The sequence below is a fragment of the Phyllobates terribilis genome, unplaced genomic scaffold (assembly GCF_046119375.1).
Source record: "Phyllobates terribilis strain yellow unplaced genomic scaffold, ASM4611937v1 Scaffold_5__5_contigs__length_657084704, whole genome shotgun sequence".
In the NCBI taxonomy this organism is placed as follows: Eukaryota; Metazoa; Chordata; class Amphibia; order Anura; family Dendrobatidae; genus Phyllobates; species Phyllobates terribilis.
The window spans coordinates 386,232,641-387,386,073 of record NW_027362765.1 but is presented as its reverse complement, the minus strand read 5'-3'; the positions used below and the strand labels follow the sequence as shown (position 1 = coordinate 387,386,073).

General features: G+C 45.2%; 8 protein-coding genes across 15 annotated transcripts; all 8 read left to right on the top strand.

Annotated features, from left to right (window-relative positions):
• The first annotated feature begins 326,620 nt into the window (after positions 1–326,620).
• KCNIP2 (potassium voltage-gated channel interacting protein 2) lies at positions 326,621–981,494 on the top strand. 8 transcript variants are annotated; one of them, XM_073684924.1, is made up of 9 exons: positions 326,621–327,439; positions 912,454–912,549; positions 918,854–918,978; positions 933,759–933,828; positions 934,164–934,234; positions 935,867–935,974; positions 941,693–941,797; positions 943,439–943,501; positions 974,796–981,494. In XM_073684924.1, the coding sequence occupies exons 1-9, from the start codon at positions 327,367–327,369 to the stop codon at positions 974,841–974,843; spliced, it is 759 nt and encodes a 252-aa protein (XP_073541025.1). In that variant the 5' UTR covers positions 326,621–327,366; the 3' UTR covers positions 974,844–981,494. The 8 variants fall into 8 exon arrangements, with proteins under 8 accessions (XP_073541025.1, XP_073541027.1, XP_073541032.1 ...); XM_073684926.1 differs by having other exon boundaries at positions 912,454–912,553; positions 918,858–918,978; XM_073684931.1 differs by lacking the exon at positions 912,454–912,549 and having other exon boundaries at positions 326,624–327,439.
• Positions 981,495–987,548: 6,054 nt separating this feature from the next.
• On the top strand, positions 987,549–1,026,845 carry OGA (O-GlcNAcase). The gene is made up of 16 exons (XM_073684923.1): positions 987,549–988,014; positions 1,006,418–1,006,469; positions 1,007,411–1,007,508; positions 1,009,020–1,009,150; positions 1,009,411–1,009,582; positions 1,009,664–1,009,762; positions 1,011,031–1,011,315; positions 1,011,506–1,011,664; positions 1,012,100–1,012,710; positions 1,015,333–1,015,507; positions 1,022,314–1,022,399; positions 1,023,218–1,023,322; positions 1,023,923–1,024,011; positions 1,025,145–1,025,337; positions 1,025,614–1,025,773; positions 1,025,995–1,026,845. Exons 1-16 carry the CDS (start codon positions 987,843–987,845, stop codon positions 1,026,129–1,026,131), a joined length of 2,724 nt encoding a protein of 907 aa, XP_073541024.1. The 5' UTR covers positions 987,549–987,842; the 3' UTR covers positions 1,026,132–1,026,845.
• Positions 1,026,846–1,043,175: 16,330 nt separating this feature from the next.
• On the top strand, positions 1,043,176–1,050,463 carry NPM3 (nucleophosmin/nucleoplasmin 3). Its single transcript, XM_073684922.1, has 5 exons — positions 1,043,176–1,043,332; positions 1,044,368–1,044,456; positions 1,047,394–1,047,513; positions 1,047,953–1,048,046; positions 1,048,976–1,050,463. Exons 1-5 carry the CDS (start codon positions 1,043,266–1,043,268, stop codon positions 1,049,092–1,049,094), a joined length of 489 nt encoding a protein of 162 aa, XP_073541023.1. The 5' UTR covers positions 1,043,176–1,043,265; the 3' UTR covers positions 1,049,095–1,050,463.
• A 15,311-nt stretch (positions 1,050,464–1,065,774) lies between these two features.
• LOC141271591 (olfactory receptor 5AR1-like) lies at positions 1,065,775–1,066,704 on the top strand. Its single transcript, XM_073681636.1, has one exon. The coding sequence runs from the start codon at positions 1,065,775–1,065,777 to the stop codon at positions 1,066,702–1,066,704; it is 930 nt and encodes a 309-aa protein (XP_073537737.1).
• A 1,488-nt stretch (positions 1,066,705–1,068,192) lies between these two features.
• LOC141271590 (olfactory receptor 9G19-like) lies at positions 1,068,193–1,081,057 on the top strand. The gene is made up of 4 exons (XM_073681635.1): positions 1,068,193–1,068,239; positions 1,076,728–1,076,906; positions 1,078,517–1,079,271; positions 1,081,031–1,081,057. Exons 1-4 carry the CDS (start codon positions 1,068,193–1,068,195, stop codon positions 1,081,055–1,081,057), a joined length of 1,008 nt encoding a protein of 335 aa, XP_073537736.1.
• A 22,433-nt stretch (positions 1,081,058–1,103,490) lies between these two features.
• LOC141271589 (olfactory receptor 9G19-like) lies at positions 1,103,491–1,104,468 on the top strand. The gene has a single exon (XM_073681634.1). The coding sequence runs from the start codon at positions 1,103,491–1,103,493 to the stop codon at positions 1,104,466–1,104,468; it is 978 nt and encodes a 325-aa protein (XP_073537735.1).
• Positions 1,104,469–1,111,268: 6,800 nt separating this feature from the next.
• On the top strand, positions 1,111,269–1,112,198 carry LOC141271588 (olfactory receptor 9G19-like). The gene has a single exon (XM_073681633.1). It carries the CDS (start codon positions 1,111,269–1,111,271, stop codon positions 1,112,196–1,112,198), a length of 930 nt encoding a protein of 309 aa, XP_073537734.1.
• Positions 1,112,199–1,129,464: 17,266 nt separating this feature from the next.
• Positions 1,129,465–1,130,418, top strand: LOC141271587 (olfactory receptor 9G19-like). Its single transcript, XM_073681632.1, has one exon. It carries the CDS (start codon positions 1,129,465–1,129,467, stop codon positions 1,130,416–1,130,418), a length of 954 nt encoding a protein of 317 aa, XP_073537733.1.
• Positions 1,130,419–1,153,433: the final 23,015 nt, after the last annotated feature.

The window sequence follows — 1,153,433 nt, the reverse complement described above, 5'->3', positions numbered from 1 at the left end:
TTCAAAGTAGAGATGTTGTTATCTAAGGATGATTTATGGGAAGTAATTGTTACAGAAAGACCAGATCAAGATAATCAGACATGGGATAAGAAGAATAGACAAGCGAGAGCCACCATTAGCTTATTAGTGGATGATGCTCAATTAATACATATAAGAAATGAAGAAACAGCTAAAGGAATGTGGGAACAATTAAGAAAACTGTATGAAAGACCTAGCTTGAATCACAAGTTATTTTTATTAAGAATGCTTTACAGTATGAGATTGAGTGCAAATGACGACATGCAGAAGCACATATTCTCAATGATGGAAGTGATATCACAGCTAAGATCTATTGGTGAAGACATTAAAGATATTGATGTAGCAGCTATATTATTGTGCAGTTTACCAGATTTGTATACAGCCTTGATAAATGCCCTTGAGATGAGACCAGAAACTGACGTTACATTAGATTTTGTGAAAACAAGACTAATAGATGAATATCAAAGAAGAAAAGAACAAAGAAATGATTATTCTACTGAAAAGGACAGTGAAAACGCTCTTAAAGCTACAGAATTTACAAAACCCTATAATAAAGAGACAAGAGAATGCTTCAGATGTAAGAAAAAAGGTCATTTAAAGAAAGACTGTACTATATGGAAAGCAGAACAACAAAAATTACAACATAAAAAGCATACACAGAAAGTAAAAAACACAATTTCCGATTCATGTGAGAATAATTGGAATGGCACATTTAAAGTAACAGACAAGATATCATCACTTGGCTAGTTTATTGAATCAGGAGCAACGAGTCATATGACAAGTGACAAGAATTTCTTTACTGATCTTGATTTAGATAAGAAAGAAGCCATTTATCTTGCAGATGGAAGCAAAATAACCGCAGAAGGTATCGGACAAGGTATGCTAAATTGTTCAAACAAGTTCGGACAAGATTCAAAGATACTTGTACAGGATGTATTGTATGTTCCAAAATTGGAAGGCAGATTATTATCTGTGAAACGTTTAACAGCAAAAGGACTTACAGTAAAATTCAAAGACAATGAGTGTGCAATTATTGCAGGAAACAAAGTGATAACCAAAGTCAAGGCAGATGAGCAATTATATCATTTTGACACACCAAAGGAACAGATGAAGGTATGTACACATGATCACAAAAACTGTATTCACATGTGGCATAGACGTCTAGGACATAGACACCCTGACAGTATAAGGGAACTACAGAGAAAAGAATTCACAAAAGATTTAAAGATATCAGATTGCTCAATTACCGTAAGATGTGAATGTTGTATAAAATCCAAAGTCACAAGGATATCTATTCCAAAAGAAAGTGAGATGAAAAGCGAAAGACCACTTGATTTGGTGCATACTGACGTATGTGGACCCATGAAAGTGACTACATCAGGAGGCAATAGATACATGTTGACTTTTATAGACGACTACTCAAGATACACAGTCACATACTTAATTAAGAACAAAAGTGAAGTTTTTGATAAACTTGTAGACTATGTAACAAGATCAAGTAACAAATTTCAAAGGAAGCCAATTGTCATCAGAAGTGATAATGGAGGTGAATTTACAGGTCACAGAATAGAAGACTACTTAAGACAAAATGGAATAGAACACCAGAAAACTGTTCCATACACACCTGAACAAAATGGAGTAGCAGAAAGGAAAAACAGAACTCTAACAGAAATGATAAGATGTATACTGACGGATTCCAAACTACCAGAGAAATATTGGGGTGAGGCAGCAATGACAGCTACATATCTACAGAACCGACTTTTTTCCAGAAAACTGATGAAAACTCCATATGAACTGTGGCAAGGTATGAAACCAAGTGTCAATCATTTAAAAGTTTTTGGATGTAAAGTTTTTATATTCATTCCAACAGAAAAATGTTCCAAACTTCAAAACAGATCCATGGAAGGAATATTCGTTGGATATAGTGAAAATTGCAAAGGATATAGAATCCTAGATCCCAAAACAGACAGAGTTACGGTGAATAACAGTGTGACATTCATTGAAGATTTAAATGAAGACATAATGATTTCGGTTGAAACAAAAAATGAGAAAAACAATAGTGACATAACTGAAGAAATATCTGATGAGAAAGAAGTAGAAATCAATGAAGAACAAAATACTGAAAGTGAAGAATCACAACTACAAACAGACACAGAACCAAGACGTTCAATGAGAGAGAACAAAGGAAAACCACCAAAACGTCTCTCATACAAGACAAGCATAAGAAAAATCTATGAGCCTACCTCTTGGGAAGACATATCTAAACTTCCTGAAGAAGAAGCTAATAAATGGATAGAAGCAACAGAAACAGAAATTAAATCCATGCATGATTCAAATACATGGACACTAACAGATTTGCCAGAAGGAATAAAAGCCATAGGATGTAAATGGATTTTTAAAGTAAAATACCAAACAGATGGCACAGCTGAAAGATACCGAGCAAGACTCGTAGCTAAAGGGTATTCTCAAAGATATGGAGAAGACTATGATGAGACATTTGCTCCAGTTGTCAAACATACTACAATAAGAACTTTACTTACAGTTGCAGCAATGAAACAGATGGAACTGAGACATCTGGATGTAAAGACAGCTTTTCTGAATGGAGATTTAACAGAAGACATGTACATGGAACAACCTCCAGGATTCAAAGATGAAAGAAATCCAAACAAAGTTTGCAAACTACAGAAAAGCATATATGGTTTAAAGCAAGCAGCTAAAGCGTGGAATGACAAAATCACGGAAGTACTTACAAATGAAAAATTTCAAAGAAGCAAAGCTGATCCATGCTTAGACACAAAAAGGCTGATTAATAGATGTATTTATGTACTCATATATGTAGACGACATTTTGATTTGTTTTAAACAAGAAAGGGATAAAGAAAACATTCTAAAAATCTTGAAGCAACATTTTGAAATCAAAGACTTGGGAAATGTAAAACAGTACCTAGGAATACAGGTAGAAAGAGAAGAAGACGGAAGTTTCCTACTGAATCAAAATCACATGATTCAAGACATAACAGAAAAATTTGGATTAAAGGATGCAAAAACAGTAAAGTCTCCAATGGAAACTAATTATCTCAAAGAGATGAACAGTGAAAAAAATATGCTACCAAATAATGAAGAATACAGAACAGCTGTAGGAAAACTACTGTATCTAGCGACCGTTACAAGACCAGACATCGCAGCAGCAGTAGGAATCCTGAGTAGAAAGGTATCAAAACCAAATAAAGCTGATTGGAATGCCGTGAAGAGAGTAATGCGTTTATTTGAAAGGAACTAGCAATGTTAAGCTGAAATTACCCACAAGTGATAATTGCATTTTAACAGGATATGTTGATGCAGATTGGGCTGGAGATCCAACTGACAGAAGATCTACCAGTGGACATATTTTTTTTCTCTCAGGTGGACCAATAAGTTGGACAAGTAAGAAACAGTCAATTGTGACACTGTCTTCAACAGAAGCAGAATATGTTGCCGCAGCACATGCGAGTCAAGAAGTACTGTGGTTAAGACAATTGTTGACAGAATTAGGACAACCACAGTTGGAACCAGCAAAACTGAAAGAGGACAATCAAGGATGTCTTGTTGTTGCTCAGATGGAAAGAGTCAATCCAAGAACCAAGCATATTGATGTGAAATATCATTTCTTGAGAGATCATCAGGAACAAGGAGTCTTGAAGTTGGAGTATTGTCCTACTGAAGAAATGACAGCAGACATCTTCACGAAGGCGTTGAATGCTGATAAACACCAGAGACTAATAAAAAAGTTGGGTTTGATTGAATAAGTCCTTACTGTTGAGAAAGGTTGTTGGCATATACAACAGATTAGGACTTATTAAAAGTGAAAGGAGGACTTTATACTAACCAGACAGCAGATGGCGACAGTGTGTATATGTTAGAACCTTGTTCTTAGGTTTTTTCCTTTGCTGGTCACATGACCTTGTTGGCCTATTTAATCCTGCTCCGCCCTTCTGGCTTTGCTGGACTTCATTGTTTAACTACTTTCTAGCTAGCCTGTGCTCTGTATCTAACTCTGTTAGTTTGCTTGGTCTACGGACCTCTATGTTCTATATATTTTGTTTGTTCGTCTGTCTGCTACTATTTCTGTTAGGAGGTGTCCCATTTTCCTCCCAGTCCTTAGTACTTGTAGGGATTCCTTCCCCACATCTATAGGTCTCCGTACAGACTAGCTTAGGACTTTAGCAGGTCTGATCGCAGGATCAGGTCCCCTGTTACATCGTAGGGATTAAGCTGAGTTCTATCGTAGGGACAGATCTCCTCTCTTTCCTTAGCTCTGGTAGCAGAACATAACAGTATAGTTATATGCTTGCTATAAATGTGGGAGAAAAGCTCTCAATTGTTGGTTGTTTTTACTTCCTGTGTTTCCTGAATGTGTTATGTAAGCAGCACACGGACTGTGTGACACTGAATTGTATCTCATGTTTAACCAGTATGAAGTAAATACTGTTTACTCAAGATATCTTGCTGATTGAAGCTCTCGTAAGAACAGTGGTGACTGTAAGAAGATGCACTCTGCGACAAGTATCTTGTGGGCAGTATGCAGAAGAGAAAAAATGTGTGGTTCTAGTGCTGTATTCATCTACTGACAGTGGTTCTGGCACTGCATTCATTTACCAATAGTGGTTCTGGTGGTGCATTCATGTATTGATAGTGGTTCTGTGTTTCTGGCAGCTATGGGCCCATCATACTGTATATAGGGGAGCTGTATATTGCGGACCCAGTAGACATTATTAAATTTCTTGGGCACTTAAGAAGCATTGTTGTTACAACTCAGAGTATTGTAGCCATCAGAAGGGGAAAATGTGGACATTTTTGTAGGGCATTTGCACAGTGCATTAATCTTTTCAAGGGAGAAATTTTACAATCTAGAGGGCACAAATGAAGCATTATTACTTTTAAGGGACACAGTGGTGGTATTATTATGTAGGGAACTAAGAGGAGCTCTGTTTTTGTACCACACAGCAGGTGCAGTAATAGGGACACATACGGCAGCAGCAGCTCAGTATTTGGGTATCAGCAGGATGAGGAGTTTGTGCAGTTTGGGGATAGATGGGGATGGGGCTGGAAATGTGAGACGTTTCATGTGTTTTCGTTGTAATCTGTGCAGATGAGTCTTGGCTGAAGAAGTCATCATGTCGGTCTAGGCCAGATGAAAAGATGGGAAAATGGACTACTCCGCCAGAAAGAACATCAGCTGTAAATTACTATATATACCTTTACTGTAATTACTTGTATGGTCTGCAGGTCTGGTATCTACCACTGTTGGTCTTTGTGTAGAGATGTATTTTCAGTAACAGCGCCGTCATGTTCTGAGGTTCGTTAGGGGCCCATTCAGATGTTTTGCCCCCTCCGAGCTGAACCCCTAGCTACGCCTCTGCATAGAGAGAAGCCCGTACATACGTACCACAACTCCGGTCATTGTCTATAGGATTCCTGGAGATTAGCCAGTGCAGTCCCATAGGCTATAAATGAATCTTTGGTCCAATATTCCATAAGCCTAGTTATAGTACCCCCAGCGATCGCCAAATTATCACCTATTCTGTATTCGTAGATAGTATAGATAATTGGGAGAACCCCTTTATAGTGAAGATATCATAAGAAAATTGTTGTCTACGTCAGCTTTTTGTTTTACATATATATTTTTTAAACTCTTGGTTATGTTTTTTTTCACATCACGATCTTTAGGAAAAAAAAAATCAAAATTAGTAAACTTGCAGTTTTTTCATTCACTACAGTTTATTTTCTAGACTCATAAGTCTTGTCCTTTCAGGAAGAGTTTTCAGCAGGCTCCTTATCATTAGAGGCAGGATTACAAAGATAGGTAACACAGGATCCACCAATCACAATAGATGTCACAGCTCACCTCCTCCTCCTGTACAACGACTGATAACACCTCTATATACAGTATATAACACAGGATCCACCAATCACAATAGGTGATGTCACAGCTCACCTCCTCCTCCTGTACCATGACTGATAACACTTCTATATACAGTAGATAATACAGGATCCACCATTCACAATAGGTGATGTCACAGCTCACCTCCTCCTCCTGTACAATAACTGATAACACCTCTATATACAGTAGATAACACAGGATCCACCATTCACAGTCCGACAGTGCATATTCGGCGAATTGGCCCCAAAGTCAAAGTGGTTCGTTCGTGTGGTATTCAGAAGAGTTCGGCAGAGGGAAGAATGGTCGAAGCGGTGTATGTCCCACACGGGTCTGCTTTTGTGATCGCCCTGGGTCAAGAGAAGCTTGTGTTGATGCCGGTAAGGACACAAAGAAAACTAAACGGTGTGGAGGTGGTTCTGGAACCGGTGAGTCGATCAGAAGATATGGATAGTCCAATGATTGCCCGAACGTTGGCCATGGTAGTAGATCGAAGATCTACCCCTAAGGTGTCTGAATCTGCAGAATCATGAGGTGACTCTGGCAGTGGGCACTAAGCTGGCTGATGTATATGTGTGGGGCGGAGGAGTCGTTCCCAAAAGTCAGTTCACAGTGAGGGCGGACCTCCTGGACCCTGTCAATGCAGACGGCAGCAAAAGAGTCCCGCACACCTGCGTGGAATGGCAGGAAGCTTATGGAAATTATGGGAGTGGATGAATCTCAGTTGACAGCCGAGCAGGCGCACGGGCTGGAGGCAACACTGTGGGAATATCGGGCTTCTTTCTCCAGGAGTGATGAAGACTTTGGTTTCACGAAGGCAGTAGAACACGAGATACCCACGGGAAACACCCCCTCAATTCGGGAGAGATATCGCTAGATCCCACTGAATCTCTACCAAGAGGTCAAGGGGATGATAGCACAAATGCTGAATAATGGGGTGATCCGCCCGAGTCAGAGTCCTTGGGCCGCACCAGTCGTGTTGGTATGGAAGAAGGACGGGTCCATACGGTTTTGTGTTGATTACCGCAAGCTGAATGAACGTGACTCCTACCCGTTACCGAGAAATCCCTGTCTGCTGTGGGAAAGGCAAAGTACTTCTCCACACTTGACCTTGCCAGCGGTTTCTGGCAGGTGCGCATGGCGGCTCGAGATTAGCAGAAGACAGCATTCATCTTACCGATGGGTCTGTATGAGTTTAACAGAATGCCATTCGGACTGGCTAATGCCCCAGGAACGTTTCAGCGGTTGATGGAGTATTGCTTGGGTGATTACAATTTTGAATCTGTGTTGATCTATCTGGATGATGTGATTATATTCGGAGATTCGTTCGATGATCACTTAAAAAAACTCCGACAAGTGTTGCACCGACTGAGAGACAATGGACTTAAGATCAAGCCCAAAAAGTGTCACCTGTTCAGGACACAGATCGAATATCTGGTGCATGAAGTATTGGCTGAGGGTGTGCGGCCGGTAACGAGTAAAATTGAGGCCATTCAAGAGTGGCCAGGTCCCTGAGGGAAGTACAGGCGTTTCTCGGTTTAGCCGGATACTACCGTTGTTTTGTGAAAGACTTTGCTAAAGTGGCTGAGCCACTGCATGAGCTGTTGAGAGAGACGGCGCAGGGGCCCAGGAACCAGCCGATCCGATGGACGGACTGACAACAACAGGCATTCGATCGGATTCGGGCCGCCCTGGTACAGGCACCCTTGTTAGCGTGTAATAGAAGGAGAAAAGTCTTTCAGAGAATCAATGCGAGATGTATGTAATAAGGAGAAAGAGCGCCATCTGGTGAGCATGTCAAGTTTGGACGCTGGACCTGGTCAGGTGACCTCCAGCAGAGGATTTCAAAATTTAATGGTGGAGCGCGCAGACACAGGAAGAGACGTGACGCAGGCCGGACGCGCTGAAGTAACCAGCGAGAGAGACCGGGGTGAGAGACCTGCCGGTGAACGAGCGCAGGATTCAGCGCAGCGGTCCCTCGGGTGTCACGGCTACGGAAAAGGACCGGGACTTGGATACGACATTAAAGAAATGTACAAGACCCTCCTACCCACGACGTGGTAAACCGCCTCGATTGACAGGTCAAAGAGAGGATAGAAATGAGATCTCATCAGCAGACCGCGCCTGAACAGGGCGGTCACTTCAACAGCTCCCTCACCGTACCGGGAACAACCGGGTTTAGGGTATCAGGTTGGGAGGGGGACGGGTGAGGTGGAACAAGCCAAACGGGATCTAATTGACTTTGTCAGTAAAAGACTTGATATATTTATCAAGGGGAAAACAGGGTCCCCGGAATCTATAGTAATTAAAGCGAGAGGCGGGTGTAAGATTGTATGCCTCAGAGGACCACGTGTCACGGTCACGGTAGAGCTACGGGTAGGCCCTGTACCGGATAAGGGTGGGAGTGGTGTAGCCTGGGGGTAGTCCTTCTCCGTACTGTGAAGCTGACACTTGGGATCTCTCAGGCTGTATAAGTTGTACTTGTGATTGTTGGCTGTTGTGGCCCATATCTTGTTTAGAAGAGAAATACTGTCATTTATTGCAAGTTATAAAAAAAGAAGCTCGTTTGGTAACATATCAGAGTCATTCATAGCAGTGCCGTATCTCACACACACTCATATACGACTGCGTAACAGTCGTTACAATGTCACAGCTCACCTCCTCCTCCTGTACAATGACTGATAACTCCTCTATATACATCTGATAATACAGGATCCATCATTCACAATAGGTGATGTCACAGCTCACCTCCTCCTCCTGTACAATGACTGATAATGCCAGTATATACAGTAGATAATACAGGATCCACCATTCACAATAGGTGATGTCACAGCTCACCTCCTCCTCCTCCTGTACAATGACTGATAACGCCAGTATATACAGTAGATAATACAGGATCCACCATTCACAATAGATGTCACAGATCACCTCCCCCTCCTACTGTACAATGACTGATAACACCTCTATATACAGTAGATAACACAGGATTCACCATTCACAATAGGTGATGTCACAGCTCACCTCCTCCTCCTGTACAATGACTGATAACACCTCTATGTACATCTGATAACACAGGATCCACCATTCACCATAGGTGATGTCACAGCTCACCTCCTCCTCCTGTACAATGACTGATAACACCTCTATATACAGTACATCTGATAATACAGGATCCACCATTCACAATAGGTGATGTCACAGCTCACCTCCTCCTCCTGTACAATGACTGATAACACCTCTATATACAGTACATCTGATAATACAGGATCCACCATTCACAATAGGTGATGTCACAGCTCACCTTCTCCTCCTCCTGTAAAATGACTGATAACGCCAGTATATACAGTAGATAATACAGGATCCACCATTCACAATAGATGTCACAGATCACTTCCTCCTACTGTACAATGACTGATAACATCTCTATATACAGTAGATCACACAGGATCCACAATTCACCTTAGAAGATGTCACAGCTCACCTCCTCCACCTGTACAATGACTGATAACATCTCTATATACAGTAGATCACACAGGATCCACAATTCACCATAGATTATGTCATAGCTCACCTCCTCCACCTGTACAATGACTGATAACACCTCTATATACAGCTGATAACACAGGATCCACCAATCACAACAGGTTATATCACAGCTCACCTCCTCCTCCTCCTGCATAATGACTGATAACACCTCTATATACAGCTGATAACACAGGATCTGGCAATCACAATAGGTGATGTCACAGCTCACCTCCTCCTCCTCCCTTCACAATAACCTTTTCACACGCTCATTAGACACTTCAATATAAAACATGGGGTCGAGTTCTGACCATTGTAGCTAATGTGTTATTTCCTGAAACAACAGGAAGTTCGAGTCTACAAATGTCCAATATGAACATTGGAAGATTTCTATTTTTTAATAGAGATTGTGATATGTTAAAAAAAATACAAAAATGTTTAAATATACATTTAATCCAAAACCTGATTTAAAAAATAGATTATTTTCTGATGACACATTCCCTTTAAAGCTGGAGCCAGATAACGCAGGATCAAAGATTGATGAGAGAAATGCTTAGTGTGCACTCCCCCTCCCTGCACAATGACCCCTGCACATACTTCAGAGCATGCCCACTACACACTCAATGGTTGCTTTTTTTTTTTAACTCTTGGGTTTTCTTGCTCTAAAATTCTTTGAAAACTGTAATTGTCTCTTTTCTTTTCAAACTGTTCTATCTTTGTAGATATATTAATTTATCCATGTAAAAAAATGTTAGAGCCAGGGGTGAACTAACCAATCAGACATGTAGGTTCATACTTAGAAAATTCCCCATGGGCCTTGGTGTTGTGTCTCACCTGATGAGATGGATCTTTGAAGTCCACGGTTTGGAAGAGCAGTTGGGACGCAGCACGGACTGATGACGTTGGTGCAGCAGTGCAGTCCGGTTAGAACTGCAAAGGCTGTAGAGACAAGATGATAATCGTAAAAGTAGATCAGTAGTGTTTGAGCAGAGTAATCAGCTGGCTCATTGACGCAAAGTAGCAGAGTCCAAAGATGCAGTGGACTTCATTATGTCAGGATATACACAGTATCAATTTAGCAAAGCTCAGAGATGTAGCAGAGCTGGATATGTCAGGAGGAACTCAGTGGCTATGCATAACAGCCCAACAATGTAGCAGAGCTGGTTTTGTTCAGAGGCACACAGTTATAATGTAACAGAGCCCAGTGATGTAGCAGAACTGGTTATGTTAAGAGGAACACAGTGGCAGTGTAGAAGAGCTAAGTATGTCAGAATTCACTGAATGACAAAGAGCTTAATAATGTAGCAGGGCTTGGTATGTCAGGAGGTAGAGGATGGGAGGAACCCAGTGGCGATGTAGCATTGCTGGATAAGTCAGGAGGTACACAGTGACAAGATAGCAAAGTCCAGCAATGTAGTAGAGAAGAGTATGTCAGAAAGCATATAGTGTCTATAAGTAAGAGTGCAAATGTGGCGCCCCTGAGGGTTCGACCGCCACAGGAATGCTGCACTTCTTCTATGGAGTGTGGAGTTCCTCCTCTGAGGTAAGGCCGGTGTGATGGTAGTGACCTAGCCTTTTGCATCCAACACCACATTTCCACCAGAGGGAGCTATTATGCCCTAGGTGCTGCTCCCCTGGTTACAGGGAGACTGGAGAACAAAAAGTGGTAGGAACCAGTTAGTGGGTGTGGGTGGAGGAACAACTAGTTAGTTACACTTCAAATTTCATATTTAATAGAATGCCATCTTTGATCTTGGTCCTTCGGTCTTCTACTGGTCCTTTTGGCTAGTGCTGGTCTAGCCTTTGCTAGTCTGTCGGCTGTCACTGTGCTGTCAAAATACTGTGTGTAATGTGACTTCCCTCCGGGAGCGCAGATCCTGTGTGGGCCTGCACCGGCATGGGACACAGCCCTCGTACCCCGATCTTTGGGACGAGAGGTAGGTTGCAGACAAGGAATGTCTCAACCCGGCTGAGGACCAGGATCAAGAAGGCCCGGGAGCTTTAGAGTGTGGCTCCCTAGCAAATGGGTCCCGGGGAGGATGCAGACGGAGCGGAGCACGCCACCTGTCCTCGCCTACCTGATCTATTCAGAGGGATTCCGGCTGCAAGAGGGGTACCGGCCCCCGACACCCGACCTCGTACTCTACGTCCAGGACGGGGAAGCCCGGTTAGGCCCTGAGGATCCCGCCGGGCGTCAGATGGAGAGGAATTGCCACCCGAGCCCTACACCTGAGAGGAGCTCAGAGGGAGACCCGGCCTATCCACACACGCACAGACGGGAAAGGGTGAAGTCTGTAGTGCAGAACACTCTGGTGCAGGGTCGCTACCAAACACTGGACTTCCTCGGAAGTAGTTGGACCCCCCGTCTCTGGTGGCCGCAGGACTCCGCGAGGAGCAGGGAGTCGCCTTCCCGCTAATATCTCTGCGTGAGTAAAGCCTTGGAAGTTCACCCCTATGGCCTCCGGACTGTTCATTACGCGCCATACCACGCGACGCGGTGCCCGCACTCCCCGCGCTACTGCTACCCCCCTTCATCCTGCCTTGCCTGCCCTGAGGCCATGCTCCGCCTGTGGGGAGCAGTGAGAACTCTAGCCGCCATGACACCGGGCCTCAGCAGACTGCTAGCGGCGCTGGTGGTCCTTCACCAGACACCACAGGTGGCGTAGTCGATAAATACCACTCAACCCTGAAAGCCCTTACATCCTTTTTAATGTGACGGCCCTGGGCACGGAACGGGTCCAGGCCACGGCTGCATCCCCCTCAACATCTGACCCGGCTCCGAGTATCCCCTCTCTTCCCAGGGCAGGGCTGCGAGCGTCACATACTTGGCGTAGTCGGCAGGATATCGTGCCCGCAGCAACGGAGAAGAGTGCCCATTGCTATCGGGTACTGTGTGCCTTACACCTTGAACTGTTGTTTTACACTTAAAATGGCGCCCGCCCAAGAAGAACAGGCGCCATAATGCTGAGAAAAGACTGTCTTTGAACGCCTCCCATCGTGGGCTGGGCTCCCGCTTGGCGCCAAAAATGTGGACTGCCCCTTCCATCAGAGACTGTCCGCGGGGTAATGCCCGTCAAACTGGATGGGCTGAACGAAGGCGGGCCTGTCAGCATTCCGCCCAGGAACCGCCCCGAAAGAGGAAGAAGAAGAAAGGCAACAAGGTGCGGCCATGTCAGTCGGAGCTTGGCAGTCAAAGGAGGCGGACATGGATGCCTCTGGGGAGCAAGTCCATGCAACTACTGAACCCGGTTCAGGCCCTTCACTCGACAGAGACCAAGGCGGCAGCGTGTTAACCTCGGGAGATATTGAATTTCTCCATAAAGAAGCTCCGGGACTCGCCAGGAGGCAGAAAGAGGCCCAGGAGGCGGCAACGGCAACGTGGAAAGAGGAGATGCTGCTGCGTATCCGAGACCGCCACCGAGGAGTGGAGGTTCCAGGACTAGTCGACTCGGAGACAGAGGTCGAGGGTGACCTCGCGGCGGGTGAGTGTGCAACCCCTGCCCCGGCTGCAGAGCTAGCAGAGACTATCCTGGACCTCATGGCGGAGTACATAGTTCCCCACGCGGTCACCTGGAAGCAAGCGCTAGCTCCTGAGCTGCAATCGGCAGCCATCGGTGGGGACCTGCGATGTCGCCCAAGCTCAGATACGGAGGAGCCTGAAGCTGCGGAGGAGGCTACCGGCTCCAACCCGGACTGGTCTGTAACAATCGAGGACTCGCAGCAACCCGTCCTCACCCCGCTACCTGCACCGGCAGTAACCTGGCCCGAGGCCGAGGAGTGGGCCTGGGAAAACCAGGGGGGCGACCTAATGGGCTTCCCGCGGGAGACCCGATCTGAAGCGCGAAGGAGGAGCCAGTGGTGCAGCGACCAGATCTTCCAGCTAGCACGGGAGCAACGTCGGCGGGAGCAGCGCTGCGAGCTCCTTGAGGTCAGGACCAAGGCTGCAAAGACTCGGGCGTGTCAGGAGGAGGCCACCCGTCCCAGTCCCCGGTACGAAGGCCAAGTCATCCGCTTTCACCATGAGGCGGGGTGGGGGTTCATCCGGTGTCCCCTGTTCCAGGACGATGTGTTCGTCAGCCGGCGGGACGTCGAGCCGCGCCTTAAGAAGGGACACCCCGGTCGGAACCTCCTCCCGGGCGACACAGTGACTTTCACTTGCCACCAGGGGGAGCGTGGGTGGTATGCCCTGGACATCCACAAAGTGTCTGGGAGCGACGCCACCCCGCCCTCAGCCTCAGGTGACCGGCTAGCCTCCGTCGGGAGGAATGAGCCTTTCCCAAGACGAGAGCCTGAAGTCTAAAGCAGCCCCCGGCTGCTGTTGTAGTTGTTTAAAGTTTAGTTGAATGCTGCTATTTTTGTGTTTTTCCCTGTTTACAGAGACTTTGGTCCCTGCGGACTATGGCAGGCGGTGGACTGTGCATTGTATATAGTTATGCATCTATTTAGGTGCTTCCTATTGGTTTTATACAAAACCGTGTCTCTTCTTCTACCTCAGACCTCAGAAGCAAAACCTGTCTGGAGTGGCTTGTGAGGGGGTCCAACTCCGGATCTTCATGCCCTGCAGCCACCCCAGGGCCCACGTAGAGGGTTTAGGGCAGGTCCCTCTTGCTACTGAACTGACTGTTGCTACTTTTAACCAGTCTGCTGCCATTCTCAAAAGTCTCTTGTCCTAATTTATGCTTTGTACTTTTATAATTTTGTACTTTTGCACTCTTACACTTTTATACCTCGTTATGCAACGTTTAAGAGATGTGCCTCCCATAAAGGGATGATAGTTTTGTTATTATAAAAGAAAATATCCTGGGTGTTACTTCCTTTGCAGCCCGCGGACGTGCTGTGTTTTACCATAAGGGAATGTGGCGCCCCTGAGGGTTCGACCGCCACAGGAATGCTGCACTTCTTCTATGGAGTGTGGTGTTCCTCCTCTGAGGTAAGGCTGGTGTGATGGTAGTGACCTAGCCTTTTGCATCCAACACTACATTTCCACCAGAGGGAGCTATTATGCACTAGGTGCTGCTCCCCTGGTTACAAAGTGGTAGGAACCAGTTAGTGGGTGTGGGTGGAGGAACAACTAGTTAGTTACACTTCAAATTTCATATTTAATAGAATGCCATCTTTGATCTTGGTCCTTCGGTCTTCTGCTGGTCCTTTTGGCTAGTGCTGGTCTAGCCTTTGCTAGTCTGTCGGCTGTCACTGTGCTGTCAAAATACTATGTGTAATGTGACTTCCCTCCGGGAGCGCAGATCCTGTGTGGGCCTGCACCGGCATGGGACACAGCCCTCGTACCCTGATCTTTGGGACGAGAGGTAGGTTGCAGACAAGGAATATCTCAACCCGGCCGAGGACCAGGATCAAGAAGGCCCGGGAGCTTTAGAGTGTGGCTCCCTAGCAAATGGGTCCTGGGTAGGATGCAGACGGAGTGGAGCACGCCACCTGTCCTCGCCTACCTGATCTATTCAGAGCGATTCCGGCTGCAAGAGGGGTACCGGCCCCCGACACCCGACCTCGTACTCTATGTCCAGGATGGGGAAGCCCGGTTAGGCCCTGAGGATCCCGCCGGGCGTCGGATGGAGAGGAATTGCCACCCGAGCCCTACACCTGAGAGGAGCTCAGAGGGAGACCCGGCCTATCCACACACGCCCAGACGGGAAAGGGTGAAGTCTGTAGTGCAGGAACACTCTGGTGCAGGGTCGCTACCAAACACTGGACTTCCTCGGAGGTAGTCGGACCCCCGTCTCTGGTGGCCGCAGGACTCCGCGAGGAGCAGGGAGTCGCCTTCCCGCTAATATCTCTGAGTGAGTAAAGCCTTGGAAGTTCACCCCTATGGCCTCCGGACTGTTCATTATGCGCCATACCACGCGACGGGGTGCCCGCACTCCCCGCGCTACTGCTACTCCCCTTCATCCTGCCCTGAGGCCACGCTCTGCCTGTGGGAAGCAGTGAGAACTCTAGCCACCATGACACCAGGCCTCAGCGGACTGTAGCGGCGCTGGTGGCGCATCACCAGACACCACAGGTGGCGTAGTCGACAAATACCACTCAACCCTGAAAGCCCTTACATCCTTTTTAATGTGACGGCCCTGGGCACGGAACGGGTCCAGGCCACGGCTGCATCCCCCTCAACATCTGACCCGGCTCCGAGTATCCCCCATCTTCCCAGGGCAGGGCTGCGAGCGTCACACAACAACATAGCAGAGCTGGGTAGGTCAGGAGGCACTGAGTGAGAAACTAGCAGAGCCTGCGATGTAGCAGAGCTAGGTATGTCAGGAGAAACAGTGGCAATGTAGAAGATCTGGGTATGTCAGGAGTCACTGAATGACAAAGAGCTTAATAATGTAGCAGGGCTCGGTATGTCAGGAGGTAGAGGATGGGAGGAACACATTGGCGATGTAGCAATGCTGGATATGTCAGGGGGCACACAGTGACAAGGTAGCAAAGTCCAGCAATGTAGTAGAGAAGGGTATGTCAGAAAGCATATAGTGTGTATAGATAAGAGTCCAACAACATAGCACAGCTGTGTATGTCTGAAGGCAGTGAGTGAGAAAGCAGAGCCCAGCGACGTAGCAGAGCTAGGTATGTCAGGAGGCAATGTAGCAGAGCTGAGAAGCAGAGAGAGGCAGTAGCTGTGGAGGGAGGACCGAGCGCTCAGCCCTTTATCCAGTAGATGTGACACTTTAGTCATGTGAATTATCGGCGTTCTCCAGGTCTAGCACAAAGGGTCTTGTTTTTGGAGAAACAGCTTGACTCTTATTCACATCTGGTATCACAGCTCAGCTCTCGTCTAAACCCTGACAAATATTTGAAGTGCAGGGGGAGACTCGCAGAAAGCATCATATGTTATGGCGGGAAGAACTTTACTCCGTTTAAACTGTTTCGGTGGGAAGGGGGACTAGTTCAACATGGAAAGTCATCCCCCATCTCTCAGCCAGAACAGCATTTTACAACCTTACATTAACTGCCTCATTGCCATAGATCAATTTTCTCATCAGAAAATGTATAACCCAGTATCATGGATCCCGCTGGATTAGCATTTCAATGACATGATCTGTGCAGTGCATCTAACGCCATCATCGTGGCCTGTGATTGGCTTGTTAGCGCTCAGATGCGGCTCCGGTATGGAAGTACGGATGTAAAACAATTCCACAGATTACAGTAAATGCTGCATCCGGCACTTTCCTACATTTACTGAACAGTGCATTAGGCAGTAATCACCTTTTGGAATAGATGCCTGTCGGGGATACATTCACCTGCTGTGATGTTGGGAGTCGGTCTTTGTATCTTTGCAGTGTTTAGAGGTGTGGATGGATTTAAGGGGAACCTAGAGCAGATTGAGAGTGGTGAAAATTGTCCAGAGAACGAGACTCTGCAGCCATGACCTCTTCTCCATTCATTGTCTATAGGGCTGCAAGCGCAACGCTCAGCTATTTATGTCAGCACCATAGACAATGACTGCAGCAGAGTTCGCTCATGCACACCTGCAGGGCACTTTTCCAGGGTTGGACCCCCAACATTCAACAAGTTACTTGATTTTTTTGGGAATAACTGTTTAACTTGCGATGCAAAATGGAAATCTTTGCCCTGCCAATGCAAAGGATGAAATCCTCAGCATTTCTGCAACAAATTTTGCTGCAGACTTTCTGTTATGGAAAATCCTGAAAATCAGTATCAAAATAACCATTTTGCTGCTAGAAAAGTGGCAGACAACAATACTAGAAACATCCTGGAGAGGGGCAGTAGTTTTCCATATACCTCTACATGGCACATGTTGGGTAACATGGCACATTGGGGATATGACCACAATGCCGAATTACCAATTAGGCATAATAGACTCCGGCCTATGGGTGCCCCGCGCCACGGATGAAAAATAATATTCATCTGATATTGAAAGACGTTTACAATCAGCGTTGCGGCCCGGCCGGCTGACATTGGAGGCCACTTGGAGCAACGGACCTCCGATGAGAACATTACAGCAAGCGGCAGTAAAATTATGTTTTGGCTGTTGACGGGAATATTCAAGAATTTACGAGTAGTGGAGGAGGGGCATCTATGTGATCGGGCGCGGCACTTATGTGATTGTGATTGGCTAGAACGGAGAGTGGGAGTGGAGGGGAGGTAATTACCCGCGAGATCTCGTTGACTCTAGATCACAATAGAACATTTATGAGTTAAAGCTTTGGGAACGCAGAAGAGTAGAGACGACTTTAGTTAATCACCTTTTCTGGGTTGTAATGAATTCTGAGAATCTTCATTTTTGTTGTTTTATAACACTTAATTGGCGTTGTGAGGCAGTGAGGAGAATCATATATGAGAATCATTATGTGTCCCCCAGGATGTGCATAGAAACATATTAAACCCGCTGGAGCACATTGTAATTACAGCCACAGCTGTGGTTACAATACAAAATAAAAGAAAGTGGGGATTTGGTCAAACTATTTGAGCAAGTCAGATTTAGGAAAACCTGACATGGGCTTTTATTTTTGGAGAGATCTGTAGGATGGTAGTGGGATGGATCTCTTCCTCCACTCCGGGTCTTGGGAGTGGCCCATGTCCACGATTCCCATTTAAACTTTCAGTTAAGCTTTCGGTGGGTCAGTATTAGGTTTTGCAAGCAACAGAACAGAAGCTCTGTGCAGGCCTGTCTGTATGAAACTAAACACAGACCAGAGGCTTGAGCAAGCCAATACCACACGCACGGATTATACGGTAGTTTAGTCGGCATTGATACGGACTGACACGGACATTCTGGCTGTGAACTGGAGGATAAAGTTTTGGATTTGTTTGTAAGTTGGAAAATAAAGTCGGTTAAGTTGAACTTTCTTGGGTCACTGTCTCATTGCCGCACGGACATTAAAGCCGCTGCCTTATAGTGTATTAAAAATTGTTGTTAGTAAATTTAAAAATGTATTAGGAAATAATTTGCTGGAGGGGCACCAAGATTTCGGCTGCCTCCACGGGGTTAATCTGGCACTGCATGCCAATGTTAGCAAATGCACCCCAGGGTGAAGGTCTTCATGCACAGGGCTGGTTGACTGTCAACCCATTAATGTTAAAGCCAAATTCCAAACTTTTTCAGTGGTTCTGTTTACTAAGCCAAATCTGGAGTATTCTTTGGGAAAGCTCCTTGTCCCATACTCACCTTGGTACGCTCCCATGATGGTTTTCTCTGCCAGTTACTGCTGCTCGGTCTTCTCAACAGCGGTGGTAGAAATGCTGTGCACTCGGCCACCAAGACACTGAAATATCACTGGATTCTGGACAAGGAAAAGGTCTGACTGACCGGCCAATTAGACTTTTGACCTTTGCCACATTGATCGGCCTTTCTCAATTGGATTCTGATCTGACTTTCCCCACCATAGACATAGTTTTCCCTTTTACTGACCATGTCTTGTTTGGTTTTTCCATCCATCTCACTCCACCAGTCAGTGACTCCTCTGTAGATGCCATCTGCGAGCCTCAGCTGCAAAGTCCAGATCTCCGTATAGGGTTTAAAAGGTAAAAGCAAGGGAGTTCCTTCGATTTTTCCAGAATGGCCAGTGTCAAGTCTGATTGTGGAGCTCATTCTGTGTTGGTGGTATTACTTTACCCACAGAAGATGGGATTAGACTGGCATTATCCTTGTGCCGATGCTCTAGGGACATTTATGTTTGGTAGAACTGGTGGCACTTTTGGAGCCGATGGCCAACTGCACATTCCCACCTGCACCCAGGCAAGTATGAGGAGGCACTATGACACTTCCCAGAATGTCTAGAATCACCTCTGATTCCGGGGAACTTTCCAGCGAGTTGCTGGGCTCTGCTATATTCTGGAGAAAGTTTCTGTAATTAGAATTGGTCAGCAGTGATCTATGGATGTATACGCTGTATATTCAATAAATGCATTTGAGTCTCTTTTCCATCTCCAGATGCTAACTCGCCCTCATAGTCGTAATTGGTTCCCTTGATCTCATGAGATGTATCTGTTAGTTTGGAGATGTTCGGATGTAATCTGTCTTGTCCGCTTTCCGTGGACATATGTAATTATAACCATCTATTTCATGCCACCGGCACAGACGAAATATGTGATAATGAAAATACACAAAACCTTATTTTCACTACTGCAGTGATTACGGCTCTGGCTGAGAACTGACATTAACCCGTCCAGCAATAAGCTTCATTGTAAGAAGTTCGTCTATCCCATCAGCGTTGGCCCTAACTCTTACCCAATATTGGGCCAGAAGAAGACAACCCTTTCTTGGATCTCTTCAACCAGAATTTATTGAAGGGTGCAGCAGGTCATAAGTGTCTATGACACTGAAGTTATCTGAAGATAGCCAAACATTGTGCTTGGCAGCTCTTCATCAGCATCAGAGACTTGAACGGAGCGTTTTTGGTTCCTATCGCATCTCTTTGTTCTGGTGATTGATGAGTGTTCCAATGGTGGAACTCACACCGATCCAACAGTTATCACCATTCCAATGGATTGGCGATAAGTTGTTTAAGGCTGAAATTCCCCTTTAAATCCAACCTGCCAGCATTGTACATTTATGTTGCAGACATGGAGGGGTTAAAAGAGAATTGTACTTACAATAAACTTTGCATAAATCAACAGTATAAGACTATTTCTAATATATCTTATCAGAGAAATTAGCTTCCTTTCCCACTTATGAGCCACTTCTCCCACTGCCTCCTGAACTTAACATCCACTCTGAAAAACAGCCCAAACTCAGACAGCCTGCACAGTGAGGCGTCAGGTTGCACCTCATATTATTCTCTATGGAGAGGGGAGGGAGAGTGAGAAGCAGAGTGAGAAAATAAGCAGATGGATACACATAAAGATTGTGGCGAGCTTTCTAACAAGTCTTTTATCTCATCTGAGAATCCAGAGATGGAGTCACATCTACACTGCTTCGTACGGCTTTATAATTTCCTCCATGCTGCTTCTGTCTGCGTGCTAACTATGCAATGAAGAGCAGGAATCCCTCATTTCTGTGTGAGCTGTGTACAGGAGAGATCCCACTAGCGTAAAGTCAATTGTATATTAACAGATAGAGCCTGTGACTCACCCCCTGGGCCGTGGGGTACCCGGAACCAGGCTTCTGTACGATGATGGGGGTAGTAGTGGCAACCCGATCCCGTGGCTCAGGGCAGTCAGACCAAATGCTGTGGCAGTCTATTTATAGATTTGTGAATGTCCGACTACGCCACCCGTGGATTGCGGTCAGAGATAACCGCTGCTGCGAGGCAGACCGCTGAGGCTGGTGTTGGTGTGCAGCACAGGTGTAGGACAACTCCCCACGGGAAAAGTGTAGCCTCAGGGCAGTGTAGGTGCATGCTGGGGGTGATAGTGCCGGCCGCGATAGTAAAAGTTCAGAGCCCGTTTCAAACAGTCCAGGGTCTTTATTGTAGATGTTATTAATGACCCAACAGGAGTACCGGTTAGGAGTGGGCCTGGGTGTCTGAGAGCATTCGGGCGAGCCCCACTGGTCAGGGTGAATGTGTAGGCCTACCGTTCTCTCTATGCTCTTTCTGACTATCCCCTTCTTCGTGGTGTAATAGCCCACGTCCCTGAGCTGGCCGTGTACTTCTCGCCTGTATGGCTTGCGACTCGGGCCTTGGGTACCTTTTTGCTTTCTCCTTGCTGTACTGGTCCCTCTGTGTGGCGGAGCCTCCAGGCTTCTTAGACCAAGGGACCTGAAATCCCTCGCGGGTTGGTTCTCTGCCGCTGGGAATGATAACCCGGACAGCCTCGGACCCCAATGTCCGGTTATATTGGTTCTCTGCCAGGACCGGCTCTCGTCGCCTCTGTCCCTGGCTCGCAGTTTCTCCTCTGCCTCAACGACTCCTCGGCTACAGATGAACTGTCCCTCCTTCTCTGGGACTAGTCTGAGTCCTGAGCTAGGTCGTCCAGTTCTCTCTAACCCTGCCCCCAGTTCCAGCTTTTATAGGGGCAGCCAGCTCCCCCTACTGGCCTGGGACAGGAGGTGCTGTATGCTAATTGTCCCTAACCAGGGAACCTCCCTCCTGCTCTCAGACACAGCCTTTAATATTTGTGGCATCCAGGCCTGGGGTGACACACCTGCAGATAGGAAGATTCACAATGTAAGGCATATAAAATGGCAGAAAATTGTATTATTCTTCATGTACACAATATCAGGATTTTAAAATGCTAGCTGGAAGAATAATTACCCTTTAAAATATGAATTTGCGCCAGGAAAAGTTTTCTTGTTCTACTGCAGAAAAACATTCACTGCAAAACGTCCCCCAAACATCATCCATCCATCCATCTACCCACTCTCTCTTGGTAGCATACATAAGTCTGCATAGGAACACATATTCAGCTACATTACTCAACAATCAATATATAAGAATCACACTTGCAGTGTAAAGCATGAGGGATAGGATGGTTGATTACTTCAAGGCTAAAATGTGTGTTTTATAATTACAATTTTAAAGGTAAGCTGATCCCATGCTATCCCATAGCTAAGACCGCTTTTAATTAGCCCCCTCTACATGGTCTCTTTAATTTTTAATTGTTAATTGGATGACACATGTATCTTAAATCCACTCTTGAGCTTTTCTGACTAACGTAGGAGTAGTCATGATGTCACAGCACATTACCTTTAAAATTAGTGATGTCACGGAATGCTAACTGATTGAAACCCCCCCGTGATGTCACAGCAGCCTTTAGGAGGAATTGCTGAGATAAGTGGACATTTTCTACATCTTTTCCGTGGTTATTGTTCCTTTAATGAACACAATTCTAGGCCCCTATGATAGAAAGGTCCTTAGGCAGCTGCCCAGTTTTTACATATTACCCCTGGATCAGATGTAATCTATGGGGAAATTCAGCAGCAAGTGTTCAATATGTCTGCAGCGCCACCACAGGGGAAATGAAGTATTGCACAGTTTCCATTAAAAATAATAGGTTGTCCATGTAATGCAGAGACTTGCTGGGTCCTTCGCTGCTTTGTATCTGCTCTCTTTCGTTAGTTCTGTGGACGCCTTTAGGCAACAGAGGACCCAGGGCACGGAAGAACCTGACCTCTATTTTGTCCAAACAACAGGTCCACATTAGAATCCGCATAGGTCCTGGCTCTGATTAGTGTCACCTTCCCTGGCAATGCCCGGCTGCACCGCATTACCCTGCAGGCTGCGGTGTCCGCCCCGGTCAGCTCTGGGTTATCTACGCACGGCGGCTCGGATGCAGATGTGTCATCTATTTGGCTACGGCTGCAGCATTAGAGGTCAATTAAAAGTAATTGGAATTGAGGTGAGTGCAAGGCATTTCCCAGGTCACCGCGCTGCCAGCTGATGAGAAGGATTTCCTGTCACTATCTTCTCTCTTTTTTTTTGCCCAACACCTTCTTCTTTCTGTGCCCCCTCTACCAAGGGACCAGTCAGTAATCACCATGCTTGCAGGCAATCTCCACTTGTTTTATTACCTTGTTATACTGTATTAACAAATAAAAAGAGGCTTTACAAATATTCTGCTTTCGTTATTCTCATGAAAGTCTTGATTTTCTGTTACACAGAGCAAGAGCAATTTACAGGAAGTAAAGGAAAACTTTAAGAATGAATGCACAATCCCTTAGATTTTTCCTTTACTCCGTCTCTTCCTTCTTTCCCTCTCTTTCCTTCTGTCTACCTTCTTTTCTTTCTCTCTTTCCAACTATTCTTTATTTTTTCCTATCATGCCTTCCTTCCATTTTTTCTTTACCTACTTCCTTTCTTTTTCCCTTCCTCTTTTTCTTTCCCTACTTTCTCCCTTCTTTCCCTTCTCTCTCCCTTCCCAGTGGCGTAAATTAAAGCTCATAGTCTGACGCGCCCCTGGGCCTGTGTCGCGCTGCGTTGCGCACGCGGGAGCTTACCCGGAGCCGGATCTCTTGAGGGTTGTAGTCTCGTGGCGGTGATCCGGTCCGTGCCCAGGGAGTCAGACTAAGTGGCGCTGTATCAGCGGTAGATGATGGACGACTACGCCACCCGTTGAATGCAGCTATGGAGCTGCCGCTGCAGGGCAGACCGCTGAGGCCGGTGGAAGGATGGTGCAGCGTGGATGGTATAACCCCCAACGGGAGGGGTATGGCCTCAGGGCAGCCGACGTGGATGATGGGGGTAGCAGGAACCACTCAGAGACGATGCGGTGTAGTTCAGGGTCTTTACTGGTGACAAGGATAGACCCTCCCGGAGTACTGGCTAGCGGTTGGGGCCTGGTCAGTCCTTGAGCAGATGGGATCTCCCCTGGCCAGGCGGAGTTGTAGGCCTCCCAAACTAACGATACTCTTTTGGCTACCTTGCTAGAAGCGAGTATAAGTAGCCCACGTCCCTGAGTGTACCGTGTGGTGCTCACCCGTATGGCCGGTGACTCGGGGCCTTCTAGTAGCTTCCGCTCCACGACGGCGGTGCTGGTCCCATGCGTGTGACCGTGCCTTCGGGTTTCTTGGCCAGAGGACCTGAAATCCCCTGCCTGACGGATTCTGCTGCTGGGTAGGAGTTAGTCCCCACAGCCTCGGACTCCGGGTCCGGTAAGAAATCTTCTCAGTCAGGGCGAGCTCTGCAGCTGCCAGCCCCTGACTCTTTGTAACACTGCTCCCACAGAGCTCCTGTTGTTTCTTCCTATGCTGCTTCTCTTCTCTACTTCTGGCATGGCCCAGGAGCTGGGCCCAGCCGGAGCCACAGCTCCCTGTCATCCCTCCTGGCTGAACTCTCCCTCTCAACTCTCTAACCCTGCCTCAGCCCCAGGTTTATATAGGGGAAGTCCTTCCCCTCCCAGGACTGGGCAGGAGGTGTGGCATGCATAGGATTCCTGACCAAGAGACCTCCCACCTGCTCTCAGACATAACACTGCCGTTACTGTGGAAACCAGACCCCTGGGGTGCCACATTCCCCCCTAGTGAAATTTAGTACTCCGGGACTAAACATATTTTTAGAAAAACATAACAAGGTATAAACAATAATAATACAATAAGAAAAACACATAAAGATGGTTACGGCGTGTCCGCAACCGGGTGCAGTCTTTGAAGAAAAGCAAGGTGTCCATTTCACCAAAACAGGGAGACGTAACCAGGTAGGGGTCTGTCCTGCCCCGAGTCCTTAACAGTCTTTTAGTCCATCCTGGGTTACGCTCCACTAACTGTACAAAGGATTCCCGGTAAATCCACCAAGGACTCCTGTAAATTACTAGAAACACATAATTATTTACAGGATATGGCCGCTCTCAGTCCTCGGCCAGTGGGGATAAGGATTGGCTGCTCACAGTCCTCAGCCTGGTAAGGGATAGGGGATGGCTGCTCACAGTCCTCAGCCTGGTAAGGGATAGGGACACACGGGGAACAATTCACTAATCCCAACGGGGACCATATTTTAATTAGCAGCAGTCCTTGTACCCTTACGGGTAACTATTTACAGCTCTTTATTCACGCTATTTCCCTTCAGTAGCTATGTCCTCTTTGTGCTCCCTCCTGAGGGTAGTCCTCAGACCCGTCCGGGTCCTCTTGGCTTTCCTCGTATTGGTAGTACTGCAGCTCCTCCTCGGTTAGCTGGGTTAGTATCTCTGCGACAGTCCTCCTCCCAGGTGGCCAGGACTTTACCTCCCTTTGGGCTGCCCCGGTTAATTGGGCCACCAGGATGCTCACTTTTTGCTCCTCTGTGAGGGGATACACCTGGAAGAGGCTATCCAGCTTTTCTCTAAAGTCATGCAGGGTATGTGACTCCCCTGAGTACTGGGGTAGCCAGGCTGCCCCCGGGATATAGGGCATGGTGAAAGGCATAACCGCAACAGCGGTGGCGCTGGCGGGGGTTGAAGCGGTGAAGCTCTCCTCCGTATCCGACATCCTTCTCCCCCCTAGTGGACCGTGGCCTACCTTGCGATGATCCTCTTCCGTAGGCCGCGGCTCCGCAGTGGATCGTCAGGGTTGAGGACCTTCCGTCGCGCTCCTGTGACGTCGGCGTCTGCTGGGCTCCTTCCAGGACCTTACGCAACGTCCGGACGTGAGGCGGGGCTTCAGTTTCTCGCGCGCTTTCGGAGTCCACGCCCCTCTTCTTCCCGCGCGGCGTCTTCAAGATGGCGTCCCACGGCGGGAAAACTCCACGGAAGGCGGGAAGAAGGCTGAAAATGGCGCCGGATGGCGGGAATCTTCACCGATGGCGGGAAGAAGGCTGAAGATGGCGCCGGATGGCGGGAATCTTCACCGATGGTAAGTTTAAAAGTCTCTTTTTTCAGGCACGCAGTACCCGGTGGTTGCGGGCACGGAATCCTGCCGACTACGCCAAAAGCTGACGCGCCCCTGGGCCTGTGTCGCGCTGCGTTGCGCACGCGGGAGCTTACCCGGAGCCGGATCTCTTGAGGGTTGTAGTCTCGTGGCGGTGATCCGGTCCGTGCCCAGGGAGTCAGACTAAGTGGCGCTGTATCAGCGGTAGATGATGGACGACTACGCCACCCGTTGAATGCAGCTATGGAGCTGCCGCTGCAGGGCAGACCGCTGAGGCCGGTGGAAGGATGGTGCAGCGTGGATGGTATAACCCCCAACAGGAGGGGTATGGCCTCAGGGCAGCCGACGTGGATGATGGGGGTAGCAGGAACCACTCAGAGATGATGCGGTGTAGTTCAGGGTCTTTACTGGTGACAAGGATAGACCCTCCCGGAGTACTGGCTAGCGGTTGGGGCCTGGTCAGTCCTTGAGCAGATGGGATCTCCCCTGGCCAGGCGGAGTTGTAGGCCTCCCAAACTAACGATACTCTTTTGGCTACCTTGCTAGAAGCGAGTATAAGTAGCCCACGTCCCTGAGTGTACCGTGTGGTGCTCACCCGTATGGCCGGTGACTCGGGGCCTTCTAGTAGCTTCCGCTCCACGACGGCGGTGCTGGTCCCATGCGTGTGACCGTGCCTTCGGGTTTCTTGGCCAGAGGACCTGAAATCCCCTGCCTGACGGATTCTGCTGCTGGGTAGGAGTTAGTCCCCACAGCCTCGGACTCCGGGTCCGGTAAGAAATCTTCTCAGTCAGGGCGAGCTCTGCAGCTGCCAGCCCCTGACTCTTTGTAACACTGCTCCCACAGAGCTCCTGTTGTTTCTTCCTATGCTGCTTCTCTTCTCTACTTCTGGCATGGCCCAGGAGCTGGGCCCAGCCGGAGCCACAGCTCCCTGTCATCCCTCCTGGCTGAACTCTCCCTCTCAACTCTCTAACCCTGCCTCAGCCCCAGGTTTATATAGGGGAAGTCCTTCCCCTCCCAGGACTGGGCAGGAGGTGTGGCATGCATAGGATTCCTGACCAAGAGACCTCCCACCTGCTCTCAGACATAACACTGCCGTTACTGTGGAAACCAGACCCCTGGGGTGCCACAAGTCCATATTACAACATTTTCAACAGGTCCCTTACTGTAACTGATCATTAATAGTATTAATATTCTCATATGGTCTAAAGGGTTCTTTTGGGCCCTCTAGGCTCATGGGCCCGGATGCGACTGCAACTCCTGCACCTATTATAGCTACGCTCCTGTATCTTTCCTTCCTTCTTTCCAATCCTCTCTTCCTTCCTTTTTTCTTCATTCCTCCCTTCTTCTCTCCCTCCTTCCCTCCCTACCTCTCATCCCTTTCTTTCCCTCCTTCCTCTCTCCAACCACCCTCCCTGCCTTTCTCTCTTCCTCCCTTCGTTTCTCACCTCCCCTTGTCCCTTCCTTTCTCCCGCCCCTCTTCCATCCTTTCCTCCCCTCCTCCCTTTTTCTCACCCTCCATCAATCCCTCTCTCCCTTCCTTTCTCCCACCCTTCTTATCTCCCTACTTCCCTCCCTTCTTTCTTTCCTTCCTTCCTGCCTCCCTTACTTCCACCTCCTTTTCTTTCTCTCTTCTTCCCTCCATTCCTTTCTCTTCCTCTCCCCTTTGCTTTCTCTCTTGCTCCTTCATTTCGCTCTTCTTTCCTCTTTTCCTTCCTTTCTTCCTCTGAGTAATGACCCAGCACTGTTTGTGTACACTGGCAGCTATTTCATCAGCAGACGTGGTCTTTTCATTGATATTTGGGATTCTGGTGCCAATGTTCCGTTGTGTCTGGACCCACAATGTCCCGTCTGTGTTACTCGCTCCGCCAGACTCTTATGTGTTGTGCACAATGCGACTGCTTTTTATCTAGGTTTTAAATATCCTCATCCATGGATCAGTCTCCACTTCACATGTCACTCTGTCCTCCCCCCTTTCCACCCCCCTGTCGCCGCCCCCTGTCGCCCCCCCGTCCCCCCCCTGTCGTCCCCCCTGTTGCCCCGTTCCCATCACCCCACTTGTCGCTTCCCTGTCGCCCCCCCCTGTCGCCCCCCTCTCACCCCGTCATTGTCCCCTCCACCCTCCCCTCCTTCTTCCCCTCCGCCGTCCCCTCTGTCGTCCCATCCGTCCTCCCCTCCATCCTCCCCTCTGTCCTCCTGTAGACACACACTGGTGGAACCATAGAACAAGTCCACATCCATGAGTTCAATAATCATAGCAAAGAAGGATGTTGGGAATGAGCCCAACAATTTGGGAAAGAAAATGAGAGGAACACAATCATTAACTCTTCTTGTCTCAGTGGTTAGAGACCTTCCATCCTTGGTCCCGATCCAGGTTTTCGTGGGCCTCGGGCGAAAGAGTCTTAGTGGGCCCTTTTAACACATACCACGATTCATGATGCACAGATACGGCAGAGAAATATAGGTATAGTACAATGCCAAAGATTTCACTTACTTCTTACATTACATAGAATCATAGAATCATAGAATGGTAGAGTTGGAGGGGACCTCCTGGGTCATCTGGTCCAACCCCCTGCTCAAAGCAGGATTCACTAAATCATCTAAGACAGATGTCTGTCCAGCCTCTGTTTGAAGACGTCCATTGAAGGGGAACTCACCACCTCTCGTGGCAGCCTGTTCCACTCATTAATCACCCTAACTGTCAAAAAGTTTTTTCTAATATCTAATCTGTGTCTCCTCCCATTCAGTTTCATCCCATTGCTTCTAGTCTTTCCTTGTGCAAATGAGAATAAAGATGATCCTTCTTCAATGTGACAGCCCTTGAGATATTTGTAGACAGCTATTAAGTCTCCTCTCAGTCTTCTTTTTTGCAAGCTAAACATTCCCAAATCCTGTAACCGTTCCTCATAGGACATGGTTTGCAGACCGGTCACCATTCTGGTCGCTCTTCTCTGAACTTGCTCCAGTTTGTCGATGTCTTTTTTAAAATGTGGTGCCCAAAACTGTACACAGTATTCCAGATGAGGTCTGACCAAAGAGGAGTAAAGTCCGATAATGACTTCACGTGATCTAGACTGTATGCTTCTGTTAATACATCCCAGAATTGTATTTGCCTTTTTTGCTGCTGCATCACACTGTTGACTCATGTTCAGTCTATGATCTATTAGTATACCTAAGTCTTTTTCACATGTACTGTTGCTTAGCTCTATTCCTCCCATTTTGTATATGCTTTTTTCATTTTTATTGCCCAGATGTAGTACTTTGCATTTTTCCCTGTTAAAAACCATTCTGTTAGTTACTGCCCACTGCTCCAGTTTATTTAGGTCTTTTTGAATCCTCTCTCTCTCTTCTCTAGTGTTAGCTAGAGTGAGTGATTCAAGTCAGGAGTGAAGCTAAGCACAAGTCAGGTAGAGTTCCTGTACTAGCAGTGCAGACTATGGTCAAGCAGAAAGATCAGGACTGTAAGAAATGGTGCAACAGGGATCATCTCCCTCAGCAAACCCTTCCCCCCTCCTCCATCTCACTGTGCTGTAAATAATGCTGTGTTCATTAATGTGCCTTTGCATTAGAACTGTGCTGTCCTATACTACTGGGAAGACTGTGAACTGCTGTGCTGCTAAGGAAACTGTACTGTTTGTCACTGGAGCCTGTTGCTCATAAGACTTAACTTGCACTGGCTGTGCGGCTTCTTATTAAATGCTACTGTTCTACCGTTTATGAGGACGCTTGTCAATTGTGTCTGGTCAGCAAGTGAAACAACCTACGTGTCTGTGCCTGAGGGTCAATACCCCTGTGTGCCTGAGAAAAGCTGCAGCACAAGGTCCATAGTCGCCCTGAGTAACGGTTCCCCCAGGATTCCAAAGAATTCATGTAACCTGTCTCACCCCTATCTGAACCTAGCGATGTGTGTGTAACATTGGTGGCCCATACGGGGAATCCTGAGTGGGAATTAGCATGTAGAGGGAGAACAGGAAAAGTGTCTGGAAAAACACAGCAGCACAGCACCTCAATTCAACTCTGCTACACCAGTTAAAGTGGACTAGCTCTAAAGAAAACTCACTAGCAGCAATGGATGTGTTAATACAAATGGACAGAATTAGTGAGCTGCTTCTTCAGTTAACCTGTGAAGAATTGAGAACAGTAGCAGAACATATAAACAGGGCTGGCTCCAGGTTTTTGTGGGCCCTGGGCGAAAGAGTCTCAGTGGGCCCCTTTAACACATAGCACAATTCATGATGCACAGATACCGCAGAGAAATATATATATAGTACAATGCAAAGGTTTCACTTCTTACATTACATGATCGATATCTATTGTAAATTCCACAATAGGTCAGAAACCGGCGAATCGCTCCACACAGTATACTGGCCCCCATAAAATGCTCCATACAGAATACTGGCCCCCATATAGCGTTCCATACGGAATACTGGCCCACATAAAATGCTCCATAAAGAATACTGGCCCCCATAAAATGCTCCGTACAGGATACTGGCCCCCATATAATGCTTTGTACAGGATACTGGTCCCCATATAATGCTCCATGCAGGCTGTTCCCCCCTTATAATACCCCATGCAGGATGTCACCTCCCATATAATGCCCCATGCAGGATGTAACTCCCCCATATAATGCCCCATGCAGGATGTCACTCCCCCCCATATAATGCCCCATGCAGAATATCACTTCTCCGCCCCATATAATGCCCCATGCAGGATATCACTTCTCCCCCCCATATAATGCCCCATGCAGGATGTCCCCCCCATATAATGCCCCTTGCAGGATGTCCCTTCCCCCCCATATAATGCCCCATGCAGGATGTCCCTTTCTCCCCCATATAATGCCCCATGCAGGATGTCACTACCCCCCATATAATGCCCCATGCAGAATATCACTTCTCCGCTCCATATAATGCCCCATGCAGGATATCACTTCTCCCCCCCATATAATGCCCCATGCAGGATGTCCCCCCATATAATGACCCTTGCAGGATGTCCCTTCCCCCCCATATAATGCCCCATGCAGGATGTCCCTTTCTCCCCCATATAATGCCCCATGCAGGATGTTCCTTTCCCCTCCATATAATGTCCCATGCAGGATGTTCCTTTCCCCCACAATATAATGCCCCATGCAAGATGTCACCTCCCCTCTTTATAATAGTTAGTAAAGCCGAATAAAGACTTGCGTCCATCAAGTTCGACCTGTTAGTTCTGTAATTGCTAAAGTTGATCCAGAGGAGGGCAAAAACCCCAAATGATTTAGCCAATCTTCACCTGAGGAAAAATTCCCTCCCGACTCTGAAACCAGCAGTCAGAATAAATCCCTGTATCAACATACTATTTTATTTTATTTTTAAGTATATGCAGAAATCTGCCTGGTATCTAGAAATGCATCCAGTCCCTGCTTGAACTGGTTTAGTGAATCCGACATTACCGTCTCCTCACTCAGTGAATTCCATATTCTCACTGCTCTTACCGTAAAGAACCCCTTCCTATGCTGGTGCTGAAACCTTTTCTCTTCCAGTCTTAGTGAATGCCCTCTTGTTACCGTAATATCCCTCCTTTTGAACAAATCCCGGGCAAGGTCTCTATACTGTCCCCTAACATATTTGTACACATTTATTATGTCCCCCCTCAACCTTCTCTTTTCCAGGCTGAATAGTCCTAGTTTTGCCAACCTCTCTGGGTATTGCAGTCCCTCCATTCCCTTTATTAATTTTGTTGCCCTCCTTTGTACCTTTTCAAGCTCATTTATATCCTTTCTATATATTGGGGCCCATAACTGAGCACAGTATTCCAAGTGTGGTCTGACCAGTGCTTTGTACAGTGGAAGAACAATGTTCTCATCCTTTGCAGTTATACCTCTTCTGATACATCCCATTACCCTGTTTGCCCTTACAGCAGCGGCCTGACTTTGGGCACTCCAATTTAGTTTGCTATCAATCAAGATGCCCAAGTCCTTCTCCATCTCTGAATGCCCCAATGATTTCCCATTCAGTGAGTACTGGTGACTTCCATTTTTCCTTCCCATATGTATGACCTTACATTTCTCCTCGTTAAACCTCATTTGCCATTTAATGCTCCACCTACCCAGCTTATCCAAATCCCTCTGTAGGTCTGCACTGTCCTCTTTTGTATTAATTGTTTTACATAACTTTGTGTCATCTGCAAATATTGATATTTTACTATTTATCCCGTTGACTATGTCGTTAATAAAGATATTAAATAACATTGGGCCTAGTACAGACCCCTGTGGTACCCCACTAGTGACGCTTACCCAATCTGAGTATATTCCATTTATAACCACCCTCTGCCTTCTATCCTTTAGCCAGTTAGCTACCCACTTGCAGACATTTTCCCCCAGCCCCATCATTCTCATTTTGTATACCAACCTATTATGTGGCACGCTATCGAACGCTTTTGAGAAGTCGAGATACACGACATCCACTGGTTCCCCCTGATCTACTCGAGAGCTAACCTCCTCGTAGAAGTCAATCAGGTTTGTTTGGCAGGAGCGATTCCTCATGAATCCATGTTGGTTCGGGGTTAATAGATTATTAGCATCAAGATGCTCCGTAATTGCCTCATTAATAAAGCCTTCAAAAATTTTGCCCACAACGGACGTCAGACTCACCGGCCGATAGTTTCCGGCGTCACTTTTCGCTCCCTTTTTGAATATTGGCACTACATTCGCCTGTCGCCAATCAAGTGGTACAGACCCAGTCTCAACAGAGTCCTTAAATATAAGATATAACGGTCTGTCTATCACATTACTTAGTTCCCTTAGTACCCGTGGGTGTATGCCATCAGGTCCTGGTGATTTGTTTATTTTAATGTTACTGAGGCGTTTCTGTACCCCAGCTTGCGTTAGATTTGTCATACTTAGTGGAGGATTAAGTTTGTCACTTCTCATTTCGCCTGTTAGTTCTTTTTCCTTTGTGAAAGTTGACGAAAAAAATGTATTTAATAGATTAGCTTTATCCTCATCTTTCTCTATGATTTTGCCTTCATCACTTTTTATCGGTCCAATATTATTCGATTTAATCCTTTTACTATTTATATACGTAAAGAACAGTTTGGGATTTGATCTACTTTCCCTAGCAATACGTCTCTCTGTTTCCTCCTTTGCTATTTTTATTTGTTTTTTGCAAGTTCTCGTTTTTTCCGTGTAACACATTAGTGCCTCCTTGCTGTTTTCCTGTTTTAATCTCTTGAATGCCTCTTTTTTGCTATTTAACGCCCCTTTTACGTTCTTGTTCAACCATATTGGTTTCCTCTTATTTCTGGCCCTTTTATTCCCATACGGTATATACCTCTCGCACTGAGTATTCAGAATTCTTTTGAAGGTTTCCCATTTACTATTCGCATTTCCTTGATTGAGAACTTTGTCCCAGTCTATAAGTTGAAGGTTTTCTTTCAGCTGATCAAACTTCGCCCTCCTAAAGTTTAATGTTTTAGTTGTTCCCTTATTGATAACCCTACTGAAGGGCATTTTGAAATTGATAATATTATGATCACTATTACCTAGGTGCCCCCCTATCTGTACCTCAGTTATTCTATCAGGCCTATTAGTCAATATTAAGTCCAACACGGCCTTCCCTCTCGTTGGTTCCTGCACTAGTTGGGAGAGATAATTATCCTTGATATTTGTCAAGAACCTTTTTCCTTTCTGCGATCTACAGGTTTCTGTTTCCCAGTCAATATCCGGGTAGTTGAAGTCCCCCATTACAATCACCTCATTATGTTTTGCTACTTTGTCTATTTGTCCTAATAGCAGTTTCTCATTCTCCTCTGTTATATTGGGTGGCTTATAGCAGACCCCCAGTAATATTTTATTATTATTTTTTGCCCCCTCTATCTCTACCCACATGGACTCGACCCCCTCTTCTCCCTCTCCTATATCTTCCCTTAGTCTGGGCTTTAGACGTGACTTTACATATAAGCAGACTCCTCCGCCCTTCCCCTGTTTCCGGTCCCTTCTAAATAAACTATAATCTGTTAAATTTACCGCCCAGTCGTAGCTATCGTCTAGCCAAGTCTCTGTTATACCTACGATGTCATACCTCTCCTCCGATATAAGCGCCTGCAGCTCATCCGCCTTATTGGTCAGGCTTCTTGCGTTGGTCAGCATGCAAGATAAAACTTTGGGGTTATTTAGCATCCTATTCTTCTCTAACGATCTAACTGTACTATCCCCACCCCCCTCTCCACCCTCATTATATTCACTTCTCCCCTTCCCCCTTGCTTGCCTCACATCCCACCTATTTCCTTGGTTTCCCCCCCCGTCTCTAGTTTAAAAACTCCTCCAACCTATTAGCCATCTTCTTCCCCAGCACCGCTGCACCCTCCCCATTGAGGTGCAGCCCGTCCCTACGGTAGAGCCTGTAGCCGACAGCAAAGTCGGCCCAGTTCTCCATGAACCCAAACCCTTCTGCATTGCACCAACTCTTTAGCCACTTATTCACCTCCCTAACCTCCCGTTGGCGCTCCTGTGTGGCTCGCGGGATTGGTAGTATTTCTGAGAAAACTACCTTGGAGGTCCTTGCCCTAAGCTTCCTATCTAGATCCCTGAAATCATTTTTAAGGACCCTCCATCTACCACTCATTTTGTCATTGGTGCCAATGTGGACCATGACCGCTGGGTCTTCGCCAGCCCCACCCAGTAACCTGTCAACCCGATCCGCGATGTGCCGGACTCGAGCGCCAGGGAGGCAGCACACCGTTCGGCGATCCCGGTCTTTGTGACAGATTGCCCTGTCTGTCCCCCTAATAATAGAGTCACCCACTACCAGGACCTGTCTAGCCTGCCCTACACTTCCCCCCTCCCCCTCATTACTGGAGCATACACTCCCCCGGCGGTCAGAGGATCTGTCGTGCTCCAATAATGCCGGTTCTGAACCAGCCTTCCTATACTTCTTACCTCTATCCCTTCTAACTGTTACCCAGCTCCCTGCCTGTTCAGCCTGCGCTTCCCCACTAAGCTCCACCCCCAGTGTTGACCCATTGAGTGTCTGCTCGGTGAGCAGCAAACTCCGTTCCATGTTGTCGATGCTCCTCAGTACCGCTATCTGAGCACTTAGATCCAGGATTTGGGCTTCCAAGTGCACGATATGCTCACATCTCTCGCAGCAGTATGGATCCCTGAGCAGTAGCTCAGGGAATGCATACATTGCGCAAGATGTACACTGCACGGCTCCGGCCAACATGGACGTCATTCTAAATATGGGGATACAGTCAGTATATATGTACAAGTACAAAACACAATTATTTATATATAGGTGTATGGACGGGGATCAATTAGGGATGTGCAAGTGTATCGATTAGATATCGGCGCGGGATCAGTTAAGTATGGACGGGGGATCAATTAAGTATCAATTAAGTATGGACGGGGGATCAGCTGAGTGGGTCAGGTGGATTAATTAAGTATGGACGGTGTGTCAATTAACTATGGACTGGGATCAATAAGTATGAACTGGGGAAATAATTAATTGTGGACTAGGGAATCAATCAATTAATTATGGACAGGGGGTTTAATTAAATAGGATGGGGGGTAAAGCAAATAAATAGGTATGGACGGTGGGTCAATTAACTAAGGACTGGGGATCAATAAGTATCAATAATATAACCTTGTAAGCCCTCAGAATCCTCCTGGATGGAGAAAGAAGAATGTTGTGAAGAAAAAACGGAGAGTGGTGGTCATGGGGGATTCCCTGTTAAGAGGAACAGAGGCCGCTATCTGCAGGCCAGACATAACCTCAAGAGAAATGTGCTGTCTTCCAGGAGCAAAAATTAAAGATGTGTCTGACAGGATATCAAGACTCTTCAGACCTACAGATCACTACCCATTCCTGCTAATACATGTGGGGACAAATGACACCGCAAGAAAGGACCTGGAAACCATCTGCAGTGACTTTGAAGACTTAGGCAAGAAAGTGAAAGAATTGGGAGCGCAGGTGGTCTTCTCATCCATCCTCCCAGTGGATGGCCATGGAACAATGAGGTGGAATAAGATTCTACAGGTGAACAACTGGCTACGTCGATGGTGCCGTCAACAAGGATTTGGATTTCTGGATCACGGAATGAATTACCTATACGATGGACTACTTGCTAGAGATGGGGTGCACCTTACGAAGACTGGAAAACATGTATTTGGAAGTCGCCTTGCTACACTCATCAGAAGAGCTTTAAACTAGAACAATGTGGGAAGGGAAGCAAAAGGCCAGAAAAAGCCATACAGCTGACAAATACTATTGAGATCTCTGCTACTGGAAGTGGAAAGGAAGAACAAAGACAAAACAATTTAAATAATAAAAATATGGGAGGAAGAGAAACCAATCACAAACTAAAATGTTTTTATACAAATGCACAAAGCATGGGCAACAAACAAGGAGAATTGGAACTACTAATGCAGGAAAAGGAATATGATGTCATTGGAATCACTGAAACTTGGTGGGACGATACACATGATTGGAATAAAAGGCTAAAAGGATACAACTTATTTGCAAGAAACAGACTTGATAAACGAGGAGGAGGTGTTGCATTGTATGTTAGAAAAGCGTATATCTGCACAGAGATTGAAGCTTCAGAGACTGGGAGTTCTGTGGAAACTGTTTGGGTAAGAATACAAGGAGAGAACAACGGAAAGGACACCATTGTAGGCATTTACTACAGGCCACCTGGGCAAGCTGAAGATATGGATGAACTCTTTATGTATCAAATGACCAAGTTCTCCAAAAAATATGACGTAGTGGTCATGGGAGATTTCAACTATCCAGACATTTGTTGGGAATCTCTCTCAAGTAAAACTAACAGGTCAAGCAAATTCTTATCCTCTCTTGCTGACAACTTTATCTTCCAAAAGGTAGGGGAGAAAACAAGGGGATCTGCTACTTTGGATCTAATCCTTATAAACAGGGAGGAAATGGTTGAGGAGGTAAAGGTGGCTGGGACCCTAGGAGGCAGCGATCATGCTATTATAGAATTTTGGATAACTAGAGGAGGAAGACATGTGAAGACTCAGACTTCAAGGTTAGATTTTAGAAAGGCAGATTTTAAGAGACTCAGAAAGAGAATAGGAGGGATCCAATGGCTGGATGTCCTTAAGGACAAAAATGTCCAGGAAGAATGGGAAATTTTTAAAAATGAGATTCTCAAAGCACAATCGTTAACAATCCCGAAAAGTAGGAAGAATGGGAAGCATTTAAGGAAACCAGGATGGATGAACACAGAACTTAAACACATGCTAAAAAGAAAGAAAGAAATGTTTATTAAATGGAAAGAGGGAGGCATATCTAAAGAAGATTATAATGCAGTCTGCAGATCCTGCAGGGCACGTATCAGGTTAGCTAAAGCTGACAATGAATTAAGGCTTGCAAGAGATGTCAAAAGCAATAAAAAAGGATTTTGGGGGTATGTCAAAAGTAAAAGAAAAGTCAAAGATGCTATAGGATTTTTACAGGATGAAAATGGAGAAATGGTAAGAGAGGATGTTGAGAAGGCCGAACTTTTTAATTGCTATTTTGCATCTGTTTTCTCTCAGAAAGAAAATGTAACATCAACTGATCTTCACTGTCCTTTTAAAGGAATAGAGGAATCCAAGTTATCTGTAAACAGAAAGATTGTGAGGGAATATTTAGCTAACATAAATGAGTTCAAGTCTCCAGGTCCAGATGAATTACACCCCAGAGTACTGAAGGAGATCGTAGAAGAAATTTTAGAACCACTCTCCATAATCTTTGAAAATTCTTGGAGAACAGGAGAAGTCCCAGAAGACTGGAGAAGAGCAAATGTTGTTCCTATCTTCAAAAAGGGGAAGAAGGTGGACCCAGGGAACTATAGGCCGGTGAGTCTGACTTCTATACCAGGAAAGATCTTTGAACAAATTATTAAACAACATGTATGTAAGTACATGGATAAGAATGAAGTGATTAACCAGAGTCAGCATGGGTTTGTAACTAACAAGTCATGTCAGACTAACTTAATTTCCTTCTATGACAGAATCACTGACTGGGTGGATCAGGGAAATGCTGTAGATATAGTATATCTTGACTTCAGCAAAGCATTTGACAAAGTATCTCACACCATCCTTATTGAAAAAATGACCAAGTATGCAATGGACCAGGCAACTGTTAGGTGGATTCATAACTGGCTTAGTGATCGGACTCAAAGGGTGGTTGTAAATGGCTTCACATCCAGCTGGATGAATGTCTCAAGTGGGGTACCACAGGGCTCCGTCCTGGGACCTGTATTGTTCAACATCTTTATCAATGATTTAGATGAAGGAATTGAGGGTAAACTGATTAAATTTGCTGATGACACAAAGCTAGGAGGGATAGCTAATACTAGAGAAGAGAGAGAGAGGATTCAAAAAGACCTAAATAAACTGGAGCAGTGGGCAGCAACCAACAGAATGGTTTTTAACAGGGAAAAATGCAAAGTACTACATCTGGGCAATAAAAATGAAAAAAGCATATACAGAATGGGAGGAATAGACCTAAGCAACAGTACATGTGAAAAAGACTTAGGTATACTAATAGATCATAGACTGAACATGAGTCAACAGTGTGATGCAGCAGCAAAAAAGGCAAATACAATTCTGGGATGTATTAACAGAAGCATACAGTCTAGATCACGTGAAGTCATTATCGGTCTTTACTCCTCTTTGGTCAGACCTCATCTGGAATACTGTGTACAGTTTTGGGCACCACATTTTAAAAAAGACATAGACAAACTGGAGCAAGTTCAGAGAAGAGCGACCAGAATGGTGACTGGTCTGCAAACCATGTCCTATGAGGAACGGTTGCAGGATTTGGGAATGTTTAGCTTGCAAAAAAGAAGACTGAGAGGAGACTTAATAGCTGTCTACAAATATGTCAAGGGCTGTCACATTGTAGAAGGATCATCTTTATTCTCATTTGCACAAGGAAAGACTAGAAGCAATGGGATGAAACTAAATGGGAGGAGACACAGATTAGATATTAGAAAAAACTTTTTGACAGTTAGGGTGATTAATGAGTGGAACAGGCTGCCACGAGAGGTGGTGAGTTCCCCTTCAATGGACGTCTTCAAACAGAGGCTGGACAGACATCTGTCTGAGATGATCTAGTGAATCCTGCTTTGAGCAGGGGGTTGGACCAGATGACCCAGGAGGTCCCTTCCAACTCTACCATTCTATGATTCTATGATTCTATGAATAATATCAATAAATATGGACTGGGGAAATAATTAATTGTGGTCTGGGGAATCAATCAATTAATTATGGACAGGGGTTAATTAAATATGGTGGGGGATAAGGCAAATAGATAGGGACTGGGGATGAGTAAAAGTGGACAAGGGGAATCTATTAAATAGGACAAGGGGGATCACTCAATTATGGGCTGGGGGGGTCAATCATTTAAATGTGGTCAGGGGGATCACTTTAATATGGACGGGGGGTGGTCGGGGATCAATTAAATGAGGACGGGGGGGTCAATTTAATGTGGTCAGAGGGATCAGTTAAATATGGACGGGGGTGTTCAGGGGAATCAATTTAAATATGGACGGGGGTGATCAATTAAATATGGACGGGGGGGTAATCAATTAAATATGGACTAGGGAATACAATACAATTACAATACAGATACAAATACAATACAGTACAGTACACACTTGGGTTCAGTAGGGCCGCTTATCGCGGCCTCCTGCCCCTCACTCACCTCCTCTAGGGACGCTGCACGCTATCACAGCGCGCTTGTCCCTCCGGTCGCGTCTTACCGGTCCTCCTGATCACCTCCTGGTCACCACCACCTGGCACCCTCCGCTGGCCGGCACTGCACGCTGCCACAGCGCTCTCTTGCGCTCGTCCCTCCGGTCGCCTCCTACTGGTCCTCCCGGTCTGCTCGGTCACCTCCGCCTGGCTCTCCTCCCTTCCCCATGCAGGATATCACCCCCCCATATATAATGCCCCATGCAGGATGTCACCCCCCCCATATAATGCCCCATGCAGGATGTCACCTCCCCCCATATAATGCCCCATGCAGGATGTCACTCCCCCATATAATGCCCCATGCAGAATGTCACCCCCCCATATAATGCCCCATGCAGGATATCACCCCCCCATATAATGCCCCATGCCTCCATACGTTAAAAAAAAATCAAATACTCACCTCACTCCTCCTCACCTGCTGCCACTGCTCAGGTCCGGACTCCAGCGTCACCGGCGTCTTCCCGCTCTGCGCTGCCTGTGATGGCTCAGGGGAGGGCGCGGTGGAAAGACGACACCGCACCCTCTGACCTGAGACGTCACAGGGAGCGCACAGCAGGAAGACAGCGGATCTGCGGAGGCACGGGGAGAGGTAAGTATCCGGCTGCCGGGGCCCTGAGCAAACGGGGGGGAGGCGGGCACTGGCGTCGCTCTCCTCCGTCCATAGCCCGGCGGGGTGCCCGACCGCAAGTGGGCCCCCCGCCTGCTCAGGGCCCCGACACTTGCCCGGGTGCTGACGCCGGCCCTGCATATAAAGATGTCAGTGGAACAGATTTCCAAAGCACACAACCGCAGGCAACTGTTAGCTGCCATTAATGAAAAAATGGATGAGCTGGGGGACAAAGAAGCTGAAGAAGTCATGGGGACGTTCCTCCAGGAACTAACACAGTTTCTAACCAGGTTGAAGTTGGAGGATGGAGGGGTGGCACCAATTACCAAAAGCGGGAATCTCTGTCCACAGACTGAACTACAGGAATTGAAAGAACAATTCAAAGCCCTAACAACAGCCCTGCAGGAATCAACCAGAACCTCTGAATGGGTGATAGACTAAGACAGGACCTTTAACCTGCTCGGGTTAGATAAATCCGGGAGACAGTTCTATCTAAGGGTCTGTGCCCACGATGCGTTTTTCAAGCGTTTATGCTGTGGAATTTTGGGAAACGCTTGGTAATCCTTCCCCCATGTTCCCCAATGAAATTCCGCACTTTCAATGCCCATGCTGTGGATTTTTCCGCAGCGTTTTTGATGCAGTCAAAAATGCGCAGGATGTCCATTATTTGTGCGTTTACGCATGCGGAATTGCCATCTACAATGTTTTAGAAAAATCATGACAATTCCGCATGTGCAAAACGAGCGAAACACGCGTAAAAAACATGTGTCAAATTCCGCACACGTTTTTCCAGGCAAGGAGATGCAGAAATGAAGCAGAAAGTTTCTGCTTCATTTCTGCATCGTGGGCACATAGCCTAACACCACAAATCACCATAAGGAAAGAATTCAAGATCCTGGGACAAATTGGAGAGTGTGAACAGAAAGAGAGACTGTCTTATATGAACTTGTTGCACCAGATCGATGCAGGCTTACAGAAAGGCTACCAGCCAGATGAGATCATTGAGTGGGTGGTGAAAGCAATCAGCCCAGGACTGAACCTCTGTAGTATGCTAGAGATGAAGAGTCAACTGACCTTGCAACAGCTGAAGATGATTTTAAAAGGGCACTATAAAGAAGAGAGTACTTCAGAATTGTTCCACTGACTCATTAACCTCTCACAGAAAAATAATGAATCATCCCAAAGTTTCTTGCTCAGAGCAATTGAACTGAAGGATAGACTGTTGTTTGCATCCAGAGATGTATAAGTGGAAGAGAAGTTTGATGCTGGACTAGTCCAGAAGAAGTTCTTGAGATCATTGGGAACGAGGTTAATAAGCAAAAACATCAAGTTGCAACTGAAACAGTACCTAGAATATCTTGGCATTCTGGAAGAAGTCCTAATTGAAAAATGAATGAGGCTGCTAGTTTGGAGTCAGAGAGCGAACAGAAGTTAAAGAAAGGCTCTGCTCCTAAAATCACCAAAATGAGTCAGTTGAAGTTGAAGACGGCCAGTGGCCAGTCCAAAGATCATCATGAAGACCCTCCAGTGCTGCCTCCGAGAAGGTACCTTAAATCACCAACAAAAGAGAGAACCGCCAGCGCTGACTGTGAGGAAGTAATAGGAGAACTGCGAGCCAAGTTGATTGAGGTGAAAAAGTTGATTCGTTCCAGGCCAGAACTTGTATCCCTCAGACCCAGGAGTGAGTTCCAAAACAGAAGATACCCGGCCTGTGAAGCGTGACGTTCATCAAATCAGAGTACGGTGTGTGTCCACTGTCTAAGATGTGGTGAGGAAGGACATTATGCCAAGGAATGCCAATGGTCACGGTCGTTTGGATTAAAAGACAGAAGGTTGCCAGTGCAGGGCGACTGGTAACCGAGACACAGAGGAGGTGTTAGAACCCTTCTGTTAGTTTTTGCTATCTTGTGTTTTGCGGTCACGTGACCAGCTGCCTATATATTCCAGCTCCGCCCTTCTGGCTTTGCTTGACTTCAGTGGTATTTGCCTGTCTCTCTAGCCAGGTGCTTTGGTGCCTATCTCTGTCTAGTTTGCTTGGTCCTCTGGGACCTCTAGTACTTTTTGTCAGTTTGTCTTTTTGCTCTGCAACAAATTCTGTTATGAGGTGTCCCATTTTTGTACCAGTCCTTAGTTCTTTTAGGGACCCCTCCCTTTATTTTATAGGTCTCCGTTCAGACTAGCCGAGGACAAAGGTGGGTCTGTTCACAAGGAACAGGCTGCCCGCTATATCGTAGGGATTCAGCTTAGTCTTACTGTAGGGACAGCTTTTCCCATTCTTTCCTTAGTTTATGTTGCAGATCATAACAGGAGGCCCCAGAAGCAAATCCAAATCTCGGCTGCGTCAGTATTATCCTCAATTGTGTCCCCGTCTACAACAGCTTCAAGAGAGATAGGGGCATCAGTTACTTAATGCCCAGTGCGGAGATCAAATGATGTCCTCCTGTCAGGAGGATTCCTTGGTCAGTAAAGATAGCCTCATCAGCCTAATCGGTGAAAGGTGCTTTATACAGTGCCAGCTAGATGGACTCCTAGTAAAAGCACTGTGGGACACAGGAGCCCAAGCGAGCCTTTTAAATGAAGAATGGAGAAGGCGCTACCTGCCACATACCTGCCTTCGGTTGCTTAAAGAACTCTTAGGACCAGTGGAACTCCACAGCAAAGCTGTCAACCAGACCGAAATCCCTTTCATGGGCTGGGTGGAAGTGACTTTCCAACTGAGGGCCACGAAGAGCAGCAACACCATTGAGCTTTTGGTACCTTTTCTCGTGACCAGTGATCAGAACGTGGCAGAGGATCCTATCCCGGGTTATAATGTAATCAGTGAGGTCATCACGAAACACAAGGCAGGGATGCTGGTGGTGGATGCAATTGCCACATCACTTGCCATACCAAACGCTGTGGTAGAAAATGTGATTCATAGCGTAAAGAAAGCACAGAATACAATGGACCTAAAAGAAGTCAAGGTAGGCTGGTGCCCAGCCATCATCCCTGAAAACCAAATGGGGTGAGGTGTGGAGTCTGGGTAGAACCGGGAACAAAGGTCCAGAAATGACTGTGCCAAAAGACTTCTCAGAACTTCTGGAAGTCCTAGTTCAAGGTGAGACTGTGCTTACGATTCCTACTGGTGGGTTTGTTCAAGTGAGAGTACCGGTGATGAATACTACGAAAAACAAAATTAGACTGGATCCAAAGACTGTGTCAGGTCACATTGAAACCGTTAAAACGGTATATCCAGCCAGTGTGAGACCTGCCCAGGGGTTTACCGTGAATTCAGTCTCCCCACCAAGGAACAAGAGTTGCCCAGGGGAAGAAAATGACCCACCTCGGAGTCCTGGGATCCCCCAGTACCCCTGGAACACTTGTTTGCTGAAAATCAAGCGGTATAAAAACAGATGCTGAGAATAGAGTGTCATGCATTCTCCAAAGATGACTCTGATATAGGCTGTATCCCATCGTTGCAGTTGAAAGTCAATTTGAAAGACATGACCCCAGTAACCAGAAGCTACATGTCTGTGCCGAAACCATTACACCATGAAGTGAAAGAGTATTTACAAGACCTAATCAACAGAGGTTGGGTCTAAAAGTTGAAGTTGTCTTATTCCTCTCCTATTGTTTGTGTTAGGAAGAAGGATGGTACGTTGAGACTCTGCTGTGATTACCAGGAACTAAACCGAAAGTTAGTACCTGATTGGCACCCAATACCAAAGATCAAAGATATGCTGGATAGCGGATCTGGACATACCTGGTTCTCTGTCCTCGATCAGGGTAAGGCATACCACCAAGGGTTTGTCGAAGAGTCCTGTAGACCCTTGACAGCATTCATCACTACGTGGGGATTATATGAGTGAATCCGCATACCGTTTGGGCTCAGTTCAGCTCCAGCAGAATTCCAGAGGAGCATGGACATGTTTAGAAGGATTAAGGGATGATATCCGCCAGCCGTACTTGGATGACAATGTGGTACACAGCAAAATCTTCCGGGAGCATGTTGAACACGTGAGGACTGTATTACAACGGTATCAACAACACAGAGTTAAGTTGACCCCAAAGAAGTGTGAACTGTTCAAAAGGCAAGTCTGATTTCTAGGGAAATTTGTGTCCGGAGAAGGATATACTATGAACCCAGCAGAAATCACTCAGGTACTCGCCTGGCCTTAAAAGACAAGCGTCCCTCTACCGTCGGGGAGTTGCGGCAGATATTAGGATTCCTCTCCTACTATCATACTTACATTCGGAACTTCTCCAGGATTGCCGCCCCACTATACCTCCTCTTGAGGGGGGGACAGAGACGACAACACCCACGGAGAAAAAGAAGAACGCGGGTAGGGCCGGGCTTAAAAGAAACAACGCCGTTTCGTTAAATCACTTTATTCAAACATTGGTCATGATTTAGGTATAAATGCAGTGAAATTCTTTTTACAGCAGGATAAGGATATGCCACAAGGTCAGGTAGATTTCCTTTTGAGAGGCTTAAATTTTATCCTCAAATATAATCTTTTTGAATTTATGGGACACCTCTATTTACAGAGGCTTGGTACAGCGATGGGGACTCGGGTAGCCCCAAGTTTTACTAATTTATTCATGGGGCTATTCGAGTCACAGTCGCCCCTATGTTCCCCTAAATACAGCAACAATATAGTACTGTACAAGCGCTATATAAATGACCTATTCGTGATATGGAGGGGCAGCAAAGAGGATGATCAGTCTCTAGTCCATGAATTGAATGAGAACACCTGGGGTATTACTTTTTTTTCTAGTATCGAATCAAAAAAAGCAGTTTTTCTTGATTTAGAAATTACACATGAAGAAAAGAAAATAATAACGAAAACTCATTTCAAATCTGTTGATGTGAATGGCTACTTGGACTATCAAAGTGCCCATTACATCAAATGGAAAAATAACATCCCTTTCAGCCAATTCCATCGAATTAGAAAAAATAATACTAAGGATTCGGATTACATCCGACAATCGGATATACTCAAAAAGAGATTTAAAGAGGAAAAGTACCCCAAGCAAATTATCGATGAGGCATATCGTATAAATTTGATCAAAACCCAAACTGACTGTTTGGGGAATAAGGATCAATTGCCCCATAAGGAATCCAGGGATAGTGACACTAAGAATATGAATAAATGGAACCATAATTTTATTACCTCTTAAAATGAGGGGAACCAATTGATTAGGAACATTTTGCAAAATCATTGGCATATCTTGAAACAAGATCCTCTCCTACGAGATATATTGCCAAAAAAACCAGGCATTACATTTAGGAGAGGAAAAACTCTAAGAAACCTCCTTGCACCCAGTCGTTTAAAAAAACTAAAACCAGGAGGCCAACCAGTGTTTTTTCAATCTAAAAACATCTGTCCCTTGATTAGTACAAATAGATCCACACAGAATGGCACTTATAGGTGCTCTCAGAAAAAATGTCAGTGCTGTCATATAATAACTCAAAGGTCCCATTCCATTACATCAAATAGCACAGGCGAGACTTTTAATATCAAGGATCACCTGACCTGTACTAGTGACCATGTAATCTACGTTATTACATGTGATTGCGGTCTCCAGTACGTGGGTAGGACCACACAAATGGTGAGATCCCGACTCAATGCCCACAGATACAATGCCAACAATGGCTTATTAACACACAGCCTCTCCAGACATCTTCTTACTACCCATAACAAAAAATTTAAAGTGAGATTTACACCAGTGGAGCAGATCCCGGCTGATATTCCTGACAGGATCCAACAACTTAACAAGAAGGAGGCCTTCTGGATATATAGACTACGTTGTTTGTATCCTGATGGCCTCAATGATAAATTGGAGAATGTATAGAGTTCACGGAGATACCTCCACAATTAATGTTTCATTCACTATGAATAATAATAACCACTCCTATTAGCCTTTTTTTTAATGCGTTTTTTATGCGTTTTTTGATGCGTTTTTCGATGCGTTTTTTTGGTGCGTTTTTTGATGCGTTTTTATCGATGCGTCTTTTGATGCGGTTTTTTTTTTCCCTCTCTGCATTCCGTTTTACTACCTCTAGCATACATATTAATGTGAATGAAACTCCCCTTATATCTGGATTTATGAATAGATCATTTTATTAATATACCTATTGAATGAAACTCTTCTTATATCTGGGTTTATGAATCGATTTTTCTACCAATGCACTTATTATCTCCTTTTAAAGGGAAAGAAAGGGAAAGGGAAAGGAAAGAAAGGGAAGGAGAAAGTATAATACCTTCTCTATCCAAATTTTATTATGACAAGTTTAGTTGTTTTACAATCAATATATTTTACATAATTTGTTTATTTTACAATCAGAGGGAAATGTTTGAAAATCCTAACTCTGAGAAAGCTGAGTCTCTATAGAATGGGATTTGGGTGTTCCAACTAAAACCAATTTACATGTGATTAGGATAATTGTTTCATTAGGTAGGTTTTTGTAGTGACTATATAACCACCACTATTGACTCTCTTACATTAGACCTGAGGAAGGCTATACATCTTTCATTTTAATAGCCGAAACGCGTTGTTTTATATATCAGTTTTATCTATTTATGAACTTGAATAAATCTTTTGAAGAAGAAAATCCTTTTTTTTGGATAATCATTCCCTGTGACCCTGGGAGCGCTCAATCAGCCGGATACACACTCCGAACTAGAACCTGAGGAGTTCTTACAAAAATGTTAGGAGGAAGTCAGTCTGGAAGCAATTGAGAGCACTACCCAAGCAGTTACATATATAGTTACATAGTTTATAAGGCCGAAAAAAGACAAGCGTCCATCCAGTTCAGCCTATTTCTTGTGCGCTGCAGCTATTCCGCAGCGTTGATCCAGGGGAAGGCAAGAAAAAAACCATGCGGTATAGGCCAATTTACATCATTGAGGAAAAATTCACTTCCCGACTCCAATCTGGCAGTCAGATTAAATCCCCGGATTAATTAACTATCACTAAGCATAAGATGTAATTTTATTGTTCTCAAGAAAGGCGTCCAGGCCTCTCTTGAACTCACTAAGTGAGTTGGACATCACCACTTCCTCTCCCAGAGAGTTGCAGAGTCTCACGGCTCTGACCGTAAAGAATCCCCTTCTATGCTGGTGCAGGAACCTCCTTTCCTCCAGACGCATAGTGTGCCCCCTCGTCTTTGTCACCATCCTTGGTATAAACAGGTCATGGGAGAGATCTCTGTACTGCCCCCTGATGTATTTATACATGTTTATGAGGTCTCCCCTAAGCCTTCTCTTTTCCAATGTAAATAGGCCTAATTTTGACAACCTCTCTGGGTATTCTAGTCCCTCCATTCCCTTTATTACCTTAGTCGCCCTCCTTTGTACCCTCTCTAGCTCCAATATGTCTTTCCTGAGCACCAGAGCCCAGAACTGTGCACAATATTCTAAGTGCGGCCTTACCAGCGCTTTATACAGAGGAAGAACAATGTTCTCATCATATGCCCCTATTCCTCTTCTGATGCATGCCATGACTCTATTTGCCTTCGCAGCTGCTGCCTGACACTGGGCACTCCAATTTAATTTGCTGTTAACCAAGACACCCAGGTCCTTCTCCATGTCAGATTTCCCCAACGGTTTCCCATTTAATATGTATGGGTGACTGCTGTTTTTCTTTCCCATGTGCATGACCTTACATTTATCGGCATTGAACCCCATTTGCCATTTTTTGGCCCAACTCCCCAATTTATCTAAATCCTCTTGTAGCTGTGCCCTATCCTCATCTGTATTAACTACTTTACAAAGTTTAGTATCATCTGCAAATATTGCTATTTTACTATGCAACCCTTCCACTAGATCATTAATAAATATTTTAAATAATATAGGGCCCAAGACAGACCCTTGAGGCACCCCGCTAGTAACCCTGACACCCCCTGAGCTTACTCCATTGATAACCACCGTCTGCTTTCTATCACTCGGCCAGCTTATCAGGAGGAAAACACACCATTGTGGTATCCGTTGATGGTGGAAACCACCATAAAAGCAAGAGAACAAGGTCTATTCAACAACTACCAAAAGGGAAAATCCGTAGAACACAACGGGAAGATCAGATAATCGGTAGAATACTACTTTATGTGGACCAAAATCGGTTTCCAAGTAAATGAGAGAGAGACAATGAGTCACCAGCAGTATCTGTTTTAATTAAAGAATGGACGAAGGTCTACCTCAGTGAAGACGGTATCCTGTATCATAAAAGAGGACAAAACCGGCAGTTGGTACTACCCAGAGTATTCCGTAGGTTGGTCTTCAAAGAACTCCATGAAAATATGGGACACCTGGGAGTGGAAAGGACAACCAACTTGATCCGTGAACATTTCTTCTGGCCATACATGCAGAGAGATATTGAGAGGTACTGTACGTGACCAGGGAGTGTGGGTGTCTGAAAGATAAACGACCCAACACATCAACCCGGGTACCTTTGGGCAACATCCAAACTAAATATCCATTTGAGATGGTCTCAATAGACTTTCTACATCTCGAGACGCGCAAGGGTGGTTACGAATACATCTTGGTGGTGATGGACCATTTCACTCGATTTGCTCAAGCATATGCCACCACCAATAATTCAGGTCGAACAGCGGCAGAGAAGATCTTCAATGATTTTGCTTTGAGGTTTGGGTTCCCTACGAGGTTACACCATGACCAAGAGAATTTGAGAACCAGCTCTTTGCCAAGCTAGGAAATTACTGTAGAATTCAGAGATACCACACAATGCCCTATCACCCAGAGGGTAATGGACAAGTGAAACGTTTTAACCGGACATTATTGTCTATGTCGCGCACTTTAACAGCTGATGAGAAGAAAAACTGGAAGAGTTCTCTGTCAAAAGTGGCACATGCCTATAACTGTACAAAGAGCGATGTAACAAGTTACTCACCCTTTTTCCTATTGTATGGACGATCGCCAAGGCTGCCAATCAACATCATGTTCGATACTCCGGTGTCAGAGGCTTATAGAATGTATCCAGAGTACGTTTGGAAATGGAAGGAATGGATGGCAGAGGCATACAACATAGCATCCAAAGTGGTTACGAAGGACAGAGCAAGAGTAAGGAGCATCGAAAATGTTATGGAGCAGAATTGGCATCGGGAAGCCGGGTGCTAGTCAAGAACGTATGTGAGAAAGGCAGTCCAGGAAAACATTGTTCGTACTAGGAAGACAAGGTGTATGTGGTCGTAAGGAGGAAAGCTGATGACAGACCAGTGTATGAAATCTGATTGGAAACGGGAGACAAGAAAACCAGAATAGTCCATAGGAATTTACTATTACCTTTTGATTATCTCCCACCACAACAAGACTTCCCAGAAGTAGACTGACATCGTCCGAGATCGACTAAGGGACCACCACAGACTTAAGCTCCGGAGGTGGATAGTGACCTTGAAAGTTCCGATGGAGAAGAACACACTGTTGTATTTCTCGGACTGGCAAGGACAGGGATGTACCATCCTCAGGAGAGTGAACTAAGTCCTGAGGCTCCAGAGTTCGTACCAAGGAGTACAGATGAAGTCCAATTCATATCTGATGATCGAACACCGGTCCTTGAAGAGACCGATCGACACTCAGGAGGAGCGGAATTACCAGACCATGCGAAAACAGGTGACTCAGGAGAAGTACATTAACTTACAGAGACAGCTCCAAGAGCATCTGAGCAAGTACGGGAAATAAGGGCGGCGGAAGAAACTTCTGTGACCGAAGAACCCGTGGTGTCTGAGGAACAACCCATCAGGAGGATGTCTGCTCGAGAAGTGAGGAGGCCCGTGATGCTGACGTATGAGACACTTGGTGAACCGAGTCAAGTGCCAAGGACTGTCGACTGGAAACAGGTATCTCTGCCTGCGGACCATGTAAGCCCACTTAAATGCTATTCACCACCGAGAGGCAGTATGGAAGATGTTGCCTACTGGAAAGACTTGTTTTCATGCTTTGATTTTTCTTAAATGACTTTGTAGAAACAAAGATCTGTTAAAGCATAGATAGAGAGAGCTGGTTGAAGACGTACGAAAAGCTCCAGCTGAAGAGATGCTGATTGTTTTAATTGTGTTAATTGTTTATTTCTTACAGGCATCCTACAAGAAAAAAGTCGTAAGAATAGGTTGTTATGAATGTTTATGAACTTTACACCAATTTGTCAATGCCAATTTGTATATAAAGCTATCCAACTTTCACCACGGTCTCAGAATTGGTCAGATTGATCAATTAAGACAAATGTCGAGGACGACATTCAAAAAGGAGGGAAGAGTGTGACATGCAGAAGTAGTGCTGTTGCTTTAAAAGCATTCAGCAACTATTAGAAGTAACACAAGCACATGAGACAGGAAGTGTTGTGCTCCAGAAGCATCCAGCAACTAGAGGGGTTAACACAGTCACAGGAGAAGAGGAGTGTTTTAGTGTTTTAACAGAGCCCCAGGGGGATTGTGGGGAAGTTGTTTACTGTCTGGCTAGAGCCCAAGAGAAAGGTGGTGTGTGTGTTCTGCATCTGACAGAAGTACCCCTGGAAGTGAAAAGGATTCAAGTCCGGAATGAAGCTAAGCACAGGTCAGGTAGAGTTCCTGAACTAGCAGTGCAGAGTATTGTCACGCAGAAAGATAAGGACTGGAAGAAATGGTGCCACGGGGATCATCTCCCTCAGCAAACCCTTCCCCCCTCCTCCATCTCACTGTGCTGTAAAGAATGCTGTGTTCATTAATGTCCCTTTGCATTAGAACTGTGCTGTCCTGTACTACTGGGAAGACTGTGAACTGCTATGCTGCTAAGGAAGCTGTACTGTTTGTCACTGGAGCCTGTTGCTCATAAGACTTAACTTGCACTTGCTGTGCAGCTTCTTATTAAATGCTGCTGTTCTACTGTTTATGAGGACTCTTGTCAAGTGTGTCTGGTCAGCAAGTGAAACAACCTACGTGTCTGTGCCTGAGGGTCAATACCCCTGTGTGCCTGAGAGAAGGTGCAGCACATGGTCTATGGTCACCCTGAGTAATGGTTCCTCCAGGATTCCTAAGAATTCATGTAACCTGTCTCGCCCCTATCTGAACCTAGCGGAGTGCGTGTAACAATATTAATGGGCCTCATATAATGCTCCATACATCATAATGGGCCCCATATATTGCTCCTTACAGAATAATGAGCCCCATATATTGCTCCATACAGTCTAATGGGCCTCATATAATGCTCCATACTGAATAATGGGCCTCATATATTGCTCCATACAGTATGATGAGCCCCCTATATTGCTCTATACAGAATAATGGGCCTCATATAATGCTCCATACAGAATAATATGCCTCATATAATGATGCATACAGCATAATTGTCCCCATATAATGCTCCATACAGAATAATGGGCCCCATATAATGCTCCATACAGAATGATGGACCCCATATAAGAGCAGGCTTAGGGGAGACCTCATAAACATGTATAAATACATCAGGGGGCAGTACAGAGATCTCTCCCATGACCTGTTTATACCAAGGATGGTGACAAAGACGAGGGGGCACACTATGCGTCTGAAGGAAAGGAGGTTCCTGCACCAGCATAGAAGAGGATTCTTTACGGTCAGAGCCGTGAGACTCTGGAACTCTCTGGGGGAGGAAGTGGTGATGTCCAACTCACTTAATGAGTTCAAGAGAGGCCTGGACGCCTTTCTTGAGAACAATAAAATTACATCTTATACTTAGTGATAGTTAATTAATCCAGGGATTTAATCTGACTGCCAGATTGGAGTCGGGAAGTGAATTTTTCCTCAATGATGTAAATTGGCCTATACCGCATGGTTTTTTTTTGCCTTCCCCTGGATCAACACTGCGGAATAGCTGCAGTGCACAAGAAATAGGCTGAACTCGATGGACGCTTGTCTTTTTTCGGCCTTATAAACTATGTAACTATATAATGCTCCATACAGAATAATGGCCTCCATATAATGCTCCATACAGAATAATGGCCCCCATATAATGCTCCATACAGTATAATGAGCCCCATATAATGCCCCCTACATAATAATGAGCCCCATATAATGCTCCCTACATAATGGGCCTTATATAATGCTCCATACATGATGAGCCCCATATATTGCTCCATACACAATGGGCCCCATATAATGCTCCATACATGATGGGCCCCATATAATGCTCCATATATTTTGGGCCCCATATAATGCTCCATATATAATGGGCCCCATTTAATGCTCCATATACGATGGGCCCCATGTAATGCTCCATATATAATGGGCCCTATAAAGTGCTCCATATATAATGGGCCCCCTATATTTCTCCATACACTATGGGCCCCATATAATGCTCCATATATAATGGGCCCCATATAATGCTCCATACATGATGGACCCCATATAATACTGTGTGCAGTAAAAAAAAACAACAAATACCTCTCCTCTTTCCTCTCTACTGGCTGCAGCTCCGGACTCCTCAGCATCGCCGTCTTCCCGCTCTCTACCCTGTGATGCTCATAGCAGAGGGCGCGGGAGAGGTAAGTGCTCCAAGTGCAGGGGCTGTGGGCAAGCGGGGAAAGGCCCACTCGCGGGCGCTGGCACTGGGTTCCCCAAACTCACTGGCCCCATAGCGCTCCAGTGTCTCTGATGGTGAGTAGGCCGTCCCCTGCTGGCTCAAGGTACCGGCACTTGCCTGGGTATGCCAGGTGCTGACGCCGGCCCTGCCTCTGCTCCTGCTCTCCTGTCTGTCAAACTGCATCCAGATATAGAAGAGGCGGCTTTCAGTTAAAGCCCCACTCTTCTGCTCTTGTGACCGCAGCTCTTAACTGACTGTAAGTCAGAGGTAACGGTCATAATCTCTCAATGTGGGCCTCGTTCTGGACTCCTTCTGTCTCTCATAGACTTACATTGAGTTGTGACTTCCGGATCTCCCAGCAAACACTGGAGCCATCCGGCAGGTCACACACTGCTGGAGAGTGACCGGAGTGGCACCCGTAGCAGATAAAGATGGCAGCTGGTAAGCTATGAGCAGGGAGTATGCATTAGTGATACTACTCCAGCGGTGAAATAAAAAAAAACATAGAATGGTGCTTTAATGAAAGGCATGCCGCTAAACCAAGGCAGGTTCAATGCATGCTAGAAAGTGAGGGAAAGGAAATCCCTGCACCTATAGTGATGGCAGAATTCTGATGAACAGGAATTAGCCGAGTTCCTTAATGTATTAGATTGGTATTTGCACCAAAGCAGTTTGAACATGTGGGGAGGGAGGGCAGCAAGACCCTGCTTATCTACAGGTCCACTCATACATGAGAGATCTGCATTCGCGATATGGAGTCAATGCACTTGGTTTAGCACTCTCTAACACCTATTTTCTGCATGAAGGCAGCAAAATAATGTAGTTAACCCTATGACAAAATGTATTTAAATTACATTTCATAGTTTAAAAATGAAAAATAAAATAAAAGTGCAGTTATCCTTTAAATTCTTTACCATTCTCAGGATCCCTTTATGCTATCCGGGAATGCAAACATTTTTTTGCTTATATCAATGGCTAAAAATTAGTAGAAAACAAAGGCTCAATTCACATCTAAATGAGGGAATTCTGTTAGTTGTTGGCGGCCTCATTCGGCAGACATCTCCCCCATACATATACGTGCTCGACAGAACATGTATTTGTTTTTGTAAGAAGAAAACAATAAGGCACGGCCAGACACCTCTACCTTATATCCTGCAGGAGGAAAAGATTGAACATGTCGAAATTCAATAAGCCCCATCCTTCCTTCTCCTGCGATTGGTACAGAGGCTGGTGTTCTGAATACACATGAGATAACCGGCTGATCCTGCCGTAATCGGCATTAACCCAAAGTATATACTACATTTCGAGACCCTCCTGTGAGACCACCAGCAGCTGACAGTATGGTAACATTTTGGAGAGTTGCTTACCGATGACCCCAATTGGGACCACTAGGAACCTGAGAAAAGAGCCAGTGGGAAGAGCATCTCCCACAAGGGCATGGCTTGATTTGATTGGATGACCACAGTGGGATCGATACCGATCAGAACAAGTTCAATTACACGCCCCCAATGCACTTCCAGCCTTATTTGCATACAGCTTCTTCTCATGACTGGCACATCAGATTTATGCAAAAAAGGTATAATCTTTTTTGGGGAGGGTGGAGGTGGGACGATAAGCCCCTATACAGCCATACTTCTACTACCATATATAAAAACGTGGGATTGTTTCCCTTTAACAGCTCCCTATGGGCCAATCCCAATGTGTAGATCCCGTAGATCCACCGGTTGTAAGGGATGATATTTCCACTGCAGTGAGCCATAAGTCGCCCCACGTCACCTCATTTTTCCTGCTCGCGCTCTGCCTGTCTGCGTTCGGAGCTTACACTATGCGCAGTATCTGACCCAGATATGTTACATATTGAATTATTGCAATCCAGACGCCATGGTCATAAATTTAAAGGGGAACATTTCCAATTTATGTCTGTCGTTTTCTTGTCCCTGGAGTGAAGAGTAGCTCATAGGGGTGTGATATATTGTATAGGACCCTGCTTTCTCAGCATTTTTGCATTCAGGTTTCTATGCTTTCAGTCGTCCTTTGGGAGCTGCCATCTTGAACTGAGAATATGCTCGTACACTAAACTAAACATTAAGGTGTTTTTATATGATTCATTGTTTATGCAGTGATGAGATCTAGGCTGTTCAGATGGTCAGAGCTTGTTAACGACTCCCGGGTCCCGGGACCCCTGGCCTGGTCCGCTCTGTGTTGTCCTTTACGCTATTAATCATCCTAATGCAAAAATAAACTTCTCATTGTGATTTATTTTATCAGTGTATTTGGGATTGCAGAGAATAATGAGAAATGGACAGTGGTTAGCACTGCAGCCTTGCAGCGCTGGGGTCCTGGGTTCTAGTCCCACCAAGGACAACATCTGCGAGGAGTTTGCATGTTCTCCCCGTGTCTGCGTGGGTTTCCTCCTGATTTTCCGGTTTCCTCCCACAATCCAAAGACATCCTGATAGGGAATGTAGATTGTGAGCCCCAATGGGGACAGTGCCGATAATGTATGCAAACCACTGCGGAATATGATAGCGCAATATAAGCAAAGCATAATAAGAATAAGAGAATCACAGTTGTGGTAGCCATACACCCAGGGCCGGCTCAAGGTTTATGTCCTCTGGGGACAAAGTTCCTGTTACACACCTGTCCCGGATCCGCACTTTGCTTTCTTCACCCCAGTTCGCTATACTGTTTTGTGCTCCACGTCGGGCTTTGCCGATGGCCTGGCATGATGCCATGTGAGCATCAACCCCAGCTTTATATAAGGCTCACTAAGACACAAACGTGTGTCTTGGTATTAAGACTTCAGTGCTTCTAAGAATCTGAGCTGCTCTATGCACCATGACCTGCTCTGCCTTTTGCCCATGGTCTCCTGGACGTCACTCGCCTGCCTGCGGTTTCCAGCATCCCCGATTCCTGTCTGTGGTCTCCTGGATGTCTCTTGCCCGCCTGTGGTTTCCAACATCCTCACTGCCTGTCCATGGTCTCCTAGATGTCTCCCTCCTGCCTGTGGTTTCCAGCATCCCCAATTCTTGTCCGTGGTCTCCTGGATATCTCCCGCTTGCCTGCGGTTTCCAGCATCCCATCTGCCTGTCCGTGGTCTCCTGGATGTCTCTCGCCTGCCTGCAGTTTCCAGCATCTCATCTGCCTGTCCGTGGTCTCCTGGATGTCTCCCGCCTGCCTGCGGTTTCCAGCATCTCCGATTCTTGTCCGTGGTCTCCTGGATGTCTCCCGCCTGCCTGCGGTTTCCAGCATCCCATCTGCCCGTCTGTGGTACCTTGGACGTCTCCTGTTGACCTGGGGTCTCCAGTCCCTCAGCTGTCCCTGTCCCGTGTGCCTCACACATCTGCTGCACCGATGCACATAAGGGTGACATAACTGTGTGTGGAAGCTGTTATTAATGTGAGAGACATTTGCGGGCTATAGGGGCACTAAGGGCATAATTATTGATTGAAGGCATAAAAGGGGCACTATTACTATGTGGAAACACAGAATAAGCACTATTGCTGTAGATGGACACTTTTACTCATAGGGGGCACTACTTCTATTTAGGGTCACAGGGGGCACTTTTACTTTGTTATGGCACAAAGGGCATAATATTACCATCTGGAGGCACAGAAGGAGCACTATTACTGTGTCGGGGCACTATTACTCTGTAGAGGCTCATAGGGGGCACTATTACCATATGGATGCACAGAGGGCATACTATTACTGTGCATGGGCACTTTTACCCATAGGGGGCTCTACTACTACATAGGAGCACAGGGGGCACTATTACCACGTGGAAGCAAAGAAGGGGCTCTATTACTGCATCATGGCACAAAGGGGGCAATGGTACCATGTGAAGGTACAAAGAGAGCACTATTACCTTACGGAGGGACAAATGAAACATTTTTACTGTGTGGAGGTGTAGCGTGGGGCGGTAGCCATGGATGAGGCACTGGTCTTCTCCTGTGACGCCCCGAAACGCTACATGAAAGAGTGGGTCCTGGCTGGGTGTTGGTGCAGTGAGGACCTTGGGCCTGTGCAGGCCACCTGTTAACCATGGTGTTGGCCGGCCAGGACCATAGGTATTAAAGTTCAATGAAAGAGGCTTCCATTCAAACATAAGGTCTTTACTTAATGGTAACTTGGTAAGGGTTATGTACAAGGGGTAGCGTCTACAAAGTCTTATGGATGTTTCCTTCACAGTGTAAACCCTTTTCACACATTGTATCCTTCCACTGTAGTCTACTCCAGGGTCGGTGAAGCACACTGTTTCGCCCTAATGCGTCACAGCCCAGCTTCTCGCCATAGTCCTGATCACCAGGTCTCTTTACCTGCTCAGCGCTTCCGTGTCCTATTTCTTCCACAACTGGCGCCCTGGATCTACTGCTCAGGACCACCACTAGTCCCACAAACACAGTCCTGTTTAGGTCCATTACCTTCAGCGATTAGCAAGCTCAAGGTTTCTCATGACACGTTGTCCTATTCAAGGACCCGTTTAAGGAGGAAAGCCAGTCTGTCTCTTCAGTCAGTTCAAGGTTGCGCTACTCTCTTGTCCCTTAGTCTCCTTTGTTGTAGTTCAACCAATGGTAGCACTGCTCACTGACACTTCCTACGTCTACTTGAACTTGATCCTATCTGACTATCTACATGAAGCAGTCATGCCAGTATGGGCTAGTCCCAAACATTAACACTTACCCTAGCGTCATTACCTAACTACAATCACTACCTTATCCTACCTATCTTATGTCCTACGTCCTAAACTATGACTTATCCTATACTGTACACTACCAACATTATACATTATTACACGTTACATAGGCACACGTTACACGACACAATATATACAAAGACGCAGGACATTATTCACACTATGCGATTGGTGTCTTCAGGGGTAGGAACGTGGCAGTCCAGTCCGCACCTCTTACAGAGGCACAAAGGGGACACTATTGTGTGGAGGCACAGGGATGATACTATTATGGTGCAGGGAAGTCATCATTACCTTGTAAGGTACTAAGGGGAATCATTACAGCCCGGAGCACTTTGGATGGATATAAAACCATACGGTGTGTAGAGGTGAGAAAAGTAAAGACTGTTCTGAAAACACAATGAGCCAAAGATACCTGTGCATTCTGCAGAGACGAGTCATGGATGGGAGAAGTCATCATGGCGGTCAGGGCAGGATGGGCAAGAAAAAAGAAAGTGAATGACTATGATCAGAGAGAATCTCACTTGTGAGTCACTGAACTGATCTGTACTGTATACAATTATACTGGAAACTACCACTATGGTATTGTGCTAACATCAGTTTTAGTTTCTTGTTCTCTGTTGTTATCTGTGGTGTTACATAGGACTGCAGGTGACATCTACTGCATTTGCAGAAGGAGTAATGCGCCTGTAATTTTGCTTACTGTTACTTTTATTTAATTGATGAAGATAGGGCGGTTGGCCTGAAAAAAGGGATGTGGTTTGAAAAAAAAGGGCATGGGTTGTCCCCAATATTTTGCCTCATCTGTCTCATTACTAATTCTCCTTGAAGCAGTTTTTAAAAGTTGTCACATACAGTATGCCATACAATCTGACTATAGAAAACCTCCTAATGTGGAAGTGAGTGATGTCAGACAAGCCCATTAATATATGTAACACTACATTATCCCCTACTTGGCCGATGTGCATGGCTGACCGCATCTTCCCCGGTAAAATATATATTTTTTTTATGGAGCCAATAGCGAGACCCCCATCACCATCCTTAAAGGGATTGTCTCTGATGAGACAATCCTTTTAATATTAACATGAGGGGGGCACGAGACTCCGATGCCAGCCCCCTCTAGCCAGAATTGCTGAGGTGCTCTGTATGACTCCGAATCAAACCGCTCTGTCCTATAATTGCTATCTGGACAGCAGCCGCCGTAGTGTTAGTGTCCTGCGGTGTGTGACAAAATATAAATCTGGACCTTGGACGTTCATCATAGAAAAGCAATAAAATGACAATGAGGCGAACGATCTGCCATCTCCAAGGCTATAAAAGTAATGGTGAAAAGCGGTAACATTTCAGCCCGACGTCTCCAGACCTCAGCATTTATTTTAAGATATACCGTGGATCCAATATCTTGTTACATCGCAGCCACTGGGAACTTTCATCCTGGCGCTCGGCTGAGGTTTTGCTATTTTAGAAACCCCCCCCCCCTCAAAATAATAATACTATCAAGAATTTTATATACACTGTAAAATATGGATCAAAGCAATAAGCCGCTGCGGAAGCCTCCAAATATAGATATATAGAAGATTACCGATGGATGATTGCTGAAAAAGAGAATGGAAACTGGTTGTAGCATAAAGCAACCAAAAAGTTACATGTAGCACTGATGAGGCTTTGAGGGGTACTAATTTATAGATACTTTACTGAATTTTGGGTGGCAATCTTATGATTGGGGTATCAAATAAAGAAGTAAGTAACTGAGACCAAAGAGGGTTCCTAACAATCTACAAAAGAAGTGCATAGAGATGTAGCAGGGCTGACATATATGCCAAAGCTTAAAAAGATAGTACAAACAAATAAACCCAAAGACTAAAAAAGCCAAAAGTGGTCACAGCCCATGGGAAAGCATAAAAGGTCTAATACATATTTGTCAGCTGAATCCGCGATGTGACAGAAACTTTTGCTGGTGGTGACCATTCTCCCTTTTAATACCACATCGCCCTCCATGAAAAAGCCAGAAATGCCCAAAGTCAACGGCACAGCTATAGTTGGTGCAAAGAGATTTAACCTTCTTATTTTTCAGTAGATAGCGGTGAATCGGGTATTGGGCTTCTTTGGGATACGAGCTGTAGTTTTTATCAGTACCAATGCTTGGGAGGCAAAAATTATAAAAAAATAGGTTCTTCCATTATGAATTTTTTTTCATTTTTGTGTTCCTTTTATTGCAATGCCAAATATGTTTTTTTTCTGTTTACATTTTATTTATATTTTGGGGAAAGGGAATATGAAGTTTTATAATGTAAATACAGTGGGGAAAAAAAGTATTTAGTCAGCCACCAATTCTACAAGTTCTCCCACTTAAAAAGATGAGAGAGGCCTGTAATTGACATCATAGGTCGACCTCAACTATGAGAGACAAAATGAGAAAACAAATCCTGAAAATCACATTCTCTGATTTGGAAAGAAATTTTTTTCAAATTTTGGTGGAAACTAAGTATTTGGTCAATTACAAACAAGCAAGATTTCTGGTTCTCACAGATCTGTAACTTTTTCTTTAAGAGGCTGCTCTGTCCTCCACTCATTACCTGTAGTACTGGCTCCTCTTTCCTCCACTCATTACCTGTAGTACTGGCACCTGTTTGAACTTGTCATCAGTATAAAATACACCTGTCCGCAACCTCAAACAGTCACACTCCAAACTCCACTATGGTGAAGACCAAAGAGCTGTCGAAGGACACCAGAAACAAAACTGTAGCCCTGCACCAGGCTGGGAAGTCTGAATCTGCAATAGGCAAGCCGCTTGGTGTGAAGAAATCAACTGTGGGAGCAATAATTAGAAAATGGAAGACCTACAAGAACACTGATAATCTCCCTTGATCTGGGGCTTCACACAAGATCTCACCCCGTGGGGTCAAAATGATCTCAAGAACGGTGAGCAAAAATCCCAGAACAACATGGGGGGACCTAGTGAATGACCGGCAGAGAGCTGGAACCAATGTTACACAGGCTACCATCAGTAACACACTACACCGCCAGGGACTCAGATCCTGCAGTGCCAGACATGTCCTCCTGCTTAAGCCATTACATGTCCAGGCCCGTCTGAAGTTTGCTAGAGAGCATTTGGATGATCCAGAAGAGTATTGGGAGAATGTCATATGGTCAGATGAAACCAAAGTAGAAATGTTTGGTAGAAACACAACTCGGCATGTGTGGAGGAGAAAGAATGCTGAGTTGCACCCAAAGAACACCATACCTACTGTGAAGCATGAGGGTGGCAATATCATGCTTTGGGGCTGTTTCTCTGCCAAGGGACCAGGACAACTGATCCGTGTACATGAAAGAATGAATGGGGCCATGTATCGTGAGATTTTGAGTGCAAACCTCCTTTCATCAGCAAGGGCATTGAAGATGAAACGTGGCTGGGTCTTTCAGCATGACAATGATCCCAAGCACACCGCCAGGGCAATGAAGGAGTGGCTTCATAAGAAGCATTTCAAGGTCCTGGAGGGGCCTAGCCAGTCTCCAGATCTAAACCCTATAGAAAACCTTTGGAGGGAGTTGAAAGTCCGTGTTGCCCAGCGTCAGCCCCAAAACATCACTGCTCTAGAGGAGATCTGCATGGAGGAATGGGCCAACATACCAGCAACAGTGTGCGCCAACCTTGTGAAGACTTACAGAAAACGTTTGACCTCTGTCATTACCAACAAAGGATATAGAACAAAGTATTGAGATGAACTTTTGTAATTGACCAAATACTTATTTTCCACCAAAATTTAAAAAAAAATTCTTTACAAATCAGACAATGTGATTTTCAGGATTTGTTTTCTCATTTTGTCTCTCATAGTTGAGGTCGACCTATGAGGTCAATTACAGGCCTCACTCATCTTTTTAAGTGGGAGAACTTGCACAATTGGTGGCTGACTAAATACTTTTTTCCCCACTGTATATATATATACAGTACAGACCAAAAGTTTGGACACACCTTCTCATTTAAAGATTTTTCTGTATTTTCATGACTTTGAAATTTGTACATTCACACTGAAGGCATCAAAACTATGAATTAACACATGTGGAATTATATACTTAACAAAAAAGTGTGAAACAACTGAAAATATGTCTTATATTCTAGGTTCTTCAAAGTAGCCACCTTTTGCTTTGATGACTGCTTTGCACACTCTTGCCATTCTCTTGATGAGCTTCAAGAGGTAGTCACCGGAAATGGTTTTCACTTTCACTTCACAGGTGTGCCCTGTCAGGTTTAATAAGTGGGATTTCTTGACTTATAAATGGGGTTGGGACCATCAGTTGTGTTGTGCAGAAGTCATGTGGATACACAGCTGATAGTCCTACTGAATAGACTGTTAGAATTTGTATTATGGCAAGAAAAAAGCAGCTAAGTAAAGAAAAATGAGTGGCCATCATTACTTTAAGAAATGAAGGTCAGTCAGTGCGAAAAATTGGGCAAACTTTGAAAGTGTCCCCAAGTGCAGTTGCAAAAACCATTAAGCGCTACAAAGAAACTGGCTCACATGAGGACCGCCCCAGGAAAGGAAGACCAAGAGTCACCTCTGCTTCTGAGGATAAGTTTATCCGAGTCACCAGCCTCAGAAATCGCAGGTTAACAGCAGCTCAGATTAGAGACCAGGTCAATGCCACACAGAGTTCTAGCAGCAGACACATCTCTTCAACAACTGTTAAGAGGAGACTTTGTGCAGCAAGCCTTCATGGTAAAATAGCTGCTAGGAAACCACTGTTAAGGACAGGCAACAAGCAGAGGAGACTTGTTTGGGCTAAAGAACACAAGGAATGGACATTAGACCAGTGGAAATCTGTGCTTTGTTCTGATGAGTCCAAATTTGAGATCTTTGGTTCCAACCACCGTGTCTTTGTGCGACGCAGAAAAGGGGAACGGATGGACTCTACATGCCTGGTTCCCACCGTGAAGCATGGAGGAGGAGGTGTGATGGTCTGGGGGTGCTTTGCTGGTGACACTGTTGGGGATTTATTCAGCATTCTGAACCAGCATGGCTACCACAGCATCTTGCAGCGGCATGTTGTTCCATCCGGTTTGCGTTTAGTTGGACCATCATTTATTTTTCAACAGGACACCTCCAGGCTGTGTAAGCGCTATTTGACCAAGAAGGAGAGTGATGGGGTGCTACGCCAGATGACCTGGCCTCCACAGTCACCAGACCTGAACCCAATCGAGACGGTTTGGGGTGAGCTGGACCGCAGAGTGAAGGCAAAAGGGCCAACAAGTGCTAAGCATTTCTGGGAACTCCTTCAAGATTGTTGGAAGACCATTTCCGGTGACTACCTCTTGAAGCTCATCAAGAGAATGCCAAGAGTGTGCAAAGCAGTCATCAAAGCAAAAGGTGGCTACTTTGCAAGATTTCTCCTTTTCTTCCCCCTTACTCTGGAACTCTCTACCCCAACACATCGGACTCTCATCGACCGTGGAAACCTTCAAAAGGAGCCTGAAGACCCACCTCTTCCGACAAGCCTACAACCTGCAGTAACCACCGCTGCATGACCAGCTCTACCCTCATCTAATGTATCCTCACCCATCCCTAATAGACTGTGAGCCCTCGCGGGCAGGGTCCTCGCTCCTCCTGTACCAGTCGCTGTCACATTGTGTTCAAGATTATTGTACTTGTTTTTGCTATGTATACCCCTTTTCACGTGTAAAGCGCCATGGAATAAATGGCGCTATAACAATAAATAATAATAATACTTTAAAGAACCTAGAATATAAGACATATTTTCAGTTGTTTCACACTTTTTTGTTAAGTATATAATTCCACATGTGTTAATTCATAGTTTTGATGCCTTCAGTGTGAATGTACAATTTTCAAAGTCATGAAAATACAGAAAAATCTTTAAATGAGAAGGTGTGTCCAAACTTTTGGTCTGTACTATATATATATATACACATATATATATATATATATATATATATATATATATATATATATATATATATATATACACTTTTTTTTTTTTTTTTATTCGTTCCCCAAGGGTGTACAATATACTACAATTCTGTAATATAGCAATGTAATGCAATATTAACTATCTCTAATGAAGCCAAGTCTTCCCCCATTTCTAACCTATTAAATGCTGTTGTCATGATTGACAGCATCATCTAAACGGTTAAACTGCTGTGAGCGGAGCTAGCTTCAATTGCAGCAGTTACACCCGGGTGCCGGTTGTATAGCAGCTTCTGAGACTGCTTCATATATACAGTCATCACATTGGTCGTATATGTTCTGCAGACATTGCAAATTGAAATCTGGGCAGAGTTGGCACCACAGGTGCTCTGGGCCCCCTGGGCACTTGCTCTGGTTTGCTGAGTGATGACACCGTCCTGTGGGGGCCCAAGGTTCCTGCTGCCACATTAGAAGACATCAGTGAAATACGCATGCCAGCCAACGCTCCCAGAACACTCAGAAGTCCCCCCGAAAAAGGGAAGCTCTCCCAGATACCCATGAGAGTTGGCAAATCTCCTGGGCACTGCAGCGTATCCCAAATGCGTTCTATTTGTGGCACCAGATGCTGTACCATCAGATCCAGAAACATATTCAGAGGGTTGGGAATGAGTGAGGAAAGGGCAATGTCTGGCAAAATAAATTCAGAAATGGGAACGGGCAATGTCTGGCAAAATAAATTCAGGAGCGAGAACGGGCAATGTCTGTCAAAATAAATTCAGGAGCGGAAACGGGCAATGTCTGGCGAAATAAATTCAGGAAGAGGAAAGGGCAATGTCTGGCAAAATAAATTTAGGAGCGGGAACGGGCAATGTCTGGCAAAATAAATTCAGAAACGGAAACGGGCAATGTCTGGCAAAATAAATTCAGGAACCGGTAATGTCTGGCAAAATAAATTCAGGAGCGGGAAGGGGCAATGTCTGGCAAAATAAATTCAGGAGCGGGAACAGGCAATGTCTGGCAAAATAAATTCAGGAGCGGGAACGTGCAATGTCTGGCAAAATAAATTCAGGAGCGGGAACGGGCAATGTCTGGCAAAATAAATTCAGAAACGGGAACGGGCATTGTCTGGCAAAATAAATTCAGGAACGGGCAATGTCTGGCAAAATAAATTCAGAAACGGGAACGGGCAATGTCTGGCAAAATAAATTCAGGAATGGGCAATGTCTGGCAAAATAAATTCAGGAATGGGAAATGTCTGGCAAAATAAATTCAGGAAGAGGAACGGGCAATGTCTGGCAAAATAAATTCAGGAAGAGGAACGGGCAATGTCTGGCAAAATAAATTCAGGAACGGGCAATGTCTGGCAAAATAAATTCAGGAATGGGCAATGTCTGGCAAAATATATTCAGGAATGGGAAATGTCTGTCAAAATAAATTCAGGAAGAGGAACGGGCAATGTCTGTCAAAATAAATTCAGGAAGAGGAACGGGCAATGTCTGGCAAAATAAATTCAGGAATGGGCAATGTCTGGCGAAATAAATTCAGGAGCGGGAACGGGCAATGTCTGGCAAAATAAATTCAGGAAGAGGAATGGGCAATTTCTGGCGAAATAAATTCAGGAACGGGCAATGTCTGGCGAAATAAATTTAGGAAGAGGAACGGGCAATGTCTGACGAAATAAATTCAGGAACAGGCAATGTCTGGCGAAATAAATTTAGGAAGAGGAACGGGCAATGTCTGGCAAAATAAATTCAGGAATGGGCAATGTCTGGCAAAATAAATTCAGGAGCGGGAACGGGCAATGTCCGGCAAAATAAATTCAGGAAGAGGAACGGGCAATGTCTGGCGAAATAAATTCAGGAGCAGGAGTGAGGCATGGAAAGGGTGCCTTTAAAAAGGTGTCATGCATGCTTTCGCATACTGCATCCCTAATTCTTCCTGAGGACGTTAGATAAAAATTGGCAAGTAAGATTATATATGATGCATGATTGGTGGGGGCAAACCTTGTGCCATGGAAGCTCAGGGCATTGCGAGTTCACTATGGATACTAAAATGTGCCAATATAATGGTCACCTAACAGCAGCAGAAAAACATAACCAGGGTCTTCTACTCCGTACATTCCACATTTCATTAATAATCTATATAATGGGAAGAAATCCGCTCGGACACATTTTTTTCATAATATTTTTTTACCGAGAAAAGTTGAGAGACCTAAAAAATAGTTCTTCACTTCACCGCAAAAATACATAATGATATAAATAGAAGGTTATTTTTACCTCCGAGCGGCGGGGGAACGCATTCAGCTGACACAGAGCATTTATGACTTCTCTCCTACAAAGGATTTCCCACCTCTCCGGCACAATGCCGGGCTCAGAGCGCTGAACAAGAGCTGTTTATCACAGTGGTCGTCTCCACATCAAAATGGCCATTCAGGATTACGTGGGAATAGAGCAGATCAATAGAAAGTTTACTAACAAAAAAAATCCCTAATGAAACAAAAATAACAATAGAACATTTCATGATACAAAAAGTACTAAAAATCTACAGCATCCCTCCAGTTTGCTTGGAAAATATGAAACAGTATCTAAAACAACATAAATGGGAGTGCAATTGTATATTTCAGAAAGGGAAATCTGAGTTAGAGTAGAGATTAGTAGTAAAGAGCATCTCTCATCCACTTAGGCTATGTTCACACTAGGTGTTTTTTAGCTTTTTTGATGCAAATTTTCAGCTGCGTTTTACAGCACCAGCAAAATCTATGAGATTTCAGAAATCTCATGCAGACACCTTGGTTTTTGTGTCATCATCAGTATTTTGTGCTTTGCATGTTGTTTTGAACAATAGAGCATGTCAGTGTTCTTTCAGTGTTTTTTTCTGCATTTTTTCAGTGTTTTCCACCCATTGAAAGTAATGGGTGGTGAAAAATGCTGAAAAAACACCTAGTGTGACCATAGCTGTCAGATTTTGCTGCATTTTTTGTGAAACAAAGCAAGTACAGCAGTATGTGAAACTCATTTATTATTTGTGATTTTAACCATCTTATCTTAGTCACCTGAGATGGCAGTTTGGATTAGGACAGTTTAATTAAATTAGTGATGTACAGTGTAAACATTGGCTGAGCTAGGTGTGAGATTGCACAATACCTGTGGCCCAGTGAGGTTTGAAATTGAACAATCTCTAAGCAACTCAATGGCAGACCATAGTGTGAAAATAAATAGTGTTCTACAAACTCAATGCAGTGCCAGTGTCTTAGGTAAACTATTCCTGAACAATTCACCTCCCCCACTGTTACATTTGTAATTCTGGTTAATACGATTTCACATATGTCTTGCATTGGTGACCTGAGTTCATGCTTCTGTGCTGGAAGCAAAGCTGAATTTTGGGATCTTGAAAAATGCACCAAAAATGCAGCAAAACTGCACCAAAAAGATCACCAAAACCTGTGTTTTTTATGTAGCTTTCCTGCCAAGAGATAAGGTTTTGCTGCAGAAAAAAAAATGCTGAAAAAACGCCTAGTGTGAACATAGCCTTATTCTTTTGAATGTGAACTGTGTAATACTCCATTTCTCCTGTGGAGGTGCTGCACTATTGACTGACCACCCAACATTTTAGAACACTGATCCATTCAGCATCTGACTCTGCAAGGATGTTTTAAAACGTCATAGCAGAATCAAAGAGATTGTGCAATTAAAGGAGAGGGAAGTCGCTGTCAGAAACTGATAGACTCATTGTAGAGAATGCAGAGATGGTTTATTACCATCTCTGCCTACCTGGTTACTGTATACACGGTGCGGAACCAGTACTGATAGCATTTCCTCCTCCGTACCCAGAGATTATTTGGTTCTGGAAGAAAGCAGTAGCCACTAGGTCCTATCACATCTAGATCAACTCTGCAGTGCAGGCAGGAAGCTGAATTTGCCCTTTAACTAAGGCTAATACAGGCTGAAAAAAACTATATCCTCAATATTGACAAAAAAATAAAACATTTTAATATAAAAATAACGTAAGAATTTCATAAAAAATGAAAAGGAAAAAAAAGTACCTGGTCAAAAAAGGGAATTCAGCTAATCACTGGGGATCTCAGGACAGTCAAGGAACCTTCCAACAAAAAGGAATTCTTCAAAGTGGACAACCCCTTTAAAAGTCTTTCCAAGAAATAACGCTGATCCATTCGTGTAACCGTTGGAGTTTCAACATTTGATATGAGATCAAATCGACTCTGAGTCTGTGGCTCCCACAATTACAAAAATAAAGGGATACTTTGCATACTTCACAGCGCCCCGTTCACCCGCAGCTGTGCAGGGAAAATACAGCACCACTCCATCCAAGTGGCTGCAGAGCACAGAGAGATCATTACAGGGGATGTGGCACCACTATGCCACCAGGAAGGCGACACGGCGCCATGGCTCCTTCCGGCGGGTTATTGTTGGAGTGTGAGGAGAGTTGAACTCCGACTAATACAATATTAGTGTTTTTTCCCTAAGGCGAAGTCATCAATTTTAAAATCATGTATGATTCCTTACATTTTTGGTTCAGCGTAATCTTCTTAAAGGAAATGTATTTCTTTCTTTATTTTTCTGCCAATGTTTTTTTGGTTCTAAATCACAATCTGTATTAAAAATAAAAAATAGAAATCTTGTAATTTTCTCACTGGCCACTGGGGCTTTTAGACTCTAACTTCCTGCAGTCTAAGGAAATAACACATGTACGTTAGCCACAACGAACAGACTCTGGCTCTATCTTTTGCATTGAAGCATCTAATGAGCGTGTGCAATGGTCATTGTGAAAGGAAGAGAGACAGAGGAGCTGTGACATCACCTATTGTGAATGGTGGATCTTGTGTTATCCACTATATATAGAAGAGTTATTAGTCATTGTACAGGAGGGGGAGGAGGTGAGCTGTGACATCACCTATTGTGAATGGTGGACCCTGTGTTATCTACTGTATATAGAGGTGTTATCAGTCATTGTACAGGAGGAGGAGGTGAGCTGTGCCATCACCTATTGTGAATGGTGGATCTTGTGTTATCCATTGTATATAGAGGAGTTACTAGTCATTGTACAGGAGGGGGGGAAGTAAGCTGTGACATCACCTATTGTGAATGGTGGATCCTGTGTTATCTTCTGTCTATAGAGGTGTTATCTGTCATTGTACAGAAGGAGGAGGTGAGCTGTGACATCACCTATTGTGAATGGTGGATCCTGTGTTATCTACTGTATATAGAGGTGTTATCAGTTATTGTACAGGAGGAGGAGGAGGTGAGCTGTGACATCACCTATTGTGAATGGTGGATCCTGTGTTATCTACTGTATATAGAGATGTTATCAGTCATTGTACAGGAGGGGGAGGTGAGCTGTGACATCACCTATTGTGAATGGTGGATCCTGTGTTATCTGCTATATATAGAGGTGTTATCAGTCATTGTACAGGAGGAGGAGGTGAGCTGTGACATCACCTATTGTGAATGCTGGATCCTGTTATCTACTGTATATAAAGGTGTTATCCGTTATTGTACAGGAGGAGGAGGTGAGCTGTGACATCACCTATTGTGAATGGTGGATCCTGTGTTATCTACTGTATATAGAGGTGTTATCAGTCATTGTATATTTTAATTTTGTTTGTTTTTTAATAATGATTGTGATATGAAAAACATTTTGGCAAACAGTAAACATAATACATGTAACACAAAAACATGATCATTTTCTGATGTTACCTTCCCCTCTGAAATTCCCTTGGGTCTACATCTATAGTTCACCAGGACATGGGGCACACCGGACACTGTATAACATACGGATGACTCGACATGAGCAAACTGATCCAACAACCTGGATCCTCTCCATGGGGCAGCACAATGGGTTGATTTTTTGCTTCAGTTCGCCAGATCGGGGGCTTTAGCCATCAGCAGGTGGATCGTGATTCGATTTCATTTACTGGAGCCTGAAATACTTAATTGTAGGTGCATGAAGCTCGGCGTATGACACATCTACATCCATGGAGGAACAGATTAAGTGACATTACAAGGCCGAGCATAGCTACTGTACAGTGATTGCCTGCAGCCTGCCAGCCAGCCGGCCACTGGTAGCAGAAAAACACATTTACCCGGCCATGCATGAAAGCATTTGTCTTTTCTCTCATTCAGTCTCGCATGAATGCAACAAACATGTCTATTTGTAAAGCTCCACAAACAAATGTGTTTTCAGCTGCTGGGAGAAGGTCCGTGCCGGCGCCCCGGAGCCGGATCCAGAGTCTGCCATGGCGCATCATACACTGCACGGCGGAGCAGAGTGATGGGTTACACAACGTGATCTGACGCCGTCCTCCACCTGCCGATAACACTAACGCTGCATTAATATCCTGGATACTTTTATGTATCAACATTTTAAAAATAATGAACTTCCTGAATTTTCATTTTTGCTGTTTCGTTTTTTTTTTCCTCCCCTTCTTCCAAGAGCCATAACATACAGACGCTTGTTTTTTGCCGGACACATTGTAGTTGTGTATGACACCATTCTATTGGAAAACAAGAAAAGGAATTCCAAATGGTGAAAAAAATAATAATTCTGCCATTGTTTTTGAATCTTCAGGTTGGTACGATCACGGTGAGGCCAAAGTTTCAGAGTTTTTTTTTTTTTTATAATTTAGGGGATAAATAAAATTAATTTACCATATGGGTTAAAGGATTTTATACTTTACCAACTTTTACTTTTACTAATTATTTTTAGAAATGTCTTTAATTTTTGAATTGGGAAATAAAGTTGTATACTTTCTTTTACAAAAACGTTTTATAACTTTTTTTAGTCCTTTTTTTTGTAGTGAAATGAACAATCTCCTAGGAAGTCTAGTCACAAACTAGCTCCAACGGCTCCAGTTAGAGGCAGGTGCCTGTTGTATAGCACAGCTGGCACCCGTTGTGTATGGTGCAGGCTCAGCTCTGCAGCCTGTTCCATACACACACGCATCTGATATTTGCTTCCCATGTATGACGAATGTCAAAAAGGGGTTAAAAAGCCATTTTTCTTACATTGGACAATCCCATTTATAAGAAGTAGAGATTAGCCGATCGCTTGGCACAACCACAGTCCATGGACAAGAGGTGCTCGAATTTCCATGACCTCTGGGATCCTAGGCTTGGCTTATCATTAGCCGGACTGGTGAGACGTCACCTGTGTGCCACACACTGCTCAGATGAAGTCACACCAGTCCAACAAATCAAATGTCATGCCGGGGAACCCCGAAGCTCAGGAAATTCCTGTCCACATCCAGAGAGCACTCACTGAGGGAATCTGGATGCAGGTGTTCAGTTCTCCTGCAGCGCCTCCAGAGGGACAATGAAGCATTGCACAGTCAATAGGTTGGGGATATAATGAATAAACATGTGAGGTCGCCAGAGGAACAGACATTTTTTGCAGTGGTTCTTTACCCAGGCTAATAGATGGGGGCCCTGAATGGGTGATCCAAGTCTACTTTCCTTATGGGGTAGATAAAACCCCTATTTCCAAACCAAAGTTTGCATTGTAGCTCCCAGGATGCATGCCATTTTTCATGTGGGTATCCCCTCCTTACTATTCCTGTAATGAGCGCTACCCCACAGCGACCTAGGATGCATTTCCACAGTGCTGCCTTATCTGCATACGACCCTCTACACTACGGCAATCAGTTCTGAAGAAGGTCCCGAATTGGGACCAAAACGTTATTATTTTTGGATTGCCATTAAAACATTTTGTTCACTTTACTGCAAAAATTGAGTGCAGACTTTTCTCTTACTTGCCTGCAAGATAAGATGGATGCAAACAATGAGAAATGTCTGTGTACGGTATATTGTGATACATGTTGGAGTCTGGGCTGACAACATAATGGGGTCAACCATGGAGCTCCCATTAAAAACAAGTGTGACATGCAGAAGTAGTGCTGTTGCTTGAAAAGCATCCGGCAACTGTCACAAGTAACACAAACACAGGAGACAGGAAGTGTTGTCCTTCAAAAGCATCCAGCAACTAGAGGGGTTAACACAGTCACAGGAGACAGGGAGTGGTTAGCAGAGCCCCAGGGGGATTGTGGGGAACTTGTTATTGTATTCTGGCTGCAGCCAATGGGAGAAGTGGTATGTGTGATCTGTATCTCACAGAAGTGCAGGAAAGAGAACAGGATTCAAATCCAGGGTGAAGCTCAACATAGGTCCGATACCCAGCACTGTTAGTTGAGGAAGTCTATCATTGGGCAGGAAGATAAGGACTGGAATGAATTGTGTCACAGAGATCTTCTCCCTCATCAAACCCTCCCCCTCTCCATCTCCATGCAGGATAAAGAATGCTGTGTACTAGTGAGTCCTTGTGAATAAAAAGCCTGTGGTTGTGTATGCATAGAAGTGTGCTGCTAAGACATCTAATCTGTGCTGAATTATGCTACTGAAGAGACTGATGTTACTGTGCCTGCTTTAATAGACTGTACTGTAATGAAGATTGTTGCTGTAATATCCCTGAATTGCACTGGCCGTGCTTCAGATTAAATTCCACTGTTAAACTGTTGAAAAAGACTCTTGTCAGATGTGTCTGGTCAGCAACTGAATCTATCGTGTGCCTGAGAGAAGCCGCAGCCTATGGTCGCCTTGAGTAATGGTTTCCCCAGGATCCAAAGAATTCATTAAACCCGTCTCGCCCTATCTGAACCTAGCGGCGTGCGTGTAACACAAGGTCACAGTTCTCCTATAGCAGTTCCAGTAAGAGCCCCCATTACGCCACCATAGTACATTCGCTTCCTCGTTACCTCCTTCCAGGAGATGTGGCACCTCTTTCGTCAGTGCATTGAGAGGACTCGTCAGATTGCGACCATCATGTCTTCCAGATTACTGGACATTTTAATACAAGAATTATAGGAGTGTGAATAGAAATGGAGGGTGAAGCTAAGAGTTAAATGTGCCCACCAATACGGACAGAAGGGCATGATACCTGTCATACCTTTCAAACCTCGTCTTAATAATGCAGCCACCAAATGGTCAGAGAGCAGCCCCACACAGAGACATGGACTACTGTACCGTTACATCCAGGCGGCGGCTTCTCGAGAGGAGTCACTGACTTCCCCATTTCTTCTTCCACCATGGAGATTTCTTCCTGCTACGACCCGTCTGTACTAAACTACCCATAATGCTGCCTCCTCCTATAATAATTCTCTAATTGTACCCACCATAAAAAAATGCCCCAGAGTAATACAGATCTCCAAAAAGTGCCCTTTTTCCTTTTCTACACCCCACAAAGTGATAGTTCCCCCCTTTGTGCCCCTACACAACAGCGGAATAGCATGGGGCAGTTGCTCTGGATGCTTTTGCAACCCTAATAACTGATGTCGCTGGCACTGAAAACCAGGGGCACATGCCTCGGACTCCTGGCTGGGTGCCCCAGATCTCTGGGCAAATGCCATAGGCAGAAGATGTTAGTATTTCGTCACTGCCTGTAGCCACTCACTTTGTGTGCAGGGGAGAAGAAGACTCGGTTGCTTAAGTCTAAACTTTATTTTTTGTGGTACAAAGGTGGCATTATTACTTTTTAAGGGGGCATTATTTGTATGAAGGGGCACTCGGGTCATCATTTCTTTTATGGGGCATTCAGGGGTCATCATTTCTTTTATAGGGCATTCAGGGGTTATCATTTCTTTTATGGGGCACTCAGGGGTCATTATTTATTTTATGGGGCATTCAGGGTCATCATTTCTTTTATGGGGGACTCAGGGGTCATTATTTCTTTTATGGGGCACTCAGGGGTCATCATTTCTTTTATGGGGCACTCAGGGGGTCATCATTTCTTTTATGAGGCACTCAGGGATCATCATTTCTTTTATGGGGCACTCATGGGTCATTATTTCTTTTATAGGGCATTCAGGGTCATCATTTCTGTTATGGGGCATTCAGGGTTTATCATTTATTTTATGGGACACTCAGGGGTCATCATTTCTATTATGGGGCATTCAGGGTCATCATTTCTTCTATGGGGCACTCAGGGGTCATCATTTCTTTTATGGGGCACTCAGGGGTCATTATTTCTTTTATGGGGCACTCAGGGGTCATCATTTCTTTTATGGGGCACTTAGGGGGTCATCATTTCTTTTATGAGGCACTCAGGGATCATCATTTTTTATGGGGCACTCATGGGTCATTATTTCTTTTATAGGGCACTCAGGGTCATAATTTCTGTTATGGGGCATTCAGAGGTTATCATTTATTTTATGGGACACTCAGTGGTCATCATTTCTTTTATGGGGCATTCAGGGTCTTCATTTCTTCTATGGGGTACTCAGGGGTCATCATTTATTTTATGGGGCACTCAGGGGTCATTATTTCTTTTATGGGGCACACATGGGGTCATTATTTATTTTATGGGGCACTCAGTGGTCATCATTTCTTTTATGGGGCATTCAGGGTCATCATTTCTTCTATGGGGCACTCAGGGGTCATTTCTTTTATGGGGCATTCAGGGTCATCATTTCTTTTATGGGGCACTCAGGGGTCCTCATTTCTTTTATGGGGCACTCAGGGGTCATCGTTTTTTTTATGGTGCATTCAGGGTCATCATTTCTTCTATGGGGCACTCAGGGGTCATCATTTCTTCTATGGGGCACTCAGGGGTCATCATTTCTTTTATGGGGCATTCAGGGTCATCATTTCTTCTATGGGGCACTCAGGGGTCATCTTTTTTTTATGGTGCATTCAGGGTCATCATTTCTTTTATGGGGCACTCAGGGGTCCTCATTTCTTTTATGGGGCACTCAGGGGTCATCGTTTTTTTTATGGTGCATTCAGGGTCATCATTTCTTCTATGGGGCACTCAGGGGTCATCATTTTTTCTATGGGGCACTCAGGGGTCATCATTTCTTCTATGGGGCACTCAGGGGTCATCATTTCTTCTATGGGGCACTCAGGGGTCATCATTTCTTCTATGGGGCACTCAGGGGTCATCATTTCTTCTATGGGGCACTCAGGGGTCATCATTTCTTTTATGCGGCACTCAGGGGGTATTATTACTCGATTAGGGGTTGCAATACTTTCCTTGGTCCGGTCGCTGGCAACCGACACTAAGTCATTGCTGCACAGTAAAAGTCCACCTTTGTGACTCCCATAAAGTAGTTGTGCCCTTCATAATATTAGATTTGTCTTCCCCTTTGTGCTTCCTCTCACCACTAATGCCTTTTTGCCTTTTTGGGTTACGGGTTAGGCTTGGCACACTGAGGAAATGACACTATGACGCCATTGGCCCCTCAATCTTGTATGCCGCAAGGCTAAAGTGGGCGATGGTGCCAGTAACTTCACTGCCGTGGAAAGGAATTTTTTACACCCCTTGCCCCAAAAATCAAAGCTGATGGGGCCATCTAGGGCTCAGTCCCATGTTTGCCAGCGCCCGATCATAGCCGTGTGCAACATACGCCATGGAAATAGTGGAGTCTGGAAATAATGATCCATTATCTTATGTTCCTATCCTGCAGGGAGGTGACTTTTACGCCCGATTCTGGGCTCGTGCCAGCCATTGGGGACGACTTTATTCTTTTTTTTGCTGCTTAATATCCTTAGCCGCCCTTTACCACGGTGCTAATAACGAAGGACTAATGAGGCAATGACACCGAGTCAGGCCCTTGTATTAGTGAGATGGGAGAAGCACATTTCTAAGTCTCCTCATCGCCAAAGGGCGAGACAAAGAACGAATAGCAATTCATTACAGGCCCCTCCAGCCACTAAGAGGTTAATAAAATCCATATTTCTCTCCTTGAGTCTCCTCTCTTAAAGTGCCCCCCCCAATAACCACTTAAACTCCTCAGTTCCTCTCCGCAGTTCCTCTGAGGCTAATTGAATAAACTTCATGGAAATTTAATCCAGTCCAATAAATTAAATTAGGAAGGCTTGTTCCTGTAAAATTCAGAACCTCAGCACTTTATTATGTGGGAAATGTTGATTTATGGCCGGAGACATCGTGCTGAAGAACTCCGTCCTCATATATGTGGCATTATACTCTGCCCCGCCGCTGCTGCCCTCCGTGTGATCCCCCCGATACATTGCTATACTCTGTATGGAACGTTTCATGCATTTGTTACGTGGGGATTTTTAGCATTTCAATTAATTCTTCTTTATTTTTGAAATGCTATTCTTCGCCATAGGGGGCAGTGTTATATGCAATGTATCTCTGCCTCTAGGTGGCAGTATTATTTTCTTTTTTTTATTTCCAAGAATATTAGACATTGCCTTGGAGCTCCTTGGATTCATAAGAGCTGTAGTGAACTACTTGTACAACTTATGAGAGTTTGAGAATACCTCAGCTGCTGCAGAACCTCTTTTTTAAGAGTAAAAATTAGTTTCCTGTCATCGTGAATTGATCAAGAAGCATCTTGACGTTGCATATTAGGAAGTTCAGCAGCAACTGAGGTGTATTATGATGTTCTGCAGCAGCTGCGGTGTATTATAATGTTCTGCAGCAGCTGAGGTGTATTATGATGTTCTGCAGCAGATGAGGTGTATTATGATGTTCTGCAGCAGCTGAGGTGTATTATGAGGTTCTGCAGCAGCTGAGGTGTATTATGATGTTCTGCAGCAGCTGAGGTGTATTATGAGGTTCTGCAGCAGCTGAAGTGTATTAGGAGGTTCTGCAGCAGCTGAAGTCTATTAGGAGGTTCTGCAGCAGCTGAGGTGTATTATGAAATTCTGCAGTAGCTAAGGTGTATTATCATAGAATCATAGAATGGTAGAGTTGGAAGGGACCTCCTGGGTCATCTGGTCCAACCCCCTGCTCAATGCAGGATTCACTAAACCATCTCAGACAGATGTCTGTCCAGCCTCTGTATGAAGACTTCCATTGAAGGGGAACTCACCACCTCTCGTGGCAGCCTGTTCCACTCATTGATCATCCTCACTGTCAAAAAGTTTTTTCTAATATCTAATCTGTGTCTCCTCCCCTTCAGTTTCATCCCATTGCTTCTAGTCTTTCCATGTGCAAATGAGAATAAAGATGATCCTTCTACAATGTGACAGCCCTTGAGATATTTGTAGACAGCTATTAAGTCTCCTCTCAGTCTTCCTTTTTGCAAGCTAAACATTCCAAAATCCTGTAACCGTTCCTCATAGGACATGGTTTGCAGACTGGTCACCATTCTGGTCGCTCTTCTCTGAACTTGCTCCAGTTTGTCTATGTCTTTTTTAAAATGTGGTGCCCAAAACTGGACGCAGTATTCCAGATGAGGTCTGACCAAAGAGGAGTAAAGTCCGATAATGACTTCACGTGATCTAGACTGTATGCTTCTGTTAATACATCCCAGAATTGTATTTGCCTTTTTTGCTGCTGCATCACACTGTTGACTCATGTTCAGTCTATGATCTATTAGTATATCCAAGTCTTTTTCACATGTACTGTTGCTTAGCTCTATTCCTCCCATTCTGTATATGCTTTTTTCATTTTTATTGCCCAGAAGTAGTACTTTGCATTTTTCCCTGCTAAAACCATTCTATTAACTACTGCCCACTGCTCCAGTTTATTTAGGTCTTTTTGAATCCTCTCTCTCTCTTCTCTAGTATTAGCTATCCCTCCTAGCTGTGTCATCAGCAAATTTAATCAGTTTACCCTCAATTCCTTCATCTAAATCATTGATAAAGATGTTGAACAATACAGGTCCCAGGACAGAGCCCTGTGGTACCCCACTTGAGACATTCATCCAAATAGATGTGAAGCCATTTACAGCCACTCTTTAAGTCCGATCACTAAGCCAGTTATGAATCCACCTAACAGTAGCCTTGTCCATTCCATACTTGGTCATTTTTTCAATAAGGATGGTGTGAGATACTTTGTCAAATGCTTTCATCTTCTGCAGCGGCTGAGGTGTATTATGATGTTCTGCAGCGGCTGAGGTGTATTATGATGTTCTGCAGCAGCTGAGGTGTATTATGAGATTCTGCAGCAGCTGAAGTGTATTATGAGGTTCTGCAGCGGCTGAGGTGTATTATGATGTTCTGCAGCGGCTCAGGTGTATTATGATGTTCTGCAGCAGCTGAGGTGTATTATGAGGTTCTGCAGCAGCTGAGGTGTATTATGAGGTTCTGCAGCAGCTGAGGTGCATTATGAGATTCTGCAGTAGCTGAGGTGTATTATGATGTTCTGCAGCAGATGGAGGTGTATTATGATGTTCTGCAGCAGCTGAGGTGTATTATCATGTTCTGCAGCAGCTGAGGTGTATTATGAGGTTCTGCAGCAGCTGAGGTGTATTATCATGTTCTGCAGCAGCTGAGGTGTATTTGTGGCGCCCCTGGGGGTTCAGTCGCCACAGAGGTACTGCACCTCACCCAGAGGTGTGGTATCTCCTTCTCTCAGGTGAGGAGGGAGTGCTGCCCGGAACCCCAACACCTGCATCCAACACTACACTGCTCCAGGCCGGCTGGAAGGGCAAGATGCAATGTGTTTTCCTGCTGAGCCCTGTCCCTGGCTGGAGTGGGGGGGAACCAAAGGTAGGGGGAACCAGCAGTGGGTGTGGGTGGAGGAAGCAGTTTAGTGGAGCACCATGGTCGGAGATATATAATAGGAAGCCATCTTAGGGTGGTAGTTCAGACAGTAGTGAAAGGACAGTTCAGAAGAACAGTCCGGGAGCAGATTCTCAGTAGGAGCTCTGCTCCACAACTAGGGCCCAGTGTTAGAGGCCCAGGAGGGGAGCAGGGAGTAGGCTCCGTTCTAAGAAGGGATCCTAGGGGGTACGGGGCATGCAGGACGGCACCCGTATGCCCCGAATCTGTCAGAAGACAGAGGGATCGTAGGCCGCAAGAAGGGGACCGGCCCCTGGCCCAGTCGTGTACTTCGTGTCCCGGCTGGAAAAACCAGAGGCTTCTGGCTTATATAGCCAGTTGCCGAAGCTGCATTCTAATCCCCGTGAGGGTCAAGCAGGTCTGTGAACTCCGACGGACAGGAGGGACTTCAGAGCACCCGAGCGAGATTGAGAGTGGGCAGCGCAGGGCAGGAGGGAGAAAGACCCAGCGTGAAGTCGGTCTAGCTAGGAACACGAGAAAGTGGGGTTCTGTCAGGCACTCCTAATCTGCCTGAGGAAGAACTGAACCCCTGTCTGGTGAACGCAGCGCGACGCGGGAGGCTGTAAGCTGACAGTGCACCCTGAGGAACTAAAGAACTGTGAGTAAAGACTCGGATGACTGCACCGCACCGCCTCTGTCCATTATATCGTCTGCACCATCTTTCCCCCTGCACTACAACGCCCAGCGCAACCTTCACCGCCTTCCACTGCCCTGGAGCAAGCTCTACCTGTGGAGAGCCACACCATCCTTGCTGCCGTAACACCAGCTCCAGAGGACTGCTCCGCAGCGGCGGCTCCCTTTAGCCGCATTCCACAGGTGGCGTCACGAACACTTACTATAAATCCCCTAATAATATCCCCTTTTTGCACTGACCGCCCTGGGTCACGGACCGGGCCAGCCATCGTGATATTCCCCAGACCGGCATCCATAGGCCCGGCTGCCGAGTACCCCACGGCCCTGGGGGCGCGTCATATTATGTTGAACTTCCTCTTTTTATTGACGGTGCATCACTGTAGAGACCCCCTAAAACTTATGTACGGTAGTTGTTTTTTTTTTTTTTTTTTGAGTTGTACAAATGTAGAGCAGATGGCGAGAGTAGAAAACTTCTTGTAGACGAGGGCCCCCGGAGTTGGCGCTCATTTCCCTCCCGTGGCTCGGCTGACTGGCCCGGCACAGAACGTGCTGCACCTGATTATGTCTCCTAATCACTTTTGTTCCCAGAAATATATCCAGAGATGAAAACTTTTCTTACTTTATGGTATTATACGGGGTGTCAAGTGGATCAATGATCAATTGGTGGATTCACAAATATCTTCTTAGATCTTACTTCTGATCTGTATGTAAAATGACAACCGCAAAAGATTATGATGGATTTACAACTGCACGTGACAAATGGATGATGGACCTCGGAATCCTCTCCTCTAGAGAACCCAAGGAGCTCAGACTAACGCTATCAGTAGATAGGAGCTCTGGATGGCATAGCATGTTAGGTCTCACCTGGGGATGTGGATCCTTGAAGCCCCATATAAAGAGGAGCACTTCATGAGCAACAAGGACAAGTGATGAACTGGAACAGTGATGACAGATGTAGCAGATCTGGAACAATGATGACTGTAGTAGTACAGCTGGAATAGTAATGACTGTTGTAGTAGAGCTGAAACAGCGATGCCAGATATAGAAGAAGTGGAACAAGGCTGACTGATGTAGCAGAGCTGGAACATCGATACCTGATAAAAAAGAAGTGGAACAATGCTAACTGATGTAGCAGAGCTGGAACAGCAATGCCTGATATAGAAGAAATGGAACAATGCTGACTGATGTAGCAGAGCTGGAACAGCAATGCCTGATATAGAAGAAATGGAACAATGCTGACTGATGTAGTAGAGCTGGAATAGCGATGACTTTTGTTTCAGAGCTAGAACAGCCATGACTGATGTAGCAGTGCTGTAACAACTTTTACAGATGTAGCGGAGCTGGAAATGCAGATACTGATATAGAAGTGGAGGCTCATGTAGCAGTGCTGGAATAGCAATGACAAGAATAGCAGAGTTGTAGCAGTAGTGGCTGATCTATCAGTGCGAAAACGATGATGACTGGAGTAGCAGAGTTGTGTTTGCAATGCTGGTTCAGTATGGCAGTATAACTGGGACAGTAGAGCTGTGCTGGAAGAGTTACATAGTTGCAGGAACAACAACTACCTAAAAACGTACGTAGGTGGCAGCCTGCTTGATAGATAATGCAACCTGACACGCAGAAGACCAAAGAAGAAGACCACCTGCTGCCGAGGAGAGAGGTTAATAACACTGTACAGGCAACTTTCAGGAAAGTGACAGTGACGTGCTGTTGAAAATGTATTTTCCCGATAATTTTGCTGCTTTTTTGAAGCATCTTCCACTCCCCTGGAATGTGCATTTGGACCCCGGGATTTTCTATCTGACTGTGTAAAGTGCAGCAGAGCGGTAGTCATGACTGAGCTGATGTCCGGTTTTGCTCTGGAACTTTATAGAAAAACTGTGTCCTGGTCCCAGTGTGCTGTACGGTGTGGGTGAATCACACTCACTTGTAGGCCACATGTGTCTGCTGTCTCCAGGCCTCCATCCTCAGAGGCCGCCGCACATAACTCAGGGAACACCAAGTTCATTGCAACAAGCAAACGTTTACTGGTCGGTTCAAGTATATCATGGTGTAACAAGCAGGGTAGGACACAGTATTTCACGTTACTTCCTTCCTTAGAACAATGTATTTTCAGCTCTACCATACTCTCCTGTCCACTTCAGCAGTGCACCCGGGACCGGCCACCTGCTCTTCACGTGATTCCACGTCCACCGACCTTGAGATGTTAGAAGACCAGGCCTGGCCCGAGCCCTAAGCTCCAGACATTGCAGGAATGTTCACAAGGAAAATCAATACGGCCTCCCACTGCCTCAAACGATTGGCCCATGCTGGCCCTAGCAGCCCACTGCACCTGAACTTGAACTTGTCACTGTACTTCCCTATCTGACCAACTATCAGGAAGTGCCCACTCTTCACTAACACTAGTCCCCACCCACTGGGCTAGTTCTATCCATATCCTATCCTATAGACTAAACCTATTGTCCTTATCTTATATCCTACACCGTTACTAAACCACTTACAACATAACCAGTACTTATCTTATCCGTAGTCTAACTCTAGGCTTACCCTGCTCTGTACACTACTCACACTGTACATTACATCACGATATTTAGCAAAGACGCAGGAGATTGTTCACATAATGTGATTGGTGTCTTCAGGGGTAGGAACTCCCACACCTCTTACAACTTGGTGTTCTGCACAAGAAACCTTCTAGAGGCAATGCTCCAGAGGTTTTGGGGTGCTCTTCAGGGAAGCCGGGAGGTTACCACTTTTTCTTGGCATCTCACCGACATTACCCTCTCTTTTTTCTATTAATCATTTTTGGGATCCCGCTCCTGGAACATTGCAGCAGGTACGTGTTCACACTATTAGAAGTTTGCCAGCCTTTTTTCTGACCATGTGTCCCTCCCATTCAGTCACAGGTGGTTTTAACTAGCTCTACCAGCCCATACATTGTAGGTTAAAAGCCCAAGCAAAGACATATTGTCCATACTGGCTTACAGCCCAAGAGTGGCATATCCAGTGGTAGCGTAGCGTAGTTTCCCATCATACGAAGGTGACCTTGTCGTAGTTGATGGGCACACATAAATTGGCCAAATTATGCGCAAAAAACCTTCATTTTTCAAAGTGACATTAGTCTAGATACAATATTTATTATATTTTCATGTATGGAGTGCCGAAGTTCTTTTTGCAATCCTAGGAGGAACGTTAGCAAGAATGATGTACACTACTCGAGTAGAAGAAAGATTTTTGCCAGGCGAGGGTTCATTATGATTTCGCTAAGGGAGTGTGTCTCCTCGCTGTACGTCCCCTAAATATGGGGAATGAATATGAGCCCTTTACCTCTACCATGACTCCTCTCTCATCTACAACTGGAGTTATTTAACATCATCATTCTCCATAATTAGAGGCTGTTATCACATAATGCTCCAACCAAGAATCTGACCAGGAATACCACCATCTACTTTCCAATCTCTAGAGGAGATTTCCAACCTTTGTCTCATCCACTAGTGTTACGTTGTTGTGACGCGCCCCCTGGGCCATATTCTTTAGGGGAATATCCGGAGCCGGATCAGATGGGAGTTGTAGTCTTCCGAGTGGCTGTGACCCGGTCCGTGCCCAGGGTGTCAAACTCAGTTGTATGTGGCAGTCCTACAGATGTTATTAAGTTCTTAATGTCGACTACGCCACCCATTGTATTGCGGTCACTATGGCCGCCGCTGCAGCAGGGTCCGCTGAGGCTGATGGTGTTGGTGCAGCTTTTGGTGGTATAACCCCCAACGGGTGGGGTATAGCCTCAGGGGGTCAGGTGCAGAGGATGGGGGTTGTGGTGGTGCAGCATAGATGTTAAATGAAGACAGAGTCGGGTTGTGCAGTTTAGGGTATTTACTCACTGCTGATGTTCCGGTCACTCCAGCTTCAAGTGACCACCCGAGCCGTGCTGCGTCCACCAGGTCCTGGATTCAGCCAACCCCCAAGCAAGTCCGGAGCGTGACCCTGAGCTCTCCTTCTGTCCTTTCCTCTGGCCGTCCCCACTAGTGATCCACCTAGGTCCAGCTCCCTCGGGCCTTCTGTTGGGACACCCTTGGCCTTGGGTTCCCTGACCCTCCACGTGGTATGCCTTCGGGGTGGATGTGGTGGGTGGCCGTGGCAGACGCTGCCCACGGCCTCCGGTCTCTGGCTAGGGTGTGCTTTTGCCCCCACCAGCTTGGGATCCGGTACCCTATTGCTGACTCTTCACCCGGGGATTGAATTTGGGTTCTCAGAGTCCTCTCTTTGTCTCTTCTGGGTCTTTCCTTCTCTGCTCCACTCTCTCTCTCTCTGGGGCTTCTCTGCTCCTCTTCCTCTGACTTCTCTGCAAAGGCTGACAGACTGACTGACCCTGATCTCTGATGGTGCCCACCTTATATACACCCTCTATGTGTGAGCTCAGGTGACCAGCACCCAATGAGCTCCTATCTTTACCCAGGCTGCTCCCCCTATCTGCCCCTACACTACTTGGGATGTACCACCCCCCTCCCACTCCAGCCAGGAACAGACTCGGTCGTACCTGCACATTTCTAAGTGGGAGTACCGTCGGTCTGCTCCTCGGAAATGGGATGTGTGTAGTGCATGCAGCCTACCGAGCTCAGATCCACACTCCATCCTTACCCGGGAGTGGAATATCACACCTCTGGGTTGAGGTGCAATACCCCTGTAGCAGCCGAATCCTCAGGGTGCTACATTCCCCCCTGGTAAATCACAGCACGTCCTCGGGCTGTAAGACAAAACATCCACAAACATACATTTTTTTTCATAAACTTAAACATAATAAAACATCATATAAAACTTTTCATATAAACATTCTCGTCGCCTCTGGCTCCTCCTCCGGACACTGTGTAACGTGTGTCCGGGAAAAGTGCGACAGTCTCTTAGAAAAATGGTTTTCCTGTAAAACCGGTAGGGGGCGCTTTAGGACGCGCAACTATTTACAGGGATATGGCCGCTCTCAGTCCTCGGCCAGGTAATGGGAATAGGGATGACCGCTCTCAGTCCTCGGTCAGTGGGATTTAGGGGTTAAACGGGTAACAGTTCACACTTGCTGGTCCCTACGGGGACTATATTATCAACAGCAACAGTTTCAGTTTACTGTGCCCCGACGGGCAACTATATACAGCTCCTGCTTCGCTGTACTTAACGACGGCGTCCTCCTGCTCTTTCTTTATTGTTACCTTTGGCTCTAGTTTCAGACCCGTCCGGGTCCTCCTATTCTTCCTCCTCACACCGCAGCTCTTCTTCCGTCAGACGATGCACATGGAGGGCGTAGGGTCCTTTGGCTCTCTTGTGCCGGGTGAAGGTGACCTCGTCCCCGATGTAAAGGTCACGACCTCTGTGTCCCTCCGGTAGGTGGGACTCAACGTCTCTCCTCGTCACGAAGACGTCGCCTAGGGTGCGGTGGTCTCGGATGAAGCCCCACCCATGCTGCATATTAAACTTTATCACAGTCCCGGTGGTGCGGGGACTATGCGCTGCACGGGGGTCTCTCCTGGCCCGGCTCTTCTGCTCCGCGCTCCTTATTTGAGCTTGCTGTTCCCGGACCCGCCTCTCTCTCCGTTCCCTCTCAAAGTCCTCGAGCTGTTGGCGGCAGCACTCAGCACGCTCCGCTGCAGCTGCCCGAGTCTCTTGAGTGAACCCCATGAGATCTTCTCCGGTGGGGTCCCACTCAAACTGCGCTTCTGCTAGCGGGGGCGAGATCCTCTTTACGGGCTTTGGAGCCGGGATCAGGGGTTCATCCAGGGGTCTCTCTCTCCGGAGTCGGGGATGGTGAAACTCCGGTGGCCATATAAATGGCTGCCCATCCGGGCACGTATGCTGGGCGTACAGGTCCTCTCCCAGATGCGGCACTTTAGGTCTTATGGGCGCGGTGGTGTTAGCGCCCGGGTTGCCCGGGCCTTGCGGCCAGGCCTGGGGTATCTGGAAGGTGAAGGGCACCGTAAGGACGGCGGCGCCCTGGGCTACTTGGCCCTGCGACCAGGCCGGGGGCTCCGCGGAGGTAGGGGGCGCTGTTGGTATTGCGGCGCCCGGGGGTACTAGGCCTTGCGACCAGGCTGGTGGTACTTCCTGCTTGGTCACGCTCGGGATCGAGGCGTGTGACGTCACAGGGGTCGCGGCTCCCGTTTGAGGCCTAGTCTGCGGCGGTGACGTTGCAGCGACGGGCACGGCAGGATAGACTTCGGGCTCTGCGACGGGGAGCTGGGGCAGGTACGCGGTTTCCCGGTTTGGGGTATAGACGTCCCCTTTACCTGCCTCCACTCGTTCGGCTCCCTTCTCGGCGCCGTCTCCGGCCTTCAGTCCTCCCGCGCCATCCTCAGAGGCGGTCTGTTTCCTCGTCTTGGGTGGCGTGCTCCGCTGACAGGTCTCGGTCTGCTGGGCCATCTCACGGCTCCACTCCGCCAACGTCTCTCGCTGCACCCGGGCCATCCTCCTTGCGAGGCCCTCCAGAGCGGTCTGCGCACACTCCCGATCTCGGGGGAGCTGTGCTAGGACCTCCACTAGGCCTAGTGGGGTCGTTGTTTCCAGCAGGCTCCTGACCAACGGGTCGGTGCTGCTCTGCTCTCCTTCAGTTGTCTCCAGCAGGCTCCTGGCCAGCGGGCCGGTGCTGCTCTGCTCTCCCTCTTCTGTTTCTAGCAGGCTCCTGGCCAACGGGCCGGTGCTGCTCTGCTTTCTCGCCATCTCCGGGTAAGCTCCTCCGATATTCTTCTCCAGGCTTCTTGCCTCCGGGTGCGCTCGCTCTAGACTGCTCCAGGCGGCACCCATCTTTGTTCTCTCCTTTCGTCTCCTCCCACTTCGAGGGCGGTCCCGGGGCCACTTGGTGACTGTCAGCTCCAGGGGCTGTTCTTTCACGCTGACAGACACCTCTAGCATCACAGTCTCTGTTGGTGGGGGCGGTTTCCACTTTTGGCGCCATTTTCGGTCCTGGCCCACGATGGGAGGTGGCCTCTCGCCACCCTCTGGCACGCCCATAATGGCGTCCGCTCTTCCAAGGCGGGAAACCTTCGGAAATGGCGGGAATCGCTTCCCAGTGGCGGGAAACTCTGCAGATGGCGGGAAAAAGCTGTTAATGGCGGACAACCGGCGGGAATCGACTGGTGATGGGGTCCGATGGCGGGGACCCTCCGGAACCGGCAGGAGACTTCTTTTTGAGGTAAACTTGCACTTTTCTTCAGGCACGCAGTACCCGGGTGTTGTGGGCACGTAATCCTGCCGACTACGCCAAAGTCGACGCGCCCCCTGGGCCATATTCTTTAGGGGAATATCCGGAGCCGGATCAGATGGGAGTTGTAGTCTTCCGAGTGGCTGTGACCCGGTCCGTGCCCAGGGTGTCAAACTCAGTTGTATGTGGCAGTCCTACAGATGTTATTAAGTTCTTAATGTCGACTACGCCACCCGTTGTATTGCGGTCACTATGGCCGCCGCTGCAGCAGGGTCCGCTGAGGCTGATGGTGTTGGTGCAGCTTTTGGTGGTATAACCCCCAACGGGTGGGGTATAGCCTCAGGGGGTCAGGTGCAGAGGATGGGGGTTGTGGTGGTGCAGCATAGATGTTAAATGAAGACAGAGTCGGGTTGTGCAGTTTAGGGTATTTACTCACTGCTGATGTTCCGGTCACTCCAGCTTCAAGTGACCACCCGAGCCGTGCTGCGTCCACCAGGTCCTGGATTCAGCCAACCCCCAAGCAAGTCCGGAGCGTGACCCTGAGCTCTCCTTCTGTCCTTTCCTCTGGCCGTCCCCACTAGTGATCCACCTAGGTCCAGCTCCCTCGGGCCTTCTGTTGGGACACCCTTGGCCTTGGGTTCCCTGACCCTCCACGTGGTATGCCTTCGGGGTGGATGTGGTGGGTGGCCGTGGCAGACGCTGCCCACGGCCTCCGGTCTCTGGCTAGGGTGTGCTTTTGCCCCCACCAGCTTGGGATCCGGTACCCTATTGCTGACTCTTCACCCGGGGATTGAATTTGGGTTCTCAGAGTCCTCTCTTTGTCTCTTCTGGGTCTTTCCTTCTCTGCTCCACTCTCTCTCTCTCTGGGGCTTCTCTGCTCCTCTTCCTCTGACTTCTCTGCAAAGGCTGACAGACTGACTGACCCTGATCTCTGATGGTGCCCACCTTATATACACCCTCTATGTGTGAGCTCAGGTGACCAGCACCCAATGAGCTCCTATCTTTACCCAGGCTGCTCCCCCTATCTGCCCCTACACTACTTGGGATGTACCACCCCCCTCCCACTCCAGCCAGGAACAGACTCGGTCGTACCTGCACATTTCTAAGTGGGAGTACCGTCGGTCTGCTCCTCGGAAATGGGATGTGTGTAGTGCATGCAGCCTACCGAGCTCAGATCCACACTCCATCCTTACCCGGGAGTGGAATATCACACCTCTGGGTTGAGGTGCAATACCCCTGTAGCAGCCGAATCCTCAGGGTGCTACAGTTGCAATAATCAGATTCTTAGAATCAGATAGAATTGGTGAAACCTTATCTGATTAGCCTATGGTTTCCCATGGTGCAGACCTAGGCTTTGCTCAATGTTCTCTCTTACCTTTCTGTTAACTTCCTTCTTACAATCCAGATTGTAACTGGATGCAACTCACATCACAGCCACAGGGTGGCCATTAGTGTTGAGCGAGCACTAAAATGCTTGGGTGCTCGAAGCTCGGGCCAAGCTCACCGTGATACTCGGGTGCTCGACCCGAGCAACGAGCCCAATGTTAGTCTATGGGAGACCCGAGCATTTTTGCGACGGCACCACCGGCAGTCTGTAGAAAGCCTAAAAAGTGCCCAAAACGATAGTGACAGTGCTCAAATGACATGGGGACAGCATGGGGATCGCCCCAGGAAGCCTTTCTGACCCCCAGGTCACTGCTGTCAACAACGTGGTCAGAGGTAATAAGCCACTTTTACGGGCTCATAATAAAACATTCAAAAACGAAACTGAAACTGTTTTCCTGTGAAATATGTTAAGGAACATCCTTTCCAGGGTAAAGACTTGTGTATAAGGTAAAATAAATAACCCCCCCAAAAATACTCCTCCACACCTTGGGCTATGTTCACAAGTAGCATTTTTTATGCGTTTTTGCACTTTTGTATTGCTTTCAACCGTGACAAATGCATTCACCGGGAAATGTCATTTTAACATTTTACAACCTTATCTGGCCATGTGCTGTGTGATACATGCATACAGTGCTGAAAAGACATGGGAACAGCATGGGGAAGACCCCTGGAAGCATCTCTGATACCCAGGTCACTGCCTAAAAGTGTGCCCATCAGAATTGATCCTTTCCACATCAGAAGATGCAGACTTGCAACTATCCCCGTGCAAGTCCTTGTCCCAGGGCAGTGTTCAATTGTACCTCCCCCATTCCTTGCACTTTTTGTTTGATTTTGCAGGCTTTAGAGACCCTACACTACCTATTTCGCAGTATAAATCTCTCCCTAACTCAGCAGCACTCTCCCTACACTGTCTGATCCGGAGCGACTGTGTCCAAGATGGCGGCGCCCGGTTTTAAATACTCGAGGTGACGCTGTGCGGCCAGCCAATCACTGTAATGCCCACAAACAACATGGCTGCGGCATTACAGTGACTGGCTGGCAATCCCTGCATGTTCATTGGCTCTGTAAAGAGCGCCAAACATGCAGGGTGGAGACCCGAGCTCCCGCCCGAGTAACCCGGAAATGCTCGGTGCTCGCCGAACATCCCGAGTAGTGAGATGCTACACTAGTGGCCATTTATAGCATAAACATCTCCAGGCAGAGTATTGTGAAATTATTATTTTAGTTTTTTTAGAATGATGGTAAAGAAGGACACAGCTGTATGTCAAGGATCTTATTGCCAAAATAATGTAGTCTCCTGTAGCAATCAATCCAATAAACAATAGTGGAATATCGGATGAATCTATTAATCCAGTGTTGATCAAAATAGATCCTGTAATAATAAACAGAATTATCCAACACTACAATCCTCATCATTTCCTGGTCACTGAATGTTATTGAAACACTTCATTGCTTTTTAGATGGTGATACCCAGAAGGAGTAGTGAGTGATATGGCATTGTCATGCATGCAGACACGCAACAGGTATATGAGCAATTAAGGACGCTGCCATGAGAAAGTTATAAACCAGCATGGGAGTCCATACGCCGTGCTCCGATAACTCTGAGGTCTACAGGCACTGATCACAGATCCTCCATATTACTAGAGAGCACATCTGTACGTGATGCTTCAGTGTAAAGAGTCTCAAGCTTGTTACATAACATTGATGAGAAGTAATGACCAGAAGTAGGTCACAGAACAGCAGCAACATTAAGATTTTAAAGTAAATCTTCAGCTTTTATCAGCGATGGAAACTTTTTATTCATACAGACCTCCCTACCCTAAGGCTGTGTGCCCACTATGCATTTTTTAAGCGCTTCTGCAGCGGCAATTCCACCGCGGAAACGCTTAAAAAACGCTTGGTAGAAGGTCTGCCATGTTCCCCAATGATAATCCACATGTGCTTTGCACATGCTGCGGAAATTTACGCTGCGGATTATTATTGCGGAAAAATCTGCAGCATGTCCATTAATTTTGCGGAAACGCGGCGTAATTGCCGCCATTGACTTGCATTGAAACGCATAATATCTGCCTGACTACATGTGCACATGTGGATATTAAGCGTTTCAATGTGCGGATGGTACCTGGTTCTGGAGAAGAGGAGACTCTCCTCCAGACCCGGGTACCATAGTACCTGTAGTTAAAAAAGAATTAAAATAAAAAAAACATTATACTCACCTTCCGATGGCCCCCGGTCAGCTGTACTGTGCGTCCGGTGTCTTGGGCGGCTCGCAGTGGTGTAAAAGGACCTTCCATGACGTCATTTAGTCATGTGACAGTTCACGTGACCGTTGATGTCGGCGGTCGCCAGGGACTTGTAGTCCTCCTGGAATGCCGGTGATCCCTACTGGGTATAAAGGGACCCTGTAGGCCTAGACCCATTACAGGACCAGGAACCACGAAGGCCCCAGCGTCCAGGGAGAGTGGTTACCAGCAGAAGGTCCTACTACCGAGCGACAGGTGAAGGAACAGCTCGACACATAAGCTAGGCCCAGTTGCAGGCTGGCCAGGAGCATCAGAGAGGCAGACACGGACCAGGAGGCCTTATACCCACTCACTGGGGAGAAGTCCTGAAGTGCACCCATCCTACTGAGTACCCTGGACCATACACGACATCCGCACCAGTAAAGGTATTGAAGCGAATCCCCTGTCTCTGTCAGTTACTCCTGCTGCGCCATTCCACCTGCACTACAGGTCCCAGCATCACCACCCACCATCAAACTCCACACTGCCCCGGGGGCCCGCTCCACCTGTGGGGAGCAGAAACACCTCAGCTGCCATCCCATCACCTTCCCCCCCCGGAAGTCTGAAGCAGCGCTGGTAATCATTACCAGGTACCACAGATGGCGTCACGAACTGTTTATTTATTTTTATCCAAGTTCCTATCCCCTTTTCCAAGAGTGACCCCAGGGTACGGGCCTGGGAGCCGACCACCGCGACACCCCCAAACCAGGCAAAGGCCCGGGTATCGAGTCGTCCCCATCCCCTGGGCACGACATCACTGTCATTATCCTGTACCCCGAGTGTCAGAGTCATTATCGTGTACCCCGAGTGTCAGAGGCATTATCCTGTACCTCGAGTGTCAGTGCCATTTTCCTGTACCCCGAGTGTCAATGTCATTATCCCTTACCCTGAGTGTCAGTGCCATTATCCTGTAGACCGAGTATCAGTGTCATTATCCTATACCCCAAGTGTCAGTGTCATTATCCTGTACCCTGAGTGTCAGTGTCATTATCCTATACCCCGAGTGTCAATGTCATTATCCTGTACCCTGAGTGTCAGTGCCATTATCCTGTACACCGAGTATCAGTGTCATTATCCTATACCCCAAGTGTAGGTGTCATTATCCTGTACCCAAAGTGTCAGTGTCATTATCCTGTACCCTGAGTGTCAGTGTCATTATCCTGTACCCCGAGTATCAGTGTCATTATCCTGTACCCCAGTGTCAGTGTCATTATCCTGTACCCCGAGTATCAGTGTCATTGTCCTGTACCCCGAGTGTAGGTGTCATTATCCTGTACCCCGAGTGTCAGCGTCATTATCCTGTACCCCGAGTGTAGGTGTCATTATCCTGTACCCCGAGTGTCAGCGTCCTTATCCTGTACCCCGAGCGTCAGTGTCATTATCCTGTACCCCGAGTGTCAGTGTCATTATCCTGTACCCCGAGTGTCAGTGCCATTATCCTATACCCCAAGTGTAGGTGTCATTATCCTGTACCACAAGGGTCAGTGTTATTATCCTGCACCCCGAGTGTCAGTGTCATTATCCTGTACCCCGAGTGTCAGTGTCATTATCCTGTACCCCGAGTGTCAGTGTCCTTATCCTGTACCCACAGTGTCAGTGTCATTATCCTATACCCCGAGTGTCAGTGTCATTATCCTGTACCCCGAGTGTAGGTGTCATTATCCTGTACCCCGAGTGTCAGTGTCATTATCCTGTACCCCGAGTGTCAGTGTCATTATCCTGTACCCCAGTGTCAGTGTCATTATCCTATACCCCGACTGTCAGTGTCATTACCCTGTACCCCGAGTGTCAGTGTCATTATCCTATACCCCGATTGTCAGTGTCATTATCCTATACCCCGAGTGTCAGTGTCATTATCCTGTACCCCGAGTGTCAGTGTCATTATCCTGTACCCCGAGTGTCAGTGTCATTATCCTGTACCCCGAGTGTCAGAGTCATTATCCTGTACCCAGAGTGTCAGTGCCATTATCCTGTACCCCAAGTGTCAGTGTCATTATCCTATACCCCGAGTGTCAGAGTCATTATCCTGTACCCAGAGTGTCAGTGCCATTATCCTGTACCCCGAGTGTCAGTGTCATTATCCTGTACCCCGAGTGTCAGTGTCATTATCCTGTACCCCGAGTGTCAGTGTCATTATCCTGTACCCCGAGTGTCAGAGTCATTATCCTGTACCCAGAGTGTCAGTGCCATTATCCTGTACCCCGAGTGTCAGTGTCATTATCCTGTACCCCGAGTGTCAGTGCCATTATCCTATACCCCGAGTGTTAGAGTCATTATCCTGTACCCCGAGTGTCAGTGTCATTATCCTGTACCCCGAGTGTCAGTGTCATTATCCTGTACCCCGAGTGTCAGTGTCATTATCCTGCACCCCGAGTGTCAGTGTCATTATCCTGTACCCCGAGTGTCAGTGTCATTATCCTGTACCCAGAGTGTCAGTGCCATTATCCTATACCCCGAGTGTCAGTGTCATTATCCTGTACCCCGAGTGTCAGTGTCATTATCCTATACCCCGAGTGTCAGAGTCATTATCCTGTACCCTGAGTGTCATTATCCTATACCCCGAGTGTCAGAGTCATTATCCTGTACCCTGAGTGTCATTATCCTGTACCCCGAGTGTCAGTGTCATTATCCTATACCCCGAGTGTCAGAGTCATTATCCTGTACCCCGAGTGTCAGTGCCATTATCCTGTAGACCGAGTATCAGTGTCATTATCCTATACCCCAAGTGTCAGTGTCATTATCCTGTACCCTGAGTGTCAGTGTCATTATCCTGTACCCTGAGTGTCAGTGTCATTATCCTATACCCCGAGTGTCAATGTCATTATCCTGTACCCTGAGTGTCAGTGCCATTATCCTGTACACCGAGTATCAGTGTCATTATCCTATACCCCAAGTGTAGGTGTCATTATCCTGTACCCAAAGTGTCAGTGTCATTATCCTGTACCCTGAGTGTCAGTGTCATTATCCTGTACCCCGAGTATCAGTGTCATTATCCTGTACCCCAGTGTCAGTGTCATTATCCTGTACCCCGAGTATCAGTGTCATTGTCCTGTACCCCGAGTGTAGGTGTCATTATCCTGTACCCCGAGTGTCAGCGTCATTATCCTGTACCCCGAGTGTAGGTGTCATTATCCTGTACCCCGAGTGTCAGCGTCCTTATCCTGTACCCCGAGCGTCAGTGTCATTATCCTGTACCCCGAGTGTCAGTGTCATTATCCTGTACCCCGAGTGTCAGTGCCATTATCCTATACCCCAAGTGTAGGTGTCATTATCCTGTACCACAAGGGTCAGTGTTATTATCCTGCACCCCGAGTGTCAGTGTCATTATCCTGTACCCCGAGTGTCAGTGTCATTATCCTGTACCCCGAGTGTCAGTGTCCTTATCCTGTACCCACAGTGTCAGTGTCATTATCCTATACCCCGAGTGTCAGTGTCATTATCCTGTACCCCGAGTGTAGGTGTCATTATCCTGTACCCCGAGTGTCAGTGTCATTATCCTGTACCCCGAGTGTCAGTGTCATTATCCTGTACCCCAGTGTCAGTGTCATTATCCTATACCCCGACTGTCAGTGTCATTACCCTGTACCCCGAGTGTCAGTGTCATTATCCTATACCCCGAGTGTCAGTGTCATTATCCTGTACCCTGAGTGTCAGTGTCATTATCCTGTACCCCGAGTGTCAGTGTCATTATCCTGTACCCCGAGTGTCAGAGTCATTATCCTGTACCCAGAGTGTCAGTGCCATTATCCTGTACCCCAAGTGTCAGTGTCATTATCCTATACCCCGAGTGTCAGAGTCATTATCCTGTACCCAGAGTGTCAGTGCCATTATCCTGTACCCCGAGTGTCAGTGTCATTATCCTGTACCCCGAGTGTCAGTGTCATTATCCTGTACCCCGAGTGTCAGTGTCATTATCCTGTACCCCGAGTGTCAGAGTCATTATCCTGTACCCAGAGTGTCAGTGCCATTATCCTGTACCCCGAGTGTCAGTGTCATTATCCTGTACCCCGAGTGTCAGTGCCATTATCCTATACCCCGAGTGTTAGAGTCATTATCCTGTACCCCGAGTGTCAGTGTCATTATCCTGTACCCCGAGTGTCAGTGTCATTATCCTGTACCCCGAGTGTCAGTGTCATTATCCTGCACCCCGAGTGTCAGTGTCATTATCCTGTACCCCGAGTGTCAGTGTCATTATCCTGTACCCAGAGTGTCAGTGCCATTATCCTATACCCCGAGTGTCAGTGTCATTATCCTGTACCCCGAGTGTCAGTGTCATTATCCTATACCCCGAGTGTCAGAGTCATTATCCTGTACCCTGAGTGTCATTATCCTATACCCCGAGTGTCAGAGTCATTATCCTGTACCCTGAGTGTCATTATCCTATACCCCGAGTGTCAGAGTCATTATCCTATACCCCGAGTGTCAGTGTCATTATCCTATACCCCGAGTGTCAGAGTCATTATCCTGTACCCTGAGTGTCATTATCCTGTACCCCGAGTGTCAGTGTCATTATCCTATACCCCGAGTGTCAGAGTCATTATCCTGTACCCCGAGTGTCAGAGTCATTATCCTGTACCCTGAGTGTCATTATCCTATACCCCGAGTGTCAGTGTCATTATCCTATACCCCGAGTGTCAGTGTCATTATCCTATACCCCGAGTGTCAGAGTCATTATCCTGTACCCTGAGTGTCATTATCCTGTACCCCGAGTGTCAGTGTCATTATCCTATACCCCGAGTGTCAGAGTCATTATCCTGTACCCCGAGTGTCAGTGTCATTATCCTGTACCCCGAGTGTCAGTGTCATTATCCTGTACCCCGAGTGTCAGTGTCATTATCCTGTACCTCGAGTGTCAGAGTCATTATCCTGTACCCCGAGTGTCAGTGCCATTATCCTATACCCCGAGTGTCAGTGTCATTATCCTGTATCCCGAGTGTCAGTGTCATTATCCTATACCCCGAGTGTCAGTGTCATTATCCTATACCCCGAGTGTCAGTGTCATTATAATAATAATAATATTTTTTATATATATAGCGCCAACATATTCCGCAGCACTTTACTTAAGCGGGGACATGTACAGACAATAAATTCAATACAATTTAAGGACAGTTTAAACAGTTACATCAGGAGTGAGGTCCCTGCTCGCTGCTTACATTCTACAAGGCAATGGGGGGACACAATAGGTGAAAAGTGCTTGTTATTTCAGGTTTGGCAATTATAATAAATAGGGATTGTCATATAAAGCTGTATGATCCGGTCATCAGCCTGTATGTTTAAGTGCAATAATCAAGTACCGAGTGCAGTTATCTTGTGCATGGAGAGTGTGGAGACAGAAGAAGAGTAGGGACAGAATCTGAATAATATTTAGAAGGAGGGGACAGGGGAAAGTTAGTTTACTGAGTAGTTGAGGTGGTAGGCTTGTTTAAAGAGATGGGTTTTTAAAGCGCGCTTGAAGACATCGGGGCTAGGCATCAGTCGGATCGTCTAGGATAGAGCATTCCAGAGAACTGGCGCAGCACGAGAGAAGTCTTGGAGACGGAGGTGCGAAGTTTGGATTATGGGGGATGTTAGTCTTCGGTCATTTGTAGAACGGAGGGCACGTGTAGGGCGATAGACAGAGATGAGAGAGGAGATATAAGTCGGTGCAGAACTGTGGAGAGCTTTGTGGGTGAGAGCGATGAGTTTATATTGGACCCTGTAGCGAATGGGTAACCAGTGTGATGACTGACACAAGCTAGAGGCATCGGTGAAGCGGCTGGACAGAAATACAACCCTGGCTGCCGCATTCAGAACGGATTGGAGAGGAGAAAGTTTGGTAAGAGGGAGACCGATCAGAAGAGAGTTGCAGTAGTCCAGACGAGAGTGAATAAGAGCGACAGTAAGAGTTTTAGCAGTTTCAAAGGTGAGAAAAGGTCGGATTCTGGAGATTTTTTTAATATGCAGATGACAAGAGCGAGTGAGTGATTGGATATAGGGAGTAAAGGAAAGGTTAGTGTCGAATATGACCCCAAGGCAGCGGGCGTGCTGCTTGGGAGTTATGGTTGAACCCTCCAAGGTAATTTTGATGTTAGATAAAGTTGGGTTAGTGGAGGGGAGAAACACAAGGAGTTCAGTTTTGGAGAGATTCAGTTTAAGATAGAGAGAGGACATGACGTTAGAGACAGCAGACAGACAATCACTGGTATTTTGTATTAGGGTAGGGGTGATGTCAGGTGAAGAGGAGTATAATAGGGTGTCGTCAGCATAGAGATGATAATGGAACCCAAATCTGTTCAATAGGATCAGTGTATAGAGAGAAGAGGAGGGGGCCTAGGACTGAGCCCTGCGGGACCCCGATAGTAAGGAGAAGAGGAGAGGAAGAGGAGCCGGCAAAAGATACAGCGGTCAGAGAGGTAGGAGGAGAACCAGGAGAGAACAGTGTCCTTGAGGCCTATAGAGTGGAGCATAGTGAGGAGGAGCTGGTGATCCACAGGGTCAAAAGAGGCAGAGAGATCCAGGAGAATCAGCAGGGAGCAGTGACCTTTGGATTTAGCTGTTAGTAGATCATCAGAGACTTTAGCGAGGGCAGTTTCAGTAGAATGTAAAGAGCGGAAACCAGATTGTAAAAGCTCAAAAAGAGAGTTATCTGAGAGATAGCGGATTAGACAGGAGTGGACCAGGCATTCCAGGAGTTTAGAGATGAATGGAAGATTAGAGAATGGTCTGCAGTTGCAGTTCTGATCGAAGGATGTTTTTTAAGTAAAGGGGTATGATGGCTTGTTTGAATGAGGAGGGAAAGATACCTGAAGAAAGAGAGAGGTTAAATATTTTAGTCAGGTGAGTGGTGACCACCGGTGAGAGGGACTGCAGGAGATGTGAAGGAATGGGGTCACTGTTGCAGGTTGTAGGCCGAGAAGAAGCGAGGAGCTGGATAACTTCTTCTGTGACAGACTCAAAGAAGGCAAGTGAGCTTGAAGTGTGGCAGGGAAAGGGATCCAGGCACTGGGGAGATTGGACTGAAATGTCCTGATGGATGTGGTTGATTTTTTCTAGAAAATAAGTGGCCAGATCCTCACCGCTGAGGTTGGTGATGGGGGCCTGTACTTTAGGGCTCAGGAGGGAGTGTAAGGTTTCAAAAAGTCGTTTTGGATTGTTGGATGGTGAAGCGATGAGGGTGGTGAAGTAGGATAGTTTGGCCAGATGAAGGGCAGAGTTATAGGTTTTGAGCATGAACTTATAGTGGATGAAATCCTCTGCTAAAAGAGATTTTCTCCACTGACTCAGCACACCTTGAGCAACGCTGAAAAACGTGTTTGCATCATGTGCCAGGGCTGCCGTTGTCTGTGTCGGGTTTTTCTACGTGTAGAAGGTGCTGCTTCATCTAGGGCACTTTGCAATGTATTATTGTAGTGTGACAATGCTAAGTCTGGACAGGAGAGGGAGGAGATGGGGGCTAAAGATGTGTGGAGATTGCCCATAAGCTGCTGGGTATTAATGGTACGTGGTGAGGAGACAGTTCTTGACAGAGAAGGAAAGAAGGTTGTGGTCCGAGAGAGGGAGAGAGCAGTTAGTAAAGTCATGAAGCGAGCAGAGACGGGAGAAAACCAGGTCCAGAGTATTCCTGTCTTCATGCGTAGGAGAATTAGTAAACTGTGAGAGGCCGAATGAGGAGGTTAGAGAAAGTAGATGAAAGGCAGATTGGGAGAGGAGATCATCGATACCGTACCCCAAGTGCGAGTGCCTTTATCCTGTACCCCCAAGTGCCAGTGACGCGCCCCCTGGGCCTGTGTTGTGCAGGGGAACCCGGAACCGGGCCTGTTGTAGAATGCTGGGGGTTGTAGTCTCCGTGTGGCGGTGACCCGGTCCGTGCCCAGGGTGGTCAAACCAGTGGCAGTCTTAATGTATAGCAAATGTCCGACTACGCCACCCGTGGATTGCGGTCAGTGGGGACCGCCGCTGCGCTGCCGACCGCTGAGGCTGATGTTGTTTGCGCAGCCGAGTATGGGATAACTCCCCATGGGAGAAGTATTGCCTCAGGGTAGCTAATGTGAGAGATGATGGGAGTGATGGTGTGAGGGTCCCAGTGCTAATGGTGCTGGTGCGGCAAGGAATCACAGAGACGTGAGGTGCAGTTCAGGGTCTTTACTGATGGTACAAGGCAGACCCTCCCGGGAGTACTGGCTAGTATAAGGGGCCTAGTCAGTCTGCGAGCAAGCAGGAGTTCCCCTGGCCAGGTGGAGTTGTAGGCCTCCTCGTTTATCTGCACTCTTCCTGGCTACCTTGCTGTCAGCGGTTACAAGTAGCCCACGTCCCTGAGTATACCGTGTGGTGCTCACCCGTATGGCTGGTGACTTGGGGCCTTCTGTTAGCCTCCGCTCCTGGATGGCGGCGCTGGTCCCTTCTTTGTGACTGAGCCTCCGGGCTTCTATGGCCAGAGGACCTGGAATCCCCTGCCGGCTGGTTTCTGCTGCTAGGTATATATCAGTCCCCACAGCCTCAGACTCCTGTGTCCGGTTTTAGTAACTTCAGCCAGGGTGAGCTATATCTCTGCTCACAGCCCCTGGCCTTCTGCCTCTGCTCCTACAGAGCTCCTGATGTATCTTTTCCTGTGTCTGCAGCTTCACTCTAGGCTCTGACTGCTCTGCTTGTTCTGCAGGCTCTGTCTAACCTAATCCCGCCCCAGACCCAGTTTATAAGGGCAGATTCCTCCCCTCCCAGGTCTGGGTGGGCCGTGTTGCATGCTTAGGGCTCCTGACCAGAGAAACCTCCCACTTGCTCTCAGACATAATATCTCCATTACTGTGGCAACCAGACCCCTGGGGTGTCACACCAGCGCCATTATCCTGTACCCCCAGTGTCATTATCCTGTACTTCAAGTGCCAGTGCCATTTTGTACCTTGTACCCCAAGTGTCAGCGTCATTATCCTGTACCCCGAGTGTCAGTGTCATTATCCTGTACCCCAAGTGCCAGTGCCATTATCCTGTACCCTAAGTGTCAGAGTCATTATCCTGTGCCCCAAGTGCCAATGCCGTTATCCTGTAACCCAAATGCCAGTGTCATTATCCTGTGCCCCAAGTGCCAGTGCCATTATCCTGTACCCCGAGTGTCAGTGTCATTATCCTGTACCCCAAGTGCCAGTGCCATTATCCTGTACCCTAAGTGTCAGTGTCATTATCCTGTGCCCCAAGTGCCAGTGCCATTATCCTGTACCCCAAGTGTCAGTGTCATTATCCTGTACCCCAAGTGTTAGTGCCATTATTCTGCACCCCAAGTGTTAGTGTCATTATCCTGTACCTCCAGTGTCAGCGACATTATCCTGTACCCCAAGTGTCAGTGCCATTATCCTGCACCCCAAGTGTCAGTGTCATCCTGTACCCCAAGTGTCAGTGCCAATATCCTGTACCTGAGTGTCATTATCCTGTACCCCAAGTGTCAGTGCCATTATCCTGCACCCTGAGTGTCATTATCCTGTACCCTAAGTGTCCGTGTCATTATCCTGTAACGTGAGTGTCAATGTTATTATCCTGCACCTCGAGAGTCATTATCCTGTACCCAAAGTGTCAGTGTCATTATCCTGCACCCCGAGTGTCATTATCCTGCACCCCGAGTGTCAGTGCCATTATTCTGCACCCCAAGTGTCAGTGTCATTATCCTGTACCTCCAGTGTCAGCGACATTATCCTGTACCCCAAGTGTCAGTGCCATTATCCTGCACCCCAATTGTCATTATCCTGTACCCCGAGTGTCAGTGCCATTGTCCTGTACCCCAAGTGTCAGTGTCATCATATACCTCGAGTGTCAGTGTCTTGTACCCCGAGTGTCAGTGTCATTATCCTACACCCCAAGTGTAGGTGTCATTATCCTGTATACCAAATGTCGGTGCCTTTATCCTGTACCCCGAGTGTCAGTGTCATTATCCCTTACCCTGAGTGTCAGTGCCATTATCCTGTACCCCAAGTGTCAGTGTCATTATCCTGTACCCCAAGTGTAAGTGCCAATATCCTGTACCTGAGTGTCATTATCCTGTACCCCAAGTGTCAGTGCCATTATCCTGCACCCCGAGTGTCATTATCCTGTACCTTAAGTGTCCGTGTCATTATCCTGTACCCTGAGTGTCAATGTCATTATCCTGCACCCCGAGTGTCATTATCCTGCACGCCGAGTGTCAGTGTCATTATCCTGTACCCTGAGTGTCAATGTCATTATCCTGCACCCCGAGTGTCATTATCCTGCACCCCGAGTTTCATTGTCAATATTCTGCACCCCGAGTGTCATTATCCTGTACTCCGAGTGTCAGTATCATTATCCTGCACCCCGAGTGTCAGTGCCATTATCCTGCACCCTGAGTGTCATTATCCTGTACCCTAAGTGTCCGTGTCATTATCCTGTACCCTGAGTGTCAATGTCATTATCCTGCACCTCGAGTGTCATTATCCTGTACCCCAAGTGTGAGTGTCATTAACTTGCACCCCGAGTGTCATTATCCTGCACCCCGAGTGTCAGTGTCATTATCCTGCACCCCGAGTGTCATTATCCTGCACCCCGAGTGTCAGTGTCATTATACTGTACCCCGAGAGTCAGCGTCATTACCCTGCACCCCGAGTGTCAGCGTCATTATCCTGCACCCCGAGTGTCAGCGTCATTATCCTGTACTCCGAGTGTCAGCGTCATTATCCTGCACCCCGAGTGTCAGGATCATTATCCTGTACCCCGAGTGTCAGCATCATTATCCTGTACCCCGAGTGTCAGCTCCATAATCCTGTACCCCAAGTGTCAGCATCATTATCCTGTACCCCGAGTGTCAGCATCATTATCCTGTACCCTGAGTGTCAGCGTCATTATCCTACACCCCGAGTGTCATTATCCTGCACCCCGAGTGTCATTATCCTGTACCCCGAGTGTCAGCATCATTATCCTGTACCCCGAGTGTCAGTGTCATTATCCTGTATCCCTAATGTCAGTGTCATTATCCTGTACCCCGAGTGTCAGTGTCATTAACTTGTACTCCAAGTGTAGGTGTCATTATCCTGTACCCCGAGTATCAGTGTCATTATTCTGCAGGCCAAGTGTCATTATCCTGCACCCCGGGTGTCAGTGTCATTATCCTGTACCCCGAGTGTCAGTGTCATTATCCTGTACCCCTAATGTCAGTGTCATTATCCTGTACCCTGAGTGTCAGTGTCATTAACTTGTACTCCAAGTGTAGGTGTCATTATCCTGTACCCTGAGTGTTAGTGTCATTATCCTGTACCCCAAGTGTCAGTGCCATTATCCTGCACCCCAAGTGTCATTATCCTGTACCCTAAGTGTCCGTGTCATTATCCTGCACCCCGAGTGTCAGCATCATTATCCTGTACCCCGAGTGTCAGTGTCATTATCCTGTACCCCGAGTGTCAGCATCATTATCCTGTACCCCGAGTGTCAGCATCATTATCCTGTACCCCAAGTGTCGGTGTCATTATCCTGTACCCCCAGTGTCACTGTCATTATCCTGTACCCCGAGTGTCAGCATCATTATCCTGTACCCCGAGTGTCAGTGTCATTATCCTGTACCCCGATTGTCAGCGTCATTATCCTGTACCCCGAGTGTCAGCATCATTATTCTGTACCCCGAGTGTCAGTGTCATTATCCTGTACCCCGAGTGTCAGCATCATTATCCTGTACCCTGAGTGTCAGCGTCATTATCCTGCACCTCGAGTGTCATTATCCTGCACCCCGAGTGTCATTATCCTGCACCCCGAGTGTCAGTGTCATTATCCTGTACTCCGAGTGTCAGTGTCATTATCCTGTACCCCGAGTGTCAGCATCATTATCCTGTACCCCGAGTGTCAGTGTCATTATCCTGTACCCCTAATGTCAGTGTCATTATCCTGTACCCCGAGTGTCAGTGTCATTAACTTGTACTCCAAGTGTAGGTGTCATTATCCTGTACCCCGAGTATCAGTGTCATTATTCTGCAGGCCAAGTGTCATTATCCTGCACCCCGGGTGTCAGTGTCATTATCCTGTACCCCGAGTGTCAGTGTCATTATCCTGTACCCCTAATGTCAGTGTCATTATCCTGTACCCCGAGTGTCAGTGTCATTAACTTGTACTCCAAGTGTAGGTGTCATTATCCTGTACCCTGAGTGTTAGTGTCATTATCCTGTACCCCAAGTGTCAGTGCCATTATCCTGCACCCCAAGTGTCATTATCCTGTACCCTAAGTGTCCGTGTCATTATCCTGCACCCCGAGTGTCAGCATCATTATCCTGTACCCCGAGTGTCAGTGTCATTATCCTGTACCCCGAGTGTCAGCATCATTATCCTGTACCCCGAGTGTCAGTGTCATTATCCTGTACCCCGAGTGTCAGAATCATTATCCTGTACCCTGAGTGTCAGTGTCATTATCCTGTACCCCGAGTGTCAGTGTCATTATCCTGCACCCCGAGTGTCAGTGCCATTATCCTGTACCCCAAGTATCAGTGTCATTATCCTGTACCCCGAGTGTCAGCATCATTATCCTGCACCCCGAGTGTCAGCGTCATTATCCTGTACCCCGAGTGTCAGCGTCATTATCCTGTACCCCGAGTGTCAGTATCATTTTCCTGTGCCACGAGTGTCAGTGTCACTATCCTGTACCCCGAGTGTCAGCGTCATTATCCTGTACCCCGAGTGTCAGTATCATTATCCTGTGCCCCGAGTGTCAGTGTCATTATCCTGTACTCCAAGTGTCAGTATCATTATCCTGTACTCCGAGTGTCAGTATCATTATCCTGTGCCCCGAGTGTCAGCATCATTATCCTGTACCCCGAGTGTCAGCGTCATTATCCTGTACCCCGAGTGTCAGCGTCATTATCCTGTACCCCGAGTGTCAGCATCATTATCCTGAACCCCGAGTGTCAGCGTCATTATCCTGTACCTGAAGTGTCAGTGTCATTATCCTGTACCCCGAGTGTCAGCGTCATTATCCTGAACCCCGAGTGTCAGCGTCATTATCCTGTACCTGGAGTGTCAGTGTCATTATCCTGTACCCCGAGTGTCAGCGTCATTATCCTGTACCCCGAGTGTCAGCGTCATTATCCTGTACCGTGAGTGTCAGCGTCATTATCCTGTACCCCGAGTGTCAGTGTCATTATCCTGTACCCCGAGTGTCAGCATCATTATCCTGTACCCGGAGTGTCAGTGTCATTATCCTGTACCCCGAGTGTCAGCATCATTATCCTGTACCCTGAGTGTCAGCATCATTATCCCTTACCCCAGTGTCAGTGCCATTATCCTGCACCCCAAGTGTCATTATCCTGTACCCTAAGTGTCCGTGTCATTATCCTGCACCCCGAGTGTCAGCATCATTATCCTGTACCCCGAGTGTCAGTGTCATTATCCTGTACCCCGAGTGTCAGCATCATTATCCTGTACCCCAAGTGTCAGCATCATTATCCTGTACCCCAAGTGTCGGTGTCATTATCCTGTACCCCCAGTGTCACTGTCATTATCCTGTACCCCGAGTGTCAGCATCATTATCCTGTACCCCGAGTGTCAGTGTCATTATCCTGTACCCCGATTGTCAGCGTCATTATCCTGTACCCCGAGTGCCAGCATCATTATTCTGTACCCCGAGTGTCAGTGTCATTATCCTGTACCCCGAGTGTCAGCATCATTATCCTGTAACCTGAGTGTCAGCATCATTATCCTGTACGCCGAGTGTCAGTGTCATTATCCTGTACCCCGAGTGTCAATGTCATTATCCCTTACCCCAGTGTCAGTGCCATTATCCTGTACCCCGAGTGTCAGTGCCATTATCCTGTACCCCGAGTGTCAGTGTCATTATCCTGTACCCCGAGTGTCAAAATCATTATCCTGTACCCTGAGTATCAGTGTCATTATCCTGTACCCCGAGTGTCAGTGTCATTATCCTGCACCCCGAGTGTCAGTGCCATTATCCTGTACCCCAAGTATCAGTGTCATTATCCTGTACCCCGAGTGTCAGCATCATTATCCTGCACCCCGAGTGTCAGCGTCATTATCCTGTACCCCGAGTGTCAGCGTCATTATCCTGTACCCCGAGTGTCAGTATCATTTTCCTGTACCCCGAGTGTCAGTGTCACTATCCTGTACCCCGAGTGTCAGCGTCATTATCCTGTACCCCGAGTGTCAGCGTCATTATCCTGTACCCCGAGTGTCAGTGTCATTATCCTGTACTCCGAGTGTCAGTGTCATTATCTTGTACCCCGAGTGTCAGCGTCATTATCCTGTACCCCGAGTGTCAGCGTCATTATCCTGTACCCCGAGTGTCAGTGTCATTATCCTGTACTCCGAGTGTCAGTATCATTATCCTGTGCCCCGAGTGTCAGCATCATTATCCTGTACCCCGAGTGTCAGCGTCATTATCCTGTACCCTGAGTGTCAGAGTCATTATCTTGTACCCCGAGTGTCAGTGTCATTATCCTGCACCCCGAGTGTCAGCGCCATTATCCTGTACCGAGTGTCAGCGTCATTATCCTGTACTCCGAGTGTGAGTGTCATTATCCTGCACCCCGAGTGTCAGTGTCATTATCCTGTACCCCGAGTGTCAGAGTCATTATCCCATACCCCGAGTGTCAGCGTCATTATCCCGTACCCCGAGTGTCAGCGTCATTATCCTGTACCCCCAGTGTCAGCGTCATTATCCTGTACCCCGAATGTCAGCGTCATTATCCTGTACCTGGAGTGTCAGAGTCATTATCCTGTACCCCGAGTGTCAGCATCATTATCCCGTACCCCGAGTGTCAGTGTCATTATCCCGTACCCCGAGTGTCAGTGTCATTATCCCGTACCCCGAGTGTCAGCGTCATTATCCTGTACCCTGAGTGTCAGCGTCATTATCCTGTACCCCGAGTGTCAGTGTCATTATCCTGCACCCCGAGTGTCAGTGCCATTATCCTGTACCCCGAGTATCAGTGTCATTATCCTGTACCCCGAGTGTCAGCATCATTATCCTGCACCCCGAGTGTCAGCGTCATTATCCTGTACCCCGAGTGTCAGCGTCATTATCCTGTACCCCGAGTGTCAGTATCATTTTCCTGTGCCCCGAGTGTCAGTGTCACTATCCTGTACCCCGAGTGTCAGCGTCATTATCCTGTACCCCGAGTGTCAGTATCATTATCCTGTGCCCCGAGTGTCAGTGTCATTATCCTGTACTCCGAGTGTCAGTATCATTATCCTGCACCCCGAGTGTCAGTGCCATTATCCTGTACCCCGAGTATCAATGTCATTATCCTGTACCCCGAGTGTCAGCATCATTATCCTGCACCCCGAGTGTCAGCGTCATTATCCTGTACCCCGAGTGTCAGCGTCATTATCCTGTACCCCGAGTGTCAGTATCATTTTCCTGTGCCCCGAGTGTCAGTGTCACTATCCTGTACCCCGAGTGTCAGCGTCATTATCCTGTACCCCGAGTGTCAGTATCATTATCCTGTGCCCCGAGTGTCAGTGTCATTATCCTGTACTCCGAGTGTCGGTATCATTATCCTGTACTCCGATTGTCAGTATCATTATCCTGTGCCCCGAGTGTCAGTGTCATTATCCTGTACCCCGAGTGTCAGCGTCATTATCCTGTACCCCGAGTGTCAGCGTCATTATCCTGTACCATGAGTGTCAGCATCATTATCCCGTACCCCGAGTGTCAGCGTCATTATCCTGTACCCTGAGTGTCAGCGTCATTATCCTGTACCCCGAGTGTCAGCGTCATTATCCTGTACCCCGAGTGTCAGTGTCATTATCCTTTACCCCGAGTGTCAGTGTCATTATCCTGCACCCCGAGTGTCAGCGCCATTATCCTGTACCCTGAGTGTCAGCGTCATTATCCTGTACCCCGAGTGTCAGCATCATTATCCTGTACCCCGAGTGTCAGCGCCATTATCCTGTACCCTGAGTGTCAGCATCATTATCCTGTACCCCGAGTGTCAGTGTCATTATCCTATACCCCGAGTGTCAGAGTCATTATCCTATACCCCGAGTATCAGTGTCATTATCCCGTACCCCGAGTGTCAGCGTCATTATCCTGCACCCCGAGTGTCAGCGTCATTATCCTGCACCCCGAGTGTCAGAGTCATTATCCTATACCCCGAGTGTCAGTGTCATTATCCCGTACCCCGAGTGTCAGCGTCATTATCCTGTACCCCGAGTGTCAGAGTCATTATCCTGTACCCTGAGTGTCAGTGTCATTATCCTGTACCCCCAGTGTCAGCGTCATTATCCTATACCCCGAGTGTCAGAGTCATTATCCTATACTCCGAGTGTCAGAGTCATTATCCTATACCCCGAGTGTCAGTGTCATTATCCCGTACCCCGAGTGTCAGCGTCATTATCCTGCACCCCGAGTGTCAGCGTCATTATCCTGTACCCCGAGTGTCAGAGTCATTATCCTGTACCCCGAGTGTCAGAGTCATTATTCTGTACCCTGAGTGTCAGTGCCATTATCCTGTACCCTGAGTGTCAGCGTCATTATCCTGTACCCCGAGTGTCAGTGTCATTATCCTATACCCCGAGTGTCAGAGTCATTATCCTTTACCCCGAGTGTCAGTGTCATTATCCCGTACCCCGAGTGTCAGCGTCATTATCCTGTACCCCGAGTGTCAGCGTCATTATCCTGTACCCCGAGTGTCAGCATCATTATCCTGTACCCCGAGTGTCAGTGTTATTATCCCGTACCCCGAGTGTCAGCGTCATTATCCTGTACCCTGAGTGTCAGCGTCATTATCCTGCACCCCGAGTGTCAGCGTCATTATCCTGCACCCCGAGTGTCAGCGTCATTATCCTGCACCCCGAGTGTCAGAGTCATTATCCTGTACCCTGAGTGTCAGTGTCATTATCCTGTACCCCCAGTGTCAGCGTCATTATCCTATACCCCGAGTGTCAGTATCATTATCCTGCACCCCGAGTGTCAGTGCCATTATCCTGTACCCCGAGTATCAGTGTCATTATCCTGTACCCCGAGTGTCAGCATCATTATCCTGCACCCCGAGTGTCAGCGTCATTATCCTGTACCCCGAGTGTCAGCGTCATTATCCTGTACCCCGAGTGTCAGTATCATTTTCCTGTGCCCCGAGTGTCAGTGTCACTATCCTGTACCCCGAGTGTCAGCGTCATTATCCTGTACCCCGAGTGTCAGTATCATTATCCTGTGCCCCGAGTGTCAGTGTCATTATCCTGTACTCCGAGTGTCGGTATCATTATCCTGTACTCCGAGTGTCAGTATCATTATCCTGTGCCCCGAGTGTCAGTGTCATTATCCTGTACCCCGAGTGTCAGCGTCATTATCCTGTACCCCGAGTGTCAGCGTCATTATCCTGTACCATGAGTGTCAGCATCATTATCCCGTACCCCGAGTGTCAGCGTCATTATCCTGTACCCTGAGTGTCAGCGTCATTATCCTGTACCCCGAGTGTCAGCGTCATTATCCTGTACCCCGAGTGTCAGTGTCATTATCCTTTACCCCGAGTGTCAGTGTCATTAGCCTGCACCCCGAGTGTCAGCGCCATTATCCTGTACCCTGAGTGTCAGCGTCATTATCCTGTACACCGAGTGTCAGCATCATTATCCTGTACCCCGAGTGTCAGCGCCATTATCCTGTACCCTGAGTGTCAGCGTCATTATCCTGTACCCCGAGTGTCAGTGTCATTATCCTATACCCCGAGTGTCAGAGTCATTATCCTATACCCCGAGTGTCAGTGTCATTATCCCGTACCCCGAGTGTCAGCGTCATTATCCTGCACCCCGAGTGTCAGCGTCATTATCCTGCACCCCGAGTGTCAGAGTCATTATCCTATACCCCGAGTGTCAGTGTCATTATCCCGTACCCCGAGTGTCAGCGTCATTATCCTGTACCCCGAGTGTCAGAGTCATTATCCTATACCCCGAGTGTCAGTGTCATTATCCTGTACCCTGAGTGTCAGTGTCATTATCCTGTACCCCCAGTGTCAGCGTCATTATCCTATACCCCGAGTGTCAGAGTCATTATCCTATACTCCGAGTGTCAGAGTCATTATCCTATACCCCGAGTGTCAGTGTCATTATCCCGTACCCCGAGTGTCAGCGTCATTATCCTGCACCCCGAGTGTCAGCGTCATTATCCTGTACCCCGAGTGTCAGAGTCATTATCCTGTACCCCGAGTGTCAGAGTCATTATTCTGTACCCTGAGTGTCAGTGCCATTATCCTGTACACCGAGTGTCAGCGTCATTATCCTGTACCCTGAGTGTCAGCGTCATTATCCTGTACCCCGAGTGTCAGTGTCATTATCCTGTACCCCGAGTGTCAGAGTCATTATCCTTTACCCCGAGTGTCAGTGTCATTATCCCGTACCCCGAGTGTCAGCGTCATTATCCTGTACCCCGAGTGTCAAAGTCATTATCCTGTACCCCGAGTGTCAGTGTCATTATCCTGTACCCCCAGTGTCAGCGTCATTATCCTGTACCCCGAGTGTCAGCATCATTATCCTGTACCCCGAGTGTCAGTGTTATTATCCCGTATCCCGAGTGTCAGCGTCATTATCCTGTACCCTGAGTGTCAGTGTTATTATCCCGTACCCCGAGTGTCAGCGTCATTATCCTGTACCCTGAGTGTCAGCGTCATTATCCTGTACCCTGAGTGTCAGCGTCATTATCCCGTACCCCGAGTATCAGTGCCATTATCCTGTACCCTGAGTGTCAGCGTCATTATCCTGTACCCTGAGTGTCAGCATCATTATTCTGTAACTTTGGAGTTTGCGGTGTGATACCTCAGTACCTCTTGTGGGTTTACAATTCCACCAAAACTACAACTCCCAATATGTTCTGACAATTTGTTGCTGAAGTTGTAGCTTTGTAGCGATCGTTATGATTTAACCCTCCAGTGCAGGGACGGATAATGCTCAGGTATGGCTTATTAATTGCTGCAGCGGTGATGATGCACACACGGACCCCTCTGCGTATTTCTTATGCGGTAAGCCAACGAACATCGCTCGCTGCTGGTTTGGAATCTTACAGATCAGCTGGAAATCACATGAAAAATGAAAGGGTGAATTGAAACGGCTTTAAGTCTTTTCATCATATAGTTCACCTGCTGCCGACTGAAGCAATAGGCTCACAGTGGAAACCACTCATATCTGCAAAAAATGTTCCACCTGCCCTAAATTATTCACGCTCCCTAGCAGCCGCAGATGTCAATTATCAGGAAGGAGGGGAGCGAGCGAGTCCATACAATAAAGCCAAGTGTGGGCTTCATGATGTATCGAGAGCACACAGAAAACAACCCACGGTCCCCTGGCCGGGCTCGGGAATATGCTCAATACAAAGCGGGCTGAGACGCAGATATTGATTGATAGCCTATAGTTTCCAGCAGACACCCACTAATGGGGTGTTTGGACCCCTATGACTTCTATACTATTGTTAAAGCATACCTGTTATTTCAGGTGATTTTTCAAAATAACCTGCCATTTGTGAGTACATGAGGAATAAAACTATCTCTAGCCATTATATGATTTGTATCATGCACCTTTCACAAGTTCTCCCCACTACAGGCTTTAGCTTTAATTTTCAGTTTTCTCTAAGCTAGTGGGTGGAGGCTAGCTGCCATGACATGAGACACAGATATGAGAGATTCCTGCTCTCTTGTCTCCATGTAGCACATATTCAGAAATAGCAGCAGCATAGGGGACACTATACAGCACTGAGCATTGCAGCTGTTAATCCAGCTCGGAGATAAAATAAAAACTTACTAGGAAGCAACAGCATGAAAATTTTTATGGAGCATTACTGAGCAGTGTAGCTGTAAATCCAGCACTGGGATGAGATAAAACATTTACTAGAAAGCAGCAATATGGAGGGCAATATACAGCAGTACTGAGCAGTGTACCCGTGAATCAAGCACTGGCATACGATAAAACACGTACTAGGAAGCGGCAGCATGGAGAATTTTAGGGAACATTACTGAGGAGTGTGGCTATAAATCCTGCACTGGGGTGAGATAAAACATTTACTAGAAAGCAGCAACATGGAGGCAATATACAACATTACTGAGCAGTGAAGCTGTGAATACAGCACTGGAGAGAGATAAAACATTTACTAGAAATCAACAACATGGAATGCAATATACAGCAGTACTGAGCAGTGTAGCTGTGAATCCAGCACTGGGATAAAATAAAACACGTACTAGAAAACAGCAGCATTGAGAATATTAGGGAGCAATACTGAGCAGTATAGCTATAAATTGAGCACTGGGGTGAGATAAAACATTTACTAGAAAGCAGCAACATGGAGGCAATATACAGCATTACTGAGCAGTGTAGCTGTAAATCCAGCACTGAGTGAAATAATATATTTACTAGAAAGCAACTGCATGGAGGACAATATACAGCTGTGCTGAGCATTGTTGCTGTGAATCCAGGACTGGGTAGAGATAAAAGATTTTGTATACAGCAGCTGTACTGTTTCAATGTCTCTCTCCCTCATTCTACTCCACATGTGAGATTACAGGTAACAGAAAGCTTTGATCGGAGCCCAAAGGTGCCAGTACACCAAAGGTAGACATTGGTCAAATGCTATTGCTCCTGCTATACGTATGCATGCTGTGTTTCACTGAGCATGCATGTGTTTCTAATGGAGAAAGGGAAATAAGGCACAGCCAATCTCTTATGTCCTGGGAGAACCAAGGGATCAGACCTGATTTTTAAAATGTCTGATTCTTTCAGAGACGTAAGAGGCCCCCATATAAGACAGCAGTGGCCAGCCCCATCAAAATTGGTGGGTTCAACTAGCTCTTCTTTGAGGTTTTGAAGTTGGCAACAGCCATATGATAGCAATCAGCGCAATGGCAGCTACAGTATCTCATCCATTCTTAACGATAGCCCCCTTAGAAAAATCTAGATAATTATGTGCCGCCCCATAACCACCCAGGAGCAACCAAATCTAAATACAAATGCCCACTTTTTGGTGGAGTTTATTCAAAACTCTGCCCCTGTTTAGCCCAAGACTTGCTCTAAATTCCAGGATTCTTTAAAAAACTGCGGAACAGACTCCGAAAATTTGTCAACTATTTGGCAACTATGCTCTCATGATGTCACCATTAACATACACTAGAGGTTCAGCTCCACGGGGAGTGGGAAAAGGCTGATGCTCCAGTCCCTGATCCCTTTTCCCCTGCCCTGACATCTTCTGTACTTTTAGGGGACAGCCAAGAAAAAGTTGGTGGATTCGATCCTTTTATCTGAAACATTTATAGTGCGGAGGCTGCGGGAACTTCTTCGTTGAATAAGAAAAAAAGAATTCTGGATCTTCTGGGACGTAGAAATTTCTTCTTCGTAGACACAGAAGATGCCGCAATATCTGCAACACGGCTTGATTTACAATTTGTTGCCAGTTTACATTAAGGAAAACTAGGCTACGTGCCAATGAAGTCACAATCGCCTTTATATACAGTAAATGGAGCCAAGACTCATAATGTGGCTGCAGGGAATTAGATGTTTGTAGCTTTAGCTATCATCTCACCATCGAGTGCATTCCCAAGCAGTGACTCGGGGGCAGGTGCAGAACTTGCATCTCCTGTAAGTGGCTCCTCTGCTGTTCCAGTGGTGTTCTAGTGGCACCGGGGAGGCCATTGCATTATTGGGTCACGGTCCCAGTGTAAAATAAAATCACTGGTCTTTCTGACTACAGTTTGGGTGAATTCACACATGTACCTTTAAAAATAATTCATGACATTTGTACTTGTATTTGTTGCTGCGCTCTACATCACATCACCACAAGTGAGTCTACTTACATACCTAGGTCTGCTATTCCACTGAGCTCTGTTACATCAATAATTGTGATTCTCCTGACAACACCCAGCTGTGCTATTCCACTGGGCTCTGTTATATCACCACAGATGAGTCCTGACATACCCAACTCTGCTATGCCACTGAACTCTGCTACATCACCAAAGGTGAGTCCTGACAAACCTCGCTCTGCTATGCCTCTGGACTCTGCTATATCTTTACAGGTGAATCCTGACATACCCAACTCTGCTGTGCTGCCGGGCTCTGCTACTGCATTCAACTCCGCTCCATCTATATCGTGAGTCTACTGAAATACTCTGTTCTGCTACAGTTATTACACTACTCAGCTGTGCTGATTTTTTCCAACTCTGCTTCATTGGTCTTCCTATGCCTAGTCTCCAGCTTCTACAGTCTATGTTCCTCCAGCTATCATCCAGTATCTACAGTCTCCATTCCTTCATCTTCTGTCCAGTCTCTAGTCTCCATTGCTTCAGCTTCCATGCAGTCTCCATCCAGTCTCTACAGTCTCCATTCCTTCATCTTCTGTCCAGTCTCTACAGTCTACATTCCTTCATCTTCAATCCAGTCTCTACGGTCTCCATTCCTTCAGCTTCCATCCAGTCTCTACAGCTTCTATTCCTTCATCTTCCATCCAGTCTCTAGTCTCCATTGCTTCAGCTTCCATGCAGTCTCCACAGTCTCTATTTCATTAGTTTCCATCCAGTCTCTACAATCTCCATTCCTTCATCTTCTGTCCAGTCTCTACTGTCTACATTCCTTCATCTTCCATCCAGTTTCTACAGTCTCCATTCCTTCAGCTTCCATCCAGTCTTTATAGCTTCCGTTCCTTCATCTTCCATCCAGTCTCTACAGTCTCCATTCCTTCAGCTTCCATCCAGTCTCTATAGCTTCCATTTCTTCATCTTCCATCCAGTCTCTAGTCTCCATTGCTTCAGCTTCCATGCCGTCTCCACAGTCTCCATTTCATCAGTTTCCATCCATTCTCTACAGTCTCCATTCCTTCATCCTCCATCCAGTCTCTACAGTCTCCATTCCTTCATCTTCCATCCAGTCTCTACAGTCTCCATTCCTTCATCTTCCATCCAGTCTCTAGTCTCCATTGCTTCAGCTTCCATGCAGTCTCCATCCAGTCTCTACAGTCTCCATTCCTTCATCTTCTGTTCAGTCTCTACAGTCTACATTCCTTCATCTTCCATCCAGCCTCTAGTCTCCATTGCTTCAGCTTCCATGCAGTCTCCACAGTCTCCATTTCATTAGTTTCCATCCAGTCTCTACAATCTCCATTCCTTCATCTTCAGTCCAGTCTCTACAGTCTACATTCCTTCATCTTCCATCCAGTTTCTACAGTCTCCGTTCCTTCAGCTTCCATCCAGTCTTTATAGCTTCCGTTCCTTCATCTTCCATCCAGTCTCTACAGTCTCCATTCCTTCAGCTTCCATCCAGTCTCTATAGCTTCCATTTCCTCATCTTCCATCCAGTCTCTAGTCTCCATTGTTTCAGCTTCCATGCCGTCTCCACAGTCTCCATTTCTTCAGTTTCCATCCATTCTCTACAGTCTCCATTCCTTCATCCTCCATCCAGTCTCTACAGTCTCCATTTCTTCATCTTCCATCCAGTTTCTACAGTCTCCATTCCTTCATCTTCCATCCAGTCTCTACAGTCTCCATTCCTTCATCTTCCATCCAGTCTCTAGTCTCCATTGCTTCAGCTTCCATGCAGTCTCCATCCAGTCTCTACAGTCTCCATTCCTTCATCTTCTGCCCAGTCTCTACAGTCTACATTCCTTCATCTTCGATCCAGTCTCTACGGTCTCCATTCTTTCAGCTTCCATCCAGTCTCTACAGCTTCTATTCCTTCATCTTCCATCCAGTCTCTAGTCTTCATTGCTTCAGCTTCCATGCAGTCTCCACAGTCTCCATTTCATTAGTTTCCATCCAGTCTCTACAATCTCCATTCCTTCATCTTCTGTCCAGTCTCTACAGTCTACATTCCTTCATCTTCCATCCAGTTTCTACAGTCTCCGTTCCTTCAGCTTCCATCCAGTCTTTATAGCTTCCGTTCCTTCATCTTCCATCCAGTCTCTACAGTCTCCATTCCTTCAGCTTCCATCCAGTCTCTATAGCTTCCATTTCTTCATCTTCCATCCAGTCTCTAGTCTCCATTGCTTCAGCTTCCATGCCGTCTCCACAGTCTCCATTTCATCAGTTTCCATCCATTCTCTACAGTCTCCATTCCTTCATCCTCCATCCAGTCTCTACAGTCTCCATTTCTTCATCTTCCATCCAGTTTCTACAGTCTCCATTCCTTCATCTTCCATCCAGTTTCTCCAGTCTCCATTCCTTCATCTTCCATCCAGTCTCTGCAGTCTCCATTCCTTCATCTTCCATCCAGTCTCTACAGTCTCCATTCCTTCATCTTCCATCCAGTTTCTACAGTCTCTATTCCTTCATCTTCCATCCAGTTTCTACAGTCTCCATTCCTTCATCTTCCATCCAGTCTCTACGGTCTCCATTCTTTCAGCTTCCATCCAGTCTCTACAGCTTCCATTCCTTCATCTTCCATCCAGTCTCTACAGTCTCTATTCCTTCATCTTCCATCCAGTCTGTACAGTCTCCATTCCTTCATCCTCCATCCAGTCTCTACAGTCTCCATTCCTTCATCTTCCATCCAGTTTCTACAGTCTCCATTCCTTCATCTTTAATCCAGTTTCTACAGTCTCCATTCCAGTCTCCACAGTCTCCATTCAGTCTCTACAATCTCCATTCCTTCATCTTCCATCCAGTTTCTACAGTCTCCATTCCTTCATCTTCCATCCAGTCTCTACGGTCTCCATTCCTTCAGCTTCCATCCAGTTTCTACAGTCTCCATTCCTTCATCTTCCATCCCGTCTCTACGGTCTCCATTCCTTCATCTTCCATCCAGTTTCTACAGTCTCCATTCCTTCATCTTCCATCCAGTTTCTACTGTCTCCATTCCTTCATCTTCCATCCAGTCTCTACAGCTTCCATTCCTTCATCTTCCATCCAGTTTTTACAGCTTCCAATCCTCCAGCTATTAACCAGTTTCTATAGCCTCCATTCCTTCATCTTCCATCCAGTTTCTACAGTCTCCATTCCTTCATCTTCCATCCAGTCTCTACAGCTTCCATTCCTTCATCTTCCATCCAGTTTCTACAGCTTCCAATCCTCCAGCTATTAACCAGTTTCTTTAGCCTCCATTCCTTCATTTTCCATCTAGTCTTTACAGTGTCCATTCCTTTGGCTTACATCCAGTTTCTACAGTCTCCATTCCTTCAGCTTCCATCCGGTCTCTACAGCTTCCATTCTTCCAGCTTCCATCCAGTTTCTATAGCCTCCATTCCTTAAGTTGCTGTCCAGTTTCTGCAGCGTCCATTGCTCCAGCTGGTTTACCTTGTTGCATGAACAGCTTCTCTTCATGCTGCTCATCTGGACCAAGATCTTAGAGGATCTCCCTCAAAAAGGTGAGAAATGACATTTTGGGCCAGTGCAAAACCAAAGATATTTTGACTAGACATTCTACTATGTAACAGTACGGCGTGACGGATAATTAATTACTATTGATATTAATTACTGAAATCAACTTTAGGTATAATTAGGATGTTAATTACTACACTTTGGCTGCAGAATAGTCACCAGGCAGATTCCTTCACATTTAATAGAGATATGAGCAGATAAATGCAACGTAGAGCAGATTTTTCGGCAGATATTATTTGTTTCATTTGGAAACCGCCAGTGGCGTTCAGAGGGACTTATCAATCGCCTTGGGCATATGTCACACATTCTCCTAGGATTGCTGGCACTGCATGGCTGTAGATAAGTATGTCACATAGTTTTCTGTGAAGTCAGCGTATGTGACTTCAGAATCTGAAATGACTCAGTCTATGGGTCATGCAAAAGAAGAAAACCAAGCAGCTCCTCTATATTCTTTATTGCTTCTTTACTCTTCTTCCTCCTTATATTTGAGCTCGTAAACTTTGTCATTTTGTCTTTGATTCTGATATTCAAAATTAATGAGATCTTGAGGCTGGAGGCTCGTCATGCCTCAGTTGTGTCGATCGCTCTTAGTTAATTATTAGGCTTAGTTTTATCATTATTGAGTTTGGGTTTTATGGGAAATGCTGACGTTTTAGATGTGTTTTACAGCTCAAAATAAAACTGTACGAACATAGTCTTAGGGAGAGATATGCATGGCAAGGGACTGCAAGCGTACAGCGCACGGACCAATTGTAGCCTGCAGTCATGGCCAAAAGATATGAGACTGACACAAATTTTGCTTTTTACTAGTGATGAGCGAGCATGCACGCTACTGCTCGGTGCTCGCCCGAGCATCTCACTGCTCAAGATGCTCGGCGCTCGCCGAGTATTTCCGGGGTTGCTCGGCGGGAGCTCGGGTCCCCTCCCTGCATGTTTTGCGCTCTTTAGAGCGCAAATCAACATGCAGGGATTGCCTGCCACTAGTGATGAGCGAGTATGTTTTGTTAACCCTTTCGCCAAGTATGCTCGGCCGATCACCGAGTAGTTACAGCTGCTCGGTGATATGTTTGAATCGCTCCCGTGTGCATGATTTGCGACTGTTTGACAACTTTAATACATGTGAGGAATGTGTAAGAAATAGACATTCCTCACATGTATTAAAGTTGTCAAACAGTCGCAAATCATGCACACGGGAGTGAATCAAAAATAACACAGAGCAGCTGTAACTACTCGGTGCTCGGCCGAGCATACTCAGAGAAAGGGTTAACAAAACATACTCGCTCATCACTACCTGCCACTCACTGTAATGCCGCAGCCATGATGGTTATGGCATTACAGTGATTGGCTGGCCGCACAGCGTCATCAGGTGTATATCAGACCTGGCGCCGCCATGCTCGTCACAGTCACTCCGGAATCAGACAGTGTAGGGAGAGGTGCTGCTGCGTCAGGGGGAGATTTGGTTGTGTATTAGGTAGTGTAGGGAGAAAAACCATACATTACACATATCCATCTTAACAAACAGTCCTTTTGAGGACTAACTAATCCAGGCAGGCAGTGTATATAGGCAGGCAGTGTATATAGGCAGGCAGGGTATATAGCAGACTGCAGTGCATATAACACAAGAGGCTCCATTCCAATTCTGCCTTCTGCTGCTGTTAGATATTTCTATACAAAGGCCCAGGTCTTAGGGGCCAGGAATACTTTTTTTGGATCTTAATCCTCATTATTTGCTTAAAAAGCTACCAGAGAACACCGTTTTTCTGCACCATTTGCTTGTTGGCACTGCAGAATACAGCCAGGTCCTTTCCATATAACAGCGCTAGAAATCCAGCTATTTAAAACTGTGTTTTCTCCGTCACACAGATCACATATACTTTTTCAGAAAATGCTGCCATTTTTGGCCTACATTCCAATTTTTTTTCACTGTGTCAACGACATTTTTGACACCGGTTTGCTGTTCAAACTACTTACCTACAGGCCAGGTATTTAAAACTCTGTTTTCTCCGTCACACGGATCACATATAAGTTCGCTCCAAACTCAGTCATTTGTAGTGAGCTTGGAAGATACTGTCCTCCATTTAAAATGGGCAAGGCATGTGACAAGGGACGGGGAACTGGACGTGATGGTGATGGTGCATGCAGAGGCCAAGGACAAGGCCGTGGGCAAGCTGAAATTGTGCCACAACAAACACCCACATCTTCTCGTCTGACCTTCCTGTCCCAATTCCTAGGAGACTGCAGCACACCACTATTGAACCCAGAGCAGTGTCAAAAGGTTGTTGGTCGGATAGCGGATAATGCTTCCAGTCACTTAGCCACCACCACCACCACCCTGTCTTCCACACGGTCAAGTCTCAGTAGCCGTGAGTCTGGACCGCATATTCCTCACCCTGATCCTCTTTCCTCCCACCATGTTGAGTGCCCGGAGACAACTGATCCCACACTTGGACACTCTGAAGAGCTGTTCACTTTTCCATTTATAGATTCGGGCCTCTCGCCCTGTTCACTTAAAGCGGGGCAAGAGGAGATCGTGTGTAGCGATGCCCAAATATTTGAGCAGCCACGGTCACACGAAGGAGACGGTGGGCAAGTGTCACAAGAGGTGGACGATGATGAGACACAATTGCCAGAAAGTCAGGAGGAGGACCAGGGTGCGGAAGTGGAAGACGAGGTGGTGGATGATATAGTAACTGACCTAACCTGCCAGGAGGACATGCAGAGCGAGGACAGCAGCACACAGGGGGAGGGAGGCAGAGCACCCCAACAGGCAGGAAGAAGCAGTGTGGTGGCCGCAGACAGAATGCAGGCAACTGTTCCCCGTAACACCAACATGAAGGAAGTTGCCAGTACAACTGTTAGGTCTTCCCGAGTCAGGTTGTTTTTTAAAGACTCTGCCAATAACCCCAAAAAGGCCATTTGCACCACCTGCCAGGCCAGCATCAGCAGGGGTGGCAAAACGACCAGCCTGACCAGCACCAGCGTGATCAGCCACATGGCAGCAAAGCACCCGACTTTGTAGGCCGAACCCCAGGGTCCAGGAACAGCGTCTGCAGGTGGCACCATTGCTTCTTCCGCTGTTGTGCATGCAAGCCAATCCCCTGTCCATGGTGCATGCGAAGATGCCTCCTGCCCTGCACCTGTCGTTGTGCACTCTCAAGTAGCAGCATCAGGAAGCACGTCCATGTCCTTGTCCCAGCGCAGCGTTCAGTTGTCCATACCCCAGTCCTTGCAACGCAAGCGCAAATATGCAGCCAACGCCCCACAGGCCACACTACTAAATTCTCACATTTCACGACTGCTTGCGCTCAAAATGTTGCCTTTTAGGCTCGTGGCGGCCATCCCTCTGTACTCGGTCCCCAGCCGCCACTATTTCTCCCGGTGTGCCGTCCCCGCATTACACAAGCACGTGTCCCAAAACATTAGCCGTGCCCTCAACAATGCAGTTACCGGGAAAGTCCACCTAACCACGGGCACGTGGACAAGTGCTTGTGGGCAGGGACGGTACATCTCGCTGACGGCACACTGGGTTAACATAGTGGAAGCCGGGACCCAGTCGGACCTTGGGACGGAACACGTCCTCCTGACGCCAAGGATTGCGGGCCCTAGGTCAATCAGGATGATCCCCACGGTCTACAGCTCCTGCACCTCATCCTCCTCAGCCTCCTCCTCCTCTTCAGCCTCCATCTCCGAAATGACCACATCAGTCACAAGCTGGAAGCACTGCAGCACTGCCTCGGCCAAGCGGCAACAGGCTGTGCTGAAGCTAATATGCTTAGGTGAAAAACCGCACAATGCTGAAGATTTGTGGACAGCTCTGAAAGAGCAGGCAGATCTGTGGCTCACACCGCTGAACATACAGCCAGGCATGGTCGTGTGTGACAATGGCTGGAACCTGGTGGCAGCTCTGAGGCGAGGCGAGCTCACACACGTACCATGCCTGGCCAATGTGCTTAACCTCGTGGTTCAGTGGTTTCTCAAATCCTACCCGGAGCTGCCGGATCTGCTTGTTAAAGTATGCTGCCTGTGTGCCCATTTTAGAAAGTCAGCTACAGCTTCCGCCGCCCTTGCTGTGTTTCAGCAGCGTTTGCCGCTTCCGGCTCACAAACTGATGTGTGATGTCCCCACATGTTGGAACTCTACACTGCAGATGTTGGGAAGGATTTGTGAGCAGGAGAGGGCAGTTGTTGAGTACCAGCATCAACAAGGCCGTCGGTATTCAGTTCAGACTCCACACATAAGACCTCATGAGTGGACATGGATGTCAGACATATGTACCATACTCCAAAACTTTGAGGACTCCACCAAGATGGTGAGCGGCGATGACGCCATAATTAGCATCACAATCCCGCTTCTCTGTCTTCTGAAACGCTCTCTGCTCACAATCAAAGAGGATGCATTGCAGGCGGAGCATGATGAGATGGAGCAAGGAACCATAGAGGGTGATTACACACAGCCAAGTCTCATCTCATCCCAACGTGGATTGGGTGACAATGAGGAAGAGGAGGAGAAGGAAGGACATGAGCTAGTTTCATGTGCTATAGACGGTACTACCTGCACAGCTGTTATACCGTCTGTCCAGCGTGGATGGCCAGAGGACATAGAAGAGGAGGAGGAGAGCATGGTCAGTCATGCTCTTGGTGAGGACACGGAAGTCTTGCCTGTTAGTAGTCTGGCACGCATGGCTGAGTTTATGTTACGCTGCCTTTCCCATGACCCTCGCGTTTCAAAGTTTTGGGTGACAGTCATTACTGGTTGGTGACACTTCTAGACCCACGCTACAAGGAGAAATTTATATCTATTATTCCAGAGGTGGACAGGTCTACAAAAATGGGTCTGTACCAGAAGGCCCTTGTTGCAGAACTATTAAAAAAATTCCCATCTGAAAACGCTGGTGGCAGAGGGCACACTTCGCTGGACAACCAAGGAGTACAGGCGAGAGAGAGACAACTTCAATCCAGCAGAGGCAGGGGAACACTGTCAAAGTTCTGGGAGAGTTTTCTCAGACCCTCCCATCGCACAGGCCCTGAGGCGTGGGGTACTCTCACAAGGAGTTCAAAGTTTGGGAAGATGCTGAGGGAGTACCTTGCCGACTGTACCGACGTCCTCCGTGATTCCTCTGAGCCTTATAATTATTGGGTATCCAAGCTGGATACGTGGAATGAACTGGCTCTCTATGCCTTGGAGGTCCTGCCCTGCCGCCAGCGTTTTATCAGAGCGGGTTTTTAGTCCCGCTGGTGGAATTATAACTGATAAGCGCATCCGCCTGTCAACTGAAAATGCTGACAGGCTGACTCTTATAAAAATGAACAAGGGCTGGATTGGGCCAGACTTCTCAACACCACCGAATGATAGCAGCGTAACATAAACTCAAATCCAGTGTCTTTTCTTGGGAGGTGTATTCCCATGCACCTTTTCACACCCACACATGGGTATACGCTTTCTGATTTTGGCTATTTGCTCTTGTCCTCCTCCTTCTCCTCATCCTCCACCACCATATCACCAGGGTGACCGTGGTCCGTGATACAACACCCGCATAATTTTTTTAAAGGGTGTTTATGATGCCCGTAAAAAAAAATTTTCATATAGCATGTTCATGTATACCCCCCATGGGTAAATGTTTGTCAGCCCATACACTTAGTGCATGGGCACTACAAGTATAGGAGGCCCGCTCCTTTCTAATGGGAACATTTTTTTTATGAGGCCCTCCTCCACGTCTCTTCCAAGGGGCATTGAAGTGCTTCCAAATTTTTGGCAGCCCTTGCATTCACTGCATAGGCCAACACTATGGGAGACTCTCCTTTCTAATGGGAATTTGTCGGTACTGTGGCCCTGCTCTATGCGTCTTTAATTTCTTAGTGGGGTTTTTCCTAAATTTGGTAAGCCGTTGTACTCACTGCATACCCTATAACTGTATAGCAGACCCTCTCTTTTCTAATGGGAACATGTCGTACTTGTTACTGTGGCCCTGCTCTATGTGTCTTTAAATTCTTAGTGGGGTTTTTCCTAAATTTGGTCAGCCGTTGGACTCACTGCATACCCTATAACTGTATAGCAGACTCTCTCCTTTCTAATGGGAATTTGTCGTTACTGTGGCCCTGCTCTATGTGTCTTTAAATTCTTAGTGGGGTTTTTCCTAAATTTGGTCAGCCGTTGGACTCACTGCATACCCTATAACTGTATAGCAGACTCTCTCCTTTCTAATGGGAACATGTCGTACTCGTTACTGTGGCCCTGCTCTATGTGTCTTTCAGTGTCCCTCCATCATCAATGAAACAGGATGTGTCTGATGATGTGTCACACACCACATGGCCAGATAAGGTTGTAAAATGTTAAAATGACATTTCCCGGTGAATGCATTTGCCTTAAAAAATAAAGTAAAAAAAAATCAGTAGGAACTTTCTTTTGTATAAAAACAGAGTCGCCAATGTAACCTCAATGTAATCACATTGTTCAGCTCCTGCACCTCCTCCTCCATCTCCGAAATGACCACATCAGTCACAAGCTGAAAGCACTGCAGCACTGCCTTGGCCAAGCGGCAACAGACTGTGCTGAAGATAACATGCTTAATGCTTAGGTGACAAACCGCTCAGCGCTGCAAAGTTGTTGAAAGCTGTAACACAGCAGCCTGATCTGTGGCTCTCACCGCTGAACATACAGCCAGGCATGGTCGTGTGTGACAATGGCGTAACCTGGTGACGAAGAAATGACAGCTGGGGTAGATACGGTTTCCCTCTATGCCAGTCCTTTCACCGAGCTATGTGTCTTTAATATGGTATGGCTGTGGTGAAATGTGGTGAAATGGCTGTGGTGAAATACAATGGCTGTGGTGAAATACAACTCCCACTGAGAAGCTGTTTCAGATTGAAAAACATTGGGCCCACCAGAGGATTTGATTCTGAGGGCTTACCTTTCTCACCCGCTCAAGAGCCACATAGCAGCTGCAAAGTTAGCGCTATCATGAACTCTCCTGATGTAGAAGCCAGGGCACATCAGAGGATTCTCTGGAGGGACCGTCCAACCCTGCCGAGAAGCAGTCCTGGCTAAGAAAAGTGTGTGGGAAGGTTCCCGGACACTCTATGGCTGCTTTTTTACTGAGGTGGAAACCCACACAAATATGGGGAGAACATATAAAATCCTTGCAGATGTTGCAGATGTTGTCCTTGCTGGGATTTGAACCCAGGATCCCAGCGCTGCAAGGCTTCAGTGCTAACCACTGATCCAATTTGCTGCCGTTCACCCTCTGATATCTAACAGGCTGGAGAAACTTGCACCTACTGCCACTCTATCTTCAGCTCCTTTCTGAGATACTAATGTATTTGGGCAGCCACTCAGTCTACCAAATAAAATTCCTGAGAAGGAAATTGGGGATGACTTCGCTACTGGTACTTGCGACAGTGCTAATACCATGGCGTCATACCATATTTTACTGGAAATATTCCAGGCTTGTAGGAGGAAAGCAAATTCCCACAGATAAGTACCAGCAGTAATGTTCAGGGACCCGCGCTTGTAGAAGGCGGAGACAACACCGGGAGAAATAGTGGCGGCTGGGGACCGAGTACAGACACGAGGCATGAGGTTGTGAAAAGCTTCCGCCTCCACGAGCCTAAAAGGCCACATTTCAAGTGAAAGCAGCTTTAGAGGACTTCCTGGGAGAAATCATAGCTGGAGTAGATATGGTTTCCCAAGTCCTTTCACCAAGCTAAAGAATATGGCTGTGGTGAAATACAACTCAGCAAAAAAAGCTGTGGACTGGCTCCGTACCGTCTCTGGCCACATTCACTTGACCACGTGTTTGTGGGTAGGCGGTCCTTACCAGTAAGTTCACTGGGGAGTGCACGGGTAATGTTGTGGGACCCGTGCTTGTGGAAGGCAAAGATGATACCGGGAGAAATAGTGGCGGCTGGGGACCGAGTATTGACACCCGGCCGCCGCCAGCATGAGGCTGCGAAAAGCTTCCGCCTCCACGAGCCTAAAAGGCCCTCAAGTGCAAGCAGCTGCCCAGAAATCTGGCAGTTTAGTATTGCAGCCTGTGGGTGGGTGGATGGCTGGCTGCATACTTGCGCTTGGATTTCAAGTAACAGAAAACTAAGCAGATGGTGGCCTCTATCATCATCATGGCCTCACCTCGGCACAATGAAATCTCCTGAAGGAGAAGCCAGGGCCCACCGGAGGAGTCTCCGGTTTTCTGATGGGTCCATCCAACCCTGCCGAGAAGCAGCCCTGGCTAAGAAAAGTGTGGGGGAAGGTTCCCGGATACTCTATGGTTGTTTTTTTTAATGTGGATCGGACGTGCTCATGCATGTTATTTCTCAAACTGGATTGCAGATCAGGCCATTGCCCAACTCTGTAGTCATGTAATTAAATGCGCAAAGAAAGATGTTTGTGTGTCAAAGCACCACCGAGAAGTGCAAGTTGATGTTGGACAGGCTGCCATTGCTTCTGCAAAAGCTGCTTTAGAGGACTTCCTGGGAGAAATGACACCCAGAGTAGATACGGTTTCCCTCTATGCCAGTCCTTTCACCGAGCGAAAGAATATGGCTGTGGTGAAATACAACTCAGCAAAAAAAGCTGTGGACTGGCACCGTACCATCCCTGGCCACATTCACCGGTCCACGTGTTTGTGGTTAGGCGGTCCTTCCCAGTAAGTGCACTGGGGAGGGCACGGGTAATGTTGTGGGACCCGTGCTTGTGGAAGGCAGAGACGACACCGGGAGAAACAGTGGCTGCTGGGGACCGAGTATTGACACCTGGCCGCCGCCGGCATGAGGTTATGAAAAGCTTCTGCCTCCACGAGCCTAAAAGACCACATTTCAAGTGAAAGCAGCTTTAGAGTACTTCCTGGGAGAAATGACAGCTGGGTAGATATGGTTTCCCAAGTCCTTTCACCAAGCTAAAGAATATGGCTGTGGTGAAATACAACTCAGCATAAAAAGCTGTGGACTGGCTCCGTACCATCCCTGGCCACATACACCTGTCCACGTGTTTGTGGTTAGGCGGTCCTTCCCAGTAAGTGCACTGGGGAGGGCAGGGGTAATGTTGTGGGACCCGTGCTTGTGGAAGGCGGAGACGACACCGGGAGAAACAGTGGCTGCTGGGGACCCAGTATGGACACCTGGCCGCCGCCGGCATGAGGTTATGAAAATCTTCTGCTTCCACGATCCTAAAAGGCCACATTTCTAGTGCAAGCAGCTGTCACAAATTTGGCAGTATAGTATTGCAGCCTGTGGGTTGGTGGGTGGCTGGCTGCATACTTGCGCTTGCATTCCAAGGAATGGGGTAGGGACAACTGAACGCTGCAGTGGGACAAGGACGTGGACGGTGATTGTTGCAAGTCTGCAACGACAGGTGCATGGCGGGAGGCATCTTCACGGATCACTCATGATGGGCACACTTTTAGGCAGTGACCTGGGAATCAGAGATTCTTCCAGAGGTCTTCCCCATGCTGTTCCCATGTCTTGTCAGCACTCTATGCATGTGTCTGATGATGTGTCACGTACCACATGGCCAGATAAGGTTGTAAAATGTTAAAATGACATTTCCTGGTGAATGCATTTGTCTTGGTTGAAAGCAATGCAAAAGTGCAAAAACGCATCAAAAACGCTACGTTTGAACATAGCCCAAGGTGTGGAGGAGCATTTTTGTTTTTGGTTATTTATTTTGCCTTATGTAGAAGTCATTACCCTGGAAAGGATGTTCCTGAACATATTTCCCAGGAAAATCCATTTTGGTTTTGTTTTTGTATGTTTTATTGTGAGTCCGTAAAAGTGGCGTAATACCTCTGACAACATTGTTCACAGCAGTGACTTGGGAGTCAGAAATGCTTCCAGGGGTCTTCCCCATGCTGTACCCATGTCATTTGAGCACTGTTCCCATCGATTTGGGCAATTTTTAGGCCCTCTGCAGACCACCGGGGTGGGGGTGGGGCGCCTGAAAAATGCTCAAGTTTCCCATAGACTTACATTGGGCTCGTTGCTCGGGTCGAGCACCCGAGTATTCCAATGTGCTCGACCCGAGCAACGAGTACCCGAGCATTTTAGTGCTCGCTCATCACTACTTTTCACACATTTCGCTTCCTTGGTGATTTTCGATCTTTTAGTCGAATGTTTCTATGGTTACTGAAATACAATTATCAGCATTTCATAAGATTTTACACTTTTATTGACAAATACATGAAGTTTATGTAAGGCTCAGTATTTCCAGCGCTGACCATTAATTCTCCAAACTTCACACCGGCAGCTGTATATCAGCTTCTGGGCCAAATCCTGACAGATGACCGCCCATGCTTGTCAGAATTTCAGCATTTTTCCTCCGCTTTTTGAGGATTGATCACAGGTGGATTTAATAGAAGGCACCTGCAGCAGTCCTCTATGTGGGTGAGACTGCACATGGACAAATTGTGGACATTACTGGTCTGATAATTTGAGCGCTCATCTAAATTTAGCCAGAAATAAAAGGAAAACTGTTCATCTCAAGCTCTATCTCTGCTCAGAAATACATTTCTTTGTTTGATCCTCCTCCAAACCCCTAACATGATTATGTGTAAATGTAAAATCCACCAGCGACCGATATATCATTGGTGCAACCTGTGTAGCCTCACAGGGGCCCAAGAGGTAAGGGGGCCACTGTCATCTCCAAAGCAGGTGGAATTGTGCTCCATGATGAACTATTGTTTTTGCACAGTGGCCCTTTTCGGTCTATGTTCTCCAGTGAAATTCATGCCATCCACTGGTAGGGTGCAACCCACTATACAACTACAAGTCGGTCTTGGTTGGGTTTCTCATTTTGGAGTGGAGTTGAAAAAGACACGACACAGTCTCAACTAAACAAAGAACTTTACTCTTCAGAAGCTCAGACTTAAACTGCGCTGGTCTTACATACTTCTACACCGTCAGGACTCATCCTGTCCTTTCCTTTGGACACTCTTCTTTATCCAGTTTACCTCTTCTGCCGGAATCTCTTACACTCTCTCATTCAGCAGGTCTTCCCCTCACACTGGTCTTCCCCCACTATGGTGGCACCTCCATTATCTGTAGCCTCCTACTCTTGGACATCTGTAGCCTCCGAGTCTTGGACTAGGCCCTCTTCGTTGCCACCTGGATGCAATGGTGCAAAGTCTCCTACTGTCATCCTACTGATGCTACTTTCTAGCAGTTCTACTTCCCCCTTTTCGCTATGGGTGATGTCTCTCTCGATATCCCATCCTCTTCCTTGCAGATCCATCTGCATGACTGTGGCCTCTTACTCTCCCTAACTCCTTCTCACCATAAGGGTGGCATCCTATGCCCACGGCATCACTTCTTTCACTACCTATGAGTAGGCACGGGTTCTCGGGAGGACTATTGTCAGAGACAACTCCTTGTAAACCTCGAGCGATGCACAGACAAGTGCGACCTCTCTCCACTGTGTCATAGCTCAGAGATCTGATCCATTCACTTGACCTCTGAAACTGACCACAAGTGGGGTAACCCAGTGCCATGGATAAACCTGAGCACCCTTAAAAGGGTTGTCCACTGAAAAACGGTATCGCCTATCCACCGTATAGGTGATAACTTACTGATCGGTGGACTGCACTGATCGGACGATTGAGGAATTCTTTTCCCTGCTGCGTTACTTTTATCTCCATCACAAAATGGAGTGGCAGCTGCTCCATTCGTTCTCTAGATGACTGACCGTAAAAAGCCAAATGCAACGCTTGGCAGACCTATAAAGAATAAATGGCTTGGCAGTCGAGCACGTTCACTGCTGCTCCATTCTAGTGAGGATAAAAGTGCCATGTTCTGCAGACCCTCACAGATCAATAGGTTATTATTACCCATCTTTTGGATAGGTGATAATTTGTTTTCACAGGAGAACCCCTTTAAGCATTCCTGCTCATACATACAATGTCCAGGCTTCTGCATTGCTCCAGTCATACTGACCCATAGAATAAAGTTAAGGTGTTAGCCTTACAGCAAAGTAGACAACAGAAAAAAAAAAAAAAACCTCCAACGATGCTGAATAGCCATTTTTTTTGGCATTCTTTTATCCTGCAAAATAATAAAAGCTAAACAACAAATTATATGGTCTCCCCAAAATGGAACCATTAAAAATAACTGCTCCACATTACTCCATTCACATGATTAGTAAATAAACATGCAAATCTATGTCAGATCTCCGCAAATACTGGTGGTTGGACCATAAGTTCCATAAATCACTATCTGGGGGTGGACATCTGCTGGATGATGACAGATCCAAACCATTAACTGGCTGTTCAATGACATACAATTCACAGAAGAGATAATCTGTACAAGACAGGACCAAGCCCTGGGTCAGTCACACAGATTAAATAGAAATTATAAGGCCTGGTCCCATTGTTATTGGAATGGTAGTAGAGTAAATTGTGACTGTAATCCCAAGGGAAACATCAAAGTTGTGGAAAGATCCCTATAACTGAAGAACAGACAAAAAGGACAAAGGATTAACATATTTAGATGAGCTTCAAGAGGTAGTCACCGGAAATGGTCTTCCAACAATCTTGAAGGAGTTCCCAGAGATGCTTAGCACTTGTTGGCCCTTTTGCCTTCACTCTGCGGTCCAGCTCACCCCAAACCATCTCGATTGGGTTCAGGTCTGGTGACTGTGGAGGCCAGGTCATCTGGCGTAGCACCCCATCACTCTCTTTCTTGGTCAAATAGCCCTTACACAGCCTGGAGGTGTGTTTGGGGTCATTGTCCTGTTGAAAAATAAATGATGGTCCAACTAAACGCAAACCGGATGGATTAGCATGCCGCTGCAAGATGCTGTGGTAGCCATGCTGGTTCAGTATGCCTTCAATTTTGAATAAATCCCCAACAGTGTCACCAGCAAAGCACCCCGACACCATCATACCTCCTTCTCCATGCTTCACGGTGGGAACCAGGCATGTAGAGTCCATCCGTTCACCTTTTTTGCGTCGCACAAAGACACGGTGGTTGGAACCAAAGATCTCAAATTTGGACTCATCAGACCAAAGCACAGATTCCCACTGGTCTAATGTCCATTCCTTGTGTTCTTTAGCCCAAACAAGTCTCTTCTGCTTTTTGCCTGTCCTCAGCAGTGGTTTCCTAGCAGCAGGGGCGGACACAGACTGTAGTGGACCCCTGTGCAAGAAATTTTTTGGGCCCCCCCCTGCCCTTCATAGGGCAACAAAGTTATGTAAACATAACCCCCCATTGTGCAGCTCTCACCCCCCCATGTGCATCTCATCCCCCCCGTGCATCTCTCATCCCCCCCATGTGCAGCTCTCATCCCCCCCCATGTGCAGCTCTCATCTCACCATGTGCAGTTCTCATCCCCCCCGTGCATCTCATCCCCCCGTGCATCTCATCCCCCCTCGTGCATCTCACCCCCCCATGCATCTCTCATCCCCCCGTGCATCTCTCACCCCCCCATGTGCATATCACCCCCCTCGTGCATCTCTCATCCCCCCGTGCATCTCTGATTCCCCCCACTCCTAGTTAATTAATTGTATTTAAAAAAAATAAAACTTGTTATACTTACCCCCATGCGATCCCTGCAGAATCCTGGCACTCGTCCACGTCGCTGCCACCAGGTTCTCCTGACTTCCGGCCATGAGACGGCGCCGTCACATGACCGGAAGTCAGGGGAATCATGAAGGCGCTGCCGCAGGAGCACTACACTGCTGCACAGAGGAAAGCAGCGCTGAAATGTCCCGGCGCTTAGCGCTCAGCATGGGGCCGGAGGCCCAGGGCCGGCTCCAGGTTTTTGTGGGCCCCGGGCGAAAGAGTCTCAGTGGGCCCTTTTAACACATACAACGATTCATGATGCACAGATACCGCAGAGAAATATATATATATAGTATAATTCAAAGATTTCACTTCTTACATTACATGGCCGATATCTATTGTAAATTGCACAATAGCTCAGAAATCGGCGAATCGCTCCACACAGTATACTGGCTGCCATAAAATGCTCCATACATTAGACTGGCCCCCATAAAATGCTCCATACAGAATACTGGCCCCCATAAAATGCTCCATACATGATACTGGTCCCCTTATAACGCTCCATACAGGATACTGGCTCCCATATAACGCTCCATACAGGAAACTGGCCCCCATATAACGCTCCATACAGAATACTGGCCCCCATATAATGCTCCATACAGAATACTGGCTCCCATATAACGCTCCATACAGGATACTGGTCCCCATATAACGCTCCATACAGAATACTGGCTCCCATATAACGCTCCATACAGGAAACTGGCCCCCATATAATGCTCCATACAGAATACTGGCCCCCATATAACGCTCCATACAGAATACTGGCCCCCATATAACGCTCCATACAGGATACTGGCCCCCATATAATGCTCCATACAGATTACTGGCCCCCATAAAATGTTCCATACAGAATACTGGCCCCCATATAACGCTCCATACGGAATACTGGCCCCCATATAACACTCCATACAGGATACTGGCCCCCATATAACGCTCCATACGGAATACAGGCCCCCATATAACGCTCCATGCAGGATACTGGCCCCCATATAACGCTCCATGCAGGATTCTGGCCCCCATATAACGCTCCATACAGAATACTGGCCCCCATATAACGCTCCATGCAGGCTGTTCCCCACACATAATGCCCCACACAGGCTGTTCCCCTCACATAATGCCCCACGCAGGCTGCTCCCCCCACATAATGCCCCATGCAGGCTGTTCCCCCCCATATAGGATGTCAATCTCGCTTATAATGCCCCATGCAGGATGACACCCCCCCTTCCTTATAATGCCCCATGCAGGATGTCACACCCCCCCTCCCTTATAATGCCCCATGCAGGATGTCACACACACCCCCCTCCCTTATAATGCCCCATGCAGGATGGCACACACCCCCCCTCCCTTATAATGCCCATTGCAGGATGTCACCCCCCTCCCTTATAATGCCCCATGCAGGATGGCACCCTCCTCCCTTATAATGCCCCATGCAAGATGTCACACCCCCCCTCCCTTATAATGCCCCATGCAAGATGTCACCTCCCCTCCCTTATAATGCCCCATGCAGGATGTCACCCCCCCTCCCTTATAATGCCCCATGCAGGATGTCACCTCCCCTCCCTTATAATGCCCCATGCAGGATGTCACACACACAACCCTCCCTTATAATGCCACATGCAGGATGTCACACACCACCCTTATAATGCCCCATGCAGGATGTCACACACTCCCTTATAATGCCCCATGCAGGATGTCACCTCCTCTCCCTTATAATGCCCCATGCAGTATGTCACCCCCCCCTTATAATGCCCCATGCAGGATGTCACCTCCTCCCCCATATAATGCCCCATGCAGGATGTCACCCCCCCGCCTTATAATGTCCCATGCATGATGTTACCCCCCCTCGCTTATAATGCCCCATGCAGGATGTCACACACGCCCTCCCTTATAATGCCCCATGCAGGATGTCACCCCCCTCCCTTATAATGCCCCATGCAGGATGTCACCCCCTCCCTTATAATGCCCCATGCAGGATGTCACCCCCCCCTTATAATGCCCCATGCAGGATGTCACCCCCCCTCCCTTATAATGCACCATGCAGGATATCACACACACCCCCTCCCTTATAATGCCCCATGCAGGGTGTCACACACCCCCACCTCACCCCCCTCCCTTATGCTGCCACAGGCCTCCATACAATAAAAAAAAAAAAATCAAATACTCACCTCACATCTCACCTGCTGCCGCTCCTCCAGACTCCAGCGTCGACTCGCCGGCCTCATCCCGCTCTGCGCTGTGACTGCTCAGCAGAGAGCGCGGTGTAAAGACGTCACCGCGCCCTCTGACCTGAGACGTCACAGTGCAGCAGCCGCGGAGGATGCAGGAGCTGCTGCGGAGGCACGGGGAGAGGTTAGTATTGCGCCGGGTGCCGGGGCCCAAGCGGGGGTGAGTGGGCGCTGACACCGCTCTCCTCCGCTCACGGGTCCCATAGCGTGCGGGGTGCCCGACGGTGAGGGCCCCCGCCCGCTCAGGGCCCCGGCATTTGTCCGGGTGCGCCGGGTGCTGACGCCGGCCCTGCGGGGGCCCCATGAGGAGACGCACTAGAGGGGGGCCCCGACCAGCCGGGCCCCATACTGGAGTAAGGACAGTCATGCCCTGTTGGCGGCCCTGCCGGAGGCTGGAGGGGCCCCCTCTCCCTCGGGGCCCCTGTTCAATGAAAGGGCTGCACGAACTCTGTCTGGCATTGACCTGGTCTCTAATCTGAGCTGCTGTTAACCTGCGATTTCTGAGGCTGGTGACTCGGATAAACTTATCCTCAGAAGCAGAGGTGACTCTTGGTCTTCCTTTCCTGGAGCGGTCCTCATGTGAGCCAGTTTCTTTGTAGTGCTTGATGGTTTTTGCAACTGCACTTGGGGACACTTTCAAAGTTTGCCCAATTTTTCGGACTCACTGACCTTCATTTCTTAAAGTAATGATGGCCACTCTTTTTTCCTTACTTAGCTGCGTTTTTCTTGCCATAATACATCTAACAGTCTATTCAGTAGGACTATCAGCTGTGTATCCACCTGACTTCTGCACAACACAAGTGATGGTCCCAACCCCATTTATAAGGCAAGAAATCCCACTTATTAAGCCTGACAGGGCACACCTGTGAAGTGAAAACCATTTCCGGTGACTACCTCTTGAAGCTCATCAAGAGAATTCCAAGAGTGTGCAAAGCAGTCATCAAAGCAAAATGTGGCTACTTTGAAGAACCTAGAATATAAGACATATTTTAAGTTGTTTCACACTTTTTTGTTAAGTATATAACTCCACATGTGTTAATTCATAGTTTTGATGCCTCCAATGTGAATGTACAATTTTCAAAGTCATAAAAATACAGAAAAATCTTTAAATGAGAAGGTGTGTCCAAACTTTTGGTCTGTACTATATACTAGATGGTGGCCCGATTCTAACGCATCGGGTATTCTAGAATAGGCATGCGGCCGACCGGGCGCAATCAGCAGAACGTTGTTTAAATTTGGCGCCAAAATCGCTGATTGGTCGCGGCCGGCAACCGCGACTAATCAGCAAAACGGTGTTTAAATTTGGCGGCAATATCGGTGATTGGTCACGGGTGGCGGCCGCGACCAATCAGCGAACTGTGTTAGTGAGAACCGGAGAGCTTGTTTAAATTTGGCGATAAAATCGACCAATCAGCAGAGCGTTGTTTAAATTTGCCGGCAATCTCGCTGATTGGTCTCGGCCGGCCGGCGGCCGGGACCAATGAGCAGAGCGGTGTTTAAATTTGGCGCCAAAATCTCTGATTGGCAGCGGTCGCCGGCGGCCGCGACCAATCAGCAGAGCGTTGTTTAAGTTTGACGGCAATCTCGCTGATTGGTCGCGGCTGGCGGCCGTGACCAATCAGCACAGCGGTGTTTACATTTGGCGCCAGTCTCGCTGATTGGTCGCGGTCGGCCGGCGGCCGCGACCAATCAGCAGAGCGGCGTTTAAATTTGCAGCCTATATCGCTGATTGGTTGCGGCCGGCGACCGCAACCAATCAGCAGAGCGGCGTTTAAATTTGCCGCCCATCTCGCTGATTGGTCGCGGCCGGCCACCACGACCAATCAGCAGAGCGGCGTTTAAATTTGCCGCCCATCTCGCTGATTGGTCGCGGCCGGCCACCGCGACCAATCAGCACAGCGGCGTTTAAATGTGCCGCCCATCTCGGTGATTGGTTGCGGTGGCCGGCCGCGATTAATCAGCACAGCGGCGTTTAAATTTGCCGCCAATCTCGATCATTGGTCGCGGCCGGCCACCGCGACCAATCAGCAGAGCGGCGTTTAAATTTGCCGGCCATCTCGCTGATTGGTCGCGGTGGCCGGCTGCGACCAATCAGCAGAGCGGCGTTTAAATTTGCCGCCCATCTCGCTGATTGGTCGCGGCCGGCCACCGCGACCAATCAGCACAGCGGCATTTAAATTTGCCACCCATCTCGCTGATTGGTTGCGGTGGCCGGCTACCACGACCAATCAGCAGAGCGGCGTTTAAATTTACCCCCCATCTCGCTGATAGGTCACGGCCGGCCACCGCGACCAATCAGCACAGCGGCGTTCAAATTTGCCGCCCATCTCGCTGATTGGTCGCGGTCGGCCACCCCGACCAATCAGCACAGCGGCGTTCAAATTTGCCGCCCATCTCGCTGATTGGTCGCGGTCGGCCACCCCGACCAATCAGCACAGCGGCGTTCAAATTTGCCGCCCATCTCGCTGATTGGTCGCGGTCGGCCACCCCGACCAATCAGCACAGCGGCGTTTAAATTTGCCGCCCATCTTGCTGATTGGTCGCGGCCGGCCACCGCGACCAATCAGCAGAGCGGCATTTAAATTTGCCGCCCATCTCGCTGATTGGTCGCGGCCAGCCACCGCGACCAATCAGCAGAGCTGTTATGATCTGCTACAAGCACTAAGGAAAGAAAGGAGATCTGTCCCTACAATAGAACTAAGCTAGATCCCTACGATGTAACGGGGAACCTGATCCTGCGATCAGACCCGCTAAAGTCCTCGGCTAGTCTGTACGAAGACCTATAGATGCAAGAGAGGGATCCCTACAAGAACTAGGGACTGGGATAAAGTTGGACACCTCCTAGCAGAAATTGTAGCAGAAAAAGACAAACACACAACATAGAACATAAAGGTCCGAAGACCTAGCTAAACTGACTGAGGAAGGTAACTAAGCACCAGGCTAGCTTAAGAGTAGAAATTACAATGAAGTCCAGCAAGGCCAGGAGGGCAGAGCAGGATTAAATAGGCAAAAAAGATCATGTGACCAGCAAGATAGAAAAAACCTAACAGGAGAGTTATAACAGTACCCCCTCTTCTATGAGGATCCTCCGGATCCCCTAGGCCCAGGCTTATCAGGAAACCTCTTGTGAAACGCTCTGACAAGTCTGGAAGCAGAAACATCATCCGCCCTCACCCATGAGTTATCCTCGGGTCCGAAACCCTTCCAAGTGATGAGATACTGCAAACTCCCTCTATACCGTCTAGAATTTAGGATGCGGGAAATTTCGTATTCCCCGTCCTCCACCACCGGTGGAACAGTGGCAGAGGCGTCTCCATCCGACACATAAGCTCTTTTCAACAGAGAAACATGAAACACCGGATTAATCTTCCAGGAGGTAGGAACCTCCAACCTAACAGCAGATTGGTTAACTACCTGAAGAACCTTAAAGGGCCCTACAAACTTGGGACCCAATTTTTTAGAAGGAATCCTCAACCGCAGATTCTTAGAGGACAACCAAACCATGTCACCAATAGCAAACAAAACCTCTTGCCGTTTCCTATCAAAGTACCTCTTAGATTTTTTGTTAGCCTCCTGAAGATTACCATGCACATCCGTCCAAACTCTCTCCAAATCACCGGAAAAACTCTCCTCCTCAGGCACAGCCGATACCAATTTGGAGAATGACCCAAAAGACGGATGTCTCCCAGAACAACAAAAAAAAGGCGAACAACCAGCAGAAGAGGATGTATGGTTGTTAAGAGCAAACTCAGCAAGTGGCAGAAACTCAGGCCACCCCTCTTGATTGTCTGCCACAAAACAACGCAAGAACTGCTCAACATCCTGGTTCTTCCTTTCTGTCTGGCCATTAGACTCAGGATGATATCCGGATGAAAACGACAAATGAACTCCCAACCTGTCACAAAAAGCACGCCAAAAACGAGCCACGAACTGAGGTCCCCTATCCGAAACAATGTCAGTAGGAACGCCATGTAGTCTGACAATTTCCTTGACAAAGGCCTTAGCGAGTGTCTTAGCGCAGGGCAGTTTGATGAAAGGAACCAAGTGACACATCTTGCTAAAACGGTCAACGACCACCCAGATGACCGTGAAACCTTCAGAGGGAGGAAGGTCAGTAATAAAGTCCATAGCCAGATGTGTCCAAAGTGCACTAGGAACCTCCAGAGGGCAAAGTAACCCCGCAGCAGGAGTATGTGAAGACTTAGATCTAGCACACACCGTACATTGACGCACCCACTTAATGACTTCCTTCTGCCATCCAGGCCACCAAAAACTGCGACCCACAAGTCTCTTGGTCTCAGAAATTCCTGGATGACCTGCCAACCGAGACTCATGACACTCAACAAACAAATCTCTCCTAAAGGTCCTAGGCACAAACAACCTCCCATGGGGAGTGTTAGATGGGGCATTCTCCTGTGCTTTAAGAATATCATCTTCCAAAACGGAGTCCAATGCAGCAATCACAACACCTTCTTGCAAAATGGTCTCCTCTTCCTCCTCAACACCGACCATGGGAGAAAAGCTGCGAGACAAAGCATCCGCTTTAACATTCTTGGTACCCGGGATGTAAGTAACGGAAAAATTAAACCGCGAGAAAAAAAGTGCCCACCTAGCCTGACGGGCATTCAAGCGCTTGGCAGCATCAAGATAGATCAGATTTTTATGATCAGTGAAAACCTGAATGGGAAGTTCAGCACCTTCCAAGAGATGACGCCAGTGTTCAAATGCGAGTTTAATAGCCAGCAATTCCCGATTACCAATATCGTAATTAAGTTCAGTCTCAGAAAAATTTTTTGAAAAAAAGCACAGGGATGTACTCCATCCTTGCTTTTCTGAGACAACACCTCACCGACCCCCACAGAAGAAGCATCAACCTCAACCAAAAACGGCTTAGTCACATCAGGCTGCATAAGGATGGGAGCAGAGGTGAACCTCTCCTTTAGAAACACAAAAGCTTCAATGGCCTCAGAAGTCCACTGAACCGCATTAGCACCTTTTCTGGTGAGATCGGTCAGTGGTTTGACAATAATAGAACATTTTTTAATGAATTTTCTGTAATAATTGTCGAAACCCAAAAACCTCTGTATCGATTTCAAACCAATAGGCCTAGGCCATTCCTGCACAGCTTGAACTTTCACCGGGTCCATCTCAAAGCCCTCGCTGGAGATAATGTAGCCCAAAAAACTAATTCTCTGTACAGCGAACTCACATTTCTCCAGCTTAGCAAAAAGCGAATTGTCAATTAATAACTGTAATACCTCACGTACGCTCCGCCAATGAGACTCCAGATCAGGCGAATAAATCAAAATGTCATCCAAATACACAACCACATTTTTGCCGATCAAAGGTCTAAGGATGTCATTAATAAGATTCTGAAAAAATGCTGGAGCATTGGTGAGACCAAAAGGCATAACCAGATTCTCAAAATGACCCACAGGAGTGTTAACACTAGAACTACTGATGGAGTCATTTTGACTCCTTTCGTTTTTTATTTCTCTTCTGTAACTACATTTTTCAGAATTCCGGCTTGAAACTCGGTGACTTTTCCTCAAATATGATGTGAAAAAAGATTTTGTGAGAATAAATAATTTTGGTGAAAAATTTGCGCGTTTTTTTCAAAATTTACCAAGAACTACTGAAGGGAGTCATTTTGACTCCCTACTATATTTTGAGGTCCTTTTGTCACTAAATGTTGCTATAAAGTTTTGTGCATAATTTTTTCACTCTGTCTTATTTACCCTGATGTTCATATAGATGTAGTTCAATTTACATGTCAACTTTTCACATTTTCCTTGTGTTTTACCTGCTTGTATTACTGTGTAATGCTGAACAAAATAGCTTGTTTACTCTAGGCTCTTATCTTATGCTAATGAAGGGTGGTGTTTTTCTAAGGTCCTAGCAGGAGACAGTATTCTGGATAGTAACTTTACTTTCAGTTCAGCTGAAGAGACAAAGAGAACAGACGCAGACATACGAGCTCTGAAGACTCATGCAGGTATGAATTGTTATGAAATAGTTTAGCTGTCTGTCAACTGATTCAGCCCACCTACTTTTGAAGGTGGCAGAACAGTTATTATTTCTTTTAGTTTTCATTTCATTTCTATTTTTCAGCAGGGAACTATATAGAATTATGGAATTTGTGAGGAATATGGAGAGAAGACGTTTGATAAAGCCTCAGGATATTCTGGCTACTTTGCAATCCATACCGGAGGATGAATCGGAATCCGAATTGCAGGAACATGTATTTGATTCTGACAGTGATGAAGATTTCATTCCTCAGAACATATCAAGTGAATCTGAAGACTCAGAAGGAACAAATCCAGAAGGTAAGTAGTTATGTGTATTTATTTGTTCTTCCACACACTGAGTTAGGGCCTGTGCACACTAGCAGAATTCTGGCTGAATAGCCATCTGGATATTCTTGCCGCAATACAGGCCGTACCTGCCCGCTCATGCCTGAAGCTCCGCTCCGAACCCCGGGCTGGAGCCGCTGTCAGGGACAGAGCAGCGCTTGCTTACGCGCGAGCACGGCTCCGTCCCAGACAGCGGCTCCAGCCCGGGGTTCGGAGCGGAGCTTCAGGTATGAAACTCCGCTCTGTACCTGAGCGGGCAGGTACGGGCCGGATTGTGGTGAGAATATCCGGTCGGATATTCCGCCGCTAATCCAGCCAGTGTGCACGGACCCTTACAAAACAAAAATTCTAAATATTCATCAACTTTTTTACAGATATTCCAAGCACATCAACTGGGGATCGGGCTCATGCAGTTATGTTGCCTCGTGACCATCCTCCTGGTCGTGGACAGAAAAAATCAGCAAAACGTCCCAGAAATGAAAGAACAACAGATAACGATGGCGGCGAAGGTAATGCAACAACAAACACCAGAGAAGGCGAATCTGAAGGAATACTAGTTTCAGCGGATGGTATTCAATGGAAACCTGTTGAAATTGGAGAACACTTGCCTGGTAGGCGTGACAGCCAAAATATTCTTCGAGAAGCACCTGGCCCTACAGGATACGCCAGAAGAAATATCATTATCGATAGTCCTTTGAGCGCATGGCGTTTATTTTTTGATTCATATATATTGACACATATAAAGAACTGTACGCTTGCAGAAGCATGCAGGAACAATAATTTACAGTTTACTCTATCTGATGAGGAGCGAGATGCATTCATTGCGATATTCTATGCTCGTGGAATATCTGGCAGTATTTGGTGTAATGACTGGGGAATACCGTTTTGCAAAGCGACAATGTCTAGGGACCGCTTTGTTGAAATTATGAGGTTTCTCAGATTTGATGAGAAATCTACTCGATCGGAGAGACTGCAAACGGACAAGTTTGCTCTATTTTCTACTGTGTGGGACAGGTTTATTGAAAATTGTATTGCGTGTTACAAACCTGGCCCATACATAACGGTGGATGAGCAACTTTTCCCAAGCAAAACTAGGTGTCCATTCACGCAGTACATGCCTTCCAAACCAGATAAATATGGCCACAAATATTGGCTAGCTGTTGATAAGAGGAGCAAATATCTGGCAAATGGCTTCCCTTATCTAGGCAAAGATGACACACGCCGTGCTGAGGACCGTTTAGCTGACCATGTGGTAATGAAGTTAATGGACCCGTTTTTGAAAAAAGGTCGCAATGTTACAACCGATAATTATTTTACTTCAGTAAAATTAGCTAAACAGCTAAAAAGCAAAGGAACAACCATCGTGGGAACCAGGGGCGGACACAGACTGTAGTGGGCCCCTGTGCAAGAAATTTTGGGGGGCCCCCCCTGCCCTTCATAAGGCAACAAAGTTATGTAAACATAACCCCCCATGTGCATCTCTCACCCCCCCATGTGCAGCTCTCATCCCACCCATGTGCAGCTCTCACCCCCCGTGCATCTCTCATCCCCCCCATGTGCATCTCTCATCCCCCCCATGTGCATCTCTCATCCCCCTCCGTGCATCTCTCATCCCCCCCATGTGCATCTCTCATCCCCCCCCATGTGCATCTCTCATCCCCCCCCATGTGCATCTCTCATCCCCCCCCATGTGCATCTCTCATCCCCCCCCCATGTGCATCTCTCATCCCCCCCATGTGCATCTCTGATTCCCCCCACTCCTAGTTAATTAATTGTATTTAAAAAAAATAAAACTTGTTATACTTACCCCCATGCAATCCCTGCAGAATCCTGGCGCTCGTCCACGTCGCTGCCACCAGGTTCTCCTGACGTTCGGCCATGTGACGGCGCCACATACATAGCCATCAGCTTTTGTTTTGGCCAAAAGATTTTTAAAGCCGCCACCACGATAAGGTAGACTCTTCTGGGCGGGCCCTACTCTAACCTATTAAAATTTTCTTAAAATATCCAATACTCTTTTTAGATATATTTTTATTTAGTTTTCTTTAAGGGAATGTGTCATATACATTTTTTTTTTAAATGACCAATAATACCACATACAGGGAATACCGCCACACCATGACCAGACCACATATTACCACAACATAGTGACCGAATAATACCACACAGAAGGGAGAAAAACTGCCACACCATGACCAGACCACATATTACCACTACATTACTAATATTACCACCACATTACTAATATTACCATAAGTGTCATTATACACGGGAGCTCTATACATGGTATGTATAACGTAAGTGTCCAGGTAATCTAGTGATCACCAGTGAAATTATACACAGGAGCTCTGTATATAGTGTCAGTGTACAGGTAATACAGTGACATTATACACAGGAGCTCTGTATATAGTGTACAGGTAATACAGTGATCATCAGTGACATTATACACAGGAGCTCTGTATATAGTGTCAGTGTAGAGGTAATACAGGGATCACCAGTGACATTATACACAGGAGCTCTGTATATAGTGTCAGTGTACAGGTAATACAGTGATCACCAGTGAAATTATACACAGGAGCTCTGTATATAGTGTCAGTGTACAGGTAATACAGTGATCACCAGTGACATTATACACAGGAGCTCTGTATATAGTGTCAGTGTACAGGTAATACAGTGATCACCAGTGACATTATACACAGTGTACATGTAATAGACTGACTCACCGGTGACGTCTCTAGGTGAAGTCCTTCATCTTCGCTTTTCTCCTTCATCCAGCACAGACCGCCATCACTCGTCTCTGCATAAAATAACACAGTTATCTAGAGCACATTCCCCAACTTCTACATTACGCAGCTGAATACAGACGTGCATCCACCATCAATATATGGTTAGTTATTAGGCAACCTACCATTCCAAATATAAATTGTAATCCACCACTGTGCCCCCATTAACTGTAAATAGGCACTTAATATATAATTTAATTAGAACCTCTACTCTTTCCGCCAATTTGTTACCAGTCACACTCCTGCATCCGCAACGCCCCCTACTCTATACTTCCTGCTCCCCGCATTCAATATTTACATGCACCCCCTGCCCCAATTCATTATATCATGTCCGTGCTCTCCCCACCCCATCATCATTTATCATTTACTCTCCCCCACCCCACATTCGTTATGTGCAGCTCATTATCCCCCTACTCCCAATTCCCCCATGTGCAGCTCTCATCCCCCTCCATGTGCCCCTCTCTCATCCCCCTCCCCCCTCCATGTGCCCCTCTCTCATCCCCCTCCCCCCCACATGTGCCCCTCTCTCATCCCCCTCCCCCCCACATGTGCCCCTCTCTCATCCCCCTCCCCCCCACATGTGCCCCTCTCTCATCCCCCTCCCCCCCACATGTGCCCCTCTCTCATCCCCCTCCCCCCCACATGTGCCCCTCTCTCATCCCCCTCCCCCCCACATGTGCCCCTCTCTCATCCCCCTCCCCCCCACATGTGCCCCTCTCTCATCCCCCTCCCCCCCCACATGTGCCCCTCTCTCATCCCCCTCCCCCACATGTGCCCCTCTCTCATCCCCCTCCCCCACATGTGCCCCTCTCTCATCCCCCTCCACCACATGTGCATCTCCCATCTCCCCCCACACATGTGCATCTCCCATCTCCCCCCACACATGTGCATCTCCCATCTCCCCCCCACACATGTGCATCTCCCATCTCCCCCCCCCACACACATGTGCATCTCCCATCTCCCCCCCCCACACACATGTGCATCTCCCATCTCCCCCCCACACACACACATGTGCATCTCCCATCTCCCCCCCCACACACACACACACATGTGCATCTCCCATCTCCCCCCCCCCACACACACACACATGTGCATCTCCCATCTCCCCCCCCCACACACACACACACACATGTGCATCTCCCATCTCCCCCCCCACACACACATACACACACACATGTGCTTCTCCCATCTCTCCACTCCTAGTTAATTGTATTTTAAAAAAAAATAAAACTTGTTATACTTACCCCCATGCGATCCCTGCAGAATCCTGGCGCTCGTCCAAATCGCTGACAGCAGGTTCTCCTGACTTCCGGCCATGTGACGGCACCGTCACATGACCGGAAGTCAGGGGAATCATCAAGGCGCTGCTGCAACAGCGCAGCTCAGCGCTGAAATGTCCCGGACCCGGCGCATAGCATGGGGCCCCGGAGAGAGACGCACAAGAGGGGGGCCCCCGAGGGGGCCCCTACCGGCCGGGCCCCATACTGGAGTCAGGGCAGTCATGCCCTGATGGCGGCCCTGCTGGAGGCTGGAGGGGCCCCCTCTCCCTCGGGGCCCCCGTTCAATGAACCGGCTGCACGGGCGGTAGTTCCGCCCCTGGTGGGAACACTGAACAAGATAAGGCGAGAAGTGCCTAAAGAAATAAAATCCATGAAAGAGGAATTGTACAACACTAAAGTGTTTAGAAATGAAGACAATTTTACACTTACAGTATATCAAGGAAAGCCCAACAAAAATGTTGTCATTTTGAGTTCCGTCCATCCAGATGTTGTTGTTGCGTCTGATTCCGCTAAAAAACTCCAGAAACGGTAAAGTTTTACAATGAAACAAAATATGGAGTAGATGTAGTGGATCAGATGGCACGAAAATATACCACACGAACATGCACAAGGAGATGGCCTGTTCATGCATTTGAAAATGCCTTAGACTTTGAGGTATAAATGCATGGATAATATTCAAGGAGATTACCCACCAAAAAATGGAACGCAAGGCATTTTTGCAAACGCTTGTGAGAGAGTTGAGTGGTCCTTATGTCACAGATAGGGAAAAGGGTTCCACGTCCCAAGTTTCTACATGCTCAGAAGTGATGGTTCAAACAAAATTTTGCCAGATTTAACTGGTTAAATAAATCAGGAATCAATGGCAGTGGGTAAGGATTGCGTACAGTAATTTTATTAATCTCACGAAAATCCAGACAAGGACGTAAACCGCCGTCCTTTTTTTTAACAAAAAAAAAATCCAACAGCCACAGGTGACTTAGAGGGTCTGATATGACCGGCGGCCAAGCTTGTCTGTATGAATTCCTCCAAAGCCTTTCTCTCAGGAATAGTAAGATTAAATAAACGACTTTTAGGAAGAGTCGCTCCAGGGACAAATTCAATGGTACAATCATAGTCTCTATGGGGAGGCAAAACCTGCGACTCCTCCTCAGAAAAAACTCTCCAAAAATCCTGAATAGGTACAGGTAGTTCCCCTTTTTCCACCGCAGCAATATGTCCGTTACAACACTTGTCATAACACTTAGGGCTCCAGGACTTAATTTCATTGGTAGACCAATCCAGTACAGGATTGTGCAATTTTAACCAGGGTAACCCCAAAACTACTGGAGAAGGCAAATTATTTAAAACTACCAAATCCAAATTTTCTTGGTGAATACCATTAATAGTGAGAGGAAATTCACAGACCTTGTGAGTAACATTCTTCAAGGGGGAGCCATCGACAGAAACCACAGCAATAGGGGATGACAAAGGTTTGGGTTTTAATTTAAGTTTTTCCAAGAATCCCCCATCAATCACATTCAGAGTAGAACCACAATCCACAAATACCCGAAATTCAATTAATTCTTCCTGAGCAGCAGTAGTAGCAGAAAGAAATACCCCCTTAGTATTTAAACCGGCTATACGGGCGTAACTGACCTTTTTTTTTTTTCTTTGCTCATACGAAGCACACAGTTCTTAATAAAATGGTCAGATTTCCCGCAATAAAAGCACAAACCTTCAGAAGACCTGCGGTCTTTTTCCTGAGAGCGGGGTGCCATCGCCCCAATCTCCATCGGCTCTCCAATGTCAGTACAGACCCTCTTAAGACTCGGAGCTGACATGGCAGAGGACTTACTCTCATTAACCCTTGCACGCAGTCTCCTGTCCACCCGTATAGCTAATTGCATTGCCTCCTGCAAGTTTCCAGGTGTGGGATAAGCAATCAGCAAATCCTTAACCCTTTCACCTAGCCCCGCAAGAAACAAACTTTTCAAAGCTGAATCGTTCCACCCCACCTGGGCAGACCACCGACGGAAGTGAGAACAATATTTTTCTACATTACCTGATCCCTGCCTCAAACGTCTCAATTCAGTCTCAGCTGATGAGACACGATCAGGATCATCATACAACAAACCCAAAGCAGAAAAAAAACTATCCACTGATCTAAAGCATGGATCACTAGGTTGGAGAGAAAAGGCCCATCCCTGAGGTTCTTTGCGCAAAAGTGACATTATGAACCCTATGCGCCATGATTCATCACCAGAGGATCTGGGTCTCAAATGAAAATACAACAAACAAGCATTTTTAAAGGAAAAAAATTCTTGTTGATCACCAAAAAATAAATCAGGCAAACGTACCTTTGGCTCCACAAAATGTGCTCCAGAACAGCTACTCACGTGTTGTTGGAGCTCTGCCACCTCCAGAGAGAGTCTCTGCAGGCGTTGAGCCAAATCCTGAACCGACACCATGATGGAAACTGGAGGTCTTTCCTTAGAGATATTTTTGGGCTGGACTTACTGTTATGATCTGCTACAAGCACTAAGGAAAGAAAGGAGATCTGTCCCTACAATAGAACTAAGCTAGATCCCTACAATGTAACGGGGAACCTGATCCTGCGATCAGACCCGCTAAAGTCCTCGGCTAGTCTGTACGAAGACCTATAGATGCAAGGGAGGGATCCCTACAAGAACTAGGGACTGGGATAAAGTTGGACACCTCCTAGCAGAAATTGTAGCAGAAAAAGACAAACACACAACATAGAACATAAAGGTCCGAAGACCTAGCTAAACTGACTGAGAAAGGTAACTAAGCACCAGGCTAGCTTAAGAGTAGAAATTACAATGAAGTCCAGCAATGCCAGGAGGGCGGAGCATGATTAAATAGGCAAAAAAGGTCATGTGACCAGCAAGATAGAAAATACCTAACAGGAGAGTTCTAACAAGAGCGGCGTTTAAATTTGCTGCCCATCTCGCTGATTGGTCGCGGTCGGCCAGCCACCGCGACCAATCAGCAGAGCGGCGTTTAAATTTGCCGCCCATCTCGCTCATTGGTCGCAGTGGCCGGCCGCGACCAATCAGCACAGCGGCGTTTAAATTTGCCACTCATCTCACTGATTGGTCGCGGCCGGCCACGGCGACCAATCAGCAGAGTGGCGTTTAAATTTGCCGCCCATCTCGCTCATTTCTCGCGGTGGCCGGCCGCGATCAATCAGCAGAGCGGCGTTTAAGTTTGTCGCCCATCTTGCTGATTGGTCGCGGTCGGCCACCGCGACCAATCAGCACAGCAGCGGTTAAATTTGCCGCCCATCTCGCTGATTGGTCGCGGCCAGCCACCGCGGCCAATCAGCAGAGCGGCGTTTAAATTTGCCGCCCGTCTCGCTCATTGGTCGCGGTGGCCGGCCGCGATTAATCAGCAGAGCGGCGTTTAAATTTGCCGGCCATCTCGCTGATTGGTCGCGGCCGGCCACCGCGACCAATCAGCAGAGCGGCGTTTAAATTTGCCGCCCATCTCGCTGATTGGTTGCGGTCGGCCACCGCGACCAATCAGCGTCGTATTAGTGTGGGCCCGGGAGCGGCGCTGCTTGTGCTGCTCCGTATTAGCGAGGACTGGGGAGCGGCGCTGCCTGTGCGGCTCCTTCTGCTGCGAGAAGCCGGGAAATGAGCGGCTGCTCGCAGCAGAAGCATCCCGACCGGCGGCGCCGCTCCCCGGTCCTCCGTTCACACTTGTTGTCGGGAGATCAGCGGGCCAAGCCGCTAATCTTCCGACGTTAGCCGCATGGAGGTCAGCGGCGCCGGTCGGGGTAGTTGTGCTGCTAGCGCCGCTCATCTCCCCGCTGCATCGCCGCTGACCTCCGTCTGCCAGATGAGCCGCTAACGGCCGCCATCTTTTTTCAGAAATCCCGCGGCGCTGATTGGCCGCTGCCGGACCAATGAGCGACGCGGGATTTACAGGACAGACAGACAGACAGACAGAAAGACAGACAGACAGATAAACAGACAGACAGACAGACAGACGGGATAAGACAATTATATAGTAGATACTGTATGTGTTTTTTGAGCAGTGTATATATATATATATATATATATATATATATATATATATATATAGTACAGACCAAAAGTTTGGACACACCTTCTCATTTAAAGATTTTTCTGTATTTTCATGACTATGATAATTGTACATTCACACTGAAGGCTTCAAAACTATGAATTACCACATGTGGAATTATATACTTAACAAAAAAGTGTGAAACAACTGAAAATATGTCTTATATTCTAGGTTCTTCAAAGTAGCCACCTTTTGCTTTGATGACTGCTTTGCACACTCTTGGCATTCTCTTGATGAGCTTCAAGAGGTAGTCACCGGAAATGGTTTTCATTTCACAGGTGTGCCCTGTCAGGTTTAATAAGTGGGATTTCTTGCCTTATAAATGGGGTTGGGACCATCAGTTGTGTTGTGCAGAAGTCAGGTGGATACACAGCTGATAGTCCTACTGAATAGACTGTTAGAATTTGTATTATGGCAAGAAAAAAGCAGCTAAGTAAAGAAAAACGAGTGGTCATCATTACTTTAAGAAATGAAGGTCAGTCAGTCCGAAAAATTGGGCAAACTTTGAATGAGTCCCCAAGTGCAACTGCAAAAAACATCAAGCGCTACGAAGAAACTGGCTCACATGAGGACCGCCCTGGGAAAGGAAGACCAAGAGTCACCTCTGGTTCTGAGGATAAGTTTATCCGAGTCATCAGCCTCAGAAATCGCTGGTTAACAGCAGCTCAGATTAGAGACCAGGTCAATGCCACACAGAGTTCTAGCAGCAGACAAATCTCTAAAACAACTGTTAAGAGGAGACTTTGTGCAGCAGGCCTTCATGGTAAAATAACTGCTAGGAAACCACTGCTAAGGACAGGCAACTAGCAGAAGAGACTTGTTTGGGCTAAAGAACACAAGGAATGGACATTAGACCAGTGGAAATCTGTGCTTTGGTCTGATGAGTCCAAATTTGAGATCTTTGGTTCCAACCACCGTGTCTTTGTGCGACGCAGAAAAGGTGAACGGATGGACTCTACATGCCTGGTTCCCACCGTGAAGCATGGAGGAGGAGGTGTGATGGTGTGGGGGTGCTTTGCTGGTGACACTGTTGGGGATTTATTCAGAATTGAAGGCATTCTGAACCAACATGGCTACCACAGCATCTTGCAGCGGCATGCTATTCCATCCGGTTTGCGTTTAGTAGGACCATCATTTATTTTTCAACAGGACAATGACCCCAAACACACATCCAGGCTATGTAAGGGCTATTTGACCAAGATGGAGAGTGATAGGGTGCTACGCCAGATGACCTGGCCTCCACAGTCACCAGACCTGAACCCAATCGAGATGGTTTGGGGTGAGCTGGACCGCAGAGTGAAGGCAAAAGGGCCAACAAGTGCTAAGCATCTCTGGGAACTCCTTCAAGATCGTTGGAAGACCATTTCTGGTGACTACCTCTTGAAGCTCATCAAGAGAATGCCAAGAGTGTGCAAAGCAGTCATCAAAGCAAAAGGTGGCTACTTTGAAGAACCTAGAATATAAGACATATTTTCAGTTGTTTCACACTATTTTGTTAAGTATATAATTCCACATGTGTTAATTCATAGTTTTGATGCCTTCAGTGTGAATGTACAATTTTCAAAGTCATGAAAATACAGAAAAATCTTTAAATGAGAAGGTGTGTCCAAACTTTTGGTCTGTACTATATATATATATATATATATATATATATATATATATATATATATATATACTGTATATACACTGCTCAAAAAAAATAAAGGGAACACTCAAATAACACATCCTAGATCTGAATGAATGAAATATTCTCATTGAATACTTTGTTCTGTAGAAAGCTGAATGTGCTGACAACAAAATCACACAAAAATCATCAATGGAAATCACATTTATTAACCAATGGAGGCCTGGATTTGGAGTCACCCCCAAAATGAAAGTGGTAAAACACACTACAGGCTGATCCAACTTTGATGTAATGTCCTGAAAACAAGTCAAAATGAGTCTCAGTATTGTGTGTGGCCTCCACGTGCCTGTATGACCTTCCTATAACGCCTGGGCATGCTCCTGATGAGGTTGCGGATGGTCTCCTGTGGGATCTCCTCCCAGACCTGGACTAAAGCATCCACCAACTCCTGGACTGTCTGTGGTGCAACGTGACATTGGTGGATAGAGCGAGACATGATGTCCCAGATGTGCTCAATCGGATTCAGGTCTGGGGAACGGACGGGCCAGTCCATAGCTTCAATGCCTTCATCTTGCAGGAACTGCTGACACACTCCAGCCACATGAGGTCTGGCATTGTCCTGCATTAGGAGGAACCCAGGGCCAACCGCACCAGCATATGGTCTCACAAGGGGTCTGAGGATCTCATCTCAGTACCTAATGGCAGTCAGGCTACCTCTGGCGAGCACATGGAGGGCTGTGCGGCCCTCCAAATTAATGCCACCCCACACCATTACTGACCCACTGCCAAACCAGTCATGCTGAAGGATGTTGCAGGCAGCAGATTGCTCTCCACGGCGTCTCCAGACTCTGTCACGTCTGTCACATGTGCTCAGTGTGAACCTGCTTTCATCTGTGAAGAGCACAGGGCGCCAGTGGCGACTTTGCCAATCCTGGTGTTCTGTGGCAAATGCCAAGCGTGCTGTACGGTGTTGGGCTGTGAGCACAACCCTCATCTGTGGATGTCGGGCTGTTATACCACCCTCATGGAGTCGGTTTCTAACCGTTTGTGCAGACAAAGGGACATTTGTGGCCTGCTGGAGGTCATTTTGCAGGGCTCTGACAGTGCTCCTCCTGTTCCTCCTTGCACAAAGGCGGAGGTAGCGGTCCTGCTGCTGGGTTGTTGCCCTCCTACGGCCCCCTCCATATCTCCTGGTGTACTGGCCTGTCTCCTGGTAGCGCCTCCAGCCTCTGGACACTATGCTGACAGACACAGCAAACCTCCTTACCACAGCTCGCATTGATGTGCCATCCTGGATGAGCTGCACTACCTGAGCAACTTCTGTGGGTTGTAGAATCCGTCTCATGCTACCACGAGTGTGAAAGCACAACCAACATTCAAAAGTGACCAAAACATCAGCCAGAAAGCATTGGTACTGAGATGTGGTCTGTGGTCCCCACCTGCAGAACCACTCCTTTATTGAGGGTGTCTTGATAATTGCCAATAATTTCCATCTATTGTCTATTCCATTTGCACAACAGCATGTGAAATTGATTGTCAATCAGTGTTGCTTCCTAAGTGGACAGTTTGATTTCACAGAAGTTTGATTTACTTGGAGTTATATTTTGTTGTTTAAGTGTTCCCTTTATTTTTTGAGCAGTGTTTATATATATTACAGACAATAAAAAAGGAGAAATGCAATCACTTAAAGGGATTCTGTTATCAGGTTTTTACTATGTAATCTGAGAGCAGCATAATACAGCGCACAAGCGCCTGATTCCAGCGATGTGTCACTTGCTTGTCTGTCCAAAAACTCGTCTCTACTCTTCCAAAGTGCCTGTCCACATACTTAGGTCTGCCATTTCATGATAAAGGTGTTGTCCAGTGCCTGCCTGCATACTCAACTCAGGCATTCCATGACCAAGGTGCCATCCAGCATACTCTTTAGGTAACAACAGAAAAGGATGGATCCACTAGCCCCTGTCCCAATCCAATAAATCACATCCAAAGGAATAACTAGGTTTAATCTCGGGCTGCCACATTATAACCCATCTGTTACTCACCTCCAAGGTGCCTGTTCGCATACTTAACTCTGCTGCCCTGAAGGTGCTGTATCAAGATGCCGGTCTGCATACTCAACTCTGCTGTTCCAAAGTGCCTGTATGCATACTTACCATGCCATTCCTTGACCAAAGTGCCATCCAGAATCTGTCTGCATTCTCAGCTCTACTGTTCCATGACCAAGATGCCATCCAGTATACTCAGTACTGCCTTTCCATGATCGCAGAGTCTTCCAGCCAACTCTGCTCGGCCAATCCACCCCTCAAATCCCATCCACCATATGCAGCTCCACTGTTCCACATGCTGTCCATCATATCAATATCTGCTCTTCCACGTCATTCCAGGTGCCAATCTACATATTGGTGTCTGCAGTTTCACGTGGTCTCTGGCTCATCCATTTTGCTGTATCTCGCTGCACCAATGACTTCGGTCCTTGTTGCTCATTTAGACCTTTGGCTTAGCGAATCCACCATGTTAGCCATAGTCTCCCCTCTGTCAGTATCAATGAATTGAGCTTCAACTGCTATAGGAAGATCATTAAAAGTCAACCAGAACAAAATGTTGGATCGAACATCAATATAGTGTTAAAAATACATTTTAAGAAGCGTTTTCCTTGCATGTAGTGGCCAGAAATCACGCTGATTGGTCTCCGGGGCTTTCTTTTCTCTGCTGTCTGGTGCCAGCCCATTACCTCTAATGCTACATGTCCCGTATATGTAAAAAGCCATTGAGTGTGTACAGATCCACATCTTACAGAAGACATACGTGACTGTAATGCTTCACCTCTGTCCGTGGTGCTGAAATGTCTCTACCGATGGACACAAGGTCTTCTGGGGATGGTGAGGTTTGCAGATTATAATTTATGTATGAATCCGGAGACCGCTCATTAAACACCACCTACAATATAGAAGGTACGAGTCGGCTTTATCCTTTTCTTGGACATTATTGCTCAGTCTATTTGTATCAACTCCGTGAAAGTTTTACTTTTAATGGGATTTCTGCCTGATCCAATTTCACATTCTATATAATTGTACACTATAATGATCTCCCGGTTGGATCTTAGCCTTTTTTTTTTTTTTGTATCCACTTTTTTTTTTAGTCTTCAAATCTCCAACCCACGGCAGTGCTAATTACCTCCGGCTGCTTTTGGCTGTAGGATAAAATCTTGGCACAATAGAAAAAGATTTCTTTAAGGGTATGTTGACTTATGCAAGTATTTTTGTTATTATTTCAGTGCAGTTAATATGAAAGAGCAACATAATCTTAATGGACAATATCCTATCGTTTTATGTATACAGCTCCCATGCAGATGTATATGTTTCAAGACTACAAACATATCTCATTAATTAAAAGGTAGAGAGGATTTGGGTCTTACTGAGTGAGAGGGCCGAAGGCTCATTTAAAAGGTTAAAGGGTGGGCTACAATATAGGATAAAATGGATTTTGCATTGGGGCCTATAAGTCAAGTAATAAAGTTATGTTTTCTGCAGCCTCCACTAGGGGGAGCTCAGAAATGCCGCATAGTAGGTTATTATTGAGTTGATTGCAGGAAGCTCCCCCTAGTGGTGACTGCAGGCAGCTGACATTTTGTTATTTCACTTATATTTGTGCAGGGGATTTAGATCTCTGAAAAGTAAAGGTTTTACCTGTTCAGCTTGATGTTTAAATGTTATTTTCATTTTAAAAGGGTTTTCACTTATTTGATCACTTGGGTAAATGACCCTTGGGACCCTGACCAATCCCAAGAACAGGGCTCCCAAAGTCCCCTGTGGGAATAGACCGGAAGTGTATATGTGTGATCATTGCTCTATCCATTTCTATGGGACTGACGGAAATAGTGATTCTAGTAGTCCCATAGAAGTGGAGTGGGGGTTGAACTTGCCCACTACGACTCCATTCACACAAGGGTCATTGGGACCAACATTTTCAGGATCAGTAAGGTCATTCAGCTATCACCGATCCTGTGGATATGTGCAATATTATCTGGTGTGGACATTTAGAAATAGGATCTATGATTGGATTCTGCTCCTGTAAGCCAGTACTATGCAAAATAGCTTTGTGCTGCCAAAGTTTTTCTTTTGGCTTGGCCTCTGTCCCGTGTCCATCATAATGTCAGCAGTTTCCAAAATTGAGAGCAAAAGCTTCAGCCCTTCGATTACTAAAAAGATGAGCGACAGCTCTGTGGGAATAGCGTGGCCGCGGCTGCATCTGTCGAGGAACCATCTACGACTTTTTTATTATTTTGGCTCTTCCATTCTCTTCTGGATGATTTAGTAAGAATTCTTACAATTAGCAGCGGAGATGTAAAAATCTTCAACTTATATATACAGACATGTACAGTATACCCATCTTATTTATACCCAATGCAGCTGCTGCAGAACCTCTTTAAAGGAAATATTTCACACATTTAATGAGAGTCCATGGAAACAAAAGTGACCATAGACTATTACAGGCTCCAGTGAGAGATGTATTACACCCCCTCTCTCATAAACCAGAGAGTAGCCGGAGAGCTGTATACAGAGTCTCATATCTGTGTATTTGGCAAAACTTGAAGCTTGGGGGCCACATTGCGTAATCTCCAAAAGGGCCCCCAACTATCATAGGTCCTTAATAGTATTAGTCTTTTCATATGGGGTAAAGTGACCTTTTGGGCCTCCCTAGTCTTTAGGGTCTGGGTGCGATTGCAGACCCTGCACCTTCTAAAGGTACAGCCCTATCTGTGAATCGTTTATAGAGTTGCTATCCTGTCTTATTTAGGTCTAGAGCAGTACGCAACTGACATTGAGACGACTCTGCTTATTCTATCCCATTCTGTACAGCAAAGCTGAAATTTGAGCTTCAGATAATGGGATCTGTTAACCTGTTGTGTGTGATCCACTACTCAGAATAGAATCTGCAATATTTCACCCAAAAAATCCTTATGTGAACAGTAGTACCCAACTGACATTGACTCGACTCTGCTCATTCTGTTCCATTCTGTACAGCAAAGCTGACATTTGAACTGCAGATAATGGGAGCTGTTAGTCTGTTGTGTGTGATCCACTGTTCAGAGTGGAATCTGCAATATTTCCCCCCAAAAAAATCTTTGGTCTTTGGTCTGATGAGTCCAAATTTGAGATCTTTGGTTCCAACCACCGTGTCTTTGTGCGACGCAGAAAAGGTGAACGGATGGACTCTACATGCCTGGTTCCCACCGTGAAGCATGGAGGAGGAGGTGTGATGGTGTGGGGGTGCTTTGCTGGTGACACTGTTGGGGATTTATTCAAAATTGAAGGCATACTGAACCAGCATGGCTACCACAGCATCTTGCAGCGGCATGCTATTCCATCCGGTTTGCGTTTAGTTGGACCATCATTTATTTTTCAACAGGACAATGACCCCAAACACACCTCCAGGCTGTGTAAGGGCTATTTGACCAAGAGGGAGAGTGATGGGGTGCTACGCCAGATGACCTGGCCTCCACAGTCACCAGACCTGAACCCAATCGAGATGGTTTGGGATGAGCTGGACCGCAGAGTGAAGGCAAAAGGGCCAACAAGTGCTAAGCATCTCTGGGAACTCCTTCAAGATTGTTGGAAGACCATTTCCGGTGACTACCTCTTGAAGCTCATCAAGAGAATGCCAAGAGTGTGCAAAGCAGTCATCAAAGCAAAAGGTGGCTACTTTGAAGAATCTAGAATATAAGACATATTTTCAGTTGTTTCACACTTTTTTGTTAAGTATATAATTCCACATGTGGTAATTCATAGTTTTGATGCCTTCAGTGTGAATGTATAATTTTCATAGTCATGAAAATACAGAAAAATCTTTAAATGAGAAGGTGTGTCCAAACTTTTGGTCTGTACTGTACGTAATATACATACATAAATCCAATTTATATAATTTTATGCTATATCACTTAATGGTAGGAGAGAAATTTCTGTGTGACACCAAAATGGTAATATAAAAACACTTGAGAGTTATCTGTGTTGTACTCATTTACCTGAATTTGACATTTTTTCGAGATTCAATCCAACAAAATATTCTTTTAAAGTTAACAAAGGGTTAAAAAAAATATTCACTCACCTGTCCTAGACTCACCTCTGACCTATCCAGATTTTTTTGAGGAAAGGAACATTACTTACCCTGCTCAACCTGATAACTAGAGATTCCACTGCATATGTTTATACAGTTCGTAGCCTATATTGGGAGCTCCCCCTAGTGGTGGCTGAAGGTATCCAGAATGGTATCATTTATCAAGTCAGAAAAACAGATCTCCCTATACAAAACTAAAAATTCTAAAGTCACAGAATTTTAGACCAAAAAACAAAACACTGTGTAATAACATTAATAAAGGAGAATGACTTTGTGCAGTAGAGTCTGTTCGGAGCTTTCCTATGAGACCCTGTGGTGAGACTTATAGGTTAATTGCTTTGATAGACAATTAACCCTATTTTGTATAGGAGACGGGGGCATTATAATATGAGCCCTATTGGGAGCTGGAAGATATGAGTGATTTTTCTGGCACCATATAAATTAGTAATAATGATATAAACCATGACAATATCAGATTTTATGATGATGGAGCCCCCTCCTCCTCCCTTGGGTCATTTTTTTCATGGTTTCTGTCCTTGAGATTGGCGTATCTTGTACATTGGCCTTATCGTAATTAGTGATGACAGTCGTAATGACCCAGAATTTACTTAAGTATTGATCAATTATTTGTTTTTTTAGTTTATATTAATACATGTCCTGGAATGATGTCAGACTACAAAGCCGGCTAATACCCTGCGGCTTCTAATTGAGAGAATGGACTCTGTGCTATCAATAAAGCAGAAAGATCAAAGGAAATAGCCGGCTACTGCCATAATCCCGTCCAGATCCGGACGTTTCATCTGTTTTCTTTTTTTTCCTAAACATGTGCCATATTGCTCGACCTCCCGGCTGGATCTGTTCTATAGTGGATGGACCCATAGACCCGGCGCCAGCCTGGGTGCATTGGCCATCGCTGCTGGACAGATGGTAGCCAAGGCTTATGACCATTCTAGATCTTAATATTACTGGTATAGTATTATTTAGATATTTTATACCACTGTTATTAAATTAGGGTACTTTATGCATGGGACGTTTATTTGGTTGCTGAATTTTGGCATTAGAGATGAGCAAACCCGAACTTAAAAGTTTCGGCGTTTGTACCGAACAGTTAAACGCCGAACATGGACTTCTCCTGTAAGCCCGTTGCAATGTTCAGAGTTTTGACGGAAGTCCGTGAGAGAGATTTTCAGCTCCAAAGTTCGGGTTCCAATTGTTTTTAATGAAGTTCGGGTTCTGGTACCCAAACTGAACTTTGGAATAAAGATTGGGTTGGGTACCAGAATCCGCTCATCCCTAGTTACCATTATTTATGGACTTGTTGGAGAAACTTTTTACATGAACAGAAATGAGTGAATCGAATTCGACATGAATTGAACTAAAAAATGTAATTCTCCAAAATCTGATTTTTTTGCTATCTGATTTGCTTAAATCAAGAAAGATGGTAACCTGCTGAATGCCAACATAGCTTGATTTTTTAAAAGGCAGAAATGAAGCAAAAAAAAAAATTATATTCTCCTTGTCTCCCACCTGTTTTAGTTCACCAGCTCCCCAGGTGCGTCGGTTCCTCCTTCCGGCTCCAGTCTTCTCTTCCATCTTCGGCACCTGTGGCACTGACCAAGCCTTAAGTGATGGCTTTATGTCTCAGGGTGATGCGTGTCATGACATTGCACTGATGCCAAATAGCGATGAGGATTGGAAATCGAAGAGAAGACCAGAACCTGAGAGTAGACGCCAGCCATCAGAGAACCGGATGAGATCAGCTTTGGCGCCAGGACAGGTGCAGGGCAAGGGGAGCATAATATTTTTAATCTTTTAACCCCCATCATGTCTTATTCTCTGGGATCTGAAGAGACATCAGACCATAATAAATGGATTTGGTTTGCATCAAATAAATTTGACGCAAATGGAATTTCCCTGCTAAATTCGAGCAAATCTGGACAATCAAATTTCGGCAGATTTTCTCATCTCTATTCATGACTTCTCACAGATCTGTGAAAACCAGATGTGCCCCCAACATTATGCATTGATGGAGCATCATATTTATAGTGAAGGGAAACTGTTGCCAAATACTTCTAATGTACCCATTGGCAGGAGATACATTGTGTAGTATTACATTCAGATCACCGACCAACCATGTAATGCATGAAAGGCAGAGGACAGGAGAAGCTTCGCAGAGGCTTTTGTGACCACAATGTTCTTCAAGGCAGCTGCCGATACTTGCGGTGACCCTAATACATGTTGATATCTGTTTCAATTGTAGAATTTTCTATGCTGTGTCCTAATAGAGAACAGTAAGGGGGTCTCTAGGATAATTACTTTGGAGGTCAATGTTTCAATACATGAGCTGTGGTAAAGCGAATTGCTGGGCTCTCACAGAGGCAGACACAGGAAACACGTCTCGGGTTAACTTCCTGTAGGTTTATTGATGTATGGCATAAACCTCAACAGGGTTCCACAAAATAAACACGTCCTCTCCGGGATAACAAAAAACAAAAAGATAAAGTATAGTACAGTCCATAGGTGAGCTGGGTTTTGCCCTCTCTATATAGCACATAAAGGTTTCACCACAAAGTCCTTCTGTGGAGCTCTCTGTTTTCCACACACACAATCTGGAGACTTCCTTGTCCAGATCACACCAGAGAAAAAAAAACTGTGACTGAGCATTTAATTTGCTCAGCCACACCCTGAGGTGGAGATATGGTGAATGACTTCCCACCCTTCTCAATGTCATTCACAAAAAAACCACTCCCTTTTAAAATGGTGGTTTAAGCCCCCAACACATAACTTGCTGGAGGAAATGTGTAGGTTTAGTTCACTGAAGCTAGTAGCTGCAGTGAAACATATCTCCCCTCACATATACAGTGGGGGAAATAAGTATTTGATCCCTTGCTGTTTTTGTAAGTTTGCCCACTGACAAAGACATGAACAGTCTATAATTTTAAGGGTAGGTAATTTTAACATTGAGAGATAGAATATCCCAAAGAAAATCAAGAAAATCACATTGTACAAATTAGATAATTTTTTTTGCATTTTGCAGTGAGAAATAAGTATTTGATCCCCTGCAAACCATTATGAGTTCTGGCTCCTACAGACCAGTTAGACACTCCTAATCAACCCTTTACCTGCATTAACGACAGCTGTCTTACATAGTCACCTGTATAATTGACTCCTGTCCACAGACTCAATTAATCAGACAGACTCTAACCTATACAACATGGGCAAGACCAAAGAGCTTTCTAAGGATGTCAGGGACAAGATCACAGACCTGCACAAAGCTGGAATGGGCTACAAAACCATAAGTAAGATGCTGGGTGAGAAGGAGACAACTGTTGGTGCAATAGTAAGAAAATGGAAGAAATACAATATGACTGTCAATTGACATCAGTCTGAGGCACCATGCAAAATCTCACCTCGTGGGGTATCCTTGATCATGAGGAAGGTGAGAGATCAGCCTAAAACTACACGGGGAGAACTTGTTAATGATCTCAAGGCAGCTGGGACCACAGTCACCAAGAAAACCATTGGTAACACATTATGCCTTAAAGGTTTAAAATCCTGCAGTGCTCGCAAGGTCCCCCTGCTCAAGAAGGCACATGTGCAGGTCCGTCTGAAGTTTGCCAATGAACACCTGGATGATTCTATGAGTTATTGGGAGAAGGTGCTGTGGTCAGATGAGACAAAAATTGAGCTCTTTGGCATTAACTCAACTCGCCGTGTTTGGAAGAAGAAGAAGGATGAGTACAACCCTAAGAGCATCATCCCAACCATGAAGCATGGTGGGGGAAACATTATACTTTGGGGGTGCTTTTCTGCAAAGGGGACATGACGACTGCACCGTACTGAAGGGAAGATGGATGGGGTCATGTATCGCAAGATTTTGGCTAACAACCTCCTTCCCTCAGTAAGAGATTTGAAGATGGGTCGTGCCTGGGTCTTCCAGCAACACAATGACCCAAAACATACAGCCAAGGCAACAAAGGAGTGGCTCAAAAAGAAGCACAGTAAGGTAATGGAGTGGCCTAGCCAGTCTCCAGACCTTAATCTCATAGAAAACTTATGGAGGGAGTTGAAGCTCCGAGTTGCCAAGCGACAGCCTCAAAATCTGAATGATTTAGAGATGATCTGCAAAGAGGAGTGGACCAAAATTCCTCCTGACATGTGCACAACCCTCATCATCAACTACAAAAAACGTCTGACTGCTGTGCTTGCCAACAAAGGTTTTGCCACCAAGTATTAAGTGTTGTTTGCCAGAGGGATCAAATACTTATTTCTCACTAAAAAATGCAAAAAAATTATCTATTTTATACAATGTGATTTTCTTGATTTTTTGGGGGATATTCCATCTCTCAATGTTAAAATTAACCTACCCTTAAAATTATAGACTGTTCATGTCTTTGTCGGTGGGCTAACTTACAAAAACAGCAAGGGATCAAATAATTATTTCCCCCACTGTATCACCAGCGACTCTCTCACAGAGCCTAAAAGCTGAATTTTAGTCCTTTTTCCCACATTAGATATATTTGGCAGCTCTTCAAAAGAAGCATGTGCCACACACAATTTTTTTTGCACTGATTTATATTTATATAAAACACGTCCCCAACATGCAGGGCCGACGATATCATACAAACTGCCATTAAAGGGTAAAAAAAAGTTTACCATTGGAATTATTTAGCAGATTTCTATAAGAATAAGTTTTGCCCGTAGTGTACAAACTAGTGATGAGCGAGCACTAAAATGCTCGGGTGCTCGATGCTCGGGTCGAGCACACTGGAATACTCGGGTGCTCGACCCGAGCAACAAGCCCAATGTAAGTCTATGGGAAACTCAAGCATTTTTCAGGCGGCCCCCCGGCGGTCTGCAGAGGGCCTAAAAATTGCCCAAATCGATGGGAACAGTGCTCAAATGACATGGGAACAGCATGGGGAAGACCCCTGGAAGCATCTCTGACTCCCAGGTCACTGCTGTCAACAATGTGGTCAGAGTATTACGCCACTTTTACGGACTCACAATAAAACATACAGTACGAAAACTAAATCAAAATGGATTTTCCTGGGAAATATGTTAGGTAACATCCTTTCCAGGGTAATGACTTGTATATAAGGTGAAATAAATAACCAAAAACAAAAATGCTCCTCCACACCTTGGGCTATGTTCACACGTAGCGTTTTTGATGCGTTTTTGCACTTTTGCATTGCTTTCAACCAAGACAAATGCATTCACTGGAAAATGACATTTTAACATTTTACAACCTTATCTGCCCATGTGGTGTGTGAGATATCATCAGACACATCGTGTTTCATTTATGAAGGAGGGACTCTGAAAGTCACAAAGCCTATTTTTATTGGGTCATCAGGCAACCTTTACTATTCTTAAAGGGTCAGCAGCAGTCGGCCCTCACTATTCCTAGAGAGCCATCAGCCGGCTATGCTTTGTTGTTCCCATTACTAAAGAGTGGGTCTCCTATACTGTTATTGCGTATGCAGTGAGTGGCAGGTCTGCCCAAAATTTGGACGCACCCCAATACCCCTTTGAAGAGACTTAGAGGAGGGCCTCCTGAAAACAATGTTCCCATTATTAGGAAGTGGGCCTCCCATACTGTTTGCCTATGCAGTGAATGCAAGGGTTGCCAAAAATTTGGAGGCACTCCAATGCCCCTTGGAAGAGACGTGGAGGTCAGCGGGCCTCCTAAAAACAATGTTCTCATTATTAGGAAGTGGGTCTCCCATTGTGTTTGCCTATGCAGTGAACGCAATGGCTGCCAAAAAATTTGGAGGCACTCCAATGCCCCTTGGAAGAGACGTAGAGGGCCTTATGAAAAAATGTTCCCATTATTAGGAAGTGGGTCTCCCATAGTGTTGGCCTATGCAGTGAATGCAAGGGCTGCCCAAAATTGGGAGGCACTTCAATGACCCTTGGAAGAGACGTAGAGGGCCTCATGAAAAAATGTTTCCATTATTAGGAAGTGGGTCTCCCATAGTGTTGGCCTATGCAGTGAACACAAGGGCTGCCAAAAAATTGGGAGGCACTCCAATGCCCCTTGGAAGAGACGTGGAGGAGGGCCTCATAAAAAATGTTCCAATTAGAAATGAGTGGGTCTCCTATACTTGTAATGCCCATGCACTAAGTGTATGGAATGACAAACATTTACCCCTGGAGGGTATACATGAACATACTGTATAAAAATGTTTTTTTACGGGCATCATAAACACCCTTTGCATCACGGACCACGGTCACCCTGGTGATATGGTGGTGGAGGATGAGGATGAGGAGAATAACCAAAATCAGGAAGCGTATACCCATGTGTGGGTGTAAAAAGGTGCATGGGAATACACCTCCCAAAAAAAGACAATGGATTTGAGTTTATGTTACGCTGCTATCATTCGGTGGTGTTGAGAAGTCTGGCCCAATCCAGCCAGTGGCGTCCTGCCAATGGCGGCAGGCCACGCGACTGCTATGGGGCCCGTGAGCTGGGGGGGCCCCATAGCAGTCGCCTGCACTGTGTACCCCCGCATCGGGGATTACTCGCCGTCGAGCATCCCAGCGCGCTATGGGCCCCCCACCGCTTGCTCAGGGCCCCGGCCGGCACAATACTTACCTCTTCCCGTGCCCTAGACGCTAGAATGTATGGGCTTCCTCCAGGTATGATGTCATTTCCGGGGGCGTGTTCTAGTTCAGCTCCAGACGCCAGAGTCTCAAGCAGAGACAGAGCTGCCGGTGAAGCTGCAGGAGGAGGTCAGTATCCTAAGCTGAGAAACCGGAGATTGTTCTATTAATTGCTGGTCTGATGTCTTTTCTTCTTGTTTTTGGGGTGAGGGGGCTTGATACTTGGGAGTGAGGGATTTGGGGGGGTTAATGCTGGAGGGCAGTCTGGTAGGGTTAATTAATGATTGTGGAGATCTTAGGGGGCTCTGGGGAATAATGCAGGAATAATGTGTGCTTGTGGGGGCCCTAAGGGGATGCTGCGGCCTTGTGAGGGCTCTGGGGGGGATGCTGCGGGCTTGTGGGGGCCCTAAGGGGGATTCTGCGGGCTTGTGGGGGCTCTGGGGGGGGAAATGCTGCAATCATGTGGGGCCCTGGTGGGGATGCTGCGGGCTTGTGGGTGCTCTGGGGGGGGGATGCTGCGGGCTTGTGGGGCCCTGGGGGGGATGCGGTGGGCTTGTGGGGGTTCTTGGGGGGATGCTGCGGGCTTGTGGGTGCTCTGGGGGGGATGCTGAGGGCTTGTGGGGGGTTGGGGGGTGCTGCAGGCTTGTGGGGGCCCCTGGGGGGATGCAGCAGGCTTGTGGGGGCCCCAGGGGATGCAGCGGGCTTGTGGGGGCCCCGGGGGGGATGCAGCGGGCTTGTGGGGGCTCTGTTGGGGCCCAGGAGGCATGGGGCATTACATGGGGTCCAGCCTGCATATGGCATTACATGGGGCCCAGCCTGCATGGGGCATTACATGGGGACCAGGCAGTATTCTCTATGGTGCATTATATGGGATCCAGTATTTTGTATGGAGCATTATATGGGGCTCATAATACTGTATGGAGGACTATGTGGTGCCCATAATGCTGTATGGAGGACTTAGTGGTATCATAAGACTGTATGGAGGACTATACTGTCTGGTCTGCACTGTGCGCTGTGAGGATTTGACTCGCCCCCTGGGCCGTGGGGCACTCGGGACCGGGCTTCAGGCCAATGCTGGGAGTAGTAGTGGCGACCCGGTCCCGTGGCTCAGGGTGGTCAGACCAGTGGTAGTCCCTTTATAAGTTTTAAGTGATGTCCGACTACGCCACCCGTGGATTTGCGGTCATTAGGAACCGCCGCTGCAGAGCAGACCGCTGGGGCTGAGGGTGGGTGCAGCTGGGGTGGTGTGACTCCCCACGGGAAGAGTGCAGCCCCAGGGCAGTGTAGTGAATGGTGGGAGTGATGGTGGGGAGAGTCTCAGTACCGGTAGTGCTGGAGGCGCGAAGGAGCACGCAGACAACAAGTTACAGTCCGGGGTCTTTACTCACAGTTCATTTGTTCCGGGTCACTTCTGTCAGCAGTGACCGCCCGAGCAGTGCTGCGTCCACCAGGTGTGGGGCTCGGTCAACTCCCAGGCAGCTCAGAAGTATGGCTCAGGACCCCCTTCAATCCTTCCTCTGGCCTGCCTCACCAGTGACCCACTTTTGTCCAGCTGCCGCGGATCTGCGCGGGTAAACGTGGGCCCCGTTCTCCGCTGTCCTTTATGGTGCCTTCCTAGCAGGTTTGATGAGGTGCTGCACCAATAAATGGTCACAGCTAGTGTTGAGCCACCCCCGTAGTGTTCGAGTTCGGTTCGGTTCGTCGAACACCCGTGTGTTCGCCGAACTGTTCGTCGAACTGTTCGTCGAACACCTTCGAACACCGTTAAAACCAATGGCAGGCAAACAAAAACACATAGAAACACATAGAAAACACCTTCAAAGGTGTCCAAAAGCTGACAAACTGCTCAGAAGACACAACTAACACATGGAAAAGTGACAAGTACATATAGTCATGCGAAAAGAAAAGAGGTGGAGGAGTAAAAGGAGGGGGAGACACAGATATAGGCATGTCATGCCCTTCTAAAATCCAAAAAGTGAGAAGCCGAGACGGCCAGTCCGCTCCTGCCCGTGCCACCTCCATGTCGCCGGGTTTGTGCCAGAGCCGCGGTGAACCCTGACGGCCAGCCCCCCTCTCCCAATACTGGTGCCTGTCCGCTGGTGGGTCGAGAGAGCCCCCCTGTGGTGGAGGCAGCTCTAAGCTTTTTAATTTAAATTGTCCCTCTAATTTGAATGAATACACTTTAAATCCATTTACAAGGATCTATTGGAGGGCAAGTCTCATGCCAGCAGCCGCGTAATTCCAGCTCCAGTAGCGTCCACTAAAGCTGCTGCAGTTAAAAAGCTTTTATAAGGATCGAGCTCGGCTGTCCACCGCAAGGCATCCTAGTGCCAGTCCCAGCCCCTATGCCTTGGGGTGCCTCCTGATGCTCTTCACTGAGTATCCCGTGGTCCCGAAGCATTTCCTTTGAAAAAATGAAGTGTCCAAACTACAGGTGGTGTAGCTTGCTTAACAGCCGGGATAATCCGCTGACTAGCAGACACTGCTACTAGGCACAAAGTATTTCCTGGGCTAGATGCAGTTAAAAATTTGTAAGTAGATACTCTCATTGGATGCTGAGAAAGCATTCCATAGAGTCTCCTGGCACGCCATATATGATTCTCTTAAAAAGCTTGGGGTAGGGGTCTAGGGGACCCTTTTATAGCCAAAATCACGGCCCTGTATCGCAATACGTCACCTAGGCTGAAGATGAATGGAACTGTAGCACCCTGAGGGCTCGGTTGCTACAGAGGTATTGCACCTCACCCAGAGGTGTGATATCTCACTCTCAGGTAAGGATGTAGTGTGGATCAGGACCCGACACCTGCATGCATTACACCACATTGCCGTGGGGCAGGGCGACCAATATGCCCCTGAGATGGGCATGACAGTCCCTGTCTCTGGCTGGAGTGGGGGGAGGGAACACTGAGGAAGGGGAACCCTGTAGTGCAGGAGCAGGGAGGAAGCAGTTCCTGGGTGCATTGAGAAGGGAGTATAAAAGGTGGGCACCATCTTAGTTCAGTGCAGAGAAGTCTGAGCAGAAGTGGCAGGGAGCAGGGGCTCTGCATGAGCTCTGCTCCGGAGGTGGGCCTAGTAACAGAGGCCCAGGCCTGGAAGAGGGAGAAGGAAGGAAGAGGAGCGGAGAAGGCTCCAGGAACGAGGAACGAAGGGATCTCAGGGGTGCGGACGGGCGAGTCGCCACCGCACGCCCGAATCCACCTGCGTGGAGGGGTCAGGCCAAAGGGGAAGACCGGTCCCCGAAACTAGTGGAGGCAGGAAACGACCCTCAGCTAGAAACAGGAGGCTGTGACATTTTATGTGGCGCAGCCCCTCGCTACACCCGCTAGGAAGGCACCACATAGGGTCAGGGAAACTGGCGCCAAGTTTACCAAGAGGAGGCCCGAGGCAGCCGGACAGAAGGGTTGGTAAGAAAGGCCAGACAAAGGACACACAAAGGGGGTCCTGTGAAGCACTCCAAAGTTATCTGGGAGTTGTCTGAGCCCCTCACCTGGTGAGCACAGTACGACGTGGGCAGCCGTTACCTGCAGACGTGGTCTGGATAATAAGAACTGTGAGTAAAGGCCCTGGACTGCATCACTGACTCCGTGTCATTACTGCTGCTGCCCTGCACCATCACCCCCATCCTCCGCATACACTGCCCTGAGGCTATACTCCTCCCGTGGGGAGTTATGCTACGCTCTGCTGCACCCACAACACCAGCCTCAGCGGTCTGCCCTGGAGCGGCGGTTCACTCTGACCGCAATCCACGGGTGGCGTAGTCGGACATTTAAACATCAAAACCACATAAATAGTTCCGCCACTGGTTTGACCGCCCTGAGCCACGGAACCGGGTTGCCGCCACGGAGACTACAACCACCAGCATCCACCAAAAAGGGTCCGGCTCCGGGTGTCCCAAGGCCCAGGGGGCGCGTCAGAACATTTTCATCACCTTTCACAATCACCAATGGGATAAGGCAGGGATGTTCTCTGTCCCCTCTCTTATACATCCTAGTGACGGAGCACCTGCTCTCATCAATTCGCCATAACCCCAATATTAGGTGGATTGAGGTGGGAGGCACCGAGTACAAGTGCTCTCTATTTGCTGATGATGTCCTAGTATATATCACTCAATCACATATATCCATCCATGCTGTTATGGTTGAAATAGATCACTTTGTTACATGGTCAAATTTTAAAATCAATGCAGCGAAGTCTGAGGCCCTCGATGTCTCCCTCCCCAAATCCACATAGGATTCCATCCAGTCCAACTTTCCCTTTGCCTGGCCCTCACAGGGTATCAAATACTTAGGAATTCCTATTCATAGAGACCTCTCCCATCTATGTTATCTTAATTTTGGGCCCTTTATTGAACAACTCCATACAGACCACGGTTGGAAAGTTAGAACTGTAAGATTCACTACGTGAACCACTGGTGTTTTGTGGAAAAGCACATGTACACTGTGTTCCAAATTATTATGCAAAAAGTGTTTAGGAGTGATAAGGGAAGAATTTGTTTGTTTGTCAGTTAAACTCATTGATGGTGATGTGTGTCAGGGCTCTTTATATCACTGTAAGCAATTGCAGACACCTGTGCTAATTAGTTTGGCAGGTGTGTCCAATGAAAGGCAAGACTACTTAAGAAGGCTGTCTCACATTATTAAGCAGCCTACATTTTCTGCCAAAATGGGAAAGAAAAAGGATGTGTCGGCTGCTGAGAAGCAAAAAATTGTGCAGTGTTTAGGTCAAGGCATGACTACAATCAACATTGTGCAATGATCAGGATGAAGTGTCTTGGCAATCAAGAAGTATGTAGCTGATTCACAGTACACACGTGTGCGTGCTGATAAGGGCAAATTGAGGACTCTTTCCTACAGGCAATTACGTCAGGTTGAAAGAGCAGCGGCAAAAAAGCCTTGTCATAGCAGCAGACAAGTTTTTGAAGCTGCTTGTGCCTCCAACGTCCCCCGAACAACAAGATGCAGGGTCCTTCAGAGGTTTGCAGCTGTGCATACGCCATCCTGTCGACCTCCTCTATCCACTTCACACAAGCAGAAATGGCTCCAGTGGGCCAAACATTACATGAAGACTGATTTCAAAACTGTTTTGTTCACGGATGAGTGCCGTGCAGCGCTCGATGGTCCAGATGGATGGAGTGGAGGATGGCTGGTTGATGGACACCCCACGCAAACACGGCTACAGCGCCAACAAGGAGGAGGTGGAGTAATGTTTTGGGCTGGAATCATGGGGAGAGAGATTGTCGGCCCCTTTAGGATCCCTGAAGGCGCTAAAGATGAACTCCATAATGTATGTGGATTTTCTCAAACAGCACTTCCTGCCATGGTTCAAGAAGAAGAACCGTGTATTTCACAGCAAGATCATTTTTCTGCATGATAATGCACCATCTCATGCTGCACATAAAACATCTGCATCTCTAGCTGATATGGGCATAAAAGGGGACAAACTTATGGTGTGACCCCCATGCTCCCCTGACCTCTACCCCATTCAGAACCTTTGGAGCATCATTAAAAGGAGTGTCTATGATGGCGGGAGGCAGTTCACATCTAAGCAACAGCTCTGGGAGGGTATTCTGTCCTCATGCAAAACAATTGAAGCAGAAACCATCCAAAACCTGACAAATTCAATGGACGAGAGAGTTCAGAAGCTCCTTTCGAACAAGGGGTCCTATGTGCAAATGTAACATCACCTAGAATAAAGTTTTGAGTTGAAAACTGTTTGATTTCAGTTTCTAACAACCTGCTAATGCTTATAATTTCAAAAATGACCATTTTTTTGGTCTTTATTAAAATGAAAAGGTTGATCGAAAAGTTTGGGGGATCTAAGAGTGTGGCAACCCAGTAGTCATGATTACTTCGAATTCTGACAATATGAGGGTCATGCTGCAGGTAGTGCAGCAAGAAGGCACTTATGTGTCTTGCGCATCTCGGAGCCCCAAAATTATTTTCCGGGCTAGATGCAGCTAAAAATTATTATTAATTTTAAATCTGGTGAAGCTTTAGTATAGATGGCCTAATAGGATCAGTGCTGCACACTGCTACAAAGCCCAAATTATTTTCCAGTCAAGACACAGATAAACATGATTAGTAATTTTAAATCTGTTGGAGCTTATTATAGATGGCCTAATAGAATCAGTGCTGCACACTGCTACAAAGCCCAAATTATTTTCCAGCCAAGATACAGATAAACATGATTAGTAATTTGAAAGCTTAAAACGGTTGGTAGGGTGATTTTAACCAATCATCAAGCTTTTACTCTCCCCAGGATGACACAGGGGTAGAAAAGTCGTTTCGGATCCATGATTTGTTCATCATTATGAACGTGAGTCTGTCTACATTATCAGTGGAGAGCCGCGTGCGCTTATCTGTCAGCACACCACCAGCAGCGCTGAACACACGTTCAGACAGAACGCTGGCTGCGGGGCATGACAAGATCTCCAAGGCGTAAGTGGCTAGCTCCGGCCATTTATCCAGATTGGAAGCCCAAAAAGAGCAAGGGTCCAGTGACACAGTCGTGGCTTCAATGTTTACTTGGAGATACTCCTGTACCATCGTCTCTAGGCGTTGACTATGTGTCAGACTTCCTGTCTCCTGTGGCCTTGCAAAGGATGGGCTAAAAAAGTGGTGAAATGATTCCGCAAAATTGATGTTACCAGCAGATACTGTGGTTCTGTTATGGTTTGAGTGCTGAACACTTGACGGTCCCACGGTTGGCAAGTTGGAACTGTGAGATTCACTACGTGCACCACTGGTATTTTGTGGAAAAGCACATGTAAGATTCTGCAACAGTCTCTGCTGATAATCCTGCATGCGTGCATCCCTTTTTATGGCAGGAATAATTTCTGCAAATTTACTTTTGTACCGGGGATCTAACAGTGTGGCAACCCAGTAGTCAGGATTATTTCTAATTCTCACAATTCGAGGGTCATGTTGCAGGTAATGCAGCAAGAAGGCACTCATGTGTGTTGCGCATCCAGGAGCACCAAGTCCCTGTTGTGTTGGTGGCGAGGTAACAATCATGCTTCCTTCCTCTGTCCTCTCCCCCCAACCTCGCACAACAGAAATGTGATCAAGGTCTCCCTCATCTGATGAGTCTTCCATCAGTTCGTCCTCCACTTTTTCCTGGGCTCCTGCACCTTCCTCACTAGTTTGGCTGCTACCATGCGCCCTGGTAAAACCATCTCCCCCACCCTCACATGCCTGCCGCCTTGGTGCTGCCGACCGTCTGGACCTTGCAGATGTTAGCCCTTCTGCATACAACTCCTCCTCCTCTACTTCCTCCACCTCCTCTTGTGCCACCACCTGACTCCGAATTCTGTTTAACATGTGCTCCAGCATGTAAATCACCGGAATAGTCATGCTGATAATGGCATCGTCAGCACTAAACATCTTCGTCGCCATTTCAAAACTGTGCAGAAGGGTGCATAGGTCCCTGATCTGAGACCACTCCTCCAGCGTGATTTGCCCCACCTCTGGATCTCGTTGGCCCAGGCTATACGTCAGAACGTATTGCACCAGGGCTTGTCGGTGCTGCCACAGTCGCTGCAACATGTGCAGAGTTGAATTCCACCGGGTAGGCACATCGCATTTTAGCCGGTGAAGTGGCAGGCCCAACGACTTCTGTAGAGATGTAAGTCGCTGAGCTGCGGGATGCAAACGGCGAAAGTGAGCACACAGCAACCGTGCCCTCTGCAGAAGGCCATCTAGTCTGGGATAGTGGGCTAAAAATTGCTGGACAACCAGGTTCAACACGTGAGCCATACAAGGCACGTGTGTGACATTGCCCCGGCGAAGGGCCGCACCCAGGTTTGCAGCATTGTCGCACACGGCCTTCCCTGGTTTCAGGTCCAGTGGAGACAACCATTCATGAAATTGGTTCTCCAGAGCTGACCACAACTCCTCAGCTGTGTGACTCACATTTCCCAGACATTTCAATGTAAAAACCGCCTGATGACGTTGAGCCCTACTGCCAGCATAGTAAGGAGGTGTGCAGGATCCCTTCTGCGCAGTTAGAAAGCTTGTGGCATGACCAGACAGGCTTTGGGTGCAGGTGGAAGACCGAGAGGAGGTTGAGGAGGCAGAAGCAGTGGAGGAACTTTGACATAAAGAGGATTGACGCGCAACTCGTGGGGACGGCAAGACTTGGACAGCAGCCCCTTGTCCTGCTGTCACCATAGTTACCCAGTGCCCAGTCAGCGACATGTAACGCCCCTGTCCATGCCTACTCGTCCAAGTGTCTGTGATGAAATGCACCCTGTCACACACAGAGTTTCTCAAAGAAGCGGTGATGTTGTGTGCGACATGCTGGTGGAGCGCAGGCACACCTTTCTTTGAGAAGTAGTGCCGACTGGGCATCTGGTACTGGGGCACTGCGACGGACATAAGGTCTCGAAAATCCTCTGTGTCCACCAGGCGGAAAGGCAGCATTTCTGTAGCCAAGAACTTGCAGATGGTGAAATTCAACCTCTTAGCTTTCTCATGGCTAGGAGGAAATGGTCTTTTACTTGTCCACATCTGAGGGACCGAGGGCTGGCTATTGTGCTTAGACGGGGTTGATAAGGGTGTCCCCGGCAAACTGCCGGTCTGTGAGGAAGATGCAGGCGGACATGTTAGGTTGCCTTGATCCAAAGGTGGTGCTATCGATGTCGGACAGCGCTCAACACCAGCTGGTGTTACCACCTCCAAAGAAAATGATGACCTGCCAATCACGCTGGCTGTTGCGGGTAAAGAGGTGGCAGGTCTGCGCCCCAAAACAGGTGTGACTGCTGTCCCCCCAGTCACAGAGGATGAAGAGGCCGCGGATGCACAAGATATGGCAGACGGTGGTTGGCCCGGCCGGCTAGGCCGCATTGTAGCACACTGAGCTTCCCACTGCAACTTATGCTTCATGTCCATGTGCCGGTTCATGTATGAAGTACTCAAACTATGTATTTTTTGGCCTCTACTTAGCTTTTGCTGACAAATGTTACAGATAACACGAGTTGGGTCATCTTTATCGATCTGAAAAAATGCCCAGGCTATGCAAGGCTTAGCACCCATGCGACCTGAAGAGCCACCACGACTTGTGGTGAGAGGCAGAGTTGTGTTTGAGGATGCAGTTGTTGACGTGCTTCCAGTACTACGTCTCTGTCCAGGAAGGCGCAACCTGACCTCGTCGTCACTAGCATCTTCCTCCACCTCCTCTGCTGACCTCATCTCTTGGCTGACTGTGGGTTGACAGTAAGTGGGATCTCCAACCTCATCATCATCACCCTGTGCGTTATCACACCCGTCGTCCTCAGAGGCAACCTGTTCCTGCCCTGACAAAAAACTAAAGTTGTCGCTCCAATCAGGTATTTGAGTCTTATCATCGTCTTCCTCATTGTCTCCACCAACAGGAGTTACAGTTTGGGAATGAGGGTCTACATTATGGTCAGAACCTTCTGCGTCTGGTCCTGGATCCGACTCATAAAGATTCTGGGCATCAGTGCAGATCATTTCCTCGTCTGGATTCACAGAAGCGCTGGAGTCGACCTCTGATTCCCAGGCTATAGTATGAGTAAACAGCTCTGCAGACTCAACCATCTGTTCTACCTCATACTCAGACGGGCAGCTGGAGATTTGGGAGCTGTGAGGAAGCAAGTGCGATTGGGGTGACACCTTTGAGGACTGGAGTATTTGTGATGTTGAAGTTGATGTGGAGGAGAGCCCACTTAAAGGAGCACTTGATATCCGTTGAAGCACCTGCTGTTTTTGTGCCTCATCTGGAATTTGTAGCGATTGGCGTGGCCGTAAGAAAGGGATCTTATCACATTGTCCGCTAAAAGAAGTAGACATTTTAGTTTGGCTGGAAGATGGTCTTTCTTCTGCAGATGTTACTGTTGCTTTAACACCTACCCCACGGACACAACCTTTTTTCCCCTTCCCAACACGCCTATTCCCCTTTCCACCAGCAGCAGGCCTTTTTCCACTCATTTTGGTGGTTAACTAATTAACAACTCTGGAGTTGTTTGCACAAAAAAACAATGGATGGGAACCGAGCAGAGCTGAGTGGCCAAACTGTGGTATTAGGCCAAAACTATTGGCTGGGTTAGATGCAGAAAAAAATTATATTCAATTTGCAACCTGATGGAGGTCAGTATAGATGGACTAATAGAGAAAGTCCCACACACTGCTAGAAGGCCAAATATTTTTTCAGAGCTAGATGCAGAAAAAAATATATTCAGTTTGCAACCTGATGGAGGTCTGTATCGATGGATTAATAGAACAAGTCCCACACACAGCTAGAAGCCCAATATTTTTTCAGAGGTAGATGCAGAAAAAAATATATTCAGTTTGCAACCTGATGGAGGTCAGTATAGATGGACTAATACAACAAGTCCCACACACAGCTAGAAGCCCAATATTTTTTCAGAGGTAGATGAAGAAAAAAATATATGCAGTTTGCAACCTGATGGAGGTCTGTATAGATGGACTAATACAACAAGTCCCACACACAGCTAGAAGCCCAATATTTTTTCAGAGCTAGATGCAGAAAAAAATTATATTCAATTTGCAACCTGATGGAGGTCAGTATAGATGGACTAATAGAATGATGCTATGCCCAAAAGATTTTACTTCACTAGGTGCAGTAAAAAAATTGGTATTCTATACACAGGTGGTATATCTTGCAACACAGATAGGCTACTCCACTGACTAACACACTCTGCAATAGGCCAAAAAGGATTAGCTTTGCTAGATTCAGCCAAATGCTGTGAAAAAAACTTGCACAGCACTGGCACAGACCTGCCTGGCAAAAACTGATAGGAACTGATGTAACCTAGTCCTGAAAAGGACTCCAATTACAATTAGTCTTTACTCCCACAATCTATCTATTTAAGAGCACAGACCTGCCTGATAAAAGTCGTAGGAAATGCTGTAACCTAGTCCTTAAAAGGACTGCAATCACAACTATTCCCTACTCCCAAGCTATCTGTAGATTTGTGCGAAAATTGGCTTGAAATTAACAAGGTATAGCGCACACAGCAACAGCGGTGCCGTCTAACACGCAGCTGCAGCAGTGAGAAAATGGTGGCGACGGGGAAAATGGCTTGGTCTTATAGGGCAAGGACATGTGACATACACTGCCAATCACACATGCCCTTGCTTGTGTGAAAAAAAGCACTTCGCTCCGTGTGTGCGCTGCTGATAGGCTGACAGATTGCACCTCCCCACTGTAAATGCGGGAAAGAGAAAAAAAAATGGAGTTCTTCATTGTTCCTGCAGAGATCCATCCCCTGCCCCTCCCCCCGCCCCGCTGTACACTCAAACTGCGTATTAACATTAATTTTCATCATTACTGAGAAAAAATCCAGTTATGATTTTGGTGCACGAACAGTTATCGAACATAACCTCGAACAGCCGATTTTTTCTCAAATCGTTCGTGTTCGTCGAACGGCTCGAACACCGCCCAAAACAGCTCGAATTTGAGATTGGCGAACAGTTCGAGTAGAACAACGCTCATCTCTAGTCACAGCCTCCGGTCTTTGTCTGAGGGTTGTTTCTCCTCCACCAACTTGGGATCCGGTACCCTTAATCTGCCTGACCCTTCACCCGGTATTCTCGTGGGTTCTTAGGGTCCCTTCCACCTTCTTGTTCCTGAGCCCCTCTGTTCCTCTGTCTCTTCTTCTCTTTTCTGTTCCTCCTTCTTCTCCTTTCTCGTGGAGCTGGGCTGAGAAGGAACCACAGCTCCCCTTCACCTCCTGTCTCTCTCCACTCTCCTCCTCGGCCTTTCTCTAGGCCCACTCTGGAGTAGAGCTCCTACACAGCCTCTACTCCCTGTCTTCTCCTCAGTCTGCACAGACTGACTGAACTCCACCCAGAGCTAAGATGGTGCCCACCTTTTATACATCCCTCTAGCCATGAGTCCAGGTGACCAGCAACCAATGGGCTCCTATCTACGCTCAGGAACCGCCCCCTATCTGCTCCTACATCACTGGGTATTCCTCCCCCTTCCCCACTCCAGCCAGGGACATGGTCTGTCGTACCTGCATTTCTGTCTAATGGGAGTACCGTTGAGCTGTCCCTCGGAAATGGGGTGAGTGTGCTGTATGCAGCTAACTGAGCCCTGATCCATACTCCATCCTTACCTGGGAGTGGAATACCACACCTCTGGCAGAGGTGCAATACCCCTGTAGCGGCCGAGATTCACAGATGACAGATTCACCGGTTTCTGAGCTATTGTAGAATTTACAAAAGATATCACTCATGAAATGTAAGAAGTCAGTGAAATTTTTGGCATTGTACTATATCTATATCTATAATTTCTCTTCTGTATCTGTGCATCATGAATGGTTGGATGTGTTAAAGGGGCCACTGAGACTCTTTCGCCTAGGGCCCATGAAAACCTGGAGGAGGGAGCATCATGTGACACTCCCTCTCCCATCATTCCTCCTCTGCGTCTGACGCAGCAGCATGATGACGTGCCACGCTGTGTCAGACAGTGGAGCTGGCAGCTGCTGAGGTGATCAGCTGCAGAGACTGAAGCAGCGGGGAACGAGGAGCGATAAGTATGTATTTATTTTTAAATCAGTGTGTACTGATAATACTGGAGGACTGCGGCTGCATTTTACCCTACGGGTGGGGGGGGCTGCATTTTACTCTATGGGGGGCTGTATTATACTGCGTACAGGGCCATGGGGGTATGCATTATACTGAGTGGAGGACCATGGCGAGTGTCTTATACTGTGTGGAGGACCATGGGGGAGTAAATTGTACTGTGTGGAAGACCATGGGGGAGTGCATTGTACTGTGTGGAGGACCATGGGGGAGTGCATTGTACTGTGTGGAGGACCATGTGGGAGTGCATTATACTGTGTGGAGGACCATGTGGGAGTGCATTATATTGTGTCGAGGACCACAGGGAGTGCATTGTACTGCGTGGAGGACCACGAGGGAGTGCATTATACTGCGTGGAGGACCACGAGGGAGTGCATTATACTGCGTGGAGGACCACGAGGGAGTGCATTATACTGCGTGGAGGACCACGAGGGAGTGCATTATACTGCGTGGAGGACCATGGGGAGTGTATTATACTGCGTGGAGGACCATGGCGAGTGCCTTATACTGTGTGGAGGACCATGGCGAGAGTCTTATACTGTGTGGAGGACCATGGCGAGTGCATTATACTCTATGGAGTGTGGAGAGGTGTGGGGCAGTTGGGGGATCATACTGTGTTGGTGTCATCATACTTTACCCTGGGAGTTGAGGTGGGATACAGTAGGGTCATTATACTGCGCATGTGAAGGAATTCACCATGGGGGTATCATACCGTGTTTGGGGGGCACTTTTGTTGGCACCACACTTCATGGGCAATGAAAAAGGGATCTAGGACTTCAGCAGGAGGAAAATTACTATGTAAAGGATGGAAGGTTGTTAGATCTGCTCTTTTGTGACCCCGACAATTATTTACATTTTTAAATGTGGTGTACTTTGACAAGCAGATCCGGCAGCTCCGGGTAGGTTTTGAGAAACCACTGAACCATGAGGTTATGCACATGGGCCAGGCATGGTACATGTGTAAGCTCACCTCGCCTCAGAGCCACCACTAGGTTCCGGCCATTGTCACACACTACCATGTCTGGCTGTAGGTTCAGCGGTGTGAGCCACAGATCTGCCTGCTCTTTCAGAAGTGTACACAACTCTTCAGCATTGTGCGTTGTGTCACCTAAGCATATTAGCTTCAGCACAGCCTGTTGCCGCTTGGCTGAGGCAGTGCTGCAGTGCTTAAAGCTTGTGAATGATGTGGTCATTTTGGAGATGGAGGCTGAAGAGGAAGAGGAGGCTGAGGAGGATGAGGTGCAGGAGCTGTAGACTGTGGGGGCAATCCTGATTGACCTAGGGCCCGCAATCCATTGGCTTCCACTATGTTAACTCAGTGTGCCGTCAGCGAGATGTACCTTCCCTGCCCACAAGCACTTGACCACGTGTCCGTGGTTAGGTGGACTTTCCCAGTAACTGCATTGTTGAGGGCACAGCTAATGTTGTGGGACACGTGCTTTGTGTAATGCAGGGACGGCACACCTGGAGAAGTAGTGGTGGCTGGGGACCGAGTACCGAGGGATGGCCGCCTCCATCAGGTTGCGGAAAGCTTCTGTCTCCACGAGCCTAAAAGGCAACATTTCAAGCACAAGCAGTCGCGAAGTGTGGGAATTTAGTAGTGTGGCCTGTGGGGCGTTGGCTGCGTATTTGCGCTTGCATTCCAAGGACTGGGGTATGGACAACTGAATGCTGCGCTGTGACAAGGACGTGCTTACTGATGGTGCTAGTTAAGAGTGTGCAATGACAGGTGCAGGGCAGGAGGCATCTTCGCATGCACTATGAACAGGGGATTGGCTTGCACGCACAACAGCGGAAGAAGCAGTGGTGTCATCCGCAGACACTGTTCCTGGACCCTAGGGTTCGGCCCACAAAGTCGGGTGCTTTCCTGCCATGTGCCTGATCATGCTGGTGGTGGTCAGGCTGGTAGTTTTTGTACCCCTGCTGATGCTGACCTGGCAGGTGGTGCAAATGGCCTTTTTGGGGTTATCGGCAGAGTCTTTAAAAAAAAAAAACAGACTCAGGATGACCTAACAGTTGTACTGGCAACGTCCGTCGTGTTGGTGTTACGGGGAATTGTTGCCCACCTTCTGTCTGTGGCCACCACACTGCTTCTTCCTGCCTGTTGGGGTGCTCTGCCTCCCTCCCCATGTGTGCTGTTCTCCTCGCTCTGTATGTCCTTCTGCCAGGTTGGGTCAGTTACTAAATCATCCACCACCTTGTCTTCCACTTCCGCACCCTGGTCCTCTTCCTGACTTTCTGGCAATTGTGTCTCATCATCGTTCACCTCTTGTGACACTTTCCCACCGTCACCTTTGTATGACCGTGGCAGCTCAAATATTTGGGCATCGCTACATGCGATCTCCTCTTGCCCCACTTCAAGTGGACCAGGCGAAAAGCCCAAATCTATGAATGGAAAAGTGAACAGCTCTTCGGAGTGTCCAAGTGTGGGATAAGTTGTCTCTGGGCACTCGGCATGGTGGGAGGAAGGAGGATCAGGGTAAGGAATATGCGGTCCAGACTCACGGCTACTGAGACTTGACCGTGTGGAAGACAAGGTGGTGGTGGTGGCTAAGTGACTGGAAGCATTATCTGCTATCCAACCAATAACCTTTTCACACTGCTCTGTGTTCAATAGTGGTGTTCTGTGGTTCCCTATTAATTGGGACAGGAAGGTCGAGCGAGAAGATGTGGGTGTTTGTTGTGGCACAATTTCAGCTTGCCCACGGCCTCGGCCTCTGCATGCATCATCACCATCATGTCCAGTTCCCCATCCCTTGCCACGTGCCTTGCCCATTTTAAATGGAGGACAATATCTTCCACCCTCACTACAAATGGCTGAATTTGGAGCGAACTTATATGTGATCCATGTGACGGACAAACCACAGTTTTAAATACCTGGCCTGTAGGTAACTATTTTGAACAGCAAACTGGTGTCAATAACTTCACTGACACACTGCAACAAAATTTCAATGGAGGCCAGAAATGGCAATATTTTCAGCGCAATTATAACTGATCCATGTGACGGACAAACCACAGTTTTAAATAGTAACATAGTAACATAGTTTTTAAGGTTGAAGGAAGTCCATCTAGTTCAACCCATAGCCTAACATGTTGATCCAGAGGAAGGCAAAAAAAAACACGTGGAAAACACTAAGCTCCACATTGGGGAAAAAAATTCCTTCCTGACTCCACATACAACAATCAGACTAGTTCCCTGGATCAACGCCCTATCAAGGAATCTAGTATATATAACCTGTAATATTATACTTTTCAGGAAAGGCATCCAGGCCCTTCTTAAATGTTAGTAGTGAATCACTCATTACAACATCACGCGGCAGAGAGTTCCATAGTCTCACTGCTCTTACAGTAAAGAATCAGCGTCTGTGATTATGATTAAACCTTCTTTCCTCCAGACGAAGAAGATGCCCCCTTGTCCCCGTCTCAGGCCTCAGAGTAAAAAGATCAGTAGAAAGGTCTTTGTACTGTCCCCTCATATATTTGAACATAGTAATAAGATCACCCCTAAGCCTTCATTTTTCCACAGTAAATAACCCCAAGTGTAATAACCTGTCTTGGTATTGCAGACCCCCCAGTCCTCTAATAACCTTGGTCGCTCTTCTCTGCACCCGCTCTAGTTCAGCTATGTCTTTCTTATACACCAGAGACCAGAATTGTACACAGTATTCTAAGTGTGGTCGCACTAATGACTTGCATAGAGGTAAAATTATGTTCTCCTCATGAGCATCTATGCCTCTTTTAATGCATACCATTATTTTATTTGCCTTTGCAGCAGCTGCCTGACACTGGCCACCAAACGTGAGCTTGTCGTCCACCAATACACCCAGGTCTTTTTCAGTGACAGTTTTGCCCAGTGTTTTACAATTAAGCATATAATTATACATTTTATTTCCTCTGCCCAAGTGCATTACCTTACATTTATCCCCATTAAAGCTCATTTGCCATTTATCAGCCCAAGCTTCTAGCTTACATAGATCCTCCTGTAATATAAAATTGTCCTCCTCTGTATTGATTGCCCTGCAGAGTTTAGTGTCATCTGCAAATATTGAAATATTACTCTGTATGCCCCCTACAAGGTCATTAATAAATATGTTAAAAAGAAGGGGGCCCAATACTGACCCCTGTGGTACCGCACTGTTAACTGAGACCCAGTCTGAGTGTTTTCCATTAATAACCACCCTTTGTTTCCTATCACTGAGCCAATTCTTAACCCACATACATATATTTTCCCCTATCCCCATTGTTCTCATTTTATGTATCAACCTTTTGTGTGGAACCGTATCAAAAGCTTTTGAAAAGTCCATATACACAACATCCACTGCATTTCCTTGGTCCAGTCCAGAACTTGCCTCCTCATAAAAACTGATCAGATTAGTTTGACAGGAACGGTCCCTCGTAAACCCATGTTGATATTGGGTCATGAGGTTATTCTTCTTCAGATACTCTAGTATAGCATCTCTTAGGAAACCCTCCAGGATTTTATCCACAGTAGAGGTTAAGCTTACTGGCCTATAATTTCCAAGTTCAGTTTTTGTCCCCTTTTTGAATATTGGCACCAGACCCTGTTATTATGGAATCTTTAAAGATTAAAAATAATGGTCTATCTATGACGTTACTTAATTCCTGCAGTACTCGCGGGTGTATCCCATCCGGGCCCGGGGATTTGTCAACTTTAGTGATTTTTAGACACCGCCGTACTTCCTGCTGGGTTAAGCAAGTGACATTTACTGGAGAATTTTTGTTATCACTGATCATGTTTTCTGTCATGCGATTTTCTTGTGTAAATACGGTTGAAAAAAAATCATTTAGCATATTGGCTTTTTCCTCATCCTCATCCACCATTTCACCCAGACTATTTTTAAGGGGGCCAACACTATCATTTTTTAGTTTCTTACTATTTATGTAGTTAAAGAATATTTTGGGATTATTTTTACTTTCTCTGGCAACGAGTCTCTCTGTCTCAATCTTTGCTGCCTTGATTTGGTTTTTACAGAATTTATTTAATTTTCTGTATTTATTTAATGCCTCATCACTACCTACTTGCTTTAGTTCTCTAAATGCTTTCTTTTTGTCACTTATTGCGCCCCTTACAGCTCTATTTAGCCATAGTGGTTTCCTCCTATTTCTAGCATGTTTATTCCCATAGGGTATATATTGTGCACAGGTCCTATTCAGGATGCTAATAAATGTCTCCCATTTGCTTTGTGTAGTTTTATGTCTCAGGATATCGTCCCAGTTTATTGCACTAAGATCATCTCTCAACCGTTGGAAATTTGTCTTCCTGAAGTTTAGTGTCCTTGTAACCTCTCTACTACACATCTTATTAAAGGATCCATGAAAACTTATCATTTTGTGATCACTATTACCCAAGTGACCCCCAACTCGTATATTTGATATGCGGTCTGGCCTGTTGGTTAATATTAGGTCTAGCAGTGCCCCCCTTCTTGTTGGGTCCTGAACCAGTTGTGAAAGGTAATTGTCTCTCATAGTTGTCAAAAACCTATTACCTTTGCTGGAACTACAGGTTTCTGTTCCCCAATGTATTTCAGGGTAGTTAAAGTCCCCCATAATAATGACTTCTTGAGTCACTGCTTCATCTATTTGCTTTATGAGGATATTCGCTTCCATTATTTTTGGAGACTTATAACAATCCCCTATCAGTAATTTATTATTTTTTCCCCCTCCCCTTATCTCCACCCACAGGGACTCTACATTTTCATTAGATTCACATATATTCTCTCGCAAGATGGGTTTTAAGGATGATTTACATATAAACACACCCCCCCCCAATCGCTTGTTTGTATGGTCATTTCTGAACAGACTATAGCCCTGTAAAGTAACTGCCCAGTCATGGCTCTCGCCCAGCCATGTCTCAGATATCTCCACCATGTCATAATTATTTTCCAACAAAATTAATTCTAATTCCTCCATTTTGTTGGTGAGGCTTCTGGCATTAGTGTACATATATTTTATGTATCTCTCTGTACCTTTATTCCTTCTTACTATATTGACCATTCTAACCCCACCCACATTCTCTTTATTTGTGCCCAGGTCACTATCTGCACTGTCTTCCCCACCTATAAAAAGAATACCCTCCCCCCAATCCCTAGTTTAAACACTCCTCCAACCTTCTAGCCATTTTCTCCCCCAGCACAGCTGCACCCTCCCCATTGAGGTGCAGCCCGTCCCTAGCGTAGAACCTGTAGCCAACTGAGAAGTCGGCCCAGTTCTCCAGGAACCCAAACCCCTCCTTCCTACACCAATTCCTGAGCCACGTATTTATCTCCATAATCTCCCGTTGCCTCTCTGGCATGACACGTGGTATAGGCAGTATTTCAGAGAATACCACCTTGGAGGTCCTTGCTTTAAGCTTGCAGCCTAATTCCCTGAAATCATCTATAAGTACCTTACACCTACCTCTAACTTTGTCATTTGTGCCAATGTGCACCATGACCGCTGGATCCTCACCAGCCCCTCCCAGTAATCTGTCAACCCGATCAGCGATGTGCCGGACTCGAGCGCCAGGTAGGCAGCACACTGTTCGACGATCCCTATCTTTGTGACAGATTGCCCCATCTGTTCCCCTAATAATTGAGTCTCCCACTACCAGCATCTGCCTGGCCTGCCCTGCTCTCCTATTTTCCCCCCTTACTGGAGCTGACACTCCTCCGGCTTTCAGAGGACATGCCTTGCAGCAGCAGTGCTACCTCTGTACTGACACCCCCTCATCTGCCAACTTTGTAAACTTATTGGGGTGTGCCAGATTAGGACTAGCCTCCCTGGCACTCTTCCCTCTACCCCACCTTCTAACTGTCACCCAGCTAGCTGCCTCACTGTCCTGCAGCTCCATACTACCACCCTCCCCCACATCTACCCCAGTGAGCTGCTGCTCAGTGAGCAGCAGACTCCTTTCCATATTGTCTATGGATCTCAGTGTTGCCAGCTGCTCATTTAGATCCAGTACCTGGGCTTCCAAACGCACAACGTGCACACATCTCACACAGCGGTTTGCACCCACGACCGGCTGTTCAAGGATTGCATACATGTGGCAAGATGTACTGGATAGCACTGTCAATAATGGAGCTCATTTCCTAATGGGGATTGCACTAGACAGAAATGTTAAGTAAAAAGAAATGTAAAGAATTAGTAAAATACAGACAGCAATTCAGTCCAAATTCCTCCCTTCCAAACTCCCTGAATCCAAAGTCACTGAAACAAGTCACTCACTTCCGTTCGCACACTCAGCTCATTCACACTCGTTAAGGAAGAAGATTTAGAGTTTTTTTTTTTTCCCCTTTAGCAGCAAAGCACCCTACAGCTCAATGCACTTCCAAAGGACCCAGCGCTAAAACAGCTGGATTTTTAGCGCTGAATGTCGCAGAAAAACGGTGTTCTCTGGATTGCTTTTTAAGCAAATAATGAGGATTACGATAAAAAAAGTTATTCCTGGCTCCTTAGACCTGGAATGGACCCTCATGCTATATGCACTGCAGTCTGCTATATACCCTGCCTGCCTGCTTATATACACTGCCTGCCTGATATCTCTGCAGATGGATTAGTCCTCAGAAGGACTGTTAGTTGAGATGGATATGTGTCTTTATAGTCTGGTATACCTACACTAACTAGAAACAAGCAAACCTCTCCCTAGCTCAGCAGCCGCTCTCCGTACACTGTCTGATTGCGGAGTAGATTGTGACGAGCATGGCGGCGCCAGGTCTGATATAGACCTGATGACGCTGTGCGGCCAGCCAGTCACTGTAATGCCACAACCAACATGGCTACGGCATTACAGTGTATGGAAGACAATCCCTGCATGCTCTCTAAAGAGCGCCAAACATGCAGGGAGGGGACCGGAGCTCCCGCCGAGCAACCCCAGAAATACTCGGCGAGCGCCGAGCATCTCGAGCAGTGAGATGCTCGGGCGAGCACCGAGCAGAAGCGAGTATGCTCGCTCATCACTAATTCAAACGCGTTCAACAATAGATTCAGTCAATTGGCCATATGTCATTGGTTCTCAGAGTGACTGACAGCACATGATCCATGAGCCCCTAAATGATGCAATTCAGCATAAGGTGAGATGGACCCGCTAAGACTCCGGTCCAATGGGCACACGGACCCCAGGCATTGGTGCAGCTTCCAGAGGACACGTGGAATCATGGGGACTAGCACTAACTAACAACTCAGGAGATGGACAGATGGAGGGGAGCACAGCAGACATGGATGCGAGTTGAAACACAGTAGTTCAGCTAATGGAGCAAACCAAACAAAGAACACTAGAGTGTCAATCCCAAAACATAGGTGTGTGTGTCAATGGGCCTTAAATAGGTCTAGGGAGATGATGTTATTGATGAGTTTGACGCGCCCCCTGGGCCTGTGCTGTGCAGGGGATACCCGGAGCCGGGCCTTCTGTAAGATGCTGGGGGTGGTAGTCTCAGTGGCGCTGACCCGGTGCGTGCCCAGGGTGGTCAATTCAGTGGAAGTCTTAATAGTGTTATAATAGTCCGACTACGCCACCCGTGGATTGCGGTCAGTGGGGACCGCCGCTGCGCTGCAGACCGCTGAGGCTGATGTTGTTTGCGCAGCCGAGTATGGGATAACTCCCCACGGGAGAAGTATTGCCTCAGGGCAGCTAGTGTGGAGATGGGAGTGATGGTGTGAGCGTCCCAGTACTGATGGTGCTGGTGCGGCGATGAAACACAGAGACGTGGGGTTGCAGTTTCCAATGCTTTACTCACAGTTGTTATTCGTGTCAATCCTGCAGGCGATGACTGCCCAAGCCATGCTGCGTTCACCAGGCAGGGGACTCGACCAACTCCCAGGCAATTCCAGAGCGTGGCACAGGGCTCCCTTCTCTTCCCTTCTCTGGCCGTCCTCACCAGTGACCCACCTTTGTCCAGCTTCATCGGGCCTTCTATTGGCGAAACCTATCTCCAGTTTCCCTGACCCTATGTGGTATGCTTTCCTGGTGGATGTAGTGAGGGGTCGCACCAAGATGTGGTCACAACCTCCGGTCTTTGGCTGAGGAATCTGTTGCCTCCACCAATTTGGGTCCCGGTACCCTGCTCTGCCAACCCGTCACCCGCAATCTCCTGGGTCCTTAGGGTTCCCTCTGTCCTCGTGTCTCTGGGCCTTTCTTGATGTTCTTGTTCCTTTCTTACTTTCCTTTCTGTTCCTTCTTCTCTCTCTCTCTCTCTCTCTCTCTCTCAGGCCCCGGCCTCCTGACAAGGCCTGCCTGGGGAGCAGAGCCCATGCAGCAGCTCTGCTCCTTGTCACTCCTCCTCAGACTGCACTCCTCTCTGAACTCACTCTCCGGACTGAACACTGTTCTAAGATGGTGCCCACCTTATATACCTCCCTCTAGCACCCGAGCCCAGGTGACTAGCAACCAATGGGCTCCTGCCTATGCCCAGAGACCCACCCCTATCTGCTCCTACACCACTGGGTTTTCCTCCCCCTCCCCACTCCAGCCAGGGACAGAAGCTGTCGTGCCTGCACTTCTGTGGGAGCACCGTTGAGCTGTCCCTCGGAAATGGGGTGTGTGTGGTGCATGCAGCCTAACGAGTCCTGGTCCACACTCCATCCTTACCCGGGAGTGGAATATCACACCTCTGGGTCGAGGTGCAATACCCCTGTAGCAGCCGAACCCTCGGGGTGCTACAGATGCATACTGGGCAAACTGCAAAACCCAATGTGGAGCACAACAGAGGGCAACAGACCAAGGGGAAGGAAGCGGAGCTTGGTATACCCAGGACCGGTGTGTAATACTATAGCAAAGACAATGAGAAAAGAATGGGTTTCTACATTACTGTCTCAATATTTAGGGGAGTAAGAGATGTTTCAACTAAAGATGAGCAGACAAATTTACAGGACCCAGGTCCAGCAGCCAGGTTAGTATTCCATGACCACTGGATGAGATCCTTCCAAACTGTCATGTAGTTGCCGGCATGCTCGAATTCCTCTTTTGATTAGCTGGCTCTGGGCAACATCACAAGTGCAAGACGCCACAACAACATTCCTGGTCGGCTAATCAAAGGAAGGATTGAAAACGCTGGCAGGTTCCCGTACAGTGGCCATGGAATACGAAGCTCCCCGCTGGACCAGGGTCCTTTAGGTTCCACCTTGAAGATTCAATGGGAAACCCTCATTTGACGAGGTGCTTGAGCTCCACATGGTGGAACATATTAATCGATATGTACCACCATTCCTCTGTATATATAACAAGAGAGTTGGTAGTATATATTGATTAATGCAAACAACCACAGGTGTCACTTGGTATGCCAACATTGGAAGTGGAGGGAGAAACAGGAATGGGGAAAAGTTGAGTCTCCAGTAGAGTTGGCAAGTATGACTTTGGGTTCCTTTATTGCAAAATTGTAGATGAAAAACTAAAAATTACATTTTACTTTTTATTTATCTGCTTTTTTTCTCCTCTTATGTTAATAAACCTGGCTCCCTATTGAATAAAAGGTAATCTGCCAGGCGTTGAAAGCTGAGGAGCAGAGATTCGACACTCTCATAGTGTGAAGCACGTTTTTCAGAAATGTAGATACGACTGCATTTATCTCAGTTAAGTTTTAATGGCTTTAATGTGTCCCTTAAACAAAGGAAGGCTTTTCCTCATCGAGATGAAATATTACACAGAGAGATTTTTTTTTCTCCGCCTAAATTACTTGCACTTGGATTATCTATATTATGTTTAGGCAGTCGGAAATAGCAAATTAAGATCTGCTCGTGCTGCGGTTCACTCTCCAGATGACTTTGCATTATAAGTATAAAAGACAAAACAAGGGCTAAAGTATTAAAAAAAATATTAAAAATAACTTCAGTGTCAGCCCCAAGGACAACATGCACAGCTGTATCCAGGCCTAAATCTAATATGCTGGGGCCGTCTCTGACATTGATGGATGGATCGAGACATATCTGGTGCCAAGATTGTGGAGGAATTATTTTAGTGATATCTTATTAGGATTCTTTGCTGAATGCTTGCAGGAGTTATTTGCCAGGAGGAGGTAATATGTTGTGCCATGTTCAAGGTTTTCTTTAAGGTGAATGTCAGAAGATGTTCATTGTATCTGTTGTGTATATCTGCATTGTAGCCAGTGTAAGTTATTGACCTATGTAGGTAGTTTTAGGGGAACGTCAAGCTGTGGTGAAGGACACCTAGGTCAAGAAGAACAGGCAAGAGGTGAGAATGTTGAACAAGCCAGAGTCAAGAACTACAAGGAGATTGAAGTCAGGAAGAATCCAAGGTCAAGGATCACAGGCAGGAAGGTGGAAATGAGGGACCATGCAAGATCAGAAAGTCATTGGTAATGGGTGGTGGTAAGGAACAATCCATGGTCAAGAATCACAAGATCGTATATCTGTTTTGTATCTCTGCATTGTAGCCAGTTAAAGTTATTTACCTATGGTAGTAGGTAGTTTTAGGGGAATGTCAAGTTGTGGTGAAGGACACCTAGGTCAAGAAGAACAGGCAAGAGGTGAGAATGTGGAACAAGCCAGAGTCAAGAACTACAAGGAGACTGAAGTCAGGAACAATCCAAGGTCAAGGATCACAGGCAGAAGGTGGGAATGAGGGACCATGCAAGATCAGAAAGTGCAAGATCAGAAAGTCTTTGGTAATGGGTGGTAAGGAACAATCCATGGTCAAGAATCACGAGTCATTGGTGTTGAGTGGGAGTAAGGAACAATCCATGGTCAAGAGGCACAGTTGAGACTCAAGAGGGTCTGATCAGAAATAAGATCGAGGATTCCAGACAAGATGTCAAGGTCAAGAATCATTGGTAATAGGTGGTGGTATCCAAGGTCAAGAGGAACAGTCAAGAGGGCCTAACAGGTATGAGGAATAATCCAAGATCATGAAGGAAAGGCAAGAGGGTCTAATAAGAAACAAGCCATAGTCATTTATCTCAAGAAGAAGGATGAGGCTAGGAAGACTTTAAGATCTTGGATCACAGGCAGAATGTGGTATGAAGGTACCATTAGGGAAATAGTCAGGAGATCCAGCTCAACGGAGTAAAAATCATCAACTTTATTAGTGCATTGTTAAAAATAACTTCACATGCATCTGTAGTCCATAACTCAGAACATCAACACGTTTCTAGAGCACTTTGCACCCTTTCTCATAATGAATGATGATGGTACCATGGAAAATTAAGAATTACTGGTAGAAAATGGTGATAAGGAACAATCCAAAAAAAAATAAGTTATGGTTGAGAGTCATAAGGCTATGGCTAGGAAAATCTAAGGTCTAGAATAACAGGAAGAAGGGGATAATGAGTGACAATGCAAGATTAAAGCAGTAGTCCACTACTGGACAACCCCAGCTTAATTATTTACGAGCTAGAATTTAGAATCTCCTGCAGCCGAGCCTCTGATCTCGGTGGTGATATGACTTGTGTCGCATGTTGGCTGCAGCCAGTTAGTGACGTCAGCTCCGATGATGTAGTAAAGGCAGCAGCTGACAAGCAGATGATCATTAGCTGCAGCCTGAACATGACACAACAAGTCACGGCACTGCCGGGAACAGAGGCACTAACATTGTTGGAAAGTCTCTGCTGCAGGAGATGAGTATGAACTGTTTTTTATATATGAGATCCTGAATTGATTAAGCTGGGGTTTTTTAGGAGTGGACAATCCTTTTAAGCATCATTGTCAGAAGTTGAGAGTGAGGAAAATTCTAAGATCAAGAAGAACAGAGAAGAAAATGTAACTCTAAGCAAGACATGGTCAGGAATCACAAGGAGAAGGCTGAGGCCTGGAAAGATCTTGAGACACGAGTCTCAGGCAAAAAGTGGTGGTAAGGAAGAATCTAAGGTCAAGAAGAACTGGCAAGAGATAGTAATGTGGCGCCCTGCTGCGCATTGGTGCCACAGAACCCAGAAGGGTGCATGGATGGACTTCTCCACAAGAGGCCCTCACACATTCACACACCTCCACCCTACCACCTCAGACCAGCAGAGGGAGCATATATAGGGAGGGTGGAGCTAGGCAGCTCAGTTAGAGATGAGTCCCTGCTGAGACACACAAAGGGACAGAGCTCAGAGTGAGCTGAGAGTGTGCTGACACTCAGAAAGCAGTTAAGAAAGCAGCAAGCTGGCTGTTGTGCTTAGGCGAGCCAAGGCCTACAGCACGTGTGGAAGCCTAGTGAGGGCCTTGAGTGGGCCGAATGCGAGAGGAGAAAGAAGAAGTAGTGAGGGGGCAGAGGAGCATATCAAGTTCACCCCGATATATATACGGGACACCGGGTCCGCGCCTGCAGGGACCCTTTACACCCAGTAGGAATCACCGGAATCCCTGGAGGACTACAGGTCCCAGGTTCACCAAACACTGACTGAAGTACCAGGGCTAGGAGTCACGGAGGTCCCAGCATCCAGGGAGAGTGATTTCCAAAGAGAAGGCCCTACCACCGGGTCAGCAGGTGCAGAGAGAGACAATAACCAAGCTAGGCCCAGCTCCAGGCAGGCCAGAAGCTTAGAGAATAAAGCAATGGATCAGGAGGCCCTATACCCGCTCACTGGGGAGAGTCCAGAAGTGCGCCCTTCATCTGAAGTACCCTGGACCGTGCCTGCAGCATCACCAGTAAAGGTACTGAAGCTTACCCCTGTGTGAGTGTCCATCCTTCCTCCAGGACCGTCCTGCCGTCTCTCCCCTGCACCACCATCCAGTACATCCCCCACGCTGCCCTGAGGCCCGCTCCACCTGTGTGGAACCATTCCATCACAAGCTGCCCTACCATCTGCCTCAGAGGACTGCTCCACAGCGGCGGCACCCCTTAGCCGCATTCCACAGGTGGCGTCACGAATAATTCCGAAAACCCCAAATAATAGAAGTTTCCCCTTTTCACTGACCGCCCTGGGTCACGGACCAGGCCAGCCACCGTGATATCCCCCAGCTACTAGAGGCCCGGCTGCCGAGCACCCCACGGCCCTGGGGGCGCGTCAGTAATCCTTATCACGGTATGGTAGAGAACCAGAAAGCAAAGGCAGAAGGAAGGAATAATCTAAGGTCAGGAATCATAAAAGAAGGTGAGAATCAGGGACAAACCAAGCGTCATTGTCATAAGATTGGATTGAAGGAGAATCCAGTGTGAAGAAGAAAAAGAGAGGAGAGGCTGTAATCAGAAACAGTCCATGGTCAAGAATCACAAGAAGGCTAGTGCAGGGAATCACAGGGCGAAGGTGGCGGTAAAAGGAATAATGAAGAACTGATAAGAAGTTCTAATCAGAGACAAACCAAAGTCTAGAATCAAAAGAGAAGACCGAGGCCAGCATAACTCTTGGGTCAAGAATCCAAGCCAAGAGAGGATCAAAGGTCAGTGGGAGAGTTGTGGAAAGGAACAATCTAAGGCCATGGCCCCACTATCAGTATTTGGTCAGTATTCGGTCAGTATTTTTTCTCAGGAGAGGGAGCCAAAACCAGGAGTGGGTGATAAATGCAGAATTGGTGACTTGTTTCTGGCGCGCCCCCTGGGCCGTGGGGTACTCGGCAGCCGGGCCTCTTACGGATGCCAGTATGGGGAATATCACGGTGGCTGGCCCGGTCCGTGACCCAGGGCGGTCAGTAAAAAGGGGGGTTATTTATAGGGGATTTGGAAAGTTTGTGACGCCACCTGTGGAATGCGGCCAAAGGGAGCCGCCACTGCGGAGCAGTCCTCTGTAGCTGGTGATACGGCAGCAGGGATGGTGTGGCTCTCCACAGGTAGAGCTAGCTCCAGGGCAGTGTAGGATGTGAAAGGTTGCGCTGGGCGTTGTATTGCCGGGAGGGAGAGATGGCGCAGATGAAAGAAGGGACGGAGGCAGTGCGGTGCAGTCATCCGAGTTTTTACTCACAGTTCTTTATGACAGTTCCACTGGTGCACTGTGCAGGTGTTAGCCTCCCACGTCGCGCTGCGTTCACCAGACAGGGGTTCAGCACTTCCTCAGGCAGATTAGGAGTACCTAACAGAACCCCACTTTCTTGTGCTCCTAGCTAGATCGTCTTCACGCTGGGTCTTTCTCCCTCCTGCCCTGCGCTTCCCACTCTCAATCCCGCTCGGGTGCTCTGAAGTCCCTCCTGTCTCGTCGGAGTTCCCAGAACTGCTTGACCCTCACGGAGATTAGAATGTGACTATATAAGCCAGAAGCCTCCGGTTTTCCCAGCCGGGACGTAGAGTAACACGTGTGGACTAGGGGCCGGTCCCCTTCTTGCGGCCTACGATCCCTCTGTCTTCTGACAGATGCGGGGCATACGGGTGCCGTCCTGCACTCGCCGTACCCCCTAGGATCTGTGGCGCCCCTGAGGGTTCGACCGCCACAGAGATGCTGCACCTCTTTAATGGGGTGTGGTCTCTCTCCTTCGAGGAAAGGATGGTGCAATGTCAGGACCCCACCTCTACATCCAACACCACACTTCTCCCACCAGGGGGGGCCAATAGGCACCAGTGTGCTGACCCTGCCGGGATAATGGGAGATTGGGGAACCAAGTAGTGGGTGAGGGTGGAGGACGCACATATAGGTTACACTTAATAATTCATATTTAATAAACAGCCATCTTGGGCGAACGGTCTTTTGATTATGATCTTCATCACTGAACGTGGCTTTCTGTGTGAACCTGCAGTTGATGGGGACACGGTCCTCGTGCTCTGGCCTTGAGTCGAGGAGCGGGTCTGAGTTAACGTCTGTCTCAACCTGGTCAAAGTCCCTGCCCAAGAAGGCCTGGAGCTTAGGAGTCTAGCTCCACCGCAAAAGGTTCCCAGGGGGATGCAGAAGGAGCGGTGTACGCCACCTGTCCTCGCTATTCTGGCCTAGTCAGAGGGATTCCGGCTGCAAGAGGGGTACCGGCCCCCGACACCTGACTTTGCCACTCTACGTCCTAGTCAGGGAAGCCCGGAAGGCACAGAGGATCCCACCGGGTAATGGACGGAGCGGAGTCACCACCCGTACCCTTGTTCTGCACGTAGTCCAGAGGGAGACCCGGCCTTTCTACACACACACAGACAGGAGAGGACTCAGTCTGAAGTCTAGGAACACTCTGGTGCAGGGTCCTGATTAAGTACTTGGATTACTCGGAGGTTGTCGGATCCCCGTTCCTGGTGACCGCAGAACCCCGTGAGGAGCAGGGAGAAGCCTTGCAGCTGCACGCACTACCGTGAGTAAAAACTCTGGAAGTCAACTCCTATGGCCTCCGGACTCTTTATTTCTGCACCGCACCGCACAGCATCAGACCTCCTTCACTACGACTCCCTCCATCCTCGTCTCTGCCCTGAGGCCCTGCTCCGCCTGTGGGGAGTAGTATCAACGTCGGCTGCCACAACATCCCGCCTCAGAGGACTGCAGCAGTGCTGGTGGCCTTCACCAGGTACCACAGGTGGCGTAGTCGATAGCAACCACTCAACCCTGATAGCCCATTACATCTTTTTTTAATGTGACGGCCCTGGGCACGGAACGGGTCCAGGCCACGGCTGCAACCCACCAAACATCTGACCCGGCTCCGAGTAACTCCCCCATCTTCCCAGGGCAGGGCTGCGAGCATCACATACTCCTTCTTTAGAATGGAGCCTACGCCTCTGCTCCCCACCTGGGCCTCTAGGACTGGGCCCTACTTGCGGAGCAGAGCTCCTGGACTCTGCTCCCTGACTGTCCTCACTCACTCGCTCCTCTTACTCAACTCAACTCCCTAAAATGGCTTCCCATTTTATCCCTCACACTATAGTTCTCCCCTAAACTGCTTCCTCCACCCACACCCACTACTGGTTCCCCCTACCTTGGGTTCCCCCCACTCCAGCCAGGGACAGGGCTCAGCAGGAAAACACATTGCATCTTGCCCTTCCAGCCGGCCTGGAGCAGTGTAGTGTTGGATGCAGGTGTTGGGGTTCCGGGCAGCACTCCCTCCTTACCTGAGAGAAGGAGACACCACACCTCTGGGTCAGGTGCAGTACCTCTGTGGCGACTGAACCCTCAGGGGTGCCACATTTCTATTATACCTTTTCTCTGATTGTTCCTCACCTGGTTTTGATTACCACTCTGGAGAAAAAATACTGACCGAATACTGACCAAATACTGATAGTGAGGCCGTGGCCTAAGGCAAAGAATACAAATATATGGTGGTGGTAGGAATTAATCAAAAGTCAAAAAAGGGGATGGCCAGGAATCACAAGAAGGTTTAGGTCAGAAAACCTCTAAGATCGTGGATCACAGAAGGTAGTAAAGCAAAGGTTAAGTCCTGAGAAAGAAGTTTTGGCAAAATAATAGTGATCTGTTCAGAAGTTTCAAAATTTAGGTGGTAAAAATAAACATTTTCATTCCTGTCATGCCAATTTACATTCATTCCTGAAAAGCGCCTGAAGGGTCAACTACCTGAAAGCAATTTTGAATACGTTGAGGGGTGTGGTTTTTAGAATGGTGTCACTTTTAAGGGTTTCCAATATATGGGATCCCCAAAGTCCCTTCAAAACTGAATAGGTCCCTATAAAAATAAGTTTTGTAAATTTCCTTGAAAAAATGAAAAATTACTGCTACATTTTTAAACCTTGTAAAATGCTATCAAAATAAAACAACATTTTACAAATGGTGCTGATGTGAAGCAGACATGAGGGCAATGTTATTTATTAATGTTTTTGTGTGGTATTACTATGTGGATTAAAGGGATAATAATTATTCAAAGTTTGAAAATTTTAATTTTTTTTTTTTAAAAAATTTGTCACATTTCTGATATTTTTTTTAAATAAACACAAAACATATCAACCTAAATTTACCATTATTATAAAGTATAATGTGTCATGAAAAAAACTCAAAATCAATGGGATGTGTTGAAGCATTCCAGAGTTATTATTACATAAAGTAACACTAGTCAGATTTTTCAAAACTGGTCACTAAGGGGTTAAGGTCAAAGATTAAATGCAGAAAATGATAGCGAGGGACAATGCAAGATCAAGAAGAAGAAGTGACAAATAATCCAGGGTGAAAAATCACAGGCAGAAGGTGAAGGTGAGGAACAATGGAAAAGGGAAAAGATACAGCTCTCATTACTGTGCCTAACTTTAATCTATTGCTTTGGACTATAAAACATTTTACTTCAATTTTCTGGTGTTAAGAAAGTTGAATATTTTGGTAATTGTCACATTTAAGCTAAAAAACCCAAGTAAATTCATGTGTCAATCAGGATCTATAGACAACCCCACTGGGCTCTGTAACGACTGCATTAGCAGTCGCCACCACCAGGGTCTTGCACAATGTCCCGGTGACTAGGACAAGTCTCCCCAGGGACATCCGCATTAATCACACTAGATGTGATCGTTGGTTTTCTTTTCCTATAATAATAATCTCATTTTTCAATTGGTCTATCAGTGGTGGAGAAGGCGCCGCAGAGGAAAGGTCACGTTATTTAGAATTAAACTGATTTAATGAATGGAATTAAAGTGACCTTTTTAATATTTATTACTTATTTTTTCTGCACCTGAGAAACTGCCCCAATTATGAGCGAAGCGGGAGCAGAAAAAACAGAGTAAAAATAATGACTGCATATTGTTTCCACTTTCTGCATAAATGGAACGTTCTGCAACTTCCTAACAGGTTTCAATTGCTAAGATTTTCAAGATATTAGTAGTTTGCTGTCAGAGAATGAAAACATTCTAGTTTACATTTAGAGCTGTAATTCTGTACATCGCTAGACCTACACTGACACAGTCTACAAAAGTGTCCAGTGAAAGGGAACCTGACAGCAGGTTTTTCCCACCTAATGCGAGAGCAGCATGGTGTAGGGGCAGGGACCCTGATTCCAGCAATGTGTCACTTACTGGGCTGCTTGCTGTAGTTTTGATAAAACTATGTTGCAGATCTAACAGTTCTCTGAATGATGCGCTCTGCATAACCCCACCCCCGCCACTGATTGGCAGCTTTCTGTGTACACTGTGCATAGGCAGAAAGCTGCCAATCAGTGGCGGGGGTGGGGTTATACAGAGCTCAGCATTCAGAGAACTATTAGATCTGCAACAGAGAAAACTGTGATTTTATCAAAACTACAGCAAGCAGCCCAGTAAGTGACACATTGCTGGAATCAAGGTCTCTGCCCCTACATCATACTGCTCTTAGATGGGGTAGCAAAAACCTGATGACAGATTCCTATTAGTGCTCTGAGCTAAACACATAATCTACAGATACATAAATCTATCTGATAGTTTGTTACAATGTATCAGTCTGGAGTCCAGAATGTTTAGGCTTGATACATTGTATCCACTTCTCCACTGATAACTGGACTGGATATGTACAGGTTTGCTGTCCCTGAATGTAAATAAGGGGGAATTCATCAATTTTGCTCTAGTCTTCTTTGTCTACTGAAACACAGTTATTTTAGGTGTGATATTCTGCCATGATTATGTTTATAAATGTAACTTTATAGCGGTCAATGCTCCAAATCCATTGCACAGCCTTCTGGTAAATGATAGAATACTAGATTCCTGCAGCCACCACTAGAGGGAGCTCAGGAGCTTATTACATGTTAAAGGGAATCTGTCACCATATTTGACCTATGTAAACTATTAATATGAGTATAAAATGCTGACAAAAGTCCTCCCTGTATGCCTAATATCAGATGCCTTGTTGCTGACAAAATCATCTTTTATTCATTTATGTAAATGACCTCTTCCAGGCTCTGGGGAGGATGTTGCTCAGAAGATACCTCCGCCTCCGCACTTCATCTCGCCTCCCATCAGTGTCACTCTGTCCCTGTGACGTCAGCCGCTCGAGAGCAAATCTCTCGCCTGCGCATTACTGTTCTCTTCTTTCCTCCGCAGTCTTCTGCCCTTCTATGGGCTCAGGCATCAAGTGCCATCTGCGCAGGGGCCGTTCCCAGTGTCTGCGGAGAACATGGGGCCCAATGAGCCTGTGGGACCCCGTGCCAGCGACAGCTCTGGTCCCTCCTTACCCATCGTGGATGCAGATACAGTTGAAAGCAATGATGGAAGAGGGAGCCATCAGCTGATGATCCCCCCTCCATCATTCTTCCTGTGCATCTGACATCATTAAATCACGCTCACTGTGCTGAGCAGTGCAGACCCCACGCTGCAGAGACCGGAGCAGAGAGGGAACAGGGAGAGGTTTTTGGTTTTTAATCAATGAGTACTCTGTGGGGGCAATCATACTATTTGGAGGGCTATGTGGGGGCCATTATACTGTTTGGAGGGCTATGTGGGGGCTATTATACTGTTTGGAGGGCTGTGTGGGGGCTATTATACTGTTTGGAGGGCTATGTGGGGGCTATGATACTGTTTGGAGGGCTATGTGGAGGCCATTATACTATTTGGAGGGCTATGTGGGGGCCATTATACTGTTTGGAGGGCTATGTGGGGGCCATTATACTATTTGGAGGGCTATGTGCGGGCCATTATACTGTATGGAGGACTATGTGGGAGCCATTATACTGTATGGAGGACTATGTGAGGGCCATTATACTGTTTGGAGGGCTATGTGGGGGTCATTATACTGTTTGGAGGGCTATGTGGGGGCCATTATACTGTTTGGAGGGCGATGTGGGGGCCATTATACTGCATGAAGGGCTATGTGGGCGCCATTATACTGTTTGGAGGGCTATGTGAGGGCCATTATACTGTTTGGAGGGCTATGTGCGGGCCATTATACTATTTGGAGGGCTATGTGCGGGCCATTATACTATTTGGAGGGCTATGTGCGGGCCATTATACTGTATGGAGGACTATGTGGGAGCCATTATACTGTTTGGAGGGCTACGTGAGGGCCATTATACTGTTTGGAGGGCTATGTGGGGGTCATTATACTGTTTGGAGGGCTATGTGGCGGCCATTATACTATTTGGAGGGCGATGTGGGGGCCATTATACTGTTTGGAGGGCTATGTGAGGGCCATTATACTGTTTGGAGGGCTATGTGGGTGCCATTATATTGTTTGGAGGGCTATGTGGGCGCCATTATATTGTTTGGAGGGCTGTGCGGGGGCCATTTTATTGTTTGGAGGGCTATGTGGGGGCCATTATACTATTTGGAGGGCTATGTGCGGGCCATTATACTGTATGGAGGACTATGTGGGAGCCATTATACTGTTTGGAGGGCTATGTGAGGGCCATTATACTGTTTGGAGGGCTATGTGGGGGTCATTATACTGTTTGGAGGGCTATGTGGCGGCCATTATACTATTTGGAGGGCGATGTGGGGGCCATTATACTGTTTGGAGGGCTATGTGAGGGCCATTATACTGTTTGGAGGGCTATGTGGGTGCCATTATATTGTTTGGAGGGCTATGTGGGCGCCATTATATTGTTTGGAGGGCTGTGCGGGGGCCATTTTATTGTTTGGAGGGCTATGTGGGGGCCATTATACTGTTTGGAAGGCTATATGAGGGCATCATACTATTTGGAGGTTTATGTTTGGGCCATTATACTATTTGGAGGTTTATGTTTTGGCCATTATACTGTTTGGAGGGCTATGTGGGCGCCATTATATTGTTTGGAGGGCTGTGTGGGGGCCATTTTATTGTTTGGAGGGCTATGTGGGGGCCATTATACTGTTTGGATGGCTATATGAGGGCATCATACTATTTGGAGGTTAATGTTTGGGCCATTATACTATTTGGAGGTTTATGTTTGGGCCATTATACTATTTGGAGGTTAATGTTTGGGCCATTATACTATTTGGAGGCCCAAAGGGGGCCATTATACCGTGTACAGGCCATTATACAGTGTGGAGGACTATGTGGAGGCTCATTATACTGTTTGGATCGTTATGTTGGGGCCAATAATACTGTTTGGAGGGCTAGTGGATGCCATTATACAGTATGGGGGCCAGTATATTGTGTGTCGGGGCCATCATACTGCGTGTGGGTGACTATGAGGGTCATCATACTGTGTTGTGGTCACTGTGAGGGTATCATACTTTGCAGGGCGTACTGTAGGGTCATGGTACTATGCGTGTGGAGGGTACTGTGAAGGAATTCACTGTGGAGGTATCTTACTGTATTAGGAGGGCACTTTTGTTGGCATCGTACTTTATGGGAGCCATTAGAGGGATATCTTAGTGTGTGGGAACACTAAGGGGCTTCAATAGGAGCAAAATTAATTTATAAGGGCTGCAAAGTTGTGGATTATGATCTTTTGTGACCCCACCAAATATTTTTTTTAGGGGGAGTGGAGGGGCAATTAGGACTTCTACTTTAGGGCCCTATGATTTCCATGTACACACTGATTATGCTTCTGGCATTTAGTTCATGAACCAGGAAGCTCAGGCTGAGTAAAGCTATAGATTTCTCTTTCTTATATCTGCAATACATAGTCATTTTCTGCTGCTCACGGCTTTCTTATCACCGGCCTCCAGAACACACAGATGCAGACTAAGTGCCCGTCATTTGGCAGCAGAGCGTCCCTGCTGTTTTCTGCAGCCCCCGATGCAGCCACCGACATCTGTCTTCATTTCATCTCCCCTGCCCGTATATATAGTTCCTCTGTGCGCTGCGCCATTAAATTTGATGTTGTAAATGACTCATGTGCTTCATTAACGACGAATTTAGAAAACTTTCCAAGTAAATGCAAGTAGAATCTGGTATTAATGAAGATTTGCGCTATGGTGATAGATATCCTGTCCGGCCTCGGATTCGCCTCCAGCAATGAATTTTGATACCAGGGAAAAAGAATTAAATTTTAAAATAAAGTGATTTCTGACCTTGGATGTAATATGGCTCAAAAAAGAAAACGCGGTCAAGTAATTGTGCTGTCAAACGCTGCAGCCGTTGAGCCGTCGTCCTTCACTCGGGCCCTGTGTGGCGGCGAGTGATATTATGGGATGGCAGAAATAATCAGAATGCAATGGGTAATAAAGAAGGGTGTAAAACGGTCTGCAATTTTCTAATATACTTTCTTTATCCACTCTGCTTACAGTCATTAAATAGAAACATTATTTATTTTGCCGACAGAGGATGAAAACCTGTCCTGTCCTGACTCATGTCTTGCTATACAGTACTGTCATCAAAAATGTGTCTTGTACCAAACCTTGCAGCTGTGAGACCATCACACAAGGGCAGATTTCCATCTTCTGGATGTAGTTGTCGTTCTATAAAGTTTGGAGATATCTATGCAGCAAACTCACAACTTCTACCAACACACGCAGTGGTTGGTAGAAGTTGTCATGATGGTCTGGGCAGGATGGAAATAAAAAGATAAAACTCTACAGTCAGAGAAAGCTTCAGCTGTGAGCTGTTGGATGTAATTGCTATGTATTTGGTCTCTGATCAGTGTTTTATGGTCTGCGGTATGTGTAAGTCTACTATCGGACTACTTTATGGTCACTGTATGGTGGTATTAAAGGTTATATTAGACATTGTATAGTGGCAGTGCCTGTCCTTGACCACATGATTAGGTATTTCTATGTTCTACTTATATTTCTGTCTTCTGTTGACGGTATGGATTACTTTACATATCTAAGGGCCAGTTGCATCTGGATATGGACCACCGTAATAGGTCGCAGAGAAAGATACTGGGAAAGAGGAGAGAAGGCAGTGGTGATGGATGCAAGGTTTGCCGCTTTATCCAGTATTATTCCCCTGACCATCACCATTCTAGTCCTGTGTGAGATGAGCATGGATCATTAGATTGCATTATTTCCCTATAGTGCTGATGTCGGGGAGACTGAGAGATTTATATAACAGATATAAAGATGTGAACAACAGCAAGACAAGTATTTGCCTGCAGACCTAGCGCCTAACAAATACTGCTCTTCTATTATGAGGATGTCATCCTTAACATCTAGCTTATATCACAATCATGAGCGTTAATACATAAATTGTCATAGGTCTGAGTATTGCACTGTGCTTAAACGGGTTGTTCACATGAATATCAGATCGGTGGGGGTCTGACACAACAGACCATTTGCATGGGCAGCAAGCAGATGTAAACAGTTTGAAAGGAGCTGCAAAGAGCACCTCCGTCCAATGTGTAGCGACTGCTGCCAAATACTGCAGAACATCCGATATCTGCTTGTTCTACAGTACTCACCTGCTACACAACAAATCTTGTGGGATATTCCCAGTATATATGGAAAGTCTTGTGGAATGTTCCCAGTATATGGGAGGTCTTGTGGGATGTTTCCAGTATATATGGAAAGTCTTGTGGAATGTTCCCAGTATATGGGAGCTCTTGTGGGATGTTCCCAGTATATTGGAGGTCTTGTGGGATGTTCCCAGTATATATGGAAAGTCTTGTGGAATGTTCCCAGTATATAGGAGGTCTTGTGGGATGTTCCCAGTATATGGGAGGTCTTGTGGGATGTTCCCAGTATATGGGATGTCTTGTGGGATGTTCCCAGTATATGGGAGGTCTTGTGGAATATTCCCAGTATATGGGAGGTCTTGTGAGATGTTTCCAGTATATGGGAGGTCTTGTGGGGTGTTCCAAGCATATGGAAAGTATTTTGGGTTGTTCTCAGTGTATGGCAGGTCTTGTGGGATGTTCCCAGTATATGGAAAGTCTTGTGCGATGTTCCCAGCATACGGAAAGTCTTGTGGGATGTTTCCAGTTTATGGGAGGTCTTGTGGAATGTTCAAAGTATATGGGAGGTCTTGTGGGTTATTCCCAATATATGGGAGGTCTTGTGGGATGTTCCCAGTATATGGAAAGTCTTGTGGGATCTTTCCAGTATATGCGAGGTCTTGTGGAATGTTCCAAGTATATGGGAGGTCTTGTGGGTTATTCCCAGTATATGGGAGTGTGACACCCCAGGGGTCTGGTTGCCACAGTGATAGAGATATTATGTCTGAGAGCAGGTGGGAGGTCCTTTGGTCAGGGATCCTGTGCATGCCACACCTCCTGCCCAGTCTTGGGAGGGGAAGAACTTCCCCTATATAAACCCGGGGCTGAAGCAGGGTTAGCAGTCAAGGAGAGTAGAGACAAGAAACAGTCACAGGAAGAAACAGCAGAAGCTCAGTGGGAGCAATACTACTACAAGTCAGGGGCTGGCAGCTGCAGAGCTCGCCCTGACTGAGAAGCTTTCTTACCGGACCCGGCGTCCGAGGCTGTGGGGACTAACTCTTACCCAGCAGCAGAAGCCGACCGGCAGGGGATTTCAGGTCCTCAGGCCCAGAAACCCGAAGGCACGGTCACACGCGTGGGACCAGCACTGCCATCGTGGAGCGGAAGCCATTAGAAGGCCCCGAGTCACCGGCCATACGGGTGAGCACCACACGGTACACTCAGGGACGTGGGCTACTTATATCCGCTTCTAGCAAGGTAGCCAGAAGAGTGCAGTCAGTTTGGGAGGCCTACAACTCCACTTGGCCAGGGGAGATCCCATCTGCTCAAGGACTGACCAGGCCCCGTTCACTAGCAAGTACTCCGGGAGGGTCTATCGTTGTTACCAGTAAAGACCCTGAATTACACCGCACCGTCTCTGAGTGGTTCCTGCTACCCCCATCATCCACATCTGCTGCCCTGAGGCCATACCCCTCCCGTTGGGGGTTATACCATCTACGCTGCACCATCCATCCACCGGCCTCAGCGGACTGTCCTGCAGCGGCAGCTCCATAGCTGCATTCAACGGGTGGCGTAGTCGTCCTGCAGCTACCGCTGTTACATCGCCGCTCAGTTTGACTCCCTGGGCACGGACCGGGTCACCGCCACGAGACTACAACCCTCAAGAGATCCGGCTCCGGGTAAGCTCCCGCGTGCGCAACGCAGCGCGACACAGGCCCAGGGGCGCGTCAACTTTGGCGTAGTCGGCAGGATTTCGTGCCCGCAACCACCGGGTACTGCGTGCCTGAAAAAGAGACTTTTCAAACTTACCTGTGGTGAAGATTCCCGCCATCCGGCGCCATCTTCAGCCTTCTTCCCGCCATGGGTGAAGTTTCCCGCCATCCGGCGCCATCTTCTGCCTTCTTCCCGCCATCCGTGGAGTTTTCCCGCCATTGGACGCCATCTTGAGGACGCCGCGCGGGAAGAAGAGGGGCGTGGACTCCGAAAGCGCGCGAGAACTGAAGCCCCGCCTCACGTCCGGACGTTGCGTAAGGTCCTGGAAGGAGCCCAGCAGACGCCGACGTCACAGGAGCGCGACGGAAGGTCCTCAACCCTGACGATCCACTGCGGAGCCGCGGCCTACGGAAGAGGATCATCGCAAGGTAGGCCACGGTCCACTAGGGGGGAGGAAGATGTCGGATACGGAGGAGAGCTTCACTGCCTCAACCCCCGCCAGCGCTACCGCTGCTGCAGTTATGCCCTTCACCATGCCCTATATCCCGGGAGCAGCTTGGCTACCCCAGTACTCAGGGGAGTCACATACCCTGCATGACTTTAGAGAAAAGCTGGATAGCCTCTTCCAGGTGTACCCCCTCACAGAAGAGCAAAAAGTGAGCATCCTGGTGGCCCAACTAACCGGGGCAGCCAAAAGGGAAGTAAAATCCTGGCCACCTGGGAGGAAGACTGTCGCAGGGATACTAACCCGGCTGAAGGACACCTTTGATACCCGCACCTCAGCCGAGATTAAGCTTAGATTCTACGGGTGCAAGCAGCGAGCGCATGAGAGTATAAGGGACTATGCACTAAACCTACAAGAGGCCCTGAGGGCCATTAAGCAGACCGACCCTGATGGAGTGGGAAACGAGGACAGGCTGTTGACCGAACAGTTTATAGAGGGACTGTATTGTAATACCCACCGAACCCAGTTGCGGGCAATGGCCTTACAGGATCCCCATCTGGGCTTTGCACAGTTCAAGGACAGAGCCATCCGGGTGCTCCGAGAACCGGCACCGGGTGGCGTTGTGACCCACAAGCGCCCTGCTATCACTTACCACCAGGAGGCGGCGCCCTTGTCGGCAGGGCCTGTGGGAGCTGATGCGCAGGCTTTGGACAATGACCCGGCTCCAGACCTACACCATCAGGTCCAAGAGCTAGCTAAGAGCGTTGCTGCGCTAACCCGAACTGTGCAGTCTTTACAGGCTTCCACCCCAGGGAAGATCCAGCTGGCATCCGGACCGGAGGACATCCCGTGGCGTCGACCAAGGAGGACCCCACCAGCCAGAGGAAGACCCAGTGACCGATACAGCGAGGACGGACGACCCATCTGCCGCCGCTGCAATCAACCTGGACATATGGCAAGGTACTGTTCTTTAAACGGGCACAACCTGGGGTAGAGGGCCAACCCCCAGGAAAAAGATCACCTGGCCCATCGAACTGGCGCGACAGATATGTGGGAGGACGTCCAGTCTTGCCTGTGGTACTGGATGGCATTCCCATGAGTGCCCTACTGGACACCGGGTCACAGGTCACCACCATCCCGTACGTGCTCTTTAAGCAGTACTGGAATGACTCGGATATTACCCGCTACCCTGACGACGACTTGAGTATCATCGCCAGCAATGGCCAGCCCGTGCCACAGATCGGATTTAAAGAGGTGACCATCAAAATCGGTAGAGTCGAACTGGCAGCACAGGGACTGATCATTGTAGATATTGACAAACATGAGAGTCACCCAAAAATAACTCTAGGAACTAATGTAATTGAAAATTGTCTTGCAGAGGTGATTTTCCTTTTACAGCAGGTTGCCAAGAATGCCAGCTCCGGCGAGCAGCGGGTGCTCCAGAAAGAGATCCGGGCACTGATGCGACGGCAACAGGTGGAACTCTCCGGCGGTGAGATTGGTAGCGTAAGAATGTGTGACCCTTTTCCTATTGCCATGCCCCCAAAAAGTGAAATGATGATTTGGTGCCGGGCAGCTATTGGTCTGAGAGGTAGAGATTACCAGGCAATGGTAGAACCAGTTTACTCAGACAGTAGGCCCACCATTTTGACAGCACGGGGGGTGGTCAATGTACGCCATGGGAGGGTGCCCGTTCGCATAATCAATATCGGGGAGAGGGAAGTGTACCTGCCCCGGTATGCCACGCTAGCCAAATTATATACCATTAACCAAAATGCTATACAATCTGTGGAACCCTTGCCTCCATCTCACCCGGAGGAAGGTAACGGCTCTAAGAAAACAAAGGAGGACTGGTGTCAGCAACTACATTTGGGTACTGACTCCACTCCCTCACATCAGAAACAGGGAGTCTATCGGGTGGTTCAAGAGTACGAGAGAGTGTTTAGTAAACACCCGTTAGACTTCGGGCGAGTCAAGGGGGTAGAACACCACATCCCCACGGGAGACCATCCTCCCATAAAAGAGAGGTATCGACCCGTACCCCCTGCACACTACCAACACGCCAAGGGGATGCTTAGAGACATGAAGGAGGCTGGGGTGATCAGGGATAGCTGTAGCCCCTGGGCAGCTCCACTAGTCTTAGTCCGAAAGAAAGACAACACCATGAGGATGTGTGTAGATTACCGGAAAATCAATCGTATCACACACAAGGATGCGTACCCCTTACCAAGGATAGAGGAGTCATTGGCTGCTTTAAGATCTGCTAACTTCTTCTCTACCTTGGATCTCACTAGCGGGTACTGGCAGGTTCCTGTAGCAGAGGCGGACCGGGAGAAGACCGCATTCACCACCCCGATGGGACTTAGCGAGTTCACCTGCATGCCGTTCGGACTCTGCAACGCACCGGGAACCTTCCAACGACTAATGGAGTGTTGTCTGGGCCACAGAAACTTCGAGACGGTCCTGTTGTACCTGGACGATGTCATCGTATATTCCAAGACGTATGAGGACCACCTGAAACACCTGGCGGAAGTGTTCGAAGCTCTGGCAAGTTACGGCCTAAAGGTGAAACCCTCCAAGTGTCACCTCCTGAAACCAAAGGTGCAGTACCTGGGACACGTGGTGAGCGCTGACGGAGTGGCTCCCGACCCTGATAAGATCACCGCAATTAAGGAATGGCCAAGCCCCTCCAGCGTAAAAGAAGTGCGGCAGTTCCTCGGGTTGGTAGGCTACTACCGAAGGTTTATTCCCGGTTTCACCAAAAAGGCAGCACCTATGCAGGACCTCCTGATAGGCCAGTCCCGGAAGGCCAAGAACCAGAAGCCGCCCTTCAAATGGGAGGAGCTGGAAGAAGAGTCCTTCCGCCAGCTGAAGATGGCCCTCACGGGGGACGAAATCCTGGCGTACCCGGATTATAGCCAGCCCTTTATCCTCTACACCGACGCCAGTAACATCGGGCTAGGAGCCGTACTGTCCCAGATCCAGCAGGGGAAGGAACGAGTAATCGCCTACGCCAGCCGAAAACTGCGACCCACCGAAAGGAACCCCGAGAATTACAGCTCATTTAAGCTAGAGTTCCTGGCCGTAGTATGGGCAGTCACCGAGCGCTTTAAGCATTACCTCGCTTCTTCCCGGTTCACCGTGTACACGGATAACAACCCGTTGACACACCTGGACACGGCAAGACTCGGTGCCCTGGAGCAGAGGTGGATGGCCCGTCTGTCCAACTACGAGTTCACAATCAAATACCGGGCAGGACGCTCCAATACCAACGCGGACGCCCTGTCCAGGATGCCCAACCTGCCGGACGGAGGAGAAGATCCGGAGGGACTGGAAGAAGTTGAACTCCCTGCGTTCCACCGTCATGGGACTATTCAGTATTCCCACCAGGTAAGGAGTAAGCAGACTGCTACGTTGAACCCCTTACCCCACTACAACTGGGCGGAAATGCAAGACAGCGACCCTGCCGTCCGACTGGTGAAGGAGATGCTGACTCGGCCGGAGGCTCGCATTGAACCAGACGCTCCGGAGGAAGCCAAACAACTATGGGCAGAGAAGAGTCGACTGTTCCTTTACAAAGGGAAGTTGTGCCGCAGAATGGTTAACTCCCGGACGCATGAATTACTCTGGCAAGTAGTGGTGCCACGAAGGGACGCAGCCATGGTGATGGAGGCATACCACGACGGAGCTGGGCACTTCGGGTGGAAGAAGCTGGAGTTCCTGCTGCGCGAGCGTTTCCACTGGGTAGGCATGAGGGGAACCATTGAGAAGTGGTGCAGAGACTGTGGCCCGTGCAACCTGAGAAGGAAGGACCGTGCCAGCCAGAAGACTCCCCTGCAGTCCATCGTCACCCGGCAACCGTTGGAACTGGTAGCCTTGGATCATGTAAAACTGACCCCAAGCAGAAGTGGCTACGTCTACGCGTTAACCATCGTGGATCATTACTCCCGGTTTCTGGTTGTCGTCCCCGTCAAGGACTTAACGGCTCAAACAGCAGCTAGAGCCTTCCAGCAGCACTTTTGCCGTCCACACGGGTACCCGGACCAAGTGCTGACGGACCAGGGACCTGCCTTTGAAGCGGAGGTCTTCCAGGAATTCTGCAATCTGTATGGCTGCCGGAAGATAAGGACGACACCCTACCATCCGCAAACTAATGGACTTTGTGAGAAAATGAACCAGGTGGTAATGGATCTTCTAAAAACGTTGCCCCTGGAAGAACGCAGTCTGTGGCCTGAGAAGTTGCCCGATCTGGTGGACCTATACAACCACATCCCGGTAGGTTCCACCAACTGTACCCCGGCTTACCTAATGAGGGCAAGACCTGGTAAGTTACCTGTTGACCTGGAAATGGGAGTCCTGGCACACGAGGACACTTCACCAGAAACAGACTGGGACACAGAGAGGCAGCAGCAGTACCGGAGAGTACAGGAGAGCGTGGAGCGAAGTCTCTGTCAGGCTAGGGAAAGACAAGAGAAAACTTACAACCAGTATGCTCCCGCTGTTCCCCTGGTACCCGGAGAGCAGGTCTTGAAGAGGAAGAGACGGCTCCACAAGTTGGATGACCAGTGGGAGAAGGACCCGTACACCGTACTGCCCTCAAGCCACGAGAACCCGAAGGTTTGTACCATCAGTAAAGACGGAGGGGAAACCACCGCCATTGTATCCCGGGACCACCTGAAGAAGTGTCCCGAACAACTGAGGAACCCTGAAGAGGAACAAGAAGACCATCGACCCGTAGAGGAAAGGGAAGATATGGTTAGTACTGTGCTCGGGGACTTCCCTCGGTCTTGGACTCAAGTCAATGGTGCAGTTGTGGTACCCGTACTCACCTTCCTCCAACCAGCATCCCAAGCACCTACGGAGCAACAGGTAGAGCTGGAAGAACAGCCGGTCCAGGAGGCAGAAGACTCCACACAAGCAGAACAGGAGGATCAACCCTCTGCTTATAGTGAGCCTGCCGTACCCCTAGTGAGACAAAGAGCCGGTAGACAGCTGCCCAGTTTACCCTTGACAGCTCCTACACCCTGTAGTTCAGGGCCAGACAGTCAGCTCCGTAGGTCCACTAGGGCCACTAGAGGCCAGTTACCCGCACGCTGGAGGATTTGAAGTGTATAAATTGTTTTATTTATGTTTATCTGTGTATTGTTGCTTGTGTTTCCAGTTATTTTTAGGAATCCTTGGTGGATTTACCGGGAATCCTTGTACATAGTTGGAGCGTAACCCAGGATGGACTAGAGACTGTTAAGGACTCGGGGTAGGACAGACCCCTACCTGGTTACGTCTCCCTGTTTTGGTGAAATGGACACCTTGCTTTCTTCAAAGACTGCACCCGGTTACGGACATGCCGTGACCACCTTTATGTGTTTCTTATTGTATTGTTATTGTTATATCTTGTTATGTTTTTCTAAAATATGTTTAGTCCCGGAGTACTAAATTTCACTAGGGGGGAATGTGACACCCCAGGGGTCTGGTTGCCACAGTGATAGAGATATTATGTCTGAGAGCAGGTGGGAGGTCCTTTGGTCAGGGATCCTGTGCATGCCACACCTCCTGCCCAGTCTTGGGAGGGGAAGAACTTCCCCTATATAAACCCGGGGCTGAAGCAGGGTTAGCAGTCAAGGAGAGTAGAGACAAGAAACAGTCACAGGAAGAAACAGCAGAAGCTCAGTGGGAGCAATACTACTACAAGTCAGGGGCTGGCAGCTGCAGAGCTCGCCCTGACTGAGAAGCTTTCTTACCGGACCCGGCGTCCGAGGCTGTGGGGACTAACTCTTACCCAGCAGCAGAAGCCGACCGGCAGGGGATTTCAGGTCCTCAGGCCCAGAAACCCGAAGGCACGGTCACACGCGTGGGACCAGCACTGCCATCGTGGAGCGGAAGCCATTAGAAGGCCCCGAGTCACCGGCCATACGGGTGAGCACCACACGGTACACTCAGGGACGTGGGCTACTTATATCCGCTTCTAGCAAGGTAGCCAGAAGAGTACAGTCAGTTTGGGAGGCCTACAACTCCGCTTGGCCAGGGGAGATCCCATCTGCTCAAGGACTCACCAGGCCCCGTTCACCAGCAAGTACTCCGGGAGGGTCTATTGTTGTTACCAGTAAAGACCCTGAATTACACCGCACCGTCTCTGAGTGGTTCCTGCTACCCCCATCATCCACATCTGCTGCCCTGAGGCCATACCCCTCCCGTTGGGGGTTATACCATCTACGCTGCACCATCCATCCACCGGCCTCAGCGGACTGTCCTGCAGCGGCAGCTCCATAGCTGCATTCAACGGGTGGCGTAGTCGTCCTGCAGCTACCGCTGTTACATCGCCGCTCAGTTTGACTCCCTGGGCACGGACCGGGTCACCGCCACGAGACTACAACCCTCAAGAGATCCGGCTCCGGGTAAGCTCCCGCGTGCGCAACGCAGCGCGACACAGGCCCAGGGGCGCGTCAGGAGGTCTTGTGGGATGTTTCCAGTATATATGGAAAGTCTTGTGGAATGTTCCCAGTATATGGGAGCTCTTGTGGGATGTTCCCAGTATATTGGAGGTCTTGTGGGATGTTCCCAGTATATATGGAAAGTCTTGTGGAATGTTCCCAGTATATAGGAGGTCTTGTGGGATGTTCCCAGTATATGGGAGGTCTTGTGGGATGTTCCCAGTATATGGGATGTCTTGTGGGATGTTCCCAGTATATGGGAGGTCTTGTGGGATATTCCCAGTATATGGGAGGTCTTGTGAGATGTTTCCAGTATATGGGAGGTCTTGTGGGGTGTTCCAAGCATATGGAAAGTATTTTGGGTTCTCAGTGTATGGCAGGTCTTGTGGGATGTTCCCAGTATATGGAAAGTCTTGTGCGATGTTCCCAGCATACGGAAAGTCTTGTGGGATGTTTCCAGTTTATGAGAGGTCTTGTGGAATGTTCAAAGTATATGGGAGGTCTTGTGGGTTATTCCCAATATATGGGAGGTCTTGTGGGATGTTCCCAGTATATGGAAAATCTTGTGGGATCTTTCCAGTATATGCGAGGTCTTGTGGAATGTTCCAAGTATATGGGAGGTCTTGTGGGTTATTCCCAGTATATGGGAGGTCTTGTGGGATGTTCCCAGTATATAGAAAGTCTTGTGGGATGTTCCTAGCGTATGGAAAGTCTTGTGGGATGTTCCCAGTATATGGGAGGTCTTGTGGGATGTTCCCAGTATATGGAAAGTCTTGTGGTATTTTCCCAGTATATGGGAGGTCTTGTGGGATGTTTCCAGTGTATGGCAAGTATTGTGGGATGTTCCCAGTATATGGAAAGTCTTCTAGAATGTTCCCAGCATATGAAAGGTTCTCAGTATGTGGAAAGCCTTGTGGGATGTTCCCAGCATATGGAAATTCTTGTGGGATGTTTCCAGTGTATAACAGGTCTTATGCGATGTTCCCAGTATAGGGAAAGTCTTTTGGGATTTTTCCATTATTTGGGAGGTCTTGTGGGATGTTCCCAGTATATGGGAGGTCTTGTGGGATGTTCCCAGTATATGGGAGGTCTTGTGGGATGTGCCCAGTATATGGGAGGTCTTGTGGGATGTTCCCAGTATATGGGAGGTCTTGTGGGATGTTCCCAGTATATGGAAAGTCTTGTGGGATGTGCCCAGTATATGGGAGGTCTTGTGGGATATTCCCAGTGTATGGAAAGTCTTTTGGGATGTTCCCAGTATATGGCAGGTCTTGTGGGATGTTCCCAGTACATGCAAAGTCTTGTGGGATGTTCCCAGTATATGGAAAGTCTTGTGGGATATTCCCAGTATATGGGAGGTCTTGTGGGATGTTCCCTGTATATGGAAAGACTTGTGGGATGTTCTCAGTATATGGGAGATCTTGTGGAATGTTCTCAGTATATGGAAAGTCTTGTGGAGTGTTCCCAGTATAGTGTATGTCTTGTGGGGTGTTCCCAGTATATGGGAGGTCTTGTGGGATGTTCCCAGTATATGGAAAGTCTTGTGGGATGTTCCTAGCATATGGAAAGTCTTGTGGGATGTTCCCAGTATATGGGAGGTCTTGTGGGATGATCCCAGTATATGGAAAGTCTTGTGGTATTTTCCCAGTATATGGGAGGTCTTGTGGGATGTTTCCAGTGTATGGCAAGTATTGTGGGATGTTCCCAGTATATGGAAAGTCTTCTAGAATGTTCCCAGCATATGAAAGGTTCTCAGTATGTGGAAAGTCTTGTGGGATGTTCCCAGCATATGGAAAGTCTTGTGGGATGTTGCCAGTATATAAGAGGTCTTGTGGAATGTTCCCAGTATATGGGAGGTCTTGTGGGATGTTCCCTCTATATGGAAAGTCCTGTGGGATGTTCTCAGTATATGGGAGATCTTGTGGAATGTTCTCAGTATATGGAAAGTCTTGTGGAGTGTTCCCAGTATAGTGTATGCCTTGTGGGGTGGTCCCAGTATATAGGAGGTCTTGTGGGATGTTCCCAGTATATGGGAGGTCTTGTGGGATGTTCCCAGTATATGGAAAGTCTTGTGGGATGTTCCCAGTATATGGAAAGTCTTGTGGAGTGTCCCCAGTATAGTGTATGTCTTGTGGGATGTTCCCAGTATATGGGAGGTCTTGTGGGATGTTCCCAGTATATGGAACGTCTTGTGGGATGTTCCCAGTATATGAGAGGTCTTGTGGGATGTTCCCAGTATACTATTGGTCTTGTGAGGTTTTCCCAGTATACTGCGGGTCTTGTGGGATGTTCCAAGTATACTGTGTGTCTTGTGAGGTGTTCCCAATATATGGAAGTATTGTTTTAATTTAAATGTCCTATTCTGCCCATTAGTGATGGCACCGCGTGATGCCATCATGTGTTAATCAGAAGCAATAGCTTACCTAATATGTGTAATACTAGTAGACTAGGGACATTATCTTTTCAATTTTTCATCACCAGTAATACTCTAATTTCTTTTATCCTGAATAAAAGTTAAGTTTTATGACAAGTTAATGAGAATTCTCCCTTTCTGTTTTCAATTGTAGTATATCCCTTCAAGAACAATTGTTCCCCACTGTTTTTTAAGTATATGGGAGGTCTTATAGGATGTTCCCAGTATACTGTGGGTGTTCCTAATATACTGCGGGTCTTGAGGGATGTTTTCAGCATATGGGAGGTCTTGTATGGTGTTCCCAGTATACTGCCTGTCTTGAGGGATTTTCCCAGTATACTGAAGGTCTTGTGGGATGCTCCCAGTATACTGCGGGTCTTGTGGGATGTTCCCAGTATACATTGGGTCTTGTGGGATGTTCCCAGTATACTGAGATCTTGTGGGGTGTTTCCAGTATACAGTAGGTCTTGTGGGATGTTCCCAGTATACAGTGGGCCTTTTGGGATGTTCCCAGTATACTGAGGTCTTGTGGGGTGTTTCCAGTATATGGGTGGTCCTGTGGGGTGTTCTCAGTATATTAAGGGTTTTGTGGGATGTTCTCAGTATATGGGAGGTCTTGTGGGATGTTCCCAATATACTATGGGTCTTGTGGGGTGGTGCTGGAATATGATGGGTCTTGTGGGATGTTCCCAGTATACTGCATGTCTTGTGGGATGTTCCCAGTATACAGTGGGTCTTGTGGGATGTTCCCAGTATACAGTGGGTCTTGTGGGATTTTCACAATATACTGTGGGTCTTGTGGGGTGTTTCTGGAATATGATAGGTCTTGTGGGATGTCCCCAGTATACTGCATGTCTTGTGGGATGTTCTCAGTATATGACAGGTCTTGGGTGTTCCTTGTATGGGGTAGTTCTTGAAGGGTATTATATAGGAAGTCTTGTGGTTTATAGCATGTCTTCTTAGGTATTCCTGGTAAACAATGGGTAGAGTTGGGTATTCTTGGTACATGGCAGGTCTTGTGGGGTGGTTCCTGTACTCAGCGAGTGTTTTGGAGTGTTCCAAGTATAAGGCGAGCTTTGTGAGATATTTCATGTACTGTATATAGTGGGTTTGGTGGGTTGATCCTGGTATAATGCAAGTCTCTTGAGGTGTTCCTGGTATACGTTGTGTCTTTTGGGGTGTTCCCAGTAAACAGCAGGCCTTTTAGGGTGTTACTGGTATGTAATAGGTTTGTTGGGGTGTTATCGTTATACGGCATGTCCTGTGGGGGTGCTCTTGGTTTATGGCAGGTCTTTCCAGGTGTCCCTGGTATACGGCAGGTGCTGTGGGGTGACCTCGGTATGCAGTGGTTAGCAATAACCAATACTGGTCCATGGAAGGACGACATCTCATGAGCACCACATTGCAGGTGATGTCATGAGTCTGTTCTTTGCAGTACAGATGGCTGCCTTGCTCCGTATGATGAAGTTACTATGGTAGAGAACCAATTTATCAATTCGGGATCTGCCAGCAGCCTGTAACCCCTGTGTATGACATGTATCACCGCGTTATGTAAGTGCTGCATTGCTTTACGTAACAGAACTGGCAGAGTCTATTAGGGAACACAGCTATTACTGTCAGGCATTGGCCACTGGAGTCTGCAGCTGATGAATTGGCTATCTGCAGACTCGCATGACATATCCATCAGCAGCAGGGTCTGAGAACTCGTCGTCAGCAGGTGTGATAGAAGTGACATTGCTTCAAAGGTTGGTGAGCCGTCACAACCATGTCACAACATGTCACATCATCAGTAACATCAGTCTTAAAGATGACAGCTGCATTTTTGATATTTTAAACTGATCTGTCTCCAAATTTCACAATACAAACTGCGTACATTATTAAATAGAAGACCTGATGAGGCTGGTGTACTTATACTATCATTATCCATGTCAGAATAGCTGTACAATTCTGATATGAGTATGAGTCCAGCTAAAGACCGAGTTCAAGTGTATTCCGTCTTCATTCACACAGACTGACTGACAGCTGCAGCTTATGCTGAGCAGTGTGAGACCTCAGCAGGGAGGAGGGACACTGAGGAGCTGTCAATATGACTCAATGGGTAGAGATTCAGCAGCAGGGAGGAGGGGCATTGAGGAGCTATCAATCAGACTGGGTGTAGATTCAGCAGCAGCAGTTAGGAGGGACACTGAGCAGCTATCACTCAGGCTAGGTGGATGGAAATTCAGCAACACAGAGGAGGGACATTAAGGAGCTGTCAATCCGACTTGATGGGTGGAAATTCAGCAGCAGTAGAGTGGCGGACACTAAGGGGCTGTCAGCTAGAATGTATGGAGATTCATCAGCAGGGAGGAGGGACACTGAGGAGGTGTCAGTAAGGTTAGGTGGCTGGGGATTGAGTGCTAACTATCAATAAGGAATTATACAGCCATACTGGCACAGATATTTAAAGTAAGTACACCAGCCTCATCAGGTCTAATAGATCAATGTATACAATTTATATTATGAAGTCTGGTGACAGATCAGCTTTATAATTCTTAGCATTTCTATGGGAGAGAATGCCATCATGGGGTAAATTCAGATGAGCTGGATTTGTTTCAGTATTTTGTTGTAGCAATTTAGCAAAATGTTTCCATTTGCATCAGGGCCTGATGAGAGTTATAGTCTTATTATATCTGGATAGGCTCAGGTCAGGGAATGGCCTCTGACTTTGATCCCTTTATGATACAGACAAACACGAAGCAACCTGTGCCGTTAGAGAGTCCACTGACTAAGCTGATTCTCACCTCTTTAATAAGTCTGTGAACAAGGTCATCGAGCAGTGTTCTCCTATACAGCACATGGGACATTGCATCTCACTAACCAACCATAGTCTCAGGGTGTATGTGACGCGCCCCCTGGGCCTGTGTTGTGCAGGGGATACCCGGAGCCGGGCCTTCTGTAAGATGCTGGGGGTTGTAGTCTCCGTGTGGCGGTGACCCGGTCCGTGCCCAGGGTGGTCAAATCAGTGGCAGTCTTAATGTATAGCAAGTGTCCGACTACGCCACCCGTGGATTGCGGTCAGTGGGGACCGCCGCCGCGCTGCAGACCGCTGAGGCTGATGTTGTTTGCGCAGCTGAGTATGGGATGACTCCCCACGGGAGAAGTATTGCCTCAGGGCAGCTAATGTGGATGATGATGGGAGTGATGGTGTGAGCGTCCCAGTGCTAATGGTGCTGGTGCGGTGAGGAACCACAGAGACGTGCGGTTGCAGTTTTCAATGCTTTACTCACAGTTGTTGTTCATGTCAATGCTGCAGGCGATGACTGCCCGAGCCTTGCTGCGTCCACCAGGCAAGGGACTCGGTCAACTCCCAGGTAATTCCAGAGTGTGGTTCAGAGCTCCCTTCTATACCTTTCTCTGGCCGTCCCCACCAGTGACCCACCTTTGTCCAGCTTCCTCGGGCCTTCTGTTGGCGAAACCTCTCCCGGTTTCCCTGACCCTATACGGTATGCCTTTCTGGTGGATGTAGTGAGGGGTCGCACCAAGATGTGGTAACAACCTCCGGTCTTTGGCTGAGGAATCTGCTGCCTCCACCAATTTGGGTTCCGGTACCCTGTTCTGCCAACCCTTCACCCTGTATCTCCTCTGGGCATATGGGGTTCCTTCGGTCCTCGTGTCTCTGGGCCTTTCTCTGTGTTCCTTGCTTCCTTTCTTCTCTGTTCCAGTTCCTTTCTTACTTTCCTTTCCGTTCCTTCTCCTCTCTCTTTCTGCTGTTTCTGGCCTCCACTCCAGGCCTGCCTCTGGAGCTGGGCCCAGACTGAGCCACAGCTCCCTGTCAGCCCTCTCTGGCTGAACTCCTGTCTTCTTCTCCTCCTCTCTGAACTGAACCGGACTGAACTGAACGCTGTTCTAAGATGGTGCCCACCTTATATACCTCCTTCTAACACCCGAGCCCAGGTGACTAGCAACCAATGGGCTCCTATCTATGCCCAGAGACCCACCCCTATCTGCTCCTACACCACTGGGTATTCCACCCCCTCCCCACTCCAGCCAGGGACAGATGCTGTCGTGCCTGCACTTCTATCTTGTGGGAGCACCGTTGAGCTGTCCCTCGGAAATGGGGTGTGTGTGGTGCATGCAGCCTACCGAGTCCTGGTCCACACTCCATCCTTACCTGGGAGTGGAATATCACACCTCTGGTTTGAGGTGCAATACCCCTGTAGCAGCCGAGCCCTCGGGGTGCTACAAATGCAACTGATGCGCCCCCTGGGCCGTGGGGTACTCGGTGTCGGGCCGGTCGTTGCTTGGGGAGATGTCACAGTGGCGGTGACCCGGTCCGTGACCCAGGGCGGTCAATAAAAGGGGAATATTTACAGGGGATTTATAGTTCTTATATACAGTTCGTGACACCACCTGTGGTATGCGGCTAAAGGTAGCCGCCACTGCGGAGCAGGTCCTCTGGAGCTGGTGTTAATACAGCAGAGTTGGTTCAGCTCTCCACAGGTAGAGCTTAGCTCCAGGGCAGTGTAGATGTTGCTGTTATGGAAGTAGCACTCGTGGTGCAGTGTAGTGCAGGGGGTGATGGCGCAGCAGTAATAAGTGACAGAGACAGTGAGGTGCAGTCTTCCGGATTTACTCACAGTTCTCACTTTGCTCCTGGTTACAACTGCAGATCATAACTTCCCACGTCGTGCTGCGTTCACCAGGCAGGGGTGCAGCCAACCCTCAGGTACCGCCGGAGTACATAACGGGACCCCCTTATGTGTGTTCCTTCTGGCCGTCTCCCTGCACCTCACACCTAGTGTCCCAATCCAGTGACCACGGACCTTGTCGGGTGACGTCTTCTCTGTCCCCTGGGTCCTCTATGGCCACCTTTTCGGCGAGTTAGATGTATTTTTTGGCCTGCAGTACCTGAAATGCTGTACCCTCCGGTTACCTAGTTGAATATTGCAATTCTCACTAGTTAGGGGCCGGTTCCCTCTGCGACCCAATCCCTCCACCGCCTGGTAGATTCGGGCGTACGGGTGGCCTCCAGCACTGCCCGTACCCCTGGGATGTTTTCTTCACTCCTGGAGCCTTCTCTCTGCTCCCGTTCCATCCTCCTCTCCTTCTCCTGCGCCTCCTCACTCAGGCCCGCTTCCCCTGAGCAGAGCTCCTGCTCCCAACTCCTCCTCTGACTCTCTCTCACTTCTTCTTCTGACTGGAACCCTTCTAGATGGTTCCATCCCTTTTTATATCACTTCTTACTGAGCTCCCCTGAACTCCTTCCTCCACCCACACCCACTACATGGTTCCCCCTCTCTTGGTTCCCCCCACTCCAGCCAGGGACAGGGCTCAGCAGGAGAGCGACGCATCTTGCCCCTCCTGCCGGTCTGGAGTAGTGTAGTGTTGGATGCAGGTGTTAGGGTCCCGGGCAGTACTCCCTCCTTACCTGAGAGTGAGATACCACACCTCTGGGTGAGATGCACTACCTCTGCGGCGACTGAACCCGCAGGGGCGCCACACAATCTCTGCGCCCCATATAGTCAAATCTGCAGCCATGATTTTGTAGTCCCTTCCACAGGGTGGACTTACTGTTTGTGACCACAGACGCTCCTGGTCACTAATTTAAATCTGGAATAAGCGCCACCATCTACCAAGTGGCAGAGGGGACACAAGGGTACCCGATGCCTCTGCGTTTCGTGTAGCTGCACCCAGTTTCGGCTTGTAGAATAGGAATGGAGATAGGGGGATGATTTCTGCATTTAATATGAATTATCCAATACATGTAAATTCTCTATAATACAAATCTGCTATATAAATAGCCACAAGCCAAACAATGAATCATGGCTGTCACTCCAGCACCTCCAGCGTTCCCCAGGCATTGTACAGCAATCATCCTCCCGCTCCTGACAGCCTATTACATATGTGTAACGCGCTGTATGGACGCGTCCGCGCACCGCATCCCCCGAAGAATCTGCTGGACCCGAGCAACAACTGTGGCTGATCTATAAACTGGAGGAGAAATATTGAAAATGCATCGTACAAGATCACAAGTGTGCAGTATCTTACCAGACAGAGATGTAGCAGAGCTGGGACTTACAGCCCATTTCCATATACCCTATTACAGCTAATGGACATCATATTATAGGGGATAGAGAGCCCCTATATAACCCGGAGCAGAGTGCTGCCAACTAGCAAGACACGTAAAGTGTCATCTTTACTTTATGAATTTGCATAAAAGCATGGCTCCTTCTGTTAGACTCCATACGTCCGTCAGGTATTCTCAGCATGGCTATTAAGAGCGCGACATGGCGGCTACCACATATAAGCTATACGGCCCTGTGCTGTGAAGAAGTACAGGCTCCATTCACTTCCATTCAAGCTCCATGCACAGGGTTCCACCATATACATGCATCATTAGGGTCACTTTGTTCTAGTATTCAGAAGAATGGGGCTATTTACTCGAAATGTGGCCCCTTTATTCCAGGAATTAATACATAGTAACATAGTAGCGTAGGTTGAATAAAGACCTAGGTCCATCAAGTTCAACCTGTCTCCCCCAATTGTACTCCCCATACCAACACTACACTAACTTACTGGAACTAGGCCTCACAAAAGAATTACCATTTTTATTTTTATCATTACTGCACTATTACAATTACAAATAAACCTGTTTATAATTTTTTAATCTGTTGATCCAGAAGAAGGCAAAAACCCCAGGACACATTCAGCCAATTTGCATTGTGGCGTCCCTGAGGGTTTGGTCGCCACAGAGGTACTGCACCTCACCCAGAGGTGTGGTATCTCACTCTCAGGTAAGGAAGGAGTACAACTCAGGACCCTAACACCTGCATCCAACACATACCCGCAGTGGGGGTAGGGCGAGATTGTTCCTAAGGGAGAGCACAGTCCCGGGTCCCTAGCTGGGGGGCAGGAACTATATAGTGGGTGTGGGTGGAGGAAGTAGCTTAGGGGAGCACATGAGAGGAAGGTATAAAAGGGGGGAGCCATCTTAGAAAGACAAGCCAGTCAGTCTAAGGAGAGAGAGAGAACAGTCTACAGTGAGAGGAGTGGAGCAGGGCTCTGCAGGAGCTCTGCTCAGGCAGAGGGCCTGAGGAGAGGCCCAAGACTGAAGAAAGAGGAGAGGGAGCAGGAAGGGCTCCAGGAACTGAAGAAGGGACCCCAGGGGTACGGGCAGTGCTGGAAGCCACCCGTACGCCCGTATCTAGAGGCAGGTGGAGGGGTCAGGCCACACAAAGGGGACCGGTCAATCAACTAGCAGAGAACTTTATGACTCAACTAGAAACCGGAGGCTGCAGTATTTCAAGTCCTGTAGCCAACAGTCCATATCAGTGTCACCAAGAAGGTAGCTATAGAGGACCCAGGGGACGGAACAGACGTCGCCCGACAAGGCCCGCAGGTACCGGATTGGGACACTTGGTATGAGGTGCAGGGAGATGGCCAGAGAGAGGACACAGAAGGGGGTCCTGCTAAGTACTCCGGAGATATCTGAGGGTGGACTGAACCCCTCCCTGAGTAAGCGCAGCACGACGAGGGAAGTTACTGTGGTACCTGTAACTTGGACTGCAACAACCGTGAGTAAAGACCCAGAGGACTGCACTTCATTGTCTCTGTGATTATTGCTGCGCCATCAACCCCTGCACTACAACGCTCAGCATAACCCATAACATCTTACACTGCCCTGGAGCTAAGCTCTACCTGTGGAGAGCCACACCATCCCTGCTGCAGTAACATCAGCTCCAGAGGATCTGCTCCGCAGCGGCGGCTCCCTTAGCTGCATACCACAGGTGGCGTCACGAACTTTATACAATAAACTATAATCCCCTGTAAATATTCCCCTATTGAATGACCGCGCCGGGTCACGGACCGGGTCACCGCCACTGTGATCTTTCCCTAAGCGACGACTGGCCCGGCTCCGAGTACCCCACGGCCCAGGGGGCGCGTCAGCATCATGGGGAAAAATTCCTTCTTGACCCCGAGAAAGGCGATCAGTACAAGAAACCTGGATCAAATGTACTACTATAGGTGTAACATTTTGTCTAATTTAACTGTAGCCCACAATGTTATGTGTATCAAGGAAATCATCCAGCCCTTGTATAAAGCTGTTATAGTGTTGGCCATCACTACCTCTTGTGGTTGGCGTTCCACAGTCCAACTGCTCTGACTGTAAAGAACCCTTTCCTGTTTAGGTGCCGGAATCGCCTTTCTTCCACCCATAATGAGTGCTCCCTGGTCCTTAGTTTGGTCTTTGGAAGGAATAAGTCATGTTCTAGTCCTTTGTACTAACCACACATATATTTATACATGTAAATGAGATCTCCTCTGAGGCGTAGTTTTTCTAAGCTAAACAAGCTCAACTTTTTCAACCTCTGATCACATGAGAGACCTCCATCCCGTGTAATATATGAGAGGCCTCCATCCCGTGTAATATATGAGAGACCTCCATCCCGTGTAATATATGAGAGACCTCCATCCCATGTAATATATGAGAGACCTCCATCCCGTGTAATATATGAGAGGCCTCCATCCCGTGTAATATATGAGAGGCCTCCATCCCGTGTAATATATGAGAGGCCTCCATCCCGTGTAATATATGAGAGACCTCCATCCCGTGTAATATATGAGAGACCTCCATCCCGTGTAATATATGAGAGACCTCCATCCCGTGTAATATATGAGAGGCCTCCATCCCGTGTAATATATGAGAGGCCTCCATCCCGTGTAATATATGAGAGGCCTCCATCCCGTGTAATATATGAGAGACCTCCATCCCGTGTAATATATGAGAGGCCTGCATCCCGTGTAATATATGAGAGGCCTCCATCCCGTGTAATATATGGCAGACCTCCATCCCGTGTAATATATGAGAGACCTCCATCCCGTGTAATATATGAGAGGCCTCCATCCCGTGTAATATATGAGAGACCTCCATCCCGTGTAATATATGAGAGGCCTCCATCCCGTGTAATATATGAGAGACCTCCATCCCGTGTAATATATGAGAGGCCTCCATCCCGTGTAATATATGAGAGACCTCCATCCCGTGTAATATATAAGAGGCCTCCATCCCGTGTAATATATAAGAGGCCTCCATCCCGTGTAATATATAAGAGGCCTCCATCCCGTGTAACATATAAGAGACCTTCCATTACTTGTAATAATCTAGCTGCCGCCTTTGAACTGACTCTAACTTCTGAATATCCTTTTTTAAATGTGGAGCCCAAAACTAGATACCATATTCCAGATGTGGCCTCACCAGTGATTTATAAATACATTGGGATGGTGGGATTTTATTTCTCTTTGTATACACCCTAGAATCTTGTTTGCTTTTGCAGGGTGCTAATAATTAAATCCTACCACTCAGACGGCGATAAGAATCCTTAGTGATATACCACAACATACTGTAGAGGAAAAACATTTTTAAGGATACCAGTTACTCCTCAGTGCTGGCTACATTGTCTGCATCTGCTTTCTTTATCCCTGGTGGTAGGCTCCATGTGTTTTGGGTTAACATTTTATTCAGTTAGTTGGCATCCACATCTGTACAATGGACTGGTTTCCTATGCCAGGTCTCCTAGTGCCTTCTGAAAAACCTCTACACTCGTGGCTCTTCTGTATCAAGTTGCCTTTCTGCATACCCAGCTCTGTTGTTCCAAAGTTCTGTCCTCACACTCTGCTCTGTTGTTTAAAGACTCCTACCTGCATACCCAGCTCTGTTGTTCCTAGGTGCTGTCCGTACCCTCTGCTTTGCTGTATCAAGGCACCTATCGGCATACCCGGCTCTATTGTTCCAAAGTTCTGCCCGCACACTGCTCTGCTGTTTCAAAGCACCTATCTGCATACCCAGTTGTGTTGTTCCAAGGTACTGTCCGCATACTCTGCTCTACTGTTTAGAGACACCTATCTGCATATCCAGCTATGTTGTCCCAAGGTGCTGTTCGCACACTCTGCTGTGCTGTATCCAGGCACCTATCTGCATACCTGGCTCTGTTGTTCCAAGGTGCTGTCCACATACTCTGCTCTGCTGTTTAAAGGCGCCTATCTGCATACCCAGCTCTGTTTTTCCAGGGTGCTGTCCACACACTCTGTTCTGCTCTATCAAGGCACCTATCTGCACACCTGGCTCTGGTGTTCAAAAGTGCCAGTCTGAGCATCTGGCTCAGCTGTATCAAGGTACTTGACTGCATATCCAGCACTACTATTGCACATGCTGCTCAGCACTTCCAACTTCATTCTTCCATGCTGCTCCAGGGGATATCCTGCTAATCCAGCTTTGCAGTTCTATGTCCCATCTGGCTTGGGCTATGTTCACACTTATACAGAGCTCTACATTGAGCAGTATACTGGAGCTTCTGTCAGAATACATAAAAAAAATTATAATGACTAGAACACTGACAGTGCCCCGAAAGAGCCATTCACTTGAATGGAACCAACGAAGTCACTGTGGACACTGTAAGGCCTCCATCCTGGCAGTACTTCTATAGACATGCACAAAATGTAGAGGTCATACAGTGTCCACAATGACTCCGTTGGCACCATTCAAATGAATAGCTCAGTTTGGACTCTGTCAGGGTTCCTGCAGAAATAACGTTTTTCGGGGATGCGGCAAAAAACCCAACATTGTGCTCGGCATAGTGTATAAGTGTGAACTTTGCCTAATCCATCTTCGCTGTATTTCACTGCACCAATGCTGTCATCCAGATCAACGGCTCAATTAATCCATCTCACCAGGTGAACCATTGAAATATCTAAAGGAAATTATCAGGGTCTGTCTCTGGTCCAAGAATTATAGAATCTCATCTCTTAGGAAAGGAACGTTGAAGGAAAGTCTCTTAAGTTTCCATTGGTCCACTCTGCATTGCTTGGGAAGTGTTACTAGGTCATGCACTGGTCCTTCAAAAGTCTGGGAGAGGGGAAATATGTGCCCTGGTTCTTCTTCTCAACCTATGGCTAGCAGACCCAGAATACTTAAGGGATCTCAACCTAATGATATTTTCTTGAGCGTTAGAGTCTGTAGGTTGTGTCACATCCACTATAGTTTTCCAGACTTGTAACCTGAGCTGAATTCTTGTCTCCTACCAGCCCTGACCTTCATCTTGACAACTGTATTGATAAAAATGGCCCTGACCTCGACTAGTCTGACTACACTCCTCAGATCTCGCTTTGGTCTCATGTCTAAGGTCAACTACCCCCCCCCCCCTGTGAGGTTGAAGCCTGGGAAACCCTGCTGCAAGATCCAGATTCTCCTAAAGAGGTCAAAGGATGAAAATTTGGGTTCCTTAATTTAAGTCAAGTACATTATAGCCTAAAAAACTAAAATGAACTTTAATCTTCTGATTCATTAAACCACCTGACTTGAGAAATGACTTTGAAATCTCTCTCATTAAGGTTAAGCATGCGTTAATTAGTAATATAATGATGTAATTTCTTGCACATATATTGTAAGGTACGACAACTTTATTACAAAGGATCCTATTATGATGGGTAGTATTTATGACACTGCCTAATCACCATCTTAGATTGCGTCTACGCCTAAAGTGACCATGCCTTCCTATGCAATGGGATTATATTCAGTTATATTCAGAACAAGGACAAATCCAGGATGTACCTTAAGGGAGATGGGCAGAAAAATCACAACATGTGTTTTGCAGAAGCATCCTTTACTGACGACCCTTAATTTTTTCAGACATAACAATTTTTCTACCACACAATGGCACTAATGTATACCACAGTTCTGTTACTATGCTACAAAAAGCGTCATATTGTGCCTCAGAATATAATAATGCCACTGATTCTGTTCACTGAAAAGTTCCAAACACTGAAAATAATAGTAAAATATACTGTATCCAAAAATTCAATTAATATTATATCACCATACACTGTGTCCCCTGTGTATAAATAGTGACTCACACTGTTCCCCTGAAATCAATAGTGCCTCACATTGTGTCCCCTGAAAATAATTCTCCAGTCATGTGTCACCTGAATATAATAGGACATGCACTATGTTTTCTGAATATAATTGTCACAATACTGTTGCAGGATATCTCGGGGCAAGGTGTTCTTTCCCTATCCCTCAAGCTAGGGGGCTCCCAAGTCTAGTCCTGTCCCCCGGATTACCCCAGAAGGAGGAGATGCCAATGTAACACAGGTACTTTAGATGCAGCGACACAGAAGCAGAGCAGCCAATACAGGGTTAATAAACAGGGGAAGTTTATAATAACAAGGTAAATCTCCACGCAGGGAGTATCAGGGGAAAATATGGGAGAAAACAAGGAAAGTAGCAGGTAAAAGTCTTTAACTGACAGTTCACAATTTAACTACAGTGCCTACAAGTAGTATTCAACCCCCTGCAGATTTAGCTGGTTGACACATGCGGAATTAACTTGGCATTGTGACATTTGTACTGTAGATCAGCCTGGAAGTGGGAAATGCACTGCAGCAAATTTTTTTTTTTTTTTTTTTTTTAAACGTTAAAAGTTAATTCAGAGTGTCATTTATTATTCAACCCCTCAAACCACAAGAATTCTGTTTGGTCCCCCTAAAGTATTAAGAAGTAGTTCAGGCACCAAGAATAATGAGCTTCACATGTGTGGATTAAAGATCTCTTTTGCCAGCCTTTTCTGACTATTTAACACCCTCCCCAAACTTGTGAACAGCACTCAGACATGGTCAACATGGGAAAGACAAAGGAGCATTCCAAGGCCATCAGAGACAAGATTGTGGAGGGTCACAAGGCTGGCAAGGGGTACAAAACCCTTTCCAAGGAGTTGGGCCTACCTGTCTCCACTGTTGGGAGCATCATCCATAAGTGGAAGGCTTATGGAACTACTGTTAGCCTTCCACGGCCAGGAGAGCCTTTGAAAGTGTCCTCCCGTGCCGAGGCCAGGCTTGTCCGAAGAGTCAAGGCTAACCCAAGGACAACAAGGAAGGAGCTCCGGGAAGATCTCATGGCAGTGGGGACATTGGTTTCAGTCAATACCATAAGTAACGTACTCCACCGCAATGGTCTCCGTTCCAGACGAGCCCGTAAGGTACCTTTACTTTCAAAGCGTCATGTCAAGGCTCGTCTACAGTTTGCTCATGATCACTTGGAGGACTCTGAGACAGACTGGTTCAAGGTTCTATGGTCTGATGAGACCAAGATCGAGATCTTTGGTGCCAACCACACACGTGACGTTTGGAGACTGGATGGCACTGCATACGACCCCAAGAATACCATCCCTACAGTCAAGCATGGTGGTGGCAGCATCATGCTGTGGGGCTGTTTCTCTGCCAAGGGGCCTGGCCATCTGGTCCGCATCCATGGGAAGATGGATAGCACGGCCTACCTGGAGATTTTGGCCAAGAACCTCCGCTCCTCCATCAAGGATCTTAAGATGGGTCGTAATTTCATCTTCCAACAAGACAATGACCCAAAGCACACAGCCAAGAAAACCAAGGCCTGGTTCAAGAGGGAAAAAGTCAAGGTGTTGGAGTGGCCTAGTCAGTCTCCTGACCTTAACCCAATTGAAAACTTGTGGAAGGAGCTCAAGAATAAAGTCCACATGAGACACCCAAAGAACCTAGATAACTTGGAGAAGATCTGCATGGAGGAGTGGGCCAAGATAACTCCACAGACCTGTGCCGGCCTGATCAGGTCTTATAAAAGACGATTATTAGCTGTAATTGCAAACAAGGGTTATTCCACAAAATATTAAACATAGGGATTGTATAATAATTGACCCACACTTTTATGTTTAAAATTTAATAAAATTCAACTGAGCAACATAACTTTTTGGTTTGTAAGATTTATGCTTCTGTTCATAAAACCTACTCTCGTTTGCAGTTTGAAGGCTCTAACTTATTTGCATCTTATCAAACCAGCTAAATCTGCAGGGGGTTGAATACTACTTGTAGGCACTGTAGATATAGCAGAGTCGAACCGGTTGTAAATGACAGTTTTTACACTTAGCTGACTCTTTTCCTCCACAAGGCAGTTGCCAGCTGATGCCGGTGTTGATTTCTTCATCAGGCTTCCCCGCCCAAACAATGCTCCGTCTTCTGGCGGCAGCGGGCGGTCTCCGGTTTTACCCGCTGAGCCCCTTGTCCATAACACGGCACCTCATGTGCCCGGCTCCACCGACCCTGCGTCTCTTCTCTAGTCGACTTGACTCCTCCGGTCCACTGCACTCGGCTCTAGCTCCCAGTCCTGGAGCCAGGAGCCTGGACCCTCTTACACTGCTCTGCTGATCAGGACCCAGCTCCGCTTTCCCGCGCAAACGTCCTCGTCTCCTCCTCTCTCTACCCACGCCACCAGTTTCCCGGTCACCTGACCTCCCAGCTCTCCCTCTGGACACGCCCCCAGCTTCCCAGTCACCTGACTCCTGTGCTCGCAGTCTGTCTTCCCCCTGCAACCAGAGGCACAGCCCCGGCAGTTCCGGATCCCTTGCTCTGAAAGTACTTACACCACGGTCTTCCCCCTTACACTCCCGCTCTCCTTTAACTCGCCATTCCACGGGCGAGAGTTCCTTCATCAAACGTTCACATTCTTGGACTTCCTAGATGATACGGTACCATATGAATTGATCTTGTTCGTAACGGTGAGGAGGCACTTCTGCTGTTATCTGTTCTGACCGGCGTAGCTCAGTCTGACCGATGGGGGGTGCAGGGTCACTCAGATTTCCAATCTCTGCCTGCCCGGTGGCTTCAACCGATGTTGTTCCCTCGCCGCCTGCACTGGGGACTGCAGGTAATCGAGTGCTGGGGCTCGGAGGTAGAAGCAACAACTCTTCTTCGTCCACATCGTGGCTTGGGGCAACTGTGACAGGACCCTCTCTAGAAGCAGGTGATTCTTCTCCATCCTCGTCATCGTTAGACAGACAGGGTCGCAGCATACTACGATGAACCACTCTGGTAGGGGCTCCTTCAGCCCCCTCGGATTGAACTTCATACACAGGTCCTTCAGCACCAATCCTGCACTTCACGGTGCAGAGTCCGTTCCTACCGCCTACTCAATTTGCCCTGAGGCCGCCTGTCCCGAACCAACACCCGCTCCCCGGGCCTCAGAGCTCTCCCTCGAAGAGGCAATGTCTCATGATGTTTGAGCTCCTGAAACTTTTGTTGTACGAAACGTCGGAGGGTCTGCAGTCGATGCCGATGTTCACGGACCCAGGAAGACACCCCCGTCTGTGGGTAGTCCTCCTCGGGGTCCAGCTCTAACTCGGTAATCTCTCGCCCCTTGCGCCCGAACAGTAAGGTATAAGGAGTGAACCCCGTCGTACTATTCACTCGGTTGTTGTAGACCTACACCAGCTCAGCCACAAACTCAGGCCACCGTACCTTCTGATCTTCCTCCAACGTGCGGAGCATTTGAATCAGTGTCCGATTAAAGCGTTCACAGGCCCCATTTCCTTGAGGGTGGTAAGGAGTAGTCAGTGACTTCTCAATCTTGTACAATCGGTGCAGCTCTTCCATCACCCGGCCTTGGAAGCAGGCGCCTTGATCGGAATGAATCCTCTTTGGGCAGCCGTACACCTGAATGAAGTCTCGGCAGATGGCCTGCGCAGCGGACTCGGCGGTCTGGTCTCTGGTCGGGGTCACTACCGCAAACTTTGTGAAGTGGTCTGTCATTACCAGGCAATGTTCATACCCGAGATGCGCCGGTCCAACAGTCAAATAGTCGATCATCAGCACCTCCAAGGGGGCAGAAGTCACAATAGTTTGTATGGGGACCCGCTGCTCCAGGGGCTTAACCAGCTCACAGCTCGGACATCTTCGACAAGTGTCTTCTATTGTTGCTCGCAGTCAGGGATGATACACCAGCCTCTGCAACCACTGAAACGTCTTCTCTGGTCCAAAGTGAGCCCCTCGTTCATGAGCCTCCTTAGCCACTACTCCGACCAACTTCTCTGGGATCACCACTTGCCAGGTGATCCCGAACTAATTATCCGGGTTCCTCTCAGAGTTTTGAAGGGAGCGGCTGGCGTATGCAATCACACGCTCTTTCCCCTCCTGTACTTGGGATAACACGGCTCCCAGACCATGTAGGCTCCCATCAGTGTGGCGTATGAAGGGTTGGGAGAAATCCGCATAGGCAAGTATTGGGGCCTCGGTCAGGGACATTTTTAGGGCACGGAAGGCCTCTTCCTGACTGCTTCCCCACCGAATCGCCTGACTCTTGGAGCCCGCCGGCACTCTCTTAAGTAGCTCCAGCAATGGGTTGGCTATGCGGGTGAAGTTCTTCATGAATCTTCGGTAGTACCCGGCAAGTCCCAGGAAGGCCCGAATGTCCTTCACTGTCTTCGGGGTAGGCCACTCCTGTACGGCGGCCACCTTTTCCTGGGTGGGCCTGACTCCTTCACCGGACACAGTATGACCAAGATATTCGATCTGTTTGCAAAACAGGTGGCACTTCTAGGGCTTCACCTTTAGGCCATGACTCTGTAGGCGACTCAGTACTTGCTCCAGTCGCTGGAGGTGCTCCTCGAAGGTGGCGGCATAGACAATTATGTCGTCAAGGTAAATCAGTGTCGTCTCGAAGTTTAAATCGCCCAGGCACCTCTCCATCAGATGCTGGAACGTCCCGGGGGCGTTAGTCAGGCCGAAGGGCATCCGATTGAACTCGAACAGTCCCATGGGTAATATGAATGCCATCTTCGCACGGTCATGTTCGGCCACGGGCACCTGCCAGTACCCACTGGCCAGATCCAAGGAGGAGAAGTATCTAGCCTTCCCTAAGGCCGACAGGGACTCTTCGATTCGGGGTAGTGGGTAAGAGTCCCGTACTGTACAGGCATTCAGTCGTCTATAGTCAACACAGAACCGCAGGGTCCCATCTTTCTTCCGGACTAGGACAATCGGGACTACCCACGGACTCTGACTCTCCTGTATCACACCATTCTGTAACATATGGGCTAGCATCTCCTTAACCTCTTTATACATCTGGGGAGGTGTCTGCCGGTATCTTTCCCGCACTGGGGCAGCGCTCCCTGTGGGAATCTCGTGGGTAATTGCTTCGGTGCAACCAAAATCATCCTCATGGCAAGCAAAGACTTCCTGGTACCGCTCCAGCACCTCTTCAACCTGCTGCACCTGTCGAGGTGTAAGTCCTGTCAATTCAGCCCGCATTCGTTCTAGGATTCTTCGGCCCCCCTTCACACTAGCCCGGTGGGATTCCGGCGGCACGGTGACTGCCAGAGTCCAGGGGTCTCCTCGTACAGCGGACAGCTGTACCACATCAGGTCGCACCGACTTCTCTGGCATTCCCAGAATCTGGCTATTTCCGCCCTGGGAGGGAGTGTGAGATCATCTTCACCCAGATTAACACACCGCACTATAACATTGCCACCCCGAACGGTGGCCAGTGTCCGAGCCACCAAGAGTCCGGGGGGTACTTTGTCCATCGATGTTGGTTCTATCTGAACTTCGACCACCTCAAGAGGTGTGCATTCCCGTGCGGATAACGTGAGTACAGTTTGTCCTGGCGGTAAGGTGATCACTGTAGCTGCTGGCACTATTATTTTCCCCCTTCACTCAACGTCTCCTGAGCCTGGGCAGCTCGGATTAGTTGTTAAAAGACCCTCCTTTGGGGGGTTCGCGGGTCCCACTGGTCTAGAGGAATCTCCTTCGGCTCACTAATCAGGATTTGCCCGATATCTTTCAGCACATTCATTCCGAGGGTCACCGGGGGTCCACTTCCGGTTCCCCCTGCGACCAGGACGACTCCCCTTTTTTTCCCACATCTTTTCCACACACTCGGATCTTCATCCACACCACCCCTGCGACCGGGATGGGTAATTGATTAGCTGCCGTGAGTCTAATTACTGGTCCCCATTCAGGCCGCGCTATCTCTGGAAATCGCTGTTGGAAGTAGGCTTCTGTCATCATAGTCACCTGGGATCCCGTATCAACCAGGCAGTGAACAGCCCGACCGCTTATTTCGGCCCAAACAGTCGGGCTGGTGGAAACTAGGTCCTTGGGACTTCCTCTTTTTCTTTTCCCTTCCTCAGGCTCCGGGCTGTGTCCCCCAAACACGGAGCCCACTAGTTTAACGACTGCCGCGACAGAGGCCGCCCTCGGCTAGCACAGCCCCTGGCGTAATGTCCTGCGCCTCCACACTTCCAGCAGATCGTGTCTCTGTCTGTGTAGGGCTGCCTCACTCCCCTACGGAACTGTCCTGCAGGGGGGGTCCTGAATTCAATTCTTTCCATAACTGGAGCAATCGATCTGGGTATCTCTGGTGTCGGGGCAGGGGTCTTCTTGTGACTGGACCATTCATCCCGCATCTCCTGTATCTCCTTTCGCATCCCTCGAGCCCATTCCGGTTCAACTGCAGGCGGGCTGGGTACCTCGTTACTCCGGACCACCCCTGCCAGGGCCGTAACTCCCATCTCCTGCTCTCTCACACGTGCCTCTGCCCCCACTTCTAAAAAAGTCATACGTGGGTTAGCGCGCAGGGGCTCGCGCAAGGCCTGCTTCAGCTGCACATCCCTGAGGCCTGCCACAAACTGGTCCCTTAAGATCACGTCAGGGGGGCTTTTCGTCTTTTCTTTTTTGTCGTCTTTTCTAGTGATATAGGCATGCACCCTCTGTAATGCATTAACATACTGTGTCACAGTCTCCCCCTCCTGCTGCACTTGGTGAAACAGCCGTATCCTCAGCTCTCCTACATTGGTGGGATCCCCATGCATCTCCTCCAGTATCCGCACCACTTTTTCTACAGTATCTCGGTCATGGGGAGGGTGGTACATCACAGATTGTCGGGCATCGCCGTACAGGGCCAGTAGGGCTATTTTGGCATGCATAGCTGGGTTCATCGGATGCATACATAACATACTCCTAACTCTCTCAATCCAGTCCCACAGCATCATATTGTCCCCGGTGAACTTTGGGAGATTGCTGCACATGGCCCCCAGCGGCAAGCTAGATTTAGGAGCACCCAGGATGGGCTGCTCTGCAGTGTCTGTGTCTAACGACTGCATCCTGCCGACTACACTAAATGTAACACGGGTACTTTAGATGAAGTGACACAGAAACACAGAGCAGCCAATACGGGGTTAATAAACAGGGGAGGTTTATAATAACAGGGTAAATCTCCACGCAGGGAGTATCAGGGGAAAATATGAGGGAAAACAAGGAAAGTAGCAGGTAGAAGTTTTTAACTGACAGTTCACAGTTTAACTAGATATAGCAGAGTCGAACCGGTTGTAAACGACAGTTTTTACACTTAGCTGACTCTTTTCCTCCACAAGGCAGTTGCCAGCTGATGCCGGTGTTGATTTCTTCATCAGGCTTCCCCGCCCAAACAATGCTCCGTCTTCTGTCGGCAGCAGGCGGTCTCCGGTTTTACCCGCTGAGCCCCTTGTCCATAACACGGCACCTCATGTGCCCGGCTCCACCGACCCTGCGTCTCTTCTCTAGTCGACTTGACTCCTCCGGTCCACTGCACTCGGCTCTTGCTCCCAGTCCTGGAGGCAGGAGCCTGGACCCTCTCACACTGCTCTGCTGAGCAGGACCCAGCTCCGCTTTCCCATGCAAACGTCCTGGTCTCTTCCTCTCTCTACCCATGCCACCAGTCTCTCGGTCACCTGACCTCCCAGCTCTCACTCTGAACACGCCCCCAGCTTCCCAGTCACCTGACTCCTGTGCTCGCAGTCTGTCTTCCCCCTGCAACCAGAGGCACGGCCCCGGCAGTTCCAGATCCCTTGCTCTGAAAGTACTTACACCCCGGACATCCCCCTTACACTGGGGTCACGTGCCTTGCTATGCTCCAGTCTTACCCTTATCTGTTCCCTCCCCCACCCAGGAAGTGTATAGACCGAAGTGTATAGGATTACACTAACCAGATTGAGAAGACAAGGATAAATGGAAACTGCAATCATGCAAAATACGCTAACCAAACAACAGAGTGGAACACGGGTGGCTAAGGTAGGTGAAACCAAATAGGATGGGATGAGGATGAACACCCAAACAAACTCCATGCAGAAATCTCCAGAATAAATCCTCCGACTCCAAACCTGGCAGAATGAACTATCACTGCCAGTGGCGAGCATATATACCAGAGGGGAGTGTCCAACACAGAACAGCTGAGGCAATCCAGGATGGAGAGCTCCAGGAGATCAACTGAACTGATTAACCCTAACAATGCAAAAGCAAACAAAACCTGCACTGTTTAGTATGATGGTGAAGCAGTTCTAACCAGTGCAGGAGTTTGGGTAACCAGAGGCTACGATCCTCTTTCCCCCCTCTGTCGCTGTATCCCCTTGACAATAACATTGTCAAAATTTATGTCCCCTGAATATAATACTACCATACACTGTGTCCCCTGATTATAATACCATGATATACTGTGTCCCCTGAGAATAATACCATCATACACTGTGTCTGAGAATAATACCACATTGTGTCCCGAGTGTAATACTGCCATACACTGTGTCCCCTGAGTGTAATACTACCATACACTGTGTCCCCTGATTATAATACCACCATACACTGTGTCTCTGGAGTATATAACTGCCATACACTGTGTCCTGAGTGTAATACTGCCATACACTGTGTTCCCTGATTATAATACCACCATACACTGTGTCCCTGGAGTATATAACTGCCATACACTGTGTCCCGAGTGTTATACTGCCATACACTCTGTCCCTTGATTATAATACTGCCATACACTGTGTCCCTGGAGTATATAACTGTCATACACTGTGTCCTGAGTGTAATACTGCCATACACTGTGTCCCTTGATTACAATACTGCCATACACAATGTCTCCTGATTATAATACTGTCATACACTGTGTCCCCTGAATATAATATCACTATACAATGCGTCCACTGAGTATAATGCCATCATACATTGTATCCTCTGAGTATAATACTGCCATACACGTTGTCCCCTGGTAATAATACCACCATACACTGTTACATAATAATAATATTTTTTATTTATATAGGGCCAACATATTCTGCAGCACTTTACAATTAAGCAGGGACATGTACAGACAATAAATTCAATATAAGTTAAGACAGTTTAAACAGTTACATTAGTCGTGAGGTCCCTGCTCGCTGCTTATGACGCGCCCCCTGGGCCATGTTCAAGGGATACCCGGAGCCGGATCTGTATGGGGGTAGTAGTCCTTGTGGCGGTGACCCGGTCCGTGCCCAGGGTGTCAAACTAAGTGTGTGGCAGTCTTTGTAGATGTTGTTAAGTGTCGACTACGCCACCCGTTGAGTGCGGCTTTGAAGCCGCCGCTGCAGAGCAGTCCGCTGAGGCCGGTGGTATATGTGCAGCAGTGATGGTATAACCCCCAACGGGAGGGGTATGGCCTCAGGGCAGCAGGTGTGGATGATGGGGGTTGTGATGATGCAGGAAGGAGAGGCAGAGTCAGGAGATGCAGTTTCAGGGTTTTTACTCACTGATGTTGCTTTAGTCACTCTGGCCTTGAGTGACCACCCGAGCCGTGCTGCGTCCACCAGGTCCTTGACTCGGCCAACCCCCAGGCAGTCCGGAGCGTGGTCCTGAGCTTCCCTGTCTCTCTCTTCCTCCTGGCCGTTCCCACCAGGGATCCACCTTTGGCCGGCTCCCTCGGGTCTCTTGGTGGTCAAACCTCCTCTGGGTTCCCTGACCCTATGCTTGGTGTGCCTTTCTGGTGGATTTGGTGAGGGTCGTGGCAAATCTTGACCACGACCTCCGGTTCCTGGCTAAGGGTTACTTCTGCCTCTGCCAGCTTGGGTTCCGGTACCCGTGTCCGCCAACCCTTCACCCTTCTGTCCTTATTCTGGGATCTTGGGGTTCTCTTCTTGTTTCCTCTCTGGGTCCTTCTTACTCCTCTCTCTCTCTCTCTCAGCAGGCTCTGTTCTGGAGCTGGGCCCAGCCGGAGCCACAGCTCCCTGTCAGCCCTCCTGGCTGAGCTCCTCTGCTCTTCTCCTCCTGCCTGAACTGAACCCTGATCTAAGATGGTGCCCACCTTATATACTCCCTCTATGTGTGAGCCCAGGTGACCAGCACCCAATGAGCTCCTAGCTTTACCCAGACTACTCCCCCTATCTGCCCCTACACTACTGGGATGTTCCACCCCCCCTCCCACTCCAGCCAGGGACAGACGCTGTCGTACCTGCACATTTACTTGGTGGGAGTACCGTAGTTCTGTCCCCCGGAAATGGGATATATGTAGTGCATGCAGCCTACTAAGCTCAGTTCCACACTCCATCCTTACCCGGGAGTGGAATACCACACCTCTGGCTTCAGGTGTAATACCCCTGTAGCAGCCGAATCCTCAGGGTGCTACATTCCCCCCTGGTAAATCACAGCACGTCCTCGGGCTGTAAAAGAATAAAAACATCCACAAACATACAAATTTTTTTCAAAAACATCATAAACATATAAAACATTATATATATCATCAGCATAAAACTTTTCATATAAAACTTTTCATAGTAAACATTCTTGTTCCTCCGGCCACGGTGCAAATTGTGACCGGGTAAAGTGCAACAGTCTCTTCTGGAAAAACACAGTTTCCTCTAAAACCAGTAGGGGGCGCCTTAGAAAGCGCAACTATATACAAAGGGAGGTGGCCGCTCTCAGTCCTCGACCAGTGGGATTAAGGAAAGAATGACCGCTCTCAGTCCTCGGTCAGTGGGAAGAAGGAACATATTTAAATTAGCAGCATGGCATATACCCTTACGGGTAACTATTTTACAGTTTCAGTTCACCTCTTAATGGTGACGATGCCCTCCTGCTCCTTCCTGAGGGTAGGCTTCAGACCCGTCCGGGTCCTCTTGACCTTCCTCACACCGCAACTCCTCTTCCGTCAGGCGATGTACATGAAGTGCATAGGGTCCTTTGGCACACTGGTGCCGGGTAAAGGTGACCTCATCACCCAGGTAAAGGTCACGACCTCTGTGTCCCTCCAGTAGGTGGGACTCGACATCTCTTCTGGTCACGAAGACGTCGCCGGGGGTGCGGTGATCTCTGATGAAGCCCCAACCGTGCTGCAACTGGAATTTAATTACAGTCCCGGTGGCACGGGGACCGTGGGCTGCACGGGGGTTCCTTCGGGTCCGGCTTTTCTGCTCTGCACTTTTTATTTGCAGCCGCTGCTCACGGACCCGCCTCTCTCTTCGTTCTCGGTCAAAGACGTCCAACTGCTGGCGACAGCACTCCGCACGCTCAGCTGCGGCCGCCCGGGTCTCCTGAGTGAACCCGATGAGGTCTCCTCCTGCGGGGTCCCACTCGAACTGCGCCTCCTCTAACGAGAGCGGGGTAATCTTGACGGGCGCCGGAGCCGGGATCAGGGGCTCATCCAGGGGTCTTTCTTTCCGGAGTCGGGGATGGTGGTACTCCGGTGGCCACACAGGGGGCTGCCCATCCGGGCAAGTGTGCTGGGCAAATAGGTCTTCACCCAGGTGTGGCGCTGTGGACGTTGAGGGCGCGGTGGTGGTAGCGGCGCCCGGGTTTACCAGGCCTTGCGACCAGGCTTGGGGCACCCTGAATGTGAAGGGCACCGTGAAAACGGCGGCGCCCGGGGTTACTTGGCCCAGCGACCAGGCCGGTGGCTCGGCAGAGGTAGAGGGCGCTGTTGGTACTGCGGCGCCCGGGGGTACTCGGCCTTGCGACCAGGCCGGTGGCGTCTCCCGCGTGGCCGTGCTCAGGGTTGAGGCGCGTGACGTCACAGGGGGCGTGGCCGCGGCTTCTGTTTGAGGCCTAGTCGGGAGCGGTGACGGTGCAACGACGGGCACGGCAGGGGAAATTTCGGGCTCTGCGACGGGGAGCTGGGGCAGGCTCACGGCTTCTCGGCTCGGGGTAGTGACGTCCCCTTTACGTGCCTCCGTTTCTTTAGCTCCTTCCTCGGCGTCGTCTCCGGCCTTGATTCCTCCTGCGCCATCCTCAGAGGCGGTCTGACTCCTCGTCTCGGGTGGCGTGCTCCGTTGGCGGGTTCCTGCCTGCAGGGCCATCTCTCTGCTCCACTCCGTCAGCGTTTCTCGCTGCACCTGGGCCATCCTCCGTGCGAGGCGCTCCAGCTCGGTCTGCGCACACTCCCGGTCTCGGGGGAGCTGTGCCAGGATCTCCACCAGGCCTAGTGGGGTTGTCGCTTGCAGCAGGCTCCTGACCACAGGGTCGGTGCTGCCTGACTCTCCCTCCATCTCCGGGTGCGACTTCTCCGGACTCCTCTCCAGACTCCTCCAGGCTGCTCCCATCTTCTCTCTTTTGTTCTCTCTCCGCCCCCATTGAGGGCGGTCCTGGGGCAACTTGGTGATTGTCAGTTCCAGGGGCAGACCCCCCACGCTGATGGACATCTCAAGCATCACAGTCTCTACTGGTGGGGGCGGTCTCCGTTTTTGGCGCCATTCTTGGTCCTGGCCCACGATGGGAGGTGGCCTCTTGCCACCCTCTGGCACGCCCATAATGGCGTCCGCTCTGCCAAGGCGGGAAATCTTCTCAGATGGCGGGAACCGCTTCCCAATGGCGGGAAACTCTGTGGATGGCGGGAAAAGCTGCAGATGGCGGGCAAACGGCGGGAACCGATCCGAGATGGCGTCCGATGGCGGGGACCCTCCGGAATTGGCGGGAGACTTCTTTTTACGGTAAATATGAACTTTTCTTCAGGCACGCAGTACCCGGTGGTTGCGGGCACGTTATCCTGCCGACTACGCCAAAAGTTGACGCACCCCCTGGGCCATGTTCAAGGGATACCCGGAGCCGGATCTGTATGGGGGTAGTAGTCCTTGTGGCGGTGACCCGGTCCGTGCCCAGGGTGTCAAACTAAGTGTGTGGCAGTCTTTGTAGATGTTGTTAAGTGTCGACTACGCCACCCGTTGAGTGCGGCTTTGAAGCCGCCGCTGCAGAGCAGTCCGCTGAGGCCGGTGGTATATGTGCAGCAGTGATGGTATAACCCCCAACGGGAGGGGTATGGCCTCAGGGCAGCAGGTGTGGATGATGGGGGTTGTGATGATGCAGGAAGGAGAGGCAGAGTCAGGAGATGCAGTTTCAGGGTTTTTACTCACTGATGTTGCTTTAGTCACTCTGGCCTTGAGTGACCACCCGAGCCGTGCTGCGTCCACCAGGTCCTGGACTCGGCCAACCCCCAGGCAGTCCGGAGCGTGGTCCTGAGCTTCCCTGTCTCTCTCTTCCTCCTGGCCGTTCCCACCAGGGATCCACCTTTGGCCGGCTCCCTCGGGTCTCTTGGTGGTCAAACCTCCTCTGGGTTCCCTGACCCTATGCTTGGTGTGCCTTTCTGGTGGATTTGGTGAGGGTCGTGGCAAATCTTGACCACGACCTCCGGTTCCTGGCTAAGGGTTACTTCTGCCTCTGCCAGCTTGGGTTCCGGTACCCGTGTCCGCCAACCCTTCACCCTTCTGTCCTTATTCTGGGATCTTGGGGTTCTCTTCTTGTTTCCTCTCTGGGTCCTTCTTACTCCTCTCTCTCTCTCTCTCAGCAGGCTCTGTTCTGGAGCTGGGCCCAGCCGGAGCCACAGCTCCCTGTCAGCCCTCCTGGCTGAGCTCCTCTGCTCTTCTCCTCCTGCCTGAACTGAACCCTGATCTAAGATGGTGCCCACCTTATATACTCCCTCTATGTGTGAGCCCAGGTGACCAGCACCCAATGAGCTCCTAGCTTTACCCAGACTACTCCCCCTATCTGCCCCTACACTACTGGGATGTTCCACCCCCCTCCCACTCCAGCCAGGGACAGACGCTGTCGTACCTGCACATTTACTTGGTGGGAGTACCGTAGTTCTGTCCCCCGGAAATGGGATGTATGTAGTGCATGCAGCCTACTAAGCTCAGTTCCACACTCCATCCTTACCCGGGAGTGGAATACCACACCTCTGGCTTGAGGTGTAATACCCCTGTAGCAGCCGAATCCTCAGGGTGCTACACTTACAATCTAGAAGGAAATGGGGGGACACAATAGGTGAAAAGTGTTTGTTATTTCAGGTCTGGCAATTATAATAAATAGGGATTTTCAAATAAGGCTGCATGATCCAGTCATCAGACTGTATGTTTAACCCCGCTGTTCTGTTCGGGTCTACTATACACTTATAATGTTTTGGTCATTTTGACCGGACCTATTAAAGTCTTGATTTTTAGCAAATTTAAGTGTTTTATTTGAATTCCTGTTGCATTATTATACTGTATGTGAACATGGTTGTTCATAAACAAATGAAAAATGAAATAAAAAACTTAATTTTTATTTTTTTTGCATCAAAAAATGTTACATGGCCTTATCGCAATATTCATGCATATTGCACATTTGCACATAAAAAAAATATTCTTTATGTAACTGTAAACTATAACTAATAACATCAAACAGTATGTAAATATATTTTTTTCAAAAAACAAAAAAAGTACTAAACCTATGAAAGCATGTAGAGCTGTCAAATCAAAATTCTTCCATTTCTCGCCATAAACTTGTTGTCCCTCAATGTTTGTTTTTTGTATTATGATGTTTTGTATGGTTATATTTATGAACAATTTGAATGCAGATTGTATGTCATCAATTCTTGATATAGGGTAGACCTAGTAGGACCTGGAGTGTTCTACCAGCCTGAGCAGAAGGCTGCAAGTTCCAAACTACATCTTTGTTTTTCGAATGGAATTCTTGCATCCGACTAGTTGTCTGGGTTTCCTCATCAGATTCCACTTCAGAATCAGATTTCTCTCCATTGGTTTCCCCATCACTTATGTGGTCCTCCTCTTCGGACACACTTTCAAGCGGGACATCATCGTCTGAATCGGAGGCGTTTACAAGCTCCTCCAACTCAGCTTCAGTTAATATCCGTTTTCTCATCATGCAAAAAGGCAACACTGTGGAATGAAAAAATAAAATATACAGTGGTGGCCAAAAGTATTGGCACTCCTCCAATTCTGTCAGATAATACTCAGTTTCTTCCTGAAAATGATTGCAATCACAAATTCTTTGGTCTTATTATCTTCATTTAATTTGCTTGCAAGGAAAAAACACAAAAGAGAATGAAGCAAAAATCAAATCATTGATCATTTCACACAAAACTCCAAAAATGGGCCAGACAAAAGTATTGGCACCCTCAGCCTAATACTTGGTTGCACAACCTTTAGCCAAAATAACTGCGAACAACCGCTTCCGGTAACCATCAATGAGTTTGTTACAATGCTCTGCTGGAATTGTAGACCATTCTTCTTTGGCAAACTGCTCCAGGTCCCTGATATTTGAAGGATGCCATTTTGAGATCTCTCCACAGGTGTTCTATGGGATTCAGGTCTGGACTCATTGCTGGCCACCTTAGAAGTCTCCATTGCTTTCTCTTAAACCATTTTATAGTGCTTTTGGAAGTGTGTTTTGGGTCATTGTCCTGCTGGAAGACCCATGACCTCTGAGGGAGACCCAGCTTTCTCACACTGGGCCCTACATTATGCTGCAAAATTTGTTGGTAGTCTTCAGACTTCATAATGCCATGCACGCGGTCAAGCAGTCCAGTGCCAGAGGCAGCAAAGCAACCATAAAAAAAAGGGAACCTCCGCCATGTTGACTGTAGGGAGAGTGTTCTTTTCTTTGAATGCCTCTTTTTTTTTCCTGTACACTCTATGTTGATGCTTTTTCCCAAAAAGCTCTACTTTTGTCTCATCTGACCAGAGAACATTCTTCCACATCGTTTTAGGCTTTCTCAGGTAAGTTTTGGCAAACTCCAGCCTGGCTTTTTTATGTCTCGGGGTAAGAAGTGGGGTCTTCCTGGGTATCCTACCATACAGTCCCTTTTCATTCAGATGTCGACGGATAGTACGGGTTGACACTGTTGTACCCTCGGACGGCAGGGCAGCTTGAACTTGTTTGGATGTTAGTCGAGGTTCTTTATCCACCATCCGCACAATCTTGCGTTGAAATCTCTCGTCAATTTTTCTTTTCCATCCACATCTAGGGAGGTTAGCCACAGTGCCATGGGCTTTAAACTTCTTGATGACACTGCGCACGGAAGACACAGGAACATTCAGGTCTTTCGAGATGGACTTGTAGCCTTGAGATTGCTCATGCTTCCTCACAATTTGGTTTCTCAAGTCCTCAGACAGTTCTTTGGTCTTCTTTCTTTTCTCCATGCTCAATGTGGTACACACAAGGACACAGGACAGAGGTTGAGTCAACTTTAATCCATGTTAACTGGCTGCAAGTGTGATTTAGTTATTGCCAACACCTGTTAGGTGCCACAGGTAAGTTACAGGTGCTGTTAATTACACGAATTAGAGAAACATCACATGATTTTTCAAACAGTGCCAATACTTTTGTCCACCCCCTTTTTTAGGTTTGGTGTGGAATTGTATCCAATTTGGCTTTAGGACAATTCTTTTTGTGTTTTTTCATTGAAGACACATTAAATGAAGATAATAATACCAAAGAATTTGTGATTGCAATCATTTTCAGGAAGAAACTGAGTATTATCTGACAGAATTGCAGGGGTGCCAATACTTTTGGCCACCACTGTATACATAAATAATAAGAAGAAAATGAGAGAACAAACTATTTCCAGTTTCACAACAATACACACAATAAGGGCCCAGTCACACATTGAGACATCCCCTGCGATTGCGATGCTGGAGCGTCGCAAACGAGACCATCCATCTATATAAGCATGCACTCATTCTATCACAGCACTGAGAATATATCCTCCTCATAAGCAGACATTGAGTCTACACAGCCCTAATGCTCCCCCCACTTGCATACCAAAGAATGGGTCATCAAAAGTACAAGTCTCATGCAAGATGAAATAAGTGCCGGGCATTATTTCAACAAGCAGGCAGTGACCATTGTCTTACATCATGATACAGTAATCAACCAATGACTGAGCAAAATTAAAAAAAAATTGCTGCTTTACACTATACATTCTAATCAAAATAATTGAATAATTTGAGAATAAAAGAATAGTTTATCTGCTACATACCTGTAAAGATGAGTTTTCAGAGCTCTAATGTCTATACATGTGCTCTCTCTGTGTTCTCTCCAGCTGTACTGAAAGTGAAATAACTGTATAGACTAGTATGGTAATTGTCTACTGATAAGATCAGAGAAAACACCATCCTTTAGCATAAGATAGCCCAACAGTAAAACAAACACATTTGTCAAACAGAATTTATTAGTAGTGATGAGCAATTATGTTTTGTTAACCCTTTCGCCGAGTATGCTCGGGCGAGCACCGAGTAGTTACAGCTGCTCGGTGTTATGTTTGAATCGCTCCCGTGTGCATGATTTGCGACTGTTTGACAGCTTTAATACATGTGGGGAATGTCTATTTCTTACACATTCCTCACATGTATTAAAGCTGTCAGACAGTTGCAAATCATGCACACGGGAGCGATTCAAACATATCACCGAGCAGCTGTAAATACTTGGTGCTCGCCCGAGCATACTCGGCGAAAGGGTTAACAGAACATACTCGCTCATCACTATTTATTAGTGCTCTTTTCAGGTCAGCATTACACAGTAATAAAACCGGCTAACACAAGGAAAATAAGAAAATCTTTTCATTTACAATGTGAAACGTTGACAACTGAATTGAACTATTTCTATATGAACAGCAGGGTAAATAAGATACAGCGAAAAAAATTTGCACATAACTATACTGGAAGCGAATCCATCTGCTGTATCGTAATTTGAAAATATATGTACTGTATGTGTAAATCTGCTCGGACCAAAGGGATCTAGATAAATTGATAAATAGTAGTAGATGCAATATATAGTCCAAAATGAGATTATAACTCCTTTATTTTACTCAAAAAAATGGCTGGAGATTAGTATAAAAGGCTATCGGTCATTTTTGACCTAACAGTACAAGTGTAATAAAAAACGTGGAGCAAAAAGTAAACAAAAAAAAAATACCCATAGTAAGAACCCCTGAAATGAGGAAAAGTAAATCAACCACAAGTTTCAGAACCCCATAATGAATATTTAAAAAAATATCAAATTTCAAATTCGGTCATTTTTGACCGAACAGAACAGCAGGATTAAGTGCAATAATCAAGTATCGAGAGCAGTTATCTTGTGCATGGAGGGTGTGGAGACAGATGAATAGTAGGGGGCAAATTCTGAATAATATTTAGAAGGAGGGAATAGGGGAAAGTTAGTTTACTGACTAGTTGAGGTGGTAGGCTTGTTTAAAGAGATGGGTTTTTAAAGCGCGCTTGAAGACTTGGGGGCTAGGCATCAGTCGGATGGTCTGGGGTAGAGCATTCCAGAGAACTGGCGCAGCACGAGAGAAGGCATGGAGACGGAGGTGCGAGGTTCGGATTATGGGGGATGTTAGTCTTGGGTCATTTATAGAGCAGAGGGCAATAGACAGAGATGAGAGAGGAGATATAAGGTGGTGCAGAACTGTGGAGAGCTTTGTGGGTGAGAGAGATGAGTTTATATTGGACCCTCATTGTTTCCATGAGTATAATACTGCCATATTCTTTGTCCTGTGAGTATAGTACTACTATACATTGTATCCCTGATTATATCACCATACATTTTGCCCCCTTAAAATAATATCACCGAACTCTGTTACTCTTGAATATAATACTGTCATACTTTGTGTCCCCAGACTATAATACTGCCTGCCATAATCTGTGTCCCCTGATTATAATACCACCATATACTGTGCACGTTGATTATAATACCACCATACACTGTGCACTCTTATTATAATACCACCATATACTGTGCACTATGAGTATAAAACTGCCATACACTGTGCACTCTGAGTATAATACCGCCATACACGGTGCACTCTGAGTATAATACTGCCATACACTGTGCACTCTGAGTATAATACCACCGTACACTGTTCACTCTGAGTATACTGCCATACATTGTGCACTCTGAGTATAATACTGCCATACACTGTGCACTCTGAGTATAATACTGCCATACACAGTGCACTCTGAGTATAATATCATCATACACTGTGCACTCTGAGTATAGTACTGCCATACACTGTGTCCCCTGACTATAATACTGCCTGCCATAATCTGTGTCCCCTGATTATAATACCACCACCTGACTATAATACCACCATATACTGTGCACGCTGATTATAATACCACCATACACTGTGCACTCTTATTATAACACCACCATATACTGTGCACTCTGAGTATAATACCGCCATACACTGTGCACTCTGAGTATAATATAGCCATACCCTGTGCACTCTAATTATAATACCACCATACACTGTTCACTCTGAGTATACTGCCATACACTGTGCACTCTGAGTATAATATCGCCATACACTGTGCACTCTGAGTATAATATCACCATACACTGTGCACTCTTATTATAACACCACCATATACTGTGCACTCTGAGTATAATACCGCCATACACTGTGCACTCTGAGTATAATATAGCCATACCCTGTGCACTCTAATTATAATACCACCATACACTGTTCACTCTGAGTATACTGCCATACACTGTGCACTCTGAGTATAATATCACCATACACTGTGCACTCTGAGTATAATATCACCATACACTGTGCACTCTGAGTATAATATCGCCATACACTGTGCACTCTGAGTATAATATCACCATACACTGTGCACTCTGAGTATAATATCACCATACACTGTGCACTCTGAGTATAATATCGCCATACACTGTGCACGCTGAGTATAATACTACCATACACTGTGCACTCTCAGTATAATACTGCCATACACTGTGCACTCTGAGTATAATACTGCCATACACTGTGCACTCTGAGTATAATATCGCCATACACTGTGCACTCTGAGTATAATATCGCCATACACTGTGCACTCTGAGTATAATATCGCCATACACTGTGCATCTGAGTATAATACTGCCATATACTGTGCATGCTGAGTATAATATCACCATACACTGTGCACTCTGAGTATAATATCGCCATACACTGTGCACTCTGAGTATAATACTGCCATACACTGTGCACTCTGAGTATAATACTGCCATACACTGTGCACTCTGAGTATACTGCCATACACTGTGCACTCTGAGTATAATACTGCCATACACTGTGCACTCTGAGTATAATACTGCCATACATTGTGCACTCTGAGTATAATACTGCCATACACTGTGCACTCTGAGTATAATACTGCCATACACTGTGCACTCTGAGTATAATATCACCATACACTGTGCACTATGAGTATAATACTGCCATACACTGTGCACTCTGAGTATAATATCACCATACACTGTGCACTATGAGTATAATACCACTATACAATGTTCACTCTGAGTATACCGCCATACACTGTGCACTGACTATAATACTGCCATACACTGTGCACTCTGAGTATAATATCACCATACACTGTGCACTATGAGTATAATAGTAACACACACTGTGCACTCTGAGTATAATACTGCCATACACTGTGCACTCTGAGTATAATACTGCCATACACTGTGCACTCTGAGTATAATATCGCCATACACTGTGCACTCTGAGTATAATATCGCCATACACTGTGCATCTGAGTATAATACTGCCATATACTGTGCATGCTGAGTATAATATCACCATACACTGTGCACTCTGAGTATAATATCGCCATACACTGTGCACTCTGAGTATAATACTGCCATACACTGTGCACTCTGAGTATAATACTGCCATACACTGTGCACTCTGAGTATACTGCCATACACTGTGCACTCTGAGTATAATACTGCCATACACTGTGCACTCTGAGTATAATACTGCCATACATTGTGCACTCTGAGTATAATACTGCCATACACTGTGCACTCTGAGTATAATACTGCCATACACTGTGCACTCTGAGTATAATATCACCATACACTGTGCACTATGAGTATAATACTGCCATACACTGTGCACTCTGAGTATAATATCACCATACACTGTGCACTATGAGTATAATACCACTATACAATGTTCACTCTGAGTATACCGCCATACACTGTGCACTGACTATAATACTGCCATACACTGTGCACTCTGAGTATAATATCACCATACACTGTGCACTATGAGTATAATAGTAACACACACTGTGCACTCTGAGTATAATACTGCCATACACTGTGCACTCTGAGTATAATACTGCCATACACTGTGCACTCTGAGTATAATATCGCCATACACTGTGCACTCTGAGTATAATATCGCCATACACTGTGCATCTGAATATAATACTGCCATACACTGTGCATGCTGAGTATAATATCACCATACACTGTGCACTCTTGAGTATAATATCGCCATACACTGTGCACTCTGAGTATAATACTGCCATACACTGTGCACTCTGAGTATAATACTGCCATACACTGTGCACTCTGAGTATAATATCACCATACACTGTGCACTATGAGTATAATACTGCCATACACTGTGCACTCTGAGTATACTGCCATACATTGTGCACTCTGAGTATAATACTGCCATACACTGTGCACTCTGAGTATAATACTGCCATACACTGTGCACTCTGAGTATAATATCACCATACACTGTGCACTATGAGTATAATACTGCCATACACTGTGCACTCTGAGTATAATATCACCATACACTGTGCACTATGAGTATAATACCACTATACAATGTTCACTCTGAGTATACCGCCATACACTGTGCACTGACTATAATACTGCCATACACTGTGCACTCTGAGTATAATATCACCATACACTGTGCACTATGAGTATAATATCGCCATACACTGTGCACTCTGAGTATAATACTGCCATACACTGTGCACTCTGAGTATAATACTGCCATACACTGTGCACTCTGAGTATAATATCACCATACACTGTGCACTATGAGTATAATAGTAACACACACTGTGCACTCTGAGTATAATACTGCCATACACTGTGCACTCTGAGTATAATACTGCCATACACTGTGCACTCTGAGTATAATATCGCCATACACTGTGCACTCTGAGTATAATATCGCCATACACTGTGCATCTGAGTATAATACTGCCATACACTGTGCATGCTGAGTATAATATCACCATACACTGTGCACTCTGAGTATAATATCGCCATACACTGTGCACTCTGAGTATAATACTGCCATACACTGTGCACTCTGAGTATAATACTGCCATACACTGTGCACTCTGAGTATAATATCACCATACACTGTGCACTATGAGTATAATAGTAACACACACTGTGCACTCTGAGTATAATACTGCCATACACTGTGCACTCTGAGTATAATACTGCCATACACTGTGCACTCTGAGTATAATATCACCATACACTGTGCACTCTGAGTATAATATTACCATACACTGTGCACTCTGAGTATAATACTGCCATACACTGTGCACTCTGAGTATAATATCGCCATACACTGTGCACTCTGAGTATAATACTGCCATACACTGTGCACTCTGAGTATAATACTGCCATACACTGTGCACTCTGAGTATAATACTGCCATACACTGTGCACTCTGAGTATAATATCACCATACACTGTGCACTATGAGTATAATACCACTATACAATGTTCACTCTGAGTATACCGCCATACACTGTGCACTGACTATAATACTGCCATACACTGTGCACTCTGAGTATAATACCGCCATACACTGTGCACTGACTATAATACTGCCATACACTGTGCACTCTGAGTATAATACCGCCATACACTGTGCACTATGAGTATAATAGTAACACACACTTTCTCCCCTGCCTGTTATATTCCTATTGCACTTCCTATCAACCTAATCATAGAGTTGACTAAATGAATCCTGTCACCCGGTTTGAATAATTCTCCTTTAATTAATTATAAAAGTAAAATAAATCCAGCGCTGAGCTCGCCGGCTCCTTCCGCAGTGTCCAAGGTAACGTCACTGTCTGCACTTCAAGACATTATTTTATAAACTATTAATTTAAGGAGTTTTTTTCTGCCTTTTTCGCTATCTCCCTGCAACATAAAGTAGACAAAATTAATTTTGTCAGCCAGTCTGAATGATTGCCTGTGTGAAATTACCTCTAAGTAACTTTATTGCACCAAAAAAAAAAGAAAAAAACATAAAAAAAATATTCATGGCATGTAATATGCAAGCAACAAAATTGTCAGAAGTGTCATCTGAGCTGAAAGCATTTTATATTCCAAGGTGACACCGCGGCTCGTACGGCAAGACATCAGTGTATGAGATCTCAGCTCCTTATACGACTGCAGCAAATTATACTAATGATTGGTAAAAAAAATAAATACTGTTTATAAATAATGATATATACCGTATATATACTAAATGGCCACGTTATTAGAAACACACTTCTAGAAGAACGCTGGACCTCCTTTGGCCTCCAGAACAGCAGCAACTCCTAGTACATAGATTCCACTATGTGATGAAATCATTCTGCATGAATATCGGCCCATGCGGACTAGATAGCTGCTATCATAGATGGACGTCCTTACAGCCCGTTCTACCTCATTCCGGAGATGCCCTATAGGTTTATTATTTGGGGAGTATGAAGACCAGGGAAGCAAGGAAAACTTGCAATCATGTTCCTGGAACCAATCGATGACTACATTACTCTTGTGGAATGGTGCATAACATAGGAGAAACCAATGCCAAGGAGCGATGACCTTGGTGGGTCATAATACTTATGTAAACCATACTACCCAAACACCCTCTTGAGAAAGCCACATTCACTCAGGCGAAACGCGCGTTGAGGCGGTTTTTTCCATGGGTCCATTGCACGCAGCATTCTAATTTCGTGTCCATCCTCTGGTAAGGTTCTTTTCATATACAGTTGGACTGTGGGTACAAGATGAGATTATGGACATTTCTCAGTCCTGGATATAATGAGTGATTGACTGTTCCCTGGCCATTTTTTCCAATTTTGATAGTTACCTTACCTTAGGAGTCCTCACCCAGCAATTTACTAAATATGGTGCGGGTGTGTGGGGGTTCATGAGTTATTTAGTGCTGCTATCCCTTGATCCCTTGCATCCCTATTTGTTTAAATGCTGTGACTTGACTATGTATTTGTGATATTTATGTACTTAATAAAGACTCTCTCGTTGGTTTAATGACCTCTTACATTGTAGAGTTGTCTAGGGCCATCTGGTCTAGCTCCGATGACTCTCTTGGAATCACTCAGATCACTCAATTCTCTTATTCTAATGTGGATTTACATTAAAATCGATCCACTGAAAAATGATCACTTGATTTTATGCTGCACTCTGGGACCACGTGTCTTATATCGATGCAGGGAAGCCCTAATTGTGAAAGACCCCTCAATCACTGATGAGCCTACTCCATCAACAGTTCACTCAAATTTGGCCAGGAAATTCGATTCTCATTGATTTTAATTTGACTGTATGAGTTACAAAAAAAAAAAAAATTGTATACCAACCTAGCCACTCACCTGTCCCACCAGCTCTCCATCTGGTCCTTCTCTGGCTTCCTTTGACTCTACAGCTTTTTTAGTCTTTCTCCATTTTGCCCCGGAGCTTTCTGCATTAACGAGGTTTGGGCAACACACATCACGACGCCCTGACTTTGTGATGCCATGACTCAGTGGCCAAGGCTGATTAGCACAGTAAGTGCCGACACAGCATGGAGGAATTCCAGAAGAACGGAGAAAGCCACTGGGGATTCTGCAATAGCGGGTGATGGTGAGCGATGAGGTGAGATTACCATTTTTTTTTACTTTTTTGACCCTTTTCCCAGTCCTTCACAATCTAGAAAAATGCCAGCCGGGGCCTTGAACCGATTCACTTATCTTTACCCTCAATGTCTGGTTTTCTTTATTTAGAGTTGAAATCAATTAAAATAAAAAAGTTCCTCAGAGCAGAATAAGAAACGTCGGGGCAGATTTGTAACGCCTTTTCCTCCTCGTACGCTGCGTCTTTATAAATAAACAATGAGTTAATAATTCTCCGCAATTTGCATAACACAGTCACGGAGACGAAGCTTCTACTGAATTAATTTGTTGTTCGCAGAGCGGCGAACGTCTCCAGCCGTACGCGGATCATAGTACATTGTAACTAATGGCATTGTCTTCTTGGTTCTCTATGACAGAGATCGGTAAATCCCGTGTAAGAATTCTCCAAAACAAATAAACCAACTCTAATAAAGAGACGCGATATCCGCAGCTTATTGCATCGGTGAATTGATTTGCTAAAAATAAGACAATCGGCCTAATGTTATGAGTCACGCTGAGAGGCAAACCACGGGGGATGTGAGCGCATGATTGCCGAACGTACAGAGAGCGCCATCCTTCCGCATATTTATCACAACTTGTCAACTGGACCACTTCCTCGGTTACTCCTCCTGGAAGCGTTTAAAAAAATTGCAGACGGGAGATCAGTAATCACCTTGTCCATAGGGAGTGTCCCTATAACTTTGGAGCCGTCCTATGAGTGCTATGATTTGTTATGAATTTCCCCCAAATTTTGGATTCAACCGTCATTTTGCTCAGCTCTTGTGTCTGATTGCTTTGAATTTGACCGTGACCTTCTGTTAGTGGATTTTGCCGCTGTCTCCCCCATTGTATTTGTCTTACGGGACCTTTTGTTCTACTTCTGTCTTTGATCTTTGACTCATCTTCATCTTATCCTCTGACTTACTGACTCCAGACTTATTTTTGGTGAGGAACCTTGGCTATGTTCCTGACTATATTGCAAAGAGAACTTCGGCACTCCATACATGAATATATAAGAAATATTATATCTAGACTGATGTCACTTTATATGTTCCTGACTATGCTACAGCTCCATCAGAGATCCTACAACTAGTTGGTGGCTATTCTGGGGGGTCGTGACTTCTGAAACAAACCAGGAAAAGTCTTATATACTTTGGTCAATACTCCTGGAACGCTAAAAAAAAGGTGAGACCCCCCCAGGTTGATCCATCATGAGACTAAGCTCCAGGGTCTAGTACACCTTCTAGAGGTGGACTGGCTTGTGAAAAAGCGAGGTCACGGGAAACATTTCAATGAGGAGTTTTGCCCTATGCAGTCCCGCTCTTACCATTAAGCCATCACTTGACCTCCTTGCTGGGTTTAATGGGGTCAGATGATAAAAGCAAGTCAGCACCTATCTACCAGATGGATAATAACTTGCCGATCGCTGGGGCCACCACTACTGGAAGTTCACTGATCTCAGGATTGGGGCTCTGGAGTTGCTCATTTGAATGGAGGAATGGTCCATAATGTGCAAAACTGCCTCATTCATTCTCCATGGGACGGCTAGAGGTAGGCGTGCTCTGTACCATGAATGAAGTGATGATGTGCATGCTCCATCTTCCTCCATGATCACTTTATTTTAATGTCCAAAACCATTTAGAGTGAATAATGGGGAGATCCCTTAAGTCATGTTCACATTTAATGTAAATGCTGCTTTTTATCCACATGTTTTCGGCAGGAATCGGCGCCAAAATATGTTTTTATGCATATTCCTCTATATTTGGTGCAGATTTGGATCAGTGGTTTTTAATGTTTTTTTTTTAATGTTCTGTACTTAAAAAAGCAATTGTGTATCTTACATACAGTGCCTACAAGTAGTATTCAACCCCCTGCATATTTAGCTGGTTTGATAAGATGCAAATAAGTTAGAGCCTTCAAACTGCAAACGAGAGTAGGTTTTATGAACAGAAGCATAAATCTTACAAACCAAAAAGTTATGTTGCTCAGTTGAATTTTATTAAATTTTAAACATAAAAGTGTGGGTCAATTATTATTCAACCCCTATGTTTAATATTTTGTGGAATAACCCTTGTTTGTAATTACAGCTAATAATCGTCTTTTATAAGACCTGATCAGGCCGGCACAGGTCTGTGGAGCTATCTTGGACCACTCCTCCATGCAGATCTTCTCCAAGTTATCTAGGTTCTTTGGGTGTCTCATGTGGACTTTATTCTTGAGCTCCTTCCACAAGTTTTCAAGTGGGTTAAGGTCAGGAGACTGACTAGGCCACTCCAACACCCTGACTTTTTCCCTATTGAACCAGGCCTTGGTTTTCTTGGCTGTGTGCTTTGGGTCGTTGTCTTGTTGGAAGATGAAATTACGACCCATCTTAAGATCCTTGATGGAGGAGCGGAGGTTCTTGGCCAAAATCTCCAGGTAGGCCGTGCTATCCATCTTCCCATGGATGAGGACCAGATGGCCAGGCCCCTTGGCAGAGAAACAGCCCCAAAGCATGATGCTGCCACCACCATGCTTGACTGTAGGGATGGTATTCTTGGGGTCGTATGCAGTGCCATCCAGTCTCCAAACGTCACGTGTGTGGTTGGCACCAAAGATCTCGATCTTGGTCTCATCAGACCATAGAACCTTGAACCAGTCTGTCTCAGAGTCCTCCAAGTGATCATGAGCAAACTGTAGACGAGCCTTGACATGACGCTTTGAAAGTAAAGATACCTTACGGGCTTGTCTGGAACGGAGACCATTGCGGTGGAGTACGTTACTTATGGTATTGACTGAAACCAATGTCCCCACTGCCATGAGATCTTCCTGGAGCTCCTTCCTTGTTGTCCTTGGGTTAGCCTTGACTCTTCGGACAAGCCTGGCCTCGGCACGGGAGGACACTTTCAAAGGCTGTCCTGGCCGTGGAAGGCTAACAGTAGTTCCATAAGCCTTCCACTTACGGATGATGCTCCCAACAGTGGAGACAGGTAGGCCCAACTCCTTGGAAAGGGTTTGGTACCCCTTGCCAGCCTTGTGACCCTCCGCGATCTAGTCTCTGATGGCCTTGGAATGCTCCTTTGTCTTTCCCATGTTGACCATGTCTGAGTGCTGTTCACAAGTTTGGGGAGGGTCTTAAATAGTCAGAAAAGGCTGGCAAAAGAGATCTTTAATCCACACATGTGAAGCTCATTATTCTTGGTGCCTAAACTACTTCTTAATACTTTAGGGGGACCAAACAGAATTCTTGTGGTTTGAGGGGTTGAATAATAAATGACACTCTGAATTAACTTTTTACGTTTAAAAAAAAAAAAAATTGCTGCAGTGCATTTCCCACTTCCAGGCTGATCTACAGTACAAATGTCACAATGCCAAGTTAATTTCGCATGTGTCAACCAGCTAAATCTGCAGGGGGTTGAATACTACTTGTAGGCACTGTAAGTCTTTTTGGACTCGCCATAAAATCCTATAGAGAAAAAAAATGCACCGAAAAAGACACACAGTTCAACAGCGTCTTAAATTGTTGTCCAACCTTAGGGTACAAGTCTGCACATAGCTTGCTGTGAAGATTTTCTGGTGCCGGTGGTGGGAGCAGCGGGCACGTGAGCTCAAGTATGTGATTTGCATACATCTGGTCACGTGCCGACTAGACATGTGTAGCCTCGCTCAATGCAAGTGTACTGGGCGAGGCCCGGCACGTCTAGTTGGAATGTGGCCAGAAGTATCCATATCATATTCTTGCAGTAGAGTGACTGCAGACTTGCACTCCAAGACTTGACAACCCCTTTAAAAACAAACAGCGATCAGCAATCACATCCACTTTTACTTGAAGAGTTAAACACAGTAGATTTTCTGCACAAAGAAAAGAAACCTTATGGAAAAAAAAATTGCAGCTTTTATCCTATGTGAGAAAAGGGCTTTAGAATTCTCTGGAGGAAAAAAATATCACCAGAATTTGTAGACAGAAAATAAACATTTTCCGATGACGGCTTTACTTTCAGTCCTTTTTGGATGGAAATAATTCAATAAAATAAAAAAAAATATTTGATGCGGCGACTGCCGATGTGCGGAGCTGAAGATCGCAGCGACTGTCTCTATACAAGAGCAATAGATTGGAAACAACAGTATGTACATTAGCGGCTTAATGATCTCCGAGGCTCCTACATGATAACACTTCTATCTTATTACTCTCAGTATAAGAAGGAAGGCAATGAATGTAATTATATTGAAGCAATTATTATTAATAATTATTAAATATTTTACATTATTCTCTTTCTCTTATTTCTCCCACATTCTATTACAACCCTGGAAACATACAGCCAGATATGAGAAACCCCTTTAAATCACAGCTGCATGCGGAGAAGCCGGAGTAAATATGTCTGCTCAATACATAATTTCCAAGTGTGTAATCTTTCATAATAAAAGAATATGCAAGCCAAAATTTCTGAGAAGCATAAAACATTTTGTACCGATGCTCATAACTCAATCCCTGACAAGACAAATAATGAAGGAATTAGATTTTGTATCAGCCCAGAAATTATTCTTAAAAACCTTTTGCAAACCCTCCAGTCTTTTACAACCAGCTACTGATACTATATACACCGCTCAAAAAAATAAAGGGAACACTCAAATAACACATCCTAGATCTGAATGAATGAAATATTCTCATTGAATACTTTGTTCTGTATAAAGTTGAATGTGCCGACAACAAAATCACACGAATATCATCAATGGAAATCAAATTTATTAACCAATGGAGGCCTGGATTTGGAGTCACCCCCAAAATTAAAGAGGAAAAACACACTACAGGCTGATCCAACTTTGATGTAATGTCCTTAAAACAAGTCAAAATGAGGCTGAGTATTGTGTGTGGCCTCCACGTGCCTGTATGGCCTCCCTACAACGCCTGGGCATGCTCCTGATGAGGTTGTGGATGGTCTCATGTGGGATCTCCTCCCAGACCTGGACTAAAGCATCCGCCAACTCCTGGACAGTCTGTGGTGCAACGTGACGTTGGTGGATGGAGCGAGACATGATGTCCCAGATGTGCTCAATCGGATTCAGGTCTGGGGAACGGGCGGGCCAGTCCATAGCTTCAATGCCTTCATCTTGCAGGAACTGCTGACACACTCCAGCCGCATGAGGTCTGGCATTGTCCTGCATTAGGAGGAACCCAGGGCCAACCGCACCAGCATATGGTCTCACAAGGGGTCTGAGGATCTCATCTCGGTACCTAATGGCAGTCAGACTACCTCTGGCGAGCACATGGAGGGCTGTGCGGCCCTCCAAAGAAATGCCACCCCCACACCATTACTGACCCACTGCCAAACCGGTCATGCTGAAGGATGTTGCAGGCAGCAGATCGCTCTCCACGGCATCTCCAGACTCTGTCACGTCTGTCACATGTGCTCAGTGTGAACCTTTCATCTGTGAAGAGCACAGGGCACCAGTGGCAACTTTGCCAATCCTGGTGTTCTGTAGCAAATGCCAAGCGTCCTGCACGGTGTTGGGCTGTGAGCACAACCCCTATCTGTAGACCACGGGCCCTTATACCACCCTCATGGAGTCGGTTTCTAACCGTTTGTGCAAACACATGCACATTTGTGGCCTGCTGGAGGTCATTTTGCAGGGCTCTGGCAGTGCTCCTCCTGTTCCTCCTTGCACAAAGGCGGAGGTAGCGGTCCTGCTTCTGGGTTGTTGATCTCCTACGGCCCCCTCCACGTCTCCTGTTGTACTGGCCTGCCTCATGGTAGCACCTCCAGCCTCTGGACACTACGCTGACCGACACAGCAAACCTTCTTGCCACAGCTCGCATTGATGTGTCATCCTGGATGAGCTGCACTACCTGAGCAACTTCAGTGAGTTGTAGAGTCCGTCTCATGCTACCACGAGTGTGAAAGCACAACCAACATTCAAAAGTGACCAAAGCATCAGCCAGAAAGCATTGGTACTGAGATGTGGTCTGTGGTCCCCACCTGTGGAGCCACTCTTTTATTGAGGGTGTCTTAATAACTGCCAATAATTTCCATCTATTGTCTATTCCATTTGCACATCAGCATGTGAAATTGATTGTCAATCAGTGTTGCTTCCTAAGTGGACAGTTTGATTTCACAGAAGTTTGATTTACTTGGAGTTATATTCTGTTGTTTAAGTGTTCCCTTTATTTTTTTGAGCAGTGTATATCCTGATGGAGGATATAGATCGCAATGCTTCCTGGGGAAAAAGGAGCACGGAAAGTAGACAAAGTTCTCCCTAATAGATGATTACAGGGGAAACTGTTGTGTTGTTGCTCTTTTGGAGCGGCTGTCCCCTGTCTTTAGCTCAATTCCTCATTGTCCATTGGGAATACTGCTTCTTAGACTCGAGACGATCAGGAGTAATTTGTTTGCAGCTTTTAATTTCCCCTGCAGTGCCTCCGCAGGCAATATGAAGCACTACAATGTGCCGCCCACCAAAAAAATAAATAGCCTATGTATATAACACATGGTCCTCCACAATAAGGCTGGTGTCACGGGTGTGTCAAATGTAACAGAAAGTTGCTCTGCAGCTGGCTGCAGAAGATCTCTTCATTTGGCATTGCAGACGCCTTCTTAAATCTGTCTTACTTTAGGACCCAGCGGCTACCTCCCTCCTGCTCTGATTGACACCCTGGTCTGGGTGTTTAAATACTTTCAGTTTGCTGCAGGGAGGCACCGGTAATATTCACATGGTCCCTTGCGAAGGCTTGGAGCTATTGCAGTCTGCTTACTTCCTCCCTGGTGCTTCGGAGGACGTTTGGTGTAATCTCTCTAAAGTCTGCTCAAGCTAAGTTTCTCCCCCCTGTGTTTCTCTCCCTTGTTGTCTTTAGTTTATAGTGGGGACTGACCAGTGCTCACCCCCCCTTCGCTATCCAGGCCCTAGCTCTAGGGATTTACAGGGCTTAGGTTTCCTGTTCGGCGATTGGTGAGGAACCAATATAGGGACGGTAGGGGAGACAGGGTGATATTAGATCAGCCTAGGGGTCTCCACTCCCCCTTTCCCTAGTGTCTGGGCTCCCTTCCCTCAGCCCTTCATGTTGCACTTAGTCTTTCCTACACTGTGCGTGACAGCTGGCCATACACATTAGATGGCTGTTGGAAAATCGATGCTTCAGCCAATCTTTCGGCAGACAGCCGTTTCAGCTGACTCTCCCATACACAGGAGTGGTTGAAAGCCGCGTTGGCTGGTGGCTTATCTCAGGGCAAACAATGCGATCAAGAGTCCGAAATCGGACATGTCTGATCGATTCGACATCTCTCCCAACCATCACTCGGTCGAAACTCTCGATATCGGCGGATTCGGCCGACATCGGTCTAATATGTATGGAGGCCTTTAGAGATTTTTTTTTTCCCCTTTTCTGAAAAATGACAATCTCCGCTTAAGGGGTTATCCCTCTATTAAAGGAGTTATCGCACCATTAAATATAATTTTCATAATAGAGGTTATACAAATAAATAAGATTTGTCATTTACATTCATCCAGTGAAGAGTTATAATATTTCCTTACATACTATGGCACCACATGGTATTCACAGTATACAGCAATGTGCACGTCCAAATGAGTCCTGGTGGTCACACATGCTCAGTCACGTTCTCGTTCTCCATGGCCAGGACTTTGCAAAGTGATCCCCTATTCACTGCAGATTAACCAACAGAAATAGCCTGAAAGGAACAGAGCTGAGCTGCAACATGGCGGTATAGCTGAGAATACTCCTTCTGCAGGGAAAGTAGGAGGGGATTATATTGTCAGCTGCCAGAGGGAGAAGGAGACCAATTCTGTCCAAAGCAACCTCCAGCAGCACCGAGGGGAAGCAAAGAATAAGGAAACATATTTATACACTTTAAATTACTTTAGAAAAACTATTAGCAGACTTTTGGTATGGAAATGATTCACACAATAAACGAATTAACTGAGAAATCCGGTAACTGTTAATTACTGAAGCTTGTGGGCAGTGGTGACCAATCTCACAGAATTCAAATGAATGGGATTTAACTGCAATACTAGACACAGCCTATGGACACGAGTGGCGCTGTTGTGAAGGTAAAATTAATATCTTTAAATCCTTAAGACTTTTCAAGAATGTTCTAATTTTTTTTTTCAGATTCAGAATCTATCAAAGTCTGTTCACACTGTTTGCCCAAATACCAATATCAACAGGGTCCTATTTACTCATCTAATGCTAGAATATCATAGACAAAATGAAACAAATACACTTTATTATACAAAGCCATACAGTAAAAAATGTATATCATGTTGTATACGGTACAGTGTATTTTGCCATGAGAGCCTAGGGGTGATGTGTGCCACTTGTATGCTTATTTAGTGACATAAGTCATCCCAACAGATCCCGTTCTAAGTCTATAAGATCCATCAGGAATTGGCGGGATCCATTTGACTGCAGACCCCATAAAGCTGTCCTTGCTTCATTAAGAAATGGGCTATCCTTCCATTGGGTATTGTCCTTTGTGGTATCTTCAGTTGGTTCTGTGCAAGTGCCATGTGCCCGGCCATCGCTGGCATGCCCTAAGCCCCATTAAGCTCAATACTGTCTGCTAGTCCTTCTGCCAAAAGTTAGCTTGAAAATAAACCACCAGACCAGCAAGCGGCAACTATATCCTGGGGCCAGCAGAGTTCCCCAGCCCTAATTGGCATCATTGGTAAGGGGCGTTATAGGTGCAGTTGTGCCATCCAGTTGGTTCTTGCTCTGAGCTTCGCAGATATTAGACTATTACAATAACAAGTCCATTTTTTCAGACTTAACCAAGGTCAAGGTTCCAGAGTATGGCAAGGAGATATCATGACGTTGCCTACTGGCTCCATGACTGCTCACATCGCTATTATAAAGTTATGTGTTTTTGCAATGTCTGTGAAGTGGAGCTGTCAGGAAATATTGGGCCGTATTTTCTCGGAAAAATACACCGATCAGTCGAAGAAATGTAACAGGCGTGAAATGTGTCAGCAGCTTCAGGATTAATTATTATGATAGAGGAGAAATCTATTGGAAAAATTCATCCACTTAATGGTTCTGGATAAAAGGCTCAGAATTAATATCACAAATGATGCAGGGTTTATATAAAGTGCCAATCCTTCTCCAGCACCACATTTCGACACTTTATCGACCAGGTTTCGAATCCATAGCTCGGACCTATTGTCTTTCCTCCAGTTCATCTGTGTTTTACAGTAGAGGTCTGGTTTTTAGTATAATTAGCTCCCTTCTGAGAACCATGGGCATGGCTCCTCTCTATTTAATCCCCCAGCAGTCAGTCTCTGGCTGCCAGTTATAGGTTATACTTACTCTGGTTCATACCAACTTCTTTTCTCTGATTCAGCCTGTTTATTCCCATCATTGACTATACAACTGTCGCTCAACGCTGTTCCTGACCTTGACTCCTTGGTTTGGACTTGGTTCGGCTATCCTCTGCAAGCCGCCTTCACTGGCCAGTAGACACGCCATGGATACAACCCAGGGGGCCCTGAGTAACTATAGATTCCTGTAGAGCAGTTAAAGGAAGAAGGCCAGGATACCCCTGCGACCTGCTAGAATGAGCAGTTTGTGCAAAACCTGCCCGAGGAAACCCTATTAAGAGCTGCCAGCCTTTCACAATGCAAACAATACCTGTATTGTAAAAATAAATGCAGTTTCAAGTTTTCTCCATGACAACTGATTATATAGGAAACACAAGAGCGGATGGTTTTGAATCCATTTGTAGATCTGAGTAGGTTGATAAACAGTGATCAAAGCTTCCATTACAGAAGATTTATCATCAGAGTTCATAATAAAATCTGCATACATTAATAACTAAATAAATCTTTTAGCCCTAATAAGACTGGTGTATTTACTTTGAAAATTTGAAAATGTCCCTCCACCCTGCTGCTGAATCTCTATCCATCTATCCTGATTGACAGCTCCTCAGTGTCCCTCCTCCCTGCTGCTGAATCTCTATCCATCTATCCTGATTGACAGCTCCTCAGTGTCCCTACTCCCTGCTGCTGAATCTCTATCCATCTATCCTGATTGACAGCTCCTCAGTGTCTCTCCTCCCTGCTGCTGAATCTCTATCCATCTATCCTGATTGACAGCTCCTCAGTGTCCCTCCTCCATGCTGCTAAATCTCTATCCATCTATCCTGATTGACAGCTCCTCAGTGTCCCTCCTCCCTGCTGCTAAATCTCTATCCATCTATTCTGATTGACAGCTCCTCAGTGTCCCTACTCCCTGCTGCTGAATCTCTATCCATCTATCCTGATTGACAGCTCCTCAGTGTCCCTCCTCCCTGCTGCTGAATCTCTATCCATCTATCCTGATTGACAGCTCCTCAGTGTCCCTCCTCCCTGCTGCTAAATCTCTATCCATCTATCCTGATTGACAGCTCCTCAGTGCCCCTCCTCCCTGCTGCTGAATCTCTATCCATCTATTCTGATTGGCAGCTCTTCAGTGTCACTCATTCCCACTGCTGCTGAGTTTCACACTACTCAGTACATGTTGCACCTGTCAGTCAGACGGGGTGGGCGGAAACAGAATACACTTGAAGACATAAGCTCTCTCACTCTTCAAATGAACTCATTGCTCATCATTAAAATACCAGGATTTGACATGGATTTTCAAAGCAAATACATCAGCCTCATCAGGTATAAGATCTATTTAATAAAAAGCTTGTATTGTGATTTTTTTTTTGTGGACATCTGCCAGTGTTATCCAACCTGTGGCTTTCCAGTTATTGCGGTATTGCAAAACTACACCTCCCAATGTACTCTGACAGCCGCAAGGAAACTTGGAGATGTAGTCCTGCAACATCTGGGTTTCAGCTTATGATCCGAAAGTAGATCTTTATATTTTATCTCCATGAAAACTCCCTGAAAATAAAAGTCTAGGAAAAAAAAATACTTTCATATAAACCCATTATAAGGATTCCTTGATGATCCCATGCTGCAGATAAGCAGATTCCCTGCCGTTCCTGTAGATACAATCATGGGAACCCACTATCACCACTGGATAACAGCAGCAGCATTGGTTCTGGGAATGAACTGGTTGAGCAGCAGAGGTCACAGATTCTATGATCCCTGTGGTCATATTTAACACATATAAATATGTAACTTTAAAATACTTTACTACAGGGACACAACATTTCATACTGAATGCTCTCTATAGAATTGAATTAACTGTGAGGTTTAAACATTTCATGTACATTATTCAAATGAAGAAAATCTACAACTTTCTAATAAACTTTGTGTTACAATTCTTCAACATTCTAGATCTCTGCTTGCTGTCAGTGACACTCTTACTTATCGGCAGTAATTCTGTACATATCTAGTCTGTGCTCAGAGGTAGATACAATTGTATCCAGTGTAGACAATGCTTTGTGAGTGATATAGATCACCAGTACCTGAACACAGTTTTCTGGTTGTTTGCTACAATGTATCAGTCTGGAGTAAAGAATGTTTAGCTCACAGAGCATTGTTTAGACTGATACAATTGTGTCCACTTCTCAACTGAGAGCAGGAACTAAATATGTACAGGATCACTGACTATTAATGGAAACAAATGGAGGAATTGGAGCACAAAGTACATTAGAAAGTTGTAAAATATTTATGAAAAGATCATTCTTGTGCTGTCTGACAACGTGATCTCTTGATAAATTATGTGATAAACAGGCAATGTGAAAATCACTTTATTTAAAAATGATGTCTTACCTCCGGAAGATCTCTGCACAACGCCGGACACTTTTTTGTGTAACTCGCTGTCCACTGCCTGATGTCATGTGTAATCCAGCTGTAGAGACCACAAGATGGATTACAGGAAGTAGAAGCGGGTCTTTATCTCTCTACAGGAAGCGGGGCTGCGTTGTGGTCACTCTATATCAAAAAGAGGCAGAGAGCTGTCTCTCTACAGGAAGTGATGCCAGATTTTATCTCTTACAGGAAGTGGGGGCGGGTCTTTATCTCTCTATAGGAAGTGGGGGGGTGTCTTTAGCTCTCTACAGGAAGTGGGGGTGTGTCTTTATCTCTCTACAGGAAGTGGGGGGGTGTCTTTATCTCTCTACAGGAAGTTGGGGCGTGTCTTTATCTCTCTACAGGAAGTGGGGGTGGGTCATTGTCTCTTTACAGGAAGTGGGTTAGTTGACTTTTTTTTTAGTTTCTCTACAAGAAGTTGTGGCAGGACTTTGTCTTTCTACAGGAAGTGGAGGTGTGTCTTTATCACTCTACAAGAAGTGGTGGAGAGTATTTGGCTCACTAAAGGAAGTTGGGGCGAGTCTTTGTCTTTCTACTGGAAGTATAGGCATTACTTTGTTTCTCTACAGAAAGTGGGGTGGGTCTTTGTCTCTTTACATTAAGCAGGGGTGGTTCTTTGTCTCTAAAGGAAGCAGGGTGGGTCTTTGTCTCTTTAGAGGAAGCTGGGGTGGGTCTTTGTCTCTTTACATTAAGCAGGGGTGATTCTTTGTCTCTTTACAGTAAGCAGGGGTGGTTATTTGTCTCTACAGGAAGCAGGGTGGGTCTTTGTCTCTTTAGAGGAAGCCGGGGTGGGTCTTTGTCTCTTTACATTAAGCAGGGGTGGTTCTTTGTCTCTTTACAGTAAGCAGGGGTGGTTATTTGTCTCTACAGGAAGCAGGGTGGGTCTTTGTCTCTTTACATTAAGCAGAGGAGGATCTTTGTCTCTTTACATGAAGCAGGGGTGGTTCTTTGTCTCTACAGGAAGCAGAGGCGGGTATTTGTCTCTACAGGAAGCAGGGGTGGGTCTTTGTCTCTACAGGAAGCAGGGGTGGGTCTTTGTCTCTACAGGAAGCAGGGGTGGATCTTTGTCTCTACAGGAAGCAGAGGAGGGTCTTTGTATCTACAGGCAGCAGGGGTGGCTCTTTGTCTCTTTACAGTAAGCAGGGGTGGGTCTTTGTCTCTTTATAGGAAGAAGGGGTGGTTCTTTGTCTCTACAGTAAGCAGGGGTGATTCTTTGTCTCTACAGGAAGCAGAGGTGGGTCTTTGTCTCTTTACAGGAAGCAGAGGTGGGTCTTTGTCTCTTTACAGGCAGCAGGGGTGGGTCTTTGTCTCTACAGGAAGCAGGGGTGGGTCTTTGTCTCTTTATAGGAAGCAGATGAGGGTCTTTGTCTCTTTACAGGAAGCAGGGATTGTTCTTTGTCTCTACAGGAAGCAGAGATGGGTCTTTGTCTATTTACAGGAAGCAGAGGTAGGTCTTTGTCTCTACAGGAAGCAGAAGAGTCTTTGTCTCTACAGGAAGCAGGGGTGGATCTTCGTCTATTTACAGTAAGCAGGGGTGGGTCTTTGTCTCTACAGTGGGGGCAGGTTTTTGTCTTTGCTCCTTCTCCTCGGTCTGACGACATCCGGGTCACCAGGCACTAGCAAGGTAGTTAGATCATGTGCAGAGCATGATCTAACTAACTTGGGTCTGCAGGGCTGACAGTTATAAGGCATAGCAATGAAAGTGAAAGTCCCATAGTGGGACAAAGTAAAAAAGTAAAAAAAAAAGTTGTAAAAAAAATAAATCACAAAATAATAATAATAAAAAAATAATATATTGTACCCATAAATAAACATTATTATAAAAAACAAACAATAAAAGTACACATATTTGGTATTGCCGTGTCCGGAACGACCTGACCTATAAAACTGTCCCACTATTTAACCCCTTTAGTGAACACCATAAAAAAAATAAATAAAAAATTAGGCAAAAATGACGATAATGCTTTATCATCATACCTGCAAACAAAAAGTGGAATAAAATGTAATCAAAAATACGAATGTAAATAAAAATGGTACCGCTGAAAACGTCATTTTGTCCCACAAAACACAAGCTACCATACAGCTCCATCAGCCGAAAAATAAAATAGTTATAGCTCTCAGAATAAAGCGATGCAAAAATAATTTTTCTATGAAATAGTTTTTATTGTGTAAAAGCGGCAAAACATAAAAAACTATATGAATGTAGTATCACTGTAATCATACTGACCCGAAGAATAAAGCTGCCTTATCAATTTTACCATACGCAGAACAGCATAAAAAGAAAACCTAAAAAACGATTCCTGAATTGTTGGTTTTTGTTTATTCTGCCTTCCAAAAATCGGAATAGAAAGTGATCACAAAATGTCACGTGCCTGAAAATGGTACCAATAAATAACGTCAACTCGTCCCGTAAAAAACAAGCTGTCACATGACTCTGTTGGCCGAAATATGGAAAAATTATAACTCTCAAAATATGGCGATGGAAAAACTAGTCTTTGTAAAAAAAAAAAAATTTTTAGTGTGTGACAGCTGTCAATCATAAAAACCCGATATAAATCTGGTATCTCTGTAGTCGCATCGACACGAAGAATAAAGTCATCTAATCACTTATACCACACAAGGAACTGTGTAAAAAATAAATAAAACCAATTCTTCACCTGCTGCTCATTTGTTCATTCTGCCTCCCAAAGACCGCAGTATGGCTCGGCTCACATTTATCCTGCGCTCTGCACTGAGCGCTTACACCAGGGTTTCTGTGTAAATCTCTGAAATACGTGATTCAGACGAAACACCCGGCAGAAGATTCCGGATGCCGTCTGACTTGTGATCCGGCGGTGTCCGTATTTTTATTAGGCGTGCATAAAAGTGCCGTTGGCCACAGTTTTGTGAACCTCTGAAAAAAAATGGCACCGCTGAACAGAAGCCAGATGGAGTCCAGAGTAACTCTGCTGCCTCATTACAGTGAATGGATCCCGCAAGGGTTTCATCTAAATCACGTCATTCAGAGATTTAAATGGAAACCCCAAATATCAGTGCTCAGCATATAGCACAGGATAAATGGGAACATTTTACATAACATTTTGGATCACAATAAAAGCTTCGACTCAATCCACAAAAAAAGCCCCCACTCAGGTCCGTCATCTGTTAACAGAAATATAGGGGGCTTCCATGTTACTAGTAGCACAAATGCTCTGGAAAAGCAAAATGGCCCCCAGCACTCCAAAGAAATTCAGCAAATTCTGCGTCCCCAAATACAAATGCCCCCTCCCTTCTGAGCCCCACAGTGTGCCTAAACCGCAATTAGCATCCACATGTTTGACATTTCTGTAGCGATGAGAGTGCATTTACGGGTGCATGTCTGCAGAAGTATGAACTGGACATAACGTACTGGTCACTACAACGTACTGGTCATTACAATGGCAGTTTGCAGTTTTCACTCAGCAGCATCCACTGATGCTTGTTTCTGGCTGGAAAACACCCATGTAGTTAAAATCCTCACCACACCTGTAGATAAATTCCCAAAGGAGTATAATTTCCAAAATGGGGTCACTTGAGGGGGTATTCTGACCTTCTAGCACTTAGGGGCTCTGTATATGGAGTCTGTAAACTATTCTAGGAATACCAGGAGGCAAATAGCGCTCCGTCCCTCCAGAGTGTCGCCTAAGTAGTACTGTGCAGCCACATATGGGGTATTTCTACATTCAGCAGAAATTGTGGGACAAATTTTGGTGCCATTTTCACACATTTCACAGTGTGAAAATGTAAAATCTGGTGCTAAAACAAAACTTTAGTGGCAAAAATGTAATTATTCTTTCTTCAACGCCCAATGGTATAAAACTGTGTGATGCACATGTGATGTCAACATGCTCACGGCACCCCTAGATGAATTCATTGAGAGGTGTAGTTTGTAAAATGGGGTATCTTATGGGGGGTTCTTCTGTTCTGGCACCTGGGGGGTTCTTCCAATGTGACATGACATCGTCAAACCAGTCCAGCAAAATATGAACTCAAATATGGTGCTTCTTCCTTTCTGAGTTTTGAACTGTGCCTCAAAAGTTGTTTTTGACCACATATGGGGCATCGGCGTACTCAGGAGAAATTGCACAACAAATTTGGGGTCCATTTTCTTCTGCTATCCTTGTGAAAATGAAAAAAGTGGGGGCTAAAACAACATTTTTGTGGGAAAAAATTTTTTCTTTTCATTTTTACAGATCAACGTGGTAAAATTCTGTGGTTTCAATGTGCTCACCACAAACCTAGATAAATTCCTTGAGGGATCTAGTTTCCAAAATGGTGTCACTTGTGGGGATTTTCCACTGTTTGGGCACATCAGGGGAACCCCAAATGCGACATGGCGTCCTCTAATTTTTCCAGCAAATTTTGCATTAAAAAAGTCAAATGACGCTCCTTCCTTTCCGAGCCCTGCCATGCACCCAAGCAGAAGTTTTACCCCTCAAATGGGGTAAAACTTTTAACATTTTTGGCAAACTTCCATTTTTTTTTCACAAATAAACGCAAGTCATATCGAAGATATTTTACCACTATCATGAAGTACAACATGTCACGAAAAAACAGCCTCAGAATCAGGGGGATCCGTTGAAGCGTTCCAGAGTAATTACCTCTTAAAGTGACAGTGGTCAGAATTGTAAAAATTGGCCCGGTCATTAACGTGCAAACAGCCTTGGGGGGAAAAGGGTTCATCATATAAAACCCCTTTAAAATGTTGCAATATTCTAATGAAGGAAAATGAAGCTACATTTTGGAATCACTTCTCTCACGTGTCTTTCGAGGGGCCGGAGCTCAGGAATTCATGTGGATGAACTAAGCAGATGGAATAATCTCAGAAGGAGAATGAGTGACAACAATGCAGAGAGCACAGAGACAGAAGACATTTCCCCATATAGATTCCATTACGTGTCGGTCTTCTCCGGATAATACAGAGACGAGGAGGGATAGAAGATGCAGCGAGTGTCGGGACTGAGCCCCCCGGCCGCCCGCTGTGGCTGCACTGAATGTTTAGTTCCATGTCAGGAATGAGAATTGAAGGCGGCATGGTTATTTATATCCCACGTCGTCCTGGTCTACAGGACTCTCACTAACAAGACGCAGAATGGATAGTGGCATGGCGGTATAGTGGTATGACGGAGAGAATTATTGCTTAATGGGTACAGGTGGCACCAAGACTTTTCAATGAGAAATGTTACCTGTTGGCTATAGGAAAACTTCAGCTACAGGGTAACGAGACTTTGAAATGACATGTCCATGTATGAAGGTGAAAAAGCACAGACGTCACACAAGTGGGAAAGGAGCCGAGAGCAATTTACAGCTCAGCGCTCGAGGATGGGGGCGCAACACCTTCTGCCGGAAAGAAATCTGCTCAGCAATCACCGGGAAAATCCTGGGCAGAACATTTCCAGAATGTCTGGGCGAGTCTGCCCATCGTGCTGTGCCCACCTTACTGACTGGTTTAATAGAAAATGAGGCACTGGGTAACAATCAAAATATAGACCTGTCCATCTCCTATATTGGATAGTATTTATCAGAATTAAATTCCCCATAATACTGCAATTATAAGCTACCATGTACAGTCCACATATTACCGAAATATTGTACCAAAATAATACTATAATTTACAATCCAGATAATACCGCCACATAGTGCCAAGATAATACTACTGTATACTCTCCATATGATGCAATCATACAGTGCCCAATTAGTCCTGCAATTAATAGCCCACATATTACTGCCATGTAGCAGCAAGATAATATCATAAACAGCCCACATTGTACCGCCATATAGTATGAAGAAAATGCAACTGTATACTCTGTACACAGAAACACCTTACAGGGCCAAATTAATCATGCAATTAACAGCCCACATATTAGCGCCATATATAACCAAGGTAATAGTGCCATGTACAACCCACATAATATTGTCATACAGTGTCAAAATAATCCTGCCTACATATTACCCCCAAATATAACCAAGATAGTATTACTATATACTGAACACTTAATATTGCCATGTAGTTCCAAAATAATTCTGCCATTCACAACCCATATAGTGCCATGATAATACTAACATGTACATTCCACATAATTACACCATATAATGCCAAAATAATACTTTCATAAATTGCCAGGATAACACTATTACTATACTAGTACTATATACTGCCCACATAATTCTGCCTTATAGTACTGAGATAATTTTGCTTTATACTATCCATATATACCGCCATTTAGTGGCAAGATATTACTTCTGTATACTGCCTACATACTACTGCCACATAGTGACGTGATAATACGGCCATTCACAACCTGCATAGTACCATGATAATACCATGATATTCTGCACTCTCTACATAATTCCACCACATAGTGCAAAATAATACTGCCATATACTGCCCACATAATTCCTCCATTTAGCGCTAAGGTAATAATACTGTATACTGCCCATATATTACTGCCACATGATGCTGTGATAATACTACTGTAAACTGCTCACATAATACTGACACATAGTGCTGTGATAATTCAGCCACTCACAACCTGCATAATACCATGATAGACTGTACTTTCTACATAATAACACCACATAGTGTCAAGATAATACTACCGTATACAGTTAACATAATGCCGCCATTAGGAACAAGATATACGTCACTCCGTGTGAGTGGACGCTTGGATAGGATACCACTTCACAAGTCCAAGGTAAAGAGAAAGAATCCGGCACTCCAATATAATGCTGCCATTAAGTGCCAAGACAATGCTACTGTATACTGCCCACATAATATCGCCATAGTTTGCGATTCACAGAAAACTTAATATCACTATATAGTGCCAACATAATACTACTGTACACAACCCACATAATACTGCCATACAGTAGTCCCAAGCTAGTGCTAACATGTACAGATACAACCATAACACAACCAAATAGCGTCAAGATATTACTGCCATATACAGCGCAAATAATACCGCCATATAATGCCAAGAAAATTGAAAAACTAAAATAATAGCTCCGAAAAAGTTGGATTTCCAAATAATACCGCCATATACCACTGAATAATACTGGTTAGTGTGAGTTTGCTCCTGGGGTTACTGTCCGGTTTGTAACCCTTTAACATCAGTTCTGCTTGTGAATTGAGTCCACACGGGCCGCTGTGTGATCAGCCTCTGGGGAGCGGTGGCCTCCTGCGGCTTGTGGCCTCCCCAGTCATTTCATGTGCAGGGTGTGTATCCATATAATCAGAGCTTTACATGCAGTAAATGAATCCGTGGAATCTGCGGTGATTGATCATCTTTACTGCTGTAGACAAGAACTCGTAAATGATCTCAATTTAGAAATGTTTTCACTCCGGGGATGAATATAAGATTCATTATTGAAATAGCAATCAGTACAAATCAACATGATTGATCACCCAGTATTCCCACTGCAACAGTCAATTCCCATTCCCTTCAATGGGAACTTATGCAGGTATATACTGTGTATAGCAGATAAACTACACCTAGGGGCCGAACAGATGGATCCAGAGAGGGGGGGGGTCTGACAATAATATCCCTTTCATTTACATATTTATTACGAATGTGAATTAAAACAAACACAGATGAGATTATGGGAGGACAATTAACAGAGATCCACAATTCTGTGCTAAATAATTCCATCATTTCTCTTTATACAGTGGTCAGAGCTTATTTTATATGTCAAAGCACCAAATCCTCTGCATAGTTAGAGAAAAAAAAATCTGGCTACCAGCTGCCACCACTAGAGGGAGCTAATTGCATAAATAATAACACAGTCTTCAGTAAGCTCACAAGCTCCCCCTAGTGGAGGTTAAAAACAGCCAGAACTTTATCATTCAACACTATATTAAGGATTTGAAGCTCTCTATTAGAAAAAAATAGGCGTTCTGACTGCTATAAAAAATATTAAGAAATTGATCAGCACAGAAACTTGGACCTAAAATTGACCTAAAGGGAGGTGATTTATTTTAGGGTTTCCCACATAGTCTGCAGTGAGGAGGAATTGACTTCGGGGCTGACGGAAACAGTTCCCATAGAGTTTAAATGGTGCTCCACTGCAGTCATATGGGGATGTACGGGGGTCTCTTTTTTAGAGATCGTGGAGCTCCCAGCAACCAGAAATTTAGGATTTGTTCTTTGGATAAGTGATCTAGAAGATGTCTATTGTGGAGAGGAAAAACTTTTAATTTGTTCCGTACCATACAACGTAAACGTATGGGAGGAGGGAGAGTATGTAGCGGCCTCAGGAGCTGAGCCCGCTCAACACCTGATAGGGGCCTCCTATGGTACTCAATCTTTCACGGCAGCATTTAACGGGCGTGACGGCGTGACACTAATGTTCTGGTGCCCATCTTCCCCTGTGGTTTGCCACGGCATCAGTGGGTTGGCTGAAGTCCTTGTTGCAGTAATCATTGTAATCCCAAGAAGCCCAATCCCTGGCTGAGCTTCTTTCTAGATAATTAATTCTACTACATACAGTACTGATTGCTAAAAAATAAGACATTAACTGAAAAAAAAAAATTTGTTAAAATATTTAAAAAAGGGTAAAAACAAAAAAAAAACATATTTGGAATTGTCGAGTGAGTCAGGTCCATGAATTTCAAATTTAGGAAAATGTAACAACTAATTAACCCATAGTGTAGACACTGAAAAGAAGGGGAAAAAATCAACGTATCAATGTGCCTGAACTGTTATTTTTTGAATATTGCATCTTTGCCAGAAAAAAAATAAAAAGTGATCAAAACATCGTATGTATCCCAAAATGGTGGCAATAAAAATGACATCTCGCAAAACAAAAACAAGGCCAAGTCCTCATTCAGCTCCATCGGCTGAAAAATAAAAAAGTTAATGGAATCAGAAAATTTCGACACAAACTAAATTTTTATTTTTTGCAAATTTCTGTTTTTTTTTTTAAATCACTAAAATAGAAAAAAAGAAACTATACAACTTTGGTATCGCGCTAATCTTAGTGACCTTGAAAATCATTTTTCTAAGGCTACTTTAATGAACTTTGTAATAACAACAAACCCTAAAAATAATGCTGATTTTATTTTCACCCTTTCACCTCCTTAGGAATTTTTTCCTTTATTTTTCAGTACATTGTATGGTAAAATTGATGTTGTTAACACTTTCAACCCAACCTGTAAAAAAAACAAACTCTAATACGGCTATTTTGACACACACAAAAAAAAGTTATAGTTTTTGGAAGTAGGGGAGGAAAAAAAGAAAGTACAAAAGTGGAAAATGGCATGGACATAAAAGGGTTAAGATAAAGTTACACCTCTACACTATGGTAAAGTTTACGGTTCATAGCAATGAAGGGAAATAAAGATATCTAAAGCTTGGTATGACGACACAGCATTTAATCTTAGTTATGCCAGACATATATTTTCAGTAGGTCAGGAGACATAGACTATTGTTCATATGAGTCTGAAAGTTGACTCTTGAATTGATGTTTGTGAATTGTTGAATGGCTGCTGTTTACCTATTATATCAGCTCCTACAGGTGATTCTGTTGCTATCTTTAGAGGACAAGGATGCAGGGTCATAGAACAATCGATGTTTGCTAATATGTTGATTACCCATTGTATAAGACCATGTAGCTTGTTGACTTGCAAAACAGTGAAGGCCAGACTATGCAGATTGATTAAATAATCAAACAATGAGAGTTAATCTCATTCCTGACCTGTGGATGATGGCCTGAACCACAGATGTGGGACTGAAAAGGGAGCTATATCCTTCTGCAAAGAGACTCTACAGAACTGCAGCCAGGACACCATGGCTCCATAGAGAGGGACACAGATTTGACATTCTACAAGATGTCAGTCTAAGGGACCATAGCCCTAGCTGGAAGAATACAGATCTGCTCCATTGACCACTGAACCCGTATAGACGTTTGGAGAAGCCAGGTTGGGACCCTCAGGTCACCTGGCCTCATGGAGACGTTTGGGGAAAACAGGTTGGGACCAGCTTCCTAAGCTTGTCGTTACTTCTTCTCTGTGGGTGCCCGCCAGAAGTGGGGTGCCCCAGTTGGCGGTAATCGGCCATGCAAGCCCCGAAGTCGCAGCTGTTCTAATCCCGACTAGTCAGTGGAAGGGTGAGACTCTGTAATTTTGCACCCTCTTGGATATTTGCTGGGACTGTACTATATGTTATTGTCTGTTGGTGGTTCAATAAAGTATTGCCACACTGTTTTACCCTCCCCCTGTGTTGTCTGAGTAGTATTATGCTCATGGGAAAGGAGTGCGGGCGTTCAGTGGGATGAGCCCTGGCCCATGTGGCCTTTCTAAAGACAGCCAGGCCAGCGGACGAGAGCACCCACTGACCCTTGTGTCTACGCACCTGGCTACTGATTTCAGGTTAAGAGAGATTTTAGAGGATGCGTGATGTCCTTTACCACCAAAGATATGTGGGTACCTCTTCTACATAACCATATCTATTGCACACAGCCATAATAACATAGAGAAATATAAAAAAAACTCTCCGTTTTGAGCCCGTTAAATGTTGAGCCATCAAAGGATGTCTCCTTTCCAACAAGTCAACCATCAACTTATGGTGAACGCCATATAGAGCTTCTTGGAGCTTCAAACGGAAACATAAGGATTCAAATCACTGTTGTACTAGCCTTCTAAAAAATCTATGGCCTCATATTACACCTCTGAGTGACTCCAATTTCATGGAGGCACACAGAGATTAATGTTTCTGAATTACGTAAATTGTGGCATGTGCCACCATATGTCACATTATAGAATCATTGTCCTCATTTTCCCACCATTGCTTCCAAGGGAGAATAAGGTGCAATATGGACATACCTTATGGTAGGAAATGGAATGTCCATGACTTTATATGGAACCATAGAGATTCCAAATTCTACCAAAAAAAAGCCCAGTGCCAGTCTACTTAAAATGCCGATCTATCAATGGGAATTCTAATATAATTTAAAGGATCTTAAACAATTTTGACTAATTAGAGGACGCTTGTAGTTTGCATTGATCAAGCAGCCGTCATTAATCTGCTGTAGAAATCAGATCAAAGGAAAATGTCATCACAACAGAGTTCAACTAACATCCGCAATAACCATAGTCTGAGCTCCTGGTAGGAATGTCGCAGGTGTCCTCCGACACATCTCAGTCACCATGCTGTGATACTTTAATGTCACGCTCCTTTCCCCTCTGATCTGCCTCTTTCTTACTCATGTACCAATCTGTTTCTTGATGTTCTGTGCTATCACTTTACAATGATGTCACGACGTCTCACACAAAATCTTATTTTTCTACAGTCTCCAGATGTGGAGATCGGAGGGGTTCTTGTGGTCATATAGGCAAAACATGCTTATTATTACTACAATATCATGTAGGCTACGGATGCTGCCTAATGTTGCAGTATTATAATAGTTATATTCTTGTACATAGGGGCAGTATTATAATAGTTATATTCCTGTACATAGGGGCAGTATTATAGTAGTTATATTCTTATACATAGGAGCAGTATTATAGTAGATATATTCTTGTACATAGGGGGCAGTATTATAGTAGGTATATTCTTGTATATAGGAGCAGTATTATAGTAGTTATATTCTTGTACATAGGGGCAGTATTATAGTAGTTATATTCTTGTACATAGGGGGCAGTATTATAGTAGATTCTTGTACATAGGGGGCAGTATTATAGTAGTTATATTCTTGTACATAGGGGGCAGTATTATAGTAGTTATATTCTTGTACATAGGGGCAGTATTATAGTAGTGATATTCTTGTACATAGGAGCAGTATTATAGTAGTTATATTCTTGTACATAGGAGCAGTATTATAGTAGTTATATTCTTGTACTTAGAGGGCAGTATTATAGTAGTTATATTATTGTACATAGGAGCAATATTATAGTAGTTCTATTCTTGTACATAGGAGCAGTATTATAGTAGTTATATTCTTGTACATAGGGGCAGTATTATAGTAGTTCTATTCTTGTATATAGAGGCAGTATTAAAGTAGTTATATTCTTGTACATAGGGGGCAGTATTATAGTAGTTATATTCTTGTACATAGGAGCAGTATTATAGTAGTTCTATTCTTGTACATAGGAGGCAGTATTATAGTAGTTATATTCTTGTACATAGGAGCAGTATTATGGCAGTTATATTCTTGAACATAGGGGGCAGTATTATAGTAGTTATATTCTTGTACATAGGGGGCAGTATTATAGTAGTTATATTCTTGTACATAGAGGGCAGTATTATAGTAGTTATATTCTGGTACATAGAGGGCAGTATTATAGTAGTTATATTCTTGTACATAGAGGGCAGTATTATAGTAGTTATATTCTTGTACATAGAGGGCAGTATTATAGTAGTTATATTCTGGTACATAGGGGGCAATATTATAGTAGTTATATTCTTGTATATAGGGGCAGTATTAGGCTGTGCTTGTTAGAAGGTCTGCCATGTTCCCCAATGATAATTCGCATGTGCTGTGCACATGCTGTGGAAATTTCCGCTGCGGATTATTATTGCGGAAAAATCTGCAGCACAACCAATTATTTTGCATAATCGCGGCGTTTTCGCCGCTATTGACTTGCATTGAATCACTTAATATCCGCATGACTACATGTGCACATGCAGATATTAAGCGATTCTATGTGCGGATGGTACCTGGGTTTGGAGAAGAGGAGACTCTCATCCAGACCCGGGTACCATAGTACCTGTGAAAAAAAGAATTAAAATAAAAAATATACATTATACTTACCTTCTGATGGCCCCCGGTCTCCTGTACGGTGCGTCCTGGCTCGTCGGCAGCTCGCGATGGTCTAAAAGGACCTGCGTGACCCGTCACATGACTAAATGACGTCATGGAAGGTCCTTTTACACAACCGCGAGACACCGGGGAGACCGGACGCATCGGATAAGGAGACTGGGGGCCATCGGAAGGTAAGTATAATGTTTTTTTTTATTTTTTACTATTTTTATTCTTTTTGTTAACTAACTTGGTCACACTATATAAAATCCATGCTGTTTGCATGGATTTATATAGTGTGACCAAGTTTTCAAGCACTTTGCAAGTGATGCTAAAATCGCTTGGAAAGCGCTTGACAACCCGCATGCGAAAACGCATGATCAAAACGCTTCAATTACGCTTGTCCCTGGCAGGAAAAACGCATGTAAAATCCGCATGCATTTTTTCTGCCAGGGAGATGCTGAAACGCTCAGGAAAAATCTGGAGCATTTCTGCATCGTGGGCACATAGCCTGATAATAATTATATTCTTGTACATAGGGGGCAGTATTATAGTAGTTATATTCTTGTACATAGGAGCAGTATTATAGTAGTTATATTCTTGTACATAGGGGACAGTATTATAGTAGTTATATTCTTGTACATAGGGGACAGTATTGACGCGCCCCCTGGGCCATGTTTGGGGAACGTTGTGCACGCGGGGGATACCCGGAGCCGGATCCGATAGGGGTAGTAGTCCTCGTGGCGGTGACCCGGTCCGTGCCCAGGGTGGTCAAACTAAGTGGCGTTATTGATATGATGGTATTAGTGTCCGACTACGCCACCCGTTGAATGCGGCTATGAAGCCGCCGCTGCAGGGCAGTCTGCTGAGGCCGGTGGTACGGATGTGCAGCGTGGATGGTATAACCCCCAACGGGAGGGGTATAGCCTCAGGGCAGCTGATGAAGCAGGAAAAGATGATAGTGGTAGTGGTGGTGTGACAAGGAAGCTCAGAGACGTGCAATTGCAGTTTTCACAGCTTTACTCACAGTTCTTTATCAGGTCCCTTGTGTACAGCTAGGACCACCCGAGCCGTGCTGCGTCCACCAGGTCCGGGACTCGGCCAACTCCCAGGCAGTTCCAGAGCGTGGTCCTGAGCTCCCCTCTCTTCCTTTCTACTGGCCGTCCCCACCAGGGATCCACCTTTGTCCAGCTCCCTCGGGCCTTCTGGTGGTGAAACCTTTCCCGGTTTCCCTGACCCTATATGGTATGCCTTCCTGGTAGATATGGCGAGGGGTCGCGCCAAAACTTGTCCACGACCTCCGGTTCCTGGCTAAGGATAATTGGCCTCCACCAGTTTGGGATCCGGCACCCTGTTCTGCCAACCCTTCACCCGTTATTTCGTGGGATCTCAGGGTTCCCTCTCTCTTGCGTCTCTGGGCCTTTCCTGGTGTTTCTGTTCCTTCTTCCTCTGACTTCTCTCTCTCTCCCTCTCTCAGCTTCAGGCCTCCACTCCAGGCCTGACTCTGGAGCTGGGCCCAGACTGAGCCACAGCTCCCTATCAGCCCTCTCTGGCTGAGCTCCTCTCTGCACAGAACAGACCCTGTCCTAAGATGGTGCCCACCTTATATACTCCCTCTGACACCCGAGCCCAGGTGACGAGCAACCAATGGGCTCCTACCTCTGCCCAGAGTCCCTCCCCTCTCTGCTCCTACACCACTAGGATGTTCCTCCCCCCTCCCCACTCCAGCCAGGGACAGAAGCTGTCGTACCTGCACATCTATCTGGTGGGAGTACCGTTGATCTGTCCCCCGGAAATGGGGTGAGTGTGGTGCATGCAGCTATCTGAGCCCAGTTCCACACTCCATCCTTACCCGGGAGTGGAATACCACACCTCTGGTCTGAGGTGCAATACCCCTGTAGCAGCCGAGTCCTCGGGGTGCTACAGTATTATAGTAGTTAGATTCTTGTACATAGGGGCAGTATTATAGTAGTTATATTCTTGTACATAGGGGGCAGTATTATAGTAGTTATATTCTTATACATAGGAGCAGTATTATAGTAGTTATATTCTTATACATAGGAGCAGTATTATAGTAGTTATATTCTTATACATAGGAGCCATAATAATAGTTATTATTTTTTGCCTTTTTGAATACTATTTGGGTAGCATGACAGTTTTATTTGTATATTTATCTTATCTGTACATTTTGGGTGATCATATAGCAGGAGGTATCAAAGATAGTGGGAACAATTTTCTCCCAATATTACATGAATTTGATATATTTTCACAGTCTTGATTTATATTTGGAATTATATTGAGAATAGAAAATATATATAAAAATCATGTACAAAGAAGTCTTTACAATTTATCCGTATTCCCCTTCGGTTTCGTCATCACTGGACTCCTGATCACCTTTTCCAGTCTCTCTCTGCGCTCTCAATAGCCTTCTGTTCTCTGACAGCACATTATAAGTCATTGGACAGAGCACGCAACCAACCAAGAAGCAAATGGATACTAGACAATGCCGTCGCTTGGCTTGTCTCTTGCGCTGCTCACTTGGCTCAGTTTATTTCGGGAGGCCAGATGGCGGAGGTGGTATTAAAATTTAACACAGGTGTCATAACAACTCAAGCAAAATAGAGATCATTACAATACCAGCGAAATCTGCCCGGGTAATTCAAGCTCCGCATCATGTATGGCAAAATAGACTTTCCATCACTTGCTACAAGTGAACCTGAACTATGTGTTCTGCCCGGGCGCCAGGCTTCCTATCGAATGATCGCTGCATGCCAGGTTGATGGTTGGCTTAGAAAATGGCACAACTTAGTAATGACGGGTCACTCCGGAGATAAGCCAGAAGAGCAAGGGTAGAAATGGGAATTTTTACAGTGACGGTACGACAGATTAAATTTAAAGGGAATGTCCAGACATGCAAAAATAAAACTTAAAGGGGATATCTGATTAAAGAAAATTCAACCCAACTTCAGGAGAACTGTAGTTTGTGGGGATGTTACACGGCATGGGGTGGAGAGTTACAGTCTACAGATTTGCAAAATGTCATCTCCTGCACCTTCCTCCCACTGCATGCACTGAAAAGTCATCGGCACCTGCAAGCACCACAGTTAGTGGCCGCCTGGCGCTGCTAATGAAGACGGCAGCAATTAAATGAGTTTGACGTCAGCTGCTGCACTCAGCAGAGGCAACGTCTATGGAGGTGCAAAATGTCTCCCAACCTCCCCTGCCCCACGTTGCCTGCACTGTAAAGTCATTGGCACCTGCAAGCACCCCAGTTAATGTCCATCTGCAACGAGATGAGTTTGGTATCAGCTGCTGCGCTCTGCATAGGTGACAGTCTATGGAGGTGCAAAATGTCTCCCAACCTCCCCTGCCCCATGTTGCCTGCATTGTAAAGTGATCTGTACCTGCAAGCACCCCAGCTAATGTCCGCCTGAAATAAGATGAGTTTGACATCAGCTGCTGCTCTCTGAATAGGCAAAGGTCTATGGAGGTGCAAGATACCGCCTCCTGCATCTTCCTCACATCACCTGCACTGTAAAGCAATCGGCACCTGCAAACACCACAGTTAATGTCCGCCCGCAATGAGGCAAGTTTGACATCAGCTGCTGTGCTCTGCACCTCTATGGAGGTGCAAAATGTCACCCGCCCTCCCCTTCTCCATATTGCCTATACTGTAAAGTGATCGGCACCTGAAAGCACTGCAGTTAGCTTCTGCCTGGCGCTGCTTATGCAGACCACAGCAACAAGACGTGTTTGACATCAGCTGCTGCGCTCTGCATAGGTAGCAACCGAAATGACAAAGCACCGCATAATAAAGTGAGTTTTGTCATGTCGGCCGCTGTCTATGCAGAGCGCAGCAGCCGGTGACTAGTACAACTCCATAAGAAGCGAAGTTGATGACAGAAGATTACCGTATAATGAATGAAAACAATATTGAATCGAGAGCAGTGCGCAGGGCTCCAATGTTGAATTAATTCATTATAAGAGCTGCTGTAATGTTTTTAAGCTTTTTCTAATTCACTAAAAACTTCTTCAAACCCATAAAACATAACAGAAAAAAGGCCATAGTTACCAATACCAGGTCATAATATTAATGCACTGCAGGATGTGGCAGCCCCATGAAAAAAGGCGGAGGCCAAAAAAGGTGCAAAATGCTTTTTAACAACCACTCAAACACCGATCATGTCAGGGGGCCGCCACCTTGTATTATAGATGCACACGGAAAAGGCTTTTATAAAGGTTCAAGACACGAATAAATGTAGTTCACCATAAATATATTTGTAGATTGATCAGGTCAGGTTTGGCCTTTTTTTCTGTGATACACTTTTTCTAACCCTAACTAAGGTTCGATTTGGGGATTGGTTTAGCTAGGGTTAAGGTAAGAACTAGGGCTCTGGTTAGGCGCAGGACTAGAATTAGTCTTAGGGCTAGAGATTGGGTTAGCCTTAGGTCTAGGTTTAGATTTAGGATTAGTTTTAGGGCTAGAGATTAGGTTAGGGTTAGAATTATGGATGAGGATAGGGCTAGGAGAATAGAATTGTTACATTAAAAAAATAAACAATGTCTATGGGATTAATGGAGACAGTCGAGCGTTGTACCCCTATCTAGCTATGCAGGGGTCCTGCGGACATGAGGGTCATAGTTACCTCTGCTCCCCCTCTAGGTATGCCTGATCCTGCAGACATGAGTATGATGGTTACTTCTGTACCCACTCTAACTATGCCAGGTCCTATATACATACAGGTGATTGCTACCTCTTTACCCTCTCCAGCTATGCTGGGTCCCTGCAGACACAAGGATGATTGCTATCACTGCACCTTCTCTAGCTGTGCTGGGTTTCAGCAGACACGAGTATAATTTTTACCTCTGCACCCCCTCTATCTATGCTGGGACCCTGCAGACACGAGGGTGATTGCTACCGTTGTACCCTCTCCACCTATGCTGGGATCCTGCAGACATGAGGGTGATTGCTTGTAAACAAAAAAGGATATAGACGTTCATTTCAATATAATGTATTAATATCCTTCAGACAAAATGAGGAAACCCAAATACACTAAACTATTTCTCATTCCTCATTCTACATTAATAATTTAAATAAGGAGATCAAAGTACTCAGTAAATCTGCTATTTCAAATTTTTATTTATGTTATCACAAGACATACAAACACCCCATAAAATCATGTCAAAAAACCCCTAAGACATAGAAAGCCCCAATAAAATTGAGGCAGTGTGGTCAAAAGATATCACTGTAAGCACAAAAAATAAATACAGTTCAGAAAATAGGGATGTAAGACTATATCAGTAAAGTTCCAGACCTCTTAGTTTCGTGGGATATGCCCCATGTCCCTGCCATTAGATTATCACAAAACATGTGTAAATAGAATACATACCCGTATATATAAGCCATAAAAATATCATATGACATGTACAGAAAAATACAAATTCTCATATTTTGAGGGATATATTCTCATATGGGATTATCATATAACATATATAGACAAAGTACAGGTCCCCATAATTTGAGGGAAATATCCTCCTGTACAAGTCATTAGATTATCATGTAACACATGTAAGTAAAGTATAAATCCTCATAGTTTGAGGGATATCTCCCATATACAAGCCAGTAGAATAATCACAGTAGTTACATCAATTACAGCTTACATATGGAACACATAAACTAGTACATAAAACCAGGTGCATATCACCAATCATAAGGATCATATCAGAATCCTTATCAGCAATCAAGTGATATCAGCATTATAGTACCCCCAAGGCAGGCATAATACAAACCAATGCCAGAGTGTTGTAAGACCACACTGCCTCGTACCCCAACGCGCGTTTCGCGTGCTGCTTCGTCGGGGGGTACAGAGGCAGTGCCACACCTGATATATTTATATAAAGAAAGGAGTGAAGCACACCTGTTATTCCCTCTGTGTATTAGGGCGCACGCATGCCGTCCAGGGCGCGTCGCCATCACTCGGCCGGCGTCCAGGAAGACGAAATGCGCATGCGCGCATATCGGTTCCTGATAGGACGCCAGTCGAGGGCGGCGAGGCCGCCATGACGCGTCACGCGTGCGCACCACACCGGGTCCGTGCACACTCCATATTAAGTCTGGGCAAAGTTGCCCTCAAACCCTATCCATACATAAACAATACAATTTGGTAATACATAGTAGATGCATCTTTAAGTCCATCACGATGACGTTATCTTTCCACTTGATGATTCACATTTTAACCCATCCTGCATTTTTAAAGAAAATAGAAAAGTAATAATATACATTCCAGATGAGCAGAAAGAGAATAATAAATGCAGAGTTCTACATCAGAATGGTATCTACAATGAAATAATTATAGAATTCTCCTGATATTATTATATAGAATGTACATATCATCACAAATAATTATAAAAATATTGTTGACATGATTTTATGGGGTGTTTGTATGTCTTGTGATAACATAAATAAAAATTTGAAATAGCAGATTTACTGAGTACTTTGATCTCCTTATTTAAATTATTAATGTAGAATGAAGAATGAGAAATAGATGAGGGTGATTGCTACCTCTGTACTCTTTCCAGCTATGCTAGTGACGCGCCCCCTGGGACATATTCCTTTTTGAGGGGAATACCCGGCACCGGATCAGATGGGGGGTTGTAGTCTCCGAGCGGCTGTGACCCGGTCCCGTGCCCAGGGCGTCAAGCTCAGGGTTATGTGGCAGTCTTTACTGATGTTATTAAAGTTCGTTGTGTCGACTACGCCACCCGTTGTGATGCGGTCACTGTGGCCGCCGCTGCAGCAGGGTCCGCTGAGGCTGATGGTGGATGCGCAGCTTGGTGGGATAACCCCCAACGGGAGGGGTATAGCCTCAGAGGGGACAGGCGCAGAGGATGGGGGTTGTGGTGGTGCGGTGCAGCCGGTAATGATGACAGACTCGGGTAGTGCAGTTAAGGGTCTTTACTTACTGCAGATGTTCCTGGTCACTCTAGCTCCAAGTGACCTCCCGAGCCGTGCTGCGTCCACCAGGTCCTGGATCCGGCCAACCCCCAAACAAGTCCGGAGCGTGGCCCTGAGCTCTCCCTCTGTCCTTACTTCAGCCGTCCCCACCAGTGATTCACCTAAGTCCAGCTCCCTCGGGCCTTCTGTTGGGCAACCTTTGGCCTTAGGTTCCCTGACCCTTCCTGTGGTGTGCCTTCAGGGTGAATGTAGTGGGTGACCGTGACAGACACTGCCCACGGTCTCCGGTCTCTGGCTGGGGAATGTCTTTGCCCCCACCAGCTTGGGTTCCGGTACCCTCTTGCTGACTCCTCACCCGGTGTTCTTATTTGGGTTCTTGGGTCCCTTCTTTGTCCCCCTCTGGGTCTTTCTTCACTCCACTCTCTCTCTCTCCAGGGCTGCTGTTTCCTGCTCTCTGCATCTGACTTGTCCTCTGCAGCTTACTGACTGACCCTGATTCTAAGTTGGTGCCCTCCTTATATATCCCTCTATGTGTGAGCTCAGGTGACCAGCACCCAATGAGCTCCTACCACTACCCAGACTGCTCCCCCTATCTGCCCCTACACTACATGGGATGTTCCTCCCCCCTCCCACTCCAGCCAGGAACAGGCTCGGTCGCACCTGCACATTTCTAAGTGGGAGTGCCGTCGGCCTGCTCCTCTGGAATGGGATGTATGTAGTGCATGCAGTCTATCTGAGCTCAGTTCCACACTCCATCCTTACCCGGGAGTGGAATATCACACCTCTGGGTTGAGGTGCAATACCCCTGTAGCAGCCGAATCCTCAGGGTGCTACATTCCCCCCCGGTAAACCACAGCACGTCCTCGGGCTGCAAAGACAAAAACACCAAAACATACAAATTTTTATAAACATATAAAACATATAAAATATTATATATATATAACTTTTTCATATAGACATCATTATAACATTCTCGTCGTCTCTTTCTTTCTTCCTCCTCTGGTCACCGTGCAACTCGTGACCAGGTAAAGTGCGACAGTCTTTTGATAAGCAGTTTCTCATAAAACCAGTAGGGGGCGCCTTAGGAAGCGCAACTATGTACAGGGAAGTTTTGGCCGTTCTCAGTCCCCGGCCAAGTAAAGGGAATGGGATGGCTGCTCACAGTCCTCAGCCTGGTTTGGGTAGGGGACACACGGGTTAAACTGTTCACTGGTCCCAACGGGGACTAAACTTTAAAGCAGCCACGGTTACTTGTGTACCCCGACGGGTAACTATTTACATCTTCTTTGTACTATTTCAGTCATAGTACCTTTTAGCCTTGAACCCGTCCGGGTCTTCTGGCTCCTCCTCCCTACACCGCAACTCCTCCTCTGTCAGGCGATGCACGTGGAGGGCGTAAGGTCCCTTGGCACACTTGTGCCGGGTGAACGTTACCTCGTCACCGACGTAGAGGTCACGGCCTTTGTGACCTTCCGGCAGGTGGGACTCGACGTCTCTGCGGGTCACAAAAACGTCACCGCGGTTGTTACGGTCCCGAATAAAGCCCCACCCATGCTGCGGGTTGAACTTTATCACTGTCCCGATGGTGCGGGGACAATGCGCTGCACGGGGGTTCCTCCTAGTCCGGCTCCTCCGCTCCGCGCTCTGGACTTGGGCCTGTTGTTCTCTGACCCGCCTCTCCTCCCGTTCTCTCTTAAACTCTGCCAGCTGTTGACGGCAACACTCTGTACGTTCAGCTGCGGCTGCCCGAGTTTCTCCGGTGAACCCCATCAAATCTTCTCCCGTGGGGTCCCACACGAATTGGGCCTCTGCCAGAGGAGGCGAGACCCGAGCCACGGGCCTCGGAGCCGGGATCAGGGGCTCACACAAGGGCCCTAGTCTTTGCTGCCGCTCCAGCTCAGGGTACCCTTCGGGCCAGATGAAGGGCCGCCCGTCCGGCCATGTGAGCTGGCCGAAGAGGTCCTCCCCCAGGTGTGGCACCCTAGGTATTGCGGGCGCTGGCGCGGTGGTGGTGGCGCCCGGGTTGCCCAGGCCTTGCGGCCAGGCCTGGGGCACCTGGAAGGTGAAGGGCACCGTTAGGACGGCGGCGCCCTGGGCTACCTGGCCTTGCGGCCAGGCCGGAGGCTCCGCGGAGGTAGGGGGCGCTGTTGGTGGTGCGGCGCCCGGAGGTACTAGGCCTTGCGACCAGGCTGGTGGTACTTCCTGCTTTGTCACGCTCCGGGTCGGGGCGCGTGACGTCACAGGGGTCGCTGCGGCGGCTTCCGGTCGGGGCCTAGTCCATGGCGGTGACCTGGCGGCTACGGGCACAGCAGGGGGACTTTCGGGCTCTGCGACGGGGAGCTGGGGCAGGTGAGCGGTGTCACGGCTTGGGGTATAGGCGTCCCCTTTACCTGCCTCCATGCGTTCGGCTCCCTCCTCGGCGCCGTCTCCGGCCTTGGGTCCTCCTGCGCCATCCTCAGAGGCGGTCTGCTTCCTCTTCCAGGGTAGCGTGCTCCGTTGACTGGTCTCTGCTTGCTGGGTCATCTCCCGGCCCCACTCCGCCAGTATCTCGCGCTGTACCCGGGCCATTCTCCTTGCGAGGCCCTCCAGGGCAGTTTGTGCACACTCCCGGTCTCGGGGGAGCTGCGCTAGGATCTCCGCTAGACCTAGCGGGGTTGTGGACTCTAGCAGGCTCCTGACCATCGGGTCGGTGCTGCTCTGCTCGGCTTCCGGCAGGCTCCTGGCCAGCGGGCCGGTGCTGCTCTGCCCTCCTTCCTCGGTCTCTAGCAGACTCCTGGCCAGCGGGCCGGTGCTGTTCTGCTCTCTTTCCATCTCCGGGTGAGCTTCTCCGCTACTCCTTGTTAGACCTCTTGCCTCCGGGTGCGCTCGCTCCAGACTGCTCCAAGCGACACCCATCTTTTCTCTTCTCTTTCGTCTCCTCCCACTTCGAGGGCGGTCCCGGGGCAACTCGGTGACTGTCAGCTCCAGGGGTGGTTCTTTCACGCTGACAGACACCTCCAGCATCACAGTCTCTGTTGGTGGGGGCGGTTTCCACTTTTGGCGCCATTTTCTGTCCTGGCCCACGATGGGAGGTGGCCTCTTGCCCTCCTTTGGCACGCCCATAATGGCGTCCGCTGCTCTTCCAAGGCGGGAAATCTGCGGTTTTGGCGGGAAGCGTCGCCCAGTGGCGGGAAACTCTGCAGATGGCGGGAACAAGCCGGAAATGGCGGACAATCGGCGGGAAACGACTGGTGATGGAGTCCGATGGCGTGGACCCTCCGGAACCGGCGGGAGACTTCTTTCTGAGGTAAACTTGCACTTTTCTTCAGGCACGCAGTACCCGGGTGTTGCGGGCACGTAATCCTGCCGACTACGCCAAAGTTGACGCGCCCCCTGGGACATATTCCTTTTTGAGGGGAATACCCGGCACCGGATCAGATGGGGGGTTGTAGTCTCCGAGCGGCTGTGACCCGGTCCCGTGCCCAGGGCGTCAAGCTCAGGGTTATGTGGCAGTCTTTACTGATGTTATTAAAGTTCGTTGTGTCGACTACGCCACCCGTTGTGATGCGGTCACTGTGGCCGCCGCTGCAGCAGGGTCCGCTGAGGCTGATGGTGGATGCGCAGCTTGGTGGGATAACCCCCAACGGGAGGGGTATAGCCTCAGAGGGGACAGGCGCAGAGGATGGGGGTTGTGGTGGTGCGGTGCAGCCGGTAATGATGACAGACTCGGGTAGTGCAGTTAAGGGTCTTTACTTACTGCAGATGTTCCTGGTCACTCTAGCTCCAAGTGACCTCCCGAGCCGTGCTGCGTCCACCAGGTCCTGGATCCGGCCAACCCCCAAACAAGTCCGGAGCGTGGCCCTGAGCTCTCCCTCTGTCCTTACTTCAGCCGTCCCCACCAGTGATTCACCTAAGTCCAGCTCCCTCGGGCCTTCTGTTGGGCAACCTTTGGCCTTAGGTTCCCTGACCCTTCCTGTGGTGTGCCTTCAGGGTGAATGTAGTGGGTGACCGTGACAGACACTGCCCACGGTCTCCGGTCTCTGGCTGGGGAATGTCTTTGCCCCCACCAGCTTGGGTTCCGGTACCCTCTTGCTGACTCCTCACCCGGTGTTCTTATTTGGGTTCTTGGGTCCCTTCTTTGTCCCCCTCTGGGTCTTTCTTCACTCCACTCTCTCTCTCTCCAGGGCTGCTGTTTCCTGCTCTCTGCATCTGACTTGTCCTCTGCAGCTTACTGACTGACCCTGATTCTAAGTTGGTGCCCTCCTTATATATCCCTCTATGTGTGAGCTCAGGTGACCAGCACCCAATGAGCTCCTACCACTACCCAGACTGCTCCCCCTATCTGCCCCTACACTACATGGGATGTTCCTCCCCCCTCCCACTCCAGCCAGGAACAGGCTCGGTCGCACCTGCACATTTCTAAGTGGGAGTGCCGTCGGCCTGCTCCTCTGGAATGGGATGTATGTAGTGCATGCAGTCTATCTGAGCTCAGTTCCACACTCCATCCTTACCCGGGAGTGGAATATCACACCTCTGGGTTGAGGTGCAATACCCCTGTAGCAGCCGAATCCTCAGGGTGCTACACTAGGACCCAGCAAACATGAGGGTGATTGCTACCTTTGTACCCTCCCCAGCTATGCTGTGACCCTGCAGACATGAGGGTGATTGCTACCTTTGTACCCTCTCCAGCTATGCTGTGACCCTGCAGACACGAGGGCGATTCCTACCTTTGTACCCTCTCCAGCTATGCTGTCACCCTGCAGACACAAAGGTGATTGCTACCTTTGTACCCTCTCCAGCTATGCTGTGACCGTGCAGACAGGAGGGTGATTGCTTCCTTTGTACCCTCTCCAGCTATGCTGTGACCCTGCAGACACGAGGGTGATTGCTACCTTTGTACCCTCTCCAGCTATGCTGTGACCCAGCAGACACGAGGGCGATTGCTACCTTTGTACCCTCTCCAGCTATGCTGTGACCCTGCAGACACGAGGGTGATTGCTACCTTTGTACCCTCTCCAGCTATGCTGTGACCCTGCAGACACGAGGGTGATTGCTACCTTTGTACCCTCTCCAGCTATGCTGTGACCCTGCAGACACGAGGGTGATTGCTACCTTTGTACCCTCTCCAGCTATGCTGTGACCCTGCAGACACAAAGGTGATTGCTACCTTTGTACCCTCTCCAGCTATGCTGTGACCCTGCAGACACGAGGGTGATTGCTACCTTTGTACCCTCTCCAGCTATGCTGTGACCCTGCAGACACGAGGGCGATAGCTACCTTTGCACCCTCTTCAGCTATGCTGTCACCCTGCAGACATGAGGGTGATTGCTACCTTTGTACCCTCTCCAGCTATGCTGTGACACTGCAGACACGAGGGTGATTGCTACCTTTGTACCCTCTCCAGCTATGCTGTGACCCTGCAGACATGAGGGCAATTGCTACCTTTGTATCCTCTCCAGCTATGCTGGGACCCTGCAGACACAAGGGTGATCGCTACCTTTTTACCCTCTCCAGCTATGCTGGGACCCTGCAGACACGAGGGTGATTGCTACCTTTGTACCTTCTCCAGCTATGCTGGGACCCTGCAGAGACGAGGTTGACTGCTACCTTTGTACCCTTTCCAGCTATGCTGGGACCCTGCAGAAACAAGGGTGATTGCTACCTTTGTACCCTCTCCAGCTATGCTGTGACCCTGCAGACAGGAGGGTGATTTCTACCTTTGTACCCTCTCCAGCTATGCTGGGACCCTGCAGACATGAGGGCGATTGCTACCTTTGTACCCTCTCCAGCTATACTGTGACCCTGCAGACACGAGGGCGATTGCTACCTTTGTACCCTCTCCAGCTATGCTGTGACCCTGCAGACACGAGGGTGATTGCTACCTTTGTACCCTCTCCAGCTATGCTGTGACCCTGCAGACACGAGGGTGATTGCTACCTTTGTACCCTCTCCAGCTATGCTGTGACCCTGCAGACCTGAGGGCGATTGCTACCTTTGTACCCTCTCCAGCTATGCTGTGACCCTGCCGACATGAGGGCGATTGCTACCTTTGTACCCTCTCCAGCTATGCTGGGACCCTGCAGACACAAAGGTGATTGCTACCTTTGTACCCTCTCCAGCTATGCTGTGACCCTGCAGACAGGAGGGTGATTGCTACCTTTGTACCCTCTCCAGCTATGCTGTGACCCTGCAGACATGAGGGCGATTGCTACCTTTGTACCCTCTCCAGCTATGCTGTGACCCTGCAGACACGAAGGTGATTGCTACCTTTGTACCCTCTCCAGCTATGCTGTGACCCTGCAGACATGAGGGCGATTGCTACCTTTGTACCCTCTCCAGCTATGCTGTGACCCTGCCGACATGAGGGCGATTGCTACCTTTGTACCCTCTCCAGCTATGCTGGGACCCTGCAGACACAAAGGTGATTGCTACCTTTGTACCCTCTCCAGCTATGCTGTGACCCTGGAGACAGGAGGGTGATTGCTTCCTTTGTACCCTCTCCAGCTATTCTGTGACCCTGCAGACACGAGGGCGATTGCTACCTTTGTACCCTCTCCAGCTATGCTGTGACCCTGCAGACACGAGGGTGATTGCTACCTTTGTACCCTCTCCAGCTATGCTGTGACCCTGCAGACACGAGGGTGATTGCTACCTTTGTACCCTCTCCAGCTATGCTGTGACCCTGCAGACATGAGGGCGATTGCTACCTTTGTACCCTCTCCAGCTATGCTGGGACCCTGCAGACACATGGGTGATCGTTACCTTTGTACCCTCTCCAGCTATGCTGGGACCCTGCAGAAACAAGGGTGATTGCTACCTTTGTACCCTCTCCAGCTATGCTGTGACCCTGCAGACATGAGGGTGATTGCTACCTTTGTACCCTCTCCAGCTATGCTGTGACCCTGCAGACACGAGGGTGATTGCTACCTTTGTACCCTCTCCAGCTATGCTGTGACCCTGCAGACACGAGGGTGATTGCTACCTTTGTACCCTCTCCAGCTATGCTGTGACCCTGCAGACACGAGGGTGATTGCTACCTTTGTACCCTCTCCAGCTATGCTGTGACCCTGCAGACAGGAGAGTGATTGCTACCTTTGTACCCTCTCCAGCTATGCTGTGACCCTGCAGACACGAGGGTGATTGCTACCTTTGTACCCTCTCCAGCTGTGCTGTGACCCTGCAGACACGAGGGCGATTGCTACCTTTGTACCCTCTCCAGCTATGCTGGGACCCTGCAGACACAAGGGTGATCGCTACCTTTGTACCCTCTCCAGCTACGCTGGGACCCTGCAGACACGAGGGTGATTGCTACCTTTGTACCCTCTCCAGCTATGCTGTGACCCTGCAGACATGAGGGTGATTGCTACCTTTGTACCCTCTCCAGCTACGCTGGGACCCTGCAGACACGAGGGTGATTGCTACCTTTGTACCCTCTCCAGCTATGCTGTGACCCTGCAGACACGAGGGTGATTGCTACCTTTGTACCCTCTCCAGCTATGCTGTGACCCTGCAGACATGAGGGTGATTGCTACCTTTGTACCCTCTCCAGCTATGCTGGGACCCTGCAGACACAAGGGTGATCGCTACCTTTGTACCCTCTCCAGCTACGCTGGGACCCTGCAGACACGAGGGTGATTGCTACCTTTGTACCCTCTCCAGCTATGCTGTGACCCTGCAGACATGAGGGCGATTGCTACCTTTGTACCCTCTCCAGCTATGCTGGGACCCTGCAGACACGAGGGTTATTGCTACCTCTGCACCCTCTCTAGCTATGCTCAGTAGTGGCATCTCATCAGGGTTGGATGGTTATATGTAACATGCACAGTCCTACAGGTCCTTATTACTTCATGTGCCGCCATATGTTATGTTTTTCTTTCCCTTTGCACCACAATGGTTTAGAAATTGACCTTTCTGTATATAAATGACCACAATGGGATATTTGTAATTCTCTGAGATTCATTTGTTTCCTACAGATATAAGACTTAGTGGTGCAAGATCTTCACGCTTGAATGGCTAAATGCACATATTTCTCTGACGTATGAAGAACTTGTCAGAAGAGCGTTGAGTCTACACCAGATGTTACGTGTGACGCCTCACAGCTGCAAGGTACCTTGATTAAACATTAATTAGGATTGTGCATGTTCGCACTTCCATCACCGATCACCTCCGGGACCCGGGAGAAAAATATTCGAAACAAATTTATCAGATTTGTGAGGAAATAAAGTTAACTCTTAAGAGAAAACTTAAAGCCAAAAATACTGTCTTTGAAGTTTGAGGGCGCAGCAGGAGTGTAGATGAAGCCCCCAAACACATTGGATGAAAATGGGTCAAATGGACGATTGTTCATCTTTGGTCCCAAAATCTTCACATATTACATCAACCAATTTGGGAATTTTTCCTGCATTGATGCGGCCAGTGCTGATCATCAGCCAAAAATATTCCAAAGCTCCCGACCAATGTTATAACTGATTACAAATGTTTGTGAGTCAAAACTAATCAGTGTGTGGATCCCCCTAGACCTTGTGCCCCTGGGGACGATCCCTATTTTAAGTTGCACAATTGAAAAATTGCATCAGAAGACTCTATTAGGTCACAGTAGAGTCTCTGCAAGTCACTGACATAAGAGCCAGCAATGGTTGACATGAGCATTACACATAGAGAGTCCGTCCTGCAGTACATGAGGGTGGGCTGAACAAGGGGCCGTCATTGGGCTTAGTGGATGACATTATGGAAATTGTGGCTGACATAAGGAGAATTGTGGCTGGTATGGGGGGCATTGTGGCTGACAATAAGAATTGTGGCTAGTATGGGGGGGCATTGTGGCTGGTATGGGGGGCATTGTGGTTGGTATGGGGGGCACTGTGACTGACAATAAGGAGAATTGTGGCTGGTATGGGGGCATTGTGGTTGGTATGGGGGGCACTGTGACTGACAATAAGGAGAATTGTGGCTGGTATGGGGGGGCATTGTGGCTGACAATAAGAATTGTGGCTAGTATGGTGGGGCATTGTGGCTGGTATGGGGGCATTGTGGTTGGTATGGGGGGCACTGTGACTGACAATAAGGAGAATTGTGGCTGGTATCGGGGGGCATTGTGGCTGACAATAAGAATTGTGGCTAGTATGGGGGGGCATTGTGGCTGGTATGGGGGCACTGTGACTGACAATAAGGAGAATTGTGGCTGGTATGGGGGGCATTGTGGTTGGTATGGGGGGGCACTGTGACTGACAATAAGGAGAATTGTGGCTGATATGGAGGGCATTGTGGTTGGTATGGGGGGGCACTGTGGCTGACAATAAGGAGAATTATGGCTGGTATGGGGATCATAGTGGCTGCTATGGGGGACATTGTGGTTGGTATGGGGGCACTGTGACTGACAATAAGGAGAATTGTGGCTGGTATGGGGGGCATTGTGGTTGGTATGGGGGGGCACTGTGACTGACAATAAGGAGAATTGTGGCTGATATGGAGGGCATTGTGGTTGGTATGGGGGGGCACTGTGGCTGACAATAAGGAGAATTATGGCTGGTATGGGGGTCATAGTGGCTGCTATGGGGGACATTGTGGTTGGTATGGGGGGCACTGTGGCTGACAATAAGAAGAATTGTGGCTGGTATGGGGGGCATTGTGACTGGTATACATCTATCATACACTGATATCTTGTGAGCACGCTCTGGTCTCTGGCTCCCCTCTTCCATCAGCTTTGGAAATATCTCTCTGCCAAGCCAGCCATCTGCTGACAGCTGTCTATAGTGCTGTCTATTCCCAATCTTATTTTGAATTTTCTAAAAATGGACAACCTCTTTAAATTAAATCTGTCAGCTTTTTGTTATGTAATCTGAGAGCATCACGATGTAGGGGCTGAGATCCTGATTCCAGCAATGTGTCACTTACTAGGCTGCTTGGTGCAGTTTTGATAGAATCCTTGTTTTCTCTGCTGTAGATTTAGCAATGGTGAGAATTCAGAGCTGTGTGTAACCCCGCCCACACCCCTGATTGGCAGGTTCCTGTGTACACAGTGCAATCTGCCAATCAGTGGAGGGGGTGGGGTTACACAGATTAGCCTGACTGGTCTGCATGTGAGAGCTGGTCCTGCAGTGATAATCTCCTGCCGATAAAACACTGATTGTATTAAATTTACAACAGACAGCCCAGTAAGTGACACATCCCTGAAATCAGGATCTTTTGCTCTATATTATGCTGCTCTCAAATTTAAAAAATAAAAACCTGCTGACAAATTCCCTTTAAATAAACACAAACCACAAAAAAGGAGGTTATTTTTTTTCTATGATTTCTTCAATAGTTAAGACAGGAGGTCAAACAGTGTTGAGTTTTGATTTTATGGTCTCCTATCACACACAATGAAGTGGGAGAGCTGCTGCAGCCGGTTGTCTTACAGACAGACACGGGATTACAATAAAGCAGATGGGAGCTTTCCTCCACTTCTGGGGCACATATAGGGCCCTATTCATCATTTATATAATTTTAAGTCTCTTTTCTTTTTTGAATTGTGCTTTTGTTGATTTTTTGGTGCAGTCATGAATTTTTCGCAAAGCCCAAAATAGTTTTTTTTATTTCTGTCTGTAAACAGTTTGCGACCCTTTATTGGGAAAAGTTGCACGTTTCGCAAAATACCGCAAACAATTTGCCAAAATGACTGACGTACATAAAACAACTACATAGGGGCCTGGAGTAGTGTTGCACCAAATTTTTTGACTTTTAAAAAAAAAGTTGCATTTCATGAATCTGTCTAAAACTTCTGGAAAAGCCACAATAACAAAAAAAAAAAAAAAAGTCAGAAAATGAACTAAGCCAGAAAAGATAACGTGTAAAAAAAAGGAACAAGTTGTTTGATTAATTTATCACTAATTGAGAGGTTTTTATGCCAAAAAAACTGGCCGACGTGCAATGATGAATCAGGACTGGTGACTTCTTCATAGTTCTAATGAGTCAAAATAGATTCAAAGAAGAAGAAGAGGCGATAAAAGAAGAATTATTGCAATTTTTCACTTTTTTTTATGTACTTTCTAATACCTTGGCCATGGAATGGTTAATTTACCAGCACAAGTACTAAGCGGATGTGGACAGATCTTTAATGACGGACTTTACTTGATGATCGCAGTAACACAGGGATCTATTCTGGCTCTCTGCAGTTGGTCTCTATGAGTGATGCACCTTTGATTTACGGACCGGTCCAATTACACACTCCGCAGTCACTCACTGCCGCTGGCCGGTGATGTTCAGAGACCGGGAGTTTATAAATTCCTATTAAATTGACTTTGCTGGGAAGAAGTAAAGTCCCATCATTAATATTATCTGCGATCCATGATTCATCATTGCCCTTTATCTCAACCTTGCAGCCGATCACCACGGTCCTCATCATGTGCAGTGCCCCCTGTGAGCTCCACCTGGAAAAGGTATTTTTGCACCAATGTCAAATGGTTTATTTAACAGCAAACTTCCCTCCTAAACTAGATGCATAGAATCTGTATTATTTCCATGTTTTTGCATTTAACTACAGATTTAAGGGGGTTCTGAAGCCCCCTTCTTTTAATGGAGCGATGGCAGGGCATGTGTGCCTCCACTTTATTGTTTATGCGACTGTCAAGCCAAGCGCAGCACTCGGGTATCTCCGGTAGTCATGTAGACATTGTATTGAAAGGTGGTGCACATCAACGGCCGATGCTCCATCCAAATGAGATAATTCAAAGCTAGGGATGAGCAGACCAATGAAAATTCGGGTTCTAGTACCCTATCCGAACTTTATTCCAAAGTTCGGTTCTGGTACCAAAACTTTACCCAAACTTCAACCGCATTGAAAACAATGAGGACCGGAACTTTTGAGTTGGAAAATATTCTCTCTCTTTTGGACTTCCCCCAGAACTTTGAACATTTTATTTATTTTACTCACTTATATAGCACCATTAAGACCACAGTGCTTTACAGACATTATTGGCACTGTCCCCATTGGGGCTCACAATCTACATTCCCTATCAGTATGTCTTTGGAGGCTGGGAGGAAATGGGAGAACTCAGTGGAAACCCACACAAACATGGGGAGAACATACAAACTCCTTGCAGATGTTGTCCTTGGTGGGATTTGAATACAGGACCCCAGCGCCACAAAGCAACAGTGCTAACCACTGAGCCACCGTGCTGCCCTACATTGTGACGAACTTCAGAGTTTAGCACTGAACACTAACTGCCCGGTACGAACCCCGAACTTTTAAGTTCGGGTTCGCTCATCTCTATTTAAAGTCCCATTATCCTGATTGTTGGGGGTACCAGAAGTGGGACCACCTGAGATCAGGAAGTTATTACCTTATCCTGCAGATATATAACTTGCTGAGTTGGGACATCCCCTTTAAGTTGGCTACCATCTCAGCGACCATGACTGATTATCAGAATGTGAGTGGGGCTGAGTGGCCGGAGATGCAGTACCAAGCACATGTAGAGTATGCACATAGCAATGACTTGGCAAACAATGAAGGATTCATGGCCTTCTAGTGTTCTCCGAGCACTTTTTTGTTTTGTTTTTTTTTTAATCTGTGACATGGGCAGACCTTAATGCCAAATAAATAGTTGAATGTAGTGATAGTGAGTGTACGGCGGGATCACAAGTGTTTTCCATCTGTGACACGTAGGGCACTATTAAGAAAATGTACCATCATTGCAATGTACAGTGCACCCACAATTTTTTTTCCCATCTGTGACAACTTCAGAAAAAAATGTAATAATTACTATAATTTGCCCAATATCATTGCTCCCTTAATGGATCCTGAGATGTTGCACTGCAGAGAGCTAGTAAAGAAATTGGGAACTTTAAAAAAGTGGAGAAGGGAAAAAATAAAATGGGTCTCTGGAATATTTTCAACACTGAATACTTAGACGTGAACTCAAGACAAAGCTAACAGTCTCATCTGATCTTTAAGTTTCTGCAATCCCAAAAAGATCAGGAATGTAGAAATCCGGTGGTCTTCCCCAACGACTGCTGAATCAGGACACCCCCCCTCATATAAATTCAATCAGTGGGTTCGGATGTGCAAGAGCTCCTTAACCCCTTCACCACCTTGGGTTATTCCATTATTGTGTTTTTCGTTTTTTGCAGCCCCTTCTTCCCAGAGCCATAACTTTTTTTATTTTTCCATCAATATGGCCGTGTGAGGGCTTACTTTTTTGCAGGACAAGTTGTACTTTTGAATGACACCATTGACTTTTACCATATCGTGTACTGGAAAAAAATTCCAAGTGCGGTGAAATTGCAAAAAAAAGTGAAATTCCACAATTGTTTTTTTTTTTTTTTTACCACGTTCACTAAAGGCTAAAACTGACCCGCCATTATTATTCTCCAGGTCATTAAGAGTTTGTAGATACCAAACATGAATAGGTTCTTTTTTGTTTAATTCAAAGTTTGTCTGAAAGAAAAAAAAAAAATGGCGCCATTTTCCGAGAACCATAGCGTCTCCATTTTTTGGGATCTGGGGCCGGGTGAGGGCTTATTTTTTGCGCGCTGAGCTGGCGTTTTTATTTATACCATTTTGGGGTACATACGATGTTTTGATCGCCCGTTATTGCATTTTGTTGCAATGATATGGTGACCAAAAAAACTTAATTCTGGCGTTTTGATTGTTTTTCTCGTTACACTTCAGCCCTGCTGTGTGGAATCAGGCTCTTTGGCCATACATTGTGATGCTGTCGGATTACATGGCAAAAAAAAAACTGATGACAGATTCCATTTAATACCTTTGGAAAACAAATAGGATGGAGCCTGAGATATTTAGTGTTGTGGAAAAACATCCAGAATGTCATGACTAGTTGGCTACATAGTGCTACAATGTAGATACAATACTGTAACAACTAATAGAGGGGACACAAAACTTTACAGTAATCAGGTCGGGAGCCCAAACTGCGCCTGCCAGAAGAACTCCATATGACCGACCAGAACCTCGTACTAATCTGCACTTATCTTTTCTCTATTCTTCAATTACTTTGGACAATAGCGAATGAAGGGATGAAATATACAGTCTTCTTCCTCCCGTTACCACTGCATTGAAAATGGACACAATCTATCATGTGGAATTTCCCTCGGTGACAGTGACTTTGCTCTTTTGGCGAATACAGAAGTTACTAGTCGCATTTTTCAGCGTTGTGTCGGCAGTGAGTGCAGATAATGATGGTGGAGACACGTCTCATCCTGTCCGTTCTGCAATAATATTGGATTTTTATTATAAAGGAGAATTACATTAACACTTCTGGGTTTTTATTCTGCAAGTGAAGTAACTGGAGGAGGACGGAGGTTTTCGGATGGAGACAAGACTTTATGCTTTTGGTCCCTGATGGGGCTTTCAAGCCATCCTGTGTCGTAATAGTTCTTATATAACAGATGTACCAGGGGCGGACACAGACTGTAGTGGGCCCCTGTGCAAGAAATTTTGGGGGGCCCCCCCTGCCCTTCATAAGGCAACAAAGTTATGTAAACATAACCCCCCATGTGCATCTCTCACCCCCCCATGTGCAGCTCTCACCCCCCGTGCATCTCTCATCCCCCCCATGTGCATCTCTCATCCCCCATGTGCATCTCTCATCCCCCCCATGTGCATCTCTCACCCCCCCATGTGCATCTCTCACCCCCCCATGTGCATCTCTCACCCCCCCATGTGCATCTCTCACCCCCCCATGTGCATCTCTCACCCCCCCATGTGCATCTCTCACCCCCCCATGTGCATCTCTCACCCCCCCATGTGCATCTCTCACCCCCCCATGTGCATCTCTCACCCCCCCATGTGCATCTCTCACCCCCCCATGTGCATCTCTCACCCCCCCATGTGCATCTCTCACCCCCCTCATGTGCATCTCTCATCCCCCCGTGCATCTCTGATTCCCCCCACTCATAGTTAATTAATTGTATTTAAAAAAAAATAAAACTTGTTATACTTACCCCCATGCAATCCCTGCAGAATCCTGGCGCTCGTCCACGTCGCTGCCACCAGGTTCTCCTGACGTTCGGCCATGTGACGGCGCCACATACATAGCCATCAGCTTTTGTTTTGGCCAAAAGATTTTTAAAGCCGCCACCACGATAAGGTAGACTCTTCTGGGCGGGCCCTACTCTAACCTATTAAAATTTTCTTAAAATATCCAATACTCTTTTTAGATATATTTTTATTTAGTTTTCTTTAAGGGAATGTGTCATATACATTTTTTTTTTAAATGACCAATAATACCACATACAGGGAATACCGCCACACCATGACCAGACCACATATTACCACAACATAGTGACCGAATAATACCACACAGAAGGGAGAAAAACTGCCACACCATGACCAGACCACATATTACCTCCACATTACTAATATTACCACCACATTACTAATATTACCATAAGTGTCATTATACACGGGAGCTCTATACATGGTATGTATAACGTAAGTGTCCAGGTAATCTAGTGATCACCAGTGAAATTATACACAGGAGCTCTGTATATAGTGTCAGTGTACAGGTAATACAGTGATCACCAGTGACATTATACACAGGAGCTCTGTATATAGTGTACAGGTAATACAGTGATCACCAGTGACATTATACACAGGAGCTCTGTATATAGTGTCAGTGTACAGGTAATACAGTGATCACCAGTGAAATTATACACAGGAGCTCTGTATATAGTGTCAGTGTACAGGTAATACAGTGATCATCAGTGACATTATACACAGGAGCTCTGTATATAGTGTCAGTGTACAGGTAATACAGTGATCACCAGTGACATTATACACAGTGTACATGTAATAGACTGACTCACCGGTGACGTCTCTAGGTGAAGTCCTTCATCTTCGCTTTTCTCCTTCATCCAGCACAGACCGCCATCACGTCTACCAGCCAGGACTCGTCTCTGCATAAAATAACACAGTTATCTAGAGCACATTCCCCAACGTCTACATTACGCAGCTGAATACAGACGTGCATCCACCATCAATATATGGTTAGTTATTATGCAACCTACCATTCCAAATATAAATTGTAATCCACCACTGTGCCCCCATTAACTGTAAATAGGCACTTAATATATAATTTAATTAGAACCTCTACTCTTTCCGCCAATTTGTTACCAGTCACACTCCTGCATTCAATATTTACATGCACCCCCTGCCCCAATTCATTATATCATGTCCGTGCTCTCCCCACCCCATCATCATTTATCATTTACTCTCCCCCACCCCACATTCGTTATGTGCAGCTCATTATCCCCCTACTCCCAATTCCCCCATGTGCAGCTCTCAAACCCCCCCATGTGCAGCTCTCATCCCCCCCCATGTGCACATCTCTCACCCCCTCCCCCACATGTGCCCCTCTCTCATCCCCCTCCCCCACATGTGCCCCTCTCTCATCCCCCTCCACCACATGTGCACCTCTCTCACCCCCCCCCACATGTGCATCTCCCATCTCCCCCCCCACACATGTGCATCTCCCATCTCCCCCCCACACATGTGCATCTCCCATCTCCCCCCCCACACATGTGCATCTCCCATCTCCCCCCCACACACATGTGCATCTCCCATCTCCCCCCCACACACATGTGCATCTCCCATCTCCCCCCCACACACATGTGCATCTCCCATCTCCCCCCCCACACACATGTGCATCTCCCATCCCCCCCACACACATGTGCATCTCCCATCTCCCCCCCCACACACATGTGCATCTCCCATCTCCCCCCCCACACACATGTGCATCTCCCATCTCCCCCCCCCACACACACACATGTGCATCTCCCATCTCCCCCCCACACACACACACATGTGCATCTCCCATCTCTCCACTCCTAGTTAATTGTATTTTAAAAAAAACTTGTTATACTTACCCCCATGCGATCCCTGCAGAATCCTGGCGCTCGTCCAAATCGCTGACAGCAGGTTCTCCTGACTTCCGGCCATGTGACGGCACCGTCACATGACCGGAAGTCAGGGGAATCATGAAGGCGCTGCTGCAACAGCGCAGCTCAGCGCTGAAAAGTCCCGGACCCGGCGCATAGCATGGGGCCGGGGGCCCCATGAGGAGAGAGACGCACAAGAGGGGGGCCCCCGAGGGGGCCCCTACCGGCCGGGCCCCATACTGGAGTCAGGGCAGTCATGCCCTGATGGCGGCCCTGCTGGAGGCTGGAGGGGCCCCCTCTCCCTCGGGGCCCCCGTTCAATGAACCGGCTGCACGGGCGGTAGTTCCGCCCCTGAGATGTACCATCAAAGTTATTCATCCCCTATTGTAAATTGGATTTCTTAGCAAAATTTACAAACTTCCCTCTGGTTGCAATAATTCAATGAAATAGAAACAATGTAAATAGCTCAACAGAACTAACACAAACTGACACTTTTACTAACAACTGCAATCTTGGAAATATTCACCCTATCATGACAGGTGTTTTTAGTACTTAGTAGAGCCCCTCAGGCTGTTATAACCTGCTGCAAACATGATGCACAGCCAAACACCAGCTTCTGGTAGCATTCCTGAGGAATCTTGGTTCATTCTTCATGGATGATGGCCTTCAGGTCACTAATATTCTTGGGTGTCCATGATACAACAGCCTTCTACACATCAATTCAGTTTGCGTGCTGTACCTGCCTTCTTCAGATTCCACCAAATATTTTCTATGGGGTTCAAGTCAGCCGACTGTGATGGCCACTCCAGAATCTTTCAGGACTTCAGAAACCCAGCCTTGGTGGACTGTGAGGTATGCTGGGATTATTTTCTTGTTGGAAGGTCCAATGACACCAGAGCTTCAGCTTCTCCACAGAAGCCATGACGTTTTCTCCTAGGATTTCCTAATACTTGATTGAACCCATTTTGCCCTCTACTCACTACAGGTTTCAATGCCAGAGCATCACCAAGCTACCACCATGCCTCACCGTAGACATTACTGAGCCACTGCCATGTATCAGTGTAAGCAACACTGAGCCACTGTCATGCTTTACTGTAGGCAACACCGAGCCACTGCCATGCTTCACTGTAGGCATCACTCCACCACCATCTTCCTTCACTGTAGGCATCACTGAGCCACCGCCATGCTTCATTGTAGACATCACTAAACCACTGCCATGCTTCACTGTAGGCATCAACGAGCCACTGCCATGCTTCACTGTGGCCATCATTTAGCCACCGCCATGCTTCACTGTAGCTATCACTGAGCCACTGCCATGCTTCACTGTGGGCATCATCAAGTCACTTCAGTGTTTCACTGTAGGCATCACAAAGCCACCACCTTGCTTTACTTTAGAAGCATGCTTCATGCTTCATTTTTCCTCCTCCAGACATACTGCTATAGTCTATAGGTTTGAAATGTTCTAGATTTATTTTAACGCTCCGCAAAAAAGAAACCCGGAACTTCTGTGGCTCATTTATGTGTGTTAGAGCGTACTTGAGCAGATTTGTTTTTGTACTTTTGGGTCATTAGAGGTGTATGTCTTGGATTTCGGTCATGGATAACTTCAGCATTTAGTATGTACCTAACAGTGCAAACTGAAACCTAAATACCTGCTGCCACCAAATATCACTGCAGTTCTTTTGCCGTCACTCCAGGGTTTTTGATCACTTGCCTTCTCAGGAGTCTGTAAGCTGCCGGTGACAGCTTCCTCTTTCAGCCATGTCCTTGTAAACTCTGCTTCCAGCTGTATCTCTTAAGGAAATTCAATGCCTTTGTATCTTTTTGTGTCTTTTTCCTTGTTTGTGTAAGACAATGATCTGTTCTACTATATCTTTTTAGACCAGTATCTTGACTTAGCCAAATATCTAACATGCAATCCCTATCCTCAGCCAGTCCAGGTATTTGATGTTTTCTCTCAAGGTCACCTAATCCAATAATTGAAGCCCTTGATTAATATATCTGGTAATGATTAATATATCTGGTAATGAATGATTAATATATCTGGTGCTTTTATGAGAGATTATATTCAGGGAGATGAATAATTCTGAGACTGCATTAAAGAGTAAAAGTTGTATTTTGTGGTGAATTTGGAGAAGTCACTTGTTTTATGCCTTGTGTTCTGCTTCTTATATTATTCACGTGTAAGGATATGGACATGCTACCCACGTATCCCTCTGAAGACACAAGTTTACTGGTATGTGATATAATGTGAAATGTAATATATAATGTTATGTGATGGGATAAAATGTGTATTGTAATGTGCATTAGTAATGTGTAATATGTGTATTTTGACCATAGGGATAATTAGAGTTAATGTTTGGAACTAGCCCAGAGTGGGAGAGACTAAGTTACAGGGAAAGTGACAATTTCCTGTCACAGAGTCAGATAGGGCCTAGAGTGCACAGAGAGTGGACAAAAAGGTCAAAGGTGAGCAATGCCGCATTCTGGGGTGACCCTAAGTGAGAGGAGACCAAAGAAAAGGGATAGCGAGATCCGGAGCATAAGTAACTAAGAGACACAGTGACCTTACAGAAATGGGTTCTAGGAGAGGACACCTAGCTATGAGACCCCAAGCTTATAATGCTGGAAGGTAACGGGCCTAAACAGGACTGAGCACGTGGGACGAGCAAAGTGTTCCATGTGGGAGTTCCAGAGCATCAGCATTGCCGGCCATAGTGGTATCTTAAAGGGAAAAGAGGAATCGCGGGAAAAGTAAATGACACTTGTTCATCAGGACTGTAGTGTTAAAGCTGGGTTGTGGTGAAGTAGTGAGAAACATTGGCCATAGAGAGCATTATTGACTACGACCGAAGGAAAATGCTTTGAGTTGTAAAGGAAACGTTCATAAGACCTTGTACCTGCTATCCCTTGTATATAACCCTTATCAAGTTCCCATTCAGTAAAAATTTTATTTTCGAATATTGGTCTCCCTCATTGAACTGTAAAACATCTGGTACTGGCAAACCAGCAACATTGGTTACATGCAACCTGCAGGGGCGTAGCGCCCCCACCCAGCACAAGTCCACACACCCAGCCAGGAACCACACCTTCATGTAACGTGTCGGGGCTCAACAGATGAGTGCCTCGCCCAGAGCTACCTCCCCGCACCTCGTTACACATGTGTCAATGGTTTATACCAAAGAGCATCTAATCCGAATCTATCATCTATCCATTTACCAAATATCTGTCTGTCTAATTAGTCATCTGTCTGTGTAATCTGCTGTCAGTCTGTCTATGCCATATACCAGTCCAGTAGACACTGTCACATGTGCCATTGTTAATCAGCTTTACCAGCCACAAGCCTCTAGGAATAAAACATGCTTGACAGAAAATTTTCTTGAGGGTCTCTGAGGTTCGGACTTTATTTTTATGTGCGTTATTTAAAGAGTCATCAAGCTTCAGCCTGTTGGGAAATTCATTGGTGGAGCACAGGGGCACCTGTATGACGAGCGGGCCGTGTGATTTATGCCAAAATAATTACACAGCCCTGGTCGTGAGGTCCGGACATATATCTTCTGATAAATTATTAACAAAAAAGGGAAGGCTAACCTGAAGCTCCGGAGTAATGGCCGCCGGGACACAGCATTTTAATACTCCCGTCATGACCAGTGACATTATGAACTGTGTTTTATAGAAATGAATGGATACTTCATTCTGATATATGACTGCAATACTATTATGCTACGTCCTTTGCAATATGTATTGCTATCCTGTTTGTTACACTACTATACTCATAGACAGCATAGCCGAGCTTGTTATTTGTCATGACTTGTCGTTTTGGGGGGATTTATTGTGGTTTGAGACTTAAAGAATCACTCCTCCTCCCATCAAAGTTTTTATTTTCTTACTATATTGTAATCATCATATTATACAGCACTGTGCACTTACAATTGCTCATTTTGCCTTTCTACCCAGCTAATTCTTCTCTTTTCCATTAGGTCTACGACATCACGTGACTAGCTGAATCCTTCTAAGCTCTATGTAGAAACAGGAGGTCAATTTTCCCTGTATGAGTCATGAGTCACTGCAAAAGTCCCTGGCAGGGGGATGGGCGGAGCAGCTGGGTCAGGAGTTGAAGAGGGGGATGATTTATGCAGGGATGGAGACTTTCTGTTTCTACATAGAGCAGAGAAAAGAGAAGAATTTACTGGGTAGAAAGGCGAAATGTGCAATTGTAAGTACACAGAGCCATATAATATGATGACTGCAATATATTAGGAATAAACATTTTGATGGTAGAGATTCTTTAAGGCAAACCTCTTAAGTTATCCTTAAGGGTCTGTCCATTATCTCCTGCCATTTTCTGTGGCCTCTAATATAAATCAATTAGACCTATAGAAATATTATAACTTTTGTGATAGCCCACACGGAGCCCTGCAAGCTGCCCCTTCCTATAACTAGACTACCCCAGTCCAGCTACTCCAAATGGACAAAAATTCTTCTGACTAGGTCATTGTCTGCTCCTTTATGATGTCTTCCAAGCATCTGGAAGAAACATGCAGCTCTCACCAATAGGCCTCCTAAGAGCACTCCAGTTGGCCCCTACAAAACATCTCTACATATGCCATCACTCCTTCTCTACCTCTCCAACCCACAGACCATCCAGTGAACAAGTTGCTCAAGCCTCCAGGCCACTGATGCTCCTCCGATGGAAGGGGGGTTCCGGGCATCACGTACAGTCTGACCACATTTCCTGCCCATGATACCAAAGCAGCACCGATTTACCCTATGCAGTACTTCAGCGCCAATGTACCCCCACCTACATCAGCACTGAGCTCCTACAGATCTCTTGCCTGCAGGCCACCAAATATCAGGGCTCACCAGTCCTTGATTAACTAGGTGTACAAGGGTCTCTGATGGAGAAGACCACCCTTCCTAAACATGCATAACCTGTATACCTTAAAATATGTATCACAGACAAGAGCACCATATTAGCCAACAGTCCAGATTTTAGAGGGACTGACCAGTGAACGAGAAATGCCCAAATGTGGGCACACCTGGGAATTTCAGGGCGTTACCGATTAGTTTTGGGATGGTTATTAAATTTCATTCATTTTAGATTGACGATATTAGTAAACATAATACATTACAACATCAAGGGATTGGACCATAGTAAGAAACACACAGTCCTTACAAATGTCTTTCTCCACCACAATCTCTCATCTCCTTGTGTATTTCTGTGTAGCTGACTTGGAGCATTCTGTACTCACTCCACCACCATATGACATTCAGCATTTACTCTGAAGTTCCTCTTTGTCGTTCCACTTCTTATAGAACGCCTCTATACCCCTGATCTAGGTCTTGTCTTCTTAGTACAAGGGACTTGGCCACACACGGACTCACTTCCTGGTAACAGCCCTTTCTATAGGTTCAGTAGTTTCTACAATTACAGTGACATCTGGTGGTAACAATTAATGAGAGTCCGATTGTTTATGTCTAGATCTACCACATTGATGGGTAGGAGACTTTAAAACATGTTATACCATACGTGTGTGGCCACAGATCAATGTAGGAAGGTGGAGAAAATCAACTTTGTTCTATTATGGAAGTAATCTGACAAGTGCTCCAAGGACAATGCCTGGCTCTCCTCTCTAAATTATGCCTATCCCCTCCATGCAGCAGTGATGGACGGCTGTCACTGTGGCCGATGCTGGAATCTCGGTATTTTCTTGACCTGGCGCATGTGTGGTACTCCCCCTGCTATGATCAAAGACCTCACTTATGCTCTGTGCAGGTAGGGAACTCAGTTGCTTCACCACTGATAATTCTCAGCTATGTTCTTCACTACTGCTGCCAAGTAAAATCCTGAACGATCAGCAAAATCCTGCTTAAAATATTGATTTTCTCTACAGCACCCCCACAGGAGAACTAAAGTATTACACAGTTCCCAGTGAAATCAATATGTGGCTCATGTAAAGCAGGACATATCAGGTCCTCCAGAGCATGCTGAATAGAAGAGGTTGCTAAATTATGGGATATCTCTTCTTTTTCCCTTTTCTCAGAATTTTCTAATTGGCTAAACCAAACAACCTTTTTCAAGTTATGTGAACTTGCATTCAATATATTATAGGACAATGTGACTCTTTCTTAACAAGCTGCTGCTAGGGAATAATCAGCGGAGGATGATTGACAGATGACCTGAGGCGGAAGAATGACACTGAGGGAAGGGTAGAGATGCATTAAATAGATTCATTAGAGACATATGCCTATAATTCATGTAGATAGTGGTGTCCGGACTAGTTGTACCATGTCAATCTGTCTTTGCCATCTTGACTTATTGGGAGGTATATAACTTTTTAATAAAAAAAAGGGGGCAAGTGATTAGATCACCGGTAGCCAAAAATACTCAGACTGTTGAAAGCAACAACAATAGGGGGAACACGTGAGCTAAAGAAACCCTTACAACCTGGTGGACAACCCAATGTGCCCTCCATGGCGTCGGCATTTTTGGACTCGGTACCCAAAAACGTACTATAACCCGGAGTTATAAAACATTTGCAAACAGATACACAAAAGAAAAATGTGTAACTCCCTATGGGGAAAAAATCTCTGCAATACGGCGTTGCATGGAGTATGCTAACCAAAGCTTGGGATCGTACAAGGGTCCCATAGGCTGAGTGTTGTAATTTGGGGCTCTGCACATGGGATATGCAACGAATATCTGAGAGGTGTAGCCCTCCATTTATCTAAGAACAGGAGGCACCTTATCCCCATCCCACTAGCCAAGATGGCTACATCCAACCACAAACTGAGTGGAAATGTGACCACCACTGTGCACAATTATTTCCATTTTCCAAGTCTTGGAGTCAGCTTGGGGTCTATCAGAAACGTATGGAATATCCTGTGGCCAATAAGAGACTCAAATGGAAAAATCCATTGAAAAAATCATCAATATTTTATTTTGATGCCATATGAGTCAATAACTTTTATGCCTACTTTTTGCGATACAGAAAAGTCATAGGATGGAGCAGCACAGTGGCTAATGTCTTCACAAAGATGAGGTGCAAGCTTCCAGAGGTCAGACTACAAAAATCAGTCCAAGAATTACCAACTTACAGTTTACGGAGCTGTGGTGGCCCAGCTGTGTACACTGTGTGCATCAATTGGCAATGACATCATATGTCAGTTGATGGGTGGGTGTTGTTTCCCCACCAATTTGACATGGATAACCTATCTTAAGACTCCCCATCCTGATGTGGTATACTTCGATATGCATGGTCCCATTGGAACACATCACTACTGTGTTTTTACACATTGCATCTCTTCTCCATAGTATGGGATAACATTAATTTAGAGGACAAGGGTCTAAATGAGTTTAGGGGTCTAATGTCTGATGAATTTATGGGTCTAGATTCTGAATGTCTGGGGTCTGATAACTTTGGGGTCTGATAAATTTAGCGGTCAGACCTTGGTTGAAGGCAGCTTCTAGTGTTGGGGTTAAAGAAGTTGTCCACTACTTGTCATACCCCAGCCTTGGCCCCGATAAAATAAAAAAGCTTATACTCACATCCTGTGCCGACGCCGTTCCAGCCCTGTTGGGACTCGTGGTCATGGGGCTCTCATGCTGTTGTTGTGACACCGGCGCCCAATCAGAGCTGGCGTCATTGTCTCCGCCTCCTGTTGAATTGAACATGAAGAGGAAGACAGAGATCAGCTGCAGCCGGGGCTTCCTCTTCATGTTCGATTTGTCCAAAGGCCCCCGAGGACAGGTGCTGATTGCGCACCGGCATCACAAGAACCGAACAGGAGCTCCGAGACCACAAGTGCCGACGCGGCTGGAATGGTGCTGACACGGGAGGTGAGTATAGGCTTTTTTATTTTATGGGGGCCAAACATTTAGATTAAAAAGGGGTTGTCCTAGTAGTGGACAACCCCGTTAAGTATGACTTTTTTATGTATTGATATCCCATACTACTTCTAACGTTTTAAGAACCCCGAAAATCCCTTTAAGGTCATTATCATTACGTAGTTGCAATTCAACGCAATTGTGTGAAATGACAAACTGTTATGTTTTTGATTCTATACGTAATATAATAAGGGAAGGTTATCAAACACTTCACTTCTCTGACAGCCAGCAAATAGATGGACAGTGCCCTTCTTAACATACGGATGGAAGCCAAGATTGCTTGCGGCAGCTCAGCATAAATCAGCACTGATAAGTGGGGAAGAAGAATGCAAGGTCATGTGTGACAATTGACTTCTTTGGCGTTTTGGACGCCCAATTGAAGGTGACACGTCTCAAGCAGACACGGCGCCTGGAAGCGACAAGGTAAGGGACAAGGTTTGGGCCGAGCATTAGGTGACAAATTCATAAAGTTGAAAGCGAGTTTGAAGACGTAATTGACAAATTGCTATGGGAAAGTAGGACGAGGACTAACGACCCCAATGTTACTCCTGACTTGTCTGTGACGTCACTTCCCTACTTCAGACAAATAACTTGTCCTAATTGTTGAGTCCCGGAATAATATGCTGATCACAGGTTGTCCCGCTGCTACAGTAATCTACTTGGACTCGGTTCAATCGTTCTACCATTGTTTGATTGGTTTATATATGGCAGAACCCCTTTTAAAAAGAAATGCAGAATAATATGCCCCTTTAAAGGGGTTTTTGACTTTTAGAAAAGTGGTCCCCAAACATTTCCTATCAAAACACCAAAATCAGATAGTACTCAGGCTCCCTGGTCTAGCACAGGCTCTTTGTTGCTGTTCTGATCTCAGTGCAAGTCAACAGCTCATATCACCGCTGCAGCCAATCAGAGCTCAGCGTCTCAAGCCATCTACCTAAACCGAGCTGCTGTGATTGGCTGCACCGGTAATGTGCACTGTGCACAGTTGCAGCCAAAAAATTTCCTGGGACTGTCCAACATTTTTGTAAATAATCCTTGCAAATTCAAGCAAGTCCTGAGCCAAAATGGAGTTGGGTTTAAGTAAACCCTGCTCAAAATGGTAATTTTCCGCCCAGTTTGATGGCGTTTTTCTTGCGGTCCTTGTGATGGAACTATAACTCCCCCCTTTTTTACAGACTGATTTGTTGGTAAAAACATATCCATACCCTGCTGAATATGATCGCTCAGGGTAGTATTTTAATGCCCCCACCTTATTATAAAATGTACTTAATTATTCATTCCAATTTTATCCTCGATAATTGGGCTGTGGCCCTCACTTGCCCTGAATCTCCATTTCAGAGTCATTCCCATAGAAATGATTCACAGCCGTGCAAGTAGAAGAGCGAGAGGAACGGAGAGAAGTACAGGAAGATAAAAATAGCTCTCGACATGTAAAAAGATAGTTAGATTTGCTGTGGCAGGAGCTCCTCCAGAAGAAGCTTTGTCTACAATTATGTTATATAAGAGCTGGAGAGAATTAGTAATACCACTGATGCAAGAATAGAGGATGCCCGAGACTGTGAACCGTAACCTGGCTGCAATAATGACCCGCAATGTGTCAGGATGGTATTTAATTAAGTAAAACAATTGGGAGTTGTTCACCAATGCTGCTACAAGTCACTAAAAAAGTCACGGTCATACAGTCCTGCTACAATGTAGCAGCAGCCAGGACACTTTAAAGAGAACCTTGTACCATGAAAATGCAGCCCAATCTGTGATAGAGTAGAAGGAGCTGAGCAGATTGATATATAGGTTTGTGAGAAAAGATTCAGTATAATCTGTGTTTTCATCATTTAATCCTCTGCTCCTTCTGGGATTTTGAGTCCAGTGGGCGGGGCTATCAGTGATTGACAGCTCTTTGTATAAGTGTGCACACAGAAGTAGCTGTGTATAGCACCGCCCACTGGACCAAAACTCACCAGAAAGAGCAAAGGTTTAGATGATGAAAGCACAGGTTATACTGAACTATTCATCACAAAACATTATAACAATCTGCTCAGCTCCCCCTGTTCTTTAATATGGTGCCTGTAGTGACAGGTTCCCTTTAAAGACATGACCAGAAATGGCGTCACTCTAGACTGTGGGTTGTTTCAGGTATTGCAGCCCAGCCCTGTTTAGAGTTTGGGGAGTACAAAGGGGAGGACCCATCAATATTTGTAAAGGAAAACTTCATAATCTGAATATGTAAAAATATATGCCACTAGGTCACCAGGGATTATATACTCCATATACTACTCAGGCACTAGGCAATTATCTTTATTAATAAGTCTCTAAGGGTCTATCAAGATTAGTAATGACAAAAGGAAATGGCACAGTATATCCCAAAGCATGGCTCAGGAATGGCTAAAGTATCTACCTTTGGGACACCAGGGACACCAGGGACAGGATACTGTGTATATTGCTGGTTTACTATACAATGGACAGTAGATCACTATGGGTCCATTAAGATTGGCTAAGACAAAGTGGACTGTCACTAAATAACCAACTCGTTCATAAGTGAATAGGTAAAGTGTATACCACTTGGTCACCAGGGACTATATACTGTATAAACTATTGGGTGATTAGCACTTACCAATGGGCATTATATATAATAAGGTTGCAGCGGGACAAGCATCGGTGATGTAGTACCCTGAGAAGCATTTTTTTTAATGGGCTTGGATTTAAGACCAGGTTTTAGGAACGGCCACAAGAGCTTGGTGGGACTGGCTGTTCCCATACCTCCAGTTCCAGGCCTTAGAATGACCTATTTAATGCAGTTCACCTGCCTCATTCAGTGTCTGTAAGCGAAGGTGGAAAGACCTGTGATCCTGTGCAGATTTGTGTGGAGAACTTTGTAAACGGGTAAGCCCGTACATCTGTGGGACTGTGTATTTTTGTTATACCTTTGTGCTGGAGAAAGGCAAATTGTTTTTCCTTTATGCTCAAGGCTTATTGACTTTAATATACCTTCATGCTTGCCTGCATACCAACTACCAGAGCGAATGAATCCTTACAAAATATAAATGACGACAACTGATCTATCAGGTCTTGTGTGCAGGATTTACAAGAAGATGCTGGGCAATGAGAGGGGGATGTCCAGGGAGTGAACACTATAATAAGTCAGCAGGACTGGATACTGTATATTCCCGGATGGCTCACTTGCTGTTTAGTAGGTACCACTGGTTACTCCATAACGCCATGCCACCAGGGATTACTTAGAGCTCACACTATGTTTGTATCACGGAATGGAGACAATGTATTGTAGCTTAGTACAGTACACCCCACTGGTGTATACCGATCACTGGTTACTGTACACACTGCAGGCAAGATTAAATATGTTCCAAGAAGTGGCAAGGAACGGCAACACATAAATCCCTATATATATAGAACATGTTTCCTACAATTCATACTCAGTGCGATGACGTCTGCATGCCATGACAAGAGATCTGCAGGTCACCCTCTTAGACATTTTAGTAGAGGGCATTATTTAATTGGCTCAGCGTGACCCAGCGGGCAACTGTACAGAGTCCAATAAGAGTTTGTGCAAAGGAACGCTTGCAGGATCCGTCCAGCTATTTTGGGTTCAGCAAACAATACAATCAATTGACACGGATCTAATTGGAAGCCGGCGATGTTCTGCAGATCTGTGCGGCTCAGCCCCATGCATCAGTCAGTGCAATTATCAGATTCACTGATCTGCGAACACCACAAGGTTCTGAGTCTACTAATATATAACATCAATATAATAAACTTCACAGCAAAAATGAGGATTTTCTATAATAATTCATTGTCTACAATTTTTGCATTATTTGTGCCAGTTTAATGCTTTCTTTGCAAATTACTGATAGGATGTGAGAGACAGAATTTGGAGGTGGCTAGAGTATTTGTACACAGTAGCTGCAGAGAAATAGACAATGCTTACAGGTACTACAAACTAGGGGGACTCAATTGTAGTGATGTAGCAGAACCCAACGATGTAGCAGAACTAGTTTTCAAGTAAACTCACAGTATAGCAGAGTGAAGCGGTACACAGAACCCAGCAATGTAGCCAAGCTGGGTATGTAAGGTGTCCAATGCAGAACTGATGCAAGTCTGCAGTCCACAGTAGTGGCATGGATGCCAACTACATGACTACTCAGGCAGTGTCCCGCTGCTTGAGTTGACCTATAAAGCCTGAGAGCGTGACTGCAGAGTTTCAAGCACTATGTTACCTGAAACGCACAGCAGTTCAGAGAGCCAGATATGGACAGAAGACGGACACTTGGATAGGTTAACAACACAAAATGCATGTGACGTGTCCTGAATAGGTCAGCTCTTCTGGGTGTCTTGCAAGTTTAAGGTTCAGCATTGAATAGATCAGATTTTTCGATGTTTAAGCTTCTCCTGCCCTATCACAGCAAGCAATCACAGCAAGGCAGAGGAGGATGGAAAGCCCGGCGCTGCAGCTGGGACAGCTAACAATATAATATATCCTGTATGTGATGACATTTTTCTCATGCACCTTACTAGGGACAGGTGATATCTTCCTTACTTTCCAGCAGCCTGTAGTTCCACTTTTACTTTCCCGAAGGATGTCTCTAATTTTTTAGAAACCTCCTTAGTCACCAAATAATCCACCTAGATTAAATGGCAGAGAGGAGGGGAGGAGGGGGATGCAGATGCAGATTTTCAAAGATGAGTTTCCAGTTAAATCACGTGAATGGTGAGATGGTGAAGAAGAAGAATGGGGGAATATCCGTTCAGAGCACAAAGTGAAGCTCTGACATTACACCAAGTAAACCCTCCACTAGGTAATAGATGATATCCATTTGCACAGAATACAAATGAATGAAAAAAAGGGTCCAGCACACCGATGAAAAATGGTCAATATTTTTTGCTGACACAAAATGGAAACATAATGTCAATAAAGCCTAGAAAAAAATATTTTGTTTGGTCGATACCACAAGCTGGAACTCTCAAGAATCAGCTGTGATCGGTAGATGGAACCTGGGAGTAAGGAGTTAATTGCTCTATAGCGCCTCCAAAGAGGGAAATGAGACACTACATGCCTATTACAATAAATGCGCTGCCAATGTACGGCACACATAGGAGAGGTCTAAAGTCTTCAGATCACAGAAAATCTCCCAGAATATCTTCCAAGAGGTTACAATGGATTTGCCAACTCTTATGGGAGTCCAGGAGGTGTCACGTTTTTCCAAGAGCCGCCGGGACATTGGGGGAGAATTGCCAAGTATGCTTATCGGTCTGCTTTCATCATAGGAGAATAGCTGAGGGGAAATCAACAATAAAGTCACTGGACAAGGTCTTCAAATCGAGGAACATTTCACTGGTGATGAAGACATGGCTTTTAAGAAGTTTGGTCTTTTCTGTGGTAACACACCAATGCAAAACCAGGACAATAAAGAAACCAGACAGAAGAAGAATCTATGTCTTCGAAATGTGGTGCTGGAGAAGGATGTTTTCAACACCATGGATGGCAAGAAGAACAATCAAATCAAATTTGGAACAAATCAAACCAGATATGTCACTGGCAGCAAGGATCACCAAGCTACGACTTGCCTACTTTGGACACATCATACGAAGAGAGCAATCACTGGAGAAGGACATCATGGTTGGAAGAATAGAAGGAAGAAGGTGAAGAGGAAGACCGGCAACCCAATGGATTGATAGCAGCAAGATTATGGTGGAGAAGACCCTGGTGGACCTAAATAGGCTTGCACAAGATGAATCTTCCTACAGAGCATTCATCCATCAAGTCGCCATGGCTCGAGACTGAGCTGAAGGCCGTTAATTAATAATAATTTCATCATAGTGTCCTTTGTGCTGTGTGATGTTGATTGTTTTTATTTTATGCAGGGCCGCCATCAGGGCATTACTGCCCTTACTACTGTATGGGGCTCGGTGAACAGAAGGAAAAAGGGGAGGGGCGACCAGCCCGGGTCCCCCCTCTCTTTGCCTCTACTCACCGGGTCTCAGGGAATCAGGGCAACAGTTCAGAGCATAATGCACCAAGCGGCTGGAAATGAGCGCTATACCTTTATACTGCCGCCGGATGGATCATGATCTGACGCTGGTCACGTGACACGTTGCGCGCTCACTTTCATTTTGGAGCAGAGCAGCGTGCCACACAAGGATTGGGATTGTCTGGGACAGGCAGGCAGACTTCGGCGGCGGCAACAGCAGCAGGAGGTAGGCAGACTGTATGTCAGTGTGTGTGTCAGTATGTGTGTCAAGGAGAAGGCCGCGGTGGAAGCAGCGGGAAGTGTATGAGGACTAGGGGAGGCTGCTGGAGGGTTTCTGGCCCTGTGAGGGGGGTTTCTGGCCCTGTGAGGGGGTAATCTGTACACTTAAAGGGGTATTTTGAAGTTTAAAAGTTATGCGAACTATATAAGCTAACCTCTGGGGGAACAGACCCCTGGAGTCCCCACCAATCCTGAGAGCTAGGACTCTGAAGAGCCCCGGCTGAATGTAGTGGATGTCAATTATGCGCACTGCTGCGCCACTCTTTTTTAATCCAACCCCCGGTGATAGTTGAGCGCTGCAATTAGGTGATCTTTGGCACTCCTAATAGAATGATTGGAGCAACGGTGCCCATGATCAACAACCACCTCCATTCAGAGGAGCCCCGGCTCTTGGTATGGGTCGGAGCCCCAGCGTTCGAGAAGTTATCCCCAATTTTCAAACTTGAGACTACTGCTTTAATGTTACATTGTTATTTTGAATGGCAACTTCAGTTTTCACATTAGTATAGTATATATCATGAGTAAATTATGGACATATGGTGCATTAAACTTAGAATTCAATTGGAAGAATATCACAGTATTCCTGAACGGTATTCCTTGTTTGAGCTGTGAGAAGTCATAATGTTCTCTCAGTTTCCAGAATGGAGCTCTGCAGTTTGTTTTGAAGTCAAGCAGTTGGTGAACTCGGTCTGTAGTGTTGTGTTTTTTTTTATTCAATGAGCAAATCTCTTACAACAGAATGTGTTACACTGTAAAATAGCATACATTGATGTTTTCCACTTATTTATTAACACTACTTATAAAGGTGGAGCTTTTCTTTATGTTCTACAATTCTTTCCTGGTGTTTTATATCTCATTTTGGTGCGAGGGGGGTTTCTGGCCCTGTGAGGGGGGTTTCTGGCCCTGTGGGGTGGAGCCTGGGCGGAGACTCAAGGGGGCCCCAGAATTTCACCAGTATGGGGCCCCAAACTTCCTAGTGGCAGCCCTTGTTTTATGCATCCAGGTTTTATGTAAAAACAGGCTTTTTCATCAGTCCAGGAAGGCTCATGAAGAAACATGTTTATATTGAGAAAAGAGACACTAGATAATCCTGGATAATCTGGATTATAAAGCCTGGCTGTATAGTTTATGTGCGGGTGATAAGATTTTTCCATATGGACAGATAATTCCCTGTATAACCTGGTAATATCCCCGTTGCATCCGTCACTCACTTCTTTGATGACCATGCGGTGATCCGATCCATTTGAGAAGAGGTGGGAAATTGGTTGTGCCTACATGGGGCTTCCTCTTTGGAAGTCTAAGGAAGTAGATGGTCCTATTATTAGGGGGCCACATATTTGCATTATATGTTGCTACAATAAAGAGTCAAATGGTGACCTGGTCACAGAGGTGGAATAAGGGCACCAGAGACATCCACACCCCTTATTTTGACTTTGGCTAGTGATGTCACAACATTTGACCAGAGACATCACTGGGAAATCCTGCTGACAGGGCCGGCTCCAGGTTTTTGTGGGCCCTGGGCGAAAGAGTCTCAGTGGGCCCCTATAACACAAACCACGATTCATGATGCACAGATACAGCAGAGAAATTATATATATCTATAGTATAATGCCGAAGACATCACTTCTTACATTTCATGAGCGATATCTATTGTAAATTCTACAATAGCTAAGAAACCAGAGAATCCTCGCAACGCTCAGTGCAGACCGGACAGTATAGTCCTCCATACAGTATTATGGGTCCCATATATTGCTCCATGCAGAATACTGGTCCCCATATAACGCTCCACACAGGATACTGGTCCTCATATAATGCTCCATACAGGATACTGGCCCCCATATAATGCTCCATAGAGGATACTAGTTCCCATATAATGCTCCATACAGGATACTGGTCCCCATATAACGCTCCATACAGGATACTGGCCCCCATATAACGCTCCATACAAGATACTGGCCCCCATATAACGCTCCATAGAGGATACTAGCCCCCTTATAACACTCCATACAGAATACTGGCCCCCACATAATGCCCTATGCAGGATGTCACCTCTCACCCCCCATATAATGCCCCAAGCAGGATGTCACCCCCCCATATAATGCCCCATGAAGGATTTTACCCCCCCCATATAATGCCCCATGCAGGATGTCATTTGTTCTCCCCCCAATATAATGCCCATTGCAGGATGTCACCTCTCCCCCCATATAATGCCCCATGCAGGATGTCACCTCGCCCCCATATAATGCCCCATGCAGAATGTCACTTGTTTTCCCCTCCCATATAATGCCCCAAGCAGGATGTCACCTCTCCCCACATATAATGCCCCATGCAGGATGTCACCTCTTCCCCCCATATAATGCCCCATGCAGGATGTCACCTCTTCCCCCCATATAATGCCCCATGCAGGATGTCACCTCTCCCCCATATAATGCCCCATGCAGGATGTTACCTCCCCCCCATATAATGCCCCATGCAGGATGTCAACTCCCCCCATATAATGCCCCATGCAGGATGTCACTTGCCCCCCCATATAATGCCCCATGCAGGATGTCACTTTTTCCCCCCATATAATGCCCCCTGCAGGATGTCACCTCCCCCCATATGATGCCCCATGCAGGATGTCACTTGCCCCCCCATATAATGCCCCATGCAGGATGTCACATTTTCCCCCATATAATGCCCCCTGCAGGATGTCACCTCTCCCCCCATATAATGCCCCCTGCAGGATGTCCCCTCTCCCCCCATATAATGCCCCATGCAGGATGTCACCTCTCCCCCCCATATAATGCCCCATGCAGGATGTCACTTATTCCCCCCCATATAATGCCCCATGCAGGATGCCATCCCTCCCCCCCATATAATGCCCCATGCAGGATGTCATTTGTTCCCACCCCCATATAATGCCCCCATGCCTCCATACATATATATAAAAAAATCAAATACTCACCTCACTTCTCACCTGCTGCCGCTGCTCCGGACTCCTCACCCACACCGGCGTCTTCCTGCTCTGCGCTGCCTGTGATGGCTCAGGAGAGAGTGCAGTGAAAAGACTTCACCGCGCCCTTTGACCTGAGATGTCACAGTGCAGCAGCCGTGGAAGACATCGGAGCTGCTGCGGAGGTACGGGGAGAGGTAAGTATTGTGCCGGGGCAAGCGGGGGGGAGCAGGTGCTGACAACGGCACCGCACCTCTCACGGGTCCCATAGCGCGCCGGGGTGCCCGACGGTGAGTGGGCCCCTCCGCCTGCTCAGGGCCCTGGCACTTGCCCGGGTGCGCCGGGTGCTAACGCTACCCCTGCCCGCTGATACCTTCGCGAATTAGCAACTCCATTATTTTATTATAATGATTATTTCACAGTGTAAAAATCAATTGCACTTCCCAAAAAAAAGCGAGACTTCCCAGGTTTGGTGGATGGATATTTTCTCTAACAGTGCCTTGGAAGTGGAGAGAAATACAGGAACAGGGAGAGTTAGGTGGGAGTCCATCACCTCACACCCCAACTGATTGTCTGTTTTCATCTCTAGTGGTGGAATGTAAACAATTTATATAGTTGGAACAGTACAGTAAAGATCTAAACAAACTGGAACTGTGGGCAGCAACTAACAGAATGGTATTTAACAGGGAGAAATGCAAAGTCCTACATCTGGGCAAGTAAAATGAAAAAAGCATCTACAGAATGGGAGGAATAGGGCTAAGCAACAGCAGCTGTGAAAAAGACTTGGTTATACTAATAGATCACAGACTGCACATGAGTCAACAATGTGATGCAGCAGCAAAAAAGGCAAACATAGTTCTGGGTTGCATTAACAGAAGCATAGAGTCTAGATCATGTGAAGTAATTATCCCCTTCTACTCCTCTTTGGTCAGACCTCATCTGGAATACTATGTCCAGTTCTGGGCACCACATTTTAAAAAAGACATCGAAAAACTAGAGCAAGTTCAGAGAAGAGCAACCAGGATGGTGAGCGGAATGCAAACTATGTCCTATGAGGAACGGTTAGAGGATTTGGGAATGTTTAGCTTGCAAAAAAGAAGACTGAGAGGAGACTTAATAGCTATCTACAAATATCTGAAGAGCTGTCACATTGTAGATTATTCTCATTTGCATAAAGAAAGACTAGGAGCAATGGTATTAAACTGAAAGGGAGAAGATACAGATTTGATATTAGAAAAAACTTTTTAACAGTGAGGGTGATCAACGAGTGGAACAGGCGGCCACGTGAGGTGGTGAGTAGTGATGAGCGAGCACTAAATTGCTCTGGTACTCGTTGCTCGGGTCGAGCAAATTGGAATACTCGGGTTCTCGACCCGAGCAACGAGTCCAATGTAAGTCTATGAGAAACTCGAGCATTTTTCAGGCGGCTCCCCCCGGCAGTCTGCCGAGGGCCAAAAAATTTCCCAAATCGATGACATGGGAACAGCATGGGGAAGACCCCTGGAAGCATTTCTTACTCCCAGGTCACTGCTGTCAACAACGTTGTCAGAGTATTACGCCACTTTTACGGACTCACAATAAAACATACAAAAACAAAAACAAAATGGATTTTCCTGGGAAATATGTTTAGGAACATCCTTTCCAGGGTAATGACTTGTATATAAGGCAAAATAAATAACCAAAACAAAAAATACTCCTCCACACCTTGGACTATGTTCACACTTAGCGTTTTTGATGTGTTTTTGCACTTTTGCATTGCTTTCAACCGTGACAAATGCATTCACTGGGAAATGTCATTTTAACATTTTACAACCTTATCTGGCCATGTGGTGTGTGACACATCATCAGACACATGCATACAGTGCTGAAAAGACATGGGAACAGCATGGGAAAGACCTCTGGAAGCATTTCTGACTCCAACGTCACTGCCTAAAAGTGTGCCCATCATAAGTGATCCTTGGCGCATGAGAAGATGCCTCCCACCATGCACCTGTCATTGCAGACTTGCAACAATCACCGTCCACGTCCTTGTCCCACTGCAGCGTTTAGTTGTCCCTACCCCATTTCTTGGAATGCAAGCGCAAGTATGCAGCCAGCCACCTACCCACCCACAGGCTGCAATACTATACTGCCAATTTTTTGACAGCTGCTTGCACTTGAAATATGGCCTTTTAGGCACGTGGAGGCAGAAGATTTTCATAACCTCATGCCGGCGGCAGCCGGGTGTCCATACTCGGTCCCCAGCCGCCACTGTTTCTCCCGGTGTCGTCTCCGCCTTCAACAAGCACAGATCCCACAACATTACCTGTGCCCTCCCCAGTGCACTTTCTGGGAAGGACCGCCTAACCACAAACACGTGGACAGGTGAATGTGGCCAGGGACGGTACGGAGCCAGTGTCCACAGTTTTTTTTGCTGAGTTGTATTTCACCACAGCCATATTCTTTAGCTTGGTGAAAGGACTTGGGAAACCATATCTACCCAGCTGTCATTTCTCACAGGAAGTCCTCTAAAGCTGCTTTCACTTGTAATGTGGCCTTTTAGGCTCGTAGAGGCGGAAGCTTTTCACAACCTCATGCCGGCGGCGGCCGGGTATCCATACTCGGTCCTCAGCCGCCATTATTTTTCCCGGTATTGTCTCCGCCTTCCACAAGCACGGGTCCCACAACATTACCCGTGCCCTCCCCAGTGCACTTACTGGGAAGGACCGCCTACCCACAAACACGTGGACAGGTGAATGTGGCCAGGGACGGTACGGAGCCAGTCCACAGCTTTTTTTGATGAGAGTTGTATTTAGCTCGGTGAAAGGACTGGCATAGAGGGAAAATGTATCTACTCTGGGTGTCATTTCTCTGTCACCAGGTTCCGTCCATTGTCACACACAACCATGCCTGGCCGTATGTTTAGCGGTGAGAGGCACAGATCAGGCCGCTTGGCCACGGTAGTGCTGCAGTGCTGTCAGCTTGTGACTGATGTGATCATTTCGGAGATGGAGGAGGAGGTGCAGGAGCTGAACAATGTGATTACATTGAGGTTAAATTGGTGACGCTGTTTTTTATACTAAAGAAAGATCCTATTGTTGTGGGGTTTTTACGTTATTTTTTAAGACAAATGCATTCACCGAGAAATGTCATTTTAACATTTTACAACCTTATCTGGCAATATGGTGTGTGACACATCATCAGACACATCCTGTTTTATTTATGATGGAGGGACTCTGAAAGTCATAAAGCCTATTTTATAGGGACATCAGACGGCCCTTACTATTCTTAAAAGGCCAGCAGTCGGCCCTCGCTATTGTTAGAGAGCCATAAGCCGGCTATGCTTTGTTGTTCCCATTGTTAACAAGTGGGTCTCCTATACTGTTATTGCGTATCCAGTGACTGCAAGGGCTGCCAAAAATTTGGACTCAACCCAATACCCCTTTGAAGAGACATAGAGGAGGGTTTCAGTAAAAAATTGTTCCCATTATAAAGGAGCGGGTCTCCTATAGTGGTAATACCCATGCTGTGACTGAAAGGGCTGACTAATTTTAGGAAAAATCCCACTCAATTTAAAGACACATAGAGCAGGGCCACAGTAACGACAAATTCCCATTAGAAAGGAGAGAGTCTGCTATACAGTTGTAGGGTATGCAGTGAGTCCAACGGCTGACCAATTTTAGGAAAAACCCCACTAAGAATTTAAAGACACATAGAGCAGGGCCACAGTAAAGACAAATTCCCAATAGAAAGGAGAGAGTCTGCTATACAGTTATAGGGTATGTAGTGAGTCCAAAGGCTGACCAATTTTAGGAAAAACCTGATTAAGAATTTAAAGACACATAGAGCAGGGCCACAGTAACGACAAATTCCCATAAGAAAGGAGACAGTCTGCTATACAGTTATAGTGTATGTAGTGAGTCCAAAGGCTGACCAATTTTAGGAAAAACCCCACTAAGAATTTAAAGACACACAGAGCAGGGCAACAGTAACAAGGTACGACATGTTCTCATTAGAAAGGAGAGGGTCTGCTATACAGTTATAGGGTATGCAGTGAGTCCAACGGCTGACCAATTTTAGGAAAAGCTCCGCTAAGAATTTAAAGACACATAGAGCAGGGCCACAGTAACGACAAATTCCCATTAGAAAGGAGAGAGTCTCCCATAGTGGTGGCCTATGCAGTGAATGCAAGGGCTGCCAAAAATTTGGAGGCACTTCAATGCCCCTTGGAAGAGACGTGGAGGAGGGCCTCATAAAAAAAATGTTCCCATTAGAAAGGAGCGGGCCTCCTATACTTGTAATGCCCATGCACTAAGTGTATGGGCTGACAAACATGTACCCCTGGGGGGTATACATGAACATACTTTATAAAAAAAAAAATTTACGGGCATCATAAACACCCTTTAAAAAAATTATGTGGGTGTTGCATCACGGACCAAGGTCACCCTGGTGATATGGTGGTCGCGGATGAGGAGATGGAGGAGGACAAGAGCAAATAGCCAAAATCAGGAAGCGTATACCCATGTCTGGGTGTGAAAAGGTGCATGGGAATACACCTCCCAAGAAAAGACACTGGATTTGAGTTTATCTTACGCTGCTATCATTCGGTGGTGTTGAGAAGTCTGGCCCAATCCAGCCCTTGTTCATTTTTATAAGAGTCAGCCTGTCAGCATTTTGAGTTGACAGGCGGATGCGTTTATTAGTTATAATTCCACCAGCGGCACTAAAAACCCGCTCTGATAAAACGCTGGCGGCAGGGCAGGCCAGGACCTCCAAGGCATAGAGAGCCAGTTCATTCCACGTATCCAGCTTGGATACCCAATAATTATAAGGCACAGAGGAATCACGGAGGACGTTGGTACGTTCGGCAAGGTACTCCCTCAGCATCTTCTAAAACTTTGCACTCCTTGTGAGAGTACCCCGTGCCTCAGGGCCTGTGCGATGAGAGGGTCTGAAAAAACTCTCCCAGAACTTTGACAGTATTCCCCTGTCTCTGCTGGTTTGGAGTTGTGTATCTCTCGCCTGCACTCCTTGGTTGTCCAACGAAGTGTGCCCTCTGCCGCCAGCGTTTTCAGATGGGAATTTTTTTAATAGTTCTGCAATAAGGGCCTTCTGGTACTGCCCCATTTTTGTAGACCTGTCCGCCTCAGGAATAAGAGATATAAAGTTCTACTTGTAGCGTGGGTCTTGAGAACGCGAGGGTCATGGGAAAGGCAGCATAACATAAACTCAGCCTTGCGTGCCAGACTACTAACAGGCAAGAATTCCGTGTCCTCACCAACAGGATGACTGACCATGCTCTCCTCCTCCTCTGGCCATCCACGCTGAACAGACGGTATGACAGCTGTGCAGGTAGTACCGTCTATAGTGCATGAAACTAGCTCCTGTCCTTCCTCCTCCTCCTCATCTTCCTCATTGTCACCCAATTCATGTTGGGATGAGATGAGGCTTGGCTGTGTGTAATCACCCTGTATGGTTCTGACGCGCCCCCTGGGCCATATTCTTTAGGGGAATACCCGGAGCCGGATCAGATGGGGGTTGTAGTCTCCGAGTGGCTGTGACCCGGTCCGTGCCCAGGGTGTCAAGCTCAGAGTATGTGGCAGTCCTACAGATGTTACAAAGTTCGTTATGTCGACTACGCCACCCGTTGGATTGCGGTCACTACGGCCGCCGCTGCAGCAGGGTCCGCTGAGGCTGATGGTGTTGGTGCAGCTTTAGATAGTATAACCCCCAACGGGAGGGGTATGGCCTCAGGGGGTCAGGTGCAGAGGATGGGGGTTGTGGTGGTGCAGCGTAGATGATAATTAAAGACAGAGTCGGGTTGTGCAGTTCAGGGTGTTTACTTACTGCAGATATTCCGGTCACTCCGGCCTTGAGTGACCACCCGAGCCGTGCTGCGTCCACCAGGTCCTGGATTCAGCCAACCCCCAAGCAAGTCCGGAGCGTGTCCCTGAGCCCTCCTTCTTGTCCTTTCTTCTGGCCGTCCCCACCAGGGATCCACCTAGGTCCAGCTCCCTCGGGCCTTCTGTTGGGAGACCCTTGGCCTTGGGTTCCCTGACCCTACACGTGGTTTGCCTTCAGGGTGGATGTGGTGGGTGGCCGTGGCAGATCCTGCCCACGGCCTCCGGTCTCTGGCTGAGGTATGCTTTAGCCCCCACCAGTTTGGGATCCGGTACCCTGTTGCCAACTCTTCACCCTATGGTTGTATTTGGGGTCTCAGAGTTCCTTCTTTCTCCCCCTCTGGGTCTTTCTTGCTCTCCTCTCTCACTCTTGGGCTGGGGCTGCTCTGCTCTTCTGCTCTCTTCCTCTCCTCTAGCTTCTCTGCAAAGACTGGCTGACTGACCCTGATCTTAGATGGTGCCCACCTTAAATACTCCCTCTATGTGTGAGCTCAGGTGACCAGCACCCAATGAGCTCCTAACTTTACCCAGGCTGCTCCCCCTATCTGCCCCTACACTACTGGGATGTACCACCCCCCTCCCACTCCAGCCAGGAACAGACTCGGTCGTACCTGCACATTTCTAAGTGGGAGTACCGTTGGTCTGCTCCTCGGAAATGGGATGTGTGTAGTGCATGCAGCTTTCTGAGCTCAGTTCCACACTCCATCCTTACCCGGGAGTGGAATATCACACCTCTGGGTTGAGGTGCAATACCCCTGTAGCAGCCGAATCCTCAGGGTGCTACATTCCCCCCTGGTAAATCACAGCACGTCCTCGGGCTGTAAGATATAAAAACACCAAAACATACAATTTTTGCATAAACAACATAATAAACACATATAAAACATATATATCAGCAATAAAACTTTTTTCATAAATAACATTCTCGTAGACTTCTCTTGCTTCTAGCTCCTCCTCCGGACACTGTGCAACGTGTGCCCGGGAAAAGTGCAACAGTTTCTCTAGAAAAATGGTTTTACTCAACGACGACGTCCTCCTGCTCTTTCTTTGTGGACAGTTTCAGTTTCAGACCCGTTCGGGCACGTATGCTGGGCAAACAGATCTTCTCCCAGATGCGGCACTCTTGGTTTTATGGGCGCGGTGGTGGCGGCGCCCGGGTTGCCCAGGCCTTGCGGCCAGGCCTGGGGCACCTGGAAAGTGAAGGGCACCGTAAGGACGGCGGCGCCCTGGGCTACTTGGCCCTGCGACCAGGCCGGTGGCTCCGCGGAGGTAGGGGGCGCTGTTGGTATTGCGGCGCCCGGGGGTACTAGGCCTTGCGACCAGGCCGATGGTACTTCCTGCTTGGTCACGCTCGGGGTCGAGGCGTATGACGTCACAGGGGTCGCGGCTCCCGTTTGAGGCCTAGTCTGCGGCGGTGACGTTGCAGCGACGGGCACGGCAGGGGATACTTCGGGCTCTGCGACGGGGAGCTGGGGCAGGTGCGCGGTTTCCCGGTTTGGGGTAGAGATGTCCCCTTTACCTGCCTCCTTTCGTTCGGCTCCCTTCTCGGCGCCGTCTCCGGCCTTCAGTCCTCCTGCGCCATCCTCAGAGGCGGTCTGTCTCCTCGTCTCGGGTGGCGTGCTCCGCTGACGAGTTCTTGTCTGCTGGACCATCTCACGGCTCCATTCTGCTAACGTCTCTCGCTGCACCCGGGCCATCCTCCGTGCGAGGCCCTCCAGCGCGGTCTGTGCACACTCCCGATCTCGGGGGAGCTGTGCCAAGACCTCCACTAAGCCTAGTGGGGTCGTTGCTTCTAGCAGGCTCCTGACCAACGGGTCGGTGCTGCTCTGCTCTCCTTCCGTTGTCTCCAGCAGGCTCCTGGCCAGCGGGCCGGTGCTGCTCTGCTCTTCTTCCATCTCCGGGTAAGCTTCTTCTGGACTCAGCTCTAGGCTTCTTGTCTCTGGGTGCGCTCTCTCCAGACTGCTCCAGGCGACACCCATCTTTGCTCTCTCCTTCTCAGTCCTCCCACTTCGAGGGCGGTCCCGGGGCCACTTGGTGATTGTCAGCTCCAGGGGCAGTTCTTTCACGCTGACAGACACCTCTAGCATCACAGTCTCTGTTGGTGGGGGCGGTTTCCACTTTTGGCGCCATTTTCGGTCCTGGCCCACGATGGGAGGTGGCCTCTTGCCACCCTCTGGCACGCCCATAATGGCGTCCGCTCTTCCAAGGCGGGAAACCTTTGGAAATGGCGGGAATCGTCTCCCAGTGGCGGGAAACTCTGCAGATGGCGGGAAAAAGCTGTTAATGGCGGACAACCGGCGGGAATCGATCTGTGACGGAGTCCGATGGCGGGGACCCTCCGGAACCGGCAGGAGACTTCTTTTTGAGGTAAACTTGTTCTTTTCTTCAGGCACGCAGTACCCGGGTGTTGCGGGCACGTGATCCTGCCGACTACGCCAAAGTTGACGCGCCCCCTGGGCCATATTCTTTAGGGGAATACCCGGAGCCGGATCAGATGGGGGTTGTAGTCTCCGAGTGGCTGTGACCCGGTCCGTGCCCAGGGTGTCAAGCTCAGAGTATGTGGCAGTCCTACAGATGTTACAAAGTTCGTTATGTCGACTACGCCACCCGTTGGATTGCGGTCACTACGGCCGCCGCTGCAGCAGGGTCCGCTGAGGCTGATGGTGTTGGTGCAGCTTTAGATAGTATAACCCCCAACGGGAGGGGTATGGCCTCAGGGGGTCAGGTGCAGAGGATGGGGGTTGTGGTGGTGCAGCGTAGATGATAATTAAAGACAGAGTCGGGTTGTGCAGTTCAGGGTGTTTACTTACTGCAGATATTCCGGTCACTCCGGCCTTGAGTGACCACCCGAGCCGTGCTGCGTCCACCAGGTCCTGGATTCAGCCAACCCCCAAGCAAGTCCGGAGCGTGTCCCTGAGCCCTCCTTCTTGTCCTTTCTTCTGGCCGTCCCCACCAGGGATCCACCTAGGTCCAGCTCCCTCGGGCCTTCTGTTGGGAGACCCTTGGCCTTGGGTTCCCTGACCCTACACGTGGTTTGCCTTCAGGGTGGATGTGGTGGGTGGCCGTGGCAGATCCTGCCCACGGCCTCCGGTCTCTGGCTGAGGTATGCTTTAGCCCCCACCAGTTTGGGATCCGGTACCCTGTTGCCAACTCTTCACCCTATGGTTGTATTTGGGGTCTCAGAGTTCCTTCTTTCTCCCCCTCTGGGTCTTTCTTGCTCTCCTCTCTCACTCTTGGGCTGGGGCTGCTCTGCTCTTCTGCTCTCTTCCTCTCCTCTAGCTTCTCTGCAAAGACTGGCTGACTGACCCTGATCTTAGATGGTGCCCACCTTAAATACTCCCTCTATGTGTGAGCTCAGGTGACCAGCACCCAATGAGCTCCTAACTTTACCCAGGCTGCTCCCCCTATCTGCCCCTACACTACTGGGATGTACCACCCCCCTCCCACTCCAGCCAGGAACAGACTCGGTCGTACCTGCACATTTCTAAGTGGGAGTACCGTTGGTCTGCTCCTCGGAAATGGGATGTGTGTAGTGCATGCAGCTTTCTGAGCTCAGTTCCACACTCCATCCTTACCCGGGAGTGGAATATCACACCTCTGGGTTGAGGTGCAATACCCCTGTAGCAGCCGAATCCTCAGGGTGCTACAGTTCCTTGCTCCATCTCATCGTGCTCCGCCTGCAATGCATCCTCTTTGATTGTGAGCAGAGAGCGTTTCAGAAGACAGAGAAGCAGGATGGTGAAGCTAATTATGGCGCTCACCATCTTGGTGAAGTCCTCAAAGTTTTGGAGGATGGTACATATGTCTGACATCCATGTCCACTCCTGAGGTCTTATGTGTTGAGTCTGAACTGAATACCGACGGCCTTGTTGATGCTGGTACTCAACAACTGCCCTCTTCTGCTCACAGATCACAAACATCTGTAGTGTAGAGTTCCAACGCGTGGGGACATCACACACCAGTCTGTGAGCCGGAAGCTGCAAACGCTGCTGAAACACGGCAAGGGCGGCGGAAGCTGTAGCTGACTTTCTAAAATGGGCACACAGGCGGCATACTTTAACAAACAGATCCGGCAGCTCTGGGTAGGATTTGAGAAACCGCTGAACCACGAGGTTAAGCACATGGGCCAGGCATGGTACGTGTGTGAGCTCGCCTCGCCTCAGAGCCGCCACCAGGTTCCGGCCATTGTCACACACGACCATGCCTTGCTGTAGGTTCAGCAGTGTGAGCCACAGATCTGCCTGCTCTTTCAGAGCTGTCCACAACTTTTCAGCATTGTGCGGTTTGTCACCTAAGCATATTAGCTTCAGCACAGCCTGTTGCCGCTTAGCCGAGGCAGTGCTGCAGTGATTCCAGCTTGTGGTCATTTCAGAGATAGAGGCTGAAGAGGAGGAGGAGGCTGAGGAGGATGAGGTTCAGGAGCTGTAGACCGTGGGGGCAACCCTGATTGACCTAGGGCCCGCAATCCTTGGCGTCGAGAGGACATGTTCCATCCCAAGGTCTGACTGGGTCCCGGCTTCCACTATGTTAACCCAGTGTGCCGTCAGCGAGATGTACCGTCCCTGCCCACAAGCACTTGTCCACGTGCCCGTGGTTAGGTGGACTTTCCCGGTAACTGCGTTGTTGAGGGCACGACTAATGTTTTGGGACACGTGCTTGTGTAATGCGGGGACGGCACACTGGGAGAAATAGTGGCGGCTGGGGACCGAGTACAGAGGGACAGCCGCCGCCATCAGGTTGTGGAATGCTTCCATCTCCACGTGCCTAAAAGGCAACATTTCGAGTGCAAGCAGTCATGAAATGTGAGAATTTAGTAGTGTGGCCTGTGGGGCGTTGGCTGCATATTTGCGCTTGTGTTCCAAGGACTGGGGTATGGACAACTGAATGCTGCGCTGGACAAGGACATGGACGTTCTTCCTAATGCTGCTACTTGAGAGTGCGCAACGACAGGTGCAGGGCAGGAGGCATCTTCGCATGCACCATGGACAGGGGATTGGCTTGCATGCACAACAGCGGAAGAAGCAATGGTGCCAACTGCAGATACTGTTCCTGGACCCTGGGGTTCGGCCCACAAAGTCGGGTGCTTTGCTGCCATGTGCCTGATCATGCTGGTGGTGGTCAGGCTGGTCGTTTTGCCACCCCTGCTGATGCTGGCCAGGCAGGTGGTGAAAATGGCCTTTTTGGGGTTATTGGTAGAGTCTTTAAAAAACAACCAGACTCGGAAGACCTAACAGTTGTACTGGCAACTTCCTTTGTGTTGGTGTTACAGGGAATGGTTGCCTGCCTTCTGTCTGCGGCCACCACACTGCCTCTTCCTGCCTGTTGGGGTGCTCTGCCTCCCTCCCCCTGTGTACTGCTGTCCTCGCTCTGCATGTCCTCCTCCCAGATTGGGTCAGTTACTATATCATCCACCACCTCGTCTTCCACTTCCGCACCCTGGTCCTCCTCCTGACTTTCTTGCAATTGTGTCTCAACATTGTCCACCTCTTGTGACACTTTCCCACCATCGCCCTCGTGTGACCGTGGCTGCTCAAATATTTGGGCATCGCTACACATGATCTCCTCTTGCCCCGCCTCAAGTGGACCGGGCAAGAGGCCCGAATCTATAAATGGAAAAGTGAACAGCTCTTCAGAGAGTCCAAGCGTGGGATCAGTTTTCTCTGGGCATTCGGCATGGTGGGAGGAGGGAGGATCAGGGTGAGGAATATGCGGTCCAGACTCACGGCTACTGAGACTTGACCGTGTGGAAGACAGGGTGGTGGCTAAGTGACTGGAAGTATTATCCGCTATCCAACCAACAACCTTTTGACACTGCTCTGGGTTCAATAGTCGTGTGCTGCGGTCCCCTAGAAATTGGAACAGGAAGGTTAGGCGAGAAGATGTGGGTGTTTGTTGTGGCACAATTTCAGCTTGCCCACGGCCTTGTCCTTGGCCTGTGCATGCACCATTACCATCACGTCCAGTACCCCGTCCCTTGCCACTTGCCTTGCCCATTTTAAATGGATGACAGTATCTACCACGCTCACTACAAATGACTGATTTTGGAGCGAATTTATATGTGATCCGTGTGACGGAGAAAACACAGTTTTAAATACCTGGCCTGTAGGTAAGTAGTTTGAACAGCAAACTGCGGTGAATTGCTTCACTGACACACTAAAGGAAATTTTTAATGGAGGCCAGAAATGGCAGTATTTTCTGACAACGTATATGTGATCCGTGTGACGGAGAAAACAGAGTTTTAAATAGCTGGATTTCTAGCGCTGTAATATGGAAAGGACCTGGCTGTATTCTGCAGTGCATAGAGTAAAATCTGCTCCGTATCCTGCCCTTCACAGGTGTACTCACACAAAGGTGAAATAAATGTCTTGGCCTTCTCTTGAGCATATGACTCAGAATTTGCAATTTAAAGGGGTTATCTGGGACTATTTTTTTTTTTCGTAAGGGCTTACAGGCAGGTAGTTTTGCCTGTAGCTGCAGAGAGAGGTCACGGACGTTCCTGATGGCAAGTCTCCGGCTTCTGGTGACATCACGTTGTCAGAGCAGTGGCTCCTCTTTCTCTTCCAGGCTGCTCTGTTGACGAGGCGTGACTGTCGATGACATGCTAATTTAACTGCAGGAAGTCAGCTGTCCATCAACATGACATTAGCTGTCACGCCCCATCAACAGAGCAGCCCGGAAGAGGAAGAGCTGCTCTGTTGACATGAAGCAGCAGAATCGCCAGCAGGAGCGGTCAGCGATCGCTCTGAACCAGCACCGGGCAGAACAGGTAAGTAGATAGCAACTACCAGCCTGTCAGTGCTTAGTCCAATAGGAAAAAATAAAATAGTCCCAGAAATCCCCTTCAATTATTTTCATTTTACTGAAATATTGGAGATGTACTTGTTCACCAGGACAGAAGATTTATTTTTAATTCTAACTTCACATCCATAGCTATAACCTATAAAACTTTGACATTTTTACATAACATTCCCCATATAAGGTCTCACTGTTTTGTAAAATGAGCTGCAGTTTTTCCAGCACCATTTCGCCATTACATATGTCAGTTAGAGATGACCAAATCGATTCGTGGGACCTGGTCCAGTGGCCACGTCAGTGTTCCTGTCACGCAAGGTGTGATTCGTGGGACCTGGTCCAGTGGCCACGTCAGTGTTCCTGTCACGCAAGGTGTAGGAAAGACTAAGTGCTTCACAAAGGGAAGAGGGAAAGGAAGCTCTGACTCTAGGGAACGAGGGGAGTGGAGACCTCCTAGGCTGATCTACTGTCACCCTGTCTCCACTATCGTCCCTGTATTGGTTCTTCACCAATCGCTGCACGTTTACCTCGCCCTGTCTTTCCCTGGCATTAGGTTCAGGCTAGGTAAGGGAGGGGATGAGCACTAGTCGATCCTCACTGAACACTAAAGGCAACAAGGGGGAACAAACAATGGAAAATTGCTTAGCTTTAGTCGACTCCAGACAACTGCGCACACGTTCTCTAGCACCAGAGAGGAAGAAGTACTGCTCTTGCTCAAGCCTTCACAAGGGATAATGTAAATATCGCCGGCAACTCCCTCTGGTACACAGCAGGTATTTATACACCTCAGGCCAGGGTGTTAATTAGTCAGAGGAAGGTAGCCACTGGGTCCTAGAGATACAGCTTCTTAGAAGTTGTCTGTAATGCCAAATGTAGAGATCTCCTGCAACCAACTGCAGGGCAACTGTCTGTCATTTCTGACACACCAGTGAAAGGTCCATGGTTACTGAACTGGAGCCAGGAAACCTCCCCCTGCGCCCTTCTGCTTAAATAGGACCTTTCACCAAATTTTTCAAGCTGAACTGGACACAGGATGTAATAGTGGCTGCCTCTCCGTTGCGGAGATATTAGCAATAAGAAAAAAATGATTAGGGGGCGAAATACTTTATGTCCAAGTGGGTGTTAGACAGTGTGTACTTTTTCTCTCTGTATGATGTTAACCAATCATAAGCAGGAGGTAACACACAAAGAAAAGAAGAACACGCCCCCATCGGTGTATAAAATCTGGCCCAATTGCCCACAGGCAGAGGCATAGCCAGGAGTTCAGCTCAGGGGGGCAAAACTTCTGAGTGGGCTCTTAACCAGGTAACTGTGTGTAAGAACGATATTACTGCCATATGGTGACCATATAGTAGTAGATACCAGTCCTGCAGAACATATAAAAGATTACACTACAGTTACACATAGTGGCTTACAGCTAACGTTCTTTCCCGTCTTTGCCATCTGGCCCAGACCACTATGATGACTTCTCCAGCCACGACTCATCTGCAGAGATTACAACAAAGACACATCTGACTTCTCACATTTCCAGCATCGTCCCCATCTATTCCCTCCCAACCTGCACAAACCCCTCATCCTGCTGATACCCCAATGCTGAGCCACTGCTGCCGTATTTGTCCCTATTATTGCACCTACTGTGTGGTACAAAAACAGTGATCCTCATAATGCCCCAGATTACAATACCCACCACTGTGTCCCTTACAGAGTAAAATGCACCATTTATGCCCTCTAGATGGTAAAATTGCCCCCTGAAAAATGTTAATGCCCTGTGCAAATGCCCTAGGAAACAGTGCCCACATTTATCCCCCTAAAAACTAATAATGCCCCATGTGCACCTTTAACAGTCACAGTACACTGAGTGCCCCTATAACAATTATGCTTAAGTGCCCACATAACATTTAATATGGCCTGTGAGTGCCCCAATGTACAGCTCCTCTATACACTGTATCGTGGGCCCATGGCTCGCTTATACAGAGTATAATAAACTCCACACTAGCCTCCACACTGTATAATTTCCCCCACAGTAGTCCTCACAGTGTATGAGGATATTCTACAGTAACACCCACACTGTATGATGGTCCACCATACTTTATGATGCCCCCACAGTCACACTACAATAATTAATTAAAATAAAAAACATAATTTGCTCACCTAAGCCAGGTTTCTGATGAATCCACTGGCAAAGCAAAGTGACGTCAGAGTCGGAGAGTGGTGATGAAATTGCACCACTCCACCCCTGCCTCAATCAGTGCATCACTCTGTGGTTTCATAGAACGCAGGGTTAAAGCGACCTGTAGTCTACAGAACGGAGAGTGGTAGTGAAGGGAGAACATGCCTCCCTGATCTACCGCAGATCCGTAAGAGCAGCAATCGCTTCTGGTGGGCCCCCGGGACCGATTCTGCCTCTCTGTAAGCTACACTCCTGCTCCCTGGTGATAACAGCCGGCTCTGTTGCACCCAGTGTATAACATCCAGCCCCATTGCCCCCCAGTGTATAACATTCGTCCCCCTTGCCCTTCGATGTATAACCTACAGCCCCCCACCATGCCGTCTGCCCTTACTAACATGTGACAGATCGGCCGGTGGTGCAGAGCTCACTGATACCAGTGCGATCCTGTAATAGAAACCACCGGGGTAACAAGTCCGTTCATGACATTTCTTTCCTCCTAAATCTTCCCCCATCACCTGTGAGTGATATTATTGAGAAGTGGAAGGAACCGCAACAACTCAGCCAAGAAGTGGAGACCCCACAACGTTACAGAGCGGGGGGCCGAGTGCTGAGGAGCAGAGGGCAAAAAAGTCACCACCGCTCTGCTGACTCCATATCTGCAGAGTCCAGACCTCCTCTGGTATCAGCACAAACACTGCACCCCCACCAGGAGCTTCATGGCCGAGCAGCTGCATGCAGCCGTACATCACCAAGCACAATGCCGAGCATCAGATGGAGTGGTGTAAAGACGCCACCACCGGACTCTGGAGGAGACGTGTTCTGTGCAGTGACGGATCACACTTCTCTATCTGTGTCTGATGGAGGAGTCTGGATTTGGTGATTCCAGGAGGACGTTACCCCCTGACTGCATTGAGCCGCGGTACAGATGGTGGAGGAGGATAATGCTATGGGCTGTTATCAGGGGTCAGCATTGGGCTCTTAGTTCCAGTGAAAGGAAATTTAAATTCTTCAGCACAAGACATTGTGGACAATTGTAGCTTCGGCTTTGTGGGAACAGTTTGTAGAAGATCCTTTTCTGTTCCCCATGACTGTGCCCAGTGCACAAGCTCCATACAGACATGGAGGGGGGAGAACATGAGCGGCCGCACAGAGCCCAGACCTCAGCCCCATCCAATAACTAGACCGAAGGTCTGACCTCACAAATACTCTTCTGAATGAAGGGGGAAAAATTCCCACAGATGCCTCCGAAATCTTGTAGAAATCCTTCCCTGATGTCTATGGATCTACAAGAGGAGGTCAAAAAAGCTTCTTTAGACGGGATGTGTAGGGGGCACATATAGTGTAGATAGATAGATAGATAGATAGATAGATAGATAGATAGATAATAAATAAATAAATAGATAATCCATTTTCTTTAATGTTATTCTTAGCAGGATATTAGTTGTTCATGCCAATATACGGACCAGTCAGGAAGCTTAGTAACACTGACAGTTTCCTCCTGGATAGAAAGTTTTGCATAACTTGTTTAGAACTTCCTAAATCAATTCCTTGCTCCACATTTAGAGCAATAGTAGTCTCAGATTGGAGGGATTTCATAGCTCCGTACGTCATACCTTTCAGTCCATCCATCAGCAGACAGTTTGCAGAGTTTGGCTAATGCCTCCATAAATGGCAGTCACCAGCTTGCTGACGGATTCCTTTGATATCAGCAGGAATATTGTATTTCCAAGAAGACCTTATTGCTGTTGTCAGGATGCAAGTAACATATATTAGGGAACTGTGATTTGCACTCTCCTCTAATACTCAGATGTAGCAGTGCTGAGTTTGCTGTCTCTGTAGGATACAGTGTGGGACTCTGTTGGATATAATTACTTGGTAGGTTTATTACAGACATAGGTAATTAATATTACATTATTTTATTGCTTCTTCATGTGGCAGACAATATACTCATCTCTGCAACATCTAAAAGTAAAGGCAAATACTTTATACTCACACGTATTTAACCCTTTAACATATTTGAATCCTCAGCCTCCATCAATGAGCTATGACATACCCCCAATACAAGCTGGCGCTCCTCTACCTCCCCCCACTGACCTGCCCACACTATTCAGGAGCCCCGTCTGCCTCCTGTCACATTACCTATAACATATGTCTCAGCTCCCAATTGGCTTCCTTATAAAATGGAAATATCCATCCTGCACAATAAATGAAATCTGCTGTTTTATGTGCCTGGTGTGTACTGATAGCCCGAAATATCCATTATATCTGTGTGAGAGAAGGGAAATCGAGTCCATGATCAGAAGTGAGGAAAGGGATTTATCATGGAGCACAAGAAGAAGTATACAGCTCCAGAGAGATAAGGAGCAAATACAGCTCTGCTACATCTGCAAAAAGGAAACCGATGCATATATACAGTATATATATATATATATAGATAGATATAAAATAGATGATAGATACAGAAGATAGAGATAGAGAGTGAGAGGGGTGGATAATAGATAAATAGATAGATAGTAGATATACAGTAGATAGATAGATAAATGATAGATAGATGATAGATAATAGATAGATTATAGATAGATAGATAGATAGATAATAGATAGATTATAGATAGATAGATAGATAGATAATAGATAGATTATAGATAGATAGATAGATAGATTATAGATAGATTATAGATAGATAGATAGATAGATAATGGATAGATAGATGATAGATAGATAGATAGATAGATGATAGATATCGAATAGAAAGAAGATAGATAATAAATAGAAAATAGATGATAGATATGGAATAGAGAACAGAAAGATATATAGATAGATAGATAATAGATAGATATAGGGATAGATAGATGAGAGATAGATATGAAATAAATAGAGAGAGAGATAGATAGATAGATAGATAGATAGATAGAGGATAGATAATAGATAGATAGATAGATAGATAGGGAATAAATAGACATATAGATAGATAATGGATAGATAAATATATAGATGTATAACTGTAAAATGATGTATGACTGTAAAAGATAGATACATAAAGAGACAGTAGATTGATATATAGATAGATAGATAATAGATAGAGAGATAGATAAAGAGACATATATATATATATATATATATGATAGATACATAGATAATAGATGGATAAATAGACAGATAGATAGATAATGGATAAATAGATATATAGATACAGTAGAAGATAGATAAAGAGACAGTAGATTGATAGATGATAGTCACTACCTACACATAATCCTTTGCATTTCGCACACAAGCAGTTAATTCTTCTCGCAGCCTTACTGCACAGTTGCTGTTGCTGTTGCTGTTGCTGTTGCTGCTGCTGTTGCTGTTGCTGCTGCTGTTGCTGCTGCTGGTGGCCGGGTCGCAGGTCTGGGTCTGGCATGTGCCAGCGGTGCAGGAGTAGTCGGGCGAGGTTCCTTTGCCATCAGTCCTTGGTTCTGAGCTGAGACAGAAAGAAGTAAAGTTATTCCAAGACAAAGCAAAGAAAAGCAGCAGAAGAAAACAGAAGTGGAGAAGGAATGAGCAAACTCTCCCTGGAAACTGCAAGCGCAGAGAAGAGAGGATCTGCCTTCTTCTCCTCATCATCATCATCATCACATGGAGAGGAATACGAGGCAGGAGAGAGAAGGGGCTGACACTGGGGATTATCAGCAGGAGGGCAATTCAGAAGAAGGAATGGACTGAATGCCCCCCACCCTCCTCCAGCATCTCTCTCTCCTCCTCCAGCCACCCTGGACCACAGCAGATCCTGGAGTACAACAATCCTACACCAACAAACAACCCAGCACCAGGCGTCCGTGTGAGCTAGGAGCCGATTAACCCCTCGTCTCCTGGAGTCAATTGTTTGCTTGTTTCCTTTTTTGGGGGGACCAAAGGATCTTTTATATATTTTTTTTCTCTAGAATCCAGTTATAAATTTTGAGAACCTGAGGATTCCTAAGGGTTTGGGAGGTGAGAGACTGTCTCTGATCCCAGGTCTGCACATTTACCTCTGGTTGAAGATGAGAAGTAAAGGTAGGAAAGATAACCTTTCAGATTCAAGAGATCTGGATGGATCGTATGATCAACTCACTGGTAAGTCAGATCTCCCCCTTTGCTTGGTGTGGGGGGGGGGGGTGAGCAGCATCCCTTTAAGAGTGCACAGATCACTCACAAACATTCCACAATAAATGACATGGATACATTGTTGCATTGATGGACTGTGTTTCATTTCTTGGGCATTGGTAAGATTTTTTTTAGATGGCTCTGGGCAGTGGTGGCATGAAAGATACTGAGCAGTGATGGCAGAAAGTTGGGGAGAGGAGTCAGTGAGATGAGAGGGTGAAGTTCTCCAGCCTGAGATTATGTAACAACAGCAGCAGGTGATCCCTACAGATTGGGATTGGAACCTACAAGGAATGTTTTTGCAAGGTAAGGATCAGATAACTTCATGTAATCCAATGGGATTAGGGGAGTTATGTTGCACTACAAGTGACAGTTTGCCAGTCCCTAATAATAGGTAAGTTTGCAGCAAGCTGGGAAGCCACAAGTTGCCTGTCACTGCCACCCATCATTAGCATACTGACATTAGGGCTGCTGGGTGCTGTGTGTTCTGTGCAGGTGTAGATTTGCATACACCTACAGTTTGGATGGCAGTGCTGGATTATACTCATCATGTGCACCAGATTATTTCTTTGACCTTTTCAGACCTGCTGGAAATCATGGAGAGGGTTAATTGTGGCTGAGTCCAGCTAGAAGTAATCCTCATTCTTTTAGCTTCATACTATCGAATATCTTATTAGGTCCCCAAAAACCTGCTACCATCTATAAAAGCCCATTTACAAAGATGGTGGTGGTGGGCTTCACATAAACAGGTTTTAGGAATTAATGTACATTAATATCAAGACTGGCACAAGGATTCAGAGTCACCGGATGGGAATTTTCCATTTTATTAGCATATTGTGTAATCCAGTGAATGATGATACATAATGAAACAAACACATAAATAAATACTAAACACTTAAAGGGGCAGTGCTCATTTTAATTCCTAATGTAAAAAAAAAAACTATTTTGCTAAGGAAATAAATCAAATTAAGCTAATTAGTGATTAGGTGATAGACAACAACTGAATTTTGCTTTAACTTGTTGCAACGATGTGGTTACATTCTTCATTAGCTCAATGAGTATTTTGCGCTGCGTATTTTAGATAAAATGCAAGTAACCTATTTTACTTAAAGGGGTTGTCCACTACTTTCACACTGATGCTCTATCCGTAGGATAAGGCGTCAATGTATGATCGGCCGGGGTCCCGCACCCGGCACCCCCTGCCGATCAGCTGTTATCGGTGGCGGCGGCTGGAAGTCCTTACCTGCGGTGCTTGGCCGTCAAGTTGTAGTGGCCGCCGCTTGTTAATGCACATCCTCCTCCTATTCAATTCAATGGGAGGCGGATGTGCAGCACCCCACGGCGGCCACTACAGATGGACGGCCAAGCACCACAGGTAAGCACTTCCGGTCAGCGGCAGCTGCCGGCACCAATAACAGCTGATCGGTGGGGGTACCGGGTGCGGGACCCCGGCCGATCATACATTGATGCCCTAGCCTATGGATAGGACATCAGTGTGAAAGTATTGGACAACTTCTTTAATGGATGCAGAAAATCTGCAACATCAAAAACTCATCAAAGCTCATGATGGGAACGTAGCCTTACGTGGAGGTAGCAGATGAAAAAAACAGCGTGTCTGTACCCAAATTGTTCATATTCTCCATTAGCCTGTGTTCACATGTCATTGCGTTTGTCTCTTCGGAACAGACAAACATACTGAGTGATCCGTTGTGTTAGTCATGCGAATGGAAGCAAAGGGGTCCCATTGATTACTATAAGGTGCGTTTTTGGTTCTGTTTTTTAGATCAGAAGTAAAAGTTAAAGAAAAAAATGGAAACAAGACGCACCTCCTAATCAATGGGACTCGTCTGCATAACTGATATAACAGATCATTCATTCCATATGTCTATGCCTAAAACAAGAGAAAAAAAACTGATTGTCTGAACTGACACATGAACGGAGCCTTAGACTGAAGTTGCTACAATATTTGAATGGACATTGCTATAGGGATTAATAATTCCTATGTAAATTAGAGATGCAAATTGCACATTGGTTTTGTAGAACCTGAGTGCGGGGGGTGGGAGATTTCCCATTCATTTACAACTACATCTGCATGGAGTTTGCATGTTCTCCTGTGTTTATTTGGGTTTCCTCCAGATTCTCTGGTTTCCTCCCACACTCCGAGAAGTTACTGATAGTTTCATTGACTTCCTATTAAATTGACCATAAAATACAGATATGAGATTGAGAATCCCATAGGGACAGAGACAGGTAAACTCCGAACAGTGCCAGGAATAGGCAAATATTACCTGTCATTAACTGGAGAGATGCTGATTGGAATTCCCTTGTAACGATCTATTAATTCTCGTAATACTTTGAGGCTACATGCACACATCCATGTGAATTTTTACATCCATGAGAAACGAACTGCTTTTTGTCCATGTGCCGTCCGTTACATCCATTTTTTTAAACTGTAAGAGGTAGACTGTGAATATTTTTATGTATTGACTCTTAACAATTGATCAGTGAAAAATGGATGAAACACGGAAGTAACACTGAATTACAAATTCTGTCTTCCGTGTTTCATCCGTTTTATACGGATCCCCATAGACTTTAATGGCCGAGTCTGATCTGTAATACGGATGAGAATAAGACGTACTTTAAGCGTCAAGGACAAAAAACACGGACCCATTTTAAAAACTGAGGTGTCTGGACCAAGGAAAAAGACATACGGCACACGGACGTGTACAAAGAATGTGTGAATGCAGCCTTAGACTGTAATCACATGTTGTGCCCATTGTGCATTTTTTACTGCTGCCATAATATGTTTGCACAACATAAAGGGAACCTGTTACGTCGGAGAATGCTACTAAACTGTAGATAGAGGGCTAATCTGCAGGTTAATAGCATTAGAAAGATGCCCGGCCGCTGTACTGAAAACGCAGCACCTGGGAGAAAATGAACTTTATTCTTCCCTGGAGCCGCCGGCTTTCAGTCGTTCTGACTCGACTTCAGTCGCTATTCACAGCATTGTAAGCACACCCCAGAACTTTGACTGACCTCCTGGATCCTCCTGGGAGGAATAAAGTTAATTTACTCCTGGGTGCTGCTCTTTCACTAAAGCGGGCAGGCACCTTCCTAATCATAGTAACCTGGTAATTAAAGGGTTGATCCACTACTTGGACAACCTCTTCTGTCTTATGTTTCTTCCCAGAAAAATAATTGCACATATACTAACCTCCAGTGCCAGCGCCATTCCAGCGGCGCTCTGGGAGAGCCAGTGCCGACACCACTGGAATGGCGTTGCAACTGGAAGAGCGGCCAAACAACGCTGGCTTCACACTCCCCTCCTTCAGACAAATCAAGATATCCAGACAAAGTGAGAGAGCAGCAGGAGCTCTCACTTCTTCCGGATGTCAATAACATCCATAGAAGAGGAGAGTGAAGCTATTGCTCATTGCCCGCAGGGATCGCGTGACATAACAATGTCACGCAATCATCGGGAGAGCCAGTGCCAACACAATTGGAAAGGCACTGGAGGTGAGTATAGGTGTTGTTATTCTACTGGGAGGGAAACATAGGGATACAGAAGGGGTTGTAGTGGATAACCCCTTTAACTCTATATATGCAGGTTAATAGTGTTATCTGACATGACAAGTTCCCTTCAAAGTTAAAACAGATGCATACAATTCTAGATGGTTTATCGTTTTCTTAGTGATCTTACTGACACTGACAATCAGTTTGCCTAAGTATCTTTCCAACATGCGACCCCCCCTGCTGCTAAATGTGGGTCTGAGCAGTATCCATTAATGGATTCCCATTGGCATCTATGCAGTTCCGTACAGATAATATTTGCATATTCCTAGCACTGTACAGACTTTACCAGTCTCTGTCTCTGTGAAACTCACAATCTCATATCTATAAGTCTAAATCCACTTTCACAGGAAGAGAATTAACAGTATCAGTATCAGTAAATTGTGAACGTTTGGAAGGAAACAGAAGAATCTGCAGGAAACCCAAATGAACACAGGAGAACATGCAAACTGCTTGCAGATGTGTAGCATTTACCTCTCATTCTGTTTTTCCCATAGGAAGTATTCCTGGCTTATATCAGGTCAACAGCAAATTAGATAAAATACATACATTAGAGTGAGATGATATTTGCTTTAGCATACCAAATCTGTAAAATGCAATTACAGCTAAATGGTTTCTGCAAGTGTTCATAAAAAGTTCAATGAATAAAGTCCAAGAACTCCAGTATATTCATAATAGGAAATTAGTTACCGTTTTCTCCAAATGTAGAGTAGAGATAGAATCATAGAATCATAGAATGGTAGAGTTGGAAGGGACCTCCTGGGTCATCTGGTCCAACCCCCTGCTCAAAGCAGGATTCACTAGATCACTAGATATAGCTGTGTAAGAAGAAGCTGCCCTACTGTTACGTTTGCCTCCTCTGTAGAAGAATATACTTAACTACTGTAATACTGCTCATTTGTATAGAAAAATATCAATTAAAATACTGCCCACTATATACAGGAATACAACCACTATAGTAATGTCCTCTATGTATAAGAATATATCTACTATAATACTGTCCCCTATGTAGAAGAATATAACTACTATAATACTGCCCCCTATGTGCAGGAATATAACTACTATAATACTGCCCCCTATGTACAAGAATATAACTACTATAATACTGCCCCCTATGTGCAAGAATATAACTACTATAATACTGCCCCCTATGTACAAGAATATAACTACTATAATACTGCCCCGATGTACAAGAATATAACTACTATAATACTGCTCCTATATACAAGAATATAACTACTATAATACTGCCCCCTATGTACAAGAATATAACTACTATAATACTGCCCCCTATGTACAAGAATATAACTACTATAATACTGCCCTTATGTACAAGAATATAACTACTATAATACTGCCCCTATGTACAAGAATATAACTACTATAATACTGCCCCTATATACAAGAATATAACTACTATAATACTGCCCCCTATGTACAAGAATATAACTACTATAATACTGCCCTTATGTACAAGAATATAACTACTATAATACTGCCCCCTATGTGCAAGAATATAACTGCTATAATACTGCCCACTATGTACAAGAATATAACTACTATAATACTGCCCTTATGTACAAGAATATAACTACTATAATACTGCCCCCTATGTACAAGAATATAACTACTATAATACTGCTCCTATGTACAAGAATATAACTACTATAATACTGCCCCCTATGTACAAGAATATAACTACTATAATACTGCTCCTATGTATAATAATATAACTACTATAATACTGCTCCTATATGCAAGACTATAACTACTATAATACTGCTCCTGTGTACAAGAATATAACTACTATAATACTGCCCTCTATGTATAAGAGTATAACTACTATAATACTGCTCCTATGTATAAGAATATAACTACTATAATACTGCTCCTATGTACAAGAATATAACTACTATAATACTGCCCCTATGTACAAGAGTATAACTACTATAATACTGCCCCTATATACAAGAATATAACTACTATAATACTGCCTCTATGTACAAGAATATAACTACTATAATACTGCTCCTATGTACAAGAATATAACTACTATAATACTGCCCCCTGTGTACAAGAATATAACTACTATAATACTGCTCCTATGTACAAGAATATAACTACTATAATACTGCCCCTATGTACAATAGTATAACTACTATAATACTGCCTCTATGTACAAGAATATAACTACTATAATACTGCCCCCTATGTATAAGAATATAACTACTATAGTACTGCCCTCTATGTATAAGAATATAACTACTATAATACTGCTCCTATGTACAAGAATATAACTACTATAATACTGCCCCTATGTACAGGAATATAACTACTATAATACTGCCCCTATGTACAAGAATATAACTACTATAATACTGTCCCTATGTACAAGAATATAACTACTATAATACTGCCCCTATGTACAAGAATATAACTACTATAATACTGCCCCCTATGTACAAGAATATAACTACTATAATACTACCTCTATGTACAAGAATATAACTACTATAATACTGCACTCTATGTACAAGAATATAACTACTATAATACTGCTCCTATGTACAAGAATATAACTACTATAATACTGCCCCCTATGTACAAGAATATAACTACTATAATACTGCCCCCTATGTACAAGAATATAACTGCTATAATACTGCCCCTATGTACAAGAATATAACTACTATAATACTGCTCCTATGTACAAGAATATAACTACTATAATACTGTTCCTATGTACAAGAATATAACTACTATAATACTGCCCCCTATGTACAAGAATATAACTACTATAATACTGCCCCCTGTGTACAAGAATATAACTACAATAATACTGCTCCTATGTATAATAATATAACGACTATAATACTGCTCCTATATGCAAGACTATAACTACTATAATACTGCTCCTGTGTACAAGAATATAACTACTATAATATTGCCCTCTATGTATAAGAGTATAACTACTATACTACTGCTCCTATGTATAAGAATATAACTACTGTAATACTGCTCCTATGTACAAGAATATAACTACTATAATACTGCCCCCTATGTACAAGAGTATAACTACTATAATACTGCCCCTATATACAAGAATAAAACTACTATAATACTGCCTCTATGTACAAGAATATAACTACTATAATACTGCCTCTATGTACTAGAATATAACTACTATAATACTGCACCTATGTACAAGAATATAACTACTGTAATACTGCCCCCTATGTATAAGAATATAACTACTATAATACTGCCCTCTATGTATAAGAATATAACTACTATAATACTGCTCCTATGTACAAGAATATAACTACTATAATACTGCCCCTATGTACAGGAATATAACTACTATAATACTGCTCCTATGTACAAGAATATAACTACTATAATACTGCCCCCTATGTATAAGAATATAACTACTATAATACTGCCCTCTATGTATAAGAATATAACTACTATAATACTGCTCCCTATGTACAAGAATATAACTACTATAATACTGCCCCTATGTACAAGAATATAACTACTATAGTACTGCTCCCTATGTATAAGAATATAACTACTATAATACTGCTCCTATGTACAAGAATATAACTACTATAATACTGCCTCTATGTACAAGAATATAACTACTATAATACTGCCCCTATGTACAAGAATATAACTACTATAATACTGCTCCTATGTACAAGAATATAACTACTATAATACTGCCCCTATGTACAAGAATATAACTACTATAATACTGCTCCTATGTACAAGAATATAACTACTATAATACTGCACTCTATGTACAAGAATATAACTACTATAATACTGCCCCCTATGTACAAGAATATACAGTGCCTACAAGTAGTATTTAACCCCCTGCAGATTTAGCTGGTTGACACATGCGGAATTAACTTGGCATTGTGACATTTGTACTGTAGATCAGCCTGGAAGTGGGAAATGCACTGCAGCAAACTTTTTTTTTTTTTTTTTTTTTAAACGTAAAAAGTTAATTCAGAGTGTCATTTATTATTCAACCCCTCAAACCACAAGAATTCTGTTTGGTCCCCCTAAAGTATTAAGAAGTAGTTCAGGCACCAAGAATAATGAGCTTCACATGTGTGGATTAAAGATCTCTTTTGCCAGCCTTTTCAGACTATTTAAGACCCTCCCCAAACTTGTGAACAGCACTCAGACATGGTCAACATGGGAAAGACAAAGGAGCATTCCAAGGCCATCAGAGACAAGATCGTGGAGGGTCACAAGGCTGGCAAGGGGTACAAAACCCTTTCCAAGGAGTTGGGCCTACCTGTCTCCACTGTTGGGAGCATCATCCGTAAGTGGAAGGCTTATGGAACTACTGTTAGCCTTCCACGGCCAGGACAGCCTTTGAAAGTGTCCTCCCGTGCCGAGGCCAGGCTTGTCCGAAGAGTCAAGGCTAACCCAAGGACAACAAGGAAGGAGCTCCGGGAAGATCTCATGGCAGTGGGGACATTGGTTTCAGTCAATACCATAAGTAACGTACTCCACCGCAATGGTCTCCGTTCCAGACGAGCCCGTAAGGTACCTTTACTTTCAAAGCGTCATGTCAAGGCTCGTCTACAGTTTGCTCATGATCACTTGGAGGACTCTGAGACAGACTGGTTCAAGGTTCTATGGTCTGATGAGACCAAGATCGAGATCTTTGGTGCCAACCACACACGTGACGTTTGGAGACTGGATGGCACTGCATACGACCCCAAGAATACCATCCCTACAGTCAAGCATGGTGGTGGCAGCATCATGCTGTGGGGCTGTTTCTCTGCCAAGGGGCCTGGCCATCTGGTCCGCATCCATGGGAAGATGGATAGCACGGCCTACCTGGAGATTTTGGCCAAGAACCTCCGCTCCTCCATCAAGGATCTTAAGATGGGTCGTAATTTCATCTTCCAACAAGACAACGACCCAAAGCACACAGCCAAGAAAACCAAGGCCTGGTTCAATAGGGAAAAAGTCAAGGTGTTGGAGTGGCCTAGTCAGTCTCCTGACCTTAACCCAATTGAAAACTTGTGGAAGGAGCTCAAGAATAAAGTCCACATGAGACACCCAAAGAACCTAGATAACTTGGAGAAGATCTGCATGGAGGAGTGGGTCAAGATAACTCCACAGACCTGTGCCGGCCTGATCAGGTCTTATAAAAGACGATTATTAGCTGTAATTGCAAACAAGGGTTATTCCACAAAATATTAAACATAGGCGTTGTATAATAATTGACACACACTTTTATATTTAAAATTTAATAAAATTCAACTGAGCAACATAACTTTTTGGTTTGTAAGATTTATGCTTCTGTTCATAAAACCTACTCTCGTTTGCTGTTTGAAGGCTCTAACTTATTTGCATCTTATCAAACCAGCTAAATCTGTAGGGGGTTGAATACTACTTGTAGGCACTGTAACTACTATAACACTGCTCCTATGTACAAGAATATAACTACTATAATACTGCTCCTATGTACAAGAATATAACTACTATAATATTGCTACTATGTACAAGAATATAACTACTATAATACTGCTCCTATGTACAAGAATATGACTACTATAATACTGCCCCCTATGTACAAGAATATAACTGCTATAATACTGCTACTATGTACAAGAATATAACTACTATAATACTGCTCCTATGTACAAGAATATAACTACTATAATACTGCTCCTATGTACAAGAATATAACTACTATAATACTGCTCCTATATACAAGAATATAACTACTATAATACTGCCCCGATGTACAAGAATATAACTACTATAATACTGCTCCTATATACAAGGATATAACTACTGTAGCGCCGGCGTCCCTGCCCTCTGTTAGGCAGGGACGCTGTTCCCCTCACCTCTCTGCTCCGTGCCCGGCGTCCTCCTCCCGCTCTGCTGGCAGCGCGCGCTCCTTCCCGGCCACTGTGCTTAGGGCGCGCGCGCTCTCTCTCCCTCTTAAAGGGGCCGCGCGCGCCGTCCTAAGGAGTCCCCGGCCAATGGCCGGAGGACTTCACCATATATAAGGCACCTCCTCCAAAATGGAGGTGCCCGAGCAATGTTGTTGCACTGTTCACTACTCTGCTTCAGCCCTCAGGTCCCGTTGCCAGTTACCTGCCAGATACCTGCCAGATTCCTGCCAGCTTGCTGTCTTATTCCTGCCTGATATTCTGCTACCTGCCTGCTAGCCTGAGGTCCGACGGTCTGCCTTACAACTCCTGTCAGTCTGTCTAAGGACCAGCTTGCCCGCTCACCTGGGAGCGCACATCAGCTACCTGCCTGCTTGCCTGAGGTCCGACGGTCTGCCTTCCAACTCCTGTCAGTCTGTCTATGGACCAGCTTGCCCGCTCACCTGGGAGCGCACATCCGCTACCTGCCTGCTAGCCTACCTGGAGGCTCCGCCGTCACGTGCTGTGACCACCTGCCTGTCCAGTGACTCCTGCCCGCTCACCTGGGAGCGCTCATCTGCTGCCTGTCTGCTAGCCTACCTGGAGGCTCTGTCGTCACGTGCTGTGACCTCCCGCCTGTCCAGAGACTTCTGCCCCCTCACCTGGGAGCGCTCATCTGCCGCCTGTCTGTTGGTCTTCCTGGAGGCTCCGCCGTCACATGCTGTGACCACCCGTTTATCCAGAGACTCTCGCCTGCTCACCTGGGAGCTTACGTCTACCATCAGCCGCCACAGGTCGTACCAACCCTTTACCCAGAGACTGCACCGGTCACTTGCCGTGACCATCTGCCCGTTCATCCAGAGACTGCCCCGGTCACTTTTCGTGACCATCTGCCCGTTCATCCAGAGACTGCCCCGGTCACCGGCTGTGACTGCCTGCCTGGTCGCCACCCGCTCCCTTACAAGGACCGCCCCCTTGTATAGTAGCTCTTAGGTTCCGCCTCCCAGACCCGTTACAGTTTGCTCGGGCCATGGAACCCGGTGGCACCCAAGCTCCCTCGCTCTCGGACCTGTGTCATGAACTGTCCCGTCAGAGGTCCCAACAGGAGTCCATCCTGGGTCACCTGCGGAATGTCAATTCTCGCCTGGACACTCTGACTGCTCCGCCAGCAACCTCCGCCAGTGCCATGACTCGCAATCCGGCGGCTCCGCTGCCCACTAATACCATGGTATCCTACCCCGGACCCCGGCTTTCTGCACCTCCTCGCTTCGGAGGCGACTCCGCCCAGGCTCGGGGCTTCATAAATCAGTGCACCCTGCACTTTGAACTATTGTCCCACCAGTTTAACTCCGACCGGGCCAAAATTGCCTTCATCATGTCCCATCTCACCGGGGAGGCCCTGGCCTGGCTAAATCCTCTATGGGAGAGAGGAGATCCCCTGGTGTCCGACTTGCCTGCCTTTCTCACGGCTTTCCGGAAAGTCTTCGACGAACCCGGACGGAAGACCTCATCCGCATCATCACTGCTACGCCTCCGTCAGGGAAGTCTCACCGTGGGCCAATATGCCATACGGTTCCGTACCCTTGCCTCGGAGCTGGCCTGGGATAACGACGCTCTGGTATCCGTCTTCTGGGAGGGTCTGTCCGGCCGTATTAAAGATGAACTTGCCGGTCGGGACATTCCTACCACTCTCGATGACCTAATAACTCTTGCCACCCGGATTGACCTACGGTTCCAGGAGCGTGCCAAAGAGGTCACCCGTGAGAGGAGGTTTCCACGTCTAGCTCCTACTTTTCAGAAACCCGTCACTCCCTCCGTCTCTCCCCAGGTACACTCTCTTGAGCCTATGCAGGTCGACCAGACCAAGATGGTCAAAACCCGTCAGGACTTACGCCGTGCCGAGGGGAGCTGCTTCTACTGTGGCAGTAAGGAGCACCGGATCCGTGCCTGCCCGGAGAGGTCGGGAAACGCCTGTGTCTAGGTTCGCTCAGAGAGGTCGACCTAGACAAGAATAAATCCTCTCCATCTCTGCTGCTGTCAGTCTCAATCGTCTGCGGGGAGAACCGTTATTTCGAACTAGCCCAACTTGACTCTGGAGCAGCCGGGAATCTTATTTCACAGTCCCTGGTAGAGAAATACCGCATCCCCACCAAACCTCTGGCTGTACCCTTGTCTGTTGCTGCCGTGGATGGGGGTCTCTTACCACGCCCCATCCAACTCATCACCGAATCCATTACTCTGCAGGTGGGAATGCTGCATTCTGAGAGTATCTCCTTTCATGTTCTGCCTGGACTCTCTCACGTCCTCTTGCTAGGTCTACCTTGGCTCCAGAGACATGCACCCGTGCTTGACTGGCAGACCGGAGAGGTCCTTCGCTGGGGACAGCACTGCCATAAGACCTGTCTGGTTCCTGGTTCCTGTCCATCCCGTCCGTCCTTCTCCTACCCCAGCTAATCTACCTGGACTTCCGATTCCTTATTGGTCTTATGCTGATGTCTTTAATAAAAAGGAGGCAGAGACACTACCCCCTCATAGACCATACGACTGCCCTATCGACCTGTTACCCGGTACTACTCCTCCCCGTGGGCGTATTTATCCATTATCCGCTGCTGAGACCCGGTCGATGTCCGAATATATTGAGGAGAATCTGGCCAGGGGATTCATCCGGAAATCTACCTCCCCGGCGGGAGCAGGCTTCTTTTTCGTCAAAAAGAAGGACGGCTCTCTCCGTCCCTGTATAGACTATAGAGGCCTTAACCAGATCACGGTGAAGAATAAGTACCCCCTTCCACTCATTCCGGAGTTATTTGATCGTCTGAGGGGGGCTAGAATCTTCACCAAACTGGACCTCCGTGGGGCGTACAACCTGGTTCGTATCCGTCAGGGGGATGAATGGAAGACGGCATTCAACACCCGGGACGGCCACTATGAATATCTGGTAATGCCCTTTGGTCTCTGTAACGCTCCTGCCGTCTTTCAAGAGTTGGTCAATGACATCTTCCGAGACCTTCTCTACTCCTGCGTAGTGGTGTACCTGGACGACATCTTGGTCTTCTCTCCGGATCTCCAGACTCACCGGAGGGACGTTCGTCAGGTCCTGCTCAGGCTCAGGCAGAATCACCTCTTCGCTAAATACGAGAAGTGCCTCTTTGAGCAGACCTCGCTTCCGTTTTTGGGCTACATTATTTCTCAGACCGGCCTACGAATGGATCCAGAGAAACTGTCTGCCATCGAGAAATGGCCTCGACCGGAGGGGTTGAAGGCCATTCAGCGGTTCCTGGGCTTCGCCAACTACTACCGCCTCTTCATACCACACTTCTCTTCCCGGACTGCCCCAATTTCCGCGCTCACCCATAAGGGTACTAATCCCAAAGAGTGGCCGCCCGAAGCAGAGGAGGCCTTTCTTTCCTTAAAACAGGCCTTCTCTTCCGCCCCGGTGCTGCATCGCCCGGACGGCAACAAGCAGTTCTTCCTGGAAGTTGACGCCTCCTCCTCTGGAGCCGGAGCCGTACTTACTCAAAAATCATCTTCCGGGAGGATGGTAACTTGCGGCTTCTTCTCTAAACTCTTCTCCTCCTCAGAGCGCAATTATTCCATAGGAGACCGAGAGTTATTGGCCATCAAACTGGCATTGGAGGAGTGGCGTTACCTGCTCGAGGGGGCTCTTCACCCGGTAATAATTTACACTGACCACAAGAACTTGGCTTACCTCCAGCATGCCCAGAGACTTAACCCGCGCCAAGCCCGGTGGTCCTTGTTTTTTGCTCGCTTTGATTTTGTTCTTCATTTTCGCCCGGCTGACAAAAACGTCAAGGCGGACGCCTTGTCTCGATCCTTTCTGGTGTCTGATCTCGAGGAAGATCCGAAACACATCATCGATCCCGCCAGAGTAATGCAGGTGGCTCCCGTGAGTCTAAATCGTCTCCCTCCCGGAAAGACGTTCGTATCAGTACCTGATCGGGAGAAGATCCTTCACTGGGGTCACTCGTCTAAACTGGCTGGCCATGCCGGTCAGAAAAAGACCCTCCAGCTTATTACCCGGCACTACTGGTGGCCTACCCTGCACAAGGACGTAATAGACTTTGTTTCTGCCTGTGTGTCCTGCGCCCGCAACAAGGTTCCGAGACATCTGCCAGCCGGTTGCCTCCTTCCGCTTTCTGTACCTGCTGCCCCCTGGCAGCATATAGCAATGGACTTTATAACTGACCTCCCAGTCTCTGCCGGTTGTACGGTCATTTGGGTGGTCGCTGACCGCTTCTCCAAGATGGCTCATTTCGTTCCCCTGCCAGGCCTCCCGTCTGCACCCGAGCTAGCTAAAGACTTTATTCGTCACATCTTTCGTCTTCATGGCCTGCCCCTCCACATCGTGTCGGATCGTGGGGTACAGTTCACCTCACGCTTCTGGAGAGCCACTTGTAAACTGCTAGACGTCACCCTGGACTTCTCTTCCGCTTACCACCCACAGTCCAATGGTCAAGTGGAGCGGATCAATCAGAACCTGACCAGTTACCTCCGGCACTTCGTTAATACCCATCATTCAGACTGGGTGGATCTCCTACCATGGGCCGAGTTCTCTTATAACAATCACGAGAGCGAATCCTCCTCCAAATCCCCGTTTTTTGTAGTCTTCGGTCAGCATCCTCGGATTCCTTTTCCTGTCTCCACCTCTGTGGACAACCCGGCTGCGGAATCTCTCGTTAGCAAATTTTCCTCCATTTGGGAGAGTACCCGATCCGCACTCCTTCAGTCGTCCGAACGGATGAAAAGACACGCTGACAAAAAACGCCTGGATCCTCCACAATTTCGTCCTGGAGATAAAGTCTGGCTCTCATCTAAATATGTCCGACTCAAGATACCTTCTTACAAGTTAGGGCCTCGGTTCATCGGTCCTCTGGAGGTCATCAGTCAGATCAACCCGGTGGCCTATAAATTGAAACTCCCGGCCAACTTACGGATCCCTAACTCCTTCCATGTATCTCTCCTCAAACCTGTGGTACTTAACTCTTTTTCCAAGTCTACAGGTACGCCTCCTGCTCCGGTTTCTGCTGAGGACGAGTTTGAGGTAGAGAACATTCTTGCCACCAAAAGGGTAAAAGGAAAGACCTTTTTTCTAGTAGATTGGAAGGGGTTTGGTCCTGAGGAGAGAACGTGGGAGCCCCGGGAGAACATCCATGCCCCTCTTATCCTTGCTAAATTTCTGTCTGGCCTAAAAAAGGGGGGGCCTAAAGGGGGGGGTACTGTAGCGCCGGCGTCCCTGCCCTCTGCTAGGCAGGGACGCTGTTCCCCTCACCTCTCTGCTCCGTGCCCGGCGTCCTCCTCCCACTCTGCTGGCAGCGCGCGCTCCTTCCCGGCCACTGTGCTTAGGGCGCGCGCGCTCTCCCTCCCTCTTAAAGGGGCCGCGCGCGCCGTCCTAAGGAGTCCCCGGCCAATGGCCGGAGGACTTCACCATATATAAGGCACCTCCTCCAAAATGGAGGTGCCCGAGCAATGTTGTTGCACTGTTCACTACTCTGCTTCAGCCCTCAGGTCCCGTTGCCAGTTACCTGCCAGATACCTGCCAGATTCCTGCCAGCTTGCTGTCTTATTCCTGCCTGATATTCTGCTACCTGCCTGCTAGCCTGAGGTCCGACGGTCTGCCTTACAACTCCTGTCAGTCTGTCTAAGGACCAGCTTGCCCGCTCACCTGGGAGCGCACATCAGCTACCTGCCTGCTTGCCTGAGGTCCGACGGTCTGCCTTCCAACTCCTGTCAGTCTGTCTATGGACCAGCTTGCCCGCTCACCTGGGAGCGCACATCCGCTACCTGCCTGCTAGCCTACCTGGAGGCTCCGCCGTCACGTGCTGTGACCACCTGCCTGTCCAGTGACTCCTGCCCGCTCACCTGGGAGCGCTCATCTGCTGCCTGTCTGCTAGCCTACCTGGAGGCTCTGCCGTCACGTGCTGTGACCTCCCGCCTGTCCAGAGACTTCTGCCCGCTCACCTGGGAGCGCTCATCTGCCGCCTGTCTGTTGGTCTTCCTGGAGGCTCCGCCGTCACATGCTGTGACCACCCGTTTATCCAGAGACTCTCGCCTGCTCACCTGGGAGCTTACGTCTACCATCAGCCGCCACAGGTCGTACCAACCCTTTACCCAGAGACTGCCCCGGTCACTTGCCGTGACCATCTGCCCGTTCATCCAGAGACTGCCCCGGTCACTTGCCGTGACCATCTGCCCGTTCATCCAGAGACTGCCCCGGTCACTTGCCGTGACCTCCTGCCCGTTCTTCCAGAGACTGTCCCGGTCACCTGCTGTGACTGCCTGCCTGGTCGCCACCCGCTCCCTTACAAGGACCGCCCCCTTGTATAGTAGCTCAGAGGTTCCGCCTCCCAGACCCGTTACAACTACTATAATACTGCCCCCTATGTACAAGAATATAACTACTATAATACTGCTCCTATGTACAAGAATATAACTACTATAATACTGCTCCTATGTACAAGAATATAACTACTATAATACTGCTCCTATATACAAGAATATAACTACTATAATACTACCTCTATGTACAAGAATATAACTACTATAATACTGCTCATATGTACAAGAATATAACTACTATAATACTGCTCCTATGTACAAGAATATAACTACTATAATATTGCTTCTATATACAAGAATATAACTACTATAATACTGCTCATATGTACAAGAATATAATTACTATAATACTGCTCCTATGTACAAGAATATAACTACTATAATACTGCTCCTATATACAAGAATATAACTACTATAATACTGCTCCTATGTACAAGAATATAACTACTATAATACTACCCCCTATGTACAAGAATATAACTACTATAATATTGCTCCTATATATAAGAATATAACTACTATAATACTACCTCTATGTACAAGAATATAATTACTATAATACTGCTCCTATGTACAAGAGTATAACTACTATAATAGTGCTCCTATATACAAGAATATAACTACTATAATACTGCTCCTATATACAAGAATATAACTACTATAATACTGCTCCTGTGTACAAGAATATAACTGCTATAATACTGCTCCTATATACAAGAATATAACTACTATAATACTGCTCCTATGTACAAGAATATAACTGCTATAATACTGCTCCTATATACAAGAATATAACTACTATAATACTGCCCCCTATGTACAAGAATATAACTACTATAATACTGCCCCTATGTACAAGAATATAACTGCTATAATACTGCCCCTATGTACAAGAATATAACTACTATAATACTGCCCCTATGTACAAGAATATAACTGCTATAATACTGCTCCTGTGTACAAGAATATAACTACTATAATACTGCTCCTATGTACAAGAATATAACTGCTATAATACTGCTCCTATGTACAAGAATATAACTACTATAATACTGCCCCCTATGTACAAGAATATAACTACTATAATACTGCCCCTATGTACAAGAATATAACTGCTATAATACTGCTCCTGTGTACAAGAATATAACTACTATAATGCTGCTCCTATGTACAAGAATATAACTGCTATAATACTGCCCCTATGTACAAGAATATAACTACTATAATACTGCCCCTATGTACAAGAATATAACTGCTATAATACTGCTCCTGTGTACAAGAATATAACTACTATAATACTGCTCCTATGTACAAGAATATAACTGCTATAATACTGCTCCTATGTACAAGAATATAACTACTATAATACTGCCCCCTATGTACAAGAATATAACTACTATAATACTGCTCCTATGTACAAGAATATAACTGCTATAATACTGCTCCTGTGTAGAAGAATATAACTACTATAATGCTGCTCCTATGTACAAGAATATAACTGCTATAATACTGCCCCTATGTACAAGAATATAATTACTATAATACTGCCCCTATGTACAAGAATATAACTACTATAATACTGCTCCTATATACAAGAATATAACTACTATAATACTGCCCCCTATGTACAAGAATATAACTACTATAATACTGCCCCCTATGTACAAGAATATAACTACTATAATACTGCCCTTATGTACAAGAATATAACTACTATAATACTGCCCCTATGTACAAGAATATAACTACTATAATACTGCCCCTATATACAAGAATATAACTACTATAATACTGCCCCCTATGTACAAGAATATAACTACTATAATACTGCCCTTATGTACAAGAATATAACTACTATAATACTGCCCCCTATGTGCAAGAATATAACTGCTATAATACTGCCCACTATGTACAAGAATATAACTACTATAATACTGCCCTTATGTACAAGAATATAACTACTATAATACTGCCCCCTATGTACAAGAATATAACTACTATAATACTGCTCCTATGTACAAGAATATAACTACTATAATACTGCCCCCTATGTACAAGAATATAACTACTATAATACTGCTCCTATGTATAATAATATAACTACTATAATACTGCTCCTATATGCAAGACTATAACTACTATAATACTGCTCCTGTGTACAAGAATATAACTACTATAATACTGCCCTCTATGTATAAGAGTATAACTACTATAATACTGCTCCTATGTATAAGAATATAACTACTATAATACTGCTCCTATGTACAAGAATATAACTACTAAAATACTGCCCCTATGTACAAGAGTATAACTACTATAATACTGCCCCTATATACAAGAATATAACTACTATAATACTGCCTCTATGTACAAGAATATAACTACTATAATACTGCTCCTATGTACAAGAATATAACTACTATAATACTGCCCCCTGTGTACAAGAATATAACTACTATAATACTGCTCCTATGTACAAGAATATAACTACTATAATACTGCCCCTATGTACAATAGTATAACTACTATAATACTGCCTCTATGTACAAGAATATAACTACTATAATACTGCCCCCTATGTATAAGAATATAACTACTATAGTACTGCCCTCTATGTATAAGAATATAACTACTATAATACTGCTCCTATGTACAAGAATATAACTACTATAATACTGCCCCTATGTACAGGAATATAACTACTATAATACTGCCCCTATGTACAAGAATATAACTACTATAATACTGTCCCTATGTACAAGAATATAACTACTATAATACTGCCCCTATGTACAAGAATATAACTACTATAATACTGCCCCCTATGTACAAGAATATAACTACTATAATACTACCTCTATGTACAAGAATATAACTACTATAATACTGCACTCTATGTACAAGAATATAACTACTATAATACTGCTCCTATGTACAATAATATAACTACTATAATACTGCCCCCTATGTACAAGAATATAACTACTATAATACTGCCCCCTATGTACAAGAATATAACTGCTATAATACTGCCCCTATGTACAAGAATATAACTACTATAATACTGCTCCTATGTACAAGAATATAACTACTATAATACTGTTCCTATGTACAAGAATATAACTACTATAATACTGCCCCCTATGTACAAGAATATAACTACTATAATACTGCCCCCTGTGTACAAGAATATAACTACTATAATACTGCTCCTATGTATAATAATATAACGACTATAATACTGCTCCTATATGCAAGACTATAACTACTATAATACTGCTCCTGTGTACAAGAATATAACTACTATAATATTGCCCTCTATGTATAAGAGTATAACTACTATACTACTGCTCCTATGTATAAGAATATAACTACTGTAATACTGCTCCTATGTACAAGAATATAACTACTATAATACTGCCCCCTATGTACAAGAGTATAACTACTATAATACTGCCCCTATATACAAGAATAAAACTACTATAATACTGCCTCTATGTACAAGAATATAACTACTATAATACTGCCTCTATGTACTAGAATATAACTACTATAATACTGCACCTATGTACAAGAATATAACTACTGTAATACTGCCCCCTATGTATAAGAATATAACTACTATAATACTGCCCTCTATGTATAAGAATATAACTACTATAATACTGCTCCTATGTACAAGAATATAACTACTATAATACTGCCCCTATGTACAGGAATATAACTACTATAATACTGCTCCTATGTACAAGAATATAACTACTATAATACTGCCCCCTATGTATAAGAATATAACTACTATAATACTGCCCTCTATGTATAAGAATATAACTACTATAATACTGCTCCCTATGTACAAGAATATAACTACTATAATACTGCCCCTATGTACAAGAATATAACTACTATAGTACTGCTCCCTATGTATAAGAATATAACTACTATAATACTGCTCCTATGTACAAGAATATAACTACTATAATACTGCCTCTATGTACAAGAATATAACTACTATAGTACTGCTCCCTATGTATAAGAATATAACTACTATAATACTGCTCCTATGTACAAGAATATAACTACTATAATACTGCCTCTATGTACAAGAATATAACTACTATAATACTGCCCCTATGTACAAGAATATAACTACTATAATACTGCTCCTATGTACAAGAATATAACTACTATAATACTGCCCCTATGTACAAGAATATAACTACTATAATACTGCTCCTATGTACAAGAATATAACTACTATAATACTGCACTCTATGTACAAGAATATAACTACTATAATACTGCCCCCTATGTACAAGAATATACAGTGCCTACAAGTAGTATTTAACCCCCTGCAGATTTAGCTGGTTGACACATGCGGAATTAACTTGGCATTGTGACATTTGTACTGTAGATCAGCCTGGAAGTGGGAAATGCACTGCAGCAAATTTTTTTTTTTTTTTTTTTAAACGTAAAAAGTTAATTCAGAGTGTCATTTATTATTCAACCCCTCAAACCACAAGAATTCTGTTTGGTCCCCCTAAAGTATTAAGAAGTAGTTCAGGCACCAAGAATAATGAGCTTCACATGTGTGGATTAAAGATCTCTTTTGCCAGCCTTTTCAGACTATTTAAGACCCTCCCCAAACTTGTGAACAGCACTCAGACATGGTCAACATGGGAAAGACAAAGGAGCATTCCAAGGCCATCAGAGACAAGATCGTGGAGGGTCACAAGGCTGGCAAGGGGTACAAAACCCTTTCCAAGGAGTTGGGCCTACCTGTCTCCACTGTTGGGAGCATCATCCGTAAGTGGAAGGCTTATGGAACTACTGTTAGCCTTCCACGGCCAGGACAGCCTTTGAAAGTGTCCTCCCGTGCCGAGGCCAGTCTTGTCCGAAGAGTCAAGGCTAACCCAAGGACAACAAGGAAGGAGCTCCGGGAAGATCTCATGGCAGTGGGGACATTGGTTTCAGTCAATACCATAAGTAACGTACTCCACCGCAATGGTCTCCGTTCCAGACGAGCCCGTAAGGTACCTTTACTTTCAAAGCGTCATGTCAAGGCTCGTCTACAGTTTGCTCATGATCACTTGGAGGACTCTGAGACAGACTGGTTCAAGGTTCTATGGTCTGATGAGACCAAGATCGAGATCTTTGGTGCCAACCACACACGTGACGTTTGGAGACTGGATGGCACTGCATACGACCCCAAGAATACCATCCCTACAGTCAAGCATGGTGGTGGCAGCATCATGCTGTGGGGCTGTTTCTCTGCCAAGGGGCCTGGCCATCTGGTCCGCATCCATGGGAAGATGGATAGCACGGCCTACCTGGAGATTTTGGCCAAGAACCTCCGCTCCTCCATCAAGGATCTTAAGATGGGTCGTAATTTCATCTTCCAACAAGACAACGACACAAAGCACACAGCCAAGAAAACCAAGGCCTGGTTCAATAGGGAAAAAGTCAAGGTGTTGGAGTGGCCTAGTCAGTCTCCTGACCTTAACCCAATTGAAAACTTGTGGAAGGAGCTCAAGAATAAAGTCCACATGAGACACCCAAAGAACCTAGATAACTTGGAGAAGATCTGCATGGAGGAGTGGGCCAAGATAACTCCACAGACCTGTGCCGGCCTGATCAGGTCTTATAAAAGACGATTATTAGCTGTAATTGCAAACAAGGGTTATTCCACAAAATATTAAACATAGGCGTTGTATAATAATTGACACACACTTTTATATTTAAAATTTAATAAAATTCAACTGAGCAACATAACTTTTTGGTTTGTAAGATTTATGCTTCTGTTCATAAAACCTACTCTCGTTTGCTGTTTGAAGGCTCTAACTTATTTGCATCTTATCAAACCAGCTAAATCTGTAGGGGGTTGAATACTACTTGTAGGCACTGTAACTACTATAACACTGCTCCTATGTACAAGAATATAACTACTATAATACTGCTCCTATGTACAAGAATATAACTACTATAATATTGCTACTATGTACAAGAATATAACTACTATAATACTGCCCCTATGTACAAGAATATAACTACTATAATATTGCTACTATGTACAAGAATATAACTACTATAATACTGCTCCTATGTACAAGAATATAACTACTATAATACTGCTCCTATGTACAAGAATATAACTACTATAATATTGCTACTATGTACAAGAATATAACTACTATAATACTGCTCCTATGTACAAGAATATGACTACTATAATACTGCCCCCTATGTACAAGAATATAACTGCTATAATACTGCTACTATGTACAAGAATATAACTACTATAATACTGCTCCTATGTACAAGAATATAACTACTATAATACTGCTCCTATGTACAAGAATATAACTACTATAATACTGCTCCTATATACAAGAATATAACTACTATAATACTGCCCCGATGTACAAGAATATAACTACTATAATACTGCTCCTATATACAAGGATATAACTACTGTAGCGCCGGCGTCCCTGCCCTCTGTTAGGCAGGGACGCTTTACCCTCACCTCTCTGCTCCGTGCCCGGCGTCCTCCTCCCGCTCTGCTGGCAGCGCGCGCTCCTTCCCGGCCACTGTGCTTAGGGCGCGCGCGCTCTCTCTCCCTCTTAAAGGGGCCGCGCGCGCCGTCCTAAGGAGTCCCCGGCCAATGGCCGGAGGACTTCACCATATATAAGGCACCTCCTCCAAAATGGAGGTGCCCGAGCAATGTTGTTGCACTGTTCACTACTCTGCTTCAGCCCTCAGGTCCCGTTGCCAGTTACCTGCCAGATACCTGCCAGATTCCTGCCAGCTTGCTGTCTTATTCCTGCCTGATATTCTGCTACCTGCCTGCTAGCCTGAGGTCCGACGGTCTGCCTTACAACTCCTGTCAGTCTGTCTAAGGACCAGCTTGCCCGCTCACCTGGGAGCGCACATCAGCTACCTGCCTGCTTGCCTGAGGTCCGACGGTCTGCCTTCCAACTCCTGTCAGTCTGTCTATGGACCAGCTTGCCCGCTCACCTGGGAGCGCACATCCGCTACCTGCCTGCTAGCCTACCTGGAGGCTCCGCCGTCACGTGCTGTGACCACCTGCCTGTCCAGTGACTCCTGCCCGCTCACCTGGGAGCGCTCATCTGCTGCCTGTCTGCTAGCCTACCTGGAGGCTCTGTCGTCACGTGCTGTGACCTCCCGCCTGTCCAGAGACTTCTGCCCGCTCACCTGGGAGCGCTCATCTGCCGCCTGTCTGTTGGTCTTCCTGGAGGCTCCGCCGTCACATGCTGTGACCACCCGTTTATCCAGAGACTCTCGCCTGCTCACCTGGGAGCTTACGTCTACCATCAGCCGCCACAGGTCGTACCAACCCTTTACCCAGAGACTGCACCGGTCACTTGCCGTGACCATCTGCCCGTTCATCCAGAGACTGCCCAGGTCACTTTCCGTGACCATCTGCCCGTTCATCCAGAGACTGCCCCGGTCACCGGCTGTGACTGCCTGCCTGGTCGCCACCCGCTCCCTTACAAGGACCGCCCCCTTGTATAGTAGCTCTTAGGTTCCGCCTCCCAGACCCGTTACAGTTTGCTCGGGCCATGGAACCCGGTGGCACCCAAGCTCCCTCGCTCTCGGACCTGTGTCATGAACTGTCCCGTCAGAGGTCCCAACAGGAGTCCATCCTGGGTCACCTGCGGAATGTCAATTCTCGCCTGGACACTCTGACTGCTCCGCCAGCAACCTCCGCCAGTGCCATGACTCGCAATCCGGCGGCTCCGCTGCCCACTAATACCATGGTATCCTACCCCGGACCCCGGCTTTCTGCACCTCCTCGCTTCGGAGGCGACTCCGCCCAGGCTCGGGGCTTCATAAATCAGTGCACCCTGCACTTTGAACTATTGTCCCACCAGTTTAACTCCGACCGGGCCAAAATTGCCTTCATCATGTCCCATCTCACCGGGGAGGCCCTGGCCTGGCTAAATCCTCTATGGGAGAGAGGAGATCCCCTGGTGTCCGACTTGCCTGCCTTTCTCACGGCTTTCCGGAAAGTCTTCGACGAACCCGGACGGAAGACCTCATCCGCATCATCACTGCTACGCCTCCGTCAGGGAAGTCTCACCGTGGGCCAATATGCCATACGGTTCCGTACCCTTGCCTCGGAGCTGGCCTGGGATAACGACGCTCTGGTATCCGTCTTCTGGGAGGGTCTGTCCGGCCGTATTAAAGATGAACTTGCCGGTCGGGACATTCCTACCACTCTCGATGACCTAATAACTCTTGCCACCCGGATTGACCTACGGTTCCAGGAGCGTGCCAAAGAGGTCACCCGTGAGAGGAGGTTTCCACGTCTAGCTCCTACTTTTCAGAAACCCGTCACTCCCTCCGTCTCTCCCCAGGTACACTCTCCTGAGCCTATGCAGGTCGACCAGACCAAGATGGTCAAAACCCGTCAGGACTTACGCCGTGCCGAGGGGAGCTGCTTCTACTGTGGCAGTAAGGAGCACCGGATCCGTGCCTGCCCGGAGAGGTCGGGAAACGCCTGTGTCTAGGTTCGCTCAGAGAGGTCGACCTAGACAAGAATAAATCCTCTCCATCTCTGCTGCTGTCAGTCTCAATCGTCTGCGGGGAGAACCGTTATTTCGAACTAGCCCAACTTGACTCTGGAGCAGCCGGGAATCTTATTTCACAGTCCCTGGTAGAGAAATACCGCATCCCCACCAAACCTCTGGCTGTACCCTTGTCTGTTGCTGCCGTGGATGGGGGTCTCTTACCACGCCCCATCCAACTCATCACCGAATCCATTACTCTGCAGGTGGGAATGCTGCATTCTGAGAGTATCTCCTTTCATGTTCTGCCTGGACTCTCTCACGTCCTCTTGCTAGGTCTACCTTGGCTCCAGAGACATGCACCCGTGCTTGACTGGCAGACCAGAGAGGTCCTTCGCTGGGGACAGGACTGCCATAAGACCTGTCTGGTTCCTGGTTCCTGTCCATCCCGTCCGTCCTTCTCCTACCCCAGCTAATCTACCTGGACTTCCGATTCCTTATTGGTCTTATGCTGATGTCTTTAATAAAAAGGAGGCAGAGACACTACCCCCTCATAGACCATACGACTGCCCTATCGACCTGTTACCCAGTACTACTCCTCCCCGTGGGCGTATTTATCCATTATCCGCTGCTGAGACCCGGTCGATGTCCGAATATATTGAGGAGAATCTGGCCAGGGGATTCATCCGGAAATCTACCTCCCCGGCGGGAGCAGGCTTCTTTTTCGTCAAAAAGAAGGACGGCTCTCTCCGTCCCTGTATAGACTATAGAGGCCTTAACCAGATCACGGTGAAGAATAAGTACCCCCTTCCACTCATTCCGGAGTTATTTGATCGTCTGAGGGGGGCTAGAATCTTCACCAAACTGGACCTCCGTGGGGCGTACAACCTGGTTCGTATCCGTCAGGGGGATGAATGGAAGACGGCATTCAACACCCGGGACGGCCACTATGAATATCTGGTAATGCCCTTTGGTCTCTGTAACGCTCCTGCCGTCTTTCAAGAGTTGGTCAATGACATCTTCCGAGACCTTCTCTACTCCTGCGTAGTGGTGTACCTGGACGACATCTTGGTCTTCTCTCCGGATCTCCAGACTCACCGGAGGGACGTTCGTCAGGTCCTGCTCAGGCTCAGGCAGAATCACCTCTTCGCTAAATACGAGAAGTGCCTCTTTGAGCAGACCTCGCTTCCGTTTTTGGGCTACATTATTTCTCAGACCGGCCTACGAATGGATCCAGAGAAACTGTCTGCCATCGAGAAATGGCCTCGACCGGAGGGGTTGAAGGCCATTCAGCGGTTCCTGGGCTTCGCCAACTACTACCGCCTCTTCATACCACACTTCTCTTCCCGGACTGCCCCAATTTCCGCGCTCACCCATAAGGGTACTAATCCCAAAGAGTGGCCGCCCGAAGCAGAGGAGGCCTTTCTTTCCTTAAAACAGGCCTTCTCTTCCGCCCCGGTGCTGCATCGCCCGGACGGCAACAAGCAGTTCTTCCTGGAAGTTGACGCCTCCTCCTCTGGAGCCGGAGCCGTACTTACTCAAAAATCATCTTCCGGGAGGATGGTAACTTGCGGCTTCTTCTCTAAACTCTTCTCCTCCTCAGAGCGCAATTATTCCATAGGAGACCGAGAGTTATTGGCCATCAAACTGGCATTGGAGGAGTGGCGTTACCTGCTCGAGGGGGCTCTTCACCCGGTAATAATTTACACTGACCACAAGAACTTGGCTTACCTCCAGCATGCCCAGAGACTTAACCCGCGCCAAGCCCGGTGGTCCTTGTTTTTTGCTCGCTTTGATTTTGTTCTTCATTTTCGCCCGGCTGACAAAAACGTCAAGGCGGACGCCTTGTCTCGATCCTTTCTGGTGTCTGATCTCGAGGAAGATCCGAAACACATCATCGATCCCGCCAGAGTAATGCAGGTGGCTCCCGTGAGTCTAAATCGTCTCCCTCCCGGAAAGACGTTCGTATCAGTACCTGATCGGGAGAAGATCCTTCACTGGGGTCACTCGTCTAAACTGGCTGGCCATGCCGGTCAGAAAAAGACCCTCCAGCTTATTACCCGGCACTACTGGTGGCCTACCCTGCACAAGGACGTAATAGACTTTGTTTCTGCCTGTGTGTCCTGCGCCCGCAACAAGGTTCCGAGACATCTGCCAGCCGGTCGCCTCCTTCCGCTTTCTGTACCTGCTGCCCCCTGGCAGCATATAGCAATGGACTTTATAACTGACCTCCCAGTCTCTGCCGGTTGTACGGTCATTTGGGTGGTCGCTGACCGCTTCTCCAAGATGGCTCATTTCGTTCCCCTGCCAGGCCTCCCGTCTGCACCCGAGCTAGCTAAAGACTTTATTCGTCACATCTTTCGTCTTCATGGCCTGCCCCTCCACATCGTGTCGGATCGTGGGGTACAGTTCACCTCACGCTTCTGGAGAGCCACTTGTAAACTGCTAGACGTCACCCTGGACTTCTCTTCCGCTTACCACCCACAGTCCAATGGTCAAGTGGAGCGGATCAATCAGAACCTGACCAGTTACCTCCGGCACTTCGTTAATACCCATCATTCAGACTGGGTGGATCTCCTACCATGGGCCGAGTTCTCTTATAACAATCACGAGAGCGAATCCTCCTCCAAATCCCCGTTTTTTGTAGTCTTCGGTCAGCATCCTCGGATTCCTTTTCCTGTCTCCACCTCTGTGGACAACCCGGCTGCGGAATCTCTCGTTAGCAAATTTTCCTCCATTTGGGAGAGTACCCGATCCGCACTCCTTCAGTCGTCCGAACGGATGAAAAGACACGCTGACAAAAAACGCCTGGATCCTCCACAATTTCGTCCTGGAGATAAAGTCTGGCTCTCATCTAAATATGTCCGACTCAAGATACCTTCTTACAAGTTAGGGCCTCGGTTCATCGGTCCTCTGGAGGTCATCAGTCAGATCAACCCGGTGGCCTATAAATTGAAACTCCCGGCCAACTTACGGATCCCTAACTCCTTCCATGTATCTCTCCTCAAACCTGTGGTACTTAACTCTTTTTCCAAGTCTACAGGTACGCCTCCTGCTCCGGTTTCTGCTGAGGACGAGTTTGAGGTAGAGAACATTCTTGCCACCAAAAGGGTAAAAGGAAAGACCTTTTTTCTAGTAGATTGGAAGGGGTTTGGTCCTGAGGAGAGAACGTGGGAGCCCCGGGAGAACATCCATGCCCCTCTTATCCTTGCTAAATTTCTGTCTGGCCTAAAAAAGGGGGGGCCTAAAGGGGGGGGTACTGTAGCGCCGGCGTCCCTGCCCTCTGCTAGGCAGGGACGCTGTTCCCCTCACCTCTCTGCTCTGTGCCCGGCGTCCTCCTCCCACTCTGCTGGCAGCGCGCGCTCCTTCCCGGCCACTGTGCTTAGGGCGCGCGCGCTCTCCCTCCCTCTTAAAGGGGCCGCGCGCGCCGTCCTAAGGAGTCCCCGGCCAATGGCCGGAGGACTTCACCATATATAAGGCACCTCCTCCAAAATGGAGGTGCCCGAGCAATGTTGTTGCACTGTTCACTACTCTGCTTCAGCCCTCAGGTCCCGTTGCCAGTTACCTGCCAGATACCTGCCAGATTCCTGCCAGCTTGCTGTCTTATTCCTGCCTGATATTCTGCTACCTGCCTGCTAGCCTGAGGTCCGACGGTCTGCCTTACAACTCCTGTCAGTCTGTCTAAGGACCAGCTTGCCCGCTCACCTGGGAGCGCACATCAGCTACCTGCCTGCTTGCCTGAGGTCCGACGGTCTGCCTTCCAACTCCTGTCAGTTTGTCTATGGACCAGCTTGCCCGCTCACCTGGGAGCGCACATCTGCTACCTGCCTGCTAGCCTACCTGGAGGCTCCGCCGTCACGTGCTGTGACCACCTGCCTGTCCAGTGACTCCTGCCCGCTCACCTGGGAGCGCTCATCTGCTGCCTGTCTGCTAGCCTACCTGGAGGCTCTGCCGTCACGTGCTGTGACCTCCCGCCTGTCCAGAGACTTCTGCCCGCTCACCTGGGAGCGCTCATCTGCCGCCTGTCTGTTGGTCTTCCTGGAGGCTCCGCCGTCACATGCTGTGACCACCCGTTTATCCAGAGACTCTCGCCTGCTCACCTGGGAGCTTACGTCTACCATCAGCCGCCACAGGTCGTACCAACCCTTTACCCAGAGGCTGCCCCGGTCACTTGCCGTGACCATCTGCCCGTTCATCCAGAGACTGCCCCGGTCACTTGCCGTGACCATCTGCCCGTTCATCCAGAGACTGCCCCGGTCACTTGCCGTGACCTCCTGCCCGTTCTTCCAGAGACTGTCCCGGTCACCTGCTGTGACTGCCTGCCTGGTCGCCACCCGCTCCCTTACAAGGACCGCCCCCTTGTATAGTAGCTCAGAGGTTCCGCCTCCCAGACCCGTTACAACTACTATAATACTGCCCCCTATGTACAAGAATATAACTACTATAATACTGCTCCTATGTACAAGAATATAACTACTATAATACTGCTCCTATGTACAAGAATATAACTACTATAATACTGCTCCTATATACAAGAATATAACTACTATAATACTACCTCTATGTACAAGAATATAACTGCTATAATACTGCTCATATGTACAAGAATATAACTACTATAATACTGCTCCTATGTACAAGAATATAACTACTATAATATTGCTTCTATATACAAGAATATAACTACTATAATACTACCTCTATGTACAAGAATATAATTACTATAATACTGCTCCTATGTACAAGAATATAACTACTATAATACTGCTCCTATATACAAGAATATAACTACTATAATACTGCTCCTATGTACAAGAATATAACTACTATAATACTACCCCCTATGTACAAGAATATAACTACTATAATATTGCTCCTATATATAAGAATATAACTACTATAATACTACCTCTATGTACAAGAATATAATTACTATAATACTGCTCCTATGTACAAGAGTATAACTACTATAATAGTGCTCCTATATACAAGAATATAACTACTATAATACTGCTCCTATATACAAGAATATAACTACTATAATACTGCTCCTGTGTACAAGAATATAACTGCTATAATACTGCTCCTATATACAAGAATATAACTACTATAATACTGCTCCTATGTACAAGAATATAACTGCTATAATACTGCTCCTATATACAAGAATATAACTACTATAATACTGCCCCCTATGTACAAGAATATAACTACTATAATACTGCCCCTATGTACAAGAATATAACTGCTATAATACTGCCCCTATGTACAAGAATATAACTACTATAATACTGCCCCTATGTACAAGAATATAACTGCTATAATACTGCTCCTGTGTACAAGAATATAACTACTATAATACTGCTCCTATGTACAAGAATATAACTGCTATAATACTGCTCCTATGTACAAGAATATAACTACTATAATACTGCCCCCTATGTACAAGAATATAACTACTATAATACTGCCCCTATGTACAAGAATATAACTGCTATAATACTGCTCCTGTGTACAAGAATATAACTACTATAATGCTGCTCCTATGTACAAGAATATAACTGCTATAATACTGCCCCTATGTACAAGAATATAACTACTATAATACTGCCCCTATGTACAAGAATATAACTGCTATAATACTGCTCCTGTGTACAAGAATATAACTACTATAATACTGCTCCTATGTACAAGAATATAACTGCTATAATACTGCTCCTATGTACAAGAATATAACTACTATAATACTGCCCCCTATGTACAAGAATATAACTACTATAATACTGCCCCTATGTACAAGAATATAACTGCTATAATACTGCTCCTGTGTAGAAGAATATAACTACCATAATGCTGCTCCTATGTACAAGAATATAACTGCTATAATACTGCCCCTATGTACAAGAATATAACTACTATAATACTGCCCCTATGTACAAGAATATAACTGCTATAATACTGCTCCTATATACAAGAATATAACTACTATAATACTGCCCCTATGTACAAGAATATAACTACTATAATACTTCTCTCTGTATATAAGGATACATTTCCATGTAATGCTGCAGTTCACCAGTGACACGGTAGAGAAATTAAACACTTTCTGCTGGTTTCCATGAACAGTCACAGGAGCAGGACGCCTTCTAATCATCTAATATTTGACAGACCCTTGTTACATAAAAGCTGACTAATTATTAATTCCCCTAGAACCTCTACAACAATACTATAAAAGTATACAGCTGTAACTGTAGGGTCATGGCTATGAACAGTTAAACGCACAGGCTTGTAGAAATTCTAGATTAATAGCATATATATGCAGCAAATATAAAATCTGTAAGTGCCCGCCGCCTCCCCTCCCCCACCATGCTCTCACCCAGTATGTATACAATGGAGGCAAGGCAATTTTCTAAAAGTATAAAACTGAATGCGATAAAACAATACAGTCAATCAAAATCTTTTTCCACCTGCGGAAGACGGTGAATGGTGGCTTTGTGGATCTACAGTCTATTTTCGGAATCAAACATGAATCTTTTATCTTTGTATCGAGCATAGGAAAGGATAAGGAAACTTCTATCCTGAAGCCAATGCTTATTAAAGGGGTTGTACTATATACACCATTTATGACCTATCTATGGGATAGAGGATAAATGTATGGGGGTCTGGCCACGAAGAACGAGGCACAATATCCTCTGTGTGCATGGAGCTGTAATGAGCATGTGTGACCACCACTGCTATAGACATTTATGGAGTAGCGTTCGCACATGCTCAATACCAGCCAGATTGTCTATTCTCCGCATCTAGACCCTCATTGGGCATGCATTTTTTACCTATCCTATAGAAATTTTAATTTTTATGGAGCAACCTCTTTAACCTCTTTAATCACTTGGCACAAATGGACATACAGCGGGTGAAATAAGTATGGCACACGTCACCAATTTTCTAAGTAAATCTATTTCTAAAGGTGCTATTGACATGAAATTCTCACCAGATTTCGTGAACAACCCATGCAATCCACACAGGCAAAGAAATCCAAACCATAGGTGTCCATAAATTAAGTTATGTGTAATAGTGAGAAATGACACAGGGAAAAAGTATTAAACACATGAAGAAAGACATATGCTAAAAGCCCTGGAAAGTTATGATACTGGCTGAAATCTATCAGTAATTAGAAAGCAATCCTGCCACTTAGTGAAAAATAATATCAACAGGTTCAACTGATGGCCTATAAAAACGGTGTCTCATTACGAAGGTGCCACACAAGAAACATCTCATGATGGGTAAAACCAGTGAGCTGTCTCAAGACCTTCACAACCTTATCGTTGCAAAACATACTGATAGCATTGGTTACAGAAGAATTTCTAAACTACTGAAGGCTCCAGTGATAACTGATGGGGCCATAATCCAGAAGTGGAAAGAACATAATTTCACCATAAACCGGCCACGACCAGGTGCTCCCCACAAGATTTCAAACAGAGGAGTGAAAGCAATTATCAAAAGAGTTGTCCAAGAGCCAAGGACCACCTTGGAGAGCTACAGAAAGACCTGGAGTCAATACACCTGAGCAATGCCTGCGACTAGTTTCTCCATACAGGAGGCATCTTGAAGCTTTATCACCAACAAAGACTTTTGTACGAAGTGTTAAATAAATTTCAGTAAGCGTGTTCAATACTTTTTCCCTTTGTCATTTCTCATTATTACACATAATTTATGGACATCTATGGTTTGATTTCTTTGACTCTGTGAATTGGATGGGTTGTTACTGACATGTGGTGAGAATTTCATGGCAATAGCACCTTTAGAAATGGATTTACTTGAAAAATTGGTGACGTGTTCGATACTTATTTCACCCGCTGTAACTGTACATCTGCGCTAGGATCCACATGTACAGTGGGCTCAGGAAATGCCAGAATTACCATTTTTCAGCCTCCATATCTCCGCCCAAAAAATGGCATACAACATTCAAAATATCACATGGACCTAAACAAGGTAACAATAAAAAGACCAGTTTGCCGTGCAAAAACAAGTCCTCACACAGCTGCATCGACAAAAAAAAATGAAAAAATTACAGGTCTGAGAAAATGGCGACACTAAGAACATTTTTTAGTCTCTATGTCTCTGAACTTGGAATTTTTTTTTCAGTAGATTATATGGTAAAATGAATGGTGTCATTCAAAAATGCAACTCATGGAACAAAGCAAAAATACTTTATACGGCTATGTAGAGGAAAATATAAAAAAGTTATAGATCTTGGAAGAAGGTGAGAAAAAAGCGAAAGCTTGAAAATGGAATATGGCCTGATGGGTTAACGGTAGGAGGTGATGAGTAGCACTGAGAAAGCTTCCTGATCTTCAGGCTTCAAGGATTTCCTTACGTAATAGGTACCAACAGTCCTGACTTTGCAACGAATCTCCCAATTTTTTTGGAAACAGTCTTGGCAAATTTGTGGTGTCCTGATCTGAAAATTGGTGAGGTTTACACAAAAAAAAAACAACTCACCCTCAAAGGGTATTTCTAGATGTGGATTCTGGATTTCCTCGCAGAATCGGGGTAGGACTATATTGTCGCTGAGTTGCCGCCACCAATGCTGGTCGCTATGTTTCATACCAAATGGTTGACCCAATGTAATTCAAAAAATTAGAAAAAGTGTCAATTTTTGCTCACCACTTATGTGTTATAGATAAGTATCCCAGGAGACTTCCGGGGTAGACAGTCTGTGGTCTGGGTGTGGTGCACGGAGTACAGACTGCTCCGGCTTCCAGGTCAAATACTTCTCAATGGTTTAAAAGGGGATATTGTCTAGCACCAAAGGAAGGTGGTTAAAACTTAGCCTTTAATCATTTAGGTTTCAAAAATTGGCAGAATGTGAACATATTTAAAAAAAGACCCTAATTCCGACGCATTTCGGGTGGAAAAACTCTTAGGTTTTTCTCCCCGAAACACGTAAGCATTATGGATTTTTTTTTAATCTAGGCACATTCTGACAATTTTTTATCCTATACTATTAAAGGCTAAGTTTTAACCACCTTCCTTTGGTGCTAGAGAACATTTCCTTTTAGACCGTTGAGAACTTAATGTAATTCACTCTGTGATTGGAGCTGAGACTTCTTGCTGTGATAGAGGGAGCTAGAGCCGCTTCATACACAGTCTAGACATAGAACTTCTTAGGAAGCTACTGCCAGAAATATTAGTAAAAAATGAAGCATAGAAGTCCCAAGAAGGAATCATAGTGTAGGGGAGAACTCGGCAGACGGCCGTTTTTTCTGAGTGCTTGTTATTAATGGCCCTGGACTGGACTGGATTCCACAATGCTGCCATAAAACACACAGATACTTAGAGGGATCATAAATCAAGGTGCGCACTGGCTCCAAGGAAGCGATCATTTGGCCTATTATTTAAAAATAGAAGACAAAGGAGAATTATAATTGTAACGTCTTGAGAGCCGGAATTCCCAAGCTGATAAACGAATGCCGCTGTCACAGTTAATTATGACTTTATAACTGGGAGCATAATTCCATTTTCCATGGGGACACTAATTACATCATAATCAATTTACTATCGGCACCTAATCTAGGGATCGTAACAGTTTGTGCGTCTCTTCCCCCTCGCTCGTAGTAAGCTAATCACTAATGACCGTTCACCCAGCATTGTTCAATAGATTGTATTGCTGGAGCAGACCTAAGTGCGCCAATATCCTCTTACAATGTCAATGCTTTTCCCATGAACTAAATGACAAGGTCGGCTCTGCTGCATGTAGAATAGGAGGACAGGTCGTATCAGGTCACATTTAAAGTCCATGTAAATCTTAACCTTTTATCATCGTGTCCCGTATTCTGCACTGGAAAATTTCTGCATAAATCTTTAACCCCTTAGGGATGCAAAGGGGATGGCCTTTTTTGTGATTACATAACTTTCCAGGACTAAGATATCCCTAGAATAGTTCATTAATATCAGATCAGTTGGGGTCCGACCCCAATAACTTCCCCGATAAGCTATTTTCAGCTTTCGCGACACACACTATACCGAGCAGGAGTGGCTCAGCTCCATACACTATGTATTGGCCATTCTCAGTACTGCAGCTCAGATCACATTCACTTCAATAGGAGCTGAGCTGCAGTTCCTAAAACGACCACTAAACAATTTACGGTGCTGTGCTATTCTGGTTCTCTAGATTCTGTATAGCCAATCACTGCGGAAGCTGCAAACAGTTCATTGGTGGGGCGATGCAAGTTGTGCCCCCCACTCATCCATGACCTAAGAATACACTATCAATTTATAAGTCCTATCAACCCAGTTAATCATTCTGTCGATGTAGCTGTATGAGGGCTTGATTTTTGTAGGATGAGTTGCAATTTTTTGCACTTATACTTTTTAGAGTACATAAAAAATATTATTATATTATTTAAATATTTTTTAAGATGGGGCTAAAAATCAGTTGTGCAGTTTTTAGTTTTCTTTCTTGGGTTTCAATTTTAAGGCATTTTATGTGCACAAAAGCGACATGTTAACATTTTATCTGCAGGTTATTATTATGTCCGTATACCAAGTACAGGTGCATCTCACTAAATTAGAATAGCATCAGAAAGTTCATTTATTTCAGTTCTTCAATACAAAAAGTGAAACTCATATATTATATAGAGTCATTACACACAGAGGGATCTATTATATAGAGTCATTACACACAGAGGGATCTATTTCAAGTGTTTATTTCTGTTAATGTTGATGATTATGGCTTACAGCCAATGAAAGCACAAAGGTCATTATCTCAGTAAATTAGAATACTTTATAACAACAGCTTGAAAAATGTTTTTAAAATCCGAAATGTCCTACTGAAATGTCTGTTCAGTAAATGCCCTCAATACTTGGTCGGGCTCCTTTTGCATCAATTACTGCATCAATGCGGCAATGTGGCATGGAGGCGATCAGCCTGTGGCACTGCTGAGGTGTTATGGAAGCCCAGGTGGCTTTGATAGCAGCCTTCAGCTCGTCTGCATTGTTGGGTCTGGGGTCTCATCTTCCTCTTGACAATACCCCATAGATTCTCTATAATAGATTCTCTATGGGGTTAAGGTCAGGCGAGTTTGCTGCCAATCAAGCACAGTGATACTGTTGTGTGTAAACCAGGTATTGGTACTTTGGCAGTGTGGACAGGGGCCAAGTCCTCCTGGGGAATGAAATTTCCATCTCCAAAAAGCTTGTCGGTAGAGGGAAGCATGAAGTGCTCTAAAATGTCCTGGTAGACGGCTGCGCTGACTTTGGTCTTGATAAAACACAGTGGACCTCCACCAGCAGATGACATGGCTCCCCAAACCATCACTGATTGTGGAAACTTCACACTAGACCTCCAGCAGCTGGGATTGTGGCCTCTCCACTCTTCCTCCAGACTCTGGGACCTTGTGGAGTGTGTCAATCACTGCCTTCTGGACATCTGTCAAGTCAGCAGTCTTCCCCATGATTGTGGAGCCTACTGAAACAGACTAAGGGACCTTTTTAAAAGGTTAGGAAGCCTTTGCAGGTGAATTATTTTGATTTACTGAGATAATGACTTTTGTGTGTTCATTGGCTGTAAGCCATAATCATCAATATTAACAGAAATAAACACGTGAAATAGATCACTCTGTGTGTAATGACTCTATATAATAGATCCCTCTGTGTGTAATGACTCTATATAATAGATCCCTCTGTGTGTAATGACTCTATATAATAGATCCCTCTGTGTGTAATGAGTCTATATAATAGATCCCTCTGTGTGTAATGACTCTATATAATATATCAGTTTCACTTTTTGTATTGAAGAACTGAAATAAATTAACTTTTTAATTATATTCTAATTTAGCGAGATGCACCTGTATATGCTTTATTACTTTTGTACAATAAAAGCCTATTTCTGGTGTTGCCACATTCTGAGATACTTTTATTTATTCATTTCTACTACATTTATACTTTTTATGTGTTTCTGTCGGCTGAGCTGTTTTATTTATTTTTTTGCCTTATTCTTTGTACTATTTTATTTTTTTGGGAGGCGGGGTATCAGAAAAAAATGAAATATTAGCATAGTTTCTTTTATGGCACTAACAATGCTGAATAAATAATGCATTTGTTAAATAGTATGGGACATTATCTATTCAGCATTTCCAATTATTTGTACTTTTTTTTATGTGTTTTCACACTTTTAAATATTTTTTAAAATCGTATTCAATAATTTTTACACTTTTTTTTTGTTCCACAATAGAGCACTGCAATACTTCTAAATTCGATCCTTACACTATGCATTTACATCACATGTCATTGAATACCTAGAATTAAGGATGTAAAAGTGCCAAGGGGTTAAACGGCCCAAGCTCCTTTACAGGGCACCAAATCAACTTCATAGATATAATTGTAGCCCCTACTATGGGGAGCTCACTTACTGTATTGAGTTCAATGGAATAAGTATGCATTTAACTCTAAAGCTCCCCCTAGTGCCGGTAAACGGAAGCAGGTTGCCAAAATGTTATCTTTTCAGAAGATAAGAAGCTGTCTATTTAAAAAAAAAAAAAAAAACCCACAAGGCTCCATCCACAATAAATGTATATTAGAAATTAAAAAAAATAATCAGAGCAGAATTTTTATTTTTTATATCAATAAAATAAGTTTACATTATTTCCTTGATCTTTCACGGAGACAAGGAGAGCCCTGTTCCTACTCAGTGGCACATAGGTAAGGGAAGGCGACTGCAGTTTTAGAGTAATTTTCTGGAATCGTGACATTGCTTTTTGAAATTACTGCCGGTTGAAATGATTTAGGAAATGGTTAAATTCCGTTACATTTTTCAGGTCACGATCGGTATTTAGTCCATTCCCAGGACACCGAGATTTTTAATTAAATCGTGGTTCTTCTAAAGCTCCCTGATTAAATAAAAGGGGAAGCCTCCTGCTGGGGCAATATATATAGACTTTTCTATCTATCCTCACCGGTACGCAAGTGGCTGGGGATCTCAGGGTCAGAGATTGGGGCGAGAGATAGGAAATCTGCTCTGTAGGAAAATCAGAAGCCGGTACATTTATATTCTATATAACTGGAAATATTAGATCACATAAGTGACGTGCCCCCTGGGCCGTGGGGTACTCAGTGCCGGGCCGGTCGTTGCTAGGGGAGATGTCACAGTGGCGGTGATCCGGTCTGTGACCCAGGGTGGTCAATAAAGGGAGAGTTATAGAAAAGGATTATAGTTTTTATGTTTAATGTTCGTGACGCCACCTGTGGTATGCGGCTATATGGAGCCGCCGCTGCGGAGCAGGTCCTCTGGAGCTGGTGTTAATGCAGCAGAGTTGAATCAGCTCTCCACAGGTAGAGCTAAGCCCCAGGGCTGTGCTGAGATGTTATAGATGTTGAGGTAGCGGTCGTGGTGCAGTGTAGTGCAGGGGATGATGGCGCAGCAGTAATAATTCACAGAGACAGTGGGGTGCAGTCTTCCGGATTTATTCGCAGTTCTCACTTTGCTCCTGGTTACAACTGCAGATCATAACTTCCCACGTCGTGCTGCGTTCACCGGGCAGGGGCTCAGCAATCCCTCAGGTATTTCAAGAGTGCCTGACAGGACCCCATTCTATATGCCCTTCTCAGCAGTCTTCCTGCGCTGGCTCTCACCCTTCTTGCCCTGCGCCTCGCAAACAGTGTCCCAAGCCGGTATCCTCGGATCTTTCTGGGCAACCTGGATTTCCCTGGATTCTATGTGGTTACCGTTTTGGCGACTTGAGTGCGGATGTGGCAACTGCACCCTGAAAGTACAGAAGCCTCCGGTTTCTAGTTGAACTTTGTAATTCTCACTAGTTAGGGGCCGGTCCCCTCTGCGGCTCGATCCCTCCACCGCCTGGTAGATTCGGGTGTACTGGTGGCCTCCAGCTCTGCCCGTACCCCTGGGATCCCTTCTTCACTCCTGGAGCCTTCCCTCTGCTCCCGTTCCTTCCTCCTCTCCTTCTCCTGGGCCTCCTCACTCAGGCCCGCGCTTCCTTGAGCAGAGCTCCCGCAGAGCTCCTGCTCCCAACTCTTCCTCTGACTCAATCTCCTCAGCCTCCCTCTAGAATGTTCCACCCTCTCTTTTATATCGCTTCTTACTGAGCTCCCCTGAACTACTTCCTCCACCCACACCCACTACATGGTTCCCCCTACCTTGGTTCTCCCCACTCCAGCCAGGGACAGGGCTCAGCGAAGGAGCAGCGCATCTTGCCCCTCCTACCGGTCTGGAGTAGTGTAGTGTTGGATGCAGGTGTTAGGGTCCCGGGCGGCACTCTATCCTTACCTGCGAGTGAGGTACCACACCTCTGGGTGAGATGCCTTGCCTCTGTGGTGACTGAACCCGCAGGGGTGCCACATAAGTAAATGTAGTAAATAGAATATATTATATTAGTATAGTTAATGGGTATGTATACTTTTGCAACCATTTCATTACTCTAAGGGCTCGTGCACATGATCGCATTATCATCACTGTAACATCGGCTCACACTTGGACCAATGTTATTCTAAGGGGCCGTGTACATGTCTGACTTTTTCTACATGATCCGAGGAAAAAAATCGCAGCATGCCCCAGTTGGATCCGATTATCGGATCGCACTCGGCCATGCAAGTCAATAAGTCCGTAGAAACCATCGGAGCACACTCGGATGACATCTGACTGTAGTCCGATTTTCACGGACTGACACAATGGAGAAGATGGAGACTATTTTTCCATCTTATCCTTATTGGGTCACACTATGATCAATCTCTGATCAGTGCATGATTTACATAATCAACCCGATTATCTCGGATGAGAGAATATATGCTGGTGTGACTCTAGCCTAATACCTAGTTTCTAAACCCATTGTACCAGCAGCCCAGGGAAAACATGCCACGTCTCCACGGGACTCTGGATTAATTTATTTGAATATTTATAAAAACCAAAATCCAACTATTTTTTAAATTATGGAATAGTTTGGGTCACATGACTGACTATATCTGGCAAAAGGTTGATTGGATGTGTGGACAGTGATTGAGATGTGCTGTGTGAATGGTGACCCCCTGACATAACATTCTTCACTTTGGTTAACTTTTTGGAGTAAAAATGATCCCGGTCACAGCAACTGATAATGGTATATACAGTTGTTAAGGCATCATCAGGGGTGTATAGCATGAGGGGGCTAAAAAGTCTCTATGCTTTATATAAGGACACCATCACCATGACCACTGTGTAACAGTTGGGGGTCTATGTTGCAGGTTTAATATAAGGGTCCATGAGCTTCAGTGATGTCTTTGGGCACCATTGTCCTCCTCATCAACCCTGATGTAGCTCTCCTCTAGAATGAAGAAACTCCAGCCTATAAAATGCTAAAAGTCAATGTCCTATCTCTAAAAAAGGATTGATGACCAGAGATATCACCAAACCAGAGTAGGAGACCGGTTCAGAGTAGGAGACCGGTTCAGAGTAGGAGACTGGTTCAGAGTAGGAGACCGGTTGACTGGTTCGGTTGATATCACTATTCGTGTTTCAATGCCTTTTTATAGGTCGGACATTGACTGACACGTGGCACTAGAGAGAGTTTCTTCCTTTCTGGAGGAGAGCTACTTTGCATACTTTTTTCCGATGGAGCAATGCGTGTTATGCTCTATAAATCAGTTGGATCTCTTCAACAGGAACAAGAACCTCCCAAAGCTGCAATATCTGTGATAGGGGACAGTCAGACAGCCATCTAATTTGAACGAGGATCACAACGCAATGCTCGGACTGGCCGGTGGCTCTAGTGACCCAAGTGTGACAGCTACATAGAAATACATGCTCCTGTCGGGAAAGTCGCTGGCCAGTCCAAGCATAGTGTTGCAATCCCCGTCCGAGTTATACAGTAATCTGATTCTTCCCATATAATGAGATTCTGATGGGGTTCATTTTTAATTGTACACTTTAGCAATTGATTCTCAGATCCGCTATGTTTGATCAGGTTGAGGCGAAGTCATATATATGATATATATAATTATCAGCATCTGGTCTGTCTTACGTGAACGATAAACCAGGAATATTGGTTGTAGTAGTATTAGTTCTACTTGGTGCAGGAAGTTTTACGCGCAATGCTTCTTGGGAAAAAAAAAGTATGCAAATGATCTCTCCTCAATGAGAAAGAAACTTGTCTCTCTACTGCCTCCTATAGGTAGTTTACCTATCTGTCGTATACACCTCTGTGTGTTTATCTATCATTACACTGGTTAGAGCTTTAAAATTATATTCTGGGTCTTTGATTTAGCTCTTCGTTTTCAAGGATTTCTTTTGCCGCTGCACAGTGAAAAAATGTCTTATCAACGTCCAATAACCCAAGGACTAGGTCCATCTTCTATTCTCAAAGAGCCCTGACCACTTACTTTCCTTCTTAAAGGGATGCTGCAATTATCCATCTAACCAGCATGTCAAATTACTTCCATGCTTTATTAAATGGAAATGCAAATGAGGTTTATAATTTGCTGTCCTGGCTTAATTCTATAATATTGATTGAAACGGGGTCAAGATGAGTAATCCGTGCTCGTCTATTGTTCTGGAAAGTCAAATCTTAACATTCCATGCCCTAATGTGATAGAATACCATGCGTATACTGATAGGGAATTGATACCCATCTATATTTACATGCACAGTTGTAGGATTCATTTACGATGCAGCAGAGCTGAGTTTGTCATTTGTCATTTTTCTGATATCCCAAAGCACCAACACTGCAGCTGCAAAGAGATTAACGTCAAATCAGCTCTGCTGCATACAGAGTCGTGGTCCTGATCTCCTCTTTTCCTGATATTTAAGTCGCCATGGTAATATCCAGTTAAGTCTTTTGCAATACGGCTTTTTAATATGGTAGCATTGACTTGTCTGAGCTCGTTGGCAGATATTGTCCGGCTTTTGTGACGGTGAAAACAGGTCTTGGAATGATTCGGAGGTCTGGCTAATCCTCTTACTATTGAATGGCAACGTTTAATACGCACATGGATTCAGCGCAGAATATTGACAGCAATTTAGTTGATGGCTTCTGACATCACGGTACTGTGTTGCTTCTAGATGGAGACAAGTGCTGGAGTTTGCCAGATGATAAAAAGAGTTGACCCTCATTAATTTGCTGGCGGAGAATAAGGTTTGGGATTTCTTTGGATGGGAACACTGATTTCCAACATATGTCATGGACGAAGAACATAAAGATACATTGTTGTATTTGTAAACATAAGGATACATTGGAATTGTGACAGAAGGAATCCGATACATTGTGTCTGGTCTGTAAACATAAGGAGTCAGATACATTGTGTCTGTGACATAAGGAGTGGGATATTTTATATTTGTGACTTAATAAATAGGACACATAGTATTTGTGTCATAAGGGGTCTGTCGTGGAAACCCCTCTTTAGGGAGAGCTTTTAGGGAGACACAAGGAACCTCATACACGTTGCTGATGTTGATCAAATCAAGGGTCGGTCAATTGATCGGAGACAAGAACATACAAAACAGCATTAATTGATGCACAAGGCTTGTCAGGTCTGAGGTACCAGAGGTTTTCTTTGTTCCCACAGGAAAAAGGGGAATGGTTTAGTACATTACCAAAAAAAGAATATGTAAGTTTTAAGAACAAAGGACGTAAATTATGGATTCTTCTAACTTTCCTCAATCTAGCTTAAATCAGCACTCAATGCCTTTAGTTTTAAACCAAGCCAACACCCTCTCTCACTGCTTTTGTGAAGAAGACTTATATCATTAATAGGAACACTCAAGTGATTAAAGCTAGATATAGAGATAAAAATTGTTTAAAAGATAATCAAAGCAAGATATAAAATATTAACCATAACAGTATAAAACATTAACGAGAACAATTGTATTTGTGACTTAAAGGGGCTTCTCATGTAAAACTAGGGCAGGGGTTGGCCATACTGGCCAATGAGTTTACAGCTCAGTAACTGTTATGCCTAATGTAGAAGGTTTTGGTGGTGTGATATATGTGCTGTACAGTGCTAGGAACATTTGGTGACTATGGACATCCTTGTCCATTGGTGATTTTTGCAGCACCTTTTAAACCAATGTCCAGATATTCTGATATCTTCTTTCAATTCCTGTGTCTTCTTCTCCTTCCTATATCTTCTTTAGTTTCTACCTCTACTATTCTCATAGTCCATCTGTCATCTGATTTAAGGTATAAGTTACCAAGCTTACTATTTTTTCTCATGGAACCTATTGTATATGTTCTTAGTTCCTAGGTGTTCTCATGGGTTATAGATGACTTTATAGTTGCTTCCTTGTTCCTAAGTCCAAAGATGCGATCAAGGTGTCCTAGATGTCCTCTCATCTGACATTTCATGGGTCTAATGTCTGGCATGGTTCTTTGTAGACCTTACAGTTTCCATATGTCATCGTAGATCCTATATAATATGATATAGAGATAAGCCGCAGAATCCACAGAAACATCAAAAACACAAGTGCAAAGCGATCCTGTCCAGTGCAAAAGAACAGTAAAGTGTCGCACCCCCACCGATCTGATAATGGTGACATCCTTTCTAGGTCCTAGTTAGCTATGTCTTCTCATAGTTCCTAGATGTTCTCAAGATTTATACGTTTCCTCTTTAGTCTGACTTGCTATGTTTTCTAATGCATCATATGTTATGTCATGAATCCTTAGTCTCCTCATAGACGTCTCATGCATACTACATCTCTTTATGGTTGCAATGTGTTAAGATCCTAGAAATCTCATGGTTCCTAGGTTGCCTTCACAAGTGCCACAAGGTTTATAACTTTTCATTGTTCCTATGTCTTCTCATGGTTCCTAGATGTCCTCATGCTGTCTAGATGTCTTCATAGATCCAACATCATTTCATGGTTCCTATGACTTATTTTCTCATATTTGTTTAAATAAGGTAAATTACACTTCTGCTACCTTCCTCCTTGGTCTAAACCCTTAAGGGGGCACAATCCAAATTTCTGATGGACCATAAGTCCTTATACAATGCCCAAGATAAAGATTTTGACATGCACTCAAGGGAATAAATGAGTTAAAGTGAAATTGTCATTGGGATACTTTCTCTGAGTCTTAGAGGAGTTCAGACCCATTCCCCTACTGCTCCAAACCTTTTAGATCTTTTTACCTTGTGGGAGCACCTAGATAGATATTTTTTACTCCTGTACAACTATTTCATGCTTTCTGTAAAATGGACCATTTTTATTATTTTTTGGGGGGAACCTTACCTTTTCTGAACCCTAATAATTGCTCCAGGTTCTGCTGAATGGACTGGATCAGTACTTGTATCATTTTGCTCTACAGTATTATGTCATATCATAACCAGATGTATCATACATTTCACAATGCAGCGTCAATCCAACATAAAGTGATTGTTTGATGCAGAAACTTCTATATGAGGAGGACCTCCCATGTTAGACAAGTCTTCTTGATCTCCCTCTAGTCCCCCTGTATACATTATACCAATGTTTTGCTCCTGAAGGCTGTTGGAGTATTTACATAGTTTAAGTATTTAGAGCAGAGTTATGTCTGATCCGACTCCTGAATATTTATAGCTGCTGTATATGAGAGACTTATTATATCGTCAGGAGAGCTTTCTAACATTCACTCGATGTTGTCATTTTGGTTCTCTGCTTTGAAAAATTATTTTGTGATAGAAGGGTTCATCAAAAAATATATTGCTTACATGATATCCGAATGCTGGGACCATCAATGATCAGCTATAGGGAAATCTAGCAGTTAGGTCACTTCGCCTGCAGCGCCCCCAGAGGGAAAGTGAAGCATTACACAATTCACAAAAGGAAACAATTGTGAAATTCACTTGTGTTGGGCCTTTGTAATAATCTGAGAAGACCTACAAAAAGATCCAACCAGGTGGAACAATTTCACCTTTAGTGCCCAATTTTTCACAAGTCAGTAAGGCAGAGACAGATGCGTTACAGGGGTGAGATGCGGTCAGTGAGCAAGGAGTCTGTGAAGCAGTAGAGCCAGGTAGCTACAGTATTGGTAATCAGCAAGGTAAGCAGATGAGACAGGGTTTAACATATTCATTTATATTATTTGTGCTATGTTAAATTATACTCCTTTTATTACCTAATATTACAGTATATTATCGCTATGTTATATTGCACTGTCACATTATATTACATTGCTTTATATAATATTTTATATTACGTTATATTGTTACATTATTTAAAATTATTTTGTCATATTATGTTACAATGATAATATTATGTTATATTATATTACACACTATATTGATAAAAGTATGCGCCCCCTCCACATTACACCTACAGGAGCTTTTCTGACCCCCCATTCTACACCCATAGACATTAATATGGAGTCGCTCCTCTGCAGATATAACGGCTCCCGCTCTTCTGGGAAGCATTTCTACAAGCTATTGGAGGCGACTGTGGGAATTTTTGCCCCTTCATCCAGAAGAGCATTTGTGGGGTCAGACCCTGATTTTGGGGGTTCGCCGGGCTCACAATCTCTGGTTTAGGTGTTGGATGGGGCTGAGGTCCTGGCTCTGTGCTGCCCCATATGTTCCCCCCTCCATGTCTGTACGGAGCTTGTGCAGTGAGCACAGTCATGGGGAACAGAAAAGGGTGAACCCCAAACTGTTCCCATAAAGCTGAAGCTACAATTGTCCACAATGTCTTGTGCTGAAGAAATAAGATTTCCCTTCACTGGAATTAAGGAGTCAATGCCGCCCCCTGATAACAACCCATAGAATTATCCTCCTCCACCATCTTTACAGCGGAACAATGCAGTCAGAGAATAACGTCCTCCTCGAATCACCAAACCCAGACCCCTCCATCAGGCGCAGATAGAGACGTGTGATCCGTCACTGCACAGAACACGTCTCCTCCAGAGTCTAGTGGTGCCGGCTTTACACCACTCCATCCGATGCTCGGCATTGTGCTTGGTGATGCTCGGCCATGAAGCTCCTGGTGGGGATGCAGTATTTGTGCTGATACCAGAGGAGGTCTGGACTCTGCAGTTATGGGGTCAGCAGAGCAGTGGTGACTTTTCTGCCCTCTGCTCCTCAGCACTCGGCCCCCCGCTCTGTAACGTTGTGGGGTCTCCACTTCTTGGCTGAGTTGCTGCAGTTGCTTCCACTTCTTAATAATATCACTCAGGAGAAAGAAATGTCATGAATGGACTTGTTACCCGGTGGTTCCTATTACAGCATTGCGCTGGTATCAGTAAGCTCTGCACCACCGGCCGTTCTGTCACATGTTAGTAAAGGAAGATGGCATGGTGGGGGGCCGGATGTTATACACCAGGGGGGACAACGGGGCCAGATGTTATACACTGGGGGCTGGAGGTTATACACCAAGGGGCAAGGGGCCGGATGTTATTCACCAAGGGGCCAGATGGTGTGCACTGAGGGGCATTTAAACTGAATAAATAATCAGAATTTAATGATTAAGATGTGGGGACAATACTTTTCTCCACATAGTGTATATGATAATACAAATTCTATTATATGTAAGATTTTATTGTAATATGTTTCTGTATTGAGAATGGGTGAAAACTCTGAGACTCTTTCTGTCCTTGAAATTTCGGTGCTTTTACAATATTACGATGATGGTTCCACTGATCGCTGTGTATTGATTAGAACGTGATAAATGATTGATCGTCACCTCCACATTGTTAGTGATTAATGCTCTTTGTTCTAATGGAATTAATGACTGAAACATGGAGGTGATAGAATAAGGGAAAGTGCCTCGCTAGCACAATGAGCACCCTGGTATAGATTGCTGTTAATTATTTTAAGTCCTTACTTGCCGAGATCCAACACCAAGTTTATTTCATCGATGACTTCTTTATTTTCTAGTAAAATGCATATTGTAATGTTTAGTAGGAGGAGGAGACTCCTGTATGTTACTAAAATCCACACCTTCCAAATGAAAGGCATCTAAAATGTAACTGTCTCTTCAGGAGAACTTGCAGCGGAATGTCCGAGTGTTCCGCTAGCTCCTCCCTCCTTCCTTTCCTCCTCCCCTTCCAATAGAATTTAAACAGCTCCAACTGTCATCTCCGATCTCAGTAATGTGAAATTCTGCTTTCACTGTACACAGATTTTACCCATGAATTAAGAATGAAAGATCAGTCCAGGAATAGAAGGAAGCAGATTTCTCATAAGATACATTGCGAAGTTTCTGCATATATACCATTTATTTATGAAATAAAAATTAAAATGACTGTTACTCTTTAAGCCATGTTTTCTGTGTTGTTTTTTTCTCTGTGTATGTGTGTATATATATATATATATATATATATATATATATATATATAAATAATAAACGTTTCCTCTTTTGTAGTCTACACTGTTCGTAAGCATACATGCAGAAAAGGGGAAAGAACCTACTTGCCAATTTCTAAGACAAGTAGCCGAGAAAAGTATTGTTTGCCGTAAATTTGGTATGTAGCTGCAGCCATTTACACAAGGCGCACCCATGTTTGATTCCCCACCTTTGGTTTCTGGGAGGTTTTGTTTGAGTTCATTATGGCCCATAAAATTGGGAGTATGAAAGGTCTTCCCTTATTCGTTGAGCCTCTGGAAATGGTTCTGTTACTGGTTCCATCACAGAATATTTAGTTTTTCTTGTCTTCTCCATTGCACAACCCCTCCTGGTCCATTCCCATTGTCTCATTTACCTACCTCCCAACTATCGCGCTATTTGTAGGATTGTTTTTTAAAATTGATATTAAAGAGGGTAGGGCTTGTGCACATGTTCCTTTAAATGGGCGGTCCTCCAAAGTTTTGTGGGCATTTCTGTGGGCAGAGCCATATATGTCCTATAAATGGGGTCTCTAATGTTTGGAGATATGTATTAGGGTCACACCTTCTGAAAAATTTCTGTATCTCTATGACGCGCCCCCTGGGCCAGTGTTGTTAGGGATACCCGGAGCCGGATCAGATGGGGGTTGTAGTCTCCGAGTGGCTGTGACCCGGTCCGTGCCCAGGGTGTCAAACTCAGTGTGTGGCAGTCCTACAGATGTTATTAGTTCTTTGTGTCGACTACGCCACCCGTTGATTTGCGGTCAAAAGGCCGCCGCTGCAGCAGGGTCCACTGAGGCTGGTGATGTGTGTGCAGCTTAGGTAGTATAACCCCCAACGGGAGGGGTATAGCCTCAGGGGGTCAGCCGTGGAGGATGGTGGTTGTGAAGGTGCAGCAAGGAGACTCAGAGGCATAAAATGCAGTTCCAGGGTTTTACTTACTGGTGTTGCTCGGGTCACTGTGTACAGCAGTGACCACCCAAGCCGTGCTGCGTCCACCAGGTCCTGGACTCGGTCAACTCCCAGGCAACTCCGGAGTGTGTTCCTGAGCTCCTTTCTGTCTCTCCCTTCTTCTGGCCGTTCCCACCAGGGATCCACCTAAGTCCGGCTCCCTCGGGCCTCTTGTTGGTCAAGCCTCCTCTGGGCTCCCTGACCCTATTCTTGGTCTGCCTTCCGGGTGGATTTAGTGGGTGATCGTGGCAGATCCTGCCCACGACCTCCGGTTCCTGGCTAAGGTGTGCTGTAGCCTCTGCCAGCTTGGGATCCGGTACCCTGTTGCCGACCCTTCACCCTATTAGCTCTCTTATGGGCTCTTGGGGTCCCCTCTGCGCCTCTGGGTCTCTCTCTCTTCTCCTCTGCTCTGCTTCTCAGGTTACACTCTGACAGACTGACGTCTCACAGACTGACAACTGACTGACTGACTGACCCTGATCTAAGATGGTGCCCACCTTATATACTCCCTCTATGTGTGAGCTCAGGTGACCAGCACCCAATGAGCTCCTAGCTTTACCCAGGCTGCTCCCCCTATCTGCCCCTACACTACTGGGATGTTCCACCCCCCTCCCACTCCAGCCAGGAACAGACACTGTCGTACCTGCACATTTCTCTAGTGGGAGTACCATCGGTCTGTTCCTCGGAAATGGGATGTGTGTAGTGCATGCAGCCTACTAGCTCAGTTCCACACTCCATCCTTACCCGGGAGTGGAATATCACACCTCTGGGTTGAGGTGCAATACCCCTGTAGCAGCCGAATTCTCAGGGTGCTACATCTACATTCCCCATGGTCCTTTAAATAAAAATGGAGAAAAAGCCATACCTGGTCCTGTAGAAACCCTTTAATTTTCTGCACGTGTGAACCGTGTGTGCGTCTTACTTTGAAGTGTTAACTCCGGCAGGTTCTCCTCTGGTCTCGCACATTGTCCTTGTACGGCCTGTAACTGCATGTGCCTGTCAGGTTTACTGGGACGTTAGATGGATGGGTTCTTGTTTCCACTGGATCAAAGCCAGGAAAAGGTCTCACAAGTTAGCAGCGTGCATCCCTGGAGAAGTACTACTTAGCCTGTGCGTCCTTACCTAGATAAATAGCGGTACTGGATACAGCGGATGACAGTATTTGTGACTGTGTAAGTTCCCGCTGTGAGGGAGCGGCGGCTTACCGGCTCATGCTGAGCAAATGTATGTAAATAAGGAGGGAGGCTAAAGAAACAAAGCTGGTAATAAAGGGACTAACAGAGTTTATAGCAAGGAACCACTTTCCTTTGGACTCATAATGTGGCAAAAATGGGAAGCTCCTGGGCCCCGATGCAAAATCTGTATCAGAGACGCCACCTATGGCTAGGGTAACATGACCGTCCGGGAAAATCAGATCGATTATGCTGATCGGCGTTTGATCACAGTGGACCCGATTTTCTCAGCCTTCTCCATTATGTCAGTCCGTGAAAATCGGATGTCACCCAAAAGTGGTCCAATTTTTTTCACGTACCCATAGCATTGAATGGGCAGTTGCCATCCGATTCTCGTGCATGCTACGATTGAAAAGTCAGACATGTGCACGGCCCCATAGAATAACATGGGTATGAGTGATATCCGTGAAAATCATGGAAAGCACTCATCCAATTTATACGGTCATGTGCACGAGCCCTATCATTGATCATTTATGATACTGGGTTACTATCTGATCTACAAATCCCCAAATCAGACCCCATAAGCTAATACAGATCCCAGAAAACAGTCTGAGTTTGTAGTTACGCTCAGTTCCTTCCATTTCCTAATCCTTACTAACATGCATTATGTGACTGAGTAGGAAATAGGGGGCAGATTGTCTCCAATGTGACTGCAGCATCAGACAACACATTGTTTGTTTGTAGTCAGTAACCATGGAAACACCTTAGTCTGCATATGGGCTGTGCATAATGTGGCAAGGTATTTCTAGTGCTTGTTTTTTCACAATAAAATTATTACATTTTGAAGACAAAACGTTGACATTTTACCACTTCTAATTATAACAAGAGCTTTACAGACATCATAATCACTGTCCCCATTGGGGCTCACAATCTAAATTCCCTATCAGTATGTATTTGAAATGTGGGGGAAAACCGGAGAACCCGGAGGAAACCCGGGCAAACACGAGGAGAACATACAAACTCCTTGCAGATGTTGGTGGAATTTCAACCCAGGACCCCAGTGTTGCAAAGTAACAGTGCTAACCACTGAACCACCATATAGTGCTAACCACTGAGCCGCAATACAGTGCTAACCATTAAGTCACCATCCAGTTCTAACCACTGAGTCACAAAACAGTTCTAACCACTGAGCCACCATGCAGTGCTAACCACTGAGCCACAATACAGTGCTAACCACTGAGCCACAATACAGTGCTAACCACTGAGCCACAATACAGTGCTAACCACTGAGCCACAATACAGTGCTAACCACTGAGCCACAGTGAGAAAAGCTTTTAATGTGATTTTCATATAGATTTTCTTAAAGTTGGAGATAACATGCTACTTTCATGTAGACATAATTTCGAGAAAATGGAAAAAAAGGCCAAAGCGTAAGATGTAATATCTGATATAAAATGTCACAAAGGACTGATTCACAGATTGTTTCTTTATTGAACTGTTTGTCAATGACAAGAAACCATTGAATATTGTGGAATAAGTGATCCGGGACATCAGCACTTCTGTACAAACACTAGCTGCGCGGAGCGAGAGGCGCGAGAGGCACGACTTCTGGTAAAATATTGATGAGAGGATAATATTCCAATAACAGCCGTCAGGTTTATTTCAATCGCTGTCACTTCTCATTTCATCCTCTAAATTATTTCCTTTTACCAAGCATATTAAATAAAAATACTGTAATGCACTCGCTTCATAGAAGCTGAGACGGCGCCGGGGCCGTGATAAAAAAAAATAATGTGTCTATATCTGTTTCTAGGAAAGTTCAGTGACAGCGTGTATGGGCTTAATACGGTTTAATTATTTATGGCATAGTTGAAGCTGCTGACTCTGGAAAAGCTGAGTTAATTGCGGTCTCATTGGTGTTCACCCAGCTTTCCCAGTATCAGCTATACAATAACTAGTAAGCAGATGAATAAAATGTAATAAAACCACTTTATATTTAAAAATTTGGATTTCGCATCCACTTATGTCTGTATCCATCACCCATGGGTCAAACCCATCCTACAGGTGTAATCAATGGTCAGAGAACTTCATCAAGCTAACAGTGCATAAGAGCAATTCTTCACACCCCAAAATAAATACAGACCTCCTAAACATGTACCAGCCATACACCAACCCCCTGAATAAAATATGGCCCCCTTAAACTACATACTTTATATATTCAGATACTCAGACCCCCTAAATAATTTCAGAGGTCTAACCCCCTTAAAAACAGATAGCCAGTCCCATTCTACACCACGTTTCCTAATTAGACACCGTAAATTCAGACCTCCTCTGGCTCCCAAATAAATACAAACCCTAGACCGCCAAATAAATACCTAGTACCTAAAATACAGACACCCAGACCCCCTAAATAATTGTAGACCACAACACACCAGGGCTTTTAAACAAATGAACCAGACCCCTTAAATAAAGACACCTAGCTTCCTTAATGGATAGACGCTACCTACACTTTTAAATCAATACAGACCACCTAAATAAAATACAGCCCCCCCAGACCTCCTTAAAAAAATAGACACCCATATCCTGTAAATAAAGAAATCCGACACCCTAAATACATATAAACACACAGACCCCCTGAATAAACAAAGACCACACACTAGACCCCCTGAATAAACACTGAACTTCTCTCCCAAAATATACACAGATTCTAAACTAAACAAATTAATGAAGACCCCAGACCTAACACAAACTGCCTAAATAAAAAAAATAAATTCAGACCTCCCCCAAAAATATATGCTGATCCCAGATTCCTCAAATACCTACAATTCTTAATATATACGGACCCCCTAAATAAATACTGACACTGCACTATGAGCCTGAAATGACAATCGACCACAGATTAGAACCCCCCAAAAAATAAATAAGCCACCTTTGTCCATTGCAAATAATCCGACCATGTTGGAAAGTTTGCGTTAGTTTCAAGTTTTCCGTTGCGATTTTCATCTAATCACCTGTGACCCGACAAGTAGTTATAAACAGTATCACACCTGTCTGGCTTAGATACACTGTATAATGGAATTGCGTAACATTATACCATTACATAATGGGGAAATGAGTTCAGTGTGACATGACCACACATGAGAAGCTTAGATACACCACTCAAGTGGACATCAGGTACCTCTGTGGGGTTCTGCATTTCTATCACACAGGAGTGGGCTTGGATACACCAGATCAGCAGTAAATTGTCCCTTTACATAATAATATACCAGAAAATTAGTAACTAAAATGATGAAGATGGTAGTTAGAAGGGAATTCATTATTGCATTTGCTCCTTTTTCTTTCTCCTAGTTTTTGGAATTATTCACTTATTTTTCATTTGAGTATTATTCTTTTTTTATTTAATTTGTGCCTTTTTTAAAATCCATTTTATATGTGATCATTTGTTTTTTTCTTTTATGTTTGTGGTTGGGGTTTCCAGATATTTTTGGGGGGTTGATTCTTCAATGACGACTTTTTAAAGAGTTGGACATTTTTATGTACCTTTGAAATGTATGTGCAAATTTTGAAACATTTTAGCAGGATGTGTGACTTTTTGCAACAAAAGGTTGCAAAACAACTAAAGATTAGTGATGAGCGAGTATGCCTCACTAACTGTATGTGTCACAGCTGTCAAACAGCCATGACACTTGAAGGCGCAGCCACAATGAATGAAACGCCGAGCAGGCCAAAATACTCGGCGAGCACCCGAGCATGCTCGCCAAAACAGTTAAGAGGCTTACGCGCTCATCGCTACTAGAGATAAAATAAAGAGCGCTTACAATTTTGCATAAAATTCTTGAACACGTGTCATTTTGAAAAAACATTTTTGATGTTTTTTCACGCCAAATTATTCAAAATGGGGCACGCGGTAGATGAATTTTTTGTAAAAATGCATTTTTGTCTTTTACCTTTTCTTGGTCATTTTTGAGCAAAAATTTGCATGTTTTGCTTTTGGTTCCAAGGGGTAACGTTTCTCCTTACGGAGAGTGATATGTTAAGCATGTCAAGATGAGAATTAAAGCCGTAATGCTCCTCTGGGAAGTATGCAAATTGTGTCTTCAGAGAGGAAGAGGACTAGAACTCTAGTGCCCCCTATAGGAAGTAGCAATCCTAAGTCAATATCGACTCTCTAACGAGCCTTGTCACATGACTTAGGATAAAAGTCAGAACCAGAATGTCAATTTGCAGACACTGTTTTGGGGTACTGCCCCTCGTCTGTGCAACCAGGCCTCATACTTTGCACTGACGAGGGGCCATACCCCGAAACACAGTGTCTTCAAATTGAGATTCTGGCTCTGACTTTTATCCTAAGTCATGTGACAAGGCTCGTTAGAGAGTAGATATTGACTTCTAGGATTGCTACTTCCTATAGGTGGCACTAGAGTTCTAGTCCTCTTCCCTCAAAAGAGACAATTTACATATTGTGCTTTAAAAGTCGCAAGATTTGAGCGCAAAAATAAAAGCAGAAATACATAAAAAAAATGACATTTTTAAATAGTCACAAAAATATCTGGAAACCCAATACCTTGCCCATAATGACAAACATAAAAACCAGGGGAACACATACAAAATAAACTTTAAAAAGGCGGTAATTTAAAGTAGAATAATGTGCAAATGAAAAACTAACGAAAAGCTCCAAAAACTAGACAAAAAAAAGCGCAAATGCTAAAATGAATGAAGCCCCCAGACTTAAAAAAAGACCTTCAAATGATGAATTGAACCCTAAAAGTCTCACACATGAGGGATGGATATACACTAAGCTGATACTCTGGAGCAGGGGATTGATGACAGGCTTAGATATACCAGCTTAGATACAGGAGCTGAAAACTCTGCATATCAGTTCCTGAAATATCTTGACTTCTCATCATTGAGGATCCAGTTCCGGATGTTCACGGTGTACAGTATACGCCATTTCCACACCCTCCAGTGCTGCTCAATTTAACCCAGAATATGGGTCACAGGAAAAGATCTCGTTACCACAGGACACAATTACAAAAAATCCGATCCTAAAACGGATCCCCCTTATCAATACTGTAATATGAGCTACTCGTCATCCATGGAAATAATTGCTGCAACTCCATGAAATCTATTGATTCTGCAGCACTTGTGGCAATTATTCCGGACGTGCACCATCTTGGCGTCACATCTTGAGGCCTCGAGAAGACTTTACACTGAGATACAAATATGTCTCGGGAAAGTGGAGCTGTCTTGACCACAAATGACCGAGGATGGTAATTATTCGATTGTGGGCCTCATGCCAGCTCTCTCTTCTTTAGCCAAAGTCTAGGCACGAGCTCACGCTGTAATCTCCAGGTTTTATCTTCTTGCAATTAGTCAACAAAAAGTAAATAAATAATCAGGAGGCGGCTGACGGGAAGCACATATGCCACTTTTCTTCCCAGGGCCGGTCTAACATTAATTAACAAAAACAAATTCTTTTACAATGTATCAAATACAATTTAAAGGGCATTTCCACCCATATTGGAAAATTGGTTACATATTAGTAAATGAGAAGTCAGAGTAGGAGCCGAGGTTCGGTGATTTTATAATAGTTCCTTACAGAGATATGACCCTTATTTTCAGTCTTGATGCGGAGGACATTTTGCAAAAGTGACATCAGGAAGTGCAGACATATCATGTGTTACAAACGATCATTTTGTTACCATGTTTAATCTACATCAAAGTGAAGAAGGAGGATAACTATTATGGATGCACATTTTTTTTTACTTCTCAAAATTGGCCGTCCCATCAGGAGCTTCCGGACCCCTGGAACAGCAGGTAAATCTCCCAGAGGTCCTGTGTCCTCTCTATACTCACCTCTCCTATACTAATCAGCTCTTCTAACTCCCAGGTCGGGAAGTAGAGGAGCACAAGCTGCGGGAACCAGGAAAGGGAAGTATCTACACAGTCTGTTCTATGGCTGATTTTATTGTGAGGGGTTAAATTCTGCATTTGCTTAGAGGGTCTGTATTTACTAGGGGGCTTATAGTTTATGGAGGCTGATCTAGGTTCTATATTACTTATGGTGGCTGGTCTGGGGTTTGTATTAGTTTCATGAGCTGGACAGAGATCTGTACAGGTGCATCTCACTAAAGTAGAATATCATCAAAAAGTTAATTTATTTCAGTTCTTCAATACAAAAAGTGAAACTCATATATTATATAGAGTCATTACACACAGAGTGATCTATTTCAAGTGTTTATTTCTGTTAATGTTGATGATTATGGCTTACAGCCAATGAAAACACAAACGTCATTATCTCAGTAGATTAAAATAATTACCAAAAAGCACTTGCAAAGGCTTCCTAAGCGTTTAAAAAGGTCCCTTAATCTGTTTCAGTAGGCTCCACAATCATGAGGAAGACTGCTGACTTGACAGATGTCCAGAAGGCAGTCATTGACACACTCCACAAGGTCCCAGAGTCTGGAGGAAGAGTGGAGAGGCCACAATCCAAGCTGCTGGAGGTCTAGTGTGAAGTCTCCACAATCAGTGATGGTTTGGGGAGCCATGTCATCTGCTGGTGGAGGTCCACTGTGTTTTATCAAGACCAAAGTCAGCGCAGCCGTCTACCAGGACATTTTAGAGCTCTTCATGCTTCCCTCTGCCGACAAGCTTTTTGGAGATGGAAATGTCATTCTCCAGCAGGACTTGGCCCCTGTCCACACTGCCAAAAGTACCAATACCTGGTTTACACACAACAGTATCACTGTGCTTGATTGGCAGCAAACTCGCCTGACCTTAACCCCATAGAGAATCTATTATAGAGAATCTATGGGGTATTGTCAGGAGGAAGATGAGAGACCCCAGACCCAACAATGCAGACGAGCTGAAGGCTGCTATCAAAGCCACCTGGGCTTCCATAACACCTCAGCAGTGCCACAGGCTGATCGCCTCCATGCCACATTGCCGCATTGATGCAGTAATTGATGCAAAAGGAGCCCGAACAAGTATTGAGGGCATTTACTGAACAGACATTTCAGTAGGACATTTCGAATTTTAAAAACATTTTTCAATCTGTTGTTATAAAGTATTCTAATTTACTGAGATAATGACTTTTGTGTTTTCATTGTCTGTAAGCCATAATCATCAACATTAACAAAAATAAACACGTGAAATAGATCCCTCTGTGTGTAATGACTCTATATAATATAGGAGTTTCACTTTTTGTATTGAAGAACTGAAATAAATTAACTTTTTGATGATATTCTAATTTAGTGAGAAGCACCTGTATAAGGTTATAGGGTCTGGTGTAGAATCTATACTAATTAAATGGGTCTTGCCTGAATTCTGAATTACTTTATAGGGTCTGTAATAGTTTAAATGGTGGTCTGGAGTCTCTATTAGTTTAGGGGGATGGTCTGGGGTCTGTATTAGTTTATGAGGCCTATATTACATTAGGGTCCCGGTTTAGGGTCTGTATTAGTTTAGGGGGTCTAGCCTGGAGTCTGTGTTATTATAAGAGGTTTAGTCTAAAGTCTGTATAAGTTTAGGGAACTGATCAAGGGCATGTATTAGTTTATGGGGTATGCTCTGGGGTCTGTCTTACATAAGTGGACTGTTGTTGCGTCTATGTTAGTTTAGATGTTATAGACTGGTGACAGTATGAATTTGGGGGGCTGACCTAGGGTCTATATTTGCTTAGATGATCTAAGCTGGGGTCTGTATAAGTTTTGGGGGCTGGTCTGGGGTCTGTATTTGCTTATATGGTTTAGGCTGGGGTCTGTATAAGTTTTGGGGGCTGGTCTGGGGTCTATATGTGCTTAGATGGTCTAGGCTGGAGTCTGCATAAGTTTTGGGAACTGGTTTGGGGTCTGTATAAGTATTGGGGGCTGATCTGGGGTCTGTATAAATTTAGATGGTTTAAGATGGGGTCTGTACATGTTTTGGGGGCTGGTCTGGGCTCTGTGTTAATCTAGTGGTTCTAAGCTGGGTTCCATATGAGTTTTGGGGCTGGTCTGGGGTCTGTATTAGTTTGGTCTAAACTGAGGTCTGTATGGATTTTATGGGCTGATCTGGGGTCTGTGTTAGTTTAAATGGTCTAAGCTGGTGTATGTATGAGTTTTGGGGCCTGGTCGGGGGTCTGTATTTGCTTAGATGGTCTAGGCTGGGGTCTGTATAAATTTTGGGGGCCTGTTCTAGGGTCTGTATAAGTTTTGGGGGCTGGTCTGGGGTCTGTGTTAATTTAGTGGTTCTAAGCTGGGGTCTGTAAGAGTTTTGGGTCCAGGTCTGGGGTCTATATTTGCTTAGCTGGTCTAGGCTGGGGTCTGTAAGAGTTTTGGGGTCTGGTCTGGGGTCTGTACTTGCTTAGATGGTTTAGGATGGGGTCTGTATAAGTTTTAGGGGCTGGTCTGGGGTCTGTATGTGCTTAGATGGTCTAGGCTGGGGTCTGCATACGTTTTGGGAACTGGTTTGGGGTCTGTATAAGTTTTGAGGGCTGGTCTGGGGTCTGTATTATTTTGGGCTGTGATGATGTATGCCATGTTCCCTATTTGTTCCTTAGATGCTGTTTAGCGCATCACTTTTCCGTATCTCCCTCTTGTCTCTTCCCACAAGTATGGTTGATGCATGCGCAGATTTTGATGCATTGTTTCCCTCCCTTTGTACACACACCGGCTGCCCATTTTAGCAGCACATTATGCTGAATGCAGGGGGATTACAGATTAATGGTCTATTCTTCTTGTGTCGCCTTTCGGGAGTCTGTGATTAGTTTCCCTTTTGTATTATGGTGATTGTCAGACTGCGCGAGGTCGAGGGCAGATCCATCAGCGCCGCTTTGTATAGGCCGCCACTGATTGCAGGTATGGTCGCTGCCCTGGGATTGTAATTTTCCTGAGATGAAGGAAAATTCTAATTCTCCAAACCCTCGGCCTGATTCTTATTCGGGGAGATATTGAGCACAGACCATATCTCTGCATGTAATATTCAGCGATAGCAGACGAGCGCTACGAAGCCGCGTAATACAATGGCTTCCGCTCATCATACAAGACAACTTGGCTCATGCCTAAAAGTGTCAGAATTCAGGGGGCTGCTTAGAGGCGTCCAGTTATCTTTAAATGAAGTTTATTCTGGTCATAAAGATGTCGTTAATAAAAAAAAAAAAGTTCATTAAATTGCACAAATCAAATGCTCATATGCGGTATATCATCGTCAAAGTGAACACACAATGGCGTCCTCCCTGCATGATGTACACATGTTAATAAACTAATAAACTTTATTTAGGCCGTGCTAACTAGCACCTATCTATTCAATTAGTATTACATGATTTATTCACTTTGGTTTTGTTTTATGGGCTATAGAGAAAGATTTACTAACTTCTAGCTGGAAACTGTCAGCAAGCTGCATTTCACAGATCCGTGATTTGTATTAGATACGTGAACATAGAAATTACTAATTTTTTTCTGCAATTGTATCTTCTCATTTCAGAATGATTGTGTAAGAAATGAAACGTTATGGATGCCCTTCACGGAGGATACTTATTGTGGCTGAAAATCTTTTCTCCACAGCTGCAGGCTCTTTTTAAGCCGCGCGCGCTTACATGTCACCTTACGGTACAATTGGGCACCGAGACTTTGTCATCTGCTGGAGCATCCTGACATTCAGTTTAGTAATCTTCCCCGAAATGCTGCCTTTCTAAAGGTTTCCAGAGACTACGGCAACGCCCAAGAGATTTGCCATTTCTTCTATGGATGCAGTGAACATAATACTGCCAAATATTACTAATATTACATTACTGATATATACCTCAAATATAATACCACTAAATAGTGCCAATATATTACTAATATATAAAGAAAACAAAATACCACCAAATAGTGCTGAGATACTACTGATATAAACACAACATATTACTGCCAAATAGTGCCAATATATTACTGATATATACTGCAAACGTTATACCACCAAATAGTGCCAATATATTACTAATATATACCTCAAACATAGTACTGCCAAATAGTGCTAATATATTACTGATATATACCTCAAACATAGTACTGCCAAATAGTGCTAATATATTACTGATATATACCTCAAACATAGTACTGCCAAATAGTGCTAATATATTACTGATATATACCTCAAACATAGTACTGCCAAATAGTGCTAATATATTACTGATATATACCTCAAACATAGTACTGCCAAATAGTGCTAATATATTATTTATATATACACACGTGGTCAAAATTGTTGGTACCCCTCGTTTAATGAAAGAAAAACCCACAATGGTCACAGAAATAACTTGAATCTTACAAAAGTAATAATAAATTAAAAATCTATGAAAATTAACAAATGAAAGTCAGACATTGCTTTTCTGCTTCCACAGAATTTAAAAAAAAATTAAACTGATGAAATAGAACTGGACAGAAATGATGATACCCCTGAGAATAATGTGACAACTCTCTGGTGCTCCAATAACAGTGTTATTGAATAGACTAGCAATCCATTTAGACAACAAGGTGGAGCTTAATATGTCCATCATCTCTTCCTGATACTGAGTGTCATTTGACATAATACCTGATATCAGACTTTCCAAGGTGACGTTTACACAGTGATGCTCAGGATTGAGCGTGGCATCGACCGCTATACACTGTGTGATGTCGGTACAGACCCGTTACACTCAGAATACTGTAGAGAAAGCGACGTCTCTGGATCTTATCTGGATGCAGCTGCAAGAGGTGAAGCTCGGATAACAGGAGAGGTCAACAGGACTAGAAGCCCAAGGCATTCCTGTCTGTCTTAGAGGCGGACCACTCCTGTTGAACAACAACCATGGCTCTGTCACCCATGAAGCTACAGGCAAACCTATGGCTCTCTCTTTCCTGTTGTTATCTAGCTTAGTGGGAAAAGTGCGGTTACTCAAATAGAACATTTCTTTCAAAGTCACTGGAATGGCTAAATAAGGCATAGTATTAGAGCGCACAGGACTGAGTGCAAATCCAACAGTCTTTTGGTAATGTACTCGTGTCTTTTAAAAGTACTTGGTGATGTCTAATGAATTTATTATCCCAGTCACCATTCAGAACTTCATTTATTGTCTTTGCTAGAGGCAATGCCACCACTATCCCCGTTAGAACTGGTAAAATGGTCATCATTCTGCTGGTGGAGTGACTCGTTTTACAGTGGCTGGCGTGTATCCAAGTGGATTTTCCCTCAAGCTTCACCGAATTTGCTGTGGTCAAAAAAACTTGGAATGGCCCATTAAATCTTGGATCAAGGCTGTTTTTGACGTGTCTTTTTAGGACCACCCAGTCTCCAGGCTTGAGATCATGTGTTCCAGACACTGATTCAGGGTCTGGAATGGAAGAATACACCTGTTTATCACACTGTTTAGGCGATTATGCAAGGCTGGCACATAGCTAGTCAGGCTGTCATTCTGCATCTGAAGTAACTGTGGGAAATATAACCCTGTTCTTGGTACTGAACCAAAAAGTATCTCATATGGAGAGAGACCTGTTCTTCTACCTGGAGGCAAGCATTCGGTCCATGGTTTGCCGGTTTCCTCTTTTGCCTTCTGAATCTTTAACTTTAATGTCCCATTCAGTCTTTCTACCTTCCCACTACTCTGTGGATGGTGAGGTGTGTGTAAACCCTGCTCAATTCCCAAAGACTTTAAGATCTCTCTCATGATCTCTCTAGTGAAATGTGTACCTCTATCACTTTAAATCACGTCAGGAACCCCATATCTACATACCACCTCCTCCATGAGTTTTTGAGCCGTAACCTTTGCTGTCACTTTCTGCACCGGATATGCCTCAGGCCAAACTGAAAAGAGATCAACACACACAAGCACGAACTCATATACCCCTACTCGTGGTAGTTGTATATAGTCAATCTGCAATCTCTGGAACGGGTAGAGCGGACGAGTGGTGTGTTTCGGCCTCTTTGCTGCTTCCTTGGCGGCGGCATCCGCACAAGCATTTCCTCTGGCTTCATTGGCGTCAGCTCCAGCGTGAGCTTTTATCTTCACCACGCCAAGCTTAGTTGGTAACAGGAGAGCCGTCATCAGAGCCCTTACGCTCTCTGTAGTTTATAGGTTTTTTATGTGACTTTAGGCAAGATCTACTATCTACACACACATTTGGCCGTCTTACCCTTTGCCGCTCTACACGCCTCAGTGAGTGCCCTCAGCTCTGCCTCCTGTGCCGATAGGTGAGGAGGGAGTGGTTCAGCTTTTATTACCTCATGTTGTGTGATCACAAGCGTATCCAGCATAGAACCGACCAACATCTTGCCATTTGGATCCATCAACAAAATACTCAAAATCTGCATTAGCAATGGGTTCACCTGAGACATGTTCAAACCCTGCCGTCTCTTTAGCAATTTGTTCACCTGAGACATGTTCAAACCCTGCCGTCTCTTTAGCAATGGGTTCACCTGAGACATGTTCAAACCCCGCCGTCTCTTTAGCAATGGATTCCGCTGAGACATATTCAAACCCTGCCGTCTTTTGCTATATCAGAGCTACACAATCATGGGGTGTATGTATTTCGCCTATTTCCTCCTCTGTCAGAGTATGTAAAAATAGTTCCTTTTCCCCATCTTTCCCCCCTTTTTGAATCCAATGGCAGAAGCTTAACTGGATTCAAAACTGCCCGTCGTTTGAGTTCTACATTTGGGGGAATGAGGAGGGCACATTAAAGTCGAAGTTGCTGGGTCATTGAAATGTACCTAGGATGTACCTGACTGAGGACACCATGAATGTCATGTTGAGTGTAAAGTGTGATCTTGTAATCAAGAACTATTTCTGTGGCCTTTTCAATCATGGCTTGAACCGCAGAAATGGCTTTAACACAAGAGGGTGCACCTCTGGCAACAAGATCCAGCCTAGCTGAGTAGTAGGCCACTGGTCTTTGTAGTTGCCTGTTTTTGGGTAATGCAACCTACAGTATTGTGACCTTTCTTTCCTCTGTTAAATGTCTGGTGTATTGTGACATGCCATGTCCTAAAAAGACTATCTTCTGGTGATAAACCTGTGGTTTCTTTTTATAGGCCTTACATGCACTTTCTGCTAGGGAACACAAAAGTGAGATAGACGACTCCTGACATGAGACTTGATCAGGACAAAGTAATAAATCGTCCACATACTCTAAACTAAAGCATCACAACCTCCAAATATGGAGGAGTCAACAAATTTTTAAAATGAGAAAACAGTGCAAAAGTAGACATTATCGGTGAATTCTGAGCACCTTGTGATAGCACCATCCATGTAAATTGTTTATGACCAAGGAAAAATAAATAAAAACAAATAAATACCGGCAGTCTGGGTGCAGAGGTGCGGAAATAATGCATCGTCTAAGTAAATCACCATAGAATGCTTTGATGATTTCTCAAAGAAAAACATTAATTGCATACAGACCCAGCTGCCCAGTATCTATTAAGGAAAAAATAAAAATTTAAAAATGTGCCTGGAGTTCATTTTAATCATTGAAATCATTATATTTTTTATCTAGTGACTTTCAATAATTAGCATGAAGGGAAAAAGTCATTCCCAGCTATCTGCTATGTGAGTGGGGGCTGCTGCACTCCTGTCTCCCCCCACCTTTTTATATGGTAAGGAAAAAAACTTACTCTCTTTGTTCGGCAAGTTTGGATCAACTCTTACTCCACCCCTTTGGCTACTTGTAACAAATCCCTTGGGTCCTTCCCCCTCCACTCTGGGTGCATTATTTTACAAGTCCCTCTCTAATTGATTTCTTTAACCCATCCACAAAAGCATCTCCCAATATATGTATATTAAGAGTGTCCCCTGGTAAACATCCCATATCTGTCCAAGTCATCTGTAAACGGGCAAAATATTTTTCTACAGTCTCATCTTTTTCCTGAGTGATGTCATTTAAAGATATAGATTGTCCTCTCTGTTTTGTCAATGCAACTTCTTACAATAGTCTTCCCCTGACTCTAAGGTCTGTAAATATTCTGTTCCAGATCTGTCAATCAGATAATCTTTTGATGGTCCTTTCTCTTGCTTTATAATATGTGCAGTCACATCTCCTCCTTTTGCGTCTACTAACGATTCTAAATCCTGCCATGTTCAGCTCTATATAACCTGTATCTGCTGAACTTGTCTAGCAAAAGGAGCTTCTCATCAGGGAAGTTGTTTCATCACCTTGTGAGGGGGGCCATGCCTGTGTGAGGAGTACTGGTCGTTGGTATGTGAGAGTATCCTCTATCAGTCCCCCCCTCTCACTGCTCTCTCCCCCTCCCCATCCCATGTAATTAGCTCTGGGGGAGGAGGTGTACTATCAGCTACCACATGCGTCTTTGTTATAACTCGTAGAATAGGAGCATTTGGGGAATTTAATTTGGATTTAGTTATCTTGCAATTTGAACAGTTACTTTTCCATCCCAAATACTGTACATGTCCACCATCCTGGTCCATTATAAGGAGGAGGTACTGTTAATTCTGTCTCATTAAGTCCGTTCAGTCCATTGTCAAAAGCACTCACACAATACTTTTACTTATAGTAGTTTTCTCACACTTTCTGCACTAATTACTTCCAGAGCCAACATTCTCTAACTGCTCAGCTGTCCTAATCATGTTTGTTCTAATGAACAGCCTTCTCCCTGAACACATACAGACCAGAGCCCCTTGTGGGGAATTTCAGTCATTTCAACATTCTTTTACTATCCGTTATGGCATCCTTGCCTTCATGTTATCTGAACATTCTACTTTTTGCTGTCTTTCCATTGGGTTTCTGTCTCCATTTACATGACAAGTTTTCCATACTTGCCTCAAAATCAGTGCTAACACAATATCAACAATAGGCACAAAGCCACAGGTCCAATAGGCAGGCACACAGCCACAGATCCTATTATTCTGTAGAGTAGTCAGTCACAAAGCCACAAATACTACAATACACCCCGTAAATGGTCCATAAGATACCCCTCTGGTGAGATGATCAGTCTCATCAGCCAAATAAGATACAGCAACAACAATCCTCTAAGTACAAGTACCACTATATCACACTCATACACTGATCCCATCACATGCACACAGGCATAGGTAACTCTTCCCAGTTCTTGGACTAGACTATTAATTGCAAAAATAACTCACCCGGATTGGAGGTGACCAGCTCGCAGTAAAAGTGAAATAAAATTGTAAAAATAAGCTTCTTACCTTATGCTGCAGCGTTTGAATTCACTTTTACTGGAGGGTCCTCCTCACTCTTGATCCGGATGGTATAATGTGCATCTAGTCCCGGGTTTCGGCACCAAATTCTGTGAGCGAAATACGCTCTCCTCTATGCCTTCCGAACTCCAAATTAATAAGATTTGTTTTACGAGCGCTCGGGAAATCAATACAGCACAGTCAGGAATGGTGTACTAGAAAACACTTCTCTTTATTAACACATGTGGCACTTTAAATAGGGTCAGAGACAAAGGAATAGTTCTCTCTGACCTATGAACCAATAGTAACCTTAGGGGAGTGAATAGAAATGTGAAACCTCACTGCCCATCAGTGTTACTTGATCACCATTACACAGAAGTTACAAGATAAGATGGATACCACATACTCAAAATGGATTCTTTTCTCTCACATTTGCCACCCTTGAAATTGTTCTAGAGAATGAAGTATTTCTCCCAGAAAATTATTGCAGTTACACATGTTTTGTTACACACATGTTTATTTCCTTTGTGTGTATCGGAACAACAGAAAAATAATAGAGAAAAAAAGGCAAATTGGACAGAATTTCACACAAAACCCCAAAAATGGTTCGGACAAAATTGTTGGCACCTTCTGCTTAATATTTTTTTGCACACCCTTTGGAATAAATAGCCGCAATCAATTGCTTCCTATAACCATTGACAAGCTTCTTACATCTCTCAACAATATTAATGGGTGGCCTACAGTTTGCGTCCCATGTTCCCATCTTGTATAAATGGGGGTCCTGGCAATTATCCAGTCTGCAACCACCTGAAACCTTTCTGTCCTCTCACAAAATATACTGGGAAGACCACTCTCCATTTGTATCTCTCAGCCTGTGATCTTCTGCAAGATCGCCATGCTCATTAAATACTCTGTGCTGCTGAGAGGACCCTGCCCCTATCTGTCTCAGTTCCCCATTCTTTTCCTCACATATCATAGCACTGCCCCATAAAGTCCTTACTAATATCACATGAGTGAACTGGTCACTTCCCCTTACTATTCTACTGAAATACTCTGTCCTGCTGAGGACCAGTGATCTGATTGTCCCATTGAAATATTGCTACGTGATTTAGATAGGACTTCATCTCTTCCTATTTTGGTACCTTCAACAGATACATGACAAGTTCAGCTCTGCTACATCTGTAAACTCTACTATTGTAAAGTTTTCCAGAGGACTCGATAAGTCAGGCGGGCGACTCTGGGGCATGAAAGTGCCCTCATTTCCATTCAGTTATTCTGATTTATTCTCCATCTGTGTTCTTTCGGTTGATTCTTTGTCAGCCTTCATGAAAGGCTAATGGGGAAGATTATCAAGGCGTACCTAATTCCTGCGCACATCATTTCTGGTATTGTCACTTAGTTTCTTCTTTTGTGGAACAGTCCATTTACTTACATCTAAATCCGTCTGGAGACAGGAGAAGTAAAGCTTTTAGCATTCATTACTTCCCACTTGTGTCTGGGATGTCTCGGGAGAAAATAGATAAAAAAAATGCTTTTTATTCAAAGTTTTGGAGTCCATAAATAACTCTTATTAACCCCTTATGGGCTGAGACATAACTTTTTTGTATTGTTCTGTTGACTAGCATATATGAGGGATTATGATTGACAGATGGGGCTTTGCACGATTGTGGAGTACAGAGAATTTATTGTTTGACTTTTACTAATTTTCTTGTTTATTGTAAGAATGGGACATAGCAACAATGACGATTTTATTTTCTTTATTTATTTCTTACTTTTTTAATTATCTTTTTTATTTTACTACTAATCTGCCTTCTTCTAGCTCTTCATGAGCAGATTCAACACTTGATTCACTTTATACAGGTCAGGAGTCTGCAGTAAAACTGTAAGGAGCTGCACTTTTGGCCACTGTGTGGCCATTACTTGTGCACTTATCCTTCTTTTAGAGGATGTTCCATAAATGCCACAGCTGGGATCCTTACCTATCAGGTGAATGGGGGTCCTCCAATTCCCAGCCACTGAATGTCATGTATCGTCCATAGCAGACACGCCGAACTCAGCTGCGGGCTTGTGTGCCGGCTATAGAGGAAGATGCTCCACATTGTGGGAGCGGGGGAAGGTGAGAAGAAGCATTATTACCAGAGGGGCCCAGGAGGAGGGACATTATTACTGGAAGGGAACTAGATGGGGACATTATACCAGGATGGGAGACATTATTACCTGTGTGGGGGACATTATTACTGGAAGGGGACTAGATGGGGACATTATACCAAGAGGGGGCCCAGGATGCAGGACATTATACCAGGATGGAAGACATTATTACCAGGATGGGGTCATTATTACTGGAAGGGGCCCAGGATGGGAGACGTTAGTACCAGGGTGGGTGACAATATTACTAGAAGGGGCCAAGGATTGAGGACATTGTACCAGGATGGGAGACATTATTACCAGGATGGGGGACATAATTATTGGAAGGGGCACAGGGTGGGATGACATTATTACAAGAAGAGGCCCAGGATGGAGGACATTGTACCAGGAAGGGGCAAAGTACAGGATGGAGGACATTATTACCAGGATGGGAGACATTATTACCAGGATGAGGGGCATAATTACTGGAAGGGGCACAAGATGGGTGATATTATTACTAGAAGGGACCCAGGATGGAGGGCATTATACCAGGAAGGGTCACAGTTCAGGATGGGGGACATTATTACGGGAAGGGGCACAAGATGGGTGACATTATTACTAGAAGGGACCCAGGAAGGAGGGCATTATACCAGGAAGGGTTACAGTTCAGGATGGAGGACATTATTACTGGAAAGGGCACAGGGTGGGTGACATAATTACTAGAAGGGACCCAGGATGGAGGACATTATACCAGGATGGGAGACATTATTACCAGGATGGGTGACATAATTACTGGAACGGGCACAGGGTGGGTGACATTATTACTAGAAGGGACCCAGGATGGAGGACATTATACCAGGATGAGAGACATTATTACCAGGATGGGTGACATAATTACTGGAACGGGCACAGGGTGGGTGACATTATTACAAGAAGATACCCAAGATGGAGGACATTGTACCAGGATGGGAGACATTATTACCAGGATGGGTGACATAATTACTGGAACGGACACAGGGTGGGTGACATTATTACTAGAAGGGACCCAGGATGGAGGACATTATACCAGCATGAGAGACATTATTACCAGGATGGGTGACATAATTACTGGAACGGGCACAGGGTGGGTGACATTATTACTAGAAGGGACCCAGGATGGAGGACATTATACCAGGATGAGAGACATTATTACCAGGATGGGTGACATAATTACTGGAACGGGCACAGGGTGGGTGACATTATTACTAGAAGGGACCCAGGATGGAGGACATTATACCAGGATGAGAGACATTATTACCAGGATGGGTGACATAATTACTGGAAGGGGCACAGGGTGGGTGACATTATTACTTGAAGGGACCCAGGATGGAGGACATTATACCAGGATGGGAGACATTATTACCAGGAAGGGTGACATAATTACTGGAACGGGCACAGGGTGGGTGACATTATTACAAGAAGATACCCAAGATGGAGGACATTGTACCAGGATGGGAGACATTATTACCAGGATGGGTGACATAATTACTGGAAGGGGCACAGGGTGGGTGACATTATTACAAGAAGATGCCCAAGATGGAGGACATTGTACCAGGAAGGGGCAAAGTACAGGATGGAGGATATTATTACATTATGGGGGGCAACACTTATGTCTTAATAGGATTTAGAATTCTACAAGGGCCCATACATCTGAGCAACATGCTTATAGGGGCGCAAGTCCAAAATTTGCACTGGGGCCCATCAGACTCTATTTACGCCACTGTTGCCAAGAAATTTGCAAACAGGTAAAATCAGATAAAATGTATATGTAACTGTAGAGTGGGCCCCCGGTGTCAATGTTACAGGTGGGTTCTTATCACCATATTCTGACATTGAGTAATAGACTTTTACCTATTCCAGACCTGGAGGTGTTCGCTAAATCCATGGCTGCCATAATGACCTATTGGTAAACTTTAATTGTGACTGCGGGAGGCGAAGTCCTCTTCCCTGCAACATCTAAGGGGTTAAACAGAAAAGATCCGCGATAACTATTGTGATAAGTACACCACACTTAGGAAATAAAAGAACGTTCATTTGTGGATAGAGGTTAAAACCCCACCATCTTCTCTCTAGATAGGTAGACAGGGACCTACGTCACTTCTTTTTAAATATTCTTATCTTTTTATGTTTCTCGACGTCCCTAAAGCAAGTCTGTGTGCGACTGAGAGGCAGAATGTTGTATAGTGGATAAAACGGGCTATCGCTACTTAGTACATGCACCTAAATATATTCATATGGTGATTGTGACTCATGATGTGTACAGGGGCCACCATCACCTTTAGGGAAACCATGGATGATTTCTGAGCTAAATTCATTGGCAGCTGCACAGATCTCTTCTGTAGTTTGATACAATGTATCTTTATTCCATGATCACAGAGTATTGCTTAGATTGGATACAATTGTATCCTCTTCTCAGCTGAGAACACTAGCATTGCTGTCTAAGACTGTAATAAAGATTGTTTCCATTCACTGACAACAAGCCTATGTAATGAACATGGTGAAGAATTGTGACGCAAAGTCAAATAGAAAATTGTACAACTTCTATAAAGCGATTTAATTAATTTTCTAAAACCAGAAATGAATTGCAGCCTGATATATTCTTCCCTGAAATGCTACGATGTTTCAGAGAAAATATACTTTGCAGATCCGACAAAAGACCATAGCTGGAGACCAGACGAGTCCGTCCCCACACCCAGCCAGCTCTTACCTACACTGCTTCAAGTGATTGACAAGTCTCTCCCTATGTGTTCGCGAGAAAGAGACCTGTCAATCACCTGCTCATTTAATTTCTGACTATACTTCAACATATATTTTCTCTGAAAGGCTGTGATTTATGCTGCCTGCGGTTCGGACAGTGTGAATCGCCTAACGGATTCCCTTTAAATGGGTTGTCTGTTCTTAAGCTACAAGTCTGCAGTCACTCTATGTGACTGCAGACTTGTGAGTTCTCACATTGCACACTGTGAGGATTCTCTGGTGCCGGCAGTCATGTGACTGCAAGTATGCGATATGCATACTTCCGGCCACATCCCGACTAGACGTGTCTAGCCTCATTCAATGCAAGTGTATTCTAGAGACAGTCTAGTCAGAATGTGGCCGGGAATATGCATATCACATACTGGCGGTCACATGATTGCTTGTTCCCGGTGCCAGCTCTGGAGCGTCCTCACAGCGTGACGATTCACAAGTCTGCAGTAACATAGAGTGACTGTAGACTTGTAGCTTAAGACTAGACAACCCCTTTAACAAGCTACCAAGTGTATTATTATATAGGAGCACAGGCAATATGTGAATGGGGGTAATGTAATATTTGCATGTAGCTGAACATTGGGTCCCCAAAGTCAATGTTACTGGTGGGCCCTTGGCACTGGGTAGGGGTCAGGTTTCCCGTATTCCAATCCTAAAAGAAATTTGCCACCTTTTACCATTTTTGTGGTTACTTAAATGCATGTGTTATGGCCAAAAATGAATTTTTGCAATTGGGTTTCATGTGGCGCAGTGGTTATCACTGCAGTCTTGCAGTGCTGGGGTCCTGGGTTCAAATCCCACCAAGGACAACATCTGCAAGGAGTCTGTATGTTCTCCCCATGTTTGTGTGGGTTTCCTCCAGGTTCTCTGGTTTCCTCCCACACTCCAAAGACATACTGACAGGGAATCTAGATTGTGAGCCCCGATGGGGACAGCAATGATAATGTATGTAAAGCGCTGCGGAATATGTTAGCGCTATATAGAAAAATAAAGATAAAAATAAAGATTATGAATTTAGCACTTGTTCACTGAAGGATTCTCAGTTAGATGACTGCCACTCTCCCTTGCTAGTGCTTCTTTACTGACATGCTGCGCAGCACTTCTGTCCATACAGAGGCTGCCGGTGGAGGGTCATGTGACCAAACCATTCTATCAGCCTCCTCCAATCACTTTCTTATCTGACTTTTTGAACCTCTTCTCAGCTTATTTATGACCACAGACCACATCAAAAATGAATCTATAGGAAACAAAGAACCTGTAAAAGCCAAAAGGTGCAAAATCTGTAATGAAACCCAATTGCAAAAATGATTTTTATCCCAAAATACTTGCGTCTAAGTAAAAGAAAATTTGTGGAAAACCCCTTTAAGTTTTTTTTTGATAATCAGCTAATTACCCAGGACGCAGTTTCTGAGACCCCCTCTCTGGGTTTGCTTCTCCTGCCGTTTTCTCCGAACTTCTTCTCTTGGACACAGTGATGTAAACTCGGGACTCGGGAGAGATTTCTGCAGCTTGAGGAGAACCTGAGGAGCCGTCAGGGAGGGATCAGCGCTGATGGGGAGATTCTATCTGCTTATTACCGCTCATTGATTTTACTGCTGTATTTGCAGGACACAATCCCCTCTGTGCTGCTGCGCGCAGTGACCCTACATCCCGGCTGGTAGTCGGTGATTATGGTTCATTTGCAATAGCGATTAAGCAGAAATCCTTAAAGGAAACATCCCCAGGGGGCGATTCATCAAAATGCAATAAAAATGACAACCTTTTTCATTTACTTGAGTAGATTATTGCGTGCAGCGATCCCTGAAGACTGTAAGGACTCTACAGTGCATATAGTAGGTGTAGCAGAGCTGGGGATCTCGTGGTGTAGAGGATGTGGAATAGCAGAGCTTTGTCACATCGCAAGCGTAACATGCTCAGCTCTGCTACATCTACACCTGTTTACATCTACATGTGAGCTCAGCTTTATTTTACAAGCTCAGCTCTGCCATATCAAAGACCTGCACAGTCCGATACGTTTCTGCGCCCAACTAAAAACGACACTTTCCCAAATAAGCACAATCGTGATAGCCGGCTCTGAATGCCATTTTCTGGGGATCACTGCAGAACTACAGTGTGAACAGGATCTATTGAGCGCTACTCCGCTTCATGTAAGGCTATGGTCACACTGGATCAGTTAGGTACACAGAATTGCGGATGTGGCCGGCTCCTTTTGCACTTCCACATAGCAGACTGCTGTTTGCATGCACTAGTCTTGACTTCAAACCGAACCGGAATAGCATAAACTGGGATTTTTTTTTATCCTGGACCTGTCCTGAACTATACCTAGAAATAATGCAGTTGTATACTGTATGGTGTTACAATCCTGCCATATGCAAGTCTCTGGCTGCACAATATTCTTCATAAAATACCCTGTCCTTTAATAATAATGAGATGACTCAGCTGACTATATCTCAGTCTACACAGCAAAGCTCTTTGGCTATGTTCACACATCATGGTTTTTTCAGTGTTTTTTTATGTGTTTTTTATGCAAATTTTCAGCTGCGTTTCACAGTACCGGCAAAGTCTATGAGAATCCAGAAATCTCACGCACACACCTTGTTTTTTTTTTTTTTAGTTCAGTATTTTGTGCTTTGCATGTTTTTTTTGCAAAATAGAGCATGTCACTTCTATCAGCTTTTTTTCACCCATTGAATGGGTGGTGAAAATAACGCTGAAAAAACGCACCAAAAACGCAGGTGTCAGGTTTTTCAGCATTTTTTGTGCCTAAACCAGAATGAGATTTTTTTTTTCACTGAACTTTATGTACATGCATAAAAGAGACAAAAGGACAGTGAAAAAAACGCTGAAAAAACGCACCAAAAACCAAGCCAAAAAAGCAAGAAAAATCCCAAACAAACCTCCTTGCAAGAGATCAGGTTTTGCTGCAGAAAAATAATACAGAAAGAACATTGCCAATAGCTGTCAGCTTATAGTATGCAAAAAGGGTGAGAACTGCAGGATTTCAGGATTTCTTTTATATACACATACATATTAACCCTTTGGCCACTTGTTTTGTATGCATGTATCATGTCAGGTGCGGATGTATAGAGCTGGCTCAGGACCTGGGCCTGCTTCTCACACAGTGAGCCTTTAAAGTGAATCTGTCAGCAGATTTTTGCTTTGAAATCTGACAGCAGCATGATGTCCAGGGTTGTATCACTTAGTTTACTTGGTGCTGCAGTTGTGATACAATCACAATTTTATCTGCTGCAGATCTAGCAGAGCTCGGAATGCTGAGCCCTGTATAACCCCGCCCACACCAATGATTGCCAGCTTTTTGTGTACAATGTATATTGACGGAAAGCTGCCAATCAGCGGCGGGGGCGGGGTTGGACCAGGGGGCACGAGCCACATAGTCCTGTAGTGATAATCTCCTGCTGATAAAACATTGATTGTATTGAAACAGAAAAACACAGACCGGTAAGTGACACATCACTGGAATCAGGGTCTCTACCCCTACATCATGCGGCTCTCAAACTTTAGAGCCAAAACAGATGCTCTTTAATAGCAATAGCTAGATCACTGCTGTTTTAGATGGCATTTAAGTGCTTTGAAATGGAGGAGCATCCAGCGTCCATTTGGGCCCCCATCACCTCGCTCCCCCCAGTGACGCAATATTGGGGTTCTGATTGGTTACTATGATAGACTGTGGCCCATCAGACCCCAATTTGCTGAAATCTTGATGCTCCAATGAAGCCCAACCTCTGGCTTGGCTTCATAGGCGACCATTTTTTTTTACTATATATTGCAATACATCGCTCTACATAGCACAAACGATCAAACGATCGCAGTCCTCTGTGGGGACTAAAAAATACTTAAAAATTGCATTTAAATTTTTAAATGCACTTAAAGATATGAAAAAAATAAGTAAATAACACCCTTTTCCCAATCTGAAAATAAATTAATTAAAAAATAAACATTCATGGTATACCAATATCCTTAAAAATAAAATAAAAAATTAATTAACTTGTACCATTAAAAAAAATAATAAAAAAATACAAACAACAGAATTGCATTTTTTTATCGCTGCGCTTCCTTAAAATGTGCAATAAATGCGATCAAAACATTGCAAGCAACCCAAAATGGTACTGATAAAAACTACTGCTCTCAATGTAAAAAATAAGGCTTCACACAGCTCCACTGATGGAAAAATAAAAATGTTTTGTGTCTTAGAAAAAGAGCAACACAAACCAAGATGTTATTAAAAAAAAAATCAGAATTTTTAAAATGTAGTAAAATGAAAATAAACTGTGTACATTCAATGTCACCTTAATTGGGGCGGACATATCATTGGGGCAACCTGGGCAGCTGCCCAGGGGTCCAAGAGGTAAAGGGGCCCATTTCCATCTCCAAAACATGTGGAATTGTGCATGATGATGACTCGCAATTGGACTGCAAAGGGCCCATAAATTCTTGCACAGGGGCCCCTTTATCTCTGTGTCCACCAGTGACCTTACTTGTATCAACCTGTAAAATTAAGTTAACAATTCATTTTTAGTGAACAGTAAAAACTGGAAAGAAAATGTCAAAAGTTTTTTTCTTTTTTTAACATTCCACCTCACTTGGATTTTTTTTTCAATTTTCAGTACAATTTATGGTAAAATGAATGGGGTCATTCAAAGTAGCAACTTAAAAAAATAAAAAATAAACCCCTATACGGGTTATGTGGACATAAGAAAAAAAAAAAGAGTTAAGGCTCTTCGAAGAAGAGAAAGAAAAAGAACTAAAGCGCAAAAATGAAAAAAAAAAATGGCCGCATCCATAAAGGGTTAAAAAAAATCTTAACTTTTTAAGCACCGACCATAATAGTAAAAAAAAACGAATAAATGAGATGCATGTTTCAAATCAAATGTGAAAATTCATTCAAACTCATAGTATCCTAGGGACTTTCTGAGCGCCTGATTTTCTGACATCCCGTATTTGCGCTCTTCTTTCTGCCGCTCGAGCCCCTCTGAGTGTATCCACCATCTCTTCTATTAATGTTTCGCCATCTGTCCATACACTTACAATGTGTTCTAGGCACAACGAGAACAATTAATAATCCGCGATGTGACAGCTCCTCTTTACTCCGGCCTTTCAGATACAATTGATCTTTCAGATTCTGTCACTTTGTATCTCGCGGATGCTAAAGCATTTTGATAGGCAAGGAGGCCACATCTCCGGTCTGTGCCGATCTCTCAAGCTGCCAGTAATCTTGCCATATACTGTCTGCCCTTTAGTCTGCACTTCTCAGCCTCCATCTATGTCTTGTCTATCACTGGTAAGAAACTGTAGACACCAGGCAGCTCTGAAGAAACGTTTTCTACTTCTACCTTACAGATATGCATTAATCAAAATATCCCATTTTTTACTGCTTTTTACTTTTCCGTTATATATATTTTATATCCTCCAAAACTAAAAAAAAGCCAAACCATACCAACAAAAATTGGTATAGTATATAATGTATTATTACTTATTTGCTTTTTATATATTTATTACTTATTTATTGCTATTCATATGCGTTGGACAAACTATTTTTGATAGACATAGCCTCCACCGTAATGTTGAACAAAGATCTTATGGATTGTCCCACAGATGAGACAACCAAGGATCAACTATGATCTGTGAGAGAGCCAAAGAGCAAGACATAATTTCCTGCAGCGCCACCACAAGATAAAGTGAACACAGTTTTCATTAAAATAAGTGGGCTGTCCATTTAATGCATGGTCATATTGGATCCTCCAGAGACACTCATTAAATCTGATGTTTATAGGTAATAGATGAGAACATTGGAATTTCCTAATAGGGTGTTAAGTTCAGTGCAGTTGATTTCAACTCAGGTGAACTGTATCAATTGTGTTTCCCTATATTTTCTTCCTCAGAAGTTAAAATTGCTTTTAGTGCATACACGTCTAATATATCAGATCCAAGAACTGTCTCGATTCTCCAGTTCTGTAAAACACAATCCACTTTTTTTGCCAGCATTCTGTTAGTACTATAAGTGCCGGAACTTCCTTCCCCTCACTTCCAAGCAGTCATTGTCCCTGACTGTCCAATGGCTTCATATAATTTTTTTCTTTTATATAGTGTCCAATGGCTTTCTGTCCTGAACTGAAAGCTCACCTGTCTGTTATGCTTGTATGCAGTTGAACAGTAGGGGAGCAGGAGCAGAGACAAAGACCCAGCACCTTCTGTAGAAAGACAAAGATCCAAGCCCATTTCCTGTAGAGAGTCAAAAAACCACTCACTTCCTGTAGAGAAACAAATACCTGTCCCCATCTCCTGTAGAGAAACAAAGACCAATCCCATTTCTTTAGAAGGACAAAGACCTGCCCCCACTTCCTGTAGAAAGACAAAGACCCACCTCCACTTCCTGTAGAGAGACAAAGACCGACTCCCACCTCCTGTAGAAAAACAAAGACCCGCCCTACTTCCTTACATTGTTAAAGCTCCACCTCCACTCATTATAGAGACAAAAAGACCAAGCTCCACTTCCTGTAGAGAAGCTAAGATTCATTTCACTTCTGATAAAAACAAAGACCCACTTCCACTTGCTGTAGAGAGACAAACGCTGACTCCCACCTCCTGCAGAGAAACAAAGACCTGAGTCACTTCCTTAGAGAGACAAAGATCCACCTGCACTTCTTGTAGAGAAACAAAAATCCACTCACACTTCCTGCAAAGAGAGAAACACCCGCCTCCAATTCCTGTAGAGAGACAAAGACCCACCCTCACTTCCTGTAGGGAGACAAATACCCACCCTCACTTCCTGTAGACAAATACCCACCCTTACTTCCTGTAGAGAAACAAAGATCCACCCTTACTTCCTGTAGAGAAACAAAGATCCACCCTCACTTCCTGTAGAGAGACAAAGACCCACTCTCACTTCCTGTAGAGAGACAAATACCCACCCTCACTTCCTGTAGACAAATACCCACCCTTACTTCCTGTAGAGAAACAAAGATCCACCCTCACTTCCTGTAGTGAGATAAAAAGACCCACCCTCACTTCCTGTAGAGAGACAAAGACCCACCCTCACTTCCTGTAGATAGACAAAGACTCACCCTTACTTCCTGTAGAGACACAAAGACCCACCCTCACTTCCTGTAGAGAGACACATACCCACTCTCACTTCCTTTAGAGATAAAGACCCACTTCACCTCTTGTATAGAAACAAAGACTTGCTGCACTTTCTTAATGGGAGAAAGACCCAACTGCACTTCCTGTAGAGAGACAAAGATCTGCCCCTAATTCCTGTAGAGAGACAAAGATCTGCCCCTAATTCCTGTAGAGAGACAAATACCCACCCTCACTTCCTGTAGAGAGACAAAGACCCACCCCACCTCTTGTAGAGAAACAAAGACCTGTCCCACTTTCTTAAAGGGACAAAGACCCAACTGCACTTCCTGTAGAAAGACAGATCTGCCCCACTTCCTGTAGAGAAACAATTACTTCCTGTAATTCAAGTCTCTGCTGCTAGAGGTGGATTATACTTAACAGCAGGCAGTGGACAGTAAGTTATGCAACCAGTAGACGGCACTTTGAAAGGATCTTTCGGGGTTAAGACAACACTATTTTTCAAGTGATTTGCAGATTAGCTACTTATCACATTATCAAATCAGATTCCATCATACAGATTTGTATAAATGTTTACAGAATTGTTTTAAAGAGATATTTGTAGGCATTTTCTAGGAACGTCTTGGTGGACCGGGCAATGTTTTAGGTTCAAATGTTTGGAGTATTGCTTGTGTAGTTACATGGGTAAACGACAAATAATCAGGGCTCATTAGGTGTATATTAACTACAGAAAGTGACAACCACAATTGGTAAACATGAAAGTCGTCATGGCCTGCCGAGGAATGTGTATAAAATATATGTTATGGGCAAAAGCTGAATGTTAATTTCTTGCCGGAGGTAAAACATTCCCTTCAAAGCTTCACTGTCAGCTCTGCCTTAGAAAATTTGAAAGAACGTGTTGTCGACAATTAGTTTTTTTGGCTAATTATGCAAAAATCTCATTAGAATTTACAGTTTATTTTGCAACTTACAAGCAGCTGGAATGTGTCGGTTTTCCATGTGTGATGCACTCAGATTGTGGAAATAGCTGAGGGAGGCTACAATATAGTACGTGGCATCTGCTTGTACATCATGATCAGCCCAACTACTGATTCCCTGGAGTTTTAGTGCTTACTTCAGTTATATAATCCACTCCTCAATATATTTTTAGTGTATGAAGTGAGGTAGGGGTCTATCAGTCAAAGCAGGTATCTGCTGCAATGAGCTCCTTCCTCTGGAGTAATAACACGTCTGTACATTAAACTGAGTGCTCATTGATTTCAAGGAGTAGCGTGTAATACTTTATTTCTCCTGCGGAGGCACTGCAAGGAAATGTAACACCGTCTGCTATACTTTGCCACAAGTTACTGCTGATCATCTGTGGAGGGTGGGCAGTGAAACCCAGTATTCAGCTTATTTTAAGGGGAACTTTCATACAAAAAAGGTTTTGTTCTAAGTGTAGAAACCCAACAAACAGAAAAATGTAACACTTAGAGAAAATGTGTACAAGTTTACCCTTAAAGCACAGTGCTTTTTCTGTTAATACTAATTAAAGAAAAGGCTAGTAGATGAGTTTGTAAAGACTATAGGGTATACCCCTTGGAAAAACTATAAAAAAAAGTTCTTTCCACCAGAAGAAACTACATGCTGCGGAATATGTTGGTGCTATAGAAAACATTTTTTATTATTATGTCTCCAAAATGGCCAAAAAGCCCCCAAAAATCTGAAATCTAGGGCTAGTAATTGAAAATGGGCCTAATTGTCCTGGCATGAAAGAGAGCGTACAGTAGCACAGTGGGGAAAATGTTTGCTAACTTTTCAGTATTGCTCTCCCACAGTCTGCCCAAAGCCAGTGTTCTCTCCACTTGTGTCTCGCCTTATCCATGATCCCATGTCCTGTGGATCGCCTAACAAAAATATCCATAGATCTATGAGCACTCTCACATTTTTTTTTTTTAATAGCCATGCATTCTCCCCTGCCTGGCGCATGCGCAGTTGACATGCCTGATTGCCATCTTCATTAGCTTTATTTGAGCATGCACCAATTCCCCATCTGGATTGCGTTATATATGCTATAATACAAAGTAAATGAACAGTTACTTACGTCAATAGCATGCCACAGCCATAAAAAAAATGCTACATCTGTTCTGTGCATGTGCTAGGCAAAGGATTCAGGATAGTAGGCAAGAAACCCAAAGACGAGAGTTGACATAAGGTCATGGATGTGAAGGCCAAGTGACCTTTCAGGGCATGGTGGCTCAAAGATAGGAAGCGATGCATGAGTAGTATAGATGAACAAATTGATTCACAGGACCCTGGTTCAGTGACGTGTCAGTAGTCCATAGCTGCCGTATGGGAGCCCTGCGAACCACTTCTCTTCAGGATAGTAGGCAAGAAACCCAAGGATGAGAACTGAAATAAGGTCATGGATGTGAAGGCCAGGTGACCTTTCAGGGCATGGTGGCTCATGGATAAGAAGCGATGCATGACTAATAGAGATGAACGAATCGATTCACAGGACCCTGGTTCAGTGGCGTGTCGGTAATCCATAGCCACCGGATAGGAGCCCTGCGAACCACCTCTCTTTGGGATGGTAGGCAAGAAACCCAAGAATGAGAACTGACATAAGGTCATGGATGGAAAGGCCTGGTGACTTTCCAGGGCAAGGTGGCTCATGAATAGGAAGCGATGCATGACTAGTAGAGATGAAAGAATCGATTCACAGGACCCTGGTTCAGTGGCGTGTCGGTAATCCATAGCCACCGGATAGGAGCCCTGCGAACCACCTCTCTTTGGGATGGTAGGCAAGAAACCCAAGAATGAGAACTGACATAAGGTCATGGATGTAAAGGCCTGGTGACTTTCCAGGGCATGGTGGCTCATGAATAGGAAGTGATGCATGACTAGTAGAGATGAAAGAATCGATTCACAGGACCTGGTTCAGTAGCGTGTTGGTAGTCCATAACCACCGGATGGGAGCCCTGCGAACCACCTCTCACCTTCCAGCATATCCGTCTCTTCTTTTGATTATAACACCTAGTGTGTCCCACAACGATGACGTTGTGCCTGGACAGCTAATAAACAGAGAAGCCGGGGATGACGGCAGGTAAGTGGCGGTTGACAGGGCTCCGGTCTGGTGACCACGGAACACTGACTTGGCCATCGGACAGGGTTCCTCGAAATTATTTGCTCATCTCTAATAGCCAATAGAGAGAGGACTGGTTATAAGGGTAAAGCAGCAGGAGATACTTGGAATTTTGTAGAATCTAAAATGAAAAAGCATTGATTGTGCACATAAAATGTCATCCTGTTGGTTTAACATGCACCAGAAATGCAGTTTAACAGCATCTTTAGATGCACAATGGGCAGGAGTTTTCATGAAATCTCATCCACTTTGCTTGAACAGTTAAACACAAAAAACACAACAGAAAAAATGCAGCATTTACTCCTGATGTTGACATATATATGGTATTTGTTAATTTTTTTGGATCATTGTAATGTACTTTATGCCCCTTTTAACCATCTCAGGGTATAATTAGTGAGCAATGATTTTGGTTAAACCTGTCGCACTGGGATAATAAATGGAGAGGAAAATGTTGCACAATGTACAGTACGGGCCGATAACAGTAATTCAGGAAGCATTTAATCTTTATGGCCAGAATGTAATGCATCCTATTCATTGTAATTTATCTGATCCTTAAGCAGTCTCACAGCATTGTGCACAATGGGCCTGCCAGAGATGGAATCAATTAGGGCACAGTAATGGCGCTCGGTAAGAGGATTGCTTAGTTAATGAGAGTGGATGTTAATGAGATATTTGCAGACAAATAAGATTCTTTTATTGTTTTTACCTGGAAATTGAAGCAATCACTAAAACCTTGCAATTTCAAAATGTTTAGATTGAATGGAGTAAAGGGGAATTGTGGATACATCTATAAAGCAATTATAGGTTTTGTTTTTTTCCCTTTGCATATCTTAGAATATAAATGTAGCATTAAAAACAGTTGAAATAAAATATTCAAGATGTTTTTGAAAAAATAAAAGCCACTTTGATCATTGTTATTGCCTTTTCCACACTATAGTGAATATGACAAGTTAAAGCCAGGCTGGGAGGTTGGTTGCATTCTGCATTTTGACAATTTTTTGGATAATTTTGGACAGCTACCCTATTAAGGCCCCCAAAGAAAAAAATGTCAGAAATGGTGCAAAGTTAAACAGAGGGCAGTCACTGCATTAAATCCATGTAAATATGCACAACAGTGCATGAGAATTTGTTACCGATTTTATACTTTGGAGCTAACCAAAACCTAAAATGGTTGATTATTAAGAGTTTGAGACAAAGGGAGCTAAGGGGTAATGTTTCTCCTCGTGGACAGTGACAAGCCAGGTCTGGCACGTCAGTATGAGGAAGCTAAAACGCCTTGCATGCTCCTCTAGGAAATGAAATATGAAGATTGTCTCTACTGAGAGGAAAAGGACTTGAACTCTAGCGCCAACTATTGGAAGTAGCAAACCTACAAGTCAATATCGGTCCTTTAATGAGCCTTGCAATATGACTTAAGATCTCCTCATACTGGCATGCCAGACCTGGCTTGTCACTGTCCACAAGGAGAAACCTTACCCCTTAGATCCCAGTCATATAATATAATAATAATAATCTTTATTTTTATATAGCTCCAACATATTCCGCAGCGCTTTACATACATTATAATCGCTGTCTTCATTGGGGCTCACAATCTAAATTCCCTATCAGTATGTCTTTGAAGTCTTAGCCTCTTACCTAGCCAAATCAGATCTCATCCTTTGTACTGATGAGGGGCAATAGCCTGAAACACTGTATCTGCAAATTTGGATTCTGATTTGGCTTTTATCCTAAGTCATATTGCAAGACTCATTAAAGGGTCCATATTGACTTTTAGGATTGCTACTTCCATTGGGTAGCGCTAGACAATTTGTATATTTAATTTCCCTAGACAAAGGAGCAAAAGAAAACAGCACGGATGCAGAACCTGAATGTATCTGAGTGAAATTAGATTGCAAGTCTCACTTGAGATAAAACCAGTATAACAGCATCCTACACAATGGATTGCGCCGATGCCATATATGCAGGTGGAAGCAAGTGCAATGTGACTCCAACGCCTAAGGGGTCCATAGGTGACGCAAACACAGGAGAATAAGTAATAACTCTGTTGAATATTATTTCACTACACAAATAAACATATTTTACAACATTTGGATTCCAAAACTTTAAATATGGTGATTGAAATGTGTTGTCATTGGTGAGTAGGCAGGGGGCTTTTATGCACCGGAAGCAGGATAAGAAGTTACACCCCTGGTTGGCGATAGTGTTAGGTGGTTGCAGAGACCAGGCTGCAGCAATAAACAAATCCTACATCTATTATTCCGGCTGTCCTGCTGACCGCACAATGATTACAGGGACTACACAGAATATTAGATCTTGCCTAATTTGGCAAACTCTGCTCTGTATGAAAGTTCATCATAAATCTCTTTGATTCCTTCCTGAACAATGCTCTAGAAAGGAAAAGAAGAGGAAGCGCTGCTCCGCGGGTGACTGCAGCATGGTATACTTGGCGGCATCAGGACTTGATTAAAGAACTTAATTTATACCGTCAGTGCATTAATCTGCTTTATAAGAAGAATATAAATAAAATATCTTTATACTCAGCAAGTAGCATTGGTTTATTCAGTATATGTGCAATGTTCTAATTAAGAGTACTGATATAGTGCTGAAAGAATGCTGCTATACAGTGCCTACATAATACACAACAGTGTGGCGTATAAAGATAACCTAATACACCATGTCCAAATAATAGCACTATATGGTGCCCCAATAATAGCAGTAATAAGGGCAGTAGATGTTACTCGTATATTTCTTGTGTACCGCATAAAAGTACCCATATAGTGCTGAGATACTCCTGCCATACAAAGCCGATAATACACAACAATGTGTCATATAGCAAAAAGATAACATATCATCTTCAAACAATAGTGCTACCGTGTCCCCAAAATACCACAGTACAGTTCTTGTCGCTGTTTTATATGTTGTGTACTAAATAATGACGACGTCTTATAGGCCTACAGGGTGGAGAGTGCTGGGGTAGGGAACCAATGACTCTACTAGGGATGAACGGACCCGTGGAAGTTCGGGTTCTGGTACCTGACCCGAACTTCATTCTAAAGTTTGGGTCGGCTACAGAGCTGTACCCGAACTTGAACCAGAACCCGAACCCCATTGAAAACAATGGAGACCTGAACTTTGGATCAGGAAAAAAATTCTTTCTCTGCAATGGACGTCCCCTGGAACTCCGAACTTTGCACCAGACTTACAGAAGAAGTCCGTGTTTGGAGTTTAGCGCTGGACAATAACTGTCTGGTACAAACCCAGAACTTTTAAGTTCGGGTTCACTCATCTCTTATCTCTACTCTACCACTGTATCGGCATCAAGTTGACGCCAAAGTGGCGCTTACCTGGAGACCTGGGGCACCTAGAGGTCTCGGGCATGTGCATTACCCCAGATCTTCAGCACTAGTGACACCAATGCTTTCTTTTTTTTATCTTTTGAAAGTTTGTGCCCCTAAGAATTTTATATCAATTTACTCCCATATGTAACAATGTACAGACAGGTTTCCTTGAAGTAGTGATTGACCACCTTTAAATATTTTTTAATCTAAACATGTCCACAATTGTGTATTGATTGTCATCATGTATAGCTGTCAGGGATCTGCTTTTCTGGTACAGAGCTCCAAATTCCCTGCAGTTACTATTAATACTTAAAAGAGTTGTCACACAGTCATCATAATCTGTATGATCACTCCACTGAGACCCCTATTGAGGATATTAACAGGGTTCCCATGTGCCCTATTTGTATAGGTGGCGGCACTACTCCATGGGATGGATGGAGAAAGGCGCGTACAGCACGCCGGTGTCTCTGTCAGTCTCATTACTGTACATGTTTTTGCCAGAAAATTGATGTAGAGAAATGCTAAATTCCCCCCACAGGATAATCCCTGTGTCATACTCCAGCCCCTTGAGGCCTACATCAGGCTTTACACACTGTTTAAAAGAAAAAATGTCTTTGTTGTCCATAGCAACCAATCACAGCTCAGCTTTCATTTCTCAAATGGCCCTGGGAAAATGAAAGCTGAGCTCTGATTGGTTGCTATGGGTAACAAGGAAAGATTTCCTTTTACTCACATTTTATAATTGAGGCCTAGTCGTTTTCCAGTTTCTCCTGGAGTGCTCCTTCAAAAATAAACACTTGACTTGATTCCCTGACATTGTTTTATGAGGATACTTAGTGTAATCTATATTTTACTCCTGGCAGCCGAAGCGGGATATAGACATCAAGGAGGATCATTAAAAACACATAAGGAGGATAATTCAATAAAATACATCCGACATTAGAATTTAATGTGAGAAATGCTGTGGACGTTATTAATTTAATATATAAATCAATGAGTAGCAACCAGCGACTTTCCAACTCCTATGTACTACTACTCCCAGCACGGCTTGATAACCCAATGTTTGCATTAACTCCCCCTTCCCCCATTGAAAACATTAACATTGTGCTAATTATGAGTTACAGCGCCTCATTAGTAGGTATGGCGGCTTTCTTCCCTTTGTGTCTGGTAATTAAGTTGATGTTCTGATGAATTTCGGAGCCGGCGCTGTTAACACTTCATTAGGTAGAGGAGAGTCCCCACTGAATAATGGCGGAGAGCAGCACTTGATATTATCCCCGGATCTGATCACAGGGAACATTTGCACTGTACACAATCGTTATGTCATTAGAATAAATTAAGAAACATTTTAAGGCTGATTTACTGTATGCAAATGTTAGAATATGTGTTCAGCAGCTGCTACAATTACTACATCACAAATACAAATTAGGGGGCAGATTTAACCTCGCTGCATCTGATAGCTGCTAAAAGTTTTTTGGAGATACTTTCCGAGCGAGCTGAAAATTCACATCTGTCTTCAGAATTTATGCCTCGATGACATTTAGGTAATTGCATATTGATATTTGCTATTTTATGGCTTTCAAAAGAGTACAGGAGTACATTTGTACAGTTGCAAACAAAATTACTCACCCCCCCATTGCAAATTTGGTTTATTAGCAAAATTTACAAACGTTCTGCTGTTTCCAATAAACCTATGAATATGAAAAGATCAAAACAAATAATATAACCGATGGTTTCTCTAAATTCACCCAAAAATGCCATCTTTACTGACTACTGCAGTATCAGAATTATTCATCTCCTTCATGACAAGCATCTTTAATATTTAGTAGAGCACCTCTGACTGTAATGACTTGCTGCACCACTGACTGTTATGACTCGCTGCACAACTGGCTGTTATGACTTGCTACACACCTGGCTGTTATGACTTGCTGCACCCCTGGCTGTTATGACTTGCTGCACGCACCCCTGGCTGTTATGACTTGCTACAACCCTGGCTGTTATGACTGGCTGCAACCCTGACTGTAACTGACCTGCTGCAGATGTGATGCATAATAACAGACCAGATTCAGCTGGCGTTCCTAAGGAATATTTAGCTTAGTGTGCATGGTTAATGGCCTCTATTTCACTACTATTCTTCTGTTTTCATGCTGCACCTGCCTTCTTAAGATCCCCCAAAAAAATTTCTCTGGGGCTCAATGCAAGGTATGTGATGACCACTCCAGAATCTTTTAAGACTTCTTTTGAATCTATACCTTGGTTCCAGGTGGACTTTGAGATATGCTTGGGATCAATGTACTGTTGGAACTTCCAGTGTCTCCCTTCAGCTCGCGCAGAGAAGGCATTATATTTTCTCCAAGGATTTCCTGATGCTTAACTGAATCCATCTTGTCCTCCACTTGTCGCAAATTTCAAGTGCCAGAAGAAGCCAAGTAGTTCCAGAGCATTATTGAGCTTTACTGTAATTATCACCAAGTCACTGCCATACTTCACTGTACGTATCACCAAGCCTCCACCATGCTTCAGTGTAGGCATCCCCAAGCCACCACCATGCTTCACTGTAGGTATCCCCAAGCCATCGCCATGCTTCACTGTATGCATCACCAAGCTACCACAATGCTACAGTGTAACTGTCACTGAGCAACTACCATGTTTCACTGCAGGCAGGGTGTTCCTTTTGGCTCACTTTGTAAAAAATAATAATTCTGGTACATTATTTTAATCTGATAACCAAGAAGGTTGAGGCAAAAATATTGTACACAAACAATTTTCATGCAAACATAATTTACCAACAAAATAGGTTGAGATTGATCTGACTACAAAGTCTACTGACCAACAAAAAAGCTATGGTGACTTTTGGTCACACAGTGAAAGGTTACTGAAAAATATCCTAACAGTCATCAAAATTGTGACCAAGATAGAATAATAAAATTCCTTTCCTTCCTTTCTTTATTATTACCAACCAAAGCCAAATACTCACCTGCACAATCTAACAATCTAGGCTACTGTTACACATACGCCGCTAGGTTCAGATAGGGTGAGACGGGTTTCATGAATTCTTTGGAATCTATGGGGAACCGTTACTCAGGGTGACCATAGGCTGCAGCTTCTCTCAGGCACACGATAGATTCAATTGCTGACCAGACACATCTGACAAGAGTCTTTTTTAACAGTTTAACAGTGGAATTTAATCTGAAGCATGGCCAGTGCAATTCGGGGATATTACAGCAACAATCTTCATTACAGTACAGTCTGAGTTTCTTGAGCAACCGGCTCTAGTAACAATAAGGTAGTTTCTTCACGAGGCACAATATTACAGTCTCTTCAGTAGCATAATTCAGCATAGACTAGATCTCTTAGCAGCTCACTTCTATGCATACACAACCACAGGCTTTTCCTTCACAAGGACACAATAGTGCACAGCATTCTTTATCCTGCATGGAGATAGAGGAGGGGGGAGGGTTTGAGGAGGGAGATAATCCCTGTGACACAATTCCTTCCAGTCCTTATCTTCCTGTCCTATAATACTCTGCACTGTTAGTTCAAGGAGTTTATCTGACCTGTGTTTAGTTTCTCTCCTGATTTGAATCCTGTTCAGTTGCCTTCTGTCAGATCCAGATAACACACCACCACCTTTCTCTTTGGCTTTTGCCGGACTACAATAACAAGTTCCCCACAGTCCCCCTGGGGCTCTGCTAAAACACTCCCTGTCTCCTGTGACTGTGTTAACCCCTCTAGTTGCTGGATGCTTCTGAAGCACAACACTTCCTGTCTCTTGTGACTGTGTTAACTCTTATAGCTGCTGGATGCTTTTGAAGCAACAGCACTACTTCTGCATGTCACACTACCCCTAGGATATCCATGCTAGATCAGTTCTAAACTTTGGGTGGGACAGTTTATTAGAGCCATATAACCTTTGCCAAAAAGAACAAAAAGACTAAAACATTTTCAACAATGTCCAAGTCTTCCTAAAATGTCTAGTAACAAAGAAATCAAATTAGAAGGGTTATTTATAAAACTTTAGGGCTACATGGTAGGTTTTTCTAGCTAGACAGATGTCCATTGTAACACGAGAAATTTTCAGAGAATCAGAGAAAAAGCGATGGCAGGTACTCCTAAAGGTCTCACAAATTTTGACCAAAAAATAAGAAATTCTTGCAATTGGAATGTGGACGTAAACAACCGAGCTTCACTTGCAATGTCTTAGCAACAGTGCAATCGTGCATTTTTTGCATGATCTTTTGACATCAGTTTCAAACTTCTGGATTTACATTCTCTATGTTGATGAGAATCAAAAGGCTGATATTGATCTGCCTACTGGTAGAAGTTCTCTACCAGGCCCTAGTCTTGTGATTATGCCTAGTAATTGAGATATTGATTAAAGGGAACCTGTCACCTGATTCATGCTGCCCAAACCACGAGCATCGTGAATCAGAGTTTGGCTGCACAATTGCAGGCAGGTATATTGTTTCTCTGAAATGCTTTGTCATTTTAGAAAAAACATGCTTTCAAGATCCATCCAAGGACTAAAAAAGGAGACAAGACTAAACCGATGCCACCCATGGGAGAAGCCGGCCAGGGGCGGTGCGGGACTAGACTTGTCTATGGTCTTTAGATGGATCTTTAAAGTGTATTTTCTCTGAAACGCCAAAGCATTTCAGAGAAATTTATACATAGCTGCAATCTTATTCATATTGCCTGCGGTTTGGGCAGCATGAATCAGGTGACCGGCTCCCTTTAAAGAGGGTCAGATGTTTAAGGCCAGAGTTCCAAGGTGACTTTTGGTCCTATGATGGCTGTCAATGTAAAATGGTCAGACAACTTCAGTGCTTCCTCCAGGGTAAGAATCAAAACAGGCGAACTACAGTATGATGAGCTGTAATTTGAGAGCTGTGTTCTAAGTAACTGGAGCTACCTATCCCATGATGATAAGAAGCAAAAGGTACTTCTGAAAATGTTTATTGGCAATGGTAATTCAGATATTTACAAATGCAGTTAATATACGTAAGATTACACTTGGATATAAAATCCTCTGGTGAACCAATATTATTCTGTTCAGAAATGTTGTGTTTGTTCTTGGGACCTCTGGCATCCATCATATAGACAGTTGCGAAACTAGAGCTTGTAAAGTCGTCTATAATAACTGGAAGTCTTTGTAAGTTCCTGGTCCTGAAATAAGGGTGAAACATCCTTTAAAAGTCTCAAATTGAAACATATTAGCCCTATAACTAATATGTTCATTTTGTAGGGAAGCCTAAATATCACTAGGAAATATTATAAAGATGGAAATCTGTTACAAAGTGTAAGGTGAAAAAAGTTTTTTGTCACTATTTACATATGGTGGCAACATGGACCTCAATTATGACAGAGTAGGACAACAACATTCCACAACTCCCACACCACGGTTCTACTCTTCCAAGCATAGGTCATAAAAGGGTTTTAGAATCATCTGTCACATCTACACCAGGACCTGTTCCAGTGACTTCTGCATCTGTCACCAGGCACTACCGTTTTCACGCTGCTGAAGGTCGTGTCTCTGGGCGGCACAGACATTGTCCTGCCAGAGATACTGGTGTGGCTGAGACCTATGCCTCCATTCAGCCAGACTAATGGGTGTGTGTGCTGTCCAGCAGCCCAGTATGTGTAATCATCTCCCTGCTGTAGCACCACACCCTACTTAAACTCCAAGCCTTCTGCTGGGAATTGACAGATATTGCTCCTAGATATCTCCCCGATTGTTAGTGCTATTTGGATAATAAATACATGATTCTGACCCAGCAAGAGACCTTGACCACGTCTGTTTTTTACTTTGACTTGCTCAGCTCTTGTCTAACCTCCTTGTATTTGACCTTGTTTTTTCTTTGGCTTTGTCTCCCTGGCTCTGACCCTGCTATTAAGACTTCTCTTGCCTCAGGTTCACTCTTCTAGCCAGCAGCAACCCAGTAAGTCCAGATCTCTGTAAAGAAGTTAAATGGTGAAGGCCAGTGTTCTTCTGAGGTTTGCTAGACGGAGTGGCACTATGTCTGTCCAAGGTAGCCTATTTGAGCTGATGGCATTTGACAGATTTCACATTGCGAAAGTTTGGTTCTTGAAACATAAGTTCCAGGTCTATTCCAATCTAATTTTTCTTCTTCGTTCACTTTGAGATCACCTTGTCACTAAGACATCTTCCGGCTAACCACTTTTCTCATCTTTGCAAATTTGTTATAATTACCTTCCTTATCAACAAGAGGCTGGAAAACGCTCAATGACAATTTGTACCATCTGTTCAGTGTTTGATGGGGCAGTGCACTGCGTAAATATAAAGTTTCCCTCCAATGGGTCGTAAATGATTCTCTTTCTTTCTCTTTTTTTTACCTTTGGATTCCTGTCTTGGATTATTTTTGGATCATTTTTCTGCTAGAGTCTTTGCTGTTGATATCTTAGAATTTCCAGTTGCTGAGCCCCTATGGGGACCCATTAATGACTACATAGTAGAGAGGAGACCATGCATTGACCTCGGGATTGCAGTCTACAGACTGTGGGTATAAAAGCCGCTGAGGCTTTGTATTTCCTTTGTGTTTACAAAAAAGCACAGTCATTTTTTTTCCATGCCCTGAATCGACTCATGTGCCATCTCCGGAGCCCCATTTCCACGAAATGCTGAAAGTCACAGACATTATCTCTAATCATCTGCAGGAAATAAGGAGCGCCCTGTACAATAGACCACCAGTATAGATAAAGAATGTCAGCAGATTCGCTGTCAGAAGCCCGCCTGATAAAAGATGAAGTCCTAGATACATATTTAATTTATATTCAGCTCGTGTCATCCGCTTATCTGGAAACAGCATTATCTACTGTAAATAGAGCACCACTGCGGCTGATCATTAATGTGCCCCTTTGCAAGAAATATATTAGGCTTCTATGGGTGACAGCGCCATGTTGCTGTAATCTTTATAAATTATCCTTCAAGGTCCAAAAATTGTCCCCCTTCGAATAGATGCAACCCCTCTTATAAGCCCTATTAGCACACATCGTAAAAAGGGGTCTGCAGCTCCAAATCTTGTGCGCAGCCTTAGATCTGATAGATAACCTGCTGTCTACTGAGTTGACTGTATATGGCATATTTTACTATAATAAGGTAAGGTTAACCCCTTGGAGATGCATTTTTAATTTTTTGAATTTATTTTTTTTACCTCTTCGCCTTCCAAGAGCCATAAATTTTTATTTTTTTTTATGTCGTCATAGCCATATGACAACTTGTTGTTTGAAAAGCCAAAATGTAGTACTGGACGATAGCATTCATTTTACCGTATAAAATGGGCAAAAAAATCCAAGTGGGATGGAATTGAAAACAAAAAAATCCAGAAACTCTACTGATGATTTTTTGCGTTTTGCCTTTTTGATGTTTTTATGACTATTTTAGAATCAACCAAGTAAACTTATTTTTACAGGTTAGCAATGATTATTGTGATACCAAACCTAGATAGAGTTATTTTTTGGGGGGTTTAACACATAAAAAGATAAAATAAATTTGTAAAAAAATCGTTCTTCAGTTGCCATATTCTAAGAGCCATAACTGTTAAATGAGTTGTATGAGGATTGTTATTTTGGGGGCTGATCTATCATTTTTATTGGTGCCATTTTCGGGCCTGGTCTCCATTTGGAAGAAGTGATGTGACCAAAATAACAGCAATTAAGGCAATTTTGATTTTTTTTTTCAGTGTTCACAATAAAATATCTTTTTTATTACTTGTATTAGTTCGGATAATTTCGAAAGCAGCAAAACATGTGGACTGATGAGTTTTCTCGTTCTTTAGCTGGACTCAAAAATGATTATATTTATAGTAGGATTATACAGCTCTACTAACATGTTTTTTTTTTCAAAGTAAGTACACCAGTCTCATTAGGTCTAAGAGATCTGTTTATCTGTATATGAAGGTTGTGCAGATCCGGGCAGTTGGACCTCATTGCCATTCTTAACTATGCTGGGAAACATATTTCTTAGGGTATCTTAGAAGAAAATTTACTGGGCACTGTGGCAACTATCACTTCTCTTTTGTTTAAGACACGGATTAATGAAAGGAGAGTTGTATCTGGAGAAATCTTCCTTTTAATGATGTCGTATCACGGACAGGGTCTTCAAATTGTGCCTGTCTGAATATATTTCAACTGTGTGGCTTTATACCTCTAATAGTTAATGGGTTACGGTATGCAAATAACCCCTTCAAACAGGGACAGAACAGGGTCTATAATGCCACCTATTGAAGGAAGCCATTTTAGAAGTTAATATTGACCCTTTAAAGAGCCATGTTATGCCACATACGATATAAAGCCAAAGTAGAATCTTCTCCACAAGCAAAATAGCTCCTTTTGCAGACAGCTATTTTGGGGTTCATGCCCCTCATCAGTGCAAAGTAGGAGACTGGCTGGGTGAAAGCCTTTTGATCTGTTTAATCTCCTACTTTGCACTGAAGAAGGGCATGAACCCCCGAAAGAGCTGCCTGCAAATGGACATCTTTTCATTAGTTTCTGGTTTAGCTGTATATCCCAGATGATGTGACAAGGATCTTGAACTGATCGATATTTACTCATAGAATTGTTACTTCCCATGGGGAGCACTAGAGACCCTGTTCTCCTCCTCTGTGAAGAGGTTATTTGCCTACAGTTTTCCCAGGGAGCATCGCATGGCCAATAAGTCTCCATACGCTGGCTTGATGCTCTCCTCAAGGAACTTTACCCGTAGACTTGGGTTACAATATGCAATATGTCTCCTAATAATCCCCCACTATCTGTGCTCCTCTCTGATAAAGGCTTGGCAGCAGATAGCAGCTTCTACTTAAGGTTTCAAATCATTTTTTTTCTTTAAATGTAACTTTTATTTAGTCGGTAACATAATGTGATTTTACATTACTCATGCTGTTCACACATTAATCTTAGTAAGTTCAGCCATGCATCTGCTTTCTTTCTTTTTTCTTTGTTTTATTTGTGTTTTAGTTTATTTATTTTTTTCTTAAAGAGAAATTACAGTTTTCACAACTAAAAGTTCCCCAAAAGATTCCTTCCATCTCTGGTGTTGACAGTGCAACCGGGCAATTAATTCCCCAAATTGAAAAGTTTAATGGGACGCTGGCTGCGTACTAGATCCCTGATTGACATCCGACCTTTGTCTTTAGCTCTAAGTTGTAGTTAGCCATTATGGTCCTCTTGTTGTGTGTGTAGCCCCAGACTTAAAGGGATTGTATATATTGAAGACCTATCCTTAGAATATCACAATAGGGGTCTGACACTGTGCACCCCCACTAAGATGGTCCCCCTGAGTCAGTGTACTCCACAGCGCCATTCAATATGTAGTGGCCAATCTGCGGTACTGCAGATCACAATAGATGTTATTCTGCTACACTGTACGGAGCCGTGCTGTTTGGGGGTCGGACCCCACTGATCTGACATCCAAGTCATCTACAACCCCTTTAAAGAAATTTTTACTGTGCCTTCATCTAATGGACTAAGCGGGAGGAGAAGATTAAGCGCTGCCTTTGTACCCAGCTGCGCCACCATACACGTACACAACAAATGCACATAATACTAATGGGATTTGCCCGCACGCTGCTTCTACTTACAGAACAAAAGCTCACAATGTCCTCAGGTAAAAACTTTAATAAGTAACAAACCTTTTACTGGAATGAATAGAAGAATTGTTAAAAATCCCCCCTGAGTGGCATCTGTACATGCAGAACAATAGGCGCCATGTAACCTGCTCCTCCGCGCTCTTCATGTATTAACCCTATATGTTCTGCTGCTTTATTGGTTTCTCCAATCCAGATCCATTATCAGTTCACTAGCCGGATCCTATTATGTCTCCGGTACCATCGATCGGTCATAAAATAATGGGTAAAAAGGCTTATTAAAGGGTGATTCCGAGAGATGTGATGTGACGTCACCTTATGGTCTCTGGATATCTGGGACTCCTGACTCTGAAAAGGGGCACACACTGGTGTATGGGGGGAACTTCAAGAGGCTGACAGCTACTCGCTGGGCATGGACCGGCAATGTGCCCTGTTCAGGTGAATGGGGCCGCGCCACAATGCCCGGCACACCCAGACGTGAGTGTCTGAGGATGGACCGCCACCCATCATTTTCTAGTAGAGATCATAGAATTCTTTCCCAGCGGATACAGCGGTAGCCCACAGTCGCTGGACCGTAGCCCTGCAATCCTCCTACTTGCCGACACCCTGATCAAAATGTACATGTAATGCTGCAATGATGATGTCTGGGCCCAATAATCAGAAGAGGCTCAGGGGACGCTGCCATGCTGGCAGCTAGGAGCAGGACCGCAGGGCTGTTGTCTGGCAGCAGCGGACCACTGACGTGCCCCCTAGACCAGGGTCATGCAAATCTTTATTTCCAAGCAAAATGTCGTTAGTTTAAATGATGGGAAATGGGAAAAATTGAATACTCCTACTACATTTTTGGACATTGGTAGTATTATACTGTTATTGTATGGTGGTATTACTTGGGCTTTATATATTTGCATTATACTGGCATTATGACTGTAGTGCTATTATGTGGACATTATATGGCAGTATTATCCTGGCATTATGTAGTGCCAATATGTAGACATTATATGGCAGTATTATCCTGGTATTGTACAGTAGTTAGTATTATGTGGACATTATATGGCAGTATTATCCTGGCATTATACAGTGGTATTATGTAGACATTATATGGCAGTATTATCCTGGCATTATACAGTGGTATTATGTGGACATTATATGGCAGTATTATCCTGGCATTATACAGTGGTATTATGTGGACATTATATGGTAGTATTATCTTGGCATTATACAGTGGTATTATGTGGACATTATATGGCAGTATTATCCTGGTATTATACAGTATTATTATGTGGACATTATATGGCAGCATTATCCCTACATTATACAGTGGTATTATGTAGACATTATATGGCAGTATTATCCTGGCATTATACAGTGGTATTATGTGGACATTATATGGCAGTATTATCCTGGCATTATACAGTGGTATTATGTGGACATTATATGGCAGTATTATCCTGGCATTATACAGTGGTATTATGTGGACATTATATGGCAGTATTATCCCTACTGTTAGAACCTTGCTGTTAGGTTTTTTTTCCTTTGCTGGTCACATGACCTTGTTGGCCTATTTAATCCTGCTCCGCCCTTCTGGCTTTGCTGGACTTCATTGTATATCTACTTTCTAGCTAGCCTGTGCTCTGTATCTAACTCTGTTAGTTTGCTTGGTCTACGGACCTCTAGGTTCTATCTATTTTGTTTGTTCGTCTGTCTGCTACTATTTCTGTTAGGAGGTGTCCCATATTCCTCCCAGTCCTTAGTACTTGTAGGGATTCCCTCCCCAAATCTATAGGTCTCCGTACAGACTAGATTAGGACTTTAGCAGGTCTGATCGCAGGATCAGGTTCCCTGTTACATCGTAGGGATTCAGCTGAGTCTTATAGTAGGGACAGATCTCCTCTCTTTCCTTAGCTTTGGTGGCAGAACATAACAGTAAGTCCAGCCTGTAAATTCTCTAAGGAAAGATTTTTTTTTTGTTCCATCATGGTGTCGGTTCAGGATTTGGCTAAACACCTGCAGGGACTCTCTCTGGAAGTGGCCGAGCTCCGTCAGCACGTGAGTAACTGTCCTGGAGCATATTTCTTGGAGCCTAAGGTATGTTTGCCGGATTTATTTTTTGGTGAACATCGAGAATTTTTTTCATTTAAAAATGCTTGCTTATTGTATTTCCGTTTGAGACCCAAGTCCTCTGGGGATGAATCCCAGCGCGTAGGGTTCATAATGTCACTTTTGCGCAAAGAGCCTCAGGAGTGGGCCTTTTCTTTGCAACCTAGTGATACATGCTTCAGATCAGTGGATAGTTTTTTTTCTGCTTTAGGACTATTATATGATGATCCTGACCGTGTGGCATCAGCTGAGACTGAGTTGAGACGTTTAAAACAAGGATCAGGTAATATGGAAAAATATTGTACACATTTTCGTCGTTGGTCCACTCAAACAGGGTGGAACGATTCTGCTCTGAAAAGTCTATTTCTTGCTGGGCTCAGTGAAAAGGTTAAAGACCTGCTAATTGCTTATCCTACACCTGAGGATTTGCAACAGGCTATGCAATTAGCTATACGGGTGGATAGAAGACTGCGTGCTAGGGTTAATGAGAGCAAATCCTCTGCTATGTCAGTTTCTGGTTATGATAATGTGTGTACTAACAGTGGTGAACCGATGGAGATTGGATCGGTGGCACCTCGCTCTCAAGAAAAAGACCGTCGTTTTTCGCAAGGCTTGTGTTTCTATTGCGGGAAATCTGGTCATTTGATTAAAGGCTGTGAGCTTCGTATGAAGAAAGAAAAAAAAATGGTCAGTCACGCCCGTATTGCCTGTTTAAATTCCAAGGGTGTATTTTTAGCTGCTTCCACGATTGCTCAGGAAAAATTAATGGAATTTCGGGTGTTTGTTGATTGCGGGTCTACACTGAATGTAATTGATGGGGGATTCGTGGAAAAACTCAATTTAAAACCTGAACCTTTATCATCCCCCATTGCTGTGGTTTCTGTGGATGGTTCCCCTTTGAAGAATATTACTCTCAAGGTCAGTGAATTTCCTCTCACTATTAATGGTGTTCACCATGAGAAATTGGATTTGGTAGTGTTGAATAACTTGCCTTCTCCAGTAATATTGGGTTTGCCCTGGTTAAAATTTCACAATCCTGTACTGGATTGGTCTACCAGTGAAATTAAATCCTGGAGCCATAAATGTTATGACAAGTGTTGTAACGGGCGTATTGCAGCTTTGGATAGGGGAGAATTGCCTGTTCCTATTCAGGATTTTTGGAGAGTTTTTTCTGAGAAAGAATCGCAGGTTTTGCCTCCCCATAGAGACTATGATTGTTCTATTGAATTTGTCCCTGGAGCGACTCTTCCTAAAAGTCGTTTATTTAACCTTACTATTCCTGAGAGGAAGGCTTTGGAGGAATACATACAGACAAGTTTGGCCGCCGGTCACATTAGGCCCTCTAAGTCTCCTGTGGCGGTTGGATTTTTTTTTTGTAAAAAAAAAGGACGGCGGTTTACGTCCTTGTCTGGATTTTCGTGAGATTAACAAAATTACGGTACGCAATCCTTACCCACTGCCATTGATTCCTGATCTGTTTAACCAGTTATTGGGGGCCAAGTGGTTCTCTAAAATTGACCTTAAGGGGGCATACAATCTGTTGCGCATGAAGGAGGGTGATGAATGGAAGACTGCTTTTAACACTCCTGTGGGTCATTTTGAGAATCTGGTTATGCCTTTTGGTCTTACTAATGCTCCTGCATTTTTTCAGAATCTGATTAATGACATCCTTAGACCTTTGATCGGTAAAAATGTGGTTGTGTATTTGGATGACATTTTGATTTATTCGCCAGATCTGGAGTCTCATTGGCGGAGCGTGCGTGAGGTATTACAGTTATTAATGGACAATTCGCTTTTTGCTAAGCTGGAGAAATGTGAGTTCGCTGTACAGAGAATTAGTTTTTTGGGCTACATTATCTCCAGCAAAGGTTTTGAGATGGATCCGGTTAAGGTTCAGGCTGTGCAGGAATGGCCTAGGCCTATTGGTTTGAAATCAATACAGAGGTTTTTGGGTTTCGCCAATTACTATAGAAAATTCATAAAAAATTTTTCTAGTATTGTCAAACCTCTGACTGATCTCACCAGGAAAGGTGCTGATGCGGTTCAGTGGTCTTCTGAGGCCATTGAAGCTTTTGTGTATCTCAAGGAGAGGTTCACCTCTGCTCCCATCCTTATGCAGCCTGATGTTACTAGGCCGTTTTTGGTTGAGGTTGATGCTTCCTCTGTGGGGGTTGGCGCAGTATTGTCTCAGGATAACGGGGATGGATTACATCCCTGTGCATTTTTTTCAAAAAAATTTTCGGAGACTGAATTGAATTACGATATTGGTAATCGGGAATTATTGGCTATTAAACTCGCATTTGAACACTGGCGCCACTTCTTGGAAGGTGCGGAATTTCCCGTTCAGGTTCTTACGGATCATAAAAATCTGATATATCTTGACGCTGCCAAGCGCCTGAATGCCCGTCAGGCTAGGTGGGCACTGTTTTTCTCGCGGTTTAATTTCTCCGTTACTTACATCCCTGGTACTAAGAATGTTAAGGCGGATGCCTTGTCTCGCAGTTTTTCTCCCATAGTCGGTGCTGAGAAAGAGGAAAACATTTTACAAGAAGGTGTTGTGATAGCTGCTTTAGACTCCGTTTTGGAAGATGAGATTCTTAAAGCTCAGGAGAATGCCCCATCTAACACTCCTCATGGGAGGTTGTTTGTGCCTGGGACCTTTAGGAGAGATTTGTTTGTTGAGTGTCACGAATCTCGGTTGGCAGGTCATCCCGGAATCTCTGAGACCAAGAGACTGGTGGGTCGCAGTTTTTGGTGGCCTGGATGGCAGAAGGAAGTCATTAAGTGGGTGCGCCAATGTACTATATGTGCTAGATCTAAGTCCTCACATACTCCTGCTGCGGGGTTGCTTTGTCCTTTGGAGGTCCCCAGTGCTCCTTGGACACATTTGGCTATGGACTTTATAACTGACCTTCCCCCCTCTGAGGGTTTTACTGTCATCTGGGTGGTCGTGGACCGTTTTAGCAAGATGTGTCACTTGGTTCCCTTCGTCAAACTGCCCTGCGCTAAAACTCTCGCTAAGGCCTTTGTCAAGGAAATTGTCAGACTTCATGGCGTTCCTACTGACATTGTTTCTGATAGGGGTCCTCAGTTCGTGGCTCGTTTTTGGCGTGCCTTTTGTGACAGGTTGGGAATTCATTTGTCGTTTTCGTCCGGATATCATCCTGAATCTAATGGCCAGACAGAAAGGAAAAACCAGGATGTTGAGCAGTTCTTGCGTTGTTTTGTGGCAGACAATCAAGAGGGGTGGTCTGAGTTTCTGCCACTTGCCGAATTTGCTCTGAACAATCATACATCTTCTTCTGCTGGTTGTTCGCCTTTTTTTTGTTGTTCTGGGAGACATCCGTCGTTTGGGTCGTTCTCCAAGTTGGGATCTGCCGTGCCTGAGGAGGAGAATTTTTCCGGTGATTTGGAAAGAGTTTGGACGGATGTGCGTGGTAATCTTCAGGAGGCCAACAGAAAATCTAAAGACTACTTTGATAGGAAACGACAGGAGGTTTTGTTCGCTGTTGGTGACATGGTTTGGTTGTCCTCTAGGAATCTGCGGTTGAGGATTCCTTCTAAGAAATTGGGTCCCAAGTTTGTAGGGCCCTTTAAGGTGCTTCAGGTTGTCAACCAATCTGCTGTTAGGTTGGAGGTTCCTACCTCCTGGAGAATTAATCCGGTCTTTCATGTCTCTCTGTTAAAAAAAGCTGTTGTGTCGGATGGTGACGCCTCTGCCTCTGTTCCTCCGGTGGTGGAGGACGGGGAATATGAAATTTCTCGCATCCTTGACTCTAGACGGTATAGAGGTAGTTTGCAGTATCTTGTGGCCTGGAAAGGTTTCGGACCCGAGGATAACTCTTGGGTGAGGTCAGATGATGTTTCCGCGTCCAGACTTATCAGAGCGTTTCACAGGAGATTTCCTGATAAGCCTGGTCCTAGGGGATCCGGAGGATCCTCTTAGAAGGGGGGGTACTGTTAGAACCTTGCTGTTAGGTTTTTTTTCCTTTGCTGGTCACATGACCTTGTTGGCCTATTTAATCCTGCTCCGCCCTTCTGGCTTTGCTGGACTTCATTGTATATCTACTTTCTAGCTAGCCTGTGCTCTGTATCTAACTCTGTTAGTTTGCTTGGTCTACGGACCTCTAGGTTCTATCTATTTTGTTTGTTCGTCTGTCTGCTACTATTTCTGTTAGGAGGTGTCCCATATTCCTCCCAGTCCTTAGTACTTGTAGGGATTCCCTCCCCAAATCTATAGGTCTCCGTACAGACTAGATTAGGACTTTAGCAGGTCTGATCGCAGGATCAGGTTCCCTGTTACATCGTAGGGATTCAGCTGAGTCTTATAGTAGGGACAGATCTCCTCTCTTTCCTTAGCTTTGGTGGCAGAACATAACACCTACATTATACAGTGGTATTATGTGGATGTTATATGTCAGTTTTGTCTTGTCACTCACTATATGGTAGTATTATGTGGACATTATATGGCAGTATTATCCTGGTATTATACAGTAGTATTATGTGGGCATTATATGGCAGTATTATCCTGGTATTATACAGTATTATTATGTGGACATTATATGGCAGCATTATCCCTACATTATACAGTGGTATTATGTGGACATTATATGGCAGTATTATCCTGGTATTATACAGTAGTATTATGTGGACATTATATGACAGTATTATCCTGGTATTATACAGTGGTATTATGTGGACATTATATGGCAGCATTATCCCTACATTATACAGTGGTATTATGTGGATGTTATATGGCAGTTTTGTCTTGTCACTCACTATATGGTAGTATTATGTGGACATTATATGGCAGTATTATCCTGGCATTATACAGTGGTATTATGTGGACATTATATGGCAGTATTATCCTGGTATTATACAGTGGTATTATGTGGACATTATATGGCAGCATTATCCCTACATTATACAGTGGTATTATGTGGATGCTACATGGCAGTTTTGTCTTGTCACTCACTACATGGTGGTATAATGTGGACTATATATGGCAGTTTTATCCTTCATTACATAGTAGTAATACTAAGATTTATTGCTAAAGGCACCTGTAGAAATATTTGGGCCTGTACGTGGCATTGGGACCGGATGTGACCTGTGACCGGTTAAACATGGCGGTCTGTACTATGAATTGTGGTCTTTGTACCGTTAAACGCATCAATCCCACCTTACTGAGGTTGCACAATATCGATTTATGTTACGTAACCCGCAATTCCCGAATGTCTTATTGCAGGGTCGGCCAGACTGACCAGACTCTCTGATAATGGATTTCAGTGAATCCTGCGGAAAATTAAGCAGCAGCCCAGAAAGTAAAGTAAAATTCCCCAGTTTATTCCTCTCCGCACCTGGAAGCGTCTTCCCTTTGAACAGTAATGACCTAATTCTGTCTTTCTTTATGCAGCCTGGCCTATTTATACCAGAGCGGTGCAAATGTTTTAGAAAAATCACACATTTTAGCAGGTGTTTTTTGCCGGTGATCCCAAAAGTCAATAGTTTTAACAGTCTCCTAACTTTGTGCTTAAGAAGATATTGCAGGTATTCACTAAGTTTCCCCCAAAAGAGACATTAGTTTTGAACTGGTATATTATAGCCTGTCCATGAAGACGGGGAGATATTAATCATAGCCCCCCTTATGTATCTGATTTCCAAAGTACAGAATTTGGAAATCTCCAAATGGGTGGAGTCTATTGAGAGGGAGTGGCCAATAAGATTTGCATATATTTTATATACCCCACCATCACTAAACCCTAAAATATGACTTCAGTTAATTCCAACCCCCTCATCCTCCCAAATTATATTCAACTGGGGAACGGGAAGCTGAGATCTGTGTTTCAATCTTAAAGATCTTCCGAACGGCAAACAACTTTAAAAGGGGGGGGCTATAATCCTATAATTATAAAAAAGTCCTACTGCTGGGATCCTCGGCGACCTGTTGTAATCATCAGGGGAACCTTTCAACAAGTGGCACAATTCTCTGCAGCACCACCGCAGGCAGACTGAGGCATTACATATTTCTCTTTCAAATTCATGGGCCGTCACTGTAATGGACAGAAGTGTTCAGTCCTCCATCGGAAGATGCTTTTTGTGACTGCTGTCCTCCATAGACTGGATGAGGGATTCCCATCTATAAAAGGGGTTTTCTGAAGTTTCAATATTGCTGGCCTATCCTAAGACCTCCAGTATGCTTGATGGTTACTTTTGTAAATGTCAAGCACATGGCCTTTAAGAGGTACTGTAACCAGCAAGTTTGTTGCCTCTTCGCAATTAAATTATTTCGAGCTGTTACCATGTACATCTGCTTTTCTTCCACCATCCCTGAGTGTAAAAAAAAAAACCCAGAAATTACACAAAGTCCATTGTATGCTAAAGTATATTTAAAGGAGCACATAACATCCTAATCTAACAATGGATAAGTGAAGAAGGTATCCTCTAGGGTAGGGAGCTACCAAGAAAGAGCAGCTCTTACTCTGGTGCGCCTGGCCAGTCGACGTATTATACGGCATGTAATTCTCTATTTCCTCTGGCCACAGCAGCTGATTGCAAGGAGATTCTGAGCCAACAGTGATCTAGAAAGGAATGGTATAATGAGACTGCCCCTTTAAGACTGGGACTGTCAAGAATCAGTGCTGAAGGCTGAAGGGAGATATATAGCGGGAGAAATAAGTAATGAACACGTCACCAATTTTCTACATAAATCTATTTCTAAAGTCGAAACATGTCAACACCAGAGCACTGTCCTGTTTGCGACCTGATTTTCATGTAAATGTAATAAAGATGCCAAGATTTTACCGGAGACGTCAGCTTTGTTTTATGGTATAGTGGATTCATTTGCTCAGGCCGAGGGGCTTGCTGCATCTCCAAAACCTATGAGGAGGTGGATGCCTACAACGGTGAGCGCATTCATATTTCTGAAGGTGCTATTGACATGAAATTCTCACCAGATGTTGGTAACAACCGATCCAATACACACAGGCAAAAATATCAAACCATAGATGTCCATAAGTTAAGTTATGTGTAAGAATGAGAAATGACTCAGGGAAAATGTATTGAGCACACTTGCTGAAATTTATTTAATACTTCGTACAAAAGCCTTTGTTGGTGATTCTCCTGTATGGAGAAACTAGTCTCAGGCATTGCTCAGGTGTGATTTTGGCCCGTTCTTCCACACAAACATTCTTCACATCCTGAAGATCCCGTGAGCTCCTTCTATGAACTCTGAGCTTTAGCTCCTTCCATATATTTTCTATTGGATTCAGGTCCGGTTATCGGCTCAGCTATTCTAGCAGCTTTACTTTCTTTCTCTGAAACTAATTGAGAGTTTCCTTGGCTGTGTGTTTGGGATCATTTTCTTGCTGAAATGTCCACCCTCGTTTCATCTTCATCATCCTGGTAGATTTTTATCAAGAATGTCTCAGTACGCTTGTCCATTCATCCTTCCTTCAATTATATGAAGTTTACCAGTGCCGAATGCTGAAAAACAGCCTCACACCATGATGTTTCCACCTCCAAACTTCACTGTTGGTATGGTGTTTTTGGGGTGATATACAGTACCTTTAGGTCTCCAAATATGGTGTGTATTATGGCATCCAAAGAGTTCAGTTTTGGTCTCATCTGACCAGATTATATTCTACAAGTATTTTACAGGCTTGTTTAAATGTTGTTGAGCAAACTTTAAACTTTCTGGAACATGCTTTTTGTTCAACAATGGAGTCTTACGTGTTGAGCGTGCATACAGACCATGGAGGTTGAGTGCATAGTTTTCTTTGAAACAGTTGTACCTGCTGATTCCAGATCTTTCAGAAGCTCTTCACAGAAGGTCCTTGGCTCTTGGACAACTCTTCTGATAATTCTTTTCACTACTCTGTTTGAAACATTGCTTGAAGCACCTGGTGATGGCCGGTTTATAATGAAATCATGTTCTTTCCACTTTTGGATTATGGCCCCAACACTCTTTACTGGAACCTTCAGTAGTTTAGAAATTCTTCGGTTAAGGAATTTAGTAATTGGCGATTAATTCTTTCTTTAAGAAAAGGAATGACATTTCCTTCAAATTTCCATTAATGATCACCAATTTACTAAAAAATCCTCCATCCACATTATTCTGGGAAACAAATAAAATTTATCAACAATTTAATGAAGATTTTCGTATGGTAAAAAGTTTGAATATATTAGCACGGGAGAACGAGTTAAATTTTAAATTTGGCAACGACCAACTTCTTAAAGCTCTTGATATAAAATATACCAATGCATGTTACAAGAAACTTTTTATAAAGTTTTTTCAAGGTGGTATTATACTCCTCAAAAACTTAATATGATATATTCCTCTGAATCCCCTCTTTGCTGGAGGAATTGTGGAGAGATTGACAATCTATCCCACATTTTTTGGAAATGTCCTATTTTTAAAAAAAATTTGGAAACCGTCTCATCCTCCCAACATAATAGAAATAGTAGATAGACTTTCACTACACAATACGTTTCAGTATACTTTTGCCATGAGGGAAAAACAGATTAAAAGATACTTGTTAAGGTGGAACCTATGGATTAATAGGTTCACATCAACACTAAGTATAAATAAGTCCATTGATTAATGCTGGTCTAATGTAAACTGTACATTCAGAATGTAATAAGGAATTAAGTGTTTTATGTTATAATTCATCCAATTTATGTTAAAATTATTTGCCTAGTCCTTACCATATATATCCCCTTCTCTTTCCCCCACCCCTCACTATCTTATTTGTTCCCTATGCTTCCCCATTCTTACCTATCCTCTCATTATACTTATAAAACTAACAAAAATATTTGAACAAGAAATTCATCTGTAAGCAATGCCATCTTTATGTTTTGCAGTAATAAGGTTGTAAAGGTCTTCAGACAGCTCACTGGTTTTGCCCATCAGGAGATGTTTCTTGTGTGGCACTTTGGTAATGAGACACCTTTTTTTAGGCCATCAGATGAACCAGCTGATATTATTTTTTACTATGTGGCAGGAATTTTTTCTAATTACTGATAGATTTCAGCTGGTGTCAGGACTTTCCATGGCTTTTTGCCTCTTCTTAGTTCATATGTTCAATATTTTTCCCAGTGTCATTTCTTATTATTACTCATAATTTATGGACATCTATGGTGATTTGTTTGCCTGTGTGGATTGGATGGGTTGTTACTGACCTCTCGGGAGAATTTCATGTCAATAACACCTTTAGAAATAGATTTACTTAGAAAATTGGTGACGTGTTCAATACTTATTTCATCCGCTGTATGTATTAGCTCTGCTGATTGGCTGAGATCATATAAAAGGGAATGCCATGCGACAACCTACAGTTTGGCCCCTTACCGGCACTTTTCGGAGGTCTCATTTATTGTATTCAATATTGCAGAAATATTAGGGAATCTGGAAAATCTAATGATCGTTTCTGGGACATTTCAATTTTAACGCTCTGTAGATTTTCTACAATAAAACCGTACATGACTCGGATCTTATTGAGATATACTGCTTATACTTTTTTTTACTTGATTGTGTTATTCATTTTCAGTACAACTTTGAACATACGCATTTTTTTCAGAGATGAAAGGAATATGGAAATGGGGATCGTCTGTATGTTTGATGGCAGGGAGGTGGTGGGGGGGCATTTACATAAAGTCCTTTGGGAAAAGGTGATGAAGATAATTAAAGCAGTAGAAGTTAAAGAAAGGATTTTAACGACTTCCTCCAGGATAACGGTACAAATTTGTCACTAATTGGACAAGATATGGCGCAGGCGAAAACTAATATTTGCTTTCCTCTTTATTATATAATGAATTAGTAATTATCGTCCTGCTGAGAGATGCAACATTGTGTCTGTATTGCAGCTACGTGCACAGTCTGTTACAGACTAAGGAGCTTCGCAAACCTCCGATGTGGACACAAGATTACTGCATAGGTGCATCCTGCATGGCTTTTTTTATTTCTCAAGTATAGGAAAAACTACAACTCCCAGCATTGCACATTATAGCTGGAGCCACCCTGCACCACCTTCTGCAAACCACACATGGGTCTATACGACCATTGGGTTCAGAAGACCTTCTACCTCCAATTTGAATCTCCATATAAAAAAACATTTTAAGCTCCACTTGATTCGCCCAAAATTGTCCACTTTTGAGAGGGACTATTTTCAGGTCTCTTTTGCGAGACAGCCCTACAAACTGTGCACTCAACCAATTGAACTTGCACTAAGCAAAGTTCTCCTGTAAATAGTAGAGTTGATCAAGATGATTTGCAAGATCCTGGCCCAGAGGCCATATTGGTAGTCAATGGCTGTCGGACCAGAGCCCTAAAACACTGTGGACTTCCTCCTGCCTGCCGGCATCCCCCCTGTCTCTTCTTATTAGTAGAACAATGTAACATCATCATTGTGGCTGTGATGTTAGTCACTACCCACGGACTAGCCTTGAGGAAGACTGGTCAAGAGATCCAAGGTCACAAGCCAAGAAGGTGCATCCAAGACAGAGGGATAAAACAAACGGTTAGTCAGGGGAAAAGTCCGGGGTCTGGTAACTAAAGTCAGAATATGTCAAAGGCAAAAGGGGTTATGCAAACCGGTAGTCAAAAGCCCAGCACTGACAGGCCAACACGCCCCTGCTATCCATAGGGTGGCTGAGCTGTCACTCACAGCACTGACAGTCCAACACGCCCCTGCTATCCATAGGGTGGCTGAGCTGTCACTCACAGCACTGACAGTCCAACACGTCCCTGCTATCCATAGGGTGGCTGAGCTGTCACTCACAGCACTGACAGTCCAACACGTCCCTGCTATCCATAGGGTGGCTGAGCTGTCACTCACAGCACTGACAGTCCAACACGCCCCTGTATCCATAGGGTGGCTGAGCTGTCACTCACAGCACTGACAGTCCAACATGTCCCTGCTATTGATAGGGTGGGTGAGCTGTCACTCACAGCACTGACAGTCCAACACGCCCCTGCTATCCATAGGGTGGCTGAGCTGTCACTCACAGCACTGACAGTCCAACACACCCCTGCTATCCATAGGGTGGCTGAGCTGTCACTCACAGCACTGACAGTCCAACACGCCCCTGCTATCCATAGGGTAGCTGAGCTATCACTCACAGCACTGACAGTTCGACACGCCCCTGCTATCCATAGGGTGGCTTAGCTGTCACTCACAGCACTGACAGTCCAATATGCCCTTGCTATCCATAGGGTGGCTGAGCTGTCACTCACAGCACTGACAGTGCAACACGCCCCTGCTATCCATAGGGTGGCTGAGCTGTCACTCACAGCACTGACAGTCCAACACGTCCCTGCTATCCATAGGGTGGCTGAGCTGTCACTCACAGCACTGACAGTCCAACACGCCCCTGCTATCCATAGGGTGGCTGAGCTGTCACTCACAGCACTGACAGTCCAACACGTCCCTGCTATCCATAGGGTGGCTGAGCTGTCACTCACAGCACTGACAGTCCAACACGTCCCTGTTATCCATAGGGTGGCTGAGCTGTCACTCACAGCATCCTTAGGATTCCATAGTGGTGGAATCATGACAGTGGCATGACATAGCACTTGGTCTAGTAATCAGAGGATGTCGGCTGGTAGAGTCCATTGTCCAAGTACTCTTGGGGAAAAATTGCTTGTTGACTCTCATAAATAGCATATTTGTGAATGTAGTTTTAGATGTAACTAGAGAAGAGAATGTGAAACTATGTAGCCTGGTATTTTGGATGACACCGGTCTTGAGTGCCAACCAACATGATTGAGTAAATGTTAAAGGAATGAATCCAGAGCAGCGCACTTTATACCGAGGTTGCAAATCTTGACCACCTCGTGAGTTCCCACCTAGATTAATTTTTGCAGAGCAACTGTAGGCTTTACAGTTCAACCGTACCCTGCGACTAGGGGTCACTAAGGGGCAACTCTGTGCAACACCGCTTATCTTCCATGCTATGCTGATGCATCCACCTACTGCACACGGCAGTGTCTCAATGAGTTGTGGGTCTCCAAGCAGAGCAATCAAGGGGCAGCAGGCCGACATATAAGGAGCAAAGATGGGCACAAGAACCCGGGATATTAGCAGCCTAAATAATGCCGCAGTTGGCACACTCTTTCTCAGAGACCATGTTCATTGCCCCATGAACTCCATGTCCACAATGTGCAATTGGATCCCAGGGCAAAAGAAACTTTCCAAAATGTATGAGTTTACGAGAGGTTTTTGGTGGTTTTGGAGATTTTCTGGGAGTCCAGGAGGTCTCCCATTTTAACAGGGAGCCTTAGACATATTATGTTAAAAGACAGACGGCAAGAAGACAAGGACTACAAACTTGCTTAAGTTCAGAATTTACAATCCCAGAATTTAACGGCAAAAAGAGTGGGGTTTATGCAAACCTTGGCCAAAAGAGAGCATTTTGGGGTGTAAGGGCTTAAATGTCCCAATTCTGGGCATTAAAATGTTGATAAGGAGGATGTCTCAAGTAACTCAAAAACTGTACAAGCTCTAAAAAGGAAATCTTCAGATGCGACATGTTCTCACAATGCATTCATCTCCGGTAACAGGAAATTTTCCACTAAACAGTAGAATTGTAAATGCAGCTTTAGAAGTGATTGGAGAATAAAATGTCAGGGGACAATAAATCGAATAGGGCAGAATATTTGCAAAGATATTTAACGCATTATGTAGATTTTAAAATTGTTCAAAAGCAGAATTTTTTTCCTACAAGCTTTCCACCTTGTGTGCAGAATGCCTGGTATCTGTGCGTATGAGACAATAGCTTTTTAGATTACCGTGCACTTGAATATAAATTTATAATTCCTTTGGCTGAACTCTCATCATTTAATGCAATCACAATAGCTTGGAGACAGATGGTTATGTATTTCTGACCCGGGGCCAACACTAGCGGAAAACAGTCTGCCGGCGCTGAAATATTCTGACCATTATTCCTGTCCCCACAAACCAAAATGTCCCTTATTTATTGCTAACATTCTAATAAAAGTATCAATACACACTGCTCGTAGGCCAGAAAGGCTTCAGTACGGCACAATAACATCCATATATGCCACTTACCCCATGACTGGATGATTCTGGGACCGGTGCCAAATACTCAATTTCCCGCCAGTTCAACTTTGTGCCAAGTTTAGACATCAGATAAGACACAGCGGAAAGTTAACTTCTCATGCGCTATGTCCAAAAAAAAAAGAGAAAACTAAATAGAAAATTTCAAAATTAATTCATTGTCTTCTAAGGGAGAGTGTCGAGGGCCATGTGCAGAAGTCACTGTGTGCAGTGAGAGGAAGGAGGGAGGAGGAGGTGTGCTGTGTCCATCAGCTAATTTGAATGGTGAGATCTTGTGATATCTGCCTCTATAATAGAGGGTGTCTTCTAATTGATGATATAACAAGATAATTGTTGAGCCTCCCCACCTTCCCCCCAGTGTGTACAGCACAAGCTGCAAAGTGGCTGGTAGTCTCAAACATTACAAAAAAAAAAATAAGAGATGAGCAAAAATGGCTTCAGGGGAATTTGATTTCTACAAAAATTGGAATTCACCAGGATCAGTTTTTTTGTAATCGTGCAAATCCAGCAAAATGTGCCCAGACAGATAGCATTTCTCTTGATTCAAGGGGGTTGGGAAGGAATTAAAAAATAATAGTCATCTAGCACTTTTTCAGTCTGGTTACTGGTGTGGTCGTCATTGGGCCATCTTCTGACGTCCAGCATCTAAGGAGATCAGGACATTGCATGACTAGTCAGTACAGGAGATGTCAAAGATGCATCAGAAGACCCTGAAGATGGACTGGTAAAGGCCATACTGGTAACGGGAATGAAAAAGATTGACCAGACCAGAGCGGGTCTACAAGGCGTTCCATATAAAGACCATAAATGAAGATGTCAATCTAGCCAAATTTACCCAGTTGTCATACAGGACATGGGCAACTTTGCTGGAAATTTTTTGACCACAAACTTGCTCCCTTTAGTGACCATGTCCATCCTGTTCATTCCCCACCATTTCTAAGCTTCGTGCCTCCCCGAGACTCTAAGGTACAAGAAACCTTCCAGAATTGCTGATATTACACTGTTTCAGCAGGACCTGGAAGATATGCTGTCTCTTTGAAAAGTTATGGGCAGAGTTGGCAAGTATGGAAGACGACCAGTATATAAATAGTGCATGTTGATTTTGGATCAGGGCCTTGTTATAGATTTTCCATTGTGGGCTAAATGCCCAGTGGCCCAACTCACACTTCATCCACCTTGCTCTTACAACCAATAAAGGTTAACACAAATGGGCAGCGTTGCCTGTGCTGCTTCCCACGAAAGTTGTAATCCGCAGTCCAAATGACATGACATCGGTGCCATCACTTCCCACCCTCACCATAAACTGGAGAAGACAGAGAATATACACAATACATATAAAATAATATAAATGATGACATTTTCTCTTTTCTATGGAGGCAGAAACAGATTTGTAAAGTTATGATCTGATCTCTGTTAACTGTGGAATCAATGGCACATTTGATTCAAGGACCATTAAGTGTAAAGTACGCGCCGGCTTCTATAAAAGAGCCGCTAATAACTGAGAAAAACCTAACGACGGCCAACATTGTCCTGATATGAAATGATTTATCTGGAGCCGCAATGCTCTAATTCCAACAGGCCGCTTATTGAGCGGCTTCAATCTGGGGGAGACGCTGACATTTATGCAATGAAACCCCTTACGTCTGTTATATCCAAGGTTTAAGGGGGCGAGTGTAGCATATGACAACCTTTAGGAATAAATGTCTAATGTGAACTGACCACTTCAAATAGTGGTGGATGGTAATTGTGACAAGTTCACACTATGTTAGGATTAAGTTGTATTTCTCTTTGCTGACCACTAGTGGCCGCTGTTTCACTGTAAAGGATTTGAGCTGCACTTTTACACTTGACCACCGGGGTTGCTATTTTACTCACTTACTCTATACCTGTTACAACTCTCCTGTTAGGTTTTTTTTAGTTTGCTGGTCACATGACCATTTTGCCTATTTAAGGGTTCGTCCTCCTGGCTTTGCTGGACTTCATTTGTATTTACTACTGTTGAGCTAGCTTGGTGCTCTGTTGCCGTTCTCTGTTAGTTTTGCTAGGTCTTTTGACCTCTATGCTTTTTGTTGTGTGTTTGTCTTTGACTGCTACTATTTCTGCTAGGAGGTGTCCAACTTATCCCAGTCCCTAGATCTTGTAGGGATCCCTCCCCCACATCTATAGGTCTGCGTTCAGACTAGCCTAGGACTTTACCGGGTCTGATCGCAGGATCAGGTTCCCCGTTACATCGTAGGGATCTAGTTTAGTTCTATTGTAGGGACAGATCTCCTGCCTTTCCTTAGTCTCTGTAGCAGATCATAACAGTAAGTCCAGCCATAAAAAAATTAAGGGAAAGGATTTTCTCTGGAGAAAGACCTCCAGTTTTCCATCATGGTCTCGGTGCAAGATTTGGCTCAACGCTTGCAGGGACTCTCTCTGGAGGTGACCAAGCTCCAACAACACGTGAGTAGCTGTTCTGGAGCGCATTTTGTGGAACCTAAGGTACGTCTGCCGGATTTATATTTTGGCGAACAACAAGATTTTTTTTTCCTTTAAAAATGCTTGTCTATTATATTTTTGTTTGAGACCCGGATCCTCTGGTGATGAATCACAGCGCATAGGGTTCATAATGTCACTTTTGCGCAAGGATCCTCAGGGATGAGCCTTCTCTCTCCATCCTAGTGATCCGTGCTTTAGATCAGTGGATAGTTTTTTTTCTGCTTTGGGTTTGTTGTACGATGATCCTGATCGTGTCTCATCTGCTGAGTCTGAATTAAGACGTTTGAGGCAGGGATCAGGTAATGTGGAAAAATATTGTTCTCACTTCCGTCGGTGGTCTGCCCAGGTGGGGTGGAACGATTCAGCTTTGAAAAGCTTGTTTCTTGCAGGCCTAGGAGAAAGGGTTAAGGATTTACTGATTGCTTATCCCACACCTGGAAACCTGCAGGAGGCTATGCAATTAGCTATACGGGTGGACAGGAGACTACGTGCAAGGGTTAATGAGAGCAAATACTCTGCTATGTCAGCTTCGAGTCTTGAGAGGTTCTGTGCTGACAATGGAGAACAGATGGAAATTGGGGCGATGGCACCCCGCTCTCAGGAAAAAGACCGCCGACTTTCTGAAGGCTTGTGTTTCTATTGCGGAAGTTCTGGTAATTTTATTAAAAGCTGTGTGCTTCGTAAGAAGAAAGAAAAAAAAATGGTCAGTCATGCTCGTATTGCCTGTTTAAATTCTAAGGGAGTATTCCTATCTGCCACTACTGCTGCTCAGGATGAATTAATTGAATTTCAGGTATTTGTGGATTGTGGATCTACTCTGAATGTGATTGATGGGGGATTCTTGGAAAAACTTAGATTAGAACCTAAAACTTTGTCATCCCCTATTGCTGTGGTTTCTGTCGATGGCTCTCCCTTGAAGAGTGTTACTCACAAGGTCTGTGAATTTCCCCTCACTATTAATGGTGTTCACCAAGAAAATTTGGATTTGGTGGTATTGGATAACTTGCCTTCTCCAGTAATATTGGGCTTACCCTGGTTAAAATTGCACAATCCTGTACTGGATTGGTCTACCAATGAAATTAAGTCCTGGAGCCCTAAGTGTTATGACAAGTGTTGTAACGGGCGCATAGCTGCTGTGGATAGAGGGGAATTGCCTGTACCTATTCAGGATTTTTGGAGAGTTTTTTCTGAGGAGGAGTCGCAGGTTTTGCCTCCTCATAGAGACTATGATTGTACCATTGAATTTGTCCCTGGAGCGACTCTTCCTAAGAGTCGTTTATTTAATCTTACTATTCCTGAGAGAAAGGCTTTGGAGGAATACATACAGACAAGCTTGGCCGCTGGTCACATTAGGCCTTCCAAGTCTCCTGTGGCTGTTGGTTTTTTTTTTGTGAAAAAAAAAGATGGCGGTTTACGTCCTTGTCTGGACTTTCGTGAGATTAATAAAATTACTGTATGCAATCCTTACCCACTGCCATTGATTCCCGATTTATTTAACCAGTTAGTGGGGGCCAAGTGGTTCTCTAAAATTGACCTCCGGGGGGCATACAATTTGTTGCGCATGAAGGAGGGTGATGAATGGAAGACTGCTTTTAACACTCCTGTGGGTCATTTTGAGAATCTGCTTATGCCTTTTGGTCTTACCAATGCTCCAGCATTTTTTCAGAATCTTATTAATGACATCCTTAGACCTTTAATCGGCAAAGATGTGGTTGTGTATTTGGATGACATTTTGATTTATTCGCCGGATCTGGAGTCTCATTGGCGGAGCGTACGTGAGGTATTACAGTTATTAATGGACAATTCGCTTTTTGCTAAGCTGGAGAAATGTGAGTTCGCTGTACAGAGAATTAGTTTTTTGGGCTACATTGTCTCCAGTGAAGGTTTTGAGATGGACCCGGTTAAAGTTCAGGCTGTGCAGGAATGGCCTAGGCCTATTGGTTTGAAATCGATACAGAGGTTTTTGGGTTTCGCCAATTATTACAGAAAATTCATAAAAAAATTTTCTATTATTGTCAAACCGCTGACCGATCTCACCAGGAAAGGTGCTAATGCGGTTCAGTGGACTTCTGAGGCCATTGAAGCTTTTGTGTTTTTAAAGGAGAGGTTCAGCTCTGCTCCCATCCTTATGCAGCCTGATGTGACTAAGCCGTTTTTGGTTGAGCTTGATGCTTCTTCGGTGGGGGTTGGTGCGGTGTTGTCTCAGGAAAACAAGGATGGAGTACATCCCTGTGCCTTTTTTTCAAAAAAATTTTCCGAGACTGAACTTAATTACGATATTGGTAATCGGGAATTGCTGGCGATTAAACTCGCATTTGAACACTGGCGTCATCTCTTGGAAGGTGCTGAATTTCCCGTTCAGGTTTTCACTGATCATAAAAATCTGATCTATCTTGATGCTGCCAAGCGCTTGAATGCCCGTCAGGCTAGGTGGGCACTTTTTTTCTCGCGGTTTAATTTTTCCGTTACTTACATCCCGGGTACCAAGAATGTTAAAGCGGATGCTTTGTCTCGCAGCTTTTCTCCCATGGTCGGTGTTGAGGAGGAGGAGGAGACCATTTTACAAGAAGGTGTTGTGATTGCTGCTTTGGACTCCGTTTTGGAGGATGAGATTCTTAAAGCACAGGAGAATGCCCCATCTAACACTCCCCATGGGAGGTTATTTGTGCCTAGGACCTTTAGGAGAGATTTGTTTGTTGAGTGTCATGAGTCTCAGTTGGCAGGTCATCCAGGAATTTCTGAGACCAAGAGACTTGTGGGTCGCAGTTTTTGGTGGCCTGGATGGCAGAAGGAAGTCATTAAGTGGGTGCGCCAATGTACTGTGTGTGCTAGATCCAAGTCTTCGTATGCTCCTGCTGCGGGGTTGCTTTGCCCTCTGGAGGTTCCTAGTGCACCTTGGACACATCTGGCTATGGACTTTATTACTGACCTTCCTCCCTCTGAAGGTTTCACGGTCATCTGGGTGGTCGTGGACCGTTTTAGCAAGATGTGTCACTTGGTTCCCTTCATCAAACTGCCTTGCGCTAAGACACTCGCTAAGGCCTTTGTCAAGGAGATTGTCAGACTACATGGTGTTCCTACTGACATTGTTTCTGATAGGGGACCTCAGTTCGTGGCTCGTTTTTGGCGTGCCTTTTGTGACAGGTTGGGAGTTCATTTGTCGTTTTCTTCCGGATATCATCCTGAGTCTAATGGCCAGACAGAAAGGAAGAACCAGGATGTTGAGCAGTTCTTGCGTTGTTTTGTGGCAGACAATGAAGAGGGGTGGTCTGAGTTTCTGCCACTTGCTGAATTTGCTCTTAACAACCATACATCCTCTTCTGCTGGGTGTTCGCCTTTTTTTTGTTGTTCTGGGAGACATCCGTCTTTTGGGTCATTTTCCAAATTGGTTTCGGCTGTGCCTGAGGAGGAGAGTTTTTCCGGTGATTTGGAGAGAGTTTGGACGGATGTGCGTGGTAATCTTCAGGAGGCTAACAAAAAATCTAAAAGGTACTTTGATAGGAAACGGCAAGAGGTTTTGTTTGCTGTTGGTAACATGGTTTGGTTGTCCTCTAAGAATCTGCGATTGAGGATTCCTTCTAAAAAATTGGGTCCCAAGTTCGTAGGTCCTTTTAAGGTACTTCAGATAGTTAACCAATCTGCTGTTAGGCTGGAGGTTCCTACGTCCTGGAGGATTAATCCGGTGTTTCATGTTTCTCTGTTGAAAAAAGCTGATGTGTCGGATGGTGATGCCTCTGCCATTGTTCCTCCGGTGGTGGAGGACGGGGAATATGAAATTTCCCGCATCCTAAATTCTAGACGGTATAGAGGGAGTTTGCAGTATCTCGTCGCTTGGAAGGGTTTCGGACCTGAGGATAACTCATGGGTGAGGGCGGATGATGTTTCTGCCCCCAGACTTGTCCGAGCGTTTCACAGGAGGTTTCCTGGTAAGCCTGGGCCTAGGGGATCCGGAGGATCCTCTTAGAAGAGGGGGTACTGTTACAACTCTCCTGTTAGGTTTTTTTTAGTTTGCTGGTCACATGACCATTTTGCCTATTTAATCCGGCTCCGCCCTCCTGGCTTTGCTGGACTTCATTTGTATTTACTACTGTTGAGCTAGCTTGGTGCTCTGTTGCCGTTCTCTGTTACTTTTGCTAGGTCTTTTGACCTCTATGCTTTTTGTTGTGTGTTTGTCTTTGACTGCTACTATTTCTGCTAGGAGGTGTCCAACTTATCCCAGTCCCTAGATCTTGTAGGGATCCCTCCCCCACATCTATAGGTCTGCGTTCAGACTAGCCTAGGACTTTAGCGGGTCTGATCGCAGGATCAGGTTCCCCTTTACATCGAAGGGATCTAGTTTAGTTCTATTGTAGGGACAGATCTCCTGCCTTTCCTTAGTCTCTGTAGCAGATCATAACAATACCAAGATAATCAACTTTGCTGGTAGAAGCCATTTTGTTTCCTGTTTGACCTTAATAAAGACTGCATGGAAATCCAAACACTGCTTAAATATTTTGAATTCTTCCAGTTCCTTTAAGAAATGCCATTGCCAGACTTCTTCTTGTTCTTTTGCTGGATTTTTCTCCAAAGTATAAACTGGTTTACTTGGGATTCCATTGGATATAGGTTTTCTACTAAGACACAGGAAGAGTAAACTTGAAAACATCGAGACAAGTTTTCCCAAGTTTTTGCCACAAGTTTTTCCCATTGATTCCCAATTTATCCCTGCTCCCTTTTCCGGCTCTACACCTCATCCACGGTAGAGACCTTCCAGAATTGCTGCATCCTTGAAGGTTATGGGAGAAATAAGTATATGCCTAGGAGATTTACCAAAGCTTCCAATAGTCTGGAAGATCTCCTCTTCTTTTTGGAGCCTTGTGGACGTCATGGTCGAGTTGGAGAGTAGGAGTCTTGACCAAGTTGGTGGCAAAATCTTAGGTTCCTTTTGCTTTTAATAGGGAGAGGGGAATTGGCAACAACTTATATCTTGTGAGAACAGTGGATTGGACATGTTAGATATCAACATGCCCATTTATCCTTTCTCCTGCTATGTGTCGTCAAAGAAGAGTTGGGAGGCCCTCATACACATTATATGGGCAATAACTCATCAAATCTGTATGCCCACCTTTACAGTTGGATATCCCTTGGCCGTAGACAACTGAAGGTCACATTCAAGGCTGGGCAAGGGTCTGTAAGTGGTAGTAGTTGGTGTTGGTGTACTTGTTAATGTCTAGTGATGAGGACATGTATATGGTGTATAAAGGGGGCAATCATTATTTTCCAAAAAATGTGGTTGGATGAGTTATCATCAATCCACTATATTTGATTATGGTTTGAAACAAGTGATTATGGGTTGTATATACCATAGATAAAGTCAAGATGCTATGGAAGAGAAGAGGTGTATCAATCTTCCCTTTGGTCAGTGGATCTCCTGTACCAATCACTTATCAAGCTCTTCATGGGATTGTCCAGAGAAATACACCTCAGAGGGAGCTAGCCCATGCAAATATACCCAAAAGTGTACATTTCTGGAAGGTTTTCTGAGCCTTCTTCAGTAGAGAGGATTAAATGTTTGAGGTGGAAGGGGGTGATGTGTTCACAGGAACCTGAAGAAAGTATGAGAAATCAGAAAGACCTTTTCAAATAAAAGAGCCCCCCCCCAGGCCTCCTGCTACCAGTATGGCATGGTGGCATACCGGGCGTCACGGGAAGATCTTTTTTTTAGTCATATGATAAGCGTTCTCATTTTTCTATTTTATTTCTGACCATAGATTATAATAAGAAGTATCATACAATATATTGTCTACGTCCGGGATGATATATATATATATATATATTAAGTATTAACAGAGCAAAGATGGTTTTTGCAGTAAAAAATAAAACCCCAGGGAAGCAAACAAACATGCCAGAGCACTCTAAAATAGACCATTTATTATCGCAGCGGGCAGCGGTGACAAGGAGGGCAGCTCTTGTTAGAAATGAAATTCTGTCATTCGAGGAAAGCAGCAGGAGGTCTACACGAAAGAAGAGAAGGAGCCAAGCAAAGTAAGGGCAAAATCAGTGCTAAACTCCTGAACGAAAAACTTCCTTTTCAACTTCGAATGCGGAAGATGAAATGGATGTCAGATGTAAGGAACTGGAAATATTCAAAGTGTACATTCAGACTGACCCTAACCTCCAGTTTAGTGGATAATACAGAACTTTTTAAAGGGAAGGTCCATCATAGTAACTAAAGTTTTATTGCTCCAATTGAAAAATGAATAATCTTGATTAATAATCTCACCGTTTTGTGTCTCCAGCTTCAATACGCAACTATGTGTATGTGATTATGGACTACAACTACTCTGATCCGGCGGATCTATTCCCTTCCATCCATCCGCTACTGCGTGATAATCGACCACATGTATGTTACTAAACAGATTCGTGGTTAGATGACTGCAGGATCAGAGTAATTGCATCCCATAAACATAGTAACACATAGTTCTGCTTAGGAGCTGCATGCACAAAATGGTAGAAAAAACATATCCATAGGATAGGTAGTAAATGTGTGATGTCTGAGGTCTAGAGATGAGCGAACCCGAACTGTAAGGTTTGGGGTTTGTACCGTGCATCTAGTGTCCAGTGCTGAACTCCGAACACAGACTTCTCCTAGAAGTCCATTATAGTGTTCGGAGTTCGAAAGGAGAAGGAGATAGAGCCCTTTTACAGCATCAAAGTTCAGGTCCCCATTGACTTCTGTGGGGTTCGGGTTCAAGTTCGGCTACAGTTCTGGCATCTGAACCGAACTTTGGACTAAAGTTCGGTCAAACCCGACAAAACCGAATTTCCACCGGTACACTCATCCCTACTGGGGTCTAACAGTTAGGACCCCCACCAGTCCCAAGAATAAAGTAAGAATAGGGCAATGTTTATTTTTTGGTTATGGGAGGAAAAGCTCAGCTCAGAAAAAGTGAAGACATCCTCAATGGCTTGACCAATCTATGTGCCCCCTAAACTTTGCAGTAACCTCCCCTGCCTGATGCCAAGATGCTACGTCAGTGGTGGGGAATGTATGGTGTGGAAACAAGAGTGATTCGGGAGATCCTTTACATTTCACAGAACCCATTTTGGTTAGCACTGCAGCCTGGGGTCCCGGATTCAAATCCCACCAAGGACAACATCTGAAAGGAGTTTGTATGTTCTCCCCTTGGGGGTTTCCTCCGGGTTCTCCGGTTTCCTCCCAAACTCCAAAGACATACTGACTGTGAGCCCCAATAGGGACAGTGATAGTGATGTCTGTAAAGTGCTGTAGAATATGATGGCGCTATATAAGAAAAGCCTAATAAATTAATAAGCCATCCTGTGAAACTCGGCCATTTGTGTTTGTGCCCTTGTTGGGCTTCATTCTACTGTGATTCTCTATATAGGGATTTGACTTCAGTTTGACCTTTCTAATTTGACTTCTTTTATGCCTCATCCCTGTCTACTAAACACCTGACCTGACAATATCACCATTGCTGGAACTTGTCAGCTGTGCTACATTATTGCTTTATGACTACATTTATGCCACCATACCCATGGTACATGCCAACCGCTGCTATTGTTTGTCCTCACTTCAGTTCCCATCTACATGCTGCACCTTTAGGATAGGGCTACTTGCCAACTTTGGTCATACAACATAAGTATCTCAATGTCTCATTGTGACTTTGCATCTAATGATTGTCAACGTGTTTGCGTTGCAACAAAAAAAAGATTGTGGCACAACTTTCAGCAAAAATCCCAAACTGTTGAATTTTTGGTCATGAGACAATGCCACTTTGCCATCATAGACCACATTATAGTACACATTGTGTACACTGACCACAGAAATAGCTACAGGCACTTAAAGCTATGGACATTTTTGACATAGAAAAAAAATATTTTTTATATGTGAATCCCTTTAGTTAATAACATTCCACTAAGTTTTAGTCTTCAATCTTCATTCCTTCACTCATTTTCACACTCCCCTGTTACGCAGTTTGTGTTTGATCCAAGTTTAAAATTTTTCTTTTGAGGGAGTATTTTTCCTTGTAATATAGGCTGGATGTAAGCACTGTGTTTCTCTTCCAGTAATATAGGTTGGATGTAAGCTCTGTGTTTCTCTTCCAGTAATATAGGTTGGATGTTTCTTCCGGTAATAAAGGGTAGATATGACGTCTGTGTATATCCAGTGTGCTGCTTTCTTCATTAGCTCATATATCAGCACAGCTTCTATCCTGCACTTTTTTTTTCTGCTGCATTTATCCTTATCTATAACCTATTTTCTCTGCCCTCCCTAAGACTGTACATGCTTTCTAGCCTATAAAAACTGTGGAGATTTTATGTTCAACCTCCTTTTTGCTGCTTATTCTAAAACTCATTATAAGCTTGCGAACAGGGCCCTCACTCCTTTTGATATCTGAGTTATGCTCGTTCTGTAATGTCTTTGTCTGTACAAATCCCTCCTAAAATTGTAAAGTGCTGTGGAATATGTTGGCGCTATAAAAATAGAAATTATTATTATTATTATTATTATTAATAAAATTGAGGGGGCAGAGAGAGCAGTCAGAACCAGGAGCAGGAGTTATGACAGATTTCTATCAATTTTCCAAAAGCAGGCAGCTAGAAAAAGGACTTTACTTTTTTTTATAGATATTTAGAAAGTTTTGCAACTTTACATGTAGGAAGCAAATGAGCAATAAAAAAAAACAATTTTGCTTGCGTAGCATTTAAGTAAAGTATCGGGACCTTAACCAAAGGTGTAGGAGATGGAAGCCCGATGGTCAGAACTATGCTATGTGGTGGAGTACAGACCACCTGGGTAGTGCAGTAGGAAAGGTTCTGGAGGTTTTGTAGCTATAGTTTTGCTTGCATGCACCTGGGAGATTAGGATGAACAATATAATGGGTCCCAGCTACTTAGAAGTGCGGTTCATGGAATGGGATATGGGACGTAGAAAAAGTGAATTATAAAAGCACAATAAATGCCTAATTCAATAGGAATCTAAATTCATCCTGGCGGCCGGACTGGATTTCTTCAGCTCTGATACTTGGTAAGTACAATATATCCTTTACTTCTTAGTGCACTTTTAAGGATAATATACAGCAGCCGGGAAATCACAATGAAATGGAGACAGGTCAACACGACCCGCAATCCAATTAAAGTAAAGTCTTGGTGATGGCGAAGTGTTGACCTCCCGTCGCCTCCTGCAGTTTCCTCCATGCTCCATGTATAATTCTGACACATGGAGGCTGTGAATTTCTTATCAGGCTTTCTCAGACTATAAGCCATATCCTGTGCGTACGGCTGCTATTACAGCCCTGTATCCTCATTGTTCTAAAACTCGAAGCATTTGCCAGGGAAATCTGTAACCTAGTTCCGCACAGAAGAGCAGAGCCCATTATACCATGAGCAACGAGTGAACCCTGCACTCCTGGTATCAGCGCCAGGCTGCAGTATAAGCCATTAGTCATAGGAGTCTAGGACCTACCCAGTACTGGGAAAGTTTGCAAAACTTTTTAAACACTATAATTTACATCCTGATTTATAGTATATGTTTTATGTATTTTGGGGTATTGCCACCAGTGTAATTCTCTCTCCGTTGTAGGTACAGGGAGCACATTGCAGCACGCCTTAATGTGAATGTACTTGAACGCCTAAATAAATCTCAAAATCTGTTTGTCAATTTCATATTCTATCTTTATGGTGGTTAAACTTTGTTTTATAGATACAGAGCTCAAAAACCTGTGAATAAATTTACAGAAAATAATACAAGTCTTTGTTCACTAGAGGGAGCTCAAGAGCATACTGCATATCATCATACATTGAAATTAAAGGGAATCTGTCATTAGGATCCACCCTCCTAAGCCGTCTATATGGGCATGTAGGTCATAGGAAGCTGAATAAAATGACACCTTGATATCTGTGATCAGATGTCTTATTCAAGAAAAATCTTCATTTTTCTTAATATGTAAATGAACTGTAAAGATCTATGGGCCGGACATAGATCTCCCTGAGAATCTGCCTCCGGAGCTTATTTTACATGAAAGGAGGCGTTACCAGTGTGAGACATGTAATGACTGACAGGCTGCTCTTCTGATCTACATGTCTCACACTGGTAATGCCCAGTTTCATCTATAATGAGCTCTGGAGGCAGTCTCTCCACGAGATCTATGTCCCGCCCATAGATCTTAACAGTATCATTTTATTCTGTTTTCTATGCTCATGTAGGCGGCTTAGAAAGATTGATGATACTGACAGATTCCCTTTATTAACAAAACTGTAAGTAAGTAACAACGGTATGTAAAACTGTGGTAGGATCCCTCTAATTGTGTCTGCAGTCAGAAAATGTTTTATAAATGTACCTATCATTTTGGTGACTTTTCAGGATAAGCTGTCCTGTGTGTGTACATGAGTAATAACCCTATTTCTGGCCATTTTTGACTTGTATCCTGCATTTTTCCCCAAGTTTTCCCTTCTCAGGCTCTATTTCTATGTTTAAGTTTCAGGGCTAATGGGTGGAGACTGGCTGCTATGATGTTTCTGATATACAGCCCACATAGACATGAGGAATTCCTGCTCGTCTGTCTCTAAGTAGCACATGTCCAGAAGCAGCTGCAGCATTGTGGACATTATATGTAACGCTGGCGTCCCTGCCTCCGCTCCTCCATCCCGGGAGGGACACCAACTTACTCAGGTCGCCCTGTTGTGTCCTCTGCTCCAGCTCCCACGTCCCAGCCTCGGCGCGCCACACTTCTACCCTGGTGGCGTGCATAAGGCTCGTGCGCTCGCACTCCCAGTGTCTTAAAGAGACATTGCGCTCATTCCAATGTGCCCCCAGCCAATAGCTGGGAGGTGCATAGTATTTAAGGTACCTCCACCTGTAGGGAGGTGCCAGAGCAACAATTTTAGTTAGTCAGTCTGCAAGCTGCTTGCCTTGGTATCAGGTCCCTGTACCAGTCCAGTTAAATTTTTACCAGTACCAGATCTGCTATCCAGTATTCATCTTGTCTGAGACCTGAAATCCTTTAATCACTCTGGTGGTTCCTGAACCTCAAACTACTCCAGCGGTACGTGAACCGGAAACCGCTTCGTCGGTACTTGAATCCTGAACCGCTCCAGCGGTACGTGAACCTTAAGCTGCACCAGCGGTATGTGAACCTGAAAACACTCCAGCGGTATGTGAACCGGAAACCTCTCCTGTGGTATCTGAGCTTGAAACTGCTCCAGCGGTACGCAAACCTGAAACTGCTCCGGCGGTACCTGAACCTGAAATCGCACCTGCAGTAACTTAGCCTGAAACCGCTCCTGCAGTACGTGAACCGGTACCTGTTCTTTCTACCCTGTCCCATCTGTATTAGCACTACTATCCGTTCCACCAGTATCCGGTTCCATGTTGGACTCCTAGTCTGTGTCTACTGTCCTGACCAGTGGGGTCAGCTACCGCCAGGTTCTGTCTGTGAAAACCCAGGTGGTCGCCTAGTTACACCCCTCCAGGCTCTTCTCGGTCTGTGACACAGTGGGTCCATGATCCACGTTTGTTACATTATATAGCAGAACTGAGCAGTGTAGCTGTAAATCCTGCACTGCTGGGTGAGATAAAATACTTACTAAAAAGCAGCAACGTGGAGAACATTATACTGCAGTACTGAGCGTTATAGCTGTGAATCTAGCTCTGGGGTGAATTGGTAAATTGGAGTAGGATGAAGGACATTGTACAGCAGTACTGGACAGTGTAACTGTGAATCCAGCTTTGGGATTAGATAAAACATTGACTAGGAAGCAGCAGCAGGAGTCCGTGTTTGTCTGGGCTTCTCTCTGTCACTCTGGTCATCCTTCTTTCTCCCCTAGACTTTAATAGGCAACTGTAATGTGATCCCTTAGGAAACTTGAAGTCGGCCTTGTGCAGTTTTTTATAGTAAGTTTTTGGATGAGTTCAATAAGTGGGAGGAGAAGAGAAGTGGCTCATAGGTGGAGATAGAGGCCGAAATATCACAAGCTTCTTATTTTCACATATAGGATTAATTAATTCATAATAACGATTTTTAATTATACAATTTTTCCTGTTTTTAGCCACCATTAAGGGAGCTTACTGCTTAATTATCCCCTGGTGGTGGTTGTAAGCCCTAATCATTTTATCTTTTAAAGGGTTTGTTCTTTGAATAATATTTTTTAAATGGTTCTGTATGGTATGGAAAAGGAAAAGAACTGATGAGCAACTTGACTAATTTTCGAAGCTCCTGTTCCATGAAAACGCTGGGCAAAATACACCAACAAAACAGCCTCAACAAAACTGATACACAGGGGCCACATATACATGAATAACTTTGAAAAATTGCACCGTTTTTTTAATGTGTAATTTTTAATTTAAACTTTAAAGAAAATACAATAAAATGTAAACAACAAAATATCATTGTACATTCTAAAACGTTCACTGTAGTAATATAAAAAATAATGGTAATCCAGGTAATTATTCATAAAGTTGAAAAAAAAATACACAGTGAAAATCTATTAATTAAAGGTTCATATACAAAAAAAATCCCAGAAAGTTTGTAGGTATGCATCTGTAATCTGTATATATTCAGCTTGCCAAAAATGCAAATTTCTTCATGTCAATCTGTAATTCTCAAATGCAGGTACTCTAAATATCAAGTACCTAATATCTTAATAAATCTAGATCATTTAAATATACTAATTAAGGGTTATTGTTTGTTAATTAGATCCCTGCCACCCTTATAGAAAAAGTCTCTATTCCTTTAACATGTTGTTACATAATAGTCTTGTTTGTTTAAATCCAAACTAAATTGATAAACTTTTTTTTAAATTAAATTAAAAAAAATAAAAAAAAGGTAATAACTATATATTATTTTTATTACCTTTTGTATTTACTTTTTATTTTCCTTAATTTAAGAAAAGTTTATCAATATATATACACATTTCCTCTTTTAGAATGTTATGTTACCTTTACAAAAGATGAAATTTATTTCTGGTCATGAATGCATTTAAAAAAATAGTGCACAAAAAGTTTCTTTGTAGGATAAAGTTACTATTTCATGATAATTTGGGATTTTTGGAACTACTCCAAACAAGAAGGTATCATAGAGATCATTCAGCCATCTCTACCCCCAGCTGAAATCTATTAAGGACTGTGTCTCATTTCGGTGGAAAAGACTCCAGAGTCCCATTATCTCAGAAAATATAGATATCACTGAGAACTTGGTTCCTGTCAATGCACGGAACAAAATATAAATTGTGCTGAGAATTGTCTCAATGTCCTGAGGGCAATGTCAGAGCATAGAGGGGGGGATGGGTGACATGTGTGATGAGACGCTGGAGGAGATCATATGGCCTTTGGATCATTACTGTAAACCACACATGGATTGGTGATGTGACCCCTCAAACATCTTCACCGCAACACGATAGATACTCTTTTCTAAATATAGTACTGTACACAGAATATCACTTTTTTTTTTTTTTATGGGGTGTATTTCACTTTAAGTGTATTTTTCATTTAAGTTAAAAAATGAAGATAACATTTTTTTGGATTAAAAAAAAAAGATTTTTAGTATCAATTTTTTGTAGTATTTTTAATTCGATTTTATATATTTTAACAAACATTATTATTTCTAACTTTTTAATGTCAGATTTTTGTTTGGAGGTATTTAAAAATACATTTGAAAAAAAACTAATTGGTGAAATCGGGAAGGATGCATTTTTTTAAATGAAACAAAGGTGATACCATTACATTTCTAAAAATCAATATAATCATTTTGAATCAAAGTAATTAAAAATTACAATAAAACCTAAAACATTCGAAATATTAAATTTATAATATGAAAATAAACAAACTGACAAAGTTTCAAAGGTTCGTTACAGTTTCATAGTGTCCTAATAAGCGAATCCCTCAGATCCCCAATAATCCAATAATTGATTTTCAATTTAGTAAAATATTTAGATTTGAGAGTCCTCAGTGGTTGATAACTTTTTATGGCTAACTGAAAAGATGGTAACAAATTGCAAGCTTTCGAGGCTACTCGGGTCTCTTCATCAGGCTCATATAACACAAAATCTGAAGAGTCACATGTTTATACACAATATGACACCCAAAAAATGCAATAGGTAAGACAGGTGATGAAAAACAGAGTTATTATGGAAGAGATAAACAGTTCTGGCTATAAATATTTTAGCAGTTAATAGATAAGGAGTGTGAAGGTTTTATTGTCCTGTGACCAGGTCCAGTGTTGTGATGGCCTCACAAGTCTGAGGAGCACATTCCTTAATATTTATAGTCAGAACTGTTTATCTCTTCCATAATAACTCTGCTTTTCATCACCTGTCTTACCTATTGCATTTTTTGTGTTTCTTATTGTGTATAAATATGTCTCTTCAGATTTTGTGGTATACTATGTCTGATAAAGAGACCTGAGTAGTCTCGAAAGCTTGCAATTTGTTACCATATTTTCAATTAGCCATTAAAAGGTATCAACCACTGAGGACTCTCAAATCTAAATATTTTTCTATCTACTGGCTAACACGGTACAAGAATATATATTTTCCCTATATCAATTTAGTAACAAACCTATATTGAGTGATGCCAAGTTCTCTGCCAGAAACAACACTGGGCAGATGTAAAAGGGTAAAAGGGTGTGTGTGTGTGTGTGTGTGTGGACCCTTTACTTTCCACTCATTTTAATTAGAGTGCTCTAATTAATTGTCCTATCATTGCAAACAGAGAGTTCTTCATTAGCTATATTGTCAACAGAATATAATATTATCCCTGCTAATATTATTATATTCTGTTGGCAATATAGCTCTATCCCTGATAATAGTTTTATATTGCATTGACAATATAGCTTTATCCCAGATAATATTATTATATTCTGTTGACAATATAGCTAATATATCCCTGATAGATCCCTAAGTGTCCAAATGATTTTCTTTATTAAGTAGGTACAAAATCCTGTGTTCATAATATATAGCTGCCAGAGCTCAGTTTTCTAACACAGAGCTCCAAATCCCCTACATAGACATACTTACATTATAAAATTCCCGCTGCCTGTCGCCACCACTAGAGGGAGCTCACTGCATACAGAAGGACTAGAAAACTGTAATATATGTGAGTTGAACTCTCTCTAGTGAGAGATGTGGGAATTACTGTTAATTTTTCAGTTATAGTGTAACACTGGGAAGAAATACCTCTTACATTGTCGAGGTCAATACAATACAAGGTAGGGGTCAATTTTAAAGGTCAAGTTTGCACTTTTTCAAGTCCCATATGTATTAAAATCCTACAGGTGACCATCAGTGGACATTCCTTTAACCCCTTGGTGATGGCCGTCATAAATGTGTAGCGGTCGTGCACCATTACTATATGGAGTGGGCTCAGGAGCTGAGCCTACTCCATACAGCATGGGTGCTGGCTTTGTTACATAGCTGGCTCCCAAGAGTAATTGATGCACTTTGAAGAATGGGAGGAAAAAATGCAAAAATGAACAGTCTTCAAGTTCTTAAAGAAGACTTTTCACCAGTTTGAGCATGTTAAACTGGTCACAGCATGGAATAGTGGCTGCAGAGCTGAATAAAACATAGTTTTTGTGGAGTTTTTAATTTCTTATCTCCACTGCAGAAATATTAGCTTATAAAGATTAGAATCAAATTTATGATAACTCAAGGGGGCGTTAACAAAGATTCCTCTCCAGGAGTGTGTACTTTTTCCCCTGTATGACATTACATTGACCAATCATAAGCAGGAGGTGTCATTCTGGGAAAAAAAGAACACACTCCAGAAAAGGTCAAAACAGGCTTTCACCTGTGACATATGTAATGGTACATAGTCCTGCTCTCCTCTGTGATCTCACTGCTGGCATCTCCTGTATGGAGAAGAGCAGAGATATGTGCCATTACAAACACACCTCTTGCTGCTTTCATTTCAGTGTGGGGGGTTGTAGAGTAAAGCAAAGATGTGTGTCATTACAAATACCTCCTCCAGCTTTCATCTCAGTGCAGTCTGTGTAGGGGGATGCAGAGTAAAGCAGAGCTGTGTGTCATTACAAACACCTTTTGCAGCTTTTATCTCAGTGCAGTCAGTGTTTTGAGGATTGGAAGTAAAGCAGAGCTGTGTGTCATTACAAACACCTCTTGCAGCTTTTATCTCAGTGCAGTCAGTGTGTTGGGGATTGGAAGTAAAGCAGAGCTGTGTGTCATTACAAACACCTCTTGCAGCTTTTATCTCAGTGCAGTCAGTTTGTTGGGGATTGGAAGTAAAGCAGAGCTGTGTGTCATTACAAATACCTCCTCCAGCTTTCATCTCAGTGCAGTCAGTGTGTTGGGGATTGGAAGTAAAGTAGAGCTGTGTGTCCTTACAAACACCTCTTGCAGCTTTTATCTCAGTGCAGTTAGCGTGTTGGGGATTGGAAGTAAAGCAGAGCTGTGTGGCATTACAAACACCTCTTCCAGCTTTCATTGCAGGCAGTCAGTGTGGGAGTATGGAGAGTAAAGCAGAGCTGTGTGTCATTACAAACACCTCTTGCAGCTTTTATCTCAGTGCAGTTAGTGTGTTGGGGATTGGAAGTAAAGCAGAGCTGTGTGGCATTACAAACACCTCTTCCAGCTTTCATTGCAGGCAGTCAGTGTGGGAGTATGGGGAGTAAAGCAGAGCTGTGTGTCATTACAAACACCTCTTGCAGCTTTCATCACAGGACACTTCCTCTTCTGCTTTATTCTGCCTCCCCCCACACTGATTGCCATGAGAGCAAAGTGTTTGTAATGACATACAGCTCTGCTGTACTACCCTTGATCTTAGCATCAATTAGAATATAAATGTTACAAGCTAACATCTCCGCAACAGAGATGGGAAATTAATGAAATTCGAAACTATTTACATTTTATTCTGCTCCGCAGCCACTATTCCATGATTTCTCCAGTTTAACAAGCTAAAACTTCTGAAAATTCCCCTTTAAGGGGGTTAAATACAATTTTTGGCATCACCTGCTCACGTCCATGGTCAGTTACACAAATATCATTTATTTCACAGTTCAAGAAAAATGCAGAACCATTTGCGTCTTGTGAATATTTCTGCATTTGATGCCAACCATTGCAGCCTAATGTTGCAGATGTGGAGTAGTGCCAAGATGGTAGAACTGGCTCAACTAGTGCCATCTGGGACAGCAGCTGATGACAGCACATGTAAGAATGCTGGGATGCAAATATTATTTAACTTGGAGCTAAACAGACAAACACATCAAGTGCGGAAACATGACCTTGTTGTGTCTGATAGGAAATCGAATTAGGTGCTGTAACTTCCCGTTAACTATAGGTGGAGAAGGAATACTTGAAACTTGGTATAAAAAAAGGTGGAAGTGATACATAGAGGTGGTCTAAGATTAAAAAACATGACTGCTTCCTTGCAAAAACAGCACCACACCTATCCACCGGTTGTGTCTGTTATTGCCGCTCAGCTCCATTGAAGTGAATGGGATGCAGCTGCAATATAATACATATCCAGTGGACAGGTGTGAGCTGGTTCGTATAGGAAGGAGCTACTGTGGAATGGGGAAGTAACATTTGCAACAAAGTTGCACATTTTATTTCAAAGACTGTACAGCTTATACTGGGATAATATCTTCTTCATTGTGATTGCTGTACACAGTCATAGGCTGCAGTAGTCACCTGGCAGGAATATCACCTCAGGAGGAAGGATTGCCCAAAGACCACCGGAGGGACAAGCAGATATGGCACAGAAGCACCAAATTGCCAGCGGAGGTCAGTATATAATATAGTGTATGCTTAAGTGTAATTCCTGCTACAATCCACAGGAAAATCAGCAAATTCCCACATAATATTGTCAATTACGGATGTTTCCCTATTGATTCCCACTGATTTACCTCTATGTTTATGCAGCAAATAAACCACGTGTCTACATACAGTACGAAGGTGAAATAACTCTGCAGAATAGAAATCACATGAACAAGTTCTCTGCAGACTAATACAGCAGTTACATTTCAGTTCTGAGGTCTGCACAAAAGTGAGTGCAGCTCTGGAGCATAATACAGGATGTAACTCAGGATCAGTACAGGATCAGTAATGTAATGTATGTACACAGTGACTGCACCAGCAGAATAGTGAGTGCAGCTCTGGAGTATAATGCAGGATGTAACTCAGGATCAGTACAGGATAAGTAATGTAATGTATGTACACAGTGACTGCACCAGCAGAATAGTGAGTGCAGCTCTGGAGTATAATACAGGATGTAACTTAAGATCAGTACAGGATCAGTAATGTAATGTATGTACAGAGTGACTGCAGCAGCTGAATAGTGAGTGCAGCTCTGTAGTATAATACAGGATGTAACTCAGGATCAGTACAGGATAAGTAATGTAATGTATGTACACAGTGACTGCACCAGCAGAATAGTGAGTGCAGCTCTGGAGTATAATACAGGATGTAACTTAAGATCAGTACAGGATCAGTAATGTAATGTATGTACAGAGTGACTGCAGCAGCTGAATAGTGAGTGCAGCTCTGTAGTATAATACAGGATGTAACTCAGGATCAGTACAGGATAAGTAATGTAATCTATGTATACAGTGACCCCACCAGAAGAATAGTGAGTGCAGCTCTGGGGTTTAATACAGGCTGTAACTCAGGATCAGTACAGGATCAGTAATGTAATGTATGTACAGAGTGACTGCAGCAGCTGAATAGTGAGTGCAGCTCTGTAGTATAATACAGGATGTAACTCAGGATCAGTACAGGATAAGTAATGTAATCTATGTATACAGTGACTCCACCAGAAGAATAGTGAGTGCAGCTCTGGGGTTTAATACAGGCTGTAACTCAGGATCAGTACACGATAAGTAATGTAATGTATGTTGTGGCAGATGGACTCACTTGGCTGCTTCCAGAGGTAGACACAGGAACATTTTCATCTGCAAGTTTATTCAATACGGCAGAAAGTATTGCAGGTTTAACAAAAGAAACACGGCCTTGCTGGCATAATGGCAAACAAAAAGATAAAGTATAGCACAGTCCTTATGCATGTGGGATTCGCCCGCTTAGGTTATCACAAACTTCAGATCTCCCTGAAGTTCCACACAGGAGACTCCCTGGTCTCCAAACAGACAACAGAAAAAAACTCAGTAGCTGGATATTTAGCTTCTCCAGCCACACCCTTGAGGTGGAGATATGGTGAGTGGTTGTCTCACCCATCTCTTACAACCACTCACAAAAAAAACAATCCAAAGAAGGCTGATTAACCTCTTCAGCAATTAACATGCTGGAGACAAGCTTCTGGGTTTCACATCACGGAAGATAGCAACATCCGTGACACATATATCGCCAATGACCCTGTCACAATGTACACAATGACTGCACCAGCAGAATAGTGAGTGCAGCTCTGGAGTATAATACAGGATGTAACTCAGGATCAGTACAGGATCAGTAATGTAATGTATGTACACAGTGACTCTACCAGCAGAATAGTGAGTGCAGCTCTGGAGTATAATACAGGATGTAACTCAGGATCATCACAGGATAAGTAATGTAATGTACAGTACAGACCAAAAGTTTGGACACACCGTCTCATTTAAAGATTTTTCTGTATTTTCCTGACTATGAAAATTGTACATTCACACTGAAGGCATCAAAACTATGAATTAACACATGTGGAATTATATACTTAACAAAAACCTGTGAAACAACTGAAAATATGTCTTATATTCTAGGTTCTTCAAAGTAGCCACCTTTTGCTTTGATGACTGCTTTGCACACTCTTGGCATTCTCTTGATGAGCTTCAAGAGGTAGTCACCGGAAATGGTCTTCCAACAATCTTGAAGGAGTTCCCAGAGATGCTTAGCACTTGTTGGCCCTTTTGCCTTCACTCTGCGGTCCAGCTCACCCCAAACCATCTCGATTGGGTTCAGGTCTGGTGACTGTGGAGGCCAGGTCATCTGGCGTAGCACCCCATCACTCTCCTTCTTGGTCAAATAGCCCTTACACAGTCTGGAGATGTGTTTGGGGTCATTGTCCTGTTGAAAAATAAATGATGGTCCAACTAAACGCAAACTGGATGGAATAGCATGCCGCTGCAAGATGCTGTGGTCGCCATGCTGGTTCAGTATGCCTTCAATTTTGAATAAATCCCCAACAGTGTCCCCAGCAAAGCACCCCCACACCATCACACCTCCTCCTCCATGCTTCACAGTGGGAACCAGGCATGTAGAGTCCATCCGTTCACCTTTTCTGCGTCGCACAAAGACACGGTGGTTGGAGCCAAAGATCTCAAATTTGGACTCATCAGACCAAAGCACAGATTTCCACTGGTCTAATGTCCATTCCTTGTGTTCTTTAGCCCAAACAAGTCTCTTCTGCTTGTTGCCTGTCCTTAGCAGTTGTTTCCTAGCAGCTATTTTACCATGAAGGCCTGCTGCACAAAGTCTCCTCTTAACAGTTGTTGTAGAGATGTGTCTGCTGCTAGAACTCTGTGTGGCATTGACCTGGTCTCTAATCTGAGCTGCTGTTAACCTGCGATTTCTGAGGCTGGTGACTTGGATAAACTTATTCTCAGAAGCAGAGGTGACTCTTGGTCTTCTTTTCCTGGGGCGGTCCTCATGTGAGCCAGTTTCTTTGCAGCGCTTGATGATTTTTCAACTGCACTTGGGAAGACTTTCAAAGTTTGCCCAATTTTTCGGACTGACTGACCTTCATTTCTTAAAGTAATGATGGCCACTCGTTTTTCTTTACTTAGCTGCTTTTTCCTTGCCATAATACAAATTATACAGTCTATTCAGTAGGACAATCAGCTGTGTATCCACCTGACTTCTGCACAACACAACTGATGGTCCCAACCCCATTTCTAAGGCAAGAAATCCCACTTATTAAACCTGACAGGGCACACCTGTGAAGTGAAAACTGTTAGAACTCTCCTGTTAGTTTTTTTTTAGTTTGCTGGTCACATGACCATTTTTGCCTATTTAATCTGGCTCCGCCCTCCTGGTCTTGCTGGACTTCATTGTATTTACTACTCTTGAGCTAGCTTGGTGCTCTGTTGCTGTTCTCTGTTAGTTTTGCTAGGTCTTCTGACCTCTATGCTTTTTGTTGTGTGTTTGTCTTTGACTGCTACTATTTCTGCTAGGAGGTGTCCAACTTATCCCAGTCCCTAGTTCTTGTAGGGATCCCTCCCTCACATCTATAGGTCTTTGTTAAGACTAGCCGAGGACTTTAGCGGGTCTGATCGCAGGATCAGGTTCCCCGTTACATCGTAGGGATCTAGTTTAGTTCTATTGTAGGGACAGTTCTCCTGTCTTTCCTTAGTCCCTGTAGCAGATCATAACAGTAAGTCCAGCCCTAAAAGAAAAAAAAAAAAATTTCTCTAAGGAAAGACCTCCAGTTTTCCATCATGGTCTCGGTTCAAGATTTGGCTCAACGTTTGCAGGGACTCTCTCTGGAGGTGGCCAAGCTCCAACAACACGTGAGTAGCTGTTCTGGAGCACATTTTGTGGAACCAAAGGTACGTCTGCCTGATTTATTTTTTGGCGAACAACAAGATTTTTTTTCTTTTAAAAATGCTTGTTTATTGTATTTTCGTTTGAGACCCGGATCCTCTGGTGATGAATCACAGCGCATAGGGTTCATAATGTCACTTTTGCACAAAGATCCTCAGGGATGGGCCTTCTCTCTCCAACCTAGTGATCCATGCTTTAGATCAGTGGATAGTTTTTTTTCTGCTTTGGGTTTGTTGTATGATGATCCTGATCGTGTCTCATCTGCTGAGTCTGAATTGAGACGTTTGAGGCAGGGATCAGGTAATGTGGAAAAATATTGTTCTCACTTCCGTCGGTGGTCTGCCCAGGTGGGGTGGAACGATTCAGCTTTGAAAAGCTTGTTTCTTGCAGGGCTAGGTGAAAGGGTTAAGGATTTACTGATTGCTTATCCCACACCTGGAAACTTGCAGGAGGCTATGCAATTAGCTATACGGGTGGACAGGAGACTGCGTGCAAGGGTTAATGAGAGCAAATCCTCTGCTATGTCAGCTCCGAGTCTTGAGAGGGTCTGTGCTGACAATGGAGAGCCGATGGAGATTGGGGCGATGCTACCCCGCTCTCAGGAAAAAGATCGCAGGCTTTCTGAAGGCTTGTGCTTCTATTGCGGAAATTCTGGTCATTTTATTAAGAACTGTGTGCTTCGTTTGAAGAAAGAAAAAAAAATGGTCAGTTATGCCCGTATTGCCTGTTTAAATTCTAAGGGAGTATTCCTATCTGCCACTACTGCTGCTCAGGATGAATTAATTGAATTTTGGGTATTTGTGGATTGTGGATCTACTCTGAATGTGATTGATGGGGGATTCTTGGAAAAACTTAGATTAGAACCTAAAACTTTGTCATCCCCCATTGCTGTGGTTTCTGTTGATGGCTCTCCCTTGAAGAGTGTTACTCATAAGGTCTGTGAATTTCCCCTCACTATTAATGGTATTCATCAAGTGAATTTGGATTTGGTGGTATTGGATAATTTGCCTTCTCCAGTAATATTGGGGTTACCCTGGTTAAAATTGCACAATCCTGTACTGGATTGGTCTACCAATGAAATTAAGTCCTGGAGCCATAAATGTTATGACAAGTGTTGTAACGGACGTATAGCTACGGTGGAAAAAGGGGAATTGCCTGTACCTATTCAGGATTTTTGGAGAGTTTTTTCTGAGGAGGAGTCACAAATTTTGCCTCCCCATAGAGACTATGATTGTACCATTGAATTTGTCCCTGGAGCGACTCTTCCTAAAAGTCGTTTATTTAATCTTACTATTCCTGAGAGAAAGGCTTTGGAGGAATACATACAGACAAGCTTGGCCACCGGTCACATTAGGCCTTCCAAGTCTCCTGTGGCTGTTGGATTTTTTTTGCAAAAAAAAAAGATGGCGGTTTACGTCCTTGTCTGGACTTTCGTGAGATTAATAAAATTACTGTACGCAATCCTTACCCACTGCCATTGATTCCTGATTTATTTAACCAGTTAGTGGGGGCCAAGTGGTTCTCTAAAATTGATCTCCGGGGGGCATACAATTTGTTGCGCATGAAGGAGGGTGATGAATGGAAGACTGCTTTTAACACTCCTGTGGGTCATTTTGAGAATCTGCTTATGCCTTTTGGTCTTACCAATGCTCCAGCATTTTTTCAGAATCTTATTAATGACATCCTTAGACCTTTAATCGGCAAAAATGAGGTTGTGTATTTGGATGACATTCTGATTTATTCACCTGATCTGGAGTCTCATTGGCGGAGCGTACGTGAGGTATTACAGTTATTAATGGACAATTCGCTTTTTGCTAAGCTGGAGAAATGTGAGTTCGCTGTGCAGAGAATTAGTTTTTTGGGCTACATTATCTCCAGCGAGGGCTTTGAGATGGACCCGGTTAAAGTTCAAGCTGTACAGGAATGGCCTAGGCCTATTGGTTTGAAATCGATACAGAGGTTTTTGGGTTTCGCCAATTATTACAGAAAATTCATAAAAATTTTTTCTATTATTGTCAAACCACTGACCGATCTCACCAGGAAAGGTGCTAATGCGGTTCAGTGGACTTCTGAGGCCATTGAAGCTTTTGTGTTTCTAAAGGAGAGGTTCACCTCTGCTCCCATCCTTATGCAGCCTGATGTGACTAAGCCGTTTTTGGTTGAGGTTGATGCTTCTTCGGTGGGGGTCGGTGCGGTGTTGTCTCAGGAAAACAAGGATGGAGTACATCTCTGTGCCTTTTTTTCAAAAAAATTTTCTGAGACTGAACTTAATTACGATATTGGTAATCGGGAATTGCTGGCGATTAAACTCGCATTTGAACACTGGCGTCACCTCTTAGAAGGTGCTGAATTTCCCATTCAGGTTTTCACTGATCATAAAAATCTGATCTATCTTGATGCTGCCAAGCGCTTGAATGCCCGTCAGGCTAGGTGGGCACTTTTTTTCTCGCGGTTTAATTTTTCCGTTACTTACATCCCGGGTACCAAGAATGTTAAAGCGGATGCTTTGTCTCGCAGCTTTTCTCCCATGGTCGGTGTTGAGGAGGAAGAGGAGAGCATTTTACAAGAAGGTGTTGTGATTGCTGCTTTGGACTCCGTTTTGGAGGATGAGATTCTTAAAGCTCAGGAGAATGCCCCATCTAACACTCCCCATGGGAGGTTGTTTGTGCCTAGGACCTTTAGGAGAGATTTGTTTGTTGAGTGTCATGAGTCTCGGTTGGCAGGTCATCCAGGAATTTCTGAGACCAAGAGACTTGTGGGTCGCAGTTTTTGGTGGCCTGGATGGCAGAAGGAAGTCATTAAGTGGGTGCGCCAATGTACTGTGTGTGCTAGATCCAAGTCTTCGCATGCTCCTGCTGCGGGGTTGCTTTGCCCTCTGGAGGTTCCTAGTGCACCTTGGACACATCTGGCTATGGACTTTATTACTGACCTTCCCCCCTCTGAAGGTTTCACGGTCATCTGGGTGGTCGTGGACCGTTTTAGCAAGATGTGTCACTTGGTTCCCTTCATCAAACTGCCTTGCGCTAAGACACTCGCTAAGGCCTTTGTCAAGGAAATTGTCAGACTACATGGTGTTCCTACTGACATTGTTTCTGATAGGGGACCTCAGTTCGTGGCTCGTTTTTGGCGTGCCTTTTGTGACAGGTTGGGAGTTCATTTGTCGTTTTCATCTGGATATCATCCTGAGTCTAATGGCCAGACAGAAAGGAAGAACCAGGATGTTGAGCAGTTCTTGCGTTGTTTTGTGGCAGACAATCAAGAGGGGTGGTCTGAGTTTCTGCCACTTGCTGAATTTGCTCTTAACAACCATACATCCTCTTCTGCTGGGTGTTCGCCTTTTTTTTGTTGTTCTGGGAGACATCCGTCTTTTGGGTCATTCTCCAAATTGGTTTCGGCTGTGCCTGAGGAGGAGAGTTTTTCCGGTGATTTGGAGAGAGTTTGGATGGATGTGCGTGGTAATCTTCAGGAGGCTAACAAAAAATCTAAGAGGTACTTTGATAGGAAACGGCAAGAGGTTTAGTTTGCTGTTGGTGACATGGTTTGGTTGTCCTCTAAGAATCTGCGATTGAGGATTCCTTCTAAAAAATTGGGTCCCAAGTTCGTAGGGCCCTTTAAGGTGCTTCAGATAGTTAACCAATCTGCTGTTAGGTTGGAGGTTCCTACGTCCTGGAAGATTCACCCGGTGTTTCATGTTTCTCTGTTGAAAAAAGCTGATGTGTCTGATGGTGACGCCTCTGCCACTGTTCCTCCGGTGGTGGAGGACGGGGAATATGAAATTTCCCGCATCCTAAATTCTAGACGGTATAGAGGGAGTTTGCAGTATCTCGTCGCTTGGAAGGGTTTCGGACCTGAGGATAACTCATGGGTGAGGGCGGATGATGTTTCTGCTTCCAGACTTGTCAGAGCGTTTCACAGGAGGTTTCCTGGTAAGCCTGGGCCTAGGGGATCCGGAGGATCCTCTTAGAAGAGGGGGTACTGTTAGAACTCTCCTGTTAGGTTTTTTTTAGTTTGCTGGTCACATGACCATTTTTGCCTATTTAATCCGGCTCCGCCCTCCTGGTCTTGCTGGACTTCATTGTATTTACTACTCTTGAGCTAGCTTGGTGCTCTGTTGCCGTTCTCTGTTAGTTTTGCTAGGTCTTCTGACCTCTATGCTTTTTGTTGTGTGTTTGTCTTTGACTGCTACTATTTCTGCTAGGAGGTGTCCAACTTATCCCAGTCCCTAGTTCTTGTAGGGATCCCTCCCTCACATCTATAGGTCTTCGTTCAGACTAGCTGAGGACTTTAGCGGGTCTGATCGCAGGATCAGGTTCCCCGTTACATCGTAGGGATCTAGTTTAGTTCTATTGTAGGGACAGTTCTCCTGTCTTTCCTTAGTCCCTGTAGCAGATCATAACAAAAACCATTTCCGGTGACTACCTCTTGAAGCTCATCAAGAGAATGCCAAGAGTGTGCAAAGCAGTCATAAAAGCAAAAGGTGGCTACTTTGAAGAACCTAGAATATAAGACATATTTTCAGTTGTTTCACACTTTTTTGTTAAGTATATAATTCCACATGTGTTAATTCATAGTTTTGATGCCTTCAGTGTGAATGTACAATTTTCATAGTCATGAAAATAGAGAAAAATCTTTAAATGAGAAGGTGTGTCCAAACTTTTGGTCTGTACTGTATGTACTCAGTGACTGCATCACCAGAATAGTGAGTGCAGCTCTGGAGTATAATACAGCATGTAGCTTGGGATCAGTACAGGAGAAGTAATGTAATGTTTGTACACAGTGACTTCACCAGCAGAATAGTGAGTGCAGCTCTGGAGTATATTACTGGATGTAACTCAAGATCAGTACAGGATAAGTAATGTAATGTATGTACTCAGTGACTGTACCAGCAGAATAGTGAGTGCTGCTCTGGAGTATAATACAGGATGTAACTCAGGATCAGTAATGTAATGTATGTACACAGTGACTGCACCAGCGGAATAGTGAGTGCAGCTCTGGATGATAATACAGGATGTAACTCAGGATCAGTACAGGATCAGTAATGTAATGTATGTACACAGTGACTGCACCAGCAGAATAGTGAGTGCAGCTCTGGAGTATAATACAGGAGGTAACTCAGGATCAGTACAGGATCAGTAATGTAATGTATGTACACAGTGACTCTACCAGCAGAATAGTGAGTGCAGCTCTGGAGTATAATACAGGATGTAACTCAGGATGAGTACAGGATCAGTGATGTATGTACACAGTGACTGCACCAGCAGAATAGTGAGAGCAGCTCTGGAGTATAATACAGGATGTAACTCAGGATCAGTACAGGATCAGTAATGTAATGTATGTACACAGTGACTGCACCAGCAGAATAGTGCGTGCAGCTCTGGAGCATAATACAGGATGTAACTCAGGATCAGTACAGGATCAGTAATGTAATGTATGTACACAGTGACTGCACCAGCAGAATAGTGAGTGCAGCTCTGGAGTATAATACAGGATGTATCTCAGGATCAGTACAGGATCAGTAATGTAATGTATGTACTCAGTGACTTCACCAACAGAATAGTGAGTGCAGCTCTGGAGTATATTACTGGATGTAACTTAAGATCAGTACAGGATAAGTCATGTAATGTATGTACACAGTGACTGCACCAGCAGAATAGTGAATGCAGCTCTGGAGTATAATACAGGATGGAGTTCAGGATCAGTACAGGATAAGTAATGTAATATATGTACACGGTTACTACACCAGCAGAATAGTGAGTGCAGCTCTGCAGTATAACTCAGGATGTAACTCAGGATCAGTTGTCACGGGTGTGTCACAGGTTATAATAATAATCTACAAAACTACCCCACTCCTGGTGTAGGTTGGTGCACAAGTAGGGTCCAAAGCCAATAGTATATAGTATAAACTTGGCACTTGTATGACTCAATGATTACTTTTTGTAAATTTTAATAAGGGAAAATGCAGTACAGAAAAAACACGTTTCGGTCACAATTGACCTTCATCAGTGTACTAAAATAAACAACAAAACAAAAACGTGATGATAAAAGCATAAGGTCACAATAAACATGGTCATGTAACATGGGAGAGTAATGATAATAATTATACTGAACAGGGAACAAAATACTTAAACAAGGGTAGATGGGGATGGGAGAGGGGAGGAGGGGAGGAGGGAAGTCAGAGAAGGAGGAAAATTAGGAGAACATACCAGAAATGCGTAGCCAGTAAGCTTGTGGTGGACAGATGTCCAAAAAGATGTGTTAGCTGTAGATATAGAAGAGCAGTGAGCATGAAGAAATAAACAGAGGGACCAGCAAAATGGCAGAAATGAGAGAACATACCTCTGGTGTAAGTAGAGTAAAGAGAGGAAGTCCTGAACGTGAGAACACGGTATCTGCCGTTTGTTCCATGTGGCGTCACGTAAGGAATGCTGGAAATGTGTTTAAATAGAGGGAGGGTGTAACCTACGGCGAACAGGGGCCTAGGATTGGTGGCAGTGTAATACTGGCACTGTGAATATGTGTCTAGAAGGACCTGCAGTTGGTTGCAGGAGATCTCTACATTTAGCATTACAGACATCTTCTTAGAGGCTGTGTTTAGGACCCAGCGGCCAACTCCCTCTGGCTAATTAACACCCTGCCTGGGTGTATAAATACCTGCTGTGTTTCAAAGGGAGGTGCCGGCGATATTCATTAGTACTTGCGAAGGCTTTAATAAAATCAGTACTTCGTCCTCTCTGGAGCTTGAGGACGTGTGCACATTTGTCTGGATTCGTCTAAAGCTGACCAATACAGGGATGTTAGGGGATATAGGGTGACGCTAGATCAACCTAGGAGAAGGTTGCACTAAGTCTTTCCCACACCTTGCGTGACATTATCGCCGGCCGAGCACATTTTGAAAAGGAAAAAAAAAACTGACACTTTTGTTGTTTTTTTTGTGTGTTTTTGGGCGTGCACCTTTTTTTTCCTTTCTCCCTTGGTATGGGTACTGTTGCAGAGCTCACAGAGCAGTTCCGCTGTCTGTCCCAGAAGGTGAATGACCTCCGCTGTGAGGTTCAGCAGCAGCATCAGCGGTTACAGGTTGCTAATGTGGGGGTCTCTGCAGGTAGGCCTGCCCAGCCTGAACCCAAGGTTGCCTGCCCGGACAGGTTTTCAGGAGGTAGGGACAAGTTTTTTGTATTCAAGGAGGCCTGCAAACTGTATTTTAAACTTCGTACTTATTCCTCCGGAAATAAGGAGCAACGGGATGGTATTGTGATCTCTCTACTGCTGGGAGATCATCAGTCATGGGCGTTTTCTTTACTGCAGGACTCAGTTTGTCTCCAGTCTGTGGAGGGCTTTTTCGAGGCTCTGGCCCTCATCTATGATGACACTGACAGTCGCCTTGGCTGAGTCTAGGCTACGTCGCCTTCAGCAGGGGAATCGGTCAGTGGAAACGTACAGTTCTGAATTCCGTAGATGGGCAACGGATTCTAAATGGAATGACTCAGCCCTTAGAAGCCAATTTTATGAGGGGCTTACTTAAAGGTTGAAAGATGCCTTGGCAATATATGAAACGCCTCAGTCCTTGTGCGACACCCCAGGGGTCTGGTTGCCGCAGTAATAGAGATATTATGTCTGAGAGCAAGTGGGAGGTTTCTCTGGTCAGGATCCCTAAGCATGCAACACGGTCCGCCCAGACCTGGGAGGGGAAGAATCTGCCCTTTTAAACTGGGTCTGGGGCGGGATTAGAGCAGTCAGAGCCTGGAGTTCAGTTCCAGACACAGGGAAAGCAAGAACAGGAGCTCTGTAGGAGCAGTAGCAGAAGTCCAGGGGCTGGAGCTGAGCAGAGTTCGCCCTGAACAAAGATACTAAAGCCGGACACAGGAGTCCGAGGCTGTGGGGACTGATATACACCCAGCAGCAGAAACCAGCCGGCAGGGGATTCCAGGTCCTCTGGCCATAGAAGCCCGGAGGCTCAGTCACAGAGAAGGGACCAGCGCCGCCATCCAGGAGCGGAGGCTAACAGAAGGCCCCAAGTCACCAGCCATACGGGTGAGCACCACACGGTATACTCAGGGACGTGGGCTACTTGTAACCGCTGACAGCAAGGTAGCCAGGAAGAGTGCAGATAAACGGGGAGGCCTGCAACTCCACCTGGCCAGGGGAACTCCTGCTTGCTCGCAGACTGACCAGGCCCCTTATACTAGCCAGTACTCCCGGGAGGGTCTGCCTTGTACCATCAGTAAAGACCCTGAACTGCACCTCATGTCTCTGTGGTTCCTTGCCGCTCCTGCACCATTAGCACTGGGACCCTCACACCATCACTCCCATCATCTTCCACATTAGCTGCCCTGAGGCAATACTTCTCCCGTGGGGAGTCATCCCATACTCAGCTGCGCAAACAACATCAGCCTCAGCGGTCTGCAGCGCAGCGGCGGTCCCCACTGACCGCAATCCACGGGTGGCGTAGTCGGACACTTATTACCATACAAATAGACTGCCACTGGTTTGACCACCCTGGGCACGGACCGGGTCACCGCCACGGAGAACTACAACCCCCAGCGATCCGGCTCCGGGTATTCCCCCTGCACAGCAGCACAGCATAGGCCCAGGGGGCGCGTCAACTTAGGCGTAGTCGTCAAGATTTCGTGCCCGCAACCACCGGGTACTGCGAGCCTGAAAAAGAGACTTTTATACTTACCTGTGGTGAAGTTTCCCGCCATCCGGAGTCGTTTCCCGCCATCCGGAGCCGATTCCTGCCATCAGACGCCATCTTGGACCGTTTCCCGCCGTCTTCTGCCTTCTTCCCGCCATCCGCAGCTGCTTCCCGCCATCAGACGCCATCTTCGGGACGCCGAGCAGGAAGAAGAGGGGCGTGGACGCCGAAAGCGCGCGGGATCCAAAGCTCCGCCCCACACAGTGACGCTGCGCAAGGTCCTGGAAGGGAGGAAGAGCGACGCTGACGTCATCGGAGCGCGACGCCAGGTCCTCAACCCCGACGATCGACTGCGGAGCCGCGGCCTACGGAAGAAGAGCATCGCAAGGTAGGCCACGGTCCACTAGGGGGGAGGAGGATGCCGGATACCGAGGGGAGCTCCACTGCCACAGCCACCGCCAGCGCAATCGCTGCAGCAGTCATGCCATTCACCATGCCCTATATCCCGGGGGCAACCTGGCTACCCCAGTACTCAGGGGAGTCACATACCCTAAATGACTTTAGAGAAAGACTGGATAGCCTCTTCCAGGTGTACCCCCTCACAGAAGAGCAAAAAGTGAGCATCCTGGTGGCCCAATTAATCGGGGCAGCCCAAAGGGAGGTAAAGTCCTGGCCACCTGGGAGGAAGAGGACTGTCAGAGACATACTAACCCGGCTGAAAGACACATTTGACACCCGCACCTCAGCCGAAATAAAACTAAGATTTTATGGGTGCAAACAACGGGCAAATGAGAGTATAAGAGACTATGCGCTAAACCTACAAGAGGCCCTGAGAGCCATTAAGCAGGCAGACCCTGACAGCGTGGGAAATGAAGATAAGCTGTTGACTGAACAATTTATTGAGGGTCTACTGTGCAATGCCCACCGAACCCAGTTGCGGGCAATGGCCTTGCAGGACCCTGACCTGGACTTTGCACAGTTCAAGGACAGAGCCATCCTGGTGCTCCGAGAACCGGCACCAGGTGGCGCTGTGACCCACAGGCGCCCTGCTATCACTTACCACCAGGAGACGGCGCCCTTGTCTGCAGGGCCTGTGGGAGCTGATGCGCAGGCTTTAAACAGTGACCCGGCTACAGACCTGCACCATCAGGTCCAAGAGCTGACTAAGAGCGTTGCCGCGCTAACCAGAACTGTGCAGTCTTTACAGGTCTCTGCTCCAGGAAAGATCCAGCTGGCATCCGGACCGGAGGACGTCCCGTGGCGTCGACTGAGGAGGACCCCACCGGCCAGAGGAAGACCCACCGACAGATACAACGAGGACGGACGACCCATCTGCCGCCGCTGCAATCAACCCGGACATGTGGCAAGGTACTGTCATTTAAACGGGCACAACCTGGGGTAGAAGGCCAACCCCCAGGCATAAGACCATCAGGCCCATCAAACTGGCGTGATAAATACGTAGGGGGACGTCCAATCTTGCCTGTGGTACTGGATGGCATTCCTATGAGTGCCCTACTAGACACTGGGTCACAGGTGACCACCATCCCGTACGTGCTCTTCAAGCAGTACTGGAATGACTCGGACATAACCCGTTACCCAGATGACGACCTGAGTATCATCGCCAGCAATGGTCAGCCCGTGCCGCAGGTGGGATTCAAAGAGGTGACCATTAAGATCGGTAAAGTCGAACTGGCGGCACAAGGACTGATAATAGTGGACATAGACCGTCATGAGAGTCACCCTAGAATAACCTTGGGAACTAATGTGATTGAAAATTGTCTTGCAGAGGTGATTCTCATTTTACAGCAGGTTGCCAAGAACGCCAGTTCCGGCCAGCAGCGTGTGCTCCAAAAAGAGATCCGGGCACTGATGAAGCGGCAACAGGTGGAACTATCTGGTGGTGAGATAGGTAGCGTGAGAATGTGTGACCCGTTCCCTATTGCCATGCCCCCAAAAAGTGAGATGATGATTTGGTGCCGGGCAGCTATTGGTCTAAGAGGTAGAGACTACCAAGCAATGGTAGAACCCGTCTACTCAGACAGTAGGCCCACCATTTTGACAGCACGGGGGGTGGTCGATGTACGCCATGGGAGGGTGCCCGTTCGCATCATAAATATCGGGGAGAGAGAAGTACACCTGCCCCGGTATGCCACGCTAGCCAAATTGTTCACCATAAACCAGAATTCTGTACAGGCCGTGGAACCCTTGCCTCCATCTCAACCAGAGGAAGGTAACGGCTCTAAGAAACCAATGGAGGACTGGTGTCAGCAACTGCATTTGGGTACTGACTCCACTCCCTCACACCAGAAACAGGGAGTCTATCGGGTGGTTCGAGAGTACGAGAGAGTGTTTAGTAAACACCCGCTAGACTTCGGGCGAGTAAAGGGGGTAGAACACCACATCCCCACGGGAGACCATCCTCCCATAAAGGAGAGATACCGACCCGTACCCCCGGCACACTACCAACACGCCAAGGGGATGCTTAGAGACATGAAGGAGGCTGGGGTAATCAGGGACAGCTGTAGCCCCTGGGCAGCTCCACTAGTCTTAGTGAAAAAGAAAGACAACACCATGAGAATGTGTGTAGATTACAGGAAGGTCAACCGTATCACACACAAAGATGCGTACCCGTTACCAAGGATAGAAGAGTCCTTAGCTGCCTTAAAATCTGCTAACTTCTTCTCTACTTTGGATCTCACTAGCGGGTACTGGCAGGTTCCTGTAGCAGAGGCGGACCGGGAGAAGACTGCATTCACCACCCCGATGGGTCTCAGCGAATTTAACTGTATGCCGTTCGGGCTCTGCAACGCACCAGGAACCTTCCAACGGTTGATGGAATGCTGTCTGGGACACCGGAACTTCGAGACGGTCCTGTTATACCTGGACGATGTCATCGTCTATTCCAAGACCTACGAGGACCACCTGAAACACCTGGCGGAAGTGTTTGAAGCTCTGGCAAACTACGGCCTAAAAGTGAAACCCTCCAAGTGTCACCTCCTGAAACCAAAGGTGCAGTACCTGGGACACGTGGTGAGTGCTGACGGAGTGGCTCCCGACCCTGATAAGATCACCGTAATTAAGGACTGGCCAAGACCCTCCAGCATAAAGGAAGTGCGGCAGTTCCCCGGGTTGGTAGGCTACTACCGAAGGTTCATTCCCGGTTTCACCAAAATGGCAGCCCCTATGCAGGACCTCCTGATAGGTCAATCTCGGAAAGCCAAAAACCAGAAGCCGCCCTTCAGGTGGGAAAAGCTGGAAGAGGAGTCCTTCTGCCAGCTGAAGATGGCCCTCACGGGGGATGAAATCCTGGCATATCCAGACTACAGCCAGCCCTTTATCCTCCACACGGACGCAAGCAACATCGGGCTAGGAGCCGTACTGTCCCAGATCCAGCAAGGGAAAGAACGGGTAATCGCTTACGCCAGCCGAAAGCTACGGCCCACGGAGAGGAACCCTGAGAATTATAGCTCATTCAAGCTGGAGTTCCTGGCAGTAGTGTGGGCAGTGACCGAACGTTTCAAGCATTACCTTGCCTCCTCCAAATTCACCGTGTACACGGATAACAACCCGTTGACACACCTGGACACTGCAAGGCTCGGTGCCCTAGAACAGAGATGGATGGCCCGCCTGTCCAATTTTGAATTCACCATCAAATACCGGGCAGGACGCTCAAATGCCAACGCGGATGCCCTGTCTAGAATGCCGAACTTACCGGACGTAGGGGAAGATCCAGAAGATCTGGAAGAAGTTGAGCTCCCTGCGTTCCACCGTCATGGGATTACCCTGTATTCCCACCGTGTGAAGGACAGGCGCTCCGTGACGTTCAATCCCTTGCCCCACTACAACTGGGCGGAGACGCAAGACAGTGATCCCGCAGTCCATTTGGTGAAGGAAATGCTGACCCAAGCCGATGCCTGTCTTGACCCAGACGCTCCGGAGGAGACCAAGCAACTGTGGAAGGAGAAAAGTAAGCTGTTCCTCTACAGGGAGAAGCTGTGCCGGAGAATGGTTAACTCTCGAACACATGAGTTGACCTGGCAGGTAGTGGTCCCAAGACGAGACGCGGCTATGGTTCTGGAGGCATACCACAACGGAGCAGGACACTTCGGATGGAAGAAGCTGGAGTTCTTGTTGCGTGAACGGTTCTACTGGGTAGGCATGAGAGGAGCCATCGAGAGGTGGTGCAGAGACTGTGGCCCATGCCACCTGAGAAGAAAAGACCGTGCCAGCCAGAAGACTCCCCTGCAGCCCATCATCACCAGACAGCCACTGGAACTGGTAGCCCTGGACCATGTGAAACTGGCTCCAAGCAGATCTGGGTATGTCTACGCCCTCACAATCGTAGATCATTACTCCCGATTCCTGGTGGTGGTCCCGGTCAAGGACTTAACGGCTCAAACAGCAGCCAGAGCCTTCCAGCAGCACTTCTGCCGTCCACACGGGTACCCGGACCAAGTGCTGACAGACCAAGGACCAGCCTTTGAAGCGGAGGTCTTCCAGGAGTTCTGCAACCTGTATGGCTGCAAGAAGATAAGAACAACGCCCTATCACCCTCAAACCAATGGACTCTGCGAGAAGATGAACCAGGTGGTGATAGATCTGCTAAAAACATTGCCCCTGGAAGAACGCAGTCTGTGGCCTGAGAAACTGCCTGATCTGGTGGACCTGTATAACCACATCCCTGTAGGTTCCACCAACTGTACCCCGGCTTACCTAATGAGAGCAAGACCTGGTAAGCTGCCTATTGACCTGGATATGGGAGTCCTGACGCCTGAGGACACCTCGCTAGAGGCAGACTGGGATACAGAACGGCAGCAGCAGTATCGGAAAGTACAGGAGAGCGTCGAGCGAAGTCTGTCTCAAGCTAGAGAAAGGCAAGAGAAGGCTTATAACCAGTATGCTCCTGCTGTTCCCCTGGTACCTGGAGAGCAGGTCTTGAAGAGGAAGAGGCGGCTCCACAAGTTGGATGACCAGTGGGAGAAGGACCCGTACACCGTACTGCCATCAAGCCATGAGAACCCAAAAATCTGCGTAATCAGTAAGGATGGAGGAGAAACCACAGCCATTGTCTCCAGAGACCACCTGAAGAAGTGTCCCGAGCAGCTGCAAAGCCCTGAAGAAGATCAAGAAAACCCTCAACCCGCAGAGGAAAGGGAAGAAATGATCAGTACCGTACTCGGAGACTTCCCCCGGTCTTGGACACAAGTAAATGGCGCTGTCGTGGTACCCGTCCTCACCTTTCTCCAGCCAGCCCAGCAAGTGCCTACAGAGGAACCGGTAGAGCTGGAAGAGCAGCCGGCCCAAGAGGCAGAAGAGTCCACACCAGCAGTACAGGAGGATCAACCCTCTGCTAGTAGTGAGCCTGCTGTGCCCCTAGTGAGTCAAAGAGTGCGCAGAAAGCTGCCCAGCTTGCCCATAACACCTCCTACACCCTGTAGTGCAGAACCAGTTAGTGAGCTCCGTAGGTCCACTAGAGTCACTAGAGGTCAGATGCCCGCTCGCTGGAGAATCTAAATCAGTGCACTGTAAAGTTGACTGTTTATTGAAAAATGTTTATGGTTTTTGTTTGTTGCCTGTTACTAATTATGTTTCTCAGTTACCCTGCAGATTTATTTGGACTAACAGGTTATGGACACTGGATAACCGGAACAGTTTTGTAGATAGTTGCACCTTGGTGCCTCTTGCGAAGACGGCCGCGGAAGAGAAAACCTGTCTGGCGTGGCCTCCTTGCGGCCCAAAGTAGTTAGTCTACCCTTGCAGCCACGCCCAAGGACAACGCAAGGGGTTTGCTTTGGACAGGTCCCCTATTCTGTGCCAAGACTTCGCCTTGTTGGGTGACATGGACACCCCCTTTGTTTCATAAACTTCACCTTGGGTGATATGGACACCCGGTCACGGAAACGCCGTGACCTCTACAGACTAAAGCTTCTTGTAAATATGTTGTCTTATTATTGTTATACCTTGTATTTATGTTTCTTTAAAAATGTGTTTAGTCCCGGAGTACTAAAATTTACTAGGGGGGAATGCGACACCCCAGGGGTCTGGTTGCCGCAGTAATAGAGATATTATGTCTGAGAGCAAGTGGGAGGTTTCTCTGGTCAGGATCCCTAAGCATGCAACACGGTCCGCCCAGACCTGGGAGGGGAGGAATCTGCCCTTTTAAACTGGGTCTGGGGCGGGATTAGAGCAGTCAGAGCCTGGAGTTCAGTTCCAGACACAGGGAAAGCAAGAACAGGAGCTCTGTAGGAGCAGTAGCAGAAGTCCAGGGGCTGGAGCTGAGCAGAGTTCGCCCTGGACGAAGATACTAAAGCCGGACACAGGAGTCCGAGGCTGTGGGGACTGATATACACCCAGCAGCAGAAACCAGCCGGCAGGGGATTCCAGGTCCTCTGGCCATAGAAGTGGATTGGCTCAGTCACAGAGAAGGGACCAGCGCCGCCATCCAGGAGCGGAGGCTAACAGAAGGCCCCAAGTCACCAGCCATACGGGTGAGCACCACACGGTATACTCAGGGACGTGGGCTACTTGTAACCGCTGACAGCAAGGTAGCCAGGAAGAGTGCAGATAAACGGGGAGGCCTACAACTCCACCTGGCCAGGGGAACTCCTGCTTGCTCGCAGACTGACCAGGCCCCTTATACTAGCCAGTACTCCCGGGAGGGTCTGCCTTGTACCATCAGTAAAGACCCTGAACTGCACCTCATGTCTCTGTGGTTCCTTGCCGCTCCTGCACCATTAGCACTGGGACCCTCACACCATCACTCCCATCATCTTCCACATTAGCTGCCCTGAGGCAATACTTCTCCCGTGGGGAGTCATCCCATACTTAGCTGCGCAAACAACATCAGCCTCAGCGGTCTGCAGCGCAGCGGCGGTCCCCACTGACCGCAATCCACGGGTGGCGTAGTCGGACACTTATTACCATACAAATAGACTGCCACTGGTTTGACCACCCTGGGCACGGACCGGGTCACCGCCACGGAGAACTACAACCCCCAGCGATCCGGCTCCGGGTATTCCCCTGCACAGCAGCACAGCATAGGCCCAGGGGGCGCGTCACTTGGAGACTGCCATGTCATTGGCCATACGTCTTGATAGACTCCTTCGTGATAGATGGGTGAGACCACCTTCTCTGGGGCCTTCTTGTCGGGGTTGTGTACCTCTGCCGGGGGAGTGGTCTGGGGTTGAGCCAGTACTGGGGGAGGTGGAGGAACCCATGCAGTTAGGGGGTGTCTCTACATCATACATCTCCCCCGAGATTCGCAGGAAAAAAGGCATATTTTTTTTTTGTGGGAAAAAGGGACATTTTGTTGGGACCTGTCCTGCAATTCCTAAACAAAAGGAGTCTCGATTAACTCTTGGTAGTATGGAGTTGGATAAACAAGGGGTGCATTTGTTACCAAGCTGCAGTTCCCGCTTTGTCCTGTCAGCAGAGGTGGTGCTAGAGAGCAAAACCGAGTACATTTCTGTGTTTGTTGACAGTGGACCCAGAGTCAGCATGGTTGATGCTGAGTTTGTGAAAACTCATGGTCTTGCTTGCTATGCTTTAGCTGAACCTATTTCCATCTTTGCCATCGACTCGAAGCCACTTGCACAGAAAGCATTTACTCAGATTGTACATAATGTAAAACTGAGGGTGGGGTCAGTTCATTGTGAAATCATTCCTTGCTATGTCCTGGACAATCTTCCCACATCGATTGTTTTGGGTATCCCTTGGCATGTTAAACATAATCCGTTGGTGGATTGGCAAGCCGGGGATATTATTGAATGGGGAGATTACTGCCATGAGAACTGTTTAGATATTTCCCTTGCTACTGTCTCTACAGAAATATTACCTGCTTTTCTCTCTGGTTTTAAGGGTGCTTTTTCTGAGAGGGGGTGTCAGGATTTGCCTCCTCATCGTGCTTATGACTTTCCTATTAACCTGACCGCCGGAGATAAACTACCGAAATCCAGACTGTATAATCTTTCTGGCCCTGAGAGACAAGCCATGAAGGATTCCATTGTGGAAAGTCTGGAGAAGGGACACATTAGGCCTTCATCTTCGCCCGTGGCGGCGGGGTTCTTCTTTGTGAAGAAAAAAGATGACGGTCTAGTCCTTGTTTAGATTTCCGGGAATTAAATCAAATTATCAACCGTGATCCATACCCTCTTCCTATGATTCCTGATTTGTTCAGCCAAGTTGTAGGAGCTAAGGTATTCTCCAAGTTGGATTTAAGGTGGGCCTACAATCTGGTTAGAATCAGAGAAAGTGACGAATGGAAAACAGCGTTCAATAAGGACATTTTGAGAGTCTGGTTATGCCTTTCGGTTTGACCAATGCACCTGCAGTATTCCAGCATTTCATAAATGATATTTTCCATCATTTGGTGGGGAGGTTTGTGGTGGTCTATCTGGACGATATTTTGGTTTACTCACCTGATTTGGAGACACATCGGGGGCATGTTAAGCAGGTGCTCCAGATATTAAGGGATAATAATCTTTATGCCAAACTGGAAAAATGTGTTTTCGCTGTTCATGAGGTGCAGTTTTTGGGGTACTTGTTGTCATCTTTCGGATGGATCCGGAGAAGATCCGTGCAGTCCTTAATTGGGAATGTCCCGAGAACCTGAAGGCTCTATAATGTCTCCTGGGCTTTACTAATTTTTACCGGAAATTCATCCAAAATTACTCTGTTATTGTGAAACCTCTTACTGACATGAGTAAGAAGGGGTCTGATTTTTCCAAATGGTCGGATGATTCCCTCCAGGCTTTTTCTTCCTTAAAGAATTATTTTGCCACTGCACCTATACTCAGTCAACCTGATGTTCCTCAACCCTTTATTGTGGAGGTTGGTGCGTAGGATGTTGGGGTTGGGGCTGTGTTGTCTCAGGGTTCGTCCCCTGGTAAATGGCGTCTATGCGCCTTATTTTCTAAAAAATTGTTTTCGGCTGAGAGAAATTATGACGTGGGTATTAGGGAACTTTTGGCGATCAAATTGGCATTCGAGGAATGGCGACATTGGTTGGAGGGGGCTGTCCATCCTATTACTGTTATTACTGACCATAACAACCAGTCATATCTCCAGTCAGCTAATCGTCTACACCATAGGCAAGCAAGATGGTCCCTGTTTTTTACTAGGTTCAATTTTGTTGTCACTTTTCGTCCAGGGGTCAAAATGTCAAGGCTGATGCTTTGTCCCGGAGCTTCCCTGGTGGTGGTGACCATGAGAACCCTTCCCCGATATTACAGAAAGGGTAGTCATTTCAGCCCTGTATCCTGAACTGGAGGGTGAGGTGTATGGAGGCTCAGGGGGACGCCCCTGCCTCCTGCCCTTCAGGAAGGTTATTTGTACCATCTAAATTGCGCCGCAAAGTAATTAAGGAACATTATAACTCTGTGCTTGCTGGGCATCCAGGTGGTAAGGCAACCGCGGACCTCCTCTCTCGTCGTTTTTGGTGGCCGTGGTTGCATCGGGATGTGATTGAACACGTAGTTGCTTGTAGTATTTGCACGCGTTCTAAGGTTTCGCATACCCGTCCATCTGGTACTCTTCTTCCGCTACCTATCCCTACTAGGCCATGGACACACTTGTCAATGGATTTTAATTACTAAATAAAGAAATCACTGCACACCCTAAAGTGGTGCTCAAGAAGGGACCGTGCCCTGTCACATGTAAAAATAGCCTTGGCACTCCAAAAAGTTCGATTTGAGAAAATTTATTACAGTCCAAATTAATATACAGTAAACATACGTTAACGTTTCGGTCTATACGACCTTCTTCAGTTGACCGTATGCTGTGTCAATGGTGCAAGGGAGGATAAGCTGGAGGAGTCTACTAGGACAGCCTGCTGGGAAGCTCGTGGGAACACCGGACCGGCAGCACGGCATCCACCGCTAGTTGCTGTCACAGCAACTAGCGGTGGATGCCGCGCTGCCGGTCCGGTGTTCCCACGAGCTTCCCAGCAGGCTGTCCTAGTAGACTCCTCCAGCTTATCCTCCCTTGCACCATTGACACAGCATACGGTCAACTGAAGAAGGTCGTATAGACCGAAACGTTAACGTATGTTTACTGTATATTAATTTGGACTGTAATAAATTTTCTCAAATCGAACTTTTTGGAGTGCCATGGATTTTAATTACTGGCCTACCGATTTCTACAGGCAAAACGGTGGTTTTGGTGGTAGTAGATAGGTTCAGTAAAATGGTTCACTTTGTCGCACTGCCTGCATTTCCAAATGCCAAGACACTTGCTCAGGTGTGCATAAATGAGATTGTGAAGCTTCATAGGGTTCCCTCCGATGTGGTGTCAGATCGGGAGACCCATTTGTTTCCAAGTTCTGGAAGGCATTCTGTTCTCGACTGGGGGTGCAACTGTCCTTTTCCTCTGCCTTCCACCCTCAGTCGAATGGTCAGACCGAGTGTGTCAATCAGAATTTGGAGACCTACGTACCTCAGGCGTTTCATCTCCGAAAATCAGGAGGATTGGGCATCCTACTTACTGTTGGCAGAATTTGCCATTAATAATCATCATCAAGAATCCACTGGCAGGTCACCTTTCTTCGGTGCATACAGTTATCACCCACAGTTTCGTACCTTTAGTGGCGTAGGAGCTTCGGGAGTTCCTGAGGAGGAACGGTTTGCTTCGTCGCTCTCTTCGGTATGGCAGGGTGTTCTGAGTAATTTAAATATCATGGGAGACAGGTATAAACGTATGGCTGACAGAAAACGCTTGCCAGGTCCGGACCTGAATGTGAATGACTTTGTGTGGTTGTCTACCAGGCATATAAGATTGAAAGTTCCTTCTTGGAAGCTGGGACCTAGGTTTATTAGTCTCTATAAAATAACAGCCGTCATTAACCCAGAATCGGTTCGTCTTGAACTTCCTCAGGCCCTTACGGTCCACAACGTGTTCCACAGGTCCTTACTCAAAAAGTATTTGGAACCTCTTGAGCCCTCACCTCTACCACCGCCCCCAGTAATGGTTGATGGTAATCTGGAGTTCCAGATTTCGAGGATTTTAGATTCTCGTCTCCAATGTCGTTCTCTACAATACTGGGTGCACTGGAAAGGCTATGGTCCAGAGGAGAGGATGTGGGTTTCAGCATCAGATGTGAACGCTCCTAAGTTGGTTTGCTCATTCCACACCTCTTATCCTGAAAAACCCGGTCCTGAGTGCCCGGAGGCCACTCGTAGAGGAGGGGGTACGGTCACGGGTGTGTCAGAGGTGACAGACAGTTGCCCTGCAGTTTGTTGCAGGAGATCTCTACGTTTGGCATTACACACATCATCTTAGAGGCTGTCTCTAGGACCCAGCGGATACCTCCCTCTGGCTAATTTACACCCTGCCTGAGTGTATAAATACCTGCTGTGTTTCAGAGGGAGGTGCCGACTACATTCATTAGTACTTGTGAAGGCTTTAGCAAGAGCAGTACTTCGTCCTCTTTGGAGCTTGAGGACGTGTGCGCATTTGTCTGGATTCGTCTAAAGCTAATCAATTTCCCCCTGTTTATCCATCCTTGTTGTCTATAGTGTTTAGTGGAGATCGACTAGTGCTCATCTCTTCCCTTCCCTTGCCTTAGCCATACGTCAGGGAAAGACAGGGCGAGGCACGCATTCGGTGATTGGTGAAGAACCAATACAGGGTTAGGGGAGACAGGGTGACGCTAGATCAACCTAGGAGGTCTCCACTTTTCCCCTTTCCCTAGAGTCTGGGCTCCCTTTCCCTCTTCCCTTTGTGTTGCACTAAATCTTTCCCACACCTTGCTTGACATCAGTACAGGATAAGTAATGTAATGTATGTGCACAGTGACTGCACCAGGAGAATAGTGAGTGCAGCTCTGGAGTATAATACAGGATGTAACTTAAGATCAGTACAGGATCAGTAATGTAATGTATGTACAGAGTGACTGCAGCAGCTGAATAGTGAGTGCAGCTCTGTAGTATAATACAGGATGTAACTCAGGATCAGTACAGGATAAGTAATGTAATCTATGTATACAGTGACCCCACCAGAAGAATAGTGAGTGCAGCTCTGGGGTTTAATACAGGCTGTAACTCAGGATCAGTACAGGATCAGTAATGTAATGTATGTACAGAGTGACTGCAGCAGCTGAATAGTGAGTGCAGCTCTATAGTATAATACAGGATGTAACTCAGGATCAGTACAGGATAAGTAATGTAATGTATGTACACAGTGACCCCACCAGAAGAATAGTGAGTGCAGCTCTGGGGTTTAATACAGGCTGTAACTCAGGATCAGTACAGGATCAGTAATGTAATGTATGTACAGAGTGACTGCAGCAGCTGAATAGTGAGTGCAGCTCTGTAGTATAATACAGGATGTAACTCAGGGTCAGTAATGTAATGTATGTACACAGTGACTGCACCAGCAGAATAGTGAGTGCAGCTCTGGAGTATAATACAGCATGTAACTCAGGATCAGTACAGGATAAGCAATGTAATGTATGTGCACAGTGACTGCACCAGGAGAATAGTGAGTGCAGCTCTGGAATATAATACTGGATGTAACTCAGGATCAGTACAGGATAATTAATTGAATGTGTCTAGTTATTTAAAATCCTAAATGGAAACTGAAAAATGTTTTTTTGTCATGTGCTCTTCCTGTGTTTTCACGTCTAAGCATTTCATTCATGCAGACTTAGTAAAAGCATATGCAAACTACTGAACCATCATCATGAATTTCTTAAGTGTCTCCATGTGCATTATACACCTATGCAAACTGTCGGGCTCCCGTGTACATCCATCAATGATAATTATTCCTAGCAGATAATCAAAATGCAATTTAATGAAGATCTTTTTTCATCCAACAGTCATAATCTATAGCTCATGTTATGATCACCTATACAGGCGTTGTGATCCGTGTAGTCAGCGCCACAGTATAGTTTCTACATTATAGTACCTGATTTATCTGCCATACACATTTTGTTCCAAAGCTAGAAAATGTGTCAGCTGTATGATAATTATCTTCCCCTGCACATACAGAGAGTAACAGAGGCAGAGACATAGGCCGGTGAAAATACTGCAGAATGTGCCCTAATAATGCTAATAAGGCACTTATTACAGTTTACTGTGCGTTATAGTGTTTTCAGGAAGGATCATCACTGATTCCTAAAGGGGTATTATCAAAGTAGTGCTGATATGTACTGAGAGGAATTTTCCATAAAGACCCAGATTTTTATAATGTGTTGTAGCATGTAGGAATCTATTTGCTGGTTAGATGAATTTATTATATTTGACAAATTCTACAATGCTACATGCTTTGGACAAAAATATAACAACTAAATACTGCCCTTATGTACAAGAATATAACTACTATAATACTGCTCCTATGTAGAAGAATACAACTACTATAATATTGCTCCCTATGTACAAGAATATAACTACTATAATACTGCCCCTATGTACAAGAATATAACTACTATAATACTGCCCCCTATGTACAAGAATATAACTACTATAATACTGCTCCTATGTACAAGAATATAACTACTATAATACTGCCCCTATGTAGAAGAATACAACTACTATAATATTGCTCCCTATGTACAAGAATATAACTACTATAATACTGCCCCTATGTACAAGAATATAACTACTATAATACTGCCCCCTATGTACAAGAATATAACTACTATAATACTGCCCCCTATGTACAAGAATATAACTACTATAATACTGCTCCTATGTACAAGAATATAACTACTATAATACTGCTTCTATGTACAAGAATATAACTACTATAATACTGCTCCTATGTACAAGAATATAACTACTATAATACTGCCCCTATGTACAAGAATAAAACTACTATAATACTGCTCCTATGTACAAGAATATAACTACTATAATACCGCTTCTATGTACAAGAATATAACTACTATAATACTGCTCCTATGTACAAAAATATAACTACTATAATACTGCCCCCTATGTGCAAGAATAAAACTACTATAATACTGCCCCTATGTACAAGAATATAACTACTATAATACTGCCCCAATATACAAGAATATAACTACTATAATACTGCCCCCTATGTACAAGAATATAACTACTATAATACTGCCCCAATATACAAGAATATAACTACTATAATACTGCCCCCTAAGTACAAAAATAAAACTACTATAATACTGTCCCTATGTATAAGAATATAACTACTCTAATACTGACCCCTATGTACAAGAATATAACTACTATAATACTGCTCCTATGTACAAGAATATAACTACTATAATACTGCTTCTATGTACAAGAATATAGCTACTATAATACTGCCCCTATGTACAAGAATATATCTACTATAATACTGCTTCTATGTACAAGAATATAGCTACTATAATACTGCCCCTATGTATAAGAATATAACTACTATAATACTGCCCCTATGTACAAGAATATAGCTACTATAATACTGCCCCTATGTATAAGAATATAACTACTATAATACTGCTCCTATGTACAAGAATATAACTACTATAATACTTCCCCTATGTACAAGAATATAACTACTATAATACTGCCCCCTATGTACAAGAATATAACTACTATAATACTGCCCCCTATGTAGAAGAATATGACTACTATAATACTGCTCCTATGTACAAGAATATAACTACTATAATACTGCTTCTATGTACAAGAATATAACTACTATAATACTGCTCCTATGTACAAGAATATAACTACTATAATACTGCCCCCTATGTACAAGAATAAAACTACTATAATACTGCTCCTATGTACAAGAATATAACTACTATAATACCGCTTCTATGTACAAGAATATAACTACTATAATACTGCCCCATGTACAAGAATATAACTACTATAATACTGCCCCATGTACAAGAATATATCTACTATAATACTGCCCCATGTACAAGAATACAACTACTATAATACTGCTCCTATGTAGAAGAATATACCTACTATAATACTGCTCCTATGTACAAGAATATAACTACTATAATACTGCCCCTATGTAGAAGAATACAACTACTATAATACTGCCCCCTATGTACAAGAATATAACTACTATAATACTGCCCCCTATGTACAAGAATATAACTACTATAATACTGCTCCCTATGTACAAGAATATAACGACTATAATACTGCTCCTATGTACAAGAATATAACTACTATAATACTACCCCCTGTGTACAAGAATATAACTACTATAATACTGCTCCTATGTACAAGAATATAACTACTATAATACTGCCCCTATGTAGAAGAATACAACTACTATAATACTGCTCCCTATGTACAAGAATATAACTACTATAATACTGCCCCTATGTACAAGAATATAACTACTATAATACTGCCCCCTATGTACAAGAATATAACTACTATAATACTGCCCCCTATGTACAAGAATATAACTACTATAATACTGCTCCTATGTACAAGAATATAACTACTATAATACTGCTTCTATGTACAAGAATATAACTACTATAATACTGCTCCTATGTACAAGAATATAACTACTATAATACTGCCCCCTATGTACAAGAATAAAACTACTATAATACTGCTCCTATGTACAAGAATATAACTACTATAATACCTCTATGTACAAGAATATAACTACTATAATACTGCTCCTATGTACAAGAATATAACTACTATAATACTGCCCCCTATGTGCAAGAATAAAACTACTATAATACTGCCCCTATGTACAAGAATATAACTACTATAATACTGCCCCAATATACAAGAATATAACTACTATAATACTGGCCCCTATGTACAAGAATATAACTACTATAATACTGCCCCAATATACAAGAATATAACTACTATAATACTGCCCCCTATGTACAAAAATAAAACTACTATAATACTGTCCCTATGTATAAGAATATAACTACTATAATACTGACCCCTATGTACAAGAATATAACTACTATAATACTGCTCCTATGTACAAGAATATAACTACTATAATACTGCTTCTATGTACAAGAATATAGCTACTATAATACTGCCCCTATGTACAAGAATATATCTACTATAATACTGCTTCTATGTACAAGAATATAGCTACTATAATACTGCCCCCTATGTAAAAGAATATAACTACTATAATACTGCTTAATATGTACAAGAATATAGCTACTATAGTACTGCCCCTATGTATAAGAATATAACTACTATAATACTGCCCCTATGTACAAGAATATAGCTACTATAATAGTGCCCCTATGTATAAGAATATAACTACTATAATACTGCTCCTATGTACAAGAATATAACTACTATAATACTGCCCCTATGTACAAGAATATAACTACTATAATACTGCCCCCTATGTACAAGAATATAACTACTATAATACTGCCCCCTATGTAGAAGAATATAACTACTATAATACTGCTCCTATGTACAAGAATATAACTACTATAATACTGCTTCTATGTACAAGAATATAACTACTATAATACTGCTCCTATGTACAAGAATATAACTACTATAATACTGCCCCCTATGTACAAGAATAAAACTACTATAATACTGCTCCTATGTACAAGAATATAACTACTATAATACAGCTTCTATGTACAAGAATATAACTACTATAATACTGCCCCCTATGTGCAAGAATAAAAATACTATAATACTGCACCTATGTACAAGAATATAACTACTATAATACTGCCCCCTATGTACAAGAATATAACTACTATAATACTGCTCCTATGTACAAGAATATAACTACTATAATACTGCCCCTATGTACAAGAATATATCTACTATAATACTGCTTCTATGTACAAGAATATAGCTACTATAATACTGCCCCCTATGTACAAGAATATAACTACTATAATACTGCTTCATATGTACAAGAATATAGCTACTATAATACTGCCCCTATGTATAAGAATATAACTACTATAATACTGCCCCTATGTACAAGAATATAGCTACTATAATACTGCCCCTATGTATAAGAATATAACTACTATAATACTGCTCCTATGTACAAGAATATAACTACTATAATACTGCCCCCTATGGACAAGAATATAACTACTATAATACTGCCCCTATGTACAAGAATATAACTACTATAATACTTCTCCTATGTACAAGAATATAACTACTATAATACTGCCCCTATGTACAAGAATATAGTTACTATAATACTGCCCCTATGTATAAGAATATAACTACTATATTACTGTTCCTATGTACAAGAATATAACTACTATAATACTGCCCCCTATGGACAAGAATATAACTACTATAATACTACTCCTATGTACAAGAATATAACTACTATAATACTGCCCCCTATGTACAAGAATATAACTACTATAATACTACTCCTATGTACAAGAATATAACTGCTATAATACTTCCCCCTATGTACAAGAATATAACTACTATAATACTGCTCCTATGTGCAAGAATATAACTACTATAATACTGCTCCTATGTACAAGAATATAACAACTATAATACTGCCCCCTATGTACAAGAATATAACTACTATAATACCACCCCTATGTACAAGAATATAACTACTATAATACTGCTCCTATGTACAAGAATATAACTACTATAATACTGCTCCTATGTACAAGAATATAACTACTATAATACTGCCCCTATGTACAAAAATATAACTACTATAATACTGCCCCTATGTACAAGAATATAACTACTATAATACTGCCCCTATGTACAAAAATATAACTACTATAATACTGGTCCTATGTACAAGAATATAACTACTATAATACTGCTCCTGTGTACAAGAATATAACTAATATAATACTGCTCGTATGTACAAGAATATAACTACTATAATACTGCTCCTATGTACAAGAATATAACTACTATAATACTGCTCCTATGTACAAGAATATAACTACTATAATACTGCTCATATGTACAAGAATATAAATACTATAATACTGCTCCTATGTACAAGAATATAACTACTATAATACTGCCACATGTACAAGAATATAACTACTATAATACTGCCCCCTATGTACAAGAATATAACTACTATAATACTGCTCATATGTACAAGAATATAAATACTATAATACTGCTCCTATGTACAAGAATATAACTACTATAATACTGCCCCTATGTACAAGAATATAACTACTATAATACTGCTCCTGTGTACAAGAATATAACTACTATAATACTGCTCCTATGTACACGAATATAACTACTATAATACTGCTCCTATGTAGAAGAATCAATTAGCCGTGCTGTGCGGTGACATTATATAAAGCTTCTATAATACACCACACTGCGCTGTTCGGTTGCCTGTACATGTTTTACCTATGGAGATGACAGTATAACCTGATAACCTTGGCTCACTATTCGTTTTGCAGGTGCCACCTGATGCTCCTCTTAGTTCGCCCTCTTGCTGTCAGTCCACATCTCGGCACGGTGCGATGCTTGCAGCTGAGGCCGATCACCATAACATTGTAGCGAGGCTGCGAACGCTCTGAATGTTATCATCGCCCTCATTAAAATGCCTCAGCTGGAACATTAGTCAGAGCGGCATCCGCGCTGATTTCATGCGAATCCGGAGATGGGTGAGGGTTACCTATTGTCATGTATCTCGCCGTGAAGCCTTCGCCCTTTTCAGAGCCTGATTGCTAACTTCTAATTCATTCCAAATCACCTTGTTACAGCGAATCCTCTCATCGCTGAATCTCATTCAGTCGTCATCCACTAAACTCCTCATTCACTCCAACAAAGGCTTCCTGAGACACGAGCTGTAGAAGTGCTGCAACAAGAAGTCTAATTTTATCTCGCAATAGAGATGAACCTTAAGATCTAAAATTAGACCTCAAATAAGAATTGGAGGCTTGTTTTTAATTAAATTGATGTCCAGGTAAAAATGCAATGGTGATAAGAAAGCAAGAAGTAGCCCCATAATGAAGATCAATACGTGCCTGTAATGAGGTGCCAGAGCAGAAGGAGCAGGTGCTTCTCTCCCCAATCACCCATTTCAGTGGATTTACTGCATGTACCAAATATATAACCATTGAAATACTGCTCCTATGTACAAGAATATAACTACTATAATACTGTTCCTATGTACAAGAATATAACTACTATAATACTGTTCCTATGTACAAGAATATAACTACTATAATACTGCCCCTTTGTACAAGAATATAACTACTATAATACTGTTCCTATGTACAAGAATATAACTACTATAATACTGTTCCTATGTACAAGAATATAACTACTATAATACTGCTCCTATGTACAAGAATATAACTACTATAATACTGCCCCCTATGTACAAGAATATAACTACTATAATACTGCTTCTATGTACAAGAATATAACTACTATAATACTGCCCCCTTTGTACAAGAATATAACTGCTATAATACTGCCCCTATGTACAGGAATATAACTACTATAATACTGTCCCCTATGTACAAGAATATAACTACTATAATACTGCCCCTATGTACAAGAATATAACTACTATAATACTGCTCCTTTGTACAAGAATATCACTGCTATAATACTGCCCCTACGTACAGGAATATAACTACTATAATGCTGCTTCTATGTACAAGAATATAACTACTATAATACTGCCCTCTATGTACAAGAATATAACTACTATAATACTGCTTCTATGTACAAGAATATAACTACTATAATACTGCCCCCTTTGTACAAGAATATAACTACTATAATACTGCCCCATATGTATAAGAATATACCTACTTTAATAATGCTCCTATGTACAAGAATATAATTACTATAATACTGCCCCTATGTACAAGAATATAACTACTATAATACTGCTCCCTATATACAAGAATATAACTACTATAATACTGCTCCTATATACAAGAATATAACTACTATAATACTGCTCCTATGTACAAGAATATAACTACTATAATACTGCTTCTATGTACAAGAATATAACTACTATAATACTGCTCCTATATACAAGAATATAACTACTATAATACTGCTCCCTATGTACAAGAATATAACTACTATAATACTGCTCCTATGTACAAGAATATAACTACTATAATACTGCCCCCTATGTCCAAGAATATAACTACTATAATACTGCCCCCTATGTACAAGAATATAACTACTATAATACTGCCCCTATGTACAAGAATATAACTACTATAATACTGCTCCTATGTACAAGAATATACCTACTATAATACTGCTCTTATGTACAAGAATATAACTACTATAATACTGCTCCTATGTACAAGAATATAACTACTATAATACTGCTCCTATGTACAAGAATATAACTACTATAATACTGCCTTTTCTGTACAGTAACATAAGTGCTGTAATATTGCCTGATGCGGAGAACAATATGTATCCTCTTCTTATAATTGCTTGCTGATTATTATATACCACGTATGATATGATGGGGAGGGGAGTTTCCTAGTTGCAGAATCACACAGAAAACCATAGATTAAGTTGTATGCAGCTGATTAGGTGAATGAACTTTAGTTGCCTATTAGTCATTGGGAGGTTGCTGATTGCTGGGATTTCTTGAATAGGGAGGAGAGAGATATTTTTGGTCAGGACACCGAGCTCTGAAGAACATACTAAGTAATATATTAATATATGTAAAATTAAATAAAAGCTGACAATTGTTTCCCTGAGACTTATAAAATGGTCAATACACATTCATGTTTGTTTTGTTCCAGTTTTCATTATAAACACATAAACAAACTTACAATTTTTACTTGCATTGTGCTTGTTGGTTTACTGCTGGACCTATATATTTGTAGCTTCTTAGGAGAATTAATTTTCTCTACTCTCCATCAGTCTTGTAATATCTATAAATGCATCAGAGCTTTTGTTTGTTGTAGTTATTGAGTCAATTATTACCATTTATTTGTGTTCAGTGGACTCTAGGTGCCGCTCCTGGAGTAAAACTATCAATTACTCTTCCTTTAGACCTTTTATAATTTTGCAGTTCACTGTAACAAGTTTATAACAAATTGTTTCAAAATAAAAAAAAATAAGTAAGTGGTGCCCATACAGAGGATGGGGCGCTAAAGCAACGATAAATTGCCCAATGTATTCAGCCTGTGGGCATAAGTATATTTGTAAATACCTTGTGTTGCTGATAGCGCCGCTCACAGGCATCACATGACCCCGCGCTGACGTCAGGACAAGTGAGGCGTGACTCAGCGCTGGGGTTCCCGTGGTGGCGGCTGGGTTGTGGGCGGGGATATTTCCGTTACACCCGGCATCCACCGCGCGCTTTCCCAATGAATGGGGAGCGCGAGAGCGCGCGGTGGATGCCGGGTGTGACGCAGGGGAATTTCAGAGAATGGGGGGATGCACGGGAGAAATCTTGTATGTGATTGTGGAAAGAGGAGATAAGAGGGGAGTAGAGGAGGAGATCTTGTAAGGATCGGAGGTTGCATGCAGGTAAGTACTGGGGGACTAGGTCACAGTTGTATGGAGGAGACAGGTTGTGGATGGCTTTGTATGCCAGGGTTAGGGCTTTGAACTGGAGTCTCTGAGCAATGAGGAGCCAGTGAAGAGATTGAAAGAGAGGAGAGGCCGGGGGACATATCAGACTCTCGCCTATCTTGGAAACCTTCAAAAGGAACCTGAAGACCCACCACTTCTGACAAACGTACAACCTGCAGTAACCACCGCTCCACCATACCGCTGCACGACCAGCTCTGCCCTCACCTACTGTATCCTCACCCATTCCTTGTAGACTGTGAGCCCTCGCGGGCAGGGTCCTTGCTCCTCCTGTACCAGTCGCCGTCATGTTTTGTTCAAGATTATTGTAATTGTTTTTGCATGCATACCCCTTTCACATGTAATAAATGGCGCTATAATAATAAATAATAATAATAAACATTGCTAATTACAGTCACAGATCAGCCAACATAAACAGCTTTTTGCCCAATAATGATTTCTATTGGCTGGTCTGTGACTGTAAGAAGAGCTACTGAGCATGTTTGACCAGCTCATTAGATGGACCTGAACATTGCTATACACTTTGACAACCAGGTGGCGCCATATTTAGCCAGGAAATGTCAGAACTTTTCACTGGATCCATTTGTTCATAGCAAGTACATTGCAAATATGTATTTTTATGCTCTATATACAATGGATGTGATGTATAACTATATAATCTCTAACTATTTCTGCCACTCTGGATCTGTTCACAGCGCATGTTTGTGTCAGACACTGCACCAAAATCTATTAGGAAACAATCAGAAGGTTCCTATTCACATTACATAGAAATTCGGCTTGGGTTGACTTTTATTCCAAATGTATGGCAATATGTTGTCACTTATTTTCCACGATCAACTAAGAACTATAAGGGTACGTGCACACATTAAGTATTTGGTGCAGAAATTTCTGCATTTCTAGGCAAGAAAAGCGCAGCAACAAAATTGCATGTTTTTGCTGCGCTTTTTGCGCAGATTTTTCTCCACTCATTAGTAGGAGTGAAATCTGCAGCAAAAACGCTGAAAGAATTGACGTACTGCGGATTTAAATCTGCAAGACACAAATAAGCAATGTGTGCACGAGACTTCAGGTATTGCATTTACTTTGCTGCTATCAGGAAACCCTTCAGGTTTTAGGACAAATCTGCACTGAAAAAAATGCATTAAGAACGCAGCAAAAATGCAACGTGTGCACATAGCCTTATCACTTGATACCTCTGTTCTTTGTGTATTGGGTGGTGTTAGTTTGTGCATTATATAGCACTTTATTAGTGCACTGTTTGGCAGTATTTTTGAAGCATTACATACAGTATATCAGTTGTTTCTGTATTATGGCGGCATTAATTTGTGAATTATGTGGTGCTATTATTTGGATTCTGCAGAGAATCTTTTCTCCTCGAGCCTCCACAGACCCGGATCTTTCCCTTCCATAGTAAATTTTTCAAGTCTTTGCACTTACATGTTCTGCTTATGAGGGTGCCTCCTAGGAGAGACCCTTTAAAACTTTAGATAAGGAGATGATGTTTTTTTTGTTTTTTTTAGGCTTTTCATGGCCTATAAATTTTTACTACGCTACTACGCCTTGGCATCTTGATTCTCTGTCTTCTCTAAATCCCATTTTACAAACTTTAGCAACGATTTCTCAGCCGCCGCCGCCAAGCCAGCGGTGCCGCGATATGATGTCTCTTATACATCAGCGCTATTTATAGCAGGCAGAGAACCTTTTTGCATACACCCTACAGCAACATCTCTCTTCTCCTCCACTGCCTTCCTATGTGCCAGTCACAATGGATTTACTTATTAGCTGGTGCCTGCTATGTTCCCTGTCTCCGGCTGATAACGAGTGTAAGCGTACAAGAGGCGACTCATTAGAACAATTCGCCGGCCTCGTTGTCTTTGCACTCAGCAACAAATGCCTGCCATGTGCAGAGTGCACAGATTAATTGCTGCTATTGTGGAAGGGAACAAACCTTTGCATTGCACATGAAAGATAATGTGATCATCATCTCACCGGCTTATAATGGAGGTGGTTGCGTGAGCTAAATCCAATGTTAAGGAGACACTAACCTGTCTTATTCGTTACACAACAGAAGATATTGCTTCCCTTTCAGCATTTCCCAGTTGGATAATGCTAGCCTGATATTATTTTTAGTGTTGGTGTTTTTTTGGACTCTCTCATTCACAGTTATGACCAGTGACTCCAGCCTAACAACATTATCTATTGGAGTCGAAGGTGGTCTGAATTTCTCAGCTTGCTGATCTGCACTCTTACACTCTTTTTATTTCATTTTTCTTTAAATGGGGAGATTATACTTTCCTTAAAGGGGGTTGTCCACTACTTGGACAACCCCTTCTCATTCCTCATGTTTGGCCCCATTAAAATAAAATCACCTATACTCACCGCCCCTGCCGGCGTCGTTCCAGCGGTGTCAGCTATCGCGTTCCCGGTGCTCACGTGAGCTTTTGTCACACAATCCCTGTGCCCAATTAGCACTGGGGTCGCTGTCCCCACCTTAGGACAAATCGAGCATCAAGAGGGAGTCAGAGAGCAGTCGCAGCCCTGACTTCCTCTTATTGTTCAATATGTCAAAAGTTGGGGACAGTGACGCCAGTGCTAATTGGGCACAGGGATTGCGTGACAAAAGCTCACGTGAGCACCGGGAACGCGAGTGCCAACGCTGCTGAAATGACGCTGACACCGGAGGTAAGTATAAGTGTTTTTATTTTAATGGGGCTGTGAAGAATATTGGAGATATAATTTTGTGCCAATCATTTGTATCTGATTTGGCCTGGGATTATAAAACCCCTTTCTTTGTCCAGCACTGACAGAGAACCAGGCTCAGCAGGAAGCCCACATTCTCAATGCCTCAAGAAGAAAGCTGGCACCTAGCTCAGCTGGAGGGTCAAGTCTCAAAGGGTTGTGAGTGACAGATCTCACACCTTGAGCCAGCTCAGCTCAGGACAAAAACTTGCTTGCAATATAATCATGCTGAAAAGCTGCAAACACCTTCTAGAACATTCCAGAAACATGATTCCATGAGGAGCTATGAAGATGCTATACATCTTAGCGTACTTCATGTATATTTCCGACATCCCCAGAATATGGCGAATGCCCACCTGGGTCTCAACTTGTTCTAGCACCCAGGGGTATGGTGATATATAGAACAGCTAGTAGAAGCCAGGTAGCGAAGGCGTGTTTGGTCTCAACGCGCAGCAGGGGCCCGGCCGGATCCGATGGCGCCAGAACCGCCGCCAAGGAGCACCCAGAAAGGAGTTATGATCTTTCATCGGTTTTGGAGAGGGGGATAAGGATCATCCTGTGGGCGGAAAAGGGTGTGACCAACCAAAGGGTTAAATGCTTCTGCAAAGCATGACCTAGTGCTTTTTCTATGGGGAGGTCACGACGACACATTGTGTGAGGAGAAGTCAAGGACAGAGGGGACCAGAAGACTCCAATGTGACACCTCCTCCCCGGCAAGCCAGGCCCTTCATCTGACTGGTAACTGACTCATATACAGTTATATGAAAAAGTTTGGGCACCCCTATTAATCTTAAGCTTAATGTTTTATAAAAATTGGTGCTTTTGCAACAGCTATTTCAGTTTGATATATGTAATAACTGTTGGACACAGTAATGTTTCTGCCTTGAAATGAGGTTTATTGTACTAACAGAAAATGTGCAATCTGCATTCAAACAAAATTTGACAGGTGCATAAGTATGGGCACCTCACCAGAAAAGTGACATTAATATTTAGTAGATCCTCCTTTTGCAAAAATAACAGCCTCTAGTCGCTTCCTGTAGCTTTTAATGAGTTCCTGGATCCTGGATGAAGGTATTTTTGACCATTCCTCTTTACAAAACAATTCCAGTTCAGTTAAGTTTGATGGTCGCCGAGCATGGACAGCCCTCTTCAAATGATCCCACAGATGTTCAATGATATTCAGGTCTGGGGACTGAGATGGCCATTCCAGAACATTGTAATTGTTCCTCTGCATGAATGCCTGAGTAGATTTGGAGCGGTGTTTTCGATCATTGTCTTGCTGAAAGATCCATCCCCTGCGTAACTTCAACTTTATCACTGATTCTTGAACATTATTGTCAAGAATCTGCTGATACTGAGTGAAATCCATGCGTCCCTCAACTTTAACAAGATTCCCGGTGCCGGCATTGGCCACACAGCCCCAAAGCATGATGGTACCTCCACCAAATTTTACTGTGGCTAGCAAGTGTTTTTCTTGGAATGCTGTGTTTTTTTGCCGCCATGCATAACGCCTTTTTGCATGACCAAACAACTCAATCTTGGTTTCATCAGTCCACAGGACCTTCTTCCAAAAAGAAATTGGCTTCTCCAAATGTGATTTTGCATACCTCAGCCGACTCTGTTTGTGGCGTGCTTGCAGAAACGGCTTCTTTCGCATCACTCTCCCATACAGCTTCTCCTTGTGCAAAGTGCGTTGTATAGTTGACCGATGCACAGTGACACCATCTGCAGCAAGTTGATGCTGCAGCTCTCTGAAGGTGGTCTGAGGATTGTCCTTGACTGATCTCACCATTCTTCTTCTCTGCCTTTCTGATGTTTTTCTTGGCCTGTCACTTCTGGCCTTAACAAGAACTGTCCCTGTGTTCTTCCATTTCCTTACTATGTTCCTCACAGTGGAAACTGACAGGTTAAATCTCTGAGACAGCTTTTTGTATCCTTCTCCTGAACAACTATGTTGAATAATCTTTGTTTTCAGATCATTTGACAGTTGTTTTGAGGAGCCCATGATGCCACTCTTCAGAGGAGATTCAAACAGGAGAACAACTTGCAAGTGGCCACTTTAAGTAGCTTTTCTCATGATTGCATACACCTGGCTATGAATTTCAAAGCTCAATGAGGTTACAAAACCAAAAAAAGTGCCTTAGTAAGTCAGTAAAAAGTAGGTAGGAGTATTTAAAACAAGAAAATGATAAGGGTGCCCATACTTATGCACCTGTCAAATTTTGTTTGAATGCAGATTGCACATTTTCTGTTAGTACAATAAACCTAATTTCAAGGCAGAAACATTACTGTGTCCAACAGTTATTACATATATCAAACTGAAATAGCTGTTGCAAAAACACCAATTTTAAGAAAATATGAAGCTTGAGATTAATAGGGGTGCCCAAACTTTTTCATATAACTGTATTCTGTGTACTTTCATACTATTACTATTTGTATTTGCATATCTGACCATTGTAGATGTATATAGTGTTTTGTCTAGTATGCCCTTAAGGCGATTAAATATATAATTTAACCTTGGGCTGCTCTTTCATCTCGATCCACGAATCAATATCCATGATTTCGGCTTAACTTTCCATGCTACTGGGGCTGGTTTCTGGCCCGATATAATCCTGTTAATGGACCGGGCTTATATTTAACGAGGAACTGGTGGCATTCCTACTGGGCTGGCAGTGCTCTGTTTCACTGGGGCTTGTGAAAGGGGCCTCTCAGCCTGTCAGGGTTGTGAGCGAGTGCGGTGCCACATCAGTGACTGCGTGGGCCACATCCTCTCACTCCCTGTGCCTCCCTGGACCCGTGTGGATAGGGAGTGTCTGTGTAAAACTCTGCAAAGCCGACCTTACGTCTTCCCCAGGGTGTGCGGAACGTCACGTTGGTTCAAGTGAGAAAACCATACCACGTGATCCCTCTGACGTAATAGTGAAGTCAGGCGGGGTGGCGAGGTGCGGGTTTGTCACAGGGGCCAAACATGAGGAATGAGAAAGGGGTTGTCCAAGTAGTGGACAACCCCTCTAAAGAGTTTGTCCAGATTTGGCACGAAAGTCTGCAATCTCTGTAAGTGACTGCAGACTTGTGAATCCTCACATTGCTCATAGGATTCTTCGGTGCCGGCAGCAAGACCGGGCGGTTATGTGACCTCAAGTATGCGATATGCATACTCCCGGCCACATACAGACTAGGCGTACGTGGCCTCGCCTAATACGGGTGAATTGAGTGAGACCACGCACTTGTCGTTGGAATGTGGCCGGAAGTATGCATATCACATGTTTGAGGTCACATACTCACCCAGTCTAACCACCGGCACCGGAGAGTCCTGACAGCGCGTGCTATACATAAAGTAATTGCAGACTTTCATGCCATACCTGGGCATCCCCTTTAAGAAAACCAGCTCAGCATGCAGTCTTACTGGCAATGCTCCATGAAAAAAAGCTTGTTCTCTCCTAGAATGAGGGAAAGTGGTGGCAGCTACGGTACCCTGTGAATTACCATCCAACTCTTTAAATGGTCATCGACTTTTTAACAAACTTTGCATAAATCAATAATTCCAAAATATATAAGAAACTTTGTAATATCTTATCAGAGATATCTGCTTCTTTCTCCATTTGTGAGCCACTTCTCCTCCCCGATGCTTCTCAAACTCCTCTTTCAATCTGAAAAACTATTGAAATCCATTTTGAGCAAAAGAAAACAGACTAACAGTTCACTGAGCAAAGAAAGAAACTGACAAACTTGCTGCACCTTAAATAAGTGCTTATTTGTCTGCAGTTCTGGATTCACAGCTGTGCTGCTCAGTACTGCTCTTTAACATCCTCCATGCTGCTGCTGCTTCTGAACGCCTACTACATAGAGACAGGGGAGCATGATTCCCTCATGTCTCAGTTGGTGTGTATGGCAGAAATCATAGCAGCTAGTCTCCACTTAGTAGCTCAGACACAACTGAAAGTTAGAGAATGAGCCCATGCTGAGTAAAGCAGGTGGAAAATGCTGGATACTAGTCATATAATGGTCCAAAATAGTGTATGGTAAAAGCTTCACATCCACTGCAATTGGGATATTTTACAGGGGTCCGTTGTATGATCAGAATCCACATTATGTTATTAGGGCCTTGAATGAACATTTTATTTTCACCCATCTTGGTGGTAGAGATAATAGACTAAAAATACAAAATAATATAAAACAACATAAAATGGTAGTAATCAAATGTCAAAACTTATTTCCATGGCTTCCATAACCTGGGCTGCGTTTATGTATGGGCAACTGATTCTTTGTCCTTTACACCAGGAATTCACTAGATAATTTTTGAGGTTATGTGGTTAGTGGCTAAAATGGAGAGATTAACAAAGCTGAGGTCGACTGCCACCAACAAGGACCAGAATCAGGGAATGAATGCTAAAGGACCTAGATCTTTATTCAACCTACATTACTATGTTACTATGATATATGTTAATATCAATGTGACCCTTTACCATTATGCCGATATATGGGTTTTTATGGTCAATTTATAATGTCAAGGAAATATTAACCAAAGTTGGACAATGGTATGGTCCATAGTGGGTTATTGCATCCTATTACCGTAACTACAGTACAGACCAAAAGTTTGGACACACCTTCTCATTTAAAGATTTTTCTGTATTTTCATGATTTGAAAATTGTACATTCACACTGAAGGCATCAAAACTATGAATTAACACATGTGGAATTATATACTTAACAAAAAAGTGTGAAACAACTGAAAATATGTCTTATATTCTAGGTTCTTCAAAGTAGCCACCTTTTGCTTTGATGACTGCTTTGCACACTCTTGGCATTCTCTTGATGAGCTTCAAGAGGTAGTCACCGGAAATGGTTTTCACTTCACAGGTGTGCCCTGTCAGGTTTAATAAGTGGGATTTCTTGACTTATAAATGGGGTTGGGACCATCAGTTGTGTTGTGCAGAAGTCATGTGGATACACAGCTGATAGTCCTACTGAATAGACTGTTAGAATTTGTATTATGGCAAGAAAAAAGCAGCTAAGTAAAGAAAAATGAGTGGCCATCATTACTTTAAGAAATGAAGGTCAGTCAGTCCGAAAAATTGGGCAAACTTTGAAAGTGTCCCCAAGTGCAGTTGCAAAAACCATCAAGCGCTACAAAGAAACTGGCTCACATGAGGACCGCCCCAGGAAAGGAAGACCAAGAGTCACCTCTTCTTCTGAGGATAAGTTTATCCGAGTCACCAGCCTCAGAAATGGCAGGTTAACAGCAGCTCAGATTAGAGACCAGGTCAATGCCACACAGAGTTCTAGCAGCAGACACATCTCTTCAACAACTGTTAAGAGGAGACTTTGTGCAGCAGGCCTTCATGGTAAAATAGCTGCTAGGAAACCACTGCTAAGGACAGGCAACAAGCAGAAGAGACTTGTTTGGGCTAAAGAACACAAGGAATGGACATTAGACCAGTGGAAATCTGTGCTTTGGTCTGATGAGTCCAAATTTGGTTCCAACCACCGTGTCTTTGTGCGACACAGAAAAGGTGAACGGATGGACTCTACATGCCTGGTTCCCACTGTGAAGCATGGAGGAGGAGGTGTGATGGTGTGGGGGTGCTTTGCTGGTGACACTGTTGGGGATTTATTCAAAATTGAAGGCATACTGAACCAGCATGGCTACCACAGCATCTTGCAGCGGCATGATATTCCATCCGGATTGGGTTTAGTTGGACCATCAGGCTGTGTAAGGGCTATTTGACCAAGAGGGAGAGTGATGGGGTGCTACGCCAGATGACCTGGCCTCCACAGTCACCAGACCTGAACCCAATCGAGATGGTTTGGGGTGAGATGGACCGCAGAGTGAAGGCAAAAGGGCCAACAAGTGCTAAGCATCTCTGGGAACTCCTTCAAGATTGTTGGAAGACCATTTCCGGTGACTACCTCTTGAAGCTCATCAAGAGAATGCCAAGAGTGTGCAAAGCAGTCATCAAAGCAAAAGGTGGCTACTTTGAAGAACCTAGAATATAAGACATATTTTCAGTTGTTTCACACTTTTTTGTTAAGTATATAATTCCACATGTGGTAATTCATAGTTTTTATGCCTTCAGTGTGAATGTACAATTTTCATAGTCATGAAAATACAGAAAAATCTTTAAATGAGAAGGTGTGTCCAAACTTTTGGTCTGTACTGTACATTATTAAAAAGCCTCTAGGACTTGGCGATACATCAGGGACGGAGACTAGATTGCACTTGGTGGAAACGTCTTTAGTATTGATTGTGAATGTTTATGAACATGGTCTTGTATTAATCAGCACCTGAGGACTATCGGCAGGCTCCATGCTTGCAACATTAATGAACGTCTGTACGGTTTATATTTGCATGTTTTATAGAGAAAATAATCGAATATTTGATATGATTCTGTCCTGATAGTTCATAGTGGTATGATTATATTTCTATATGGATCATGTAGTATGACCTAAATATGATACATTTTTGTTGAGTGATGTTCTGAAGGTTTATGATAGGACTTTTCTTCCGAATATACTTGTAATGGGACATGAGATACAACCCAGTTCTGATGGAGGTCTTGGGAAGCTGGGGAATCTTATAGGCAAGGCAATGCTTCCTGTGAAGAAAGGTATTCCAATTGGCTCTTCACCAGAAGAACAAAAGCGATATCTCTAGTGCCACCATTTGCAAACAGCTGTTCCTATATTCCTGCTGCTCATCAGTGCAGAACAAGGCACTGGTTAGCTGGATGAGAGGCCTATTGACAAAGGTGTAGAGGATACTGTTTCTTCTTTTGGAGACCATTAGCATTTAAAGGGCGATTTATAGGCCAGAAAATGCTCCCAGTGGAAAGTCGCCTCCAGAAGGAAGGAAGCTGTTTCTCTAGTACTGCCTGTAACTAGCGTACAAGTCAACATTCGACCATTGCAACATAACTAAGGAGATGCTAAAGCAGACTTGCCTCCATATGGGTGGTTCATCATTTTGGATGACACTCTGGTTTGGCTTATTACTAGAGATCAGCGGACCCATGGAAGTTCGGGTTCTGGGACCCTACCCGAACTTAGTCCAAAGTTCGGTTCTGGTACAAGAACTGTACCAGAACTTGAACCTGAACCCGAACTTGGTAGATTCTCTCTCTCACTCTCTCTCCAACAGATTTCCCCCCGAACTCCGAACTTTGCAACAGACTTCCGGGAGAAGTCCCTGTCTGGCGTTTAGCACTGGACACTCACTGTCCGGGACAAACCCCAAACTTTTAAGTTCGGGTTTGCTCATCTCTACTTATTATCATACTCTTGTTGCAAGTCTGATTAAAGGGTCAGGCATTGACTTATAGGGTAGCTACGTCCAATAAGTGGCACTGGAAAGACAATTCTTCTTCCTTCAGGGGGAGAACATGCAAAGGGTCCTTGGGTGGTGATGTAGGATTGATCCTTGGTGTGAGAGCAGTTTCCTTACTCAGGGTGGTTGAAAGAAATCATAGACAGGAAGGGGTTGTACAACTGGCTGTGGGACCTGCAAACAGTTGATTGGTCGGGATTTTGGGTGTCAGACTCACCAATCTGCTATTGATGACTTATACTAAGGACAGGTCATTAAGTCCTGGACTACCCTGTTAAGGATAAATTTACTCATGTAATTTGCAATTGTGGACTTTCCTATTAAGCTAAGCTTTTCTAAAATTTTTTGCCATGCACAGTTTCAAGCTTGAGAAACGCATCATGCAGCTGTAAGTTGTGAGCGAATGGTAAAATGTCGCTTGGCTCTCACGGAAGAAATGAACTTTCTGGAGCCGCTTTCTTGACACAATAAGAATTTAAATAGGAGAAGTGACATTATACCGTCTGAAAAACATTAATCATTGAAGAGCATCGCTCGCATTTCTCCCACTTATCAGCCTTTTAACAGATGGAGAAAGGCTTCAGCTCAAAATGAAACAATTTAGCGACTCGTCTCATCATGGCGTTTGATGAAAATTCCCATCATATCGGTCATTGAAAACCGGCTGTAATTTTTTTAATACTGCTTTTCCCAAAAGTCACCACCACTAGTTCACTTCTGTGATCTTGTAAAGGAGAAGAAGATGACCAGAAACCCCTGAAGATGTTGTTATTGCTGTGATGTGTTATATTAATGTCTGCTCTCTATGGTGATGTTTGATGCCACTATTTGCAGTGTTATTATGCACCTTAGATGAAATAATATTAGGAAAAAGTACAGGTAACATTGCAGGGACAGGAAACAGAGGGGTTAACAATTAGCCAAGCTCTGTACCTTGGAGAAGTTTAAGAAGCAAAAAGGGAGTTTGCAAGTAAGTTCTAGAGTAGAGACAGAGAGTGAAGTCCAGGCTGGAGAACATGTGTGTGACTTGGAAGGAGATTCAGATAGCAAACCTGCAACGTATACTGTTGTGGTCGCTTGGATCTGGATTCAGCAGGCAAGTTTTGAAAAGAAATGACAGAAAGGTGAGCTCAGCTCCGAAGCTATACATCTGGGTTAGTGGGGACCCTGAAATGGCATAGGAGTTTGAAGGGACAGAGTCTGCGTGTAGGTCAGACCTGGAAGAATAGATAGATACTGAACTTGCCAAACTGGGGCATGGGTTCTGCACCATAGTGACCTGTGGTTGGAAAAAAAGCTAGCGGTCCCCATTCAATTATGTTGTATCAATGGAATTTGTCTCAAAAGAAATGTATCACCACCTGTAAACATAATGTTTGTACCTCTGTTTAATGCAGAAGATGTAAAAAACAAGCTTTATACTTGCTACCTATTGTATATACTTTTTAGAAGTTTAACCAGTAGATTACAGCTTATTTTCATTTACTGGAGCTGCTCCTTTCTTACTAAACTGCTGGGTCACGGTTTGATGTACCATCTAGCAACATGGGGTCATGGGAAAGATTCTTAAAGGAATCTGTCAGCAGATTTTTGCTATGTAATCTGAGGGCTGGATGAGGTTGGGACTGAGACACTGATTTCAGTGATGTGTCACTTATTAGGCTGTGTGTTATCTTTTTAATACAATGAGTGTTTTATCAGCAGGAGGTTATCACTAGAGTACTAGGTGTGTCGTGCATCTTGGTCCAACCACGCCCCCACAACTGATTGGCTGCTTTCTGTCAATGCACAGTCTGCACAGAAAGCTGCCAATCAGTGGTGTGGGTGGGGTTAGCTTTCTCAGCTCTGCTGCATGCTACATCTAAAATCTCTGACTGTATCTCAACTGCTGCACCCAGTAAACTAAGTAACACATTGATGGAATCAGGGTCTCTTTCCCTACATTATGCTGCTCTCAGATAAGGTAACAAAAATCTGGTGACAGATTCTCTTTAAGGGAGACACAGTCACTCACACCCATCAACCCGTTTCACTAATGTTTGGGGTCACAGTTAAGCACCTCGGCCCCTGTGACCCTTACAAACTTTATTTATGCTTCTAGGAAAGCTGGTTAATCCTGCCTAATTTATCCCAAAAAAAGCAAAGCTAGGTAATTCGTTTTTTTTATTCTGGGCCCCCCCTACTATGTGACATTTATAATACTGGTGTTTTCATATGTGGCAGAGGGGTGTACAATGTTACCAACTTCTAAAGTCCATTTTTTTCCTATCTCATTACCACACTATCCCTTTATAGGCTTGCCCCTTTTTTGCCCTAATTTCCCACCCCCTGAACATGTCTAGATGCAAAGGGTACATCTATGCCATGCACAGAAAAACTTTCAGAAATGCTGCTTCATCGAAGGTTTTAGGAGGCTTATCTAGCGCCCAGGAAATTTGCCAGCTCTTCTAGGATTCTGGGATCCTCCCATACGTTCATGAAGAGTTGGCAAGTATTGTCTAGGGCTCTAGGAAATGGGGATGATAAATCTTGAAGTAATTCCAGCAGCAGCCACGTTGGTTGGGCTAGCTCTGCAACAATGTCACCTGGATTTCCCCGAGCAGTTAAATCTAAGAAACAAGCGATATTGCATCTCTTTATAACATGAGAATAATCCTCTAAAACCTATGTGTAATTTCACCACTGTTATTTTATTGTTCCACTACATCTAAAATAACTAGTAAAACAGCTTTGCAAATGTTTTTAATTAAAGGGAACTTGACAGGAGATTCATGTATGTGACTTGCCCCCTGGGCCGTGGGGCACTCGGATCCGGGCAATAGGGGGAGCGATGGGAGTAGTAGTGGCAACCCGGTTCCGTGGCTCAGGGTGGTCAGGCCAGTGGTAGTCCGTTATGTGTTATTGATTATGTCCGACTACGCCACCCGTGGATTTGCGGTCATTAGGAACCGCCGCTGCATGCAGACCGCTGGGGCTGATGAGGTGTGCAGCTATGGTAGTGTGACTCCCCACGGGAAGAGTGCGGCCCCAGGGCAGTATAGTGGATGGTGGGAGTGATGGTAGTGAGAGTCCCAGTGCTGATAGTGCTGGAGGAGCAAGGAGCACACAGACAACAGGTTGCAGTCCAGGGGTCTTTACTAAAACAGGTAAATTGACCCACAAACAGTCCCGGCTAGGAGGGGACCTGGATGTCTGAGAGCAACGGGGAAATTGGCCCTGGTCAGGGTGAGGGTGTAGGCCTACCGTGCTTTCTGCGCTCCTTCTGGCTATCTCCTCTTTATAGGGTAACAGCCCACGTTTCCGAGCTTTCCGTGTATTCTCGCCTGTATGGCCTGCGACGTGGGTTCCTTTCTGCTCCCAGCCTTGTACGGCTTTACTGGTCCCTTCGGTTGTGGCAGGGCCTCCAGGCTTCTTAGGCCAAGGAAAGTACAGTCCCTTGCGAATTGGTTCTCTGCTGGGGGATGTAGAATCCTTCCAGCCTCAGACACCAAAGTCTGGTAAAATGAAGTCTTTTCTCTGCCAAGACAGGCTCTCTTCGCCTCTTGTCTCTGGCTGGTGGCTCTCTCTTACTGCCACACTTCCTCTTAGGTGCAATCAACTTTCTGTCCCTGCTCCACTCTGGGACACGTCTCAAAGCTGAGACAGGCAATCCAGTTCTCTCTAACCCTGCCCTCAGTACCAGCTTTTATAGGGGCAGCCAGCTCCCCCTACTGGCCTGAGACAGGAGGCATTGCATGCTAATGTTTCCCTGACCAGAGAACCTCCCCCTTGCTCTCAGACACAGCTTTATTACACTTGTGGCATCCAGGTAGGGTGACACATATGCAGCATGGATGAGACTCTAATTGTTCAATTGCATCTTTAGAGATTTTATTGGGAAACGTTGTGGAATTTTCAGAAAAAAACATACTTTAAAACGGGGACTGTATGTCTTAGCTGACTAGTCCAAGACCTGTTCCCTAAGGCTTTTTACCTCCCCGCTCCCATAGACTGACCGGCTGTTCATGAAACACACACAAAGAAAGAGATCAGTCAGTCATGGGGATCAGGGCAGGGAGAAGCCACCGTGGACCGGCTACAGACTATTCATCCAAGACTAATGGTCCACGGCTGGCTTTTCAGAGTAAAATATACCCTGAGTGATTTATGCTGCCTGCTTATTCAGGCAAACTGAATCTCCTGGAAGGGTCTCTTTAAAAATCTTCTGTATTCTGCATACAGCTCCTATGCAGACTTATGTTTTACATACAACACCACAGACGGACATACCGTTGGCAGGTGGCATAACTATCGTAGGCCCAGGGGTTGCAAATGGACCTGGTTCCTGGAGCCCAGGGGGGCCCAAAAGGTTCTGTTGGCCCATATGAAAGACTATTTGTCATGCGTCTGGGTTCGAACCCATGAGCCTGTGCTTTGTGTCGGCTTTTCTGTCCGCTGAGCAACAACAGATAGACCTTTTCTCTGGGTGTTTAGTTTATGTTACCCTAAAAAGACTGCAGCAAAGATAACAGGTGTTTTCATTTACTCATTTGTCTGCCCTATCACCTTTCAGGTGTGGCTTTATATACTTTCCCCTGCTGGTATTTCCTGCTAGTGATAGTCTCATTTGGTTGTCCAATCATACTGCTTTAGTTTAAGCCAGTCAGTGAAAGACCAGCTAGGGTTTATCTCTCTGCTGTTTATGGTCTTTACCCTGCACCTATCTTCTGTTTCTTTTTAGGAACTAGGTGGCATATTCTTTATCAGTATGTACTTAATCCTTTATTTTATATTTTGTGGTTTGTTTTACTCACTCTGGGATCTTTTTCTATTTCAGCACACTTCCCCTTCTGGTGGTAATTTTCACTCTCCTCTGCCCTCTGGTTCTTTAGGCAGAACGTGAAGTGCTCAACGGGCCTTTCAGGCAGCATGGGTCCGAGTAGCCATCGTCTAGTCTGTAGTTAGGGCTATCTCTGCTCACGCAGGAACCACTAGGGACTGTGTGGTCAGGATCTCTAGTCTGTACAGGAACCAGCAGGGTCAGTTGCAGTTTTTAGTGTGTTACCTATTTTCCCGTGTGAGTTGCTGCACTATCATAACACTATTAATATTAAGGGCCTGCGATAGTTGAGGGCACTGTTGTAGATTTTGAATTGGGGCCCACAAGCTTTAAGTTACACCACTTCCCATTGGTGCAACCTATGCAGTCGCACAGGGGCCCAAGAGGGAGGCCCACTTCCACCTCCAAAATTGTAAACAGCTGCTGTCACTGACATATAAAGGAGTGCATTTTGATGTGCTATTGTTCTGCAAAGGGCACATATGTTGCTCTTGGATAGGGGTCACTTATATTCAGTAAGTGACAAAAGGGAATATGACTGCAGGATCAGACTAGAGATGAGAGAATGTCCCGAGATTGGTTTCAGTAAAAAAAAATTATTCCGGTCCTTCAGAAAAAGACAAGAACATTTTTGCCAGCTGCCACTCTTATGTTGGATTTGTACAAATTGAATGGCAAAAATGTATTCACCTGAATTCAAATTTTTAGGGAAAATTCCTTATGAATTAAATTTGTTACAGATCAATTTGCTCATCACTATCTGTAACACATAGTTCTGCAAAGGAGCTGTATGCTCAAAATAATACGAGATTTGTAATCAAAACTAATTACTTAATTTTTCCATATATTCTATATAATTTTTCAATATTCTAATATTGCCTTAGAGCAATAGAAAATAGAATAAAATGTTGCAAAGATACACAGTGCTTATAAGCTGGGTTACTGTATTTTTTTTCCCATGTTTCCAGATGTAAAATACAAATAATCGGAAAAGGTTTCTTGACTATAAAAGAAGGAAGTAACATGTCAATGAGATCAGACTACACAAGGTTTGTTCGTAGTCTGTAACCATGGAGACACATGTTTGTATGGGAGCTGTATTCACAAAAGTGGAGATTTATAACCATGACCTTCCAGAAATCAGATGCTAATTAAAAAATTTTTGGTTGCAACCCTTTAGTTTAAAAAAAAATCTGCATGTTTGCTGTCAGTCTCACAAAAATGTGTGCTCTGCATAGACACAGGCCCAGCAAAGAGGTCAAACAACCATTTCACTGCAGCTTTGGATGTGACTGGAGTAGAAGATACAATGTAACATGTGATGGAAAGCGAAGTATAGCAAAATTCCTATAATATGTTATATAATTAGGGGTTACTCATTACTGGGGAAAAAAGTTCTAATACAGGACTGGGAGGAAAGTCTTTGATAATCGAGCACTGCTACTCTTTATGAGATTCCCAGAGTTCTCTCCTGGAGAACATGGCAATTTTCGGAAATGTAAATGTGTGATTTTTTCCAAAAACAGTGCCACCCCTGTCTACTGGCTGTATCTGGTATTGCAGCTCAGCTCAATTGAAGTGAACAGTGCAGGGCTATACCACAGACCACCTATAGATAATACTGGAGTGATGCTGTTTTTGGAAGAAGGTAATGTTTGTCCTTGTGGAGAGTGACATGTCAAGCCTGACATGCCAAGGTGAGGGAACTTTTAAGCTGCAATGCTCCTCTGGGAAATATGCAAATTGTCTCCAGAGAGGAAGAGGACTATAACTGTAGTGCCACCTATTAGAAGTAGCAATCCTAAAAGTCAATATCAACTCTCTAACGAGCCTTGTCACATGACTTAGGATAAAAGCCAAAACCAAAATGCCTTTTCACCCAGCCAAACCAGATCTCACACTTTGCACTATCGAGGAGCAGTACCCAAAAGCACAGTGTCTGCAAATTGAGATTTTGTTTTTGACTTTTATCCTAAGACATGTGACAAGGCTCATTAGAGAGTCGATATTGACTTTTAGTATTTCTTCTTCCTATAGGTGGCACTAGAGTTCTAGTCCTCTTCCTCTCTGAAGAGATAATTTGGAAGAAGGTAGATACATTTTTTGAATTCTGGACAAACCCTTTAAATCATTCAGGTAACCTACATTGTTACTAATTTTGGAACTTGTCATAACTTCTGGAATACATCACTTAGTCACTTGTGGTGGTTGAATATATAATTATAACTTTTTATATGTCATCCATGCACACGCTATAAAAACTTTTCAGTATTACTCTCACCATCCCCAGAAAAAAGGAAAAATGTGCAACTGTCGAAAGCAAAAAACAAAAGGCATCAATGTCAATATGGTATTTGGGGGTGGAATATTGTAAAGTGAATGTTCTTTATTGCCAGGCTTGAATGCTGCTTTTGTTTCTCAATCTAAAATTGTGATTCCTTTCAAAATATATATTTATTTATATATTTTTATTATTTTTATTCTTATACAGGGGTCCAAATTCCCCCAATAGCTAAATAAAATCTCTAAGATTCTGTCTGCCTGCAGCCACCTCTAGATGGGGCTCCAGAGCTTACTACATAATGTATATATATATATATATATATAGATAGATAGATAGATAGATAGATAGATAGATAGATATACTAGCTATTGAGCCCTTTCTACGCCCGGGTGTTGGCCTTTTTTATTGGTATATGGTCTCCCATGCTGGTATATGCTGCCCCTATCCTGGTATTTGTGTTCCTCAATCCTGGTATTTGTGCTCCCCAATCCTGCTCCCCCATTCTGTTATGTGCTGCCCTCATCCCTATCCTGGTATGCATGGCACGCCTCACACTTAATCCTAGTACACAAGGCACCCCTCACCCTCAATCCTGGTACGCATGGCACCCCTCACACTCAATCCTAGTACGCATGGCACCCCTCACCCTCAATCCTGGTATGCATGACACCCCTCACCCCCAATCCTGGTATGCATGGCACCTCTCACCACTAATCCTGGTATGCATGGCTCCCTCACCCCCAATCCTGGTATGCATGGCACCTCTCACCACTAATCCTGGTATGCATGGCACCCCTCATCCCTATCCTGGTATGTATGGCAGGCCTCATCCCTATCCTGGTATGTATGGCACCCCTCACCTCCAATCCTGGTATGCATGCACCCCTCACCCCCAATCCTGTATGCATGGCACCCCTCATCCCCAATCCTGGCATGCATGGCACCCCTCATCCCAAATCCTGGCATGCATGGCGCCCCTCATCCTTGTATGCATGGCTCCCTCATCCCTCATCCTGGTATGCATGGTACCCCTCAACCCTATCCTGGTATACATGGTACCCCTCATCCCTATCCTGGTATGCATGGCCCCTCATCCGAATCCTGGTATTCATGGCTCCCCCAGATCCCTATCCTGGTATTCATGGCTCCCCCAGATCCCTATCCTGGTATTCATGGTACCCCTCATCCCCAATCCTGGTATGCATGGTACCCCTCATCCCCCAATCCTGGTATGCATGGTACCCCTCACGCCTAAATCCTGGTATGCATGACACCCCTCTTCCCCCAATCCTGGTATGCATGGCACCCCTCATCCCCAATCCTCATATGCATGGCACCCCCCATCCCCAATCCTGGTATGCGTGGTACTCCTCATCCCCCAATCCTGGTATGCATGGTACCCCTCATCCCTCAATCCTAATATGCATGGTACCCCTCATCCCCCAATCCTGGTATGCATGGCATCCCTCATCCCCAATCCTGGCATGCATGGCACCCCTCATCCTGGTATGCATGGCTCCCTCATCCCTCATCCTGGTATGCATGGTACCCCTCATCCGTATCCAGGTATGCATGGCCCCTCATCCGAATCCTGGTATGCATAGCCCCCCCAGATCCTTATCCTGGTATGCATGGTACCACTCATCCCCAATCCTGGTATGCATGGTACCCCTCATCCCCAATCCTGATATGCATGGTACCCCTCACCCCTCAATTCTGGTATGCATGGTACTCCTCACCCCTCAATCCTAGTATGCATGACACCGCTCTTCCCCCAATCCTGGTATGCATGGCACCCCTCATCCCCAATCCTCGTATGCATGGCACCCCCCATCCCCCATCCTAGTATGCATGGCACTCCTCATCCCCCAATCCCGGTATGCATGGTACCCCTCATCCCCCCAATCCTGGTATGCATGGTACCCCTCATCCCCCAATCCTGGTATGTATGGTACCCCTCATCCCCCAATCCTGGTATGCATGGCCCCCTCATCCCCCAATCCTGGTATGCATGGTACCCCTCATCCCCCAATCCTGGTATGTATGGTACCCCTCATCCCCCAATCCTTGTATGCGTGGCCCCCTCATCCCTCAATCCTGGTATGCATGGTCCACTCACCCCCAATCCTGGTATGCATGGTCCCCTCATCCCCCAATCCTGGTATGTGTGGCCCCCTCATCCCTCAACCCTGGTATGTATGGTACCCCTCATCCCCCAATCCTGGTATGTGTGGCCCCATCATCCCCCAATACTGGTATGTGTGCCCCCCTCATCCACCAATCCTGGTATGCATGGTACCCCTCATCTGCCAATCCTTGTATGTGTGGCCCCCTCACCCCCCAATCCTGGTATGCATGGTACTCCTCTGCACACATACAAAAAAAATAAACACTTATACTCACCTTTTCTCCCTGTGCTCCACCGCTGCTGTGTCCTGTTCTGCTGGAGGCCGGGGGAGGAATGCGGCGCCGGAGCACCGCGTTGTCCAGCGCCATTTTGCTGAAGACACACTGCAAATGCGCCGGATAGCGCTATGCGCGTGCGCTGATTCCAATTCCTTCACTCCGCCCCCGGTCTCCGACCAGAAGAGAGGCGCCACGGCAACGCTCCTCCCAGTCAGGTAAGTATGTAAGCATGGCGCCGGAGATCACGGTATGCGTTCAGTGTCTACGCATACCGCGATCTCCGGCGCCATACACTCCTCTTACCTGTAACGGCTCCATGCGTTCTTCTGTCTGGAGCCAGACTACGCGTCGCACATGCACAGTCTATAGAGGCTTCAGACAGAGGGATGCTTGGCTGGTTATATTATATATATACATATATATACATATATATATATATATATATATATATATATATATAGTGGTGGCTGCAGACACACAGAATTTGATTGTTTTATTAGGCTGCAATTTATATCCATCGTCAGTCATGTTCTTTCATTCACTGTAATTACAGGTATATGGCATATGGCATTATTTTTCTATATTTATAATGGTGGACAAAAGCAGATATCCCAACCCAGAAGGATAACTGATATACGATTGTTAGGCTCACTAATGTTCAATTTTCAGTCTTAGTCCAGTTTTAAATATCTGGCATTCACAGTCCGGGAATAGACCACAATATTCAGAATGGCCATGAATCTCCTGACCCGAACTCAAAAGTCGAGCACGCATATATCAGGCTGTTGAGTTTGGGTCAGAAGACCTGAAGCTGGTCTGGACTTCATGGTCCACACTGAGATCATGAATATTGGATGTGTGAAACTGGCCTTAAAGAGGACCTGTTACCAGGGAGTGATGTCTCTCCTTCTGATGAGTGATTTGCCTGACATGCTAGTATAAGGAGTTTTATAGGCTGTACAATGCTCCTCTGGGAAATTAAATATGCAGATAGTCTCTTCATTGAGGAAGAGGCTTAGGACTCTAGTGCCACCTATTGAAAGTAGTAATGCAAAAAATAAACCATTTATCGAGCCTTGCCATATGACTTTAATTTCCCAGAGAAGCAATTTACGGCCTATAAGACTCCTCACAGCGGTATGTCAGACATATCACTCTCCACAAGGTGAGTTGTTACCCATCAGATCTCCAACAGAGGCCTCTCATCCAGCTAAATCAAAACACATGCTTTTCACTGATGAGGGGCAAACATTATTATTATTTATTATTATAGCGCCATTAATTCCATGGCGCTTTACATGTGAAACATCCTGAAATACATGTCTGCAAATAAAGTGTCTGATTTGGCTTTTATCCTAAGTCATGTGGCAAGGCTCATTAAAGGGTCGATATCGACTTTTAGGATTGCTACTTCTAATAGGTGAGTCCAGAGATTGTCGTCTTCCTTTCTGGTGAGACAATTTGCATATGGGATGAGGTTATATTTTTTTTTCCATGACCATGCCTCCTTTTCCAGGTTACATACACTCAATGCCCTTTACTTCCCATTACCTTCCCCCAGAATAATGTGTTTAAAAACCTTCTAATGTTGGAGCATCTTGGTTGCATGTGCAAGAATAGGATTTTGTGGTACCTGAGAAATTTGAGAACATTTCCAGGTGTCTGGAGATTCCAGAAAAGTTGGCAAGTATATCTTTAAACATAGTTGCCAACTGTCTCAGATTTACTGTGATATCTAGGCCAAAAGGGATGGGGTTTATGTAAACTCCATTCAAAAGTGTGCTTTCTGGGGTGGTTCAGAGGCATTAGCGGGATATGTGAGGACGTTCCCAGGAAAGCAAGGGAGGGATTGGGGACAAAACTTAAACACTCCAAAAATGATAGCAAGTCTGCTAGACATGAGCATGATGCATCTGGCCAAGTAGTAGAGAAATTATATACGGTAGTTAGTGGATCCTCACAGGGGTCAGTAGGATAAAGCCCAACACATATAGGCCCACAGTAAGAAGAATAGAAAATAGACCTCACTTATCAGAACCGTCTTATCTGAGCTCTGATTGGCTGTTACGGGCAACAGAGACAGTTTATGTTTTCCATTTTAGCAGAATTGTTTAAAAAATAAACACAGAATTCAAATTGGTTGCTATGGGCAACAATGACAGTTTTGCTTTTACATTTTACCAGAGCTGTTTAAAAATATCTGCAGAGTTCCGATTGGTTGCTATGGGCAACAATGACAGTTTGTCTTCTAAACAGATTGTTAAGCTCGCTGTCTCCTTGATGACTTTGTTCTTTGCCGGTTTCCAGCATTCAGTTCTCAGACATTTCGACAGGATGAGATGTTCTCACATATTTCTCCCTTAATATATGTCTGTTTTTCCTCTATTTTTTGCTTCGTTCTCTCCTTTGATGTCTACAGCGTAGCATTGCCAGGTTATAGTTTGTACGGCTTTTTTTTTTTTTTTTTTTTTTTTTAGGTCTCCTTCCCTATCCCTCATAAATATAAAATCTGTTCCATGACACCTCACGGAGAAGCTGGCAAGGTCTATGTCAGAAACCAATATTTACATCACCTAATATTCTGAGTATATTTTATGTCGGAGCAGTGAGGGGACTAATGCAGATTTGGCAGCGAGAATCGTGGCTGATTTGAGATACCAGCTGTGCTGCTGGCGGGGCCCTCCGAATATAATCTAAACTGTCAGGGGAAAAGAACGTCCACACGTATAAAGGCTGGCATCCAGAATAATTGAATTATTTACGTTTCTTTTCTTCTCCCCGTTATGTTACCTGACTGACGCGTAGAAGGACAGATTTTGCAGAAAGCGGTTCGCAATCAGCCTTTAAATAAAATTAAATATTTAGTGTAGGTACCATGTTCAGATCCGACCTGCAGGCATGATAGGAAGCGTCTGGTGTAACAGTGACATGCTCTATATATATTCCAGGTGTCATAATGTGGCGACTGGAGGCTAAACGTGGCCTGTCAACGTAAAGAAAGTATACGGGAAGTGAATTATGGACGGGGCTGGAACAAAGTGTGAAACGTGTGGGAGGTCTCTCATCTCCAAAGAGAAAGTAAATTGCATTTTAGGTGATTCACACAAAATGAATCGCAAAAAGATCAAATTTTCCGTTCTCAAGGAATTCCTAAAAATTCTATAAGAATTCAATGCGCACATCGAATTGATTTGCTATGTTTTAGTAAGTATGAATTGTGTGATTCTTTAAAGTCTTACATAAAAAAAAACATATAATTGTGATTTTTCTTTTTATGGGGTCGACTATTTTTTCACATCTTTGTCCTATTTGCACAACGTTCGTTGCACAATATGGCACATTCGCCATCAGATCTCTGGTTACTTGTACACGACTTACGTTAAATCCAAAGCATACATTTACTTTGTGTTTCTCATGAAAGAGTCTCGTTTTCTCTAAACACCGCCTGCTTAATTAGCTACTGACAGAACATTACAAACAAGCGTGATTACAGACGTTGCCTGCTAATTACTATGTAAATTAGTAAATACATTATTTTTTACTCTCAATTAATTTCTTAATAATTAAGTCTTTTTGAACAAACTTACGATGCCCGAGCGCAAATAAATCATTTTGATGGAAAAATCGAAGTCCTTACTGAGGGAAAACTTTCTTTCTAGAGGTAGAAGTCGTATACATCAACATTCTGATGCATCTACTACCCCCATTAACCTGCGTTAAAGGGAGTAGATTCTTGCTTCAACCTTTAGTAAACCTGTAATCAGCTGGTCAGTATTTGTATGCATTTACTAAACTGGAGGCGGATGTTTTTAGAGAAGTGAAATAGTATCACTCAGAGCAAGTGACTGAAAGCCTGCAGCATCACATGACATCACAGGATGACATCACAAGTATAATATGAGTAGAACTTCATATGATAGTAGTTACATTCTTTCAATGCTTCATAGTTCAGAAATGATGCTCACTCTCCAACACCCCACAAGACCTGCCATATACTTGGAACACCCTGCAAGACCTGTTGTATACCATGAACACCCCACAAGACCTGCCATATACTTGGAACACCCTGCAAGACCTGTTGTATACCATGAACACCTCACAAAACCTGATGAATACTGAGAACATCTCACAACATCTGCCATGTACTGAGCACTCCCCACAAGACCCACCGTAAACTAGAAAAACCCTACAAGACCTGCTGTGTACCGGGAACACCACACAACACCTGTCACATATCGGAAACACTCCATAAGAGCCGCCTTGTACAATGAACACCTCACAAGACTCGCAGTATACCATAAACACTACACAAGACTTTCCATATACCATGAACACCACACAAGACCTGCTATATTGAGAAATCTCCACAAGACCTGCCAGATATTAAGAACACCTCACAAGACCTGCTGTATACTGAGAAAAACACACAAGTCTTGCATGATACTATGAACACTTTGCAAGACCTGCCGTATACCGGGAACATCCCGCAAGAACTTATATATACCGAAAGCACCACACCAATATTGAGAACATCCTACAAGACCTGCCGTATAAAGGGAACACCCCACAAGACCTGCCGTATACCGGGAACACCCCACAAGACCTCACAAGACCTGCCGTATGCCAGGAACACACCACAAGAGCCACCGTCCACCGGGAACAACGCACAAGACCTGCCGTACACCGGGAACACCACACAAGACCTCACAAGACCTGCTGTATCGAAGGAACACACCACAAGAGCCACCGTCCACCGGGAACAACCCACAAGACCTGCCGTATACCGGGAACACCACACAAGACCTGCCGTATACCGGGAACAGCCCGCAAGAACTTATATATACCGAAAGCACCACACCAATATTGAGAACATCCCACAAGACCTGCCGTATAAAGGGAACACCCCACAAGACCTGCCGTATACCGGGAACACCCCACAAGACCTCACAAGACCTGCTGTATACCAGGAACACACCACAAGACCCACCGTCCACCGGGAACATCCCACAAGACCTGCCGTATACCGGGAACACCACACAAGACCTGCCGTATACCGGGAACACCCCGCAAGAATTTATATATACTGAAAGCACCACACCAATATTGAGAACACCCCACAAGACCTGCCGTATACCAGGAACACACCACAAGACCCACCGTCCACCGGGAACACCCAACATGACCTGCCATAGACACGGAACACCCCACAAAACCTGCAATATACTGGGAACACGCACAAGACTATATTCAGTAACATCACTATACTGTATATCAGTGACATCACATCACTGGTGACATCACATCATTTGTGAGCTGATTTGATGTGTGACACATCTGACATCCTTGACACAGAGTGAACATTACACTATTGATGTAACACCCCCCAGGAAAATCTATTTGACAACACAATATTCTCTCCATATTGGCCCATCCTGAATCATTAAGTCAATTCATCAGTGAAAAGATTTCTATTAAATCGATTCTCTCCCATACAAAATTCATAAGATTCCTGCACCGAGCAGAGAATCTCCTTACATCCAGAGTAGACGGAGAACATCACAGCCATCCTATTGTCACATCCTATGTATTATACATGCACATTCAGAGGCGGCTGCTCACATCGGAAGAAATTGGGCGTTTTGATGTAAAGAGATTTATTTTTAGTGCCTGTCTCTGTGCAGTATACAAGTTCCTTTAATTCAAAGTATTATTCACAATGAAAGTGAAATCCAATTAGATTATTGGGGTCTCAGATATTACAAATATCTCATGATCATAGCAACCAACCTGACTCTCCCAAAATATCCGGAAGGCTCCCAGAAAAACAGGAGCCTTCTTGGAAGAGAGCTCCCAAGAGCTGCTAAAATCTCCCCAAAACTTCCCACAAAGCAAAACTTCTGGGAGTTTTACTGTCGGTGACACTGAGATTCTTTTTCCTTTAATGCCAAGGCCAAAAGCACATTAAATGGGTGGGGAAAGGGGTATGGTAATTGCAGAGACCTGTAAAAAGGGATGTGGGTTTGCAATGATCTGTCACACTACACTGCAGATTTTCCTGCACACAGTTTTCCAAAAAATTGGCACGTATGACCCGAGTCCTTATTACATAAGAGCTACTAAAGCAAACAATCATAATATGGATCCATAATATGGCATCTATAGGAATCTATGGGTTCATACTCTCCAGGACAACACTGGGCACTTTGATACGGCTCATCAGATGCCAAATTATGAAACTAAAGAGACGAAACAATGGAGAGATGGGGTTCACTGGGGTTTCGGGGCTGTCGCTGGGCAACATTGAGTTTCAGCTCCCTCCAAAGATTTTCTATTGGGTTCAGGTCTGGAGACTGGCTAGGCCACTCCAGGACCTTGAGATGCTTCTTACGGAGCCACTCCTCAGTTGCCCTGGCTGTGTGTTTCGGGTCATTGTCATGCTGGAAGACCCAGCCATGACCCATCTTCAATGCTCTTACTGAGGAAAGGAGGTTCTTGTCTAAAATCTCGCAATACATGACCCCATCCATCCTCCCTTCAATACGGTGCAGTTGTCCCGTCCCCTTTGCATAAAAGCACCCCAAAGTATGATGTTTCCCCTACCATGCTTCACAGTTGAGATGGTGTTCTTGGGGTTGTACTCATCCTTCTTCTTCCTCCAAACATGGCGAGTGGAGTTTATACTAAAAAGTTCTATTTTGGTCTTATTTGACCACATGACCTTCTCCCATGCCTCTTCTGGATCATCTAGATGGTCATTGGCAAACGTCAAAAGGCCTTGGACATGTGGTGGCATGAGCTGAGGGACCTTGCGTGCCCTGCTGGATTTTAATCCATGGCAGCATAGTGTGCTACTAACGGTAATGTTTGAGACTGTGGTCCCAGCTCTCTTCAGGTCATTGACCAGGTCCTCATGTGTTGTAATGGGCTGATTCCTGACCGTTCTCAGGACCATCCTTACTCCATGAGTCAAGATCCTGCATGGAGCCCTAGACCAAGAAAGATTGATAGTCATCTTGTGTTGATTCCTTTTTCTAATAATTGTGCCAACAATTGTTGCCTTCTCAACAAGCTGCTTTCCTATTGTCCTGTAGCCCATCCCAGCCTTGTGAAGGTCTACAATTTTGTCCCTGGTGTCCTTAGACAGCTCTTTGGTCTTGGCCGTGGTGGAGAGGTTGGAGTGTGATTGATTGAGTGTGTAGACAGGTGTCTTGTATACAGGTAACGAGTTCAAACAGGTGCAATTAATACAGGTAATGAGTGCAGAGTAGGAGGGCTTCTTAAAGAAAAACTAACAGGTCTGTGAGATCCAGAAGTCTTGCTGGTTGGTAGGTGATCAAATACTTATTTCATGCAATAAAATGCAATTTAATTATGTAAAAATCATACAATGTGATTTTCTGGATTTTATTATTAGATTCTGTCTCTCACAGGTGAAGTGTACCTACGATAAAAATTACAGAACTCTCCATTCTTTGTAGGTGGGAAAACTTGCAAAATCGGCAGTGTATCAAATACTTATTTTCCCCACTGTATATATCTATATATACTTATTCCCAGTTGTATGCAAGCAGTCGGCAATGTTCTGTTGGGAGGTGAGGGGCTGTAATATCTGATATAATGAAATCTGTTGGTGTAATAACATTAGTACATGAGAAATGGTTATTCCTCAGAGGGTGAAGGTCAATGCCGAGGCATCTAGCACCTCCATATGTGACGGAAGACATGCCAGGCGGCCAGCTGAGAGTCACATGTGATGATCTAATCAGGCTTCGGGACGCTTTGACAAGGACACTATAAAGACACCGGCAGCGAATGTGCGGCGCGGGCTGTTACTGCGCTCATTATCACATACAAGCACTTCATTCAGAGAGCTCCCTTCACTGAATACAGTTAATAGAATCGTAATCCTTCTCACAGCTGAAGATTTGTTACAATGTGTTCAGTTTTTATAACCTTTCATGAGTTAAACACATCTACAGCACAAATCTTTGACCTGTTTTGAAGTGCTGATCTGTATCAGAGAGTCTAGAGTATGTACTGGATACATTGTAGCAAACTACATCTGAGGACCCTGCTTCTGCAAATTGTTTGGCTATAGTTTTCTATTAAAGCATACAACTTTTAGATGTTTTTGCTAAATCAGCAGTGAATTATTAAAACTTTATGGTATATCTTCATACAGTAGAAAATATGTGCTGTTCTCCACCTTCCTGCAGCCTACCGCCTCCTCTAAAAAGAATCCAAAATAATATTTATGAAGAAAGGGAGAAGGAGAGAGAAGGGGGATGTAGCTTCAATTTTTTCTTCTCTCTGTAAGGCCTCATGTACACATTAGTGTTGAGCAAGCACTAAAATGCTCGGGTGCTCGAAGCTCGGGGCAAGCTCGCCGTGATACTCGGGTGCTCGACCCGAGCAACGAGCCCAATATTAGTCTGTGGGAGACCCGAGCATTTTTGCGGTGGCACCCCCGGCAGTCTGTTAAAAGCCTAACAAGTGCCCAAAACGATACAGTGCTCAAATGACATGGGGACAGCATGGGGATCGCCCCAGGAAGCATTTCTGACCCCCAGGTCACTGCTGTCAACAACGTGGTCAGAGGTATAAAGCCACTTTTACAGGGCTCATAATAAAACGTTCAAAAACGAAAGTGAAACTTTTTTCCTGTGAAATATGTTAAGGAATTTCTTTTCCAGGGTAAAGACTTGTGTATAAGGTAAAATAAATAACCAAAAACAAAAATACTCCTCCACACCTTGGGCTATGTTCACAAGTAGCATTTTTTATGCATTTTTGCACTTTTGTATCGCTTTCAACTGTGACAAATGCATTCACCGGGAAATGTCATTTTAACATTTTACAACCTTATCTGGCCATGTGCTGTGTGACACATGCATACAGTGCTGAAAAGACATGGGAACAGCATGGGGAAGACCCCTGGAAGCATCTCTGACACCCAGGTCACTGCCTAAAAGTGTGCCCATCAGAAGTGATCCTTGCCGCATCAGAAGATGCAGACTTGCAACTATCCCCGTGCAAGTCCTTGTCCCAGGGCAGTGTTCAATTGTACCTCCCCCATTCCTTGCAATGCAAGCACAAGTATGCAGCCTGCCACCTACCCCCAGGCTGCAATACCATACTGCTAGCTTGCACTTGAAATGGGGCCTTTTAGTTTTGAGGAGGCCGAAGCTGGCCACTACCTCATGGCTGCTTTGGCAGCGAGGTATCCACACTCAGTCCCCAGCCGCCGGGCGGCCGGGTGTCCACGCTCGGTCCCCAGCCGCCAGGGGGCGGCCGGGAGTCCACACTCGGTCCCCAGCCGCCCCGCAGCCGGGTGTCCACACACGGTCCCCAGCTGCCTGGGGGCGGCCGGGTGTCCATAAATGGTCCCCAGCCACCCCGATTTCTCCGCGGAACATACCCACAGACTTTTCTTAGCCCGGCCTACTTTAGGGCAGCATTGGACGAGCCCACCAGAGAACCAGACTCCTCCGGTGGGCCCTGCCTTCTCCATCAGGGCAGTTGAGAGTGCCAAAGTGAGAAGCATGATGATGATGATAGAAGTTAGCATCTGCTTTGTTTTGTTGGAATGCAAGCGTAAGTGTGCAACCTGCCACCCACCCACCCCCAGGCTGCAATGCCATACTGCTAGCTTGCTTGAGCTTGAAATTGAGCCTTTTAGGCATGTGGAGGCAGACGCCGGCCACCATGTCATGGCTGCGTTGGCGGCACTTTTATCCATACTCAGTCCCCAGCTGCCCGGCGGCCAGGTGTCCGCACTCGGTCCCCAGCCGCCCCGCCGCCGGGTGTCCACACACGGTCCCCAGCCGCCTGGGGGCGGCCGGGTGTCCATAAACGGTCCCCAGCTGCCCCGATTTCTCCTGTTACCGACCCACACACTTTTCTTAGACTGGCCTGCTTTAGGGCAGCATTGGACGAGCCCACCAGAGAACCAGACTCCTCCGGTGGGCCCTGGCTTCTCCATCAGGGGAGTTGAGAGTGCCAAGGTGAGGAGCATGATGAGGATGATAAAAGTTAGCATCTGCTTTGTTTTCTTGGAATGCAAGCACATGTATGTAGTAGCGGCTAGGCCTTAGGTGGTCAGCGTTTTGGCGCATATCCTACCTCCTACGAGGATTGCTGGATGTTTTCCTGCTACTATCCCAGTTCTATGACTCCTGTTAAAACAAAGCTTCAGGTGATAAATGATGGATGAGGTGGTGGCAAAGGAGAAAGAGCAGGAGGAACAGGGAGCATTCACATCAATATCAGGCCAGTCAACCACACATGTCTTGTAGGATATGTTTCTGTAACAAAAGGAGCGGTTCTGCTACACAGTTATAGGGCATAAAGTGAGTGCAATGCCTACCAAACATTTCGAGGCACTCCAATGCCCCTTGGAAGTGACATGGAGGTCAGAGGGCCTTAACTAAACCGTTTTTTTCCATTTATAGCAACTGGGTCTCCTGTAAACTGTTGGCCTAAGCAGTGAATGGAAGGCTTTCCAAAAATTATGAGGAACTGCAATGCCCCTTGAAACAGACGTGGATTACAGCGTACCAAAAACCTTCTACCCATTATTGGGGAGTGGGTCTCCGTTAGTTTTCGCCTTTGCATTGAAAAGCAAAAGCTGACTAAAATTAGGAGGAAATGCAATGCCCGTTGGAAGAGTCGTGGAGGTTAGAGGTATTTAAAAAAAACATTTCAATGCCCCTCGGAAGAGACGTGGAGGTCACAGTAGCTTAACAAGACGGTTTTAATGCCCCTTGAAAAAGTAGTGGAGGTCACAGTAGCTTAACAAGACGCTTTTAATGTCCCTTGGAAGAGACATGGAGGTTGCAGTAGCTTAACAAGACGGTTTTAATGCCCCTCGGAAGAGACGTAGAGGTCGCAGTGGCATAACAAGACACTTTTAATGCCCCTTGGAAAAGTGGTGGAGGTCGCAGTAGCTTAACAAGACGGTTTTAATGCCCCTCAGAAGAGACGTGGAGGTCAGAGTGGTATAACAAGACGGTTTTAATGCCCCTTGGAAGAGACGTGGAGGTCAGAGTGGTATAACAACACGCTTTTAATGCCCCTCAGAAGAGACGTGGAGGTAGCAGTAGCTTAATGAGACGGTTTTAATGCCCCTTACAAGAGCCATACAGTACAGCATATTACAAACATTATTCCCATTATTGGGAAGTGGGTCTCCCATAGTCTTTTCTTAAGCCTTCCAAGCAAAAGGTGCCAAAAATTAAGACGTAGGAACTTGCAAAACCCTTACAAGAGCCATGCAGTACAGCATATTACAAACATTGTTCCCATTATTGGGAAGTGGGTCTCCCATAGTCTTTGCTTATGCCTTCCAAGCAAAAGCTGCCAAAAATTATGAGGAAATGCAATGCCCGTTCGAAGAGTCGTAGAGGTCCCAGTAGCTTAACAAGACCGTTTTAATGCCCCTCAGAAGAGACGTGGAGGTCACAGTGGTATAACAACACGCTTTTAATGCCCCTCAGAAGAGACGTGGAGATCAGAGTGTTATAACAAGACGCTTTTAATGCCCTTCAGAAGAGACGTGGAGGTCACAGTAGCTTAACAAGACGCTTTTAATGCCCCTCAGAAAAGTGGTGGAGGTCGCAGTAGCTTAACAAGACGCTTTTAATGCCCCTTAAAAGAGCCATACAGTACAGCATCTTAAAAACATTATTCCCATTATTGGGGAGTGGGTCTCCCATAGTCTTTGCTTATGCCTTCCAAGCAAAAGCTGACAAAAATAAGGACGGAAGAACTTTCAATAATGGCAACATGGACCATGGTCACCCTGGTGGTATAGTGGTGGTGGAGGCTGAGGATAAGGAGAAGAACATAAAACAGCCGAAATGAGGAAGCGTATACCCATGTGTGGGTGTGAAGCGGTGCATGTGAATACACCTCCCGAAAAAACACAGTGGATTTGACTTTATGTTACTCTGCTGTCATTTGGTGGTGATGAGAAGTCTGGTCCAATCCAGCCCTTGTTCATTTTGATAAGGGTCAGCTTGTCAGCATTGTCGGTTGACAGGCGAGTGTGCTTATCAGTTATAATTCCCCCAGCGGCACTAAAAACACGCTCCGATAACACGCTAGCGGCAGGGCAGGCCAGGACTTCCAAGGCGTACAGAGCGAGTTCATTCCAAGTGTCGAGCTTGGATACCCAATAATTAAAAGGCACAGAGGAATCACGGAGGACGCTGGTACGGTCGGCAAGGTACTCCCTCACCATCTTTTGAAACTTTCCACTCCTTGTGAGAGTACCCAGCGCCTCAGGGCCTGTAAGCTGGGCGGGTCTCAGAAAACTGTCCCAGAACGTTGACAGTGTTCCCCTGCCTCTTCTGGATTGGAGTTGCCTCTCTCTCGCTTGTACGCCTTGGTTGGTCAATGAAATGTGACCTCTGCCGCTAGCGTGTTCAGATGGGAACTTTTTTAACAGTTCTGCAGCAAGGGTCTTCTGGTACTGCCCCATTTTTGTAGACCTCTCCACCTCAGGAATAATAGAGTGAAAGTTCTCCTTGTAGCGGGGGTCTAAAAGTGTCACCAACCAGAAATGACTGTCACCCAACATTTTGACAACGCGAGGGTCACGGTTAAGGCAGCGTAACATAAAGTCTGCCATGCGTGCCAGACTGGTAACGGGCAAGACTTCCGTGTCCTCACCAAGATGACGACTGACCATGCTCTCCTCCTCCTCCTCCCCCCTGTCCTCAGGCCACCCACGCTGAACCGACGGTATGACAGTTGTACAGGTACTACCGTCTACAGCGCATGACACAAGCTCCTGTTCTTCTTCCTCCTCCTCCTCCTCCTCTCCCTCATTGTCCCCCCCTGCACGTTGGGATGAGATGAGGCTGGGCTGTGTGTAATCGACCGCTACGGCTTCTTGATCCATCTCATACTCTGGCTGCAATGCCTCCTCTTTAATTCTCTGCAGAGAGCGTTACAAAAGACAGACAAGTGGAATGCTGACGCTAATGATGGCTTCATCGCCACTCACCATCTGGGTGGACTCCTCAAAGTTTGTCAAGATGGTACAGATGTCAGACATCCAGGTCCACTCCTGAGGTCTTATGTGTGGAGTCTGACCTGAATATTGAAGGCCTTGTTGCAGCTGGTACTCCACAACTGCTCTCTTCTGCTCACAAATCCTTTGCAACATGTGGAGGGTAGAGTTCCAACGTGTGGGGACATCACACACCAGTCGGTGTGACGGAAGCTGCAAACGCTGCTGCAACACAGCAAGGGCGGCGGAAGCTGTAGCCCACTTGCGAAAATGAGCTGACAGGCGGCGTACTTTGACGAGCAGATCTGGCAACTCGGGGTACGATTTAAGAAACCGCTGAACCACGAGGTTAAGCACATGAGCCAGGCATGGTACGTGTGTGATCTCGCCTCGCCTCAGAGCCGTCACCAGGTTACGGCCATTGTCACACACGACCATGCCTGGATGTAGGTTCAGCGGTCTCAGCCACAGATCTGCCTGCTCTTTCACAGCTGTCCACAACTCACAAGCAGTGTGAGGTTTCTCACCTAAGCTTATGAGTTTCAGCACAGCCTGTTGCCGCTTGGCGGACGCAGTGGTGCAGTGCTTCCAGCTTGTAACTGATGTGTTGATATCTGAGATGGAGGCTGAACATGAGGAGGAGGATGATGCGCATGAGCTGTACACTGTGGGGGCAACTCTGACTGACATAGGGCCCGCAATCCTTGGTGTGGGGAGGATGTGTTCCGTCCCAAGGTCCAACTGGGTCCCGGCTTCCACTATGTTTACCCAGTGTGCCGTCAGGGAGATGTACCATCCCTGCCACAAGCACTTGTCCACGTGTCCGTTGTCAGGTGGACTCTCCCAGTTACTGCGTTGTTGAGGGCACGGCAGATGTTTTGGGACACGTGCTTGTGTAGTGCGGGGATGGCACACCGGGTAAAATAGTGTCGGCTGGGGACCGAGTACCGAGGGACGGCCACCGCATAAGGTTGCGGAAGGATTCCATCTCCACCAGCCTAGAAGGCAGCATTTCCAACGCAAGCAGTCGTGAAATGTGCGAATTTAGGACTGTGGCCTGTGGGGCGTTAGCTGCGAATTTCCGCTTTCGTTCAAAGGTCTGGGATATGGACAATTGAACGCTGCGGTGGGACATGGACGTGGACGTTGATGCTATTTCTTGAGAAACTGCCATAACAAGTGAAGACTGAGAGGAGGAGGCATCTTTACATGCAGTATGGACAGGGGATTGCCTTGCACACACAACAGGGGGTTCTATTGCACGCACAACAGAGGAAGAAGCAGTGGTGACACCCTCTGACACTGGTCGTGGACCCTGGGGTTCACCCCACAAAGTCGGGTGCTTTGCTGCCATGTGCCTGATCATGCTGGTGGTGGTCAGGCTGGTAGTTTTGTCACCCCTGCTGATGCTGGCATGGCAGGTGGTACAAATGGCATTTTTGGGGTTATCAGCAGAGTCTTTAAAAAAATTCCAGACTCTGGAAGACCTACCGCTTGTACTGGCAACGTCCCTCGTCTTGGTGTTACGGGGAACGGTTGCCCGCCTTCTGTCTGCGGCCACCACACTGCTTCTTCCTGCCTGTTGGGGTACTCTGCCTCCCTCCCCCTGTGTGCTGCTGGCCTCACTCTGCATGTCCTCCTGCCACGTTGGGTCAGTTACTAGATCATCCACCACCTTCTCCTCTTCCACTTGCGCACCACGATCCTCCTCCTCACTTCCTGGCAATTGTGTCTCGTCATCGTCCACCTCTTGTGACAAATTGCCAGCATCGACTTCCTGTGGCCGTGGCTGTTCAAATATTTGTTCATCGCTACATGGGATCTCCTCTTCCACCACTTCAAGCGTAGCAGGCGAGGGGCACAAATCTGGAAATGGACCAGTGAACAGCTCTTCAGAGAGTCCAAGTGTGGGATCAGTTGCTGTCTGACGACACTCGGCATGGTGGGAGGAAGGAGCATCAGGGTGAGGAGGAGTATGCGGTCGAGACTCACGGCTACAAAGAGTTGACCGTGTGGAAGACAGACCGGAGGTGGTGGTGCCCAGGTAACTGGAAGTATTATCTGCTATCCAATTAATAACCTGTTCACACTGATCAGTTCGCAATACTGGTGTTGTTCTGTGCTTCCCTAGTAATTCGGTCAAGAAGTGGGAGCGAGAAGATGTGGATGTTGGTTGTGGCACATTTTCACCTTGGCTACGGCCCCGTCCTCTGCACGCACCATCACCAGAACGTCCACTTCCACGTCCCTTGCCAAAAGCAGGATAATAGAGATTTTTTTACCGTGGAACAGCAAAACCGCAGTTAAAATTTACTGGTTTATACCAGACTATTTTCAACAGATATATTTGTGTCTGAACAATCAGGAGACACTATTATTTATTTTTTACAGCAAAAAATGCCAAAAGCAGGATAATAGAGACTTTTTACCGTGGAACAGCAAAACCACAGTTATAATTTACTGGTGTATACCAGACTATTTTCAACAGATATATTTGTGTCTGAACAATCAGGAGACACTATTATTTATTTTTTACGGCAAAAAATGCCAAAAGCAGGATAATAGAGATTTTTTACCGTGGAGCAGCAAAACCACATTTATAATTTACTGGTGTATACCAGACTATTTTCAACAGATATATTTGTGTCTGAACAATCAGGAGACACTATTATTTATTTTTTTACGGCAAAAATTGCCAAAAGCAGGATAATAGAGATTTTTTACTGTGGAACAGCAAAACCACAGTTATAATTTACTGGTGTATACCAGACTTTTTAAATATATATATATTTGCGGCTGAACAGTGAGCGACACACTCAAACTGCTTTTTTTAGATACAAAAGGCACAAAACTGGTTAATACAGAGATTTCACCCGTGGAACTGCAAAACCACACTTCTGTTTCTGTGGCCTATACCAGACTCTTTTCAACAGATATATTTGTGTCTGAAAAATCAGAGACACACTTTTTTTTTGGGGGGGGGGCACCAATAGGTTAATAAGACGGGTATTTGTACAGTGTGAAGGAGGAAAAAAAAAGAGGATTTAGATGAAAAAAAGGATTTTTCCTGGCCCCCGACACCTGGTGCTAAGTAGAGATGAGCGTTGTTCTACTCGAACTGTTCGCCAATCTCAAATTCGAGCTGTTTTGGGCGGTGTTCGAGCCGTTCGGCGAACACGAACAATTTGATAAAAATTCGGCTGTTCGAGGTTATGTTCGATAACTGTTCGTGCACCAAAATCATAACTGGATTTTTTCTCAGTAATGATGAAAATAATTGTTAATACGCAGTTTGAGTGTACAGCGGGGTGGGGGGAGGGGCAGGGGATGGATCTCTGCAGGAACAATGAAGATCTCCATTTTTTTTTCTCTTTCCCGCATTTGCAGTGGGGAGGTGCAATCTGTCAACCTATCAGCAGCGCACATGTGGCACCCCAGGGGTCTGGTTTTCCACAGTAATGTAATGTTATGTCTGAGAGCAGGTGGGAGGTCCTTTGGTCAGGGATCCTGTGCATGCCACACCTCCTGCCCAGTCTTGGGAGGGGAAGAACTTCCCCTGTATAAACCCGGGGCTGAGGCAGGGTGAGTCAGACAAGGAGAGTGGAGACAAGAAGCAGCATAGGAAACAGCAGAGTTACAAGGAGTCAGGGGCTGGCAGCTGCAGAGCTTGCCCTGACTAAGAAGATTCTTTACCGGACCCGGAGTCCGAGGCTGTGGGGACTAACTCCTACCCAGCAGCAGAATCCGTCAGGCAGGGGATTTCAGGTCCTCTGGCCCAGAAGCCCGAAGGCACGGTCACACGCGTGGGACCAGCACCGCCATCGTGGAGCGGAAGCCATTAGAAGGCCCCGAGTCACCGGCCATACGGGTGAGCACCACACGGTACACTCAGGGACGTGGGCTACTTACATCAGCTTCTAGCAAGGTAGCCAGAAGAGTACAGTCAGTTTGGGAGGCCTACAACTACGCCTGGCCAGGGGAGATCCCATCTGCTCAAAGACTGACCAGGCCCCGTTTGCTAGCAAGTACTCCGGGAGGGTCTGTCGTTGTTACCAGTAAAGACCCTGAACTACACCGTACCGTCTCTGAGTGGTTCCTGCTACCCCCATCATCCACGTCGGCTGCCCTGAGGCCATACCCCTCCCGTTGGGGGTTATACTATCACGCTGCACAATCCTACCACCGGCCTCAGCGGCCTGCCCTGCAGCAGCAGCTTCCTGGCTGCACTCAACGGGTGGCGTAGTCATCAACTATTTACTACTAATAGACTGCCGTCTAGTTTGACTCCCTGGGCACGGACCGGGTCACCGCCACGAGACTACAACCCTCCACTGATCCGGCTCCGGGTAGGCTCCCGCGTGCGCAACGCAGCGCGACACAGGCCCAGGGGCGCGTCAACTTTGGCGTAGTCGGCAGGATTTCGTGCCCGCAACCACCGGGTACTGCGTGCCTGAAAAGCAAAGACTGTTCAAACTTACCAGTGGTGAAGGTTTCCCGCCATCCGGCGCCATCTTCGACCTTCTTCCCGCCATCCGTGGAGTTTTCCCGCCATTGGACGCCATCTTGAGGACGCCGCGCGGGAAGAAGAGGGGCGTGGACTCCGAAAGCGCGCGAGAACTGAAGCCCCGCCTCACGTCCGGACGTTGTGTAAGGTCCTGGAAGGAGCCCAGCAGACGCCGACGTCACAGGAGCGCGACGGAAGGTCCTCAACCCTGACGATCCACTGCGGAGCCGCGGCCTACGGAAGAGGATCATCGCAAGGTAGGCCACGGTCCACTAGGGGGGAGGAAGATGTCGGATACGGAGGAGAGCTTCACTGCCTCAACCCCCGCCAGCGCTACCGCTGCTGCAGTTATGCCCTTCACCATGCCCTATATCCCGGGAGCAGCTTGGCTACCCCAGTACTCAGGGGAGTCACATACCCTGCATGACTTTAGAGAAAAGCTGGATAGCCTCTTCCAGGTGTACCCCCTCACAGAAGAGCAAAAAGTGAGCATCCTGGTGGCCCAACTAACCGGGGCAGCCAAAAGGGAAGTAAAATCCTGGCCACCTGGGAGGAAGACTGTCGCAGGGATACTAACCCGGCTGAAGGACACCTTTGATACCCGCACCTCAGCCGAGATTAAGCTTAGATTCTACGGGTGCAAGCAGCGAGCGCATGAGAGTATAAGGGACTATGCACTAAACCTACAAGAGGCCCTGAGGGCCATAAAGCAGACCGACCCTGATGGGGTGGGAAACGAGGACAGGCTATTGACTGAACAATTTATAGAGGGTTTATATTGCAATGCCCACCGAACCCAGTTGCGGGCAATGGCCTTACAGGATCCCCATCTGGACTTTGCACAGTTCAAGGATAGAGCTATCCGGGTGCTCCGAGAACCAGCACCGGGTGGCGTTGTTACCCACAGGCGCCCAGCTATCACTTACCACCAGGAGGCGGCGCCCTTGTCGGCAGGGCCTGTGGGAGCTGATGCGCAGGCATTGGACAATGACCCGGCTCCAGACCTACACCATCAGGTCCAAGAGCTAGCTAAGAGCGTTGCTGCGCTAACCCGAACTGTGCAGTCTTTACAGGTTTCCACCCCAGGGAAGATCCAGCTGGCATCCGGACCGGAGGACATCCCGTGGCGTCGACCAAGGAGGACCCCACCGGCCAGAGGAAGACCCAGTGACCGATACAGCGAGGACGGACGACCCATCTGCCGCCGCTGCAATCAACCCGGACATATGGAAAGGTACTGTTCTTTAAACGGGCACAACCTGGGGTAGAGGGCCAACCCCCAGGAAAAAGATCACCAGGCCCATCGAACTGGCGCGACAGATATGTGGGAGGACGTCCAGTCTTGCCTGTGGTACTGGATGGCATTCCCATGAGTGCCCTACTGGATACCGGGTCACAGGTCACCACCATCCCGTACGTGCTCTTCAAGCAGTACTGGAATGACTCGGATATTACCCGCTACCCTGACGACGACTTGAGTATCATCGCCAGCAATGGCCAGCCCGTGCCACAGATCGGATTTAAAGAGGTGACCCTCAAAATCGGTAGAGTCGAACTGGCCGCACAGGGACTGATCATTGTAGATATTGATAAACATGAGAGTCACCCAAAAATAACTCTAGGAACTAACGTAATTGAAAATTGTCTTGCAGAGGTGATTTTCCTTTTACAGCAGGTTGCCAAGAACGCCAGCTCCGGCGAGCAGCGGGTGCTCCAGAAAGAGATCCGGGCACTGATGCAACGGCAACAAGTGGAACTCTCCGGCGGTGAGATTGGTAGCGTAAGAATGTGTGACCCTTTTCCTATTGCCATGCCCCCAAAAAGTGAAATGATGATTTGGTGCCGGGCAGCTATTGGTCTGAGAGGTAGAGATTACCAGGCAATGGTAGAACCAGTTTACTCAGACAGTAGGCCCACCATTTTGACAGCACGGGGGGTGGTCAATGTACGCCATGGGAGGGTGCCCATTCGCATAATAAATATCGGGGAGAGGGAAGTGTACCTGCCCCGGTATGCCACGCTAGCCAAATTATATACCACTAATCAAAATTCTATACAATCTGTGGAACCCTTGCCTCCATCTCACCCGGAGGAAGGTAACGGCTCTAAGAAAGACATGGAGGACTGGTGTCAGCAACTACATTTGGGTACTGATTTCACTCCCTCACATCAGAAACAAGGAGTCTATCGGGTGGTTCAAGAGTATGAGAGAGTGTTTAGTAAACACCCGTTAGACTTCGGGCGAGTCAAGGGGGTAGAACACCGCATCCCCACGGGAGATCATCCTCCCATAAAAGAGAGGTATCGACCCGTACCCCCTGCACATTACCAACACGCCAAGGGGATGCTTAGAGACATGAAGGAGGCTGGGGTAATCCGGGATAGCTGTAGCCCCTGGGCAGCCCCACTAGTTTTAGTCAAAAAGAAAGACAACACCATGAGGATGTGTGTAGATTACCGGAAAATCAACCGTATCACACACAAGGATGCGTACCCCTTACCAAGGATAGAGGAGTCATTGGCTGCTTTAAGATCTGCTAACTTCTTCTCTACCTTGGATCTCACTAGCGGGTACTGGCAGGTTCCTGTAGCAGAGGCGGACCGGGAGAAGACCGCATTCACCACCCCGATGGGACTTAGCGAGTTCACCTGCATGCCGTTCGGACTCTGCAACGCCCCAGGAACCTTCCAACGATTAATGGAGTGCTGTCTGGGCCACAGAAACTTCGAGACGGTCCTGTTGTACCTGGACGATGTCATCGTATACTCCAAAACTTATGAGGACCACCTGAAACACCTGGCGGAGGTGTTCGAAGCTCTGGCGAGTTACGGCCTAAAGGTGAAACCCTCCAAGTGTCACCTCCTGAAACCAAAGGTGCAATACCTGGGACACGTGGTGAGCGCTGACGGAGTGGCTCCCGACCCCGATAAGATCACCGCAATTAAGGGATGGCCAAGCCCCTCCAGCGTAAAAGAAGTGCGGCAGTTCCTAGGGTTGGTAGGCTACTACCGAAGGTTTATTCCCGGTTTCACCAAAAAGGCAGCGCCTATGCAGGACCTCCTGATAGGCCAGTCCCGAAAGGCTAAGAACCAGAAGCCGCCCTTCAAATGGGAAGAGCTAGAAGAAGAGTCCTTCCGCCAGCTGAAGATGGCCCTCACGGGGGATGAAATCTTGGCGTACCCGGACTATAGCCAGCCCTTCATCCTCTACACCGACGCCAGTAACATCGGGCTAGGAGCCGTACTGTCCCAGATTCAGCAGGGGAGAGAACGAGTAATCTCCTATGCCAGCCGAAAACTGCGACCCACCGAAAGGAACCCCGAGAATTACAGCTCATTTAAGCTAGAGTTCCTGGCCGTGGTATGGGCAGTCACCGAACGCTTTAGGCATTACCTCGCTTCTTCCCGGTTCACCGTATACACGGATAACAACCCGTTGACACACCTGGACACGGCAAGACTCGGTGCCCTGGAGCAGAGGTGGATGGCCCGTCTGTCCAACTACGAGTTCACAATCAAATACCGGGCAGGACGCTCCAATACTAACGCGGATGCCCTGTCCAGGATGCCCAACCTGCCGGACGAAGGAGAAGATCCGGAGGGACTGGAAGAAGTTGAACTCCCTGCGTTCCACCGTCATGGGACTATCCAGTATTCCCACCGGGTAAGGGGTAAGCAGGCTGCTACGTTGAACCCCTTACCCCACTACAACTGGGCGGAAACGCAAGACAGCGACCCTGCCGTCCGACTGGTGAAGGAGATGCTGACTCGGCCGGAGGCTCGCCTTGAACCAGACGCTCCGGAGGAAGCCAAACAACTATGGGCGGAGAAGAGTCGACTATTCCTTTACAAGGGGAAGTTGTGCCGCAGAATGGTCAACTCCCGGACGCATGAACTACTCTGGCAAGTAGTGGTGCCACGAAGAGACGCAGCCATGGTGATGGAGGCATACCACGACGGAGCTGGACACTTCGGGTGGAAAAAGCTGGAGTTCCTGCTGCGCGAGCGGTTCCACTGGGTAGGCATGAGGGGAACCATCGAGAAGTGGTGCAGAGACTGTGGCCCGTGCAATCTGAGAAGGAAGGACCGGGCCAGCCAGAAGACTCCCCTGCAGTCCATCGTCACCCGGCAACCGTTGGAACTGGTAGCCTTGGATCATGTAAAACTGACCCCAAGCAGAAGTGGCTACGTCTACGCGTTAACCATCGTGGATCATTACTCCCGGTTCTTGGTTGTCGTCCCCGTCAAGGACTTAACGGCTCAAACAGCAGCTAGAGCCTTCCAGCAGCACTTCTGCCGTCCACACGGGTACCCGGACCAAGTGCTGACGGACCAGGGACCTGCCTTTGAAGCGGAGGTCTTCCAGGAATTCTGCAATCTGTATGGCTGCCGGAAGATAAGGACGACACCCTACCATCCGCAAACTAATGGACTTTGTGAAAAAATGAACCAGGTGGTAATGGATCTTCTAAAAACATTGCCCCTGGAAGAACGCAGTCTGTGGCCTGAGAAGTTGCCCGATCTGGTGGACCTATACAACCACATCCCGGTAGGTTCCACCAACTGTACCCCGGCTTACCTAATGAGGGCGAGACCTGGTAAGTTACCTGTTGACCTGGAAATGGGAGTCCTGACACCTGAGGACACTTCACCAGAAACAGACTGGGACACAGAGAGGCAGCAGCAGTACCGGAGAGTACAAGAGAGCGTGGAGCGAAGTCTCTGTCAGGCTAGGGAAAGACAAGAGAAGACTTACAACCAGTATGCTCCCGCTGTTCCCCTGGTACCCGGAGAGCAGGTCTTGAAGAGGAAAAGACGGCTCCACAAGTTGGATGACCAGTGGGAGAAGGACCCGTACACCGTACTGCCCTCAAGCCACGAGAACCCGAAGGTCTGTACCATCAGTAAAGACGGAGGGGAAACCACAGCCATTGTATCCCGGGACCACCTGAAGAAGTGTCCCGAACAACTGAGGAACCCTGAAGAGGAACAAGAAGACCATCGACCCGTGGGAGAAAGGGAAGATATGGTTAGTACCGTGCTCGGGGACTTCCCTCGGTCTTGGACTCAAGTCAATGGTGCAGTTGTGGTACCCGTACTCACCTTCCTCCAACCATCATCCCAAGAACCTACGGAGCAACGGGTAGAGCTGGAAGAACAGCCGGTCCAGGAGGCAGAAGACTCCACACGAGTAGAACAGGAGAATCAACCCTCTGCTTATAGTGAGCCTGCCGTACCCCTAGTGAGACAAAGAGCCGGTAGACAGCTGCCCAGTTTACCCTTGACAGCTCCTACACCCTGTAGTTCAGGGCCAGACAGTCAGCTCCGTAGGTCCACTAGGGCCACTAGAGGCCAGTTACCCGCACGCTGGAGAATTTGAAGTGTAAAAATAGTTTTATTTATGTTTATCTGTGTATTGTTGCTTGTGTATAATTTTGTGTTTCCAGTTGTTTTTAGGAAACCTTGGTGGATTTACCGGGAATCCTTGTATATAGTTGGAGCGTAACCCAGGATGGACTAGAGACTGTTAAGGACTCGGGGTAGGACAGACCCCTACCTGGTTACGTCTCCCTGTGTTGGTGAAATGGACACCTTTGCTTTTCTTCAAAGACTGCATCCGGTTGCGGACACGCCGTAACCATCTTATGTGTTTCTCTTATAGTATTGTTATTGTTATACTTTGTTATGTTTTTCTAAATGTGTTTAGTCCCGGAGTACTAAATTTCACTAGGGGGGAATGTGGCACCCCAGGGGTCTGGTTTTCCACAGTAATGTAATGTTATGTCTGAGATCAGGTGGGAGGTCCTTTGGTCAGGGATCCTGTGCATGCCACACCTCCTGCCCAGTCTTGGGAGGGGAAGAACTTCCCCTGTATAAACCCGGGGCTGAGGCAGGGTGAGTCAGACAAGGAGAGTGGAGACAAGAAGCAGCATAGGAAACAGCAGAGTTACAAGGAGTCAGGGGCTGGCAGCTGCAGAGCTTGCCCTGACTAAGAAGATTCTTTACCGGACCCGGAGTCCGAGGCTGTGGGGACTAACTCCTACCCAGCAGCAGAATCCGTCAGGCAGGGGATTTCAGGTCCTCTGGCCCAGAAGCCCGAAGGCACGGTCACACGCGTGGGACCAGCACCGCCATCGTGGAGCGGAAGCCATTAGAAGGCCCCGAGTCACCGGCCATACGGGTGAGCACCACACGGTACACTCAGGGACGTGGGCTACTTACATCAGCTTCTAGCAAGGTAGCCAGAAGAGTACAGTCAGTTTGGGAGGCCTACAACTACGCCTGGCCAGGGGAGATCCCATCTGCTCAAAGACTGACCAGGCCCCGTTTGCTAGCAAGTACTCCGGGAGGGTCTGTCGTTGTTACCAGTAAAGACCCTGAACTACACCGTACCGTCTCTGAGTGGTTCCTGCTACCCCCATCATCCACGTCGGCTGCCCTGAGGCCATACCCCTCCCGTTGGGGGTTATACTATCACGCTGCACAATCCTACCACCGGCCTCAGCGGCCTGCCCTGCAGCAGCAGCTTCCTGGCTGCACTCAACGGGTGGCGTAGTCATCAACTATTTACTACTAATAGACTGCCGTCTAGTTTGACTCCCTGGGCACGGACCGGGTCACCGCCACGAGACTACAACCCTCCACTGATCCGGCTCCGGGTAGGCTCCCGCGTGCGCAACGCAGCGCGACACAGGCCCAGGGGCGCGTCACACACACGGAGCGAAGTGCTTTTTTTCACACAAGCAAGGGCATGTGTCATTGGCAGTGTATGTCACATGTCCTTGCCCTATAAGACCAAGCCATTTTCCCCGTCGCCACCATTTTCTCACTGCTGCAGCTGCGTGTTAGACGGCACCGCTGTTGCTGTGTGCGCTATACCTTGTTAATTTCAAGCCAATTTTCGCACAAATATACAGATAGCTTGGGAGTAGGGAATAGTTGTGATTGCAGTCCTTTTAAGGACTAGGTTACAGCATTTCCTACGACTTTTATCAGGGAGGTCTGTGCTCTTAAATAGATAGGTTGTGGGAGTAAAGACTAATTGTAATTGGAGTCCTTTTCAGGACTAGGTTACATCAGTTCCTAACAGTTTTTGCCAGGCAGGTCTGTGCCAGTGCTGTGCAAGTTTTTTTCACAGCATTTGGCTGAATCTAGCAAAGCTAATCCTTTTTGGCCTATTGCAGAGTGTGTTAGTCAGTGGAGTAGCCTATCTGTGCTGCAAGATATACCACCTGTGTATAGAATACCAATTTTTTTACTGCACCTAGTGAAGTAAAATCTTTTGGGCATAGCATCATTCTATTAGTCCATCTATACTGACCTCCATCAGGTTGCAAATTAAAACTAATTTTTATCTGCATCTACAGTACCTCTGAAAAAATATTTGGGCTTCTAGCTGTGTGTGGGACTTGTTGTATTAGTCCATCTATACTGACCTCCATCAGGTTGCAAACTGAATATATTTTTTTCTGCATCTACCTCTGAAAAAATATTTGGGCTTCTAGCTGTGTGTGGGTCTTGTTCTATTAATCCATCTATACTGACCTCCATCAGGTTGCAAACTGAATATAATTTTTTTCTGCATCTAGCTCTGAAAAAATATTTGGCCTTCTAGCAGTGTGTCGGACTTTCTCTATTAGTCCATCTATACTGACCTCCATCAGGTTGCAAATTAAAAATAATTTGTATCTGCATCTACAGTACCTCTGAAAAAATATTTGGGCTTCTAGCTGTGTGTGGGACTTGTTGTATTAGTCCATCTATACTGACCTCCATCAGGTTGCAAACTGAATATATTTTTTTCTGCATCTACCTCTGAAAAAATATTGGGCTTCTAGCTGTGTGTGGGACTTGTTCTATTAATCCATCTATACTGACCTCCATCAGGTTGCAAGCTGAATATATTTTTTTCTGCATCTACCTCTGAAAAAATATTGGGCTTCTAGCTGTGTGTGGGTCTTGTTCTATTAATCCATCTATACTGACCTCCATCAGGTTGCAAACTGAATATAATTTTTTTCTGCATCTAGCTCTGAAAAAATATTTGGGCTTCTAGCTGTGTGTGGGACTTGTTGTATTAGTCCATCTATACTGACCTCCATCAGGTTGCAAATTAAAAATAATTTGTATCTGCATCTACAGTACCTCTGAAAAAATATTTGGGCTTCTAGCTGTGTGTGGGACTTGTTGTATTAGTCCATCTATACTGACCACCATCAGGTTGCAAATTAAAAATAATTTGTATCTGCATCTACAGTACCTCTGAAAAAATATTTGGGCTTCTAGCTGTGTGTGGGACTTGTTGTATTAGTCCATCTATACTGACCTCCATCAGGTTGCAAACTGAATATATTTTTTTCTGCATCTACCTCTGAAAAAATATTGGGCTTCTAGCTGTGTGTGGGTCTTGTTCTATTAATCCATCTATACTGACCTCCATCAGGTTGCAAACTGAATATAATTTTTTTCTGCATCTAGCTCTGAAAAAATATTTGGCCTTCTAGCAGTGTGTCGGACTTTCTCTATTAGTCCATCTATACTGACCTCCATCAGGTTGCAAACTGAATATATTTTTTTCTGCATCTACCTCTGAAAAAATATTTGGGCTTCTAGCTGTGTGTGGGACTTGTTGTATTAGTCCTTCTATACTGACCTCCATCAGGTTGCAAATTAAAAATAATTTGTATCTGCATCTACAGTACCTCTGAAAAAATATTTGGGCTTCTAGCTGTGTGTGGGACTTGTTGTATTAGTCCATCTATACTGACCTCCATCAGGTTGCAAATTAAAAATAATTTTTATCTGCATCTACAGTACCTCTGAAAAAATATTTGGGCTTCTAGCTGTGTGTGGGACTTGTTGTATTAGTCCATCTATACTGACCTCCATCAGGTTGCAAACTGAATATATTTTTTTCTGCATCTACCTCTGAAAAAATATTGGGCTTCTAGCTGTGTGTGGGACTTGTTCTATTAATCCATCTATACTGACCTCCATCAGGTTGCAAACTGAATATATTTTTTTCTGCATCTACCTCTGAAAAAATATTGGGCTTCTAGCTGTGTGTGGGTCTTGTTCTATTAATCCATCTATACTGACCTCCATCAGGTTGCAAACTGAATATAATTTTTTTCTGCATCTAGCTCTGAAAAAATATTTGGGCTTCTATCTGTGTGTGGGACTTGTTGTATTAGTCCATCTATACTGACCTCCATCAGGTTGCAAATTAAAAATAATTTGTATCTGCATCTACAGTACCTCTGAAAAAATATTTGGGCTTCTAGCTGTGTGTGGGACTTGTTGTATTAGTCCATCTATACTGACCTCCATCAGGTTGCAAATTAAAAATAATTTTTATCTGCATCTACAGTACCTCTGAAAAAATATTTGGGCTTCTAGCTGTGTGTGGGACTTGTTGTATTAGTCCATCTATACTGACCTCCATCAGGTTGCAAACTGAATATATTTTTTTCTGCATCTACCTCTGAAAAAATATTTGGGCTTCTAGCTGTGTGTGGGACTTGTTGTATTAGTCCATCTATACTGACCTCCATCAGGTTGCAAATTAAAAATAATTTGTATCTGCATCTACAGTACCTCTGAAAAAATATTTGGGTTTCTAGCTGTGTGTGGGACTTGTTGTATTAGTCCATCTATACTGACCTCCATCAGGTTGCAAATTAAAAATAATTTTTATCTGCATCTACAGTACCTCTGAAAAAATATTTGGGCTTCTAGCTGTGTGTGGGACTTGTTGTATTAGTCCATCTATACTGACCTCCATCAGGTTGCAAACTGAATATATTTTTTTCTGCATCTACCTCTGAAAAAATATTTGGGCTTCTAGCTGTGTGTGGGACTTGTTGTATTAGTCCATCTATACTGACCTCCATCAGGTTGCAAATTAAAAATAATTTGTATCTGCATCTACAGTACCTCTGAAAAAATATTTGGGCTTCTAGCTGTGTGTGGGACTTGTTGTATTAGTCCATCTATACTGACCTCCATCAGGTTGCAAACTGAATATATTTTTTTCTGCATCTACCTCTGAAAAAATATTGGGCTTCTAGCTGTGTGTGGGTCTTGTTCTATTAATCCATCTATACTGACCTCCATCAGGTTGCAAACTGAATATAATTTTTTTCTGCATCTAGCTCTGAAAAAATATTTGGCCTTCTAGCAGTGTGTCGGACTTTCTCTATTAGTCCATCTATACTGACCTCCATCAGGTTGCAAACTGAATATATTTTTTTCTGCATCTACCTCTGAAAAAATATTTGGGCTTCTAGCTGTGTGTGGGACTTGTTGTATTATTCCATCTATACTGACCTCCATCAGGTTGCAAATTAAAAATAATTTTTATCTGCATCTACAGTACCTCTGAAAAAATATTTGGGCTTCTAGCTGTGTGTGGGACTTGTATTAGTCCATCTATACTGACCTCCATCAGGTTGCAAACTGAATATATTTTTTTCTGCATCTACCTCTGAAAAAATATTGGGCTTCTAGCTGTGTGTGGGTCTTGTTCTATTAATCCATCTATACTGACCTCCATCAGGTTGCAAACTGAATATAATTTTTTTCTGCATCTAGCTCTGAAAAAATATTTGGCCTTCTAGCAGTGTGTCGGACTTTCTCTATTAGTCCATCTATACTGACCTCCATCAGGTTGCAAATTAAAAATAATTTTTATCTGCATCTACAGTACCTCTGAAAAAATATTTGGGCTTCTAGCTGTGTGTGGGACTGGTTGTATTAGTCCATCTATACTGACCTCCATCAGGTTGCAAATTAAAAATAATTTGTATCTGCATCTACAGTACCTCTGAAAAAATATTTGGGCTTCTAGCTGTGTGTGGGACTTGTTGTATTAGTCCATCTATACTGACCTCCATCAGGTTTCAAATTAAAAATAATTTTTATCTGCATCTACAGTACCTCTGAAAAAATATTTGGGCTTCTAGCTGTGTGTGGGACTTGTTGTATTAGTCCATCTATACTGACCTCCATCAGGTTGCAAACTGAATATATTTTTTTCTGCATCTACCTCTGAAAAAATATTGGGCTTCTAGCTGTGTGTGGGTCTTGTTCTATTAATCCATCTATACTGACCTCCATCAGGTTGCAAACTGAATATAATTTTTTTCTGCATCTAGCTTTGAAAAAATAAGTGGCCTTCTAGCAGTGTGTCGGACTTTCTCTATTAGTCCATCTATACTGACCTCCATCAGGTTGCAAATTAAAAATAATTTGTATCTGCATCTACAGTACCTCTGAAAAAATATTTGGGCTTCTAGCTGTGTGTGGGACTTGTTATATTAGTCCATCTATACTGACCTCCATCAGGTTGCAAACTGAATATATTTTTTTCTGCATCTACCTCTGAAAAAATATTGGGCTTCTAGCTGTGTGTGGGACTTGTTGTATTAGTCCATCTATACTGACCTCCATCAGGTTGCAAACTGAATATATTTTTTTCTGCATCTACCTCTGAAAAAATATTGGGCTTCTAGCTGTGTGTGGGTCTTGTTCTATTAATCCATCTATACAGACCTCCATCAGGTTGCAAACTGAATATAATTTTTTTCTGCATCTACCTCTGAAAAAATATTTGGCCTTGTAGCAGTGTGTCGGACTTTCTCTATTAGTCCATCTATACTGACCTCCATCAGGTTGCAAACTGAATATATTTTTTTCTGCATCTAACCCAGCCAATAGTTTTGGCCTAATACCACAGTTTGGCCACTCAGCTCTGCTCGGTTACCATCCATTGTTTTTTTGGGCAAACAACTCCAGAGTTGTGAATTAGTTAACCACCAAAATGAGTGGAAAAAGGCCTGCTGCTGGTGGAAAGGGGAATAGGCGTGTTGGGAAGGGGAAAAAAGGTTGTGTCCGTGGGGTAGGTGTTAAAGCAACAGTAACATCTGCAGAAGAAAGACCATCTTCCAGCCAAACTAAAATGTCTACTTCTTTTAGCGGACAATGTGATAAGATCCCTTTCTTACGGCCACGCCAATCGCTACAAATTCCAGATGAGGCACAAAAACAGCAGGTGCTTCAACGGATATCAAGTGCTCCTTTAAGTGGGCTCTCCTCCACATCAACTTCAACATCACAAATACTCCAGTCCTCAAAGGTGTCACCCAAATCGCACTTGCTTCCTCACAGCTCCCAAATCTCCAGCTGCCCGTCTGAGTATGAGGTAGAACAGATGGTTGAGTCTGCAGAGCTGTTTACTCATACTATAGCCTGGGAATCAGAGGTCGACTCCAGCGCTTCTGTGAATCCAGACGAGGAAATGATCTGCACTGATGCCCAGAATCTTTATGAGTCGGATCCAGGACCAGACGCAGAAGGTTCTGACCATAATGTAGACCCTCATTCCCAAACTGTAACTCCTGTTGGTGGAGACAATGAGGAAGACGATGATAAGACTCAAATACCTGATTGGAGCGACAACTTTAGTTTTTTGTCAGGGCAGGAACAGGTTGGCTCTGAGGACGACGGGTGTGATAACACACAGGGTGATGATGATGAGGTTGGAGATCCCACTTACTGTCAACCCACAGTCAGCCAAGAGATGAGGTCAGCAGAGGAGGTGGAGGAAGATGCTAGTGACGACGAGGTCAGGTTGCGCCTTCCTGGACAGAGACGTAGTACTGGAAGCACGTCAACAACTGCATCCTCAAACACAACTCTGCCTCTGACCACAAGTCGTGGTGGCTCTTCAGGTCGCATGGGTGCTAAGCCTTGCATAGCCTGGGCATTTTTTCAGATCGATAAAGATGACCCAACTCTTGTTATCTGTAACATTTGTCAGCAAAAGCTAAGTAGAGGCCAAAAAATACATAGTTTGAGTACTTCATGCATGAACCGGCACATGGACATGAAGCATAAGTTGCAGTGGGAAGCTCAGTGTGCTACAATGCGGCCTAGCCGGCCGGGCCAACCACCGTCTGCCATATCTTGTGCATCCGCGGCCTCTTCATCCTCTGTGACTGGGGGGACAGCAGTCACACCTGTTTTGGGGCGCAGACCTGCCACCTCTTTACCCGCAACAGCCAGCGTGATTGGCAGGTCATCATTTTCTTTGGAGGTGGTAACAGCAGCTGGTGTTGAGCGCTGTCCGACATCGATAGCACCACCTTTGGATCAAGGCAACCTAACATGTCCGCCTGCATCTTCCTCACAGACCGGCAGTTTGCCGGGGACACCCTTATCAACCCCGTCTAAGCACAATAGCCAGCCCTCGGTCCCTCAGATGTGGACAAGTAAAAGACCATTTCCTCCTAGCCATGAGAAAGCTAAGAGGTTGAATTTCACCATCTGCAAGCTCTTGGCTACAGAAATGCTGCCTTTCCGCCTGGTGGACACAGAGGATTTTCGAGACCTTATGTCCGTCGCAGTGCCCCAGTACCAGATGCCCAGTCGGCACTACTTCTCAAAGAAAGGTGTGCCTGCGCTCCACCAGCATGTCGCACACAACATCACCGCTTCTTTGAGAAACTCTGTGTGTGACAGGGTGCATTTCACCACAGACACTTGGACGAGTAGGCATGGACAGGGGCGTTACATGTCGCTGACTGGGCACTGGGTAACTATGGTGACAGCAGGACAAGGGGCTGCTGTCCAAGTCTTGCCGTCCCCACGAGTTGTGCGTCAATCCTCTTTATGTCAAAGTTCCTCCACTGCTTCTGCCTCCTCAACCTCCTCTCGGTCTTCCACCTGCACCCAAAGCCTGTCTGGTCATGCCACAAGCTTTCTAACTGCGCAGAAGGGATCCTGCACACCTCCTTACTATGCTGGCAGTAGGGCTCAACGTCATCAGGCGGTTTTTACATTGAAATGTCTGGGAAATGTGAGTCACACAGCTGAGGAGTTGTGGTCAGCTCTGGAGAACCAATTTCATGAATGGTTGTCTCCACTGGACCTGAAACCAGGGAAGGCCGTGTGCGACAATGCTGCAAACCTGGGTGCGGCCCTTCGCCGGGGCAATGTCACACACGTGCCTTGTATGGCTCACGTGTTGAACCTGGTTGTCCAGCAATTTTTAGCCCACTATCCCAGACTAGATGGCCTTCTGCAGAGGGCACGGTCGCTGTGTGCTCACTTCCGCCGTTCGCATCCCGCAGCTCAGCGACTTACATCTCTACAGAAGTCGTTGGGCCTGCCACTTCACCGGCTAAAATGCGATGTGCCTACCCGGTGGAATTCAACTCTGCACATGTTGCAGCGACTGTGGCAGCACCGACAAGCCCTGGTGCAATACGTTCTGACGTATAGCCTGGGCCAACGAGATTCAGAGGTGGGGCAAATCACGCTGGAGGAGTGGTCTCAGATCAGGGACCTATGCACCCTTCTGCACAGTTTTGAAATGGCGACGAAGATGTTTAGTGCTGACGATGCCATTATCAGCATGACTATTCCAGTGATTTACATGGTGGAGCACATGTTAAACAGAATTCGGAGTCAGGTGGTGGCACAAGAGGAGGTGGAGGAAGTAGAGGAGGAGGAGTTGTATGCGGAAGGGCTAACATCTGCAAGGTCCAGACGGTCGGCAGCACCAAGGCGGCAGGCATGTGAGGGTGGGGGAGATGGTTTTACCAGGGCGCATGGTAGCAGCCAAACTAGTGAAGAAGGTGCAGGAGCCCAGGAAGAAGTGGAGGGCGAACTGATGGAAGACTCATCAGATGAGGGAGACCTTGATCACATTTCTGTTGTGCGAGGTTGGGGGGAGAGGACAGAGGAAGGAAGCATGATTGTTACCTCGCCACCAACACAACAGGGACTTGGTGCTCCTGGATGCGCAACACACATGAGTGCCTTCTTGCTGCACTACCTGCAACATGACCCTCGAATTGTGAGAATTAGAAATAATCCTGACTACTGGGTTGCCACACTGTTAGATCCCCGGTACAAAAGTAAATTTGCAGAAATTATTCCTGCCATAGAAAGGGATGCACGCATGCAGGAGTATCAGCAGAGACTGTTGCAGAATCTTACATGTGCTTTTCCACAAAATACCAGTGGTGCACGTAGTGAATCTCACAGTTCCAACTTGCCAACCGTGGGACCGTCAAGTGTTCAGCACTCAAACCGTAACAGAACCACAGTATCTGGTGGTAACATCAATTTTGCGGAATCATTTCACCACTTTTTTAGCCCATCCTTTGCAAGGCCACAGGAGACAAGAAGTCTGACACATAGTCAACGCCTAGAGACGATGGTACAGGAGTATCTCCAAGTAAACATTGAAGCCACGACTGTGTCACTGGACCCTTGCTCTTTTTGGGCTTCCAATCTGGATAAATGGCCGGAGCTAGCCACTTACGCCTTGGAGATCTTGTCATGCCCCGCAGCCAGCGTTCTGTCTGAACGTGTGTTCAGCGCTGCTGGTGGTGTGCTGACAGATAAGCGCACGCGGCTCTCCACTGATAATGTAGACAGACTCACGTTCATAAAGATGAACAAATCATGGATCCGAAACGACTTTTCTACCCCTGTGTCATCCTGGGGAGAGTAAAAGCTTGATGATTGGTTAAAATCACCCTACCAACCGTTTTAAGCTTTCAAATTACTAATCATGTTTATCTGTATCTTGACTGGAAAATAATTTGGGCTTTGTAGCAGTGTGCAGCACTGATCCTATTAGGCCATCTATAATAAGCTCCACCAGATTTAAAATTAAAAATAATTTTTAGCTGCATCTAGCCCGGAAAATAATTTTGGGGCTCCGAGATGCGCAAGACACATAAGTGCCTTCTTGCTGCACTACCTGCAGCATGACCCTCATATTGTCAGAATTCGAAGTAATCATGACTACTGGGTTGCCACACTCTTAGATCCCCCAAACTTTTCGATCAACCTTTTCATTTTAATAAAGACCAAAAAAATGGTCATTTTTGAAATTATAAGCATTAGCTGGTTGTTAGAAACTGAAATCAAACAGTTTTCAACTCAAAACTTTATTCTAGATGATGTTACATTTTCACATAGGACCCCTTGTTCGAAAGGAGCTTCTGAACTCTCTCGTCCATTGAATTTGTCAGGTTTTGGATGGTTTCTGCTTCAATTGTTTTGCATGAGGACAGAATACCCTCCCAGAGCTGTTGCTTAGATGTGAACTGCCTCCCGCCATCATAGACACTCCTTTTAATGATGCTCCAAAGGTTCTGAATGGGGTAGAGGTCAGGGGAGCATGGGGGTCACACCATAAGTTTGTCCCCTTTTATGCCCATATCAGCCAGAGATGCAGATGTTTTATGTGCAGCATGAGATGGTGCATTATCATGCAGAAAAATGATCTTGCTGTGAAATACACGGTTCTTCTTCTTGAACCATGGCAGGAAGTGCTGTTTGAGAAAATCCACATACATTATGGAGTTCATCTTTAGCGCCTTCAGGGATCCTAAAGGGGCCGACAATCTCTCTCCCCATGATTCCAGCCCAAAACATTACTCCACCTCCTCCTTGTTGGCGCTGTAGCCGTGTTTGCGTGGGGTGTCCATCAACCAGCCATCCTCCACTCCATCCATCTGGACCATCGAGCGCTGCACGGCACTTATCCGTGAACAAAACAGTTTTGAAATCAGTCTTCATGTAATGTTTGGCCCACTGGAGCCGTTTCTGCTTGTGTGAAGTGGATAGAGGAGGTCGACAGGATGGCGTATGCACAGCTGCAAACCTCTGAAGGACCCTGCATCTTGTTGTTCGGGGGACGTTGGAGGCACAAGCAGCTTCAAAAACTTGTCTGCTGCTATGACAAGGCTTTTTTGCCGCTGCTCTTTCAACCTGACGTAATTGCCTGTAGGAAAGAGTCCTCAATTTGCCCTTATCAGCACGCACACGTGTGTACTGTGAATCAGCTACATACTTCTTGATTGCCAAGACACTTCATCCTGATCATCGCACAATGTTGATTGTAGTCATGCCTTGACCTAAACACTCCACAATTTGTTGCTTCTCAGCAGCCGACACATCCTTTTTCTTTCCCATTTTGGCAGAAAATGTAGGCTGCTTAATAATGTGAGAGAGCCTTCTTAAGTAGTCTTGCCTTTCATTGGACACACCTGCCAAACTAATTAGCACAGGTGTCTGCAATTGCTTACAGTGATATAAAGAGCCCTGACACACATCACCATCAATGAGTTTAACTGACAAACAAACAAATTCTTCCCTTATCACTCCTAAACACTTTTTGCATAATAATTTGGAACACAGTGTACATGTGCTTTTCCACAAAACACCAGTGGTTCACGTAGTGAATCTTACAGTTCTAACTTGCCAACCGTGGTCTGTATGGAGTTGTTCAATAAAGGGCCCAAAATTAAGATAACATAGATGGGAGAGGTCTCTATGAATAGGAATTCCTAAGTATTTGATACCCTGTGAGGGCCAGGCAAAGGGAAAGTTGGACTGGATGGAATCCTATATGGATTTGGGGAGGGAGACATCGAGGGCCTCAGACTTCGCTGCATTGATTTTAAAATTTGACCATGTAACAAAGTGATCTATTTCAGCCATAACAGCAGGGATGGATATATGTGATTGAGTGATATATACTAGGACATCATCAGCAAATAGAGAGCACTTGTACTCGGTGCCTCCCACCTCAATCCACCTAATATTGGGGTTATGGCGAATTGATGAGAGCAGGTGCTCCGTCACTAGGATGTATAAGAGAGGGGACAGAGGACATCCCTGCCTTGTCCCATTGGTGATTGTGAAAGGTGATGAAAATGTTCTGACGCGCCCCCTGGGCCTTGGGACACCCGGAGCCGGACCCTTTTTGGTGGATGCTGGTGGTTGTAGTCTCCGTGGCGGCAACCCGGTTCCGTGGCTCAGGGCGGTCAAACCAGTGGCGGAACTATTTATGTGGTTTTGATGTTTAAATGTCCGACTACGCCACCCGTGGATTGCGGTCAGAGTGAACCGCCGCTCCAGGGCAGACCGCTGAGGCTGGTGTTGTGGGTGCAGCAGAGCGTAGCATAACTCCCCACGGGAGGAGTATAGCCTCAGGGCAGTGTATGCGGAGGATGGGGGTGATGGTGCAGGGCAGCAGCAGTAATCACACGGAGTCAGTGATGCAGTCTAGGGCCTTTACTCACAGTTCTTATTATCCAGACCACGTCTGCAGGTAACGGCTGCCCACGTCGTACTGTGCTGACCAGGTGAGGGGCTCAGACAACTCCCAGATAACTTTGGAGCGCTTCACAGGACCCCCTTTGTGTGTCCTTTGTCTGGCCTTTCTTACCAACACTTCTGTCCGGCTGCCTCGGGCCTCCTCTTGGTAAACTTGGCGCCAGTTTCCCTGACCCTATGTGGTGCCTTCCTAGCGGGTGTAGCGAGGGGCTGCGCCACATAAAATGTCACAGCCTCCTGTTTCTAGCTGAGGGTCGTTTCCTGCCTCCACTAGTTTCGGGGACCGGTCTCCCCCTTTGGCCTGACCCCTCCACGCAGGTGGATTCTGGCGTGCGGTGGCGACTCGCCCGTCCGCACCCCTGAGATCCCTTCGTTCCTCGTTCCTGGAGCCTTCTCCGCTCCTCTTCCTTCCTTCTCCCTCTTCCAGGCCTGGGCCTCTGTTACTAGGCCCGCCTCCGGAGCACAGCTCATGCAGAGCCCCTGCTCCCTGCCACTTCTGCTCAGACTTCTCTGCACTGAACTAAGATGGTGCCCACCTTTTATACTCCCTTCTCAATGCACCCAGGAACTGCTTCCTCCCTGCTCCTGCACTACAGGGTTCCCCTTCCTCAGTGTTCCCTCCCCCCACTCCAGCCAGGGACAGGGACTGTCGTGCCCATCTCAGGGGCATATTGGTCGCCCTGCCCCACGGCAATGTGGTGTAATGCATGCAGGTGTCGGGTCCTGATCCACACTACATCCTTACCTGAGAGTGAGATATCACACCTCTGGGTGAGGTGCAATACCTCTGTAGCAACCGAGCCCTCAGGGTGCTACAGTTCCATTTATCTTCAGCCTAGGTGACGTATTGCGATACAGGGCCGTGATTTTGGCTATAAAAGGGTCCCCTAGACCCCTACCCCAAGCTTTTTAAGAGAATCATATATGGCGTGCCAGGAGACTCTATGGAATGCTTTCTCAGCATCCAACGAGAGTATCTAATTACAAATTTTTAACTGCATCTAGCCCAGGAAATACTTTGTGCCTAGTAGCAGGGTCTGCTAGTCAGCGGATTATCCCGGCTGTTAAGCAAGCTACACCACCTGTAGTTTGGACACTTCATTTTTTCAAAGGAAATGCTTCGGGACCACGGGATACTCAGTGAAGAGCATCAGGAGGCACCCCAAGGCATAGGGGCTGGGACTGGCAGTAGGATGCCTTGCGGTGGACAGCCGAGCTCGATCCTTATAAAAGCTTTTTAACTGCAGCAGCTTTAGTGGACGCTACTGGAGCTGGAATTACGCGGCTGCTGGCATGAGACTTGCCCTCCAATAGATCCTTGTAAATGGATTTAAAGTGTATTCATTCAAATTAGAGAGACAATTTAAATTAAAAAGCTTAGAGCTGCCTCCACCACAGGGGGGCTCGCTCGACCCACCAGCGGACAGGCACCAGTATTGGGAGAGGGGGGCTGGCCATCAGGGTTCACCGCGGCTCTGGCACAAACCCGGCGACACGGAGGTGGCACGGGGAGGAGCGGACTGGCCGTGTCGGCTTCTCACTTTTTGGATTTTAGAAGGGCATGACATGCCTATATCTGTGTCTCCCCCTCCTTTTACTCCTCCACCTCTTTTATTTTCGCATGACTATATGTACTTGTCACTTTTCCATGTGTTAGTTATGTCTTCTGAGCAGTTTGTCAGCTTTTGGACACCTTTGAAGGTGTTTTCTATGTGTTTCTATGTGTTTTTGTTTGCCTGCCATTGGTTTTAACGGTGTTCGAAGGTGTTCGACGAACAGTTCGACGAACAGTTCGGCGAACACACGGGTGTTCGACGAACCGAACCGAACTCGAACACTACGGGGGTGGCTCAACACTAGTGCTAAGTCCAGAAATTTCAGAAACAGGAGCACACAGGACTGTAATGCAGCGTTTGCTGGTATAACCACTGCGTCTCCTATACAGCCTGCCTGGTATCTGGGATGGATATTAGTCCTGAGAAGGACTGTTTGTTTGATCTGGCAGCCTTTACAGACCCTACACTAACTATTTCGCAGGATATATCTCTCCCTAAATTAGCAGCGCTGTCCCTACACTGTCTGATCCAGAGCGACTGTGTCCAAGATGGCGGCGCCCGGTTTTAAATACTCGAGGTGACGCTGTGCGGCCAGCCAATCACTGTAATGCCCACAACCAACATGGCTGCAGCATTACAGTGACTGGCTGACAATCCCTGCATGTTCATTGGCTCTGTAAAGAGCGACCAACATGCACGGCGGAGACCCGAGCTCCCGCCCGGGTAACCTGGAAATGCTCGGTGCTCGCCGAACATCCCGAGTAGCGTGATGCTCGGGCGAGTACCGAGCAGTGTCGAGCATGTTCGCTCAACACTAGTACACATCAGTATGTGGGTCAGAAAACAGGAAAAAGAAGGAGAAGAGGAGGAAGTAACTTCAGTTTCTCTATCTGTGTCTGTAAAGACTCATTTACACTCTGGATTTGCATTACAAATACTGCTGCAAAATGCTGATCAAACACTGCCTAAAGGAGAGGAGGCAGATATTCATAGCTTCATATTCTCTGTGTTCCTGAGTTCCGTAATTCTGGATCAGGACAGGGTCAGTAATGTAATGTATGTACACAGTGCCTGCACAAGCAGAATAGTGAGTGCAGCTCTGGAGGATAATACAGGATGTAACTCAGGATCAGTAATGTAATGTATGTACACAGTGACTGCACCAGCCGAATAGTGAGTGCAGCTCTGGTGTATAATACAGGATGTGACTCAGGATCAGTAATGTAATGTATGTACACAGTGCCTGCACAAGCAGAATAGTGAGTGCAGCTCTGGAGTATAATACAGGATGTAACTCAGGATCAGTGCAGGATCAGTATTGTAATGTATGTACACAGTGACTGCACCAGTAGAATAGTGAGTGCAGCTCTGGGGTATAATACAGGATGTAACTCAGGATCAGTACAGGATAAGTAATGTAATGTATATACACAGTGACTCCACCAGCAGAATAGTGAGTGCAGCTCTGGAGTATAATACAGGATGTAACTCAGGTTCAGTACAGGATAAGTAATGTAATGTATGTACACAGTGACTGCACCAGCAGAATAGTGAGTGCAGCTCTGGAGTATAATACAGGATGTAACTCAGGATCAGTACAGGATAAGTAATGTAATGTATGTACACAGTGACTCCACCAGCAGAATAGTGAGTGCAGCTCTGGAGTATAATACAGGATGTAACTCAGGATCAGTACAGCATCAGTAATGTAATGTAAGTACACAGTGACTGCACCAGCAGAATAGTGAGTGCAGCTTTGCAGTATAATACAGGATGTAACTCAGGATCAGTGCAGGATAAGTAATGTAATGTTATGTACACAGTGACTGCACCAGCAGAATAGTGAGTGCAGCTCTTTTAGTATAATACAGGATGTAACTCAGGATCAGTAAAGTAATGTATGTACACAGTGACTGCACCAGCAGAATAGTGAGTGCAGCTTTGCAGTATAATAGAGGATGTAACTCAGGATCAGTAATGTAATGTATGTACACAGTGACTCCACCAGCAGAATAGTGAGTGCAGCTCTGGAGTATAATACAGGATGTAACTCAGGTTCAGTACAGGATAAGTAATGTAATGTATGTACACAGTGACTGCACCAGCAGAATAGTGAGTGAAGCTCTGGAGTATAATACAGCATGTAACTCAGGATCAGTACAGCATAAGTAATGTAATGTATGTACACAGTGACTGCACCAGCGGAATAGTGAGTGCAGCTCTGGAGTATAATACAGGATGTAACTCAGGATCAGTAATGTAATGTATGTACACAGTGACTGCACCAGCAGAATAGTGAGCGCAGCTCTGCAGTATAATACAGGATGTAACTCAGGATCAGTACGGGATAAGCAATGTAATGTATATACACAGTGACTCCACCAGCAGAATAGTGAGCGCAGCTCTGGAGTATAATACAGGATGTAATTCAGGATCAGTACAGCATAAGTAATGTAATGTATGAACACAGTGACTGCACCAGCGGAATAGTGAGTGCAGCTCTGGAGTATAATACAGGATGTAACTCAGGATCAGTAAAGTAATGTATGTACACAGTGACTGCACCAGCAGAATAGTGAGTGCAGCTTTGCAGTATAATAGAGGATGTAACTCAGGATCAGTAATGTAATGTATGTACACAGTGACTCCACCAGCAGAATAGTGAGTGCAGCTCTGGAGTATAATACAGGATGTAACTCAGGTTCAGTACAGGATAAGTAATGTAATGTATGTACACAGTGACTGCACCAGCAGAATAGTGAGTGAAGCTCTGGAGTATAATACAGCATGTAACTCAGGATCAGTACAGCATAAGTAATGTAATGTATGTACACAGTGACTGCACCAGCGGAATAGTGAGTGCAGCTCTGGAGTATAATACAGGATGTAACTCAGGATCAGTAATGTAATGTATGTACACAGTGACTGCACCAGCAGAATAGTGAGCGCAGCTCTGCAGTATAATACAGGATGTAACTCAGGATCAGTACGGGATAAGCAATGTAATGTATATACACAGTGACTCCACCAGCAGAATAGTGAGCGCAGCTCTGGAGTATAATACAGGATGTAATTCAGGATCAGTACAGCATAAGTAATGTAATGTATGAACACAGTGACTGCACCAGCGGAATAGTGAGTGCAGCTCTGGAGTATAATACAGGATGTAACTCAGGATCAGTGCAGGATCAGTAATGTAATGTATTTACACAATGACTGCACCAGCAGAATAGTGAGTGCAGCTCTGGGGCATAATACAGGATGTAACTCAGGATCAGTTCAGGATAAGTAATGTAATGTGATCTCCTAGAGTCATGGCAGGCATATTTCTGGCGTCATGACGAAGTGGCTAACATAACATATTGACTTACCTCACGGGTGGTCGCCGCATCAGTCCCAAATTAAAAACTGACGGATGGATGACAATATATATGCCATGTTTCCTATCTACGGAATGCTAAAATTATACTAGTAAATATGGCATTAATATCTCTCGCCTGGCACCTCCAGGGGTGAAATTATCCTTAAAGTTGAAGATCTTTTAATATGAGCTCACCGAGGAGAGGTGTAGGTGTGTTTTTTATCTAATAAAAGCAGATTTTGAGTTTTTTCCATTGTCAGTCCTGGAAGACACAACTCACTGTAGTGCTGTACCAATCCCCTAAAAGGAGAGCTTCTTTCCACTACGAGCTGCACCATTTCCATGACACAGGTTTAGTACTTTTTGTTTGTTACTCCTTTTTATTTTATGTTATTGTATATACTGTATTATTTTGTCTATTTTGTTACATCTTTGAATAAACACTTCCTACTTTTTGGATATATACAGTACAGACCAAAAGTTTGGACACACCTTCTCATTGAAAGATTTTTCTGCATTTTCATAACTATGAAAATTGTACATTCACACTGACAGCATCAAAACTATGAATTAACACATGTGGAATTATATACTTAACAAAAAAGTGTGAAACAACTGAAAATATGTCTTATATTCTAGGTTCTTCAAAGTAGCCACCTTTTGCTTTGTTGACTGCTTTGCACACTCTTGGCATTCTCTTGATGAGCTTCAAGAGGTAGTCACCGGAAATGGTCTTCCAACAATCTTGAAGGAGTTCCCAGAGATGCTTAGCACTTGTTGGCCCTTTTGCCTTCACTCTGCGGTCCAGCTCACCCCAAACCATTTCGATTGGGTTCAGGTCTGGTGACTGTGGAGGCCAGGGCATCTGGCGTAGCACCCCATCACTCTCCTTCTTGGTCAAATAGCCCTTACACAGCCTGGAGGTGTGTTTGGGGTCATTGTCCTGTTGAAAAATAAATGATGGTCCAACTAAACGCAAACCGGATGGAATAGCATGCCGCTGCAAGATGCTTTGGTAGCCATGTTGGTTCAGTATGCCTTCAATTTTGAATAAATACCCAACAGTGTCACCAGAAAAGCACCCCCACACCATCACACCTCCTCCTCCATGCTTCACGGTGGGAACCAGGCATGTAGAGTTCATCCGTTCACCTTTTCTCTGTCGCACAAAGACATGGTGGTTGGAACCAAAGATCTCAAATTTGGACTCATCAGACCAAAGCACATATTTCCACTGGTCTAATTTCCATTCCTTGTGTTCTTTAGCTCAAACAAGTCTCTTCTGATTGTTGCCTGTCGTTAGCAGTGGTATCCTAGCAGCTATTTTACCATGAAGGCCTGCTGCTGCTAGAACTCTGTGTGGCATTGACCTGGTCTCTAATCTGAGCTGCTGTTAACCTGCGATTTCTGAGGCTGGTGACTCGGATAAACTTATCCTCAGAAGCAGAGGTGACTCTTGGTCTTCCTTTCCTGGGGAGGTCCTCATGTGAGCCAGTTTCTTTGTAGCGCTTGAAGGTTTTTGCAACTGCACTTGGGGACACTTTCAAAGTTTGCCCAATTTTTCGGACTGACTGACCTTCATTTCTTAAAGTAATGATGGCCACTCGTTTTTCTTTGCTTAGCTGCTTTTTTCTTGCCATAATTCAAATTCTAACAGTCTATTTAGTAGGACTATCAGCTGTGTATCCACCTGACTTCTGCTCAACACAACTGATGGTCCCAACCCCATTTATAAGCCAAGAAATCCCACTTATTAAACCTGACAGGGCACACCTGTGAAGTGAAAACCATTTCCGGTGACTACCTCTTGAAGCTCATCAAGAGAATGCCAAGAGTGTGCAAAGCAGTCAACAAAGCAAAAGGTGGCTACTTTGAAGAACCTAGAATATAAGACATATATTCAGTTGTTTCACACTTTTGTGTTAAGTATATAATTCCACATGTGTTAATTCATAGTTTTGATTCCTTCAGTGTGAATGTACAATTTTCATAGTCATGAAAATACAGAAAAATCTTTAAATGAGATGGTGTGTCCAAACTTTTGGTCTGTACTGTATATATATATCCAATTTAATAGCTCTATTCCGCTTTCTCTATAAACCGAACCCCTGAAGCCATACACTACCTGTAATGGGTATCCAATCGGCCTGTATAAATGATTGCAGCTAGTGGTTCCGTTTGTTATTGTGGAGTTTGTAATCAAATGTGTATATACTGTACATTCACTGTGAGCTGCCACTATCCAGCCTAGTAGTGGAAACAGCCGTGGCCTCTTTCTTCGCTCGTCATTCAATTGCGTAATTGTCCTGTCAATAGGAGGCAGCGGGGTGCTGGTTCATGACAAATTGGTGGCAGCGGTGGGATCTGCGTGATCTCCAGGGTGTCTCCTTGACTATTGGTAACAGTCGGGAGTAGTGTTGAGCCACCCCCGTAGTGTTCGAATTCGGTTCGGTTCGTCGAACACCCGTGTGTTCGCCGAACTGTTCGTCGAACTGTTCGTCGAACACCTTCGAACACCGTTAAAACCAATGGCAGGCAAACAAAAACACATAGAAACACATAGAAAACACCTTCAAAGGTGTCCAAAAGCTGACAAACTGCTCAGAAGACACAACTAACACATGGAAAAGTGACAAGTACATATAGTCATGCGAAAAGAAAAGAGGTGGAGGAGTAAAAGGAGGGGGAGACACAGATATAGGCATGTCATGTCCTTCTAAAATCCAAAAAGTGAGAAGCCGACACGGCCAGTCCGTTCCTGCCTGTGCAACCTCTGTGTCGCCGGGTTTGTGCCAGAGCCGCGGTGGACCCTGACGGCCAGCCCCCCTATCCCAATACTGGTGCCTGTCCGCCGGTGGGTCGAGGCCCCCCACGGTGGGGGGGGGAGTAACATCTGCAGAAGAAAGACCATCTTCCAGCCAAACTAAGATGTCGACTTCTTTTCGTGGACAATGTGATACGATCCCATTCTTACGGACACGCCCATCGCTACAAATTCTAGATGAGGCACAAAAACAGCAGGTGCTTCAACGGATATCAAGTGCTCCTTCAAGTGGGCTCTCCATCACCTCAATTTCAACATCACAAATACTCCAGTCCTCAGAGGTGTCACCCCAATCGCACTTGCTTCCTCACAGCTCCCAAGTCTCCAGCTGCCCGTCTGAGTATGGGGTAACACAGATGGCTGAGTCTGCCCAGCTGTTTACTCATACTATAGCCTGGGAAACGGAGGTCTGCTCCAGAGCTTCTGTTAATCCAGATGAGGAAATGATCTGATCCGATGCCCAGAATCTTTATAAGTTGGATCCAAGACCAGATGAAGAAGGTTCTGAGCATAATGTAGACCCTTGTTCCCAAACTGTAACTCCTGTTGGTGGAGACAATGATGAAGACGATGATGAGACTCAAATACCTGATTGGAGCGACAACTTGACTTTTCGGTCAGGGCAGGAAGAGGTTGGCTCTGAGGGCGACGGGTGTGATAACACACAGGGTGATGATGACGAGGTTGGAGATCCCACTTACTGTCAACCCACAGTCAGCCAGTCGATGAGGTCAGCAGAGGAGGTGGAGGAGGATGTGACTAGCCCAGGGGATGGGGATGACTCGGTACCCGGGCATTTGCCTGGCCTTGGGGATGTCGCGGTGGTCGGCTCCCTGGCCCGTACCCTGGGGTCTCTCTTTAAAAGGGTGGATAATTATTAATTTTATAAGAGTTCATGACGCCACCTGTGGTATCTGGTGACAAGCACCAGCGCTGCAGCAGTCCACTGAGGCCGGTGATAAGGCAGCTCGATGGTATAGCTCCCCACAGGTGGAGCTAGGTCTCAGGGCAGCGTATGCAGGGGGAATGCAGGACAGGCGAGACCCAGCTGGGTCAGAGCAAGAACGGGAACGGACACGGTAGTCACTTCAGTACCTTTTACTGGTGGAAATTCAGGCACATCCCGGAGCACTGTAGGGTGAAGGGTGCATATCAGGATCCTCCCCAATGAGCGGGTGTAGGGCCTCCTGTTTCTTGCCTCTGCGTAGTAAGTTTCTGACCTGCCTGGAGCTAGGCCTAACTTTGTCTCTGTCCTGCGCTGGCTGACCTTGTGGTAGGGCCTTCTCTTGGAGTTCACGCTCCCAGTATGCGGGGCCTAAGCGTCTCCTGGCTCTGTTACATATCAGCACCTTAGCGATCCTGGGACTTGTAGTTCTCCAGGGATTCCGGTTATGCCTTACTGGGTCATAGAGATACCGGTAAGCTCGGATCCTGTGTCCGGTAAATGCTTCGGGTGAGCTGGTTAAGCTCCTCTGCCCCTTATGTACTAACTCGCCACTCACCTTCGGCCTACTCGGGCCCTCACTAGGCTATACACACTAACGGCAGCTTGCCGCGCTTCACTGATCTTACGGCACCGGCACACCTTAAGCTCTATCTGGGCTCCCTGAATCTAGCAAGCAGGAGCCTCGTGCTCCACTGCTGAACTATTAACTGCGTTCTCTAGACTAGACTGAGCTCCACTGCAGACTGACCTCTCTTAGGCTTCTCTACTGCAGGAACTCTTCAGAGGAATTGAACTGCCTAGCTCCACCTTCCCTATTTATATCCCTAACGGGCTCCCTCTGCTGGTCTGAGGTGGAAGGTGGAGATGTGTGAATGTTTATGGGGGCCTCTTGTGGAGGATTCCATCAATGCACTCTTGTAGGATCTGTGATACCAAGCGCAGCGGGGCATCACAGATGCTATTGACGACGAGGTTAGGTTGCGCCTTCCTGAACAGAGACGGAGTACTGGAAGCACGTCAACAACTGCATCCTCAACCACAACTCTGCCTCTGACCACAAGTCGTAGTGGCTCTTCAGGTCACATGGGCTCTAAGCCTTGCATAGCCTGGGCATTTATTCAGATCGATAAGGATGACCCAACTCGTGTTATCTGTAATATTTGTCAGCAAAAGCTAAGTAGAGGCCAAAAAATACATAGTTTGAGTACTTCATGCATGTACCGTCACATGGATATGAAGCATAAGTTGCAGTGGGAAGCTCAGTGTGCTACAATGCGGCCTAGCCGGCTGGGCCAACCACCGTCTGCCCCATCTTGTGCATCCGCAGCCTCTTCATCCTCTGTGACTGGGGGGACAGCAGTCACACATGTTTTTGGACGCAGACCTGCCACCTCTTTACCCGCAACAGCCAGTGTGATTGGCAGGTCGTCAGTTCATTGGGAAGTGGAAACACCTGCTAGTGTTGAGCGCTCTCCGACATCGAGAGCACCACCTTTGGATCAAGGCAACCTAACATGTCCGCCTGCATCTTCCTCACAGACCGGCAGTTGCCGGGGACACCCTACTCAACACCGTCTAAGCACAACAGCCAGCCCTCGGTCCCTCAGATGTGGAAAAGTAAAAGACCATTTCCTCCTTGCCATGAGAAAGCTAAGAGGTTGAATTTCACCATCTGCAAGCTGTTGGCTACAGAAATGCTGCCTTTCCACCTGGAGGACATAGAGGATTTTAAAGACCTTATGTCCGTCACAGTGCCCCAGTACCAGATGCCCAGTCGGCACTACTTCTCAAAGAAAGGTGTGCCTGCGCTCCACTAGCATGTCGCACGCAACATCACCGCTTCTTTGAGAAACTCTGTGTGTGACAGGGTGCACTTCACCACAGACACTTGGACGAGAAGGCATGGACAGGGCGTTACATGTCGCTGACTGGGCACTGGGTAACTATGGTGACAGCAGGACAAGGGGCTGCTGTCCAAGTCTTACCGTCCCCACGAGTTGTGTGTTAATCCTCTTTATCTCGAACTTCCTCCACTACTTCTGCCTCCTCAACCTCCTCTCGGTCCTCCACCTGCACCCAAAGCCTGTCTGGTAATGCCACCTGCTTTCTAACTGCGCAGAAGGGATCCTGCACACCTCCTTACTATGCTGGCAGCAGGGCTCAACGCATCAGTGTTTACTTTGAAATGTCTGGGAAATGTGAGTCACACAGCTGAGGAGTTGTGGTCAGCTCTGGAGACCCAGTTTCATGAAAGGTTGTCTCCACTGGACCTGCAACCAGGGAAGGCCATGTGCGACAATGCTGCAAACCTGGGTGCGGCCCTTCGCCGCGGCAATGTCACACAAGTGCCTTGTATGGCTCACGTGTTGAACCTGGTTGTCCAGCAATTTTTAGCCCACTTTCCCGGACTAGATGGCCTTCTGCAGAGTGCACGGTCGCTGTGTGCTCACTTCCGCCGTTCGCATCCCGCAGTTCAACGACTTACATCTCTACAGAAGTCGTTGGGCCTGCCAGTTCACCGGCTGAAATGCGATGTGCCGACACGGTGGAATTCAACTCTGCACATGTTGCAGCGACTGTGGCAGCACCGACAAGCCCTGGTGCAATACCTTCTGACGTATAGCCTGGGCCAACGAGATCCAGAGGTGGGGCAAATCACGCTGGAGGAGTGGTCTCAGATCAGGGACCTATGCACCCTTCTGCACAGTCTTGAAATGGCGACGAAGATGTTTAGTGCTGACGATGCCATTATCAGCATGACTATTACGGTGATTTACATGCTGGAGCACATGTTAAACAGAATTCGGAGTCAGGTGGTGGGACAAGAGGAGGTGGAGGAAGTAGAGGAGGAGTCGTATGCGGAAGGGATAACATCTCCAAGGACCAGACGGTTGGCAGCACCAAGGCGGCAGGCATGGGAGGGTGGGGGAGAGGGATTAACCAGGGCGCATGGTAGCAGCCAAACTGTTGAGGAAGGTGCAGGAGCCGAGGAAGAAGTGGAGGACGAACTGGCAATGGGCATGGAAGACTCATCAGATGAGGGAGACCTTGATCACATTTCTGTTGTGCGAGGTTGGAGGGAGAGGGCAGAGGAAGGAAGCATGATTCTTACCTCGCTACCAACACAAGAAGGACTTGGTCCTTCTGGATGCGCAAGACACATGAGTGCCTTCTTGCTGCACTACCTGCAACATGACCCCCGGATTGTCAGAATTCGAAGTAATCCCGACTACTGGGTTGCCACACTCTTAGATCCCCGGTACAAAAGTATATTTGCCGAAATAATTCCTGCCATAAAAAGGTATTGACGAATGCAGGAGTATCTGTTGCAGAATCTTACATGTGCTTTTCCACAAAACACCAGTGGTGCACGTAGTGAATCTCACAGTTCTAACTTGCCAACGGTGGGACTGTCGAGTCTTCATCACTCAAACAGTAACAGTAACACAGTATCTGCTGGTAACAGCAATTTTGTGGAATCGTTTCACCACTTTTTTAGACCATCCTTTGCAAGGCCACAGGAGACAAGAAGTCTGACACATAGTCAATGCCTAGAGAGGATGGTACAGGAGAATCTCCAAGTCAACATCGAAGCCATGACTGTGTCACTGGACCCTTGCTCATTTTGGTATTCCAATCTTGAAAAATCGCCGGAGCTCGCCACTCACGCCTTGGAGATCTTGTCATGCCATGCAGCCAGCGTTCTCTCTGAACGTGTGTTCAGCGCTGCTGGTGGTGTGCTGACAGATAAGCGCACGCGGCTCTCCACTGAGAATGTAGACAGACTCACGTTCATAAAGATGATCAAATCATGGATTCGCAAGGACATTTCTACCCCTGTGTCATCCTTGGGAGACTAAAAGCTTGGGGATTTGGTAAAATCACCTCACCAACCGTTTTAAGCAACAGTGGGGCAATTGATGCCACTTAACCCTAGAACGCATGACCATAAAAATCTACACTTTCACATACCTGGGGCCCTTTAGGCCCGTGTGCAAATAACATGGAATAACTCAAACTCAAATGACAAACAACTATATACATGAAGAATACCTAGAGTTTCAAAATTCTAACTAAAGCAATCTTGCAGAAAATAGAAAACAATTAACTGGGCGGGCCTGCAAGGCCACAGGTATGCGTTCTAGGGTTAAGTGGTGTCTGTGCCACAATTTTGGGAGTCCCCTTGCTGTGTCTTACGTGACGTTGGCATCGTCAATTCCAGGTGGGTTGGGTCGCACCCCCCCCTTTTAACTGTAAGAAACTACATACACTATGGCTTGGGGTAACACAGATGGTTGAGTCTGAAGAGCTGTTTACACAGAGGTCTGCTCCAAATCTTCAGTGTCTGCTAGTCAGCGTAGAATTTTTAACTGCATCTAGCCTAGGCAATACTTTGGGCGTAGTAGCCCAGCTGCGAAGCAAGCTGCACCGCCTGTGTATCTAATAAGAATTTTTAAATTAATCTAGCCTAGGCAGACTGTGGGGACCCCCAACCAAACCCAGATGCTCAGCCCCCCTACCGCCCCCCTTTCATGGACAACCCAATAATGTAACTCTTACAACTGGATGGGTGAGGATCGGTCACAGCTTTATTAACTCTTTATACTCATTCCATTAGAAAGGCATTTTATTTCTAAAATAATTCAGCTTGTTGCAGCATGCCCTGGGTCCCCACTCCGGCAAGTTGGCCAACAAGTGTAACTCTCCAACATGTCCTTTCTATTTCCAGGCCATGGAGGATCCAGCGTACTCGTATGCAGGACTCTGACCCCCACCCATCACTCTTAACGCTTGTTCCACTCCGTCCTGGAGTCCTGACAGGAATATGTCCAGTCCAATATCTATTAAGTGAACACCGTCGGGCCGTATGAGGCCTGCTTTATCTCCTTCCAGTTGTCGGTGTCGTATCACTACACCGCCTCTGTCTCTTCTAAATTTTGCCATCCGAATATTTATTACCCGCCTTGTCCATTCGATGGCCGTGATGTCTCGCGCACCTTGCCATACCGCTATCGGCACAATCTCTGAACATACTATAGCTAATTTTGTGAAAAATTCTCTGAAGCGCTGTGTCTAGTTTCATTATTGCCATTAGTTATGCGCTCTTGTGATGACCTAGGTTGTTTCCCCCGGCCTGTATAACTAAGATGACCGGACCTCTTGCCTCTCTCCCTACCTTGATTACCTCCATTAGTACCTGTGGCCATAGCAGGCCTCTAATACCTCTCCAGTTGAAATATGTGTTATGAAACTCTAATTTCCTCCCGCCTGGGCGGACTTTCGCCCTTTTTTGTGCCCAATATATATACGAGTGGCCTATCACTCACACTGTTGGCTTAGCGTCACCTGTAAAAGAAACAAACCACGTTAGGATAACAAGTCCGGTCTTATGTATCTCGCCAAACAGTGTTGCTTCAAATTGTGAGTGTCATGTTAATGGTGTTAGGGATAAGATGTGAGAAATCAGTTTTTGTGACACGGGACGGGACGTCTACATTCCTGACTTGGCTGACCCCTTTTCCACCCTTTTATGGATTGTCTGATGATGAATCTTTGTCACATCTCCCCAATTCAGTAGTTGGAAGTGAAATGCTACTCCGGTCAGACACCGCTGCGCTGACGCCCCTGATATGCCCCTCATCATTAGCTGGTGGAGAAATTCTATGGTGACTTGTGATCTGGCTTGTTCACATTGGTCAACCCGTCTGCCTGCTACTAGTCGTGTCCATTCTTCCCATGCCTTACCGTATGCTTGCCACGTTGACGGGGCAACTGACGCTCTGATTAATGGCATCAACTATTCGCCACTAGATCCCATAGGGAGGGTGGGCAACTGTTGCCCGATGGGTGGGCGTTGTGGACGAGCTCTGTGAAAATCTGCCAATTGAATTGTTATAAAGCGTTAGCAGCAGCTTTATACCCCTCAGCATAGTGGCTAGCGCGGACCCATACATTGTGTTTTAGGCACAGGAATACTAGCCTGCGTAGTAGGCCTAGCACTGGGAGAGACGATGATGCCATCTTATTAATGCAGTGCGCTAGGCTGGTGTTTTGTGTTATGAAGCGTATATTTTTGTTAGCCAGGCGCGCGCCCCATATTTCTATTGCTACCACTATTGGGAAAAATTATTTTCAGGGCTAGATGCAGCTAAAAATTATTATTAATTTCAAAGCTGGTGGAGCTTGGTATAGATGGCCTAATACAATGAGTCCCACACACTGCTAGAAGCCCAAATATTTTTTCAGAGGTAGATGCAGATAAAAATTATTTTTAATTTGCAACCTGATGGAGGTCAGTATAGGTGGACTAATAGAGAAAGTCCCACACACTGCTAGAAGGCCAAATATTTTTTCAGAGCTAGATGCAGATACAAATTATATTCAATTTGCAACCTGATGGAGGTCAGTATAGATGGACTAATAGAGAAAGTCCCACACACTGCTAGAAGGCCAAATATTTTTTCAGAGCTACATGCAGATAAAAATTATAGTCAATTTGCAACCTGATGGAGGTCAGTATAGATGGACTAATAGAACAAGTCCCACACACAGCTAGAAGCCCAAATATTTTTTCAGAGGTACTGTAGATGCAGATAAAAATTATTTTTAATTTGCAACCTGATGGAGGTCAGTATAGATGGACTAATACAACAAGTCCCACACACAGCTAGAAGCCCAATATTTTTTCAGAGCTAGATGCAGACAAAAAATTATTTTGAATTTGCAACCTGATGGAGGTCAGTATAGATGGACTAATAGAGAAAGTCCCACACACTGCTAGAAGGCCCAATATTTTTTCAGAGGTAGATGGAGAAAAAAATATATTCAGTTTGCAACCTGATGGAGGTCAGTATAGATGGACTAATACAACAAGTCCCACACACAGCTAGAAGCCCAATATTTTTTCAGAGGTAGATGCAGAAAAAAATATATTCAGTTTGCAACCTGATGGAGGTCTGTATAGATGGATTAATAGAACAAGTCCCACACACAGCTAGAAGCCCAATATTTTTTCAGAGATAGATGCAGAAAAAAATATATTCAGTTTGCAACCTGATGGAGGTCTGTATAGATGGATTAATAGAACAAGTCCCACACACAGCTAGAAGCCCAATATTTTTTCAGAGGTAGATGCAGAAAAAAATATATTCAGTTTGCAACCTGATGGAGGTCTGTATAGATGGATTAATAGAACAAGTCCCACACACAGCTAGAAGCCCAATATTTTTTCAGAGGTAGATGCAGAAAAAAATATATTCAGTTTGCAACCTGATGGAGGTCTGTATAGATGGATTAATAGAACAAGTCCCACACACAGCTAGATGCCCAATATTTTTTCAGAGGTAGATGCAGAAAAAAATATATTCAGTTTGCAACCTGATGGAGGTCAGTATAGATGGACTAATACAACAAGTCCCACACACAGCTAGAAGCCCAAAATTTTTTCAGAGCTAGATGCAGACAAAAAATTATTTTGAATTTGCAACCTGATGGAGGTCAGTATAGATGGACTAATAGAGAAAGTCCCACACACTGCTAGAAGGCCCAATATTTTTTCAGAGGTAGATGCAGAAAAAATATATTCAGTTTGCAACCTGATGGAGGTCAGTATAGATGGACTAATACAACAAGTCCCACACACAGCTAGAAGCCCAATATTTTTTCAGAGGTAGATGCAGAAAAAAATATATTCAGTTTGCAACCTGATGGAGGTCAGTATAGATGGACTAATACAACAAGTCCCACACACAGCTAGAAGCCCAATATTTTTTCAGAGGTAGATGCAGAAAAAAATATATTCAGTTTGCATCCTGATGGAGGTCTGTATAGATGGATTAATAGAACAAGTCCCACACACAGCTAGAAGCCCAAATATTTTTTCAGAGCTGGATGCAGATAAAAATTATATTCAATTTGCAACCTGATGGAGGTCAGTATAGATGGACTAATAGAACAAGTCACACACACAGCTAGAAGCCCAAATATTTTTTCAGAGGTAGATGCAGATAAAAATTATTTTTAATTTGCAACCTGATGGAGGTCAGTATAGATGGACTAATAGAGAAAGTCCCACACACAGCTAGAAGGCCAAATATTTTTTCAGAGCTAGATGCAGATAAAAATTATATTCAATTTGCAACCTGATGGAGGTCAGTATAGATGGACTAATACAACAAGTCCCACACACAGCTAGAAGCCCAATATTTTTTCAGAGGTAGATGCAGAAAAAAATATATTCAGTTTGCAACCTGATGGAGGTCTGTATAGATGGATTAATAGAACAAGTCCCACACACAGCTAGAAGGCCAAATATTTTTTCAGAGCTAGATGCAGATAAAAATTATATTCAATTTGCAACCTGATGGAGGTCAGTATAGATGGACTAATACAACAAGTCCCACACACAGCTAGAAGCCCAATATTTTTTCAGAGGTAGATGCAGAAAAAAATATATTCAGTTTGCAACCTGATGGAGGTCTGTATAGATGGATTAATAGAACAAGTCCCACACACAGCTAGAAGCCCAATATTTTTTCAGAGCTACATGCAGATAAAAATTATAGTCAATTTGCAACCTGATGGAGGTCAGTATAGATGGACTAATAGAACAAGTCCCACACACAGCTAGAAGCCCAAATATTTTTTCAGAGGTACTGTACATGCAGATAAAAATTATTTTTAATTTGCAACCTGATGGAGGTCAGTATAGATGGACTAATACAACAAGTCCCACACACAGCTAGAAGCCCAATATTTTTTCAGAGCTAGATGCAGACAAAAAATTATTTTGAATTTGCAACCTGATGGAGGTCAGTATAGATGGACTAATAGAGAAAGTCCCACACACTGCTAGAAGGCCAAATATTTTTTCAGAGCTACATGCAGATAAAAATTATAGTCAATTTGCAACCTGATGGAGGTCAGTATAGATGGACTAATAGAACAAGTCCCACACACAGCTAGAAGCCCAAATATTTTTTCAGAGGTACTGTAGATGCAGATAAAAATTATTTTTAATTTGCAACCTGATGGAGGTCAGTATAGATGGACTAATACAACAAGTCCCACACACAGCTAGAAGCCCAATATTTTTTCAGAGCTAGATGCAGACAAAAAATTATTTTGAATTTGCAACCTGATGGAGGTCAGTATAGATGGACTAATAGAGAAAGTCACACACACTGCTAGAAGGCCCAATATTTTTTCAGAGGTAGATGGAGAAAAAAATATATTCAGTTTGCAACCTGATGGAGGTCAGTATAGATGGACTAATACAACAAGTCCCACACACAGCTAGAAGCCCAATATTTTTTCAGAGGTAGATGCAGAAAAAAATATATTCAGTTTGCAACCTGATGGAGGTCTGTATAGATGGATTAATAGAACAAGTCCCACACACAGCTAGAAGCCCAATATTTTTTCAGAGATAGATGCAGAAAAAAATATATTCAGTTTGCAACCTGATGGAGGTCTGTATAGATGGATTAATAGAACAAGTCCCACACACAGCTAGAAGCCCAATATTTTTTCTGAGGTAGATGCAGAAAAAAATATATTCAGTTTGCAACCTGATGGAGGTCTGTATAGATGGATTAATAGAACAAGTCCCACACACAGCTAGAAGCCCAATATTTTTTCAGAGGTAGATGCAGAAAAAAATATATTCAGTTTGCAACCTGATGGATGTCTGTATAGATGGATTAATAGAACAAGTCCCACACACAGCTAGATGCCCAATATTTTTTCAGAGGTAGATGCAGAAAAAAATATATTCAGTTTGCAACCTGATGGAGGTCAGTATAGATGGACTAATACAACAAGTCCCACACACAGCTAGAAGCCCAATATTTTTTCAGAGCTAGATGCAGACAAAAAATTATTTTGAATTTGCAACCTGATGGAGGTCAGTATAGATGGACTAATAGAGAAAGTCCCACACACTGCTAGAAGGCCACATATTTTTTCAGAGGTACTGTAGATGCAGATAAAAATTATTTTTAATTTGCAACCTGATGGAGGTCAGTATAGATGGACTAATACAACAAGTCCCACACACAGCTAGAAGCCCAAAATTTTTTCAGAGCTAGATGCAGACAAAAAATTATTTTGAATTTGCAACCTGATGGAGGTCAGTATAGATGGACTAATAGAGAAAGTCCCACACACTGCTAGAAGGCCCAATATTTTTTCAGAGGTAGATGCAGAAAAAATATATTCAGTTTGCAACCTGATGGAGGTCAGTATAGATGGACTAATACAACAAGTCCCACACACAGCTAGAAGCCCAATATTTTTTCAGAGGTAGATGCAGAAAAAAATATATTCAGTTTGCAACCTGATGGAGGTCAGTATAGATGGACTAATACAACAAGTCCCACGCACAGCTAGAAGCCCAATATTTTTTCAGAGGTAGATGCAGAAAAAAATATATTCAGTTTGCATCCTGATGGAGGTCTGTATAGATGGATTAATAGAACAAGTCCCACACACAGCTAGAAGCCCAAATATTTTTTCAGAGCTGGATGCAGATAAAAATTATATTCAATTTGCAACCTGATGGAGGTCAGTATAGATGGACTAATAGAACAAGTCACACACACAGCTAGAAGCCCAAATATTTTTTCAGAGGTAGATGCAGATAAAAATTATTTTTAATTTGCAACCTGATGGAGGTCAGTATAGATGGACTAATAGAGAAAGTCCCACACACAGCTAGAAGGCCAAATATTTTTTCAGAGCTAGATGCAGATAAAAATTATATTCAATTTGCAACCTGATGGAGGTCAGTATAGATGGACTAATACAACAAGTCCCACACACAGCTAGAAGCCCAATATTTTTTCAGAGGTAGATGCAGAAAAAAATATATTCAGTTTGCAACCTGATGGAGGTCTGTATAGATGGATTAATAGAACAAGTCCCACACACAGCTAGAAGCCCAATATTTTTTCAGAGCTACATGCAGATAAAAATTATAGTCAATTTGCAACCTGATGGAGGTCAGTATAGATGGACTAATAGAACAAGTCCCACACACAGCTAGAAGCCCAAATATTTTTTCAGAGGTACTGTAGATGCAGATAAAAATTATTTTTAATTTGCAACCTGATGGAGGTCAGTATAGATGGACTAATACAACAAGTCCCACACACAGCTAGAAGCCCAATATTTTTTCAGAGCTAGATGCAGACAAAAAATTATTTTGAATTTGCAACCTGATGGAGGTCAGTATAGATGGACTAATAGAGAAAGTCCCACACACTGCTAGAAGGCCAAATATTTTTTCAGAGCTACATGCAGATAAAAATTATAGTCAATTTGCAACCTGATGGAGGTCAGTATAGATGGACTAATAGAACAAGTCCCACACACAGCTAGAAGCCCAAATATTTTTTCAGAGGTACTGTAGATGCAGATAAAAATTATTTTTAATTTGCAACCTGATGGAGGTCAGTATAGATGGACTAATACAACAAGTCCCACACACAGCTAGAAGCCCAATATTTTTTCAGAGCTAGATGCAGACAAAAAATTATTTTGAATTTGCAACCTGATGGAGGTCAGTATAGATGGACTAATAGAGAAAGTCCCACACACTGCTAGAAGGCCCAATATTTTTTCAGAGGTAGATGGAGAAAAAAATATATTCAGTTTGCAACCTGATGGAGGTCAGTATAGATGGACTAATACAACAAGTCCCACACACAGCTAGAAGCCCAATATTTTTTCAGAGGTAGATGCAGAAAAAAATATATTCAGTTTGCAACCTGATGGAGGTCTGTATAGATGGATTAATAGAACAAGTCCCACACACAGCTAGAAGCCCAATATTTTTTCAGAGATAGATGCAGAAAAAAATATATTCAGTTTGCAACCTGATGGAGGTCTGTATAGATGGATTAATAGAACAAGTCCCACACACAGCTAGAAGCCCAATATTTTTTCAGAGGTAGATGCAGAAAAAAATATATTCAGTTTGCAACCTGATGGAGGTCTGTATAGATGGATTAATAGAACAAGTCCCACACACAGCTAGAAGCCCAATATTTTTTCAGAGGTAGATGCAGAAAAAAATATATTCAGTTTGCAACCTGATGGAGGTCTGTATAGATGGATTAATAGAACAAGTCCCACACACAGGTAGATGCCCAATATTTTTTCAGAGGTAGATGCAGAAAAAAATATATTCAGTTTGCAACCTGATGGAGGTCAGTATAGATGGACTAATACAACAAGTCCCACACACAGCTAGAAGCCCAATATTTTTTCAGAGCTAGATGCAGACAAAAAATTATTTTGAATTTGCAAACTGATGGAGGTCAGTATAGATGGACTAATAGAGAAAGTCCCACACACTGCTAGAAGGCCACATATTTTTTCAGAGGTACTGTAGATGCAGATAAAAATTATTTTTAATTTGCAACCTGATGGAGGTCAGTATAGATGGACTAATACAACAAGTCCCACACACAGCTAGAAGCCCAAAATTTTTTCAGAGCTAGATGCAGACAAAAAATTATTTTGAATTTGCAACCTGATGGAGGTCAGTATAGATGGACTAATAGAGAAAGTCCCACACACTGCTAGAAGGCCCAATATTTTTTCAGAGGTAGATGCAGAAAAAATATATTCAGTTTGCAACCTGATGGAGGTCAGTATAGATGGACTAATACAACAAGTCCCACACACAGCTAGAAGCCCAATATTTTTTCAGAGGTAGATGCAGAAAAAAATATATTCAGTTTGCAACCTGATGGAGGTCAGTATAGATGGACTAATACAACAAGTCCCACACACAGCTAGAAGCCCAATATTTTTTCAGAGGTAGATGCAGAAAAAAATATATTCAGTTTGCATCCTGATGGAGGTCTGTATAGATGGATTAATAGAACAAGTCCCACACACAGCTAGAAGCCCAAATATTTTTTCAGAGCTGGATGCAGATAAAAATTATATTCAATTTGCAACCTGATGGAGGTCAGTATAGATGGACTAATAGAACAAGTCACACACACAGCTAGAAGCCCTAATATTTTTTCAGAGGTAGATGCAGATAAAAATTATTTTTAATTTGCAACCTGATGGAGGTCAGTATAGATGGACTAATAGAGAAAGTCCCACACACAGCTAGAAGGCCAAATATTTTTTCAGAGCTAGATGCAGATAAAAATTATATTCAATTTGCAACCTGATGGAGGTCAGTATAGATGGACTAATACAACAAGTCCCACACACAGCTAGAAGCCCAATATTTTTTCAGAGGTAGATGCAGAAAAAAATATATTCAGTTTGCAACCTGATGGAGGTCTGTATAGATGGATTAATAGAACAAGTCCCACACACAGCTAGAAGCCCAATATTTTTTCAGAGCTACATGCAGATAAAAATTATAGTCAATTTGCAACCTGATGGAGGTCAGTATAGATGGACTAATAGAACAAGTCCCACACACAGCTAGAAGCCCAAATATTTTTTCAGAGGTACTGTAGATGCAGATAAAAATTATTTTTAATTTGCAACCTGATGGAGGTCAGTATAGATGGACTAATACAACAAGTCCCACACACAGCTAGAAGCCCAATATTTTTTCAGAGCTAGATGCAGACAAAAAATTATTTTGAATTTGCAACCTGATGGAGGTCAGTATAGATGGACTAATAGAGAAAGTCCCACACACTGCTAGAAGGCCCAATATTTTTTCAGAGGTAGATGCAGAAAAAAATATATTCAGTTTGCAACCTGATGGAGGTCAGTATAGATGGACTAATACAACAAGTCCCACACACAGCTAGAAGCCCAATATTTTTTCAGAGGTAGATGCAGAAAAAAATATATTCAGTTTGCAACCTGATGGAGGTCTGTATAGATGGATTAATAGAACAAGTCCCACACACAGCTAGAAGCCCAATATTTTTTCAGAGGTAGATGCAGAAAAAAATATATTCAGTTTGCAACCTGATGGAGGTCTGTATAGATGGATTAATAGAACAAGTCCCACACACAGCTAGAAGCCCAATATTTTTTCAGAGGTAGATGCAGAAAAAAATATATTCAGTTTGCAACCTGATGGAGGTCTGTATAGATGGATTAATAGAACAAGTCCCACACACAGCTAGAAGCCCAATATTTTTTCAGAGGTAGATGCAGAAAAAAATATATTCAGTTTGCAACCTGATGGAGGTCTGTATAGATGGATTAATAGAACAAGTCCCACACACAGCTAGAAGCCCAATATTTTTTCAGAGGTAGATGCAGAAAAAAATATATTCAGTTTGCAACCTGATGGAGGTCAGTATAGATGGACTAATACAACAAGTCCCACACACAGCTAGAAGCCCAATATTTTTTCAGAGCTAGATGCAGACAAAAAATTATTTTGAATTTGCAACCTGATGGAGGTCAGTATAGATGGACTAATAGAGAAAGTCCCACACACTGCTAGAAGGCCACATATTTTTTCAGAGGTACTGTAGATGCAGATAAAAATTATTTTTAATTTGCAACCTGATGGAGGTCAGTATAGATGGACTAATACAACAAGTCCCACACACAGCTAGAAGCCCAAAATTTTTTCAGAGCTAGATGCAGACAAAAAATTATTTTGAATTTGCAACCTGATGGAGGTCAGTATAGATGGACTAATAGAGAAAGTCCCACACACTGCTAGAAGGCCACATATTTTTTCAGAGGTAGATGCAGAAAAAAATATATTCAGTTTGCAACCTGATGGAGGTCAGTATAGATGGACTAATACAACAAGTCCCACACACAGCTAGAAGCCCAATATTTTTTCAGAGGTAGATGCAGAAAAAAATATATTCAGTTTGCAACCTGATGGAGGTCTGTATAGATGGATTAATAGAACAAGTCCCACACACAGCTAGAAGCCCAAATATTTTTTCAGAGCTGGATGCAGATAAAAATTATATTCAATTTGCAACCTGATGGAGGTCAGTATAGATGGACTAATAGAACAAGTCACACACACAGCTAGAAGCCCAAATATTTTTTCAGAGGTAGATGCAGATAAAAATTATTTTTAATTTGCAACCTGATGGAGGTCAGTATAGATGGACTAATAGAGAAAGTCCCACACACAGCTAGAAGGCCAAATATTTTTTCAGAGCTAGATGCAGATAAAAATTATATTCAATTTGCAACCTGATGGAGGTCAGTATAGATGGACTAATACAACAAGTCCCACACACAGCTAGAAGCCCAATATTTTTTCAGAGGTAGATGCTGAAAAAAATATATTCAGTTTGCAACCTGATGGAGGTCAGTATAGATGGACTAATACAACAAGTCCCACACACAGCTAGAAGCCCAATATTTTTTCAGAGCTAGATGCAGAAAAAAATTATATTCAATTTGCAACCTGATGGAGGTCAGTATAGATGGACTAATAGAATGATGCTATGCCCAAAAGATTTTACTTCACTAGGTGCAGTAAAAAAATTGGTATTCTATACACAGGTGTTATATCTTGCAACACAGATAGGCTACTCCACTGACTAACACACTCTGCAATAGGCCAAAAAGGATTAGCTTTGCTAGATTCAGCCAAATGCTGTGAATAAAACTTGCACAGCACTGGCACAGACCTGCCTGGCAAAAACTGATAGGAACTGATGTAACCTAGTCCTGAAAAGGACTCCAATTACAATTAGTCTTTACTCCCACAACCTATCTATTTAAGAGCACAGACCTGCCTGATAAAAGTCATAGGAAATGCTGTAACCTAGTCCTTAAAAGGACTGCAATCACAACTATTCCCTACTCCCAAGCTATCTGTAGATTTGTGCGAAAATTGGCTTGAAATTAACAAGGTATAGCGCACACAGCAACAGCGGTGCCGTCTAACACGCAGCTGCAGCAGTGAGAAAATGGTGGCGACGGGGAAAATGGCTTGGTCTTATAGGGCAAGGACATGTGACATACACTGCCAATGACACATGCCCTTGCTTGTGTGAAAAAAAGCACTTCGCTCCGTGTGTGCGCTGCGGATAGGCTGACAGATTGCACCTCCCCACTGTAAATGCGGGAAAGAGAAAAAAAAATGGAGATCTTCATTGTTCCTGCAGAGATCCATCCCCTGCCCCGCTGTACACTCAAACTGTGTATTAACATTAATTTTCATCATTACTGAGAAAAAATCCAGTTATGATTTTGGTGCACGAACAGTTATCGAACATAACCTCGAACAGCCAAATTTTTCTCAAATTGTTCGTGTTCGCCGAACGGCTCGAACACCGCCCAAAACAGCTCGAATTTGAGATTGGCGAACAGTTCGAGTAGAACAACGCTCATCTCTAGTCGGGAGATCTGCGTGATTCTCCTGCAGTTGTTCCATGAGAGACTCCACCAGCAGAACAGAGAGTGCAGCTCTGGAGTAGAATACAGAATATAATTCAGTATTATTACACACTTAGATAAGTAGTGTATGTGCAGACATAATATGCTGTGGGAGGGGAGAAGGAGGACATGTGTAGACATTTGATTGACATGAGAGCACACTGGAAAATTGTTACATCACCCTAGAAGTGAAAAAGAACGTATAACAAAAACATTTCTGACTACATCTAATGCACATTTACAACAATTTGTTCAGTCTTACATAAAGAGCTCTATATGGAATATTTCATGAGGCGCATTAGGATATTAAAGTGCTTTACTCACTGTCAGGAAGTTAATAGGTTTTTATTCAGTAATGATTTTTTGGAGATCTGAGGTCGCTTTAACTGTCCAGAGTCACTAGCGCTCGTGACTCCACCGTTATGTGTTCACAGCAATTACTGAATGATCGCCCAGGGATTGGAGCTGAAATTAAGTTACTGACGCCCGTATGCTCTGAAGCTAAAGGTTATTAAACAGACCTTGACTGAGCGGAGGAATCACACCCTCCTGGGGCGACAGAGCACAGAAAATATTTTCTGACGGTGATGCTGACACTAGATACCTTCATTTTCTCACAATGAACAGTTTAAATTATTTTTGAGTTAGTTTTTGAAAATATTGCCAAGAAGCCTATACACTCCCCCCAAAAAATTGCCAAAATCACTTGTAAACAGTGACGAATATACAAGAGAGGGAGTCTGATATCGAAGATAAATGTAAACTCCCGAGTATCATATTAGGGTCCAAGTCAGAAGAGCTTGGTGTTTATTTCATGCTTTCTCATGACTCATGGGCTTCTTTCTTTGCAATCAAGATCCTCAGGGGAGGACTATACTGTACAGTTCATTACCAAAAGATGGGACCACCTAGGTCGTTGACATTCTTTCCAAGATCCCCATTATAGCTGTATGGCCTGGCTTTATAGTATCCAGTTTTGCAAGACTCTACAATGACATATCTTTCAAATTGATATACATATAAATGGATGACTAGTAGTGATGAGCGAGCACTAAAATGCTCGGGTGCTCGATGCTCGGGTCGAGCACATTGGAATACTCGGGTTCTCGACCCGAGCAACGAGCCCAATGTAAGTCTATGGGAAACTCGAGCATTTTTCTGGTGGCCCCCCCCAGCGGTCTGCAGAAGGTCAAAAATTGCCCAAATCGATGGGAACGGTGCTCAATTAAACGTCAGGCAGGCAGAATATATAGGCAGACAGGCAGGCAGGGTATATAGGAGGGTGCATGAAAACATAGCAGGGCACTTGGAACACACTAGTGCCCTCCGATTTTCAAGCACCCATCTCTTTAAAAAAGCCGGCCGGCAATTCATCAGCGGCATACACCGGTACCCGACAATTTAGAACAGAAAGAATAGAGCATCACACATAGATTAGATAGATAGAAACATGTCAGTCACATATATAATAAGTACAGTGACAGTGTTGATTACTGTACTTGTCATTTAGTGTTAAAATAAAGGATTTATTAAAAAAAAAATTGGCGTGGGGTTCCCCGTAATTTTAGTCTCTAGCGGAGGTTAAGCAGAAGGCTGGGGCAGATGCCCTTTGGAAGTGCATTGAGCTGTAGGGTGCATTGCTGGAAAAGGGGAAAAAAAAAAAAAACCCTCTTTAAATCTCTTAGTTTGCGAGTGTGAACGAGCTGAGTGTGACCGGAGCGTAAGTGCGAACGAAAGTAAGTGTGTGACTTGTTTTTCAGTGACTTTGGATTCAGGGAGTTTGGAAGGGAGGACTTTGGACTGAATTGCTGTCTGTATTTTATTAATTCTTTACTTTTCTTTTTACTTAACATTCTGTCTATTGCAATCCCCATTAGGAAATGAGCTCCATTATTGACAATGCTATCCAGTGTACATCTTGCCACATGTATGCATTCCTTGAACAGCTGGTCGGGGTTGCTTACTGCTGTGCGAGATGCGTGCACATTGTGCGTTTGGAAGCCCAGGTACTGGATCTAAATGTGCAGCTGGCAACACTGAGATCCATTGACAATATGGAAAGGAGTCTGCTGCTCACTGAGCAGTAGCTCACTGGGGTAGATGTGGGGGAGGGTGGTAGTCGGGAGCTGCAGGACAGTGAGGCCGTTAGTTGGGTGACAGTTAGAAGGTGGGGTAGAGGGAAGAGTGCCAGGGAGGCTAGTCCTGATCTGGCACACCCCAATAAGTTTGCAAAGTTGGCAGATGAGGGGAGTGACGGTACAGGGGTAGCACTGTTGCAGCAAGGCATGTCCCCTGAAAGCCGGAGGAGTGTCAGCTCCAGTAAAGAGGGAAATAGGAGAGCAGGGCAGGCGAGGCAGGTGCTGGTAGTGGGGGACTCAATTATTAGGGGAACATATAGGGCAATCTGTCACAAAGACCGGGATCGTCGAACAGTGTGCTGCCAACCTGGCGCTCGAGTCCGGCACATCGCTGATCGGGTTGACAGATTACTGGGAGGGGCTGGTGAGGACCCAGCGGTCATGGTGCACATTGGCACAAATGACAAAGTTAGAGGTAGGTGGAAGGTCCTTAAAGATGATTTCAGAGAATTGGCTGAAGCTGAAAGCAAGGACCTCCAAGGTGGTATTCTCTGAAATTCTACCGGTACCACGTGCCACGCCAGAGAGGCAATGGGAGATTAGGGAGATAAATAAGTGGCTCAAGAACTGGTGTAGGAAGGAGGGATTTGGGTTCCTGGAGAACTGGGCCGACTTCTCAGTTGGCTACAGACTCTACGCTAGGGACTGGCTGCACCTCAATGGGGAGGGTGCAGCTGTGCTGGGGGAGAAAATGGCTAGAAGGTTGGAGGAGTGTTTAAACTAAGGATTGGCGGGAGGGTATTCATTTTATAAGTTTGGAAGATAGTGCAGATAGTGACCTGGGCACAAATAAAGAAATTGGGGGTGGGGTTAGAACAATCAATAAAGTAAGAAGGAATAGAGGTACAGAGAGATACATAAAATGCATGTACACTAATGCCAGAAGCCTCACCAACAAAATGGAGGAATTAGAATTAATTTTGTTGGAAAATAATTATGACATGGTAGGAATATCTGAGACGTGGCTGGATGAGAGCCATGACTGGGCAGTTAATTTACAGGGATATAGTCTGTTCAGAAATGACCGTACAAACAAGCGAGGGGGGGGGGTGTGTTTATATGTAAAATCATCCTTAAAACCTGTCTTGCGGGAGGATATAGATGAATCTAATGAAAATGTAGAGTCCCTGTGGGTGGAGATAAGGGGAGGGGGAAAAAATAATAAATTAGTGATAGGAGTTTGTTATAAGTCTCCAAAAATAATGGAAGTAGCGGAGAAATCCTCGTAAAGCAAATAGATGAAGCAGCGACTCAAGGAGAAGTCATTATTATGGGAGACTTCAACTACCCTGAAATACATTGGGGGACAGAAACATGTAGTTCAAGCAAAGGTAATAGGTTTTTGACAACTATGAGAGACAATTACCTTTCACAACTGGTTCAGGACCCAACAAGAAGGGGGGCACTGCTAGACCTAATATTAACCAATAGGCCATACCGCATATCAAATATACGAGTTGGGGGTCACTAGGGTAATAGTGATCACAAAATAATACGTTTTCATGTAACCTTTAATAAGATGTGTAGTAGAGGGGTTACAAGGACACTAAACTTCAGGAAGGCAAATTTCCAGCGTTTGAGAGATGATCTTAGTGCAATAAACTGAGACGATATCCTGAGACATAAAGCTACACAAAGCAAATGGGAGACATTTATTAACATCCTGAATAGGACCTGTGCACAATATATACCCTTTGGGAATAAACATGCTAGAAATAGGAGGAAACCACTATGGCTAAATAGAGCTGTAAGGGGCGCAATAAGTGACAAAAAGAAAGCATTTAGAGAACTAAAGCAAGTAGGTAGTGATGAGGCATTAAATAAATATAGAAAATTAAATAAATTATGTAAAAAACAAATCAAGGCAGCAAAGATTGAGGCAGAGAGACTCATTGCCAGAGAAAGTAAAAATAACCCCAAAATATTCTTTAACTACATAAATAGTAAAAAACTAAAAAATGATAGTGTTGGCCCCCTTAAAAATAGTCTGGGTGAAATGGTGGATGAGGATGAGGAAAAAGCCAATATGCTAAATGATTTTTTTTCAACCGTATTTACACAAGAAAATCTCATGACAGAAAGCATGATTAGTGATAACAAAAATTCTCCATTAAATGTCACTTACTTAACCCAGCAGGAAGTATGGTGGCATCTAAAAAGCACTAAAGTTGACAAATCCCCGGGCCCGGATGGGATACACCCGCGAGTACTGCAGGAATTAAGTAATGTCATAGATAGACCATTATTTTTCATCTTTAAAGATTCCATAATAACAGAGTCTGTACCACAGGACTGGCGTATAGCAAATGTGGTGCCAATATTCAAAAAGGGGACAAAAACTGAACTTGGAAATTATAGGCCGGTAAGCTTAACCTCTACTGTGGGTAAAATCCTGGAGGGTTTCCTAAGAGATGCTATACTAGAGTATCTGAAGAAGAATAACCTCATGACCCAATATCAACATGGGTTTACAAGGGACCGTTCCTGTCAAACTAATTTGATCAGTTTTTATGAGTAGGCAAGTTCTGGACTGGACCAAGGAAATGCAGTGGATGTTGTGTATATGGACTTTTCAAAAGCTTTTGATACGGTTCCACACAAAAGGTTGATACATAAAATGAGAACATTGGGGATAGGGGAAAATATATGTATGTGGGTTAAGAATTGGCTCAGTGATAGGAAACAAAGGGTGGTTATTAATGGAAAACACTCAGACTGGGTCTCAGTTAACAGTGGGGTACCACAGGGGTCAGTATTGGGCCCCCTTCTTTTTAACATATTTATTAATGACCTTGTAGGGGGCATACAGAGTAATATTTCAATATTTGCAGATAACTCTAAACTCTGCAGGGTAATCAATACAGAGGAGGACAATTTTATATTACAGGAGGATCTATGTAAACTAGAAGCTTGGGCTGATAAATGGCAAATGAGCTTTAATGGGGATAAATGTAAGGTAATGCACTTGGGCAGAGGAAATAAAATGTATAATTATATGCTTAATTGTAAAACACTGGGCAAAACTGTAACTGAAAAAGACCTGGGTGTATTGGTGGACGACAAGCTCACGTTTAGTGGCCAGTGTCAGGCAGCCGCTGCAAAGGCAAATAAAATAATGGGATGCATTAAAAGAGGCATAGATGCTCATGAGGAGAATATAATTTTACCTCTATACAAGTCACTAGTGCGACCACACTTAGAATACTGTGTACAGTTCTGGTCTCCGGTGTATAAGAAAGACATAGCTGAACTAGAGCGAGTGCAGAGAAGAGCGACCAAGGTTATTAGAGGACTGGGGGGTCTGCAATACCAAGACAGGTTATTAGAGGACTGGGGGGTCTGCAATACCAAGACAGGTTATTACACTTGGGGTTATTTACTGTGGAAAAAAGAAGGCTTAGGGGTGATCTTATAGAAAGTATATGAGGGGACAGTACAAAGACCTTTCTACTGATCTTTTTACTCTGAGGCCTGAGACGGGGACAAGGGGGCATCTTCTACGTCTGGAGGAAAGAAGGTTTAATCATAATCACAGACGCGGATTCTTTACTGTAAGAGCAGTGAGACTATGGAGCTCTCTGCCGCATGATGTTGTAATGAGTGATTCACTATTAAAATTTAAGAAGGGCCTAGATGCCTTTCTTGAAAAGTATAATATTACAGGTTATATATACTAGATTCCTTGATAGGGCGTTGATCCAGGGAACTAGTCTGATTGCCGTATGTGGAGTCGGGAAGGAATTTTTTTCCCCAATGTGGAGCTTAGTGCTTGCCACATGTTTTTTTTTGCCTTCCTCTGGATCAACATGTTAGGCTATGGGTTAACATGTTAAATGCCGCTGTCAATCTCCGACAGCAGCATTTAACGCGCGCTTCCGGGTAGCGCGTCATAAGCCCCGCCCACCGGCGACCCCGTCACGTGATCGCGGGTCGCCGATGGGCGTGCATGACAACCCAGGGTCTGCAGCAGACGCCTGTGGTTGTCATGATCTTGTCGCTATGAGCGCCACCTAGTGGTCGGCGCTCATAGCACAGGACCATTTCTGCTGCATGCAGGGGACCTGCTCGTCCCCTGTATGTAGCAGAGGCGATCGGACAGTTGTTGCTTCTAGTCTCCTATGGAGACTATAGAAGCATGCAAAAAGTAAAAAAAAAAGTTTTTAAAAATATAAAAAAAAATAAAAAAATATAAAAGTTTAAATCACCCCCCTTTCGCCCCATTCAAAATAAAATATATATAAAAAAAAAACCCACATACACATATTTGGTATCGCCGCGTTCAGAATCGCCCGATCTATCAATATAAAAAAAAGAATTAATCCGATCGGTAAACGGCGTAACGAGAAAAAAATTCTAAACGCCAGAATTACGTTTTTTGGTCGCCGCAAAATTGCAATAAAATGCAATAACGGGCGATCAAAACATCGGATCTACCCCAAATGTTATCAATAAAAACGTCAGCCCGGCACGCAAAAAATAAGCCATCAACCAGCCCCAGATCACGAAAAGTGGAGACGCTACGGGTCTTAGAAAATGGCGCTATTTTTTTTTTTTTTTTACCAAATTTTGGAATTTTTTTTCACCACTTAAATATAAAAGAACCTATACATGTTTGGTGTCTATGAACTCGTAATGACCTGGAGAATAAGAATGGCAGGTCAGTTTTAGTATTCAGTGAATGTGGTAAAAAAAATAAATAAAAAACAACTGTGGTATTGCACTTTTTTTGCAATTTTACCGCACTTGGAATTTTTTTCCTGTTTTCCCATACAGGATATGGTAAAACTAGTAATGGCGTTGAAAAGTACAACTTGTCCCGCAAAAAATAAGCCCTCACATGGCCATATTGACCAAAAAATAAAAACGCTATGGCTCTGGGAACAAGGGGAGCAAAAACGAAAATGCAAAAACGGAAAATGATCCGGGGCTTAAGGGGTTAAAATGGGGGACCCCCAAAAAAATGACGTGGGGTCCCCCCTATTTTAATAGCTAGCAAAGGCTAGGCAGACAGCTGGGGGCTGATATTAATAGCCCAGGAAGGGTGCCATGAATATTGGCCCCCTCCCAGGCTAGAAACACCAGCCGTCAGCTGCCCCTGAAACTCCTAAACCCTTCATCCAATTTTAATGTGGATACCCTCAAATGAAAGCTGAAAGTCTGAACTTCAACTGCATCTGAATTGTTTTTTTTTTAAATTCATTGTGGTAATGTCTAGAACCAGAATTAGAAAAATGTTGTCTCTGTCCAAATATATATGGACCTAACTGTATCTATCTATCTATCTATCTATCTATCTATCTATCTGTCTGTCTGTCTGTCTGTCTATCTATTATTATTTATTATTATAGCGCCATTTATTCCATGGCACTTTACATGTGAAAGATGGGTATATATAGAGACAACAATTCCAGTAATCTTGAACAAAACGTGACAGCGACTGGTACAGGCGGAGCGAGGACCCTGCCCGCGAGGGCTCATAGTCTATAAGGGATGGGTGAGGATACAGTAGGTGAGGGTAGAGCTAGTCGTGGAGCGGTATGGTGGAGCGGTGGTTACTGCAGGTTGTAGGCTTGTCGGAAGAGGGGGGTCTTCAGGTTTCTTTTGAAGGTTTCCACGGTCGGCGAGAGTCTGATATGTTGGGGTAGAGAGTTCCAGAGTAGGGGGGATGCATGGGAGAAATCTTGTATGTGATTGTGGGAAGAGGAGATAAGATGGGAGTAGAGAAGGAGATCTTGTGAGGATCGGAGGATGAGTGTAGGTTTGTACCGGGAGACTAGGTCACAGATGTATGGAGGAGACAGGTTGTGGATGGCTTTGTATGCCATGGTTAGGGCCTTGAACTTGAGTCTCTGGGTAATGGGGAGGCTGTGAAGGAATTGACAGAAGGGAGAGGCCGGGGAATAGCGGGGGGACAGGTGGATTAGTCGAGCAGCAGAGTTTAGGATAGATTGGAGGGGGGCGAGAGTGGTAGAAGGGCGGCCACAGAGCAGGAGGTTGCAGTCAGGGCCGGCTCCAGGTTTTTGTGGGCCCTGGGCGAAAGAGTCTCAGTGGTCCCTTTAACACATACCACTATTCATGATGCACAGATACCGCAGAGAAATATATATATATATATAGTATAATGCAAAGATTTCACTTCTTACATTACATGCGTGATATCTATTGTAAATTCAACAAAAGCTCAGAAACCAGCGAATCCTCGCAGCACACTGTGTAGACCGGACAGTATAGTCCTCCATAGTTCTTCATACAGTATTATGGGCCCCATATATTGCTCCATACAGAATGACCCCACATAGTCCTCCGTACAGTATAATGGGCACCACATAGTCCTCCATAGAGTATAATGGACCCCATATAGCGCTCCATGCAGAATACTGGTCCCCATATAACGCTCCATACAGGATACTGGTCCCCATATAACGTTCCATACGAGATACTAGCCCCCATATAACGCTCCATACAGGATACTGGCCCCCATATAACGCTCCATACAGGATACTGGCCCCCATATAACGCTCCATAGGGGATACTGGCCCCCTTATAACGCTCCATACAGGATACTGGCCACCATATAATGCTCCATACAGAATACTGGCCCCCATATAACGCTCCATACAGAATATTGGCCCCCACATAATGCCCCATGCAGGCTGTGCCCCCACATAATGCCCCATTCAGGATGTCACTTCCCCCCCATATAATGCCCCATGCAGGATGTCACATCTTCCCCCCATATAATGCCCCATGCAGGATGTCACCCCCCATATAATGCCCCATGCAGGATGTTACCCTCCCCATATAATGTCCCATGCAGGATGTCACCTCTCCCCCCATATGATGCCCCATGCAGGATGTCATCCCCCATATAATTCCCCATGCAGGATGTCACCTCTCCCCCCATATAATGCCGCATGCAGGATGTCATCCCCCCATATAATGCCCCATGCAGGATGTCATCCCCCCATATAATGCCCCATGCAGGATGTCACCCCCCATATAATTCCCCATGCAGGATGTCACCTTTCCCCCCATATAATGCCGCATGCAGGATGTCATCCCCCCATATAATGCCCCATGCAGGATGTCATCCCCCCATATAATGCCCCATGCAGAATGTCACCTCCCCCCCATATAATGCCCCATGCAGGATGTGACCTCCCCCCCATATAATGCCCCATGCAGGATGTCACTTGTTCCCGCCCCATATAATGCTCCATGCAGGATGTCACTTGTCCCCCCCCCTTATAATGCCCCATGCCTCCATACATATAAAAAAAAAAATCAAATACTCACCTCACTTCTCACCTGCTGCCACTGACAGCTCTGGACTCCAGCGTCGCCGGCGTCTTCCCGCTCTGCGCTGTGACAGCTCAGGAGAGAGAGCGGTGTAAAGATGTCACCACGCCCTCTGACCTGAGACGGCACAGTGCAGCAGCCGTGGAAGAGACCGGAGTTGCTGCGGAGGCACGGGGATAGGTAAGTATTGTACCGGGGCCCCGAGCAAGCGGGGGGGGGTGGCGGGCTCTGGCACCACACCGCTCATGGGTCCCATAGTGCGGCGGGGTGCCTGACGGCGAGTGGGCCCCCCCGCCTGCTCAGGGCCCCGGCACTTGCCTGGGTGCGCCAGGTGCTGACGTCGGCAGTAAGTGGAAAGGGCTTGGATATGTGATTTGAAGGAGGGATCAGAGTCTAGGGTTACTCCGAGGCAGTGAGTTTGTGGGACTGGGGAGAGTGGGCAGCCATTAATTTTGATGGATAGGTCAGTTGGGGGGGTTGAGTGAGGTGGGGGAAAGATGATGAATTCAGTTTTATCCATGTTAAGTTTTAGAAATCTAGCAGAGAAGAAGGATGATATAGCAGACAGAGATTGTGGGATTCTGGTTAGTAAGGAGTTGATATCAGGTCCAGAGAGGTAGATCTGTGTGACGTCAGCATAGAGGTGGTACTGAAAGCTGTGAGACCATGAGCTGTCCCAGGCCGAAGGTGTAGATGGAGAAGAAGAGGGGTCCTAGGACTGAACCTTGGGGGACACCAACAGATAGGGGGCGAGATGAGGAGGTGGTGTGTGAGTGGGAGACACTGAATGTCCGGTCTGTTAGGTATGAGGAGATCCAGGATAGGGCCAAGTCCGTGATGCCAAGAGATGAGAGAGTCTTCTGTAGTAAGAGGGAATGGTCCACTGTGTTGAAGGCAGATGACAGGTCCAGGAGGAGGACAGAGTAGTGTGGCTTGGATTTGACAGTTAGTAGGTTGTTGGTGACTTTAGTCAGGGTAGTTTCAGTGGAGTGATGCAGTCGGAAGCCAGATTGTAAGCGGTCGAAGAGAGAGCAGGAGGAGAGGTGGGAGGACAGTTCAAGTAGTTGTTTTAGTAGTTTGGAGGCATAGGGGAGAAGTAACATAGTAACATAGTTTTTAAGGTTGAAGGAAGACTAAGTCCATCTAGTTCAACCCATAGCCTAACTTGTTGATCCAGAGGAAGGCAAAAAAAAACCATGTGGCAAACACTAAGCTCCACATTGGGGAAAAAAATTCCTTCCCGACTCCATACGACAATCAGACTAGTTCCCTGGATCAACGCCCTATCAAGGAATCTAGTATTTATAACCTGTAATATTATACTTTTCAAGAAAGGCATCCAGGCCCTTCTTAAATTTTAACAGTGAATCACTCATTACAACATCACGCGGCAGAGAGCTCCATAGTCTCACTGCTCTTACAGTAAAGAATCCCCGTCTGTGATTATGATTAAACCTTCTTTCCTCCAGACGTAGAAGATGCCCCCTTGTCCCCGTCTCAGGCCTCAGAGTAAAAAGATCAGTAGAAAGGTCTTTGTAATGTTCCCTCATATACTTGTACATAGTAATAAGATCACCCCTAAGCCTTCTTTTTTCCACAGTAAATAACCCCAAGTGTAATAACCTGTCTTGGTATTGCAGACCCCCAGTCCTCTAATAACCTTGGTCGCTCTTCTCTGCACCCTCTCTAGTTCAGCTATGTCTTCTTATACACCGGTGACCAGAACTGTACACAGTATTCTAAGTGTGGTCGCACTAATGACTTGTATAGAGGTAAAATTATGTTCTCCTCATGAGCATCTATGCCTCTTTTAATGCATCCCATTATTTTATTTGCCTTTGCAGCAGCAGCCTGACACTGGCCACTAAACGTGAGCTTGTCGTCCACCAATACACCCAGGTCTTTTTCAGTTACAGTTTTGCCCAGTGTTTTACAATTAAGCATATAATTATACATTTTATTTCCTCTGCCCAAGTGCATTACCTTACATTTATCCCCATTAAAGCTCATTTGCCATTTATCAGCCCAAGCTTCTAGCTTACATAGATCCTCCTGTAATATAAAATTGTCCTCCTCTGCATTGATTACCCTGCAGAGTTTAGAGTCATCTGTAAATATTGAAATATTACTCCGTATGCCCCCTACTAGGTCATTAATAAATATGTTAAAAAGAAGGGGGCCCAATACTGACCCCTGTGGTACCGCACTGTTAACTGAGACCCAGTCTGAGTGTTTTCCATTAATAACCACCCTTTGTTTCCTATCACTGAGCCAATTCTTAACCCACATACATATATTTTCCCCTATCCCCATTGCTCTCATTTTATGTATCAACCTTTTGTGTGGAACCGTATCAAAAGCTTTTGAAAAGTCCATATACACAACATCCACTGCATTTCCTTGGTCCAGTCCAGAACTTGCCTCCTCATAAAAACTGATCAGATTAGTTTGACAGGAACGGTCCCTCGTAAACCCATGTTGATATTGGGTCATGAGGTTATTCTTCTTCAGATACTCTAGTATAGCATCTCTTAGGAAACCCTCCAGGATTTTACCCACAGTAGAGGTTAAGCTTACCGGCCTATAATTTCCAAGTTCAGTTTTTGTCCCCTTTTTGAATATTGGCACCACATTTGCTATACGCCAGTCCTGTGGTACAGACCCTGTTATTATGGAATCTTTAAAGATTAAAAATAATGGTCTATCTATGACGTTACTTAATTCCAGCAGTACTCGCGGGTGTATCCCATCCGGGCCCGGGGATTTGTCAACTTTAGTGATTTTTAGACGCCGCCGTACTTCCTGCTGGGTTAAGTAAGTGACATTTACTGGAGAATTTTTGTTATCACTAATCATGTTTTCTGTCATGCGATTTTCTTGTGTAAATACGGTTGAAAAAAAATCATTTAGCATATTGGCTTTTTCCTCAACCTCATCCACCATTTCACCCAGACTATTTTTAAGGGGGCCAACACTATCATTTTTTAGTTTTTTACTATTTATGTAGTTAAAGAATATTTTGGGGTTATTTTTACTTTCTCTGGCAATGATTCTCTCTGCCTCAATCTTTGCTGCCTTGATTTGTTTTTTACATAATTTATTTAATTTTCTATATTTATTTAATGCCTCATCACTACCTACTTGCTTTAGTTCTCTAAATGCTTTCTTTTTGTCACTTATTGCGCCCTTTACAGCTCTATTTAGCCATAGTGGTTTCCTCCTATTTCTAGCATGTTTATTCCCAAAGGGTATATATTGTGCACAGGTCCTATTCAGGATGTTAATAAATGTCTCCCATTTGCTTTGTGTAGCTTTATGTCTCAGGATATCGTCCCAGTTTATTGCACTAAGATCATCTCTTAACCGTTGGAAATTTGCCTTCCTGAAGTTTAGTGTCCTTGTAACCCCTCTAGTACACATCTTATTAAAGGTTACATGAAAACATATTATTTTGTGATCACTATTACCAAGTGACCCCCAAGTGATATAGGGCAATAGCTAGTCAGAGAGGATGGGTCAAGGGAGGGCTTTTTGAGGATAGGTGTGATTGAGGCATGTTTGAAGTTGGAGGGGAAGACACCAGTTGTTAGTGTCAGATTGAAGAGGTTGGTTAGGGTTGGGATGAAGACTGTGGTAAGGTTAGGGATGAGGTGGGACGGGATTGGGTCACAGGTGGTAAGGTGTGATTTGGAGAGTAAAGAGGAAACTTGATCTTCTGTAATGGTGGAGAAGTTGGTTTTGGAGGAGGAAGGTTGAGTAAATATGAGGAGGGGCAGTGGGGACTTTAGCCAAAAGCTGTGTCTGATGTTGTCAATCTTCTGCTTGAAGAATAAGGCAAAGTCTTCGGCTGAGATGAGAGGAGAGGGAGGAGGCACTGGGGGACAGAGGAGAGAATTGAAAGTGTTGAATAGCTGTTTAGGGTTGTGAGACAGGGAGGATATGAGAGATGAGAAGTAAGTTTGTTTTGCTGCTGTGAGTGTGGACTTGAAAATAGTGAGGGATTGTTTGAGTGCGATGAAGTGCTCATTGGAGTGGGACCTTTTCCATCTCCGCTCAGCAACCCTGGAGGCCCATCGCAGTTCTTTAGTCAGGTTGGCGACCAAATCGAGAGCTGCAGCTGTTGTGGTGTTATATAAAGCAGCAGCAACATCTGCATCGTGTTAGGAATTTATGTCTGTAAGAGGGAGGAGGGATTCAGAGAGTGAGTGTAGGTCAAGGTGTTTAAGATTTAGGGTGTGCAGGTTTGTGAAGTGGGAATTGTGGCCCTGGAGAGAAGAGGGAAGAGAATGTAAGTAAGTTGTGGTCAGAAAGGGAGAGGAGAGTTAGAGAGGTTAGATAGGGAACAGAGGCGAGTGATGATGAGGTCCTGTGTGTGGCCATCTTTGTGATCTGTGGAGGACCATTGAGCAAGGCCAAAGGAGGAAGTAGGGATAGAAGCTTAGAGGCAGCTGAGTGGGAAGTGTCAGTGGGGATGTTGAAGTCACCCATGATGATAGTGGGGATGTCAGCGGAAGGGAAGTGAAGTAGCCAGGTGGTGAAGTGGTCAAAGAAAGTGGTGGCTAGCCCTTGGGGGTGGTAAAAGACAGCCAGTTGGAAGTTGGAGTGGGAGTAGATGCGCATACAGTGCACCTCAAAAGAGGGGAGAGTAACAGAGGGCGGCACTGGGATTTGGGTGGAGGCACAGGTATCTGACAGGAGAAAACCTCCGCCTCCATCATGTTTGCCGCTGGGGTGGGAGTGTGTGGGAAAGGTGAAATCCACCATACGAAAGTACAGCTGGAGAGTTTGTGTCACAGGGGGTGAGCCAGGTTTCGGTGATGGCAAGGAAGGAAAGTTTGTTAGTAATGAAAAGATCATGGATGTATGAAAGTTTGTTGCAGACGGAGAGAGCGTTCCATAGAGCTTCTGTTAGTGGGACTGGGGAAGCGGGGACTGGGTGGATGGGTATGAGGTTAGAAAGGTTGCGAGAGTTTGTGGTAGATCGTGGATAGGAGGTAGAAGTGACTGCGGGGATGTGGTGAGAACCAGGAATTGGAGAGATGTCGCTAGCAATGAGGAGGAGCAGAGAAAGTGTTAGTAGGTGGGAGCAGGAGAGGGCATGAGGTGGCTGTCTGTGTTTGGAGACATAGGAGTGAATATTGACAAGTAGTTCTGAGGAGGAGGTGAGATGAATCGGGAAAATGAAGGGAGAGATGAAGTGTTCATTACTAGGTGTAGGGATTAGGGGGGGTTAGTAGAAAGTGGAGGACTATCTATCTATCTATCTATCCCATATTTATCTATCTATCTCTCTCTATCTCATATCCTTCTATCTATCTTTGCAATAACATGCAGATCACAGTAGCCTCCAGAGAACACAGAGTTAATAAAACAAGCAGGAATTCTATTGCAGATTGCAGTTGCGGTTTGCTTTGTTGCTGTGGGCTGTTACTACGCAAACAAAATTACAAGGTATATATGAAATATTAGATTGTTAAAATAGAATCTAACATGAATGACATCGGAGTTTGATGCAGTAATGAATATACAGCTCTCTAATAACAGCGATACATAGAGCTGCAGCAGCCGGGGGCGGCAGGAGATCCTGCAACAAGCTGAGGCTTAAAGAGACATTAGATCAGGCAAAAGGAAAAGAAAAGAAGTCCTTTAGAAGCCCTTTCTATTTGTTTTTGTTTTTTTCCACCTTTAAGATCTGTTTGTGCTGACAGTGAATGGAAGCACGGTTTCTGACTAAGGACGGTGCAGGTTTACAGCTGTAAGAAGGGCCACAGTTTAGGTTTAGTTACGACTGTATCTAGTTTTAACAATCATCTGTCAACTAAAATGTCTGTATTCCAAACTGATTTATTTTACCTGTAGATATCTTGTGGCAAGCAATCAGGAATGGAAAGATGATTGTATCCAGACTACAAAATCATCTGTGAACTAAACTATCTGCACTCCCAACTGTTACATTTACCAGACTAATTCAGACACTTGTACTGACAGGGTTGTAATGGCCGCGATCGCAGAGGTCCACGACCCGGCCCATGCGGGTGAGGTGCCTGCCGATGCCGGCACAAACTTCAACTGGATGTGAATCCTCGGATGCACATTCAGCTGAAGTGTATTGTGGTGTAGAGACCCGCCAGGTCCCTGCACTGGAATACACGCTGCCGGCCAATCAGAGGCCAGCAGCTGACGTCGGCGTGCACGTGACTGGGGGCGCATGGCAGTGACGTCATGCACTCCTGTTGCTTGCACACTGAAGTCAGCTGCCGGCTTCAGAAGAGGACGCTGCGCGGCGGGGGAGCGGAGGGAAGGTGAGTAGAATTTGTTTATTTTTTTCTATGCATTAAAGAACAGAATGGGGGACATATATACCAGGATAAGGGGGTGTATATATCAGGATGGGGCCCATGATGGGAGATATATACCAGGATGGGGGATTATATATACCAGGATGGGGCGAGGAAGGGGAACGTATATACTAGGATGGAGGGCATATATATATATATATATATATATATATATATATATATATATATTATTTATATTTATATATTTATACCAGGATGGGTCCAGGAAGAGGGACATGTATACCAGTATGGAGGACATGTATATACAACAGGATGGGGGACCTGGTCCAAATCTTGCACTGGGGCCCATCAGATTCTAGTTACGCCACTGTGTACTGATACAATGTTGCAGACTATCAGGGCTGGAAAGATCACTGTATCCAGTCTAGACAATCCACTGTGAGTAGAATTGGGTGGATCAATTCTTCGGACTCTGGTCCATTGTCCAGGTCAGTAATCTCTGACTGCTGGACGGGAGACTCGCGAATCTCTTATTTTACGGTATCCCCTGCACGGCTTTTGATTAGCCCGGGTTGGCGCAAAGTCATCATTGTTGCATGACGTACAGATAACATTGCACCAGCCCAGCTTGTGAAAAGTTGTGCTGTGGATCCTGGAAAATAAGAGATTATCGAGCATCCCATCCAGAAGCCATAGACTACTGGCATGACCAATGGACTGGAGACCCACAAATTGATCCACCCAATTAAAAGGTTAGGTGCAGAAAACTGTTTTCTCTCTGAGAAAATTTGTCTGATTATACTAATCAGACTCTGATTAGAGAGGGATCAGATTTTCTCAGAGGTGAAAAGGAAGAAAAAAAAATTTTTCTTCACTTTCTCCATTATGTCAGTCTGTGAAAATCAGACTGCACTCGAATGTCATCCAAGTGCGGTCCAATTTTTTTCATGGCCTCATAGAGTTCAATGAGCGAGTGCTATCCAATAATTGCATCCAGTATCAAACCTATGAGAACAAAATCAAAATTTGTGCCTATGGCAGATATGCATACAACTATCCATTAAAGGGAATCTGAGAGCAGCATCATGTAGGGAAAGAGACCCTGAGTCTAGCGATGTGTCACTTAGTTTACTGGGTGCAGCAGTTGTGACGCAGTTTTTTCTGCTGTAGATGTAAGCGGAGCTCAGAAAACGAACACCTCCCACAGTACGGATTGGCAGCTTTCTGTCTACATTGTCAGTGGGCTGCTAATCAATGGTGGGGGGCTTGGTTGGACCAGGAGGCACTTGGGCAGCTAATCCGGCAGTGATAATCTCCTGCTGATAAAGCATTGATCAACATCAACATGAGCATTGGAACAACAGCACACAGCCTAGTAAGTAACACATCTTTGAAATCAGTGTCTCAGCCCCAACCTCATGCTGCTCTCAGATTATATACCAAAAAACTGTTGACAGATTTTCTTTAAAGGCAATAATAAACCTAATATGATGGTACAAGACGTGCAACAATGTATAAAGACCAGGGTAGTTGATGTGCATTTCCAGGGCTTGATAATTATTCATGAACGGTTATGATTACCACTTATGGTTTTTCGGGTATTTATTAATCTATGAATTGTAGCACCAGTAATGTTGCATTATATTATGCACTTGCACATTATTTTGTGCGCTCTGGTAAAATGCAGAGGAATCGTATTTACATATTTTAATAATTATTCATGAATTGTACCTGTAGAAGTAATAGCCACTTATATATCATCTCTCGTTTGTGTATACATAGATTTTATTTCTGTAATCATGTATTAATTATTTGCATAGCTGTGAATGTATGAGGATATAGATTACTGCTTTTCATTTGATTATTACTTTGGGACCATTGTTCGCCGCTCGTTTTCTTCATTGGTGTGATGATGAGCAATAATCTTTTCATTCTGATAGAATTATATTTTAATGAGTATTTAAACAATGAAGATACTTTTATTATTTACCTATATTTATAGACTCCAGTATCTTTTGTAGGTAATACTATTGTGTCCAGTGTAGACAATTCTCTGTGAGCTAAACTGTCCGTACTTTATAGAGTAACATATTTATTGTACTGATACATTGACACTAACTATGGCTGTTACATATAAGACTAAAAACAATGAATGGATATTCTGCAGTAAATCAATAGTAATACATGTAAATAACATAGGGGACTTAGTTGACTTTTTTTTAACAAAAAAGTATAAAATCCATCCCACCTCGACAAGGTGTACCCAATCAGGAAAAAAATGTCAAACAAGTTCCCTACGATATTTACATGTACTGCTACAATTGATGTACTGCAGTGTATCTATTCATTGTTCTTACTCTAGGTTATATCTGTTTGTTAATGGCTGCAGTGTGAATATGCACCTACGCATTAGACTTATACCATTGGTGTGCTGGCCTGTGTTTTTGGTTTAACTGTTAAGGAAGTCAATTGTATCTAGTCTAAAATTCCTATATCAACTCTCTGCACCACAAACTAATACATGTTACCTCTGTTACGGGTCCGGGTGGTGGAACCTCTGTGCTTTGATGCAAGGAGGGACCAGAGGGGCGTAACTAAGTGCCTACTCGGACCGACCCAGGTGCTCCGGGTAGGCAAGCAAGTGGGTATGGCAGATAGTCAAACAAGTGCTCCAGGTAGGCAGGCTGGCGAGCATGGCTGATAGACGGACTGGTGGGCACGGCTGATAGACAGGCTGGCGGGCACGGCTGACAGACAGGTTGGCGAGCACGGCTGATAGACAGGCTGGCGGGCACAGCTGACTGACCGGTTGGTGAGCACGGCTGATAGACACGCTGGCGGGCACGGCTGACTGACAGGCTGGTGAGCACGGCTGACAGACAGGCTGGCGGGCACAGCTAATAGACTGGCAGGCACTGGGGCCTGAGGGCTGAGGAGAGTGTTAGCACACAAACAACAACCTTGCACAGGCACCTCCATTATGGAGGAGGTGCTTTAAATAGGGGCAGTCCTCCGGCCATTGGCCGGAGACTCTTTAGGACGGCGCGCGCGGCCCCTTTAAGAGGGAGGGAGCGTGCGCACGCCCTAAGCACAGTCCCCAGGAAGCTGCGTGCAGCGCGCCACAGCAGCAGGGGAGCAGGAAGATGCCGGACCGGGACTGTGGCGGTGAAGGGAACGGCGTCTCTGCCCGGCAGGATGCTATAGTACCCCTCCTTTACGCCCCCTCTTCTTTAGGCCCGCGAGAAATTCTTCTAGAAGATGAGCATGAATGTTCTCCCTGGGTCCCAAGACCTCTCCTCAGGACCAAACCCCTTCCAATTCACAAGAAAGAAAGTCTTTCCTCTTACCCTCTTGGTGGCCAAAATGTTTTCTACCTCAAAGACATCCTCAGCGGAGACTGGAGCTGGAGAGCGGAGACTGGAGCTGGAGTGGTACCTGGATCGTCAGAGAAAGAATTAAGGACAACTGGTTTGAAGGGGGATACGTGAAAGGAGTTGGGAATCCGTAAGGAGGTCGGGAGTTTCAGCTTGTAAACCACTGGATTAATTTGGTTCAAAACCTCGAACGGACCGATGAACCGCGGACCCAACTTATAAGATAGTATCCTGAGACGAACATATTTGGAGGAAAGCCAGACCTTGTCTCCTGGACGGAATTGAGGTGGATCAGCATGTTTCTTCATCCGCTCGGAGGATAGAAGAAGCGAAGATCTAGTGTCTTCCCAAACAGCAGAAAATTCACTGACGAGAGACTCCGCTGCAGGATTGTCCACTGAAGAGGAGACGGGAAACGGAATCCAGGGGTGTCGACCGTAGACCATAAAAAACAGAGATTTAGTAGAAGACTCGCTCTCATGATTGTTATAGGAAAACTTGGCCCAGGGCAGGAGCTCAACCCAATTGCTATGGTGAGCGTTGACAAAGTGCCGAAGAAAACCGGTGAGGATTTGATTGATCCGTTCCACTTGACCATTGGACTGAGGATGATAGGCCGAAGAAAAATCCAAGGAGACATCCAGCTTGCACGTGGCTCTCCAGAAGCGCGAAGTGAATTGAACTCCGCGATCCGAGACAATGTGGAGGGGTAAGCCGTGAAGACGGAAGATGTCATGGATGAAGTCCTTAGCTAGCACCGGTGCAGATGAAAGACCAGGCAGAGGGATGAAGTGGGCCATCTTAGAAAAGCAGTCGGCGACCACCCAAATGACAGTACAACCGGCAGAAACAGGGAGATCCGTGATGAAGTCCATTGCAATATGTTGCCACGGAGCGGAAGGCACGGGAAGAGGAAGGAGACGGCCGGCTGGAAGGTACCTGGGAACCTTGTTACGGGCACAAGAGGAACAAGCCGCAACAAAATCCGCAACATCTTTGCGCAGGGTGGGCCACCAATAATGTCAGGCAATGAGCAGAAATGTCTTCCTCTGGCCAGCATGACCAGCTAGTTTGGATGAATGACCCCAGAGTAAAACCTTTTTCCGATCCTGAACCGCTACAAAGGTCTTACCGGGTGGTAGATGAGACAGGTCAAACGGAGCAACAGTCATTATTTTGGAGGGGTCAATGATATGTAGAGGCTCCTCTTCTTGGTCGGTGGACAGGAATGAGCGGGATAGAGCATCGGCTTTAATGTTCTTGTCTGCCGGGCGGTAGTGTAGAGTGAAGCAGAATCGAGCAAAGAATAGAGACCACCTGGCCTGATGTGGGTTTAGTCTTTGGGCGTTCTGAGAATAAGCGAGGTTTTTATGGTCAGTGTAGATGACCACCGGGTGCAGAGCCCCCACAAGCAAATAGCGCCACTCCTGCAGCGCTAATTTGATGGCCAGCAGTTCTCGATCTCCTATGGAGTAGTTGCGTTCAGACGAGGAGAATAGTTTGGAGAAGAATCCCCAGGTCACCATTCGCCCGGACGAGGATTTCCGGGTGAGCACTGCTCCGGCCCCGGAGGAGGCATCAACCTCCAGGAAGAACTGCTTGTTGCAATCCGGACGGTGTAGCACAGGAGCGGAGGAGAAGGCTTGTTTAAGGGAGACGAAGGCCTTCTCCGCCTCGGAAGTCCATTCCCTGGGATTTGCTCCTTTACAGGTGAGCGCAGAGATGGAATCAGTCCAGGAGGAGAAATGAGGAATGAAGAGGCGGTAATAGTTTGCGAAACCCAGGAACCGTTGATTCGCCTTAAACCCCTCCGGTCGGGGCCACTTTAAGACGGCAGACACCTTCTTGGGATCCATCCGCAGTCCTGTCTCAGAGATGATATAACCCAGAAATGGCAGAGAGGTCTGCTCAAAGAGGCATTTCTCGTATTTAGCATACAGGCGATTCTTCCGGAGCCTCAGCAGAACCTGACCAACATCCCTCCGGTGTGAGGACAGATCTGAAGAGAATACAAAGATATCGTCCAGGTACACCACCACGCAAGAATATAGGAGATCTCGGAAAATGTCGTTAACCAGCTCCTGGAAGATGGCTGGAGCATTACAGAGACCAAAGGGCATCACGCGGTATTCGTAGTGACCATCCCAGGTGCTGAATGCCGTCTTCCACTTGTCTCCCTCGTGAATCCGGACCAGATTGTACGCCCCACGAATATCGAACTTGGTGAAGATCTTCGCGCCTTTTAGGCAGTCAAACAGCTCCGAGATGAGAGGCAGGGGGTACTTATTTTTTATGGTAATCTGGTTTAGACCCCTGTAGTCGATACAAGGATGCAAAGAGCCGTCTTTCTTCTTGACGAAGAAGAATCCTGCTCCAACCGGAGAGGTGGATTTCTGGATAAATCCCCTAGAAGGTTCTCCTCTATGTACTCAGACATAGCACGGGTCTCGGCTAGTGACAAGGGGTACATTCGCCCGCGGGGAGGTGAAGCACCAGGTACTAGGTCAATGGGGCAATCATACGGCCTATGAGGTGGTAGTGTCTCCGCTTCCTTTGTGTCAAAGACATCCGCATAGGACCAGTAGGGTGCCGGCATGCCAGGTAGATTAGCCGGAGTAGACGGGGGTTGAGCAGGACGAACCGGAACCAGACAGGACTCATGGCATTCCTGACCCCAAAGGAGCACTTCACCAGATCTCCAATTCAGGACGGGCTCATGTCTCTGTAACCAGGGCAGAACAAAGAAGAGGGGATGAGAGAGACCGGACAGCACATGAAAGGAGATCTTCTCCGAGTGCAGCATTCCCACCTGAAGGGTTACAGGGTCAGTGACAAGCAAGATAGTTTCCGGGAGAAGCTTCCCATCCACAGAGGCAACCGCCAAAGGTTCAGCCAGACGTATGGTAGGAATCTGATAACGCTCCACAATGACCTGTTGAATGAGATTCCCAGCGGCTCCGGAATCCAGATAGGCAGTCTCGAAGAAGTGGGTCTCACCCCTGGTGCCAGAAACGGACAGAGTCAAGGATGGAGAGGAAGAACTCTTGCCTAGGACGACCTCTCCGAGCGGTCCTAGACACTGGAGTTTCCCGGTCTCACTGGGCAGGAACGGATCAGATGCTCTATACTGCCACAGTGAAAGCAACTCCCCTCAGCGCGGCGTGTCTCCTGGCGAGACTTAACCATCTTGGTTTGGTCACTTTGCATTGGCTCTGGAGAAGGCACCCAGGGAATAGCTGGTTGAGAAACTGGGCTTTGGGAGGTTGGAGCGAGACGCGGAGGTTCTCTCTCCCGGGTCGTTTCCTTAGCACATTGCAGAAAACGGATGTCAATCCGGGTAGCTAATGATACCAGGTCGTCCAGGGTGGGAGGTATGTCACAGCCGGCTAGCTCATCCTTGATCCATCCGTAAAGCCCCTCCCAAAAGGTGGACACCAGTGCCTCATTATTCCAGGCCAGTTCAGATGCAAGGGTGCGGAAACGCACGGCATACCGTCCAACAGAGAGACTCCCTTGACGGAGTCGAAGAAGTGAGGAGGCAGTAGAAGATTTTCGTCCAGGTTCATGGAACACCTTCTGGAAAGCCGCAAGGAAGGCCTAGAGATCGGACACCAGAGGATCCCCTCTCTCCCACAGAGGGTTAAGCCACGCCAACGCCTCTCCGGTGAGGTGAGACATGACGAATGCCACCTTGGCCCGGTCGGAGACGAACTGGTGTGCCAGAAGTTCAAAGTGCAGCGTGCACTAATTTATGAAGTCCCGACATAGGACAGGGTCACCATCGAAACGTGGAGGCGCAGAAAACAGGGGTCCAAAGCCGGGTGCTACAGTGCCACTGGGTTGAGGTGCTGCCGGAGTGGGTACCGCTCGGTTAGAGACTTACACAGTCGGGGTGAACAGCGTGTCCTGGCGGGAGTTGACTGTCCGCAGATAGGACAGGATAGTTTCCTGTTGGGATCTCTGACGAGAGACCTCTTGATACAGGTCTGAGAGCGAAGGAGCCTGGGAGCCACCGGATTCCATGGCCTGTGCAAACTGTTACCGGTCCGGGTGGTGGAACCTCTGTGCTTCGATGCAAGGAGGGACAAGAGGGGCGTAACTAAGTGCCTACTCGGACTGACCCAGGTCACACGGCAGCTTAGTCGAACCAGGGAGGCACCGGGCAGGTGAACCAGGTGCCACTCTGGGACCGACCTTGTGTGAGAGCAGGTGACTCCCACGGGTCAGATGGCAGAAGCTGACAGGTACAGCGATGAGCACGGCAGGTAGGCAGGCAGGTGATCCTGGTAGACAAGCAGGCGAGTAAAGCAGATAGTCAGACAGGTGCTCCGGGTAGGCAAGCAGATGGGTATGGCAGATAGTCCGACAGGTGCTCTGGGTAGGCAAGCAGGGGGGTAAGGCAGATAGTCCGACAGGTGCTCCGGGTAGGCAAGCAGGCGGGTATGGCAGATAGTCAAACAGGTGCTCCGGGGAGGCAGGCTGGTGGGCACGGCTGATAGACCGGCTGGCAAGGACGGCTGATAGACGGACTGGCGGGCACAGCTGATAGGCTGGCGAGCACGGCTGATAGACATGCTAGCGGGCACGGCTGACACACATGCTGGTGGGCACGGCTGACAGGAGGGCGGGCACGGCTGATAGACAGACTGGCAGGCACAGGGACCTGAGGGCTGAGGAGAGTGTTAGCACACAAACAACAACCTTGCACAGGCATCTCCATTATGGAGGAGGTGCTTTAAATAGGGGCAGTCCTCCGGCCATTGGCCGGGGACTCTTTAGGACGGCGCACGCTGCCCCTTTAAGAGGGAGGGAGCGTGTGCGTGCCCTAAGCACAGTGCCCGGGAAGCTGCGTGCAGCGCGCCACAGCAGCGGGGGAGCAGGAAGATGCCGGATCGGGACTGTGGCGGTGAGAGGAACGGCGTCTCTGCCCGACAAGAGGCAGAGATGCCGATGCTACATCCTCCACTGATACATTATAACAAGCAGTTGAGACAGGAAAGACAACTGTATCCAGTATAGAAAGACACCAGCTGCACAAATCTCTGGCCAAAACCACGGCCCGTTTCATCAAGGCCAGCGATTTTCACGCTGGTCTTCATGAAGGGGCGTGCGTGCGTCAGACGCTCCCGATTCATGAAAAGGTGCACGCCACCGGATGCAAATCTGAAGCATCTGACAAGTGGGGTGCGCCTCTGTGCACCACACCAGAAATATTACTCCAGTCAGGGACTAGAGTAAGATTTCTGGCATAGGGAACATTACAGCTCATCATGAATTAGACGAGCTGTGGCGTTACCCCCATATCGTGCTCATTTCGGAGTAGCTGGGAGAAACTGGCTTAAAAACACCAAATGTTGCAAAATTTCGGAGCAATTCTAAGTTGCGCCAAAATTTAGCAACTTTTCAAATTTGATGAATTGATCCCCAAGTACTTGTTACAATGTATCTGTCTGGAGAGCAGGGCATTTAGCTACCAAAGGATTATATAGGATACATACAATTGTATCTAGCTGTGAGAAGTATTGGGACTGTGTAACGGGTCTGGGAGGCGGAACCTCTGGGCTACTATACAAGGGAGCGGTCCTTGTAAGGGAGCGGGTGGCGACCAGGCAGGCAGTCACAGCAGGTGACCGGGACAGTCTCTGGGTGTACGGGCAGGAGGTCACGGCAAGTGATCAGGGCAGTCTCTGGAAGAACGGGCTGGAGGTCACGGCAAGTGACCGGGGCAGTCTCTGGAAGAACGGGCTGGAGGTCACGGCAAGTGACCGGGGCAGTCTCTAGGTAAGGGGTAGGTACAACCTGTGATGGCTGAACCTCCAGGTAGGCTAGCAAGGCAGATGGAGGATGTGTGCTCCCAGGTGAGCAAGCGAGAGTCTCTGGAATAGCAGGTGGTCACAGCACGTGACGGCGGAGCCTCCAGGTAGGCAAGCAGGCAGGTAGCGGAGAAGCGCTCCCAGGTGAGCGGGCAAGAGTCTGGAATAGCTGGTGGTCACAGCACGTGACAGCGGAGCCTCCGGGCAGGCAAGCAGGCAGGTAGCGGAGAAGCGCTCCCAGGTGAGCGGGCAAGCTGGTCCATAGACAGACTGACCGGAGTTGTAAGGCAGACCGTCGGACCTCAGGCAAGCAGGCAGGTAGCTGATGTGCGCTCCCAGGTGAGCGTGCAAGTTGGTCCTTAGACAGACTGACCGGAGTTGTAAGGCAGACTGTCGGACCTCAGGCAGGCAGGCAGGTAACAGGAAATCAGGCAGGATTAGGACAGCAAGCTGGCAGGAATCTGGCAGGTAACTGGCAGGTAACTGGCAACGGGACCTGAGGGCTGAAGCAGAGTAGAACGGTGCAACAACATTGCTCGGGCACCTCCATTTTGGAGGAGGTGCCTTATATATGGTAAAGTCCTCCGGCCATTGGCCGGGGACTCCTTAGGACGGCGCGCGCGGCCCCTTTAAGAGGGAGGGAGGGCGCGCGCGCGCGCCCTAAGCACAGTGGCCGGGAAGGAGCGCGCGCTGCCAGCAGAGCGGGAGGAGGACGCCGGGCACGGAGCAGAGCGGTGAGGGGAACAGCGTCCCTGCCTAGCAGAGGGCAGGGACGCCGGCACTACAGACTGTAGGGTTTGTAAACTCTGAGCGTAAAAAAAAGTGCGTTCTCATTCACTGACCACATACTGGCATCTTGTAAATGGTGTGAAATTGATACCAAACCTGTAAAAAGTTGCATAATATGACATTATCTTTACATGAAAGCAGCCTCCACTCAAAACATAATACAGGAAACTGAGATACAGGAAGCTGTATGATGGGGTCTTCAGATTGTAGATCTGCTTCAGCTGTCCTTGTAAGATGGGGGTTCTTTGATTTTTGGAGGGAAATATTGGGGTTTACAGCAATCACAAACATATTTACAATAGTTTAATATATCTCTTTCTTCTATCTTTCTTTTTTTTTTGTCTCTCTCTTTCTCTCCTCTCATTTCTTTCTATCTCTGTTTCTTTCATTCTTTCTGTTTCTCTCTTGCTCTCTCTTTTTTTTGTCTTTCCCCCTTTCTCTTTCTTTCTCTCTTTTTCTTTTTCGTTCTTTCTTTCTCTTTCTTTCTTTCTCTTCCTCTTTTTCACTTTCTCTTTTTCTGTCTTTCTCTCTTTCTTTCTGTTTCTCTCTCTCTGTTTCTCTCTCTTCCTCTCTCTCTCTCTCTTTCGCTCCCTTTTTCTTTTTCGTTCTTTCTTTCTTTCTTTCTCTTCCTCTTTTTCACTCTTTCTCTTTTTCTGTCTTTCTCTCTTTCTTTCTGTTTCTCTCTCTCTGTTTCTCTCTCTTCCTCTCTCTCTCTTTCGCTCCCTTTTTCTTTTTCGTTCTTTCTTTCTCTTTCTTTCTCTTCCTCTTTTTCACTCTTTCTCTTTTTCTGTCTTTCTTTGTTTCTCTCTCTTTCTGTTTCTCTCTCTTCCTCTCTCTCTCTTTCGCTCCCTCTCTTTCTCTCTTTTTCTTTTTCGTTCTTTCTTTCTCTTCCTCTTTTTCACTCTTTCTCTTTTTCTGTCTTTCTCTCTCTTTCTGTTTCTCTCTCTTCCTCTTTCTCTCTCTCTTTCCCTCCTTCTTTCTCTCTTTTTTTCTCTCTTTCTCTCTCTCTTTTTCTTTCTTTCTCTCTCTTTCTCTCCCTCTCTCTCTCTTTCCCTCCCTCTCTTTCTCTCTTTTTTTCTCTTTCTCTCTCGCTTTTTCTTTCTTTCTCTCTCTTTCTCTCCCTCTCTCTCTCTCTTTCCCTCCCTCTCTTTCTCTCTTTTTTTCTCTCTCGCTTTTTCTTTCTCTCTCTCTCTTTCACCCCCTCTCTTTCTCTCTTTTTTTCTCTCTCTCGCTCCCTCTCTCTTTCTCTCTCTCTCTCTTTCCCTCTCTCGTGGGCTGTCATGTGGACTTTCCTCATTTAGAGAAGCCCCTCAAAAATAGAGATTTGATTACAAAAAGACACAGTTTACTCCAGATGTACAGTACGGATCCCATTCTAGAATGGCTGTCACCCAGCTTTCTCAGGCTCCAGAATGCCAAACCTGATGTCTCTTTATAACTGATGGACATCACCTGCTTTCCCAGGACCAGATATGAGCGGTCACCCTCATCCCAGACGGCCGTGACATGAAGTGTACGGACGCGTCACATGTATTAATAAGAACCTGGATAATTTCCTCCCTTACCATAGGAGCTAATTAATTAACATTCGCTGCGCCCGGCAATTTTCTAATCATGCGCCCTTTTCATGTTGGTGTCTACCTGTCGCCATGGAAACACATCAGCGCGATCCTCCGTACAGTAATGTTTTATATTGCTGTTATGACAGAATCTTCTCCCCGGGCTCCGTCATCACAGAAATGCTCCATTTGAGCTATAAAATCATTTGGGACAGATTGGAGGCAGCAGCGCAGCAGAGACGAGTGCGTGGCTGACAAGGGGCTTATTATAGCAGCAGGCGCATTCACCATGCACAATGGCGGTCTGTAAAATGCATCCGGGCCGCAGGAGGGACGTCGGCTTGTATCTGTCAGGGCTGAGAAGCTGATTGTAGGAGGACAATGGATGTAGCAGAGCTGAATTTGTTAGAAGGGGCAACAATCTATTTGCAGTGACTTATCTATATTAAAGGTTTAAACACAAAATAATAAGTTGCCCCCCGATCCTTAACTTTCTGATTGCTGGGGGTCCGACCTCTGGGGGTTCCAGTGCTCTCAGGATCCGTGGCTCTGGGGCGTTGTACTCGGCTATTCTCAGGGGCCGAGAATGCATCGCGTCACTCCATCAGGACAGGGCTGTGGAGTCGCCTTTTCGGGGTCTTTGGATTGCTGGGGGTCCTAGCAGTCAGACAACAATCCTATCCTATGGATACAATATAACTTGTTTTTTTTTGGGGGGTGAACAACCCTTTTAAAACCATGCATTAGGTTTACCTGCAGTCCTATGAAAAGTCCGATCCAATGCAACAACTATATATTTATACGTCTCACAGATATAGCAGATCTGCTTTTGGCATTTAACCCTTTATTGCAGCATTTTTGTGCTTTTTTTGGTAGCTCTCCTAGAAAAGATAATGCGGGAGGTGTGTTTGCAGTCCTATGTAAAATGACATATTGCAATATTAGAATGCGACTGTAAGTAACATCTGAACTGATATCTGTAAGTAGAGGGAAGCAGCAGTTACTATAGCAGATGTAGCAGAGCTGAGTTTGTCATTTATAAATTTGTGTTTGCACCGTAATTACTCCACTCAATATCCCAGTGGGACACGTTAAGTTCTGCTACTTTTGGCTGAATTATTAAAGTGGTTAAAACTATTTGGAAAGTTTTGCTTAAAGTGGATCTGTCACCATGTTTTTGCTGTGGAATTTGAGTGCATCATGATGTAGGAAAAGCAAATCCAGGCACTCACGTGTTGGTGGTTAATTCATTTACTCCATAACTCAAAAAGACGTTTCAGCCTATCCCAGGCTTTTTTCAATTGTGACAATTGAAAAAAGCCTGGGATAGGCTGAAACATCTTTTTGACTTGTGGTATAAATGAACTAACCACCAACACGTGAGTGCCGGGATTTGCTTTTCCTAGAAACATTGTTTTCCACGTGCACAACCTCAGCTCTACGGAGTGCCGACTATATTCTTTTGATACATCATGATGTAGGGGCTAAGAGCCTGATTCCAGCGATGTGTCACTTACTGGACTGCTTTAAGTAGTTTTGATGCAATCCCTGTTTTGTCTGTTGTAGATGTAGCAGAACTCAGAATGCTGAGCCCTGTATAACCCCGCCCACACCACTGATTGGCAGTTTCCTATATACACCCTACATGGTAAACCAATCAGTGATGGGGGTGGGGTTGCAGCAATAATCTGCTAAAAAACACTGATTATATTGAAACTATACAACTAAGGGCAACATCTGTAAAGAGTTTGTATGTTCTCCCCTTGGGGGTTTCCTCCGGTTTCCTCCCAAACTCCAAAGACATCCTGATAAGGAATCTAGATTGTGATAATGATGTATGTAAAATGCTGTGGAATATGATGGCTCTGTATATATGTCAGTGTTTCTGGTACATGCAATGACAGTTTTCACACGTACTAAAGACACTGTGAATGAATAGGTCTGCGCACATGTCAGTGTGTTTTCACGTACTGTGTGTTTGTGGGCAAAACACGCTGACATGTCCATTTGTTGCACGCAGCACGGGCCGCAAAGCGTCCCACACGTGCACACTGATGACACACGGATGACATCCGTGTGTCATCCGTGTGACACGTACCAGCGCCTGGGAAGTAGTGGTACAGTTTGCACTGTCCCAGGCACCGAGTGCTGAAGGAAGCACTCATCATTATCCTCTGCTCAGGCTGAGATCAGTGCTAGAAGGGGACAATGTTGAGAGTGGTGTTCAGCCCCCGCTGTCTACATAGAGTGTAAAATGAAGAATAAAATAAAAAACATATTATACTCACCTTAACACCTAATTCCCTGAAGCCATTGTTCCCTGTAAAAAAAAAAAGCAAAAATAAAAAACAACAATATTCCTCACCTGTCCGAAGTGTAAAGAATCCATAGTGTCCCTGTCACAGATGTGTCAGGTGTGACAGACAGTCACTGTGGAGCCGGCTGTAGAAGGTCACTGCGTTTGGCATTGCAGACGCCTTCTAGATTCCCTCATCTCTGTAGTATAGTTTTATCCTTCTTTCTTTAGGACCCAGCAGCGACCTCCACCTTCTGCTGCTGATTGACACACCCTTGCTGGGTAGTCAAATAGTCTCAGTTTCTCCAGAGAGTTCGCCGGTGACAGTTCTATGTACCTCTTTGTAGGCTTGGAGCACTAGCAGTTGGCTAGTTTCTTCTCTGGTGCCTTTGAAGGACAGTTATCTCTCTGGTGTCTGCTCAAGCTAAGTGTATCCCCTTTGTTTGTCTAACTTGTTGTCTTTAGTTTGTAGTGGGGCTTGATTAGTGCTCACCCTGTCCCCTCCTTATTTATGGCCTAGCTCTAGGGACATTCAGGGCTTAGGATCCTGCTCAGCGATAGGTGTGGAACCTATATAGGGACGATAGGGTAGGCAGAGTGATATTAGATCTGCCTAGGGGTCTCCACTCCCCCTTTCCATAGTGTTTGGGCTTCCTCCCCCTCTTCCCTTCTTGTCTTTCCCTCACCTTGCGTGGCTTTCCCATGTGTTAGTCCAACTGAGCGATGTTTTCTTCAGCATGAGCGGTGGCTTGAGGTGACATCACACGCTCAAGAGAAGTGGAGAATTACTCGATGCAGCGAGTGGGCCCCTGAACTGCAGTGAACTCACTGTGCTCAGTGCAGGACCACGAGAAGCGGTGATCTCACTGAGGTCACCGCAGTTCATGGTCCTGCTCGCCGCAGTGAGTCATTCTCCTCTGCTCCTCAGTGTGAGCGGTCGCCTTGAGCCACCACTCATGTTGAAAAACACATGTCGCACAGATGGATTACGGTGTGGGAGATTAGATTATTTCATCTTCGGACAGGTGAGGGATATTGTTTTTATTTTGTTTGTTTTTTTACAGGGGGCAATGGATTCAGGGGATTAGGTGTTAAGGTGAGTATAATGTGTTTTTTATTTTATTCTTCATTTTACACTTGTTGCAGTTGTTGGACACAGCGGGGGCTGAATACAGCTCTAAACATTGGCCCTTAATCTTGCTGATCTCAGTGTGAGCAGGGGACAATGATGAGAGTTGCCTCCAGCACCCGGTGCCTGAGAACAGCACAAACTGTGCCAGCTCTTCTCAGGCGCCGGTACTGATGCAGCACATGGTTGCCACATGTATGCCACACTTATGCAACACATGGAAACTAATATCTCCGGTACTGTTTTTTCCAGTACCAGAAATATCAGGATGTGTGAATAGCCCTGAGATAAACAGTGTGGAGTAAAGACTGATACACGTTACCTGCTGCTGGTGACGAATTAACATGACAGGAGACAGATTTGCTAATGCAATTTTTCTACACTGTATAAATTGTAACCAACAATAAGAGCAATGGCGAAAAGTTCCATTCACTGACAGAAAGCAGAGATCTTTACAATAGTCAGCATATAAAGCACAATGTAAGATGAAAAGTTGCCAAACTTCTTATTATACAATTTAAAAAAAAAGTTTAGTTATATAAGACTAGAGGAGAAGGTGGAGATATTGGAGTTGGTTACTTGGTAATCACAAGGTACCTAGCATGTAATACACTGGACGAGTGGCGCCATCTGCTGGATGAATGCAATATTTACATTAAACAAGTGAAAAGCTAAGACATGTTTGTGGATCTAAACCTTATCAGGAATTCATCACTCATGCGGTCAAATAAATCATCATCTCAGCCGGCACATTTTTGAAGCTTGTCCAAAGCTTTGCTTTGTAACAGAATTAGTGGATAATTTTAGACACTGGCGGTCACAGACCGAAACGGATCCCTATGCAAACACAATATGTGAGCCCTTTGCAGTCCAATAGTTTCTAATAATGCAAAATCCTACTGTTTAGGAGGTAGAAATGGACACCTTTAACCCTTACAGGTTGCACTAATAATATGGCCGTCCCTGGTTTTAGAGCTTTCCTGCCATAGTCATCTTTCTCAGGGACAGTTTTGGGACATGGGAATCTGGGCAATTTCCTCTTTTCTATAGAGCACAGAAAGCTTTTTTGCAATGTTCAGAGAAATGATTTGGAAATGTTGAATTAGAATACCATTTTTATTTTTTATTTTGGGGGGGAGGGGGTGATATGGCAGTGTTATGTGGGCACTTTAAGGGAGTGATATTTGGATGTTTCACATTGTTCAATCACTATGGTGTGGGATGTATATGGCTGTATTATTTTGGAACTATTAGGCACTATTATATGTGTTGTATATATGGCACTATAATTTAGCGGTATTATGTGCATTGACTGTGACAGTATTCGGGTGGCACTATATGGTGGTTGTGTATAGAAAGCTGTATACTGTAAAAAGCTCAAACGCGATGCAATAGAAGATAAAGTGTATAAAGCACAAGTAAAAATCTAATAATAAAAAAGTTTGTTGGGGCCAAAAAAACAGAAACACAAAAAAAGTCTCCAAAAATGTGCAAAACAAAAAAGAAGTGTAAATGGAACCACACAGAGGATGTTACTATGACGCCATTGTTACCACACAGAGGATGTTACTATGACGCCATTGTTACCACACAGAGGATGTTACTATGACGCCATTGTTACCACACAGAGGATGTTACTATGACGCCATTGTTACCACACAGAGGATGTTACTATGACGCAATTGTTACCACACAGAGGATGTTACTATGACGCCATTGTTACCACACAGAGGATGTTACTATGACGCCATTGTTACCACACAGAGGATGTTACTATGACGCCATTGTTACCACACAGAGGATGTTACTATGACGCCATTGTTACCACACAGAGGATGTTACTATGACGCAATTGTTACCACACAGAGGATGTTACTATGACGCCATTGTTACCACACAGAGGATGTTACTATGACGCCATTGTTATTAAGTTAAATAAAGTTTTATAAAGTTACTGTAAATAAATAACTTGACTTTTTTTTTAGTTAAAACAATATTGTACAAATGTTGTAATGTATACATAATAACATAGTTCACATTCCCATAATCAGAAATTAAAGATTTATAGTGTATAGTGCAATGTAAAAAAATAAAGTAAAAACAAAAGCGGAAAGTTATCTTTCTGCAAATTCTATATAAAAATGTAACTACTTAGGTATTACGTGTTAACAAGTTGAAGCTTTATATCAGGACAATTAATCTTCATATACAAAGGAATCCAACTATTACTTTTCTAATTAATTATAAATCATAACTGGTTTCCTATTTGCTTTTTTCTTTGTTCGATTAGAAAAGTGACATTTCGTAGATTGTAAAATGTGTGAAGAAAATGGGAAAAATAATTTCAATCCTGCAGCTCCATCTAGTGGTAAAGATAGATATGGGCGAGCAAAATGTGCCATTTAACTGTTTCTTGTCTGCTCTGTGAGCATGCAGTAGTATTACTTGCAGTCCCATGAAAATACATATGAAGATATTTTAGCATATCATGCCAAAGAACTATCTTGGCACTTCTACATCTGGATCTTAGTAAAAATTATTTGACAACTTTTAAGAAATGTTTTTAAGAAAAATTATAGCTGTGTTAAACATTTTAGTTTCTTTTTAAAACCTCCAGAGTATCCCAAACTGATATCATTATTATAAAGTTGCCTGTTTTGGCTGAGTTATATTAAAGTTTATTATATTCACATATAGAGTCCTGTATACCAGGAAGTATCAAAAAACAAAGCCGCTATATGTAAAACATGCCATACCAAAAAGAGGCAAAAAACGCAGCATTAAAAGCACATGTGAAAAAACATTCAAAAATGCAATAAAAACAAAAGTAACCTAATTTGCATAATAAGTGCATAAATAGTGCAGAAAATATGCAATATCAAAAACTTACAAAAAACTCATTGTGTGAACGTAACCGTAAAGGGGTGGTCCAATATCTATAATGCCCCATATAAATATGTCTTTAAGCCCTAACTACTTTGCTTTATTATAAATTCCCTACAATTCTCCATATCCTGCTATTCTATATATATGACATTATTTTCTTTACTTCCTGTGGCATTTTGTTTGAGTGGAGTCTCAAATGGGACATCACGGGAGGATGCAGTCACTTCCCCGCAGCTTTTATCGCTCCTCTGAAACAAGATGTCATCTGAAAACATAAGGGAAAAAAAACTATCACACCATTTTTTAATCTGTTCATTACATTGTGGGTTGCTATGATTACAGGGGATTCCAAATCTGTTCATGGTCTTTACTGATTTGGGACAATTAATTTTAGAAAGTGTGATTATTCTAATTATTATTGTTAGTATTTTTTAATAGCTTTGTAGGAAAATAAAAATCTCATTTTCTTTTTTCCCTTCATATAAAGATATTTAGAGATGTTTAGGGATATAAAGATGTATCTGTATGTACCAGTACAATACGCCTGTAAAGAAGAAGAACAACATTTAGCTCTTTAGGCAGAAAAAATCCTCCTATGTTTAACAGCGTAACTTGTGGCTCAATGCTAAAGCACCTGCCTGCCATGCTAGAAGTTGTGATTTTGAATCAAACCTCTTTTATTGAATAAAGCAAATAATTAATTAGCTTTATATGAAAGCATCTAATGAGTAGAGAGAGTGTCCTGAGTCGGAGAAGGAGAATCGACACTGGAAGAAAATGGAGAGTTCAGTGTGACTGGACCGGCTGCACTTGGGGTAGGTCCGTTCCTGAACTGACCTCAATTTTTGCAGTCTTCTTTGGAGGACCAGGCAGAGGTTATAATAATTAAATACATTTTACTCACCAGTCCATGTCCTCGCCTGTTCTTACACTGCCTTCGCTGCAGCTGCCCTGTCCTCTGCACCAGTCTTTCACCACTCCCTTACTAAGCTGAGGTCAATGCCAGGCCTAACATGAACATGTGGCGGGTAAATAATGCGATTGACGCCAATGACGTGCGTGGCCACCCTACATGTGACCACACGAGGCCAAGAACTGAAAACTGGCACAGAGGACCAGGAGGCTGTAGAGATGAAAGGACAAGTGAGGGACAAGGACAGGTGAATATAATGTAATTTAATCTCTTCCCTCCCGTCTGTAAAAATTATGCTTTGGAGTCTGGAGCATAAAAAACAACAACTTTTCACTGCAACTGGAGCACTTTTCTTTGGACAATTTTTTGCAGAATGAATCACATCTGCCAATCTGCCAATCAAATCCAGCAACAAAAAGAATTTAGCGATATTCAATCACCTCTAACCAGAGCCCATGATGCTGCTTCATGGCCGTCACTGATCAGCTGTGATTGTCAGGGAAGCACAAGCTGCTCAACCTTTTTGTTTTTTCTGCAGTGGCCACTACAGGGGAAATATGGTATTACATTTTAGTTTTTCAAATTAAAGGGGTTGTTCAGTAGAAAAAATAGTTGTGTTCCTAATCTAAAGATGGAGAACTTGCAATATACTAATCTTCAGATATCATCCCTGGTATCTCCTCTTTTAGCATGTGGAGAAAGTTTCCTATGTCAGCAAATGATCAGTGCTGTGTGTGAAGGGGGCTGGCGGACTGATCAATTTATCATATGTGATGCATAAATAAAAGGGGCTGGCTTAGCTGTTGAAAAGAACATGTCCAGACCCGTCTGAAGTTTGCTAGAGAGCATTTGGATGATCCAGAAGAGTATTGGGAGAATGTCATATGGTCAGATGAAACCAAAGTAGAAATGTTTGATAGAAACAAAACTCGTCATGTTTGGAGGAGAAAGAATGCTGAGTTGCATCCAAAGAACACCATACCTACTGTGAAGCATGGGGGTGGCAACATCATGCTTTGGGGCTGTTTCTCTGCCAAGGGGCCAGGACAACTGATCCGTGTACATGAAAGAATGAATGGGGCCATGTATCGTGAGATTTTGAGTGCAAACCTCCTTCCATCAGCAAGGGCATTGAAGATGAAACATGGCTTGGTCTTTCAGCATGACAATGATCCCAAGCACACCACCAGGGCAATGAAGGAGTGGCTTCGTAAGAAGCATTTCAAGGTCCTGGAGTGGCCTAGCCAGTCTCCAGATCTAAACCCTATAGAAAACCTTTGGAGGGAGTTGAAAGTCCGTGTTGCCCAGCGACAGCCCCAAAACATCACTGCTCTAGAGGAGATCTGCATGGAGGAATGGGCCAACATACCAGCAACAGTGTGTGCCAACCTTGTGAAGACTTACAGAAAACGTTTCACCTCTGTCATTGCCAACAAAGGATATAGAACAAAGTATTGAGATGAACTTTTGTAGGTGACCAAATACTTATTTTCCACCAAAATTTGAAAAAAATTTCTTTCCAAATCAGACAATGTGATTTTCAGGATTTGTTTTCTCGTTTTGTCTCTAATAGTTAAGGTCGACCTATGAGGTCAATTACAGGCCGACCTCATCTTTTTAAGTGGGAGAACTTGCACAATTGGTGGCTGACTAAATACTTTTTTTCCCCACTGTATATACCGTATATATAATATATATAAAATTATTAATATATATATAAATCATTATTAAAATATTGCAGTTTATAGTTCAAGAGATTAAAAAAGTTTTAAAAAATAACACAAATATAAAGTCAAGTCATCCAAGATTTCCCCATCCAAAAGCAAAGAAATAAAAAAACAAACATATATGGTATCGCCATGTCCATAAAAGTCTAATCTATCAGATTTTTTTTTTCTACCTGTATAATCCCAAAAAAGAAAAAAAAAATCAAAATGCCAAAATTGCCATTTTTGGATCACCGCCCTACCCCTGCTCCTGCCCCTCCCCCACACACAAAAAAATGCAATAAAGATTGATCAAAACTCATATGTACCCCAAAATGGTACAATTAAAAAACACAATTGGTCTCTCAAAAAAGAAACGATAAACCCTCACACAGCTTCATCAATGGAAAAATAACATACGGCGATTTTGTACAAAATTCTGAATGTTTTCATCGCTTAAATAAAAAAAATGTATGTTTTGTATCACCATAATCCTACTGACTTGGACAATCATGTTTCCATGCACAATACGAAATATCATTTTTTTTTTTTTCCACCATTTTCATCTTTCAGTAAATTACATGGTGAAATGAATGGTGTCATTCAAATCTACAACTCGTCCCCCCACCAAAAAAAACAAGTCTCATACAGTTATGTTGATGAAAGCTAAAAAGTAATAACTCTTGTACTTGAAAGAAGGGAGTGTGGGGGTTGGAGGAAAGCATAAAAATGAAAAATTCGGCATGGCGTGAATGGGTTTTCCAGGGTGTTGATTTTGTCCATAAACAGCGCCATCTTTGTCCATAGGTTGTGTGTGATATTACAGATCAACCCTATTCAAATCAATGGGGCTGCAGTACCAGACACCGCCTATGGACAGCTGTGGCGCTGCTTATGAAAACAAAAAAATACCTATTTTTCTACTATAGAGGTTCTCTAAAAACTTTACTTCTTCTTGTGATTTTGTGACTTTTATTCAGTTGTTCAGAGCTGTGACACGATATCTAGAGAGTAGGGATGAGCGGACCCGTGGATTTTCTGGTCCGTTGGGTTCAGCCGAACTTTAGAAAAAAGTTCAGGTACCCAAACTTGAACCCGAACTCCATAAAAGTCAATGAGGGGCCCAAACAGCCGGCGGTTTCCATGCTGTCCTCTGTGTGACAGCATGGGAAACCGCAGCTCTGACCAGCGGTAACCTTACTGAAGTCAGCTGTGTAATGTCCGCTGACAATCAAACCCACTTGTTAGTATTGGAGAGGCGTCTGTCAGACATCCCCATTACTAACACCGTAGTCAAAAGAAATAAACACATAAACAGAAAAGTCCTTTAATTGTAAAAAGCACTCCCCGACAAATACCCTCTTTTACCCATTTATTACCCCCCCCAAAAATCCCCCTTTTCATTACTAACCCCTGGGCTTGATGTCAGCGGACATTACACAGCTGACATCAACCCCGCAATCCCATTCCCCCGATTGCCACCGCACCAGGGCGCTTCTAATGGATGTAACATTTGTGGGGCGGCTGCGGGCTGGTCTTATTAGGCTGGGAAGGGGCCAATATTCGTGGCGCTTCTCAGCCTATTAATATCATCCCCCAACTGTCTGCTTTTGCCTTAGGTGGTTATTAAAAATAAGGGGGACCCCACGTCATTTTTTTTACGGTCCCCCCATTTTTAATTAGAAGCAAATGCAAAGCAGACAGCTGGGGCTGATATTAATAGGCTTGGAAGGTCCATGGATATTGGCCCCTTCCCAGCATAATAAGACCAGCTCACAGCTGTCTGCTTTCCCTTGTCTGGTTATTAAAAAATAGGGTGACCCCACATTGTTTATTGTTTTTTCCATTTATTTATTTCTTAGTATTTTTCATTTATTTATTAGTATTAAATAAATAAATGAAAAAAAAATGGTGTGGGGTCCCCCCTATTTTTAATAACCAGCTAAGGGAAAGCAGACTGCTGCTGGCTTATATTAATAGGCTGGGAATGCCCATGATTATTGGGCCATTCCCAACCTACAAATATCAGCCTGCAGCCACCCCAGAAGTGGCATATCATATTTGATGCACCAATTCTGGAGCTTCGCCTCAGCTCTTCCCAATTGCCCTGGTGCGGTGGCAATCGGGGTAATTGTTTTTGGTGTTGATGTCAGCAGCTGGCTGACACCAAGTCCAGGGGTTAGTAATGGAGAGGTGTCAGTCAGGCACCCCCATTACTAATCCAGTAGTAAAAATAAATAAACACGTACACAGAAAAAAAAATTTATTTGAATAAAGACTCCCCTCACACAAGCCGGCGTTCACCAATTTATTAATCAAATGATCCCACGCAAGTAATCATCAGCAAGACCAGGCGCACAATGATGACAAAAACACAGGCCAAGTATAACATATTGAACAGAACATGGTGCCAAGACCAAATGACAGGCACCACGTCCAAAATGCCTACTCAAATAAATGCATACAAAAACAGGAGGACACTTGAGTATAGTGGCAAACAATTAGTACAATTTTATTTAAATACATCATTCATGATTTATATCGAAAAAATGTTTAAAATAGCAGAAGGGGGTAAGGTGCAAGGTGCTCAAAGCTGGGGGGTACCCTGGGGGGACGGGCGGTATAGGATGGTCAATTAGTCCATATAGTTAGAGAGTCAGCGGTGAGTACATATAACATAGAGCAAAATCATGTACAGTGGCAATCAAAGTTGATACAATGAAATGTACAAAGAGGCCAAAGCCTCATGCAACGAGACCAGATCCTAATACAAAAAAGTATCCTAGTATTAACTCAAGGAGTGTGAGTCAGGTAAGTGGTCCCTATAATATGGATGAATATAGACTCACCACAGGCCAAAGATATGGAAAAAGCCCAGAGCCCCACAAGAGAATCCCCAGCAGTGCAACGGGTAAAGACGCGCCCCGCGCAGTCATCAGTCGGGGCCTGACCGCAGGTAAACTTGTCCCCGCCAGTCACAGCCGCTGGTTCACACACTGTGTGACAGCATGGGAACCCATAGCGGTCTGCGATACCCAGCTGCTGTCACTGGCGGTGACTTCGGTAAGGTTACCGCCGGTCAGAGCTGCTCTTTCCCACGCTGTCACACAGCGGCTCTGACCGGCGGTGACGTCAGTAAGGCTGTGGGAACTGCCCATTAGGTGTTCGGTACAAACCCCCAACTATATCTTTCTGGTTGGCCCTTCCCTACTAGAGAGGACATACTATTTATTATTCGATTTTTTGTCCCCTGATTTCATGTTCCATTAAATGCCATATAATGGAAGTATTCTGTTGCTAAGAAGCATTAGGCATCATTTCTCTATGAGACCCATAGCAACCAATTAGAGCTCAGCTTTCATTTTTTGAATAGCTTTGTTGAAATTAAAGCTGCTCTCTGATTGGTTGCTATGGGAAATAAAACACAAATTGAATACAGTTTAGCTAAATCTGCCCAATGGCTTCTGGGGAGAATTTGTCTGTTATGGAGGACTTTGCATGCTTCTATACAGCCTCAGTTCACAGGGCCCCTTGTACTTGACACCTAATACCTGACTACACTTATCCTTCAGATTATAATCTTATATGAATGGGGATTAAAGGCAGATCTATACAATTGTAAGTGTACCCTAAACAGAGCTGGAATTAGTGCCAAGTTAACCCGGCCAGTGTCCAGGGGGCCCATTGAGTCCGGATTTCCATTGGGCTCATGGAGCGATCTCAGGAGTCGTGTCATACAACCGGCACCCGATCACCCCGATCACACCAGTTTAACATCTTAGATGCTGTTGTCAATCGTTATAGCAGCATCTAAGAGATTGGAAAAATGGGGGTGCAGATAAGTTGTCATAGTGTCCAGGGGGGCAACGGAAAGCCCCAGTGTCTGCCATGTTTGTATACCTATGAAGCGCAGTAATCTTCCAATACACTGTACATGTGATCGCATGATCAAATTTCCTAAGAGAACTAATAAAAAAAATATTAAACAAGAAAAAAGAACAATGAAAATGTTTTTATAACGTAAAATAAAAATATAATAATAAAAAAAATAAAGTAAAGGTTCACTCTCTTTCTAGAAAATAAATAAAATCTGAAAAATAAAAAAATTACATGTTTGGCATGGGCAATTGTGAGTGAATGATCCAGCTCTCAGTAAGGACTTTCTTACAACAATGTTCTTGACTGTCCGTACTATTAAAAATATCAGAACATTTATCCCATACGGTGAACGCCGAACTAAAAAAAATTAAGAACAATGAAAAATGGTAGAATCATTGATTTTTGGTCACTTCGAAAAAAAAAAATTAATTAAAAGTAATCAGAAAGTCGTATGGACTGCAAAATGTTCATGATAAAAAACTACAGCTCACAAAAACAAAGTCCTCATACAATTCTACCAACCAAAAACATCAAGAAGTTATAGCTCTTGGAAGACGAGGAGGAGAAGAAAAGATGGAAATCTGTCACCTATGCGCCTACATTCCCCATGAGCTCAAGGCATACATGCAATGTCTCTAGGTGGTCTCCTGATCTTCCAATGATCAGTTTTAGGGGTACACGTCTGTAATTTATTTGAGTGAGGGGTGCCAAGCCAAGAAACATTAAGAACAATAAACAATAATGGACTGGTGATAGGGTATTTCTATATTTGTTACCAGAAAAATGGTGTGTGTACGGATACAATAAGACACTCAAAGAATCTTGTTACAAAAAATCTTTGTTTTTTTTTTACATAAAGTAAAACACAAAGAATCTTACCAGCAAAATGTCTATATTATGTAAAAAAAAAAAAAAGAATACAACATTACTATTACTATGAAACAATGTTAACTATAAAATGATCACATGATGGAATGCAGAGAGCAAACGCTGTAAAAAATAAATAAGAAACAATTCCAGAATCACTGTTTTTGTTTTGCTGCCGTCCCCAAAAAACAGAATAAAAAGCAATCAATATGTCATATCTTTTCCAGAGCGGCACCACTAAAACTTCAACCAAGGCCTCGTTCAGAAGTCCATGCTTCTTGTGCATGTTGTATCTGTGGTTTTTTGTACCTAATATACTCTATGGCACTGTTCACTTGTGCGTTATTTTTTTGCAGACAGTGTGTCCATTTTTGATCTCATTCAAACCAATGGTTAGGTAAAAGAAAAAATGAACCTCACATGGATTTTATCCATGCATCTTCTGAGTGCTGTACTTTTTTTCCTCCCTAAGGCTAGGGTCACACGACCGTATATTCTCTCATCTGAGAAAATCGGGCCGATTATGCTAATCACACTCCGATCAGGGTTTGACCAGATTGTGAATCCATTTTCTCAGACTTGGAGAATTAAAAAATGTTATAATAATTGTAATAAATTTCTTGCTTATTTTAATAATCATTATTATATAGACTTTTAGAAGGTACATATATACATATATATTAGACTCAGTCTTATATCAACTAATTATTATCTCTAAGTGAACATCTTTCAGTTCGTTGTTGAATTCCATTCTAGTTAGCTGATGTCTTCCCTCACTCATTAAATTGCAATAATTAGAAGTTACAGCCAGATTATCTTACCTTCACATAACAGCTGCATTTCGTCTTCTGTTAATTATTAGTGATGAGCGAGCACTAAAATGCTCGGAAGCTCGATGCTCGGGTCGAGCACATTGGAATACTCGGGTGCTTGACCCAAGCAACGAGCCCAATGTAAGTCTATGGGAAACTCGAGCATTTTTCAGGCGGCTCCCCCCGGCGGTCTGCAGAGGGCCTAAAAATTGCCCAAATTGATGGGAACAGTGCTCAAATGACATGGGAACAGCATGGGGAAGACCCCTGGAAGACTCCCAGGTCACTTCTGTCAACAACGTTGTCAGAGGTATTACGCCACTTTTACGGACTCACAATAAACCATACCAAAACTAAACCAAAATGGATTTTCCTGGGAAATATGTTAAGGAACATACTTTCCAGGGTAATAACTTGTATATAAAGCAAAATAAATAACCAAAAACAAAAATGCTCCTCCACACCTTGGGCTATGTTCACACGTAACGTTTTTGATGCGTTTTTTCACTGTTGCATTGCTTTCAACCGTGACAAATGCATTAACCAGGAAATGTCATTTTAACATTTTACAACTGTAAAGGACATATTGATATTCATGCTATAGCAACTCCATTTTGTCTGCTTGTTTCAAAATCATGTTATTATCACTCCTTGCATAACATACATTCTTTCCTTCTTTTCTTCTGTTCACATGCATCTTTCCCACAAACTTTTTCTCGCAAGAACATTTTGTATTTTGTCAGACACTCCGCTCCTGTTATCTAACTAGTTTAGGCCAGGATTGACCTTGTAAAATTTCCAGCGTGCTTCGAACTAACGATAATATGACCATATATTGTTTCCGTAATAATTGTACTAACATTGGTTAGCCTATAGTACTGTAGTATGGCAGCAGAGTTGATTGGCTATTAAAATAATCAAAACAATATAAAATGCTAAGCAAAATAAACGGGATCAGAGATTCTTTGAATCCTCCCAATACAGAGCACGCATTGCCTCCGTTTGGTTTTCTGTGGATTGCGCAATCAACATAATAATTTGACACTCACTTGGTCAACCGTGAAGGGTTATTGCCCTCCCTTAACAGCTGGTGCCGTGACTCGGATCCCTAACCAGGGACGCCCCTCCACCTCTGGACGTCCACAAAGAGAGACCTGCTTTCAGCCTCCCTCACTGGAATTGGGACTGATCATCCCCCACAAAAAGCCACGGTAAGTGCACAAGTTCTTTACTAGTGACACTGACCGTTTGGCGGGGTTTCCACGTGGTGTGTGGTTGTTTGCAGTATCTCCGGACGTCTTGATTGGATATAGTCAAAGGTGAGACTATAAGGGGTGTAGTCCCATTAGGGGTCTGATATTATTTACTTTCAAAGCAGTATCACCTCGGATTGACAAGTGAATATTGTGTGAATCTTTCTCAACTTCTGACAAAAATCCTTAGGAGACTGAACACTGTTAGGTTCGGTCGCGGCAGGTGATCGAAGATTGGGTAGGACACTCACACAGATATACATATATCTAGTGTCCGGAGAACTGCGGACGAGAGTTCTCCTCCTTTAATCTGGCCTATCGAGACTCCCCGACGGGAAGGGGTGAAATAAAGTCAGTGAAACAGCAGCTGAGGTCCGGACTCGTGCTGTGCACAAATGAAGGATTTTTTTGTCAGTTGTAGTGATTAATCAATGTTTCCGTGGAGCAGAAAGAATTTGTCTTCCCTGAAGGAGAGTGAGGACGTGTGATGACTGTCATGATCAGTCGAGAGGGGAACAGATCTTTTAAGAATGCACCAAAAGTGTTTAAGGTGTTATCTTGCCATGTGGTGTGTGAGATATCATCAGACACATCGTGTTTCATTTATGAAGGAGGGACTCTGAAAGTCACAAAGCCTATTTTTATAGGGCCATCAGGCGACCCTTACTATTCTTAATGGACCAGCAGTCGACCCTCACTATTCTTAGAGAGCCATCTGCCGGCTATGTTTTATTGTTCCCATTATTAAAGAGTGGGTGTCCTATACTGTTATTGCGTATGCAGTGAGTGCCAGGGCTGCCCAAAATTTGTACGCACCCCAATACCACTTTGAAAATTTGGATGCACCCCAATACCCCTTTGAAGAGACTTAGAGGAGGGCCTCCTGAAAACAATGTTCCCATTATTAGGAAGTAGGTCTCCCATTGTGTTTGCCTATGCAGTGAATGCAAGGGTTGCCAAAAATTTGGAGGCACTTCAATGCCCCTTGGAAGAGACATGGAGGTCAGAGGGCCTCCTCAAAACAATGTTCCATTATTAGGAAGTGGGTCTCCCATAGTGCTGGCCTATGCAGTGAATGCAAGGGTTGCCAAAAATTTGGAGGCACTCCAAAAATGCCCCTTGGAAGAGACGTGGAGGAGGGCCTCATAAAAAAATGTTCCCATTAGAAAGGAGCGGGCCTCCTATACTTGTAATGCCCATGTACTAAGTGTATGGGCTGATAAACATTTACCCCTGGGGGGTATACATGAACACACTGTAAATTTTTTTTTTACAGGCATCATAGTCACCCTTTAAAAAAATTATGTGGGTGTTGCCTCACGGACCACGGTCACCCTGGTGATATGGTGGTGGAGGATGAGGAGAAGAAGGAGGACAAGAGCAAATAGCCAAAATCAGGAAGCGTATACCCATGTCTGGGTGTGAAAAGGTGCATGGGAATAGACCTCCCAAGAAAAGACACTGGATTTTAGTTTATGTTACGCTGCTATCATTCGGTGGTGTTGAGAAGTCTGGCCCAATCCAGCCCTTGTTCATTTTTATAAGAGTCAGCCTGTCAGCATTTTCAGTTGACAGGCGGATGCGCTTATCAGTTATAATTCAGTTATAAAACCCGCTCTGATAAAACGCTGGCGGCAGGGCAGGCCAGGACCTCCAAGGCATATAGAGGGAGTTCATTCCACATATCAAGCTTGGATACCCAATGATTATAAGGCACAGAGGAATCACGGAGGACGTTGGTACGGTCGGCAAGGTACTCCCTCAGCATCTTCCCAAACTTTGCACTCCTTGTGAGAGTACCCCGCGCCTCAGGGCCTGTGCGATGGGAGGGGCTGAGAAAACTCTCCCAGAACTTTGACATTGTTCCCCTGTCTCTGCTGGATTGAAGTTGTGTCTCTCTCGCCTGTAGTCCTTGGTTGTCCAACTAAGTGTGCCCTCTGCCGCCAGCGTTTTTAGATGGGAATTTTTTTAATAGTTCCGCTTCTGGTACAGCCCCATTTTTATTGACCTGTCCGCCTCAGGAATAAGAGATATAAAGTTCTCCTTGTAGCGTGGGTCTAGAAGTGTCACCAACCAGTAATGACTGTCACCCAAAATTTTGAGAATGTGAGGGTCATGGGACAGGCAGCGTAACATAAACTCAGACATGCGTGCCAGACTACTAACAGGCAAGACTTCCGTGTCCTCACCAAGAGGATGACTGACCACGCTCTCCTCCGCCTCCTCTCTGTCCTCTGGCCATCCATGCTGAACAGACGGTATGACAACTGTGCAGGTAGTCATAGCGCATGAAACTAGCTCCTGTCCTTCCTCCTCCTCCTCCTCTTCCTTATTGTCACCCAATCCACGTTGGGATGAGATGAGGCTGGACTGTGTGTAATCACCCTGTATGGTTCCTTGCTCCATCTCATTGTGCTCCGCCTGCAATGCATCCTCTTTGATTGTGAGCAGAGAGCTTTTCAGAAGACAGAGAAGCGGGGTGGTCACGCTAATTATGGCGTCATCGCCGCTCACCACTTGGTGGAGTTCTCAAAGTTTTGGAGGATGGTACATATGTCTGACATCCATGTCCACTCCTGAGGTCTTATGTGTGGAGTCTGAACTGAATACCTACGGCCTTGTTGATGCTGGTACTCAACAACTGCCCTCTTCTGCTCACAAATCCTTCCCAACATCTGGAGTGTAGAGTTCCAATGCGTGGAGACATCACACACCAGTCTGTGAGCCGGAAGCTGCAAACGCTGCTGAAACACGGCAAGGGCGGCGGAAGCTGTAGGTGACTTTCTAAAATAGGCACACAGGCGGCGTACTTTAACAAGCAGATCCGGCAGCTTCGGGTAGGATTTGAGAAACCGCTGAACCACGAGGTTAAGCACATGGGCCAGGCATGGTACGTGTGTGAGCTTGCCTCGCCTCAGAGCCGCCACCAGGTTCCGGCCATTGTCACACACGACCATGCCTTGCTGTAGGTTCAGCGGTGTGAGCCACAGATCTGCCTGCTCTTTCAGAGCTGTCCACAACTCTTCAGCATTGTGCGGTTTGTTATCTAAGCATATTAGCTTCAGCACAGCTTGTTGCCGCTTGGCCGAGGCAGTGTTGCAGTGCTTCCAGCTTGTGACTGATGTGGTCATTTTAGAGATGGAGGCTGAAGAAGAGGGGGAGGCTGAGGAGGATGAGGTGCAGAAGCTGTAGACCGTGGGGGCAACCCTGATTGACCTAAGGCCTGCAATCCTTGGCATCGGGAGGACGTGTTCTGTCCCAAGGTCCGACTGGGTCCCGGCTTCCACTATGTTAACCCAGTGTGCCGTCAGCGAGATGTACCGTCCCTGCCCACAAGCACTTGTCCACGTGTCCGTGGTTAGGTGGACTTTCCCGGTAACTGCGTTGTTGAGGGCACGGCTAATGTTTTGGGACACGTGCTTGTGTAATGCGGGGACAGCACACCGGGAGAAATAGTGGCAACTGGGGACCGAGTACCGAGGGACGGCCGCCACCATCAGGTTGCAGAATGCTTCCATCTCCACGAGCCTAAAAGGCAACATTTTGAGTGCAAGCAGTCGTGAAATGTGAGAATTTAGTAGTGTGGCCTGTGGGGCGTTGGCTGCATATTTGCACTTGCGTTCCAAGGACTGGGGTATGGACAACTGAACGCTGCGCTGGGACAAAGACATGGACGTGCTTCCTGATGCTGCTACTTGAGAGTGTGCAACGACAGGTGCAGGGCAGGAGGCATCTTCGCATGCACCATGAACAGGGGATTGGCTTGCATGCACAACAGCAGAAGAAGCAATGGTGCCACCTCCAGACACTGTTCCTGGACCCTGGGATTCGGCCCACAAAGTTGGGTGCTTTGCTGCCATGTGTCTGATCATGCTGGTGGTGGTCAGGCTGGTCGTTTTGCCACCCCTGCTGATGCTGGCCTGGCAGGTGGTGCAAATGGCCTTTTTGGGGTTATCGGCAGAGTCTTTAAAAAACAACCAGACTCAAGAAGACCTAACAGTTGTACTGGCAACTTCCTTCATGTTGGTGTTACGGGGAACAGTTGCCTGCCTTATGTCTGTGTAATGCAGGTGCCGGAATGCAACGCACAGAGACACAAGGCGAGAACAGTCAGAGATGATTGTAAACAGTTTTATACAACAGGTATACTGAAACAAGGGATTAGCAACAAGGGTAATGAACAGTGGTTTGAAATATCAGAAAAATACGAAATTTCTCAAAGTAAGGCGCAGTCTCTTAAAATGAGGCGCAGTCTCTTAAAGTAAGGCGCAGTCTCTTAAAATAAGGCGCAGTCTCTTAAAGTAAGGCGCAGTCTCTTAAAATAAGGCGCAGTCTCTTAAAGTAAGGTGATGCCCTCAAGCAAGTTCTTTAACCGTGAATTTGGCCCTAGCGGGGGTCACCGGTTGTTCCCGCTAGGCCGTGAGTCTCTTTCCAGATAAATTCAATTAAATCACGTTGTGCTACTTTAGCCCCAACCGTTCCCCTCCCAACCTGAGTACTTAAACCCAATTGTCCCCGGTACCGTGGGTGAGCAGTGGAAGTGACGGCCCTGCTCACGTATGCAGCTCCTCTCTGCTTGGCCGTTGGAGGCAGTCTCTCGAGCCTTGGATAGGGGGGTCCAGGCCTCGTCTGTCGGCGGCCGACGTCGGTTTCCGCGAGCTCACTCAGCACCGCGATCAGGTTCCTGGTATCCTCAGCAGGCACAGCACTCGGGTCACAACTGTGAGGGATCCGGAGCTCTTTTACCGGTGCCCGGCTGGAGCACCTCTCAGGCCTCTGGATTTGGCCTGTCACGCGGGGTTTCTCAGGACGCAGGGAGCACGTCTGCTCCTCTCTGCTGCTTGGCGCCAAAGACCCCTCAGGTTTGGCGCGCTGGCCTCTTATCTCTTTGAACTCCTTCCTGGAAGTCACCTGATCGGGTCCAGCGTCTGAATCTGCCCTCCCTGCAACTTCCCTTGCATATTTTGGTTCCGCTTGACTGTATCTGGCCAGTAGATGGCAGTCTCGCTCCATCCTTGAAACGTCATGTTGAAGTTCTTTTACAAGCTTTCTTGCTCGTTCTACATCTGCAGCCACCACACTGCTTCTTCCTGCCTGTTGGGGTGCTCTGCCTCCCTCCCCCTGTGTGCTGCTGTTCTCACTCTGCATGTCCTTCTGCCAGGTTGGGTCAGTTACTATAACATCCACCACCTCGTCTTCAACTTCCGCACCCTGGTCCTCCTCCTGACTTTCTGGCAATTGTGTCTCATCATCGTCCACCTCTTGTGACACTTTCCCACCGTCGCCTTCGTGTGACCGTGGCTGCTCAAATATTTGGGCATCTCTATGTGACACCCCAGGGGTCTGGTTGCCACAGTGATAGAGATATTACGTCTGAGAGCAGGTGGGAGGTCCTTTGGTCAGGGATCCTGTGCATGCCACACCTCCTGCCCAGTCTTGGGAGGGGAAGGACTTCCCCTATATAAACCCGGGGCTGAGGCAGAGTTAGTGAGAAAGAAGACAGAACAAGAGTAGAGAAGAGAAGCAGCATAGCAAGAAACATCAGGAGCTCTGTGGGGAGCAGTGTTACAACGAGTCAGGGGCTGGCAGCTACAGAGCTCGCCCTGACTGAGAAGATTTCTTACCGGACCCGGAGTCCGAGGCTGTGGGGACTAACTCCTACCCAGCAGCAGAAACCGTCCGGCAGAGGATTTCAGGTCCTCTGGCCCAGAAGCCCGAAGGCACGGTCACACGCGTGGGACCAGCACCGCCATCGTGGAGCGGAAGCCATTAGAAGGCCCCGAGTCACCGGCCATACGGGTGAGCACCACACGGTACACTCAGGGACGTGGGCTACTTATTCCCGCCTCTAGCAAGGTAGCCAGAAGAGTACAGTTAGTTGGGAAGGCCTACAACTCCGCCTGGCCAGGGGAGATCCCATCTGCTCAAGGACTGACCAGGCCCCTATCACTAGCAAGTACTCCGGGAGGGTCTATCTTTGTCACCAGTAAAGACCCTGAACTACACCGCACCGTCTCTGAGTGGTTCCTGCTACCCCCATCATCCACGTCGGCTGCCCTGAGGCCATACCCCTCCCGTTGGGGGTTATACCATCCACGCTGCACCATCCTTCCACCGGCCTCAGCGGTCTGCCCTGCAGCGGCAGCTCCATAGCTGCATTCAACGGGTGGCGTAGTCACCAACCATCTACTGCTAGTACATCGCCGCTCAGTTTGACTCCCTGGGCACGGACCGGGTCGCCGCCACGAGACTACAACCCTCAAGAGATCCGGCTCCGGGTAAGCTCCCGCGTGCGCAACGCAGCGCGACACAGGCCCAGGGGCGCGTCAACTTTGGCGTAGTCGGCAGGATTTCGTGCCCGCAACCACCGGGTACTGCGTGCCTGAAAAAGAGACTTTTCAAACTTACCTGTGGTGAAGATTCCCGCCATCCGGCGCCATCTTCAGCCTTCTTCCCGCCATCCGTGGAGTTTTCCCGCCATTGGACGCCATCTTGAGGACGCCGCGCGGGAAGAAGAGGGGCGTGGACTCCGAAAGCGCGCGAGAACTGAAGCCCCGCCTCACGTCCGGACGTTGCGTAAGGTCCTGGAAGGAGCCCAGCAGACGCCGACGTCACAGTAGCGCGACGGAAGGTCCTCAACCCTGACGATCCACTGCGGAGCCGCGGCCTACGGAAGAGGATCATCGCAAGGTAGGCCACGGTCCACTAGGGGGGAGGAAGATGTCGGATACGGAGGAGAGCTTCACTGCCTCAACCCCCGCCAGCGCTACCGCTGCTGCAGTTATGCCCTTCACCATGCCCTATATCCCGGGAGCAGCTTGGCTACCCCAGTACTCAGGGGAGTCACATACCCTGCATGACTTTAGAGAAAAGCTGGATAGCCTCTTCCAGGTGTACCCCCTCACAGAAGAGCAAAAAGTGAGCATCCTGGTGGCCCAACTAACCGGGGCAGCCAAAAGGGAAGTAAAATCCTGGCCACCTGGGAGGAAGACTGTCGCAGGGATACTAACCCGGCTGAAGGACACCTTTGATACCCGCACGTTGGAGGATCTAAATGTTTAAGCTATCTTATAATGTTTACTTGTTTATAGTTGCTTGTGTATAATTTTGTGTTTCTAGTTCTTTTTAGGAGTCCTTGGTGGATTTACCGGGAATCCTTGTACATAGTTGGAGCGTAACCCAGGATGGACTAAAGACTGTTAAGGACTCGGGGCAGGACAGGCCCCTACCTGGTTACGTCTCCCTGTTTTGGTGAAATGGACACCTTGCTTTTCAAAACTGCACCCGGTTGCGGACACGCCGTAACCATCTTATGTGTTTTTCTTATTGTATTGTTATTGTTATACCTTGTTATGTTTTTCTAAAAAAATATGTTTAGTCCCGGAGTACTAAATTTCACTAGGGGGGAATGTGACACCCCAGGGGTCTGGTTGCCACAGTGATAGAGATATTACGTCTGAGAGCAGGTGGGAGGTCCTTTGGTCAGGGATCCTGTGCATGCCACACCTCCTGCCCAGTCTTGGGAGGGGAAGGACTTCCCCTATATAAACCCGGGGCTGAGGCAGAGTTAGTGAGAAAGAAGACAGAACAAGAGTAGAGAAGAGAAGCAGCATAGCAAGAAACATCAGGAGCTCTGTGGGGAGCAGTGTTACAACGAGTCAGGGGCTGGCAGCTACAGAGCTCGCCCTGACTGAGAAGATTTCTTACCGGACCCGGAGTCCGAGGCTGTGGGGACTAACTCCTACCCAGCAGCAGAAACCGTCCGGCAGAGGATTTCAGGTCCTCTGGCCCAGAAGCCCGAAGGCACGGTCACACGCGTGGGACCAGCACCGCCATCGTGGAGCGGAAGCCATTAGAAGGCCCCGAGTCACCGGCCATACGGGTGAGCACCACACGGTACACTCAGGGACGTGGGCTACTTATTCCCGCCTCTAGCAAGGTAGCCAGAAGAGTACAGTTAGTTGGGAAGGCCTACAACTCCGCCTGGCCAGGGGAGATCCCATCTGCTCAAGGACTGACCAGGCCCCTATCACTAGCAAGTACTCCGGGAGGGTCTATCTTTGTCACCAGTAAAGACCCTGAACTACACCGCACCGTCTCTGAGTGGTTCCTGCTACCCCCATCATCCACGTCGGCTGCCCTGAGGCCATACCCCTCCCGTTGGGGGTTATACCATCCACTCTGCACCATCCTTCCACCGGCCTCAGCGGTCTGCCCTGCAGCGGCAGCTCCATAGCTGCATTCAACGGGTGGCGTAGTCACCAACCATCTACTGCTAGTACATCGCCGCTCAGTTTGACTCCCTGGGCACGGACCGGGTCGCCGCCACGAGACTACAACCCTCAAGAGATCCGGCTCCGGGTAAGCTCCCGCGTGCGCAACGCAGCGCGACACAGGCCCAGGGGCGCGTCATCTACATGCGATCTCCTCTTGCCCCGCTTCAAGTGGACCGGGCGAGAGGCCCGAATCGCTAAATGGAAAAGTGAACAGCTCTTCAGAGTGTCGAAGTGTGGGATCAGTTATCTCCGGGCACTCGGCATGGTGGGAGGAAGGAGGATCAGGGTGAGGAATATGCGGTCCAGACTCACGGCTACTGAGACTTGACCATGTGGAAGACAGGGTGGTGGTGGTGGTGGTGGTGGCTAAGTGACTGGAAGCATTATCCGCTAACCAACCAACAACCTTTTGACACTGCTCTGGGTTCAATAGTGGTGTGCTGCGGAATTGGGACAGGAAGGTCGGGCGAGAAGATGTGGGTGTTTGTTGTGGCACAATTTCAGCTTGCCCACGACCTTGTCCTCGGCCTCTGCATGCACCATCACCATCATGTCCAGTTCCCCGTCCCTTGCCACTTGCCTTGCCCATTTTAAATGGAGGACAATATCTTCCACGCTCACTACAAATGACTGAGTTTGTAGCAAACTTATATGTGATCCATGTGACGGAGAAAACAGAGTTTTAAATACCAGGCCTGTAGGTAACTAGTTTGAACAGCAAACTGGTGTCAAAAACTTCGCTGACACAGTGAAAAAAAATTGGAATGGAGGCCAAAAATGGCAGTATTTTCTGAAAACGTATATGTGATCCGTGTGACGGAGAAAACACGTTTTAAATAGCTGGATTTCTAGCGTTGTAATATGGAAAGGACCTGGCTGTATTCTGCAGTGCCAACAAGCAAATGGCGCAGAAAAACGGTGTTCTCTGGTTGCTTTTTAAGCAAATAATGAGGACTAAGATCCAAAGAAAAGTATTCCTGGCCCCTGAGACCTGGGCCTTGGTATAGAAATATCTAACAGCAGCAGAAGGCAGAATTGGAATGGAGCCTCTTGTGCTATATGCACTGCAGTCTGCTATATACCCTGCCTGCCTGCCTATATACACTGCCTGCCTGATATCTCTGCAGATGGATTAGTCCTCAGAAGGACTGTTTGTTAAGATGGATATGTGTAATGTACAGTTTTTCTCCCTACACTACCTAATACACGATCAAATCTCTCCCTGACGCAGCAGCAGCTCTCCCTACACTGTCTGATCCGGAGTGACTGTGACGAGCATGGCGGCGCCAGGTCTGATATACACCTGATGACGCTGTGCGGCCAGCCAATCACTGTAATGCCATAACCACCATGGCTGTGGCATTACAATGAGTGGCAGGCAATCCCTGCATGTTCATTGGCTCTGTAAAGAGCGCCAAACATGCAGGGAGGGGACCCGAGCATCCGCCTGAGTATCACGCAAGTACTCGGTGAGCTCCGAGCATCTCGAGTACTGAGATGCTCGGGCGAGTACTGAGTACTTGCGAGTATGCTCGCTCATCACTATAAATTATATTTTCATGTACTAGAATCATTATTATGACACACCTTTAGTTTTACCTATATAACTGCCATGGAATGAAATGAGGGTAGACATTATGATTATGCTAATGATTGTTGGCGTTCATTCTGTCTCCATGCTGCATGATCAATAAATAACAGATTATCTTACGAATTCAGGTGTGGACGATTTCTAATTGGTAAGGAAGAAAATTCCACTGACAAAAAAATAAATAAATCTCCATCTTCTCCATTCTGTCAGTCCTTGAAAAATCGGAATCCACTCTGATGTTATCTGTCTGATTTTTTTTTCCACGGATTCATAGACCTGAATTGCCGAGTGCGATCCGATAATCAGATGCAACTCGTGCATGCTGCGATTTTTTTCCTTGAACAACTCGGTCCAAAGAAAATTTCGGACATGGGAACAGCCCCACAAAATAACATGGGGACAAGTGCTATCAGTCAAAATGTCAAATGGAACTCATCCGATTTTTTACGCCTATAGATAGCAGAGATGAACGGATTGATTTGCAGGACCCTGGTCCAGTATTCTGTGGCTGCTGGACGGAAGCCCTGTGAATCGCCTTCTACTTTTCAGCATCGTCGGCTCCATTTTTAATGAGACAACCAGGTGCAGCATCACCATTGATGAACACACGATGCTGCGCCGGCTAACTAACAGAGGAGCCGCGTTTGCCTGCAGGTAGGAGGCATTTTGCATGGTTCTAGTCCAGCAGCCACAAAATTCTGACCTGGGTGTTGCAAAATTTTTCACTCATCTCTATTAGGTAGGAGAAACTTGGAATTTATACTTTTTTTTTTTTTTTACGTGAGAAAAATGGATTCCACACTGTTGTTAATAACTGACACAAAAAAGGATGAAAATCTGATTCAGGAAATTGATTTAAAAAAAGTGTTTTTTGTCTCGTATGACAAAAAAAACTTAAAATGGACTTCTTAATGCAGTTTTACCCTGCAAAACACAAGCCTCCTTTTACTCATGATTTTTCTTTTCATATATTTCTGGTTGCGGACAATGGGATATTGATGAGCATACACACCAGGTAATCATAGTAAAAATTTATTAATCCATTAATAAATGGGTGACTCACTGGTGAGACAACAACCCCAGGTGCCTTTCTTAAGACATCTTTCAGTAGTCACCCCCTTGGGGACAAAGACTTTCCTAATGTACCTTATGTTTTTCAGACTCTAAATTTGAGATTTTACGTCACTATTATAATACCTTATTGTTCTTATATATTATTTATAGTGATACTATATTGGTCTTATATATTTATAATTATTCTTTGTATTTTTTAATACCAATGCAATACTTATATACTGTAATACTTTATTGCCACCATGTGTCCAACTTAGGAACTGCAGCTCCTTTATTGCTTATTTTTGGAGCATATTCACTAAATTCCATAGGATAGCAGAAGTGCTGCAAAATATTGTAGATTAAAATGCTTAATAGTTACAGTTTCGGTATCTGGCATAAAAGTAGAAATAAAAATACTAATATGAATATGGTGGATTCATTGGGCGGTGAACACAAAAGACACTTGTTTATTGGCTGAAAGTCCAATTCTGTGTCAGAGATTGTCTTGCACTCCCTAAAATCCCATATAAATTGAAGCACCTGACAAAAGTATTCTTCAAATATAAATACTTTTACCAATGAAGTGCAAAAATACAGTCCAGCAAGGAAATACACAGGGAAGTAGTTCACTTTCGGGGCATACTGCTACCATTTGTAACACCCATGCTGGTGCCCCTGCATGGTTCTCCTTCCTCTTCCATGCAGGGACACCGACATACTCACTGCCAGGCCATGCTGTGGTCCCAGCGTGCTCTCTGTCTCCTACGTCTGTATACTTCCCGGTGGTGTGCTTAGTGCGCAAGCTCCCCTGTTCTTAAAGGGGCGGCTCGCGCACCTGCAAGATGGCCCCCAGCCAATAGCTGGGAGATATCTTATATAAAATATGGAGGTGCCTGAGCAACCCATAGTTTGTGTAGTGTGTGCAACAGTATGTTGACAGGTTCTGTGTCCTAGAATCCTGAGTAGCTTGAATCTGAACCCCTGGTCCCTGTGTGGCCAGGTCCTGTACCCGAACCCCTGGTCCCTGTGTGGCCAGGTCCTGAACCTGATCCCCTGGTCCCTGTGTGGCCAGGTCCTGAACCTGATCCCCTGGTCCCTGTGTGGCCAGGTCCTGAACCTGATCCCCTTGTCCCTGTGTGGCCAGGTCTTGAACCCAAACCCCTGGTCCCTGTGTGGCCAGGTCTTGAACCCGAACTCCTGGTCCCTGTGTGGCCAGGTCCTGAACCCGGACCCCTGGTTACCTGTGTGGCCAGGTCCTGAGCCTTGTGCTGCCAGTTTCAGAACTTTGTAGACACTCTGGCAGTACTTGAACCCAGAAACTGCACCGGCTGCACCTGAACCCTGAAGTCGCTCCAGCGGTCCCTGAACGCTAGTGGTACCTGAACCTGAAACCGCACTGGCAGTACCTGAACTCTGTGAGGCCGCACAGGCAGTATCCTAACCCTGAAACCGCATCTGCGGTATCTGAACCATTCTGTCAGTACTAGAATCTGCAGCTGTGTCAGCCCTGGTTAGTGTTACAGAGTCTGTACCATTGGAGCCTGTTCCAGGATCCAAATCCAGCCCTGTCTGTGACTCTGTGTCAGTATCCATTCTGCCCGAAGATCCAGAACCTGTGCAGTCTGAACTGAGTCTATATTCTGTCCTGCCAATTTACTGCGTGCCCAGTCTGTGTCAGTGTACCTCACCCTTGGAGTCAGCAGCTGCAGTACCGGGGACGGCCTGGTTGTGGTACCTGGCGGCTACCTGCAGCCTAGTCTGACTCCACCATCAGGAGCACCAGTGAAAACCTGGTAGCCGCTTAGCTATGCCCCTCCTAGATAAGCCCAGCTCCATGGCACAGTAGGTCCACGAGCCACGTGCTCCACCTGCGAGCATGACACCATTGCTGTAGATCCACAAGAGAAACTCCTACTTGCTGAGACACAGCAAGGATGAGCAGGACGCCCCCCAAACATATGCAACGCTTCAGGGGTAACGTCCCCCTTCTTCAAGGCAATTGACAATGGCATCTAAGGAGTTTATGTGCTGCCTTCTCTCATACCAGTTAGACTCAGCTGTATAACAGTTTCTGTGCCCGCTCTATACAGTGGTGGCCAAAAGTATTGGCACCCCTGCAATTCTGTCAGATAATACTCAGTTTCTTCCTGAAAATGATTGCAATCACAAATTCTTTGGTCTTATTATCTTCATTTAATTTGCTTGCAAGGAAAAAACACAAAAGAGAATGAAGCAAAAATCAAATCATTGATCATTTCACACAAAACTCCAAAAATGGGCCAGACAAAAGTATTGGCACCCTCAGCCTAATACTTGGTTGCACAACTTTTAGCCAAAATAGCTGCGAACAACCGCTTCCGGTAACCATCAATGAGTTTCTTACAATGCTCTGCTGGAATTCTTCTTTGGCAAACAGCTCCAGCCCCCTGATATTTGAAGGGTGCCTTCTCCAAACTGCCATTTTGAGATCTCTCCACAGGTGTTCTATGGGATTCAGGTCTGGACTCATTGCTGGCCACCTTAGAAGTCTCCAGTGCTTTCTCTCAAACCATTTTATAGTGCTTTTGGAAGTGTGTTTTGGGTCATTGTCCTGCTGGAAGACCCATGACCTCTGAGGGAGACCCAGCTTTCTCACACTGGGCCCTACATTATGCTGCAAAATTTGTTGGTAGTCTTCAGACTTCATAATACCATGCACACGGTCAAGCAGTCCAGTGCCAGAGGCAGCAAATCAACCCCAAAACATCAGGGAACCTCCGCCATGTTTGACTGTAGGGACAGTGTTCTTTTCTTTGAATGCCTCTTTTTTTTCCCTATACACGCTATGTTGATGCTTTTTCCCAAAAAGCTCTACTTTTGTCTCATCTGACCAGAGGACATTCTTCCAAAACGTTTTAGGCTTTCTCAGGTAAGTTTTGGCAAACTCCAGCCTGGCTTTTTTATGCCTCGGGGTAAGAAGTGGGGTCTTCCTGGGTATCCTACCATACAGTCCCTTTTCATTCAGACGCCGACGGATAGTACGGGTTGACACTGTTGTACCCTCGGACTGCAGGGCAGCTTGAACTTGTTTGGATGTTAGTCGAGGTTCTTTATCCACCATCCGCACAATCTTGCGTTGAAATCTCTCGTCAATTTTTCTTTTCCCTCCACATCTAGGGAGGTTAGCCACAGTGCCATGGGCTTTAAACTTCTTGATGACACTGCGCACGGAAGACACAGGAACATTCAGGTCTTTGGAGATGGACTTGTAGCCTTGAGATTGCTCATGCTTCCTCACAATTTGGTTTCTCAAGTCCTCAGACAGTTCTTTGGTCTTCTTTCTTTTCTCCATGCTCAATGTGGTACACACAAGGACACAGGACAAAGGTTGAGTCAACTTTAATGCATGTTAACTGGCTGCAAGTGTGATTTGGTTATTGCCAACACCTGTTAGATGCCACAGGTAAGTTACAGGTGCTGTTAATTACACGAATTAGAGAAGCATCACATGATTTTTCAAACAGTGCCAATACTTTTGTCCACCCCCTTTTTTAGGTTTGGTGTGGAATTATATCCAATTTGGCTTTAGGACAATTCTTTTTGTGATTTTTCATTGAAGACAAATTAAATGAAGAGAATAATACCAAAGAATTTGTGATTGCAATCATTTTCAGGAAGAAACTGAGTATTATCTGACAGAACTGCAGGGGTGCCAATACTTTTGGCCACCACTGTACATGTCGTGTGTACGTCCACCGTATATGTTCGACAGATGTATCCAATTGAAATCTGGCCCAAATATGTCCCCCAGATGCAGTGGACTCTGGCAATTGCCCAAGTTTACCAGGTCCTGACAAAGGCCCTGGATGTAATTCTGACTGCTCACAAGTGAATACATGTGTTTATTATTGAACGCAATGCTTTATGTACTGAATACCGCAACTCTATATACAGTGATCGCCACCTAGTGGCAACCACAAGTAATTGTAACAGCTAGTATCTTGCAGCTAGTAGAGGGCAGCAGTTCAGTGTCAGGCCATCTCACCACAGTCCCCAGTGGTAGAGAGAGATGAGCAAAACGAATTATACAGTTTTTTTTTTCTTCATTGCGTAAAACAAGAAAGCAGCAGCAAGGCAGCACAATATTCCTTAAAGAAAAAAAAAATCTAAACTCAGTGTCTGTCTTGTCACAAGTGACTTTACTGAGTTTTTGCACCTTTTTCTTAATCCTTTTTGGGAAGGCGGGAATAATTGTGTGTAAAAAAATAAATAAAAATCCAGATGTTCAGCTGTATACCTCAAAAAGTGTGCGTCTCACAAAATATGCAAACATTTTTTTTTGGCCCACCTGTTTTAATATTCAGGTTTGCATCCGTACATGCCACACCAATACTGCGGTCTGTTGCTGCATTTGGCTTTTTGTACAGGTACCTAACTAGCAGTTCTTGTCCAGTCCTTTTTAGGAAGAGGTGTGTGACATGCAGAAGTAGTGCTGTTGCAGAGTATGACATGCAGAAGTAGTGCTGTTGCAGAGTGTGACATGCTGAAGTAGTGCTGTTGCAGAGTATGACATGCAGAAGTAGTGCTGTTGCAGAGTATGACATGCTGAAGTAGTGCTGTTGCAGAGTGTGACATGCAGAAGTAGTGCTGTTGCAGAGTATGACATGCAGAAGTAGTGCTGTTGCAGAGTATGACATGCAGAAGTAGTGCTGTTGCAGAGTATGACATACAGAAGTAGTGCTGTTGCAGAGTGTGACATGCTGAAGTAGTGCTGTTGCAGAGTATGACATGCAGAAGTAGTGCTGTTGCAGAGTATGACATGCAGAAGTAGTGCTGTTGCAGAGTGTGACATGCAGAAGTAGTGCTGTTGCAGAGTATGACATGCAGAAGTAGTGCTGTTGCAGAGTATGACATGCTGAAGTAGTGCTGTTGCAGAGTGTGACATGCTGAAGTAGTGCTGTTGCAGAGTATGACATGCTGAAGTAGTGCTGTTGCAGAGTTTGACATGCAGAAGTAGTGCTGTTGCAGAGTGTGACATACAGAAGTAGTGCTGTTGCAGAGTGTGACATACAGAAGTAGTGCTGTTGCAGAGTGTGACATGCAGAAGTAGTGCTGTTGCAGAGTGTGACATACAGAAGTAGTGCTGTTGCAGAGTGTGACATGCAGAAGTAGTGCTGTTGCAGAGTGTGACATACAGAAGTAGTGCTGTTGCAGAGTGTGACATGCAGAAGTAGTGCTGTTGCAGAGTATGACATGCAGAAGTAGTGCTGTTGCAGAGTATGACATGCTGAAGTAGTGCTGTTGCAGAGTGTGACATGCTGAAGTAGTGCTGTTGCAGAGTATGACATGCTGAAGTAGTGCTGTTGCAGAGTTTGACATGCAGAAGTAGTGCTGTTGCAGAGTGTGACATACAGAAGTAGTGCTGTTGCAGAGTGTGACATGCAGAAATAGTGCTGTTGCAGAGTGTGACATGCAGAAATAGTGCTGTTGCAGAGTGTGACATGCAGAAGTAGTGCTGTTGCAGAGTGTGACATGCAGAAGTAGTGCTGTTGCAGAGTGTGACATACAGAAGTAGTGCTGTTGCAGAGTGTGACATGCAGAAATAGTGCTGTTGCAGAGTGTGACATGCAGAAATAGTGCTGTTGCAGAGTGTGACATGCAGAAATAGTGCTGTTGCAGAGTGTGACATGCAGAAGTAGTGCTGTTGCAGAGTGTGACATACAGAAGTAGTGCTGTTGCAGAGTGTGACATGCAGAAATAGTGCTGTTGCAGAGTGTGACATACAGAAGTAGTGCTGTTGCAGAGTGTGACATGCAGAAATAGTGCTGTTGCAGAGTGTGACATGCAGAAGTAGTGCTGTTGCAGAGTGTGACATGCAGAAATAGTGCTGTTGCAGAGTGTGACATACAGAAGTAGTGCTGTTGCAGAGTGTGACATGCAGAAATAGTGCTGTTGCTTTAAAAGCATTCAGCAACTATTAGAAGCACAGGAGACAGGAAGTGTTGTGCTCCAGAGGCATCCAGCAACTAGAAGGGTTAACACAGTCACAGGGGAAGGGGAGTGTTTTAGCAGAGCCCCAGGGTGATTGTGGGGAAGTTGTTTACTGTCTGGCTGGAGCCGAAGAGAAAGGTGGTGTGTGTGTGTTCTGTATCTCACAGAAGCGCCCCTGCAAGTGAAAAGAATTCAAGTCAGGACTGAAGCTAAGCACAGGTCAGGGAGAGGGTCAGGTAGAGAGATTATCACTAGTGAACTAGTAAACCTACTGCCAGGTAGTCCTCCATATTTATGAACTCTGTATAACCCCGCCCCCATGACTGATTGGCAGCTTTCTGCCTATGCACAGCATACATATAAAGCTGCCAATCAGTGGTGTGAGCGGGGTTATACAGCGGCTAGCATTCAGAGAACTGATAGATCTGCAGCAGAGAAAGCAGGAATTTTAACAAAACTGGAAGAAGCAGCCCAGTAAGTGACACATTACTGGAATCAGGGTCTCTACTCCTACATAATGCTTCTCTCAGGTGGGAGAGCAAAAACCTGGTGACAGATTTCCCTTTAAAGGGACTCTTGGTTACTTTTGGTTATCGTCTGCTTATATGATGAGGTCACTTTGACATTACCAAAGTTGCGTTCTAGTTAGAAGGCTCAAAACGTATTGTGTACGGTCCTAGGAGATCTCAGGGTGAAATAAACTCATTTTATTTTGAAAAAAAATTGCCAAAGCTGGTGAAATCAAATTTCAAAATATTCACTTATCGCTAACTTCCCTTGTGCAACCTGTAACGTTTCTCTTTGTGGAGAGTGTAAGACAGTGTAAGGCGACTTATAGGCCATACAGTTCTCCTCTGTGAATTTAAATATGCAAATATCCTCTTCGGAGAGAAAGGATAAGCAATCTAGTGCCCCCTATTGGGGGTCGCAATCCTAAAAGTCAATATCGATCCTTTAACCAGCTTTGCCCATAAGATTGGGGCTTATTCACACATCCGTTTTTGCGTACGAGTTCTATCTGTATTTTTCACAGTTATAACTTATACATAGTGTAATCTATGGAGCTACTTACTTGTCCAATTTTTTTTTATTATTTCGGAACAAGATGTCAGCGCAAAATCTCGGAGGCATCGGATACTGATACGAGTTTTGCATCAAAATCAGCAATACAAGTCTATAGGTCCGTAAAATAAATCTGACCGCATTCGGATGCCATCTGAGTGCTTTCTGTTTTTCATAGACTGCTAGGTAGGAGAAGGTGAAGAAACCTTTTTTTTTATCATTCGAGAAAAACTGATGGAACTAATAGACCAAACTAATAAAATTTAGGTTGTTTTTCTTGTATGTGAAAAAATGGACATCTGAATGAACCCTAAGAAGCCTAACCAAAAAACTCCATTTGAAGCAGAAAACAATGCAGCTTTTACGCTACGTGTGAACATGGCATTACAGACATTTTTGGCAAAATGGCACTTAGGGTAAACTAAAACTCACCTTAAGAAAAAAAAAAAAAAAAAAAAACTCACATTTTGTAGCTTATGTAAAAATGAAAAAGTTCTGGCTGCTAAAACTGAATGAATGCAAGAAATAGTGAGTAAACACTGTGTGGTGTGTGAGATAAATTCAACTGAATACTATGTTGATTCTTCCCACTGAGTTGTCTAGAGATCACATGCAGTTCCTGTCTTCAGCCACCAGATGTCTCCCTTTGATTCCATATAGAAATTTTGAACCTTAAGGCTATGTGCCCACGATGCAGAAATGAAGCACAAAATTTCTGCAGCATTTCTGCATCTCCCTTGCAGAAAAAACGCATTCAGATTGTACATGCGTTTTTCCTGCCAAATACATGCGGATTTGAAGCGTTTTCACATGCGTTTCTGCATGCGGATTGACAAGCGCTTTCCAGGCGATTTTAGCATCACTTGGAAAGTGCTTGACAACTAGGTCACACTATATAAATCCATGCAACCGGCAACCGGCATGGATTTATATAGTGTGACCGTAAGAATGTTTAAAAATAAAAAAATCAACCTATACTTACCTTCCGATGGCCCGGCGTGTGTAGCTGCGCTCCTTCCTGGCTGCCCGCTGATCGCGGGACACTACACTGAAGGGCCTGCGGTCACATGACTGTGACATCACCGCAGGTCCTACAGTCCTGCCCGCAAGCAAAGGGAAGGAGACCGGGGGCCGTCGGAAGGTGAATATTATCTTTATTTTTTATTTTATTCTTTTTTTTACAGGTACAATGGTACCCAGGTCTGGATGAGAGTCTTCTCTCCTCCAGAACTGGGTACCATCCGCACATTGAAACGCATATTATCCGCTTGTACAAATGTACAGACACGGATTATGTGCGTCTCAATGCAAGTCAATGGCGGCGCTTCCGCAAAATTAATGGACATGCTGCGGATTTTTGAGCACAGCATAAACGCTGCGGAAAAATCCGCAGCATGTGCATAGAACTTGGCTGGATGTGAAGTCTGTGTGATCTCTCCCAGTAGTAGAGGCTGGATGTGAGGTGTGTCTCTCCCAGTAATATAGGCTGGATGTGAGGTCTGTGTGTCTCTCCCAGTAATATAGGCTGGATGTGAGGTCTGTGTGTCTCTCCCAGTAATATAGGCTAGATGTGAGGTCTGTGTGTCTCTCCCAGTAATATAGGCTGGATGTGAGGTCTGTGTGTCTCTCCCAGTAATATAGGCTAGATGTGAGGTCTGTGTCTCTCCCAGTAATATAGGCTGGATGTGAAGTCTGTGTGTCTCTCCCAGTAATATAGGCTGGATGTGAGGTCTGTGTGTCTCTCCCAGTAATATAGGCTGGATGTGAGGTCTGTGTGTCTCTCCCAGTAATATAGGCTGGATGTGAGGTCTGTGTGTCTCTCCCAGTAATATAGGCTGGATGTGAGGTCTGTGTGTCTCTCCCAGTAATATAGGCAGGATGTGAGGTCTGTGTGTCTCTCCCAGTAATATAGGCTGGATGTGAGGTCTGTGTGTCTCTCCCAGTAATATAGGCTGGATGTGAGCTGTGTGTATCTCTCCCTTAAATATATGTTGGATATGAGCTTTGTGAATATCCAGATTGTTGTCTTCACTTATTTTCATGTATCAGCACAGCTCCAACACTGCACTTATTTCCTCTCCATGTGCATTCCTCCTTATCTATATTCTTTTTATTCCCGTGCCTTTCAAGATACTTTCTCCCCTTTCCACTGCAGATCTGGGTACAACCAGCTCCCTCCTGCTATGTCTAACACTGGTTGAACTGGGGGAGCAGAGAGCCGTCAGGAGCAGGAGCTTTTGATGAATTTCTAACATGTTTGAAGGTCACTTAGCTACTGTAGATAAAGAACTTACAGACTCTGCAGCAGCAAAATGGTAGAAGACGCTATTCTGAAAGTTGCTTGATTTTGCATTTAGGAAGCAAATAAACAATAAAAAAAAAAAATTGGTCTAGCTTTTAGGGACTCTAATTTATCAAAAATTCAATACATTACTGTGACATACCAACACAACCCTCTCCAGGCTGCAATTTACACCAAAACCACTAGATGGCCGTATAGAGACAACACATATAGCATAAACATCTCCCAGCAGAGTATATCAAAATCCTGTTTTCTTTCAAAGCTCATCTTTAGATACATATGTCGAACCCGGAGTATAGAAAAGCTGGGTGATAGCACAGATATTGGTTAGTACTCAGCTTTCCTAGATACATATTTCCCACTCAGTAGACTGCGGAGCTTTAAGAGCGAGCCTGATAGAGTATTTGTATCTAATGTATGGGCGGCTGAGTCGCCTGCACCCCGCTGTGTGCTGCGTCCGCCCAGGCGAGAATGCAGCCATTAATCTGTTCCTGCCGCTAATCTTGTTTCAATTGCAGTTCATCTGAGCACAAGCGGGGCAGCGAGAAAGCGGCAGGCGGGAAACCCGAGACAGCGCAGCAATGATTGCCTGTCTGCTCTAGAGTTACCAGCCGCTCTGAAGTCCTGGATGTAATTGAAATCCATATACCCGATGACTGAGCTCATCTATACACAGTCCGGCGCGGTCAGTGCGAACATGAGCCTGGAAAAAAGGAGGTCATTCACACCAAGGAGAGATGAAACCATCCTCACATATGTTAACGGGGTTATATGAGACTGGAAAATAGGCTCTGATTTCTTTTTTCCTGGAAGCAGCGCCACCTTTGTCAATGGGCCATGTGTGGTATTGCAGCATGGGCTGAGATGCAATACCTGATACAACCATGAATGAAAGTGGCGTTGTATCCAGAGAAACCCTTTATTATTAGGGCACCCTATTATGGTTTTATGTGAATATACACGGTATAGCAGTTGTATCATAGTCACCATATGGCAGTAATATGTAGGTACTGCCTGCACTGTTATGTATATACTGTATAGAAGTATTATGCAAGCACCATGTGGCAGTATTTTGAGGGTATTGCATGGCACTGGTATGTACAATATATGCTGTAAAGATGCGGCATCTTATGCATGTGGGCGAAGTATATTCTATGTATGTGACCGTTATGTATATACGATATATGAACCTGTGTTATGTGGGCATCGTGTGGTGGTATTGCGTAGGCACTGTACGGCAGCATTATGTAGGCATTGCGTGGCAGTGTTATGTAGGCACAATACATCCAAATTATGCAGGCATTGTAGGACAGCATTATGTAGACAATGACACTTATTGACGGTGCTACCTGGGCTTTTTATGGCAGTATTATGTAGTTATTCTATTTCAGTATTATGTGGACATTGTGTATCACTATTATGTAGGAACCATATGACAGTATTACAAAGCCACTGTATGTCAGTATTGTATAGATATTATATGGGCACTGTATAGGAGTATTATGTATTCACCATATGCTGTACTATGAAGGCACTGAATGACAGTATTGTACAAACATTATGTAGGCGCTGTATGGCAGTACTATGTAGGCATTATGTGGTAGTATTATGTGGGTACTGTATGGCAACATTATGTAGGCATTGTAGGATAGCATGATGTAGACACTTAATGACAGTTCTATCTGGGCTTTGTATGGCAGTATTATGTAATCATTATATATCAGTATTATGTAGGAACCATATTTGTGGCAGGATTATGTATTATGAAGGCACTGTATATCAGTATTGTATAGATATTATGTGGGTACTGAATAGGAGTATTATGTAGGCACCATGTGCAGTATTATGAAAGCACTGTATGGCAGTATTGTATAAACAGTATTATATGGGAACCATATGGTGGCATTATATACACATGTAATGGCAGTGTTATGTGGGCACTATATGGCTGTGTTATATGGGCACTATATGGCAGCGTTATGTGGGCACTATATGGTAGTGTTACAGTATGTGGGTAATATATGTCAGTGTTGCAGTATGTGGGTACTATATGGCAGTGTTATGTGGCACTATATGGCAGCATTATGTGGACACTATGTGGGCACTATATGGCAGCATTATGTGGACACTATGTGGCAGCGTTATATGGACACTATTTGGCAGCGTTATGTGGACATTATGTGGCATCGTTATGTGGGCACTATATGGCAGTGTTACAGTATGTGGGTACTATATGGCAGTGTTATGTGGGCACTATATGGCAGTGTTATGTGGACACTATGTGGCAGCATTATATGGGCACTATATGGCAGTGTTACAGTATGTGGGTATTATATGGCAGCGCTATGTGGGCACTATATGACAGCGTTATGTGGGCAATATATGGCAGCGTTATGTGGGCACTATATGGCATCGTTATGTGGGCACTATATGGTAGTGGTACAGTATGTGGGTACTATATGGCAGTGTTACGGTATGTGGGTACTATATGGCAGTGCTATGTGGGCACTATATGACAGCGTTATGTGGGCACTATATGACAGTGTTATGTGGGCAATATATGGCAGCGTTATGTGGGCACTATATGGCATCGTTATGTGGGCACTATATGGTAGTGGTACAGTATGTGGGTACTATATGGCAGTGTTACGGTATGTGGGTACTATATGGCAGTGCTATGTGGGCACTATATGACAGCGTTATGTGGGCACTATATGACAGTGTTATGTGGGCACTATATGGCAGCATTATGTGGGCACTATATGGCATCGTTATGTGGGCACTATATGGTAGTGGTACAGTGTGTGGGTACTATATGGCAGTGTTACAGTATGTGGGTACCATATGGCAGTGTTATGTGGGCACTATATGGCAGTGTTATGTGGGCACTATATGGCAGTGTTATGTGGGCACTATATATATGGCAGTGTTATGTGGGCACTGTATATATGGCAGTGTTATGTGGGCACTATATATATGGCAGTGTTATGTGGGCACTGTATATATGGCAGTGTTATGTGGGCACTATATATATGGCAGTGTTATGTGGGCACTATATGGCAGTGTTATGTGGGCACTGTATATATGGCAGTGTTATGTGGGCACTGTATATATGGCAGTGTTATGTGGGCACTATATATATGGCAGTGTTATGTGGGCACTGTATATATGGCAGTGTTATGTGGGCACTGTATATATGGCAGTGTTATGTGGGCACTATATATATGGCAGTGTTATGTGGGCACTGTATATATGGCAGTGTTATGTGGGCACTATATATATGGCAGTGTTATGTGGGCACTGTTACATTATATTATCCCTATAAATTGCACATATTATACTCGGTGCAGGTCACACATAGTCGTCATGTATCCTTAGACCGCCATTATCCCCTCACCCCTGCTGTACACACAATGACCCTCTTCCCATGTGAGATCTCTGTGTTCCTCTTGCACCATCCGCCATGCTGCCGCGCACGGTGAGCTCTGCCGGCCCTGATACGTGACTGCATTACATGATACGCTGCGCACTGCTAACACTTAATAAAGTCCCATCACATGCATCTGTCATGGTGGACTCGGCCCAGTCATCACGCATGTGATGTGTCCTAATCTCTGAAGCCGGATGTTTTCTATATTCCAGGGAATATTTTGCAGGCGCAGTCACATATATGTTTCTTAGATGCAGCAGAGCCAACATTGCAGATCTGAGTTTGTTAACTGGCACAACTCATAGCAATAATGCAATTTGCTACCTGGTTTTCCGTGGGGCTTCATCCAAGGTAAACCAAAGTGAGTTATCAAAATTGCACAAAATCAGCTCTGCTACATCAGTTTATGCTGTTTGTACATTGATTGCAGTATTATAATGACAATAGTTGTTCTCCACGCTTCTTAGGGATTTCTGATCAGAACCCTGAGCTTCCTAGACAGATTGCAAACTAGATGTGCATGGAGATTAATGGAGCATGTCATTATGCTGTATATGGAAGCAGACATATAAATTGCCAACACCCATCCATGCATCGCTACAGAATTTATACTGCAGATTGGAAATGCGTGCGGCATACCCCTTTAATTACATCTATTTGTGCAAACAGTAATTGTGAAGAAGATGAGAAGAAGACGAAGAAAAAGAAGACCACGACCCCCATCCACAGCTGCAGATGAGCACAATAGCGAGCGCTGCAGACATTGCCTGCCGTATAATGCGCCGTTCTTCACATATGGATGGAAACCTTCTATAGGGGGTCTCTGTAGTGCACTGATTATGGGGGAGCATTGAGTTTTCTGGCTTTCCGGTTAACTCTTTCATTGAACAACAGAGTCAACCTGATGGCTGATACCAGAGAACAGTAGATTGCACCCTCCAGCTGAGCAAACATAGGTAAGATAGACCCTTGGTTTAGAGTACATTAACCATTTAATGGCCTGACACTTTTAAGTGATAAACGGCACAAATTTTTTTATGGATTTTTTTAAAAAACATTTTTAGTCATTTTTTTTTTAATTTTCTGTTAGTTTAGTCATAGGTAAAGTGCACGAAAAAAAAAATTAAGCACGTAAATGATCAGCCATTAAATAGCTAGATTGTAATACCACACTTGCCCTGCAGTGGCCGCTGCAGGATAAACATACGGCAAGCCTCAACTTCCCACGGATTTCATTAACTAAACTCTGAGTGATGATTCACTGATTATAGCAGTTGCAATTAAAAATGAGTTTTCATGAAAATATCCCCCTTTTAAGGGTTGAGTTTATTACAGGTTGTCGTTTTTACCTACAGTAGATTGTTAGGGTTTATTTTTTAAGTGCACCTGTTGTTTCAGGTGACTTTTTAGAATAAGCTGTCCTGTGTGTATACATGAGGATTAACACTATTTCTGGCCGTTATGTGACTTGCATCCTGCAGTTTTCACCAGTTTACCCTTATGCAGGCTCTGTCACTAATTTTAAGTTGTCTCTGAGCTAGTGGAAGGAGACTAAGAGATATGTGTCTGCTATACATGGCACAGGAGGGATACCTGTCCTCCTGTCTCTATGTAGCACACGTTCAGAAGCTCCAGCAGCATGGAGGACATTATGAAGCAGCACTGAACAGTTTAACAGTGAATCCAGTTCTGGGTTGCAATAACACACTTACTAAAAAGCAGCAGCTTGGAGGACACTACAGCAGAAATGAGCAGCGTAGCTGTAAATCCTGTTCTAAGGTGAAATAACACACGTACTAGAAAGCAGCAGCATGGATGTCATTATGCATCAGCACTGAGCTGTGTAGCTGTAAATCAAGTTGTGGAGTGAAATAACACACTTACTAGAAAGCAGCAGCAGCATGGAGGACACTATACAGCAGAAATGAGCAGCGTAGCTGTAAATCCAGTTCTGGGGTGAAATAACACACTTACTAGAAAGCAGCAGCATGGATAACATTATGCATCAGCACTGAGCTGTGTAGCTGTAAATCAAGTTTTGGGGTGAAATAAAACACTAAAAAGCAGCAGCTTGGAGGACACTATACAGCAGAAATGAGCAGCGTAGCTGTAAATCCAGTTCTAAGGTGAAATAACACACGTACTAGAAAGCAGCAGCATGGATGTCATTATGCATCAGCACTGTGTAGCTGTAAATCAAGTTGTGGAGTGAAATAACACACTTACTAGTAAGCAGCAGAAGCATGGAGGACACTATACAGCAGAATTGAGCAGCGTAGCTGTAAATCCAGTTCTGGGATGAAATAACACACTTACTAGAAAGCGGAAGCCTGGATGGCATTATGCAGCACCACTGAGCTGTGTAACTCTGATATAGGATTAAACATTTACTAGGAATCAGTAGCATTGAGGATATTATAAGCAGAATTGAATAATTGTAGCTGTGAGTCCAGCTTTGGAGTGAGATAAAACACTTAGTAGGAAGCAGCACCGTGAAGGACATTAAACACAAGTAGTGAGCAGGGTAGCTGTGAATCTACCGCTGGGGTGAGACAAAAACATAAGGAAGCAATAGCATGGAAGACATTATAAGCAGTATTGAGTAAAGGTAGATGTGAATCCAGATATGGAGTTAATCAAATCATTTACTAGAAAGCAACAGCATGGAGGACATTATATATCAGTACTGAGCAGTGTATCTGCAACTCCAGCTTCAGGGTGAGATAAAACGCTAGAAAACAGCAGCACTGTTTGCCTGCGTCTCTCACCCGGCTCCACTTTCTCCCTCACCCCTTTGCTTGTATTATTAATTTCACTATTAAGGGGTCATAAGCCCCTCTATAAGCCAGAATTCTAAATACCTATATAAAGATATACATCAAAATTAAATAAAATATAAATGAATAAAACATGTCGAAAATAAATGAAATATATAACAAAACGAATAACCTCATAAAGAACAAAAAGAAAACACATGGAAATAAAATAATAAAAAATACAATAAATAAACAAAATCAAATAAATTATCAGTTAAAAAAAATAAACCACTAAATTGAATGCAAAAAAAAAAAAGACAACTAAAATATATAGAAAAAAAAGTAGATGAATCACTACAATAAAAAAAAGAAAAAAAATTGCTTGCAGTCTCTGCAGCCGCTCTTGCAGCTCTCACAGATGACTCTATTATTTCCAGTACAAGCAGTTACCTACTTCACTGCTGATCAAGGGCCACTCATGTCTCTTCTGAGATTTTTTTTTTCCTTCTCAAGTATTGTATTGCATGTTTTGCCTAAGGAGCCATTTTTTTTTTTAGCCTTTTGCATAAGTATTTACACCCCCTACTTTAAAAACTTTGCCCGTCCTTCATAATTTACAAGGGATGAGACGCCCTTTCCTGTTTCCCGACCAGACCCACGGAGCGGAGTCGCTATTGGATAGCCGTGCCCGTAGAGTCTGCGGTTGTCATGCCAACCATAATCACCTCCAGTTCGCAGCAGCGGTGGCATGAACTGGTGTTCTTCAGCTCTCAGCCTGTGTGAGTGAGGGAGAGAGCGCCACATGTGATGACTTATATTCCCTGCACATGATATCCGCCGCTGCGGTTGCAGCTCCAGCAAATTGCAATTATTTTTTTTTTTGCATTTGCTTTAACCGCCCCCCCCCCTCTTATTTCCTGCTACATAACTTTTATTAAAATATATATATATATATCCAACCCTGCAATTAAAGCCGAGGTGCACATCAATTATTTTTTCTCCAGCCACGTGCCTTCACGCTCCAGAGAGAAAAAAAAAAATCAGAAATCCGAAGACCCGACGTGAAAAGTGTGAAATTGCCAAGAAAAGGTGCAATATCTCTTTCTAATGAATTGGTGGTGAAACGCGTGGGAAGGCGGACATTGCATTTCACCAGGACTTGGTATCTTCCTTTGGTTTCTTTGAGCTTTCCCTGGGTCTGATTCCTTCCTCCAGCCCAGGAGATAATTACAGCTCTTGCCAGGGAGACGGAGCGCGCTCGACATTGTCCTTTGCAGTCGCCGGTTAGAAGGAGCGAAATGAGTCGGTGCCAGAAGAGGTGCAAGAGGCAACTCGGCAAAGTTGCTCGATATTTTTACCATTTTGTCACCGGGACCCTGACACAAGGTAGGGTGCAGAATCCTAAAATAATAAGCTGTATCGTCTCATGGGTGACCTATTTGTAGATGTAGCAGAGCTGGGTTTGTCATTTGTTACAACAATCTCTTACATAGCTGAGAGACATGTCCATCAACGTCAACCGAGGGTTAAAGTGAAGGGGTGTCAATCTCTGAGCCTTTTTTAAGGAAGCAACCTGTGGCATTCTAAGTGTGGTGGACTACAAGTACCAGTATGCTCAGTGAGGGTCCCTTTAAAAACTAAAGAGTGAGTGGTTTACTGATTTATTGAATTACACAGATGTCATCCAGTGTTTGGTCACGGTTATCTTATAGAAAACAGATGTAGTAGAGCTGAGTTTGCAAACGGACTAGTTTGTCATCATAAATATTTTATCTTTGGTTTTACATGGGACTGCCGGTGAGCAAATGATCTTATATATGTAGCTGCCTCCTAGGAAAGGAATGACAAATTCCTTAGTGTTACAAGTTGTACAGATGTAGCAGAGCTGAGTTTGCAAACAGACTAGTTTGTCATCATAATATGTAATCTTTGGTTTTACATGGGACTGCAGGAGAGAAAATGATCCTATATATGTAGCAGCCCCCTAGGAAAGGAATGACAAATTCCTTAGTGTTACAAGTGTCTGTGTACAGATGTAGCAGAGCTGAGTTTGTAGTTTTATTTTCTTACCTTTTTTTCTTCCATAGTGATTGATCGGATAGTATTAATGTCTTCTCTGCGTGGAGTTTAATCACTGAGGTCACCAATATTAAAAGCAACAAAAGGACCCTAACTAATTGGTCACTTATGGCATTACCATAAGTATGTGAGATGGAAAACCCCTTTAAGATATTGCATGCAAAATCCAACAGTCAGGTCCTGATTTACAATGAGTTGTACCAAGTGACAATTTCAGCTCTGCTACATCTCTACCTGTAGTAAAGGAGATGCATTGCTGCAGAAGTCGGGGGATTTACACCGTAGGGTTAAACTTCCAGTGTTCCGTTTCTTTCTTCGTTAAGTACATGAGCACACACTGCTGACGCGGATACGGTCAACGTTTTTTCAAAAGCGTCTTGTATATTTCTCAGGGGGGTATGGATTCCACGTGGCGCCATCTGCAAAGTGCTGCCAGAGCAAGGTCAGGAGGATATAATGTATTGTGAAAATACAGTGTATATGTATATATGTAGCAGAGCTGAGAATGTCAGAGGAAGAGAGGTAGCAGAGCTGAATGTCATCTGGCACAAGATACAGAAAAAGATATATAGTAGCGCCATATGGTGCTTACAGAATACCACCCATATAGTGCCTCTAATGTTGATCATATACAGTGCAGCAATGCAGTTATATCATAGCATATATATATCCATTATGGGGGAAATGATTGTGCCCCCTCCACATCCCTCTGCCAGGAGCTTTTCTGACCTCCCATTCTACACCCATAGACATTAATATGGAGTCGCTCCTCTGCAGATATAACGGCTCCTGCTCTTCTGGGAAGCATATCTATAAGCTATTGGAGGCATCTGTGGGAGTTTTTGCCCCTTCATCCAGAAGAGCATTTGTGGGGTCAGACCCTGATGTCGGGGGTTCACAATCTCCATTATAGGATGGGGCTGAGGTCCGGGCTCTGTGCGGCCCCTCATGTTCTCCCCTCCATGTCTGTATGGAGCTTGTGCACTGGGCGCAGTCATGGGGAACAGAAAAGTGCGAACCCCAAACTGTTCCCTCAAAGCTGAAGCTACAATTGTCCTCAATGTCTTGTGCTGAAGAATTAAAAGGAATCTGTCAGTAGGATGAACGTTCCTCAGCAGTCTATATGGGCATAAAAGTGACAGAATGTTGAATAAAATGATACCTTGATATCTGCAACCTGATGTCTTGATCCCAAGAAATCCACGTTTTTCTTAAGAGCTGTTAAGATCTATGGGCGGGACATAGATCTCCTTGAGACTTTGCCTCCAGAGCTTATTATAAATGAAAAGGGGGTTTCCAGTGTGAGACATGTAGATCAGGAGAGCAGACTGTCAGTCATTACATGTCTCACACTGTTAATGCCCCCTTTAATTTAAAATAAGCTTTGGAGGCAGATTCTCAAGGAGATCTATGTCCCGCCCATAGATCTTAACAGTTCTTAAGAAAAACGTGGATTTCTTGGGAATAAAACGTCGGATCGCAGATATTAAGGTATCATTTTATTCAATATTCTGTGACTTTTATGCCCATATAGACGGCTGAGGAGGGGTCATCCTACTGACAGATTCCTTTTAAGATTTCCTTTCACTGGAATTAAGATTTCCTTTCACTGGAGCTAAGGGTCCGAGGCCGCCCCCTGATAACAGCCCATAGCATTATCCTCCTTCACCATCTGTACAGCGGCACAATGCAGTCAGGGGGTAATGTCCTCCTGGAATCACCAAATCCAGACTCCTCCATCAGACACAGATAGAGAAGTGTGATCCGTCACTGCACAGAACACGTCTCCTCCAGAGTCCGGTGGTGGCGGCTTTACACCACTGCATCCGACGCTCGGCATTGTGCTTGGTGATGTACGGCTGCATGCAGCTGCTCGGCCACGAAGCTCCCAGCGGGAGCGCAGTGTTTGTGCTGATACCAGAGGAGGTCTGGACTCTGCAGTTATAGGGTCAGCTGGTGGTGACTTGTCCATCCTCTGCTCCTCAGCACTCGGCCCCCCATTCTATAACGTTGTGGGGTCTCCACTTCGTGGCTGAGTTGCTGTGGTTCCTTCCACTTCTCAATAATATCACTCACAGGTGATGGGGGAAGATTCAGGAGGAAGAAATGTCATGGACGGACTTGTTACCCCGGTGGCTCCTATTACAGGACCGCGCTGGTATCAGGGAGCTCTGCACCAGCAGCCGGTCTGTCATATGCTAGTAAAGGCAGATGGCACGGCGATCGGGCCGGAGGTTATACACTGGGGGAGGGGCCGGAGGTTATACACTGGGGGAGGGGCCAGAGGTTATACACTGGGGGAGGGGCCGGATGTTATACACCGGGGGGCGAGGGGCCGGATGTTATGCACCAGGGGGGAGGGGCCAGATGTTATACACCGGGGGGCGAGGGGCCGGATGTTATACACCGGGGATGAGGGGCCGGATGTTATACACTGGGGATGAGGGGCCAGATGTTATACACCAGGGGGCGAGGGGCCTGATGTTATACACCGGGGACGAGGGGCCGCATATTATACACTGGGGATGAGGGGCCAGATGTTATACACCAGGGGGCGAGGGGCCTGATGTTATACACCGGGGACGAGGGGCCGCATATTATACACTGGGGATGAGGGGCCAGATGTTATACACCAGGGGGCGAGGGGCCAGATGTTATACACCAGGGACGAGGGGCCGCATATTATACACCGGGGGTGAGGTGCCAGATGTTATAAATTGGGGGGCAAGGAGCTGGATGCTGTACACCAAGGAGCATCGGGGGGTGAGGGGCAGGATGCTATACACCGGGAAGCAAGGAGCTGGATGCTTTACACCGGGGGTGAGGGGCCGGATGTTATACAGCGGGGGTGAGGGGCCGGATGTTATACAGCGGGGGTGAGGTTCCGGATGTTATACACCGGGGAGTGAGGGGCCGGATGTTATACATCGGGGGGTGAGGGGCCAGATGTTATACAGCGGGGGTTATACACCGGGGGGAGAGGGGCCGGATGTTATACATCGGGATGTGAGGGGCCGGATGTTATTCATCGGGGGGTGAGGGGTCAGATATTATACATCAGGGGTGAGGGGCCGGATGTTATACATCGGGGGTGAGGGGCCGGATGTTATACACCGGGGGCGAGGGGCCGGATGTTATACATCGAGGGGTGAGGGGCCGGATGTTATACATCGGGGGTGAGGGGCTGGATGTTATACAGCGGGGGTGAGGGACCGGATGTTATACATTGGGGGGTGAGGGGCCAGATGATATACACCGGGGGGTGAGGGGCCAGATGTTATACATCAGGGGGTGAGGGGCTGGATGTTATGTCTGGGGGCGAGGGGCCGGATGTTATACATCGGGGGTGAGGGGCCGGATGTTATACATCGAGGGGTGAGGGGCCAGATGTTATACATCGAGGGGTGAGGAGCCAAATGTTATACACCGCATCTGGGGGGCTGGATGTTATACACCGGGGAGATCTGGATGTTATACACCGGGGAGATCTGGATGTTATACACCGGGGAGATCTGGATGTTATACACCGGGGAGATCTGGATGTTATACACCGGGGAGATCTGGATGTTAGACACTGGGGGGTGAGGGGCCGGATGTTAAACACCGGGGGGGATGGATGTTATACACTGGGGAGCAATGGGACTGAATGATTAGATGTACCCCAGCACTTTTCTCCGTATAGTTTATAGTACTCTGGCCATGTTACCACTAAAACAGAAAACTGCAGATTGTGCGGTATGGTGCACACAGGACAGCATTCACACAGTGTCTGCGGCTCCCTTATACTACGGTGCAATACTTTAGTAGTGTCATATTCTACTTTGTGCCCCCTTCAGCTAATTATGAACTGTCTGGCAGTGGAGGAACGTTGGGGGTCTGTGCCCACCACCTGCATTGTACATGCACAGATGTCTATACGGCTGTGCAGTTAATTGATGAAGCAAAAACTATGAATGGCCCAATATTCATCTTCAGATTTGGACTTTGTGAAACGGTGACTTGTAGTCAGTAAGGAAAAATCTCCAAAGATTGTGCCCCATACAAGTAACAGTTACAAGCGTCATACTGAGTCCAGATGAAAAGTATATTAGAAGTCAAGATTAATAGTGCCATACGGTGCTCAGATAAAAAACTGATAGAGGGGTCAGAGAGTGCCACGCATTGCCCAAAGAGCGCACACATCACATACCTAGATCCATATACTGCACAGATAAATAGCGCACACATTACACAAATGAAGAGTGCCATAACCAATGAGTCAGATTGTAGACATAGTAGCCAGATAAATAATGCATACAGTGACAAATCATGAATGTTATACAGCTGTGTGTTTTTTTACATGGGACTGCAGCGTAATCTCCTCCACAATCCACAATCCATCCCACAACTTCAACTCTGCTACATCGAGAGGCAGTCTGTCCATTTCTAGTTTATGGAGTAATCCGGATTCCTGATTGCAGGATTTCATCTGTCGCCGTTTTCACCTCCTTCTCATCTTGGCATTAAATGCAAATTATCTGCTCTCCAGCATGGCAGGCAATTTACATAGTGAGCTGGCATAAGGGTGGCAGGGACCTGGCAAAGCCAATTTTCACTCTATAAATTTGCCAGCGTAGCTCTCTGTATAGATTTGTGCTTTTTATAGCCCAGCGTCGCTGCCAGGAATGTTGGGGGGAGTAGTTGGATTCTCTTATTTACATTAGAATTAATAGAAAGTCTTGATAGTGTATCAGCATTTACTCCCTATTTCTTAAAGGGCCAGTGCAGGAAGGGGGCATTTAAATTGCAGACACAGAAATAATTAGAAAATATATTCATTTTACCAGTTACAATCACTGGATAAGTACATTTGCTCATCCTGAGCTATCTGTTTCATCAATACTTAACCAGACTTTCAATGAGACACACAATTCAATGCGTGGGTGGGATTTGGCATGGTTACAATTATATCCATCATATAGGTCCCACCCATTTCACTCTGTGGGTGGGCCATATGTCACTGTTCATCCTGTGCTTCCTGATTCATGAATTAAATGCTAGAAACAGTGAAGACTGACACACGGCAGAGCTGTAGAGGGTATTTATGTCCATTACAAAAATTACCAAAAATTCAATCTAGTTTACAAAGAGCAAATACTAGAGAGGGAGGAGGGGGATGCAGCTGCAGCAGAATTTCTCCTCACTGGGTGTCTATGTGAGACTTATGCTGTGAGGAGGAGGAAAAGGCATCGTAGTATCACTGTTCTTCAGCCTCTTTGTGAGAGTCATGATGTGAGAATAGAGAGGAGAGGTGTTATCAAGTTAAACAGGACCTTTCAGCAGGTCAGAAGTGTCCAGTTTTACTCTTATTTTATTCCCTCTGTCCCCTGATCACACTGGGGTTTTTTTTAAATCCACCATAGGGTCTTTTATTTTGTGCTAATTTTTATTGTCTTTAAAAGTTAATGGTGCTCACAGGATCCTCGGGGGCGTGTCTATGAATAACTTTGCATCATTGCTCAGTGAGCTACGCCCTCTTAGTAAAGACCACAAAAAGTACCACTAACGATAAAAGCTCATATCTCTGGAACCGTATGGCAGAGTTGTTGTTTTTTTAAATAATGTGCTCAAGAACAGTGGGAATAAAATAAGAGCACAATCTGGCCACTTTTGACCTGGTGAGAGGTCCTATTTAAAGGGTCTCTTATGATGCTAAAAAAAATACAAGTTTTCCAGTGGAAACCGCATCTGGAAACTCCTTTTTTGGATAGCTTTTGGAGGAGGTTTTATTTTCCTGAATCGTTTTGGAGGAGTTTTTCATTTCGTGAAGCATTTTTTTTACAGCTTTCTGATTGGACAATGCTTGGTTTAGAGTAGGTTCCATCAGGATCCCCTACTAAGAAGTAACATGCACTTTGTATTTGGTCACCAGGCATTTTTCAAAAATACTAGAAAAACTCCTCATAAGAACATTAAAGAGGATTGACATCAAAATGAATAGGAATAGTTTTTTGGTGGTTTTTGTAGCATTTTTTGTAGCGTATTGTAACATCACTGCCTGCATCCCTACATGCCTTCCCATCTCCGACCATGCAGGGACATCGACTTATTCACCACTCCAGGCCGTGCAGTCAGTTCCTTGTCTTCTGCTTGCTGTGCATGTTTACTGGCTGCATGCTTAGGGTGGACGCGTGTGCATTTCCTGATTCTTAAAGAAACACTACGCGTATTCCTAATGTGTCTTCAACCAATTGCTGGGAAGTACTTAAGGCACCTCCACCTGTTGGGAGGTGCCTGAGCAAAATTCTCTTTCAGTGTGTTTGTGCAACTATTGAGTTGCCAAGTGCTGTCCTGTTTCTTTTCTAAGTCTGCCACCCTGGGGGCTGAATACCCAGGCTTGAACCCTGAATCTGTATCTGATCTGTCCTGTTTCTGCCATCCTGGGGGCTGAATACCCAGGCCTGAACCCTGATTCCGTATCTGATCTGTCCTGTTTCTGCCATCCGGGGGGCTGAATACCCAGGCATAAACCCTGAATCTGTACCTGTGTCTGTCCTTGTCTGTATTAGGATCTATCCCTGAACCTGTTTGTATCTAAGTATGGATCTTTTCCTAAATTCCCTGTGTCTGAACCTGTACCTATGTCTAAAACCTGAAGTGTCTGAACCTGTACCTATCTATAAAACCTGAAGTGTCTGAACCTGTACCTATATCTAAAACTTGTAGTGTCTGAACCTGTACCTATCTCTAAAACCTGAAGTCTGAACCTGTACCTATCTATAAAACCTGAAGTGTCTGAACCTGTACCTATCTCTAAAACCTGCAGTGTCTGAACCTGTACCTATCTATAAAACCTGCAGTGTCTGAACCTCTACCTATCTCTAAAACCTACAGTGTCTGAACCTCTACCTATCTCTAAAACCTACAGTGTCTGAACCTCTACCTATCTCTAATCTGTTACCTATGTGCAACATTAGTGGTTTTATGGGACTTAGAGAAAATAGAGTTTAGCTGGTATAAAAGCATTTTTATTACATTTCATAAAGACACAATACATGTATAAAATGAATAATATAAGTACAAGCACAACAGATATTATACAATGGGTTACAGCTGAAAAGCGACCAAACAAACACCGCACTGATGCTGCAAAGCAAAGTGCTGTGCAGGTAGGTATAAAGAAATATTATGCCACGGACTCAGGAGATAAATAGCTCAGCCAAAAACAATTAGCATAATATAGTATGAAAAAGAGGGGGTATAGACCTTACCAAGGAGGAGAAAGGTTATCTGGAGCTAACCAGCTGATGGTGGTGGGCAAAGAGCGGCCTCGACGCGCATTTCGCAACGCAGGTGGATGCTGTTTCAAGAGGCACCAATTGTTTTTGGCTTTCGAGCTGTAACCCATTGTATCATATCTGTCGTGCTTGTACTAAGTTATATTATTTACTTTATACATGTATTTTGTCTTTATGAAATTTAGTAAAAAATGCTTTTATACCAGCTAAACTCTATTTCCTCCATGTTCCATCGGATCATTAGGAGTTGGTTCTAATCAGCGTATCCTGACTCTACCCGGGTCAGCTACGCTGTATTTTGACTATGTCATTGGCCTTCTTTTTCTTAACATTAGTGGTTTGTGTGTTCACTTGCTACTTCACTGTAAGTACCTTGTGTGAATCTGGCTCTGTCTGTCTTGTGTGTACCTGACCTTATGTTCATCCTGTGTGAACCTGCGGTTCCCTGCCTGTCCGCACCTGTGGTTCCCTTCCTGTCCGCACCTGCGGTTCCCTCCCTGTGCTCACCTGCGATTCCCTGCCTGTCCGCACCTGCGGTTCCCTGCCTGTGCTCACCTGCGGTTCCCTGCCTGTCCGCACCTGCAGTTCCCTGCCTGTCCGCACCTGCAGTTCCCTGCCTGTCCGCACCTGCAGTTCCCTGCCTGTCCGCACTTGCGGTTCCCTGCCTGTCCTCTCCTGCGGATCCCTGCCTGTCCTCTCCTGCGGATCGCTGCCTGTCCTCGCCTGCTTTTCCCTGCCTGTCCGCACCTGCGGTTCCCTGCCTGTCCGCACCTGCGGTTCCCTGCCTGGCCTCTCCTATGGATCCCTGCCTGTCCGCACCTGCGGTTCACTGCCTGTCCTCTCCTGTGGATCCCTGCCTGTCCGCACCTGCGGTTCCCTGCCTGTCCTCTCCTGCAGTTCCCTGCCTGTTCGTGACGCGCCCAGGGGATGGGGACGACTCGGCGCCCGGGCCTTGTTGTTGGTTTTGGAGGATGCCGCGGTGGCCAGCTCCCGGGGCCGTACCCTGGGGTCACTCTTAAAAGCAAGGAATAATGGGGGAAAGGTGTATGGGAAAGGGGGATGTTCGTGATGCCACCCGTGGTGTCTGGTGAGGATCACCAGCGCTGCTACAGTCCTCTGAGGCCGGTGATCAGGCAGCTTAGTTGGTGCGGCTCCCCACAGGTGGAGCGGGGCCTCAGGGCAGCGTAGGAGAAGGGATGCAGGACAGAGGGGACCCAGCCGGGTCAGAGGAAGAATAGGCACACTCACAACAGTTCACTTCAGAACCTTTACTGGTGGTGTTTCAGGCTCGATCCAGGGCACTGTAGGGTGAAGGGTGCATATCGGGACTCTCCCCAGTGAGCGGGTGTGGGGCCTCCTGTTTCTTGCCTTTTCCTGATAAGTTTATGACCTGCCTGGAGCTAGGCCTAACTTGGTCTCTGTCTTGCACCGGCTGACCTGGTGGTAGGGCCTTCTGTTAGAGATCACACTCCCTGGTATCTTGGGCCTCAGTGACTCCTGACCCTGGTATAACAGTCAGCTTTTGGTGTTCCTGGGACATGTAGTTCGCCAGGGGTTCCGGTAGTTTCTGCTGGTCGTTGAGATCCCTGCAGACACGGACCCGGTGTCCGGTAAATGGTCTTGGGGTGAGCTGGCTAAGCTCCTCTGCCCCCTATGTAGCTTGCTTACTCCACTTGCCTTCGGCCGCGCTCGGGGCCCTCACTAGGCTTCACACTGGCAGTAGGCCTCGCTACTCTTCACTGCTCTTATGTCGTCGGCACGCCTTGGGCTCACTAACCTGAGCTCCCTGAGTCTGGGCTGGACTGACTTTCTCACTGGCTGCAGCAGACTGGCTGCATACTCCAGGCTGTAGATTCCAGACTAAACTTTCTCCCAGACTGAACTGCCTAGCTCCACCTTCCCTTTTTATATCCCTATCCGGGCTCACTCTGGTGGTCTGAGGTGGAAGGTGGAGGTGTGTGTATGCTGTGAGGGCCTCTTGCAGAGGAATCCGTCCATGCACCCCTCTAGGATCTGTGGCACCAATGCACAGCAGGGCGCCACATTCCCCCCTAGCAAAGCTCAGTACTCCCGGACTGAAGTACTTTTTATAACAACAATAACAATAACTCTTCCCTTTATGGGAGGCACTTTGCTTAAAAGTTACATATAAAACATTATAAATAATAAATATATATGTACAATTCAATAAGCAACCCCAGAATTCAAGTCTCTTCCGGTGAGGTTCCCCGACGGGATATCCATCTCACAGGGTAGAGTACTTGGTAGCTTGAGGGACCTGTCCAAAGGAAACCCTCCACATAGGCCCTGGGGTGGCTGCAGGGCATGGTGATCCCGAGTTGGACCTCTGTTTGTGCCACACCAGACAGGTTTTTGCTCTGAGGTCACCTAAAGGGGCACTCCAGGGAGTGCAATTATTTACAAGAAGCAGTTTTTGGGCTGCACACAGTCCTCAGCCACAAAGTTCTTTATGTACCCTTATGGGTAGTTAGAGGCAAACAAGAAAAGTGTCCATATCACTTAAATTGTCCATGGCAAGCATAACACAAAGTAATAAATACATATACAGGAAAATACACAATATAATACCCCAAGGGTAACTATCTACACTGTCAGAGTTTCCTTCTTTACTCTCTGTATCTGACAGGGGTCTGACCTCGTGTGCTACGTGTCGACCTACGTGGTACTGGGATGCGTGAGGCACTAGCATTTGCACTACTTCCCATTCTGTCAGTTCTAAGTGTTGGGGAACTGCAGGGTTGCCTTAACCTCTCTACAGGACTGGCAAGTATACCATTGGCTGGGCCTTCTTGCTCTGCTCCAACCGGGGATCCTTCTTCCGGGGACTCTTCTTGAGCAGGCTCTTCTGAAGCACTTACAGGCTCTACTTGCTGTGGAGGGTCTTCTGGCTGTTGAAAGAAGTGGATCACAGGTATTATTACTGCTCCTCCTAGTTGACGCCAATCTGCCGGGAAATCAACTAAGTCAGTATGGAGTACTGCTTCTTTAGGCTCCTCCGGTACGGTGAGAGGCACTTCTTCTTGGGGCTTTAGCAGGTCTGGACACAACTTCAGATGGTCTCTAGATATCGCTGCAGTCGTTATTCCTCCGTCTTTGCTAATCAAACAGGTCTTCTTGTTTTCAAATCTTGAATTTAACACAGTGTAGGGTTCTCTCTCCCACTGGTCATCAGGTTTGTGGTTTCTCCTTTTCCTCTTTAACACCACTTCTCTTGGTGTGAAGGGTTCTGCGGGCGCACTCTTATTGTAGTGGGCTTCCTGCTTGTCCCTTACCCGAGTGAGACTGTCTTCGACACAGGCCTGTACTCTTCTGTATTGCTCCTGTCTTGTCGTGTCCCAGTCCTCAGTAGACATATCTGCTTCTGGTTCTACTACACCAAGCTCCAGGTCCATGGGCAACTTCCCGGGTTTGGCTCGCATGAGATATGCTGGAGTACAATTGGTGGAACTCAAAGGTATGTGGTTGTACAGATCTACCAGGTCAGGTAGTAGGTCTGGCCACTGATTTCTCTCCTCTAGTGGTAAGGCCTTCAGCAGGTCGATGACGATTTTATTCATCTTTTCACAGAGACCGTTGGTTTGGGGTTGGTACGGTGTAGTCCGGATCTTTTTACACCCGTACAGATGGCAGAACTCCTTGAACAGTTCGGCTTCAAAGGCTGAGCCTTGATCTGTCAGCATCTGCTCTGGGTATCCATGGGGCCTGTAGAAGTACGCCTGAAACGTCTTCGCCGCAGTTTCTGCCGTCAGATCCTTGACGGGGCGACCACCAGGAACCGGGAATAGTGATCCACCATGGTCAGGGCATAGGAATATCCTGACCTGCTGGGTGACCGCTTGACATGATCCAGGGCCACGATCTCCAAAGGTCGAGTTGTCTTGATGGGTTGCAAGGGTGCCTTCTGGCTGTTGTAGTCTTTTCTTCTGAGGCTACAGGGTCCACAATCCCGGCACCACCTCTCAATGGAACTGCGCATTCCTACCCAATAAAACCGACACTTCAGCAGGGTTTCTAACTTCTTCCAGCCAAAGTGCCCCGCCTGATCGTGGTAGGCCTCCAACAATATCTGGATGTCTGTCTTGGGCACCACTATCTGCCATACCATCTCTTGGGTTTTGGGGTTGACGTACCTCCGGCACAGCTTCTCTCTATAGATGAACAGCCGGCTCTTCTCATTCCACAGCTGCTTGGCTTGTAGAGACGCGTCCTTCTCCAGGGAGGAACCTTCCTGGGTTATCAGTTCTTTGATACGGCTGACAAGCGGGTCGCTGTCCTGGGTCTCCTTCCAGCTGTGGTGAGGCAGGGGTTTAACGTCTTACCGCGATGCCTCCTGGAGGCTCGTTGGTCATGGACCATTCCATTCCGATGAAAGGCAGGTAGTTCAATCTCCTCCAGGTCATCCACTTCTTCAGTGTCCGACTGGTGAGGCATCCTGGACAGGGCATCAGCGATGGCGTTCTTGCGGCCCGGAGGCTAGATAGTGCTTGAACCGCTCGGTGATGGCTCAGACCAGGGCCAGGAACTCCAACTTGAAGTTGCTATAGTTCTCTGGGTTCCTCTCGGTCAGGCGGAGCTTCCTGCTTGCATAGGCGATCACCTTCTCTTTACCATCCTGCTTCTGACTCAGTACAGCTCCTAATCCTTCGTTGCTGGCATCTGTATACAGCAGGAACGGTTGGCTGTAGTCAGGGTAGGCTAAGATCTCTTTGCCGGTCAGGATCTCCTTCATCACATTAAAGGATTCAGCCTGTTCTTTACCCCACTGGAACGGGGGATTTCTGCCTCTGGGGGACTGTCCTACCAGGAGGTCTTGCAGAGGCGCCGCTTTCTTGGTATAGTCCTTCACAAACCTCCGGTAATACCCAACTAGTCCCAGGAACTGACGTACCTCCTTGAGGCTCTTCGGCTCCGGCCATTTCTGGATGCCAGTGACCTTCTCCGGGTCTGGTGCTACTCCCTCTGGACTGACGATGTGCCCCAGGTACTGTACCTTTCGCTTGAGCAGGTGGCACTTTGAGGGCTTCAGCTTCATCCCATACCGGGGCAGCGACTCAAATACCTCCGCCAGGTGCTTCAAGTGGTCCTCATACGTTTTGGAGTACGCTATCACGTCTTCCAGGTATAGTAGTACAGTCTCGAAGTTGCGGTGTCCCAGGCAGTACTCCATCAATCTCTGGAACGTTCCGGGGGCATTGCAGAGTCCAAACAGCATGCTATTGAACTCGCAGAGTCCCATCGGGGTGGTGAAGGCCGTCTTCTCCCGATCCTCCTTAGCAACAGCTACTTGCCAATACCCACTAGTGAGGTCAAGGGTGGAGAAGTAATTTGCAGACTTTAAGGCAGCCAGGGATTCCTCTATACATGGTAAAGGGTATGCATCTTTATGTGTAATGTGATTTACTTGTCTGTAATCTACACACATTCTCATGCTTCCGTCCTTTTTCCTGACTAGCACTAGGGGAGCTGCCCAGGGACTACAACTATCCCTTACTACCCCTGCCTTCTTCATGTCATGCAACATCTCCTTCGCCTTCTGGTAGTGTGCTAGTGGTATAGGCCTGTAATGTTCTTTGATGGGTGGATGGTCACCTGTGGGGATATGGTATTGAACCCCCTTAATCCTCCTGAAGTCAACTGGGTGCTTACTGAATACCTGCTCGTATTCCTGAACCACCCGGTGTACACCCTGCTTCTGATGGGCAGGAGTGGTGTCTGTCCCAACATGGAGCTGTTGACACCAATCCTGCACCTGGGTTGCCGGGTCATTATCCTCTACTTCGTCTGGTGAGGTTAAGGACTCCGCCGTGTGTATGGAGTTGTTATTTACTGTATACAGTTTGGCAACAGTGGCGTAGCATGGTAATTTAACCTCGTCCTCCCCATAGTTTAGGAGGCGTACGGGCACCCTCCCATTGGGTACATCCACTACCCCTCTGGCAGTCAAGAGTGTAGGCCTATGTTCCAAGATAAGGGCCTCTACCACCGCCTGGTAGCTTCGTCATTTGAGACCTATTTCTGCTCTACACCCAATCAGCATTTCACTCATCGGGGGAATCACAATGGGTACCGGGTCTGTCACCCGTACATTACCAATTTCACCGCCTATCAGCTTTACCTGTTGCTGGTACATAAGGGCTCGGATCTCTTTCTGGAGCGCCCTTCTCTGCCCTGGTCTGTCAGTGTCAGCTATCTGTTGGAGCAAGAACAACACTTCTCCCAAACAGTTACTAACAATATTTGTGCCAAGTACCATATACTAGTCTGTATCATCAGGATTAGTCTCTACTACAATTAGTCCCTGGTCTTTCAGTTCCACTCTTCCCACCTTTACTGCCACATCCTTAACCCCTACTAGGTTAAGGGGGAGGCCGTTTGAGGCATACACGGAAAGATTTGGATCTGGTGGGTGAAGTTCGTCTATGGACCAGAACCTTTTGTAGAGGACATCAGGCATGATGGTTACCTGAGATCCTGTGTCCAGCAGAGCGGGTGTCACGATGCCATCCAGCACGATGGACAGGAAAGGTCTTCCTCCCACGAACCTGCGGTACCAGTTTGATGGGCCTGGGGGGTCTACTCCTGGGTGTCGGCCCTCGGCCCCAGGGTTTGCTCGTTTAAAGGACAGCTCTGGACGGCGTTACCTGTCTTGTGGAAGCGGTGGCAGACAGGGTCCCTCGTCGGGCGGCGTTGGTCGCTGATCCTCCCAGGGGGTGGTGTTGTCGTCCTCCTCCTTCTCGTCCAGGGGACATCCTCAGGGCTGTCGGCTAGCAGGATCCTTCCTTCCTCCTCGGGCTCCGTCCGCAGCTGCAGGGCACTCAGTACAGTGGTCAGGGTTTTGCTCAACTGACGCACTTCAGAGCGCAGGCTGTCCAGCTCACTAGGGGACGTTGCTGGAACCTTGGCTTCAGCAGCTACCGGGGAAAAGGTGGACGCTGCAGGCACTGGGGTGGCCCCACCCTGGTAACATTGGATAGCAGTTGTTTCCAGGGGCTGCAGTCCTTTTATAGCCATGTCCTTAAGGGTGTCAAAGGTGGCATCTGGATGATCCAGGGACCACCAACGCACAGTCCTGCTCTCCTCTTGGGACCTCAGTTCCCGGGTAAACTGTTCCTTCAGCATTTTATTTTCATTATTGATGCTGGTTGGACTAATCTGTTTCAGAGCTCGCTGGGCCCCTTGTAAACGGCAGGCATGGTTTCGAACATTGTCCTCCGGTTGCTGAGAGCAGTTGTAGAACCTCATCCGGAGGTCTGTCTCAGTACGATTCTCAAAGACAGTTTGTAACCTTTTAAAGATTGCGGACACTGACTCCTGGTCTGCGGCCGACCAGGTTTCTACTTCTCGCTCCACAGCCCCAGTCAATTGTCCCAATACAACAGCGTCTCTTTGCTTGCCTGTCATAGAGTACATGTCCAGTATACCGCATATTTTCCTTTTGAATCCAGACAGGGTATCTGGTTTGCCGCTGTACTGGGGGAGCCACTTCGCTCCAGGGATGTACGGCCTGCTCGGCGCCGAGCGCGGGTTGATTATCAGAGCGGTTAACTGGTACTCCGGCGTTGCGCTGTTCTTCGGACATTCTGGCGCCCCCCTAGCGAACCGTGGCCTACCTTCTTTTTTTCCGGTAGGCCGCAGCTCCGCAGGTGACGGTCTTCTTCAGGACCTTGCTTCGCATGCTTCCTACGTCAAAGCGTTCACCGGGGCTCCTTCCAGGACCTGGCGCTTCCTGGTTTGACGTCGAGGCGTGGGGCGTGTCCGGGGCTTCGCACGCTTCAGCAGGTACACCTCTCAGTTTCCCGCGGTTACACCCTTCTTCCCGCTCAGCGGCACAAGAATGGCGGCGATCTACGCCACAGTTCTGATTAAAGGCGAACAGTACCCGGTGGCAACGGGCACAACACTCCGTCGTTGCAGCGGGCACGGAATCCTGTTCGTGACGTCAGGAAGAGATGACGCGCCCAGGGGATGGGGACGACTCGGCGCCCGGGCCTTGTTGTTGGTTTTGGGGGATGCCGCGGTGGCCGGCTCCCGGGGCCGTACCCTGGCGTCACTCTTAAAAGCAAGGAATAATGGGGGAAAGGTGTATGGGAAAGGGGGATGTTTGTGACGCCACCCGTGGTGTCTGGTGAGGATCACCAGCGCTGCTACAGTCCTCTGAGGCCGGTGATCAGGCAGCTTAGTTGGTGTGGCTCCCCACAGGTGGAGCGGGGCCTCAGGGCAGCGTAGGAGAAGGGATGCAGGACAGAGGGGACCCAGCCGGGTCAGAGGAAGAATAGGCTCACTCACAACCGTTCACTTCAGTACCTTTACTGGTGGTGTTTCAGGCACGATCCAGGGCACTGTAGGGTGAATGGTGCATATCGGGACTCTCCCCAGTGAGCGGGTGTGGGGCCTCCTGTTTCTTGCCTTTTCCTGATAAGTTTATGACCTGCCTGGAGCTAGGCCTAACTTGGTCTCTGTCTTTTACCGGCTGACCTGGTGGTAGGGCCTTCTGTTGGAGATCACACTCCCTGGTATCTTGGGCCTCAGTGACTCCTGACCCTGGTATAACAGTCAGCTTTTGGTGTTCCTGGGACATGTAGTTCGCCAGGGGTTCCGGTAGTTTCTGCTGGTCGTAGAGATCCCTGCAGACACGGACCCGGTGTCCGGTAAATGGTCTTGGGGTGAGCTGGCTAAGCTCCTCTGCACCCTATGTAGCTTGCTTACTCCACTTGCCTTCGGCCGCGCTCGGGGCCCTCACTAGGCTTCACACTGGCAGTAGGCCTTGCTACTCTTCACTGCTCTTATGTCGTCGGCACGCCTTGGGCTCACTAACCTGAGCTCCCTGAGTCTGGGCTGGACTGACTTTCTCACTGGCTGCAGCAGACTGGCTGCATACTCCAGGCTGTAGATTCCAGACTAAACTTTCTCCCAGACTGAACTGCCTAGCTCCACCTTCCCTTTTTATATCCCTATCCGGGCTCCCTCTGGTGGTCTGAGGTGGAAGGTGGAGGTGTGTGTATGCTGTGAGGGCCTCTTGTGGAGGAATCCGTCCATGCACCCCTCTAGGATCTGTGGCACCAATGCACAGCAGGGCACCACATCCGCACCTGCCGTGTGTCCAAGGTCTACCCTGGAATAGCTCCTGGTTTTGCCCCCCCCCGGCTCTCCTCAGATGGCGGTACCATCAGCTGCCGTGCATCCGAGGTCAGTCTGGGTGTGGCACTTAGTCATGACCCTCCAGGCTCTCCTCGGTCCACAGCACAGTGGGACCACGATTCACGCTCGCGCTAAACAGTCCATGTGCGAGTGTAACACGGATCTACTAAAACAAAACTGTAAAAACTGTGTTTGCATATAGCCTTATTCACCATGTGTGCTTGTAACTAATGCTGTTGGAATGGGGGCACGGGATGGATCAGAGGACATTGTCCTCACAACTGGAGGACCTTCTATAGTCCAGTAGTGGGAAAAAAAATGGAAACCAATAGGGAATATAAAGACCCAAATTAGGCAAGTTGCACACATTTCTACCTGCACTACATCTACAATACATCTACAGCACGCTAGGGAAGGATTCGGAGTTTTTTCTTATTTTGTGGGGTCTGTCACTTTAAATAAAGCCCGGCTCTGCATTCTAACATTATGCAAACATTCAACTTCACCACAATTGAATTCCAATCCCCTTTATGACGAATACAAATGAAATAAATGTCCAGTTATAAATGGCCGACCCGGTGACCCTACCCAGCAGCGCTACAGGGGAACATGTCATATCCACTGCTCATAGGAATATTTCCCATTGAGTCCTGTGACTGTCAGTCGTCTGCTGCAATGACATTGTCCAAGGTCACCGCTCCGTCTCTTCCTGGTATTTTTTACATTGATGTTTTTCATTTAAATAAGATTATGGCCATTTACCGAACACAAGTGAAAGACCAGACATGCACCATTAGGCGGAATATCAGGAGGGAGCCGACATGCCGCATATTTATGAGGTACGCAGGAGTCACAGCGCAGATCCAGATCTGCAGACCTTGAATGGTGAAACAGAATAGAAAAACAGAAATTCTTTATTTTATCAGAAGCCGACAACAGATATCATAGGAGGCGGCGGTGGTTTAATGATGCTGCTTTCCTGATCCGTGACAAACCAAATCCTGCTGTCAAAGTAGTCTGCGGAAATATTACACTCATTTCATAAAGTTTTTGAGAAACTGGATAATTAAAGGACTTTGTCACCATTTATATATTCTTCTGGTGCAGTCACTGTGTACATACGTTACATTACTGACCCTGTACTTATCCTGAGTTACATCCTGTATTATACCCCAGAGCTGCGCTCACTATTCTGCTGGTGCAGTCACTGTGTACATACATTACATTACTGACCCTGTACTTATCCTGAGTTACATCCTGTATTATACCCCAGAGCTGCACTCACTATTCTGCTGGTGCAGTCACTGTGTACATACATTACATTACTGACCCTGTACTTATCCTGAGTTACATCCTGTATTATACCCCAGAGCTGCACTCACTATTCTGCTGGCGCAGTCACTGTGTACATACATTACATTACTGATCCTGAGTTACATCCTGTATTGTACTCCAGAGCTGCACTCACTATTCTGCTGGTGCAGTCACTGTGTACATACATTACATTACTGATCCTGAGTTACATCCTGTATTGTACTCCAGAGCTGCACTCACTATTCTTCTGGTGCAGTCACTGTGTACATACGTTACATTACTGATCCTGAGTTACATCCTGTATTATACCCCAGAGCTGCACTCACTATTCTGCTGGTGCAGTCACTGTGTACATACATTACATTACTGATCCTGAGTTACATCCTGTATTGTACTCCAGAGCTGCACTCACTATTCTGCTGGTGCAGTCACTGTGTACATACATTACATTACTGACCCTGTACTGATCCTGAGTTACATCCTGTATTATACTCCAGAGCTGCACTCACTATTCTGCTGGTGCAGTCACTGTGTACATACATTACATTACTGATTCTGAGTTACATCCTGTATTGTACTCCAGAGCTGCACTCACTATTCTGCTGGTGCAGTCACTGTGTACATACATTACATTACTGACCCTGTACTGATCTGAGTTACATCCTGTATTATACTCCAGAGCTGCACTCACTATTCTGCTGGTGCAGTCACTGTGTACATACATTACATTACTGATCCTGAGTTACATCCTGTATTATACTCCAGAGCTGCACTCACTATTATGCTGGTGCAGTCACATTACATTACTGATCCCGAGTTACATCCTGCAGATCTTTTATTATAAAAATGAAAAACATAACAATAATAATAACAGAAACATAACAAAATTAATAACCACAAAATAAACAATGTAATGAAACTGGTCCAGCCGCTCTCTCTCTCCTCACACACATATTATACATATATACAGAATAAACAACTACTTACACTGTGACATCTGGTCCGGTTACCAAACAAATAATAACAATATAATAAGTAAAATAAACAATAGCCGACAAAAATATCTAGAAACTAATATATACATTTTTTTTTTATAAATAATATAAAATAAATACTAACTATACAAATATATACAAGACAAAACAAAACATCCCACACTCGAGCCCACCGAGTCTCATGCCTCAGTCCATGTCGAAACGTCCATAGGCCAGATCAGGCAGTGCCAGTTTTTCACCCAAATAATCTGTGTCCCACAAGACGAACCCACCCCCCCCTTTTCCCACCACCCAACCTAACACCTACACCCAAATCCATATCCTTATATACAATATATACAGAAACAAACAATACAATAACCACAACTGACAAAGCCCAAGTTCGGCGCCTGCAGCCCTACATCACTGTCTACTGATCAAAACAAAACAAAAATCTATGGTGTCAGCAGCTGCCCACCACCAGGAGAGGAGATGACCAGACTAGGGCACACTAAAAGAAAAGCCCCTCCAGAGGAGAGCGGCCCTTCGTGTACCCAGTCTCTCATACTCCAGAGAACGCACCTTCATCAGGTCTCCGAGTATGGTCCTAAACACATCATCCACTGGGAGGATTTTCTGTTGCGTCGATACTAAGCACCGTGCGTTCCACGTGTGATACCTAACCACTGTGCTAACTAGAAATAAGGTGCAGCGGTGCCTACCACCCAGGTCTCCGAATGCTCAATAGGCCCATTCCGCATAAGAGAGACCGGCCAGCCGGGGCCAGTCAATGGAGGCGCCCACCCTGTTGTACACCTCTGTGTTAAAGGGACAACGAAGCAGTAAGTGGTCCATGCTTTCTAGCATGGTACCACAATGCTCCCGAGGACAGTTCCTGTCCTCAGAGCTCCTACACTTCAGATTGTCCCTCACACACAGTTTCCCATGGAAGCAGCGCCAAGCCAAGTCCCAAAACTTCGAGGGGATCCTGATAGAATTCAAAAGATGCAGACCCACCCCAAGATCCCGACTTGGGCAATCCTTGAGCGCCAGAGGCCTCCGAAAATGGGTCAACAGAACCCTTTTGTCAAGGAGCTTCCTTGGCAGAGTCCTGACCTCCCGCATTCTCATTCTTACCTTCAGAACCACGGTAGCGTAAGCCGGGAGATGTCCATGCTGTGTGCGTAGATCCTTCACTTGCCCTCCTGTCTCCCATTCCTGGAAGAAAGGCTGAAACCATCCCCTACAGGAGAATACCCACAGAGGAGCCCTCTCTTTCCAGAGGTTTGCTATATTGATCTTAATGAAGGTATTCACAAGGAATACCACAGGGTTGACCATACCCAACCCTCCTAGTCTCCTCGTACGGTAAGTAACCTCCCTCTTGACCAGGTTCAGTCTATTCCCCCATAACAGTTGGAAGAACAAACTGTAGACCCGAGTCCAGAGAGGCTCCGGTAAGATGCACACACTGCCCAGATAGATCAGCAAAGGGAGCAGGTAGGTTTTAATCAGGTTTGCCCTTTCCCTTAGGGTCAAAGACCAACCCTTCCATTAGTTCACCTTCTGTGTGGCGATCTCCAGCCTGCTGTCCCAATTTTGTTTGGGGTAATCCCCCTGGCCAAATTCGATGCCAAGAACTTTTGCAGAGACTTTGGGTCCTGGAAGGGTGTCCGGGAGATCAAAACCAGAATCTCCTCCTCCCAGCCAGAGACTCTCACATTTATCCCGGTTGTTCTTGGACCCGGATGCCTCCGAGTAGCGATTTACCTCTGACATCAGCCATTCTGCCTCCCCATCAGAGGAAACAAAAACGGTGACGTCATCGGCATACGCCACCAGTCTCAGATTGGCTTCCGGTTCTGCCCGGTCCATCCCGATCCCAGCCAACGGTCCACGCTCCACCCTCCTAAGAAGTGGGTCAATCGCAAACATGTACAGCAGCGGGCTCAAGGGACAACCTTGGCGAACACCACACCCAACCTCAAAAGAGCTGCCGATCCAACCGTTTACAAGCGGGAAACTCTCTGCCCCAGCGTACAAGGTCATAAGCCAATCAACAAACCCCCCCGGCAGGCCATACCTCAGAAGGACAGACCAGAGGTACTCATGATTAACCCAATCAAACGCTTTTGCCTGGTCCAATGACAGCATGTAGATCCTTCCAGTGGCCAGCCGTACCCTGCTCCACCGCCTCTCGGACACAGAGCACAGCACTAATTGTACCGGAACAAAGCAATGCTGGGCCCTCGAAAGGAGCTGGGGCGCAAAATTCACCAGCCGATTAAACAGCACCTTTGCCAAAACCTTCCTTTCTGCATTGAGAAGCGCTATGGGACGCCAATTCTCAATGCAAGATGAGTCCTTACCCTTTGACAAGATGATCAGGGCAGACCTCCTCACTGACTTTGGCAGAGTGCCCGAGGAAAGACATTCATTGAATACCTCAGTCAAGAGGGGAACCAAGGCGTCCTTAAAGGTCTTATAGAATTCAGATGTTAAGCCATCTGGACCGGGAGATTTCTTTAGGGCAAGCCCTTCAATCGCCAACTTAACTTCCTCTTCCCTGATCATCTCTGTCAAAACGCCAATAGAGGGGTCTACCCCTGGTTCGGGGACGGCTTCAGCCAGAAAAGCCAACATCTCATCCCAATCCAGATCACTCTTCCCCAAGAGGTGCGAGTACAAGGATCTGACGACCTTCAAGATCCCTGATCTGGATCTTTTCAGGGACCCCGCAGTGTCAACCAGTCCTGTAACAACTTTACTATTCACTGACATCTTGCCGTTTCTGTAAGGGTCGGGCGAGCGGTACTTCCCATGATCCCTCTCAAAAACCAAAGATGCGTGTCTATCATACTGACACCTCATTAGCAAAGATTTCACTCTGGAGATCTCCTCGCGGCTACCTCCAGTTGAGACAAGATGCTCGAGTTTCCTCCTCAGGCCCTGATACAGGCGATACCTGTCCAGGCTCCTGAGGCTCGAGAGCTGGTGGAAGAATCTCGCCACCCTTTTCTTGAACATCTCCCACCACTCTGACTTACTACTACAAAGATCCTGTAAGGGTACCTGGCTCTGAAGAAAATCCTCAAAGGACTGTCTTATCTCCGCTTCTTCCAAGAGAAACGAATTGAGCCTCCAAAAGCCTCTTCCCATCCGGGGGGTCTCTGTTACATTCAGAGAAAACAAAATCAAACAGTGATCGGAGAACTCCACCTCAACAACAGATACTGCTGAAGAGACGGCTTCCTCCTTTAAATAAAACCTGTCTATCCTGGACCTACAGTTACCTCTATGATAGGTGAACCCCTCATGGCCTGGGGTGTGCCGGATGTGGACATCCACCAGGTGAGCCTCACTAGCTATACTATTAAGGGCGACGCTATCATAAGTCAGCTTGTCTCTGGAACCTCCTCTATCCCGGGGCCTCGTGACAGTGTTGAAGTCCCCTCCAAAAACGACCTGCCGACTCGTAAAAAGGTAGGGCTTGATCCTCATAAAGAGACACTTCCGGTCCCACTTAGATTGGGGACCATAGATGTTAATGAGCCGAAGCTCCTGTCCCTTCATGAGGACATCTAATATCAGGCCCCTCCCCATTTCTAACTCAATAACCCGTCAGCATTCTACCAGTGCGGTAAAAAGGACCGCCACTCCACTATACGGCTCAGCCGCAAGAGACCAATAGGAGGGCCCGAGTCTCCACTCCCTCTTAGCTATAAACACCTCTGCCATATTTGGCAGCCTGGTCTCTTGCAAAAAGAAAATGTCAACTTCAACCCGGCTGAGAAAATCAAAGGCCGCAAATCTAGCCATATTTGACTTAATGCTGGCGACATTAATGGACGCCAGTGTCAACGGAGTGGGTACCGCTATCATTGGTGATTGAGTTAGATGGCTTTCTTCTTCCCACTCCCCGTATCCTCTGCCTCAGACGAGGAATCCTTCCCCCTCTTTAATGATACAGACGTGTCCATTCCCACATTTCTCCTTCTTTTTTCGCCCTCGTCTCCAGACTCTGGGCCAGTCCCTCCCCCCAAGGACCTTGCATCCTTAGGAGAAGGAGACTCGGCTCCCCCCTGTAAGCTCTGCCGAAGCCGGAATCTCACCCTCAGCCTCCTCCTCAGAGGAAGAGATGTTATCAAGGGCTTGGAACCGGTTAGAAAGACCAACCAGAGGGGAGTCAGTTTTACCTTCCTTAGGTACCTTGGTCAGAGCGGGAGAAGATATTTTATCTCCCTTCTTTCTCTTCTTTTTGGTGCCGAGCTTACGCTTGTCCTCTAGCCACCGCTTATTATCCTCATCCATACTTTCATAATGGGAGGATTCTGAGGCAGAGGCGGTTTCCTCCCTGTGGATCCTCCTGACCTCCTCATCCAACTCATCATCCCTCGGGGCCTCAGCAGCAAGACTGGCATCCAGGACAGGGGCCACCCCGGTAGTCTGGGGCTCACCCCGCTCCCTCTCCTGTCTGCGCTTGTCTAGACGACTCAGCTGGGCAGGCATCTTTTTATTGCTTTTCTTCCCTGGCCCCTCAGCTCCCCCACCCCTGCTAGTCCCCTCCCCAGCAGAATCGGTCTCACGGCTTTCTCCCACCGGGGTCTCGACTGCATTAGCGAAGGAGCGAGGACAACGGCTGAATGGGTGACCTAACTCACCACACAGGTGGCACCTAATCTCCACACAAGAGGCAGCAAGATGGCCGACACCCCCACACAACGCACATTTCTGCACGGTGTAGTTTGAACTGAAGTGTGTGGGGTCACCGCACCTGTGACAGAGCTTCGGTTGCCCCTGGTAGAATACCTGGATACGATCCCTACCCAGGAAGGCAGATGATGGAATGTGGGCAAGCGTACCACCTGAATGCTTAAGTTTTACCATAAACGTCCAGGCCCCTGACCAGATACAAAACTCGTCGCAGCTTTTCTTTGGCATCTCCACCACCTCTCCATACCAACCAAGCCACGTCATGATGTCATAACAAGAAAGCGACTCGTTACGAGTCATCATGGTCACTTTCTTGATCTGGTTTTGGCGACACACTGCCTGAACGGCAAAGTCTCACCAGCCGGGCTCATTTTTTGCCAACTCATAATTTGTCCAGAAGAGCTCAAGCCCCTCCGGCCGAACAAAGCTGACATCAAACTCAGGCGTGGAATAGGGATGTATCAAGGCGTAGATGTCAATAGCCTTGAAGCCCATCCCCAGCAGGAGCTCCACAACTTTAGACCTTGGAGGACATGCTTCACTGCCCCTCCACCAAAGACGGACCACATTCCTACGCACACTGCCTTGGCAGAGTCCTGTTGGGAGGGACCACACTGTATCCCCCCCTTTTTGCTCTCGGAAGGCCCCGAGGCCATTCCTCTCTATCCAGAAGGATAGATCAACCTCTCGACCCTCTACCATTAGTGATCTCTCCCTCTTCTTTAGAGCCTCCAGAAGGCGCTGTTGCAACATGCCATCCCCAAAGCCCGGAGACGAGGGGGAAGAGGATGCCCTATTTGCCCCGGCGGTGACACTGGCATAACTCTGGACAGGTGTTGCCACCACCTGGGGGAGCAACCAGACCAGTGACTACATCAGCCCCAACAGCATCACCATTACCCACCTCCATCTCACCCTCCACCAAACCAGCAACCACACCTCTGGACAATGAATTGGCCTCATTCACACCCACCACCACATTCATTCCTGCTGGACCAGTAACAATGGTGGATGACATTTTGACCTCAGCATCATCAGGCACAAGGGGCTCAGTCACATCCATAGAACTGGAGGCGACCTCACCCCTGGTCTTATGTGTGCCCTCCACATCATCAGTCGGTAATTTCCGCTGTTTTGCATTTGTAGAGATGCGCCGCTGATCTTTAGCTGTTGTGAGGCGCCGCTGATCTTTAGCATCAGGATCTTCCTGACCAGCGGCGCCAACACAAAATAACACTTTCATGGGAGGACTGGAAAGCTCAGCCCCAGCAGCCCTCTCACACTGCCGCCGCTTCTCAACTAAGTGCTCAGCGGCAACAGCATTCAGAGGTGCCGAGTCTACTAGAGCTGCCCCCGACACTGGGCCGCCCCCCCCTCTCACTGAGGAGCACACCACAGTATCGTGGCCTAACCGAACACCCACCGCCGAGCCGCCCTCACTGTCCTGCCTCTCGGCTGATGCACCTCCTGCTGTGTCCCCGCTACTACAAGCAGAGACGGAGCTCTGCGCCTCACTACCATACTTTGTAATCTCCCCGCGCCTTTGCACCGGATCCACAGCAGAACCCACTCTGGGCAACGGGGCTTATACAGCGAGATGAGCCTGCCGCCGACTCAGGGGGAACATGGAGGGGAGCATATACATAGCTTACAGCTTCCTGCAGCTTTGGCTTGGTCTTCTTAGCCTTTTTCTTGCCCCCAGGTGCCTCTTCTGGTAGATCGTCACCTAGATGGAAGTTCTGGAGGCACGCTGGGGACTCCAGGAGCTTTATCTCCGCCATTAGCGCTCCTCCCTGGCCGCTGCTGTCACTGTCCTCCCCAGAGCCGGCAGAACTGCGACCGGATGTCATTGCCACCTGTCCTGCAGGGAGCTCGCTGCACGTGGCCTGCAGGTGACTTTGCAGGCTGCCAGGTGGGGCTTTCTGCTGGTCATCATCACTCTCATCATCCACTTCATCATCCACCTGGCTCTCAGGCTGCAGCCCCATCTGCCTTTGCTCTCTGTTATCAGCCATTTCTCTGAATCGATCTTCTTTAAATAGTTTTTCCTTGAATGGACCACTCTGCTCTGTTATCAAAGCTTTTTTGACTTCCAGTTCATTAATATCAAGCTTGAGTTGCTTTACCTCTGCTTGGAGTTTCGTCTTCCTCGATTTGGAGGCACCTGCAGCTTTGGCGCTTGTGCAGCGCAGCTCCTCCCGGAGCCTCCTGACGGGCTTACTTGCATCTTCATACTCAAGGAGGCGGCTCATGACCCGGGAGGCATAGGTGGACACAGACTCCCGGGGTCTCTGCAGCCCCCAACCTTCCTCAGTGAGGTCGGCCTCACCTCCGTGAGCACTCAGCTTTCCTCCGGAAGGAGCGCCATCATGCATGCTGTCAGGCTTTTCCTCCATGTTGGAAGCCTTGCGGCTTCTCAGGGTCTCCACAGACCCTGGGGGAGTAGGAGCCACAAGGTGGAGCATCTCACCCCCGAGTCCTCCGATGTGCAGGCCGGTTGCTGGTTTCTCCTGCTCCCCGCCGGCCTGTTTCAGGGAACAGAAGCCTGGGACTTGGCTCCATTGCTCATCCCAGGAAACCCACTCCCTCCCTGGGTAGGAGAGAGAGAAGATCCCCAGGTGGAGAGGAGTTGGTTCTCAGATCTCAGGAGCACACAGCAGGATCTGCAGCTACCACACCCACAATCACCACAGTGAGCAAAAGCTGATCAGAGCTGCACTGATCCTGAGTTACATCCTGTATTATACTCCAGAGCTGCACTCACTATTCTGCTGGTGCAGTCACTGTGTACATACATTACATTACTGATCCTGTACTGATCCTGAGTTACATCCTGTATTATACTGCAGAGCTGCACTCACTAGTCTGCTGGTGCAGTCACTGTGTACATATATTACATTACTGATCCTGTACTGATCCTGAGTTACATCCTGTATTATACCCCAGAGCTGCACTCACTATTCTGCTGGTGCAGTCGCTGTGTACATACATTACATTACTGATCCTGTGCTGATCCTGAGTTACATCTGTGGCGCCGTTGAAGGTTCAGTCGCAACAGGGGTACTGCTCCTCAGATAGAGGTGTGGTATCTCCTCTTCCAGGTAAGGATAAAGCATCACCCAGGACCCCACTTCACACTCAACACTACACCACTCCTGTCCTGTAGGGGGCCTAAATGCACGAGGGTGCAGCCCCAGCCCGGGATAGAGGAGATGGGGGAAACCAAAGATAAGGGGGAACCAAGTAGTGGGTGAGGGTGGAGGAAACACAGGAAGCACTTATAGAATCATATATAATATATGGCCATCTTTAGTTCAAGGTCTTTGATTGTGGGTCTTCTGTCAGGGTCCAGCAATAGTCTGTGGCTGGCTGAAGATTTGCAGTCCTCACTCTCTGGCCTTGAGACGAGGAGCGGGTCAGAGTTAACCAGTGTCTCTGCCCGGTCAGGGTCCTGTTCTAAGAAGGCCTTGGAGGGGAGCAGAGGAGAGAGGCTCCACAGGCGAAAGGATCCCACGGGGATATGGACGGAGCGGAGTCGCCACCTGTATCCTTCAAACTGCGTTTACCCAGTGGGACCTGGCCTTACACCACGTTCATACCACACACAGTCAGGAGAGAAGACTCAGTGGGAGAACTTACTAAGGAGAGGAACACACCAGCGGGGTCTTGACAGATGCTCCTGATCTACCTGGGAAGTGCTGAACCCCCTTCCCGGTGGCCGCAGTACGCCGTGTGTAGCAGAGGGAAGCTTTGCGGCTGAAAGTTCATCTAAAGTGAGTAAAGACCCGGATGACTTCATTCACCGCCTCCGCTTGTTTATTCCCGCGTGGCACTCACCCACCATTCTTTCACTTAGTTCATCAAACACTGCCCTGAGGCCTACTCCGCCTGTGGGGAGTAGTACCAACCAAGCTGCCAGAACACCGGCCTCAGAGGACTGTCGCAGCGCTGGTGGCCTTCACCAGAAACCACAGGTGGCGTAGTCGAACAACCACTTATCCAAAAAGCCCATTTTTCATGTGACAGCCCTGGGCACGAAACAGGTCAAGGCCGCGACTGCATCCCCTCAACATCATCAAGGCCCGGCTCCGAGTGTCCCCCCCCCCCATCTGCTCAGGGAGGGCATCACACATCCTGTATTATACTCCAGAGCTGCACTCACTATTCTGCTGGAGTCACTGTATACATACATTACATTACTGATCCTGTACTGATCCTGAGTTACATCCTGTATTATACTCCAGAGCTGCACTCACTATTCTGCTGGTGCAGTCACTGTATACATACATTACATTACTGATCCTGTACTGATCCTGAGTTACAGTATATCCTGTATTATACTCCAGAGCTGCACTCACTATTCTGCTGGTGGAGTCACTGTGTACATACATTGCATTACTGATCCTGTACTGATCCTGAGTTACATCCTGTATTATACTCCAGAGCTGTACTCACTATTCTGCTGGTGGAGTCACTGTGTACATACATTACATTACTAATCCTGTACTGATCCTGAGTTACATCCTGTATTATACTCCAGAGCTGCACTCACTATTCTGCTGGTGCAGTCACTGTGTACATACATTACATTACTGATCCTGTGCTGATCCTGAGTTACATCCTGTATTATACCCCAGAGCTGCACTCACTATTCTGCTGGTGCAGTCACTGTGTACATACATTACATTACTGATCCTGAGTTACATCCTGTATTATACTCCAGAGCTGCACTCACTATTCTGCTGGTGCAGTCACTGTGTACATACATTACATTACTGATCCTGTACTGATCCTGAGTTACATCCTGTATTATACTCCAGAGCTGCACTCACTATTCTGCTGGTGCAGTCACTGTGTACATACATTACATTACTGATCCTGAGTTACATCCTGTATAAAACTCCAAGACTGAATTTAGTAAGTTGTGTACATGTTGTGAGTCAGTTTTATTGACACTTTTTGCGCCTCATCAGTTTTGTAAAGTTTCTTAGAATTGATACTTAGGGAAGTATCTTAAAATTGGATTTAAAGTAATCCAAGAGTTCATGTGTAATAATGAAGGACTCATTACTTCACTATATTTTGTGAGATACTCCTGGTCTTGGTGTTGGATCTGGTGATCCGTGATCTTCCGCTGTGTCATCTCTTAGGGGCTGATTTTTCAAGTCTCTCCCACTGATTCATGTTATACATCTCCATTGCCCTCCCCCCACCTCACAGTCACATGTTCACAGCCGAATACGTCTCAACCTTTATCTTAATTCTTTGTAATATCGCCTTTTTTCCAAGGAAAACATTATCTGTTGCCATGGAGAGGGTACGTGTGATAAATAGAAGCGGCACATTGAAGCGTTGTCTCCTGACAGCCGCGGAGGCTTTATATGGAGAGAAAGCGAAACATCCTGGTGATGTATATATGTAGTAAACAAATGCCGTATGACCGTCACACACGTGACACTGTTCAATTACCAACTGCAAAGATGCGTAATTACATGTGCGCCGGACTGTCTGCTCCTACACCCCATGGAGGACACAGGGGAAAATAGGGGTAAGGGCAGGGGTAAACCATAAACTTAATCTATAATTATAGTACTTACATTTTTGCTAGGGGGCAGTATTATAGTAGTTATGTTCTTGTACATAGGGGGCAGTATTATAGTAGTTATATTCTTGTACATAGGGGGCAGTATTATAGTAGTTATATTCTTGTACATAGGAGCAGTATTATAGTAGTTATATTCTTGTACATAGGGAGCAGTATTATAGTAGTTATATTCTTGTACATAGGAGCAGTATTATAGTAGTTATATTCTTGTACATAGGGGACAGTATTATAGTAGTTATATTCTTGTACATAGGGTCAGTATTATAGTAGTTATACTCTTGTACATAGGGGCAGTATTATAGTAGTTATATTCTTGTACATAGGGGGCAGTATTATAGTAGTTATATTCTTGTACATAGAGGCAGTATTATAGTAGTTATATTCTTGTACATAGGGGCAGTATTATAGTAGTTATATTCTTGTACATAGGGGGCAGTATTATAGTAGTTATATTCTTGTACATAGGGAGCAGTATTATAGTAGTTATATTCTTGTACATAGGAGCAGTATTATAGTAGTTATATTCTTGTACATAGGGACACTATTATAGTAGTTATATTCTTGTACATAGAGGCAGTATTATAGTAGTTATATTCTTGTATATAGGGGCAGTATTATAGTAGTTATATTCTTGTACATAGGGGACAGTATTATAGTAGCTATATTCTTGTACATAGGGGGCAGTATTATAGTAGTTATATTCTTGTACATAGGGGGCAGTATTATAGTAGTTATATTCTTATACATAGGGGGCAGTATTATAGTAGTTATATTCTTGTACATAGGGGACAGTATTATAGTAGTTATATTCTTGTACATAGGGGCAGTATTATAGTAGTTATATTCTTGTACATAGAGGCAGTATTATAGTAGTTATATTCTTGTACATAGGGGGCAGTATTATAGTAGTTATATTCTTGTATATAGGGGCAGTATTATAGTAGTTATATTCTTGTACATAGGAGTAGTATTATAGTAGTTATATTCTTGTACATAGGAGCAGTATTATAGTAGTGATATTCTTGTACATAGGAGCAGTATTATAGTAGTTATATTCTTGTACATAGGAGCAGTATTATAGTAGTTATATTCTTGTACATAGGGGCAGTATTATAGTAGTTATATTCTTGTACATAGGGAGCAGTATTATAGTAGTTATATTCTTGTACATAGGAGCAGTATTATAGTAGTTATATTCTTGTACATAGGGACAGTATTATAGTAGTTATATTCTTGTACATAGAGGCAGTATTATAGTAGTTATATTCTTGTACATAGGGGCAGTATTATAGTAGTTATATTCTTGTACATAGGGGCAGTATTATAGTAGTTATATTCTTGTATATAGGGGCAGTATTATAGTAGTTATATTCTTGTACATAGGGGACAGTATTATAGTAGCTATATTCTTGTACATAGGGGGCAGTATTATAGTAGTTATATTCTTGTACATAGGGGGCAGTATTATAGTAGTTATATTCTTGTACATAGGGGGCAGTATAATAGTAGTTATATTCTTGTACATAGGGGGCAGTATTATAGTAGTTATATTCTTGTACATAGGAGCAGTATTATAGTAGATATATTCTTGTACATAGGGAGCAGTATTATAGTAGTTATATTCTTGTACATAGGGGGCAGTATTATAGTAGTTATATTCTTGTATATAGGGGCAGTATTATAGTAGTTATATTCTTGTACATAGGAGCAGTATTATAGTAGTTATATTCTTGTACATAGGGGCAGTATTATAGTAGTTATATTCTTGTATATAGGGTCAATATTATAGTAGTTATATTCTTGTACATAGGAGCAGTATTATAGTAGTTATATTCTTGTACATATGGGCAGTATTATAGTAGTTATATTCTTGTACATAGAGGCAGTATTATAGTAGTTATATTCTTGTACATAGGGGGCAGTATTATAGTAGTTATATTCTTGTATATAGGAGCAGTATTATAGTAGTTATATTCTTGTACATAGGGGCAGTATTATAGTAGTTATATTCTTGTACATAGGGGCAGTATTATAGTAGTTATATTCTTGTACATAGGGGCAGTATTATAGTAGTTATATTCTTGTACATAGGGGACAGTATTATAGTAGTTATATTCTTGTACATAGGGGCAGTATTATAGTAGTTATATTCTTGTACATAGAGGCAGTATTATAGTAGTTATATTCTTGTACATAGGGGGCAGTATTATAGTAGTTATATTCTTGTACATAGGGGCAGTATTATAGTAGTTATATTCTTGTACATAGAGGCAGTATTATAGTAGTTATATTCTTGTATATAGGGGCAGTATTATAGTAGTTATATTCTTGTACATAGGGGGCAGTATTATAGTAGTTATATTCTTGTACATAGGGGGCAGTATTATAGTAGTTATATTCTTGTACATAGGGGACAGTATTATAGTAGTTATATTCTTGTACATAGGGGCAGTATTATAGTAGTTATATTCTTGTACATAGAGGCAGTATTATAGTAGTTATATTCTTGTACATAGGGGGCAGTATTATAGTAGTTATATTCTTGTATATAGGGGCAGTATTATAGTAGTTATATTCTTGTACATAGGGGGCAGTATTATAGTAGTTATATTCTTGTACATAGGGGCAGTATTATAGTAGTTATATTCTTGTACATAGGGGGCAGTATTATAGTAGTTATATTCTTGTACATAGGGGCAGTATTATAGTAGTTATATTCTTCTACATAAAGGCAGTATTATAGTAGTTATATTCTTGTACATAGGGAGCAGTATTATAGTAGTTATATTCTTGTATATAGGGGCAGTATTATAGTAGTTATATTCTTGTACATAGAGGCAGTATTATAGTAGATATATTCTTGTACATAGGCGCAGTATTATAGTAGCTATATTCTTGTACATAGGAGTAGTATTATAATAGTTTTATTCTTGTACATAAGGGCAGTATTATAGTAGTTATATTCTTGTACATAGGAGTAGTATTATAGTAGTTATATTCTTGTACATAGGAGCAGTATTATAATAGTTATATTTTTGTACATAGGAGCAGTATTATAGTAGTTATATTCTTGTACATAGGAGCAGTATTATAGTAGTTATATTCTTGTACATAGGGGCAGTATTATAGTAGTTATATTCTTGTACACAGGGAGCAGTATTATAGTAGTTATATTCTTGTACATAGGAGCAGTATTATAGTAGTTATATTCTTGTACATAGGGACAGTATTATAGTAGTTATATTCTTGTACATAGAGGCAGAATTATAGTAGTTATATTCTTGTACATAGGGGCAGTATTATAGTAGTTATATTCTTGTACATAGGGGGCAGTATTAAAGTAGTTATATTCTTGTATATAGGGGCAGTATTATAGTGGTTATATTCTTGTACATAGAGGCAGTATTATAGTAGTTATATTCTTGTACATAGGGAGCAGTATTATAGTAGTTATATTCTTGTACATAGGAGCAGTATTATAGTAGTTATATTCTTGTACATAGGGGCAGTATTATAGTAGTTATATTCTTGTACATAGGGAGCAATATTATAGTAGTTATATTCTTGTACATAGGAGCAGTATTATAGTAGTTATATTCTTGTACATAGGGACAGTATTATAGTAGTTATATTCTTGTACATAGAGGCAGTATTATAGTAGTTATATTCTTGTACATAGGGGCAGTATTATAGTAGTTATATTCTTGTACATAGGGGGCAGTATTAAAGTAGTTATATTCTTGTATATAGAGGCAGTATTATAGTAGTTATATTCTTGTACATAGGGGACAGTATTATAGTAGCTATATTCTTGTACATAGGGGGCAGTATTATAGTAGTTATATTCTTGTACATAGGGGGCAGTATTATAGTAGTTATATTCTTGTACATAGGGGGCAGTATTATAGTAGTTATATTCTTGTACATAGGGGGCAGTATTATAGTAGTTATATTCTTGTACATAGGAGCAGTATTATAGTAGTTATATTCTTGTACATAGGGAGCAGTATTATAGTAGTTATATTCTTGTACATAGGGGACAGTATTATATTAGTTATATTCTTGTATATAGGGGCAGTATTATAGTAGTTATATTCTTCTACATAGGGGGCAGTATTATAGTAGTTATATTCTTGTACATAGGGGCAGTATTATAGTAGTTATATTCTTGTACATAGGAGCAGTATTATAGTAGTTATATTCTTGTACATAGGGACAGTATTATAGTAGTTATATTCTTGTACATAGAGGCAGTATTATAGTAGTTATATTCTTGTACATAGGGGCAGTATTATAGTAGTTATATTCTTGTACATAGGGGCAGTATTATAGTAGTTATATTCTTGTATATAGGGGCAGTATTATAGTAGTTATATTCTTGTACATAGGGGACAGTATTATAGTAGCTATATTCTTGTACATAGGGGCAGTATTATAGTAGTTATATTCTTGTACATAGGGGGCAGTATTATAGTAGTTATATTCTTGTACATAGGGGGCAGTATTATAGTAGTTATATTCTTGTACATAGGGGGCAGTATTATAGTAGTTATATTCTTGTACATAGGAGCAGTATTATAGTAGTTATATTCTTGTACATAGGGAGCAGTATTATAGTAGCTATATTCTTGTACATAGGAGTGGTATTATAGTAGTTATATTCTTGTACATAAGGGCAGTATTATAGTAGTTATATTCTTGTACATAGGAGTAGTATTATAGTAGTTATATTCTTGTACATAGGAGCAGTATTATAGTAGTTATATTCTTGTACATAGGAGCAGTATTATAGTAGTTATATTCTTGTACATAGGAGCAGTATTATAGTAGCTATATTCTTGTACATAGGAGAAGTATTATAGTAGTTATATTCTTGTACATAAGGGCAGTATTATAGTAGTTATATTCTTGCACATAGAGGCAGTATTATAGTAGTTATATTCTTGTACATAGGGGGCAGTATTATAGTAGTTATATTCTTGTATATAGGGGCAGTATTATAGTAGTTATATTCTTGTACATAGGGGACAGTATTTTAGTAGTTATATTCTTGTACATAGGGGCAGTATTATAGTGGTTATATTCTTGTACATAGAGGCAGTATTATAGTAGTTATATTCTTGTACATAGGGAGCAGTATTATAGTAGTTATATTCTTGTATATAGGGGCAGTATTATAGTAGTTATATTCTTGTACATAGAGGCAGTATTATAGTAGATATTTTCTTGTACATAGGCGCAGTATTATAGTAGCTATATTCTTGTACATAGGAGTAGTATTATAATAGTTTTATTCTTGTACATAAGGGCAGTATTATAGTAGTTATATTCTTGTACATAGGAGTAGTATTATAGTAGTTATATTCTTGTACATAGGAGCAGTATTATAATAGTTATATTTTTGTACATAGGAGCAGTATTATAGTAGTTATATTCTTGTACATAGGAGCAGTATTATAGTAGTTATATTCTTGTACATAGGGGCAGTATTATAGTAGTTATATTCTTGTACACAGGGAGCAGTATTATAGTAGTTATATTCTTGTACATAGGAGCAGTATTATAGTAGTTATATTCTTGTACATAGGGACAGTATTATAGTAGTTATATTCTTGTACATAGAGGCAGAATTATAGTAGTTATATTCTTGTACATAGGGGCAGTATTATAGTAGTTATATTCTTGTACATAGGGGGCAGTATTAAAGTAGTTATATTCTTGTATATAGGGGCAGTATTATAGCAGTTATATTCTTGTACATAGGGGACAGTATTATAGTAGCTATATTCTTGTACATAGGGGGCAGTATTATAGTAGTTATATTCTTGTACATAGGGGGCAGTATTATAGTAGTTATATTCTTGTACATAGGGGGCAGTATTATAGTAGTTATATTCTTGTACATAGGGGGCAGTATTATAGTAGTTATATTCTTGTACATAGGAGCAGTATTATAGTAGTTATATTCTTGTACATAGGGAGCAGTATTATAGTAGTTATATTCTTGTACATAGGGGACAGTATTATAGTAGTTATATTCTTGTATATAGGGGCAGTATTATAGTAGTTATATTCTTGTACATAGGGGGCAGTATTATAGTAGTTATATTCTTGTACATAGGGGCAGTATTATAGTAGTTATATTCTTGTACATAGAGGCAGTATTATAGTAGTTATATTCTTGTACATAGGAGCAGTATTATAGTAGCTATATTCTTGTACATAGGAGTAGTATTATAGTAGTTATATTCTTGTACATAAGGGCAGTATTATAGTAGTTATATTCTTGTACATAGGAGTAGTATTATAGTAGTTATATTCTTGTACATAGAAGCAGTATTATGGTAGTTATATTCTTGTACATAGGAGCAGTATTAAAGTAGTTATATTCTTGTACATAGGGACAGTATTATAGTAGTTATATTCTTGTACATAGAGGCAGTATTATAGTAGTTATATTCTTGTACATAGGGGCAGTATTATAGTAGTTATATTCTTGTACATAGGGGCAGTATTATAGTAGTTATATTCTTGTATATAGGGGCAGTATTATAGTAGTTATATTCTTGTACATAGGGGACAGTATTATAGTAGCTATATTCTTGTACATAGGGGGCAGTATTATAGTAGTTATATTCTTGTACATAGGGGGCAGTATTATAGTAGTTATATTCTTGTACATAGGGGGCAGTATTATAGTAGTTATATTCTTGTACATAGGGGGCAGTATTATAGTAGTTATATTCTTGTACATAGGAGCAGTATTATAGTAGTTATATTCTTGTACATAGGGAGCAGTTTTATAGTAGCTATATTCTTGTACATAGGAGTAGTATTATAGTAGTTATATTCTTGTACATAAGGGCAGTATTATAGTAGTTATATTCTTGTACATAGGAGTAGTATTATAGTAGTTATATTCTTGTACATAGGAGCAGTATTATAGTAGTTATATTCTTGTACATAGGAGCAGTATTATAGTAGTTATATTCTTGTACATAGGAGCAGTATTATAGTAGTTATATTCTTGTACATAGGAGTAGTATTATAGTAGTTATATTCTTGTACATAAGGGCAGTATTATAGTAGTTATATTCTTGTACATAGGAGTAGTATTATAGTAGTTATATTCTTGTACATAGGAGCAGTATTATAGTAGTTATATTCTTGCACAGTGAAAGCATTATTATAGTAGTTATATTCTTGTATATAGGGTTCATTATTATAGTAGTTGTATTCTTGTACATAGGGGCAGTATTATAGTAGTTATATTCTTGTACATAGGAGCAGTATTATAGTAGTTATATTCTTGTACATAGGGGCAGTATTATAGTAGTTATATTCTTGTACATAGGGGGCAGCATTATAGTAGTTATATTCTTGTACACAGGAGCAGTATTATAGTAGTTATATTCTTGTACACAGGAGCAGTATTATAGTAGTTATATTCTTGTACATAGGAGCAGTATTATAGCAGTTATATTCTTGTACATAGGAGCACTATTATAGCAGTTGTATTCTTGTACATGGGAACAGTATTATAGTAGTTATATTCTTTTACATAGGAGGAGTATTATAGTAGTTATATTCTTGTACATAGGGGGCAGTATTATAGTAGTTATATTCTTGTACATAGGGGGCAGTATTATAGTAGTTATATTCTTGTACATAGGGGTAGTATTATAGTAGTTATATTCTTGTACAGTGAAAGCATTATTATAGTAGTTATATTCTTGTACATAGGGGGCAGTATTATAGTAGTTATATTCTTGTACATAGGAGCAGTATTTTAGCAGTTATATTCTTGTACACAGGAGCAGTATTATAGTAGTTATATTCTTGTACATAGGAACAGTATTATAGTAGTTATATTCTTGTACATAGGAGCAGTATTATAGTAGTTATATTATTGTACATAGGAGCAGTATTATAGTAGTTATATTCTTATACATAGGGGCAGTATTATAGTATTTATATTCTTGTACATAGGAGCAGTATTATAGTAGTTATATTCTTATACATAGGGGCAGTATTATAGTAGTTATATTCTTATACATAGGAGCAGTATTATAGTAGTTATATTATTGTACATAGGAGCATTATTATAGTAGTTGTATTCTTGTACATAGGGGGCAGTATTATAGTAGTTATATTCTTGTACATAGGAGCAGTATTATAGTAGTTATATTCTTGTACATAGGAGCAGTATTATAGCAGTAATATTCTTGTACATAGGGGGCAGCATTATAGTAGTTATATTCTTGTACACAGGAGCAGTATTATAGTAGTTATATTCTTGTACATAGGAGCAGTATTATAGTAGTTATATTCTTGTACATAGGAGCAGTATTATAGTAGTTATATTCTTGTACATAGGAGCAGTATTATAGTAGTTATATTCTTGTACATAGGGGCAGTATTATATTAGTTATATTCTTGTACATAGGGGCAGTATTATAGTTGTTAAATTTTTGTACATAGGGGACAGTATTATAGTAGTTATATTCTTGTACATAAGGGCAGTATTATAGTAGTTATATTCTTGTACATAAGGGCAGTATTATAGTAGTTATATTCTTGTACATAGAGGCAGTATTATAGTAGTTATATTCTTGTACATAGGAGCAGTATTATAGTAGCTATATTCTTGTACATAGGAGTAGTATTATAGTAGTTATATTCTTGTACATAAGGGCAGTATTATAGTAGTTATATTCTTGTACATAGGAGTAGTATTATAGTAGTTATATTCTTGTACATAGGAGCAGTATTATAGTAGTTATATTCTTGTACAGTGAAAGCATTATTATAGTAGTTATATTCTTGTACATAGGGGGCATTATTATAGTAGTTGTATTCTTGTACATAGGGGCAGTATTATAGTAGTTATATTCTTGTTCAAAGGAGCAGTATTATTGTAGTTATATTCTTGTACATAGGGGCAGTATTATAGTAGTTATATTCTTGTACATAGGGGGCAGCATTATAGTAGTTATATTCTTGTACACAGGAGCAGTATTATAGTAGTTATATTCTTGTACACAGGAGCAGTATTATAGTAGTTATATTCTTGTACATAGGAGCAGTATTATAGCAGTTATATTCTTGTACATAGGAGCACTATTATAGCGGTTGTATTCTTGTACATAGGAACAGTATTATAGTAGTTATTTTCTTGTACATAGGAGCAGTATTATAGTAGTTATATTATTGTACATAGGAGCAGTATTATAGTAGTTATATTCTTATACATAGGGGCAGTATTATAGTAGTTATATTCTTGTACATAGGAGCAGTATTATAGTAGTTATATTCTTATACATAGGGGCAGTATTATAGTAGTTATATTCTTATACATAGGGGCAGTATTATAGTAGATATATTCTTGTACATAGGAGCATTATTATAGTAGTTGTATTCTTGTACATAGGGGGCAGTATTATAGTAGTTATATTCTTGTACATAGGAGCAGAATTATAGTAGTTATATTCTTGTACATAGGGGCAGTATTTTAGTAGTTATATTCTTGTACATAGGGGGCAGCATTATAGTAGTTATATTCTTGTACACAGGACTAGTATTATAGTAGTTATATTCTTGTACATAGGAGCAGTATTATAGCAGTTATATTCTTGTACATAGGAGCACTATTATAGCAGTTATATTCTTGTACATAGGAGCAGTATTATAGTAGTTATATTCTTGTACATAGGAGCAGTATTATAGTAGTTATATTCTTGTACATAGGAGCAGTATTATAGTAGTTATATTCTTGTACATAGGAGTAGTATTATAGTAGTTATATTCTTGTACATAAGGGCAGTATTATAGTAGTTATATTCTTGTACATAGAAGGTAGTATAATAGTAGTTATATTCTTCTACATAGGAGCAGTATTATAGTAGTTATATTCTTGTACATAGGAGCAGTATTATAGTAGTTATATTCTTGTACATAGGAGCAGTATTATAGTAGCTATATTCTTGTACATAGGAGTAGTATTATAGTAGTTATATTCTTGTACATAGGAGCAGTATTATAGTAGTTATATTCTTGTACATAGGAGCAGTATTATAGTAGCTATATTCTTGTACATAGGAGTAGTATTATAGTAGTTATATTCTTGTACATAAGGGCAGTATTATAGTAGTTATGTTCTTGTACATAGGAGTAATATTATAGTAGTTATATTCTTGTACATAGGAGCAGTATTATAGTAGTTATATTCTTGTACAGTGAAAGCATTATTATAGTAGTTATATTCTTGTATATAGGGGGCATTATTATAGTAGTTGTATTCTTGTACATAAGGGCAGTATTATAGTAGTTATATTCTTGTACATAGGAGCAGTATTATAGTAGTTATATTCTTGTACATAGGGGCAGTATTATAGTAGTTATATTCTTGTACATAGGGGCAGTATTATAGTAGTTATATTCTTGTTCATAGGGGGCAGCATTATAGTAGTTATATTCTTGTACACAGGAGCAGTATTATAGTAGTTATATTCTTGTACACAGGAGCAGTATTATTGTAGTTATATTCTTGTACACAGGAGCAGTATTATAGTAGTTATATTCTTTTACATAGGAGCAGTTTTATAGCAGTTATATTCTTGTACATAGGAGCACTATTATAGCAGTTGTATTCTTGTACATAGGAACAGTATTATAGTAGTTATATTCTTTTATATAGGAGCAGTATTATAGTAGTTATATTCTTGTACATAGAGGGCAGTATTATAGCAGTTATATTCTTGTACATATTGGGCAGTATTATAGTAGTTATATTCTTGTACATATTGGGCAGTATTATAGTTGTTATATTCTTGTACATATGGGCAGTATTATAGTAGTTATATTCTTGTACATAGGGGCAGTATTATAGTAGTTATATTCTTGTACATAGGAGCAGTATTATAGTAGTTATATTCTTGTATATAGGGGCAGTATTATAGTAGTTATATTCTTGTATATAGGGGCAGTATTATAGTAGTTATATTCTTGTACATAGGAGCAGTATTATAGTAGTTATATTCTTGTACATAGGGGCAGTATTTTAGTAGTTATATTCTTGTACATAGGAGCAGTATTATAGTAGTTATATTCTTGTACATAGGAGCAGTATTATAGTAATTATATTCTTGTACATAGGAGTAGTATTATAGTAGTTATATTCTTGTACATAAGGGCAGTATTATAGTAGTTATATTCTTGTACATAGGAGTAGTATTATAGTAGTTATATTCTTGTACATAGGAGCAGTATTATAGTAGTTATATTCTTGTATATAGGGGGCATTATTATAGTAGTTGTATTCTTGTACATAGGGGCAGTATTATAGTAGTTATATTGTTGTTCATAGGAGCAGTATTATAGTAGTTATATTCTTGTACATAGGGGCAGTTTTATAGTAGTTATATTCTTGTACATAGGGGGCAGCATTATAGTAGTTATATTCTTCTACACAGGAGCAGTATTATAGTAGTTATATTCTTGTACACAGGAGCAGTATTATAGTAGTTATATTCTTGTACATAGGAGCAGTATTATAGCAGTTAAATTCTTGTACATAGGAGCACTATTATAGCAGTTGTATTCTTGTACATAGGAACAGTATTATAGTAGTTATATTCTTGTACATAGGAGCAGTATTATAGTAGTTATATTATTGTACATAGGAGCAGTATTATAGTAGTTATATTCTTATACATAAGGGCAGTATTATAGTAGTTACATTCTTGTACATAGGAGCAGTATTATAGTAGTTATATTCTTATACATAGGGGCAGTATTATAGTAGTTATATTCTTATACATAGGGGCAGTATTATAGTAGTTATATTCTTATACATAGGGGCAGTATTATAGTAGATATATGCTTGTACATAGGAGCATTATTATAGTAGTTGTATTCTTGTACATAGGGGCAGTATTATATTAGTTATTTTCTTGTACATAGGAGCAGTATTATAGTAGTTATATTCTTGTACATAGGGGCAGTATTTTAGTAGTTATATTCTTGTACATAGGGGGCAGTATTATAGTAGTTATATTCTTGTACACAGGGGCAGTATTATAGTAGTGATATTCTTGTACATAGGAGCAGTATTATAGCATTTATATTCTTGTACATAGGAGCACTATTATAGCAGTTGTATTCTTGTACATAGGAGCAGTATTATAGTAGTTATATTCTTGTACATAGGAGCAGTATTATAGTAGTTATATTCTTGTACATAGGAGCAGTATTATAGTAGTTATATTCTTGTACATAGGAGTAGTATTATAGTATTTATATTCTTGTACATAAGGGCATTATTATAGTAGTTATATTCTTGTACATAGGAGGTAGTATAATAGTAGTTATATTCTTGTACATATGGGCAGTATTATAGTAGTTATATTCTTGTACATAGGGGCAGTATTATAGTAGTTATATTCTTGTACATATGGGCAGTATTATAGTAGTTATATAGTTGTACATAGGGGGTAGTATTATAGTAGTTATATTCTTATACATAAGAGCAGTATTATAGTAGTTATATTCTTGTACATAGGGGCAGTATTATAGTAGTAATATTCTTGTGCATAGGAGCAGTATTATAGTAGTTATATTCTTGTACATAGGGAGCAGTATTATAGTAGTTATATAGTTGTACATAGGGGGTAGTATTATAGTAGTTATATTCTTGTACATAAGAGCAGTATTATAGTAGTTATATTCTTGTACATAGGGACACCAATCTCTCCTTCACCCTCCACATACAATCTCTTGCCCGCTCTTGTCGCTTGCACCTGAAGAACATCTCTAGAATCCGCCCCTTTCTCACCTTGCAAACAACAAAAACCCTCACTGCTGCCCTGATCCACTCCCGCCTTGACTACTGTAACTCTCTCTTAATTGGCCTCCCCCTCACTCGACTTTCCCCCCTCCAGTCCATCCTTAATGCTGCAGCCAGGGTCATCTATCTGGCTAATCGTTACTCAGACGCTTCCGCTCTGTGCCAGTCATTGCACTGGCTGCCCATGAATTATAGGATCCGATTTAAATTGCTTGTTCTCACCCACAAAGCTCTCCACAGTGCGGCACCCCCCTACATCTCTTCCCTCATCTCTGTCTATCGGCCTACCCGTTTTCTACGCTCTGCAAGCGACTTTCGACTAACATCCGCACTAATCCGTACCTCCCACTCCCGGCTTCAAGACTTCTCCCGAGCTGCACCTATTCTTTGGAATGCTCTACCCCAAGAAATTAGGATGAACCACAATTTACACAGTTTTAGGCGCTCCCTAAAAACACATCTGTTTAGGGTGGCCTATCACGTTCCCTAATCAAAGTCCTTTTATATTCTCATAGCCCATTCATTATTTCTCCAAACATAAGTCTCCACCCAACCAAAAAGCACTAGATACTGGCTGGTGATAAGCTCATGCAGCCTCTATCTATCCCTCATCCCCTCAAGATGGCTGGACCATCCTTGTAAATAAGCCATTGTACTTTGTCACCCCCACCTCATTGTAGATTGTAAGCTCTTAGGAGCAGGGTCGTCATTATTTTTGCTGTAATTATTGTATTATCTTTAGCTATGTTACTTATGACTGTTGTACATGAACCTCTGAATTGTTAAGCGCTGCGGAATATGTTGGCGCTATATAAATAAAGATTATTATTATTATTATTATTATAGGGGGCAGTATTATAGTAGCTATATTCTTGTACATAGGGGCAGTATTATGGTAGTTATATTCTTGTACATAGGAGCAGTATTATAGTAGTTATATTCTTGTACATAAGAGCAGTACATAGGGGGCAGTATTATAGTAGTTATATTCTTGTACTTAGGGGCAGTATTATAGTAGTTATATTCTTGTACATAGGAGCAGTATTATAGTAGTTATATTCTTGTACATAGGATCAGTACTATAGTAGTTATATTCTTGTACATAGGGGCAGTATTATCGTAGTTATATTCTTGTACATAGGAGTAGTATTATAGTAGTTATATTCTTGTACATAGGATCAGTACTATAGTAGTTATATTCTTGTACATAGGGGCAGTATTATCGTAGTTATATTCTTGTACATAGGACCAGTATTATAGTAGTTATATTCTTGTACATAGGGGGCAGTATTATAGTAGTTATATTCTTGTACATAGGAGCAGTATTATAGTAGTTATATTCTTGTACATAGGGGGCAGTATTATAGTAGTTATATTCTTGTACATAGGAGCAGTATTATAGTAGTTATATTCTTGTACATAGGAGCAGTATTATAGTAGTTATATTCTTGTACATAGGAGCAGTATTATAGTAGTTATATTCTTATTATAGTAAATATATTCTTGTCCGTAGGAACAGTATTATAGTAGTTTTCTTCTAGTGTATAGGAGCAGTTTTATAATTGTTATATGGTTACCTGAGGGAAGTATTAAGTGGGTACATTCTGAAGTTGTCTCTTGAGCAGCTCTGAACTATACAGTCTCCTTACAGTTTCCTTACTTCCTGCTTTCTATCAGGGCGGGCTATACTTCTCTGGTGAATGTTAGAACTGTAGTATTAGTAGAACTGTCAAGCTCAGCACAAGTTCTGCTGTAATGCATTCAGACATCAATGGTTTGTTATGGAGTGTTCCCCCTTTGCCACTGTATATACACAAAGATATAAAAGGGCATTTGAGCAAGCACACAGCTACGGAAACAGGAATAAAGGGACAGGAAGAGCAGAGAGCAGTGGTTATAAGACCTACTGTGAAATTTACAAACTTGTGATTTATAACTGCATCTCTTCAGAAGATCAGAGGGAGAGGTGAGCAGCTAACTGCTGTATAGAAATCAATGGGCTAAAGAGAAGTGACTAGCATATTCTGAATTAACCCCCTTTCAGGATTGTGACTATTAAGCACTCTGGCTAGTGTCTGGAGTCCAGGCTCCTTGGAAACCAGCTTTGCACTACAAAAGATAAAAGCTCTCATTGGATGGGAATGACGACAGATAGAAAAAGAAAGTCAATTCCAAACTTGCTTGTTGTAGCTCTTGACCATACCCCTTTAAATTAGACATTAATTTCCATAGAGAAATTATTATTTGAGGTATATTATTTGTGAAGAGCTAATAGATCTGTTACTGTAAGGTGATAGATCACTTTATGCCATTATAGTTATCGTCAGCTGCCCACATTGAGGGCAGTGGACCATCCCATGTATTATAGGACTACAGTTCTCTCCTGAAAACCACAAAGTCTCGCTTCAGAGTTCAGCTTCCTGTAATAGCACCACTTTCTTTATTCATTTATGTGTTTCTGTTTTTCTTGGAGCTATGCATGGTTTAACCTCATTATGTCATACATTAATAATAAGCAACGGATGAGCAAACGAGAACTCTGCTTCCCCGTAACAGGCCAACTGAGGGGTGTAAAATGTGTCTCCTGGAAAATAGGGGATAATGTAGGATCCATTGCACTTTGGGTTTGGGGGGAACAGACCCCTTTGAATATTCTTCATCAATCTCAGTAAAACAGCTGTTAAGTTTCGTATCTAAGGGCGACATGGACAGAGAGAGATTTTATTCGGTATTTTAATATACAAAGCTGTGTAGAGAAAGCCTGTGAGTCCTGCTTCTCATGTCTCAGTTATAGTGAAAGTTTGTGAGTCCTGCTCCTCCCGCTCGTTACTAGAGAAAGCCTGTGAGTCCTGCTCCTCCCGTCCACTCCTAGAGAAAGCCTGTGAGTCCTGCCCCTCCCACTCACTCCTAGAGAAAGCCTGTGAGTCCTGCTCCTCCCGCTCACTCCTGGAGAAAGCCTGTGAGTCCTGCTTCTCCCACTCACTCCTAGAGAAAGCCTGTGAGTCCTGCTCCTCCCACTCACTCCTAGAGAAAACCTGTGAGTCCTGATACTCCCGCTCACTCCTAGAGAAAGCCTGTGAGTTCTGCTTCTCCCACTCATGCAAAGAGAAAACATGTGACTCTTCCTTATGTCACCCACTAATGGAGAAAGACTGTGAGTCCTGCTTCTCCCACAAACTCATAGAGAAAGCCTGTGAATCCTGCTTCTCCCATCCACTTATAGAGAAAGCCTGTGAGTCCTGTTTCTCCCACTCTCTCATGGAAAAATTCTGTGAGTCCTGCTTTTGCTGCCCAAGAAAAGAGAAAGCCTGTTTGTCCTGCTTCTCCTGTTCGCTCATGGAGAAAACCTATGAGTCCTTATCCTGCCCACTCATGAAAAAAGCTTGTTTATACTGCTTTTCCTGCCCTCTCCTAGAGAAAGCCTGTGAGTCCTGCTTCTCCTGGTCACTCATAGAGAAAGCCTGCGAGTCCTGCTCTCCAACCCACATAAAGAGAAATTCTGTGACTCCTACTTTTCCTGCCCAATAAAAGAGAAAGATTGAGATTCCTGCTTTTCCTGCCCACTAATGGAGAAAGCCTGTGAGTCCTGCTTCTCGCCCATACTCATAGAGAAAGCCTGTGAGTCCTGCTTCTCCCCCATACTCATAGAGAAAGCCTGTGAGTCCTGCTTCTCCCCCATACTCATAGAGAAAGCCTGTGAGCCCTGCTTCTCCCTCATACTCATAGAGAAAGCCTGTGAGTCTTGCTTCTCCCCCATACTCATAGAGAAAGCCTATGAGTCCTGCTTCTCCTCCATACTCATAGAGAAAGCCTGTGAGTCCTGCTTATCCCGCATACTCATCGAGAAAGTCTCTGAGTCCAAGACGCTTATCTCACCTCATGGCAGAGGCGGCCCTGGACTATAATTACTCTATCTATATAGAAACAAACAAGGAACAAAGCAGCACAATACCAAGGAAATTGTGACGGGAAGACTCCAAGTTTCAAACCTGAAACCAGCATTATCCATTTCCAAAAAATAGCACGCATTCCATAGCCGCTTTACAGGGTCTGGACACCTCTGGAGCCCTTTGTTTTCTTAGCTGCGTGTATTTTGGGCTAAAAATATTTTTCACAATTGAGTGTCATTAAACAGTGCGCGCCGTTTGACTTTTAAGACTGTTTTCCTGCTCTTTGCTAGCTGCAGAATGAGATTATTGGAGACTTTATCAGTGAGCTAGAGTTTGTGACTCTTTTATCAGTCTTTTTTCTGGGCGCCTATGACCATAGACCACAACAAAGTTGAGATAATCTTTCATGAAATCCATAAATCAGCTGAAAGGAGTTTAGGAAAAAAAAACAGATAAAAGAGTCACAACTCTGTCCAAAGGAGCTCACTTATGCATTCTCTGTTAACTCATTCTGCAGCCAGGAATACATAGTGCAGCACAGAGGATATAGGAGGCAAACGGTGCAACATTTTTAATGATACCCAATTACAAAATGTATTCTTGGCTCCCACAATGTGCTGCATTTTGCAATGACTTTTTTCCCTTTTAACTTAAATATACTATGGAGGGTATCTTCCTTTTAGAGAATCTATCTATCTATTATGTATCTATCCAATTATATCTATCTATCTATTATGTATCTATGTATCTATCTATCTACTGTATCTATTATCTATGTACCTATGTACAGTAACTATCTATTATATTTATCTATCTACAGTATCTATGTATCTATATATCTATTATATCTATATATTATATCTATCTTTGTATGTATCTATGTATGTACAGTATATCTATCTATGTATCTGTCTATCTTTCTTGTTACAGGCTTTCTAGTTTCCCTTCACCCCAAGGGTCGTACTCTTGATACAACTGTAATGATTTGTTCTCCAGGATTGTAGTTCTAACAGTTACGAGGAAATTGATTAAAAAAAAAGCGCTGACAAAGAAAAAGAGCAAAACAAAGGCTCCATCCTAAACATATTATCCCAGGGCTGATGGGAGTAGTTGTATTACCAAATACCTGTATCATCAGCACTATTCCGGGGATGTGCAGATACCTGGCCGCCTCTGCTGCTGAACACGTGTAATTCAGGAACTGATGCAGTTTTAACTTATAGTCACAGCGGGACCAGAGTTTGTGTTTCTTAAAGGAGAACTCCACCCTAATAATTGCTAGCATTGTTAGAGTATGCCATCATTTCCGATTTGTGTGCCCAACTGTTGATCCCCGCAAGCCTCAGAATAGAGGCACAAGGGTGTGTATCTGTAATATATATATATATATATGTATATATATATATATATATATATACAGTTATATGAAAAAGTTTGGGCACCCCTATTAATCTTAAGCTTAATGTTTTATAAAAATTGGTGTTTTTGCAACAGCTATTTCAGTTTGATATATGTAATAACTGTTGGACACAGTAATGTTTCTGCCTTGAAATGAGGTTTATTGTACTAACAGAAAATGTGCAATCTGCATTCAAACAAAATTTGACAGGTGCATAAGTATGGGCACCTCACCAGAAAAGTGACATTAATATTTAGTAGATCCTCCTTTTGCAAAAATAACAGCCTCTAGTCGCTTCCTGTAGCTTTAATGAGTTCCTGGATCCTGGATGAAGGTATTTTTGACCATTCCTCTTTACAAAACAATTCCAGTTCAGTTAAGTTTGATGGTCACCGAGCATGGACAGCCCTCTTCAAATGATCCCACAGATGTTCAATGATATTCAGGTCTGGGGACTGGGATGGCCATTCCAGAACATTGTAATTGTTCCTCTGCATGAATGCCTGAGTAGATTTGGAGCGGTGTTTTGGATCATTGTCTTGCTGAAAGATCCAACCTCTGTGTAACTTCAACTTTATCACTGATTCCTGAACATTATTGTCAAGAATCTGCTGATACTGAGTGGAATCCATGCGTCCCTCAACTTTAACAAGATTCCCGGTGCCGGCATTGGCCACACAGTCCCAAAGCATGATGAAACCTCCACCAAATTTTACTGTGGGTAGCAAGTGTTTTTCTTGGAATGCTGTGTTTTTTTGTCGCCATGCATAACGCCTTTTTGTATGACCAAACAACTCAATCTTGGTTTCATCAGTCCACAGGACCTTCTTCCAAATAGAAATTGGCTTCTCCAAATGTGCTTTTGCATACCTCAGCCGACTCTGTTTGTGGCGTGCTTGCAGAAACGGCTTCTTTCGCATCACTCTCCCATACAGCTTCTCCTTGTGCAAAGTGCGTTGTATAGTTGACCGATGCACAGTGACACCATCTGCAGCAAGTTGATGCTGCAGCTCTCTGGAGGTGGTCTGAGGATTGTCCTTGACTGATCTCACCATTCTTCTTCTCTGCCTTTCTGATGTTTTTCTTAGCCTGCCACTTCTGGCCTTAACAAGAACTGTCCCTGTGTTCTTCCATTTCCTTACTATGTTCCTCACAGTGGAAACTGACAGGTTAAATCTCTGAGACAGCTTTTTGTATCCTTCCCCTGAACAACTATGTTGAATAATCTTTGTTTTCAGATCATTTGACAGTTGTTTTGAGGAGCCCATGATGCCACTCTTCAGAGGAGATTCAAACAGGAGAACAACTTGCAAGTGGCCACTTTAAGTAGCTTTTCTCATGATTGCATACACCTGGCTATGAAGTTCAAAGCTCAATGAGGTTACAAACCCAAAAAAAAGTGCTTTAGTAAGTCAGTAAAAAGTAGGTAGGAGTATTTAAAACAAGAAAATGATAAGGGTGCCCATACTTATGCACCTGTCAAATTTTGTTTGAATGCAGAGTGCACATTTTCTGTTAGTACAATAAACCTCATTTCAAGGCAGAAACATTACTGTGTCCAACAGTTATTACATATATCAAACTGAAATATCTGTTGCAAAAACACCAATTTTAAGAAAACATTAAGCTTAAGATTAATAGGGGTGCCCAAACTTATTCATATAACTGTATATATATACAGTATATATCTCCTAGGTCGTGTGAAAATTAAATGGACATTGCTTTCTTATATTTCATTTTGTTTTGCCTGGAATGCTTTTGTCATATAATTTGTTTCCTAAATTGTGATGTCACAGTACAGGGATAATACACACAGTGATGTCAGAGTACAGGGATAATAAACACAGTGATGTCACAGTACAAGGATAATACACACAGTGATGTCGCAGTACAGAGATAATAAACACAGTGATGTCACAGTAAAGAGATAATACACACAGTGATGTCACAGTACAGAGATAATAAACACAGTGATGTCACAGTAAAGAGATAATACACAAGGTGATGTCACAGTACAGAGATAATAAACACAGTGATGTCACAATACAGGGATAATACACACAGTGATGTCACAGTACAGGGATAATACACAGTGATGTCACAGTACTGAGATAATGAGCACAGTGATGTCCCAGTACAGGGATAATAAACACAGTAATGTCACAGTACAGGGATAATAAACACAGTGATGTCACAACACAGGGATAATAAACACAGTGATGTCACAGCACAGGGATAATAAACACAGTGATGTCACAACACAGGGATAATAAACACAGTGATGTCACAGTACAGGGATAATAAACACAGTGATGTCACAGTACAGGAATAATACACACAGTGATGTCACAGTACAGGAATAATACACACAGTGATGTCACAGTACAGAGATAATAAACACAGTGATGTCACAGTACAGGGATAATAAACACAGTGATGTCACAGCACAGGGATAATACACACAGTGATGTCACAACACAGGGATAATAAACACAGTGATGTCACAACACAGGGATAATAAACACAATGATGTCACAGTACAGGGATAATAAACACAGTGATGTCACAGTACAGGGATAATAAACACAGTGATGTCACAGTACAGGGATAATACACACAGTGATGTCACAGTACAGAGATAATAAACACAGTGATGTCACACTAAAGAGATAATACACACAGTGATGTCACAGTACAGAGATAATAAACACAGTGATGTCACAGTAAAGAGATAATACACACAGTGATGTCACAGTACAGAGATAATAAACACAGTGATGTCACAATACAGGGATAATACACACAGTGATGTCACAGTACAGGGATAATACACAGTGATGTCACAGTACTGAGATAATAAGCACAGTGATGTCCCAGTACAGGGATAATAAACACAGTGATGTCACAGTACAGGGATAATAAACACAGTGATGTCACAACACAGGGATAATAAACACAGTGATGTCACAGCACAGGGATAATAAACACAGTGATGTCACAACACAGGGATAATAAACACAGTGATGTCACAGTACAGGGATAATAAACACAGTGATGTCACAGTACAGGAATAATACACACAGTGATGTCACAGTACAGGAATAATACACACAGTGATGTCACAGTACAGAGATAATAAACACAGTGATGTCACAGTGCAGGGATAATAAACACAGTGATGTCACAGCACAGGGATAATAAACACAGTGATGTCACAACACAGGGATAATAAACACAGTGATGTCACAGTACTGAGATAATAAACACAGTGATGTCACAGTACAGGGATAATAAACACAGTGATGTCACAGTACAGGGATAATAAACACAGTGATGTCACAACACAGGGATAATAAACACAGTGATGTCACAGTACAGGGATAATAAACACAGTGATGTCACAGTACAGAGATAATAAACACAGTGATGTCACAGTACAGGAATAATACACACAGTGATGTCACAGTACAGAGATAATAAACACAGTGATGTCACAGTGCAGGGATAATAAACACAGTGATGTCACAGTACAGGGATAATACACACAGTGATGTCACAGCACAGGGATAATAAACACAGTGATGTCACAGTACAGGGATAATACACACAGTGATGTCACAGTACAGAGATAATAAACACAGTGATGTCACACTAAAGAGATAATACACACAGTGATGTCACAGTACAGAGATAATAAACACAGTGATGTCACAGTAAAGAGATAATACACACAGTGATGTCACAGTACAGAGATAATAAACACAGTGATGTCACAATACAGGGATAATACACACAGTGATGTCACAGTACAGGGATAATACACAGTGATGTCACAGTACTGAGATAATAAGCACAGTGATGTCCCAGTACAGGGATAATAAACACAGTGATGTCACAGTACAGGGATAATAAACACAGTGATGTCACAACACAGGGATAATAAACACAGTGATGTCACAGCACAGGGATAATAAACACAGTGATGTCACAACACAGGGATAATAAACACAGTGATGTCACAGTACAGGGATAATAAACACAGTGATGTCACAGTACAGGAATAATACACACAGTGATGTCACAGTACAGGAATAATACACACAGTGATGTCACAGTACAGAGATAATAAACACAGTGATGTCACAGTGCAGGGATAATAAACACAGTGATGTCACAGCACAGGGATAATAAACACAGTGATGTCACAACACAGGGATAATAAACACAGTGATGTCACAGTACTGAGATAATAAACACAGTGATGTCACAGTACAGGGATAATAAACACAGTGATGTCACAGTACAGGGATAATAAACACAGTGATGTCACAACACAGGGATAATAAACACAGTGATGTCACAGTACAGGGATAATAAACACAGTGATGTCACAGTACAGAGATAATAAACACAGTGATGTCACAGTACAGGAATAATACACACAGTGATGTCACAGTACAGAGATAATAAACACAGTGATGTCACAGTGCAGGGATAATAAACACAGTGATGTCACAGCACAGGGATAATACACACAGTGATGTCACAGTACAGGGATAATAAACACAGTGATGTCACAGTACAGAGATAATACATACAGTGATGTCACAGCACAGAGATAATAAACACAGTGATGTCACAGTACAGGGATAATACACACAGTGATGTCACAGCACAGGGATAATAAACACAGTGATGTCACAGCACAGGGATAATACACACAGTGATGTCCACACATACAGTCATGTAAATGAAGCCTTACCTTAGTATAATAAACTGATAATAGCACAGATTAATTTCCCCAATTGGCAGCTTTTATGAATCTGATATAAATTCCTAACTTGTGCTTTTACTCTGTATTATCTCTATAAGTGTCAGTTTTCCCTGCAGTCCTTTCATTATATTCTTGAGCCTTTCAAGGTGTTTGATATGTGTCCGTAATCTAATATCTTATACTTCAATCTACGGGGACCTTTAGAATTGACGAAGAATTAGATTTTCAGGAAAATCAATCCTGCTACTTTCCAGCGCTCATAACCCCGCATTAGAATAAAGTGAAGGTCGCACAATGAAGAGTATACAGGAGAGGAGGCTCAGAAGCCACAATAGTGTGAACCCGTCTATTAATACACCCTCGGAGCAGGCGCTCGCCCGGACGGGATTCGATTTTACCAGAATGTGTCATGTTAATAACATCAGCGAGGAGCGGCGTGATGACTGCATCTATAGAGAGCACGGTGAGAAAATGAAAAGTGGGACGTAAGCCGCTTATTAGCATCTACAGGACGGAGGCCCAGCCGATCAGGAAAGTATATATATATATATACTCTGTCTGTGTGTCTCCAGGGGAGGCAGGACTGACAAACGCCGAACCTCGGAAGAAGCCAAGAAGATTTCTTTTCAATTACCGCTAACAGGTTTCTTATTCCACCGAGATGTGATCGTCCAGAAGTAAAAATAGGCCTGTCACTCTGCCAGTCGCCAACCGGAGCGCCTCCGCCGAGCGAGGAGACATCTTATCTTCTATACAAGAACATCTAAAACTTTACCGCTAGGACATGAGATATAACAGGGCTACATGTTAAATGCAATATACTAAAAAAATTCCCATTTTCTAAAATATTTTCTGCTTCAAGACCTCTGCTTGCTGTCACTGAATGGGAATTTGGTCATTCAATGATCATGTGGCGCCCTGCTCCGCATAGGTGCCACAGAACCCAGTAGGGTGCATGGATGGACTTCTTCACAAGAGGCCCTCATTACATTCACACACCTCCACCCTACCACCTCAGACCAGCAGAGGGAGCCCGTTAGGGATATATATATATGGAGGGTGGAGCCAGGCAGTTCACTTTAGAGTTTAGTGTGCTCAGTGAGAGAGCAGCACGCAGGCTGCTGTGTGAGGCAAGTTGAGGCCTACAGCACGCACTGAAGCCTAGTGAGGGCCCTGAGTGTGGCCGAAGGCGAGAGCAGAGAAGAGGAGAGGAGAGAGGAGTTAAGGGGGCAGAGGAGCGTACCAGGCTCACCCCGAACTATACACCGGACACCGGGTCCGCGCCTACAGGGTCCTTTACACCCAGTAGGGACCACCGGACACCTGGAGGACTACAAGTCCCAGGTCAACCAACGCTGACTACTGAAACAGGGCTAGGAGTCACGGAGGCCCCAGCGTCCAGGGAGAGTAATCTCCAGGAGAAAGCCCTACCACCAGGTCAGCAGGTGCACAAGAGAAAGAGAGACAGTAATAAAGCCAGGCCTAGCTCCAGGCAGGTCAGAAGCTTAGCAAGTGGAAGCAACGGATCAGGAGGCCCTATACCCGCTCACTCGGGAGAGTCCAGAAGTGCACCCTGCCTACCGAGTACCCTGGACCTTACCTGCATCAAGACCAGTAAAGGTACCGAAGCGAACCCCCATGTGAGTGTCCGTCATTTCTTTCTGAACCGTCCTGGCCGTCTCTCCCCTGTACCACCATCCATTACCCTCCGCTGCCCTGAGGCCCGCTCCACCTGTGGGGAGCCGTTCCATCACAAGCTGCCCTACCATCTGCCTCAGAGGACTGCTCCGCAGCGGCAGCCCCCTTTAGCCGCATTCCACAGGTGGCGTCACAAACTTTCCAAATCCCTTATAAATAATCCCCCTTTTTATTGACCGCCATGGGTCACGGACTGGGCCAGCCACCGTGATATCCCCCATATCGGCATCCATAGGCCCGGCTGCCGAGTACCCCACGGCCCTGGGGGCGCGTCAATCACGCCGCTGCGCGGTTTGCTATAGTTATCAGAGCCTCTAGCAGATTCTTGTGGCCTTGTCATGATCTCATGATTTTTATCAGTCAGTTCCTATTCAATGACTACAAGCAGAGATATTGATAGAAATTAGGAATTTATACAGAAAGAATTTTAAATAATCAAGTACTTTTGTTTCTTAGTCTGGAAGGATTGCATGGGGGTGTGAAACCAAGAAAAGAAAAAAAAGTAAAAGAAAAAAATAAAATAAATAAATATATAAATATTTATAATTATATATAAATGTATACATAATTATAAATGTTTATTACATATATTTTCTTTCTTTCTTTTTTTTTTTCTTGGTTTCGCACCCCAAGTGAAAAAAAATTAAAATTAATAATAATAATAATGATATATGTATATTATTATTTTCTTTTTGTTTTCACTTACGGTGCGAAGCGAAACCAAGAAAAAAAAAAAAATATAATAAAAATATAAATATGTATAATTATATATGCATGTATATATAATTAAAAATATTTATATATTTACTATATATTTTATTTATTTATTTATTTTTTCTTGGTTTAACAATAATATAATTAATGGTTTTTTTTCGCTTGGGGTACAAAACCAAGAAAAAAATAAATAAATAAATAAATAAATAAAAAATATACACTGCTCAAAAAAATATAGGGAACACTTAGGCTGTGTGCCCACGATGCGTTTTTAATGCGTTTCTGCAGCGTTTTTGCAGCTGCAGAAACGCTGCAGAAATGCATTAAAAACACATGGTAGAAGGGCAGCAATGTTCCCCAATGATAATCCGCATGTGCTGTGCACATGCTGCGGAAATTTCCGCTGCGGATTATCATTGCGGAAAAAAACGCAGCACTACCAATTATTTTGCGGAAGTGCTGCATCTTCGCCGCCATTGACTTGCATTAGACCACATGGATTACGCATCACTGTATACAGTTAGGTCCATATATATTTGGACAGAGACAACATTTTTCTAATTTTGGTTCTAGACATTACCACAATGAATTTTAAACAAAACAGTTCAGATGCAGTTGAAGTTCAGACTTTCAGCTTTCATTTGAGGGTATCCACATTAAAATTGGATGAAGGGTTTAGGAGTTTCAGCTCCTTAACATGTGCCACCCTGTTTTTAAAGGGACCAAAAGTAATTGGACAGATTAAATAATTGTAAATAAAATGTTCATTTCTAGTGCTTGGTTGAAAACCCTTTGTTGGCAATGACTGCCTGAAGTCTTGAACTCATGGACATCACCAGACGCTGTGTTTCCTCCTTTTTGATGCTCTGCCAGGCCTTCACTGCGGTGGTTTTCAGTTGCTGTTTGTTTGTGGGCCTTTCTGTCTGAAGTTTAGTCTTTAACAAGTGAAATGCATGCTCAATTGGGTTGAGATCAGGCATTGGCCATTCAAGAATATTCCACTTCTTTGCTTTAATAAACTCCTGTGTTGCTTTGGCTTTATGTTTTGGGTCATTGTCCATCTGTAGTATGAAACGACGACCAATCAGTTTGGCTGCATTTGGCTGGATCTGAGCACACAGTATGGCTCTGAATACATCAGAATTCATTCGGCTGCTTCTGTCCTGTGTCACATCCTCAATAAACACTAGTGATCCAGTGCCACTGGCAGCCATGCATGCCCAAGCCATCACACTGCCTCCGCCGTGTTTTACAGATGATGTGGTATGCTTTGGATCATGAGCTGTACCACGCCTTCGCCATACTTTTCTCTTTCCATCATTCTGGTAGAGGTTGATCTTGGTTTCATCTGTCCAAAGAATGTTATTCCAGAACTGTGCTGGCTTTTTTAGATGTTTTTTTAGCAAAGTCCAGTCTAGCCTTTTTATTCTTGATGCTTATGAGTGGCTTGCACCGTGCAGTGAACCCTCTGTAGTTACTTTCATGCAGTCTTCTCTTTATGGTAGATTTGGATATTGATATGCCTACCTCCTGGAGAGTGTTGTTCACTTGGTTGGCTGTTGTGAAGGTGTTTCTCTTCACCATGGAGATTATTCTGCGATCATCCACCACTGTTGTCTTCCGCGGGCACCCAGGTCTTTTTGCATTGATGAGTTCACCAGTGCTTTCTTTCTTTCTCAGGATGTACCAAACTGTAGATTTTGCCACTCCTAATATTGTAGCAATTTCTCGGGTGGGTTTTTTCTGTTTTTGCAGCTTAAGGATGGCTTGTTTCTCCTGCATGGAGAGCTCCTTTGACCGCATGTTTACTTCACAGCAAAACCTTCCAAATGCAAGCACCACACCTCAAATCAACTCCAGGCCTTTTATCTGCTTAATTGAGAATGACATAACGAAGGGATTGCCCACACCTGTCCATGAAATAGCCTTGGAGTCAATTGTCCAATTACTTTTGGTCCCTTTAAAAACAGGGTGGCACATGTTAAGGAGCTGAAACTCCTAAACCCTTCATCCAATTTTAATGTGGATACCCTCAAATGAAAGCTGAAAGTCTGAACTTCAACTGCATCTGAATTGTTTTGTTTAAAATTCATTGTGGTAATGTCTATAATCAAAATTAGAAAAATGTTGTCTCTGTCCAAATATATATGGACCTAACTGTATGTAGATGCGTAATCCAAGCGTTCTAATGTGCGGATGGTACCCGGGTGTAGAGGAGAGGAGAGTCTCATCCACACCCAGGTACCATTAAAAAATCTGTAAAAAAAGAATAAAATAAAAAGTAAATGTATATTTACCTTCTGTCGGCCCGCGCTGCGCTCCTCCTTGCTTCCCGGCACTTTGCAGTGGATTGAAGGACCTGCGCTGATGTCAGAGTCATGTGACGGGTCACGCGACGCTGACGTCGGCAGGTCTTTCAATCCACTGCTGCCGGCAGCCGGCAGCGAGCGAAACAAGCCAGCGCGGGCCAACGGAGGGTAAGTATATATTTATTTTTAACCACTGTCTCGGGTCACACTATATAAATCCATGCAGTTTGCATAGATTTATATAGTGTGACCTAGTTGTCACAAGTACTTTCCAAGTGATGCTAATCGCTTGGAAAGCGCTTGTCAATCCGCATGCGGAAATGTCAGTGAATAACGCTTCATTTCCGCATGTCCCTGGCAGGAAAACGCATGTACAATCCGCATGCGTTTTTTTCTGCCAGGGAGATGCAGAAACGCTCAGGAAAAAATCCTGAGCATTTCTGCATCGTGGGCACATAGCCTTAGGCTATGTGCCCACGTTGCATTTATGAAGCAGAAAATTTCTGCTGCATAAATGCAAGTCCTCTCCCGGAAAAACGCATGCGGAATTCCGCACGCGTTTATCGCGTATTTTTCGCGCGTTTATCACGCGTTTTCCACATGCGGAATTGCCTTGCGTTTTTTATGCATTGGACAAAGGCAATTCCGCTTGCGGAAACGCAAAATTAAATGACATGCTGCGGATTTTTGAACGCGGCATAAACGCTGCGGAAAAATCCTCAGCATGTGCATAGAACTTGCGGAATCCTATTGGGGACCATGGGGTGCGGATATACATGCGTTTTTCAAGCGTTTACGCTGCGGAAATTCCACAGCATATACGCTTGAAAAATGCTACTTGGGCACACAGCCTTAAACAACAGAATATAACTCCAAGTAAATCAAACTTCTGTGAAATCAAACTGTCCACTTAGGAAGCAACAGTGATTGACAATCAATTTCACATGCTGTTGTGCAAATGCAATAGACAATAGATGGAAATTATTGGCAATTATCAAGACACCCTCAATAAAGGAGTGGTTCTGCAGGTGGGGACCAGAGACCACATCTCAGTGCCAATGCTTTCTGGCTGATGTTTTGGTCACTTTTGAATGTTGGTTGTGCTTTCACACTCGTGGTAGCATGAGACGGACTCTACAACCCACAGAAGTTGCTCAGGTAGTGCAGCTCATCCAGGATGGCACATCAATGCGAGCTGTGGCAAGAAGGTTTGCTGTGTCTGTCAGCGTAGTGTCCAGAGGCTGGAGGCGCTACCAGGAGACGTGGAGGGGGCTGTAGGAGGGCATCAACCCAGCAGAAGGACCGCTACCTCCGCCTTTGTGCAAGGAGGAACAGGAGGAGCACTGCCAGAGCCCTGCAAAATGACCTCCAGCAGGCCACAAATGTGCATGTGTCTGCACAAACGGTTAGAAACCGACTCCATGGGGGTGGTATGAGGGCCCGATGTCCACAGATGGGGGTTGTGCTCACAGCCCAACACCGTGCAGGACGCTTGGCATTTGCCACAGGACACCAGGATTGGCAAAGTCGCCACTGGCGCCCTGTGCTCTTCACAGATGAAAGCAGGTTCACACTGAGCACATGTGACAGACGTGACAGAGTCTGGAGAAGCCGTGGAGAGCGATCTGCAGCCTGCAACATCCTTCAGCATGACCGGTTTGGCAGTGGGTCAGTAATGGTGTGGGGTGGCATTTCTTTGGAGGGCCGCACAGCCCTCCATGTGCTTGCCAGAGGTAGCCTGACTGCCATTAGGTACCGAGATGAGATCCTCAGACCCCTTGTGAGACCATATGCTGGTCCGGTTGGCCCTGGGTTCCTCCTAATGCAGGACAATGCCAGACCTCATGTGGCTGGAGTGTGTCAGCAGTTCCTGCAAGATGAAGGCGTTGAAGCTATGGACATGTTTTATCCATGTTAAGTTTTAGAAATCTGTCAGAGAAGAAGGATGAAATAGCGGACAGACATTTTGGGATTTTGGTTAGTAGGGAGGAGATATCGGGTCCAGAGAGGTAGATCTGTGTGTCATCAGCATAGAGGTGATAATGAAAGCCATGAGACTCTATGAGCTGTCCCAGGCCAAAGGTGTAGATGGAGAAAAGCAGGGGTCCTAGGACTGAACCTTGGGGGACACCGACAGATAGGGGGTGAGATGAGGAGGTGGTGTGTGAGTGGGAGACACTGAATGTCCTCTCTGTTAAGTATGAGGAGATCCAAGATAGAGCCAAGTCCATGATGCCAAGAGATGAGAGAATCTGTAGTAAGAGGGAATGGTCCACTCTGTCGAAGGCAGATGACAGGTCTAGGAGGAGGAGGACAGAATAGTGTCCCTTGGATTTGGCGGTTAGTAGGTCATTGGTGACTTTAGTCAGGGCAGTTTCAGTAGAATGGTGCGGTTGGAAGCCAGATTGGAGGCGGTCAAAGAGAGAGCAGGAGGAGAGGTGGGAGGACAGTTCAAAGTGAACATGTTGTTCCAGAAGTTTTGAGGCATAGGGGAGGAATGATATGGGGTGATAGCTAAACAGAGAGGATGGGTCGAGGGATGGCTTTTTGAGGATGGGTGTGATCGAGGCATGCTTGAAGCAAGAGGGGAAGACACCAGTTGTTAGTGACAGGTTGAAAAGGTGGGTAAGGATGAAGAGGTTAGGGATGAGGTGGGACAGGATTGGGTCAAGTTCACAGGTGGTGAGGTGTGATTTAGAGAGTAAAGAGGAAACTTGATCTTCCGTAATGGTGGAGAAGCTGGTTTTGGAGGAGGAGGATTGAGTAGGTGTGAGGAGGGGCTGGGGGGACTTTAGGCAAAAGCTTTGCCTGATGGTGTCTATCTTCTGCTTGAAGAATAAGGCAAAGTCTTCGGCTGAGATGAGAGGAGAGGGAGGAGGCGCTGCGGGACGGAGGAGAGAATTGAAGGTGTTGAATAGTTGTTTGGGGTTGTGTGACAGGGAGGATATGAGAGATGAGAAGTATGTTTGTTTTGCAGCAGTGAGTGTGGACTTGAAAGTAATGAGGGACTGTTTGCATGCGATGAAGTGCTCATTGGAGTGGGATCTTTTCCATCTACGCTCAGCAACCCTGGAGGCGTGTCGCAGCTCTTTGGTTAGACTGGTGTGCCAGGGTTGCCTGTTGATTGTGCGAGCTTTGATATGTGTGAGGGTGGCGACCGAGTTGAGGGTTGCAGCTGTTGTGGTGTTATATAAAGTGGCAGCAACATCCACGTAAGGAACTGTGTAAGAAACTGATGTTTGTAAGAGAGAGGAGGGATTCAGAGAGTGAGTGTAGGTCAAGGTGTTTAAGATTTCTGCGAGGGTGTGCAAGTTTGTGGAGTGGGGATTGTTGCCCTGGAGAGGAGAGGGAAGAGAATGTAAGTAGGTTGCGGTCAGAAAGAGGGAGGGGTGAGCTAGAGAGGTTAGATAGGGAACAGAGGCGGGTGAAGATGAGGTCCACTGTGTGGCCATCTTTGTGAGTGGGGGCAGAAGACCATTGGGTAAGGCTGAAGGAGAAAGTGAGGGATAGAAGCTTAAAGGCAGCTGAGATGGAAGTGTCAATGGGATGTTGAAGTCACCCATGATGATGGTGAGGATGTCAGCGGAAAGGAAATGAAGTAACTGTTATGATCTGCTACAGAGACTAAGGAAAGACAGGAGATCTGTCCCTACAATAGAACTAAACTAGATCCCTACGATGTAACGGGGAACCTGATCCTGCGATCAGACCCGCTAAAGTCCTCGGCTAGTCTGTACGAAGACCTATAGATGTGAGGAAGGTATCCCTACAAGAACTAGGGACTGGGATAAGTTGGACACCTCCTAGCAGAAATAGTAGCAGTCAAAGACAAACACACAACAAAAAGCATAGAGGTCAGAAGACCTAGCAAAACTAACAGAGAATGACAAAAGAGCACCAAGCTAGCTCAAGAGTAGTAAATACAATGAAGTCCAGCAAGGCAAGGTGGGCGGAGCCGGATTAAATAGGCAAAAATGGTCATGTGACCAGCAAACTCAAAAAAAAACTAACAGGAGAGTTCTAACAGTACCCCCTCTTCTAAGAGGATCCTCCGGATCCCCTAGGCCCAGGCTTACCAGGAAACCTCCTGTGAAACGTTCTGACAAGTCTGGAAGCAGAAACATCATCCGCCCTCACCCATGAGTTATCCTCAGGTCCGAAACCCTTCCAAGCGACGAGATACTGCAAACTCCCTCTATACCGTCTAGAATTTAGGATGCGGGAAATTTCATATTCCCCGTCCTCCACCACCGGAGGAACAGTGGCAGAGGCGTCACCATCCGACACATCAGCTTTTTTCAATAGAGAAACATGAAACGCCGGGTTAATCTTCCAGGACGTAGGAACCTCCAACCTAACAGCAGATTGGTTAACTATCTGAAGCACCTTAAAGGGCCCTACGAACTTGGGACCCAATTTTTTAGAAGGAATCCTCAATCGCAGATTCTTAGAGGACAACCAAACCATGTCACCAACAGCAAACAAAACCTCTTGCTGTTTCCTATCAAAGTACCTCTTAGATTTTTTGTTAGCCTCCTGAAGATTACCACGCACATCCGTCCAAACTCTCTCCAAATCACCGGAAAAACTCTCCTCCTCAGGCACAGCCGAAACCAATTTGGAGAATGACCCAAAAGACGGATGTCTCCCAGAACAACAAAAAAAAGGCGAACACCCAGCAGAAGAGGATGTATGGTTGTTAAGAGCAAATTCAGCAAGTGGCAGAAACTCAGACCACCCCTCTTGATTGTCTGCCACAAAACAACGCAAGAACTGCTCAACATCCTGGTTCTTCCTTTCTGTCTGGCCATTAGACTCAGGATGATATCTGGATGAAAACGACAAATGAACTCCCAACCTGTCACAAAAGGCACGCCAAAAACGAGCCACGAACTGAGGTCCCCTATCAGAAACAATGTCAGTAGGAACACCATGTAGTCTGACAATTTCCTTGACAAAGGCCTTAGCGAGTGTCTTAGCGCAGGACAGTTTGATGAAGGGAACCAAGTGACACATCTTGCTAAAACGGTCCACGACCACCCAGATGACCGTGAAACCTTCAGAGGGGGGAAGGTCAGTAATAAAGTCCATAGCCAGATGTGTCCAAGGTGCACTAGGAACCTCCAGAGGGCAAAGTAACCCCGCAGCAGGAGCATGCGAAGACTTGGATCTTGCACACACAGTACATTGGCGCACCCACTTAATGACTTCCTTCTGCCATCCAGGCCACCAAAAACTGCGACCCACAAGTCTCTTGGTCTCAGAAATTCCTGGATGACCTGCCAACCGAGACTCATGACACTCAACAAACAAATCTCTCCTAAAGGTCCTAGGCACAAACAACCTCCCATGAGGAGTGTTAGATGGGGCATTCTCCTGAGCTTTAAGAATCTCATCCTCCAAAACGGAGTCCAAAGCAGCAATCACAACACCTTCTTGTAAAATGGTCTCCTCTTCCTCCTCAACACCGACCATGGGAGAAAAGCTGCGAGACAAAGCATCCGCTTTAACATTCTTGGTACCCGGGATGTAAGTAACGGAAAAATTAAACCGCAAGAAAAAAAGTGCCCACCTAGCCTGACGGGCATTCAAGCGCTTGGCAGCATCAAGATAGATCAGATTTTTATGATCAGTGAAAACCTGAATGGGAAATTCAGCACCTTCCAAGAGGTGACGCCAGTGTTCAAATGCGAGTTTAATCGCCAGCAATTCCCGGTTACCAATATCGTAATTAAGTTCAGAAAATTTCTTTGAAGAAAAGGCACAGGGATGTACTCCATCCTTGTTTTCCTGAGACAACACCGCACCGACCCCCACAGAAGAAGCATCCACCTCAACCAAAAACGGCTTAGTCACATCAGGCTGCATAAGGATGGGAGCAGAGGTGAACCTCTCCTTTAGAAACACAAAAGCTTCAATGGCCTCAGAAGTCCACTGAACCGTATCAGCACCTTTCCTGGTGAGATCGGTCAGCGGTTTGACAATAATAGAAAAATTTTTTATGAATTTTCTGTAATAATTGGCGAAACCTAAAAACCTCTGTATCGATTTCAAACCAATAGGCCTAGGCCATTCCTGCACAGCTTGAACTTTCACCGGGTCCATCTCAAAACCTTCAATGGAGATAATGTAGCCCAAAAAACTAATTCTCTGTACAGCGAACTCACATTTCTCCAGCTTAGCAAAAAGCGAATTGTCCATTGTCCATTAATAACTGTAAAACCTCACGTACGCTCCGCCAATGAGACTCCAGATCAGGCGAAAAAATCAGAATGTCATCCAAATACACAACCACATTTTTGCCGATCAAAGGTCTAAGGATGTCATTAATAAGATTCTGAAAAAATGCTGGAGCATTGGTAAGACCAAAAGGCATAACCAGGTTCTCAAAATGACCCACAGGAGTGTTAAAAGCAGTCTTCCATTCATCACCCTCCTTCATGCACAACAAATTGTATGCCCCCCGGAGATCAATTTTAGAGAACCACTTGGCCCCCACTAACTGGTTAAATAAATCAGGAATCAATGGCAGTGGGTAAGGATTGCGTACAGTAATTTTATTAATCTCACGAAAGTCCAGACAAGGACATAAACCGCCATCTTTCTGTTTTACAAAAAAAAATCCAACAGCCACAGGAGACTTGGAAGGCCTAATGTGACCGGCGGCCAAGCTTGTCTGTATGTATTCCTCCAAAGCCTTTCTCTCAGGAATAGTAAGATTAAATAAACGACTTTTAGGAAGAGTCGCTCCAGGGACAAATTCAATGGTACAATCATAGTCTCTATGGGGAGGCAAAATTTGCGACTCCTCCTCAGAAAAAACTCTCCAAAAATCCTGAATAGGTACAGGTAATTCCCCTTTATCCACAGCAGCAATGCGCCCGTTACAACACTTGTCATAACACTTAGGGCTCCAGGACTTAATTTCATTGGTAGACCAATCCAATACAGGATTGTGCAATTTTAACCAGGGTAACCCCAATATTACTGGAGAAGCCAAATTATCCAATACCACCAAATCCAAATTCTCTTGATGAATACCATTAATAGTGAGGGGAAATTCACAGACCTTATGAGTAACACTCTTCAAGGGAGAGCCATCGACAGAAACCACAGCAATAGGGGATGACAAAGTTTTAGGTTCTAATCTAAGTTTTTCCAAGAATCCCCCATCAATCACATTCAGAATAGAACCACAATCCAAAAATACCCGAAATTCAATTAATTCATCCTGAGCAGCAGTAGTGGCAGATAGGAATACTCCCTTAGAATTTAAACAGGCAATACGGGCATGACTGACCATTTTTTTTTCTTTCTTCATACGAAGCACACAGCTCTTAATAAAATGACCAGAATTTCCGCAATAGAAGCACAAGCCTTCAGAAAGCCTGCGGTCTTTTTCCTGAGAGCGGGGTGCCATCGCCCCAATCTCCATCGGCTCTCCATTGTCAGCACAGACCCTCTCAAGACTCGGAGTTGACATAGCAGAGGATTTTCTCTCATTAACCCTTGCACGCAGTCTCCTGTCCACCCGTATAGCTAATTGCATTGCCTCCTGCAAGTTTCCAGGTGTGGGATAAGCAATCAGTAAATCCTTAACCCTTTCACTTAGCCCTGCAAGAAACAAGCTTTTCAAAGCTGAATCGTTCCACCCCACCTGGGCAGACCACCGACGGAAGTGAGAACAATATTTTTCCACATTACCCGATCTCTGCCTCAAACGTCTTAATTCAGACTCAGCAGATGAGACACGATCAGGATCATCGTACAACAAACCCAAAGCAGAAAAAAAACTATCCACTGATCTAAAGCACGGATCACTAGGTTGGAGAGAGAAGGCCCATCCCTGAGGATCTTTGCGCAAAAGTGACATTATGAACCCTATGCGCTGTGATTCATTACCAGAGGATCCGGGTCTCAAACGAAAATACAATAAACAAGCATTTTTAAAAGAAAAAAAAATCTTGTTGTTCGCCAAAAAATAAATCAGGCAGACGTACCTTTGGTTCAACAAAATGTGCTCCAGAACAGCTACTCACGTGTTGTTGGAGCTTGGTCACCTCCAGAGAGAGTCCCTGCAAGCGTTGAGCCAAATCTTGAACCGAGACCATGATGGAAAACTGGAGGTCTTTCCTTAGAGAAAAATTTTTTTTTTTTTTTTCTTTTAGGGCTGGACTTATTGTTATGATCTGCTACAGAGACTAAGGAAAGACAGGAGATCTGTCCCTACAATAGAACTAAACTAGATCCCTACGATGTAACGGGGAACCTGATCCTGCGATCAGACCCGCTAAAGTCCTCGGCTAGTCTGTACGAAGACCTATAGATGTGAGGGAGGTATCCCTACAAGAACTAGGGACTGGGAAAAGTTGGACACCTCCTAGCAGAAATAGTAGCAGTCAAAGACAAACACACAACAAAAAGCATAGAGGTCAGAATACCTAGCAAAACTAACAGAGAACGGCAACAGAGCACCAAGCTAGCTCAAGAGTAGTAAATACAATGAAGTCCAGCAAGGCAAGGAGGGCGGAGCCGGATTAAATAGGCAAAAATGGTCATGTGACCAGCAAACTCAAAAAAACCTAACAGGAGAGTTCTAACAGTAGCAAGGTGGTGAAATGGTCTAAGAAGGTGGTGGCTTGGTCTGGGGGATGGTAGATGACGGCCAGTTGGAGGTTGGAGGGGGAGTAGATGCGCACACAGTTCACCTCAAAAGAGGGGAGAGTAATGGAGGGTGGAAGCGGGATTTGGGTGAAGGAGCAGTTGTCTGATAGGAGAAAACATACTCCTTCACCATGCTTGCCATGGGGCGGGGGGTGTGGGAAAGGTGGAATCCACCATATGGAAGTGCAGCTGGAGAGGCAGTGTCAGAGGGGGTGAGCAAGGTTTCAGCGATGCCGAGGAAGGGAAGTTTGCTAGTGGTGAAAAGATCATGGATGTAGGAAAGTTTGTTACAGACGAAGCGAGCGTTCCATAGAGCTCCTGTTAGTGCGACTGGGGAAACGCGGGCTGGGCGGATGTGTATGAGGTTAGAAGGGAGAGTTTGTGATAGATTGTGGATAGGAGGTGGAAGTGACTGTGGGGATGTGGTGAGGAGAACCAGGTTTGGGGAGATGTCGCCAGCAGTGAGGAGGAGAAGAGAAAGTGTTAGTAGGTGGGAGCAGTAGAGAGCATGAGGTGGCTGTCTGTGCTTAGAGACACAGGATTGAATGTTGAGGAATAATTCAGAGGAAGAGGTGAGAAGAATGGGGACGATGGAAGGAGAGATGAAGAGTTCGTATCTGGGTGTAGGGGTTAGGGGTGGTTGTAAAAAGTGAATTTATCTGACTTGATAAATAAGATAGTTCTGGTTGCCTTTAGCCACCACTAGGGGGAACTTACGACAGGAAAGTGTACAGTAGGCATTGAACTGGATGGGAATTATATAAATCTGTATACAGTGTGCTCCCCCTGGTGGTGGCCATAAGTGGTTGTTATATTTCCCAATAAGCAGGGAAAGCTATTCATGGCTGATCCCCCTTCTACTACAAATCCTATCCATGCCCCTATGAAAGAGATGTCATTCAGTCTCACTAGATACTCTGGCAGGACTGAATACATAGTGAGATTTTATATTAAGTATTATAATATATTATCCCCCCCACAGTGTTTCTGTCCTTTAATGTGACGTCAGGAGCCTATAGACCCCCAGGGGTGTAGGAGTCCAGTTACAACCACTTATGTGTTCCCTATAGTTACACCGCTGGTAAGACTCCCCTCCCTCCCCCTTTACACCAGTGTCCCTAGACTTCTGCCTAGTTTGCCTTGCGGGTACAAACCTTACCCTAGAAAGCTTTATGAAAAAATGAGAAATGAAAAGTAGAATGAGCCCCCTCCATGGTGTATTTCTAGATAAACTGCTGGGGTCCGAGACGCTGAGAATCCGGAGGTTTGTGTGGCGGGTGCGATATCCATTACACCGCCTGAAGGTTTACTACGAAAGAGAGAAGTAGGTCAGATCCGCTGCTTATTGTGCGGAGAGGAGCAGCGGCTCTGGTTTTCCACAGAGGGACGTTCATGTGAGCATCATCCTGCAATACTGACAGGCTCGGCATGAATTGTGTGAATATTTTCACAGCAGCACAGAGTATTTCAGACGAGAGTATCTTGATCACGTCGTATTCAATCATGAGTTAGTTACGCAAGATGTTGTTGTGTAAAAGCGAGAATGGTGACAAGCCGGAAGTCTTAATTATATAGTGGAAGATTTCCAGCCTGCAAGCAGCACAGAGTATTTCAGGAAAGGGCGCGTTTATCTCGTCAGCTTCAGTCATGAGATAAGAATGACAGGATACGTGACAGACAGTGTGAAGATGTGAAAGCGGGAATGGGGACAAGCCGGTAGTCTCAATTTTATAGTGGAAGATTCCCGGCCTGCAAGCAGCACAGAGTATTTCAGGAGAGAGTGCATTGATCTTGACAGCTTAAGTCATAAGACAGATAGACAGGGTGCATGATGGGCAGTGTCAGAATGTGATGGGGGGGGGGGGCTCAGTTTTATAGTGGAAGAGCCATTGCCTGCAAGCAGCACAGAGTATTTCAGGACAGGATGTGTTGATCTTGTCATGTTCAGTCATAAGTTAGATACACATGGTGTATTATGTGAGGGCGAGAACAGGGACAAGTCGGAGGTATCAATATTTTCAATGCAAGATCCAGTGACTGTAAGCAGCACAGAGTATTTAAGGGAATAATGTGCGGAAATTTTGGGAGCCTGTAATACTCCTGTGATGAGGATGATGGAGAAACCTGACCGGATCTGTTTCTCTGGTGGAATATGTGTTAGCGCCCCCGTGCCATTTATTTTTTGTAAGGAGATATTTAGTCCCTAAAAAAATACCACCATATAGTGCCCAGACCTAAAAGTGGTGGCGGTCCCGGGGTATTAGACCTATAGGAAAATAGGAAATGTTCCGTTAAAAGAAGGGCCTATGAGACAAGTATGAAACCAAGGGAAGGTTATGTCTGCCAGCAGCACAAAGTATTTAAGGATGTGAGCTGACGTAGTCGCTGCACCTATTATTGGGTCACGTGTTGGGTTTTCCTCTCTTGGCGACTTGTTACACCCGTGTTCCAGAATGTTACTTCCTAACAATGTGATGTTTTATTGATCCGGGGCCCCTGAGGACCCAACAGTAAGATAAAACCGCCCCATGGGGTCTGAGTGTACCGGAGGACTGTGGACCCTACGAGGAATAATGCATGAGCCGCTGATGCATAATAAATACCGCACTCGTGTGTTTACGCCACTTCAGGGCGCACTATTGTGTTCACGCAGCTTGTGATGAAACGGATCCCGGCAGGATGAATATTTCATGCACAGGAATAGTTAGCGGTGAGGTCACCTGTATGTGCGGCGCTCACCGATTAGGCCGTGTTTACACTCGCCCTTTGTCTATAGGCGGTGAGGCGTTGCCGCTGTTTTCATTGCCTGTCCGCTTTCACTCAGCAGATAATCTATAGCAAGTGCTCTCCAAACAAAGCGCCATATAGAAGAGATGTATACACAGGTGCGCGCTCCGGCATCGTATGGACACACAAACCAGCCGGGAATACACTGGAACGAGGCAAAGGGATTAAGGGATTTCGGAGGATTTCAGTACTACAACCCCCAATTATCTGTTATGTGACATCACATCATCGGCTCATTAATCTATGCTTTGTGTTCTAATGTCATGTGCGGACAGCTACTTTCTTTTGACAGGCTGAAGAAGCGTTACATTGTGTCCGCAAGTCAATGGTGCCCTATATTGTGCCTTCTATTGGTGTCGGTCTGCCTTACCGAATAGTATACCGTCATATGGTGTAAAAATAGTCCTACAATACAGTGCCTAACTATGAGCGCCATACAATATGCTGCATAAATTATAGTGCCACATATTGGCCAAATAGTACTCTTATACTAAATAAGACTGCCATACGGTGCCGCCACCGACATACACTGCAAAGAAGTATAACAATGCATTAGTGAATACCACCACAGAGTGCTCAATAAGTACCACCATACAGTGCTCACTTAATGCCATCATACAGTGTCCAAATAATAGTATCATACAGTGGCCAAACAGCGATCTTATAGTAAGTAAGAATGCCATACGGTGCTGCCACCGACATACACTGCAACATCATACAGCATCCAAATAATGCTGCCAAGTAGCACTCATACTAAATAAGACTGCCATACAGTCTTGCGTTTGATATACACTGCAAAAACGTATAACAGTGCATTCAATGCATTAGTGAATACCACCATAAAGTGCTCAATAAATACCATCATACAGTGTCCAAATAATAGTGCCATACATTGGCCAAGTAGTGCTCTTATAGTAAGTAAGAATACCATACAGTGCTGCCACCAACATACAATGCAAAGAAGTATAACAATGCATTAGTGAATGCCACCATATAGTGCTCAATTAATATCATCATACAGTGTCCAAATAATAATGCCATACATTGGCCAAGTAGCACACTAATATACTTTTTTGCAGTGTATGTCGAACGCAGCACTGTATGGCAGTCTTATTTAGTATAACAGTGCATGCAATGCATCAGTGAATACCACCATAGAGTGCTTAATAAATACCATCATACAGTGTCCAAATAATAGCGCCATACATGGGCCAAATAGCATGCTTATACTAAATAAGACTGGCATACACTGCAAAAAAGTATAACAATGCAATAGTGAATACCACCATACAGTGCTCACTTAATTCCATCATACAGTGTCCAAATAATAGCGCCATACATTGGCCAAGTAGTATACTTATACTAAATAAGACTGACATACACTGCAAAAAAGTACAATAGTGCATGCAATGCATTAGTGAATACTACCATAGAGTTCTCAATAAATACCATCATACAGTGTCCAAATAATAGCGCCATACATTGGCTATATACCACTTTTATAATAAGAATGCCATACAGTGCTGCCATTGTTATACACTACACAAAATTATAATGCAGGATAGCAGAGTATACAGTGACTTAGTATATACTACTACAGAGTGCTCAATTAATACCACCATGCTGTGACCAAACACAGTGTCAGATCTCTGATTGTTGCAAGATTCGAGTGCAGGGACATCTTCTGCGCCCCAAACAGCAGTCACAGGCCAAAAGTTGGTCCCAATCTGTGTTTTGTAATGTTTACTACCTACAAATACACCTCCTGGTTTTTTGGACACCAGCTCTGTCTATATTGCCATGAATTACCCAGTCAGGGCCTGCTGATGCATCTAGGACATCATTTCTCAAAACATGAAACTTATATCCAGTTCTATATTTGAGCACCTAATGGTGGCATTAATTAACCATTAAATGGTGGTAATAATTGAGCACTGTATGGGTTGTAGTCCTCAGTAGCCACTGTGTGGCAGTATTAATTGAGCGCTGTTTTGAGAGACTAACAGTGAACTGTATGGCAGTATTTTTTTTTTTTTCAGAAGATTTCTGTCCATAAGTAATCACACGACTATAAGCAATGTCAGTGCGTGTGACAAAATCAACTCTCCTATATGACAAACTAAGCTCTGCTGCACCAATATCTGTAAATGGTTTCTTTCTGGTCTGATCCTTGAGCTAAGAAAATAATAATTTCAGACAAGTCATTGATGCCTCCAGTCCTGTAATAATAAGATGCCCAAATAATCGTGAGTCCGCGCCGTCCCCTCCTAATGGCATGTTGCATCTTTTATGTGGCGTCTTCTGTACATTTTTAATGTGTCCCTCATCAATATTCATCAGCCAAAAGTTGCTCAGGGGGCGACGCAGAGCTTTTGGTCTGGGAAGAATTGTGAGCAAAACTCAGCACATTTATAACCTGCCTGCACCGGCTCGTACTTATTATACACCTGGTACCGAAATGTTGCTGGATGTTCGGCGGATTGTGCTGCTCCAGAGTGATCACCTTTGATTGTTCAATCGTGGCCAAAAGATTTGATAGTAACACGAATTTTGGTTTTCACACATTTTGCTACTTTTTACATCTTTTAATCAAATGTTTCTCTGGTTACTGAAGTACGATTATAATTACATAAGTTTATAAACTTTTATTGACAAACTAGATGGTGGTCCGATTCTAACGCATCGGGTATTCTAGAATATGTATGCGGCCGACCGGGCGCGACTAATCAGCGAAGCAGTGTTTAAATGGGTTGTGCACTACTTTGTTTAAATTTGGCGCCAATATCGCTGATTGGTCGCGGCCGCCGGCCGCGACCAATCAGCGAACCGTGTTAGTGAGGACCAGGGACCACTGACCTCCATGCGGCTAGGGCCGCTGATCTCCCAACGACAAGTGTGAAGGGAGGACCGGGGAACGGCGCCGCCTAGGCCGCCGGTCGGGGTATTTCTGCTGCTAGCGCCGGTCATCTCCCGGCTGCATCGCCGCTGACTTCCATGCGGCAGATGAGCCGCTAACGGCCGCCATCTTGTTCTGAAATCCCGCTTCGCTGATTGGCCGCAGCCGGACCAATCAGCGACATGGGATTTCCTGGATGGACAGACAGACGGGATAAGCCAATTATATAGCAAATACATGAAGTTTATGTAAACACTCAATATTCGCAGCCCTGCCCCTTATTTCTCCAGACTTCTGCCCTTCTGCACCTGGATATCATCTTCTGGGCCAAATCCTGACTGATGGCCGCCCATTCTTGACTCATCAGTGCTTGGAATTGATCACAATTTCTATGTTTTTGTTTTTCCAATTTTTTTGAATCGACCACAAGTTCTCAGTGGGATTGTGATCTGGGAAGTTTCCTGAACACGGACCCAAGGTTTTAATATTTTGCTCACCGAGCCACTTAGTTATCACCCTCGTCTTGTGACTTGGTCTCCATCATGCTGAAAAAAGCATCGTCAGCATATGGCTACTGGATCTTTGGGAGAAGTTGCTCTTAGAGGAAGTTTAGATCCCGTTCTTTTATTCATAGTCGTGTTCTTAGGGAACCTTGTGAGTGAGCCCCCTCCATGGATGAGAAGACCCCAAACATGAATGATCTCAGGATGCTTTACTGTTGGGTGACACAGAACTCATAGCAGCGCTCACCTTTTCTTTGCCGGACAATCATTCTTTCAGATGTCCCAGTCTGAAGGGGGCTTCATCAGAGAAATTAACTTTACCCCCGTCCTCTGTAGTCCAATCCCTGTACCTCCTGAAAAGTTATTTTCTCTGATGAAGCCCCCTTCAGACTATTGCGACATCATGAAAAATGATTGTCTGGAGAAGAAAAGGTGACGCCGCCATGAGTCCTGAGTCTGCCAACAATAAAGGGTCTTCAAACCCTTCATGTGGGGGGCTTTTCCTCCAATTTTTCTGTTGAAAACACATGCCAAACTGAGCATGCATGTCTATGGTCAGGATTAAGGCGCAAGGTCCCTTTAGAGATGTGAAGCATATTTATCAGAGATGAATTAATTTGATGCAAATAAAATTTATGTTGAATTCTTTGGAATTCATCGAACGTTGCAAAATTGAAAAATGTGCAATTCGCTTTGTGCTAAAATAGACAATGCCATTTTACACATTGCAGGAGATTGCATCAGCCAAGTAAGGTTAACATGACCTCTGCTGGCTTCCCCATAATGCCTTGATGTAACACATCACATGCATAGAACAGCCAATCAGGAGGGACTATCACAGCCTGTGTTTCAGCCAAGGCAGGGAATGCAGCATCCATTGTGGGGTGAATCTGGATAGTGAGAGGACGTCACAGATCACAGCTTAGCTAATGGGGATAGGATCATAAAACACTGAATAAACATTACAGATAGTGTATGACAACACAAAAGATATGTGAGGAAAAGAGTATAGTGTTATACCTGTTTTTCTGGGCTACTGGAGACTTTGGAGTACTTTTAGTTCACTTCAAATTGATTTGTTGCAAATATCATATCCTTTAAAAATTCTTCAAATTCAAATTGTAATATGCAACATATGTCACAAATGTCTGTTAAAAGGGGGCCCCACCTATAAGGAGAGAGCTGCAGAGCGAGGCGGCTCACGGCAGATACATCCAAGTAGAGGCTGTTTTCTTAATTCCCGGAGCCATGCACATCCGCACATCTATTCAGTCTGTCTGGATGCTGCTACTCCATTTTGCAGGCTGGGGGGACTCTTTTTTTCCTAATACATGGAGATGTCAGTCTATTAGCAATCAGTGGTATATACAGGGGAGGATATAGGAAAACGCCTTTTAAGAGTTGTGGTTGTGACTGTCCCCTATGGGAACTCTGTGGATGTCATTATAGGGGGCACTCAAATTACCTGCATTGATGGGGAGCATATTTTTATTTATGATGCTAAACAGGAAAACATGAGTCGGCTCACCCTGTTGTTATTATGGGGGCTCTGTGGGACTCCCTGTCTCCCCTGCTGTCTGCTTGTAAAAGCTGATATGGGGAAACCTATCACAAGCTGAAAGCAGGGGATGCAGACTGAAGCTGCACCACACAGGAGTCAAGAGACAGCAGTTCTATCCATGTCAATGATCTGTCATTGCTGCACTTAGATCAGACTGAGGGCAGAGAAAAAGCAGTGTGATGAGACTCCATTCCCTGTAAATCCAAAGGCATCATGGGAAACTTAGTCTGCAATAGAAAAACTATAACAGAGTTGAAAAATGAACAAGGAAGGTAGACAACCCAAAAATGGCATCAAAATACAATGCAGCTTCTGCCTGTCTTCCCTGCCGTCTGCTTGTAAAAGCTGGCATGGGGAAACCTATCACAAGCAGGAGGCAGGGGATGCAGTCTGTAGCTGCACCACATAGGAGTCAAGAGACAGTAGTTCTATCCATGTCAATAGTCTGTCATTGATCAGACTGAGAGTAGAGGAAAAGCAGTGTGATGAGATGCTGTTCTCTGTAAATCCAAAGGCATCATGGGAAACTTAGTCTGCAATAGAAAAACTAACAGAGTTGAACTAAAACTAAACTAACAGAGTTGAAAAATGAACAAGTATGGCAGACAATGCAGAAATGGCATTAAAATAATATATGCTGCACTATAAAAATACTCATACAGGGCTGTAGGTCATTTTGGCCCGACCCCTTCAGTATGGTCAGGCTACCCCTATGTCCCCCATATACAGTCACTAGCTGATTGGCCCAAGGGTTATGGCACGTTTTTCCTACATGGTTATGGGGTCAGTCTGCACACTATACAGTATATTAACCTCCTTCCCCCCAGGAGCTGTCCTGTAAGATGTAAGCGGTGCTCAGTAATTTGTGTCTAATTATAGCCCCGATCTGAAACCTAAATATATCCTGGCGCTCGGCGCGATCCTCAGGTGTTATTACCAGGTGTGATATAAATGCTCTGCTCGGCAAACACAGGTGCTGCTGTCAGATGATGTATACCCGGGCGTCATCAGGGAGGCAGCGCCCCATGATTGAACGCTCTCATCCATTCTTCTAAATTGCACATGCGGATGCTTATCTTTCAGATGTCAGGAAACATCTATAAATAGTGAGGAGCAGCACGACGTACTCAGGAGCATTGCTGATTTATGGATGCTTTGCAGGTCTAAGCCGCTGTCATCCATGCACATTTCACATCACATGATGTTATGTAATTATTAACATGAAATTGGAAGGAACAAAAAATCCTTAAAGTAACACTGACAATTTTTTGCGCATATAATCATAACTCATCTGCAATATTCCAGCTGTATAATTTCTTTCATCCCAGCTCTGTTCCTTCTGTATATTCCCAACCCTCCTTTATTATGTGTCATGTGATTTCTAGTGGGACCACCAGATCAGGACATGCTCTCCCCTGTAAACAGGAAGTCAGTTCTTAACTTCCTGTAAACTGTAGAATGACATCATCGCCTATAAATCCCTACAGGCAGCTGCCAGAGCCTTTGCCCTCCTGTTTTTCCGTATGTCCATCCATGTAGCTGAAGATATCATTTCTGTTTTAAGATAGCAGTGATATAATAGTACATACAATAATTAACAGGGCTTTCCACTACACTGATACTAATGACCTATACTCACGACGAGTTTTTATTATTAGATCTGTGGGGGTCCTATTTGAATTAATGATCTGCAGTAACGTAGCACCGCTCTTGAGTGCTCCATATAAGCTTTTATTAATTTCTATCGGTCCTCCTTGACAGCGTGACGGAGTGAAGGTGAACCGCTGCACACACCATTTTTATCTAAAAGACGCGTCATCAGTATTATTATATTGGACAACCCTTTTAACTGCAGTTATAAAACTCCCTTAACTAAACTGCCAGTCTACACTATGTGTATTTTTATAGTATATCCTACGCAATGCAGCTTCTGCCTGTCTTCCCTGCCATATGCTTGTAAAAGCTGACATGTGGAAACCTATCACAAGCAGGAGGCAGTGGATGCAGTCTGAACCTGCACCGCACAGGAGTCAAGAGACATCAGTTCTATTCATGTCAGTGATCTGTCTTTCCTGCACTAAGATCAGACTGAGAGTAGCGGAAAAGCAGTGGGGTGAGACGACGTGCTCTGTAAATCCAAAGGCATCATGGGAAACTTAGTCCGCAATAGAAAAACTATAACAGAGTTGAAAAATGAACAAGCACGGCAGACAACCCAGACATGGCATCAAAATAATATCATATGCTGCACTATAAAAGCAATAAATAAATAAATACATGGTTGGAATGCAAATGTAAAGTTCCTGTACCAAAATCAAATAATTGTCACCCAGTTTTTATATGCTCATGAATGGTATATTACAATAGAGAGATTCAGGATCTTGGGAAAGCTGGATGTCAAACCCTTCAGTATGACAATGGGACATTCAGCATAAAACTCTTCTCTGCAGATTTGACATTCTGGGGCCTGGGAAAGATGGGTAACAGAGATTTAGTAACGACTACTGTATATTGTTTGTCACTCAACTTTTCTGAGAAATAAGATAGTCAAAAACCAGCTGGAGAGGGCTTAAAGGGGTAGTCACACCATGATCATTCCGATTAGCTTGGTGATCAGCTGATTGCTATACATTTTCCCTCTTCAGGATAAATGCAGTATTACATGCTAACTATATCATTTATTGATTAGTTTGGACCCTGACTTATGAGGTTTCCTTCCATCTATAAAACCTAATGGGAACAAAACCCCTTTGAACATGTTGATCAAAGAAAATAACTTGATACATTCATGTCATGTCCTCTCTTACTTCCATCCGTATACACTTCGCCCCCTCTCTATGTCTATAGGGGTCTCCTAATAAAATTACCGCCCTAGAAATGTATCAATATCTGCTTTAATAGAATTCCATGTCTCTAAGAATAGAGCTCTGTGATACATTGTTGCGATAGACACTACACTGGGAATAAGGGTGGCTCTCATCAGCCCACATGTGTGCATTGATCGGCACGCCTGGCGCTCCGGCTTCTACTTGTCACAGGTAACGAACGCTCGTCATTTGTCTCTCTTTGTGGCCGATGATTTCCCGACTGATAGAAATTCTCCTGCGCGTCCCGCTATATAATCTCTTCTCATTCTCTGATGGTCGGTGACTTTTATTAGCGATGATGACTTTGCCGCCGCATTGTTCCCTGTTTTTCGTCGGGGAGGTGACAGCTGTTACTCGCAGCCATAGGAACCATTAGACGAATGGCGGACGTGAAGGACAGGGCATATCAGGATGAGTCGGGAACATCTGGGCTTCGACATTCAGCGGATTGTAATTCAAATGAGGTGACATTGGAATAATCGCGCCCGTCGGACCGGTCCTGTAGGACCATCATCTCCGCACTTCTACCGGTCCTCCAAATTATATTGATACCGACCCTGATACTTCACAATTAATAAAGAAAAATATCAAAAAAAGTTGTGTCTTTTGATCATAGAACCCGGCGGACAGTTACCATGTGAACAGTTTCCTCTCCCTAAGATACAGTCTAAATTTATCCCCCCCTTGCGCAGGTTGCGAGACGCAATTTATCCTTGTCAAGCCGTCCCTTTGTTTGGAGCTTTACTGGAAGCTCCTGGTCTCCGTCTTGTACAATAATTCCCCAACTTTCTGTTTGTTTGCTGCTATCTAGTTAAGCAGCGCTCCGTCCGCCGCGGCCGCCTTCATTTATTATTTCAGTGAGGAGGATATGGAGACCAACGATAACATAGAAGCCCCATACGATGAATAGAAATGTAGCAGAAGTCTCTCGTCTTGGCGCGCGCTCATTCATCACCCTGCGCACTATGTGATGCGTATGTTATTCCTATGGAAGGCACAACACTATCTCTGTATATGGGGTCGGTATCGGGCACCAAACCTAACCCTCAATCCAACTCCAGGTTTTAGTGGGCCCCGAGCGAAAGAGTCTCAGTGGCCCCTTTAACACATACCACGATTCATGACGCACAGATACCGCAGAGAAATATATATATATATAGTATAATGCCGAAGATTTCACTTACTTCTTACATTACATGAGTGATATCTATTGTAAATTCCACAATAGCTCAGAAACCGGCGAATCCTCGCAGCGCACAATGCAGACCGGACAGGATAGTTCTCCATACAGTATTATGGGGACCACTAAGTCCTCCATACAGTATAATGGTCTCACATAGTTCTCTATAAAGTATAATGGCCTCACATAGTCCTCCATACAGTATTATGGCCACCACATAGTCCTCCATACAGAATAATGGGCTCCACATAGTCCTCCATACAGTATAATGTGCCCCACATAGTGCTCCATACAGAATAATGGCCCCACATAGTCCTCCATACAGAATAATGGGCCTCACATAGTCCTCCATACAGAATAATGGGCACAACATAGCCCTCCATACAGTATAATGGGCCCACATAGTCCTCCATACAGTATAATGGCCCCACAGAGTTCTCCATACAGAATAATGGCCCCACATAGTCCTCCATACAGTATAATGGGCCCCACATAGTCCTCCATACAGAAGAATGGGCCCCACATAGTCCTCCATACAGATTAATGGCCCCACATAGTCCTCCATACAGAGTAATGGCCCCACATAGTCCTCCATACAGTATAATGGGCCCCACATAGTCCTCTGTACAGTATAATGGGCCCCACATAGTCCTCCCTACAGTATAATGGCCCCACATAGTGCTCCATACAGAATTCTTGTACATAGGGGGCAGTATTATAGTAGTTATATTCCTGTACATAGGGGCAGTATTATAGTAGTTATATTCCTGTACATAGGGGGCAGTATTATAGTAGTTATATTCTTGTACATAGGGGGCAGTATTATAGTAGTTATATTCTTGTACATAGGGGGCAGTATTATAGTAGTTATATTCTTGTATATAGGGGCAGTATTATAGTAGTTATATTCTTGTACATAGGGGCAGTATTATAGTAGTTATATTCTTGTACATAGGGGCAGTATTATAGTAGTTATATTCTTGTACATAGGGGCAGTATTATAGTAATTATATTCTTGTACATAGGGGCAGTATTATAGTAGTTATATTCTTGTACTTAGGGGCAGTATTATAGTAGTTATATTCTTGCACATAGGAGCAGTATTATAGTAGTTATATTCTTGTACATAGGGGCAGTATTATAGTAGTTATATTCTTGTACATAGGGGGCAGTATTATAGTAGTTATATTCTTGTACATAGGAGCAGTATTATAGTAGTTATATTCTTGTACATAGGAGCAGTATTATAGTAGTTATATTCTTGTACATAGGGGCAGTATTATAGTAGTGATATTCTTGTACATAGGAGCAGTATTATAGTAGTTATATTCTTGTACATAGGGGCAGTATTATAGTAGTTATATTCTTGTACATAGGGGGCAGTATTATAGTAGTTATATTCTTGTACATAGGAGCAGTATTTTAATAGTTATATTCTTGTACATAGGAGCAGTATTATAGTAGTTATATTCTTGTACATATGGGCAGTATTATAGTAGTTATATTCTTGTACATAGGGGCAGTATTATAGTAGTTATATTCTTGTACATAGGAGCAGTATTATAGTAGTTATATTCTTGTACATAGGGGGCAGTATTATAGTAGCTATATTCTTGTACATAGGAGCAGTATTATAGTAGTTATATTCTTGTACTTAGGGGCAGTATTATAGTAGTTATATTCTTGCACATAGGAGCAGTATTATAGTAGTTATATTCTTGTACATAGGGGCAGTATTATAGTAGTGATATTCTTGTACATAGGAGCAGTATTATAGTAGTTATATTCTTGTACATAGGGGCAGTATTATAGTAGTTATATTCTTGTACATAGGGGGCAGTATTATAGTAGTTATATTCTTGTACATAGGAGCAGTATTTTAATAGTTATATTCTTGTACATAGGAGCAGTATTATAGTAGTTATATTCTTGTACATATGGGCAGTATTATAGTAGTTATATTCTTGTACATAGGTGGCAGTATTATAGTAGTTATATTCTTGTACATAGAGGGCAGTATTATAGTAGTGATATTCTTGTACATAGGAGCAGTATTATAGTAGTTATATTCTTGTACATAGGGGCAGTATTATAGTAGTTATATTCTTGTACATAGGGGGCAGTATTATAGTAGTTATATTCTTGTACATAGGAGCAGTATTATAATAGTTATATTCTTGTACATAGGAGCAGTATTATAGTAGTTATATTCTTGTACATATGGGCAGTATTATAGTAGTTATATTCTTGTACATAGGTGGCAGTATTATAGTAGTTATATTCTTGTACATAGAGGGCAGTATTATAGTAGTGATATTCTTGTACATAGGAGCAGTATTATAGTAGTTATATTCTTGTACATAGGGGCAGTATTATAGTAGTTATATTCTTGTACATAGGGGGCAGTATTATAGTAGTTATATTCTTGTACATAGGGGCAGTATTATAGTAGTTATATTCTTGTACATAGGGGGCAGTATTATAATAGTTATATTCTTGTACATAGGAGCAGTATTATAGTAGTTATATTCTTGTACATAGGGGCAGTATTATAGTAGTTATATTCTTGTACATAGGGGGCAGTATTATAGTAGTTATATTCTTGTACATAGGGGCAGTATTATAGTAGTTATATTCTTGTACATAGGGGGCAGTATTATAATAGTTATATTCTTGTACATAGGAGCAGTATTATAGTAGTTATATTCTTTTACATAGGGGCAGTATTATAGTAGTTATATTCTTGTACATAGGGGGCAGTATTATAGTAGTTATATTCTTGTACATAGGGGCAGTATTATAGTAGTTATATTCTTGTACATAGGAGCAGTATTATAGTAGTTATATTCTTGTACATATGGGCAGTATTATAGTAGTTATATTCTTGTACATAGGTGGCAGTATTATAGTAGTTATATTCTTGTACATAGAGGGCAGTATTATAGTAGTGATATTCTTGTACATAGGAGCAGTATTATAGTAGTTATATTCTTGTACATAGGGGCAGTATTATAGTAGTTATATTCTTGTACATAGGGGGCAGTATTATAGTAGTTATATTCTTGTACATAGGAGCAGTATTATAATAGTTATATTCTTGTACATAGGAGCAGTATTATAGTAGTTATATTCTTGTACATATGGGCAGTATTATAGTAGTTATATTCTTGTACATAGGTGGCAGTATTACAGTAGTTATATTCTTGTACATAGAGGGCAGTATTATAGTAGTGATATTCTTGTACATAGGAGCAGTATTATAGTAGTTATATTCTTGTACATAGGGGCAGTATTATAGTAGTTATATTCTTGTACATAGGGGGCAGTATTATAGTAGTTATATTCTTGTACATAGGAGCAGTATTATAATAGTTATATTCTTGTACATAGGAGCAGTATTATAGTAGTTATATTCTTGTACATAGGTGGCAGTATTATAGTAGTTATATTCTTGTACTTAGTGGACAGTATTATAGTAGTTATATTTTTGTACTTAGTGGGCAGTGTTATTAATGTGTATGCACCCATTATGGCATCATTCATTATGTTATACCTGTGCATTCGTCCTTGGTATTTAACCTCCTTTATTTGATAGCCATATATTCCTCATGTTGCGTTTAAAGACCACTTATTAAATGGTAAGTGTCCGCTTAGACCTCACGTGACGAGCTCAGATTAATGATTCTACCCGGATTTTCAATTCTCTTCATGCCTCCCACTGCCGCCCTCATTTATAACATTAACAGAGCAGTCAGATCACAGGGTATTACAGTGATGTAGATGGGAATCATTGGGCGCTTATATTTATGCACTCCAGGTAACACATTTCATAATTTTATGCAGCAGCTTGGAAGATGTTTTTCATAATTGCTCCGGTCTATCTCATTGCTCCCTTTTTTAATTATTTTGGATGGAGATGGGCTTAATAAAGGCTCATACGTTTCCCATCTAATTGAGAACTCAAGAATTTCATCTAATTATTCCAATAGGTAAAATTAAACCTAATTTTATTTTTAAGGCATGGGAGTTTTTTCATCCTGAGCTTGAATATATTGCCAAAGAAAAAAGTGATTAAAAGAAGAATGCAGAGTTATATACCATTCATGGAATCTGTGTGACAACCTATAAAACTTTGTGCTTCACCAAAATCACTCAATGAGTTCAGTAATGTAAAGTTCAGTAATGTAAAGTCTCGCACTTCCAGGTCTCATAGACATTGCATGTAGGAATAGCTGCCGTACCTAAGATGTGCTCCTAGACAGAGATTGCACATTACATAAGATATAGTCATGTGCTGCACATTTTACTTTTCACTGCATAAATATAATGTATCATGTAATGACAATTAATTAATGAGTGTAGTAATGAGTTGTTTCCACTGGAGGGCGCAGTGGCTGCAGCAAGTTATTCAAAGACCTGCAGGGAAAAAAAAAAAAAAAACACATGGTAAATTTATTTGCTGATAATATTACTTATGGCGTAGGTCACCAACAATTTGCACTTTGATCCATATTCAACTAAATATATTAATTCTTATTGTAAGAAATCATGATATTGCAAGCCGATGCAGATACTTTAACAAACTTCAAATAAGCACTTTTAGGAAATTTGCAAATACATCACTAGAGATGAGCGGTGTTCGACTAGAACTGTTCGCCAATCTCAAATTCGAGCTGTTTTGGGCGGTGTTCGAGCCGTTCGACGAACACGAACGATTTGCAAAAAATTCGGCTGTTCGAGGTTATGTTCGATAACTGTTCGTGCACCAAAATCGTGTCCTGCATGTCTGGCGCTATTTAGAGCACCAATCATGCAGGGATAGTCTGCCACTCACTGTAATGCCACAGCCATGGTGGTTGTGGCATTACAGTGATTGCCCAAATCGATGGGAACAGTGCTCACAGTGAAACATGAAAAGCCTGCAATTCAGCATCGGCATACACCGGTACCCGACAATTTAGAACCGAAAGAATAGAGCTTCACACATAGATTAGATAGATAGAAACATGTCAGCCACATATATAAGAAGTACAGTGACAGTGTTGATTACTGTACTTGTCATTTAGTGTAAAGGATTTATTAAAAAAAATATTAGTGTTTTCATGCACCTTCTCTTTAAAAAAGCCGGCCGGCAATTCAGCAGCGGTACCCGACAATTTATAACAGACAGAATAGAGCTTCACACATAGATTAGATAGATAGAAACATGTCAGTCACATATATATGAAGTACAGTGACAGTGTTGATTACTGTACTTGTCATTTAGTGTTAAAATAAAGGATTTATTAAAAAAAAAATTTGTGTGGGGTTCCCCGTAATTTTAGTCTCTAGCGGAGGTTAAGCAGACGGCTGGGGCAGATGTTTGAAGCCTGGGAAGGGAGTAATACCCACGGAGCTTCCCAGGCTACTAATATCAGCCCCCAGCTGAATAACTAGCCTTTACTAGCTATTAAAATGGGGGACCCCCCAAATAATGACGTGGGGTCCCCCCTATTTTAATAGCTAGCAAAGGCTAGGCAGACAGCTGGGGGCTGGTATTAATAGCCCAGGAAGGGTGCCATGAATATTGGCCCCCTCTCAGGCTAGAAACACCAGCCGTCAGCCGCCCCAGAAATGGCGCATCCATAGGATGCGCCAATTCTGGCACTTAGCCTCGCTCTTCCCACTGCCCTGTAGCGGTGGCAGTGGGGTAATAGGGCTGGGGTTGATGCCAGCTTATAATGCCAGCTGACATCAAGCCCAGGTTAGTAATGGAGAGGCGTCTATAAGACACCCCCATTACTAACCCCATAGTCAAAGTTAAAAGAAAACACAAACACCCAGAATAAAGTCCTTTAATTGAAATAAAGACACAATTCTTTATTGTTCTAAATTAAACTATACTTACCGTCACGCCCATTCCAGCTGAAGCCAACGATCTCCTGCAATAAAAGAAAAATAATAAAGCAACATCATCCTTACCTTTCCATGGTTCCCACGACAGCTTCAGCTCTGCTACATTCACATGACAGGCTGGACCGCAGCAGAACGCGGCCATCCAGCTTGCCATGCCGCTGAGACTGAGAAGCGTAGGCATGCTTGCGCTCTGCAGTGTCTATGAAGGATGGCATGCTGGATGGCAGCGCTCAGCTGTGATCCAGCTTGTCATCTCAATGCCATCCCAGCGTGGGAGAATTCTCCTGCTCAAGCGCTGAGCACTGAGAATTTTCCCACGCTGTCAGTGACGTGCATGAGGTGAGCTGAGTTCATTGGACATGACCTCGGCTCATCTGGATGCCGTCACAGCCAGACACTGAGGAGCGCAAGCATGCCTGCCCTTCTCAGTGTCTGCAGGATGACAGGCTGGATGGCAGCATTCTGCTGCGGTCCAGCCTGTCATGTGAATGTAGCAGAGCTGAAGCTGTCCTGGGAACCATCTAAAGGTAAGGATGATGTTGCTTTATTATTTTTCTTTTATTGCAGGAGATCGTTGGCTTCAGCTGGAATGGGCGTGATGGTAAGTATGGTTTAATTTAGAACAATAAAGAATTGTGTCTTTATTTCAATTAAAGGACTTTATTCTGGGTGTTTGTGGTTTTTTTAACTTTGACTATGGGGTTAGTAATGGGGGTGTCTTATAGACGCCTCTCCATTACTAACCTGGGCTTGATGTCAGCTGGCATTATAAGCTGACATCAACCCCAGCCCTATTACCCCACTGCCACCGCTACAGGGCAGTGGGAAGAGCGAGGCTATGTGCCAGAATTGGCGCATCCTATGGATGCGCCATTTCTGGGGCGGCTGACGGCTGGTGTTTCTAGCCTGGGAGGGGGCCAATATTCATGGCACCCTTCCTGGGCTATTAATATCAGCCCCCAGCGGTCTGCCTAGCCTTTGCTAGCTATTAAAATAGGGGGGACCCCACGTCATTTTTTAGGGGGGTCCCCCATTTTAATAGCTAGAAAAGGCTAGGTATTCAGCTGGGGGCTGATATTAGTAGCCTGGGAAGCTCCGTGGGTATTGCCCCCTTCCCAGGCTTCAAACATCTGCCCCAGCCGTCTGCTTAACCTCCGCTAGAGACTAAAATTAAGGGGAACCCCACGCCAATTTTTTTTTTAATAAATCCATTATTTTAACACTAAATGACAAGTACAGTAACCAACACTATCACTGTATTTCATATATATGTGACTGACATGTTTCTATCTATCTAATCTATGTGTGATGCTCTATTCTTTCTGTTCTAAATTGTCGGGTACCGCTGCTGAATTGCCGGCCGGCTTTTTTAAAGAAAGCGTCTTCTGAGCAGTTTGTGAGCTTTTGGACACCTTTGAAGGTGTTTTCTATGTGTTTCTATGTGTTTTTCTTTGCCTGCCATTGGTTTTAACGGTGTTCGACGGTGTTCTAAGGTGTTCGACGAACAGTTCCTCGAACATCCCGGTGTTCAACGAACCGAACCCGAACACTACGGGGGTGGCTCAACACTATACATCATTGTGATTGTTACTTTACAACCATTGCATATGGCTAGAACTTCTCTCCGTTCAGACAATTCGATACATCTACAATTCACTTTGGGCCGATTCATTGTTGCATTTGCGCCTTTTTTTTTTTGCTTAGTTTTTGCTGTTTATTTCATGTTTTTTATTTTATTTGCGCGTCTTTTAATTTGCACCTTTATTAAAGTCTATTTTACATGTGTTCACCCGTTTTGTTTTGCTTTGTTATATTCGCCTCTATGGATTAGGATTAGGGTTTCCAGATGTTTTCGGCTGTTTCATCAATTATGTCTTTTTCAAAAGCCTTAAAATTCTTGTGTAAAAGTTTTCCAGTTCTTCCCCTCCGCACCAGGGTGATTTTATGTATGTTCTGACTTGTGTAAGTTTTCTGATCTTCTATCGGAATCTTCAGATTTGTTTGCTAAAAACTTTCACAAAAGGATAAAAACAATAAAAGGTCCGAATCATCATTTGCTTTTTTTTTTTAAGTCACTTTTTCTTTCTTTTTGTTTTTCAATGTTTTTTTATTGCATTTTTAATAATACAACAAATAGCAATAATTAAAGGGATAAAAGAAAAAGACAAAATAAAGGAGAGAAAAAATTAAGCGTAAATAGGGAGGAAGGAAAATATACTTTAATAGGGAATGTGGAGAACTGGGAAAGGGAATAATTAAAGGGATAGAATAAAAATAAAAAAGAAAGGTAAGTACAGACTAAGGAAATGAGGGTGAATGAGAAAAGAGAAAAACAAAGAAAGAAATCAAACAATATCAAGGAAATTCCCGATCTTTCTTTGCCTTGTGGTATGCATTGATTTTTTTTGCTCCAAATTCATCATGAACCACATGTGTCATTTTGAATTTTAGGCAAAACAAAAAAATGCTTTTTGTTTTTGTCTTTAATTTTTTTTTTTTTTCTAGAAAAAAACTTAAAAAATGTTGCACAGTTTGCGCCAAAATATCTGACGTACATAAAATAATTCCATGGGGGTGGGAGATGTCTGGAATATATTTGCACCAAAAATTGCGAATGAGGAATTCGCCAAAAATATCTTGAAGCCCTGAACAACGTCTACAAAGGTGAAGAAAATCCAGGTGAACACATATAAAATAGACTTTAAAAAAGATGAAAAATTTAAAGAATAATGCGGAAATAAAAAAAAAAACAAGTGAAAAATACCAAAAACTAGACCAAGAAGCCACAAAATGGAATAATGAATCGGATACAAAAAACATTTTTAATTTTATGGAACATTCGACCAATTACGTGCGCCATATTGAAGAATTTGGTGCAAAAAACATCACAACGAATATCACAAGACAAAAAGATAAAAATGACTTAAAAAATTGCAATTGATGAATCAGACCCTTTATGTATAAAATATGTTGTCTTACCTCTGAAAAATCCCTGCAAAATGCCAGCCATTAGCTGTATCCCTTCTCTGCACTGCCTGTTGTCAAGTGTAATCTGTCTGTAGCAGCAGAGATGTAATTGCAGCAAGTGGGAGAAGGTCTTTGTCTCTCTCGCTCTAGGAAGTTAGGGCAAAGCTTTGATTTTTTTTTCTGCTCCTGTAAGGGAATGGAAGTTCCAGCACCTTTAGTGCTGGTAGAATGTTGTTGAAGAGAAATAGCTCACTGGGGAAAAAAATGCATGACAATTTACAGAATAAGTAAAGCAGGACAGCTTCCGTACATATCAGACTGATATTTGCAAATGACAACCACAGGTTATTTCTGAAAGAACAGGTACTGCTCCTAGAACAAGACAAAAAATTGGAGGTTTCAGGTCACATGAAGCCTTCGACCCTTTGATTGAAGAACACTGATTTATGTCCTGTGCAGGAATCCTCCTGCTTGTGCATATATATATATATATATGGTGTATATATATATAAATTACTTTTTATATGGCCAAACAGGGACAATTATGGTATATGACAATTTGACTTTTTTCTTGCACCCTTGGGAGGTTTAGTGGTGTCCGTAGGTGACGCGCGGATTGCAGTCATATCCTGATGGTGGCGCTGTATGACTGCATTGCAATTAGTTTACATGCATGCGTGCAGTGTTTACCATACAGGCATGCAGCATACATGTATACTAATTGCAGTGCGGTGTAATTCACATTACAGGGTGGACCTGACGTCAATCATAGGCTGGAGGATGGGAGTGGTGGGTGAACTGCTCTGACCTAAAAAGCCATAAAAGAATCCAAACCCCAAATCTCTGGTGGCTTCACATCAAGACTCCAGATCAGAGCTCGTAGTAATTGCAATAATGTCTATTTGTCATCGTTCACAATTGTGTTCCTATCGCTGTGATTTAACCCTTTTACGAAACTGGACTTATGTAGACGTCCTGCAGTTACAGGCTTAACGCTGGCGCCCGTGTGGCCGCAAACAACTATTATTGAAGTCCAAATGTCCAGTGTAAGGGGGGAGAATGCAGAGAACGTCAGTCTGGGCTCCTTCATTAGAAGAAGGTTGGGGTTCCTCTAACTTTTCACAAGAGACGAGCAAGTGATCTAATGCAATGCATGGTACCCGCACTGATACATTGTAGCGATACGTGTTACCTGCGCTGATACATTGTAGCGATACATGATACCTGCACTGATACATTGTAACGATACACGATGACTGCACTGATACATTGTAGTGATACGTGTTATCTGCACTGATACATTGTAGCGATACATGAAACCTGCACTGATACATTGTAACGATACATGAAACCTGCACTGATACATTGTAACGATACATGGAACCTGCACTGATACATTGTAACGATAAACGATGACTGCACTGATACATTGTAGTGATACGTGTTACCTGCACTGATACATTGTAGCGATACATGATACCTGCACTGATACATTGTAACGATACACGATGACTGCACTGATACATTGTAGTGATACGTGTTACCTGCACTGATACATTGTAGCAATACATGAAACCTGCACTGATACATTGTAACGATGCATGAAACCTGCACTGATACATTGTACCGATACATGAAACCTGCACTGTTACATTGTAACGATACATGAAACCTGCACTGATACATTGTAACGATACATGAAACCCGCACTGATGCATTGTAACGATACATGATACCTGCACTGATACATTGTACCGATGCATGAAACCTGCACTGATACATTGTAACGATACATGATACCTGCACTGGTACATTGTAGCGATACGTGTTTCCTGCACTGATACATTGTAGCAATACATGAAGACTGCACTGATACATTGTGACGATACATGAAACTGCACTGATACATTGTAACGATACATGAAAACTGCACTGATACATTGAAACGATACATGTTCCCTGCACTGATACATTGTAGCAATACATTGTTCATGCACTGATACATTGTAACGATACCTGCCCCGCACTGATACATTGTAGCAATACATGTTACCTGCACTGATACATTGTAGCAAACTATCAGGTTGTGCTCTATCCTTAATCCAACCTCTCAAAGTAACTTAAGAAACCTCTTTTAAACAAATTTGCCTTCATCCTTCCCCTTTCATATCCCAGTTTTTGGATCCATCACTCCACCTCCTGTTTCTGCTCTGTCCGTGGTGCTGAAAACCAGAAATCATAGAATTAAAAGTGTTTTGTAAAGTTATATCGTTGTTTTTTGTTGTTGTTTGAAACAGCGCCACCCTTATCCATGGGCTGTGTCTGGTATTGCAAGTCAGCCAGATGAGCTCCTGGGCCCTAATGCTAAAGCTACAATGGGGCCACCTTCTTCCAGGTGACATCTGCAATATTAATACTGTTTCATTCTTTGATTGCTGCTAAATCTACTACCGTGTCCCTAAACCGAGCACCATTTAAATTAACCCTGCTGTACCAGGCGCAACCTATAAACAAAAGTGGCGCTGTTAGATTTTTTAAAAATCTTTTTCCATACCGCCTTCAATCTTAGCCATTTGCAATCTGTGTTTCTCCCATGTGTTGGGAAACTAGAATGCCCAGCATGCCCTGACAACGGCAGGTTGGGGAGCACAATTCCAGATTCACTCCCATAGACTTGCACCTATGACAGCAGGTTCTCCTTCACCAGCACTGGCCACCCCCATTAATTGCGTGGCCCCTCTAGTTTGGGTAACACCTGCCTCCTCGTATACTTGTCGGCCGTGTCCTGTTAGTGAGGATGATCCTTCTGCCGTCATTTCCTGATGCTGATTTGGACTCCGGTTAATATTTAATGTCGGGTCAATCAATAGAAGGAGAGAGCAGATGAAAGTCTCCTTTATCTCCCCCATCCCGGGAGCTTCATCTAAAAACATACAAGGAAAATCTTTAGAAATTGGATGAGACAAATGTTCCTCTTGGGCGCCGGCGTCAAACGCTCTTTACTGGTTTGTGATTAATAGCGTAATGAAAGAAACATTTATCATAAGGAATGTAATACAAAGACGGGGACCAGCGAAGCCCCCCGCTGCCGGAGAACTGACGGTGACAGGGCGAGGAAGGGAAGAGGCTCCTGTGCCCGTGATTAATGGACGTCGCCATCTGAAGCTACAGAAGACCTCCCCAGTAATCCCACATCATCGCTGGTTCTCAGCTATATCTGGGTCTAGGAAAGCTGGGTGACAACCAATATGGCCGCCATTAGAAGTGCTAAAAGAAGGGGCGAGGGAGGACTCAAGATTTCCTGATAGAATTGCACATTTAATAAATACGCACATTGTCCTCTACGTAATTCATTACCTGCTTATTGTTCTGTTTTCTGGGCAAATTGGGACTTTCCTTATTTTTTTTCCTCCATTATTGTTTTCTCAATGTTTTACTCTTCTCTCTTCTATCCTACTTTCCTTCTCCCCTTTCCTTCCCGGTCCCTTCCACCTTCATTTCCTTGCTTCTTTTTTTTAATCAACCTCTCATTCCTTACGTTTATTCTCTTTCCCCTCCATTCCACCTTAACATTTTTCCTTCTTTATTACTTCCTTCTTATCTTCCTTTCTTTCTTAATTTTTCAGTTTTGATGTTCTTTTTTGGGTCGTTCCTTTTATCCTTCCTTCCTTCTTTCGCTCCTTTCTTTGTTTCTTTCTTTCTCCCTCACATTCTTCCATCCTTTCTTCCTTCTTTCCTCCCTTCCTACATCACATCCTTCCTTCCTTACTTCTTTCCTGCCTTCCTCACGTGCTTCCTTTCCTTCTTTCTTCCTCCCTCCTTCCTTATTTAGTTCCTTACTTCTTGCTTCTTTCCTCCCTCACTTCCTTCCTTCTCTTATACCTTCTTTCCTGTCTCCCTCCTTCCTTATTTCCTTTCTTCTTGCTTCCTTCCCTTCTTCCTTACTTCTTTTCTACCTCCCTCCTTCCTTCCTGTCTTCATTTCCTTCCTTCTTCCTTCACCTCCTTCCTCCCTTCTTTCCTCCCTCATGTTCTTCCTTCCCTCCTTCCTTCTTTCCTTCCTCACTTCATTGCTTCCCTTCTTCCTTCCATCCTTCTTTACTTCCTTTTTACCTCCCTCACATTCTTCCATTCTTTCTTCAATCTTTCCTTCTATCCTCCCTTTCTTGCTTTCTACATAACTTTCTTCCCTTCTTCCTTCCTCCTTCCTTCTTTACTTTCCTCTTTCCTCCTTCACATTCTTTCTTCTGTCCTTCCTTCTATCTTCTCTTCCTCGCTTCCTACATCACTTTCTTCCCTCCTTCCTTTTTCCATCACTTCATTCCTTCCCTTCTTCCTTCCTTCCTTCCTCCTTCCTTACTTCCTTCTTTATTTATATCTATTAGGTGAGGACCCCTAGAGCCGCCATTACTATTCTCATCCTGCTTTTCCGGGCTCCTGAATTGCTGAGATATGAGGGATAGGAGGTTTATTGCTGAGGTTTTGCCGTTTTGCAGATTCCGTCATACTAATATTTGGCAGAATACATGTTCTGCTCCCCTGCCCCCGATAAAGTGTTATCAATGATGAGATGATGGGAAATCGTTCTGGGTGTTTTAATATCGCTCATTACAATGTTGCTTCCGGCAAATATTGATGTGAATGAGTTTTTCATGAAGTGACATGGACTCCAATCATCCTTTGCTGCCAGCCATTCATTTAATATGCTAATAGTTCTCCTCCCCCACTGTATCCATCAGTGTCCCCCATCATGTATTTCTGATCGGTGACGGACTGACAACTTACATGTTTTCGATTAAAATACCCAATTGATTAGTAATGGAGAGAGACGTGTCAGCAGAAACAAGTGAGGGACAATGGCGGTGGAGTCAGTGTGACGTATCTCCAGACCTCACATAGGACTGCACTGCAATATTGTATGGGATGAGTACAGGGCGTCATTATCCGGTCACACCTGCCATATTACCTGTGTACCGTGGTCTCAGGACTGATCAGACACAATCACATTTATGCAATAATAACATAAAAATATCAATATACCCCAATATACAAAGATACATGAGATACTGAACTTCCGGCAGAACCCGATTGACATATAGTCTGTGTCAGGAACGTCAGGATGACACCGGCAGGATCTCGATTACTCACTACGTAGCTATTGGCAAGCAAGCAGTGAGCGTATGGTGTACACACCTCTGAATTCCAACGCATGGAATATGTGTCTATGCCCCATACGATCACTGCCAGCTTCACATTTTATATTTAATCCAAAAGGGAGGTAGTGTTTATGAAAAATATACAAAGATTTTACAAAGGGGGACAATACAATACAGAATATACAGTTACACAAAATAAATGGGATTAATAGAAGAACTTACTAGACAGATCACAGAGACGATTCAGTTTAACTGGAGGGGAGGCGCTCCAATGGACCGTTATCGAACGGGACCCCTGCTTATAGAATATATAACTCCCGGCATGAGTATGGATCCATCTTTTATACCGAAGGGGGGCCTTGCCCACACACTCCCCTGTGATGACCTCACATGGGCTCGGCTCCACCCTTCATGTTTTTATTAAAACCTCTAACTTCTGTGATAACTTCTCGCTGGTTGAGCGCAGAAGTTCGCAAGTGACACCATATTTTTTATTACGAATTTACCTTTCTTTAGAGACTAGACATGACATAACTGCCGTTGAATATCTCTGCCCTCTGGTGTTACAGCTCACCCTTAGGGCTCTCAGATAGGGAAAAATATGTGTATTGTTCCTTAGCTGTCCCTGCAGCTAAAAATATGTGTCCCATTATTATCAGAAGTATAGAACTTCCGATATTCCATATTTCATGCCGGTGCCTGCGAGACTGCAGATTGAACACATATGCAAATGAGAGTGACCCGGCTATTGTGAGGAGTGTGGAAGATCCCCTCTGAAATTTAATGAGCAGTTTCCTCTTTAGCCAGGTGCCTACTCATCACAGGCCTCTGCTACTATGAACTACACTTGTATGTTAATTAGAATGGACTATTGCTTTTGCCACCTCTCCTGTACCCTGCTAATTTGCATAGAAGCAACTGGTTAGAGAGTTAGCTCTTGCTCATTTGACAAATAGTATAGGGGAGGGGGAAGAGGGGTTTGGGGGATAGAGAAATTTTAAATATTTTTTATGACAGTCTGTATAAGGAATAGGCAGAGAGCTGTGAAAAAACGACAGGAAGGAAGGAAAATAGGTGTGAGGGCAAGCACTGTACAGAGCTGTGAAAAATGCCTTAGCTACATGAACTGTGGGAAAGGAAGGATATTAAAAAGGAGAGGATGGAGGAAAAAAGAAGGGAAGTAGAAAGTAAAAGGGACAGAAGAGAAAGTAGGAAAGAAAGTAGTAGGTAAAGAAAAATAGATTGAAGGAGATAGGGAAAAGGAAGAGGAAAGAAGGGGGGAGAAGGGAAAAAAAAAACAGAATAAAAGTTGGAAGTAAAAACAAGAGGTTAATAAAAAAGGAAGAGAGGAAGGAAGAGAACAGAATCATGAAGTAAAAGGAACAAAAGAGAGGAGGTGAAAAGAAAAAAAGAATGGAAGAAAGGAGATAGGAAGAAAGAAAGGAAAATTAGTAAAGGAAAAAGGAAGTAAGGGGGAAAAAGAATAGAAGAGAAAGAAGGTAGAAGAGTAGAAGAAAAAAGTGGTCAGAGGAAGGAAAATAGAAAAAGGAAGGAAAGAAACAAAGGTGGAAAAAATGAATGGAGAATTGTCTAAACTGAAATAGGGAAAATGGGAAATTGTAGGAAGGAAAAAAAGAAGAGAAGGAAAGTAGGAAAAGGAAGGAATAAAATATGAAGCAATAAAATGGAAAGAAGAAAAAGTCTGAGGCTGTCGGGAGGTCGCTCATGCGGGGGCTGTGAGGATGGTCGTAGTGTTGTCATATACCTTTCTTATATGATGGTCGTAGTGTTGTCACACAGCTTCCCTATATGATGGTCGTAGTGTTGCCACACACCTTTCTTATATGATGGTCGTAGTGTTGTCACACAGCTTCCCTATATGATGGTCGTAGTGTTGTCACACAGCTTCCCTATATGATGGTTTTAGTGTTGTCACACAGCTTCCCTATATGATGGTCGTAGTGTTGTCACACAGCTTCCCTATATGATGGTCGTAGTGTTGTCACACAGCTTCCCTATATGATGGTCGTAGTGTTGTGACACAGCTTCCCTATTTGATGGTCATAGTGTTGTCACACAGCTTCCCTATATGATGGTCGTAGTGTTGTCACACACCTTCCCTATATGATGGTCGCAGTGTTGTCACACAGCTTCCCTATATGATGGTCGTAGTGTTGTCACACACCTTTCTTATATGATGGTCGCAGTGTTGTCACACAGCTTCCCTATATGATGGTCGTAGTGTTGTCACACACCTTCCCTATATGATGGTCGTAGTGCTGTCACACAGCTTCCCTATATGATGGTCGTAGTGTTGTCACACAGCTTCCCTATATGATGGTCGTAGTGTTGTTACACAGCTTCCCTATATGATGGTCGCAGTGTTGTCACACACCTTCCCTATATGATGGTCGTAGTGTTGTCACACAGATTCCCTATATGATGGTCGTAGTGTTGTCACACACCTTCCCTATGTGATGGTCATAGTGTTGTCACACACCTTCCCTATATGATGGTCGAAGTGTTGTCACACACCTTCCCTATATGATGGTCGCAGTGTTGTCACACAGCTTCCCTATATGATGGTCGTAGTGTTGTCACGCACCTTCCCTATGTGATGGTCGTAGTGTTGTCACACACCTTCCCTATATGATGGTCGCAGTGTTGTCACACAGCTTCCCTATATGATGGTCGTAGTGTTGTCACGCACCTTTCCTATATGATGGTCGTAGTGTTGTCACACACCTTCCCTATATGATGATCGTAGTGTTGTCACACACCTTCCCTATATGATGGTCGTAGTGTTGTCACACACCTTCCCTATATGATGGTCGTAGTGTTGTCACACAGCTTCCCTATATGATGGTCGTAGTGTTGTCACACACCTTCCCTATATGATGGTCGTAGTGTTGTCACACACCTTCCCTATATGATGGTCGTAGTGTTGTCACACACCTTCCCTTTATGATGGTCGTAGTGTTGTCACACAGCTTCCCTATATGATGGTAGTAGTGTTGTCACACAGCTTCCCTATATGATGGTCGTAGTGTTGTCACACACCTTCCCTATATGATGGTCATAATGTTGTCACACACCTTCCCTATATGATGGTCGCAGTGTTGTCACACACCTTCCCTATATGATGGTCGCAGTGTTGTCACACAGCTTCCCTATATGATGGTCGCAGTGTTGTCACACACCTTCCCTATATGATGGTCGTAGTGTTGTCACACACCTTCCCTATATGATGGTCGCAGTGTTGTCACACACCTTCCCTATATGATGGTCGCAGTGTTGTCACACACCTTTCCTATATGATGGTCGTAGTGTTGTCACACACCTTCCCTATATGATGGTCGCAGTGTTGTCACACACCTTCCCTATATGATGGTCGCAGTGTTGTCACACACCTTCCCTATATGATGGTCGCAGTGTTGTCACACACCTTCCCTATATGATGGTCGTAGTGTTGTCACACACCTTCCCTATTTGATGGTCGTAGTGTTGTCACACACCTTCCCTATATGATGGTCATAGTGTTGTCACACACCTTCCCTATGTGATGGTCGCAGTGTTGTCACACAGCTTCCCTATATAATGGTCGTAGTGTTGTCACGCACCTTCCCTATGTGATGGTCGTAGTGTTGTCACACACCTTCCCTATATGATGGTCGTAGTGTTGTCACACACCTTCCCTATGTGATGGTCGTAGTGTTGTCACACACCTTTCCTATATGATGGTCGTAGTGTTGTCACACACCTTCCCTATGTGATGGTCGCAGTGTTGTCACACAGCTTCCCTATATAATGGTCGTAGTGTTGTCACGCACCTTCCCTATATGATGGTCGCAGTGTTGTCACACACCTTCCCTATATGATGGTCGCAGTGTTGTCACACACCTTCCCTATATGATGGTCGCAGTGTTGTCACACACCTTCCCTATATGATGGTCGCAGTGTTGTCACACAGCTTCCCTATATGATGGTCGTAGTGTTGTCACACAACTTCCCTATGTTATGCACACGCCCGGGCTAAGCGGCGTGTGCGTGTGATTGGTAGTGATTCCACTGGACCGTGCCGGAGAGTGAATGCCTAGAGGGGCGTGACTAAGTATTCACCCGATCCGACCAGGGTCGCACGACGGCATACGACGCCAGTGCACCAAGGAGGAACCGAGCAGAGGGACCAGGTGCTACTCCAGGACAGACCCCGGACACGGCTGTTGACCCACACAGGGGAATACAGGAACAGGCTGGTAGGCTGGCACACAGACTGGAGGGTATAGGCAGGCACGACTGGTATGCAGGCAGGCGGGTATGCAGGCAGGGGGGTAAAGGCAAGCACAACTAGAGTGCAGACAGGGAGGCACTAGCAGGTAGGAACACAGGCGGGATAGGACCCAGTACACACCGGGACTCAGGAACAATACAGGCAGAGGGTTACAGGCAAGCACAGCTAGAGTGCAGACAAGGCTGAGCAGGGAGGACAGGGCTCTGTTCACACGGAACAGACAGGAAGGGAAAGACAGAGCCAGATACTCACACAGTACTTGCAGAGACAACAAGCAGGAGTTAGGTACGAGTTCAGACTCTGCAGAAAAAGGAAGGGAACGGACATAGAGGCAAAACAGGTAAAGGACAGGAGAGAGTTCAGACTGGAACTGAGTGTACGGAGGAGACCGACACTGCAGAGGGATACAGGAGCGGGTCTGGGAATACGGCCCCCAGAGAGGCGGAACGAACAGGCAAGGAGCGTGTTAAGACAGGTCAGACAAGATACAGGAACGGGTCTAGGTAATCGGCCCCTAGAAGGCAGGAGGAACAGGCTAGGAGCGTGTTCAGACAGGACAGACAAGAGAACACAGAAAGGACTCAGTTCAGACACGGGAACTAATACCGAAAAGCAGGAGACATACAGGACTCAGTTCAGACACGGGAGCTGATACTGCAAAGCAGGAGACATACAGGACTCAGTTCAGACACGGGAGCTGATACCGCAAAGCAGAAGACATACAGGACTCAGTTCAGACAGGCCTGGAAATACAGCCTCCAGGAAAGGCAGACAAGGAAACAAAGAACGGGACCTGGCACCTTCAGAGTGCAAGCACACACTGAAGGAAACACTATGCACAGGCCGGGATAGAAGGGAGCTGCTGAGCTATATACCAAGTGACAGACAGCAATAGGCTGAGGACGCACAAGGGGTGTGACCCACAGCAGGTACAAAAGGCAGGAAGTGATCGGGCGCCGCCCTTAAGCAGCAGAAACAGACACAAACAGACAGCATGGAGGGAAGCCAGAGAGACATTCTGGACAGGAGATCAAGTGCGCCCTCTTGCACAGTGGGAGATGGACCACCATGCAAGGACGCCGCCAGGTATGTTACACCCTATATGATGGTCGTAGTGTTGTCACACAGCTTCCCTATATGATGGTCGTAGTGTTGTCACACAGCTTCCTTATATGATGGTCGTAGTGTTGTCACACAGCTTCCCTATATGATGGTCGCAGTGTTGTCACACACCTTCCCTATATGATGGTCGTAGTGTTGTCACACAGCTTCCCTATATGATGGTCGTAGTGTTGTCACACACCTTCCCTATATGATGGTCGCAGTGTTGTCACACACCTTCCCTATATGATGGTCGTAGTGTTGTCACACACCTTCCCTATATGATGGTCGCAGTGTTGGCACACACCTTCCCTATATGATGGTCGTAGTGTTGTCACACACCTTCCCTATATGATGGTCGCAGTGTTGTCACACACCTTCCCTATATGATGGTCGCAGTGTTGTCACACACCTTCCCTATATGATGGTCGCAGTGTTGTCACACACCTTCCCTATATGATGGTCGTAGTGTTGTCACACACCTTCCCTATATGATGGTCGTAGTGTTGTCACACAGCTTCCCTATATGATGGTCGCAGTGTTGTCACACACCTTCCCTATATAATGGTCGTAGTGTTGTCACACACCTTCCCTATATGATGGTCGCAGTGTTGTCACACAGCTTCCCTATATAATGGTCGTAGTGTTGTCACACACCTTCCCTATATGGTGGTCGCAGTGTTGTCACACACCTTCCCTATATGATGGTCGCAGTGTTGTCACACACCTTCCCTATATGATGGTCGTAGTGTTGTCACACAGCTTCCCTATATAATGGTCGTAGTGTTGTCACACACCTTCCCTATATGGTGGTCGCAGTGTTGTCACACACCTTCCCTATATGATGGTCGCAGTGTTGTCACACACCTTCCCTATATGATGGTCGCAGTGTTGTCACACACCTTCCCTATATGATGGTCGTAGTGTTGTCACACACCTTCCCTATATGATGGTCGTAGTGTTGTCACACAGCTTCCCTATATGATGGTCGCAGTGTTGTCACACACCTTCCCTATATAATGGTCGTAGTGTTGTCACACACCTTCCCTATATGATGGTCATAGTGTTGTCACACACCTTCCCTATATGATGGTCGTAGTGTTGTCACACAGCTTCCCTATATGATGGTCGCAGTGTTGTCACACACCTTCCCTATATGATGGTCGCAGTGTTGTCACACACCTTCCCTATGTGATGGTCGTAGTGTTGTCACACAGCTTCCCTATATGATGGTCGTAGTGTTGTCACACACCTTCCCTATATGATGGTCGTAGTGTTGTCACACACCTTCCCTATATGATGGTCGTAGTGTTGTCACACAGCTTCCCTATATGATGGTCGCAGTGTTGTCACACACCTTCCCTATATGATGGTCGCAGTGTTGTCACACACCTTCCCTATGTGATGGTCGTAGTGTTGTCACACAGCTTCCCTATATGATGGTCGTAGTGTTGTCACACACCTTCCCTATATGATGGTCGTAGTGTTGTCACACAGCTTCCCTATATGATGGTCGCAGTGTTGTCACACACCTTCCCTATATGATGGTCGTAGTGTTGTCACACAGCTTCCCTATATGATGGTCGCAGTGTTGTCACACACCTTCCCTATATGATGGTCGCAGTGTTGTCACACACCTTCCCTATATGATGGTCGCAGTGTTGTCACACAGCTTCCCTATATGATGGTCGTAGTGTTGTCACACACCTTCCCTATATGATGGTCGCAGTGTTGTCACACACCTTCCCTATATGATGGTCGTAGTGTTGTCACACACCTTCCCTATATGATGGTCGTAGTGTTGTCACACAGCTTCCCTATATGATGGTCGCAGTGTTGTCACACACCTTCCCTATATGATGGTCGTAGTGTTGTCACACACCTTCCCTATATGATGGTCGCAGTGTTGTCACACACCTTCCCTATGAAATGGTCGTATGTGTTGCACATTGTGTTACATTGTATCACTCATGTTCTACGTTACAGTTGTGTTGTTACTTTTCGCTTTATTCGCTTCTTGTGAAATCCCCGTCCTGTCCTTGAATCTCCTCCTCTATATTTTACGGCTTCGCTTCCAGTCTGTCTCTTGTAGGGTGAATGGGGTGATTTATAAATAACATTTTCTGTCCCCCGGGATTTGTCAGACTGTTTTATATCAGACGTTCAGATATCGCTTATATCAGCAGCTGAAATGCAGGAACATTCTCGGGCAGCTTTCCAGAACATGTTGTAATCAGCTCCTCATTATATAAAGAGATCACGGCCGAGGGCGACCACCACTAGTGGGCGCTCTTCCCGTCCTCACACTGATGGCTCGCTGGTCTGCGTTTCTATACAGTGTTATTATCCCCTCCATCCACTCTTCTTTTTCCTTTACTTCTATGTGGCAGTTTGCACTGTACCTCTGGAATTTTACTTATGAACCAGGAAGAACTGGATGAACAGGTCTTAAAATGGTTATCTAGTATTAGAAAATCATAGCATCACCCCTTTCCACAGGTTGTGTCTGGTATTGCAACTTAGCCACATCCACTTTAATAGAGCTGATCTGCAATACCAGACACAACCTGTAGACATCTATGGCGCTGTGTCTGAAGGAGAGCAGTCCTGTCACAATGCCTCCAGAGTCATCAACATAGAAGTCAGTGTAGTAGAGCTCAGATCTCTGGGAGCTAATTTCTATTACCATTAGCGTTGTAGTCGGAAAGGAGTAAAATGACTGGACTTGCGCAATAAGAAAAATCCGCTGCTCATTCTCAAATTTTAGCGCCACCTTTGTCTACAGGTTGCATGTGGTATTGCAGCCTAGTTCTTTCCACTTCCATGAAGCTGAGCTGCAATACCGGACACAAATTGTTGACAGGGGTGGAGATATTTTGGAGAGAAATCAGCTGTTTTTCTATCCCTCAAAAGGGTTTTCTGGTTTTGGAAATCTCCTTTTCCCCATCTGTTTTTTTTTTTTTAATAATCAAAATTTTCTTTACTCACCCTCCCCAGGTCCATTGCAGAATCTGCCCGAGTTGACAGCACTGCAGCCAATCAGTGAGCTCAGCGACTCTAGCAAAGCTGTTGATTGGCTGTCAAGGGGATGTCAAAGCTGCAGACAATAACAGACACCAGGAGGAGCAGCAGTGACATAGTGCTGGACCTGTGGAGGGTGGATAAGGCACAATTTGTTTTTATAAAACAGTCTTCAGCCTTAGAAGAATCCAGAAAACCCCTTTAAAGAGAGCAGAGTATCAAACCTCTCTTCTGAAATGGGTTTACGAGTGGGACAGCCCCTCTCTTTTGGGACAGCCCCTCTCTTTTGGGACAGCCCCTCTCTTTTAGCCCCTGTATGGGGGGGAGTTCATCCGCTCATGCCCCCCTCTTGGTGTTTTAATTCTGTTACTGTTTCTTTAACGGAATCTCCGCACTTACATTGTTACTTTTCATAATAATATTCCTCCTTTCTTAGATGTGAGCGCCTCCGACTATTTTAAGGCTGCAGACAGTGTTTAATTTTACTCCTTTCTTCTTCTGGAGACGGCATTGCGGCATCTCCAGGATAACGCTCTGGTGTTATTCAGCCGCAGATGAGCTGCACGCTCCAATCAATCTTATGTTACCTCCGGCAAAGCAGCAGGCGCCTCCGATCTGCAGCAAATGTATTTCTAATGGGCTTGTGGTCTGCCGGTCGTTGGGGCGCTGTGCTGCCGCCGGGTGCTGGAACCGAACAGTACACCGCTCCGTCTGCAGAGCATGAGCCATCAGGAGTCGCATATACTGCCCCACGTATACAATGGGTTCCCTGACATTAGACCTCAGCGTAGACCCTACAGGAGCTTTTCTAGTTTTCTGTCCATAAAGTTTTTCGAAGTAGACATCAAAGCCGACAGATTGTAGAACTGCAACTTTTTCTTCCGTGATTTCCTCCTTTTTTTTTTTTGCTATTTTTTCTTTTGCGTCTTTTTTTTTTCAATCTCTTTCCCGCTTTTTGTTCATCTTCACTGTGAGCGCGGCCGGACAATTCCCGATGTTTTCTCCTAATTCATCATTTGTAACTTTTTGAAAAGTCGCACAGTTTTGGCACAAATGAATTCCACTTCGCTCCCGTAATGTATTTTTTTTTTCTAGTTTGCAACATATCGTGGCCTAAAAAGGCAGAAGACAAGCAAAAGAGCAAAAACAAAAGACCAACTCATCATTGCACTTTACTCGTTTTGTTTCGTTTTGGAATATTTTAGCAGAACTTTTTGCACTAAAAAGTTGCAAAACTGGTTGAAGACAGAATTAAAGAGGATTTTTTATTTTGTGCAAAGTTCATGATGACCTCGGCACGAAGCTTCTTCTCCCCGTCAGTGAAAGGAAACATTCTTATATAGGGAGTGGGCATTAAAAATAAACCGGTCCTAATGACCCAAGTGTATATCTCATGTAGGTCTGTGGACCCCGATGCAAAAATTAGACCTGGGCCCCTGCTTGCATACTAATCAGATGCATGGACCCCTGTAGTGTTCTAAATCCCATAAAGACTTATGTGTTTCTATAATGTCCCCCAACCTGAGCCTCTTCCTGGTATAATGTCCCCATCCTGTCCCCTTCCTGGTATAATGTCCCCATCCTGTCCCCTTCCTGGTATAATGTCCCCATCCTGTCCCCTTCCTGGTATAATGTCCCCATCCTGGCCCCTTCCTGGTATAATGTCCCCATCCTGGCCCCTTCCTGGTATAATGTCCCCATCCTGGCCCCTTCCTGGTATAATGTCCCCATCCTGGCCCCTTCCTTGTATAATGTACCCATCCTGACTCCTTCCTGGTATAATATCCCCATCCTGACCCCTTCTTGGTATAATGTCCCCATCCTGGCCCCTTCCTGGTATAATGTCCACATCCTGACCCCTTCCTGGTATAATGTCCCCATCCTGACTCCTTCCTGGAATAATATCTCCCTCCTGACCCCTTCTTGGTATAATGTCCCCACCCTGACCCCTTCCTGGTGTAATGTCCCCATCCTGGACCCTTTCCTGTAATAATGTCCCCATCCTGAACCCAGTCCAGTAATAATGTCCCACATCATGGTGTAATGTCCCCATCCTGGCCCCTTCCAGTAATATATGGCCCCCTTCCTGGGTCACTTCCTGGTGTAATTGTTCCATATTGGCCCCTTACAGTAATATGTCCCCCATACTGGGCTACTTCCTGCTGTAATATTCTCCATCCTGAGCCCCTTTCTGAAATAATGTCCCTAATCCTGGGCCCCTTCCTAGTATAATGTCCCCCATTCTAGTATAATGTCCCCATCCAGTCCTCTTTCAGTAATAATGTCTCCTGTCCTGGTATGAAGTCCCCCCTCCTGGGCTCATCCTGTTATGCCACTGTTTGCTTAAGTTTAACACATTTAAGAAAAAAACAAAACGATTCTTCTCACCTTCTCCCAATCCCACGACGTGCGGCATCCTCTTCTATGACCAGACAGTGGCCCGCAGATGACTTCGGCATGCCTGCTGTTGGTGACACATGATGTCACTGCTATGTGCCACCTGTGACTGGTATGCCACCATCAGCTGTCGGCCTGTGATTGGCCGGCAGCATGTATTGCAATGCAGGGACCCGGCGAGTCTCTGCGCCGCAATACATTTCAGCTGAACGTGCATCCTCAGACACACATCCAAATGAAATAGACACTGTCGTCGGAGGACCCTTCTCCCTCAACGGCTCAGTCGTGATCGCACTTTCTACAACCGTTTCGACCGTTATGCCCCTGGGTGGTACCTGTGTATCTGCTCTAAGCTAGGTTTTATTGGTGAACCCCACTACTCCCCAACTCTTTTGAAGTACTGTCCCTTTAAATGTATTTCTAACTCGATGCATTTTATGACTTTTGAGTGAGATTATAAAAATGCACATTTTTTTTCCGACTTAATGCAGAAATATTCACGTCCTATCAGCTCAGGAATAATCACTTATACATGCGCTCTCCAGGGCTCACAGATAAATCTGTACAATTGCCGGCGGCATTACGCACCGCTGATTAGGAAGTGCCGGCGCTCCTGGATTCCTGTTTCCTGCAGAAGATTATTAAAATGTTTCTTATCCGTAATTATTGAGTAAATATGGAAACGTCTGCGTTATCATTAACCCCCTCACGTCCCATCTGATCCCCTGTACTGAGCGGCAGTCATTTCATGTCATTAATTAGTAATATGTTCCATATGTGCACATTATAGAATCTTCTGTATCATCTCCGCCGTCTCCGCTCGTGGACCTGCCACCGGGATCAAGCGATGTCTATTAAACTGACTTATTTATGCAAAAGACATCACGGCATGGACGAGATTACAATTATTACAGTTGGCGCAGATGGGAATCCGGACTCCATATGTGGTAGACGATGGAGTGAGAACATGTGTTCTGTTTACTTACCGTCTGATTATCGCTGTTTTCTCCTTTATTTGATTTTTTTGTTGTTGCTCCGATGGGGACTGTCAGAGCGCAAGGATGGTGCAGGCGCAGGAGCTGAGTCTGCGGCTTCCACAGTGGTTGCCATCTTTGTATTACAGCTTACACTCTTGGGATCAGCGATAACTTCAATGTTTGAAATATACCTGTCATTTCAGGTGACTGTTCAGACTGTCTCATGTGTACATGAAGAATAACACTATTTCTGGCCATTATATGATCTCTATCCTACATTTTTCACCAGTTTTCTCATCTGCAGGCTCTATCTCTAATTTTCAGTTGACTCTGAGCTAGTGGATGGAGATTAGCTGCTATGATGTCTCCTATACCCAGCAGACACAGACAGGAGGGATTCCTGCTCCCCTGTCTCTATATAGCACATGTGGATTCACAGCTACACTGCTCAATACTGCTATATAATATCTTTACACACACAAGTAGTATGGAAGGCATTATGCAGCAATACTGAGCAGTGTAGCTGTAAATCCAGGACTGAAGATAACAAATTTACTAGAAAGCTGCAGCATGTAGATATTATACAGCAGTATTGAGCAGTGTACCTGTGAATCCATGGCAATAATTAGATAAAACATTTACTAGAAAGCAGCACCAACTATGTGCTTCTCTCTGCTCTCTTTACAATGCCAAGATTAGAAATCTCAGAAAGCGGAGATGCAAGAATTTTCCTTTCTGTGAAAGATACTTTTACTGTACAAAAACAGTGAAATATAAAAGAAATTATATATCTATTATAAGTATAAACTTAGTGATCTTTACATTAAATTTAAATGGCCGCTGCCGTTTTAACAAACATCGCAAAATCAATAGAACAAGTGAATATAAGCAAGTTTGTAATATATCCTATCAGAGAAATCTGCTTTTTTCTCAACTTATCGGCCAGTTCTTTCCTCCCTCATCCATCTCCTAAAATTGTTCTTGACTCTAAAAACTAAAGAGACTAAGAAACCAAAGACTGCCAGCTCACTGAGAGATCAGATTACAGCTGCCTATTGAAGTCAATTAAAAAAGGAGGAAAGAGCAGCAGCATGAGGCTTAGTTCCCACGATGCTGAAATGAAGCAGAAATTTTCCTGAGCATTTCTGCATCTCCTTGGCAGAAACATGCATGAGGTTTTTACAAGCGATTTTGACGCATATTTGACGCGTATTTGCATGTGTATTTGCCATGCGTTTTTCCAATGCATTGTATAGGCAAATACGCATGCAGAAACGCACAAGAATTGGTCATGTCTGTATTTTTTCTGCGAGTAAAATCTGCGCAGAAAAAATCTGGACCATGTGCACAGAAACTTGCAGAATGTCATAGGAAGTCATGGGATAAGGTATGCAATGCGTTTCTGGAGCGTTTACGCGCTGCAACTACGCACCAAAATATGCACCAAAAACGCATCGTGGGCACACAGCCTGAGAGTAGCTTTCTAGTAAGTGTTTATTTCACCCAGATCTGGATTCACCGCTACACTGCTCGATACTGCTGTATGATATCTTCCATACTGTTGCTGCTTCTGAACATGTGCTCCATGAAGACAGTGGTGCGGGAGTCAATTATGTCTATGTGTCATATATATGGGAGACATCATAGCAGCTAGTCTCCATCCAATAGCTCAGAGACAACTGAAAAGTATAACTAGAGTTTGCAAATAAGAAAAATGCAGAAAAAAAAGTCATATAATAGCCTGAAATAGTGTTATTCATCATACACAGACATTCTAAAAAAGTGTGAATGTGTGTGGGTGGGAAGGTGAATCCTGGAGGCCAAAATAGGTCAAAAGGGGTTAGATTTGGAATTTATATGATTAATAGCATTTTTCTGTGTATATAGGAAAAAAAACCCTCTTTTTGTATTAGATGCGGTGGCGGCAGTCCTGTCTCTTACTGTATTCTTCGCTCTCTTCTCTTCTAGATGACTTCATGTCCTCACAAGGTTATCTGATCTCAGTGAATACATAGATCTCAGTGCTATTGACCGTCCTCTCCTGTCCTTCTGTGTCTGCAACTGCACTGGAAAACTAGGCATGATTCCTGCGCTCCTCAAACACATGCAGTCCTACATGCTGCCATTCCCCAGATCAGTTCTCCTTTAAGTACAAATTACATCTTAGTATTTACATATATACATGCATTCATAGACTGTTTAGAAAAGGGCTTATTCCGATGAGGACTTTGCATTTTAATTTCTACGTGCCCTTTATCTGAATATTAGGCATTAAAACGATTTCTAAGTTACTGTCCCTTTAAATATGTTTTCCCCTTAATTAAAGTCAACAGGCAGCTCACATCAAGCATGGCTAAACTATTGGACATTTGGGAGTTGTCCCCTTTAAATTTTATTGAACTAAAAAAAATGTTTTTTTACTTGCAGTACCAGTTTCCACCATTTTCATGACAATCATTTTCAATAGATCATAATGCAACAGCGCCCCCTTCAACACATTTTATTAATCTTTATTAGCTTTAGAATGAAGCATCCTATAGAAATTAGAACAATTCTGCTTTTTTTATGCGAAAGAGATAAAAAATATCATTTTAATAAGCATATGTATTAGTTGGAGGAGAAGGTAGCATTTTCCTTTCACAGAAACAGCGCCTTTCTTGTCCAGTGGCTATGTTTGGTATTGCAACTCAACTTTTTCACTTTAATGGGATAAACCTAAAAAACTCAGCACAACTTGTAGTAATAAACGTGCAGCATCTGATGTATAAAGCAATGTTAAGTATAAAAAAAAGCTGCACCCCTCACCCCAGCACCACAGACCTTAGAAACAGCGGAGACCCTGACCAAAGTGGCATTAATCGTTATCCTAAAACAGGCTATCCTTTTACATTTACTAACGTTCTACTCGGCTTTTGATGTTGGATTTGTACTTGTACAGAACAGCTTTACTGCATAAGAAGAGCTGCAGTATAAAGTATGGAGGCGAGACTTATGGATAAAGAAGCAGCCAGAGCCAACTGTCCTGACTGTCTCTGGACTCCTAGGCTAAAAGAAGGGAAGGTTTACAAAACACCACCCAAATGTGGTCATTCTGGAGACGACCGGGGCAATTCCAGGAGGCTTCTGGTTGGGGGTGTCTAAACCATCCACAGAAAGGTTGGCAATATATGGCAATGCCTTGAACCAGAGCAAAGAGGGTTGGGATTTGGATGCTCCGGGTCCCAATTTTGACTTTTCAAAAGTTGGTAGGGGGGCATCTAATGAAGGATGACCAATACACCCCTGAACCCACATTTTTGCCTAAGGGTGTGGAGAAACTGCTGCATTGATTTGGTACTATTATTTAGGTAACTGTCTGGCGGTATTATTTTTGCATTTTTCGACAATGTTGTTTGGATGCCACATGAGGAACTTTATTGTAAAGCAATGGGTGGGGATCATTGGTAGAATTGAATGCACTGGCCACACCTACAAACTTTTCATAAGTCTTTTTCGGAAGATAGAGGATTGCGGTACTTCAACTGTTCCACAATTTTTTTTAGTGTAAATATCCATTCCACTTTTTAATAAGCCACGGCCCCCTGAATGCACCTCTGGGCACCCATAGTCTGTCTCAACAAAGAAAACATTTGGAAGGTTTCTCCAGGAAATTTGCTACCTCTTCCAGGAGTCCGGAACATCTCCCCATTTTATTTTTAGAAGAGTTGGCAAATATGGCAATACTACGAACTTTAGCACAAAGGGTTCGGATTTGAATACTCCGTATCCTGGTTTTGGCTATTAAAAAGTTGGTAGGGGGGCATCAAGTGTTACTACTGAAGGATGACCTAGACACCCCTGATCCGACATTTTTGCCTAAAAAAACAGCTGCGTTGATATGGAACTGCTATTTAGGTAACTGTCTGGCGGTATTATTTTTGCATCTTTCCACAATGTTATTTGAGTGCCACATGGGGAGCTTTATTATGGTGAGTGGGGGTCATTGATAGAATGTAATGCACTGGCTAAGCCTTACCAACTTCTCATAAGTCTTTTTCGGGACATGGAGGATTGCAGTGCTTGAAGGGCTCCACGTATATTTTTAACGTAAATATCCATTCCCCTTTTTAACAGGCGGCGGTCCCCTGAATGCCCCTCTGGATATCGTTTTCTATCTCAAAAAAGATAATGTTTGTGAAGGTTTCTCCAGGAAATTTGCCAACTCTTCCAGAAGTCCCGGACATCTCCTTTTTTTTTTTTTTGGAACAGTTGTCAAGTACACAATGGATCAATAGTTGTTACATATGGATACAATGTATCTGCACGTAACACGCAGACACACAACACATGCCTCATCGGACCCCACGATTTCATAAGACGATCCCATTATACAAACAAATTTAGAATCGCTGATTTTTTTTTCCGAACACCCAGATGTAAAAAAAAAAGAACCTAGAGCTTAATGTCACCAAACATGGAGAGAGGACACCTAATATCTATCATTAGTATCCATAGTAACTGCATTAAGCAAATCAATGTTGATGGTGGTGTCACTGGCATGGGAGGGTACACCTCCCCTCACTCTATCCCACTCTCGCTCTGTTTCTTCCTCGGCTTCTTCTATTTTATTTTTTCACTCTTCTCCTTCTTACTTTTTCTTTCCCCATTGATTTCCCTTCACCTTTTTTTTTTTTTCCCTTTCCCTTTGTCCCTCTTCTCGACCCACAAGGTGAACTCTAGACGTTGACTCCATTTACGATACCTCCGGACCATCAACTCTTGCTTTCTAAGTGCGTGGTTTTGGCAAACGACCTTTCTTTTCTCTTGCCAGAGTCTATTTTTTTTTTTTTTAGTCTCTGATGGAGCAGGACATGAGCAGAAGAGAAGACTTTTATGAAGGCTTCTTCGTGCTTCCTTCCTTCTCCTCGCAACATACTTCATGGGGGATTCCACAGGACAAGATGTGATTGCCTCCAGCTGAGATGTTCGGATAACCTCTCGAAGGGGCTTGGAGGAGGTTTGAGGGACTGAAGAAGGAAGGCACTACTTTGTGTTTGGGGCTACTGGTAGGTGCGTGCCATGCTACCGGACCACCATGAATCTGGATGGACTTGAGATGATAGCAGTCCTGGTGGTCTTAGCCTTGTTTGTAAAAGTTCTGGAGCAGTTTGGCCTTTTCGAACCGGTTGGAGTCGAAGGTAAAGTATAAAATACTCTTCATTCTTCAGATCTTTTCGGAATTGACTCCGGTAAATGATTACTGATCAGATCAGCTGCTACGGAAAAGCTTCAGTGATTCAGTTTTACAATTTGTTTTAATGAGTAAATTCAATTAGAATTGATTGTAGGAAAGTTACAGCAAAGTCCTTAGGATCGGAGAAGTTAATGGATCTGAAGATGTAGCAGGGATGAGTTTGTCAGATGTAGCAGAGCTGATTGTAGCATTTGACTTAACTCATTGTGTTTTTGAGAATTTTGTTTGCCAACGCGACCTTTCGCTAAAGGGTTAAATATCAGATTGTGTTTTTATGTGGTGAAGGATTCGATGGGGTTAAATTCTGAATTGTGCTTTGGACTGGTGTTATTAGGCTACAAAATGTGTAAAAGTTAAAAAAGCACAAGTTTTATATATTTACTATATTTTTTTTATTATTATTATTATTATAATTATTATTATTTATTGCATAAATGATAAATGAACCCACTTTTTTTAATATTCAAAATATTTTTTTTATGTATTGTTGTATATAACAATAACATCCTGGGACATTTCTGTAAATCCTAACTAATTACAGTACTAACTTTTAAGGCTAAAGCTGCAAAGCTACTTGATTGTTTGCACTTACTGTGACTTTGGGGATAAAGTTATGGTCAGACCATGATGATAGAAGAAAACTTTGGACCATGTTGAGCAACCTAGAAATTAGACTGCACGTGATTTGTTGGGAAATTGCATTAAATCCGAGATGCAGGTCTGGAAATTCCACGTGGGGATAAAAGTTTTGATGTAAAAGTTTGGCAACTTTTTTTCTCATAGAAAACAAATTTACTAACATTGGTGCTGTCAACTTAGTGCTGCTTTAGTTCCTCCCCTTGGACTTTCGGGGGCGGTCCAGTACAGCCCAATTATACCCATTGGAGGACAGGGGTTCAGTAAAACTTGATACTTTTCCATGCAAAATTTCGAGAATTGTTTCCAAAAAAGAATCGACACAATTAGAATTTATTAGGAAACAGTGAAGTTGCATCATTGTTGTGGGTTTTCTTTGTTTTTACCAGGAATTATAGATGACATAAAGTTGCCTTGTAGCCTTAGTTTATATGGAGGCACTCGCTTTAATGCTTTAGTGTTAACCACTGTGTGCCGCCATATGGTGCCACAAGAGATTAGAGTTCATCCGATGGAGCGTACCGGGATTTATTCTGTCAAATGTACATGACTTACATATAACAGTACAGTAGGACCCCAGAGAGGTGTATAGGCGCCATTTTTTAGTGTGTGCAACTTACGTTGCATGTGTTTATAGATTATTATCTGCTGTCATGCCAATGCCAATAGATCCACCGTAAAAGGCTGTGAGTGAAATATCTTACATCTAACAGAATTATTTCACTTATGGAAAAGAATGCTGGAAACAAATGTGAAGAATTACATGATACAACGCGTTTCGGTGCGAGGAGCATTCCCTCTTATCTTCTCTCCCTTACTTTTTAAGTATTAATGACCAGAGAGGCCACAAACAGAATAGATTACATAGTGAGAGAGGCCGGGAGACTCATTTCTGTCTGAAGAAGAGAAAGCATTGATTTTCTAACCTTTTTTTATATATTACATTCTTGTCTCATTTTTACACTGCACCTATCGGTATCATTTTTTAACTTAAGTCAGTAGAATACGTGACTACAAGAAACTTTCAAATATGTCAATAGAGGGCAATGTCATTTTCCTGCCTAGAGATCCATTTGCCTTACTGGTAGATTCTGTAATTGTTAAGAAATCTCCTAAGTTTGTAAAAAAATACATCTGGGGGTAAAACAGTGAAGAGAAAACTGAAAGGGGGATAGGAGGGAGATGCAGCTGCAGGATCTCATTTAGTGTCTCAGTTAAACAGCATGAAATGGAGAAAGGAGAAATCTGATTGGCCAATATTATGCCCGCCCACTCAAGTGTGAACAAATAGAATGTAACCCAACAGGCAGGGCTGATGCAGATTTGTGTTTAAAGGAACAGAAGCAAAATGGAGAAATGGATTATTTGGAAACTTGCCATGAAAGTATTACAAGTTTTCTACTTTTAGATTACTTCAGCCTATAATGTTCTCTTAAAGTTTATATCTGGCATTTTAAATTTATAAATCTGAAAATTATCAGTTGCATTAGTATTCAGCCCCCCTGAGCCAATACTTTGTAGGGCCACTTTTTGCTGCAGTTACTGCTGCAGTCTTTTGGGGTCTGTCTCTTCAGCTTTCCCTGCAGTCTTTTGGGGTCTGTCTCTCCAGCGTTGCACATCTAGAGGTGACATTTTTGACCCTTAGTCTTTGCACACTCGCTCTCTCTCAGTGACATTGGATGGAGAAATTTCCAAGTCTTGTCACAGATTCTCAGTGAGATTTCGGTCTGGACTGTGACTGGGCTGTTCACACACATGAATATTTCTTTGATCTAAACCCTCCATTGTAGCTCTGGCAGGATGTTAAGGGTTGTTGTCCTGCTGGAAGGTGAACCTACGCTCCAGTCTCAAGTCTTTTGCAGCCTCTAACAGGTTTACTCACAGGATTGCATTGTATTTAGCTCTATCCATCTTCCCATCAACTCTGACCAGCTTCCCTGTCCCTGCTGAAGAACAGTCTCCCCACAGAATGATGATGCCTCCACCATGTGTGACGGTGGGGATGGTGTTTTCAGGGAGATGTGCAGTGTTAGTTTTCCTCCACATATAGCATTCTTATTTTATTCCAAAAAGTTCTCCTTTGGTTTCATCTGACCACAGCACCTTCTTCCACATACTCGCTGTGTCCCCTACTTGGCTTTTTTTCAAATTGCAAATGGGACTTTTTATGGCTTGATTTCAAATAGGTAATTTTCTTTCCACTCTTCCATAAAGGCCAGATCTGTGGAGTACACGACTAATAGTTGTCCTGTGGACAGATTCTCAAACCTGAGCTTTAGATCTCTGTAGCTCCTCCAGAGTGACCATGGGCCTCTTGGCTGCTTCTCTAATTAGCACTCTCCTTGCTTGGGATGTCAGTTTAGGTGGACAGCCATGTCTTGGTAGGTTAACAATTGTCCCATACTCCTTCCATTTTTTTATGATGGATTGAAAAGTGCTCCATGAAAGATTCAGAGCTTGGGCTATACCCTGTTTTACTTTTCTTCACAACTTTATCCCTGACCTGTCTGGTGTGCTCCTTGGTTTTCATGATGCTGTGTGATCCCTAATGTTCTCACACAAACCTCTGATGGTCTTCACAGAACAGCTGTAGTTATACTGAGAATAAATTCCACACAGATGGACTTGATTTACTAATTATGTGACTTCTGGAGGCAATTGGTCACTCAGGATTTTATTTTTAGATATCAGACTACAGGGGGGCTGAATATAAATGCACGTCACAATTTTCAGATTTATATTTTTAAAATAATTAGCAAAACCACGTATAATTTCCTTTATTCTTCACAAATATTTGCCACTTTGTGTTGGTGTCACATAAAATACCGATAAAATACATTTTAAGTTTATGGGTGTAACTTGATAAAATGTTGAAAGGTTCGCAGGGTATGAATACTTTTTCAAAGCGCTGTATATCTACACCTAGTATAGAGTTCAAAGTTGAATGTTAGGTATTATATTTTGGGGTCATCTCTTCTTATCACTGCCTTCAATGGCTGAATTGTAAGGTCCCAACGTCATAGCGCTACAATGTGATCCTGTACCTTGACCTTGCGCAGAAACATCCCAGACCTCATCAGAGCAGGAAGTCCTGGTACAGTGTGAGAGGTCCAAGGAATCAGCGCTCGGTGGCGGTGATAATAAAATGTGACGAGGACCTGCTGGGGGATGGTGAGGAGTGGAGAGTCCACAGAGGTGAGCGGTGAGGTGGGTGTAAGGATTTTTTTCGTTTTTTAATCTTTTGATGGTCTTTTACGGTTCAGGAATACATATATATTTTGCAAATTTTGTTTTCTGTAATATTCAAGTATAATTAATTTCCACTTGATCCCTATATGATACGCCTTTAAAGTCCGTCTTTGGAATACCCTATTAATTAGAAAAGAAAAAAAAAATAGTTTTTAATGACTGGAGAAATGTGTACACACATACATCACATACAGTGGGTGCGGAAAGTATTCAGACCCCTTTACATTTTTCACTCTTTGTTTCATTGCAGCCATTTGGTAAATTCTAAAAAGTTCATTTTTTTTCTCATTACAGTACACTCTGCACCCCATCTTGACTGAAAAAAAAAACAGAAATGTAGAAATTTTTGCAAATTTATTAAAAAAGAAAAACTGAAATATCACACAGTCTGATAGAATTTGCAAAAATTTCTACATTTCTGTTTTTTTTTTCAGTCAAGACGGGGTGCAGAGTGTACTGTAATGAGAAAAAAATGAACTTTTTAGAATTTACCAAATGGCTGCAATGAAACAAAGAGTGAAAAATGTAAAGGGGTCTGAATACTTTCCGTACCCACTGTATGCTTCTGTAGCAGGCAGAATTGAAAGAGACTTTACAAGGAGAATCAAAGATCAGACTCTCTTCAGACCATCAACTTGGTAGCATGGCTTTACCCAAAGAGACACAGATTTGGATTCTACATGATTCCAGCCTAAGCGTATATGGCCCTGACTGGAAAGATACGGATCTTCTCCATTGACCACCAGAGAGCCCATGGATACATTTGGGGAGACCAGTTTGGGACGATGAAGTCACCTAGCCCCATGGATATGTCGTTTAGGGTTGCCAGGTGGGACCCTCCGGTTGCCTGAAACCCATGGAGACATTTGAAGACGCCAGATTGGTACCACCCGGTCATCTGGCCCCATGGGAACTCTCCTACGAGGTCAGGGTGGGACCCTCGGGTCTCCTGGCCTTGTACCTCAATGGACTGTCAGCTTCCTAAACTTGCCACTACCTCCAGGGTCTTTGGGGGACCACTGGTTGAGGTAGATGGCCTTGGAAGTCCCAAAGTCGCAGCCATTCTATCCCAGGCGGGCCAGCGGAAGGGTGAGACCATATAATTTTGCACCATCTTGGGTATTTGCTGGGACTGGTCTGTGTGGTTTTTGTTCATTTGGTGATTCAATAAAGAATTCCCACACTGTTTTACCCTCACCCTGCCCACGGAAGACCCTGTGTCTTCACAGGTTACTTAAAGTGCTAATGCACATTGATAATATTCAACATAGACCTAGATATAAAGTTTTATACTGATGACCATGGGGAAGTACTGTCTTACTAAGTGAATACAGCCACCCAAACTAACATGGCTCATATACTGCACAGGTGGATATAAAATGCTAGTGCCTATATCACTAAAAAAATGGGATATGAAGTTCACATTAAAAGGTAGAGAGGGGAGGTCATCTTACCCATATTAGACCAGCTAAACCAGCAGCCACAACGCGCGTTTTGCGTGGGCTTCATTAGGGGGCTGTGACTCACTGCATGTCCTGTCTTTCTTATATACAGTATGTATCCCAGCAGCTGCTCGGCGTTAGGCTACATCAACGGTGCATGAGCAGTACCATAGGAACAGAAATTCACTAACAATGTGCACACCTAAATATAATAGATACAGTTTATTAGACAATTACACACGTGACATGATTACAAGCCATATAAAAACAATTTCATCATAGCAGGTCTTAATGTTTAGCAAATAAATAGTATAAGGGGGGATACCAACACAGGGCAGTATAGATCTTACAGATATCACAAGGGAAAGCAAACTTGCTAATGTATTTTGGATCATTGTCTTTCTGCATAACCCAAGTACGCTTCAGCTTGAGGTCATGAAGAGATGGACGGACATTCTCCTTCAGGATATTTTGATAGACAGCAGAATTCATGGCTCCATTTACCGCTGAAGTCCTGAAGCTTTAGAAATGGCTTCATAAACTTTTCCAGACTAATAGATCTCAATGACTTTTTTTCTCATTTGTTCCTGAATATCTTTGGATCGCAGCATGATGTCTAGCTTTTGAGAATCTTTTGGTCTACTTCACTTTGTCAGGCAGATCCTATTTAAGTGATTTCTTGATTGAGAACAGGTGTGGCAGTAATCAGGTCTGTGTGTGGATAGGGAAATTGAACTCAGCTTCCCAAAGATGTGATAAACCACAGTTAAAACATAAATTCAGTGGTGGGTGTGTGCAATCACTTTTTCACACAGGGCCCTGTAGGTTTGGATTTCTTTTTCCATTAATAATAAAGACCTTCATTTAAAAACTGCATTTTGTGTTTACTTGTGTTATCTTTGTCTAATATTTATATTTGTTTTGTGATCGGAAACATTTAAGTGTGACAAACTTGCAAAAGAATAAGAAACTAGGACGGGGGCAAACACTTTTTCACACCATTGACCATTCACATACACATGAAGAGATGTTCTGTAAAAGAAACTTGCATTCAGATGGGCAGTACTAAGCATTTTGGGGGCATTTCTGTGCAAGACTGCTGGGGATTCATATTGTTATTCACACATGTGTGCACATAAGATATTTGCCCTTAACACCCGGATGCCAAGCAAAGATTTGCAGCCAGATATTTGACAGAGTTCCTACATTATTGATAAGGAACCGCACATTTCTTTGAAGCTTTCAGAGGATAATTTCATAGCACTTCTGGAGCCTTTCAAAAGCCGATATTTCATGTCTGTTCATTTCATCGATCAATCTCTTGGCAGCCTGAATAAATGGCCGATCTGAGGAAGTGATAGAACCATTAGGTTCTTCGGTTGGAACTGACCTGTTATCTGTAAATAAATAAGGACCTTAGAGAGGAAAATATAAAACATGTAGATTACATAGAATAAGAGGACAACGAAGAATCCAGATACACAGCGGAGAGGTCTGTGATCTTACTTGTTTTATTTTAAATATCTTTATTCTATCCATAACTACTGTAATATTACTACTATAATACTGCTCCTATGTACAAGAATATAACTACTATAATACTGCCTCCATGTACAAGAATATAACTATTATAATACTGCTCCCTATGTACAAGAATATAACTATTATAATACTGCTCCCTATGTACAAGAATATAACTATTATAATACTGCTCCCTATGTACAAGAATATAACTACTATAATACTGCCCCTATGTACAAGAATATAACTACTATAATACTGCCTCCATGTACAAGAATATAACTATTATAATACTGCTCCCTATGTACAAGAATATAACTATTATAATACTGCTCCCTATGTACAAGAATATAACTATTATAATACTGCTCCCTATGTACAAGAATATAACTATTATAATGCTGCCCCTATATACAGGAATATAACTACTATAATACTGCCCCTATGTACAAGAATATAACTGCTATAATACTGCTCCTATGTACAAGAATATAACTACTATAATACTGCCCCTATGTACAAGAATATAACTACTATAATACTGCTCCTATGTACAAGAATATAACTACTATAATACTGCTCCTATGTACAAGAATATAACTACCATAATACTGCTCCTATGTGCAAGAATATAACTACTATAATACTGCCCCCTATATACAAGAATATAACTACTATAATACTGCTCCTATGTACAAGAATATAACTACTATAATACTGCCCCTATGTACAAGAATATAACTACTATAATACTGTCCCTATGTACAAGAATATAACTACTATAATACTGCTCCTATGTACAAGAATATATCTACTATAATACTGCCCCCTATGTACAAGAATATAACTACTATAATACTGCCCCCTATGTACAAGAATATAACTACTATAATACTGCCCCTATGTACAAGAATATAACTACTATAATACTGCTCCTATGTACAAGAATATAACTACTATAATACTGCTCCTATGTACAAGAATATAACTACCATAATACTGCTCCTATGTGCAAGAATATAACTACTATAATACTGCCCCCTATATACAAGAATATAACTACTATAATACTGCTCCTATGTACAAGAATATAACTACTATAATACTGCCCCTATGTACAAGAATATAACTACTATAATACTGCCACCTATGTACAAGAATATAACTACTATAATACTGTCCCTATGTACAAGAATATAACTACTATAATACTGCTCCTATGTACAAGAATATAACTACTATAATACTGTCCCTATGTACAAGAATATAACTACTATAATACTGCTCCTATGTACAAGAATATAACTACTATAATACTGCCCCCTATGTACAAGAATATAACTACTATAATACTGCTCCTATGTACAAGAATATATCTACTATAATGCTGCCTCCTATGTACAAGAATATAACTACTATAATACTACCCCTATGTACAAGAATATAACTACTATAATACTGCCCCTATGTACAAGAATATAACTACTATAATACTGCTCCTATGTACAAGAATATAACTACTATAATACTGTCCCTATGTACAAGAATATAACTACTATAATACTGCTCCTATGTACAAGAATATATCTACTATAATACTGCCCCCTATGTACAAGAATATAACTACTATAATACTGCCCCCTATGTACAAGAATATAACTACTATAATACTGCCCCTATGTACAAGAATATAACTACTATAATACTGCTCCTATGTACAAGAATATAACTACTATAATACTGCTCCTATGTACAAGAATATAACTACCATAATACTGCTCCTATGTGCAAGAATATAACTACTATAATACTGCCCCCTATATACAAGAATATAACTACTATAATACTGCTCCTATGTACAAGAATATAACTACTATAATACTGCCCCTATGTACAAGAATATAACTACTATAATACTGCCACCTATGTACAAGAATATAACTACTATAATACTGTCCCTATGTACAAGAATATAACTACTATAATACTGCTCCTATGTACAAGAATATAACTACTATAATACTGTCCCTATGTACAAGAATATAACTACTATAATACTGCTCCTATGTACAAGAATATAACTACTATAATACTGCCCCCTATGTACAAGAATATAACTACTATAATACTGCTCCTATGTACAAGAATATATCTACTATAATGCTGCCTCCTATGTACAAGAATATAACTACTATAATACTACCCCTATGTACAAGAATATAACTACTATAATACTGTCCCCTATGTACAGGAATATAACTACTATAATACTGCTCCTATGTACAAGAATATAACTACTATAATACTGCCCCCTATGTACAAGAATATAACTACTATAATACTGCTCCTATGTACAAGAATATAACTACTATAATACTACCCCTATGTACAAGAATATAACTACTATAATACTGCCCCTATGTACAAGAATATAACTACTATAATACTGCTCCTATGTACAAGAATATAACTACTATAATACTGTCCCTATGTACAAGAATATAACTACTATAATACTGCTCCTATGTACAAGAATATATCTACTATAATACTGCCCCCTATGTACAAGAATATAACTACTATAATACTGCCCCCTATGTACAAGAATATAACTACTATAATACTGCCCCTATGTACAAGAATATAACTACTATAATACTGCTCCTATGTACAAGAATATAACTACTATAATACTGCTCCTATGTACAAGAATATAACTACCATAATACTGCTCCTATGTGCAAGAATATAACTACTATAATACTGCCCCCTATATACAAGAATATAACTACTATAATACTGCTCCTATGTACAAGAATATAACTACTATAATACTGCCCCTATGTACAAGAATATAACTACTATAATACTGCCACCTATGTACAAGAATATAACTACTATAATACTGTCCCTATGTACAAGAATATAACTACTATAATACTGCTCCTATGTACAAGAATATAACTACTATAATACTGTCCCTATGTACAAGAATATAACTACTATAATACTGCTCCTATGTACAAGAATATAACTACTATAATACTGCCCCCTATGTACAAGAATATAACTACTATAATACTGCTCCTATGTACAAGAATATATCTACTATAATGCTGCCTCCTATGTACAAGAATATAACTACTATAATACTACCCCTATGTACAAGAATATAACTACTATAATACTGTCCCCTATGTACAGGAATATAACTACTATAATACTGCTCCTATGTACAAGAATATAACTACTATAATACTGCCCCCTATGTACAAGAATATAACTACTATAATACTGCTCCTATGTACAAGAATATAACTACTATAATACTACCCCTATGTACAAGAATATAACTACTATAATACTGCCCCCTATGTACAAGAATATAACTACTATAATACTGCTCCTATGTACAAGAATATAACTACTATAATGAGCTTTTTATTTAAAACTTACAACCAAATATTACAGAATAATTACATTAAAATCACAAAATAATAAATATTAAAGAAAATAAATACTGTGTTATTACATCACTTACACAATGACATTAGATAACATTGGTAAATGCCGATACATGAATGTTCCTCCAGTTCACATTACCTGAGTTAATCTTTATATCCTTCTTATACACTGACTTGAGACTTTCCAGGATCTTATACCTGACACTATCACAGGACAGGACCTCCTTATTGATGAGCAGGCAGCACCGTGCACACCACAGATGATAGATGGTCACCACATTTATTACATATAGTGAGCTTCTGTTATACGCCCTGAGCTCAGGCTGGAAGTCTCCGTACAGCAGCTGACCATAAGACTGTCCCACCAGGTGCGGTAACTTTAGGGACAAGGACACACACTCCCATACCTGCATACTAAAAGGACACTCTAGCAGCAGATGCTCCATAGTCTCCTGTATATGGGGGCACTCTTCTCTAGGACAGGATCTATCTGATACATTCCTGCACTTTAGGTTGTCTCTGACGTACATCTTACCATGGAGCCCAGGCCACGCCACGTCTCTCATATGAGGGGGGACTCTGGGATCTAGGACGTTTTTTGCAGCCTGTTTTACATCTAGACTTGGGGCGCCCCTCAGTTGTACATGGACACTAAAGTGAGATGACAGCACATTCTTATACAGCTCCTTCCTTCTAAGCTGTCTGACGTCCTCATACAGGATCCTCCATCTAACGACCTTATTTATTACATGGACATCATACCAAGAAACATTATTCTTTAGTCGTCCTGAGATTCTCTTGATGGGGTCCCCTACAGACCACACGGACACAAACTGCTGGATCTGGCCCTTAAACAAACAAGACCATGGCGTCTTCTCTGAATTCTTACAAAATGAAAAGTTCTTCATAAGAAACATAAGATTAAAGAAGAGCTCAGGACAGGGCATAGAGAGACCACCCTCCTTATGGGGGCGATAGACAACGTTTCTCCTGACCACATTCACTCTGTTACCCCACAAGAAGTGAAAGAAGACATTGGTAAGTCTGGGGTGTAACGCATCAGGCACGGGGAACACCACACTGATATAGAGGAAGAGCGGGAGCAGGAAGGTCTTCAGCAGGCGGACCTTCTCCAGATACGTCAGCTTCCAGTGTCTCCAGCTCTGCACCTTCTGCTCACACACCACCAGCTTCTCCTCCCAGTTCACATTCCCATCATCTACAGCACCTAACACTACTCCCAAAATCTTTATCTGACCCTGAACTGTTCTGAAGGGCACAGAGAAGACATCACTGTCACCCCCCAACCACAACGCCTCGCTCTTCTCCATGTTCACAGAGGAGTTAGACACAATGGAGAAGGCTGTGATCTTCTGCTGTAGAGCCGCACAGTCATCTCTAGACGACACCACCACCGACACGTCATCCGCATAGGCGCAGAACTTTACATCCTCCACTGTACTCTGCAGGCAACACCTCAGCCCTGTGAAACCTCTATGATCCTGCACTTTTCTGAGGAAAGGATCCAGACTGAAAACATACAACAATGGGCTGAGAGGACAGCCCTGCCTCACCCCTGACATGATCCTGAAGGGCTCGGCCAAGTGACCATTAATCAGCGGCAGGCTTACAGCCTCCTTATACAGAACCTGCAGCGGGAGGCCATAGTGTAACAACACCTGGTACAGGTAGTCATGATGGACTCTATCAAAGGCTTTACTCTGGTCTAAGCCCACAATATACGCCCCCACATTGTGCTGCTTAATGTACGTCACAGCTTCTCTCACCAGCAGCAATGAGTCCTCTATCGTCCGACCCTTCACACCACACGTCTGGTTGGCGATGATCAGCTCACCCGCCACCTCACTCAGCCGATAATACAAGATCTTGGCCAGGATTTTATAGTCAGTGTTTAGCAAAGACAGTGGACGCCAGTTCTTTACATCTTTTAGATTTCCCTTCTTTGCTAAGAGAATCAGAACAGATCTATACTGGGACTGTAGGAGCTTCCCTGCAGAGAGGCAATCATTATAGACCTGCACCAGGTCCGGAGCCAACAAGTCCCTGAACTCTTTGTAAAACTCGCTGGTCAGGTCGTCCAGTCCTGGGCTCTTGTTGGCCTTTAAGGAGTCAATGCTCCTCTTCACCTCATCCTCAGTTATGGGATCGGCCATACTATCTGCCTGCACCGGGTCTAACGTTGGTAGGGACACCCCCTTCAGATAGGCTTTAATGTCATCCTTATCAATATGAGCCCCTTTATACAGATCTCTATAATAATCCCCAATGATCCTGTGGACTTTCTCCGGCTCTGACTGCTCCACCCCATTCTCATCTAACAAGCCAGTGATCAGCTTCTTACTAACCCTGTTCTTACAAGCAATAAAGGGATCTGGGTTATGGACGACCCAACTATCAAACTGTCCCTCCGCCTTGAGAGACTTGAGGCGATCGTACTGCAGCTCCCTCATCCGCTGCTTTATATGGCTGACGCTCCGTCCGTCCACCTCCTCACCACCATTCATCCTGCTGTATAGCCGGCTGAGGTGCAGTCTCAGGGCTGTGTATCTCATATAATCCATATTACTACGTCTCCTGGCTGCTCGTATAATAAACTGCTTGATGTCACACTTCATGATCTCCCACCACTCAGCTGTGTCATCACACATACACTGGGTGGTCCTACGTTCATTATAGAATGTGGTGAAGGCCTCTCTGAACCTTGGATCTTGGACCACAGAGCTGTTCACCTTCCAGTACCCCTTTCCACAGACCACAGCTTGGGCCAGATCCAGCGTCACACTCACCATACAATGGTCCGAATACTCCAGGGGGCTGATCCTGTACTGAGAGCATCTCACCTCCCTCTTTATATACACCCGGTCTATCCTACTGGCATTACCACCCTTATGGTAAGTGTACGTCTTACTGGTATGATGAGACCCATAGGGGTCTACTAGGTGGGCCTGCTGGACTATATTATTAAGGAACGTCTCATCATATCTTAGTTGCTTATGACTGTTGGATCTGTCCACATTACAGGACACATTATTAAAGTCCCCACACAACATAAATACTTTAGATGTAAAGCAATATGGTTTCATGTGGTCAAATAGTTCCCTCCACTCTTTCCTGGTCTGCGGAGCATAAATGTTTATCGCTCTATAATGGAAGGAGTCCAATGTAAAGTCCAGCATCAGACAGCGGCCCGGACAGATCTCCAGGACTCTGTCCACCTGGACATTCATGGTATTAAAGAGGACCCCCACACCGTCATTTCTCTCCAGACCGAAGGACCAGTATGACGGCCCAAGTCTCCAGTCTCTCTTGGCTGCATACACATGAGCATTGCTCTTCAAATACGTCTCCTGCAAGAAGAAGACGTCAGATCTCTCGTCAGACAAACGCTGGTAAATCGCTTGCCGCCGGCTCGCAGTCCTCACACTGTTCACATTAATGGAGCTTATTCTCAGCCGCATCCTGATCACTTAGACTTTTTGGTCTTCTTCCTCCTTCCACTGCTGTCACCTGTAGTGCCCCATCTCTTTGTGGACACGGGAGGGTCAGGATCCCCCTCATCAGAGACGTTTTCGAGGACGCATGAAGGACTTTGCTCCATTTGTGCCTCTTCTTCTTGGTCTTCTCCCAGCACATTGTAACGTCCAGGACTTATCGCCAGCACTGCAGGCTCAGAGGTTTTCTGTATTGTTGTGACTTTTCTGGTGGGATCCACAGATGCATTTTTTCTTTTTACGGTCACAAAGCCTTCCTCATCCACACTGGACAGTGCAGGCGGACTAACTGCTTCCACAGATGTACTGGGCTGATGCTTGGATGGTTTGGTGACAGGCTTTCTGGACACCTTAGGCCTCTCTTTAACAACTGGCATTTTAGGCCCTACTTTAGTGGCTGATCGAAGCTTAGGTCTTATTATATTGGCTGATGGCGGTTTAGGTCTTTCTTTAGTGGCTGGTGGGCCATTAGGTGGTTCTTCAGTGGCTGGTGGTCCTAGTAGTGCAGAATCTGTTAATACATGAGACTCTGGAGCAGGTTCACTGATACTGTGACTTCTGTCCTCATTCATACCGGCTTCTGGGACAACATCAGAACCTCTGGTGACATCTTCCTGAATAACTTCTGAGGAGGTCTGGCCATTATATTTATTGTGTTCTGCATGCCGGCAATCCCGGAACGTATGCCCTGGTTCTGAGCACAGATTACAGATGACGGGTCCTGTGCATTTGTCCTTTGTATGACCGCACTGTCCACATAATGAGCATGTGATACGAGAGCAGTTTATGGCGAGATGCCGGCCCCCACATCTATGGCACAGACGTGGCTGACCAGGGTAGTAGCATATCCCCCTCTCTGAGCCCAGGTAGAAGGAGTGCGGCAGATGTCTGGTCACACCGCTCTGCTGTATCAGCTGGATTTTCACTGTATATCCTCCATTCCATATCTGCTCCTCATCATAGATCTTGTCGGGATGACTTCTCACTATGCACTGCCGGTTCAGCCAGTGCTGCAGATCTGCCACCGCCACCACCTCAGACTGGAACAGGACAGTGGCCGTTATCTCCTGCGGCTTAGACAGCTGGATACAATGGAGGTGATCCCAGATCTTATCTTCTCTGGTGTCATTATAGATGTTCCAGAACAGATCTAGATCGCACTGGAGCTTAAAGCTGATGTCATAGATCCTGCTGGATGGGATATGGATCAGAGCGTAGACCTCAGACGCATTGAACTTCATGAAGTCTTTTAGGAGAACTTTCCCAATGTAAATTCTGGATGGGATGTTCTCCTCTGGTCCTGTGTATTTTATCCTGACTGCGTTTCTCCTCTGAGGTGGGGGGTTCACTGGTCTGGTGACATTAGAGAACAGTCTCCTGAACTGATGGTCAGCAGATGGGTCAGTGCCGGAGCTTTCACCAGCCGCAGATGGGTCAGTGCCGGAGCTTTCACCAGCCGCAGGTGGATCAGGGCTGGAGACCTCCACCGCTGCTGGAGGATTAGTGCTGGAGCTCTCCCTAGCTCCATGATTACTGACACCTGACTGTGCTGCAATAACACCCAGATCTACTACTGATGGTTGCACAGTATTGTCTCTATTCACTGACATGGAGGGTTGAGAGTCCATTACCACTGCAGTGTGGTCTCCATCCGCTGACATACATGACATAGAGTCCATCACCACTGATGGTTGCACAGTATTATCTCCATTCACTGACATGGATGGTTCAGAGTCCATTATAATATTTGTATTATCTGCTGTAGACAAACATTCACTAGCACCAGTGAGCGGGGTCTCACTCACAGTATCAGTACAGGGTGCACTTTCTTTCTCACTCTCAGCAGCTGAGCTCACTTCATTGCTGCATAGAGAGGTCACTGCAGTTAACCCCTCGTTTGCTGGCACACTTTCCTCTGCAGCACTTTCTGGTGTCTCGGACCCCTCACATTGTGCCCCTGATATCAGCGCTGCACTTCTCACTGGGCTTCCTTGCTCCACAATGCTGTACACAGTTTTATATTTAATGTCCTTATTCCCAATAAAGCGTTTTCTGCTCACAGTCTGGGCTCTGGATTCTTTTTTTTTCTCTTTAGCCCAAGTCTCCTTTCTGGGCACAGAGATTAAATCTTTCTCCAGTTTTTCTTTCCTGATCAGCAGCTCTCGGCTGCAATCATCCAGACACTCACACTTCATCAGCTTTACCTTAGGATCAGTCTCTTTCTTAATTTCTTCTTTTAGTTTGCTGATTTGCAATTCCAGCTTAAATATACTTTGCCTTGTAACTTTAGCATTTAATCCTCCAACATAACAAGTAGATTTAGAAGACTCACCAGCCACCATCTCCAGCTTTCCATTACCATCAGGTGCATGCTGCAGGCCCGACTCCAGACCAGGGGCTTTCCCTGGATCATCAGCCCAGCTCCCCTCCCCTCCACCTGGGTCAGAAGCCTCCGCCCTGCTGAGAGCTCACAAGAACACGTCTGTCCTCTCCTATGGACAAGAATAGAACTACTATAATACTGCCCCTATGTACAAGAATTTAACTACTATAATACTGCCCCTATGTACAAGAATTTAACTACTATAATACTGCTCCTATGTACAAGAATATAACTACTATAATACTGCTACTATGTACAAGACTATAACTACTATAATACTGTCCCTATGTACAAGAATATAACTACTATAATACTGCTCCCTATGTACAAGAATATAACTACTATAATACTGCCCCTATGTACAAGAATATAACTACTATAATACTGCCCCTATGTACAAGAATATACCTACTATAATACTGCTCTTATGTACAAGAATATAACTACTATAATACTGCTCCTATGTACAAGAATATAACTACTATAATACTGCCCCTATGTACAAGAATATAACTACTATAATACTGCCCCTATGTACAAGAATATAACTACTATAATACTGCTCCTATGCACAAGAATATACCTACTATAATACTGCTCTTATGTACAAGAATATACCTACTATAATACTGCTCTTATGTACAAGAATATACCTACTATAATACTGCTCTTATGTACAAGAATATACCTACTATAATACTGCTCTTATGTACAAGAATATAACTACTATAATACTGCTCTTATGTACAAGAATATAACTACTATAATACTGCCCCTATGTACAAGAATATAACTACTATAATACTGCTCCTATGTACAAGAATATACCTACTATAATACTGCTCTTATGTACAAGAATATAACTACTATAATACTGCTCCTATGTACAAGAATATAACTACTATAATACTGCTACTATGTACAAGACTATAACTACTATAATACTGTCCCTATGTACAAGAATATAACTACTATAATACTGCTCCCTATGTACAAGAATATAACTACTATAATACTGCCCCTATGTACAAGAATATAACTACTATAATACTGCTCCTATGTACAAGAATATACCTACTATAATGCTGCTCTTATGAACAAGAATATAACTACTATAATACTGCTCCTATGGACAAGAATAGAACTACTATAATACTGCTCCTATGTACAAGAATATAACTACTATAATACTGCCCCCTATGTACAAGAATATAACTACTATAATACTGCTCCTATGTACAAGAATATACCTACTATAATACTGCTCCTATGTACAAGAATATAACTACTATTATACTGCCCCCCTATGTACAAGAATATAACTACTATAATACTGCCCCCTATGTACAAGAATATAACTACTATAATGCTGCTCCTATGTACAAGAATATACCTACTATAATACTGCTCCTATGTACAAGAATATAACTACTATTATACTGCCCCCTATGTACAAGAATATAACTACTATAATACTGCCCCCTATGTACAAGAATATAACTACTATAATACTGCTCCCTATGTACAAGAATATAACTACTATAATACTGCTACTATGTACAAGACTATAACTACTATAATACTGTCCCTATGTACAAGAATATAACTACTATAATACTGCTCCCTATGTACAAGAATATAACTACTATAATACTGCCCCTATGTACAAGAATATAACTACTATAATACTGCCCCTATGTACAAGAATATACCTACTATAATACTGCTCTTATGTACAAGAATATAACTACTATAATACTGCCCCTATGTACAAGAATATAACTACTATAATACTGCCCCTATGTACAAGAATATAACTACTATAATACTGCTCCTATGCACAAGAATATACCTACTATAATACTGCCCCTATATACAAGAATATAACTACTATAATACTGCCCCTATGTACAAGAATATAACTACTATAATACTGCTCCTGTGTACAAGAATATAACTACTATAATACTGCTCTTATGTACAAGAATATACCTACTATAATACTGCTCTTATGTACAAGAATATACCTACTATAATACTGCTCTTATGTACAAGAATATACCTCCTATAATACTGCTCTTATGTACAAGAATATAACTACTATAATACTGCTCTTATGTACAAGAATATAACTACTATAATACTGCCCCTATGTACAAGAATATAACTACTATAATACTGCTCCTATGTACAAGAATATACCTACTATAATACTGCTCTTATGTACAAGAATATAACTACTATAATACTGCTCCTATGTACAAGAATATAACTACTATAATACTGCTACTATGTACAAGACTATAACTACTATAATACTGTCCCTATGTACAAGAATATAACTACTATAATACTGCTCCCTATGTACAAGAATATAACTACTATAATACTGCCCCTATGTACAAGAATATAACTACTATAATACTGCTCCTATGTACAAGAATATAACTACTATAATACTGCCCCTATGTACAAGAATATAACTACTATAATGCTGCTCTTATGTACAAGAATATAACTACTATAATACTGCTCCTATGGACAAGAATAGAACTACTATAACACTGCTCCTATGTACAAGAATATAACTACTATAATACTGCCCCCTATGTACAAGAATATAACTACTATAATACTGCTCCTATGTACAAGAATATACCTACTATAATACTGCTCCTATGTACAAGAATATAACTACTATTATACTGCCCCCCTATGTACAAGAATATAACTACTATAATACTGCCCCCTATGTACAAGAATATAACTACTATAATGCTGCTCCTATGTACAAGAATATACCTACTATAATACTGCTCCTATGTACAAGAATATAACTACTATTATACTGCCCCCTATGTACAAGAATATAACTACTATAATACTGCCCCCTATGTACAAGAATATAACTACTATAATACTGCTCCCTATGTACAAGAATATAACTACTATAATACTGCCCCCTATGTACAAGAATATAACTACTATAATACTGCTCCCTATGTACAAGAATATAACTACTATAATACTGCCCCCTATGTACAAGAATATAACTACTATAATACTGCTCCTATGTACAAGAATATAACTACTATAATACTGCCCCTATGTACAAGAATATAACTACTATAATACTACCCCTATGTACAAGAATATAACTACTATAATACTGCCCCCTATGTACAAGAACATAACTACTATAATACTGCCCCTATGTACAAGAATATAACTACTATAATACTGCTCCTATGTACAAGAATATAGCTACTATAATACTGCCCCTTTTTATAAGAATATAACTACTATAATACTGCCCCTATGTACAAGAATATAACTACTATAATACTGCCCCTATGTACAAGAATATAACTACTATAACACTGCTCCTATGTACAAGAATATAACTACTATAATACTGCTCCTATGTACAAGAATATAACTACTATAATACTGCCCCCTATGTACAAGAATATAACCACTATAATACTGCTCCTATGTACAAGAATATAACTACTATAATACTGCTCCTATGTACAAGAATATAACTACTATAATACTGCCCCCTATGTACAAGAATATAACTACTATAATGCTGCTCCTATGTACAAGAATATACCTACTATAATACTGCTCCTATGTACAAGAATATAACTACTATTATACTGCCCCCTATGTACCAGAATATAACTACTATAATACTGCCCCTATGTACAAGAATATAACTACTATAATACTGCCCCCCTATGTACAAGGATATAACTACTATAATACTGCCCCTATGTACAAGAATATAACTACTATAATACTGCCCCTATGTACAAGAATATAACTACTATAATACTGCTCCTATGTACAAGAATATAACTACTATAATACTGCCCCCTATGTACAAGAATATAACTACTATAATACTGCCCCTATGTACAAGAATATAACTACTGTAATACTGCCCCCTATGTACAAGAATATAACTACTAAAATACTGCCCCTATGTACAAGAATATAACTACTATAATACTGCCCCTATGTACAAGAATATAACTACTATAATACTGCTCCTATGTACAAGAATATAACTACTATAATACTGCCCCTATGTACAAGAATATAACTACTATAATACTGCTCCTATGTACAAGAATATAACTACTATAATACAGCTCCTATGTACAAGAATATAACTACTATAATACTGCCCCCTATGTACAAGAATATAACTACTATAATACTGCCCCCTATGTACAAGAATATAACTACTATAATACAGCTCCTATGTACAAGAATATAACTACTATAATACTGCCCCTATGTACAAGAATATAACTACTATAATACTGCCCCTATGTACAAGAATATAACTACTATAATACTGCTCCTATGTACAAGAATATAACTACTATAATACTGCTCCTATGTACAAGAATATAACTACTATAATACTGCTCCCTATATACAAGAATATAACTACTATAATACTGCCCTTATATACAAGCTGGAATTGTCAGGAATGTTTTGAAGAATGGATGTCAGGGCTGAATATTTATCCTGACATATCTTGTGATTCTCCCATCGGACAATCGCTTACTTTGGAATTGCTGCCAAATGCGTCTGTCGGTAAGTAAACCCTCACAGTGTGACCTGAGCCTTGTGGATTTTCTGCTGCTGAGGCATCTTTCAGTGAGTTTCCATCCCTGCTCGCTCCTGGGCCGTTCACTATCTGTTCTCCAGGCCCATGTGGGGATCTCAGCTTTAGTCCATACATAATTAATGGGCTGATGGGCGCAGCCTGACCCAGATCTGCTTACTGCTCGGTCTGAGGGGACAGTGTAGACGAAACATTAGTCATCTCAGTGACCCTCTGGCGGAGGCTAACGTGGGGGTGTGAACAGCATCAAAGTCCGTGGAATAATTAGCAAAATATATCAAGGCCGTCATGCTGGGGCTGAGTTTACGGGAATCACCCCATAGAGCAATGACTTCTGGCTAATTCATAGTCCAAGTGACCATCCGCCATCTATCATACCTGCCGCGCTATCCTCCAGTGCGGACCTGTCCCATGGACTCACCTGGATTGTTCAATAATTGGCTATTCACCTGCCACCTTTGTCAAGAAAAACGAGTCCATGGTGGCGCTATTAATGGCGGTGCGCATTTGTGTGATGTCTCCCGGAGGATAAACCTCTTACCTGCAGAGACTGAGATAAATGTCAGCTGTCTTCTAATGTAGCTGCGGGCGAGCGGCGGCGGCGGCTGCGGTATTCTTATATCATCTGAAGTGTCCAGGAGACAAGGTGAAATTAACTTCATCTAAACCAACGCTGCCTCCATCCCCAAGACTCAATGGGGCCTTATCTCACATAAAAAGTGTACCGTCCCACCACCCACTTGCCAACTTTAATTTTCTTCATAATTTTACTGCACATAATACTACCATATTGTCATATAGTGCAAAATAAATCTGCCATATACGACCGACATATTACCACTTTATATTTCCCAAATAATGTACAGCTTCTAAGTAATACTCCCGGAGAGAGAATACCGCCATATCGTTTTCACATAATACTACAATTCAGTTCCTAACTTCCTACCACCATATAGTGCTGAGTATTATTACCATAATGTGCTAAATAATACCACCGTCATGTGCTAAATAATACCACCATACAGTGCAAAATAATAGTAATACATAATAATATACAGTTCTAATGCACAGCTTCTAAGCAATACTCCCATAGAGAGAATACTGCCATATAGTTTTCACATAATACTACAATTCACTTCCTACCACCATACAGTGTTAAATAATACCACTGTCGTGTGCTAAATAATACCACCATCGTGTGCTAAATAATACTGCCATCATGTGCTAAATAGTACCACGATACAGTGCAAAATAATACTAATGTATAGTGCTAAATACTGCTAAATAATATTACTAGTACAGGGCTAAATTTTACCACCATACACTGTTAAATAATACCATTGTACAATGTTTAACAATACTACCATATTGTGCCAAATAATACCACCGTACGTACAGTGCTTAGTTGTACTATTGCACAGTGGTAAATAATACCACCATAGAGTGCTACATTTTGCCATTGTACAGTGCTAAATATTACAGCTGCACAGTGTTAAATAATATTACCTAGCAGTGATAAATAATACCACCATACAGTGCTAAATATTTATAATGTTCAGTGTTGAATAATATTAATGTAAAGTGCAAAATAATAGCATCATAGAGTGCTCAATGTTACTACTATACAGTGTTAAAAGAGTATACAGACATTACAGCAAGGGGATCGCAGCTGATTCTTTTTGTGAGATAAAACATTTCACTGCCTGTTTTATCTCACAGAAAGAATCAGCTGTGATCCCGTGCTTTAATGTCTGTATACTCTGTTGCGTGCTCCTCTGCTCCCCTGTCCAGGAGATGTGGTATGATCAGACCATGTTCCTATACGGTCAGACACAGCCATTACACAGTATACAGCAGGGGCACATTTATAAGATTATCTCAGCACAGGAGCATTTTATGTAAACACATCCAATTGTGGAAGTTATTATTATTCCAAGATCTATTGATCGAAATCAACTTTTGTTTGTGGGGAAAACCCCTTTAATTATTAGTATTATGTTAAATCATGTCCTACTTTTAGCCCATTTTTTTTAATTCATGGGTCAACCCCTTTAATGATCTCACCCAAGGGGATAGACCCCACGTGTCGCCAGCCCTGTACAGGTCCTAAGTGTGATGACCACACATGTTCTGAAGAAGCAGCCGCAGATCACTTCAGTCTTCACCAGGCGAGAAGTTAAGTGCGTCTTTAATCAGTAATTGCTTTCAGACGAGGCTGCCTTTGCTCTCGTTAGCCTCCTCGTCAGACGCTTACACAGCGTAATCATCGCAAAGTCACTTTCACTGATTGTCAGAACGTTGGGCAGGAAATCTGAAGGTCGTCTACATTCTGGTTCTGAGCATGTTTTTCAATAAAGGACGGTTAATAAGGAATATGGCTGCTCTTTCATCCTCTACAAGTAACTGCTCATTTGGACAATAGATTATTCTTTTAGACCCAGGCTGAGCGTGGACGTGTTCTCCAAGTAGAAAAGAAGAATAAAGCTGCAGCCAGACTCCTCCGAAGTGTTTCTGACGCGCCCCCTGGGACATATTCCTTTTTGAGGGGAATACCCGGCACCGGATCAGATGGGGGGTTGTAGTCTCCGAGCGGCTGTGACCCGGCCCCGTGCCCAGGGCGTCAAGCTAAGTGTTATGTGGCAGTCCTTACTGATGTTATAAGAGTTCTTTTGTGTCGACTACGCCACCCGTTGTAATGCGGTCACTGTGGCCGCCGCTGCAGCAGGGTCCGCTGAGGCTGATGGTGGATGTGCAGCTTGGTGGGATAACCCCCAACGGGAGGGGTATAGCCTCAGAGGGGACAGGCGCAGAGGATGGGGGTTGTGGTGGTGCGGTGCAGCCGGCAATGAAGACAGACTCGGGTTGTGCAGTTAAGGGAGTTTACTTACTGCGGATGTTTCGGTCACTCCAGCTGTTAGTGACCACCCGAGCCGTGCTGCGTCCACCAGGTCCTGGATCCGGCCAACCCCCAAACAAGTCCGGAGCGTGGCCCTGAGCTCTCCCTCTGTCCTTTCTTCAGCCGTCCCCACCAGTGATCCACCTAGGTCCAGCTCCCTCGGGCCTTCTGCTGGGCAACCCTTGGCCTTAGGTTCCCTGACCCTCCATGTGGTATGCCTTCAGGGTGGATGTAGTGGGTGGCCGTGGCAGATGCTGCCCACAGCCTCCGGTCTCTGGCTAGGGATGTTTTTGCCCCCACCAGCTTGGGTTCCGGTACCCTTGTGCTGACTCCTCACCCGGTGCTCTAATTTGGGTTCTTGGGTCCCTTCAGTCTTCCCCCTCTGGGTCTTTCTCTTTCTTTCTCCTCTCTCTCTCTCCAGGGCTGCTGTTTCCTTTTCTCTCTCCAACTGACTTGTTCTCAGCGTCTGACCCTGATCTAAGTTGGTGCCCTCCTTATATATCCCTCTATGTGTGAGCTCAGGTGACCAGCACCCAATGAGCTCCTATCACTACCCAGACTGCTCCCCCTATCTGCCCCTACACTACATGGGATGTACCACCCCCCTCCCACTCCAGCCAGGAACAGGCTCGGTTGTACCTGCACATTTCTAAGTGGGAGTACCGTCGGCCTGCTCCTCTGAAGTGGGATGTGTGTAGTGCATGCAGTCTATCTGAGCTCAGTTCCACACTCCATCCTTACCCGGGAGTGGAATATCACACCTCTGGGTTGAGGTGCAATACCCCTGTAGCAGCCGAATCCTCAGGGTGCTACATTCCCCCCTGGTAAATCACAGCACGTCCTCGGGCTGTAAGACATAAAACACCAAAACATACAAAATTTTTATATGAACATATAAAACATATAAACATTATATATATATAAAACTTTTTATATAAACATTCTCGTAGACTTCTCTTGTCTCTGGTTCCTCCTCCGGACACTGTGCAACGTGTGTCCGGGAAAAGTGCGACAGTCTCTTAGAAAAATCTGGTTTTCTTATAAAACCGGTAGGGGGCGCTTTAGGACGCGCAACTATATACAGGGGAAGTTGAAAGTTGGCCGCTCTCAGTCCTCGGCCAGGTAGAGGGTAGGGAATGGCTGCTCACAGTCCTCAGCCTGTAGGATGAAGGGGTTAACGGGTAAACAGTTCCCTGGTCCCAACGGGGACTATTTTAGCAGCAACAGTTTCAGTTTCTATATACCCCGATTGGGTAACTATTTACAACACCTGCTCTGCCGCACTCAACGGCGTCTTCCTCCTGCTCTTTGCTTATAGCTGGTTGTTACTTCAGACCCGTCCGGGTCCTCTTGCTCCTCCTCCTCGCACCGCAACTCCTCCTCCGTCAAGCGGTGTACGTGGAGGGCGTAAGGTCCTTTGGCACACTTGTGCCGGGTGAAAGTGACCTCGTCTCCGACGTAGAGGTCACGGCCTTTGTGACCTTCCGGCAGGTGGGACTCGACGTCTCTGCGAGTCACAAAAACGTCACCGCGGTTGTTACGGTCCCGAATAAAGCCCCACCCATGCTGCGGGTTGAACTTTATCACTGTCCCGATGGTGCGGGGACAATGCGCTGCACGGGGGTTCCTCCTAGTCCGGCTCTTCTGCTCCGCGCTCTGGATTTGGGCCTGTTGTTCTCTGACCCGCCTCTCCTCCCGTTCTCTCTTAAACTCTGCCAGCTGTTGACGGCAACACTCTGTACGTTCAGCTGCGGCTGCCCGAGTTTCTCCGGTGAACCCCATCAAATCTTCTCCCGTGGGGTCCCACACGAATTGGGCTTCTGCTAGAGGAGGCGAGACCCGAGCCACGGGCTTCGGAGCCGGAATTAGGGGCTCACACAAGGGCCCTAGTCTTTGCTGCCGCTCCAGCTCAGGGTACCCTTCGGGCCAGATGAAGGGCCGCCCGTCCGGCCATGTGAGCTGGCCGAAGAGGTCCTCCCCCAGGTGTGGCACCCTAGGTATTGCGGGCGCGGGCGCGGTGGTGGTGGCGCCCGGGTTGCCCAGGCCTTGCGGCCAGGCCTGGGGCACCTGGAAGGTGAAGGGCACCGTTAGGACGGCGGCGCCCTGGGCTACCTGGCCTTGCGGCCAGGCCGGAGGCTCCGCGGAGGTAGGGGGCGCTGTTGGTGGTGCGGCGCCCGGAGGTACTAGGCCTTGCGACCAGGCTGGTGGTACTTCCTGCTTTGTCACGCTCCGGGTCGGGGCGCGTGACGTCACAGGGGTCGCTGCGGCGGCTTCCGGTCGGGGCCTAGTCCATGGCGGTGACCTGGCGGCTACGGGCACAGCAGGGGGACTTTCGGGCTCTGCGACGGGGAGCTGGGGCAGGTGGGCGGTTTCTCGGCTTGGGGTATAAGCGTCCCCTTTACCTGCCTCCATGCGTTCGGCTCCCTCCTCGGCGCCGTCTCCGGCCTTGGGTCCTCCCGCGCCATCCTCAGAGGCGGTCTGCTTCCTCTTCCAGGGTAGCGTGCTCCGCTGACTGGTCTCTGCGTGCTGAGCCATCTCCCGGCTCCACTCCGCCAGTATCTCACGCTGTACCCGGGCCATCCTCCTTGCGAGGCCCTCCAGGGCAGTTTGTGCACACTCCCGGTCTCGGGGGAGCTGCGCTAAGATCTCCGCTAGACCTAGCGGGGTTGTGGACTCTAGCAGGCTCCTGACCATCGGGTCGGTGCTGCTCTGCTCTGCTTCCGGCAGGCTCCTGGCCAGCGGGCCGGTGCTGCTCTGCCCTCCTTCCTCGGTCTCTAGCAGACTCCTGGCCAGCGGGCCGGTGCTGTTCTGCTCTCTTTCCATCTCCGGGTGAGCTTTTCTGCTGCTCCTTTCCAGGCTTCCTGCCTCCGGGTGCGCTCGCTCCAGACTGCTCCAAGCGACACCCATCTTTTCTCTCCTCTTTCGTCTCCTCCCACTTCGAGGGCGGTCCCGGGGCAACTCGGTGACTGTCAGCTCCAGGGGGAGTTCTTTCACGCTGACAGACACCTCCAGCATCACAGTCTCTGTTGGTGGGGGCGGTTTCCACTTTTGGCGCCATTTTCTGTCCTGGCCCACGATGGGAGGTGGCCTCCTGCCCTCCTTTGGCACGCCCATAATGGCGTCCGCTGCTCTTCCAAGGCGGGAAATCTGCGGTTTTGGCGGGAAGCGTCGCCCAGTGGCGGGAAACTCTGCAGATGGCGGGAACAAGCTGGAAATGGCGGACAATCGGCGGGAAACGACTGGTGATGGAGTCCGATGGCGTGGACCCTCCGGAACCGGCGGGAGACTTCTTTCTGAGGTAAACTTGCACTTTTCTTCAGGCACGCAGTACCCGGGTGTTGCGGGCACGTAATCCTGCCGACTACGCCAAAGTTGACGCGCCCCCTGGGACATATTCCTTTTTGAGGGGAATACCCGGCACCGGATCAGATGGGGGGTTGTAGTCTCCGAGCGGCTGTGACCCGGTCCCGTGCCCAGGGCGTCAAGCTAAGTGTTATGTGGCAGTCCTTACTGATGTTATAAGAGTTCTTTTGTGTCGACTACGCCACCCGTTGTAATGCGGTCACTGTGGCCGCCGCTGCAGCAGGGTCCGCTGAGGCTGATGGTGGATGTGCAGCTTGGTGGGATAACCCCCAACGGGAGGGGTATAGCCTCAGAGGGGACAGGCGCAGAGGATGGGGGTTGTGGTGGTGCGGTGCAGCCGGCAATGAAGACAGACTCGGGTTGTGCAGTTAAGGGAGTTTACTTACTGCGGATGTTTCGGTCACTCCAGCTGTTAGTGACCACCCGAGCCGTGCTGCGTCCACCAGGTCCTGGATCCGGCCAACCCCCAAACAAGTCCGGAGCGTGGCCCTGAGCTCTCCCTCTGTCCTTTCTTCAGCCGTCCCCACCAGTGATCCACCTAGGTCCAGCTCCCTCGGGCCTTCTGCTGGGCAACCCTTGGCCTTAGGTTCCCTGACCCTCCATGTGGTATGCCTTCAGGGTGGATGTAGTGGGTGGCCGTGGCAGATGCTGCCCACAGCCTCCGGTCTCTGGTTAGGGATGTTTTTGCCCCCACCAGCTTGGGTTCCGGTACCCTTGTGCTGACTCCTCACCCGGTGCTCTAATTTGGGTTCTTGGGTCCCTTCAGTCTTCCCCCTCTGGGTCTTTCTCTTTCTTTCTCCTCTCTCTCTCTCCAGGGCTGCTGTTTCCTTTTCTCTCTCCAACTGACTTGTTCTCAGCGTCTGACCCTGATCTAAGTTGGTGCCCTCCTTATATATCCCTCTATGTGTGAGCTCAGGTGACCAGCACCCAATGAGCTCCTATCACTACCCAGACTGCTCCCCCTATCTGCCCCTACACTACATGGGATGTACCACCCCCCTCCCACTCCAGCCAGGAACAGGCTCGGTTGTACCTGCACATTTCTAAGTGGGAGTACCGTCGGCCTGCTCCTCTGAAGTGGGATGTGTGTAGTGCATGCAGTCTATCTGAGCTCAGTTCCACACTCCATCCTTACCCGGGAGTGGAATATCACACCTCTGGGTTGAGGTGCAATACCCCTGTAGCAGCCGAATCCTCAGGGTGCTACATTCCCCCCTGGTAAATCACAGCACGTCCTCGGGCTGTAAGACATAAAACACCAAAACATACAAAATTTTTATATGAACATATAAAACATATAAACATTATATATATATAAAACTTTTTATATAAACATTCTCGTAGACTTCTCTTGTCTCTGGTTCCTCCTCCGGACACTGTGCAACGTGTGTCCGGGAAAAGTGCGACAGTCTCTTAGAAAAATCTGGTTTTCTTATAAAACCGGTAGGGGGCGCTTTAGGACGCGCAACTATATACAGGGGAAGTTGAAAGTTGGCCGCTCTCAGTCCTCGGCCAGGTAGAGGGTAGGGAATGGCTGCTCACAGTCCTCAGCCTGTAGGATGAAGGGGTTAACGGGTAAACAGTTCCCTGGTCCCAACGGGGACTATTTTAGCAGCAACAGTTTCAGTTTCTATATACCCCGATTGGGTAACTATTTACAACACCTGCTCTGCCGCACTCAACGGCGTCTTCCTCCTGCTCTTTGCTTATAGCTGGTTGTTACTTCAGACCCGTCCGGGTCCTCTTGCTCCTCCTCCTCACACCGCAACTCCTCCTCCGTCAAGCGGTGTACGTGGAGGGCGTAAGGTCCTTTGGCACACTTGTGCCGGGTGAAAGTGACCTCGTCTCCGACGTAGAGGTCACGGCCTTTGTGACCTTCCGGCAGGTGGGACTCGACGTCTCTGCGAGTCACAAAAACGTCACCGCGGTTGTTACGGTCCCGAATAAAGCCCCACCCATGCTGCGGGTTGAACTTTATCACTGTCCCGATGGTGCGGGGACAATGCGCTGCACGGGGGTTCCTCCTAGTCCGGCTCTTCTGCTCCGCGCTCTGGATTTGGGCCTGTTGTTCTCTGACCCGCCTCTCCTCCCGTTCTCTCTTAAACTCTGCCAGCTGTTGACGGCAACACTCTGTACGTTCAGCTGCGGCTGCCCGAGTTTCTCCGGTGAACCCCATCAAATCTTCTCCCGTGGGGTCCCACACGAATTGGGCTTCTGCTAGAGGAGGCGAGACCCGAGCCACGGGCTTCGGAGCCGGAATTAGGGGCTCACACAAGGGCCCTAGTCTTTGCTGCCGCTCCAGCTCAGGGTACCCTTCGGGCCAGATGAAGGGCCGCCCGTCCGGCCATGTGAGCTGGCCGAAGAGGTCCTCCCCCAGGTGTGGCACCCTAGGTATTGCGGGCGCGGGCGCGGTGGTGGTGGCGCCCGGGTTGCCCAGGCCTTGCGGCCAGGCCTGGGGCACCTGGAAGGTGAAGGGCACCGTTAGGACGGCGGCGCCCTGGGCTACCTGGCCTTGCGGCCAGGCCGGAGGCTCCGCGGAGGTAGGGGGCGCTGTTGGTGGTGCGGCGCCCGGAGGTACTAGGCCTTGCGACCAGGCTGGTGGTACTTCCTGCTTTGTCACGCTCCGGGTCGGGGCGCGTGACGTCACAGGGGTCGCTGCGGCGGCTTCCGGTCGGGGCCTAGTCCATGGCGGTGACCTGGCAGCTACGGGCACAGCAGGGGGACTTTCGGGCTCTGCGACGGGGAGCTGGGGCAGGTGGGCGGTTTCTCGGCTTGGGGTATAAGCGTCCCCTTTACCTGCCTCCATGCGTTCGGCTCCCTCCTCGGCGCCGTCTCCGGCCTTGGGTCCTCCCGCGCCATCCTCAGAGGCGGTCTGCTTCCTCTTCCAGGGTAGCGTGCTCCGCTGACTGGTCTCTGCGTGCTGAGCCATCTCCCGGCTCCACTCCGCCAGTATCTCACGCTGTACCCGGGCCATCCTCCTTGCGAGGCCCTCCAGGGCAGTTTGTGCACACTCCCGGTCTCGGGGGAGCTGCGCTAAGATCTCCGCTAGACCTAGCGGGGTTGTGGACTCTAGCAGGCTCCTGACCATCGGGTCGGTGCTGCTCTGCTCTGCTTCCGGCAGGCTCCTGGCCAGCGGGCCGGTGCTGCTCTGCCCTCCTTCCTCGGTCTCTAGCAGACTCCTGGCCAGCGGGCCGGTGCTGTTCTGCTCTCTTTCCATCTCCGGGTGAGCTTTTCTGCTGCTCCTTTCCAGGCTTCCTGCCTCCGGGTGCGCTCGCTCCAGACTGCTCCAAGCGACACCCATCTTTTCTCTCCTCTTTCGTCTCCTCCCACTTCGAGGGCGGTCCCGGGGCAACTCGGTGACTGTCAGCTCCAGGGGGAGTTCTTTCACGCTGACAGACACCTCCAGCATCACAGTCTCTGTTGGTGGGGGCGGTTTCCACTTTTGGCGCCATTTTCTGTCCTGGCCCACGATGGGAGGTGGCCTCCTGCCCTCCTTTGGCACGCCCATAATGGCGTCCGCTGCTCTTCCAAGGCGGGAAATCTGCGGTTTTGGCGGGAAGCGTCGCCCAGTGGCGGGAAACTCTGCAGATGGCGGGAACAAGCTGGAAATGGCGGACAATCGGCGGGAAACGACTGGTGATGGAGTCCGATGGCGTGGACCCTCCGGAACCGGCGGGAGACTTCTTTCTGAGGTAAACTTGCACTTTTCTTCAGGCACGCAGTACCCGGGTGTTGCGGGCACGTAATCCTGCCGACTACGCCAAAGTTGACGCGCCCCCTGGGACATATTCCTTTTTGAGGGGAATACCCGGCACCGGATCAGATGGGGGGTTGTAGTCTCCGAGCGGCTGTGACCCGGTCCCGTGCCCAGGGCGTCAAGCTAAGTGTTATGTGGCAGTCCTTACTGATGTTATAAGAGTTCTTTTGTGTCGACTACGCCACCCGTTGTAATGCGGTCACTGTGGCCGCCGCTGCAGCAGGGTCCGCTGAGGCTGATGGTGGATGTGCAGCTTGGTGGGATAACCCCCAACGGGAGGGGTATAGCCTCAGAGGGGACAGGCGCAGAGGATGGGGGTTGTGGTGGTGCGGTGCAGCCGGCAATGAAGACAGACTCGGGTTGTGCAGTTAAGGGAGTTTACTTACTGCGGATGTTTCGGTCACTCCAGCTGTTAGTGACCACCCGAGCCGTGCTGCGTCCACCAGGTCCTGGATCCGGCCAACCCCCAAACAAGTCCGGAGCGTGGCCCTGAGCTCTCCCTCTGTCCTTTCTTCAGCCGTCCCCACCAGTGATCCACCTAGGTCCAGCTCCCTCGGGCCTTCTGCTGGGCAACCCTTGGCCTTAGGTTCCCTGACCCTCCATGTGGTATGCCTTCAGGGTGGATGTAGTGGGTGGCCGTGGCAGATGCTGCCCACAGCCTCCGGTCTCTGGCTAGGGATGTTTTTGCCCCCACCAGCTTGGGTTCCGGTACCCTTGTGCTGACTCCTCACCCGGTGCTCTAATTTGGGTTCTTGGGTCCCTTCAGTCTTCCCCCTCTGGGTCTTTCTCTTTCTTTCTCCTCTCTCTCTCTCCAGGGCTGCTGTTTCCTTTTCTCTCTCCAACTGACTTGTTCTCAGCGTCTGACCCTGATCTAAGTTGGTGCCCTCCTTATATATCCCTCTATGTGTGAGCTCAGGTGACCAGCACCCAATGAGCTCCTATCACTACCCAGACTGCTCCCCCTATCTGCCCCTACACTACATGGGATGTACCACCCCCCTCCCACTCCAGCCAGGAACAGGCTCGGTTGTACCTGCACATTTCTAAGTGGGAGTACCGTCGGCCTGCTCCTCTGAAGTGGGATGTGTGTAGTGCATGCAGTCTATCTGAGCTCAGTTCCACACTCCATCCTTACCCGGGAGTGGAATATCACACCTCTGGGTTGAGGTGCAATACCCCTGTAGCAGCCGAATCCTCAGGGTGCTACATTTCCCTTGAGAATGAAAGTATCGGGGATTTTGAGATGCAACAACTTTCATGCTTACCCATTGATGTCCTCAGTTTTCCAATAAAGTCTCCTCTTGTGCTGCACCTGTCATGGTTTCTACTTAGGATCATCCATGAAGTTACTTTTTTGCACTCACAGTTTAATAAAGTCTTTCTGAAACTCATCTTCCATTTGCATTTTTCTAACTTTTACATTTCTTATGGAGCAAAAAAAAAAGTATTCTTGATCTCATGGAGATAATAATTGTACAATTGTACAAGAAATAATTGTACATATAGTGGGGATGTGGCGTTAAACCTGGGGATGAAATAAATATCTGCATAAATTATTAATAATCGGGATATTATACTGTCTGTGCTGCCATCAGGTGCCGATTGATGGGTCTTTGGACCTTAGGTAGGGGTCGGTGATGTCATCCACAACCACAGTGTCACTGGTGTGTCAGAAGTGACAGACAGTCGCCCTGCAGGAAGTGGGTTGCAGGAAATCTCAACATTTGGCATTACAGACACCTTCTTAGAAGCTGTCTCTAGGACCCAGCAGCTACCTTCCTCTGGCTAATTAACACCCTGCCCTGGGTATATAAATACCTGCTGTGTTCCAGAGGGAGGTGCCAGCGATATTCATTACTCCTTGTGAAGGCTTTAGCAATAGCAGTACTTCTTCCTCTCTGGAGCTTGAGGACGTGTGCGCATTTGTCTGGAGTCGTCTAAAGCTAATCAATTTCCCCCTGTTTGTCTTCCCTTGTTGTCTTTAGTGTTCAGTGGTGATTGACTAGTGCTCATCTCCTCCCTTCCCTAGCCTTAGCCAAACGCCAGGGAAAGACAGGGCGAGGCACGCGTATGGCAATTGGTGAAGAGCCAATATAGGGTCGTTAGGGGAGACAGGGTGACACTAGACCAGCCTAGGAGGTCTCCACTCCGCCGTTTCCCTAGAATCTTGGCTCCCTTTCTCTCTTCCCCTTGTGTTACACTAAGTCTTTCCCACACCTTGCGTGACACAAAGTGACATCATTGGTATTTATTGCCATCAGGTGCCGACTGATGGGTCTTTGGACCTTGGACAAGGGTCAGTGATGTCGTCCACATCATCGGTATCTATTACAATCAGGTGGCGATTGACGGGTCATTGGACCTTGGATAAGGGTCGGTGATGTCATCCACAACCACATTGACATCATCGGTATTTATTGTGACTGGTTTTGTTTTTTCTTTGTATGGCTTTAAAATTGGAATTCAGCGTTGGCCGACATAACCATTCTCAGGTAATAGAAGCTCTTGTAGGATGCCCAAGTTACTAGTTGATTGCCTAAATCTTCAGTCCTCCTCTGCTGGCAGCACAATGGAGGGCTCAGAAACAATGGGTAAAGTTGTGAAACTTTTGTAATTGATTAAGTCAGGGGAATCTACATTTTGGGAGAAGCTTTTTGATCAGCAGCTGTTTCTTAATTTTGGCCACAAATTGACACTTATAGTTGATGAGACATCCCTTCACCTGATGGGCAGCAGGATTCTCCCCAAAAAATGTGCATTTCTAACACTTTGCAAAAGTGGATGGATTGCAAAAGATAGTAAGACTCCTACCCAGAAGGTTTTCGTAACTCTCATTCACTTCAAAGGACCAGGGACCACTTTTCCACTGCTGCCTAGAACCAGTCTGTGCCCAGTCCCATCAGTCACACATTTATGACAAAGTGATTTCCAATAGCGAAGAAATGAAATCAAGCTCTGAATATAACCTTACCTTCCCCTTTAGATGCCCTTTCTTCTCCTCACTCATTCGCTTTTGGGAAGTCGATTATCATTGGAGATCAGCTTTCGAGGGAAAGAGCGCAGTCAGCTTCTAAGAATTCTAGTGATGGGAACGAGAAACCTTGTATCCTGTAAAGACAGAAGATAAATGTACGACACGGAATAATTTTATCGATGGAGATTTAGTATCTTTATGCAATGGTTATATAAACACAAGGACATATATTAGTACAAGATATCATTTATGGTGAAAAGTAGGTTTTTATTTTATTATTTAACGGCCTTCGCCTCAATCTCGAGCCATGGCGACTTGATGGATGAACTCTCCGTAGGAAGACCGATCTTGTGCAGCCTAGATAGGTCCACCAGGGTCTTCTTATTGGCATATACAACAGATCAGGACTTATTATAAGTGAAAGGAGGACTTTATACTAACCAGACAGCAGATGGCGATAGTGTGTAAAGTTATATGCTTGCTGTAATAGGGGAGGAAAGCTCTCAATTGTTGGTTGTTTTTACTTCCTGTGTTTTTTTTTCCTTTCCTGAATGTGTTATGTAAGCAGCACACGGACTGTGTGACACTGAATTGTATCTCATGTTTAACCAGTATGAAGTAAATACTGTTTACTCAAGATATCTTGCTGATTGAAGCTCTCGTAAATACAGTGGTGACTGTAAGAAGATGCACTCTGCGACACTTCTCCTCCGTTATTTTGATAGTACCAAGCCATTGGGTTGCTGGTCTTCCTCTTCACCTTGTTCTTTCTATTCTTCCCACCATGATGTCCTTCTCCAGTGATTGCTCTCTTCGTATGATGTGTCCAAAGTAGGCAAGTCGTAGCTTGGTGATAAACACCCTTAATTTAGGAGTCATGCCAGATTTGCCATGAACTAGCAGATGACAAAAATCTCAGAGCAACCCACCAAGTATTGAAGAACATCAGGCATTAAAAGTGGCCATACTTGACCCCATCGAAGGTGTGAATCACCGCTCAATATATGGTCGCTTAATGGATGAAACTGGGTTTGTCACTGTCCACATAATACTACCTGCTGTAAAAGATGGTGGAGGCACAAAGGTATTTTAGACAACAGTTAGGGAAGATCCTTATATATTAAAGTATGACCCTGCAAAACTCAAGGTCCACAAAGACTTGAGTGGCTCCACAAAGTCCAGTCCTCAACTCCATCCAACACCTTAGAGATGAACGGGACCTCCTTATCCAATATGAGTGCCTGACCTCACAAATGTAGCACAAATTCACACACACATTCCAAAATCTTGTAGAAAGCATTTCCCAGAAGAGTGAAGACTGGTGTATCCGCAAAAGTGGGGACCAACTCCATATTAATGACGTCCAACAACCTGATATAGGTGATGGTCAGGTATCCACATACTTTTGGCCATATAATGTATCTCTCCAAATTCGCCACCATCTAAATGTTATGTATTCAGCTCATGCAATGAAAACAGAGGAACCAAAATGGTCTCATGTTCTGATTGGTTGATCAAGTCATGGCCAAATACCCAGAGTTGTACCTCCTGTCGTTTTCACATTGTCAAGGGAAACTTCCATACACAGTCATGATGTAATGTCATAGTCTTTACTTCTTACAGACTGTTGAGCAGGCGTCATACCTTTCTATGGTCAGTTTTAGATTTGATATTGGGCATCAGCTTTATCATCATATCCATTCTTTGCCAATATAGCTTACAATCTAGTTTCCCTGCATGCAGAAGTGTTCTTCCTTATTTTTCCTCTTGACTCGAAATATACGTGCAGAAAAGATACAAAACGATCAGAGCTTCTTCTCATTGTTCTGATGGCTTTCTATGCTCGCACCCTCTGTTTGCTAAGTGATAGAGATAACAGGAGGGATGGCGTTGAACACAGACCTCTACAGTCTGTCGAAGGGAGAAAGCATCTACCGTCTCAGGGAGGGCAGAGAAAAAAGACTACCGAATAAGGAGGAAATCACATGGAGAGGAAATAAGTGCGGGATAGAAACTGTGCTAATAAAGAAGCTAAAAAAGAAAGCAGTACTCTGGTGAAATACAGACCACGCATCCAGCCTGTATTACTGGGAGGGACACACAGAGCTAACATTCAGCATGTATTACTGGAAGAGACAGTCGCAACTGGGATCATGCTGTAAACGTAAACTTTTATTGACTATATTTCATTAATTAAACCACTATTATATATAAACATATTTGTTTGCAATTTATATGATACTACATAGTCTTTACAATTTTCAGTGGGTAAAGAATAAGACAAAAACAAGACATGAACCAAGTGCAAGCAAATGTGAATGTGACTCTAGAACTGTCTGGAGGGTTATTAGAGTCATACAGGCACACAGCATTGTCCATAGTGCCCATATGCACCCCATGTGCCGCCATAGGGTGCTTATAGGTACTGTGAGAGCCATCCATAGAAGCAATGATGTGATGCCTTATTTATGCTGCTGTGTGCTCTAAGTGCCCACAAGACTTTGGCTTGTGCACTTTGATCCATGAAGTCTGGGGGTTGCTCCTCCTGTTTAATTATAGGGATTAACGGATAGACCATTCTTCTTGCTCTAGACCATTTTCCACCTAAGCAAATCGTTTTCCGCCGTTCACGATGGCGGCTTTCAATAAAATCCTGGTTCCATTGAGGAAGCAGAGAGGAAAAAGATGTGAAAATCCATGGGACTGTTACAACTCCCCAGGAATGTCAGAGGTCAAAGCAAAGTGGCTGCGGGAAATCTGATTCTCAATAATATGTTATTGATTGGGGGAGCGGGGCCGTGTATTGGGAGGTCTGCAGGTCACATAACCTCAGCGTTGGGATCCATTGGTCCAACACATACCGAAAAAGCACAATCTTGGCATTTGTTGGGGCGTTATATATGCCTATACCTATTCTTTACTGTCTGGAATAGCACAGTACTCTCCACCATTCCATACCGAGACTTACGCGCCTCCCGACATATACGAGTCATATGATGGAAAACTCTAATGTGCTGGATGGAAGCCGAGGATCAAAGAAATAGTCGAGCAAAGGGTCCAAATTGTTAGGTGGTCCAAGGCACTGAAAGGGTTAATGTTAAAATATCTGCTGTTTTATTGCAGTGAAGAGTTAATGTCAGAATCCCTGGTGGTCTAGGGGCATGAAGGGATTGGTTACAGAATCCCCGGTGTTCTACTGCAGTGGAGACGTTTAATTTCTGGATCTTTTGGTGGTCCAAGAGAGTGAAAAAGTTAATGTCAGGATCTCTGGTGGTCTACGGCAGTGAAGAGTTAATGTCAGAATTGCTCATGGTCTAGGGAAGTGAAAGGGTTAATTTAAGATTCCTGGTGGTCTAGGGAAGTGAATGATTAATTTCAGGATCCCTGGTGGTCCATAGAAGTGAATGGTTAATTTTAGGATCCCTGGTGGTGTAGGACAGTGAATAGCAGGATCCCTGGTAGGGCAGTGAAGAGTTAATGTCAGAATTGCTCATGGTTTAGGGAAGTGAAGGGGTTAATTCAAGATCTCTGGTGGTCTAGAGAAGTGAATGATTAATTTCAGGATCACCGGTGGTCTATGGAAGTGAATGGTTAGTTTTAGGATCGCTGGTGGTATAGGACAGTGAATAGCAGGATCCCTGGTGGTCTAGGGCAGTGAAGAGTTAATGTCAGAATTGCTCATGGTTTAGGGAAGTGATGAGGTTAATTTTAAGATTCTTGGTGGTCTAGGGACGTGAATGGTTAATTTCAGGATCCCTGGTGGTCTAGGGACGTGAATGGTTAATTTCAGGATCCCTGGTGATCTAGGGCAGTGAAGACTTTAATGGCAGGATCCCTAGTGGTCTAAAGCAGCGACCAGGGTTAATTTTAAGTGAAGAGTTAATGTCAAAATTTCTGGTGGTGGAAGGAAGTGGAGTAGTTCATTTTATGATCCATGATGTTCTAGAGAAGAGAGAAGGGTTAATGTCAGGATTCCTGGTGGTGATCAAACAAGTGATTGGGTTATTTTCAGGATTCCTGGGGTAGGGAAGGAGTTAATGTCAGAATTCCTACTGGTATAGGGCACTGAGGGGGTTAATTTTGGCATCCTTTGTGAAGGGAAGGAAAGGGGTTAATACTGTGTGTCACTCCTGGGGCTCAGTGGGTGACTACAAAGAGCCTCTCTCTTTTGAGGACTTGACACATTCATGATTTTAAGGGGTTGTTTAAAAAAATAGCGCCACACCTAGGTCGTGTCTGGTATTGCATTTCAGCTCCAATAAAGTAATTAGGGCTGAGTTCCTTTTCTAACTATAACCTCTGGATCGGCGTGATGCTGTATTTTGGAAGAAAGCAGCCATGCGTATTTAATTCTGGGCAGTCCCTTTAAATGAAAACTGTAATATTTTATTTCTCCTGCGGGAGCGCTGTTGTGGAATTGAACACTTGCTGCCTGGTTTCCTATAGATTGCAGTAGATTGCTGAGGGGTCTGTGCAGCAGGGCAACCTGCGATGGGGTTATTCACGATGCAACCCTAAAAAAAGGGATTGTCCAAACCCGACTGCAGCACGTTGTAGGGGTACAGCAGGGGAGCACCTGGGGGGTCAAAATAATTTAATCAGATCATATTTACCATATCTTATCCCTATATGTAGATTCTAATGTAATATTGTAAGTCAAGTCTGGGATTGTAAACCTTGACATTGGATTTCACCATAAGAATAAATAATACCGCCATCACGCCAATATATACCGCATTGCAAGGTAAAATCAAGCAATGTGCGTTCATAGGATGTAGCTGCTGGGAGTAGTAGTCCTAGTGATACCTGATGTCTATAGGGAACAGTAGGGATTGCAATGGAACCAAAATGAAGAGGTATCGTCACACATAGTGGACATGTGATGCCGGCGTGTCTGCGCCCTATACCGATGTAGCAGAGCCGAGGTTGTTGTACGACACAGTTAGTTGCAGTTTGGAACTTTCTGGGTGAATTCTGCCACATTTACGGGTTGAATATTTATAAGTGAAGCAGAATTATCTAGATCTAATAAAATGCCTGAAAATTTCCCGCTGGGGGCGGCTTCTTACTGGGGAAGAGTCAACCTTTCAGCCGGATTATAATGGAGCATGTCAATTAGATTACTGTGAATAATAGATTTCATGGTGCTGGTAATTATAACGCTCAGTCACTTTTACAGGCTCATTAGTATTGGAGTGCATTTTAATTGTTATAAGGAAATTATATGGTGGAGTGCCAATCAAGCATCTCTTAAAGGGCCAGCATCCTATTAACTCAACCCAGCGCGTTTCTGTTGTTTAAGTTACCAGTAGTCTCCAACTGTTGCAAAACTGCAGTCCCAGCATTCCCTGGGGCTGACAAAGCATGATCAGAGTTGTAGTTTTGCAACATCTGCAAAGCCATAGATTGGAGAACACTAAATTGAGCAAATGAAATTCAGTCCGTGGGAGGATTGGGTGTTATAGGGTCACTATTAGTTGATTTCCACTAATGCATTTGTTAAATTACTTCAAGATGCTAAAAGTGCAATGTCCCTTTAAGACTGGAGGGGGAGGGGGTGACTTCTACAGTAATTGCTACATTGTATTTAGAAACAAAATGAACACAACTCTATCTTGTTTGTTCCAAAGTATCAAAAAATCGATTTATGCCCAAGTATAGCAAAGCTGAATTTACCATTTGGCACAGCTGTTTGTGTTTTTACATAGGACTGCAGCTATAAATAATGTGTTATGTAGCAGACTCCAAGGGAGCTCAGAGAGACAAAAATGGTGCAAAACAATGTGTTAAAGGGTTTGTCCAAGATTTGAAAAACATGACTTCCTGCTTCCAGCCAAAACCAGCGCCACCCCTGTCTACAGGTTGTGTGTGGTATTGCAGCTCAGCTCCATTGAAGTGAATGGTGCCGAGCTAAAACCTGTGGACGGGTTGTGCTGGTTTTTGGAAGAAAACTGACATTTTTTTTTCCAATCCCTTTAATAATCAACCCTGTGGTTTATGTTGTTTGGGGACAGGGAAGGAGATGGAGCAAAAACACCGGGAGAAATGTCCCTTTCAGCCTCGTTATCCCATGACTCATGCAGGGCAAAGCAGTTGATGACTAAATGGCTTTTGCAGAAAATATTTCTTTTTTTAAACATTTCCCTCGAGACGTGATGAGGGAAATCCAAACGTTGTGGGCCATTAAGAAGAACTTCCAGTCCATTACATCTCATTCAAATCACTGCAGAGATAAAAGCCCTATTACTTTATAACAACCTTTTACCTCCCCCATAGACAGTGCAGCACGCTCAGATCTGAAGGAGGGCGATGTCATAAGGAGCGCAGCAATCCATAGTCACACATGTAGAAAAGAAAGCACAAGCATCCACAGGTCAGCTCCTCTGGGGTATAATGGTCTGAACATTAGCTAAGGCCACAAGGCAACCAGAGGTGTTACCCCCGTGTGTGGCCCATAGCTGGCACTGGATCTGCCCCTCTGTAGAGTATGACCATTGCCATGGTTTCAAAACGTGCCCTATGTATGTGGTCTCCAACCTTACCTTATCATAGTGGTCTCCAAACTCCAAATCCAAGGGCACTAACTCTCAACCTTGTCCTAAGCAGTGATCTCCAACCTTGTCCTAAGCAGTGATCTCCAACCTTGTCCTAAGCAGTGATCTCCAACCTTGTCCTAAGCAGTGATCTCCAACCTTGTCCTAAGCAGTGATCTCCAACCTTGTCCTAAGCAGTGATCTCCAACTTTGTCCTAAGCAGTGATCTCCAACCTTGTCCTAAGCAGTGATCTCCAACTTTGTCCTATGTAGTGATATACAACCTGTCCAACGACAGTGACCTCTGATCTTGCTCTACGACAGTGGCCTCCTACCTGCTCTATGACATTAGTGTCCAACCTTGCCCCATTTTAGTGATCTCCAGCCTTCCTCTACAATAGTGGTCTCCAACCTTGCCCTTTGACAGTGATCTCCAACCCTCTCCTAGGGTGGTGGTCTTCAAACTTTCCTATGACAGTGACCTCCAACTTTGCTCTATGACAGGGCCCTCTTACTATTCCCTATGGCCGTAGTGTCTAACTTTGCCCTGTTCCAGTAACCTCAAGGCTTTCTCTGCAATCATGGTCTCCAATCCTGACCTAGAGTAGTGGTTTTCGGCAGTGGTTTGTTTTATGGCACTGATCTCCAAACATGTCCTGGTGCAGTGGTCGCCAATTCTTCACCATGGCTGTGGTCTCCAAACTTGCCCTAGTGCAGTGGTCTCTAATTGTTCCCCAGGACTATAGATCCCAACCTTGCCATAGGACAGTGGTTTCCAAACTTGTAATTGGGCAGTGGTTGCTAATTCTGTCCTCGTGCAGCAGTACAGTGGTTTCCAACTTTTCCCTACATCTTTGGTTTTTATTTTTGACTTATAGCAGTGGTCTCCAATTTTGACCTAGCTCAGTGGTCTTCAACAGGACAGGAGGACAGTAGTTTCCAACCTTGACTAATGGTAGTGGTCTCCAAACCTGTCCCAGTGCAGTGGTCTCCAACCTTTCCATAGAGATGTGGTGTCCAAGCTCACCCTAGTGCAATGGTCTCCAATTTTGCCCCAGGGCTGTGGACTCCAACCTTCCTATGCCACAGTGGTTTCCAACCTTGTGCTGGGTCAGCGGTTTCTAATTTTGCCCTAGTGCAGTAGTCTCCAAACTTGCCCAATGCAAGTCTCCAATCCTGATCTTTACCCTAGTACAGCGGACTCCAACCTTTCCCCAGAGCTGTGGTTTTCATTTTTGTCTTATAGCAGTGGTCTCCAATCTTGTGCTAGATCAGTGGTCTCTGGCTTTGCCAGAGGACAGTAGTGTCAAGCCTTCACCTATAGTCGTGGTCTCCAGACTTGTCTATGTGTAATAGTCTTGAACCTTGCTATAGGGATGTAGTCTCTAATCTTGCACTAGTGCAGTGGTCTCCAGCCTTTCCGGAGGAAAGTAGTCTCCAACCTTGACCTTTTGCCGGGTCTTCAACTTGGACAAGAGCAGTGGTCTACAACCTTGCCATAGGGATGAGACTTTTGTGCTAAAATGTCACCCAGCTGGTCTTCCATATGCAATACTGACTGTATGACCCATCTGAAAGAACTTGTCTCTCTGGGCTGGAGAGTCATTTCTAAGTGTAGACTCTTCATCTAGCCAAGAGGTTAATCTTCAGGTCATCGAGGATGGAAATCGCCATAACAGATACAACTGAGAAGCATGAAATGATCTGGATTGCGATAGATACAATTAAAGGGAAAAGGAATCATTAATCATCCCATTGTCTCGTCTTGAAAACACTTGACCCTCGTGATCCATTTATAGCTAAATGCAGAACGTCGGCGCTTTAGTCGTGGGCTTAGGAGCTGCGGCAGGTGTTTCTGCTCCGATAGACACCTTTGATATAAGAGATTTATGTACTTGCCAGTGTCATTGGTTCGTTAGGGGTCTGTGAACAATCATCTTGAGCTAAATTGCATTGCTGTTCATTACCCGCCATTGTAGCATGTAATTAGATGTCAATAATGCAGGTTCATGTGCTGCATACATTATACGAGTCTATGAAACATACATCGTAGACACCGGGCCCCCGATGAAAGCAATGTGATCACTGTTCATCCCCCCGGACCTGTCTCCATGACTTCGTCCTTCATTCTTGAGTATGGATATGCATTTGACAACATGAAGAACTTCACATCTCATTACGAGTCTCCGTGTGATCGCCATATAGCGCAAGAAAAGCAAAAGATTTAGGTGAGATGTCTCCCGTACTACTGTTCGTGCAGGTCATGGACTGTGACTGATGGAAGGAACGGTCAGGTCCACATTTAGGGGATGGCAAACAGGGTAACTGCCCCGAGACCCCGCTTCCTACAGGGCCTCCGAGAAGAGGATGGCCAGGAGCAAATTAAGACCACCCAGTATTATTAAGAGGTGAATGGTGGTATTATTTGGGCTGTATATGGCAGTATTATTTTGCCACGCTATGGTGGTATTATTTGGGCTGTATATGTCGGTAAAACATTGGCACTATATGACAGTGTTATTTGGACTATATAAGGCAGTATTATTGTGCCACTATATGGTGGTATTATTTGGGCTACATATAATTGAATTGTCTTGCCATCATGTGGCACTATTATTGTCACTGTATATGGCAGTATTACATTCACACTATATGGTGGTATTATTTGGACCAAGGAAATGCAGTGGCTGTTGTGTATATGGACTTTTCAAAAGCTTTTGATACTTTTCCACACAAAAGATATAAAATAAATAAAATGAGAACAATGGGGATAGGGGAAAATATATGTATGTGGGTTAAGAATTGGCTCAGTGATAGGAAACAAAGGGTGGTTATTAATGGAAAACACTCAGACTGGGTCTCGGTTAACAGTGGGGTACCACAGGGGTCAGTATTGGGCCCCCTTCTTTTTAACATATTTATTAATGACCTTGTAGGGGGCATACAGAGTAGTATTTCAATATTTGCAGATGACACTAAACTCTGCAGGGTAATCAATACAGAGGAGGACAATTTTATATTACAGGAGGATCTATGTAAACTAGAAGCTTGGGCTGATAAATGGCAAATGAGCTTTAATGGGGATAAATGTAAGGTAATGCACTTGGGCAGAGGAAATAAAATGTATAATTATATGCTTAATTGTAAAACACTGGGCGAAACTGTAACTGAAAAAGACCTGGGTGTATTGGTGGACGACAAGCTCACGTTTAGTGGCCAGTGTCAGGCAGCTGCTGCAAAGGCAAATAAAATAATGGGATGCACTAAAAGAGGCATAGATGCTCATGAGGAGAACATAATTTTACCTCTATACAAGTCATTAGTGCGACCACACTTAGAATACTGTGTACAGTTCTGGTCTCCGGTGTATAAGAAAGACATAGCTGAACTAGAGCGGGTGCAGAGAAGAGCGACCAAGGTTATTAGAGGACTGGGGGGTCTGCAATACCAAGACAGGTTATTAGAGGACTGGGGGGTCTGCAATACCAAGACAGGTTATTACACTTGGAGTTATTTACTGTGGAAAAAAGAAGGCTTAGGGGTGATCTTATTACTATGTACAAGTATATGAGGGGACAGTACAAAGACCTTTCTACTGATCTTTTTACTCTGAGTCCTGAGACGGGGACAAGGGGGCATCTTCTACGTCTGGAGGAAAGAAGGTTTAATCATAATCACAGACGGGGATTCTTTACTGTAAGAGCAGTGAGACTATGGAGCTCTCAGCTGCATGATGTTGTAATGAGGGATTCACTACTAACATTTAAGAAGGGCCTGGATGCCTTTCTTGAAAAGTATAATATTACAGGTTATATATACTAGATTCCTTGATAGGGCGTTGATCCAGGGAACTAGTCTGATTGTCGTATGGAGTCGGGAAGGAATTTTTTTCCCCAATGTGGAGCTTAGTGTTTGCCACATGGGTTTTTTGCCTTCCTCTGGATCAACATGTTAGGCTATGGGTTGAACCAGATGGACTTAGTCTTCCTTCAACCTTAAAAACTATGTTACTATGTTATATGACTGAATTATCTTGCCACGTTATGCTTTTATTAAAGTATTAGGCTTCGTTCACCTCTCATTTTTTCGGTTTCTTTTTTTAATCTGTTTATTAAATATAAATTGCGTGTGAACAGAGCCCTAGCTGAGTATATTGGTATTATTTGGGATTTTGCATTGCAGTTTTATGTTGGGAGTATATGGCAGTATAATGTAGCTCTTTATGAGAACATTATTTGGATGCGGCATAATATTTGAGCACTGCATGGTGGTATTATGGGGCCTAAACTGATGAGAGAAAACTATCTAAAAGTGGAAAGCAGAGGGGTTACTTCGCTTGTAAATGAGACTGACCCTACGGATAGTTGTCTCAGGGTCTCTATTGCTTACGGGGCCAATCATCATCACGTCTATCCTTTATAACTTCCCTGATCCTGATCCGAGGCATTATGTAGACACTGTATAGCAGCATTATCTGGGTTAAACATATTATTTTTATTTGGCCAATGTATGTTACTGTTATATGCTTCCTGTATGGTGGTGTTATATAAGCCTCTATGGCGTTCTTGTGTGTTCCCCGTAGGCTATTGTAATGGGGGGGTTCTGTATGGTGGTGTTTTAGAAGCACTGTATGGCACTCATATGTATTGTCTGTGACGCGCCCCTGGGCCTGTGTCGCGCTGCATTGCGCACGCGGGAGCTTACCCGGAGCCGGATCTCTTGAGGGTTGTAGTCTCGTGGCGGTGACCCGGTCCGTGCCCAGGGAGTCAAACTGAGCGGCGATGTAACAGCGGTAGATGCAGGACGACTACGCCACCCGTTGAATGCAGCTATGGAGCTGCCGCTGCAGGACAGTCCGCTGAGGCCGGTGGATGGATGGTGCAGCGTAGATGGTATAACCCCCAACGGGAGGGGTATGGCCTCAGGGCAGCAGATGTGGATGATGGGGGTAGCAGGAACCACTCAGAGACGGTGCGGTGTAATTCAGGGTCTTTACTGGTAACAACGATAGACCCTCCCGGAGTACTTGCTAGTGAACGGGGCCTGGTCAGTCCTTGAGCAGATGGGATCTCCCCTGGCCAGGCGGAGTTGTAGGCCTCCCAAACTGACTGTACTCTTCTGGCTACCTTGCTAGAAGCGGATATAAGTAGCCCACGTCCCTGAGTGTACCGTGTGGTGCTCACCCGTATGGCCGGTGACTCGGGGCCTTCTAATGGCTTCCGCTCCACGATGGCGGTGCTGGTCCCACGCGTGTGACCGTGCCTTCGGGTTTCTGGGCCTGAGGACCTGAAATCCCCTGCCGGTCGGCTTCTGCTGCTGGGTAAGAGTTAGTCCCCATAGCCTCGGACGCCGGGTCCGGTAAGAAAGCTTCTCAGTCAGGGCGAGCTCTGCAGCTGCCAGCCCCTGACTTGTAGTAGTATTGCTCCCACTGAGCTTCTGCTGTTTCTTCCTGTGACTGTTTCTTGTCTCTACTCTCCTTGACTGCTAACCCTGCTTCAGCCCCGGGTTTATATAGGGGAAGTTCTTCCCCTCCCAAGACTGGGCAGGAGGTGTGGCATGCACAGGATCCCTGACCAAAGGACCTCCCACCTGCTCTCAGACATAATATCTCTATCACTGTGGCAACCAGACCCCTGGGGTGTCACATTCCCCCCTAGTGAAATTTAGTACTCCGGGACTAAACATATTTTAGAAAAACATAACAAGATATAACAATAACAATACAATAAAGAAACACATAAAGGTGGTCACGGCATGTCCGTAACCGGGTGCAGTCTTTGAAGAAAGCAAGGTGTCCATTTCACCAAAACAGGGAGACGTAACCAGGTAGGGGTCTGTCCTACCCCGAGTCCTTAACAGTCTCTAGTCCATCCTGGGTTACGCTCCAACTATGTACAAGGATTCCTGGTAAATCCACCAAGGATTCCTAAAAATAACTGGAAACACAAAATTATACACAAGCAACAATACACAGATAAACATAAATAAAACAATTTATACACTTCAAATCCTCCAGCGTGCGGGTAACTGGCCTCTAGTGGCCCTAGTGGACCTACGGAGCTGACTGTCTGGCCCTGAACTACAGGGTGTAGGAGCTGTCAAGGGTAAACTGGGCAGCTGTCTACCGGCTCTTTGTCTCACTAGGGGTACGGCAGGCTCACTATAAGCAGAGGGTTGATCCTCCTGTTCTGCTTGTGTGGAGTCTTCTGCCTCCTGGACCGGCTGTTCTTCCAGCTCTACCTGTTGCTCCGTAGGTGCTTGGGATGCTGGTTGGAGGAAGGTGAGTACGGGTACCACAACTGCACCATTGACTTGAGTCCAAGACCGAGGGAAGTCCCCGAGCACAGTACTAACCATATCTTCCCTTTCCTCTACGGGTCGATGGTCTTCTTGTTCCTCTTCAGGGTTCCTCAGTTGTTCGGGACACTTCTTCAGGTGGTCCCGGGATACAATGGCGGTGGTTTCCCCTCCGTCTTTACTGATGGTACAAACCTTCGGGTTCTCGTGGCTTGAGGGCAGTACGGTGTACGGGTCCTTCTCCCACTGGTCATCCAACTTGTGGAGCCGTCTCTTCCTCTTCAAGACCTGCTCTCCGGGTACCAGGGGAACAGCGGGAGCATACTGGTTGTAAGTTTTCTCTTGTCTTTCCCTAGCCTGACAGAGACTTCGCTCCACGCTCTCCTGTACTCTCCGGTACTGCTGCTGCCTCTCTGTGTCCCAGTCTGTTTCTGGTGAAGTGTCCTCGGGTGTCAGGACTCCCATTTCCAGGTCAACAGGTAACTTACCAGGTCTTGCCCTCATTAGGTAAGCCGGGGTACAGTTGGTGGAACCTACCGGGATGTGGTTGTATAGGTCCACCAGATCGGGCAACTTCTCAGGCCACAGACTGCGTTCTTCCAGGGGCAACGTTTTTAGAAGATCCATTACCACCTGGTTCATTTTCTCACAAAGTCCATTAGTTTGCGGATGGTAGGGTGTCGTCCTTATCTTCCGGCAGCCATACAGATTGCAGAATTCCTGGAAGACCTCCGCTTCAAAGGCAGGTCCCTGGTCCGTCAGCACTTGGTCCGGGTACCCGTGTGGACGGCAAAAGTGCTGCTGGAAGGCTCTAGCTGCTGTTTGAGCCGTTAAGTCCTTGACGGGGACGGCAACCAGAAACCGGGAGTAATGATCCACGATGGTTAACGCGTAGACGTAGCCACTTCTGCTTGGGGTCAGTTTTACATGATCCAAGGCTACCAGTTCCAACGGTTGCCGGGTGACGATGGACTGCAGGGGAGTCTTCTGGCTGGCACGGTCCTTCCTTCTCAGGTTGCACGGGCCACAGTCTCTGCACCACTTCTCAATGGTTCCCCTCATGCCTACCCAGTGGAACCGCTCGCGCAGCAGGAACTCCAGCTTCTTCCACCCGAAGTGCCCAGCTCCGTCGTGGTATGCCTCCATCACCATGGCTGCGTCCCTTCGTGGCACCACTACTTGCCAGAGTAATTCATGCGTCCGGGAGTTAACCATTCTGCGGCACAACTTCCCTTTGTAAAGGAACAGTCGACTCTTCTCTGCCCATAGTTGTTTGGCTTCCTCCGGAGCGTCTGGTTCAAGGCGAGCCTCCGGCCGAGTCAGCATCTCCTTCACCAGTCGGACGGCAGGGTCGCTGTCTTGCGTTTCCGCCCAGTTGTAGTGGGGTAAGGGGTTCAAAGTAGCAGTTTGCTTACTCCTTACCTGGTGGGAATACTGAATAGTCCCATGACGGTGGAACGCAGGGAGTTCAACTTCTTCCAGTCCCTCCGGATCTTCTCCTCCGTCCGGCAGGTTGGGCATCCTGGACAGGGCGTCCGCGTTGGTATTGGAGCGTCCTGCCCGGTATTTGATTGTGAACTCGTAGTTGGACAGACGGGCCATCCACCTCTGCTCCAGGGCACCGAGTCTTGCCGTGTCCAGGTGTGTCAACGGGTTGTTATCCGTGTACACGGTGAACCGGGAAGAAGCGAGGTAATGCTTAAAGCGCTCGGTGACTGCCCATACTACGGCCAGGAACTCTAGCTTAAATGAGCTGTAATTCTCGGGGTTCCTTTCGGTGGGTCGCAGTTTTTGGCTGGCGTAGGCGATTACTCGTTCCTTCCCCTGCTGGATCTGGGACAGTACGGCTCCTAGCCCGATGTTACTGGCGTCGGTGTAGAGGATAAAGGGCTGGCTATAATCCGGGTACGCCAGGATTTCGTCCCCCGTGAGGGCCATCTTCAGCTGGCGGAAGGACTCTTCTTCCAGCTCCTCCCATTTGAAGGGCGGCTTCTGGTTCTTGGCCTTCCGGGACTGGCCTATCAGGAGGTCCTGCATAGGTGCTGCCTTTTTGGTGAAACCGGGAATAAACCTTCGGTAGTAGCCTACCAACCCGAGGAACTGCCGCACTTCTTTTACGCTGGAGGGGCTTGGCCATTCCTTAATTGCGGTGATCTTATCAGGGTCGGGAGCCACTCCGTCAGCGCTCACCACGTGTCCCAGGTACTGCACCTTTGGTTTCAGGAGGTGACACTTGGAGGGTTTCGCCTTTAGGCCGTAACTTGCCAGAGCTTCGAACACTTCCGCCAGGTGTTTCAGGTGGTCCTCATACGTCTTGGAATATACGATGACATCGTCCAGGTACAACAGGACCGTCTCGAAGTTTCTGTGGCCCAGACAACACTCCATTAGTCGTTGGAAGGTTCCCGGTGCGTTGCAGAGTCCGAACGGCATGCAGGTGAACTCGCTAAGTCCCATCGGGGTGGTGAATGCGGTCTTCTCCCGGTCCGCCTCTGCTACAGGAACCTGCCAGTACCCGCTAGTGAGATCCAAGGTAGAGAAGAAGTTAGCAGATCTTAAAGCAGCCAATGACTCCTCTATCCTTGGTAAGGGGTACGCATCCTTGTGTGTGATACGATTGATTTTCCGGTAATCCACACACATCCTCATGGTGTTGTCTTTCTTTCGGACTAAGACTAGTGGAGCTGCCCAGGGGCTACAGCTATCCCTGATCACCCCAGCCTCCTTCATGTCTCTAAGCATCCCCTTGGCGTGTTGGTAGTGTGCAGGGGGTACGGGTCGATACCTCTCTTTTATGGGAGGATGGTCTCCCGTGGGGATGTGGTGTTCTACCCCCTTGACTCGCCCGAAGTCTAACGGGTGTTTACTAAACACTCTCTCGTACTCTTGAACCACCCGATAGACTCCCTGTTTCTGATGTGAGGGAGTGGAGTCAGTACCCAAATGTAGTTGCTGACACCAGTCCTCCTTTGTTTTCTTAGAGCCGTTACCTTCCTCCGGGTGAGATGGAGGCAAGGGTTCCACAGATTGTATAGCATTTTGGTTAATGGTATATAATTTGGCTAGCGTGGCATACCGGGGCAGGTACACTTCCCTCTCCCCGATATTGATTATGCGAACGGGCACCCTCCCATGGCGTACATTGACCACCCCCCGTGCTGTCAAAATGGTGGGCCTACTGTCTGAGTAAACTGGTTCTACCATTGCCTGGTAATCTCTACCTCTCAGACCAATAGCTGCCCGGCACCAAATCATCATTTCACTTTTTGGGGGCATGGCAATAGGAAAAGGGTCACACATTCTTACGCTACCAATCTCACCGCCGGAGAGTTCCACCTGTTGCCGTCGCATCAGTGCCCGGATCTCTTTCTGGAGCACCCGCTGCTCGCCGGAGCTGGCGTTCTTGGCAACCTGCTGTAAAAGGAAAATCACCTCTGCAAGACAATTTTCAATTACATTAGTTCCTAGAGTTATTTTTGGGTGACTCTCATGTTTGTCAATATCTACAATGATCAGTCCCTGTGCTGCCAGTTCGACTCTACCGATTTTGATGGTCACCTCTTTAAATCCGATCTGTGGCACGGGCTGGCCATTGCTGGCGATGATACTCAAGTCGTCGTCAGGGTAGCGGGTAATATCCGAGTCATTCCAGTACTGCTTAAAGAGCACGTACGGGATGGTGGTGACCTGTGACCCGGTGTCCAGTAGGGCACTCATGGGAATGCCATCCAGTACCACAGGCAAGACTGGACGTCCTCCCACATATCTGTCGCGCCAGTTCGATGGGCCTGGTGATCTTTTTCCTGGGGGTTGGCCCTCTACCCCAGGTTGTGCCCGTTTAAAGAACAGTACCTTGCCATATGTCCAGGTTGATTGCAGCGGCGGCAGATGGGTCGTCCGTCCTCGCTGTATCGGTCACTGGGTCTTCCTCTGGCCGGTGGGGTCCTCCTTGGTCGACGCCACGGGATGTCCTCCGGTCCGGATGCCAGCTGGATCTTCCCTGGGGTGGAAGCCTGTAAAGACTGCACAGTTCGGGTTAGCGCAGCAACGCTCTTAACTAGCTCTTGGACCTGATGGTGTAGGTCTGGAGCCGGGTCATTGTCCAAAGCCTGCGCATCAGCTCCCACAGGCCCTGCCGACAAGGGCGCCGCCTCCTGGTGGTAAGTGATAGCAGGGCGCTTGTGGGTCACAACGCCACCCGGTGCCGGTTCTCGGAGCACCCGGATGGCTCTGTCCTTGAACTGTGCAAAGCCCAGATGGGGATCCTGTAAGGCCATTGCCCGCAACTGGGTTCGGTGGGTATTACAATACAGTCCCTCTATAAACTGTTCGGTCAACAGCCTGTCCTCGTTTCCCACTCCATCAGGGTCGGTCTGCTTAATGGCCCTCAGGGCCTCTTGTAGGTTTAGTGCATAGTCCCTTATACTCTCATGCGCTCGCTGCTTGCACCCGTAGAATCTAAGCTTAATCTCGGCTGAGGTGCGGGTATCAAAGGTGTCCTTCAGCCGGGTTAGTATCCCTGCGACAGTCTTCCTCCCAGGTGGCCAGGATTTTACTTCCCTTTTGGCTGCCCCGGTTAGTTGGGCCACCAGGATGCTCACTTTTTGCTCTTCTGTGAGGGGGTACACCTGGAAGAGGCTATCCAGCTTTTCTCTAAAGTCATGCAGGGTATGTGACTCCCCTGAGTACTGGGGTAGCCAAGCTGCTCCCGGGATATAGGGCATGGTGAAGGGCATAACTGCAGCAGCGGTAGCGCTGGCGGGGGTTGAGGCAGTGAAGCTCTCCTCCGTATCCGACATCTTCCTCCCCCCTAGTGGACCGTGGCCTACCTTGCGATGATCCTCTTCCGTAGGCCGCGGCTCCGCAGTGGATCGTCAGGGTTGAGGACCTTCCGTCGCGCTCCTGTGACGTCGGCGTCTGCTGGGCTCCTTCCAGGACCTTACGCAACGTCCGGACGTGAGGCGGGGCTTCAGTTCTCGCGCGCTTTCGGAGTCCACGCCCCTCTTCTTCCCGCGCGGCGTCCTCAAGATGGCGTCCAATGGCGGGAAAACTCCACGGATGGCGGGAAGAAGGCAGAAGATGGCGCCGGATGGCGGGAAACTTCACCGATGGCGGGAAGAAGGCTGAAGATGGCGCCGGATGGCGGGAATCTTCACCACAGGTAAGTTTGAAAAGTCTCTTTTTCAGGCACGCAGTACCCGGTGGTTGCGGGCACGAAATCCTGCCGACTACGCCAAAGTTGACGCGCCCCTGGGCCTGTGTCGCGCTGCGTTGCGCACGCGGGAGCTTACCCGGAGCCGGATCTCTTGAGGGTTGTAGTCTCGTGGCGGTGACCCGGTCCGTGCCCAGGGAGTCAAACTGAGCGGCGATGTAACAGCGGTAGATGCAGGACGACTACGCCACCCGTTGAATGCAGCTATGGAGCTGCCGCTGCAGGACAGTCCGCTGAGGCCGGTGGATGGATGGTGCAGCGTAGATGGTATAACCCCCAACGGGAGGGGTATGGCCTCAGGGCAGCAGATGTGGATGATGGGGGTAGCAGGAACCACTCAGAGACAGTGCGGTGTAATTCAGGGTCTTTACTGGTAACAACGATAGACCCTCCCGGAGTACTTGCTAGTGAACGGGGCCTGGTCAGTCCTTGAGCAGATGGGATCTCCCCTGGCCAGGCGGAGTTGTAGGCCTCCCAAACTGACTGTACTCTTCTGGCTACCTTGCTAGAAGCGGATATAAGTAGCCCACGTCCCTGAGTGTACCGTGTGGTGCTCACCCGTATGGCCGGTGACTCGGGGCCTTCTAATGGCTTCCGCTCCACGATGGCGGTGCTGGTCCCACGCGTGTGACCGTGCCTTCGGGTTTCTGGGCCTGAGGACCTGAAATCCCCTGCCGGTCGGCTTCTGCTGCTGGGTAAGAGTTAGTCCCCACAGCCTCGGACGCCGGGTCCGGTAAGAAAGCTTCTCAGTCAGGGCGAGCTCTGCAGCTGCCAGCCCCTGACTTGTAGTAGTATTGCTCCCACTGAGCTTCTGCTGTTTCTTCCTGTGACTGTTTCTTGTCTCTACTCTCCTTGACTGCTAACCCTGCTTCAGCCCCGGGTTTATATAGGGGAAGTTCTTCCCCTCCCAAGACTGGGCAGGAGGTGTGGCATGCACAGGATCCCTGACCAAAGGACCTCCCACCTGCTCTCAGACATAATATCTCTATCACTGTGGCAACCAGACCCCTGGGGTGTCACATCTGTATGGTACTTTTATGTTTTCTGTACAGTCGTGTTATAGAAGCTGTGAATGGTGCTGCTATTTGTCCTCTATATGCTACTATGTGTGATTTCTGTATGATAGTGTTATATGAGCACTGTGCTATTGATGTGTGCTCTTCTCATGTTCTTGTTGCATGTTTTATTATATAGTAGTGTTATAAAAGCCATGTATGGCAAACTTATGTGTTCCCTATATGCTACTGTTATGCCTTTTCTGTATGGTAGTGTCGTATGAGCACTGCATGGCGCTGATGTGTGTTCTCTGTAGGCTAATATGCTTCTATAGGTTTTCTATAGGAGGTGTTATGTGAGCATTGCATGACACTGTTATGTATTTTTATATGCCGAAACGCGCGTCGGGGTTGGCGTATCCTCGTGGTAATTAGGCTGGCTCCCATACAGGTACATTCCATACGCATATTAGATGTATAAGCTATATGAGCTGCAAAACATTATTATGTTTATTTCTGGTATCTAGGCACCACAAACTTGCTGATTCGAATAGGCATTGATATATACATTCTGATACACCTGCCTGGCACTTTTGCACAGTGGCACTTTATCTTGAGGTTATATACCATTACATATACCTACCTGTACATCAATAACTAATAATTACTTTTACTTACCTACAGTTTAACTCTTTGATATCATGTTGGTGCACTTTTGCTATAACCCTCTTTGGATCTGATTATCTATACACTTGTATTACTGTATTCCTTACATGTCTGTAATTTTGCATGGTTCTGGATACCTTACAGCTATTTATTTAATTGGATTATCCATCTACAAATTTATTCATTTAGATGTATCTGCCTCCTGGATTGTGCGCTAGCTTTTTCCTTTGGTTGTTTTTCCCACCCCTGTACACTCAAATTCTGGGTCAATAAAATATTTAATATATTGCACCATTACTATTGACCTCTTTTCGGCATTTTCTTCAGTCTGGTGATTTATGTATTTTTATATGGCAATGTGATTTTGACACCATATTCCACTGTTACGTACTTCTGTATTGTCACGTGGGAGTGTTGTGTGAGCACGGCATGGCACTATTATGTGTAGGGATGAGCAGACCCGTGGAAGTTCGAGTTCTGGTACCCGACCCACACTTTATTTCAAATTTCGGTTTTGGTGCCAGAACTGTACCCGAACTTGAACCAGAACATGAACCCCATTGAAAACAATGGGGACCCGAACTTTGGAGCTGGAAAAATTCTCTCTCTCTCTTCCCTCAGAACGCCGAACATTGCACCGGACGTCCGGGAGAAGTCTGTATTCGGCGTTTAGCTCTGGACACTAACTATCCAGTACTAACCCTGAACTTTTAAGTTCGGGTCGCTCATCTCTAGTTATGTGTTCTCCGTGTTCTGCTATGTGGTTTCTATAAGGTAGTTGTTATGGTGGCAATGTATGAGACTGTTTTTTTCTGTACGGCCCCTTGATTAGGACACTTTACTGCCATGTGTTCTCTGTTTAGTAATATTATGTATCTGACGCGCCCCCAGGGCAATAGGGGACTCGGCACCCAGGCCTTTTACCTTGCTTAGGAGGTCACGGCAGTCGGCTCCCGGGCCCGTACTCTGGGTCTCTCTTTAAAAAGGGGTTTTAGTATACAGTTTGTCTCGTGACGCCACCTGTGGTTTCCGGTAATAGTTACCGGCGCTGCTGCAGACCTCCGGGGGGTGATGGGATGGCAGCTGGGATGTTTCTGCTCCCCACAGGTGGAGCGGGCCCCCGGAACAGGGTAGGTGCAAATGGTGGTGATGCTGGGGCTTGCAGTGCAGGAGAGATGGCGCAGCAGGAGTAACTGACAGAGACAGGGGATTCGCTTCAATACCTTTACTGGTGCGGATGTCAGGTACGGTCCAGGGTACTCAGTAGGATGGGTGCGCTTCAGGACTTCTCCCCAGTGAGCGGGTATAAGGCCTCCTGGTCCGTGTCTGCCTCTCTGATGCTCCTGGCCAGCCTGCAACTGGGCCTAGCTTATGTGTCGTGCTGTTCCTTCACCTGTCGTTTGGTAGTAGGACCTTTTTCTGGCAACCACTATCCCTGGATGCCGGGGCCTTCGTGGTTCCTAGTCCTGTCAAGGGTTTACCTTCAGGTCGACCGGGGACTTGTAGTCCTCCTGGTATGCCGGTAATCCCTACTGAGTATAAAGGACCCTGTAGGCGCGGACCTGGTGTCTGGTTTGTGTCTTGGGGTGAGCCTATGATGCTCCTCTGCCCCCTCAACTCCTCTCTCCTCTCCTCTTTGCCTCTGGCCACACTCGGGGCCCTCAACTCAACTCATGCTCGCCTAAGCACAGCAACCAGCGTGCTGCGTCTTCATTGGTCTAAGTGCCAGCACACACTCAGACTCTCTCTCAGTCTGACTACTGACTGAGCTGCCTGGCTCCACCCTCCATATATATATATATCCCTAACGGGCTCCCTCTGGTGGTGTGAGGTGGAAGGGTGGAGGTGTTTGTATGTAATGAGGGCCTCTTATGGAGAAGTCCGTCCATGCACCCTGGGTCCTGTGGCACCTGTGCACCGCAGGGTGCCACATATCCATTGCATGGCACTGTTATAATAGCACTGCATGAACCATGTGTCCTTTGTGCTCTAACTGTAATACATTTTCCATATGGCACTATTGTGTGTTTTTTTGTAAAGTAGTGTGATAACAGCACTGTACGGCACTGTTTAGTAGCACTGTATGGCACTGTTTAGCAGTACTGTATGGCATTGTTTAGTAGCACTGTATGGCACTGTTTAGTAGCACTGTATGGCACAGTTTAGTTGTTAGAACTCTCCTGTTAGTTTTTTTTTAGTTTGCTGGTCACATGACCATTTTTGCCTATTTAATCCGGCTCCGCCCTCCTGGCCTTGCTGGACTTCATTGTTTTTACTACTCTTGAGCTAGCTTGGTGCTCTGTTGCCGTTCTCTGTTAGTTTTGCTAGGTCTTCTGACCTCTATGCTTTTTGTTGTGTGTTTGTCTTTGACTGCTACTATTTCTGCTAGGAGGTGTCCAAACTTATCCCAGTCCCTAGTTCTTGTAGGGATCCCTCCCTCACATCTATAGGTCTTCGTACAGACTAGCCGAGGACTTTAGCGGGTCTAATCGCAGGATCAGGTTCCCCGTTACATCGTAGGGATCTAGTTTAGTTCTATTGTAGGGACAGATCTCCTGTCTTTCCTTAGTCCCTGTAGCAGATCATAACAGTAAGTCCAGCCCTGAAAAAAAAAAAAAAAAAAAAAAAAAATTTTCTCTACGGAAAGACCTCTAGTTTTCCATCATGGTCTCGGTTCAAGATTTGGCTCAACGCTTGCAGGGACTCTCTCTGGAGGTGGCCAAGCTCCAACAACACGTGATTAGCTGTTCTGGAGCACATTTTGTGGAACCTAAGGTACGTCTGCCTGATTTATTTTTTGGCGAGCAACAAGATTTTTTTTCTTTTAAAAATGCTTGTTTATTGTATTTTCGTTTGAGACCCGGATCCTCTGGTGATGAATCACAGCGCATAGGGTTCATAATGTCACTTTTGCGCAAAGATCCTCAGGGATGGGCCTTCTCTCTCCAACCTAGTGATCCGTGCTTTAGATCAGTGGATAGTTTTTTTTCTGCTTTGGGTTTGTTGTACGATGATCCTGATCGTGTCTCATCTGCTGAGTCTGAATTGAGATGTTTCAGGCAGGGATCAGGTAATGTGGAAAAATATTGTTCTCACTTCCGTCGGTGGTCTGCCCAGGTGGGGTGGAACGATTCAGTTTTGAAAAGCTTGTTTCTGGCAGGGCTAGGTGAAAGGGTTAAGGATTTACTGATTGCTTATCCCACACCTGGAAACTTGCAGGAGGCAATGCAATTAGCTATACGGGTGGACAGGAGACTGCGTGCAAGGGTTAATGAGAGCAAATCCTCTGCTATGTCAGCTCCGAGTCCTGAGAGGGTCTGTGCTGACAATGGAGAGCCGATGGAGATTGGAGCGATGGCAACCCGCTCTCAGGAAAAAGACCGCAGGCTTTCTGAAGGCTTGTGCTTCTATTGCGGAAATTCTGGTCATTTTATTAAGAACTGTGTGCTTCGTATGAAGAAAGAAAAAAAAATGGTCAGTCATGCACGTATTGCCTGTTTAAATTCTAAGGGAGTATTCCTATCTGCCACTACTGCTGCTCAGGATGAATTAATTGAATTTTGGGTATTTGTGGATTGTGGATCTACTCTGAATGTGATTGATGGGGGATTCTTGGAAAAACTTAGATTAGAACCTAAAACTTTGTCATCCCCCATTGCTGTGGTTTCTGTTGATGGCTCTCCCTTGAAGAGTGTTACTCATAAGGTCTGTGAATTTCCCCTCACTATTAATGGTATTCATCAAGTGAATTTGGATTTGGTGGTATTGGATAATTTGCCTTCTCCAGTAATATTGGGGTTACCCTGGTTAAAATTGCACAATCCTGTACTGGATTGGTCTACCAATGAAATTAAGTCCTGGAGCCCTAAGTGTTATGACAAGTGTTGTAACGGACGTATTGCTACGGTGGAAAAAGGGGAATTGCCTGTACCTATTCAGGATTTTTGGAGAGTTTTTTCTGAGGAGGAGTCACAAATTTTGCCTCCCCATAGAGACTATCATTGTACCATTGAATTTGTCCCTGGAGCGACTCTTCCTAAAAGTCGTTTATTTAACCTTACTATTGCTGAGAGAAAGGCTTTGGAGGAATACATACAGACAAGCTTGGCCGCCGGTCACATTAGGCCTTCCAAGTCTCCTGTGGCTGTTGGATTTTTTTTTGTAATAAAAAAAGATGGCGGTTTACGTCCTTGTCTGGACTTTCGTGAGATTAATAAAATTACTGTACGCAATCCTTACCCACTGCCATTGATTCCTGATTTATTTAACCAGTTAGTGGGGGCCAAGTGGTTCTCTAAAATTGATCTCCGGGGGGCATACAATTTGTTGCGCATGAAGGAGGGTGATGAATGGAAGACTGCTTTTAACACTCCTGTGGGTCATTTTGAGAATCTGGTTATGCCTTTTGGTCTTACCAATGCTCCAGCATTTTTTCAGAATCTTATTAATGACATCCTTAGACCTTTAATCGGCAAAAATGTGGTTGTGTATTTGGATGACATTCTGATTTATTCGCCTGATCTGGAGTCTCATTGGCGGAGCTTACGTGAGGTTTTACAGTTATTAATGGACAATTCGCTTTTTGCTAAGCTGGAGAAATGTGAGTTCGCTGTACAGAGAGTTGGTTTTTTGGGTTACATTATCTCCAGTGAAGGTTTTGAGATGGACCCGGTTAAAGTTCAGGCTGTGCAGGAATTGCCTAGGCCTATTGGTTTGAAATCGATACAGAGGTTTTTGGGTTTCGCCAATTATTACAGAAAATTCATAAAAAAAATTTCTATTATTGTCAAACCGCTGACCGATCTCACCAGGAAAGGTGCTAATGCGGTTCAGTGGACTTCTGAGGCCATTGAAGCTTTTATGTTTCTAAAGGAGAGGTTCACCTCTGCCCCCATCCTTATGCAGCCTGATGTGACTAAGCCGTTTTTGGTTGAGGTTGATGCTTCTTCGGTGGGGGTCGGTGCGGTGTTGTCTCAGGAAAACAAGGATGGATTACATCCCTGTGCCTTTTTTTCAAAAAAAATTTCTGAGACTGAACTTAATTACGATATTGGTAATCGGGAATTGCTGGCTATTAAACTCGCATTTGAACACTGGCGTCATCTCTTGGAAGGTGCTGAATTTCCCATTCAGGTTTTCACTGATCATAAAAATCTGATCTGTCTTGATGCTGCCAAGCGCTTGAATGCCCGTCAGGCTAGGTGGGCACTTTTTTTCTCGCGGTTTAATTTTTCCGTTACTTACATCCCGGGTACCAAGAATGTTAAAGCGGATGCTTTGTCTCGCAGCTTTTCTCCTATGGTCAGTGCTGAGGAGGAGAAGAGCATTTTACAAGAAGGTGTTGTGATTGCTGCTTTGGACTCCGTTTTGGAGGATGAGATTCTTAAAGCTCAGGAGAATGCCCCATCTAACACTCCCCATGGGAGGTTGTTTGTGCCTAGGACCTTTAGGAGAGATTTGTTTGTTGAGTGTCATGAGTCTCGGTTGGCAGGTCATCCAGGAATTTTTGAGACCAAGAGACTTGTGGGTCGCAGTTTTTGGTGGCCTGGATGGCAGAAGGAAGTCATTAAGTGGGTGCGCCAATGTACTGTGTGTGCTAGATCCAAGTCTTCGCATGCTCCTGCTGCGGGGTTGCTTTGCCCTCTGGAGGTTCCTAGTGCACCTTGGACACATCTGGCTATGGACTTTATTACTGATCTTCCCCCCTCTGAAGGTTTCACGGTCATCTGGGTGGTCGTGGACCGTTTTAGCAAGATGTGTCACTTGGTTCCCTTCATCAAGCTGCCTTGCGCTAAGACACTCGCTAAGGCCTTTGTCAAGGAAATTGTCAGACTACATGGTGTTCCTACTGACATTGTGTCTGATAGGGGACCTCAGTTCGTGGCTCGTTTTTGGCGTGCCTTTTGTGACAGGTTGGGAGTTCATTTGTCGTTTTCATCCGAATATCATCCTGAGTCTAATGGCCAGACAGAAAGGAAGAACCAGGATGTTGAGCAGTTCTTGCGTTGTTTTGTGGCAGACAATCAAGAGGGGTGGTCTGAGTTTCTGCCACTTGCTGAGTTTGCTCTTAACAACCATACATCCTCTTCTGCTGGGTGTTCGCCTTTTTTTTGTTGTTCTGGGAGACATCCGTCTTTTGGGTCATTCTCCAAATTGGTTTCGGCTGTGCCTGAGGAGGAGAGTTTTTCCGGTGATTTGGAGAGAGTTTGGACGGATGTGCGTGGTAATCTTCAGGAGGCTAACAAAAAATCTAAGAGGTACTTTGATAGGAAACGGCAAGAGGTTTTGTTTGCTGTTGGTGACATGGTTTGGTTGTCCTCTAAGAATCTGCGATTGAGGATTCCTTCTAAAAAATTGGGTCCCAAGTTCGTAGGGCCCTTTAAGGTGCTTCAGATAGTTAACCAATCTGCTGTTAGGTTGGAGGTTCCTACGTCCTGGAAGATTAACCCGGTGTTTCATGTTTCTCTGTTGAAAAAAGCTGATGTGTTGGATGGTAACGCCTCTGCCACTGTTCCTCCGGTGGTGGAGGATGGGGAATATGAAATTTCCCGCATCCTAAATTCTAGACGGTATAGAGGGAGTTTGCAGTATCTCGTCGCTTGGAAGGGTTTCGGACCTGAGGATAACCCATGGGTGAGGGCGGATGATGTTTCTCTTTCCAGACTTGTCAGAGCTTTTCACAGGAGGTTTCCTGGTAAGCCTGGGCCTAGGGGATCCGGAGGATCCTCTTAGAAGAGGGGGTACTGTTAGAACTCTCCTGTTAGTTTTTTTTTAGTTTGCTGGTCACATGACCATTTTTGCCTATTTAATCTGGCTCCGCCCTCCTGGCCTTGCTGGACTTCATTGTTTTTACTACTCTTGAGCTAGCTTGGTGCTCTGTTGCCGTTCTCTGTTAGTTTTGCTAGGTCTTCTGACCTCTATGCTTTTTGTTGTGTGTTTGTCTTTGACTGCTACTATTTCTGCTAGGAGGTGTCCAAACTTATCCCAGTCCCTAGTTCTTGTAGGGATCCCTCCCTCACATCTATAGGTCTTCGTACAGACTAGCCGAGGAGTTTAGCGGGTCTGATCGCAGGATCAGGTTCCCCGTTACATCGTAGGAATCTAGTTTAGTTCTATTGTAGGGACAGATCTGTCTTTCCTTAGTCCCTGTAGCAGATCATAACATTAGTAGCACTGTATGGCACTGTTTAGTAGCACTGTATGGCACTGTTTAGTAGCACTGTATGGCACTGTTTAGTAGCACTGTATGGCACAGTTTAGTAGCACTGTATGGCACTGTTTAGTAGCACTGTACAGCACTGTTTAGTAGCACTGTATGGCATTGTTTAATAGCCCTGTATGGCACTGTTTAGTAGCACTGTATGGCACTGTTTAGTAGCACTGTATGGCACTGTTTAGTAGTACTGTATGGCACTGTTTAGTAGCACTGTATGGCATTCTTTAGTAGCAGTGTATGGCATTGTTTAGTAGCACTGTACGGCACTGTTTAGTAGCACTGTATGGCACAGTTTAGTAGCACTGTATGGCATTGTTTAGTAGCACTGTATGGCACTGTTTAGTAGCACTGTACGGCACAGTTTAGTAGCACTGTATGGCACTGTTTAGTAGCACTGTACAGCCCTGTTTAGTAGCACTGTATGGCATTGTTTAATAGCCCTGTATGGCACTGTTTAGTAGCAGTGTATGGCATTGTTTAGTAGCACTGTATGGCATTGTTTAGTAGCAGTGTATGGCATTGTTTAGTAGCACTGTATGGCATTGTTTAGTAGCAGTGTATGGCATTGTTTAGTAGCAGTGTACTGCACTGTTTAGTAGCAGTGTATGGCACTGTTTAGTAGCAGTGTATGGCATTGTTTAGTAGCAGTGTATGGCATTGTTTAGTAGCAGTGTATGGCATTGTTTAGTAGCAGTGTATGGCATTGTTTAGTAGCACTGTATGGCATTGTTTAGTAGCACTCTATGGCATTGTTTAGTAGCACTGTACGGCACTGTTTAATAGCACTGTATGGCACTGTTTAGTAGCACTGTACTGCACTGTTTAGTAGCACTCTATGGCATTGTTTAGTAGCACTGTATGGCACTGTTTAGTAGCACTGTACTGCACTGTTTAGTAGCACTCTATGGCATTGTTTAGTAGCACTGTACTGCACTGTTTAGTAGCACTGTATGGTGACGCGCCCCCTGGGCCAGTGCTGTTAGGGATACCCGGAGCCGGATCAGATGGGGGTTGTAGTCTCCGAGTGGCTGTGACCCGGTCCGTGCCCAGGGTGTCAAGCTCAGTGTGTGGCAGTCCTTACTGATGTTACTAAAGTTCTTTATGTCGACTACGCCACCCGTTGAATTGCGGTCACTACGGCCGCCGCTGCAGCATGGTCCGCTGAGGCTGATGGTGTTTGTGCAGCTTAGGTGGTATAACCCCCAACGGGAAGGGTATAGCCTCAGGGGGTCAGGTGCAGAGGATGGTGGTTGTGGAAGTGCAGGGAAGATGGTAATGAGAGTCAGAGTCGGGTTGTGCAGTTCAGGGTTCTTTACTTACTGCTGTTCTTGTACCGGTCACTCCGGCCTTGAGTGACCACCCGAGCCGTGCTGCGTCCACCAGGTCCTGGACTCGGCCAACCCCCAAGTAGTTCTGGAGCGTGATCCTGAGCTCCCTTTCTGTCCTGTCCTCGTCTCTGGCCTTCCCCACCAGGGATCCACCTATGTCCGGCTCCCTCGGGCCTCTTGTTGGCGAACCCTTGTCTCTGGGTTCCCTGACCCTATGCGTGGTCTGCCTTCCGGGTGGATATAGTGGGTGGCCGTGGCAGATTCTGCCCACGGCCTCCGGTTCCTGGCTAAGGTGTGCTGTAGCCTCTGCCAGCTTGGGATCCGGTACCCTGTTGCCAACTCTTCACCCTGTGATTGTATTTGGGCTCTCAGAGTTCCTTCTTTCTCTCCCTCTGGGTCTTTTGTTCTCTCCTCTCTCACTCTGGGCCTGGGGCTGCTCTGCTCCTCTGCTTTCCTCCACTGCTCTGCAAAGTCCTCACTACAACAGGCTGACTTCTCACAGACTGACCCTGATCTTAGATGGTTCCCACCTTTTATACTCCCTCTATGTGTGAGCTCAGGTGACCAGCACCCAATGAGCTCCTAGCTTTACCCAGGCTGCTCCCCCTATCTGCCCCTACACTACTGGGATGGTCCACCCCCCTCCCACTCCAGCCAAGGACAGACTCGATCGTACCTGCACATTTCTAAGTGGGAGTACCGTTGGTCTGCCCTCCGGAAATGGGATGTGTGTAGTGCATGCAGCTTTCTGAGCTCAGCTCCACACTCCATCCTTACCCGGGAGTGGAATATCACACCTCTGGGTTGAGGTGCAATACCCCTGTAGCAGCCGAATCCTCAGGGTGCTACATTGGCACTGTTTAGTAGCACTCTATGGCATTGTTTAGTAGCACTGTACGGCACTGTTTAGTAGCACTGTACTGCACTGTTTAGTAGCACTGTATGGCACTGTTTAGTAGCACTGTACTGCACTGTTTAGTAGCACTGTATGGCACTGTTTAGTAGCACTGTACTGCACTGTTTAGTAGCACTCTATGGCATTGTTTAGTAGCACTCTATGGCATTGTTTAGTAGCACTCTATGGCATTGTTTAGTAGCACTGTACTGCACTGTTTAGTAGCAGTGTATGGCACTGTTTAGTAGCACTGTATGGCACTGTTTAGTAGCACTGTACTGCACTGTTTAGTAGCACTCTCTGGCACTGTTTAGTAGCACTGTACTGCACTGTTTAGTAGCTCTCTATGGCATTGTTTAGTAGCACTGTACTGCACTGTTTAGTAGCACTGTACGGCACTGTTTAGTAGCACTGTACGGCACTGTTTAGTAGCACTGTACGGCATTGTTTAGTAGCACTGTACGGCATTGTTTAGTTGCACTGTATGGCACTGTTTAGTTGCACTGTATGGCATTGTTTAGTAGCACTCTATGGCACTGTTTAGTAGCACTGTATGGCACTGTTTAGTAGCACTGTACGGCATTGTTTAGTAGCACTATATGGCATTGTTTAGTAGCACTGTACGGCACTGTTTAGTAGCACTGTATGGCACTGTTTAGTAGCACTGTACGGCATTGTTTAGTTGCACTGTATGGCACTGTTTAGTTGCACTGTATGGCACTGTTTAGTTGCACTGTATGGCATTGTTTAGTAGCACTGTACGGCACTGTTTAGTAGCACTGTATGGCATTGTTTAGTAGCAGTGTATGGCATTGTTTAGTAGCAGTGTATGGCATTGTTTAGTAGCACTGTATGGCATTGTTTAGTAGCCGTGTATGGCATTGTTTAGTAGCAGTGTACTGCACTGTTTAGTAGCACTGTATGGCACTGTTTAGTAGCACTCTATGGCATTGTTTAGTAGCACTCTATGGCATTGTTTAGTAGCACTGTACGGCACTGTTTAGTAGCACTGTACGGCACTGTTTAGTTGCACTGTATGGCACTGTTTAGTAGCACTGTACTGCACTGTTTAGTAGCACTCTATGGCATTGTTTAGTAGCACTGTACAGCACTGTTTAGTAGCAGTGTATGGCACTGTTTAGTAGCAGTGTATGGCACTGTTTAGTAGCACTGTACTGCACTGTTTAGTAGCACTTTACTGCACTGTTTAGTAGCACTGTACGGCACTGTTTAGTAGCACTGTACGGCACTGTTTAGTAGCACTGTACGGCATTGTTTAGTTGCACTGTATGGCACTGTTTAGTTGCACTGTATGGCATTGTTTAGTAGCACTGTACGGCACTGTTTAGTAGCACTGTATGGCATTGTTTAGTAGCAGTGTATGGCATTGTTTAGTAGCAGTGTATGGCATTGTTTAGTAGCAGTGTATGGCATTGTTTAGTAGCCGTGTATGGCATTGTTTAGTAGCAGTGTACTGCACTGTTTAGTAGCACTCTATGGCATTGTTTAGTAGCACTCTATGGCATTGTTTAGTAGCACTGTACGGCACTGTTTAGTAGCACTGTACGGCACTGTTTAGTTGCACTGTATGGCATTGTTTAGTAGCAGTGTACTGCACTGTTTAGTAGCACTCTATGGCATTGTTTAGTAGCACTCTATGGCATTGTTTAGTAGCACTGTATGGCACTGTTTAGTAGCACTGTACTGCACTGTTTAGTAGCACTCTATGGCATTGTTTAGTAGCACTGTACGGCACTGTTTAGTAGCACTGTACGGCACTGTTTAGTTGCACTGTACGGCACTGTTTAGTAGCACTGTACGGCACTGTTTAGTAGCACTGTATGGCACTGTTTAGTAGCACTGTACAGCACTGTTTAGTAGCAGTGTATGGCATTGTTTAGTAGCACTGTACTGCACTGTTTAGTAGCACTTTACTGCACTGTTTAGTAGCACTGTACGGCACTGTTTAGTAGCACTGTATGGCACTGTTTAGTAGCACTGTACGGCATTGTTTAGTTGCACTGTATGGCACTGTTTAGTTGCACTGTATGGCATTGTTTAGTAGCACTGTACGGCACTGTTTAGTAGCACTGTACGGCACTGTTTAGTAGCACTGTACGGCATTGTTTAGTTGCACTGTATGGCACTGTTATTTGTGACTAGTGTAGTGTTGTGATGTGACACTTTGTGTGGGTATTACTTGTAGGAGCTGTCACCCGCAGCCTCGCGCCATCACAGGCTAATCTCCTCTGTACCTTTATTTTGCTGCTGCACATTCAGACATCAGAATTATTTCTTTCTTTCTGCCAACTGTTTATCTCCATAAAAACAGACGGTGACTTCACTCCAATCCCGGCTTGTTTACACTGGTTAATAGGCAGCCGCAACCGCATGTGGGCAAATGACAAAAACGAAAGGGATAAAAGCCGGCGGCTGCTGATTACACAGAGCTTCAAAGGAAAGGGCGATAACTAGGCTGGCAAAGCTGGATGGCATCAACAGTCAGAGCAGAGGTGGGAGCTGGAAGCTGCAGGACCCCAATGCAGCACAGGGTCTCCATCTATTATACTGGAGCCTTCTTATGTAGCAGAGGGGCCTTTGTTCTCTGCCGCCCTCAGACCTCGGGTGCACCACTACCTCTGCACATCTACTACCCAAGAAGAAAGAAAGGCTTTAAGAAAGATCTCAGGTGCTCCGCTACTTCTGCACCTCTGCTACTTGAACAGAGTAGCCTTTGGCCTCCATCTCCCTCTGGCCTCAGGTGCACTGCTACTTCTGTACCTCTGCTACCAGACAAGATGAGTTCTCTTTCTCTGCTTGCCCTGTGCCTCATGTGTACCCCTACCTCTACACCTCTGCTACCCTAGAAGAGGAGCCTTAGTACTCCACCTCACCCAGGTCTCAGATATAACACTACATCTGCAGCTCTGCTACCATACCAGAGGAACTTTTTTCCTCCACTTATCCCAGGTCCCAGGTTCGCCACTACCTCTGCTACCTGAGAAGAGGAGCCTTCATCCTCTGCCTTCCCCATGTACACTGCTACTTGAGCAGAAGAGCCTTTGTCTTCCGCTTGCCCCATGTTCCCCCGCTACTTCTTCACCTCTGCTACCAGAGGAGTGGAGTCTTCTTTCTCTGCTGGCCCCGAACCCTATGTGCACCACTTTCTCTGCTATCTGAGCAGAGGAGTCTTTGTCCATTGCCTGCCCCAGGCCTCAGGTGCCCCACTACCTTTGCATCTTTGCTATCCAAGAAGAGGAGTGTTATTCTTCCTCCTCACCCAGGACTCAGGTACACCACTATTTCTGTAGCTCTGTAGAACCTTTATCCTCCACCTGTTCTAGATCCCAGGTTCACCAGTACCTCTGAGAAAAGCCTTTATCCTCCACCTGCCCCATGTGTACCATGACCTCTAGACCTCTGCTACAAAGTAGAGGAGCCTTTTTCCTCCACCTACCCCATGTGCACCATGACCTCTACACTTTTGCTACCAAGTAGAGGAGCCTTTGTCCTCCGCCTACCCCATGTGCACCATGACCTCTACTCTTATGCTACAAAGTAGAGGAGCCTTTTTCCTCCACCTACCCCATGTGCACCATGACCTCTACACTTTTGCTACCAAGTAGAGGAGCATTTGTCCTCCGCCTACCCCATGTGCACCATGACCTCTACACTTTTGCTACCAAGTAGAGGAGCCTCTCTCCTCAGCCTGCCCCATGTGCACCATGACCTCTAGACCTCTGCTACCTAAGTAGAGGAGCCTTTGTCCTCCGCCTACCCCATGTGCACCATGACTTCTACACTTTTGCTACCAAGTAGAGGAGCCTCTCTCCTCAGCCTGCCCCATGTGCACCATGACCTCTAGACCTTGGCTACCTAAGTAGAGGAGCCTTTGTCCTCCGCCTACCCCATGTGCACCATGACTTCTACACTTTTGCTACCAAGTAGAGGAGCCTCTCTCCTCAGCCTGCCCCATGTGCACCATGACCTCTAGACCTTGGCTACCTAAGTAGAGGAGCCTTTGTCCTCCGCCTACCCCATGTGCACCATGACCTCTACTCTTATGCTACAAAGTAGAGGAGCCTTTTTCCTCCACCTACCCCATGTGCACCATGACCTCTACACTTTTGCTACCAAGTAGAGGAGCCTCTCTCCTCAGCCTGCCCCATGTGCACCATGACCTCTAGACCTTGGCTACCTAAGTAGAGGAGCCTTTGTCCTCCGCCTACCCCATGTGCACCATGACTTCTACACTTTTGCTACCAAGTAGAGGAGCCTCTCTCCTCAGCCTGCCCCATGTGCACCATGACCTCTAGACCTTGGCTACCTAAGTAGAGGAGCCTTTGTCCTCCGCCTACCCCATGTGCACCATGACCTCTACTCTTATGCTACAAAGTAGAGGAGCCTTTTTCCTCCACCTACCCCATGTGCACCATGACCTCTACACTTTTGCTACCAAGTAGAGGAGCCTTTGTCCTCCGCCTACCCCATGTGCACCATGACCTCTACACTTTTGCTACCAAGTAGAGGAGCCTCTCTCCTCAGCCTGCCCCATGTGCACCATGACCTCTAGACCTTGGCTACCTAAGTAGAGGAGCCTTTGTTCTCTGCCTGCCCCATCTGCACCATGACCTCTACACTTCTGCTACCTAAGTAGAGAAGCCTTTGTCCTCCACCTGCCCCAGGTATATCAGTTACCACTGCACCTTGTATAACTATAACCAGTTTTCTCAATAGATATGGTGGCAGACATTTGGCATTTCAGGCCCAACATAACATTGTTTAAAGTTTTTTTTTATTTTTAAGTTATGCAACTTTTTTACCTCCAATAGAAATCAATAAAAAGTTATACCACTGCAGCGCCAATTACTATAACCCTACATGATTGTGTGATGGCGCCAACACCAGAGGCCCTGCTATGGATGCAGCCATGTAATGTTTTTTTTCACCTGTGCTGCTTGCTCCAACCCCTCCACGCCGCGGCGCGCCCTGGTCACTGGGTGCACCCACATCGGATTTAGGCTGTGCCTGTCTCCTATTTCTCCGTCTTTCCAGAGAATGGCGTTCACGATGACACGCGAAGGTCAGATACAGAGACGGTAATATCATTTCCACCCCCCCACCCCTCGTTCTCATAGCAACAGTGTTTGACATTCCTGCGTCGGGGATGATGGTTAACCCTTTAAGTGCCAGTCTTGGGCAGAGGATGCGGTGGAATATGAAGATCAGCGTTTCCGTACCGGTTGCTGTCACTGGTGACGCCTGGAACAAAAAGTTCAAAAAACGGCTTCTAGTTCTAGTGAGACGGGTTAACAAGACAGGTCGCAACTGTAGCAAACCCTCAGCTGCCAACCAGGTTTTCAGGTTATGCAGGCAAAAGAATTATTTTTCCATTTACTGACAGCAAGCAGAGATCTTAAAATGTTGAGAAATTGACCGAGGAAACTTTATCTAGAAAGAAATGCAACAAAATGACTTTGTTGGAAAGGTGGGAACTTATCACAGTGTAAATAAGGGGTGCCGACCGAGTCTGGCGAGCTAGTGGCGCCCCCTTTGGTGGAGACAGACGATGCGCTACGAACAGTTTTGGCTTCTCATTAACACTTATTGAAGACCAGACGCAGGATGGCGGCCGCGGGCCACGTCACATACCGGTTATGATGTTAGCAGCTCATCATATAGCGTGATGGCTGTCATGGCTTGGGGGGAGGGGTAGTATCCAGTGGTTAATTACCAGTAACAGTTGGAAGCGGATATGTCATCTCGTTATAAATAAGCGCTAATATTTATAGTCTGGGCTCCGCTACAAGCGCAGATTTAGATCAGGCCTGATCTCTGTGCAGGGGCTGCCCTCTAGTGCTCAGAAGCAGGAACTGTTTGTGGAGAGTTCTGCCTCAAAGGCGCCATTAATGCAAGTTTTTATTATTATTATTATTATTATTATTATGTAACCCTTTAAGGACTTGTCCTAGTTTGGCTCCTTAAGGGGTTGTTCTTTTTTTAGACATTTATCGCATATCCATATGTCCACTTGGACCTGTAAGATATATACAGGGGTCAGATGACTGATCGTTTCCGGGAACTCCCATAAAACTCAATGGTAAGAGTTGGACATGGATGAGCCCCGCGCTCCTGCTCATACAAGTCCCATCAGCTGGAGCCAAATCTCCTAGACTTTTATGGAATGGATACAATAAAGTAGCACCGCTTATTGAACATGGAATGCCAGGAGATGTATAAAGAAAGTAACAAAGTATCACATTTTTTTTTACCTATTTATATCTCAGACTTACTAGATAAGATGCAATCTTTGACTTATGGGGAATTTTTTCCATTGTGGCCAACAGACTTCATGGTAACGTGACCTATTAAATGCACAGCGGCTTTTTTAGAGCTGAGCTCGAGCGCGATGCTCACACCAATGTTCTGATTCCTACACTGGTCGGGCCGTGCGTATGTCCATATTATATGGCTTTTCCTATATAATAATTGATTGTTTAAACAGATAAATTATATTTTTAGGGTTGTTTCATATGGGTTTTCATATTATTCTGTGGGAGATTTTGAACATAGTTTTGGTGGATATTATTTTTGGTTGAATATAACTGGATGTTATGTTTCACTTTTAATGTCTAAAGTAAGAAAACTCTAAGAACTCAGAGTGTTTTGTTTGTTTCTTTTCTAGATAATAGATATGATAGATAGATAGATAGATACTATAGATAGCTAATAGATAGATAGATAGATAGATAGATAGATAGATAGATAGATAGATACTATAGATAGCTAATAGATAGATAGATAGATAGATAAATGATAGATAGATACTATAGATAGATACTATAGATAGATAGATAGATACTATAGATAGATACTATAGATAGATAGATAGATAGATAAATGATAGATAGATACTATAGATAGATACTATAGATAGATAGATAGATAGATAGATAGATAGATAGATACTATAGATAGATAGATAGATAAATGATAGATAGATACTATAGATAGATGATAGATAGATAGATAGATAGATAGATAGATAGATGATAGATAATATTGTGTGTATACATATAGATCAGATATATTTATTTTCCCCTTCTTTTGCGCCATTCCCTTTCTCGCCTTGCAGACCTCATCACTAGATGCAGAGACGTCTTCTCCGAGTTCGGCTCTTTCTCGCCATTATTCGGCCTCGCAGGGCAGCGGACAATGAAGGATGAGTATATAGAGCGGATCAGGCAGGATGATACTAATTATATGGCAGCCATTATTTCATTAGAAGACTTGGGATAATCACTGTGACCGACCCCGGGGGGAAATCTGATTAATTTCTCTTCTTCTTTTTCTATCGGAGGATAATTTTCTCTATGTAAATTCCAGTAGGAGGGGATCCATTAATCACAGATCTCCCATCTGTCTCCATTGTATCTTCTCTGTTTCATTTTATTCTACGTCTCCATTGTCTTAGATAGACGGCTGACACATATCAGTGTGACGGGGGCCGTACCAGCCCCTAATGTGCCTCTCAGACCCCTGTACTACTCCTTATTTGTATCCACTGACTGCAGAAGCGCAGGAACTAGGGGGGTCCCAATGTAATACCTGCAACAAGGGGCCCCCAGCCATCATGTGGCACCTACAGTAAATGCTGTCTTCTCATGGTAAAGGGGCCCTAAGGCAAAAACTGCATCCCCTATAACTGCACCCTTGGATTGCAGCTCTCTTTTGGGGCATGGGGTACATAATATAATATTCTTCATTTACCAATGTGTCCATTCCCAGAATTCCCTATAATACACTATCAGGGCTCCTATATTTAAAGGGGCTTTCCAGGACTTTGATATTGATGACCTATACTTAGGATTGTTAGGGCCTGACTAAAAGGACCCCTTTCCGTTCAGCTAATTAAAGGGGCCACAATGCACTAGAAGTAGCACAGCGCCATACATTATGCAGTGGCCATGAATGGTACTGCAAGCTCTCCCCCATACAAATGAATGGAAGACAACTTGCAGTACCATTTATGGTCACTGGATAATAGATAGCGCTGTGCCAGTTTGATCCCTTCAATCAGCTGATCGTGGAGTTGTCAGGAGTTGGACTCAGTAATTTTAAATTGATGGCCAATCATAAGGACAGAAAATCTATTTTAAAGTTCCAAAAACCTAATTTAAGACTACGCCTACATTGGTATAAGATGGTTCCCCGAGGGGTTCTTTTGACAACATGTAGGGCCATTCTTCCCATCAAAATGATATAAACCTCAGTTGACCCTCATCAGTTCCTATAGCTGGACCCTTCATAAGCCATGGAGATGGTCGGGCAGCGCTTACATCCAGATTAGCACAGCGTTATGGCTTTCACTATAAGCAATGATGCTGAACCCTAAAAGATCCTTCTTTAAAGGGGTTGTCAAAGGTGAGAAAAAAACATAACTGTTTTCTTCTAAGAACAGCGCCACACCTGTCTACAGGTTGAAAGTGGTATTGCACTTACAGGATCATAATTTCAAATTTGGGAGATTCGCTCATCTCTATGCGCTGACCCAGCGCTGTCATTGATGATTAAATGCAGATTTAATGTGAAAAGGTGCTTGAGACGGCCCACAATGCGCCGAATACCTAATTAGCATATCCTGAAGGATGGTATTCTTGGATCTCGCCCATGGATTTTGCATCAGGGCAACATAATGAGCTTAGCTCATAAAGTCATTTTTGCCCCGACAAACTCCCTTTAAAATAATGCAAGAACTGATTTGATTGGCTGCTGGGGCCGGGGGTTGCCGCATTTTATTGCACCGTGTGATTTAATAATCACCGTTGTCCGCAGCCGGGGCCGATCCAGATGCTTTTTGCTCTGTTATTGCTGTAGGGTCTTGATCACATTAGGGACCCTCAGGACTATTTAGGAAAATATGTTTTTGCAGCATTTCCATATATCCTGGACTCCCCGGTGTATTCAATGGGGGCCGCTCACATCTGGGCTCGTCTGTTACTGAATATGCAGCAAAAAGTGATTTACTCCCCGAACCAGTGAATACGACGAGAAGAAATCAGCAGATATTTCATTTATATTATATGAGTCTATGTAATGGCACACATGGATATATGAATATAGGAGAAATGCTGCTTCGACTTGATTATATTTAATGACTCGTGCTCTAGTCACCACCAGAGCTGCATTTATATGCCTGTTAGATCAGACTCTGCTGCCCCCTGCTGCTTCATTGTAGATGCACATTTTATACCAACATGCATAAAACTACATTTCTCACAATGCCGTACAGCGGAGCGCGGTGCATTATATGAGATCAGACAGGACACAGTTAAATAGATGAAACACAGAAGAATTGTGATTACAGTTCTGGATGTGAAATGAAAAGTTGGCCTTTATTCAATGAAACAGAAAAAAGTTATGAAAGTTTTGGGAGACTTGAAAAAGTTGTCAAAGGTGCCACCTAGTGTTTACAAAGATCATTGCAGCTGAAGAAATTTAAAACACCCTTTTCCCCACCTGAACTCCCACAATACATTAGATTGTTACTAGAGGAGGATCAGTGGTGCCCAAAAAATGAAAGAGGGGGCAGCCAGACTGAGGATTGTTAAAGATTTTTTTTTAATGGTGTCTGTATTAAGGGGTCTCACCCTGTATTAATAAGAGGTCTGCATTTTTCTATGGGGTCTAGTCTGAGGTCTACATTTACATTGGTGGTCTGCTATATGGTTGGCATTTCTTTAGGCGGTCTTAATTGGATTTATTTAGGGGGGTCTGTATGGAATCGTATTTTCTTATGGAGTCTGGTCTGGGGTCTGTAAAAATGGATTTGACCTGGAGGGGTCTATATTTATTTCAGAGGTCTAGTAATTATTCCGAGGGTCTTGGCAGGGGTCTATATTTGGTGTCTATATCTATTTTGGGAGTCTGGTGTCTGATCTGTATTAGTTTAGGTGGTCTCTGTTTCTTTTTGTATTGTATCGTAAACAATTTACACATTCTTGGGAAAATATTATACAATAAATTCCTTTGTTCCTATGAAAGTGGATTGCGGGATTTTCTCTACACATTGTGCTGTCGATCCATGAAACATAAGATCATTGGGACTTGTGCATATAAGTTATTAGACCCCTAATGACGTAAATTCACTTTGACCTTTGAGGTCAATAAGACCCCTGTCCATTCATTGCCCACCTTCCCAATATTCCTGTCTCGATGGCAGATCTCTAGAGAACCCAGACTGTATGATCTCATATGTTCAGTAATAGACTCCAAAACAATCCGGCAGGAAATGAAGGCTTCCATTATTCTAATGATTCCTCGCATCGCCCTCATGTCGCTGCGCTCATCACCATCTTCTCCACTCAGACAACTAGAAGATGTGGCTTTTTTCTTGTGGCAAAATGCATTAAGGATTTTTACGGTCAAAATATGTTTTTTCAATTATTCCAATTTAAGTCTGTAATCAGCCAGCAGGCAATTGTGAGCTACAAGGATGACATCTCCTGCTAAAGTGGGTCCTGGAAACGTAAAACATCTGCTTTCTAGCAATGCAATATATATATACTGTATATATATATATGGATCCTGGGGACTCATCTATGAGCCAGAGTGGAGAACTTTCCTTCCGTTGGTCCAAACGCATCCATATATTACATGGTTGTCAATTATTTTCTATAATGGGTATGTAATACCACTCTTTACCTGTAGGGGCTGCTGCAGAAGAAATGCATGGCTGAATGAACCTTCCTTTTGGCGATCACTAATGATCACGAGGAATTCCAGGACCAAGGCTGATAATTGATTAGTCCGGTTTCCAGAGATAGGGTTGCCCTGGCGAGACAACTCTTTCAGATAGAATGATACCTCCATATTTATGTTGACGCGCCCCCGGGGCAATGGGGTACTCGGCAGCCGGGCCTATGGATGCTGGGGGGATATGTCACAGTGGCTGGCCCGGTCGGTGGCCCAGGGCAGTCAACCAAAAAGGGGATTGTAACTTGGATAGAAAATAAAAATAAAGTAAATAGTTTGTCACGCCACCTGTGGTACCTGGTAAGGTTTACCAGCGCTGCTGCAGACCTCCGGGGGGGTGATGGGATGGCAGCTGAGGTGTTTCTGCTCCCCACAGGTGGAGCGGCCCCCCGGGGCAGTGTGGAGTTTGGTGGGTGGTGATGCTGGGACTTGTAGTGCAGGTGGGATGTCGCAGCAGGAGTAATTGACAGAGACAGGGGATATTCGCTTCAATGCCTTTACTGGTGCGGATGTCAGGTACGGTCCAGGGTACTCAGTAGGATGGGTGCACTTCGGGACTTCTCCCCAGTGAGCGGGTATAAGGCCTCCTGGTCCGTGTCTGCCTCTCTGTATGCTCCTGGCCAGCCTGCAACTGGGCCTAGCTTATGTGTCGTGCTGTTACTTCACCTGTCGCTCAGTAGTAGGACCTTCTGCTGGCAACCACTATCCCTGGTCTCCGGGCCTTCGTGGTTCCTGGTCCTGTAATGGGTCTAGCTTCAGGTCGGTCAGGGACTTGTAGTCCTCCTGGAATGCCGGTGATCCCTACTGGGTATAAAGGACCCTGTAGGCGCGGACCCAGTGTCCGGTTAGTATTCTGGGGTGAGCTCATGATGCTCCTCTGCCCCCTTAACTCCTCTCTCCTTTCTCCTCTTGCCTTTGGCCACATTCGCGGCCCTCAGAACTCAGCAGCAGACGCGCTGCGTCTTCGCTGCTCTCAGCGTCAGCACGCTCTCAGACACTCTGACTCTGACTGATCTGAACTGCCTGGCTCCACCCTCCATATATATATCCATAACGGGCTCCCTCTGCTGGTATGAGGTGGAAGGGTGGAGGTGTTTGTATGTAGTGAGGACCTCTTGTGGAGAAGTCCATCCATGCACCCTGGGTCCTGTGGTACCTGTGAACAGCAGGGTGCCACATTCCCCCCTAGTACAATTCAGTACTCCTGGACTGAAGCATTTTTTAAAACAGGTAACAACAATAACAGTAATTATAATTATAACAATAATTAAGTTACAGTATGTCCCGTAACCAGATGTCCATTTCACCGATGAAAGTATAACAGGGAGAAACATGAGGGACCCGCCTGAAAACCCTGAACGTAGGTCCTGGGCGTGGCTACAGGGCATAAGTGATCCAGGTGCTGGACCACGTCTTCCGCCACGCCAAACGGGTTTTTGTTCTGTGGTCATGTGTTGCATACAATCAATAAGGGGCACTTTAATAAGTGCAACTATTCACAGGGACAGTTTGTGGCTACTCACAGTCCTCAGCCTACACGTCTTTATACCCTGACGGGTAACTAAATGCACATATATTTTCAGATTACACAATAAATAATAGGCAATACCCACCTGGGTAACTATTTACATGGTAGGCCCTTTGTGCTTATTCACTAAACCGGGCAGAGATTTGGCCTTGTGTGCTGCGTGTGGACCTTCGTAGCACTGGGGTGTCACTAGTGTCTGTGCGTACCCTTTCTGTTAATCTAGCAGGTGTATGGTGCTGGTAGATTATAGAACTGCCTTAATCTTTCTATGGGACTGGCAAGTACACTGTCCACTGAGCCTTCAGGCTCTGTCTCAATGGGTGATCCTCCTCTGACTGGGGACTCCTCCTGTTCCTGAGCAGGTTCTTCTAGAGCGCTCACAGGTTCTTCTCGTGGCTGATAGAAGTGTATTACGGGTATAATAACTGCTCCATCAAGTTTGAGGCCAGTCCGCAGGGAAATCTCCTAGAACTGTGTGAAGCACGTCTTCCTTGGGTTCTTCCGGTGCTATAGGAGGTACTTCTTCCTCCGTTGTCTTCAGTAGACCTGGGCACACTTTCATATGGTCTCTTGAGACTGTTGAAGTTGTTTTACCTCCATCTTTGCTAATCAGGCAGGTTTTACTGTTGTCAAATTTGGAGTTCAGCACTGTGTAGGGCTCTCTTTCCCACTGGTCATCGAGCTTGTGACTTCTCTTCCGCTTTAGCACTATCTCTCCAGGTCTCAAGGGTTCTGCTGGTGCATGTTTATTGTACTGTTCTTCCTGTCTTTCTCTTACTCTGTTCAGACTGTCTTCGACACAGGCCTGTACTCTCCTGTACTGCTCTTGCCGACTTGTATCCCAGTCTTCAGTGGACATATCTGCTTCCGGTTCTACCACTCCAAGTTCCAGGTCCACGGGCAGTTTCCCAGGTCTTGCTCTCATGAGGTACGCTGGGGTACAATTTGTAGAACTCACAGGTATGTGATTGTACAGATCTACCAGGTCAGGTAGTTTGTCTGGCCACTGATTTCTTTCTTCCAAGGGTAAGGTTTTCAGCAGGTCTATGACGATGTTGTTCATTTTCTCATTTTCATTGGTCTGAGGGTGGTACGGCATAGTCCGGATCTTTTTGCACCCGTGCAGGTGGCAGAATTCTTTAAACAGCTCGGCTTCAAAGGCAGGGCCTTGATCCATCTGCACTTTGTCCGGGTATCCATGGGGCCTGCAGAAGTATCCTTGGAACGTTCTTGCTGCAGTCTCTGCTGTCAGATCCAACATGGTCTACCACCAGGAACCGGGAATAATGATCCAACATGGTCAGTGCATAGGAATAGCCTGACCTGCTGGGTGACAGCTTGACGTGATTCAGAGCGACAATCTCCAGGGGCTGGGTTGTTTTGATGGACTGCAAGGGTGCTTTCTGGCTGCCGTAGTCTTTCCTTCTGAGGCTACAGGGTCCACAATTCCGGCACCACCTTTCTATGGAACTCCGCATTCCAACCCAGTAGAACCGGTCCTTCAGCAGGGTTTCCAGCTTCTTCCAGCCAAAGTGACCTGCTTGATCGTGGTAGGCTTCCAACACCATCCGGATATCTGTCCTGGGTACAACAATCTGCCACACCATTTCATGGGTCTTGGGGTTGACATATCTTCTGCACAGCTTCTCTCTATAGATGAACAGCCTCTTCTCTCATTCCACAGTTGCTTGGCTTGTGGAGGAGCATCCTTCTCCAGGAGAGAACCTTCCTGGGTGATCAGTCTTTTGATAAGGCTGACAACCGGGTCACTGTCCTGGGTCTCCTTCCAGCTGTGGTGGGGTAGAGGATTCAGCGTCCTTCCCTGACGTCTTCTGGAGGCATGTTGCTAGTGGACCATTCCATTTCTGTGGAAAGCAGGTAGTTCAATTTCTTCGAGATCATCCACTTCATCCACTGTGTCTGACTGGTGGGGCATCCTTGATAGGGCATCGGCATTGGTGTTCTTGTGAACTGCCCAATACTTGATGGTGAACTGATAATTCGACAGTCTGGCCACCCAACGCTGTTCCATGGCTCCCAACCTGGCTGTCTCCAGGTGTGTCAAGGGATTGTTGTCAGTAAAAGCTGTAAACTTAGTTGAGGCTATGTAATGCTAGAACCTTTCAGTGATAGCCCAGACCAAGGCCAGGAACTCCAGCTTGAAGGAACTGTAGTTCTCCGGGTTCCTCTCGGTCGGGCGAAGCTTCCTGCTGGCATACGCAATTACCTTCTCTCTTCCGTTTTGCTTCTGGGACAACACAGCTCCCAGTCCCTCGTTGCTGGCGTCGGTGTACAGCAGGAAAGGCTGGCCGTAGTCAGGGTAAGCCAGGATTTCTTCACCAGTCAGGATTTCCTTTATTACTGCAAAGGATTCGGCCTGTTCTTTGCCCTACTGGAATGGGGGACTCTTTCCTCTTTTGGTCTGTCCTACCAGGAGGTCTTGTAGAGGTGCTACCTTTTTGGTATAGTCCTTTATGAACCTCCTGTAGTACCCGACTAGTCCCAGGAATTGCCGTACTTCTTTGATGCTTCTTGGTTCAGGCCACTTCTGGATGGCAGTGACCTTCTCCGGGTCTGGTGCTACTCCCTCCGAGCTGACTACGTGCCCCAGGTACTGAACCTTCTGCTTGAGCAAGTGGCATTTAGAAGGCTTTAGTTTCATCCCATACCGGGACAGTGCTTCAAATACCTCCGCCAGGTGCTTCAGATGGTCCTCATACGTCCTCGAGTACACGATAACGTCATCCAGGTACAGCAGCACTGTCTCGAAGTTCCGATGTCCCAAGCAACACTCCCATCAGCCTTTGGAACGTTCCGGGTGCATTGCAGAGTCCAAACGGCATACTTTTGAACTCACACAGTCCCATCGGGGTGGTGAAGGCCGTCTTCTCCCGGTCTTCCTCAGCAACAGAGACTTGCCAGTACCCGCTAGTGAGATCCAGTGTAGAGAAGTAATTGGCAGATTTTAGTGCAGCCAGGGATTCCTCTATACGGGGCAAAGGGTATACATCTTTATGTGTTATTCGATTAATTTGTCTATAATCTACAGTCATGGCCAAAAGTTTTGAGAATGACACCAAAATTATATTTTCACATGATCTGCTGGCCTCTGGTTTTTATTAGTGTTTGTCTGATGTTTATATCACATACAGAAATATAATTGCAATCATATTATGAGTACCAATAGGTTATATTGACAGTTAGAATGAGTTAATGCAGCAAGTCAATATTTGCAGTGTTGCCCCTTCTTCTTCAAGACCTCTGTAATTCTCCCTGGCATGCTCTCAATCAACTTTTGGACCAAATCCTGACTGATATCAGTCCATTCTTGCATAATCAATGCTTGCATTTTGCCAGAATTTGTTGGTTTTTGTTTGTCCACCCGTCTCTTGATGATTGACCACAAATTCTCAATGGGATTAAGATCTGGGGAGTTTCCAGGCCATGGACCAAAAATCTCTATGTTTTGTTCCATGAGCCATTTAGTTATCACCTTTGCTTTATGGCAAGGTGCTCCATCATGCTGGAAAAGGCATTTTTGGGCGCCAAACTGCTCTTGGACGGTTTGGAGAAGTTGCTCTTGGAGGACATTCTGGTACCATTCTTTATTCATGGCTGTGTTTTTAGGCAAGACTGTGAGTGAGCCGATTCCCTTGGCTGAGAAGCAACCCCACACATGAATGGTTTCAGGATGCTTTACAGTTGGCATGAGACAAGACTGGTGGTAGCGCTCACCTCTTCTTCTCCAAATAAGCTGTTTTCCAGATGTCCCAAACAATCGAAAAGGGGATTCATCAGAGAAAATGACTTTGCCCCAGTCCTCAGCAGTCCACTCCCTGTACCTTTTGCAGAATATCAGTCGGTCCCTGATGTTTTTTCTGGAGAGAAGTGGCTTCTTTGCTGCCCTCCTTGAAACCAGCCCTTGCTCAAAGAGTCTCCGCCTCACAGTGCGTGCAGAAGCACTCACACCAGCCTGCTGCCATTCCTGAGCAAGCTCGGCACTGCTGGTAGTCCCATCCCGCAGCTGAAACAGTTTTAAGATACGGTCCTGGCGCTTGCTGGTCTTTCTTGGGCGCCCTGGAGCCTTTTTGACAACAATGGAAGCTCTCTCCTTGAAGTTCTTGATGATGCGATAGATTGTTGACTGAGGTGCAATCTTTGTAGCTGCGATACTCTTCCCTGTTAGGCCATTTTTGTGCAGTGCAATGATGGCTGCATGTGTTTCTTTAGAGATAACCATGGTTAACTGAAGAGAAACAATGATACCAAGAACCAGCCTCCTTTTAAAGTGTCCAGTGATGTCATTCTTACTTAATCATGACTGATTGATCGCCAGCCCTGTCCTCATCAACACCCACACCTGTGTTAATGGATCAATCACTAAAACGATGTTAGCTGCTCCTTTTAAGGCAGGAGTGCAATGATGTTGAAATGTGTTTTGGGGGTTAAAGTTCATTTTCTGGGCAAATAGACTTTGCAAGTACAGTAATTGCTGTTAAGCTGATCACTCTTTGACATTCAGGAGTATATGCAAATTGACATTACAAAAAATGAAGCAGTAAACTTTGGAAAAATTACTATTTGTCTCATTCTCAATACTTTTGGCCATGACTGTACACACATCCTCATGCTACCGTCCTTTTTCCTGACCAGGACCAGGGGAGCTGCCCAGGGGCTACAGCTATCCCTTACTACCCCTGCCTTTTTCATGTCATGTAACATTTCCTTGGCTTTCTGATAATGTGCTGGTGATATGGGTCGGTAACGCTCCTTAATGGGTGGATGGTTACCGGTGGGTATGTGGTGTTGTACCCCTTTAACCTTTCCAAAGTCAAGTGGATGCTTACTAAACACTTGTTCATATTCCTGAACCACTCTGTAAACACCGTTTTTCTGATGGACAGGAGCTGTTGACACCAATCGTCCAGTTGAGCTTCGGAGTCATTGTCCTCCACTGTATCTGGTGGGGTCAAGGATTCCACTGTGTGTATGGCATCATCATTCACAGTATACAATCTGGCAACAGTGGCGTATCTTGGCAATTTAACTTCCTCCTCCCCACAATTTAGGAGACGTACAGGTACCCTCCCATTGCGTACGTCAACTACCCCTCTAGCAGTTAGGAGTGTAGGTCTGTGCTCTGAGCTAATGGGCTCCACTACCGCCTGGTAGTTCTGTCCCTTGAGACCTATGGCTGCCCTACACCAAATCAGCATCTCACTCATTGGGGGAATCACAATGGGTATCAGGTCTGTCACCCGTACATTACCAATCTCACCACCTGTTAGCTTTACCTGTTGCTGGTACAGGAGGGCTCGAATCTCTCTCTGGAGCACCTTCCTCTGCCCTGGTTTGGCAGTGTCAGCAATCTGTTGGAGTAAAAACAACACTTTTCCCAAACAGTTACCAACAATATTTGTACCAAGTATCATATACAAGTCTGTATCACCAGGATTAGATTCTATGACAATGAGTCCTTGGTCTTTTAGTTCCACTCTCCCCACCTTCACTGTCACGTCCTTAACCCCTACTAGGTTAAGAGGAAGGCCATTAGAGGCATACACGGAGAGGTTCGGGGCTGGCGGGTGGAGTTCATCTACGGACCAGTACCTTTTGTAGAGGACATCAGGTATGATGGTTACCTGTGAGCCGGTGTCCAGTAATGCAGGTGTTGCTGTACCGTCCAGCACGATGGACAGGAAAGACCTTCCTCCTACGAACCGGTGGTACCAGCTTGATGGGCCTGGTTGATCTACTCCTGGGTGTCGGCCCTCGGCCCCAGGGTTTGCCCATTTAAAGGACAGTTCCGCGCGATGTGGCCTGCCTTGTGGCAGCGGAAGCAGATGAAGTCTCCTGGAGGGCGACGTTGGTCATTGGTCTTCCCACGGGGTGGTGTCGTCCTCCTTCTTCTCCTCATCCAGGGGACATCCTCAAGACTGTCGGGGAGTAGGATCCTTCCTTCCGGCTCGGACTCCGCGTGTAGCTGCAGGGTGCTCAGGACAGTGGCCAGGGTTTTACTCAGCTGACGCACTTCAGAGCGCAGGTTGTCCAGCTCGCGAGGGGGCACTGTTTGCATCTTTGTTTCAGCCGTCAATGAAGGAGCAGTGAGTGCTGCGGCCACTGGGGTGGCCCCACCCTGGTAACGCTGGATAGCAGTCCCTGATGTTTCCAGGGGCTGAAGGCCTTTAATAGCCATGTCCTTCAGGGTGTCAAAGGTGGCGTCTGGATGATCTAAAGCCCACCACCGTACAGTTCTGCTCTCCTCCTGGGACTTCAACCCCCGCATGAACTGTTCTGTCAGCATTTTGTCCTCACCATGTATGCTGGCTGGACTAACCTGTTTCAGGGCCTGCAAGGCTTCCTGTAAGCGCCAGGCATAGTCCCGGATACTGTCCTCAGGTTTCTGGGTACAGTGGTAGAACCTCATTGGGAGATCTGTCTCAGTGCGGTTTTCAAAGACAGTTTGCAGTCTCTTAAAGATAATGGATACTGATTCCTGGTCTGCGGCTGGCCAGGTTTCAACTTCCCGCTCTGCTGCACCAGTCAATTGTCCCAGCACAACAGCGGCTCTCTTTTTACCAGTCATAGAATACATGTCCAGTACACCGCATATTTTTCTCTTGAACCCAGACAGGGTGTCTGGTTTGCCATCATACTGGGGAAGCCATTTCGCTCCAGGGATATACGGCAGGGCCATGGGTATCAGTGGAGTCACGACCCCTGCTGGTGGGGCGGCCGTTCCGGCCTGTGCAGCGCCGGGCACAAGTTGAGCATCAGGAGCGTTAACCGGTGCTCCGGCGGCTTGCTGGTCGTCGGCCATTGTGGTGCCCCCCTAGTGAACCGTAGCCTCCCTTCTGTTTCTTTAATCGGGTAGGCCGCAGCTCCGCAGACGACGGTCTCCTTCCAGGACCTGACGCTTCCTGTTGCTGCGGCTGAGCGCGAGGCGGGGCTTGAACTTCGTGCGCTTCCAGCAGTCACACCTTTCCGATTCCCGCGGTTACGCCCCTCTTCTTCCCGCGTGGCTACTCGAAAATGGCAGACAATGGCGGGACACAGCGGCAATTGGCGGGAAAACTTCACCACGGTATGCGACACAGTTCTCTAAGGCGCACAGTACCCGGTGGCAACGGGCACGAAATCCTGTTCGTGAACGCCAGAAGTTGACTCGCCCCCGGGGCAATGGGGTACTCGGCAGCCGGGCCTATGGATGCTGGGGGGGTATGTCACAGTGGCTGGCCCGCTCCGTGGCCCAGGGCGGTCAACCAAAAAGGGGATTGTAACTTGGATAGAAAATAAAAATAAAGTAAATAGTTTGTGATGCCATCTGTGGTACCTGGTAAGGTTTACCAGCGCTGCTGCAGACCTCTGGGGGGTGATGGGATGGTAGCTGAGATGTTTCTGCTCCCCACAGGTGGAGCAGGTCCCCGGGGCAGTGTGGAGTTTGGTGCGTGGTGATGCTGGGACTTGTAGTGCTGGCGGGCTGGCGCAGCAGGAGTAATTGACAGAGACAGGGGATTCGCTTCATTACCTTTACTGGTGTGGATGTCAGGTACGGTCCAGGGTACTCAGTAGGATGGGTGCACTTCGGGACTTCTCCCCAGTGAGCGGGTATAAGGCCTCCTGGTCCATGTCAGCCTCTCTGTATGCTCCTGGCCAGCCTGCAACTAGGCCTAGCTTATGTGTCATGCTGTTCCTTCACCTGTCGCTCGGTAGTAGGACCTTCTGCTGGCAACCACTATCACTGGTCTCCGGGGCCTTCGTGGTTCCTGGTCCTGTAATGGGTCTAGCTTCAGGTCAGCCAGGGACTTGTAGTCCTCCTGGAATGCCGGTGATCCCTACTGGGTATAAAGGACCCTGTAGGCGCGGACCTGGTGTCCGGTTAGTATTCTGGGGTGAGCCTATGATGCTCCTCTGCCCCCTTAACTCCTCTCTCCTTTCTCCTCTTGCCTTTGGCCACACTCAGGGCCCTCAGAACTTAACAGCAGACGTGATGCGTCTTCGCTGCTCTCAGCATCAGCACGCTCTCAGACTCTCTGACTCTGTCTGACTGATCTGAACTGCCTGGCTCCACCCTCCATATATATATTCCTAACGGGCTCCCTCTGCTGGTATGAGGTGGAAGGGTGGAGGTGTTTGTATGTAGTGAGGGCCTCTTGTGGAGAAGTCCATCCATGCACCCTAGGTCCTGTGGTACCTGTGAACAGCAGGGTGCCACAATGTGATACTCCCAACATTGACGAGGAGTCACAGTGGTTGATGTTTGTGTCTAAGGAACACTCAGTCTATTGAATTCCTCATTGAGGTTCCATCACATGGAGGTTTCAGGGTCCTTGGATCATGTATGATGTCACTTAGGTTTGTATAAGATGATGTCACACAGTAGGATATATATATACACATTGTCTACTCCATATGCTACAATGCTTCTAAAATGAAAAAAAAAATAATTAAACAACTTTTCCAATGTCTTGATAATTTGAAAACCCATCCTTTCGGATCCTAGTAGAGAAGCTCAGCACCATGGACAGGGATCTTTACTTTGCTGCCCAACATGCATGGATTGATTGCTGCAGATATGAGATTTAAAGGGGTTGTCCAGGCCTTTTACATTGATGGCCTGTCTGATTGATGGGGGTGCGCCGATCAGCTGTACCCGGTGCTGGCAGCGACCGGATGGGCTGCACAGCGCCATCAACTATGTAGTGACCTCACAGTATAGTGACATCTGCCCCCTATTGATTCGTGGCCATTATACCGTTCTCTGCTGTGCAGCTCCACCACTAAGCACATCCAGCCGCACTGAGTACAGCTGTGAGGAGCGCAGCGTGGTAGTCATGCCGAGGGGTTGCTGTTCTTCTCCCACAACCTGGCTCCCCACAAATAAAAAATAAAGTCCTGTTTTTTGTGTGACTTGTGTGCATTGGGTAACACTCACAGTTTTCCTTGAGGGTCCCATCTACTCCGGGACTCCGACCTCAGCAGCAGGCAAATAATCAAGTACAGTCTCTTGTTTAGTTTTTAACAAAATCTTTTTACTGTAAACTTTCAGTTCAGTTTAGGTCTCAGTTATAGCACATTGGGGTACAGCAGACACAGTTTCAGCTTTCTTCAATAACCCTTTCACACCGCAGCTTTCCAGAACCCGGTTCTGCTTCCCATAGGGATGTCTCTATCTCTTTCCCTTTGTAAGTAACTAAGGCTGGCTCCTCCGTGCCTTCTCCGGGCTGTAGAACCTGGACGTTTAGGGAAGTTTACTTGCAGTTTACCTCTTGTTTTACGATAGTGCTGTTTCTCTCTTTCGCTGCTTATTGCTATATCACTGTCGACCTTAAGCCCACTGACCCTGAACTTCTCCACTCCTCTCAGTTATCCCTCCTGCACATACTTTATCGCTACAACCAACAACTACATCCCCCCCCCCCCAACAACCAACTCTCCTTTGGTTATTGGGCAAACTTCCCCGTTACTACCCTACTGCAGTCACTAAGCCTTTTACATCTAAGGTGCCCCCAACTATATCTTCCCTTCCTAAATGAATCCCTATGTCCCATACTTAACCCTATATGTTACACATAAAGAATATTATACATTAATCACATTGCATCACATTAGTGCTTATAAGATTCTATGGAGTTTCACATTTTACATTACACATACAATTCAATAAATGTTCTAACACATATTCACACACAGTTACCGCAGATGTTTCCTTTAGGGGGAGAGGCGAATGACAGCACCTGTCACACCCTACTGGGTGTTGAACCCCCACAGATCAGATATTGATAGCCTATTCTAAGGAAAGGCCATTAATATAAAAGTCCCAGACAACCCCATTAATCAGGAATTTATCATGAAAGGAATTTTTAAAGTCAATTTTCTGGCTGCAAATGTATTAATGTGCCGGACATTGTCTGATAAATTTGGTGCATGTGTTGAAATTACATTTTATCTGAAGCTGTTTTTTTCACTTTACTTCTCCCCCAAATGGAGTGAGAGTTACAACTTTTATGTAACTTTATAAAAAGTTCATGCACCTAGTTTAGACCTATTTGCCCAGCTAACCACGCGTCACTTTCTCAGCTACATTTTAAAAGTGGTAAGAATGACATGAAATTATTAAAAGTTGTGAATATTTGTGCAAAAATGAAGGGCAACAAACTTTGTAACTTTTTGACACCAAAAAACTAATGTAAAAGTGTTGATAAATAAGTCCCCATGTGTCTTAGGTCTTATACACACAGGTTATCCATGTGCCTGTAGCCTGTACAGCAGTGTACAGTGGCTGTGCAGCTATATAATGTGGACAGGACTCATGGAATGTGGGTGAGATAAAAGACACTTAATACAAACAAGTAGGAACAAAGTAGCAGAGACAGAACCTTATTGTCACAGGAACAATCACAACAGCAGCAGAGGAGTATGCTGATTTTGGCAGAGAAAGTGACCTGCCGAACCATTTCATTATGTTAATGAGGACAGTGCTGCATGCTTGTTGGATTTATGGGTGAGAATAGATAATCTCATAACTAATGGGATCATGAGACTAAGGAACAGTCAAGGATATACATTCTGATTTTGAGGGGGGCAGTGCCCTGTCCACCGTGACTATATTAATGAGAATACGAGGTAGCAAAAGCATTTTAGAAGAGGAATAGAGACAAGCCTCATATAAAATAGTATAATTGGTAACGAATGCCAGAAGAGTTTCAGTACTTCGGGAGATTAACATGTTGATCTTGAGGGAGACAGTGACCTGTCCGCTGACGTGATGATATGTTATGGCATGGTATGTTATGATGCGGGTTAACCAATTTATTGCCATTGATTCCCACATCATAGCTTACAGAATGAACATTATTGGACAACACATGGTACCTCAAGAGATGAGTGTTCTGACTTTTCTGAGGGGCAGTGCCCTGTCCACCTATGGTATGATGGTTCTGAGTACAGGGTTGAACAATGAGAGTATGTTGATTTTGTAGGAGAAAATGACCTGTCCACTGATAGCTTTATGCTGTGTGAGCAGAACTGCATGGAACAGGATTAGTGTCAAAACGTCTTATAAAATAAATTCTTCCCCAAATTATATAATGGAACTAATTACAGCAGCAGAAGAGGATTATGTTGATACAATTACAGAAAGTGACCTGAATATTTGCGAGATTAGGGAGCTCTGAGCTTCATATGTCAGGTAACATTGTGATGAGGCCTTTATAAACCACACTGCAGCAAATCATACTATGGGAGTGATGATAGCGGCACAAGAAGAGCATGTTAATCTTGTGGTGGAAAGTGACCAGTTCATGTGCTTAAGATATTAAAAATCGAACTACACATGCCAGCGATAACAACATAAAACTGAGAACTTTGCACCAAATCAGACTGTGTAAAATCGAAGAGCATGGAGAAGGACATGGACAAGGACATGGACAAGGACATGGAGAAGGACCTGGGCGTCTTGGTTAATAGCAAATTAAATTGGAGTGCCCAGTGTCAGGCAACAGCTGCGAAGGCAAATAGAGTCATGGCATGCATCAGAAGAGGAATAGGGGCATATGATGAGAACATTGTTCTTCCTCTGTATAAAGCGCTGGTAAGGCCGCACTTAGAATATTGTGCACAGTTCTGGGCTCCGGTGCTCAGGAAAGACATATTGGAGCTAGAGAGGGTACAAAGGAGGGCGACTAAGGTAATAAAGGGAATGGAGGGACTAGAATACCCAGAGAGGTTGTCAAAATTAGGCCTATTTACGTTGGAAAAGAGAAGGCTTAGGGGAGACCTCATAAACATGTATAAATACATCAGGGGCAGTACAGAGATCTCTCCCATGACCTGTTTATACCAAGGATGGTGACAAAGACGAGGGGGCACACTATGCGTCTGGAGGAAAGGAGGTTCCTGCACCAGCATAGAAGGGGATTCTTTACGGTCAGAGCCGTGAGACTCTGGAACTCTCTGGGAGAGGAAGTGGTGATGTCCAACTCACTTAAAGAGTTCAAGAGAGGCCTGGACGCCTTTCTTGAGAACAATAAAATTACATCTTATGCTTAGTGATAGTTAATTAATCCGGGGATTTAATCTGACTGCCAGATTGGTGTCGGGAAGTGAATTTTTCCTCAATGATGTAAATTGGCCTATACCGCATGTTTTTTTTTTGCCTTCCCCTGGATCAACGCTGCGGAATAGCTGCAGTGCACAAGAAATAGGCTGAACTGGATGGACGCTTCTCTTTTTTCGGCCTTATAAACTATGTAAGAAGAGTATGTTGATCTAATTACAGAAATTGACTTGACCCTTTGTGAGATTATGGAGGCAGGGTTTCATGCTATAAGAATAGTGGCATGGAGAAGCCTTTAAATACCATCCTGTAGAAAATCATACCACGAGAGTGATGACAAGCAGTGCAAGAAGAGTATGTTGATAATATGGGAGAAAGTGACCTTTAATATTTTTGAGATGTTACAATAGGAGGGGGTATTTTCTTTTAGAAATCACAAGCAGTATTTGATTTGTGCAGAAGCAGAATAGTCATTTAACCCTCTAAATACTAGTATTTACTGACCTATTTTTTGGGGTAAGGGGAATAGTAATTTTTTTTTAGCATTGTTCCCCTAAGACCAAGCAGAAAATATTTTTTTTTTTATAGAAGTGCAGACACATCCACGAAATAAATGTAAATGAATACCCAGCTGATTTCTACCTATCGCTTTTGCCTTGAAAGCATAATGCAAATACCTCCCGGGCTTCTGACAGATTGTATGTGGGACCGCAGCTCCGAGTCCTGCAAATCTCTGCGGCCACAGATCTGTTTGCAGCCGCATTTCACTTTAGACCTTGTTTCTCCACTTAGAGCCCTTTTACGCAGTAATGGCCTCTCAATGAACTCATTAACTTAACCCTTCAACGGCAGAAACGTTTGCTCCTAGGTTGGTTTACCTTGTTATATTATCATTCCCGTTCATCACGTGCCTTTATTATCCCCGTAATGGGAAGAAAATGGAAACAAATTCGAGCCCCGTCCTGTTGGAGGCTGAAGGAGATGTCTTATTAAGAGGCCATTTGATCCTGATGAGTTTTGCTTGGATCTGTCATTACCTTTATTAGATGTCTGTCGTTGAGAGGGAAATCTGTATGCAGCAGACGAGACCTGCTTATGTTCTATCTATGGTGGTCTCGTGGACTGCTGGTGGGACCAGGGTTGCCAGAAATTCCAGGACAGTCCGAAAAAAAAAAAAATAGATTTTTTTTTTTTAAGCTGAAGAAACTTAGACGGATAATTTTTTGACTGTAATTTTTCAGCATTTTGCAGTTTACAATGAATACAGCTGATGTCTACATGTTGGAATTATGGGCTGTAGACATGGATCCCTTATAATCATAATGCTTTCATATAGATTTCCAATGTGTCCATAAAAAAATACTGTCTGTCCGTGATTTTTTGATCAGCTTTCCAAAAAAAAAAAAAAGTCAAGTTGGCGACCCTGGTGGGACTGACCAGGGAGGGTCTAATAACTGGTCCATTGGGTGCAATGTAGACCATCAGGTCACATCTAGGACTCCTACTCTGCTCCCATGACAGTACTGAGCCACAAAGTCCAGACAGTGCACAACACAGACCTGGTATATGTCACAGCTGAGGGTTTGCTGCAATTTTATCCAGTCTGTGAAATTGTCTATGTCAAGGATGTTAGTAAAATCTGAAGATACCCGGGGCCATTAGTGGAGGAGAGAATGCAGACACAAATGAAGGTGGTGACAAGAGAACCAAGAAGTTTCCTATAAGTTTAAAGGGGTTTAACATTTGTGGCCTATCTTTAGGACAGGACATCAATGTCTGATCTGTGGGGTTACGACACCCAGCACTCCCGCCAGGTGTTGGCGGCCAGAACTGCTCAGTTATGGAGCTGCACAGCACAGCGCTGTCAACGGAATAGTGGTTGCGAACGAGTACTGCACATTGATTTGAATAGGAGGCGAATGTGCAGTACCCGGCCGCGGCCACTATACAGTCGATGGAGCTGTGCTATGCTGCTCCGCAACTGAGCAGTTCTGGCCGCCACCGGCATTGGGGACAGCTGATTGGGGAAGGCCGGGTGTCACACCCCTACCGCTCAAACACTAGTGACCTATCCGAAATATAGGCCTTCAATGTTAATCTTTTAGGTTTTTCAGCTTATAGAGGGTTGTTTAGACTAGATGCAATTGTAGCAAACCCTCAGCTGCGAGATATAATATTTCTATACAATGTTTCTGATAGCAAGCAGAGTTCTTGAAAACGAAAAACTAAAGAACAAATATTTAAGAAAGTTAAAGAGTTTAGTGTTTAAGATTAAGGCTGGGATCTACGACTTGTCCAGCAGTTATGTCCATTGGTTGTATTTCTTCTGCTCATTTAGGGTTGTATTTGTGTGCGGCACCATACTGACCTTCTCTATGGGAACTCCGCTCTTCTATGTATACTGCTATACATTAATATGTGGTCGCCTATATCCGGGATACACTTAAAGAGGTTGTCCACTACTTTTTCATTGATGACTTATGGGTCATCAATGACCTATAGGTCATCAATGTCTGATCGGCCATGGCAGGGTACTACAATGTCTGATCGGTCATAGCAAGGTCCTACACATCCGCCTCTTATTCAAATCAATAGGAGGCAGATGTGTAGTACCCTGCCGCGACCATTACCAGAAGACGGAGCAGCTCCACAATCGAGCAGTTCCAGCCAGTGGCTGCCATCTGATTGGTGGGGATGCCTGGTGTCGAACCCCGACCAATCGGACATTGATGACCTATCATAAGGTTAGGTTATCCATGAAAAAGTAGTGTATAACCTCTTTAAGTCATTTTCTAAATTTAGACAACCCCTCAACGCCAAAAGTGGGATGAGCTCCAAGACTTAAAGGGGAGAAAGCTTCATCAGGTTTTATCTAAATTTAGCAATTCTACAGAAAACTTACCCAATTGGGCAGAATTTTCTTTTACTAATTTAATCTTCTAATTTCCAATCAGAGAACAAATATAAAGAGAACTTATCCCTGACTCCCTAGACATAGAAAGGGTCCCGGAGGCAGGGCTTCAGATCAGTGTGTCATGTGACCACTTTCAGCTCTGACGATTGGTGAAGAGGGATTAAAGAATCAATGGAATTAAAATAAGTGACAGGTTGTGAAAGAATAACTTCACTTTCAAAAACCTTTGACATGTCAGAATTTCGGATGGGTGGGGGTCCTGGTGCTGAATTGAAGGAACGGCAGCACTCGGCTGATAGATGCTCTCAGGGTGCAGCTCATCTTCAGGAGACCCGCGCTATCTCATGGGAGGAGCACTCGGCCCTCACTTCAGTAATCAGTGGTGGTCTTGGTACCGAGACTGCACCCATCCAAACTTTTTACATGTCACCATAACTTGTCAAAGGCTTTCAAACAATATAAATAATCTATTTATAGGTGTTAATAAATGTATAGATTTCTGGGAGTCCAACGGTTGAGACCTCACTGAGAATGGTGGTCCCTTGTGAGTACGGTTTGGTGGTGAGCATGTGCTCTCTACCCCTCCACTGACACAGAGTACTTTTCGAATCTGCGTGGGTCGTAAGAGACCCCTAGCAATCAAACATTTATCCTGTGAATAGGTGATAAGTATTAAAGGATTTGTCTCATAAACGTTATGTACTTTGTGCCTTATGTAAGAAAAAAGTCATAGTTCCTTAAAGGGGCTGTCCATTAAAAAAGAGGCTTTGCTTTCTTTTTCCAGAAATGGCATCATTCCTGTCCACGGGTGATGCCTACAAGTAAATAGGGATGAGTTGCAGTACCAGAAACAGCCTGAGAAAAGAGTGGCGCTGTTTCTAATAAGAAAAGTGCTGATGCTACACTTGTACAACTTGGACAACAAGTGCTTAGCTTTGTAATCCTTCCTATTGGCTCTGCAGACAACAACTTGGTCTTTATTTAGAAGGGCAATTAGCATTGCATCTCTTTACACTCCTTGCTAGAGAGCAGGTGTGATGTTGAACAATTGCATGCACAGTTAGCTTGTGCATGGTGTGAAAAGAGATAAATAAACTGTGTGAGGGAGCTGTGAGGAAGAAGAAGAAGAAGAAGAAGGCTGGAATTAAAGGGACTACTAGGTTTGCATATCAGTTACAGCAGAAAGCCGGCACTAAGAGGAGGGAGGAGAGGCTGGGCGCTCTCCACAGGCTGACTGACTTGCAACCTACATATAGTGATGTGCCAGGAATTACCTTCTCCTCTCCTACTTTAAGTCTCCGCATGGAAGAGAAGGAATAGCTAAGGAAGCCGGCAACTGTGAATAGCTCTCAATGGGTTGACCTGTAACCTGGTGATCCCATCAGTTAAGACTTATTTCAGAGAAAAAGAAGAACCTTGGGAGGAAAGTTGGATGTACTCTATTCATAGGGCTGTATTTGACTTGGAGTTAACTTTGAAAGAACAAAGGGGAACTCAAAGACCTTGGAGAGCATGGAAAGTTCTTCTGTAATGATCTGGACACATCTCAGGAGGTCCTTGGTAATCTAAACTGTTGATTTTCACCTTTATGACCACCTAGGCTGGAATCCGAGTCTATGGCGTCAGAAGCCTCAAAGAACCCAAAGGGAGCTGATCCCTTCATTGTGAGTGTTAGTAAGGTTAAGGTGGGGGACAGATAATTGCTTACTTGTCGACATTGGACGGTGAGGGTATCTGTGTCCACCCTCCACCCTCTGTGTCATGGTGCTACCCAGGATGTTTCTTGAAGAGGAGTGGCAGTCAGAAGGACTACAGACACTGGGCATTGTCTTCTTAATCTTCAGTTCCTTAAAATTATTGCATTTTTTGGGGATCATTGACTTTTCGGAAGAAGGTAAGAGAAGAACTGAGTGATGAGTTGGGTGTGGGATTCATTGTGTGCAGTAAGTGGTCTCCATTGTCCCTCAAGTTCTTAGTTATATCTGTTTGTAGGAAAGCTGAATCACAAAAGATTGACCCCATTTGGTCTAGATTTTCAAGGCTTTTGAATGACAGATCAACTTAATTAGTCAATGATTCTAGTCCCGGCCACCATATTGGTCCATAATTTGGTAGATGTGAGGTTCAGCCCCAGCGGAAGATGTGTAATTGGCCATATTAGCAATCACCCAACCTTGATACATTAAGACCTTACATTTGCTGTTATTATAGATTATTTATGGCAATTCTGTTTTATTTATTTTTTTTTTTTACTTTTCACACCGGAACAACCTTTGTCTGAACGTGAACCGAAGAAATGCTGAAACTTTAGAAGAGACAGGTGTCAGCTGAAGTTCTGTGCTAAAACTCCGGTAGAGTAACGCTAGCCTGGAGTGATTATCTTTTCATGAGTCAGGAGGACAGTGCTCACCCCCAGTGACCACTCCCAAATACGTATTATTATGAAAGTGAATGATGCTTTCTCTGCTTATTCCCCATTATTCACATAAATAAACATGAAGTCAGTGCCACAGTTCATCCACATCCCCAGCACCGTACTAAATAATTAATTATTACCCATGTTTGCTGTACATCTAAGTGCTACAAATGCATGTACGACAATGCTACACATAATGGGGGTCACCTCACTCTGTGCCTAGAAGATGAACAGAATTGATGGCTACTGTGTTAATGTGTCAGTGGTGTTGCAGTGAGAACAGTTTTATAGTTAGGATACAGCACCTCAAGGTCTGGACTAGCATAGCCCATCCTGGATCTTGGGACCAGTATCCCCCTAAAATCTTGAAGGGCTGAAAGTCCATCAGGCGCCTCGGTGGCTATAGTCCACACAGCACCTTGGATCTCACCCATCATCTTGAAGGCCCATAGTCTTTCCAGCACCTTAAGAAACTTCATTCAGCACTTTGACGGTCCATTGTCCACTCAGCCTCTTTAGAACCTTGGTTGTCATCCATCACCTTGCAGGTCCACAGTCCATCTAACACTTTACAGTAAAATAGTCCACCCAGCTCTTTGAGGGCTCATAGTATACCAAGAACTTAGGGGGTCAATAGTCAATCCCGTACATTGGTGATACACAATCCATCCAGTAACCGGAAGGTTCAGATTTTATCCAGCATCTTGTAGCTCCATAGTCTCCTCAGAATTTTGAGGTTTTACAGAACCATAATTCACCTAGGCCAAAAGTTAATCCAATCTAATCCTAGCACCCCGGGGGTCAATTGTCCACCCAGTACTTACAGCTTCTCAGTACTTTGGCTCTACCATTGCACTTTCGAGGGCTGTAGTCCACCATGGTGATGAAAGCCCACTCAACTAATTTAATCGATTGGAGATGAACTCAGTCAAGTTCTTTCTAAGAACATTTATAGGCCTCATTGGGGGAGGGGGGGGGGGAGTATTGACCTGTTAAAAACAATGAACTTTTCCCATGCTTTTTACCCTTTTCATTATAAAGGATCCCAAAACTTCCAAAGGTTTCCACCAAACTTCACGGATGGCAATATACAGTCAGACCCAACATGTCCTGTAAAATACCAAACCAACGTGTGTATAATCCTCCAGATGGTGGTATATGATTTGTTACCACATTTTAAGAGAACAATAGTTGTGTCCTATCTACCACTCCGGCCAAAACTTCACATTTTACATGTTGGTGGTGACTTCATGCTTTTGAGTTTCTACTTGACTATAGAAATCCAATCCAGAGAGCTCCTGATGTTCTTGTGTTTATGTGGCCTGGTCTGTCTTTCCATTGACATAATTTTTTGGAGGGAGAGTTAGGAGGCTCACATATACATAAGATATCCGGGCCAGTTGCACCAAAATCAGCAGCTTTAGGAGACTTTTCAATAAAGTGAATGGGGGCTTTTACTATTGGGCAGGTAGCCTCCTATATGTTCTTCACTGCAAACTATTGAACTGTTTGTGGATGTCTCGGGCTTATGGATGACTCCATACTTGATTTTAGGACAAGGGTGTGTCTGACATGGCCAAATTCACTAATTAGGAAGGGTGCACATACTTTGTCACATGTATTGTATGACTTGAGACTCTAAAATAAGGATTTTTAATAATATTGGTCTTCTTATATGCACCCACCATAGTTACTCCCCCTGGTCTCCAACTTGTGGCTTGTAGGTGTTGCGAAACTACAACCCCCAGCATGCTCTGATGAACCAGCATGAGTACTGTTTACACTGAAGAAGCGATCAGCCCCTCTTCTCCTTGTCCTGTGATTCCTCGTCGTGAGTTCTCAGCCTTTGTGGTTTATGAATTATTTACAAGCAACTCCGAATTGCTTTTGTTGTGCCCTGTCCTTGTAACTCCATCTGTGAATGGAGGATCATGTAGTGAACACATCTTCCGTCACCGGCCAAAAGAAGAAAAAAAATCTTCCTGAGGATCCAAATGTAAACTATTGTGAAGATCATCTCCATCCAATGTCCATGAGTCGTATCAGCATATATGGAGATCTGAAGTGAAACCTGGAGGAGTTTGAGGTTTCACTGCGTATTGAATTATGAAATTTGGGACCATAATGCATCGAGTTGGGGTGCTACTTTATTTGTGTCAGAGAGGGGAAGTGACAACCACTCAGTACAATAGATTTGGATTTTCTAGGTCTTATCTATCAGCTCTGGATGGACCATACCAATAGTAGAAAAGGGGTAGGTCTGATTTAATGCTGATGAGCCGGGGTCTTCAGCTTGGTGCCATAATCGTACTCTTTAGAGATTCCTACCTTATAAAACGGAAAGAAAACAAAAAGATTTGTAGACATTTCACTTGACATTTATGTTTTCAGTCTGCCCTATTAATCATATTTTTTTTTAAAAAACTTTATTTGAATAAACGCGTTGATGACATTTTAATGCCAATGTTATAACGTATAATACTCTCAGACATTTAACAAAAAACATAGAAATGGGACAGGAAAAACGCAGATTAGCAGGCATCACATCAGTACATTTGCTGCTGTATTAATCACATTTTTTTTTAAGCAGCTTTAAAGTGTAACAGTCATTTCAGGAGAAGTTGCAGCAGAATGTCTGTGTCTTCCTCTAGCTCCTCCCTAGAATGTCTGTGTCTGCCTCTAGCTCCTCCCCACAATGTCTGTGTCTGCCTCTAGCTCCTCCCCACAATGTCTGTGTCTGCCTCTAGCTCCTCCCCACAATGTCTGTGTCTGTCTCTAGATCCTCCCCACAATGTCTGTATCTGCCTCTAGCTCCTCCCTACAATGCCTGTGTCTGCCTCTAGCTCCTCCCCACAATGTCTGTGTCTGCCTCTAGCTCCTCCCCATAATGTCTGTGTCTGCCTCTAGCTCCTCCCCACAATGTCTGTGTCTGCCTCTAGCTCCTCCCCATAATGTCTGTGTCTGCCTCTAGCTCCTCCCCACAATGTCTGTGTCTGCCTCTAGCTCCTCCCCATAATGTCTGTGTCTGCCTCTAGCTCCTCCCCATAATGTCTGTGTCTGCCTCTAGCTCCTCCCCACAATGTCTGTGTCTGCCTCTAGCTCCTCTCTAGAATGTCTGTATCTGCCTCTAGCTCCTCCCTACAATGCCTGTGTCTGCCTCTAGCTCCTCCCCACAATGTCTGTGTCTGCCTCTAGCTCCTCCCCATAATGTCTGTGTCTGCCTCTAGCTCCTCCCCACAATGTCTGTGTCTGCCTCTAGCTCCTCCCCACAATGTCTGTATCTGCCTCTAGCTCCTCCCTACAATGTCTGTGTCTGCCTCTAGCTCCTCCCTACAATGTCTGTGTTTGCCTCTAGCGCTTCCCTACAATGTCTGTGTCTGCCTCTAGCTCCTCCCTACAATGTCTGTGTCTGCCTCTAGCTCCTCCCTACAATGTCTGTGTCTGCCTCCAGCTCCTCTCTAGAATGTCTGTCTCTAGCTCCTCTCTAGAATGTCTGTCTACAGCTCCTCCCTAAAATGTCTTTGTCTGCCTCTAGCTCCTCCCTACAATGTCTGTGTCTGCCTCTAGCTCCTCCCCAGAATGTCTGTGTCTGCCTCTAGCTCCTCCCCAGAATGTCTGTGTCTGCCTCTAGCTTCTCTCTACAATATCTGTGTCTGCCTCTAGCTCCTCCCTACAATGTCTGTGTCTGCCTCTAGCTCCTCCCTACAAAGTCTATGTCTGCCTCTAGCTCCTTCCCAGAATGCCTGTGTCTGCCTCTTGCTCCTCCCTACAATGTCTATGTCTGCCTCTAGCTCCTCCCTACAATGTCTGTGTCTGCCTCTAGCTTCTCCCTACAATGTCTGTGTCTGCCTCTAGCTCCTCCCTACAAAGTCTATGTCTGCCTCTAGCTCCTTCCCAGAATGCCTGTGTCTGCCTCTAGCTCCTCCCTACAATGTCTGTGTCTGCCTCTAGCTCCTCCCTACAATGTCTGTTGTCTGCCTCTAGCTCCTCTCTAGAATGTCTGTGTCTGCCTCTAGATCCTCCGTACAAAGTCTGTGTCTGCCTCTAGCTCCTCTCTAGAATGTATGTGTCTGCCTCTAGCTCCTCTCTAGAATGTCTGTGTCTGCCTCTAGCTTCTCTCTAGAATGTCTGTGTCTGCCTCTAGCTCCTCTCTAGAATATCTGTGTCTGCCTCTAGCTCCTCCCTACAATGTCTGTGTCTGCCTCTAGCTCCTCCCTACAAAGTCTATGTCTGCCTCTAGCTCCTTCCCAGAATGCCTGTGTCTGCCTCTTGCTCCTCCCTACAATGTCTATGTCTGCCTCTAGCTCCTCCCTACAATGTCTGTGTCTGCCTCTAGCTTCTCCCTACAATGTCTGTGTCTGCCTCTAGCTCCTCCCTACAAAGTCTATGTCTGCCTCTAGCTCCTTCCCAGAATGCCTGTGTCTGCCTCTAGCTCCTCCCTACAATGTCTGTGTCTGCCTCTAGCTCCTCCCTACAATGTCTGTTGTCTGCCTCTAGCTCCTCTCTAGAATGTCTGTGTCTGCCTCTAGATCCTCCGTACAAAGTCTGTGTCTGCCTCTAGCTCCTCTCTAGAATGTATGTGTCTGCCTCTAGCTCCTCTCTAGAATGTCTGTGTCTGCCTCTAGCTTCTCTCTAGAATGTCTGTGTCTGCCTCTAGCTCCTCTCTAGAATATCTGTGTCTGCCTCTAGCTCCTCCGTACAAAGTCTGTGTCTGCCTCTAGCTCCTCTCTAGAATGTCTGTCTGCCTCTAGCTCCTCTCTACAATGTCTGTGTCTGCCTCTAGCTCCTCTCTACAATGTCTGTGTCTGCCTCTAGCTCCTCCCTACAATATCTGTGTCTGCCTCTAGCTTTCTCCCTACAAAGTCTGTGTCTGCCTCTAGCTCCTCCCCAGAATGTCTGTGTCTGCCTTTAGCTCCTCCCTACAATGTCTGTGTCTGCCTTTAACTCCTCCCCAGAATGTCTGTGTCTGCCTTTAGCGTCTCCCTACAATGTCTGTGTCTGCCTTTAACTCCTCCCCAGAATGTCTGTGTCTGCCTCTAGCTCCTCCCTACAAAGTCTGTCTTCCTCTAGCTCCTCTCTAGAATGTCTGTTGTCTGCCTCTAGCTCCTCCCTACAATGTTTGTGCCTGCCTTAAGCTCCTCCCTACAATGTCTGTGTCTGCCTCTAGCTCCTCCCTACATTGTCTGTATCTGCCTCTAGCTTCTCCCTACAATGTCTGTGTCTGCCTCTTGCTCCTCCCTACAATGTCTGTATCTGCCTCTAGCTTCTCCCTACAATGTCTGTGTCTGCCTCTAGCTTCTCCCTACAATGTCTGTGTCTGCCTCTAGCGCTTCCCTACAATGTCTATCTGCCTCTAGCTCCTCCCTAGAATGTCTGTATCGGCCTCTAGCTCCTCCCTAGAATGTCTGTGTTTGCCTCTACTCCTCCTGAGAGTGTCTGTTTCTGCCTCTAGCTCCTCCCTAGAATGTCTGTGTTTGCCTCTACTCCTCCTGAGAGTGTCTGTTTCTGCCTCTAGCTCCTTGCCAGAATATCTGTGTCTGCTTCTAGCTCCTCCCCAGAATGTATGTGTCTGCCTCTAGCTCCTCACTAGAATGTCTGTGTCTGCCTCTAGCTCCTCCCTACAATGTCTGTGTCTGCCTCTAGCTCCTCCCCAGTATGTCTGTGTCGGCCTCTAGCTCCTCCCTACAATGTCTGTCTGCCTCTAGCTCCTCCCTACAATGTCTGTCTGCCTCTAGCTCCTCCCTAAAATGTATTTGTCTGCCTCTAGCTTGTAACGGGTCTGGGAGGCGGAACCTCTGAGCAACTATACAAGGGGGCGGTCCTTGTAAGGGAGCGGGTGGCAACCAGGCAGGCAGTCACAGCAGGTGACCGGGACAGTCTCTAGAAGAACGGGCAGGAGGTCACGGCAAGTGACCGGGGCAGTCTCTGGATGAACGGGCAGATGGTCACGGCAAGTGACCGGGGCAGTCTCTGGGTGAACGGGCAGATGGTCACGGCAAGTGACCGGGGCAGTCTCTGGGTGAACGGGCAGATGGTCACGGCAAGTGACCGGGGCAGTCTCTGAATGAACGGGCAGATGGTCACGGCAAGTGACCGGGGCAGTCTCTGGATGAACGGGCAGATGGTCACGGCAAGTGACCGGGGCAGTCTCTGGGTGAACGGGCAGATGGTCACGGCAAGTGACCGGGGCAGTCTCTGGGTGAACGGGCAGATGGTCACGGCAAGCGACCGGGGCAGTCTCTGGATGAACGGGCAGATGGTCACGGCAAGTGACCGGGGCAGTCTCTGGGTAAAGGGTTGGTACGACCTGTGGCGGCTGATGGTAGACGTGAGCTCCCAGGTGAGCAGGCGAGAGTCTCTGGATAAACGGGTGGTCACAGCATGTGACGGCGGAGCCTCCAGGAAGACCAACAGACAGGCGGCAGATGAGCGCTCCCAGGTGAGCGGGCAGAAGTCTCTGGACAGGCGGGTGGTCACAGCACGTGACGGCAGAGCCTCCAGGTAGGCTAGCAGACAGGCAGCAGATGAGCGCTCCCAGGTGAGCGGGCAGGAGTCACTGGATAGGCAGGTGGTCACAGCACGTGACGGCAGAGCCTCCAGGTAGGCTAGCAGGCAGGTAGCAGATGTGCGCTCCTAGGTGAGCGGGCAAGCTGGTCCATAGACAGACTGACAAGAGTTGGAAGGCAGACCGTCGGACCTCAGGCTAGCAGGCAGGTAGCAGAATATCAGGCAGGAATAAGACAGCAAGCTGGCAGGAATCTGGCAGGTATCTGGCAGGTAACTGGCAACGGGACCTGAGGGCTGAAGCAGAGTAGTGAACAGTGCAACAACATTGCTCGGGCACCTCCATTTTGGAGGAGGTGCCTTATATATGGTGAAGTCCTCCGGCCATTGGCCAGGGACTCCTTAGGACGGCGCGCGCGGCCCCTTTAAGAGGGAGGGAGAGCGCGCGCGCCCTAAGCACAGTGGCCGGGAAGGAGCGCGCGCTGCCAGCAGAGCGGGAGGAGGACGCCGGGCACGGAGCAGAGAGTTGAGGGGAACAGCGTCCCTGCCTAGCAGAGGGCAGGGACGCCGGCGCTACATAGCTCCTCCCTACAATGTCTGTGCCTGCCTCTAGCTCCTCCCCAGAATGCCTGTGTCTGCCTCTAGCTCCTCCATAAAATGTCTGTGCCTGCCTCTAGCTCCTCCCCAGAATGCCTGTGTCTGCCTCTAGCTCCTCCCCAGAATGTCTGTGTCTGCCTCTACCTCCTCCTCTCTCCATAGAACTTTATAAGCACCAGCTGTCATCTCCTATCTCAGTAATGGGGAATTCTGTCTCCATTGAATACCGAGTTTACAGAATGCAAGATCAGTCCAGGAGGAGAAAGAAGCCAAATTCTCTGATAAGATATATTACAAAATTTCTTATTTATATGTGTACTATTGATATATGAAAAACAAAATATGTAAAGCAATGTTAATACTTTAAGAACACAAAATGTACCTATTAACTTTTTAGGAGGCAGTATTATAGCACTCAGCATACTTTTATACACTAGATATCCTACATAGTATATGATATTTTACTGCATGCAGTCTCTGGACACAGAGAGAGAGAAGCTGCCGCTTGCAGCCGCATCCCCCTCCTCCCGTCCTATCTATCTTCTTTTTCCTGTAGGGGCTGAGGTCCTGAGGTTAGGAAGAGGGTACTTACAGTGAAAAACATAAAACATATTACAAAATTTTACATATTTAGCTTCCCCATTGGTAATGAGGACAGTTGTTGGTGTGATACCAGGGTGTAAGAAATGAGAACAAGTCAGAGACTGTGGTAGGATTGGGGTCCTCCAGCTGAGGTTTTTCTTTTTAGTTGCGAGGGGCTATTGCTTCTTGACTATTAGAGCAGAGGATTTCTGTAATCAAATTTTCCTTTGTTCTCTGCAAGTACAGCACGATATCCGCGATTCAGCGAGGCATGACGGCGGCGCGGCAGCAGAAAAGGCTGAGATTGTAGAACTGATACCTGGCGCACATTTATCACCTTCCAGGGAATGGACGGAGCCTCTTATTTCCTGTATATTACTGACAATCCTGGACTGGTCATCTCATGTTCACCTTTATATTCTACATTTCTCTGTGTTTTTTTGAGCACTTGCAGTTTTTTTTTACAACTATCTACATTTATGTCGCTGGTCTCTCCACTTTCAGGCTTGTGCCACCTCCTGTACTCTGTTGCACACTTTGACGGCTACCTCCACCATTGGTAAAATGCGGTGCACCAGGGTCTGTACCACCGCCTGCACCCGGCCACCTTCCTGATTGTTGCAGCTGTCACACCAATCTTAGTGAAGCCAACTTCTCTCACAAACTGTATTGTCAGTGGTCATTAACTGCTCTCCGCCCCACAGGCCGGCCATACTGTTTGTTCCTCCAAGACAAACCCGACCGGTGTCAGTCCACCCTTCCCAGTTGCTGTCTTCTACCAGACTTCATCCTTGCTCTAATCTCCATCTTAAGCCTGGAACCGCTTATCTCTTGCTGACCTCTGGCTCCATGCAGTATCCATAGGCCTGTAATATAATTTTCTGTCATGCGGTGGGCTAGCACTCAGTAGGCTTTGGCTATGACAACTACTTCAGGTGGCACACACTTACCCTCCCTCTCGATCTGCTCTACCCAACCAGACTTTGGCTGTTACAGCTACATCAGGTTATATGCATTTGCACTCCTTCACTTACTCCTACCTCCTCGTTAGGTGACACTCTATCAGGGTGGTCTCTTTCTAATCTGGTTTACAGGCAGTCGGTCCCCTGTGGCCAAGACAGTCACAGAGCCAACTCACCTTTGTAAACTGGTGCAGCACATAGTTCAAGATATTTCCACTAGTCATCTGCTAGCCACTACTTAGTAAATGGATGTTTACTCACTACACAGGCTACTTACACAGGCCCGCTACAACTGATGCAGGTCCTTTGCAACTGACACAGGCTCTCTGCAACTGACATAGGCCCTGTGCAACTGACATAGGCCCTGTGCAACTGACACTGGCCCTCTGAAACTGACACAGGCCCTCTGCAACTAATACAGACTCTCTGCAACTGACACAGGCCCTCTGCAACTGACACAGACTCTCTGAAACTGACCCAGGCCCTCTGCAACTGACCCAGGCCCTCTGCAACTAACACAGGCCCTCTGAATCTGAAACAGGCCCTCTGCAACTAACACAGGCCCACTGCAACTGACCCAGGCCCTCTGCAACTGACCCAGGCCCTCTGCAACTGACCCAGGCCCTCTGCAACTGACCCAGGCCCTCTGCAACTGACACAGGCCCTCTGCAACTGACACAGACTCTCTGAAACTGACCCAGGCCCTCTGCAACTGACCCAGGCCCTCTGCAACTGACCCAGGCCCTCTGCAACTGACACAGGCCTCTGCAACTGACACAGGCCCTCTGCAACTGGCACAATCCCTCTGCAACTAACACAGGCCCTCTGAATCTGAAACAGGCCCTCTGCAACTAACACAGGCCCTCTGCAACTGACCCAGGCCCTCTGCAACTGACCCAGGCCCTCTGCAACTGACCCAGGCCCTCTACAACTGATACAGGCCATCTGCAACTGGCACAATCCCTCTGCAACTAACACAGGCCCTCTGAAACTGACACAGACCCTCTGCAACTAACACAGGCCCTCTGAAACTGACCCAGGCCCTCTGCAACTGACACAGGCCCTCTACAACTGATACAGGCCATCTGCAACTGGCACAATCCCTCTGCAACTAACACCAGCCCTCTGAAACTGACACAGGCCCTCTGCAACTAACACAGGCCCTCTGAAACTGAAACAGGCCCTCTTTAACTGACACATTCTCTCTGAAACTGGCATAGGCCCGCTACAACCGACACAGGCCCTCTGTAACTTATACTGTATGTGACGCGCCCCCTGGGCCATGTTCAAGGGATACCCGGAGCCGGATCTGGATGGGGGTAGTAGTCCTTGTGGCGGTGACCCGGTCCGTGCCCAGGGTGTCAAACTAAGTGTGTGGCAGTCTTGGTAGATGTTGTTTCTGTGTCGACTACGCCACCCGTTGATTTGCGGTCACAAGGCCGCCGCTGCAGAACAGTCCGCTGAGGCCGGTAGTATGTGTGCAGCAATGGTGGTATAACCCCCAACGGGAGGGGCATGGCCTCAGGGCAGCTGGTGCGGATGATGGAGGTAGTGGTAGTGCAGAAAGGAGAGTCAGAGACGTGAGATGCAGTTTCAGGGTTTTTACTCACTGATGTTGCTTTAGTCACTTCGGCCGGGAGTGACCACCCGAGCCGTACTGCATTCACCAGGTGCGGGACTCGGCTAACCCCCAGGCAGTTCCGGAGCGTGGTCCTGAGCTTCCCTCTCTCTCTCTCTCTTTCTCCTGGCCGTCCCCACCAGGGATCCACCTTTGTCCGGTTCCCTTGGGCCTTCTACGGTAAAACCTTCTCTGGCTTTCCTGACCCTACTCTTGGTGTACCTTCCTGGTGGATGTGGTGAGGGTCGTGGCAAAGCTTGCCCACGACCTCCGGTTCCTGGTTAAGGGTTACTTTTGCCTCCGCCAGCTTGGGATCCGGTGCCGTCTTCTGCCAACCCTTCACCCTTTTGGCTTAATTCTGGGATCTTAGGGTTCCCTCTTTTCTGCGTCTCTGGGCCTTCCTTCTTCCTCTCCACTACAAGCCTGGCCCTGGAGCTGGGCCCAGCCGGAGCCACAGCTCCTAGTCAGCCCTCCTGGCTGAACTCTCCTTCAGCTTCTCCTCAGACTGACTGACCCTATCCTAAGATGGTGCCCACCATATATACTCCCTCTATGTGTGAGCCCAGGTGACCAGCACCCAATGGGCTCCTATCTCTATGCCCAGAGCCCCTCCCCTATCTGCCCCTACACTACTGGGATGTTCCACCCCCCTTCCCACTCCAGCCAGGGACAGACGCTGTCGTACCTGCACATTTACTTGGTGGGAGTACCATTGATCTGTCCCCCGGAAATGGGATGTATGTAGTGCATGCAGCCTACTGAGCTCAGTCCCACACTCCATCCTTACCCGGGAGTGGAATACCACACCTCTGGAGTGAGGTGCAATACCCCTGTAGCAGCCGAGTCCTCAGGGTGCTACATTCCCCCCTGGTAAATCACAGCACGTCCTCGGGCTGTAAAAGAGCAAAACATGCAAACATACAAAATTTTTTTCAAAACATACACGAATATATAAAACATTATAAACATTATCAGCAACATAACATTACGGGTAACTTCTTATATTATAAGACCTTTTTGATATAATACTCTTCTTATAAAATGTTCTTGTTCTTCTGGCCACTGTGCACTTGTGACCAGGTAAAAGTGCAACAGTACAAAAACAGTTCCTTATAAAACCAGTAGGGGGCACTTTAAGAAGCGCAACTATATACAAGGTGGCCGCTCTCAGTCCTCGGCCAGTGGGGATAAGGGATGGCTGCTCACAGTCCTCAGCCTGTTAAGGGATAGGGACACACGGGTAACAGTTTGCTGGTCCCAACGGGGACTATACTTTACAGGTAACAGTTCTTGTACCCTTACGGGTAACTATTTACAGTTTCACTGTACCGTACTTTAGTAACGGCGTCCTCCTGCTCCTTCCTGCGGGTAACCTTCAAACCCGTCCGGGTCCTCTTGATCCTTCTTGCTCTGTAGCTCTTCCTCGGTCAATCGGTGCACATGAAGAGCATATGGACCTTTGGCACACTGATGCCGGGTGAAGGTGACCTCGTCACCCAGGTAAAGGTCACGACCTCTGTGTCCCTCCGGCAGATGGCTCTCGACGTCCCTGCGGGTGACAAAGACGTCGCCGGGGGTTCTGTGGTCCCGGATAAAACCCCATCCGTGCTGCAGTTGAAACTTGATTACGGTCCTGGTGGCGCGGGGACCGTGGGCTGCACGGGGTTTTCATCTGGTCCGGCTCTTCTGCTCCGCACTCTGGACTTGCAGCCGCTCCTCGCGGACCCGCCTCTCTCGCCGTTCCCGGTCGAAGACCTCCAGCTGTTGCCGGCAGCACTCTGCTCGCTGAGCTGCGGCCACCCGGGTCTCTTGGGTGAAGCCGATGAGGTTTTCTCCAGTGGGGTCCCATTCGAATTGGGCCTCCTCCAACGGGAGCGGAGTGATCTTGGCGGGTGCCGGAGCCGGAATCAGAGGCTCACACAGAGGCCTTTCCTTCCGGAGTCGGGGATGGTGGTACTCCGGTGGCCACTCAAAGGGCTGCCCATCCGGGCAAGTGTGCTGGGCGAACAGGTCTTCACCCAAGGGTAGGACTTTGTGGGTTGAGGGCGCGGTGGTAGTAGCAGCGCCCGGATTCACCAGGCCTTGCGACCAGGCCGGTGGTGCTCTAAAGGTAAAGGGCACTGTGGAGACGGCGGCGCCCGGGGGCACTCGACCTTGCGACCAGGCCAGTGACTTGGTGGAGATAGAGGGCTCTGTTGGAACTGCGGCGCCCGGGGGTACTCGGCCCTGCGACCAGGCCGGTGGCGTCTCCTGCTTGGCCGCGCTCGGGGTTGAGGCGCGTGACGTCACAGGGGGCGTGGCCGCGGCGCCTACTTGAGGCCTAGTCTGTAGCGGTGGCGGTGCAGCGACGGGCACTGTAGGGGGAATTTCGGGCTCTGCGACGGGGAGCTGGGGCAGGCTCGCGGTTTCTAGGCTTGGGGTAGTGACGTCCCCTTTACCTGCCTCCGTCTCTTCAGCTCCTTCCACGGCGTCGTCTCCGGCCTTCATTCCTCCTGCACCATCCTCAGAGGCGGTCAGACTCCTCGTCTCGGGTGGCGTGCTCCGCTGGCGGGTTCCAGCCTGCTGGGCCATCTCCCTACTCCACTCAGTCAGCGTTTCTTGCTGCACCTGGGCCATCCTCCGTGCGAGACCCTCCAGCGCGGTCTGTGCACGCTCCCGGTCTCGGGGGAGCTGTGCTAGGATCTCCACCAGGTCTTGTGGGGTGGTGACTTGCAACAGGCTCCTGACCACAGGGTCGGTGCTGCCTGACTCTCCCTCCATCTCCGGGTGCGACCTCTCCAGACTCCTCCAGGCTGCACCCATCCTCAGTCTTTTGTTCTGTATCCACCCACACTGAGGGCGGTCCTGGGGCAACTTGGTGATTGTCAGTTCCAGGGGCAGACCCCCCACGCTGACGGACATCTCAATCATTGCAGTCTCTGCTGGTGGGGGCGGTTCTTGCTTTTGGTGCTCTTCTGGGACCAGGCCCACGATGGGAGGTGGCCTCTTACCACCCTCTGGCACGCCCATAATGGCGTCTGCTCTGCCAGGGCGGGAAATCGTTTCAGATGGCGGGAATCGTCTCCCAGTGGCGGGAAACTCCGTGGACGGCAGGAAAAGACTGCAGATGGCGGGCAAACGGCGGGAAACGATCCGAGATGGCGTCTGATGGCGGGGACCCTCCGGAATTGGCGGGAGACTTCTTCTTACGGTAACTGTGAACTTTTCTTCAGGCACGCAGTACCCGGTGGTGGCGGGCACGTGATCCTGCCGACTACGCCAAAGTTGACGCGCCCCCTGGGCCATGTTCAAGGGATACCCGGAGCCGGATCTGGATGGGGGTAGTAGTCCTTGTGGCGGTGACCCGGTCCGTGCCCAGGGTGTCAAACTAAGTGTGTGGCAGTCTTGGTAGATGTTGTTTCTGTGTCGACTACGCCACCCGTTGATTTGCGGTCACAAGGCCGCCGCTGCAGAACAGTCCGCTGAGGCCGGTAGTATGTGTGCAGCAATGGTGGTATAACCCCCAACGGGAGGGGTATGGCCTCAGGGCAGCTGGTGCGGATGATGGAGGTAGTGGTAGTGCAGAAAGGAGAGTCAGAGACGTGAGATGCAGTTTCAGGGTTTTTACTCACTGATGTTGCTTTAGTCACTTCGGCCGGGAGTGACCACCCGAGCCGTACTGCATTCACCAGGTGCGGGACTCGGCTAACCCCCAGGCAGTTCCGGAGCGTGGTCCTGAGCTTCCCTCTCTCTCTCTCTCTTTCTCCTGGCCGTCCCCACCAGGGATCCACCTTTGTCCGGTTCCCTTGGGCCTTCTACGGTAAAACCTTCTCTGGCTTTCCTGACCCTACTCTTGGTGTACCTTCCTGGTGGATGTGGTGAGGGTCGTGGCAAAGCTTGCCCACGACCTCCGGTTCCTGGTTAAGGGTTACTTTTGCCTCCGCCAGCTTGGGATCCGGTGCCCTCTTCTGCCAACCCTTCACCCTTTTGGCTTAATTCTGGGATCTTAGGGTTCCCTCTTTTCTGCGTCTCTGGGCCTTCCTTCTTCCTCTCCACTACAAGCCTGGCCCTGGAGCTGGGCCCAGCCGGAGCCACAGCTCCTAGTCAGCCCTCCTGGCTGAACTCTCCTTCAGCTTCTCCTCAGAGTGACTGACCCTATCCTAAGATGGTGCCCACCATATATACTCCCTCTATGTGTGAGCCCAGGTGACCAGCACCCAATGGGCTCCTATCTCTATGCCCAGAGCCCCTCCCCTATCTGCCCCTACACTACTGGGATGTTCCACCCCCCTTCCCACTCCAGCCAGGGACAGACGCTGTCGTACCTGCACATTTACTTGGTGGGAGTACCATTGATCTGTCCCCCGGAAATGGGATGTATGTAGTGCATGCAGCCTACTGAGCTCAGTCCCACACTCCATCCTTACCCGGGAGTGGAATACCACACCTCTGGAGTGAGGTGCAATACCCCTGTAGCAGCCGAGTCCTCAGGGTGCTACATATGTTTATGGCTACATGTACAATACGTAGGTATGAATTAGAAATGTACATTATGTACATACAGTATGTGTATGCACCTGTAGTTACATCGACTTATTCGGCCACTTCTGGGGAAAAAGCACCGTACAAGTTTTGCCACAGGACCCGGTAATTACTCTTCTGCTGCCTGCCTTCTGCTTCATTACTGATGTGTGAACAGAGAAGTATGAAATTACATTAACGAATTTATAGTTTATTAATAGTTGTGTTAATCAGCAAATTTCACTAACGAAGTGTAACTCCACATTTGCCAAAGCCGGGATTTGATGTTAAACCTTGGATAGACACTTTTATCTAGTGTATTCCCTTAGAAAGAATGCTAAATGTGCACATTGTGGATGCCCAGTCTTCTGCTTGTGGTCTTCAGTGAAGAATTATAAGACTATTGGATGCTGGATTAAAGGAGGAGTAAAACTGACTATTTTCTGTGTACTCAAGGTGTAATCTAGTTCCTCAGGGGAGGGGAGTCCTGCACATGATCCCACCCCTTAATATCAATGGACCAATCATGGCTTGATCTTGCCAATTAAAGGGCCCCTGAGGGCTGTCTCTATGAATGTCCTTCATGCTTTGGTGACCTAGAGGAAGAATAGAGGAGAGCGCCTCCCTGCCTGTCTGTCTCCACTTATTATTCACCCCCCATTACATCCTGGCCCTGACCGTAATCTAATGAAAGCTGCCCCCCCGGTCGTTTCGGTGAATCTCCATTCTAGGAACAGGGACTGCTGTCTCCTGATTACAGGGATACGTTTTCTTCCTGTATTATTTACCGACATTGACCAGAGCATCGGCTGCCAACACCACGACTTCTAACGTTTCCAGATGTAAATGAAACATTTAACTAGAGAGCGGGTGCCGGGCCGAGCTCCGGTGTCTGCGCTGCCTGGCGCAGGAAGATGTATGGGTGCAATCATCCAAGTCATTGTGGAAGCCATGAGGCTATTAAAGGAGAATTACCCCAAGATTTACATTCACGACAGTTTTTAAAATGCACATTTTTGTTTAAATGTCCCTATGACAACACTTATGAACAAAGCGGTAGTGCCTATTTTGACCACTACTCTATTAACCTACCTGGATCCATAGGAGGTGTGTCTGCTTGATTACTGCTCCATGCGCTTCTGTTGGTACCTAGGTTTGGGAAGACGCACATGTGATTACTGCTCCGTTCACTTCTATGGGTCTGTAATAGAGGTAGTGTGCATACATGATTACTGCTCCATTCACTTCTTTGGATCTGTAGGAGAGGTTGTGTGCATATATGATTAGTGCTCCATTAACTACTATGTGTCCCTAGGTACGATGAGACTCACATGTGATTACTGCTCCATTCACTTCTAAGGGTCTGAAGTAGAGGTTGTATGCATAGATAACTGCTCCATTCACTTCTATGGATCTCTAGAGGAGGTAGTACACATATTTGATAAATGCTCCATTCATTTCTATGGATCTGTAAGAGATGCTGTGTGCATTTGTGTATATTGCACTTCTGTGGGTCTGTAGAGGAGGTCATGTGGACTTTGTTACTGCCGCATTCACTTCTCAGGGTCTAAAGTAGAGGTTGTGAATGTGATAACTGCTCCATTCACTTCTATGGATCTGTATGGGAGGTTATGTGCATATATGATTACTTCTACATTCACTTCTGTGGGTCTAAGAGAGGTTGTGTGCATACATCATTTCTCCATTCACTTCTATGGGTCTCTAGGTGAGGTAAGGTGCATGTGTGATTACTACTCCATTCACTTCTATGGGTTTGTAAGATAGATTGTGTGAATATATGATTACTTCTCCATTCACTTCTATGGGTTTGTAGGATAGATTATGTGCATATATGATTACTTCTCCATTCACTTCTAAGGGTCTGTAGGAGAGGTTGTGTGCATATATGATTACTTCTCCATTCACTTCTAAGGGTCTGTAGGAGAGGTTGTGTGCATATATGATTACTTCTTCATTCACTTCTATGGGTCTGTAGGAAAGGTTGTGTGCATATATGATTACTTCTCCATTCACTTCTATGGGTCTCTAGGTGAGATAAGGTGCACGTGTAATTACTGCTCCATTCACTTCTATGGGTCTTTAGGAGAGGTTGTGTACATATGTGATAATTGCTCCGTTCACTTCTATGAATCTGTAGGGGAGGTGGTGCGCACATGTGATTAAATGCTCCATTTACTTCTATAGGACAGGATCCACCACTTCCATAGACACACATGGTCATGTGCACTACCGTTCCACACAGGGGACACAGGACCCTCATTGTCAGCATTGGTGGTGGTCCCAGCAGTCAGCCTGCCCCCGCTGTTTGCAGGGAGACCCTTTTATAGTAATGCTCCACTTCATTACTGTACTGAGTTATGCTGAGTATGGGGCTGGAGGAAGCGGACAGGACGCAGAAGTAAATCCCTGTGTTGTGCGCGGCCCCCTCCTGCTCAGCATAAGCGCCTATGTAATCCGGAAGGTATCTCACTTTTCACACTGGAAACTGAGCCCTCACTATAGTCTGACCTTTCCTGTCAGTTTTCAGCTGGTGCTGTGTACACAGGGGCGCAGGATCGATGCTCAAGGTATTATCATCTAAAGGAAAAACAAATTGTAACAACTGTATTACAAAGCTGGAGGCAGATCCAGCAGGATCCCAGATGATGGGGACAGCTCCTCCTCCCTCCCCCAGCACAGCAATCACAGCAGATATATCACTGCACCGTGCTCACTCCATTACTAGCCCATAATGCCCCATTAGTGGGGCAGCCGAACACTAACAGGCCACTAAAACAATGTTTAATGCCACATATCAAAAACTAATTGCCACCATTAATCATCCACACGATTCAGGTTGTGCAGCATTAGACATTTGGACAGGTTCTGGGTGTTCTGTAGTTATTAGCCTAATCGCCACCTCTAGAGCCTGCACTGATTCCGGGGACGCGGTCACACTATTTATGTCCAGTACTGGGCCGGACACTGAGAGCAAAAGAGCCCCTATGTGAGAAATATGTATAGGAACCCCTCACTTTAAAGGGTTTTTGTATTTTAACTTTTTTATGTCAGTAGGCTGGCACTACGGAAACAATAATAAAGTCAGAATTACTCATCCGTCACGGGACAAGAGATACCTCTCCACTACTGCCCCGGTCTATGTATACAGGCAGCAGTGGTGACATCAGGACTACAACAAACGAGACTACTTCATCCAATCACTGGGCTCAGCAGCTTGTGCTGGCATGACTGTTGAGCACAGTGATTGGCTGCAGCAGTCAAATGTGTTGTAGTCATTGCGTCGCAGCACACACATCAGACAAGTACAGCACACACATCAGACATGTCACACAAGCACAGCGCACACATCAGACATGTCACACAAGCACAGCGCACACATCAGACATGTCACACAAGCACAGCGCACACATCAGACATGTCACACAAGCACAGCGCACACATCAGACATGTCACACAAGCACAGCGCACACATCAGACATGTCATACAAGCACAGCGCACACATCAGACACGTCACACAAGCACAGCACACACATCAGACATGTCACACAAGCACAGCACACACATCAGACATGTCACACAAGTACAGCGCACACATCAGACATGTGACACAAGCACAGCACACAAATCAGACATGTCACACAAGCACAGCACACACATAAGACATGTCACACAAGCACAGCACACACATCAGACATGTCACACAAGTACAGCACACACATCAGACATGTCACACAAGTACAGCACACACATCAGACATGTCACACAAGCACAGCGCACACATCAGACATGTCACACAAGCACAGCGCACACATCAGACATGTCACACAAGCACAGCACACACATCAGACATGTCACACAAGCACAGTGCACACATCAGACATGTTACATGAACACAGCTCCATGCCACACGCATTGATGCAGTAATTGATGCAAAAGGAGCCCGACCAAGTATTGAGGGCATTTACTGAACAGACATTTCAGTAGGACAACATTTCGTATTTTAAAAACATTTTTCAAGCTGTTGTTATAAAGTATTCTAATTTACTGAGATAATGACTTTTGTGTTTTCATTGGCTGTAAGCCATAATCATTAACATTAACAGAAATAAACACGTGAAATAGATCACTCTGTGTGTAATGACTCTATATAATATAGGAGTTTCACTTTTTGTATTGAAGAACTGAAATAAATTAACTTTTTGATGATATTCTAATTTTGTGAGATGCACCTACACATCAGACATGTCACAAGAGCACAGTGTACACATGGTATATGTTACACAAGCACAGACCACACTTTAGACACGTCACACAAGCAAAGCGCACACATCATATGTCACATGAACACAGTGCACATATCAGACACGTCACATAAGCACTTTGCACAAAACAGACATGTCATACAAGCACAGCGCACATGTCTGCCACATCACATGCTGCACACTCATCACACAAGCACAGCGCACATGTCTGCCACATCACATGCTGCACACTCATCACACAAGCACAGCGCACAAGTACAGTACATACATCAGACACGACACACAAGCACAGTTCACACATCACAGAAGTATAAAACACACACTGAACATATAAATCAGACAACTACAAACAATAATCACTGAACAAACCGCATCATGAACAAGTCAGTCACACTATTAGGAATACTTACAACTTCCAGGACTCATTTCCAGTAGTATCATTTAGAAGTTCCAATCATCTGATCGTCAGTAAAACTCTGTCCACTAGCAACACTAAGCTCCGTCCACATTCAACCCACACTGCAAGTTCGAGTTTGCTTTCCTGGGACATGTGCATGTGGGACACAGGTCAGGGCCCTCTTCTAGTTGTGAGCCCTTATTCCCTTCTGAGTCCCTGTGCAGTTGCACCACCTGCACTGGGTAAATGTCTGCACTTGTCTAACGCAGTGTCTTTATTAAAACTTAAACACACATTAAGCCTTTAGACATGTTTCGCCACTTCTGTGGCTTCATCAGGGAAAGAGACAGTAGAGTGACTGACAAATCAATCTGTCACGGTTGTCTCATCAAGCTGCTACTTAATAATCATGTCATTCTCATTTCCAAGGTTAATTTTATTTCATGATCTATAATTAGGTAGCTTGGTTTGTAATTCGCACAAATGTCCCAACTCCTGATGAAGCAGTAGAAACGGTGAAATATGTCGAAGGGACTTAGCTTGTGTTTCAGTTTTAATAAAAACAGTGTGCTGGACATAAATCATAAGTGTGATATGAAAATAAGTCACTTTCTGACTTCTTGTTAATGAGATGAAAACCCGGCTTTCTTCATATCAACAGTTGGGAATAATGGGGCAAATTTATCGACACTTTTACGGCAGTTGTGTGAGATCAAAAAGTTTCAAATATCGGCTCAAAAGTGTACAACTTTTTGGATAGTTAAATATCTGGACTCCAGATTTATGAAAAGTCGCAAATCTCCCTTCAGTTAGGGAGGTTGGTGTAAAATCTGCAGAAATATTTCTATATAAAGGTGGAATTGTGCGGCGCTTTGAAAAATTTGGCGAAAATTACAGCAACGTAACCACGAGCAAAACTGACTCCAAAAATCCCTCTTGTGATGAATCTCTTCCTTTGTATCAAAGTAAAGGTTAATGAGAAATAGTTTGGAGATATTTACTGAGCAAAAATGCGGCAAAATTCTGGATTAAATTGCGCCAAAAAAATGCGAAATTATAAAATGCACCAAAATTCTGGATTAAATTGCACAAAAAAACACCCTAAAAAACAACATTCTAGAATGCGGCAGATTTTTTCATTGCATGTGCTGGACAAAATATTGGGGTAAAGTAATCCAGCCGAGAAAAGCGACAGCGTGCGCTCCTGTGATACATTTGGCGCAGATCCTGATGTCTCATCTAGTTTACTGTCTGAATTTAGGAGAATATTAATGACGGTCCCCCGGTGAGAGCCTTTGTGGCCGACCCCTGATTTGTCGCTTCATTTACAGTGAAGGTCTCTGCGTCTACAACATCTGCAGTGATAAAAAAAAAAACCCGCGTCCATTACCTCCCCAGCCCCAGCCGCCGCGAGCACTGGTGCTGTCTGTGACTTGACTGCAGGATTCGGTGCCGCTGTGGGACAGATCCTTCTGCAGAAATTCCACCACACAGTCCGTCGCTTCCAAAATATAGAAATACCCAGAATTTCACCTCCGGAATGGCGTTCATCCCACAAACGGCCGGCTGTATGCTGAAGTCCGTGAAAGTGCTGATTCCCATAACATTCAGGAGGAAGAAGAGTAAGTTTCCCATCTCTGATCTGTTCTTACAGCATTATAGGCTTCATATCATCATCTCAGAAATAACCATTTACTATAGGCATTACACAGATGTAGCAGAGCTGGAGTTGTCAGATGCAGCAGAGCTGGAGTTGTCAGATGCAGCAGAGCTGGAGTTGTCAGATGCAGCAGAGCTAGGGTTGTCAGACAGCTTTGATCTGAAGTTGTTAGAAATATTAAATGTAGGATGTCAGATGCAACAAGGCAATGAGAGGAAGGAGAGCTGAGGTCGTCAGATGTAGCAGGCAGGAGTTTGTCAGGTGGAGCAAAGGTGGGGTTGTCAGAAGTAGGTGAGCTCAGGTTATCATATGTGGACGAGGTGGGGTTATCAGATCTAGAAGCAGTAAGGTAGTCAGATGTAGCAGAGCTGAGGTTACCCTATGTGGATGAGTTGAGTGTCAGATATGGTCATACTAAGACTGTTCGATAGAGCAAAGATGAGGTTGTCAGATGTAGGTGAGCTCAGGTTATCATATATGGACAAGCTGGGGTTGTCAGATCTAGCAGCGTTAAGGTAGTCAGATGTAGCAGAGCCAAGGTTACCCTATATGGATGAGCTGAGGTTGTCAGATGTGGTCGAACTAAGACTGTCAGAGTAAAGATGAGGTTGTCAGATGTAGGTGAGCTCAGGTTATCATATGTGGACGAGCTGAGGTTGTCAGATCTAGCAGCAGTAGGGTAGTCAGATGTAGCGGAGCTGAGGTTACCCTTTGGGGATGAGTTGAGGTTGTCAGATATGGTCCTGCTAAGACTGCCAGAGCAAACCTGAAGTTGTCAGATGTAGCAGTCTGGAGTTTGTTGGGTAGAGCAAAGGTGCGGTTGTCAGATGTAGCAGAGCTGCTGTTACCGTATGTAGTTGAGCTGAGGTTTTCAGATATGAACAGTGTGTGTCTGTAAGACAGAATAAACCTGAGGTTGTCAGAAAGCTGTTTTTAGTAGCATTCAGCTTATCAGATGTTCTAAAATCTCAGTTTGACAGATATACCCAAACTGAGAATATCAGAAGTGGGTGACTATTTCTGAAGAAGCTGCAATGAGTTTGCTGAGTGTTGTGGAGCCGAGGGCGATAGAAGTGACAGAGGGTGTCAGAGACAGCACAATGGTATCAAGAACGAAAAGGGTGTTAGATCTGGCAAAGCTGAGGGTGCGAAATGTAGATGTGAGGTTTTCAGGCTGCACAGCTGTAGATGTAAAACGTAGCAGAGCTCCGACTGTCACCTGAAATGACCCCATAACGCAGATCACGTCTTATACTATTTTTTTAAGGTGATCAAACACCTTAGAGAGATACAAAGAAGTCACTTGGTCATTTAATAGCCTGTTTACACTGGAATACCGCACTGTCCATGCAGACAGAACAATCTCGGCAGCACGTGTCCTCGGCAGCACGTGTTCTTGGCAGCACGTGTCCTCGGCAGCACGTATCCTCAGCAGCACGTGTCCTCGGCAGCACGTGTCCTCGGCAGCACGTGTCCTCGGCAGCACGTGTTCTTGGCAGCACGTGTCCTCTCCAGCACGTGTTCTTGGCAGCACGAGTTCTTGGCAGCACGTGTCCTCGGCAGCACGTGTCCTCGGCAGCACATGTTCTGTTTGCACAGGGCAATGAGCTGCAGCAAATCAATCCATTCTATACAGATGGCAGAAGGGATTGATTTGCTGCACATTGATATTCTGCTCAGGAGGTCACCACTATACGCTGCAGATTTTCTCCGCAGTGTGTGGATGACATTTTGGTAAAACTGCCCCCACAACGCTGCCGCCATATTATGCTGCAGGCTTCACTACAGACCGTTATCAGTAATCATTGAACTGCACAATATCTATGTCTGTAGAGGTGCTGATAACAGAGGACAATTGCTTTTATTCACCTGCAGAGCAAATACTTCGGGATTAATCTCTAGCTCCTATGTTGTATACTGATGTAATAACATTATTGCAAATAACTTTATTACTCTAGGAGTAGTTGCCAGGGCATGCTGAGAGTTGTAGTTTCGCAGGTGAAGAGCCTCAGGTTGGCGATCAGTATCTCGCAGCACTGAATTCTGTGTCTGTGCAGGAAGTCTCCCCCCCGAGGAGTTGAGCTGTAGGGGTGAGATTTTTGAAAAGGTTCATGGAAAAGGTGTGGCGGGGGAAACAAACAGCAGGTCTTTAATTATCAGGGACCCTTTAAATCTTTGCATTGGGACTTTTTGCCACTGATTCCTAACACTGAGTATTGCAAAAAAATTCCCATGGGTAGTGTGAATATTGACACACTTTATATAAAAGCATTACTGTACATTGCTACATTTCAGATGCTGTGCTTTGTATATTTTCTAGTATGCTATAGTTTTACATTCTATAAATCAGTAAGATCAGTCAGTTTCTCTCTGCTTTCCTCCTATATTTTCTTAATAATAGAGGTGACAGCAGAGAAAGGAGAGAGGGGGCAAAGCATTCAAGGTATTAGGGATGGCAGCTTACTCGGGCCATGGATAGGGGGGAAAGCACATGGGTCTTTGTGAGCTGTAGAGGGTAAATCATTCCAAGAATGGAGCTGTGCTAATACATGAGCGCTAGTGAAGACAACAGCATCCTGGACACACAGACCTCATGTCTAACATCTGTTACGTGAGGGACTCATCCACATGTCTGAAACTAAAAGCAGGTTGAAAACTACATCTCAGAGAACTTAAAATTAAAGGAGTTGTCCACTACATTTCACACTACTTTTCAATTGAATTGGAGGCAGATGTGCAGTACCCCGCGCCGGCCAATACAGATGGACGGCCAAGCACCGCAGGTAAGCACTTCCGGCCGCCGCCGGCACCGATAACAGCTGATCGCACGCGGGACCCCGGTCGATCATACATTTATATGTGATGATAGGGCATCAATGTGAAAGTAATGGACAACCCCTTTAATTATGGTATGGAGATTTCAGGCTGAAGCTTGGTGTAATATTATTAACTGAAGGTAACTTATGTAAAGATAATTTTCTGTATGTCAAAAGTGTCTATAGCCTTTAGAATGGGTTTTCCCTTAACATTTATAGTATTTATGTAGGATCCACTATAAATATATGATACGGGGGGTCTCATCTGTTTTGTTTTACTTTTATAATTTTTTTTTTTACCTGTAATATCTAGATGGATACTCAGAGAAAGGATTATCCTGAAACTAGTGAGTCTGTATTTAAAAGAAGGGGTTGTCCAGATAATCTGTGGATCTTGAGAAAGGGGGTTAACCAGTGGGTTCTCACTTAACTAGTGGGTCCTCAGAGGGGTTAATCAGATAACTGGTGGGTATTTAGAGGAGGGATTAACTAAATAACTGGTGAGTCCTTACTTAGAAAAGTTTTCCAAATAACTAGTGGGTCCTCAGAGGAGGGGTTAACTATATAAGTGGTGGTTCCTTTCTTAGAAGAAGTGTTGTCAAAATAACCAGTGGATCCTCAGTTCGAGGTGGAGTTGTTCAGATAGCCAGTGGTTCCTAAGTTAGACTAGTGGTTGTCCTGATATCTGGTGGGTCCTCGGTTATAGGTGGAGATGACCTAATAACAATTGGTTGCTTCTTAGATAGAGGTGACTTTGTTCAGATAACCAGTGGATCTTCACTTAGTCAAGAGGGTGTTTTTTAGTGTTTGTGTATGTATATATGTATATATAACTAGGGGTTCCTCACTGTCTAACCCTTTTAATTAAAGTGACAGTTTTGCAGATCCCATCTTCTATTACGACACATTGTAAAGGATAATTAAGGATCTTTAATCTATCTTGCTGTGAATTTAGAATTATATGAGATGAAAAAAATAAATCTCGAACATCTAATTAAAAAATCAAATTAAAGGTTTGAATTTTTTTCATAATTTGATTGGAAAAAGCCCGGACAGCAAATGTAACCTCCCACCTGTATAATTAGCCCTGTATTCTGTGCTGCTGACCTGTATCCAATGTTGATGTTGCATGATAATGTGTGATCTCTATGTATCAATATGGAAAGGACTGTGTAATAGAAGAATAGAATAGAAGACAACATGCAATTTATTAATCTGTGCTCCATGTCTATTCCGATGTCACGCTCTGTCCTCTGTGCGTATCGTCCTCTGATTCCTACTTTGTGTCTTTCCGCATATTCGTGTCCTGCCGATTCCGTGCTGTTATTTTCCTGTCATTTTTCATTAACTTTCTCAAGTGCTATAAAGTCAGAATTTCATATTTTAGAATGAAGGAAATACAATTAAAACAGCCCCCTCCCCCCACCCCCCCAAAAAAGAATCCTTCTTATTGGTTATAATTTACTGTTTTCAAAACTCCAATTTCCCTGCATTGATATACAAAATTATTTTGGCTGCCTGCAGCCACCACTAGTGGGAGCTAAGTGCATACTGTTTTACTATTGAGTTCAATGGCGACATTGTATGCAGCAAGCTCACAAGGTCCCTCTAGTGGTGACTGTATGCAAACACAATGTTATCATCTAACTCTATGCAGGGGATTTGGAGCTGTGTATCAGGATAACGAAGCATCAATTTCTCTAAATATTTATTTAAAAAATAATGAGCACAAAATTTTGATTGTTTGTAGATTAAACTATAAGTCCAACTCCTAGCACTCAGATGATTAAATGGGCAAAAAAAGACAATGCAGATGCTGGATTTCATATTGATGATCTAGCCTATGGACAGCATAAAAGTCCTGGAAAATGTCTTAAAAACTGAAGAAGGCTAATGTGATAAAGGTGTTTTCAGCAAAGATTTTAGTATTATCTACATATGACATAAAAGCTTATGCTGCCCAAGGACAAGATTATAAACATTATGCTATAATATTGTCCCCTCCATGGACAACAATACAACTACCATAATATTGTCCACTATATACAACAAATTATAGCTACAATAATGCTTCCATAAATGAACTTTCATATAATTAATAGAATACTAACCCAATATATTACTGTACAGAAATATAACTACTATAATACTGCTTCCATGTACAAGAATATAACTACTATAATACTGCTTCCATGTACAAGAATATAACTACTATAATACTGCTCCTATGTACAAGAATATAACTACTATAATACTGCTCCCTATGTACAGGAATATAACTACTATAAAACTGCTCCTATGTACAAGAATATCACTACTATAATACTGCCCCTATGCACAATAATATAACTACTATAATACTGCCCCCTATGTACAAGAATATAACTATTATAATATTTCCCCTATGTACAAGAATATAACTACTATACTACTGCCCCTATGTACAAGAATATAACTACTATAATACTGCTCCTATTTACAAGAATACAACTACTATAATACTGCCCCTATGTACAAGAATATAACTAATATAATATTGCCCCTATGTACATGAATATAACTACTATAATACTGCCACTATATACAAGAATATAACTACTATAATATTGCCCCTATATACAAGAATATAACTACTATAATACTGCCCCTATGTACAAGAATACAACTACTGTTATACTGCCCTCTATGTACAAGAATATAACTATTACAATATTGCCCCTATGTACAAGAATATAACTACTATAATGCTGCCCCTATATACAAGAATATATCTACTATAATACTGTCCCTATGTACAAGAATATAACTACTATAATACCGCTCCTATGTACATGAATATAACTACTATAATGCTGCCCCTATATACAAGAATATAACAACTATAATACTACCCCTATGTACAAGAATATATCTACTATAATACTGCCCCTATATACAAGAATATATCCACTATAATACTGCCCCTATGTACAAGAGTATAACTACTATAATACTGCCCCTATGTACAAGAGTATAACAACTATAATACTTCTCCTATGAACAAGAATATAACAACTATAATACTGCTTCCATGTACAAGAATATAACTACTATAATACTGCCCCTATGTACAAGAATATAACTACTATAATACTGCCCCTATGTACAAGAATATAACTACTATAATACTGCCCCCTATGTACAGGAATATAACTACTATAATACTGCTCCTATGTACAAGAATATAACTACTATAATACTGCTCCTTTGTACAAGAATATAACTACTATAATACTGCCCCCTATGTACAATAATATAATTACTATAATACTGCTCATATGTACATGAATACAAGTACTATAATACTTCCCTCTATGTACAAGACTATAACTACTATAATACTGCTCCTATATACAGGAATATAACTACTATAATACTGCTCCCATGTACAATAATATAACTACTATAATACTTCTCCTATGTACAACAATATAGCTACTATAATACTGCTTCTATGTACAAGAATATAACTACTATAATACTGCCCCTATGTACAATAATATAACTACTATAATACTACCCCTATGTACAAGAAAATAACCACTATAATACTGCTCCTCTGTACAAGAATATAACTACTATAATACTGCCCCCTATGTACAAGAATATAACTACTATGATACTGCTCCTATGTACAAGAATACAATTACTATAATACTGCCCTCTATGTACAAGAATATAACTACTATAATACTGCTCCAATGTACAGGAATATAACTACTATAATACTGCTCCCATGTACAAGAATATAACTACTATAATATTGCCCCTATGTACAAGAATATAACTACTATAATACTTCCCCATATGTACAAGGATATAACTACTATAATACTACTCCTATGTACAAAAATAAAACTAATATAATCCTGCCCCTATGTACAAGAATATAACTACTATAATACTACACTCTATGTACAAGAATATAACTATTATAATACTACTCCTATGTACAAGAATATAACTACTATAATACTGCCCCTATGTACAAGAATATAACTACTATAATACTGCTGCAATGTACTAGAATATAACTACTATAATACTGCTCCTATGTACAAGAATATAACTACTATAATACTGCTCCTATACACAAGAATATAACTACTATAATACTGCCCCCTATGTACAAGAATATAACTACTATAATACTGCCCTTATGTACAAGAATATAACTACTATAATACTGCCCCCTATGTACAAGAATATAACTATTATAATACTGCCCCTATGTACAAGAATATATCTACTATAATACTGCCCCCATGTACAAGAATGTAACTACTATAATACTGCCCCTATGTACAAGAATATATCTACTATAATACTGCTCCTATGCACAAGAATATAACTACTATAATACTGCCCTCTATGTACAGGAATATAACTACTATAATACTGCCCCTATGTACAAGAATATAACTACTTTAATACTGCCCTCTATGTACAGGAATATAACTACTATAATACTACTCCTATATACAAGAATATAACTACTATAATACTGCTGCAATGTACAAGAATATAACTACTATAATACTGCTCCTATGTACAAGAATATAAATACTATAATACTGCCCCTATGTACATGAATATAACTAGTATAATACTGCCCCCTATGTTCAAGAATATAACTACTATAATACTGCCCCTATGTACAAGAATATAACAACTATAATACTGCCCCCTATGTACAAGAATATAACTGCTATAATACTGCCCCTATGTACAAGAATATAACTTCTATAATACTGCCCCTATGTACAAGAGTATAACTACTATAATACTGCCCCTATGTAGAAGAATATAACTATTATAATACTGCCCTCTATGTACAGGAATATAACTACTATAATACTGTCCCCTATGTATAAGGATATAACTACTATAATACTGCTTCCTATGTACAAGAATATAACTACTATAATACTGCCCCCTATGTACAAGAATATAACTACTATAATACTACCCCTATATACAAGAATATAACTACTATAATACTGCCCCCTATATACAAGAATATAGCTACTATTATACTGCCCCATATATACAAGAATATAACTACTATAATACTGCCCCTATATGCAAGAATATAACTACTATAATACTGCCCCCTATATACAAGAATATAACTACTACAATACTGCCCCCTATATACAAGAATATAACTACTATAATGCTGCCCCCTATATACAAGAATATAACTACTATAATACTGCCCCTATATGCAAGAATATAACTACTATAATACTGCCCCCTATATACAAGAATATAACTACTACAATACTGCCCCCTATATACAAGAATATAACTACTATAATGCTGCCCCTATATACAAGAATATAACTACTATAATACTGCCCCCTATGTACAAGAATATAACTACTATAATACTGCTCCTATGTACAAAAATAAAACTACTATAATACTGCCCCCTATATACAAGAATATAACTACTATAATACTACCCTCTATGTGCAAGAATATAACTACTATAATACCGCACCTATGTAGAAGAATATAACTACTATAATAATGCTCCTATATACAAGAATATAACTACTATAATACTGCCTCCTATGTACAAGAATATAACTACTATAATACTGCTCCTATGTACAAAAGTAAAACTACTATAATACTACCCTCTATGTACAAGAATATAACTATTATAATACTACTCCTATGTACAAGAATATAACTACTATAATACTGCCCCTATGTACAAGAATATAACTACTATAATACTGCCCCTATGTACAAGAATATAACTACTATAATACTGCTGCAATGTACTAGAATATAACTACTATAATACTGCTCCTATGTACAAGAATATAACTACTATAATATTGCTCCTATATACAAGAATATAACTACTATAATACTGCCCCCTATGTACAAGAATATAACTACTATAATACTGCCCTTATGTACAAGAATAACTATTATAATACTGCCCCTATGTACAAGAATATATCTACTATAATACTGCCCCTATGTACAAGAATGTAACTACTATAATACTGCCCCTATGTACAAGAATATATCTACTATAATACTGCCCCTATGTACAAGAATATATCTACTATAATACTGCTCCTATGCACAAGAATATAACTACTATAATAACGCTCATATATACAAGAATATAACTACTATAATTATTCTCCTATATACAAGAATATAACTACTATAATACTGCCCCCTATGTACAAGAATATAACTACTATAATACTGCTCCTATGTACAAGAATATAAATACTATAATACTGCCCCTATGTACATGAATATAACTAGTATAATACTGCCCCCTATGTTCAAGAATATAACTACTATAATACTGCCCCTATGTACAAGAATATAACTACTATAATACTGCCCCCTATGTACAAGAATATAACTACTATAATACTGCCCCTATGTACAAGAATATAACTACTATAATACTGCCCCTATGTACAAGAATATCACTACTATAATACTGCCCCTATGTAGAAGAATATAACTACTATAATACTGCCCCTATGTAGAAGAATATAACTATTATAATACTGCCCTCTATGGACAGGAATATAACTACTATAATACTGTCCCCTATGTATAAGGATATAACTACTATAATACTGCTTCCTATGTACAAGAATATAACTACTATAATACTGCTCCCTATGTACAAGAATATAACTACTATAATACTACCCCCTATATACAAGAATATAACTACTATAATACTACCCCCTATATACAAGAATATAGCTACTATTATACTGCCCCATATATACAAGAATATAACTACTATAATACTGCCCCTATATGCAAGACTATAACTGCTATAATACTGCCCCCTATATACAAGAATATAACTACTACAATACTGCCCCCTATATACAAGAATATAACTACTATAATGCTGCCCCCTATATACAAGACTATAACTACTACAATACTGCCCCCTATGTACAAGAATATAACTACTATAATACTGCTCCTATGTACAAAAATAAAACTACTATAATACTGCCCCCTATATACAAGAATATAACTACTATAATACTACCCTGTATGTACAAGAATATAACTAATATAATACTGCTCCTATGTGCAAGAATATAACTACTATAATAATGCTCCCATATACAAGAATATAACTACTATAATACTGCCCCCTATGCACAAGAATATAACTACTATAATACTGCTCCTATGTACAAAAATAAAACTACTATAATACTGCCCCCTATATACAAGAATATTACTACTATAATACTGCCCCCATGTACAAGAATGTAACTACTATAATACTGCCCCTATGTACAAGAATATATCTAATATAATACTACTCCTATGTACAAGAATATAACTACTATAATACTGCCCCTATGTACAAGAATATAACTACTATAATACTGCTGCAATGTACTAGAATATAACTACTATAATACTGCTCCTATGTACAAGAATATAACTACTATAATACTGCTCCTATATACAAGAATATAACTACTATAATACTGCCCCCTATGTACAAGAATATAACTACTATAATACTGCCCTTATGTACAAGAATATATCTACTATAATACTGCCCCCATGTACAAGAATGTAACTACTATAATACTGCCCCTATGTACAAGAATATATCTACTATAATACTGCTCCTATGCACAAGAATATAACTACTATAATACTGCCCTCTATGTACAGGAATATAACTACTATAATACTGCCCCTATGTACAAGAATATAACTACTTTAATACTGCCCTCTATGTACAGGAATATAACTACTATAATACTACTCCTATGTACAAGAATATAACTACTATAATTATTCTCCTATATACAAGAATATAACTACTATAATACTGCTGCAATGTACAAGAATATAAGTACTATAATACTGCTCCTATGTACAAGAATATAAATACTATAATACTGCCCCTATGTACATGAATATAACTAGTATAATACTGCCCCCTATGTTCAAGAATATAACTACTATAATACTGCCCCTATGTACAAGAATATAACTACTATAATACTGCCCCCTATGTACAAGAATATAACTACTATAATACTGCCCCTATGTACAAGAATATAAATTCTATAATACTGCCCCTATGTACAAGAATATAACTACTATAATACTGCCCCTATGTACAAGAGTATAACTACTATAATACTGCCCCTATGTAGAAGAATATAACTATTATAATACTGCCCTCTATGTACAGGAATATAACTACTATAATACTGTCCCCTATGTATAAGGATATAACTACTATAATACTGCTTCCTATGTACAAGAATATAACTACTATAATACTGCCCCCTATGTACAAGAATATAACTACTATAATACTACCCCCTATATACAAGAATATAACTACTATAATACTGCCCCTATATACAAGAATATAGCTACTATTATACTGCCCCATATATACAAGAATATAACTACTATAATACTGCCCCTATATGCAAGAATATAACTACTATAATACTGCCCCCTATATACAAGAATATAACTACTACAATACTGCCCCCTATATACAAGAATATAACTACTATAATGCTGCCCCCTATATACAAGAATATAACTACTATAATACTGCCCCTATATGCAAGAATATAACTACTATAATACTGCCCCCTATATACAAGAATATAACTACTACAATACTGCCCCCTATATACAAGAATGTAACTACTATAATGCTGCCCCCTATATACAAGAATATAACTACTATAATACTGCCCCCTATGTACAAGAATATAACTACTATAATACTGCTCCTATGTACAAAAATAAAACTACTATAATACTGCCCCCTATATACAAGAATATAACTACTATAATACTACCCTCTATGTGCAAGAATATAACTACTATAATACCGCTCCTATGTACAAGAATATAACTACTATAATAATGCTCCTATATACAAGAATATAACTACTATAATACTGCCTCCTATGTACAAGAATATAACTACTATAATACTGCTCCTATGTACAAAAATAAAACTACTATAATACTGCCCCCTATATACAAGAATATAACTACTATAATACTGTAATACTGCTCCTATGTACAAGAATATAACTACTATAATACTACCCTCTATGTAAAAGAATATAACTACTATAATACTACTCCTATGTACAAGAATATAACTACTATAATACTGCCCCATATGTACAAGAATATAACTACTATAATACTACTCCTAGGTACAAAAATAAAACTACTATAATCCTGCCCCTATGTACAAGAATATAACTACTATAATACTACCCTCTATGTACAAGAATATAACTACTATAATACTGCTCCTATGTACAAAAATATAACTATTATAATACTGCTCCTATGTACAAGAATATAACTACTATAATACTGCCCCTATGTACAAGAATATAACTACTATAATACTGCTGCAGTGTACTAGAATATAACTACTATAATACTGCTCCTATGTACAAGAATATAACTACTATAATACTGCTGCAATGTACAAGAATATTACTACTTTAATACTGCTACTATGTACAAGAATATAACTACTATAATACTGCCCCTATGTACAAGAATATAACTACTATAATACTGCTCCCTATGTACAAGAATATAACTACTATAATACTACCCCCTATATACAAGAATATAGCTACTATTATACTGCCCCATATATACAAGAATATAACTACTATAATACTGCCCCTATATGCAAGACTATAACTGCTATAATACTGCCCCCTATATACAAGAATATAACTACTACAATACTGCCCCCTATATACAAGAATATAACTACTATAATGCTGCCCCCTATATACAAGAATATAACTACTACAATACTGCCCCCTATGTACAAGAATATAACTACTATAATACTGCTCCTATGTACAAAAATAAAACTACTATAATACTGCCCCTATATACAAGAATATAACTACTATAATACTACCCTGTATGTACAAGAATATAACTAATATAATACTGCTCCTATGTGCAAGAATATAACTACTATAATAATGCTCCCATATACAAGAATATAACTACTATAATACTGCCCCCTATGTACAAGAATATAACTACTATAATACTGCTCCTATGTACAAAAATAAAACTACTATAATACTGCCCCCTATATACAAGAATATAACTACTATAATACTGTAATACTGCTCCTATGTACAAGAATATAACTACTATAATACTACCCTCTATGTACAAGAATATAACTACTATAATACTGCCCCCTATGTACAAGAATATAATTACTATAATACTGCTCCTATGTACAAGAATATAACTATTATAATACTGCCCCTATGTACAAGAATATAACTACTATAATCCTGCTCCTATGTACAATAATATAACTACTATAATACTGACCCCTATGTACAAGAATATAACTACTATAATACTGCCCCCTATGTACAAGAATATAACTACTATAATACTGCCCCTATGTACAAGAATATAACTACTATAATACTGCCTCCTATGTACAAGAATATAACTACTATAATACTGCCCCTATGTACAAGAATATAACTACTATAATCCTGCTGCTATGTACAATAATATAACTACTATAATACTGACCCCTATGTACAAGAATATAACTACTATAATACTGCTCCTATGTACAAGAATATAACTACTATAATACTGCTCCTATGTACAAGAATATAACTACTATAATACTGCTGCAATGTACAAGAATATAACTACTATAATACTGCTCCTATGTACAAGAATATAACTACTATAATACTGCCCCTATGTACAAGAATATAACTACTCTAATACTGCCCCCTATGTACAAGAATATAACTACTATAATACTGCTGCAATGTACAAGAATATAACTACTATAATACTGCCCCTATGTACAAGAATATAACTACTATAATACTGCCCCTATGTACAAGAATATAACTACTATAATACTGCCCCTATGTACAAGAATATAACTACTATAATACTGCCCCTATGTACAAGAATATAACTACTATAATACTGCCTCCTATGTACAAGAATATAACTACTATAATACTGCCCCTATGTACAAGAATATAACTACTATAATCCTGCTCCTATGTACAATAATATAACTATTATAATACTGCCCCTATGTACAAGAATATAACTACTATAATCCTGCTCCTATGTACAATAATATAACTACTATAATACTGACCCCTATGTACAAGAATATAACTACTATAATACTGACCCCTATGTACAAGAATATAACTACTATAATACTGCCCCTATGTACAAGAATATAACTACTATAATACTGACCCCTATGTACAAGAATATAACTACTATAATACTGCTCCCTGTGTACAAGAATATAACTACTATAATACTGCCCCCAAGCTGTGAGGTTGTGTTTTGTAGCTCTCCTCATGTCTGGAGCAAGCCCAGGGCGGGGTCCCCCTGGGCGGGGAAGCTCCCCAGGCAAGGCCCAGGCTTTTCGGCCTACACTGGGACAAGGCTCCCAGGCTACTTCCAATGGGAATAATACACCCAGAGTCACTGTGAGACCTGTGACTGCAGCACAAAGCTCCAGCAAGAAAGAAGGAGATAAAGAATCTGTGTGTAAAGTTTTGGGAGGAAAACCAGCTCCAAGTGCAACAAAGAAGCCAGATGTGAGTAAAGAAATGCAGCAAAGTGTGAAGCTTTGTAATCCACCCAGTGGAAGTCCAGTCCGTGCACAGCCCCAGCCGGCAGCTCAGCCTCCATCACCATCAGGTGTGCAGCTCAGCTCTCCAGTCCGTGCACAGCCCCAGCCGGCAGCTCAGCCTCCATCACCATCAGGTGTGCAGCTCAGCTCTCCAGTCCGTGCACAGCCCCAGCCGGCAGCTCAGCCTCCATCACCATCAGGTGTGCAGCTCAGCTCTCCAGTCTGCAGACAGAGACGGACGTCTCTGGAGAAACAAACCCTCCAGGAAAATCTCCAGCAGCAGCATGTGGTGTCCGGCATGGTGAATTCAGGTCGCACGAGGTCGCAGTCTGGTGTCAGCGGTAAACTTGCCGCAGTGCCTGAATCCAACAAGGTAGCCACAAAAACACCTGTGGTGGACGCAAGGGACAAGTCAGTATTCAGAGTCCCTGACCCTGTGGCCAAGCCTAAATCTGTGGAGACGCAGCGTGCCCCCGAGCTGCAGCTGGCGGAGGAGATACCCGGACTGGTCAGGAAGATGGGTGAGTTGCAGCAGCACAAACAACTGCTGCAGATGCAGATAGACTTTATCTATAACCTAAGAGCAACTAACCCTGATGGTAACGCTGTTTGTGACATGAAACTGAACTCACTTGGTGTAGAGCTGGCGAGTGTGGTGCAGGACATGGACAGTGTGCTGGAAAGCATGGGGCCCCTGAAGGAGACCTACGCAAACCGGGCACGGTTCGCCTCCTATAAGCAGGACTGTGCTGCGGAGTCCAGAACCCCTGATGTGAAGTCAGAGACCCCCCAGCTGCAGGCACGACCGGTGTTACAGGCTCCCCGCTTCTGTTTCCAGGTTGGAAAAACACTGCAACAGCAGGCAGCGGCGTGTGAACGGGAGTGTATACCTCAGATTCCAGCAGAGGCACCACAAGTCCCAGAGTGCCCCACACAGGAGCAGGACATTGCATGTGAGACTGTTTGTGCTGATGAGGCCGAGGCTGAAGCACAGACTGGCGCTAATGATGCTGTGCCTATGGGGTCGGGGGCTGGGGGGGATTTACAGGCTGTGATGGACGTTGTACTGTCTGATGATAATAATGCTGTTCATGATAATGTGCATGATATGGGTGATTGTCCCCCTTTACCATCTAGTACACAAGGTGTGACAGCCCCTCCTGCTGCAGACCCTATCCCTGTCAGCCAGCCTAGTGTGACCCGGCAGGTGCCCCCCAGGAATGCCTGGAGCCGCGGCGCTCCGTCTTTCACCTCCGGAGCAGGGTATACGGGCCAGACATTTAGGCGCATAAATGTAGTGCGTTTTAAATTCTTAGGTGCCAAGGAGGATCTACCACAACGCAGGTATGTGGTGAGAGAGCTACTATGCCGCCAGATGGGGTTTGTGCCGACTGAAATCCTGGCGGTAACTAATCTGCAGGACAGGCAGGGCTATGATGTCAGCTTTAAGCTCATGCCTGACCTGGATAGATTCTGGGCCAATTACCCCAAGTTCAGAGAAACTGAAGGCTGGAATAAGTTTATACTGGTTCCCATTTCCAGGCCAGATACCGTCACTGTGAATATCACCTTCTGGAATGAGGCCGTTCCCCCACAGGACATCCAGGTGTGGCTCCAGAGACATTGTGACCTCGTCTCTGGACTCACCAAGATCAGAGATGAGGATGGTATCTGGACAACGGGGTGGAAGGTCCAGGTGAAGCTGCGGCAGTATAACAACATCACTGCCCACCTACCCAACTCCTTCTTCATTGGGAGGGAGAAGGGGGCATGTTACTATCCCGGGCAGCCAAGAAAATGCTTTAAATGTGGTAAAACAGGTCATCTGGCTAATGCCTGTACTGTACTAAAGTGCAGCCTGTGTGGGGTAATCGGCCATGTCGCTGCAGACTGCCGGGACGTTAAGTGCAACCTCTGTGGTAAGATGGGCCACCCTCACAGGGACTGTCCAGACGCCTGGCACAATATCTGCAAAGCCTTCCCTGATGAGGATGTGATGGCAGGGGCAGAGGCTCAGGATGTGATGGCAGGGGCAGAGGCTCAGGAGGTGGTGGCAGGGGCAGAGGCTCAGGAGGTGGTGGCAAGGGTGCAGGAGGAAGAGGATTTAACTTCAGCAGGGATACTGAATAGCTCAGGTGCCCGCCAGGAGTCCACCCATGTAACACCAGAGCAGCGGGGTACAGAGGGTGCAGAGGGGAACATGGAGGTCGTGCCTCAGGTAGCCCCCCCTTCAGCATCAATGTCTGTATCTGATGACTGGAGCGTAAATCAAAATAAAAGAAAGAAAAAGAACACGTCCTCCCGTAAACCTGAGGCAGAATATGACTCTGGTCAGAGTGGTAGTAAGAAGGTCCAGAGTTCTGCAGATGTGATGGTTGTGTCCAACAAATATGGAGTCTTATCTGAGGATAATGATGATGACTATGAGGAAGAGTTGAGGAAAATTGATGCTGAATGTGACAGGGACACAGAGGACCATCCCCCGCCAAAGCGGAAGCCCTTATCTGTGGACCCTCAGGTGGAGGCTGACATGGACACCGGTGGTGGACAGAATATCTCTGATTCACGATGATGGCTGTTACTCTGCTCCTTCTATATTGTGTTGTGATGGCGGGGTTCTCATTAACACTGACATCAAGTAACGTGAATAGTATTAAGGTGAGGAGGACGAGACACGCAGTGTATGAACATCTCAGATACCTGGACACAGATGTCATCTTCCTGCAGGAGACACGACTGACATCTCTGGGGCTTTTGAGAGAGGCAGAGAGGGAATGGCGGTCCGGTCCATCTTTCTGGCCACTGGCTGTGGAGCCTTACGCCGGGGTTGCTATCCTGTTTAACACCCATGATGTGACTGTACATAGGATGACAGAAGTGGTCATGGGAAGGTGTCTGGTCCTGGAAGTCACTATCCATGGTAGGCGACTCCGGCTTATTAACATCTATGGGCCACAGACGGTGACTGACAGGATCCAGCTGTTTAATGACGTCAGGCCTTTCCTCTTCACCTCTCTCCCGGTGGTGATGGCGGGAGACTTTAATGCCATACTGACATCAGGTGACAGCTCCTCAGGTAGGACAGTGACCAGGGACGGCAAGGTCCTACATAACATCATAATGCAGGCAGGACTGGCTGACATTTTCACACAGGGAGGTCGTCAGCCAAAATTTACGTATTCTTGTTCCAACAGGAGCAGTAGGATAGATTTTGTTTTTGCGAGTCCTACTGAGGCTGTCAGCTCCCTGAGTGAGAAGGTCGTCCCTTACTCTGACCACCTCGCCTTGTGCTTCTGTCTGGGGACCTCTAACCGCCCGGACATTGGTAGAGGGTTGTGGAAGCTTAATTCCAGTCTCCTAGGTGATGCCTATGTCCAGAGTCGTGTCCACTCCCTTATTCAGGTCCATCTAGACAGGGTTGATTTTTATGACAACATGACCGACTGGTGGGAGGACGTCAAGGAGGATATCAGATCCCTCTTAAAGAGACTGTCAGTTAATAAAGGGAGGAACAAGTACAGCCAGTACCTAAAGCTGCGTAAAGAATTGGAGTCATTGTATTCGGCAGGCGGGGATGACAAAGTGAAGATCGACCGGCTGAAATCTGAGATAAGGCAGTATCAGTACAGCAGGTACACCTCCCTGGTTCTTGAACGGGATTATGGGTCCTTAGGGGCACCTGATCCCTTTGAGAATTGCAGGGAGAGGGTGGCCAAAAAAATGGTCCCAGGTCTCACTGACTCCCAGGGTGTATTGCAGGATTCACGGGAGGGTATTCTGGGGGTCGTGAGATCTTACTATGCTGACTTGTTTCAGAGGAAAGTTTTGGATAAAAATAAGATGGCTCAATTCTTGGAGGCAACTCCAGTGCCTGATACTAACGATCTGGACTTTTCTTCTTTGACAGCAGAATTAACGGTGGAGGAAGTTAAGGCGGCTATTGATAAATTATATCTGAAGAAGGCACCAGGTCCAGATGGTATAACAGCAGAATTTTATAAGGAATTCAGAGACCTCCTGGCTCCAATCCTTGTGGATGTGTATAGGAATTGTCTAGAAAATCACCTGATGCCTCCATCCATGAGAGTGTCCTCGTTAATTCTGCTGTCTAAAGGTAAAGAGCCGAGTGACATCAAGAACTGGAGGCCGATTGCCCTCTTGAATGTAGACAGGAAGATTCTGGCAAAGATCCTGTTTTCTAGGTTAGTCTGTTTGTCCCCGGCACTGTTGGCAGGCTCTCAGTTTGGCACAGTAAAAGGGCGGAACATCTCTGGAGCAGTCATCTCGATACGGGAGATGTTTGAGAGATGTAAAGCTCTGCGGTGTGGGAGATATGTTGTCAGTCTGGACCAGGCTAAATCCTTTGACAGGGTTGATCACGATTATCTGTGGGCCACTTTGTCAAAGTACGGTGTTCCGGGACAATTCGTGGATTGGCTGAAGACTTTGTATAGAGAGGCGCTGAGCTTTCCTCTGATTAATGGTTGGCAGGGTGATACTTTTGGAGTTGAGGCAGGGGTGAGACAGGGCTGCCCACTGAGTCCGCTCCTGTATGTTTTCGCCATAGACCCGTTTCTGAGGTCACTGCAGGAGTGTGATTTTCAGGGGGTGCCGGTCCCCCACTGCCTGCCTCTGACTGTTTTTGCCTATGCTGATGATGTGACGTTGGTGATCTCCAATCCTCAAGAGGTGCGGATGTTATCGGCGGCCATCAGAAGCTACTCTGAGGCCTCCGGGTCTCTGGTCAACCTTGAGAAGAGTCAAGCTCTGTGGACGTTAGACACTGATCCCGGCTTTGATCTGCCACAGTTTGCTAAGGCCTCCACCCATATTAAGATCTTAGGGGTTAAATTTGGGAGGGATGATAATGCCAAGCTAAATTGGGAAGAGAAATTGGAAACCGGAAATGCAAAGGTTCAGCGATGGAAGAACTGGAGGCTGACCTACAGAGAAAGGGTCGCTATGTTGAAGACCTACCTGGTCCCCATCTTCTTGTATGTCTCTGTTATTTTCCCTTTGCCAGAGTCTTTCTCAGCGAGGCTTTTCAGCTTGTTCTTCCAGCTCTTGTGGGGGAATAGGTTGAACCTAATAAAGAGGGGAGTAACGTACCTACGGCGGAGAGATGGTGGGCTGGATATGTTAAATCCAAGGGTTTTCTTTGACTCCCTGTTTCTAAAAGTGAATTTTGGGAACATGGACTCAAACAGTAGCTCCCTGTGGGTGAATAGTATCAAGGACTGGATATTGCCTTTTGCAGAGTCTTGGGTGCGAGGTGGCAGTCTCAAGAGGAGGAGATGGACAGGTGGCCACCTCCCCCAGTATCTGGACTACGGTCTGAAGTGTGTCAGGAAGTGGGGACTGGAGAGGTCTTACATTGAGAGCAATACGAGAAGAGACCTATATGCTCATGTATGTGGGACGTTCTTCTTTTCTCCACTGGCCCTGAGAGATTGTGTCACCACCACCCTGCAGGAAAGTCTCAGGTTCCTAAACGGGAAACGACTTCCTCCCAAACTGTTTGACATCTCTTGGCTTTCACTACATAGTCGGCTCTTTGTCAGGGGGAACCTGAAACATCTGAGTGTCTCTGATCGGAATTGTCCCCTTGGTTGTCAGCAGGAGGAGACTATGGAGCACTTTATCTGTGATTGCTGGGGAGGGAGGAAGATCTGGGAGGAGGTGTCAGGTAATCTAAAAATCCCCAGACTTCTGACCCTAAAGTATCCTGACATAATCTATGGTGTCCCATCCACTGTCAGTAACATCGACAGAGAGACCATGTACATTATAATCAGTGTCATAAAATACTATCACTGGCACATGAGAACCCGGGTATCACTGCACAATGAGCCGTTCGATCACACCGCTGCAGCCAATCAGGTGATATCAGAACTCCGGTGGATAAAATCACTAGAAGTTGGAAGGAGTCAGAAAAACATAAAGTTATGGAGCAGCGTAAAATTCAGTTAGGGAATATGATGATGATTATTATTATTATTATTATTATTTTTTTTTTTCCGCAGGCGTGGACTTTTTAATTTATTTATGTATATGATCTGATTATTTTAATGTTTTTTATTTTTTGCATATATAACCCATGTGATTTGTCTTTTTGTAATACTGGATGATTTTTGTTTGTTATAATTGTATTTATGTTTGTTTTTATAATAAAAATTGCCCCCTATGTACAAGAATATAACTACTATAATACTGCCCCCTATGTACAAGAATATAACTACTATAATACTGCCTCCTATGTACAAGAATATAACTACTATAATACTGCCCCTATGTACAAGAATATAACTACTATAATCCTGCTCCTATGTACAATAATATAACTACTATAATACTGCCCCTATGTACAAGAATATAACTACTATAATACTGCTGCAATGTACAAGAATATAACTACTATAATACTGCCTCCTATGTACAAGAATATAACTACTATAATACTGCCCCTATGTACAAGAATATAACTACTATAATCCTGCTCCTATGTACAATAATATAACTACTATAATACTGCCCCTATGTACAAGAATATAACTACTATAATACTGCTGCAATGTACAAGAATATGACTACTATAATACTGACCCCTATGTACAAGAATATAACTACTATAATACTGCTCCTATGTACAAGAATATAACTACTATAATACTGCTCATATGTACAAGAATATAACTACTATAATACTGCTGCAATGTACAAGAATATAACTACTATAATACTGCTCCTATGTACAAGAATATAACTACTATAATACTGCCCCTATGTACAAGAATATAACTACTCTAATACTGCCCCCTATGTACAAGAATATAACTACTATAATACTGCTGCAATGTACAAGAATATAACTACTATAATACTGCCCCTATGTACAAGAATATAACTACTATAATACTGCCCCTATGTACAAGAATATAACTACTATAATACTGCCCCTATGTACAAGAATATAACTACTATAATACTGCTCCTATGTACAAGAAAATAACTACTATAATACTGCTCCTATGTACAAGAATATAACTACTATAATACTGCTGCAATGTACAAGAATATAACTACTATAATACTGCTCCTATGTACAAGAATATAACTACTATAATACTGCCCCTATGTACAAGAATATAACTACTCTAATACTGCCCCCTATGTACAAGAATATAACTACTATAATACTGCTGCAATGTACAAGAATATAACTACTATAATACTGCCCCTATGTACAAGAATATAACTACTATAATGCTGCCCTTATGTACAAGAATATAGCTACTATAATACTGCCCCTATACACAACAATATATCTACTATAATACTGCTCCTATGTACAAGAATATAACTACTATAATACTGCTTCCATGTACAAGAATATAACTACTATAATACTGCCCCCATGTACAAGAATATAGCTACTATAATACTGCCCTCTATGTACAAGAATATAACTACTATAATAATGCTCCTATATACAAGAATATAACTACTATAATACTGCTCCCTATGTACAGGAATATCACTACTATAATACTGCCCCTATGCACAATAATATAACTACTATAATACTGCCCCCTATGTACAAGAATATAACTACTATAATATTTCCCCTATGTACAAGAACATAACTACTATACTACTGTCCCTATGTACAAGAATATAACTACTATAATACTGCTCCTATGTACAAGAATACAACTACTATAATACTGCCCCTATGTAAAATAATATACCTACTATAATACCGCTCCTATGTACAAGAATATAACTACTATAATGCTGCCCTTATGTACAAGAATATAGCTACTATAATACTGCCCCTATACACAACAATATATCTACTATAATACTGCTTCCATGTACAAGAATATAACTTCTATAATACTGCCCCCATGTACAAGAATATAACTACTATAATAATGCTCCTATATACAAGAATATAACTACTATAATACTGCTCCCTATGTACAGGAATATAACTACTATAAAACTGCTCCTATGTACAAGAATATAACTACTATAATACTGCTCCCTATGTACAGGAATATAACTACTATAAAACTGCTCCTATGTACAAGAATATAACTACTATACTACTGCCCCTATGTACAAGAATATAACTACTATAATACTGCTCCTATGTACAAGAATACAACTACTATAATACTGCCCCTATGTACAAGAATATAACTAATATAATATTGCCCCTATGTACATGAATATAACTACTATAATACTGCCACTATATACAAGAATATATCTACTATAATACTGCCCCTATATACAAGAATATAACTACTATAATACTGCCCCTATGTACAAGAATACAACTACTGTTATACTGCCCTCTATGTACAAGAATATAACTACTATAATACCGCTCCTATGTACATGAATATAACTACTATAATGCTGCCCCTATATACAAGAAAATAACAACTATAATACTACCCCTATGTACAAGAATATATCTACTATAATACTGCCCCTATATACAAGAATATATCCACTATAATACTGCCCCTATGTACAAGAGTATAACTACTATAATACTGCCCCTATGTACAAGAGTATAACAACTATAATACTTCTCCTATGAACAAGAATATAACAACTATAATACTGCTTCCATGTACAAGAATATAACTACTATAATACTGCCCCTATGTACAAGAATATAACTACTATAATACTGCCCCTATGTACAAGAATATAACTACAATAATACTGCTCCTATATACAAGAATATAACTACTATAATACTGCTCCTATGTACAAGAATATAACTACTATAATACTGCTCCTTTGTACAAGAATATAACTACTATAATACTGCCCCCTATGTACAATAATATAATTACTATAATACTGCTCATATGTACATGAATACAAGTACTATAATACTGCCCTCTATGTTCAAGACTATAACTACTATAATACTGCTACTATATACAGGAATATAACTACTATAATACTGCTCCCATGTACAATAATATAACTACTATAATACTTCTCCTATGTACAACAATATAGCTACTATAATACTGCTTCTATGTACAAGAATATAACTACTATAATACTGCCCCTATGTACAATAATATAACTACTATAATACTACCCCTATGTACAAGAAAATAACCACTATAATACTGCTCCTCTGTACAAGAATATAACTACTATAATACTGCCCCCTATGTACAAGAATATAACTACTATGATACTGCTCCTATGTACAAGAATACAATTACTATAATACTGCCCTCTATGTACAAGAATATAACTACTATAATACTGCTCCAATGTACAGGAATATAACTACTATAATACTGCTCCCATGTACAAGAATATAACTACTATAATATTGCCCCTATGTACAAGAATATAACTACTATAATACTTCCCCATATGTACAAGAATATAACTAATATAATACTACTCCTATGTACAAAAATAAAACTACTATAATCCTGCCCCTATGTACAAGAATATAACTACTATAATACTACCCTCTATGTACAACAATATAACTACTATAATACTACTCCTATGTACAAAAATATAACTACTATAATACTGCCCCTATGTACAAGAATATAACTACTATAATACTGCTGCAATGTACTAGAATATAACTACTATAATACTGCTCCTATGTACAAGAATATAACTACAATAATACTGCTCCTATATACAAGAATATAACTACTATAATACTGCCCCCTATGTACAAGAATATAACTACTATAATACTGCCTGTTATGCACACGCCCGGGCTAAGCGGCGTGTGCGTGTGATTGTAGTGATTCCACTGGACCGTGCCGGAGAGTGAATGCCTGGAGGGGCGTGACTAAGTATTCACCCGATCCGACCAGGGTCGCACGACGGCATACGACGCCAGTGCACCAAGGAGGAACCGAGCAGAGGGACCAGGTGCTACTCCAGGACAGACCCCGGACACGGCTGTTGACCCACACAGGGGAATACAGGAACAGGCTGGTAGGCTGGCACACAGACTGGTGGGTATAGGCAGGCACGACTGGTATGCAGGCAGGGGGGTAAAGGCAAGCACAGCTAGAGTGCAGACAGGGAGGCACTAGCAGGTAGGAACACAGGCGGGATAGGACCCAGTACACACCGGGACTCAGGAACAATACAGGCAGAGGGTTACAGGCAAGCACAGCTAGAGTGCAGACAAGGCTGAGCAGGGAGGACAGGGCTCTGTTCACACGGAACAGACAGGAAGGGAAAGACAGAGCCAGATACTCACACAGTACTTGCAGAGACAACAAGCAGGAGTTAGGTACGAGTTCAGACTCTGCAGAAAAAGGAAGGGAACGGACATAGAGGCAAAACAGGTAAAGGACAGGAGAGAGTTCAGACTGGAACTGAGTGTACGGAGGAGACCGACACTGCAGAGGGATACAGGAGCGGGTCTGGGAATACGGCCCCCAGAGAGGCGGGACGAACAGGCAAGGAGCGTGTTCAGACAGGACAGACCAGACGCAGGAGCGGGTCTAGGAAATCGGCCACTAGAAGGCGGAACGAACAGGCAAGGAGCGTGTTCAGACAGGACAGACCAGAGAACACAAAAAGGACACAGTTCAGACACGGGAGCTGATACCGCAAAGCAGGAGACATACAGGACTCAGTTCAGACACGGGAGCTGAAACCGCAAAGCAGGAGACATACAGGACTCAGTTCAGACACGGGAACTGATACAAAAAGCAGGAGACAAGAGACGGGACCTGGCACCTTCAGAGTGCAAGCACACACTGAAGGAAACACTATGCTCAGGCAGGGATAGAAGGGAGCTGCTGAGCTATATACCAGGTGACAGACAGCAATAGGCTGAGGACGCACAAGGGGTGTGACCCACAGCAGGTACAAAAGGCAGGAAGTGATCGGGCGCCGCCCTTAAGCAGCAGAAACAGACACAAACAGACAGCATGGAGGGAAGCCAGAGAGACATTCTGGACAGGAGATCAAGTGCGCCCTCTTGCACAGTGGGAGATGGACCACCATGCAAGGACGCCGCCAGGTATGTTACAGTACCTCCCCCCTTACGCCCCCTCTTCTTCAGGCCTGCCAGAATCTTCCGCAGGGAATTCGAGGGCCAGTCGTTCACTGGGTTGGAGGGGGACAGAGACTTAAGGGTAATCTCTGCTTCGAGGTACATCTTGTCAAGCTCACAGGAAGAAATAGACGGGTTATCAGGTACATAATGAGGAAAAGTCACTGTCTCTTTGTTATCTGGTGATATCCCGGAGGATTCAGGAAACAACTGGAGGTCCTCCGCCGGGTCAGAAGAGTGCAGAGGCTCAGAGAAAACAACTGCTTCAGAGTACACTAGGTCGGACTCACTGGAGGAAGCAGGCGAGGTATCGGGTACCGAGTATAGGAAAGTCTCTGTCCATTCACCACCAGGTGGCACCCCGAAGGGTTCTGGAGACAGCTGGCGGACCTCCGCCTGGTCAGAGGGGTGTAGAGACTCACGGGTAACCTCTGCTTCAGAGTACACTAGGTCGGACTCACTGGAGGAAGCAGGCGAGGTATCGGGTACCGAGTATAGGAAAGTCTCTGTCCATTCACCACCAGGTGGCACACCGAAGGGTTCTGGAGACAGCTGGCGGTCCTCCGCCTGGTCAGAGGGGTGTAGAGACTCACGGGTAACCTCTGCTTCAGAGTACACTAGGTCGGACTCACTGGACGAAGCAAGCGAGGTATCAGATCCAGGATATAGGAAAGTCTCTGTCCATTCACCACCAGGTGGCACCCCGAAGGATTCTGAACACAACTGGAGGTCCTCCGCCTGGTCGGAGGGGTGTAGAGACTCAGGAGTAACCTCTGCTTCGGAGTACACTAAGTTGGACTCACTGGACGAAGCGAGCGAGGTATCAGGTACAGAGTATAGGAGAGTCTCTGTCCTTTCGCTACCAGGTAGCACCCCGAAGGGTTCAGGAGACAACTGGAGATCCTCCGCCTGGTCGGAGGGGTGTAGAGACTCGGAGGTAACTACCACTTTGGGGTACCCATTGTCAGGCTCACAGGACGAAGCGGACAAAGTATTGAGTACCGGGTGTAGAGAAGTCTCTCTCCATTTGTCATCGAGTGGTATCCCGGAGGGTTCAGGAGGCAACAGGGGATCCTCCGCCAGGTAGTAGAGGTGCACAGACTCTGAGGTAACCACAGCTTTGGAGCATCCTTGGACATGCACACCGGTTAAAGAGAAAGAAGCATCTGATGCCGGGTGCAGGAAGTTCTCCTGTGTGGAGTCTGGATGGGCAGAAGTCTCTTCGGCCAGGAGAACTGGTGCACTACCCACGCACATTACCCATTGGGGTTTCTCCGGGATACAGGGAGATGAAGCTTCAGTAGGGACTTCAAGGTTGGGGTCAGGAGGTCTCAGGGAGGACAGACCCTGGCGTGACGGCTTGCCTCTAAGTCTAGCACGTCTGGGCTGCCTCTTGAGGTTGAGAGAAGTATTCCGGAAAGCGTAGTCACCCTGTGAGGATTCTGGGTGGGCAGTAGTCTCATTGGGCTGGAGGACTATTGCGCTACCCACACACATTACCCGTCGGGGCTGCTCCGGGATATTGGGAAGTGAAGCTTCAGCAGGGGCTTCAGGGTTAGGGTCCTCGAAGACCATACGAAAGGCCACCAGGAAGGCCTGCAGGTCAAGGATGACAGGATCCCATGCTTCCCATAGGGGGGTGACCCATTTCAAGGCATCACCCGCTAGGTAGTCAATCATAAAGGCCACTTTAGCCCAATCGGAAGGAAAATAGAGAGGGTAGGCCTTAAAGTGTAGCATGCATTGCTCCACAAATGCACGACACTGTCTTGGATCCCCATAGTAACGTGGCGGATCCGCAGGAACGAGGGCTGATAGATCCATCTGGACGGGTGCGTAATTCGCCTGGAACTCAGCTAAAGGGGGAAAAAAATTTATTTATTTTATTTTAATGCATGTATTCGCTGGAAAAACTTCTCAAAGAGCGAAGGCCGTGGGGCTCAACGGGAACCATGGCCTGAGCATGCTGTTATGCACACGCCCGGGCTAAGCGGCGTGTGCGTGTGATTGTAGTGATTCCACTGGACCGTGCCGGAGAGTGAATGCCTGGAGGGGCGTGACTAAGTATTCACCCGATCCGACCAGGGTCGCACGACGGCATACGACGCCAGTGCACCAAGGAGGAACCGAGCAGAGGGACCAGGTGCTACTCCAGGACAGACCCCGGACACGGCTGTTGACCCACACAGGGGAATACAGGAACAGGCTGGTAGGCTGGCACACAGACTGGTGGGTATAGGCAGGCACGACTGGTATGCAGGCAGGCGGGTATGCAGGCAGGGGGGTAAAGGCAAGCACAGCTAGAGTGCAGACAGGGAGGCACTAGCAGGTAGGAACACAGGCGGGATAGGACCCAGTACACACCGGGACTCAGGAACAATACAGGCAGAGGGTTACAGGCAAGCACAGCTAGAGTGCAGACAAGGCTGAGCAGGGAGGACAGGGCTCTGTTCACACGGAACAGACAGGAAGGGAAAGACAGAGCCAGATACTCACACAGTACTTGCAGAGACAACAAGCAGGAGTTAGGTACGAGTTCAGACTCTGCAGAAAAAGGAAGGGAACGGACATAGAGGCAAAACAGGTAAAGGACAGGAGAGAGTTCAGACTGGAACTGAGTGTACGGAGGAGACCGACACTGCAGAGGGATACAGGAGCGGGTCTGGGAATACGGCCCCCAGAGAGGCGGGACGAACAGGCAAGGAGCGTGTTCAGACAGGACAGACCAGACGCAGGAGCGGGTCTAGGAAATCGGCCACTAGAAGGCGGAACGAACAGGCAAGGAGCGTGTTCAGACAGGACAGACCAGAGAACACAAAAAGGACACAGTTCAGACACGGGAGCTGATACCGCAAAGCAGGAGACATACAGGACTCAGTTCAGACACGGGAGCTGAAACCGCAAAGCAGGAGACATACAGGACTCAGTTCAGACACGGGAACTGATACAAAAAGCAGGAGACAAGAGACGGGACCTGGCACCTTCAGAGTGCAAGCACACACTGAAGGAAACACTATGCTCAGGCAGGGATAGAAGGGAGCTGCTGAGCTATATACCAGGTGACAGACAGCAATAGGCTGAGGACGCACAAGGGGTGTGACCCACAGCAGGTACAAAAGGCAGGAAGTGATCGGGCGCCGCCCTTAAGCAGCAGAAACAGACACAAACAGACAGCATGGAGGGAAGCCAGAGAGACATTCTGGACAGGAGATCAAGTGCGCCCTCTTGCACAGTGGGAGATGGACCACCATGCAAGGACGCCGCCAGGTATGTTACACTGCCCTTATGTACAAGAATATAACTACTATAATACTGCCCCCTATGTACAAGAATATAACTATTATAATACTGCCCCTATGTGCAAGAATATATCTACTATAATACTGCTCCCATGTACAAGAATGTAACTACTATAATACTGCCCCTATGTACAAGAATATATCTACTATAATACTGCTCCTATGCACAAGAATATAACTACTATAATACTGCCCTCTATGTACAGGAATATAACTACTATAATACTGCCCCTATGTACAAGAATATAACTACTATAATACTGCCCTCTATGTACAGGAATATAACTACTAAAATACTACTCCGATGTACAAGAATATAACTACTATAATTATTCTCCTATATACAAGAATATAACTACTATAATACTGCTGCAATGTACAAGAATATAACTACTATAATACTGCTCCTATGTACAAGAATATAAATACTATAATACTGCCCCTATGTACATGAATATAACTAGTATAATACTGCCCCCTATGTTCAAGAATATAACTACTATAATACTGCCCCTATGTACAAGAATATAACTACTATAATACTGCTCCTATGTACAAAAATAAAACTACTATAATACTGCCCCCTATATACAAGAATATAACTACTATAATACTGTAATACTGCTCCTATGTACAAGAATATAACTACTATAATACTACCCTCTATGTAAAAGAATATAACTACTATAATACTACTCCTATGTACAAGAATATAACTACTATAATACTGCCCCATATGTACAAGAATATAAATACTATAATACTACTCCTAGGTACAAAAATAAAACTACTATAATCCTGCCCCTATGTACAAGAATATAACTACTATAATACGACCCTCTATGTACAAGAATATAACTACTATAATACTGCTGCAGTGTACTAGAATATAACTACTATAATACTGCTCCTATGTACAAGAATATAACTACTATAATACTGCTGCAATGTACAAGAATATTACTACTTTAATACTGCTCCTATGTACAAGAATATAACTACTATAATACTGCCCCTATGTACAAGAATATAACTACTATAATACTACCCCCTATATACAAGAATATAGCTACTATTATACTGCCCCATATATACAAGAATATAACTACTATAATACTGCCCCCTATATACAAGAATATAACTACTACAATACTGCCCCCTATATACAAGAATATAACTACTATAATGCTGCCCCCTATATACAAGAATATAACTACTACAATACTGCCCCCTATGTACAAGAATATAACTACTATAATACTGCTCCTATGTACAAAAATAAAACTACTATAATACTGCCCCCTATATACAAGAATATAACTACTATAATACTACCCTGTATGTACAAGAATATAACTAATATAATACTGCTCCTATGTGCAAGAATATAACTACTATAATACTGCTCCTATGTACAAGAATATAACTACTATAATACTGCCCCTATGTACAAGAATATAACTACTATAATACTGCCCCCTATGTACAAGAATATAACTACTATAATACTGCTGCAATGTACAAGAATATAACTACTATAATACTGCCCCTATGTACAAGAATATAACTACTATAATACTGCCCCTATGTACAAGAATATAACTACTATAATACTGCCCCTATGTACAAGAATATAACTACTGTAATCCTGCTCCTATGTACAATAATATAACTACTATAATACTGACCCCTATGTACAAGAATATAACTACTATAATACTGCTCCTATGTACAAGAATATAACTACTATAATACTGCTCCTATGTACAAGAATATAACTACTATAATACTGCTGCAATGTACAAGAATATAACTACTATAATACTGCTCCTATGTACAAGAATATAACTACTATAATACTGCCCCTATGTACAAGAATATAACTACTCTAATACTGCCCCCTATGTACAAGAATATAACTACTATAATACTGCTGCAATGTACAAGAATATAACTACTATAATACTGCCCCTATGTACAAGAATATAACTACTATAATACTGCCCCTATGTACAAGAATATATCTACTATAATACTGCTCCTATGTACAAGAATATAACTACTATAATACTGCCCCTATGTACAAGAATATAACTACTATAATACTGCTCCTATGTACAAGAATATAACTATTATAATACTGCTCCTATGTACAAGAATATAACTACTATAATACTGTCCCCTATGTACAAGAATATATCTACTATAATACTGACCCCTATGTACAAGAATATAACTACTATAATACTGCCCCTATGTACAAGAATATAACTACTATAATACTGCCCCCTATGTACAAGAATATAACTACTATAATATTGCCCTCTATGTACAAGAATATATCTACTATAATACTGACCCCTATGTACAAGAATATATCTACTATAATACTGCTTCTATGTACAAGAGTATAACTACTTTAATACTGCTCCTATGTACAAGAATATAACTACTATAATACTGTCCCTATGTACAAGAATATAACTATTATAATACTGCTCCTATGTACAAGAATATAACTACTATAATACTGTCCCCTATGTACAAGAATATATCTACTATAATACTGACCCCTATGTACAAGAATATATCTACTATAATACTGCTTCTATGTACAAGAGTATAACTACTTTAATACTGCTCCTATGTACAAGAATATAACTACTATAATACTGTCCCTATGTACAAGAATATAACTATTATAATACTGCTCCTATGTACAAGAATATAACTACTATAATACTGTCCCCTATGTACAAGAATATAACTACTATAATACTGGTCCCTATGTACAAGAATATAACTACTATAATACTGCCCCTATGTACAAGAATATATCTACTATAATACTGACCCCTATGTACAAGAATATATCTACTATAATACTGCTTCTATGTACAAGAGTATAACTACTTTAATACTGCTCCTATGTACAAGAATATAACTACTATAATACTGTCCCTATGTACAAGAATATAACTACTATAATACTGCCCCTTATGTACAAGAATATAACTACTATAATACTGCCCCTATGTACAAGAATATAACTACTATAATACTGCTCCTATGTACAAGAATATAACTATTATAATATTGCCCTCTATGTACAAGAATATATCTACTATAATACTGACCCCTATGTACAAGAATATATCTACTATAATACTGCTTCTATGTACAAGAGTATAACTACTTTAATACTGCTCCTATGTACAAGAATATAACTACTATAATACTGTCCCTATGTACAAGAATATAACTATTATAATACTGCTCCTATGTACAAGAATATAACTACTATAATACTGTCCCCTATGTACAAGAATATAACTACTATAATACTGCTCCCTATGTACAAGAATATAACTACTATAATACTGCCCCTATGTACAAGAATATATCTACTATAATACTGCCCCCTATGTACAAGAATATAACTACTATAATACTGCTCCTATGTACAAGAATATAACTACTATAATACTGCCCCTATGTACAAGAATATAACTACTATAATACTGCCCCCTATGTACAAGAATATAACTACTATAATACTGCTCCTATGTACAAGAATATAACTACTATAATACTGCCCACTATGTACAAGAATATAACTACTATAATACTGCTCCTATGTACAAGAATATAACTACTATAATACTGCCCCTATGTACAAGAATATAACTACTATAATACTGCTCCTATGTACAAGAATATAACTACTATAATACTGCCCCTATGTACAAGAATATAACTACTATAATACTGCTCCTATGTACAAGAATATAACTACTATAATACTGCCCCTATGTACAAGAATATAACTACTATAATACTGCCCCCTATGTACAAGAATATAACTACTATAATTCTGCTCCTATGTACAAGAATATAACTACTATAATACTGCCCCTATGTACAAGAATATAACTACTATAATACTGCCCCTATGTACAAGAATATAACTACTATAATACTGCCCCCTATGTACAAGAATATAACTACTATAATACTGCTCCTATGTACAAGAATATAACTACTATAATACTGCCCCCTATGTACAAGAATATAACTACTATAATACTGCCCCTATGTACAAGAATATAACTACTATAATACTGCCCCCTATGTATAAGAATATAACTACTATAATACTGCCCCCTATGTACAAGAATATAACTACTATAATACTGCCCCTATGTACAAGAATATAACTACTATAATACTGCCCCTATGTACAAGAATATAACTACTATAATACTGCCCCCTATGTACAAGAATATAACTACTATAATACTGCCCCCTATGTACAAGAATATAACTACTATAATACTGCTCCTATGTACAAGAATATAACTACTATAATACTGCCCCTATGTACAAGAATATAACTACTATAATACTGCCCCTATGTACAAGAATATAACTACTATAATACTGCCCCTATGTACAAGAATATAACTACTATAATACTGCCCCCTATGTACAAGAATATAACTACTATAATACTAGCTCTATATACAAGAATATATCTACTATAATACTGCCCCTATGTCAGTGTTTTGCCAGTAATAGATACTTCCATACATAGGTGTCAATGTAAAGATGCCGTTATAATGCTTGTACGGAGCTTCAGACCATTTCTTTGCTTTGTACATTTCTAAGACGCTGACACTTAGAATACATGAAAAGCTGTGAATTTATACGTCTGATCGCACTTTATCACCAGACAATACATTGTGGATGAGCTCATCGTGTATTTTTCACAAACATGTCTAAAAATAAAAGCGTTTTGATATTGAAAGTAACAATAAAACTCACAGGCGCCATAACTAGTTATATATTGCTACAGGCAAAAAGAACATAAGACACTTGGATGTATCGGTGTGAGCTCTGATCAGAAAGTCATCAGGGAGAAAAGTAATAAATAAGTGAGAATGCAATATATAATATAATGCAATATATAATACATAAAAGGAGATAGCGATGCCGAGGATAAGCTGCAGCCCCTAAGAGCTTACACTTTATGAATAAGGAAGTATAGGGGGATCATTAGGGTGCGATGACTCACTCAAAAATGAAATAAAGCTGCAATCAGGGGTCACGAGGGTTAAAATGGGGGTCCTTACACCACCCCCTTCCCACTTGAAATAGGACATGGAAGTTCTTGCTCAGCCCTTTTACCCCATATCTGGACCCTTGACCCTGACCCTAAGGGAGACCAAAAACCCCTGTGCCCTGTAAGAAGACACTAGTATTATGGCACATAGTTCCTGGGGCTGGTACTTGTTATACTGGGACTCGGGCTGAGGTTTTTCCTGAGTTCGGATCAGGTTCTCACCAGCCCATTAGAAGGATAGGGACAATCTTGTTTTAGCCACTCGTCTCAAGGAGCCTTATAATCCCAAAATTGTTTTCAGGAGCCAGATGAGGATACATGATGGGACTGGTGACTGTTATTTTCTTTTTTCCAGTGGTTGCCCCCGATAAGACCAAATTTTGTCCAAACTAAGTCAAATCTGTCCATTCCAATTCCCCCTATTAGTCAGGGCGAACCATCTTACATTTATAGACTACCTGTCCATATAGCTGAATAGGTTATAGAGTTGTAGGCTGAAGAGCCGGAAATGAAGGGTTTTACGCATCTTTGTAGATAGGCAGCCAGATAAATGCTTGCTAGAAGGAGGCAGATTTTGACTCAATGCACTTGCAAAGCCAGCCCCCCTCACAGAGAAGGGGTCTGCCTTAGCTATTACACTGACCCAAACTACAAGCCCACTGCAAGCACATCAGTAGTCACGGGCTGAGAATGAGAGAGGGAAGAAACTCCCTTTCTGGGTCCGATGGACCCCACAACTGCAGCTGGACCTACAGTGAAATTGGGACTGATATATGAAAAGAATATGGGTCATTTTTATAAGTTAGCATTTTAATCACATTTAAGCAAGTTATTATTAAAGGGGTTTTCCACTACTATGATATTGATGACTTATCCGTAAATTAGGTCATCGATAATAGACCAGTAAGGGGACGACACCCAAGACCCTCACTTATCAGCTGTTACCAGTCCTGGCAGCGACCGGAAGTACATGGTATACAGACCCGGAATAACACAGAACCGTACACTATTTAGTTACCTCTTCTCGGTACTGCTGCTCAGCTCCTATGTAAATGAATAGGATCTTATCTGTAGTACCTGGAAGTGCTATTGACAAAGCTGTAGGGCTCCGTATAATGTTGCTGGAGCTGGCAACAGATAGTGGTCCCAGGGGTCGAACCCCACCAGTCTTTTATTAATGACCTATCAGGTCATGAATATAATAATAGTGAACATCCCCTTTAAACTCCCCTTTAAACTGGACCACTCCATTAATAGTAAATAGGTCAGTGAACTCATTCCAAAAGATAAAATAGAATCTATTCCCATAAAATATCCATATATGTCAGTGGTGGTCCCATCATGTACATTCATATCGGTAATCAACAACCTACGGCACTCCGGCTCTAGGAAACTACAATTCCTAGGAGTGGAGTGCTACATGTTGCCGACCCCTGATTTATCACATCCCTACATAATATGAGTTGAATGAGGTAGGAGAGAAGGGGAAGGTTGGAGCTGATCACACTGGTAGAATAGATGGATCCGTTGCTGTAATTAGAAACCAGTGGGTGCCGTACCTGCTGGTGATTGCAGCTGACAGATGACAAAATGAGGGTAGTTTCCGGCAAAACCAACTGGATAAAATCTGTAAATTTATTGAAACAAGTTAAAAGTCCATAAAAGTTAAAAACCTCAACACCTTACAGTCATAGGAGGATGACTAAGTGTGTCTAAGTACACCAGAAACGCATATAATATGACTTGAATGCATGACATGCGGGTACCATCACTGCGACCCGTAACTTTCTCGAGAACAGACACCCGTCGTGCTGCGCTGTCAGTAGAGAGGTGGCTGCACATACCCAGCTCTCTGTTTCCAAATACTGCCGAACAAGGAGTGAGATCTGCTTCTATTCTAGTGTAGATATGGCAGAAATGTACGGGATAAGAATGAGGGTATGAGGACTGGGAGTTTTTTTGAAGAGTTTTTTTTTGGAGCGGATCCTTTTCAAAAATCCCCCTCAAAAACTGCTTGCAAAACGCTTAGAAATCTTTTCCAATTAATTTCTATGGAAATATATTTTGCTCTTCATACGAGGAGCCTTTTTTTTTTTCCTAAAAAGTTTTGTAAAATGCCTGGTAGAAAAAGGAAAGTCACTTCTTTGCATGAGAACCTTAATGGAAACCTCTCCAAACTAGGGACTGTCTAATGTAAGTGCACAAAGCGTCTTTTTCTGCCATATTCTACCTGGAATCCGGCTCAAAAAGTGACGCGAAAGCGCCCATAAAAAGAACATAGAGCATAGTAATGTCAAAACAACATAACTGCGCATGTTCAGCCTTATGTCACTTCTTTTATTCACTTCATCCTGAAGAGGTTAAAATAAGAGACATTCTCATTCTTCAGCTGCCTGCTCGACGGAAAGCTGTTGTTCTCCTGAAGCAGCTTCACCTGGGGAAACTTGATGGCTGCGCTTTTTGAGAAGGTTTTGGTGCAGCAATTGAGCAGAAACCCTCCATATCCTCCTCATAAACTGAAAACTCCTCAAAAACATGGAGTTTCTACTTAGTTTCTGCTCTGATAACTCTGCAAAAAGACTGTGTGCACAAAATAATGGTAAGCGCACACGGCATCTTGGATGCCATCAGAACTTTAGGAATTTAGAAGGCGAAAATGCCTGAAATGTTTAAAGGAAGTGTCATAAGACGGAACATTATGTTCATTTTTAGCACATGTGCACACAAAGTCTTTTTCAGGAGGATTCCGCCTTCAAGCCAACTGAAAAAGCGCAGCGAAGCGACTACAAAAAATGAACATAATGCACAGCAATGTATAAATGACATTGCTGTGCTCATGCTCAGTCTTTTGTTACTTCTTTTAAACTTTTAAAGAAAACATGAAGCGGTTAAAAGAAGTAGCATGTAACTTCCTAGTGGATATGGCCAATATGGTGGAAAGTGCAGAGAAATGACGCTAGCGGTAAAGCCATCAGAAAAGCTATTTCAGGAAAAAGACCATCGGTGTTTTATTGAAGCAGTTTCATGTAGAAAAGCTTGGTGGCTCTGCCGCCGCAAAAAAAGTTGTCTTGTGCACCTTACCCTCAAGGAATGTGAGTCTTTTTGCTAAGTTTTTGGTGCAGAATCTGAGCAGAACTTCTATGTTTTTTGGATTTTCAGGAGGATTTGGAGAGTTTTTACTCAATGTTTTTGCTCCAAAATCTCCTAAAAAAACCAAACACCTCGCCCATCAAAGCTTTTGGATTATTTGCCTCTTCTGGTATATTGTTGGGGAACGCTTTGCAATTGAGTTGGTATTATAAGGCTGGAAAGTTTTTACAATTGGGTGTTTTGTTGGAGGATCCTGATCTGAAATTAGGTGATCCAAAGCAAACTTGTCCTCAAAGGGTTTGGGAGACTTCTGATATCCTCAATATACAGCACATAATCCCCTGTCCTTTCTCATTACCTCTTCTCCTATGACTGTCCCATCTCCTGTGGAATATATGCTTCTTCTTGCCTAACGAGTCAATGACTTCCCCACCACCATTGCTGCTTCGTTCGCTTTTTCCATTTGTTGTCTGTCCCTCCTAAGTCACCGTCTGTCCTTGTATTAATAAATTGCATGTTGGACTTGATTTGCCTGCTGACCACTTTGCTTTTTTTGCCTTCTCTTCTCACGTTTTTATTATTTTAGTCTTCGAGTTCGTGGAAGAAGAACACAACACAACTTGTCATGAGCGCCCGCCTGTCCATACCTTTCATTAGATCCCCAATGCCTCACCGGCGCTGTAAAACGAGACATATCTGGGCCACATAAATAGAATAAGTTGGAACATTTTATGTAAAAGGTCATTGGTTGTTCAATATTTACAAAGTAATAAGACAGGTCTAAAAATACAGGGACCGGGGTTCACCGGGGGTCTACGGAGAGAAAACTCCAGGACTTTATTAGTGTTTGACACATGTGGAATATCCATCTGAACTCATTCTGTTCTTCCCTTAGCAACAGTTTGTTTTTGAGACTCTGTAGGGAAATTATTCTTTCCTTTCTCGTGACCATTTGAGACGCTCACAAAGTAAAAGCCCCCTGTGGAAAGTACGTAAAGAGAATTCTCTACCAGCCCAAAGCTGCTAATTGCTAGGTCCGCCATTCGCTTCTCTTCTAGATCCGCTTTGAGGGTAATTCTACCATGAAAACGTGGAATAAGAGGAGTTACTAGAAAGAGGAAACATCGAGTCTCTTTTGATGCTTCCAAAATATTTGTAAAAGTGGAAACAATTTGAGTTGATCCAGAAATGTGTGAATCTATTTGCTAGTTTGTTGCAGTGAAAAAGTAGACAAAAAGTGCAACAAAGTTTCAAGTTTTCATCAAGGGCAAGCTAGAAAATAAAAAATAGTGATGTGATTGTGACTAGAAAAAAAAAATTAATTTGTAAAAGAAAATACTATGAAAAATAAATAAAAAAACACATCTGCTTTACTAAAGCACAACCCGGAAATAAAATGGGAGCAGCCGTGATTTTTTTTCCTATAAGTGGCAACTGATAAAAAGAATTAAATTGCAAATCAAAATAATATAAAAAGCAAAAAAAAAAATCTTCATTTTACGTGAAGGGGATATAAAAAAAAATGCAATTCTACATTGTGGCTTAGGTCTCTTTTGCTGGCTTCTTCATAGCCCCCCCCCCCAAAAAAAAAAATACAAAGTTTTTCAATACATAGTATTAAGGCATAGGGGTTAGAGATGAGTACAGTAACATTTCCTAAAATTTGTTTTGGGCAAATTTACTCAAATTGGCTCTCAGATTTGATTCAGTCCAAATAGAAAGTGTCTTGATCGCCATGAGAAATGTTTATAAAGCTATATTCCCATGATGAGTTTTTTTTGGTGAGTTTTTTAGTCTGCGTATTTTTGAAAATGTGTAGGTGCAGAAAATCTACAACATCAAAAAATCACCAAAAAGCTCATAGTGGGAACACAGCCTTATGCTCTGAGGTCTCTCCAGACCCAAAGGCAAAATAATCGGAGGAGAGGGAAGGGGTTAAAAAATAAAAACAGAATATACTGATCTCTCCTCAGTCCTCACCTCTCTCCTTATGCTATTACGCCGCCACCACAGCTCCCCAAGCCAATGACTTGTGTTGTCCCCCACATGAAGTTGTGAGTCTTGGCGGTGGGAGAACCGAAGACCCGCAGAGAGGACCAGGCGAGCTGTCGCAGTGGCGGCGGTGGTGGTGTAAGAATCCGCTGATGACCTAGTACAGGAGAGTTTCACTTTTTTTTAACCCCTTCCTGGCCCTCAAAAGAATTCATCCAAATCCCAGTCATCATTTTGACAGAATCCAAAATTTTGGGGAAATTCGTAATGGATTCGATTCCATTCGTTCACCTAAAATAGGGATTGAACAAGTTGGATTATTTGCAACCTGCTTGCTGCTGTCTTGGTTCCCTGCATTATGCAGCAATGTAGCAGGCTGCCAAAATCACCAACTGCAGGGGGCATGTAGGATTTCACAGCTGCCATTCCCATGTAGAAGTGACAGAATAATGCAGGATCAAGGCAAATCCATTGGAGAGGGGGGGAGGTGGAGGGGACCCCACTTTCTGACGTCCGTAATCCCTATTAGCACATATACTGCCCATTATTATTATATTATAAACTCTTACAACTAAAAGCAAAACAAATCACATTCTTCATTCGTGACAAGTTGTTTTGTGTTTGTTTTTTAAACTTTTTTTTGTTATTTTTCTGGGCATGATACGCTGAATGTCAATGTCAATATTGCACACTGAAGCTGGCGCTCGTCGAGAAGCACCATGGTTATTTGTGAGTAAATACAAGCTGTTTCTATGTAGGAGAAAATAAAAAGTTGAAAAATTAATTGAAGTAGATGCAATAACATCAATCTCCATGACTCATCTCTGGCTCTATGCAATCCAGTATCTTTCTAATAGATTCATTACTTCTAATGTTTTTTGCACTTTCTATTGCTGGTGCTTATTTGTTTGCAGTGGTAGGATAATACATATTGCCAAATGGAACCCGTCAGCAAGCAGGCGAAAGAGATACTTGTCACAGCCCTGTATATTTGGTGGAAGCTATGCCAGATATTACAACTGAGTCCCATTCACTTTAATGAGGAGAGAGCCGCAGTACCAGACACTGCCACTAGTCAGTGGATGGCACCACTTATCTGATAGTGACCACAAGCTATTATTTCTAACATCTAATAAACTCCTTAAAGGGTCACCCCTTTGAAATGATCAGTCGCATCTTATTCTCAGCAGGAAATCATTGTTTTCAAATAACTACATTGGAAAAAAAAAAAATTAAAAGATCCGTCAACAGCAGCAAATTGTAGGTTTCCACTTAGGAAAAAAAAATGAAATGAAGATCAATTAAAAAGGTGCTGGGTTTGCTGGCTACAGAGATATGATGCCACATATATAAATGCACAGAAACAGCTTAATGCTCTTTTATGTTATGGATTATCTAATAAAGTGACTTTGGAGAGAAAAAAAGCACTACATTTGCAATCATTTAATGCAAACATCAAAATTGTTCCATTTTGAATGGACGTCCAGGACTTGTACGACGATTACCATTCAGATAGGTAGTTCCAATAAAGTTCCTTTAATCCGGCATAAGTGTCATGTTTTCAGATGTTCTGGATTATCGGACAGTTAAAGAAAAGAATGGTACATAAACAGTCCCTTGTAACTACTATATGTACTTAAAGGGGTATTCCCAACACTGACAGTTATCGCCTATTTCTGATCGGTGGGGGTCCGACTAGTGGGACCAGGGTCGGCTCCAGGTGTATACAGGGTCCCAATGAGCCGCTCTTCGCTTTTTCCTCCTCTCCTTGCAAGAGCCATAACTTGTTTATCATTTGATCTAGAAATCTGTATAACGGCTTGTTCTGTTTTTATTTGCGGTACAACAAGGTTTTTTTTTCTTACCATCTTGGGGTCCACATGAGTTTGTGATTAATTTTTATTCCATTTATTTGGGGAGGGGAGGTGAAGTGGCCAAAAAATCCTGTGATTCTGCCTTTTTGGGGGGTTTTCAGTGTATGGGATAAATGTTATGACATATTATTAGTTTGGACAGTTACACTCCTGGTGGTACCAAATATTTATACCCTAGGGAGGACTAATAAAAAATGGTAAAAAAATATCTATCTATCTATTATCTATTATCTATCCTATCTATCTATCTATCTATCTATCTATCGATCTATCGATCATCTATCTATCTATCTATCTATCTATCTATAGTATCTATCTATCTATCTATCTATCGATCTATCGATCATCTATCTATCTATCAATCTATCTATCTATCTCAAATCAAATGGGCTTTATTGGCAGGACTAAGTACATGTTAGCATTGCCAAAACAAGTGGTAAAGTAAAATAATGGGGGGGATGGGGATAGTAACGCCCAGGGTGGGGTATCGAGGGTCCATGACATATCAGGCTCCTCTTAGTCTGTGGCAGGTACTGACATATTGAGCTGCTATGGCCGCTGCACCTTCCTCTTCCCCCAGTAGTATAGGCAGTTCGTCTTCCTCCTCCATGGAGGTGAAGTCTGGGAGGAGATCGGACAGTCTCATGAAGTGAGTGTCCCTCACTGCGGAGTATTTGGGGCACCTCAGCAAGAAGTGGGCCTCATCCTCCACGTCCTCCTGGGGGCGCTGCTGGCAGAGTCTGCACTATCAGGGCATGTAGCTCTGTTGGTGCCTCCCGGATTCGATGAGTAGGCTTTGGGCGCTCAGTCTGTACCGGCTCAGGATCTGTCGCTCTTTGGGGGGTTTCGAGTTTCTCTAGATATGGGGCCAGTTTGTATTCCCTCTGTAGGTTCTGGTATATCGTCAGTTTCTGTGATTTGTTAATGTCGTTCCTCCAGACGCTGAGATATTCCTCTTTGTCTTTGTGTACCATCTTTCCGATAACACCTTTTGTCAGGCCATGCAGGTTGATGGCTTGGTCAGGCTGGTTTGGGGTGATTTTTGTTGGGGGGGGGCTTCATTCTCCTGGGGCTTCCTGGTGTAGCAAGGCTTTCTGATGGTAGGAGCTGGGGCTACTACTTTGTAGATGAGCCTTGAATGATAGCGCCTTCTTCTGGATCACAAGTTGTAGCGGATATCGGCCCAGCTCGGCAGGCGCTGTTTGATGTGCTCCGATGGACTTGGAGGAGGTGTTTGCAGAACTCTATGTGGAATATTTCTGTTGGTCCAGCGTCCCATTTTGACCAGTTTGGGTATGAGACCGGACCCTAGACTTTGCTTCCGTACAGAAGGATTGGGGCAATGATGGTATCAAAGATTTTTAGCCCGATGGTTACAGGTGCCTTGAGATGGTACAGACGTCTTCTGATGGCATAGAAGGCTTTACACGCCTTGTCTTTCAGCAACTGTATGGCTTGCTTAAAGCTCCCTGATTGGCTGAGTTCTAGGCCCAGGTAGGTGTACCTGTTGGTTTCTGTAAGTGGACAGCTGTCTATTGTGACGGGGGGATGGCCTTCTGGTTTCTGTTTTCTTTTCTTGAAAACCATTATATTAGTTTTCTACTGGTTGATTGGCAGTACCCATGTGGTGCTGAAGGTCTCTAGGATTTTAAGATTATCCTGGAGGCCTTTCGCAGTTGGTGATAACAGCACGAGGTCATCAGCAAACAGCAGAAATTTCACCTCTGTGTCATGGAGGGTGAGTCCTGGTGCTGAGGAGGACTCCAAAGCCACCGCCAGCTCGTTGATGTAAATGTTGAAGAGCGCTGGCCTGAGGCTGCAGCCCTGTCGCACTCCTCGGCTCTGTTGAAAATAGGCCGTCCTCCTTCCATTCACCCTCACGCTGCAGCTGTTCTCAGTGTAGGAGCTTCGGATGACATCATATGTTTTGCCTCCTATTCTGTTCTCCAGCAGTTTTAGGAATATTTCTGGGTGCCACACTGAATCGAAGAACTTCTTGAAGTCCACAAAGCAGGCATAGATCCTCCCATGCTTTGTATTGTGGACGTGGTTCTTGATGAGGCTGTGCAGGGTGTAGATGTAGTCGGTGGTGCGGTGATTTGGCATGAAGCCTGCTTGGCTTTTGCTGAGTATGTTGTGTTGGGTGAGGAAGGTCAGGATCCTCTTGTTCAGGATGCATTTGAAGAGATTCCCCAGGTTACTGCTGACACATATTCCTCGGTAGTTTGCTGGTTCGTACTTGTCCCCATTTTTGTGTATTGAGGTTATCAGTTCTTGGTTCCAGTTTTTGGGAAAGTACCCAGCCTGCAGTACAATATTGAATAGTTTTGCTATTGTAGCCTGGATGTCTGGCGGGCTGTATTTCTGCATTTCTGGGAGGATCCCATCTGGGCCGCTGGCTCTTTTACCTTTTATCAGTGTGATCCTTTCTGTTATTTCTGGCAATGTAATTGGTGTATCCAGAGGGTTTTGGAAATATTTTCCTCCATATCCTTCAGTTTGTTCCGGGTTCAGGTCTTCGCTTGGGATGTCTTTGTAAAGGTCCTTGAAGTACTGGAGCCAGATGTGACCGCTCTGGATGTAGGGGTTGTTGCTTTTTTGGTTGGATCCTAGATGGTTCCATAATTCCCAAAAGCTGGTGTCTTCAAGGGCATCTTGGAGTTGGAGGAGTTTGGTGGAAATGTGGTTTTGCTTTTTCTTTTTGAGGATGGATTTGTAATTTCGGTGTATGGTGAGGTAGGCTTCTCACAGGGTGGGGTTGTTTGGGTCTCTGAGTTTTTTATTTGAGGCCGTTCTTAGGGTCTTCCTTGTAGCTTTACATTCCTTGTCAAACCAGTTGTTGGGATTTTGCTTACCCGGCCTTTTGTTGCTGCATCTTTTCAGGTCGGACATTTCTGCCATGGCATAGAGTATGTCGTTAAGGTCCCTAGCTGCTAGGTGAACTCCTTCTGGGTTAAGTTCGTACACATTATTATGGAAGCGTTGGAGCTTATCCTTGATCTCTGGTCTGTTGATGGCATTTGTATATTTCGGGGACAACGTCTTGTATGATTTGAAGGATGGAGGCAAGCTTTCTATTATCTATCTATTATCTATCTATTATCTATCCAGAGCTGCCACTAGGAATTTCAGGGCCCATACTGTCAAAATTTCTGGGCCCCCTTGAGACTCCGCTCAGTCTCCACCCCAGCACCGCCTCCACCCCTTGAACCTTCCTCAGTCTCCCCGCCCACTCTTGGAAAAACTCCATTCTGCACCTTGTCCTCACCAGCCTCCCTCTCATCAGCCTCCCCTCACCAGCCTCCCTCTCCTCAGCCTCCCTCTCATCAGCCTCCCCCTCATCAGCCTCCCTCTCCTCAGCATCCCCTCAGTAGTTTCCCCCTCATCAGCATCCCCTCATCAGCATCCCCTCATCAGCCTCCCTCTCATCAGCCTCCCCCTCATCAGCCTCCCTCTCAGCAGCATCCCTCTCTGTAGCCTCTCCTCGGTAGCCTCCCTCTCAGCAGCATCCCTCTCTGTAGCCTCTCCTCGGTAGCCTCCCTCTCAGCAGCATCCCTCTCTGTAGGCTCCCCTCAGTAGCCTCCCTCCCAGCAGCATCCCCTCACCAGCCTCCCTCTCATCAGCATCCCCTCAGTAGTTTCCCTCTCATCAGCATCCCCTCATCAGCCTCCCTATCATCAGCCTCCTCTCACCAGCCTCCCTCTCATAGGCCTCCCCTCACCAGCCTCCCTTTAATCAGCCTCCCCTCACCAGCCTCCCTCTCATCAGCCTCCCCTCAGTAGTTTCCCTATCATCAGCATCCCCTCATCAGCCTCCCTCTCATCAGCCTCCCCCTCATCAGCATCCCTCTTTGTAGCCTCTCCTCGGTAGCCTCCCTCTCAGCAGCATCCCCCTCTTAGTAGCCTCCCTCTCAGCAGCCTCCCCCTCACTATCACATACAGACACACTGCTCACTAACACACACACACTTGCCTGACCGCCTGCCGCCATCCCCAGCCACAACAGACTGAAGATGAGCGAGCACAGCCACACAGCCTGTCACAGGACCATGATGCACTCGGCGGATTAAAGGTACAGCACTCATTTCCGTCTGGCGGGTGCATCATGCGCTGAGCTTCTGTCCTAAGGGCCCGGTAAGCAGAAACAAAGAGAGGGGGGGCCCCGAGCCATGGGCTTGGGCTGGCGGGGTCCCCCCTTTTTGCTTCTGGTCACCGGGCCCCATACATCAGTAAGGGCAGTCATCCCTGATGGCGGCCCTCTTTCTATCTATCTATCTATCTATCTATCTATCTATCTATCTATCTATTATCTATCTATATTTGGTACCACCACAAGCATAACTGTTATATACTGTATGTATATATATATATATATATATATCAGAAGAATGCAGCAGCACTCCATATGGCCAAGATACGTCTTGACAATGAAAATATTAGATCTAAATTGTTTTGCTCAGCATCAAGTACTTACAAAAAACGAAGGTTTTTAGCGCATAAATTGGCCAATTCATGTGTGCCCATCAACCACGGCAAGGTAACCTCCCCATTAAATGTAGGTGTTTTTAGCCCAGAAGAAGACATGTCTGTCCATTTAGTTGTAGGCTTGTAGCCCAAAAGTGGCATGTAAGGCAGAGTAGTTACCCATCAGGGGGAGGTTACCTTGCCATGGTTGATGGGCACACATGAATTGGCCAATTTATGTGCTAAAAACCTTCGTTTTTTGTAAGTACTTGTTGCTGAGCAAAACAGTTTAGATGTAATATTTTCATTATTTTCATTGTTAAGACATATCTTGGCCATATGGTGTGCTGCTGCATCCTTTTGAAATATTTTATAGTTACGGCAGCTGGCACCAGTTCACACTAGGAGGTGCTGGTCAGGTTTCTCTGGTTTGTGTATATATATATATATATATATATATATATAGTACAGACCAAAAGTTTGGACACACCTCATTTAAAGATTTTTCTGTATTTTCATGACTATGAAAATTGTACATTCACACTGAAGGCATCAAAACTATGAATTAACACATGTGGAATTATATACTTAACAAAAAAGTGTGAAACAACTGAAAATATGTCTTATATTCTAGGTTCTTCAAAGTAGCCACCTTTTGCTTTGATGACTGCTTTACACACTCTTGGCATTCTCTTGATGAGCTTCAAGAGGCAGTCACCGGAAATGGTCTTCCAACAATCTTGAAGGAGTTCCCAGAGACGCTTAGCACTTGTTGGCCCTTTTGCCTTCACTCTGCAGTCCAGCTCACCCCAAACCATCTCGATTGGGTTCAGGTCTGGTGACTGTGGAGGCCAGGTCATCTGGCGTAGCACCCCATCACTCTCCCTCTTGGTCAAATAGCCCCTACACAGCCTGGAGGTGTGTTTGGAGTCATTGTTCTGTTGAAAAATAAATGATGGTCCAACTAAACGCAAACCGGATGGAATAGCATGCCACTGCAAGATGCTGTGGTAGCCATGCTGGTTCAGTATGCCTTCAATTTTGAATAAATCCCCAACAGTGTCACCAGCAAAGCACCCCCACACCATCACACCTCCTCCTCCATGCTTCACGGTGGGAACCAGGCATGTAGAGTCCATCCGTTCACCTTTTCTGTGTCGCACAAAGACACGGTGGTTGGAACCAAAGATCTCAAATTTGGACTCATCAGACCAAAGCACAGATTTCCACTGGTCTAATGTCCATTCCTTGTGTTCTTTAGCCCAAACAAGTCTCTTCTGCTTGTTGCCTGTCCTTAGCAGTGGTTTCCTAGCAGCTATTTTACCATGAAGGCCTGCTGCACAAAGTCTCCTCTTAACAGTTGTTGTAGAGATGTGTCTGCTGCTAGAACTCTGTGTGGCATTGACCTGGTCTCTAATCTGAGCTGCTGTTAACCTGCAATTTCTGAGGCTGGTGACTCGGATAAACTTATCCTCAGAAGCAGAGGTGACTCTTGGTCTTCCTTTCCTGGGGCGGTCCTCATGTGAGCCAGCTTCTTTGTAGCACTTGATGGTTTTTGCAACTGTACTTGGGGACACTTTCAAAGTTTGCCCAATTTTTCGCACTGACTGACCTTCATTTCTTAGAGTAATGATGGGCACTCGTTTTTCTTTACTTAGCTGCTTTTTTCTTGCCATAATACAAATTCTAACAGTCTATTCCAGGGGTCCTCAAACTTTTTAAACACGGGGCCAGTTCACTGTCCCTCAGACCATTGGAGGGCCGGAATATAGTTTTTTTAAAAAAAAACTATGAACAAATTCCTATGCACACTGCACATATCTTATTTTGACGTAACAAAAACAATACAGGAACAAATACAATATTTAAAATGAAGAACAAGTAAAGTTAAATCAACCGGTATTTCAATAGGTAGGTAACTGTACCCAATAGGCAGCATAGGTCCTCAATAGGCAGGTAAATGTCCCCAATAGGCAGCATAGGTCCCCAATAGGCAGGTAAATGTCCCCAATAGGCAGCATATGTCCCCAATAGGCAGGTAAATGTCCCCAATAGGCAGCATAGGTCCTCAATAGGGAGGTAAATGTCCCCAATAGGCAGGTAAATATCCCCAATAGGCAGCATAGGTCCCCAATAGGCAGGTAAATGTCCCCAATAGGCAGCATAGGTCTCCAATAGGCAGGTAAATGTCCCCAATAGGCAGCATAGGTCCCCAATAGGCAGCATAGGTCCCCAATAGGCAGCATATGTCCCCAATAGGCAGGTAAATGTCCCCAATAGGCAGCATAGGTCCTCAATGGGGAGGTAAATGTCCCCAATAGGCAGGTAAATGTCCCCAATAGGCAGGTAAATATCCCCAATAGGCAGCATAGGTCCCCATTAGGCAGGTAAATGTCCCCAATAGGCAGGTAAATGTCCCCAATAGGCAGGTAAAGGTCCCCAATAGGCAGGTAAATGTCCCCAATAGGCAGCATAGGTCCTTAATAGGCAGGCTATTTCCCCCTTATAATGCCCCATGCAGGATGTCACCCCCCCATATAATGCCACATGCAGGATGTCCCTTTCTCCCACCATATAATGCCCCATGCAAGATATCACTCCCCTGTCTTTATAATGCCCCATGCAGGATGTCACCCCCACCCCCATATAATGCCCCATGCAGGATGTCACTCCCCTGTCGTTATAATGCCCCATTCAGGATGTCACCCCCCCCCCCATATAATGCGCCACACAGGATATCACTCCCCTGTCGTTATAATGCCCCTTTCAGGATGTCACTCCCCCATATAATACCCCATGCAGCATGTCACTCCCCCATATAATGCCCCATGCAGCATGTCACCCCTAATATTATGTCCCATGCCTCCATACATTAAAAGAAAAATGCAATACTCACCTCCCTCCTCCTCACCTGCTGCCGCTGCTCAGGTCTGTACTCCGGCGTTTTCCCGCTCTGCGCTGCCTGTGATGGCTCAGGGGAGGGCGCGGTGTAAAGACGTCACCGCACCCTCTGACCTGACACGTCACAGGGAGCGCAGACCAGAAAGACAGCGGATCTGCGGAGGCACGAGGAGAGGTAAGTATCGGGCTGCCGGGGCTCTGAGAAAGCGAGGGGAAGGGCGGGCGCTGACACCGCTCTCCCATCCTCCGCCCATAGCCCGGCGGGCCGGATAAAAGTCCTCCGCGGGCCGCAGTTTGAGGACCCCTGGTCTATTCAGTAGGACTATCAGCTGTGTATCCACCTGACTTCTGCACAACACAACTGATGGTCCCAACCCCATTTATAAGGCAAGAAATCCCACTTATTAAACCTGACAGGGCACACCTGTGAAGTGAAGACCATTTCCGGTGACTACCTCTTGAAGCTCATCAAGAGAATGCCAAGAGTGTGCAAAGCAGTCATCAAAGCAAAAGGTGGCTACTTTGAAGAACCTAAAATGTAAGACATATTTTCAGTTGTTTCACACTTTTTTGTTAAGTATATAATTCCACATGTGTTAATTCATAGTTTTGATGCCTTCAGTGTGAATGTACAATTTTCATAGTCATGAAAATACTGAAAAATCTTTAAATGAGAAGGTGTGTCCAAACTTTTGGTCTGTACTGTGTATATATATACTGTACGTAGATAGATAGATATAGAAATCAGATACATAGTTGCAGACTTATCGAAAGTGTCTAAAAGGAAAACCATCTTTGTTTCCCCTAGCAACCAATCACAGCACAGCTTTCATTGTACCACAGCAGTTTATAAATTGAAACTTGTGCTGTGATTGGTTGCTAGGGGAAACAAAGATGGTTTTTCTTTTAGACATTTTTTATAAATGAGGCCTGTAGTTTTTTTCCCCCATTGTTTTTGTTTTATCTTTTTCATTACACTGTAATACTGTAATATTGCATAGGTGTACAGACATGGCAGACACAGGGGCCTTGTCTAGGCCGTTGGCAACCTATTTCCGTCCTCGTAAATGCCATTGTCACAATTGACAGCAGTATCTCTCGAGCTGAGCTACTGAGATCGGAGTTAGTCCCGATCCCGGCTGTTAGACTCAGGTGCCGGCTGTACAAGCAGATGGCGCCGCACGGTATGGAACAGGCTCATGTCATGTGCACGAAGAGTGGACCCCGCCGATCCTGACAGCAAGGCTCTATAACAATACCCCATTGTAATGAAGCAGTGACCATTACTTTCGGACCATTCCCTTTCCCTCCACCCCATAAATAATGAATGGAGGGGCCACTGCTTGATTTCTATGCGGCTTTTTAGAGCCCGTTCTTGGGATCGTTGGGGGTCCCAGTGATTGAAACCCCACCAATCAGAAAGGTATCCTGTGGATAGGCGATAACTCTCCACATTGGGAATACCCCTATACAATCTGTGATTACATGACTTTTTGGGCATTTTATTAGATAATCCCCCCCGTTCTTTTTTGTCTGTCCCCAGCGTCCGTTCCTTGTCCCGCTCGTCCCGCCGTGTTATTTCCTCATTTAATACTTTGCTTTGTCCTGGTGAATTTCAGGGAATGTTCCCAACCAAAATAAAAAAGCTTTTAAGCAGCGAATCCTCAAACTGTTACCGTGCTGCGGCCCCCCGGACACTCCCTCAGTCAGTGAAAGCAAGTGACAACTTTCTCATTTATTCTGTGTGTTTGTGACTTGTGTTACACATCAGAGCTGTGTCAGAAATTTACAAAACTGCGTCTTAAAGGGAAATTTCTCTGACTGTCGATATTAATGTCTGTGAATCTACAGCCGTCCCTAAGATACATGGGAAAGACATTTTGAAAATAATCACTATGAAAAATATCATAAATTGAATCTGAAGTTTGCTCCAATCATGCAAATACTGGTAAGCATGGGAGGAGCTTCCTACTGAGCTCACTGCTGCCCCCTGCTGTGATAAGTGTTATGATCTGCTACAGAGACTAAGGAAAGACAGGAGATCTGTCCCTACATTGGAACTAAACTAGATCCCTACGATGTAACGGGGAACCTGATCCTGCGATCAGACCCGCTAAAGTCCTCGGCTAGTCTGAACGCAGACCTATAGATGTGAGGGAGGGATCCCTACAAGAACTAGGGACTGGGAAAAGTTGGACACCTCCTAGCAGAAATCGTAGCAGTCAAAGACAAACGCACAACAAAAAGTAAAGAGGTCAAAAGACCTAGCAAAACTAACAGAGAACGGCAACAGAGCACCAAGCTAGCTCAACAGTAGTAAATACAAATGAAGTCCAGCAATGCCAGGAGGGCGGAGCCGGATTAAATAGGCAAAACTGGTCATGTGACCAGCAAACTAAAAAAAACCTAACAGGAGAGTTGTAACAATAAGAGGGGAAGGGGAAGTCAGAACTGATATCAGCACATTTCTGGTGATAAATAAAAGGATCTTTTGAAACTTGAGATGAATGGATAGATAGATAATAGATAGATAGATGATAGATAGATAAAATATAGATAATAGATAAAATATAGATAGGTGATTGATAGATGGATAGATGATAGATAAATAGATGATAGATAGATGATAATAGATAGATTAAATATAGATAATAGATAAAATATAGATAGATGATAGATTGATAGATAGATGATAGATACATAGATTATAGATAGGTGATAGATGATAGAAGATAGATAGATACACACGTGGTCAAAATTGTTGGTACCCCTCGTTTAATGAAAGAAAAACCCACAATGGTAACAGAAATAACTTGAATCTGACAAAAGTAATAATAAATTAAAAATCTATGAAAATGAACAAATGAAAGTCAGACATTGCTTTTCTGCTTCCACAGAATTAAAAAAAAAAATAAACTCATGAAATAGGCCTGGACAGAAATGATGATTCTTCTTAACTTAATATTTTGTTGAACAACCTTTTGAGGCAATCACTGCAATCAATGAGCAAACTGCTCCAGTTGTCTCGTGTTTGAAGGTTGCCTTTTCCAGACGGCATGTTTCAGCTCTTTCCAAAGATGTTCAATAGGATTTAGGTCAGGGCTCATAGAAGCCACTTCAGAATAGTTCAATGTTTTCCTCTTCGCCATTCTTGGGTGTTTTTAGCTGTGTGTTTTGGGTCATTATCCTGTTGCAAGACCCATGACCTGCGACTGAGACCAAGCTTTCTGACACTGAGCAGCACATTTCTCTTAGAATCCCTTGATAGTCTTGAGATTTCATTGTACCCTGCACAAATTCAAAACACCCTGTGCCAGATGGAGCAAAGCAGCCCCAGAACATAACAGAGCCTCCCCCATGTTTCACTGTAGGGACAGTGTTCTTTTCTTGATATGCTTCATTTTTCCATCTGTGAATATAGAGCTGATGTGCCTTGTCAAAAACTTCCATTTTTGTCTCATCTGTCCATAGGACATTCTCCCAGAAGCTATGTGGCTTGTCAACATGTAGTTTAGCAAATTCCAGTCTGGCTTTTTTATGATTTTTTTTCAACAATGGTGTTCTCCTTGGTCGTCTTCCATGAAGTCCACTTTGGATCAAACAACGACGGATGGTGCGATCTGACACTGATGTTCCTTGAACTTGAAGTTCACCTTTAATCTCTTTAGAAGTTATCCTGGGCTCTTTTGTTACCATTCGTATTATCCGTCTCTTTGATTTGTCATCAATTTTCCTCCTGCGGCCACGTCCAGAGAGGTTGGCTACAGTCCCATGGATATTAAATTTCTGAATAATATGTGCAACTGTAGTCACAGGAACATCAAGCTGCTTGGAGATGGTCTTATAACCTTTACCTTCAACATGCTTGTCTATAATTTTCTTTCTAATCTCCTGAGACTACTTTTTCCTTTGCTTCCTCTGGTCCATGTTAAGTGTGGTACACACCATGTCACCAAACAGCACAGTGAGTATCTGTAGCCCTATATACAGGCACAGTGAGTATCTGTAGCTCTATATACAGGCCCACTGACTGATTACAAGATTGTAGACACCTGTGATGATAATTAGTGGACACAACTTGATTTACCATGTCCCTTTTGTCAAATTATTTTCAGGGGTACCATCATTTCTGTCCAGTTCTATTTCATGAGTTTAATTTTTTTTTAAATTCTGTGGAAGCAGAAAAGCAATGTCTGACTTTCATTTCTTCATTTTCATAGATTTTTAATTTATTATTACTTTTGTCAGATTCAAGTTATTTCTGTGACCATTGTGGGTTTTTCTTTCATTAAACGAGGGGTACCAACAATTTTGACCACGTGTGTATATCCAGTGAAGTTACAGACAGCACTCCAGTTTTTCAATAGAATTTCTGTGGTTTGTTGACACATAATCGTAGCGGTGACGCAGTAGACTTGAGATTTATTCCCATGTTCTCACTGTTTGTGGATATGCGCAGTGAGAATACAAGGATGCCGAACAAGGCGTGGTTCTGAAAGTAATGAAGACGCTAATGGGATGAGCTATTGTTATATGTAAACTATACACAGGTGGGACGAATCATCAATTAATATAATTATGATGGTATTAGCACTTTATACACGCTCGAGCACTAAAATAATGAGTTACCACAATATAGAGTGTACATGTGGAATGAATGTTTGTAAAATTATGTATTGTGAATGAGTACTTTATATGAAATGATTGTATTTATCATTATTTTTAATTGCTGCACCTATTTATAATTCACTTGATGATTATTGCACTGCTTGAGAAAGTTCCTCACTTTGGAACGAAACGTTGCGACTGTGACTTTGTGTCAATGGACCACAGAATTTCTATTGAAAAATAGGAGTGCTGCCATTATGTTCACTGGATATAGCTGAGGTTTATTCATGCCTATCAGGCTTTGCACCCACCATCTCCTTTTAAGCTTGCTTGTGCTGCACCATATATATTTTTTAGTTAGATGATACATGGATAGATAGATAGATAATAGATAGATGATATATTATAGATAGATAGATGATATATAGATAGATGATAGATAGATGATCCATAGATCGATGATAGATAGATAATAGATGATATATAGATAGAGATCGATAATAGATAGATAATAGATGATCCATAGATCGATGATAGATAGATAATAGATGATCCATAGATCGATGATAGATAGATAATAGATGGATAGATAGAAGAGTGTTGCTATTTTTTCAGGTTATACACAGGAGGATAGAGTTGGTAAGCTGATGCTTGATCCCTGTTTACACCTTTCTGAGTATAGTGCTGCTTTCTTTTCTTCGTAGACACACACTATATGGAGAAAAGTAAAGGACCCCACATCTTAGCCATTGAATTTAGGTTTTTCATCCAGCCCCATTGCCTCCCCCAGTGTATAATATTCGGCTCGGCCACATTGTCCAAGTTGTATACATAACATCAGCCCCATTACCCCCGGTGTTTAACATCCAGCCCCTCACCCCCCTGTGTATAGCATCCAGCCTCTAGACCCCTTCAACCATCCCCGAGTGTATAACATCCGGCCCCTAGACCCCCTCCATCACGCCCGGTGTATAACAGACACATATAGGTGTCTATGACATATTCAGCCCTTTTGTGCTTTACATTTTTCCCAATGTTTCTCCTTATTTGGTTTTATTTGGCATCCTGGCTTTTCTAGACACATTCTCTTTTCTGTATATTCTACCCTATTGTCCTGTTTATAATATTTTATGCTAGATGTGGCTACTTCGGTTTTCACCATGCACTTTCCTCTGGTTACTTTTCTTTGCATTCTTTATTTTTCTTTCTCCTATAACATGTTATTTACAATGTCTCTTGATTTCACTGAATACTATGTATAGGAATTTTTTTCCAGTGTACCGAAACGTTTATTCTGAATTGCTGTTTATCAATAAATGACATTATTTCACTGTATTGAGTGCCAAGTCTACTTTCTATTGAATTACGGGCCAGGATCCGACTTGTGCATCTAGTCTAGAAGTGCAGTGATTGGTCCTATAAGACAACTCCATGCCGTCCTGCTAGGCTTCTTCCTTTTCTCTCTCTCACTCTGGACCGACTCCACATCCTTCTTGTTGTTGCTTCCTTCGTGTGGCTTACTACCTGCCTCGGTCATCTCCCTTTTGCCACAAATGCACCCACCACATGGGGGTCTGCCAACATAATCAGACCTGTGGTCTGCTACTACTACAGGCTTGTCCCTATCTGACATTCAACCCGGAAACTCTGTTGTGCCCTTACTTAGCTAGTCCCCCCTGGGCTAGTCTCAACCATTAACTCCAACCTTTTCCTGTTACCATAACTACCTAGTGCTGGGCAGATCACAACTCTATCACTAATATAAATCATAAAACATTTCAAACACCACAATACATGACATCATTTTACATATCTCCAAGGTGGGATCGTGGGCAGCACTTCCGCTTCCTTACATTTCCCCCTTCTTTAACGATTGCCGTCCTCAGCCACCCGGAACCTGCAAAACACCAAACAATTTCACAAACACACATCTAACATATTTTAAACAACTTTGGGTTTTCCTCTTCCTATAGATCAGCATCGACCCGGTCCTTGTCACTAGGGACACCGGAACAATAGCAAGCCAAGTCCTCTAATCCAGAATCTTCCACTTTACACACCCAGTTGACAAGGTCCATAGAGATATGGGAGGTGGAATATAGAGGTATCTCAGCACTTTTCTCCATATAGTGTAAATACAAGATAGATATTATATATGATACATTCTGAGCAGTTTATATAACAAACGACACATTCTCGGCTCATTCTTTCTCTGCTATTGTTCATTCATGTAATCTTCATTATTTTTCTTGATTGATCTGGATTTCGCTATGAGCCGGTTACACTACAAATTAGCCGACATGAATTAGAGCGGCTTCAATCCCATTTAATGAGAGATTAATCCTCTGGCAGCGGCAGCAGCGGTGTAGTGTTCTGGGTCAGACCGCTCGTGTTACCGTGTACCTTGTTCATATCACACTCGCTGGCACAGACTACAGGAGGTTCAGGCTGGTGTTATGTTCTCCGCATTCAGAAATGGTCCTTACAACAAGTACGATCATAATATATCAAAAAGTGATTGAACCAATAGACTTTTTATGTTTATTTTTATATATGAATATTGTTGTATTTTTATAATTTGTATTTACATTTTAAAATGTCTGCTTTAAATGACAGATTCTAATCTGACACAGGAATTTTTTTACTTTTTTTCGTTAAAAAAAAAATGTACTCATTTATTCCTAAATAAGGCCAAACATCTCTATACACTGCAAATAGGGCAGAAATAACAGCTAATAGAGTAATTTTAGGACCCTATGCTTCTAGCAGAGAGTATCTCTATGATACAGTACTGAATAGAGACATTAGCAAGCCATATTTAACAATAGACATTTATAGGCAAGCGCCTAGGGCGGCGAAAATTAGAGGGCAGCATTTTAATGTTTATTTTATCAGCGGAAATTTGTGTCACATTTCTTTATACTTGAAGAGAGGGGTCCTAGGTAGAAGAAGCTTGCACCAAGTGCTGGATGGACAATCTATACCGCAAATCTGAGCCAGGACTGGTGGGCAAGAGCTTTATGTGTCACAGCCAGACAGCAGTCATGCTGGTGTAATATGTTATGCTGCCACCTAGTGACCTGCGCTCACATATATAAAGAGAGAGCTGCAGAGATGCGGGGTTGCTGTGTGAATGTTGCCTAAAAGACTCATCCTGCAAAGAAGAGATTGATGCCAATGCCCCTCTGATGGGCGCTAAGTTCTGTGGTGTCTTCTGGCAGTCGGTAAATGTCCGGCACATGGGATTAGACATGTGGTGCAGCGGCAGGGAGTTCACACTGTATCTAATGTGCTTATGGGTCAGGACTGGGGAAGCGGGATTCTGTGGAAGCGGAATCTGAACATCATGTAGATATCGTCGTGTCCGGCCTCGTCCACCTCTTCTAACGCCTCTTCTCTCCGCTCTTGCAGACAGTATAGAGGATGACTTTGAGTTGTCCACCGTCTGTCACCGCCCGGAGGGACTGGAGCAACTACAGGAACAATCCAAATTTACCAAAAAAGAACTTCAGGTTCTGTACAGAGGCTTTAAAAATGTGAGTATGAGACAGCGCAAGAGGGGTCCACCGAACCACTGTACTGTATCTAAGCCTAGTGTGTGTGATACTGTCCACCGAACCACTGTACTGTAGCTAAGCTTAATGTGTGTGATACTGTCTGCTGAGCCACGGTACTGTATCTAAGCCTCCCTAGTGTGTGTGATACTGTCTGCTGAGCCACGGTACTGTATCTAAGCCTCCCTAGTGTGTGTGATACTGTATGCTGAACCATGGTACTGTATCTAAGCCTAGTGTGTGTGATACTGTCTGCTGAGCCACGGTACTGTATCTAAGCCTAGTGTGTGTGATAATGTCCACCGAACTACTGTACTATATCTAAGCTTAATGTGTGTGATACTGTCTGCTGAGCCACGGTACTGTATCTAAGCCTCCCTAGTGTGTGTGATACTGTATGCTGAGCCATGGTACTGTATCTAAGCCTCCCTAGTGTGTGTGATACTGAATGCTGAGCCATGGTACTGTATCTAAGCCTAGTGTGTGTGATACTGTCTGCTGAGCCACGGTACTGTATCTAAGCCTCCCTAGTGTGTGTGATACTGTATGCTGAGCCATGGTACTGTATCTAAGCCTAGTGTGTGTGATACTGTCCACTGAACCATTGTACTGTATCTAAGCCTAGAGTGTGTGATACTGTCTGCTGAGCCACAGTACTGTATCTAAGTCTAGTGAGTGTGATACTGTCCACCGAACCACTGTACTGTATCTAAGCCTAGTATGTGTGATACTGCTGCTGAGCCACTATACTGTATCTAAGTCTAGTGAGTGTGATACTGTCCACCGAACCACTGTACTGTATCTAAGCCTAGTATGTGTGATACTGTCTGCTGAGCCACTGTACTGTATCTAAGCCTAGTATGTGTGATACTGTCTGCTGAGCCACTGTACTGTATCTAAGTCTAGTGAGTGTGATACTGTCCACCGAACCACTGTACTGTATCTAAGCCTAGTATGTGTGATACTGTCTGCTGAGCCACTGTACTGTATCTAAGCCTAGTATGTGCGATACTGTCTGCTGAGCCACGGTACTGTATCTAAGCTTCCCTAGTGTGTGTGATACTGTATGCTGAGCCATGGTACTGTATCTAAGCCTAGTGTGTGTGATACTGTCTGCTGGGCCACTGTACTGTATCTAATCCTAGTATGTGTGATACTGCCCACTGAACCACTGTACTGTATCTAAGCCTAGTATGTGTGATACTGTCTGCTGAGCCATGGTACTGTATCTAAGCCTAGTGTGTGTGATACTGTCTGCTGAGACACTGTACTGTATCTAAGCCTAGAGTGTGTGATACTGTCTGCTGAGCCACTGTACTGTATCTAAGCCTAGTATGTGTGATACTGTCTGCTGAGCCACTGTACTGTATCTAAGCCTAGTATGTGTGTTACTGTCTGCTGAGCCACTGTACTGTATCTAAGCCTAGTATGTGTGATACTGTCTGCTGAGCCACTGTACTGTATCTAAGCCTAGTATGTGTGATACTGTCTGCTGAGCCACTGTACTGTATCTAAGCCTAGTATGTGTGATACTGTCTGCTGAGCCACTGTACTGTATCTAAGCCTAGTATGTGTGATACTGTCTGCTGAGCCATGTTACTGTGTCTAAGCCTAGTATGTGTGATACTGTCTGCTGAGCCACTGTACTGCATCTAAGCCTAGTATGTGTGATACTGTCTGCTGAGCCACTGTACTGTATCTAAGCCTAGTATGTGTGATACTGTCTGCTGAGCCACTGTACTGTATCTAAGCCTAGTGTGTGTGATACTGTCCACCGAACCACTGTACTGTATCTAAGCCTAGTGTGTGTGATACTGTCCACCGAACCACTGTACTGTATCTAAGTCTAGTGTGTGTGATACTGTCTGCTGAGCCACTGTACTGTATCTAAGCCTCCCTAGTGTGTGTGATACTGTATGCTGAGCCATGGTACTGTATCTAAGCCTAGTCTGTGTGATACTGTCCACTGAACCATGGTACTGTATCTAAGCCTAGAGTGTGTGATACTGTCTGCTGAGCCACTGTACTGTATCTAAGTCTAGAGTGTGTGATACTGTCTGCTGAGCCACTGTACTGTATCTAAGTCTAGTATGTGTGATACTGTCCACTGAACCACTGTACTGTATCTAAGCCTAGTATGTGTGATACTGTCTGCTGAGCCATGGTACTGTATCTAAGCCTAGTATGTGTGATACTGTCTGCTGAGCCACTGTACTGTATCTAAGCCTAGTATGTGTGATACTGTCTGCTGAGCCACTGTACTGTATCTAAGCCTAGTATGTGTGATACTGTCTGCTGAGCCATGTTACTGTATCTAAGCCTAGTATGTGTGATACTGTCTGCTGAGCCACTGCACTGTATCTAAGCCTAGTATGTGTGATACTGTCTGCTGAGCCACTGCACTGTATCTAAGCCTAGTATGTGTGATACTGTCTGCTGAGCCACTGTACTGTGTCTAAGCCTAGAGTGTGTGATACTGTCTGCTGAGCCACTGTACTGTATCTAAGCCTAGTATGTGTGATACTGTCTGCTGAGCCACTGCACTGTATCTAAGCCTAGTATGTGTGATACTGTCTGCTGAGCCACTGTACTGTATCTAAGCCTAGTATGTGTGATACTGTCTGCTGAGCCACTGTACTGTATCTAAGCCTAGTATGTGCGATACTGTCTTCTGAGCCACTGTACTGTATCTAAGCCTAGTATGTGTGATACTGTCTGCTGAGCCACTGTACTGTATCTAAGCCTAGTATGTGTGATACTGTCTGCTGAGCCATGTTACTGTATATAAGCCTAGTATGTGTGATACTGTCTGCTGAGCCACTGTACTGTATCTAAGCCTAGTATGTGCGATACTGTCTGCTGAGCCATGTTACTGTATCTAAGCCTAGTATGTGTGATACTGTCTGCTGAGCCACTGTACTGTATCTAAGCCTATTATGTGTGATACTGTCTGCTGAGCCACTGTACTGTATCTAAGCCTAGTATGTGTGATACTGTCTGCTGAGCCACTGTACTGTATCTAAGCCTAGTATGTGTGATACTGTCTGCTGAGCCACTGTACTGTATCTAAGCCTAGTATGTGTGATACTGTCTGCTGAGCCACTGTACTGTATCTAAGCCTAGTATGTGTGATACTGTCTGCTGAGCCACTGTACTGTATCTAAGCCTAGAGTGTGTGATACTGTATGCTTAGCCACTGTACTGTATCTAAGCCTAGTATGTGTGATACTGTCTGCTGAGCCACTGTACTGTATCTAAGCCTAGTGTGTGTGATACTGTCTGCTGAGCCATGGTACTGTATCTAAGCCTAGTATGTGTGATACTGTCTGCTGAGCCATGTTACTGTATCTAAACCTAGTATGTGTGATACTGTCTGCTGAGCCATGTTACTGTATCTAAGCCTAGAGTGTGTGATACTGTCTGCTGAGCCACTGTACTGTATCTAAGCCTAGTATGTGCGATACTGTCTTCTGAGTCACTGTACTGTATCTAAGCCTAGTATGTGTGATACTGTCTGCTGAGCCACTGTACTGTATCTAAGCCTAGTATGTGCGATACTGTCTTCTGAGTCACTGTACTGTATCTAAGCCTAGTATGTGTGATACTGTCTGCTGAGCCACTGTACTGTATCTAAGCCTAGTATGTGTGATACTGTCTGCTGAGCCATGTTACTGTATCTAAGCCTAGTATGTGTGATACTGTCTGCTGAGCCACTGCACTGTATCTAAGCCTAGTATGTGTGATACTGTCTGCTGAGCCATGTTACTGTATCTAAGCCTAGTATGTGTGATACTGTCTGCTGAGCCACTGTACTGTATCTAAGCCTAGTATGTGCGATACTGTCTGCTGAGCCACTGCACTGTATCTAAGCCTAGTATGTGTGATACTGTCTGCTGAGCCACTGTACTGTATCTAAGCCTAGTATGTGTGATACTGTCTGCTGAGCCATGTTACTGTATCTAAGCCTAGTATGTGTGATACTGTCTGCTGAGCCACTGTACTGTATCTAAGCCTAGTATGTGCGATACTGTCTTCTGAGCCACTGTACTGTATCTAAGCCTAGTATGTGTGATACTGTCTGCTGAGCCACTGTACTGTATCTAAGCCTAGTATGTGTGATACTGTCTGCTGAGCCACTGTACTGTATCTAAGCCTAGTATGTGTGATACCGTCTGCTGAGCCATGTTACTGTATCTAAGCCTAGTATGTGTGATACTGCCTGCTGAGCCATGTTACTGTATCTAAGCCTAGTGTGTGTGATACTGTCTGCTGAGCCATGTTACTGTATCTAAGCCTAGTATGTGTGATACTGCCTGCTGAGCCATGTTACTGTATCTATGCCTAGTGTGTGTGATACTGTCTGCTGAGCCATGTTACTGTATCTAAGCCTAGTATGTGTGATACTGTCTGCTGAGCCACTGTACTGTATCTAAGCCTAGTATGTGTGATACTGTCTGCTGAGCCACTGTACTGTATCTAAGCCTAGTATGTGTGATACCGTCTGCTGAGCCATGTTACTGTATCTAAGCCTAGTATGTGTGATACTGCCTGCTGAGCCATGTTACTGTATCTAAGCCTAGTGTGTGTGATACTGTCTGCTGAGCCACTGTACTGTATCTAAGCCTAGTATGTGTGATACTGTCTGCTGAGCCACTGTACTGTATCTAAGCCTAGTATGTGCGATACTGTCTGCTGAGCCATGTTACTGTATCTAAGCCTAGTATGTGTGATACTGTCTGCTGAGCCACTGTACTGTATCTAAGCCTATTATGTGTGATACTGTCTGCTGAGCCACTGTACTGTATCTAAGCCTAGTATGTGTGATACTGTCTGCTGAGCCACTGTACTGTATCTAAGCCTAGTATGTGTGATACTGTCTGCTGAGCCACTGTACTGTATCTAAGCCTAGAGTGTGTGATACTGTCTGCTGAGCCACTGTACTGTATCTAAGCCTAGTATGTGTGATACTGTCTGCTGAGCCACTGTACTGTATCTAAGCCTAGTGTGTGTGATACTGTCTGCTGAGCCATGGTACTGTATCTAAGCCTAGTATGTGTGATACTGTCTGCTGAGCCACTGTACTATATCTAAGCCTAGTATGTGTGATACTGTCTGCTGAGCCACTGTACTGTATCTAAGCCTAGTATGTGTGATACTGTCTGCTGAGCCATGTTACTGTATCTAAGCCTAATATGTGTGATACTGTCTGCTGAGCCACTGTACTGTATCTAAGCCTAGTATGTGTGATACTGTCTGCTGAGCCATGTTACTGTATCTAAGCCTAGTGTGTGTGATACTGTCTGCTGAGCCACTGTACTGTATCTAAGCCTAGAGTGTGTGATACTGTCTGCTGAGCCACTGTACTGTATCTAAGCCTAGTATGTGTGATACTGTCTGCTGAGCCACTGTACTGTATCTAAGCCTAGAGTGTGTGATACTGTCTGCTGAGCCACGGTACTGTAGCTAAGCCTAGTATGTGTGATACTGTCTGCTGAGCCACTGTACTGTATCTAAGCCTAGTATGTGTGATACTGTCTGCTGAGCCACTGTACTGTATCTAAGCCTAGAGTGTGTGATGCTGTCTGCTGAGCCATGGTACTGTATCTAAGCCTAGTATGTGTGATACTGTCTGCTGAGCCATGTTACTGTATCTAAGCCTAGTATGTGTGATACTGTCTGCTGAGCCATGTTACTGTATCTATGCCTAGTGTGTGTGATACTGTCTGCTGAGCCATGGTACTGTATCTAAGCCTAGTATGTGTGATACTGTCTGCTGAGCCACTGTACTGTATCTAAGCCTAGTATGTGTGATACTGTCTGCTGAGCCACTGTACTGTATCTAAGCCTAGTATGTGTGATACTGTCTGCTGAGCCACTGTACTGTATCTAAGCCTAGTATGTGTGATACTGTCTGCTGAGCCATGTTACTGTATCTAAGCCTAGTGTGTGTGATACTGTCTGCTGAGCCATGTTACTGTATCTAAGCCTAGTGTGTTTGATACTGTCTGCTGAGCCATGGTACTGTATCTAAGCCTAGTGTGTGTGATACTGTCTGCTGAGCCACTGTACTGTATCTAAGCCTAGTATGTGTGATACTGTCTGCTGAGCCATGTTACTGTATCTAAGCCTAGTGTGTGTGATACTGTCTGCTGAGCCACTGTACTGTATCTAAGCCTAGTATGTGTGATACTGTCTGCTGAGCCATGTTACTGTATCTAAGCCTAGTATGTGTGATACTGTCTGCTGAGCCACTGTACTGTATCTAAGCCTAGTATTTGTGATACTGTCTGCTGAGCCATGTTACTGTATCTAAGCCTAGTATTTGTGATACTGTCTGCTGAGCCACTGTACTGTATCTAAGCCTAGTGTGTGTGATACTGTCTGCTGAGCCACTGTACTGTATCTAAGCCTAGTATGTGTGATACTGTCTGCTGAGCCACTGTACTGTATCTAAGCCTAGTATTTGTGATACTGTCTGCTGAGCCACTGTACTGTATCTAAGCCTAGATTGCCTTCTGAGTTTGTGTATAACGTGTAGTCCTGAGCTGCTGAGCCGATGTATGTAAGCATATTGTGTGTGATACCGTCTGCTGAGCTATCGCATCTACTCCTATGATGTCTAATACTGTGCCGCTAAAATGATCTAACTTGTGTGGTACTGAGTTGTGTATCTAAGCCGATTGTGCACAATACTCTATGCAGTTAATTTATCTGTATCTAATCTGTCAGGCTCAGGTACATGGCTCAGCAGACAATGCCAATCATATGTGATACTGTTCTGCTGCACAGTATTTCTGTAGCTATCATGTTTGATACTACCTACTTAGCTTTGTATCTAAGCCTGCCATGTGTGATACTGTCTGCTGAGTTATGTATCTAAACCTGTCATGTGTGATACTGTCTGCTGAGTTATGTATCTAAACCTGTCATGTGTGATACTGTCTTGTGAGTCATGTATCTAATCCTGTCATGTGTGATAATGTCTGCTGAGTCGTGTATCTAAGCTTGTCCTGTGTGATGCTATGTGCTGAGTTGTGTATCTAAGCCTGTCGTGTGTGATACTGTCTGCTGCACTGGTGTATTCATACCTATTATGTGTGATGCTGATCTGGTGTATCTAAGCCTATGATGTATCCCGCGTTGTGGTGACCTGTATGTAAATCTCTCAGGTTCTGTATAGATCGTCCTCCATACTGTCCCTGGATCTAGAGGCAGCTTAGATACACTGGCGGAGCGCGGAGTCTGAGCACTGCGGTAGTCGTCAATTATAGATGGCGGCGGTATCGGCTCATTATGGAGATGTGCAGCGCAGGGTCCAGATCTGATTTTTTCCTTGGAAAGCTGCAGGGTCCGTGTCCTGAGCGAAACCGAGCGGACATTAATATTAATCAGCTAATCTACTAATGGGAAGGAGAACAGAGGGACACACAGGAGTTACAGCGTTACATGGTGACTGCGGCTGAAAAAGATACAACCATGGGATGAGAAAGAATAAAGGGAAGGGGCACAAGCACAATGCATGATCCAGTCTGCCCAATATCGTTCCCTCCTGATCCCGAGTGTCGATCGACCGGATCAACATCTATGAGAATTTTACACATTTACATAATTATTTGTTATTTTCTTCTAAAAAAAAAAAAGCATCTAAACCTTTTTGAAACCATAAACGATTCTCTCTGTTACCGACACCTGCGGTCAACTACTGTGATCATCTCAGATCGCAATGCATGGACTTACCGTGCATCTCCCGACCGGGCATCCCCCGACCGCACATCCCCCGACAGCACATACCCCGACCGAGCATCCCCCGACCGAGCATCCCCCGACCGCGCATCCCCCGACCGCGCATCCCCCGACCGCGCATCCCCCGACTGCACATCCCCCGACCGAGCATCTCCTGACCGCGCATCCACCGACCGCGCATTCCCCGACCGCGCATCCACCGACCGCGCATCCCCCGACCAAGCATCTCCTGACCGCGCATTCACCGACCGCGCATCCACCGACCGCGCATCCCCCGACCACACATCCTCCGACCGAGCATCCCCTGACCGCGCATCCCCCGACCGCGCATCCTCCGACCGAGCATCCCCTGACCGTGCATCCCCTGACCGTGCATCTCCCGACCGGGCATCCCCCGACCGAGCATCCCCCGACTGCACATCCACCGACCGCGCATCCCCCGACTGGGCATCCCCCGACCGAGCATCCCCCGACTGCGCATTCACCGACCGCGCATCCACCGACCGAGCATCTCCCGACCGCACACCCCCCGACCGCGCATCCCCCGACCGCACATCCCCCGACCGAGCATCTCCCGACCGAGCATCTCCCGACCGAGCATCTCCCGACCGAGCATCTCCCGACCGAGCATCTCCCGACCGAGCATCTCCCGACCGCGCATCCACCGACCGCGCATCCCCCGACCGCGCATCTCCCGACCGCGCATCTCCCGACCGCGCATCTCCCGACCGGGCATCCCCCGACTGCGCATCCACCGACCGCGCATCCACCGACCGAGCATCTCCCGACCGCGCATCCCCCGACCGCGCATCCCCCGACCGCACATCCCCCAACTGCGCATCCCTTGGACACGCATCAAGTGTTTCAGCCTCATAGAAACATATGAGGTTGGAAGACACTAGGACAGTCGGGGAATTGCAATCTGAGATCGGACCGATGATCGCAGACGTCTGAAAGAGCCGTCCTAATAGTCCTCAGGGTAAAGAAGCCTTAAATCCTTTGGAGATTCTACCGCTTTCTCCAGGTGGAGGGAACGCATCATTGTCCTTTACGTGAAGCAGGTTTTCACCAGACTTTTTGTATGGGCCATTTATGTACAATTACTCATGTCCCCCCTTAGACATCTCTCCTCAAGGCTAAATAAATGTAATTCTTTTTATCTTTCCTCATAACCAAGATCCTCGAAGGTCCTTATCAGTTTTGTGGCTCTTATTTGTACTTTTCTAGCTCCAGGGCAACTGTGTTTCCAGATCAGGTCGCACTAACACTTTGTAAAGTTGTCCTATTACATCTCTGCCTGGCGCGTTCATACCTCTTTTATTGCATGACAATTTTCTGCTGGCCTTAGAAGCTACTGATGGACTTTACATGTTATTATTTAGTCTGTGATCTACAAGTATACCCAGATCCTTCTCTTCAATTGACTCTCCTAGTTTTACTCCCCCTAGAACATATGATGCCCTCAGGTTATTACACACAGATCCTTCTCTACAAGTGACTCTCCTAGTTTTTCTCCCCCCTAGAAACATATGATGCCTTCAGGTTATTACACCCAGATCCTTCTCTACAAGTGAGTCTCCTAGTTTTCCTCCCTCTAGAACACATGATTCCTTCATATTATTAAACCCAGATCATTCTCTACAAGTGACTCTCCTAGTTTTAGTTCCCTTGAAACACATGATGCCCTCAGGTTATTACACCCAGATCCTTCTCTACAAGCGACTCTCCTAGTTTTCCTCCCCCTAGAACATATGGTGCCCTCAGGTTATTACACCCAGATCATTCTCTACAAGTGACTCTCCTAGTTTTAGTTCCCTTGAAACACATGATGCCCTCAGGTTATTACACCCAGATCCTTCTCTACAAGTGACTCCCCTAGTTTTACTCCTCCTAGAACATATGGTGCCCTCAGGTTATTACACCCAGATCCTTCTCTACAAGCGACTCTCCTAGTTTTCCTCCCCCTAGAACATATGAGGCCCTCAGGTTATTATACCCAGATCCTTCTCTACAAGTGACTCTCCTAGTTTTACTTCCCTTAGAACACATGATGCCTTCAGGTTATTATACCCAGATCCTTCTCTACAAGTGACTCTCCTAGTTTTCCTCCCCCTATAACATATGATGTCCTCAGGTTATTACACCCAGATCCTTCTCTACAAGTGACTCTCCTAGTTTTACTTCCCTTAGAACACATGATGCTCATGTATTATTAGTGCCCATGTGCATAACTTTACATTTCTCCTCATTGAACCTCATCTGCCACGTGGATGCCCAAACACTCAGTTTCCTGTAACTTATGAACATCCTCCATAAACTGCACTATACGTAGTTTGGTGTCATCTGCAAAAACAGAAACACTAATAATCCGGTCTTCTTTGGGGGTCACCACTTATAACTGGAGACCATTCAGATCAGCCGTCATTCACCACAACTCTCTGGTATTTAAGCGATATTTAAGCCAGTTTCCAATCCAATTACAAACCTTATTTATTAATCCTATAGACCTCGATCTACCCAGGATTAGGTATTTATGGGAGACAGTGTCAAATGCCTTTGCAAAGTCCAGAAACACAATATCCCCAGCTCCCATCTGTCCCTTTTTCCACTCAGTTCTTCATAAAATCTCATTTATGTAGTTAGTTTGACAAAGTCAGTTTTTAGTAAAAAAAAACATGCTGGCTGTCTCTTATAATGTTATGGTCTATCACATACTGCTGTATAGAATCCTTTATAAGCCCCTCAAACTTTTTTTTCCCCACTGGTCCATAATTACCTGGCTAAGAGATCTTTGTATCCACCTATCTATCTATCTATCTATCTATCTATCTATCTATCTATCTATCTATCTATCTATCTATCTATCTATCTATCTATCTATCTATCTATCTATCTATCAGTAATTGATGCAAAAGGAGCCCTGACCAAGTATTGAGTGCATTTACTGAACATACATTTCGGATTTTAAAACAATATTTCAAGCTGTTGTTATAAAGTATTCTAATTTACTGAGATAATGACCTTTGTGCTTTCATTGGCTGTAAGCCATAATCAACAACATTAACAGAAATAAACACATGAAATAGATCACTCTGTGTGTAATGACTCTATATAATAGATCCCTCTGTGTGTAATGACTCTATATAATAGATCCCTCTGTGTGTAATGACTATATAATAGATCCCTCTGTGTGTAATGACTCTATATAATAGATCCCTCTGTGTGTAATGACTCTATATAATAGATCCCTCTGCGTGTAATGACTCTATATAATAGATCCCTCTGTGTGTAATGACACTATATAATAGATCCCTCTGTGTGTAATGACTCTATATAATAGATCCCTCTGTGTGTAATGACTCTATATAATAGATCCCTCTGTGTGTAATGACTCTATATAATAGATCACTCTGTGTGTAATGACTCTATATAATAGATCCCTCTGTGTGTAATGACTCTATATAATAGATCCCTCTGTGTGTAATGACTCTATATAATAGATCCCTCTGTGTGTAATGACTCTATATAATAGATCCCTCTGTGTGTAATGACTCTATATAATAGATCACTCTGTGTGTAATGACTCTATATAATATAGGAGTTTCACTTTTTGTATTTAAGAACTGAAATAAATGAACTTTTTGATGATATTCTAGTTTTGTGAGAAGCACCTGCATCATCCACCCCCACAAATCACCATTCCCTGAGATTTCCACCATCTAGAGGTCTTCTGCATAGCGAGGGTTAAATATAAACCTAGAAATACGAGGCTTATGTGCTTTGGGCTCTGTATGGCAGTATTATTTTGGTAGATTGTGAATGAATATTGTTATGATCTGTAATTTTATAAAATATAATGGTTGACCTTGATGCATCTGTATCCCGGAGAGTTGCTCACAGAGTATTGCAGTAGAAGGAGACACATATGGGTTGAATCTAGCGGCATAGTAATGTATTGCCCATATAGCATCTTACAATACCAAAATGAGAGAGCTGCCAATTAACTGTGCCATATGTGACGCCCTCCCTGAGCAAATGGGGGATACTCAGAGCCGGGCCTTGAAGATGTTGAGGGGATGCAGTCGCGGCCTTGACCTGTTTCGTGCCCAGGGCTGTCACATGAAAAATGGGCTTTTTGGATAAGTGGTTGTTCGACTACGCCACCTGTGGTTTCTGGTGAAGGCCACCAGCGCTGCGACAGTCCTCTGAGGCCGGTGTTCTGGCAGCTTGGTTGGTACTACTCCCCACAGGCGGAGTAGGCCTCAGGGCAGTGATTGATGATCTGTGTGGAGGTATGGTGGGTGCAGTGCCGCGCAGAAATAAACAAGCGGAGGCGGTGAATGAAGTCATCCGGGTCTTTACTCACTTTAGATGCTCTTTCAGCCGCAAAGCTTCCCTCTGCTACACACGGCGTACTGCGGCCACCGGGAAGGGGGTTCAGCACTTCCCAGGTAGATCAGGAGCACCTGTCGAGACCCCGTTAGTGTGTTCCTCTCCTTTGTAAGTTCTCCCACTGAGTCTTCTCCTGATTGTGTGTGGTATGAACGTGGTGTAAGGCCGGGTCCCACTGGATAAACGCAGTGTAAGAGATACAGGTGGCGACTCCGCTCCGTCCATATCCCCCTCGGATCCACTAAGCCTCCGGGCTTTTCTGACTGAGACGTGAAGTGACAAAGTCAGATATCGGGGGCCGGTCACCCCTCTTGCAGCAGGAATCCCTCTGACTAGGCCAGAATAGTGAGGACAGGTGGCGACTCCGCTCCGTCCATATCCCCCTGGGATCCTTTCGCCTGTGGAGCCTCTCTCCTCTGCTCCCCTCCAAGGCCTTCTTAGAACAGGACCCTGACCGGGCAGAGACACTTGTTAACTCTGACCCGCTCCTCGTCTCACGGCCAGAGTACGAGGACCGTGTATCTTCAGCCAGCTACAGACTTTTGCTGGACCCTGACAGAAGACTCACAATCAAAGACCTTGAACTTAAGATGGCCATATATTATATATGATTCTGTATGTGCTTCCTGTAAGTGTTTCCTCCACCCTCATCCACTACTTGGCCCCCGCTATCTTTGGTTCCCCCCATTTCCTCTATCTCCATCTCCTCTATACTGAGGTGTAGTACCCCTGTGGCGAATGAACCCTCAGGGGCGCCACACATAGCGTGATAGAATAATACCTCTATGCAATACTCAAACCAGACCACAATATGCTGTTAAATAATGCCGCCATAAAGTGCTCAACCTAGACTGCAATACACTGTTAAATTAATACTGCTATACAGTGCTCAAACTAAACTGCAATGTCCCATTTATATATTACTGCCATAAAGTACTTAACCTCAACTTCAATAAATTGTTAAAATCAAAGTGTCATACAGTGCTCAAACTTAAAATGAAACCGCTATACAATGCTCAAACTAGATCACGTTACACTGTTGAAATAATAGTGTAATATAGCGCTCTCACTACACTGTAGTACACCATTAAAATAATAGTTCCATACAATACTCAAACTAGACATCCATACCCTGTTAAAATCATACCAGTCTATAGTGCTAAAACTAGACTGCAATACAGTGTTAAAATAATACTGCCATACACTGCTCAACCTAGGCTTCAATGAATTGTAAAAATAATAGTGCCATACAGTGCGTTCACCTTAAAATCAAACCTCTGTACAATGCTCAAACTAGACCACAATACACTGTTGAATTAATAGTGTAATATATCACTCACACTAGACTGCAGTACACCATTAAAATAATAGTGCCATACAGTGCTCAAATATGCTGTTAAGATGATACTGCTATACAATGCAAAAACTAGACTACAGTACACTGTTGAAATAGTAATGCCATGCAGTCCTCAAACTAGACTGGAATACATTGGTAAAATACAACTGCCATGCTGTGCTCAAACTAGACCACCATACAGAGCTTTAATTAGATCACACTACTCTGATGAAATAATGCTACCATACAGTGCTTCATCTAGAGAACAATGCACTGTTGTAATAATACTGCCATACAGTGGTTGATCTAGAGCACAATCCACTGTTATAATAATACTGCCATACAGTGCTTCATCTAGAGCACAATCCACTGTTAGAATAATACTGCCATACAGTGCTTCATCTAGAGCACAATCCACTGTTAGAATAATACTGCCATACAGTGCTTCATCTAGAGCACAATCCACTGTTAGAATAATACTGCCATACAGTGCTTCATCTAGAGCACAATCCACTGTTATAATAATACTGCCATACAGTGCTTCATCTAGAGCACAATCCACTGTTATAATAATACTGCCATACAGTGCTTCATCTAGAGCACAATCCACTGTTATAATAATACTGCCATACAGTGCTTCATCTAGAGCACAATCCACTGTTAGAATAATACTGCCATACAGTGCTTCATCTAGAGCACAATCCACTGTTAGAATAATACTGCCATACAGTGCTTCATCTAGAGCACAATCCACTGTTATAATAATACTGCCATACAGTGCTTCACCTAGAGCACAATCCACTGTTATAATAATACTGCCATACAGTGCTTCACCTAGAGCACAATCCGCTGTTATAATAATACTGCCATAAAGTGCTTCATCTAGAGCGCAATCCACTGTTATAATAATACTGCCATAAAGTGCTTCATCTAGAGCACAATCCACTGTTATAATAATACTGCCATACAGTGCTTCATCTAGAGCACAATCCACTGTTATAATAATACTGCCATACAGTGCTTGACATAGAACGCATTACACTGTTGAAATAATACCACCATACTGTGCTCAAATAAAACCACCCTGAATGAATTACATGGAATTTTAGTAAAATGTAGAAATACATGGGGCACATATGAAATTGCCAGGGTTTTTAGTGACAGCCGGGTGTGTGGGTTTACAGGTGGCAGGGGTGGTCGGTATTCAAAGACTAGTGAATTCTGGGAAACGTGGGTGACGTGACCGATCTGAGATTGTGACGTGATCTCTTGTCTGATCCCTTTGTAACAGGAATGTCCGAGCGGCATCGTCAATGAAGACAATTTCAAGCAGATTTACTCCCAGTTTTTCCCCCAAGGAGGTGAGTGATATCATGGAGAGAGCGTGCCTTAGGCGGGGGGCCTGATCCTAGTGCAGAGGGGGCACGCACCCGATCTCGGTATATAAAAAATGTTTCCAAATTTTTGGCACAGATTTGTACATTCCAATTTTTCACCATTTGCAATATCTCCGCTTGGTGTCAGTGAATGGAAACCCATCAAACCCGGCATTGATTCCATGTATGAAGGTACGGACACAAGCTCTGGCCATTGCGTGTCCACACTGCAGCCAAAACCCCCACTGACGTGGATCTCTGCCCTCTCGGCCCCAGTGTCGGGGGGTTTCTGTGTCACTTACTGTTCTCTTCTGTTCCAGATTCCAGCATGTACGCACATTTTCTATTCAACGCTTTTGACACCGATCACAACGGCTCCGTCAGCTTTGAGGTGAGTGGCAGCCACATCAGGTTCTCCGGTCCACCAGCAGACGACCAGTGACGGCATTTAAAGGGGTATTCCCATCAATAAAAGTGATGCAGAGGTCGGACTTCCATTAAGCCGCGGTTGTCGCTCATGCACAACTCCAAAACTTCCATAGACTTAGTGTGTGGATACAATACTCCTTAAATTGGGCATTTCAGCCGCAGATAATTACTGCTCTTTGTGCTTTCTCCAGATCTCTGCTTGCTGTCATTCAATAGAAGCCTTAGAGGAATTGTCCACTACTTATTATTATTTCAAAAATGGACCCATAATGGTTTTAAGATTACAAAAAGAAAAACACATACTCATCTTTCAGATTTCCCGCTACCTTTTGGGGCTAGTGTCCTTTGCCTTGCCCGTGTCCTAACTTCTTCTTCAGATGGCATCAGCAGTGAGTCAGTGGTCTCTGATTGGCTGCAGCAGTCACTCTTTAGGGTAACATGTTCTCCAGGTCTGAGAAAAACAGTCCGCTTATTCTGATCAGACTCTGATCAGACTGACATCACTTTTTCTTGGACGTAGAGAGAAAAATAAAAAGTTTCTCCATCTTCTCCATTCTGTCAGTCTGTGAAAATCGGATCGCACTCAGATGTCATCCGAGTGCAGTCCGATTTTTTTTCACGGACCCATAAACTTGCATTGACTATTGTGAACCAACACTCGGATCAAAATTGGACATGTCTCAGATTTTTTCCGCGGATCACTCAGTCCGAGAAAAAGATCGGACATTTCCACGGCCCCATAGAATAACATGGGTACGAATGTCATCCATGAAAACCACGGATAGCAATCGTGCTTTCAAAGCGGACATGTGAATGAGCCTTACCATAAAGAGGTTGTCCACTACTTTGGTATTGATGGCCTACCCTTAGGACAGGTCATCAATGTCTGATTGGTCGGGGTCCGACACCCGACATCCCCACTGATCAGTTGTTACTGGTGGGGACGGCTGCTGGCCGGACATGCTCGCTTGCTGAGCTGCTCCGTCTTCTGGTAGTGGCCGCCGCAGGTACTACACATCCGCCTCCTATTCAAATCAATAGGTGACAGCGGGGGTGCCGGGTGTCGGACCCCGACCAATCAGACATTGATGACCTCTCTAAAGGATAGGTCATCAACGGAAAAGTAGTGGACAAAGTCTTTAAGTCTGAGCTGGAAGAAACAGTCTCCTAGCTCTCGATTCAGTGGCTGCTACCATGGGCCCAATTTTTAAAATAATTAGTAGTAAGTAGTGGACAAAAAAAATGGAAAATCGTAAAGATTTCTATTGAATCACAGCAAGCAGAGATCTTGAAAATCACAAGGAATTGATAGGAATACATAGCATTTTATGACATTTTGCAGTAGAGAAGATAAGTGGTGCTCCCCATTACCCGGCTGGGCTGACAAGAGGGTTCCTGTCGGCTATTAGTAGATTGTGGGGTCACGTAGAGGGTGCAGATACTTCTACCACTTCCCCATTTGTGACCAGATTTACCTATGACGACCCTCTCTGATAAGCCGCTGTCCATCCCCTCCCGCTTCTCATAGAATTGATAAATCTGTCGGCTAATTCTTTTCTAACCTTTCACTGTGAAATTTCCTTTCCTTCCATAGGATTTTGTAGCCGGATTGTCCATTATCCTAAGAGGGAGCATAGACGACAAACTCAACTGGGCCTTTAACTTATACGACTTAAATAAAGATGGCTGCATCACAAAAGAGGTAATGCTGCCAGAAACAGTCCCACACCTCTGACATCTATCCTTTTATTTTGCTTTTTTTTTTAAATAATTTTGTCAAGTACGTAAAGTTATAAAACTTTGCAAATAATTTTATTAGGGGATTTGTCTTAATTCTTATAAAAAAAAAAAAAAAAAGTACATGTAAGTAGTTTCCAAACCCCTCTCTTTTCCCCAATCTATTTGCCTGCGTTGGCATCAGACCGTACTCATTTGGAGTACAGATGACGGCAGTGATGGGTCAGCACTTGTCCCTCATTATTTGATAGGCTGCTGTAGGTGCTGACTCGTTCATTGCCAGCAGCTCTACTCCAAAGAGTACGGTCTGATATCAATGCAGCTGAAAGCAGGCAAATAGGTTGGGGAAAAACTTTTTTTTTTACAGGAATGAAGACCCCCAAAAAAAGTAATTTATAACGATTCTGAACTTTCCATGTTAGGCAAAATTATTTATATATATATATATATATATATATATATATATATATATTGCTACATTTTAATGCTGTACCACATCACATCCACTTCTTATTCCTCCCTCAAATAGTAACTCCTTTGTCAGTCCCTGTAAAGGCCGCCCATCACACCATAAATCCAGCACAAGATCCTGACTCTGATCTAGGGAGGCCTTACACGATTCTGCCGCTTTCCAAATTTCTTCCTTAATTCAGGAATACCACACACAACCTTTGCTCTTCCAGCCTCACCACGTCCTTCCACACTCAGATACAAGACTTCTCTTGTGCTTCCCCTCTCTTCTAGAATTGTCTCTCTCATTCCAGCCCTCCAAATCCCCAAAGTTGGGACAGGGTTTAAACGTCCTCAAAAATGTTGGCAACTATAGACCACTAGATAAAAACATATAGGTCTATTACTAAATGGCAGCCAGATCTTTCTCTGCTATATAAGAAATTGCCTCTTCAAGATGCACAGACTTGTCTTGGGTCCATTCCAATCAGGAAACAGGACAGGAAGATTTCACAGGAGGTCAAGCGGTTTCAGGATAAAAAAAAATAATATATATATATATATATATATATACGGTAAAAATATTTTAAATAATAATAAAAATAAATATATATATAGTTTTCCCACTGCCTGTGCCGTGGATGCTGCTGCACAGAGCACGGCTGCAGCATCTCCTGTGCCTTTGAACCCTCTTGTGCATCTCTGCCTTTCCAGCATTTTGCACACAATTTTGGAACAATCTACAGTATTATGGCTTCTGATTAATGTGATTTTACAATCCCGGCCGTGTTACGGAATTACGAACCACAAGCCGCTTCTCGGACGCCCTCTTGCCACGGCCCTTTTAGAGAGCAAGTGTTACACACACGCCACTAGGTTCAGATAGGGGCGAGACAGGTTACATGAATTCTCCGGAATCCTGGGGGAACCGTTACTCAGGGTGACCATAGACCATGTGCTGCACCTTCTCTCAGGCACACAGGGGTATTGACCCTCAGGCACAGACACGTAGGTTGTTTCACTTGCTGACCAGACACACTTGACAAGAGTCCTCATAAACGGTAGAACAGTAGCATTTAATAAGAAGCCGCACAGACAGTGCAAGTTAAGTCTTATGAGTAACAGGCTCCAGTGACAAACAGTACAGTTTCCTTAGCAGCACAGCAGTTCACAGTCTTCCCAGTAGTACAGGACAGCACAGTTCTAATGCAAAGGCACATTAATGAACACAGCATTCCTTACAGCACAGTGAGATGGAGGAGGGGGAGGGTTTGCTGGAGGAGATGATCCCTGTGACACCATTTCTTCCAGTCCTTATCTTTCTGCTTGATAATACTCTGCACTGCTAGTTCAGGAACTCTACCTGACCTGTGCTTAGCTTCACTCCTGACTTGAATCCTTTTCACTTGCAGGGGCGCTTCTGTGAGATACAGAACACACACGCCACCTTTCTCTTTGGTTCCAGCCAGACAGTAAACAACTTCCCCACAATCCCCCTGGGGCTCTGCTAAAACACTCCCTTTCTCCTGTGACTGTGTTAACCCCTCTAGTTGCTGGATGCTTCTGGAGCACAACACTTCCTGTCTCCTGTGCTTGTGTTACTTCTAATAGTTGCTGAATGCTTTTAAAGCAGCAGCACTACTTCTGCATGTCACACAAGGTTGAACTCTTAGATAGATATAGAGCTCGTTACCTCCAGTAGTTTTTGGGACCCTTTAACTCCAAGTTTTTCTGATAAATGTGATTTAATGCACGGCAAACAGCGACTCATGTTAATAATAGAACGACTTGTCAATTTCGCTCTAGTTTGACGTTCCCTTCAAGAGGTCTTGGGCTCCTGAGGGTGTAATGAATGAGTGATGTGTCTGGGGTAATGCACGCTCCTTACTTCATTACACAATAGCCGCTGGCTGAAGCAGGGATCCTTCTTGGGGATGCTCTCGGCCCTTCCACACAACTTGTCAGCAAATATGTAATAGAAGTCAATTGTTAAAATTACTTCTGATGTTTAATAGGAATTGCAAAATTAAAAATAGGAAAAAAAAAAAAGAAACGTCTTTCAAATGTTATTTTTTTGTTGTAAATTTTTCATTTCTGAAAGAAAACAAATTTGTCACTTAATTAGTATAGCATGTATTCATATAGTATTAACCCTTTACGGGGAATCTGTCAGCAGGTTTTGCTATATAATCTGAGAGCAGAACGGTGTAGGGGGAGAGGTTATACTGATTAGCCTGACTTGCCTGCACGTGAGACCTAGTCCTGCAGTGATAATCTCCTGCTGATAAAACACTGATTGTATTGAAACTACAGAACACAGCCTAATAAGTAACACATCCCTGGAATCAGGGTCTCTGCCCTTACTTTATGGCTGCTCTCAGATTAAATAGCAAAAATCTGCCCTTTAAGTAGGACACCAATTTTTGAGCTTAAAGACCAGTATAATGTATTGCCTCTTCCCTTGCATTTCATCTTTTTCTCATCATTATTTTTTTTCTTTAAAGAGTGATCCACTACTTAGATAATGACCTCTTATCCTATGGATCAATATCAGATCGCTGAGGGTCCGAAACCCTGCACCCCCATTAATGAGTTGTTGGAGGTAAACAGGATATGGAGTGGAACAGCACAGCGCCATACACTGTATAGTGGTCATTTTCATGTACTGCAGCTAAGATCACAGTAAAAAAAAAAAGCAAAACTTTTGGTCGCTAAAGTGTGATTTCTTCTGTCTCGTTGTTGTGATACCATTTTCCTGGTGATTTTAGTAAACCGGAAGCAAATGGTTGTCAGCTATAAGGACGAAAATTGTGTTTGACATTGTTTTATCTCTTTATGTGTTCGTTTTCGACATTTGCTGGGGTAAATGTTTGGCATATTTTGTCATGGGTAGTCGAATTTTGCCTTAAATTTCTTTTTGTGTGTGTTTTTAGGTTAAAAAAACATGGCATAAACAAAGTCAAATTTATCACCAGATGTCAGGAAGCTTATTATTCTGAGAATAAAGTCACGGAAAAGCCAAAAAAGAGGAGCTATGGAATTCACCTGTTCTCAGAGTCAAGTGTCACATATATTAAAGAAAGAAAAAGAAGTTTCTGGAACAGCTGACAAACCTAGAAGTGGACGACCACCGAGAACTTCCTCCAGAGTTGATCACATTATTAAGAAAAAGTCAGTATCTGATGTCCATAAAAGTGCTGCACAGATTTCTCACGAAATGAAGGAACAATATGGGGTCAAAGAGAATCGCCAAACTGTGATGCGATGGGTAAGAGCAGTAGGGCTAAATGTACGAGGAGCAGTCAAGAAGCCTTCCATCTCTGCAAAGAACCGGAAGGTCCGACTTGAGTTTGCCAAAGACCAAAGAACACCGCCAATGGAAAGAGACAGATTAATCTAAGGTGTTGTGGTCGGATGAATCCAAGTGCAATCTGTTTGGTAGTGATGGCAGCACTATATATACCGCCCAATGTGAAAACGTAATGATGTAAGGAACCAAACACCTACAGTGAAACATGGTGGAGGCAATGTCATGGTTTGGAGTTGCTTTTCTGCATCTGCTATTGGCCCTCTGCATATAATGCTGCCAAATGGTAAAACCAAAGTAGGCAGGGGATGGAGATTCCAGCAAGACAATGATCCTGAGCACACATTCAATTTAGTCAAAGATCGGTTAGCAAAGAAAAATGATCGCCTGTTGTAATGGCCGAGCCAATCACCTGATTTACACCCATAGAGCACCTTTAGGATGAGTTAGGGTGGCGAGTTGGGGCCCGTACCCATAGAAATAAAGATGAATTGTTTGAAGATTTGTAAATGGCGCAAGATCCATCAAGATGTCTTGAATACCCGAGTGGCTTTAATGCCCCGTCGGTGCGGTGCAAGAGGTTATGCTTTGTAAGTTATGGCATTGTTAGCAATGAATTACTCTCTTTGTTGTGATCAATAAATAGTAGATGCAAAACTTTTGGCAGTCAGTTTTTTTTTTAACTAAATGACCAAACCTATATTCAAAAGAATTTTGGTTACAATTAAGGTCTTGTATGATGACAACTTCATGCACTTTCAATTCATCACCAGGAAAATGGCCTCACAACAACCAGACAGAGTAATCACACTTTTTTTTTTTAAAAAAAGCTAAACTTTTGGGCGCCACTGTACAGTACATCAATAGGAGCTGAGCTGCAGTACCGAGAATGGCCACTACACAGTGCTTGGCGCTGTGCTCTTCCAGCTCTATATGCTGTTAACATCTAGCGGGAGCTGCAAACAGCAGATCAGTGGCAGCGCCGAGCGAAGGGCTCCACACATTTGATTTTGAGGACATACCGCAAAAGAAATAATGGACAATTGCCTAAAAGTTTACAAGACAAGCTGTATATTTTTTACAATTATTTTTATTAAGAAAATACTTAAGGGCATATTCACATGTTGAGTTTTTGCAGCATTTTTTTCTACACTCCTTTACAAGTTTTTGGTGCGTTTTCATTGCATTTTTTCTGCATTAATTTTAATGGGTGAAAAACACTGAAAGAATTAACGCTGCAGATTTGAAAAAAAAAAAAACACATTGATGGTTAAAATAATAATCTCTCCCTATTTTACTCGTACTGCAAAATGCTGAGGTTTTTTTACATACAAAAAAAAAGTAGTGAAAAAAATGCAGCATGTGAACACACCCAAAATCACAAAAAGAAACCCTCAAAAATGTTTCCAGATGTTTCTTTTCCGTCATTCACTGAACATCATGATAATTTTTAATTAATGAATTATGTCCATCATTGTAATATCTTTTTATTTTATATATATATATATTTTTTACTATTTAATCATTTTGTAAAGAAAATAATTTCTGTTTCCATTAATTTATTCTTGCACCTTGTTACATTATATTTTATACTTTTTATCGGAATAGACTAGTTGGGGGCTTTGACTCACAATTTATTTTTTTTTTTTTAAAGGTGAACGATGGGTTTTAATTTAATCAAGAAATTTGATTTGCATTAGTTATTCAGTGCAAATCAATTTTGCAATTTAAAGATGTTTCTTATACTCCAGGATATAATAAACAATTAGGGTGAAAAATGATATAATATTCACCTCTCCTTGGCCCTCACCTGTTTCGCCGCACGGCTTCCTCCAGAGCTCATTCTTCAGGGGTCTTTGGCATATGAGAGAATATAATAATAATTTAGGATTATATTTCATGTTTATCTTCTTGCTGTTTCCACAGGAAATGATGGACATCATGAAATCTATATATGACATGATGGGCAAGTATACATATCCAAACATGAGAGAGGAGGCTCCGAGGGAACACGTGGAGAATTTTTTTCAGGTGAAATCCTAAACTTTTTCTGCATTCCTGTACGGTCTTGATCATCATCAAAACTAAGGAAACTTTGCAAATAATTTCCTTAAAAAAAAATAATCTATAATTTTTGGTCTACAGTTCCTAGCTAGACCAATGTGTTTCCATGGTAACAGACTGCAAACAAATGCTGTGTAGTCTGATCGTGCTGTCGTGTGTTATTGCTCTTCCATCTAAAACTTAGCGAAAAGTAGAAGGGAGCATCCGGTGTCAGCTGTGCATGTACAGCATGCCCGCTCTATACATGGCTGTACTGTACAGCCGGCACATGCCTCTAACAGCAGCAACCAGAGCTAGTGGCAATTGCTCCTATTCAACCCTTTTTGTGCCATTGACGATCTCTGACAGTGGCATATAAAGGGGTATTCCCAAATGTAAAACTTATTTCCTATCCAATGGATTGTGGATAACTTTCTGACCTGAGGGTTTGGCTGCTGGGTCCCCAGCGATCCCAAGAACCCCGGCTCTTAATGGGAGCACCAGAGATTAATGACTGCCATTGGTTGGTATTCGGCACTCCCATTAAAATAAATGGAGAGCCAGTCTGTATGATCGACCACCACTCCATTCGCATGGGGTTCTTCAGAGCCCTGGTTCTCGGAAACTATGGTGGCCCCAGAGGACAGACCCCAAACAATCAGAAAATTATCCCCTATCCCATGAATAGGTGGTAATAACTGTCATATTTGAAAATACCCCTTTAAATATCGTGATCTGGGGAAAGGTCTCATTCCAGCACCCCCAGCATTAGCGGGTCCACTGAACACCCTCTTCGCTGCCATCTTGGTCTTACCCATTCACGGACTTGGCTTCATAGTATCATAAGAGGTCATTATTTTCAGTACATACTGCTAATACTGGGGATTTACATTATGTAGCGTCGGCTATGAAACAATCACAGGTTCAAACCTCCTAAAGGGTGTAAAAAATGAGAAAAAAAGTAATTTGAAAAAGTTTTTAAAATATAATTAAAAAAACCCCACCTCAAATTACCTTCCTTTTCCCAAAACTTTATTTTTTTTAAAGCATAGTTAGTATTGCTGCGTCTATAAAAGTCAAATCTATTAAAATATAAAATTACTGTAGTCACCATATAAGTTATTCATTCAAGAAAAAAAACCTCAAAATGGTAAATTGAACTCAAAACTACAACTTGTGCCTCAATAACCAAGCAATTATTTGCACATGTCGAGCGTAAAAATATAAAATGATTCTTTGAATAAGAGGATAAAAAAATGAAAGTGAAAAAAGAAAAAATTAACCCAGAAAGGAGGACGACTGAATGTTAAGTGGTATATATTCTGAATGCCGCTCTGGGTGTGAATATAATGGAACTCACAATCTAGCTCCTATTTCTCTGAAAAAAAACACACAGAATTCACCACTAGAGGGAGCTCACTACATACAATATGAACTATAGACCATTGTATGCAACAAGCTCCTAGGCTCCCTCTAGTGGTGACTGCAGGCTGTCAAAATGTCCTCATTCCATCATTTAGATTGGGAGCTCTGCATCAGAAAAGCAGAATTCTGTGAACTGGAAACATATATTAAGAAACATTTCAGTGCAGTGTTTTTATGTTTTTGTGTTTTTTTTTTCTTGTTTAGAAAATGGATAGAAATAAGGACGGTGTCGTTACCATTGAGGAATTCATTGAGTCATGCCAGAAGGTAAGAGCAGCTGAGGATGAAGGATCTACCTGGACGCTGCAGAAACCATTTCACAATAATTGTCACGCACAGTGTAGGAAAGATAAAGTACAACACGAAGGAATGAGGGGAAGGGAGCCCAGACACTAGGGAAAGGGGGAGTGGAGATCTCTACCATTCCTATATTGGTTCCTCACCAATTGCCGAACAGGAATCTAAGCCCTGTAAATTCCTAGAGCTACGCCCTGGATAGGGAAGGGGGGGTGAGCACTGGTCAGTCCCCACTATCAACAAGGGAGACGAACACAGGGGGAAGAAACTTAACTTGAGCCGACTTCAGAGGGATTACACCAAACGTCCTCCAAGCATAAGAGAGGAAGTAAGCTGGCTGCAATAGCTCCAAGCCTCCACAAGGTAATAAGTGAATATCACCGGCCCCTCCCTGCGGCAAACTGAAAGTATTTAAACACCCAGGCCAGTGTGTCAATTGTTAGAACCTTGCTCTTAGGTTTTTTTTTCCTTTGCTGGTCACATGACCTTGTTGGCCTATTTAAGCCTGCTCCGCCCTTCTGGCTTTGCTGGACTTCATTGTATAACTACTTTCTAGCTAGCCTGTGCTCTGTATCTTACTCTGTTAGTTTGCTTGGTCTACGGACCTCTATGTTCTATATATTTTGTTTGTTCGTCTGTCTGCTACTATTTCTGTTAGGAGGTGTCCCATATTCCTCCCAGTCCTTAGTACTTGTAGGGATTCCTTCCCCACATCTATAGGTCTCCGTCCAGACTAGCTTAGGACTTTAGCAGGTCTGATCGCAGGATCAGGTTCCCTGTTACATCGTAGGGATTCAGCTGAGTTCTATCGTAGGGACAGATCTCCTCTCTTTCCTTAGCTCTGGTAGCAGAACATAACAGTAAGTCCAGCCTGCAAATTCTCTAAGGAAAGATTTTTCTGTTCCATCATGGTGTCGGTTCAGGATTTGGCTCATCGCCTGCAGGGACTCTCTCTGGAGGTGGCCGAGCTCCGTCAGCACGTGAGTAACTGTCCTGGAGCACATTTCTTGGAGCCTAAGGTATGTTTGCCGGATTTATTTTTTGGTGAACAACGAGAATTTTTTTCATTTAAAAATGCTTGCTTATTGTATTTTCGTTTGAGACCCAAGTCCTCTGGGGATGAATCCCAGCGCATAGGGTTCATAATGTCACTTTTGCACAAAGAGCCTCAGGAGTGGGCCTTTTCTTTGCAACCTAGTGATACATGCTTCAGATCAGTGGATAGTTTTTTTTCTGCTTTGGGACTATTATATGATGATCCTGACCGTGTTGCATCAGCTGAGACTGAGTTGAGACGTTTGAAACAGGGATCAGGTAATGTGGAAAAATATTGTACTCATTTCCGTCGTTGGTCTACTCAAATAGGGTGGAACGATTCTGCTCTGAAAAGTCTATTTCTTGCTGGGCTCAGTGAAAGGGTTAAAGACCTGCTAATTGCTTATCCTACACCTGAAGATTTGCAACAGGCTATGCAATTAGCTATACGGGTGGATAGGAGACTGCGTGCAAGGGTTAATGAGAGTAAATCCTCTGCTATGTCAGTTTCTGGTTATGAGAATGTGTGTACTAACAGTGGTGAACCGATGGAGATTGGATCGGTGGCACCTTGCTCTCAAGAAAAAGACCGTCGATTTTCTGAAGGCTTGTGTTTCTATTGCGGAAAATCTGGTCATTTGATTAAAGGCTGTGAGCTTCGTATGAAGAAAGAAAAAAAAATGGTCAGTCATGCCCGTATTGCCTGTTTAAATTCCAAGGGTGTATTTTTAGCTGCTTCCACGATTGCTCAGGAAAAATTAATGGAATTTCGGGTGTTTGTTGATTGTGGGTCTACTCTGAATGTAATTGATGGGGGATTCTTGGAAAGACTCAATTTAAAACCCGAACCTTTATCATCCCCCATTGCTGTGGTTTCTGTGGATGGTTCCCCTTTGAAGAATATTACTCTCAAGGTCTGTGAATTTCCTCTCACTATTAATGGTGTTCACCATGAGAAATTGGATTTGGTAGTTTTGAATAACTTGCCTTCTCCAGTAATATTGGGATTGCCCTGGTTAAAATTTCACAATCCTGTACTGGATTGGTCTACCAGTGAAATTAAATCCTGGAGCCATAAATGTTATGACAAGTGTTGTAACGGGCGTATTGCAGCTTTGGATAGGGGAGAATTGCCTGTTCCTATTCAGGATTTTTGGAGAGTTTTTTCTGAGAAGTAATCGCAGGTTTTGCCTCCCCATAGAGACTATGATTGTTCTATTGAATTTGTCCCTGGAGCGACTCTTCCTAAAAGTCGTTTATTTAACCTTACTATTCCTGAGAGGAAGGCTTTGGAGGAATACATACAGACAAGTTTGGCCGCCGGTCACATTAGGCCCTCTAAGTCTCCTGTGGCGGTTGGATTTTTTTTTGTAAAAAAAAAGGACGGCGGTTTATGTCCTTGTCTGGATTTTCGTGAGATTAACAAAATTACGGTACGCAATCCTTACCCACTGCCATTGATTCCTGATCTGTTTAACCAGTTAATGGGGGCCAAGTGGTTCTCTAAAATTGACCTTAAGGGGGCATACAATCTGTTGCGCATGAAGGAGGGTGATGAATGGAAGACTGCTTTTAACACTCCTGTGGGTCATTTTGAGAATCTGGTTATGCCTTTTGGTCTTACTAATGCTCCTGCATTTTTTCAGAATCTTATTAATGACATCCTGAGACCTTTGATCGGCAAAAATGTGGTTGTGTATTTGGATGACATTTTGATTTATTCGCCGGATCTGGAGTCTCATTGGCGGAGCGTACGTGAGGTATTACAGTTATTAATTGACAATTCGCTTTTTGCTAAGCTGGAGAAATGTGAGTTCGCTGTACAGAGAATTAGTTTTTTGGGCTACATTATCTCCAGCGAAGGTTTTGAGATGGACCCGGTTAAAGTTCAAGCTGTGCAGGAATGGCCTAGGCCTATTGGTTTGAAATCAATACAGAGGTTTTTAGGTTTCGCCAATTATTACAGAAAATTCATAAAAAATTTTTCTAGTATTGTCAAACCTCTGACCGATCTCACCAGGAAAGGTGCTGATACGGTTCAGTGGTCTTCTGAGGCCATTGAAGCTTTTGTGTATCTCAAGGAGAGGTTCACCTCTGCTCCCATCCTTATGCAGCCTGATGTGACTAAGCCGTTTTTGGTTGAGGTTGATGCTTCCTCTGTGGGGGTTGGCGCAGTATTGTCTCAGGATAACGGGGATGGATTACATCCCTGTGCCTTTTTTTAAAAATTTTTTTCGGAGACTGAACTGAATTACGATATTGGTAATCGGGAATTATTGGCTATTAAACTCGCACTTGAACACTGGCGTCACTTCTTGGAAGGTGCGGAATTTCCCGTTCAGGTTCTTACGGATCATAAAAATCTGATATATCTTGATGCTGCCAAGCGCCTGAATGCCCGTCAGGCTAGGTGGGCACTGTTTTTCTCGCGGTTTAATTTCTCCGTTACTTACATCCCTGGTACTAAGAATGTTAAGGCGGATGCCTTGTCTCGCAGTTTTTCTCCCATAGTCGGTGCTGAGAAAGAGGAGAACATTTTACAAGAAGGTGTTGTGATTGCTGCATTGGACTCCGTTTTGGAAGATGAGATTCTTAAAGCACAGGAGAATGCCCCATCTAACACTCCCCATGGGAGGTTGTTTGTGCCTGGGACCTTTAGGAGAGATTTATTTGTTGAGTGTCACGAATCTCGGTTGGCAGGTCATCCCGGAATCTCTGAGACCAAGAGACTGGTGGGTCGCAGTTTTTGGTGGCCTGGATGGCAGAAGGAAGTCATTAAGTGGGTGCGTCAATGTACTATATGTGCTAGATCTAAGTCCTCACATACTCCTGCTGCGGGGTTGCTTTGTCCTTTGGAGGTTCCCAGTGCTCCTTGGACACATTTGGCTATGGACTTTATAACTGACCTTCCCCCCTCTGAGGGTTTTACTGTCATCTGGGTGGTCGTGGACCGTTTTAGCAAGATGTGTCACTTGGTTCCCTTTGTCAAACTGCCCTGCGCTAAAACTCTCGCTAAGGCCTTTGTCAAGGAAATTGTCAGACTTCATGGCGTTCCTACTGACATTGTTTCTGATAGGGGTCCTCAGTTCGTGGCTCGTTTTTGGCGTGCCTTTTGTGACAGGTTGGGAGTTCATTTATCGTTCTCGTCCGGATATCATCCTGAATCTAATGGCCAGACAGAAAGGAAAAACCAGGATGTTGAGCAGTTCTTGCGTTGTTTTGTGGCAGACAATCAAGAGGGGTAGTCTGAGTTTCTGCCACTTGCTGAATTTGCTCTGAACAATCATACATCTTCTTCTGCTGGTTGTTCGCCTTTTTTTTGTTGTTCTGGGAGACATCCGTCGTTTGGGTCGTTCTCCAAGTTGGGATCTGCCGTGCCTGAGGAGGAGAATTTTTCCGGTGATTTGGAGAGAGTTTGGACGGATGTGCGTGGTAATCTTCAGGAGGCCAACAGAAAATCTAAGGACTACTTTGATAGGAAACGACAGGAGGTTTTGTTCGCTGTTGGTGACATGGTTTGGTTGTCCTCTAGGAATCTGCGGTTGAGGATTCCTTCTAAGAAATTGGGTCCCAAGTTTGTAGGGCCCTTTAAGGTGCTTCAGGTTGTCAACCAATCTGCTGTTAGGTTGGAGGTTCCTACCTCCTGGAGAATTAATCCGGTATTTCATGTCTCTCTGTTGAAAAAAGCTGTTGTATCGGATTGTGACGCCTCTGCCTCTGTTCCTCCGGTGGTGGAGGACGGGGAATATGAAATTTCTCGCATCCTTAACTCTAGACTGTATAGAGGTAGTTTGCAGTATCTTGTGGCCTGGAAAGGTTTCGGACCCGAGGATAACTCTTGGGTGAGGTCGGATGATGTTTCCGCGTCCAGACTTATCAGAGCGTTTCACAGGAGATTTCCTGATAAGCCTGGTCCTAGGGGATCCGGAGGATCCTCTTAGAAGGGGGGGTACTGTTAGAACCTTGCTCTTAGGTTTTTTTTTCCTTTGCTGGTCACATGACCTTGTTGGCCTATTTAAGCCTGCTCCGCCCTTCTGGCTTTGCTGGACTTCATTGTATAACTACTTTCTAGCTAGCCTGTGCTCTGTATCTTACTCTGTTAGTTTGCTTGGTCTACGGACCTCTATGTTCTATATATTTTGTTTGTTCGTCTGTCTGCTACTATTTCTGTTAGGAGGTGTCCCATATTCCTCCCAGTCCTTAGTACTTGTAGGGATTCCTTCCCCACATCTATAGGTCTCCGTACAGACTAGCTTAGGACTTTAGCAGGTCTGATCGCAGGATCAGGTTCCCTGTTACATCGTAGGGATTCAGCTGAGTTCTATCGTAGGGACAGATCTCCTCTCTTTCCTTAGCTCTGGTAGCAGAACATAACATCAATCAGAGCAGGAGGGAGGTAGCCGCTGGGTCCTAAAGTAAGCCAGATTTAAGAAGGCGTCTGTAATGCAAAGTAACCTTCTGCAACCAGTTGCAGAATGACTGTCTGCTACATCTGACACACCCGTGACAATAATATAGACCAGACATATTAGTTCTGGTAAACTAGTGCCAATCATACTAGTGCTCATGCCAATGTGCCAGACACATTGTTATGTTAGTACTAGTGATAAGCGAGCACTAAAATGCTCGGGTACTCGTTGCTCGGGTCGAGCAAATTGGAATACTCTGGTGCTCGGTCCGAGCAACGAGCCCAATGTACTGTCTATGGGAAACTCGAGCATTTTTCCGACCGCCCCCCGGCGGTCTGTAGAGGGCCTAAGAATTGCCCAAAACGATGGGAACAGTGCTCAAATAAGATGGGAACAGCATGGGGAAGACCCCTGGAAGCATCTCTGACTCCCAGGTCACTGCTGTCAACAACGTGGTCAGAGTATTACACCACTTTTACGGACTCACAATAAAACAAACAAAAACGAAACCAAAATGGATTTTCCTGGGAAATATGTTAAGGAACATCCTTTCTAGAGTAATGACTTGTATATAAGGCAAAATAAATAACCAAAAACAAAAATACTCCTCCACAACTTGGACTATGTTCACACATAGCGATTTTGATGCGTTTTTGCACTTTTGCATTGCTTTCAACCAAGACAAATGCATTCACCAGGAAATGTAATTTTAACATTTTACAACCTTTTCTGGCCATGTGGTGTGTGACACATCATCAGACACATGCTGGAAAGACATGGGAACAGCATGGGGAAGACCTGTGGAAGCATCTCTGACTCCCAGGTCACTGCCTAAAAGTGTGCCCATCATAAGTGATCCTTGGCGCATGCGAAGATGCCTCCCGCCATGCACCTGTCGTTGCAGACTTGCAACAATCACTGTCCATGTCCTTGTCCCACTGCAGCGTTCAGTTGTCCCTACCCCATTCCTTGGAATGCAAGCGCAAGTATGCAACCAGCCACCCACCCACAGGCTGCAATACTATACTGCCAAATTTTTGACAGCTGCTTGCACTTGAAATATGTCCTTTTAGGCTTATGGAGGCGGAAGCTTTTCATAACCTCATGCCGGCGGCGGCTGGGTGTCCATACTCGGTCCCCAGCCGCCTCTATATTTCCTGGTATCGCCTCTGCCTTCCACAAGCATGGGTCCCACAACATTACCCGTGCCCTCACCAGTGCACCTACTGGGAAGGACCGCCTAACCACAAACACGTGGACAGGTGAATGTGGCCAGGGATGGTACGGAGCCAGTCCACAACTTTTTTTGCTGAGAGTTGTATTTAGCTCGGTGAAAGGACTGGCATAGAGGGAAACCGTATCTACCCTGCGTGTCATTTGTCCCAGGAAGTCCTCTAAAGCTGCTTGCACTTGAAATGTGGCCTGAACATTACTGCTGGTACTTTTCTGTGGGAATTTGCTTGCCTCCTACCAGCCTGGAATATTTCCAACAAACTTTGGTACGACGCCATGCTATTAGCACTGCCCCCAGTACCAGTAGCGAAGCCATCCCCAATTTCCTTCTCAGGAATTTTATTTGGTAGACTGAGTGGCTGCCCAAATACATTTTCTCACAAAGGAGCTGAAGATAGAGTGGCAGTAGGTGCAAGTTTCTCCAGCCTGTTAGATATTAGAGGGTGAACGGCAGCACATTGGATCAGTGGTTGGCACTGAAGCCTTGCAGCGCTGGGATCCTGGGTTCAAATCCCAGCAAGGACAACATCTGCAAGGAATTTGTATGTTCTCCCCGAGTTTGCGTGTGTTTCCTCCTCAGTAAAAATAGAGTGTCCGGGAACCTTCCCACACACTTTTCTTAGCAAGGACTGCTTCTCGGCAGGGTTGGACGGTCCCACCAGAGAATCCTCTGGTGTGCCTTGGCTTCTACCTCAGGAGAGTTCATGATAGCGCTAACTTTGCAGCTGCTATGGGGCTCTTGAGCGGGTGAGAAAGGTTAGCCCTCAGAATCAAATCCTCCTGGTGGGCACAATGTTTTTCAATCTGAAACAGCTTCTCAGTGCGAGTTGTATTTCACCGCAGCCATATTCTTTAGCTCAGTGAAAGGACTGGCATAGAGGGAAACCTTATCTACCTTGGCTGTCATTTCTCTGTCACCAGGTTCCGCCCATTGTCACACATGACCATGCCTGGCTGTATGTTCAGCGGTGAGAGCCACAGATCAGGCTGCTGTGTTACAGCTTTCAACAACTCTGCAGCACTGGGCGGTTTGTCAATTAAGCATTAAGCATGTTATCTTCAGCACAGCCTGTTGCCGCTTGGCCAAGGCAGTGCTGCAGTGCTGTCAACTTGTGACTGATGTGATCATTTCGGAGATGGAGAAGGAGGTGCAGGAGCTGAACAATGTGATTACATTGAGGTTAAATTGGCGACGCTGTTTTTTATACTATTGAAAGATACTAATGTTTGGGGGTTTTTTACGTTATTTTTTAAGACAAATGCATTCACCGGGAAATGTCATTGTAACATTTTACAACCTTATCTGGAAATGTGGTGTGTGACACATCATCAGACACATCCTGTTTCATTTATGATGGAGGGACTCTGAAAGTCATAAAGCCTATTTTCATAGGGCCATCAGATGGCCCTTACTATTAAAAGGCCAGCCCTCGCTATTGTTAGAGAGCCATCAGCTGGCTATGCTTTGTTGTTCCTATTATTAACAAGTGGGTCTCCTATACTGTTATTGCGTATGCAGTGACTGCAAGGGCTGCCAAAAATTTGGACGCAACCCAATACCCCTTTTAAGAGACACAGAGGAGGGTCTCAGTAAAAAAAATGTTCCCATTATAAAGGAGCGGGTGGTAATGCCATACTGTGACTGCAAGGGCTGCCAAAATTTGGGAAAAACCCCACTAAGAATTTAAAGACACATAGAGCAGGGCCACAGTAATGACAAATTCCCATTAGAAAGGAGAGAGTCTGCTATACAGTTATAGGGTATGCAGTGAGTCCAACGGCTGACCAATTTTAGGAAAAACCCCACTAAGAATTTAAAGACACATAGAGCAGGGTCGCAGTAACAAGTACGACATGTTCCCATTAGAAAGGAGAGGGTCTGCTATACAGTTATAGGGTATGTGTAGCACCCTGAGGATTCGGCTGCTACAGGGGTATTGCACCTCAACCCAGAGGTGTGATATTCCACTCCCGGGTAAGGAAGGAGTGTGGAACTGAGCTCAGATAGACTGCATGCACTACATACATCCCATTCCAGAGGAGCAGGCCGACGGCACTCCCACTTAGAAATGTGCAGGTGCGACCGAGCCTGTTCCTGGCTGGAGTGGGAGGGGGGAGGAACATCCCATGTAGTGTAGGGGCAGATAGGGGGAGCAGTCTGGGTAGTGGTAGGAGCTCATTGGGTGCTGGTCACCTGAGCTCACACATAGAGGGTGTATATAAGGTGGGCACCAACTAGGATCAGGGTCAGACGCAGAGAGTAAGTCAGATGCAGAGGACAAGCCTGCAGAAAGAGAGAGAGAGAAAGAAACAACAGCCCTGGAGAGAGAGTGGAGTAAAGAAGGAGACCCAGAGGGGGACAAAGAAGGGACCCAAGAACCCAAATAAGAACACCGGGTGAGGAGTCAGCAGAAGGGTACCGGAACCCAAGCTGGTGGGGGTAAAGACATTCCCCAGCCAGAGACCGGAGACCGTGGGCAGAGTCTGTCACGGTCACCCACTACATTCACCCTGAAGGCACACCACATGGAGGGTCAGGGAACCTGAGGCCAAAGGTTGCCCAACAGAAGGCCCGAGGGAGCTGGATTTAGGTGAATCACTGGTGGGGACGGCTGAAGGAAGGACAGAGGGAGAGCTCAGGGCCACGCTCCGGACTTGTTTGGGGGTTGGCCGAATCCAGGACCTGGTGGACGCAGCACGGCTCGGGAGGTCACTTGGAGCTAGAGTGACCAGGAACATCTGCAGTAAGTAAAGACCCTTAACTGCACTACCCGAGTCTGTCATCATTACCGGCTGCACCGCACCACCACAACCCCCATCCTCTGCGCCTGTCCCCTCTGAGGCTATACCCCTCCCGTTGGGGGTTATCCCACCAAGCTGCGCATCCACCATCAGCCTCAGCGGACCCTGCTGCAGCGGCGGCCACAGTGACCGCATCACAACGGGTGGCGTAGTCGACACAACGAACTTTAATAACATCAGTAAAGACTGCCACATAACACTGAGCTTGACGCCCTGGGCACGGGACCGGGTCACAGCCGCTCGGAGACTACAACCCCCCATCTGATCCGGTGCCGGGTATTCCCCTCAAAAAGGAATATGTCCCAGGGGGCGCGTCAACTTTGGCGTAGTCGGCAGGATTACGTGCCCGCAACACCCGGGTACTGCGTGCCTGAAGAAAAGTGCAAGTTTACCTCAGAAAGAAGACTCCTGCCGGTTCCGGAGGGTCCACGCCATCGGACTCCATCACCAGTCGTTTCCCGCCGATTGTCCGCCATTTCCAGCTTGTTCCCGCCATCTGCAGAGTTTCCCGCCACTGGGAAGCGATTCCCGCCAAAACCGCAGATTTCCCGCCTTGGAAGAGCAGCGGACGCCATTATGGGCGTGCCAAAGGAGGGCAAGAGGCCACCTCCCATCGTGGGCCAGGACAGAAAATGGCGCCAAAAGTGGAAACCGCCCCCACCAACAGAGACTGTGATGCTGGAGGTGTCTGTCAGCGTGAAAGAACTCCCCCTGGAGCTGACAGTCACTGAGTTGCCCCGGGACCGCCCTCGAAGTGGGAGGAGACGAAAGAAAAGAGCAAAGATGGGTGTCGCTTGGAGCAGTCTAGAACGAGCGCACCCGGAGGCGAGAGGTCCAGAGCAAGAGCGCCCGGAGTCGAGGAGAGAAAGAGTAGACCCGGGAATGGAGCGGCAGCAGAGCAGCACCGGCCCGCTGGCCAGGAGCCTGCAGAAGGAAGAAGGAGGAGAGCAGAGCAGCACCGGCCCGCTGGCCAGGAGCCTGCCGGAAGCAGAGCAGAGCAGCACCGACCCGATGGTCAGGAGCCTGCTAGAGTCAACAACCCCGCTAGGCTTAGCGGAGATCCTGGCGCAGCTTCCCCGAGATCAGGAGTGCGCGCGGAGTGCCCTGGAGGGCCTCGCGGGAAGGATGGCCCGAGTGCAGAGGGAGATCCTGGCGGAGTGGGGCCGGGAGATGGCCCAGCAAGCTGGAATCCGTTCACGGAACCCGCTCCCTTGGAAGAAGACACCGACTACCTCTGCGGATGACGCGGGAGGACCCAAGGCCGGAGACGGCGCAGAAGAGGGAGCGAGACGTATGGCAGCAGGTAAGGGGGACGCCTATACCCCATACCAGAAGACCACCCACCTGCCCCAGCTCCCCGTCGCAGAGCCCGAAAGTCCCCCTGCCGTACCCGAGACCGCCATGACACCGCCACCGACTAGGCCCCGACCGGAAGCCGCCGTCGCGACCCCAGTGACGTCACGCGTCGTGACCCGGAGCGTGGCGCAGGAAGAAGAGCCTCCGGCCTGGTCACAGGGCCTAGCGTTTCCGGGCGCCGCATCCAAAGCAGAGCCATCTACCTCCGCGGAGCCTCCGGCCTGGTCGCAAGGCCAGGTAACCCAGGGCGCCGCCGTCCTTACGGTGCCCTTCACCTTCCAGGTGCCCCAGGCCTGGCCGCAAGGCCTGGGCAACCCGGGCGCCATCACCACCGCGCCCGCGCCCGCAATACCAAGGGTGCCACACCTGGGGGAGGACCTCTTCGGCCAGCTCACATGGCCGGACGGGCGGCCCTTCATCTGGCCCGAAGGGTACCCTGAGCTAGAGCGGCAGCAAAGACTAGGGCCCTTGTGTGAGCCCCTGATCCCGGCTCCAAAGCCCGTGACTCGGGTCTCGCCTCCACTCGAGGAAGCCCAGTTCGTGTGGGACCCCACGGGAGAAGATTTGATGGGGTTCACCGGAGAGACTCGGGCAGCTGCAGCAGAGCGTACCGAGTGTTGCCGTCAACAGCTGGCAGAGTTCAAGAGAGAGCGGGAGGAGAGGCGGGCCAGAGAGCAATGGGCCCGGACCCGCAGCGCGGAGCAAAAGAGCCGGACCAGAAGGGACCCCCGTGCAGCAGATCGTCCCCGTACCATCGGGACGGTAATAAAGTTTAATGCGCAGCATGGGTGGGGCTTCATAAAGGACCAGAACACCATGGGTGACGTCTTCGTTACCCGACGGGATGTCGAGTCTCACCTGCCAGAGGGTCACAAAGGCCGTGACCTCTACGTCGGTGACGAGGTAACGTTCACCCGGCACCAGTGTGCCAAGGGACCTTACGCCCTCCACGTGCATCGCCTGACAGAGGAGGAGTTGCGGTGTAGGGAGGAAGAGCCAGAAGACCCGGACGGGTTCAAGGCTAGGAGGTACTACGATTAAGAACAGTAGTAAAGAAAAACTGTATATAGTTACCCGTCGGGGTACACAAGTAACCGTGGCTGCTTTGAAGTTTAGTCCCCGTTGGGACCAGTGAACAGTTTAACCCGTGTGTCCCTTACCCAAACCAGGCTGAGGACTGTGAGCAGCCATCCCTTTCCCTTACCTGGCCGGGGACTGAGAACGGCCAAACTCTCCTGTAAATAGTTGCGCTTCCTAAGGCGCCCCCTACTGGTTTTATAAGGAACTGCTTTTCAAAAGACTGTCGCACTTTACCTGGTCACGAGTTGCACGGTGACCAGAGGAGGAAGAAAGAAAGAGACGACGAGAATGTTATTTATATAAATATATCTACTGTTTTATATAATGTTTTATATGTTTATAAAAATTTGTATGTTTTGGTGTTTTTGTCTTTGCAGCCCGAGGACGTGCTGTGATTTACCAGGGGGGAATGTAGCACCCTGAGGATTCGGCTGCTACAGGGGTATTGCACCTCAACCCAGAGGTGTGATATTCCACTCCCGGGTAAGGAAGGAGTGTGGAACTGAGCTCAGATAGACTGCATGCACTACATACATCCCATTCCAGAGGAGCAGGCCGACGGCACTCCCACTTAGAAATGTGCAGGTGCGACCGAGCCTGTTCCTGGCTGGAGTGGGAGGGGGGAGGAACATCCCATGTAGTGTAGGGGCAGATAGGGGGAGCAGTCTGGGTAGTGGTAGGAGCTCATTGGGTGCTGGTCACCTGAGCTCACACATAGAGGGTGTATATAAGGTGGGCACCAACTAGGATCAGGGTCAGACGCAGAGAGTAAGTCAGATGCAGAGGACAAGCCTGCAGAAAGAGAGAGAGAGAAAGAAACAACAGCCCTGGAGAGAGAGTGGAGTAAAGAAGGAGACCCAGAGGGGGACAAAGAAGGGACCCAAGAACCCAAATAAGAACACCGGGTGAGGAGTCAGCAGAAGGGTACCGGAACCCAAGCTGGTGGGGGTAAAGACATTCCCCAGCCAGAGACCGGAGACCGTGGGCAGAGTCTGTCACGGTCACCCACTACATTCACCCTGAAGGCACACCACATGGAGGGTCAGGGAACCTGAGGCCAAAGGTTGCCCAACAGAAGGCCCGAGGGAGCTGGATTTAGGTGAATCACTGGTGGGGACGGCTGAAGGAAGGACAGAGGGAGAGCTCAGGGCCACGCTCCGGACTTGTTTGGGGGTTGGCCGAATCCAGGACCTGGTGGACGCAGCACGGCTCGGGAGGTCACTTGGAGCTAGAGTGACCAGGAACATCTGCAGTAAGTAAAGACCCTTAACTGCACTACCCGAGTCTGTCATCATTACCGGCTGCACCGCACCACCACAACCCCCATCCTCTGCGCCTGTCCCCTCTGAGGCTATACCCCTCCCGTTGGGGGTTATCCCACCAAGCTGCGCATCCACCATCAGCCTCAGCGGACCCTGCTGCAGCGGCGGCCACAGTGACCGCATCACAACGGGTGGCGTAGTCGACACAACGAACTTTAATAACATCAGTAAAGACTGCCACATAACACTGAGCTTGACGCCCTGGGCACGGGACCGGGTCACAGCCGCTCGGAGACTACAACCCCCCATCTGATCCGGTGCCGGGTATTCCCCTCAAAAAGGAATATGTCCCAGGGGGCGCGTCATATGCAGTGAGTCCAACGGCTGACCAAATTTAGGAAAAACCCCACTAAGAATTTAAAGACACACGGAGTAGGGCCACAGTAACAATTACGACATGTTCCCATTAGAAAGGAGAGGGTCTGCTATACAGTTATAGGGTATGCAGTGAGTCCAACGGCTGACCAAATTTAGGAAAAACCCCACTAAGAATTTAAAGACACACGGAGTAGGGCCCCAGTAACAAGGTACGACATGTTCCCATTAGAAAGGAGAGGGTCTGCTATACAGTTATAGGGTATGCAGTGAGTCCAACGGCTGACCAATTTTAGGAAAAACCCCACTAAGAATTTAAAGACACACGGAGTAGGGCCACAGTAACAATTACGACATGTTCCCATTAGAAAGGAGAGGGTCTGCTATACAGTTATAGGGTATGCAGTGAGTCCAACGGCTGACCAAATTTAGGAAAAACCCCACTAAGAATTTAAAGACACACAGAGCAGGGCCACAGTAACGACAAATTCCCATTAGAAAGGAGAGAGTCTCCCATAGTGTTGGCCTATGCATTGAATGCAAGGGCTGCCAAAAATTTGAAGGCACTTCAATGACCCTTGGAAGAGACGTGGAGGAGGGCCTCATAAAAAATGTTCCTATTAGAAAGGAGCGGGTCTCCTATACTTGTAATGCCCATGCACTAAGTGTATGGGCTGACAAACATTTACCCCGGGGGGTATACATGAACATACAGTATAAATTTTTTTTCTTACGGGCATCATAAACACCCTTTAAAAAAATTATGTGGGTGTTGCATCACGGACCACGGTCACCCTAGTGATATGGTGGTGGAGGATGAGGAGAAGGAGTAGGACAAGAGCAAATAGCCAAAATCAGGAAGGGTATACCCATGTGTTGGTGTGAAAATGTGCATGGGAATAGACCTCCCAAGAAAAGACACTGGATTTGAGTTTGTTACGCTGCTATCATTTGGTGGTGATGAGAAGTCTGGCCCAATCCAGGCCTTGTTCATTTTTATAAGAGTCAGCCTGTCAGCATTTTCAGTTGACAGGTTAATGCGCTTATCAGTTATAAATCCACCAGCGGCACTAAAAACCCGCTCTGATAAAACGCTGGCGGGAGGGCAGGCCAGGACCTCCAAGGCATAGAGAGCCAGTTCATTCCACGTATCCAGCTGGCACAGCGGAATGACGTTGGTACGGTCAGCAAGGTACTCCCTCAGCATCTTCCCAAACTTTGCACTCCTTGTGAGAGTACCCTGTGCCTCAGCGCCTGTGCGATGGGAGGGTCTGAGAAAACTCTCCCAGAACTTTGACAGTGTTCCCCTGCCTCTGCTGGATTGAAGTTGTGTCTCTCTCGCCTGTACTCCTTGGTTGTCCAACGAAGTGTGCCCTCTGCCGCCAGCGTTTTCAGATGGGAATTTCTTTAATAGTTCCGCAACAAGGGCCTTCTGGTACAGCCCCATTTTTGTAGACCTGTCCGCCTCAGGAATAAGAGAAAGAAAGTTCTCCTTGTAGCGTCGGTCTAGAAGTGTCACCAACCAGTAATGACTGTCACCCAAAATTTTGAGAACACGAGGGTCATGGGAAAGGCAGCGTAACATAAACTCAGCCATGCGTGCCTGACTACTAACAGGCAAGACTTCCGTGTCCTCACCAAGAGGATGACTGACCATGCTCTCCTCCTTCTCCTCCTCCTCCTCTCTGTCCTCTGGCCATCCACGTTGAACAGACGGTATGACAGCTGTGCAGGTACTACCGTCTATAGTGCATGAAACTAGCTCATGTCCTTCCTTCTCCTCCTCTTCCTCATTGTCACCCAATCCACGTTGGGATTAGATGAGGCTGGGTTGTGTGTAATCACCCTGTATGGTTCCTTGCTCCGTCTCATCATGCTCCGCCTGCAATGCATCCTCTTTGATTGTGAGCAAAGAGCGTTTCAGAAGACAGAGAAGCGGGATGGTGATGCTAATTATGGCGTCATCGCCGCTCACCATCTTGGTGGACTCCTCAAAGTTTTGGAGGATGGTACATATGTCTGACATCCGTGTCCACTCCTGAGGCCTTATGTGTGGAGTCTGAACTGAATACCGACGGCCTTGTTGATGCTGGCACTCAACAACTGCCCTCTTCTGCTCACAAATCCTTCCCAACATCTGCAGTGTAGAGTTCCAACGCGTGGGGACATCACACACCAGTCTGTGAGCCGGAAGCTGCAAACGCTGCTAAGCACGGCAAGGGCGACGGAAGCTGTAGCTGACTTTCAAAAATGGGCACACAGGCGGCATACTCTAACAAGCAGATCCACCAGCTCCGGGTAGGATTTGAGAAACCGCTGAACCATGAGGTTAAGCACATGGGCCAGGCATGGTACGTGTGTGAGCTCGCCTCGCCTCAGAGCCACCACCAGGTTCCGGCCATTGTCACACACGACGATGCCTGGCTGTAGGTTCAGCGGTGTGAGCCACAGATCTCCTGCTCTTTCAGAGCTGTCCACAACTCTTCAGCATTGTGCGGTTTTTCAGCTAAGCATATTAGCTTCAGCACAGCCTGTTGCCGCTTGGCCGAGGCAGTGCTGCAGTGCTTCCAGCTTGTGACTGATGTGGTCATTTCGGAGATGGAGGCTGAAGAGGAGGAGGAGGCTGAGGTGCATGAGCTGTAGACCATGGGGGCAACCCTGATTGACCTAGGGCCCGTAATCCTTGGCGTCGGGAGGACGTGTTCCGTCCCAAGGTCCGACTGGGTCCCGGCTTCCACTATGTTAACCCAGTGTGCCGTCAGCGAGATGTACCGTCTCTGCCCACAAGCACTTGTCCAGATGACCGTGGTTAAGTGGACTTTACTGGTAACTGCATTGTTGAGAGCACGGCTAATGTTTTGGGACACGTGCTTGTTTAATGCGGGAACGGCACACCGGGAGAAATAGTGGCGGCTGGGGACCGAGTACTGAGGGACGGCCGCCGCCATCATGTTGCGGAATGCTTCCGTCTCCATGAGACTAAAAGGCAACATTTCGAGCCCAAGCAGTCGTGAAATGTGACAATTTAGTAGTGTGGCTTGTGGGGCGTTGGCTGCATATTTGCGCTTGCATTCCAAGGACTGGGGTATGGACAACTGAACGCTGCGCTGGGACAAGGACATGGACATGCTTCCTGATGCTGCTACTTGAGAGTGTGCAACGACAGGTGCAGGGCAGGAGGCATCTTCGCATTCACCATGGACAGGGGATTGGCTTGCATGCACAACAGCGGAAGAAGCAATGGTGCCACCTGCAGACACTGTTCCTGGACCCTGGGGTTCGGTCCACAAAGTCGGGTGCTTTGCTGCCATGTGCCTGATCATGCTGGTGGTGGTCAGGCTGGTCGTTTTGCCACCCCTGCTGATGCTGGCCTGGCAGGTGGTGCAAATGGCCTTTTTGGGGTTATCGGCAGAGTCTTTAAAAAACAACCAGACTCGGGAACATGTAACAGTTGTACTGTCAACTTCCTTCGTGTTGGTGTTACGGGGAACGGTTGCCTGCCTACTGTCTGCGACCACCACACTGCTTCTTCCTGCCTGTTGGGATGCTCTGCCTCTCTCCCCGTGTGTGCTGCTGTCCTCGCTCTGCATGTCCTCCTGGCAGGTTAGGTCAGTTACTATATCATCCACCACCTCGTCTTCCACTTCCGCACCCTGGTCCTCCTCCTGACTTTCTGGCAATTGTGTCTCATCATCGTCCACCTCTTGTGACACTTTCCCACCGTCGCCTTCGTGTGACCGTGGGCGCTCAAATATTTGGGCATCACTACACGCGATCTCCTCTTGCCCCGCTTCAAGTGGACCGGGCGAGAGGCCTGAATCTATAAATGGAAAAGTGAACAGCTCTTCAGAGTGTCCAAGTGTGGGATCAGTTGTCTCCGGGCACTCAACATGGTGGGAGGAAGGAGGATCAGGGTGAGGAATATGCGGTCCAGACTCACAGCTACTGAGACTTGACCGTGTGGAAGACAGGGTGGCTAAGTGACTGGAAGCTTTATGACAACCTTTTGACACTGCTCTGGGTTCAACAGTGGTGTGCTGCGGTCCCCTAGAAATTGGGACAGGAAGGTCAGGCGAGAAGATGTGGGTGTTTGTTGTGGCACAATTTCAGCTTGCCCACGGCCTTGTCCTCGGCCTCTACATGCATGATTACCATCACGTCCAGTTTCCCATCCTTTGCCACGTGCCTTGCCCATTTTAAATGGAGGACAGTGTCTTCCACGCTTACAACAAATGACTGAGTTTGGAGCGAACTTATATGTGATCAGTGTGACGAAGAAAACAGAGTTTTAAATACCTGGCCTGTAGGTAAGTAGTTTGAACAGCAAACTGCTGTGAATTGCTTCACTGACACACTAAAGGGAATTTTTCATGGAGGCCAGAAATGGCAGTATTTTCTGACAACGTATATGTGATCCCTGTGACGGAGAAAACACAGTTTTAAATAGCTGGATTTCTAGCGCTGTAATATGGAAAGGACCTGGCTGTATTCTGCAGTGCCAACAAGCAAATAGCGCAGAAAAACGGTGTTCTCTGGATTTCTTTTTAAGCAAATAATTAGGATTAAGATCCAAACAAAAGTATTCCTGGCCCCTGAGACCTGGGCCTTTGTATAGAAATATCTAACAGCAGCAGAAGGCAGAATTGGAATGGAGCCTCTTGTGCTATATACACTGCAGTCTGCTATATACACTGCCTGCCTATATACACTGCCTGACTGATAGCTCTGCAGATGGATTAGTTCTCAGAAGGACTGTTTGTTAAGATGGATATGTGTAATGTACGGTTTTTCTCCCTACCCTACCTAATACAGAAGTAAATCTCTCCCTAGCTCAGCAGCACCTCTCCCTACACTGTCTAATTCCGGAGTGACTGTGACGAGCATGGCGACGCCAGGTCTGATATGAACCTAATGATGCTGTGCGGCCAGCCAATCACTGTAATGCCCACAACCAACATGGCTAAGGCATTACAGTGAGTGGCAGGCAATTCCTGCATGTTCATTGGCTCTCTAAAGAGCGCCAAACATGCAGGAAGGGGACCCGAGTTCCCGCCCGAGCAACCCGGAAATACTCAGCGAGCACCGAGCAGTAGCGAGCATGCTCGCTCATCACTAGTTAGTACCCATACTCTACTCTTAGTCTGCACTGTAGCACCCATGCTGTAATGGCATCCCTGCAGTGCTCACACAAATGTGCCAGCTGCTCATCAGTGCTAATAATGTGGTGCCAGCCCTATTAGTGGCCATGGAGATGTGCCCGCTACTCATCAGTGCTAATAATGTAGTGCCAGTCCAACTAGTGGCCATGGAGATGTGCCCGCTGCTCTTCAGTGCTAATAATGTAGTGCCAGTCCTACTAGTGGCCATGGAGATGTGCCCGCTGCTCATCAGAGCTAATAATGTAGTGCCAGTCCTACTAGTGGCCATGGAGATGTGCCCGCTGCTCATCAGTGCTAATAATGTAGTGCCAGTCCTACTAGTGGCCATGGAGATGTGCCCGCTGCTCAGCAGAGCTAATAATGTAGTGCCAGTCCTACTAGTGGCCATGGAGATGTGCCTGCTACTCATCAGTGCTAATAATGTAGTGCAAGTCCTAATAGTGGCCATGGAGATGTGCCCGCTGCTCATCAGTGCTAATAATGTAGTGCCAGTCCTACTAATGGCCATGGAGATGAGCCCGCTGCTTATCAGTGCAAATAATGTAGTGCCAGTCCTACTAGTGGCCATGGAGATGTGCCCGCTACTCATCAGTGCTAATAATGTAGTGCCAGTCCTACCAGTGGCCATGGAGATGTGCCCGCTGCTCATTAATGCTAATAATGTAGTGCCGGTCCTACTAGTGGCCATGGAGATGTGCCTGCTGCTTATCAGTGCTAATAATGTAGTGCCAGTCCTACTAGTGGCCATGGAGATGTGCCCGCTGCTCATTAATGCTAATAATGTAGTGCCAGTCCTACTAGTAGCCATGGAGATGTGCCTGCTGCTCCTCAGTGATAATAATGTAGTGCCAGTCCTACCAGTGGCCATGGAGATGTGCCCGCTGCTCATCAGAGCTAATAATGTAGTGCCAGTCCTACTAGTGGCCATGGAGATGTGCCCGCTGCTCTTCAGTGCTAATAATGTAGTGCCAGTCCTACTAGTGGCCATGGAGATGTGCCCGCTGCTCATCAGAGCTAATAATGTAGTGCCAGTCCTACTAGTGGCCATGGAGATGTGTCCGCTGCTCATCAGTGCTAATAATGTAGTGCCAGTCCTACTAGTGGCCATGGAGATGTGCCCGCTGCTCAGCAGAGCTAATAATGTAGTGCCAGTCCTACTAGTGGCCATGGAGATGTGCCTGCTACTCATCAGTGCTAATAATGTAGTGCCAGTCCTAATAGTGGCCATGGAGATGTGCCCGCTGCTCATCAGTGCTAATAATGTAGTGCCAGTCCTACTAATGGCCATGGAGATGAGCCCGCTGCTTACCAGTGCAAATAATGTAGTGCCAGTCCTACTAGTGGCCATGGAGATGTGCCCGCTACTCATCAGTGCTAATAATGTAGTGCCAGTCCTACCAGTGGCCATGGAGATGTGCCTGCTGCTTATCAGTGCTAATAATGTAGTGCCAGTCCTACTAGTGGCCATGGAGATGTGCCCGCTGCTCATTAGTGCTAATAATGTAGTGCCAGTCCTACTAGTAGCCATGGAGATGTGCCCGCTGCTCATCAGAGCTAATAATGTAGTGCCAGTCCTACTAGTGACCATGGAAATGTGCCCACTGCTCATCAGTGCTAATAATGTAGTGCCAGTCCTACTAATGACCATGGAGATGTGCCCACTGCTCATCAGTGCTAATAATGTAGTGCCAGTCCTACTAATGACCATGGAGATGTGCCCACTGCTCATCAGTGCTAATAATGTAGTGCCTGTCATACTAGTGGCCATGGAGATGTGCTCACTGCTCATCAGTGCTAATAATGTAGTGCCTGTCATACTAGTGGCCATGGAGATGTGCCTGCTGCTCATCAGTGCTAATAATGTAGTGCCAGTCCTACTAGTAGCCATGGAGATGTGCCCGCTGCTCATCAGAGCTAATAATGTAGTGCCAGTCCTACTAGTGACCATGGAAATGTGCCCACTGCTCATCAGTGCTAATAATGTAGTGCCAGTCCTACTAATGACCATGGAGATGTGCCCACTGCTCATCAGAGCTAATAATGTAGTGCCAGTCTACTAGTGGCCATGGAGATAAGCCCGCTACTCATCAGTGCTAATAATGTAGTGCCAGTCCTACTAGTGGCCATGGAGATGAGCCCGCTACTCATCAGTGCTAATAATGTATTGCCAGTCCTACTAGTGGCCATGGAGATGTGCCTGCTGCTTATCAGTGCTAATAATGTAGTGCCAGTCCTACTAGTGGCCATGGAGATGTGCCTGCTGCTTATCAGTGCTAATAATGTATTGCCAGTCCTACTAGTGGCCATGGAGATGTGCCTGCTGCTTATCAGTGCTAATAATGTAGTGCCAGTCCTACTAGTGGCCATGGAGATGTGCCTGCTGCTCATCAGTGCTAATAATGTAGTGCCAGTCCTACTAGTGGCCATGGAGATGTGCCTGTTGCTCATCAGAGCTAATAATGTAGTGCCAGTCCTACTAGTAGCCATGGAGATGTGCCTGCTACTCATCAGTGCTAATAATGTAGTGCCAGTCCTAATAGTGGCCATGGAGATGTGCCCGCTGCTCATCAGTGCTAATAATGTAGTGCCAGTCCTACTAATGGCCATGGAGATGAGCCCGCTGCTTACCAGTGCAAATAATGTAGTGCCAGTCCTACTAGTGGCCATGGAGATGTGCCCGCTACTCATCAGTGCTAATAATGTAGTGCCAGTCCTACCAGTGGCCATGGAGATGTGCCTGCTGCTTATCAGTGCTAATAATGTAGTGCCAGTCCTACTAGTGGCCATGGAGATGTGCTCACTGCTCATCAGTGCTAATAATGTAGTGCCTGTCATACTAGTGGCCATGGAGATGTGCCTGCTGCTCATCAGTGCTAATAATGTAGTGCCAGTCCTACTAGTAGCCATGGAGATGTGCCCGCTGCTCATCAGAGCTAATAATGTAGTGCCAGTCCTACTAGTGACCATGGAAATGTGCCCGCTACTCATCAGAGCTAATAATGTAGTGCCAGTCCTACTAGTGGCCATGGAGATAAGCCCGCTACTCATCAGTGCTAATAATGTAGTGCCAGTCCTACTAGTGGCCATGGAGATGAGCCCGCTACTCATCAGTGCTAATAATGTATTGCCAGTCCTACTAGTGGCCATGGAGATGTGCCTGCTGCTTATCAGTGCTAATAATGTAGTGCCAGTCCTACTAGTGGCCATGGAGATGTGCCTGCTGCTTATCAGTGCTAATAATGTAGTGCCAGTCCTACTAGTGGCCATGGAGATGAACCTGCTGCTCATCAGTGCTAATAATGTAGTTCCAGTCCTACTAGTGGCCATGGAGATGTGCCTGTTGCTCATCAGAGCTAATAATGTAGTGCCAGTCCTACTAGTAGCCATGGAGATGTGCCCGCTGCTCATCAGTGCTAATAATGTAGTGCCAGTCCTACTAGTGGCCATGGAGATGTGCCCACTGCTCATCAGTGCTAATAATGTAGTGCCAGTCCTACTAGTGGCCATGGAGATGTGCCTGCTGCTCATCAGTGCTAATAATGTAGTGCCAGTCCTACTAGTGGCCATGGAGATGTGCCCGCTGCTCATCAGTGCTAATAATGTAGTGCCTGTCCTACTAGTGACCATGGAGATGTGCCCGCTGCTCATCAGTGCTAATAATGTAGTGCCTGTCATACTAGTGGCCATGGAGATGTGCCCGCTGCTCATCAGTGCTAATAATGTGGTGCCAGTCCTACTAGTGGCCATGGAGATGTGCCTGCTGCTTACCAGTGCTAATAATGTGGTGCCAGTCCTACTAGTGGCCATGGAGATGTGCCCGCTGCTCATCAGTGCTAATAATGTGGTGCCAGTCCTACTAGTGGCCATGGAGATGTGCCCGCTGCTCATCAGTGCTAATAATGTAGTGCAAGTCCTACTAGTGGCCATGGAGATGTGCCCGCTGCTCACCATTGCTAATAATGTAGTGCAAGTCCTACTAGTGGCCATGGAGATGTGCCCGCGGCACATCAGTGCTAATAATGTAGTGCCAGTCCTACTAGTGGCCAAGGAGATGTGCCCGCTGCTCATCAGTGCTAATAATGTAGTGCCTGTCCTACTAGTGGCCATGGAGATGTGCCCGCTGCTCATCAGTGCTAATAATGTAGTGCCAGTCCTACTAGTGGCCATGGAGATGTGCCCGCTGCTCATCAGTGCTAATAATGTAGTGCCAGTCCTACTAGTTGCCATGGAGATGTGCCCGCTGCTCATCAGTGCTAATAATGTAGTGCCAGTCCTACTAGTGGTCATGGAGATGTGCCTGCTGCTCATCAGTGCTAATAATGTAGTGCCTGTCCTACTAGTGGCCATGGAGATGTGCCCGCTGCTCATCAGTGCTAATAATGTAGTGCCAGTCCTACTAGTGGCCATGGAAATGTGCCCGCTGCTCATCAGTGCTAATAATGTAGTGCCAGTCCTACTAGTTGCCATGGAGATGTGCCCGCTGCTCATCAGTGCTAATAATGTAGTGCCAGTCCTACTAGTGGTCATGGAGATGTGCCTGCTGCTCATCAGTGCTAATAATGTAGTGCCTGTCCTACTAGTGACCATGGAGATGTGCCCGCTGCTCATCAGAGCTAATAATGTAGTGCCTGTCCTACTAGTGACCATGGAGATGTGCCAGCTGCTCATCAGTGCTAATAATGTAGTGCCAGTCCTGCTAGTGACCATGGAGATGCGCCCGCTGCTCATCAGTGCTAATAATGTAGTGCCTGTCCTACTAGTGACCATGGAGATGTGCCCGCTGCTCATCAGTGCTAATAATGTAGTGCCAGTCCTATAAGTGGCCATGGAGATGTGCCTGCTGCTCCTCAGTGCTAATAATGTAGTACTAGTCCTACTAGTGGTCATGGAGATGTGCCCGCTGCTTATCAGTGCTAATAATGTAGTGCCAGTCCTACTAGTGGCCATGTAGATGTGCCCGCTGCTCATCAGTGCTAATAATGTAGTGCCAGTCCTACTAGTGGCCATGGAGATGTGCCTGCTGCTCATCAGTGCTAATAATGTAGTGCCGGTCCTACTAGTGGCCATGGAGATGTGCCCGCTGCTTATCAGTGCTAATAATGTGGTGTCCGTCCTACTAGTGACCATGGAGATGTGCCCGCTGCTCATCAGTGCTAATAATGTAGTGCCTGTCCTACTAGTGACCATGGAGATGTTCCCCCTGCTCATCAGTGCTAATAATGTAGTGCCAGTCCTACTAGTGGCCATGGAGATGTGCCTGCTGCTCCTCAGTGCTAATAATGTAGCTCCAGTCCTATTAGTGGCCATGGAGATGTGCCTGCTGCTCCTCAGTGCTAATAATGTAGCTCCAGTCCTACTAGTGGTCATGGAGATGTGCCCGCTGCTCATCAGTGCTAATAATGTAGTGCCAGTCCTACTAGTGGCCATGGAGACGTGCCCGCTGCTTATCAGTGCTAATAATGTGGTGCCCGTCCTGCTAGTGGCCATGGAGATGTGCCCGCTGCTCATCAGTGCTAATAATGTGATGCCAGTCCTACTAGTGGTCATGGAGATGTATCCGCTGCTCATCAGTGCTAATAATGTAGTGCCAGTCCTACTAGTGACCATGGAGATGTGCTCGCTGCTCATCAGAGCTAATAATGTAGTGCCAGTCCTACTAGTGGCCATGGAGATGTGCCTGCTGCTTATCAGTGCTAATAATGTAGTGCCAGTCCTACTAGTGGCCATGGAGATGTGCACGCTGCTCATCAGAGCTAATAATGTAGTGCCAGTCCTACTAGTGGCCATGGAAATGTGCCCGCTGCTCATCAGTGCTAATAATGTAGTGCCAGTCCTACTAATGGCCATGGAGATGTGCCCGCTGCTCATCAGAGCTAATAATGTAGTGCCAGTCCTACTAGTGGCCATGGAGATGTGCCAGCTGCTCATCAGTGCTAATAATGTAGTGCCAGTCTTACTAGTGGCCATGGAGATGTGCCCGCTGCTCATCAGTGCTAATAATGTAGTGCCTGTCCTACTAGTGGCCATGGAGATGTGCCCGCTGCTCATCAGTGCTAATAATGTGGTGCCAGTCCTACTAGTGGCCATGGAGATGTGCCCGCGGCACATCAGTGCTAATAATGTAGTGCCAGTCCTACTAGTGGCCAAGGAGATGTGCCCGCTGCTCATCAGTGCTAATAATGTAGTGCCTGTCCTACTAGTGGCCATGGAGATGTGCCCACTGCTCATCAGTGCTAATAATGTAGTGCCAGTCCTACTAGTTGCCATGGAGATGTGCCCGCTGCTCATCAGTGCTAATAATGTAGTGCCAGTCCTACTAGTGGTCATGGAGATGTGCCCGCTGCTCATCAGTGCTAATAATGTAGTGCCGGTCCTACTAGTGGCCATGGAGATGTGCCCGCTGCTTATCAGTGCTAATAATGTGGTGTCCGTCCTACTAGTGACCATGGAGATGTGCCCGCTGCTCATCAGTGCTAATAATGTAGTGCCTGTTCTACTAGTGACCATGGAGATGTTCCCCCTGCTCATCAGTGCTAATAATGTAGTGCCAGTCCTATTAGTGGCCATGGAGATGTGCCTGCTGCTCCTCAGTGCTAATAATGTAGCTCCAGTCCTACTAGTGGTCATGGAGATGTGCCCGCTGCTCATCATTGCTAATAATGTAGTGCCAGTCCTACTAGTGGCCATGGAGACGTGCCCGCTGCTTATCAGTGCTAATAATGTGGTGCCCGTCCTGCTAGTGGCCATGGAGATGTGCCCGCTGCTCATCAGTGCTAATAATGTGATGCCAGTCCTACTAGTGGTCATGGAGATATATCCGCTGCTCATCAGTGCTAATAATGTAGTGCCAGTCCTACTAGTGGCCATGGAGATGTGCACGCTGCTCATCAGAGCTAATAATGTAGTGCCAGTCCTACTAGTGGCCATGGAAATGTGCCCGCTGCTCATCAGTGCTAATAATGTAGTGCCAGTCCTACTAATGGCCATGGAGATGTGCCCGCTGCTCATCAGAGCTAATAATGTAGTGCCAGTCCTACTAGTGGCCATGGAGATGTGCCCGCTGCTCATCAGTGCTAATAATGTGGTGCCAGTCCTGCTAGTGGCCATGGAGATGTGCCCGCTGCTCATCTGGTTAATAATGTGGTGCTCATCCTACTAGTGGTCATGGAGATGTGCCCGCTGCTCATCAGTGCTAATAATGTAGTGCCAGTCCTACTAGTGGCCATGGAGATGTATCCGCTGCTCATCAGTGCTAATAATGTAGTGCCAGTCCTACTAGTGGCCATGGAGATGAGCCCGCTGCTCATCAGTGCTAATAATGTAGTGCCAGTCCTACTAGTGGTCATGGAGATGTGCCCGCTGCTCATCAGTGCTAATAATGTAGTGCCAGTCCTACTAGTGGCCATGGAGATGTGCCCGCTGCTCATCAGCGCTAATAATGTAGTGCCAGTCCTACTAATGGCCATGGAGATGTGCCCGCTGCTCATCAGCGCTAATAATGTAGTGCCAGTCCTACTAGTGGCCATGGAGATGTATCCGCTGCTCATCAGTGCTAATAATGTAGTGCCAGTCCTACTAGTGGCCATGGAGATGTGCCCGCTGCTCATCAGTGCTAATAATGTAGTGCCAGTCCTACTAGTGGCCATGGAGATGTGCCCGCTGCTCAACAGTGCTAATAATGTAGTGCCAGTCCTACTAGTGGCCATGGAGATGTGCCCGCTGCTCATCAGCGCTAATAATGTAGTGCCAGTCCTACTAGTGGCCATGGAGATGTGCCCGCTGCTCATCAGCGCTAATAATGTAGTGCCAGTCCTACTAGTGGCCATGGAGATGTATCCGCTGCTCATCAGTGCTAATAATGTAGTGCCAGTCCTACTAGTGGCCATGGAGATGTGCCCGCTGCTCATCAGTGCTAATAATGTAGTGCCAGTCCTACTAGTGGCCATGGAGATGTGCCCGCTGCTCATCAGTGCTAATAATGTAGTGCCAGTCCTACTAGTGGTCATGGAGATGTGCCCGCTGCTCATCAGTGCTAATAATGTAGTGCCAGTCCTACTAGTGGCCATGGAGATGTGCCCGCTGCTCATCAGTGCTAATAATGTAGTGCCAGTCCTACTAGTGGCCATGCAGATGTGCCCGCTGCTCATCAGCGCTAATAATGTAGTGCCAGTCCTACTAATGGCCATGGAGATGTGCCCGCTGCTCATCAGGGTTAATAATGCAGTGCCAGTCCTACTAGTGGCCATGGAGATGTATCCGCTGCTCATCAGTGTTAATAATGTAGTGCCTGTCCTACTAGTGGCCATGGAGATGTGCCCGCTGCTCATCAGTGCTAATAATGTAGTTCCAGTCCTACTAGAGGCCATGGAGATGTGCCCGCTGCTCATCAGTGCTAATAATGTAGTTCCAGTCCTACTAGAGGCCATGGAGATGTGCCCCCTGCTCATCAGTGCTAATAATGTAGTGCCTGTCCTACTAGTGGCCATGGAGATGTGCCCGCTGCTCATCAGTGCTAATAATGTGGTGCCTGTCCTACTAGTGGCCATGGAGATGTGCCTGCTGCTCATCAGTGCTAATTATGTAGTGCCAGTCCTACTAGCGGCCATGGAGATGTGCCCGCTGCTCATCAGTGCTAATAATGTAGTGCCAGTCCTCCTAGTGGCCATGGAGATGTGCCCGCTGCTCATCAGTGCTAATAATGTAGTGCCAGTCCTACTCGTGGCCATGGAGATGTGCCCGCTGCTCATCAGTGCTAATAATGTAGTGCCAGTCCTACTAGTGGCCATGGAGATGTGCCCGCTGCTCATCAGTGCTAATAATGTAGTGCCAGTCCTACTAGTGGCCATGGAGATGTGCCCGCTGCTCATCAGTGCTAATAATGTAGTGCCAGTCCTACTAGTGGCCATGGAGATGTGCCCGCTGCTCATCAGTGCTAATTATGTAGTGCCAGTCCTACTAGTGGCCATGGAGATGTGCCCGCTGCTCATCAGTGCTAATAATGTAGTGCCAGTCCTACTAGTGGCCATGGAGATGTGCCCGCTGCTCATCAGTGCTAATAATGTAGTGCCAGTCCTACTAGTGGCCATGGAGATGTGCCTGCTGCTCATCAGTGCTAATAATGTAGTGCTAGTCCTACTAGTGGCCATGGAGATGTACCCGCTGCTCATCAGAGCTAATAATGTAGTGCCAGTCCTACTAGTGGCCATGGAGATGTACCCGCTGCTCATCAGAGCTAATAATGTAGTGCCATTCCTACTAGTTGGCATGGAGATATGCCCGCTGCTCATCAGTGCTAATAATGTAGTGCCAGTCCTGCTAGTGGCCATGGAGATGTGCCCGCTGCTCATCAGAGCTAATAATGTAGTGCCAGTCCTACTAGTGGCCATGGAGATGTACCCGCTGCTCATCAGAGCTAATAATGTAGTGCCAGTCCTACTAGTGGCCATGGAGATGTGCCTGCTGCTCATCAGTGCTAATAATGTGGTGCCAGTCCTTCTAGTAGCCATGGAGATGTACCCGCTGCTCATCAGTGCTGCTCATCTGGCTAATAATGTGGTGCCAGTCCTACTTGTGGTCATGGAGATGTATCCGCTGCTCATCAGTGCTAATAATGTAGTGCCAGTCCTACTAGTGACCATGAAGATGTGCCCGCTGCTCATCAGAGCTAATAATGTAGTGCCAGTCCTACTAGTGGCCATGGAGATGTGCCTGCTGCTTATCAGTGCTAATAATGTAGTGCCAGTCCTACTAGTGGCCATGGAGATGTGCCCGTTGCTCATCAGAGCTAATAATGTAGTGCCAGTCCTACTAGTGGCCATGGAGATGTGCCCGCTGCTCATCAGAGCTAATAATGTAGTGCCAGTCCTACTAGTGGCTATGGAGATGTGCCCGCTGCTCATCAGTGCTAATAATGTGGTGCCAGTCCTACTAGTGGCCATGGAGATGTGCCTGCTGCTCATCTGGCTAATAATGTGGTGCCCATCCTACTAGTGGCCATGGAGATGTGCCCGCTGCTCATCAGTGCTAATAATGTAGTGCCAGTCCTACTAGTGGCCATGGAGATGTATCCGCTGCTCATCAGTGCTAATAATGTAGTGCCAGTCCTACTAGTGGCCATGGAGATGTGCCCGCTGCTCATCAGTGCTAATAATGTAGTGCCAGTCCTACTAGTGGTCATGGAGATGTGCCCGCTGCTCATGAGTGCTAATAATGTAGTGCCAGTCCTACTAGTGGCCATGGAGATGTGCCCGCTTCTCATCAGTGCTAATAATGTAGTGCCAGTCTTACTAGTGGCCATGAGATGTGCCCGCTGCTCATCAGCACTAATAATGTAGTGCCAGTCCTACTAATGGCCATGGAGATGTGCCCGCTGCTCATCAGCGCTAATAATGTAGTGCCAGTCCTACTAGTGGCCATGGAGATGTATCCGCTGCTCATCAGTGCTAATAATGTAGTGCCTGTCCCACTAGTGGCCATGGAGATGTGCCCGCTGCTCATCAGTGCTAATAATGTACTGCCAGTCCTACTAGATGCCATGGAGATGTGCCCGCTGCTCATCAGTGCTAATAATGTAGTGCCAGTCCTACTAGATGCCATGGAGATGTATCCGCTGCTCATCAGTTCTAATAATGTAGTGCCTGTCCTACTAATGACCATGGAGATGTGCCCGCTGCTCATCAGTGCTAATAATGTAGTTCCAGTCCTACTAGATGCCATGGAGATGTGCCCGCTGCTCATCAGTGCTAATAATGTAGTTCCAGTCCTACTAGAGGCCATGGAGATGTGCCCGCTGCTCATCAGTGCTAATAATGTAGTGCCTGTCCTACTATTGGCCATGGAGATGTGCCCGCTGCTCATCAGTGCTAATAATGTACTGCCAGTCCTACTAGTGGCCATAGAGATGTACCCGCTGCTCATCAGTGCTAATAATGTAGTGCCAGTCCTACCAGTGGCCATGGAGATATGCCCGCTGCTCATCAGTGCTAATAATGTAGTGCCAGTCCTACTAGTGGCCATGGAGATGTGCCCGCTGCTCATCAGTGCTAATAATGTAGTGCCAGTCCTACTAGTGGCCATGGAGATGTGCCCGCTGCTCATCAGTGCTAATAATGTAGTGCCAGTCCTACTAGTGGCCATGGAGATGTGCCCGCTGCTCATCACTGCTAATAATGTAGTGCCAGTCCTACTAGTGGCCATGGAGATGTGCCCGCTGCTCATCAGTGCTAATAATGTAGTGCCAGTCCTGCTAGTGGCCATGGAGATGTGCCCGCTGCTCATCACTGCTAATAATGTAGTGCCAGTCCTACTAGTGGCCATGGAGATGTGCCCGCTGCTCATCAGAGCTAATAATGTAGTGCCAGTCCTACTAGTGGCCATGGAGATGTGCCCGCTGCTCATCAGAGCTAATAATGTAGTGCCAGTCCTACTAGTGGCCATGGAGATGTACCCGCTGCTCATCAGAGCTAATAATGTAGTGCCAGTCCTACTAGTGGCCATGGAGATGTGCCTGCTGCTTATCAGTGCTAATAATGTAGTGCCAGTCCTACTAGTGGCCATGGAGATGTGGCCGCTGCTCATCAGTGCTAATAATGTAGTGCCAGTCCTACTAGTGGCCATGTAGATGTATCCGCTGCTCATCAGTGCTAATAATGTAGTGCCAGTCCTACTAGTGACCATGGAGATGTGCTCACTGCTCATCAGTGCTAATAATGTAGTGCCAGTCCTACTAGTGGCCATGGAGATGTGCTCACTGCTCATCAGTGCTAATAATGTAGTGCCAGTCCTACTAGTGGCCATGGAGATGTGCTCACTGCTCATCAGTGCTAATAATGTAGTGCCAGTCCTACTAGTGGCCATGGAGATGTGCCTGCTGCTTATCAGTGCTAATAATGTACTGCCAGTCCTACTAGTGGCCATGGAGATGTTCCCGCTGCTCATCAGTGCTAATAATGTAGTGCCAGTCCTACTAGTGGCCATGGAGATGTACCCGCTGCTCATCAGTGCTAATAATGTGGTGCCAGTCCTACTAGTGGCCATGGAGATGTACCCGCTGCTCATCAGTGCTAATAATGTAGTGCCAGTCCTAGTGGCCATGGAGATGTGCCCGCTGCTTATCAGTGCTAATAATGTAGTGCACATCCTGATAGTCCTCATACAGTTTTGCTGGCTACGTATTAGTGCCCGTACATTTCTCCTGGCTTGTACTGCAGCACTCCTGCTGTAATATTAACCCTATGAATGCTGATATTCATAGTGCCTGTATATAATGTATGTGCCAGGGTTTAATGAGCCAGCTGAATATAATACCTGTACAAATGTGCCTGACAATTAATTATGCTTATTCATTAGTGCTAATGAGTCAATCCTTAGCATCCACATGATGTAAGACATATTTTGGAGCCAGTTTGGCTTGGATCCCCTATACTGTGGGGTGGGCACTCAGGGCCACATCATTTGCAGGGTCTTGGTTAAAAAACATTTGGAAAGTTTTTTTTATGACCCACTAAATGTGACAATGAGCCGACCTCTGTGATCTCCTCTTTTTCCTCCGCAGGATGAAAACATCATGAGATCAATGCAACTCTTCGACAACGTCATTTAGCGAACCCACGACCTTCAAGAGTTCATTTTTTTTTGTTTTGTTTCTCCCAAGTTCACACTTTTTACATAGACAATGTGGATGCACGACCACTGGAGGGCGCGTACGACGCAAAGTAAAAATGCCCTGTACTATGTCCTGGCTGTTGTAACACTTAAAGGAGCCTATCCCTCTCCTGATGATCCAAAGGTGTCGCCTAATATCACCCACCTTCACGATGGGAGTAGTAGTCTCCAGGGTGGACGCTTGTGGAGATCTCGAACGGTCTGAAGTTACTTCCCGCTGACTTCCGAAAAACCAGGAAAACCTTAGAAACTTCTTCCAGATGATAGTAGTAGCTGACGGCATTGATGTTCACTTATCACATGATCCTTAAAGGGGAAGTGACATAATCCAGTCCTAGTTTATTATTAATTTATGAGAACTGATTGTATAATGAGCTCCTCCATATACTAATATAACATAACTGCCCATGTCACAATACTAATTAGTGGGTCATTTTTGTGACCAAAACTTTTTTGGGGACATTCCTGCAAAAGTTGGGACTGTTGGCGAATATGCTATAGTAATGTTCTTTTAGCTGCCTGAGGCTATTGGGGTACTACAAGTTTCAGCAAGCTGAGACAACATTTTTTTATTTGAATTCTTAAAGGGGAAAATCCACCTTGAGTCATCTGATATGTCTTATAGATCCCCCAAATGAAGAAGTCACTCCGCTGCTTAGAGCCCATACATAGAAAATCTCAGACTGCAAAACTTAGAACAGCGCCCCGTTAAAGCAAAGTAATTACAGGTTTATTCCCATCTTATACATTTATGGTAAATTCACATATCTGATGCGGTTCCCACCTCGTCTTGAAAACTTGGATCCCTGACACCCATCTTGCGCCAATGGAAAGGTGATTGCGCCTCTGTGATTCATGCGCAAGTTTTCTCCATTCGCTTCTATCAGGATTTGGCAAACAGTCATGCAAATGTCCATGCATAGCCTCCTTTGTGTTCATGGGGGTCAGGGACCCCCATATTCTCAAAATAAGGGTGCCTGCAACTATTAGAACTGTATGCAACATCATATTGTCCAAGATAGGAATATTCCTTTAAGAGGTTAAAAAAGGGCCCCCATAGCTGTAATAACTGATACCCCGGTAGCAGAAATAAATAATTTGATCTACGCTGCTCTGATCCGGTCCTCGATGACAGCCGGTCTTTACCCGGGATTAGCAGTGGGGGGACGCTGACCACAGGAATGAAGATCGTCCTCCAATTAGAAGGACCATAGCCTCTCCATTAAAGGGGGTTTCACGTAACTCGAGCTTAAGCGCTACATGAAATAAGTTCTACAACTTTTTAACTATAATTTATCATCATTTTCAAGATCTCTGCTTGCAGGGGGTGAATAGAAACATTCTGCTTTACATCCAGGTGACAACTTCTCACCCTGATCGAGTCTGATAGACATCCATGCACATTTTGTTACAGTGTATCAAGCTCCAGTTTGTATCCACATGATTACTAGATGGTCTTTATTCACTAACAGCACGCAAGAATCTTGAATCTCGAAGAATTATGTTAGAAAGTTTCAGAACTTTTTTTTTTATTAAACTCTGGAGTCCTAATTGGCATCTACAATGCACCAAAGAAGAACGAGCTCTGTAAAGACACCGAAGCACAAGGGGCGGCAATATCATGCCAGCAGAATTTTGAATGCAGCTCTGGATGTAACTAGTACAGTTTAAAGGGGTTTTCCAGAACTTTAAAAATCGATGGCCCATCATTGGGATAGGTCATCCATGTCTGATTGGTGCAGGTGCCCCCCGCCGATCAGCTGTTCTCGGTGTCAGTTAGCACAGCTCCGTTGACTGTATAGTGGCCACGGCCGGGTACTGCAGATACACCCCCCTATTCTATATCCTCTATCGCTTGGTTAATTTAAAGGGGATGTCTGGGATTAGAAAAAACATGGCTGGTTTCTTTCACCTGAACATAGGTTGTGTCTGGTATTGCAATCAGCCCCATTGATGTGAAAAGAGCTGAGCTGCAATATCACACACAACCCATAGTCAGGGGTGGTCCAGTTTCTGCAAGAAAGTAAACATGTTTTTTTTTTATCTAATCCAGGACATCCCCTTTAAACTATACCATGGTTGCTACCAATAGCCACCACTAGAGGGAGCTCAAGATATTACTGCACAATGTACTGTATGCAATAACCTCCGATGCTCCCTCTAGTGGAGGCTTCATGTTTTAATTATTCTTCTATGCAGGGGATTTGGTGCTTTGTATCAGAAATACTGTACAAAGCTCTGAAAATTATAAATATAAAGCAACGAACAGGTTTAGCCATTTGGAAATTCACTATACACTGTACTTTATTGTCTACAGAAATACGAGATAACTTAATATGGAACCAGATGACATATATAAGAGTCCATTAAGCTGCAACTCATTATCAGCTTCCATATACAGCCCATTTGATATACTTTATGCTCCAATATGGCCCAAAGCTTCATTACCCCAGGGGTAAGGCAGTAGGTCCTAACTGCATATCCATAGACGGCACTCTACAGACTTGTGATCAGATGTAGCAGAGCTGACTTGGCCATCATTTGATATTATGATCAGTTGTGCCAAACGACATACTCATCTCGACTACATCTGTACAAACATGAAGTGCATCTAATCACCCGTACTATGGATGTCCTGTCATTTCCCATTAAAGGGTTATATTCCCATCATCACAGATGGATATTGTCAGATAGAGCCTGTAAAAATGAACACTTTTGCAATTTACTGCTTATTAAAATTTGCAGCCATTTTTGAGATATTATCGTTTTTTGTTTATCACTCGTTTCCTAGGAGACCGACCACCGCTGATGTCTAGGTTGTAAGCGCAGAGCTTAAGCTAGCAGAGATTGGAAGCCAACAGTTTGCTCCAGTGATCCTGGCCATCTATAGAGTAGTGCTTACAAGCTCAGTAGATAAGAGCTGCACATGTTCTGCTGTCAGGCAGCGGTGGTCGGTCTCCAAGGCAACAAGTTGTAAAGAAAACAAAAAGTATTAATATCTCAAAAACGGATGAAAATTCGAATAAGAAGTAAATTGTAAAATTGCTTGTATTTATAAGACCTATCTGACAATATCCATTTATGAAGATGGAAATAATCCTTTAAATATTGCTATAATGGCCGTGCATGGGGTGATCTTTAGGGAATTGTCTTCCTAGCAGCTACGTACATTCATAGGAGACATTTGATTTCCTATAGACAGCACATATAAGTCCCGGCATTCACTATTTCTGGATTCCCTGTTTATAAGCTTCTGTAGAGGAAGTTGGCTGCAAGTGTTCAGTTTCCCTGCAGCGCCCCCACAGGGCAGGTAAGGCATTGCAGTTCTATTGAAATCAATGCTGGACAAGCCGAGTGCTCCTGTGTTGGAAGCCATCTTCCTTTTTAGCTAAACAGATGAAAATCTTGACAACCCAAATACAGGAGATGTTTTTCCTTAAAGGGGAAGTTCGCCTAAATGTAATACACCATCAAAGAGACTTAATGAACTTCTGCCAGTGACCATTACCCCAAAACAGAGACTGCCAAGGACCTGTCATATTATTTATATAGCACCAACATATTGTGCGGCGTTGTACAGAACTTGTCATGGCTCATGTGGTCCGGTCCTTAAAGGGGTTGTTCAGCCTTAGGCTACAAGTCTGCTGTCACTCTATGCGGTAGTGTACGCGGTGTGAGGATTCTCCGGTCCCGTCGCCGGGATTGGGCGGTCATGGGACGTCAAGTATGTGATTTGTATACTTCCAGTCACATTCCTACTAGACGTGAGTGACTGCAGGATTGCACCCTAAGTCTGGACAGCCCCTTTAATGAGGCTCACAATCCGATTTCCAAAAGAACCTCTTAGGCCCTCATTTATCAAAACAGTCTGGGTTGCCCATAGCAACCAATCAGAACCCAGCTTTCATTTTTAAATCAGCTCTGTTAGAATGAAAGCTGCGCTGTGATTAGTTGCTGTGGGCAGCTGCTGAGGTCAATGGGATCTGTAGGCATTCATATCTGTTAGCGCCCGCTAGGGGCAGCTGTAGGTGGTCAAAATTTTGCACAGGATTGTAAGGAGCCCCTGAGCCTTTTTTTTTATGGGGCCCATTTAGTTCTCAGCCCACATGTGACCCACGATGTATGTACCCGAGCAGGAGGACATCTTTGGTTCTTATTATGGTGTTTTCATGTGTCGGCTTCACTTTTTACGTGGGACTGTCTATATTTCTGCTCGGGTTCCTGTAGTTTCTGCACAGCTGGCATCGCCCTTTGCTTTGGTTTCTCTTCTGTAAATACATTGATTTCTTCTAGGTTTAGGCATGGTGGTATCAGCCTCTTATTTTATTGCTTTATTTTACAGTTTAGGTTACATTTTTAGGTTTTGTTCTATGGATTAATATAAAATATGACCCCAGAGCGAGTCCTGTCGGCTTCCATATTTGTATGGAATCTCATTCACCCACATTGCCTAATAATAAATCACTTAACGGGGCCCCGGGAACATTAATATTTAATATTTATTCTCCTGTTACCACTGCTAATCAGCACAATAAAAAGGCTGCATCATCCCCTTCATTGTAGGGGCAGTATTGCTTGCTTCTGTTGCTCGTCCCCTCGCTGATGAGTGTGGGGTCACAGACTTCCCGATCCCTCCAAACATTGATGCCCTATCCTAAAATTAATAATATTCCATTAATGTCAAAGAGAAATTACAATGCTTAACATGCTGGGAGCTGTAGTTTTTTGACAGCTAGAAAGGTAGTAAACCAACACATATAGTCATTTTCTTATATAAAGCCTATCCTAATTCCTTTCTTAATATATCCTGACAGTAATCAGGACTGTTTTTCTAATACAGAGCTCCAAATCCTCTGCATAAACCTAGAATTAAATGATACAATTGTGACCAACTACATCCACCACTAGAGGGAGCGCACTGCATACAGTTTATTTATAGAGCGCAATGATAAAAATGTATGCAGTGAGCACCTTCTAGTGGTGATGATACAATTCTGACTACCTACATCCACCACTAGAGGGAGTGCACTGCATACAGTTTATATATAGAACTCAATGCTAAAAATGTATGCAGTGAGTTTCTTCTAGTGGTGATGATACAATTGTGACTACCTACAGCCACCACTAGAGGGAGCGCACTGCATACAGTTTATATATAGAACTCAATGCTAAAAATGTATGCAGTGAGCTTCTTCTAGTGGTGATGATACAATTGTGACTGCCTACATCCACCACTAGAGGGAGCGCACTGCATAGTTTATGCATAGAACTCAATGATAAAAATGTATGCACTGAGCTCCCTCTAGTGGTGATGATACAATTGTGACTACCTACATCCACCACTAGAGGGAGCACACTGCATACAGTTTATGCATAGAACTCAATGATAAAAATATATGCAGTGGGGTCCCACTAGTGTTGATGATACAATTGTGACTACCTATAACCTCTAGAGGGAGTGCACTATACACAATTTATATATTGAACTCAATGACAAAAAATGTACGCAGTGAGCTCCCTCTAGTGGTGATGATACAATTGTGACTACCTACATTCACCACTAGAGGGAGTGCACTGTACATAGTTTATGCATAGAACTCAATGATAAAAATGTATGCAGTGCGCTCCCTCTAGTGGTGACATTCAGAACGGTATCATTTAACTATGCAGATGATTTGGAGCTTTTTTGAGGGAAGATCTCTACTTTAATTACAATACATTCACTAATTTATCAGTCAGAATTCACTTTTACACCACGCTGGCTGTGATGCATTTATCAAAGGGTGCAGCGGGGCTACTAGGTCACAACATTTTCACCCATTGAGCAGCAATGTAATTTTAGACCTTTGTATCTGAGAATGTATGCAACGTGTAATAACCTCGGACGCTAGGATGATAGATGAGCGTTAAGTGATATAGAAATTCTATGCACATTATTTTTTTTTTTGGCAAGTGCAATAATCTTCCAAAATGAGAGAATTTTAAGGGACACCCTTTGTGCTTTTTTATATGGTGGGTTGGAGGTGGGGGAAGGGTAAAAGAATATTATAAAGAAATTTAAAAAAAAAGTATTTAGTAGCATGCTATAGATATACAGAGATTATGTATTGGCTGCTTAGACCTCAGCCGGTGTATAGAAGCTGAGAAACACAATTAGCAATATCCTGCAGCTGGAACTGAAAAGAATCCCTCCAGCTTCTCAGCTGGCGCCAATGATTTGACATGGGGACGTCTCTCTTCGGAACGTCAAGTCTCCCAGCATGACCGTGATGGATTGAAAGTTTGTATTAACCTCATCTTTCTACAAGACTCGGAGGAATGTTTCATCGGCACGTTCTTCCTCGTGTTTCGTTGACTGGATGCCTGTTTCATCTTAATTATTGGGGAGGGAGGGATTATAAAGCACTGATTTATAAACTAGGGATTCGAGATGAACCTCACGTATTGACGCATGAGCTTTGTATATAGATAACTCACCCACTGTATTCAGACGTGTCCGGTTTGGTAGCCGACTATAGCTGCTTTGCAATTCAGAAATGTATATTTTGTACAAAAATAAAAATAAAAATCAAGACTGCTATGCACAGGACGCGCTGTCGGGGGCTTCTTATTTGGAATAAGTGACTTCTTCAGTTTTATTTACAGGTTACGGACCACCCATGGGAAGAACACTCGACGCACGGCGGTCCCAATGATATTGCGGTAGCTCAGTAGTGCGCATGTAGTGTGACATTGTATGAGTATGCTACTGATGAGACGGCAAACAGTATCCTGGGGGGTCTCCTCCCAGTCCTTTGTAAGGAAGTGGAGGTGCTGCCCACCTCCCCCTTTGGAGATATGTGTTGTGATATCATGCATTGTACTATTTTAAATGTGATTTTGTTTGTTTAGTAACATGCACATAGTTGGGAATAGATAGTGTTAATAGTTGGGACTAGCCCAGAATGGGAGGGACTATGTGGGAAGACACAAGACCACCTCCTGACAGTGAGCAAGACAGAGCCCAGTGTTCAGTAGAGACAGACCCAAGATCTGACAGTTGGCAGGCTGACATGATGTAGTGTGTTGTGTGCGAAGAGGGAAGACCACAGGACATCAGATAGCACGTCCTAAAGACCAAGGAAACATGAAGAGATATCTGACAAAGAGATTTGGCAGATTGGTTCCCAGGCCAGAGAGGCCTCCTAAGCGGTACAGAACTTAACCCAGTAGAAGGCCCACTTATAGGGGATTGAACGAGAAGGGATTGTATCAGTGGGACGTTAGCAGACAGTTGTCTACTGTGAAAAGAAGCTCAATTTTGAGTATTGAAATGAAGCAATGGTCACCATATTGGGACGTAAACTCTCCAATGGGGAACAGTGGACTTTCAAGGTTGTAGTGAGGAGTCGTACCGATGTACCTAAAACAGTGGGGCCCTTGTTAGTCATTTGGGAACTGAGAATATCTGGGAGAGGCTTCAGCAGTACCCCTTGACCCATGCGGCCCTCTCAGGGGAATACAAAGTCTCCCGTAATTGGTGGATATTCAAGGTAAATGAAGTGTTATTAAATGTAACCGAGAAGTGCCCATGTCTGCATAAAGCAAGAGACACCTATGTGAAGAAAAGTGAGTATTATCTGATCTACATGGTTCTTATCAAGTTCATGTTCAGTAAATATAAGTTTAATGTTGGACTTTGGTCTTCCTCAATTTGTCCCCTAACATCTGGTCCTGGCCTGCCCAGTATAGAGGCACCATGCAGTCTGCAGAGGTGTAAGGTAACAAGAGCATACACAGCTAGGACCCCCATTTTTATGTAGCGTGCCGGGGCGTGAAACACGAGTACCTCGCCCTCAGCTACCGCCCCACGCCATGTTACACCTGGGTAAGGTCATCAGTGGCCTCTAGACAGTCTGTGATGGCATCAGAGGTGCGGTCTGAGGAACGTAAGGGACAGTCAATGGCTTCAAAGCCTTCATCATCCAGGAGCTGCATACACACTATGGCCACATGAGACCGAGCATTGTCCTGCGCTAGGAGGAACCCTGAGCTCACTGCACCAGCATAGGATCAGACTATGGATCTCAACTAAATTTATCAATGATAAAAAATATAAATAAAAGTTATAATGGGTCATTCAGGACCCAAACAGGCGGATAATGAATTACAATATTAAACACAAGTTTTTAACATAGACTTGATTAAATCAGTTTTCCAGCTTTGAGGACAATTTTTTTTCTCTTTCTTACTTAAATGCATGTATTTTTGGCTATAAATGATTTTTGTAATTAGGTGCCATAAAAAATGTTGCACCGTTTGCCCTCTATATCCTCTGTGCTGCACTGTGTATTGCCGGCTGCAGAATGAGTTAACAGAGAATCCATCAGTAAGCTGGTACTGGCAGTCCAATGGGAGAGCTTGTAACTCTTTTATGCCTTATTTTAGTTCCTCTCAGCTGATTTATGACCACATCAAAGTTGAATGTGTGGGGAAACAAAGAGCCTGTAAAAGCCTAATGGTGCAAAATTTTTAAGAAAATCGAATTGCAAAAATTATTTTTAAGCCCCAAATAAATGCATTTAAAAAAAGCAAAACAAGGACAAGCAAATGTTATGCAATTTTCGGATCCTGCACACAGTAATGATTTCGAAAAAAATTGGAAATTGCTTCTTGTTTGGAGGTTACAGAAAGGAAAAGGAAGGAAGGAAAGAAAATGCAGGTACGGGACTCAAACGCTGCGTCTTATTGTTTGTCTATTGTTTCCGTCTCTGGAGCATCTCTTCCATTGTCCAGCGGTAATCTACCAACACCGCAGGGCACCATTTACAACGCTCCGCAACGACAGCGATATCCTGATGAAACTGTTCCCCATGTTCGTCACCGAGGGTACCGCCATTAATGAGGAACCCATCTAAACCGGGATGGAGGATACGCCGTTCTGCAGCCCATTTTCTCATAGAAGTTTATCCATGCGCTGATAGAAATTTTTGTCTCTGACCTTTCCTAAGGAACTGACACCAGTTTAAAGGGGTGGTCTACTACTTGGACAACCCCTTCTCAATCACTATATTCCCCCATGAATAATAGCAGCCTATAATCAACTGCAGTGCTGACACCGTTCCAGTAATGTTGTTTTGTCACATGTGCCCTGCAGCCAATCAGCGGTTGCTTGTCCAAGTAATGGACAATCCCTTTAATACAGTGGTGGAAGGAAGACTTTACAAGAGCGACAAGTGGCTGATACGCTGCATTCTTCTGGCTTGGTGTAAACGATGATTAAGGAGACGAGTCCTTCTTGTAACGATTAGGGCTTGTCCACTAATGGAGAACTGAAGCTTCATCAATAACAATGCTATTGACGTGATATTGTTGCATCACAAGCCTGCTGCAGCCAATCATCGGCCGCAGCTCATCAATATTCCCTGACAAAATTGAAAAGGCTGCAGACAATCAGCGGCTGTTCAAAACCAGGAGTGGCTGATAAATGCAGACGTGGTGACATGTTTCTATTATACTTTCCCTCTGATTGTTCCACTCCTGGTTTTGGCTACAAATACTGATGTAAAATACTGACCAAATACTGAGAGTGTGAACGTGGCCTAAGAGGGTTTTCCATGACTGTATGGGTTTCTTTTTTTCGGGTTCATTATGTCCGTGGAACTGAAGGCGGCTCCTTGCCTTTTTGTGTGAAGAATCTCAATGTGATCATGTTTGATGCCCAAAGCTGCTACAACACCATGGACAACGCTGCGGAAAGTGGGATCCCGTTCTTCAGGAGAGAACCGCACTAAGGGTTGTCGTCGGCAGTGACTTTAACATTTTGTGCCAAGTGATTCCGTTGTTTCCAGCACAAACACGGGCCAAGCACTCGAGGTCGGCAGCTACCACCGCATTCACCCAGAGACACAGGATAGTCCGATTTATAATAATAATAAAAGGATGAGTTTTTATTTCAAGATTAAACACTTTGGCCCCAATTTATCAAAAGCTTTTACAGCAGGATTCTGGAGTAAAAAGCTTTGAAAAGTCGCAACATTTTTGCGCAACGCCATTTTTTTCCAGCTCTGACGAACCTTATTCCTGACTGGAGTAAGATCTGTGGTGAAGCGTACCTCGTGATGCCCCCATTACAGCGGTCTCGATAAATTGGCGTAGCCTTTATTTTAACTCCTTAGTGAACTTTTTTTTTTTTTTTTTTGAAATCTGAGAAGTGTCCATTTATATGTTAATAACATGTCCCTGCGATTCCAAACTTGATGTTTTGGGGTTTTATTTTTTGTGGATAAAGGAAGGAATATGCCGGATCACCAATACTTGTAGTCCAGTATGCACAGAAAGAACGATCCAACCATTCGTGTAGAAATAGAAAAAAAAAAAATTGGGGGGGGGGGGGATTGTATTCTAGATACTAGTATAAAAAATCACTTTTATTCCATATTACTGATAAAAATTACATCCAAAATAGTGGGGCAGAGGGCGACGCATTTCGAACGGATTCCAAAAGTTCTTTGTCAAAGCTTAGCTTAAAAATTACCCATCAACCTTAAATAATCAGGTAAACAAATCAACAAAGGATATCACGTGATCAAAAAGAAAAAAAGCAGACAAGAAAAAAAATAATTTGTATATAAAATCACAACCACAGAATTATATCTGGAAAGCAATAATGGCGAAAAGAAATCAAAAACTTCGAAAAACGCATAATTGCTATATACACCGCTCAAATTAATAAAGGGAGCACTTAAACAACAGAATATAACTCCAAGTAAATCAAACTTCTGTGAAATCAAACTGTCCACTTAGGAAGCAACACTGATTGACAATCAATTTCACATGCTGTTGTGCAAATGGAATAGACAAAAGATGGAAATTATTGGCAATTATCAAGACACCCTCAATAAAGGAGTGGTTCTGCAGGTGGGGACCACAGACCACATCTCAGTACCAATGCTTTCTGGCTGATGTTTTGGTCACTTTTGAATGTTGGTTGTGCTTTCACACTCGTGGTAGCATGAGATGGACTCTACAACCCACAGAAGTTGCTCAGGTAGTGCAGCTCATCCAGGATGGCACATCAATGCGAGCTGTGGCAAGAAGGTTTGCGGTGTCTGTCAGCGTATTGTCCAGAGGCTGGAGGCGCTACCAGGAGTCAGGCCAGTACAACAGGAGATGTGGAAGGAGCCATAGGAGGGCAACAACCCCGCAGCAGAACCGCTACCTCGGCCTTTGTGCAAGGAGGAACAGGAGGAGCACTGCCAGAGCCCTGCAAAATGACCTCCAGCAGGCCACAAATGTGCATGTGTCTGCATGTGTCTTGCTGGGATTTTGGGTCCAGTAGACGGGGCTATCAGTGACTGACAGCTGTCTCTATGCACACTTATACAAGGAAAGCTGTCAATCACTGATAGCCCCGCCCACTGGACCCAAAATCCCAGAAAGAGCAGAGATTTAAATTAAAGAAACACAGATTATACTGAATCTTTTCTCACAAAACTATATATCAATCTGCTCTGCTCCCCCTTCTCTATCACATGGTGGCGGAAAATTTAATGGTATTTTCATGGTGACAGGTTTCCCTTAAACCAGATAGTTGCTTGACACGCACAAAAAAAAAAAGTTAATAAATTGTCCTTTTATTGTGTTAGCATGTCTGAAGGGTTAAAAGATTAGCAGCAATTTTTCTTTTCTTTTCCAAAGAAATTTACAAAACTTTTTTTTTTCTCGTCTTATTCATTTTCTAAGTGACGTTGAGGGGCTTTATCTATTGGGGAAAAAAAAACAAAGGTGACACTATTTAAAAAATAAATAAAAGCTGCACCCCCTCCCTCCCAACAAAAATATTCCAAGCTGCAGTTGGGTACTTTGTTAACCCTTCAGTGAATTCACACAATGTGGTTCCAATGGAAGAACTTACATTTTTTTTTGTTTTCTACTAGAGCGTTGGTAACGTCTTGACGTCCCACCGTAGCTGGCGGACCCCCGAGGCCGAGTGACACGTGCCAAACACTGGGGCTACACTATGGCAAGCGAGGTGATGGAGGCCAATAGTAACAGCAGCATCTAAGTGGTTAACAGTTCCTCTGTTAACCATTTAGATGCTGCTGTCACTATTGATAGCAGCATCTAAGGGGGTTAAACAACAGATTGTGGCCGGGTATAATTTTTTTTATCATTTCTTTATGCCTCTACATATACTGTATGTAGAAAAATAAAACATATATATTATATATATGTAACAAAGCAAATGCGGGAGAGCAGTAGCTGTCAGCCCCAAAATTCTGTAATTTTCTATTTATTTTTACAACTTTTTTTTTCCCTTTCAAACTTTCCTGCAGCTCTGTGCTGGCCGCCATGCTGCCGGAGACCCGGACAGGCGGACTGCCCCACCCTATAGATTCACCTCTCACCAGCGCTTTTGTTTATAAGCGTAAGCCACGCCTCTTTAACCCTCCCCTAGCCAGGATTCGCCAGTCGCCTCAGACCCGTCTCCTGGGGCACACAGGACACTCCAGCACGCAGACAGTTAACCGTCACACCGCCCTTTGACGCGAGGCCGCCGTGATTGGTCAGCAAAGAAGACGTCGCGATCAGACCCCCGCCCATTGACGTCACGCCGCAATGCCTGGCGCAGTCCTGCCAGTAGTCTTTGCGCTTTAGGGAGCCCCGCCCTGTGACGGCAGGTTCGGGCGCATGCGCAGTGTGAAGTAAACAGACTCCGGGGTGCAGACGTTCGGCTGCTCGGTAATTCGTTATCGGTGTCTGTTAGCGAAGAAAACCGAGAGATCTGAGCGGAAAAAAGAAGACTGATAACCGGCTGCAGGGCCGCGGTGTTCGCCCTGAGCTCCGAGCCCTTTTTTTTCTTTTTTCTGTGCGTTGCTTTCCCCGTCTCTGAGGCGACTGGTTCCATCCGGTTCCTGCGCCTGCGCACTGAGTCCCTGGCAGGACGCTTGACAGGATGGTGCAGAAAGACGGGCAAGCAGCGGCGGCCGCCAGCTCCGAACCGGACAAGGAGACCAATCCCGACCCCCTGGTGCCCGACCTGGCGCCCCCCGTGCCCGCGGGAGAGGACACCGACACTGAGACCGAGACCTCCGCGGGCAGGAGGTTCCTGTGCGGCGTCGTGGAGGGTACGTGTCCCTGCAGGGAGTGTGGGAGCCCCCGTACAGCGCCTCAAAACACAGGGGGGCGCACTGCATCCTGGGAAGCTGCCCTCCTTGTGGCTGTAGAACTACAAGTCCCAGCATACCCTGGTCTATTAAAGCAGATCATTCTGAAAAGATGGGGGGGGGGGGGGCAGCTCTGAGTGACAGGATCCCTCCTCCACAGTTAGTATGGTCCACGGCGTTCAACCCCTGACCTGTGCCAGGACTACAACTCCCAGCATGCTGTATAAGTATCAGATCACAGCAGGGAAGCGCCCGGGCTATAGATCAGTGCATTTATGTCTCTTAAAGGGGCTGTCCAAGTCTGTTAAAGGGGCTTTGTCATCGTCTATGTGGCCACACGAAGACAATGCGCCGCTTAAGATTGACAGTTCGGGCCTGCGGCATGGCTGACCTGTGCACCATCCCCCGCTGTAGGCAGAGGCCACATCACAGGACCTGGCAGATCTGACTTGAGGCCGGCCACTTCTTTATTTCCAGTAACCCTGAGACTTGTAGGGGGGGGGGGGTGTATTCTTAATGAGAGGTAAATTGCAGAGTTGATTGGTTCTCCCTATTTTAGCCATTTATAATGATGATAAAACTCTGTAGCTCTATCCCGGCCACTCTGATCATCCACACTGATGACTTATTAAAGGGTTTGTCCACTACTTTATATGATCCCCCCCAATGTGTTCCACTAGGGCCCATAAGTGTTTCTCTAAATACCTTGTGGTGCCTTTTCTACCTGTGAGTGGCGCTATCACTGGCTGCTCACAGGCATCACATGACCCCCGGCTGCAGCCGGCTCTGACATCCCCTGAGCTCTGACATCCCCTGATGTCACGTCAAGTTCCGGCTGCAGCCGGGGGTCTGCCTTTTGCGTTCCATGGTGGACGCTGGGTTGTGGGCGGGGTTATTCCCCTGTGTCACACTCAACATCCACCGAGCACTCTGCCACTCCTCATTCACTGGGAAAGCGCACGGGGTAACCCTGCCCACAGCCCAGCTGCCACCGTGGGGACCGCATCACTGATGTTACGCTTCACTTGACATGATATCACTGATCATGTGATACCTCTGAGCGGCCAGCGATGGCGCCGCTCAGTGGCAGAAAAGGCACCGCAAGGTATTTACTAAAACACTTCAAGGCTCTGGTGGGATACATTAGGGGGTTCATATAAAGTAGTGGACAACTTCTTTAATCAGGTGACCTCTGCATCCAATTACCGGCCTCAGCTATGATGGTAGTCAGTGATTGGCTGCAGGGGTCCCTGCAGCTGATTAATGGGGATCTCTAATCCCTACAAGTTACACCATAGTTTCTCCATTTTCTGCACTGTGCACTTAACCTTAATTTTTTTGTGCCAAAATACTTCCACTATTAGTTGCAAGCTCCTCGCTGTGGCACGAGAGGTCGACGTGACGGTGCACTTAGACAGGCCGGGCTAGGAAGCTACCGAAACAAACGGTTACCTACCATCCATACTTGCGGAAATAAGACAAACATGCTTGGGGTCCAATGGACCCTACACTACTGAAGGTTAAATATGGACTTGTCCAAGTCCCTACTGCATCCCACTATTCCATACAATCTGCAGCTGCATGTGGCGGTACACAGATGGCCGCCTCCTGCACACAGACATGTTGGTGAGGGCTTATGCTGATGGGACAGTACTGCACATGTAGAGATCTTCCAGTCCCATGTGTAAAGGGGGAGGCAGAAAGATATGCTCTGTGAAATCCCCTAACTATCTAATGCAAGTCAGTGGCTGGAATCTCATATTTTCTGCATGTTCATGGCAGCCGCTCGTATATACGGCTCTTTGAAGACTTGTCTTATAGGCCTGTGTCATGACTGTACTACTTCCCTGTCCCAATACCTACGATATAACCATCCTAGGGACCCCCTGTGCTGCTGTGGGCACATGCGAGTGCAGAGGCTGCAGTCAGTGATTGATTGCTGCTGATGAATCACGTTCAGTCTTCATAGTGCCAGTCTTGTGGGCAGTGCCCGCGCCCGGCAGTGATGTCTGTGTACTCGGGAAGCAGTGAAGCTGCTGCAGTATATTTTGATGCAGCGAGGTCTGGAGACATGGACCGCAGAATAAACGTCACACCCTGGGTTTTGTCATTTTTACGCTTTTACTTTTCACCTTTTAGGACATGTTTTGGAGATAGATATTGGCTCCCATTAATCAATAGCAATGATGTTTATGTCTTGCCTTTAAACAAGTACAGGGGTAGGTAAAAAAATGGGGCTAACTTCAAAAACAGCGACACACTTGGCCTCAGGATGTATGTGGTGCTACAGTTTATTATGCTTTGCTTATATAGCACCATCATATTCCACAGTGCTTTACAGACATTATCATCACTGTCCCCATTGGGACTCACAATCTAAATCCCCAATTAGTATATATTTAAAATGTGGGAGGAAACTGGAGAACCCGGAGGAAACCCATATAAACTTCTTGCAGATGTTGTTTTTGGTGGGATTTGAACCCTGGACCCCCAGTGCTGCAAAGTAACAGTGCTAATCCTGAGTAATTCCAGTAATGGGTTATAACCTATATACGGGATATGTGATGACTTCCGGTAATGGGTTATAACCTATATACGGGATATGTGATGACTTCCGGTAATGGGTTAGAACCTATATACGGGATATGTGAGGACTTCTAGATCGAGTGCTGAGACCTCCATCCTCATTGATCTCTTAAGCAGGCACACCGCCGTTCTATTTAAATAGAGGGCAGTACACTGTTCTGGTGATCAGTGTAGTAGTCAGACCCCACTTATATTGAAGTAATCTATGGGATAACTTCTTACTGGGATGCCCCTTTAATGTCTGCATAATGGGGGATGAGCAGTTTTGCAAGTAGGAATCTGCCGGTGAGTTGCCATTCTTTGCATTCCATGTTGTACACGGTACGGCGCAGTGATCGGGGGCGACGCATCTCTAGGTATTTGCTCGTGTAAAATAATCCCTGATAACGCTACGGTGCATGAGCATTAGATAGGTTAACTTTCCAGGCAGAACACTTCCATCGGGTATGAGAATATATAATCCCACGAATATATAATCCCACGAGGGTTGCTAATCTCAGCCGCTGATCCTGTGAAGCGCTGACAAGTGTGTCCAATATGTATAATTGCTCCTCGCCGTCGAGGCCTTTGGCCACGATCCACAGTCCTGTCACTTCTTCTCTTGCAATGATTGACACTAATAGATTTCAGGGACACATTACCGGAGGAGAGAAGCTGTCAGCGAGCGGCGGCTGCCACTAACGAGACGCAGAAATATTTTATGTTTTGTGACTGGTTATATCGTGGATCTTTGTGTGGTTTTACTTTTACAAGTAATACTTGCTCCCGATTTTCCAATCTACAGTTTTTTTGGGGTGGGAGGCTCAGAGAGTCTGACAGAGCAGCAGGGGGGAGGCTCAGCGGGTCTGACAGAGCAGCGGGGGGGGGGGAGGCTCAGCGGGTCTGACAGAGCAGTGGAGGGGAGGCTCAGCGGGTCTGACAGAGCAGTGGGGGGGAGGCTCAGCGGGTCTGACAGAGCAGTGGAGGGGAGGCTCAGCGGGTCTGACAGAGCAGCGGGGGGGAGGCTCAGCGGGTCTGACAGAGCAGCGGGGGGGGAGGCTCAGCGGGTCTGACAGAGCAGCAGGGGGGAGGCTCAGCGGGTCTGACAGAGCAGTGGGGGGGGACTCAGCGGGTCTGACAGAGCAGCAGGGGGGAGGCTCAGCGGGTCTGACAGAGCAGCAGGGGGGAGGCTCAGCGGGTCTGACAGAGCAGCGGGGGGGAGGCTCAGCGGGTCTGACAGAGCAGCGGGGGGGAGGCTCAGCGGGTCTGACAGAGCAGCGGGGGGGAGGCTCAGCGGGTCTGACAGAGCAGCGGGGGGGAGGCTCAGCGGGTCTGACAGAGCAGCGGGGGGGGGAGGCTCAGCGGGTCTGACAGAGCAGCGGGGGGGGGCTCAGCGGGTCTGACAGAGAAGCGGGGGGGAGGCTCAGCAGGTCTAATAGAGCAGTGGGGGGGAGGCTCAGCGGGTCTGACAGAGCAGTGGGGGGGAGGCTCAGCGGGTCTGACAGAGCAGTGGGGGGGAGGCTCAGCGGGTCTGACAGAGCAGTGGGGGGGAGGCTCAGCGGGTCTGACAGCAGTGGGGGGGGAGGCTCAGCGGGTCTGACAGAGCAGTGGGGGGGAGGCTCAGCGGGTCTGACAGCAGCGGTGGGAGGGAGGCTCAGCGGGTCTGACAGCAGCGGTGGGGGGGAGGCTCAGCGGGTCTGACAGAGCAGTGGGGGGGAGGCTCAGCGGGTCTGACAGAGCAGTGGGGGGGAAGCTCAGCGGGTCTGACAGCAGCGGGGGGGAGGCTCAGCGGGTCTGACAGAGCAGTGGAGGGGAGGCTCAGCGGGTCTGACAGCAGTGGGGGGGGCTCAGCGGGTCTGGCAGAGCAGTGGAGGGGAGGCTCAGCGGGTCTGACAGCAGTGGGGGGGCTCAGCGGGTCTGACAGAGCAGTGGGGGGGGGCTCAGTGGGTCTGACAGAGCAGTGGGGGGGGCTCAGCGGGTCTGACAGAGCAGTGGGGGGGAGGCTCAGCGGGTCTGACAGAGCAGTGGGGGGGAGGCTCAGCGGGTCTGACAGAGCAGTGGGGGGGAAGCTCAGCGGGTCTGACAGCAGCGGGGGGGAGGCTCAGCGGGTCTGACAGAGCAGTGGAGGGGAGGCTCAGCGGGTCTGACAGCAGTGGGGGGGGGCTCAGCGGGTCTGGCAGAGCAGTGGAGGGGAGGCTCAGCGGGTCTGACAGCAGTGGGGGGGCTCAGCGGGTCTGACAGAGCAGTGGGGGGGGGCTCAGTGGGTCTGACAGAGCAGTGGGGGGGGCTCAGCGGGTCTGACAGAGCAGTGGGGGGGATGCTCAGCGGGTCTGACAGAGCAGTGGGGGGGGGGGCTCAGCGAGTCTGACAGAGCAGTGGGGGGGAAGCTCAGCGGGTCTGACAGCAGCGGGGGGGAGGCTCAATGGGTCTGACAGAGCAGTGGAGGGGAGGCTCAGCGGGTCTGACAGCAGTGGGGGGGAAGCTCAGCGGCTCTGACAGAGCAGTGGGGGGGGCTCAGCGGTTCTGGCAGAGCAGTGGGGGGGGAAGCTCAGCGGGTCTGGCAGAGCAGTGGGGGGGAGGCTCAGCGGGTCTGACAGCAGCGGAGGGGAGGCTCAGCGGGTCTGACAGCAGCGGAGGGGAGGCTCAGCGGGTCTGACAGAGCAGTGGGGGGAAAGCTCAGCGGGTCTGACAGCAGCGGGGGGGAGGCTCAATGGGTCTGACAGAGCAGTGGAGAGGAGGCTCAGCGGGTCTGACAGCAGTGGGGGGGGGCTCAGCGGGTCTGACAGAGCAGTGGGGGGGAAGCTCAGCGGGTCTGACAGAGCAGTGGAGGGGAGGCTCAGCGGGTCTGACAGAGCAGTGGAGGGGAGGCTCAGCGGGTCTGACAGAGCAGTGGAGGGGAGGCTCAGCGGGTCTGACAGAGCAGTGGAGGGGAGGCTCAGCGGGTCTGACAGAGCAGTGGAGGGGGAGGCTCAGCGGGTCTGACAGCAGTGGGGGGGCTCAGCGGGTCTGACAGAGCAGTGGGGGGGGGGCTCAGTGGGTCTGACAGAGCAGTGGGGGGGGCTCAGCGGGTCTGACAGAGCAGTGGGGGGGATGCTCAGCGGGTCTGACAGAGCAGTGGGGGGGGGGCTCAGCGAGTCTGACAGAGCAGTGGGGGGGAAGCTCAGCGGGTCTGACAGCAGCGGAGGGGAGGCTCAATGGGTCTGACAGAGCAGTGGAGGGGAGGCTCAGCGGGTCTGACAGCAGTGGGCGGGGGGCTCAGCGGGTCTGACAGAGCAGTGGGGGGGGAGGCTCAGCGGGTCTGACAGCAGTGGGGGGGGAGGCTCAGCGGGTCTGACAGAGCAGTGGGGGGGGAGGCTCAGCGGGTCTGACAGCAGTGGGGGGGAGGCTCAGCGGGTCTTACAGCAGTGGGGGGGAAGCTCAGCGGGTCTGACAGCAGCGGGGGGGAGGCTCAATGGGTCTGACAGAGCAGTGGAGGGGAGGCTCAGCGGGTCTGACAGCAGTGGGGGGGCTCAGCGGGTCTGACAGAGCAGTGGGGGGGGGGCTCAGCGGGTCTGACAGAGCAGTGGGGGGGGGCTCAGCGGGTCTGACAGAGCAGCGGAGGGGAGGCTCAGCGGGTCTGACAGCAGTGGGGGGGGGGCTCAGCGGGTCTGACAGAGCAGTGGGGGGGGCTCAGCGGGTCTGACAGAGCAGCGGGGGGAGGCTCAGCGGGTCTGACAGAGCAGTGGGGGGGGAGGCTCAGCGGGTCTGACAGAGCAGTGGGGGGGGGAGGCTCAGCAGGTCTGACAGAACAGTGGGGGGGAGGCTCAGCGGGTCTGACAGCAGTGGGGGGGGGAGGCTCAGCGGGTCTGGCAGAGCAGTGGGGGGGGAAGCTCAGCGGGTCTGGCAGAGCAGTGGGGGGGAAGCTCAGCGGGTCTGACAGCAGCGGAGGGGAGGCTCAGCGGGTCTGACAGAGCAGTGGGGGGGGAGGCTCAGCGGGTCTGACAGAGCAGTGGGGGGGGAGGCTCAGCGGGTCTGACAGAGCAGTGGGGGGGAGGCTCATCGGGTCTGACAGAGCAGTGGGGGGGGCTCAGCGGGTCTGACAGCAGTGGGGGGGGAGCTCAGCGGGTCTGAAAGAGCATTGGGGGGGAGGCTCAGCGGGTCTGACAGCAGTGGAGGGGAGGCTCAGCGGGTCTGACAGCAGTGGGGGGGAGGCTCAGCGGGTCTGACAGAGCAGTGATGGGGGAGGCTCAGCGGGTCTGACAGCAGTGGAGGGGAGTCTCAGCGGGTCTGACAGCAGTGGGGGGGAGGCTCAGCGGGTCTGACAGAGCAGTGGGGGGGAGGCTCAGCAGGTCTGACAGAGCAGCGGGGGGGAGGCTCAGCGGGTCTGACAGAGCAGCGGGGGGGAGGCTCAGCGGGTCTGACAGAATAGCGGGGGGGAGGCTCAGCGGGTCTGACAGAATAGCGGGGGGGAGGCTCAGCGGGTCTGACAGTAGCGGGGGGGAGGCTCAGCGGGTCTGACAGAGCAGCGGGGGGAGGCTCAGCGGGTCTGACAGAGCAGCGGGGGGGAGGCTCAGCGGGTCTGACAGCAGCGGGGGGAGGCTCAGCGTGTCTGACAGAGCAGCAGGGGGGGAGGCTCAGCGGGTCTGACAGCAGCGGGGGCGAGGCTCAGCGGGTCTGACAGCAGCGGGGGCGAGGCTCAGCGGGTCTGACAGAGCAGCGATGGGGAGGCTCAGCGGGTCTGACAGCAGCGGCGGGGGGGAGGCTCAGCGGGTCTGACAGATCAGCAGGGTGGGAGGCTCAGCGGGTCTGACAGAGCAGTGGGGGGGGGGGGGAGTCTCAGCGGGTCTGACAGAGCAGTGGGGGGGTAGGCTCAGCGGGTCTGACAGCAGTGGGGGGGGGCTCAGCGGGTCTGACAGAGCAGTGGGGGGGAGGCTCAGCGGGTCTGACAGAGCAGTGGGGGGGGAGGCTCAGCGGGTCTGACAGAGCAGTGGGGGGGGGGCTCAGCGGGTCTGACAGAGCAGTGGGGGGGGGAGGCTCAGCGGGTCTGACAGAGCAGTGGGGGGGAGGCTCAGCGGGTCTGACAGAGCAGTGGGGGGGAGGCTCAGCGGGTCTGACAGAGCAGTGGGGGGGAGGCTCAGCGGGTCTGACAGAGCAGTGGGGGGGAGGCTCAGCGGGTCTGACAGCAGTGGGGGGGTGAGGCTCAGCGGGTCTGACAGAGCAGTGGGGGGAGGCTCAGCCGGTCTGACAGCGCAGTGGAGGGGAGGCTCAGCGGGTCTGACAGCGCAGTGGAGGGGAGGCTCAGCGGGTCTGACAGAGCAGTGGAGGGGAGGCTCAGCGGGTCTGACAGAGCAGTGGAGGGGAGGCTCAGCGGGTCTGACAGAGCAGTGGAGGGGAGGCTCAGCGGGTCTGACAGAGCAGTGGAGGGGAGGCTCAGCGGGTCTGACAGAGCAGTGGAGGGGAGGCTCAACGGGTCTGACAGAGCAGTGGAGGGGAGGCTCAACGGGTCTGACAGAGCAGTGGGGGGGAGGCTCGGTGGGTCTGACAGAGCAGTGGGGGGGAGGCTCGGTGGGTCTGACAGTAGTGGGGGGGAGGCTCGGCGGGTCTGACAGCAGTGGGGGGGGAGGCTCAGCGGGTGTGACAGAGCAGTGGAGGGGAGGCTCAGCGGGTCTGACAGAGCAGTGGAGGGGAGGCTCAGAGGGTCTGACAGAGCAGTGGAGGGGAGGCTCAGCGGGTCTGACAGAGCAGTGGAGGGGAGGCTCAGCGGGTCTGACAGCAGCGGGGGGGAAGCTCAGCGGGTCTGACAGAGCAGTGGGGGGGGCTCAGCGGGTCTGACAGCGCAGTGGAGGGGAGGCTTAGCGGGTCTGACAGCGCAGTGGAGGGGAGGCTCAGCGGGTCTGACAGAGCAGTGGAGGGGAGGCTCAGCGGGTCTGACAGAGCAGTGGAGGGGAGGCTCAGCGGGTCTGACAGAGCAGTGGAGGGGAGGCTCAGCGGGTCTGACAGCAGTGGAGGGGAGACTCAACGGGTCTGACAGCAGTGGGGGGGAGGCTCAGCGGGTCTGACAGAGCAGTGATGGGGGAGGCTCAGCGGGTCTGACAGCAGTGGAGGGGAGTCTCAGCGGGTCTGACAGCAGTGGGGGGGAGGCTCAGCGGGTCTGACAGAGCAGTGGGGGGGAGGCTCAGCAGGTCTGACAGAGCAGCGGGGGGGAGGCTCAGCGGGTCTGACAGAGCAGCGGGGGGGAGGCTCAGCGGGTCTGACAGAATAGCGGGGGGGAGGCTCAGCGGGTCTGACAGTAGCGGGGGGGAGGCTCAGCGGGTCTGACAGAGCAGCGGGGGGAGGCTCAGCGGGTCTGACAGCAGCGGGGGGGAGGCTCAGCGGGTCTGACAGAGCAGCGGGGGGAGGCTCAGCGTGTCTGACAGAGCAGCAGGGGGGGAGGCTCAGCGGGTCTGACAGCAGCGGGGGCGAGGCTCAGCGGGTCTGACAGAGCAGCGATGGGGAGGCTCAGCGGGTCTGACAGCAGCGGCGGGGGGGAGGCTCAGCGGGTCTGACAGATCAGCAGGGTGGGAGGCTCAGCGGGTCTGACAGAGCAGTGGGGGGGGGGGGGGAGTCTCAGCGGGTCTGACAGAGCAGTGGGGGGGTAGGCTCAGCGGGTCTGACAGCAGTGGGGGGGGGCTCAGCGGGTCTGACAGAGCAGTGGGGGGGAGGCTCAGCGGGTCTGACAGAGCAGTGGGGGGGGAGGCTCAGCGGGTCTGACAGCAGTGGGGGGGGGCTCAGCGGGTCTGACAGAGCAGTGGGGGGGGGAGGCTCAGCGGGTCTGACAGAGCAGTGGGGGGGAGGCTCAGCGGGTCTGACAGAGCAGTGGGGGGGAGGCTCAGCGGGTCTGACAGAGCAGTGGGGGGGAGGCTCAGCGGGTCTGACAGAGCAGTGGGGGGGAGGCTCAGCGGGTCTGACAGCAGTGGGGGGGTGAGGCTCAGCGGGTCTGACAGAGCAGTGGGGGGAGGCTCAGCCGGTCTGACAGCGCAGTGGAGGGGAGGCTCAGCGGGTCTGACAGAGCAGTGGAGGGGAGGCTCAGCGGGTCTGACAGAGCAGTGGAGGGGAGGCTCAGCGGGTCTGACAGAGCAGTGGAGGGGAGGCTCAGCGGGTCTGACAGAGCAGTGGAGGGGAGGCTCAGCGGGTCTGACAGAACAGTGGAGGGGAGGCTCAACGGGTCTGACAGAGCAGTGGAGGGGAGGCTCAACGGGTCTGACAGAGCAGTGGGGGGGAGGCTCGGTGGGTCTGACAGAGCAGTGGGGGGGAGGCTCGGTGGGTCTGACAGTAGTGGGGGGGAGGCTCGGCGGGTCTGACAGCAGTGGGGGGGGAGGCTCAGCGGGTGTGACAGAGCAGTGGAGGGGAGGCTCAGCGGGTCTGACAGAGCAGTGGAGGGGAGGCTCAGAGGGTCTGACAGAGCAGTGGAGGGGAGGCTCAGCGGGTCTGACAGAGCAGTGGAGGGGAGGCTCAGCGGGTCTGACAGCAGCGGGGGGGAAGCTCAGCGGGTCTGACAGAGCAGTGGGGGGGGCTCAGCGGGTCTGACAGCGCAGTGGAGGGGAGGCTTAGCGGGTCTGACAGCGCAGTGGAGGGGAGGCTCAGCGGGTCTGACAGAGCAGTGGAGGGGAGGCTCAGCGGGTCTGACAGAGCAGTGGAGGGGAGGCTCAGCGGGTCTGACAGAGCAGTGGAGGGGAGGCTCAGCGGGTCTGACAGCAGTGGAGGGGAGACTCAACGGGTCTGACAGAGCAGTGGAGGGGAGACTCAACGGGTCTGACAGAGCAGTGGAGGGGAGGCTCAGCGGGTCTGATAGAGCAGTGGGGGGGAGGCTCAGCGGGTCTGACAGAGCAGTGGGGGGGAGGCTAAGCGGGTCTGACAGAGCAGTGGAGGGGAGGCTCAGCAGGTCTGACAGAGCAGTGGGGGGAGGCTCAGCAGGTCTGACAGAGCAGTGGGGGGAGGCTAAGCGGGTCTGACAGAGCAGTGGGGGGGAGGCTCGGTGGGTCTGACAGTAGTGGGGGGGAAGCTCAGCGGGTCTGACAGAGCAGTGGGGGGTGGGGCTCAGCGGGTCTGACAGAGCAGTGGGGGGGAGGCTCAGCGGGTCTGACAGAGCAGTGGGGGGGAGGCTCGGTGGGTCTGACAGTAGTGGGGGGGGCTCAGCGGGTCTGACAGAGCAGTGGAGGGGAGGCTCAGAGGGTCTGACAGAGCAGTGGAGGGGAGGCTCAGCGGGTCTGACAGAGCAGTGGAGGGGAGGCTCAGAGGGTCTGACAGAGCAGTGGAGGGGAGGCTCAGCGGGTCTGACAGCAGCGGGGGGGAAGCTCAGCGGGTCTGACAGAGCAGTGGAGGGGAGGCTCAGAGGGTCTGACAGAGCAGTGGGGGGGGGGCTCAGCGGGTCTGACAGCGCAGTGGAGGGGAGGCTCAGCGGGTCTGACAGAGCAGTGGAGGGGAGGCTCAGCCGGTCTGACAGAGCAGTGGAGGGGAGGCTCAGCGGGTCTGACAGAGCAGTGGAGGGGAGGCTCAACGGGTCTGACAGAGCAGTGGAGGGGAGGCTCAACGGGTCTGACAGAGCAGTGGGGGGGAGGCTCGGTGGGTCTGACAGTAGTGGGGGGGAGGCTTAGCGGGTCTGACAGCAGTGGGGGGGAGGCTCAGCGGGTGTGACAGAGCAGTGGAGGGGAGGCTCAGCGGGTCTGACAGAGCAGTGGAGGGGAGGCTCAGCGGGTCTGATAGAGCAGTGGAGGGGAGGCTCAGCGGGTCTGACAGCAGCGGGGGGGAAGCTCAGCGGGTCTGACAGAGCAGTGGGGGGGGCTCAGCGGGTCTGACAGCGCAGTGGAGGGGAGGCTTAGCGGGTCTGACAGCGCAGTGGAGGGGAGGCTCAGCGGGTCTGACAGAGCAGTGGGGGGGAGGCTCAGCGGGTCTGACAGAGCAGTGGAGGGGAGGCTCAGCGGGTCTGACAGAGCAGTGGAGGGGAGGCTCAGCGGGTCTGACAGAGCAGTGGAGGGGAGGCTCAGCGGGTCTGACAGCAGTGGAGGGGAGGCTCAGCGGGTCTGACAGAGCAGTGGAGGGGAGACTCAACTGGTCTGACAGAGCAGTGGAGGGGAGGCTCAGCGGGTCTGACAGAGCAGTGGGGGGGAGGCTCAACGGGTCTGACAGAGCAGTGGAGGGGAGGCTCAACGGGTCTGACAGAGCAGTGGGGGGGAGGCTCGGTGGGTCTGACAGAGCAGTGGGGGGGAGGCTCGGTGGGTCTGACAGTAGTGGGGGGGAGGCTCAGCGGGTCTGACAGCAGTGGGGGGGAGGCTCAGCGGGTGTGACAGAGCAGTGGAGGGGAGGCTCAGAGGGTCTGACAGAGCAGTGGAGGGGAGGCTCAGCGGGTCTGACAGAGCAGTGGAGGGGAGGCTCAGAGGGTCTGACAGCAGTGGAGGGGAGGCTCAGAGGGTCTGACAGCAGTGGAGGGGAGGCTCGGCGGGTCTGACAGAGCAGTGGGGGGGAGGCTCGGTGGGTCTGACAGTAGTGGGGGGGAAGCTCAGCGGGTCTGACAGAGCAGTGGGGGGGGGCTCAGCGGGTCTGACAGAGCAGTGGGGGGGAGGCTCGGCGGGTCTGACAGAGCAGTGGGGGGGAGGCTCGGCGGGTCTGACAGTAGTGGGGGGGAAGCTCAGCGGGTCTGACAGAGCAGTGGAGGGGAGGCTCAGCGGGTCTGACAGAGCAGTGGGGGGGAGGCTCAGCGGGTCTGACAGAGCAGTGGCGGGGAGGCTCAGCGGGTCTGACAGAGCAGTGGGGGGGAGGCTCAGCGGATCTGACAGAGCAGTGGGGGGGAGGCTCAGCGGGTCTGACAGAGCAGTGGGGGGGAGGCTCAGCGGGTCTGACAGAGCAGTGGGGGGGAGGCTCAGCGGGTCTGACAGAGCAGTGGGGGGGGAGGCTCAGCGGGTCTGACAGAGCAGTGGGGGGAGGCTCAGCGGGTCTGACAGCAGTGGGGGGGAGGCTCAGCGGGTCTGACAGAGCAGTGGAGGGGAGGCTCAGCGGGTCTGACAGCAGTGGGGGGGGAGGCTCAGCGGGTCTGACAGAGCAGTGGAGGGGAGGCTCAGCGGGTCTGACAGAGCAGTGGGGGGGGAGGCTCAGCGGGTCTGACAGAGCAGTGGAGGGGAGGCTCAGCGGGTCTGACAGAGCAGTGGGGGGAGGCTCAGCGGGTCTGACAGAGCAGTGGGGGGGAGGCTCAGCGGGTCTGACAGAGCAGTGGGGGGGAGGCTCGGTGGGTCTGACAGTAGTGGGGGGGAAGCTCAGCGGGTCTGACAGAGCAGTGATGGGGGGCTCCTGCTTCAACCAGTTACATTACAGCCAGTGATAAGTCTGAGCTAAAGTTTGTGAAAGAGTAGAAGGAATAACTGGTCCTTTTCTACAGAAAAAAACGTATATATTGTTTAATGACCTTCATACCCATCAGTCATTTTTCTCGAAGGTGGTGGTGTTTGCCCAAAAAAAAAAAGTGGTTAAATACTGCCCAATCATTGTAGTTGTGCTTCCATTGAGGCCATGTACCTGAGTAGATGTAGATTTTCCAGGAGAGCCAAAGTGGATGAGAAGTAAACTTATCTCTTCTATGCTTTATATACATTTTATGTGCAAAAATGGACCTACAGAGGTTATGCCAATCAATAGAGAGAATTGGTTGTGGATTTCCACCTTTGATTTTAACGCGAAGCCAGAATTTGCAGCAAACCCTCATTGTGGTTGATTTTTCTACAGAATACCCACAGATCTGCAGCAAAACCCACTAGTGCAAAAGAACCCTCTATTTAACAAAAATCGCCATACGCCCCTCCCCTGGCACTTCTGTCATAGTGCTGAGGTGGTCTTCTACCACTTTCTGTACTGCTGGCTGCCTGTGGTCCTTCCTCGCCACGTGACCTCCACAGGAAGCAACAGCCACATATGGCGGCACAGAATCCAGTGGGGTACAAAGATAACATTACCAGAGAAAACTCACCCCAAAAAATCTGTATGATGTGATGTGGTTTTTCCCCTGTTGTTTTCTCCAGATTTCTGTAGAAAATCAAATTTTTGTGACCTTTCCCTGCTAGTGACGATCCTTTCTAATTTCTTTTTTCCACCACTTTAAGTAAAGATATAAGGGGTATTTTACCCAGGCCCTTATTAACCTCTCCACAGTCAGTTATATGTGCGGAGAGGGACCACTTGAGTAATTTACACCAGTATAGACTGGAAAAAGTCCCTACTGGTCCTGGATTTTCATTCTGCTGGGACCATAAAGCTGATATAGGGCCGCAGTCTGTGCTCCTGGTGCTGCTGAATAACGAGGCAGATTTAGCGTTCAGGCACCTGGTAAAGCGGAGTGACCCCCGCTGTCATTACTTCCCATCACGGTGGTCACTTAATGATTACAAGGTAGGATGGACTGTATTAGGCTTATATTTTGGGTGATGCTCTTTAATCCTCCGTCTGCTGTCTGTCTGAGAAACTTTTGTATTGCAGATGATTGGAGATAATTATACTGGTGAATCTTGGCAGCTGAATCGTGACTTGCGTTGTCGGCACCTGAACGGCGGCTTTCTGAGTGGTGTTTGGCTGCCTCCGGGGCATTCCTGCTACGGATTAACATTCCTGTAGTTGTAGGGGTTTTGTTTTTTTTTTGTTTTAGGTCATTTTTTTTTTCAGAGGTTAACAATAGATATAATGAATGCAGTAAGTACTGGATGACTGCTCAGTTCTCCTTTCGTGGAGGGAATTGTGTGTGTGTGTATGTATGTTTGTGTGTATGTATATATATATAACAATATACATATACAGTACAGACCAAAAGTTTGGACACACCTCATTTAAAGATTTTTCTGTTTTTTCCTGACTATGAAAATTGTACATTCACACTGAAGGCATCAAAACTATGAATTAACACATGTGGAATTATATACTTAACAAAAAAGTGTGAAACAACTGATAATATGTCTTATATTCTAGATTCTTCAAAGTAGCCACCTTTTGTTTTGATGACTGCTTTGCACACTCTTGGCATTCTCTTGATGAGCTTCAAGAGGTAGTCTTGAACCTAGAATATAAGACATATTTTCAGTTGTTTCACACTTTTTTGTTAAGTATATAATTCCACATGTGTTAATTCATAGTTTTGATGCCTTCAGTGTGAATGTACAATTTTCATAGTCAGGAAAATACAGAAAAATCTTTAAATGAGAAGGTGTGTCCAAACTTTTGGTCTGTACTGTACAAAATATACATATACACACACACACACCGCTCAAAAAAATAAAGGGAACACTCAAATAACACATCCTAGATCTGAATGAATGAAATATTCTCACTGAATACTTTGCTCTGTACAAAGTTGAATGTGCTGACAACAAAATCACACAAAAATCATCAATGGAAATCACATTTATTAAAAAATGGAGGCCTGGATTTGGAGTCATCCCCAAAATTACATTGGAAAAACACACTACAGGCTGATCCAACTTTGATGTAATGTTCTTAAAACAAGTCAAAATGAGTCTCAGTATTGTGTGTGGCCTCCACGTGCCTGTATGACCTCCCTACAACGACTGGGCATGCTCCTGATGAGGCTGAGTATTGTGTGTGGCCTCCACGTGCCTGTATGACCTCCCTACAACGACTGGGCATGCTCCTGATGAGGCTGAGTATTGTGTGTGGCCTCCACGTGCCTGTATGACCTCCCTACAACGACTGGGCATGCTCCTGATGAGGCTGAGTATTGTGTGTGGCCTCCACGTGCCTGTATGACCTCCCTACAACGCCTGGGCATGCTCCTGATGAGGTTGCGGATGGTCTCCTGTGGGGTCTCCTCCCAGACCTGGACTAAAGCATCCGCCAACTCCTGGACAGTCTGTGGTGCAACGTGACGTTGGTGGATAGAGCGAGACATGATGTCCCAGATGTGCTCAATCGGATTCAGGTCTGGGGAACGGGCGGCCAGTCCATAGCTTCAATGCCTTCATCTTGCAGGAACTGCTGACACACTCCAGCCACATGAGGTCTGGCATTGTCCTGCATTAGGAGGAGCCCAGGGCGAACCTGCTTTCATCTGTGAAGAGCACAGGGCGCCAGTGGCGACTTTGCCAATCCAGGTGTTCTGTGGGAAATGCCAAGCGTCCTGCACGGTGTTGGGCTGTGAGCACAACCCCCATCTGTGGACGTCGGGCCCTCATACCACCCTCATGGAGTCTGTTTCTAACCGTTTGTGCAGACACATGCACATTTGTGGCCTGCTGGAGGTCATTTTGCAGGGCTCTGGCAGTGCTCCTCCTGTTCCTCCTTGCACAAAGGTGGAGGTAGCGGTCCTTCTGCTGTGTTGTTGCCCTCCTACGGCCCCCTCCACGTCTCCTGGTGTACTGGCCTGTCTCCTGGTAGCGCCTCCAGCCTCTGGACACTACGCTGACAGACACCGCAAACCTCCTTACCACAGCTCGCATTGATGTGCCATCCTGGATGAGCTGCACTACCTGAGCAACTTCTGTGGTTTGTAGAGTCCGTCTCATGCTACCACGAGTGTGAAAGCACAACCAACATTCAAAAGTGATCAAAACATCAGCCAGAAAGCATTGGTACTGAGATGTAGTCTGTGGTCCCCACCTGCAGAACCACTCCTTTATTGAGGGTGTCTTGATAATTGGCAATAATTTCCATCTATCGTCTATTCCATTTGCACATCAGCATGTGAAATTGATTGTCAATCAGTGTTGCTTCCTAAGTGGACAGTTTGATTTCACAGAAGTTTGATTCACTTAGAGTTATATTCTGTTGTTTAAGTGTTCCCTTTATTTTTTGAGCAGTGTACACACACACAAACACACAGACATGGCTGAAAGTATTGACACCCTTAAATTGTTTAAATAAATTAAGTATTTCTCCCAGAAAACTGAGAAAAATACAAACTGGACATAATTTCACATAAAACTCCAAAAATGGTCCTGACAAAATTGTTGGCACCCTCAACTTAATAGTTGGTTGCACACCTCTTGGAATAAATAACTGCAATCAATCGCTTCTTACGTCTCTTGGCCGGAGTTTTGGACGTCACTTCTTACACGCTGCTCCAGGTCTCATGTGAAGGCGTCTTTTCCCAACAGCAATTTTACGATCTCTCCATAGGTGTTCAATGGGATTTAAATCCAGACACATTGCTGGCCACGTCAGAACTTTCTAGCGCTTTGTTTCCATCCATTTCTGAGGCTTCTTGAAGTATGTTTGGGGTCATTGTCCTGCTGGAAGACCCATGACCTAGGACGCAAACCAGCTTTCTGACACTGGGCACTACATTGCCACCCAAAATCCACTGGTAATCTTCAGATTTCATGATGCCTTGCACACAGTTAAGGCACCCAGTGCCAAACACGGCAAAGCAACCCCAAAACATCTTTGACCCTACACCACATTTGACTGTAGGTACTGTGTTCTTTTCTTTGTAGGTCTCATTCAATTTTCAGTAAACAGTAGAATGATGTGCTTTACCAAAAAGCTCTATCTTGGTCTCATCTGTCTACAAGACGCTTTCCCAGACTGATTTTGACTTACTCATGTACACTTTGGCAAACTACAGTCTAGCTTTATGTCTGTCATCAGTGGGGTCCTCCTGGGTCTCCTGCCATAGCGTTTTATTTCATTCAAATGTCCACAGATAGTTTGCACTGACACTGATGCACCCTGAGCCTGCAGGACAGCATGAATTTCTTTGGAACTTGATTGGGGCTGCTAATCGACCATCCGGACTATCCTACATTGCAAACTTTCATAAATTTTTCTCTGCCATCCACGTCCAGGGAGATTAGCTATAGTGCCTTGGGTTGTAAACTTCTTGATTATGTTGCACACTGTGGACAAAGGAACATCAAGATCCCTGGAGATGGACTTGTAACATTGAGATTTATTGATATTTTTCAACAGTTTTAGTTGTCAAGTCCTCAGCCAGTTCTCTTCTCCTCTTTCTGTTCTTCATGCTTAGTGTGGAGCACACAGAGACATAATGCAGAAATTGAGTCAACTTCTCCCCTTTTTATCCGGTTTCAGATTTGATTTTTCATATTGCCCACACCTGTTACTTGCCACAGATGAGTTTGAACAAGCATCATCTGCTTGAAACAACGTTGTTTATCCAGAATTTTGGAAAGGTGCCAAGAATTGTGGAGTCAGAGAGAGCAAAAAAGGACTTTTTTTAATAGGACTGTGGATCTCTGCTTTGATACTTGTCTGCATGTCACTTCTTCAGTACAGCAGACTTCCTTGACTTGTACAAAGGCTACAGAAAAAAATATCTTATCTATTGGGGCTTTATTCGTGCATTATGAGCTTATATGTCTGGTGATAGTGTCTTAGTACCATGTTTAGCCAATTACAATGATTAATGACCACCTGGGTGTATATGGAGTCTACAGAGACTGCTGTCCTCCAGCCGCCATCGCCAAGAGTATCTCCAGATCGGTCTTATAAATGGATGACCATATAGTACGACACGAAGAAGCGCTGCAGCAACTCTGGCTAAATATATGGATAGGGAGGTACAGTGTGATTTTGTTTTTTTTGTATACCTGGACGAGGAATTCAAAGGCTTTTTTATGTCTGCTCCGCTGGTCATTGAGGGTCTGGCTAAATGGCGTATGGTCAGTGTAAGAATTCAGTAGGCGACCCTGCCCCTGTAAGATGCTAAGTTCTCCGAATTGTCTATTTTGTGTCCCTTCCATGACCCAATTGGTGAAACCTTTGTAGCATCTTTTGTATGTGAAAGGATTTCTTTTAATTTTGATTGTTTTTTTTTTTTTTATTCTTGCAGGTTTCTATGGGCGGCCATGGACTATGGAACAAAGAAAGGAGCTGTTCAGAAGGTGGGTGACCGTCTAGACTGCAGTCTGCTCCTAGTCTACATCCATATTAGTGTAGCCCAGTCTTCTGTGTAACGCGTCCCAGAACGGGCTTCTGATCCGCTACAGAGCGTCACAGATCTCCGTCATCTAACAGTAATGGCTCGTCCTTGCACAGGTTTGTCTCAATGATTGCAGAGAGCAGTCACGAAGCGAGGAGGGGTCTCAAGATGTAGCTCACATCTGCAACGAGAGGTGATCGGTGCTGGTGACATTACGTCACACCTGTCAGGATGCGTGCTTGATCGGCCGACATTGTGCACCTCTCCCGTTCGTTAGAGTAGGTCAGGATAAGTTACTAATAATAAAATCTCCATGGCTGATTAATAATTTAGGTCATTATTTGTGCATGCCCAAGTGATAATTTGCAGGTAGACTGCACAATATAATATTCTTGAACTTTTTTTTTTGTGATTTCCAGCCAGTCTTGAAGGATTTGTCCAGTCTTGTGGGTCTTCTGAATCCTCACAGCATGCGCCACACGCTGTTGGGATACTCTGGTGTTGCTACTGAAACGGGGCAGTATGCAATTTGCAAGTTTCCAGCCACATTGCGACTAGACGTGCTCTCTTGTATTGCTCAAGGCCGAGCCTGTCTAGTTGGCAAGTAACCATATGTATGCAAGTTACATGATTATGGTCATGTGGCTGCCCGGTTTAGGCAGCGACTGTGAGTGCAGTGAGGATTCAGAAGTCTGCAGTTGCAAAAAGTGAGCTCCCGCCGGTGCCCTCTGAGCTCCCGCCAGTGCCCTCTGAGCTCCCCGCACATCAGAACTTTTTATGTCACTATGAAGTGTCAAAAATGTTGTGAAACAGCAATTTCTCTTTAAATCCTCTCATTTAAGTATTCCCTTCCTTGCACAGGACTGCTTACTAAGCTTGTAACGTGTGTGTTCTCTCCCATAGACTTCAGAAGTGGAGTCTGAACACGTACCTGTACGCGCCGAAAGATGACTACAAGCACCGGATGTTCTGGAGAGAGATGTACTCGGTGGAAGAAGCAGGTAACTATTCCCATCTCACACTTGATTGGGTGTGTGCTTGCTCAGCGATCCCCGCAGATTTCCCCTCATACTTGTGTAATGTAGCAGAGACTTAAGGCCCCGTCACACATAACGAGATCGCTAGCGAGATCGCTGATGAGTCACGGTTTGGTGACGCAATAGCGATCTCGCTAGCGATCTCGTTATGTCTAACAGGTAGCAACGATCAGGCCCCTGCTGTGAGATCGCTGATCGTTACAAAGCTTCCTGGACCATTCCTGGGTCGTTGCGCTCCCGCTGGGCAGTGTGCATCGCTGTATTTGACACCTTATCAACGACCTCGTTAGCGATTCAGAACTGAGACACATTGAGGTGCATAAATTGGACTTTTCTGCGTTCATCGTCCCTGATTGGTGGTCGCTACTGCGTCCTTGTTTTTTCAGATCCCACCAGCGTTCTCTGGCTGTGACTCCACTTTGAACAAATCAGACATCTTTAGCGAAGTAGGTATTGTTTGGGGTCTCAAATGAGTTTCCATTTTTAATTCATTTATAGGACATCTACCAATTATCTGCTATCATTGCTAGCGAGGTCGTTGACAAGGTGTCAAATACAGCGATGCACACTGCCCAGCGGGAGCACAACGACCCAGGAATGGTCCAGGAAGCTTTGTAACGATCAGCGATCTCACAGCAGGGGCCTGATCGTTGCTACCTGTCAGACATAACGAGATCGCTAGCGAGATCGCTATTGCGTCACCAAAACGTGACTCATCAGCGATCTCGCTAGCGATCTCGTTATGTGTGACGGGGCCTTTATATTACTGGTGCAGGCCGCACCTCCGTCCTACTCCCCAGTGTGATCTTGTCTGTACTTTGGGGTCTCCATACAGTGACAGCCTGGGCCGCTCCAGGGCGGGGTAACCTGGTGTCTCTTAGGTTTTCCAGCTGACTGTTGTGGGTATAGTGATCTGTTGTGGTTACAGATTCCTGTAGGTGGTGACCAATAGGACAAAGGAGAGCGCCATATACGACTCCCAGCGTTCTGGTATCACACGCTCTCCCACATTGCTAATGATTACCAGGCTGCACGCCTCCTGGATTTAGACTCCACATCTAGTCTCCTACATACAGACTTGTAGATTGCTGTAATCCATTACACATAGATTTAATCTGCATCTGCAAAACATGAAACTGCAAGCACAAGAAAGGAGGCATGAATCACGTCCGTGCTTCCTTGTCTTCTGTCTGTTGTTTTGCTTGAACCAAAAAGAATCCCGCCTGCAGCCAAAACGTGGTCAGACCTGTTATTCTGCTGTATATTAGCGTCATTAATCACGCGTTCACCTTTGTTCAGTATATCCCACTGGCCTTTGTAAATTATGCATTTATTTATCTCATGTGCTAAACTCCAGAGCTGCACTCACACTTCTGTTGGTTGCTTAGCCTATGACTAAAGACTTTTTTTTTTCCTCTTTAGTTATTAGTGCCCACTTTAACCTGCTCATATAATAAACCTTTCTTTTTTCTCAGATCAGCTCATGACCTTGATCTCCGCCGCCCAGGAATTTGGAATTGAGTTTGTCTATGCCATTTCTCCAGGACTCGATATAACTTTTTCTAACCAAAAGGAAGTGTCCACGCTGAAGCGCAAGTTAGATCAGGTCCGTAAAAGATGCATTATTCAGTATTTCCAACTTACTAATACACGATGATATGAATGGCGATTCTCCCCGGGAGTCGGACGTGACACGCAGCTTCGAAGCCTCGTCCGTTCCACTCGGAGAGACTAATTTTTGCTTCTCATCTGAGCGTTCATGATGGCTGTTCCTGTAGATATAGTGACGGCTGAGCTGCTTTTCTGCTCCTTATTGGTACTGAGTGTCTCTTGATTGTTTGCTTTCTCCACTTCTTCCATTTCCAGGTCACTCAGTTTGGCTGCAAATCATTTGCTCTTCTGTTTGACGACATCGATCACAACATGTGCCCGGCAGATAAGGAGGTCTTCAGCTCTTTCGCCCACGCACAAGTATCGATAACTAACGAGATTTTTCAGTATTTAGGTGAACCGGAAACATTTTTATTTTGTCCTACGGGTAAGTAACGTTTTATAGTGGTTGGAAAAGCGACACCTCGTGTGAAATGACATTGACTCATGACCAGAACCTGTTTTACAGAATATTGCGGGACGTTCTGTTATCCAAATGTTGCCCAGTCGCCTTATCTGAAGACAGTGGGTGAAAAACTGCTGCCTGGCATAGAGGTCCTCTGGACGGGTAATTAGCTTTTTTCATTTTTCTTAACGACTGCTGGAAAACACTTTTTCTTGCACCTTGATGTAAAAGTGCGCCAAGACATGGTGTTAATCTGCAGGTTAATAGTGTCCTGAACCTGCTCGGAGAGTCTTGCCGTCAGGAGGGAATTACCTTTCTTCCTCTCTGCAATCTCTGACTTTTAATGATAGTGGTGGTGCCGGCGCGGCGTCAGTCACCGCTCAGTCCATAGTGACTGACGGCACTGACTGACAGCTGACACCGCACTAGAGCCGGCTGCCAGCCAGTGCCAGGGTGCGGTTACAGCTGCTGCTCACTATGCACTGAGAAGTGACAGAACCCGCACCACCCTCACCCCCATGACTGAAAGCCCGAGGCTGCCAGGAGGAATAAAGTTAATTTCCTCCCGGCATTGGGTTGCTCAGTGCGGGCACCGGGCTGCTTCAAGATGCTATTAACCTGCAGGTTATCCCCATATATGCAGCTTATGAGCTTTTTTTTTTTTTTTTTATACATGACAGGATCTCTTTAAAGGGGCATTCCCACCTCCGAGATCCTATCCCAATATGTAGTAGGTGTTATAATAATCATATTAGCAAATACCTCCAATTAGAAATGTAGTATAGTTCTCCTGATAAGTTATGTTCCCTACCCCATGTTCAGGACATTGCAGTAGCTTAGGTATCCATAGTTACGACCACTAGCGATTAACTCACTGAGTGATCGTAACCATGAATTACTTAAGCTACTGCTATGCACTGCACATGGGGTAAGTGACATAGCGAATCAGGAGAACTGTACTACATGTGTAATTGGAGGTATTTGCTAGTATTACTACAGCTACTACATATTGGGATAGGATCTTTAAGATGGGAATACCCCTTTAAGGCATACCACTGGTATGTCTGGAGCACGCTTCCTTTTATTTTAAGCTTTCTTCAACTAACTGCTATCAATCCGTGCAGCGGGGGAGGAGTTAGCCAGCAAAACTGTTACAAGAAGAGTGCTCTGCACTGTATGGCCCCACCCACTGTGCACCAAACACCTAATTTGCATATGAACAGAATATTTTCTCCAAAACATAGCCAGCAGATTTTTAAACTAAGCTCATTTTAGCACACTGTCCCCTACAAGGACAGATGCTTTCTATCATACTCCTTGCCATTTGACAGAGTACCTTACTGATTTTGGAGCTTTTATCAGGGTGTTCATCAACTATCCACCATATATGTGTTGTGAGTAAAGCCTAAGATGCTTTCTGTTTCTTTCAGGCCCCAAGGTCGTTTCTAAAGACATTCCGGTGGAAACCATCGAAGAAGTTTCCAAAATTCTCAAGAGGTCCCCCGTGATCTGGGACAACATCCACGCTAACGATTACGATCAGAAGAGACTGTTCCTCGGGCCCTACAAGGGCCGCTCCACCGAACTTATCCCACGGCTCCAAGGAGTCTTAACCAATCCGAACTGTGAATTTGAGTCCAATTACATCGCAATCCACTCGTTGGCGACCTGGTATAAATCCAACATGAACGGAGTGAGGAAAGATGTGGTCATGAGTAAGTACAGGGCACAATCATGACAGCAGTGCGGTCCAGCAATCGCCCAGCCGCATCTGACCGCTGCTCTGAACTTAATCATTCTGCGTCTATGTTGTGTCTCTTGTTTTAGGACTTCAGGTGCAAAAATGAGGAGAATTTTATAGTTCTAACAGGTAAAACACATTTAATTTCCTCTCTTCTTTTGCAGCCGACAGTGAGGAGAGCACCGTTTCTATACAGATCAAACTAGAAAACGAAGGCAGCGATGAAGATCTAGAAACCGACGTCCTGTACAGTCCCCAGATGGCTCTGAAATTAGCGCTGACAGACTGGCTGCAGGAGTTCGGCGTGCCTCTGCAGTACAGCAGTAAGTTACGGCTTTCTTCTGTAGTGTAGGTTTTTTTTTTTCTAATTATATTTTTATATCTGTCTTTCTAAATCACAACTTGCTTCTAACAGACACAAAACTAAATTGGTTGAATCGGCCTTGATGTAATTCAGCTAAACATGCCAATTTATTTTTGTTTGAGGGCCTGCTGTTTGTTGGAAAGAAACCATTTAATAAAAAGAAAAAACAGAAAAAAACACTAACAATACAAATCGCTGTTTCTGCCCTTGCTTTTCTTATCTTCCCCTTTCCTTATCCTGTCCTCCTTCTTCCCCTTTCCCTTTTCCCCTTTCTTCTTACCCCTTTCCCCCCTTCCCCCGTTCATGGTCGGCTACAGAAGAAGTTCTGTTGAGGAGCCAGTGTACATTATCAATGTGTGTAAAAATGTTTTATTTTTCTTCCCCTCTTTACCAGACCGTCAATTGGCGCACAGCGGAGCAAAATCCACTGTTGTTGGAATGGCGCCTTTAATTTCTACCCCATCCCTCAATGCCGCAACCACCGTCACAACGGTTTACCAACAACCCATCATGAGCCAAGGGACGGGACTAAGCAACGAGCCGCCAATGCTCTCCAAAGAGGAGGAGAAAAAGCAGCTGGACGAGGAGCCCATGGAGATGGTGGTGGAAAAGGCAGAAGACATCAATAAGAACGTCAACCAAATACTAACGGACATTGTAGAAGCTAAAATGTCGGAGGAGCTGAAGCCGATGGACACTGATAAAGAGAGCGTAGGGGAGGTGAAGTCCTCCGAGTCCTGTATGCAGGAGGACGTGTGTAATGACATTGCCCCAATGCAGACTGATGAGCAGGTCCACAAGGAGCTGTTTATCCCTGGCCCTAATGAGAAGCCTCTGTACACCGCTGAGGCCGTCAACCTGGACGACTTGCAGTTACTCGCCGACCTATTTTACTTGCCTTATGAGCATGGACCAAAAGGCGCCCAGATGTTAAAGGAATTTCAGTGGTTGCGTGCCAACAGCAGCGTGGTCAGCGTGAACTGCGAGGGAAAAGACACAGACAAAGTGAGTATCTACGGCAAGATCTATGACTAGTATAAACCCCATTATCTGTATTCACAACTAATTAACTGACCCTTTTTTTTTAACCTCTTAAAGGGGTTGTCTTATTCTGCTCACTTCTGCATCGGGACGTGAGCGGCTCTCATGATGTTGCGTCTACCCATATCTGCCAGGACGTGCGCACGATTCTGGTTAACAGGTATGTGCAGATGCAACACCATCAGCGCCAGTCACCTCCTGATCTGGAAAGGGCTAAAATGACAACTCAAAAGGGACGAAGGTAGGTGGCCAGAGAACGCACAGGAGTGCTCAAAGTATTTTACTGTTTCTGGCTTACTGAGCACTCTAAAAAGTTTATGGAAATCATTGCATACCTAGCTAGGATTAGCAGAGCCATGACAGTCATTTGTTAGGGCTGTAGTCCCTTACAATGACAGATGCTTAAAGGGGTTGTCCGGGACATTAACACCGATGGCTTATCCTAAGAATCCATGCTAAAGTCCCAGACAACCCCTTTAACCTCCAGTTATTAGAAAAATGAGCATTAGTAAAAAAAAAAAAAAATAAAAATTAAAATCTAGGCAATGTATAAATCCCTCTGAGGGTCTTCTTCAACCCTTTGGTGGGGGGTCACTTCATATAAATAATATCCGCATGCTCGTTAATCATAGACCTTGTTTCCATTTTACTAGATTTAAGAAAATATAGTTTTGGAATGTAAAACAAAAGTGCAGACAAGATACCCATGTGTCAAAGAAAAAAACTGTTCAAAAGAAAAAAAAATGGTGAAGAGTTCTAGTATCTGCACCTTCAACAAACTGTCGGCTCCCGGGCACTGATCACTAAAACAAAGGGGCAAATTGGTTCAGCCGAGCTCGGCTCACTTTAGCTATGAACCCATCGTCTTCTCCGTCCATATTGTTGCTGTATTTTTTGACTTATCATAGAATGTTAGAGTTGTAAGGGACCTCCAGGGTCCTCGTGTCCAACCCCCTGCTCAGTGCAGGATTCACTAAATCATCTCAGACAGATGTCTGTCCAGCCTCTGTATGAAGACTTCCATTGAAGGAGAACTCACCACCTCTCGTGGCCGCCTGTTCCACTCATTGATCACCATCACTGTCAAAATTATTTTTCTAAGATCTAATCTGTATCTTCTCCCTTTCAGTTTCATCCCATTGCTTCTCGTGTTTCCATGTGCAAATGAGAATAAGGATGATCCCTCTACACTGTGACATCCCTTCAGATTTTGTAGACAGCTGTTAAGTTTCCTCTTAGCCTTGTTTTTTGCAAGCTAAACATTCCCAGATCCTTAAATCGTTCCACGTGGGACATTGTTTGCAGTCCGCTCACCATCCTGGTTGCTCTTCTCTGAACTTGCTCCAGTTTTTTCAATGTCTTTTTTTTTTTTTAACTATGGTGCCCAGAACTGGACACAGTATTCCAGATGAGGTCTGACCAAGGAGGAGTAGAGGTGGATAATTACTTCACGTGATCTAGACTTTATGCTTCTCTTAATACATCCCAGGACTGTTTGCCTTTTTTTGCTGCTGCATCACACTGCTGACTCCTGTGCAGTCTGTGATCTGTTAGTATACCAAAGTCTTTTTCACATGTGCTGTTGCTTAGTTCTATTCCTCCCATTCTGTAGATGTAATTTTCGTTTTTCTTGCCCAGATGTAGAATCTTGTATTTCTCCCTGTTAAATACCATTCTATTAGTCGCTGCCCATTGTTCAAGCTCATCTAGATCCTTCTGAATCCTTTGTCTTCTCTAGTGTTAAGCCCCCGTCTCACATAGCGAGATCGCTGCTGTGTCACGGTTTTGGTGATGCAACAGCGACCTCACCAGCGATGTCGCTATGTGTGACACTTTGCCATGATCAGGCCCCTGCTGTGAGGTCGCTGATCGCTGCAGAATGTCCTGGACCATTTTTTGGTCATTGCCCTCCCGCTGGTCAGCACACATCGCTGTGTGTGACCAGCGGGAGCAGCGATCAGGCTGGTAACCATGGTAAACATCGGGTTACTAGGGGCACACGCGCACCTAGTAACCCGTTGTTTATCATGGTTACGAGCCTGCTAAAGTGAGCGGTAACCTCCCGCTCACTGTAGCAGAGTGGTAACCATGGTAAACATCGGGTTACTAGGTGCGCGTGTGCCCCTAGTAACCCAATGTTTATCATGGTTACCAGCCTGCTCCTGCTTCAGCAGGCTGGTAACCGGAGCAGGACATCGTGGAAAGATTCTTTCCACGATGTCGCTGCTCCCCTGATCGTTGGTGAGCCTGCCTGTTTGACATCTCACCAGCGACCACATAGCGACGCAGCAACGATCCCTGACAGGTCGTATCGTTGTCGGGATCGTTGCAGCGTCGCTAAGTGTGACGGGACTTTTAGCTATCCCTCCTAGCTTTGCATAGTCTGCAAATGTGATTAGTTTACCTTCCATTCCCTTATCTAGATCATTTATAAAAATGTTGAACACTGGGGTCAGGACAGAGCCTTGTGGTACCCTACTTGAAACACTCTTCCAATTGGAGGTGCAACCATTTATTACCACCCTTCGACTATGATCACTGAGCCAGTTATGAATCCACCTAACCATAGTCTTCTGTGTCTTGCAGATTTGTGAATGGAGAGACAGAGCGTTAAAGTTTGAGGAGATGTGCAGCGTTGTAATGACCATGTTCACCCGACTTTCCAACTCTCCGAATCGGACCATCCTGTACGACCTGTACCCCTACGTCTGGGATATTAAGAGTATCATTTCTATGGTGAAGTCTTTTGTCCAGTGGCTAGGTACGTGACGGAAGAATCATTTCTGCTGCCGTCTCTCTTGATCACACAGTTGCTTGCTCCGGGGTGAACAAAACTTGGGCTAATAATGAATTTAGACATTTTTTTTTTTCCCCAAGTGAAGCCTCTTTCTTCCTCCTTTTTTCCGATTTTGTACGGCATGTTTTATTCCCCCTGTGGGCCTATGCAATCATGAAATGTGTAATTGTGTAGCTGTGGACCGGTCTGAAAACACTTGGGCTCTGCGCTATCCCAACCGTACCATGGACCCAGTAGCCCGCTGCTTGCTGTGTACCCATAACGCCATTGCTATTTTTGACAGAAGTATTCAAGAGCAACAATTGACACCCTGGAAAAAGAGAAAAGGTGACATCCCCTCACCCCTCCCCCATTCCCATCAGCGCACGCGAGCTTTTGCGTAAGGCTATTCTGGTGCCGAGGGGCTTTTACATCATCACACATCCGGGGTGGGCTTCAATTTGCATTAACTTTGGGCAAACCAAATGTTGTGCAGTCATTGAGATGGCTGTACCGTATTGTGTTTGCAGGTAAATTTTCCTTTTTTGCTAGTAATTCTAAACTCTTTGCGTGCACCAGCATGGCCTCAGACTACTTGCGTAGCCTCATTTTATTTTCAGGTTTCAAAGTCGCTAAAAGGAGCAGTGTGGAGATTTTGCTTTTACACGACACAGCAGGCAGCGATGCTGGGGTACCCCTGAAAATAGGCGAAACTCGCCACCTATGTGGCTCCAAATTACAATCCTAAATTATACTGTAGAAAATAAAATTGAGTAAATACTCAGGACACTTTTTTTTTTTTTTGTCTAAAGGAGATTTTGATTCCTTGGATAGAGATGGAGAATAAAATCTTTAGACAATTTGCAGAAATCCGGCGCTGGTGTGGCGCCTCAGAGCCGCGATTGCTTCCAGACCATAAGCAGGTGGTGTGTGTCCTATTCTCTCGTTTACTAACGATTGTATTGTGTCTTCCTCATTGTGCACAGATGGGAGAGACCTGAGCACAAGTGTCTGCTGCTAATGGATGGAGAAAGAAAGATGCATACCGCGCCCTGCCGCCATGCTATATAGGACCTCTGTAGACCAGGCAGCGTAGGGAAACTAGGGCTGGACGGATAAGCTAAAGTCACATTTCTTCAGCCATTTCCACTCTCTTTATAGCTGGAATCGCATTCAGTTTTCAGTTTTTAAAGCCAAAGACGGAAGTGAATGGAAAAAGCGTAAAGGAAAGACTTATACAGTGGGGCAAATAAGTATTTGATACACTGCCGATTTTTCAAGTTTTCCCACCTACAAGGAATGGAGAGGTCTGTAATTTTTATTCGTAGGTGCACTTCACCTGTGAGAGACAGAATCTAATAATAAAATCCAGAAAATCACATTGTATGATTTTTACATAATTAATTTGCATTTTATTGCATGGAATAAGTGTTTGATACAATAGAAAAATAGAACTTAATATTTGTTCCAGAAACCTTTGTTTGCAATTACAGAGGTCAGACGTTTCCTGTAGTTCTTGACCATGTTTGCACACACTGCAGCAGGGATTTTGGCCCCTTCCTCCATGCAGGTCTTCTCCAGATCTTTCCGGTTTCGGGGCTGTCACTGGGCAATATTGAGTTTCAGCTTCCTCTAAAGATTTTCCATTGGGTTCCTGTCTGGAGACTGGCTAGGCCACTCCAGGAGTTTCAAATGCTTCTTGTGGAGCCACTACTTAATTGTCCTGACTGTGTGTTTCGGGTCATTGTCATACTGGAAGACCCAGCCACCAATCTTCAATGCTCTTACTGAGGTAAGGAGGTTGTTGGCCAAAATCATGCGATACATGACCCATCCATTCTCCTTTCAATACGGTGCAGTCATCCTATACCCTTTGCAGAAAAGCACCCCCAAAGTATGATGTTTCCCCCACCATTCTTCACGGTTGGTACGGTGTTCTTGGGGTTGTACTCATCCTTCATCCTCCAAACACAGCGAGTTCTATTTTGGTCTCATCTGACCACATGACCTTCTCCCATTCCTCATCTGGATCATCCAGATGGTCATTGGCGAACTTCAAACAGACCTAAACGTGGTAGCGTGATCTGGGGGACCTTGCGTGATCTGGGGGACCTTGCGTGCCCTGCTGGATTTTAATCCATGGCGGTGTAGTGTGTTACTAACGGTAATGTTTGAGACTGTGGTCCCAGCTCTCTTCAGGTCATTGGCCAGGTCCTCCCTTGTAGTTTTGGGCTGATTCCTGACCTTTCTTAGGATCATCCTTACCCCACGAGGCGAGATCTTGCATGAAGCCCCAGACCGAGGAAGACTGACAGTCATCTTGTGTTTCTTCCATTTTCTAATAATTGCTCCAACAGTAGTTGCCTTCTCGCCAAGCTGCTTTCCTATTGTCCTGTAGCCCACCCTCGCCTTCTGCAGGTCTACAATTTTGTCCCTGGTGTCCTTAGACAGCTCTTTGGTCTTGGCCTTGGTGGAGAGGTTGGAGTGTGATTGAGTGTGTGGACAGGTGTCTTTTATACAGGTAATGAGTTGAAACAGGTGCAATTAATACAGGTAATGAGTGCAGAGTAGGAGGACTTCTTAAAGAAGAACTAACAGGTCTGTGAGAGCCAGAAGTCTTGCTGGTTGGTTGGTGATCAAATACTTATTTCATGCAATAAAATGCAATTTAATTATGTAAAAATCATACAATGTGATTTTCTGGTTTTTATTTTTAGATTCTGTCTCTCACAGGTGAAGTGTACCTACGATAAAAATTACAGAACTCTCCATTCATTGTAGGTGGGAAAACTTGCAAAATCTGCAGTGTATCAAATACTTATTTTCCCTCCTGTGTATGTACTTCACCTTCCTGCCAAATCCACTTCTGACTTTGGCTCAAAAAGACCTGCATGTGTGATTCCAGCCTTAGTTACCACCTATAGACTTGAAGGGGTATTCCCATCTCCAAGATCCTACCACAATATGTAGTAGGTGTAGTAATAATAATATTAGCAAATATCTCCAATTAGAATTTTTTTTATAGTTCTCCTCATTCACTATATCACTTATCCCATATACAGAGCATTACAGTAGCTTAGGTATCCATGGTTACAACCACTCATATATTGACAGTTAGACAGCTCTTAGTGGTTGTAACCATGGATACCTAAGCTACTGCACTGCCCTGCACATGGGGTAAGCGACATAGAGAATCAGGAGAACTATACTACATTTCTAATTGGAGATATTTGCTAATATTATTATTATTACACCTACTACATATTGGGATAGGATCTCGGAGATGGGAATACCCCTCTTGGACATTTATGGTATATGCCTTAGATGTCTAATGTTGAGAGCACCACCTCTATCTCAAGAATAGGAGTCCCATTCTCAAAAAAACAGAGGTAGGACTCTCGCCTATCCAAACATTTATAGGTTATCCATTTTGGAGTTGTTTTTATTTCAGATTTTTTTGGTTTATTATGATCAGAGTCAAATCCTGAGAGCCATTTCAAGGAAAATAGAAAATGCACTAAAAGATTGCCAAAAAAATGTTCTTAGCATTTTATAATATTTCTGGCTGGTCACTATATTCCAGGAGATCAGCAATGTAAGATACGTGTCTGCAGCAGGAGCTTCCCCCTCTTCTATGTCTGAGCCCCACCCCTTGGCTAAGCTCCACCCCCTTTCTAAGCCCCACCCCTTCACGATCTACCAGAGATTAAAAGGAAAGCAAAATACACCTAAGCGCTTTCATAATTTTTTCTGTTACTTTAAATCTATAAAGAAATCTCAGGAGCTCAGACGGCTGACTGACTGCAGCAGGAGCCCCCCCCCTCCCCCCTCCATATATTCGGCACGAGGCCATTAGCTCCCCAAGTCCTTTGGATAAAGCCAACTTCTCTGCTGGTGCCCAATAGAGCGGGTAATCAGGAGACTGACCTCTGTGCTTCCTGCTGACACAACCAGTGAGGGCAACATCGTCCCCTGTTTACTTATCCCTTATTTCTAGCGTTTGTAATCCTTTACTTCAGTCTCCCTTTTTCATCCAGTCTTGTCCCCATATTAATATTTAATAATGAGAAATATATAAAGACATCTTCTCGGTGTCCTAGGAAATCGGCCACATCCTCCATCTCTGTAGAAGACAGCTGGCTGCAGCAGGAGCCTCCCCCCTCCGAATACATGTAATGTTAGGCTGCATCCAGTCTCCTCACCCATCTGCTAGCTGAGTAATGCAAGGTATTAGGAGCGGATTGAATGAGTTTGGGGTTTTCTTTTAGTTCTCTGTAACATTTCTACTGCCCTATATGTGAGGGTCTTATTTTTCTAGTTCTGGAGAACATTTTGCTTTGCAGCAATTCTGTGATTTAATGAAGTTGCTCCAGATTGAAGCTTTGCTTTCAGTAACATCCAGCTCACTGCAAAGCCAATAGAAATGACTCTCTGCCCTGTAGTACACAGCAGTATAACTGAGAAGGAAGAAGGTGCTATATTGTCAGCTGCCAGAGGGGGAAGGAGACTGATTCTGTCCAGAGCCTTCCCCCAGCAGCATTAAGATGGGGAGGACTTGGAAGCAGAATATGATGCTGGAAACACTGCAGATTACTTTTCCTTCCTAATATTACATGATATATTGCTTCTCACTGATTATTGACAGGCTCGGCTGCTTTCTTCTAAGTGCCTTATTATAACACGGGCAGAACATACATATAGTATATCTGAGCTGTGTATGATCGGCCTCTATTGTCAGATGTGGAAGTGGGAATAAGTGACTCCCGTCTGAATAATGAACTCTTATTAGAAGACGTATATTATAAAGATGGCTTCCAGCCACAATGACTGATGACACCTCTATATACAGTAGATAACACAGGAGCCACCATTCACAATAGGGGATGGCACAGCTCACCTCCTCCTCCTGTACAATGACTGATAACACCTCTATATACAGTAGACAATACAGGCGCCACCATTCACAATAGATGTCACAGCTCACCTCCTCCCCCTCCTGTACAATGACTGATAACACCTCTATATACAGTAGACAATACAGGCGCCACCATTCACAATAGATGGCACAGCTCACCTCCTCCTCCTCCTGTACAATGACTGATAACACCTCTATATACAGTAGACATTACAGGCGCCACCATTCACAATAGATGTCACAGCTCACCTCCTACAATGATTATGGTGGATGCCTGGTTTGCACTTTTGTATACACTCGGTAGTAGTCATACTCGCAGTGGTCTGTAGGTCTCGCTGTACAGTCCTTTGTAGTAAACCTGCGGAGTAGAGGGCAGAATCCGCTGTCGGCCGTCCGCACCTTTGTTTATCTGACTTCTGCGGAGGATTTTGATCCATCTTACATTAAGCTGAGGCAATGATCGTAGGGCTGGTCCCCCATTGATCGTAGGGCTGGTCCCCCATTGATCGTAGGGCTGGTCCCCCATTGATCGTAGGGCTGGTCCCCCCATTGATCGTAGGGCTGGTCCCCCATTGATCGTAGGGCTGGTCCCCCTTTGATCGTGGGGCTGGTCCCCCTTTGATCGTGGGGCTGGTCCCCCATTGATCGTGGGGCTGGTCCCCCATTGATCGTGGGGCTGGTCCCCCATTGATCGTAGGGCTGGTCCCCCATTGATCGTAGGGCTGGTCCCCCATTGATCGTAGGGCTGGTCCCCCATTGATCGTAGGGCTGGTCCCCCATTGATCGTAGGGCTGGTCCCCCATTGATTGTAGGGCTGGTCCCCCATTGATCGTAGGGCTGGTCCCCCTTTGATCGTAGGGCTGGTCCCCCTTTGATCGTAGGGCTGGTCCCCCTTTGATCGTAGGGCTGGTCCCCCATTGATCGTAGGGCTGGTCCCCCTTTGATCGTAGGGCTGGTCCCCCTTTGATCGTAGGGCTGGTCCCCCTTTGATCGTAGGGCTGGTCCCCCATTGATTGTAGGGCTGGTCCCCCATTGATTGTAGGGCTGGTCCCCCATTGATTGTAGGGCTGGTCCCCCATTGATTGTAGGGCTGGTCCCCCATTGATTGTAGGGCTGGTCCCCCATTGATTGTAGGGCTGGTCCCCCATTGATTGTAGGGCTGGTCCCCCATTGATTGTAGGGCTGGTCCCCCATTGATTGTAGGGCTGGTCCCCCATTGATTGTAGGGCTGGTCCCCCATTGATTGTAGGGCTGGTCCCCCATTGATTGTAGGGCTGGTCCCCCATTGATTGTAGGGCTGGTCCCCCATTGATTGTAGGGCTGGTCCCCCATTGATTGTAGGGCTGGTCCCCCATTGATTGTAGGGCTGGTCCCCCATTGATTGTAGGGCTGGTCCCCCATTGATTGTAGGGCTGGTCCCCCATTGATTGTAGGGCTGGTCCCCCATTGATTGTAGGGCTGGTCCCCCATTGATTGTAGGGCTGGTCCCCCATTGATCGTAGGGCTGGTCCCCCATTGATCGTAGGGCTGGTCCCCCATTGATCGTAGGGCTGGTCCCCCATTGCACTTCCCTGCTCGCGGTCCTCATATCTGCAGGTCCTTGTGATGACATTTATATTATAAGGTGATGGCAGAGTAAATGATGGATAAATGTGACTTGAGCACTAGCAGCAGAGCTGTCATGTTGCTGGCTGCCGCTAGATGTCCGCGCGGCAGGTCTTTATGCTGTATGTCTTTTAACCAGCAGGGGGAGGGGTGGAGCATTTAGTGAAGTTAGGGAGTCCTTAGATATTTTGCTGAAAATGCAGACAAAAAAACAAACAAACCCTAAAAACCCCTACATGTAATGTTCTCCGCTTGGATCTGATTTCAACAGGGTGTCGTAGTCAATCTTCAGCACAGTTCTTAAGTGGAGACCAAGAGCCCTGGGCCTTTAGAGGAGGTCTAGCAGGAGAGTTCCAGGTATCAAATATGAATTCAAAACTCAATGACTTTATTTATGTTCACACGTTAATTTTGGACAATCCGTTTCTGTGCCTCCCAAGGGGATGAAAGGCTTGGTCTGCTGAAGGCTTAGACTGTAACAACCTCGTATTTACAGACTCATTTATTACTTTTAATTTCTTTTTTTAACCATCCTGTTTTTCAGGTGGAGGAGACGTTGCGGTCCCATGCGCCGGCAGCGAATTAGCATAGCGCGCTGTTGCGTTTCACACTGTTCCTTTGCAGGTCGCATTGCGCTCGCCCCTTCGCGCACGCTCGCAGCAAGCGCTGGCTTGGCTCTCCTACACTGAAACTCCATGAACAAAGGTGAAGCGTAGATTTATGGCTTTGAAGTAGTTTACCATACTGGGGGTGATCAATACCAACTTGCTCATGGACTTTCTGGCGGCGCAGCTGATCTTTTTCCCTCTCACAGGTGTCCTGGCGCGCGCTGCATGTGGTGGCATAGTACTGTGCAGGATGGCGCGCCTCCTCTTGTCACAGTCAACCCTCTTCAGACCAATCCTATTCACGCGCCATTCGCGTTATGGCGCTATACTGCACCTGCAAAGGTAGCCAAGACGTTACCCTGCGGGGCACAATGATGTGAATTGACCTCAGTGTGCATTTTTTTTTATTTTTTTTTGGCTTTGCTGAGATATTGCTGCGGTGGCATGTTTATTTTTGAACACTGCTTTTCAGATTTTTTTAAATATATTTTTTATTTTATTTTTTTTTTGCTTTAGATCTGTTGTTTCCAGCTCTGATTTACCTTCTGTTCTTCTTATTTTTCCTAGCGTTTGCTTCCAATTGAGGGAGCAAATGACCTGTTTTTTCAGCCTCCGCCCCTGACGCCGACTTCTAAAGTCTACACCATAAGACCTTATTATCCAAAAGATGAGGTGAGTCTCTCATGTCCCTAGTGTTTTACCTCCTCCTCTGCTTGTACAATGACTGATAACCCCTCTATATACAGTAGATAACACAGGATCCACCATTCACAATAGGTGATATCACAGCTCACCTCCTCCTGTACAATGTCTGATAACACCTCTATATACAGTAGATAACACAGGATCCACCATTCACATTAGGTGATATCACAGCTCACCTCCTCCTCCTGTACAATGACTGATAACACCTCTATATACAGTAGATAACACAGGATCCACCATTCACATTAGGTGATATCACAGCTCACCTCTTCCTCCTGTATAATGACTGATAACACCTCTATATACAGTAGATAACACAGGATCCACCATTCACAATAGCTGATGTCACAGCTCACTTCCTCCTCAATAACTGGTAACCCCATTATATACAGTTGTAACATTTTTGCAGATTTCCCAGTGAATGAATTAGAGACTCTGCAGCATCAAAATAGCAAAAGTTTTAATGAAGACTACTTAGAAAGTTGCTTAATTTTATGTTTAGAAGCAAATGAACAATTAAAAATAAATCTGTGATGATACGTAACTTTCTATATATTTTATATCTAGGCATCTGTTTACAAGATTTGTAGAGAAATGTATGACGATGCAATGGACGATCTGCCATTTGAGAGCCAACCTGACTTGATAGGAGACAAGTAAGTGTCAATTATTTTTGGGGATGTCGTTGTTCTTTCATGTCGTAATGTGCAGCTGAGCGTCGGAGCTACACGATGTATGGAGCGGTAGTGTCCCTCGTCCAGGCACTCTGCCCGCTGGCCGATCTGCATTATTATATTATATATTTTTTCCTTAATTTAGGTTAAAGTATCCTTTCTTATTGTCTGCGTATAATGTAATATATATTATGTATTTTATTTTTTTTGTGCAGTGCAAATATTATATAATCGCACTGCACAAAAAATATATAAAATATATTACATTGTACGTACACAATAAGAAAGGATAGTTTAATGTAAATTAAGAGAAATAAATTAACTATCTATAGATAGATAGATAATTTATTTATATATATATAGATGAATCTCTTTTTAATTTAGGTTAAACTTCTTTATTTTATTTTTTTTTTAGTTTAGGGTTTTTACTGTCCACTTTTCACACCAAATAACCAGTTGAATTAATTCTCCAAGCGATTTTGGTCATGTGGACACCTAATATGGATGTTTTCTTTCTTTATATAATTTTGTCTACCAATAGATGATAAAAGACCTCTGTGGTATAGCTTGTTTTTTTCACGGCCCCATGCTGTGTCACAGGTCACTGGCAGACCTAATATGCTGGAGCCCCAGCACACGTGCTCTGCCGGCCAGACGCTGGCAGTCGTGATCGCTGGCTCCTGCAGAAGCGTCGACGGCACAAATGCTTCCTGCACTGCAGAGCGCCCGCTGAGTACTATGCAGCTATACAAGAAATAGTTATATACCGCTTGTCTTCCTCTCGAGTCCCAGCTGTGTCTGACAGCCAGAGACCCAACCTGCTCCTGCTAGATCGCAGGAGCTTTAATCCTGTGCCGGACGTTTACAACAGCGCAGAGTTAAAGCCCAGTAGATCTTCAGCACTTGGCCATTTCAAGTTAAAGACCCTAGATCACCCTTATAGCCAATTTTTCTATTATACATGAAATTTCTATATTGTGCTCGAAGGGGTCATACCCCTTTCCAGCCTTTTACGTCCCCTCTTCCCACCCACAGCTCAGGGGGTTTATATGACTATTCACAGTACAACTCTATGTCCGATCAGTCTCTGACGCGGCTTGTCTTCTGTCCTCTAGGCTTGTCGGAGGACTTCTGTCTCACAGCCTCGACTACTGTTTTGTACTGGAAGACGAGGACGGGATATGCGGCTACGCCGTGGGCACAGCGGACGTGACGCCGTATCTGACAAAATGCAAACATTCCTGGATACCTTTTATGCAGGAGAAATATACCAAACCCAAAGAGGATAAAGAGCTGTCAGCGGCAGAGGTACGGCGCCCCGATATCAGCCCACGTGTGACATCAGTGAGGGGGGCAGGGGATAGGGACCCCTATTCAAGTGATTGATGGGACCCCCGGTAATCACACATCTATCTTCTAACCAGGGTCTCCATGTTTTACTGCTGTATTCATTATCCGTACAATAAACTGGACTGGAGTGAAGATGAGACTAAAGCTGGCGACAACGGAACAATATTATTTTTTATAGATGACCTTGGTGCCAACAGCCTTTATTTTATCTTTTTTTTTCTCTCTTTCATTTAGAAAATAATGCTCAGTTTTCACGAGGAGCAAGAAATCTTACCCGATACATTCCTTGCTAATTTCCCTTCTTTAATAAAAGTGGATATTCATAAGAAAGTGACGGATCCCAGCGTAGCGAAGGGCATGATGGCGTGTCTCCTGTCTTCTCTGAAAGCCAACGGTAAGTAGCCTGTGGCACTGCGATTCCCAAGGAGGACGCTCTGACATCTGCCCCCAGACCTGACTACTCCTGGCCCCACATCATGCCTGACCAAGCAGAAAGAATATTACAAACTTGCAGAATTTATTATTATTTTTTTTTGTACGGTGATTGTGGTCAAATCCTAGCTCTGCGGTACAGGGCTAACCATGGCTGACATTTCTTCTTTTTCCACGCCTTAGGTTCACGCGGCGCTTTCTGCGAGGTGAGACCTGACGACAAACGCATCCTGGATTTCTACAGTAAGCTCGGCTGCTTCGAAATTGCCAAAATGGAAGGATTCCCTAAGGATATTGTTATTCTGGGAAGAAGCCTATAGAGACTATTCTTCTAGAAAAATAAGCTACCAGATCAGATTGCATCATGGGACATCGTGCAAGATGGCGGCCGGTTTGCCGACAGGTCGTCTGAACTCTTCCTATGCATAAAACAACGTGACGAACGGACGGCTAAAAAAAAAAATTAGGAAAAAAAAAAAAAGTTTTCACGGGAAACGTCTGTAAATTTTCTGTTGGTCGTTTGCATGGGCGCTCACCCTCGGGGCGGCACGGCCTCCATGACGCGCCTGGTTTGTTTTTATGTCTGTCTGATTTCATGTCCTGATATTTGGTTGCCTTCTTCCGATTTGTTTCACTCATGGACGGCGGATGTCACCGGATTTCTATTTTACTTCCTCCCTGGAGAAATCCACGTTGCCAATTTTTTTTGCTTCCTATAAGCCCGGAGGGAAGGTGATGATATTGATAGCACTTGGTATATAGGGGGGTAGGACACAAGGGCCGAGCATGTGAATATAACGGCGCCCCCCCACATTTCAGAGGAAGAGGGCGGCCTAAGACGAGCTAAGGGAGGAGGCTTACAACGCGAAGAAGTGGAGCCTTTCTGTAAATGTTCCTGTAGAGATCTGTATGTACAGTCTGTGATTACCACGTTATGTCTTTTGTACATTATACTTTTTTTGTTTCTTTTTACGAGTTCTGATCCGGCATGGTTCACGAAATACGATATGGTAAAACACGCATAAGTGCTTCAACTGCGCCGTCTCGTTTGTTTTGTTCCACTTTCCGCGGATCATCCTGGTCTTCACTTTTCAGTTTAGAATTTTTACAATTTTAGGCACATGCTGTAATGGCGACATCTGCTTATCACATTCATTCCTTGCAATGAGGACACACCGGGGGAAGAAGTAATGTCTGTAAATCACGTGACCCTCCTGACTACGGATGTGACGTCTGTGGGTGATCATTGTTTACCCACGGGATCAGCAGGCCAGAGCCGGGATCCACGGGTAGCAGGGGTCCCCAGAGCCAGGATCCACTGGCAGTTGGGGGTGCCACAGAGCCGGGATCAACGGGCAATTGGGCGGTACCCCAGAGCTCAGATGCTGCAGTCATCACACTACTTAGTCTTCAGACAAATTTCCCAGGAGAAGGGGCTGACGTGAGCGCTTACATTTATGCCAATTTTTATAAATTTGGGAGTGTTTTCTTTTTTTGCTGCTGGTTTTTAAGCGTTTTTTGGACTCCTGTTATGTTACCAAAACCTTTTTCAAAAGTTGAAAACGGAATCAAGCGGCACAGAAAACAATCGGCTCTTCTTTTAAAGGGACAATCTGGGATTTTTAATGTATGGTCTGTCGTTAAACAAATGGTTCCTCTTCAGGCCATTAACTAAATAATCCCTTTAATAATCTGCACAGTGTACAGATGTACAGTAGAGTTATGGCACCTTTCATTTTCTAGCAGGGAAGCCTTGGCATGTCACCTTTCACTAGTCATAGCCATGTTCGACTTGAGCAAAAAAGATTTGCAGGGCCATAGTCCGTGGCTGGTGGAGGAGACCCCCGAACCTTCTACTTGCAGAGCGCTTCTTTTGATTACTCAGCCCCCCGCTATGTCATACGGACATTTCGGGACCTACTAATCAGAAGCAGGTGGAGGAGATACACAGGGCTTTTGCTTTTGACCCAGGGTCCTGCGAATCTTTTTAGCCCACCTCTATCCCCTATTGGCATGGGGAGATCCGGGCACACGTTTCTATCCTCTGTCTTTGCTTATAAAGTAGGTGCTGAGTTTCGGCTCCAGTAACGTGTCTGTTGATTACGCTCATGTTGCCTTTACCTCTGGGTTTCTTCTTCCCTTTTGCATGCCGTCGGCTGGTAGCCCATCTGTGGACTTTGGGTGTTAGGGCTGTGACCAGGCATGTACAATTACTGCGAATGCCATGTCTATAATATGAATATTATAAAGAGCAAACATTTTCTCTTACATCGACCTCAGTCCTTGGAGTGGTTTTTATTTTCTCTAAACTTTTGCATAAGTTGGTAGTACTTCTTGCTTTCTCCATGTAAGCCATTTCTTTTCCCTTATCTACTCCTCTTTCTCTATGAAACGCAGCTAAAATCTGTCGTGGTAAGAACAAAATGGACTTTCAATTTGGTGAGGGATCAGCTTACAGCTGTCGATTTATAGTCTATGGGAAGGAAGTAAGGCAGAGACGCACAGACTGGTGCTACTTTCTATGTAAAGCCTCAACCCCACTATCGGTATTCAGTCAGTATTTTTTCTCAGGAGTGGGAGCCAAAAACCAGGAGTGGGTGATAAATGCAGAATTGGTGATTTGTTTCTATTATACCTTTTCTCTGATTGTTCCTCACCTGGTTTTGGCTCCCACTCCTGAGAAAAAATACTGATCAAATACTGATAATGGAGCGGTGTCCTAAATTTTTAGCTCGCCCCAGAGCTGAAGTCACAGCTACAATGTTCAGTACTGGTGTATAATGCTCTTCATGCGGTCTCTGCTACATAGACAGGTGAACAGGAATCGTTTGTCTCTGTGTGTGCTGTGTATGGGAGACATCATAGCAGCTAGTCCCCACCCACCAGCTCAGAGACAACTGAAAACAGTACACAGAAAACTGGTGCAAAATGCAGAATAAAAGTCCTTTAATTGCACGCTGTCAAGATACTCGGGTATGGCCGAAGACATTGGGCGGACTCGTGACCATGCGTGCCTCGTGCGATCTTCTTCCTTCTGTCCACCAGACGGGCTCGGCCTTTCTTCATACAAGTGAATTGAGTGAGACCTGACACATGACTGCAGACTTTTAGCAGAAACCCGGACAACAAGGCTGTGGGCAGCCTACGTGATAGAACTAAAATACTTGGCTGCATCTGGAATAGGATTACCTATGGTCGTCTCCCTACTACTGAAGGGGATCAAAAAATTTGATGCAAGTCAGAAAAACCTACAGATTTTGGCCGGACCAGATGACTAATGCAAATGGTGGACAAAGAAGAAGAAGAAGAAGAAAGGGACATTTTGGATTTCAATATGGCTGATCCTGTGCTCGGCGGGAGATAAGCCTCCAGATGTCTGGCAGTGGCTCATTCCCTTCGTGCTTTTCCGAGCCACGTCTATGGGGAGTGAGGAGGAATCGCTGTACAAACACTCAGCTGACTGCGATCCAATGCGTATAACCACCCTAGAAGACCATAGACACTACTGCGCTAAAATCGTAAAGTGCTGTGGAATATGTAGGCGCTATAGGAACTACAACAAAAAAAATAACCACTTTCCATTTTTGCGCTTTCGTTTTTTGCTCCTTTTCTTCCCAGAGTCATAACTTTTTTATTTTTCAGTAAATATGGCCACAGGAGGGCTTGTTTTTTGTGGGACGAGTTGTACTTTTGAACGACACCATTGATTTTTACCATATAATGTAATGGATAAACGAGAAAAAAAAAATCCAAGTGCGGTGAAATGGTAAAAAAAAAAAAAAAAAAAAAAAAGTAATTTCATAATTTGTGTTTTGAGTTTTATTTTTACCATGTTCGCTAAATGTTAAAACTGACCTGCCATTAGGATTCCCTAGGTCATTACGAATTTGTAGATATGAAATATGTATAGGTGCTTATTTATTTTAAGTGGTGAAAAAAAAAAAATTGCGCCATTTTCCGAGAGCTTTAGCAATCTCCATTTTTCGGGATCTTGGGCCGGGTGAGGGCTTATTTATTTTTTTTTTGAGTGCCGAGTTGACGTTTTTACTGCAATGTTGCGGCGACCAAAAAAATGTAATTCTTGGGTCTTGATTTTTTTTTTTTTTTTTTTTTTAAGTACGCTGTTTACCTATCTGATTAATTCTTTTTATATATTGATAGATCGGGCGATTCTGAACGCGGTGATACCAAATATGTGTAGGTTTGATATTTTTTTCGTATTGTTTTATTTTGAATGGGGCGATTTGAACTTTTTATATTTTATTTTTTATTATATCTTTAAAAACATTTTTTAACACTTTTTACTTGCTTCAATAGTCTTCTTAGGAAACTTGAAGCTGCAATCGTCTGATCGCTTGTGTTACACATAGCATGGCTTCAGCTCATCTGCTATGAACGCCGACCACTGAGCGGCGTTCATATCAGATCGGCTATGAAAACCACAGGTTTTCTGCACACCGCGGGTTGTCATGCCAACGCATCGGCGCCCCACGATCATGTGATGGGCGGGTTTTATGACGCGCATCCGGCGCGGTCATGTTACGTTGAAGATTGACAACGGCATTTAACATGTTAACAGCCCGCAGGTGGGTCGCAATTCCACCTGCAACTGTTAGGTTCACATGATCATATCAGCTGTCATGTGCCGGAAAATATGCGGGCTCAGCGCCGGAGCCCGCACTAAAGGGAGAGAGGTGACGTATGACGTATATATACGTCATGTTGTGAAAGGGTGAAAATCGCCCATTTGCTCCATTAATGCAAAATAAGTATTTTTTAAACAGTCTTCATTAAAAACGTCTTATAGTAGAGCCTGTACTTTGAGTACATCGCCGGCTATGCTTCTGCTTTTAATCTCTCGGCACAAAGCGCTTGGCCACTTTCGGCCTGGTTCATCATTTAATTTTTTCTTTAGTTTTTTTTATTTTCTTTATTTGTGGTATTAATTGATAATTTAGCTTTGCCTTACATTTTTTTGAGACGCGTTAGATAAGTTTCTAAAAAAAAAAACAACAAATTTCTAAAGTGTATGGTAATAATAATAATCTTTATATTGCGCCAACATATTCCACAGCGCTTTACAATTCAGATAATTTACAGACATTATCATCACTGTCCCCATCGGGGCTCACAATCTACATTCCCTATCAGTATGTCTTTGGAGTGTGGGAGGAAACCGGAGAACCCGGAGGAAACCCACGCAAACACGGGGAGAACATACAAACTCCTTGCAGATGTTGTCCTTGGTCGGATTTGAACCCAGGACCCCAGCGCTGCAAGGCTGCAGTGCTAACCACTGAGCCACCGTGCTGACCTGGTACATACAATCAGTCTAGGAGTAAGGGACTGGAGTACATTTGTGCAAAAAGTTTCAAAAACAGACAATAATAAAGAACATTTTTGATTTTGCACAAAATTTATCAACCATTTGCTCCAATTTAAAAAAATTTGGTGCAAAAAGTGGTCAAAGAATAATACCACAAGACAAATGAAGAGTGACTTAAAAAATGCAAATGATGAATCTGGCAGTTCTTATATTCATAGATATTTTTCACCAAATCTTTTAAAATAAATGTAATTTTTAATCTTTCCCCATAACTATACTCCTCAATTGCTCGAGCTCCAGGACCTCCCTTCTCTGTACTCGTGCCCAAAGCTGCATATTCCAGATGAGGGCGCACTAATGCTTTGTAAAGTGTTGATTTCACATCACTGTCCTACAAGTCCAGGCCTTTTTTTTTTTTAATACACAACAATATCTTACTGGCCTTAGAAGCCGCTGGTTGATATTTCATACTGTCATTCAGTCTGTGGTCTACAAGTAACACCCAGATCCTTCTCTATATGTGACTCTCCTAGTTTTATTCTCCCTAGAACATGGTGCATTCAGGTTATGACTAGTGTTGAGCGAGTACGTTCTGTTCTGAGTATGCTCGGGCCGAGCTCTGAGTATTTACAGCTGCTCAGTGATGAGGTTAAATCGCTCCCGTGTGCATGATTTGCAACTGTTTGACAGCTTTATTACATGTGAGGAATGTGTAAGAAATAGACATTCCTCACATGTAATAAAACTGTCAAACAGTCACAAATCATGCACACGGGAGCGATTTAACCTCATCACCGAGCAGCTGTAAATACTCGGAGCTCGGCCCGAGCATACTCGGAACAGAACATACTCACTCAACACTAGTTATGACATCTAGATCCTCCTCAACAAGTGACCCTCCTAGTTTTCCTCCTCATAGGACATATGATGCTCTCAGGTTATTTACACTCAGATCCTTCTGTACAAGTGACTCTCCTAGTTTTACTCTCCTTAGTAATATATGATGCCTTCAGGTTATTACACCCAGATCCTTCTCTACAAGTGACTCTCCTAGTTTTCCTCCCCCTAGTAACATATGATGTCCTCATGTTATTTACACCCAGATCCTTCTGTACAAGTGACTCTCCTAGTTGTACTCTCCCCTAGAACATATGATGCCCTCAGGTTATTTACACCCAGATCCTTCTCTACAAGTGACTCTCCTAGTTTTTCTCCCCCTGGAACATATGATGCCTTCAGGTTATTACACCCAGATCCTTCTGTACAAGTGACTCTCCTAGTTTTACTCTCCTTAGTAATATATGATGTCCTCAGGTTATTATACCCAGATCCTTCTCTACAAGTGACTCTCCTAGTTTTCCTCCCCCTAGTAACATATGATGTCCTCATGTTATTTACACCCAGATCCTTCTCTACAAGTGACTCTCCTAGTTTTTCTCCCCCTAGAACATATGATGTCCTCATGTTATTTACACCCAGATCCTTCTCTACAAGTGACTCTCCTAGTTTTCCTCCCCCTAGTAACATATGATGTCCTCAGGTTATTACACCCAGATCCTTCTCTACAAGTGACTCTCCTAGTTTTACTCTCCTTAGTAATATATGATGTCCTCAGGTTATTATACCCAGATCCTTCTCTACAAGTGACTCTCCTAGTTTTCCTCCCCCTAGTAACATATGATGTCCTCATGTTATTTACACCCAGATCCTTCTGTACAAGTGACTCTCCTAGTTGTACTCTCCCCTAGAACATATGATGCCCTCTGGTTATTACACCCAGATCCTTCTCTGCAAGTGACTCCCCTAGTTTTCCGCCCCATAGAACATATGATGTCCTCAGGTTATTACACCCAGATCCTTCTCTACAAATGACTCTCCTAGTTTTACTCTCACTAGGATATATGATGCCTGCATATTATTAGTGCCCATGTGTATAACTTTACATTTCTCTTTCTCTACATTGAACCTCATCTGCCACGTGGATGCCCAAACACTCAGGTTTGTCCCAGTCATCCTGTAACTTATGAACAGAGACTGCACTATACGTAGTTTGCTGTCATCAGTGAAATAGAAACAATATTAATCCCGTCTTCGACATCATTAATAATAACGGACCCAGCACTGAACCTTGGGGGTCACCACTTATAACCGGAGATGTAAATAAAATAACTCCATAGGGGGTCCTGGAGTACAAGTACTCAAACAAAGTTGTGACTTTCTAAAAAGTCGCACCTGAAAACATCTGGAAACCCCATCGCCTCAACCACATTGATGAATATAAAGAAAAACAGGTGAGCACATATAAAATAGCTATTTTTAAGAAAAAAAAAAAGTTTCAAATTAAAAGAAGACTAAGGTCAAATTAAAGAACGGGCAAAAATAAACCTGCAACAAAAATAGTGCGCAAATGCAATAATAATAATATAAAAAAAATCAGGTCGCTGCTGTTTAACCGTTTAGATGCCGCCGTTAACCGCATTTAAGTGGAGAAGTCACCAATGTGCAAGTGCAACGGCTCCCAACGGTCCCCAGCGAGGTGATCTTGGGCCGCAGATGGACTGATCTATGAATGTTTGAAATTAACTCCTAACATAAATATTCCAGAAACAGAAAAAAAAAAACATAGAATTTCCACAATTTCTCTTTTTCCATAGCAACAGCTCCATAAAAAATGCATCAAAAGTTTTTTTATGGCGTCGATAAAAACGTAAAAACGTCCGCTGTCTCCAAACAATACACAGGACGGCACCTCTGGCGCCATCTATGGGAAAGTCAGTTACGGCAACAAAAAGTGATTTATATGAAAAGTTGGGTTTTTTTGCCCAGTAAAATAAAAAAAATCATGTTGGAGAATCGCATTATTGGGGCATTTTTTACTGCATAACAAACAATAAAACCTAAAATAGGCACATCAACCAAAAAGTATGCAAAATACGTAATAAAGTTTATTAGATACTTAAGATAAAAACATAGAATATCACAATGCGGGAAAGGGACTAAAAACCCTTTCCCGCATTGTGATATTCTATGTTTTTATCTTAAGTATCTAATAAACTTTATTACGTATTATGCATACTTTTTGGTTGATGTGTGACACCCCAGGGGTCTGGTTGCCACAGTGATAGAGATATTACGTCTGAGAGCAGGTGGGAGGTCTCTTGGTCAGGAATCCTATGCATGCCACACCTCCTGCCCAGTCCTGGGAGGGGAAGAACTTCCCCTATATAAAACTGGGGCTGAGGCAGGGTTAGTGTGTTAAGAAGGAGAGTTAAGAAGAGGAGCAGCTATAGGAAAGAAAGATCAGGAGCTCTGGGGAAGTCATGCTAAAAGGAATCAGGGGCTGGCAGCTGAAGAGCTCGCCCTGATTGAAGAGTTACCACCGGACCCGGAGTCCGAGGCTGTGGGGACTAATCCTTACCCAGCAGCAGAAACCGACCGGCAGGGGATTTCAGGTCCTCTGGCCAAGAAACCCGAAGGCACGGTCACACGCGTGGGACCAGCACCGCCGTCGTGGAGCGGAAGCCACTAGAAGGCCCCGAGTCACCGGCCATACGGGTGAGCACCACACGGTACACTCAGGGACGTGGGCTACTTTTACCCGCCTCTAGCAAGGTAGCCAGAAGAGTACAATTAGTTGGGGAGGCCTACAACTCCGCCTGGCCAGGGGAAATCCCATCTGCTCAAAGACTGACCAGGCCCCGATCGCTAGCCAGTACTCCGGGAGGGTCTATCTTTATCACCAGTAAAGACCCTGAACTACACCGCATCGTCTCTGAGTGGTTCCTGCTACCCCCATCATCCACGTCGGCTGCCCTGAGGCCATACCCCTCCCGTTGGGGGTTATACCATCTACGCTGCACAATCGTACCACCGGCCTCAGCGGTCTGCCCTGCAGCGGCAGCTCCATAGCTGCATTCAACGGGTGGCGTAGTCGTCCAACATCTACTGCTACTACTCAGCCACACAGTTTGACTCCCTGGGCACGGACCGGGTCACCGCCACGAGACTACTACCCCCAACAGGCCCGGCTCCGGGTAGTCTCCGCGTGCGCAACGCTACACCAAGTAGGCCCAGGGGCGCGTCAACTTTTGGCGTAGTCGGCAGGATTTCGTGCCCGCAACCACCGGGTACTGCGTGCCTGAAAAAGACTGTTCAAACTTACCAGTGGTGAAGATTCCCGCCATCCGGCGCCATCTTCTACCTTCTTCCCGCCATCCGTGAAGTTTTCCCGCCATCCGGCGCCATCTTCTGCCTTCTTCCCGCCATCCGTGGAGTTTTCCCGCCGTTGGACGCCATCTTGAAGACGCCGCGCGGGAAGAAGAGGGGCGTGGACTCTGAAAGCGCGCGAGAACTGAAGCCCCGCCTCACGTCAGGACGTTGCGTAAGGTCCTGGAAGGAGCCCAGCAGACGCCGACGTCACAGGAGCGCGACGGAAGGTCCTCAACCCTGACGATCCACTGCGGAGCCGCGGCCTACGGAAGAGGATCATCGCAAGGTAGGCCACGGTCCACTAGGGGGGAGAAAGATGTCGGATACGGAGGAGAGCTTCACTGCCTCAACCCCCGCCAGGGCCACTGCTGCTGCAGTCATGCCTTTCACCATGCCCTATATCCCGGGAGCAGCCTGGCTACCCCAGTACTCAGGGGAGTCACATACCCTGAATGACTTTAAAGAAAAGCTGGATAGCCTCTTCCAGGTGTACCCCCTCACAGAAGAGCAAAAAGTGAGCATCCTGGTGGCCCAACTAACCGGGGCAGCCCAAAGGGAGGTAAAGTCCTGGCCACCTGGGAGGAGGACTGTCGCAGGGATACTAACCCGGCTGAGGGACACCTTTGATACCCGCACCTCAGCCGAGATTAAGCTTAGATTCTATGGGTGCAAGCAGCGAGCACATGAGAGTATAAGGGACTATGCACTAAACCTACAAGAGGCCCTGAGAGCCATTAAGCAGACCGACCCTGACAGCGTGGGAAACGAGGACAGGCTGTTGACCGAGCAATTTATAGAGGGACTATATTGCAATGTCCACTGAACCCAGTTGCGGGCCATAGCCTTACAGGATCCTCAGCTGGACTTTGCGCAGTTCAAGGACAGAGCCATCCGGGTGCTCCGAGAACCGACGCCGGGTGGCGTTGTGACCCACAGGCGCCCAGCTATCACTTACCACCAGGAGGCGGCGCCCTTGTCGGCAGGGCCTGTGGGGGCTGATGCGCAGGCTTTGAACAATGACCCGGCTCCGGACCTGCACCATCAGGTCCAAGAGCTAGCTAAAAGCGTTGCTGCGCTAACCCGAACTGTGCAGTCTTTACAGGTTTCCACTCCAGGGAAGATCCAGCTGGCATCCGGACCGGAGGACATCCCGTGGCGTCAACCAAGGAGGACCCCACCGGCCAGAGGAAGACCCAGCGACCGGTACAACGAGGACGGACAACCTATCTGCCGCCGCTGCAATCAACCCGGACATATGGCAAGGTACTGTCCTTTAAACTGGCACAACCTGGGGTAGAGGGCCAACCCCCAGGAAAAAGATCACCAGGCCTATCGAACTGGCGCGACAAATATGTGGGAGGACGTCCAGTCTTGCCTGTGGTACTGGATGGCATCCCTATGAGTGCCCTACTGGACACCGGGTCACAGGTCACCACCATCCCGTACGTGCTCTTCAAGCAGTACTGGAATGACTCGGATATAACCCGCTATCCAGACGACGACTTGAGTATTATCGCCAGTAATGGTCAGCCCGTGCCACAGATCGGATTTAAAGAAATGACCATTAAGATCGGTAGAGTCGAACTGGCAGCACAGGGACTGATCATTGTAGACATTGACAAGCGCGAGAGTCACCCAAAGATAACTCTAGGAACTAATGTGATTGAAAATTGTCTTGCAGAGGTGATTTTCATTTTACAGCAGGTTGCCAAGAACGCCAGCTCCAGCCAGCAGCGAGTGCTCCAGAAAGAGATCCGGGCACTGATGCGATGGCAACAGGTGGAACTCTCCGGTGGTGAGATTGGTAGCGTAAGAATGTGTGACCCTTTCCCTATTGCCATGCCCCCGAAAAGTGAAATGATGATTTGGTGCCGGGCAGCTATTGGTCTGAGAGGTAGAGATTACCAGGCCATGGTAGAACCAGTCTACTCAGACAGTAGGCCCACCATTTTGACAGCACGGGGGGTAGTTGATGTACGCCATGGGAGGGTGCCCGTTCGTATAATAAATATCGGGAAAAGGGAAGTATACCTGCCCCGGTATGCTACGCTAGCCAAATTATATACTATCAACCAAAATTCTATACAGTCTGTGGAACCCTTGCCTCCATCTCACCCGGAGGAAGGTAACGGCTCTACGAAAATAATGGAGGATTGGTGTCAGCAACTACATTTGGGTACTGACTCCACTCCCTCCCACCAGAAACAGGGAGTCTACCGGGTGGTTCGAGAGTACGAGAGAGTGTTTAGTAAACACCCGTTAGACTTCGGGCGAGTCAAGGGGGTAGAACACCACATCCCCACGGGAGACCATCCTCCCATAAAAGAGAGGTATCGACCCGTACCCCCTGCACACTACCAACACGCCAAGGGGATGCTTAGAGACATGAAGGAGGCTGGGGTAATCAGGGATAGCTGTAGCCCCTGGGCAGCTCCACTAGTCTTGGTCAAAAAGAAAGACAACACCATGAGAATGTGTGTAGATTACCGGAAAATTAACCGTATCACACACAAAGATGCGTACCCCTTACCAAGAATAGAGGAGTCTTTGGCTGCTTTAAAATCTGCTAACTTCTTCTCCACCTTGGATCTCACTAGCGGGTACTGGCAGGTTCCTGTAGCAGAGGCGGACCGGGAGAAGACCGCATTCACCACCCCGATGGGACTTAGCGAGTTTACCTGCATGCCGTTCGGACTCTGCAACGCACCAGGAACCTTCCAGCGATTGATGGAATGCTGTCTGGGACACCGAAACTTTGAGACGGTCCTGTTATACCTGGACGATGTCATCGTCTATTCCAAGACCTACGAGGACCACCTGAAACACCTGGCGGAAGTGTTCGAAGCTCTGGCAAGTTACGGCCTAAAGGTGAAACCCTCCAAGTGTCACCTCCTGAATGTTATGTTCTGCTACCAAAGCTAAGGAAAGAGAGGAGATCTGTCCCTACTATAAGACTCAGCTGAATCCCTACGATGTAACAGGGAACCTGATCCTGCGATCAGACCTGCTAAAGTCCTAATCTAGTCTGTACGGAGACCTATAGATTTGGGGAGGGAATCCCTACAAGTACTAAGGACTGGGAGGAATATGGGACACCTCCTAACAGAAATAGCAGCAGACAGACGAACAAACAAAATAGATAGAACCTAGAGGTCCGTAGACCAAGCAAACTAACAGAGTTAGATACAGAGCACAGGCTAGCTAGAAAGTAGATATACAATGAAGTCCAGCAAAGCCAGAAGGGCGGAGCAGGATTAAATAGGCCAACAAGGTCATGTGACCAGCAAAGGAAAAAAAAAAACCTAACAGCAAGGTTCTAACACTGAAGCCAAAGGTGCAGTACCTGGGACACGTGGTGAGTGCTGACGGAGTGGCTCCCGACCCTGATAAGATCACCGCAATTAAGGATTGGCCAAGCCCCTCCAGCGTAAAGGAAGTGAGGCAGTTCCTCGGGTTGGTAGGCTACTACCGAAGGTTCATTCCCGGTTTCACCAAAAAGGCAGCTCCTATGCAGGACCTCCTGATAGGCCAGTCCAGGAAGGCCAAGAACCAGAAGCCACCCTTCAGATGGGAGAAGCTGGAAGAAGAGTCCTTCCGCCAGCTGAAGATGGCCCTCACGGGGGATGAAATCCTGGCGTACCCTGATTATAGCCAGCCCTTTATCCTCTACACCGACGCCAGTAACATCGGGCTAGGAGCCGTGCTGTCCCAGATCCAGCAGGGGAAGGAACGGGTAATTGCTTACGCCAGCCGAAAACTGCGACCCACCGAAAGAAACCCTGAGAATTACAGCTCATCTAAGCTAGAGTTCCTGGCAGTGGTGTGGGCAGTCACCGAACGCTTTAAGCACTACCTCGCTGCTTCCCGGTTCACCGTGTACACGGATAACAACCCGTTGACACACCTGGACACTGCAAGACTCGGTGCCCTAGAGCAGAGATGGATTGCCCGCTTGTCCAACTATGAGTTTACAATCAAATACCGGGCAGGACGCTCCAATACCAACGCGGACGCCCTGTCCAGGATACCGAACCTACCGGACGTAGGGGAAGATTCAGAGGAACTGGAAGAAGTTGAACTCCCCGCGTTCCACCGTCATGGGACTATCCAGTATTCCCACCGTGTAAGGAGTAAGCAATCCGCTACGTTCAACCCATTACCTCATTACAACTGGGCGGAAACGCAAGACAGTGACCCTGCCGTCCGACTGGTAAAGGAGATGCTGACCCGGCCCGATGCACGCCTTGACCCAGACGCTCCGGAGGAAGCCAAGCAACTGTGGGCTGAGAAGAGTCGACTGTTCCTTTACAAGGGGAAGTTGTGCCGCAGAATGGTTAACTCCCGGACGCATGAACTAATCTGGCAAGTAGTGGTGCCAAGAAGAGACGCAGCTATGGTGATGGAGGCATACCACGACGGAGCTGGGCACTTCGGATGGAAGAAGCTGGAGTTCCTGCTGCGCGGGCGGTTCCATTGGGTAGGCATGAGAGGAACCATCGAGAGGTGGTGCAGAAACTGTGGCCCATGCAACCTAAGAAGGAGGGACCGTGCCAGCCAGAAGACTCCCCTGCAGTCCATCATCACCAGACAGCCGTTGGAACTGGTAGCCTTGGATCATGTAAAACTGACCCCAAGCAGAAGTGGCTACGTCTACGCATTAACCATCGTGGATCACTACTCCCGGTTCTTGGTTGTCGTCCCCGTCAAGGACTTAACGGCTCAAACAGCAGCTAGAGCCTTCCAGCAGCACTTCTGCCGTCCGCACGGATACCCGGAGCAGGTGCTGACGGACCAGGGGCCTGCCTTTGAAGCGGAGGTCTTTCAGGAGTTCTGCACCCTGTATGGCTGCCGGAAGATTAGAACAACACCCTATCACCCGCAAACTAATGGACTTTGTGAGAAAATGAACCAGGTGGTGATAGATCTTCTGAAAACATTGCCCCTGGAAGAACGTAGTCTGTGGCCTGAAAAGCTGCCCGACCTGGTGGACCTATACAACCACATCCCTGTAGGTTCCACCAACTGTACCCCGGCTTACCTAATGAGGGCAAGACCTGGTAAGCTTCCTGTTGATCTGGAGATGGGAGTCCTGACACCCGAGGACACTTCACCAGAAGCAGACTGGGACACAGAGAGGCAGCAGCAGTACCGGAAAGTACAGGAGAGCGTGGAGCGAAGTCTCTGTCAAGCTAGGGAAAGACAAGAGAAAACTTACAACCAGTATGCTCCCGCTGTTCCCCTGGTGCCCGGAGAGCAGGTCTTGAAGAGGAAAAGACGGCTCCACAAGTTGGACGACCAGTGGGAGAAGGACCCGTACACCGTACTGCCCTCAAGCCACGACAACCCAAAGATCTGTACAATCAGTAAAGACGGAGGGGAAACCACAGCCATTGTATCCCGGGATCACCTGAAGAAGTGTCCCGAGCAGCTACGGAACCCTGAAGAGGAACAAGAAGACCCTCGACCCGTAGAGGAAAGGGAAGATATGGTTAGTACTGTGCTCGGAGACTTCCCTCGGTCTTGGACTCAAGTCAATGGTGCTGTTGTGGTACCCGTCCTCACGTTCCTCCAACCAACATCCCAAGTGCCTACGGAGACACAGGTAGAGCTGGAAGAACAGCCGGTCCAGGAGGCAGAAGACCCCACACAAGCAGACCAGGAGAATCAACCCTCTGCTTATAGTGAGCCTGCCATACCCCTAGTGAGCCAAAGAGTCCGTAGACGGCTGCCCAGTTTACCCTTGACAGCTCCTATACCCTGTAGCTCAGGACCAGTCAGCCAGCTCCGTAGGTCCACTAGGGTCACTAGAGGCCAGTTGCCCATACGGTGGAGGATCTAAATATTCAAGCTATTTTATTAATGTTTACCTGTTTATTGTTGCTCGTGTATAATTTTGTGTTTCTAGTTATTTGTAGGAGTCTTTGGTGGATTTACCGGGAATCCTTTTTGCATATAGTTGGAGCGTAACCCAGGATGGACTAAAAGACTGATAAGGACTCGGGGCAGGACAGGCCCCTACCTGGTTACGTCTCCCTGTTTTTGGTGAAATGGACACCCTTGTTTTCTTGAAAAACTGCACCCGGTTGCGGACACGCCGTGACCACCTTTTGTGTTGTTTCTACCAGAACGTTATTGTTTATACCTTGTTATGTTGACAAAAGTATGTTTAGTCCCGGAGTACTAAATTTCACTAGGGGGGAATGTGACACCCCAGGGGTCTGGTTGCCACAGTGATAGAGATATTACGTCTGAGAGCAGGTGGGAGGTCTCTTGGTCAGGAATCCTATGCATGCCACACCTCCTGCCCAGTCCTGGGAGGGGAAGAACTTCCCCTATATAAAACTGGGGCTGAGGCAGGGTTAGGGAGTTAAGAAGAAGGAGAGTTAAGAAGAGGAGCAGCTATAGGAAAGAAAGATCAGGAGCTCAGTGGGAGCAGTGCTACAAGGAATCAGGGGCTGGCAGCTGAAGAGCTCGCCCTGATTGAAGAGTTACCACCGGACCCGGAGTCCAAGGCTGTGGGGACTAATCCTTACCCAGCAGCAGAAACCGACCGGCAGGGGATTTCAGGTCCTCTGGCCAAGAAACCCGAAGGCACGGTCACACGCGTGGGACCAGCACCGCCGTCGTGGAGCGGAAGCCACTAGAAGGCCCCGAGTCACCGGCCATACGGGTGAGCAACACACGGTACACTCAGGGACGTGGGCTACTTTTACCCGCCTCTAGCAAGGTAGCCAGAAGAGTACAATTAGTTGGGGAGGCCTACAACTCCGCCTGGCCAGGGGAAATCCCATCTGCTCAAAGACTGACCAGGCGCCGATCGCTAGCCAGTACTCCGGGAGGGTCTATCTTTATCACCAGTAAAGACCCTGAACTACACCGCATCGTCTCTGAGTGGTTCCTGCTACCCCCATCATCCACGTCGGCTGCCCTGAGGCCATACCCCTCCCGTTGGGGGTTATACCATCTACGCTGCACAATCGTACCACCGGCCTCAGCGGTCTGCCCTGCAGCGGCAGCTCCATAGCTGCATTCAACGGGTGGCGTAGTCGTCCAACATCTACTGCTACTACTCAGCCACACAGTTTGACTCCCTGGGCACGGACCGGGTCACCGCCACGAGACTACTACCCCCAACAGGCCCGGCTCCGGGTAGTCCCCGCGTGCGCAACGCTACACTAAGTAGGCCCAGGGGCGCGTCAGATGTGTCTATTTTAGGTTTTATATTTGTTATTGACACATAAACAGTTGGTATTTTTGCTTGCTCAGCTAATCGTTGTGGTGCATAGCGAACAATGTAAAAGCCAAAAAAAAACACAAAATTATAGCGAAAATGCAGATTTTTTTTTCACACTTGGAATTTTTTCCAGGACATCATATGATAAAACAAACGGTGTCGTTCACACTGATAACTCGTCCCGCAATAAACAAAACCCTCGGACGGCCGCGAGGACGCAACAACAACAATATATATATATATGGCTCCTGCAGGAAGGTGAGGGAAAAGAAAGTGCAAGAACGGAAGGGGTTAATAATTACGTCATGACTCACGGCACATAGACGCGCGCTCCGCTCTGAAATCCCCCTACTGGATCTTCACTTTATAGGATTTTATATTAAAGGGGTCAGGAACACAATATTGTGGGGTGATGACGTCACACCATCAGCTCTTCTCATTGAGATCTGACGTCACAAGGTGTCCAGCCGTCTTCTGAGGAGCAGTAGTGACGTCACTCCCATCAGTTCCAGGGCAAAGTGAGTGGAGCGAGTCAGTGACGTCACCCGCTTTCATCGCGCTGACGTCACCTCTTCGGGTGTGCAGCGCGGTGACGTCAGGGGCAGCTGGCCCCTCCTTTTCCGGTCCTGTACAGGAAGTGCTCTGCGTCCCACGTGTGTGACCGTTCCCGGGACTCTGCAGCAGGATGACTTCTTACCTGTCTGAAGCGCAGGAGGACCGGCTGAGCTCCGCCATGGAGAGCTACATGTTCGGTGATTATGGGGGAGGGGGACTACAAGTCCCAGCAGTGTGGACCTGCTGTCAGGGTAGAGAAAGGGGTGATCAGGTCTGTGCAGCACTACAAGTCCCAGCTGCCCCGGCCCTTAGTTGTTCTTCTTTCTTCGCACATGGTTTTCTTGTATTGCTGTTCTCTGTCTGGGATGAATATTATAAGTTATTAATTCCAGCAGCAGTTACATCTGTACACTTTTTAACTTCTAGATTTTTTTTTTAGCTTTTATTCATTTATTATTTTATTTATAAAAAAAAGTGGTAAAATCTCTTGTATAGATTAAAAAAAAATTATATACTTTAAAAAAAAAAAAAAAATTAAATTAAAGGGAACCTGTCACGTCCTATCTACACTGCCCCCATTGCTTTGTTAGTGATGCAATGTACAAGCTTTTTTCATTAAAATTGGTGGTGTTATAACCAGTCTATAGCACTTTAAATCCTTATCTCCTCCCTGCTTGTATTCAGTCACTGCTGGTGCCGCCCACGTATTTGAATTCGTTATATTACCACCAATTTTAATGAAAAAAAGCATCTTAGTGATTCGCGTCAATTAAAGGAGGACGGCGTAGCTGCAGCCAGGGGAGAGGAATGGAGAGGTCCGAAACCACGTCCAGCAGAATACCATGCAGCGTGGGCAAATTTAAAAATAATTTATCCATTACTGTTCCTTGCCTATCCATGAAGGATGGCGTCCCCACTCATGGGAACTTAAAGCTGCAATCACTTGTACAATGCACTCTTATACTGGAGCGTATTGTAAAAAATTACCCATCTATAAAGCCTGGTCATAGGCTACAAAGGTGTACCAACATGGCTGCCATGGCTACTTCTTCAACACCTTGCATCATGTTGCGGGGGAATCTAATGGGGGTTAGAAGGGACACTTTCCCCTATTTTTGAGTACTTGAATACTGCTGACATGTTTGTGTGACTACTAAGCTGACCACTAAACACCCTCCCGGGCTGAGTTCTGCCGGCCTCACCCTCTCCTACATCTCCTCTGTATCCCGCAGGCTGTGAGCTGTCAGCTAAGACCTCGTTCTACACCTTCAAGGTGGATGAAGATGAAGACGACTATGAGCCCAACCTGTCCCTGTGCACCGTAAGTCCTCCATGTAACCTCCACCAGCAGGGGGCAGGCTGAGATCTTACACCAGGAAAAAAACACAAAATTTGAGCTTGGTTTAAGTTGGTATACATGCAGCACATAAGTGCACGTTTCACAATGGCCATGAATCAGAAAAACCTACAAGAAGCCAAATGAACATAAACCCTGCTGTAAATAAATAAAAAGCAAGTGCAATTAAATAAAATAGGGTTCTTAGTAACACTGTTCTTGATCTTGTCGCTGGTGGGATTGCTTTCATACTATTTTTGATCAAAATCAGTGTTACTAAGAACCCTTTGTTATTTAGATGCACTTGCTTTTTATTTATTTACAGCAGGGTTTATGTTCATTTGGCTTCTTGTACAGTCATGGCCAAAAGTTTTGAGAATGACACCAAAATTATATTTTCACATGATCTGCTGGCCTCTGGTTTTTATTAGTGTTTGTCTGATGTTTATATCACATACAGAAATATAATTGCAATAATATTATGAGTACCAATAGGTTATATTGACAGTTAGAATGAGTTAATGCAGCAAGTCAATATTTGCAGTGTTGCCCCTTCTTCTTCAAGACCTCTGTAATTCTCCCTGGCATGCTCTCAATCAACTTTTGGACCAAATCCTGACTGATAGCAGTCCATTCTTGCATAATCCATGCTTGCATTTTGCCAGAATTTGTTGGTTTTTGTTTGTCCACCCGTCTCTTGATGATTGACCACAAGTTCTCAATGGGATTAAGATCTGGGGAGTTTCCAGGCCATGGACCCAAAATCTCTATGTTTTGTTCCATGAGCCATTTAGTTATCACCTTTGCTTTATGGCAAGGTGCTCCATCATGCTGGAAAAGGCATTGTTGGGCGCCAAACTGCTCATGGACGGTTGGGAGAAGTTGCTCTTGGAGGACATTCTGGTACCATTCTTTATTCATGTCTGTGTTTTTAGGCAAGACTGTGAGTGAGCTGATTCCCTTGGCTGAGAAGCAACCCCACACATGAATGGTTTCAGGATGCTTTACAGTTGGCATGAGACAAGACTGGTGGTAGCGCTCACCTCTTCTTCTCCGAATAAGCTGTTTTCGAGATGTCCCAAACAATCGAAAAGGGGATTCATCAGAGAAAATGACTTTGCCCCAGTCCTCAGCAGTCCACTCCCTGTACCTTTTGCAGAATATCAGTCGGTCCCTGATGTTTTTTCTGGAGAGAAGTGGCTTCTTTGCTGCCCTCCTTGAAACCAGCCCTTGCTCAAAGAGTCTCCGCCTCACAGTGCGTGCAGAATCACTCACACCAGCCTGCTGCCATTCCTGAGCAAGCTCGGCACTGCTGGTAGTCCGATCCCGCAGCTGAAACAGTTTTAAGATACGGTCCTGGCGCTTGCTGGTCTTTCTTGGGCGCCCTGGAGCCTTTTTGACAACAATGGAAGCTCTCTCCTTGAAGTTCTTGATGATGCGATAGATTGTTGACTGAGGTGCAATCTTTGTAGCTGCGATACTCTTCCCTGTTAGGCCATTTTTGTGCAGTGCAATGATGGCTGCACATGTTTCTTTAGAGATAACCATGGTTAACTGAAGAGAAACAATGATACCAAGAACCAGCCTCCTTTTAAAGTGTCCAGTGATGTCATTCTTACTTAATCATGACTGATTGATCGCCAGCCCTGTCCTCATCAACACCCACACCTGTGTTAATGGATCAATCACTAAAACGATGTTAGCTGCTCCTTTTAAGGCAGGACTGCAATGATGTTGAAATGTGTTTTGGGGGTTAAAGTTCATTTTCTGGGCAAATATTGACTTTGCAAGTACAGTAATTGCTGTTAAGCTGATCACTCTTTGACATTCAGGAGTATATGCAAATTGCCATTACAAAAAATGAAGCAGTAAACTTTGGAAAAATTACTATTTGTCTCATTCTCAATACTTTTGGCCATGACTGTAGGTTTTTTTTGAGATCTTACACCAACCTGCTAAACGCGGGTCCAGCATGACTGTCCGCAGGCCGTGTGTGGGATCGCAGCTCACCCTTATTTCCTTCAAAGGAGCCAAGCTGCAATACCAGACTTGGCCCATAGACAGGGGAGGCGCTGTTTCTGAAGGAAAGCAGCCATGGTTCTCTAATCCCCGCATCATAAAGTATTTTAAGGACGATGCATTATTGCATTAACGCACTTCTTTTTTTTTTTTGAGTAATTTTTATGAACGCCTGAAAAAAGTTTTTGTGGTTAAAATTTAGCAAAACTAGTTTGCTAACAGATTTAGTTTTTTTTTTTTACGCAAAATTAATGAACCCCATGTGCCATTTGGAGGAATTTGGCACAAAAAAATAAACACACGAAAAAGTCAACAATTATCAGATGAAAAAGAAATAAATGATAATTTTGGTATTATAATATAATAACCATTACTCAGGTTTTATACACAACTGTATGAGGCCAAAAAGAGGCGTTTTGCGACATATTGGCTGTAAGTCAGCAGGAAAACTAATATACTCTCTGAGCACCCAATCGGAGCTCAGCTTTCATTTCTTATTCTGCCCTGGTAAAATGAAAGCTGAGCTGTGATTGGTTGCTATGGGCCGCATAGCCAGTTTCTTTTTTAGACAATATTGCTTGCCCATGGCAACCAATCAGAGATTAGCTTTCGTTTTAGTAGAGCAGTGTAAGAAATGAAACCTGAGCTCTGATTGGTTGCTGTGGGCAGCAGTGTTTTTCTGTGTAAACAGTGTTGATAATTGAGGAGACTTTAGCCAAAAAATGTAAAAAAATTGCAGATAAATCTGAAGTGAGTGTCAGTTACGTGTGACCTGCAGGTTTATACCTCTTGCAGTCGTTACTTTCGTCTTTGCGGTCCTTACACCTGGTGATCCGGTGCCATTTTGTAATCGGATCTTCCTATTCGGGATCCAGTCTGACTTTTTTGTTTTGTCTCCCGTAGATTTCTCTTGGGGAAGGCGCCAAAGATGAATATAACATGGTGGAGGTCACGGCCCGTAATCACAACGACGAGGAAATCACGGTGCCAATCGCTACCCTGAAGCTGTCCTGTCAGACCATGGTGAGTGCAGGTATGGAGGGCGGTTCTGCCTGGCTTTACAGGTGTGTTTACTTCTGCACCTAGAACGCCTGCCTATAGCAAGCCCTCACAAGGCTCCATTCACTGAAAAATTAAAAAAAAAAAAAAAAAACAGTTGAGTCTCAGAAAATGGCAACAGAAGCAAAGTTTTAAACATTTTTACTACTAAAAAACTAGATATTTTTGTTTTTATCTTGTAAATTTGGCACAAGGTCATCATTGTGGCCTAATGCACATGTGATGTCACGACAGGTCAGCTAAGCAACACATTGGGTAAAATCTCGTCTTTTTTTTGCCTGTACTGCAACATGCTGCATTATCTTGTGTGAACATGTGTGTACATTTTTCCTCCTCCATTTCATTTATCATACTTCTTTTTTTTTTTTTTTTTCTTTTTAAATGTATTTTTCTTTTTACGCAGATTAATCTGGACAACTTTGTAATTCAGCCTCCAGTAACATTTCGACTCAAGTCTGGCTCTGGTCCTGTTCAGCTCTCCGGACAAATCATAGTCGGTAATAGCATTTTTATTTATTCTAATACAATATACAAATATTACAATAATGAAACATAAAATACTAAAAAGATAAATAATAAAGCAATATATGTATATTTTAATTTATTGTAATATTATTTTTATATCATTTTATACTATAAAATCTTACAATAATAGGCAAAAATCATAAAATGCACATTATTATTTATTATTATTAATAATATCATCATCACTTATATTGGTTGAACATTACTGAATGCTGGGTGAAAACATTAAATTAAATCTTCATCTAAAAATGTTTTTTTTAATACAAAAATATCAGGGTTAAAAATGAGCCATTTGGTGACATCACTGGATGAAAAAAATTAAAATAAAGGAGTAAGATAAATTGCATATTTATTGAAAAAGTCTAATCAATTAAACATGTGTACGTGGTTACAAATTTGAAATGGACCAATAACCCGAGCACTAGAAAAATAAGGTAACAGTAAAGTGCATATGAATGTGTTTCAAAAACTCAATATTGCCGTCTGACTGTGTAGAGGAAGTTCGCCGGGGATGGAACATATTGTATGAGAAGTGCCAGATATAGACCCCCGTGTGTTGGCTCGCGTGAAGCCTACATATATGCCCATATAAAAGTGGTGTCTCCGGGGAGGTGCCAGCCCCAGTGTGCGTCTTCATTTGCACTTTTACCAGGGGTGTATGTAGAATAATTCTGTCCATAAATTTTCATCCTCTATTTATGAGATGTCTCTGCTCTTCTGTTCCAGTCAGTACAGCAAAGCTGACAAGTGGGGGGCCGATACCAGGAAACTGTCAGCCCAATGTGTCTGCTCAAGTGGCCATTGTGAAAACTGCAATATATCAAGATTTGTTTAAGACGTGTAGTCACACTTTGTTTTAATTTGATGCATTGTTGTTCATTTATATCCATTTGCTTTGCAGCACCCACAGACTTAGATTATGACGATGATGATGAAGATGATGATGATGATGAGGACGACGATGATGATGAGGAAGAGTTGGCTCCCATTAAACCGGCAAACAAAAAAATGAGAAACTGATAAACTGCTCCTTGTAGGTTCTGCCGGCTCCATGCTTGGACTGTCCAGTGCATATTGTGTGTAGTTAGACCAGTGCGGACAGAGACCTCCAGGAGCTTGGCTTTGGGTTTTGCCCACCCGTTTTCTGAAGTTTATCCAATCTGGGTTAAGAGTTTTATAAATTTGCTATGTTCATAGGTTCTCTGTGTCCTAAAGTCACATTAGTGGAGGACCCTGCCGACCTGCAGAAGGAGCCAGTCCTGCTGGTTGCCCACACTAGTGATGTCCTATCAGTTGGCTTCACTGCTGATGTGACTTCTTTTGGAGGTCTGTAGGACAGTTTTCTGATGAGCCGACGTGGAGCATTTCTCCCGACAGAAGATACAACTGTGCTTTTTACAATCAATATGTATATTTTTGTATCGGAAATAGTTTTTTGTACATTACTGGGATGAAAAGTGTTAAGGGTGGGGTTGAAATCCTAAAACGAAAAAAAGCAACTTTTTTTTTACGAAGTTAAATCTTTGTAAGTTTATCCAGGAGAAGCAAAGCCACAAGATTTATTACATTTTGTGCGGCCATATCCTTGTCTTAGGTCAGCGATATCTGATTGGTAAGCATGGACACCCAACACCCCCCATGATAAATTGTTCTACCCTCTAGTAATGGCAAGATTTGAGCAATGGTCAGCGGCACAGCTCCATTCACCATGTAGTAGCCGTTCTATGGTACTGCAGATCTTATTGAAGTGAGTAGGAGCTGATCTGCAGTAACTAGGACCGACCACTACGCAGTGAAGAGAACGGCGCTGTGCTCTTCTGTCCACATCCACCCGCTGGAGGTGAGTGCAGCTGATCGACAGGTGGACAGCGCACCGCACCCCCACTTATCTCATATTGATGACCATTCCTAAGTGTAAGTCATCGATATCGTAAGTCTAGAGAACCCCTTTAATGACAATCTGCCAACCTGTTTGAAGCTGCCCGCTTTATATCAAGGCTCTTGATGACTTATATTCCGTTTTTCTTCATGGTCCGCACCCTGCCCATGCTTTTTATTTATCCCTTGCTATTCAAAGGACTTTTCCATCGATTCTAGTGCTTGGCCCCGTTTTTATGGAGAAACCAATATGTTTAAAAAAAAAAAAAAGTGCTGCAACTATTTTTGGACTCTTTTTCCTATACCAAAATAATAATAAAAAAAAAATAAAAAAAATCTGCTGCAGGGCTGCATTATTTGCATCGAGCAGCATCTGATGGTGTAAATGCATAGGTCGTCCGATGAGCCGTATTCATAAAAACAGTTTCAGAATTCTATTTTTTTCAGATACAATTAATTTTTTTAATATTGCCAAACCTGTTCTATGCAATAAAGAATAAATGTTTTGACAGCTGCTGTCACTTGGTTGTTAAATTTCCTTTAAAATCCTCTTTCCATTGCATGTTAGGCCAATCTTGATAATATTTGGAGGAATGACATATATTGCAGTCAGGGCCGGCGTCAGCACCCGGTCAAGTGCCGGGGCCCTGAGCAGGCTGTGTCGGCGCCTGCTCCCCCCGCTTGCTCAGGGCCCCGGCAACCGGCACAATACTCAATCCTCCCCGTGCCGCCGCCGCAGCAGCTCCGGTCTCTTCTGCGTCCTCTGTGACGTCTCAGGTCAGAGGGCACGATGACGTCTTTCCACCACGCTCTCTCCTGAGCCGTGACAGCGCAGAGCGGGAAGATGCGGGTGTGGAGTCCGGAGCATGTATGGAGGCATGGGGCATTATAAAGGAGGGGGTGGGGGTGTGTGTGACATCCTGCATGGGGCATTATAAGGGGGGGGGGGTGACATCCTGTATGGAGCATTATATGGGGGCCAGCATCCTGTATGGAGCGATTCTGGTTTCTGAGCTATTGTGGAATTTACAATAGATATCGATCATGTAATGTAAGAAGTGAAATCTTTGGCCAGGTAGAAGCGTTTTTGCATGCGGGTTATCAAGCGCTTTCCAGGCGATTTTTAGCATCACTTGGAAAGTGCTTGACAACTTGGTCACACTGTATAAATCCATGCAACCGGCATGGATTTATATAGTGTGTGAATGTCAAAAAATAAATATATACTTTACCCTCTGATGGCCCCCGGTGTCCTGCTTCGCCCGGTCCCGGCTACCGGCAGTGAAGACTGAAGGACCTGCCGACGTCAGCGTCATGTGACCCGTCACATGACTCTGACGTCAGCGAAGGTCCTTCTTCATTCAACCGCGAAGTGCGGGGAACCAAGCAGGAGCGCTGCGCGGGCCGTCAGAAGGTGAGTATGTATATATTTTTTATTTTATTCTTTTTTTTTTTAATGGTACCTGGGTCTGGATGAGAGTCCTCTCATCCACACCCGGGTACCATCCGCACATTAGACCGCATGAAAAGCGCATCAACATATACAGTGATGCGGATTCCATGCGGTCTAATGCAAGTCAATGGCGCCAAAAAAGCAGCGTTTCCGCAAAATTAATTGACATGCTGCGGATTTTTGAGCGCAGCGTTTACGCTGCGGAAAAATCCGCATCATGGGCACAGCACATGCGGATTTCAATTGGGGAACATTGCTGCCCTTCTACCATGCATTTTTCATGCGTTTCCGTGGCGTTTACGCAACTGCAAAAACGCCGCGGAAACGCATGAAAAACGCATCGTGTGAACTCTGCCTTACTCTGATGAACAAGTCAGAGCAGAGAGGTCTTTATTTTTTTTTTGTTTGTGTATTTGTAATACCAGGTTGACCACTAGAGGTCTCCGGAGATTAAAGTTTCAATTGAGATAATCTGCAGGAAAACCGTAATGTACTAGATGAGCGGGCACCACCTTGAGTTCTGTTGAGTGTCTTGTAAGCGTTTTATTCATTACTTTTTTGACATCCATTAAGGAAGAAAAACGCTAATAAAAAGATGCCCTGAAAAAAAAAAAAAGATTCAGGAAATAGCTAAAAAATGATAACCAAAACTGGTCAGGGTCACAAAATGCTGAGAAAGCACCAGAAAAAGCACCGGCCGCTCTGTCATATGTTAGTAATGGCATGGCGGGGGCCGGAAGTTATCTGCCGGGGACCATGGTCTGGATGTTATACACTGGGGGAAGGAGGAGTGGATGCAACGGGGCCGGATGTTATACACTGAGGGGGAGGCAATGGGGCTGGATGTTATTACAGGGGAAAGGGGGTTGACTGAGAGACCGGAATGTAATCATTAAGCCACTTGATCAAATAGTGTAGATTTGACATGCTGTGATCTTTCCATCATTTAACCCTAAAACTCACTGTTTTTACCTGCATTTTGTAAATGGATATTGCCAAATCCCCATTCACTACTGTGTAATCTCTGCTGCAGTAAAAAAAAAAAATTATGCATATTTATATAACATATTTATATATTAACCTCAACGCTCTTAAACTACACCTTGTCCTGCAAAAAAAAAATTAAAGCAACCCCCTATATAGCTAAAGTGGTGTGAAAGTGTTTCCCCCTTCCTGGTTTCTTATTCTTTTACATGCTTGTCACAAGTAAACACAAAATGCAGTTTTTAAATGAAGGTCTTTGTTATTAAGGGAAAAAGAAATCCAAACTTACAGGGCCCTGTGTGAAAAAGTGATTTCACCCTAAACCTTATAACTGGCTGGGCCCTTAGCAGCAACAACTGCCATCAAGCGATTGCGATAACTGGCAATGAGTCTTTTACAACACTCTGGAGGAATTTTGGTCACTCCTCTGCAAAATTGTTGTAATTCAGCCACATTAGAGGGTTTCTGAGCATGAACCGCCTTTGTAAGGTCATGTCACAGTATCTCAATCAGGACTTTGACTAGGCCACTCCAAAGTCTTAATTTTGTTTCTCTTAAGCCATTCAGAGGTGGACTTGCTGGTGTGTTTTGGATCATTGTCCTGCTGCATAACCTAAGTGCGCTTCAGCTTGAGGTCACGAACAGATGGATGGACATTCTCCTTCAGGATTTTTTGGTATAGAGCAGTATTCATGGTTCCATTTACCACAGCAAGTCTTCCAGGTCCTGAAGAAGGAAAACAGCCCCAGACCATCATATCACCACCACCATATTTTACTGTTGGTATGATGTTCCTTTTCTGAATTGCTTTGTTACTTCTACGCCAGATATAAAGGGACATGCCCCTTCCAAAAAGTTAAACTTTTGTCTCGTCAGTCCACAGGGTATTCTCCCAAGTCTTGGCGATCATCAAGATATTTTCTGGCAAAACTGAGACAAGCGTTTGTTCTTTTTACTCAGCAGTGGTTTTCGTCTTGGAACTCTGCCATGCATGCCATTTTTGCCCAGTCTCTTTCTTATGGTGGAGTCATGAACACTGACCTAACGGAGACAAGTGAGGCCTGCAATTGTTTGGATGTTGTTGTGGGGTCTTTTGTGATCTCTTGGCTGAGTCATTGCTGCGCTCTTGGGGTAATTTTGGTCGGCAACCACTCCTGGGAAGGTTCACCACTGTTCAATGTTCTCGCTATTTGTGGATCATGGCTCTCACTGTAGTTCGCTGGAGTACCAAAGCTTTAGAAATGGCTTTTTAACCTTTTCCAGACTGATAGATCTCAATTACTTTCTCATTTGTTCCTGATTTTATTTGGATCAGAGCCTGTTGTCTAGCTTTTGAGGATCTTTTGGTCTACTTCACTTTGTCAGGCATGTCCTATTTAAGTGATTTCTTGATTGAGAACATGTACGGCAGTAATCAGGCCTGTGTGTGGCTAGGGAAATTGAACTCCGCTTCCCAAAGATGTGTTAAATTAACTGTGGCTTATGTTTTAAGGGGGCATGGGGGCAATCACTTTTTCACACAGGGCCCTGTAGGTTTGGATTTCTTTTTCCCTTAATAATAAAGACCTTCATTTAACCCCTTTACCCCCCAGGGTGGTTTGCACGTTAATGACCAGGCCAATTTTTACAATTCTGACCAGTCACTTTGAGGTAAGAACTCTGGAACGCTTCAACGGATTCCCCTGATTCTGACATTGTTTTTTCGTGACATGTTGTACTTCATGATAGTGGTGTAATTTTTTCTATATCAATTTTGTGAAAATTTTGAAAATTTCACAATTTTCAAACTTTGAATTTTCATGCCTTTAAATCAGAGGGATATGTCACACAAAATAGTTAATAAATAACATTTCTCACGTCTACTTTACATCAGCACAATTTTGGAAACAAAATTTTTTTTTGTTAGGGAGTTATAAGGGTTAAAAGTTGACCAGCGTTTTCTCATTTTTACAACAAAATTTACAAAACCATTTTTTTAGGGTTGAAGTCACTTTGAGAGGTCTTTATGACAGAAAATACCCAAAAGTGACACCATTCTAAAAACTGCACCCATCAAGGTGCTCAAAACCACATTCAAGAACTTATTAACCCTTCCTGAGCTTCACAGCAATTAATTGAACGTGAAAGGGAAAAATGAACATTTAACTTTTTTTCACTAAAATTTTACTTTAGACCCCAATTTTTCTTATTTCCACGAGGGTACCAGGAGACTTTGGACCCCAAAAGTTGTTTTGCAATTTCCCCTGAGTACGCTGATACCCCATATGTGGGGGAAAGCCATTATTTGGGCGCACAGCATGGCTCGGGCAGGCCATTTGACGTTTTCAATGCAAAACTCGCTGGAGTTGACAGTGGACCCCATGTCTCGTTTGGAGAGCCCCTGATGTGGAAAACCCCCACAAGTGACCCCATTTTGGAAACTAGACCCCTTAAGGAACTTATTTAGATGTGAGGTGATCACTTTGAACCCCCAAGTGTTTCGCAAAAGTTTGACGTAGAGTCGTGAAAAAAATCATTTTTTTTCCATAAAGTTATCTTTTAGCCGCAATTATTTTAATTAAAGGGAAAAATGAACATTTAACTTTTTTCACAAAAATTTTACTTTAGACCCCAATTTTTTTTTATTTTCACCAGGGTACCAGGAGAAATTGGACCTCAAAAGTTGTGCAATTTCTCCTGAGTACGCTGATACCCCAAGTGTTGGAGAAAACTGTTTGAGCGCATGTCAGGGCTCGGAAGGGAGGGAGTAACGCTTTGGAATGCAGACTTTGGTGGAATGGTCTGTGGGCGTCATGTCACGTTCTCAGAGCCCCTGATGTGCCTAAACAGTGGAAATGCCCAACAAGTGCCCCCTTTTTGGAACTGATACCCAATTTGTGAACTTTATAATGTAGTGTCATACGTCAGTTGTGTAGGATAACCTGACGAACACTACACAACTGACATAGTGTTCATCAGGATGTTATAAATCAAAAATGAATTCGGTAGTGCATGGAAGTATGGTACCTTCTGAAACATTCTTTCATGCACAGGTCAGGATTGTGGTAAGTGGTGTCCTTGCGTATTCCCCTTTTATAACACACTCTGCACCTCTTTTGTGACTTACCTTTTTTTCCGCTGTGAGGGACCTCCCCAGGAAATGCTGGCCTCGTACAATTCTCGGTCCTTCAGTTCCGGAAGTAGTGGGGCCCGCTCCGTCACCGCTGCCAAATATTAGGCCCTTGAGAACTACCTCCTGGAAATGAAGGTACGACGTAGAATTCTGGCCTGCACATTGTGACAGAAGGAAAGCGTTATGCATTGCCATCTGTACAATGTGCACGGCCAGCTTCTTGTACCACACTCTGGACTTTCTCAAAGCACTGTATGGCTGGAGGAGTTGATCAAGGAGATCAACTCCCCCCATGTACTTGTAGTACCCTACTACACAGTTTGGTTTGACGACCTGTATAGTGGAACCTCGTACAGTGCTGAGTGGGCCGCCATCACCATGTATGGTGGTCAAGAGAAGGACATCCCTCTTGTACTTGACCACCAGCAGGTAGTCGCTACATTGGGCTCTGCTCTCACCCCTTCAGAGCCGCTGCCCAATTAGCGTCTTCGGGAGGCCTCTCTGATTTTTGCGGACAGTACCGCAGGCTGCAATACGTCGCGCAGAGAGGGACTTGAAAAGCGGGATACTTGTATGAAAGTTATCTACGTAGAGGTGATAACCTTTATCCAGCAGTGGGAGCAACAAATCCCACACAATTTTCCCACTCCCAGAACAGGGGGCCATTCAGGGGGTTCAGTCCGGGAGTCCTTCCCTTCGTAAACTCTAAACTTGTGAGTCAACACTCCAGTATTGCCGAAGTTCTGGCTTCTTCAGGATCCCCATATGAAGGACCTGGCCCCAAAACGTCATCATTTCTACTGAGTCTACAGGAGACCAGTTAGAAAATGATGATGAGGGGTTTTGTTCCAAATATTGATGAGCGTATAAATTAGTTTGGCCCACCATGAGGTTTACAAAATCCTCAAAGAAAAAGACTTTGAGAAAGTATATTTCTGTGAGGCCGGTGGTGTCAGCCTTGATTCCTGATTCCGCCACGAAGTCAGAAATCAGTGGCTCATAATTTTCGGGGGGCGAGGTCCACACCGGTCAGTAGTGGGGGAGCGCTGCTTCATCTTCTCTCCTGGGGCGACTGCGTGGCGGTCCAGCAGCACCTGAGGAGGAAGACGAGGAATCGGAAAAGAAATGTGGGATCCTCGCTGTCGGTGTCGGAGACGAGGAAAACGTATGCCTCCTCCGCTGAATAGCGGGTTTGGGATGACCAGGACATTTTTTGTTGTGTATGTGGTGCGTGTGTGTCAGTACTTTATTTAGAGTGTGTGTGTGTGTGTGTGTGTGTGTCAGTGTGCTTGGTGTGAACTTTTTTTTTTTCTGGAAAAAAAAGGAACAACCGTAGGTGGTGAAAACAGCGAGCACGAGTGCGGATCGGTGAACTATGTCGCCAATCAACTCTCGGCAGCTGCTGGCTGTGTGCGCGCGGATGTGGTGCAAATGAGGAGTGTAAAACTGCGAGCACGAGTGCGGATCAGTGATCTGTGGTCACTACTCAGCGCTCAGCCGCTGCAGAAAGCACGAAAAAAAAAAACATAAGTCGAGCGATCAAGTAATGATCAACACTTGGCAGAAAGGCGGATGGGAAGGGGGGAAGAGGAGAGGGGAGAGAGGGGGATTGGGGTGGATGAGGACGGATCAAAAAATCCTACTTGCAGTTGTCATCTTTCAGTTGTCTTCTGTAGCAGGAGTGGCGATTGTGGTGTCACAGGCTTCTGTGGCGCACAATAGGACAGCGCGATCGCCCCCTACAAAAGAAAAAAGGTTAGTAGAAAAAAAAGTGTAAAGTAGCAAGCGCGAGTGCTGGATGCACACACGGAAGAGGTGCAAAGTGGGAAGGGGGGAAGAAAAAATGGGACGGTGACAAAAAAAAAAGTCCTGGAAAGCAGCGAGCGTGAACGTTGATCAGTGACGTCAGCGATCGGCTGCTGCAGAACGCAAGAAAAAAATGCGCTCTGTGGCAGAAAAAGGGGATGGGGAGAGCGGTAAAATGAGGGGAGATCAGAGATGGACTTACCAAAGTCTTCTCTGTTCTTTTTTCAGCAGGATCAGGAGCAGGGTCCGTAGTTGGATTAGCAGCAGGAGACCGAAGACCGGAGCAGGAGATCCAGAAGACTGCAGACCGGAGCAGGAAGGAGAAAGGTCTTGTAGTGTCACAGAAAATTCTGTGTCACTACAAGGCCCAGCACAGCGCAGATCAGACGTGACCGCTCTGTAGAAATCCCCACCAAGTATGAGGATCTGTAGGGTGGTCACGGGGGGGGGTGATAGGGTAATGACAGCCAGGTCACAGGCCGGTCACCTCCCAGTCAGGTACACTGATTGGTGCGATCGATGATAACATTAATCGCTCCAATCAGAGGTGGCTGGGGCCTGGACATACACTACAGGGGGTCATGGGGCGATGACAGGCAGGTCACCGTCCTGTCACCGCGCAGTGCGATCGATGTGATTGGCGATCGCACCGATCATAACGGGTTGGGGAGAGGGCTGGTGTCTCTAGGCAACAGCCTAGGATCATTGATCTTAAGAGCACCGATCCTAGGCTGCACATCAGATTGCCGAAAACAGTGAGAAATGCTGTGATTGGCTGTTCAGTTCTGAACAGCCAATCACAGCGATCGTAGTAGCGGGTGGGAGGCGACACCACCCAGGATCACAGCGCCATCTACCCCGAGGTAAGATGGCGCCTGAAATTTAATGCCATCACAGCGGCTTCGGTCGCAGGACCGCATTAAAGATCGCGCGTAATAGTACGTAGCTGGCCCTATAGGCCCAGGGCGCAGCTACGTACTATAACTGACCAGGTTGGAAAGGGGTTAAAATTTAATTTTGTGTTTTACTTGTGTTGTCTTTTGTCTAATATTAAAATGATGATCTGAAACATTAAGATCACTGTATATCAAAGGAGAATGAAAATGGCTGTGAAAGGCTCTCTGGATCGCCCCGACCCTTCTCTCCCCTATGATCCTCTGTCGGGACGGGGGTCGTGAAACCCCCATACATATTAACTTTATATGAGTGGGTCTGACAGACATTAGTATATTGTGTATGGAGGCTTTTAGCGGTCAATACAATTGTATCCAGTCTAGACAATGCTCTGTGTGCTAGAGACAGCTGTACAGAGCGCTCCTGTCCTTCAATTTGCTACAATGTATCAGTATAAAATAGGATGTGCACCTCAGGATATGTGCCCACGATGCAGAAATGCAGAGTGTTTCTGCATCTCCCTGGCAGAAAAAAACGCATGCGGATTGTACATGCGGATTGTACATGCGTTTTCCTGCCAGGGACATGCGGAAATGGAGCGTTATTCACTGACCTTTCCGCATGCAGATTGACAAGCGCTTTCCAAGCGATTAGCATCACTTGGAAAGTGCTTGTGACAACTTGGTCACACTATATAAATCCATGCAAACGGCATGGATTTATATAGTGTGACCCGAGAGAGTGGTTAAAAAAAAAATAATATATATATATATATATATATATATAATATATATATACTTACCCTCCGATGGCCCGCGCTGTCTTGCTTCGCTCGGTCCCGGCTGCCGGCAGCAGTGGATTGAAAGACCTGCAGACGTCAGCGTCGCGTGACCCGTCACATGACTCTAACGTCAGCGCAGGTCCTTCATTCCATCGCAAAGTGCCGGGAAGCAAGGAGGAGCACAGCGTGGGCCGCCAGAAGGTAAGTATACATTTATTTTATTCTTTTTTTTACAGATTTTTTAATGGTACCTGGGTGTGGATGAGACTCTCCTCTCCTCTACACCCGGGTACCATCCGCACATTAGAACGCGCCAATTACGCAAGTACAAATGCAGTCTTGCGGAATTGGTGCGTGCCAATGCAAGTCAATGGCGGCGAAAACGCAGCGCTTCCGCAAAATAATTGGTAGTGCTGCTTTTTTTTCCGCAATGATAATCCGCAGTGGAAATTTCCACAGCATGTGCACAGCACATACGGATTATCATTGGGGAACATAGCAGACCTTCTACCATGCGTTTTTAATGCGTTTCTGCAGCGTTTCCGCAGCTGCAAAGCCGCTGCAGAAACGCATTAAAAACGCATCGTGGACACACAGCCTTACACAGACATGTGTACACTAGATACAATTATTGCAAGTCCTCAAAAAGAAAAAAAAAGTATATTAGGAAGTTAAAGAACTTTTTTCATTATTTACAGACTTTTTCTTATGCAATGATCCTCCGGGAGGATTTTGGTTCCTCTTAGGTATCGTGGCCAAGTAAAATCACAATTTACTCAGAAAGGTTGTTGAACTCTCTGTAGGAAGAAGCCACAGAGAATCCATTAATGAGCTCAAGAGATGGGTTTTGTTAACCAGCTTCATAATTAACATAGCAAGAAATCGGTCTCGGGGGCTCAGACCTGGAGATGAAAATAATCTAATTGTTTTCTCATTAAGACTATGTAATATTAGTACAGGAACCAAGATTACATCAGAAAGCTGGAACCTTTACTTGTGTGCTGAAGAAAAGCGCGTACATGGCAGCTTCTCAAAATCACAACGTCTGCAATCTCTCCTAAGTCCTGACGGACATGGAGACCCTGGAAGACATAATTTTATACTTAATAGAATGTATTTTTGTTATTGAGTTTTATTAAAAATGTAACACCATTTGGCTTTTACAGTCTGTTTTCCTGCACGTTACTGGCTGCAGAATGCGTAAACCTGTAAATCCATCAGTGAGCTCTTTCCATCAAGGCATTTGTAATTCTTTAACTTATGACCACCGACCACTTCGAAGTTGAGCTGAACTTTGGAGACAAAGTAATAAAAATTATGTATTTTGGGTTAAAAATTATTTTTGCAAATGGGTTTTATTGAAAAAAAAAAAATCACTCTTTGGGTTCTTCAGGTTTCTTGTTTCCCTGCACATTGTTGGCTGCAGAATGAGTTAACTGAGGGTCTGTCAGCAAGCTTCTTCTGATGGGATGTTTGTAAATTTTTTATCTGTCTTTTCCTGAACACTCTTGTCCTTATTTATGATCAACGACTACATCAAAATGGAGATGAACTTTGTTGTGGTCATTAATCACAGATGAGCTCAGAAAAAGTCAAGTAAAAGAGTTACAAACTTTTCTTTCAGTACTAGATCGCTGATTAGATTCTCAGTTAACTCATTCTTCAGCCATCATTGTGCAGGGAAACAAAGAGCCTGTAAGTACCTAAGGTTGCATGCAAAATTCCAGCCGGCTTGTCTTTTTCCCATAGTGCCCCCTGATGCTGTCTGGCTAATCCAGCCGTCCACGTGATATAAAATGTGATACATTAGAGAAGGCCATCTTATTCCATTTCTTCATGGTCCAATTCTGATTCTCATAATCTCAGGTACTTTGTTCCTGTCCTGTGTCTCTGAGCGACTCTTTGGTTCCCTAGTACTGGACCCACTGAGTCTTGCTTTTGAGTCCTTGGACCTTGTCTTCTTGACCAGACTTTCACTTGATGTAAAGGATTTGTAAACCTCACAGAATTTTTCCTAAATGCAAAGTTAAGCAACTTTCTAAATAGTTTTCATTAAAAAAATTTCCACCATTTTGCTGCTTCAGAATGTCTGTTTTATCCAGCTGAGCACTTTGCAAAACTTTTACATATACAATTGAAGCCAGAAGTTTACATACACTGTATAAATAGACACATATGCATGTTTTTCTCAATATCTGACATGAAATCAGAATAAACCTTTCCCGTTTTAGGTCAATTAGGATTACCATAATTTTTTAATATTTGCCAAATGCCAGAATAACGAGAAAGAGAGAATGCAGTAAATAATAAAAATGCCTTAAAACAAAGTCAAAAGTTTACATACACTAAGATTACTATGCCTTTAAACAATTCTGGACTGACTATATGATGATGTCATGTGTTTGGATGCTTCAGGTAGGTTTTTTGGTAACATCTGAGTGAAATAGAGATATTTTAATGCACACCTGAAACACACTGCTTCTTTGTGTAGCAAACATTGTACAAACAATTATATGCAAGTACAAACAAGATGGGAATGTTCAGCCATCATACCGCTCAGGAAGGAGACAGGTTCTGTGTCCCAGAGATGAACGTGCTTTGGTCCGACATGTGCATATCAACCCAAGGACAAAAGCAAAAAACCTTGTGAAGATGATGGAAGCTGGAAAGATTGTGTCAATAGCCACAGTACTGTATCAGCATGGGTTGAAAGGCCTCTCTGCCAGGAAGAAGCCATTACGCCAAAAGAAACATAGAAAAGCCAGATTAAAGTTTTCAAATACACACAGGAACAAAGACCTTAATTTTTGGAGACATGTCCTGTTGTCTGATGAAACTAATATTGAACTTTTTGAGCATAATGTCCATCCTTACTTTTGGAGGGAAAAGGGAGAAGCTTGGAAGCCTAAGAACACCATCCCAACTGTGAAACATGGGGGTGGCAGCATCATGCTGTGGGGTTGTTTTGCTGCAGGAGGGACTGGTGCAATTCACAAAATAGATGGCATGATGAGAAAAGAAGATTATGTGGCAATACTGACGCAACATCTCAAGACATCAGCCAGGAAGTTAAAACTTTGGCGGAAATGGGTCTTCCAAATGGACAATGACCCTAAGCATACTGCCAAAATGGTAACAAAGTGGCTTAAGGATAACAAAGTCAATGTTTTGGAGCGGCCATCACAAAGTCCTGATCTCAATCCTAATGAAAATTTATGGGCAAAGCTGAAAAGGCAGGTGCGAGCAAGAAGACCTACAAACCTGGATCAGTTACACCAGTTTTGTTAGGAGGAATGGGCCCAAATTCCAACCAACTATTGTGAGAAGCTTGTGGAAGGATATCCCAAACGTGTGACCCAAGTCATTCAGTTTAAGGGCAATGGGTACCAAATACTACTGAAATGTATGGAAACTTTTGACTTTGCAGTAAGTAATAAAAATGCCTTAAAACATTCTCTCTCTCATTATTCTGGCATTTGGCAAATGTTAAAAATTATGGTATAATCCTAATTGACCTAAAACGGGAAAGGTTTATTCTGATTTCATGTCAGATATTGCGAAAATCATGCAGATCTGACTTTTTATATAGTGTATGGAAACTTCTGGTTTCAACTGTACACAGAGCTCCTGCTCAGTTCTGTTGGTTCACTGTGCTCTCCTCTTCCTTCTGTTAGGGATGGCAGGAGCAAATGGGTTGTACTCATACCTCCAATGGAGAGGGGGGAAAGTATCTGCAGTCTCAGGGAAGGAAGAGAAAACAGGCTATAGAAGATAAGGAAAGCACATGAAGAGGAAATCACTGCAGAATAAAAGCAAATGAAGACAGGAGTAGCCTGAATACACAGAGATCACACCCAGCCTGTATTTCAGAAGAAACTTGGAGTTGGCTACAAACTGCATATCAGAAGATCTAAAAATGAATGAAAACTGATAGGAAATCAATAGCAAATGTAAAAATCCTTTTTCCATGTCCAAGTTGTCCATAGCTTTTAAAACCACATTTAAGCCATCTTCTGCAGATCAACATAGCAAACATATTTGCAAGATGTTTTAATGGCTTTTTTTTCTGTGGGGGCATTTTATTTGGGTAGGAAGGTTTCCAGCTTCCCAGATCTCTAGCGATCAGCAATTTTCGGAGAGAACTTGTCTGCATGTGATCCACTGCAACGCCACCATAGGCTTTAGGTTTAACCCTCATGTAATGATTTTTTGATTCAGGTTAAACTATAGATTGTTTTATGTGATGGAAATATTTCACATTGTTTGTGCTATTGTAGATGTACAGTAGTGTTCAAAATAATAGCAGTGTGTTCAAAAACATGAGTTAAGCACAAAATCTTTATACTAATTTTTATTTCCAGCATTGGGAACATTGCACACTGTGTTCTAATTCAAAACATGAAGAGAAATGTATATAATTTTTAACTACTTTACAGAAAATAACAAAAAATGAACATTGGGCTGTTTTAAAAAAATAGCAGTGTGTGCATTTGTCTTTACAAACTCACTATATGTACGCTCTCTTTTTTTAAGGATTTAGCATTCCTGTGAATCACTAAGCTAATATTTAGTTGTATACCCACAGTTTTTTAGAACTGCTTCACATCTATGTTGCATAGAGTCAACCATCTTCAGGCTCCTGTCAGCTGTCATTCCAGCCCAGGATGCTTTGACTACATCCCAGAATTGTTTGGCATTTGATGGCTTTGCCTCAGAAACGGCATTTTTGATGTCACCCCACAAGTCTTCTATCGAATCAAGGTCCAGGGATTGGGCTGGCCACTCCATAACCTCAATTTTGTTGGACTGGACCCAAGATTTTGCTTGTTTACTGGTGTGTGTAGTGTCGTCATCTTGGTAAAACACCCATGTCAAGAGCATATCCTCTTCAGCATAAGACAACATGACCTCTTCAAGTATTTTAATATATGCAAACTGGTCCATGATCCCTGTATTGCGGTAAAAAGGTCTGGCACCATAGTAAGAGAAACATGCCCATATCATAAAGCTTGCACCACCATGCTTCACTGTCTTCAGAGTGTACTGTGGCTTGAATGCAGAGTTTGGGGGTTGTCTGACGAACTGTCTGTGGCCCTTGGACCTAAAAAGAACCATTTTCCTTTCATCAGTCCACAAAATGTTCCTCCATTTATCTTTTAGGCCAGTTAATGTGTTCTTTGGCAAAATGTTCAGTACATGTCTTTTTTTTAACAGTAGGACTTTGCGGGGACTTCTTGCTAAGAGATTAGCTTCACACAGGCGTCTTCTAACTGTCACAGTACTCACAGGTAACTTGAGACTGTCTGTGATCATCCTGGAGCTGATCATCCCGAGCCTTTGCCATTGTGGCTATTTTTCGATTCATTCGAATGATAGTCTTCCGTTTTCTTCCACGTCTCTCTGATTTTGCTTCCCATTTTAAAGCATTGGACATCATTTTAGCTGAACAGCCTACCATTGTCTGCACTTCTTTATAAGTTTTACCCTCTCCAATCAACTTTTTAATCAAAGTACTCTGTTCTCCGGAACAATATCTCGAATGACCCATATTTCTCAGGCTTTCAAGGAGAAATGCATATCCAACATGTGCTGGCTTCACCCTTAAATAAGAGCCACCTGATTCACACCTGTTTCTTCGCAGAATGATTGACCTCACCGAATGATTGACCTCCACACTGCTATTATTTTGAACACATCCCCGAACAATTAATTATTCAAATTCACAGACTCAAAAACCTGCAGATCACGAATGCTGAGTCTGGTGGTTTTCTTAGAATCTACTGCACCAACTGGTAAATTGTTTGACATGTGGTAATATAATTTATACCAAAAATAGTGATTAATCTGGTTAGTCATATTGGACTGCTATTAGTATGAACACTAGTGTACTAACCATGTGTGAATATGTACCTTGTCTGAGCCTAGCTATAGGTGAGCAAGAGTGAAATTCTAGTTACATCTCTATCATTTATAGTCACTCTTACGTTGTCCCCACACATGAGAAGACTATCAGCTCGTTTGGTTGACATCTATTTTCTCTAAACATTTAGCATGCAGCTTTATTTCATTAGAAATACTTCTTCCCCGCCAACATCTTCCATTATGGGACAGTCGGGCGACTCTGATATATGTTAAATTGTCTTTTCTTCACACTAAGATTGACCAGCTGAGCGAAATCTAGGCAAATGTCCTCCATCAATGTCAACGATGTTATATTATTATGTGAAAAGAATAAACAGATTGTTGACCTGTTGGCAAAACTAATTAATTCTCTTATTTTCTCCTTCTAATTATATGTAATTACATCAGATTTCTTAATCTTCATCCCAATGGTTGTAACTCCCAGATGATTGTCAAAAAAAACAACCTCAAATCCCTAAACTGAACGCTCACATTGTATAAATCCATGTTTGTTGTTACCTTCTATTCTCAATAAAACGATCTGCGCATCTTCAGAAATTACTGATTTCTTATTCCTTTGTTGCATTGCTTGTAAGGCTCCCTACTCCAGCTGGATATCTGCAAAGCTAGTACCTAGTCGTGTCAAGTTCATCTCACACAACCACTCTAAACTGTACTTTATACTGATGAGGAGCAAAAAGTATGAAACAGCATCAACTACAGATGAGTGTCTCTGGTCTGGCTGACATCCCTAATTCTCTATAGGGTAACTAACTACCTATAGGTGGCAGTTCTCCTCCTTCTGGTGGAGAGCAAATTTAAATTTCTCCAATTGACCATTGCCTGTAAGACTTTTTTCCCCAGCTGGATCTCTAGTCTCGTCAGAGGGAAATGGAGTGGTCAAACCTCACCGTCACGGACTTCATTCTCCTCGGCTTCCATGAGCTTCCAGACTTCCAATTGTTTTTCTTTTTCATATTTCTGGTCATTTATGCTGCAACGTTGGTTGGAAATTCATTAACAACTGGTCTATTTTGCTTTGATCCTCACTTCCACAGTCCCATGTATATACTCCTGTGTAACATGTCAGTATTGGATATGTCCTTCACCTCAATGGTTCTACCAAAGTTATTGGACATGTTTCTAACTGGGAACAATGTCACCTCCTACCATGGTTGTATCGCTCAGGTTTTCTTTTTTGTGGTGCTCATAGTGTCGGAATACTTCATCCTGGCTGCCATGGCTTACGATCGTTACGTGGCCATCTGTCATCCTCTACGTTACTCTTATTTCATGAGCCTGCAGGTCTGTTTCTGGATGGCATGGACATCTTGGAGTATAGGAATCCTCGAGGGCATTCTTTATGTTATTCTAATATCATCTTGTACATTTTGTAGGTCAAATGAAGTAGACCATCTCTTCTGTGACTTAAAGCCTCTTATAAAACTTTCTTGTAGCAACACACACACTATAGAGACAATAATACTTGCACTTGGGGCCATCATTGGCTTTGTCACCTCAGTCATGACCTTGGTGTCCTACATCTATATCATCTCTGCAATCTTGAAGATTAACTCTAAAGAAGGAAGACACAAAACCTTCTCCACCTGCTCCTCACACCTCACAGTCATCCTCTTGTTTTACGGAACGGTCCTCGGCATGTACATGAGACCAAAGTCCAGCTATTCCATGGACCAGGACAAGGTGTTTGCCATATTGTATGCCGGAGTCATTCCAATGCTCAACCCTCTCATTTACAGCTTGAAAAATCAGGAGGTGAAGAAAGCTCTGTGCCGAGTAAAGAAACAATTGTTTTGTTAGGTTATTGTTCACATGTCTGTTTGTCGTTCAGGTGAAATGACTCCAGAAAGCTCTGTGCAGAATAAAGAAACAATTCTTTTAAAGACTATATTAAACATAATATATACAATGTATATACAAATATATATTGTATATATTATACAATATATACAAAGTTTTAGGCAGGTGTGGAAAAAATGATGCACAGTAAGAAGAATGCTTTCAAAAACAGAAGTGTTAATATTTTTTTGTATCAATTAGTAAAATGTAAAGTGAATGAACAAAAGAGAAATCTAAATCACATCAATATTTGGTGTGACCGCCCTTAGCCTTCAAAACAGCATCAATTCTTCTAGGTACAGATGCACCAAGTCAGGGATTTTGTAGGATTCTAGTCAGGTTTATGAGTAACTAATTATACCAAACAGGGGATAATGATCATCATTTTCATATGTAGCTTGAAACACAATTAATTAACTGAAACAGAAACAGCTGTTTAGGAGGCTTAAAACTGGGTGAGGAGCAGACAAACTCTGCTACAAAGGTGAGGTTGTGATAGATAGTTTCACATCTTAGGCCATATACCATGGAAAGACTGAACCCAGCATCATGACACAATGTAATTAAATATATATAGATATATACAGTCCTCTGCAAAAGTTTTAGGCAGCGGTGGAAAAAATGCTGCACAGTAAGAAGAATGCTTTAAAAAAACAAGTGTTAATCGTTTATTTTTATCAGCTAACAAAATGCAAAGTGAATTAAAAAAGAGATCTAAATCCCATCAGTATTTTGTGACTGCCCTTTGCCTCCAAAACAGCATAAAAGTATAAAAGTACAGGTAGATACTTACCCATCATGTAATATCAGGAGATGTCTGATTGGTTCCAAATGTATTTTGCAGCCGGATAACGACCCCAAAGATCCAGCCAATGTCATTAAGAACGAGGAGTCCTGGGGGTGATGATCCGTCCCCCACAAAGCCCTGATCTCACATCATCCAGTCTGTCTGGAATCACATGAAGAGACTGAAGGATCTGCACAAGCCTCATACACAGAAGATCTGGGGTGAGGCCTCCAAGATGTTTGGAACAACCTACTGCCAAGTTCCGTTAAAGACTGTGTGTAAGTCACAAGGACCGAGAAGAAGTGATAAAGGCAAAGTACAATCACCAAATACAGTATTGATGGGATTTAGATTTCTCTTTTGTTCATTCACTTTGTATTTTGTTAATTAATAAAAATAAACAATCAATTCTATTTCTACAAGCTTCTTACTGGGCAGCTTTTTTTCCTCACTTGCCTAAAACTTTTGCACAGTACTGTAAACCTTTTCTATACTATAATGTCTGCAGATTTGCAATATAACCGGTCCCCTTTAATTGGGTATAAGGATGTCATCAGTTCTCACTCAGCTTCTGTAACAACATTTATTTTTTACCGTTTTGGTCATAATTTGAGAACCAAGTTAATGGAAAAAGGACAATTTTAGGGGGAATAATTGAAGGTATGAATGGAAAAGAAGATGGAAAAGAAGTAACATCTTCAGATCCTGAGTAGATAATTGATACCTTTGTTTAACCATAAAGACTCTTCATATACTTCTATTTTTAATACGATTTGCTGCCAATAGTGATAATAGAAAAGGGAGGTAATATTACAAATAATTCTATAAGTTACATAAAGTGTTGCTCTTGTGCAGGTCTTGTCAACTGTATTTCAAACTGATATTATTGTTTTTATGTAGACTTTCTGCTATGTTTTGGGTCATTTTTTTTTTCAAAACCTTCATAGAAGGGGATTCTTTACTGTAACAGCAGTAGGACTTTGGAACTTACCAACATCTTTCCATGGTTATTAAATTACTGTTCACAAGTATTCTAGATGTCTTTATTGAAATGAATAATATATATTATATGTTCTGGATTACTGGAAATGGGACACGCATCTAGATATTTTTCCTGATAAGAATTTGGAATTCTGAGCTACATTTTTCTAATTTTGCATTCATGTCTGGGATTTACATTTTGATGATCTATCCTCTTTCACAGGAAATAAGGTGTAGTACCAATAGAAAGACCATTAATATGTTGGTCCCAAACAACCAATTTAACTCCACAGTATAGGATTCAATTTCAGGTAAAAATTAACATTCTCTTAAAAAATGTATCTGCCAAATTATTGACTAAGTCAATCATAATAAATTTCTAGGTAGATGGTCTTTCACATGACCCCCACCATGTTTGACTGTGGGTATGATGTTCGATTTGTGGAATGTTGTACTTGCTCTGTGCAGGTCAAAATGGGACTCATAACTTCCAAATAATTCTACTCAACCTACCTTTACATAGAAAATGATCTAAAAATGGTTTGAATGTCATCCAGAAGTTTAAGGTTCAAACACAAGAAGATCAAATGTTTTCCACAGTACCGCTTCCACCCTTTTGTGTCATTTCTTTCTTAGAGTATGTGGAGACGGCGTCTTTTAGATATCAACGTTCCCACAACGCTTTTGAAGCAGAAGACACATCAGGAAAATGCTGGCAGTATTTTCCCTGAATTGTCTTTTCTGCTGTCTGATCTTTTGCCGCTGTTATTTTTTTATAATATCATATACAATATAGCGGCAGCTGCAAAGTGGAGGCTGCTAGAAGAATGGACCGGTCACTTATTTTAGCCACTTCAAGGCTTTTTAAGCCTGAAATGGTTAAAAGAAACGAAAAAAGACGGACCATATGCACAATCTGTCGAATTGACATGTAAAACCCATCCTGTGCACAATACTCTAACTGTTCAGACCAGTGGCTTAGTGTGAGGAGTCCATATGAGTGATTGTTCTGGGCACCAAGGTCTATGTTTGTCCCCTGTCAAATGTGCAGTGCTGTCAAATGCCATTTCTTGAAGTGGTGCAATGCGTGCTGGCTCAAAGGATAGAAAATAATTACATAAAAAAATATAATAAAAAAAATGCAACAATTTATAAACTTTTATTTTTAAAATATCATGTCTGCTCGGGGACAAGTTTGCAGCCATTCTATGTGATTGGGAATTTTTGAATCCTAACAGCGTGCACAGTGCGCACTGTTAATATTAATATTGAGCAAAATTAATTTCAGCCTATTGGTTCGGCCCTCCACAACAGTCACGGTGTCTCATGTGGCCCTTTGGGAAAATTAATTTCCTACCCCTGCCTTACATTGATTCAACCTTAAACACAATGATATTTTTGAACCCTTTCCATAGTTATAGATCATTCCTTAAAACATACAACTCTGCTCTCCCCCTCTCCAAACAAGACTACTTCACCGCATTCATCGCCTCCTTATCCAACAATTCTAAACAAATCTTTGACCCTTTTCATTCCCTCCTCAGTCCATGAGTTCAGGCCCCAACAACTAACCACAACACTCACAATCTGGCCATTTATTTAAAAAAAAAATTGACCATATCTGACAGGAAATTTACTCTCAATCCCCAAATATCATGCCTTCTCTTCCCTCCTGCACTCCATGTAGCTCTCTTTCTGTCCTTGAACAGGTCACAGAAGAAGAGGTTACCCGTCACCTCGTATCTTCTCGCTGTTCTACCTGCACCAGTGACCCTATACCCTCACATCTCCTTCAGTCCTTTTCCACTGCTATCACCACTCACCTAACTAAATATTTAATTTCTCTCTCTAATCTGCTATCTTTTCCTCCTCATTTAAACACGACAGCAAACACGCATTACTTAAAGAAACATCCCTCAACCAGAACTGCTCTGCTTATTACAGACCTGTCCCTAATCTTCAATTCATTTCTAAACTTGAAAACTTGCTCCACTCCCGTCTTATCTGCTATCTCTCAGATAACGCTCTTGATGACCCTTTACAATCTGGTTTCCGCTCTTTACACTCCACTGAAACTGCCCTCACTAAAGTCTCTAATGATCTACTAACAGCTAAATCTAATGGCCACAACTCTCTGCTGATTCTCCTGGATCTCTGTGGCAATCGACACTGTGGATCACCAGCTCCTCCTCACTATGCTATGCTCCATCATCCTCTAGGACACCGCTCTCTCCTGGTTCTCCTCCTACCTTTCTGACCGCTCCCTCACTGTTTCTTTTGCTGGCTCCTCTTACTCTCCTCTTCCACTTACTGTCGTGGTTCCTCAACATTCAGTTCTAGGTCCTCTCATCTTCTCTTTATACACTGCCCCTGTAGGACATATCATTAGTAGATTTGACTTTTGGTACCATCTCTATGCTGATGTCACCCAATTATATACCTCGTCTCTTGACATCACCCCCACATTATTACAGATACCAGTGATTGTCTTTCTGCTGTCTCTACCATTATGTCCTCCCTCTATATAAAACTGAATTTGTCAAATACTGAACTCCTTGTGTCTCCTCCCTCCACTAACCTACCTATGCCCGTTATTGCCGTTTCCATGTGTGGTCTATTACTCCCCAGCAATATGCCTGTTGTCTTGAGGTCATACTTGATTCATGTCTTTCCTTCACTCCCTATATCCGATCACTCGCTCGCTCATGTCACCTACTCCTCAAGAACATCTCTAGAAATCGACCTTTTCTTACCTTTGACTCTGCTAAAACTCTTACTGTAGCTTTTATTCACTCTCGTCTGGACTACTGTAACTCTCTACTAATCGGTCTGCTTCTTACTAAACTCTCCCCTCTCCAATCCGTCTTGAATGCAGCAGCCAGGATCATATTACTCGCCAACCGCTACACCGAAGCCTCCACACTGTGCCAGTCATTGCACTAGTTACTCATCCGCTACAGAGTCCAATATAAACTTGTCACCCACAAAACACTTCACAGTTCAGCACCATCCTACAACTCCTCCCTCATCTCTATCTACCACCCTACCCATGTCCTCTGTTCAAGTAATATCCTAGGACTAACATCCTCAATAATCCGAACCTCCCATTCCCGTCTCCAAGACTTCTCATGAGCTGCGTCACTTCTCTGGAACACACTATCTAGGACAGTTCGATCAATTCACAATACCCACAGTTTTAAGCGTTCCCTAAAAATGCATTTCTTTAGACTGGCCTATCACCTCATCTCACTTATCTAACTGTCCCTGTATTGCCGTTACAAAATTTTCCTCCAAATCAGGACCCTCGTAGCATCTGTTCACACACCCTCCATGCACTTGATAGCCCTCTGTGTCTGTACTGTACAGATACTGGCTGGTGACCGGTTCATGCACCTTTACGTGAATAGTGTACCCTATTTATCATATCGATGGCTGAACTGTATAATGCAAACACTTTTTCCCATTAACCTTTTGTGCCCCCCCTCCCCCATTTCCTCATAGATTGTAAGTAGTGATGAGCGAGCTTGCTCGGTTAGCCCTTTCACCGAGCACTCTTGGGTGCTGCCCGAGTATTTTCGGGGTGCTCATCAACGATGTTCGAGCCGCCGCGGCTGCATGCGTCATGGCTGTTAGACAGGCAATCCCTGCATGTGTCACAGCTGCCTTAACAGCCACGACACATGCAGCCGCGGCAACTCGAACATAGTTGTCGAGCATGCCGAACATACCGAGCAGAACCCGAGCGTGCTCGGTGAAGGGGTTGACCGAGCGCGCTCGCTCAACAATATTTCTAAGCTCCACAGGGCAGGGCTCTCACTCCTCTTGGAATATGTTGAACTCTGTGTTACTGTTTAATGTCCTCATTATCTGTATTTATTCCCTCTAAATTGTAAAGTGTTGTGGAATACTTTAGCACAATAGAAATTAAAATTACTATTATTATCATCATTAGTGGACCATATTGGCCAACACTCATCTCCTTGGGGAGCAAAAGTCTGGGTATGCTGAAATTAAACTTGCATAATCTTTCTATATCCAATATTTGCCAATAGGAAGGAGTAGGGAGGCCTCCATACACACTAGATAGATAAATCCAAAAGTTTGGACTAATTTTGGCTAATGTGTAGAAGTGAGGCTTTTACAAATCCACTTGCAATATCAATGACTTGATGATTATCCCGTATGATTATCTAGTCAACTTTATGCACATATAAAAAGGTGCCGGACAAGTGTCCCCCACCTCTCAGGGAGCTTTATATAAATGTGACCTTAGGTCTCCAATAAGGATATAGAGTCTATAAAATATAAACATCAATTCTCTCCAATCAAGGATTTCCTGAAAAACGTTGATTCTAAGCTAGATGTTTTTATTTTCTTTATTTATGTTTTTATGAATTATTTTTATTTATTAAGCAAATCGGAGATCTCCCAAAATGCGTCGATTTTAATCTGGATGTTTTTCTTCTCTTTATTCATATTTTTATAAATTATATTTATTTCTGAAACAAATCACTGATCTCACGAAACGCGTCAATTCTAATCTAGATGTTTTTAAACTTGATTTGTTTATTAAGCAATTTTATAAACAATTATACATTGCATTTGGTATTGAAAAACATCCAGAGATAATCACATCAACATAGATATACATCAATGGGGAAAATCTAGATGTTTTTATTTTCTTTATTCATATTTTTCTAAATTACTTTTTGTTGCTATTAAATAAATCAAGATTTTCCTCAAACGCGTCAATTCAAATCTGAATTTTATTTTCTTCATTGACGTTTTTTTAAAAAAAATTATTTTTATTTACTAAACAATGCAAGAAGATTGGAGAGAACTGATATATACAACTGCATCTCACTAAATTAGAATATGATCAAAAAGGTAATTTATTTCAGTTCTTCAATACAAAAAGTGAAACTCATATTATATAGAGTCATTACACACAGAGTGATCTATTATATAGTCATTACACACAGAGTGATCTATTATATAGTCATTACACACAGAGGGATCTATTATATAGTCATTACACACAGAGTGATCTATTATATAGAGTCATTACACACAGAGTGATCTATTCCAAGTGTTTATTTCTGTTAATGTTGATGATTACGGCTTAGAGCCAATGAAAGCACAAAAGTCATTATCTCAGTAAATTAGAATAGTTAACAAAAAACACCTGTATAGGGTTCCTACGCGTTTAAAAAGGTCACTTAGTCTGTTTCAGTAGACTCCACAATCATGGAGAAGACTGCTGACTTGACAGGTGTCCAGAAGGCAGTCATTGACACACTCCACAAGGTGGCTAAGACACAAAAGGTCATTGCAAAAGAAGCTGGCTGTTCACAGAGTGCTGTAGCCAAGCATATTAATGGAAAGTTAAGTGGAAGGAAAAAGTGTGGTAGAAAAAGGTGCACAACCAACCGGGATAACCGCAGCCTTGAAAGGATTGTTAAGAAAAGGCCATTCAAAAATTAGGGGGAGATTCACAAGGAGTGGACTGCTGCTGGAGTCATTGCTTCAAGAGCCACCACACACAGATGTATCCAGGACATGGGCTACTAGTGTCGTATTCCTCGTGTCAAATGCATGAAAGTAAATTTTGCATTTCATTTGGAATTCAAGGTCCCAGAGTCTGGAGGAAGAGTGGAGAGGCCACAATCCAAGCTGCTGGAGGTCTAGTGTGAAGTCTCCACAATCAGTGATGGTTTGGGGGGCCATGTCATCTGCTGGTGTAGGTCCACTTTGTTTTATCAAGACCAAAGTCAGCGCAGCCGTCTACCAGGACATTTTACAGCACTTCATGCTTCCCTCTGCCGACAAGCTTTTTGGAGATGGAAATGTCATTCTCCAGCAGGACTTGGCCCCTGTCCACACTGCCAAAAATACCAATACCTGGTTTACACACAACAGTATCACTGTGCTTGATTGGCAGCAAACTCGCCTGACCTTAACCCCATAGAGAATCTATTATAGAGAATCTATGGGGTATTGTCAAGAGGAAGATGAGAGACCCCAGACCTAACAATGCAGACGAGCTGAAGGCGGCTATCAAAGCCACCTGGGCTTCCATAACACCTCAGCAGGGCCACAGGCTGATCGCCTCCATGCCACATTGCCGCATTGATGCAGTAATTGACGCAGAAGGAGCCCGAACAAGTATTGAGGGCATTTACTGAACAGACATTTCAGTAGGATAACATTTCGAATTTTAAAATCATTTTTCAAGCTGTTGTTATAAAGTATTCTAATTTACTGAGATAATGACTCTTGTATTTTCATTGGCTGTAAGCCATAATCATCAACATTAACAGAAATAAACACTTGAAATAGATCCCTCTGTGTGTAATGACTCTATATAATATATCAGTTTCACTTTTTGTATTGAAGAACTGAAATAAATCAACTTTTTGATGATATTCTAATTTAGTGAGAAGCACCTGTATATTCTATAAACTCTATATCGTTATTGGAGACCTGAGGTCGGATTCAAATAAAGCTCTAGGCGAGGTGAGGGACACTTTTCCGGTTCCCACCTATAACAATTGTGTGCCTTTTTATAAATGCAAAGGGTTGGTGGATATCTTGATTGTGAGCTGTTTTCTTTTGTATTTGGTGATTATTATAGAATGAGAAATAGACAGTTTGCTGTCTTGTTAACAAAACTAATGAAATCACATATTTTCTCCTTATTAATTATAATTGCATGAAATTCTCTAATTATATTTATTGTATATAATTACATTTAGTTGGTAATTGCCTTATGGTTCCCAGGAGCTTTACTAATCAACACCTCAAATCTCCAAAGTGAACTCTCCTTAGATTCACATTGTATAAATCCACCATAGAGATCCTCTGTTCCCTATAAGACATTCATGCATCTTCATGAATTAACTGATCAGCACAAAAAATGTTTGTCTGATCAGAGGGTAATGGAGATGACGCACCCCCAGGGCCGTGGGGTACTCGGCAGCCGGGCCTCCAGTAGCCGGGGGATATCACGGTGGCTGGCCTGGTCCGTGGCCCAGGGCGGTCACTCAAAAAGGGGGATATTATATATATGAGGATTTGGGAAAGTTTGTGACGCCACCTGTGGTACCTGGTGATGATCACCAGCGCTGCTACAGTCCTGTGAGGCAGATGTTAGGGCAGCTTGAGATGGAACGGCTCCCCACAGGTGGAGCGGGTCTCAGGGCAGTGTAGTAGAAGAGAGTGGGTCGCGCTGGGCGTTGTAGGGCAGGGGGAACGATAGTGTCGATGAAGAATGGACGGAGGCAGTGCAGTGCAGTCATCCAAGATTTTACTCACAGTTCTTTAGACACTGCACAGGTGCACTTTACAGGTAAAGGCCTCTCGCGTCGCGCTGCGTTCACCGGGCAGAGGTTCAGTCCTTCCTCAGACAGCTTTGGAGTACCTGGCAGAACCCCACTTTCTCGTGTTCCTATTTTGACCATCTTTACTCTGGTCCTTCTCCCTCCTGCTCTGCGCTGCCCACTCTCAATCCCACTCAGGTGCTCTAGAGTCCTTCCAGTACGTTGGATCCGGGACCTACTTGACCCTCCTGGGGGATTAGAATGTCACAGCAATCCCTCTGTCTTCTGACAGATGCGGGGCGTACGGGTGCCTTCCTGCATGCGCCGTATCCCCTGGGATCCTTTCTGTAGAACGGAGCCTACTCCCTGCTCCCCTCCGGGGCCTTCTGACCTGGCCCTAACTGTGGAGCAGATCTCCTAATGAGACTCTGCTCCCGGACTGTTCTCCTGAACGGTCCCGAGCTGTTCTTCTGAACTGCTCCCTAGAACTCACACTACTTCTGCACTGTTCTCTTCAGACTTGGGCCTCACTGGCTAGGCCCGCCTCTGGAGTAGAGCCCCTGTAGAGGATCTGCTCCTCTCACTCTCCTCCTCTGACTGAACACACTCTCTAAGATGTCTTCCCTATTTATATCTTCTTCTACAAGTGCTTCCTCTAACTACTTCCTCCTCTCACACCCACTACTGGTTCCCCCTACCTTTGGGTTCCCCCCACTCCAGCCAGGGTCAGGGCTCAGCAGCTGCGCTCTGCATGTTGCCCCTCCAGCCGGCCTGGAGTAGTGTAGTGCTGGATGCAGGTGTTTGGGGTTCCATGCAGCACTCCCTCCTTACCTGAGTGAAGGGAGACACCACACCTCTGGGTGAGGTGCAGTACCCCTGTGATGACTGAACCCTCAGGGGCGCCACAGAGACAATAAACCTCACCGTCACTGACTTCGTTCTCCTTGGCTTCCATGAGCTTCCAGATTTCCAGTTGGTTTTCATTTTCATATTTCTGGTCATCTATGTCGCAACATTGGTTGGAAATTCATTAACAACTGGTCTGTTTTGCTTTGATCCTCACTTCCACAGTCCCATGTACAGTATAGACCAAAGGTTTGGACACACCTTCTCATTTAAAGATTTTTCTGTATTTTCATGACTTTGAAAATTGTACATTCACACTGAAGGCATCAAAACTATGAATTAACGCATGTGGAATTATATACTTAACAAAAAAGTGTGAAACAACTGAAAATATGTCTTATATTCTAGGTTCTTCAAAGTAGCCACCTTTTGCTTTGATGACTGCTTTGCACACTCTTGGCATTCTCTTGATGAGCTTCAAGAGGTAGTCACCGGAAATGGTCTTCCAACAGTCTTGAAAGAGTTCCCAGAGATGATCAGCACTTGTTGGCCCTTTTGCCTTCACTCTGCGGTCCAGCTCACCCCAAACCATCTCTATTGGGTTCAGGTCTGGTGACTGTGGAGGCCAGGTCATCTGGCGTAGCACCCCATCAATCTTCTTCTTGGTCAAATAGCCCTTACGCAGCCTGGAGGTGTGTTTGGGGTCATTGTCCTGTTGAAAAATAAATGATGGTCCAACTAAAGGCAAACCGGATGGAATAGCATGCCGCTGCAAGTTGCTGTGGTAGCCATGCAGGTTCAGTATGCCTTCAATTTTGAATAAATCCCCAACAGTGTCACCAGCAAAGCACCCCCACACCATCACACCTCCTCCTCCATGCTTCACGGTGGGAACCAAGAATGTAGAGTCCATCCGTTCACCTTTTCTGCATCGCACAAAGACACGGTGTTGAAACCGAAGATCACAAATTTGGACTCATCAGACAAAAGCACAGATTTCCACTGTTCTAATGTCCATTCCTTGTGTTCTTTAGCCCAAACAAGTCTCTTCTGCTTGTTGCCTGTCCTTAGCAGTGGTTTCCTAGCAGCTATTTTACCATGAAGGCCTACTGCACAAAGTCTCCTCTTAACAGTTGTTGTAGAGATGTGTCTGCTGCTAGAGCTCTGTGTGGCATTGACCTGGTCTCTAATCTGAGCTGCTGTTAATCTGCGATTTCTGAGGCTGGTGACTCGGATAAACTTATCCTCAGAAGCAGAGGTGACTCTTGGTCTTCCTTTCCTGGGGCGGTCCTCATGTGAGCCAGTTTCTTTGTAGCGCTTGATGGTTTTTGCAACTGCACTTGGGGACACTTTCAAAGTTTGCCCAATTTTTCGGACTGACTGACCTTCATTTCTTAAAGTAATGATGGCCACTCGTTTTTCTTTACTTAGCTGCTTTTTTCTTGCCATAATACAAATTCTAACAGTCTATTCAGTAGGACTATCAGCTGTGTATCCACCTGACTTCTGCACAACACAACTGATGGTCCCAACCCCATTTATAAGGCAAGAAATCCCACTTTTTAAACCTGACAGGGCACACCTGTGAAGTGAAAACCATTTCTGGTGACTACCTCTTGAAGCTCATCAAGAGAATGCCAAGAGTGTGCAAAGCAGTCATCAAAGCAAAAGGTGGCTACTTTGAAGAACCTAGAATATAAGACATATTTTCAGTTGTTTCACACTTTTTGATAAGTATGTAATTCCACATGTGTTAATTCATAGTTTTGATGCCTTCAGTGTGAATGTACAATTTTCAAATCTTAAAATGAGAAGGTGTGTCCAAACTTTTGGTCTGTACTGTATATACTCCTGTGTAACATGTCAGTATTGGATATGTCCTTCACCTCAATGGTTCTACCAAAGTTATTGGACATTTTTCTAACTGGGAACAATGTCATCTCCTACCATGGTTGTATCGCTCAGGTTTTCTTTTTTGTGGTGCTCATGGTGTCGGAATACTTCATCCTGGCTGCCATGGCTTACGATCGTTACGTGGCCATCTGTCATCCCCTACGTTACTCTTATTTCATGAGCCTGCAGGACTGTTTCTGGATGGCATGGACATCTTGGAGTATAGGAGTCATCGAGGGCATTTTCTTCACCCTTCTAATATCATCTTGTACATTTTGTAGGTCAAATGAAGTAGATCATCTCTTCTGTGATATGAAGCCTCTAATGATGCTTTCTTGTAGCGACACACAGACTATAGAAATGGTAATATTTGTTCTTGGTTTCATCTTTGGCTTTGTCCCCTCAGTCATGACCTTGGTGTCCTACATCTATATCATCTCTACAATTTTGAAGATTAACTCTAAAGAAGGAAGACACAAAACCTTCTCCACCTGCTCCTCACACCTCACAGTCATCCTCTTCTTTTACGGAACGGTCCTCGGCATGTACATGAGGCCAAAGTCCAGCTATTCCATGGACCAGGACAGGTTGTTTGCCATATTGTATGCTGGAGTCATTCCAATGCTCAACCCTCTCATTTACAGCTTGAAAAATCAGGAGGTGAAGAAAGCTCTGTGCAGAATAGAGAAACAATTATTTTTTGTAAATATATACTATATCAAAAATAATATATACAATACTGAGCAAAAGTTTTAGGTGGGTGTGGAAAAATGATGCACAGTAAGAAGAATGCTTTCAAAAACAGAAGTGTTAATATTTTTTTTATCAATTAGAAAAATGTAAAGTGAATGAACAAAAGAGAAATCTAAATCACATCAATATTTGGTGTGACCGCCCTTAACTTTCAAAACAGCATCAATTCTTCTAAGTACAGATGCACCAAGTCAGGGATTTTGTAGGATTTGTGAGGCAGTGAGGGGAATTATATGTGAGGGACGGTATGTATCTCCTAGAATGCGCATAGAGTGAATTGCAATCACAGAAACAGCTGTGCTTGCAGTGAAAAATAAAAGTAAAAGTTTGGACTTGGTCAATGTGACAGAACAGCTTATAATCGTAATCAGCTAGATGATTAGATTTGTTAAGCCAAGAGAAATACACTATTTTGTTTCTGTTGACTTATGAATATATGTGTATTTCTGTGGTTGGTCAAGAAGGACAGACTAGTATTTGTATAACCCTGAATATTGTCTTCTATTGGTCTGTAAACAATGATGTCTGTTACTATGCTAATTGCATATTATACTAAGCTAGGTAGATGTTTATTTACCAGAGCCCCCTGCTATACCAACAATGTAAACTGATTAGCTCAAACAATGAGACCTGAGCCCTGTGAGTAATGCCCCCCTAACCTCTTACCTGTGAATGTGTACTTGAAAGAACAACTGTAACTATTTTAAGGGACATGTGCCTCTGTAACAGAGAGATTTGAAACAGAGAATTAAAAGAGACGTTACAAGGCGAATCAAAGGTCAAACTCTCATCACACCATCAGCTTGGTAGCATGGCTTTACCCAAAGAGACACAGATTGGATTCTTCATGATTCCAGCCTAAGGGTATATGGCCTGACTAAAAAGATACGGATATACTCCATTGACCATCAGAGAGCCCATGGATACATTTGGGGAGACTATGTTGGGGCGATGAAGTCACCTGGCCCCATGGATATGTTGTTTGGGGTTGCCAGGTGGAACTCTCCGGTCGCCTGGAACCCATGGAGACATTCGGAGAAGCCAGATTGGGACCAGCCAGTCATCTGGCCCCATTGAAACTGTTGGAGAGGCCACGGTGGGAACCTCGGGTCTCCTGGCCTTGTACCTCGATGGACTGCTGGCTTCCTAAGTGGGTCCGTACGAGTGATTGTCTGGGGCACCAAGGTCTATGTTTGTCCTCTGTCAAATGTGCAGTGCTGTCAAATGCCACTTCTTGAAGTGGTGCAGTGTATGCTGAGTTAAAGGATATAAAATAGTTACATCAAAAATGTAATTAAAAAAAATGCAACAATTTCTACATTTTTATTTTTATAATATCATGTCTGCTCGGGGACAAGTCTGCAGCCATTCTATGTGACTGGAGATTTGTGCATCCTAACAGTGTGCACAGTGCGCACTGTTAATATTAATATTGAGAAGAAATAATTTCAGCTTATTGGTTCGGTCCTCCACAACAGTCACGGTCTCTCATGTGGCCGCTTGGGAAAATTAATTGCCCATCCCTGCCTTACATTGATTCAACCTTAAACACAATGATATTTTTGAACCCTTTCCATAGTTATAGATCATTCCTTAAAACATACAACTCTGCTCTCCCCCTCTCCAAACAAGACTACTTCACCGCATTCATGAAATCCTTATCCAACAATCCTAAACGAGTCTTTGACCCTTTTCATTCCCTCCTCAGTCCAAGAGTTCGGGCCCCAACAACTAACTTCAAAGCTCACGATCTGGCCAATTATTTCAAAGAAAAAAATGACCATAGCCGACAGGAAATTTTCTCTCAATCCCCAAATATCATGCCTTCTTTTCCCTCCTGTACTCCATGTAGCTCTCTTTCTGTCCTTGAACAGGTCACAGAAGAAGAGGTTACCCATCACCTCGCATCATCTCGCCGTACTACCTGCACCAGTGACCCTGTTCCCTCACATCTCCTTCAGTCCTTTTCCACTGCTATCACCACTCACCTAACTAAATATTTAATGTCTCTCTCTAATCTGGTATCTTTTCCTCCTCATTTAAACATGACAGCAAACACCCATTACTTAAAAAAAAAACATCCCTCAAACAGAACTGCACTGCTAATTACAGACTGGTCTCTAATCTTCCCATCATCTTTAAACTCCTGAAACGCTTGGTCCACTCCCGTCTCATCCACTATCTCTCAGATAACGCTCTTCATGACTAGTGTTGAGCATTCCGATACTGAAATATCGGGTATCGGCCGATATTCGCGGTATCGGAATTCCGATACTTAATTCCGATACTTTTACAATATCGAATACCGGAATCGGAAGTTCCCATAATGCCTGCGCTCTGCAGGGTCTCTGAAGGATGACAAGCTGGATGGCAGCGCTCAGCTGCGATCCAGCCTGTCATCAGAATGCCATCCCAGCGTGAGAGAATTCTCCTGATTGTTTAAAAGCCGGCGGGCGGTAAAAAGCCGCCGGCTTTTAAACAATCACACAGCCCCATACTGCTTCCCCGCAGCCTCCCACCCCGATCCTACGCTCCCCTCGCCACCTCCCATCCTGATCGTAAGTTAGGACCGGGCGGAAAGCGCAGCACCAAGGAGCGGGGAGCGAAGGACCCGGGCGGGGAAGCCGACAGTGAAAATACTTCACCGCCGGCTTTCCCGTTCTGTGCTGCGCTTTCCCGCCAGTTATTTCAAATGAACAGCTGAGGTATCAGGTGATGCCGATCAGCTGTTCATTTGAAGTAGCCGCGGTGCCATCAGAGGGTTCATGTGAGTTCATGCTTGACTGCATGAACTCACATGAACTTTCCCACGGCCGCACAGGTCAGCCTCACCTCCCAGACCATCAGCCTGTCATGATTGGTGTGTGCGGGTGTCTGTGCGATGTGTGCGGGTGTGTGCGGTGTTTGTGCGATGTCTGCGAGTGTGTGCGGTGTCTGTGCGATGTCTGCGAGTGTGTGCGATGTCTGTGCGATGTGTGCGGGTGTGCACGGTGTCTGGGGGTGTGTGCGGGTGTGCGCGGTGTCTGTGCGATGTCTGCGGGTGTGTGCGTGCAGGCAGACATAGGCCGATGTGACACTACTACTCCCATCGGCCTATGTCTGTCCCCCGTCCACTCGTGCCAGCAGGATCAGCTCGATGGGAGCAGTAGTTCCCATCAGCCTGATCCTGCTATTTAAATTGCCCTACTGTGTCCCCAATAAATTTTAAATACATGTCATTGGTGGCCAGTGGTTGCCTACAATAAATTAGTTCATACATTACCTGTCCCCGCCGATCGCCACCTAAAATAAAGTAAAAAATAAAAAACTACACCTATACTCACCTAGACACCTAATTCCCCGAAGCCATCGATCTCCTGTAATAAAATATAAAATAATAAACCACAACCTTATCCTTACCCCTCCGTAGTAGTCCACGAGTGTCCCACGATGATCTCCAGTTTAGAGCAGCCACATAGAATGTGACCGCTCTGAACCGCTGCCGTCGCTAGAATGATGGGGCCGTAAAGCAGCCCCGTCATTGCATAAGCGGGTTCACCGGAGTTCAGGCAGCGCTGCGCCGGTTAGCTCCTTTACGGCCCTGCTGTACCGTCTCCAGATGTGACAGCTGTGCATGGGAGATCAGCGCAGGAACGTGGACAGGTAACTATTTTATTTTAGTAAACTAAGAATTAAATAAAATGGTGTGCTTTATTTCAAATAAATTATTTTTTTCTGGGTGTAGTGTGTTTTTTCTTTTTAACACTTTGTAGGTTAGTAATGGGGGTGTCTTATAGATGCCCATCATTACTAACCTGGGCTTCATGGCAGCTGGCGCTGACATGAACCCCACCACTATTACCCCACTGCCACCGCACCAGGGCAGCGTGGAAGAGCGAGGCTAAGTGCCAGAATTGGCGCATCCTATGGATGCGCCATTTCTGGGGAGGCTGACGGCTGGTGTTTCTAGCCTGCGAGGGGGCCAATATTCATGGCACCCTTCCTGGGCTATTAATGTCAGCCCCCAGCTGTCTGCCTAGCCTTTGCTAGCTATTAAAATAGGGGGTACCCCACGTCATTTTTTTTGGGCGGGGTCCCCCATTTTAATAGCTAGTAAAGGCTAGGTATTCAGCTGGGGGCTGATATTAGTAGTCTGGGAAGCTCCGTGGGTATTACCCCCTTCCCAGGCTTCAAACATCTGCCCCAGCCGTCTGCTTAACCTCCGCTAGAGACTAATATTATGGGGGATCCCACGCCAATTTTTTTTAAAATAAATCCTTTATTTTAACACTAAATGACATTTGAGGAGTTAATAAAGATGCAGTCCCTAAATTATTATTTATTTTTTAATTAATTTTTCCCAAAATTTTTTTCGTGGGCTTTGCCATATTTTTGTATGCCAGCCAGGTACAGCATCCAGCTTCTATGAACGCGCCATTTTCCGGGGTGGCTGCGGACTGCAATTTGCAGCGGCGGGGGGGGCAGAAAGCTTGGGCCTCCCTGCGCTGCAGATTCCATCCCCCAGCTGCCTAGTTGTACCTGGCTGAACACAAAAATAGGGCGAAGCCCCACGTCAATTTTTTTAAAAATTATTTCAGGAAATTCATGAAATAATTAAAAAAAAATTGATGTGGGGCTTCGCCCTATATTTGTGTCCAGCCAGGTACAGCAGGCCGGAACGGGCTGCCCCCAACCACCAGCTGCCTATTTGTACCTGGCCGGACACAACAATATAGGGAAGCCCTTTTTTTCTTAATTATTTCATGAATTTCATGAAATAATTAAAAAAAAAAATACGTGGGGCTTCTCCCTATTTTTGTGTCCAGCCAGGTACAACTAGGCAGCTGGGGGCTGGAATCTGCAGCGCAGGGAGACCCAAGCTTTCTGGGCCCCACCCGCTACAAATTGCAGTCCGCAGCCACCCCGGAAAATGGCGCGTTCATAGAAGCGCCATCTTCTGGCGCTGTACCCAACTCATCCAGGGCCCTGGTGCGGTGGCTCACTGGGTAATAAAGGGGTTAAGGCCAGCTTGGTATTATCAGCTGGCCCTAAGCCCGAAATTCATGGGGTCATGCCAATATTAGACATGACCACCATGAATTTCTAGTAAAGTATTTAAAAAAAACACAAACACCCAGAATAAAGTCCTTTAATTGAAATAAAGACACAATTCTTTATTGTTCTAAATTAAACCATACTTACCATCACGCCCATTCCAGCTGAAGCCAACGATCTCCTGCAATAAAAGAAAAATAATAAAGCAACCTCATCCTTACCTTTCCATGGTTCCCACGACAGCTTCAGCTCTGCTACATCGAGATGACAGGCTGGACCGCAGCAGAACGCTGCCATCCAGCCTGTCATCCCGCAGACACTGAGATGCGCAGGCATGCTAGCGCTCCTACCATGGAAAGGTAAGGATGAGGTTGCTTTATTATTTTTCTTTTATTGCAGGAGATCGTTGGCTTCAGCTGGAATGGGCGTGATGGTAAGTATGGTTTAATTTAGAACAATAAAGAATTGTGTGTTTATTTCAATTAAAGGACTTTATTCTGGGTGTTTGTGTTTTTCTTTAACTTTGACTATGGGGTTAGTAATGGGGGTGTCTTATAGACGCCTCTCCATTACTAACCTGGGCTTGATGTCAGCTGGCATTATAAGCTGACATCAACCCCAACCCTATTACCCCACTGCCACCGCTACAGGGCAGTGGGAAGAGCGAGGCTAAGTGCCAGAATTGGCGCATCCTATGGATGCGCCATTTCTGGGGCGGCTGACGGCTGGTGTGTCTAGCCTGGGAGGGGGCCAATATTCATGGCACCCTTTCTGGGCTATTAATATCAGCCCCCAGCTGTCTGCCTAGCCTTTGCTTGCTATTAAATTAGGGGGGACCCCACGTCATTTTTTTGGGGAGGTCCCCCATTTTAATAGCTAGTAAAGGCTAGGTATTCAGCTGGGGGCTGATATTAGTAGCCTGGGAAGCTCCGTGGGTATTACCCCCTTCCCAGGCTTCAAACATCTGCTCCAGCTGTCTGCTTAACCTCCGCTAGAGCCTAAAATTAAGGGGAACCCCACGCCAATTTTTTTTAAAATAAATCCTTTATTTTAACACTAAATGACATGTACAGTAATCAACACTGTCACTGTACTTCATATATATGTGACTGACATGTTTCTATCTATCTAATCTATGTGTGAAGCTCTATTCTGTCTGTTATAAATTGTCGGGTACCGGTGTATGCCGCTGATGAATTGCCGGCTTTTCGCGTAATACATTCTACATTATTCTTAGTTGTTTTACTTCATGTAGAATTAACCTACAAGGAAAGAAAGGGTTTATTTTCATTCCGATATTTGTGTCCCATTGACTTGCATTGGTTTCCGGTATCGGAATCGGCGATATCCGATACTTTTTGGGTATCGGTCCGATCCAATCCGATACGATATTTCCTGATATCGGAAGGTATCGCACAACACTATTCATGACCCTTTACAATCTGGTCTCTGCTCTTTACACGCTACTGAAACTACCCTTACTAAAGTCTCTAATGATCTACTAACCACTAAATCAAATGGTCACAACTCCCTGCTGATTCTCCTCGATATCACTGCACCATTCGACACTATGGATCACCAGCTCCTCCTCACTATGCCCTGCTCCATTGGCCTCTAGGATACTGCTCTCCCCTGGTTCTCCTCCGACCTCTCTGACTGCTCCTTCACTGTGTCTTTTGCCGGCTCCTCTTCCACTTACTGTCGAGATTCCTCAAGGTTCAGTCCTAGGCCCTCTCTTCTTCTCTCTATACACTGCTCCTATTGGATAAACCATCAGTAAATTTGGTTTTCAGTACCATCTCTATACTGAAGACACCCAATTATATACCTCGTCTCCTGACATCACCCCCGCATTATTACAGATATCAGTGATTGTCTTTCCACTATCTCTAAAACTATGTCCTCCTTCCTTCTATCTAAAACTGAATACTGGACTCCTTGTGTTTCCTCCCTCCACTAACCTACCTTTGCCCGATATTGCCATTTCCGTGTGTAGCTCCACCATTACTCCCCAGCAACATGCCTGCTGTCTTGGGGTTATATTTGACTCAGATCTTTCTTTCACTCCCAACATATGATCACTTGCTCACTCATGTCACCTACACCTCTCTAGAAATCGACCTTTTCTTACATTTGACTCTGTTAAAACTCTTAATGTAGCTCTTATTCACTCACGTCTGGACTACTGCAACTCTCTACTAATCTGTCTCCCTCTTACCAAACTCTCCCCTCTACAATCCGTCCTGAATGCAGCAGCCCTGATCATATTCCTCAACAACCGCTACACCGATGCCTCTTCCCTGTGCCAGTCGTTGCAGTGGTTGCCCATCCGCTACAGAGTTCAATATAAACTTATCACTCTCATCCACAAAGCTCTCCACAGATCAGCACCACCCTACATCTCCTCCCTTGTCTCAGTCTACCACCCTACCAGTGCCCTCTGATCCGCTAATGACCTAGGACTAACATCCTCAATAATCCGACTCTCCCATTCTCGTCTCCAAGACTTTTCCTCCAAATCAGGACCCTCGTAGCTTCTGCTCACACACCCTCCATGCATTTAATAGCCCTTGCAGTGTTATGTGAACACGCTATTTAGTATATTTTGGTTTTTACAAGCACATTTTACCACTTATCTTTTGTGCCCCCCTACCCTATTTCCTCACAGATTGGACCCTCACTCCTCTTGGTAACGGTTGAATTATGTGTTAAGTTTTGGCATATTGAAATTAAACTCGCATGATCCTTCTTCATTCAATATTTGTCATTAGGAAGGAGTAGGGAGGCCTTCATACACACTAGATAGATAAATCGGAAGGTTTGGACAAATTTTTGCTAATGTGTAGAAGTGAGGCTTTTACTAATCCACTTGCAATATCAATTAATTGATGATTATCCTGTACGAACAAAAAAAAAGTAAACAAAAAAGAAGTTCTTTCAGAGCACTTCCAACCACGATCCAGCAGACGTATCAAAGATGAATGAAATGACTTACACTTTGCGAGTGGTGACCACTTGCCACTCACATTTGAAGCATGTCTTTTCTCTGCTCTCCTCAGCAGGTCTCGAGCTTCCACTCCCGGACTCCTGAAAAGCCAAGCATGCCATGTGAGTGACTATACTTAAAGGGGTATTCCCATCTCCAAAATCCTATCCCAATATGTACAATCATGGCCAAAAGTATTGAGAATGAGACAAATAGTAATTTTTCCAAAGTTTACTGCTTCATTTTTGTAATGGCAATTTGCATATACTCCTGAATGTCAAAGAGTGATCAGCTTAACAGCAATTACGGTACTTGCAAAGTCAATATTTGCCCAGAAAATGAACTTTAACCCCCAAAACACATTTCAACATCATTGCAGTCCTGCCTTAAAAGGAGCAGCTAACATCATTTTAGTGATTGATCCATTAGCACAGGTGTGGGTGTTGATGAGGACAGGGCTGGCGATCAATCAGTCATGATTAAGTAAGAATGACATCACTGGACACTTTAAAAGGAGGCTGGTTCTTGGTATCATTGTTTCTCTTCAGTTAACCATGGTTATCTCTAAAGAAACACGTGCAGCCATCATTGCACTGCACAAAAATGGCCTAACAGGGAAGAGTATCGCAGTTACAAAGATTGCACCTCAGTCAACAATCTATCGCATCATCAAGAACTTCAAGGAGAGAGCTTCCATTGTTGTCAAAAAGGCTCCAGGGTGCCCAAGAAAGACCAGCAAGCGCCAGGACCGTATCTTAAAACTGTTTCAGCTGTGGGATCGGACTACCAGCAGTGCCGAGCTTGCTCAGGAATGGCAGCAGGCTGGTGTGAGTGCTTCTGCACGCACTGTGAGGCGGAGACTCTTTGAGCAAGGGCTGATTTCAAGGAGGGCAGCAAAGAAGCCACTTCTCTCCAGAAAAAAACATCAGGGACCGACTGATATTCTGCAAAAGGTACAGGGAGTAGACTGCTGAGGACTGGGACAAAGTCATTTTCTCTGATGAATCCCCTTTTCGATTGTTTGGGACATCTGGAAAACAGCTTATTCGGAGAAGAAGAGGTGAGCGCTACCACCAGTCTTGTCTCATGCCAACTGTAAGGCATCCTGAAACCATTCATGTGTGGGGTTGCTTCTCAGCCAAGGGAATCGGCTCACTCACAGTCTTGCCTGAAAACACAGCCATGAATAAAGAATGGTACCAGAATGTCCTCCAAGAGCAACTTCTCCCAACCGTCCAAGAGCAGTTTGGCGCCCAACAATGCCTTTTCCAGCATGATGGAGCACCTTGCCATAAAGCAAAGGTGATAACTAAATGGCTCATGGAACAAAACATAGAGATTTTGGGTCCATGGCCTGGAAACTCCCCAGATCTTAATCCCATTGAGAACTTGTGGTCAATCATCAAGAGACGGGTGGACAAACAAAAACCAACAAATTCTGGCAAAATGCAAGCGTTGATTATGCAAGAATGGACTGCTATCAGTCAGGATTTGGTCCAAAAGTTGATTGAGGCAATGCCAGGGAGAATTACAGAGGTCTTGAAGAAGAAGGGGCAACACTGCAAATATTGACTTGCTGCATTAGCTCATTCTAACTGTCAATGTAACCTATTGGTACTCATAATATGATTGCAATTATATTTCTGTATGTGATATAAACATCAGACAAACACTAATAAAAACCAGAGGCCAGCAGATCATGTGAAAATATAATTTTGGTGTCATTCTCAATACTTTTGGCCATGACTGTAGTAGGTGTAATAGAAATAATATTAGCAAATACCTCCAATTAGAAATGTAGTATAGTATTGTTGATTCACTATGTCTCTTTCCTCATGTGCAGGCATTGCAGGACCTTAGGTATCCATGGTTAAGACCACTAGCAGCTAGCTAACTGTTACTTTATCAGTGGACATAACCATGGATACCTAAGGTCCTGCAATGCCTGCACAAGAGGAAAGAGACATAGAGAATCAACAATTCTATACTACATTTCTAATTGGCTAATATTGCTAATATTATTATTATTACACCTACTACATATTGGGATAGGATCTTGGAGATGGGAATACCCCTTTAATGCAAAATCACAAGGGAGCGCCAGCCCACTGGATCCACAATGAAAATGTCATCTCTGTGCAGGTATAATAAGTACCAGACCAGTGTCCCCCACCTCACAGGGAGCTTTATATAAATGCGACCTTAGGTCTGCAATAAGGATATAGAGTCTATAGAATATAAATATCAATTCTCTCCAATCAGGGATTTCCTGAAAAGCGTTGATTCTAATCTGGATGTTTTTATTTTCCTTATTAATATTTTTATAAATGATTTTTATTTATTAAACAAATCGGAGATCTCCTGAAATGCGTCAATTTTAATCTGAATGTTTTTCTTTTCTTTGTTCATACACACATTGGAATACTCGGGTGCTCAACACGAGCAATGAGATCAATGTAAGTGTTACTCTCGCGCCCGGACTGACTGGCGTGAGCGTGATTAGTGATCCCACTGTACCATGAACCGAGGAGTGCCTGGAGGGGCGTAACTAAGTATCAACCCGATCCGACCAAGGTCGCACGGCGGCTTAGTCGACTCCGTGGACCAAGGAGGAACCGAGCAGAGGGACCAGGTGCGACTCCAGGTCAGACCCCGGTCACAGTTGTTGACCCACACCGGGGAATGCAGGAACAGGCAGGTTAGACTGGCATACAGGCAGGTGGGTATTGGCAAGTACGGCTGGTATGCAGACTGGTGGGTACTGGCAAGTACGGCTGGTATGCAGACAGGTGGGCACTGGCAAGCACGGCTGGAGTGCAGATAGGGAGATACTGGCAAGCACGGCTGAAGTGCAGACAGGGAGATTCTGGCAAGCACGGCTGGAGTGCAGACAGGGAGGTACTAGCAGGTTGGAGCGCAAGCTGGATAGGGTCCAGTACAGACTGGGAGACAGGTACAGAGCCGCAGATGCGGTAGACTAGCAGAGGAAAACAAAACCGCCGGAGCGGAGGACAAGGCAGAGCATAGAGGAACTGCTGGTGTGGTGAGCAAGCAGAGCGGAGCGAAAACCGCAGGTGCGGTGGGCAAGGCAGAGCAGAGCATAACCGCTGGAGCGGTGGACAAGGCAGAGCAGAGAGAAACCGCCAGAACGGTGGGTAAGTCAGAGCAGAGAGAAACCGCCAGAGCGGTGGGTAAGTTTGAGCAGAGAGAAACCGCCGGAGTGGTGGGCAAGACAGCGGAGCGAAACCGCAGGTGCGGTAAACAAGGCAGAGCAGAGCGGAACCGCCGGAGTGGTGGGTAAGTCAGAGCAGAGAGAAACCGCCGGAGCGGTGGGCAAGACAGAGCGGAGCAAAACCGCAGGTGCGGTGGACAAGGCAGAGCAGAACAGGGCTGAAGGTGCAGGCAGAGAGGACAGGGCTCTGTTCACATGGAACGGACTGGAAAATACAGGAAGATACGGAGGAAGGGAAAAGGGACAAGCAGAACCAGATACACACAAGGTACTTACAATGAAGTAGCGAGTGGACACAAAACTCACAAACACAAGTACAGAGACAAAGAGTTGGAGTTAGGTGCAGGTTTAGATACTGCAGGAAAAGGGAAGGTACGGACATAGAGATAAACAGGTAACAAGCTAGGATACAGTTCAGATAGGAACTGCTACTGCAATGAGATACAAAAACGAACCTGGGAATACAGCCCCCAGAGTGGCGGAAACAGACTAGAAGTCACAGGTAACAGGCCTGGGAATGCAGCCCCCAGAGTGGTGGAAACGGACTAGAAGTCAGAGATAACAGGACAGGACCTGGCAATACAGTTGCAAAGACAAACTGAGTGAAGGTGTTGCTCAGGCACCTCCAACTGGGTGGAGGAGGTTTAAATATCCAGTGGCTCACAGCAATAGGCTGGAGACGCATTAGGGGTGCGCTCACAGCAGCTATAAGAATCAGGAAGCAACCGGGCCGCCGCCCTAAGCAGTCAGTCAAGAGGCATGTACACAGCATGAACTGGAGCAAGATTATCAGGCTGGACTGACAGGTAAGATTGCGGTCTTACATAGTGGGAGGTGGTGCACTATGCAAGCACGCCGCCAGGGATGTTACAGTAAGTCTATGGGAAATTCTAGCATTTTTCATGCGGCTCCCCCCGGCGGTCTGCAGAGGGCCTAAAAATTGCCCAAATCGATGGGAACAGTGCTCAAATGACATGGGAACAGCATGGGGAAGACCCCTGGAAGTATTTCTGACTCCCAGATCACTGTTGTCAACAACATTGTCAGAGTATTACGCCGCTTTTACGGACTCACAATAAAGCGTTCAAAAACAAAACCAAAATGTATTTTCCTGGGAAATATGTTAAGGAATATCCTTTCCAGGGTAATGACTTGTATATAAGGCAAAATGAATAACCAAAAACAAAAATACTCCTCCATACCTTGGGCTTTGTTCACACATATCGTTTTTGATGCGTTTTTGCACTTTTGCATTGCTTTCAACCAAGACAAATGCATTCACCAGGAAATGTCATATTAACATTTTACAACCTTATCTGGCCATGTGGTGTGTGACACATCATCAGACACATGCATACAGTGCTGAAAAGACATGGGAACAGCATGGGGAAGACCTCTGGAAGCATCTCTGACTCCCAGGTCACTGACTAAAAGTGTGCCCATCATAAGCGATCATTGGCGCATGCGAAGATGCCTCCTGCCATCCACCTGTCATTGCAGACTTGAAACAATCATCGTCCACGTCCTTGTCCCAGTGCAGCGTTCAGTTGTCCCTACCCCATTCCTTGGAATGCAAGAGCAAGTATGCAGGCAGTCACCCACCCAGCCACAGGCTGCAATACTATACTGCCAAATTTTTGACAGCTGCTTGCACTTGAAATGTGGCCTTTTAGGCTCGTGGAGGCGGAAGCTGTCCACAATCTTATGGCGGCGGTGACCGGGTATCCATACTTGGTCCCCAGCCGCCACTATTTGTCCCGGTGTCGTCTCTGCCTTCCACAAGCACGGGTCCCACAACATTACCCATGCCATCCCCAGTCCACTTACTGGGAAGGACCGCCTAACCACAAACACGTGGACAAGTGAATGTGGCCAGGGACTGTACGGAGCCAGTCCATAGCTTTTTTGCTAAGTTGTATTTCACCACAGCCATATTCTTTAGCTTGGTGAAAGGACTTGGGAAACTATATCTACCAGCTGTCATTTCTCCCAGGAAGTCCCCTAAAGCTGCTTTCACTTGAAATGTGGCCCTTTAGGCTCGTGGAGGCGGAAGCTTTTCATAACCTCATGCCGGCGGTGGCCGGGTGTCCATACTCAGTCCCCAGCCGACACTGTTTCTCCCGGTATCTTCTCCGCCTTCCACAAGCACGGGTCCCACAACATTACCCGTGCGCTCCCCAGTGCACTTACTGGGAAGGACCGCCTAACCACAAACACGTGGACAGGTGAATGCGGCCAGGGATGGTATGGAGCCAGTCCACAGCTTTTTTTGCTGAGAGTTGTATTTCACCACAGCCATGTTCTTTAGCTCGGTGAAAGGACTAGCATAGAGGGAAACCGTATCAACTCTGGGTGTCATTTCTCCCAGGAAGTCCTCTAAAGCAGCTTTTGGAGAAGCAATGGCAGCCCGTCCAACATCAACTTGCACTTGTCAGTGGTGCTTTGACGCACAAACATCTTTCTTTGCGCATTTAATTTCATGACTACAGAGTTGGGCAATGGCCTGATCTTCAATCCGGTTTGAGAAATAACATGCATATGACGTGCCCCCAGGGCCGTGGGGTGCTCGGCAGCCGGGCCTCTGGCTGCTTGCATGGGATATCACGGCGGCTGGCCCGGTCCGTGATCCAGGGCTATCAGTGAAATGGGGGAATACTTTTATATGGGGTTTTTGTGATTTTTTGTGACGCCACCTGTGGTGTCTGTTGAGGATCACCAGCGCTGCAACAGTCCTCTGAGACAGATGTTAGAGCAGCTTGTGATATCCTGCCCTAACATCTAGTACTGGTGCAAGCCTCCCGCGTCGCGCTGCATTCACCAGGCAGGGGTTCAGTCCTTGCTCAGGCAATTCGGGTGTACCTGGCAGAACCCCACTTTCTTATGTAATTCTCTAGACCGACTTCACGCTGGGTCTTTACTCCCTCCTGTCCTGCGCTTCCCACTGTGAATCCTGTTCAGGTGCTGCGAGGTCCCCCCTGTCCGTCAGAGTTGCACAGACCTGCTTGACCTTACTTGGATTGAAGTGGGGGTTTGGCTCCTGGCTATAGAAGTCAGAAGCCTCCGGTTTTTCCAGCCGAGGCTTGAAGCTGCACGACTGGGCCAGGGGCCGGTCCCCTTCTTGTGGCCTATATCCTCCTGACACTTGGCAGGTTCGGGGTGTACGGGTGCCGCCTGCACTAGCTGTACTCCCCTAGGATCCCTTCTGTAAAACGGAGCTTACTGCCTGCTCCCCTCCTGGGCCTCTGTCATAGGCCCTTGTAGTAGAGCAGAGCTCCTACAAAGACTCTGCTCCCAGACTGTTCCTACTCCATCACACGCTACTCCAGCTACTCCAGCTACTGTTAAGATGTCTACCTTTATATATCTACTGTATAAGTGCTCCCCTAAACTACTTCCTCCACCCACACCCACTACTGGTTCCCCCTACCTTCGGGTTCCCCCCACCCCAGCCAGGGACAGGGCTCAGCAGAAAACTACATTGCGTCTTGCCCCTCCTGCTGGCCTGCGGTAGTGTAGTGTTGGATGTAGGTGTTGGGGTCCCGTGCAGCACTCCCGCCTTACCTGAGAGAAGGGAGACACCACACCTCAAGTTGAGGTTCAGTACCTCTGTGGCGATCGAACCCTCAGGGGCGCCACACATAAGCACGTCCGATCCACATTAAAAAAGCATCTATAGTGTCCGGGAACCTTCCCCCACACTTTTTTTAGCCAGGGCTGCTTCTCGGCAATGCTGGACGGACCCACCAGAAAACCGGAGACTCCTCCGGTGGGCCCTGGCTTCTCCTTCAGGAGAGTTCATAGTGCCGAGGTGAGGCCATGATGATGATAGAGGCCACCATCTGCTTAGTTTTCTGTTACTTGGAGTGCAAGTATGCAGCCAGCCACCCACCCACATGCTGCAATACTAAACTGTCAGATTTCTGGGCAGCTGCTTGCACTTGAAATGTGGCCTTTTAGGCTTATGGAGGCAGAAGCTTTTCACAACCTCGTGCCTCATGCCTCGTGTCCACACTCGGTCCCCAGCCGTCACTATTTCTCCTGGTGTTGTCTCCACCTTCTACAAGCGCGGGTCCCTGAACATTACTGCTGGTACTTTTCTGTGGGAATTTGCTTGCCTCCTACCAGCCTGGAATATTTCCAGTAAACTATGGTATGACGCCATGGTATTAGCAGTGCCCCCAGTACCAGTAGCGAAGCCATCCCCAATTTCCTTCTCAGGAATTTTATTTGGTAGACTGAGTGGCTGCACAAATACATTAGTTTCTCACAAAGGAGCTGACGATAGAGTGGCAGTAGGTACAAGTTTCTCCAGCCTGTTAGATATTAGAGGGTGAACCGCAGCACATTGGATCAGTGGTTACTTAGCACTGAAGCCTTGCAGCGCTGGGATCCTGGGTTCAAATCCCAGCAAGGACAACATCTGCAAGGACTTTGTATGTTTTCCCCATGTTTGCGTGGGTTACCACTTCAGTAAAAAAGCAGCTATAGAGTGTCTGGGAACTTTCCCACACACTTTTCTTAGCCAGGACTGCTTCTCGGCAGGGTTGGACGGTCCCACCAGAGAATAATCTGGTGTGCCCTGGCTTCTACAACAGGAGAGTTCATGATAGCGCTAACATTGCAGCTGCTATGGGGCTCTTGAGCGGGGGAGAAAGGTGAGCCCTCAGAATCAAATCCTCTGGTGGGCACAATGTTTTTCAATCTGAAACAGCTTCTCAGTGGGAGTTGTATTTCACCACAGCCATATTCTTTAGCTCGGTGAAAGGACTGGCATAGAGGGAAACCGTATCTACTCCGGCTGTCATTTCTCCGTCACCAGGTTCCGCCGATTGTCACACACGACCATGCCTGGCTGTATGTTCAGCGGTGAGAGCCACAGATCAAGCTGCTGTGTTACAGCTTTCAACAACTCTGCAGCTCTGGGCGGTTTGTCACCTAAGCTTTAAGCATGTTATCTTCAGCACAGCCTGTTCCCGCTTGGCCAAGGCAGTGCTGCAGTGCTGTCAGCTTGTGACTGATGTGGTCATTTCGGAGATGTAGGAGGAGGTGCAGGAGCTGAACAATGTGATTACATTGAGGTTACATTGGCGACTCTGTTTTTATACTAAAAAAAGTTCCTACTGTTTTTTTACCTTATTTTTTAAGGCAAATGTGTGACGCCTCTCAAGCCCTGCCCTGGGAAGATGGGGTACTCGGAGCCGGGTCAGATGTTGAGGACGGGGATGCAGTCGTGGCCTCGACCCGTTCCGTGCCCAGGGCCGTCACATTGAAAATGATGTTAGGGCTATCCGGGTTGAGTGGTAATTGTCGACTACGCCACCTGTGGTGTCTGGTGATGCGCCACCAGCGCCGCTACAGTCCGCTGAGGCCCGGTGTCATGGCAGTTAAAGTTCTCGCTGCTCCCCACAGGCGTAGCGCGGCCTCATGGCAGTCAAGGCAGAATAAAGGGGGGGTAGTAGTGCGGGAGTAGGGCACCGTGTCGCGTGGTATGGCACGTAATGAACAGTCCGGAGGCCATAGGGATGAAATTCCAAGGCTTTACTCACAGTTCTCATAAGCAGCGCAAGGCTTCTACCTGCTCCTCGCGGAGTCCTGCGGCCACCAGGGACGGGGGTCCGACTACCTTCGAGGAAGTCCAGGGTTTGGTAGCGTCCCTACACCAGAGTGTTCCTGCACTACAGACTTTACCCCTTCCCGTCTGTGCGTGTGTGGATAGGCCGGGTCTCCCTCTGAGCTCCTCTCAGGTGTACGGCTCGGGTGGCAATTCCTCTCCATCCCAAGCCCAGCGGGATCCTCAGGACCTAACCGGGCTTTCCCCGGTCTGGACATAGAGTACGAGGTCGGGTGTCGGGGGCCGGTACCCCTCTTGCAGCCGGAATCCCTCTGAATAGATCAGGTAGAAGAGGACAGGTGGCGTGCTCCGCTCCGTCTGCATCCTCCCCGGGACCCATTTGCTAGGGAGCCACACTCTAAAGCTCCCGGGCCTTCTTGATCCTGGTCCTTGGTCGGGTTGAGACATTCCTTGTCTGCAACCTCCCTCTCGTCCCATAGATCGGGGTACGAGGGCTGTGTCCCAAGCCGGTGCAGGCCCACACAGGATCTGCGCTCCCGGAGGGAAGTCACTTTATGCACAGTTCATGACAGCACAGTACGACCACTTGACAGACACACTGTCCGAGACCACACAGGTCAGATGATCCGACAGAAGACCAGACAGAAGGACCAAAAAGAACAAAAAGGACCAAAAAGAACCAAGATCAAAGATGACATTCTATTAAATATGAAATTAGAAGTGTCACTAACTAACTGTTCCTCCACCCACACCCACTAACTGGTTCCTACCACTTTGTGTTCCCCAGTCTCCCTGTAACCAGGGGAGCAGCACCTAGTGCATACTAGCTCCCTCTGGTGGAGAAATGTGGTGTTGGATGCAAAAACTAGGTTACTACCATCTCACCGGACTTACCTCAGAGGAGGAACACCACACTCCATTAAAGAAGTGCAGCATTCCTGTGGTGGCCGAACCCTCAGGGGCGCCACAAATGCATTCACCGGGAAATGTCATTTTAACATTTTACAACCTTATCTGGCAATGTGGTGTGTGACACATCATCAGACGAATCTTGATTCATTGTTGATGGAGGGACTTTGAAAGACACATAGAGCAGGGCGACAGTAACGAGTACGACATGTTCCCATTAGAAAGGAGAGATTCTGCTGTACAGTTATAGGGTATGCAGTGAGTCCAACGGCTGACCAAATTAAGGAAAAACCCCACTAAGTAATTAAAGACACATAGAGCAGGGCCACAGTAACGACAAATTCCCATTAGAAAGGGGAGAGTCTGCTATACAGTTATAGGGTATGCAGTGAGTCCAAGGGCTGACCAAATTTAGGAGAAACCCCACTAAGAAATTAAAGACTCATAGAGCAGGGCCACAGTAACGAGTACGACATGTTCCCATTAGAAAGAATAGAGTCTGCTATACAGTTATAGGGTATGCAGTGAGTCCAACGGCTGACCAAATTTAGGAAAAACCCCACTAAGAATTTAAAGACACATAGAGCAGGGCCACATTAACAAGTACGACATGTTCCAATTAGAAAGGCGAGGGTCTGCTATACAGTTATAGGGTATGCAGTGAGTCCAATGGCTGACAATTTTAGGAAAAACCCCACTAACAATTTAAAGAGACATAGAGCAGGGCCACAGTAATGACAAATTCCCATTAGAAAGGAGAGAGTCTCCCATAGTGTTGGCCTATGCAGTGAATGCAAGGGCTGCCAAATATTTGGAGGCACTTCAATGTCCCTTGGAAGAGACATAGAGATCAGAGGGCTTCCTCAAAACAATGTTCCCATTATTAGGAAGTGGGTCTCCCATAATGTTGGCCTATGCAGTGAATGCAAGGGTTGCCAAAAATTTGGAGGCACTCCAATGCCCCTTGGAAGAGACGTGGAGGAGGGCCTCCTATACTTGTATGTAATGCCCATGCACTAAGTGTATGGGCTGACAAACATTTACCCCTGGGGGGTATACATGAACATACTGTATAAAAATTTTTTTTACGGGCATCATAAACACCCTTTAAAAAAATTATGTGGGTGTTGCATCACGGACCACGGTCACCCTGGTGATATGGTGGTGGAGGATGAGGAGAAGGAGGAGGACAAGAGCAAATGGCCAAAATCAGGAAGCATATACCCATGTCTGGGTGTGAAAAGGTGCATGGGAATACACCTCCCAGGAAAAGACACTGGTTTTGAGTTTATGCTACGCTGCTATCATTCGGTGGTGTTGAGAAGTCTGGCCCAATCCAGCCATTGTTCATTTTTGTAAGAGTCAGCCTGTCAGTATTGTCAGTTGACAGGCGGATGCGCTTATCAGTTATAATTCCACCAGCGGCACTAAAAACCCGCTCTGATAAAACGCTGGCGGCAGGGCAGGCCAGGACCTCCAAGGCATAGAGAGCCAGTTCATTCCAGGTATCCAGCTTGGATACTTAATAATTATAAGGCACAGAGGAATCATGGAGGACGTTGGTACGGTCGGCAAGGTACTCCCTCAGCATCTTCCCAAACTCTGCACTCCTTGTGAGAGTACCCCGCGCCTCAGGGCCTGTGCGATGGGAGGGTCTGAGAAAACTCTCCCAGAACTTTGACAGTGTTCCCCTGCCTCTGCTGGACTGAAGTTGTGTCTCTCTTGCCTTTACTCCTTGGTTGTCTAACGAAGTGTGCCCTCTGCCGCCAGTGTTTTCAGATGGGAATTTTTTTAATAGTTCCGCAACAAGGGCCTTCTGGTACAGCCCCATTTTTGTAGACCTGTCCGCCTCAGGAATAAGAGATATAAAGTTCTCCTTGTAGCGTGGGTCTAGAAGTGTCACCAACCAGTAATGACTGTCACCCAAAATTTTGACAACGCGAGGGTCATGGGAAAGGCAGCATGACATAAAATCAGCCATGTGTGCCAGACTACTAACAGGCAAGACTTCCGTGTCCTCACCAAGAGGATGACTGACCATGCTCTCCTCCTCCTCCTTCACTCTATCCACTGAACAGATGGTATGACAGCTGTGCAGGTAGTACAGTCTATAGCGCATGAAACTAGCTCCTGTCCTTCCTCCTCCTCTTCCTCATTGTCACCCAATCCACTTTGGGATGAGATGAGGCTTGGCTGTGTGTAATCACCCTGTATGGTTCCTTGCTCCATCTCATCGTGCTCCACCTGAAATGCATCCTCTTTGATTGTGAGCAGAGAGCGTTTCAGAAGACAGAGAAGCGGGATGGTGACGCTAATTATGGCATCATCGCCACTCACCATCTTGGTGGAGTCCTCAAAGTTTTGGAGGATGATATATATGTCTGACATCCATGTCCACTCCTGAGGTCTTATGTGTGGAGTCTGAACTGAATACCGACGGCCTTGTTGATGCTGGTACTCAACAACTGCCCTCTTCTGCTCACAAATCCATCCCAACATCTGCAGTGTAGCATTCCAACGCGTGGGGACATCACACACCAGTCTGTGAGCGGGAAGCTGCAAACGCTGCTGAAACACGGCAAGGGCGGCGGAAGCTGTAGCTGACTTTCTAAAATGGGCATACAGGTGGAGTACATTAACAAGCAGATCCGGCAGCTCCGGGTAGGATTTGAGAAACCGCTGAACCTTGAGGTTAAGCACATGGGCCAGGCATGGTACATGTGTGAGCTCGCCTCGCCTCAGAGCCGCCACCAGGTTCCGACCATTGTCACACATGACCATGCCTGGCTGTAGGTACAGCAGTGTGAGCCACAGATCTGCCTGCTCTTTCAGAGCTGTCCACAACTCTTCAGCATTGCGCGGTTTGTCACCTATGCATTTTAGCTTCAGCACAGCCTGTTGCCGCTTGGCCGAGGCAGTGCTGCAGTGCTTCCAGCTTGTGACTGATGTGATCATTTCGGAGCTGGAGGCTGAAGAGGAGGAGGAGGCTGAGGAGGATGAGGTGCAGGAGCTGTAGACCGTGGGGGCAACCCTAATTGACCTAGGGCCCGCAATCCTTTGTGTCGGGAGGACATGTTCCGTCCCAAGGTCCGACTGGGTCACGGCTTCCACTATGTTAACCCTGTGTGCCATCAGCGAGATGTACCGTCCCTGCCCAAAAGCACTTGTCCACGTGTCCGTGGTTAGGTGGACGTTCCCGGTAACTTCATTGTTGAGGGCACGGCTAATGTTTTGGGATACGTGCATGTGTAATGAGGGACGGCACACCGGGAGAAATAGTGGCGGCTGGGGATCAAGAACCAAGGGACGGCCGCCGCCATCAGGTTGCGGAATGCTTCCGTCTCCACGAGCCTAAAGGCAACATTTCGAGCGCAAGCAGTCGTGAAATGTGAGAATTTAGTAGTGTGGCCTGTGGGGCGTTGGCTGCATATTTGTGCTTGTGTTCCAAGGACTGGGGTATGGACACCTGTATGCTGCGCTGGGAGAAGGACATGGACGTGCTAACTGATGCTGCTACTTGAGAGTGCGCAATGACAGGTGTAGGGCAGGAGGCATCTTCGCATGCACCATGGACAGAAGATTGGCTTGCATGCACAACAGAGGAACAAGCAATGGTGCCACCTGCAGACACTGTTCCTGGACCCTGGGGTTCCGCCCACAAAGTCAGGTGCTTTGCTGCCATGTGTCTGATCATGCTGATGGTGGTCAGGCTGGTCGTTTTGCCACCCCTGCTGATGCTGGCCTGGCAGGTGGTGCAAATGGCCTTTTTGGGGTTATCCGCAGAGTCTTTAAAAAACAAGCAGACTCGGGAAGACCTAACAGTTGTACTGTCAACTTCCTTCGTGTTGGTGTTACGGGGAACGGTTGCCTGCCTTCTGTCTGCGGCCACCACACTGCTTCTTCCTGCCTGTTGGGGTGCTCTGCCTCCCACCCCCTGTGTGCTGCTGTCCTCGCTCTTCATGTCCTCCTGCCAGGTTAGGTCAGTTACTATATCATCCACCACCTCGTCTTCCACTTCCGCACCCTAGTCCTCCTCCTGACTTTCTGGTAATTGTGTCTCATCATCGTCCACCTCTTGTGACACTTTCCCACCACTGCCTTCGTGTGACCGTAGCTGCTCAAATATTTGGGCATCGCTACACGCAATCTCCTCTTGCCCTGCTTCAAGTGGACCAGGCGAGAGGCCCGAATCTATAAATGAAAAAGTGAACAGCTCTTCAGAGTATCCAAGTGTGGGATCAGTTGTCTCCGGACACTCGGCATGGTGGGAGGAAGGAGGATCAGGGTGAGGAATATGCCGTCCAGACTCACGGCTACTGAGACTTGACCGTGTGGAAGACAGGGTGGTGGTGGTGGCTAAGTGACTGGAAGCATTATCCGCTATCCAACCAACAATCTTTTGACACTGCTCTGGGTTCAATAGTGGTGTGCTGCGGTCCCCTAGAAATTGGGACAGGAAGGTCAGGCGAGAAGATGTGGGTGTTTGTTGTGGCACAATTTCAGCTTGCCCATGGCCTTGTCCTCGGCCTCTGCATGCACCATCACCATCACGTTCAGTTCCCGTCCCTTGCCACGTGCCTTGCCCATTTTAAATAGAGGACAGTATCTTCCACGCTCACTACAAATGACTGAGTTTGGAGCGAACTTATATGTGATCCGCGTGACGGAGAAAACAGAGTTTTAAATACCTGGCCTTTAGGTAAGTAGTTTGACCAGCAAACTGCTGTGAATTGCTTCACTGACACACTAAAGGGAATTTTTAATGTAGGCCAGAAATGGCAGTATTTTCTGACAACGTATATGTGATCCGTTTGACGGAGAAAACAGAGTTTTAAATACCTGGCCTGTAGGTAAGTAGTTTGAACAGCAAACCGGTGTCAAAAACTTCACTGACACAGTGAAAAAAAATTGGATTGGAGGCCAGAAATGGCAGTATTTTCTGAAAACTTATATGTGATCCGTGTGACGGAGAAAACACAGGTTTAAATAGCTGGATTTCTAGCGCTGTAATATTAAAAGGACCTGGCTGTATTCTGCAGTGCCCACAAGCAAATGGCGCAGAAAAACGGTGTTCTTTGGATAGCTTTTTAAGCAAATAATGAAGATTAAGATCCAAAAAAAGTATTCCTGGCCCCTGAGACCTGGGCCTATTTCCAGAAATATCTAACAGCAGCAACCAACAGAATTGGAATGGAGCCTCTTGTGCTATATGCACTGCAGTCTGCTATATACTCTGCCTGCCTATATACACTGCCTGCCTGATATCTCTGGATGGATTAGTTAGTCCTCAGAAGGACTGTTTGTTAAGATGGATATGTGTAATGTACGGTTTTTCTCCCTACACTACCTAATACACGATCAAATCTCTCCCTAGCTCAGCAGCAGCTCTCCCTACACTGTCTGATCCAGAGTGACTGTGACGAGCATGGCGGCGCCAGGTCTGATATAGACCTGATGACGCTGTGCGGCCAGCCAATCACTGTAATGCCATAACCACCATGGCTGCGGCATTACAATGAGTGGCAGGCAATCCCTGTATGTTGATTGGTGCTCTAAAGAGCGCCAAACATGCAGGGAGGGGCCCGGACTCCCGCCGAGCAACCCCAGAAATACTCGGCGAGCGCAGAGCATCTCGAGCAGTTAGATGCTCGGGGGAGCACTGAGCAGTAGCGAGCACGCTAGCTCATCACTGTTCATATTTTTTAGAAATGATTTTTATTTATTAATCAAATCAGTGCTCTCATGAAACACATCGATTCTAATCTAGATGTTTTTGTTTTCTTCACGTTTTCATAAATTATTTTTTGTTTATATTAAATAAATTGAGGATTTCCTGAAACGCGTCAACTCAAATCTGACTTTTTTTTTTATTTTCTTTATTGATATTTTTTTAAATGATTTTTATTTACTAAACAATGTAAGAAGATTGGAGAAAACTAATATTTATATGTTACAAACTCTATATCGTTATTGGAGACCTGAGGTCGGATTCAAATAAAGCTCTTGGCGAGGTGGGGGACACTATTCCGGCTCCCCGTATAAGAAGTGTATACCTTTTATAAATGCAAATGGTTGGTGATATCTTGATTATGGGGCTGTTGTTTTTTATTTTTTGTATTTGGTGATTATTATAGAACGGGAAATAGACAGTTCGCTGTCTTGTTAGCAAAACTAATTCAATGACATTTTCTCCTTATTAATTATAATTGTGTGAAATTCTCTAATTATATTTATTGTATATAATTACATTTAGTTGGTAATTGCCTTATGATTCTCGGGAGCTTTACAAATCAACACCTTAAATCTCCAAAGTGAACTCTCCTTAGATACACATTGTATAAATCCACCATAGAGATCCTCTGTTCCCTATAAGACATTCATGCAACGTCACGAATCTCTGATCAGCACAAAAAATACTTGTCTCATCAGAGGGTAATGGAGACAATAAACCTCACTGTCACTGATTTCGTTCTCCTCGGCTTCCATGATCTTCCAAACTTGCAGTTGGTTTTCTTTTTCATATTTCTGGTCATCTATGTCGCAACGTTGCTTGGAAATTCATTAACAACTGGTCTGTTTTGCTTTGATCCTCACTTCCACAGTCCCATGTATATTCTCCTGTGTAACATGTCAGTATTGGATATGTCCTTCACCTCAATGGTTCTACCAAAGTTATTGGACATCTTTGTAACTGGGAACAATGTCATCTCCTACCATGGTTGTATCGCTCAGGTTTTCTTTTTTGTGGTGCTCATAGTGTCGGAATACTTCATCCTGGCTGCCATGGCTTACGATCGTTACGTGGCCATCTGTCATCCCCTACGTTACTCTTATTTCATGAGCCTGCAGGTCTGTTTCTGGATGGTATGGACATCTTGGAGTATAGGAATCCTCGAGGGCATTTTCTTCATCATTCTGATATCATCTTGTACATTTTGTAGGTCAAATGAAGTAGACCATCTCTTCTGTGATATGAAGCCTCTAATGATGCTTTCTTGTAGCGACACACAGACTATAGAAATGGTAATATTTGTTCTTGGTGTCATCATTGGCTTTGTCCCCTCGGTCATGACCTTGGTGTCCTACATCTATATCATCTCTACCATCTTGAAGATTAACTCAAAAGAAGGAAGACACAAAACCTTCTCCACCTGCTCCTCACACCTCACAGTCATCCTCTTGTTTTACGGAACGGTCCTCGGCATGTACATGAGACCAAAGTCCAGCTATTCCATGGACCAGGACAAGGTGTTTGCCATATTGTATGCCGGAGTCATTCCAATGCTCAACCCTCTCATTTACAGCTTGAAAAATCAGGAGGTGAAGAAAGCTCTGTGCAGAATAAAGAAAAAATATATATTTTATCAGACTATGTTAAATGTAAAACCAAAAACCAAAGCCATGTTTTTCTAATATTTAAGAAAATTTTTCTAACTTTCCTAACCTTCACAGAAGAGAATCCACAGACTTTGTGAAACTTGATTGCCGCTAGATGGTCTCACCGGAGGGACCCCCACTGATCTAAAAAACAAAGCTCTGAAGTACTTTCTTAGTCAATATCTTCAGTTGTCCTATAGACAATAGCCGGAGAGGTGGTGTGAATGTGCAGCCATTGCTCAATTTGAACGGGCCACTTCATAGCCCCGTTGTGGGACACAATGATCAATTGTGGATTGAGGACAATTTGCTACGTTGGGACAACCCCTTTAATGCATGTTTCATATACAGACCGTTCATGATTGATCTACAAATTCGTAAATGGCTTTTGTGAAATATATAACTATAGTTCTATATGTTAGATAGATTGCTATGCTATACAGTTGCAATCAGAACTTTCTTCTGTTTGCAAGAAACATATGTAAATAGCAAATTACAACTAATTTAACAATTTTTTTTCTCCAAATTCAACATAAAATGGCATTTTCACTAACTACTGCAGTCTCGGAATTATTTATCCCCCTAAATATAAACCCTCGTAACAGCACACATTTGTAAGTCAGGTGTCAAGCAAACTACATAATTAGTTGCATCAGATGTGCTTAAGAAAAAACACATCAAATACCCGGACTGGCTGGGGAATTATGGGCAGTGAGGTTTGCTTGCGAGTGTGGTCCCAAAACCTCAGAGAAATTATCGTTTTCTTGCCTAAACAATGAAAAAGATTCAAAGACATCAAATGTTCCTTGAGATACAGCTGCAAGCAGAGTTCACAAGTTAAAAGTTATAGGAACACCCAGACATAGTCAGAAAAAGGGAAACTATCAGCAGGGTTTTGATATATAATTTGAGAGCAGCATGATATAGGGACAGAGAGCCTGATTCAAGTGAAGTGTCACTTAATGGACTCCGTGTTGCAGTTTCAATAAAATCAGTGTTTTATCAGCAGGAGATTAGCACTACAGGACTAGGTGTCTCGTGCCAGCAAGTCAGGCTAATCAGTATAACCCCGTCCCCACCATTGACTGGAAACTTTCTTTTTAGATTGTTTTCTTTTTAACATTAGTTTAAAGGCCTTTTCTGCGTCAAGTTTCAATTATTTTTTTCTTAATGTATTTTTGGGGTTTTGAATGCTCAAAAGGTAAAAAAAAAAAGTAAACTAAAGTTATATATAATTTATTTTTCTTTAACAGACGACTTATGATGATCTACATGGCACAGAGTCCTTAGATTTCCGCCATCTGATTTATTGAACTGAGAATTCATTGGACCGTCTTCATCATTTCTCTCGGGTGTTCGTTTTTCTTGGCTATAGTATATTTCAAACTGTTGGCTGAGAATGTAATTTTTTTCAATTTTTTTCAAAGATGGAAATGAATTTCTCCATTGAAAATGATTTCCGTGGTTATAGATATTGTCCTGATAATGAATTATATATTTGTATAGAGCAAAGGCGGCCATACACAATAGAATTACATCAGCCAATACCCCGATTTCATCTGGATCGGCTAACCATCTCATTCTTCATTCATTGGCTGCACCTTAAAGGAAATAAAAGATGACTGTATAAAAAAATAAACTTATTAATACTCACCTACTGGCACCCACCTGGATCCGGTGCAGTTCTCCGTGGTCTGTGTCACTGAAGATATCACCATTCAACCACCAGACCGCTGATCAAAGTCATCTGACTGCTGCAGCCAATCACAAGCCTCAGCAGTTTAGCGACTAGTTGAAAGGTGATGTCTCCACTTCCTGTCCTGGCGCAGACCTCGGAGCAGACAACCCCTTTAACTTTCCTTCCTATCCAGAAGTTGGACTATTAATTCAGTCTTGGATGGAACATCGAGGTTACAGCCAGTCACTGGTAAGTTGCGTCCTCCATAATAAGGAATGAGCATAAGACTGGCAGGGAACACAGGCAGCAATGCAAAGGAGCAGAGCCGGTCTTGTAGGTGAGAATATTTTCCTATTTTTGTCTCTAGACCACCAGAGGTCCATAAGTAACATAATAATACGTCATTCAGAAAAAAAAAAGAGAGAAAAATCATCCAGCGAAAAAATATGTATAATAAAATATAAAGTCTTTATTAATCCATCAGGAGACAATAAAAAAACACACAGACGCCTCTTAGACATCGATGGAACACAGACCGACGCGTTTCAGCAGAATGCCTTAATCATGGTAAGTGTGCATTAAACTGACAAACTTTCTAATAGAAATACAAACGAGTATAGGAAGGGGTAGGGAAACTAGCAGCAATCACATTCACCTAAAATGTAACCCTAATTAATCAGATAATCAGAAAGACTGACCAACTGGACTATAAATGAAAGACAGAAAGAAGGAAACTTACTCATGTTAAGCGAAGATGCTAAAATGGCAGCGGTTTTGCAAAAAACGGATGTCAGGTTTATAGCAACTAAAGCACCGACATTAGCTAATATTCTGTCACCTAGCTACTTTCAGAGTAAATGGTCAAATAACTCTTCCACTTGGCTCTCTTTGAGAGGGTTTTACAGGTGCGGTCACAATCCGTGTAAAGCCTGGCTATATCTCTTACATCGTTACTCCTCTGCTTCTCCCCTTTGCAGATCCCATCACTGGCTCCCATTCCCCCAGCATATCCAGTTCAAACTACTAACACTGACCTACAAACCAACCAATGCACACTTACCATGATTAAGGCATTCTGCTGAAACGCGTCGGTCTGTGTTCCATCGATGTCTAAGAGGCATCTGCGTGTTTTTTATCATCTTCTCATGGACTAATATAGACTTATATTATATTATACATATTTTTTCGCTGGATGATTTCTCTCTCTCTTTTTTCTGAATTTCGTACCTACGTTCCAGATTAGGACGTCTTTGGGCCAATACTACTGAGGATTTCCTGGCTACACAGCAATAAGATGATGTGGTGAGGTGACGTTCCCTTTTTCCCTCTTTCCCTTAGGTTATATAACAATAGGTCACTGCCATCCTGGTCCACCTATGAAGCCGAGCGACAGGCATAGGGGGTATTCACTATGAACTGTATTAATGTGTCATTGCAGCAGATAGAACAAGAGATCAGAACAGGTTCCCAAAGTCCCCAATAGGGACTGATAAATTAAGCAAAAAGAAAAAAAATATATTAATATGAAAAAAAAAGACAAAGAAAAAAAACAACACGAACAAACATAAAAATGTAAATACCCACCTCTAGTTAAAATAATGAAAGAAAAACATATTTGATATTGCCACATCTGGAGAAGTCAAATCTATCAAGCTGCAACAGTAAGCGTCATATGTGCCCCCAAAATACCAATAATAACTGCAGCTCACCTCTCATAAAACGAGCCTTCAGTTCCAACGATTGAAATACAGAAGAGTTATGGGTCTCAGAAAATGGTGACACAAACCAATTTTGTTTCTTTTTTCCAAATTTCGACATTTTTAGCGTTTTTCACCCCTTCAAATAAAATGGGAAAAAGCACATAAAAACACCTAAAAAACTACCAAAATCCTGTTTTTGTGCAGAAAAATCTGCTGAAAATACTCAATGTGTGCACATACACTTAGAAAGTCCTGATTTTGAGGTAAGTCGCTCCCAGAACCCACCAATGCATAAAAAGTATATAATTCAACAGTTTACAAATATTTTTTTTTTTAAATCAATTTTTTTTTATTGATTTTTATAAAGATTTACACAAAGGAAAAAATAAAAAAAGGAAAAAACAACAACAACCAGACAAACATTGGAGAAACAGGTCTCCACCTCCCAACCTTAAGAAGCATTAAACACGAGTTATTTATACATCTTGGCTCTGCAAAACCAGCGCAAATATTTGAACATAGTAACAATAGTCAATCCAATTACATATAATTTGTGGAATTATTAATAACCTTTTTATTAATTTTGAAAGAAGTTTAATTTGAGGCATCATATAAACGTAACTCAAAGCAAGCCGAGGCGAAATCTCCTCACTTTCCTAGATGTCAAACCAGAGCCATCAATCCATAGACCCCATATCTTGTCAAATTTAGAGATAGCATCTCTTTTTAGGTGCAACAGTTTACAAGTTTACAAATATTAAAGGGAATCTGTTATCTGATTCATGCTGCTCGAACCACGGGCTGCATGAATCAGATCCGTATATCTTTCTCTGAAATCTTCTGAAAATATCTGGCCAGGTACCATAGAAGGAGATGAGACTGGTGCAGTTCTTCCCAGCACTGCTAGAGGTGATTAACAATTAATGGTGTAACCTGTGCAAAATTTGGACCTGGACCCCCACATACATGTTGGTCAGGTGTATGGGCGCTTGTAGTGTTCTAGATCTTATAAAGACATACGTGTTGCCCTCCCCCATGAAATAATATCTCCCATCCAGTAATAATCTCCCCAATTCTAACACCTTTCTGTAATGTCCCCCATCATGAACCCGTCCATGTAATAATCTCCCCCATCCTTGGCACGTTCCTGGTATAATGTCCTCCATCCTGGGCCAATTTTAGTAATGTCTGCAATCCAGGGCCCCTTTCAGTAATATTTTCCCCCATCCTATACCCCTTCCTGGTTTGAGGTATCCCATCCTGGGCCCCTTCCTGCAATAATGTCCCACTTCCTGAGCCCCTTCAAGTAATAATGTCCCCCATCCTGGTATACTGTCCTCCATCCTGGGCCCCTTCCAGTAATAATGTCTCCCATCCTTGTATAATGTTTCCCTTCCTGAGCCCCTTCCAGTAATAATGTCCCCCATTTTCCGCTCTTCTCCAACACATTTAAAAAAAATATATATCAAGAAAGAGGTCAAATATAAATTACAACTTCCCGTTCAAGGTTTCATATCAACAAAAAAACTAAAGCTAAATCAGCCCAGTTTCAAAGGAAGATATAAACACAATCATTAAAATAAATAGTTTTTATTTCCATTCAATTAAAAAAGTTTTTCTTGTTAAAATATTGGTACTTTCAAAATCAAAAAAAGTCAAATCTCAATCAAGAACCTATGTTATTACGATAAATTTTCTCCATAAATATAGTTAACAATATTAGAATATTAACAATCTCGGGCAAAAAATAAAAAATTCCTTTCAGCACTTTATTATCAAGGAATGGGTACAATAGAATTGGATATTTGAGTATTCTAATATTGTTAACTATATTTATGGAGAAAATTTACCGTAATAACATAGGTTGTGATTGAGATTTGACTTTTTTTTATTTTGAAAGTACCAATATTTTAACAAAATAACTTTTTAAATTGAATGGAAATAAAAACTATTTATTTTAATGATTGTGTTTATATCTTCCTTTGAAACTGGGCTGATTTAGCTTTCGTTTTTTTGTTGATTTAAAAAAATAAAGATTATTTTTACCTTCTCCCACTCCAACGATGTGCAGCATCCTCCTCTATAGCTGGCGCAGATGCAGGCTCGTGACTTCGCCATACCAGCTACGAGCGGTGTGTAACATCACTGCCATGCGCCACCCGTGACAAGCACACGGATGGAGGCTGCCGGCCTCTGATTGACTGGCGGCATGTATTGCAGTGCAGGGAGATGGCTGAAATGTATTACAGTGCAAAGACCCGCCATCTCCCTGCACTGCAATACATGCCGCCAGTCAATCAGAGGCTGGCACCCTACATCCCCCGATGCTTATCCAACCAAAATAGGGGCTGGTGTCGGCAGGCCCCCCTCCCGCATGGGCCTGTTCGCACCCTCTGCGACAACGATAATTACGCCCCTGTTGACAGGTGTTATCCAGAAAGAGAGACCAATCAATCACCCAAAGTGTTGCAGGGAGAAGCCGGCCGGGGCAGCGACAGACTAGTCCAGACTCCAACTATGCTACATATTCTCTGAAACACGGATGCGTCCAAGGAGAGGTAAATTCCCATAAATCAGAGAGTTATATAGAGACAAACATACCGAGCCTTAGGTAGCGAAACGGCCTGACACGTTTCGCACAGCTTTCTCATAGGGAAGATTTTCCCCTAGTTTCAGACCTCATAAACAGGCATTTGGCATATGCATATAGCCTTTAATTTTTAATGTACTGTACCATAGGGCCTGTGCACTTGATATGGTATATTTATTTACTTTTTTTTTTAATGTACACCTGATAATTGACAATTACGTAAAATAATAGTCAGCCTAGGTGGGTGTTTGCTTGGGTTTTAATACTTTTTGTGAGACTTGTGTTACATTACCTTCCAGTAGTTTTCCTGATATGTTTTTCTCCCTCATTTTTGTGCCTGATTTTAACTCCATTTTAGAATAAAGTTTAATGTGATTGTGAGATTTGGTCTAACACGTCGTAGTTGTTGAATATTCAGAAATTATTGAGCAACACACCATAGAGTTAAAAAAAATGCCGTAGAATAAACTACAAGTGTAGTGATTCTACTGAATCTGGTTTGATCTACTGAGCTGCTCCTCATCCAATTTGTCAGTTTCGATTAATTCTAGCCTTGACATTGCTTGTTTTTTTTTTAATAAATACTATCAATAGTTATTCACTTTTTGGAGAGTTAGAACTATTTGTTATATCACTTTGTGGAATGTAATCATTAAGACATCTTAATTATTAAACTTGTCGTCATTCCCGGGAGTCGTTGTTATAATTGATAGTAAACTCAAACCTCCGGTGCATATTTTTATGGAATAAAGTTTCTATATATTAACTGTAGTTTTCCATTGTCATTAAAACTAAACAACCATTCCTTCCATGCATGAGATTATGCGACTCAATTCTCAAAAGGAAATTATTTCTTCTACGTTACTAAATGAAGGTGCAAAATTTCAGCATTTCTGAATTTGTTCTCCTCGGCTTCCATGATCTTCCAGACTTCCAGTTGGTTTTATTTTTCATATTTCTGGTCATCTATGTAACAACATTGGTTGGAAATTCATTAACGACTGTTCTATTTTGCTTTGATCCTCACTTCCACAGTCCCATGTATATACTCCTGTGTAACATGTCAGTATTGGATATGTCCTTCACCTCAATGGTTCTACCAAAGTTATTGGACATGTTTCTAACTGGGAACAATGTCATCTCCTACCATGGTTGTATCTCTCAGGTTTTCTTTTTTGTGGTGCTCATGGTGTCGGAATACTTCATCCTGGCTGCCATGGCTTACGATCGTTACGTGGCCATCTGTCATCCCCTACGTTACTCTTATTTCATGAGCCAGCAGGTCTGTTTCTGGATGGCATGGACATCTTGGAGTATAGGCGTCATCGAGGGCATTCTTTATGCTATTCTAATATCATCTTGTACATTTTGTCAATCAAATGAAATTGACCATTTATTTTGTGATATGAAGCCTCTTATAAAACTTTCTTGTAGTGACACACGGACCATAGAAACAGTAATACTTGGACCGAGTGTCATCATCGCCTTTTTTCCTTCAACTATGACCTTGGTGTCTTACATCTATATCATCTCTACCATCTTGAAGATTAACTCAAAAGAAGGAAGACACAAAACCTTCTCCACCTGCTCCTCACACCTCACAGTCATCCTCCTGTTTTATGGAATGGTCCTCGGCATGTACATGAGACCAAAGTCCAGCTATTCCATGGACCAGGACAAGGTGTTTGCCATATTGTATGCCGGAGTCATTCCAATGCTCAACCCTCTCATTTACAGCTTGAAAAATCAGGAGGTGAAGAAAGCTCTTTGCAGAATAAAGAAACAATTGTTTTGTTAGGTTATTGTTCACATGTCTTTTTGGTGTACATGTGTAATGACTCCAGTAGAAAAAAACAAATGTGTAGGAAAATAGATACAAACACATACTAAATTGAACTCAAAGTTTACACTTTTAATTGTTATGTCTGTAAAGCGTTGTAGGACTTTAATGTTGCTATTTAAGCAAGTGAAATATATAAGTGCACAAATAGGTGGAAATGTCAAATGGATACCATTAAAAATACAATTTTTGGCGTCGGTCAGCATTAGATATTACACCTTTAGTGTTCCAAGCATGCAAAGTGCTAGAAAAAAATGTATTAAACAGATAACAAAATGAATGGTCCGTTTTAAATAGACGTTAAACCTGAAAAAATGCTATTAACCTGTAGATATGAGGTAATCGGCAGGTTAATAGCGTTCTGAACCTGCCTGGCACCGGCACTTAGACAGACACTGGTGTGGGGTTAATGAACTTTACTCCATCTGGCAGTGTTAGGGTTTCAGTCATAAGGGCGGCACCGGCACGGGTCCAGTTACCACTCTGTGTATGGAGAGCGGCGGCTGTAACCGCACCCCTGGCACTAACTGACAGTCAACCCTAATGGTGAACCAGCTCCTCCCTCTGATGCAGGACAGGCCAGTATCGGACAGTGGGTTATGCTCAGCAGGGTCTCCTCTGCTCCGGCAGCTTATTGGTCCTCTCCCTTCTATGGCTCCATCCTTTATGGGTGCTCTGCGGCCTTAGGGGTCCCATGGACAGGGGCCTCTCCTCCCATACCCGTCAGGTTCTCTATCCACTGAAGGTTCAACTAGAAGAAATAACAGCACCAAATTCGAGGACTGTCATCTGAATTCTGGATATCCAGCTCCCACGCGGCCTTGTGAGTATTACTCCATGTCTTGTCCGTTTCCTTCTATTTTAATGTCACAAGGTTTAGAGGGTAGCCAGGTAGCAGGATTATCAGGTACGTTATCAGGGGTGAGAATACGGCAGATGGAGATAATGTAGTAGGTGACGGGATTAGAGATTTGTTGGGGAGACTAAGGGATTTTTTGGCTGGAGGGTGGTAAGCATAATATGGGGCACTAGGCTTCGTTGGTTCCTCCTGGAGTGGTCACAGGTTAGGGCACCGGTGTCGGTATCGGTACAGACGGAGAAAGAAAAGGAGGATAGGATTCATTTGGACGATAGGGCAAAATGTATGTTTGCTTTGAAGGTTCCCTGGGTGTTCACCTTAAAAAAAAGGTAAGGTAAAAAATTTGGATACATGAATATGTAAAAAAATTTTTCCTTGCTACTGCTGGAAAAATTTAAGTTAGATAAGTGGAAAAAGGATGATAGCAAAAAAGAAGTGGAAGAGAAGTGCAGATGGGGCTTGATCCCGCAGACTTTCATTAACTGTATGCAAGCATTTGTGATCTTAGCTAGTGTTATTGACGAGAAGGCAACCAAACATTGTCGCACTCTCTTTTGCTATATGGATTCTAGTGGTGAGGCACACAGGGTGTAAGGGGACCGGGAGTTGTTGAGATATGATGAACAGTTTTGTCAGAGGAAAGCCATTCACCCGGCCAATACGACTTGGGACTAAAAGGACACTTGCCTTTGGTTGCACGTGATGGCCCCAACTAGATTTGGCCATTCCTTTCAAGAGGGAGGGGGTGGTTCTGCCGACCAGCCATGATGTCAAGAAGCTGGTTATCAATCCAGGCAAGTGGTTCCGCAGAAGCCAGGGGTTGGCAATTTAATGAAAGCCAGTGCAAGTTTGGGTCTAGTTGCAAGTTCAAGCACCTCTGATCACATTGTAATGGATCATTGCCGTACAATGTTTTAAAAAGGCAAGGGAAAGGCAGCTTCTAGTGATCCTCAAGGGAGTGATGCTGGTGAAGTTAACACAATGCTTCCTTATCTAAATTGGATTATAAATCGGGAGAAAGCGGATTTGTTGATAACGAGTTTCGATGAGGGTTTTAGGATTCTGTGCCCCCGTTTAAAATTCATTGCCTTAAGAACTTAAAATCCGAGTACCAGCATTCAGCGGTGATATCAGAGAAGCTGGTCCATTTGATACTCCTCCGCTCACAGATCTGCTAATTTATCAATTAAGAATTGTCCCTAAAAAGGAGCCGAACAAGTTTCGGTTGATTCATCATCTTTCCTATCCTCGGGGTTTGTCAGTTAATGATGGTATTGAGCAGAGCTTTGCTCTGTGGCATACTCATCCTTTGTTGAGGTGGGTTAGTAGGTTTGGAAAAGGTGCTTTATTGACTAAGACAGATGTGGAATAGGCCTTTAGATTGTTGCCACTTCATCCCTACAGTGAATTGTTATTGGGATGTTTTTGGAACATTGCTTACCAATGGTATGTTCTCTTTCTTGTTCATTGTTTAAATCTTTTAGTACCTTTTTTGCAGTGAGTAGTTCTCGATGTTTCAGGTTCTGAATCCATTATACCCTATTTAGATGATTCTTTGTGTATCGTCCCTAAGGGCTCCACACTGTGTGGATCAATTCTTGGGACCATAGAATGATGCTAGGTGCTTTGGAGTTCCACTGGCTCCTGGTAAGATGTAGGGGGAAGCTATGTGTACAGTATTTGTTTTCTGGGCATTGTTATCGACGCTGAAAAACGGGAGTTTCGTCTTTCGGTAGAGAAGATAATTGCATTGAGGTTGGAGGTTGCGAGGGCACGTTGTTTGAAAAATCTCACTCTGAGGGAGGTTCAATCCCTTCTGGGCAAGCTTAATTTTGCTTCTAGGATAATGCCCAAGGAAAGAGTTTTTTTCTCGCAGGCTAGCTAGTGCGAAAGTAGGAGTTAAGGCTCCTCATCATTATGTGCACTTGTCAAGTAAGCATAAGTCAGATCTAGCAGTTTGGGTGAATTTTTGGAACATTACAACGTCCGGTCTTTGTTGATAGATGAAGTAGTTGACAATTTTGAGCATGATTTGTTTAGGACCTGTATATAGTTTTAGTTTGTCTAGTTTTAGTTTAAAGAATGTATGCAGTGACTAAGGACGTAACCGTCTGAAACGCGTATGCGATCACTCTCTTTTTATGGATTTGCAATAAAGAAGAACTTTTTATGAGGACCCAGTGCTGGATGTACCTTCCTTTTCTCTTTGTAAATTTACTTGAAAAAATTAAAAATTACTGCTACATTTTTATACCTTATAAAATGCTCACTAAATAAAACAACACTTTACAAATGGTGCTGATGTAAAGCAGACATGAGGGAAATGTTATTTATTAATGTTTTTGTGTGGTATTACTATTGGGATTAAAGGGATAGTCATTCAAATTTTGAAAATAGCAATTTTTAAAACATTTTTGTAAAATTTCTGATATTTTTATAAATAAACGCAAAACATATCAACCTAAATTTACCATTATTAAAAAGTATCACGTGTCACAAAAAAAACAGACTTAAAATCAATGGGATATGTTGAAGTATTCCATAGTTATTACTACATAAAGTAACACTGGTCATATTTCAAAAAATTGGTCCAGTCACTAAGGGGTTAAGGCATCTCACGTGTCAGGTGTTCAGATTTCAATTGCTGATTAACTCTCTCGCTTTCAGTGGGAATGTTTCCGGATGTTGGCTCCATTGGATTGGAGTGCCCTCCGCAGGTATTGGACCTTGGTTTCCCTGATTAGGTCATCTCTTTCTGGTAATACATAGGTAGCGTATCCGTCGGTTTGGAAACTCTGGGAGAAGTGGTTAGCATCATTTGGTAGAGCAGTCTCAGAAGATCAGGTAGGCAAATTGTTTCTGTGGCTGAGAAGGGGGGCGTTCGAAAAATGGTCTTTTGCGAAGGTTAATCGCTTGATTTCGGGTTTAGCTTTTGGATTTAAATTGCGGGGTTAGAGAGATTTGACAAAGAACTTCTTGGTGAAACAGGCCCTAAAGGGCTTACAGAGGGGCGGGTCTCTAAGGGGTGGGAAGCATCCTGTTTCCTTTTGTTTGCTAGAATGTTCGGGTAAAGAATTGTCAACAGTTAGCAGTAGTGATGGGCGAGCACTAAAATGCTCGGGTGCTCGATGCTCGGGTCACCCGAGCAACGAGCCCAATGTAAGTCTATGGGAAACTCGAGCATTTTTCCGGCGCCCCCCCCCCCCCCGGTGGTCTGCAGAGGGCCTAAAAATTGCACAAATCGATGGGAACAGTGCTCAAATGACATGGGAACAGCATGGGGAAGACCCCTGGAAGCATTTCTGAGCCCCAGGTCACTGCTGTGAACAATGTTGTCAGAGGTATTACGCCACTTTTACGGACTCACAATAAAACATACAAAAACGAAACCAAAATGGATTTTCCTGGGAAATGTGTTAAGGAACATCCTTTCCAGGGTAATGACTTGTATATAAAGCAAAATAAATAACCGAAAACAAAAATACTCCTCCACACCTTGCGCTATGTTCACATTTAGCATTTTTGATGCATTTTTGCACTTTTGCATTGCTTTCAACTGTGACAAATGCATTCACCAGGAAATGTAGTTTTAACATTTTACAACCTTATCTGGCCATGTGGTGTGTGAGATATCATCAGACACATCCTGTTTCATTTATGAAGGAGGGACTCTGAAAGTAACAAAGCCTATTTTTATAGGGCCATCAGGCAGCCTTTACTATTCTTAAAGGGCCAGCAGTCAGCCCTCACTATTCTTAGAGAGCCATCAGCCGGCTATGTTTTATTGTTCCCATTACTAAAAAGTGCGTCTCCTATACTGTTATTGCGTATGCAGTGAGTGGCATGGCTGCCCAAAATTTGGACGCACCCCAATAACACTTTGAAAATTTGGATGCACCCCAATAACCCCGCGCCTCAGGGCCTGTGCGATGGGAGGATCTGAGAAAATTCTCCCAGAACTTTGACAGTGTTCCCCTGCCTCTGCTGGATTGAAGTTGTGTCTCTCTCGCCTGTACTCTTTGGTTGTCCAAGGAAGTGTGCCCTCTGCCGCCAGCGTTTTCAGATGGGAATTTTTTAATAGTTCCGCAACAAGGGCCTTCTGTTACCGTCCCATTTTGTAGACCTGTCCGCCTCAGGAAAAAGAGATATAAAGTTCTCCTTGTAACGTGGGTCTAGAAGTGTCACCAACCAGTAATGACTGTCACCCAAAATTTTGAGAAAGCGAGGGTCATGGGAAAGGCAGCGTAACATAAACTCAGCCATGCGTGCCAGACTGCTAACAGGCAAGACTTCCTGGTCCTCACCAAGAGGATGACTGACCATGCTCTCCTCCTCCTCTCTGTCCTCAGGATCCACGCTGAACAGACGGTATGACAGTTGTGCAGATAGTACCGTCTACAGCGCATGAAACTAGCTCCTGTTCTTCCTCCTCCTCCTCTTCCTCATTGTCATCCAATCCACGTTGGGATGAGATGAGTCTGGGCTGTGTGTAATCACCCTGTATGGTTCCTTGCTCTATCTCATCATGCTCCGCCTGCAATGCATCCTCTTTGATTGTGAGCAGAGAGCGTTTCAGAAGACAGAGAAGCGGGATGGTGACGCTAATTATGGTGTCATCGCCACTCACTATCTTGGTGGTGTCCTCAAAGTTTTGGAGGATGGTACATATGTCTGACATCCATGTCCACTCCTGAGGTCTTATGTGTGGAGTCTGAACTGAATACTGATGGCCTTGTTGATGCTGGTACTCAACAACTGCCCTCTTCTGCTCACAAATCCTTCCCAACATCTGGAGTGTAGAGTTCCAACACGTGGGGACATCACACACCAGTCTGTGAGCCGAAAGCTGCAAACGCTGCCGAAACACGGCAAGGGCGGCGGAAGCTGTAGGTGACTTTCTAAAATGGGCACACAGGCGGCGTACTTTAACAAGCAGATCCGGTAGCTCTGGGTAGGACTTGAGTAACTGCTTAACCACGAGGTTAAGCACATGGGCCAGGCATGGTACGTGTGTGAGCTCGCCTCGCCTCAGAGCCGCCACCAGGTTACGACTATGCCTGGCTGTAGGTTCAGCGGTGTGAGCCACAGATCTGCCTGATCTTTCAGAGCTGTCCACAACTATTCAGCATTGTGCGGTTTGTCACCTAAGCATATTAACTTCAGCACAGCCTGTTGCCGCTTGGCCGAGGCAGTGCTGCAGTGCTTCCAGCTTGTGACTGATGTGGTCATTTCGGAGATGGAGGCTGAAGAGGAGGAGGAGGCTGAGGAGGATGAGGTGCAGGAGCTGTAGACTGTGGGGACAACCCTGATTGACCTAGGGCCCGCAATCCTTGGCGTCGGGAGGACGTGTTCCGCTCCAAGGTCCGACTAGGTCCCGGCTTCCACTATGTTAACCCAGTGTGCCGTCATGGTTAGGTGGACTTTCCCGGTAACTGCGTTGTTGAGGGCATGGCTTGTGTAATGCGGGAAAGGCTCACCGGGAGAAGTAGTGGCGGTTGGGGACCGAGTACCGAGAGATGGCCTCCGCCATCAGGTTGCGGAATGCTTCTGTCTCCAAAAGCCTAAAAGGCAAAATATCGAGCCCAAGCAGTCATGAAATGTGGGAATTTAGTAGTGTGGCCTGTGGGGCGTTGGCTGCGTATTTGCGCTTGCCTTCCAAGGACTGGGGTATGGATAACTAAGCTCTGCGCTGGGACAAGGACGTGGACATGCTTCCTGATGCTGCTACTTGAGAGTGTGCAATGACAGGTGCAGGGCAGGAGGCATCTTCGCATGCACCATGGACAAGGGATTGGCTTGCATGCACAACAGCGGAAGAAGCAGTGGTGCCACCCACAGACACTGTTCCTCGACTCTGGGGTTCGGCCCACAAAGTCGGGTGCTTTGCTGCCATGTGCCTGATCATGCCGGTGGTGGTCAGGCTGCTAGTTTTGCATCCCCTGCTGATGCTGGCCTGGCAGATGGTGCAAATGGCCTTTTTGGGGTTGTCCGCAGAGTCTTTTAAAAACAACCAGACTCGGGAAGACCTAACAGTTGTACTGGTAACTTCCTTCATGTTGATGTTACGGGGAATGGTTGCCTGCCTTCTTTCTGCGGCCACCACACTGCTTCTTCCTGCCTGTTGGGGTGCTCTGCCTCCCTCCCCCTGTGTGCTGCTGTCCTCGCTCTGCATGTCCTCCTGCCAGGTTGGGTCAGTTACTATATCATCCATCACCTCGTCTTCCAGTTCCGCACCCTGTTCCTCCTCCTGACTTTCTGGCAATTGTGTCTCATCATCATCCACCTCTTGTGATACTTTCCCTTTCACCTTTGTGTGACCGTGGGTGCTCAAATATTTCGGCATCGCTACATGCTATCTCCTCTTGCCCAGCTTCAAGTGGTCCTGGCGAGAGGCCCAAATCTATAAATGGAAAAGTGAACAGCTCTTCGGAGTGTCCAAGTGTGTGATCAGTTGTCTCCGGGCACTCAGCATGGTGGGAGAAAGGAGGATCAGGGTGAGGAATATGCAGTCCAGACTCACGGCTACTGAGACTTGACCGTGTGGAAGACAGGGTGGCGGTGGTGGTGGTGGTGGCAAAGTGACTGGAAGCATTTTCCGCTATCCAACCAACAACCTTTTGACACTGCTCTGGGTTCAATAGTGGTGTGCTGCAGTCCCCTAGGAATTGGGATGTGAAGGTCGGATGAGAAAATGTGGGTGTTTGTTGTGGCACAATTTTAGCTTGCCCATGGCCTCGGCCTCTGCATGCACCATCACCATCGCCATCAAGTCCAGTTCCCCCTCCCTTGCCAAGCACCTTGCCCATTTCAAATGGAGGACAATACCTTCCACGCTCACTACAAATGGCTGAATTTGGAGCGAAGTTATATGTAATCAGTGTGACGGAAAAAACACAGTTTTAAATACCTGGCCTGTAGGTAACTATTTTGAACAGCAAACCAGTGTCAAAAATTGTGCTGACACACTGAAAAAAAATAGAATGGAGGCCAGAAATGGCTGAATTTTCAGAAAACGTATATGTGATCCGTGTGTCGGACAAACCACAGTTTTAAATACCTGGCCTGTAGGTAACTATTTTGAACAGCAAACCAGTGTCAAAAACATTGCTGACACACTGAAAAAAAATTTGAATGGAGGCCAAATATGGCAGTATTTTCAGCGCAATTATATGTGATCCATGTGACGGACAAACCACAATTTTAAATAGCTGGATTTCTAGCGCTGTAATATGGAAAGGACCTGGCTGTATTCTGCAGTGCCAACAAGCAAATGGTGCAGAAAAATGGTGTTCTCTGGATTGCTTTTTAAGCAAATAATGAGGATTAAGATCCAAAAAAAGGTATTCCTGGCCCCTGAGACCTGGGCCTTTGTATAGAAATGTCTAGCAGCAGCAGATGGCAGAACTGGAATGGAGCCTCTTGTGCTATATGGACTGCAGTCTGCTATATACACTGACTACCTGCCTATATACTGTACACTGCCTGCCTGATATCTCTGCAGATGGATTAGTCCTCAGAAGGACTGTTTGTTGAGATGGATATGTGTAATGTACAGTTTTTCTCCCTACACTACCTAATACAGTACACAACCAAATCTCTCCCTAGCTCAGTAGCACCTCTCCCTACACTGCCTGATTGCGGAGTAGACTGACGAGCACAGCGGCGCCAGGTCTGATATAGAGCTGATGATGCTGTGCGGCCAGCCAATCACAGTAATGCCACAACCAACATGGCTGCGGCATTACTATGAGTGGCAGGCAATCCCTGCTCTAAAGAGCGCCAAAAATGCAAGGAGGGGACCCGAGCATCCGCCCAAGCATCTCGCAAGTACTCGGCGAGCTCTGAGCATCTCGAGTACTGAGATGCTCGGGCGAGTACCGAGTACTTACGAGTATACTCGCTCATCACTAGTTAGCAGTTTAAACTTTGAGATCCTGCTTTTTCAGTTGGCTTTTCCGTTGGCCTTCTTCGGTGCTTTAAGGGTAGGTGAACTGATTGCTCCTACGAAGAAGTAGGCAGGAGCCATGTTAGCAGAGACGTGGTCACCACATTCAAAAGGGTGGAATTTTAGATCAGGAAATCAATGACTGATCATATGGGAAAAGGTTGAAAGGTAGTTTTACGTGTTGTTCTCGACTCGGTTATGTGCCCCTTGACAAACCTCAAGCATTTTTTGAGGCTGCGGCCAAAGGCCCCTTACTACGTCATTAAAATGGTTCTTTTCTGTCAAGGTACCAATTTACAAAGATGTTTAGGAGATGCTTGATAGGTTTGGGCTTGACCTAAGCTGTTTGGCACCCCTCATTCTTTCCACATAGGGTCTTCTACGGAAGCTGCGGTCTGCAGTTTGAGTCAAGAAATTGTTCAGCGCATTGGCTCATGGGAATCTCTGTGTTTTTTCATCTTATGTTAGGCCCCAGGGGCTGGTAAAGTTTTGCAGTACAGGATGAGTAGATATTGAAGTTGATAATGATTGTTATTGGTTTGTTGTTGTTTATTGCAGGCTCTTCTCTGTTGATTTGGATTATGGACCACTCATAAGTGTATTGGGGAGCGGTCTGGGTGGACATGAGAAGTGACTTGCCCCCAGGGCCGTGGGGTACTCGGCAGCCGGGCCTTATGGCTGCTTGCGGGGGGGTTATCACGGTGGCTGGCCCGGTCCGTGACCCAGGGCGGTCAGTGCAATGAAAGGGAATTATTTACAAGGGATTTGTCGTGACTCGTGACGCCACCTGTGGTGTCTGGTGAGGATCACCAGCGCTGCAACAGTCCTCTGAGGCAGATGATACGGCAGCTATAGATGGAACGGCTCCCCACCGGTGGAGCAGGCCTCATTGCAGTGTAAAATGAATATATGGAGGTACGCTGGGCGTTGTAGTGCAGGGAGGGAAATGGTGCCGGTGAAAGAAAGGGACGGAGGCAGTTCGATGCAGTCATCCAAGGTTTACTCACAGTTCTTAGACAATCCACAGGTGCACTGTACTGGTGCAAGCCTCCCACGTCGCACTGTGTTCACCGGGCAGGGGTTCAATCCTTCCTCAGGCAGCATAGGAATGCCTGGCAGAACCCAACTTTCATATGTACCTAATTTGACCGTCTTCACACTTGGTCCTTCTCCCTGCTGCCCTGCGCTGCCCGCTCTCAATCCCGCTCGGGTATGCTGAAGTCCTTCCTGTACGTCGGATCCGGGACCAACCTGACCCCCTGGGGATTAGAACGCGGCAACCGATCCCTCTGACACCTGGCAGATTCGGGGCGTACGGGTGCCATACTGCACGCGCCGTACCCCCTGGGATCCCTTTGTATAACGGAGCCTACTCCCTGCTCCCCTTCTGGGCCTCTCCGGCTAGGCCCGCCTCTGGAGCAGAGCTCTTGCAGAGCCTCCGCTCCTCTCCCTTTCCTCCTCAGACTGATCTGACTGAACCCAAGATGGCTTCTCTATTTATACCTCCTTCTACAAGAGCTCCCTTTAACTCCTTCCTCCACCCACACCCACTACTGGTTCCCCCTACCTTTGGGTTCCCCCCACTCCAGCCAGGGTCAGGGCTCAGCGGCTGCGCTCTGCATATTGCCCCTCCAGCCGGCCTGGAGCATTGTAGTGTTGGATGCAGGTGTTTGGGGCTCTGTGCAGCACTCCCTCTTTACCTGAGTGAAGGGAGGCACCACACCTCGGGGTGAGGTGCAGTACCTCTGTGGCGACTGAACCCTCAGGGGCGCCACAGAAGCAAAGGTAGACAGCTCGGTTTCCCCAAGGAGACAGAGGTGATCAGGTGGCTCGGTTTTAGAGGGATGGGGTGGAATAGAGTATTGAAGGATAACCACTGTTTCGTCAGGTTAGATAAGGCCCCGGACATTTTGGCGAAACAAGTGGGGGGTAACGATTTATAGGTTTTCCCATTCAGAGAATAGGTCAGAGACATTAAACACAATATGTTGCATCTCTGGGCATCCTTCTCTGAGATCGTTACAGTGTGATCTAAGATCGTACCACGGAAAAATTGGCAGAACGCTCATTCCGAAAAGTTGAACAAGGCCAAAATAAAAGTTAATCGGGAGATTTCTAATTTTCTCTGCAGGAGTGGGGCGTGGCAGTGAATCATTTTTATTTTGAACATGGTGATGACAGGTTTTGGATGGCTGATAAGGTGCATCTAAATGCAGTGTGTATTGACTTGTGGGCCCTGGTCCTGCAGAGGGGCATGAAACGGACTATGGCTTTGTGGATCAGGTGAATAATATTAAGTAAAACTACAAAGCTCAGCACAATTTCTGCTGTAACACATTCAGCTATCAGTGGTTTGTTCTGGAGAGTACACTGCTATCACTGTATTTACAAATAGAGATTACAAGGCTTTTGAACAAGCACACATCTCGGGGACTGATCTGCTGTGAAAACTGCAGGGCTGGTGATTCATAACTGCATCTCTTCAGAAGATGAGACGGAGAGTGTTACACGCACGCCGCTAGGTTCAGATAGGGGTGAGGCAGGTTACATGAATTCTTTGGAATCCTGGGGGAACCGTTACTCAGGGCGACAATAGACCATGTGCTTCAGCTTCTCTCAGGCACACAGTTGTATTGACCCTCAGGCACAGACACGTAGGTTGTTTCACTTGCTGACCAGACACACTTGACAAAAGTCCTCATAAACGGTAGAAGAGTACCATTTAATAAGAAGCCGCACAGCCAGTGCAAGTTAAGTCTTATGAGCAACAGGCTCCTGTGATAAACAGTACAGTTTCCTTAGCAGCCCCGCAGTTCACAGTCTTCCCAGTAATACAGGATAGCACAGTGCTAATGCAAAGGCACATTAATGAACACAGCATTCTTTACAGCACAGCGAGATGGAGGAGGGGGAGGGTTTGCTGAGGGAGATGATCCCCGTGACACCATTTCTTACAGTCCTTATCTTTCTGCTTGACAATACTCTGCACTGCTAGTTCAAGAACTCTACCTAACCTGTGCTTAGCTTCACTCCTGACTTGAATCCTTTTTACTTGCAGGGGCGCTACTGTGAGATACAGAACACACACGCCACCTTTCTCTTTGGCTCCAGCCAGACAGTAAACAACTTCCTCACAATCCCCCTGGGGCTCTGCTAAAACACTCCCCTTCTCCGGTGACTGTTTTAACCCCTGTAGTTGCTGGATGCTTCTGGAGCACAGCACTTGCTGTCTCATGTGCTTGTGTTACTTCTAATAGTTGCTGAATGCTTTTAAAGCAACAGCACTACTTCTGAATGTCACACTCTGCAAAAGCACTACTTCTGCATGTCACAAGAGGAAGGAAGTGAGCAGTTAACTGCTGTAGAAAAATCAATGGGATGGAGAGAGCTAACTAGGATGTTAAGAGTTAACCCATGTCCTGGAATGTAACTACTAGCACACTCATGGAAATGAGCTGTACACTATAAAACATAGAGTTCTAGATGCAAAAGACTGACAGCAGATACAAAAAGCAAGTCAATTGCAACTTGCTTATTTCATGCTATCTAACTAAGTAAAGCAATTTAAGATCTTGAAAATATCCATTTAAGCATTACAAATTTTTGCAAACAACTATTCAACACTTTTAACTCTCTTCTCCGCCCTCCACTGCCCCCTCCGACCTCCGTCATCTCTGGTGAGGTGGTTTGCCACACACTTCAAAAACGAGATTGACCAAACAAGGCAAGTCTTTACTGTCCAACCATCACAACCCATTTGTTTTCCAGAACATTGCCCTTCCCTCATAACCTCCCTTTCCAACATCACGAAAGAAGGTCTTTGGAGAGGAGACACGGCCTTACTTGTCTCCTCTCCAAATCACACCTCACCACTTGTGCACTTGACCTCACCCCATCCCACCTCCTCCCTAACCTCAACCCCACACTCATCCCTTCCCTAACCCGTCTCTTCAACTTATCACTAACTTCTGGTACCTTCCCCGCTGCCTTCAAACATGCCACAATCACACCCATCCTCAAAAAGCCATCGCTCGACCCAACCACCTTGTCAAGTTACCGCCCCATATCGCTGCTTCCATTTGCCTCCAAACTCCTTGAGCAACACGTTCATGGTGAACTTTCCTCCCACTTCTCATCTAACTCTCTCTTCGACAACCGACAATCCGGCTTCTGCCCCCACCATTCCACCGAAACTGCCCTTACCAAAATTACTAATGACTTACTTACAGCCAAAGCTAACAGACAATTCTCTGTACTCCTTCTTGACCTGTCTTCTGCTTTCAACAGCTGTAACTACTCGGTGCTCGGCCCGAGTATACTCGGCGAAAGGGTTAACAAAACATACTCACTTATCACTACTCTGAACTAATCTCCCTAGATTCCCTTAGGTAATCTCCGGTCCACCCAAGACCTCCTTCTCTCCTCCACACTTATTCATTCATCACCCAATCGCCTCCAAGATTTCTCCCTTATATCCCCCGTCCTCTGGAATTCTGTGCCTCAACACATCCGATTATCCACCACACCTGAATCCTTCAGATGGAACCTGAAAACCCATCTCTTCAAACAAGCTTACAGCCTGCCATGACCTTGCCTGCTGCCACCTCAACAACACCGGAGGTACTGCAACCCCCCAACCTACTGTCTCCTTCCCCGTTCCTGTAGAACGTAAGCCCGCAAGGGCAGGGTCCTCTTCCCTCTGTACCAGTTTATCATTGTTATGTTGTTTACTGTAAGTGATATCTGTATTTAGTATGTAACCCCTTCTCATGTACAGCCCATGGAATCAATGGCGCTATATAAAGAAATAATAATACTTATACACTGTTCACATTACATTGTAATCATCTTTGCTGACATCTGTGGCTCCTAATATGTCCTGCTCACGCTTGCTTGCCATTCAGAGTAGCCCATTTCCTTTGGTCCTCATTGCTGTGTTATCGCCCTCGGTGCGTGTGTACACCCAAACCTGTATTTTAGTGGATCCATTTCATTAGGTGAGCCTAACATTCTCCTTTCTGAATATTAGTCTTATGCTTTGGGTTTCAGCATCTTTTTTTATGGGTGTTCATAGTTTTAACCTTACAGAACCTGCCTGTTTAGGTGATGAGCGAGCATGTTCTGTTAACTCTTTTGGCAAGCATGCTCGGGTGTAATGTGTGAGTCACTCCGTGTGCATGATTTGCGACTGTTTGACAGCTTTATTACATGTGAGGAATGCCTAAGAAACAGGTATTCCTCACATGTATTAAAACTGTCAAATAGTCACAAATCATGCACACGGAGTGACTCAAATGACGCGCCCCTGGGCCTGTGCCGCGCAGCGTTGCACGCGCGGGAGCCTACCCGGATCCGGATCAGATAGGGGTAGTAGTCTCGTGGCGGTGACCCGGTCCGTGCCCAGGGAGTCAAACTGAGTGGCAGTATTTAGCAGTAGATGTTAGAATGTTCGACTACGCCACCCGTTGAATGTGGTTATGAAACCGCCGCTGCAGGGCGGACCGCTGAGGCCGGTGGCAAGGTTGTGCAGCGTAGCTGGTAGAACCCCCAACGGGAGGGGTATGGCCTCAGGGCAACCGACGTGTTTGAAGGGGGGTAGCAGGAACCACTCAGAGACGGTGCGGTGTAGTTCTGGGTCTTTACTGGTGACAAGGTAGACCCTCCCGGAGTACTGGCTAGCGATCGGGGCCTGGTCAGTCCGTGAGCTGATGGGATCTCCCCTGGCCAGGCGGAGTTGTAGGCCTCCCCAACTAATCGTACTCTTCTGGCTACCTTGCTAGAGGCGGGTAAAAGTAGCCCACGTCCCTGAGTGTACCGTGTGGTGCTCACCCGTATGGCCGGTGACTCGGGGCCTTTTGTTAGCTTCCGCTCCACGTCGCGATGCTGGTCCCTTGCGTGTGACCGTGCCTTCGGGTTTCTTGGCCAGAGGACCTGAAATCCCCTGCCGGGCGGTTTCTGCTGCTGGGTAAGAATTAGTCCCCACAGCCTCGGACTCCGGGTCCGGTAAGAACTCTTCAATCAGGGCGAGCTCTACAGCTTCCAGCCCCTGATCTCTTTTAGCACAGCTCCCACAGAGCTCCTGATCTTTTTTGTTCCTAAAGCTGCTCCACTACAGACCAGACTGTGTCTCTGTCTGTGTTCTCTGCTCTTTCTTCCTAACCCTGCCTCAGCCCTAGTTTTATATAGGGGAAGTTCTTCCCCTCCCAGGACTGGACAGGAGGTGTGGCATGCATAGGATGTCTGACCAGGAAACCTCCCACCTGCTCACAGACGTAATATTGCTATTACTGTGGAAACCAGACCCCTGGGGTGCCACACAAACATAACACCCGAGCACACCGAAGATACTCGGAAAACACCCGAGCATGCTCGTAAATCTCGAGTAATGAGCATGCTCACTCATCACTAGTGATGAGTCGTCATTCTCTGATGTTTCTCAAGTTGATGCAAGGGATTAAAGAACCAATGGGCTATCATGTTCAAGAGACTGTATTGGCTGATGGTGCTGCCTTTTTGGCTACTTAGCATAGTGGTAGCACTGGCAGAAGTGGTGGAGCAATGACTCAGTAAGGAGTGGAAGGGGGCCTCTGGGTCATATGTGACCAGCAGCCACCTGCTCGTTGAAAATTGTGATAAGCTGAGTACAGTGCTTATCCTGGTTATATGCAAATTTTAACTCCCTTTGGGAAGCAGGGAAAATACACCCCATTTTACTGTTCTAGAGAGAGATCTAAAACCATGGCTATCCAATAGCAAAACCCTTTGCTTTATGTCAGTACATAAGCAACCAAGCCAGCAGCTTGTCACGCTGCCTGGTATGACGAAGGTCTCAGTTGTTTAATTCTTTGTTCGCGCTGCATTGGTTGGAAATAGCCAGCGTTGTCATCGCATCATCATAATCATCACAATAAGTGTTAGCCTCATCCTCTATTGGTGTCAGTGACAACTCTATGTCGTCTTCCACATCCGACTCCTCTTCTTCTCGTTCTCTTGGTTCCTTATACTCCTGCTTGAGTAAGCAACACACCTCACTGATGAGCTATCAGTGTCTCAGTGTCTGTTCTCAAAATAACCCATTTTCTGAATCATTGGCATCACCCCGTTGCTTGTACAGGTGGTCCAACATATGCAAGGGGGAACTTCAGGGAGTTGGAACATCATAGGTCAATTGATGCAAAGGCAGACCATTTTGTTGCTTCAAGTCCAAGAGGGCATTTCTAGCGACATATCTTAAACTATTGCTAAAAAGTGCAGACACTCATCTCCTGGCCAGGGGCACCACGTTCTTCAAACCGCAATATGTTTTTAAAAGATGTTACACCAACAAATTTATGAAGAACACTAGACATAATTGAATCGATCTGCATAGGATCGAGTTCTAGTTGAATTTCCTGAAATTTCCGTTTTTACACAAATTCAAACACTTTGAAATTTGTAAAAAAAAAATCCCACACTGCCGAAACATCTTAGAACAGGCAAATGTCATTTTGTGTTGCTGCACAGGTTTCCATATAATGTCCTGCCGCTATGACATTTTACGGATTATCAGAGCTTGTACAGTGGAGGTCAGTACCGGGGCCATCACAGATTAACAGTTCTGTACAGCAGAGTAATTTTCCATCTCCAGAGTCACTGGATAAATCTCTCTCTTCTGTAGAGTGTAAGCTTTTATGGTCAGCGGGATCCACTTGCTCTCTTGTAGAATGTAAGCTCTTATGATTACCAGGGTCCTCTCTCCTGTAGAGTGCAAGCACTTATGGTCAGCGGGGTCCTCTCTCTCTCCTGTGGAGTGTAAGCTCTTATGATTACCAGGGTCCTCTCTCCTGTAGAGTGCAAGCACTTATGGTCAGCGGGGTCCTCTCTCTCTCCTGTAGAGTGTAAGCTCTTATGATTACCAGGGTCCTCTCTCCTGTAGAGTGCAAGCTCTTATGGTCAGCAGGGTCAAAAATTTGTGTCAGTCTCAAAACTTTTGACCTCGACTGTATTATCTTATGTGTAATGCATGAAGGAAACAAAACACAGGTTCTCCCTCTTCGATAAACTTTAGCCTTGCCTTGCCTTGGTTTTCAGTATATCATATAATATTATCAAAGCTATCAATGTTAACTATCGTATCAGTTATTTTGTACATTTTAAGAACTTAATATAAGTTGTATAAGTTTTAACATGAAATGTAATTGTTAAAACTTTATGATCATTAAAACCATTAAAGTTCATTGTATCTTAATTGTTTTCATTCCTGGGAGTCGTCATACATCGTAGACTCAAATCTCTGGGGCAAATTTCTAGTACATAAATATTCTATATATCCTTGTTTTTTTTCATTGTCATTAAGCTAAACAATCATTTAAGACATGTATGAGCTTCACAGCTTTACTTCTTCATGAAAGACAATATCAGTTTCTATTCAGTGTTTTTGAATGGAGACAATAAACCTCACCGTCACTGAATTCGTTCTCCTCGGCTTCCATGAGCTTCCAGACTGCCAGCTGCTTTTCTTTTTCATATTTCTGGTCATTTATGTTGCAACGTTACTTGGAAATTCATTAACAATTGGTTTGTTTTGCTTTGATCCTCACTTCCACAGTCCCATGTATATTCTCCTGTGTAACATGTCTGTATTGGATATGTCCTTCACCTCAATGGTTCTTCCAAAGTTATTGGACATCTTTCTAACTGGAAACAATGTCATCTCCTACCATGGTTGTATCGCTCAGGTTTTCTTTTTTGTGGTGCTAATGGTGTCAGAATATCTAATCTTGGCTGCCATGGCTTACGATCGTTACGTGGCCATCTGTCATCCCCTACGTTACTCTTATTTCATGAGTCTATCATTCTGCTTCTGGTTGGTATGGACATCTTGGAGTATAGGAGTCCTTGATGGCTTTCTTTATGCCTTCCTAATTTCATCTTGTACATTTTGTAGGTCAAATGAAGTAGACCATCTCTTCTGTGATATGAAGCCTCTAATGATGCTTTCTTGTAGTGAGACCAAAACTATAGAGATGGTAATACTGGGCCCGAGTGCCATCATTGGCTTTGTCCCCTCAGTCATGACCTTGGTGTCCTACATCTATATCATCTCTACCATCTTGAAGATTAACTCTAAAGAAGGAAGACACAAAACTTTCTCCACCTGCTCCTCACACCTCACAGTCATCCTCTTGTTTTACGGAACGGTCCTCGGCATGTACATGAGGCCAAAGTCCAGCTATTCCATGGACCAGGACAAGCTGTTTGCCATATTGTATGCCGGAGTCATTCCAATGCTCAACCCTCTCATTTACAGCTTGAAAAATCAGGAGGTGAAGAAAGCTCTGTGCCGAGTAAAGAAACGCATGCTTAGATACCCAAAGTCCAGAAGCTTTTGTTGATGGAACAGCTGCCATAGTACTACAGAGGCAAAGTCTCCTTTGGGTTTTACTTTCCTCTAGCACAGACAATCAGCCCAAATTCCAGAATTTCCCATTGATGCTTGGAAAAAAACAAAAAACATTGATCACCAATCCACTGAAGGTGATAAATGAATGCTTAGAGGCTCACTGGTGGGACCCCTATGACTAGATCTGCAGTCATGCAGTAAGGTGAACTGTAATTGCAGCAGTGGTCAGGTCTGACGCTCCTTTTAATGTCTATGGGACTGTTTCTATCTGTCCCATGGACATTGAATGGAGCAGCAGTGCAGGTGCCTTACTTCCAATTCAAGTAATCTTCTGAGTGAGGAGGATTGATGGGTTTAGGACTCTCTTTCTGGAGATTGGTGAGTTGCTAGTGGTAAAGCATCCCAGGAATCATACGTATATGACGTTTGGAAATTTTTTCCAAAGAAAGAATGGTCCAGGTTAACAAATGTATATTAAAATTTCTTAAATGCTTTGATCCTGAATGTTTAAAACTAATACAGATGACATTATATCATATCATACACCATGGGTAAAGGCACTTGATGCCAAAAACGTGTTGGTGGTTAGGATTTTTGTGGATTTTTTTGTGCCTGTTTTCTTTTCTTTTTTAATTCAGATACTTTTTATTGAACATTTTTTGAAAATACAATAAGAAAAAAACCCACAATAAACCATAAAGCCTATACACAAGCCAACCTTCCCTCTCCCACACTCGGATCACAAAGCAAACAAGAGTCCATAAAAATCTAAAATCTTTTTGACTTTCCATCTTGGAATTTTTCATTTTAATCATCTAAAAGAAGATAATTCTATAATGATATTACCTGATAATAATTGAGGCCATGGCAAATTTAATGGATCAAAGTCAGGGGAATTAAGCCATGGGGTCCATAAAGCCTCAAATTTATATGGAATATCTCTCCTTTGAAACAACAAATCTTTCAAAACAGAGCATAGGGTCAATTTTGGTAATTACTTCATTCACTGTAGGAGGTGTTTCATCTTTGCAATGTAAGGCAAATTGTTTCTTCAGAGAGGAAGAGGACTAGAACTCTAGTGTCACCTATTAGAAGTTAGAGTTCTAGTCCTCTTCCTCTCTAAAGATACAATTTGCATATTTAAATTCCCAGAGGAGCATGCATGGCTTATAAGTCTACTCACTCTGACGTGCCAAGCTTGGCTTGTCATTCTCCACAAGGAGAAAAGTTACCCCTTAGACCCCAATATAAGGCAATACGTTTTCTAGCTTAATAGAGCAATCTTGCAAGTAATCAGGTCAGGGGAAACCAGGCAATCAAACATTGAGGCAATTAGATTCAATACATCTCACCAAAATTGCTTTACCTGTTTTAAACGTTTTGGAATAAAGCAGTGAAGACATTTGAATGAACGTTCGTAGAGGTAGACTGTTCACGTTTTAGTCTCTATTGGTCTAAGCTCTCTCCTCTGTTTTGCTCCTACCTGCAGTCATGAGGTCAGATTGTGGAACCATGTAGGAAATTATTTTTAGTACATGTAAACTTTTGTTCGGTTGATGTAAAACAAAGAAAGTCATAGCAACCCCTTTATGCCATCCAATGACTAAGGACTAGGGTTGAGCGAGTATGTTCTTTCCGAGTATGCTCGAGCCGAGCTCCGAGTATTTACAGCTGCTCGGTGATAAGGTTGAATCGCTCCCGTGTGCATGATTTGCAACTGTTTGACAGCTTTATTACATGTGAGGAATGTGTAAGAAATAGACATTCCTCACATGTATTAAAACTGTCAAACAGTCGCAAATCATGCACACGGGAGCGATTTAACCATATCACCGAGCAGCTGTAAATACTCGGAGCTCGGCCCGAGCATACTTGGCGAAAGGGTTAATAGAACATACTCGCTCAACACTACTAAGGACACATTACATTGTGATCCTTTTGTAAACAGACTTTGCCATTTCTAGGATAACAAAACATTTTGTCAGTTTTTTGAAAGCTGAGTTAGTAATCTGTCATTTTATTTTATGTGCAAATGTCAGTGCTTATAATGTATTTTTTGGGGTCGGCGTTCCATTTTTCTTATTCTAAGCGTCCTGTTTTTTGTGACTACATGTTTCATTATTAACTTTCTCCATCCTTTATTTGTAAAATAAAAAATCCCATTAATGACATGGAAATAGTTGTAATAAAGGACATTACCGGCAAAAACTCATCGGTGAGCTGAATTCATTTATTATGGGAATATACTCTTTGGTCTCAGTTCATCATTTGCACTTTCTTTTTGGTCTCGCGGTATTTGTTACTATTTTTTACATCAAAATCTTCAATGGCACAGGTGGTTCATAAATTTTGCGCAAAGTCATTTTTTTTTTTACTTGTCCAACTGTTTTTGCAACTTTTTAATAAAATTCTAAAAACTTCACAAAAAAACCAAGCGCAAATGCAATAATGAATTTGTCTTGCATTTGAGATCCTAAATTAATTTCCTTCTACTGTCTTTGCATAATGAGCTGTACCAAAACTGCATTATGTTTGCACAAAATGTATAGATTCATGCATCCTAGAAAACTAATGAGAATTCTCTTACAACGTCTGGGATGAACAAAATATTATTATATTTGTCACATGAACACTTGCGCGGACCCGGAAGATACCCGGTGCCTTGCATTTTTGGAGTATGTGTAATTTTTACAACCTAGCGGAAGGGCTGTACCAAGTCTGCACGGGACACGGAGAGGTGCACGGGATACACCTTGTTTTAAAGTCTATAATAAATACACTGCAAACATAGAGACTGGCAAAAGACATGTTAAATGTATCTCAGTGCTGAATGCTGTGTGATAGGTACGGCGACATCTTGGCTCATGTTAGACACTCCACAATCCCCACAGTTGGACTCAAAGGTGAGGCCATAATATGTGATCAGAAATAATCCTGATTGCAGTTTGAGGGAAGAAGTCACCATAATGTGTACAGCAATGTAAGACACTTTTCACTGCCTTAATAATAACTCATGTTCTCAGTATTTTAGTCCCTTTAGACCAGGATTTTGCACCAAAAATGGGTTCCATGGGCTTGGCTTATGGCTCTCTCATTCTTTCTCCTCCCAGCACAGACTTCCTGCCAGTGATTGACAGGTCACTCTTCTGTGTGACCTGCTCTCCTGGCTGACATCTTGCGCAGGCACTGTCATTCCCAGGGGCATCGTATGCGTAAAATATTAGTCCGGCTCTTACACAATCATCAGGACGCTACTGCGCCCACCTCTGAAATAACGGCACCTGCGCAAGATGTCAGCCGGGAAATTAGGTCACAGAGAAGAGTGACCTGTCAATCACTATCAGGAGACTGGCACCTGAAGGAGAAAGAGGTAGAGAGGTCGAAGAGCTGCAAGTGCATGTGTAGACTACATTTTACCCTATGGGGGGCAGCATTTTGCCCTATGGGGGGCTACATTTTACCCTATGGGATGTGAATTTTACCCTATGGGGGCTGCATTTTATCCTGTGGGGGCTGCATTATACTGTGTCCAGGACCAAGGGGGTGCATTTTACTCTGTGGAGGACCATGTGGAGTGCATTATACTCTGTGGAGGACCATGGGGAGTGGATTATACTCTGTGGGGGACCATAGGGAGTGTACTATACTCTGTGGAGGACCATGGGGAATGCATTATACACTGTGGAGGGCTATGTGGGGGGCCATTATACTGTATGCAAGCAATTATACTGTTTGGACGGCTAGTGTGGGCCATTATATAGTGTGGGGCTGTTATACTGCATGTAGGCCCATTATACTGCATGGAGGGCTGTGTGGGGGTCATCATACTTTGCCTTCGGAGTTGAGGTGGGGTACAGTAGGGTCATTATACTGTGCATGTGGAGGCTAATGTGTAGGAATTCACCATGGGGGTATCATACTGTGTTTGGGGGGCACTTTTGTTGGCATCATACTTTATGGGGTCAATGAAAGAGGGATCTAGGACTTCAGCAGGAGGAAAATTACTAAGTAAAGGATGGAAAATTGTGAGATCTGCTCTTCTGTGACCCCGACAAATATTTAATTTTTTTTATTTATTTTTTTTTTTTTGGGGGGAGGGGACAATTAGAATTTCTGCTATGGGGCTCTATGATTCCAATCTACGCCCATGCTAGACAGTCTGGGGTCTGGGTGTGGTGCACAGAATATGCACTGCTCCGGCTTTCAGGTCAAATAGTTCTCAATGGTCCAAAAAGGGGGTTGATCTCCAGCACCAAAGGAAGGTAGTTTAAATTTAGCCTTTAATTATATAGGATAAAACAAATTGGGAGAATGTGAACATATTAAAATAATACCCATGATGCTTACAGCTTGATGTCAGCTATGATTAACGTTTTTTCTACCTGAAATGCATAAGCATCGTGGTTTTCTTTTTTAAATATGTGCATATTATCTCAATTTTTTTTACCCTTTATGATTAAAGGCTAAATTTTAACTACTTTTTCTTGGTGCTGGAGAACCTCCCCTTTTGGACCATTGAGAACTTTACGGTTAAACTTTGGGGTCAAAAAACCTTCTAACAGGTTCCCTTTAAAAAATATACTTGAATTGACACTTGACACTAAAATGATTGGGTAGTACTGATCGCTTTGATCACTAAATTTCACATAAAGAAATCTATAGTAAGAACATCCAATATAATTTCTTCCTGTGCCGCATATAGATCAGCATCAGAATGAAGGTGAAAGATCCTGTTGAAGGCATCACAATCAATATTATTAAGTTCTTACAGTAAATGATGGATGGTCTTTGAGTTGTTGCACCTGTGAGGCTCACATATTCTAGAAACCACAAAGATCTGGAGTTCACTGAAGGACATTCAAAAGAAGAAGGCCATTTTTTTTTTCACTCTTGATATATTTCATGTTTTCCAGTAAAAAGTTTTCTGACTGCGAACGTGACATCTTTATTTCGTAGGCTGTACAAAACTGGATTGAGGATTGGAATCAGCACTGTGTTAAGAAGACCTACGGCTTTCTTACTATGAGGGTTACCATCTGGGGAAGGTATGATATAGACACAGACCAGACTGAGATACAGCATCAAGATGACTGTAAGATGGGCCGAGCAGGTGGAGAAGGCTTTACGCCTGGCCAGTGCCGTCTTCATCCTTAATATGACAGAAATGATGGAACTGTAGGAATATAATATTAAAACAAAGGACATTATACCAAGAATTACGCCTTCACTAAAAATAATAGACATCACTTTTGAGTCGTCACCGCAGGAGATTATTAAGAGTGGCATCAGGTCACAGAAGAAGTGGTCGATCTCTCTAGACGAGCAGAACGGAAAAATTGAAATCACACCAGTGACCGGAACGGGGTCTATAATGCTGATAAACCAACTAACTCCAGCCAAGAGGACACAGATCTTTTTGTTCATGATGAGACTGTAACGAAGAGGATTGCAGATGGCCACGTAACGATCATAAGACATCACTGTCAAGAGGAAATAGTCTAAGCCTTGGAGGGCAATGTACAGATGCATTTGTATCAAACACTGCAAGACAGGGATTGATCTCAGGCCCAGACATGTCAGGAGAAACTTAGGTAGGATGAGAGAAGTCAAACAAATGTCCAGAAAGGACAAGTTGCACAAGAAGAAATACATGGGGGTGTGAAGATTTGTGTCAGAGAATATAATAACTATAAGAAACATGTTCTCCAAGAGGCAAAGGAAATATATCAATAGGAAAATAAAAAATATCAACATTTGTAGATCGGGATATTCATAAAAACCCAACAAAAGAAACCCATATTTTGTTATATTCTCGGAGGTCATCCTAAAAAGATGTTAACAATGACAACAAGATTAAAACAAAAGTCAGAAGGATGAGCCTGAATATGATGGTCCTTTCTGAGTACTTGGTGGAGTTTACCAGTTAGCCAGCGTTTACGTCACATTCTGCTCCTCACTGAGGGTCCATCAAGGGGCTTCTGAATTGCTGAAAAACATTATGCGAATTTTTCCCCGAAGTAGTCATTCACTTGAATGGGGCAAAGTAGAGTCTAAAATATTAAACTTTGGTCTCCATTTGAAACTTTGAGAAGGTCTGAATACTATTGTTTGGTATTGAGGCATAAGTCCCCTATGAAGTGCTCAGCACTGGAGCAGAGCATGATGTGAATGTGGCTCTACTGAAATAAGAATAGAGGAGATTTGAATTAAAATTCTTGTTCTGAACGTCAATCCAGTCAATTGTCACTCCGAAACAAGAAGGAAAATTGTTCTTTTAGGGCAGATTGGTTCATGCATTATGGCTGTACCTATGCCCCTTTATCCATTTCCATCCCTTGGTTGAACTTGATGGACGAGTCTTTTTTTAACCTCTTCACGATATCCGCTGTACATGTATGGCGCAAATCGGAAGCGGATGGATGGCGCTGGCTCACAATGTGAGCCCCCCAATACCCGGCAGGTACTGGTTGTGTGTTACAGCTAGGACCTGCCTCTAGCAATCGTGAGTGGTGCAAACTCTGACAGTGGCATTAACAGTGTGCCGGCATGGGGGCATGTCATTGTAAGCACCCATCGACGTATCCGTGACGTGATCGCGTGTCACCTATGGGTTGTGTTATGATAGCAACAGTTCTGTTGAAGACCTCCGTGCCTGTCATTACAGAGCTCCCTTGAAACCCTGGCTATGGCTAAGCTTCAAAGGAGACCTTGTTTTTTACTATATACAGAGCAATTCTGCAGCATCACTGTACACAGCACAAGCGATCAGGCAATCGTAGCTTCAAGTCCCCTAAGGGGACTAACAAGAAAAGTGAAAAGTGAAAAAAAAATGTTTTAAAGTATATATAAAAAATAAATAAAAAATAAGAGTTCAAATTATCCCCTTTTCTCCCAGTAAAAATAAAGATAATACAAAATAAAAAAAATACACATACATGATATTGCCGAATTCAGAAAAATCAGATATATTAAAATATAAAATTAACTCACCCGTTCGGTAAACACCGTAAGCGAAAAATATTCAAGAACGACAAAATTAGGTTTTTATGGTCGCTGCAATACCACAAAAAATGCTGTAACAAGCGATCAAAACGTCACATCTATCCCAAAATGGTATCAATAAAAATGTCGTCTCGCACTGAAAAAAAAATAAGCCGTCACACAGCTCCGTCAGCTGAAAAATGAAAACGTTACAGGTCTTAGAAATTGGCAACACAAACCCTCAATTTTTTTTTTTCTCAAACTTCAGATTTTTTTTTTCACCACTAAAATAATAAAAAAAACTGGACATCTTTGGTATCGCCGTAATCGTACCGATGAGGAGAGTCATATTTCAAGGTCATTTTTAACCACTGTAAAAACAATTCCCAAAAAACAATGTCAGAATTAAGTTTTTTTTTCACAATTTCTCCCCACTTGGAATTTTTTCCCATTTTCCTGAACATTAAGTGATAAAATGAATGGTGTCATTCAAAAGTACAACTCGTCCCGCTAAAAAACAAGCCCTCATATGTCTATGTGAACAGAAAATAAAAAAGTTATGGCTCTGGGAAGTAAGTGAGGAAAAAACGATAACGCAAAAATGGAAATTGGCCTCGTCGTGAAGAGGTTAACAGTATAATGTAACTATGGAAGAATATAATCTATGTATTGCATCAATTACTAGCAACTATCATGGCTGGATTATATGGGTGTGAATTGCCTGTTTTATTTTATTTTTTTTATATATTTTTTTAATTCTATCCCCAACAATACTATAGAAGTAAATCAATAAATTACTTGTACCCCAAGGTCGTATCAATAAAATCTTAACCTGTCCCACAATAAATAAGCTAAGCCCTCTTACCTATATGTTGACAAAGAAAATAAAATAGTTCTGATTTTTATATAGCAGCTACCCAGGAATCTTTTTTGTTTTTTTGCCATAAAACCTTTATTTATTGTGCAAATGCCCAGTGATAGAAACTATACTACACTTTTTTGGTATCAGCATATTCATACCAGCCCATTGAATAAGGTAAAATTGTCAATTGGTTTCCAACATAAGAACCATAAGAAAAAAAAAAAGCCACAAAAAAACAAAGTTGGAAAACAATGTTTCTTTTACACCCCCCCCCCCCCCCAAAAAAAATCTATGGATACATAATGAAAGATAATGAACAAATTATATGTACATCAAAATGATTCCACTAAAAAAAAATGGTGCTTATTTAACAAAGTAATAAGTCTTAATATCAACAGATCGATAAAAAAAAAGTTACAACGGTGCAATAAAGAAAATTCTTTGGTTCTATCTGAGTTCATTGCAACAATAAAGAAAATCCAAAGTTCTAAATTCGAAAATTGTGACGATTCCATAACGTGAGACCGTTCTATTTCCAGAATTATATCTAAATCTTGATACACGTAGAATTTGATACAAGTGAATTTGATTGTTTTCAAACCTTGTGTCTGAAGAAATGTATTCCCAATAATGAATATGGCATGTGATGGGTATCGTGGAGAGCAAAGACTCCTGGAAAATCTCACTCAGTCTATATGTAGAGGAGTAGTCTGACCCCAGGGAATTATAGGCTTTTAATCTTACCAGTCTACCTTCCCCTGAGTATAGGAAACCCAAAAGGCGAGTCTCACCAGCACTTATCATTAACCGCTACATTTTACATCTTTGAAGTGATGAGAAAACACAATTTTGTACTTGAAAAGAAAACTTCATGAAAATAAATATTTTGAATTGAAGTCGTCGCTGAGATTTATTCAATATCGACAGCATAAGTGGTAAATGTCTAAGAGAATTTTCAAAAGTAGCCATTAGTGATGAGCGAGCGTGCTTGGTTAACCCTTTCACCGAGCATGCTTGGGTGCTGACCTAGTATTTTCAGCGTGCTCAACAACTATGTTCTAGGATGAGCGAACGTGCTCGCCACTGTTTGGTACTCGTCCGAGATGTTTGGCGCTCTTCGAGTATTTCCAGGATGCTCAGGGGGGAGCTCGGGTCCCCTCCCTGCATGTTTGGCACTCTTTACAGAGCCAATGAACATGCAGGGATTGGCTGCCACTCATTGTAATGCCATAGCCATGTTGGTTGTGGCATTACAGTGATTGGCTGGCCGAACAGCGTCATCGGGTCTATATCAGACCTGGTGACCCTATGCTCTTCACAGTCTACCCTTCAGACAGGCAGAGAAGGGAGAGCTGCAGCTGAGTGAGGGACAGAAGTGGCGGTTTAATAGTTAGATATAGGTATTCCACAGCAAGATATATATCCATCTGAAATAATAGTCCTTGTGAGAACTAATCCAGCTGCATATATTCAGTGGTGATAGCAGGAGTTAGGCAGGGTTTGTGGACAGTGTATACAACACAATAGGGTCCATTGCACGTTCTGTCTGCTGCTGCTGTTACAGATATCCATAGTTCTACATATAATGGCTATTTCTTTTCCCTTAATCCTGATTATTTGCTTAAAAAGCAATACAGTACACCATTTTACTGCTCCACTTGCTTGTTAGCAGAATACAACCAGATTTTTTTTATTTCATTTGTATTGCTGTATTGTGGAAGCAGAGAAACTTTTCCATCATCAGACGTGATCTGATATTACTGCGGTTATAATTGTGACATTTTTTGGAGCATGCCAAATATTACCCTCCATTTAAAGTCAGCCTGCTGTGTTTTGTTGAACCTATTCAGACTTGGTCACTGACCAATACCACATCTATAAGGCCACTTCCTAAAACCGTGGTCGTCACACATGATCCCATATTACTGCGGTAATAATAATACATTTTGTGGAGCTTGCCAAATATACTCCATTTAAAGTCAGCCAGCTGTGTGTTGTTGAACCTATTCACACTTGGTTGCTGACCAATACCACATCTATAAGGCCACTTTCTAAAACCAAGGTCATCAGACGTGATCCCATATTACTGGGGTAAAAATATTGTCCAAATATTGTCCTCCATTTAAAATGGGCAAGGGGAGTGGCAAGGAACGGGGAAGTGGACGTGATGGTGATGGTTCACGCAGAGGCTGAGGCCGTGGGCAAGATGAAACTGTGCCTGCTGAGGGAGTACAACAAGCACCCACATCATGTCGAACTACCTTTCTGTCCCAATTACTAGGGGGCCGTGGAACACCACTCTTGAAGCCAGAGCAGTGTGAAAAGGTTGTTGGCTGGATAGCAGATAATGCTTCCAGTCAGTTTGCCACCACCACCACCCTGCCTTCCACATGGTCAAGTCTCAGTAGCCGTGAGTCTTGACCACATATTCCTCACCCTGATCCTCCTACCTCCCACCATGCCCAGAGACAACTGATCCCACATTTGGACACTCTGAAGAGCTGTTCACTTTTCCATTTATAGACGAGGAAGTCACTGACCCAACCTGGCAAGATGACATGCATAGTGAGGACAGCAGCACAGAGGGGGAGAGAGGCATAACACCAAAACAGGCAGGAACAAGCAGTAGGGTGGCCACAGACACAAGGCGGGCAACTGTTCCCCAGAATACTAACATGAGGGAAGTTGCCAGCCAACTGTTAGGTCTTCCTGAGTTTGGCTCTTCTTTAAAGACTGTCCAGATAACCCAAAAAAAAGGCCATTTGCAACCTCTGCAAAGCCAGCATCAGCAGGAGCAGCAAAACTATCTGACTGACCACCCCAGCATGCTCAGACACATGACAGCACAGCACCCGACTAGTTGGGCTGAACGCCAGGGTCCAGAAACAGTGTCTGCAGGTGACACCACTGCCTGTTTCACTTTTGTGCGTGCAAGCCAATCCTCTGTCCATGGCGCAGGCGAAGATGCCTCCCTCCCTGCACCTGTCATTGCACACTTGCAACTATCATCGTCAGCGTACACATCCTTGTCCCAGCGCAGCGTTCAATTGTCCCTACTCCAGTCCTTTGAACACAACTGCAAATACACAGCCAGTGCCCCAGAGGACACAATACTAAACTCACACATTTCTCAAATACTTGCACTTGAAATTTTGCTTTTTAGGCTCATGGAGACTGAATTTTTCCGCAACCTGATGGCGGCAACCGTCACTTGGTACTCGGTCCCCAGCCGCCACAATTTCTCCCAGTGTGCCGTTTCCACATTACACAAGCACAGGTCCCAGAACATAACCCATGCCCTCAACAACGCTGCTATTGGGAAGGTCCATCTAACCACGGACACATGGACAAGTGTTTGTGGCGAGGGATGGTACATCTCGCTAACGGCACACTGGGTTAATATAGTGGAAGCCGGGACCCAGTTGGACCATGCGATGGAACACGTCCTCCTGACGCCGAGGATTGCGGGCCCTGGGTCAATTAGGGTAGCCTCCACATTCTACAGCTCCTGCACCTCCTCCTCTTCAGCCTCCATCTTCAAATGACCACATCAGTTGGAACTGGTAAGCATTGCAGCACTGCCTTGGCCAAGTGGCAACAGGCTATGCTGAAGCTAATATACTTAGGGGGCAAACCACACACCCCTGCAAAGTTATTGACAGCTGTAACAGAGCAGGCAGATCTGTGGCTGTCACCGCTGAACCTACAGCCAGGCATGGTTGTGTATGACAATGGCCAGAATCTGGTAGCGGCTCGGAAGCTAGGCGAGCTCACACACGTACCATGCCTGGCCCATGTGCTCAACCTAGTGGTTCAGCGGTTTCTAAAAACCTACCCGCATCTGTCGGAGCTGCTTGTCAAAGTATGCTGCATGTGTGCCCATTTTCGAAAGTCACCTACAGCTTCCGTTGCCCTCGCTGTGCTTCAGCAGCGTTTGCAGCTTCTAGCTCACCGACTGGTGTGTGATGTCACCACGCATTGGAACTCAACCTTGCAGATGTTGGGAAGGATTTGTGAGCAGAAGAGGGCAGTTGTAGAATACCAGCTTCAACACGCCCGTCATTATTCAGGTCGGCCTCCGCACATAAGAACTGATGAGTGGGCATGGACGTCAGACATCTGTGCTGTCCTCCAAAACTTTGAGGACTCCACCAAGACGGTGAGTGGTGATGATGCCATAATTAGCGTCACCATCCCGCTTCTCTGTCTTCGTAAATGCTGGCAGATCACAATTTAAAATTAGGCATTGTAGGCGCAGCACGATGAGATGGAGCAAGGAACCATACAGGGTGATGCCACACAGCCCAGCCTCATCTCATCCGAATGCGGATTGGGTGATAATGAGGAGGAGGAAAAGGAGGAGGGATAGGAGCTGTTTTCCTGCACTACAGACGGTACTACCCACACAACTGTCATGCCGTCTGTTCAGCATGGATGGCCTGAGGAAAGGGAGAACGAGGAGGAGGACAAGGAAGAGAGCATGGACAGTCAGTAATTACTGGTTGGTCACATATCTAGATCCACACTACAAGAACTTTCTATCTGTCCTTCCCATGGCGGAGAGATCTAGTAAAATGATGCAGCACCAGAAGGCCCTTGTTGTAGAATTATTAAAAAAAAATCTCGTCTGAAAACGCTGGCGGCAGAGGACACAGTTCGTTGGACAACCAAGAGTACAGGCAAGGGAGACACAAATATGATGCAGCAGAGGCAGGGGAACACTGTTAAAGGTATGGGACAGTTTTTGCAGACCCTCCCAGCGCCCAGGCCCTGATGCACAGGGTACTCTGACAAAGAGGGAAAAGTTTTGGAAGATGCTGAAGGAGTACCTTGCCAGCTGTACCAACGTTCTCTGTGATTCCTCTGTGCCTTATAATTATTGGGTATCCACGCTGGACAAGAGCTGGCTCTCTACGCCTTGAGGTTGTGACCTGCCTTGCCGCTAGTGTTTTGTCAGAGCGGGTTTTTAGTGCCGCCGAGGGCATTATAACTGATAGGCGCAACTGCCTGTCAACTGAAAAGGCTTACAGGCTTACTCTTATCAAAATAAACAAAGGCTGGATTGGGCCAGACTTCTCAACACCACTGGATGATAGCAGAGGAACATAAAGTCAAATCCAGTGGCTTTTTTTGGAGGTCTATTCCCTTGCACCTCTTCACACCCAGACATGGGTATACGCTTCCTGATTTTGTCTATTTTCGGTTGTCCTCCTCCTTCTCCTCATCCTCCGACGATATCACCAGGGTAACCGTGATGCAACACCCACATAATTTTTTTAAGGGTGTTTATGATGCCTGTAGGAAATATTTTTTAGAGGCCTACCTCTAACATTCTGTATGTTACACAGTATCTTTATATATACCTCCCAGTGGTAGATGTTTTTCAGCCCATGCACTTAGGGCATGGGCATTACCAGTATAGGAGATCCACTCCTTAACAATGGTAACAAGTTTTTAATGAGGACCTCCTCTATGTCTCTTCAAAGGGGTATTGGAGTGCATCCAATTTTTGGGCAGTCCTTTCAGTCACTACATGGGCATTGCCACTATAGGAGACCCACTCCTTTATAATGGGAACATTTTTTACTGAGGCCCTCCTCTATGTCTCTTCAAAGGGGTATTGGGGTGCGTCCAAATTTTTGGCAGTTCTTGCAGTCACTGCATACGCAATAACAGTATTGGAGACCTGCTCCTTAATAATGGGAACATTTTTTTTTACTGAGGCCCTCCTCTATGTCTCTTCAAAGGTGTATTGGGATGCGTTCAAATTTTTGCGCAGCTCTTGCGGTCACTGCATACGCAATAACAGTATAGGAGACCCGCTCCTTAATAATGGGAAAAAATTTTTAAACTGAGGCCCTCCTCTACGTCTCTTCAAAGGTGCATTGGGTTCTTTTCAAATTTTGGGCAGGCCTTGCAGTCACGACATACGCAATAACAGTATAGGAGACCCGCTCCTTAATAATGAGAACATTTTTTTTTAACTGAGGCCCTCCTCTACATTTCTTCAAAGGGGTATTGGGATTTTTCCAAATTTTGGCTAGGCCTTGCAGTCACTGCATACACAATAACAATATAGGAGACCCGCTCCTTTATAATGGGAACATTTTTTAAACTGAGGCCCTCCTCTATGTCTCTTCAAAGGTGTATTGGGATGCGTTCAAATTTTTGCGCAGCTCTTGCGGTCACTGCATACGCAATAACAGTATAGGAGACCCGCTCCTTAATAATGGGAAAAATTTTTTAAACTGAGGCCCTCCTCTACGTCTCTTCAAAGGTGCATTGGGTTCTTTTCAAATTTTGGGCAGGCCTTGCAGTCACGACATACGCAATAACAGTATAGGAGACCCGCTCCTTAATAATGAGAACATTTTTTTTTAACTGAGGCCCTCCTCTACATTTCTTCAAAGGGGTATTGGGATTTTTCCAAATTTTGGCTAGGCCTTGCAGTCACTGCATACACAATAACAATATAGGAGACCCGCTCCTTTATAATGGGAACATTTTTTAAACTGAGGCCCTCCTCTATGTCTCTTCAAAGGTGTATTGGGATGCGTTCAAATTTTTGCGCAGCTCTTGCGGTCACTGCATACGCAATAACAGTATAGGAGACCCGCTCCTTAATAATGGGAAAATTTTTTTAAACTGAGGCCCTCCTCTACGTCTCTTCAAAGGTGCATTGGGTTCTTTTCAAATTTTGGGCAGGCCTTGCAGTCACGACATACGCAATAACAGTATAGGAGACCCGCTCCTTAATAATGAGAACATTTTTTTTTAACTGAGGCCCTCCTCTACATTTCTTCAAAGGGGTATTGGGATTTTTCCAAATTTTGGCTAGGCCTTGCAGTCACTGCATACACAATAACAATATAGGAGACCCGCTCCTTTATAATGGGAACATTTTTTAAACTGAGGCCCTCCTCTTTGTGTCTTCAAAGGTGTATTGGGGTTTTTCCAAATTTTGGGCAGGCCTAGCAGTCACTTCATAGCAGTATAGGAGACCCGCTCCTTTATTATGTGACTTTTTTTTTACTGAGGCCATCCTCTCTGTGTCTTCAAAGGGGTATTGTGTTTTTTTCAAAATTTGGCAGGCCTTGCCGTAACTACATACGCAATAACAGTATAGGAGACCCGCTCCTTTATAATGGGAACAACAAAGCACAGTCGGCTGATAGCCCTCTAACAATAGTGAGGGTCGACTGCTGGCCCTTTAACAATAGTAAGGGCTGCCCTTTTTGACCCTGTAAAAATAGGCTTTGTGACTTTCAGAGTCCCTTCTTCATAAATGAAACAGGATGTGTCTGATTATGTCTCACACACCACATGGGCAGATAAGGTAGTAAAATGTTTAAATTACATAATTACATTTACTGGTGATTGTATTTTTCACCTTTGAAAGCAATGCAAAAGTGCAAAAATGCATCAAAAACGCTACGTATAAACATAGCCCAAGGTGTGGAGGAGCATTTTTTGGGGAAGTTATTTATTTTGCCTTATATGCAAGTCATTACCCTGGAAAGAATGTCCCTTAACATTTTTTTCAGGAAAATCCATTTTGTTTTTGTTTTTGTATGTTTTATTGTGAGTCCGTAAAAGTGGTGTAATACTCTGACAACATTGTTCACAGCAGTGACCTGGGAGTCATAAATGCTTCCAGGGGTCTTCCCCATGCTGTTCCCATTTGAGCACTGTTCCCATCGATTTGGACAATTTTTAGGCCCCCTGCAGACCTCCGGGGGGGCTGCCGGAAAAATGCTCGAGTTTCCCATTGACTTACATTGGGCTCGTTGCTCGGGTTGATCACCTGAGCATTACGATTTGCTCGACCCAAGCAACGAGCAGCTGAGCATTTTAGTGCTCGCTCATCACTACTATGTTCGAGTCGCCACAGCTGCATGTGTCACGGCTATTAGACAGCTGCGACACATGCAGGGATTGCCTAACAAACAGGCAATCCCTGCATGTGTTGCAGATGTCTAACAACCGCAACACATGCAGCCACAGCAACTCGAACATAGTTGTCGAGCACACCGAAAATACTCGGTCAGCATCTGAGCGTGCTTGGTAAAAGGGTTAGCAGAGCATGCTCGCTCATCACTAGTAGCCATGCAAGAGAGCTCAGCTATTTTCAGGACTCCCATAGAATTGAATGGAGATGGCTGGACATGAAAGTAAAACAATTTTTAGATAGTAACAAAGGAGGAGCGTTGCCAATGCTTCATTTTACATTTATTTTTCTTTAATACAAAATGAGTGACTCTAATTAATAGAATTGTGAGGGGAATCATAGTATGTGGAGGACATTGTGGTACACTGTGGGTTGGGATTGTGGAGGTGTCATGCTGTGTGGGGAGCATTGGATACATCATTTTGTGTGGGGGCACTGTGGAGACATCATACTTTGTGGAGGACATCATACTGTGTTTGGGGGCATCATACTGTGTGTGTGGGACATCATACTGTCCAGGAGGCAGCACACTGTGTGAGGGGGACATCATACTGTGTAGGCAGCTGTGGAGGCATCATATTGAGTGTGGGGCACTCCGGGTGAATCATACTGTGTAGGTATCTGTGGGGGACATCATACTGTGTGTGTTTGGGGGGTATCATACTGTGTTTGTGGGACATCATACTGTCCAGGGAACATCACTCTGTATGGAAAGGCACTCTGAGGGCATTATACTGTGTAAGCAGCTGTAGGGGAATCATATTGAGTGTGGAGCACTCTGGGGGCATCATACTGTGTAGGCAGCTGTGGGGGACATCATACTGTGTGTTGGGGTGAGCACTGTGGGGGCATCATAGTTTGTGTAGGAGATATTGTGAGGGGTATGATATGGAGTCCATGTCACTGTGGTAGCATTATACTGTGCTGGTGGCACTGTGGTGGCATTATACTATGTATTGGTGGATGTGGGGTCATCTTACTGTGTTGGGGGCACTGTGCGGGTATCATACTGTGTGAAGGGCACTGTAAAAGCCATAAAATGGGTACTTTAGTGGGTTCAAACACTAAGGGGCTTCACTAGGGCACTTTTTCTGTGAATGAGTACAGAATAGACAGGGAGTAGTTAGGATGTGGCTTAGTGTTAAAAAACATTGCTGTGCATTACAATACGTGTTCCTCTTTCCTGTCTTTAAAACTTACTAAGTAACAGAAAGTCGAACCCTGTGAAGCAGTGGGATAGCTGCATAACTACAAGTCCCAGCATGTCTAAAAGGTTCAGCTGTAACAGCCTGTGGTAAAGAGTTACTCAGAGTTGTTCACAGGACCTTAGCAAGGTCCCAGCACTAGTGATGGCTGCTCTGTGGGGTTGCAGGGTCTCCTGCCTTGGGATTCCTCTGCCCCAAGGCAATCCCCAATACATTTCCAGTAATATAGGCTTTTTTATTTAGTGCTAATTTTTATGGTCTTTACCAATGGGGTGTTGCTCACAGGGTAATATTTGAGTGTGGCCTAAAGACACGCCCCAGAGGATCCTGTGAGCCACATCTCTTTGGCAAAAAAACAGAAAAATTAGCACTTAATAAAAAGGCCCATATCTCTGTAACCGTATTGGAGGTTGAAAACAAAAATGTGATACTCGGGATCAGCAGGAAAAAAAAAACACCTGCCCATTTTTTCTCTTTAACCCTACCTGAGCTTTGCCAGTGTCTTTGACAGCAGCCACATATGGACAAGTATTACGATCATTTTTAAAGAGACAGTACATATAAAATAAAGTCAATACCGCCGCGGCATATAAGCCTTCCTACAACATAGTAGTGCGAACAGCAGTATAAAATCACTGTAAAAATGCTCCACTAAATCCCATGTAAACAGACATGTCCGATATAGCCAAAGACCACAGATGTGTCATAAATTCTAGCACATATCACACATGCAATAACATAATTAAGTGTTAGAGCTGAGCAAATCAATTCATAATGGATCAGATTTGTCACAAATTTTGCAGGAATGGCAGCCACGGGACTAGGTGAGGTCTAGTCAGCGTTGAAAGATCGGAGGAAACAAGCTGGGGATTGGGTGGAGAGCGGTGTCAGGTGTGTATATTTCTTTTAACTGCTCCATTGATTATTCTTTTGGGTTTGGAGAGACCTCAGAACATAATAAACATATTTTCAGGGCACTTTAAATTTGGATCAAGTTTATTTAGCCTGAATCGAATCTTCTGATCAAACAGAAGTAATAATTAGCCTGATACTAATTCCGACAGATTGGCTCATCTTTACTGAAGACTCACGTGGCCTAAAATGTGTATAGCTGCATCAGCACAACGATCAATGCAGACAATCTTTTATTTAACAGTTGTTCCACCATCAACACACTTTGATCTATGACGCATGGCCCCCTTTTCAGTCTGTAGTCATGGTCAGACTGGCCCACCAAAGAATGCACCATTCCCTTACCACTAAGGTCTACTCTTTATTGTTGATTCTCAATTACTGATTATTGTGCAATGATAACGGAGTGGGCATGAACATGTTCTGTACAGAGAAGAGGACAGCATTCAGAATCATTTTCTCTGTTGGCACTGTAGGGATTTCACGCTTGGTAGTGGCCAGGTCCACACAGGCACGAGGCTTCTTAGCGTGAACAGGAACGTTTATTAGACTTCATAAACTTTCAGCATAAGGGAAACAAACAGCCTTTCCTTTGGTATAAAGGAAAACCAACCAAAAACAAACAGAAAATAAACAGTCCATTTGATAGAATTGGCTCACCTGTTCAGATAAGTGTCCAACTCTTAGTCTCTGGAAGAGCCAAAACTACGCCAGAGGTCTTTCCACCTACACTCACAAGCACTGAGTGAGGTAGGTAGAATTCCTTAAATATCCCATTCCAAGCCCTGGAACTGGAGGTATGGGAACAGCCAGTCCCACTCAGCTCTAGTGGCCGTTCCTAAAACCCGGACCCAAAATCCAGGCCCATTAAAAATCTCTCAGCACTATCAGTGCTAGAGCCTGCTCTCTGGGTTTCACATCACTGAGGCTGCGCACCTTGGTAACACATACACTCTATCCAAAACTTGTCCGGCTGCAACCTTACAGTCTAAAGAATTTCCAGATGATGTCAGTAGATACCTGGCAGATACCTGTTTTGATCCAATGTGAGATCTATTTTGCATCGGAAAGCTTCACCCTATTAAATCACAAACTAGATAGAGATGAGCAATTTGTTTTTTAAAGATTACACAAAAAAAAATCTTCTATCTTCTTTTTTTCATTCTTCTATCTTTAACCCCTTTCTGACGTGTGACCTAATAGTACGTCATGGTGACCTGGGCCGATTGGACCAATGACGTACTATTAGGTCATATGGCGATCGCGCCCGCACACAAGCGTTGTGGGGCGATCACCGCTGGGTGTCAGCTGATTGTCACAGCTGACAGCTGGCACTATGGGCAGGGAGCGGTCCTGCACCACTCCCTGCACATTAACCCCCTCAATACTGCGATCGAAGTCAATCGCAGCATTGCGGGGGCAAGGGGAGGTGATTGCCGATACTCACCTCTCCTGCTGCGTTCAATGCTGTCTGCCGTGGCTCCCGGGTGTTGCCATGATGACCCAGGTCACGAGACAGCAGGAACATACTTTGGTCTTCTCCCTCTGCAGCAGTGACAGCCTGTATAGCACAGGGAGCTGCTGCTGCTCTCTATGCCTGACAGGCGATCTGATTGTGAAAGTCCCTTAGTGGGACAAGGTGTAAAAGTAAAAAAAGAATCAGAATGTGAAAAGAAAAAAAAGTAAAAATATAAAAAAACAAAATGAAAAAAATAATCCCAAAAAATAAAAATATATTGTACCTATAAATAAATATTATTGTGGGAAAAAAAAAAAAAACCAAACAATAAAAGTACCCATATATGGTATCGCCGTGTCTGGAACGACCTGTCCTATAAAAATGTCCCACTAGTTAACCCCTTTAGTGAAAACGGTAAAAAAACAAAAAAAAACAAAGCAAAAAAACATGCTTTATCATCATACCGCCAAACAAAAATGCAATAAAACGCGATCAAAAATACAAATGCAAATAAAAATGGTACCGCTGAAAATGTCATCTTGTCCCACAAAAAACAAGCCACCATACAGCTCCATCATCCGAAAAATAAAAAAGTTATAGCTCTCAGAATAAAGCGATTTAAAAAAATATTTTTGTTATAAAATAGTTTTTATTGTGTAAAAGCGCCAAAACATAAAAAAAAAAAATGTGGTACCGCTGTAATTATACTGACCTGAAGAATAATGCTACCTTATCAATTTTACCACACACGGAACGGTATAAAAAAAAAACAATTCCGGAATTGTTGGTTTTTGTTTATTCTCCCTCCCAAAAATCGGAATAGAAAGCGATCAAAAAATGTCACGTGCCCAAAAATGGTACCAATAAAAACAAGCTGTCACATGACTCTGTCAGCTGAAATACGGAAAGATTATAGCTCTCAAAATATGGCGATGCAAAAACTAGTCTTTGCAAAAGAAAAAAGCGTCTTTTAGTGTGTGACGGCTGTCAATCATAAAAACCTGATATGAATCTGTTATCGCTGTAATCACACCGACCCGAAGAATAAAGCGGTCTAATCACTTATGCCGCACAAGGAATGGCATAAAAAATAAACTCTAGAGTTAGGTTTGTGCTACGGTTAGGGTTGTGCTAGGGTTAGGATTGGGATTTTTTTAAAAGTAAAGAAAAAAATGACGACGATATGGCGACTAGTGAGCACAACAGTGCACCACATATGGGGTATCGGCGTGCTCAGGAGGAATTGCACAACAAATTGCAAAATTGGAGACTGAAAAACATTTTTGTTGCAAAAATGTGAAAATTTTATTTATACGGTTCAATGTTCTAAACTTCTATGAAGCACCTGGGGGTTCAAGGTGCTCACCACACATCTAGATAAGTTCCCTGAGGAGTCTAGTTTCCAAAATGGTGTCAGTTGTTAGGGGGTTCCACTGTTTAGGCACATCAGGGGCTCCCCAAACGTGACATGGTGTCCGCTAATTATTCCAGCAAATTTTACATTCAAAAAGTCAAATGGCGCTCCTTCCCTTCCAAGCCCTGCCATGCGCCCAAACAGTGGTTTTCCCCCACATATGGGGTATCGGCGTGCTCAGGAAGAATTGCACAACAAATTTCATGTGCAATTTCTCCTGTTACCCTTATGAAAATGCAAAATTGGAGGCTGAAAAACATTTTTGTTGCAAAAATGTGAAAATTTTATTTTTACGGCTCAATGTTCTATACTTCTGTGAAGCACCTGGGGGTTCAAGGTGCTCATCAGACATCTAGATAAATTCCCTGAGGGGTCTACTTTCCAAAATGGTGTCACTTGCGGGGGGTTTCCACTGTTTAGGCACATCAGGGGCTCTCCAAACACAACATGGCGTCCGCTAATCATTCAAGCAAATTTTACATTCAAAAAGTCAAATGGCGCTCCTTCCCTTCCGAACCCTGCCGTGTGCCCAAACAGTGGTTTGCCCCCACATATGGGGTATCGGCGTGCTCAGGAAAAATTACAAATTTTGGGGTCCATTTTTTCCTGTTACCCTTGCAAAAATAAAAAAATTGGGGACTAAATTAACATCTTTGTGAAAAAAGTTAAATGATAATTTTTTTCTTTCACATTCCAAAAATTCCTGTGAAGCACCTGAAGGGTTAATAAACTTCTTGAATGTGGTTTTGAGCACCTTTAGGGTGCAGTTTTTAGAATGGTGTCACTTTTGGGTATTTTCTGTCATAAAGGCTCCTCAAAATCACTTCAAATAAGATGTGGTCCCTAAAAAAATGGTTTTGCAAATTTTGTTGGAAAATTTAGAAATTGCTGATCAATTTTAACCCTTATAGCTCCCTATCAAAAAAAAATTTTGGTTCCAAAATTGTGCTGATGTAAAGTAGACATGTGGGAAATGTTATTTATTAACTATTTTGTGTGACATATCTCTCTGATTTAAGGGCCTAAAAATTCAAATTTTGAAAATTGCAAAATTTTCTAAATTTTCGCCAAATTTCCATTTTTTCACAAATAAACGCAAGAGTTATCGAAGAAATTTTACCACTATCATGAAGTACAATATGTCACGAAAAAAACATTCTCAGAATCAGGGGGATCTGTTGAAGCGTTCCAGAGTAAGCTCATAAAGTGACAGTAGTCAGAATTGTAAAAATTGGCCCGGTCATTACCGTGCAAACCACCCTGGGGGGTAAATGGGTTAATCAGGCAGGGTCATCTATTCATTGATTCAATTTCGTCATGTGGGGCAAAACATATGTTGGTGATCGCAAAGGGTGTGGCACATGTCAATGATGTGCATCAAGCCCCACATAATGCCAGTAGACAAAAGACCCAGCCAGAAGGAAGAAGAAGAAAGAAAATATAAGTTAGAAGAACTGATCAGAGGACCGGTGGCAGTAGGATAGTTACAGTGGGATATGGGGGCAGAGGACAAGAGAGTAAAAGATTTTTTTGAGCTCTTCCCAGCTCAATTTACATCGAATTTATTCAATGCAAATCAAATTTTCCCCCTTAATTGAGCGAATCTGCTTGAATCGAATTTCGGGAGATTTGCACTACTAAGTCCAGGATGGAAGCTGCACATGAAGAAACTACACAGATCACATCCCCACTCACGCAGGACAGCAACATTTCGAAAAACATTTTAATCATCTGAGCGCACTCCTTTCGGAGATCTCTGCTTTCACCTCTACCTCTCCAGAGAAAAACACCATGACCTCATGTCCATGACATCACTGAACCCGAGTGGCGTGGATAATGAGGCATGTCTGACTTCCAACTCAGACGTGATGTGATTAGACCCTTATTTGCCATGTTATACTGTCCTGCATAAGCCTCAGCTAAAGCCCAAAAGAGGACAGTAGACAATATCTCACTTAGGTAAGTGCAACATTGGGGAGATATCCAGCTCTGTTGGACAAAGAAGAGATGGAAAATACATCTTCCGACTGGAGTTTCACCATAAACATCCCTTAGATGTCTCTATAACACTCTGAATAGACATATATGGTGCCAGAGCCTTTGTCTGTTCACTGTAGTGAACTTGTAGGTAGCTACGTTGAATTTGAGGATGTCCTTGAGAAGTTACCTCTATTTGTCTGCTACTTCTCACCATATGTTTGGCACCATATTGCTCTGCAGGGTAGG

Bases quoted from the DNA above. Each gene is read 5' to 3' on its own strand.
- LOC141271589 (XM_073681634.1), top strand. From the start codon at position 1,103,491: ATGGAGACAATAAACCTCACTGTCACTGATTTCGTTCTCCTCGGCTTC.
- NPM3 (XM_073684922.1), top strand. From the start codon at position 1,043,266: ATGACTTCTTACCTGTCTGAAGCGCAGGAGGACCGGCTGAGCTCCGCC. The intron at 1,044,457-1,047,393 runs GTAAGTCCTCCA...TGTCTCCCGTAG, and splicing joins CCAACCTGTCCCTGTGCACC to ATTTCTCTTGGGGAAGGCGC. The intron at 1,047,514-1,047,952 runs GTGAGTGCAGGT...CTTTTTACGCAG, and splicing joins AGCTGTCCTGTCAGACCATG to ATTAATCTGGACAACTTTGT.
- LOC141271590 (XM_073681635.1), top strand. From the start codon at position 1,068,193: ATGAATGGAAAAGAAGATGGAAAAGAAGTAACATCTTCAGATCCTGA. The intron at 1,068,240-1,076,727 runs GTAGATAATTGA...CTGAACCCTCAG, and splicing joins GTAACATCTTCAGATCCTGA to GGGCGCCACAGAGACAATAA. The intron at 1,079,272-1,081,030 runs GTAAATATATAC...TTCCCTCCTCAG, and splicing joins TAGAGAAACAATTATTTTTT to TCCAAGAGTTCGGGCCCCAA.
- OGA (XM_073684923.1), top strand. From the start codon at position 987,843: ATGGTGCAGAAAGACGGGCAAGCAGCGGCGGCCGCCAGCTCCGAACCG. The intron at 988,015-1,006,417 runs GTACGTGTCCCT...TTATTCTTGCAG, and splicing joins CCTGTGCGGCGTCGTGGAGG to GTTTCTATGGGCGGCCATGG. The intron at 1,009,151-1,009,410 runs GTCCGTAAAAGA...TTCCATTTCCAG, and splicing joins TGAAGCGCAAGTTAGATCAG to GTCACTCAGTTTGGCTGCAA.
- LOC141271587 (XM_073681632.1), top strand. From the start codon at position 1,129,465: ATGGAGACAATAAACCTCACCGTCACTGAATTCGTTCTCCTCGGCTTC.
- KCNIP2 (XM_073684924.1), top strand. From the start codon at position 327,367: ATGAGAAGTAAAGGTAGGAAAGATAACCTTTCAGATTCAAGAGATCTG. The intron at 912,550-918,853 runs GCAAGTGACAAC...CCGCTCTTGCAG, and splicing joins CACTCCCTCAGTCAGTGAAA to ACAGTATAGAGGATGACTTT. The intron at 933,829-934,163 runs GTGAGTGATATC...CTTCTGTTCCAG, and splicing joins CCAGTTTTTCCCCCAAGGAG to ATTCCAGCATGTACGCACAT.
- LOC141271588 (XM_073681633.1), top strand. From the start codon at position 1,111,269: ATGAAGGTGCAAAATTTCAGCATTTCTGAATTTGTTCTCCTCGGCTTC.
- LOC141271591 (XM_073681636.1), top strand. From the start codon at position 1,065,775: ATGGAGTGGTCAAACCTCACCGTCACGGACTTCATTCTCCTCGGCTTC.